The 1,153,433-nt window shown below is 43.8% G+C and overlaps 8 protein-coding genes, 1 long non-coding RNA gene, 1 other non-coding gene and 1 pseudogene across 25 annotated transcripts in view; 5 read left to right on the forward strand and 6 right to left on the reverse strand.

The window, feature by feature from the left end:
• Window positions 1-5,509: 5,509 nt before the first annotated feature.
• On the reverse strand, window positions 5,510-15,729 carry TXNDC9 (thioredoxin domain containing 9). 2 transcript variants are annotated; one of them, XM_019969792.2, is made up of 5 exons: window positions 15,591-15,729; window positions 13,024-13,242; window positions 11,012-11,130; window positions 8,406-8,660; window positions 5,510-6,114 (listed from the first exon to the last, which is right to left on the reverse strand). In XM_019969792.2, exons 2-5 carry the CDS (start codon window positions 13,210-13,212, stop codon window positions 5,997-5,999), a joined length of 681 nt encoding a protein of 226 aa, XP_019825351.1. In that variant the 5' UTR covers window positions 13,213-13,242; window positions 15,591-15,729; the 3' UTR covers window positions 5,510-5,996. The 2 variants fall into 2 exon arrangements, with proteins under 2 accessions (XP_019825351.1, XP_019825350.1); XM_019969791.2 differs by having other exon boundaries at window positions 15,573-15,727.
• A 937-nt stretch (window positions 15,730-16,666) lies between these two features.
• EIF5B (eukaryotic translation initiation factor 5B) lies at window positions 16,667-92,285 on the forward strand. Of its 3 annotated transcripts, none has more exons than XM_019969787.2 (24): window positions 16,667-16,891; window positions 45,059-45,184; window positions 45,286-45,370; window positions 46,020-46,695; window positions 48,024-48,241; window positions 48,618-48,768; window positions 56,594-56,689; window positions 57,163-57,252; window positions 61,150-61,224; window positions 64,210-64,496; window positions 72,974-73,081; window positions 73,269-73,379; window positions 75,820-75,887; window positions 76,450-76,591; window positions 84,498-84,629; window positions 85,048-85,230; window positions 85,377-85,538; window positions 86,043-86,174; window positions 87,591-87,722; window positions 87,826-87,902; window positions 88,019-88,183; window positions 89,019-89,157; window positions 90,354-90,515; window positions 90,849-92,285. In XM_019969787.2, exons 1-24 carry the CDS (start codon window positions 16,857-16,859, stop codon window positions 90,954-90,956), a joined length of 3,660 nt encoding a protein of 1,219 aa, XP_019825346.1. In that variant the 5' UTR covers window positions 16,667-16,856; the 3' UTR covers window positions 90,957-92,285. The 3 variants fall into 3 exon arrangements, with proteins under 3 accessions (XP_019825346.1, XP_019825347.1, XP_070654398.1); XM_019969788.2 differs by having other exon boundaries at window positions 64,213-64,496; XM_070798297.1 differs by lacking the exon at window positions 16,667-16,891 and adding an exon at window positions 41,972-42,009.
• Window positions 92,286-92,495: 210 nt separating this feature from the next.
• REV1 (REV1 DNA directed polymerase) lies at window positions 92,496-175,643 on the reverse strand. Of its 6 annotated transcripts, none has more exons than XM_070798294.1 (23): window positions 175,485-175,643; window positions 156,512-156,572; window positions 155,033-155,159; window positions 141,560-141,728; window positions 134,204-134,356; window positions 130,794-131,506; window positions 128,626-128,733; window positions 127,095-127,211; window positions 121,872-121,977; window positions 116,505-116,633; window positions 113,705-113,859; window positions 111,094-111,213; window positions 104,101-104,321; window positions 103,662-103,834; window positions 98,472-98,574; window positions 97,097-97,259; window positions 96,762-96,964; window positions 95,468-95,701; window positions 94,794-94,914; window positions 93,829-94,049; window positions 93,567-93,723; window positions 93,227-93,329; window positions 92,496-92,905 (listed from the first exon to the last, which is right to left on the reverse strand). In XM_070798294.1, the coding sequence occupies exons 2-23, from the start codon at window positions 156,560-156,562 to the stop codon at window positions 92,794-92,796; spliced, it is 3,759 nt and encodes a 1,252-aa protein (XP_070654395.1). In that variant the 5' UTR covers window positions 156,563-156,572; window positions 175,485-175,643; the 3' UTR covers window positions 92,496-92,793. The 6 variants fall into 6 exon arrangements, with proteins under 6 accessions (XP_070654395.1, XP_070654393.1, XP_070654394.1 ...); XM_070798292.1 differs by having other exon boundaries at window positions 97,097-97,283; XM_070798293.1 differs by having other exon boundaries at window positions 121,872-121,980.
• Window positions 125,268-132,091, forward strand: LOC139185712 (uncharacterized). The gene is made up of 4 exons (XR_011569194.1): window positions 125,268-126,240; window positions 126,561-126,757; window positions 127,636-127,701; window positions 129,538-132,091. It is a non-coding gene; the product is annotated as an uncharacterized lncRNA (long non-coding RNA).
• Window positions 175,644-217,494: 41,851 nt separating the features above from the next.
• Window positions 217,495-849,858, reverse strand: AFF3 (ALF transcription elongation factor 3). Of its 8 annotated transcripts, XM_070798073.1 has the most exons (25): window positions 849,527-849,858; window positions 803,795-803,920; window positions 703,902-703,976; window positions 701,547-701,667; window positions 700,159-700,471; window positions 699,650-700,032; window positions 528,756-528,803; window positions 439,385-439,465; window positions 425,719-425,755; window positions 410,806-410,857; window positions 392,081-392,134; window positions 354,457-354,508; window positions 318,661-318,701; window positions 278,623-278,809; window positions 270,114-271,217; window positions 264,721-264,845; window positions 258,858-259,059; window positions 256,682-256,803; window positions 245,516-245,579; window positions 241,869-242,005; window positions 235,333-235,404; window positions 233,362-233,455; window positions 230,076-230,125; window positions 229,373-229,596; window positions 217,495-225,643 (listed from the first exon to the last, which is right to left on the reverse strand). In XM_070798073.1, the coding sequence occupies exons 1-25, from the start codon at window positions 849,841-849,843 to the stop codon at window positions 225,522-225,524; spliced, it is 4,203 nt and encodes a 1,400-aa protein (XP_070654174.1). In that variant the 5' UTR covers window positions 849,844-849,858; the 3' UTR covers window positions 217,495-225,521. The 8 variants fall into 8 exon arrangements, with proteins under 8 accessions (XP_070654174.1, XP_019825352.2, XP_070654170.1 ...); XM_019969793.2 differs by lacking the exon at window positions 392,081-392,134; XM_070798069.1 differs by having other exon boundaries at window positions 318,661-318,698; window positions 699,650-700,471.
• Window positions 235,427-241,688, reverse strand: LOC139185623 (cytochrome b-c1 complex subunit 7 pseudogene; annotated as a pseudogene).
• Window positions 344,801-344,872, forward strand: TRNAW-CCA (transfer RNA tryptophan (anticodon CCA)). The gene has a single exon. It is a non-coding gene; the product is annotated as a tRNA-Trp (tRNA).
• Window positions 849,859-1,005,939: 156,081 nt separating the features above from the next.
• LONRF2 (LON peptidase N-terminal domain and ring finger 2) lies at window positions 1,005,940-1,062,763 on the reverse strand. Its single transcript, XM_070798154.1, is given in 15 exon segments — window positions 1,005,940-1,040,168; window positions 1,044,704-1,044,810; window positions 1,044,813-1,044,846; window positions 1,046,809-1,046,840; window positions 1,046,843-1,046,970; window positions 1,047,512-1,047,670; window positions 1,048,849-1,048,885; window positions 1,048,888-1,048,966; window positions 1,049,828-1,049,942; window positions 1,051,279-1,051,405; window positions 1,053,094-1,053,295; window positions 1,054,198-1,054,359; window positions 1,055,017-1,055,139; window positions 1,057,546-1,057,664; window positions 1,061,911-1,062,763. Coding segments are annotated over 15 exon segments (2,472 nt in total). The 3' UTR covers window positions 1,005,940-1,039,973.
• Window positions 1,062,764-1,073,154: 10,391 nt separating this feature from the next.
• On the reverse strand, window positions 1,073,155-1,094,774 carry CHST10 (carbohydrate sulfotransferase 10). The gene is made up of 7 exons (XM_070798298.1): window positions 1,094,531-1,094,774; window positions 1,092,431-1,092,497; window positions 1,085,448-1,085,579; window positions 1,079,905-1,079,996; window positions 1,078,895-1,079,114; window positions 1,076,280-1,076,385; window positions 1,073,155-1,075,022 (listed from the first exon to the last, which is right to left on the reverse strand). The coding sequence occupies exons 3-7, from the start codon at window positions 1,085,557-1,085,559 to the stop codon at window positions 1,074,485-1,074,487; spliced, it is 1,068 nt and encodes a 355-aa protein (XP_070654399.1). The 5' UTR covers window positions 1,085,560-1,085,579; window positions 1,092,431-1,092,497; window positions 1,094,531-1,094,774; the 3' UTR covers window positions 1,073,155-1,074,484.
• Window positions 1,094,775-1,109,591: 14,817 nt separating this feature from the next.
• NMS (neuromedin S) lies at window positions 1,109,592-1,120,980 on the forward strand. Its single transcript, XM_019969828.2, has 10 exons — window positions 1,109,592-1,109,796; window positions 1,112,205-1,112,260; window positions 1,112,571-1,112,609; window positions 1,114,553-1,114,576; window positions 1,114,674-1,114,727; window positions 1,116,685-1,116,759; window positions 1,118,175-1,118,210; window positions 1,118,805-1,118,846; window positions 1,119,917-1,119,966; window positions 1,120,824-1,120,980. Exons 1-9 carry the CDS (start codon window positions 1,109,661-1,109,663, stop codon window positions 1,119,953-1,119,955), a joined length of 501 nt encoding a protein of 166 aa, XP_019825387.1. The 5' UTR covers window positions 1,109,592-1,109,660; the 3' UTR covers window positions 1,119,956-1,119,966; window positions 1,120,824-1,120,980.
• A 32,398-nt stretch (window positions 1,120,981-1,153,378) lies between these two features.
• The window catches only part of PDCL3 (phosducin like 3), a 10,737-nt gene continuing 10,682 nt past the window's right edge, over window positions 1,153,379-1,153,433 (forward strand). The window contains exon 1 of the mRNA XM_019969797.2: window positions 1,153,379-1,153,433. This exon is cut by the window's right edge and continues 80 nt beyond it. The gene's annotated coding sequence lies outside the window, so the exon portion shown is untranslated.

The following is a 1,153,433-nucleotide window of genomic DNA, read 5'->3' on the forward strand; positions in this document are numbered from 1 at the left end:
TCTGTTCAGGTGTTTGGCCCACCCTTTGAGTTGTTTTCTTATGGGTTGTTGTCTTAAGTTTTAAGTTCTTTTTATATTTCAAAAGTCTCTTATTATTGTCTTTTGCAAATATTTCCTCTCAAGTCTATGACCTGTCTTCCCATTTTCTTCACATTTGTTTTCACAGAGCACAATTTTTTATTGAATCAAGTCCACCTTAGCCATTCTTTCACTCAGGGACTGTGCTTTTGGTGTTGCTTCTAAAATGTCATCACCATACATACCCAAGATCATCTAGGTTTTCTCCTAGGTTATCTGCTGGGAATTTTAGTTTGGTGCTTTTACACTTAGTTCTAAAATCTATTTTGAGTTACTGTTTGTGAATGGCATAAAATTTGTCTGAATTCTTTTTTGGGAGAAGGGCATGTGAAGGTCTAGCTGTGGTAGCACCATTGTTGAAAAGGTCATCTTTGCTTGCCTCTGCTTTTCTGTCAAAGATCAGCTGACTATCCATACAATATGGGTTTGTATCTGGGCGCTCTATTCTATTCCACTGATTTGTCCATTCTCCTGACAACACCACACTGTCATTGCTGTTGTTGATCAGTCACTAAGTTATGTCCAACTCTTTGCGACTCCATGGACTGCACCATGCCAGGCTTCCCTTGTCCTTTACTAACTCCTGGTGTTTGTTCAAGCTCATGTCCAATGAGTTGGTGATGCCATTCAACCATCTCATCCTTTGTCACCCCCTTCTCTTCCTGCCCTCAATCTTTCCCTGCATTAGGGTCTTTTCCAATGAGTCACCTCTTTGCATCAGGCTAAAGTGTTGGAGCTTCAGCTTCAGTCCTTCCAATGAGCATTCAGTGTTGATTTCCTTTAGGATTGACTTGTTTGGTCTCCTCGCTATCCAAGTGACTCTCAAGAGTTTTCTCCCACACCACAGTTCAAAAGCATCAATTCTTCGGCGTTCAGCTTTCTTCACAGTCCAACTCTCACATCCATACATGACCACTGGAAAACCCATAGCCTTGACTAGATGGACCTTTGTTGGCAAAGTAGTGTCTCTGCTTTTCAATATGCTATCTAGGTTGGTCATAACTTTCCTTCCAAGGAGTAAGCGTCTTTTAATTTCATGGCTGCAGTCACCATCTGCAGTGATTTTGGAGCCCCAGAAAATAAAATTCTGACACTGTTTCCAGTTTCCCTATCTATTTCCCATGAAGTGATGGGACCAGATGCCATGATCTTCGTTTTCTGAATGTTGAGCTTTAAGCCAACTTTTTCACTCTCCACTTTCACTTCCATCAAGAGGCTTTTGAGTTCCTCTTTACTTTCTGCCATAAGGGTGGTGTCATCTGCATATCTGAGGTTATTGATATTTCTCCTGGCAATCTTGATTCCAGCTTGTGCTTCTTCCAGCCCAGCGTTTCTCATGATGTACTCTGCACATAAGTTAAATAAGCAGGATGACAATATACAGCCTTGACGTACTCCTTTTCCTATTTGGAACCAGTTTGTTGTTCCATGTCGAGTTCTAACTGTTGCTTCCTGATCTGCATATAGGTTTCTCAAGAGGCAGGTCAGGTGGTCTGGTATTCCCATCTCTTTCAGAATTTTCCAGAGTGTATTGTGATCCACATAGTCAAAGGCTTTGGCATAGTCAATAAAACAGAAGTAGATGTTTTTCTGGAACTCTTTGCTTTTTCAATGATCCAGCGGATGTTGGCAATTTGATCTCTGGCTCCTCTGCCTTTTCTAAAACCAGCTTGAACATCAGGAAGTTCATGGTTCACGTATTGCTGAAGCCTGGCTTGGAGAATTTTGAGCATTACTTTACTAGCATGTGAGATGAGTGCAATTGTGCGGTAGTTTGAGCGTTCTTTGGCATTGCCTTTGGGATTGGAATGCAAACTGACCTTTTCCAGTCCTGTGGCCACTGCTGAGTTTTCCAAATTTGCTGGCATATTGAGTGCAGAACTTTCACAGCATCATCTTTCAGAATTTGAAATAGCTCAACTGGAATTCCATCACCTCCACTAGCTTTGTTTGCAGTGATGCTTCCTAAGGCCTACTTGACTTTGCACTCCAGGATGTCTGGCTCTAGGTGAGTGATCACACCATTGTGATTATCTTGGTCATGAAGATCTTTTTTGTACAGTTTTTGTACAGTTCTTCTGTGTATTCCTGCCACCTCTTCTTCTTATCATGTCTTTTTGTGTGTGTGAAATTTGAAGAAAATATGTACTTTCATTAATACTGTATCACATTAATTTCCTGGTTTTTTGCAACATATTATTTCTTTATATTCTCAGAATTGGATTAGAAGTGTCAAATATCAAATTCTTTTTAAAAATCATTAAAGTAATAAAATTTCTAGACTTTTAGCAGTAATACCAGATGCCAAAATACACAGATGTATATCAAAGTATATTGAGTGAATATAAATTAGAAATCTAGCATTCTATTCATCCTAAGTCAAACAAGTGGAATCACAATGCCACAAATTTTTTACCTAGGCAAAAATTCTTAAGTTTTTAAAAATACATATTGCATTATCAGTTCAGTCCAGTTGCTCAGTCCTGTCTAGCTCTTTGAGACCCCATGGATTGCAGCACGCCATGCTTCCCTGTCCATGACTAATTCCCAGAGCTTGCTCAAACTCATGTCCATCAAGTCAGTGATGCCATCCAACCAGCTCATCCACTGTCATCCTCTTCTCCTCCTGCCCTCAATCTTTCCCAGCATCAGGATCTTTTCCAATGAGTCAGCCCTTTGCATCAGGTGGCCAAAGTATTAGAGCTTCAGCATCAATCCTTCCAATGAATATTCAGGATTGATTTCCTTTAGGATCGACTATTTTGATCTCCTTGCAGTCCAAGGGATTCTCAAGTCTTCTCCAACACCATAGTTCAAAAGCACCAATTCTTTGGTGCTCAGCTTTCTTTGGGAGAAGGCAATGTCAACCCACTCCAGTACTCTTGCCTGGGAAATTCCATGGATGGAGGAGCCTGGTAGGCTACAGTCCATGGGGTCGCTAAGAGTCGGACACGACTTAGCGACTTCACTTTCACTTTTCACTTTCATGCACTGGAGAAGGAAATGGCAACCCACTCCAGTGTTCTTGCCTGGAGAACCCCAGGGATGAGAGCCTGGTGGGCTGCCATCTATGCAGTCACAGTCAGACATGACTGCCGTGACTTAGCAGCAGCAGCAGCTTTCTTTATGGTCCAGCGCTCACATCCACATGCCTACTGGAGAAAGCATAGCTTTGACTATATGAACCTTTGTTGGCAAAGTAATGTCTCTTAATATTCTGTCTAGGTTGGTCATGGGCTTCCCTGTGGCTCAGCTGGTAAAGAATCTGCCTGCAATGCAGGAGACCTGGGTTTGATCTCTGGCTTGGGAAGATTCCCCCAGAGAAGGGAAAGGATACCCACTCCAGTATTCTGGCTTGGAGCATTCCAAGGACTGTCCATGGGGTCACAAAGAGTCGGACACGACTGAGCAACTTTCACTTTAGGTTTGTCATAGCTTTTCTTCCAAGGAGCAAGCGTCTTTTAATTTCATGGCTGCAGTCACCATCTGCAGTGACTGTGGAGCCCAAGAAAATAACGTTTGTCATTGTTTCCTCATGTATTTGCCATATTACATTATACCTACTATTTATATATATATGTATAGAAAAGCTCTTCTACTACTTTTGATAAAGAACAAGAAAAAAAGCATATGGAGAAATTGGAAAACATAACCTAAATGAAATGAGAACAGTGAATATGAAATAGAAGTGAAACAAACTAGATAAGATTTACCAGAATTATGTTGGAATTATTTGAAAAATAGAAATGCCCAGGTATTGCTTTTTTCCTCCAAAGTTCCAGATGTGTTTCTAATTAGCGCTCGTTTAAAAAAGTGCTTTTTAAAAGGTATGATAAAACGATATGATCTTTTATCGTTAAAGTCTTAAGGTTGGGTAATGTCGGTCTTCCAACTTTGTTGTTCTCCTTCCATACTGTGTTGGCTGTTCTGAGCCTTTTTCTTTTTCATATAAACTTAAGAATTAGTTTGTCAGTATCCATAAAATAAGTTTCAGGGATTTTGACTGGGATTGTGCTGAATCTATGAATTAAATTTATGAACGTGTGAATCAAGTTGAATGTAATAACTGACATCTTAAATACTGAGTCACCCTATCCCTGAACATGGACTGTATCTCCATTCATTTATTCCTTAATATCTTTCATCTGTGTTGTTTTCCCTCAAGTCTTACACATATCTTATGTCCATTTCATTTAATGCTAATGTAAATGGTAGCATCTTTTAATTTCAAATTTCAGTTGTTCATTGCTGCTGGTATAGGAACACAGTAGACTTTTGTACATTAACCTTGTATTCTACAACTTTGTTGTATCTTTCATTAGTTCCAGGAGGGTTGTTTGCTTGTTTTTGTAAATTCTGCTGGACTTTCTATTAATACATGATCATGTCATCTACAAGCTAACACAAGTTTAATTCTTCCTTTTCAATCTGCACATATATTTTTTTTTTCCTTTTGTATTAGCTAAGACTTCCAGTATGATACTGAAAAGCAGGGGTGAGCTGGGAAAGACATTTTGCCTTGCGTGTGAGCTTAATGGGAAATTCAAACTTCTTCCATTATGTTTGATACTACTTGTAGGTTTTTGTAGATATTTAAAAAAAATCAAGTTGAGTACATTCCCTTCTATTGTTTACTGAGTTTTTAATCATGAATGGTATTGGATTTTGTCAAATGCTTTTTCTACTGATAACGTTATGTGATTCTAATTTTTTTAGACTGTGATTACATTGATTTTTCAAGTATCGAAACAGCTTTGCATACCTGGGATAAATCTCACTTGGTTGTGGTGCCTGGTTGTTTTTTATATACTGTTGGACTGATCTGCTAATATTTTAAGGATTTTTGCTTCTGTTCAAGACAGATACTGGTCTGTAGTTTTCCTGTAATGTCTTTGTTCTTAGTATTAGAGTATAGCTGGTCTCATGAGTTAGGAATGAGACAACTCATTCTGCTTTTGAAAAGGACTGTAGAGAATTAATAAAACCTCTTCATTAATGTTCACTAGAATCCACCAGTGAACCCACGTGGGTCTGGTGCTTTCTGTTTTAGAAAGGTAGTAGCTGTTGATTATATAAAAGAGGCCTATTCAGGTTGTCTGTTTCTTGTGTGAGTTTTAGCAGGATCATGGTTCAAGTACCAAAGAGACTCACTGTTCTTCCCAAGACTGAGTATTTTCTTGAATAAGTGTTTTTGTTTGCTGTATGCTCTTATGACAATTTCCAGAGACTTTTCATTTTTAGAAAAATATTTACCAGTTATGATTGTCTCACTGATGGGTCTGTAGATCATGCTGCCATTCCCAAAGTGCTTCTTGACTGTTTAATGCACGTCTTAAAATATAAGCAATCAGGACCTTTTAAATAAGGCAGTATGGTCACAATCTGAAAAAGCTTTCTGATGCCATCAGTTGATTCAACAACACCACGCATCTTACAGAATAAATAAACAGTTCTTTAATAATTACTTAAATATATTCCAGAAGTGAAGAGTGTTTCTAATTCATTTACAAGTGCTATCTGTTACACCAGTAAATGTTACTTGACCTCTTTATAAAGTAAATAGTGCTGCATAAGAATTAGTCCTGGAATAGTGTGCTGAATTTCTATTTTCAATCCAGTAGATTAAAAACACAATTGTGAATGGTATAAAAACGTAAGAATCATTGTGATAAAACCAATCTCAAAAATAGAGAATCCAGACTCTCCTCAGATAATTTTGGAACTCAGAAGTTTTCCTCTACTCAAACACAAGCCCCACATATAATATTAAAGGTGTTTCCACCATGAAGCCTCTGCATAAAACTCGAGAGTGTGGCCATCAGCAGATGAACACACTGAAATCAAGAGTTTAGAAAACACATCTAAGTGTGAAGTAAGGAGAAATAAAAAGACGATTTACAAAGAATTGTAACTAATTTCTAATCATCATCAGAGTCTGAATCATATTTCTTTCCCCGAATAGTTTTCTTTTCCAGCTTTGTGAAGTTTGTTCCAAATTTCTTTTGGCTCTGAAATGGTGGCTCCATTAAATTTCCACTAAAAAGAAACAAATAAGAAAAGCGCTTAATTCTCTATGATTTAGTACAGCTAGTATTCTAAACTACACAAAAATCTATCCTCACTCTAACACATGGACTAGAGTAAAATTTTCTTTATAATGCTGATGTTGAGGAAGAGGTACTGAAAACTAACACTGATTGTTAATAGTTGATAATTAACAGTTTTAAACCTTACTTTGTACTACTAAATGCTTTTGACTAGCATTTTATTTTCTTATCGTTAATTACTGATTAGCATTTCATGGAATGTACCAACAAAATCTCTGACTGAAAACCATAGAAGGAAATCAGTTATTGTCATGTTTTGGGTATGCTGAATCTGTATTAGATTCCTATCCCTCTGAGAATGACACAGGAAAATTGTGCTCTATTTTCGATAGCCTGTTACGACCAGTTTGATCCTATTTAACATCTTTTAATGTTTAGACCACTATAGACAACAAACTCATGGAACTCATTATCATTAACCCTGAATTAGTATAGAATGCTTTTCATGATACCTGAAAAATAAGATCTTGGTTTTGAAATATCATTTGCCGCTGAAGGGAATCATGGCTTCTTGGAGATAAAGTCAATTCCTATGGAGAGTACAACACAGGTCCCCCTAAAAGATCTTACCTGCACCAAAAAGAAAGTGCTCAAAGGATTATGGGGATGTGTCAAGAACACACAGAAGCCAGAATGCAAGGCTCTCACTGGGCAAACGTGAGGTAACCTGAGCTTCAAAGTAAATAATAACAGTAATACTCAATAATATATCCCATTGAATAAAATAATCCATAGCCCATTCTAATACAAAGAAATGAAAAAGTAAACTAATGTGGGGTCTGGAAAAGGTCTTCCTTAAATTACCAGTTAGGTTGGTAGACAACTGGTTAGCCAGTGCTCAGATAATACTGCCAGCAATGAGACAAACCACCCTATGTCTCCGGATATGGTACACTGAGAACGAAGAACACATCACTTCCATATTACACCTGTAGAAAATATGCAAAACCTGAATCTAATTGTGAAACATTAGATGAACCCAAACTGGGAGATGCTCTATGAAATAACCAGTTGTACTCATCAAAACTGTTAACCTATTGGAAAACAAGGGCAACAAGTTGCTACAAGTTAAAGGAAACTAAAAATTCACAGTAAGTACTTGTGACTCATTTCTTCAGTATGGAGGATATTACTGGGACAGTGATGGACTTGAATAAGGTCTGCAAACTATGTATTTTGTGTTTTACTAATTTTACTGTGGATGTATAAGAATGTCCCTGTTCTTAGAAAATGCAAACAGAAATATTTAGGAGTAAAGGAACGTCTACAATATCCAGACAGATGGTTCTGAAAAAAGTTTATATATACCCCAAAACAGAATGATAAAGCAAATATAAAATATTGAAAATTGAGGGATACAGGTGAATGATATATGAGAATTCTCTGCACTAGTTTCCAACTTATTTAAAATTGGAAATCACGATTTAATATTAACCTTTTACTTAAGAAAACAAAACCTGGAACTTCAAAATCAATTTCTACAATATAGGAATGACTTATACACATGTAGGAGAGAGTCAGAGAAAAAGGAGGAAGGAAAATAAAAAGATGAGGGAATTTTTTACTTATTGAAAGGTACTCTGACTGGAATAACTGGAAAATTTAACCAATTATTTTTGCAAATAAAAAACAGATACATAAGATGTGCTCTAATCTGTGAAATTAAACTGTCTGGAGAAGTGAACAAAGAGATGAGTGGAAAACAGAAGTTGGATTTTAGATCATTTTCTACTGAGACTGCTCTTTATAGTTATGTAATTTAAGCTAAACATAGAAATGAGATGTTATATAGTTTATCAGAGTTGACAAGTGATACAGGAATAACTACATTAAAAATATAATGTTTGAAAATAAGTCATTATCAATTTGAGTAATCTGGGTTCAAGCCGGAAGGAGTCAATTCTTCTCGAGTGTCATCCTGGGTTTCCAGATGAATACCAAATTAGATTTCATAGGATCTGTTTGAAAACTTTTAGAGTTAGGTGGACTCTAAAACCCAAGACCAACTTTATCTGGAGCTCTGACTTTGCTGTAAGATCACACTAAGGTACACTTTAAGGGATACGCTTTTCCTTTGTGGCGGTTTTTCTTCATCTCCAGCTGCAAGATAAAGCTTATGGAAATATTTATTTCCATAAAATAAATATTAACATAAAAATTATCTAAAAACTTCAACTGAATATGGGAGTTAAAATAAACTGACGGTTTGCTGAATGTTACCTGTAATTAAGAATATCAGAACAGCCCAGCCTCCACTCTAGGGTTTCTGTGGTGAAGTCGTCTGTATTTCCTAGGTCAGAAAATCCAACAACAAAATCCTGTGTTTTTCCATCTTTCACCAGTGCTAGTGTGGGAATGACTTTGATACGTAGTCTCTCACAAAGGAAAGGTGCTTTTTCCACATTCAGTTTCAAAAATTTGGTCTCAAGATGTTTCTTGGACAATATCACCAAATGTCTGTCTAGTATTTTACACCTGTAAATAACAACACATAGAAAACCAAAAGCTAAAAATGACAATTTCTTTATCAAAGTAAATATTAAGGCACATCTAAGTTTTTACTTTTCCTGAATCTCATAATCTGCCAGTCAACCTATGTATCTATCAGATAACCTTATTTCCATTTCATAGGTTAGGTACCTCTTTTTCTACCTCGTATGATACTGTAGTCTAGAAGGTTGGATCTGCCTTAATGAGAACAAAGTATTCAACATATGGCTTAAGTGGCTCACAAAGCTGTCATGTTCATGGCCAAGAATAAAAAATAGTCATTTTCCTTATGCATGTTTCCTGGCATTTCATAGAAAGAGGCAAATCTGAACTTGACAGAGCTCAGAAGACACCTCCCAGAATTAGAAATGTACAGGTGGTGTTCTCTTTGGAAGTCACTGAGAAAGACTGAGTATGTCACCGAGAAGGAACCTTTCCAACTGTACAAATTCTGTTAGTGGAAGTCTATCAAGGTTAAGGGCTACAAATACATGGTCATTATGGTTCTAAAGAAGTGCAAAATACCAGCAGTATTTTTATTGAGCCACCTGAAAAGGAAAAGTGGTATTTTCTTTAAATTCTACTTTAAACTGGCCAACCCTTTAGTGTATCTGAGAGATAACTATGAAAACCTCTGTGAGCAGTTATTCTTACCCAGAGGTGATTAGTACAATCAACTTTTAAAACATACAGAGGAATCAAAATTCTCTGGGACTTGGGCTGAGAAATATGCAAGTGATTTCCATGCTCAGTGAAGTTTGATAACTACTCTGCTTTCAATGATTAAGACACCAAAACCACAGCTGATTTTACCAGCAGGTTTTTGGGGTACTTCTTGGTAGTTTTTCCTGAGTTAACTTCAGGTCCACTGAGTTTCTTATAACCTTGATGCCTCATCATCTGAGTGATTCTTTTTATATATCACTCATGCAGTGAAGCAATGGAATTTTATTAATAATGAAAATTGTCAGAATAAGTGGTTTCTGAATGAAGCTCCAAAGAAGTGACAGATCATTTGGAGAAATACATTCTTGAGGATTTCTACATAAATCAACTCCACGGTTTTAGTGGAATAATATAGAATCTATTTTAAATAAGTATGTCCCATTGGCCAATTAACCCATTTTTTAATTGAATTTTAAATCCAATTTAAACCCTTATGATTTAAATCATGAGGGAGTGAGCAGTCATGATGTAGTTAAAATAGCATTAAGCTGGGCTCAAATCTGCTTTCATCATTTAGCAACTGAGTGCCATCAGGCAGGTCACTTAATTTCTCCAAGTCTTGGTGTCCACACACAAAAAAAACATGGGGATTATAAAGTACTTACCTCAAAGGGAGATTGTGAATGTTCCAGGATCTTACACCGCCTGAAGTGTCTAGCATTACCACATGCTAAAACTGTAATATCTACCTGTCTATATCAATTCATTCAACCTTGACTTTATTTTCTTTCATTTGTATTCTGTTAGTTAATAAATCCCGGCCACTAATAACCATGTTTTTGGGTAAGGAGGCAAAGACAAGGGCCAGGCAGACTATGGAGATGAGAGAAGAGGGCAGGGCTGGGGCCACAGTGAACAATGGAGATTCTGGGTTGAAGTGTGCGTTTCCGCAGGAGCTACTCAGCATCAGCAAACTGCTTTCATACAATTCTAGGTCTGTTATCACATCATCTGACGTTGGCAACTATTCAAACTTTGGAGCTAGGGAAAAAAAACAGGCTTCAGCCATCTGGTTTAAGATATAACCTCTTCTGGGGCTATTTTTACTTTGAGGGATCAGCCTCCAAAGAGAGGTTGGCAGACCTGGGCTTGTCTAAGAGAAATCACTTTCTCCACCTTCCAGCCAAACCTGAAGTCCCAACTCTGCTTCTGGAGAAAGGCCTTGTCAAGCCACCGTCTCCCTGTGAATTGCCAGTTGAGAAGTGATTGAATTCAAACTTGGTGTTCAGGTGTTGGCCCCATTTCCAACACTGTGGCTGTATTGTAATAGTAGGGACAAAAGCAGAATTCTTGGAATTGATATTAAAAAAAAAAAAATTTTAAGTGCTCATTGCTCAGATGTTTGTAAAGTTAGCTAGTGAAAATATCATTCAGAAAATAGCCACTTCTATGAAAATACTGAAATCCAATAATTTATACTTTTTTATGTCACTGGTTTTTAAGTTAATCTTTGATGACTGCTTAATTTTAATATACAGACTTCCAGTACAAAGGGACAACTTAGGAATTAGTTCCTTTCACATTTTTCTTAATTTCTCTATTAAGTCAGGGTATCTATTCAACAATCTCTTCATATTTAAAAACAGTCACTGAGGGGAAACAGAAGTTACCTGAATGTGGAGTCTCTGTAGAAATGGCAAACCACTTTTTTACTCTCCTTGACTTCTTGAAAAAAGTCTCTCTCACTAGGGATTTCTCTGTATTCCCCATGTCCTTTTGAAAGCCATTCCTAATTTGAAGAAAGGAGAAATATCACACATTTGAAATCTCTTTCAATGTCACTTTATATCTTATATCCAAATCACTGTATTATTTTGTAATTAAGTTGACTTTATCTTAGAACTGAATTCCTTTCGGTGATGTACTTTCCTATCTTTCTAGTGTCAATGCAGAAATAGTCTGTGCGCACGACCATCTCCACAGCATGGCTTGTAATTATCTGTCTTGGTAACTTGAAACACACGTTTTCTTAGAACTTTCAAAATAAAAATTTAGACTATAAAGATTGAGAATGTAAACATCTATTTAATTTCTTTGCACTTAAACTACTAAAATCAAAAGAATCTGATCCAAGTTACTACGAAGCTTTAAAAAAGAACAGCTGTGAGATAAAGCAAACTGATGCTTGGGGAGGGGGCGGGTACTATGGCTCTGAAGCTGAGGAGCCCTGTGTACTTTGGACGACCACCTCAGAGACAGCACTCTTCTAGCCTGGCCACCCATGGAGAGTATCCAGTGAAGAAAAAGGTGTTTTCTCACGTGGTATCCAGAAAAAGGGACCCACAAGTCCAGCTAATCCAATTCTCCAAATCACTATCTCGACCTTTATCATCCATGTTGGACAGGTATTTCAGTCTCTTGTACCTTTCCCGTGGCAGGAAGCTGACTGCCTCAAGTGGAAACTTGTTTCCTTTCTCAAGATTTCTACTGTCATTTAATCTTTTTTTTCCCCTCTATTTCTTTGTCTTACTGGCTGTATTAGTTGCTGTTGTGTCCGACTCTTTGTGCCCCATGGACTGTATGCAGTCTGCCAGGCTCAACTGTCCGTGGAATTTTACAGGCAAGTATACTCGAGTGGATTGCCATACCCTCCTCCAGGGTATCTTCCCAACCCAGGGATCGAGCCTGGGTCTCCTACATTGTGGGCAGATTCTCTACCATGTGAGCCATTAGGCCTTCTCAAGACTAGGTTTTAATAAAAAGGAGGACTGCACTTGCAGACAGAAGGACTTGGATCACTGCTCCACCACTCATTAGGCTGTGATTCTCATAACCTTTCTGAGTCTCACATTCCTCATTTGTAATGTGGAGATTATAAAACAACTATCTCACTGAGCTACTATGACAAGACAACGTGAAAATAACAGAGCGGCTGGCACATCACATGTGCCTGAAAGCATTAATACATGTATTCTCTAGTTCTCAGAAAAGTCTTCTCTCACCGACTGCAATATATCCTGAACTTTGGTCAGCCTGGACCTCAGATGAGAGAAGTTCTAATCTTTCAGGTCAGCCCTTCAAATATCACATGATTTCCCTGTTCCACAGTGAACATTTCTGCCTGCTTTTGACTGTCTCATATGAGGACTTCTAGACGTTCTCATCCTCTGAACGCACTAGAAGGGGGCAGGAGCCCAGACTGCATCACTAGTTTTGCTATCTGTTTCATGTTGGCTTATGCTGAGCTACTGGGGGCCCTGGTATTTTTACCTTATTTCTTTGGTAAAGCTTCCATTAAGAGTTTAAACTCCTTAATGACACGCTTGCTTTGAGCACAGACAAATCATGACAGGCTTTCTTATAACTCTGCCTGAAAGGGAACCTGCGGACCCTTACTTCTCCCAGTGTTCTTCCTCATTCATACTCTCAACTACACAAATTTGAGCTCAGAAAATTATCCTGGACCAGGTGTTTCTTGTACTTGACTGTGAATTAACACTGATCAGGCTAACTCGGACTGTGTCTTTAAAAACTATCTTTTCCCCCAGGGAGAATTTTTAATGGCATTAGGTACTTTTGAGGTCAAACAACCCTAAAGACTGAGAACTTTAGGCACATGTATATAGAAGTGGTTAGAAGCATACTGTGAGAGCAATTTCAGAAAGCAGGGCAGAGAGGTTACTTGTTTCTGCTGTTGAGCTTTCTTCAGAGCCTCGAGTCTCTTTTCTTTGAGGCGTTCTAATTCATCCTCATCCATCTGATCTAGTTTCTGAATTTCCGAATCCAAATGTTCTTCCACTAGTTTGGTAGTTTGAAGCAACTGATTCTCCAGGACTTTTGAAAACATGTCAACAGATGCATTCGCTTCCATTCTTCTAAATGGTACGGTTCAGCCTTGATGCTGGAGAGAAGGTTTACAAAGTTGGAGAAAAAAATAAGACAGCAAACTTTTAGTTCCCAAAATGCTAGCAAATATATAATTTGGAGTTCACAAAGTGTTCTGCTGGCAACCAACCATGTCATGTTAAGAATTTTTACTTAAATGTTTTAAAATTTAATTTTCAACAGGTTATAGTCACTCGTGTGTTAAGTTGCTTCAGTTGTGTCTGACTTGTTGCGACCCTATGGACTGTAGCCCCCCAGGCTCCTCTGTCCATGGGATCCTCCAGGCAGGAATACACTGCAGTGGGTTGCCATGTCCTCCTCCAGGGGATCTTCCCCACCCAGGGATCAAACCCTTGTCTCTTATGTCTCCTGCACTGGCAGGGGGGTTCTTTACCACTGGGGAAGTCACACTAGTCAAAAATAATTCAGACCAAAGGTTAGAGTGCTTTTGACTCTGCTTACTATTCTAAAACAAAGACAAACCCTTAAGACCGTCGCCAGACCAGAAAGAAACAAGCAGTTGAAACTAACCCTAGCGTTGTATACTGACAGTGTTCTTTACCAAAGGAAAAGGGAAGCAAAGCAGAAATGACTGCAGACATGATGAAGTTTAACTGTAGCAAGGTTTTACACATATGTGTACACACCAAATTTTGCTTCAAGATAGAGCACATTTGAGCAAAAGACATTATTTTTCATCTCTGCCTAAATGATCTTAACTCTGAAGAGAGCTCATTACAACTTGTGTAAAGAACTCTGCCTGGTGTTCCCTAAGCTCTAGTTTCCAATTCTGTTCTCTTAGTAACTAATAAAGTCTATGAGCCCACAAAGATTGATACTAGTATTGATTTGGTGACACCCAGTGCTCGTAACTTTGATGTCAAACAACATAACACTCCAAATATAAAAAGCATATTGATCTATGTAAGATAGGAGTTTAAAAATAGACTCTAATTCAGATCTCAATGACATAGTCTATTTATTTAACATTTTTATTTTATATTGGCATACAGTTGATTTACAATGTGTTAAGTTTTAGATATACAGCAAAGTGATTAATTTATACATACTCAATTACCTTTTCCAAATTCTTTACCCATTTAAGTGATTATAGATTACTGAATAGAGTTCTCTGTGCTATACAGTATGTCTTTGTTGGTTATCTATTTCAACTGAGTATTTTAAAAGAAATTATTTTTTACCAGCAACAATTAGATGAATTTTATGTGTACTCCTGGGTTATTACCGCAGAAATTTATAATTTGTCAAAGCAGGAGACTGTTGATCTCAACTATGTTTTCAACTACTACTGAAGCACTTTTTAAAAATCTGAAATTTGTGAGCTCATTTGCCCAGCTTCTGACACACAGACTGGCCCACCAGACCCTCTATTAACTGTTGAACTGAATTGAAATAGTCTTCCTGCAAAATTCGCCTCTGATTCCATTTTTTTCCCCCACATGAAAAGCAGTCGAAAAGCATACTGGATTTTCTCTTTGTATTCCTGGAGCTAGCAGTGTTGGGAACACTGCAGGTGCGCAAAAAATATTTGTCAACGGTTGAAGTAGCATGTGTCTAGCTATTGTTCAAATTATGGTTATGTTTAAAGTATTTCTGGGTTTTAAAAACCAAAATGTAAGTTCCTCACATGCGATAAAATTTTAAAGGAGCTGTATTTCAAATACAGAAAATGAATTTCACACTCCCTACTTCTCAAGAAAAACTGGATCGGGGCAGATGAGACAGAGAAGTAGTATCTGTTAAACACGGACTTGCTGGTCAGACCTTATTCTTTACAAGGGGCGTAGCGGTTGCTTGTCCCTGGAGTTTTACAGGCTGAGCTCAGAATTTAATTCTGGGATAACTGGGAGGAGAAGCGATTAACAAGAGCTGTTCTGGGCGGCAGGTTGTGCTGGGCATCGCCTTCAGAAAGGGGGAAAGGAGATCGTGCAGAGATAACTTCATTCTCCAAATCACAAGCTCCTGATTCTTTTTTCAGTTCAACTGAATGGTGGGCAGGGATGTGTCCTCAAGTTACCTAACCATTTCCGCGACTCCCCTGTGTGCACCCGCCAAAACAACCAGGGGGCCTCGCCGTTAACCGCACGCCAGCCGCTTCCCAAAAGTACCCTCGCTACTCCCCGCGCCCCCAGGGACAGACGAGGGCAGAAGCGAGGTGGCCCCAGCTTCAAAGCCTCCCCGGCGCATGCGCCAAAGCCTCCTCCGTGGCGGGGACTCCGGAGCCCGAGCCGCGCCCCTCCCCCGCCTAGGCAGGATGCGGAGCAGGCGGGCGTCCGTTAGCACCAGGATGCATGGCCGGTTTTTTCACGCCACTCTCTGCCTCACCTGAGCTCTCCGCGATACCTGAGATACGAAGAACCAGCTTCTCCAGAAGAGCAATCCTCTCTGGCTTCAGCCTCCAAGCAGCTGCGGGTAGCTGCGAAGCGACCGTCACTTCCGCCTCCTCATTGGCCGCGGATCTCACGCGATAGCAACTGCAACGTCCCAGGAAGTGGAGGTAGTGCGGGGGAGGGGGGAGGGAAGTGCGCGCGGCGAGCGCTTCTGCGCGTGCGCCCTTCTCCACCTTTCCTCTGCTCCAGCTCTCTAAACTCTGGCGTGTGAACCTTTCCCTCCCTCCGAGTAAACAGCCCAGAGGGCGGGGGAGCGAAGTACGCTGGGGATTGTAGTTTCTTAGTGCCCAGCCTGGAGTTGACGTTCTTAGGCTCTGACACATGTTACATCAGAAAGGAAATAGCAATGATTCTGCTCTGGAGTGGCACTCCAATTTTGTTTCCATTCGGTTTATTGAACAATTCCCCCCTTTAAAAAACAAAGTATAACTTACGTGTAAGTTTTTACATAGTTAACACATAGAGTCGTTGTCCAGATCCGGATATAAAACACTTTTACAACCCTAGTATGACATAAGTTTTTAGAGCTTGTTCTCGGTTTGAATGTAAAGAATCTGTTTAGGAGAAATAATGGGTGTGTCTTTTTTTAATGGTTTCTGTTTATTTGTTTTGGTAATTCATGGACATGACTACGAGGCTCAATATTGTGGATTTCTGTCTCCCTTTGGAACACCCAGACGGCTCACCAGTGGTTCACTACCCTTCTTTATTGAACTTCACGCAGCTGAGTACAAAGGGACAGAGGTTAAAGGTGGAAGGGAAGCCCAAAGTCTACTTTTGAACTGAGATCCAATTCCCCAACTCTGCGTCCCCCAGCAGGGAGAGACCCGACGGGGGAAATTTCCAACCTCATTGTCCACCTCGGGGTTCTAGAATCTTGAAACCCCGCGGACCTCGGAGCGCCGCGGACGCGTGCCGGAAGGGGGCGCTCCGGTTTCCGCCTGACGGGCGGGGTAACTAGAGACGCTCTACCCGCGGCGCAGCTCTCGATGAGCCGCGCCCTGCGTCCCCACGCCGAGGCGGCGGGGCGATGCGCTTGCGCACTCGGAGCTCACACCATATGTGCCCTGTCCCAGTGCGCGGGTCTGTGGAGAGCCGGGTGCGAGAGGAGGCAGCGCGAGGGGCACGGAGCCGAGCGGAGACCGAAGTCAGCCGAGGGACAGCGGGTCTGTGAGAGACCGAGTAGAGGGGCTGGGGCTGCGAGCGCCGCTGACACACGATGGGGAAGAAGCAGAAAAACAAGAACGAAGACAGGTATTAGTGGCGGGGTCCTCACGGCGGCGGCCGGCGCGGCTCAGGGGGTCGCGCGGGTCCCTCGGGCGCGGGGCGGACCCGGGTCGAGGCTCGAGAGCGGCCCCGCGAGGCCCAGGCCGGGACCTAGAGTGGGCAGCGCGGGCCCGAGACCCCAGTTCCGGGCAGGCGAGGAGGGCCTCGGCGGCGAGCGGGTTCCCAGCCTAGACTCCGTCCCCTCGCCCGGCTCGGGAGAAGGTCTCTGGCTTAGGAGCCGGGAGTCGTTTTGGGGTTCGCGGTCCCTTGGGGCAGGGCTCGGGCGGCCTCACGGAGCCGGGGGCCACTTGGCCACCGTGGCACGGGCGGGTGGGAGTTGTTGCGGCGCTGCTCTTGGCGGAGGTCTGGAAGAATTCTTTTTTATGTCTGGGTGCCTATGAATTCTTGGAGAGAGAAGGGTTTGGAATGCGACGAGCCTCCAGCCAGGTGTTCTCACCCTCGGAGCCTCTCAGGCACGTTAGAGACAACGCGAGGAGCGTAGCAGGTTGCTCTGTCTTAACTTCAGTTAATTTGGTTCAGCTTTCAATTACTTACGGGCTGATTGTCCAGACTCCATGCTTTTCGCGTTCCTCCTTCCGGCCTTTTGGTTATTTCTTTACTCGCTAGCACCTCCCCTAAGAAAGGAGGAGATGAAACAAACCAACCAGGGTCGCTCTTTTCTAACCACTTAAAAAGGCTTTGGGGGCGAGGGAGCTTAAGGGTGTATGTAGAGTTGAGTACCCCGAGATTATTGTAACATCCCTGGGTGTCATATTCGGTGGAGTTCTTTACCCCTCTTCATGGAAAGGGCTTACTTCCTGGGAGTGAACAACATATGTTATTTTTCATCTTTGTAAACTACTCACCAAACTTAGTTCAAATACTGGGCGTAGTAAGAGAAATTCGGAAGACAAAAACAGCACCCTGTGTTAGTTCATTTTGACTCAAAATGGATATTTGCTCTTGAAGTTTGAATAAAATTACTAGTTGTGATTTGGAATCCTGGGTCGTTCCCTGACCTGGCCCTCACCTAGCTGTTGAATGGAGTTAAAAAAGACACTAAGTGTCTTGTATTTCAGTTGGAGGTCTATTGGAGGAAGTTAGTTGGTTTGAAGAGTAACCAGATAAATAGGAAAAAATAAGCAGAATTCTGGGGTGATTTAGTGGGGCAAAAATTTCTATGCTTTTGACAGGATGTTTTGGTGCCTGAGATACTTCTTTTTCGTCAGCCTTACACAAGAAATGGAGAGATGAGTGTAATAAAGCTTCCTGTACCAGTTACCCAGCTTCAGCCATTGTTGTCACGTGACTGGTCCTGTTTCGTCTACCTGCTGGATATTTTAAAGCAACTCTGAAAATCGTTTCATGTGTAAATCCTTTAAGTGTATCTGAAAGGTGAATACCTGAGGGGAAAAAAACCACAGAAACACAACATAAAGCACAAACACAATGTCATTAAACCCAAGGAATACTAGCAATGATTTCTTAAATACAGTTGTCGGTTTTCTAATTTCACTGATCCTTATAAGATATCTTTTTTTTCTTTACACAATTGGTTTGTTTGAATCAGGACTACAGAACTCTATTATTTAGATTAAAAAATATGTATGTATTATCTTAATTTTTTTACTTTTCAAGCTCTTTTGCATTAGAAAAAAGCTATTGAGAAGAGAAATATTTATTGTGTGTGCATTTTTTTAGAGAAAAGTGTTACTGATTCATAACATTGTTTATGGATGACATAAAGTTTAAATTGCAAACATTGGAACCTGTTAAATGATTGGTTTGATAGGATAGAAAGAAGGCTATTGGATTTTTTTCCCCTCAGACTAAATCTGCAGCCTTTATTTTTTGGCTCATGTTGAAGGAAAAATGGTGGCAATGTCAGTGAAAAACACATTTTCTTATAAGCCAATATCAAGTTTCTTTGTTTTTTAATGATTTGTGGATTCCTCCCACCTCCCCTTCCCTTCCCAGTTGTCTTAAGCCAGACATGTTTCTGCTCAGAAAGAACTGGGTAAGAAATGAGCACCTGCTTATTAGCTATCAAGTTAAGGCATTGGGCCACTTTTCAGTTACTGGAAAGAACATAAAATACGTGACTATTTTAATCCTTATATTGTTATTTTAAATTTTTAGCCACTCAGTGTTCATTTAAAATTAGATTTTACTATCTAATCTGAGGGCTTCCAGGTGGTAAAGAATCCACCTGCCAGTATGGGAGACACAGGAGATGTGGGTTCAATCCCTGGGTTGGGAAGATCCCCAGGAGAAGGAAATGGCAGCCCACTCCAGTATTCTAGCCTGGAAAATTCCGTCGACAGAGGAGCCTGGTGGGCTACAGTCCATGTGGTCACAAAAGAGTTGGACACGACTGAGAGCGCATAGTGCTCACATACACATACATACACGTACACAGCTAATCTGAGGGATCTTATTTGGATTACGTATGTTATGTTATGGAGAAGGCAACGGCACCCCACTCCAGTACTCTTGCCTGGAAAATCCCATGGACGGAGGAGCCTGGTGGGCTGCAGTCCATGGGGTCGCTAGGAGTTGGACATGACGGAGCGACTTCACTTTCACTTTTCCCTTTCATGCATTGGAGAAGGAAGTGGCAACCCACTCCAGTATTCTTGCCTGGAGAATCCCAGGGACGGGGGAGCCTGGTGGGCTGCCATCTGTGGGGTCACACAGAGTCGGACACGACTGAAGCGACTTAGCAGTAGCAGCATGTTATGTTATATCAGTGACTGACGTTTGTTTAAACATAGAGTTCTAGAATTTTGTTTTAGCTTATGAAATTCTGAGTGAGATTTTGATAGGTGTTAAGCAAGTTTCCTTTTTCAGTTGACTGGGATAAGAGTCAGTTTTCACAGATCATACAGACAAAATACATGGCCAGTATTTTCGTTTCTTCCTGGGCTTGCCTCGTGGCTCAGATGGTAAAGAATCTGCCTGCAATGCAGGAGACCCACTTTCGATCTCTGGGTTGGGAAGATCCTCTGGAGAAGGGAATGGCAACCCACTCCAGAATTCTTGCCTGGAGAATCCCATGGACAGAGGAGCCTGGCAGGCTATAGTCCATGGGGTCACAAAGAATTGGACATGACTGAGTGACTAACACAAAACACATGGAACCTTTCTGGTCGTCGGTTTGTGTGGTCCGGCCGTGCACAGCACCTTGCGTGCTCTAGCAGTGCCCTACTGTTTCCATTTACACAGCACGATGGATGTTCTTTTATTAGTATATGCAGAGGAAAAAAATGATCCTGATTATCTAATTTTTCACAGTTAACCTCCAGTTCATCATTTTAATCCTTTTTTTTAAATCCCCCAAGTGTGGTAGTTGTATTTTTCAGGTTTTAAGGAATGTGTTCTGTTGACTTATCTAGAAAGATTAATACATTTCCATTCCATCACAAAGGCTGTAGAGGGAAGAAAGATCATTATTTCACTTATCTCACAGTCAGACATAAAAATGGGGATGTCATTCAGAAATTAGGAGTTGTTTCAGGATTGAGTGGGCTTCCCTTGTGGCTCAGCTGGTAAAGAATCCGCCTGCAATGTGGGAGACCTGGGTTCAATACCTGGATTGGGAAGATCCCCTGGAGAAGGGACAGGCTACCCACTCCAGTATTCTGGCCTGGAGAATTCCATGGACTGTCTAGTCCATGGGGTTGCAAAGACTTGGACATGACTGAGTGACTTTCACTTCACTTCAGGATTGAGTGCGGTTCTGGGGCATCTTCAGTTCTGACTTTTCGCTGGTGGTGAGTTAGTTACTGTTGTTCAGTCACTAAGTCGTGTCTAGCTTTTTTCGACCCCATGAACTGCAACGTGCCAGCCTTCCCTGTCCTCCACCATTGCCTGATGTTTGCGAAAATTCACTTCCATTGAGTCAGTGATGCCATTCAGCCATCTCATCCTTTGTTGCCTTCTTCTCCTGCTTTCAATCTTTCCCAGCATCAGGGTCTTTTCCAGTGAATTGGCTCTTCACATCAGATGGCCAAGTATTGGAGCTTCAGCTTCAGGATCAGTCCTTCCAATGAATATTCGGGGTTGATTTCCTTTAGGATTGACTGGTTTGATCTTCTTGCAGTTCAAGGGACTCTTCCAGCACCACCGTTCGAACGCATCAATTCTTTGACTCAGCCTTCTTTATGGTCCAACTCTCACAGCCATACATGAGTACTGGAAAAACCATAGCTTTGACTAGATGGACCTTTGTTGGCAAAGTAATGTCTCTGCTTTTTAATAGGCTGTCTAGGTTTGTCAAAGCTTTTCTTCCAAAAATAAGCGTCTTTTAATTTTGTGGCTGCAGACATCGTCCACAGTGATTTTGGAACCCAAGAAAATAAAAGTCTTTGTCACTGTTTTCACTTTTCCCATATGTATGTGCCATGAAGTGATGGGACTGGATGCCATGATCTTCGTGTTTTGAATGTTGAGTTTTAAGCCAGCTTTTTCACACTCCTCTCACCCTATTAAGAGGCTCTCTAGTTCCTCTTCATTTTCTGTAGTGGTATCATCTGCAAGTCTCAAGGTTGTTGATATTTCTCCTGGCAATCTTGATTCCAGCTTGTGATTCATCCAGCCTGGCGTCTTGCATTATGTACTCTGCATGCAAGTTAAATAAGCAGGTGAACTAGTATAGTAGCTCTTTGCTTTTAATGACATATAATGCCTCTGTCATTCCTGGAAAGATTCCTGCCTTTAGGGGAGTTCTGGCTGTCTCATCGACAACTGTCTATGTTCTAGACTTTCGTCTTGGTTCCACACATTCACCTTACTCAGGTATGATCACAGGGTCTCAGGTCCCTCCCCTGAGATAGGAACATGGTGATTCGCTTAAGGGACCTGTGTGAGCATAGCAGGTACTCCAGAGCTTCCCAGAGGAAGTAGTCCAGGTGGCAAATGTGTCAGGTAGTCCTCATTTGCGTCATGTTTGAATTAAGAATAAATTATGTGCATACGTTAGATCAAAAAAGAAAAAAAGATGTATAATCTGACCGATCCCTTGGCTTACCTTGTTCCTGCTCTGATACTTCAGGTGATTGATACCTGAAAGGAAGGGAAGATGTCCTAATTTGTCATAAATGGGTAAAAAAGCAGATGACAAACTTGTGAGCTGCTAGTAACCTCTTCAGCCTTCTATACTGGTGATCCCTGAGGAGCTTATGTAGGCATTTTTGATGTTGCTTACCAGCTAGTTGGACATTACTTTCCAAGTTTATTCCAGTCTGGCACTTGGTCTATACATTGGGCAAAGCATTGTTTAACTGAGGACCGGAGTGTCTGGTTAAGTTAGAAAAGCAGTTCTCAAACTTTCTGGTCCTAGGACCTCCTTATACTCTTAAATTACTAGGGAACCCAAAAGGCTTTTCTTTATGTGGGTTATATCAGTCAATGTCTGTGTGTGTGTTAAGTCACTCAGTCATGTCCAACGCTTTGTGACCTTATGGGCTGTAGCCTGCCAGGCCCCTCTGTCCATGGGATTTTCCAGTGGACAAGAATACTGGAATAGGTTGCCATTTCCTCCTCCAGGATCTTTACTACCCAGGGATCAAGCCTGCATCTCTTGCATTGGCAGGCAGATTCTTTACCACCGAGCCACCTGGGAAGCCCATATTAATGGATCAGATCAGATCAGATAGTCGCTCAGTTGTGTCCGACTCTTTGCTACCCCATGAATCGCAGCATGCCAGGCCTCCCTGTCCATCACCAACTCCCGGAGTTCACCCAGACTCACGTCCATCGAGTCAGTGATGCCATCCAGCCATCTCATCCTCTGTCGTCCCCTTCTCCTCTTGCCCCCAATCCCTCCCAGCATCAGAGTCTTTTCCAATTAGTCAACTCTTCCCATGAGGTGGCCAAAGTACTGGAGTTTCAGCTTTAGCATCATTCCTTCCAAAGAAATCCCAGGGCTAATCTCCTTCAAAATGGACTGGTTGGATCTCCTTGCAGTCCAAGGGACTCTCAGGAGTGTTCTCCAACACCACAGTTCAAAAACATCAATTCTTTGGCACTCAGCCTTCTTCACAGTCCAACTCTCACATCCATACATGACCACAGGAAAAACCATAGCCTTGACTAGACGAATCTTTGTTGGCAAAGTAATGTCTCTGCTTTTCAATATGCTATCTAGGTTGGTCATAACTTTCCTTCCAGAGAGTAAGCGTCTTTTAATTTCATGGCTGCAGTCGCCATCTGCAATGATTTTGGAGCCCAGAAAGATAAAGTCTGACACTGTTTCCACTGTTTCCCTATCTATTTCCCATGAAGTGATGGGACCAGATGCTATGATCTTCGTTTTCTGAATGTTGAGCTTTAAGCCAACTTTTTCACTCTCCACTTTCACTTCCATCAAGAGGCTTTTTAGTTCCTCTTCACTTTCTGCCATAAGGGTGGTGTCATCTGCATATCTGAGGTTATTGATATTTCTCCCGGCAATCTTGATTCCAGCTTGTGTTTCCTCCAGTCCAGCGTTTCTCATGACGTACTCTGCATATAAGTTAAATAAACAGGGTGACAATATACAGCCTTGACGAACTCCTTTTCCTATTTGGAACCAGTCTGTTGTTCCATGTCCAGTTCTAACTGTTGCTTCCTGACTTGCGTACAGGTTTCTCAAGAGGCAGGTCAGGTGGTCTGGTATTCCCATCTCTTTCAGAATTTTCCACAGTTTATTGTGATTCATACAGTCAAAGGCTTTGGCATAGTCAATAAAGCAGAAATAGATGTTTTTCTGGAACTCTCTTGCTTTTTCCATGATCCAGCAGATGTTGGCAATTTGATCTCTGCTTCCTCTGCCTTTTCTAAAACCAGATTGAACATCAGGAAGTTCACGGTTCACATATTGCTGAAGCCTGGCTTGGAGAATTTTGAGCATTACTTTACTAGCGTGTGAGATGAGTGCAATTGTGCGGTAGTTTGAGCATTCTTTGGCATTGCCTTTCTTTGGGATTGGAATGAAAACTGACCTTTTCCAGTCCTGTGGCCACTGCCGAGTTTTCCAGATTTGCTGGCATATTGAGTGTAGCACTTTCACAGCACCATCTTTCAGGATTTGGAATAGCTCAACTGGAATTCCATCACCTCCAAAAGCTTTGTTGGTAGTGATGCTTTCTAAGGCCCACTTGACTTCACATTCCAGGATGTCTGGCTCTAGGTCAGTGATCACACCATCGTGATTATCTGGGTCGTGAAGATCTTTTTTGTACAGTTCTTCTGTGTATTCTTGCCATCTCTTCTTAATATCTTCTGCTTCTGTTAGGTCCATACCATTTCTGTCCTTTATCGAGCCCATCTTTGCATGAAATGTTCCTTTGGTATCTCTGATTTTCTTGAAGAGATCCCGAGTCTTTCCTGTTCTGTTGTTTTCCTCTATTTCTTTGCATTGATCGCTGAAGAAGGCTTTCTTATCTCTTCTTGCTATTCTTTGGAACTCTGCATTCAGGTGTTTGTATCTTTCCTTTTCTCCTTTGCTTTTCGCTTCTCTTCTTTTCACAGCTATTTGTAAGGCCTCCCCAGACAGCCATTTTGCTTTTTTGCATTTCTTTTCCATGGGGATGGTCTTGATCCCTGTCTCCTGTACAATGTCACGAACCTCATTCCATAGCTCATCAGGCACCCTATCTATCAGATCTAGGCCCTTAAATCTATTTCTCACTTCCACTGTATAATCATAAGGGATTTGAGTTAGTTCATACCTGAATGGTCTAGTGGTTTTCCCTACTTTCTTCAATTTAAGTCTGAATTTGGTAATAAGGAGTTCATGATCTGAGCCACAGTCAGCTCCTGGTCTTATTTTTGTTGACTGTATAGAGCTTCTCCATCTTTGGCTGCAAAGAATATAATCAGTATGATTTCGGTGTTGACCATCTGTTGATATCCATGTATAGAGTCTTCTCTTGTGTTGTTGGAAGAGGGTGTTTGTTATGACCAGTGCATTTTCTTGGCAAAACTCTATTAGTCTTTGCCCTGCTTCATTCCGTATTCCAAGGCCAAATTTGCCTGTTACTCCAGGTGTTTCTTGACTTCCTACTTTTGCATTCCAGTCCCCTATAACGAAAAGGACATCTTTTTTGGGTGTTAGTTCTAAAAGGTCTTGTAGGTCTTCATAGAACCATTCAACTTAGGCTTCTTCAGCGTTACTGGTTGGGGCATAGACTTGGATCACTGTGTTATTGAATGGTTTGCCTTGGAAACAAACAGAGATCATTCTATCGTATTAATGGATACCACATTACAAATTAAAACTAAAAGATTCTTTAAATATATTGATTTAAAAATAAAAACAATAAGCATCACATATGAACATAAATAACATTGCTGAATAATCACTTTCAAAAATTAATGTAAGTAATGGTGTTAAATGGTTCATAAACCTCTGCAGTCTGGTTTAGTAGAAGATAACTTGATTCTTACCTGCTTGTGCATTCAGTCTGCAGCAAATCACACACCGTGTGGCCTCTGGAAAACACCTCAAAGTTGGGAGGAAATGAGAGTGAAAAAAGGCCTCCCAGTATTATGTGGAGAGTAGTTGTGACCTCTTGGTTTAGTTTAGATGCCCTGAATAAGTCTTGAGGGGAAACTACCTTGAGAACTGTTTATTTGGGGATTCCTAAACTTAAGAGCTAGACATTTGTGAGACATTCTCCAAGCTTTTTGACTTTCATTAATGTTTGTCCAACAGGTGCTTAGAATGCTTGAGTATCACTCAGAGGAAAACTTAAGATATTTGTGGGCATGTTCATGCTCTTGATAGTTTACCCATTCATAATTTTATTTTTTTATGTAATAAGTGAGTTTATCAAGATCTATTAAAAATCTCTTGGGACTGATTTTAATTAGGAATCCCATTAAGTTTTTAGATTATTTGGTACACTTTTATCTTTATGGTATTGAATCATTCCCTTCGAGAAATACATTGTCTAAGTTTTTAAGTGCCAAATATAGTGGTGAAATATAGTGATAAACAAGTTAGTAATGACATGCTTCTCTGGTTAATTATCAGTAATATTTTATTATTTTCTTCATTTGCACCTTTAGGATATTTCTTGTTTGGTTTATTTCTAGGTATCTTGCAGTTTTGGTTTCCGTTAATATAGGAAAACTTACTTTTGAGATGATCTGACCATCTTACTGAATTCTCTATTACTAAAAGTGGCTTTGTGAAGGATGAGGCCTTAGTTGCAATTCACGTCTTAGTTTGTGATAATATGTGATAGAGGGAAGAACAGGGAGAAAAAATTGACATAACAGCATTTAAATGTTTTAGTGACACACAAATGACTCCTTTTCCCTTCCCTTTCTAACTTGTTGTTCAGTGGCTGAGTTGTGTCCGACACTTCAACCCCATGGGCTGCAGTGCGCCGGATCCCTCTGCCCTTCACTGTCTGCTGGAACACATGCCCGTTAGTCGCTGATGCTGTCCCGCCATCGCAGCCTCTCTTCACCTTTCTTTGGCCTTCAGTGTTTCCCAGCATGACGGTCTTTTCCAGTGAGTCGGCTCTTTGCATCAGGTGGCCAAAGTATTGGAGCTTAAGCATTAGTCCTTCCAGTGATTCAGGGTCGATTTCCTTGCAGTCAAAGCGACTTTCTACTCTTCTCTAGCACCACAATTCTAAAGCATCAACTTTTCTGTTCAGCCTTGTTTATGGTCCAACTCTTACATCCATACCTGACTCCTGGAAAAACCATAGCCTTGACTATATGGACCTTGTTAGCAAAGTGATGATGTCTCAGCTTTTTAATATGCTCTTTGGGTTTGTCGTAGCTTTCCTTCTTTTTGTTAAATATGTACTGTTAAGAAATTTTAAATCAAGTGATTTGAACTGTTATTAAACAATATTGAAATAAACATAGTATAGTACTTGCTGCTGCTGCTGCAAGTCGCTTCAGTCGTCTCCGACTCTGTGTGACCCCATAGACAGCAGCCCACTAGGCTCCCCGGTCTCTGGGATTCTGCAGGCAAGAACACTGGAGTGGGTTGCCATTTCCTTCTCCAGTGCATGAAAGTGAAAAGTGAAAGTGAAGTCGCTCAGTCGTGTCGGACTCTTAGCGACCCCATGGACTGCAGCCTACCAGGCTCCTCCGTCCATGGGATTTTCCAGGCAAGAGTACTGGAGTGGGGTGCCATTGCTTGCCCTAGCAGTAATCACAAATTTACATAATTTTAATAATGAGAACACTTAATTTAGAGGCAGGAAGTATGCTGTAACTAGTTTGAGAATCTGGAGGAAGGGAAAAGTACAAAGAGATAAGAACTAGTCTATAACAAGTAGTGGAGGAAACAGATTCAGCACAATAATGTGCTTGAGGCTTACAGCCTCTCCACTGATAAGCCAAATGGGACTCCAGAACCGGTGGTTAAGTGTCTCAAATTTCTTTCTTCCTTAACTTTAATTGAATAACTACCTGTCTCATAGCCTGTTTACCATGAAGGCAATGATGATTTGATGTTTCATTTCTTCCCATTTCAGACATGATATAGAAAATTTCAGGTGTGTGTTTTCCAGAGGAATCCCGGCTTTTCACCCAGCTAGCAGTCCTTTTTTAGAATCATTGGTTTTCAGACCTCCCTTTGGTGATAGAAAGGTACTTTTATTGAGATACAAAATATTATTTGGTTTTTCTGTTTTTGAAACTTGTTTCACACCATAAACTTCATATGAGCAGTCTCCAAAAACACAATAAGTACTGTTTTAATGAAATTAAATTTGTTTTCATAGGTTTTAGGTACCGAGCTCTGGTGAAACTAGTAGATGTCATTGATGATACCGCAGTAGTTGGAATTTAAGTCTAGAATCACATGTCCTCAGAATTCATTGTATGAATGTGCCACATTTGATTAACCCATCCATACACCAGTTAGTGAAGATAGGGGTTTTTCCCACTTTTTGGCTCTTTTGAATAATACCATTATAAGTTTTAAGTATAAACTTATACCTTATGAGTGTGTAAGTTTTCGTGTGGGTATATGCCTAAGAGTGAAATTGCTTGGTCACTCTAGATTTAACTTTTTTAGAAACTGTTGAGTAGGTTAACTTGTTTTCCAGGAACTGTCAAAGCTGCTGCTCAGTTTTATATTCCAACCAACAATGTATTAGAGTTTCAGTTTCTCTGCATCTTTGTCAACACTTATTATCATCTGACTTTTTGATGATAGCCATTCTAGTTGGTGTGAAGTGGTATCTTATTGTGGCTTTTGGTTTGCACTTCATGATGGCTTAAGGTGTTGAGTATCTTATGTTTATTAGACTTGTATTTGTATATCTTGTTTGGAGAACTATCTGTTCAGATCCTTTGCTCATTTTAAAATTGAGTTCTTTATTATTGAGGAATAAGAGTTCTTTATATATTTGAGCAAAACCACTTTATCACATACAGTTTGCAAATATTTTCTCTCATTCTGCGCATTATCCTTATTTTTCTCCCATAGGAAGTTGTTTCAGTTTTTTGGTGGTGTTTGTAGCACAAAAGTTTCTAATTTTGATGAATTCTGGTTTATCTGTTTTTTTCTTTAGTCGCTTGTGCTTTTGGTGTCAGATCTAAGAAATTATCACCAAATCTAAGGTCATGAAATTTTACTATGCTTTATAGTTTCAGTTCTTACATTTAGATCTTTGAGCCGTCTGTGGTTAATTTTTTTTCTGTTGTCTTCAATCAGCAGTAAAGAATCTTAATGCAGGAGACCTGGGTTTGATCCCTGGATTGGGAAAATCTCCTGGAGGAGGAACTGACAACCCACTCCAGTATTCTTGCCTGGGAAATCCCATGGACAGAAAAGCCTGGTGGGCTACAGTCCATAGGGTTGCAAAGAGTTGAACATGACTGAAACAACTTAACAGCAGCAACAGGGAACCAGGTTCCTTCTTTGCATGTGGACATTCAGTTGTCAGAGCCCTATTTTTTTTTGAAGATCATTCTCTATTTCCTTGTTCACATCAGTTGACTGTGTATGTAGTGCTTTATTTCTGGACTCAGTTCTGTTCCATTGGTCCAGGTCTGTCCTCACTGTTTTGATTACTACAGCTTTAGTATTGAATTTGGAAAGTATGATTTCTCTTTGTTCCTTTTGGAGCTGGTTTTGGCTATTCTGGGTTCCTTGCATTTCTATACTGATTTTATGGTTAGATTCTCAATTACTGCTGTCCCCCCACCTCCCAAAAAAAGAAAAGGCAGCTGGGATTTCAATTGAGATAGGATTTCTTCTATAGATTGGTTTTGGGAGTATTGCCAGTGTTATGCCTTCAAATCCATGAACATGAAATGTATTTCCATTTATTTAGGTCTTCAGGTTTTTTCCAGTGATTTTTTTTTTTTTTTTAGTTTTCAGTGTATAACAATTGCAACTCTTTTTAAAAATTATTGAGACTTTTTTTTTGCTGTCATAAATGGGATTATTTTTAAATTTCATTTCCAGATTGTTTATTGCACAGTTTAAATACAGTTGATTTTTATATGTCAGTCTGTTGTTCTTACTGAACCTCCTATATTATTAATAGCTTAAATGTTTGTTGTATATGTGGATTTCCGTGGTGGCTCAGCGGTAAGGAATCCACCTGCCAATGCAGGAGACCCAGATTTGATCCCTGGGTGGGGAAGATCTCCTGGAGAAGGGGATGACATTCCTTCCAGTATTCTTGCCTGGAAAATCCCATGGACCAAGGAGCCTGGCGGGCTATATAGTCCATAGTGTATCAAAGAGTTGGACACTGCTGAGCAAGTAAATAATCATTGTGGATTCCTCTGTATTTTCTATGTACATGGTCATGTCGGCTACAAGTCTAGACAGTTTTCTCTTTGTTTTCCGTTCTTTTCCTGTCTAAATGGTTTATAGTTCTCTGGCTAGATCCTGCTGTCCAGTGTTGGGTAGAATGGGGGGAAATGGACATCCTTGTCTTGTTTCTGATCTTGGGGGGAGGGGAAGGCTTTCAGTTTTTCCAATGAATGGCTGTTGCATTTTGTAAAATGATATTTCTTCATCTGTGCAATGAGTATGTGGTTTTGGTTTATTACCCTATTTATACATGATGGATTACATTAATCAGGTTTCATGTGTTGAACCAACTTGCAATCCTGGGATAGATCCCACTTGGTCATGGTGTGTGATCCTTTTTATATGTTTTTAAATTTGGTTTGCTAGTGTTTTATTGAGAATTTCATTTTTTTTTTCTTTTTTTTACTTTTAACCTATGTACTTGTTTGAGTTCTTTGGATAAACTTCATAGAATTGAATTTTTATTAATTTGATAATATCTCTGAGTTACTTATAATTTGCTTGTGATTATACATCCGTGTTCGGAGAAGGCAATGGCACCCCACTCCAGTACTCTTGCCTGGAAAATCCCATGGACGGAGGAGCCTGGTAGGCTGCAGTCCATGGGATCACTGAGGGTCGGACACGACTGAGCGACTTCACTTTGACTTTTCACTTTTGTGCATCGGAGAAGGAAATGGCAACCCACTCCAGTGTTCTTTCCTGGAGAATCCCAGAGATGGGGGAGCCTGGTGGGTTGCCGTCTCTGGGGTCGCACAGAGTCAGACACGACTGAAGCGACTTAGCAGCATACATCCGTGTTAGTGGCTCAGTTATGTTCAACTCTTTGGAACCCCATGGACTGTAGCCCACCAGGGGCCTCTACCCATGGAATTCTCCAGGCAAGAATACTGGAGTGGGTAGCCATTCCCTTCTCCAGCGGATCTTCCTGACCCAGGGATTGAAAATGGGTCTCCTGCATTGCAGGCAGATTCTTTACCATCTGAGCCACAAGGGAAGCCCGATTAATGATATATATGATCTTATTTCAGCCATCCTGGTTTGTTTTTAATTTGTGCCAAGTCTGCAGTTTTTTGTTTCTATTTTTACCCCCTCTTATCTTGGATTAGAATTTAAACGTGCTGTTTCTATTTTTTTTAAGTGATTTGACTTAAAATTTTGCCTTGCATATGTATCTAAAGCCCTGTAAACCTGTAAAAAGGTAGATTGTTTCTACCTTTTGGCTGTTGAGGGTTTCCCTGGTAGCTCAGGGTAAAGAATCCACCTGCAATGCAGGAGACCCCGGTAAAATCCTGCTGCTCTGAACATTTGTAATGTGGTTTTTTTTTTTGAGTCCCGGTTTTCCGTTCTTTTGAGTGTGGTATACACCAGGGAGTGGAGTTGGTAGATCGCTCAGGGCTTACCTTCTTGAGGAACCACCAAACTTTCCCACCGCAGCTGCACCGTTTTACATTACCACCAGAACGTACAAGGGTTTTGATTTCTTCATTTCATTGCCAACAGTTCTGTTCCTTTTTTGTTGTTATTATTAATAGCCATCCTTGCAGTTGTAAAGTGGTGTCCCATTGTGGTTTAATTGGCATTTCTGTGGTTACTAATGATGTTGAACATCTTTTATGTATTCATTGGTCATTTGTATTGTTGTTGTTGTTGGTTAATCGCTAAGTTGTGTCCAACTGTTTTCGACCCCATGGACTGTAGCTCACTAGGCTCCTCTGTCCGTGGGATTTCTGAGGCAAGAATACTGAAGTGGGTTGCCATTTCCTTCTTCAGAGGATCTTCCTGACCCAGGGATCAAACCCGGGTCTCCTTCTTTGGCAGGTAGATTGTTTACTGCCAAGCCACCAGAGAAGCCTGGCCATTTGTATATCTTTGGACAAACGTCTGTGCAAGTCCTTTACTCATTTTTTTAAAAAAGATTTATTTGGCTGTTGTTCAATCTTAGCTGTGCGGCGTGGGCATTTGCAAGATGAGGCATGTGGGCTTAGTTGCCCCGGGGCATATGGGAATTTTAGTTCTCAGACTAGGACTCAAACCTGCATCCCCTGAATTGCAAGGTGGATTCTTAACCACTGGATCATCAGGGAAGTCCCTACTCATTTTTAAATTGGCTTGTTTCTCTCAGGCTGTGAGTTATTTCAGGATGCTTGATCTTTAACGGATCTGTAAATACTTCTCCCATTGTGTGGATTGTCTTTTGACTGTCTTGATAGAGTGTCATTTTTACTAAAATTTTTAATAAAATCTAGTTTTTGTTGCTTGTGCTTTGGGTATTCCTTGTGTATCAAGGAATCTACTGCTGAGTCATGCCAGGTCATGAAGAACCTATACGTTTTCATGAGTTTTGTTATTTTAGCACTAACATTTAGGTTGTACCCCATTTCGAGTTAGTGTTTCTATGTAGTGTGAGGCAGGGGTCCAGCTTTATTCTTTCATGTGTGGAAGTCTAGTCCCAGCGCTGTTTGTTGAGACTGTTTCTTCCCCTAGTTACTGATTTGGGCACTGTCACATCAGTGACCACGGATAAATGGGTTATTTCTGGACTAATGGTTTTATTCTTTTGTTTTTTATGGTTATCCCAATAACCTACCACATTGTTTTGGTTGCTGTAAGGTAAGTTTTCTTAAATCAAAAATTTCAACCGTATACAGAAGTAGAACAGTTTAAACACGTCTGTCCACCACTCACATTCAAATATTATTGATTCACAGATTACCGCGTTTCATCTACATTCTACTCATTCGCCTCCTCCCTCTCCCCATTATATTGAAATAACCCCAGATGTGTAAATATTTCAGGAGGTTATATAATTGTAAGAAATTGTATACTTATAAGAAAAAAAGCTTTACATCTTAAATATAATTTTTAAAGAATGGTATGTTTTCATTCATGTGGAAAATTCATATACAGAGAATCCTGTCTGTGTTAGCTAAATGAAATATTGTGTTTTTCTCCCAGTGGGATTTTTAAACTGTTGTTTGAATCCGTTGTCTCAGAAAATTCAATTTCGAAGTTTTACAATGATCAAAATACAGTAGTTGCTATGGTGGTAGACAAGGTTTTTATTAAGCTGAAGTGATGAAACTGGTGAGGCTTGCCTGTGGTATGCAAATTGTGGTTGCCATTCCAGAATAGGGTTTTTTTTCTTTAATAGTGTGTCTGTTAGGAATATGTTACATTCCCTACTGGTTGTGAAAGGTAGGGAGATGAATTGAGCATACAGAAAGACATTTTCTGTTCTCAGGGAAGCTTGCATCGTAATACAGAAAATAGGCATAACACAGGGAGGAGGTCTTGAGTTGCTTCGCTGTTGCCTGTACTCAGGTGCAGACCATTCTAATGCGCGTGGTCTCAGCATGTGGGAAGCTCTGTCTCCTGAAAGTAGTTATCTACATCGAAATTTTATTAGTATTTGATTATGCCAGGTGAGAATAACCTAACTGATTAAGGACTAGAGTTCTTTTACAAAGAGATTGAGTTTGCTATCTGTGAATGCTGAAAGTATTCAGTTCAGTCAATTAATTTTGAACATAAGTTGTGTCCTTAAGGTGTTAATTGAGAATGTCGACTTAAATTACCCAACATTGCTTTTATGTATATATATATATATATCTTCAAGCCCAGAACTAAGTATAAACTCTAATGCAGTTTGAAATTGTAAGTACTCTTATCAAATAGAAACAAAGATAAAAATTTTTGACATTCAGATTTGCAGCATCAATGTGAAGAATGATACTTTTGTTGATTCTAAACCAGTGCTTCTCATGTTTTAATGTGCATGTGACTCACCTGTAGGTCTTGTTAAAATGGAGATTTTGATTCAGTAAGTCTTGAGTGAGACCTGAGATTTGGCATTTCCAACAAGCTGATCCTAATGCTGCTTATCCTGGATTTGTTCTTTGAGTGGCAGGATCTGAATGACCATTTTATTGTGAATGTATTGCTTCCTATGATGGCAAAACTTCAAAACCTAAACTTGAGTTCAGCATGCCTATGCTAGTAAAGGCTCAATTTTTCTGATATCTTTTTCAGTATGAAATAATGACTTTCAGCTTTGCTTTATAGCACTGTCTTGGGAAAAATGTTTAATTTCCATGTGAAGTTTGCATCTGATCTTTTACATTAATGGAAACAACTTGGTGGAGATTTGTAAACAAAAGCCTTGGTTGATGTTCTGTGACAGTAAACTGTGATAAAGTGGCAATCCATATAATTCATGGAGTGTTCAATTAAACAGGTAAAAGTCACTGGGGAGAATTTTCAGATTTCTGAAATTATCCACAACCCTGCATTTCCCCACAACAGACTGGTTCCAAATAGGAAAAGGAGTACTTCAAGGCTGTATATTGTCACCCTGCTTATTTAACTTATATGCAGAGTACATCATGAGAAACGCTGGACTGGAAGAAACACAAGCTGGAGTCAAGATTGCCGGGAGAAATATCAATAACCTCAGATATGCAGATGACACCACCCTTATGGCATAAAGTGAAGAGGAACTAAAAAGCCTCTTGATGAAAGTGAAAGAGGAGAGTGAAAAAGTTGGCTTAAAGCTCAACATTCAGAAAACAAAGATCATGGCATCCGGTCCCATCACTTCATGGGAAATAGATGGGGAAACAGTGGAAACAGTGTCAGACTTTATTTTTCTGGGCTCCAAAATCACTGCAGATGGTGACTGCAGCCATGAAATTAAAAGACGCTTACTCCTTGGAAGGAAAGTTATGACCAACCTAGATAGCATATTCAAAAGCAGAGACATTACTTTGCCAACAAAGATCTGTCTAGTCAAGGCTATGGTTTTTCCTGTGGTCATGTATGGATGTGAGAGTTGGACTATAAAGAAAGCTGAGCACCAAAGAATTGATGCTTTTGAACTGTGGTGTTGGAGAAGACTCTTGAGAGTCCCTTGGACTGCAAGGAGATCCAACCAGTCCATTCTGAAGGAGATCAGCCCTGGGATTTCTTTGGAAGGAATGATGCTGAAGCTGAAACTCCAGTACTTTGGCCACCTCATGGGAAGAGTTGACTAATTGGAAAAGACTCTGATGCTGGGAGGGATTGGGGGCAGGAGGAGAAGGGGACGACAGAGGATGAGATGGCTGGATGGCATCACTGACTCGATGGACATGAGTCTGGGTGAACTCCGGGAGTTGGTGATGGACAGGGAGGCCTGGCATGCTGCGATTCATGGGGTTGCAAAGAGTCGGACATGACTGAGCGACTGAACTGAACTGAACTGAACCCATCCTACCCAGCCCTCCTTTGAGGGTACTCATTTCCGATTGAAAAAGCTGCCCTAAACTGATTTTATAGTTGGACACATTGGAATCCATAATAATGTGTGAACTTAGATATGTATATTTGGAAGGCTACAAGATGGTGCTTGTACTTGCTTTTGCTTTTGTGTTCTTAGTACTTCAGTTATGAGGCATTTAGAAAGTGGAGAATTAGGCTCCATTTTGTGAGAGGTAGCAAGATGCATTCTGTTTGCTTGCATTGTGTGACGCAGTATGGTTTCATAGCCCTTTGAAGGGCATCAAGACTCAGTTCATAAGGAAACTTTAAGGTTGGAGGGGCTTTTCGTTTTCCTCTAAGACATGATTAGGTACTTCTGAATTTATTAATGAACTGTATCTAAGATAGAACTCCATTGAGGAAGTGGAGAGTGTTGGGTTCTGTGGTTGTGCAAGTGGCGAGAGCTAGTGAGGAGCAATGACTGCTGGACTCTTTCTTTTATCTTTGTGTTTCCTGTTTGTATATCTAACTGTTGTCAAGGAGTGCTTGACAGGTGTTGAGGTAAGAAGAGATGGATGTTGGAGGAAAAGAAATGCTGAAAGTTGTCTTATGGAGAAGGCAGGACTAGATTTCGCTGTTTTCCTTATTGGTCCTGGCACCGGTGAGATAGTTCGGAGTGAAGGAGGGAGTCCTTATGGTTTCTGTCTTGTTTGCTCTTCTTCGTAAGCTGGTTTAAGGGGAGGAGCAGAAGCCAAAGTAAAGTGAGAAGGGTTAGTGACCACTATGCCTGCCCTCAGTACTTAGAGATTATGAACTTGTTTTTTTTTTCTTTCCGCCTGGGGTTGGGGAGGGTCAAGTTGTGGGTGGGGAGAGGAGGCCTGTTGTGGTTTGGATTTTACCTTCTTCCATCGCTCTGCTTTCTACTTATAGGCCCTGGTATCCTATTAGGAACAGAAAGAAACACGTGAGTGCTTCAGTTATTATCGTACCCTAACAAGTCATTCCCATACTTAGTGGTTTAAAACACTGAAAATAATCGTCTCTCTTGGTTCTGACGGTTGACTGGGCTCAAATGGGCCTTGCTTGGAGGTCTCCATGTGGTTGCAGGTAAACGATGACTGAGATGGAATCACTGGACAGTCCCCTCACTGGCCATCACTTCCTTCTGGAGGTTGATGGTAACTGTTGGTTGGGATGTCAGCCTGAACACCCATCCTTGACCTCTGTATGTGGTCTGGACATCCTCACTAGCTTGGCAGCAGATACCTCAAGAGCCAGGAAGTAGAAGGCCTGGACTCAGAAATTGTAGCGTCATTTCTGCCATATTCAGTTGAGCAAACATACAATCTTGTATTAAAAGGGAGGGGCATAGACCCCCAGTTCTTAGAATGGCGGAGAAATCATGGGCCAGGTTGTAAGACCTCCACAGAGGGTAAAATAAAGAGGCGCTGGAGAAAAGGTATTGTAGTAGGAGAGAATCCTTGGGAGCTGGGAGCTTTTGAATTGTGGACTGATTTGGGAGGGTATTGGATTTTCTGTGTTCTTGTCTAATGCAGACAACTTTTTAGTGGAACATGCCTGTCATTAATAAATGGAATTTGCCAAGTTCAAAGTTGAGAGATTTGTAAATAAGTTAATTTTACTTCTTCACAGGGAACTTTTTTGGGTGGGGTTATATTATGTGTAATTAAAAGGCTTTGGCGTATTGATCTCGAAGTGAAGTGTCTCATTTTAAATTTTTATATGTATTTTTTGATTATTCCAAAAAGCCAAGCACCGAAGTTGATCACATGCTTTTACGTACACTTAATAAATAACCGTATTTTTAAAAGACTTTTTCACAGTAATATCATTTCGGTTACATATTACATTGTGTTAGTAGAGATTAAGGTATTATAAAAATATTATGTTGATTCTTATTTTCATAACTTGTAAAAATGAATAAAATGATATATTAGATGTATATAATTTTAACTTCACTGTTTTCAGTAAATTGATAAATCCATTCTGTAACCTCTCAACTGCTTTTATAGTATCCCTAGAGATTTAAATTCTCTTTGAGGTATAATTGACACCAAATACACAAATTTCAAGTGTGGCGTCAATAAGCTTTGGCAAATTATACAGTTGTGCTTCTTTCACCAGGGCTTCCCTGGCGGCTCAGACAGTAAAGAATCTGCCTGCCATGTGGGAGACCTGGGTTCAATCCCAGGGTTGGGAAGATTCCCTGGCTGATATTTTATATTTCCATTAGCCCTAGAAGTTCATGACCCTTTGTAGGCAATCCTTTCAGGCCAAAAATAACTGTAGCTTTTTTTTTGGGGGGGGTGGTTATTGTAATTTTCCCTTTTCTAGAAATTCATGTAAGTAGAATCATAGAGGATGTAGCCTTTATTGACTGGCTGGGTTTCTTTTAAAGTAATACTTTTGAGATTCCTCTATGTTGGTGTGTATAATATGAATTCTTTATTTTTATTATTGAGTAGTATTCTATTATGTGGGTGCCGTGCCATGCCTAGTTGCTCAGTCATGTCTGACTCTGGACCCCATGAACTCTAGCCCAGCAGGCTCCTTTGTCCATGGGGATTCTCCAGGGAAGTGGGTTTGCTATGCCCTCCTCCAGGGGATCTTCCCAACCCAGGGACTGAACCCAGGTCTCTCGAATAGTAGGCAGATTCTTTACCATCTGAGCCACCAGGGAAGGGCAGCTGGATATTTAGTTTTTATTGCAGCTTCTTGTGATTATGACTAAAGCTTCTGTGGACATTTGAGTACAGGTCCTTGTATGGACATATGTTTTCGTTTCTCTTAGATAAATACCTAGGAGTGGGATTGCTGGGTCTTATGGTAAGTGTGTATGTTTCACTTGAAACTGCCAAATTCTTTTCCAAAGTGACTGTGCCATTTTTGCATTCCCTCTAGGGGTGTGTTCCAGTTGCTCCACCACATCTTCTCTCAACACAGTATTATCAGTCCTTTTAGTCGTTCTGGTGGTTGTGGAGTGGCATATCATTGTGGTTTGACTTACATTTAGTTAATGGTACTGACCATCTTGTCATGTGTTTGTCATTGTCATATCTCATTTGGTTACGTGTTGAAATCATTTGCTTATTTAAAAATTGTGTTCTTTAATGTTGAGCTGTAGAAATTTAATATGTTATAGACAAATCTTTCATTAGATATATTATTGCAAAATCTTTTTCTCAGTATAAGGTTTGCCTTCTTATTTAAACTGTTTAGTTTTGCTAATTAAACTTTGAAGATTATTGCCAATTCACATGTGGTTGTAAGAATTAATAGACTCCTGTATCTTTTAATCAGTTTCCTCTAATAACATCTTGCAAAACTGTACAGTATCACAACCCGAATATTGACACTGGTACAGTTCACTGATCGTATTCAGATTTTCCCAGTTTCACTTGTACTAGCACACGTGTGTATGCTTGTGTTTAGTGTTACACAGTATTATCACATTGGAAGATTTGTAAATTCACTGCCGTAGTCAAAATACAGAACATCACTGCAGGGATCCTTCATGTTTTTCATTTGTAATCATAATCATCTCCTTCCTGTGCACCTCCCCCTACTAACCCCTAGTAATGATGAATCTGTTCTATACTTGAATAAAATCTTTTATTTTCAAAAATTCATATAAGTGGAGTCATATATGTATATAACCTTTGGGAATTAGCTTCTTTCCATTCAGTCTGATTTTCTTGAGAGCCATCCAAGTTGTTGCGTGTATCAGTGAGTGAAGTGAAAGTTACTCAGTCATGTCCAGCTCTTTGTGACCCCATGGACTATACAGACCGTGGAATTCTCAGGCTAGAATACTGGAGTGAGTAGCCGTTCCCTTCTCCAGGGAGCAAACCGAGGTCTCCCGCGTTGCAGGCTGATTCTTACCAGCTGAGCCGAAAAGGAAGCCCACATGTATCAGTAGTTCATTCCATTTTGTTGCTGAATAGTATTTCATGGAATGGGGATGAACCACGGTTTATTTAACCATTCACCCATTGAAGGAGGTATGGGTTATTTCCAGTTTTTGTTTATACAACAGACATTTGTCTACAAGTTTCTGCATGAGATATGTTTTTTGTTACTCTGGGATAAATGAGCATGAGTGCAGTTGCTGGATCATATGGTAAGTACCTTTTTAGTTCTACAGGAAAATGATAGACTGTTTTCCAGAGTGGCTGTACCAGTTTGCCTTTCCACCAGCAGTGTGTGAGTGATCCAGGTCCTCTGTGTCCTCAACCACCACGGGTGTTATCACTGTTGTTTGGAGAGAGGACATTATGCTGGTGTGTAGTGATAGTACATCGTGGTTTTAGTTTGAATTTCCCAAACAGCTCATGGTGTGAAACATCCTTTATTTATTCTCTGTAAATGCTCTAGTGAAATATCTTTTCATGCCCTTTGTCCATTTTCTAATTGGATTGTTTGGATTTTTACTGATGTGTTTGGAAATTTCTTTATATAGTTTAGATACTAATTCCCCTCTCTCCCCGCTGGCCCAGATATGTACTTTGCTAATACTTTCTTCTACTTTGTAGCTTGTTTTTTTACATTCCCTTCACATGGTCTCTTGTACAGTAGATATTTTAAATTTTGATGAAGTCCAATTTTTTTTTCTGAATTGTACTTTTAACTTCAAATCATAACTCCTTGCTTACTGCAAAGAACTAATAAGTGAATTCTGTAAGTGGGTGGTTGCAGTACCAGATCAGCATAAACAATTCAGTCACATTTTTGTGTATTAGGAATGAGTATATGGAAACATACACTGTGTGGATAAACATATAAACGCATAAACATATACTGTGTGGATCATAACAAACTGTGGAAAATTCTTAAAGATGGAAATACCAGACCACTTTACCTGCCTCCTGAGAAATCTGTATGCAGGTCAAGAAACAACACTTAGAACTGAACATGGAACAACAGACTGGTTCCATTTTGGGAAAGGAGTACATCAATGCACTGTATATTGTCACCCTGCTTATTTAACTTACATGCAGAGTACATCATGAGAAATGCTGGACTGGATGAAGCACAAGCTGGAATCAAGATTGCTGGGAGAAATATCAATAATCTCAGATATGCAGATGACACCACCCTTATGGCAGAAAGTGAAGAACTAAAGAGCCTCTTGTTGAAAGTGAAAGAGGAGAGTGAAAAAGTTGGCTTAAAACTCAACACTTAAAAAACTAAGATCTGGTCCCATCACTTCATGGCAAATAGATGGGGAAGCAGTGGAAACAGTGAGAGACTATTTTTTTGGGCTCTAAAATCATTGCAGATGGTGACTGCAGCCATGAAATTAAAAGACACTTACTCCTTGGAAGAAAAGCTATGACCAACCTAGACAGCATATTAAAAAGCAGAGACATTACTTTGCCAACAGTGGTCCGTCTAGTCAAAGTTATGGTTTTTCCAGTAGTCATGTATGGATGTGAGAGTTGGACTATAAAGAAAGCTGAGTGCCGAAGAATTGATGCTTTTGAACTGTGGTGTTGGAGAAGACTCTTGAGAGTCCCTTGGACTGCAAGGACATCAAACCAGTCAATCCTAAAGGAAATCGGTCCTGAATATTCATTGGAAGGACTGACGCTGAAGCTGAAATTCCAGCACTTTGGCCACCTGATGCAAAGAACTGACTCGTTGGAAAAGACCCTGATGCTGGGAAAGATTGAAGGCAGGAGGAGAAGGGGATGACAGAGGATGAGATGGTTGGATGGCATCACTGATTCGATGGACATGAGTTTGAGCACGCTTTGGGAGTTGGTGATGGAAAAAGTAATCCTGGAGTGCTGCAGTCCATGGGGTTGTAAAAAGTCAGACACGACAGAGTGACTGAACTGAACTGAACTGAACTGATGTGGAAACAAATTAAAAATACCAGTTCAGATTACTTTAAAAATTAAATACATACACTGATGGAAAAAATCAAAGAAGATTTAAATACATTGAGACATACTGTGTTCACAGGTTGGAAACTCAACATAGTAAAGATGTCAGTTTTCTTTAAATTCATGTACAGTTAATGCAGTTGAAGAATTTTTTGGTGAACTTGCCCAAGAATATTCTAAAATTTATTTGACAAGTCAAAGGAATTAAGAATAGAGAAAGCAATTCTGATCATGAAAGGAATCATTCCATTTCATTTCAAGATTTATGGCCACATTAATCATGACAGTTTAGTAGTGTCAGAGAAGGACACATCAGTAAATAGAGCAGAATGGAAGACTTAGAAATAGCCCCATACGAGCACAGCCGAGTGGTTTCTGACAGAGGTGTAAAGGCAATTCCGTGTTGAATGGATAGTTGAAATGTTGCTGGAGCTGTTGGCTACCCAAAGGCAAAAAATCAATTGACATTGAAATACCCAATGTTTGAAACACAACACAGTTAAAAATCTTCAGGACCTAGGAGCTGGTGAAAAGTTCTTTTTCATGACATCGAAAGCATAAAGAACAAACTTGATAAATGGTACCTCATGAAAATTCAAAATTTTTGCTCTGGTTAAAAACCCTGTTAAGTGAACGGAAAGACAAGCTACAAATTGGAAAGGAGTATATATAAACAAACCATATGTAAAAGAGTTCTGAAAACTCAACATTAAAAGAAAATGATTCCAACTAGAAAATGGGTAAAAGAAATGAGACATTTCACTGAATATGTGTGAATGGCAAATACATGAAAAAATGTTTAACTTCTCTAGCCTTCAAGGAATTGAAAAGGAAGACTTTATCACCATACATCTATTAGAACAACTTGAAGGAACAGTAGACATAATACTAAATAATAAGCTGGAGTGTGGGAGAAAATGCATATCTCTATGGAGATACTGCAGATATTGGTGTATATATGGAGATACATCAATATTGTTGGTGTGAATATTAAGTGGGAAACCACTTCAGAAAGTGGTTCAGCTGTTTCTTGAATTGCACATGCAATATTCTTAATAGCTTCATTTTTTAAAGGCCATTCAGTTATAACATTTTTTCTGTCTTGACAGAGGAGTGTGGCCTCTGAAAACACTGCCTTGATTGAGTACCATGGAAAATTGCCTTTTATTTCTGTAAGTTTGCAGTAAGTTTGGAATAAAGGATTAGGAGCTATAATGGGAAATATTAGTAGGAATACTGTAACTTTGATAAAGGAAAAAGTCTGCAGAAAGATATACCTTTGGAAAAATACAGATTCCTTAAAGATTTTAAAGCGTTCATTATTAGCATGACTGGATTTTAGATTTGACTCTTAGTTCGTTAAAATCTTAAAGCTGTAGTGTGTATGGATAGGTAGAAAGGTAGGACTGAAATGTAGAGAGTAGATAGAGTATGATTTAAAGTTTCAAGTTAAATCACTGACACTATATGTCACTTTCATGTCCTGTTGTAATAGGGTTGACATTTTAGGACATTCTTTTGAATCCAGGGCAGGAAGTTCTGTACACATTGAAAGAATGCTTTAAAAATCACGGTAATTAAGACTGTTAAGCATTGCTATATCATTGATATATTTTGTAGTTGTATATGGATTTCTCATATAATTTTCAGAAACTTGATTACTGAATTTCCCATTTTCTGGGAAGTCACTACAGTTTTGGTGTCCGATTTGGGCTTGAGTTCCTGGTGTGTGTGTTTCTAGCAGGATGCCTTTTATGAACTATTTATCATCTTGAAGCTTACTTTAATAGAGTTGTTAAGGAGGATTAATGGCATAATAAATAGTGTGTCTGGTGATTGGTCAGCACAATGCCTGAGACACAGAAAGCATTAAGAAACTGTTAACTTCTCTTACTACCCAGAAGCAGCTTTTCAAACTCAGTGGCATACAGATGTAGTTCCGTGTTTTGTTAGTCTAGAGCTATTTGTTAATGAATATTGTGGCAGTATAGCCAACTGTTTTGATTAGATGAGTATAGTTAGGTGAGGGCTGACAAAGTTTTGGAGGTGATGTGCCAAGTTTCAGTATTAACCACCTTCACTTTCCCTTCTCACCCTGTTAGACTTCTGTTTTGTGAAATGTTGGCAGGGCTGCCTTTGGAGATAGTGCTGGTTGATCTCAAGCTGGGCTAGATGGCTGATGCTGGGCCAGGCTGAGGTTCCTGTTACTGATGAGACCTGAGGTTTGGCCTTGATTCTTCCCGTCCCTATTCTGTGTACATTCAGTTAGTCACTGGTGGTGCTGATTGATCCCTTAGTATTTACTTGACTCATATGTCTTCATCTTGCCTGCCAGTGCTGCAAGTCAGGAGTTTGTCATCCCAATTAACTGTAAAAGCTTCCTACCTTTTCTTGCTTCTTAACTAGTTGGGATTCTGCCCTGTCATTTATACCAGAGGCAGCTTTCTAAAATGCAAATTTGATTATGTCAGCAGGGTTAAGATCTTCAACTTCAGAATCAGAGCTTCCTGGGTTCAAGTCCCATCTCTGCCTTGTCTGATTCTGGACAAGTTCTCTGTGCTTCAATTTCTTCATTTATTAAAAAAAGAAAAACAGTTCAAATCTGACTTGCAGTCACCTGGGAAGATAGCTAAACATACATTGCCTAGCTCCCACCCCAGATTCTGGTTCCCTAGATCTTGAGTGGGATTAAGAAATCGGTAGCCTGTAAAAAAGCTTCTCAATTGGTTCAGATACCCTTTTTTGAGTCCTCCTGAGGCCCTGTGCGTGTTATTACCTTTAGGTTTTTGCGCTCATTGTGTCTGATACATGGGCCTCCTTTGCCTGGTTAACTTCTTTTTTCCTTCAGTAACTCGGGTCAGAGTTTCCCTCAGCTGTGAAGTATCTGACTTTCTCTTTCTTGATTTGGTACTTTGGAAAGTTACCACCAGTACAGCGGTTCTGTGTTCTGTAATCTCCCTCAAATACACTGTCTAAAATATAGGACAAAAGGGAACACATTCAATTCTGATGTGTCACTTAGAGGCATTAAATTCCATTATTTTGTGGCGTTTAGCATTTTGCAGTTCCTGATTTACTCATTTTCTCTCTTGCTGTCTCTCCTTGAAGCTTCTTGAGTATAAATTCTGTGTCCTCAGTGTCTTGCCAGCTAATCTTAAAATTTGTTGTTGTTGTTTAGTTGCTAATTGTGCTTGACTCTTTGTGATCTCACGGACTGTAGCTCACCAGGTTCCTTCTTTCCGTGGGATTTCCTAGGCAAGAATACTGGAGTGAGTTGTCATTTCCTTCTCCAGATCTTAAAATTATGTATTTCATATTAGGAATTGTTTTTGTTGAAGTGAAGCATCTTTGCAAAAAGGCACCCACCAGTGGAGGCCATGTTGCATGAGGTCCTTGTTTTCTTATTGCATCATTATTTGAATTCATACACCTTTTCTACCTGTGTGTCTCAGACTGACCTCCTTTGTTTTCTGTAGGTTTTAATGGAATTTAGTTTGTTTTGCTCTAAATAAAATTATATTGGTAGATGAGGATATTGGGGGATGGAACCAGAAATGAAACCAGGAATGTAAAAGGTGGTGAGCAGATTTGGTTCTGGATTTGGGGGCTGTTCTGTGTGTTTTATTTACTCAGTCCTTCCTAATTTATTAGATTTGGATGTGTGGTCATGAGTTGCTGAAAGCACTCAAACTTTTTTGCATCTTTGTTTCCCCTCGATGAAAGTTCCTTTCAACTCTAAAATTTCTACTTTTCCAAGTAAAGCTGCAAAGATTTCCAAAGATTTAGGTTTTACTGATAATCAAGTAATAATATTTTTCTCTTTTAAGTTCTTTTCATTTATAAGTAACTCCATTCAGATATTCACACACACAAAAGAAACTTTGGTATCAACAAAAGTGAATTTCCTTTTCTTCTTTAGGGTTACTTGAACACAAGCATGAATTTCCTTTTCTTGATTACCTAGATTTTCTCCCTGGAGCTCTTCATTACGACTCTTTCTGGGTTTGAGCGTAATTCACACTTTATTGAAGTAGATGCAGAGAGTCTGAGTAAATAAAACCCAAGTGTTGTCATGAAAGACCTTGTCAAGTGATTTTTTTTTCAGTGGGCTGCCAATGCATGAAAAATGCTAAAATGAAGAGAAAATTTTATGTAAGTGAATGTGGTAGATTTATTATTTTTCTCTTGAGTAACACTTGGGTCTCCTTTGTTTTCATTAAGTGCCAAGGATGACATTGATCTTGATGCCTTGGCTGCAGAAATAGAAGGAGCTGGTGCTGCCAGGGAGCAAGAACCTCAAAAGGCAAAGGGGAAAAAGAAAAAGGAGAAAAAAAGACAAGACTTTGAGTAAGTAGATTTTAAATATATTTGATTTTTCTTAGCTTTGGTGCTAGGTTTACTTATTAAACTGATTCAGTATCTCAAACTGTATTTTAACCCGTTTCCAGTGAAGATGATATCCTGAAAGAACTGGAAGAATTGTCTTGGGAAGCTCAAGGCATCAAAGCTGACAGAGAGCCTGCTGCGGTCAAGGTGAGATACAGATCACTGCTACTTGTTCATGCTTCTTCCTAGCTCCGTTTTTAGGCACTGCCTTTGGAAATTTTTGAGCAATGTATTATGTTGGTTAGACGTTTCTAGCTGATACCAAAGGGGGAAAACAGTTTCTAGGAAAGCAATAATAAATTTTGAAGTCTTTCACAGATATAAAGATACTTTATTTGGGAATCTAAAGCTGTTTCACTTTATATTGCCAGTTTATAAAATTGGTACATTTGGAAATACAACATTTCACAACTCTACCTCCATTTTCTATATTATTTCCTTTCCATCCTTTGAAATTGGATGAGCCTCAGAGTAATGAGAGAGGGGTAGATATTTTTTCTTTCAATTTTCCCCGAAGGTTTTTTATGCCATATGAGGAAGATAGTGAGCTGGACTGTGATTAATGTCTGCTTCAGAGCACTGGGTTCCAAAACTTCCAGTGACTGTGAGATGTGCTTGAGTCCCAGGCCAGCTGCTGGGACTTGCTTGAGTTTTATATTCTTATAAAAGAGCCGTAGTTTAAAATTCTTTTGATAGTTTTTTCCATGTGTACTTAATGAAGTACATGACTTTGAACAGCTTCAGTTAAAAATAAAATATAATGCTGTTAATATTTCTAACAGTGGACATGTTTTAGCCAACAGAAAATAATGAAGATGAACCCATCTCAAAACAAGATAAGAAAAAGAAAGGACAGAAAGGCAAAAAACAGAGTTTTGAAGATAATGATAGTGAAGAATTGGAAGAAAAAGATTCAAAGTCAAAAAAGACTGCAAAACCCAAAGTGGAAATGTACTCTGGGAGTGATGATGATGATGATTTTAATAAACTATCCAAAAAAGCAAAGGGGAAAGCTCAGAAATCAAACAAGAAGCGTGATGCATCAGAAGAGGATGAGGATAACAGTAAAAGAATTAAAGAGCGTATGAGAGCACATTCTTCTGGTGAAAGTGGTGATGAATCAGATGAATTTTTGCAATCCAGGAAAGGACAGAAAAAAAATCAGAAAAACAAGCCAGGTCCTACTGTCGAGAGTGGAAATGAAGATGATGACTCGTCCTTCAAAATTAAGACAGTGGCTCAAAAGAAAGCAGAGAAGAAAGAGCGTGAGAGAAAAAAACGGGATGAAGAAAAGGCAAAACTTCGGAAGCTGAAAGAAAAAGAAGAGCTGGAGTCTGGTAAAAAGGATCTGGGTAAACCAAAAGAATCTCAGCGGAAACCTGAGGAGGAAGCTCTGAAATCCAAAGTGACACTTGACTCTGGGGCAGCTCCTGCCTCTGAAGAGAAAGGAGAGGGTCCCATAGGCGCAGAAGGTTGGTAATATTGACAGAAGGGCCAGAGGCTTGGATTCATAATTAGTTCCTTTGTTTATTTGCTGTGCTGGGTTTTTGTTGCTATGCATAGACTTTCTGTAGTTGCAACGAACAGGGGATACTCCCTTACTTGTGGTGCGTGGGCTTCTCATTGTGGTGGCTTCTCTTGTTGCAGAGCACAGGAGGTCCTAGGAGCTTGGGCTCAGTGATTGTGGAGCATGGGTTTAGTTGCCTTGTAGCATGTGGGATCTTCCTGGGCCAGGGATTGAACCCTGTCCCCTGCTTTGGCAGGAAGATTCTTAAACACTGGACCACTGGGGAAGTCTTCAGTTAATCTGAATTTTGATTGTTATGCTCCAAAGTCGTTTGTTATTTGTCCTTGGTTATAAAGGTACTGAGTTGTAAGATGCATAAAAAAAATTAGTCTAAGTACTCGTTTTAAATTGATTTTTGTTGCTAAACATGTATGTAGTATAAAGTATCTTTCAAATGAGTTGTACACAAACTAGGATTTTTGTGGAATTTCACTTTGGAAAACAATTTTTTGCTGCTGATGAATACTGGAAGTTGCTTAATGAAAAATTTATTGTTCCTTTTGATAACTCAGTGTGAGATGATACCTGAATTCTCTCCTGTTATCAAAAACCTAATTCAGGTTTTTAAATGAAAATGAAATGGAAAAGCAATATACTAAAATTAGTTAATGTCTTTTAAGAAATAGTGAGCCATGTTTTTGTACCAGAACCCATTAACCAAAAAAAGCTATCTAGTTAAACTTCCTCCTCTTATTCAGAATGAAAACAAAGATCAAGTGATTTACATAATTTTTCCTTTAGACTGGAAAACTTTTAATGGGAAAATTGGCATAGCTTTTAAACCTCTCAGATTCTTACTGTCTGGACATCTTTGAGGAGAACCATCATGAATGTAGCTTCAGAATCTTTAATTCTTCAGTATAATGCTAAAGAGTTCTTGGGACATATTTGTATTTTTGTGTTTTATCCTAGTATCTGTCCCCTTAAGGTAGGCTTCTTATCATCTCCATCTTACAGAAGCATTAGGTACAGTGTATCTTCTCCCTTCTGACAGCATCTTCCTGTCTTCTCGAATCCCTTAGGATAACTCAGAGTAACACCAGCATCATAGGCGTCTAAGGAAGCCAGCTGGGTGGTTCTGAGCTGCACCAGCTCCTCCCAAGTGCTCAGGAGGCCTTGATGCCTAACGACCTTAGTCTGCTGCTGGCCCATTGTAGTCCCTGGATTCTAGGGTTTGCTCACCCCTGTTGTAGGAAGTGACTTAAAAATACTCTTTGCCTCTTTTTTTGGTAGATGACAATGAAGGAGACAAAAAGAAAAAAGATAAGAAGAAAAAGAAAGGAGAAAAGGAAGAAAAGGAGAAAGAAAAGAAGAAAGGACCTAGCAAAGCCACAGTTAAGGCTATGCAAGAAGCTCTGGCTAAGCTTAAAGAAGAGGAGGAAAGACAGAAGAGAGAGGAGGAAGAACGGATAAAACGGCTTGAAGAGTTAGAAGCCAAGCGTAAAGAAGAGGTATGTTTTTGTGAAGTTGCTGACATTGACACATTCTACTTAAATCCTCTTCTCATAACACATCTCTAGCTTTCTAATTGTAAAACTTTCTTAGTTACATGGTAGTTCAGTTACATTATTGTTCAGATATAGATAATATAAGTACAGAAAATCCTGCCTTATTTCCTCGGGCAGACAGGAGTTGCTTTTACATCGTTACCCTCACGTGATACTAATTATACTCATTATGTACATTTAAAATACTTTCATTGGGAAGTTCCTAACATAATACTCTGCATGTATCTCAAGAGCTTTGTTAGAAATTTGGGGTGTTTGCTTTTAAATTTTGTAATTTGTTAAGCTAATACAGTTTTGTCTGCTATGTCTTCTTTTATAGGAAAGATTGGAACAAGAAAAAAGAGAAAGGAAAAAGCAAAAAGAAAAGGAAAGGAAAGAACGCTTGAAAAAAGAGGGGAAACTTTTAACTAAATCCCAGAGAGAAGCCAGAGCCAGAGCCGAAGCTACCCTTAAACTTCTACAAGCTCAGGGTAGGTGGTGTTCTTAATTAACTGAACAGTCCAGAGAGTTCTCTCAAGCAGTTATCTCTGTAGCGGTCAAAAGGAGAATTGAATTGAGATAGAAGGAGAATTTCTGTGAAAAGGCTATGAAAAAGTCCAATGGTGTAAGTAGGTGAGATAATTTCATTATTTCAGGAGATGAACTGTGTACTGTGATAAATTTGCATGTTAAATAATAGTTTGTAAATGAAAATACAGAATAGTGAAACGAGGTCCCATGTATGCGTCACTGAGTTTTAACACTTAGCATTCTTATTTTGTTCCCCTCTCACTCCCCCACCGCCACTCTAGAGTATTTTAAAGTGAATTACAGAAGTCAGTATTATTCTCCTCACAGGTTACTTTAGTATGTGTCTCTAACAGGAGATTTTCCTTTTTAACACAGTATAGTATGTATTATTATATTTAACAAAATTCCTTGATTTCTTGATTTTGTCCATGACTCTGTTTTTTTCACTTGTCTCCAAAACATCATTTATAGATTTGTTCAGATCAGGATCCAGATTAGATTCAAGTATTGCATCTGGTTGATAATGTGATTTGGTTGATTGGATTGATACTGCTGTTTTTGGCATGGATTTATTTGTTCAAGATACTGGATTTTTTTCCTAGAATTTTCCCTGTTCTGAATTTATCTAATTGCATTCTACTGGTGTTGGCTAATTTATTTCTCTGTACCTTATAATTTTTAGATCTAGCAGGCTGGCTGCTACTTAGCAGTGCTGTGTAGCGCCCAGTGCCTCATGTGAGGAGGCATGTGATCTGGTTGTCTTGCTTCTAATGATGTCAACGTTGATCATTGAGTTTAACCTTTGGTAGCCTTGTCCATTACAGAAGTACTTCATTGACTTTTCATCTAATAATTTAAATTCCAATTGGTGATCCTTGCCTATATCCTGTATTTCATTAGGAATTGCAGAATTGTGATAGGAAAACCAGGAAATATGCTTAATTCTTTCCCTTTCTTCACTGATTTACAAAATAATAATTTGCTTTCCCCACAACCTCCAAAGCTAACCAGTGAGTTTAATTTTGTTTTGGATGTAGAACACTTCATCTTAATGGAATTTTATATAATTGATATGTTTTCATCTCCTGAAGTTATTTACATTTTGGATATTCTAATTAGATGCTATTTTTGGCTAGGAGGAGGTCAGTCAGGTTGGTCCCTATGACTTTTTCATTTGACTACAGTGTTCTTGGGCCCTTCCTTGCTTTCTGACACTATGAGATAGCTCAGGTTCACCTTGTACATTTTCTTCTCTAGACCTTGAAATCAACCGTTTACCCAAGGAAGTTGGTTCCTTTTAGTTTAGATTCCGTAATATGAACATTTCATTAATTGTGTCTTTGACAGGTAAGATGATTTAAAAGTGTCTTTGCTCCATTGAGAAGAATGTTTTGGGATTTCTCTTTATGTCTTGTCCCTGCATTCTACAGGTTTTATATTATAGTAATTTTGGTACTTACACTATAATTAAAATAATAGCTACCATTTATTAATGTATTTAGTATATAACTGATGCTATTTTTGACATTATTTCTTCATAAAAGTCTTCATTTCCATCATATAGATGAAAAAATGGAGACTCAGGAAACTTGAACAGCTTGCCTGAGGTCCTGGAGCTGAGATTTAACTTATCTGTGGGACTTCCTCTATGTTATGTTCAGGTGGAAGCAGTAAATTTAGAGGAACACAGGACTGAGATTTCAGAAAGTTTTATTTTTAACTGGGAATATAGCTTTTTAAAAAAATGAAACTAAAGAACAGATTCGAGTACAACTAGCAAATCCAAATATTGGATTTACCTGATAGCTCTCTGACAGACTGAAAGCTCTCATGGAGAAGTTGGGATGGGGCCATACAGAAAGTGGCATGCCAGTCTCAGAAATGCTCTTTTATGAAGTAGTTTGACTTGCGTTTATAAGATGAAAATTAAAATTATGAACTTGGCATCAGTCTTTAGGTTAGGATAGGCTTGGAAGAGGTGGGGTCTCGTGTGGCATCTCTAGCCTCAGTCTCCTTTATTCTTCATAATGTTGCCCAGTGTTTGCCCTCTTATGGGCTCTGTATTGTCTGTTAATAAAAAATCCAAACTTCTTAGCCGGGCATTAAAGGTCCTCCACAAGTCTGCTCGTTGAGTCACTTCAAGGAAGAAATGTTACATGTTATGTCTAACCATATCTTTTGAAGCCACCTTGTTAGATAAATATTATTTACTATGTTCATTACCTAGGATTATATATATAATTTATTCATTGAGCTAAAAAATGTGTTCTTAGAGAGTGTATCTGCAGATATTTTCAGATAATGACCTTGAATTGTGTAGCAGGTTATCTTTTTGGTCTGTTCATAGCCTTTAGCCTGTAACTACTGAGCATATAGCAAGTACACATTCCTTAAAAGACACAAACTACCACAACTCAAATACATAACCTGGATAGTCCTGTATCTATTTAAAAATATACTCCTATCTATTTACATTTTAGCTCAGTTAAAAATTTACAATAAAGAAAACTTTATGCCTCTATGATTTCACTTGGGAATTCTAACAAATATTTAGGGAAGAAATATTGCCAGTTATGAACATTATCTTCCAGAATCACCCAACTCCTGAGGACAGCATTATCCTTATGTCATAGTGAGACAAAGACATTACAAGAAAGGAATTGTGGATCAATATCCCTCATGAACAGAGATGCAGGTTTCTCAGCAGAGTATTAGCAGTGTGATTCCAGCCATGCAGTTGTCCCTTGTGCAGTCTAGGAGTCAGGGCAGCTCTCCATGCAGTCAGCAATTTGTGGACATTCATAGTTGGCCCTCTGTAGCCACGGTCTATCCACATACTGAACCAGTAGTGGATCTTGTAGTACTGTAGTATTCCGTGAAAAAATGTGAGTCCAAGTATCCGTGTAGTTCAAACCTGTGTTATTCAAGGGTCAACTATATAAACATACTTATGTGCATATATTTATGTATATATTTAGGGACAGTCTGTCATGACCCAGTGGATTTTACCTTGGTAGTGCAGGGGTGTTCAGTATTTAAAAATCAAGAAATAGTTCACCATATTAATAGACTAAAGAAAATCTACATGATCGTCTCAATATACAGAAGAATCATTTCAAAAAATTCAGTATTCGTATATAATAAGAATCCACAAACTGGGGATAGAAGAGGACTTCCTTCCCTGATATAAGACATTTACAAAAAATATGCAATTATTACACTTACTTTTAAATGACTGAATACTAATAAACTCTAATATTGAGATTAAGGTAAGGGTATGCACTCTCATCACAATCATTCCACATTGGTCTGGAATGTCGTGATTCAGGCAGTTAGGCAAAAAATAAGGCCTGCAGATTGGTAAGAAATAGTCTATTCATAGATGCCAATTGTCTACATAGAAAATTCCATGGAATCTATCCCCCACAAAATCCTATAGCTAGTAAGTGGGGTTAAGAAGATTATAGATAGGCCAGTATGCAAATATCAACTATTTCTATATGCTAGTAATTAACGCTAGTAAGTGAGGTTAAGAAGATTATAGATAGGCCAGTATGCAAATATCAACTATTTCTATATGCTAGTAATTAACATATAAATACTAACAGTATAAAATTAACAGTACTATTTATAGTAGTACCCCCCCATAAAAGAAATTGAAATACTTAGTTAAAATTCTAGTATTTGTGGAATCTATATGCTGAAAACTGTAAAATACTGATGAAAATAATCAAAGGCCTATGTAAATGGAGAGATGTTGCTTTTGCAGAGTCAAATGCAACAAATGCAAGCAGTCAAATCTGCTTTTGCAGATGTTGCTTTTTGCAGTGTGATATTGTTAAGATACCACTTCTCCCAAACTGATTTGTAGATTCAGTGCAATCTCAGTCAGAATTACAGCAGAATATTCTGTGGATGTCTGTCAGCTGTTTCTAAAATGTATGTGAAAAGATAAAGGAATTAGAACGACCAAAGTATTTTTGAAAGAACCTTGGAAGACTCACAATATCCAGTTTCAAGACTGGCTGTAAAAATACAACAATCACAGTGTGATACTGGTTAAAGGGTAAATGAAGAGGTCAATAGAACAGAACAGAATAGTCTGTCTGGTCAGGTTTTCTTTGTTGTCATAAGTTCAGTTCAGTCTAGTCGCTCAGTCATGTCTGACTTTGCGACCCCGTGGATTACAGCACCCCAGGCCTCCCTGTCCATCACCAACTCCTGGAGTCTACTCAAACTCAAGTCCTTTGAGTTGGTGATGACATCCAACCACCTCATCCTTGTCGTCCCCTCTCCCGCCTTCAATCTTTCCCAGCATCAGGGTCTTTTCCAAGGAGTCAGTTCTTCGCATCAGGTAGCCAAAGTATTGGGAGTTTCAGCTTCAACATCAGTCCTTCCAGTGAATATTCAGGACTGATTTCCTTTAGGATGGACTGGTTGGATCTCCTTGCAGTCCAAGGGACTCTCAAGAGTCTTCTCCAACACCACAGTTCAAAAGCATCAATTCTTCAGTGCTCAAGTTTCTTTATACTCCAACTCTCACATCTATACATGACTTCTAGAAAAACCATAGCTTTGACTAGATGGACCTTTGTTGGCAAAGTAATGTCTCTGCTTTTGAATATGCTATCTAGGTTGGTCATAAATTTTCTTCCAAGGAGCAAGTATCTTTTAACTTCATGGCTGCAGTCACCATCTGCAGTGATTTTGGAGCCCCTGAAAATAAAGTCTCTCACTGTTTCCCCATCTATTTGCCATGAAGTGCCATGATCTTATGCCATGATCTTAAGACCAGATGCCATGATCTTTGTTTTCTGAATGTTGAGCTTTAAGCCAACTTTTTCACTCTCCTCTTTCACTTTCATCAAGAGGTTTTTTAGTTCCTCTTCACTTTCTGCCATAAGGGTGGTATCATCTGCATATCTGAGGTTATTGATATTGTCCTGCAATCTTGAATCCAGCTTGTGCTTCTTCCAGCCCAGCATTTCTCATGATGTACTCTGCATATAAGTTCAATAAACAGGGTGACAATATACAGCCTTGACATACTCCTTTTCCTATTTGGAACCAGTCTGTTGTTCATGTCCAGTTCTAACTCTTGCTTCCTGACCTGCATACAGATTTCTCAAGAGACAGGTCAGGTGGTCTGGTATTCCCATCTCTTTCAGGATTTTCCACAGTTTGTGGCGGTCCACACAGTCAAAGGCTTTGGCATAGTTAACAAAGCAGAAATAGATGTTTTTCTGGAACTCTCTTGCTTTTTTGATGATCCAGCGGATGTTGGCAGTTTTATCTCTGGTTCCTCTGTCTTTTCTAAAACCAGCTTGAACATCTGGAAATTCACAGTTCACGTATTGCTGAAGCCTGGCTTGGAGAATTTTGAGCATTACTTTACTAGCGTGTGAGATGAACACAATTGTGCAGTAGTTTGAGCATTCTTTGGCATTCATTGCCTTTCTTTGGGATTGGAATGAAAACTGACCTTTTCCAGTCCTGTGGCCACTGCAGAGTTTCCCAAATTTGCTGGGATATTGAGTGCAGTACTTTCACAGCATCATCTTTCAGGATTTGAAATAGCTCAACTGGAATTCCATCACCTCCACTAGCTTTGCTTGTAGTGATGCTTCCTCAGGCCCTCTTGACTTCACATTCCAGGGTGCCTGGCTCTGGTGATCATACCATCGTGATTGTCTGGGTTGTGAAGATCTTTTTTGTATTATTGTTCTTCTGTGTATTCTTGCCACCTGTTCTTAATATCTTAATATCTTCTGCTTCTGTTAGGTCCATACCATTTCTGTCCTTTATTGTGCCCATCTTTGCATGATTTGTTCCCTTGATATATAATTTTCTTGAAGAGATCTCTGGTCTTTCCCATTCTATTGTTTTCTTCTATTTCTTTGATCACTGAGGAAGGCTTTTTTCTCTCTCCTTGCTATTCTTTGCAACTCTTCATTCAAATGGGTATATCTTTCCTTTTCTCCTTTTCTTTTCCCTTCTCTTCTCTTCACAGCTATTTGTAATGCCTCCTTAGACAATCATTTTGCTTTTTTGCATTTCTTTGTGTCATAGAAAGAGACAATTCAGTAGATAAAATACGGTTTTGCTACAAGTGATAGTGGGATAATTAGACATTTATTTGCAAAAAATAAAATGAAAAACCTGGCCCTCAATCCCACTCATTATATAGAATTTAACTTGTAATGGATTGTAGATCTAAATGTGAAGAATTTTCAGAGGAAAACATAGAAACTCTTTATGAGTTTGTGCTAGGCAGGGAGTGCTTAGGTACAACTTCAAAAGCATAATCCATAAAAGGGAAAAAAATGAGAAAATTGAGGAAGTCCAGTTAACAACTGCCGTTCAAAAGACACCATTGAGAGAATATCAAAGATAATACCTAAAAATCACTCATCTGAAAATTGTGTTTATGTGTATATAAAGATAACTCAGAATTCAACAAGAAAAACAATCCTATTTGGAAAGGGGCAAAAAAGGTTGAAGAGACCCTTCACTGAGATACTGTAAGCATGTGGAAGGAATGCTCAACACCATGGTGGTGGTTCAGTCGCTCAGTTGTGTCCGACTCTTGAGACCCCATGGGCTGTAGCCTGCCAGGCTTCTCTGTGTATGGAATTCTCCAGGCAAGAGTACTGGGGTCGGTTGCCATTTCCTTCCATGGGATCTTCCCGACCCAGGAATCAAACCCTGGTCTCCTGCATTGCAGGCAGATTCTTTCCTGACTGAGCTACAAGGGAAGCCATTAGGAAAATTCAAATTAAGACCACTGTGAGGTATCACTACACATTTATTAGAATATGTAAATTTAAAAAACCCCAGCATTTGTCTTTACCAAATGCTGGCAAGAGCAGTTGGAACTCTCATGTGCTACTGATGGGAATGCAGAATTGTAAAGCCACTACAGTTGGCAGTTTCTTACAAATTTAAATACAGTTGACCTCTGAACAACATGGATTTGAATTGTGAGGGTTTTTTTCAATTATAAATACTACAGTACATGATTTGTTATTGGTTGAATCCAAGAATTTGGAAACCATGCATATAGAGGGCTGACTATAGGTCATATGCAGATTTTCAGCTACATGGAGGGTTGGCAGCCCAGAACTACATGTTTTTCAAGGGTCAGCTGTATGTATTTAATGTCCCATCCACTCCATAATGTGTATCCCAGAGAAAACGTTCACACAAAAATCTGCATGCAAATGTTGATAGCAGCTTTATTCATACTGTCAAAAACTAGAAATAACTCAAATGTCCTTTAGCTGCCTATTGAATAAACGGACTGTGGTCCGTCCATACACTGGATTACTGTTTACCATAAGAAACGAAGTATTGATACATATAGTAACGAGGATGATTTGGATCCATTATGATGATAGCCAGACTGTAAAGCTTTATTTCTGTGACTTTCTGGAAGGAGACCATCTTAAGGGATGGAGAACAGATCAGTGGTTGCCAGGGACTTAAGGATGTGAATAGGGTTTAACCTCCCAGAGCAGCCTGGGGTGATGGAACTGTTATGCATCTTCATTATGATGGTAATTGTGTAACTACAAGCGTTTGTCAAAAGTCAAAGAGCTAGACACCAAAAAGATGGAATTTTAATGCATGTTTAAAATACCTTATGTTGAAAAGAAGGTTTTCCATGAACTTTATATTTTAGGATATGTATCTCTGAGGTGAATAAAATGTTACCTTCTTCAATAGTGTTTCTTAGGTGTCAAGCAAGTAGTATAAACACTGAAATTTTCCAATTTTATCCCTCAGGTGTTGAAGTGCCATCAAAAGACTCTTTGCCAAAGAAGAGGCCAATTTATGAAGATAAAAAGAAGAAAAAACCACCGCAGCAGATGGAAAATAAAGGTTTGCATACAAAACCTGTGATTTAGAAACAGTTTTGCTGGCCTTTTCCCCTATAACCTTAAAAACAGAAGTCTCTTAAAAAGAAGTCTAACCAGAATTGCATATTGAAACCAACTATTAATGATATTAATATCATTCTCCACTGATTCAAATGACAGGTTAAGGGAAAAGTATATCTGTTTGTAAAATCTGAGTCCTATGCTATGAATAACTGTTCTTGACTGAAAAAGCATAACTATCATTTCTTTTTTTTGCTGTTTCCTTCTCAACCTTCTGTAATTTTATATTCTAGTCTTGTCGGAAAGAAAAACTAGTTTCCTGTTTGTAAAAAATCATTGTTGGTATTAAATGTTTTGTAAACTTATTAAAGAATTTAGATTGTACTACTGGTGTTTATTCAGTAGTTAACAGAGTATCCTAACAGGAAATGCACTGAAAAGTATTGTTAAGTTGGTTTCTGTTCCTTTTATCAGTTTCTGAACCAGTGGAATTAAGTGCTGCTGCCGAAGTTGTGGAGCAAGGACTACCCGAAAAAGAAGAGACACCGCCTCCTATTGAACCAGGCCAGTAGTGCTCATGTGTCCTAAGTTGTCTTGGTTGTCACTAGTTTGGAGAAACCAGATGTCTGGCAGAATGGCCTTCTTACTTTGTAGTTCTTTCTTTAAATCGTTTCATTTTCTCTGGAAAAATTGTAGAGGTGAGACTTGAATCACTTTTGTTCTTTACAATGGTGTTGGAAGTGTTTTATAGAAAGGATTAGAGGTATTTGGATTTTCTCTAATGTTTTTATTTATGGGTCAGGATTCTTAGGTGGTACCAAAAAGACCTAAAGTTCTTTGTTTAAATCCTTTGGAAGCAAATTGGGAGCACTTTTGATTGGAGCTTTTTACTAAAAATCATAAGAATTGACATTTTAAAATCTTCAGAGGTCAGCTTTTATTTACTAAATTAGTAAGAGGATTCAGTTTACTCATTCTGTGTGTGTATTTTGGGATTGGAGAACATCTCTGGATTTTTTTTTTTCTTTAAACATTGTTCTAATTCGTGAAACTAGGTGTTGCTAGGAGAGGCGGAGGCTGGCTACATTGTATGTTGGGTAAAATCAGGAGAATCTCCGGTGTTTACAGATAGGAGTAGGAGTTGCTTTAGAGAATGTTAAGACTGACCCAGACTGAGGAGAGTTTGGGGGAGATGGATTCATGTATATGTATGGCTGAGTTCTTTTGCTGTCCTCCTGAAACTATCACAACATCATTAATTGGCTGAACCCCAATACAAAAACAAAAGGTTTTTTTTTCTTGAAGATTGACCCACACTTGTGAAAGATACTGGGTTGGCCAATAAATTCATTCAGGGTTTAAGATGTTACATAAAAACACAAATGAACCTTTGGGCTAACCCAGTATTCAGATTAGATCAGATCAGTCGCTCAGTCGTGTCCGACTCTTGGCGACCCCATGAATCACAGCACGCCAGGCCTCCCTGTCCATCACCAACTCCCGGAGTTCACTCACACTCACGTCCATCGAGTCAGTGATGCCATCCAGCCAACTCATCCTCTGTTGTCCCCTTCTGCTCTTGCCCCCAATCCCTCCCAGCATCAGAGTCTTTTCCAGTGGTCAACTCTTCGCATGAGGTGGCCAAAGTACTGGAGTTTCAGCTTTAGCATCATTCCTTCCAAAGAAATCCCAGGGCTAATCTCCTTCAGAATGGACTGGTTGGATCTCCTTGCAGTCCAAGGGACTCATAAGAGTCTTCTCCAACACCACAGTTCAAAAGCATCAATTCTTTGGCACTCAGCCTTCTTCACAGTCCACCTCTCACATCCATACATGACCACAGGAAAAACCATAGCCTTGACTAGACGGATCTTTGTTGGCAAAGTAATGTCTCTGCTTTTGAATATGCTATCTAGGTTGGTCAAAACTTTCCTTCCAAGGAGTAAGCATCTTTTAATTTCATGGCTGCAGTCACCATCTGCAGTGATTTTGGAGCCCAGAAAAATAAAGTCTGACACTGTTTCCACTGTTTCCCCATCTATTTCCCATGAAGTGGTGGGACCGGATGCCATGATCTTCATTTTCTGAATGTTGAGCTTTAAGCCAGCTGTTTCACTCTCCACTTTCACCTTCATCAAGAGGCTTTATAGTTCCTCTTCACTTTCTGCCATAAGGGTGGTGTCATCTGCATATCTGAGGTTATTGATATTTCTCCCGGCAGTCTTGATTCCAGCTTGTGTTTCTTCCAGTCCAGCGTTTCTCATGATGTACTCTGCATATAAGTTAAATAAACGGGGTGACAATATACAGCCTTGACGAATTCCTTTTCCTATTTGGAACCAGTCTGTTGTTCCATGTCCAGTTCTAACTGTTGCTTCCTGACCTGCATACAAATTTCTCAAGAGGCAGGTCGGGTGGTCTGGTATTCCCATCTCTTTCAGAATTTTCCACAGTGTATTGTGATCCACACAGTCAAAGACTTTGGCATAGTCAATAAAGCAGAAATAGATGTTTTTCTGGAACTCTCTTACTTTTTCCATGATCCAGCAGATGTTGGCAATTTGATCTCTGCTTCCTCTGCCTTTTCTAAATCCAACTTGAACATCAGGAAGTTCACGGTTCACATATTGCTGAAGCCTGGCTTGGAGAATTTTGAACATTACTTTACTAGCGTGTGAGATGAGTGCAATTGTGCGGTAGTTTGAGCATTCTTTGGCATTGCCTTTCTTTGGGATTGGAATGAAAACTGACCTTTTCCAGTCCTGTGGCCACTGCTGAGTTTTCCAAATTTGCTGGCATATTGAGTGCAGCATTTTCACAGCATCATCTTTCAGGATTTGGAATAGCTCAACTGGAAGTCTATCACCTCCACTAGCTTTGTTGGTAGTGATGCTTTCTAAGGCCCACTTGACTTCACATTCCAGGATGTCTGGCTCTAGGTGAGTGATCACACCATCGTGATTATCTGGGTCGTGAAGCTCTTTTTTGTACAGTTCTTCTGTGTATTCTTGTCACCTCTTCTTAATATCTTCTGTTAGGTCCATACCATTTCTGTCCTTTATTGTGCCCATCTTTGTATGATTTGTTCCCTTGATATCTAATTTTCTTGAAGAGATCTCTAGTCTTTCCCATTCTGTTGTTTTCCTCTATTTCTTTGCATTGATCTCTGAAGAAGGCTTTCTTATCTCCTCTTGCTATTCTTTGGAACTCTGCATTCAGATGTTTATATCTTTCCTTTTCTCCTTTGCTTTTCTCTTCTCTTCTTTTCACAGCTATTTGTAAGGCCTCCCCAGAAAGCCATTTTGCTTTTTTGCATTTCTTTTCCATGGGGATGGTCTTGATCCCTGTCTCCTGTACAATGTCACGAACCTCATTCCATAGCTCATCAGGCACTCTATCTATCAGATCTAGGCCCTCAAATCTATTTCTCACTTCCACTCTATATCATAAGGGATTTGATTTAGGTCATACCTGAATGGTCTAGTGGTTAACCCGGTATTACTGATCCTTTTTTTCTTCCCCTCCTATTCTCAGTGTAAAAAGGATTATTTTCCTCAGCACACCTCAGCTTAACCTGATGAGATCAAAGACATTCATGTTGATAGACTTACGGGAGTTCACTACTTTTGGTGGTAATTTGTAGCAGTAGAAAGTGTTACTAATTTAGAAGGAGTTTAGGGTTCATGTTTCTGACTCATTTCCTCCTCCTCAGGAAAATGTATCCAGGCTTGTTGGCAAGTAGTAATTATTACAGGGAAGCAAATACCCCGTGTTCCACCCTCATCTTCCTCCCTCATCTTCCTTTCATTTGAGAATAATTTTGCTTGACTAGATTGAAGTAAAAAGAGAGTCATTTTTGTTAATAAGGGGAGTTTATAGTCTTTAAATTCAAAATTATACCTTTCTGGCCATTTTTGGGTTGTAAGCACGACATGCTGTTCTTTCAGCTGGAAGAGAAGTGTAGATTGGTACCTCCAAGTATGTAATTGAAGTAGTATTTGTATGTATTTGAAGAGGTTAAAGCTAAATAAACAATACATTCTTATGTATATAGTTTGAAGATCAAAAAGAAGAGATATGTGAAATTCCATTTGTCCTCAAGAACTGAATGCCATCATGTACCCTTTTCAAGATCTAAAGGAATATTTCAATGAGTTGCTAATATTTTGGACATGACTTAGCAACTGAACAGCAATATTTTACCTCAGATATGAAATCTGGGTTAAGTTTAATATATTGTACTCAAAACATGAGGAAATTGTGAAGCATCTAGTGACAGTAAAGGATTTAACCTGCTAGGTATGTTGAAAAATAGTTGCAAAGAATGAAATTATATACATACTTCTTTTTATAACTAAAGCATTTTTTAAATGTCAGTATAGTTTTCTACATTTTTTTTTCTAAAAGCAATCTTAAATTCTAGATAATTTTTATGTCCTTAATGAAAACTTTCATCCACAGAAGAGGAAGAAGAAACCGAGGATGCTGGGTTGGATGACTGGGAAGCTATGGCTAGCGATGAGGAGAGAGAGACAGGTGAGTAGCTCGGAAGCGCGCACTGATACGTCCATTGGCTACTCGTGATGTGTCTGTGTTTAAAGGAGTAGTCTTGATTGTGAAAGCTGCACGAGCATTCCTGGAGATAGAGGACAGTCTGGCTCTTTCCATTGCCATGATCCCTAAATCCTCCTGTGGATCCTGATTTTATTAATAAATGGTTTTTCAGAAAGTGATTTGTAAGATAGTTGCCTAGTATTTAGAATGCATTTTTTTCCCAGAATGGTGATTTTTACAAATGAAAATAGATGATTTTTACAAATGAAAATAGATTATTAAAGCTCTTTAACTTAGAATAAATACAAAGATATACAAACAAGATAATAGAGTTCCTCCTAATCATTGTGAATAAAAAATGGTTTTCCTGGTCATTTCTTCCTGGCTTCTTTTTTAGGGTTTTATTTGTTGGCTTTCTCCTAACTTTTTGAAGTGAATATTTGGCTGTTTGTTTTTTCAGTCTTTTTTAAAATGATGTATTTTTCTCTAAGCCTGGCTTTAGCCAAATTCTCTAAGTTCTGATATATTGATATTTTTAAATTTATATTTTGATATTTTAGCCTATAATTTACTTAGAAGTTTATTTCTTATTTTATGAAAATGAGGACTTTACATATCTTTGTTATTTCATTGTGATCAGAAAAACACGTGTTTCTATCCTTTGAACTGTGTTGACTTAATTTACAACCCAACAAATGGTTGGTTATTTTACATGTTTCATGTGACTGGAAAGAGTTTATATTCTGCATTAGTTGAGTGCTTTGCTATCTGTATTTAGGTTGCTGATTATTTTATTCAGCTTCTGAGTTTTTTTTCTCAGTACTTTTCTCTCTTTTGCTGAGAGTGGTATACTTAAATCTCCCATTGTGCTTATAGTTTGTCTTTTTCTCTGAGTTATCTTAATTTTTGCTCTATGTAGTTTTGTGCTGTATTATTAAATGAATGTAATCTTACATCTTTCTGATGAATTGACTGTTTTATATCTTATTTCTAGTAATGTCTTTTTCCTTAAAGTCTGCCTTATCTGATGTTAATATAGGTATACCAGCTTTAATTTACTTGATTTTTCTGTCTGTATTACACTTTCTATATCCTTACACAGCATATAGTTGAGGTTTTTAAATCTATTTTGTTACTTTTTATTTTACCTGGAGTACTTAGCCCATTACATCTAGAATGTAATACAGTTAATGAAGTTTAGTGATCTTCTATTTATCATCTTACTCTTATTTGTTCTATTTCTTTTTCTCTCCTTTCTAACTAGCTTTTGGATTATTTGATTTTTTTTCTTTAATTCCTTTTTTTGCCCTTTCATGAGCTTGGACGTTTTGTACTTTTCTCCTTCCTTTTGGTGGTTACTCTAGATAGTTTTAACGTGGACTTCTGAACTATCAATGTCTGTTACCTTCTTTCCAAGCAAGATGAAGACCATAGAATACATAAATTACATTTGAACAGTTCTCAGTTTATATATACCATTGTTCTCATTTACTTTAATTCTCTGTTTTAAACCCCAAAAGCTTTAAAACACACACACACAACAATGGGTATACATTGAAGTTTATTCACATTCTGAGTTTTGTGGTGCTTCTTTCCTTCCTCAATCTCTTACCTTCTATTGGGGTCATTTCTTCCAACCTAAAGTGTATCTTTTAGAATTCCTTCAGTATGAATCTGCTACAGAGACTGTCCATATTTGCTTTTCTGAAAAATCTTTATCTCATCTTCATTCTTTTTAAAAAAAAATTTATTTATTTTTGGCTGTGCTGGGTTTTCATTGCTACGTGGGCTTTTCTCTAGTTGCGGTAAGTAGGGGCTAACTCTCTAGTTGGTGGTACACAGGCTTTTCATCGTGGTGCCTTCTGTTGCGGAACATGGGCTCCAGGGCATGGGGGCTTCAGTACTTGGGGCTTTTGGTCTTTAGACCACAGGCTTGATAGTTGTAGCACACAGGCTTGGTTGCTCTGCAGCATGTGGGTCTTCCTCGACCAGGGATCGAACCCATGTCTCCTGCTTTGGCAGGCAGATTCTTCACCAATGAGCCACCAGGGAATCCCTCATCTTCATTCTTGAAGGTAACATACTAAATGAGAAATTCTTTGTTGTAATTTGATTAATGCTTTGATGATTCTAATCCCCTGTCTTGGCTTTTATTGTTTCTGTTTAAAAGTCAGGTATCACTCTAAAGTTTCCATGTGTCTTTGTTTTCATCAGTTTTATTATGATTCAACCCAGTTTGTTTTTATTTTCTCCTGAGTTGTTTGAAACTGTAGAAATAATTTGATGGCAAAGTTGGTGTTTTCTTACTCCAGAGAGAATTTATATGTACATCTACCAGGAGTCTGAGTGAACTAGCAATATAGAATCATCTTACTCCCCGTTTCGAATTTAGAGAACCTGGAGGTGATCTGCCAGTAATGGGGAGATCCTGTTTACTTCCTGTTTATCCTGTTATTTCCCCAGAGTTTTTCAGGATTTCACCCCACAGTACGGGCACTACCCAGTGTCTGTCTACCTTGCCCCCCTGAAATTGTTGGTAGGCCTGAACTCCCAGTGCCTGGACCCTTGAGCGCTGAGGGGCCTTTAAGAGTGCTGCATAGCCTTTCAGCTGCCTCCTCCAGGGTCCGCAGATGACCCCGGGGGGAGGAGGTACTAAACATTGTGCTCCCTTCCCTGGGTTTCTGTCCTCTCAGGGACAGTGTATCCTGGCCAGTGATGCTTTCCTTTTTTTATTAGCTTAAGTATGGTTAATGCATTAAGTTTTTACTGTTAAAAGGCAGTCTTTACTGTAGTATGTAGACAAAACTTTGCATTTATGAGGTATGAAAATATTAATTTTGAATTATATAGTAAAATGTTACTGCCTTATTTAGTACCCTTTCGGTATTATTTTGCCTTTAAGGTCTCTATCTTGATAGAAATCTCATTTTTAACTTTGGTTTATTTCAAAATGTCTTTTCCTGAAAGAAGAAAACACGGTGCATATAGAAGTAAAAGAAAACCCTGAAGAGGAGGAGGAGGAGGAAGAGGAGGAGGAGGAGGAAGAAGAGAGTGAAGACGAAGAGGAGGAAGAAGGAGACAGTGAAGGCAGTGAAGGTGAAGATGATGATGAAAAGGTGTCAGATGAGAAGGACGCTGGGAAAACATTGGATAAAAAGCCAAGCAAAGACGTGAGCTCAGAATCTGAGGATGACTCTGACGACGATCGAACTAAAGAAGAACGGGCTTATGACAAAGCAAAACGGAGGATTGAGGTACTCATTTTTCCTCTTCTCTACTCCTTTCCACCCCCTTCCTCTGTGATCATTAGAACTTTACAACTAACGCTTCTATTGAGGAGCAATTTAAAAAACAGTCTCGGATTGGTATCTGTTCCGTTTTTGTGATGCTGAGACATAATAGGTCCTTGACACTGGTCTAACCCAAGGACCTCACTGTTTGCTAAGATGGAATGCTGACTGCTTTATCAGTTTTTTCTTTTTTTAATCCAAATTTTAGTGTGCTCTTTGAGAGATTTTTTTATAGGTTTATAGAGATACTCTGAGCTTATGCGCTCTAATTGAGTGTTTGCCTTGTGTGTTTAGTCATTCTGACACATGTGGTCCCTTTAGTTCTTTAGATCAGGTGGGTTAATGAGGCTTCCGTTTAGTCAAGTTCACATACCCTGCCACTTAACTGTTTTCCCTTCTTAATGCAGTAGACTTCTACTACTATTTCTACTAGACTTCAGGAGGAAGTTTTCTCTAGTTATGTCAGCTTAGCATAAATAATACACTAAAAACTAATTTGCTTTGAAGAGGCTAAACTGTTTTAAAACTAAAATTGTTTTTAGCTTTCCTTAATTTTTTCATGTGCAATTGTAGCTTTCAGTTAGTTTGTGAATACCTCTGTATCAGTATTTGCCTTTTCCTTCTGTCAAGTTTAGTTAGGAATACATTTTCCAAATTTCTAAAGGACTAACAAAGTCTGTTACTGTAAATCGGGGTTTCTCAGCCTCAGCACTATTGACATTTTTGGGCCTAAGAATTCTCTGCTGTGGGGGACTGTCCTCTTCATTTTAGGATGTTCAGCAATATCTCTGATCACCCTCTAAATCCCCTCCCTTCTCCTGCTCGTGTCTCTGCTTCTTCCCACAGACCTACTTCAGCCAGACATTGTATACTGTGCTTGGTGATTTACGAACAGAATGGGTATAATCATAAAGTAACAGTTCCCTATTATCTCACTCCCTAGTGAGATAGAACTGCCTTTGGCAATGAATCTGGTTATGAACCCCATGATTTAAAAAAAAAATAATTAAAAATTAAGTAATAAATTTAGTGTTTGCATCCCCCCACCCCCGGCCCCTCCTTTTAACAATATGCAGTGGTCCTCTTTAGCTCAACAATTTAAAAAAAGTGTTTTGGCTGTACTGGGTCTTCATTGCTGTGCTCAAGCTAGTTCTGTGCTGTGCTGTGCTTCGTTGCAGTTCATGGGCTCATCAGTTGTAGCTCATGGGCTTAGTTGCTTTGTGCCATGTGGGATCTTCCTGGACCCAGGATCGAACCTGTGTCTCCTGCACTGTGTGGCAGATTCTTAACCACTAGACCACCAGGGAAGTCCTAGGTCAACAATTTTTGAACGGCTTGGTTGAGATGTGATTTCATACTGTAAAACTGACCCATTTTAAGTTTACAATTCAGTGACATTTTGTAAATTTACAGAGTTGTGCAGCCACCCCCACAACTCAACTTTTAGAATATGTTCATCACCCCAGAAATATCCTTGTGCCAATCTGCAGTCATTACCCATTCCTGCCCCCAAGCAACTGCTCATCTGTTTCCTGCCTCAGGACAGCGTCTTCTCCAGAAACTTCATCATAAATGCAACTTTGTATTACTTGGTCTTTTGTGTCTGGCTTCTGTCACTTCAGCCTATTCATCTGTGTTGCTGCTCTGTCAGTACTGTGTTCCTTTTAACTGACAGCAGTGTTCCGTTATATATAGATACCACATTTTATTTGTGTCCATTCACCAGTTAAAGAACATTTGAATTGTTTCCACTTTTTGTCATTTGTACTTCTGTTACAAAACGGTCTCATATGAGTCTGTGCATGGAGATATATTTTTGTTACTTTTGAATAAAAACAATTTTTAGGAGTGAATTTTTTTTTAATCCTAGAAATTTGGCAGTGTCTAAGAGTGAGATACGAATACCCAGTTGTGGATGTGACTGATGATAGAAGCAAGGTCCGATGCCATAAAGAGGAATATTGCATAGGAACCTGGAATGTCAGGTCCACGAATCAAGGCAAATTGGAAGTGGTCAAACAGGAGATGCCAAGAGTGAACATCAATATTCTAGGCAACAGCGAACTAAAATGGACTGGAATGGGTGAATTTAACTCAGATGACCATTATATCTATTACTGTGGGTGAGAATCCCTTAGAAGAAATGGGGTAGCTATCATGGTCAACAAAAGAGTCCGAAATGCAGTACTTGGATGCAATCTCAAAACTGACAGAATGATCTCTGTTCGTTTCCAAGACAAACCATTCAGTATCACAGTAATCCAAGCCCATGCCCCAACCAGTAACGCTGAAGATGCTGAACTTGAACGGTTCTATGAAGACCTACAAGACCTTTTAGAACTAACACCCAGAAAAGATGTCCTTTTCATTATACAGGACTGGAATGCAAAAGTAGGAAGTCAAGAAACACCTGGAGTAACAGGCAATTTTGTCCTTGCAATACGGAATGAAGCAGGGCAAAGACTAATAGAGTTTTGCCAAGAAAATGCACTCGTCATAATAAACACCCTCTTCCAACAACACAAGAGAAGACTCTATACATGGACATCACCAGATGGTCTACACCGAAATCAGATTGATTATATTCTTTGCAGCCAAAGATGGAGAAGCTCTATACAGTCAGCAAAAACAAGACCAGGAGCTGACTGTGGCTCAGATCATGAACTCCTTATTGCCAAATTCAGACTTAAATTGAAGAAAGTGGGAAAACCACTAGACGATTCATTTCAGTTCAGTCGCTCAGTCGTGTCCGACTCTTTGCGACCCCATGAATTGCAGCAGGCCAGGCCTCCCTGTCCATCACCAACTCCCGGAGTTCACTCAGACTCAAGTCCATCGAGTCAGTGATGCCATCCAGCCATCTCATCCTCTGTTGTCCCCTTCTCCTCCTGCCCCCAATCCCTCCCAGCATCAGAGTCTTTTCCAATGAGTCAACTCTTTGCATGAGGTGGCCAAAGTACTGGAGTTTCAGCTTTAGCATTATTCCTTCCAAAGAAATCCCAGGGCTGATCTCCTTCAGAATGGACTAGTTGGCTCTCCTTCAGGTATGACCTAAATCAAATCCCTTATGATTATACAGTGGAAGTGAGAAATAGATTTGAGGGCCTAGATCTGATAGATAGAGTGCCTGATGAGCTATGGAATGAGGTTCGTGACATTGTACAGGAGACAGGGATCAAGACCATCCCCGTGGAAAAGAAATGCAAAAAAGCAAAATGGCTGTCTGGGGAGGCCTTACAAATAGCTGTGAAAAGAAGAGACGCGAAAAGCAAAGGAGAAAAGGAAAGATATAAACATCTGAATGCAGAGTTCCAAAGAATAGCAAGGAGAGGTAAGAAAGCCTTCCTCAGCAATCAGTGCAAAGAAATAGAGGAAAACAATAGAATGGGAAAGACTAGAGATCTCTTCAAGAAAATTAGATATCAAGGGAACAAATCATACAAAGATGGGCACAATAAAGGACAGAAATGGTATGGACCTAACAGAAGATATTAAGAAGAGGTGGCAAGAATACACAGAAGAACTGTACAAAAAAGAGCTTCATGACCCAGATAATCATGATGGTGTGTTCACTCACCTAGAGCCAGACATCCTGGAATGTGAAGTCAAGTGGGCCTTAGAAAGCATCACTACAAACAAAGCTAGTGGAGGTGATGGAATTCCAGTTGAGCTATTTCAGATCCTGAAAGATGGTGCTGTGAAAGTGCTACACTCAATATGCCAGCAAATTTGGAAAACTCAGCAGTGGCCACAGGACTGGAAAAGGTTAGTTTTCATTCCAATCCCGAAGAAAAGCAATGCCAAAGAATGCTCAAACTACTGCACAGTTGCACTCATCTCACACGCTAGTAAAGTAATGTCCAAAATTCTCCAAGCCAGGCTTCAGCAATATGTGAACCGTGAACTTCCTGATGTTCAAGCTGGTTTTAGAAAAGACAGAGGAAGCAGAGATCAAATTGCCAACATCTGCTGGATCATGGAAAAAGCAAGAGAGTTCCAGAAAAACATCTATTTCTGCTTTATTGACTATGCCAAAGCCTTTGACTATGTGGATCACAATACACTGTGGAAAATTCTGAAAGAGATGGGAATACCAGACCACCTGACCTGCCTCTTGAGAAATCTGTATGCAGGTCAGGAAGCAAGAGTTAGAACTGGACATGGAACAACAGACTGGTTCCAAATAGGAAAAGGAGTTCATCAAGGCTGTATATTGTCACCCTGTTTATTTAACTTATATGCAGAGTACATCATGAGAAACGCTGGACTGGAAGAAACACAAGCTGGAATCAAGATTGCTGGGAGAAATATCAATAACCTCAGATATGCAGATGACACCACCCTTATGGCAGAAAGTGAAGAGGAACTAAAAAGCCCATGAAAGTGAAAGAGGAGAGTGAAAAAGTTGACTTAAAGCTCAGCATTCAGAAAACTAAGATTATGGCATCTTGTCCCATCACTTCAGGGGAAGATAGATGGGGTAACAGTGTCAGACTTTATTTTTTTGAGCTCCAAAATCAGTGCAGATGGTGATTGCAGCCATAAAATTAAAAGATGCTTACTCCTTGGAAGGAAAGTTATGACCAACCTAGATAGCATATTAAAAAGCAAAGATACTTTTGGATCGCAGCCATTCTGACTGGCGTGAAATGGTACCTCATAGTGGTTTTGATTTGCATTTCTCTGATAATGAGTGATGTTGAGCATCTTTTCATGTGTGTGTTAGCCATCTGTATGTCTTCTTTGGAGAAATGTCTATTTAGTTCTTTGGCCCATTTTTTGATTGGGTCATTTATTTTTCTGGAGTTGAGCTGTAGGAGTTGCTTGTATATTTTTGAGATTAGTTGTTTGTCAGTTGCTTCATTTGCTATTATTTTCTCCCATTCTGAAGGCTGTCTTTTCACCTTGCTAATAGTTTCCTTTGATGTGCAGAAGCTTTTAAGGTTAATTAGGTCCCATTTGTTTATTTTTGCTTTTATTTCCAATATTCTGGGAGGTGGGTCATAGAGGATCCTGCTGTGATGTATGTCAGAGAGTGTGTTGCCTATGTTCTCCTCTAGGAGTTTTATAGTTTCTGGTCTTACGTTTAGATCTTTAATCCATTTTGAGTTTATTTTTGTGTATGGTGTTAGAAAGTGTTCTAGTTTCATTCTTTTACAAGTGGTTGACCAGATTTCCCAGCACTACTTGTTAAAGAGATTGTCGATATATGGCAAAACCAATACAATATTGTAAAGTTAAAAAAAAATTTTTTTTAAAAAAAAGAAAGAAAGGAAAAAAAAATCAGAGTACTACTTTGCCAGCAAAGGTCCGTCTAGTCAAGGCTATGGTGTTTCCAGTGGTCACGTATGGATGTGAGAGTTGGACTGTGAAGAAAGTTGAGCGCCGAAGAATTGATGCTTTTGAACTGTGGTGTTGGAGAAGACTCTTGAGAGTCCCTTGGACTGCAAGGAGATCCAACCAGTCCATCCTAAAGGAGATCGGTCCTGGGTGTTCATTGGAAGGACTGATGCTGAAGCTGAAACTCAAATACCTTGGCTACCTCATGCGAAGAGTTGACCATTGGAAAAGACCTGATGCTGAGAGGGATTGGGGGTAGGAGGAGAAGGGGACGACCGAGGATGAGATGGTGGATGGCATCACCAACTTGATGGACATGAGTTTGAGTGGACTCCAGGAGTTAGTGATGGACAGCGAGGCCTGGCGTGCTGCAATTTATGGGGTCGCAAAGAGTCAGACACAGCTGAGCTGTGTCTGAACTGAAGAATGAAATTGCTTACTCACGTAGTAAATTCGTGTTTAGCTTTTTCAGAAACTGCATTTTCAAAGTTTCTCTACAATTAAAGATTTTAATCACTTGAGGGTTCTAGTTTCTCTACGTCCAAATACTTGTTATTGTCTGCTTTCCCATTATAACCATTCTAGAGGGATGTGAAGCAATGTGTCTAACTATGGTTTTAATTTGCATTTCCATGATGTTTATCATTTCTTTGTATGCTTTTTGGCCATTCCTATAGTCTTAATTGTTGAAGTATCCAAACTTTTGTTCATTTTTAAAATTTTGGAATTTGTCTTTTTTTATTGTGTTGTAAGAGTAGTTTTCATTTTTAGCAGTATCTTTTTGACATGCATACATTTTAAGTTTGGTAACATCTAATTTATTAAGTTTTTCTTTTACTAGAGCATGAATTATTCTTCTGGTGTTGTATTGAAGAAATCTTGTTGAAACCACGATCATGAATAGTTTGTCCTGTGATTTTCTTCTTACAGATTTATACTTTTTGTCCTTGTATCTATTTTAAGATAATTTTTATGTAGGGTGTAAGGATTTAGGTCATTTTTTTAATGATAACCAGCACCGTTGGTTTAAAAGACGACTCTTCCCCTCTTTGTGTTGCCTTCTCATCTTTGACAAATCAAGTGGCAGAAGTGTGAGGGTTTGCTTTTGGACTTTCAGTTCTGTTTCATTCATCTGTGTGTCTTTTCTTATGTCAGTACCACACTTTCTTGATTACTATAGTTTTCGTGATAAGTTTTGAAGTTGGGTAATGTAAGTCTTCCAACATTGTTCCTCCTATTTTAGATTGTTTCAACTTCCTAGGTCACTTGCTTTTCCATACAGATTTTAGAATCAGCTTATCAGTTTTTGCAAAAGTCTTCTCACACTTTTGATAGGGACTGCATTGAATCTGTAGATCAATTTTAGGGAGAATTACCATCTTATTAATACTGAATTTGCCAATCTGTGGAAATAGCTATCTCTCCATTTATTTAGATCCTTTGAAAGTTCATCCAGCAATGTTTTGTAGTTTCCAGAGTATAGGATTTATTTTTCTTTTGTTAAGTTTATTGTCACATATATTGTTTTTTTTTGATGCTCTTGTGAGTGGAGTCACTATTTAATCTTCCATTGTTAGTACAAAGAAATGCAGTTGATTTTTATAGATTGATCTTATGTGCTGCACTACACTGAAATTTTTTTACTCCAGTAATTCTTCATAGATTGTAACTAAGCTCATGATGTTTGCTTTTGAGTCATACTTTTTTTTTTAAGATTTTATTTATTAGTTTTGGCTGTGCTGGGTCTTCATTGCTGTACACGACGTTTCTCTAGTTGCAGCAAGCAGGGGCTGCTCTCTGATTGCAGTGCACAGGCTTCCCCTTGGAGTGGCTTCTCTTGTTGTGGAGCAGGGGCTCTGGGCTCATGGGCTCTAGAGCACCAGCTCAGTAGTTGTGGGGATGGTCTTAGTTGCTCTACAACACGTGGAATCTTCTGGACCAGGGATCGAACCCTTGTCCCCTGCATTGGCTGGTGGATTCTTAATCACTAGACTACCAGGTAAAGTGTGAGTCATAAACACTGTGAAGCTGTTGTGTACTGCTCTTTGCTAGTAAAATTGCATCTCTCTTTTGGCATTCCAAAATATTTTTTCATTACAGTTTCTATAGAAGGATTCAGTGTCTGATGCTAGAAATGAGAGTGTTCTTACAAAAATGGTTTTTAGATGGAAAATAGTTTTGTGAATGACATCACTTCAGCCTTTTGTGGAAGTCCTCCTCATTTGCACGCCAGCTTCACCTGAAAGGCTGGCGTTCTGAAGAGGAGCTGCTGCCTTGTGCTTTTGTTTGGTTCTCAGAAGCTGAAGTGTTTGGAAGTAGGTGCTTGGTAAACACATGGTGTGTCGGAAGGCTTTCTCATGCTTAGATCCACCTTGGGAAGGTGGGAGTGCCATCTGGGTGTCTTAGGCTGAAGTGTGCAGTAGCTGTGTACGTGTGCACTGGATACAGTTTTGAAATATATTGCTTTAAGATTTTTAACAATTTGAAGTGAAATTTTTTTGAATGCTGGAGTATACTTCTTTTTATATAAACTTTCCCCCACAGGGCTTCCCTGGTGGGTCAGCAGTAAAGAATCCACCTGCACCACAGGAGACATAGGTTTGATCTCTGGTTTGGGAAGATGCCCTGGAGAAGGAAATGGCTATCCACTCCAGTATTCTTGCCTGGAAAATCCCATGGACAGAGGAGCCTGCTGGGCTACAGTCCACGGAGTCATAAAGAGTTGGACATGATTTAGCAATTAGACAACAGAAAAACAACAACATAAGTTAGAGGTTTATACTATATAGTAAGTGTGAACAAAATATTCATTATATTCCATTAAGTTAACCACGTACAAAAGTGTTCAGAAAGTTTGAGCAAATATTTTACATCATTCTAATCCATAATTAGCAGTGCTGCTCTGAAATCTAAACAGGTGTCTCCTTGCTCAAAGGTTGTAAAGTTCACATTGTAAAATGCAATTACACGTAGTTAAATCAGCAAACAACTTGTATGCAGGTTGTGGCGTTCTCTTGCGAAGGGAAACTAATTTAAAGGAAAATGGTAGTGAAAGTTTGAAATATTTAATTTTGTGTGTGTATTTTTGTTGTTGTTCCCAGAAACGGCGACTTGAACACAGTAAAAATGTAAATACAGAGAAGCTGAGAGCTCCTGTTATTTGTGTACTTGGACATGTGGATACAGGGAAGACAAAAATTCTAGATAAGGTAAGAAAATGTTGTGTGCATTGATATATAACTCTTTGAATAAGTGAATGATACCCTATGAAAAGCTAATAGAAACTATAGCACACATGGGCAGTTCTGTTTACAGTAAGTAAGCTGTTGTTTTATTACTGCTTTTGCTTCTTTATGCATTTTGAAATTTGACTTGGAATCTGCTCTCTCATCCCAGCTCCGTCACACACATGTACAAGATGGTGAAGCAGGTGGTATCACACAGCAAATTGGTGCCACCAATGTCCCTCTTGAAGCTATTAATGAACAAACTAAGATGATTAAAAATGTAAGTGCACTGTATTTCGTGTGTCTTAATCTCTGACAAAAATTGTTATAAATTATTTTACATATAGAAAAAAACAGAATAGTATCACAGATCCACACACTCACCGTTCATAAGTAACAAACTCCACGTTGCCCTTCAGATCTCTTTTTTAAAGACATAAAGCATTAAATATTGTAGGAGTGCTCCTTCCCTCTTGCTCCAAGAGGCAGTTGCTTTTCTGTGTTAAAAGTCTGCCATTTCCTTGTTTTAATACTTTTATCATGGATCCCCATGTTTAAACATGTTTAAACATTCTGTTTCTTCCCCAGCTCTTCTGATTTTATCTCCTATTTCTCAACTTTAGAAATACTCAGTTTTTATTTTTGTTAAATATAACACGAGGGAAAATCACATATGATTAATGTAAAGCTTAGTGAATCAAACACCATTTGTGTTACTCAGCTTCTGGGTAGAACCTTGCCAGTTTCTTCAGAAGCCTTGTGTCCCTTTTCAGTCCGAGTCCTCCTCTTCCACCCAGGATTAGCTTTTAAAGTCATCTCTAAATGTTGATATTCCGGTCCCGTTACCCAATTACTTCTGCAGAGTCCTCATCTACTGTTTGGTCTCAGAGTGATGGGATGCGGGAGAAAGGTCTGATCCTTCACCTTTATGTACCAGCTTTTCAAACAAAGAGTGGTTTGGTTTTATGTTATTATAAACTCATGGATTTCAACCTGTTTATACTGTGTTTTAATCCATTTCAATTTTTACTATGCCGAGATAGTTCCATCTTTCTAGGATTGATTGGCTTCTGAGTGTTTTTGATACTGTTCAAGTAGTCTTGTTTGTCTTGTGACATCCATGCACTCTGATGTAACACACAGCATATTGTCACATGCTGGTGTCTCTCTTCAGTCTCAGTTCTGTGTTTAGAAAGGCTCTGTGAGCGTGTCACTCCAGCTTTTGTTTTGTTTGTTGGAAGTTGTTTTTTGAAGCTTGTTTTCTTGTAGATTCCTAAAGGAGTAATGGAAGTAATATTCCTTGAGTTCTTTGAACATTGAAGCGTTACTTTGTGACTTTCATCCTGGAAAATCAGTTGGCTGCATGTAAATCCTTGGTTCACTTTTTCTCTCCTAAAGTTTATTGACTGTTGTTCGAGTTTCTTCTCACATAAAGCTTCACCTTTCAAGTTTTAATACAAGCTGGCTTTCATCCTCTTATAAACTATGTGGTCTTTTGCATCTTGGTATTGGTTGTTCTGGGTCAATTTTCTAGTTATATGGTGTTCCATTTTAGTATATAGTTTAATATCTTTATTTTAGGATAGTTTTCTTGAATTGCAGTTTTCTGAATTTGTAAATGAAATTTGATTCTGGTGGTTTTTATTGTTTGTATTCCAGACAGTGAACTGAAAGTAATTATGGCAGATTTTGATTTAAGACCACCAGAATGCAAAATTGAAATGTTTTGCATTTGAATCATTTTGACCTAGATCACTAGATAAGATTTTGGAAAATCATATCAAGATTGACAAAAGTATAGATAAACAAAGTGAAAAAAGTTCTGTGTGTGTATGCGTAAGAGAGATTTGTTGGCCAGTGCTAATGTTCAGGTTAAAAGAGGATGTCCATATCTCAGTTCAGTTCAGTTCAGTCACCTAGTCATGTCCGACTGTTTGAGACCCCATGGACTGTATCACACTAGGCTTTGCTGTCCATCCCCAACTCCTGGAGCTTGCTCAAACTCATGTCCATCAAGTTGATGATATCATCCAACCATCTCATCCTCTGTTGTCCCCTTCTCCCCCTGCCTTTAATCTTTCTCAGCATCAGGGTCTTTTCTAATGAGTCAGTTCTTCACATCAGGTGGCAGAACATTGGAGCTTCAGCTTCAGCATCAGTCCTTCCAGTGGCTGAATACTCAGGTGTAATGCTCTTTCCATTCATTCATGGACTTTTGTCCAGAAAATCAAGTCTTTATAATGACATTTGAATAAAGCAGGATATGAGCTTAATTCTTTTAATAATTTAATATGTTAATTTTCTTTTAAACATACTTTGGGATATTTTTCAGAGTTTAGAATTGCTCTAAAATTTGACCAGATAAGTTTTCCAAACACTGAGAGCCTCTTCTTCTGTGTTAGCTTTTTATAGATAATCACTCTCAGATCCTCTGTCATTTGTCCCTTACGAGTAATCTGTTCAGTTTTAGACTACATCATAGTTAACTTAACAAGGGGAATTTTTCTCATTTCATTTTTTTCTACAGAACGCCTTTTAATATTAATGAAAATGTTAACTGTTGTGCTTTGCTGGTTGACTCACTGTTTTAAAGCAGTTCATTTGGAAAAGGAAGTGCTGTTATTTTGAAGTTTTCCTGGCAGAATAATTGTCTTGTAAAGATGCTTTTGTTGTTTTGGTTCTTTGTTAAGTCAGCTCTCCACTTTTCCTATTTTTTCTAGTTTGATCGAGAGAACGTACGGATTCCAGGAATGCTGATTATTGACACTCCGGGGCATGAGTCTTTCAGGTAAGAGTGATTTGTGTCTTTTGTCAGCAGGCACACTGCTTGAAGCCAGTAAGTCTCGACGTTCAGTGAGTGAGGACTTCTGACTAGTCATTAATCTTTGTGTACTATTTTGATATCTGTGGTCCTTGTAACTACCAGCCCTCACCTGTGCCTCACTGACTTGTTAGTAGGACTTTATTTGGGGACTTGTTTTTTTGTAGAGAGAAGTCTTTTCCACTTTGAAAGAGCAAATCCTAATACATGCCTGGTCTATCTCCTATGAAACTGTTACAGGTGGAGTTTTATTCTGTTGCCTCTTGACCATGTTCCTTAGTGCAAAAAACTTGGTCAGTAAAACTGGCAGACATAATGGAGGAATTTCTGGAACTAAGTCATTGCAATTGATGTCAGTTCACTGTCAGATGAGCATTTGGCATGTTAAGGGCTAATGCCACTTGAATTTAATGCATGTACTTCATTTTGTTCTTTCTGTGTGGGTTTTACAAAGAAATGAACATTTTAAGTTTCTTTGAGTAAAAGTATTTAATTTCAAGATTTCTATTTATGTGTCCTTTTCCAACAGTAATCTGAGAAACAGAGGAAGCTCTCTTTGTGACATTGCCATTTTAGTTGTTGATATTATGCATGGTTTGGAGCCCCAGACAATTGAATCTATCAACCTTTTGAAATCTAAAAAATGTCCCTTCATTGTTGCCCTCAATAAGGTAAGCTCCTCTTCTGAAAAATTAAGTCGTGAAAATGTGCTTATTTTTCATGGTTAACATAACTTTCATGTAAGAAAATACACTCCTGTTAAGTGTACAGTTCAGTGTATGTGGACAAAATCACACATACATACAGCCACCATCATTTAGAATATAGACCTCATGTCCATATTCCCAGAATGTTCCCTCGTGTTCTTTTTGGTTTTTTCCCCTTCATGTTCTTTTAAGTCAGTGCGCCCCTTCTACACCCCTAATACCAGCTTTCTTTCTGCCATCATAGACTAGCTTTGTCTGTTTTATAGTTTCATATTAATGGAACCACACAGTGTGTGACCTCTTTATCCATGTTGCTACATAGGTCATAGATTGTTCTTTTTATTGTTCAGTAAGATTTCATTATCTGGTTAATATGTCTTCACCATACTTCATCCATGTACCTGTTGAAGGATTCTTGGATTGATTATAGTTTTAGGTTATTAACGAAGCAGCTATGAACATTTTTACAGAAGTCTTTGTGTAGACATTTATTTTCCTTTACTTGTAGTAAATATTTAGGAATAGAATTGCTGGGTCATATGGTAGGTATATATTCAGCCTTATGAGAAAATGACACATTTTCCCAAAGAAATGGTACCATTTTACATTTTTTAACCAGCAATTAGGAAGAGTTCATTTCTGCACATTCTTGCCAACACTTAACCCCTGCCTGCTGCCACTCTAATTAAAGTGTGTAGTGCCAAAGTGTACCATTTCCATTTGCATTTCCATGATGACTAATGGCATCAGACATCTTTTTGTAGACTTACTTGATTTCTCAAGTATCTGTTCAAACTCCTTTGCTCGTTTTTTATTAGATTGTCGTCCTCCTCAGTTGTAAGAGTTCTTTATATTGTCGACAGAAGCCCTTTGTCAGTTGCGTGTGTTGCAGATGTGTTTTTAGAGTCAGACTTAGTTTTTCGTTTCTTTAATGATGTTTTTTTGAAGAGAAGACATTTGTAATTTTAGCAAAATTGATTTATGAGAAATTTTTAAATAATTTCTTGTTTGTATTCTATACAAGTAAACTTTTCCCACCCCAAGTTCATGAAAATTTTTTTCCAGTGTTGCTAGATACTTATGATTTTAATTTTGCATGATATAAAGTAGAACCCAAAGTTCACTTTTTTCAAAATGTATATATTCTTCCCCCATTGAATTACTTTGCAGTCTTTGTTAAAAATGGCCATGTTCATATATTTGTTCTTAGTATTTCTCTTCTCTTCCGCTGACCTCTGTATCCATCCTCACGCCACTGCTTCCCTGTCTTGATTGTAATTTCATAGTGATTCATGAAAGCAGATGGTGGTTAAGTTCTTCAACTTTTTATTTCTCAAATTTGTTTTGGTTATTTCAGGGTCTTTGAATTTCCATATAAAGTTTAGAATCAGCTTGTTATTTTCTGCAAAAAACCTTCTGGGATTTTAATTGGGGTTGTGTTTGTAGATAAATTCTGGGAGAATGGACGTTTTAACTAAGTTGAGTCTTGCAGTCAGTGAGCATGGTGTCTGTCTCTACATTCACTTTGTCTTGACAGTATGCTATAGTTTTTTATTGTCCATGTGTTGGTCATATTTTACTAAATTTTCCCTAATATTTCATGCTTTTGGTGTTACTGTAAATAGCTGTTTAAATTTTGGATTTCTAATCATCAATTTTAAATAAAAATACAGTTGATTTTTATATATTGACCTTTATCCTGTGACCTTTTAAATTCACTAGATTAGGCCTAGGGGCTTCTTTTGTAGTTCATGTGGGATTTTCTGTAGTTTGCCAAAAAGGTCATTCGGGTTTTCCAGGTTTGGGGAAAACCCGAATGAGCTTTTTGGTCAAATCAGTACATGACTATGTAATCTGCTGATGAAAACTTTTTTACTTTTCCCCTTATCTGTATCCTTTATAAATGTTTTTCTTCTGTATTTTACTAACTGGATCTCCTAGAATAGTGCTGAATAAAAGTGGTGACAGACATCCTTTTCTCTTCTTTCTTCTCCATCTTAGGGGAAAGTTCTCCATCTTTCCCCATTAGGCATGCTGGCAGGTATAAATGCACTTTATTAAGCTGAGGACATTCCCTTCTATTCCTAGGTTACTTAGTATTGTTTTTTGTTTGTCTTGAGATGGTTGTTGATTTTTGTCAGATGCCTGTTCTCCGTCTCTTGATATGTTCATGTGGCTTTTCTCCTTTATTCAGTTAACGGTGAGAATTCCTGTTGATGTGGGGATTGGGGGACTTGACTGACTTCTTGTTATTTAAAACTTTATTTTTTTAGAGCACTTTTAGATTCACAGCAAAATTGAGGGGAAAGTACCCCTGTCTTCACACATACAAAGCCTCCCCCATTATTGACATCCTGCAGGAAGAGGAACCTTTGTTAAACTGATGAGCCTCCATTGACGTGTCATTATCACTCAAAATTCTTAGTTCACTCTGGGTGGTGTTATACTCTCTGAGTTTGGACAGAGCTGGAGGAGACTGACCACTAAGCCTTCTTCACAGTCCCAGCTTCACTAGGTGACCTTTGAAAACTGAATTCTTTCTAAGCTTATCACTTTTTTAGAAGAGAGATGAAGATTCTCATTAAGCTCTGATCGATCAGCACCAGTTGTAAGATGGAGTTGTTTTCTATCTTTTCTAAGTCATAAATCCTGTTAAATGGTAACAATAAGAATTTACTGAGTGCCTACTGCATACTCAACCCTTACCATATATTCCAACTACTGTTAATTTTGGAGAAAGACTGTTTTGTGGGTCGCTTAGTTCAGTTTGAACTTATAATAGTTTCTGTGTCTTTTACTGTACAATGTGCACACCTGGTAGACCATTTCTTTCCACTTCATTTTGTTATCTTTTTTCCTTCTAGGAGTTTAACTGTGTTTAATCCAATTTCCTTAATTAATTAAGGTCATTCGAATGTTGCTTTTTTCAAATGCAGACAGGTCCTCCCTTAGGAGTTTTCTCCCAGACTGTACAAGCCTGTGCTTTTGACTTCTCACCAGAACGTGGTTTGGCCAGTGGTGGGCAAATCTGAATTAAGTAAGCACAGTGACCCTGCCACACTGTGGTCTTATGTCATGGAAATCTCTATTTGCTCCTTACTCCTAGAACTTTCCTAGAAAAACCGACAGTCTTAACAGGACCTCAGCCTGCTCTTCTGCTGTAGGCACCGCCTTAGTCAACTGACTAAGTTTTGTTGTTTTGTTGTTTCTGGAGAAGCAGCATCCTGAGAGCTCTGAGTTGGCAGCAGAGTGGGACAGTGGTTAAGAGCTTGGTGTCCAGGGTTTGAATCCTGTGTTCCTATCCTGGCTTTGCCACTTCAGACTTACAAAAATGGGCCTTAATTAGCCTCTTTTTGCCTGCAAAATAGAGCATTATTAAATTTTTGTAAGAATTAGATAAAATATGTCAGGTTCTTAAGACTAGTATTTGATCAGAGTAAGGTTCAAAATAGGTTCATTATTATCAAGTGGAAAAACTGTAACATAAGTATTTTCATTCTTTCTATAAATTTGCTTTTTCCTTATTTTTAAAGTGTTAATCAATCAGTTGTGTCCGACCTTTTCAACACCATGGACTATAGCCCGCCAGGCTCCTCTGTCCATGGAATTACTCAGGCAAGAATACTGGAGTGGGTTGCCATTCCCTTTTCCAGGGTATCTTTCCAACCCAGGGATCAAACTCCAGTCTCCTGTATTACAGGAGGTTTCTTCATTGAGCCACCAGGGAGGATTGAGGTAAAATTTATATACAGTGTGAAATTGAGTTTTGATAAATGTATTCATATATCCTTGTCTATTTTTGTATAGTCACTAAATTGTGTCCAACTCTTTGTGACCCATGGACTGTAGCCCACCAGGCTCCTCTGTCCATGGGATTCTCCAGGCAAGAATACTAGAGTGGGTTGCCATTCCCTTCTCCGGGGATCTTCCCAACCCAGGGATTGAACCCAGGTCTCCTGCATTGGCATGTGGGTTCTTTACCACTGAGCCACCAAGGAAGTCCACATCCTTGTTAAATAGCCCAAATTAAGACATAAAACTTTCCATCACCTCACAAGTACTAGTGTGCTCCATTCTAGTCAGTTCCCAGCCCCTCATAGCAATCACTGTTCCAAATTCTATGTCCATGGGTTAGTTTTGCCTGTTCTTAAACTTCATGTAAGTCAAATTTGACAAAATATACTCTTTTGTGTCTGGCTTTTTACATTTAACATTATGCTTCTGTGAATTCATCCATGTTTTTTGAGGGTGGTGAGAAGTTTATTACTATTTTTTAAATAAGTCTTAATTTTTAAGGACAGTTTTAAGTTCACAGCAAAACTGAGGGGAAAGTAGAGATTTCTGATAGACTCCCTGCCCCACACATGCATAGCTTTTCCCATAGTTGTTCCCATGATCAGCATACCCCGCCAAGTGCTACGTTTGTTGCAGCTGATGAACCTACACTGACACACTCAGAGTCCATAGTTTACCTTAAAATTTACTCTTGGTGTGGCACGTGCTCTGGGTTTGCACAGATGTGTCGTGTATCCACCAGTATAGAATCACACGTTTTCACTGCCCTAAATATCCTCTGGGCTCCACCTACCTCCACCCACTGTCAGCCACTGATCTTACTGTCTTCCTAGTTTTGCCCTTTCCAGAGTAGTCATATAGTTGGAATTCTATAGTATGTATGCAGTCTTTTCAGATTATCTTCTTTCTGTTAGTAATGTGATAAAAGTTTCTTCTCTTTTTTCCGTGACTTGATAGTTATTTTCTTTTAGCACTGAATGATATCCCATTGTCTAGATGACCCATAGTTTATTTATCCATTTACCCACCGAAGGACGTCTCAGTTTTGATAATTATGAATAAAGCTGCTGTAGACATTTTGTGTGCGCGTAAGTTTTCAGCTCCTGGGTAAATAACAGTGGAGCGTGATGGCTGGACTGTTTGGTCAGAGTGTTTAGTTTTCGTAGTCTTCCAGAGTATCTGTAGCATGTTGTATTTCCACCAGCAGTGAAGGAGAGTTCCCATCGCTCCTCATCCTCACCAGCATTTGGTGTTGTGTTTTGAAGTTTGGCTGTTCTGATGGGTGTGTGCTGTGCTTAGTCATGTCCAAGTCTTTGTGACCCCATGGATTGTAGCCCACTAGGCTCCTCTGTCCATGGGATTCTCCAGGCAAGAATACTGGAGTGGGTTGCCATGTCCTCCTCCAGGGGATCTTCCCAACCCAGGGATCAAAGCCAGATCTCCTGCATTGCAGGCAGATTCATTAGCGTCTGAGTCAGCAGGGAACCCCATGAATACTGGAGTGGGTTGCCATGCCCTTCTCCAGGGGACCTTCCCGACCCAGGAATCAGATCGGGTTCTTCTGCACTGCAGGCGGATTCTTTACAGCTGAGCCACCAGGGAAGCCCGATAGGTGTGTAGCAGTATCTTGTTTTAATTCGTATTTCACTGGTGACATAAGATGACATCTTTTCATGTACCTGTTTGCCATTTTTATATCTTTTTTGGTGAAGTGTTTGTTAAGCATTTTGGCCCATTTTAAACATTGGGTTCTTTGTTTACTTACTGTTGAATTTTAAAAGTTATTTGTATATTTTAGATATTGTTCCTTCATCCACATGTTATTTTGCCAGTATTCTCTTCTATCTGTGCTTTGTTATCTCACTTTCTTTACTCTGTTTCACAGAACAAACTTTTTAATTAAGTCTAATTTATCAGTTCTGTTTTTCATGGATCATGCCTTTGGTGTTTCATCTGGTCATCACCATGGCCAAGGTCATCTGGGTTTTGTCCTGTTTAAAGAGTTTGAGAGTCCGGTGTTTTACATTTGGATGATCCCTTCTGAGTTCGTTTTTGTGAAGGGTCTGAGATCCGTGCGTCTCTTCAGCGTTTTGCCTGTGGACACACTTGGTCCAGCACCATTTGTTCTTTACCCCCTTTTTAAAACAGTAAACCAACTTTTCATTACTGGAGCAACACCCGCTTGGGCAGAGTATATTTTTTATGTTTTGCTGGATGTGATGAGCTTTTTTATCTGCGAAGATTTTTGTGTCTCTCCGTGAGTGATTTTGGTATATAGTTTTCTTTTAATATCTCTTGTCTGGTTTTCAGAATAATGACCTTATAAGATGAGAAGTATTTCCTCCTCTGTTTTCCGAAAGGGTTTGTGTAGAAATATTCTTCTTTAGGTATTTGATAGGATTCATTAGTAAAGCCACATGAGCGTGGAGTTTAAGTAAGCTGAGTTATTTATTTAACTCAGTTTTATTTAGTTCTTACTTTCCTTTTGTTAGTATAGAAATCTGTGTCTTTCAAAGGACTAGCTTTCGGTTTTATTGATATTCTGTACTGTTTGTCTATTTTGTATTTCATTGATTTCAAGGGGTAATTTTTATTTTTATTTTTGTCTTTCTGGTTACATTTGTATTCATTGTTCTTTCTCTGGTTTCTTAAAATGGAAGCTTTCAGATATTGTTTTTTTTCTTTTCTAACACAAACATTTAAAGGTCTGCCTAGCACTATTAAAAACATTGCTTAGACATACTGTGTTTTTATTATCACAGGTAAAATATTTTCTAAATAGTTTTATTGATACAGAATTCTAGGTTAAAAAAATTCTGTTTTCCTTCACTGTCTTCACTTTCTGGCTTTTATCTCTAGTCACTCTTTGTTCCACAGTGTGTAATGTGGGATTTGTTGGATTGCTTTTAAAAAGACTTTTTAAGAATTTTGTCAGTGAGATTATGTAATAGTTTTCTTTGTATTTATCCTGCTTCAGTTTGATTTCCTTAGAAAGTTCTTGGTCATTATTTGTGCAGTTATTTTTCTGCTCTGTTATTCTTCTTTAAGTGTTTGATAGAATTCTAGAGCTTTTCTAGACCCTGAGTTACTTCTGTTAATATTGTTTTGTAGAAGTTACTGAAGTTTTCTTTTTCTCCACGATTTTTTCCTGCATGCCTCAGTTGGGGTAGTTTGTATTTGCTTTATCTTATTTGCTCATCTTTAGCATTGTGTCATCTGCTTCAGTTCAGTGATTTTTTCTTTTTAGTTCAGATTTTATATATGTATACACACTTTTTAGCTCTACAGGTTACATGCTTTTCCTTTAAAGTCATTTACATAATTTTATATATATAACAACTGTATATTTATAACAACTGTTTTAAGGCCCCTGGATGCTAATTGGGGGGCTTCCCTGGTGGCTCAGAGGTGATGCTAATTATATCTCATCATTGTCATTTCTGGGTCTAATTCTACTGATTTTCCTTCTTGATGGCATTCAGATTGGTCTGTTACCTTTGTATTATCACCCTAGACTGAGCCAACATAGTATGTTTTTTTTTGTTTTTACTATTAAATAATCTTCCTCTTTATACCCATTTATCACTCTTGAAAAGTGAGAGAAAATAGATTATTTAATTAAACAGATTCAACCCTAATTTGAGCAATAAAACAGTTAATGATGGGGTGTTCTCTGAGATAGGAAATAATTATTGTCTTCTGTATTTTTCATATGTCATTTTCCTGGTGATGGTACTTGGCTGTAATTAATCCTTTTTTCTGTCACCTATTTAACCATTTTGGAATTCCAGCATATGTTAATGTTCCTAGGATATTTTTGAATAAATGGCAGCCTCTCATGAACTGGTTGGAAGCCAGTGGGCAGTGTGGTACTTCAGTTTCTAATTAAGAGGGGATGCAGCTAAGCATATGATCGGGACTTTCGGTTCCATGAAATGTCTGAGTAGTACACACTCTTCCACATGTGTGTGATACACATTCGGATTTCCTGGAGCTTTTACATTAACCTTATTTATTAACTTGTTGAGCTTTGTGAGTGCTTTAGAGATGCTTCTGACATAAAAAACGTTTCTAGATTGATAGGTTGTATGATTGGAAAAAGAGCCCTGACTCTGACGTGGCCGCTACTCTGAAGAAACAGAAGAAGAACACCAGAGATGAATTTGAGGAGCGGGCCAAGGCGATCATTGTGGAATTTGCACAGCAGGTCAGAAAGCTTCCCTTCTTTACAAGAGACCACATCACAGGAGATTTTTTCTTCTTTTGCCTTGTCTTTATAATCAAGCCAGTACTTTGATTGGTACTGGTTCTGTTTCCCTATGAATGGCATTTAGCATTTTTCATTCTTTTCTCTTCTCCATTCTCCTTAAATTCTTTTATTTCAAAGACCTCTCGTTGCAGTCTGAATTTTTAACACTTAAACAAACACTTGTTAAACACCAAGCTGACTTGGAAGGGAACCACTTTTCTGTACTGTGTACAGGGCACATGTGGTCTAGGTGTTGGTGAGGCGTTCTCAGAATGAAGAGCCATTGTTCATCCAGCCTCCAGTTGGTGGCTTCTGTTCTAGAGGCCTTCCTCCCCAGCTTGGCCTGTACCAGTGACTTTGCTTTTTATGTCTCTAGGGGCTGAATGCAGCTTTGTTCTATGAGAATAAGGATCCCCGCACTTTTGTGTCCTTGGTACCTACCTCTGCACACACTGGCGATGGCATGGGAAGTCTGATCTGCCTTCTTGTTGAGTTGACTCAGACCATGTTGAGTAAGAGGCTTGCCCAGTGTGAGGAGCTGAGAGCCCAGGTGATGGAGGTAATGCCAGCTATTCAGTTTAATCCACCCCGCCTCCCGCCACCTCCCAAGCAGGGTTTTCGAGTGGGGCCATGGATTGCTCTCAATTTAATCAGTGCGGGTCATTGTAGTCTGTGTTTCACCCCCTTTGCAACAATGTGTCCTAGGTTAAGGCTCTCCCGGGAATGGGCACGACTATTGATGTAATACTGATCAACGGGCGTCTGAAGGAAGGAGACACGATTATTGTTCCCGGAGTAGAAGGGCCTATCGTCACGCAGATCCGAGGCCTCCTGTTACCTCCCCCTATGAAGGAGTTAAGAGTGAAGGTGAGTCAGGGTGGTGAGCGTCGGCACGCAGCACTTGCACCATGTTGAGAAGTTCTGCTGGGGTTGTTCCTCCCTTTGAGAGCCACCTGCTGTAATACACACATGCACCCATCACGGGTTTAATTCCGGGTGTCTTCATACAGAAAGGACTTTCTATTAGAGATTTGAGAAATTTCTTACTTGCCAGCAGAGTTCCTCATAAAACTCAAATGCACGTTGTTTTGGTTCCACACAGCTATCTAGTTACCAGCAGTAACTGTATGTATGTATTGTGGCATATTCTGCTGTGACTCATTTGTTTACTCATTCTGTGGTATCTTGGGAATCAAAGTTACTTAGCTTTTTAATGTTGAATTTATCAGTCTTTGATTTGTATTTATTGCTTTTTGCATGTACTTTAGAGAACTCTGCCTGTCCCAAAGTCATGACAGTATCCTCTGTCATCCTGTCCCCTGCTAGCCACCTTTCACGTAAATGTAGTAACAACTGTTTTGATCTCTGTAGAACCAATATGAGAAGCATAAAGAGGTAGAAGCAGCTCAGGGGGTAAAGATTCTTGGAAAGGACCTGGAAAAAACATTGGCTGGTTTACCCCTCCTCGTGGCTTATAAAGAAGATGAAGTCCCAGTTCTTAAAGTGAGTTCATTTCTTTCTTCCTCCAGTGATGTTTTGTGTTGTCTCTTGTGTGAGGAGGGCACTGCTGGGAATGAAGAATAAAATAGGCACCTTTGTCTTCATGGAGACTTATCTGGGTCTCTGAACAAATGGTTGATGGTTCAGAATCACTTCCGTTTGTATAACCACAAACTGGCATAAGTGATCATTTATATACATTAAAGTTAGAACGTTTTATTTAAAAAATGAACCAGGGACTTTCCTGGTGGTCCAGTGGTGAAGACTTTGCTGCAGGTTCAATCCCTGGTCGGGGGACTAAGGTCCCACATGCTTTACGGCCAAAAAACCAAACATAACCCAGAAACGGTGTTGTAACAAATTCAGTACAGATTTTAAAAATGGGTCACATCCAAAAAAAAAGAAGAATCAGAAGCTAGAAGTTCTCCATTCGTGATTTATTTTTTTAAGATACTCAGTTACATATATAGACTGGGCTTCCCTGGTGGCTCAAATGGTAAAGAATCTACCTGCAATGCAGGAGACCTGGGTTCAGTCCCTGCGTTGGGAAGATCCCCTAGAGAAGGGAATGACAACGGACTCCACTATTCTGGCCTAGAGAATTCCATTGCCAGAGGAGCCTGGCAGGCTACAGTCCATGGGGTGGCAAAGATCGGACATGACTGAGCCACTTTCACTCAGTCATATAGACAGAACTAACGAATCTTGTACTGGGTTCTAGAGGTCATTGTAAAGCCCGTCTGCCTGTCTTCAGGAGTAGGTGGCACACATGAGCCCAGCAGAGCTTCACAAAAGCAAACGCTGAGACATGACTATTTATTCTCTTGTGAAGAGAAAACCCCGCTGTTGGCAGCACGGGGCTCCCGTGTGCTGGGGCAGCTGCTCTGGAGGCAGCACCCAGTCACTGCTCAGAGTCGGCCAGTGAGCGCAGGGTGCCCCTCTAGCCAGTCTCCAGGAGGCTGTGGACTTGTGTGTCTTTCATGGCAACGACAGGGTGGTTTTACTGACCTCTGATCAAAATCTCTCCACCTTGTATGGAGCAGTGATAAAGGACTGTTGAGATGAGGGGTCTTGACCGTCAAACCCGCTGGGCTTAGGACTCCTGTACCATAAATAATGACATCATTATTTATGATGTCATTCCTTTCATCCATCTGCTTTATATCTACTCTGCCAGGTGGTGCAAAGGTCTCACATGTTCCAGCATTAGTCAGCCTAACCGAAGTGAGATGGGCACAGCTCAGGTCTGCACCCACATCTCTTCTTCCCTTCCCGCACAAGTTTACCATGCCTTGCCCGCACTCAGCCTTGGGTTCATATTTTCAGATGAACACTTAATCAAAAAGAGAAACGATTTAATTCTAGGCTGCTGAGATAGCGGTGTATTTATAACCTTGTCAAATGTCGTTTCTTCTCAAGGATGAGCTGATCCACGAGTTAAAGCAGACACTGAACGCTATCAAATTAGAAGAGAAAGGCGTCTACGTCCAGGCCTCGACCCTGGGATCTCTGGAAGCTCTCCTTGAATTTCTGAAGACATCAGAAGTGCCCGTAAGTCATGGGGCCGACTCCCCAGGACTCGGTGGGGGGCACTGTCTGGGGGGCTGTCCTGTCACCTGACACAGGCATTTGAACTGGGAACCCCCTTTTACAGTACGCAGGGATCAACATTGGGCCCGTCCACAAAAAAGACGTCATGAAGGCTTCGGTGATGCTGGAACACGACCCTCAGTAAGTCATTTCTCCTCTGCACTGAAGGCTTGCATGCTGCCTGTTTGATTGATTGGGACTGTTAAGACTCGGTCTATATTTCATCCAGTAACCCTTGATGTGTTTTAACCTTTTAGGTATGCAGTGATTTTGGCCTTCGATGTGAGAATTGAACGGGATGCCCAAGAAATGGCTGATAGTTTAGGAGTTAGAATTTTTAGTGCAGAAATTATTTATCATTTATTTGATGCCTTTACGAAATACAGACAAGACTACAAGAAACAGAAACAAGAAGAATTTAAGTAAGTTGGTAGTTTTACCTACTTTGGAGCTGTGCTGATGCAGCTGCTGCTGCGCCGGCCTACAGTCGCAGACAGGTGTGTGGGCATCAGCAGCGCGGCGCTTGCTGCCCCACGGTGACGCGCTGCCACAGACCCCGCCCGCCTGGGACGCAGTGTGTGACCCCACGTTCTCTGTAACGTTTCTCTTCAGTATTTTATTTTCCATTCGGCAGACCTAGGTTGCATTAATGGGTTGGGAGTCCTCACCTGGGGTCGCGTGGACCAGTGTGAGTGGGGAATTAGAAAGTGAAGGGCCCTGCGTAAGGAGCCTCGCCGCCTCCAGCAGAGCTCCAAGGGCGACCCTGGCAGGTCCCTTCTCTTGGAGCTCAGGGGTAGGACTGGTAGAGAACATGGGAGAAGCTGGGAGATGCAGGGTAAAGCAGGGAAAAGCCTCAGGGAGACGAGCTGAGTTTGACGGTGTGGCTAGGGAGGCAGCTGATCTGAGAATGAAGGGTGCAGCCCAGACGCCTGGGGCGGGGTGGGGGGGTAAGAAGAGCCCTGATCAGGGTGGGTACTGAGGCAGAGGCACCAGTGACCTCGGGGAGAGCGCAGGAAGCACCTGGTAGGCTGTGGGCAGGGCTTTAGGGGTCAGCGGTAAGAGCCCTTCGCCAGCCCCCCTGGTCCAGGCGGGATGTGGGTGGGGCTCTGGCCAGCAGGACCTGCGGGAGGGCCAGCCTCCCTGTTGCTCTCCCCCGAGGGGAGGAGACATCTCAAGAGTCACTGGTGCTTGCTTTTTCATGCATCTTAAGGGATTCTGTAAGCTGAAAAATCCTTGGGTTGTACTTTTTTCTTGCAGGCACATAGCAGTATTCCCCTGCAAGATAAAGATCCTCCCTCAGTTTATCTTCAATTCTCGGGATCCGATAGTGATGGGCGTGACTGTGGAAGCAGGGCAGGTGAAGCAGGGGACACCCATGTGCGTGCCCAGCAAAAATGTAAGTTCTGGGTGTACTTAGAAAAGTCTTCTCTTAAAGCAGTTCTGGCAGTTCAGGAGTGAACAAAAAACCCAGCAGAGCTCGTCCCTCCCTGTACTTGACTCCTCGATGGCAGCTCCTTATCAGTGTCGATTCTCAGCACCTGGTGTCAGTGCTTGACGTAATGAAAGCTACAGAATTATTGACCTTCATACTTCTGAGTCTGGGAGAAAATTCAGACTAGAATAATGAACACTCATTCATCTTTCCTCTGGATTAGCGTCATACCTAGGGAAAAGTAACATTGAGTAAATCCTGTGATTCACAGTTCTCATTGACACTTCACCGATAGTGCCCCAAATGTCTCTGGTCATGTTGTTTGCTTGATCCTGCCCAGGGCTCCATCCAGGTATGTGGAGTCTGGTTATTAGTGCTTCGGTCTTGATCAGGAACAGCCCGCCATCCTTTCTGAAGAGTCCAGACCAGTAGTTTCACAGAGGGCTCCTCAGCCTGGATTTGTCTGGTGGTTTCCACGTGGCTGGGAAGGACACTCAGCATCTCCATCAGGGACAGTTTGCCCAGTTTAACCACTCACTGTCCTGCCCTGGGCAGTGGTTGTACCTTCTCCCCCACCCTGGACTTCCTTCCCTTCAGGCATCTTGTACACAAGGGTTCATCTCTCTCAGTACCCAGTTAGGCGTTTGCTCGGCAGAAGCCCATTCAGGCTGGGTCCTGTCCTTGCTGCATGGCACTTGGAGCCTGCTGTCCCTTGCTGGGGCCCTAAGGTGCCCCAGGAGGCCTGGCTCCCGAGTACCGTCCTCTGCGCACCGTGACTCAGCTGCCCCTGGGGCTCATCGCTCCTCCACCAGCTCAGTGGGCTGAGCTGGACACTTCCTGGCAGCAGGGGTCCCTGGTGGGGCTTTAGCCAAACTAGATTCCGTTTTCACTCATATTCTCCTGGGTGAGGATCCAGGCAGCAGTGGTGCTCTGGCTCCCCTCACTGTGGCCAAGGGCAGGTGGCTCACAGCGCCCACCCCACGTGGGCTCCCTGCCTCTCCACTCGCCCCCTTGTTCTCCATGCCGGTCACCCCAGGCTCATTTCTGACCCGGGGCTTCTGGGCCTGCTGTTCCTCCTCCTCCGGCAGTTGTCACGCAGAGGGCAGGGTAGAAACAACTCAGAGGGCCTCTGCTCACACTGCAGTTTCTGTTCTTTACAGTTTGTTGACATTGGAATAGTAACAAGTATTGAAGTAAACCATAAACAAGTGGATGTTGCGAAAAAAGGACAAGAAGTCTGTGTCAAAATAGAACCCATCCCAGGTGAATCTCCCAAAATGTATGGACGCCATTTTGAAGCTACAGACATTCTCGTCAGTAAGGTAAGCCACTCACTCAGCAGTTGAGAGAGGGGGCTGTTGGCTCTTCTGATGACTTTACTCGGGAGCGGAGGGCTGATGTTTAGAACCCGAAGGGACTGGATTCTTCATTAAGGCTTGGCCTGGCGTCCAGCCTCCTCAGAGCACCCACTAGAACATCTAGGTCGGGCCCCCTCTCCCTGACTTGCTGAGCAGAGGGGGCCCTGGGCCTCTGCGTCCTGACAGACAGGTGGGCGTGGCCTTGCTGAGCCCCGCCGGAGCTGTCTTGGTGATGGCAGCACCGGGCACTCATTTGTTATGTGGTTTTGTTTATTGTCTGTGCCTCGGGCCTTGCAGATCAGCCGGCAGTCCATCGATGCTCTCAAAGACTGGTTCAGAGACGAGATGCAGAAGAGTGACTGGCAGCTTATTGTGGAGCTGAAGAAAGTGTTTGAAATCATCTAATTTTTCCACCGGGGGCAGAAATTGGAGTCAATGCAATATTATGTGTTAATATCACCAAGAAAAACAAGGAATGGACCTGTCTGAACACTGATTGACCTTAAGTATAGAAGGAAAAAACTAGGTGTATAAAATGTTTTCCATGAGAAACCAAGAAACTACACTGGTTTGACAGTGGTCGATACACGTCCCCACAGCTCCGACGTGCCTGTTCACTCGCCCACGCCCTCCCCTACTGGCTGCTGTTTTAAAGTTTGCCCTTCCTTCCCCAAATTTGGATTTTTATTACAGATCTAAAGCTCTTTCAATTTTATACTGATTAAATCAGTACTGCAGTATTTGATTAACCAAGCTTCTGCAGATTTTGTGATTCTTGGGACTTTTTTGAGGTAAGAAACACATCTTTATTTATTCATTTCCTTCCCAGTGATTCTTCTCCCAGCATTCTTCTGCCATATGCCCTTAGGAATTTTTTAAAATAGAAAATTTCAGCTGTCTTGATATTTCTTTATCTGCTTTGTGTGAAACCATGGTGTCGAGCATCGCCGGCTGCCCTTCACCGCTTGTGTGGTCATGAGTGTCCACAGTTCTCAGCACCATCCTCAGTCCTAATAAAGAACCCAGACGCGGCCCGCAAGCGCCGCTGGGCTTCCCTTCCTGTCCGCAGAGCTGCTCTCCAAGCCTCCTCCCGGTACAGCACATTCTCTCGAGGACAGGAACCGTCCGGTCACCTTGGGTCCTAGCACACGTCGCAGCAGGGTTTTTACACATCAGTTTGCGTCTGTTTGTCCTGGCAGGTTCTATCGTGCATATATTTTCTGACGAGACAATCAGCAGGGTGTTGATTAACTGTCTGGACTTAGTATTTCTTTCTAAGTTGTTACAGAGGCATAACAGTTTCGTCATATTAGTAATTTGGTGGTAGCTAGTTCCCTAAGGTTTTCCTGAAGACTATGGGAAGTGGGTCCCTGAGAGCAGCAGTCTGTTAGCATCAGACTAGTACCTGCCTACCTTCTATAGCACAGTGTTGAGTGAAGTCAGTGGGGGTGTTGGATAGCAGGTGTCCCCAAGTATTCACTGGCATAGAGTTATAAACTATATTTTTAAAGTCATATAGCATAGACGAATACTTTTATATACATTTGGAAATCTGTACCATTCTTCATTATTTCTGAAGTTTCTCAAGGGCCAGTAGAGGCAAAGACAAAACCTCTCAACCATCTGGGGACACAATTTTCCCAGGAAAAACTCAGTCTTCATTGTGTGTGTGTTCTAATTCAAAATATGTGAATTCCTCCACTCGGAAGAAGTAAAGAAGACTTTGTTAACATGTTCCTGTGTCGGTGCTTTGGGTTAGGAGTGAGTGAGTGCACGCTTGCTTTACCCTTGCTTGGCTGGCACAAGTACACACCAGTCAGGGCTCTCAGGAATGTCAGCGCTTAGCACGGAGCCTGTAACCGGCCAGCTTGGAGGGTTTTCAGCCTCTTTAAGTAGAATAGTTCAGGATTTGCTTCCTAAAGGATTCACAAAAAGGAGCCTGTACAAAATATACATACAGTTCTTTATTAAACAACTGTAAACACTTCACTGTAAAAATCCATAAAACTTTATAAACAAACATTTTGTAAATAGAATCTATGCTACAGTAAAAGAACACAATTATTTACATGCAATACTGACAAATTTGGCACTTACTGAAAAGAAATGTACAAAACACTTTGCTTAAAAAGAAATTTAAAATTATAAAACTCAGAGCATTACTATCATGCACTTTGCAAATACCTCACAAGCACTTATGGCACAGCTAGCGGAGAGCGCCAGGCTCCCTGGTAATTCATCTTCATGTGACTTTTAATGTGCTTCCGTATGTTTGCTGTAAAACCACCTGAACATTGTCGAGAATAAAGTCAAATGCCATATTCCAAACCGACTCCACCGACTGCTGCATCAGCCTACAGGTGAGGAGAGAAGAGGTTAGTGTATATTAAGTAAAGCTTAAGGGTTTGAACAGTTTCAATATAAACACTCAAAAAGGTACTTGACTTATTTGAGAGGAGGAACAATCTCGTTTTGACCCCTTTTTACTCCCCAGTCAATACTAGCTGGTGTTCAAAATGAAAACCATGGCTCTCACGTAACTCTGAGGAGCCCAGTTAATGTAAGCAATGCCCAGAAAGGGTGCAGCCTGCACCCCCCCGCCATCCTGCCCTACCCCAGGAGCTGTGGTGACAGACACGCTTTTTCCTTTTGGTAAAAAGCACTGAATAGTTTACCTTTTCATGTATTTTATAACGAGGTCCAACTTTTCCAAATCCTTTTCCTCTATTAGATCAGTGCAGTATTTTACAACTTGCAGAATGTCTTCCTCCATCGGATCTAGAGTGGGGAGAGCAGTGTGAGGGTCAGCTTATCCTTCTGAAGGGGGAAGGCTGCACTCCGTGGGGAAAGTGGGGAGACCTCACCCCGGGGGGCTGTAGTGAGCAAGGCTGCAGAGCCAAGCCCACAGTGCAGGGGCTGGTTTATCAGACCTTGGAAACTAGCTCCTCCCTCTAGCTGAGTTCATGCTCTACACCCAGGCTGTCACTTCTCAGCACCGACAGCAGGGCCACCAACCTGAGATGGTGGTGATCCACTCTCTGAGCAGAGTCTTCACGTCACTGAACTCCACGGCTCCAGCCAGGTTGGGCGCCGGGGGCCTGACACTTGTGGATACGTCAGGCTGCAACCCAGAAAGGCCAGCAACACCTGAAGTGGAAGCAGAGAGTTCTCCCTGTTAAGAAAACAAATGATAACAAGTGCTGGATTTACATAACATCCGGTACAGGAGGATCTGATGAAGGAAGGGGTCAAAGTTTAAAAAACGTAGAAGAGTTACCAGAGGTTTCTCTGACGTGGGACCTTCGTGTTTTAGAAACCCATCAAGGAGCTTCTGGGGACTTGTGCAGGCCCCTGGCAGGGTCTTCGCTGGGCTGTTCACCAGGGTGGTTTTCAGAGGGCTCTGAATCTTTCTTTGGGGGCTGAGGGGATTTTTTTTCTTGTTTCTTTTCTTGTCTTTCGCTGCTGCTGGTTTTAGCTGCAGTAACGGGTTCTTTGGCACTAGAGGAAGATGGATGTAAGATCCTCAACATACATGCCAAGGGAGTGAGGGGGAGAGCATACAGGCTCCCTTTTCTGCCGTGTGCACCCCTGCACGTGGGCACGTGCCCAGTCTGAGGGCGGCCGCCAGCCCCACAGCTCCAAGGGTTGCTCGGCCTCATGGCCTCTGCGTGTCTATCTCGGGGGCTCACAGGAGTCAAGGGAAACTTCCAACAGGGGGACTGCTTCCGACAGTTCAGCAGCACTGTTACTCTCGTTTTCATTTTAACAACTTCTTGTTAAAATGACTTCTGACCGGAGACATTAATGTGTTATTGGAACAGAACGTTACTGGCCAGAGGTATTTCAGTGTTCACTTATATAACAAACCACTTACTGCAAAAATCCCACCCCCACCCCCCAAAAAAAAAAAAAAATCCCCAGGGCAGTGATGTGTTAAATGTGTTTGTGACGCATGTTCAGAAAACCTTCAGATTCTGTGCTTTAAAGCTACATCCTTTGAAGGAACAGTCTCAAAGGACAGCAGACTTGACAGATAACTCAGATTTCTGGGTGGTATCCTGTTCAGATGTAAGAAGTACCAGGTACGGTCCGCCTGGGACTCGGACAGCCTCCCCTCTGTCTCTGAGCGGGCGGGCACGAACAGGACTGACGGCTTGACCCAGGCCGGCACACGACAACAACCCAACCACACGCGCGCTCCTCACAGCTCCACTGCCGGTCCCTGAAGCCCGCACAGCTTACCGGGGGCGCCGGCCGGCTGCTGGGGAGGGCTGTGTTCTCCCTGACGCTGTCTTTGATCGTAGGCTGCTCTCAGCTCCTTCTGAAGCTCCACAGGGAGAGCCGCAAACACCTCTGGGTCCACCTGGTGGAAAGGAGCAAGTTTGAAGTCAAACCTGGGCTGGCTCTATATATAGGCAGCTGGCTGATTTTTTCACTAAGTATTTCAAATCATACTTTTCTGATCTGTATGTATTTTTATCTGTATGTATGGTCCTCAGCAGCAAAGCTCATTAAATTCTCACAAGGTTTTAGGCTGAGAATAAGGAATACAACTTTGGATATGAATCGATGAACAAAAACCACCAGGACAAGAAGCACTAATGGAAAATGGGGAGCAAAATGCAAAAAAAACAGGTGTGTGTGTAGCGCGCCTGAAACCTCAAACCCTGACTGTTGTCGTCCCTGGTGCTGAGAGGGGCCCAGGGAACAGCAGACTATTCTTTCTTTGCGGGGAGCTGTAGGCACCCCCACACCACAGCCTCCCTCTTTGCCCTGGTGTCCTGGCTGCTCTGTCAGCTTCTGTCCCGCGGGTGATGTGGAGACCGGCCACGCTCCTCCCACGAGGGCCATGGTCAGCCCTGGGAGGGGCAGAGGAGAAGAGAAGTGCTGGGGGCTGGACGGCCGAGGACACTCACCTGGGAAAATGCCGGAAGGGCTATTAAATTAATTCCCGTGTCACTGTTAGGGTCTTGAGGTGCCGGGATTTGTAGCAGCACAGTCCCCACGGGTTGTGGCAGGATCCCTGTGCTGCAGCCATTGACAGGCTCTCTCCTCCGGTCGCCTGGTGGCTCCGCCTGCTGCACAGCACACGCCTGCTCCACCTGCTCCCGGAGGTCGGGTGGGAGAGCCTCCAGGACGGAGCGATCGAGCTGTGAGAGCAGACAGATACTCAGAGACCACGTGTCTGCACTGGACAGGGGGCAGCGAGGTGAGCTACAGGTGCCCGGCTAGCAAGGCCACCCCCAGACAGACCAGCTTCTGGAATTGGCTGGGATTTTGGCCACTGACGCCTGGCTGGTCTGATGTGGACTCTGGAGATGACCAGTGCAAGCCCCTGGCTGGTTCCCAGGGCCAGCTCTGCCCACCTCCTCACTGGACCTCCTGCTCAGGGGCAGTCCTAGACCTTGCCCTGGAAGCAGCCAGAGCCCAAGGCACATACCCATTTCTGGGATGGATCCAGAATCAGAGGTTTACTTTTCAGACAGGAGACTGCCTGCCTCACATCTATTTGTCTGAGAGCAGCAATCCAGAAAAAAGGGATTCTAGAAACTTCACTCCACTCCAGCCTACACACCAGAACCCCCTGCCCATCCGTGACATCCTCACGCAACATGACTGCAGACACTGGGCAGGCCAGGCTGGCTTGCTGGGAGCCACCCCTCGGGGAGCTCACCAGAAACCCGTGCCCTCCCCCGGCCCGGTCACACCCACCCCTTTCCCTTGCCTTACAGCCCCCACTGCTCAGGGGCACAGAGAAAGTGGATTTTCCCAACAGAGCTTCTAAACTGCAAACACACCAATAGCATACGACGCTTACAGCCCACATCAGCTGAGTGAATAGCTTATGTTAGGAAAATCATTCACCCTACAGAGTGAGCTGCTTGCCAAGGCTGCAAGAAAAACCTCTGATGTAAGGCCTCTGCAGCAAAGCTGTGCTGTTGACCACGGTCAGTCACCACAATTACGTCTGGTGGCTGCTGATGGCGACAGTTCAGGAACTGGCTTTCATCCATGCTGCACGACCTGCGAGAGCGGCAGGTCTCCATGGAAGCACTCTGGCTTCTCGGTCATTACTCATTGGAATGAACACCTGGATCCTCCCTGACAGGTAGCCCTTTCTCCCTTGGCTGTTACTGGTAAAGAAAAATTGCATTCCTGCTGTAAAGCTACTCTCGTGCTGACCTCACGTCTACAACTGTGAATACACACCTGGGAAGGTGACGGGACCTCTATGCTCAAGTTGAGTCTTGGCTTTAAACTGACGGGAGAATGCAGCCCATTCCACTTGCTGGCACACTCGGCTTTGCTGGTAGTGACAGGCACGACACCTGACGTCAGGTGTGGAGACAGAGACGGCACAGTGCAAGATCGAGGGGCAGGTGGCATTTCCAGATCCACAGCAGCCAGAAATACTGGAAATACAGGAGATGTCATAAAATAGCTTCTTCACGCAAAGAAGGCCTCGTTACGTATTCATTGTAACTCAGAACGTCAGGCTGCTGCACGCGTCCGGCAGAGCCCTCCCGGGCGCCGGCAGCACTGACCTGCGGGCTCCTCTTCCGGGGGCCGCCTCGCCCGCTGGGCCTGCAGGAGCTCCAGGACCGACGGGGCCCTGCCCGCACCGTGGCTGGGCTGGGCCGCTGGGTGGCTGAGGCACGCGGGCGGGTTTGGATTCGCTGGAACCAACTGATTCACATGAATCCCAACCTGCAACCAGAGTGAAACAGGTTTCTAGAAAGAAAAGTTCAGTGAAAAATATTCAGCCTTTTATGTCACTTATTCCAAAACTACTTCTGCAGTAGCTGGTGAGCAGTTGAGTAGCTGGTGAGCAGTTAATTTACCTCAACCTTCAGTATCTAATTCTAACCAATTTCTTCAAAATCAGAAACTCCAGAAAAGTAGAATACTGTGCCCACTGACGTTTTCATCAATTAAGCTTTTATTTATTTTCGGCTACAGCTTGTGGGATCTTAGCTTCCCAACCACGGACCAAACCCCAGCCCAAAGCACTGAAGGTGCTGAGTCCTCCCAACTGGACTATCAGGAAATACCAATTAAGTTTTAAGACTTCAACAAAATGTAACTGGGGGGCAGTGTGCTTGCAGCCCTACTTCATCCATCATTTGGGGTGGGGTGGGAGGGGGTGTGCTGCAGGGAAGCACAGGGAAGCAGCCCCGCTCCAGGGAGCACTCATTCAATCACTCCAGTGCTCGGGGGTGTGTGTCGGGGGGAGTCTTATCACCACTACGGACACTGCAGTCCTTCCACAAAACCCACACCATGCCACTAACTACCCTTATGTGTGCACACACGACCTACAAAGGTTAATCTTTAGGAAAAGTGAGGTTTTTACATCTAGATGCCCTCTCACCATCTGTTCCAAAGGTACCTTCAAGTGCCTGGGGTAAAGTCTCCCTGCTAGGTCATCAGACCTCAGAGCAAATTTCTGACAAAAAAGGACCTCAGAGGTCAGAACATTTGCAGCCTCACAGTCCCCCCGGCCCTGTCCACTGCAGGGACCACAGCAGTGGTCCCTGACTAACGGAAAAACGCTTTAAAAATTCAAGACCATGAGTGGGTGAAACCCTGCATCGCACCATGAGCACCCTCAGATGAACCCTCAAGTAAGAAAAGCGTTACAGTTCAGGGTTTTCCCTACTTACCCCTCGCATGTCAGCTATGCCGAGCTTCATCGTGTGAAACATGTTCAGGGTTTTCCCTACTCACCCCTCGCACGTCAGCTATGCTGAGCTTCATCGCGTGAAGCATGTTCAGGGTTTTCCCTACTCATCCCTCGCACGTCAGCTATGCTGAGCTTCATCGCGTGAAGCATGTTCAGGGTTTTCCCTACTCACCCCTCGCATGTCAGCTATGCCGAGCTTCATCGCGTGAAACGTGTTCAGAGTTTTCCCTACTCACCCCTCGCATGTCAGCTATGCTGAGCTTCATCGTGTGAAACATGTTCAGCGTGGCTGTGCCAATGAGTTTTGCACTGTCTGTTGCTTGGTCAAGAGTCACGGTCCTGCAGGTGATAGAATCAACTTTTTTAAAGAACAAAAGCTGCATTCCGTATGTATTCTCTAGTCCATAAGCGGTACGGAACTGTTTAAAAGGATTAAAGTTGTAAAGAGTTATCAAAAGCTTTAAGTAACTGGGATCCTTAGTAAGGAAGGAGTGCCTTCCTTCAGTGAAGCCAATAATGTGAAATCCATTACGCGGGCAACAATGGGGAAAGGAAAATCAAGACGACTGGGACTTTCAGAGACCTGGTCAGCTAAAAATATGCTGAAAAATGTCTCATAGAAAACGTAAATATTTTAATGTATATTTAATATCAGCATCTGTGCTGCTTCTCAACCGTGAGTGTAAGCACAACGATGTCGGCTCCAACAGAGCTTTTAGGTTGCAAGACTGTCTATGCGGAGTTACAGTTCCTGCTCACAAGAGAAAGACGACTCCTGGGTTCTCCTGACACTGTTTGCAACACGTGAACACGCCCAACCTAACTGTCCTTTCCTCCCAGAGGGTCTCTTAAGTGGACACAGGATGTGTGGACAGCTCTGATAAAGGAAGGGTGGTGGCACCCTGTCTGAAACCCAGACTCGACTACACAGTTCTTACATCTAAAGACTCCTCAAGGAGGACCAGAGAATGTGCCAGCACTGATGGCGGTGGTTTAGTTGCTAAGTCGTGTGACTCTTGCAACCCCATAGCCTGCCAGGCTCCTCTGCCATGGGACTCTCCAGGCAAGAATACTGGAATGGGTTACCATTTCCCTCTCCAGGGGATCTTCCCAACACAGGGATCGAACCCAGGTCTCCTGCAATGTGCCAGCATTATTAGGTGCCAAAAACTACATCTACTCTTGATTTTTTCCATACCATGAATACATCATGTTCTTATTTTGGAAAAGTCCCTATTTCTTTAAGGAAACCCATTTGCAAAAAATTTCCACTGATAACGGTTATCTTAAGTGTATTTCACACAGATCAACAGAGAATAACTTAAAAGCAAGATTTGTAGTAGTGGACTGTGGTGGTTTAAACATGTTTATTTTCTCTCCAAAACAACACTAAAAAGGACTTGAAATTCTTTCCAAATGGCATAAACTCTTGAATACTGAAAGCAAATCAGTAAATAAGTTACCAAATGCCTGTTAAATGTGTAAAGCAAGGCACCAACTCTGAGATAAGCCAGTTTATAGTACAGAACCTCTGAAGGGCTCAGCAGTCAGAGGTGTCGGGTATGTGTGTGGGGGGTGCCTCCTTCCCTGACAGCTTCCCAGAGACGGGGATGGTGACACAGAAGCTACAGACTGGGGGGCACAGCGAGGAGGAGCAAGGCCCCTCTGCAGCACAGCGCACCCTCCCCCCAGAACCCCTCCTGAGCACCCAGAACACCAGCTGCATGGCCCGTCTTCTCGCCCACCCAGGGCTGCACATCTCATAGGAAGGGCGGCAGATACTGCCCGACCTGGTGAGTGACCAAAGACCACAGCCCCCCATCGGCTCCCCCTGGCCTGCGTGTCCTTCTAAGAGTCCGGAGGCGCCCACGTGTCAGCAGTTCACGTATAGTGAACAGCTATCAGGTAAATGCTTGAAGAAAATCTCAAGACAGCAACGGAAACTGGAATAAAAGGAGCTTAGAGAAACAGACTGACATTGGGACTATTAGAATCTTCAGGAGGCAAGAGAGAAATTCTCTCTGGGAAGGGAACTAAAATACTTAAGTTCCAAAGAATAAATTTAAAAACTCAAAATGTTAGTAGAAATGAAAAATTTAGTTATTAGAGATGAAAACTTAAAAAACATTCACTGACAAAGTACCGGGCACAAAGACAAATGAAGACCACCCCAGAGCGCTTGGGATACAGAGCTGCTTTCCTCTCAAGAGGCGGTCAGAACAGGAGCCCTGAGAAGGTGATGGCAACGGAGCCTTTCTTTATCTGCTGCTGCTGCTGAGTCGCTTCAGTCGTGTCCGACTCTGTGCGACCCCACAGACAGCAGCCCACCAGGCTCCCCCGTCCCTGGGATTCTCCAGGCAAGAACACTGGAGTGGGTTGCCATTTCCTCCTCCAATGCATGAAAGTGAAAAGTGAAAGTGAAGTCGCTCAGTCGTGTCCGACCCTCAGCGACCCCATGGACTGCAGCCTACCAGGCTCCTCCGTCCATGGGATTTTCCAGGCAAGAGTACTGGAGTGGGGTGCCATTGCCTTCTCCGTTCTTTATCTGAGGAAGGACAATTGCTAAGTTATGTTTATACTTTAGGTCAGCAAACCGGTGAGTATGAGCAGAGATGGGTTTACACCCGTGAATTCTTGCTCAAGCTCTGAGCAGATCAGGGACAAAATGGATCCACACAGAAAAAGGCCATCTCACAACTCCAACTTTTCAGCAACTCTTAAAACGAACTCCGACTGGAGTAGCAGGCTGGGCTGCCCCAAGACACAGGCCTCTAAGAAAAGAGGTCAAAACCAGTAACGGACCTGCGGATGTGCTGAAACACAGTCACACTGCAAGGGAGTTTGGGGGTAAACTCAGTGGTAAATTCACAAAACAGCAAAACCGGATGCTCAGTAACTTGAAGAGAAATGCAATCAAAAGGAAAGGAAAGGTTAGCCCAGTGGACAGTATGGGGTATGTGGATACACACGCATCCTAACAGTGGCACACTGGATGGGCCGAACCGAAACCCACCAGGTCTACCGGGGCAAACGGAACACGAGGACGGCAGCAACAGGAGGAAGCGGTAAGCCCGCTGCTACTGCAGACTCTGCTGACATTTTGGAAAACTATGGGTGTGAGTATCAAAAGGAACCACAAAAGAAGAACGGTGATCGGAACCGGGGAGAGGTGAGGGGCAAGGGGCTAGAAGCTGTTATTTGACCTTTTCAATTAATCACTTTAAAAAACACATATACAATCCAAAATAAACACATACACAAAAGAACCCCCAGAAGGAAAACTTCTTTTTCCAAAAGGGAACTGTTATGAGAAAAATTTCCCTAAGTGGTAATGAAGCCACAGATCTCAATCTCCACGTGGCTCTCTGACTTACAAAATTTGTCATTGCAGTGACAGTCTCTTAACACGTGAGGCACATGCCTGCAGGGAGTCTGAGGTCACAAAATGATCACACACTGAATTCATGCAGGCACACCAGACTCCTAACTACAACACGTCTGGGAGCTTACACTCTGTCGTCTCTTTCACATAGTCTCTATTTTATACAAACTTTCATATAAAAATCATTCTTAGTTACCACAAATCATGTAAAAACAGGCCACAGGCCGGATGTGGGCCACAGGAAGTAGTTTATCATCCCCTAAGTTAGAGGAAATACAGGATCAGTATTATAATATTTCAGAAGCTCTTACCTAAAGCTTCTCTTAGGCAGTTATAATACCCCCAAAATGTAAGGCTGAAATGAATGGCTTACAATTGATCAACATATTTATAAAGTGACACTACTCTCAGTTTACGAAGTGTAATTATCATGCATTGTCATGCCTTACATAAAGGTAAAGGCCCAGTGAAGCCCCCTGGCCTGCACGTCCTACTAAGAGTCCAGAGGCGCCCACGTGCCAGCAGTTCACGTACAAACAGTCAATAGCTATCAGGTAAATGCTCGAAGCAAAGCACGTCTTACCCAAAGGTAAAGGGCATGGTGAAATGAGCACTTTACTGCCAGCGATGCAGGCAGCTTTTGAGCTGTCCTGTGTTCACTAAAGCAGAGTCTTGTCAGAGATAAACACCTGGAAACCCATGGAGGAAACGGTTCGGTCTCTGAGAGCCACTCCAGAACAGCTGGGGGCCGGTGGTGGCGCAGGGCCCAGCAGCGACCGTGGGACTCGGGGTGAGGGCTTCAGGACACTATTCTCTGCTTACATGTGTACGTTTTTCAAAATAAAACTTTTTAAGTTAAATAGGACAAAAATGAACAAATACCAGTAACAGCAAGCAGATAAGTGCATACAAAAACGCTGAATGAATATTATTATTGAATTGCGGGGGGAAGGCGATGGCACCCAACTCCAGTCCTCTTGCCTGGTAAATCCCATGGATGGAGGAGCCTGGTAGGCTGCAGTCCATGGGGTCTCGAAGAGTCGGACATGACTGTCGGACATGACCGAGCTACTTCACTTTCACTTTTCACTTTCATGCATTGGAGAAGGAAATGGCAACCCACTCCAGTGTTCTTGCCTGGAGAATCCCAGGGACAGGGGAGCCTGGTGGGCTGCCATCTATGGGGTCACAGAGAGTCAGACACGACTGAAGTGACTTAGCAGCAGCATAGAGTATAGTTAAAATCCCAATTTTTAATGTTGTGTTGCTAACTAGATTTTTTGGAATATCTGGATTTTTCCAAAAAGGCTTAAATGAAGGCAGATTTTCTCACTGAGCTTAGACAGACTCAGCTCCTAGGTACTTCTGAATGCACCAAAATACAGAGTTCTAAGAAACTGTAACGTATTTAAAATTGAGTAGATAGCAAGAAGAAACTACTACACTGTATTTTAATTTACCTGTCAGTCAACCAGAGCTTTACAATACAGTGTCCTGTATAGTATAAATGGCATACAAAATTAGGTATTTTCATATTGGCCTTACATATGAGGCCAGACCTTAACATCAGTCTTATATTAGTGGCCCTCACATTTAAAAAAATAGGGTTTTAAAATGCTTTCTACCAATTTCCAGAGACTACTATGATTAATCTTTTCACAAGAAAGAAATCACACCTCCCTAAATGAAATAAAGTCCTCACTGCAATCATTTTCTGAGTAACTGCACTGATGCTTCCCCACGGGACCTTCCCACCAAGCCCACAAGCACCCGCTTCCTGTCCCTGCACCGAAGCCACGGCCTGCAGACCCCAAGGACAGGACAGCCTGCCCCGTCGGACACGCCGACAGGCTGGGGCGACCTGGCCCGCAGGGCCGTTCCACGGCCGGGGGCCAAGACCTGGCTCTGCACGACACCCAGGAGCGTCAGTGTCTGCAGCTCTTTGGGCACACTTTTCCTTGTTGTTTTTCTGTCATTTTCCATTCATTACAACGACCTGTAATGAAATATCAATATCTAATGTCCTTTTTATTAGTAGGCTTACCTGGTGGTGATGTCACAAATGCCATGGCCTCCATATTTGGCGGATTCTACAGGGGCTCCCGGCTTCCGTACCATGATTTTGAGAGTCAGGCGTTTACCCTTCATGCCTACAGCTTCAAGGCGCCGCTGAATTTCTTCTGAAAGACTCAGAAGAAAAGCTTCTGCTTCTTTTGGCTACAGAAAGATAAACATAGAAAATACCCATGTTATTTTCCTTTGCGCCTAATGGTTGTTCTCAAGTATATTAACCTTCCATATTTAACATGTGATGATCTACTGCACTGTCTGCTCTAGTTAAGAACATACGTTCTGCCAGCTCTGGGGACGGCAAGGGTTTTAAGGCTTCATTTCAAGTGTCAATAGTCTATGGTCTAGCTGGGGAGACAGGACTATGTGCAAATATGAAAAACAGAAGCTAAAACCTGTGAGGAGATCAGTACCTGGGAAAACCTTATTCCATAGTTGATCTCAGCTGAAATAGATTTTCTTTCCTTTTCAGTGCGAACTGGTCTGTCGTCCAAACCTCGGCAGAACCTATAAAGCATCTGACCAGTTTTGGAACCAAATTCTTTCTGGAGTTTGGCCATGGTCATATACTGCAAGTCTCCACACGTCCTAATCCCCAAAGACATCAGCTTGGATTCCATGGAACGTCCAACTCCTAGGAAAGGGACAGTTCCTTAATTCGGCATGTAAACTATTAAAAACAACTCCGTGACATGAAATGACCGCTCACGCGCAAACATCTATTTAAAGTATTCTCTCTGAAAGTTCTGAAGTGACACCACTGAAGCAGCTCACAGATTTAGAATTTTTTTTAGTGCCAATCATACTAGAAAGTTATTTCCAGACACTGCTTCTCAATTTGGACTCCACCTACAGGTGAGCCAGAACTTCTCAAATGGGTAGTAGTCAGTTAGTTTTCCAAAAAGAGTGATTTTTATTTATTATTGAGTAATCAAGTTTTCTATCTTAGGCACAAAATCAACTAAGTCACACACTGGCTTAAGCTGGTCTACAGCATGACTACATTCTAGGAGGCCCGGCAATGTGAGGGATTCTGCCATGGTTTCGGCAATCACACTTCTCAGTGGCTTCAGCCACGTTTTCTTTGAACGGGAACTAGAACCAGAAGTCATGACAGGCGCGTGCCCACATGCTCTCATACCAAACAAGGTGGCACAAGTGACGTGGGATGATGCTTCTTGAGCCAAGTGGCAGCGAGCGGAGGACAGGCAGAAGTCTTGTACAAACGAGGCCTATCTCCCTAGAAAGGCAGTGAGTTTCCTGCAGCCAGGCCGGCACCCAGCAGTCCCCTCGTCACCATCTGCAAGGTGAAGCCTCATCCAAAGGGTGCTGAACGCTTATGAACATGGTCTCCACATGACAAGATCCGTAAGTCCCTCAGCAATTCAGACTGAGGTTCTGGTCTCCTGCGGGGTCCTGGCCCACCCTCCACTACTTCTGTCTCCAGTTCTCTGAGTGGCCTTGTGGGGACAAGCAGTCCGTCCAGGTTCTGCAAGGGGAACCCCTTATAGCCGTTATGTGGACACATGGTTAGGAGGGAGGTGGACCACCTTATAAAAGGTACACAGCCACGGAAGGGGGCGAGGGGCACGTGTGACTCAAGACAACCTGCCCCCGATGGACGTCAGGTGAGAGGCGCTCAGGGCACTGCACTGCCCGTGTGCCACCTTAAAGCTCAAGTCAGAACGGAGACCAAGCGCGAACTTGGGACACTGTGCACACAAAGACCAGAGTTTTCGTGAAACCTAACCGAATGTAAGGGGAGGTTGCCATTCCCTTCTCCAGGAGATCTTCCCGACCCAGGGACTGAACCCTCGCCTCCTGCACCGCAAGCAGGGTCTTTACTGATGAGCCACCGGGGAAGCCCTAAAGAGAGAATGATCAGGCAGTAGCAGCCGGTGTGCACACGTGTGCTGAGCTGCTGCGGTCGTGCTGCCCACCAGGCTCCTCTGTCCATGAGATTCTCCAGGCAAGAACACTGGAGTTGCCATGCCCTCCTCCAGGGGATCTTCCTGACCCAGGGACTGAAGCTGCGTCTCCCATGTCTCCTGCATTGGCAGGTGGGTTCTTTACGAGTGCCACCTGGAAAATTGCTAATTTTTAACAAGATTAATAGCTGCTTCTTTGTAAGAATTCTCAGAAACTTTTACTGCCTAGTCTCCTGTACATATGTGAAACCCGTTTCCAAAGGAACAGCTCGTATTTTAGATGAGTTACCAGCTCAGGGCAGGGATAACAACTGAAAATGCTGACATTTTACATACTAAAAAGCTCTAAAGCCTGTCCAATAATAAATTTGAGGACTTTTATAAAAGTCAGTAGTGTTACATATAAAAATCTCATGGACAATTCCGGGTGGCCACAGCTGGCTACAAGCCGCTTCTGAAGCAGAGAGGGGCAGCGTGAGAAGGTGGTTTGCGGGAGGAAGTGCATCCTGGCTGCCCCGCTTCCCCGCATCTCAGCTGTCTCAGGAAATTCAAGGCTGTGCCGAAGGATTCAGCCAGGACACATAACGGCACACTTGCCCTTCAAAACGTCAAGTCCTTCCGACCATGAAGCAAACGAAGGTGAAAGGTAAACTCTATTTCTGTGTTTTAAAAAAAACCCAAACCCAACAAATAAACCTTACAAAAATGATGCAGTATGAAGACGGTGCTATGGATGGAACTGCATCCAGAATCTCAAGATTCCTGTGCTGAAATCATAATTCCCAGCATCTCAGAACATGACTAATTGGAGAAAGGTCCTTCATAAAGGAAATTACACTAACAACAGGTCATATACGCGGGCCCTAATCCAGCATCCCTGGTATCCCTATAAGAAGAGATCAGGACACAGACGCACAAAGAGAGAACACCATGTTGAGAAGACAGCCACCTACAAGCCAACAGGAGAGACCTCAGAAGAAACCCAACCTGCTGACAATTCAATTGTGGACTTCTAGTCTCCAAGATCTTGAGGGAATAAATATCTGTTGTTTAAGTCATGCAATCTGTGGTGTTTTCTTATGGCTGTTTTAGCAAACTAATAGAGATAACCAGTATCATAATCGAACTCAGATTCCACATGCACTTAAAATACACTGGTTCCTTCTTATATAAAACTGCAATAAGATGTGTTAATGTTGTATTTCACGTTTCTGGTACTAACACATTCTTCAGTTCAGTCGCTCAGCTGTGTCCGACTCTTTGCGACCCCATGAATCGCAACACGCCAGGCCTCCCTGCCTATCACCAACTCCTGGAGCTTACTCAAACTCATGTCAATCAAGTCAGTGATGCCATCCAACCCTCTCATCCTCTATCGTCCCCCTCTCTTCCCACCTTCCATCTTTCCCAGCATCAGGGTCTTTTCTAGTGAGTCAGTTCTTCCCTTCAGGTGGCCAAAGTATCAGAGTTTCAGCTTCAGCATCAGTCCTTCCAATGAATATTCAGGACTGACTTCCTTTAGGATGGACTGGTTGGATCTCCTTGCAGTTCAAGGGACTCTCAAGAGTCTTCTCCAACACGACAGTTCAAAAGGATCAATTCTTTGGCACTCTGCTTTCTTTATAATGCAACTCTCAAATCCATACATGACTACTGGAAAAACCATAGCTTTGACTACATGGACCTCTTTTGGCAAAGGAAAGTCTATGTTTTTTAATACGCTGTCTAGATTGATCATAGCTTTTCTTCCATGGAGCGATTCTTTTTTAATTTCATGGTTGCACTCACCACCTGCAGTGATTTTGGGGTCCAAAAAAACAAAGTCTCTCACTGTTTCCCTATTTATTTGCCATGAAGAGACTGGACTAGATACCATGATATTAGTTTTCTGAATGTTGAGTTTTAAGCCAACTTTTTCACTCCCCTCTTTCACTTTCATCAAGAGGCTCTTCAGTTCTTCTTCACTTTCTGCCATTAAGGGTGGTATCATCTGCAAATCTGAGGTTATTGCTATTTCTCCTAGCAATCTTGATTCCAGCTTGTGCTTCATTTAGCCTGGCATTTCTCATGATGTACTCTGCATATAAGTTAAATAAGCAGGGTGACAATATGCAGCCTTTACGTACTCCTTTCCTGATTTGGAACCAGTCTGTTGTTCCATGTCCAGTTCTAACTGTTGCTTCTTGACCTGCATACAGATTTCCCAGGAGGTAGGTCAGGTGGTCTGGAATTCCCATCTCTTTCAGAATTTTCCAGTTTGTTATGATCCACACAGTCAAAGGCTTTGGCATAGTCAATAAAGCAAAAATAGATGTTTTTCTGGCACTCTCTTGCTTTTTCAATGATCCAACAGATGTTGGCAATTTGATCTCTGGTTCCTCTGCCTTTTCTAAAACCAGCTTGAACATCTGGAAGCTCACAGTTTACGAACTGTTGAGGCCTGGCTTGGAGAATTTTGAGCATCACTTTACTAGCGGGTGAGATGAGTGCAATTGTGCAGTAATTTGAGCATTCCCTGACAATGCCTTTCCTCGGGATTGGAATGAAAACTGACCTTTTCCAGTCCTGAGGCCACTGCTGAGTTTTCCAAATTTGCTGGCATATTGAGTGCAGCACTTTCACAACATCATCTTTTAGGATTTGAAATAGCTCAACCAGAATTCCATCACCTCCACTAGCTTTGTTCGTAGTGATGCTTCCTAAGGCCCACTTAACTTCGTGTTCCAGGATGTCTGGCTCTAGGTGAGTGATCACACCATTGTGATTATCTGAGTCATGAAGATCTTTTTTGTACAGTTCTTCTGTGTATTCTTGCCACCTCTTCCTAATATCTTCTGCTTCCGTTAGGTCCATACCATTTCTGTCCTTTATTGAGCCCATCTTTGCATGAAATGTTCCCTTGCTATCTCTAATTTTCTCGAAGAGATCCCTGGTCTTTCCCGTTCTGTTGTTTTCCTCTATTTCTTTGCTTCAGGCTTTCTTACCACTTCTTGCTATTTGGAACTCTGCATTCAGTTGCTTGTATCCTTCCTTTTCTCCCTTGCTTTTCACTTCTCTTCTTTTCACAGCTGTTTGTAAGGCCTCCCCAGACAGCCATTTTGCCTGTAGTCATTTCTTTTCCCTGGGGATGGTCTTGATCCCTGCCTCCTGCACATGTCACGAACCTCTGTCCATAGTTCTTCAGGCACTCCATCAGATCTAATCCCTTGACTCTAATGTCTCTTCCACTGTATAATTGTAAGGGATTTGATTTAGGTCATACAAACATGGTCTGGTGGTTGTCCCTACTTTCTTCAATTTAAGTCTGAATCTGGCAATAAGGAGTTCATGATCTGACCCACAGTCAGCTCCTGGTCTTGTTTTTGTTGACTGTACAGAGCTTCTCCATCTTTGGCTGCAAAGAATATAATCAATCTGATTTCAGTATTGACCATCTGGTGATGTTCATGTGTAGAGTCTTCTCTTGTGTTGTTGGGAAGAGTGTGTTTGCTATGACCACTGAGTTCTCTTGGCAAAACTCTATTTGCCTTTGCCCTGCTTCGTTTTATATACTCCAAGGCCAAATTTGCCTGTTACTCTAGGTATTTCTTGACTTCTTACTTTTGCATTCCAGTTCCCTATAATGAAAAGGACGTCTTTTTTGGGTGTTAGTTCTATAAAGTCTGGTAGGTCTTCACAGAACCGTTCAACTTCAGCTTCTTCAGCACTACTGGTTGGGGCATAGACTTGGATTACTGTGATATTGAATGGTTTGCCTTGGAAACAAACAGAAATCATTCTGTCGTTTTTGAGATCGCACGCAAGTACTGCATTTTGGACTCTTCTGTTGACTATGATGGTACTTCGTTTCTTCTAAGAGATTCTTGCCCATAGTAGTAGATATAATGGTCATCTGAGTTAAATTCACCCATTCCAGTCCATTTTAGTTCGCTGATTCCTAAATGTTGATGTTCACTCCTGTCATCTCCTGTTTGACCACTTCCAATTTGCCTTGATTCATGGACCTGACGTTCCAGGTTCCTATGCAGTGATGCTCTTGACAGCACCGGACTTCACTCCCATCACCAGTCACACCCACAACAGGGTGTCGTTTTTGCTTTGGCTCCGTCTCTTCATTCTTTCTGGAGTTATTTCTCCACTGGTCTCCAGTAGCATATTGAGCACCTACTGACCTGGGGAGTTCATCTTTCAGTGTCCTACTTTTTGCCTTGTTGTACTGTTTATGGGGTTCTCGAGGCAAGAATACTGAAGTGGTTTGCCATTCCCTCCTCCGGTGGACCATGTTTTGTCAGACCTCTCCACCATGACCCATCTGTCTTGGGTGGCCCCACAGGGCATGGCTTATAGTTTCATTAAGCACATTCTTAGATTTATTTACTAGGGAGTCAAGTGGCTTTAGAACTAACCCATCATAAAATGGTATTTGGGTCCTTTAATAACTTTGGCCTATAACAGATACTTCTTAGGCTTAAGAACATGGATTCAAAAATACCACTGAACCTTTTAACAAACTTTCCCTAAAAATATACTGTCTTGAATGTTCCCACCACAAATACACAGGAGTTTTGTGAAGCTAACACAAGCTGCTTTACAAAAAGTGGACAGGATTATCTGAAATGGTATCATGGATTACTATAAGCTTCAGAGAAATTTCTTTTTAAAATTTATTTTTTAATTGAAGGATAATTGCTTTACAGAAAGAACTTTCTTAGAAAGAGGTATCACCATAGAAAGCATGTCTAAATATTTAATAAAAGTGAAGTGAATTCCCTACACACAAAATTTACACCTGTTCAAGGGCCTCAAAGGGCAACGATTTTCCCTTTATAGCTGGTTACACTTGATGATTTTTCCACAGAGAAAGAGCTCTACATGCTAGGGTAGCCAGCCACAGAAGAGCATAATAACTAGCCGTGCTGCCCAGTGGGGAGAAAGGTATGCCCTTCTAGACATTTCACTCCTGAGTTAACAGAACTTAATACTTCGTTTTAGGTTTTCTTCTTCCTGATATGGTTCAAATATTTTCTACTTTTAAAACTACTTGCTTACTAAACTCAGAAACATATTGCTAGCTTGGCAGGACAATTTTGTAAACAGGGGAATCAACTGTCAAAACTTTATCTTGGGCCTATATGTACACTAACTATTTCAGTTCTGATTTATTTAAAGGATCAAAAGTCAGTTTCATCATATTCTCTTAAATATGACTTCTTAGAATTCCTTGACCTTGGTACTTTAGAAATACTTAAATACTTGAAGTAAAACACACGAGAGGCAAAACTACTATATTAAGGTTCTGATAAATCAACTGAAGGGGTATTTACTGTGGTGTTGTGAATTTTGTTTACCATGGCACACAATAAAGATTAAAAAAATTTAAATCATGTTTTGGAAAAGAGAGATACATTATACGTCTATACAAAGCACCGATGAATATTTACAACAAATAAAAGTTAAAAAGAGATGCTTTATATTTACCTGGTAGGTTAGTAACTAGCTGACCTCTGATAAAATCATCTACTTCTTCTGGTTTTAAGTGGTATTGGCCATCTGGTTTTGCTTTTCTAGTTGCCATTCTAGCCAGTAGAATATTAGAACCTATAAAAAAATTTTTTTTTAAAAAAAGAAAAGTCATTTAAGAAATAGTCACAATTATTTTCAAAATTTCCTAACAAAGACATCTACAGATAGGTTATCTATCAAATTTCTGAAAAGAATGAAAATAATCTGCCACTGTGCTGAGTTGCTAAGTCATGTCTGACTCTTTTGCAACCCTATGGACGGTAGCCCTCCAGGCTCCTCTATCCGTAGGATTTTCCAGGCAAGAATAGTGGAGTGGGTTGCCATTTCCTTCTCCAGGAGTATCTTTCCCAACCCAGGGATCAAAGCCACATATCCTGTACATGTCTCCTGCATTCCAGGGAAGCTCCAATATTTAAAATATTTACTTGTCTGTGCCGGGTCTTAGATGTAGCATGGGGGTCTTTAGTTGTAGCACATGGGATAGTTTCCTGACCAGGGACAGAACCCCGGCCCTCTGCATTGGGAGCACAGGGTCTTAGCCCCTAGACCACCGGGAAGTGGTCATTTTAAGCACAATACAAAAACTGGCAGAATTCTGTTAAGTATTACCCATTATAACCACCATGGTTCCTGGACAGAGGCTTCCTTTTGTTCCCAAATGTGTGACGTTTCAGCATCTCCCACCCAGGTAAAGGAGCAGAGAAAACAATCCTGATCAAAGACTAGAGGTCCACAGGCAGGCAATCATCAGCAATCAGCTCATTTTACCAAACAATCTTTGTGTTTCTGGCCATACCGTGCAGCTTGCAGGATCTTAGTTCCCCAACCAGGGACTGAACTGGGCCCACGGCAGTGAACGTTCAGAGCGCTAACCACTGGACAGCCAGGGAAGTCCCTCATTTTACCAACCAGTGGATCCACACTAGGGAGAAATAAGGCCAAAGCAATGCCACTGGACTGCGGGGAGCCCCCAAAACCAGATGTCTCACTCTATGATCAGAATGTGGGCGCAGAACTGCAGGTATGAGTGTCTTAGAAAAGAAGGCAGACAGACAGGGAGGTCCAAGGTGTGTCAGTGGACACAGACATTAACGCGGAGCAGGGAAGGCTACCGGGGCCAGAGAAGGCGTCGGGCAGCTGAGAAACATCTCAGTGTGGGGTCAGATGAACTTCCGTGTAAATAACAAAATCTCCACAAACTACAAAAGGCTTCTATAAAGGACATGTCTTAGTTTTATGGGAAACTCATTTAAAAACAATGTGTTTTCCTAGGGTAAATGTAAAAATATTTAAGAAGAGGAAAAGTCACAAAGGCACACCCAAATGATAAAAGTGGTGAGCTGTGAAGAAAAAGAGGGCTGAGAAGTAGACACGTCATTTGGGACTTTTGTCTTAATTATGTGCTTGAACTTAAAAGAACATATTCGTACCATCCCACTTGTACATTTAAAATAAATACAATTAAAAACGAAAACTAACCCTGTGCCTAATGACAGCGGACTCCAGGAGGCAAGCCCTAAACGAATGCTGACGGGGTCTGCAGGCCACACCCAGGAGCCCAAGGGCAGGCCTGCTGGGGAGGGATGCTGCTGGGGAGGGATGCTGTTAACCTGCTTTGCATTGGGTGGGCCAAAAAGTCTCTTCAGGTTTTCCTGTTACATCTTACGGAAAAACCCAAACAAACTTTCTGGCCAACCAGTATTTTCTGGGGCTCATGATGTTCTGACTTCTTAAAAGCCCCGCCTGACAGGGAGCACTTGCCTTCCCAGGGCTGGTTCACTCCTGAAGACAGCAAGCAGCTTCCGGTTCCTGGGAGCCCGCCTCACACTCCTCGCCAGAAGCCCAACCTCCTAGCCACACTCACACACACCACTCACACACACCGCAGCAGAGGCTCCAGCTGAGGAGCCCGTTCCCTCCCACTTCAGCCTCCAGATCTAGACCTGGTGCTCTCTCAGGTCACCCTGCGAGGGCCACACAAGCAATCAAGATCTTCAGTTAGCAGAGGCACCGTGTGTGCTCAGAGAGGAGGAGGCATGCAGGGAGGCCGAGGGCGACACGGGGGACTCCAGAGCACACCGTGGGAGAGCCCAGGAGGAGCACAGATGACGGGGCGGGCACATGGCAACACTGCTGACTTCTGCAGACAGTGAAGACAGGGTTGGCTGAGGGCCCCAGGGAGCGTCAGAGAGGAATGGAGTTCCTGCAAGACTCAGCAACGCGGAACTCCAAACCCAGCCCCACTGCACGGCTATAAACACAGCCTCTGTTCACATGAGAACAATAACAGTGTTGACAAATACTGAATTCTGTTCTTCCCATTTTTGAGGGAAAAGAAATATTCCAACTTGTGTACTCTAAAGATGTTATTAACCACTTACTAACACTTCCAACAGTTTGATCTCAGGCTTCGCCTATGAGCCACACTAAGTACCGTCTCAGAAGTGGAGGCCTAAACAGGAAAGTGATAAAAACAAAACCTAAAAACTAAAGTTAACTGGGGCCCAGTGCTCCTAGAGCGAGGCTCCGACCACAACGAGCAGTGCGAGAGGCGCCAGCTACTGACCGATCCCCACAGAGGCAGCACATTTGGTCTGGTCCTTAATTTCCATGCGGACAGCATTCGCAAACTCGTCAGGCGTGAGTCTGGTCTCGGCGAGGATCTCGGTGATGTCTACTAGGGCTTCATCACAGCTGACGGCTTCGATGTCGTGTGTGTAGCTGCCAACACAGAGCAGAGGCGCCAAGGCGCAGCCACGCTTAACACATGCCCGGCCACACAGGCTTCCCACGGCCGCCTTCTCCAGCATTCCCTTATGAGACTTAAGATGCTGAAAGTGTTAGCATTTTAACTGAACTGGCTCAAGTCACTTAACCTCTAACTGCAAAGTTCATCAGTATTTTTTTCCATATTAACTACCAAAAATACAACAGAAATGATCATTTCAATTCCTCTACCCTGAGAACACCTCCATAAACCTTTGAATATATGGAAAGTATTGAGTCAATTAGAACTGTCACAACATTTAATTTTAAACATATTCAAACATGTTTTACCAGAATCCCTGAGGAAGAGAAAAACCACACAAATCAAGCAACTGATTGTCTCCTGAACACAAATGCCCAGGATAGAGCAGGATATGATGGCCAGTCAGCCACGTGCCCGTCTAGAAGGACACCACTGACATTCTCTTCAGATGGAAACACTGCGGGCTTTGGTTTTGGTTGTTGCTGTTCTTGGTCAGGATCTACGTACACAGAGCACTGTTTCGGTTCATCAGAGGAAAGGAAAAGGAAGAGAAAAGCTGTTGTGTGGCTCTGATGTTCATTAAATACGTGGACCACAGGCCAGCAGAGGCCTCAGGACGAGAAACAGATCTTCAATAATCCACCTGGTGAAGTACCAGGGGGCCAGCCCTCACCTCTCACCACAACTCACTGCAGGTTGTGAATCAGACTAATTACTATCCACAATCATTTAAGAGATGAGTGGTCTGTCTTGGATTAACTCCAGGGAGCAATCTGTCAGAGCAGAGGGTGTCCTGAAACGAAAGCTGCCCTGAGGAGGGATGTCCAAAGGGCGCAGGAGAATAACGGAATCTTTGGCTCAAAGAACAGCCACGTGGCCACTGAAAACGTCTCCACCAACCCAAACCACACGACAGTGTGCGCGACGTCCCCACCCTGCGGTTCAGCCTGTGGGCTGCTCCGGCTCCGTAACCACAGGCGGCAGCACCAGCTCAGACCTGCCTGCAGTCCTTGTGGGCCGCTGCGCCTGACCACAGCTCTGGCGGGGACCCAACAAGCACAGGCTCCACCTGCTAACAGGACGGCCAGCCCCGTGTTTGGGGTCTTAGGACAGCTGCGTGAGAACTGGCTACCCCCAGCCCTAAGTCCACACACCGATGGCAGAGAGCTTCCCTGGCCCTCTGAGGTTCGCGCTCCGTTAAAGGCAGCCCCCCAAAGGCGGGGCCCCTCTCCTGCAGGACTTGCGGCATCGACAGTTGTCTGCACGTGGTAGATGCTCCATAAACAGGAGAGGGAACAGTGACGAGAGAGGCGAGCCATCTCCCTCAGAACAGCAGCACAGCCCAAGGGCTGACCGGTGTCCACCCACACCTCGCCGGCGGCTGTGCCCACTGCCCTTGACAGAGCTCAGCGGCTGGGACAATGACCTTACCTGGCCTTTTAGAGAGAAAATATGCTAACTTTAGAGCATATGGGGCCTGCCATATACTTATTTAAAAGTTTGAGTTTTGAATTAACATTAAATATATGTATACTGTAAATATTCAAAAAACAAAATCTCCTCCTCTCAAGCCATCTAATCACCTATCTGGAGACTACGGCCGACCCTTGAACAACAGTGGTATGAACCTTGAGGGGTGGCTCATACGTGGGTTTTTCAGTAGTGAATACAAAAAGCGCTACGTGATCATCAGCACGGAGACGCCATGGGTACAGACAGCTGGCTGTGGGCCACACACGATTCTGCGCCTTGTGGAGGACAGCACCCACTGCCCCCAGGTCGTTCAAGGGCCAGCTGTATCGCCAAACATTTTTATAAAAGCTAACATTTGGCACACCTAATGATTTCAGAGGACAAACGGTTTGAAAGAGCCTCTACCTGTGAATCTATAGTTTTTTTTAATTTTATTTTTAAACTTTACATAATTGTATTAGTTTTGCCAAATATCAAAATGAATCCATCATAGGTATACATGTGCTCCCCATCCTGAACCCTCCTCCCTCCTCCCTCCCCATACCATCCCTCTGGGTCGTCCCAGTGCACTAGCCCCAAGCATCCAGTATCGTGCATTGAACCTGGACTGGCATCTCGTTTCATACATGATATTTTACATGTTTTAATTTTCAACAAAACTATAACTCATATTTAATAAAAGAGAATAACCAGGTTAAAAACTCCCATCTTTCATCTGTCTGGTTCCATGAAGGGAAAACTGGAACCACTGAGCAAGAATCATGTGGACAGAAGATCAGACCCCCAGCAGCACCGGCGAGCAGCTCAGGTCCAGCCCCACAGAAGTGTCCCGAGGCCTGAGCCTCGCCCTGGAGGTACTTATGGAAGGAGGGGGCCGGGTGCCAGGGGGCGGAGGGGTGGGTTTCCAACAGGCCTGAGCCTCGCCCTGGAGGTGCTTACAGAAGGAGGGGGCCGGGTGCCAGGGGGCGGAGGAGGGGGTTTCCAACAGGCCTGAGCCTCGCCCTGGAGGTGCTTACGGAAGGAGGGGGCCGGGTGCCAGGGGGCGGAGGGGTGGGTTTCCAACAGGCCTGAGGCAGCTGGGGGTCCCCCCTCAGTATCAGGTACGAGGAGTCAAGGGACGGGAGACTGAGTATGGTGCACATACCTGGCCAGCGTCTCGTACATCGTTTGTGCAACCTCTTTATACGCGTGGAAATCATAAGGGACCGCCTGGAGATTGGGACAGAGCTGTTTGGCATACCCGAAATACATTCCATTCCTAATGCCAACTTGTCTAGAGAGACAACAGAATACAGGGGAGGTTAGACCTGCAATGTTTAAAAGCCAAATCAAGTGTCAAATATTGCTATCTCCCCAAGCCATCGACACACGAGTGTCATTTAACTCCCCTCTCAGGAGAGGTAAAAACCAGGCAGTGAGAAAGCTTACAGGTTTGTTTCCCCACAAAGGAGAATCCCACAACTGTCAGATAAGTGTAAGTGACACAACAGACATGCCCAATATGTTATTCAAAGACATCTCCCGGGCCTCGTACCTCTGACCCCTCTGCAGATGCCAGAGCATCCCCTGCCAGCAACATCACAACCACCCCAGAGCAGGACCATGCTGTGGAGGTCTGCTGACCCAAACGAGGGCCTGGCTCAGCCACAGTTCATCCCCCAAAGACAGAGAACCACACAGAACAGTGAGCGCTGCGCGAGAGACAGACAGGGTGTACTCATCCTGTCACCACCCAGCTCCCCCTCGACCGACTCCAAGCGCCTGCATGAGTTCCACGGTGGCCGAGACGCCAACAGCGGTGGCCACGGCGGGACGTCACTCTGGCAGGAGCCAGGGCTCCACAACTTTGAGGGACCTGATTGAAAACGGTACATCTCAAATCTCCTACATGTCTCTGTGCCCCACATCGCCTTTGTTATTTAGAGCATTCAGCACAAAACTGTAATTATGGGATTACGCACAATGAGTAAAATTCCATGTTACTACTCTGCAATGAATCAAGAAGAAAATCTTCCAGTAAAAACACAAGCAGACAACAATAAGCAGTGTTTCCCAAGATTACATACTTCTAGATAAATGTATCACATGGTTACTTCACGTTTGCACTCAGTAAACATGTACTCACTCAGTACTCAGTACTTAGTACGGAGGTGTCCCTGTTTTTAAGAAACACAGTCTTCAATATAGAGAGGCCTGCGGCTCCCTGACCATCCCAGACCACCACTGAGCACCAAGGAGGAAAAGAATCCTCCACGCTACTGAGATGAAATGGTACACTTTTTTAATGTATATAAAACAGTAATGGATGATCAGACTGCAAAGCCCAGAGTAGATGAGAAACATCTAATAGGAGGGAAAAATGACAGGAAAGGAAGAGATGACTAACAAATCACAGTAAAGAAAACAATGCTCTCACTCGTTTAACAAAAATCAATGTCTCAGGCACCACTGTGAAGTGGTGGGCAGAAGACAGGGAACAAAGCGGACCCCATGGCATCCACCAGGATGACCCGCACAGGCCGGGGGGACGGGCTCGAGCCCACGGGCCTTACTGTGAGGCAGGGGGTGCGTGCATCATGGTTTACAAGGCTACGTAGAAGTACACAAATAGTTTAAAACATGATATGCAGGTTCAACATGTAAAAGCTAAACTTATAAATTAAAGGAATGTGTTACATAATTCCTATAAGTACTATATTCTTATATTTACAGTACTTTCATTTTCAAATTTTTCACCTACACAAAAAATTTCACAGGCATATTACTTAGAAAAATATAATACATCAACTTACGTACTCAGGCGTACCGATATCCCAGAAAGAAGTGCTTGGGGATCACTAGACACTGTAAGGAAGTTACGAACAAAAAAGGAAACACCTAAGAGGCCTGCCACGACTCAGGGAAGTAAAACACTCCTAGTCGGTGGTTGGGAAAGGAGGCTCGCGACATATAAAACAAATGAGCAGGACTTCCCTGACGGTCCAGTGGCAAGGATTCAGCACTCTAACTGCCGAGGGCCAGGGTTCAACCCCTGGTTGGGGAACTAAGATCCCACAAGCCATGCAGCATGGTCAAAAAATAATAACAAACAGGTAAAGACAATTACAAAACAGTCTGTGGTGACTTCACTACAATGACGTCTGTGCCCGTCAAAGTGACACGGCAAGCAGGGTCAGCCTCCAGGACCGCGCAGGTGCTCGAGGCCAGGCCCACAGGGAGAGCGGCGCACGCCTTCCTCTCTGCGCTGCGGGCTCACACAAGCGTCCTTGGTGCTGCAGTTGCTATTGCTAAGTCACTTCAGTCGTGTCCGACTCTGTGCGACCCCATAGACGGCAGCCCACCAGGCTTTCCCGTCCCTGGGAGTCTCCAGGCAAGAACACTGGAGTGGGTTGCCATTTCCTTCTCCAATGCATGAAAGTGAAAAGTGAAAGTGAAGTCGCTCAGTCGTGTCCGACCCTCAGCGACCCCATGGACTGCAGCCCACCAGGCTCCTCCGCCCATGGGATTTTCCAGGCAAGAGTACTGGAGTGGGGTTCCGTTGCCTTCTCCGGTGCTGCAGTAGACAACGTTAAAACCCCAACCATCAAATCACTGTCACTGCCAATTCAACATTCTGACGGACAGCCACATCACAGATTCAGGATTGTAAAGGGTGAAAACGGAGGTTCAGAAATTATTTGCTCCTTAAAATCGATAATTGTAGGATATTTGTATGTCACTATCTATCCATCCACATATCTGCCTTCTAACTTAGTTGTGGATAAAGCTATTACTAGTTCTCTATGGTGGTTTAGTCACTTAGTCGTGTCCAACTCTTGAGACCCCATGGACTACAGCCTGCCAGGTTCTCTATGGTAAATGTCAGTAAAGATAACAGGCATGCAAATCCTGACTTGTGGAATTAGACTCTACCTTCCTGTGGCTTCTACGGTCATGTTCCATACTTAGCTGACCCCATTATTACAAAGTCCACGTCTACTGAAAACTCTCCAGGCCCTAAAACTGGGATGACCATCCCTATAACCTAGTCTCCAGTCCAAGCCCAGAAACGTTTCTCTGATGCAACTACGCATATATTAAAAAAAAAAATCTCACTGAAGGAAAATTTAACTGTTAGATAGCCTTTAAAAAATAGGGTATCCAAGAGACCCTCATTAGGAGCACCCTAGAAAATGAAAAATTATAATCAAAGGACACAAACCCAATCGTTGGAGGTTTCATGTTTTTCTTTCCCCCCAACTTACACTCAAATTCGTTTTCACCACTTTCTGCATCTCCTTAAAAGAAACATTTGCCATCTAAGTGACACTTAAATGGCTTGCTGCACAGCATTTGGCCCTCATATATCATCACTCCAATTATTCTCAACATATTCAGCTTGACAATCGCCACCTGTGGTACAATGCAAATGCCCTATCCAAACACCAACAGAGGCCTGGAGTCCAAACCTCAGGAGCTGGCAACACTCCGAACTCTGGGGCGACCTTGGCAGTCATTCCCCAACCAGCATCCAGCAGGGAACGCAGGGAATGGGGGAAGACCCTACAGAGGCAGCACAGGAAGGCGGCTTCCACGTCACCAACAGCCAAGCCCAAAGACTGGGCAAGCATCCCTCACAGCTTCGAGATGCAGAACGCGACGCCCGGTCGCCAGAAGCATGCCGTCTGTCACCACCCCGAAACTCAGCAGGGGGAGGAGACTAGCCCACTGCACACGGCACAGAATCAGCTCTAAACTTCCTGCACTAATGAAAACACAGTAATCCACAGTGCATTCAGATCTAATTATCTTTTTCATTAAAGAAAGTTTTAATTCCTTGGCGACATTATCAATGAACAATGAAGAAGATTAAAACATAACTCTGTCACTGAGAAAAGCAAAGTCAGTCTGGGAGTAAAAGCTTGACATGTCATAAAGGATTTGAATATAATCCTTTTTTCTTAAATATCCTTTTAATAAAATAACTGGCAAGATTTTAAGCAAACTATTCTGGTTAGAAGATGATGTGTCAAGATCCTTTTTTGATCAGATGAGACTTGCTTGAGTAACTCCAACTTTAAATCAAGAAAACTGTTATATATATCAAGTTGTTGTTGTATACTGTTAATGTGACATGTCAATTATATCTCATTGTTTAAAAAGTATGAATGACAAAACCATTAAGACACTACCAAACAAAAAAAGGACTAAAACCGTATCCGATGTGACTTCAGCCGCTTCTGTAATCAGTGAACGCTTCCACACTTGCCAATGACGTGGAGACAAAAGCTTTGTTGCTGCTGTTCAGTCGCTCAGTCGTGTCTGCCTGGTCATGACCCCGTGAACTGCGACTCACAGGCTTCCCTGTCCCTCAGCATCTCCTGAGTTTGCCCAAGTCTGTGCCCACTGGATCAGTGACGCCATCCAGCCACCTCACCCTCTGCCACCCTTTTCCTGTCTTCAGCCCTTCTTTCCCAGCCTGAGGGTCTTTTCCAATGATTCACCTGTTCCCATCAGGTGGCCAAAGCACGGGAGCTTCAGCGTCACCATCAGTCTTTCCAAAGAGTATTTTGGATTGATTTCCTTTAAGATTGACTAGTTTCTCTCTGTGCAGTCAAGGGACTCTCAAGAGTCTTCTCCAACACCACAGTTGGAAAGCATCGATTCTTTGGCACTCTGCCTTCTTTATCGTCTAGCTCTCACATCCATACACATCTAGTGGAAAGACCACAGCCTTAACTATGCGAGGCTGTGTCAGCAAAGTGATGTCTTTGCTTTTTAACACACAGTCTAAATGCTTGCTGTGTTATAAAGTGTCTGTGTTCAGGTAACAAGGAAGAAAAAAATAATGAATGCTCTTTTAATTAATCACTTAATCATTAATCATTACTCCATTTTTACAACCTGAATAATCGATTTCTAAAAACATTTTTCTAAACTATGAGGAACATGTGATATGTATCTGTTTCCTCTGGAACTGACACAGCTGGCTGTAATCAGGGTTCATGCTGGCAGGCCGGAAGCACCGCAGCTTGTAAGTGAGCAGACGACCAGGCGTGCCAGGGCAGAACTGCTGAGCTGTGACCTAACAGGCAATCAAGTTTTAACATAACTTAAAAAAATACTGAGTACCAGGTTTAAATAACAAGGGATTTTTCCTGGCAGAAAGAAATAACGATCAGAGCAGATGACCCTAAGGCCCTCTTCCACCCAAAAATATCTAATTCTTTAATCTTATGCTTCGAAAGACGACGACTGAAAAATGACAATGTCCAGCTTCTTTTGGTTTTCATCACAGAACCTACTGCTTCAGCAGGTCACTGAAGTATTTATTTAAAGTTACCAAGCATTTGTGAAGGCAAAAAAAAAAAGGAAATGGAAGGGATTAATGTTAGAAAGACTTCTTTCCATACTTGTTACATTTAAGTCACAGGCTTGACTAACCCATCTAAATCCACTTCAAAAGATTATATAAGAAATGAAGTAAATTAATTATTCATTCAGCATTACAACATCTTTAATGCCTACATACCTGGCTTCATAACTACAAGATGCGATTTCAGCCTTTGACAAAACAGAATCAATTCCATTTATCTGTGCGGAATCTTGACTCTCCCACGTTGATGGATCTGGTATTTCTGCTTCAAAAATAAAATTGAATGATTTTATGTTAAAAACTGATTTTCCTTAACTTTCATTCAAGAAGTTTGTTTACCATTCATTTCATATACAAACGTTCAAGTTTATTTGGAATAAACTGACATTTACCCCCTAATTATTTAACAAAAGAAAATCTAAAACTCTAAAATAGCTTACTTCCAGTATATCCTTTACCAGCAATCAAGAACTTATCACAATACATACAGTTCTATCTTAATAACAGTTTGAAGAGACATATACCAAAGGATAAATATAAACCATCCCTTTAGGTCTCTGGAGATGCACAAGAATAATGAACCCCTTCCTACAGCTGCAAAAGGATGACACAGCTCTCCCAACTTCCAGCTTCACACAAGAACACCAAAGCACACAGTCTAGACAGAGCATACGAGCTGAGCTATGGTTTCTGATACAGCACGTCCTGTGATATGACCAGCGAGTGAGAAATGGATTAAAACACAACTTCAGTTACGTCTCTTGGGACACCACCGAGTTCCCAAAAAGAATATGCTCTAAAAAAATCTATTCTCATAGTTGTACTATTCTGAACGAAAAATACCATGAGTCAGTAAAATAAGACAGAGTGCTTGGGCTGATTCTAGACAAACACTGAGAGCACAGCGTTAATAGCACGTCACTAACAAGCTCAGGATCTCGTTTCTATTTATTTCAGAGACATAACATTCCATGAAAAACCAGCCAAGTGAAAAGCACTGCCAGGCAAACAAAGGTTTACGAACAACTCCTCCTGGTCTGACTTCAGTGACCCTCAACACATTTCACCCGACTACACAACACAGACAAGTCTGGGTTCCAGCACCCACACACATGAAGCATAAATGCAAATCAAAGTATGAGGACTGGCATATTCATGGGGTCAAATTCCACTTGCATCCAAAATCAGCATAGCATACAATCTAAGCCATGATTTCTGAAACAGCGTGACTCCAAAATCACTGCAGATGGTGACTGCAGCCATGAAATTAAAAGACGCTTACTCTTTGGAAGTTATGACCAACCTAGATAGCATATTGAAAAGCAGAGACACTACCTTGCCAACAAAGTAATGTCCGTCTAGTCAAGGCTGTGGTTTTTCCTGTGGTCACGTATGGATGTGAAAGTTGGACTGTGAAGAAGGCTGAGTGCCAAAGAATTGATGCTTTTGAACTGTGGTGTTGGAGAAGACTCCTGAGAGTCCCTTGGACTGCAAGGAGATCCAACCAGTCCATCCTAAAGGAGATCAGCCCTGGGTGTTCATTGGAAGGAATGATGCTGAAGCTGAAACTCCAGTACTTTGGCCACCTCACAAAGAGTTGACTCACTGGAAAAGACTCTGATGTTGGGAGGGATTGGGGGCAGGAGGAGAAGGGGACGACAGAGGATGAGATGGCTGGATGGCATCACTGACTCGATGGACGTGAGTTTGAGTGAACTCCGGGAGTTGGTGATGGACAGGGAGACCTGGCGTGCTGCGATTCATGGGGTCGCAAAGAGTCAGACATGACTGAGAGACTGAACTGAACTGAACTGAACTGAAGTGAACATATGCTATGCTGCTGCTGCTGCTGCTGCTAAGTCGCTTCAGTCGTGTCTGACTCTGTGCGACCCCTGAGACGGCAGCCCACCAGGCTCCCCCATTCTGGGATTCTCCAGGCAAGAACACTGGAGTGGGTTGCCATTTCCTTCTCCAATGCGTGAAAGGAAAAGTGAAAGTGAAGTTGCTCCATCGTGTCCGACTCTTAGCGACCCCATGGACTGCAGCCCACCAGGCTCCTCTACCCATGGGATTTTCCAGGCGAGAGTACTGCAGTGGGGTGCCACTGCCTTCTCCAGAACATATGCTATACTAGGACAAATTAAAGACAGAATGCAGAGCAGTTGACCCAGTGTCCTGAAGGGGTTTGGAAGGCTAAGTATCAGCTTTAATAGTCCATTATTCTAAGCTGAAAATCTGTAAGGATTTCAGGGTTGTTAGTATGACAGTTCTGGAGAAGGCAATGGAACCCCACTCCAGTACTCTTGCCTGGAAAATCCCATGGACGGAGCAGCCTGGTAGGCTGCAGCCCATGGGGTCGTGAAGAGTCAGACATGACTGAGCAGCTTCACTTTCACTTTTCACTTTCATGCACTGGAGAAGGAAATGGCAACCCACTCCAGTGTTCTTGCCTGGAGAATCCCAGGGACAGGGGGAGCCACTAGGCTGCCGTCTTTGGGGTCGCACAGAGTCGGACACGACTGAAGCGACTTAGCAGCAGTATGACAGTTCAATAGTGGCTGCTACTAACCCAAAAAAGAAGAGCTGAAGCCTGAATGGCCACAACCAGCGGCCTTTCAAAGCAGCACCCATGAGTCACGCCTTAAGAGCTGGGGCGTCAGGGGACTTCTATCGAAGGGCTAGTTAACCCACCTAAGGGAGAAGTGGCGCTGCTGGTGAGAACGCTGTCCGTGGTCCCTGCTCCCAGCGGCCTGCCTGGGGAGCCTTGCAAAGTTCTCTGCTCTGGGTGGACTGACCCAGTCCACAGTGCAGCAGGGCACAATGCCTCCACGAGCGGAGTGAGCTGCTTCGTGGGAGGTTCGGGGGAAATGCAGGGACACACCGTCCTCCCTGGACGGCAAAGGAGAAGACTGCTCATCAAACCCTGACAAACCAGATGGGCACATGGAGTATGTGCAGGGACGGCTGGAGAAATCAGAGGAGAGGACCCACATCTGTGAAAAAGAAATTGCTGAGAATAAATCTATGCTAATACAATTTAAAACTTTGGTCGCTCTTAGAATGAGCACTGAAGTTGCTGAAGGGATAGGGAACACCTGCATTCTGGAATCTGGGAAGGGAGAATTTCCAAATTCGAGATGGTCAATGAGAAGGCTCACTGCTGAGTATGGCTCAGGAGCAGCTGCAAAGAAGCCCGGGGTGGAGACCCTGGGCACGCTGGTCTGATCAGACCGAGTCCCTGAACATGACAAGTAAGAAACTGAGGTCCTATAAAAGGCTAATGATGCTCTTGGCTCTAATACCTTTGCCTAGATGTGTAAGACAAAACATTAGAACTGAATTTTTTCTTAAAGTTACGGTACAGAAGGCAAAGATCCTAATTCCTAAATTGATCCTCAACGTTTTAAAATTTGGTGTCATTATCTAATTATAGGGCCCAGGGAAAGAAAGATCAAAGAGTAGCAAAGAGAGAGGAACAAAAGCACCGGAAGAACAAGTTCCAGGTGTGAGCTTAACCGCACCCAATCTGTAACAAAGGACAGCTACTCACGGCACATGCAGCAGGTACTGTTACGACACTAACAGGTCCAAAGTGTAGGACACACATGGAAGTGAATGATGTCCAGTCAGAGAGAGTATAAAAGGTAAAGTATCGCATTCTCTTTTTCCAGTGACAGGAAAATCCAGTTTTGACAGTTTTCAATGGCAAGTGCAACATCAATACTTCTTCTAATATTTACTTTCTGGTTTACCACTCATACTTAAAGAGGCAGAGAGAATGTGAGCTATACGAGCTTATGAAAATCCAGCAGCTACACCGAGGAAGACAATTAAGTTATTACCAAGGTCAGAATTCTGCTTACAAACTGCTTATGGTCAGATCACTGGAGACAGGAGGAAAGACCCGAGAGGACCAGCTCCCCGCTCTGAGGAAGGCTGCTTGCCAAGACCAAACCTCCGGACGCACACTGCCTAACAGGGGCAGACACAAGGCTCCGCCCACGGGAGCAGCTCTGAGCGTCGGGCGCCAAGAGACACTATGAGCAGCGTGCACAGGCGTCTTCCCTCTTTAAAGCTCATTCAGAATTTCTTGAGTGCCCAGTGTGACAAGTGCTGTGCATTCTCTTAACCTACCTGTTTACCAGAATGTTAGACTGCATCTTTAATACCACACAGAAAAGACAAAAAGGAAAACCAACCTACCACAAAACCAAGCTACCAATACTTCAACAACCCATCTTGTCAAATACCACAATACAATTAACTCTCAACAAGTTCAGAATACCAACCTCAAATTCTACTCACTTCACATGAAACACTGGAATCTCAAAACTCTCTTATTTAATGACCAGGAAAAGTTTCAGGAAGTCTGGAGAATACAAGCACAAGTGAAGCATCAAAACATAGCTGTAATTATCCTCCTTTGTATCCACGGCATGATGACCACAACCAGCAAGAAAAATGTAATCCCAAGAAGGTCCTCCGAGACATCTACCGGCGTTCCTTTCATCTTAATTTCATCGAGGTCATTTCTAAAATAAGCCCCAATTTTTTAACTGGAAACTAAGAACCTGAAATAACTGGGATGAAATTTAACTGCAAGCCTTCCAGATTGCTACATATCTCTTTTCTGATTAACACTTTTCTAAAAAATTAATCAAAAAAAATTGTATCCACAGACATCCATGGGAAAACCGACCAATGTCAAATAATTACTCAGTAATTACTAAGCAAGTATTTCTCAGGGAAAACTGTGGGGTGGGGGAGGGAGGAGGAGGGGAGAGACATGAAAATCTTAACAGTAATATGATTAGTGTAATTTATTTAATTTTTGCTTATTAACAGCCAAAATTTAGAAGCCAAAGAGGCAAGAAAAAAGTTTTCGTATGAAACAGGTACAACAAAGACGCGGGGATGCTGGCTGGCATCCACTTCCTCACTCCAGCACACTAAGGCCTTAACTGCTCTTCAGTCCACCGATGCCTACACGTCCTCAGAAAACAAACTTCAGCGTCCCTGCCGGAATCAGCCCAAAACAACAGGTAATTAACTTTCAAGTCTAGAGGTTCCTACAAAATGATGTCCATGATCTTCCTCCCCAAACTAAATCTATACAAAGCAAGCTAATCATGCCTTTTAAACTTTCTTCACTCTCTTGCCCAGGAAAGTATCATTATCCAATTCAACAAAGCCTAACTATAAACCCCTCATTCGTATTATGTTCAGATTCTGCTTTAATATGTGACTGACACCCTTAAAACCTTTGAATGAAAAAGCTAATTGTTTCAACTCTGCTTTTATTTCTGCAACAACAGAACCAAAGCAAAATGCAGAAGTCTTCGACAGGTGCACTAGGACTTCAGAGCTTGTTATCTGTACCTGCTTTGCCTCTCAGGATCTTATTCTGATAATACTGCCACTCCAACTGGGGGTTAGCGCCAGGACGCAGAGGGGCCCTGCCGGTGCCCCTGTTACTTGTAACAGCCACTGGTTTTCCTATAAGAAGAGTATGGTTAGTTTTAAATCTAAGCAAAGGGACGTTAACAACACTAAAAAACATGTAACGGAAAATTTTTCAAAAGACATAAAAAAATATGACATTTTTCTTTAGCTTTATTCAGGCATTAGTCCCTAACGGAGCCAGGAGCTTTAAAGATTATCAACTGCTATGCAAAAGTCATCTGTCTCTGCACCCCCCAAAGTAAACTATTCATGACAATTTTGATGCATTTATTCAACTTAAAAGCAACACTATCATAGCTTCTCATTGTCTCTCTGGTTTCTTAAAGTAGAAAACAGGCAACAGAGAACCTCAATTCAGAGTGGCAGGGTGAGGAGAGAAAGACAAACTGTCTAGGCTTTTTATAATTCTGGTATCAAAAAAGTATGGTAACATCTAAGCTAATCTTTATTTTTACAGCAAGAAAAAAAACTAATCAAATATATATGCGGAGGAATCACAACCTGACCTACTACAGAATCAAAGGTGAGTATATATAGTCATGAAATTTTTGGTTTAGTTACAAAATCTTTCACACACTATTTCTTTGTATGCGTATGTGTCAGAAGATAGCTCTAACTCTGTAAACCAACACATGGATAATTCATGTTTTTTTGTGTGTATGTGTGTGTATAAAAATATATTTCACTAAATGCATTAGTGAGGACAAAGAAAAAAATGCATCAAAAAGCCAGTCATGGGCTAAAATCAACTCTTTACAATCTAAACACCCCTATCAGAGCTGAAGCAGCAACTACTTGTGATAAAAATAAAGCCCTATTATTATCCCCAGCAGCTTCTGTGCTTCCCTTACAGGAAAAATACTCACTCTCAGAAGAAAAGGCTATTAGTTATCTCTTTCAGATCTAAACTTCTGAAAAATCCAGAATAAATATTTTCAAAAGTACTGACAGGTCACAAATACCTAAAATTTCCATTAAAACAAAGATTGCATGGAGGACAACACATTTTAACAACGTTCAATAATACAAAAGTATTCTACAACCAAAACCTTAGAATGCCCCCAACAGATGGTTCATTCAAGAGAAAGTATAGTGATCCAAGTTGCAAAGACATATGCTACCATAAAATTTCCTTTTATTGGCAAAAAATAATAACTATAGATAAAAACATAGAAAACGCCCAAAGCAGGTCCTTAATCTTAGATGATAGATCCTTCAAATGAAGAGTATTCTTCCCTAAAGGCCTGATCTCTACAGGGAGGAAAAATCTTTTTTCTAATTTCCCTCAATCTTTCTTAATTATGGAGTCCAGAAAAACTGGAAGCAGTAACTGATTTTGCCAAGGAAAATCAGAATGAATATTTCTTAAAGAGTATTTTGTGATCCCTTAGAATATATATTTGTAACAACATATCAATTTTCTTAATACATAAACAAGAATACAGACCTTTGAGATCTGGTCTATTTCGTATACCCACTGATACAAAGAAGCAATCCATATCAACATGCATTATACAGCTCTGATGTCTGGGTGAACTCAATACTGACATATTTCCTAGAAGGAAAAAAAGAACGTTCAAACCCCAAACTAATCAATACTTTAAAAAAAAATCAGGTCTAGTTAACTTTAGAAATTATATTCTTAAATGCTTACAAGCAGAATGAAGTTTTTAAAAAAATACAGATTCTATAGTAGATTATTTATATCACCTCAAGAGAAATCAAAGTTCAGTTTCTTTGGCTCTAAAAATAATGCAGAGATACAAATTTAGTTTCCAAACATCATGTTTCCTAGTCTACATTCTAACAAATCTCTCAATCTGTCTAAATGCTTATCTCAAAGTCATTTCTGTGTGCTGAATGGTATGTAAAAATGTACACGGTGTGTTCATATATTTAGTCCCGGGGAGCTAAGCACTCTAGAGGACCACTACTCCACGTGGTCACAGCCTTCCTCGCTAGGACGGCCACACACACCGCTACTGTTACCAGTGCTGGGCGGTAGGTGTCAGGCAGTGCTGGAAGAGCTTTACATGGATTCATTTAAATCCTCACAACAACACTATGAAAGAGGGAATAAGCTTATTATCCCCATTTTGCAGAAGAATAACTTCAGTCACACAGCCAGTAGGAGGCTGAGCTGGTCCCAGGCCGTCTGATTTCAGAGCCCACAGGCCACCACCCTTGTAAAAAGCGATGATCTCACAAAGGAATTTTCCTCTGATAGATTTAAGAACAATAGTACTGAGGTTAGTCTTCGTAACAGGCTTCTAAAAACTTACAGTTACTACCCAAAAGGTTGAGACAACTCTATTCACCAGACTGGGACTCTGAGCACCTTTCCCTTGTTCCCACTAAGGGCACAGCGCTGGGCCCTGCTCCTACCACCTCCTGGACCATCACTCGCCAGCCAACGGGAGACAGACGCAGAGAGTGAACTCGCACCCTGCTTCCTGAGAATGGCGCAGCTAGGCGACGCGCGGCTGCCTGACTCCAAAGCCAGGGGCTTCCCTGCTGCTCTGTTACCTCAAGAAATAACTTATAGATCTTAATTATAATCCTGCTGTGTAAAACTATTATATAAACATAATGTAAACAACTCAAAATAATGGTTTTAAAGATTCAAGTCATATGGAAGGCATATACGAAATGCCCACTGAATGCTTTCATACAATATAAAAATCTCTCATCTTGGAAAATTCGCACTCATGGAAATGATTCATAATTACTCTTTGAAGCTTTCTAAATTAAATGACCTTTAGGTAACAAGACCAAGGCATGATATAAGGAAAATCTAATACCTATAACCATTATTTTGAACTATTTTATAAATAACAAAAAGCATTTGGAAAAGCTAAACACAGCAAACCATAACAAGAAACCCACATGTAGAGGCTCTACCAGTCTGGGAGACGTGCGCTCCTCTGTGCACCTGTCTCCACAGCTATAAACTGAAGGGCAAGAGCAGCTCATCTTCAGGGAGGAACCATGTGAGCCAGAAAAAGCAACGAAAGCCTCAAACTAGACACCAGTTTATACTGACAGGCACAGAAATACAGCCTGTTACTGTTGGGTTTGTTTTGACGACAAGAGAAATATTGAAATACAAAATACAATTAGCCAATCTACTTATGTGAAAATACTTAACCTCACTAAAAGTGAACCACTATAATTACAACAGCTATTATGTCAAAGTTACTTAATGACTGAAAAATTATTATGACGCAAGCTTTTAAAAATTAACAGTTACTCTTACCAAACCATTTTTACAGGAGATTAAACACTGAATATAAACTATACTATATTTTACAGTTCAAAACTTCAACAACTGATAAAGTCTACAGGAAGAAGGAATGCTCAGAACCCCGACCCTGGGCCTATTCAAATTACTTAAAAGATTTTTAGTTAGCCACACTCAAAACTAATTTTGTAAAAAATACTTTAGTAAGAAAGCTTTTTATCATCTGTTATACTTACTGTTACTTACATAACCCGACACTCCTCAAGACTTCCACGTTACAAGAGCTTAGTACTGACCAGAACCCCAGTGACAGATTAAGAACAAAATGGTAAGCATGACTGTTCTTAAGAAAACGATTGTAGTTGAGTATCTACCTGTGTCAGTTACAACAAGTGCGGACCTGCCTGCTTTCATTTTTTTTAACTTTTCCCTTCCTGGAAAGACACCACTACTCTGTTTCTGCAGCGCATTGACAAACTCAGTCAGTTCCCACTTCCACGCGGATATGTGGTGCAGTCTCGACCGGGAGTAGAAGTCCGAGATGAAGTTGAAGTCCGAGGGTCTAGGCGGCCCCGAGGGCCGCCCCCTGCTTGGGGAAGGTACTGAAGAAGTGCTCTTTGTGCTTGAAGGCCCCTGAACGGTGGAGTGGTGAGCACCGTTGACTCGAGGGTTACTGTGCAAAGGTGGCGAGGAGAAGGGCTTAGTTCTGTGTGGATCCCGCAGAGCGTCCGCGCTGCAGGCGCTCTGCTGGGCCGGCTGCACGGTGCAGTCTCTGAAGGCGCCGCGGCTCCTCTCGGCCCCCGCGGCCTCCTCCTGGGCAGGCTCTGGGGACAGCCTGCTGGCGACACCACTGCCCGGGGGCGCCAAGCAGTCCAAGCTTTTTAAGGCACCGTGAGAGCTGTGGGCGTGCCCATTACAAAGGGCACGGCCACCTCTGGGATGCGGAATTCCGTTCTGTTTCCTTCCTGGGAAGACAGGCTCCAGCCCCACAAAATCAAAGTCATTATCTGCAGCTTCTTCGTTCCAGTTGTTCACTCCATTGACTCTGACTTCACTTTCCGTCTCAATTTTCTTAATTATGTGATTTCTAAAGCAGGAAAAGAAAAAAGTTTTGTTTAAATGAATAGCGTCGGACTTGCAAGCTGAAACAATTTTCCATGTAAACTCTCTTACTGATATACACTTTAATACCCCCGCCCGAATCTGAAAGGCTAAACCACGACTGGAATTACTGCTCTTCCAACAGAAGATAATTCTTTTCTAAACTGAGGAGCAAGGTACTAGGAAAATTCTAGCACATTAACAGCCTTTTAGGTTTTGTTTCCTTTTTAAAACTTCAGACACTCCCAAAGAAGAAATAGAATGGGATCTTCTTAGATTGAAGAAAAAAACCAAAAAACAATTTTCAGTTATTTTCCCATTAAAAATCGTCATCTATTGGTATAAGCTTTAAACACCCAGTCTGAGTCACGGTGCCTGGCATACATTAGTAGTCAAGCATTTGCTCAATTAATACAATATGAATAATTCCTGTAAAAAGGGGTAAGAAACCTCATGTGAATTCTAACTGCTATGTTTATTTTCAGTTTTTTATGTAAGGTACTGTTCAACACATTAAATTCAATACTGCCGCCCTCCTGAGGCTGGTTACTTTCCCTCAGGAAACAACCAACAGACTGTATTCATTAATCCATTAAAAGGGTCAACTGATGTAGATAAAAAGTAAAAAAAAGAAAAAGTCAATGTGTAAGGTTAATTCAATGAAATTTATATCCAGAAAAATGAGGATGTTTGCCCTACTGACAGGGAATTAGTGTTTCCTTCCTAAGAAATGCATTATGTACATGCCAGGATGGTAGGTCCAAGGCAGTCTGGACCCAGTGTCCTGATGACAGGTTTATCAGTGCAAGAACTATGACAAACGCTACACTACACTCCATTGCTCCTCCAATGATTCCCCGTAATGCTGTGTAATTAAAAATTCATTTGTATTCAAAAGAATCATCTAAGTAACAAAAACAGGAGTCTGAACTACAAAGCCGTAATTCACTCTCCTTAGGAAGGTCCACAGCGTTTGCCCAGTTTCAGTTCAGGCTCCAGATGAGGGCACGCACAGCACCAAGGCACAGGTTAGACTGCCACCCCGTCAACAGGTTTAATCTCAAGTTCCTCCTCCTAATACCAACTGGGTCTATTATTAATGACAGTCTGACTACACAGGAAAACCACACATGACCTGGATCCAAACATCACCTCCCATTTCTGGGTTGGCTCTGGCTGATCAGCTTGTGGAATCTGACCGCCAACTCTGAGCAGGTCAAAGCCTCACCAGTGAGCACACCACAGAGAGAAACAGAAAACCAACCAGAAACAATTAAGAGACGAAGGAAAGAAAACCTAACGCGATCTAAGACAGAGAAAGTCTGGCCCTTGAGACAAAGAGCAAGGGAGCAAAAAGCGGCATGAAGGAGCTTCAAGAAAGTTTATAAAATGCACTGAACATGCCAGAAAATAAAGATCAAGAAAGAAACAAAAGTGCAATCAGAAAAGCCTTAGATCTAGTTTTCTGTGTTATAAATACTAAGACTTTAAATGAATACTGGCAACACATGCAATAGAAATGCACACACCGGCAATAGAACACTGCTCACGGCCCTCCTTCTGCACTGCGGTGTTCCAGCCTAGGCAACTGGACATCTAAAGAGGCTGGACTGGAAACACACCACAGGCGGGTAATATATTCACTAGGCAACAACATAAATGGAGCAATAATTACAATCTAATAGGCAAATTCTTCCTCAAATCGACACAGAGAAGAATTTCAAAACACACACACATAGATATTTTCCTTTATTAGTGGAGTAAGAAAAAAAAAAGATGAAGCTGTGCATTCAGAAAGTTTTCTGATATTGCCTGTACACACTGATGGTACTAAAAAAACAAAATTACAAGTTTTAGGTAACATGAAAAACAACTTACGTAAGTGAATACAAGTTAAAGAACAAACGCCAACAAAGCTACAGAAGGTAGTGACACCGGATCCCCCAGTGCAATTAAGACTCCCGGTCTTTTGGAGAAAACATATCCAACTCCCCAAGCAAGCAATTTAATAAATAAGGAGAAGGCTCATGACAATGAGTCACGATGATAAACCACCTGATACACAAGTTAACGCAACATACCAATTAACTGTGGAGCCAATTTACCTCGGGTTACTGCAATTAAAGCTTAAGTCAAAATATTTTTAAAAACCAGACACATGGAATAAGGCCTAGATTCATCTCTAATTCTATAACCTTGAGGGTCATCAACTAAATTTTCACCAACATAAAGTATTTATGTTTTCATATTGTTACTGACTTAGAATTTTTCAAAAATAACCTGGAAATGTTAACATTTTCATTGCCCATCTTTCTGTGCAACAGCGACAACAAATGTACAGGAGGCGCAGTTCAGCCTTTGAGAAGGTGATGCTCTGCAGCAAAGCACTTGCGCCAAAAATTATCACTGCCATGAAAATCCATGAGGAAGTTTAATTCTAGTAACTTAACAGCCATTGGCTTAACATGGAAATCTAACGTGAGTGGAAAAGTTTTGTTTACATTTTATTTACAAAACTGTCGTGATAAAAATAATTTTTAGGTAAGACACCCACCCCTATAGTTCACCAGGATTAACACAGATGAATAACCAGGTTTGACGTGTGTTTCTATCTTGAGTACAGCAGGGGCCATGCACACTGCTAAACCCCAGCTCCGAGGTCGCCCCAACCAGACACACTTACACCCTGTCGTTGAGCTGCTTGGTGATGCTGCTGGGCCCGGGGAGCGGGTCCTCAGGTTTGCACACAGGATTAAAGTTGAGGCTCTTCTGCACAGAGGACGGCTTGCTGTACAGCTGATAGGGAATGCAGGACAGGAGTCGCCCAGCTTTGATGCTAAAACGAAAAAGTCAGAGCAATTTAAGAGTTTAATACCTGGGGTACACGAGCTTCACAGAAAATCAATGTTCTCAATAACAGGAGTATTCCACCACCAACATGTCATTGCCCTTTCTAGTTTATTCCTTCCTCCTTTGTTTTAGTGGTCCTAATACAATATAATTTTAGTTAAACATGAAGAGACATGTCTGAAATTTTAAAAACTAGTGGCCAATGATCTCACATTGAGGAGGGGAAAACTAGAGAATAGGATGAGAAAAGTTTAATCACAGAGCTAGACTACTCAATATTTTAATAATCATGACTTTAATATTAACCACACTCTTTCCCCAAAATTGCTACAGATGGTAATTGCAGCCATGAATTAAAAGATACCTGCTCCTTGGAAGAAAAGTTTTGACAAACCTAGACTGCATATTAAAAAGCAGAGACATTACTTCACCGACAAAGGTTCATATAGTAAAAGCTATGGTTTTTCCAGTAGTCAGTATGGATGTGAGAGATGAACCATAAAGAAGGCTGAATGCCGATGAACTGATGCTTTTGAGCTGTGGTGTTGCAGAAGACTCTTGAGAGTCCCTTGGACTGCAAGATCAACCCAGTCAAACCTAAAGGAAATCCTAAAGGAAATCAATCCTGAATATTCATTAGAAAGACTGATGTTGAAGCTCCAATACTTTGGCCACCTGATGGGAAGAGCTGACTCATTAGAAAAGACAGCCGACTCATTAGAAAAGACCCTGATACCAGCTGGGAAAGAGTGAAGGCAGAAGAAGGGGACAACAGAGATCATGAGATGGCTGGGTGGAATCACCGACTCAATGGACATGAGTTTGAGCAAACTCCAGGAGATGGTGAAGGGCAGGGAAGCCTGACATGATGTGGTCCATGGGGTCGCAAGGAGTCAGACACGACGGAGCGACTGAAAACAACAACTACAACAACAATCTTTCTCCAGTTCACACACAATCATCGAGGTTTTCTCAACCTATCTCGCATGTCAAGTTTCCCCAGAATAACGGGACTGGATGAGGATCCCCAATTTCTAAGATTCACATCAGGTCTATTACATGTGAAAGCCTGTAATGTGAAGCACAAAATAACCTCAACTTTAAGAGAAGTAAGTAATTTATACTATTTTATATGTATAAATGTGATAAAGACAAGGCCACTAGAAGACAGGAACTAAGAGAAGTTATCATATATATCTATGTATTCTCTTCCAAACATTCACTAGCTACATATCAAACATCACTGGGATAAATCAGGGGGCATGAGTAGTCTAATACTAGACAGTCCTGGCCCATTAACAGACACTCCCAAACACCTATTATAACTAAGAGCTAAAACTGAGTTCATTAAACTAAAATTTGCTTTCTAATAAACTGAGATACATACGGTTACTGTGTCTTTAAATGTATCATTTTCAATTCAAAATCGAAACATTTGAAAGCATGTGTGGCTTTAAACCTAAACTATATATAAAGAAAGCCACCCTTCAATTAATTAGGAAAAAATGAATAAAGAGTAAAATACTTTTCTTATTATCTGACAAATTCAAAAGTTTTGACGTTTTCCCCAAAGGGCATGCCACAAAACTTGAAAAAAGTGTAAGAAATTACTGAACTGGCTTAAACAAACAAACCAATTCAAAATATGAGTCAACAACTTTGAATACTGAAAAACACATGATGATATCCTAAAAATGGAAATATATCATGTTGCAAACTAAGTTCTTTTTGTAATTATATCAGTATATAATTCCCCCTAAAACACCTTCAGCTTTAGGTAGCATTACTAAACATGCTAAAGCACTAAATCACGACAGTGGAGAACGTTACTACTGACAGCACACTTCAACCCTCATTTACCTAAAGAAACTACCATCAGGCTAAAGTCATTTTTTATCAAGACAACAGAGCAGAGACTGAAACGGTGCCCGAAGTCCCAGGGGCACACCAGAAGGAAGACCCAAGTGCAGCAAAGCCAGGACAGGCCCCGCCGTCGTGCTGGCTTCTCCCAGACTCCTGGCAGAGTGCTGGCTGACCGGGCTCTGGAGGGGCTCTCTGTGGTCAACACTGATCGCACATGACCCCTGTGAAGACTGAGGTCACCTGGCGGAACCTGAGGCTCTCAGCCCATGGAGACTGATAAGAGCGCCAATTTTAATACTGCAGGTTTCACCAGACGTCCTCAGAGATGCCCAGCAAAAGCAACTAAAGCCCAGCGCATCATCATCTTGTTAGACAAGGAATTTTTTACATTTCAAACCCAAACCACTACACATACATTGTACATTCCTAACTGTCATGACATCCGTCTGTCCAGCTACAGACATGGCAAAAGCATTCTCTGAAGGTATGTTTTTAAAAGATCTTCTTTTAAGAAATCTCTCAGGGATTAACTTGTAACATTGTCTAATTTCACTGCTTATCCTAAGCACAAAGGAACTGTTTATGTTCTACTATTTTTAAGGAAAAAAAAAGCTGAATACCAAATACCAAAATCCAAATTTCAAGATCAAAAGGAGTTTCACTTTACCAAAAGATATTACTACATGATTTCTTTAAACAGTGGACTTCCTTCATACACTGAAAATAGACTCTGGTATATATGAAAGATATGTGTGTATATATATATATAATATATATATATTTATTCACTGTATCAGACACATATTCACGGATGTGAAATATTTACTTACTTTGGGGACTCTTAACTCTTGGTTTGTCCTCTAGCCCCAGTAAACTTATCTCTAGAGTAGAACTTTGCTTCTAACACTCCTCTAAATCATTTCCTATGCTGACACATATAACCAGAATCTGGAAAATTTTGTAGAAATCAAGATATGAAAGTCACTACGATGATTTCCATTCCAAACTCTGTAGTATCACTGTAGCAATACTATCTTCTTCAGATGATGCAATTCTGCTCATCAAATGCCATATGGCTCCAGTCAACGTCCCAGTCATTCTCTATGAGAAAACCCCTAACGCCGTGTATTCACCTGCCCATCCAATTCAGGTATGTTTTCTTCCTCATTCAAAAGTGAATTTAAGACAAGAAAGGAGTGAATTATGGGCTAAGGAAAAAACGAACTGTTTTTGCCTTATATTCTACCACTAAACAAAAATTCTTCATTCATTCAACATTAAAATTGCCTTTGTCCCCACCTTTCTGATCACCTAAGCTTTCCAACCACTCGCAAAGATTGTACAAGCTCAGAAAAGGAAATAACAGGTAAGAACACATATATATATAACTTGTTGTCCTTTATCCTACAGGGCCCAAACTGCTTTTTATTTTTCACTACAAATACTGAGAGTTAAACTATTCACAGTCATTCTTTAGCTCCTGAAAACCAAGAATATATTTTCTTATAAATATTATCTACAACATGGGGTGAGGGGGGGGACTGAAATGTGTGTACTGAGTAGTTGGCCAAGTAAAAATAATTTGAGAAGAATTCTGTAGTGTTGTGAGAGAAAAAAGTAAATACTCAAGATAAATTTTTTTTAAACACAAATCTAGACCAGAAACAAGAATCATGCATATTTTCTATTAAGAATTGAGGCAAAACACAAAAACATAAGGGGAAAATCATGAGATAAAATTGTAGTCAACTTATATTTGATCTGAATAAGACTCTAATAATTACGTGGAGTGTAATTAGAAACAGTTTTACTCCATATGAAGTGTGAGGCGTCACGGCACTGCAGCTACGTGACAGACACGAGCATGCGCAGCTCAGGAAGGAAGGGCGCACTGACTGGGAGAAGACCCTGTGGGCTGGCGTGAACGGGAACCTCTCTCCTTGCAGCCCAGCCCGGGAGAACCAGGCTCTCTTGCCATGGGAGACGGAACGCAAAACGGACGACAAGAACAGAACAGACTTGGAGCACCACGGCACCACGGTTTCTACTGTGCTCTGCCCTGATGAGCCAGAGGGGCAGCCAGAGCGGCTTCCGTAACTACTTCACATTTCAAATTTCCACATCAAATTGTCTGCAGAAAGGGATTAACAAAAATGTGAAAATCACAAACTCATACTATACCATATACAACCGTAAGATTCACAAGACAAAGCCTTCAGTTACAGAACTCAGAACTTAAACTAATGCACACAGGCTTCTCATTACAGGACTCCCCTGCCTCTTGGAAGTCGTGACCTCGTAATCATGCCTGTATTAACTCGGGTTTAATGGCACCTACAAAGGCACCAGGGAATTTGAATCAAAGCAATCTGCACACTTAGAAGTGTTAGTCACTTTTCAAACTGCTCAAACCCAAAATAGGAAAACCAATTATAGAAGAGAATACCATATATCATCCTTTAAACAGCTAATATAATGTTCAAATATTTAAGTATAATAAAGTCTCATTAAAGCCCTGCAGTGGAGAAGAGATGAACAAGACTGGGATTAGAGCATGGAAGCAAATGGCTCTGATTTACCCTGGAGAAGCCCATGCTTATGACATCACAGACACCAGGCATTATGTCATATATTAGAGCACAGAGCTGACTAATCCATTTCTAGAGAGATGAATGAGGCAGTTCTCCTGTAACAACTTAAATGGCAAAGAGCAGACCCAATGATGAGTCAGAAATCTGGATTCTGAATTCTGTCACTCGGGCAAATCAGTTAACCTTATCAGTCCTGCCTTCTAATCTAGTACATAGAGCAGATACATCACATAATCATGATTCCAAAGTCACTTCAGTTATTTAAAAACAGATCATTAGGTCTGAAGGTGTATTTTATAACTTGGAACTGCCTCAGCTGCGTTTATTATTGAATTACCCCTCTAGTTGCATTCAGCAAAAAAGAGCCAGTATAAAGAAAGAGCTGTCATGAAGACCACCATTTTCTAAACATGTTAGCTTGCACCCAGCCAGGGCCCTCCTCACCTCCCTTTCCTACCATCCACGATCTCCCCTATTCTCCCCAAAGCCAAACTAACATCCTCAGATCAAAATTCCAGCCCCAGCCAATGAAACGACTGTGTAAGTGTCCACACACAGCGGAACTCTGAAATGATACTAACCTCTCATACGAAAACTTCACAACTCCTTTTTAAGAAGACATACCACTAAAAGCCATGTGGATAAATCCTATATAATGAACAGTGACTGGGTCCTTGGAACACAGCACAGCATGTTCCAGGGATGAGTCTTCAACTTAATACACCAAGATTTAAATTTAAAAAACCCTAGTCTATATGAATAATTTGGCTTTCTGGAAGCCAAATGCACTTTTCCCCTAAATGTACCTTTGACCTTCTGGAATTGATTTTTCTAATACTCGGTCATGTTTATAGAATACAAATAAAATATCATAGCAGCAGCAGCTTCTTCCATATCACGTCTCTATAACATGGGAAGCACTGTGCCAGGTAGTCTGCATGAGTTATTTCTAGTTTTCACATAACCATAACAGGTAGACAGTGATCTTCTTTTACAAATGAGGAGACAAGGTTCAGAATGGCTGCACCCCTGCTCCTGTTACAATCCAAGACGACAAGGACCCCGAACATGAACTCAGGTCTGTTTCCAGAGCCCAGGGACAGCCTTTCCACAATGCACTGACTCTCGCAAATTCATGCTGATATCTGTAATACAGAAGACCTGAACAAGTCTAAATCTACCAAATAAATTAAGGTGTCAGAATTAATGAAATTTAGGGTAAGAAAAAAAGCTTTGGCAATTGACCTAAATAATTTCTAAGTTTGTGTCATTAACACTCCACTATACAATCTGACCATTCTCTCACATACTGATTACAATCCATTCATGCATAAAATTATGATTTTAATACTTTCACTTTTAACTTTCAATCACTCATATAAATTATATGTGAATCACTTAAGTTCTAGCTCATCCTCAAATTTCAGATGATGTATTTTATGTTAGAAAGTTACTAAGAATGGTCACCACTGATTTACAACATACCAATTCCAAACCAACAGCCAAGAAACCAGAACAACTGAAAAACAGGTACTAATAATACTGCAAACTGCTCTCCTCTCCAAGAACTTCAGGTCCACACTATCCTCATCTTTTTCCCCTTCCGTTCAGTTCAGTTCAGTCGCTTAGTCGTGTCCGACTCTTTGTGACCCCATGAATCGCAGCACGCCAGGCCTCCCTGTCCATCACCAACTCCCAGAGTTCACTGAGACTCACGTCCATCAAGTCGGTGATGCCATCCAGGCATCTCATCCTCTGTCGTCCCCTTCTCCTCCTGCCCTCAATCCCTCCCAGCATCAGAGTCTTTTCCAATGAGTCAACTCTTCGCATGAGGTGGCCAAAGTACTGGAGTTTCAGCTTTAGCATCATTCCTTCCAAAGAAATACCAAGGTTGATCTCCTTCAGAATGGACTGGTTGGATCTCCTTGCAGTCCAAGGGACTCTCAAGAGTCTTCTCCAACACCACAGTTCAAAAGCATCAATTCTTCAGTGCTCAGCCTTCTTCACAGTCCAACTCTCACATCCATACATGACCACAGGAAAAACCATAGCCTTGAGAGATATGATATAAACTTACTCAGTTCAGTCGCTCAGTCGTCTCCAACTTACTCACATATTGTTCATTATCTGTTTCCCCCAGTAGAATGGAAGCTCCCAGAAGCAGGGGAGGTGCTCTGCTTTGCTCAATGGTGTATTTCCCAAGTACAAAGAGCACTGTCTACTGATAACAGGTGCACAGACATTTGCTGAATGAGTAACACGCTTGGTCAAGCCCTTCCATCACTGCCTCCTGCTCTTACCTGAGTCATCTCCCCTAAGTCCTGGGAGCTGAGGATGCAGGAACACTAACATCAGACCATAGGCACCTGAACTACTATGCAAGGCTGAGGAGTACAGCTGTCGTTCAGTTGCTAAGTCGTGTCCAACTCTTTTGCGACCCCATAGACTGTAGCCCATCAGGCTCCTCTGTCCATGGGGTTCCCCAGGAAAGAATACTAAAGTGGGTTGCCATTTTTTCTCCAGGAAATCGACGTGACCCAGGGATAGAACCTGTGTCTCCTGCACTGGCAGGCGGGTTCTTTACCACTGAGCCACCCAAGGAGCAGAGCAGTGTTGTTTAAGACACTGATTCTTCTTCACCCTTAAGTTAAAAGGTACTGCAGGTTAGGTAAGGGTTTATAATACAAATAAGCATTCCAATTTCTAAAAATGCTTTAATTAAAAACTAAACTTACCTTTCCACAATCCATTCTGGTCGAATTACTTTTTCTCCCTTTAACTCTTTGATTTTGGCATTAGGAAGATTTGTGGCAATGATGTGTGTTGTTTTGGATCTGGAATAATACACGTGATACTGGCCTCCATGCAACATCATTAGCTTTCTCAATTCCTCGGCAGATGGATCTGTAAAATTAATAATAAAACACGCTGAAAGTTTTACATATAAGAAAGTACAAGTAGAGCGCTAGCTGAACAATCCCGTCAGCTGGATGATTTAAAGAACACGTCACTGGCTCACCTTCTCCTTGGCTGTGCTGTCAGTAAACGAGGCTGGGAGGAAAATCACAGAGAGAGAGAGCTGTTCGGCCTTGCTCAGCACGGCCGACGCTCCTGGCCACTAACAGCCAACCAACACAAACACATCTCCTGCCGGGCTTCCTTGGCGGCTCAGGGATAAAGAACCCATCTACTGCCTACGCAGTAGACTTGGGATCGATCCCTGGTCTGGGAAGAGCCTATATGCCATGGAGCAACTAGGCCCGTGCGCCACACCTACTGGGTGTGCGCTCTGGAGCCCGGGAGCCGCAACCACCGAAGCCCACCACCCTGGACTCCACGCTCCACAGCAGGAGAAGCCACCACAATGAGAATCCCGGGCACCACAACCAGAGAGGAGCCCCCATGCCCTGCAACTAGAGAAAAGCCCATGCACCAACAAAGACCCAATGCAGCCAAAGTAAGTAAAATTATTTTTTTTAAACTCATCCACATTAAAAAAAAAAAAAAATCTTAGAAAAGCAAAAACAAAAACACCTACTGACAAGAGATGCCCAGAAGAGCAGACAGGCACCTCAGGTAATGAATCTGATGCTGGCAACACTGCAGTGCTAGAAACGGTAGGGATTTTTACCACAGTTTAAAAACACCTACTATGAGCAGACTTACCATAGGGCTTGTTAGACTTTACTCCTATGAAGCTATCTAAACTTTTATTTAAGAAAACAGAAAAAGGTTAAAATAATCTTACTTGGTTTCCTAATACGAACTTGCATCAAAACCAAAAAATAAACCAAAATAAAAAAAAAAGAATTGCCAACCAAGAAGCACCGTTTTATCCCCAATTCTGTTTCAAATTATTTTATTCTTAATAAAACTATAGAAAAATATCTTAAATATCAATCAATGTGGCTTATGCTTTCCCATAAAAATGTCTGACTCACTAAAGTTATGTTATGACTGGCATTACTAGTATCACATTAAACTAATTACTTTCAATAGCTCTTCTATTTCTTTTTATTTTTATCCTAAGAAAAGGAAAGGAAAGTGAAAGTCACTCAGTCATGTCCGACTCTTTGAGACCGCATGAGTCCGTGCAATTCTCCAGGCCAGAATACTGGAGTGGGTAGCCTTTCTCTTCTCCAGGGGATCTTTCCAATGCAGGGATTGAACCCAGGTCTCCTAGTTGAGCTGCAAGGAAACTCTGCATCACATCTCCCATAGCAACAGCTACTGGAGGTGATATCCACAGGAAGCTTGTGTATCTTCTCGGCTATTCAAGCAACAGATTGTCTTTAAGCACAAACAATACAAATCCAAGCATTTAAATGAGTACTTTTATTAGAATTACTAATTCAGTGAGTTTGGGTCTTTAGAAGAAGAAACATGTTTCCTTAAGAGGAATTTTGGTAAGGGTTTTATCATGAACGACCTAACCTTACACCTAAAGTAACTAGAGAAAGAAGAACAAACAGAACTCAAAGTTAGTAAAAAGAAAGAAATCATAAAGACAAATAATACCAGAAATGAAAAAAGTTAAAATGAACACCATGGAAATACAAAGACTCCTGAAAGACTACTGTGAGCAGCTATATATGAATAAAATGGACAACTTAAAAGAAATGGACAAATTCTCAGACAGGAATAATCTCCCAAGACTGAACCAGGAAGAAACAGAAAACATGAACAGACCCAATTACTAGCACTGAAATGGAATCAGTAATTTAAAAACTCCCAATAAAGGCTTCTCTGGTGGTCCAGTGGTTAAGAATCCACCTTGCAATGCAGGGGACACTGGTTTGATCCTTGGATGAAAGTGAAAGAGGAGAGTGAAAAAGTTGGCTTAAAGCTCAACATTCAGAAAACAAAGATCATGGCATCTGGTCCCACCACTTCATGGGAAATAGATGGGGAAACAGTGGAAACAGTGGCAGACTTTATTTTTGGGGCTCCAAAATCACTGCAGATGGTGACTGCAGCCATGAAATTAAAAGATGCTTACTCCTTGGAAGGAAAGTTATGACCAACCGAGATAGCATATTCAAAAGCAGAGACATTACTTTGCCAACAAAGGTCTGTCTAGTTAAGGCTATGGTTCTTCCTGTGGTCATGTATGGATGTGAGAGTTGGACTGTGAAGAAGGCTGAGTGCTGAAGAATTGATGCTTTTGAACTGTGGTGTTGGAGAAGACTCTTGAGAGTCCCTTGGACTGCAAGGAGATCCAACCAGTCCATTCTGAAGGAGATCAGCCCTGGGATTTCTTTGGAAGGAATGATGCTAAAGCTGAAACTCCAGTACACTGGCCACCTCATGCAAAGAGTTGACTCACTGGAAAAGACTCCGATGCTGGGAGGGATTGGGGGCAGGAGAAGGAGATGACAGAGGATGAGATGGCTGGATGGCATCACCAACTTGATGGATGTGAGTCTGAGTGAACTCCAGGAGTTGGTGATGGACAGGGAGGCCTGGTGTGCTGTGATTCATGGGGTCGCAAAGAGTCGGACACAACTGAGCAACTGAATTGAACTGAAGGAGACAGAAGACCTGTACTCAGAAAACTGTAAGACGCTGATGAAAGAAACTGAATATGACAGAAATGATGGGAAGACGCACCATGCTCTCAGACTGCTGCTGCTGCGTCGCTTCAGTCGTGTCCGACTCTGTGCGACCCCATAGACGGCAGCCCACCAGACTTCCCGTCCCTGGGATTCTCCAGGCAAGAACACTGGAGTGGGTTGCCATTTCCTTCTCCAATGCATGAAAGTGAAAAGTGAAAGTGAAGTCGCTCAGTCATGTCATGCTCTCAGACTAGAAGAATCAATATGAGAGGTGAGACTGGATGATAGTTAAGATCCCTTACAAAGCTATCATACAATTCTAGACACTAAAACCATTATCTCCAGCAAACAAAATCTGGAGACTAAAAGCAAAGCAGGTCATATTATGCCCAGTTTTACAGATAAAGGAACAAAAAGCAGAATAATGTAAATGATGGAAAAAATACATATAAATTAGCAAGACATCATAAAAGGTAGGTCAACAACTGACATATCCTGCTTATCGAATAAACTATAATGCTTAATACATGTAACAAGTACAAAACAGAAGAAGTTTAACATCACACAACAGAAAGTACTTAAAAGCAAGCAAGGTCTCTACTCATGGCAACAGAATGTGGTACAGGGCAAACAGCGCAAGAAGTGGGAAGTCCTGAGTGCCAGCCTGGCTGTGGGCGCTGGCGGGGTGAGCCCACACAGGCTTCCTGCCACCTGCGGCTCAGTGTGGAGGCCAAATGGGGTAAGCGGAGCCAGTGATCGCTAACATTCCTTTCAGACCTAAAGTGTAAGGAGCTTATTTTGCTTTTGGACAAATTCTCTATCACTGCCTCACATTCCATTACATCAAACACCACCAAGGAAAAGAAAAATCAGTATTACAAAGTCAATTCTACAACCAAAAAGAAAAATGTAATGACCTGGTTAAAATACACCATCTTTTATGATATGTTTTTTCCAGACTCCTGCTTCATTTAGTTTGTCCTCTATAAAGGAAGTTCTACATCTGACACTATTGCATGTAAATAGTATTTGTTAAGGGGATCAAAGATTCAAGGGGTCTTCACTTATATTATTCCCTCAATAAGCAATATTATCAACATTATCATTACTATACATGTATGCATTATATATTTAAGTGTGCTTATATGTATACCATCACACACCCTGGACTGCCAACATCAACTCCCAAACTGTCCACTAAAACATCAGCCAGTAGGGCTTCCCCAGCGGCTCAGTGGTTAAATCCACCTGCCAATGGAGGAGACATGGGTTGGACCCCTGGTCTGGAAGATTGCACATTCGGTGGAACAAGTGAGTCCGTGCACCACGACTACTGAGCCTGTGCTCTAAAGCCTGGGACCCACAACTACCAAACCCCATACACACTAGAGCCCACGCTCCACAGCAAGAGAAGTCACAGCAAGGAGAAGCCCTCGAAGAGCAGCGAGAGAGCAGCCCCCACTCTCCACAGCTAGGGAGAAGCCAGGCAGCAACAAAGACCCAGCAGTGCCGAAAAGTACATAAATAAAAGGATCTCTTAAAAACAAAAAAGAAACTAAATTAAACAAATTAAAAGAAAATACCAGCCAGAAGATCAAAGACAGATTTGAAAAGTGTAACCTATTATTTTCAACTCCAGCTTCACTATGAGGAAAGGCAGCGGTGGGCAGAAGCTATCATGATATATGAGCAATAGCTCAGAAAACCTCTTAACAAAGCAACTGGGCAATCGTGGAATTCATGACTTTTACTAGCAATAATTCTAAATATTTGATATAGAAATTTAAGATTAGTTGACAGTTTCCCTAAGCCATTTAACAAAATGTCTTAACAGCAATTTACACAATACTTGGCATATCCTGAAATAAGAGTATGTGTTCTCAATACATGATTCATGCATGCTAAGTTGCCAAGTCATGTCCAGCTCTTTGTGACCCCATGGACTGTAGCCAGCCAGCCAGGCTCCTCTGTCCATGGGATTCTCAGGCAAGAATACTGGAGCGGGATGCCACTTCATCCTCCAGGGGATCATCCCAACCAAGGGACTGAAGCTGTGTCTCCTGCATTGGCAGGTGGATTCTTTTACCACTGAGCCACCTGGGAAGCCCCAATACATAATTCCTGCACAAAATAACAAGGGAACATTTTTACACATAACCACAGTAGGAATTAAACTTGAAAATATTTCTTCTTTCCTATGGTCAGCAGACACTTTATATGTGTCCATTCTAGTAGCACCAACATATATATATATATATATATCAATTTGATTAAAACACACCACCTCTCTGCTGAATAAAATGAAACTGTCATTTCCTGTTTTATAATCATAAGCAGATAAAAAGAACTGAGGACAGAGAATTCAAATTAATGCAACACCTAGTCAGTCATGCACTTTCATACTCTATCTCACTCAAGCCTCACTACTGGTGATTCCAAAACTGGAATTCAACAATAGTCTTGGCATCACACGTCCTTCGAAAGATTATTAATGTCACTGCGATGTTATTCTTACCAAAACCACAAAAACAAGCATGTTCTGGATAATTTGGATAAGCATGACTTCTGTGCAGGTTTTATTTACGGAGGTACTGGGAATGCTTTAAACGTCACATGCTAATGAAAAGAACAGAAACCAACTTAAGGTACAAAAAATGCACTTTCATTAAATGAAGACCAAAAACATCAAGGTACACTATTTAAATGTTGATTATGTAGGGACAGTCAGAACAGACAAAATCAGTGGGGGAAAAGGGTCAATAAGAAACACATGTGGGGATTTCCCTGCTGGTGCAGTGGACAGGAATCCACCTGCCAATGCAAAGGACATGGTTCAATCCCTGGTCTGGGAAGACTGCACATGCCCGGAGCAGCTAAGCCTGAGCGCCACAACTGCTGGAGCCTGCGCGCTCTAGGGCCCTCGAGCTACAACTACGGAGCCCGCGGGCCGTAACTACCAAAGCCCACACGCCTAGAGCCTGCACTCCGCAGCAAGAGAAGTCACTGCAATGAAAAGCCCGTGCACTGCAGCAAAGAGTAGACCCTGCTCGCCACTACTAGAGAAAGCCTGTGCAAAAAAAAGGCAACAAAGACCCAGCGCAGCCACAAATAATAAATAAAAAACCCAACTCATTTGCTGATACACAAAAAATAACTCAAATGGCCTAAAGACGTAAATGAAAGTCCTAAAACTATAAAACTCTGGGAAGAAAACATAGGGGAAGAGCTTTATGACACTGGACTCAGCAATGATCTCTTAGATACAATGCCAAAAGTACAGGCAACAAAACAAAAGCAGATAAATCAGACTACACAAAAACGCACAACTTCTGTGCATAAAGGGCGCAGCCTGTGGAACTGGAGACAATATTTGCAGACCGAAATCACTCTAATACTGGGTGAACAGACTATATAAAAAAACAATGGAAATTCAACAAGAACAAAATATCAATTTAAAAATGGCCAAAGGACTTTAAAGATGATGTACATATGGCCAACAAGCATATGAAAAGACACTCAACATCACTAATCATTAGAGAAATACAAATTAAAATCCCAACGAAACCTCCTTTTAAACCAAAATTCTGAGCTCCTTCAGCATCCTGAAAGATGTCTCTACAAAGGAGACCAACTGCAGGTACGAGGACTGTAACGGGCAGCGTTTCATGGTTTAACAAATCTGAAAGCAAGCTCCAAACTGTCTCTTACAGGGTGAACAACACAGAGACTTTCCTCTCTCTGTTACATGTATCCTTGCTTGACAAAACACAAGAAACATCAAAGAACATGTGATCAACTAGAAAATAATTTACCTAAGCTATATTTCTCACTGAACAGAATGGTACAATTTTTAAAACTTACAAATACTTTATAAAGAATACTCTGCAAATTTTTAACAACTATATTCTGTAATACTCCTACTGTTAATTCTACAGAACGTTCTTCGGGAATATTCTGTAAGCAATCAAATTTTAACATTAACTAAAACCAACCATATTAAGAAACAAGTTAAGTATAGAAAAGGTAAAAGCCCCACATGTGAGACTCCACCACAGTAAATGCCATCACGTAACATCAGAATAGCCACTGAAGACCACTGTCAAGCCTCTGGGCACAGCTTATACAAAGGTTGCTCACTTGGCTAAAACATATCCTATAAACAAACACGTTCTATAAATTTTACAATCTTGTACCAACGTTTTCTCTGATCTTTACTGAGAAAACAGTCTCTATGCACACCATTTCACTCTGCACATCCAAAGAGCCTGACTAAATACTGGCCGTGTCACATGCATGATAGAAAGAAGTAAGCCAATAGCTGTTTATACCTCCTGTGGTCTTACAGTAGTTAAAACCCTTCAGTATTTCATTTGAGTCTCACAGTGCTATAAATTAGAAAGATAATTTAGCATTCTGTTTACTGCTGAGGAATGAGAGGATGTGTCCACAATCACACAACTACTGTGCAGACCCTTGGTTTCTGATTCCTGTCCATCATTACTTTCTCCAGTAACCATGCTTACTCTCTTGACCCCTCTTCTCAGCAAGTGCATCAGACTTACTACCAAAGTCAACTAAAAGCCACATACACTCAACCAAACAAAAACTGAAGAAAAGTTTCAAAAGCCTAAAGAACCTCTAATAGGAGCAAATACCTTTCAGACTCTGGCAAAATTACAGGGAATGGTATAAACTAACACAGTAAGTCTCTCCCACATAGGAGGTTAAATTCCTCCATTCCTGGATTCACAAGATCAGAGTCCCACAGGAAATGGGAGGAGACAGCATGTATGTATCCACAGAAAACAACTCCTGGAAGGCATTCATTTCAAAAGAATTAGAGCATTAAATGGACTCTGTCCCTAAGTCACATTTGTATGCTCAGAAAACATCAATGTTAAGGTTCAGTTTTCAAACAGATCTCTACCACTTAGAACGTCAGTCTGTTATATGTGTATATCCCCATTTTATTTTGCAGTCATATTTGCAGAATGTGTCTTCCTGCCCCATTTTTCCACAGAATTCAGCAGCGCCAAAGTCCCCAGACCTGGTCTCTGATCCACCTACTGAAAAAGGCAGAAAATTACCCAAACACTTCTTTCCGTATTAACTATCCTGATCCAACCTCACAGAAGAGCAACTACAGCTCTGTAGATCTGAAATACTAGCTGACCCAAGCTTTCACCAAGATAAACACACCCAGGGCCCATCTCCCAGAGATTACAATCCAGTAACCTAGATAGCATATTGAAAAGCAGAGACGTTACTTTGCCAACAAAGGTCCGTCTAGTGAAGGCTATGGTTTTTCCGGTGGTCATGTATGGATGTGAGAGTTGGACTGTGGAGAAAGCTGAGCGCCAAAGAATTGATGCTTTTCAACTGTGGTGTTGGAGAAGACTCCTGAGAGTCCCCTGGACTGCAAGGATATCCAACCAGTCCATTCTGAAGGAGATCAGCCCTGGGATTTATTTGGAAGGAATGATGCTAAAGCTGAAACTCCAGTACTTTGGCCACCTCATGCGAAGAGCTGACTCATTGGAAAAGACTGATGCTGGGAGGGATTGGGGGCAGGAGGAGAAGGGGACGACAGAGGATGAGATGGCTGGATGGCATCACTGACTGGATGGACGTGAGTCTGGGTGAACTCTGGAGTTGGTGATGGACAGGGAGGCCTGGGGTGCTGCGATTCATGGGGTCGAAAAGAGTCGGACACGACTGAGCGACTGAATTGAACTGAAGCCTAGAGTGTAGCCAGCGTCTTATTTAAAACCTAGAGACTTAAGAAAATGGAGTTGCATTAGCATACGAGTGAACACATTTTAACATTCTAATGTGCAAGCATGACACTCTGTCACTCATTCACACGCTCAGCTAATATTTACTGAGATCTCCCAATGTGCTGCGCTAGCTTCCAGCCCTTGGGGCTCCCACCAGGGCTCCACTGGGCAGACAGAAAGGAAGTCGGAAAAATACCAGCTCGAGGGCAAGTAAATTCTATGAAGAGAAATAAAGCTGGATAAGAGATGAGAAATTTATTTTAGACAAGGCTGATCAGGGAAAGTCTCCTGGAGAAGGTAACATCTGACCAAGGCTTAAATGATCAAGACTCGGAGGAGGAAGAGCTGAAAGGAGGCCCAGGGGTCACTACACAAAATGGGCTTTCTGACTCCCCAAAACTTAATACATGTAAAAGCCTGACAAAACAAAACAAAACGCAGGTGTTCTGTTTTCTAGCCAAAATGCTCTGAAATGTATATACAATGGACCAGCTTAGGGAAGGAGGGAAATCTAATGAATTTGAATGAATATGATTCCAGTTTACAGAGTGAGGCAAGGAGCTATTCATCACAGTGAGAGCATGAGCAGCAGCAGCAGAACAACAAGGTACAAAGACCGAACTAAGATATCAGAATAATCCTGCTGACCACAATTAGAGAATGTCAAGGTGAAAATGCAGGTGAGGGTTAGAACAAGAATGCCTTTACCCATTTTCATCTAGAAAACATCGATTTATCCAAAACCAGTTTAAAAAGTCCATTCTACCTCAAAGGCTTACTTTAGTCTGTGTTGCCACCACTTGCCTCTGTCTGTATCTAATGTTCAGAGATTGACTTTTATCATCACAAAATCCATATTCTCCACCATTGTCATCTCTGTTCAAACACAATTCCTAACACACAAGCAGCATAAAAAATATATTTCTTAATTAATCAACATAGAGTAAAATGGGATGAAAGGTTTAAAGACTGGAAAACTTAACAAAGATGTCAATTCCTCCTAAACTGAGCTATAGGTTTAATGTAATTCCTATCAAAATCCCAGCAAGGCACCTATTTTGTAGACACAGAAAAACTTCTCCTAAATTTTATGTGGAAAAGCACAGGCTCAAAAAAATTGCTAGAACAATCTTGACAAAGAAGAATAAAACTGCAATAATATACCTGATATTACAGCTTACTATATAGGACCATGATCAAGATTATGTGGTACTGGTGAACGGACAGACACATATTTCAATGGGACAGAACACAGAACCCAGAAACAGACCCACCCGAATATGGCCAACTGATTTTTGAGAAAAGTACAAAATGGATGAAGAAGAGCCTTTCAACAAACAGTGCCGGAGCCAAGTGGATATCCACAGGTCACAGAAAACAGAAATAATCAATATGGAACATAAGCTTAAGTATTAAACATAAACCTGTATAATTTTTAGAAAAAAACTAGGAGAAAATTCGGATAAGGCAACGGCACCCCACTCCAGTACTCTTGCCTGGAAAGTCCCATGGACGGAGGAGCCTGGTGGGCTGCAGTCCATGCGGTCTCGAAGAGTCGGACACGACTGAGCGACTTCACTTTCACTTTTCACTTTCATGCATTGGAGAAGGAAATGGCAAACCACTCCAGTGTTCTTGCCTGGAGAATCCCAGGGACGGGGGAGCCTGGTGGGCTGCCATCTATGGGGTCGCACAGAGTTGGACACGACTGAAGCGACTTAGCAGCAGCAGCAGCAGGAGAAAATCTTTAGGATCCAGGACTAAGCAGACTTTTGACTTGAAAGCACAATCCGTAAAAGTAAAGGTTGATAAATTGGATCCCATCAAAATAAAAAACTGTTCCGCAAAAGACTGTGTGAAGAGCGAAAAAGACAAACCACAGACTGGGAGACAATATTTGCAAACCACATATCTGACAAGGAGTAGTATCGAGAATATATAAAGAACTCTCAAAATCCAACAGTAAAAAAACCAAGCAATTCAACTGGAAAACGGGCAAAGGACACGTAGGGACACTTCACTGAAGAGGATCGGCAGGCGGCAGAGTACCCGTGAAAGGAGGCTGGGCAGCACTAGCAGCAGCGGACACCCGAAAGCCACCGCGAGATGCACGCCCGTCAGAACACCGACATTAAACACAGAAAGCCCGGCCTGTCTTTACAAAATGCTGACGAGGATGTGGAGCACCTGGAACACAAACTGAACCACAAAGAGATATGACTACATACCTATTAAATGTTTAAACAGAAATCACTCAATCCTAACACGGATGCAGAGAAACTGAACTGCCAATAAATTGCTCATGGGAATGTAAATCATACAGCCACTTGGGAAAGAGTTTGGCAGCTTCTTTAAAAAAAAACAAAAACCACACAACAACCATATAACCCAGCAACTGCACTCTTAGGTTCACACAAAAACGCGTACATGAGTGCTTACTGTCAAAGATGACATAATTCAGACATTCTTAAATGGGTCAATGGTTAATCTGTGGAAACATTCATACCATGGAATACAGCTCAGTAATAAAAAGGACAAAACTAATGATAAACACAACAACTTGGATAACTCTCCAGACTATTAAGCTGAGTAAAAAAAGCCAATTAATTCCAGAAGGTAACATACTTTATGTTCTATTTATGTAACATTGTTGAATTGAAAAAGTACATGAATGGAGGCCAGACTAGCAGTCCCCAGGTGCTTAAGGAAGGAGCAGTGTGGTTACAGAAGGGAAGCATGAAGGATCCTTGTGTGAAATGTTCTGCATCTTGACTGTATCCGTATCATCCATACTCTATCCTGATTGATAGAGTGCTATCTTTTTTAAGATATTACACTGTGGAAAACAGGACATGAGCCATGGTTTCTCTCTGTATTTTTTCTGTGTGTGAACCCATAGTCAAAAACATTTTTAATTAAAAAAAAAAAAAAAAAGGTTGGAAAGCAAAGAAGTGAACTTAGAAGGGAAAAGATGTTGTTTGGGAGGAAAAAGAGAAGAGAGAAAAAGTTAACAGAGGCAGAGTAGCCAGAAGATGGGGGATCTTATCTCTAAATTCAAGTTCAAAACTATGTTGGAAGGGATGGGGGTCACTAAAGAGAAGTTCAGATGGCAGAACGGGGAGCTTTAAAGGAATCAAGGAAACCTGGAACATGAGTTACAGTCCGTGAAGAGCGTGAGTAAGAGTCAACATTATCACACAGTATGCCCACTGTCTCAATGAATCCAAAGCACTAGTCTTTACTTGCTGAGTCATCACAGAGGTCTTAGATTCTGTTTCATCTATAAAGCTGCAAAGCAGTCACTGAAAGTGGAAATTTTTATAAAAACAATTATACCACCACATCTTGCATGTCCCTAATAAAGTCAACTTAATGGAACTTTACTTATGGAATTATAATGTAATCCTAACAAAACCAAGAATAAAAACTATTATTATTATCCCTATCTTAAAGGAAAGGACAGGGATAATAAAAGGTCCAAACGAGAAAATGTCTGACAGTCACATACAAATCAGTGATGAAAGTAAATTTGGATTCCACATTCTCAACCATGGGAGTGACTGCTACAACATTCATTTTCTTCTCCCTCACACATAGCATCCCCTTTTCTTCCTCTAATGTAAATAAGGGTGCCCCTGTAAATTGGGGACTTCCAAAACTGGCTAATGTAGCGTTATGTTTATGCCTTTTTATTAATATCTGTAGTCTTTTATAATGCATCTCAGCAACGTCTGTAGAGTTTGAATGTTCTAAGATGCCTATGTAGAAAAGCTGCATGTGAATTTTCCCAAAGTTGCAGCAGCACTGGTTCTGAGTTAGCATTCCTAGATGAAATTGTCAATGATGCCTGATAAAATGCAACCAGGCAACATTATTGCTTAACTGAAACTTAACTTTAATCAACAAATACCCCAAGCGTTACGCACATCACTGCAGGGGCACCAAGGACACCAGAGTAATGAAATGTGGAAATGGAGCTCTCGCTCCTGTCTAGTAAACCAGCAACTACAGTAAGATCCAATAAATGCCAGATGTGAGTGAACACAAGGAGCCACAGCCCCACAGAACCATGAGGAGCCACCCCCACCAAGAGCCGGACAAGGGACAATCAAAGGGAAGTGGTTCACGGAGACCTTAAAAACAAGGAGCTAACAGCCAACTAAGAAGTGGAGAGGAAAAGTGGGCTCCTGGATGGCCGGTACAACAGAAAGCTGACGGCTGACACTGTAAATTAAAATTCTCAATCTCCTCTCCAACTCACAGAGAAAAACCACCCGGTCCCTTCCAGACACTGGACTCAATGACAACAGGCACGGCAGGAGGAGAAGAGGGACACAGAGGAGGAAAACTACAGCACAAGAGTAAATGAGACTCTGCTTCCTCAACAGTGAGAGCTGGGCCCTCACCTCTCCTGCGGGCAGCCAGATCCCAGCCACTGGGCTTACACCGGTCTCAAGGCCGGATGGTCAGAACCCGACGCCCACTCTACCGCCCCCCCACCAGCCCCAAAGGGCCTCTGGACAATTACAACTGAAGAGTCACCAGGGGAGGGTCCCTACAGGTCCCCCTCTTCGAGGCTCACAGTTTACAAAGCCCCATACGTGTGATGAGCTATTTAAACAGGAGGACTACAACTTTTCATTTTAAACGTCATCTGACTTAAAAAAAAAACCATGTGCTTTGATAGAAATTAAAATAAGCAGAGGTGAGATGGAAAGGAAGCGTGAGGAAGGAGTATCTAAGCAGAGGGTCTTACTTCTATCTTTTTTATATGCAAGATAAATAATTAAAAACAGAATTTAAAACAAGTCACCCCAATCCTAAAAAGAGGTACACACCAAAACAAGATAAATAAAAAGTTTAAGATGCAGTCAACCTGTATATCCATTAACATAGATGGCGACTCCACTAAAAATTGTCGATGAAGTTCCATCCTTCTGGATAGCAGCGTCTGATCGGAACTGTTGCTCCAACTTCTGGACCTTGGCGGCCATATACCCACCCTAGAATTCAAGAAAAGGTAAACTAATCATAAAAGTTTTATTTCCTTCCCACCTCCCCATTTTAAAAAGAAATTAAAAAAAAAAAAAGACCTTACTCTGTGATAGTGATCAACATACAAAGATGACATAGGGCATAATAACAACATAAAGCATAATTCAAGGTGATAAAACAGGCAGGTCAAGGGAGACCTCCTGTTAACTGAATTTTTAATAATTCTGTCCATAACATTGTAAAGCAGTTACTCTCCAATTAAAGAAAAATTCTATCACATTCTTACAACAGTAAGTGCTATGTTAAAAGAGGGAAAAGGTAAGTCTAGAATAAGTGTAATATCACAGAATATTGCTCTTATCTACAGAAATTATGCCAAAGTTTAAACCAATTTAAAATTTGACAAGTGGTCAGTTAGAGTATATTTTAGACTGGCTTCCACTATCTTCTCTGTATAGTAAGCTTAACAACAAAAACTTAAAAGTAAAATTAGGCTGTTGACAAACCAACAGTTGCCCATACATGTGGATAAGAATACAATAAGCAATTCAGTGGTTAAGTTCTGGATCTAATCAATCTGATAGTAGTACTAAAATTCATAACAACAACCTAAAAAAAGAATGTAAAAAGATTATTACGTCTGCTAAAGACTTTTAGAAAGCTATACCTTTCCTGAACACTGAAATAATAAGCTAAATCTATTAAGACTTATCAATCTTAATTTATTTATAAAGTCTTCAAAGTAAAACTGTAGATATCTAGAAGTGGTATATATTTTCCCCAAAATGGAAATGACTTTAATACTGTTTTTGATTATTCAAATATCACATGCCATTAAAAAATTTTTTTTCTTTTCCCAGAAAAGAAGAAAATTTAAATTAGCTGTGATCCATTCACTGCTAACATTATGGGATCTTACTTTTAAAGCTTATTTCTGTGCCTCAGAACACAAGAAGTTTTATAAACACAGGATCACATGTAATATTCCTTTATACCACAAGACCATCCTGCCAGATCAGCACACAGCTAAATGATGGGTACATACTCTTCTACGCTACAGAAGATAACTTACTTGACCAATCCCCTGTTACTGGATGTCTATGTTTTCCTGTTTTCTAGGATTATTAGCAAATCTGTGATAAAATGATGATACAATAAATTCTGTGCACTAGAACATTTATTTCCTCAGGACAAAATTTCGCAAAGTTTAAGCTTTCAATATACTGTGAATACACACAAAGAGTTGGTGTCTAAAGCGATTTACAATTTAGAAAAGACCTTAAACCACATTACAAACTAAAAGAAGAAAGAAGAATACCTAAACAGTTCAATATAATTATTTTTATTCTTTAAAACACACCCATTTTTCCCAGTCATCTTCAGCTCTCTTCCTCCATCCACCTCGTCTCATGGTGGAGCTTCTGTATTAGGGGGGGAAGAAAAAAGAAATACTTCAATTTCTTAACAAACTGTACTACTAATTGATACTATATTTCAATATCAAGAACAATGAGAAAGTAAAATAAATTCAAATGTTCATTAAAGTTGAAAGTATAATACTGAGGAAATTTTTCCAAAGCGTATCATTCTCCTACTTCACCCCAAACTCCCTGCAGATATATCAAGTTGAAATATCAGACTTTAATTACCACTAATTTTTATTTTTGGCCATGCCGTGCACACGTGGGATTTTAGTCTCCTGATCAGGGAATGAGCTCGTACCTTCTGCATTGGAAGCACGGAGTCCTGACTCCTGGGCCACCAGGGAAATCCCTTCAATTTTAACAGGAAAAACTTTTATGCATCTCTGAGCATCAATCCTAACACCCACGTACATAAAGCATCACCAAATCCAACGGACATACTGTGCTTACTTGTTAACATTAATTAGTGTTAAAAGAACCTCAAATATTTCCCTCCATAAACTGTCCTAAAATATGGCTTTTGAATTCTGTATTTTTAAAAAATTTTTTATTTTATTTTTTGGCTACACCACACGGCATGCAGGATCTTAGTTCCCCAACCAGGAATTGAACCTGCGCCCCCTACATCAGGAATGCAGAGTCTCACCACTGGACCATCAGGGAACTCCCCTGATCTCTCTCTTTGCTATTACATACTGCATACTTAAGAGTGCAGTCATATGACTAAGCACACACACCAAAAAAGAGTGCAGTCCCAGTGTAATTTATCTATTCTGCAAAAACCCTAAAAGTCAATCAAAGCAGTGTAATTAAGGGACACGATGCAGGAAGATTATCACTGATAATAAATTAATAAATCTGGCGTTCTCCTTAAGGGAACACATGACCAACCATACCATCAAGCCACCAAACTGGCTGATCTCAAGTGTCAACTGGCTTAGCAGTGATGAACGTATAAATCAAAGCAGACATCACATGAAGCTCCTTGTAAAGTCAAATTCTTCTAATTCAAACAGCTACATCCTGGGTGGGATACGACTGCATTATCCTTCACAAAATTAATATGAGCTCCATTTTTTTCTTTTAGTAACTATATAGGTTAATACCAAATGGTTACCATATACCACTGGAGAAGTCTTATATGTTATCCAAGTTAAACTGGTTTTGATATGGTTTAAAACAATCTTTTATTGAATAACATTTTAAAATAGCCACACTTTATTCACATATATCACCTGATATTTTCCTTCAAATATTTCTTTCTTAGTATATATAGGATTTATAATATCTACTTGCTGACTTTATACTAATTATGATTTTTACTGCCTACTCTTAAAAGGCACCTGAAAGACATGCAGAGATGGTCTCAGCGTGAACCCCAACAGGGAGACCAGGGGCAGGTGGAAAGGGCTCTGAGGACAGGCGGCAGAGTGGAAGCCCTACCAGGTGCTGTGGGTGCAGGAGGGGAGGGGCTGTTTGTTATGTCTCTGACAAGCAAGGGCGTGTGTTCACCCGGAGTTCCAGGACAGCCATCAGTGCTGTTTAATCCTTCTGGTCTCAGCAAGCTCACTCTGTCCAGTCTGTTCCCCCAAGACCTCTCTCCATCTTAAAGGAGTCTGGGAAATGTGACCACAGTTCTTGACTTTGACTCCACACATCTGCTCTTACAAGTGAAAAGTGTGGGCATTCTGGTCATTGTACATTAAGAACGAATACTAACAAAAATTATACGAAACCATTAATCTGCTAAATGAAGCTAAGTTTAAGGAAATAACACATTTTAAAAGTTTAATTCACCTGACCATTTAAAAGCCTCATTGTAAGAAGTCAATACGAAAATCCGTATTGATGGCTTAATAAGGGAGATCTCACTGACACAAAACTTCTTCAAAGAAAAGTTTTAAAGGTTCTCCCTCTTCCCAAGTAAAGCTATCCCAGACCAAGTTTTGAAAATGAAAAGCAATGAAGGGCTAAAAAGGTAATTTCATCAAATTTCAAAAATGTAATTTGACCCATGTACAGCAAACTCCTATTGGCCCAGGATTCAATAAAAACCAAGAAAAGGGAAAAGGAAACAAGAAATACACTTCATTTTATACATTTAAATTCTACTTTGAAAAAAATTCCATGACAAATAGTAAACCTGGTTATGTGGACCGACTCTCCTGCTGAGGAAGAGGAAAACTAGACAAAACAGTGTTTAAAAAGATAGCCTCAAGGCACAGGAGGCCGAGCAAATAATGAAAAATTACTGGGCCAAGACTCGGCAGCTGATAGAGGAGAGCTGCTGCGTCATATCAGCTCCCCAAACCGGGAGATCTTCCCCTCTGGCTGAGCACACATAGTGAGTAAGGGAGTGCCAGCGGGGCCTCAGGGTCGTCCTGGGACACAGCTCTTCACATCTGGACGGAGGGCCCCAGGGTCAGAGTCAGCTGGAGGCAGGCAGCCCAGGGCACCCTGCCCGGGGTCAGCCTAGCCTCAGAGCAGACCCAGGTGACCGGGGGCTGCCCCACGGCGCCTGGCAGAAGGCAATGTGGATGCTCTGAGGAGACAGCTGCCTAAACTTCATGTATCTCTACCCACGAGCTTGCAGATACAGTATCTGGCACATAAAGATAACGAGGCACACCAAGAAACAATCACACGAACCAAGAGGAAACAACAAAATAAACAGACCTACACAGACTCTAGGAAAGGAAATTAATGTAGACTTTAAAGTAGTCGTGTTTACTCTGCTCAAAGAGGGGAAAGACAAACTTCAGACTATTGGTAAAGAACTGGAAAATATCAGAAATAACTAGACAGTAACTCTCAAGTGAAAAGATACAATATTAGAAATTAAGAATGTAATGAACAGAAAAAAGGAAACAAAGAATAAGTGGAATAAGTCAGAAGAAAATGTCCAGACAGGGAGCATATGGACAGAAGGGAAAGAGATACAGAATGTATACAAGAAAGTCTAATTTAAGTAAATTGCGGGGGGGTAAAGAGGAAAAAGAGAAGTTATGTTTAAAGAAACAATGGCTAAAACATAGTCTGAAACTGATTAAAGGTATCAAACTACAAATTCAAAAAGCCCAATGAGTCCCAAACTGGGAAAAAAAACATAAAGAACCTATATCTAAACATATAATAGTGACACTATGAAAAACTAAAGACAGAAAAAAAAGTCTTAAAAATTGTCATGGGTGGGAAAAAGAGATCCCGTTCAAACTACTGTAATGAAACAGACAGCTTTCTTTTCCACAGAAACACAGAACCAGAAGACAACCGTGCTGAAAGAAAATGATTACTTAGAATTCTACACCCAGAGAAAAATTCAGCCAAGAAAGTTGAAATAAAGGCTTTTTCAGGCAAATAAAAAGAGGTTAATGTCACCAGCAAAGTAAAGAAAATTAGAAAGTATATCCCTTAGGTAGAAAGAAAATCCTCTTCGATGGAAGATCAAAAATACAGGAAAAACATACACACACTCACAGCAAGGAAAACAGTAAAGAGCTGCACGAACCAATTGAAAAAGCAAGAGAGTTCCAGAAAAACATCTATCTCTGCTTTACTGACTATGCCAAAGCCTCTGACTGTGTGGATCACCACACGCTGTGGAAAATTCTGAAAAGAGATGAGAATACCAGACCACCTGACCTGCCTCTTGAGAAACCTATATGCAGGTTAGGAAGCAACAGTTAGAACTGGACATGGAACAACAGACTGGTTCCAAATAGGAAAAGGAGTACATCAGGCTGTATATTGTCACCCTGCTTATTTAACTTATATGCAGAGTATATCATGAGAAACGCTGGGCTGGAGGAAACACAAGCTGGAATCAAGATTGCCAGGAGAAATATCAATAACCTCAGATATGCAGATGACACCACCCTTATGGCAGAAAGTGAAGAGGGACTAAAGAACCTGTTGATAAAGGTGAAAGAGCAGAGTGAGAAAGCTGGCCTAAAACTCGACATTCAAAAATCTAAGATCAGGGCATCTGGTCCCATCACTTCATGGCAAACAGATGGGCAAAAAATGAAACTAGTAACAGATTTTATTTTCTTGGGCTCCAAAATCACTGCAAATAGTGGTGATTGTAGCCATGAAATTAAAAGATGCTTGCTCCTTGCAAGAAAAGCTATGACAAACCTAGCTAGTGTATTAAGAGGCAGAGACATCACTTTGATAAGAAAGGTCCGTCTAGTCAAAGCTATTGTTTTTCCAGTAGTCATGTATGGATGTGAGAGTTGGACCATAAGGCTAAGTACTGAAGAATTAATGGTTTTGAACTGTGGTGTTAAGAGAAAACCCTTAGGAGTCCCTTAGACAGCAAGGAGATCCAACCAGTCCATCCTAAAGGAGATGAGTCCTGGGTGTTCATTGGAAGGACTGATGCTGAAGCTGAAACTCCAATACTTTGACCACCTGATGCAGAGACCCCACTCATTAGAAAAGCCCCTGATGCTGGGAAAGATTGAAGGCAGGAGGAGAAGGGGACAACAGAGGATGAGATGGCTGGATGGCATCATCGACTCAACGGACATGAGTTTGAGCAAGCTCTGGGAGATGGTGAAGGACAGGGAAGCCTGGAGTGCTGCAGTCCATGGGGTCACAAAGAGTTGGGCACGATTAAGCAACTGAACACCACCACCGCCACCACCGAGTACTGTCCTCACAATATGAGCAGATGGGATAGTCACTACGAAGTTCAACTAGTAGCTCCAATGGGTTCTCGCTTGTCCTTAAATGGGAAAGGCTTCAACACCAAAGAGCTGTTTTGAGGTTTTGTTTTGTTTCTGTTCAACCATAGAGACCCTCACTGTCTAAGGCTATGATCATTCTCAGATCACTGAGGTTATAAGAGCACAATGGAGATTCCTGGAATTCAAAACCCAGGGAAGCAGAACTTTGCTCTAGACCCACCTACACATTAGTCAGGCTGCGACTTTGAAGAGACTCTCACCAATGTATTAAAAACAAAAATCAAATAACTATGTGCAGGGCATTTTTATGTCTTTGTAACACTCTTTTGTCTTCACCGTATAGTGGCTTTTGAAGTGAAGTCGCTCAGTCGTGTCCGACTCTTTGCGACCCCATGGACTGAGGAGCCTACTATGCTCCTCAGTCCATGGGATTTTCCAGGCAAGAGTACTGGAGTGGGTTGCCATTTCCTTCTCCAGAGGATCTTCCTGACCCAGGGATCGAACCCAGGTCTCCCTCACTGTAGGCAGAAGCTTTACCGTCTGAGCCACCAGGGAAGTCCTAATACTGGCTTTTAGGGATTCTAAATTGAGCTGACAGTTTATATTCTAACACAGCATGTATTTCATACATTTAAAATACCTTTGAAAAATATACAAAAATAAAACATCAAGATATTTAGAACAGATATTACTCTTAATTTAACAGAACTCTTTAAAAAATTTTTTTTAACCTGGTCTCTTCACCTTCAGTACACTGAAAGATTTTCCTATTATCAGTTATTTTAATGTACAATGAAACAATTCCTGTACTATAAGATATCAGTTTGATCAACACCAAACACACACAGACTTCAAAAAACTGTAACCCATCACTGAAAGTGGCTACAGCATACAGAGCATTCTCTAAACAACAAACTGTATGTGTGGGGCCATTTGCCTTTTCAACAAGTGGACCTGCTCTGTCTTTTCTCAAGGCATCCTCTACTGCCCTCCAAATTCATGGTCTGTGTTTATACACCACTTTGCCAGGTTGCTTGTATTCAGTTGTGCTAGGCGTCCATTTTCAAAAACAGTTTTTCCTTCTATGTAAAAGCACTGTATGTTTACTGCAGAAAACTGAGAAACTACAGGGAGCAAAAAAGGGAAGGGAAAATTATCACATTTCCACCTTCTTAAAAAAAAAAACACCTGTTGACTGACACTGTTTATTTCTTCAGTATTCCTTAAATTTTTAACACTGAAATGTAAATGTTATGTTGAACAATGTTATGTTAAATGTTATGCTAAATTGTTAAATTTAAATGTTAAAAATTTAAACACACCAGTGTATCTTACCACTGCATTTCCACAGTGTCTTACTTTTCCCAAGGAGGTATGTACATCTCCTATTTATCTCGACAATACATCTATGGAATAGGGAGGCCAAATACTGATTATTTAACACATAGGCACCTTCTAGGTAAAAGGGCTAAAATGTTTGATGAGGCTGTATGGCCGGTTTGTGGTGCAAAACCACACTCATCTTGTACAAATGCACGTCTCCAAATCTCCAATGGAGAAATGAACAATGCTATTAACGTAACAAGCTTCTGAAAACAGCACTCCCACTGAACTGAACCAGCCTAACACGGTTCCACAACACGAGATGCTTCGACTCTGGCACCGTCCGGGTCAGAAACGGCAGCTGGCGGACAGGTGACAGGACTGCAGCAGGAACCGGGCCCCACGAACAGCCTGCATCCAGACCCCACCGTGTGTCCGCGGTCACGAGAGGCAGAGGCCCAGGAACAGCGCCCCTGCGGCTGGTTCTCTGGCCTCAACCCGCCAGGAGCTCCTGTATCTGTGGAGAGAGAGGGGCCTGACCAACTCTAGTGTCTTACAGTTTTTAAAAATTATGATTCTGTGCATCTATCCATTTATGAAAAAGGCTTTTACGATGAAAGCACACGTATTATGCTACTCTGTTTATTCGTCCAGGAAACAAAGGCTGCACACAGATGTGGCTCTAACAGTAAGTAATGATCCCTGCTCAGTGAGAGGTCTGGCCTTTGCCCCTGGCTTGCCCTGCTGATAAATGTCTCCTTTTACCTGAGGGTTAACAGCCACTTCAGGTAATCTAACAGTAAGATTTACGGTGGAGGCTTCAGGCCACGCGTCACTAACCTTCTGAGGGGCTAGAGACAGAAGGTCAACCTCATCTATCTGACCAAACTCCAATAAAAACCCTGGCCACTAGGTGAGCTGCCCTGGTTGGCAATACTTCTTGGGTATTGTCAACTGTCATTAACAGAAGTCACCCCACCTCAGACTCCAGCGGTGCATCCAAAGCTGCACGTGGAACTCCCCTGTGTGGCCCAAGCCCTTGGACGGCTTTAACCTGCATCTGTTCACTGCAGTAAGTCTCCACCACGACGACCGCAACAGCTCCCAAGAGCTCTGAGTCCTTCCGGTGAGCTACTGCCCCTGAGGGTGGTTCTGGGGACCCCCAAACTCTGGAGTGCCAGAATGACAACAGCCTCCCAGTATTCATTCATTCTTTTAGTAAAAGAACACCTCTCCTAACCCATCTTAGCGGTGAGCAGGGCTGCAAAGGGAGGCTCTATTCCCTCAGCTCCTTTGAATCAGGAGTGGCCATGTGACTAAGCTCTGGCCGGTGAGATGAGAGCAGAGTAATGAATACAAAACTCTGTGCCATTTTTTCTGAAAAGAAGTTGTTTACTCTTTTGGAATGCAGCTTTGAGGTGACCGAGCTTCAACCGACAGAACAAAGACAGGGGATGGCTAAGAAAACAGAAGGAACCTGGGCCCTCAATGACCTAAAACAAGCAGTCGCCCATCAGCTGTGCCCTGCCGCCATCACAGGGCAGAGAGCTGTTAATCCTCTGTCATCGCCCACATCACTCTGCTCTAAGTCTTGGCCACAACCTCGCACCCTGGTCCCTCGCTACCCTGCACCCTAAGGAATGGACCTACATTTCATTGTTTGGGTATTATGACTCAGAAGCAATTATTTCAATAAACTGCACAGAAATAAAGAGAGACAAGCAATAAGACAGAGAATTACAATTTATGGATATACAGGTTTCGCCCCCTTTTTTCAAAAGTTTACTTTGCACCACTTTACTCTTATGAAAAACCTACATCAGTACATGTTTTTGCTAACCAAAAGAAACCCCAAGAGGATTTTCACTTTTACAAAAAGATGGGAAAGCAAAAGCCACATCTGGCTTGCTTCGCAGCAGCCTGTTACCAAGGGAGCGTGCGCCCAGGAGCGTTACCAAGAGCGTGAGCGCTGCCCGGCGCCTTCTCCAGGAAGCACGCACAGTGTCACGGCGTCAAGCCCACACTGTGCTGGGCCGAGCCACTGGGTCTGTGAGCATCTGCACTGCATCTCAGTTTATATTTTGCACCCGTTGGCAAGACAGTCCTCCAGTAACTGTTTCTTTGCCTTTGGCCATTTCAGCTTAAGAAAGGTTTCACAGGAACACTCTACTCAGCCAGCAGGGGAAATCTGTATTCAAACTGAAAATGGGTAACAGATACTTGTAATGTCCTGTTTGAGGCTGATCTTGCTAAAAGCAAATTTTCTATCTCAAACCATCCAATATAACACATTTCTCTCTTATCCTCTTGGTTAGTCACAACAATGAAAATATATTTCCTTCCCCCTGCAAATGATGGATCTAACAAAATCAGTCATTTGAAAACAAAGTGTTCTAAAAGAATCCCTAATAATTTTCTTCCCTGTAATTACAGATTTCCATAGAAGGAAAAGCAAACGAAGACACAGTGGTAATAAAAGTACAAAGAACCGCCGCCTCTGGTTTTCAAGGGTGTAGCAACATTAACTGGTTTCCTAATGCCCTCCCTCTACTTGGTGAACTCCAACTGCTCATTAAAGTATCTCCACTAGGAGGTCCCACCTGCTTCTCAAAGTCAGCATGTCCAAAAGTAGGGATCAAGACACCAAGGAAAAGAATGTTCTGGAGATGATATGATTTTAGAAAAGAGAGTCAGCGAGGAGTGATTTCACTAAGGAGAAGCTCCAGTCTCACAGGAAAGCCAAACGGACACCTGGAGGAAGTTCAAGGTTGCAGTAAATCAAGGACTCCCAAGGCCCCCACAGAAGGCAGGGGCGAACTCAGCCGGAGAACAAAGGGCGTCCCACCAGAGAAGAGGGCGGCCTGTGCTCCCAGTGGGGCTTCACCAGCAGCTCCTGGAGGGCGTGTTAACACACATGCTGGGCCCTAACTGCAAGCTGCTCACTTTGTAGGCAGGTCAGGAGTGGGGCCGGGCACCTGAATTTCTAAAAAGCTCCCGGGAACAGTGACGCTGCTGGTGTGGGGCACAGGCTTTGAAAAGCACCAGCGTTGCCTACAGTGCACCTAGAGTGGTCACGGGACAGAGACAAGTGCAGCGAAGCTCTGAGGTGCTGAGACAGAGTACCAAGGAGGAAGAATGCCGTGACGACGTGCACCGGCAGAAAGACCCTCACGACAGAGTAAGCGCAGCTCAGCAAGAGGCGGTCTGGCTTAGATTACGGGTAACAAGATCTTTCCTGTCCTTCGCTTCCCCCCCCCACCCCACCCCCCAGATTCCAGGCCTGAGCCAATAGTTTACTCCATGTTCACTGAATATTTACTGTAATTTGCAGTTTTCAAGATGAATAAAGTGTAAACCACAATTCAAAATTATCTTTTAGAGAAAAATGATTTGCACAGACCTGCAATACTGAAGCCAACATTAGCGGCACCGACAAAAAGCAACGGACCCCCAAGAAGACAGCAGGAGGTAGCTCTCTTGTTGGGGACTAGATCCAAGACTTCACCGAAAAGGCGGATCTGAGCTGAGGGCAACGAATAAGATTTTAATAGGCCGAGGGGAATGAAAGAGCGATTTCAAGAGAAAAAAAAAAAAAAAAAAAGCTCTTCAAGGCAACATTCTGGGGCTGACACATGGACAGAGCCAGTGGTAGATGAACAAGGCAGGTAAGGGAATAAAACAGTAGGCCCTCAAAATCATCAGAAGTCTGAACCTGCCTTTGTGAAAGTGAAGGAAAGAAAAAAGTCGCTCAATCATGTCCAGCTCTTTGTGACCCCATGGACTGTAGCCCGCCAGGCTCCTCTGTCCATGCGATTCTCCAGGCAAGAATACTGGAGTGGCTTGCCATGCCCTCCACCAGGGGATCTTCCCAACCTACGGATCAAACCCTAGTCTCCTGCACCGGTAGGCAGGTTCTTTACCCTCTGAACCACTGAACCTGTGAGTATCAACGATGGGGGAGGCAATGACTGCACGCAGGGGCAAGGGTCCGGCTCCTGAGACTCCTCTAGACCAAGAGCTCATGTTTGCCACCCACAAAGCGTTAGAACTCCGAACTCACACGGCAGACATGCGCCACACACCAGAAACAAGCCCTTCTGAGTGGCCGCAGTTCAAGAATAAGGCAGGCCCACTTGAGTCTAGATCTGCTATCAGCGCCATCAGCCACAAACCTCTTCTCTCACAAACCCTTATGTTAATGCAGCTGCAAGTGAAAACAGAGTGTTTTAGAACAGCCATGGCATTACTTTCTGGCCTCTTTTCTCTTGCTTTGTGACAAGAATTCCCTATGTTAAAAACAACCACAAACAACTCCAGTACTTTCTAGGATGACAGGACATTTTACCAAGCTACTATGTTCATCGTAAGACACTAGAAATCTTCCTCAAGACAGTTTATTTAGGTTCTATGACTGTGTTAGGAGAAGGCAATGGCACCCCACTCCAGTACTCTTGCCTGGAGAATCCCAGGGATGGAGGAGCCTGGTGGGCTCCAGTCCATGGGGTCGCTAAGGGTCGGACATGACTAAACGACTTCACTTTCACTTTTCACTTTCATGCATTGGAGAAGGAAATGACAACCCACTCCAGTGTTCTTGCTTGGAGAATCCCAGGGACAGGGGAGCCTGGTGGGCTGCCGTCTATGGGGTCGCACAGAGTCGGACACGACTGAAGTGACTTAGCATAGCATAGCATATGCCTGTGTTAACAGATTCTATTTCTGAGAAATCCTCCAGTGAGCTCCAAGAGGATGTAATAACCTTTAAGGGACAATCAAAAATAAGATGTTCCACTGGGCATAAATAATATGCCAAAAAATTAACCTTCAACAATGTAAACCTAGCAACTTCAACTCAAGATCTAAAATTCAAAGTGCCAACTAAGTGGCTACAAGATTTTACAACTCTACCACCACCACCTCCCCTCAGTAACAAGAATCCCATGTCACAGACTTAGGTCTCTTTTCAGCTAACAATAGTAATAACCTAAAATTAAATTTACAAATTCAAAAAGAAACCAAGAGTAAACTTTTTAGAGTCCAAATTACCGTGCTTTTAAAATACCAAAAGGCATGTAGTTTATAACCCTACCTACAACACAATTTATAAAAAGTACTTAACTCAAATGAACCCAGGTTTCAAATATCATTATTTCCATAAGAGAAAATGCTATTTTTCAATAGAAGGGGATCTTTCTACATACATAAATATATTCAAATGCAGCCTACTCTACTGGAGATCTCCAAGTTACTACTGCAGAGTTGTACCAAAAGCGCATCTGTTCTCACTTCTTTAGCTACTATTCTTTAAGAAAGAATCTGGCTGGCCTTTGTCCCAGCTTCCTGGGAGACTCTAAACCCCTGGAATTTCACAGCTGACAGCAGTCTCTTTGTTATCCACGGTGGACCTCCAGGACCACGTCTTTTATATAAACAGGTGACTCCCAGGTGGCCCCTTATTTCAAGATGGGGAGGCCACGCTGGAAAGGCCAACCAAGTGATTAGAGGCTTGGCTCTGAGCCACATGCCATCAGCCTGACCTCCTGGAAGAAGAGGGGTCTGTAAAGGAAATTCGACCTTGTGGTCCATGATTCAATCAATCATGCCAATGTAATAAAACCCCAATAAAACCTCTGGACTCTGAGATGCAGGTAAGCTTCCCTGGTAATCACCAACTGACGGGGTAGGAGGATGAGTCCTGAGGACAGGGAAGCACCGGGTCTGGGACCCTCTCAGACCTCTCTCCACGCCTCTCTTCATTTGGCAGATCCCGGCTTGTATGCTTTATGATAAAATGTTAATTCTAAGTACAGCACCTTCCTGAGTGCTGTGAGTCATTCTAACAAATGATTAACTCTGAGGAGGCAATGGAACTCCCAAATACGGGGCCAGGTGGTCACAAGAGCAGGGGACCTGCAAGCCCCAAAGCCTGCAGCTGGCATCTGAAAAAAAGGGAGACTGATGCCCTTAACCTGTGGCGCCAGGTTGGCTGCCCCAGCGCTGGGCTGTTAAGAGCCAAAACCACATGGTGCACATAAAACAGCACATACAGCCCTGCCCCTTGTCTCAGGACTTAACAGAGGCTAAATGAGGAAAAGTCGAGTGAAAGCACTTTTTAAGGCCTGTGCTTAGTCACTTAGTTGTGTCCGAGTCTTTGTGACCCCTTGGACTGTAACCCACCAGGCTCCTCTGTCCATGGGGATTCTCCAGGCAAGAATACTGGAGTGGGTTGCCAGGCTCCTCCAGGGGATCTTCCCAACCCAGAGATCGAACCCAAGTCTTCCGTCTTGAGCCACCAGGGAGGCCCTTTTAAGGCCTAAAGCATTACAAAAAGGGACTTTTTGGTTACATGCTCAAAAATATTAAAGGAGAAATTATTAAAATATTTTTAAAATTCATGATTGTTCAGCTTAAATTTCTGAAAGGCTTAAAATATCAATAAATGGCCAGTAAGTCATATAAAGTTTACTATAAGATAAAACTGAGAAATTCAATGAAAAGCATTTTAAATCTCAAGTGTAGAAATGATGGAGTTTCAGTTCAGTTCAGTTCAGTCATTCAGTCGTGTCCAACTCTTTGCGACCCCATGAATCGCAGCACACAGGCCTCCCTGTCCATCACCAACTCCCGGAGTTCACTTAAACTCACGTCCATCAAGTCCATGATGCCATCCAACCATCTCATCCTCTGTCGTCCCCTTCTCCTCCTGCCCCCAATCCCTCCCAGCATCAGAGTCTTTTCCAATGAGACAACTCTTCACATGAGGTGGCCAAAGTACTGGAGTTTCAGCTTTAGCATCATTCCTTCCAAAGAACACCCAGGACTGATCTCTTTTAGAATGGACTGGTTGGATCTCCTTGCAGTCCAAGGGACTCTCAAGAGTCTTCTCCAACACCACAGTTCAAAAGCATCAATTCTTCGGCACTCAGCTTTCTTCACAGTCCAACTCTCATATCCATACATGACCACTGGAAAAACCATAGCCTTGACTAGATGGACCTTTGTTGGCAAAGTAATGTCTCTGCTTTTAAATATGCTATCTAGGTTGGTCATAACTTTCCTTCCAAGGAGTAAGCGTTTTTTAATTTCATGGCTGCAATTACCATCTGCAGTGATTTTGGAGCCCAGAAAAATTAAGTCTGACACCGTTTCCACTGTTTCCCCATCTATTTCCCATGAAGTGACAGGACCAGATGCCATGATCTTCGTTTTCTGAATGTTGAGCTTTAAGCCAACTTTTTCACTCCCCACTTTCACTTTCATCAAGAGGCTTTTTAGTTCCTCTTCACTTTCTGCCATAAGGGTGGTGTCATCTGCATATCTGAGGTTATTGATATTTCTCCCAGCAATCTTGATTCTAGCTTGTGCTTCTTCCAGTCCGGCGTTTCTCATGATGTACTCTGCGTATAAGTTAAATAAGCAGGGTAACAATATACAACCTTGACGTACTCCTTTCCTATTTGGAACCAGTCTGTTGTTCCATGATGGAGTTTAGAAAATGTGAAATTCAGCTATTATATTCTGATTAAACCTCCCAAGAGCTCATTTTAGCCTCGATTCTGATCAGGCATGATTGAGAACAATAAGCAACATTTTGCCTACTCATATACTGGGCTCAAGCAAAAACTATTTACATCATAACCAACTTTATGCCCATCCCCAACTAATCTTTTAATTTAAGAATAAGACCACATTGGTCTTTAAAAAGTTTCTCAAACCATCCCAGATGCATATGGCAAAATATACCATTCAACTCTACCCTCTTGAACCTAAGATACTAAACATACAGTGTGGTCTTTCTCTCGGTGATGAAGGGGGAAATTTAGAGTACCAGAGAAAAAATGGCTTTAGAGTTTAAATACACACACAAAAAAATCCCAACAAAACCCTAGACTCTAGTTCTATTTCTCCTCGATCATCAAATAATTCTCTGGGTCTCATTTTTTCTCCAGGAAAATACAGGGCCATGGCCTACAGAACCTTCAGGGTTCATTCTAGCACTGGCGTTCTGAATCTACTTAAGTGTTGACAAGTCAGCAACTTAGAATTTAGATACTCTTCAAATTTTAAAAATGCCACAAGGTGATGTCAAAAATCATTAAAGCTTACCATGGCATAAAAACGTGCTACACCAATGTACCCCTCCTTACTAAAAACAAAAATAATAAAGGCTTGCACCCCAATCAACAGAAACACATGTATTTCCCTGCCTCCTGAAAATCTATTTTTAGCCTTAAGCAACTTTAAAGCTAGTAACGTTTTCCTAAATCTAATGCTTCACATCTACGACATGCTAAGCCTTTTCAAACTAACTACAGAGCTGACCTACCGGGACACACATGATGCTTTGACTCATTTTTAATGAGTTAATAATTCTGCATATCATCACCCTGTTAAAACACTTCACACTTATAAAACACAGACATTTAAGTATAGTGCAGATGGTCCCTAACTTAGAGTGCTTTCATTTACAATTTTTCGACTTTATGGTGATGCCAAAGTGACACACGCTCAACAGAAGCCACACTTGCCCTTCTGGCCTCTCCTGGAGCCACAGACACCAGTGGGATACTCTCTGGTGACGCCAGGTTGGGGCTCCACATTTCCCAATTGGCCACCCAGTCCTGAGGATGGACCACCGATACACTCACAGCCACTCTGTTTTTTACTTTCAGTATAGTACTGAGGCTTCCCAAGTGGCTCAATGGTAAAGAATCCACCTGCCAATGCAGGAGAAGCAAGAGACACAGGTTTAATCCCTGGGTCAGGAAGATCCTCTGGAGGGAATGACTACCCACTCCAGTATTCTTGCCTGGAGAATTCCAGGGACAGAGGAGCCTGGAGGTTGTCAAGTCCATATAGTACATGGGGTTGCAAAGAGACAGACACGACTGAGCACGCTATAAGCTCTATCTAAGAACCAAACACATTTTTCGGGTGTGGAACCCATCATGAAAGAAGGCAGAAATTGAACACACTAAAGATGGTGAAACATCTCCTCTTTCCCAACTACAAGACTTGTACTTCAACTGGATCTCAAGGATTTTCCTGTCTTCAGCCTCCAGTAAGTCCTTTCAACACCACAATCACATCTCCAGCTGAACTTCAAAGGAAAAGATATAAAAGCCACTCCAGTGGACGACTGTTGAGATAATCACTCTTAGCATCTTCCACAGATCTAAGAATAAAGCTGACTTACACCTAAAGACCAAATACTCGTCACTATACTCAGCAGTTTACTTTTTAAATCCGTTCTAGACATCCATAAAATGTATTTATTTTAAAAAGGAGTTCCATAAATATAACTTTGGTAGCCAGAAAAATTCAGCAAAATAAAGATAAAACTGGATGAACTGCATTTTTATCTCATGCAAAAACACAAAAATCCTAAGTGAATACTCAAAGATGTTTTCAAGTATTGGCTTTCAAAACTGTGAAACAGCCCGTTCTAAGCACTTTATATATATTAACTTGATTATTTCTTACCATAATCCTATAAAGTAGGTATTACTGTCCCAGGGAAGGCAAACTAAGGCACCAAAAGATATTCACTTGCCCAAAGCCACACAATCAGTAAATGTAGGAGCCAGGCTGTCTGACTCCAGAACTAATGTTTACATCAACTATACACCACTCATTCACTTAACAGGTTTAACTAAGAGCCTACTGTGTGCCAAGCACCCTTCTAAGCACCGGGGACAGAGCCACAAACAAGTCAGACAAGACCTCTGCCCTCCAGTGGAGAAGAAGTCTTGGAACAAACAAGTCTTATGGGGGAAACGGATACATGAAGAGCGTTATCTTATCTCGTAACACATGCCAGGAAGAGAAAACAAACACAATGAATCAAAAGTGACAGAGAGAGGGGCTGGCTTCATCTTAGGGGTAAGAGAAGGGATAATTCTGATGTGATAACATCTAGGCAACAAACGGAAGACATCTGTCAAGGCAAGATCACCACCAGGAGGAAGGGGTAGGCCAACTTAAAGAACAGCAGGGATAACATCCCTAAGACAGGAACAGCGTGAATTGTTCAAGAAATGGCAAAAAGTTCTGATTCAATTCTAAGGGTGTCAGGAAGCTTTTTGGAGGATTTTGATCAAGAAGAGTGACGGTGTGATTTATGTTTTTAAAAAGACCACTCTTTTTACTTTGGGATCAGTCAGCAAGACCAAGAGAAACAGGGTCACGGGGGAAGGCACTGTCACAACCATCTGAGATGCCTGAACCAAGACCAGGATCCACGTATTATCAGTAGACACTAAAAGGGAGAAGGCAATGGCACCCCACTCCAGTACTCTTGCCCGGAAAATCCTATGGACGGAGGAGCCTGGCAGGCAGCAGTCCATGGGGTCGCACAGAGTCCGACACGACTCAGCGACTTCACTTTCACTTTTCACTTCCATGCATTGGAGAAGGAAATGGCAACGCACTCCAGTGTTCTTGCCTGGAGAATCCCAGGAATGGGGAAGCCTGGTAGGCTGCTGTCTATGGGGTCGCACAGAGTCGGACACGACTGAAGTGACTTAGCAGCAGTAGCAGACACTAAAAGAACAGCATGCAAGCTAATCGTCCCTGAAAAAGACTCTAAAATATTCCTCCTTCCTCATCTCCCATTCCCGACTTGATTTTGAAAAAAAAATCAGTTTTTAAAAATATCCATGTTAATGCTTTAGTGGGTACTATTATAGGAGGAAAAAAAGGTTAAAAGGTATTTCCTTCACTTACAAACATACTCTTATCATTTATCATATGCCACACACACCCATACATTCTTGAGAAGCAGAAAGAGCTTTACTGCTCTTTAGTTCAGGGCTCGTTCATTTACTTGGAGACAAGAAGTGGTAGCTCTTCTGATCAGCTTTCTTCTCCCACTTTGTCTCAGCACATCCCAGCTCATACTATTAACAGGTTGTGGACTGCAATGAAGTACACCAAAGGGAATAACATGTATTTAGGGAGCACCACTATGTACCAGGGACTCACTAGATGCCCTACATTTAAGAACTCATTTAATCCTCAGATACCCAAGGTAGGAAGTGAAGTCTTCATTACACAAATGAGAGAAAAAAAAAAAAATCAGAGAAATCAGTAACTTAAATTGTCCACGATAATAACAGGCAGAGCCAGGATTTAAGTCTACATCTAACTCTGAAGTTCTTGTCTACTACAGCAGCTATCAAAGACAGGACTATAAAATATATATTACATGTAATCTTTCTAGCTTCTTCTTACTGACTACCTTTTTGTTGGTGGGGCTGGGTTTATGAAGAATCTGAGTTTTGAAGATGGGAATGCAGAAGATGAAGTGATCTTACATTTTCAAATACATTACTTTGAAAAAGTATTTTCTGCTTGAGATTCCAAAGAAATTAATCATAAAGATTCCCACCTTTAAAAAAAAATATCTTAAGTATCAATCGTTTACCATGAAGTAGGAGTAATGTTCTCTGAAAGTCTGGTACAGATTCTGTCCTCAAAACACCTACAGCTAAAGACAGGATGCAAATAAAAAGAAAATCATCAATAATATCTGAGAAGTGGCAAACAGCCTAAGGAGTGAATGAAGAGCCTTCTAGATCAGGGAAGGATTGCTGGGAAAAGAGGGACTCTAGGTGAGCTTCCCTGGAGAAGGGAATGGCAACCCACTCCAGTGTTCTTGCCTGGAGAATTCCATGGACAGAGGAACCTGGCGGGCTACAGTCCATGGGGTCGCAGAGTCGGACACGACTGAGCCAGTAACACACAGGTGAGCTTCCCAGAGTCTAGGAAGTACAGCGAGGGGGCAAGACTCTAGGAGCATCTGCTCGGCTAAGACAAGCCTATGTGCAAAAGCAGAGATGGAAATTTGGAAAGCAGGTAGACGGTACTCAAGGTTACCTACGTTCCACACTAAAGAGGAAAAGGCTAATTCTTGCAGACTATAGTGGACAGGCTAGGCAGACAGACAGAATTAACAATCAGAATTACATAAAGTCCTTACCAGCCAGTTACAAGCTCTTTTATGGTACGTGCTAGTCTAGTTATTCTCATTTAAATGATACCATCTCTACGCTGGACGTGACCTGAAGATGCGGAAGGCAGAAATAGTAGACTCAACACCTGCAATCTGTTTGGTTTTTTTTTTTAAGTCAGAGGCGGGGGCGGGGGGTCAACTAAGGAGTGATACACTAACACCTTTCTTTCCCAAATGAGTTTCGGCAGTAAACAGCAGGGAAACGTGTAGGGAAATGCCCCTCTCCGTCCACACAGGTGCTGAATCATTTCACAAGGAGTGCAGTGGGCGAGGGGCGCTTGTCAGGACAGTTGGGGACAGGTGCCTGGGTATTAAGGCAACAGATAAGTAAGCAGGAAAAACAAGTGAGTAAAAACTGCCTTCGCAGAGTCCGACGCCGATTCCCGGGTCCCGCGGGGCGGAGGGGGTGACGCCACGGCGGGAGGCCGGGCGGAGGGTCCGGCGCGGGGCCCCGGCCGCCAGCCGCGACGCTCCGAGCCCGGCCGCCCGCGCGCACGAATGAATGGCGCGGGGCTGAAGAGCCGGCGCGGCGCCGGCGCAGCAACCGAGAGTTTGCGGCGCGGTCCGAGCGGGGCCGGCGCGGGGCGCGGCGGAGAGGGCCGCGGGCGCGGGTCGTCGGCGCGGCGCCTCCGCGGGCGGCCGAGAGCGGGCGGCGGCGGCGGGCCGGCCGCGCCATGGCGGAGGGGGAAGGGGAGGTCACGCGTTACATAACCCGGCAGCTGCCGCGCTTCGGGCGCCGCGGGCCGCCCAGGCCGCGAGACCAACGGCCGCGGGGCCCGGGCCGGCGCGCCCGCCCTCGCCCCGCCTCAGGCCGCCGCGCCGGGCGACGCGGGGCCGCTCCCACCCCGCCCCCACCCCCGCCGCCGGCCCGGGGTCGCTCACCTTCAGCCCTGCCCCAGACCACCATGCCCGGGCGCGGCCGCCTCCTCCGGCCTCGCGGGCCCCGGCGCCGCCGCACGGTGCCCTCGCCGGGGGCGGGGAGGAGGGCCGGCGAAGGAGTCGCACCGCCGCGCCGCGGTCCACGCTCGCCCCACGCTCGCGGCGGCCGGCCTGCGCGCGCTCGGCGCCTGCTCCGCCCCTCCCCCCCAGCGGGCGCGCGCGCCGCGGCTCCGCCCCGCCCCGCCCCTCCCCCTCCGGCGGCCGGCGCGCTCCCAGGCCCCGCCCCGCCCCGCCCCGCCCGCGGCTGCTCGCGCTCCGCCCCGCGCGGCGCCCGCGCCCGCGTGGAGCCCTGCCCTGGGCGATGGCGAACCGCAGGCGCCAAGCCCCTGTTGTCCCCGGCCGGCCCGCAGCGGGCCGCGCCTCCGTGGCACCTGACCATCTGGCTCGCGGGGGCGGAGAGGAGCGCGGCGCGGGCCCGCCTTCCGCATCGCGCCGCCAGCCCTGCTCCCCGAACCCGGCTCGCCTCCCGCTTGGTCGCGGAGCCGTCCCGGCCTCCTGGAGGCCCCGCCCGGCTCTGCGCTCCCCGGTCTGGGAGGGCACAAGTGCAGGGACTGACCATGCTGGAAACCCTGGAAGATCCGTAAAACGCCGGGGTCCCCCGCCACTAGCCGTTGACTCACAGTGACATCTAGTGACGGAAGGGATACTCGCGAACTGACACTTTGCTGTGTCAGGGGGCGACCGGGGATCAGGGCCCACGGAGGTTAGTGGGAAGGAACGCTGCGCCGCCGGGGGTGAGCGTTGCCAGCTCCCTTGGGGGCTCGAACACTGGTCCCTGCGCGACCAGGCTCGCCCTGCATTGCACCTGGATCTTTGTAAACCTGCGGCAGGTGGCCCATCTCACATGCAGCGCTGGGGTTACACGCGAAAGCAATTAGATACTACTGTCCAAAAAAATAATATATTATGTATGCCTAAATACAATTATAATTGAGGACCTTCTGGCAAAAGACAAGTTGTTCCATAAGGACCATTTTCCCCCTCTTGGCAATTTTGGTTTGCCAGGAGATCATCCCATATCTCCATTACAATAGTCTTTATTGTTGCAACGCACAAGCATGAAGCGAACCTCCCAGCAAAGGCTCAGCACTGTCCATTTATTCCCTTACCTGAAGACTTGAAGAATTTGCAAGTGCTTAGGAAACAATTAGTACTCTTTTCAAAACTGATTTTGCAGAGCAGAGGCTTGTTTACTGGTGATTCAGCCAGTATTCAAATAACTTGTTTCTTTTTTCAATCCCTTCGTTTTTACTACTTTATAGACTTCCATAAATGCACTTCAACTTGAGTATTCTTGTCTAACCTTGCTGAAAATGTTCTTCTGAGACGTCATAATTTAATACAAATGGCATCATTTCAACAGGACCACAAACAGGTACTGGGAGTAACATCAGGGTATCACCTCATGAGATGCCACAGAAAACCAGTGTCAGCCCCTTATTATGGTTTTTTTTTTTTTTTTAATGTAAATCTATGAATGTCGGTATTCTATTAACATGAAATGGTAAAACTCGATTTTCAAATTGAAGAATGACCTGTGAACTCTACAGGAAAAATACTCTTATATTTCAATTTTCTTCCCCATTCTCTCCTATCCAAGTCAAAGATTTTTTTCCCCTCTATTTTCTCAAGAAAGAAACACAGACATTGAGATAACTGACCTCAGCAACACCTTTATAGAATATAGTAAAATGATATTAGCTGCATTTTAGTGCAAATTGGTAGGCAGTCTCCAATAACAAGGGAGAAAAATCAGTGTGCTCTCTAAACAGGCTAAAAAGAGAGATAAAGAATAGATAAACGTATGTTTTATACCTACACATTTTGTATGCAGATATACACAAACCACAGAATCCTTTGGTACAATTTTGCCAAAGTTTTCTTTTGCCCAGTCTAGGATATTCTGTTATGTTATAATATTACAATAATATATTACACAGTGCCTAAAGACCCTTCTATTTCAATTTTATCCAGTCACCTACACTTGTTCATTCATTTACTTTCATTTATTCTCATGAGGACTATTTTTCCCTGTCTAAGGAGAGCTAGCCTCACCTTTGGGTAAAAGCAGCTGAGCAGGCCATTCAGGACTCTCACATAGGGAAGCCCTTTGGGTGCATTGCACCTTACTCCTCTTTTCTGAACTTTATTAAAAATCATTTTTTAAAGGTCTAATATTAATGCCATCTCAAGATCCTATGAAAGTGCAGACCCCTGACACCTGTAGGGACAGCCCTGGATAAGGACATGACCCTGCTATCTTTTAACCTCCATATCCAGCAGTAAACTCTTTTTTGAAACATCTAGTCTTCTCACATGCCTCTAGTTTTCTCACATGCCAAAAACAGAAAATAAGAACATGGAACCATTAAAAAACAAAGATCTGTAGTCAAGTCCCTTGGGTGAAATACACACTGTAACTCATGTATTTGCTCTTAGGAAAGAGTGATCTTACTAATTGTTATAAGGCAGTATATGCTTTTATGTTATAAGGCAATTTATGCCAAAAGACAAAATAATAAGAAGGAGCACAAGCCCATAGAAATTTTGAGAGGAAAATGGAACCAGAATTGGCTTACTTAATTCTTCTAAACACAGTATCTGGTTTTACAGAGTAAACACACACCATGGGCACATACGTACAGTATCAGCCCTGCTTAAGGGCAGAATTCCATCTGTAACTGGGCTTCCCAGGTGGCGCTAGTAGTAAATAACCCATCTGCCAATGTAGGAGACTCAAGAGATGCAAATTCGATCCCTGGGTCAGGAAGCCACTCCAGTATTCTTGCCTGGAAAATTCCATGGATGGAGGGGCCTGGTGGGCTAGAGTCCATGGGATCACAGAGTCAGACACAACTTAGCGCACACAGTGCCATCTGTAACTGACTGAATCCATCAGATTTGGAACTGTGGATACAGCGGCCTGACTGTACCACACTGTGTTATATAAAGGGCTTGAGCCTCTGGGGATTTGGTATCTGAGGGGTTCTGGAATACATCCAACATACTTAAATAACATAGTTCACAAAATTCTAGATGATTCAATAATTACTTTTGATGAGCATTCTGAACTCCAGTCACCCTTGTGTGAATAGTGAACATAATGCACGTCCTGCCCTTGAAAAGTTCCCGGTGTAGCAAGGGAAGCAAATAAACACCACATACTTGCTGTACAGGCTCAGAGCTGCTGCCAGAGGGTAGTCCATGGAGCACACAGGAAGGGTGTCTTGGAGGTTTCCTAGAGACAATGACATCCCAGGAAGGATTGAGAGACATGTGGGATACCACTGCCCATGGAGGGAGCAACACGTGTAAACGCAGAGAAGGGAGGGAGAACAAAGAACATTCCAGAAACTGCCAAGGGTGAAGTACAGAGGGGCATGGGTGGGGGTGGGGTGTGTGCTGAAAAAGGAGGCTGGAGAGGCAAGCAGGGGTCAGGGCAGGGTAGGGCCCCATAAAGTATATGACTGGGTTTTGACTCTATCCTAAAGGCTTTAAGGGACAGCGTGGCCTTAGAAAGTCACTCTGTTTGCTGCATGGAAAATAGGTTTGGGAGGCAGTCAGGAGGACTTGTAATAGCTGAGGTGTTCAGGTGCAGGCTTAGAGGAGGCAGGGGGTTGCATCTGGCCTGGGTAGGGATTTTGCAACGCAAGTATAATGAAGAAAAGGGCAAATGCAAATCAAAACTACAACGAGGTACCGCCTCACATGGGTCAGAATGGCCATCATAAAAAATCTACTAACAGTAAATTCTGGAGAGGGTGTGGAGAAAAGGGAACCCTCCTACACTGTTGGTGGGAATGTAAATTGGTGCAGCCACTATGGAGAACAGTATGGAGGTTCCTTAAAAAACTAAAAATAGAGCTATGATATGATGGAGCAATCCCATTCCTGGGCATATACCTGGAGAAAACCTTAATTTGAAAAGATACATGCACCCCAATATTCATGGCAGCACTATTTACAATAGCCAGGACATGGAAACAAAGGGATGGATAAAGAAGGTGTGGTACATATATACAGTGGAATATTACTCAGCCATAAAAAGAATGAAATAATGCCATCGCAGCACCACGGATGGACCTAGAGATTGTCACTCTTCAGTTCAGTCGCTCAGTCATGTCCGACTCTTTGCGACCCCATGAATCGCAGCACGGCAGGCCTCCCTGTCCATCACCAACTCCCAGAGCTCACTCAGACTCACGTCCATGGAGTCGGTGATGCCATCCAGCCATCCCATCCTCTGTCATCCCCTTCTCCTCCTGCCCCCAATCCCTCCCAGCATTAGGGTCTTTTCCAATGAGTCAACTCTTCGCACGAGGTGGCCAGAGTATTGGAGTTTCAGCCTCAGCATCAGTCCTTCCAATGAACACCCAGGACCAACCAGTCCATCCTAAAGGAGACCAGTCCTGGGTGTTCATTGTCACACTTAAGTGAAGTCAGAGAAAGACTAAAATCACATGTTATTGCTGGTATGTGGAGTCTAAAACAATGATACAAATGAACCTATTTCCAAAACAGAAAGATTCACAGACAGAAAACAAACTTATGGTTACCAAAGAAGAAAGGCAAGGGAGGGATAAACTAGGAGGCTGGAATGAACAGATACACATTGCTATATATAAAATAGATAACCAACAAGGACCTACTGTATAGCACAGGAAGCTTTATTCAATATCTTGTAACAACCTATAATGGTTAACATAGTATATTGCTTATATGTGGAATCTACAAAAAAAAGATACAAATGAACTTATTTACAAAACAGAAACAGACTCGCAGACATAGAAAGCAATCCTCTGGTTACCAAAGGGAAAAGGTGGGGAAGGATGAATTAGGAATTTGGGACTAACAGATACACACCACTATATATGAAATAGACACATGAGAAAGTCCTACTGTGTAGCACAAGGAAAGATATTCAATATCTTATAGTAATCTTTAATAGAAAAGAAATTGAAAAAGAATAGATATAACTGAATCACTTTCCTGTACACGTGAAACTAACACAACATTGTAAATCAACTGTATTCAATTTTTAAAAAAAAATCTCTTTATGGTCATTTTTTGTGAGATTTGGAAGAAATAATGTGTGCTCAAACCAGAAAGTCACATTGAATTATTTTTAAAATTAATGAATGATTATTTTTCTGGTTTGCTTAGGTCAGTTGTTCCTTCCTGATGTTTGTGTCAGATGTTTCAGAGCCTGTGTTTTCTATCTGAGATCGATCAATAATCTGAGTGATAGATTTTCATACTGCTTTCTTCCTTTCCCTTTCTCTAAATCTCCTTGTGCATGGAGCAATGTATTTTATTTATGAATTGCCTGGGAATACTACCGCTGAATACCAGCCAGGAAAAAAAAAAAAGCATGTAAAGAATCTGACTGCAGTGCAGGAGCTGCAGGGGACTTGGGTTCAATCCCTGGGATGGGAAGATCACCTGAAGGATGAAATGGCAACCCACTCCAGTATTCTTTACTAGAGAATCCCATGGACAAAGAAGCCTGGCAGGCTACAGTCCAGGGGGTCACAGAGAGTCGGACATGACTAAGCAACTGAACTAACACCATTTAAAACTACAAGGAGTGTTTCCTTAGACAATGAGTGTGAGTGTGTGTGGGTCTTTGTGCATGTTTGAAATTGAGGGTGTGCCCTCATGAACATTTATTCTCAGGTTAGAGTCACAAAGAACCATGCAAATGGTTGTAACCATGTAATTGTACCCCACCTCTATTTATCTTGGGTCCCAGCTAGGGAGTTTGGAATCAGAACAGAGGAAGGGTATCTCCAGGTGACACACAGCCTCTGAGGAATTTCTGGGCTGGGTGCCAGGAAGCCTCTTGTGGATTCCCAGAGCAGATTCCCAGAGCAAAGCAGCTGCAGTGGACAGAACTCCTTCTGGGCTTCCTCTCAGGGCTTTTCCAGGCCTTGTCAGCCCCAGCTCTGGGATAGGCCTGTGTCCTAGAAGCTGATTTCTCTGTCAAGTGTGAGTTGACTCAAGTTGGTTTCAATAAACCTAGCAGCCAAGGGCTTCCCTGGTAGCTCAGACAGTAAAGAATCTGCCTGCAATGCGGGAGACCCAGGCTCGATCCCTGAGTTGGGAAGATCCCCTGGAGAGGGAATGGCAATCCACTCCAGTATTCTTGCCTGGAGAATCCCATGGACAGAGGAGCCTGGTGGGCTGCAGTCCGTGGGTCACAAAGAGTCAGATACAACTGAGAGACTAACACTTTCAAGGATACTAAGATTAAAATCTGTGTTTCACAGATTTTTTCTGATCACAGAAAGGTTGATCAGACTGTCTTTGGAGAGTTAAAGCTTTTCTCCCTACTAACATCACAAAGAAGCAAGGTCAGGGCTTAGGACCAACAGCTCTCAACTCAACTTTCCTGGGGACCAGCGAATTCCCATGATTTTGGACTTTAGCAGAACTTGATCTCAGGGACTCGCTATGTGCCGCCATATGGAGAAAACAACATAAGGACTCAGGCATAATTGATCAGCCCCCCGTCCCCTCACTAGAACAGTAAGCAAACCCAAGGGACATTCTAAACTGCCATGAGTCTTGGACTTAGTGGGAGAGGATGAGAAATGTACTCTTAATTAGCAAGAGAGGTGGGAAGATCACATTTTTGGAGGAAAAGTAAGTGCACTTGCCCAAAGTGACTGTCCTAAATGATGCTGTATATCTTGTTTTTAGACTGTCCTAGATGAGGTTTTTTCTTAGGGTCTGTCTGTAACCGGAATCTATCGCATTAGGAAAGCCCACAGGGAAAATACAACTGAAGTTATATACCATATCGGCAGGAAAGCTGAGAATAAAGCACAGGGACTTCCACTGCCCACTCTGTCAACAATGAGTCCAGGGACCTGCAGGGACCTTAAGTCTGTTTCTGAACTTTATTGGATGATTTCCCCTTTGTAGGTATTAAATACTGGAGGAAAAACGATTAATCCACAAGTTGTGAAAATGATGACTTAGGCCAATGGTATTCAAACATAGATGCCACTTTAAATGGAGACTCGGTTCTGTTATAGAAACATCACTGGACCAGCAGATAGGGACCAGGTGTCTGGTTCTGACACCAGTACCAATGAGCCACTTACTACTACTACTAAGTCGCTTCAGTCGTGTCCGACTCTGTGCGACCCCATAGACGGCAGCCCACCAGGCTCCCCCGTCCCTGGGATTCTCCAGGCAAGAACACTGGAGTGGGTTGCCATTTCCTTCTCCAATGCATGAAAGTGAAAAGTGAAAGTGAAGTCGCTCAGTCGTGTCCGACCCTTAGCGACCCCATGGACTGCAGCCTACCAGGCTCCTCCGTCCCTGGGATTTTCTAGGCAAGAGTACTGGAGTGAGGTGCCATTGCCTTCTCCAAATGAGCCACTTAATTTTGGACAAATAGATTAGCTTCTCCAAACCTCAAACTCCTGGTCTGTTCAATGAGTGGACTGTGATAAATTATGTTTTCCCTAGTTCTAACACCCTATGAAAACCCTAATATTTTAAAAAGTTTTATTTTATATTGGAGTATAGTTGACTTACAATGCTGGGTTAGTTTCAGGTGTACAGCAAAGTGATTCAGTTATATATATACACATATCCATTTTTTTCCGATTCTATTCCTATATAGGTTACTATAGAGTATTGAGTATAGTTCCCTATGCTGTACAGTAGGTCCTTGGTGGTTATCTATTTTAGATATAGTAGCGTGTATATGTCAATCCCAACTCCCAGTTTCTCCCTCCAATCTTCCTCCTTTGGTAACCATAAATTTGGAAAACATTCATTTTAAAGTTTTAAAAACTGAAAAAAGTGAATTGGACTGATGATTGTATTATCCAGTCCAAAATATTCAAAAGAATGCAATTCATTGAATATGATTTTAAAAAGCTAAAATGGTTAAGAAATATATTCAATTAAGGATACAAAGAACAACAGAGAGGCTTTTGTTTCTCTTTTTTTTTAAAGGACAAGAGGAAGTCAGAATAGAGATAAGAGGATTATAAAAGACAAGCAGAATTCATCATTATATGAATTTAATCAAAGAAAGATTTAAAAAAACTAAGAGGCTCAATATTGCAAGCAGCATTCATAATCATTGGCTTTTAAACCACATATACAAGACATCAAATGTTTTTGCATGGGGGGAGGAGTGGCTCAGAGTACAAAAGAAATAAAGACTAGTTTTTAAAAAGACAATTTCATGACACAGAGGGAAGTGAAGAATCGCCAAAATCTAGGAACAACAGTTGATGTTCAGGAGGAGACTGAGCGAAAGGGCATTGGCAGAAAAGGTTATTAACAGGCGGATGCACTTCAGCAGGCAAAGCACCAAGCTCAGACGGTATTGTCTCAAAGGCGTCCAGCAAAGAAACAGAGACATGGACAAGCTGAAAACAAAACCCACCCAATGTGAAGATTCTAGAGGAGGAAGAAGCACAGTTACCTTGAAGGAAAAACAACAAAAAACAACTGAAAGACAAAGTCACAACAGACAATAGTTTGCATGCATGCACGCTAAGTCGCTTCAGTCGTGTCCGACTCTGTACAACTCTATGGACTGTAGCCCAGCAGGCTCCTCTGTCCGTGGGGATTCTCCAGGCAAGAATACTGGAGTGGGCTGCCATGCCCTCTTCTGGAAGATCTTCCCAACACAGGGATCAAACCCACTTCTCTTATGTCTCCTGCATTGGCAGGTGGGTTCTTCACCACTAGAGCCACCTGGGAAGCCCAGACAATAGTTTAGGCAAATGCAAACTCTATTGTGGGAAAATGGCCAAGAAGAAAGCTATGGAGGGAATTCCCTGGTGGTCCAGTGGCTGAGACTCCAAGCTCCCAATGCAGGGGTCATGGGTTCGATTCCTGGTCAGGGAACTAGATCCCACGTGCTGTAGCTAAAGATCTGGCATGCCCCAACTAAGAATTCTCATGCTGCAACTGAAGATCCTACGTGCTGCAATGAAGACCCAGCACAAGCCAACCAATGAGCTAATTAAAGGTAAGCTATGGAAAAGCAACTTGAATTTTGAAAAGCACCATTTGGTCTCAATTTCAAACAAGAGCTTAACCATCCATCACCAAACTTTGGGCATTTCTGGAGGTTACTTCTGTAATGATGAAGTAAAGCTGAGGGTTGGTTCTGTGCACAATGATTTTTAGTAGGGAGTGTTTGAAATTCCTGCAGGGGAGATCATCTCAAATGCTGAGCCAGAGGCTAGCAAGTTGGCCCCCTTACGAGCCAGGAAGAGGTAGGAGGGTGGCTCATCAGTGTCCTGGAGCTAGAACACCATTGCTCAGAGAGCCCAGATCCCCAGAAGGAAATGGGAAGGGCAGCAGGAAAGAAGAAATGGGGGAGAAAAGGGGCTCTAGGGGCGAGCAGCATCTGTGCAGTTTTCCGCTCTGCAGTGAAAGTCTTCTCTTGGCCTCCAGGTCACTGGCCTGCTTCCTCAGCAGCGTCACTTTGGGGCTCTCTCTACTTCACCCACCACTCTGCATCAAACTTTGTGCCTTTCCTCAACTCTATCTCTGGCTCTTCCCCCTTATCTGTCCCTCTGTCCAAAATACTCCTTCCAAGCTCCCTGTGTGACCAGCTCCTGCCTCCCGTTCAGGCCCCAGTTCATCACTCACCTTGGCAGAGTGACCTTCCCAATGACCAGCCTGCCCAAGGTGTTGCCACCACGCTGTCCGTCCACTTTCCATCACATCCCCGGCTCTGTTGTCCATCTCCTTTCTTATTTCATGCCCAAATGGTCTCCATCTCACTGCCCTCACTGGAGTATGAGCTCTCTGAGAAAAGAGATTTGGTTGTCTTGATCAGCACTCTGTCCTGCAGGCATTGGCTGCTTGGATAAAAGAATGCTAATTACTCAGTTCCCAACAACTTTTCTTCCAAGTGTCCCTTGTCTCTTTTCGTCTTTATTGCGATGACTGTAGTTTTAGCTCATTCCTTTCCTTTCAGACTCACACAGTTGCTTCCAAAAAAAAAATCACCCTGCCCTTTTCTCTGGCCCCTCCCACATGTTAGTTTCAGATGAATCACCCTAAGATATCATCTTTGTTATGACTCTTCCTATGATGAATTTCAAAAGCAGAGACATTACTTTGCCAACAAAGGTCAGTCTAGTCAAGACTATGGTTTTCCCTGTGGTGGTCATGTATGGATGTGAGAGTTGGACTGTGAAGAAGGCTGAGTGCCAAAGAATTGATGCTTTTGAACTGTGGTATTGGAGAAGACTCTTGAGAGTCCCTTGGACTGCAAGGAGATCCAACCAGTCCATTCTGAAGGACATCAGCCCTGGGATTTCTTTGGAAGGAATGATGCTAAAGCTGAAACTCCAGTACTTTGGCCATCTCATGTGAAGAGTTGACTCTTTGGAAAAGACTCTGATGCTGGGAGGGATTGAGGGCAGGAGGAGAAGGGGACGACAGAGGATGAGATGGCTGGATGGCATCACTGACTGGATGGACGTGAGTCTGAGTGAACTCTGGAAGTTGGTGATGGACAGGGAGGCCTGGCATGCTGCGATTCATGGGGTTGCAAAGAGTTGGACACGACTGAGCAACTGAACTGAACTGAACTGAACTGCCAGCCAAAGACCACTGGGGACATGCCTGTAGTTAGCAATCTAGTTTATTACTCACTGGGCTTCTCTGGTGGCTCAGTGGTAAAGAATCTGTCTGTTGATGCAGGAAATTCAGGCTTGATCCCTGAGTTGGGAAGATCCCCTGGAAAAGGAAATGGTGACCCACTCCAGTATTCTTGCCTAGGAAATTCCTTGGACAGAATAGCCTGGCAGGCTACAGTACCTGGGATCATAAAGAGTCAGACACTATTTAGCAACTAAACAACTACAACAATTATCACTAGCAATGGAGGACACACGGTATGTGTGTGTGTGTTGGGGGGACTCTCTCAGGCAGAGAGGAAGAATCTGTAAGATTTGTCTTTGGGTGGGTGATTTGGAAGCAGATTTAAGGAAGTGGGGGTACACTCTAGATTGGATGTCAGAAAGCAGGGGTAATTCTATGATTGCTTGTCTTAATAACTCTTACCTGTGGGGAGAGAAGATCAGAAGGAACACAAAGTTGTAATTAGTTGAGACAGGAGCTGTTTGGTAGTTTTGAGTGGCAGAGTGACCTTGGTTTTTCCATACTTAAGCAAAACTATGAAGTGACCTTGCTAGGTCTCATTTCATCCCGGTCTCAGAGTGACCTTGTCTGAGAATGGGAAGCTGTGAGATTGTTTCTTTCTACTAGGAGACTTACACACCTTGCTGTGACAGGCCAGTTTCACAGGCTGCTCTATTTTTTTTTCTTTTTTTCTTTCTCATTCACTTTGGTCAAGGGCAGATGAAGTCAGGCCATGAGACATCAATCATGATATCCAGATTGCTACTGTTGCGGGGTTTGTGTTGATTATGATCAGAAAAGTGTCCTTTGAATGTAGTCTGTGGTTAATCGAAGGTTAATCTTTCCTTCTTCTATTGTAGGAGTTGTTGAAATTCTTAAGTGACAGTGGCTTCGCAGAAGCTTTTAAGACTCTGGACAGGCTACATCAGCCAACTGCAACACAGACAATTATCAGAAGTATAATACTATTAGCTTTTGGCATTGGGTCGGGGCCAAGTCTAGACGATGAGACCCAGGCAATGAAGGTGTATCCTGTAGTTCACCAGAGTCTCTTCAAGAGAGCCAGATGGATTTTTCTTCTAGCTTACTCAAAGCTGTTCTATGTACACTTGTGTTTATAGAGGTGCAACCAAAGTGTTAGCTATGGCACAAACTTCCCCTTGGCTGGTTAAGAGGAAATCAAGGGCTACATGGCTGTCCATGACAACTCTAGATGCGAAATTAGACTGACTTTTGGGTTTCTGATATATATATATCTCCTTTGAGCTGGAAAATATAAAGCTAAGATCCAATACCTTGGGGGTTTTACTGCTATTAACTGACATGGCCCTTTCACTAAATCTCCAGGTCGTAGACCTTGCAGAGACTGTTGTTGTTTAGTCGCTAAGTCATCTCCAACTCTTTTGTGACCATAGGCTCCTCTGTCCATGGGATTCTCCAGGCAAGAATACTGGAGTGGGTTGCTATGCTCTCCTCCAGGGAATCTTCCTGACCCAGAGATCAAACCTGTGTCCCTGACGTCTCCTGCTTAGACATTGCAGCTAATGATAAAACTTTAGGCTATGGGAGTTAAGGGTTTCTGAAAGCTTTGCTAATTTTGTTTTAGAATTCCTCTAGTTCTTTTTTTTGTTTGTTTTTTTGTGAGATTTCTGGATGATTAGTTTTACAGTAGAAGACAAAACTTTATGAAGTTATTTAATAAAAATACCAGTAAAATACATGTCCCTCTCATTTGAGAAATAAGTGAAAACAAGTTGGGAAAATAAAAGCAGGCAATTTTCTTTTTCCTTTTTAGTTCAGTTCACTCAGTCGGGTCCGACTCTGCGATCCCATGGACTGCAGCATGTCAGGCTTCCCTGTCCATCACCAACTCCTGGAGTTTATTCAGACTCATGTCCACTGAGCCGATGAGGCCATCTAAACATCTCATCCTCTGTCATCCCCTTCTCCTGCTACCTTCAATCTTTCCCAGCATCAGGGTCTTTTCAAATGTGTCAGTTCTTCCCATCAGGCGGCCAAAGTATTGGAGTTTCAGCTTCAGCATCAGTCCTTCCAAAGAATATTCAGGACTGATTTCCTTTAGAATGGACTGCTTGGATCTCCTTCCAGTCCAAGGGACTCTCAAGAGTCTTCTCCAACACCACAGTTCAAAGCATCAATTCTTTGGCGCTCAGCTTTCTTTATAGCCCAACTCTCATATCCATACATGACTACTGGAAAAACCATAGCTTTGACTAGATGGACCTTTGTTGGGAAAGTAATGTCTTTGCTTTTTAATATGCTGTCTAGGTTGGTCATAACTTTTCTTCCAAGAGGCAAGCGTTTTTTAATTTCATGGCTGCAGTTACCACCTGTAGTAATTTTGGAGCCCAATAAAATAAAGTCTCTCACTGTTTCCCCATCTATTTGCCATGAAGTAATGGGACCAGCGGAGAAGGCAATGGCACCCCACTCCAGTACTCTTGCCTGGAAAATCCCATGGGTGGAGGAGCCTGGTAGGCTGCAGTCCATGGGGTCGCTAGGAGTCAGACATGACTGAGCGACTTCACTTTCACTTTTCACTTTCATGCATTGGAGAAGGAAATGGCAACACACTCCAGTATTCTTGCCTGGAGAATCCCAGGGACAGAGAAGCCTAGTGGATTGCCATCTATGGGGTCGCACAGAGTCGGACACGACTGAGGCGACTTAGCAGCTTAGCAGCAGCAGCAATGAGACCAGATGCCCTGATCTTAGTTTTCTGAATGTTGAGTTTTAAGCCAACTCTCGCTTTCAACAAGAGGCTCTTTAGTTCTTCGCTTTCTGCCATAAGGGTGGTGTCATTTGCATATCTGAGGTTACTGATATTTCTCCCAGCAAACCTGATTCCAGCTTGTGGTTCATCTAGTCCAGCGTTTCTCATGATGTACTGTGCATATAAGCTAAATAAGCAGGGTAACAATATTCAGCCTTGATGTACTCCTTTTCCTATTTGCAACCAGTCTGTTCCATGTCCAGTTCTAACTGCTGCTTCCCGACCTGCCTACAGACTTCTCAAGAGGCAGGTCAGGTGGTCTGGTAATCCTATCTCTTGAAGAATTTTCCACAGTTTGTGGTGATCCACACAGTCAAAGGCTTTGGTGTAGTTAATAAAGCAGAAGTAGATGTTTTTCTGGTGCTCTCTTGCTTTTTCAATGGTCCATCGGATGTTGGCAATCTGATCTCTGGTTCCTCTGCCTTTTCTAAATCCAGCCTGAACATCTGGAAGTTCACAGTTCACATATTGTTGAAGCCTGGCTTGGAGAATTTTGAGCATTACTTTACTAGCATGTGAGATGAGTGCAGTTGTGCGGTACTTTAAGCATTCTTTGGCATTGCCTTTCTTTGGGATTGGAATGAAAACTGACCTTTTCCAGTCCTGTGGCCACTACTGAGTTTTCTAAATTCGCTGGCATATTAAGTGCAGCACTTTAACAGCATCATCTTTCAGGATTTGAAATAGCTCAACTATAATTCCATCACCTCCACTAGCTTTGTTTGTAGTGATGCTTCCTAAAGCCCACTTGACTTTGCATTCTAGGATGTCTGGCTCTAGGTGAGCATCACACCATCGTGATTATCTGGGTTGTGAAGATCTTTTTTGTATTGTTCTTCTGTGTATTCTTGCCACCTTTCTTAATATCTTCTGCTTCTGTTAGGTCCATGTCATTTCTGTCCTTTATTGTGCCCATCTTTGCATGAAATGTTCCCTTGGTATCTCTAATTTTCTTGAGAAGATCTCTAGTCTTTCCCATTCTGTTGTTTTCCTCTATTTCTTTGCATTGATCGCTGAGGAAGGCTTTCTTATCTCTCCTTGCTATTCTTTGGAACTCTGCATTCAAATGGGTATATCTTTCCTTTTCTCCTTTGCTTTTCACTTCTCTTCTTTTCTCAGCTATTTGTAAGGCCTCTTCAGACAGCCATTTTGCCTTTCTTTCTCTTGGGGATGGTCTTGATCCCTGCCTCCTGTACAATGTCACAAACCTATGTCCATAGTTCTTCAGGCAGTCTGTCTATCAGATCTTATCCCTTGAATCTATTTGTCACTTCCACTTTATAATCATTAGGGATTTGATTTAGGTCCTACCTGAATGGTCTAGTGGTTTTCCCTACTTTCTTCAATTTAAGTCTGAATTTGGCAATAAGGAATTCATGATCTGAGCCACAGTCAGCTCCCAGTCTTGTTTTTGCTGACTGTATAGAGCTTCTCCGAAAGGAGCAACCCCACATCCAAGGAGCGGTGGCTGCATGGGCGCAGGAGGGCCGAGAGGAGCTACTCCACATTCAAGGTCAGGAGGGGTGACCTCGTCCAAGGTAAGGAGCAGTGGCTACGCTTTGCTGGAGCAGACGTGAAGAGATACCCCACGTCCAAGGTAAGAGAAACCCAAGTGAGATGGTAGGTGTTGCGAGAGGGCATCAGAGGGCCGACACACTGAAACCATAATCACAGAAAACTAGTCAATTTAATCACATGGACCACAGCCTGGTCTAACTCAATGAAACTAAGCCATGCTGTGTAGGGCCACCCAAGATGGATGGGTCATGGTGGAGAGGTCTGCCAGAAGGGAATGGCAAACCACTTCAGTATTCTTGCCTTGAGAACCCCATGAACAGTATGAAAAGGCAAAATCAGGATACTGAAAGAGGAACTCCCTAGGTCAGTAGGTGCCCAATATGGTACTGGAGATCAGTGGAGAAATAACTCCAGAAAGAAGGAAGGGATGGAACCAAAGCAAAAACAATACCCAGTTGTGGATGTGACTGGTGATAGAAGCAAGGTCTGATGCTGTAAAGAGCAATATTGTATAGGAACCTGGAATGTTAGGTCCATGAATCAAGGCAAATTGGATGTGATCAAACAGGAAATGGCAAGAGTGAACGTCGACATTCTAGGAATCAGCGAACTAAAATGGACTGGAATGGTGAATTTAACTTGGATGACCATTATATCTACTAATGTGGGCAGGAATCCCTTAGAAGAAATGGAGTAGCCATCATGGTCAACAAAAGAGTCCAAAATGCAGTACTTGGATGCAATCTCAAAAACGACAGAATGATCTCTGTTCATTTCCAAGGCAAACCATTCAATATCACGGTGATCCAAGTCTATGCCCCAACCAGTAATGCTGAAGAAGCTGAAGTTGAACGGTTCTATGAAGACCTACAAGACCTTTTAGAACTAACACCCAAAAAAGATGTCCTTTTCATTATAGGGGACTGGAATACAAAAGTAGGAAGTCAAGAAACACCTGGAGTAACAGGCAAATTTGGCCTTGGAGTACAGAATGAAGCAGGGCAAAGGCTAATAGAGTTTTGCCAAGAGAACACACTGGTCATAGCAAACACCCTCTTCCAAAAACACAAGAGAAGACTCTACACATGAACATCACCAGATGGTCAACACCAAAATCAGATTGATTATATTCTTTGGAGCCAAAGATGGAGAACCTCTATACAGTCAGCAAAAACAAGACTGGGAACTGACTGTGGCTCAGATCATGAACTCCTTATTGCCAAATTCAGACTTAAATTGAAGAAAGTAGGGAAAACCACTAGACCATTCAGGTAGGACCTAAATCAAATCCCTTATGATTATACAGTGGAAGTAAGAAATAGATTTAAGGGACTAGATCTGATAGACAGTGCCTGATGAACTATGGATGGAGGTTCGTGACATTGTACGGGAAACAGGGATCAAGACCATCCCCATGGGAAAAAAATGCAAAAAAGCAAATTGGCTGTCTGAAGAGGCCTTACAAATAGCTGAGAAAAGAAGAGAAGTGAAAAGCAAAGGAGAAAAGGAAAGAGATACCCATTTGAATGCAGAGTTCCAAAGAATAGCAAGGAGAGATAAGAAAGCCTTCCTCAGCTATCAGTGCAAAGAAATAGAGGAAAACAATAGAATGAGAAAGACTAGAGATCTCTTCAAGAAAATTAGAGATACCAACAGAACATTTCATGCAAAGATGGGCTCGATAAAGGACAGAAATGGTATGGACCTAACAGAAGCAGAAGATATTAAGAAAAGGTGGCAAGAATACACAGAAGAACTGTACAAAAAAGGTCTTTATGACCCAGATAATCACAATGGTGTGATCACTCACCTAGAGGCAGACATCCTGGAATGTGAAGTCAAGTGGGCCTTAGAAAGCATCACTACAAACAAAGCTAGTGGAGGTGATGGAATTCTAGTTGAGCTATTTCAAATCCTGAAAGATGATGCTGTGAAAGTGCTGCACTCAATATACCAGAGAATTTAGAAAACTCAGAAGTGGCCACAGGACTGGAAAAGGTCAGTTTTCATTCCAATCCCAAAGAAAGGCAAGGCCAAAGAATGCTCAAACTACCGCACAATTGCACTCATCTCACACTCTAGTAAAGTAATACTCAAAATTCTCCAAGTCAGGCTTCAGCAATACGTGAAACATGAACTTCCAGATGTTCAGGCTGGTTTTAGAAAAGGCAGAGGACCAGAGATCAAATTGTCAACATCCGCTGGATCATCGAAAAAGCAAGAGAGTTCCAAAAAAAGCATCTACTTCTGCATTATTGACTATGCCAAAGCCTTTGACTGTGTGAATCACAATAAACTGTGGAAAATTCTGAAAGAGATGAGAATACCAGACCACTTGATCTGCCTCTTGAGAAACCTGTATGCAGGTCAGGAAGCAACAGTTAGAACTGGACATGGAACAACGGACTGGTTCCAAATAGGAAAAGGAGTACGTCAAGGCTGTATATTGTCACCCTGCTTATTGAACTTATATGCAGAGTACATCATGACAAACGTTGGGCTGGAAGAAGCACAAGCTGGATTCAAGATTTCTGGGACAAATATCAATAATCTCAGATATGCAGATGATACCACCCTTATGGCAGAAAGTGAAGAGGAACTAAAAAACCTCTTGATGAAAGTGAAAGAGGAGAGTGAAAAAGTTGGCTTAAAGCTCAACATTCAGAAAACTAAGATTATGGTATCCAGTCCCATCACTTTGTGGGAAATAGATGGGGAAACAGTGGAAACAGTGGCTGACTTTATTTTTCTGGGGTCCAAAATCAGTGCATATGGTGATTACAGCCATGAAATTAAAAGACACTACTCCTTGGAAGGAAAGTTATGACCAACCTAGATAGCATATTCAGAAGCAGAGATATTACTTTGCCAACAAAGGTCCGTCTAGTCAAGGCTACAGTTTTTCCAGTGGTCATGTATGGATGTGAGAGTTGGACTGTGAAGAAAGCTGAGCGCTGAAGAATTGATGCTTTTGAACTGTGGTGTTGGAGAAGACTCTTGCGAGTCCCTTGGACTGCAAGGAGATCCAACCAGTCCATCCTAAAGGAGATCAGTCCTGGGTGTTCATTGGAAGGACTGATGCTGAAGCTGAAACTCCAAACTTTGGCCACCTCATGCGAAGAGTTGACTCATTGGAAAAGACTGATGCTGGGAGGGATTGGTGGCAGGAGGAGAAGGGGACAACAGAAAATGAGATGGCTGGATGGCATCACTGACTTGATGCACTTGAGTTTGGGTAAACTCCAGGAGTTGGTGATGGACAGGGAGGCTTGGTATGCTGCGATTCATGGTGTTGCAAAGAGTCGGACACGACTGAGAGACTGAACTGACCTGATAGAGCTTCTCCATCTTTGGCTGCAAAGAATATAATCAATCTGATTTCAGCATTGACCATCTCGTAATGTCCATGTGTAGAGTCGAGTCTTCTCTTGTGTTGTTGGTAGAGGGTGTTTGCTGACCAGAGCGTTCTCTTGGCAAAACTCTATTAGCCTTTGCCCTGCTTCATTCTGTACTCCAAGGCCAAATTTGCCTGTTACTCCAGGTGTTTCTTGACTTCCTACTTTTGCATTCCAGTCCCCTATAATGAAAAGGACATCTTTTTTAGGTGTTAGTTCTAAAAAGTCTTGTAGGTCTTTATAGAACCGTTCAACTTCAGCTTCTTCAGTGTTACAGGTTGGGGCATAGCCTTGGATCACTGTGATATTGAATGGTTTACCTTGGAAACGAACAGAGATCATTCTGTCATTTTTGAGATTGCATCCAAGTATTGTGTTTCGGAGTCTTGTTGTCTATGACGGCTACTCCATTTCTTCTATGGGATTCTTGTCCACAGTAGTAGATGTAATGGTCATCTGAGTTAAATTCACCCATTCCAGTCCATTTTAGTTCACTGATTACTAAAATGTTTTTTTCTTTACTTATCTTCTTTCTCTTCTCTCTTTCCTCCCTTCCTCCATCTCTTTTTCTCCTTCTTTTTCTCTGCCTCGCCCTGCCATGGTTAGAGCAGCAGCTCTCAGAGAAGAAGCATCAATCTTTTCTGGGAACAAACAGGCAATAACCAGAATATATTCATAACCCAGGCAGGAGGCTTTGGCAGGAAGTCCATAAGGAGAGTTTAAGGATTCCTGAAGTTTGGTTCCTATCCACGCCTGGTCTCCAGAGCTTTTCCAGGATTGTGTCACTAGCTGGTGGGATGTATTTTGGAAACATCCTCATTATACCTATAAAATTACCCCAGTAATGTTAGTCTTACACCCCTGCCAATTGATTTTTGCTATTATGTATAATACCATAGGGCTTCCCTGGTGGCTCAGCAGTAAAGAACCTGCCTGTCAAAGAAGGACACATGGGTTCGACCCTTGGGTTGGGAAGATCTCCTGGAGAAGGAAATGGTATCCCGCTCCAGTATTCTTGTCTGGGAAATCCCTCGGATGAAGGAGCCTGGTGGGCTACAGTCCATGGGGTTGCAAAGAGTCGGACACGGCTTAGTGACTAAACAACAACATGATGTAATAAAACGTTTTTGCTAACCTTCATTAAAATTTTCTTTGGCACAACCAGAGAGGGTGCCAATTTTTTTTTTTGGATCATCCTGAGAGTCCCAAGTATTATCTAATTAGTTAGCATCCTAATTTTTTCCACTTACACTTTCTGAATCAGGGGCTGGTCTCTCACAGCCTAATCACCTCTTTGAATTCCTCCAACACCTGTGTTTCCTGTGTGAGTACATGAGCAATTCTCTTGGATAATGCTGTCCTTTTTCTGGGCATAGTGGTCAGCTAGAGCACTACCAGGAGATTCAAAGTCTTTGCATTTTGAGTGACCTTCCACTTTTTTTATAGCTATTTCCTTAAGTGAAAGCAAGGCATTAAAAGTTCTTTAATTTGTTGCCTAGTTTTTATATGGGATCCTGCCAATGTAAGAAAGGCTTTCTGAAATATTCTGAAGTCATAGACTACTCTTAAAAATATATCCATTATCAGTATAACTATTTGCTCTTTTATTCTTTTCTAGCTGCTAGAGCCAGGTAAGGGCAATTATATCTGAGCTGATTTGATTTGGGGAGTTGCTTCTATTCTAAAGGTAAATTTTGGTTTGTGCTAACACAATCTGCTTGACAATTTCAGGTTTCTGTTTTTAAATAAGAACCACCCACCAATAAAATCAGCTTAGGGTTATCCAGAGAATCTGTAATAAATTGGTAGTAGACATAGAAAATTCTTGAAGACATACAAATAATCATAAAGTTCTCCTTTAGGTAAAGGAAGGCGAGTGGTTGGGTTTCCTGTGTTGTAGCAATAGATAGTAATGTTGAAGGAAAAAGAGTAATGTTTCATTGGATGTGAGGCAACGAGTTGAGAAACACTGGCTACTTTCCATACATAAAGGAGCCTGTTCACGGAGAGCCATTAAATTTAGTGGACTCCCTACAACTAGGCCAGTTGAGGCTTCCGAAGCTGCGATGCTGCTGCCTATTTCTTGTGTGTGTATATGTGTGCTTAGTCGCTCAGTTGTGTCTGACTCTTGGCGACCCCATGGACTGTAGCTGGCCAGGCTCCTCTGTCCATGGGATTCTCCAGGGAAGAATGCTGGAGTGGGCAGCCATTTCCTTCTCCAGGGGATCTTCCCAACCCAGGGATCGACCTGGGTCTCCTGCATTGCAGGTGGATTCTTTACTGTCTGAGCCACCAGGAAAGCCCACTTAGTTCTTAGATGAGGTAACTATGTCTTAGCAGCCAGGTCTAAACGACTATTGGAATAAGCTATGGGCCTCTAATGACTCCCAGGTAATCGAGTCAACACTTATGGTTTATGACAACCAGGCAACCCAGGTTTGGGGTTGTTGCAGACCTGTTCTTAGGTCTCAGAAAGTTTGTTCATCTTCCAAGTATACGTTCAAGGTCTGAAGATTTAGTTCTGAAAAGGAGATTTAATATTAGACAAGCTTGGCACAGAGTCTGCAAGATACAATCTCCCTTGCCTGTTGTTCAGTCCCTAAGTCGTGTCTGACTCTTTGTGATCCCATAGGCTGCAGCATGCCCAGCTCCTCTGTCCTTAGCTATCTCCTGGAGTTTGCTCAAATTCATGTGCATTGAACCTGTGATGCCATCCAACTATCTCATCCTCTGTGCCCCCTTCTCTTTTTGCCTTCAATCTTTCACAGCATCAGGGTCATCCTAGGAGTCCTCAAAGTTGTATTTTTAAAAGTTGGTCTTAGAAAATTCTGAATAGTTTGTCATTTTCAGTGTAGTGAGAGAGTTATCTTCTTGTGATATTGTCTGCCATAAATAATGAACTTGTTGCAAAACTGAATTTCTTTGAAGGGTGTAAGTCTCTTCTGGACTAAGGTCTATAATAAATACACAAAAATCAATCTTAAAATTTTGCTCGTTGTTTGAATATAGTAAAAGATCATCTACATATTAGATTAGAAGAGAATCACAAGGAAATCTCAAATCTTTAAGATCTCAATTAATATGAGAGAAATAAGAGGAGAGCTTCAGCAAATTTCTGAGACAAAATACTCCAGGTGTGTTGTTTATTTTCCCATGAGAAAGGAAATAAATATTGACTGTCTGGACCTAATAGGATGCTAAAGAATGAACATAAGTCCATCAGAGTGAAGTGGGTGGTTTCGAGCAGTGGTGAAGACAAAATGGAATTGCGGTTAAAGACTACTGGGAAAAGAGGAATCATCATTTTATTTATGGTGGCACAGTCTTGCATAAATCAATATCTTTGCCCATGAGGCTTCTTACCAGGCAATCCTGGAGTTTTATAAGAGCTGATGCAAGGAATAATGAATCCCCGATTTATAAAATCTCCTGTACTGGGTCTTAATCCTTCCTTAGCTTCAGGCTTTATAGAGTATTGAACAAGAACAGGGAAGGGCTTAGAAGAGTCCATTTCTATTTTGATGGGTTTGGTCTTCAGAATTCTTTAGTAGGTCTGTTGGCCCAGAGAAAATTAGGGCTCACATAATTGCTCAAATTGAGATTCAGCTGGATTTTTAGGTATAGCAAAGCTGCCATCTAAATTGCACTATTAAAGGATTATGCATGGGAGAGACTTTGGGTGTTTCCAGCATAGTCTGAGGAACATTTGAATGGGTAGTTCCATTGACATAAAACATCCTTGCCAATAAAATTTACTGGTGTGGTGTCAAAGAGAAGAAAAGCATGTTGACTAGTGAAGGGCCAAGAGTTACAGTCACAGGCTGGGTAACGGGAAGAGTTTGAGCACTATTTGAAATTCCTAAATGGTTTAATGAGAGACATTGTGGTAGAATTCACATCAACAGAGTAGCACGCATATCTATGAAAAAGATTTGCTTTTGTTTTTTATTATTAAAGATAATTCTGGTTGATTTAGAGGAATCATTGGAAACTGGGGACTACAATAGCCCTCAGAGTCCCTTCACTGTTCATGTTTGGAATAACAAGGGGCAGTGTAGTTCTGTTTCATTTTGTTCTTTTTTTTTTTTTTTTTTTGGACCATGCTCTGAGGCATATGGGAATCTCAGTTTACCAACCAGGGATTGAATCCCAGGCCCCCTGCTTTGGAAGCATGACACTTAACCCCTGGGCCACCAGTGAAGTCTCAATTCTGTTTCATTTTAGTTCAGATGGGGTAGATATTTTTTCAGGGCTCCCCTCTCTCCCTCCACTCCTTTATTTTACAGTATTGGCAAGTAGTCTTTGTCAAGGGAAAGTTTTTATCATCTCTTGAAGGAGAGGAGGGTAGATTTAATTGCTTTAATCAGAACATTATGTGCTTTGTTTGTTTACTGGCTTATTTGTCTTTTGGGTACCTAGAGCCGTTTCAAAATGTTCAGCCAAATGTTAAAGTTTATGGAAAGGGGTGATCTGCAAATCAACTTTTTTTATGAACCAAATCTGCAATTTCTGCCTTTAAATCTCCAACAAAGAAAGGTGGACAGGGCATTAGAAATGACATCAGGAGCTGAACCAGGATATTGTCTAAGTATGCTGATTAGTCTGCTGATGAAGACTCTTTGGATTCTTTACAAATAGTGTTTTTTTGTTTTGTTTGTTTCTTTTGTTTTTGTTTTAGTAAGAAAGTCTTGTGTTACAGTTTCCAAAAGGTTCTCACCCATTTGCTGTACTTTAAGATGTCCTGACTGAGTAAAATGTATCTCATTATTTTTATTAAGATTTTTTTTTTTTACTAATAAAAGTATAGATCCTCATGCACTTATAAGAAGTCATATAGAGAGATCCCTTGTATCCTTTATCTAGTTTCCCCAAATATCTTGCAAACTGATGTACAATTTTACAAGGATATTGACAAGCCACCAACTTGTTCAGATGGCCCCAGTATTACTTGTAAACATTTTCGTGGACATGTGTACAACTTTATACTTGGTTAGGTTGATGTACTCACCACCAACAGTCAAGATATAGAACAGTTCCACATTGCAACAGCCCCTCCTGTTGTCCCTTAAACACCACATCTGCCTCCCTCAAGCTCCTACATCCTTGGAAACCAATAATCTCTGTTTCTAAAATTGTGTTTTAGATGATATAGAAATGTTACATAAATGGAATCATGCAACCTTTTGAGATTTTTTTTTTCACTTAGCACAGGCCTCTGGAGATTCGATTGTAGCAGTTATCCATAATTCATTCATTTTTAATGGCTGAATAGTAGTCCACTTTCCTCATTCACCCCCGAAGGACACCTATGTTGGGCTTCCCCCAGTTTTTTGGCTGTTACAAAGGAAGCTGGTATGAGCGTTCATGGACAGGTTTTGTATAAACACAAGATTTCATTTATGTGGAATAAACGCCTGAGTGCAACTGGTGAGATGCATGCTAATTGCGTGTTTAGTTTATAAGAAACCGCCAGTCTCCAGAGTGACTGTACCATTTACATCACCACAAACAACACACGTTGTCCACATCCCTGCCCACATATGGTGCTGTCTTTATTTAGGTGCTTCTGGGTTGGGTACAATTTTGGCCATTCTGATAGGTATGTAGAGGTACATCATTGTGATTTTAATTTGCATTTCTTTGATGGCTAACGCTAAAGTTTTCATGTTCTTATTTGCTATGTATTTGCCTTCAGTGAAATGTAAATATTTGTGTTTCTTGCCCATTGTTTGATCGGATTTTCTTAACTGTTAAGTTTCAGCATCTTTATATATTCTAAATACTAATCCACCGTCAGATGTGTCATTTGCAAATATTTTACTCCCAGTTTGTAGCTTGTCTTTTCCATCCTCTTATCAGAGTCCTTCACAGAGAAAAACTTTTAAATTTTGATGAGGTCCAATTTATCAGTTTTTCCTTTTATGGACTGTGTTTTTGGTGTTAAATACAAGAACTCTTTACAAAGGTCTAGATCCCAAAGATTTTCTCCAATGTCAGTTGCAGAAAGATTTCTAGTTTTTCATTTTACATTTAAGTCCATAATTTATTTTCAGTTAATTTTTGTATAAAAAGTAAGGTTCAGGTTGAGGGTTATTTTCTTTATTTTGCCTGTGGATATCCAATTACCCCAATACTGTTGGTTGAAAAGGCCATCCTTCCTCTATTGAATTGCTTTCGTATCTTTGCTAAAACTCAGTTGAGTGTATTTGTATGGGAATATTTCTGCATTTTCAATTTTAATCCATTGTTCTATATGTATTTCCCTTGCTAGCACCACACTGTGTTTTTACTGATTTCTCCCACTGCATTTTTCTTCGTCAAGATTATTTTAGCTATTCTATAGTCTGTACCTTGGTGGCACTCGTGGTAAAGAACCTGTCTGCCAAGGCAGAAGACATAAGAGATATGGGTTTAATCCCTAGGTTGGAAATATCCCCTGGAGGAGAGCATGGCAACCCACTCCAGTATTCTTGCCTGGAGAATTCCCATGGACAGAGAAGACTGGCAGGCTACAGTCCATGGGGTCACAAGAGTCAGACACCACTGAAGTTTTCTGAGGAATTTCTATACTATGTTCCATAGTGGCTGCACCAATTTACATTCCCACCAACAGTGTAGGAGGGTTCCCTTTTCTCGACACCTTCTCTAGCAGGACATTGCATCAAAAAAGAAAAAAAATTAGAATATACATTCTTTTCAAGGGCACAGGGAACATTCTCTAGGATTGACCACATACGAGGGCACAAAACTAACCTTAACAAATTTAAGAGTACAGAAATTATTTCAAGCATCTTCCCTGACCACGATAGCATGAAACTAGTCAGTCCATGACTGAGTGACTTCACTTTCACTTTTCACTTTGACACATTGGAGAAGGAACTGGCAACCCACTCCAGTGTTCTTGGCTGGAGAATCCCAGGGACGGGGGAGCCTGGTGGGCTGCTGTCTGTGGGGTCGCACAGAGTTGGACACGACTGAAGCGACTTAGCAGCAGCAGCAGCAGACATCAACCACAGGAAAAGAAATGAGAAAAAAAAAACAATGACATGAAGATTAAACAAGATGCTGAAAAGTCAATGAGTCAACAAAAAGGAAATTTAAAACATATCTTGAGACAAATGACAATGAAAAAAACAACTATAAAAAAATCTATGAGATATAGCAAAGGACACTCTTAGAGAGAAGTTCATAGTGATACAGGCCTTCCTCAAAAACACCAGAAAAATCTCAAATAAACAACCCAACATACCACCTAAAATAATTAGAAAAAGAATAAACAAAACTAAAGTCAACAGAAGGAAGGAAATAAATAAAATAGAGATTAAAAAAATGATAGAAAAAGTCAATAAAACCAAGATCTGGTACTTTGAAAGGGTAAACAAGATTGACAAACGTCTGGCCAGGCTCACCAAGAAGAAAAGAGAGTGAGCCCAAGTAAACAAAATAAGAAATGAAGAAGGAGAAATCTCAACTGATACCATAGAAATGTCAAAAACCATAAAAGAATACTGTGAACAATTACATGCTAACCAATTGGAAACCTAGAAGAAATAGACAACGTTCTAGAAACACAGCCCACCAAAATTGAATCAAGAAGAAACAGATAATTTGAACAGATTGCACACTAAAAATGAAATAGAATCTATAGTAATAATAATAATAAGCCCTTACAAACAAAAGTCCAGGACCAGATGGTGTCACAGGAAAATTCTACCAAACATCAAAAAAGTTATACTGATCCTTCTTAAACTTTTCTAAAAAGATTGAAGAGGAAGAAACACCCCCCAAGAAAAGTCACATAGTCGTGTCCAACTCTTTACAACCCCATGGACTGTAACCCACCAGACTCCCCTGTCCATGGGATTCTCCAGGCAAGAATACTGGAGTAGGGTGCCATGCCCTTCTCCAGGGGATCCTCCCAACCCAGGGATCGAACCCATGTCTCCCGCATTGCAGGTGGATTCTTTACCATCTGAGCCACCAGGGAAGCCCTCTATGAAGCCACCATCACTCTGATACCAAAACCAAAGACAGCACTAAAAAAGAAAATTATAGGCCAATATCTTTGACGAATACAGATGTGAAACTTGTCAACAGAACACTCGCAAACTGAATCCAACAACACATAAAAAAGACCACACACCAGGACCACGTGGGATTCATCCCCACTTCATAAGTATGGTTCAACATATGCAAATCAATCAATGTGATACACAAATTAAACAAAAGACAAAAACCACATGATCATTTCAATAGATGCAGAAGAAGCATTTGACAAAATTCAACATCCATTCATGATAAAAAAAAAAACTCACATATATAATTTAAAATTTTCTAGAAATTTCCCACATTTAAAAAGTGAAAAGCAGCTGAAATTAGTTTTAATAACATTCTAACCCAAGTTATCAAAGTATTATCATTTCAACATATGAGCAATAAAACTTTGTTAGTTGGATAGCGTTCTTCTTCTTCTTCTTTTTTTTTTAAATGCTAAACCTTCAAAATCTTGAGGGTATGTTTTACTTACACACATTTCAGTCCAGGCTAACCTCATTTCAAGTCTTCAGTACCACCCCTTCGCTCCTGCTTTTTTGCTTGACAGATTCTTCCCTTGAGACAATGAGCACAGAATAGCCTTGAATGCTTGAATTCTAAGGACCAGGAGGTGATAAGTTAGACAGTGGGGAAATAACTGGCAAACATCTCAGAAAGTATTATTCCAGGAAGAAAAGGAAGTCTTCCATTCATCTGAGAACCTTGACTGATTTTCCGTATACGCTTAGATTTTTAAAATTTGTTCATCCATGGTGACTTTTCCATCCCAAATACAGGGCTCAGTTTCCCTGGTGGCTCAGATGGTAAAGAATCTGCCTGTAATACAGGAGACCCTCATTTGATCCCTAGGTTGGGAAGATCCCCTGGACAAGGGAATGGCAACCCACTCCCGTACTCTTGCCTGAAGAACCCCATGGATGGAGGAATCTGGTGGGCTACAGTCCATGGAGTCGCTAAGAGTTGGACACACCTGAGTGACTAACACACATTTTTTTTACATTATACTTTCAAAGGAAGATGACCCCCAGCTCTAGAGAAGCCAGGAGATTAAGAGCCAGTTTTCTGCTCAGAAAGGCATCAGCTCAGCCACTTCTAGGAGCCTCCTGCGCAGTTCCTCCTTTAGGATCTAATGGGCAGGTAGAGGAAGGGGAACTCCATTTGCAGCCTTCAAAGGGATGTCGAACCCTTCAGTGACAGGGCCAGCAGAGGACCAGAACAGCTCAGAATGGAATGAGTGAACTGCATGGTCAGAGGACAAAGGGTGAATCAGGGGTCAGGGCGACCTCAACACCGTCAGCAAGGAGGGACATCTCAGAAGGGCCAGTGTTTGAACAAGAACCATCTGGGATAAACGGTAATCATTGGAAAGAGGGTTAAGTACTTTGCCTGAGATTAAAAAAAAAAATAGCCCAGCAACGGAGGTGTGTGCTAAGGGCCTCCCTTTATTGATATACATATATATGGTTTTTATGAGGGACCAGCATTTACTTTTATGGCTGAGTTAATGGACTTCTAGAAATAAAAATTGAAGGCAGAAAGCAACATTTACTACTCCTGTAACATTAGAAAAATCTCCAGCAGCCTTTCTCCTTCTCTCTGTCCTTCCTTCTCCCCCTTCCCTGCTTTCCTCCATCTCCCCCTGCATCCCTTCCTCCTCTCACGCTCATTCACTCAGCATCAAGCTAGGTACTACGGACAAGGAGAAGAAAGACTGGATCCCGCCCGAACCAAGCAGACTAGCGCACATTATGGTGCCATGAAAGTCTGCACCATGTGGTACAGGAAGGGGCCGCGTGGAGCTCTGAGCAAGGTGATTCCAGGGTCCGAAGCTGGCCCCTTTCTTGGATGTCAGGAGGCAGAGAAGTAAATGAAGGTTGTATCTAGGTGGGGGAGGGGGGTGGTCTGGATGATGCCTGTCTGAGGTTTGAAGGCTAATAAGGGATTGGCTGAGTGAATTTGGAGAAAGAACATCTAGGAAGTGGGAGGAGCTGTACAAAGGCATGGAGGTGCTGGGCTGGGACTTGAGTCCTAAGACCTCAAGTGGGCTCAGCATGACTGGAGCCCTCAATGGGGACGTGAGAGGGCTGAGAGAAGACAGGCCAAGGCCAGATCACTGAGGGTCTTATATATCCAAGGTGCTGGATTACCTTCCAAAGCAGTGGTTCTCAATGTGTGGAGATTTTTTCCCCTCAAGAGACCGCTGGTAACGTCTGGAGACAATGTACATGGTCACCACTTGGAGAGGGGTGCAACTGGTATCATTTAGTGGGTAAAGGTCAAGGATATCACTAAACATCCCACAATTCACCAGACAGCTCCCCAGGGCTGACTTCTTACTTTGCAAGGTCCAAACGAGAAGATGACTTTTGATCTAACATGCACTGGTCAGGGTTCCCTTTGACTGTGGTATACAAATACTCAGCTAGTTGTGCCTTTGTTTGCTTCCCCTGTGGCCTTCCCTGGTGGATCAGACAGTAAAGAATCTGCCTGCAATGCAGGAGACCTGGCTTCGATCCCTAGGGAATGGCACCCTATTCCAGTATTCTTGCCTGGAGAATCCCATGGACAGAGGAGCCTGGTGGGCTACAGTCATGGAGTCATGAAGAGTCAGACACAACTGAGACACTTTCACTTTCTTTGCTTTCCCATTTTAAATGTTTGGAGTGAATACATTCTGTTGGAAAGTCTTACTTTTTTGGGGGGGGTGGGGGAGCGGCAGGCTAGTTCCATGAATTAACAAACTCATCAGAGTAAGAAAGAAGTATTATTTTTCTAGATAGTAAGTATGTGGACTGGAATGGGTGAATTTAACTGAGATGACCATTACACCTATTACTGTGGGCAAGAATCCCTAAGAAGAAATGGAGTAGCCATCATAGTCAACAAAAGTCCAACAAGCAGTACTTGAATGCAATCTCAAAAATGACAGAATGATCACTGTTGGTTTCCAAGGCAAACCATTCAATATCACAGTAATCCAAGTCTATGCCCCAACCAGTAATGCTAAAGAAGCTGAAGTTGAACAGTTCTATGAAGACCTATGATATCTTCTAGAACTAACACTCGAAAAAGATGTCCTTTTCATTATAGGGGACTGGAATGCAAAAGTAGGAAGTCAAGAAACACCTGGAGTAACAGGCAAATTTGGCCTTGGAGTACAGAATGAAGCAGGGCAAAGGTTAATAGAATTTTGCCAAGAGAATGCACTGGTCATAGCAAACACCCTCTTGCAACAAGACAAGAGAAGACTCTACACATGGACATCACCAGATGGTTGACACCGAAATCAGACTGACTATATTCTTTGCAGCCAAAGATGGAGAAGCTCTATACAGTCAGCAAAAACAAGACCGGGAGCTGACTATGGCTCAGATCATGAATTCCTTATTGCCAAATTCAGACTTAAATTGAAGAAAGTAGGGAAAACCAATAGACCATTTTTGTATGACCTAAATCAAATCCCTTACGATTATACAGTGGAAGTGACAAATAGATTCAAGGGATAAGATCTGATAGAGTGCCTGAACAACTAGGGACAGAGGTTTGTGACACTGTACAGGAGGCAGGGATCAAGACCATCCCCAAGAGAAAGAAATGCAAAAAGGCAAAATGGCTGTCTGAGGAAGCCTTACAAATAGCTGTGAAAAGAAGAGAAGCAAAAGGCAAAGGAGAAAAGGAAAGAGATACCCATTTGAATGCAGAGTTCCAAAGAATAGCAAGGAGAGATAAGAAAGCCTTCCTCAGTGATCAATGCAAAGAAATAGAGGAAAACAATAGAATGGGAAAGACTAGAGATCTCCTCAAGAAAATTAGAGATACCAAGAGAACATTTCATGCAAAGACAGGCACAATAAAGGACAGAAATGGTATGGACCTAAGAGAAGTAGACGATATTAAAAAGAGGTGGCAAGAATACACAGAAGAACTATACAAAAGAGATCTCCAAGACTGAGATAATCACGGTGGTGAGATCACTCACCTAGAGCCAGACATCCTGGAATGTGAAGTCAAGTGGGCTTTAGGAAGCATCATTATGAACAAAGCTAGTGGAGGTGATGGAATTCTAGTTGAGCTATTTCAAATCCTGAAAGATGATGCTATGAAAGTGTTGCACTCAATATGCCAGCGAATTTGGAAAACTCAGCAGTGTCCACAGGACTGGAAAAGATCAGTTTTCATTCCAATCCCAAAGAAAGGCAATGTCAAAGAATGCTCAAACTACTACACAATTGCACTCATCTCACACAATAGTAAAGTAATGCTCAAAATTCTCCAAGCCAGGCTTCAGCAATATGTGAACCGTGAACTTCCAGATGTTCAAGCTGGATTCAGAAAAGGCAGAGGAACCAGAAATCAGATTGCCAACATCTGTTGGACCATTGAAAAAGCAAGAGAGCGCCAGAAAAACATCTACTTCTGCTTTATTAACTACACCAAAGTCTTTGTGTGGAGCACTACAAAGTGTGGAAAATTCTGAAAGAGATGGGAATACCAAACCACCTGACCTGTCTCTTGAGAAATCTGTATGCAGGTCAAGAAGCCCCAGTTAGAACTGGACATGGAACAGCAGACTGGTTCCAAATAGAAAAAGGAGTATGTCAAGGCTGTATATAGTCTTCCTACTTATTTAACTTATATGCAGAGTACATCATAAGAAACGCTGGGCTGGAGGAAGCACAAGCTGGAATCAAGATTGCCGCGAGATCAATAACCTCAGATATGCAGAGGACACACCACCCTTATGGTAGAAAGTGAAGAAGAACTAAAGAGCCTCCTGATGAAAGTGAAAGAGGAGAGTGAAAAAGTTGGCTTAAAGCTCAACATTCAGAAAACCAAGATCATGGGACATGGTCCCATCACTTCATGGCAAATAGATGGGGAAACAATGGAAACAGTGAGAGACTTTATTTTTTTGGGCTCCAAAATCAGTGCAGATGGTGACTGCAGCCATGAAATTAAAGGACACTTTCTCCTTGGAAGGAAAGTTATGACCAACCTAGACAGCATATTAAAAAGCAGAGACATTACTTTGCCAACAAAAGTCCGTCTAGTCAAGGCCATGGTTTTTCCAGTAGTCATGTATGGATGTGAGAGTTGGAGTGTAAAGAAAGCTGCTGCTGCTGCTACTGCTACTGCTAAGTCGCTTCAGTCGTGTCTGACTCTGTGTGACCCCATAGACAGCAGCCCACCAGGCTCCCCCGTCCCTGGGATTCTCCAGGCAAGAACTTTGGAGTGGGTTGCCATTTCCTTCTCCAATGCACGAAAGTGAAAAGTGAAAGGGAAGTCACTCAGTTGTGTCTGACTCTTTGAGACTCCATGGACTGCAGCCTACCAGGCTCCTCCGTCCATGGGATATTCCAGGCAAGAGTACTGGAGTGGGGGTGCCATTGCCTTCTCTGAAAGAAAGCTGAGCACTGAAGAATTGATGCTTTTGAACTGTGGTGTTGGAGAAGACTCTTGAGAGTCCCTTGGACTGCAAGGAGATCCAACCAGTCCATCCTAAAGGAGATCAGTCCTGAATATTCATTGGAAGGACTGATGCTGAAGCTGAAACTCTAATACTTTGGCCACCTGATGGGAAGAACTGACTCATTTGAAAAGACTCTGATGCTGGGAAAGATTGAAGGTGGAAGGAGAAGGGGATGACAGAGGATGAGATGGTTGGATGGCATCACTGATTCAATGGACACGAGTTTGAGTAAACTCCGGGAGTTTGTGATGGACAGGGAGGCCTGGCGTGCTGCAGTCCATGGGGTTGCAAAGAGTCAGACACGATTGAGTGACTGAACTGAACTGAACTAAAGTATGTGAAGGGTAGGAATTATCTACAAATTCATTCATTCACTCACTCAACAATGAAGGCCAGGCTCTCTGCACACTTTGCAGATATCTGCTCAGTTCACCATTGCTCTTCACGTTGGTTGAGAAGATCAGGATGGTCCACAGAACTTCCCAAAGTCTGGGAGGGTCTGGGATCACCATTCCTCATGCAAAACCCACATCTGTGAGTTTTGTTCCAGGAATCCACTTCCTATTGAGAGTCTTCCCTGCATCATAACTTACATGTTTTTGGTTACAGACGTCACCTTTTCTACTTCCCAGTCGTTCACCTCAGATGTAGAATTTTTCAGTTTACAGAAATGATTTAGAGATTTTCAGAGCCAGTCTGTATATTTTCAGAATGAGTCTCTCATGGAAAGATAGATACAAAGTGTTAGTCCAGTGGGAAAGGATGGATGGGCATACATTCAGACCTTCCTCCCTGTCAGACTATCAGGGTAGTATCACTGATGGGAGGGACTTCCTTGAAAGTGGGGAAGTTTTTTTTGACCTCTGACAGACATTCATCTGAGCATAGCCTGTGGCCTACTCCCCCGAATCTTAATGGATCCATATGAATTATAAGAAGGTAGACAGATATACAGCATTTATTCAGCTATGTATGTCTTTTCTTCCCTCCTTTCCCCTCCCTCTAGGAATCAGGTGTATGACAGTCAGCAGTTCTCTTCTATGAGCCTGAGTAGGAGGGAAAGAGGCTGGGACCATAAACAGGAGGAAATGGGAAGAGAATTGATGAAAATCTCCAGTAGCTCTTAAGCTTCCCTGGTGGCTCAGATGGAAATGTTCCATCCCTGGGTCGGGAAGATCCCCTGGAGTTTGGAAATGGCAACCCACTCCAGTGTTCTTGCCTGGAGAATCCCATGGACAGAGGAGCCTGGTGGGCTACAGTCCATGGGGTCACAACGCGCTGGGCATGACTGAGCAACTAACATTTTCACTTTCCAGCACCTCTTATTTCCTGATCAGCTTGAGGTTGGGTTATGTGGCTACAGAAGGGAAATGAGAGAGAATAGAGCCTGTAACTGCCTTCCTTTGTGGTTTCTCTTTGTGCCTGGGAGCCATGTGGAAGCACCGTGAGCAGAGGGGAGGAGAGCAGCCGCGAGCACTGCCCTTTTGTTGTGAGACCTGGACAGGTTGACGGCTGTGGTCTGAGACAGGGTATGGAGACCTTAGCACCATGTCCCATGTGTCAGGAGGGTCAGTCAGTGGCAGGCATGTACACATAGATGTATCACACAAAATGCCAACAAGGGAGCAGAGGGATCATTTATCCAACTGGTTGACCTCCCAGTTGTGGTGGCCATGGCCCAGAGAAGTTAATGCACTTTTTGAGGGTCACAGGCAGTACAATCCCTGGAACCAGCCTCTGGGCCTCGGATTACTTGGCTGGAATTCTTAATGCCAATCACACCCTTGGAGTGAATAAAGGAAAACCTGTATTCTGTCTTGCACGTGTTCTTCAGCATCTGTATTGGCTGTTGCTGAATTTAGCATTTGAAGCTATCATTTTCATACAAAACGGAATAAAACAATACAACCCATTCACCATGATTTACAAATCAAAGACACCGAATAATAATACCTTGCATTTCCAGAGAGCTTTTTATCTACAGAGCTCTTCCTAGACAATAAGTAATGAATCCTCCAACTCCCCTTAGGAATAGAGACACACATCCCCACACGCACCAGTGACTTAATTTACATGAAATGAAGGAAAAGACATTCCGAAGCCGTGTTCTGCTAAATCATAATTACAATCCTCAGCCCAAGATAAACATGTTGAACTCTCCCAGGAAGGCAGTGACGCTTACCCACAGGGGATTTCCTCTTAGATTCTGCCCTGTCTGTGAGGGGAGGACAGTTGAGGAGGCCCACATAAAGCTGGCCTCCCTGGGGTAAAGGCAAACAAGCTCGGGCAAGTGGCCTGCTGGGGGCAAGTGCGGTGCAGTGGTCGGGTGGACTTTGGGCCTTCCTCCTCTGCTGGGCAGCCCCCTCTCCTCTGCTGGGCCTGTCTGGCCCTCCCTGGCACCCCTGCCTCTGCATCATCTCCTCTTGGTAATTGAGGGAAACAGTGCGAAAAGGTGTCATGGTGAGTCAGGGACTTCCTGTGAGACACCTCGTGGGAAAACAGGCATTTTACAAAGAAGAGCCTGGAAGTGGATGCCCAGGAGCCGTCAGTCACCAAGGGAGGTAGAGTTGTCTTCCCAGTGCTCTGTGAATCACACTATCTGGCTGTCACCTGCCTCCAGCTCCCCAAGGAGAGGGGCCTGTGTCCAGGCTCAGGTGTCCACCTGTGCGTTCAACCCGCTGGACCTTTTCCACAGTCTAGCCTTACTTACCTTGCTTACTTACTTGCTTTGAGATGACACCAGCCTCCACAGAGATGTCCCCAAGTCCCGTGTTAGAAATGTCCAGGCTAAATGACTCCTGTAGGGGCGCAGTGGAGAAGGCAATGGCACCCCACTCCAGTACTTGTGCCTGGAAAATCCCATGGATGGAGGAGCCTGGTAGGCTGTAGTCCATGGGGTCGCTGAGGGTCGGACACGACTGAGCAACTTCACTTTCACTTTTCACTTTCATGCATTGGAGAAGGAAATGACAACCCACTCCAGTGTTCTTGCCTGGAGAATCCCAGGGACGGGGGAGGCTGGTGGGCTGCCATCTATGGGGTCACACAGAGTCAGACATGACTGAAGTGACTTAGCAGCAGCAACAGCAGGGGCGCAGTGGCTGAGTGTAAACTGCTGCCCTCCAGGTCAGTGGGCTCTGTAAGAGTCGTTCCAGTGGAAAGCATGGAATCCCTTTATTTGTCTCTACCCCTCATCCTCTCCCTTCCCATGGCTGAGGCCATGAGACCTCCAACTGCAGGCCACCCACTTCACTCTCGGAGCCGCCCTGAGTCAGGGGCCCCATCTCAGTGTCCAGGCAGCTCACGGGCAAGTTCCCTTGGTGCTGGCCAGCTCTCCCATCCCGGCACTGATACCTGATCTCTGCTATTTTTCCTGGGATGGGTCCCTGGTTTACACTCAGGGTAGAAGATGCTGTGTTGACCAGCAGTGGATTAGAACTGCCTGGTTTCTGGATGTGGTTCTCTGAAGGCCAGGATAGAAATGGCCTCCACATGGTCTGTGATGGAGAAGACATCTCTGTTCTGCCTCCAGGGAGCATTTTTAAGGCCAAATTAGGGGTAGGAAACAAAAAGCACCCCATACTAGACTGATGTATGTGGCAGAAGCAACAAAGGGCAGAAACAGCCAGTAGGGAGGAGGGACCTGCCAGGGGTCCGGCTGGATGTACTGACAAGAGATGTGCAGAAGGGGCCGCAGGACTGAACGGCAAAGAGGTTCCTCAGGGGAGGCCTGAGCCACAAAGGCCAGGATAACCAGAGCTGGCTTGCCAAGTGGGTGGTTGCTGGTGGGGCTGCAGCCTCAGTGAGCTCCTAGCAACATGGAGTCTAGACGTCCAAAGCAATCTCAGAAAGTGAGGTAGATGGAAGAGGGAAGAATGCAGACCACTGGTGAGGAAGGCTGAGCTGCATCAAACCTGTATGGATGCTCCTGTACGAAATGATCACAGTATGGAAATGCTCCTGCCACTGGGAAACACTCGGCCTTGGTTTTATTAAAGGAGAGAAAGGGGAGATATAAAAGAGAGAGATATAATCATTACCACCACCATCATAATCATTACCATTACCACCACCATGACCACTGCTACCATCACCACCACCACCATCATCAAAATCATCATCACAATCATCTTCATCATCACCACCATCATCACAATCATTGACCACCACCATCATCACCACCACCATCATCACCACCGCCAGCACCACCACCACCATCATAATCATCACCATCACCACCACCATGACCACCACTACCATCACCACCACCATCATCATTATCACCACCACCATCATCACCACCGCCATCATAATCATCACCATCACCACCACCGTGACCACCGCTACCATCACCACCACCACCAGGACCACCGCCATCATCACCACCACCACCATCATAATCATCACCATCACCACCACCATGACCACCACCACCATGACCACCGCTACCATCACCACCACTATCACCATCACCACCACCACCACCATCATAATCATTACCATCACCACCACCGTGACCACCGCTACCATCACCACCACCACCATCATCAAAATCATCATCACAATCATCTTCATCATCACCACCATCATCACAATCATTGACCACCACCATCATCACCACCACCATCATCACCACCGCCAGCACCACCACCACCATCATAATCATCACCATCACCACCACCATGACCACCACTACCATCACCACCACCATCATCATTATCACCACCATCACCACCACCACCGCCATCATAATCATCACCATCACCACCACCGTGACCACCGCTACCATCACCACCATGACCACCACCACCACGACCACCGCTACCATGACCACCGCCATCATCACCACCACCGTCATCATCACCACCATCATCCACAAACTGCACTAAAAAATTAGAAGCAGTGCCTTAAAAGTTCCTGGAACTATGAAGCATCTCTTGAGGATGAAAGGATCATCATGAGGAGAAAACCACAGTTCTGAGGTTGTGCAGAACTAAAAAGATAGAGGGCTGCTCTAGAACGGGATGAGCTTGGAGATCAAGAACATTGGGAGGATCTGGGGAGGACAGTCACTTTGTTCACCATAGAGGAGCTGCCACCTCTCCACCCTGAAGGGTGAGAAGCCGGCAGCAGAGGTCTCAGTCTCCCAGTATGGAACACTGGGTTCAGACAGTCATGATGGGGAGGCCAGGTGAGGCCCTGGCAACACCCAGGCGGGATGGGATGCTCTCTACATTCAAGAGACTAGATGCAGTGAATAGGAATTGGCAGAAAGGCTGAAAACCAGATGTGAAGTGGAGCAGGCGGCCAATGACCCCTAAACATTTGAAAAAGCCATGAAAGAGAGGTTATAGCCCCAACAAATGGAAAAGTTTACACCCCAAGAGCAGAGTTAATAGAGCAAACAGAACAAGAATTTGGCACATATATAATTAGAATCCTCAGAGAGAAATAAAATGATATTGCACCCATAAAAAGGAATGTTTTAGAGATCTTGGAAATGAAAAATTTGATGATTGAAATAAAATTCTCAGTAAATGGGCAGAAGCACTGAAGCTGATAAGAGAGTAAGTTGAAAGGCTGAGCGTAGGAATGCTCTCTGAATAGCAAGAATGGACAAGGATACAGAAAGGATAAACACCAATTAAGAGAATGGGAGGACAAACCCCACAGTTGCCAACATTCATTTAGCTGATCTTCAGCAGATGAGAACAGAGAAGACTGAAGGGAGAGGTCACTCAGGCAGGAATGGAAGGCAGGGTCCCAGACTGAGGACAGGTATGGGCCCTGGAGGCAGCTGAGCAGAATCAAGGTCAAACAGAAGGAAAGACTTATCAGCAATTTCACAGTGACATTTCTGAGCTCAAGCATAAAGAGAAAACCTTAAAGGCTTCTGGGAGTAGGAGGGGGAGGGTAGAGAAGGGAGCAACTACATAACTACAAAAATAACATTGGATACGAGGAGAAACTGGGGAAATAGCTTCAAACTTCTGCGGAAAATCCTTGGGAACCATTATTCCACAAATGTAACAACACACATGAGAGGACCCAAAATGAGATGTTTTTCAGACATGCAAGGATTCAAATATTTGACATCTCAGACCTGATCTGAAAGAAGAATTAACTCAAGGACTATGATACAAGAACCCACAAAACAAGGACTTCCCTGGCAGTCCAGTTGTTAAGACTCCGAGTTACAAATGTGGGTGGGGGCGGGGGTTCAATCGCTGGTCGGGGAACTAGGATCCCACATGCTGGAAAAAAAAAAAAAAGAAACCACAAAACAAATGGGGAGTCAGTACCTTAAACATAGAGCTATAATTCACATACCTCAAGATTTATCCTTTTAAAGTATGATTCAGGAGATTTTAGTGTTTCCACAATGCCGTTCAACTGTCCCCAGTGTCCAAGCCCAGGACACTCAGCGCCCAGATAGAAACCCTGTGCCCGTCAGTGGTCTCGCCCTGGCTCTTCATCCTAATTTAACAGGACATTGAAATAGGTCCTTTTCTTTCTTTTCTGGGGAGTCCTTGAGACAGTAGGAAAAAGCAAAATAAATACAACTGGATCCATCCAACGACAGAAGAGAGAAACTACAGAAAACGGTGGCAAATGTTCACACAGTGAGATGGCAGGTCAACTGAAGCAGGCCAGTAAGTCGCAGCCAATCTGACTCTGTTAAATTCATCTATTAAAAGTGTGGAGGTGCTCACAGTGGGTAAACCCTACATTCAACCATATGCTGTTGGAACCACAGGTGAGCGATAAACCTAAAGCAAAACCACATGGGATAATAAGAGATCCTGGGATGGAAAAAGATACAGGCAAGTTATCATAAATTATGCATTTCCATATATAATACATGGTGCTATAGAAATGTAACATGGGGCGAAATAGAACAGGAAGCAGAAGCTTAAGAAGACCATGAAGGATATTTCATGTAGAAAAGGAATCAACTGTCAGGAAGATCTACCAGCCATGGGTGTTTAAACACCTAAAATGTAGATTCAAAATCTGTTCTGTTCTCTGTCCCCATACACTAGCAATGAAGCAAAACCCACACCCTTATGATCACAGGAGAATCTGTTAGACTCCAGAGAGATCAGGGAAAGTGACCAGAAAGACATGAAACATGTATGAGGCAAGAGTCCCAAAGGGGTGCGGGGGTCAAGCCTGCCTGTCCAGCACTGGGAAGTCGGGTTACCTCAGGCAGCCGGCCCGGGTAGTACCTCTGGAGTGGGACAGGACAGCCAAGGCACCAGATCCACACTGGCTGCTGGGGTGTCTGGGCGCAGAGCACGGGGGCAGAAAGGGGCTGCAGGACTCCGGAGGCACAGCATTTCTGGAACAACTTTATACTTCTGTACCCTCAGAAACACTATTACATATATCAAATGCTCCAGCTTGGAGCAGGATACCCAAATGTCAGCCCAAGAACCCCAGTATGGGCTGCATCTCTTGGAGAGCAGGGACTGAGAGTGGGCGGGGCAGGGCTGGCTCAGGAACCCATTCTGCTCTTTCCTACCGTTCCTTCAGCCAGGAGACTAAGGCACACATTATCTGTTTTTAAACTGGGCGAGATGTCGCCTGATTGGAACAAGTGCATTTACATGAAATTTAATTCATAATTGATGGTTAAATAAGAGGCCACTCTTAGCCCATAACAACTTAGAAGAACAAAGTTGGAGGACTCAGGGTTTCCAACTTTAAAAATTACTACAAAGTTACAGTAATTGAGACAGTGAAGTGCTGCCATAGGAAAGACACAGAGGTCATTGGAATGGAATTAGAGACCAGAAATAAACCTTCTAGAGTGTGGTCATTTGATTTCAGACAAGGATGACAAGACAATTTATTGAGGGTGAGAACAGTCTTTTAAACAAAGAGTAACAAGACCATTGGATATCCACATGCAGAAGAAAGAAGCTGGATCCCTTTCTCATGCTATATACAAAAACCACCTTAAAGTGGGTTTTAGAGCTACATCTAAATTTTAGAGCTAAAATTTTAAAATTACTTGAGGAAAATATAAGCGTAAATCTTCATGACCTTGGGTTAGGCAAAGCCTTCTTATATATGCTATGATGAAAGCACAAGAGACAAATTTCAAATAGATAGCTTGCACCTCATCAAAATTAAACACTTCTGTACCCAAAAGGATACTATCAAGAAAGTGAAAAAATGACCACAGAATGAAAATATTTGCAGATCTTACATATGATCAGGGACTCATATCCAGAACACAAAAGAGATCCTTACAACTCAACAAGGCAAAAGACAAATAACCTGTGAAAAATGGGTAATTTAATAGGCGTTTCTCCAAGGAAGATTTTAAAACGGTCAATAAACACCTCAGTATCAGTCACTGGATTCTCCCTGGTGCCTCAGATGGTAAAGAATCTGCCTGAAATGCAGGTGACCTGGGTTCCATCCTTGGGTTGGGAAGAATCGCTGCAGAAGGGAATGGCTGCCCACTCCAGTATTCTTGCCTGGAGAATCCCCATGGACAGAGGAGCCTGGCGGGTTACAGTCCATGGCGTCGCAAAGAGTCAGGCAGGACTGAGCGACTAATGCTTTGGCACACATACATCATTAGTCATTATGGAAATGCAAGTGAAACCCACAATCTAACACTTGGTGGAACAGTCATAAAAAAAGACGGCAACGTGTGTTGAGGATGTCGAGAAGCTGGAACTCACATATACTGCTGGTGGGAACCTATAACAGTGCTGCTTCTGTGTAGAATGGTTCAAAAGTTCCTTAAAAAGTCAAAGACAAAAAAGAAAAGGGACAAACAAATGTAGGCTTACGTTAGCTTTAGTATGGACCATTTTCAATGTCTGTCTGCTGTTTGTGTCCGAACTAAGTCACATAACAGCTAATAAACAAAGCTCGGACATATAAAGAAAAGACAATAAACAACAATCAAAAACTCTCTTAGCAAGATGATTCCAGGCTCCGTCACAGGTTGCTTTATTTTTCACTTCAAACTAACACTTAACTTCTTCTGCCAAAAGCATTATTAGATCAGTGCCCCTTTCTTTAAAATGCTTTTATCCATTCTTCCAGTTCAGGGGGCTTCAGACTTTTGTAGAGGAAAAGATAGCCTGTGACAAGTGGATGACATTTAACACAAAATCCTGTAACACAAGAGAAAGGACATTTTACTTGGAAGAGGTTCTAGGAAGAGAAAGTAGGATGTTTGTGAGACTGAGTGATGTGAATTTCAAGGTTTAATGAGATATTAAAAAAGTACTTTTCACTGATGCGTCAGTTTTTACTGTCAAATATAAAAGTGCTTATTCTCACAGATCCTTAAGGCTCATTCTGTTACAGTACAAGAAGACGCTTCCCTGTTCCAGAACTGTGAAGCACGCGCTTCATGTGACTTACAGACACAACAAAACCTCCATATAGTCAAATAAATGGCCAATGATTCCATCATCCTTGCTTGTACTTGTCAATTTAAACTCGGACCAAACATAAGATCCTCCCAGACAAATCCTTAATATTAGTTGTCCTCTACTCCTTCCTAATATCTTGCCCAAATAATTCATGATTTGAATGTGTACTTCTGTTTATTTGCAATATGATAAAATACAGCTGTGGGGGAGCAACTTTTTTTTTTTTAATATAAGAGGGAGACAATTTGCACTTCTGTAAGCAGATCTGAGCAACCAGCAAAGGAGAGAAACTTTACCCTCCAGGACTGTAGGCGTCTTTGAAGCAGCTGGGAGATGAGACCTCTCTGGAAGAGGAAGAGCTCTTGGTAACTTAGGGAGGGTCCACTGGAATTTCCTTGGAAAAAGTGTTCACGAATTTCAAGAAAACCTGGAAGAAGTGTTCCTTGCTAAAGCCACCATTCTTTATTAATTTCTTGGGTTAAGATTTAAAAAAAAAATCACATTATTAAAGATGCAGTTGAAAGCACAAGATTTCATCAGGAGTAGGATGTGTCATGGTGATTCTTAACAGACCATTATGACTACTTGGATTAAAATAGTGACAATCAACACAGATCCTGTGCTTTTTACCCATATCAAATGCTCTCACAAGAAGTCTCAAATGAATATCACATAACAAAAATGAACTTAAGCTCTTTTAATAGTGAACAGCTAGACAAAAATGAAAACGGTATTGGATGTTAATAAATATAGCACTTTATAATCAATGCTACAATATGTACATTTTTACAGCATAAATTACTGTATAGAACTGTCTGACTTAAAATCCTCTTCAATTGTTGAAATAATCCTAAGACCAATTCCTGTAAGAGGAGATGAAGGCCCTTTTTTTTGGTTTGGTGGCTGCTTCAACTGGATGGCTGGCGATGTCTCATGGGGGATAAGCAGGTTTCTAAGTGGCTGGCAGCTTTCCCAAGACCAAGATGCAGAATTTGAAAAGGTGTTTAGTGTGACACATGGGGCCTCTGATATCCCCACACTGAAATCTTGAATTAGAATTGCCAGCTCCACGAATAAACATCCAAGATGACACAGCGAAAGGAAAATGGTGGAATTAAAATTCCTGCTCTGGCTGAGGCAAACTGTGTGAGTGACTTTGAACTAGATGTCCCAGAACCTTGGCGGTAACCCGCTGTCGCGCTGTAGTAGGTGTGTCTGTTCCTTAACATCCTTCCTGAAATGAGATGAAATCTGAGTGTCTAGCTGGTGAATCTCCACCTCCTCATGCTAATATGAATCTGAGTACCTGGAGTTCACAGTGCTGCTGTGAAGAGGGTATTGATATTATTTGGGCTTAACTCAGGCTGGAACTTTCATGACTGTCAGCTGTTACTCTTTTGTCCTAGATAAAGACTAGGAAAGGGGTTTCCAGTGGGTATGACAAGAAGGGGCCCTTCTGAATGAGCGTTTCATGATTGTTTTGGCTAAGCTCAAAGCACTCATTGTGGGATACAAGGAAGCCCCCATGTCTAAATAATAAAAATATTAGGTAAAAGCTGAAAACCTCAACTGAACATTTATGGCTTGACCTCGGTGATGACAGTCAGGTCAATGGACAGATTTCCGGGCTCTGTCTTGCTGCCTGGAGGGAGAACGGTCATTCTCACAAAGTCACTGAGTTCTCAGGTTGGCTTTCCCTCTCCAGGGAGCCTGACTAAGGGTTAGCCTACAATTAAGCAATAACGTTGAGGCAATTATCTAACCCACTAGAGGGAAAACCCCTCCTTTCCTCAGGGGGGGTCTCTGCTTTCCTGAAGCTCGTGACATACCTGTGTGACAAGTCCCCTTTCTCAGGGACAAACCTCCCAGAGCAGCTGTCCTCCACCCCACCAGCCCCAAACAACAAAAACAGTCACCACCAGAGGGGCAAGATTCTCAGGAAGAGAACTGGCCTCCTGGCATCAGAGGAAAGCCCGGAGAGCACGGGTAGGGAGAAGCTGGTGCCGTGGGGCATCTGGCCAGACCAGGATGTTCAGAGCCTGCTGGTCTAGAGGCAGGCTGTGTTCTCACTGAAGAGGCGCCCACGGGGAGCAGGACCCCATGTCCCTCCTTCCCGTTTCCTAAGGCCAGGACTGCACGAGGAAGCAGATGGTGGGATTAAACCACCGCCTGCAGGGGACCTGGCAAGGAGAGATCCCTCCACCCCTCCCCTCACTGGTCTATTAGAACCCTGCCAACCAGCAGGCTGGACTCAAAAGTGGTAACAGCAAAAGCTCGGGGGTCCCATGGAGACCCCACTGTCATCCTCTTGGTTCCAGAGAACTGGGTCGGAGCCAGGACCTTGCACATCACACACCTTGGTCCATAGAGAGACTGGGCTGCCTGTGTTGTCACAGTGATGCTTAACTCCAGCTGCCGGCGACAACTGGGGTCTCCAGCTGCTGCTCTAACCTGGTGATCCGCAACTGGATCTTTGGGGCAGCAGCTAATTGGGTTACATTTCACATAGTGGAAATGGAATCGTGGAGAGGGGCTTTATCCAACAACCGGGGGCAGCAAGCAAAGGAGGAGAGTGTCTGGGCAGCCTGATTTACCCCTGACCCTTCAAACCTCAACGTCATCAAGTTCTCATATTGAATCTGCTTGCTAAAGTTCCCGCTGTCTCTAGTAATTGTTCTTCTAAACAGTCAAGATACAGAATCTGACTGATAGAAGGGAAAAAAACAAACAAAAAACAAAAAACACCCAAAGGAATGAAAAAAAAGTCAAGCCAGCTCACAGAGAAGGAAATTTGGGGTTAAGCTGGCAGCCCGGGGGAACTCAGGGGATTCATAATCAGTTTGCGAATTACTCAAAGGAAAAGTGTTAATACTGTTTTTTTGCCCTACAAATAGATCCGAGAGATAGCTGGTAAGGCTAAGGAAGTGCCTATCACTAAAGATGAGTGTGTTACATGCTTAGGATTTTTGACACCTGAACTATGTGGCCATACTTAAGCCTTGGTGATCATTCATGCTGTAGATGAAGGTAACAGAGGAGACTCAGAGATGTTCTTTAAAAAGCCACGTACAGTTGGCTACTGTGGGTAGACTCTGCCCAGTCAAGTAACGCACATTCCTCAGTGGTAAGTATTTTCTTTGCTCATTTGGGCATCTAGAAATAAAGAGAAGATAAATACTGGGGGAAAAAAAAAATCAGTCCTGTTTTATGAAAAACTGGAAAAGCATTGGAAACCAATACAGAAATAAGAAAATCGTGATTATTTTTTATAAACAAAGAGCACTCTTGGATAATTCTAAACATTGGCATTATTTTACATCATAGCTGGATATAAGCATTTTCTGATGAGCTTTTCCTATGTTAGAAATGACTCTGCGATCTGGCTTTTCAGGTCTCAACATTACTTCCTGATGCTTAAAGACAAATGCTGATCCTTGTGTTGACTGGCAATTAGTACCTTGAATTCATCCCTCAGAGCAGTGTGTTCACAACTGGCCATAAGAGGTGGATTTTCAAAATCATGCAGAGGGATTTAATCCCTTGATTCCCATTACTACGATTAAGAGCTGTGAGCCTATATCCCCTTTCAATTGACCCCAAATTCACCCCCTGCTGCCTCAGAGCATCAATTAAATAATAAAACCCAAACCAAACCATGGTTAGATGTATTTCATTTGAGGACAGAGTTTTATAATTTCCCTTATGCCAAGCAAACAAACCCATCTGATGACATATACAGAAGGATTCAGTTTGAACAAAGAGAACACGCATCTTAAAAGTCTGAACATTTCTTGTGCTATTTGTCAGGAAGTTTGTAATGTCAAAAAACTGTGTTCTTCTGGGAATGGGAAGACAAGGAAATAAACTCTGGCTCCAGATTGCTGGAAATGCAGTTTACATGGTTGGGTTGTTTTTTTCCTTTCATTAAAAAAAAGATCTCTTAAGATCCAGTTGATTCAGTGAAATGCCATTTGCTCAGTTGTGTCTGACTCTTTGTGACCCCATGGATTGCAGCCCACCAGGCTCCTCTGTCCATGGGATTCTCCAGGCAAGAACACTGCAGTGGGTTGCCATTTCCTTCTCCAGAGGATCTTCCCAACCCAGGAGTCAAACCTGGTCCCCTGCATTTCAGGTAGATTCTTTACCATCTGGGCCACCACTTCTTAAAAATAGGATTCTGATGGGAATAGACTTCAGCTGAGTAGTAGGCTAAACTGAATAAGGGGAAGATAGCTCTTCAAAGACGACTGGACATTTCTTAGCCCAAGCCACCTCTGAAAGAGCGCCAAGTTCAGCAGTCTCTGGAGCAATCAAAGCCAAGGACCCCATCCTGGTCATCTTTGAGACGAGGTGGTCATCATGGTGACCAGAGCTAGGGTTCTGCTGTTGTATTTGAATATAAAGATACAGGCTGGGCAAAATGAAGCAATTGTTTTACTTCTGCTCCTGTTTCTGCTTCTTTTTAGTTTAATTTGAGGAGGAAAGGAATAAAAAAGGGGAGAAAGAAGAGTAAAAAAATACGAGGCTAATAAAAAACGTTCTCACATGGAGGAGATATATATCATGGAAAGCCACTGGTCTAATATCTCTATCTTCGGTAGTTCAAAATTCTCTCATTTCACTTAAGAAAATATTGCTGACATTATTCCACCGTGTTGGTTAGAGCTGGAAAAACCTGGTAGACACAAGTGAAGGAATTAACTTCTGTCATTATGGAATGTTGAGTAAAACAATGTCCCGGGGCTACTGGTTGGACAGGCATCAGTGTAGCTATCAAAATAACCCCCTTAAGCTTCCTGTTCAGCATTTTCTGGGACATTGTGGGTGTGTTATCACACACACGTGTGTAAATATGCTGGGAAATGGGAAAGACAAGTAGCAAACTATATTTCCAATAATGAAAACATTACTTTTTCCCCTCATGAAAAATACCAGACTTGGTAATGATAATCTGTTGGAAGCATCATTTAAAAACTTTTATGAAACTACAAGGTCCATTCTAAAGAGATTATGAACTAGGGACCAGAATGCTTATTTGAATATATTTTGCGTCTGAAGTTTCCTTGTAAAAATATTCACAGAAATTGGTGGACATTTTTTCTTTTTTTTACGTACAACTCGATGTCTCTCATTTACAACATAAATCATTTAATGTAACATTTGCAACCTTAGAAAGGCAGACATAGTTAATCCAAGTCAGTTTATAAATTCCAATTTCACATGGATTAAAAATTGCAGATAAATTAAGTCACAATAATATCCTGTACATGCATTAAGGCTGGTGACTGCTAAAGTGTCTTGGGTATCTACACACAGGAAATCACACACAGATTACTGGGTTTGGAGAGTGTCTACATCATTAAAAAAAATCTTGCTTTTTTTTTTTTTTTTTGGTGATACAGATTTCAACAGTAACTCTGGAAAACTGTGAAAAATGTTATTTAAAAATATATATGTATATACTACTGCACAGTTTCAAAGATGTGGTTCATAAATAAGGTTGGCTGCACTGATTAATTTGATAACAATTACTGCACTTCCGAGGTGATTTAAACACGCAGTGACTTATACTCAACATTAGGCACTGGTCATATCCTTCAAGCGTACTACAGGTTTATGGTAGCTGTACTGTACATATATATTTTTAAATGTATGCATTTATACAAACTGTGTGTATGATGTATGGGATGTCAGAAATGTACACGTCACTGTCATGTAATACACACATCTTTGTTGTAGATACGAGGGTACGTTTTAGTGCAGAAAAGCTCGCTGCGTTGATTCCACATGTTCAATCCAATACACAGTTTGTCAAGGTTTCAGATTTTTTTTCCAGTACATTTCTCTTTAGAGAGTGGGTCCGACTTTCCGTTTGCAATTTGAAAGTTTCCAGAAATAGCGTTTTAACAGAACCTCTCTTCCCAAGCACAATTCTGCATGTGAGTCTGATCTGTGTCGAATGGTAACAAATCCCACATTTTAATCATGAATATATTTGGGTTCCTCTCTTTCAAAGATATTTCTAACAATTGTGATCCAGGTCCATTCAGGTCATGGAGGGATAAGGCCAGTTGAACTTGTACTGAACTTCTGAAGAAATAATGTCTTCAAATAGAAGGCAATGATGATAGACATTCTACATTTAAATGGGAGGCTCTCCCAAAGGATAAACAGGGAAGGGTGAGCAGTGCTGTCTCTGGGGGGTGGGACTGAGTACTTCCTACTTTACACTTGTCTGCATCGTTTGAATTTTCACCATGAGTGTCTATTAGTTTCATAATCAGAAAACACAAGAGAGCTATCTGTACTTTGAACAAAACTAAAGAAAAGGAAGCAGCAATGATCAGAAGATGCTTCCTTATCCAAAGCACTGATGCCAAAGCAAGGAACAACCACTGCCCCAACACGCTGCACCAGTGAGATGCGACCGTGAGAGGAACGGCATGCTGTGACTGCCCCCAGTCCACTGGCTTCACGCTTTGCAGGAAGTGACTGCGGCTCACGGCGTCCTGACTGCTGCTGGCACAGCCAGCTGGAGGCAGCCTGTGCCTTGACTCGTGAGCACACCGCGTGGACGCCACCATGAGGCCTGGGGCTTAAAGGTGAATAAGATCAGAAAGGCACCCCAGGGATGCATGAGGGACACTGCGGGCTGTCCTTTTACATCAAAGTCTGAACATTTCATCAGAATTCAGCAGCAGTGAGTAGAACTCAGCCTCAGTCCTCCAAAAAAAATAAAATAAAAATCTCTTAAGTTAGACCCCAATGGGAAGGGGAAATCTAGTAATAATTAGTGAAAGGCATGTCAGAAGCACCTCAGTTGGATAAATGTGAAAAAAGAAGTATTGTTAATACTTCCAGCTGCTGAAAGGCCAACACCAAATGCAAATTTCACAAGCCTTCACTTGTTCATTGAGATGAATTTCAAATCACCAAAGCTGTTCAATCACTTGCACGGTTTTGAATCAGGGCTTAGAGCTAGGGAATTACAGCAATCTGATTTCCCACCCACAGATCAGGCTGACGAAAATGTTAACATTGCAACCAAACCAGTGAGACCATTAGCATCTGATACACATGTTTTACGTCATCATCACCTTGAAAAATGGATTATTCCATGTACCCCATCACCTGTCTTTCTCAGGCTGTCTTGGGGAAATTTTGTCAAGTGAGAGGCATCAAGGTCATTATTTTTGTTTTTAAAGCATGGCAAGGTATATCCTCCGTTCCAGGAGTTTTTCTTTTTTTTTTTTTTTTACCAATATCTTTGTATTCAAATATATTTAACAAGAACACTAAATCTAGGATATGATAAGAGACAATAAAAGAAATAAATTTCAGACAATAAAAGAAATTTCAGACAAACATTGTAAACAAAATGTTGAAAAAACTAAAATGTAAACTTAATTAAAAAAAAAGCAAAACAAAGAATCTGGGGAAGACATACACATACCGGACGCACGGGGGCCTAAGCATGATGTTCAGGTCGCTGCTACCCTAGACAGAACTGCAGTGACTACCAGGATCACCTGCTCTGTGGGGAGTAACCTGCTCATCAGACACTGAAATACATCCCCCGGGTCAAAAATGCATTCAAGGTCCGCACGGCACTTTCTCCAAAGACAGGGAGGATTAGACAGGATCACGGCAGCAAAGAGTTCTTGGCCTGACAAAGCAACAGACACAGATTCCGAGGGAAGAGACACCCTAGACAATGTCCTCATTCGGCCAAGAACATGGGTAAGAAAGCTCTCAGACAGAGAAAAGGCTTGTTGAAAAGTATCGGCCGACAAGCCCATGGGGCTCCACAGCCCCTGGGGTCACAGTGGCGGGAGGAAGAAACACGGGCCCGCTGGGCTCCTGGTGGGGGCAGAGGGTTGTTTCTCACTGAGCCCAGGGACACAGCTGCTGCTGCTTCCTTTGGGTGAGTTTTCAAAGACATGGAGGGTTTTTTTTTTTTTCCCACCAAATCTCAGGGTCAGGGTCATGGTCATACTATTTTGGGGGGCAGGGCAGGGAAGGCCCATGGGAGTCGATTCATTTGCGTCTAACACGTTTAGCTGATGGGAGAGTTAGATGGAGAACTGGATGGAGGAGGGGAGGGACCAGACAAAAGGCAGGGTATTTGGTAACATGCAGTCTAGTAAACGTCCACACAAAAATAACTGACTTATTTTCATTATGCAAATACCCATGAATACAGACAATAAAAAAATAATGGGAGAAAAGTATATTAATACTGAAAGTAATCAAGAGTATAAGAGCTGGGTTCATCTTAACTGGCTCAAGCTTTTGGTGTGCGATATTGCACCTGGTTCACTAACCCATGAGATTTTGGTTGAATATTCTAGGAAGTCACGGTTTAGCTTTGAACTAGAAAGTGTGTGTGTGTGTGTGTGTGTGTGTGAGTGAGTGTGTGTCTTCTCTAATCAGAAATGTCAGATCACTTTGTCTAGCCTGGGAGGCTGGAAACTAGACAAAGAAGATGTGTTCTAGAGAACTGTTGTGTCTTACACACCTCCACGGGCAGCTTATTCTGCACCCACATACACAAACACACATGCCCTGGGAGGAAAGACTGCTGTTCGATGCTGAAAACTATTCACCGCCTTTCGAGAAATGCTGTGGCCGGGAACGTGGGGAGCACAGTGTCCCGAAACGCTGGGCCATCCGTGGAGATGCGCGCACGCCGCAGCCGGGGGCAGGTGTCTAGGCCAGGTGGGCGCTGTTTCGCAGCCAGTGCAAGCCCTGCTGGGAGTACTGGACCAGGTGCTCCATGCTGCTGTGCAGGGTGACCGGCCCCATGAGCAGGTCCAGGTCGTGGAAGAATTCTGGTGAAACAGAGAGGGTCGTCAGGGGGACACACGCTCAGCTCCCGGTCCCATCACATGACGTGAGCCCCCCGGCAGAGAGCTCACCTACGTCCTGAGAATCCCTCGACTGGCGACTTCTAATTCAAACCAATGACATCTATTCAGCCAGAAAGCAAGGAAAACTACTTCCCCGGGGCGGCATTCTCCTTTGTGCAGTGACACCTCTCACCCTGAACTTGGCCTGAAGCTCTGTCAACCTTTACACTGTACTCAACTGTCTTAGGTGCTGAGCCCCTGGGGGAGTCCGAGGCTCCTGGAGGCAAATCAGGGATGGTTTTTTTTTTTTTTTTTTTTTGGCTTTTGGAACAATCAGCTTGCATAAACTTTTATTTTTATTTTATTGGAGAAGAATTAATTTCCAATGTTGTGTTAGCTTCAGGTGTGATCCATAGTGATCCAGTCATATGTGAAATAGGATTCAGCTTCTTTTCCCTTATAGGTTATTGCAAAATACTGAGGAGAGTTCCCCGTGCTATAGTGTAGGTCCTGTTCACAGATGGGTTCTGAGACGTCTCTACTGAGGCTGCCAGCCAGCCTGTGAACCTTCTCTGGGATTGTCCTTGCTTTAAACACGTATCACTGCCAAGGCTCTATACTAAGGGCACAAGGGTGGAGGCGGAGGGGACACCAAGATGAAGAATGTATAGGCTCTGCCATCTCAGGGACGGCAGTTTAGTGGCTGACAGAGACAAATCAATTCATGCGGCTGCCACGTTGCACCGACCAAGGCCACTGAAGAGCACTCTCTGGAAGTAAGAATCTGGGAAGAGTGTTTGTCACTCAGTTGTGTCCGACTCATGCGACCCCATGGACTGCAGCCTGCTAGGCTCCTCTGTCCATGGGATTCTCCAGGCAAGAATACTGGGGTGAGTTGCCATTCCCTTCTCCAGGGGATCTTCCTGACCCAGGGACTGAACCCTGGTCTTCTGCACTGCAGGCAGATTCTTTACTGTCTGAGCCACCAGGGAAGCCCAAGAACCTGGGAGGAGGTTTTGAAAGGTGCTCCCAGATGTGCTGAATGAGGTCCCGCTAGGGAGGCTCAGAGAAGAGCCAGGGTCCAGGTGGCAGGGAGGACAGCATGGCAGGAAGCCAGGAGCAGAGCCTGGGAGGAGGGGCAGGTTGGGGGAAGCCAGGTGGACTTCAGACTGGATGTGTGGTTCTGCTGAGGGACAGGTGGCAGCTGGTGGCACCATCTGGAGCCTGGCCTGCTCAGGCTCTCCCAAACCAGCCATAGAAACCTTTGTACATTTGTCCTTGCTCTTTTATCCACCTGTGACATCCACCCTGACTCCATCTCAGCTACCCGACTATCTGCTTTTCAAAATCCTGTTCTGTGCCAGCTCCTCTAGGGAGCCTGTCCTGCTGGTCTTGGCCCCTGGTACTGACCTCCTTGGCATCCCCACTGGGTTTTCTGGGCACACCATCTCTGGGCACACCATCCCTGAGCTACTGTTATGTCCCTTCTGGTTACATGATCAGATTCATGTACTCAGGGCCCAGCTGCCTATCTGTGCCACTGGTTCTCATCTCATCATGAACTTCTCAGTCTTAGCCTCTGAAGCACGTTACCATGGGAACAAAACTCTCACTCAGTACTGGAGAAAGAGCAGGAACTTGGTAGGGAGAACATTAATAACATATATACCAATCAGGGCTTCCTTGGTGGCTCAGACAATAAAGAATCTGCCTGCAAAGCAGGAGCCTCGGGTTCGATTCCTGGAGGAGGAAATGGCTACCTATTCCAGTATTCCTGCCTGGAGAATCCTGTGGACAGAGGAGCCTGGCAGGCTATAGTCCACGGGGTGGAAAGAGTTAAACATGACTAAGCGACTAACACTTCATTTTCTTTCATAACAATGCATGTCTTAAAAGAATCTATACCTGTTGACCTCAGCATTCTATGTCTACAACTCCCTCCTATCAGAAGATAATCAGAAATATGAACAATGATTTATATGAAGGTATTTATCATACTGTTATTTGTAATAGTGGAAGAAAGTGGAAGTAACATAAATGTTCAACAGCAGGGGAATGGTTTGAGAAATTGTGATACTTTAAGTCTGTATAAAGTATTCAGCTCCCCTAGTAGCTCAGACAGTAAAGCTTCCTCCTGCAACGCAGTTGACCACGGTTCGATCCCTGGGTTGGGAAGAGTGCCTGGAGGAGGAGATGGCCACCCACTCCAGTATTCTTGCTTGGAGAATCCCATGGACAAAGGAGCCTGGCGGGCTACCGTCCATGGAGTCACAAAGAGTCAGACACGACTGAGCGACTGACACAGCAAATGTATAACCACCATTATGACAGTGTTACAGAGCCATCACAAAAGGTGTTTTTGAACTAGTTAGTCTCATGAAAATATGCCTGATAGAATGTAAAGTGAAAAAAAAAGGATGTAAAACTGTACATACGCTATGATCTTATTTTGGTAAAAATCCTGCATATTTGGAGAAGACTAGATGACATTTCAATAGAATGTTAATAGTGATAAGATTGTTGTTGTTTAGTTGCTAAGTCGTGTCCGATCTTTTGTGACCCCGTGGACTGTAGCCCACCAGACTCCTCTGTCCGTGGAATTTCCAGGCAAGAATACTGGAGTGAGTTGCCATTTCCTTCTCCAGGGGATCTTTCTGACCCAGGGATTGAACCCATGTCTCCTGCATGGCAAGTGGGGTTCTTTACCACTGAGCCACAGGGAAGCCCGTGATAAGATTACCGATAATTAAAATTTTTTTTCTCTATTTTCTGTACTTTACAAATTTAGCCATAGTTTACATACATACCAGTTTAAACATGCTTTTATGAGTAAAAACATGCATTATTTAAAAGAAATACAGCTATTGTATAGCTCAGGGAACTCTACTAGGCTCTGTGGTGACCTAAATGGGAAGGAAATCAGAAAAAAAGGGGTATATATATCCACACAGCAGAAACTAATACAACATTGTAAAGCAAGTATACTCCAATACAAACTAATTAAAAAGAAATACATCTTACCCATAAAAACCTTTTTTTTTCAGTTGTAACCAGCTATCATTTGAATCGGCAGTAACATTCATGTGTGTATGTGTTAAGTCACTTCAGTCGTGTCTGACTCTTTGAGACCATATGGACGACAGCCCACCAGGCTCCCCTGTCCAGGGATTCTCCAGGCAAAAATACTGGAGTGGGTTGCCATGCCCTCCTCCAGGGGATCTCTCTGACCCAGGGATCGAGCCTGTGTCTCTAGTGCCTCCTGCACTGGCAGGCGGGTTCTTTCCAGTAGCATGACCTGGGAAGCCCAGGAACATTCGTGCTCATCAGCCAATTAATTCATGCAGTGTTTCAGATCCCCAGCTATGTTCTAGGCACTGTGCCGGTCTTAGGGTTACAAAGTTGAATAAAATGTCATCCCTACCTTCAAGGACCTCACTGTCTAAAGGAAAAACACCCGCGTGCATAGCTATATAACTTGTACCTATATCACTGGTGCCTGTATCATCTCTAGCCCCATCTCTATCTCTGATCTTTCCCCCGGTAACGATACAGACAGGCAAAGGCACTGGAGGTGCTGAGTAGGAGGACAAGTCAGGGAAAGTTCACTCGGTAGGTGACAGCTTCTACTGTCTCGCCTAGTGGTGCCCGAGGACCCGGCTGTCTCCCCGAGCTGTGGCTGACCCACGCACAGCTCCCCCAAGGGGCACGCACCTCTGTTTTCCTTGGCCAGGTTGTCTGCCATCTCCCAGTAGTCGTAGCTGTGGAGAATGCTGTTGGTGATGCTCACGTGATTGGCCGCCATCTGGTGGATGCGCTGCGGGATGCTGACGATGGTGGATGGGGACAGGGCGTTGCTGTTGGACAGGCTCCCCTGAGAGCCCACGGAGCCGGTGGGGGACGGATTGGGAGACATGGGGGATGGGGTCCCAGTGCTCCTGGAAGTGGAGAGCATGGAAAAACAAGAGTGGAGAGGTTAGAACCTGGTGAGGCAGGGCGGCCCCTCGGGGCACGGTAAACAGTAGCGCAATGCCCAGCTTCCCGTGCGTGCGCGCGCGCGCGTGTGTGTGTGTGTGTGTGTGTGTGTGTGTTTGGGGTGGGAGGGCTCAGTCGTATCTAACTCTTTGCAGCCCCATGGACTGTAGCCCACCAGGCTCCTCTGGGAGCCATGGGATTTTCCAGGCAAGGATAATGAGAAAAAATCACATGGGAAAATCCATGGGATTTTCAAGGCAAGGATACTGGAGCGGGTTGCCATTTCCTCCTCCATGGGATCTTCCCGACCCAGAGCTCCAACCCGTCTCTTGAATATCCTGCTTTGGCAGGCAGGTTATTTACCACTGAGCAACCGGAAAGCCCTTGCTCAGCTTCATGCAACATCTCATTTATCACCTTCACTTCACAAAAATGAACTTACTTTCCACTGGCCCCCCATGGAGATGGGGCTTGGGCAGCTTTAGATGAATTCTGCAAGAAAACAAAAATGTTGACAGTGAGTACCATCTGCTTGAGTTTAAACAGCCCACAGTAACATGTTCTTGGTTGACGACTGAGAGAAGTAATGGCAGACCCTGTAGATAAAATGCAGGGTCACAGAAACTGGATCTGGGAAGTTACAGTTACTAGGCTATTGGCTTCCTCTCTGTAGGATAGTAGGGCGGCAGGCAACCCCCCTCCCACACATACACTGAGAACATCTTATATTTAAATGTAGGGCATATTTGCAGAACTGTTGATATACATTTAATGCCTGAAAATATACGAGACCATCAACTGTTACTGTTTTAACTTACGAAGCTTTAAAGTATTTCTCTTAAAGGAAGTTGCTCTCGAACATGTCTAAAAGAATAGATTAAATGTATTTCCTTAACAGAGACTGAATTAAAAAATTCTGATTTATTTAAATATTCTGATTTAGGATTTGTTGCCTGAGCCAGTTGTTTGCATCAGGCATTTAAAAGACATTTTGCCTGTGGCAAGGAAAGTTTCTAAATGTACAGAGAGATTTCCTCCCTGAGAGTCCAATGAAGATTTCTTGGACACAAGTCTGTGAGATTGTGAAGGAAAAAAATGGTCTTTATAATATGGATGTCAATGTTCCCTTCCAGAAACAAGAAAATATAATAGCCTCAGCTTGGTTCCCCAGAGACAAAATGCTTCTTTTGGTTAAAAAGAATTTTATGAAGTGGTGACTGATTTTTAATTTTTAGTGGAGGTGTTATCAAAATGGTGAGAAATGGCCTTACACACGGGAATTGTGCAACATTGCCGTCAGGCCTCTTTCACTACAACTGAGGTCCCGTGACTGTAAAAAACACAGGTGGGCAAAGTCCTGTTTTTCAGAGCCAGTTGTACTGATGAAACTTATTTTTTATGAACCAACTATCATTGTTTCCTGGTGGCTCAGATGGTAAAGAATCTGCCTGCAATAATGGAGACCTGGGTTCGAGCCCTGGGTTGGGAAGATCCCCTGGAGAAGGGAATGGCTACCCACTGCAGTATTCTTGCCTGGAAAATTTCATGGACAGAGGAGCCTGGAGGCTACAGTCTATGGCATGGCAGAGTCAGACATGACTGAGTAACTAATACTAATCATTGTTTCCTAAAGTTTTCATTATCTCTGAATTCTAAGTAGTATTGAAATAGCCTTTGATTTAGGGTATCTACCAGGAACTTCTGGAGGGGGAGTTCTGATTTTTAAGTTATGTTCTTTGTTCATTCTGTACAGTGTCACAGACAATCCACGTACATTCACAACTTGGATCTCTTAAAAGTTCTGTGGCTTAGGGTTCGGATTCCTTCTTTATTCAAGTGCTTTGCTTTACTATAATAACTCTTAAGTAATAGCTCTTTAGTCAGTTCAGTTCAGTCACTCAGTTGTGTTCAACTCTTTGCAACCCCACGGACTGCAGTGCACCAGGCTTCCCTGTCCATCACCAACTTTGAGCCTGCTCAAACTCATGTCCATTGAGTCAGTGATGCCATCCAACCATCTCATCCTCTGTCGTCCCCTTCTCCTGCCCTCAATCTTTCCCAGCATCAGGGTCTTTTCAAATGAGTCAGTTCTTCACATCAAGTGGCCAAAGTATTGGAGTTTCAGCTTCAGCATCAGTCCTTCCAATGAATATTCAGGACTGATCTCCTTTAGGATGGACTGGTTGGATCTCCTTGCAGTCCAAGGGATTCTCAAGCATCTACTCCTACACCACAGTTCAAAAGCATCAATTCGTCGGTGCCCAGCTTTCTTTACAGTCCAACTCTCACACCCATATATGACTTCTAGGAAAACCATAGCTTTGACTAGACGGACCTTTGTTGGCAAAGTAATGTCTCTTCTTTTTAATATGGTGTCTAGGTTGGTCATAACTTTTCTTCCAAGGAGCAAGTGTCTTTTAATTTCATGGCTGCAGTCACCATCTGCAGTGATTTTGGAGCCCAAAATAGCTCTTAGATTCTACATTTTTGAAAACGACTTAAACTTAGGCACCCAAAGTAAAAGGAGACTCTTAGTGTCAGTACTCATCATTATAACCCACGGTTGTCAGTGGACTAAGACAGTTACCTTTTTGGCTTAGCACCTGGATACTCTACATGCTTGGCCAGGCTACTGGATGCACATGGCCCACGGGACCTCCAACACAGCAGGGTCATCAGAAATCATCTCCAAGAAGTGGAGGTTGGGGATTAAAGACCTAAAATGATGACTGTGGGGACTTCCCTGGTGGTACAGTGGATAAGAATTCGCCTGCCAGTGCAGGGGGGACATGGTCTGGAAAGATTCCTGGTCCGGGCATGGAGCAACTAAAAGCCTGTGTACTGCAATTTCTGAGCCTGAACGCTGGAGCCCACGAGCCACAGCTACTGAGCCTGCGCGCTGCAACTGCTGACGCCCAGGCGCCTAGACCCTGTGCTCTGCAACAAGAGAAGCCACCGCGACGAGGAGCCTGGGCACCTCAAGGAAGAGTGGCCCCCGCTCGCCGCAGCTAGAGAAAAGTCCACTCAGTAACGAAGACCCAGTGCAGCCAAAAATAAACATAAAATGATGGCTGTGTATCTGATAAAGAGTTGGTGGAGGCAGAGATGGTATAATTTCTTGTTTCTATAGTCAAATGGACAGCAAAGAGGCTGGAAGTCTCAAATAAATTATGATGTCAGGTCCACTTCACAGCAGAACATCAGGGTTTGTTTTTTGTCTCCCCTCCTCTTTCTTTATTCTCCCAATGAAAATGATTTCATCCCATAAAAAAGCAGTTTCCAATTCTATCCTTTTATGTGCACAGTGCTATTCCAGTGCCTCTGGGTTCTACCAAGCCATTTCTTATCATTTAGATTAACACCTTCATTAAAAATTAAATTAGTGACTGGAGATAGCAAAGAGGAGTTGCTTCTAAGGAGCTACTTCTAAGAGGAAGAAGAAGCTCTGAGTGAACACAAGGAATTTATGTTAGCTATAAAGATGGACCTCCTAGGATGCTGGGGTGGGTAACAGGATCTTCTTTCTCTAGGCATCCAGGCAGGGGGATAAATTAGATGGGTTCTCAGGCTATTCTCTGAGCCCTGAATGCCATGAGTAGGTCATAAATAGGGTTAGTGCAGATATCAGACAGCTCCTGTATTAGCCCAAATCAGTGGACTCTACATTGAACATGTCCTTGACAGGGAGACAGCTGGGTACAACATTCTGCCCGTTAGCCAGACAGTACCTTGAAATAGTCGATAAGTGCTTTTGAATACTTTACAGCGTGATCCCTTTTGAGTCGAAACATCCTCCAGTACAGGAGAGCCAGGCATCGGTAACTGCGGCAGGAAGAGACGAGTGAGTGGCCCCTGTGCCAACAAGCTTGTTGTTCCAATGCACTCAATGTTCATAGCATGATTATATATATATATTAAATATTTCTATACACGCATAAATGTCTGTAGGTATCTGACCTTCCTATTTGTTCGAAATGATTGAAAATTTCAGTTACTCCATTAAAAACATCCCTTCATATAAGTAAATATGTATAAAGAACATATATACATAAACAATATAAGAATAAATATGAATCAATAAACAATGTGTGTATATATAAATAAAGAACATAAGTACAAATGAATAGGTTTATTGCTTCTTCGCTGGGACTAAGCAGCCGGCCATTTCCTTCTTCCACCACGAGAGGGCAGTCTCTCTCCACGAGAGGAGCGAGAAGCTCTAGCACAGCGCAGGCTCTGCTTTCTGGGTGAACTTCAGGGCAGAACTACCTTACTCTGATTTTCCTTGGACATCTTGAACTTCTGGCCGTGGGTTTGTTGAAGCACAGCCCTTCTACCTGTTTTTGTCACCTTCCCTTTTAAGCTACTTTACTGAGGGAGAGTGGATACCTGTACACGTGTGGCTGAGTCCCTCTACTGTTAATCGGCTACACTCCAATATAAAATAAAAAGTTAAAAAAAAACTACTGGACTATAATTAGTTCATATAAAGTAACAGATATGAATGTGTTTTATAAGTAATTAAAAACTATGCTGGGAGTAGTTATTATTTTATTTTATAGTTTATATGTTATTCACATACCAGTAATCCCCTTACATAATATGAACTAATCATAGTTAATTTATTAATCCTGACATGAAAGTTAAAATTCGAAAAGAGCATAGAAATCATTTCCTGAGCCATATCAACTACTTCTTGGTGCTTTTCACTCATAATTATTTGCTAACTCAGATACGGTATTGACAGAGTAGAACACCAACCTAGAAAATACAACTTAATGGTCTCAAATTTTATTTTTTGATTTAAATTTTAAAATTTATTTTTATTTTAATATAATTTTTAAAGGTTACTTTCCATCTACAGTTATTACAAGATATTGGCTGCATTCATTCCCTGTGTTGTATTAATACAATATATCCCTGAGTAATAGCAGATCAAACTCGACATGAAGTGGTGATGCAAAACCATCAGAGACCCTCTTTTTTGTGTCTGCCACTATTGTTATTATTACTATTTTGAGATTCAGTTCTATGACTTGCACATCAGGTTCTAGGGTAGAGTATGAACCGTCAGAGATAGAGACATCTTGGTTCCTTATCACAGCAGGCGCTAACAGTGAGGTGTCCTGAGGAAATGTCACGGGGAAAATTATTGTTATTATAATCACATAATCATTATCATTTCTGTTATTATAGGAAAAAAACTGTTACATGTTGATTAACCTTTATAAAGTCTTTAATTATCAAAGTGGAAGGAACGGCTCCTCCGTTTAATGTGCTGAGAACCTGAACACACCATCCTGACTCAGCCCTACTAACCCCACACGTAAAGAGACAGATGAATCATTCTGCTCGCATCCAGAATGGTAAATGTGAGAGATTACATTGGGCACAATTCACGTTCAAGTGATTAAAACACAAACTTACCTGATTTTAGAACACACACACACACACACACACACACACACACAGGAAAACGAGTCCTTGTGTCACGGACCTGCTCACTTCTAGTCATGAGTTCACCTCGTGCGTAGGGCAGCAGGGAGCAGGCTCTCCAAGGCCACCTCGAGAAATGCCCTCAGTTTGGTGCGTCAGAAGCATTGTGAACACGCTGCGCATTTTGGCACGAGATTACCAGGTTCACCAGTGCAGACGTGCAAGGCTGGGGCGGCTGTTTTAAGCCGGTATGGTGCACTTACCATAATGCAGCCAGCTGTTTATCCTCTGGTGTGGCATTGGGACCTGAGTGGGTTTTTAGTCTCATGGCATACCTTAAAAAGAAAAAAAAGGAAAGGGAAACAAAGAAATAAAGCTTTCTTACTAGCCATCGAACATCTTGTAGGATGGTACTTCTCTTAGTGCTTCATGGTGCTTGCTGATTTTATTGTTATTTAGTCACCAAGTCACGTCCGACTGTGACCGTATGGACTACAGCCCGCCAGGCTCCTCTGTCCGTGGGACTTCCCGGGCAAGAATGCTGCAGTGGGTTGCCATTTCCTTCTCCAGGGGATCTTCCTGACCCAGGGATTGAAGTCATGTCTCCTGCATCGGCAGGCGTGTTCTTTACCACTGAGCCACCTGGGAAGCCCTGATGGTTCTTTCTTGAAAGCCAACTGAGGTTGCCCCATTTCCCCTAACCATGACATTATTGTCATGACTAGAAAAATATGACTTTGATGACCATCTAGCTACTTTCTGCTTTTTAACAATACAAGTCCAAATTCTACAGACGGTCAAGAGTGTTATCCATTCAAGCATTACCCACGTATATGGTGATGCATCCATTTTTACAAATTCTGATCTATGGCTGAGTGGCTGAGAAGATGTTGGTAAAGTTCCACCCTTTCGGACCAATCTCCAGAAAAATGTTTACTCTCTGTCCTCAGATGAATATGTGGGTTTCCCTTTTTTCTTTTATTGTTACAAAACTCTTATTTTGACAGCAGTATAACTGTCCTGGATGCATAACTAGTAGATTTTATGAACTTTTCTCAATCTCACTTATTTCTCTGATCAGCAGTTCATGGTCATTCCTTTCTCCAATAATACACCAGGTGACTTGCAGATCCTTGGAGAGACCTGAGGCAGGCTGGGGAATGATCAGGGAGTCCTGGGTTCAAATCCCAGGTTAGTCACTTATTAGTCATGGGAGCTTACACAAATTAACATCTTTAAGCCTCCTTTCCCTTATTTATAAAGTAAGATGAGTACATTACTGCTAATTGCATAGCATTGCTGTAGAGATTAAGTGAAACAGTATCTGTAAAGCTCTTAGCATAGTGGGCTGGCTTGTTGCAAGTTGCTCAAGAAATGGTACTGTTATTACACTGTCTGCAACACATGTAGATTTGTAGTACTTTTAAAAAGTTTATTTATTTTTTGATAGGTAAGATATGGATTTATTTAGATTCAGAGAAAAGCACACTCCACAAACGGAGTGTGGGCCATCGCAGAGGGCAAGTGTGTAAAAATCTATTTATTTTTAATTAGAAGATAATTGTTTTACAATATTGGTTTGGTTTCTGCCATACATCAACATGAATCAGCCATAGGTATACTTACGGTCCCTCCCTCCTGAACCTCCCTCCCGAACCTCCCTCCCTTTTCAAGTGTATCCCCTTTGTTTAGCTTTCATAGGGTTATTTCTCACAGTTTATTGGTATCAACATTTTCTACTCTGCATGAAGGGTGGAAACCTTACTTCCACGTTTATGCCTTTAAATAACATTGCCTTGAGCATCAGATGGGCTTCCGTGGTAGCTTAGGTGGTAAAGAATCTGCCTACAATGTGGGAGACCTGCCGGGTTTGACCCCTGGGTCAGGAAGATCCCCTGGAGAAGGGAATGGCAACCCACTCCAGCATTTTTGCCTGGGAAATTCATGGACAGAGGATCCTGGCGGGCTACAGTCCACGGGGTGGCGAAGAGTTGGACATGACTGAGCGACTAACAGTGCACTGATCACAGATGGTATATTTTTTGTCTCAGTCACTGAGCGCCCTGGTTTACATAGCTCACGAGGAGGGGGGTTTGTTGCACGTGCCCACAGTTCTTGGCTTACGTTGCTTTCCCTTTCTTCCCGTTGGCCCAAGATTCCTTCTTTTGCCGCTTCCTCTCTGTTTGAGAAACTTCCTTTAGCCAACCTTTAAAGGCAGGTCTGTTAGATACAAGCTTTTCATTTGCCTTAATCCGAGAATGTTTGTTTCCTCTGTGTTCCTGGAGCGCGCGGCCTCACTGGATCTAAGCGCACAGTTAGACAGGCTTTCCTCTCTCCGCACTGGAGGCCTGGCATGCCACCCCAGCTCCCACGGCGTCAGCCCGCGCGCCCGCTGTGCCTGAACTGGCGTCCCCTGTGGGTGATGCGTCATTCCTCTCGTTGCTTTCAGGGCTTTGTGTTTGTTGTCAGTTTTCAGAAATGCAGTTTTGATGGTGTATTGACATGCAGTGCTTTGGCTTTAGGCCGTTTGGAGTTTTCTCTGCTTCCTGAACCTGTAGATTATGTCTTTTGCCAAATTTGGCAAGTTTCAGTCATTACTTCTTTTAAAAAATATAACTTCTTTACTGATTTTGGCTGTGCTGCGTCCCTTGCGGCGTGGGCTTTTCTCTAGCTGTGGTGAGCAGGGGCTACGCTCTAGCTGTAGTGTGAGGGCTTCTCCTTGCTGTGGCTTCTCCTGTCATGGAGCACGGGCTTTGGAGCATTTGCGCTTCAGCAGCTGTGGCTCCTGGGCTCAGTTTCTCTGACGCATGTGGGATCTTCCTGGACCACGGATTGAACCCATGTCTCCTGCACTGGCAGGGGCATTCTTCACTATGGAAGCCCTAGCCCTTACGTCTTTAACATATCTTTCAATTCCATTCTCTCCTTCTTCCGGGACCCCAAGGACGACCTGAAGGTTCTACTGTCATTGTGCTTGAAGCTCGCCACTTCTTTTTCAGTCTGCTTTCTTGGTTGCTGAGGTTGGGGGTAGATTCTATTTCTTGTCCTCAAGTTCACTGATTCTATCTGCTGTCATCGCTTCTCTACTACTGTGCCCCTCCGGTGAGGTTTATATTTCCGTTACATTTCTCAGTTCCATAATTTCCATTTGGTTCTTTTCCAAAATAACTTCTTCTTCTTTGTTGAGACTTCAACTTTTTTGTTTCAAGAGAATTTTTAATTGTTTGTTGAAGCATTTTTATGATAGTTGCTTTAAAATCCTTGTCAGATAATTCTAACACCTGATTCGTCCTGGTTACTGGTGTCAACCAGGTGTCTTTTCTCATCTTGGCTGTGATTTTCTTGTTTCTTGGTATGATGAGTGAATTTCTACTGTATGTTAGATATTCTGGCTATTATGTTAGAAGATCCTGAAAGTGAAAGTTAAGTCACTCAGTCATGTCCGACTCTTCGCGACCCCATGGACTGCAGCCCACCAGGGTCCTCCGTCCATGGGATTTTCCAGGCAAGAGTATTGGAGTGGGGTGCCATTGCCTTCTCCAAAGAAGATACTGGGTCCTGTTTAAATATTTTCTTTTAAAAGGAAGTCATCCTGTTTAGGTTTAGCAGGCAAGTCCTCGCCTACTTCTGTGGGATGTGGTTCCAATTATAATTTAATTTTCAGAGCCTTTATGCTACAATTTTTTCCTAAAATTCTGGCATGTGGGATGTAGATATACAATCCCTTTTAGTTTCTTGAAAAGGGATTGAACCCATGCCCCCCTGAAATGAAAGCGTGGAGTCTTAAACACTGGACCTCCAAGGAAGTCTACATGGTACAATTTTTGATTTGAGGAGGTGGGGTTCCACTTGCCGGTGTCCCCCAGGCATTTTCTCCTCGGTGGAGAGAGGAATTCTCTCACATCCTTAGCTGGGCATCTGTGGCAGGACCCCACCCCCAAAGTGCTCCTGGCTCCCCAGAGTCTCTCAGTGGGGGAAGGGAGCCTCAAACCTGGTGGGCAACATGCAGTTTCAAGCAGTAAATTAATGTTATCTTCTAACTCAGATAACAAGAGCTCTCATTTTAGTTTTCAGAGTAGCTTAAGGGACTGTACTCAATCATCTAAAAAATGGACTGTATTCTCCACCCATGCAAAGTCCCACCCCTGGTGCAGAGCAGGTGTGCATGTCAGCACCTCCAGTTGTATCTGATGGAATCAGGCAATTACTGCTGCTCGGGTTTGTTTGTTTGTTCTTAAAGTGTGAATGCCTTAAGCAGGCCATGTACACTCCAGGTCACCACAGGCCCTGTGACCCGCTGATCTGTCATACTGACTGAGTACATACTGTGTTGTAGGAACTCCTCCAGGGGCTATGAACACATTAATGAACAGATCAGACAACCCCCCCAAACCCCTGTGCTCAAGGCACTTGCATTCTAGGACACCTTACAGCCTTGTGCCTGTCTACTTCCTCCCACTTTCTTCCCCGCCTGCCTGTGGGCATCCACGTCTGTGCCTTATTCAGAGGTGAACCAGGAGAAACTAAGATCATGGACGTGAGTTTAAGCAAACTCCCAGAGATGGTGAAGGACGAGGAAGCCTGGCACACTGCAGTCCATGGGTTGCGGACAAAACTTAGCAACTGAACAACAAGATCTCTTAAAGTAATTTTAAGTTTTTTTTTTTTTTTTTTACTATGGCAATTTCTTTTCTTCACAGTCCAAAATACTGTACCAAATAAGAAGACAGTATGAAGGAATCACCAATGCATTGGTGTAGCAAATATTTTAATAAGAAAAAGGGGTGGACAGCGTTGACTTCTGAAACATTCTTGAAAAGTGCGTTTTGCAGATGATGTGTTCTTGATGTTGGGATGACAATTTCAAAGGCTGTGATCCTTTCCTGAATCCCAGAGGAGAGTGATGGAAAACACCGTTGACTTGGGTCAACGCATACCAAGAAGATTAAATTTAGGATTAGAAATCTTCCAGGGCTTCCCTGGAGATCCAGTGGTTAAGAATCTGCTTGCCAATACAGGGGACATGGGTTCCAGCCCTGGTCTGGGAGGAGCCCACATGTAGCAGAGCAACTAAGCCCGTGCTCTGAGATAAGAGAAGCCACCGTGATGAGAGGCCCCACACCCCATGACGAAGAGCAGGCCCTGCTTTCCACAACGAGAGAAAGCCTGTGCCCAGTGACGAATACCCAGCTCAGCCACAAATAAATAAGAAATTGTCCATCTGGAATAGTGAGGTATGGTAAAACACAGCTACTCTCAGGTAGCCTAGAATCCCAGAATTAGAAAAATCTCTTAGAGTTAATTTTGGGAAGGGTTATTTCATATAATGCATATTAGACGTTATTCCAAGCAGCTGAACCAGCTAAAGACATAAAACATGACAAAGGCTCTCTCAGAACGATTAATGGATGAAATTCCCTTAATGGTTCATTAGCGACATGAAGGATGTGCCTTTCCATGCAGCCATCGTGGAAGACAGGCATCTCCCGCCTGTGGCCCTGCTGTGCGCCTGTCACAAAGCCTGCGTCTGTTCGCACTGTGGTCCTAGCTCAGGCTGGGGGATGGTGCTCAGGTACAAGCCTTAGACCAGAACAAGGCCAGTGCCTTTTCAGACAGAGCATCATAGGATGGGTTTCCTTTCCTAAAATCCCCTTGCACCTTCTTTCCTGTTATTAAATACTCCCGAATCATTTATTGATTGGAGTTAGAATTTAGATTATATAAATCTAAATAGTATTGAATCATATAATAATATAAAACCGCAGCACAGAGGTGAAAAGAGTTCAAATTCTGCCACTTCCCAGCAGGCGAAGTCGGCAACTCACGTCTCCCTCAGACAAAGCTTCCTTCTTGCCAGTGGGGTTGGAGAGCCGCCCTCCCAACCCTCACTCACACAGAGATCAAAGGAAGCAGGCGATGCCAAAACACATTGCAAGATTGTCCATCTTATTTGGGGGATGAACACTGGCTCTTGGTAGCTGACAGTGTGATCTTTTTTTATCCCCCAAGAATAATTATAATAGATATTTATTTAAAGTAATACATTTATAGCACAGATAGTTCTACATTGTACATTTCAGGTTTGAAAGTGAAAGTGTTCAGGTTTGAAAGTGATGGATCATTCCATCGTGTCCAACTCTTTGCAACCCCATGGACGGGAGCCTGCCAGGCTCCTCTGTCCGTGGGATTCTCCAGGCAAGAATACTGGAGTGGATTGCCAGTCCCTTCTCCAGAGGTCCTTCTCGACCCAGGGATCGAAACTGCGTTTCCGGCATTGCAGGCAGGTTCTTTACGGTTGAGCCACCAGGGAAGCCCACATTTCAGGTTTAACCAACTTCATAAAGATACTTGAGGGCAGCCACATCCACAGATTTAGATTGCATGATTGTTTCATGATGAATTCTTCTCTCTCTTTTCTTTCCCAAATACCCTCTTTCAGGGTATGGTTCAAGGTAGAATTTATCCTCCTCATATTTTGTCCACTGCTCTAAAGGCAAAACCTGTTTCTTCATGCTCAGGTCCAGCGTTCTCTTAATATGTACCTCCTGTCATTACAAAAGCTCCCAGGAAGCCTTCTTGTGGCTTCTCTTACATCGTCATTCTCATATACCGCGTCACCTCAGAGTCAGCCCAGGGTAATGAACCCAACAGCGCTGCAATACCATCTTCGAATACCCTCCAGTCATCTGCCTGATGTTTTGACCCAGAGAGTGTGATCTTTTCTGTGTTTGCAGTACTTATATATATTCTTCCTTCCACCTCCCTGCTCCACCCTCTTGCAAGAAAATGCAGTGCTTACCTGATGAGCTCAACTGTCTCTGAATACATGGTGTAAGGAGATTTGGACTCCATGGGGCCCTGTTCCATGGCATTTCCACACTCAATGAATGACAAGGCTGCTTCTGCATAGTTCAGAGCCTTTCCAAACTTTTCCACCTGATTGAGAGTGAACAGTATCTTCCTCAAGAAGAGTTTTTCAAACAGCGTTGTCACAAAATCTATATACTTTATTTGAGAAACTCGACTGTAAAGTTCCAAACTCTTGCGAATGGAACCCAGAAAAAGTAGAAATAGGGTAATTCCTTCTCCAGTTATTTTCACAGATTCCTGCTGGTTTGGGGCAAGTGAGTGAATGGTTAAACAGAGTTACGCCAAATCCATACCACAATCAGAACTGCACAGAACTTCACAGCTGCTTTAATTTCTATTGTCCTCTCTCTTAACTCCTAATGGTCAAATCAACTTCACTCCTTGGTCCTTACTGTTGTGCTCAATATTGATACATGTGTAAGCTGATGGGTCTGACTCTATGTAAGAGTTATCACATTTTCATGGTATACTCCCACTTGGACAATTTAAGGCCTTGGTTATTACCTTTTACACTGTGACACGTATTAGGATGGCCAAAAAGTGCATTTGGGTTTTTCTGTAACATCGTACAAAAAGAAGAAAAAACAACCCAAAGCAAACTTTGTGGCCAACCCAATACCTCTCCACGCCTCCGTGTAGTCATGGATTTTCAGTTGTTTCATGAATAGGACCTCGCCCTAAGGGAGAGGAAAGACAGGGAGGGGAGGCACAGCTCAAGGAATGGCATCAGTTTGGAGACAATGCTGAGCATCAATAGCACTGATTTGGGAGGATTTGTTGCTGTTTTTTAGTTGCTAAGTCCTGTCCAACTCTTTTGTGACCCCATGGACTACAGCCCACCAGGATCCTCTGTCCATGGGATTCTCCAGGCAAGGATACCGGAGTGGGTAGCCAATCCCTTCTCCAGGGGATCTTCCTGACCCAGGAGTTGAACCTTTGTCTCCTGTATTGCAGGTGGGTTCTTTACCGTCTGGGCCACAGGGGAAGCCCTTGTGGGGAACCGTCTAAACTTATGTTAATCTTTCCCTATATCAGCTTTACATTCTTAACTTCTCATAAATCTAAATGTACACATCAGATTCATGGTTCCGTACATTCTTACTCTTGATGGATAGCACATTCTAAATTGGGATTGGATAATCTCCCAGGTTTTCAAACATTCATTCATCAAACAAAACAGAATTACAGAGACTCTTAACTACTGACCTTGCCTCTAAAAAAAAAGTCTTGCCTCTAAAAAAAAAAACCCTCTCATTATTCATGATACTTTAGGAAACGGAAATGTAAGGTAAAACTCTGTGTTAGCAAATCAAAAATTTAAACAGCTTTAACCCTAAGAAGAGTCTTTCTTGGCAGTGCTTTTAGACTAAGGAAGTCATTTCTTTCAGCAAGTATTTCCTGAAGTACCCGATTCTGTGTGATTTGCAGTTGACACACAAAAGCTCTTTCTAGGAACATGTATTTAGAGAGAAAAAAATTGTGCACTCATAAGACAGCTCAAAGTGCAAGGGAGTCCATGATTAACTAGTGAAATGCAAAGGAGTCCAGTGCCAAGGGAGGGCAGGAGGGAGCAAGTGACGGGGCACAGGGCGGCTGGGGGGCCTCCAGGAGGAGACCTGCAGGGACCCGGAAGGTGACCCAGGAAGGAAAAGCATGATCTGGCGGAATCTGGGGAGGACACTGAAGGAGTGAGCGTGCACGACAGTGAGAGTGTGTATGTGTGAGACACTGTGAGTGTGCCCTCTGCAGGTGCAAAGCCCACTGGCTGGCACAAGTCAGGTGTGCTTACAGGCGGCAGGGGCCAGTGTGGTTGTAGCACAGTGTCACTGGGAAAGGCCAGGCTGGGCAAGGTGACACGGAGTGAAGAATCCTGGTAAACTTTGGATGATTCAGGCAGGCAACTTCCTGCTTTAAAATTCAATGTGACCATGCACTGGCATCTACTGGCAACCAGACCTCTCCACCACAGACGTCCCCAGACTTTTTGGCCCCAGGGACCAGTTTTGTGGAAGGCAGTCTTTCCAGATGAGTCGGGGGATGGTTTGGGGACGATTCTCATAAGGAGTGCACAACCTAGATCCCTTGAACTTGCAGTTCACAGCAGGGTTCACACTCCTAAGAGAACAGAATGTTGCTGCCGACCTGCAGGAGGCAGAGCTCAGGCAGTGAAGTGAGCGATGGGGAGCAGCTGAAACACAGATGAGGCTTTGCTTGCCTACCACTCGCCTCCTGCTATGCAGTCTGGTTCCTAACGAATCACAGACTGGTAGTGGTCTGTGGCACAGGGGTTGGGGACCCGTGCTCCATCAGACTGTGGGATTGTGAGGATAAGATCTCTACCTCCTACTTCCCTTCTGTATTTTCTGATACTCTGTGACTATTTCCCTGGTATACCAGTGGACCCAGGCAGTGAGCTGCATACTAATAACTGCTTGGTGGGCAACCTCAGTAGCATTGAGGAGGGTGAGGTTATAGATTATGCATCTGCAACCCTGGAAGAATAATACTCTGAAGGTCATTTGAGAGTCCCTTGGACTGAAAGGAGATCCAACCAGTCCATCCTAAAGGAGATCAGTCCTGAGTGTTCATTGGAAGGACTGATGTTGAAGCTGAAACTCCAATACTTTGGCCACCTGATGCGAAGAACTGACTCTTTGGAAAAGACCCTGATGCTGGGAAAGATTGAAGGCAGGAGGAGAAGGGGACAACAGAGGATGAGATGGCTGGATGGCATCACCAACTCAATGGACATGGGTTCGGGTAAACTCTGGGAGTTGGTGATGGACAGGGAGGCCTGGTGTGCTGCAGTCCATGGGGTCGCAAAGAGTCAGACACGACTGAGCAACTGAACTGAACTGAAGGTCATTTGAGATGCCTTACTCATCTCTAGTTCCCTGATTTCAGTTATGAACGCTGGAGGGGAGCAGAACTGAAATGACCAGGGAAGAAGGGGTCCTTTAGGATGAGATTTTCAGACGGGACAACCATATGATCTCTTACAGAAAAAAATCAGAAGTTTTATATCTCTTGCCTGAAGGCGTTAAGCTTTCCCAAATAAGAAAACTTACTCTTTGAAAACATCAAATCATAGTTACTTTATGGTCTTATGTGTGTGTAATAGTTTCTTGGTTGTCCAGTTTCAGAGGAAGTATTTATTTTGGCAGGTACACATGAAGAACAACAAAAGTCTTTTTGAAAAGGGATTTGATCCTGGGACCAAGCCAAGGACTGGACAGGCTAACAAGGGAGAAAAATGCAAACCTTTTTTTCTTTTAAGGAAAAAAACAAGACAAAAAAAACTACCACCCACTGACTCCATTGCCTCTGGTTCCCATTCAAACTTTAGGACTAAATTGAAATATTTGTTTATCCAGGGCTTCCTCCAAGTCAGACATTATTAGTTGAGGTCATAATTTATTGGGCCATGAGCACTGGATTATATAAACACTTCTGCATTTAACAGACCCAGCCATCCTTGTAATAGATTTTATAATTACCCCGGCTATGCTGCCCCAGCGATGAAGCTGCAGTACAAACGCAATTTGGAGGAACAGATCTGGAGAGAAAAGGTCTTACCATCGCATCTGCTTTATGCTTCATTCGCTTAGCTTCTTGCATAAAATAATCTGCACTGCGTGGCCTACAAGGAGAGAGTGACACGAAACATCATTACTGTGCAAGTGTAAGATCTTCAGCGACGATTTTTTCCTTTGCTCAAACTTGAACCACAATTTCAAGACTCTGCTTAAGATGGAATCAAGTATTTTTTTTTTTTTTGCATTTCCAAACTACTGCCTGTATGTAAAAGACCACCATTATATTGCTCTTAAGTTACCAATTCAAAACATGCTCAATATATGTAGATAAATATATACATGTTTATGGTTATTTTTCAACATGGGTCCCCAGTGCCTAATTTGTACATCAGATTTTTTTTATCTCATGGTTAAGAAAATGCAAAATCTTATTTCACATGCTGCTGCTGCTGCTAAGTTGCTTCAGTCGTGTCTGACTCTGTGCGACCCCATAGAAGGCAGCCCACCAGGCTCCCCCGTCCCTGGGATTCTCCAGGCAAGAACACTGGAGTGGGTTACCATTTCCTTTTCCAATGCACGAAAATGAAAAGTGAAAGAGAAGTCGCTCAGTCGTGTCTGACTCTTAGCAACCCCATGGACTGCAGCCTACCAGGCTCCTCCATCCATGGGATTTTCCAGGCAAGAGTACTGGAGTGGGGTACCATTGCCTTCTCTGAGACATTTACATAAAACAATCCACTTTTGATATAAAGATGGCAAAGATATAATAATTGTAAAGATGTGCATAGATGTGTGTATTTGTCTAGCCTTATGAAAATCGGTGTTGTTTGTTTGCATAACTGGTACCTAAAGTTGTAAGTGTCTCTATAATTATTTTAATGCTTTGCAGTGAGAAATGAAAAGAGGTGATACCGGAATGATTACATTCCAGTTGTAATGAAGCTAATTGTAAAGTGATGTCTACCTTGTCACAGTGCAAATACGGCTTGTATTCTCTTGAGTTCTGATTAGCTGGCTGGTAAACATTTAACCCCAGGCATGGGCATTATTAAAGCAATAACCCGACTCTGCTGCAAGATGAAAGTAATTCATCCAGAGACGAATCTGAGAGTGTGAAATGACCCCAAGTTACATAAAACCACTCAACAGACAGCACCTTTAAGTACTTCATCAGGTGGATTTTTAAACATCTACATAGTTTAGGTACCATCAGTATAAACGTTTTATGTATTATGGGTCTTTATGTAATCAATAAACCTGACCTATTCATGAATACTCAACATAAGGCACCACGCCCTGAATGAGAGATAAGATGTTAGTAGTGATAGTAATCATACACTGTGTAGTCTGTTTAACACACTTATTTTGAACTGCCTTCTTTCAGATTCTAATGGGTCTTTTTCCATACTACAATAGTAGGTAGCCAGGGCATCCTTTTATTCTAAGGGGTCAAAATGCTTAAAAAAAATCACATAAATGGTGTCAATGACATTACCATCCAAAACTGTGATCCTCATTTGAAAGGTTTAATCAATCAAACAAAGGCACAAACCAGGATCAAAGCAAATACTTTAATCTTGGGTCACAAATCACAGAAGCAAGAGAAAGACCTTGGTTTTCTGTCTCTTCTTCCCCATGAAATATCGTCAGCACTTGTGGTAACACGCTGGGAATATTTAACTTTCCCAACAAGGAAACAGGAACGCGGCTGCAGGGCCCCCCTTACGTGTATGATGAAACCCCCGTCTCTGGGTCATGATCCCTTCATGTTTTCCCGGCCACGCAGGCCTGAGCCCTTCCTTTCATCCTGACGGATCTGCATGGGTGGGTGAAGCCTATGGGTTCCTTCAAAGGAGGGCCCAGCTTCGACCACCTCTTCTTTCTCCAATTTCTCTCCTCTATGTTTATTCCATTTGAATGACGTTTTGGTTGCTTTTCATGGTGGTTTATTCTTCTTTGTCCACAGATTGACCTTTGAACTCGTACTGGCTATCTGTTGGGTCTTTGATGCCAACTCTGGCAATTCACATTATTTTCATTCTTGTTTTTTAATAGACTGTCAAGTTTTCTGAGCAGTTTTAGGCTCAGAGCAAAATGAAGTGGAAAATACAGAGTCCCCATAAACCAGTCGGTACACGTGCACAGCCTCCCTTACTACTAACACCGCTCAGTTGAGCAGCCCATTTGTTACAATTGATAAACCTAAACGGAGTGACTTCCTTGATGGTCCAGTGGCTACGACTCAAAGCTCCCACGTCAGGGGGCCCAGGTCTGATTCCTGGTTGGTGAACTAGATTCCACATGCCATGACCAAGAGTTTTCATGCTGCACGAAAAGATCCCACATGCTGGCACAGTCAGATTTAAAAAAAAAACCTAAACTAACACGTCATTATCACCTTAAGTCTGTAGTTTACATTTGGATTCACTCTTGGTGTGGCACATTCTATGGGTTTTGAAAACTGTTTGATGACACATATCCACCATAACAGCACCACACAGAATAGGCTCACATCTTAAAAATCCTCTGCAATATTTTTTGTCTTTTTGCGGAACGCCCCAGAACAGAAGACCAGATCTACCGCTAGCTAGAAGCCAGGTCTGACTCCTGAGTTCAGATGGGGTCCCGCAGCCTACCTGTTCAGGAAAGGAGCTCCCGTACCTCCATCCACTTCCTCCCTGCTGTTATCACTTGCTATGAACGCTTCCTTGTCAATATCCCCTTCTTTCCTCAAGGACCACATCCACACAGGTCCAGGCTTTCATTACCTCTCCCGGCCTTGAGTTTCACTCCTGTCCCATCTCTCCTGAGCTTTATAACTCTTGAGCAATGTTTGTAAAACATGGCTTTCATTATATATCACCACCCTACTCACAGATCTAAAATCAAACTCCAGAGCCTCTGAAATGGAATCTCAGTTCTGGTCCTTAGTAATCTTGCCTAACCCTCTTCACTGCATTACTTACTCACCAAGTCCCTCAGCCACAGTGAGTGGTGTCCTCACTGGCTGGTCAATGTTTCAGCACTGTTTTAGAAGCCCTTCTCTCCTCCCTAGAACACCCTCCTCTCTGCTCCTTCACTAAATGCTTACAGTGAGCCAGATGTTGCTTGTTTCTCAAATTCTCAGGCCCTAAGGCCTTTTTGCTGGGAAAGATTGAAGGCAGGAGGAGAAGGCAGCAACAGAGGATGAGATGGTTGGATGGCATGACTGACTCAACGGACATGAGTGTGAGCACGCTCTGGGAGATGGTGAAGGACAGGGAAGCCTGGCGTGCTGCAGTCCATGGGGTCGCAAAGAGTTGGACATGACTTAGTGACTGAACAACCACAAAAGGCCTTCTTGGTAATTTTGGTTCATGCTCGGCTATGTCTCTCCTGATCTCAGATACCACTTCTTGTTCACACTTCGCTTCCAGGCATTTAATTACCTTCTGAGCTGTCCCGGGCTGCAGTCATTGCGTGTGTGCAAGTTGGCAGCTGGAATATTTTCAGTGTGGGCTCTGCCGTAGACCTCTTTGATCTTTCCCACCTTGTTGTAGGTACATGGTGGAAGAGAAATGAGTCCCCCGTGCATTCACATTTCGAGTTTAGAAGAGAGAGAGTGTGTTGGCTTCTGATGGGGTGCAGCCTCGAAGCCAACAAGCCAGAGAACATCTCCATGGCAACCTGATATTCTCTGCATCATTATCTGTCCCACACTCGAGTAGAGGAGTTTGGTCATTTTTCTCTTGCCCTCTTTTTTTGTAGACCTTGTCACTGACAGATCATCATTTTTTTCAAACGCATTTTGTTTTCCTGAAAGAATTCTGGCAATAAGCCAAGGCATCTTCGTTTTCACTAGCCTTTTAAGTTATCCCCAGGGTGGCAGTGACCTCGAATTCCCCATATGGATACAGCCATCAGTGCTGTTTTTATCTGTAGTGTGTAAATGTATTCTTTAAACCTGAGATGGAGGCTGAGTCACAGACTCTCACAATAGTGTATGTGAATAAGTAACACACCTATTTTCTGACTGTATCACAGGAGCGACAACATTAACCTGAGATGCTGAAGAAACGTACTGTCAGGGCCTATTCAGGAACACGTGAGAATTCTCATCTTTGCATCTCACTGCACTGAGTCACTGAAGACTGCCTGCTGGTTGGCCCTTTTTTTCCCTCTCAGGTGATTTCTAGAGTGTTGGTTCCAGGTCAGATCATTATAAAGGCAATTGGATGATGGGACGTCACCCAGATTGCCTGGCAACGCCATGGACACGTGCTGTCAGGAAGGCATCACTCTGGTGGTGACCTTCAAGTCAGCAGGAAGAGAAAACTGTCGTCACCACCGTGGCAGCTCCAGAATATAAGACTGCAGAGACACTAAAATGAAACCTGATTATCTCAGTGTTCAAACCAATTTTTCCTTGAGTCTTTTTTCTTTTTAAATGTGGAAAACCTAGAGTCTGGCTTTTTATTATGATAATAACATTCTTCACATTGTTTCTCAGGGTGATGGTATGTGATGCTAATCCGTGAGAAAGCCTAAGAAAAGTACAGTTAAACATCATGCATGTGACTGACCGCATCTCCGGGGCTCTTCAGAACCTGGGCTTGGAGCATCTAAAAACCTAGGCTGAGCCACGTGCATCTCTGTTACAAGAGCTCTTGGCTCTTGTAAGTAATGTGAGCACTGGATCCAGAGAGCAGGGTCCTCCTCTCCCCCCAGCGCCCCCACCAGCACACACGTGACCTCAGTTCTAAGCAGCAGTGGGTCTGAGCCACCCTCCCGTTTCTGCTGGCGGGAGTATCACAGCACCCTGACGCTTTGTTCTCCTGCGTGACCAAGATGGAACCGAATGCTCTCCCACGGACAGGCTGGCAGGCAGCTTTCTGGGACTCCTATCTCCGTGAGACGCCCGTTACCCACCACCCCCCCAACCCGGCAGAGCCAGCCTGTTTTGTGAAAACTGGCAGAGACGGAGAGACTGACGTGTCTGAACAAACAGGTTCCCTGGCACCGCACAAGTCGAGATAATTTTCTTAGGAAGTTGGAATCCAAATCAGACAACGAGGCAACTGCACACCAAATGAATTCATCATCTGATAGCCTGTCAGCCTGTCATCTGATAAGTCCTGGAGGTGTTACCATGGCCCAAGCTGTGAGGTTCTTTTTTCCCTAAGAAGAACGTGTAAGAAGTGGAGGAACTGTTTCCCACGCACTAAATGAATGCTGTGGATGAGGGCACTTCATAGCCAGGGGCCCCAGTGCTGCCATTGGCTTTATGAGCGCTTCCAGAAAGAAGTGAGAAGGCTGCTTACAGCTTCCCTAGTGATTCAGACAGTAAAGAATCTGCCTGCAATGCAGGAGACATGGGTTTGATCCCTGGGTCAGGAAGATCCTCTGGAGAAGGGAATGGCAACCCACTCCAGTATTCTTGCCTGGAGAATTTCATGGACAGAAGAACTTGGTGGGCTATAATCCATGGGGTGGCAAAGAGTAGGACATGACCGAGCAACTAAGCACATTAGCTTTTAAGCACAAGGATTCAAATGCAGCTTTTGTTTCTATGTTCTTGATGTTGGCTGGGACCCCTAAATCTCTGGCTTCTCAGAAACACCAACGATGACTCATCGTGTCTCCTACAGGTCACAGGCTCTCACAGGAGGTTCCTCTCTCGGCCACACTTAGAAAATAACACACGCTTTCCAGGACATGCAGGTTAAATGTGGCAGGTTTTTGTCATTCTATCATAAGCAGCTTTCTGTTTAAGTGGAAATTCATCAATTTGATTGCTGTTCTTCTCCAGGTGTCACAGGTAAGACAAAATCATCTTACAAAGCCCTTCAAAGGATCAGAGGGCTCAGATTTCAATCAGAATGATCTGAAAGGCCTTGTCCGCCATTCTTGCCCTCCCAACCTCTGGCCAAATTCTTTTGTTCCTTCTTTCTCTCTGTTTGGACTAAAAACAAACAAACAAACAAAAAAAACCTTGGCTGAGAGGGATTTCATAAGGGAAAAAATTCCATATGAAGAAAGAAAGGCACAGGAATGGTATTATCAGGAAGGGTGGGGTCCAGCTTTGAAGCAACGGGAAGCAGGGGGGCCCTTCGGGAGGGGAATGGTCACGGCCAGCCCACCACGGGAGTGCCTTGCCTTGATCTAATATCACCTAGGTAAGGATTTCAGTTGAGGTCCTTTGAATAAATCACCTGACCTTTCACTTATAGGAGTCTTCCATCACCTATAAAATTAAAATCCTTTCAGCTGTAAGAATGCTGAGTATCTTACATCACAAGCGCCAACTTCGTCTTCCTGACCTGCCAGCCACATGGCACAGGTCGCGGCTTCAGCATCACGTGGCGAGGGAGTCTTTTCTTGGCGTCTGGAGGTTTCAGTAGCTGGGCTCCTGTAATTGATGCCACGGGGACAGATGGGGCGTTCGGAGGCTTGGCTGAACGTGACGATCGTCCTTGTGAAATGTGGGCAAGAGTCGGCACATCCTTCTGGAAGCGGCAGGCAGGTTGGCACTCGGGGTTCTCTGGCTCCCTGGCACAGCAATATGGCACGGGGGAATGGAGGCCAAGCGCTTCACCATCAGCTGTGCTCAGATGTCTGCACCGAGGCTTTCGTGACACAGCTGTTCCCTAGATTTTCCCCCGCCAAGAACTCTCCTGTCACTGATGACACCAAGCGATTCATAGCTCATGGCTTTGCACTGATAAGATCAGTTTCTAGGCTTTGGGTTGAATGAAGTGCTGTCACTCATGGACATAAATTCCTAACAGATTTTTGAAACAAAAGTTTGGTAATCATACCAGTGTCGCAAATAGTTGGACACGACTGAAGGATAGGGCCGCAAAGAGTTGGACACGACTGAAGAGACTTAGCACGCACACTCACGTCTGACTCTTTGCAACCACATGAACTGTAGCCCAGCAGGCTCCTCTGTCCATGGGATTCTCCAGGCAAGGATACTGGAGTGGGTTGCCATTTCCTTCTCCAGGGGATTTTCCCGACCCAGGGACCAAACCCTCATCTCATGTGTCTTCTGCATTGCAGGTAGATTCTTTACCCACTGAGCCATTGGAGAAGCCCCATCATATTTAAAATGGATAACCAGCAAGGATTACAGCACAGGGAATTCTGCTCAGCGTTATGTGGCCGCCTGGATGGGAGGGGAGTCTGGGGGAGAAGGGACACAGGTCTATGGCTGGCTGCCTCCCTTTGCTGTTCACCTGAAGCTATTACAAGGTTGTGAATCTGCTATTCCCTAATACAAAATAAGAAGCTTAAAAAAAAAAACCAAAACCCTGTTGATGAGTGAAAGTGGCACACAGCTAAACGTCAGGGGAGGAGGAGGTGCAGTCATACTGCCTCCCATCTGAGCCTGCAGGACAGGCTGATCTGGATCACATTTTTAAAATAAGTAATTCTGTTCAGTTCTATCTGCATTCTGAAGGCACCACCTGGTACCTGCTGAATTGGTAAGTAACCTCGGAAAAGGGGCTGGAAGCCTATGAATTTAAATTGACTTGCCTGTAGTAATTCCTTACATTCACGGAAAAAAGAAAAAGAAAAAAAAGATGCAGGCACTACCCCCTGTCCCCGCCAGACAGGCTTCCCTAGTGGCTCAGATGCTGAAGAATCTGCCTGCAGTGCAGAAGACCTGGGTTTGATCTCTGGGTTGGGAAGATCCCCTGGAGGAGGGCATGGCAACTCACTCCAGTATTTTTGCCTGGAGAATTCCATGGACAGAGAAGCCTGGCGGGCTACAGTCCATGGGGTTCCAAAGAGACGAACATGACTGAGCAACCAGCATTTTCAACCCCGCTCCCCCAGAATGTTATTCCATTTAGGGTCATTCAACAGTTGTTACTGGAGTCCCTGCTGAATTCTGCCTGTTGTCTGAAAGGCGTGTTTATTCAACCATTAACGAGTATTTATAATGTAAAAGGATGAGTTTACTATTTTTTTTTAAAGCTACAGGATGCAGCTCTGAAAGTGAAATGACAGGATGGCAACTGTTACTTTTGGGAATGCAATAACTGGATTTCTATCAACTCGAAATCATTTTGGTGCTAATTCTCTAGTTCTTTCTTTCCTTCTGGTGGTCTCTCTTTGTTCATGTCACTGCCTGTTGACACCTCCAGTGAGGAGAAGTCAGGAAAGTGACAGGAGCCAGGTCATGGTCCTTGAAGCTTGTGCAGAGCGGAGAGAAAGCAGGAGGCTGGAAATTGTGATCGCAGAGGAGTTTCCTAGAGAGGCCGCCCACGTACCGCCATCTTCCCTGAATTAATAACTGAATGAATGAAGCATATACCCCCACTCCCGCCCTGGGACCTCAGCACACACCAGCTGAACACTTTACACACTTTTAGGTGACTTCCTAGCCCAGTGATCTCTTAAGACCCATATTTTTATTGTTCTGAGGAAGAGACAGTGCCTGCTGTTGCTTTTCAAGCTTGAAGAATTTCCCCACGATTTTCTCAGTTCAGTGGCTGAGTGGCTGTTGGAGCCGCGTGTTTCTTTTACTGTCACGGATTTCAAATCAGTTGGGACACATGGCAATTGGAAGATGTCTCTCTCTCCATATGATGGGTATGTAAGAGGGCTTTTCAAAAATTCTATCTATATCCATAAAAGGAGAAACAGTTTGATTGTAGCTGTCAGCCAGAAAAATCACAGTTTGCTAATGGGAAGAATGCATGATAACAGCCTCTTGGTTTGATACAGATAGGGACAAAATTACATTAGCCGCCGTCCCAGCAGATTGAGAGACATTTCCTCTTGTAAACAGTCCAAGGAGCTGCAGGTCCAAGTAGGACCATTTAGCTGTTGCTGTTTTAGACTTAGTTTTCTGGTCTATGCATTGGAAAACGCCTTACATGTTAATTTCCCATATGTGTGTGTTTAAACACCACGCCCTTGATATGTTTGATGCTCCGGGTACCTTACTGTGGAATGTGTGTGTATGCTCACTTTGTTAGACTATGACAAAGGCTTAGTCTTCCTCTTCTTCCTTTTGTTCCCTATCACCAGATCTTTCATAATATCTGCACTATTCTTTTTTTAAATTTATTTTTCATTGACTATGGCTGATTTCCAATGTTAATTTCTGCTGCACAGCAAAGTGACTCAGTTATGCACATATGTATATTCTTCTTTATACTCCTTTCCACTATGGTTTATCCCAGGATAGAGAATATACTTCCCTATGCTATACAGAAAGATCTTGCTGTGTATCCATCCTATATACACTAGTTTGCCTCTCCTAACCCCAAATTCCCAATCTATCCCTCCTCCTCAGCAAGCTTCTTGAGATGAATAGGGGAGGTTTGGGACCCAAAGCCTAAGCAAGCTTGGTTTGAATGATGTACAGAGCCACATTTCCATTCTTATAAAGACTTGACCTATAAGACAAGTATAATCGTTTTTCATTCCTCAAGGAACTGAGTTTCAAGCTGAAGGATACAGAGGCTGACCCATCTGTATAGTAACTACTTTATCTTCAATTTGTTTCTTAATATTAGGGACAGCATCCTTAATTACCTGTGGCGGATTCATTTTGATATTTGGCAAAACTAATACAATTATTTAAAGTTTAAAAATAAAATTAAATTAAAAAAAAACATCTATTATAAGATGAAAATCAAAAGATACCTACATCTTCCAAATGTAAATTTCCATATTGTCATTAAACACAATTCCAACTGCCTTTTTTTTTATTAACGGTTAAAGCTCCCTTTGAACAATTTACACCCCCAAACACTAATTATATATGGAGTTGACTGTTGGATTGGATTGCACTCCCATTACACACCCCTCACCCTGGGGATTAATTACCACTTCTTTGGCTGCCCAGGGCAGTGAGATGAGGGAAAGGGGAGCTGGAGAGGGTCAGGGGAGAATGTGTGTGGGGTTGAGTGCAGTGTGATCACAGGAAGAGGAGAAAAACACACGTTCCCCTGGGCCACCCTTACACTTTACTAAACTCAGTCATCTGGGACTGTGTTCAATGAAGGAACAAAGAATCTGGATTTGCCTCTCAATCCCCGAAGTCTGTCTCCTCGTTAGCTTAATGAGGTCCACGCATGGCCTGAGGAAGACAACTTAGTATTCCTGTTTCCCAGACATGAAGAAACAGACCTTGTCTACACTCTTGGTAAAGACAGGATGGGAGAGAAGGCTGGGAGGAAGATGAGGGTGGAAGAGACAGCTTTCACCTCTCCAGGTGGTCGCTCTGAGAAGAGGCCATCTTGCTGGGTCTCAGGGGACCTGCCAGGAGACCAGTGTCATGACTCACTTTTTCTGATTAGGAAGCAGGGACTCCGAGACGTTTAGCAGCATTTTGGTTTTTGACTGTGGGTGGGGTGCGTGGTTTCCAGTCTGTCCCCTCAGCTGGACAGTCAGCAGTCAGAGGGCAGGGGGGTCTCTCACTGGTGTCTGCTGGTCCCCGCTGGGGATTTAAGGGCGTGCCTCCCACAGATACACAACTGTATGCTTGCTGAACAGCTGAAGTTGAAAATGGGATTCAAGCCAAACTCTTGAAACCATATCTCCTGCTCTCGAGGCTTGTCCTTGACACATATTTTTTTCCCTAAGAGCCTAAATACTTTTCAGTATCATTTTATCATTTCTCATGTGTCGTTTTCGGCATCTCCCGAGCATTCCAGGATGCTATATTTATTCATGTTCTTCTTTTGTTTCTCCTCCTCTTAAGTTGATGCTGGGAATGAAATACTTGGGTTTTGGCACTATGATGGGGGGATGGATGACAGGATATTTTTTCCTGTATAAGAATTATTTACACTTTTATAAAGACTATAGCAGTTTAGAGAACAGAAAGCTTTCAGGAGTAAATCACCATTTTTCTTTGCCTGTTACAGTTTACAAAGACAGAAATGCCTCTTTCTGGTAGCATACAACCCCAAATGCAGGTGCTCGGAAATATAAGACTCCTTGATGCCGTTTGCCTTAGATTTCTGGCATCCTGGGTACAACCGTGATAGCACTGGCTGTTCCATTCATTCAAACCACTCCCCGCCAAGGGCTCAGGGGGTGCACTCAGCAATGTCCTTTGAAAGGGTGACATTTAACTGACCGGGTCACATGCCAGAAATGGCCACACTATGGCTTATATGTGTCTAATATGTAGACACATATAAACCATCTCCCCGTTCCCACTTATCTGGCCTTCCCCATATCAACAAGACTCCACACTTACATATCGTCGAAGATGAGTTTCTGCCTCTTGCAGTCCCGGTGGCCGTTGGAGCCTGGAGACCAGGGCTCTGTCTGCGGCCGTGACTTGTGGAGAATGTTTTCGGAATTGTTGTGAGCCGCTTTCTAGGCAACAAACACACACAGCCGCCTTTGAGAAACTGGCCCTCTGGCTGAAGGAGTCACCCGTTAGAATTGCTTGGGTTCTAGGTTAGGCGTGATAGCGTTTTTTGTTTCGATTAAGAAAGAGAAATACATGCATTTCAGGTCTCAGGCTGCAAGCTTTTACGTGTGTGGTCAGATGTCATCTGCACGGCAACATCACCAGGGAGGTCTTAGTCTTGCTCTCACACATCCAGATCCTGAACCTGCCGGGGCTCAGACGGCTACTGCGCGTGCAGGCTCGGGGCTTAGGGCTCAGGCTCCTATGACCCACGGTTCTCCAAACTGACTGCATCAGAGTCACCATTAACACACAGACAGCTGAGTGCCACCGCCAGCATCTCTGTCTCAGTAGGTCTGGGGAGGGCCTGAGAACATGCATTCTGCACAAGTTTCAGAGTGCTGGTCTAGGACCTGAGCTCTCAGAACCACTGAGCTGTGTTTATCCTTCACGAGAGGTTCAGGTCATAGACTGACTGGTTCTTATCAGCTGTCTGTGATGAACAGGAAGAGCCGAGTGGTATCGCAAGAAATTATTTAAAATGTGTTTTAAAAGGGAACACTATCTGGGGAAAAATTTAAACATCCTTTTTTTTTCTCCCCCTGGAGATACAGATATTTAAAGAGAACCTACTGTGTGCTGATCATTTGGATCATAAAACACCCTGTCTTTGGTTAGGACATTCAAATGGATTCCTCTGAAGTAGTTAAAGCAGAGTGGATACCAGTGCTTCTTTAAATATGGGCTGATTTTATGTGCGGATCAAGCCTCTTTGTTATGAGAGCCTCTAGGACTCTGGGCATTTCCTTTTTGGCACGCAGAAGAGTAAATTACGGATGTGTGTGAACCCTAGTCTAAGCAGCTCTCCTCAGCTCGACTGTAAGCTTGCTGCAGGCAGAGACTGAATCTGTTAGATCATCAATGCATCTCTATTGCTTAGCAGAGTGCCTGGGACACAATAAGTACTTCCTTGATAAACACCTGTTCAGTGAAAGAAGGTCGAAATAAAGTCTATAATTGGTTAAACATTCCCTGCACATCATAGTTGCTTGTGATAGAAGGATCTAGAGGCAAAGAGAAGTTGTGTTTGGTTTAAAATTTGAATTGCTTGCTTTTTTATTTCCGATTTTCCTAATATGATCTTCTCAGATTCTTGTATCCTAGAACTCAAGAGAACTGCTCTCAAATGAGGGTGCCTAAGAGGCTTAGTTTCCTGATGGTTCAGTAAGACTGAGGCTCTTGCTGGACCTTAACAATTTTTTTTTCCTCTTTGAGTCACCGGAGAAAGCATGAAATGCTGCCTCCCCTGTTTGTTTGCAGAGTCCTAATGCCAAGTCTCATTTCTCCCTGCCTCACAAAGCCCTGCTGGTTTTGAGAAGCACAGTGGGGAGAGTTTGAAATTAAATAAAGTACTTGGAGGATGCACAGTTCAGGGATGCCCACTCTTAGAGAGTGTCCGTAAAGAGGAACTCACATGCAGTGTGAGTGTCCCTAGGGGTGGAGCCGGGTCCATTTGGGCCCACGGGGAACGCAGGGTGTTGGAATCACCCTTGATAAGGTCACTAGAAGAGGAGGGGTGGCGACAGTCTCACACTGGACACCACCTTGGTGACCTTGGGCGGCAGGGAGCCCTGCAGCCTTGGCCTTGAGCTCCAATCCCAGGCTTGACTCTGCCCCAGGGCAAGAAAGTTATCAAACGTAAAGACTGGTTGGCCCTAGACTCCCAATTTACTTTGTCATGGGAGAGTGACGTTAGGGCTGTTTCTTTTCAGAATGGAAAATGAGGTCCTCCAAAGAGGTTCCTAAGCAGAAGAGGCTTAAAATACCGCCTCTTTTTCTTCTGCGACAGCCTATGCGAGAGGCAAAGGGCAGCTCTTGCTGGGTCTTCCCAGAGCAGCATTCAGGGCTGCCTTGTGGGGCCTTGAGCTGGAGTTTAGACCGAGCTGGGTTACAGGCAGAGTAAGGGCTGTGCTGGGTTTCATTTCTGTTTCAACTGGGACAGGAGGCATCAACCTACCGTGAGGTCCGCGGCGTGGCTCTGCAGCTGGCTCTCTGCCTTATGCTTTTTGCTGGAGGAGGTGGAGGTGAACAGACCGTTGCTGTTGGATCTGCTGGAGGAAGTCAAGTCCTCGCCGGAGAATTTGTGTTTAGATGCGTCGGAGAGGGGTGAGATGGGCGACCGGAGCACTTTTTCATTTTTATTTATTGGTATTGCCAAGCTGAGAAAGGAAGTCACAGTAATGGAATGTCACACACTCAGCACAGGGGAAGGAAAATGTTTTATATATGACCCAAACCTCCCATTTAAAACCTGCTGGTAGGAAGACGTTTACTGGGAATTCTTCTGCCAGGAAACAATTTTATGGCATTAGGGCTGTAACAAACAACAAACACATTTTGTTCATTGTTTCTTTACTTATTCTCCAAGAATTAAGAGTAATTCTGGAGCTAAACGACTAAGAATAATACTCTCACTTCCCAAGTTTTTCATCTAAGGATCTCAAAATACACAGCAAACCACTTACTGTTTTCCTAACAAGTGCAAGCAGCAGGTAATGGGAAACTCAGTTAAATGATACATGAGATCTCTACTTCCAAAAGGACTTTTGCTAACACCTGCTGCTGCTGCTGCTGCTGCTAAGTCGCTTCAGTCCTGTCTGACTGTGCAACCCCAGAGACGGATGCCCACCAGGCTTCCTCGTCCCTGGGATTCTCCAGGCAAGAACACTGGAGTGGGTTGCCATTTCCTTCTTCAATGCATGAAAGTGAAAAGTGAAAGTGAAGTTGCTCAGTCATGTCTGACTCTTAGCGACCCCATGGACTGCAGCCTACCAGGCTCCTCCACTGTGGGATTTTCCAGGCAAGAGTACTGGAGTGGGTTGCCATTGTCTTCTCCCTAATTATCACACGGAGAATAACACAATCGCAGAATAATCAAGCATGAAGCCACCTTCCAATTGTTAGGCAACCAGGCATTGATGAATACAAAGAACTGAAACAGTCTTTAGAAATGACATTTTCTGATTTCTACTTCCTTATTTTACCTTCAAAACTATTGTCTATGCCTGAATATACATCCCAGTGGACCATCACAGAAGGGAGTCACTTATATCTGGGTCTTTACAATGTATGTAATGCAGATAGGGCTCTCTCTATTACTTCACTTTGAAACAAAGAGTAGGAAGACACATTAGCCCAAAATGAACTCAATCATTGCTAACTTGGGATGGTTCTAGAAGTCACCTGGTGGAGTCAGGTAATGTAAGGTAAATCCATCGGACAAAGAGTTAGTCATTATCCCTGCATTTATGACTTCTTAATTGCATGTGTTGGCTATCACTGCAAACAAGCCCTTAAAGTCACTTCTTATTTTTTAAGCAATATCCTTAGTTGGTGGTCACAGTGTAGAAATTACAAATGTAGGCCTCTAGAACAAATGAGAAACCAAGATGCTTAATGCTATGCAAACACATTTGTGTAGGGAGAGAATTTCTGATGACAGCTTTCTGGTTTAAAAAGCACTGTGCACCCAACAACTTAGAAGTGAGAAGCTGTGTTCTAGAAAACTGCCTTGGGCGAATCAGAAGTAGCTCAGCCAGTGAGGACGAAACACTGAAGCTCAAGATGGATGTTAACTGTCTGAATGTAATGGTTTCTTGACACATGAGTAAAGAAACCCTATTTCTAAGTCTCTATTATTTTACATACAGTACTCAGGTGGTGCTGTAGTGGTAAAGAATCCACTTGCCAATGCTGGAGACATAAGAGACGCAGGTTTGATCCCTAGGTCGGGAAGATCCCCTGGAGGATAAAATGGCAACCCACTCCAGTATTACTGCCTGGAGATTTCCATGGACAGAGGGGACTGCTGGGCTACAGTCCATAGGGTTGCAAAGAGTTGGACCCGGCTGAATTGACTTAGCACGCATGCACTCAGTTCAGTCCAGTCGCTCAGTCGTGTCAGACTATTTGCAACGCATGGACTGCAGCAAGCCAGGCTTCCCTGTCCATCACCAGCTCCCAGAGCTTGCTCAAACTCATGTCCATTGAGTCAGTGATGTCATCCAACCATATCATTCTCTGTTGTCCCCTTGTCCTCCTGCCTTCAATCTTTCCCAGCATCAGGGTCTTTTCCAGTGAGTCACTTCTTTACATCAGGTGACCAAAGTATTGGAGCTTCAGCTTCAGCATCAGTCCTTCCAATGAATATTCAGGACTGATTTCCTTTAGGATTGACTGGTTTGATGTCCTTGCAGTCCAGGGGACTCTCAAGAGTCTTTTCCAACACCATAGTTCAAAAGCATCAATTTTTTGGTGCTCAGCTTTCTTTATGGTCCAACTCTCACATCTATATATGACTACTGAAAAAACCACAGCTTTCACTATATGGACCTTTGTTGGCAAAGTAATTTCTCTGCTATCTAGGTTGGTTATAACTTTTCTTCCAAGGAGCAAGTGTCTTTTAATTTCATGGCTGCAGTCACCATCTGCAGTGATTTTGGAGCCCAGGAAAATAAAATCTGTCACTGTTTCCATTGTTAAACCATCTATTTGCCATGAAGTGATGGGACCGGATGCCATGCTCTTAGTTTCTTGAACATTGAGTCTTAAGCCATATACTACATGATTTTATTTTTTTTTTAAAGACTTTTTGATGTGGACCATTTTAAAAGTCTTTATTGAATTCATTACAGTATTGCTTCTGTTTGATGTTTTTTTTTTTTCTTCCTGCCACAAAGCATGTGGGATCTTAGCTCCCTGACCAGGAATGAACCCACACCCCCTGCATTGGGAAAGTGAAGTCTTAACCACTGGACTGCCAGGGAAATTCCTACATTATTACATGATTTTAAACACTTGTAGGAAAGGAAATTATTATATTAAATATTGTCAAGCACACACAATCTTTTCTTCTTCATCATAAGTTTATCTATTGAAGTTGACCAAAGTAATTTTGAAACATTGTTGGGATCATGTCTTTGGGACATGCGATTACCATATATATAGAATTGTCTTATTACACTGGTACAGCTTGACAGAGGTAATCGCAATTTCAGAAACACACAGACCACTTTTCCTAGAAAAATTCAAAGCTCTTTCATCGCGGCATTGAGTCCCTACTTAATGTAAGTGAAACTATCAGAGCCAGCAGGCTCTGCCAAGCAAAGGGTCTGGAGCAGGAGTCCCTAATCTTTTTGGCATCGGACCAGTTTCAGGGAAGACCATTTTTTCACGGGCCAGGACCAGGAGCAGGGATGGTTTTGGGATGATTCAAGTGTATTACATGTAACTGTGCACTTTATTTCTATTATTATTACATCAATTCCATCTCAGATCTTCAGGCATTCAACCCCGGAGATTGAGGACCTCTGCTTTTATCCTGGGGTCCCTGAACTTGCATGGAAAAGAAATGACATCTTCACTTTCATTAACCTCTCACTGAAACGGAACATTTCCTTTAATGATGAACGAAGGCAGGAATCCAGACGAGTGGTTAGCAGGAGTACTGCTAGCAAAACCTGTGACTGTGTCACCGATGGAAACCACAGATATTTGCATGTCATATCGGTTGTTGCAGGCATCTTCAGATATGACTTAGACTCATCACTACGAGCAATTACAGCAGTTACTAGAGCCAGCAGACAGGTTATTTAAGGCATCAACAAAGAAGCACATGTGTAACTCAATCACACATTTAAAAGACACTTTGGAGCCGCATTTTCTCCTTCCATATGTGCGCAGTGTTTTGGGACACTGTCTGCTGGGCACAGAGGACTGCGGGCTTGGCCAGCTTCTCGTTGCTGCTCCTCCTCAGTCAGACCTTCCAGAGCCCTAGTCCTTCCCCAAGGTGATTCTAACACTGCAGCCGCCTGCACGCGGGTGCCTGGGCTCTCTAATTTCCTCTCCGGGTTTTAGTACTGCTCTACATCTTCTCCTAACCTTTCAGTTTACATTTTTATGTGTTGCACTGAAACATTAATCTCCCCTTAAAAATTCTATGTACACAGTCGGGGAGAGTGAAGAGTGTCTGAGCAGAGGGAAAGTGGTTTCTGAGCTGTGCTGTTTCTAAATGGAAAGAGCTTCTATGACTGATGATGAGCTCCTCGCTTGTAATAAATATCCGGGGCCTTGCTTTGCCAGGAAGCTGTTTGTCATGGAGGGGAGTCAGCGCCATGCAGGTCCCTCTGGAACCCCTTTGAGGAGGGGCTGTTTCACCTTGGAGACCCCGATCTTGTCTGTCACCACAAATTCAGCGCATAGCCAGGATCTTTAGGTGTGTTGTATGAAGAGTCTGTTTATTACATCTGCGTGATAAGCTTAGTGTTCTCATGACTCTTAATTCAGTTTTTTGGGTCTCCTCGGTGGCGCTAGTGGTAAAGAACCTGCCCACCAATTCAGGAGACATAAGAGACGTGGGTTCGATCCCTGAGTTGGGAAGATCCCCCTGAAGGAGGGCATGACAATTCACTCCAGTATTCTTGCCTAGAAAATTCCATGGACAGAGGAGCCTGGTGGACTACAGTCTATGGGGTCACACAGAGTCAGACACTGCTGAAGTGACTTGGCACACAGGCAGAATTCAGTTTTTAAATTTTCAGAGTGGAGGGTGTGTTTTTGAAAGGATAGAATGTTCTACAGCTGGTAACTGGCCTTTTGTTACAAAGAAGCACGGCTGGGGCCCCTGGAACTGCGACAAGCAGCACACGCCCAGGCGTGCTGGTGCAGCTTGTGTGTGTGCTTAGCCACTCAGGCGTGTCCGACTGAGACCCCATGGACTGTAGCCCGCCAGGCTCCTCTGTCCATGGGATTCTCCAGGAAAGAGTACTGGAGCAGGTTTCCATGCCCTCCTCCAGGGGATCTTCCCAGTTCAGGGATCAAACCCAGGTCTCCCTCATTGCAGGAGGATTCTATACTGTCTGAGTCACTAGGGAGCTCAAGAATACTGGAGTGGGTATTAACTATCCCTTCTCCAGGGGATCTTCCCAACCCAGGAATTGAACCAGGATCTCCTGCACGGCAGGAGGATTCTTTACCAGCTGAGCTACCAGGGAAGCCCACACCAAGGGAAGCAGGTCTGCAAGAGACAGGCTGGGACCCTGGGATCCTCTGCTTCAGCGCTTGCACCTGGACACATGTCTCCTATAGCAACAAAATACAAAGCAATCCTAAAGGACTGAGGGCTTCCCTGGTGGCTCAGACGGTAAAGAATCTGCCTGCAATGCAGAACCAGGGTTCGATCCCTGGGTTGGGAAGATCCCCTGGAGGAGGGCGTGGCAACACATTTTAGTATTCTTGCCTGGAGAATCCCCATGGACAGAGATCTTGGTGGGCTACAGTCCATGGGGTCGCAAAGAGTTGGACATGACTAAGTAACTAAGCACAGCATAAGGGACTAAAAGCAACAGTGAGCACGTGCAGTTGGAGCAAATTATGAACCACAAGGTACAAAAAGACCAAAAACCCAACTGCCAATTTTGAGGAACCGGGAGCAAAAGCAGGTCCTGTGCACGCGCCGTGCACACAAGACCAACAAAGCGGGTGGGCAGACCACCTAAGTCTGCCTCCGGCGTGACCCCTGGACCCACAACTTCCCTCCTCACATTTAAGGAATACGCTTGCCCCCATCAGAGAGCGAGCAAGGGAAACTGTTACTTTTTCCTCACTCCTTCAAGCTGCAGCCTGAGCCCCAAGGAAGCCTTGGCTGAATTTCTCCTCTGGCCTCTTATCAATTTCTATTGATTAAGGAGTCCAAGAACCCTGGTCTGGACACCCAGAGCAGAGAAATCATTAAAAAAAATCTGACTCTCCCCCTGCAAACACGTGCCTCTCAGACCCAGGCATGCCTCCACCAACCCTTACCTTTGCAGGAGCGCACGTACCTGTTGATGTTCATGCTGCAATGATTTGCAGACAAAGTACTGTTGGCAGAGGCGCTCAGTCGTGAGGCGCTCTCCCTCTCTCCCGGGGCCTTCTTGATCTCCCTGTAATCGTCTTCGTTGTCACACTGTATGGAAAGAAGCAAAAACCAATCAGCTTCGGACTTCGAGGGATCGCGGTGAGCTCCCATCCTACCAGCTTGGGGCTTCTTTGGACAAGCTCCTGAGCACCAACACGATGGCAGCACTCTCGGCCCCGGCCTTGGTTCCCCGTCAGCTCCTCCTCGAATAAGGACGAAATCTGTCGTTTTGACTACTAACAGCTTACTGAGAGGAAAAAGTGTGACACCGGGATCAAACTGCAGGAGGGAATATTGTGATGGATGAAAACCGCTCAACCAACGGGCTGGATTCTACCCTCCAAAGAAGACCTGCGCTGGAGTCTCACTGGAGCTTCAGCATCCCTTTCTCTGGCATTTCTTGGTACCCAAACAAAGTATAGCAAGCGACCTGTCCTGAGCTTAATGCTATAGGAGCAGTGACAAGCTCAGGCTTTTCTTCTGAAATTCACGGCCTTGAAGGATCTTTTTATAAAACAGCAGTTCGACTGGATTGTTTCCACGATTGTATTTAACTTTAGACGCGTAATAGGTGTGACGCAGGCCTCCCCGGTGGCACTAGTGGTAAAGAACCCACCGACCAATGCGGGAGACACAGGAGACTCAGGTTCAATCCCCGGCCTGGGGAGGTCCCCTGGAGGCGGGCCTGGCAACCCACTCCAGTCTTCGTGCCTGGAGAATCCCATGGACAGAGGAGCCTGGTGGGCTACAGTCCATAGCGTCACAAAGAGTCAGATGCGACTGAAGCAGCTTAGCACAGCACACACGCAGGGGTAATGCACGTGCACTCAACCAACTTCTATTGTTGCTGAGATCGCAGCAACACAGCAGACATTCAGGATTCTCAGCAGTGTTTCCAGGAGACGGGCACTGGTACTAAAGATAGAAAGACTCTGACCTTCTCTTTCTGGCTGGGATGTCAGCCTCTGGAGGAGGGACCACAGATGCTCACGTTGAAACTGTGCCCCATGGATGATCCGAGCCAAAGCTCTGAACCCCCTAGTTTGGGCCCCCAGGGCTCCGGCAGGGCTAGACTCTGCACCCTGGGCAGCCAGGTCTGCGATGTCCCACCTCCCACACCCGCAACTGGGGGCTTCACAGCCCGGACGATGAGTAATGAGCACTGTGCACATGTTCTTCCCTTGTCTATGCATGTTGACCTATGTTCCGGTAGATTTCATGAGGGGAGCTGAGTGTCAGGCTTAGTGTAAATGACGCTTCATAAGTTAAACTTAAAAAGTCCACGGATAGTAAAATTACTTAAATCTAGATTATGAATTATACATGTCTCTGTTTTTGCACATCTCTATTGACATATGCCTGTATAGCTCTATGTATTTCTAATCTCTATATGTTTATCAATTTGTATCTCTGAAACACCTCTCTCTCTTTCTTTATATCAGCTTGTCCATTTATCCATCAATCTCCAGATGACTGATTGATTTACTCATTAATCAATTAATCACCTGGGAGATTGATGGATAAATGCATCTGACAAGTAATGAGGAGGGCAGGATATGCAGAGGAAAACAGAAGGAAAAGAGGGGCAGGTGTGTAGCGAGCTAACCTGTATTACTAAATTATATCATTTAAACCCAACAACATCCCTGTAAAGATGTCACCAGTTTACAAATGAAGAAACTGAAGTACACAGAAGGGAAGGTCACCTGATTGAGGTCACCTAGGAGGTCAGGGCTGACTGCATGATTTGTGGGGTTCAGCGCAAAATGAAAAGGCTACGCCCCATGTTCAAAAAGCTGGAGAAGATGCATGATGTCAGTCTTGATGATGATTTTCAAAAGCAAAAGCAACAAAAGCAAAAATAAACAAGTGGGACTATGTTAAATGAAAAAGCTTCTGCAGAGCAAAGTGAAAGTCCCTTAGTTGCATCTGACTCTTTGTGACCCCATGGACTATAAAGTCCACGGAATTCTCCAGGCCAGAATACTGGAGTGGGTAGCCACTCCCTTCTCCAGGGAATATTCTCAACCCAGGGATCAAATCCAAGTCTTCGGCACTGCAGGCAGATTCTTTACCAGCTGAGCCACCAGGGAAGCCTGCACAGCAAAGGAAACCATCAATAAAATGAAACGGCAATCTACTGAATGTAAGAAAATATTTTCAAATAATATATCCAAGAAGGGGTTAATATTCAAAACACATAAAGAACACTTGCAATTCAACAACAAAGAAACAAACAAAAAAATCTGATTGAAAAACAGGCGGAGGATTTGATTAAATATTTTTTCTAAAGAAGACATACAGATGGTCAACAGGCACACGAAAAGATGCTCAGCATCACTAATCATCATGGAAATGCAAATCAAAACCACAATGAGATACGACCTCACACCTCTCAGAATGGCTGTCATCAAAAAGACTAGAAATAATACATGTGTGAGGATGCGGAGAAAAAATCTCACTTCTGGGTATTTATCCAAAGAAAACTGAAAGACTGATTTCAAAAGACCCCCACCTTCACTGCAGCGTTATTTACAAAAGCCAAGACAAGGAAACAGTGTAAATGGCTATGGATAGATAAGGACATTGTGGCATATGTATGTATACAACGGAAGAAGGGAGTCTTGCCGTTTGCAACAACACAGAATGACCTGGAGGGCACTGTGCTAAGTGAAATGAGTGGGGTGTGTGTGTGTTAGTCACTCAGTCTTGTCCGATTCTTTGTGATGACAAAGATGACAAAGACCTTAGGATCTCACTTAAATGTGGAATCTGAAAACCAAAACCAAACCACTCTGGGGTGGAGAGTGGGGTACAAAATGAAGAGGCGAAGCAAATAAAAAAGTACAAGTCTCCAGTTATAAAATGAGTAAGTCATGTGGATGTAGTGCAATACTAATAAGCAGCCTGGTGAGTATGGCTCATAATACCGTGGCACACATTTGAAAGTAGCTCCACTCCAGTACTCTTGCCTGGAAAATCCCATGGATGGAGGAGCCTGGTAGGCTGCAGACCATGCGGTCTCGAAGAGTCGGACACGACTGAGCGACTTCACTTTCACTTTTCCCTTTCATGCATTGGAGAAGGAAATGGCAACCCACTCCAGTGTTCTTGCCTGGAGAATCCCAGGGACGGGGGAGCCTGGTGGGCCGCTGTCTATGGGGTCGCACAGAGTCGGACACGACTGAAGCGACTTAGCAGCAGCAGCAGGAGATCTTGAAAGTTCTCACCAGGAGAAAAAGAAATTTGTAACTAAGTATAGTGATGGATGATAGCTGGACTGATTGTGGTCATCATTTTGCAACACATGTAAACCAATATTGAATCATTATATTGTATAACTGAAAATAATATAATGTTATGTCAATTATACCTCAAAAAAAAAAATAAGCGGTAAAAGGGTAACATTATAAAGTACTAAAGTCAGGAACATTTTCCTGTCTTGAAACTGGTCTCTTAACCTGTCAGAGAAGTGTGTTTATTTGCTGCTTTACATTGTGCTCCTGGAAGCATGGGGATGCTTGGCACGCGCTGACTCTCCCGAATGCCAGGAGTGCCAGCCTGAGATTGGGTGCGCCCATGCAGCCCAGCAAATGGTCTCCGCCACCTGCCAGCTGTGGGTCGCGGGGTGAGGAACTGCAGCCAGGCACCACCCCTTCCCCAAGGCCAACTGGCAGTCTCTCCTGGGGGACCCCTCAGTACCTGGATTGAGGGCAGGGAGGTGCTGATCCTGACCCCAATCCTCACTATGCCTGTGCCTTGGTCCCTGGATGGGGCTGCAGAAAGGGGAGGCTGCTCCCGCCAGGAATGCAAAGGGGCCACAGGGCAGGCAGAACCCATCCTGGGGAAATGGGTAGGGGTGGGACCAGGCATGTTCTGTTGTCCCATCACCTTCTCTTGCAAAAGACGGATTCAAAGATAAAAAGGAGAATTCCAAGATGGCAACCACAGGCATTAAATTCTGAGCATGGAGTCTTCTGAGCGGGGGCCGTGAGGCAAAAGTACTACACAAATCTCCAGCTGGTTTATTATTGGGAGACCCTACAGCCAGAGAACTGACTTCATTCCCAGCTCTGTCCTTTCTCACCTATATGACCCTAGGGCAAGTCACTTTAGGCTCTGTGAGCCTCAGTTTCCTCATCTGTAAAAGGGGCATGACAAGAATATTTGCCTCAAAAGTTGTAAGGATTTTATAAATGATTTAGCATCCCTTGTGGGGACATACACATGAGTTAACAGTTGTGAATGATTTTGTCCCAAATTGGGGCCATCCATTATGACTATAATCTTTGGTTTGTTACCCACTGAGTTTTTCACTGTGGTCCTAGTCACTTTTGAAGATGTAGTAACAGGAGGGGGTAAAGATTCTCAGAACTGGTTTTAAATTATGATTAAGTGATTCTTGTGCTCAAAAATTCTTCAAAAACATCTGAATGGCCAAGTGTTTGGGTCTACTTCTAGACCCTCGTCCAGCTCTCCCTGGACTTAAGTCCCTGCCTGCCTCACTCTGTTCAATCCCTCTCTGTTCAGCTGGCTTCCTAGCTTTGGCAGCGAATCCTCTGATTACTCAAAAGTCCCTCCTGCTTAGGGCCCTGTTCCCAGCTCGTCTCTACCACAAAGTCCTTCTGCTCAATACCATGGGGAGCACCAACCTGTGGCTCCCTAGTCACAGCCTTACTCAACTCTATGAGGCAGCTGACTTCTTAAGTCAATGAATGACCCCACCTCTTCCAGCAAAGAATGGGGTTCACCTGTGTTTAGTTTTCCTCACTGGTCCATTCCCTTCTAGCTCATTCCCTGAAGACATTCAGTGAAGATTTCCCAATTGCCTACTTCCACATGCAGTGGGACAGGCCTTAATTATCTATCACATGGGAATAATAGCTGGTCTTCCCACAATGGGCGGTTCTAAGGATGTTGAGTTGAGTTAATATGTGTCAAGTACTTATACTGGGCTTCCCTGGTGGCTTAGATGGTAAAGAATCTGCCTGCAATGCAGGAGACAAGGGTTTGATCCTGGGTTGGGAAGATGCCCTGGAGAAGGGCATGGCAACTCACTCCAGTATTCTTGCCTGGAGAATCCCATGGACAGAGGAGCCTGGCAGGCTACAGTCCATAGCGTTGCAGAATGTCAGACTTAGTGATTGAAGCGACTTAGCAGGCTCCTATGAGCTTATGTAAAGTGCTCTATGAACGTTTGCTGAAGAAGGAGACATAAACCCCTGCTCCTGGAACATTTCAGACCAGTGGACCTGCCCACAAGTTTGGGGCCCTCCCTCCCACTGTGCCTTTAGCCCCTCAGGTTTCCAGGCCTACCTTGCGTTTCCTCTTGGATTTTGGCAAGGTCTTTTCCACGGGCGCCTCCGATGCGTGGCTCGGGGGCGCGCTCTCAGAGTCCTTGGCTGCGGGAGCACTCAAGACCCCCGGCTCCTGGGGCAGGTGTTCCGGGATCCTGGACAGAAGTGTCAAGTCAATTTTGACCCAGAGTGACCGGACCTCGTCACTGTCCTTCAACGGGGAGAGAAGCTCGTTGCGGCCGAAGGGGACCAGTGTGTAGAACTGCTCCTCCAGCTCCTTGGCAATGTCGCTGGTGGTCCTGGCGTTGATGGAGCCCACGGGAGCGCGGGGGCCGCCGCCGCTGATGCTGGTGGGAGCCTCCTTCAGCCTTGGGTCGTTCCCGGAGGCAGCGGCAGCGGCGGCGGCGGCGGCCACGGCCTTGGACAGAGGGTAGTCCTCCTGCTCCGACTCCAGGTCCGAGTCCGAGGAGGAGGAGGAAGAGGACGACTCCGTCTCGATGAACTCCTTGGACTTGGGGACGATCCGGCTCAGCCCCCGAGTGCGGCGCTTCTCGCAGGTCACGGCCGAGCGCAGCTCCTTGCGGTGGTTGGTCCTGCTGTTGCCGCAAGGCCGGGGCTTGGGGGGCTCCGGGGGAACCCCCGTGCTCGCCCCCAGCGCCTCGGCAGCTACGGGCTCCTCGGGCCGGTGGCCGCTGTCGCCGGCCGAGGTCCTCTCGGTGCGCCGGGTGGGCTTCTTGCCCGCGGACCTCCGGGCAGGCGCGGGCGCGCTCTCGGCGGGCGCACCAGGCACCGCGGGCGGCGGGGCGGCGGCGGCGGTCACGGCCACGGCCACGGCCGCGGGCGGGGACTTCTGCTTCACCCCTTTGCTCCCGGGGGCCTTGTTCGCGGTCCTGGGCCTCTGCTCCTCCTTGCAGGCGCCCTTGATGTCCTTGTCTCTCAGGCCGGGCGGGCAGACGTCGGGGAGCTTCCCGCAGTCCTGCGTGTCCTCCTTCACTGGGGTGTAGTACTGACTGCTCTCCGGCCCGTGGTGGCTTTCATTTTGGATCAGGACAGGGGGCTTGTGGTGATTCACTTTGTTTAGCCATTTATCCAGCTGCCACTTGTTAGAGGACGCTGGTTCCGCCTAAAAGCAGAAAACCGGCAACAAACAAAACATTGTTTAGGACAGACTCACTTAGATGCGCCTGGCTGTTTTTCTCTCGACTTGCTGCTCCTCTAGGCATGTGAGCAGAAACCTGATGGGCTGGAAACTCAAGGAACATGGAAGCCGTAGGTATGTGTAGCATCAACAGGCACACAGGGTGGCCACCCACAGGGCTTCCCAGGTGGCTCAAAGGGTAAAGAACCTACCTGCCAGTGCAGGAGACCCGGGTTCGATCCCTGGATTGGGAAGATCCCCTGGAGAAGGGAATGGCTACCCACTCCAGTATTCTTGCCTGGAGAACTCCATGGATAGAGGAGCCTGGCAGGCTGCAGTCCACAGGGTCGTAAAGAGACGGACATGACTGAGCGACTGACACTTTCCTGGTCCCCCACACTGAAATGCCAGTGCAGCAGTTTGAGAAATGAGAGGACCCCCCTATTCCTCATTAGGACCCATTTCCAGCACTTTTGAGTGTTATACAGTGTATATTTTTTGTATTTATACAGACATGCATAAACTTCAGAGCCCATGAAAGTTAACTGGGGTGTAGTTAGGAGACCTTGGGTGTTGAAGCACACATTTTTTTGGTGAGACTTGTAATTCGGGGAGAAATTCGAAAAGGGGGCTGAGTGGACCCTGCTGGACTTGGTTCGTCCATCCTCAACCCGCTTCCATCACACTTTGCCCGAATTGTTTCAGACAAGGAGGTGACAATGAAAACCTCTTCTGTAAACAGTTTTGCTAAATTAGAGCAAATCCTGGGCATTCCAGGTGTTAAACTCTGACCCACAGATTGGCTCTGGGGGAGAGGCGAGGCCAGTGAATGCCCTGTAACAGAAGGTCAAAGGTCATGTAGACACATTTTGGGGAGAGAATAGTTTGCATAGTTTACATTTACCTCTCTAGGGATCTATGTCTTATTGAAAGGTTAAGAACCAATTCTCTTACGGGGAGTAAATGTTGTTGATTTCTAATAAAAGTCCATTTATCCAGCCTCTCTGATTATTAGTAGAAAAGAGGTAAATTGATAAGTACAGAATTTTGTTGTTGCTGTACAGTTGCGAAGTCATGTTTGACTTTTTGGCAACCCCATGGACTGTAGCTGGCCAGGCTCCTCTGTCCATGGGATTTCCCAAGCCAAGAATACCACAGTGGGTTGCCATTTCCTTCTCCAGGGGATTCTCCTGACCCAGGGATTGAACCCACGTCTCCTGTATTGCAGGTGGATTCTTGACCGCTGAGCTACCACGGAAGCCCCATAGAACTTTAGCTAGAATGTTTTTAATTTGTGAGATGGGGGAGAATTTTGGCGTGATTAAGGTGATGTATGTTTCCTTCCCTATGTCCTCCACTCTATAAATTCATGGCTTCTGATGATTGGGTGAGTTGGGGGTGGGGTGGGGTGGGGTGGGGGAACTAGATACCACCCAGAATAAAGAAGAATGGCTTAGCTTTGCATTTCGTATTGGTTTGTTAAAGCCTAGAGCAAGTCAGGCTCCCTTGCAGGAGAAAAACACTGTTCTTTAAGATCATAATTTCTGAATGCTTGCTTTCAAGTGTCAAGATTTGGTTTTCAACAAAGAGATTGGTGTTAAGAGGAGAACTTGGGGCACTGCCTCATGCAGAAAGGATCCTGCGGCAGGGCGGTGAGGCGCGAGGAGGGCAGGCAGTGCTCTAGACCCAGGGGTCCTGGCTGAGTCTGGGGCACGGCTCAGGGAGACGGAAAGCCTTTAGAGGGCCACAGGGCCTGGGGCCACAGAGTGTGGACGTGAGCACTGCAGCTGCGGCAGGGGCTGCGGACAGTCTGCTGGCTCCCTCCAAGCAGACGAGACCAACTGCACTTCAAGGAACCGCAGTGCAGGGTGTCGAGGGACTGGGAGCGACAAGTGACCGTAAGCAGAAAATGACCCTGCAGCACATCAGTGATCACTCCACTGATTAAATCCTCCCTTTGCTGTGAAGGCGCCCTCCGGGAAATCTTAATGGGAGTCTCCTTGTGAGGCATTTCAGCACGGGGATCCCAGGCCCTGCTCCTGGGGCCATGAGGATCGAGGAGCATCCCCATGGGGTACAAGTGTGGAAGGGGACTCTCTCGTGACCCTGATGGGGAGCCTGGGCTCTGACTTGATGTTCTGCTTTTCTTGTTTTTATGCCACCCATAGGCCAGGACTCCTGAACAAGAGGCAAAAAACCAAAATGATAAAATCTTGTTTCACGCCTCTGAGTTTTATTTTGTAAATTCTGACCTCGCTTCAATGTGGCACCTGCAGAGACAGGGAACAATGGAGCCTGCAGAGCCCACCTGACCTGGTCCATCCTGCGACAGTGAAGTGATGGAGGAAGCAGGGTGGCAGGACATAGAATGGCTTCTTTGCTGAGGGGGAGCTCTCGCCTGCCCTGAGGGGAGCTCAGTGTGACGAAAGGCTACTTTAATTAAAAAATTATTTATTTATCCATTTTGGCTGCACCGGGTCTCAGCCGCAGCACTCGGGAGCTTCAATTTTTGTTGCGGCACGTGGGATCTTCAGCTGGGGCAGGGATCTAGTTCCATGACCAGGGATTGAACCCGGGCTCCCTGCTTTGGGAGCTTGGAATCTTAGCCACTGGACCCCCAGGGAAGTCCCCTGAAGGCTAACTGGCGGCAAACACATTTATGGCTTTGAGGTTGTCTCCTCCCCAGCCCCGTTTCTCTCTGACCCCAGGCTGGGTCAGTGACTTCTGTGCCTCAGCTTCCCCAGATAAACGGGGCCCAGTAATGTGAGTGGATGCTGAAGGCGCCTTGCAGAAGGGGGCACACACTGGACCAGGTGGACACATTTATGGCAGCATCCGCCACTTACCGCCCCCTACCCCCTGGTCATCCTCGTCCCCGCCGTCGTGAGCCTTCCACACCTCACATCTCTTACATGCGAGGACACAGATACCTGCCTGGAGCCAAAACACGGCGACTCACAGGGAAACTCCCACTAAACCTCCCCTGGGGGAGTCTTCACAGTGAGGGGAGGATGTAATCAATGGAGTAAGGGCCCGCTGCCCCATGTGCCGCAGAGTCATTTTTTCTGCTCTTCACAGCCAAAGAAATCAGGACCATTTTCAGTACACTGCTAAATTATGTTCCCTTTCTCAAGGATCTACAATGACCTCCTCTTGCCTCCCGAACAAAATCCGAACTCCTCAGGCAGCCATCATCTTACAGGCATCTTTCCTTGCTGGAACACCCACAGTGTGCTCTCACATCACATGTATCATCTACTTTAATCCATAGATAAGAGATACTATCAGCCTTAGTTTTTAGATGAGGCTCAGCGAAGTTAAGTAACATGTCCAAAGCTGCAGAGCTACAGGCACCAGCAAGACTAAACCCAGGCTTGTCACAGTTGAGAGACCAGATTCCCTTAAGCTCCCATTACTCTCTGGGGAAGCCTCATGAAAAGGGGACCTTGTTTCACTTGAGAAATGTCAGGTCTTCAAATGATAGAATTTGATCTGACTTTTGGAGAAGACACCACTAACTCTCCAGATAATACCTGTTGCCTTCCATTATCCTTAATGGCATCATCTTTTGATATCCATGTCTGTTTCATGTATATGAATCTTGTGTCTTCAACAAAGCCAAACACTGCTTTCCGGCAGAGGCCAGGTTTCTGCTGCTTTGTATCCCTCGCAGGACCGTAATAGGTGACCGTAATAGGTTAGAGGGGCAGCTTGCTATGACCCTGTTGCTACTAATGACTCACGATGAGCTGCCTCTCCCTGTTTGTCACTTACTCCTCAGAAAAACCTCACAGATTAGACAGTAGGAGATTATCTGCCATTTTGGAGATAAAACTGTGGCCAAGGAAGCTTAAACAGCCAAGAATTAGGTGGCAGGGGAGGAGGGCAGACTTGGGGCTCGGAGCTCCTTGCCTGGCAGGCTGCTGCCTCTGGTTTACTGTCTGAGCCATCCACTGGGCTTCCGCCCAGCGCTTTTGCTTGTTTGCTGGCTTGCAGTGTGCATTTCCAGCCAGGACTCTCCTCTCTGATCAATCTTCCCTCTGATTCATGCACAAGCTCTCCAGGGTATACTCTAGTCTCTATTTCATCTACAACCTTCAGGGCACCCACTGCCACATACCCCATAGATGCCTAATTAAGGAGAAGCTTGTTGAATCCATGAATAACTTGTATTTTTGAAGATTTTCAAGAATGATCTAGGGCAGCATTTTCCAAAATGTGCTTTTAGCCCATGAAGAAAGCCTACCATGGTTGGACATATTTGGGAAACACCACAATGGAGAACGCTGTTTACATGAGTGATGTTGAGGGCTGAGTGATGCCCTGCAGTAAAGAAACGGGTGAAACCCACTTTATCCTGGCTCTTCTCAAAATCCTGTGACCAGGGACCACCCTGGGGGCCCAGTGGATACTACTCTGTGCTCCCATTGCAGGGGGACCAGGTTTGATCCCTGGTCAGAGAAGTAGGTCCGACATGCTGCAACTAAGAGCTCCCAGGCCACAGCTAAAGATCCCACGTGCAGTCAAATAAAGTCCTGTGACCAGGCTCTTTCTTGTTCACACAGCAAGCTGTCCCTTTACTTGGAACACTGGTCTAAGGAGCTCTGTGTGCTGCTGTAAATGTGCTAATGGAAGGGCAAAATGCACTCCCCCCCCCAACCCCTTCCTGCTCCCTGGTCAAGCTCTGGTATGAAAGGATGTCCCAGACCAAGAAAGAAGAAAGAACTCAAATGAAAAAAATTAGTCTGATGACAAGCAAGCAAACCTCAGGCCACAGAGACTGAATCCAGTGTCTCTTCCATGCCCACTTGCAGACTAGGGGTTATATTCCATGGTGATGCATGTGAAAGGCAGTGGCTTTCTACAACCAGGGCCAGAAACACAGCTTGGATGAGACTCAGGAGAGCCAAGCAGGTGCCCAGTACTGGCACGTTGAGGGGCAGGGTGCAGGATGCAGGTGTCTTGGGACATCATGAGGATCTCCTGCTCTCATATTAGGACATTTCTGAAAGGGGAAAGGAGGGCCAGATACGTTTTGCTGCAAAGCAGCAGAAACAGGTCTTTGCGGTGGGATGGGAGGTGTGTGGCTATGAAGAGCTGGGTGGTCCTGTGGGGGACAGGGAAACGGGTCTCACTGCTCTCTGTCAGGGGACCTGGGCCAGCTCAGGGCAGAGGAGAGCAGGGCTGCCGTAGAGTTGGCCCTTAATGCTTCCTTCCCTCTTTTTAATGTTCATTCTGCAAACTCATTGTAATTCTTTTTTTTTTTTTTGATAAAATCTTTGGCCATGCCACATGGCTTGTGGGATCTTAGTTCCCCAATGAGACACCAAACCCACAATGTTCTTGGCAGTGAAAGCACGGAGTCCTAACCACTGGACCGCCAGGGAATTCCCTCTTTGTATTTCTGAAGGGTGTGTGTCTGTAGTCGTCTTGGGAAAAAATGTTAAAAAAAAAAAAACCAAGCCCCAAACCCCTTACTTTTATTCCAAGGAGTACATTCCTTTCCAGCAGAGAGAAGTCACATGCTCTGTGGCTACACCTGTCACTTCTGCACTCCCTCTGCAAGGAGAAGCCAGAAGTCGAAACCTACCCGTTGCCTCAGGCAACTTAAACTCTAAGGCCTGTGTTAGCAGCTTCCCCTCCTCCTCCTTCTCCTCCTCCTCGGCTGGGGGCTCTGATAGCTGCCGGAAGAAACGTCAAGTGCTTCCTTTCATCATCAAGGAGTTCAGGTCTTTGTAATTATTTCAGTGACATTTAGAGGGAGTCTGCTCAAAGCCCTTTATAACCGTGCTTCTCTGAGGCTGGTTTCAGCCTCATCTAGAAACTCCAGGAGTCACATTTCAACATGCAAATAATATTCAACATTCCTGAATTTAACCTTCAAAGTCACAAAGAGGCGGGGATGGGGGCTCTCATTCACAGACCCTGAGGCTTTTAATCCACCACCACTGTCCCCCCTCGGCCCTTTTAATGTCCCTGGAACCCAGTTTTTTCTACTACATATTCTGGAGGTTTTCAACAAATCAGATCACAAAGCTGGCTCTGAAGAAGCTTAGTTAATGCCTCTGTTTTGTTTTGTTTTTTGCTTGTTTGTTTCAAATTATTCTCATTAGAATATCAAGTCTGTGAAGACAGGAATCTTCTTTGTCAGATCATTGCTGTCTCCCAGGGCCAAGCGTATCTGTGGCAGAAACTCAATATTTGTTGAAAAACCATAAATGAACAGATGAATGAATGAAATAATGGAGAAGGAATAATTTAGCTTCTGGGGAAAGTCAGGGTTATAGCAACAGATAGCTTTTATAGGTTAATGTTGCTAAGGGCCTTCCCCTTACTTATACAGGGAGACAGACAGACAGATCAAGAGAGATGGAGGGAAAGAGAGACATAGGCACACAAACTGGAAATGTGAGGCTGGTTGGCCCTTAAAGGTGCTCTCCTCTCAGCACCAAGGTTTGGACATGTGGGTTTGGTTCATTTTAGAGCTTATTTAGAAATTTGGGCCCCAAAGTGGTACAGAGGATTGCAGGCAAAAAAAAAAAAAAAAAAAAAAAAAAATCCTATGACCCTCAGTAACGTGAAATGTCTTTACACTTAAGAAGAAGCCTATGTTGTTCCTTCTTTAGAAATCAAAGTGTACCCTTACCAATCCAGAAACTGGACAAATGTGTTCTCAGTCCTCTCTCAAGGATCCATGCTCTGAGTTACTATTTAATTTTCCCCTTTAAAGTAGAAATAGCAATGGGTTTTATCGGGACCATATCATGTTTTTATATGAGGCACCTAAATCTTCCACATAGATACTCATCATACCTATAAAAGCTTTCATTATTATTTTCAGGTTCATGCTAATTTTTCTCTGTATATTTTCACAAAGAAAACACAGTTAAAAAGGTTTTATTTATACTTATAGCCCGTGTTCTTCTAATCTGTGACAAACTGCAACAAGGTAAGATTCTAGCCATGTCTAATCCACAAAACTCCTTTCTCCATGATTTACAGGGGCTCACACTTCAGGTTGGAGCTCCCCTATCTGCTTATTGCCTCGCTGACCCCAATCGTCAGGTTATTTCCAGTCAGTGATGTTTACAGCATGTTTGGAAAGTTCTGGAAGTCAAGATAGAGATTTTGGACTGTAAGAGATGAAGTTTCTAGATCTCAAAGGAAGCTCTCTAGCTAGGAGCACTTTGAGGAGGAGGTTGGGGGAAATGAGCCCAAATCAATCCTGGCAGGCTCCCTGGGAGCGGTGGCCTATACGGGTCACAGCAGCTTGCAGGCCATGGAGAGTGGGGGAGTGGGAGGTGTGAGAACCACACTGGGAGGAGGACTGACTGTGCTCCCCAGGGGAGAAGCAGGCAGGGGAGGCCCCCGGAGGCCCGCAGGTACTCACCTCGGGACTGGAGTAGTGGGGAGGCTTGCTGCCCTCGCTCTCGCTGGAACTGCTCTCTGTCTCCGAGTCGGACCCCGAGCTGCTCTCCGAGTCGCTGGAGGAGCTGCTCCCACTGCTGCTGCTGCCGCTGCTGCTGCCCTTGCTCGAGGGTGCGGAGGCCCTGCAGTCGGCCGGCTGGAGTCCGGCACTGCCCACCCGCGAGGAAAGAGAGGGAAGGGAAGCCGAGTGAGCAAACACGGAAGCGCCGCTGAGCGGGCTGGCGGGCACCGGAGGCGCGCAGCCAGCACATCTGCCAGCCGTCACCTGGATGGAGCTGGCAGACCCACCAGCAAGGTCACAGCAGCCTCCTGGTTAAGACAATGGGGCACAGAAATTAAACTGGGAGCGAAGGCTGCTGCCCCCTGGCCATCGGGCACCGGCTGGTGTGACTGGTCTATGTGACCATTTCAGAAAAGGAGGTGACGTCGCTGCAGGAGGACTGTCCCTGTTTTGCTGCTGTTTCTGGGAATGGCTTTTCAAATGCATCCCCGATTCCAATCATTGACCAAAAAAGCCAGGAAATCCAAAATGCTTGAAATATTTTGCAAAGAACGAAAAGGTCTGTTTGCTTTATTTTAGGAAGTGGGCTGTGAGGAAGGGCACAGTGTCCTGCTCTGTGCTTGCATGGCCTTCTGGAAGGTTCCAGACACAGAGGGACGGACCAAGTTGTCTGGCTTCCTACCTCTCCCCACCCATAGCGTCCAGTGCTGTCGTCTTTACAGGACCTGGGTTGCTGTCTAAACAGTACTTTTCCTTTGAGCCTTTTATTAGAGAACAGGAGATCCCTCAGTCACACAGTTTTTATTTATTCTGACTTTAAAATTCAACTCCAGTGCAGTGGCATACAGCAATACCATTTCAAATTATACTCGATGTTCATATCCACGCTGAAATCTGCCAGGAAGTTCTATACTCAAATTAGAAACTCAAAGAGAACAGCAAACATGGATACTCCTCCTGGCAATTAATTAACCACAAAAATGCAAATAACATGCATCCACCCAAACAGTGAGCCATAGAAGTTCTGGTACTCACAAAATAGCCAACATCTTCAGTGTCCGTTATTAATTGCATTGAAACACACCTGACTCTGTCCTTTTTGAGGTCAAACTCTAAACGCAGAAAATGCAGTGACTACTTTTTTAATGTTAAGTCAGCACATATTGGCTTGCTTTTCCCTCTTGTGACCACCATTTCAACAGGACTGCATGCAAGTGAGCTTGTCAGTTTATGGTCTCAAGCGCAAAAGCAGCCAGGGCAAGGTAAAGGACCCTTCCCACCTGCCCCTTAGATCTTTGACAAATGCTTTGCCGGGGGACAGATTCCCATTAATCCTCAGTGTAGGGGCCGGGGGAGGGGGCGAAAATGCTTTGGGATCTTGCTTTTCAGAAGAATGATAAGACAAGAAATGATCTTGCCGGATGGACCTACAAATCAAAGCACTGTTTTGAATTGCAGGTTTAAGGAAAAGCGGAGTTTGAGCATAACCTTCCCCAGTGGTTTTTATTTCTTCTGCCAGTGTCATGGTCTGTACCCAAACAGTCCGACAAAATTCTTCACCGTCAGGCAGCATCTGCAGCTTGACACCTTGCCTGAGCGAAAATGATTCCTTTCCCAGTCTGCTGTTTGTTCCGGGGTTGAGTGAGGACTCCTAGATCTTTAGACAGAGGCTGGGAAGGGGTGGTTAGCGATCTAAGAGTTATAATATTTTTTTCTTCCCTTATGAACTAAAATCCACTCTTCCTAGGGGCCGAGTCAAAGTGACCACTGTCAATGGAATCATAAAGAAAAGGCTCCACTATCAATAGAATCATGAAGAAAAGGTTGTTAGATCCTGAACTGAACATGAACGTTTGGGATCCATGTTAACGGTTTGTCAGCAGGTCCCCAAAACACTGGGGAAAAACCACAAAAAGACAAAAACCTTCCCCAACCCAAACCAACACAAACCCAAACCTAAAAACTCCCCAAAGCCAAAGAACACACGTTGGAGGAAAGAGATCTGTCTGCCTGCCACACTCTGGAATGACATCTGCTGAAGTCCAGGAAATTAAGAGAAATAAAGAGCATTTTGATTGGTTTTATATGATGGTCAAAGACTTTGATCACCAAGCGGTACATTCTCCGGCTTTCATCCCCACAACAAAGGCTGCGTGAGGCTGGCGCTGGGTGCACCTGGTTGCTCTGTCTGCAGCGGAGGCAGCGACGTGTGTGCAGTTCCCTGGGGCCTGCACCGCAAGCTGACTGTCTTTTGAAGAGCGGCGCTTTAATTTCTGGGAAAATGTCCATTAAACAGTTACTGTGCCGCCTTTCTTTTATGACCGCTGTCCTGTCGTAATGAGACCCACTAGCCCAGGGAGACAGAGTCTCTGATCTGAATCAGATTGGCAGAAAAGCCTTAAGAGTTTTATGTTTTCCTTCCTTATATTAGGAAATTCACTTAAAATGACAGTTTTACTGGCATAACTATTATTTGCTTTTGAAACAGTTGGGAGAGCCAAGAATTTTAGGTTTTCTTCCTGCCTTGCTTTGAAGGGCTGTGAGGCTCTTGTTGCCTCTGGGGTCAGGACGGAATACATCCGTGTTTCCGTGGTCTGGGTAGAGACTGAGTGGCTTTTGATACGACAATCAATATCAAGGATGGAGGCAGGCCTGTCTGCAAGGGCTCTGGAGGCTTTGGTTGTTGGATTAACGTAACTGCCCTAACCTCTATAAAACCTGCTCCAGTAACTAGCCTTTTTGGGGGTCACTGGGGAACGCTGGTCATTTCAGACTCAGTGTAGTGACCGTCTTTGCCATGAGTAGAAGCCGCTGTGGCAGCCAGGGTGGCAGAATAAAGAAGCCAGGGATGGTCATCACAGCGGATGAGAACTAAGAGAAGGATGGTGGTGGTTTAGTCACTCAGTCGTGTCCGACTCTCGTGACCCCAAGGACTGTAGCCTGCTAGGCTCTTCTGTCCGTGGGATTCTCCAGGCAAGAATCCTGGCGTGCATTGCCATTTCCTTCTCCAGGGGATCTTCCTGATCCAGGAATCAAACCCAGGTCCCCTGCATTGCAGGCAGATACAAGAGAAGGATGGGCTTGCTTAAACCACAGAAGCTCTTTGGGGTAGTGGAATTAAGACGATGGAAAAAGACATATTGAGCATACCCTCCTGCAAGAAGACTTCAAGCTTTATATATTTAAAACTGCAAACTGCGAATTTTAGTGTGCTGACTAGTTGTCATGTTTCCATACTAAAGACATTAACAATTTTTTCAACTTAAGTTAAAAAGTAACTTTTTCCTGAAATGATAACATGGATTGACTGTCGTGATGACACAGCATTGGGCAGTTTTTAGGGGAGTTCTTGGACCCTATGCCATTTATGGATCACGGTGCCCTTGAAAACATGTGGACGTGAAGATATTATTGAGATCATGGAATAAAAGCCTTTGTGTCAACGAACTTCGCACAGTGCCTGGGACATAATAGGTGACCACATGTGATTATTTTTTGGGGCTCCAAAATCACTGCAGATGGTGACTGCAGCCATGAAATTAAAAGACGCTTACTACTTGGAAGGAAAGTTATGACCAACCTAGACAGCATATTCAAAAGCAGAGACATTACTTTGCCAACAAAGGTCCATCTAGTGAAGGCTATGGTTTTTCCAGTGGTCATGTATGGATGTGAGAGTTGGACTGTGAAGAAAGCTGAGCACTGAAGAATTGATGCTTTTGAAGTGTGGTGTTGGAGAAGACTCTTGAGAGTCCCTTGGAGTGCAGGGAGATCCAACCAGTCCATTCTGAAGGAGATCAGTCCTGGGTGTTCTTTGGAAGGACTGATGCTGAAGCTGAAACTCCAATACTTTGGCCACCTCATGCAAAGAGTTGACTCATTGGAAAAAACCCTGATGCTGGGAGGGATTGGGGGCAAAAGGAGAAGGGGACGACAGAGGATGAGATGGCTGGATGGCATCACCGACTCGACGGACATGAGTTTGGGTTAACTCCGGGAGTTGGCAACGGACAGGGAGGCCTGGCGTGCTGCGATTCATGGGGTCACAAAGAGTCGGACACGACTGAGCGACTGAACTGAACCGAACTGTGATTACTGAATGAAAAAATAAATAATAAAAATAAGGATTTAACCTTTCAAAAAGGTTACAAACTCATTGGAAAATACCTTGATACTGGGAAAGACTGAGGCAAAGGAGAAGGGGGTGACAGAGGATGAGATGGTTGGATAGCATCACCATCATGGACATGAATTTGAGTAAACTCTGGGAGACAGTGAGGGACAGAAGAGCCTGGCATGCTGCAGTCCATGGGGTCACAAAGAGTCAGACATGACTTAGCAACCAAACAAGAGAAACAATCTCTCTTCTCTATTTAAAAAAAAAAAAAAAAAAAGATCACCAAAAACAAGTAAGGGGATTTCAGTCCCTCTCGTACTTTTCCAGTGTTAGTACCTCTCCTTGAAGAGAATGTTTTTAAACGTACTCAAAATTTCATGTGCTATGTAAGGTAAGCCCCGTTCTCCCCTGGATGGTTTATTTCCTTTTGGTATTTTTATTTCAAGAAATGTTTTGCCTGTTTTGTGAGTGGCCGAGACCAAATACCCATTTGGGAGTGTCTTAGCTTCGCTCTAAACAAATTGCTCGCCGTGCCCCTTCCTTTGGCTGCAGCGACTGAATCTGGCCTGGGCCGAGTCTGAGTACCAGTGGTCAGAGAAGAGATCTGGACCCCAGACGCCTAGATCTCACAGCACAGGCCCTCCTGCCAAGTGTACTGTGGGGCCTGGATAAATATCCAAGGTCGTTCATGAGCTTTGAACTAACAAGGAACGTGGAGGCTGGCTCTGTGCCTGGCGGGCACTGTGTGGGTCTCTGTGATGCCCAGCGTGCCGTTGAGATGGATTGAAGGATAATAGTTTAGGAGAGGTCCCTCTCCTTCTTACTCAGCACTCTGTATGAACTAACACATGCTTGCTCTCTAAACCATGATCAGTGGCCTGGCGTTGGTCCTCCTTTCCTGACGGTGTCTCTGAGGATACCAACTGATCTAAAACTATAACCACACTGTTGTTCAGTTGCTCCGTTGTACCTGACTCTTTTGCGACCCCATGGACTATAGCCTGCCCAGCTCCTCTGTCCTTGGGATTTCCCAGGCAAGAATACTGGAGTGGGTTGTCATTTCCTTCTCCAGGGGAATCTTCCTGACCCAGGGATGGAACCCGGTTCTCCTTCATTGGCAGCTGGTCTCTTTACCGCTGAGCCACCAGGGGAGGCTCCGATAACCACATTAGGAGATGTGACTGTGGAAAAGCTGGCACAGGAGGTTTGCTGTTGCTGGAATTATCCCCCAAAATATAAAACTGGCAGGACTGTTGGTCTTGGACTAAAAGTTTTTGTTAGCTCTGATGCTGGGAAAGATTGAAGGCAGGAGGAGAAGGGGATGACAGAGGATGAGGTGGTTGGATGGCATCACTGACTGGATGGTTATGAGTTTGAGCAAGCTCCGGGAGCTGGTGAAGGACAGGGAAGCCTGGCATGCTGCAGTCCATGGGGTCACAAAGAGTCAGACATGACTGAGAGACTGAACAACAACAACAAAACTCTGTAATACCTCTAGGAATAAGTCTTGCATTAAACATGGTTTTTGAAGCTCTTCATGGTCTGACCTTAATTAAATTTCTGGCAATTCCTCAATGGGTCCACCCCCAAACCTAAGCTATAATAAATCTCATCACTTTGACCACCTGGGTACATTTGCATATGCTGTTTTCTGTGCAAGAAAGCCCTTTCTCCCTTTCTTTCTCTGGTTACCTCAAACTCACTCTCCAGGAATGAGTTGCAACATCTAAAAGTTCCAGATTGCCAGCTTCTCCCGCTGGTCCAGGCTATATGAGGAAACGTGAACACCCAGAAATCCCATGGACAGAGGAGCCTGGTGGCCTACGGTCCATGGGGTCACAAAGAGTTGCACAGGACTGAGCACTCACACAGGCACACACACGCGGGGAGCACACTGCCGTGTCTCTCCTCAGGCCCAAAGTTCTCGGCTGACCTGCCTTCTCTCCATCTTTCAGTCTTCTTATGATTTTTAAATATATACAACCTGAAGATTTTAGCTATTCTCTGCAAGAGGAACAGAGAGGAGTATATCAGCATCTTATTCCAGAATAGGAACCACTCAATTAACATTTGTCAAGTGGAAGCCAAGACATGGATACAACCTAAATGTCCATTAACGAAGGAGTGGATAAAGAAGATGTGGTACATGTATACGATGGAATGCTACTCAGCCATAAGAAGAGTGAAATAATGCCATTTGCAGCAACATGGACGGACCCAGAGATCATCATGCTGAGTGAAGTAAGTCAGACTAAGAAAGACAAATATCATATGATATTGCTTACATGTAGAATCTAAAAAAAATAAAAAGGTACATATGAACTTATTTACGATAAGAAACAAGAGTCACACATGTAGGGAACAAAGGCGGAAGTTCCCTCCTATGGTTGCCAAGGAGGAATAAATTGGGAGATTGGGACTGACGTATACACATTACTATAAATAAAAGAGATAACTAATAAGGACCTACTGTACAGCACAAGGAACTCTACTCAATACTCTGGGAAAATATATGGGAAAAGAATCTAAAAAAGAGTGGATATATGTGTACGTATAACTGATTCACTTTTCTGTACACCTGAAACTAACACAGCATTGTAAGTCAACTATACTCCAATAAAAATTAAGAACAGTATTTATCAAGTCAGAAGGAGCCCTCCCTCAGTACTTCCAGACTCCAGCACTGTTTAACTGTGTGAAACGCCGACGTAGGAGACCACCAGGCAGGTCTCCTCTGCAGTCACTGCCCACTCTATCACTCAGGCAAATGAGGCGTTCCTTAGTTGAGTCGAAAGACATTCACTGTGGAAATTAAGCTCTGACTTTAAAAGTCTGTGTACTAAAGCTAGAAAGAACACGTACGTGGATAGTCTTGTGAGAAAAATGACTCGAACTGAGATTGTAAAAATGTTAAGGATAAAAGGAGGGCGTGTCTTTATGTTCAGAGTAAACAGCATGCGGTAAAGGATGATCCTGTGTGACCTTTGCTGAGAATTCACTTGGCGCCAGGAGAGCTATAGCGTGCGTGTGCGTGTGCGTGCGCCTGTGCGTGTGCGGTTTGCGGAGGAGGGAGCTGACAGACACTTAGCCAGGCAGAGTGCCCGCCGCAGAGGAGTCGGTTTCTTTCAGCTTCTCCAGGGAAAGAAGTGAACCGCCAGAAACCGTGCATGCACGCGTGCCTGCGTAGTTGCTCAGTCACGTCTAACTCTTTGCAACCCCATGGACTGCAGCCCACCAAGCTCCTCAGTCCGTGGAATTCTCCAGGCAAGAACACTGGAGTGGGTTACTGTGCCCTCCTCCAGGGGATCTTTCTGACTCAGGGATCAAACCCACACCTCCTGTGTGTCCTGGATTGCAGGCGGATTCTTTACCCGGTGAGCCATCAGAGCTGTATAGAATCATAAAGTACGTGAAGTCAGCTATAGAAAAAACTGTAATGCAAGTCATGATACCACTTGTTGACAATGCAAAAACTGCATATTTTCCACTAATATACAAAATCAAACAAAGGAAAGTTCTACAAATAAATCAGAATGGAGCATGCAGACCCCAGGGGAGGACAATAGCCATACCCCCAAACAGGAACTCAGGTCTTAAGACCTGAGACCCTGGGGTTTTCTGTTACTTTATGCCTCTGTCTCTTTCTTAGAGGGTAGGTATTATTCTGTCTCTTTCTAGGTAGGGACGACCAAGTTCTTAATAAGGGACAGAGTTGAGATTCTACTTTAGAAAGCTATCCAATGAAAACAATCAGGGATATGTAAAACATGTATCTACAAGGATATATGCTCTTATGTTATTTGCAATGGGCTTCCCTGCTGGCTCAAATGGTAAAGAATATGTCTGTAATGCAAGAGACCTAGGTTCAATCCCTGGGCTGGCAAGATCCCCTGGAGAAGGAAATGGCAACCCACTCCAGTATTCTTGCCTGGAGAATCCCATGGACAGAGGAGGCTGGTGGACTACAGTCCTTAGGAAAGGATTTGTAAACAACCAAAATGCTCATAAACAGGAGACCAGTTAAATAAATAACTATACATTCTTATGAGGGAATGTAGTACTATGCAGTTATTCTAAACCTATTAGGGCAGAATATTTACTGCCATGAAAAATTCTCACTCTGAATTTGTGAGGCAATGGGCTTTCCAGTATGCCTATCATCTGAGGGCAGAGAAATGGACCAGGAACACCTACGTGTGTGCTAATCCTGCTTCTTCCCTTGGAAGACAGAATAGGGTTTTACTGACTCAGGGTTTTTAAGCTTAAGAATCAGAAGGTCCAGAGGGTCCTCTGGACCAGAGGGACAAGTGGGAACCAGAGGGTCCTACTTGTCTATAAACTGGTTCTGACATGGGAGTATTAAGAACACAGAATGTGTAAGTCTTTTTGATGGGGTTTGCGAAGCACTGAGACGTAAATACTTTGTTACAACCTCCAAGGGGACCTGGGGTCCACCTGTGTTAGCTGTGGGGCACCGCTTTCTCTGCTGTGTTGCTGAACTCTGCCAAATTAGTGAAGGCCGTCATCTAACCTCATGTGATATATGTGCGTGGTCTTTCCTGGACAATCTGCTGGCTACAAAGTAGCATGATCGGAAGTACATAAAATATATACATATTCCATATACAGAGCAAAACACTGGAAGGATACATATTCAAATGTTAACTGTGGATATTTTCAGAAGGTGGAATTATGTGGATAAATATTTTTTGAACATTCCTATTTTTTCCAGTTCTTTATTTTTTCACCAATATCACATGTTTCCTTTTAAATGTCAATTACATTGTGGAACTTTATTCTACTACTATATTATTGAATTTAGCTTGCTAGTATTTTAGTTAGGATTTTGGGAGGACCTATATTTATAGGTGAACTTGACGTATATTTACATTTATCCATTTCATGTTTTGTGTTCCCTGGTAAAAAACCCTCCTGCAATGTGGGAGACCTGGGTTTGATCCCTGGGTTAGAAGATCCCCTGGAGGAGGGCATGACGACCCACTCCAGTATTCTTGCCTGGAGAATCCCCATGGACAGAGGAGCCTGGCAGGCTACAGTCCATGGGGTCGCAAAGAGTTGGTCACGACTGAGTGACTAAGCACAGCACCCAGCATTTCATATTTTGGGAACAATTTCTGGCAGATTTTGCAACATGGTGGTTTTAGCTTAAAAGAATATATTGCATAGTGTTTCACCTTTTATAGTGTCCTATCTATAGTAAAGCTTATATAGTATCAGAATTATTTGTTCCTTGAAATTTAGAACTTATCACTTGAAACTTACCATTTTTGTAATAACAAAAGTCTAAAAGGCGGTGCAGGGAGGCAGGTCTGTAAATATCACTGGGAAGCAGAGAAACATCTGCACCTCTTGTTTGAGTAACAGACAGGATTTAAGCTGGGAGACCTGGTGAGTTAGGGTCTTGGAGGACACTGGGCTTGCACCCTTGTGGAATGCTTCTCCAAAAGCCTGTTGGCTGGGCTAGACCATCCCTGAACCTTACAGCTAAGCGAAACCACCCTGCGGCTGCATTATCGTGCAGCCCTTGGCAGCGTTTAAGAGACTTGCCCAGAAACTGCTGCCTTCTGGTGCTGCAAACCTGCTTCCCTTTGAGTCAGGTGGGTGGTCCTGCCAGTGAAGCTGAGTTGAAAAACCTTTCTTGGCTCAGAGAGCATTTCAAAGCCAGGAACTCAACATCCTTCTCTTCACGATTGGGACTGGAGTTGCAATGCAGCAACAGCTCACTCTATGGGAAGCCAAAAAGACCCCCAAGCACAGTGCCTCCCCTGGCAGAGTTACTATCTGGATAAAAGTCCCATTTACATTTCATTAATTTTATTATTAATGTGAATATTATATTAATAAAATTAACATAATTTTAATACTATCTGCATAAAAGTCAGATACACAATGTGAAAACATTTTCCCCTCTGTGTGGGTACTCTTTTCCCTTTCTTGATGATATCGCTTGCAACAAAACACTTTTAATTTGGATGTAGTTGATTAGCCTATTTTTTATCCTTACTTGACTATTTTTAATAATAGATGCTTCAATGTATATGGTTTATTATATTTTTTCAAAGCATTTTCTTTTCAGATCCCTCCTCTGAGCCTCACGATAATCTACATAATAAAAGAGCCATCATGTCCACTTCACAGCACAGGTGTGGGGGAGAAGGAAGGCTTGGTGGAGAAGGAAGGGTGCCCCACAGATCCCAAACTCCTCAGGCTAACTTGCACTCTCTGAGGACCCAGACTTTCTCAGTGACTGCGTTAAACTATCAGCCTTTCTGGCCTCAGGCACATTAGGCACATCTAGAGAATTTTTACCATGTGAGGCAGAATACTGTGTAAACTTTAGAACTGGACAGACCCAGACAGACATCTGACCTCCTCTGCTTGCTCACTGTGTGGCCTCGGGGAAGTTGCTGACCCTCTCTGAGCCTCTCAGCTGCCTCCCTCGATTAAGGGAGTAGTAACAGCATTGGCCTCATAGGGTTGCTAGGTGGACTAGATGAGAACATGCTTGTAATGTTCTTAGCACAGTGCCAAGTATGTAACAAGTGCCCAATACCTAAGGTTAACAGTAGTCTCCTTTAATTTTTAATAACTCTCATACTTCTTCCAATATGGCAGCCCAAACAGATAGGAACTCCTCCAGTTTACTGGCATTCTTAACTCATATTACCCATCTGTGGTCACCTCATGGGATTATCAGATGTGCGATCAGGAAGGAACCTGGGAGATTAGCTACTGTCTCTCCAGAAAAAGAATGTCGAAGGTGATACAGCAAATGAGCTTTCCAACACTACTTCTTAGAGGTCTCCTATTTCCATAAACTTTGCTGTTTTAGTGCTGAGTTCCAGACAGCTAGGACCTTGAACAAGGTCAAAGGCAGCTCCCAAGGGAGGCTGGTGGGGCCCAGAGAGATTGGCAGCACCCAGTTGGAATCGAGTATGTCTCCTGAAAACCCTCCTCCTACCCTCATCTCCGTCTGAATACATCAATCCCATTTCTCTCCTGTGTTTAAAGCAAATAAACCAAGTGTCTTAATGTCAGCATGACGTGGTGTTTAATTTGCATCTCACCACGGAATACAAGACTTAAGAATGACAAGCACAAGCTATTTTCATGGAAACCAAATGACAGAATGTGAACCCAGACTTGTGGCCGTGCCCACTCAAGCTGTGATCTCATGAGCCGTTGTCAGACAGGCTGGATTTGCTCCCCAGATGAGGACTCTCAGGGCAAACGCACCAAGTATTATTCAGGTGTTTCTGCAGGAAGCGCTCTTCAGAAGGGCCTTTTGAAAGGCTGTGTAATAGCGCAGAGCTGACAGACCGTGTCTGGTGACAGGGAACATGGACAGCAATTAAAATAAGCAGAAACCTAGCAAGGAAGGACATGTGGGCCTCACAGTAAGAAGCCCCCAAAGAGGGGAGTTTCCAGGACCGGCAAACTCAGAGACTCTGGGGCCTCAGCAGGGACTCAGTTTCTTTCCATATCCTCTCACTGCCATCCTTGACTTGAGCGTCTGCAGGCTGATGCTCCTCACTGCTCTCAGATGGCTGCTGCAGTCATCACACATAGCTGCCCATGTCCAGGAAAAGGGATGGGCCTATCTTATTTCCCTCATTGCACAGACTACCCCTCACGTCAAGCTGGCTTGAACTGCATCATGTGACCATGGCTAAACCAGTTCCACAGTAAGGGTAAGATCACAAAGATTGGGTTGGACCAATCAACAGACATTTCTTAGGGCTGGCGCCTAACCCACTTCGCCTGAAGAACCTGCGGCTCAGTGTAAGGTGAAGTGAATAGGGGGTTCTCTTTGTAAGGAAGTGAAGACCATCATCCAGAATGCCGGCACTATCCGTGTGATCCTAACTTCCCAGATACCTGCCACATGTCCATCAAGGTGAGCTTGATGGATCAGTCCCGTTGAGGTTCAGGGGGAGTGGGGCAGCCTGGAAACCTGCAATCCTGGGTCATAGTCATTCCCTGGAGGTCTCCACCTCCCCATCGATTAAGACATGGGCTTGGATCAGATGATATCTAAGGTTCCTCTCACTACTAATATTCTCTGATAAATCTATCAATCAAAAATCCAATGATCCTCATTTTAGCTACTTATCGTGAGAAATGCCTAATAAAATTCTAATGAGATGACATGCTCCTTTCTGGGCTTCCTAGGTGGCATTAATGGTAAAGAAGCCACCAAGCCACCCGCCAATGCAGGAGATGAAAGAGAAGCAGGTTGGATCCCTGGGTGGGAAAGATCCCCTGGAGTAGGAAATGGCAACCCACTCCAGTATTCTTGCCTGGAAAATTCCATGGGCAGAGGAGCATGGCTGGCTACAGTCCATGGAGCCACAAAGAGTCAGACATGACTGAGCAACGGAGCACACACATGTTCATTTCTATGGAATTCTTTGCCTTTCCCTCATTCAGGATGATGCGCCATGGGAGGGTGAGAGAAAATTAGAGAACACGGGCCCCCAAAGCCATGATGACTTATTACAGTGAGTTAGTCCTGAGTGGACTCTAATATGCTGTCCCTGTGTTTTCTTCCTGAAGATGCATGGAGGTGTCTATATAATGTTTGAGCACATGTTAAACACCTGCCTTGACAAGCCCAGGTGATCACATGCATTCTCTTGACAACTATGTACTGAGCCTCTGATACGTTAGATGCTGTGCTGGGGGCGAGAGATTTCTTAGCTTGCTGTGTGTTGACTTCCAAGATGAGCTGAAGGCATTACCTGCCTGAATCCAGTCACATCCAGAGCATCTTCCTTTTGTTTTAGGTCAGCAGGGTTCCTCTGCCATTTAGAATTTGCCAGGCTCCTTCCTTGCACTGTGGGTCTGTACCCACACCTGTCTGGCATTGTTCTGAGAGTGGCGGGGGCAAAATGCACCATGCAAATCCACACCCTCTGATTTGGAGGGCCCAGAACAAGGTTTCACGGAGAAGGCAATGGCACCCCACTCCAGTACTTTTGCCTAGAAAATCCCATGGACAGAAGAGCCTGGTAGGCTGCAGTCCATGGGGTCTCGAAGAGTCAGACACGACTGAGCGACTTCTCTTTCACTTTACACTTTCATGCATTGGAGAAGGAAATGGCAACCCACTCCAGTGTTCTTGCCTGGAGAATCCCAGGGATGGGGGAGCCTGGTGGGCTTCCGTCTATGGGGTCGCACAGAGTCAGACACGACTGAAGTGACTTAGCAGTAGCAGCAGCAGAACAAGGTTCCAAACAAGACAGTGTATGTCAAGTGTGGAATTGTGTGATAAAATCCTTAGGGCTGAGAGTTGAGGGACCAGGGGAATAGGGGGGTCCCCAGAGGAGTAGGAGCTAAGCTGAGTGCTGAACACAAGGTGGGATTTATCTTCTAGAGTAGAGATGGGGCAAGCCTTGGGCAAGGGGGTCGAAGAATGGGTGGGAAGCCATGGCCGGCGGGACCCATCAGGGCGGTTATGCAGGGTGAAGAGAAACAGGCTCAGACCGGAGGCGGTACTATTTATCCTTCCTCCTAGTCTCCAGAGTCTGGTATCAAGTAGCCCTTTAATTAATTACTTAATTTACTTTGGTCCCAGGGGCCCGCGCCTGTGATCCTGTGTCTGTCTCGATAATTGGGGTCGGTGAGCAGGTTCCCGCGAACGCAGGAGCAGGAGCCCTGTGGCTTGCGCATGCGCAGTTCGCTTTCGCGAGCCTTTCCCCAGGTATCTGGGTTCTCTAGCACCACGTGGACAAGATGGGCTCCTCCCATCAAGCCTGGTTCTGCAGATCTCCGCACTCTAGCCCTTCTATTTAGGCACACGAATGATGATGAACAGAGCTGGAAATACAGACAGGGACTGACGGATTTCCTGGACTGCGTGAAATGAAATTCTGTAAGCAAATGTTCTATGTCATTTAAAAGAGCAAGGCTATTCTGAGTGGGACGCTCTTGAGAAAAACGCTGGACCAGGGCTCTCCAGCCTCACTCCGGTGCAGCCGCAGCTAGGGGCGGGGACATATAAATAGGGAGGTGGGCTCCTCTCCAAGCACCTTTACAGTGTGGCCCTACAGATATACTTTTCAGAGGCTGTGCCCCCAAGAGAACACTGAGGGAGACCTCATGGCAGAAAGCAACCCCCACGGACAGAGGCAGAGAATGAGAGAGACCCATTCTAGGGGTCTACCAAATTCTAGGGGGAACACCAAAAAGACATTCCAGTCGAGGAAAGACATGTACACATTGGTATATCTAAAACGGATAACCAAAAAGGACCCACTATAGGACGGGACCCCGTATAGCACGGGAAGTCTGCTCACATGGGAGCTCTGCTCAATATTCTGTAATAAACTAAATGGGAAAAGCATCTGAAAAAGAATAGATACATGTATATGTATAACTGCATTACTAACTGTTCATCTGAAACTAACACAACAGTGTTAATCAACTATGCTCCGACACAAAATACAAATTAAAAGAAAATACAATTTTTAAATGGCCAAAACAAACAAACAAAGATGTTCAGGCCATGCCTTTGTCTCTTTAAGGTTAGCTGAACAATGAAAGGCAGTTTCATTGCCATGTTGATCAAAGAGGGAGAACAGCGGAAGGGGTAGGTAAGAAAAGGAAAGGGGAATGAAATAAACTAGAATGTGGGCAATCTATTATAACTTTATTTGCTTTATCATTCCCGAGTATGGCTTCCCAGACAGTGCAGTGCTAAAGAACCCTCCTGCCAATGCAGGAAACATGGATTTGATCCTTGGCTGGGGAAGATGCCCTGGAGGGAGGGCATGGCAACCTACTCCAGTATTTTTGCCTGAAGAATCCCATGGACAGAGGAGCCTGGCAGGCTACAGTCTGTGGGGTCACAAAAGAATTGGACACGACTGGATGACTGAGCATGCACACACGCATGCACAGTGCCAAGTAAGTCCTGTGACTCTCCAGCACCGTCCTGGAGGAGAAAGTGAGCAGTCCCTTTCCCCGGATGTGCAGCCCGCTGACGGGAAGAGCATCCCCAAACATCGCACCACAGGCCAATCAAACTTTCTAGTCCCTGCCCGATGAGATGATTTGTTCTGGGAGGGCCTGAATGGGCCTGTGCATCAGCCGTGGATGAGCCAGGCCTGCAGGGCCGCAGCATGTCCTTTCCCTGGACACCAGGATGGAGGCTGGAGGTGCACTCCGGGCCCCAGCTCGGCTCTGGTGAAAGGCAGAGAGCCTGTCGCTTGTCCAGGGGAACGGCTCCTGCCAGCAGGGAGCTCCTGCTTCAGACCCATGTGTCTCCTTGATCAGAACCACTCTGCCTCAAAGGCTGTCTCACTTTTCTTTTCCCAGTGAAGGAAAAAGGAGCAAGGGGGATCATAGGAGGCAGGAGGAAGGTCTGGCCTCGGAGCTCGGCTGGCAGCGTGCACCTTGCATGAGTCCAGGGAGCAGAGTGCATTTGGAGCCTCGGAGTCACCCGAAGGAACACTCCCCACAAGGATCTTAAGTTAAAAGATGGGACTTGCCTTATGTCCATAAGGCCAGTGACCTGGCATCCCCAGGCCCTGGAGCCAGGACCTGCCACTTTATTTGCAGGGGCTCACTGTGAAACAAGTATGTGAGCCTCTTATTCAGGAGGCAGGAATCTAGTGTCATCACACCACCAAGATACAGCGCCCCTCTTTTCTTCTGTGGCCTCTCAATGGGCCACAGCATTTTTTCTTTGCTATTTCACACCATGCTCTCTGAGCCCTGGGGTACTTGTGGGGTTAATATAAGACCAGGCACTGGGCGTCTTATCAGGTGGTGCCCTGGCTCAGGGGTTGTGACCTCCAAAGTATTGTGGCCTTTGCACCAGGGTGCATGAGGCAATGGGGTCAGGTTGGGGGAGAGGGTTGACCCTGAACAGCTGCCCACTGAACAGACCCCAATGCTGCCAGCTTGGGGTGGAAAGGGCTTTGCAGTGCCCCAGGCGTGCTGCCCTCCCGACCCAGCTGTGTCCATGCCCTGCTGGTGGGTATGAGATGGCAGCAGTAACTGTGCGGAGTGGAGGGGGAACATTAGGTGGGACCAAGGGAGGCAGGCTCTGAGAGCCCATCACAGGGAGGTGGTCTACCCAGAGCCTAGGGCTCCAAGCCCCTGCTGCACGCCCCAGGTCCCACTGGACTTTGCTTACAAAACACAGATTCGAGGAACAAACTTAAGAATTTCAGGGGGACAACTGCAGAGCATTAAACCAAGTGTGGGCAGTCTGAGCATGGGGCTGTACAACACTGCACGGTCAGCGGCCCATGAAGCTGCTCCTGCTTAGAATGCAGGTTTCCTCCACCTCTGTCCTCCTCTGAAACACAGTGCTCAATGCATAGGCTATCTTCCGGCTCCTGTCGGGGGGTGGGGGCAGATCCTGCCTGTGATCTACCGGTAACCGATCTGCTCGAATGCCCCTACTTAGCTCACTGCTGTAAAGGTGGAAGAAAATTCTGCACACTATTTCCAGGTAACCAAGGTGGTGACAGCTTTGGAAGCTCAGAGGAGGCTCTGCAGAGAAAGGATTTTAAATAAGTTGGAGTCCCATGTAATTAAAATAATCTCGAATTAAAATTGCCACTTCAGTAATTGCTTTTATATTACAATATTTACTACCATTGCCGTTGTGTAACTTATCTCATTAATTACCTCTGGAAGAAAGTTAGGCAATGAATAATTAATGAGATGTGATAACCGAGGGAGTAATAGGGCTTAAGACACAGAGCTTGGAAGTGCCACCTGCACGTGGTCCCATTAACGAGAACCTCGTAGCCGGAAGGGCACAAGCTGGCAGGGGATGCTGTGTGCCCATCCCCCGGAGTTCTTCCAGGTCAGCACAGAAATCTCTGGGGCTTCCTCCCAGACGTGGAAACAGGTCAGGAATTCTCCTCGGTGGCAGCAAGAGAAAGCTTCCGTTTTATTGAAAACAGACAGTCCTTGGCACAGATAACTCAGCAAAATATAAATCAGAAATGGCACCAAAGGGTCAGCACAGTGCTGAGGCAGCAGTCCGTGCCTTCTGTAAAGGGGAGCCTGATGTTTTCCACCAGGACATGGACGGCGGGCAGGGGATGCGGAGGGAGTAGGAGTGCAGTCAGGTGCCTTTGATCTGCAAGTGGTACCCACCCCCTCCCCCCCACACGGAGTTCCAAATAGGCCAACACTTGCTCCAAGGACGATACTCTCTGCAGGCGCAAAGACACACAATCGTCCAGAAAATCAAACAGAATCCTTGTGCACTGTCCTACTGGGAGTGAGGTAGTTATTCTATTGTCTGAAAAGAGAGAAAATTAGTTTTCAAAGAAGCACTCTTGGAGAGTGAGACAGAATTGTGATTTAAGCTGCACTGATAGTTTGTATACACATGGCCCTCTAAGATCTGGACATTTTCTGATGTAATTTCCAATGAAGATCAGATAGTTTCACAGATTACTTTTTAGATGGACTTTTGGTCAAGATATGCTGTCTGTAGGGTTGCCAGATAAAATACAGGGCACCCTCTGAAATTTGAATTTCAGATAAACAATGAATAATATGCAATATTAGGGATATACTTGGAGAAGGCAATGGCACCCCACTCCAGTATTCTTGCCTGGAATATCCCATGGACAGAAGAGCCTGGTGGGCTGCAGTTCATGGGGTCTCGAAGAGTCAGACACGACTGAGCAACTTCACTTTCACTTTTCACTTTCATGCATTGGAGAAGGAAATGGCAACCCACTCCAGTGTTCTTGCCTGGAGAATCCCAGGGACAGGGGAGCCTGGTGGGCTACCGTCTCAGGGGTCGCACAGAGTTGGACACAGCTGAAGTGACTTAGCAGCAGCAGCAGCAGGGATATACTTATCCCAAAGTTTTTCCTGTATCTTTATTTGCTAAATCTGGCAGCCTAAGGTTTGTGATCTTTCTAATCCACCCATTATAGAAACGTGTGGTGTCAAGCACGGAGGAAACACTCCTGGAAGGTTTGTGAATGAATGCATGGTCTGGTATGTCTGGCAAACAGCATCACCATTAAGTAACATGCAGGGATTTCCTGCTCGAAGTTGTGCACAGTGTCTTCTGGGTTATTTGACAGGATCCGAGATGGAATAACATGTGAGAAGATTAATTATAGTTAATCATAGATTGGGAAGTCTGAGGATCTGGGAGTTCATATTTCAAGTTGCCTAAACTGTATTTTAAGATCAATGTAATACAACAGACATTTTCACGGAAGCACAGTATCAATGAAAAAAAATGTTGCCATATCAGTAAACAAAGGGTGTTACAGCCATCAAGCCATCACATTAGAGCTGTTTCAACCACCCAGAGAGTGCCTCCTGAGGAGACTCAGGAGGAGAAAACGCAGGATACTGGCTCCAGTTAGCTGAGGTGCACGCCAAAGGAATGATTTCGATGAGCCCCTGACTCTTGTATTTTGCCAAGAATACAAAAGTGCTAAGTTCTTTAACTTGAGATATCTGGTTGTCTTTAATTAAAACAGTAATCTCTTGAAGTTCTGACTACCTGGTCTTTGTTGCAAAAATTCCTGTATATCCTGGCTCCTCCCTTAGCCCTTTGGAGCAGTCCCTTAGAGCTATCTGAGATGCTGTGTCCCGGGCTTAAGTCCTCAGTTTTGTCCACTGAATAAAACATAATTCTCAACTTTTAGGTTGGGCACTGATTTTTAGTTGACCATAGTTTTAGTAGACCATAGAAAAAAAATAATATGGAGAAGGCAGTGGCACCTCACTCCAGTACTCTTGCCTGGAAAAATCTCATGGATGGAGGAGCCTGGTGGGCTGCAGTCCATGGGGTCGCTAGGAGTTGGACATGACTGAGCGACTTCACTTTCACTTTTCACTCTCATGCATTGGAGAAGGAAAGGGCAACCCACTCCAGTGTTCTTTTTTTCTTTTTTTTTTCACTCCAGTGTTCTTGCCTGGAGAATCCCAGGGACAGAGGAGCCTGGTGGGCTGCCATCTATGGGGTTGCACAGAGTCAGACACGACTGAAGTGACTTAGCAGCAGCAGCAGCAGTCAGAAAATAAAAGGATGATACCATCTGTGTCTATTTCAAAGTCACAAAATTCAGGGTTAAAATGTTGCCTTTTAAAGCTTTTGAATGAGCTGAAAGGGATGAAAAGTAAGCCTTATGTAACCACTTTCTCAGTGAAACAAAATTTGTTTACATCTCCACAACTGCAACACTGCCAGCTAAGGTAGAAACCAAATGTGGCCATAGTTAGAGATTAGAATTTCTATAAAAAGAAAATGTATTGAACTGGTTTCCAGAGCAGGTGTAGAGAGTGTCCACACCCCAGGGCCTTCAGCACATCCTGACTGTGGGGGTTCCACCTGCCCTGAGCTGTGTGCTGCTGCGCTTGGTGATAATGTTGGAGTAAATAAGTACCTGCCCTCCTTGGGCTGTTTCACACAAAGAAAGTGGGGACTTTAAAGCTAGAGCTGATTTTCCAAGCTTGTGCTCGCTGTTGTTTCCACTTTTAATCTCATGCCACCGGCGAGGTAGAAAAGTCCTCGGAAAGGAATTCTACTCCTTCGGGTCTTATTGGACCTTCCTGCTGCCCTGGATGGGCTTCCCTGTTGGCTCAGACAATAAAGAATTTGCCTGCAATGCAGGAGACCGGGGTTCAGTTTCTGGGTTGGGAAGATTCCCTGGAGAAGGGAATGGCTATTCACTCTAGATTTCTTGCCTGGAAGAAGTCCATGGTGCCTGGAAGAAGTCCATGAACAGAGGAGCCTGGTGGGCTACAGTTCATGGGGGCGCAAAGAGCTGGACATGACTGAGTGATAACACCATCCTGGATGACGCTTACCCTTTTTAGAACATGTAGGGAGGATGGAGAGGTAGGTGAGGTGTTCAGCACACACCAAGTTTCATTCCAGATTCCTCTTAGGGAGCTGCTCATGGGGCCAAGTGACCCAGCCCCTCAGAACTCTACCCTTGTGAGGGGTGAACTCATTAAGACCTGAGTTTCCTGGAGAAGCCTGCCTTGACTAGGGTTCTAGCATTAAGACTGCCAACAGGGACTTCCCTGGTGGCCTGGTGGCGAAGACTCCACACTCCCAACACAGGGGACTCGGGTTGGATCCCTGGTCAGGGAACTAGATCCCGCGTGCCAAAACTGAAGATCCTACATGCTGTAATGAAGGTTCCATTTGCCACAACTGAGGCCCGGTACGGCCAAATTAAAAAACAAAAACGAAAACTTCCAACAGATGGTCTTCCTCAGAAAGCTAACAGCGGAGCTACCGTGAGGATGCACTGCATGAAGCTTGAAAGGAGAGGTTAACGAGTAACGTGTTAAATAGTAACTGAAGTCACAGCCATGGTGACAGCAAATGGAAGATGAACTGTAGTGACCACCAACTGCTGGTGTTCAAACACCTGTCATGGAACCAAAGAGAAGATTTCAAACACCATCGTCATACTTCCCTCCAGAAGTTTATCAGCTAATGAGGAGATGAGGCCCGTGGAGGATGGTGGCCTGGGGAGAATCAATGGGGCACTCTCACACAGGAGTGACACAGCAGAGGGACCCAGACCTTGAAGGAGCACCAGTCCTGGGCTCCCCTCATGGAAGGGCTGACTTTTTAGGGGACCCAGGGTTTCTTCTTTTAATTTCAATTTGCTTGCTTCTTGGAAGAAGAGTTATGACCAACCAAGACAGCATATTGAAAAGCAAAGACATCACGTTGCCAACAAAGGTCCACAGAGTCAAAGCTATGGTTTTTCCAGTAGTCATGAATAGATGTGTGAGTTAGACCAGAAAGAAGGCTGAGTGCCGAAGAATTGATGCTTTCGAACTGTGGTGCTGGAGAAGACTCTTGAGAGTCCCTTGGACTGCAAAGAGATCAAAATAGTTAATCCTAAAGGAAATCAACCCTGAATATTCCTTGGAAAGACTGATGATGAAGCTAAAGCTCTAACACTTTGGTCACTTGATTTGAAGAGCTATCATTGGGAAAGACCCTGATGCTGGGAAAGGTTGAGGGCAGGTGGAGAATGGGGTGACAGAGGATGAGGTGGTTGGATGGCACCATTGACTCAATGGTCATGAGTTTGAGCAATCTCCAGGAGATGGTGAAGGACAGGTAAGCCTGGCATGCTGCAGTCCATGGGGTCACAAAGAGGAGGACATGACTGATTGACTGAATAACAGCAACAACAGCGTTTCATCAGGGATGGCAGAGCGGAAACGGAGGAGGGCATTTCAGAAGGCAGCAGCCACAGCTAAGTCTGGAGGACAGGGGAGGCCTGCAGGGTGATGTAGGCCATGGAGGAGGGCTCAGTCCAGGGGCGAAGGCCCCTGGGGGTGGCCTGGCCTGGCTGTCTGAGCTTCTTCCTTGGCCCCCTGATTAGCATTCTAGAAACTGCAGGGAGCCTTCTTTCCCAAAGAACTGCAGCCTCAAGTCAATGAAAGGATGAAGTTAGATTTCCCCTCACTGGTGGCCTGATTCTCGTGTGAACTGCTGCCTATCACCACCCATTCCAAACAAATGTCCTTTCAACTCTTCCCCATCTGCCTTCATAACCAGAGCTCTTAATCTATAGTTGGAAATGAATGGTTTATGTCAAAAATGTTTCCTAACACGGACACATATTCAGAATTAGTTATAATTAGTGTGGATATATAGTTTATGGTTTAAACCAGGATAATCTGCTTTTTAAAAAAAAATTGGTAAAATACACATAAAAATAAAATTCACCATCCTAGTCATTTTAAAATGTACAGTTCAGTGGCAGTAAGTATATTTGTATTGCCTTGCTAACATCACCACCATCCATCTACTAAACTCTTTTCATCTTACAAAACTGAACCTCCATTCCTGTTAAGCACTAGCTCTCCATCTCCCACTCTTGCAGCCCCTGGCAACCCCCATTCTGCTTTCTGTCTGGATTTGACCACTCTAGATACTTCATCGGAGAAGGCAATGGCACCCCACTCCAGTACTCTTGCCTGGAGAATCCCATGGATGGAGGAGCCTGGTGGGCTACAGTCCATGGGGTCGCTGAGAGTCGGACACGACTGAGCAACTTCACTTGTACTTTTCACTCTTATGCATTGGAGAAGGAAATGGCAACCCACTCCAGTGTTCTTGCCTTGAGAATCCCAGGGACAGGGGAGCCTGGTGGGCTGCCATCTGTGGGGTCGCACAGAGTCGGACACGACTGAAGCAACTTAGCAGCAGCAGATACTTCATACGAGTGGAATGACACAGTTTTTATTTTTTTGGAACTTGTTTCACTTAGCATAACATCCTCAAAGTACATAATATCCTCAAGGGACATGTTAGAATTTCTTATTCTTTTTTTGAAACTTTTTGGCCATGCCATGCAGTATGTGGGATCCTAGATCCTTGACCAGGGATTGAACCCACACCCCTTGCACTGGAAGCAAGGAGTCTTAACCACTGGACCGCCAGGAAAGTCCAGAATTTCCTTCTTTTAAAGGCTGAATAATATCCCATTGTGTTATGCAGACACCACATCCTGTTCATCCATTCATCCATCTATGGATATCTGAGTTGTATATAGCAGTTGGACATATCTGATCTGGATATATCATAGAAGATATCTGTGGATATCTTCTACAGCTTGGCTGTCATGAATAACGCTGCTATGAACATGGGTCTGCAAATACCTCTTGGAGATCCTGCTTTCAATTGTTTGGGATACATATCCAAAAGTGGAATTGCTGGATCATGTGTAATTCTTTTTTCATTTTTTGAGGAGTTGTCATTTTTCTTTTTCTATAATGGCTGCACCATTTTACACACCCACCAACAGTGTACACGTGTTCCAATTTCTCCACATCCTCGACAACACGTGCTGTTTTGTTTTTTTCCTGGTAGAGTAGTGGTAACTCATTGTGGTTTAAACTGGGACCCTTTCACCAGTGGGGGAAGCACAGCTCTTCATTACGCTGGGGCGCATGGTGACTGCAGCTACGTTCAGCCTGGGGAATGACCCAGGAAGTGCTGCTCCGGTGACCGCAGATCTGGGGGCAAGGAGGCCAGGGTGCAGCACGCTGCGGGAGAGCACATGCCGGTCTTCAGAGGGGCCCTGTTCCTCCCTGTCATCTATCTGCTGGCATTCCCAGCTTGCATAGGTGGAGGAAAATTTTGCAGATTACTGCCAGGTAACCAAGGTGGTGACAGTTTTGGAAGCTCAAAAAGGCTCTGTAGAGACAGGATTTTAAATAAGGTGGTGCCTCCAAGCACTGTTATTGATTGCATAGTAAACATAAAGAAAATGTAGGCTTGTTGAAACACTCTGGTTACAAGAGTGGGCATTTGGACCTGGCTGGGCTGATAAAAAAAAGGCAATGAAGTTAACTGCTATGCTATACTCAGACAGCTAGTTAGCTATGTGCTTCAAATAATCCACATCTCTTAACTAGATTTACGTATATACCTGGTCATTTCACTTTAGATCAGGGCATTTTATATGATAATTTTTGTTTATGACAAGTCTCCATTTATGCATAAAGATTTATTATGTAGGCCAATATTGATTATGAGTGAAGCTTTAGAGATCCTAATAAAATATACGTGCATTGAACAGAGAAGAAATTAGTGGTTACCAGCGGGGGCAGGGAAGGTGGAATGTAGGGTCAGGCAGAATTTGTAAAAAGGGTTATTGTGGGATTATATGAAATCATGTGTGTAAAACTTTTGAAAACTGTAAAGCACTACAGAATTGAAAAAAAAAAACTTTCAATAGAAAATTAAAATAATAAAGGCAGATACTAATGCAATTACTGATAAATTAAACAGATGAGTCAGTTCTTAATATTGATAAGACTCTTTGCTTTAACAACAACAACAAAAAATATAGATCCATAGATTGCTATCTGATGTGAAGAACTAACTCATTGGAAAAGACCCTGATGCTGGGAAAATTTGAGGGCAGGAGGAGAAGGGGACGACAAAGGATGACACGGTTGGATGGCATCACTGACTCAACGGATATGAGTTTGAGCAAGCTCTGGAAGTTAGTGATGGACAGGGAACCTGGTGCGCTGCAGTCCATGGGTCTCAGAGTCAGACAGGGAACCTGGTGTGCTGCGGTCCATGGGTCTCAGAGTCAGACAGGGAACCTGGCTCGCTGGAGTCCGTGGGTCTCAGAGTCAGACACGACTGAGCAACTGAACTGAGCTGATAGACTGCTACAGGAAACCACCTCATGGGAAACTGGATCTAATGAACAAATGGCTCAGGATTAGGTGGCAACATGGTGATCTTGGTGATTCAGGATATTCATGTGAAGAGAGATTATATCAGAGATTTACAAAGACTGTGTTCTTTATCCTGAGTATCTAATATTCCATGTTTCCCATGTCTAGTCTACTAAGTGCCTCAAGTAAAGAAATAAAATCAGCAATCATACAATTTTAATCTTTCCTAAGGAGATGCAAGAGACGTGGGTTCAATCCCTGGGCTAGGAAGATCCCCTGGAGGGGGAAATGGCAACCCATTCCAGTATTCTTGCCTGAGAATTCCATGGACAGAAGCCTCGAGGGCTATAGTCCACAGGGTCGCAAAGAGTTGGACATGACTGAGTGACTGAGCATGCACCCACAATTTATGTATTATTTTAGAACTTTAACCGAATCTACACAAACGAAAACATTTTCAAGGCTTTACAGTGGATAGTATTCAGATTCTATTCCAAGTACAGAAAAGGAGGAAACTACTATTAAGGTATTTTTCAGCCGACACCATCCTATTAAGAGACGGTTCTACGAGGAAAGATTATAGTTGTGACACAGCCAATGGTACTTAGCGATATCACAGCTAAGTCTTAACCACTGAGCTGCCAGGGAAATGCCCCCAACAGTATTTTGGTAACAGATTATAACTATTACTATAATAACTTGATGACTTTAGTAACTGGGACCACTTAAACTTTTCCAGAAAAACAACTGGATATCAATAGCATCTCTATATTGGCTTTGGATATATTTAGTTTATGATATACATTTAAAATCGTTATATTTGATGCCATGTTTGCTGTAAACATGGCATCAAATATTACTTTACAGTGGTTTTCTGTCTCTATTTCAGGTGATGGACAGGGAAGCCTGGCGTGCTACAGTCCATGGGGGCGCAAAGAGTCAGACATGACTAAGTGACTGAACTGAACTGATTCAACAAAAAAGGAGAAAAAGTTGGCATAATGGTAAATAAAATATTTTTGAATTAAAATTGCCACTTCAGTGATTGCTTTTGTATTAGAATATTTACCGCCATTTCCCTTATGCAACTTATTTCATTAATTACTTTTGGAGAAAAGTAGCCACCATGCCTAGGTTGGGATGTAAAGGGTTAAGGATGAAGGAGGCAATGGGGGTGTTTTGATTTTATCCATTATTCCTCATCAAGAGTAAGAGCTTCTCAAGTTGCTTTTTCTTTTTTTGCAGCAACTGTATTACTAAAAAGTGGGCCATTTGTAATCAGCCTTTTTTAACAGAGCTCTCTGGCAAAAATAATCTCTCAAAGCCTGACAACAAGGCCTTGAGATGGATAGAATGAGCATTACTATCTCCACTTCACAGAGGAGAAATTAAGCCCCTGTTGGTCTGACATCCCTTCTGATGTCCAGGGAGACCCATGTGGTCTCCACTCCCCAGGAACTTCATTTCACTTGGTTGAGGCAAGGAACTTGGGATGATGGATGACCAGTGCCCAGAGGAACAGTATATGGTCAGAGAACACAAGAGATTCAGCAGCTCATTACCAGTGACGAGGGCCACACAGGAGGTGAGTGGAGGTTGCCGTGGGGGCGGGTGGCGAAGGCAGCAGGGCAGGGCGTTGCAGCTGTGACCGGGAGCATGGAGAGGAGGAGCTAGGCACGTCTGTGGGGAGGGGCGGCGAGAAGAAGCCCTGCTCCAGGCAGAAGGAGTAGCAGGTGTCTCGGATAGGGGGTGAAGACTCCTGAGCCCCGACTCTTGAAATGAGTCTGAAGGGGGCCCAAGGACTCCTGATAGTTGAGCTCCTGCTGTGACATCTCTGTTTTTTCTTTTCCATTACATTTTATTATGAGATACTGAATATGTGCTATACAGTAGGACCTTGTTGTTAATTTATTTTATAAACAGTACATTGTGTCCATGAATTCCGAACTCCTGATTTATCCCCGCCCCCGCCCCGCAACTTTCGTCTTCATTAATCACAACTTTGGTCTCTATGTCTGTGAGTCTGTTTCTGTTTTGTATATACGTTCATTTGTATTATATTTTAGATTCCATATATAGGTGATATCCTGGTATATGTCTTTCTCTCTTCACTTACGTCATTTAATATGATCATCTCTAGATCCATCTCTGTTGCTGCAAATGGTATGATGTCATTCTTTTTTACTGCTGTGGTGGTTTAGTTGCTAAGTCATGTCCAACTCTTGTGACCCCATGGACTGTAGCCTGCCAGGCTCCTCTGCCCATGGGGATTCTCTAGGCAAGAATATTGGACTGGGTTGCCATTTCCTTCTCCAGGGGATCTTCCTGACTAAGGAATCAAACCCAGGTCTTCTGCATTGCAGGCAGATTCTTTACTGACTGAACTATGAGAGAAGCCCCTTTTATCACTGAGTAGTATTCTATTACATATATGTTCCACATCTTCTTTATCCATTCATATGTCGATGGACATTTAGGTTGTTTCCATGTCTTGCCTTCTGTAAATGGTGCTGCTATGAACATTGAGGTGAACATATCTTTTGAATTAAGAGTTTTCTCCAGATATATGCCCAGAGGAGGGATTGCAGGATTATATGGTAGCTCTCAGTTTTTGAGGAACCTCCATATTGTATTCCGTAGTGGCTTTCCACCAATTTACATTCCCACCAACAGTGTAGGAGGAAAGTTCCCTTTTCTCCATGCCCTTTCCAGCATTTATTGTTTGCAGACTTTTTGATGATGGCCTTTCTGACCAGTGTGATACATCACTGTAGTTTTGATTTGCATTTATCTAATAATTAGCGATGTTGGGCATCTTTTCATGTATCTGTTGGCCACCTGTATTTCTTCCTTGGAGAAATACCTATTTAGATCTTCTGCCCATTTTTTGATTGGGTTCTTTGTTTTTTTGGTTATTTAGTTGTATGAAGTGTCTGTATGTTTTGGAAATTAAGTCCTTGTTGGCATGACATTCCTTCTGATACCCAGAGAGATCTGTGTGGTCTCAACCACCCAGAGCCTTCACCTCACTTGACTGAGGTGAGGAACTCAGGATGGATGACTGGTGAGCAAGGGAACAATGTAAGGGCAGGTTCACATTTTAAAGACTCACGCGAGGGCACAGAGATGCTGTCAGGATGTGAGCAAAATTTGGCCTGTATTTTGAAATGTCAGTGAATAGCTAATATTTCTCCAGCCAGGTGGAAGGGAAAAAAATCTTCAAGAAATATAAGCCTTAGGCAATCATGCTGGCTTGGCTCTCCTTTACTCATCATATAACTCCGTCAAAGCACGACCACAGCGCTTTTCAAGTTTTCCATCATCTTCTATTTTGAGTGCAGAACACAGCAGGAGGTCTGAAATCCCTAGAAGTGCTTGCCTGGAGAAAACAGAAGTGGACTGAGGTCTGTCCTGCCACGCAAGCCCCCAGCGGGATCCTTCGTGGGCGTGTGTTCATTCCCGTTTTACGTTCAAACGTGGAGTGGACAGAGACGAAGCGTGACCAAACGTGCCTCTGCTCTGACACGCGGGCAGAGGGAAGGGCAGCCTGTGGTCCTGCGCGAGGCACTCAGGCCTGTGCCAGGACTGTGAGGCCAGGGGTTTTGTCCTTTTGGGGATTCTGTAGGCAGAGCAGGGATGAGGCCCTTTGCCACCAATGAGGTCTGCCAGGCCCTCCCCGCCCTAGGCTATGCTGCCTTCCCAAAACTTGGGCTCCACCCACCTTGGGCACTCCACCCTCCAGTCCTCAGTTTCCCCATGTGGAAAGTGGGGACAGTGATACCTACCCCAGGGGACAGTCGGGGGGATGAAATGGGGTGACAACATCAGGTCCCAGCAGAGGACTTGGTGTGGCAGCCACGAGGCTCCCAGAGGCCTGGGGGCGGCCTGAAGACCACGAGCCTTTCTCATTCAGCCTTCTGCTCGTCCTCCAACAACAGCCAAGGCCCACCTGGCTGTCCTTTCAGAATCCCACTGAGTAGCTCAGTGGCTGGGCAGTGACACAAAGAAAACAGGGCCTCCTTCACCTAGTCCTGCCCAGTTCTCTGTGCCTGTGCAGCATGCATGGCTGAAAGGGCCTCTACACATCCTATCTGCCTTCCCTCCCCGGGACCAGGATTCGCCTGGCTGCACAGGGGTCAGTTGTCGTTCAGTCGCTCGGTCGTGTCCGACTCTTGGCGACCCCATGGACTGCAGCACGCCAGGCTTCCCTGTCCTTCACCATCTCCCGGAGCTTGCTCAAACTCATGTCCATTGAGTCAGTGATGCCATCCAACCATCTCATCCTGTCACCCCCTTCTCCTCCTGCCCTTAATCTTTTTCAGCATCAGGGTCTTTTCCAATGAGTTGGCTCTTCACATCAGGTGGCCAAAGTACTGGAGCTTCAGCTTTAGCATCAGTCCTTCCAATGAATATTTAGGGTTGATTTCCTTTAGGATGAACGAGGATTATATCTTCATTTTAAGAAGAGGCACTGTGGCCTAAAGAGGCTTGCTGGCTCCCTGATGGTGGCCAGGGCAAATGGGGCCACTGAGAGGCCAACTGGGGCCTCTGGACTTCAGGTCTGGGCTAGGCTTCTCGAGTCTCCGTCCAGTTAGCAGCAGGGAGCCAGCAAGCTGGTGGACCTGGTCTGCGAGAATGAAAAAAGGGCCACAGCCTTTCCCTTCCCAAGTAGTTGGTTTGGTATCAACATTTAGCCCAACTGACCTGTACTTAATGAATGAGCATGGACATTCCAAATGCTGCCTTGCCAGGCTGGGAGGAGCAGTGAATATAGGGCAGCATGAAAAGGGAAACTCAAGGCCAGAGAGAGCTCCAGGGAGGGGAGAGGAAAGGCTCAGGAACCCACTCAGTTTGGCAGCAGGTTAGATGGTTGTCCTCGAATAACAGGGATGCAGATGGCCAGGCTCTGATGCCGGCTGAGGAGAGCAGAGGTGGGTACCATATTCTGCTGGCCAACAGGAAGACCCAGTATGACCGCTGGCCTGCCAGCACCTGGCCTGGGAGCCAGCATGGGAAAGGTCAGCCTGCTCCCCTCCAGGGGGGGCACGTTAACCTTTCAACACCAGCAGGGGGGCTCATCGGGCCCCAAACACAGTCAGCAGAGCCAGCAGGCCAGCCTGCCAACGCTGGCCCAAGGCTGCCTTTGGAAGACGTTGGAGGCAGGAGTCAGAGGAGGCGAGTGGCAGAGAGGGGCCGAGAGTGGTGGAGGGATGGGCCCGGTGCCCAGAGTTAGCAGCTGGCTGGGCAGCTTGCTCCAGCTGGCTCAGCATCCTAGGAGTGAACAGTGAACCGCCTGGGTGGGGCTGCCTGGCTGTGGGTGGGGGTAGCAGGGAGAGGACGGCGTGGGAGGTGCTGGCCTGAAAGGCTCTGGGAGCAGAGAATGAAGGCTCCAGGCCTTTGGCTAGTTTTCTCCACTAAAAGGAGATTAAAAACAAAACAGAAAAACAATTGTGGTGTCACAATTTAAATAAGCTATCATCAAAAGAAGCTAAGTAGTTTGGTTTTAAATAAAACAAAACCCCACTAATCTACTAGTTTTAAAACTACCCACCCACCGCAAATGTTTCTCCAGCTGGACTCCCACTTACTAAGGGCACAGACACAAGTGAATGAGTTATAAAGACACGGTGGCCTCGGGGCACTAAGAAATATACATGGGAGATTTTGCTGGTGGTCCAGTGGCTAAGGGGCTTCCCAGGTGGCACTACTGGTTAAGAATCTGCCTGCCAGTGCAGGAGACGTGGGTTCGATCCTTGGATTAGGAAGAGCCTCTGGAGGAGGGCGTGGCAACCCACTCCAGTATTCTTGCCTGGGAAATCCTATGGACAGAGGAACCTGGCGGGCTACACTCTTTGGGGTCGCAAAGAGTCAGACATGGCTGAGCACGCACAACCAAGAGTAGTGATTTAAGAATCCGCCTGCCACTTCAGGGAGCTCAATCCCTGGTCCGGGAGGATTCCACATGCCTTGGGGCAACTGAGCCCACGTGCCATAACTGCTGACCACGAGAGCCGAGAGCCTGGACGCTCCCAACTACTGAGCTGGTGCGTTGCAGCCACTGTACCCTGTGTGCCCAGAGCCTGGGCGCAAGAGAAGCCAGTGCGGTGAGAAGCCTGCTCACTGCAACGAGAGAGAGCCCATGTGCAGCAGTGTAAGAGCCCGTGCGCCACAGTGAAGACCTAGCACAGCCATAAACAATAAATACACACATTAAACTTTTCTAAAAGTTCACTTAAAAAACTTCCTGTTACCAGAGGCCCCTCTGGATGCATCCTCCTGGCTCAGACCTCAGGAGGTGGGTCCGCAGGAACCCATAGGCACTCCCCCCAAGTCATTAAACCATCTTAATGAGTAATTAGTGGTTTCAAACAGCTTGTTATTTATTTACTTGAAAGACCATTAACGGTTTCTCTCAGGTTGCTCTGTTCTGTGGCGTAAAATACATGTTTGGGGCCTTTAAAAATATGCCTTATTTACCTGGTAGGACTCATTGTCTTCTCTGGAGCTATTACGTTTTATGGTGGAAATTAGTACTGGGGGGCTTTTTAAAAGCTGGTTTTCAGACTCGATAGCCTGCGTTTGCTTATGACACTGATGCAGACAGCTGCGCTGACAGTCACTGAGGGCAGTCAGGAACGCTGAGACGGCGGCTGAGAAGCAGCAGCAAGGCGAGCGCATCCACGTCGGTGAGTGTCCATGCGCACCACTGACCCCGTGGGAGAAGAGGCCCCACAAAGAGTCTCGGTGAGCGTTTCCTCTCTTTCCATGGCCCCCAAACAGATCTCTACTGGGATCCCCCAGGTTACCTGAGAGTCACTGCTTTCGAAATAAGGATGATTTTCTTTAAAAATAATAAGATGAACCAAATTCTTTAGAAATCGTCTGGAAAAGGTGTCAGGAAATGACCCAGGGTGACTTTTCGAGGTGAGTGAAGTAGGATATTGACATAGGAGAGACAGGTGGCAGGCTCCTCAGGGGCTGGGGTGAACTCACCCAGCACCCAGGGACCCACAGCTTGGCTTTTTTTTTTTTTTAAATGGGAGAATAGGCTAGATTAGAACCTATTACAAAGTTGGGAGGAAATAAGCAATAGTAAGGGATAGTTCTTGGGCTTTGTTGATATTTATTTTTCTATACTGTCAAGGTAAAAACATGCTCCATACTATGATTTGTTCATGGTTCCATAAATTAAATCCACTCTGTCATATTTTCTTATCTTCCTGTTTAAGCTTCTCTGCAGGACTTAGAGAATATCTTGTGGTACTTTGATTAGCGGGCTTTCTTAGTGATGCAATAGGGTAATTACTATCATATGGATAGACTAACAAAGCATTTTTTCTATTTATCACCTCATTTAATCTGACCATAAACCTAACAAGGAGGGTATAATTACCATCCTGTTTATGCAACTGAGAAAGTTCAGACTCAGATGAATAAATACTTTTCCCAAATTCCAGCCCAAGGTCAAAGATTCAAAATCCGATGCTTGCTTCATGATGTCTTACAAAAGAAGAGAGGAGATTAGGGAAAGCCGGGCCAGATATATGGTGTTTTTCCTCCTCCTTATCATGGGAGCAGAGACGTGTAGCATAATTTGAACTCACGGCCTTTCATGTGTGAAAGGCATTACGTTATTATTGAGCAGCCATTCTCTTTTTCTCTAAGTGACTTTATTTCTTTATATTTATTTTTGGCTGTGCTGGGCCTTTGTCGCTGTGAGGGCGTTTCTCTAGTTGTGGCAAGTAGGGGCTACCCTCTAGGTGCTGTGCACGGGCTTCGCACTGCAGTGGCCTCTCTTGTGGAGTACAAGCTCTAGCTCTCTTTATAAATTGGTGGGGTGGGAGGATGTTACTGAAGCTGCTAAGAGCATCAGCTGTAGCATCAGCTGGAGTCAGATAGGCCACACTGTGGCTTTTCAGCCACTAGATTGTGGGTCAGTGACATGTCTCTGGAAACCCTGTTTCCCTAGGATTTCAGAGAGGATATGTGGAAAATGAAACGAAATAAAATTTCATCTCTTTAGGCCCTAAGGGAGAAGGCAATGGCACCCCACTCCAGTACTCCTGCCTGGAAAATCCCATGGATGGAGGAGCCTGGTGGGCTGCAATCCATGGGGTCGCTGAGGGTTGGACACAACTGAGTGATTTCACTTTCACTTTTCACTTTCATGCACTGGAGAAGGAAATGGCAACCCACTCCAGTGTTCTTGCCTGGAGAATCCCAGGGACGGGGGAGCCTGGTGGGCTGCCGTCTCTGGGGTTGCACGGAGTCGGACACAACTGAAGTGACTTAGCAGTAGCAGTAGCAGTTAGGCCCTAATGTTGAATTCCTCCTTCTTGGCTGAGTGGGCTATAGTGAGGAATAACGACAAGTAATGCATGTGAAATGCTTGGTGTTGTACTTACACGTGACAGCTGTACTTAGGCCTCGGACCATAAAGCACACGCCGACATTTAATACACGCAGTAGGTCTGCATGTGTCTAAGTTTCCTCTGAAAGTGAAAGTGTTAGTCACTCAGCCGTGTCCAATTCTTTGCGACCCCATGGACTGCAGCCTGGCAGACTCCTCTGTTGATGGAATTCTCCAGGCTAGAATGCTGCAGTGGGTAGCCATTCCCTTCTCCAGGGGATCTTCCTGACCCAGGAATCGAACCCAGGACTCCTGTACTGCAGGTGGGTTGTGTACTGTCCGAGCCACCAAGTTTCCTCTACCACCCTGTAAACTCCTGGAGAGTGGGATACCTGGGTTTTTTTGTGTCTTGCATAGAGACTGGCTAGACACCTTACCCACTGTGTGGTCTCTATCCTGCAAATGTGCACTGAATGAAGGAAGGAAAACAGAAACATGAATAATTGGTAGAGATCGTATGGGAGGGCATCGTAAGGTGTGCCCATAGTGGGAAGCCTGGCAATGAGGAAAGGGGAGGAAGGGACAGGGAGCAGCCAGAGATCATGTCTAGGTATTAGCAGAACTGTGGCATCCTACAGTTCTCTCTGGTTACTGATTCCTAATTTAACTCCACTCTAATTGAATTGCACTGGATGGTTTCCATTTTTTGAAGGTTTTTTTTTTTTTGACTTTCTTCCTACTTTTGGATTGTTTAAAAAAAAAATCATTCAATTTCCCTGTCCCGTGTGGCAGTTAATAGTGCATCTCAATTCTATAGCATCTTTTAGGCGTGGACTCCTTAGTAATAAGCCCCCGACTGTTAAGCTCTGCTTCCTCTGGTGCTCTGCTGCCATGGTGAACAGGCATCATTGCAGCAAGCTATTTTCTATTTTAAGCCCAAAGATGCCATTTGTTGTTGTCATTCAGTCGCTAAGTCGTGTCTGACTCTTTGCAAGCCCATGGACTGTAGCATTCCAGTCCTTCACTGTCTCCTGGAGTTTGCTCAGATTCATGTCCATTGAGTCGGTGATGCTATCTAACCATCTGCATATCAGACACCTTCCGACCTGGGGGCCTCATCTTCCAGTGTTGCCTTTTCATACTGTCCATGGGGTTCTCCAGCTAAGAATACTGGAGTAGCTTGCTATTTCCTTCTCCAGTGGACCACGTTTTGTCAGAACTCTTCACTATGACCCATCCATCTTGGGTACCCCTGCACAGCATAGCTCATGGTTTCACTGAGTTATGCAACATCCTTTGCCACAACAACGCTGTGATCCATGAAAGGGGAAGAGTTGCCATTGCTTAACCACAAAACATGGGACCTAATTCATTCATTCATTTGTTCATTGTTTTCTTCATTCACCAAATGACTTCTGTGTCTCCTAATTGCCAGGAACTGTGCTAGGTGCTAGGGATAAAAAAAATAGCTAGGCCAGAAATGTAAGGATTATTATAATTATTAGTAGAGACAAAGGATCTACTAATGCTACTATCTAGTAAGCTATTAACATTTGTTAGACTATAAAACATGGCAGGAACCACCAGCCTCTGACCCCATCCAAGCCTGCCTGCTTCCTTGCTGCCTGATGGGGATGAGAAAATTCTACTCCATACGAATCAGAGAACCTGGAGTGCAGCCTCAGCTCCACCACTTGCTGTCTTGTGACCTTGGGTGACTCCATCGCCTGTCTCAGGTTCAGTTTTCTTATCTGTAAAATGGGTCCCTTCTGTCTCAGGGGGTTGTTGTGGGATCATAATATTAGACAGTCAATGAGATAGGGTTTCTAAACTCTAGAGCTCTTTAAAGACGTTTTGCACGCTATACCAAAGTGACTTTATCATAAGAAGCTGTTGCGTTGGAGAGACTGGGGACCACTGTGGGGCTCGAGGTGAGGCTGATGCTTCCCCTCCTGCTACTTTGTCATTTTACAAGTTGGAAATCTGAAACTCTCACAAGCCTCTCCAGCTCCCTGTTCGGACCCTTTGAGAAGAGCCCAATCGTCACCAGTGCCTGGCAACTGTGACTTTCTTCTCCAGATTTCAGGGTCGGTGTGTGAAATGAGACCCGGAAAGTCACCCTGCAGTGCTGGTGGCCACGCCCAGTACACACCCCTCCGCTTGACCGAGGTCGGCCCACTTCGCGACGGGTCAGGAAGGTGAGGCCAAATGCAAAGTGCACCCCTTCCCGCCCCCGCTGCCAGAACCTGCCCTCCCCTGCCCAGTGGCACCGTGTCCAGCCTCGCTTCCAGATGTGATCACACTCAAACGGAGGTGAGCCCTTCATTCTAGATGAGTCCTCACTTAATTTCACTATATTCTCCCTAATGGAAAGGGGAGAGTCGATGGGTGAGATTTATTTGAGGAAGGGCAAGATTGAGGCGAGCAGATGCACGAGGCTAATGGGGGCTTTCTCTTTACAGAGTCAGCACCTCTGGACTCTGGACTGTGAGACGCCCAGCGCAGGTGACAGGCTGCTTCTCCCCACGGCCCGCCGGCACCAGCCCAGGGCCCGCTGTGCACACAAGGTACTTCAATGGAGCCTCGTGGCATCAGTGAATAAATCAACGGCAGTTGTTTAGATTCCAGTATAAATGGATCTTGGACCTGAGATACTGCCAGATGGGCAGACCAGGTTACAGTCTGGTGATGTGTCTCCAAGGCTGTAAAAACGGAGCCATTTCTGGAGTCGCAGGCTGACATTTCAGAAGATGATTACATGCACAGTTTAACCATACGGCCATTCATGTCCTCCTAGCCCCACGGCCTTAACAACTGTTTTCACGTTGGCTTTCTTGCTTGTTCCTTTTTTTTTCTTCCCAAAGTTAAGCACAATCTTTCCCCTGCCCCTCCTCAGCTTCTCATCTTTCTAGCTGAATGTGATTTATTCATATGAAATTATGCTCCATTTTTATAAAACCCAAGTTACTGCAAATGAAGCTGGAGGTTTCACAGAAAATATTAATTCCTGATCTACGGCTATAAAGCATCCTGGCTCGCTCTGCAGCGGCTCTGCTGCTCGGAGACGGATGGAAGCGGTCCAAGGGGATGATTAACTTCTCAGCCCTGCCAGCTGCCTAGTACCCCTCTTGCCCTGGATTTCCAGATTGACCCCCAGCTCCTCTGCCAACGTGCAGTTGCTCAGCTTGATAAATCACATGAATCCTTTTTCTGATCACAGTTAGGTACTATTCACTAGTTAGGAAGGGAAGCTAATGGTATTCAGAGGCACTCTCCATACTGCACACACACCCTGTTTTCTCCTGATAGCATTCTTCATATTCTCCACATTACCGGTGACGCGGCACCTAAGACGTGCCTTTAGAAATGATCCACTGGCCAATTAATCCCAATTCTTCTCTGCCTCTCTCTGCCCCACCCAGCACAATGGTCTGTAGGAAGACGAGATCCTCGAGAGACACATTATAAGTGGGTAAGTAAGAAGGAGCATGTCTCTTTGCAAAGGGTGGTTTTCTTGTCATTGACTGGCTTATCTTGTTGAGAACTTTGCCACCTCTTCCTGATCTTTGCTTTTCTGTTATTTGGGGGCATTGGCAGGCCTCTGTAGCAAGCCAGCTGCCTCTCAACAGCATAAAACTGACAGATGAAAAATTCTGTAGCCATCAGGAGAAAAGAACAAAACCTACCCACCCCATCTTCACTCACCCTTCCCATCACTGCAGGTGGCACGGATGAATTGGGCCAAAGCCTGTCTGGGCTTGGAGTACTTGGGGTATTTTTGTTGAGCCATAAATTAAGCCCATCACTCAGGCAAAACCAAAGAAGGCAACAGGTTTTTCTTGGATGTTTTTTAAATTTTAGTAACGACAATATCACGGTGTTTTTTTTTTTTTAATATATTTTTGGCCTGACAGTGTGTCATGTAGGTTCCTAGTTCCCTGACCAGGGATCAAACCTGCTCCCTGTTGCATTGGAACTTCAGAGTCCTAACCACTGGACCACCAGGGAAGCCCTGGCAATATCAGAGATTTAATTGATCAATATTGTATATTGATTGGCTTTCCCAGTGACTCTGCAGTAAAGAATCCACCTGCAATGCAGAAACTGCAGCAGAAACAGGTTCGATCCCTGGGTTAGGAAGATTCCCTGGAGGAGGGTATGGCAATCCACTCAAGTATTCTTGCCTGGAGAATTCCATGGACAGAGGATCCTGGTGGGCTACAGTCCACAGGGTTGCAAAGAGTCGGACATGACTGAAGTGACTTAGCATGCATGCATGTGTATTGATTACAGAGAACTCACTGAACTTCAAAGCATTACGGTCTCAACTGTCAGATGTTGGGTTTCTGCTAAAATGTTCCTGGAAACCAGGAAGCTGAAACAATGAAAAGACAGACAAGACCGACCTTCAGAAAACATCCGGATGTCCTCCACACTCTGACATTCCATGTAGATGAGATTTCTACCTGACCTTAGAAAGGAAAGAGCAAAGCCTATCCTGTGAAGGGAGACTTTCTTACGGGGAAGCAGAGGACAACTGGCTTCCTTCAGTGTAGACTCACCCCCCTCCAACAACCCACAGCAGGTAAATCACATTCCATCATCAGGCTGTTCATCTTGAGGCAAAACGACTCTGGTCCTGGATCAGATGTCCTGTGTTCACCAGGTAAAGGGGATGGACATGGGATCACACGGGGGCAAGCGAGCCGGACCCTCAGTGTCACGTGGTGATGGGACACAAACCAGCACGGGCTTTCTGTGCAGCCCCCCAGTCCCAGTACGCAGGGAGCAGCCGTGAGGGCCCCAAAGCGCTTCTTCTAGAGCAGAAACACGAGTGCCTAATCACCATGGAATTTTACATCAAGAGGTGACAACAGGCTGAAAAAATAAAAAGTTTAGGAAACCAGAATAGTTTGTGTGAATGGATGTAGAAATGATTACCACCAGGCCGTAGGGAGTCTGAGGTATGGGGTCAGACCTCTACTTTGGGAAGGTCACAGCCTGGGGTTGTGGGGGGATTTTTACTTAATTCCATTCCCACCCTGAGGCAGTTCCTGCAACAAAAGAATTCTAGGCAAGTCATACAGTGGTTGGACCCAGAGTCACATTTCTCATTTTCTAGAAAAGGCTAGTTTACTCCACAGAATACGTAACATGACAGAAAATGACATCTGTCATGTGATAAGCTAGCATTCTCTAATTTAAGAACCTGGAAAACATGAGTCCAGTTAATTCAGTAGGCGTTACAAGTCCTTATTTTGAAGAAGGGTGTTTTAACTGTATCTCCCAACAATTACAGATATTTCTCACTCACGGAAATACTCGTGTGGCCCTGAATTAACAGAAAACAGAGAACAGGAGGTGAAGGCAACTCATTGCTTTGAAAGGCACCGGGTTCCTCGCACTTTGAGCAGGCAAACTGTAGATTTAGAGGGAGATGCTCAGTTACATTTGAAGATAGAGAAATTCGTAAGAAGAGCAGTGACGATGGGAACGTCTGTTTCCAGGCAATGGACTTTTTTCCTTACAGTTTCTGCACTTAGTGGTTATATAACAGCAAGGGCTAAGATTCTAACTTTCGAGTCAATTATTGGGCTTCAGGAGAAGTTTTTGAGAAGATCAGAAAATGTCAAAGGCAATAGTGCTGCTCATCATGAAAGTCCACGCCCATCTTCTACCCAGGACAGAGTCATGTGTCTTTGGGGGAGAAGCCTTAGAATATACCAGTCCTAGTTTCTGATGACTTGTCTTTGTATCCACAACCATGTCTTCAAAGGGAGTCCATATTTTTAAAAAATAGTTCTTGATTCATTCTACCAAAGGCCATAAAGAGATTTTGTGTCTCTTTAGTCGTTTTATTGAAATGTAATTGATATACCATAAAGTTCACCCATTTAAAGCATGCAATTTAGTTGTTTTTATTATATTTACTGGGTTGTGAAATCATCACCACAATCTAATTCTACATAATTTTTATCATCCCAGAAAGAAACCTTGTTACCACTGGCAATGGTATAACATTGTAAACTGTGGTCTTTCTCTTGCTTCTCAATGTGTTTTGTTGAAGGAATCACTTAAGGAGAAGAGTCAAAGGGAAAAAAGAAACACGTTGAGAAAAGGAATTAATGTGTCAGATTTTAAATGTGTTTTGATCCAGTCCCTCTCCTCCTCCTACCAACAGACTCAGAGGTGGTATGGTTACCAGCTTTTGGGAAAGTCACAGAAGCAACCCCAGAAGATGACGTGGCAGCCACTCTCAGAGCACACAGGCTTGTGTGGCTGTCATGGGGAAGACTTTTCAACTGAAATCACAACACTGCAGCTCAGCCCGCCACCACTGAGAAAATGCTTTTCATCTATGTGCATGGATAATTCGCCTAAGTGACAGATTTTTCCTTGGAGAGGCACTGAACTGAGCTGGTTTACACAGGCAATTACTGCTCATTCCACAGAAAAAAAGAACTGGGAAGGAAAGGAGTGGGAGTGATGGTAGCTAGCCAATGCCAAGGTGTCTGCTAGCCTGCTGAGTGGGACGTCTCCTCCAGGTCTTTCTTACTTTGTAAGAACATCACTTGTGGAAAGAAAGAAAACAAGCCTTCGTCTTTACCACCTGATAGTTCTTTAAAACACACACACACACACACACACACACACACACACACACACACATACCCCTTGGCGAATGAGAAATAAAAAACCAACCCAAACCAATAAGTGGTCAAGTCTACTCTAGGAAGTAACTTATTATACAACTCCACTCAACTATCTTTCTACAGCCTTAGAGGCAAAGCAAGATGTGAAATACAGCTTGAGTATGTTTACTGATTAGGTTTCCATATGTCATTCAATAACACAAGTCAGAAAAGAGAAGCCAGAGTGAGGAGGAAAAAGTCAGGCACACAGGACTGGGAACTGGGTTCCGTGCATAAAGTATTTCAAGAGAGAATCTCATCAGAAGATAGACAGCTCTAGGGGGAGTGTCTGACGAGAACACCCCAGAATAAATGAAGTACTTATTGTTGAAAAATGAGCTCCAATCTCAACCAATCCCAAAGTTCAGAATTTACTGCACCATTCAGGACTTTCCTTCCAAGTTTCTTGTCTCCTGTTTCATCGCAAAACGAAGGATTCTCCATACTTTCTATGAAATACAACATGGCGATTTTTGCAGTAATAAACTCCACACATGCATGACAAATCGGAGCATGCAAAATGTTTAACATCCCAGTTCACAGATACTTTAGGGACAAAATCCGATTATGAATTATATGCCACAATAAATAGGGCTCAATGTTTCATAAAGCAATTTATAGTTCATAAAAATGACAAAATGTACCTGTCAGACAGAGCATGGAGGGCCGTTCTCTGGGCTGCCTGCTGGAAGAAAGGGCAGAGATGTTTGTTTAATATTCTGGCTTTTAAATTATGTGCTCAATGAATACTTTAAAAAAAACCCCTGTGTCACCCACATTTTTTGCCAGGTGGACAAATATGAAACTACTAGTAACAGAGTAGAGAACCCTTTTGTATTACTAGGAATATTAGAAAATGAACATTTCTGAAGTTAACTGAAGCCCCTACCTGGGCACACCTGCCACCAGGGGGCGAGCTTGAGGAGGTTGGACACAGCACCAGTCAGACCTATTTCATTTTTACTTCCTGAAATCATTTTTTAACACTATTTTATTCTAGTTTCCTGTAAGAAAAGGACCTGTTTTGGTTCCTTTGCAGTTACATTCCCAACGAAGGTATAATTTTACTCCCAGTTTTCAGATTTATTGATAAAGTCATCACAACTGGATATTGGAACATTGACTGGCTTTGAGATGATATTAGGTGATTATTGATATGTTTTAGACACAGTTAACATAATTTCACACGCTAGTAAAGTAATGCTCAAAATTCTCCAAGCCAGGCTTCAGCAATACGTGAACCGTGAACTTCCTGATGTTCAAGCTGGTTTTAGAAAAGGCAGAGGAATCAGAGATCAAATTGCCAACATCCGCTGGATCATCAAAAAAACAAGAAAGTTCCAGAAAAACATCTATTTCTGCTTTATTGACTATACCAAAGCCTTTGACTGTGTGGATCACATTAAACTGTGGAAAATTCTGAAAGAGATAGGAATACCAGACCACCTGATCTGCCTCTTGAGAAACCTATATACAGGTCAGGAAGTAACAGAACTGGACATGGAACAACAGACTGGTTCCAAATAGGAAAAGGAGTACATCAAGGCTGTATATTGTCACCCTGCTTATTTAACTTCTATGCAGAGTACATCATGAGAAACACTGGACTGGAAGAAGCACAAGCTGGAATCAAGATTGCTGGGAGAAATATCAATAACCTCAGATATGCAGATGACACCACCCTTATGGCAGAAAGTGAAGAGGAACTAAAGAGCCTCTTGATGAAGGTGAAAGAGGAGAGTGAAAAAGTTGGCTTAAAGCTCAACATTCAGAAAACTAAGATCATGGCATCTAGTCCCATCACTTCATGGCAGATAGATGAGGAAACAGTGGAAACAGTGTCAGACTTTATTTTGGGGGGCTCCAAAATGCAGATGGTGATTGCAGCCATGAAATTAAAAGACGCTTACTCCTTGGAAAGAAAGTTATGACCAACATAGATAGCATATTGAAAAGCAGAGACGTTACTTTGCCAACAAAGGTCCGTCTAGTCAAGGCTATGGTTTTTCCAGTGGTCATGTATGGATGTGAGAGTTGGACTGTGAAGAAAGCTGAGCACAGAATAATTGATGCTTTTGAACTGTGGTGTTGGAGAAGACTCTTGAGAGTCCCTTGGACTGCAAGGAGATCCAACCAGTCCATTCTAAAGGAGATCGGTCCTGGGTGTTCTTTGGAAGGACTGATGCTAAAGCTGAAACTCCAGTACTTTGGCCACCTCATGTGAAGAGTTGACTCACTGGAAAAGACTCTGATGCTGGGAGGGATTGGGGGCAGGAGGAGAAGGGGACGACAGAGGATGAGATGGCTGGATGGCATCACCGACTCGATGAACGTGAGTTTGAGTGAACTCCGGGAGTTGGTGATGGACAGGGAGGCCTGGCGTGCTGCATTCATGGGGTCGCAAAGAGTCAGACATGACTGAACGACTGAACTGAACTGAACATAATTTCTAAAGAGTCTTTTGGAGATTCACATTGAAATATCTATGAATGCAATTACATGATGTTGGTATTTAAAATAATATAACCAGATGGGAGAGAGAGGGGGTGGGCATATAAATGAAACGAGACAGCCTTGGGTGGATGACTCTTGAAGCTAGGTGATGAGCACATTGGGGGAATATTACAGTATTCTGGGAAATTTTGTATGTGTTTTAAAATTTCCATAATAAAAAAAGAAAAAAGAAAATAAGGAGGCCTCCACCTCTCCTTCAGATTCTCCCAGTTTCTCACTCACTTTCCCTTTCCTGTTCTTTTTTTTTTTTGCTCACTTGGCTTCCCCCGAATCTATGGAAGGCAGAGAGCACACTCTCTTCTCTGATGAGAAGTCACACGGGGAGGGGATCAAAGTGTGGCCTCAAAGACCAAGGCCTCCTCAGGGTCCACACAGGAGACAAGGAGTGTACATGGTCCGTCTTCACTTTTGACCCAACAGGTGTCAAGGTTTACTGTTTATCAGAGACAATAAGGTCTCCCATGCTCTTCTTCTTCACAGGAGGCAGACAAAATAGAATCTTCAGATTAGAAGAAAGGACACATCAGTACCATTATCCCTATTACAGGAGGCAGACAAAATAGAATCTTCAGATTAGAAGAAAGGACACATCAGTACCATTATCCCTATTACAGAGACAAAAGATACCCTTGGTGATAGTAGCGTGTCCTTGGATCAGGCAGTCAGACCAACACTTGCTGAATTCCTGCTACACAGAGGATGACTGCCCTGGGCGCTAAGGGATGCAAAGGCAAAAGCAGAAGTGGTCACTGTCCTGGACAAGCTGAGTCTCCAGAGAGTTAGAACGGAGGTCCAGGGATGACTTGCAGACACTGATGAGATAACATGCAAATAAAACGGTGAAGCAGGAGCCAGTCCAATATTGTAAAGCAATTATTCTCCAATTAAAAATAATTTTTTAAAAAAGGACAGAGCTAAGAAGGACAGACTAGGGACAGACAGCTAAGAAGGACAGAGCTAAGAAGGGGTGGACATGAGTGATGACTAATGGCTGGTGGATCTTTAGTCACTCAGTCGTGTCTGACTCTTTGTGACCCACTGACTGTAGCCCACCAGGACTCTCTGGTAAGAACACTGGAGTGGATTCCTATTTCCTTCTCCAGGGGATCTTCCTGACCCAGGGATTGAACCTGGGTCTCCTGTACTGCAAGCAGATTCTTTACCGTCTGAGCCACCAGGGTTCTACAGATCCTCAAACAGTGTGTGGAGTGGATAACAGGTGCTCTGGGAATATCTGCAGAGTGAACGCCAACAAAGACATCACTTAGGGGGTCCTTCCCACGGAACTGTGGTCCGGGGGGCGGGGGCCCTGCTGGTCTTGGGCTAGATGGCAGAGAAAGGGCCTGTCTGAGCCCCCAGCAGTGCTTCTCACCTGGGCTCCCCTCGCCCCAGTGCCAAGAGCGTCTGGGTTTGAGTTGGGCGTGTTCCTGTGTGTCACACTCATGAGGGGCTCACTACTGGCGTTTAGTGCCTGCCCCGAGGGTGCTAACGACTTTTAAAAGTCAGGAGCATCCCTGGTAGAATCAGAAACTCTCCCCTTAAAATGACAAGGACGTCTCTGTGGAGACACTGCGGCAAAGTAGAAACGAAAGGCAGATTTGAAAGGAAGAAGCCAGGCAACATGAGCTCTGGGCTCAGCACCAGGGACGGAAAATGATATGAGAAACTTAGATAAGTCTGCAAGTGACACAGCCACAGTGAGTTAGAAAAAAACATAACATCTGTTGAACTGGGAGTGGAGAGTCTTATGCCCTGGGACAGGCTCTGCCTTTTATTTATATTATGGACCTGTATTCTGGTCCTCAACCCAGACCTTGGTTTTCAAACGACCTTTCCCTCCCTGAATGGATGCTGAGGGAGCCAGTCGAGGTCCAGGTCCTGGGGACAATCCGAGGGTCAGCTGCCCCTTCCTCCCTTCCTGGATTCCAGGCAGTGAAAGCCCAAGTGTCCTGGCATTCTAGGGTCATGTCACCCATTCAAGACAGGAAACAAGAATGTGCGCTGTGCTTTCTCTTCATGGGGACATGTGAGGGAGCGGAATGAGGCAGGGGGAGGAGGTGAGAGGCTGGTGCAAGGTCTGGAGTCCAGGCTCCCCCAGGACACCGCAGAGGAGGCACACCCTTCTCTCTCCTCTCTCTCCTTCCTCTGTGAGGGCCGCCCCAGAAGCACATTCACAGAACACTCAGCTGGTGCTGGGCAGCCACGGTTGTTCCCTGGTTCCCTCCTAAGGGGGTCTCTCCTCACTCGGCAAGATGGCCTTCAAGTTGGAAGGTATCCCTGAAAAGAACTTCAGTCACTCCTGACTCTGTTGGGCTAAGTATACAAAAAAGCATCTGGAACTCCCCAGAGGAAAGATGGCATATATTATTAGCACAGTCTCTCCGCATCGCCTCAGTAAGGAGGTGTTGGAGACGGACTCGTCCTGGAATAACAAAAATCACAGGAGATGCGACTAAAAGTTCAACAGAAATCTCTCGCGTGGCATCTGAATCTTCCCCCAGCCCTGGATGTCAATTTTTTAAAAAGTCTATTGATTCCTTCCTCTCCTGCCTGCAAATACTTCCCACTGGCTTTTGTGATAAGGAAAACACAGCACTTATTGATGTGCGGTCTATGGAAGATGACTTAAGAAGCAAAAGCAAAGCAAAACAAACCCCCAACAGAAAACTCAGATGCCCGTCACTAGAATACCTACGAATGGGTGCTTCCCAGGTGGTAGTACCTGCTGAGAATAAGTCCATAGGACTGATGTGGGCGAGGCCTCTAACGCAAGCTGAGCTGAAGCTGGGAGCAAGGGCTGCAGATAGACATGACCCTGGGACCAACAGGTCCTTCCAGGCTTAGACATCCTGCACCTCACCAGTCACTCTGCAGTCTGTCCACACAACTGCATGCTCCACTATTTTTAATGCCTGCTTTTAATTTGTAGTTATTCCCCATCATTAAAAACTTAACAGAAGATGGCTCATCATCCATCAAGAAAGGAGATGAGAATATCTTAAATGTTTTAAATAACTCCTTGAGAAAAAAAACCTTATGGCATTAAAACTCTATGTTATATGCCAGAGCAAAGACCACCAACTTTTTTTTTTTTTTTGCCTTAAACTTTGGCAGTTGCATACTATTTTATTTTACTGTTGGAAAATAATAAAATAAATAAACATTGGAATTAAACCGCAGAGAAAAATTACTTAGGTGACTCATGATTGAAGCCTGAAAAACTACTCATAGTAAACTAGATGAATTGCCCACTTTCCTTTTCTTAAGACTTGTACATTACACAACCGTATTTCTCTCTTCCTAAATCATCATCTTCTCTTGTAACTTTCTTTTTATTCAGCTCTCAGCAGAATAGATTGAGAGGGTTAAGAGCATGCATCATTGACTTTCCTGAGTTCATTACTCATTCATGAATGACTCTGAAGGGTAAGTCTATGAGTCAAAACAAGTTTTCTGCCAGAAATAATCATTTTCCAGGTTCTCTTCAAGCAATGACATCTTTTCTGTCTTTATTATAGGAAGCTGCTGCTTGGGAGCCTAATCAGTAGACTTGCAGGTTTCAGTGTACACTAGATGAGTTACCAGTCACAATCTGTTATCGATGGGAAGTTAAAGAGGAAATTAAGTGCTCTTACTGTAACTGGGTAGAGTGGTGAACAAGTTCATGGATACTGGAGTGGGGAGAAAACAAAGGGAAAAGACTGGAATTCAGAGAGGCCTCAGCAAGATCCAGTTTCTTTCTTATTGACAGAAACAGAACATGTGGGCAGAACCATAAAGCAATCTGATGTACCTGTTATGCACAGGTACTGGGCTCGGCGTGGGTGACGGTCACAACAGACAAGGCTTTCGCAACACTGTACTTGGAACCTCCAGGTGAGCCAGACGCAAACAGTTAAACACACAGAAGCATTCTAGATGACGAGGGCTATGGACAAAGGGGGTAGGAGCTGTGAACCAGAATGTGAAGGGTCCTTGTTTGGGATGAATGTACAAGAAAGGCTCTCTAAGGAGGGGTAGAAGGAGGAAGGGACAACTGTTTAGTAGCAGAGGCCCGAGGCAGGCCTGGATCCCTGCTTAGTTGAGGAGCTACAGCAAGGTTGCTATCAGGCACGTTAGTGAGCAGTGGAGACAGTGGCAGGTTGTGGAGGTCAGGTTAAGGATTTTGGACATTATCCACAGCACTATGAAGTCACTGAAAGGTTGACATGAGGGGAAGCTGAGAGAAGGATGTGTGGGACCTGACTGTATGTTCTTTGCAACTTTCGGTGAATCTGTAATTTAAAGAAAAAGAGTAGGGAGAAAGGCAATATGTCTTACACTTTTCAAATACCCCTCTGCCTTCTGTGTGGCAAACGGATTGGGACAGGAAGGGACAAAGTTGAAGGTCACTTGCAGTGATCCAGGTAAGGGAAGTGCATGGGAGCAGTGGAGATGGAGAGAGTTCATGGTACATTTTGGAGGTAGGCTTGAAGAAGTAGTGACTGACTGAATGTTGGGGGTGGGGGCCGTCAGGAATGAGTCCCAGGTTCCTGGCATGAGCATGTGGTATGGATGGAGAACCACTGACGTGGACAGGCAAGATGGGGCGGAAGCAGGACAAAGGCAGAGTTTAGGTCTGGGTATGTAAAAAACTCTAATTCGAAAAGATGCATGCACCCCAGTGTTCACGGCAGCACTGTTCACAATAGTCAAGACATGCAAACAGCCTAAATGTCCATTACCAGATGGATGGATAAAGAAGAAATGGTACGCGTATATGATAGAATATTATTCAGCCACCAAAAAGAATGGAACTTTGCCGTTGGCAGTAACATGGATGGGCTTGGAAGGCATTATGCTTAGTGAAGTTATGTCAGATAGAGAGAGACAAATATTGTATGATGTCACTTACACACGGACTCTAAAACATTCAAGAAACTAGTGAATATAACAGAAAGGAAACACACCCAGATATAGAGCACAAAGTAGTGGTTACCAGGGGGAGGGAGGCGGGGGAGGTTAAATGACTGGGTGTAAGATAGGCTCAAGGAGGTATTGTACAACATGGGGAATACAGCCGATATTTGTCAGTAACTGCAAATGGAAAGTAACTTTTAAAACTGCATTTAAGGAATCTCCACACTGTTCTCCATAGTGGCTGTACTAGTTTGCATTCCCACCAACAGTGTAAGAGGGTTCCCTTTTCTCCACACCCTCTCCAGCATTTATTATTTGTAGACTTTTGGATTGCAGCCATTCTGACTGGTGTGAGATGGTACCTCATTGTGGTTTTAATGTGCATTTCTCTGATAATGAGTGATGTTGAGCATCTTTTCATGTGTTTGTTAGCCATCTGTATGTCTTCTTTGGAGAAATGTCTATTTAGTTCTTTGGCCCATTTTTTGATTGGGTCATTTATTTTTCTGGAGTTGAGCTGTAGGAGTTGCTTGTATATTTTTGAGATTAGTTGTTTGTCAGTTGCTTCATTTGCTATTATTTTCTCCCATTCTGAAGGCTGTCTTTTCACCTTGCTAATAGTTTCCTTTGATGTGCAGAAGCTTTTAAGGTTAATTAGGTCCCATTTGTTTATTTTTGCTTTTATTTCCAATATTCTGGGAGGTGGGTCATAGAGGATCCTGCTGTGATGTATGTCAGAGAGTGTTTTGCCTATGTTCTCCTCTAGGAGTTTTATAGTTTCTGGTCTTACGTTTAGATCTTTAATCCATTTTGAGTTTATTTTTGTGTATGGTGTTAGAAAGTGCTCTAGTTTCATTCTTTTACAAGTGGTTGACCAGATTTCCCAGCACCACTTGTTAAAGAGATTGTCTTTAGTCCATTGTATATTCTTGCCTCCTTTGTCAAAGATAAGGTGTCTGGTCTAAGAGAAGCAGATCTAGACTCCAGCCGGGGAGCACACACTTCTATCTGCACTTCAAGTGGGCATGACCTCCATCTGCTACACAGCGTCAGGTTTATGACCAGGACAGTCAAGGAGGTACCACTGCAGCAGTAATTACAATCGCATCCCATCATTGTGTTAGGCTTGCCTCCACATTTAATTACTTGAATAAACACGATCACAGCTAATCTTAGTGCATTTGTGTTTGGCTCTAATTGAAGCAGGCTATGAAATTTACACAGACGCTCACATCTTTCTAGGAATTCTGGCTGGTAAGGCCTTAGTATTTTCTTGCCATTCTTCTTCAAGTTGAAACTTGCATTTATCAACTTATTTCCCTGTTTAATTTCCTTCTACCTCTATTAGCACATTTTATGTTTCATTAACTTAATTTTTATGCTGTTGTTTTTCATTTTGGTCCTAGCTGATGAGTGTCTTTAACTTTATGTTGCAAGTTTCCATTTGGTGTTTTCCAATCCATTTAGCAATATTTGCAAGACAAAGGAAAGAGTCTATATCTTTTCTTTTCAAGTAATAATGAGTACTTTGCATTTTTAGATTTCTAGAAATGCTGTCTAGGAAGCATTTTGCTCAGTGGACTTTGACCTTATCCTGTACCCTACAGGGGTCAGGCAGAGTCAGGCATGACACTATGATTTATCATCCAAATAAGAACAGTTTTGAGAGTGAAATGGGATGCTAACCAGATGAGTGTCATAGACAAGAGGAGAAAATCCTGCTTTCTTGGGGCACAACATATGGTCACTTAAATAAAGATGACTCTACATATATAAACATGATCAGAATGAGCAGCACAGAATTTCAGGAACTGAGGAACTTGCCAAAAAAAAGCAAACAGCTGAATGTGGTCATTTGTGGACAAACCACCCCGACTCTTGGTGTCTCTTTAAATCAGGTCAGTGCTTCTCCTCTTCTTCCTCCAGCTCGTCCTCTGTTTAGAGTCTGCCTACAACCTGAGGTCCTTTTTATGAAGACTGCCTTGACCACTCAGGCTCCTGTTGACCCTCCAACTCTCAAAGCTCCAGGTCAGAACATGGCTTAGAGCTGGGGTCTATTCTTTTCTGGGGAACTTGCCATCTGTTTCACGGGAATTTAGTCTTGGCTAAAACTCAAGTCCCCTGAAGATCACTAAAGGCAGAGATCTCAGTTCATCCTCACTCTGCTGGAAAGAGCCTGCCGTGGATGGACAGCACCTGCAGTGGGATTCGAGGTAGCATGTGAGTAGTAACTTCTAGTGATAACAAACGCTATTATGCGCCACGGCTCTGATTTCAGAGCTTTGCTGAAATGCACTTTTTCCTCTTAGCTGCATATTCTTTCTCTATTTTACTATCTTGAAAAGCTAGGATACACTTTTCTTTAGAGAAATTTTGACTGGTTGTTTTAACTGCATGGCTTTGATTCGCATGTCTACCAGGGATTACTTTGCCAACAAAGGTCCGTCTAGTCAAGGCTATGGTTTTTCCGGTGGTCATGTATGGATGTGAGAGTTGGACTGTGAAGAAAGCTGAGCACTGAAGAATTGATGTTTTTAAACTGTGGTGTTGGAGAAGACTCTTGAGAGTCCCTTGGACTGCAAGGAGATCCAACCAGTCCATTCTAAAGAAGATCAGTCCTGGGTGTTCTTTGGAAGGACTGATGCTAAAGCTGAAACTCCAGTACTTTGGCCACCTCATGCGAAGAGTTGACTCATTGGAAAAGACTCTGATGCTGGGAGGGATTGGGGGCAGGAGGAGAAGGGGATGACAGAGGATGAGATGGCTGGATGGCATCACAACTCAATGGACATGAGTTTGAGTGAACTCCGGGAGTTGATGATGGACAGGGGGGCCTGGCGTGCTGCGATTCATGGGGTTGCAAAGAGTTGGACACAACTGAGCGACTGAACTGAACTGAACTGAACCAGGGACTTGATAAAGATAGCAACTGACACTTATTAGTACTTGTTATATCCTATGGAAAGTGCTGATTAGAGTTGATGATACCAGATGGTCTGCTGGATAACATTATCTTAAAATTTGGATTCTGTTACCAACGTACTGATCTGGGGGCCTACTTAAGGTTGGTGGCCATCCTAACTTGGCAATTCAAACCTTCTGAGAGGGATTAAGAGGCACTCTTGTCTCCAGTGAGCATTTCCATGACATTTTACTCTAGAGACAACTCTATGAACAATGGTGACATTTGCCATGCTGCCCCTTCTGCATCCAGGAGGGGTTTGCCATCACAAGAGAAGAGTTGGGGGCAGCTGCTAAGGGTTAGGAGAGAGAAGGGAAGGTGTGGGGATCGTGTGAGCACACGCCCCAGGGGCTGTCCTCCAACCACAGTGACTGATGTCTGATTCCTCCCAGGAGGCGAGGGCCCCGGGGAGGGCCTGGATGATACAGGCACCTAGAGTGATGGGCCATACAGACCATGAGGGCAACGCTGTGGGTCAGAGAGTCCTGGTGGATTCCTGGGGGAGGTCTATATGGTAAAGCAGGTGGTAAATGGTACTAAGAGGTCAATCTGCAGTGGGTGGGTAATGGCAGGAAGACCCACAGCCATGCATTAGGCTATTAGTGTGGCGGGGCTTGGGGAGGGTGGGTGGGGGGCGGGCAGAAGCAAGCTGGGTGACACTCAGCTCTTTGCCAGGTCTTGGGGAGCAACTTGTGCTTCAAGAGCTGTGGAATCACTGTCCTAGAGCAAGTAGCCTCTTCTTCCTGGGCATCTAGGAATTCGCTCTATAAAGGACCAGACTGAGGGAGGCTAGATACCAGGTCCTTAAGGACAGAAAGTGGGTACCAGTTACATGACTGAACAACTCTTGGTATAGTACAAGGTCTACCAACAGCACAGGGCACATAGATACTTGACAAATATAATGTCCCTAGGTGACCAAGACATGATGGTGTTTCTGCCAAAGCCCTGACGGAGGATGGATTAACTTTCTCTCACTCATTCATTCACTCCGTTTGACTTCATTACTAAAAAGATTTGTGTCAGAGGATGAGAACTCAAAATCAGCAACAGATTTAAAAGTCTCTCACAGATTTTAAAGTTTATTCAAGCTTTTGTTAGTATAATTACAAACCAAAGAGGTTTTTTTTTTTTTTTTTCCCCTTAATTTTAAAAGAATGAGAAAGTCAGTCTTTTGTGTTTAAACAGGCATTACCCTTCAATTGCCAGTTACTCTTTTAGGTACGTTGTTGTTGTTGCTTAGTCTGTTAAGTCGTGTCCAGCTCTTCTGTGACCCCATGGACTGCAGCTGGCCAGGTAAGAAGATGTGAAAAATCTTTGCTGAACTATTATTTTGTTAAAAATCAAAATGGCATGCTCTATGTACCTACTTTCTTACAAGAAATTCATTTTGGGGTTTCCCTGCTGGCTCTAGTTAAGAATCTGCCTGCCAATGCAGGAGACATGGGTTCCATCCCTGGGCCTGGGAAGATCCCACATGTATGTGCGTGTGTGTACATGCTCAGTCACTCAGTCATGTCCAATTCTTTGCGGCCCAATGGACTGCAGCCTGCCAGGCTCTTCTGTCCATGAGATTTCTGTGGCAAGAATACTGGAATGGGTTGCCATTTCCTTCTCCAGGAATCTCTTCCACCCAGGGACAGAACCCAAGTTGCTTACGTCTCCTGCAGGGGCAGGTGGGTTCTTTACCTCTAGCACCACTGGGGAAGGTCCCACAGGCCATGGAGCCACTAGGACCGAGCACCACAAGTACTGAGCCTGCGTTCTGGAGCCTGGGAACCGCAACCAGTGAGCCCGTGTGCGGCAACCCTGAGGCCTGCATGCCCAGAGCCCATGTTGTGCAACAAGGGAAACCACTGCAACCAGAAGCCTGCACACTGCAAATACAGAGCGGCCCCCACTCGCCACAGCCAGAAAAAGCCCGCATGCAGCAACAAAGACCCAGCACGGCCAAGTAATAAATTAATTAAATTAAAAAAAATCTTGCAAATTGACCTTGGAATGAATTAAAATGCTGTAAGAAAATGTATCAATGAGCAACATAAAGAAAGTCTGTTCCTCCCCCTTCTTCCTAAAAAAAAAAAAAAAAAAAATTCATTTTTTTTTCCTTGCGGCATTTTTCAGTAAAAGCTTCTATCAAGGTACTAAATAAGAGACCGTTTTACTCTATGGGACTCCCCATCTCTGGACAGGTGGTAAACCACCAGTCTTTCTTGTCCTTCTCTCTCTGTTGCCCTCTCTCTGCCTCTCTCCCCTAAGTCGCCAGCTCACTATTCTCACCTCTTCCTCTGACTTTTAGATCTATTCTTCTAGCATTAGCTACTTGCCTTTACTTAGATAAATCAATTTTCTGGCTTCTTCCTGTACTCCTCTCCTTTTATTATATAAATAAGCCTAAAAAATTCCAGCAATGTAGATGCAAACTTGGAGACTGGGGGAGAGGGGTCAGCTCGGAAAGCACAGGAGTCCTGCACATTTACCTCAGGCCTCACTCTACACCTCGCTTCCATTGGACTATTACTCTTTATAACAAAGAGATCAAGCCCTGAGCCTTTGGAGTGGGAGCACTGACTCCAAGACCCTAGACTACCAGAGAACTAACCCTAGGAAATGTCAGATAGTGAGAACTCACACAAAGGAAACCACTCGAATACAAAACCCGGCATCACCCACCCACCAGTATCACCCCGTGAAGGACGCTTCATATGAATGACAAACAAAACAAAAATACAAACCCAATCATCAGCAGACGCTGAATGAGACACCACCTCACTCAGCCTTGCCCATCAGAGGAAAAACAAACCAACAGGAAAAAACTCAGCACAAACCTCCCCGTGTACAAAGCTTACACAAACCACTGGACCAAACTTAGGAGGGCAGAAACCAAAAGGAAGAAAGAATTCAACCTTGGAGCCTGGGAAAAGGAGACCTCAAACACAATACGTTTAAAAAAAATAATGAAAAGGCAGAGAAACACTGCACAAATGAAGGAACAAACTAGAAACACAGAAGTCCAAATAAATGAAGAGGAAATAGGCAAACTACCTGAAAAAGAATTCAGAATAATGATAGTAAAGATGATCCAAAACCTTGAAAACAGAATGGAGAAAATGCAAGAATCAATTAACAAAAACCTAGAGGAATTAAAGAATAAACAGAGACAAACAACACAATGACTGAAATTTAAAATACTCTAGGAGAAATCAATAGCAGAACATCTGAGGCAGAAGAACGAACCAGTGAGCTGGAAGATAGAATGGTGGAAATAACTTCTGAAGAGCAGAATAAAGTAAAAAGAATGAAAAGAACTGAGGATAGTCCCAGAGACTTCTGGGACAATATCAAATGCACCAACATTCGAATTATAGGGGTCTCAGAAGAAGAAGAGAAAAAGAAAGGGTATGAGAAAAATTTTGAAGAGATTATAGTTGAAAATTTCCCCAACATGGAAAAGGAAATAGTCAAGTGCAAGAGGCACAAAGAGTCCCATACAGGATAAACCCAAGGAGAAACATGCCAAGTCACATACTAATCAAACTAATAAAGACTAAACACAAAGAAAGAATATTAAAAGCAGCAAGGGAAAAGCAACACGTAACCTACAAGGGAAACCCCAAACGTTTAACAGCTGATCTTTCAGCAGAAACTCAGCAGGCCAGAAGGGAATGGCAGGATATATTTAAAGTACTGAAAGGTAAAAATCTACAACCAAGATCACTATACTTGGCAAGGATCTCATTCAAAATTGATGGAGAAATAAAAAGCTTTTCAGACAAGCAAAAGTTAAGAGAATTCAGTACCATCAAACCAGCTTTATAACAAATGTTAAAGGGACTTGTATAGTCAAGAAATACAAGAGAAGAAAAAGATCTACAAAATCAACCCCAAACAATTAAGAAAATGGCAATAGGAACATATATATCAATAATTATATATCAATATATATCATATATATATCAATATATATATCAATATCAATATCAATATCAATATATATATATATCAATATATATATATATATCATATATATATCAATATATATATCAATATATCAATATATATCATATATATATCAATATATATCATATATAATCAAAATATATATCAATAATCTATATCAATAGATTAAATGCTTCATCCAAAAGATACAGATTGGCTGAATGAATACAAAAACAAGACCCACATATATATGCTGTCTACAAGAAGCCCACTTCAGACCTAAAGACACATATAGGATGAAAGTGAGAGGATGGAAAAATATATTCCATGCAAATGGGAAGCAAAAGAAAGCTGGAGTAGCAATCCTCATATCAGACAAAATAGACCTTAAAATAAAGAATATTACAAGATATAAGGAAGGACACTACATAATGATCAAGGGATCAATCCAAGAGGAAGACAGAGCAATTGTAAATATCTATGCTCCCAACATAGGAGCACCTCAATACATAAGACAAACACTAACAGACATAAAAGAAGAAATTGACAGTAACACAATAACTGTAGGAGACTTTAACACCCCACTCACACCAATGGACAGATCATTAAAACAAAATTAATAAGGAAACACAAGTCTTAAATTAGATGAGATGGATTTCATTGATATCTTCAGGACAGTCCATTCAAATGCAGAAGAATACACTTTCTTCTCAAGTGCACATGGAACATTCTCCAGGATAGACCACATCTTGGGTCACAAATCAAACCTCAGTAAATTTAAGAAAACTGAAATTGTATCAAGCATCTTCTTTGACCACAAGGCTATAAGACTAGATATCAATTACAAGAAAAAAACCATAAGAAACACAAACACATGGAGATTAAACAATATATTTCTAAATAACTAACAGGTTGTTGAAGAAATCAAAAGGGAAATAAAAAAATTTCTAGAAACAAATGACAATGAAAACACAACAACTCAAAACCCATGGAATGCAGCAAAAGCAGTTCTAAGAGGGAAGTTTATAGCAATACAATCCTACCTCAAGAAACAAGAAAAACATAGAGTAGATAACCTAACTTTGCACCTAAAACAACTGGAAAAAGAACAAAAACCTCCCAAAATTAGCAGAAGGAAAGAACTCATAAAGACCCGAGCAGAAATAAATGAAAAAGAAATCAGAGAAACAACAGTAAAGATTAGTAAAACTAAGAGCCAGTTCTTTGAGAAGATAAACAAAATTCATAAACCTTTAGCCAGACTCATCAAGAAAAAAAGAGAGAAGAATCAAATCAACAAAATTAGAAATGAAAAAGGAGAGGTTACAACAGACAATGCAGAAATACAAAGGATTATAAGAGACTATTATGAACAACTATATGACAATAAAATGGATAACATGGAAGAAATGGACAGATTCCTAAAAAAGTTCAATCTTCCAAGACTGAACCAGGAAGAAATAGAAATTATGAACAACCCAATTATAAGCACTGAAATTGAAGCTGTGATAAAAAATTTTCCAAAAAAACAAAAGCCCAGGACCAGATGGCTTCACAGGAGAATTCTATCAAACATTTAGAGAAGAGCGAATGCCTATCCTTCTAAAACTTTCAAGAAATCGCAGAGGAAGGAACACTTCCAAACTCATTTTACGAATTCACCACCACCCTGATACCAAAACCAAAGACCACACCAAAAAAAGAAAACTACAGGCCAATATCACTGATGAACATAGATGCAAAAATCTTCAACAAAATTTTAGCAAACAGAATTCAGCAACACATTAAAAAGCTTATATAACATGATCGAGTTGGGTTTATTCCAGGGATGCAAGGATTCTTCAATACATGCAAATCAATGTGATATATATTAACAAATTGAAAAATGAAAACCATATGATAATCTCAACAGATGCAGAAAAAGCCTTTGACAAAATCCAGCACCCATTTATGATTAAAACTCTTCAAAAAATGGGCATAGAAGGAACCTACCTCAACAAAGTAAAGGCCATGTATGATAAGCCGACAGCAAACATTATTCTCAATGGTGAAAAACTGAAAGCATTCCCCCTAAGATCAGGAACAAGACAAGGGTGTCCACTTTCACCACTATTATTCAACATAGTTCTGGAAGTCCTAGCTACAGCAATCAGAGAAGAAAAAGAAATAAAAGGAATCCGGATCAGAAAAGAAGTAAAGCTCTCACTGTTTGCAGATGGTATGATACTGTACATAGAAAACCCTAAAGACAGTATCAGAAAATTACTAGAGCTAATCAGTGAATTTAGCAAAGTTGCAGGACACAAAATCAATACACTGAAATCTCTTGCATTTCTATATACTAACAGTGAAAAATCAGAAACAGAAATTAAGGAATCAATCCCATTCACCATTGCAACAAAAAGAATTAAATATCTAGGAATAAACTTACCTAAGGAGACAAAAGAACGGTACACAGAAAATTGTAAGACACTAATGAAAGAAATCAAAGGTGACATAAACAGATGGAGAGATACTCCATGTTCCCGGGTAGGAAGAATCAATATTGTGAAAATGACTACACTACAAAATGCAATCTATACATTCAATGTGATCCCTATCAAATTACCAATGACATTTTTCACAGAACTAAAACAAAAAATGTCACAATTCATATGGAAACACAAAAGATCCTGAATAGCCAAAGCAATCTTGAGAAAGAATGGAGCTAAGAGGAATCAACCTTCCTGACTTCAGATTATACTATGAAGCTATAGTCATCAAGACAGTATGGTACTGGCACAAAAACAGAAATACAGACCAATGGAACAAGATAGAAAGCCCAGAAATAAACCGATGCACCTATGGGTACCTTATTTTTGACAAAGGAGGCAAGAATATACAATGGGGCAAAGACAGCTTCCTCAATAAATGGTGCTGGGAAAACTGGACAGCTACATGTAAAAGAATGAAATTAGAACACTTCCTAACACCATACACAAAGATAAACTCAAAATGGATTAAAGACCTAAATGTAAGACCAGAAACTATAAAACTCTTAGATGAAAACATAGGCAGAACACTCGATGACATTAATCAAAGCAAGATCCTCTATGATCTACCTCCTAAAGCATGGAAATAAAAACAAAAGTGAACAAGTGGGACCTGATCTGCACAGCAAAGGAGACTATATGCAGGGTGAAAAGACAACCCTCAGAATGGGGGAAAATAATAGCAAATGAAACAGCTGACAGAAGATTAAGTTCCAAAATATTCAAGCAGCTCATACAACTCAATACCAGAAAAACAAACAACCCAATCAAAAAGTGGGAAAAAGTGAAAGTGATGTCGTTCACTTGTGTATGACTCTTTGTGACCCCATGGATTACCAGGATCCTCCATCCATGGGATTTTCCAGGCAAGGGTACTGGAGTGGGCTGTCATTTCCTTCTCCATGGGATCTTCCCGACCCAGGGATCGAACCCGGGTCTCTTGCATTGCAGACAGACACTTCACCGTCTGAGCCACCAGAGAAGCCCAACCTAAACAGACATTTCTCTAAAGAAGACATACAAATGGCTAACAAACACATGAAAAGATGCTCAACATTGCTCATTACTAGAGAAATGCAAATCAAAACCACAATGAGATATTACCTCACACCAGTCTGAATGGCCATCATCAAAAAGTCTACAAACAATAAATGCTGGAGAGGGTGTGGAGAAAAAGGAACACTCTTGCACTGTTGGTGGGAATGTAAATTGATACAGCCACTATGGAAGATGGTATGGAGATTCCTTAAAAAACTAGGAATAAAACCACCACATGACCCAGAAATCCCACTCCTAGGCATATACCCTGAGGAAACCCAAATTGAAAAAGATACATGTAACCCATTGTTCCCTGCAGCATTATTTACAATAGCTAGAACATGGAAGCAACCTAGATGTCTATTGACATATGAATGGATAGATAAGTTGTGGTACATATACACAATGAAATATTCTCAGCCATAAAAAGGAATACATTTGAGTCAGTTCTAATGAGATGGATGAACCTAAAACCTATTATACAGAGTGAAGTGAGTCAGAAAGAGAAAGATAAATATCATATTCTAACACATATATATGGAATCTAGAAAAATGGTACTTAAGAATTTATTTACAGGGCAGAAATGGAGAAAAAGACATAGAGAATAGACTTATGGACATGGGGAGAGGGGAGGAGAGGGTTAGATGTATGGAGAGAGTAACATGGAAACTTACATTATCATATGTAAAATAGATAGCCAATGGGAATTTGCTATAGGGCTCAGGAAACTCAAACAGGGGCCCTGAATCAACCTAGAGGGGTGGGATGAGGAGGGAGATGGGAGGGAGGTTCAAAAGGGAGGGAATATACGTATACCTAAATGGCAACCCACTCCAGTGTTCTTGCCTGGAGAATCCCAGGGACAGGGGAGCCTGGTGGGCTGCCGTCTGTGAGGTTGCACAGAGTCGGACACGACTGAAGCGACTTAGCAAGCAAGCAAGCATGGCTGATTCATGTTGAGGTTTGACAGAAAACAACAAAATTCTGTAAAGCAATTATCCTCCAATTAAAAAATAAGTAAATTAACACAGATGTATAGAACAGTCTTTTGGACACTGTGGGAGAGGGTGAGGGTGGGATGATTTGGGAGAATGGCATTGAAAAAAAAATTAAAAAACAAACAAAAAAAAACCGTCCAGCAATGTAAATAAAGAACATTTGTGGAGAGAAGGGGAAGAGGAAGAGGAGGAAGGGAAGGGGAAGATGTTAAAATATATAGTTTAAGAATTTTATGCAAATATCTATTTATATTAAAATACTTCTAAAAAATTGAAGTATGGGTGATTTACAATAGTATTGTGTTAATTTCAGGTACCCAGCAAAGTGATTCATACATATATATTTTATACACAAATACATATGCATATGTATGTATTTTCAGATTCCTTTTCATTATAGGTTATTACAAGATACTGAATATAGTTCCCTGTGCTGTACAGTATATCCTTGTTGTTCATCCATTCTGTATATAGTGGTTAATCCTATACTCCTCATTTATTTCTCCCCTCTTCCCATTTGGTAACCACAAGATTGTTTTCTATGTCTGTGAGTCTGTTCCTGTTTTGCATGTAAGTTCATCTGTATCAGCCTTTTTTAGATTCCACATGTAGGTGACATCATATGGTATTTGTCTCTCTCTCTCTGACTGACTTCACTCAGTATGGTAATCTCTAGGCCTATCCCTGTGGGTTCAAATGGCATTATTTCATTCTTTTTTATGACTAATACTCCATTGTGTATATATACCGCATCTTCTTTATCCATTCATCTATTCATGGACACTTAGGCTGCTTCTGGGTCCTGGCTATTACAAATAGTGCTGCTCTGAACACTGGGGCGCATGTGTCTTTTCCAGTTAGCGTTTAATCTTTTTTAGATATATGCCCAGGACTGGGATTGTTGGATCATACGGTTAATTCTATTTTTAGTTTTTAAAGGACTCTCCTTACCATTCTCCACAGCGGCTACACTAGTTTACATTCCCATTAATAGTGTGGGAGGTTCCCTTTTCTACACACCCTCTCCATTTATTATCTGCAGACTCTTTGATGATGGCCATTCTGACTGGTGTGAGGCGATACCTCATTGTAGTTTATGATTTGCATTTCTCTAATAATTAGCAATGTTGAGCATTTATTCATGTGTCTGTTGGCCATGTGTATGCCTTCTTTGAGAAAGTGTCTATTTAGGTCTTCTGCCCATTTTTTTTTTTAGGTTCTTTGTTTAAAAAAATTTTTTTTAAATCTAGTTTAGCACTTTTGTCTACTGACATTAAGATACTGAAGCAGAGGTTCTCTGAAGTTGGCTTGCTTGTGGCCACAGAGCCAGAGAGTAAGATAACTGGACATACACAGTGCCAGACAGCGCCCTGGCCCTGCCTTTGCTGACCTGTGGACTGTTCGGGGCAGAGACTAAAGGGAAGGGGCCCAGACGCGTTTTGGTTTCTGCCTGTCCCAGCCAAGAGGACTGGCGGGACACAGAGTGGATGTGGACAGACCTGGAGGTGAGATCTCTCCGGGCACGCTCATGCAGGAGTCATCTCTTAAGTCATCTCCCAAAGACCTAAAGATGGGAGGGCTTTATGTTTTTGAGACTAATCTTGATTCTTCAAGAGGTTTCTAGGCAGAAGCATATTGGTTATTTAGAGCCTGCAAGAAACTCCCCAGGGAAGCTTTTTTTTTTAATCTCCAGGGCTCATTGTAACAGGACTACATATGTAAAGGAAGTGCCCGCCCAGGTCAGGTCTGGTGCTGTTGGTCGAAGGTGAAAGATCAAGCTCAGTGGTCAATTCTCAGGTCAGTGAGAGCGGCAGAAGCGTTTAGATTCTGGGACAGTGTTGGCAAGGCAATAGCACCTTCCACATGAGTGAGTCCGTGTGTGTGTGTGTGTGTGTGTGTGTCTGTGCGCACGTTTGTCAACTTCAAAGTGAACGCAAATAAGATCAACAACTATTGATGGCTGAGCTGCCCCAAGACCCTCTCTGAGTAGTACCTGAATTGCAGTTTCTGGTTCCTGGGAGTGGGAGGCTAAATTGGGAATATGCAGGGTGATGCAATCCAGACCTTGCAGGTTCTACGTGGCTGCCTGGCTTTCTGGCCTGCTCTTCAGGGCTTCGGGCAATCATAACTCCTCGAATCTTCGCACAGGGCAGTTTCAGTGCAGGCCAGACCTTGAGCACAGCCAGGATGACGACGGTCCATTAATAACCCTCATCTTTGGCCGAGCGGGCGGACACTGGGATTGCTCACTCCCTGCTTTGGCGGGTTTACCAAATGCCTCTTGGAGCTTTTAACAGAGTCCTTATGCTACCTTCATTCCATGCTTTGGTGGAGTCCCATTCACTCCCCTTGCTGTAGTACGTGATTGGCTACTGTGAATGCAACCCAGACCCAGGGGTGCGAAAGATAGATGTAACTTTATTCTTGTCTGAAGACAAGATGAAAGGAACATACAAATATATTGATAGTTTTGTTAAAAATGCAACCTGTGCTTGAAGAACCAAAATCTAAGTCTGGCTTTCTGTTTCACAACACATCCTGTTGAATTAGACAAAGTAGCAATATTTGAATGTAAAAATGGGTTTGTTATGGTTAGGAAAGAGCCTCTTAATTTCACTTTACAAGCCAATTAGATAACATAAGAGAAAGCTGAAGTACTTCTGATTGTTTTACTATTGGTGTTAGGATTTTCACCTCTCAACTGACCACTGCTTGATGGTTTATACTTGAAAGTCTTTTCACACATAACATGTGTAATTGTGTCTTTTTCCTTCAACTGCCTCGGACTTTTAAGAATGAAGTCCAGTTAGAGATGAACTTGTTTGCAAAGCAGAAATAGAGACACAGGTGTAGAGAACAAACTTTTGGATACCAAAGGGGAAGGGAAGGTGGGACGAATTGGGATATTGAGATTGACATATATACAGTATAGAGACTATGAGTAAAATGGATAGGGCTTCCCAGGTGGCGCTCGTGGTAAAGAATCAGCCTGCCAATGCAGGAGACAGAAGAGATGCAGGTTCGATCCCTGGGATGGGAAGATTCCCCTGGAGGAGGAAATGGCAACCCACTCCAGTATTCTTGCCTGAAAAATCCAATGGATAGAGGGGCCTGGCAGGCTACAGTCTATGGGGTTGCAAAGAGTCAGACACGACTGAGTGTCTGAACACTATAAAATAGATAACTAATGAGGACTTACTAGAACAGGGAACTCTACTCAGTGCTCTATGGTGATCTACATGGGGAGGAAATCTAAAAATGAGTGGATATATACGTATCAGGGATTCACTCTGTTGTACAGCAGAAACGAATACAACATTGTAAAGCGATAATACTCCAATAAAAACTGATTTAAAAAAGGAACAAAGTCCAGGTAGAAAGGAGAGGGACCCAGAGACGTCCCCAGAGACAGATTCTGGCAGCCTCACACTCTAGCACTTTTCTATGAGAAGGGGACCATGTCTGATGACATTTCAGAAACTGTCTGGTCTGCTTCTTTTTTTTTTTCTCCTTGGCCACGCCCTGTGGAATGCGGCATCTTAGTTCCCTGGTCAGGGATAGAAACTGTGACCCCGGCTGGGGAAGCATGGAGTCTTAACCACTGGACCACCTGGTAAGTCCTTGATCTGTTCCTTAAAGATCGTCTTGTTTCACTCAGCACAACTTTCAGCTACAGATCTGCCCAGGATGGAACTGCAAGTGCCCAGGGGCACTGAATTCCCACGAAGCATTTTGTTCCCTGTATTACAGAAACAAGAGCCTAAGATGGGTCTCCTGAGGAACGCTGTGCTTCTGAGATAAACGGCTCCACTTGGAGAAGACTTGGAAAAACACAAACACAAATAAAACTTTCCAAGCGCATATCTGGACCAGAAATGTGAATGACTGTAGGGAGAGCCTCTCCCACGCGAAGGCCCCCAAGGCTGGGTATGAGTGATAGCACAGACTCCAGGCAGCGCCCACTCCTGAAGGGCTGAACCTCTGCAAATGCTACTGAAGGAAAAAACCCATGAAAGTCACAGGACAAAGGGCTCTTATCAGAGTCCTTTGAAGGCAGATTTCCACTTCCTCTGCCAACCTGTGCAGGGCTAGCGGCTTCATTTGAGAGGAGCGTGCCTATCTTTTTCTGTTTTCTGAATGGAGTCTCTTTTGGTGGTTCTGATATCCATTAAAAAAGCCTGGCTTAGTTTCCAAAATGTAGCTTCCTCTGAATTCTTCAGCTTAACAAAGCCATGAGTCTCCATTTTTGTGTTAATTGTATGTTTGCCCAAATTTAATGGATCACCTTTTAATTTCTACATAATTTTCTCATTTTCCAGATACCCACTGAGGATCTTCAGACTGAAATCAGTCACATCCCATGATCCAAGCTGAGTGGACACAACTAAGCTTCCATCAATCTCAGGTACCCAGGGGAGGTTTGAGAAAAAAAAGTTAGAAGACAACGTTGTGGGCCTTGGTATATCTGAGCTCCATGACATGTTGGTTGGCTGACCGTTTCAGTTTTGGAAATGCCTGTTGATTGACATAAAAAAGATTTAACTACATTCTTGTGTATCCCCATCTATGCTTATGCTTCTCACAAATGATGTTTATAAAGATTGGCATCATGTTAACCAACAAGGACCTACTGTAAAGCACAGGGAACTCTGCTTGATGTTATGTGGCAGCTTCGATGGGAGGGGAGTTTTGGGGAGAATGGACATATGAATACGTGTGGCTGAGTCCCTTCACAGTTTATTTGAAACTGTCACAATATTGTTTGTTATACTCTGTTATACTCTGATATAAAATAAAAAGTTTAATAAAAGAGTGGTATCATATAATAACGGAGAAGGCAATGGCACCCCACTCCAGTACTCTTGCTTGGAAAATCCCACGGACGGAGGAGCCTGTTAGGCTGCAATCCATGGGGTCGCTAAGAGTCGGACACGACTGAGCAACTTCACTTTCACTTTTCACTTTCCTGCATTGGAGAAGGAAATGGCAACCCACTCCAGTGTTCTTGCCTGGAGAATCCCAGGGACGGGGGATCCTGGTGGGCTGCCGTCTATGGGGTCGCACAGAGTCGGACACAACTGAAGTGACTTAGCATAGCATAGCATCATATAATAAACCTGGCCATCTTAAAAGAATTTTGCATTTGCTTCTGGTGATAGTAAAATTTTATGTATAAAATATTACCTAACTAAACTTTAGGGCCATTAAACCAATAAACAGACAAAAACCTCCTGGTGAATACTGGTGTTTCACTGACTGTGACTGAAGGTTTGAATTATGATTACTTCATATGACAAAGATCTGATCATTTTTAAAGAGAGTTACCGTTCTGTTTCCATATTAACAAGAAGCCAATCTATCAGTATAGTTAAACTGGATAGGTAGCTTAGGTACAGTACTAATGAAATACTAAAAATAAAAACAGACATAAACTACTCCTTTTTTCTATTTTTGCTATTATGTTTAATATATGTAATATATTACATACATTCCCTGGTGGCTCAGACGGTAAAGAATTTGCTTGCAATATGGGGGACCTGGGTTTGATCCCTGGGTTGGGAAGATCCCCTGGAGAAGGGAACAGCTAACCACTCCAGTATTCTGGCCCGGAGAAGGAGGAGCCTGGCAGACTACACTCCATGGGCTCGCAAAGAGCCAGACATGACTGAGCGACTCTCACTTAATATATGTAATGCATACTTTTTTGTACAGTCATTGAGAATAGGGCATTTCCCAGCATTTAAAAAGTACTTTGGATTTTTGAGGTTAAATGATCATAATGAATATTACAAATGTGTAATTCATCAAGACTGACAAGCTAGCATCTTGCTCGATATCTGACATTTAGTAGGCATTCAAGATTGTTCTGAGAATGACTTTTATGGAAAAATGTTTTAGTTCTTGTTGGCTACAAATCCCATCTATGATACAGGTCATTTCTAATGTAGCAGAAACTTGATTTTGGAGCCTCAGCCCTCAAACCTGGTCCTGATTACTGCTTCAACTCCTGTTTATATAATTCTACACAATTTTGGCAGGAATCAAGAGCACATACCAGGGTGTTGGCTTTTATGAATCTCCTGAGATGTGAATGTCAAGTTGACTGGATGAACTCTGGCCACAAATCCCAGACAAGCACAATGACTCTATTTATTCAGACTTGGCCGCCTGAATGCAGATTGACTCTGAGGGTAATAAATTTTCACAGGCAAAGAACTTCAGCATCCACCAAACTGATCCCGAGAAGAAAAATGCGCTCAGGGAAGTGGAGCTGGGCTGCAAGAACCTCCTGTATTTTTATTTCACATCTGCATGTCATTCAGCTGATTCATTTGGTGACTGATGGGCATGCCCTGCTGATGGTTTCAGAGGTTCTGAAAAGCTCTGCTTTCTGTTATGCAATTGTCATATTAAAAAGGAACAAGAGAGAAAATGAACAGCGGCCATTACGATTGGCAATCTGCTTTTAATATTACACCCAGAGCTGATGTTACTTATCCAGTGACCTCTACGATAAAGAGCAGAAAATTGAGATGGGAATGTTCTGCATGCTTCTTCATCAGAAACCAACGTTAACAAAAAGCAGTAAGAACTGCAATTCGGCACTCAGAGCAGCCTCACCTATAATCCTGACACCTTGGTGAGCGAAGCTTTAGCATTTTTCTCAGACGACTAGATTCTTTTTGAGAGAGATTATTAGCACTCTATGCGTTAAGAAGAAGCAAAGAACTGGCTCTTTAACTGGCAGATTTATGTTAGCTATGTGGACATCTATTCAATTAATTGTGTGCTCTCCAAATATTGATTGGGGATTAAAAGGTAACTTTTCTTCATTGTGAGAAGCAAATGATGCCAGTAGGAAAATTTCCCTCTGCAGATTATATCCCATGATCACTGCCTGTAAAATTAAAACTGTCAGTTTAAGTGGATAAACCATGCTCATTTAAAGAGAAAAATGCAGTTATATAATTAAAATGAAAAGACTGCCTAATATGTGTGGATAATGTAATTACTGGAAGCCGCAGACACACACATAGCCATTCAATTTGGATCCCTGCGCCTTACTTCCCTGAGTTAATGTATTTGTTGTCTCTGAAATGCTGTCTGCAGTTGACACCATCTCGGCTACTCCTTGTTGAATGTTTTAATCACATGGCCTTATCCTTACACCTTAGCTATAATAATTTCAACTAAGTACTTGCTGTATCCAACCGCCCAAGCTCGCCCTCCTCACTTGAGAGGCAGAACTCATTTTTTAAACTTGCCTTTTATTTACTTACTTTTATTTTTGGCTTCAATGAGTGGCATGCAGGATCTTAGTTCCCCAACCAGGGATTGAACCCATGCCCCTCTGCAGTGGAAGAATGGAGTTTTAACCACTGGATTTCCAGGGAAGTCCCAGAACTCATTTTTTTCACTGAATGGGAAGATACGCAATATAATTCATCTCTCCCTTTGAAATCCACCAAAAAATTCCTTTAGTACTTAGTACTTTCAGGAAGCACTTTGTCTTAAATCTTTTAACTCCGTCACTTTCTTCCAAAGAAATACTGGTGTCCAGAAATGTTAAAACCAAGGGTCACAGGCAAGGAGGTGCCACACATATTCTGTGTCCTTCCTTAATTTACCCAAACGAGAAATCTGACTCTCAAATCATCTGTCTTATTTCTAGTGTGGGTGTTTTCTAGTGTGGGTGTCAAAGGTATGAAAATTATAAGAATAAACATGAGACTGAACATCCATTTTCCTTAAATGTCCAAATTCATTAAACCTGGTCACAATTCCAGTTCTAGAGATTACAGTCAGTGTGAAAGGGGAGGCTGTGAAGAAATCTGTTCTCTTGGTTTCAGAGATTTCTGGAAAGTTATAACCTCAGTATGCCCTGGCATGAAGCTGAAGGCTTCCCAGGTGGCTCAGATGGTAAAGCATCTGCCCCCAATGCAGGAGATCCGGGTTCGATCCCTGGGTTGGGAAGATCCCCTGGAGAAAGGCATGACAACCCACCCCAGTATTCTTGCCTGGAGAACTCCATGGACAGAGGAGCCTAGCAGGCTACAGTCCATGCGGCCGCAAGGAGTTTGACACAGTTGAGCATAAAGCGGTTGTTGACGTTTCTACAGAGATTAGATAAATGTTTTTCTCCTAGATAGGTAGGTCAATTGAGTATTTATCTACAATTTTTGACCTTGGGTCTGTGTTTTTTGTCTTCTTTGTCAACACTTTTGATCTTCTGATAAGACTAATTTGAAAAATCACAGTGTTCAGTAAAAGAAATAGACCGAAAGTCATCTTTGATACTGAACAATAGACAGCAGGAAGTACTCTTAATTCAGCTGAACATTATGCACCATTCACATATCCGTTCAGCAAGTACACAGCATCTTTGCTGTATCAAATACAGTCCCTTCCCCTCAGGAAACTTCCAATCTGGTTGGCAGAGATATTTTTAAGAATAAATATAATGCATAACTAAAATTATGATGAGACCTAAGAAGAAAGGTTAGGTTATCATGACAAGGACTAACAAAGGGCCCAAGTTAGATTACTGAAGGCTCCCTGGTGAAGTGGAATTGATGCTGCACCTCCAAGATGAGTAGGTATTAGCGGGGCCAAAAATGAGGGAGGAGAGGTCTACGGAGGCCCTAAGCCACCTGGGCTCAACTTCCTGGAGGAGCTGAAATAAGACCCGTGGAGTGGAAATACCATGACCCATTTCAGTGTGAAGTGAAGCGGAAGCCCTGAGTGAAGCCAGCCTGTGTAGGGTGCTGTCAGCTATCCTATGGGCTTTGGATTGCACCCCAAGTAGAATGGGAGCCCATTTAAGATTTTAGATTAAGGAATGACTTGATCTGATTTTGATGATCTGATTTGATCTTTTTAAAAAGATCCCTGTGTATTCTAGAGGGGTAAGAAGAGAGATATGCTGGTTCCTACTGGACTGGTTTAGACTAGCCAGGATGGAAAGAGGTGAGATGGATGGACTAACAGCTGTGAATTTATAGGACTTGGAGATAAAACTAACATTGGAGTGCGGAACGGGGGTGTCATCAAGGATGAGTCTGATGTTTCCAGACTTGAACAACTGGGTGTCTGGCAGTTCTAGGTTAGAAATGGAAACAATCACAGGGGGAACATATTTGTGTGTGGGTAGGGAGAGGGGTGGCAAAAACCAGAACTCCAGTTTAGCACAAACTGGATCTGAAATGCCTGTGAGACATCCAAGTGGAAAAATCAAGCAGGTCTGTGGTTCAGAAGAGAGCTCTGAGCTGAGGATTTAACTTCAGAAATTGTGAGCATATAAAAACTGAAGGTTGTGGGAATTGATGAGATCACCCTGAGAGAGACAGACAGACAGAGGAAGTGGGGAAGATAAATCAGGAATAAATGATGAAACATTCCAACATTCAAGACTGGATGGAGGAGGAGCAGTCAGCAAAGGAGTCTGAGAAGAAGACGGACAAGAAACAAGGAGGATCTGACATTAGAAACCTCCAGAAAAGTGGAATAACCAACAGTTTTCAATGCTGTAAGCTAAGCTAAGTCACTTCAGTCGGGTCCGACTCTGTACGACCCCATAGATGGCAGCCCACCAGGCTTCCCCATCCCTGGGATTCTCCAGGCAAGAACACTGAAGTGGGTTGCCATTTCCTTCTCCAATGCAGGAAAGTGAAAAGTGAAAGTTAAATCGCTCAGTCGTGTCTGACTGTAGCGACCCCATGGACTGCAGCCTACCAGGCTCCTCTGTCCATGGGATTTTCCAGGCAAAAGTACTGGAGTGGGGTGCCATTGCTTTCTCCGATGCTGTAAGTCTTCTGAAAAGAGACTTCAGCAGGAAAAAGCCTGAAAAGAGCCTAGCACATGTGGCTCTGCAGACCCACTGCAGACACTGTGACCCAGTAAGTAGTTCTGGTAGAGAGAAGGGGCAGAAAAGAATTCAAGGACTGAGTCCCCAAGTAACTGAGAGGAAACTCTTGATAAGAGGGAGGCAGTGTCCTCCTGTAATAGGGAGAAGAGAGAAGACGAATGAAGGAAAAGGCAGCTGTGTCCATCTGGTTACAGGAAGATGACGCTTTCCTGCTAGATGCCAGTCAGCATGGTGTGCACTAGGGAAGTAAAGATGAATAAGGCACAGAATAAGATTCAGGTCATTCACTCAAGAAGTCAGGAAGACAGATAACTAAATCTCATATTATCAATTCTGCAATGGAGGTGATTACAGGATCCTAAGGGAGAAAACTTAAAAATTCCATCACCAGTGAACTGTTACGTGTATATAATGTAATACCTGGAAGAGGCACTAAAAAAGCTATATAAAGAAATACACTCAAAAATACTATACATAAACAGAAATGGAATTCTATAAAATGTTCAAGGAACATTTTATCAAGAAAACAGAAAAATGAAAAAAAAAAAAGAGAACAAACAGAAGACAGAAAATAAAATGAAAGATTAAGTCCTAACATAATTAATTATCATTAATGTAACATTATGTTACATTAATTAATATTGATTAGTTACCTTAATTTTCAACCAATAATTACATTAAATGTAAATGGTCCAAATACATTGAATTAAAAGACAGAAATTGCAAAGAGGATAAAAGATATGACAACCATATGTTGTCTGTAAGAAACCAATTTCAAATATAACAATATAGGTAGGTTGTAAGTAAAAGAATGGGAAAAGTTATATCATGCAAACTTTGATTAAAAGAAACCAACAGCTGCCACACTGATATCAAGTAAAGTAGACATCAGTACAAAGAAATTTAGGAGAGCTAGAGTGGAACACGGGAGAAGGCCATGGCACTCCACTCCAGTACTCTTGCCTGGAAAATCCCATGGACAGAAGAGCCTGGTGGGCTACAGTCCGTGGGGTTGCGAAGAGTCGGACACAACTGAGCGACTTCACTTTCACTTTTCCCTTTCATGCATTGGAGAAGGAAATGGCAACCCACTCCGTGTTCTTGCCTGGAGAATCCCAGGGACGGGGGAGCCTGGTGAGCTGCCGTCTATGGGGTCGCACAGAGTCGGACACGACTGCAGCGACTCGGCAGCAGCAGCAGCAGCAGAGTGGAGCATGTGTGCCAAGTTCCTTTAGTCGTATCCAGCTCTTTGCAACCCTCTGGCTGTAGCCCGCCAGGCTCCTCTGTTCTTGGGATTCTTCAGGTAAGAATACCAGAGTGGGTTTGCCATGCCCTCCTCCAGGGGATCCTCCCAACTCAGGGATCGAGCCCAGGCCTCTTATGTCTCCTGCATTGGCAGGCAGGTTCTTTACCACTAGTGCCACCTGGGAAGCCCAGAGTGGCACAAACATAATGATAAAAGGTCAACCCACCAAGAAGACGTAGCAATCCCAAATGTGTGCACAAAATAACAGCAGTAAAACACGTGAAGTGAAAACACTGATGGAATAGAAAGGAGAAATAGACAAATCCACAACTGTAGTTGGAGGCTTCAACACTCCTCTCCCAACAACTGATGGAGCAACTAGACAGAAAGTCAGCAAGGATATAGAATAACTCAAGGACAACATCAACCAACAGGTTCTAATTGACATGTGTGGAACACTCCATCCAACATCAGCAGAATATACATTCTTTCAAGTGCCCATAAAACATATACCAATGTAGACCATATCTTGGGCCATAAAAAGTACTCAATATACTTATAAAAACTGAAATCATACAGGATGTATTCTTAGACCACAATAGAACCAAACTAGAAATCAATACAAGGAAGACAACAGGAAATCTCCAAACATTTGGAAATGAAACAACACACTTCTAAAAGCATCAAAGAGGATGTCTCTCTGAACTCAATTTCAATGAAAGTACAAACATGGAGGAATTTATGAGATATAGCTACAGCATTGCTGACAGTGAGATGTATAGCACTGAATGATTGTTCTTAATATAGGACAATCAGAAATCAATAATCTAGCCTTCCTCAAGAAAGCAGAAAAAGAAGAGCAAAATAATCCAAAGCAAGTGCAAGGAGGGAAATAATAAAGGCAAGAAATCAATGAAATTGAAAGCAGAAAAACAGACAACAGAGAATATCAGTGAAACAAAAAGCTAGTTCTTTGGGAAGAGCAATAAAATCGATAAACCTCTAGTAAGACTGACAAAGAAAAAAGTAAAGATCAGTGTTAAGAATGAAACAGGGGCATGGATAAAGAAGTTGTGGTACATATATACAAAGGAATATTACTCAGCCATAAAAAGAACACATTCGAGTCAGTCCTAATGAAGTGGATGAACCTAGAGCCTGTTATACAGAGTGAGGTAAGTCAGAAAAAGAAAAATATTGTATGCTAATGCATTTGTAGGGGCCTCCCTGATAGCTCAGTTGGTAAAGAATCCACCTGCAACACAGGAGACCCCGGTTCAATCTCTGGGTCGGGAAGATCCTCTGGAGAAGGGATAGGCTACCCACTCCAGTATTCTTGGGCTTCCCTTGTGGCTCAGATGGTAAAGAATCCATCTGCAATGCAGGAGACCTGGGTTTGATCCCTGAGTTGGGAAGATCCCCTGGAGAAGGGAAAGGCTACCCATTCCAGTATTCTGGCCTAGAGAATTCCATGGACAGTCCATGGGGTCACAAAGAGTCAGACAGACACAACTGAGTGACTTTCACTTTCATGGAATCTAGAAAGATGGAACTGATGAACCTATTTGCAGGACAGCAGTGGAGATGCAGACACAGAAAACAAGCGTGTGGACACAGTGGAGGAAAGAAAGGTGGGATGAATTGGGAGAATAGCATGAAAACATACACATCACCAATGTAAAGTAGATAGCTGGTAGGAAGACGCTGTATGGTACAAGAAGCTCAGATCAGGTGCTCTGTGACAACCTAGAGGGCTGGGATGGTGGGAGGTGAGAGTGAGGTTCCAGAGGGAGGGGACACGGGTATACCTATGGCTGATTCATACTGATGTATGACAGAGACTAATGCAATATTGTAAAGCAGTTATTCTCCAATTAAAAATAAACTAATACAATTTGTAAAGTTTAAAAATAAAATAAAATTAAAAAAAAAGATTAAAATTAAAAAAAATAAACAAGTTAAAAATGTTTTTAAAGATTTTTAAAAAAAGAATGAAGCAGGGACTATCACTATAGATTCAGACTTCAAATGGACAATGAAGTAATACAACTCTACACACATAAATATGACAATCTAAATGACATCGTGGACACTACTTCCCTAGCAATCCAGTGGTTAAGACTTCACCTTCCAACCCAAGGGGTGCAGGTTCAATCCCTCGTTGGGGAACTAAGATCCCACATGCCTGGGGTCAAAATCCAAAACATAAAACAGAAACACTGTGTAAAATAGATGACCAGGGTGAGTTTGATGCGTGAAGAAGGGCACCCAAAGCCAGCGCTCTGGGACAACCCAAAGGGATAGGGTGGGGAGGGAGGTGGGAGGGGGACACATGTATACACATGCACCCTCAATTCATGTTGCTGTATGGCAATAACCACCACAGGGTTGTAAAGTAATCATCCTCCAATTAAAATAAATACATTAATTAAAAAAAAAAAAGGTCCACATCAAAAAATCTTTAAAAAAAATGACACAATGGATTAATTACTTGAAAAGCACATACCACCATAACCTACCCAATGTGAAATGACCTGAGCAGCCCTTTAACTATCAAGAAAATAGAATATTTAAGTTTCTAAAAGTCTCCAAGCCCACATGGTTTCCCTGGAGAATTCTGACAAACATTTAAAGAAGAATTGACATTAATCTTATACAATTGCTTCAAGAACAAGAAGAGCAGAAAACACTTAGCAATTCATGTTATAAGCCAGCATTACCCTTATGTCAAAACCAGACACAGACAGTACAGAAAAAGAAACCTTTGGACCAGTATTCCTCATGAATATAAAAAGACAAGCATGTGAGGAAATGTAGAGCAAAAGGAATTCTCTAACATTGCTGGGGGCAGAGTCAGAAGGTACAACCATTTTGGGAAAATGGTTTGGGATAATCTACTCCAATTGAACATCCTGCAGCATTTCCACTCTCGGGGACAGACCCAACAAGAATGTTCCCACATGCTCCCCAAAGACTGGTACAAGAACGTTAGGAACAACACTATGGCATTAGCCCTAAATGCCCTTGTGCCTGTCAGCAGTAGGTTGGGTAAGCACAGGATGGATTAGGAGCCAGCAATGGAAACGTGCGAACTTCACTGATATGCAGTATCATGCATGAGTCTTACACACAAAGTGCTGAGTGACAGAAGCCAGACACTGCAGCACGCAGTCAGAATCCTACTGATGTCAATGTGAAAGACAAATACAGTTAAGACATGGTGTTAGAAATCAGGCGTAGTTACTCTGAAAAGAGATGTGGGAGACCCCAGAGACTGGCCATGTGTGTATCTTGATTTGGGTGCTGCTTACATGGGTGTGGTTTACGAATACTCATCAAGTCATGCTCTGAGGTTATGTGTAACTTTTATTGTGCATGAGTGTTAAGTCACTTCAATTGTGTCCGGCTCTTTGTGACCCCATGGACCTTTGCCTGCCAGGCTCCTCTGTCCATGGAATTCTCCAGGCAAGAATACTGGAGTGGGTTGCCATGCCCTCCTCCAGGGGATCTTTCTGACTCAGAGATCAAACCCACATCTCTTATGTCTCATGCATCGGCAGGCAGGTTCTTTACCACTAATGCCACTTGGGAAGTCCAACTTTTCATCTGGTATATTCAACTGTGGTGGTTTAGTCGCTAAGTTGTGTCCAACTCTTGCAACCCTGTGGACTGTAGCCTGCTGGGCTCCTCTGTCCATGGGATTCTCCAGGCAGTTGATGTAAAAAGAAGGAAAAAGCCTGTTGGATCTGGTGATATGAAGATTACAGGTGAGCACAAGTTGTGAGGAGGTGGCGGGCTGCAGGGATCTCATGTTAATTCCAGTTCTACATGAGCAGCACTGGAGCACAGAGCAGTTCAGGGATGGGGGCAAGGTTGCAGAGCTACTGGGGAGCAGAGCAGGGAGTTGAAGCCAGGGCTGCTGAGCCCGCGCTCACTCAGTAAACTGGCCTGTCTCTGATTTTGAGAGCATAGAGGCTGTGAGGATAAAGGAACATTAGACAGGAATATGCAGATGCATTTCAGTCTGAGGCTACTTTTTGAAAAACACACAGGTGGAGCAACTCTGTGGTCTTGTGGAAGTCCCTTTATCACAGCAGCAACACAGGCAGGTGACCAACAATCACAGGACGACCTGGTATCATGTAAGAAAAGGCCAAGGATTTCAGTGCACTGCATTTACCAAGGCAGGGAAAAGTTCTTGAAAGATTTGGGGCTAAGGGACAGACTCTGATTATATCTGCAAAACTCACTTACGTAAGGTGTTTAATTATCTCTCCATACCAGAGGAAGGCGATTGTGTATGAGAGCTGTGTGTGTGCACAGCCTCCACTCTTTTGGGGGCACAATCATATTTTGGTCTTGAAGAGAAAACAAAATTCTGTATCATCAGTCTTTATTTATCTACTTTCCTTTTTTTCTTTTGAAAAACCTTATTATTTATTTATTTGGCTGTGCCGGTCTTCGTTGTGGCATGTAGGGGCTTCAGTTGCTGCCTGTGGGATCAGATTTGGGTCCCCTGATTGAAAGTGCGGAGTCTTAGCCACTGAACCACCAGGCAAGTCCCATTAGTCTTTTTTTTAAAGCATGAGAATTGTTATTTTGTGATTATATAAAGGCCAAGCTACACACTCACATACACACACACAAACACACACACACAAACACACACACACACATAAAGGATAACATATTCAGTGTTAGGACAATCACTAAACTGCCATAAACAAAACCACGGTCTGGAGTCTTAATTACAAGGGAGGATTAGGGTATGAAAATCGTTCATTCTTTCATTGCAAATGACAGGAAGATGTATAAATGTAGGGACCCAAAGCAAGAAGAAAGACCTGACCAGTATATTCACAGAACAGCATTTTCCATGGCTACAGAGTGGAAAGGAGGAGCTAATAAAGCAAGATGGGTAAACTGAAAGTTCCCCTGCCTTAGACGATCTGTCTGGTCCATCCTTCAATTTTTAAACTGTGTTTTCAGTAGAAATATTTTCTGGTAATAATCCAGGAAATTCTTTCCAAATTAACACTTGCTGAATGAAATAGTCTGTAAACCACTTTTTCAATATGAAGTATACACAATCTACATGTTTGCTGTACATTCCACATTAAGTACACTATGGAATGTACTTAATCTGAACGTCCACTGGGGAAAAAGACACAGAGATGAGGTCATTTGCTTATAGATACAAAGATGATGACCAACATGACCCACTCACTCCTTAGTTCTGCCAAGATCATCAGGTTGTGGACGTCTGGCCTGCTGGGTGCACCCAGAAACAGATGGATCCATCTCTAAATAACCAAAAGCCTGAGTGGTCCTCCTTGCTCAAAACTCCTTCCCTTGGGCCTTTCTTTGCTGGCCCATCTAGTTTCAAATTGCACTGAGCTCTGTCTTGTACTCAGTCCGTTCTGCGATGCCTCACTTCTCTTACGGGGTGGGAGGCTATTCTGTGACCCCACAGCTCAGATGCTCTTCCTGGATATTTCCTTTGACTTTGATCTCTCCTTGGTACACTCTCTCGGTACCTTATTTGCATTTGGATGTCTAGACAGCTGTGTGACCTGAGTGGCATTCCCTGATACCTCTGCATAAAATTCACTATTCCAAGATCAACTGAACAGTGCATGTGCCTTGTATCACATGTAAAAATGACACAGAAAACCTCTCTGAATTGTATTTCTACCGATCACATTTACCCCAGCTTGACACAATACAAAATAGGTGATGAGAAAAAGGAAACAGAAGCGGAGGAAAATCTGTCTTTCAAGTTTTCAAACTTGCTTTAAAATACAAACATTTCCTGAAATGCAGAAGTGAAAGTGATGAATGTTAAGTGGGTATTTTTTCACCTTAACTGACTGATCAGAAGAGTATTTATAACCCCCTGACTGATGTCTGGAGCTGATAAATCAACACCAGAGGAGAACGTTTCAAGCACATTTATCACTTAAGACAAACAGGCTATTCTGAGTGTGATTATTTTTTATTCATCACTCTAGCTTACCTCCGCATTCACTCCTGCTCAGTGTTAATAGCATCTGTGGAAGACTTCTCAATATTTAATGCTACAGCGTGCTTACTGCATGCTGATGAGGTGAAACTCACACATTTGATCTCCAGAAAGCCAGTAACCTTTCCAAAAAAAGTTTCTATCTCACACTGAAGCCTGATCCCAGGCGGCTTCCATGTAAATAGCTGCTGTTGGCTTCAACGCCATGAAGATACAGAATTACAGCTTTAAGGGAAATTAAAGGCCAAGATATTTATATTTGAACAGACTGGCTGAACGGCACAGAATCCTGTCATCAGCAGAGGACACCCAGCAGCCAAGGGTATTGCAATCTAGCATCCATACGACTCAACACCCAGGACCGTCTACTCAGTCAGTGTTACCATGTCACATTCAAAGAACTGCAACATGAAAGAAAATCTTACCTGTTCATTCTCCTCTTCATCGCTGCTTAGCTTAAGGTCATCTTCTAGCATTCTGAAAGAGGGAACACAAAGATACAGATACTTAGCAAATTCAAGGGACTTCAGCACCAAAATACCTATGTTAGAGCAACGCTTCAGTAACGAGTGTAGTTGTTCAGTCGCTAAGTTGTCTCTGACTCTTTGCAGCCCTATGGACTAGAGATCAAACCAGTCAATGCTAAAGGAAATCAACCCTGAATATTCATCAGAAGGACTGATGCTAAAGTTGAAACTCCAATACTTTGGCCACCTGATGTGAAGAACTGACTCATTGGAAAAGACCCTGTTTCTAGGAAAGATTGAGGGCAGGAGGAGAAGGGGGTGATAAAGGATGAGATGGTTGGATATCATCATCAACTCGATGGACATGAGCTTGAGCAAACTCTAGGAGATAGTGAAGGATGGGGAATGAGTGTATTAGATTTCCTTATTGAAAAAATGTTTCCTTTCGAGCCCTTTTCCTCCAATGCCACATGAAAATGAACCCTCAGGACAGCCGTAGGACATGACAGGAAGCTTCAAGAATACGAAGTTTTAAACAAACAGAATCAAACGGGTGCTTTTCCTTGTGAAAGTTTAATTCCATAATTATTTGTTCATTGTTTCCCATGTGGCAGGGGCTTGGCCATATCTCTATTATTATTGGCGAGAAACAGAGGAGGAGAATGGACAGAACCTTGCCAAGAGCTAGAAAATAGTAAACTTCAGTTCTCGATGCAGCTGTTTGGTGTTCCCCATCAAAGATCTGGAGAAAAATCACTGTCTGACCATCCTCCTGGATGGGGAAAAATCAAATAGCAGGAAACTTTCTGAAATATCTCGTCCCTCAGGTACATCATGACAGATCCAGTGGGAAAGCATATTTTTGGGACCATGAAAGTTAAATCCATGCTTTCAAACTGTGGTGCTGGAGAAGACTCTTGAGAGGGCCTTGGACTGTAAGAAGATCAAACTAGTCAACCCTAAAGGAAATCAATCAACCCTGGATATTCATTGGAAGGATTGATGCTGAAGCTGAAGCTTCAATAATTTGGCTACCTGATGCAAAGAGCTGACTCATTGGAAAAGACCTTGATGCTGGGTAAGACTGAGGGCAGGAGGAGAAGGGGATGACAGAGGATGAGACGGTTGGATGGCATCGTTGACTCAATGGACATGAGTTTGAGTGAGCTTTGGGAGACAGTGAAGGACAGGGAAGCCTGGTGCCCTGCAGTCCATGCAGTCACAAAGAGTTGGACATGTGTTAGTGACTGAACAACAACAAGTTAAAAGTCAAAAATTAAAAAAAAAAATCTGAAAAAGAATAGATACATGTATATGTATAACTGAATCACTTTGCTGTACACCTGAAACTAACACAATATTGTAAATCAACTGTATTTTAATTTGTTCGATGGACGATACTGGATGCTTGGGGCTGGTGCACTGGGATGACCCAGAGGGATGGTATGGGGAGGGATGAGGGTTCAGGATGGGGAACACATGTATACCTGTGGCAGATTCATTTTGATATATGGCAAAACCAATACAATATTTTAAAGTTAAATTAAATAAAATTAAAAAAATACAGGATGATGATAGATATATAAAAAATTAAATTTTAAAAAGAAACAAAATTCAAATGTTATTATTTCTGATGATGATGAAACTGTACTCTTATCAGCACTGCTGATTTATTTCTTTATAGAATAATTGTTTTCACAGGACGTCATTCAAAAGAAATCTCACTAAGAAGCACATCTAAACCCAGATGAGTGGAAAACTGCTCTGCCTGAAGCAATGGGGAGAGTCCGATTTGGGACGGACACCGGGGCTCTAGGGATCAGTCTGGAGGCCACTGAGTCCCTGTGCTCAAAAGGCCTCGCTGTCCTCTCTGAAGTTACCTTCATAGTCCAAAGCCTGGGACTCCCCTGGTGGCTCAGGGGTAAGGCTCTGTGCCCCCATGTGGAGGGCCCAGGCCCCATCCCTTGTTGGGGAACTGGATCCACGTGACACAATTAAGGGTCAGATGCTGCAGCTGAGATCCAGCGCAGCCAAATAAATGAAATAAATCTCTTTTTAAAAGTCCAAAGCCTGACCCCTAAAATGTATTGTTTCCTTTAAAAGTTAATTATAGGCCTATTGTTGATAAATTCCTCTGATTATTTAACGATTTCTTTTTTGATAGAAACCATTTTAAAAGTCTTTATTGAATTTGTTACAATATTGCTTTTGTTTTACACTTTGGTGTGTGTGTGTGTGTGTGTGTGTTTCAGCCAGGAGGCATGTGGGAGCTTAGCTCCCTGACCAGGAATTGAACCTCCACCTCTTGCCTTGAAAGGCAGAGTCTTAACCACTAGAAATGGAAGTCCCTTCTGAATAGTTGTAGTAATTTCAGTGACTTTTGGGACAAGCTTGGGGTAAAGATCTGCCAGGGCAGGGTGTGGGCTCAGTTCTGCCCCAAACAGCCCCTCACCAGCCCCATTTCCCTCTTGGTAAAGTGAAGGGTTATAAATCTGGGCATCTGCAAGGTCCAGTCCTGTTTTAGATTCTTTGAGTCCACAAGATAAATTTCAGGCCCCTCATTTCCTAAGGTAGAAAAACTCTTGCATTTGTTCTAAAGAGCACGACTGTGAAGTTTCCGAGCAATTTTCCTGTACCATGTAAGCCATAACCATTAGGGCACCAAATCCTCCCGCAGTTGTGGCCATTCTACCAGGAGCAAGTGGTATCCTTCGTTATTACTTAAGCCAGAAGCAAACAAGCCAAGCACCAGCAAAGGCTGCACAGCTGCACTGTAACTGCCTCTACATCCGTGTGGCTTATCACTCACTTCCCCCAACCTCATGAAATCGTACGTGGGCTTCCCAGAGAAGAGACTCCACTGGGATTTATTAGAGCATTTTCTGGGACTGTGTGTCCTTCATCCTGGGACCCTAGTGACCAGCAGGGTGGTGGCACAGAGTACAATACCCATTGGTTGCCTGGGCACCTATCACAAGATGACTTTCCTACCTAAAGGCATAATTCCTTTCTGATGAAAAGGACAGCTTCTTTCCCCCACTGCCTGTCTTGGGGTCAAGTGTCACCTGAAACTTGGTTTAATCTCGAGGACTGCTCTGTAAGCACTGAGGGTGGGAAGGTGGAGGGAAGGACATATCATCATGGTTAAGGAGCCCTTGTTAGATGGAAGTCATGTCAAGGGTGACTGAGGAGTTTATCTTTGTATGGACAACACTGTGTACAGATTTGAAGACCACTGTCAACCAGAGGAAGACACTCCGACATGCCCCAGAGCCAGGGTTTTTAGCTTGATTGCACACCAGTCTTCTGGGAGCTGGTCCCTGGGAGCTGTGCAGAGAAAAGAGTATGTGGCCGCTTGCCTCTGAGAATCCAATTAAAGTCCAGAATGTCTTGAAATAGGAGAAACTGGTGGTGGGAACACCGAGTTCGACAGCTTATCCACACTGCACAGCACCCCGGGAAGCCTCTGCCAGCAGCACCTGGGACCGCAGTCTTGCAGACAGTCACACCACCCGGAGCTCAGATGCCAACAGGCACATGCTGAGGCGACTCAGGCTCAAGGCCCCCCGAGGACACGCCCGGCCCTTCTGCTCTGTCCTGGCCACAGCAGAGTCCTTGTGACTCAACTTCCAAAGCACAGCGCTTGTCCCTCTCAATGCTGGGAAATGTCAACGTGGCTTCTTAGCCTGAGGAGGACCTGAAGAGTATCTGAGGTTAGAGAGGAAAAGAGAAAAGCTGGGACCACCTAAGACCCTCAGGACTGTCCCCACTGGGTGCAGACTGTGGCTGGAGGCCGCCCTCCACCCACATCCACACGCACCATCAGAGCAGTCTGCTCCAACTCCAGTCCCACCCATTGACCACATATTTATCATCTGTTTTCTAAAGGAAATAGATGAGCTTAAGTAAGTTAAACAACAATAAGTAACAACAAAAGCTTTAAGCCAAGAGTGAAAGAAAATGCGAGCTAAGTGTTGGTGAGGACGCAGGGCAGGGGTGAAGGCCGACTCCAGCACTCTGAAGCACTGAGCTCGGTGACTGGGGCGGAAGAGGAGGGCTTGTGCTACAGCACCGTTGGCTCGCAGGGCACCCCGCGCACGCCTGCATCTCTAAACCCCTCCAGCTGGGCCCCACCAGGCCCCCCTCTCCACGTCCGTCGGCCCCTCCCCTAGACATCCCTGCAGTACCCTCCTAGGGATCCCAGCTCCTGTCCAACAGTAGCAGCTCCCAAGGTGGCAGGCCTGCTGAGCACTTTATAGACGTGACCTCATTCAATCCCACAGCATCTCCTTGAGGTGGATGCTGCCGGGGCAGTGGTCCTCAGGGGTCAGACCATGCGCTCTGAAGTCGGACCACCCTGGGAGGAATCCTGGCTTTGCATTCAGCAGGTCCTTTCTCAGTGGGTTTCCTGAGAAATCATTACACAATCCTTGGAAAGGGCTTAGTGCAGAAGCCAGTCCAGAACCAACATTCAACACATGTTCATTTTTCATGAATATTCCTCCTTTACCTCTGAGGATAAAGCCTTGGAGCATTTAGGAAACTTGCACGTGTCAGCAATTTGGGACAGAAGATGTTTCTGTAATAACGCCTTAAAACTAAGCCATTTGCTCTATTTCCAGGCCATCCTGAGAAGAAAAGATGACGTTTTCTGGAGATTGTGGAAGGGGAACATATTTCAGGATATAATTGCTGCCATGGTTGATGGATCTGATGTGACTTTATGTCTACACAGGGCAAAAAGCATAGCCATCAGTCTGAGCGCACAGGAGATATGTCCTGGAGCCTGTGGTTGGTCACATGACACAGAGTCCCTTAGCAGGGCTCACAATCTGATGACAATAGGGATGCTGAGATAAAACAGTTGATAAAACTCTGCAAATGAAGGCCAGAGAGCAGAGGTGCAGCCAGAGGTGCAGCGAAACCTGGACTTCACGTCCTGAGTGCCCGAGGAACTGTCCCACCGTGTCTGGACCACTTCTGGTCAGTACCTGGTGGTGACTTCACTGTGGAGTCTGGTCGGGCAGCTGAGAACCAGGACCCTGCAGGACTGAGGCGGGACTTTATTTTAAACATACATCTAGGTGATTCAGATCCTGTTCGTTTCTCACTGGGACAATGTGTAGACAACAGTTTCCTAACATTAATGTCCCAGCAAGGTTACAACATGCCCCCTGAGAGCTGAGTGTGTGTGCACGCTCAGTTGTGTCTGACTCTTTAGCGACGCCATGGACTGTAGCCCACCAGGCTCCTCTGTCCATGGGACTTCCTGGGCAAGAATACTGGAGTGTTTTTCCTACTCTAGGGGATGTTCTTGACCCCGTGATCGAATCTGTGTCTCCTGCACTATTTTATTGCTATACCACCATCTGGGAGCTGTGCAGAGAAGAGGGTGTGTGGTTGTCTGCCTCTGAGTTCTGATGGGGAACCCAGTACAAACACTTCCCTTCACAGTTGGCCAATCCCACCTCGGGTGGACCGCTGTTTCTGGAAGTGAAGGATGAATGAAAACACTGCCTCACGACTGACAGCAGGATCGCCATCCAAACTCCCAATCACTTACTCATTCTGTTTTCTGCATTCTTTCGTGGTGGGCACCTCTTTGGAAAGCATACTGTCTTCCAGGGCTGGTTCTTCTCACACATTACATTCAAACCAGTACCAGAATTTTTAAGGGCCTTAACATTTTGAAGGTCTGGCATAACCAATTCTCATAGAACTCAATTGCCTCATCTGAAGGTAAGGCTCTCAGAAAAGTGAGGATTTCAATACAACCCTTTCAATTTGGACAGAGGAGCCTGGCGGGTCCCAGTCTAGAGGGCTGCAGAGTCAGACATGACTGAAGTAACTTAGTATGAAGCATGCACTTGCAACTTTAATATTTGAAGATGGTAGCTCTGGCTCAGTGGTAAAGAATCTGCCAGGCAGACCCCTTGGTGGGGAAGATCCCCTGGAGGAGGAAATGGCAACCCACTCCAGTATTCTTGCCTGAGAAATCCCATGGACAGGGGAGACTGGCGGGCTATAGTCCATGGGGTTGTAAAGATTCGTACATGACTGAGCTCTCACACACACACAGCTTTATGTTGTGGCTGCTGCTTATATTTTTGATGTTCACAATTCCTCAGGAAGCAGAAATAGTAGCCTACCCTTCACAGATGGCCAGCTGCTCCTAGGGCTCATCTTTTTACACAGGTATTGCAAACAGCCACATTAACTACCTTCAAATATGATGGCAGTCATTTCACACAGCACTGGTTTTTAATTAATAGTATTTCCCCGGAATTGCTTGTCATTTGGGACCTTTATCAGATCTGAATCCTTTAGTCTTTTAACGTTCATCTCATGTTCTTAATGGCTTCTTAAAAATCGGATTTTTAATTGGGCCGTTTGGTTTGCAGATTTGTTTCTATAGCTGGTGCTTCTACAATCTCCACCTGTTTGAGATTTAAAGTCAAAGACAAATGCTTATGACTCCCTATTAAACATGTTCATATATGCAAATATCTATTCTAACAATTAGCTGTGGTATGTTAAACCTACCTGTCATGCAAGTTTATCCCTCTGAAGGAATTCCCTGAGCCTTCCTCTCTGCTGCTTGGAACACAGGAGGGGAACTTATAAAACTCATCTCCTTGTTTCTGAAGTCCACTGCTCTGTCAAGGTTACCGCTACCATCTGCCTGGGCTTATTTTCACTAACAGGTGGCACCCTTCCTCTCTGTGTTCAGAAGAATTCAGCTTGTGCCATTCCCCAGTTAATTGAGAACCCAGGTGGCCTAGGACAGGCTCAGCCAGAGTTGGGGATGTAGTGCATCCAGGTCACAAGTGAGGGAACTTAGTCTGGAAGCCAGTGTAGAGATCAGGAACAAGACAAAGGGTGGTCTATACAGACGGCCTGAGACTCTTCCAACTTTGAGTCTATCCTACCCAGGGGAGGTAAAGATGTCATGTCGACATCTTTCGAAGCGATGCTGGTTCATGGGAAGATGGCATCTGCTCACACAAGTCTTTCTGGATCCCCTCTTTCCAGGATTGGTTCTAGCTGTTCATGAAATTGCAAACTGTCTTCTGAGCTCTTTCATCCATGTTCACTCCGGGGTGAAAGAGTCCTATAGCTTTCCTGTGTATGGCCTAATTTTTTCTTAAGGACCTTAAGTTCCAATGGTCCTTTTCTTCTACTGAGTCTACCTGCCGTCTTGATATAGGCCTGTCTTCCCTAGGGGACAGCATCTCATTTCCTACCACTTAAGACCCTCACAAAAGCCACCCCCATTTAGGAATCCTGCCAGGCCCTAGTGAGACAATCAAGCAGATAGTCTCATGCGTGTGTGTGCTTAGTCGTTCAGTCATGTCCGACTCTTTGCAGAGGCCCGTCAGGCCCTCTGTCCATGGGATTCGCCAGGCAAGAGTATGGAGTGGGTTGCCATACCCTTCTCCAGGGGATCTTCCTGCCCCGGGGATTGAACCCAGATATCCTGCATTGCAGGGAAGCCCAGGTAGTCTATTATCTGGTATCAGTACATTAGTATAGAATAAGTGGAAATCAAAGGAAGGTGAAAAGCAACACTAATACAAGGACGCAGCCTGTGGCTCTGGAGTGGGGGGTGGGATGGGGTTGGCAGCACTGAGTCTGAGTTCTTTCCCTAACGAGCTCTGTGAACTTGGCAAATCAGTCACTCATTCTGGACATGGTGTCCTCAGCTCTAAAATTATGCTGGGATAAAATGAACTCTACAAACTCTTGTGGCTCTAAATTCTGACTCTCTGCCTCTACTAATGGGTGGAAAGTCCAGCCAGACTGTTGGGAGTTTAGCGAGTTCCCTGGATCTGAGTTGACACGACTCATTTAAAAGTAAAACTGCCAGGTTGATTAAAGGGTCCAAGTTCCACCCTGGAGCCAGGAGCCTGGAGCGAAGTCCGGTTATTTCTTTGAATGTCTACTTCCTCACATGTCAGGTGAAACATTTCACATAATTTACATAAAAATGAACACGGCAGTGCCTTTAGAGGGTAGAGTGCTATAGAATGTTTGACTATTTCTAGAAACATCTCAGATATGCAGATGACACCACCCTAATGGCAGAAAGCAAAGCAGAACTAAAAGCCTTTTGATGAGAGTGAAAAAGTTGGCTTAAAATTCAGCATTAAAAAGTCTAAGATCATGGCATCCAGTCTCATTGCCTCATGAAAAGTAGATGGGGAAAAAATGGAAATGGTGACAGATTTTATTTTCTTGGGCTCCAAAAGCACTGTGGATGGTGACTGCAGCCACAAAATTAAAAGACATTTACTTCTTGGGAGAAAAGCTCTGACATACCTAGACAGCATATTAAAAATCAGAGATATCACTTTGCTGACATAGGTCTGTATAGTCAAAGCTATGGTTTTTCCAATAGTACGTACGGATGTGAGAGCTGGATCATAAAGAAGGCTGAGCACCAAAGAATTGATGTTTTCAAATTGTGGTGCTGGAGAAGACTCTTGAGAGTCCTTTGGACAACAAGGAGATCAAACCAGACAATCCTAAAGGCAGTGAACCCTAAATATTCACTGGAAGGATTGACGCTACAGCTGAAGCTCCAATATTTTGGCCACCCAATGCCAAAATATTCGCATCACCTTTTCCTCATTGGAAAAGCCCCTGATGCTGGGAAAGATTAGGGCAGGAAGAGAAGTGGGCAGCAGAGGATGAGATGGTTGGATGCCATCATTGACTCAATGGACATGAGTTGGAGGAAATTCTGGGAGATCGTGAAGGACAGGAAAGCCTGGTGTGCTTCAGTCCACGGGGTCGCAAAGAGTCAGACACAACTTATCAACTGAATAACAATAAGAAACATCTCTCGTGTGATATGGTGTGAAGGATGGAGCCTTGCCGGCAAGCACCAGCTACACTGAGTCTATAATAACTGAGCATCTTCCCAGGAACAAAGGTTCTTGTGCCAGGTGGTCATGAGAACTGGACCGGGAGGTAGTGGCCACTCCCCACCTGGCTCAAGGCCAGGAAAGTGTTCTTTTTTCTGTTATAAACTAACCAGTTGTCTCTAGATATTTTCTATATTCTTCCTTATTATAGTGGAATGTGATCCCAAACACACATCTATCAGCTTAGGGGCAGTTTAAAAAAACTAGACTCATATTTTTCTTTTCTCCTAAGAGCATCTACAAATAAAATCAGATGGCACATATGCTAAATGATGAGCAGAGCAGCACAGCAATTTGCCGAGAACCCCCAACAAGCCTTCGCCAAGCGCTCTAGGCTCTGTTCCATGTAGCACTGGAAGCATACGTTGTCTTAAACACTCTGTGCCTGCAGGAGCCTTCATTCTTTCTAGGGAACAATGTTTCCCCGAGTTCCACTGCAAAGGCACATTTAGAAAAGCACGTAGTCACAGGCCATTCTTCCAAGTAACTGAAACAAGGAGCTGGCGGCCAAGTATACTGAGCAGTTCCTCACCAGATTAGTCTTCCGGGACAGCAAGGACCCCGAGGTGCTGTGGCAGAATGTTTACAGAGGAAAGCAAACTTGGCAGGCCCATTGTTCTGGCCTCCAGTGCCTAGGGCAGCAGGAAGCTCCCTGCACAGGAGCCTTGGGACTCAAACCCGGGCCAGCGGTTCTTAGACACCTGAGGGCTTGTTAAGACACAGGAGGCTGGGCCCACCTCCAGGTGTGGGAATGTGCCCCCCCATATTTGCATTTATAATAAGTCCGCGGGTGATGCAGAGGCTGCCGGCCAGAGGCCACGCTTTGAGAAGCCCTGGGCTAGGCCGTAACCTCCTGCCCACAAAGGTTTATTACATCTCGAGTCAGCCACCGAGGGCAGAGAGCCTGTGGGATGGTCCCTCGAGTCTCCTCTGAGGACTTACTGGGGCCTGTGGTCTGGGTCGGGGGGCCTGCGGCCCTGACACTCAGACACACCCCAGTGTGAATTCCTCCCCAGATCTCTCCCAGTTTGACCTGGGCCAAAGGGTGGGATCCTAGAGAGAACCAGGGAGAACTCTTCTCACTCACTCCCACATCTGCTAAGGAAAAGAGCTCATTCACCCGACCAGCTGAGCCTGACTCACTGGATACAAGCTCCCAAGGCTTGTACCTGCCCTCAGAATGTTGGGTTAGCCAGGCATGGAGACCGGTGACCCAGGGAGCCCCCGAGCAAGGCACTAGAGGAGGAGGGCCGTGCTGGCTTCAGGCTCCTGCAGGGCTCGGCTGGAGTCGAGGAAGGTGATGCCCCGGCATGGTGGGCCCGGGGATGGAGGGAGATTATATCCTGCACCCCTATGGTGTTCTTTTTGAAAAGTGATACACACACATGGTTCAAGACTCCCCCTGAAGATAAACTATCCAGGGAAATGTCTCCCTCCTTCCTGTCCCTACCTACTTACTTCCCAGTCTGGCCCCCGAAGTCACCACTGTCTGTAGCTCCTTATGTATGATTTCAGAGTTTATGCATTAACCAGCAAATATGAATGCAGCACCATGGGCCCCTTAGAGTTGTGCTCAGTCATGTTTGACTCTTTGCCACCCCCTGGACTGTAGCCCGCCAGGCTCCTCTGTCCATGGGGTTTTCCAGGCAGGAATACTGGAGTGGGTGCCATTTCCTCCTCCAGAGGATCTTCCCGACCCATGGATCGAACCTGCGTCTCCTGTATCTCCTGCATTGGCACGCAGATTTTTTACAACATGAGCCACCTAGGAAGTCCCAGTTCAAGCCTAACAGGCCATTAAAATGTTCTAATAGCCATGTGAAAAAAAGTAAAAACAGGTAAAATTAATTTTACAACATATTCAATATATATAAATCAACATTATCATTTCAATGTGATAACATACACATTTTCAGGGCTCAACAGTCATGTCTGGCCAGTGGCTGCCAGACTGGACAAGACAGGCTCAGAGCTTCTGCCGAAGTGAGGACTGTTTGTATCTCGAGGAAGTTTCACGTCCCTGCCCCCCCCGCCCACCGCCCAACCCTCAGCCCCTCTTTGCCTCTTTCAGGGGTCACTCTTCTCTACATTTCCTTCCCCATGGGGTACACCACAAGCCTGTGATGGTAAAGACCCTGATAACTCAAGAGCGTGGAGGAGATGAGCAGGAGAAAGGCAAGGCTCTGGTCAGAACAGATGTAAATGTGCACCCCCGTTGACAATTCCTGGTGGGGACAGGGACCCCAAAGGCCAGTTAAATATGTCAGTGACCCACCTTGCTCCCAATTCCGAGGACACTATCTGCTCGGGACCTGAAACACCACAGTGTCTTACAAAAGAGCTGTGAGGATAAACCGGTGCACAGCTGCAGGCAGTTCACAGAAGGATGTGCATTCAGGTGCCACAGCCTTGGAAAACAGAGCAGGGTAAGTCTGTCTACTCTTTTCTCTCATTGATCATGTCCCCGCTTCTCTTAGATGTAGTATGGACCCATCTTACCAAAGTTATTTGAAATATCCCTTTTTTTTTTTTTTTTTTTTTAGTTATCTATTTTTAAAAGTGTGCTGGCTGTTCTTTTTATTTGGAATTGCAGTTCTAGCAAGGGGATCCGGGCAGCTGGGCCGTTTTCTTGAACAGTTCAAGCCTCTTTCCACCCAAAAAGCTGTGAGCACAACACGCAGTTGGGTTGATTGTGAAAACAAGAAAATGTTCCCTCTTTTCCCTTCAGGGCACTGTAGATTATAAAGTAGCTTTCTCAGAACTATTAGACTTGAAAATTGCTTCCTCCTGAAAGAATTACAGGGAAAGAGGGCTGGCTGGACTCGATCATCTCTATAAAAAACAAGTTGCACTTTAGAAAGAATACTTTAATAGGGAAGGCTTGCACCTCAAAGCTGGTTTTAAAATTCCCATCTTTGTCTGTTACAAGGACTTTTAGAAAATTAGCTTCTGAACTAATGTTTTTGGTATTAGAGGATTCTAATACCTCTAATTCTAATTGGAGGTTTCTAAGACTTAGCAGCAGCAGCAAGGCGTGATGAATTCAAGTTCTGCAGACCTGGGAGAGAGGTCAGGGGACCTTGACTGGGAACTTGGAGTTTCCTATGCTGCATGGGGTTGCTAAGAGTCAGACATGACTGAGCGACTTCAATTTCACTTTTCACTTTCATTCATTGGAGAAGGCAATGGCACCCCACTCCAGTACTCTTGCCTGGAAAATCCCATGGATGGAGGAGCCTGGTAGGCTGCAGTCCATGGGGTCGCTGAGAGTCAGACATGACTGAGCGACTTCACTTTCACTTTTCACTTTCATGCGTTGGAGAAGGCAATGGCAACCCACTCCAGTGTTCCTGCCTGGAGAATCCCAGGGATGGGGGAGCCTGGTGGGCTGCCGTCTATGGGGTCGCACAGTGTCGGACACGACTGAAGTGACTTAGCAGCAGCAGCAGCAGCATGCTGCCCAGACTTGACCATGGGCATTTGTTTACATGAACCTCTCAGAAGGGGATTGCGTACCTACCCCGAGGGAAATGAGAAATGAGATCTGCACCAACTGGGCTCCAGTCTGTGATGCCAAATGTTGATGGTCAGTAAATTGGAAACCTGGTTGCCTATTCTGTTTCCTAACTAGTGATTTTGGAGGTGGTTTGCTTATTTCATTCATAACTTTTGACAGGAAGGATGTATTGAATCTGGAGGGGTCATACATAGGGCAGGCAGGTTAAGATGTGTTCTTTTGTTCACAATATTGCTGCTGCTGCTGCTAAGTCGCTTCAGTTGTGTCCAACGCTGTGCAACCCCATAGACGGCAGCCCAGCAGGCTCCCCTGTCCTGGAGTGGGTTGCCATTTCCTCCTCCAATGCATGAAAGTGAAAAGTGAAAGTGAAGTTGCTCAGTTGTGTCTGACTCTTCTCGACCCCATGGACTGCAGCCCACCAGGCTCCTCTGTCCATGGGATTTTCCAGGCAAGAGTACTGGAGTGGGGTGCCATTGCCTTAGCCCAAGTCAAAAAAAATGTATATATGTATCTGTATAATCCCTTAGCCAGATTCAGTTTCATTGCTCAGAGTTCAGTGTGCTCTGAATTTTATTAACTTGCCTCAAACATAGTATAAAAAAGGATAACAAAGACACAGTCCTATCTCCTGACCATTCCTCAAAAGAAACCAAACAATAAAAATAAACAAACAAGAAAGCAACTAAGTAACAAAGCCAGCATAGGGCAGCCAGGTGGAAGTGGGGCCTTGGCAGAAATAGTGCACAGACAGAAGCCTATAGCAAACTTTTCTCTCAGCTAGGACAAGTGGGGAAGATGAGATACAGAGACTGGAAAAGGATCATGTTGAATCCATTTTGTGATTTCATCCTCAACATTAATTATAACTACCTAAAGCCACTTTGTATCATTTGACTACTTTTATTAATTGTATAATGTTCTGTTAAAAATATAGGATCTTTTCCATACATATCTGTAAGTATAAAGTATATAAATAAGAAAATAAAAGTTAATTAAGTATGTTATAGAATCTTTGGAACTTGGTAAAACTGCATTCTGTTTTGAAGCAGTTTTAGTTAAACTAAAGAAACTTAAAAGTTTTCCTATCTGGGCGTGCTGTCTGTGTATGTCTATGTAGGTTTGTACTGATTGATCCATGGGCATTTTATTGTAGTGTGACTTTCTGCCTTGCAAGTAATTTATTTCTGTTCACAATACTAGTTTTTGCATTTTTGTGGCAATTGCTATTGACAAGTTGACTGCTGAGACAGCCTCTAATTAACAGATTTATTTGAATAGATACACTGTGAAGGTTAGGAAACAGAGTCAAGCATAATCCCCTAATACGTAAAGGCAGGGATGCTGAACTACACTCACGTCACATGTTCCCTGAGTATGGCCTAACACAGTGGTTTCTAGACTTTATTACACAATGGAATCACTTGGGATCTTTTAAAAAATATCAGTGCCAGGCTTCCACTCCACCCCCACATTCTGATGTAATAGATCTGGGATGTGATTTGGGCATGTAGAATTTTAAAAGTTCCCAGGATGATTCTCATTTATAGCCAAACATAGGAACCACCACATAATACAGCGAACTGGACCGTCTGCAGAGGGGAATATCTTGAATAGCTCTGGTCCTTGGAAAAAGTCCCGAACTCTGAGTTTTAGTCTGTCCGCTAATAAAAAGGCATGAAAGTCAAGACACAAATGAGAATAAAAGTGAAAGCGCACTGGAAACTGGAAAGCCTCCTAAGGGTTTCTCATCCATGAGGTCAGCGTTACCTGTGTTAAAGCACTGACTCATGGGCCTCTTTCCCAGAGATGCTAGTTTAATTGGACCTAGCCTGGGCACCAGCGTCAGTGCAGTCTGTCCTGCCGCACAGGATATGGCATCTCAGTTCCCTGACCAAGGATGGAAACTGCACCCCTTGCATTGGAAGCATGCTCTTAAGCACTGGACTGCCAGGGAAGTCCCAATATTGATATTTTTGGCAAGCATCCCAGATGAATGTACTATTCAGCCAGGGTTGAAAACCAATGCCTAATTCCAAACAAATGCTCACCTTTTCATTAAAGCCGCTGCAATCTCCATATCTTATCTGAATTTGTACAGAACTAGTGCATTGTATTAAGACCATGTATCAACTCAAGTGCCTTCACCTTTCCCCCAAGGTAGAATTTCCAACTTCCATTTGAATACAAATGCTTCCAGGGAGGTGGGCACTTCCTGAATGCCTAGGGTAGGGTACAACTCACCCTTACTAATGAGTTAATAGATCAGAATTCTTAGTGGTTGTTTTCAGCAACCATGGGCAATGCTGGGGCATCTGAGATCACCTTCTGGCTTTTTCTTCAGCCTCTGGGATGATATAGAGATGCTTCCATAGGTTATCCTGCCTTCCAAGGTCTCTGGAGAAATCCGCAAACTTTCTTCAAGACAGTACAGCACAGTTGTTGCTGTTGTTCAGTCGGTAAGTCATGTCTGACTCTTTGTGACCCCATGGACTGTAGCACACCAGGCTTCCCTCTCCTTCGCCATCTCCCGGAGTTTGCTCAAACTCATGTCCATTAAGTTGACAATGCCATCCAGCCATCTCATCCTCTGCCTGCCTGTAGTGTTTTGGGTTAGATGTCACCAGTGAGAGATGCCTGCATAGCATTTGGAAGGTGGAAGGGTAACAGAAGGTTTGCACTGGGGCAGTGGAAAGCAGGCGTATAAGCTCCAGCAGGTGGTAGATACAAGGCTCTTCGAGAGGTTTCCAGGATCCTTCTGGGAATAACACCTGCAGACGCCAAGACATCTGAGATGACCGTTGGCAGTTTTCATCCATGGCTTTCCAGAACTGATCACTGATTTCCAGCTGGCCCCTGACCTAGCTTACCTAACCCTCCTGATGGACTTGGAGGTCACTCACGTCCTGTGTTAAGTGTCTTCCTATTTGAAACACCTCGAGTGGCTTCTCTTTTCCAGACCAAATGCTAACTGGTATGTATAGTAATTAAGAGCTTGAGCCCTGCAGTCAGAAAGCCTGACTGATGGATCCACATGCCTGTTTTGCCACACACGCACTGTGCATACTTGTGCAAAGAACTGAGTCACTCTCTCAGTTTCCTCATCTTTAAAGTGGACAAACAAACAATATTCAGCTCCTAGGAATGTAGGAATTCTATGGGGGGAAATGCATAAAACATTTTATATAGTGGCTAATACGCAGGAATTACTCAATATTCAATATTAGTATTGGAATTTTATTACCCATTCTGTCTTGTAATAATCACCATGGGATAACGTAAGTTCTTTTTACTTTTTCTAAAAGAGAACATAAACGTCTTAATTTATTGACCACCTCCAATGAGTCAGGTACATTCTAGGTACTAGAAATAGAAAGTTGAAAAGTCTTATGGCTCATAAAGGCAGATAAGTAAACCTAGCAAAGTAAGTAAAAAGTGGGAGCACAGATCCCCATCTTTTTTCCTTGTCAGACAGCCCTGCTCCTCTTTTTCTTTCCTCATAGGTTTTATTCTCCCATATCTCCTGCACTGGCAGGCTGATTTTTTTTTTTTTACCTCTGAGCAACCAGGAAAGCCCCAGACAGAGGCTATTATATGAATCTACTCACCCTCTCTGCCACAAACCTAATAAGCAGATCGCTTAAATGTAAGGAGAAGGAAAAGCCATCTATGTTCCGTGTTAAAGAGAAAGCATCCTATTATCTATTCATTGAACTGGGTGGGGGATTGGTAGATGATCCTCAAACCAAGGCATTTTGTGAATTCACCTTTAATTTTACCATTTTCATAGTACTTTGCATAATACCTCTGATGCTTCTAGAATTTTTCACTATAAAACTTATCCAGGTGGTCTGAATACATATATCAAATAACCTCAATTTAAAAAATTTCTCATACATACTAATTCACCACTTCTTTTAAAGTGAAAAGGGCTGAAAATTAGGTCAAGTATATGAGATGTTCTACTTATAATTTTCAGGTATACACATTGGCTTTTGCAATGGGAACTTTGACAACCCATTCAAATGCATCTCTGGACTTCCCTGGTGGTCCAGTGGTTAAGAATCTGCCTACTGATGCAGGGGACACCAATCTGAACCTTGGTCTGGGAAGATTCCACGTGCCACAGGGCAACTAGACCCGTGTGCCCCAACTACTGAGGCCCGCAAGCCCTAAAGCTTGCGCTGTACAACAAGAAAACCTACTGCAATGAGAAGTCCTTGGGTCGCAACTAGAGAAAGCCTATGTGCAACAACAAAAACCCAGCACAGCACCCCCCCCCAAAAAAAAAAAAGTTAAACAGATCAGTATAACCCCTGCATCTGTATCCACCAATGATATCCTTTGGGGAGTTGTTCTCATGGTGATAAAAAACGTATCAAACAATCTATGCATATTAAACCCTGTCAGCCTATTGAAAGAGTATGGAAGGTCCTTAAAAAATTGAGTTGCCACACGGTCCAGCAATCCCACTCCTGAACATATATCCAGAGAAAACTATAACTCAAAATGATACACAAACCCCAATGTTTATAGCAATCGCAATCCAAGACATGGAAGTAAACTAAATGTCCATCGACAGATGAATGGATAAAGAAGGTGTGGTACACATATATACAATGGAACATGTTTTTAGCCATAAAAAAGAACTAGGAGGACCTCCCTTGTAGTCCAGTGGTTAAGAATCTGCCTGCCAATGCAGGGAACACTGGTTCGATTTCTGGTCTGGGAAGATTCAACATGCTGCGGGGCGACAAGGGCCCGTGTGTCGTAACTACCGAGTCTTCACGCCACAACTACTGAAGCTTGTGCACCCTAAAACCTGTGCTCTGCAACGAGAGAAGCCACTGCAGTCAGAAGCCCCTGCACTGCAACTCTAGAGTAGCCCTCGCTTGCTGCAACCACAGAAAGACCACGAACAGCAATAAAGACCCAGTGCAGCCAAGACATTAGAAAAAAAAAAAAAGAAGGAATTCGCTGGTGGCCCAGTAGGTAGGACGTGGTGCTTTCACTATCAAGGGCCCAGGTTCAATCCCTAGTTGGGGAACTAAGATCCCACAAGCCTTGGGAGCCACGGCATAGCCAAAAAAAGAGAATGACATAATACCATTTGCAGCAACGGAGATGGACCTAGAGATGATCATACTTAGAAAGTCAGAAGGAGAAAGGCAAATATCATATGATGTCACTTTTATGTTGAATTTAAAATATGACACAAATGAATTTATTTACAACATAGACTCACAGACACAGAGAACGGATTTGTGGTTGCCAAGGGAGAGGGATGGATTGGGAGCTTGGACTTCCCTGGTGGCCCAGGTGTTAAAACTCTGTGCTTCCCATTGCAGGGGGCATGGGTTCAATCCCTGGGTCCCTGGTCCAGAAAGCTGTGTATGCCACGCCGGTGTGTCCCCCAAAAATGTAACAGACTGAGTAGTCTGTAGACACAGCTAAGGGGTGGAGCTGCAATGTGTCTCCATGATAGCTACAGGCACAAATCAAAGGCTTGTCATTATCTGCAAAGTAGTTAAATTCTGGCCAAATAGTCATTTTAAGTCCTAACAAAGCATTCATACTCTTGACCAGTAAGAGTAGAACTTTCCCCAGATGACAGATGTCTGCATATGCAGGCATAACCGGTTAAGGGTTTGGGGGACACCCTTGTTTCTTGGTCTTACTTGGTCACTTTGACTTATGTGACATTTACGTGATACTCCTTCTTAGAGATGCTCCGTGCATGGCTCTCTGGCCTCTTGAGGGTCTCTTTAACTTTGAATTTCTTTGATGAATCCACCTCTTCTGGTCACTCCTCAGAAGCTGATGCAGTCCTAAGATCCTGCCCCCAACTCTCCGATCTTTTGCACCCTCTCATCTCTTCATCTGCTCCCAAGGATGACCACTGTGACCTTATCCTCCACTGTTATATGCCCCAAACCAGATCCCACTACCTCCCCACCTAAAATCCAACATTCACTGCTGAATTCCATGTCCACCTGCTCATCTGTACGCAGGGTTTGGCTTCCCCTCTCTCCTCCTTCCAGCTTGTTCAGCTTTCTCTTGAACCCATTTCTGTCTCCACCCCTTCTCACACTCCAGATCTCACTGAAATCGCTTACTCCCTCCCTCCCGTCATTCCTCTAGATTCTATTTCCCACCTTGCTTCAGTCCATCTCAAATCTACGTTGTCCCTGCTGCTTCTAAAGTACACAAACCTCCTCATGGCCTGGCCTCAACTCATGGCAGTTGTTCCCCTGTACTCACTTTGCACTGACCTTGACTGTGGCTTCGAGGACCAGGCCCTCAGAAAGCTGAGGCTGAGCAAGTGCCTTCCAGCCCTGTCAGGCCCCCTCACCGCTCTTTTTCTCTCCCCATCGGACCATCTGAACCAGAATTCCCTCCCTCCCACCTGCACTGCACTCCCTGTTCCAGGGAAATCTCAGGCTGCCCGGTTCCCAAGGCTGGTCTCCAACCCAGGAGGCTCCCCATCACAGCTCTGTCCCGCCAGCTGAGTGTGAGTTTCAGAAAATTTTAGAGTTTCAGGGGTCCTCTGAGAGCTCTATGAGGGATCTTGCAATATACGTGTGCCCAAATTATCTTTATGAAAGAGGCAGACACCGTGATGAAACTCCGCCGGAGATACACGTAGAGGCCGGACTCCTGCAGCCTGTGGTCCAGGGCAGGGTTTTATTTTGGAGCATCTGGTGACACAGTGCCCTTGTGTCCTTTCTCCCCACACCCCTGCCCTGGACTATTTCTCTGCTTCCTCTGACCTGCCTTCCCCAAAGATATTTACCTCAGGCCACGGGCAGGGGACTGAGGCCGTGAATGAACTTGTGCACTAGAGAAATCCTCTGCAGAGGGACTGGAGAGGCGTTGGTGACGATGCAGACCAGTGGCTGATGAACTGCGTTGTCAGTGGCACCCCAACCCTTTTAGCAGGGGAGAGCCTGTGCAGGAGGGCAGGGGCCTCAGACATCTCCTCAGCCACCTTAGCCCCCCAGAGGGAAGCAGGCTGTGACAGTGCGTGCCGACAGCCCTGCAGGGTCAGGAGAGAACTGGACTTAAGGGAAGCTCCCTAGGACGAGGGCTGTTAGATAAAAGGTAGAAATTCATTCTGAGGGAGGTTGTGTTTCAGGAGGATGTTTACTTAGTGATTAGGAACCAGGGATGGCTCAGACCCTGAAGAACCCGCCTTCAATGCAGGAGGTGCATGTTTGATCCCTGGGTCAGGAAGACCCCCTGGAGGAGGAAATGGCAACCCACTCCAGTATTCTTGCCTGGAGAATCTCCATGGGCTGAGGAGCCTGGGGGGCTACAGTCCATGGGGTCACAAAGAATTGGACATGACTGAACAACTAACACTTTCTCACTTTCAAGAACTAGGGAAAGGCTAAGTTCACTCAATTAACTTAGTGTTTAACATGGGGTTAATGTTATCTAGAATTCAGAAGCCTTTAAGGACTTTTCAGCAGAGCCTTCTTCCCTTCTCCTTGGGAACCTCTGGAAGCAGTGACTGGTCATCAGTCCCTGAGGCTTGGCTGTGCTGGCTGGAATGCAAGGTCAGAACAGCTTTGCTGAAACCGAGGGGGGGTGTGGCCATCGCTGCAGGGCCCACAACCTACCTCTCTGGGCCCCGCTGCCTCTTGCACATCTCAACCACTGTTATCTCTTTCCCCTGCAGAACTGAGTCCCAAGGCACGAAAAATCCCCAGCTGTTAAATCCAATGTTGGCCTTTGCAGAGGTCTCCCATTAGCCCAGGGGGCCCCTCTGGTCAGGGGACAGGACAGTGCATTCTGTTGATCCCTTGGTCTTGATCCCTTCTTCAGCAGCAGTGTTCCTTATTCTCGCTCTTATGTGTCATCAACCGCAGCAGATCGTACCCCACTGATCTGGTGGCTCAGATGCTAAGAGCTTATCAGTTTGTGGTGGTCAGAGGTGGGGATTGTGCCTGGGAGGTGCAGGCAGCATAAGGAGGATGGGCTGATGAAGGTCCTGGAGGAGTTTTCGAGGAGAGGGGAGGAGGAGCAGCAAGTCGTATCCTACAATCTCTGGGTGCTGCGTCCTCATCCGCAGCCTGCCCCCTTTCTCTGTCATTTGGACTGCACACACCTTTGAGGGTCCAGGTCAGATATGCTCCTCTAGGAAGCCACCAGACGGTTCGCCTGCTCTGGTCTCCTGTCTTTGAGTACCACCACGGACCCCTGTCCTGGCTGGGTGCTAGGGGTTCCCTCCTCCTAGGCTCTGAAGGACCAAGATGATGTATGTAACTCCTTGCATCCTGTGGTCAGGTGGTCAGTAACAGGTGAAACAGTGCGAGGGGGCTTGGCATCAAAGCTTCCTGAGGCTGGAGCTGCTGCAGCTTTGTGGAGGCTCTGAGCCCATCCAGATACAGCCCTCTCAGGGTCCTGACACCTTGCACAGAAATGCTCTCTCTCCATTTCACCCCCTAGCCCCGCAGGGCCAGTGTCATTTGAGCAGGGGCTGAGAATGTCATATTCCCATGGTCACTGTCACTCCAGGGCTGAGCGTGGGGCCCCTGACAGAGCAGGAACTTAACTGAACAGATTCTCCACCGAACCAAATGAGCAGAAATGGACCACTGTGGTTACAGGGGAAGAGCTGGGCAGCAGAACAGGAGAAAAGGGCTAATACGATGTCACGACGAGAATTCGTTCTAACTGCAATTCAAGTCTATTAATTGATAGGAACGTTAAGATCATTACTCCAAATGGGTACCTCTAAATGTGATTGTTCAAGAAAATTTTATTTTTCTCTGCGTATATTTCAGTCATATTCTTGGAAAGAAACCTTCTTCCCACTCTTAGAAAGTGCAGAAACCGGATGTGCTCAAATCTAATTTTCATATGGAAAGAGTTTACATACCATTAGGATTTCTTACCTGAGATCATCATTTACAGTAATTCTAAGCTTTTTCTATTAAGGAAAAACACTTAAGCTTTTCCTTTTTTTAGAAGCCAGGGTGATTTCAACCAAAGAAAAATGAAAGCATTAGTGGATATTACAGAAATGGCATTGCCTCCTAGATCCTGCAGTTTGTAAGTCCTACGTTTATTGCTGGTTCCTTGACAACAGGGAAATGACTTTTTAAATCTTATGACACCAAGTAAATACTTCCTTCTACCTTTCCCTTATTACTCAAAAATAAAGTCATTAATTTTTTTTTAAAGAATGAACATGAAAGCCAGTGATTTTTGGTGCCTTATTTATATTTAGGTTGGTAATAAGTAAAGCACTCACAATACCTCTTTCTTTTCCCCTCATTATTTCCAATGTTAAAATATCTTACACACATAATACCCAGGCTTTTCACTATGTAAATACGTGCTTTTCAGAACTCTGCAGGCAAGGACTTCCCTGGTAGTACAGTGGATAAGAATCCTTCTGCCAATGCAGGAGACAGGGTTCTACCCCTGATCTGAGAAGATTCCACATGCCTCAGAGCAACCAGCCCGTGGGCCACAGCTACTGAGCCCACACTCTAGGGCCTGGGAGTGGCAACTACTGAGCCCAAGTACCATGACAACTGAAGCCTGTGTGACTAGAGCTTATGCCCTGCAAGAAGAGAAGCCACTGCGATGAGAAGCCTGAGCCATCTCAACAAAAAGTAGCCCCCAGCTCTCTGCAACTAGAGCAAGCAACTAGGTTCCAGCATAACCAAAAAAACACAAAAAAAAACAAAAAAACCCTCCAGCCAAGAAATTGAAGACAGGCGCTTTAAACACTCAAAGGATTTTGTGGGCTCAAAGTCAAATTCTGAAGGATGACCCATTTGGCTGTTCTTATCCCACTGATCTGGTGCCTCAGATGCTGAAGAATCTGCCTTTAATGTGTGACATCCAGGTTCAATCCTTGGGTTAGGAAGTTCCCCTGGAGAAGGGAATGGCTAGAATCCCATGGACAGAAGAGCCTGAGAGACCAACTTTTTCACCCCACTGATCAGGCGGCAGGTGTAAAGCCAGGGTGCTTGTAGTCAGAGTGGCCCCTGGGCAGTCAGTCTCACTGGCAGCCCAGAGGAAGCTGGGGGCTTCTCGCTGGCAGCCCAGAGGAAGCTGGGGGCTTGGTGTGTAAGTGATTCGATTTCTGGCTCTACTTCCTAGTGTTCTTTACCAGCTTGGTGATCTGGTGGTAACACTGGCTGTCCATTTCCAGCTCTATAAATGATAACACAAAACACTCTCTCAGAATGGCGTATTTGAAAGAAAATATGTTGAACAAAGGCTTTTGTATTCCCAGGAATGAAATGTTATCAAAAGTTTATTACTTGTTATGAGAATGACTACAGTTTCAGATCTAGGGGATTTATCTTCTAAATATTTAGACACAACTGCCCGCCCCCCACATCCCCACAAGAGGGCATCTCCCTTCATGAGCCAGCACCCTGGGAGCTTCTTGCTACTTGCAATGTATTTTCAACCTCCCCTGATCCACTCTACCAATTCACATGTTTGGGTCAACCTTTCCCTCACAAATTTGGGGTATCATTTTGATTTTCAGCCTAACTTAAGATACACTAGAGAAAGAGGCTAAATGTTGTCAACAATGCTTTAAGAAGTAATAAGAACAGTTGCATTTCTGGGTCAGCTGTGAGCAGCCTCCACACCTCCTCAATGACCTTCAAATGTTCAACTCGTCTACTTAAAAGAAAGCTTTGAATTCCTCAAGTTATGTATGATATGAATAGGAAGTGGCTGATAGCTATACAGGAAAAAGTGCTGGGTCTGGAGTTAATTTTTGACTTTTAACGTTGTCACTTACTTCCTAGCTCTATGGCCCTGAGTAATTTAACCTTTTCAGGTCTCCACTTCTGAATATACATTGAGAATAAATAATACACATCCCATCAACTTTAAAGGGTTGAGTAAGGTAATGTAGATGAAAGTATTCTGCAGATTTTAAATCACAGAATAAATGAGGATTTATATCAGTGTAGGCTCAGAGCCTCATATAGAGTAGGGTCTCAATAAGTGGAAACTGAATTGCAGGGTATGAAAGAGTCACCACTAATTCCTCTGGCAACTTGATGAGTAATCCAGGGGTGAGGGAGGGTGGGAAATCCCGTTGGCAGATTGTACTTTGGTTTAGCATGCTCCAATCCGCTTTCTTAACTGACACCGGGATGGAAGTAATGAACTTCAATATCTGGTTATATGGCTCTAAGGAATGGCTCTAAGGAATCAGTTCAAACACAGGGAATTCATTTAATCCTTGATGGCATGGGCCCCCTGGAAAGGCAGGCAATAGGCCTGGCCTCAGTAAGTATCTGGAGAGGGCAGACGTCCAGCTGAGGGACACCCCTTTCCTTCCCTCTCCTGTCCCCTCACCTCCAGCCTGCACCTGCCTGCCTGCCTCCTCCCCAAGCCAGGGACCTGGGAGCCCCGGCTGGGTGCTTCTGGCCTCTTCCTTCTCTTATTCTGCTTGTACCTGTGGCTGGTTTCATTCACCTAGGCACTTAATTCTTCTACTGATCCCTGTGGTTCCTGGAGCTTTATGTCTCTGCTTTGAGGTCAGAGATGGTATTTCAAGTGTCTTTTGAGTCCCCCAGCCCTAGTCTGAGGACGAAGTCTGCAGCAGGTGATAGCTGACGAGGAGCCCGGACACCGTGAAGATGCTGGGCTGTGGTCCTGAAGGCTGCGGGCATCCGTCAAAGGACTGAAAGCAGGACAAGGACCTGCTTAGCCCGTCTTTCAGAAAGACGGTATTTAGGGCAGACTTGGTGGGAGACTGGGAGAGAGCGAAGCCAGATTTTAAGGGAGGGAAAAACAGGGCTATAATCCTTATCTGAAACCCTCAGGTCTGGATGTGTTTTGGGTTCAGAACATCTTTGCATTTTAGGAAAGCAAACCAATGCTTACACCACACAGCCTATACATCCCAGGCAGGGTCTGGGTGCTCTAATGACTAGATATTCACAGCAAGTGGGATAAAAGCTGCACATCACTTTCAATCGGTTCTGCCAGAGGAATTTTTAAAAACCTCAGGTGTTCAGAGCTTTTAAAGTTTATGGATTGAGAGAAAGACTGTGGGTTGGTATTTCAAGGAAAGCCTTCTAAGAAGGATGGGTCTTGCTGACCAAAGACTCTTGTGTTTTGCTGAGTGCCTGGAGTGGAGTAAGTGGAGGGGTCAGGGAGAAGAACTGCTCAGCCCCATAGAAGGCAGGGTGTCTGGATTGTGGGCAGAGACGGGCAGAGGGCAAAGAGAGGGGCCGGCAGGCTGGTGCAGGATGGATGCTGAAGCTACCCAAGGAAGCCAGGCAGAAGAAGCTGGTGGGGCAGACAAGGGCTTTTAAGAACAGAAATGCCTAGTCCTCAGTTTGAAATCATCTGCATTGTTTTCTGTAAGTCCCCTCTCTGTCTGTCCTCACATACCTGATGACTGCCTACAACAGGACCGTCTAAGAGTGATTTTAAAATTTCTAGTAATAGTGCTAAAAATAAAAAGAAATGGCGTAATTTTAATAATATATTTTATTTGACCCAATACATCCTAATAGTGTCATGTAATCAATAAAAGGGTTTCCCTGGTGGCTTAGATGGTCAAGAATCTGCCTGCAATGCGGGAGACCTGGGTTCAGTCTCTGTGTTGGGAAGATCCCTTGGAGAAGTAAGTAGCTACCCACTCCAGTATTTTTGCCTGGAGAATTCTGTGGACAGAGGAGCCTGACGGGCTACAGTCCATGGGGTCACAAGGAGTTGGACATGACTGAGTGACTAATACTAACAATCAATAAAAAATTACTGAGACCTTTCACTTTTTTTTTTGTACCAAGTGTTTGGAATTTGGAGTGTATTTTACACTAACAACCTTCTCTCCAGTCCAGACTCTCCACATCTCAGCAGCCAGCTGTGCCTGGCGGCTCCTGGACTGAGCAGTGCAGCCCTAGATTCCCCAGGGGCCTCCGGGTTGGGCGGGGGGCCCGGGCCCTACTCCGAGCTCTGTGCTGGGTGAGTCTCCCTGGGGGGCTCTCACAGACTCAATGCTTCTAGTGCTGGACAATCTGACTCCAGTAATTCATCAGCCTCCCATCAACCAGGGGATTTAGGCCAGGTACCCTATCTATAAGCACAAACATGTTCTTCTCTAGTTAGATCTTTTGAGAAAGGCTGGAAGCGTGCCCTGAAACTGCAAGGGAAAATCGGGAGTACGACTTTCTCCGTAAAAACTCTGATTTTACATGCGTGCCCATAGCTTCAAGGCATGTAACAGGTGGGGTTATCCCTGCCCCACTCTTTTAATTATCAATGAACACGTTTAGTTTCGACAACTGTAATAAAGAGATTTCTCACACTAACAATACAGCCCTACATTTTGACTTGTTTTTACTGGTCAGAGATTGGATTTCATTTGTAATGATTAATCCTGAGACTCCATGAAACTTATACACACTTGAATGCCATAAAATAAGGGAGCTGATGAAGAAGCCAAAATAAAGTATCTGCAAAAATAAACATCACAGGGTCATTTTTCTCTGGCTAAAGAACTCTCCAGAATCTCTGAAAAGATGACTTATGTGTGTGGGGACAGCCCAAACCATGCCAACAAGGCACTCACTAAACATGAGTCATCCAGAACTTAGCCCCGCGTGGAGGCACCCACTCCTCACAGCCTGGTGCCCCCTGCACCCACCCCAGCAGTGAGCCATCCAAGCCCATTTAAACAAAACTGATTGTTTTTTGTAGTGAGGGGTGTGGATAAAATTCTGAAATGGATTGCCTGAGAAGTCAATTTGACATATGATCACCTAAAATCTCACTTTCTCAGAAGAACTATAAAAAATTTCATTAACATCACATCAACCTCCAAGGTCCTCCTACCAGCATCCCGTCATTTAACAGCATCGAGTCTCAGGTGGTTTATACACAGGAAGCTAAAATGACTGCATTGCGGCCGAATAGTGAGCAATTACACGCCAAGTGTATCGTGTGCTGCTGTCATTTAAACTTAAGCTGCGTTCCACAGGAAAGGTATTATGCGTTGCATAATCCAGGGGAGTGCCAGCAACATGCAGTTATATCTACCCCCACTTTGTTTTCTACAAAAGAAAGAGAATCAAGTTTGCTTGTTACTCTTCTACACTGTTCTCCCTTACGCACCACACACGTGGTCTCTGGAAGCCCAGAGCTTGGACTAACGGAAGGTCTGAGCATGGTATGACACAGCGTGTAATTTCTATGTTCTGGTGGGATTACTGACGGCCACGGAGAGGGAGGCGGCCAGCCTCTCTGCTCTCTTTGCTCTTCTCTTCCACCGTCTATTTCTTCTGAGATCCCTGCCCTGTTGTGGAGATTTGAAGGTGTTAGGTCTCTCAACTCAATTTTCCTTCCCACCTCCAGGAAATAAAGCCCACCCAGCTCTTTTTAAGTAGAGACTGGAAGAAGGAGGGGAAAGCGGGTGAGGGGCACATTTCACAAGAGTTCAGGTCAGGTTCCTGCGGATCTGCGAATTCTTAGTGCCACGTGGGGTCCTGCCGCACATGCAGCTGAGCAGACCTGTCTGTGGCACGAGATGGCCTTCTGCCCATCCCTGACCTGGGAGTGGGAGTCGTGTGTGTGTGTGTGTTTGGAATTGTGGATATTCTACCTTGAAATAGACTCTCCAACTCAAAGACCAACTGTTAAGAGCCCAGAGTCTTTACAGAGAAAGAAAATGTGGAAATTTCAGGTCTACAAGGAAAATGTGGTAAGAAAGAGCAATGACTAAGACGATGAGTTACACTTCCGGACATACTTCTACTGTAAAGGCTGCTTTTGTTTTACATAAGCAAGGCATTCTGTTCTGAAAGAAAGGTCCTTGGGATGAAAATAAGAGAAAAAAACAGGTCCTAGTAAGGATCCAAGTCCTGATAACTGTTTTCAGGGTTTGGCAGCTCTGCCACATGTTCAGAGCTGATGACTGGTAGATTTGAGGGTCTGAATTCTCCTCCTGGTTCTGATGTTAATTATTTAGCCATAAACTTCCTTGTGGCTTCTTTACAATGGGAATAAAGAACCCAATTCCCAATCTTCTTTATAGGTTGTTGCTGAAGAAAATGTGATAAAGTGCTTTGGAAGACATTATTTTATTAACATAATAAATATTATGTTAATATTAACATATTAACATAAATGCAGTAGTAAACCTGACTATGAATTTGCATGCCATCAATATATCTACTGCCTGTTTGACAAGGTCTCATCTCTAACATTCTATGTATGATTTTTTTCCTCTAAAACTTCTCTGTATATTCCCAGCCTGTTCAAAATAGAATTCCAAGTATGTATCATCTGCAGGACTGGGCAATGCTATGTTGTTTCTGAACCTAACCCAAAGTTCCAAGAACCAGACCATCTCTAAACTTCTTTCCAGTTTGAAAACTCATCTAATCTAAGCAACAACAATCTCTAGCCAGGAACCTCTCCTCTTTGCCTTTGGACTATTATTTTAGCAGCTTATTATTTACTTTTTTTAAAGCTCATTTCCCCATCCCAGGGCTACGTGTCTCCTGACACCACTAATGATGCAGTGCTGGGGCCAGCCTGGGCATCTCTTCCCTGCTGACTGTCCAAGAGTCAGCCTGTGACTCACGCCTTGGGCTCTCCAGCACTGGGGTGCTGGGTGGCTGTCACCATCATGTTTACAGGATTTGGAAATTCCACCTCAAGCTCTACTCCAAGGGTGTTGATCCTGGCTAGCTGCTTTCATGAAAAACAATCCAAGCACCCTGGCTCACTTGGGGAATCTGGCATTCTTGAGCTTTTGATACTGAGACAGTGGAAAACTTTATCAGTATCCATGCTGCCAGTAATTTTTATCCATTTGAGCACTTAATCTTTTACACATTTACCCAGCAATTTCCAAGGCTTACTACAGATCAGAGTTAGCAGTCTTCTGCTAGAAGAGAATACCTCATGGTTCTGATAGACATGTTAGTAGACAACATGAGAATGTTTTAGACATTTAGGCATCAGCATTTTATAATGTCCATCATAGAGCCCTTCTACATGTTTTGTTGGAATTACACTTAGCATTTCATTTTCTTTGAAGCAACTGTAAATAGTACTGTATATTTTAATTTGGTTCCTAGTTGTTGTCAGCATACAGAAACCTAATTGATTTTTGTGTGTTGATCTTCTATCCTGTAATATTGTAGAACTTGTTCATTAGTTCTACTTGATAGGTTCTTTGGGATTTTCTATATAGACAAGCATGTTGTCTTCAAATAGACACAGTTTTACCTCTTCTTTTGCAATATATGTCTTATACTTATTTTTCTTGCCATATTTCAGTGGCTAGAATTTCCAGTATGATACTGAATCAGAGTGGTGACAGTAAACACCCTTATCTTGGCTGTCAACCTTAGAGGGACAGCACCCACTCTTTCACTATTAAGTATGATGTTAGCTGTGGCTTGCAGATGTTCTTTGCAAGGTTGAGGAAGTTCCCTTCAAGTACTGAGAATTTTTATAATGCATGGGTGTTAAATTTCCTCAAATGTTTTTTTCTACGTCAACTGACATGATCATATGCCTTTTCTTCTTTAGCCTGTTGCTATAGTTGATTACGGAGAAGGCAATGGCAACCCACTCCAGTACTCTTGCCTGGAAAATCCCATGAGAGGAGCCTGGTGGGCTGCAGTCCACGGGGTTGCTAAGAGTTGGACACGACTGAGCGGCTTCACTTTCACTTTTCACTTTCATGCATTGGAGAAAGAAATGGCAACCCACTCCAGTGTTCTTGCCTGGAGCATCCCAGGGATGGGGGAGCCTGGTGGGCTGCCATCTCTGGGGTCGCACAGAGTCGGACACGACTGAAGTGACTTAGCAGATAGTTGATTACACTGGTTGATTTTTGAATACTGAACCAGTCTTGCATACTTGGAATAAATCCCACCTGGTCATGAGCATGGTCTTTCTATACAATGTAAGATTTAAGTTAACATTTTCTAAAACCTTTTTTTAAAAGTCTAGTTCATGGGAGATATTGGTCTGTTATTTTCATTTTTGTTTTGTCTTTGCCTAGCTTCGGCATCAGGGAAATGGCCTCATATGATTTGGGAAGTGATCCCTCCTTTTTCTTTTTCTGGGAGAATATATAAAATTAATGTTAACTCTTCTTTAAATATATGGTAAAATTCTGCAGTGTATCCATCAGAGCTTGGAGGTTTTTTTTTTACAGGGGAAGCAAATTTTAAACAACACATTTCTTAAATAGTTACAGGGCTCTTCTGTTCAATCCCTGGGTTGGGAAGATCCCCTGGAGAAGGGAAAGGCTACCCACTCCAGTATTCTGGCCTGGAGAATTCCATGGACTATGTCCATGGGGTTGCAAAGAGTTGGACACGACTGAGTGACTTCACTTTATTCTGGTTAAGTATTTCAACTTGGCTGAGTTTTGATTATCTGTTGTTTCCAAGAATTGGTCCATTTTACATAAATCATCAAATTTATGTCTGTAGAATGTTCATAGGATTATCCTATCCTTTTGACATCTGTAGGGTCTATAGTGATACTTCCAATTCACTCTTGATATTGGTTATTTGTGTTTTCTCTTTTCTCTTCAATCATGCTGGAATTTTTAAAATTTATTCAAAGAACCAGCTTTTTGCTTATTAATTTTCTCTATTGTTTTCCTGTTTTCGATTTCCTTGATTTCTGCTCCTAGATGTATTATTTCCTTTCTTCTGCTTGTCTTGGCTTTTTGAGTTTCTCAAAGTAGAATTTAGATAATCGATTTCAGATCTTTACTCAATTCTAACATAAGCATGTAGTGCTGTGAAACTGAAGTGTAAGTGAAAGTTGTTTAATCATGTCCAGTTATTTTGTGACCCCATGGACTATACAGTCCATGCAATTCTCCAGGGCAGAATACTGGAGTGGGTAGCCTTTCCCTTCTCTAGGGGATCTTCCCAACCCAGGGATCAAACCCAGGTCTTCTGTATTGCAGGAGGATTCTTTACCAGCTGAACCACAAGTTTAGTTCAGTTCAGTCATGTCCAGCTCTTTGCAACCCCATGAATTGCAGCACGCCAGGCCTCCCTGTCCATCCCCAACTCCTGGAGTTCACTCAAATTCCCGTCCATCAAGTTGGTGATGCCATCCAGCCATCTCATCCTCTGTCGTCCCCTTCTCCTCCTGCCCCCAATCCCTCCCAGCATCAGAGTCTTTTCCAATGAGTCAACTCTTCGCATGAGGTGGCTAAAGTACTGGAGTTTCAGCTCTAGTATCATTCCTTCCAAAGAACACCCAGGGCTGATCTCCTTCAGAATGGATTGGTTGGATCTCCTTGCAGTCCAAGGGACTCTCAAGAGTCTTCTCCAACACCACACTTCAAAAGCATCAATTCTTCGGTGCTCAGCTTTCTTCACAGTCCAACTCTCGCATCCATACATGACCACTGGAGAAACCATAGCCTTGACTAGATGGACCTTTGTTGGCAAAGTAATGTCTCTGCTTTTCAATATGATATCTAGGGAAGTCCATTTAATGCTGTAAATTTACATATTGGTGTTGTTTTAGCTGTATCCTACAAATTTTGATATGCTGTCTTTTTTTGGGGGTGTATGTTGTAATTTTTCTTTCTATGTATATTAAAAATTTCTTTTGAAATTTCCTTTTGACCTATGGGTTATTAAGAAGTGTACTGTTTAATTTCCAAGTGTTTGGAAATTTTCCTGTTGTCTTTCCATTACTGACTTTTAGTTTGACTCTGTTATGGTGAGAGAACACACTATGATTTCAATTCTTTTTAATTTGTTAAAGATTTTTTTTATGTACCAGAATAAGGCTTATCTTCATGAATGTTCCATGGGAGACTGTGTATCCTACTGTTGCTGGGTAAAGTGTTCTATCAATATCAATTAGATCCTATTGTTTGATGGTTTGGTTCAGTTCATCTATATCCTGTCTAGTAGTCTATTAATTGCTTAAAGTAGGGTTAAATCCTTAACTATAATTATGGATTTGTCTATCTATCTTTTCAAATCTATCAATTTTTGCTTCATGTATTTTGAAGTGCTGTTATTTCTCCATACATATTTCCAATTGGTATATCTTCTTAGTGGGTTGACTCTTTTATCTTTATGTAATTTCCCTATTTGTCCCTAGTAATTTTATTTGCTATAAAATCTACTTTTTAATATTAATATAGCCACTCTTGATTTTTTAAATTAATTTTTACATGATGTATTTTCTGATATTTTTACTTTCAAGCTACCTATGTCATTATGTTTGATGTGAGTTTCTTGTGGACAGTAAATAATTGGGTCATTAAAAAAATCAACTCTACCAATCTCTATTATTTAGTTTCTGTATTTAGACCACTCACATCTAGTGTGATTATTGACAATGTTAGGGCATACTTCTGCCATATTGTCCATTATTCACTGTTTGTTCCTTTTCTTCCTATTTCTCTTTTTTTCCTCTTCATATGGCTTACTAGTACATTTCTCAGATCATTTTGCTTTATTCATAGTGTTTTTAATATGGTACTTTGTATAGTTTCCTTAGGGGTTGCTTTAGGTAGTGCCATACACATAGATAACTTATCAGTCTACTGGCATCCACTTTGAAGTATAGAAATTTTACCTCCATTTTACGTCCCTTTATCCTACAGTTTACCTCGGGACCAGCATACAGCTTTAGAAGTCTGGGTCCAAAATATGAGGCCCTGTGGTTCCTGACCTTGAGGTGTGACCTTGAGGTCTCAAGCCATTCCTGTACCAATAACATTTGTATAGGCACTGGGCTTGCAGTTTAAAGAAACATAAGAATATAACCATCCACTATAGCTCAGATCTCAGATGTTATGATAAAAGCTCTAGGCAGATGGTCAGAATCAATATATAGTATCATACCTGTGCGGAGAAGGCAATGGCACCCCACTCCAGTACTCTTGCTTGGAAAATCCCATGGATGGAGGAGCCTGGTGGGCTGCAGTCCATGGGGTCACTAAGAGTCAGACACGACTGAGTGACTTCACTTTCACTTTTCACTTTCATGCATTGGAGAAGGAAATGGCAGCCCACTCCAGTGTTCTTGCCTGGAGAATCCCAGGGACGGGGGAGCCTGGTGGGCTGCTGTCTGTGGGGTCGCACAGAGTTGGACACGACTGAAGTGACTTAGCATAGCATATCATACCTGTGGCTATAATTGGGTAAAATAAAGTACTGGTCTCAGAAGTTGTGGACCCCACCATGAACAGCCACTCCACTTTTAGGATTTGTTTTTATGCTAAGTCGCTTCAGTTGTGTCTGACTCTGTGAGACCCCATGGACAGCCACCTTAAAACCAACAAGCAACTAATCATGTTTCTTGCCCTTTATTGCTTTTCGAGCCCCTAAATCATCCAGTTAGTAGAACAAAGTACACAGTTCTAGATCATGGAATGTATTATGTTCCCAGGTCAGTGTGCTAATCCTTGGCTAAGTCACATTTTGGCATGATCAGAAAGGTACTTTATAATCATATAGTTGGAATGAAGAAACTGGTAGCAGGAAGATCAGGCTTCTATAGAGGGCTGGGAACGAAGCAGGGAAGGCCTGAACAAAGGTATGGCTACAGAGACGTAAAGGAATAGAATTATTATACGCAGGAGAAGCTGTGGGATTAGAACGTGAAAGGATACAGCAAGTGACTGGGCTCTGGAGCTAAGGAAGGAGATCGAGCCCATGGTTTTGACTCTGGGTGGCAGCACTAACGAAAGAGAAAGATCTGGGGGATGGGGTGGAATGGAGAGCAATGTGAGGTTCTGAACACGTAAGAGTTTGAGGTCTCGGTGACTGGCTGGAAAGACTGGTTAGGAGCTCGAGGAAGACATGAGAGTTAGAGATCTTGATTTGGGAGCTCCTGGACAGAGGTGAGAGTAAAAGATGTGGGAATGGATGACATCACCGTTAGGAGGCTGCTGAGAAAAAGAAACAGATCAAAGATTGAACATTGGTAAGAGAAACAACAAAACAAATCAAGGGAGTGCAGCTGGACAGCAAAGAGTAGATGGTTCAAAGCAGGCATAAGCTACAGGTCATAGACTACAAAGACGTCAAGAAAGTTAGGGGCTGGGAAAGGGCCACTGGTCTGGCCCAGGACAAAGAGGTCATGGTGGCACACAAGTCCAGATGCCAGAATCCAGAAGCAGAGGACAGGAAGTCAGAAAGGAGGGCCCATGGGAGGTCCAAGGACGGGAGAGAAAGGACAAGCGTGAGAGCCCGGCAGCCGTGACGCTTGATGGGGGTGGCTATTCCACTCCAGTGCTCTTGCCTGGAAAATCCCATGGACAGAGGAGCCTGGTAGGCTGCAGTCCATGGGGTCTCGAAGAGTCCAACACGACTGAGTGACTTCACTTTCACTTTTCACTTTCATGCACTGGAGAAGGAAATGGCAACCCACTCCAGTGTTCTTGCCTGGAGAATCCCAGGGATGGGGGAGCCTGGTGGGCTGCCATCTCTGGGGTCGCATAGAGTCGGACATGACTGAAGTGATTTAAGCAGCAGCAGCAGCAGGGAAAATACCAGAATGTTGCAGGCTGGGAGGAAGAGTACCTAAGGAAAGGATGAACCGGGCCTGCGGAAGGACAGAGGGAGGAGACGAAGTCAGGGAATCGGAAGGGAAATGGGTCAGGAGGAAGCAGGGAGGCGCAAAGCTGGGGGAATATTTCAGGTGGAGACAAAGCAAGTACAGGACACTGACCCAAAGCCTCTGAACACATGATCACTTTTCTTTTTAACCTACAATGCTTCTCCTGTTGAAATTTGTGTCATTCCGTTGTGGCCTAAGGGGTTTCCAAATCCGACTAATCAGCAACATTAATTGGGAAACCTAAAAAAATACAGATTCCTAGGCCCAAACCCAGCCCCAATGAATAACAATTTCTGGTGGAGGAGGCCTAGGAATCTGCACTGGAAAGCCTCCTCAGGGATTCCTATGTCACTGATCTGGGTTTGAGACCTCAAGTATGTTTTAAACCAAAGATGTGTATCAGAATGACAGGGGCAGCAGCTGAGTCCTCAGAGCACAGCTACTGACATTTCCAAAAGCTCCCCAGGAGATCTGGTGTGCACCCTGGTTAAGAACCACAGTGAGGAGATGGGACTGAAAAAGCAACCTGGTCAGGAAGGATACTGAAGTCATCAAGCAGACTGCTTCTCTGTTCCTGACATCACCTGACAATTTCCTCTGGACATTTTCCCTATCAAAACAGTGCCTGCTCCCAGCCTGGCTGCTGCAGGTGGACTGATGTGATTCCTTGCGACTTGTCAATGCATTTCCGAGGCAGCCAGGCCGGTGGGGAGGTCAGCTCTGCTCGTTGGAGAGAGACTGGCTTTGGAACTGTTTTTGCAGCTTCTTTAAGGGAAAGCATATAGAAAAACATTGCTCTTTCTCTGAACTAACCACACACTGAACCTTATGAAAGAAAACAGTAAGATGCAGAACAGAGACAAGGTGGTAGAAAAAGCCACATTTCACTAATTCGAAAGAAAATCTGATCAAGTAGACTCATAATTAATTTGGTCTGAAAAATCCTTGCTCTTTTCTGTTGATTTTTTTTTTTTTAAAGCAGCAGCAACAATACATAACAACTACAGAAATGACAGCCTGACACATACTTGTCTGGCTTTGACAGAGGCTGCAAGCCCAGCCCTTTTAATACCTCCCAGAGAAACATTTTCTTTTATCCAAAATGGTGGTGTGATCCAGTCCCTGCTCCAACAGCCCCGATGCCTCATCTGTTGGAGTCTTTTAAGTTTACGGCACAGACGGAAGCTGTCAGTTTCTCTCTCTTTTTATAGGACATTCACATTTGCATTCTCAACAGACAGTACATGCCTCAAAGGCCATATTCCCCCCAACATAATAATCCTACGCTTGAAATATGAACAAGATAATAGTAGCATGAAAATACTCTTACCCCGATGAAGGCTGGCTCCAGCTGTGGCTTAGTAAGTCAAAAACTAGTAAACTTGCTTGTAATAACATCCTAAAAATTCCAAAGGTTATTTTCCCTCATCCACAGTTAAAAAGCCATCTCCTACAGAACACTGTCATGTCTGTGACGTGTCCAGGATTAAGGCAAGAGAGTTCTTGGTTATAGTAATTTGTCTGGTTAGAGATTAAAGAAAAAAAAAACTGGACTTGAGCTGTCAGTTAATATTTTTCACTTAACAACAACAACAAAAAAAGCCATTTTCATGCTTCACGGCAGAACTGTGTGATTTTTAAGCAGGTAAATTCTCCTCCGTGTCTGGCATCTGATAGTTTTTTTGCATGTCAGCGTAAGCAAGCAAGCAAAACACGACCGATGAAGTTTCAAACGCGTCTTAGTTACATAAACGGAAGTTAGCTTTCTTTGATATAGAATTACCGAAGCATCTCACTGAAAAAGCAAAATCCTCCTTGCAATTAATAAAGAATTGGGGTATTCTAACTGAGCTGAAAACTAAGAACCTTCAAATTCCAAATGTTTCCATTCCTGGATGAGCTTTGGTATTCACATGTTAATAGGATGCCTGCTTTTTTTTTTTTTTTCTTTTGGCCAATGTTCAGCCCAAAGAGTCTGTGAAACAGACTTTTTCCATCTTATGACCTGTTTTAGAATTTCTTTCTTGCAAAATGTTAGTTATTTTCCTTGGCAGATTGCCTGAATTCATTCTTATTTTCTCTCTCTCCTATTTTACCTCTCTCCTGTCTCTCTTCTCTCCCATCTTTCCCCTCTTTTTCTTCTATTCTTTGATAAATTATATATTTAAATTAGAGTTCACTTGGACCTACAGTCAATGTGTGACTTGGCAGAGTTGCTAGAGTTAGCAAATAAAAATACATAATCCCCAGTGAAATTTGAATTTCAGGTAAAAAATATGCCCCCCCACCCAGTTTTTTTTTTTTTTTTTAAGTGTAAATATATTTCAAATGGGGCTTTCCTGATAGCTCAGCTGGTAGAAAATCCGCCTGCAATCCTGGAGACCCTGGTTCGATTCCTGGGTCGGGAAGGTACCCTGGAGAAGGGATAGGCTATCGACTCCAGTATTCCTGTGCTTCCCTGGTGGCTCAGATGGTAAAGAATCTGCTGCAATGCAGGAGACCTGGGTTAAGTCTCTAGGTTGGGAAGATCCCCTGGAGAAGGGAATGGCAACCCACTGCAGTACTCTTGCCTGGAGAATCCCCATGGACAGAGGAGCCTGGTGAGCTACAGTCCATGGGGTCGCAAAGAGTCGGACAGGACTGAGTGGCTAAGTACGTGGTACACATGTCTCAAATACAGCGTGAGACATACTTATACTCATAAACTATCCCTTATTCATCTGAAACTCAAATGGAACTGGGTGTCTTGTATTTCATCTGGCAATCCTAGTTTAGAGGTGAAACAGAGGGACATGAAACAACAAAGACTTCCATTTACAACTCCTGGCAGAAGAGACATTTCCCCTCCTGTCCTTCTGAATGCCTTTGGTCTAGGTACCGCATTCTCCACGGCACTGCTTCAGGTTATTTTCGATCAATCCAATTTGAATAAAAGATCCACAGAGGGTACCACATCCTGATACTGAAGAAGTCCACTCAGAGTTCCAGGGCTGACCCAGTATCACCTGAATCCAGAACTTGTGAAATTGGTCCCTCAGGCAACATGCGATCTTAGTCCAAGCAACAGATACCATACAAACACTTGCGTTTTAATGGCTCACTTTTCTTCCAAATTTGAACCTCGTATTTAATGCTTTCAAAGGCACTGAATTCTGCTGTTCTGACTCTGAGGCTGATTTGTAATGGTATGATTAAAAAAAGAAGAAGAAGAATTCAAATGTACTTCAAAATGTAATGAAATGATCACCTCTTGGACATTCTGAGGGGAAGATAAAAATAATGATATGCTACAGACATTTAAAGATGAGATAAACCCCTTAATTATGCTAATTCTTAATTCAAGTGTATTTCCCAACATCTAAGTACTCCCAGGGGTATAACACAATTTAGAAGTGCTGTTCTCTAGTTTACAGACACAGTCATATTCAGTATTTGGAAATAATCTGCAGTCTAACAGCAGAAATGAAGGCTGTAGCGAAGTGCAGTTAAAAGCATGAGCTCAGGCGGCAAAATGAGTTGAAATCCCAGCTCTGTCACACAATAGCTGTGTGACTCTGGGCAAATTACTTACCCTCTCAGTGCATCATTTCCCTTATCTGTAAATGGGGATAACCATCCCAGAGAGCTGTGAGAATAATATGAGTAAAATCTTAGAACAGTGCCTAGCACATAGTAAATGCTCAATAAATTTAAGGGGTGAGAGTCATACGATCTAGCCAAAACTGTCAGCAGGAAAACACAACTCACAAAATTAAGAGACCATCTCCATTTTCACATGTGACTCATGAGAAAAAAAGATGTTTTTGTTTTTGTGGTCAGATGGATAACATCTATTTTTTCAAAATTAAAAAAAAAGATTTTATGTATTTACTCATTAAAAGTCCTCTGTTTTTAGAGTAATCTGCTTCTGAAAGTAGCATCACCCTGTTTCAAGAAGTAAGGCTGTAGGGTCTCCAGTTCTACCCAACTACTGGTTGTTTTTCTTGTCTCACCCTGCTTATTAATTTTTCTTACTTGCCAAAACTCCAAAAGCGAATGAATAATACTCTCCCCCATCCCTATAATCCAATTAATCTAACTCAATCCTCTCAGTTTAGTGTTAAACAGACTCTCAAATGAAGCAGTCCCCAGTTGCCGGGTTTCCCGCCATCTGGTGACGCAGAGCTTCATTTGTTCGTGTTTGGAGCAGCTGCTGAGCCCGGCAGTGCCTAGGTCTACAGTGCAGCCCATGTTTCTGCGGTCTGAGGTGGTGTCAAAGAAAGGGTGCTTTCAAGTCCAGCACTTGTAGGGGAACTTCCTTGCTGGGACACGCTACCTATGTGAGCTCTCCGAGCCTGGGTTCTGCATCTACAAAAAGGGAGATTCTAATGCTGTCGATGTTCTCGAGTTGCTATGAAGATTCAAAGAACTGACTCATCTACAGGGTGATCCTGTGTTCAGTTTATGCCAGCTGTGCCTGCATCACTGTTATATATTGTACAACCCTCCGAGTTTTAGAAAGCATTAGCACACGTCTGGTCTACAGTTAGAATTCAGTATTTGTAACCTCTTTGTCATGATATATATACCCCCACGGTACTATTTTAAAGAAATGCTTTCCATCCCACAGAGCCATCATTTTTAAAGCAGGAATGACCTTCTTCACACAGAAGGGTGAGTGCATATGTGTGAACCTTTTGTCACCTGTCCATTATTCCTACAGTCCCTGTCCCTTTCTATGTGTGTGTGTGTCTGTGTGTGCACGCTCAGTTGTGTCTGACTCTTTATGACCCCATGGACTATAGCCCGCCAGGCTCTTCTGTCCATGGGATTTTCCAGGCAAGAATACTGGAGTAGGTTGCCATTTCCTTCTCCAGGAGATCTTCCCAACCCAGGGATTGAACCTGTGTCTCTTTCCTCTCCCACGCTGACAGGTGGATTCTTTACCACTAGCGCCACCCAGGAAGACTGTTCAGTCATTTAAGAAGCTCAAAGTGGAGATGGAATTCTCTGTGGCAGAAACTCGAGGGCAGAGGCTTAAATATTTTACATGCTTCAGGGGGATCATGTGAACACTGCTTTACCAAGACACACTCTGCCAACAGCAGAAGGCCCTTTGAGGTGAGCAGGTGGGCCAGGGCTGGGGAACTGTCCTTTGATGTCTGCCAGCTTCTTGGACTATCAGATGAATTCCAGACTCCAGCCCCTGCTATTTCCAAGACCTCCATCACTGTGCAGAAACACTACCTTGACTCATGACCAGGCTTCCTCCTGACTCCTCCCGCAAGCCTCCTCCCAAGCTCTGTGGGCTACAACTCTCTAAACCTTATGGTGGGAGAGCAGATGGTCAGGGCTTTTAGGGAGATGCCAGCCTTTTGCTCAGAAACAGGATTCCTTCCTTCCTATCCTACTTCATGAGCTGTCTGCAGCTGACCTAAAGCAGTGCCTCCAACAGGGACCTCAGCTCTTGGTCCCAAGCTGGTCATTGCCAGCTTGGGAGGTCTGACTTGCTGAGACCTTGCCTTTCCCATCTGCAGTATGAGATGTAGTAACATCACTGGACTGTTATGAGACTGAAATAAGACAGCGTGTCCGGCAGAGGGCTTGGCACAAAGTAGACATTGAATGCACGGAGAGTATCATTTTGGTACCAGGCTGCCTGAAAGGGACCAGCATTAGAGAGAGGCATGGGAGTGCAAAGAGAATCTGTGATCTGGGGGTGGGAGGGATGGGGAAAACTCAGTTTGTAAATGTACAAGCTCTGCAGTTTGCAGGTTTACATTTAATTAAAATCCACAGAAAAGAAAGAGCAAATCAAGCTAATAGTATTTCTGAAAGAAGATATACGAAATACACAGCGGATGTATTCAAACCAGCCTCTCTGTTACCCTGCATTTATTCATTTACTCACACTAATAATCTTTTACTGAATAAGTATTATGTTCTAAATGCTGGGCCGGGCTTCAACACAAGAATGTGAAGCAGCTTTATGAAAGAAAACATTTGGATGAAGCATAATCAGTCTGTTAATGTCAGGCAATATTTATTGATTACGTACTGCCATCAATACATATGGTAATATTTATTGATTTACCACAGTCTCCCTTGGCCAGAGTGACTCAGAAAAATATTGCCATCTGCTACAACCACACTGAATACAGAGGAGCTCCAGTTTACTAATGAATGTCTCTTTGGACTGAAAGAGCTCATTGCAAAGCTGCCAAACTCACTTCCACAGACTGTCCACCTTAATCATCGAGTAAAAGAAGTAGTTGCTTCTCTGGTTGAGTTAGAGGTTGGTGAAAAATAACCCTTCCTGTTCAGCATTCACCCCAAATACATGTTCCGCGAGGCTGTGAATGGGTCCTGAAATTTTCTGAGTTGTCACTCCCTTGAGTCAAAGCTTTCTTTGGCTCTAATATAATGCCTTGGGTTCTCCAAGGAGAGTCCTGCAGGGCTCCCTATAAACTAGCCTGTCGGGCAGGGTGGGCTGGAGAGAGGCCCCATAGCAGACAGACTCCTTGGAGGCAGATCTTTAGACAAGCCCTGGTTTCCTCACCTGTAAAATGGGAAGGAGGAGCTTCCTCTCTTCCTGTAAGGAGGCTGGAAGAGGTCATCCTCGCCAGTGACCAAGCCCGGGCTGCAAACACGGCAGGGGCCCTGCTCGTCATTTCCTTTTCTTCCCTCACTCCCTTGGCACAAGTTATTAATAATATCTCGTTTGTTGGTCAGTAACCTTTACTGTGTTTTGTGAACCTGGGTTGACACAAATCAATCTGTGTGGTTTGACTAACACTAAAAAAAAAAATACTAAGAATAGAAAATGTCAGTGTCATGGCGGGTAATGTTTTGTGACACTTTTGTTTGAAACATACACACTCATAGGCTGTGCTGCATGGCTGACTGAGTAGTTTGTGTTCGAAAATTTGAGATGTGTACGTACTCCAAAGAATGGAAGCAGGAAGGGATTTTTGTATACTCATGTTCATAGCAGTGTAATTCACAACAGCCAAAAGGGTAGATGTACTTTAAGTGACTATTGATGAATAAATAAAATGTCTATACACATGATGGAATATTATTCAGTTTTAAAGAGAAGGAAAATGCCTTTTTCAAGAGGAAGGAAATTCTGACACATGGTGTAACATGGATGAACCTTGAAGACACTATGCAAAGTGAAATAAGTCAGACGTGAAAGGACAAATACTGTCTGATTCCACTTCTGTGAGGTCCCTAGAGTAGTCAAAATTATAGAGACAGAAACTGGAGTAGTGGTTGGCATGGGCTAGAGGAAAGAGGAAACACAGAGATATTGGCTACGGCAATTTATTAATTTGGTATTAATGAGAACAGAGTTTCAGTTCTGGAAGACGAAGACCTCTGGGAATACTTGGTGGTGATGGTAGCCACAGAAATGTGAATGTACTTAATGCTTCTGAACTGTACACTTCAAGATGCTTAAAGTGGTAAATTTTATGTTATGTGTATTTTATCACAATTAAATTACAAAAAAAAAAAAAAGCTTGAGAAACCCTGACCTAGCTGACACCTTGAGAGATACGCTTGGATGGAATCCAGGTATAGAGAAAACAGAAAGCATGAGTCCAGGGAAACCAAACAGGAGATGGGATCGGACTTGCTACTTTGGTGGAAGAATTTTCTTTATGATCTCTGGGACGATGGGCCTTTCCGTCTGGTGTAAGGCCTTTCTGTCCTTACACATGGAAGTTAGGGTTTGCACCTTGTTCTGGGATGGCATAAGTTCAATCTACATTCTGGATTCATTTAGTATTTTAACCTGAGAGGACAGTTAACACAAAGCGAAAGTGAAAGTCACTCAGTCGTGGCTGAGTCTTTGCGACCCCATGGAGCCTGCCAGGCTCCTCTGTCCAGGGAACTCTCCAAGCAAGAATACTGGAGTGGGCTGCCATTCCCTTCTCCAAGGGATCTTCCCGACATCCTCCGGGGTCACAAGAGTTGGACAAGACTGAAGGACTAACAACCAGCACAAAGTGACACCTAATTTCCTTCTCAGGTAAAACAACTTCCTGACCCCTCCTCCCTTTCAGCAATGCTGCCCATTCCCGCTTGGACCAGCTGGTTCCTGAAGGCTGGGTCAAGGTCTTCCCTCCATATCCACTGGACACGCCACACCTCTCGAAGGCCTTCAGTGTAATTGCATCTATGTAAGGAGGGAGGCCAAGGAGCCCTAAAGAGCCTTCCAAGGAGAAACGGGATCTGGCCACTTTTCTGTAGACAAAGGGCCTATGCTAGATTTCTCATTTTCCTAGCAGACAGGATCCTGGCAAATGACTTAAACAGATACGGAAAGGCAGTCTCTCGGGAAGGTACCTCACGGGCTAAAAGAACAGTCACAGTTCATCATTTTAGACACGGATTGCTATGGCCAAAATAAACATCAGGAAAGTTTCAGATTTCTCTAAAAAGAAAATAACCTCTTTTGGTAACAGTTCTCAAATTGACTTTGATCTCTCAAATTCCAAAACCTATTATATGATTAGTTTCTATAATCTTATTATTAAAAGCACATGCATAAGTGAGAGATTTCTTGATATGTTTAGCACATAACTGTTCCTTTGTATATTTTCCCTCCATATTTAACATTTTCTAAGGTAATTCTACAATGGGCATAAGATATGTTTAATAAGTAACTATGGGCTGTGTCCCCTCTCCCAAACTTGTATGTTGAAATCCTAACCCTTAACGTAATGGTATTAGGAGGTAGGCCTTTGGGAGGTATGAGGTCACGAAGGTAGCAGCAGCATGAATGGGGTTAATGCCCTTACAAGAAGAGACACGAGAGAGTTTGCTTCCTGTCTCTCCATTCTTTGCAGTGTGAAGACACAGCAAGAAGATAGCCACCTGCAAACCAGGAAGTTTTGGTTTTGGCACTGAGCTGGCCGGCAACTTGATCCTAGATTTCCAAGCCTCCAAAACTATGAGCAATACTTTCTGCTGTTTATATGCCACTGAGTCTATGGTGGTTTGTTATGCAGTAGCCTGAATTGATGGAGTTGATACAAACTCATTGATATAACATGGGTCACCTTTCACCTTTATAAATGACTCACAGGTGCACATCAGACACCTGGAAAGGAGCTTTGGACATCATTTAGACCCACTTTGTTCCACCAGTCAGTGATACCCAAGTCTTCCAAGATGTTTTAGATTAGCAGTGGTGGAGGTGAATTCTCCAGCCAACTCCTGGCTTGGAGTTTACCTCTGGGGAGAGGTGAAGCCATGAACTGCTGGCCTCTGGTCCTATAGTCTGGAGGCCGGGAGAAGAGCACTTCCAGCTGACATCTCTGGAGAAAACTGACCACTCAGCCTTTTTCTTCACAGTCCCAGCTTCACTAGGAGAGCTTTGTAAACTTCTTGCTGCTGTTCAGTCACTGCTGCTGCTGCTGCTGCTAAGTTGCTTCAGTCATGTCCGACTCTGTGGGACCCCATAGTCGGCAGCCCAACAGGCTCCCCCGTCCCTGGGATTCTCCAGGCAAGAACACTGGAGTGGGTTGCCATTTCCTTCTCCAATGCATGAAAGTGAAAAGTGAAAGTGAAGTCGCTCAGTCCTGTCGGACTCTTAGCGACCCCATGGACTGCAGCCTACCAGGCCCCTCCGTCCATGGGATTTTCCAGGCAAGAAGACTGGAGTGGGTTGCCGCTGCCTTCTCCGTGTTCAGTCACTAAGTCATATCAAACTTTTTGCAACCCCATGGACTGCTTTCCCGTCCTTCGCTATCTCCCAGAATTTAACTCAAATTCATGTCCATTGAGTTGGTGATACATCTAATCATCTCATCCTTGGTCACCCTGCTTCTTCTTTTGCCTTCAATCTTCCCCAGCATCAGGGTCTTTTCCAGTGAGTCAGCTCTTTGCATCAGGTGACCAAAGTAGTAGACATTCAACAGCAGTCCTTCCAATGAATATTCAGGGTTGATTTCCTTTAGGATTGACTGGTTTCATCTTGCTGTCCAAGGGACTCTCAAGAGTCTTTGTAAACTTAACCCTTTCTAACTGTTATCTTTTTAAAAGGAGAGATGAAAATTCTCATTAAGCTCTGATCTGTATCAACTGCAGTGATAGGGTTGCTTTCTCTCTTCCTCTCTTTTCACTTTCTCTCTATGTCACATATTACTACTGTTAAATAGTAATAATAAGAATTTACTGAGTGCCTACTAGGTAATGGACCCTTACCATATATTCCAACTACTGTATTAACTTTGGAGAAGGAAGGTTTTGCGGGATGCTCTAGTTCAGTTTGAGCTCATAATAGCTTCCCAGTTTTTTATTGTACAATGTGCACGCTGGACAGACCACTTCCTTCCACTACATTTTGTTATTTCTTTTTCCTAGGAATTTAACTGTTTGTGTTTAATCCAGTTTCCTTAATTTATGAAGGTCATTTTGAATCCTCATTTATTCTTTAAAGTTATCACTATTTTGTTCAAATGCAGATGGGTCCTGCCTTAGGAGTTTTCCACAAGCCTATGCTTTCGACCTCAGACTTGAGCATTGATTGGCCAGTGGTGGGCAAATCTGGATTAAGCAAGCACAGCGACCCTGCCAAATTGCAGTCTTCACTGTGTCTTGGAAATCTCCATTTGCTCCTTATTCCTAGTAAAGATGTAAAATCTAAAAGGATTTCAGTCTGCTCTTCTGCTGCCTGTACCGCCTTAGTCACTTGCTCTAAAAGGTCATCACCATAGTCAAGGTCATGGAGGTTTTTTGTTTTTTTCTTTTCTTTTGGCTGTGCCAGGCAGCATGCGGGATCTTAGTTCCCTGACCAGGGATCAAACCCATGCCCCCTGCACTGGGAGCATGATGGAGTCTTAACCACTGGACCGCCAGGGAAGTCCCCATGTAGGTTTTCTTCTGTGCGGTCTTCCAGGAGTTTTATGGTACTGTGTTTGACATTTAGGTCTCTGATCCATTTTGGGTTAATTTTAGTGAGGAGTGTAAGGCTGTGTCTGGATTCATTTTTTAATATGTGCATATACAATGTTCCGCCACCATTTGTTGAAAGACCATCTATGTCCATTGTATTGTCTTTAATTGTTTTTCTGAGACCAGCTGACTATATTTAGGTGGGTCTGTTTCTGGGCTCTCTGTTGTGTTCCATCATCTACTTCTCTATTCCTTTGCTGAGTGCTGTAGCTTTAGAGTGAGTCTTGAAGCTGGGTAGTTTGGGCCTCCAACTTTGTTCTTCTTTCTTACTGTATTGACTATTCGAAGTCTTTGGCTTTTCCATTATAGACTTTAGAATCAATTTGTTGATATCCACAAAATAACTTGCTGGAATTTTGACTCAGACTGCACTGAATCTAAAGATGGTGTTGGGGAATTTGTTAATTTTTTATTAGAAGTATTCCATTATGTTTCCAATACATTGGAAAGTATTCCAGTATTCCAACATGCCAGAATTGTTTATCCATTTACCAGTTGATGTAATTTGGGGTTGTTTCCAGTTTCTGACTATCAAGAATAAAGTCACTATTAAAATTCTTGTACTAATCTTTTAAATGACATATGTTTTTCATTTTCCCCATGTTAATAATTACAAATGGAAGTATGTGCCTAATTTCTGGGGAATGTAATAAATGTGTGTATAAGAAACAGTTTTTAAAAATGGTTATGTCATTTTTACACTCACAACAGCAATACACCAGAGTTTCAGTTGCTTCATAACCCATCACTGTTTGGTGGTGTTTGTCTTTTCAGTTTTAATCATTCTAGTGGGTATATAGTAGTATTTCATTGTGGTTTTAATTTGCATTTCCCTGAAGATGAATATTATTAGTAAAATGAATGTTTTCAATTCCTTATTGGCCACTTGTATATCTTCTTTTGTTTTGTTCAAGGCTTTGCCCATTTAAAAAAATCTGTGTTTTCATCACTTTCTTATTGAATTGTCAGAGTTCCTTATATATTCTGGATACAAAGTATCTGTCAGGTATATGTACTATAAGTATATTCTCCCAGTTTGTGTCTTGTCTTGTCACTTCGGTGACCATAGATTTAGAATTTTGGTGAAGTCCAATTCATCAGGGCTTTCTTTTCTCTGGTTCTGTGGTTTCTGTAAGAAATCATTGCAGGGTATAAAGAAATTGTCCTATGCTTTCTTTTAGAAGCTTTGCAGTTTTGGCTTCTTTGTTGATGTCTGTGATCCATCTCCATTGTGTCTGGTGTGAGATTCGTATGTTTCCCCAGCAGCTGCTCAAGTGCCATTTGTTGAAGACTTGGCTTTCCCCACTCAACAGCTTGATGTCTTTATCAAAAATCAGGTGACCATATATTTGTGGGTCTATTTCCAGACTCTACTTTATCTGTCTTATGTCAATGCCACACTATCTTAATTACTTTAGTTTTACAGTAAGCCTTGAAATCAGGTACTGTAGGGCCTCCAAACTTGCTCTTCTTCAACAGTTTTGGTTACCCAGGCCCCTTGCTTATCTATAAAAATTCGCAACTTGTCATTTTCTATAAGTGTCCTACTGCCCTTTGATTAACACTTTCATACTTGTATGAGAACTGACATATTAACATTCAATTAGCCTTCCAATTTATGAACTTCTCTCCATCTATCTAAGTCTAAAATTCTCTCCTCAAGGTTTAATGACTTTCCGTGTATAAGTCTTATTTGTCTTTTGCTAAATTTATTCAGCATTTTATATCATTGTAAACAGGGTGGCTTTTATTTCATTTTGCAACTGTTAACTGTTTATTGCTATTAGAAACGCAATTGAGTTTTGTAAACTGACCCTTCTAAATTCATTTATTGGTTCTAGTAGCATGTGTGCTTGGAGAAGGCAATGGCACCCCACTCCAGTACTTTTGCCTAGAAAATCCCATGGACAGAAGAGCCTGGTAGGCTGCAGTCCATGGGGTCTCGAAGAGTCGGACACGACTGAGCGACTTCTCTTTCACTTTACACTTTCATGCATTGGAGAAGGAAATGGCAACCCACTCCAGTGTTCTTGCCTGGAGAATCCCAGGGATGGGGGAGCCTGGTGGGCTGCCGTCTATGGGGTCGCACAGAGTCGGACATGACTGAAGGGACTTAGCAGCAGCAGCATGTGTGCTAAGTTGCTTCTGTCATGTCCAACTCTTTGGACTCTGTAGACAGTAGCCCACAGGCTCCTCTGTCCATGGGATTCTCCGGGCAAGAACACTGGAGTGGGTTGCCATGCGCTCCTCCAGGAGATCTTTCTGACCCAGGGATTGAACCTGTGTCTTTTATGTCTCCTGCACCGGCAGGCAGGTTCCTTACCACTAGCGCCACCCGCAAAGCCCTAGTAGTTGTTTATTAAATTTCTTAGGATTTTCTCTATAAGCAATCATTCATAAAGAGTTTTCCAAAAGATTTTTCAATCTTTATGTCTATTATTTCCTTTTCTTGCCTTATTGCATTCACTAGAACTTCAGAGAAGGGGACAACAGAGGATGAGATGGCTGGATGGCATCACCGACTAGATGGACATGAGTCTGGGTGAATTCCGGGAGTTGGTGATGGACAGGGAGGCCTGGTGTGCTGCGGTTCATGGGGTTGCAAAGAGTCGGACATGACTGAGCGACTGAACTGAACTGAGAACTTCCAGTGCAATGCTAAATAGAGGAGATAATGCAGACATTAATGTTATGTTCTTGATCTCAGGAGGAAAGTGTTTGGTATTTCACCATTAAATATGATGTTAGCAGGAGATGTGGGAGCAGATTCCCTTTGTCAGATAAAGTAAGTTCTCTTCTTGTCCTAGTTTGCTGAGAGTTTTAAAGTCATAGATGGGTGCTGCTGCTGCTGCTGCTGCTGCTGCTCAGTGGCTTCAGTCGTGTCCGATTCTGCGCAGCCCCATAGAGGGCAGCCCACCAGGCTCCCCCGTCCCTGGGATTCTCCAGGCAAGAACACTGGAGTGGGTTGTCACTTCCTTCTCCAATGCATGAAAGTGAAAGTGAAGTCACTCAGTTGTGTCCAACCCTTAGTGACCCCATGGACTGCAGCCCACCAGGCTCCTCCGCCCATGGGATTTTCCAGGCAAGAGTACTGGAGTGGGTTGCCATTGCCTTCTCCGAGATGGGTGCTGAATCATGTCAAATGCTTTTTCTTCATTTATTTAGAGGACCATATGGTTTTCTCCATTATTTTGTTAATATGGTAGATTATATTAATTATGTTTTCTAATGTTAAGTCAACTGTTCATTCCTGTGATAAACCCTACTTGGTTATAAAGAATCATATCCTTCTTATGTATCATTGGATCATATATACTAATGGTTTGTTAAGAAGTTTAAGTTTTTAATGTCTATAAGAAATATTGAGTGATAACTTTCTTTCTTATAATCCTATGTCATATTTTGGTATCAAGGTTATACTGACTCTATAACAATACATTCAGTAGTTTTTCTTCCTCTCCTATTTTCTGAAGGAGTTTGTGTAAGACTAGTAGTTCATTTGTGGTGATTCATTGGTAGAAACATTTCTTACTTAAGTTTTCATGGAATCTGCCAGTGAGACCACCTGACTCTGGAGGAATTTTCTTTGTGGAATAGTTTTGAATACAAATTCAAATTCTTTAATAGTAATAGGGTCATTCAGATATTCTATTTTTTTCTCATGGAAGTTATGATAAATTACATTTTCTGAGGAAATTGACTATTTCATCTAAGCTGTCAAATTAATTAGCAGAAATTAGTTCATAATATCCAGTTATTACTATTTAAATTTCTGTAGGATATGCAGTTATGACCACTTTTTCTTTGCTAATGTTGGTAATTTATATTTTTCCTCCTTTCTTCCTTGATTGGTTCTTACAGTGTTTTGCTAATTTTACTAAATTTTTAAAAGAAACAAATTTTGGCTTTCTTAATTTCTCTATTGTTTTACAATGTCTACTCCTATTGTTATTATGTATTTATTCCTAATTATTTCAGTTTAGTTTATTCTTCCTTTTCTAGCTCCTTAAAGTAGAAACATAAATTACAGATGTTCACCTTTGTTCTCTTCTAATCAAGCCATGTAAAGTTATACATATGTTTTTTGTTGTGCATATTATTTCAGTGAATCCAGTAAAAGCTCGTAAATTGTACATGCATTTTCATTCAGTTAAAATTATTTTCTAATTTCCTTTGTGATTATTCTATTTAGGAATGCTATTTAACTTTTAAATATTAGAAGTTTTCTGGAATTCCATTGCTATTGACTTATAATGGAATCATGCTGTGGTCATAGAACATATTCTTTAAGATTTTAATCCTATGGAATTTATTGATATGTCTTTTACTGTGCACAATAAGGTCTATCTTGGTGAGCGAATCATGTGTACTTGATTAAATTATATCGTACACTTTTTGGGTAGTGTTTTATAAATTTCAGTTAGGACAAAGTGGTTGTTAATGTTCAAATCTTCTATGTGCTTTCTAATATTTTGCTTAATTTTTTTTTATTGATTACTGAAGAAAGGGATTTAAAATTTTTCTATTGTTGTTCTCTCAGTTTTTGTTACATACATATTATGACTGTTATGGTTTCTTCATTAACTAACCTTTTTAGAATGAGAAAATATTCTTTTTACCTCTGCTAATACTTTTCATCTAGAACTCTATTTGGTGTTTAATAGCATCACACTAGGTTTCTTATACTTATTATTTACACAGTCTACCTTTTCCTCTTTTGGCTTCAACCTACTGGTTTTTGTATTTAAACTGTATATCTTAAAGACATTAGGCAGTCTTTTAAATCTAACCTATTTTGGTATTTTATTTTAATGCCTCCAATGACATTTATGCTCTTTTGGATATTTTTTAGTGGTTTTTCTAGGTATTTCACTATGCATCCTTAACTTACTGCCAGTCTACTTGCATTTAATATTATTATATATCACTTCACATAAAACGTAAGAATCTTGTAGTCATGCAATTCCACTTACCCTCTCTTATCCTTTGAACTATTTTATCATATATTTTATATTAGCATACATCATAAATTCCATAAAACAGTATCTTATTTTTAGCATTAAATAATCTTTTATATTTACACATATATTTTTCATGTCCTGTAAATTCTTCCTTCATGTAGGTTTGAACTTCCACCTGATATTACTACCCTTCAGTCTGACAAATTTCCTTTATCATTTATTGTACTGCAGGCCTACTGGAGACAAATTCTCTCAGATTATATAACATCAAAAATAACTTTATTTCACTTTATTTTGAAGGATATTTTAGCTAGATTTATAATTCTAACTTGACATTTATTTATCTTCTTTTTTTTTGGTCTTTCAGTACTTTAACAATGTCTTTGCTTGTATTCCAGCCTCTGTACTCTGTGGTAGGAATCCTTTGGTTAACTGCATCACTGATACCTTAAACATAATATGTCATTTTTCTCTAGCAATGTTTAAGATTTTCAAGATCTCTTTAATTCAGGTTTCAGCAATTTTACTATAATCTTTCAAGATGTGGTTTTACTTTTCTTTATCCTGTTTAGGATTTGTTGGGAGAAGGAAATGGCAACCCAGTCCAGTATTCTTGCCTAGAGAATCCTGTGGACAGAGAAACCTGGTGGGTTCGTGTCCATAGGGTCTCACAGAGTCAGACATGACCGAAGTGACTTAGCATGCATACGTGCATCGGAGAAGGAAACGGCAACCCACTCCAGTGTTCTTGCCTGGAGAATCCCAGGGACAGAGGAGCCTGGTGGGCTGCCATCTATGGGGTTGCACAGAGTCGGACACGACTGAAGCGACTTAGCAGCAGCAGCAGGATTTGTTGAGCTTCATGTAAGTTAAGGTTTTCAGCCAGTTTAGGAAAGTTTCAGCTATTAGTTCTTCAAATATTTTTTCTGATCTACTTCTCTGTCCTCTCCTCTGGGACCCCAATTACATGTATATTATACTGCTTGATATTGTCCTATAATTCACTGAGGTTCTGCTCATTGTTTTTAATCTTCATTCTCATTGTTCTTCATATTAGATAATGTTTACTGATCTGAAGTTTATTTACCAATTATTTCATCATTTCCATTTTTCACTTAAGATTATCCAATTACATTTTCATTTCAAACATGTTACTTTTCAGTTCCAGAATTTTCATTTGGTTTGTCTTAATCATTTCCATTTCCCTGCTGAGAGTCCTCTTCTTTCACTTACTATGACCATGTTTTTGTTTATGTTCTTGAACATATTTTAATATCTGTTTTAAAGTTATTGTCTGAAAATACCAACATTTAGGTTACTTTTTTTTCTTGATTATGGATAACAATTTCCTATTCCTACACATATTCTTTAATTTTTGGTTAGGCAATAAATATTTTGAATGGTATGTTATAGAGGCTTTAGATTCTGTTTTATACCTTTAGAGTATTAATATTTTTGTTCTTTCAGACAAATCACTAGCTGAACTTGTGAATACTTAGGATTGCATTTTGTTAAGGGCTCTACTTTGGTTATGCCCTTAAGTTTTAGGGTGAATCCTTTATTCTTAAAGGCAAGGCCTTTCTGAGGTTTCAGGCAAAAACCCAAGCGTTTGCCAAGTGTTTGTAATGATTTACATTACATTCCCTACAACTTGGGTGAGATTCAAATGCCATACTCTATAGGCAGTCGTAGGCAGTAGACAGATGTTGACATCTCTGCTCAGCTTTTCAGTGATTCAGTTATCGTTTTCCACTGGGCTCATTGGCCTTTCCCCATACATATGCAGTTTAGAAGTCATTCAAGCATGACAGGGAATTTAAACACAGAAGTGGAACTCTCTTCTGTATGGCTGACTTCTCTCTGGAATTTCCTCCCTTAAATCCCAGCCACCCTGGCAGCCTTGAACTCCATCTTCAGCCACTTCAAGATAATATGAGTATGGCCTTGAATTGCAGTTGTTCTTTATGGAATGTGGAGTGCCCTCAGAGGAGAAGCTGTATAAATGTAGATCTCATGCATTCCAATTTCTTTCTTTCAAGGGTCAAACTGCCAACATTTTCTGCCTTTTCGCGATCAGACTCTAGTGTCTTCAAATTTTAAGTTCTGTTTTTTTAAGAATATTTCATCTGGAGTTTTCCAATAGTTATCAGGAGGAGAGTTAATCCAACATAAGCTTCTCTATCACTGAGAAGACTGGCATTCTATCACAAAAATTTTAATTTGTGTGTGCGCTAAGAATAAACTGTAAAAAGATATAAAAAACTCTCATCTTTATGAATACTCAGAAAACCATTCAATAATATATCCTGAAGGGATCCTCAGGTGTTATCCAGACTACTCTATCCTATAAGGCAATCCCTGTACAGTGACGTATCATGCATTATGATTAACCTCCTGCTTTTACTTGTTTCAGTAGGTAATGTTTACTGAAGTAATGTTAATTACTAATGTTTCAGTAATGACTCCATACAAGTATATACTGCAAAATGATCACGACAGTAAATCTAGTTGACATCTATTACCACACATAGTTACACTTTTTTGTGTGTGTGATGAGAGCTTTTAAGATTTACTCTTAGCAACTTGCATATATTTAATACAGGATTATCAACTATAGTCACCATGATTTACGTTACATTCCCAGGGCTTTTTTATTTTATAACTAGAAGTTTGTACGTTTTGACCACCTTCACTCAAAATGAAGTGAAGATGGTCACCTCCTCACCCCCAGCCTCTGGAGGCTACTAATCTGTTCTTGGTATCAATGAGCACTCTCTCTCTCTCTCTCTTTTTTAAAGATTCTACATACAAGTGAGGTTATATGGTATTTGTTTTTCTGTTGGATTTATTTCACTTAGCATCATGCCCTCAAGGTCTATCTGTGTTGTCACAAGTAGCAGGATATCCCTCTGTTTAAAGCTGAATAATGTTCCATTGTGTACATATACCACATTTTCTTTATCCATTCATCCATCAATGAACACTTAGGTTGCTTCCATGTCTTGGCCATCACAAATAATGCTAATCTCCAGCTCAGTTGGTAAAAAATCTGCCTGCAAGGCAGGAGACCTGGGTTTGATTCCTGGGTCAGGAAGATCCCCTGGAGAAGGAAATGGCAACTCACTCCAGTATTCTTGCCTGGAGAATCCCATGGACAGGAGTCTGGCAGGGTACAGTCCATGGGGTTATAAGAGTCAGACATGACTTTGCAACTAAACCACCTCACTTTTAAGAGAGGCCAGTGAGGAAAGATGTTTCCTTGGAAAATGAGCTGTATGGAGACTCAATTTTATACTAAAGTTTAAATCCATAAAATGCCTTTAAATAACTCACAGTTCATGGAACTCTAGAGACAAAGGGATGTAGAGGCATCTTGGAAGTTGACATTTTCCCACCAAACCACAAATGTGGAAGATGTATCTTCCCCAGTGCCTGTGTGTATGTTATTGACAGTTTTCTTTGCTCTGCTTCACCCCTTCAGTTCCCGTGGAGTTCATAATTTTGGTCTGTTTTATCAGGTTATCTCGGGCTTCCCTGGTGGCTCAGATGGTAAAGAATCTCCCTGCAATGCAGGAGACCTGGGTTCAATCCCTGGGTGGGGAAGATCCCTTGGAGGAGGGCATGGCAACTCACTCTAGTATTCTTGCCTAGAAAATTCCATGAACAGAGGAGCCTGGTGGGTGTCACACAGGGTCGGACATGACTAAAGTGACTTAGCAGATACACATCAGGTCCTCTCAGCTTGTTCCATGTCCTGGCATCCATACACTCTGATTCTGCTGAACTGGCTTCTGAATCATTATGATTATCCTGACCCTTAATGCTGAGTATCCTCTCAAAATCCACATGTTGAAGTCCTAACTTCCAGTACTCCAGAATGTGATTTTATGTGGAGACAGGGTCTTCACCAGGGTAATGACATTAAAATGAAATCATTAGGGTGGGTCAAAACCCAACATAACTAGTATTTTTTATAAAAAGGGGAAATATGGACACAGAGACAGGCATAGGAGGAAGATGATGTGAAGAAACACAGGGAGATGTTTATCTACAGAACAATGAACAAGACCTAGAAAAAGATCCTTCCTTCATAGTAGAAACAAATCCTAATGATAATATTGGGTTTCTAGCTTCCAGAACTCAGATAATAAATTTCTCTTGTTCACGGGACCCAGTCTGTGCTATATTGTTACGGAAGCCCTAGCAAACTAATATGCTTACCATCTAACAAATAAATAGATCCCCGTTTTTCTACTTGGTTTGACTTATGACTTTGTTTTGTCTCCTAAGATCCACTCACTCCCTCATCATGGTAAATGGCCAAAAAAAGCAAAATATCCTAAGATTTGTGTCCTAGTTTTATCACTCAAATTGAATGACTTTTCTGATCCTTAGAGTCCTTATATGAAAAATAAGGATACTATCCCTGCCTTACTTATCTGTCTACATAGATAAAGCTCAGATAGGGTATCACACAGAGACTGTAAATCTCTACCCAAGTTAAGGCAGCCTGAGTTCCTGCTCTTTATTCGTAATAAGCTATTCCTCTTGCCTAATCATAACAGGAACACTGCTAGAGGGCTCTTTGAGAGGATCAAGCTCAGAAGTCTCCACTTTTAATACAGGTCCAACCTCAGACTTGATTTCTGCTATTTCTAGTTCAAGAGGCAGGATGTGAGCAGATGAATAAGGAACTGCTTTGTTCAGGAATGTGGGGTCATGCTTCAAGCTTTCACTATTCACAAATCTCTGGAGGGTTTTAAAGTAACTTCTCAGACAACATATTGATTTTGTTAAGGTAATGAGTTATAGAAACTAAGGCTTTTCAGAAACGTATAAGGGAAGGAGAGCTTTAGTGGCACATCAAACTGTATTAACAAAATTTGAGTCTATTGAATGTGATTTTTCTTTTTCGGTTGTTCTGTGAGGTTTGTGGGATCTTAGTTGCCCAACCAGGAGCTGAACCTGGGCTCTGGGCAGTGAAAGTATGGTGTCTTACCCGCTGGACAGCCAGGGAATTCCCATTGTATGTGATTTTAAATTTGAAAAAATTAAATGTAGGATGCTAGCTGCTTTCCAACATATTTTGTATGCTTTTAAAATGATTTTGTTGAAAAATGGTTACTTCTATAATAATTAACACTTTTATAAAATTAATTATAAAAATAAAACTTACTCTCAAATAGTTAATATTTTAGTTGCGTAAATTCTTCTCTAGTCTCAAACGTTGCTCGAAAGAACTAAATCTTTAAAAGTGACTCTACCCTTTTCAGTTCTCTAGAATGCCTCCAGATGGCATTAAAACCCTTTTCCTATTTTATATAGTAAAAAATTTAAAAATTAGTAATACTTTAACAATTTGAAACCAGTCACAATCATTATATCATTAGAAATCATGATAATAGAACCACTTACAACTTTTAGGATAATATCTTAAGAAAGACCAGCAAATAATCACAATCTTTATGAAATAAATAGTCATCCTATGCAAGCCAAAGACTCTTCCTAGACTGAGAAACACATCTTGGACAAATACACTCAATAATGTTATATCACAAGCTGTCATTTCTGATGGCTAGAAAGCACTTTAAATGCTTAGTAAGAAGAGCACTGGTCCAAATATAGATATATCCACAAAACTGTCTTATAATAAGAAATCACATTTAACTCTTCAGAAATGATAAAAACAATGATTTTTAAGGAAAAAACCTGTTATTAATTCCTATTCAGCCAAAATAATTTGTTAGCGCGTAAGTTATGTAAACTTTGGCACATAAACTGGGCATCAAATTAATCATCCGAACGTTTTTCGATTGCTTGAGTATTGAGAGGAGAAAGACGAAATGTGGAATGAAGAATGTGCTTAAAAAGAGCCCTTTGTTATCTCTTTACAACTGCGTTTGTAAACTCAAAAAATGAATAATCCCTTCATGGTCCAGAGATGTCTATAACTGTATATTTCACATAATTCAGAGGTGAGTTGCAAAGGGCAGGCCTTAAAATGACACTGGTACTTCCCAGGTGTGTAGGACAGACGATCTCCCAGCATGTGAGAAACGCTCTCCAATTATCTATGACAGTGATAGGCATTGCTGAGCAAGGTCCAAAAGCTCTCCTCCCTTCCTCCGCCCCATAATACCATCAAATCTCATTACATCTATCTGTACATTATAAAGAGGAGCCTTGTGTTTTCAAGATTACTCTTACTGGGCTAAAGCATTAGAAAGACCTCAAATGCAACTGCATGCAAAAGCATTTAAGCAGACATTATCATGAGAAAGAGAACCACAGACTTCCTTCCATTATTATTATTACTATAACAAGATATTTGTGCTATTTTGTATTATAAGCGTATTAAAGAACTCGGGATAGAAACAGGAAAGAGACTTACGATGTGTTCGATGTGCCATTGTCTGGACTCTCCGGCTCGGCATCACCTTTCTCTTAAAAAAGGAAGCAGAAAAAAAAAAAAAAATCAACATGTGAGTGTTACAGCCTTTAAGATTTAAGAGAGATTCAATATTAACAATCATTCAAAATGTGCAGCAGGAGGCTTTTAAAACATCTTTTTATTGTCCAAGAACTGGATTTGCAAAATAGTTTCTTCTCTGTAATACAATTGCCCGGGCACGGATCTATGAATAGGTACGAAGGAGCTGTTTGCAAACAACCAAAGGCTCAGAGTGGAGACCCTGCCAAAAGATAAATATCTTACAGATGGAACCTGTTTTCTTCCCCTTCATTTTACAGAAAATTTAAGGAAATAAACCCCATTAGCATTCTAGATGCAAGGCACTTTGATACTTTCTGCCATGTGTATCCTCAGTCACTTCAGTTGTGTCTGACTCTTCCTGACCCTGTGGCTCCTCTGTCCATGGGATTCTCCAGGCAAGAATACTGGAGTCGGTTGCCATGCCCTCGTCTGGGGGATCTTCCTCAACCAGGGATTGAACCTGAGTCTCTTGTGTCTCCTGCATAGGCAGGCGGGTTCTTTACCACCAGCGCCACGTGGGATGGTGGTGTCTAGTTTGTGTTTAGCCCTAACACAAGCTAAACCAGGTGTGCAGCATCAGAGCTTGGACAAGAGGATTGAACACAACACTGAGGCTGCACCCCAGCTTACAAGATCCCCAAGAATGACACTCCATAGAGAGCCCTGGCAGCAGATTCTGGGGTCACCCTGTTAACGCAGAATAAGATGCAAATCAGCAATCCTTCCTGACCATCTGAGAGGCTAGTTAAGCAACATTTCTGCCGTATGTGGTCAAGGATTGGATGGGTCCATTTTTTGGAGTTTTAAAGGGCAAATTCCTCTCACAGTAGATATAATTCTTAGATCCTCAACCACTGCTGGCTTGAAACTATACATCCTCATATTACAAGGCACTTCTTTTTATTTCCTTGAGGCTAGGAGATAGAAGGGCTTCCCAGGTGGCTCAGTGGTGAAGAATCCATCTGCTAAGCAGGAGACAAGGATTCGATACCAGATTCCCTGGAGCAGAAAATGGCAACCCCCTCCAGTATTCTTGCCTGGTCAATTTCACGGACAGAGGAACCTGGTGGGCTATAGTCCATGGGGTCACAGAGTTGGACACAACTGAGCGACTAAACAACAAGAGAGGAGACAGAAGGGTCACGCCTGCCACTGTGAGTTAGCTCTGGCTATTGGGGTCGCACAGAGTCAGACACGACTGAAGTGGCTTAGCATAGCATAGCATAGCATGCTGGCTATGCATTGCTGATAGTTTAACAAACCCCAGAGAAGATTATGAGTTGCAAGAGATGGGACTGAAGGTGGCGACTTGCTTTAGTTTGCTATTTCAAGTCAGGCCTGGAGACCTCGTAGAATCCCTCAGTCTATCATTAAGGGCCTCAGGTTTATGTCCTGTACCAAGCCCCTTTTTGACACCTGGGCTCAGGAATGACCTCCTAAATCACATGACGAACACACTGCAAAGATGCGGTCCACGCTGAACTCAAAAGTAAACTTCTTTTTTCCTTGTAGGAAATGAAACAGTTGTGAGAGACAGAAGACCATTCTATATGGCCCACACATCTATCTCAGGTGTGACCGCGCTAATGAGCACCCACATATTGCCTGGAGTGCCCATGAAGGGCAGCTGCCTTGTAAAAAAGTCACAACACCTGTTTTAACTGCCTCAGCAGCAAACCCTGATCAGACAGAGCCCCCAAACACAGGAAATCACAGTGAAGTAAAAGTAGAGACAGCAAATTAATAAACTTTGAAGCTCATATTTCCATATCATATTTTGTCTTCCAGGCCAGACCTGTTGTGAACTCATTGAGAGACAGGCAAGACCTTGTCAGCTACTTTCATGTGAGAAAATAACCTAATTTAGTAGTTTCCAGAATTACTTTCCAATAAGTAACCACAATCCCTGCCAGAATCCCCAAATACAGAGTCACAGTAGCTGCATTACCTAAGACAGGTAAAGACAATGAGCTGCTCTTCTTGTTCAGTTGTGTCCGACTCTCTGTGACCCCCATAGACTGCAGCCCGCCAGACTCCTCTGTCCTTACCAAGATTGCTGGGTGAAACATCAACAGCCTCAGATATGCAGATGATGCCAGCTTAATGACAGAAAGTGAAGAGGAACTAGAGATCCTCTGGATGAGGATAAAAGAGGAGACTGAAAACGCTGGCTTAAAACTCAACATGAAAAAGACAACTAGACAGAGGTTTAAGTTTTCTTAAATACAGTGAGTTTCCCCCCTTTGTTTGGAGAAACCGGTTATGTTTCCTGGTCTGCAGCCACCAGAAGTCACCCCACATCTCATCATCATCAGGAGCGTGAACAGCAGGCAACAGTAAACATTTCTGAACAACTTATGTCCAAAAAAAAAATCAACACGCTATATAAAGACATTATTTGGATGCTTGAATAAACATGTTTTACCTTGATCAACAATGCTGCCAGATAACCCGCGGGCTGGGGGACAGAGGCCTTACTGCACCTGGGGTCTGGGGGCTGTGGGGATTGGGGGCTGGATCAGCGCAGGCGCAAAGCTGCAGCTGATTACCTCTGCTCTTAGCAGCACTTATGTTGTGGCGACGGGGAAAACAGAACAGTTTCTGGCAAACAGGAAGGATGCAACAGGGCCAAATGAGGCATTTGTGAACAGTCTGGGAGTGAATGCTCTCAGCTGATCATGAATTAACCTTTCTGGGGGAAAAGTAAGCTCAGGATAAGGTCAGGAATTAAAACTATGTCTGTTCATCGGAAAAAACGAAACAAAATTCTCCCCCAATATCTGGAAATTTTAGGTGATGCAATTTCTGAAGTTAACTTGAAATGTCTAAGTGTATAAGCCAGGAAGAATCATAGGCTCTTTATCAGGACCCAAGGGAAAAATGATGAATGTAAGCCAGAAAAAGTGCTCAGGAAGATACTGAAAAGTTGGGTGCTCAGGAGATGTTTCCTTGCTACCACCAAACAGGACTACTGGGGGTCGTTCTGACTATTTCAGCTGATTTCACAATAGATTCCACATTGCTGTCCTTTGGAAGGGACCTGAATCGATCTTTTGAAGACACTGGGCATAAGAGACGAACTCAGGTGCACCATGGTCATCTTGATGAGGAAATATAATTACGGACAGGCAGAGAGAAAAATGAGCCATAGAAAGAAAAATTACACACACACACACGTATGTGTATACATATTTATACTCACACATGTATGTGTATATATATTTATACTCACACATGTAAATAGATATGTACACGTATATCTATGTTATTTGTGTTTTTTCTTTTTAAATTTCTTTTTAACTTTTTATTTTATGTTGGAGTATAGTTGACTCATTGGAAAAGACTCTGATGCTGGGAGGGATTGGGGGCAGGAGGAGAAGGGGACGACAGAGGATGAGATGGCTGGATGGCATCACTGACTCGATGGACATGAGTCTGAGTGAACTCCGGGAGTTGGTGATGGACAGGGAGGCCTGGCGTGCTGTGATTCACGGGGTCACAAAGAGTTGGACACGACTGAGCGACTGAACTGAACTGAACTGATAGCTGATTAACAATGTTGTGTTAGTTTCAGGTGTACAGCAAAGGGATTCAATTATACAGATACATGTATCTGAAGCTGAAACTCTGGCCACCTGATGCGAAGAGCTGACTCATTGGAAAAGCCCTGGATGCTGGGAAAGATTGAGGGCAGGAGGAGAAGTGAGTGATAGAGGATGAGATGGTCGGATGGTATCACCAACTCAACAGACATGAGTTTGAGCAAACTGTGGGAGACAGTGAAGGACAGGGAAGCCTGGCATGCTGCAGTCCATGGCAAGGCAAAGAGTTGAACACGACTTAGCGAGTGAACAAAAGCATTCTTTCTATGATTCTTTTCCCGTTTAGGTTGTTACATAATGTTGAGTATAGAGCTCTCTGTGCTATACACTAGGCTCTTGCTGGTGATCCGTTTTAAATATAGCAATGTGTCCATGTTAATCTCATATGTGTTCTTTCAGCTTGACGCTCCAAGCCTTCCACAGGACCACGCACATATTACACACTCAGTATATGTCTGCTGTCTGATGACCTTTCGTTACTGCAGAATCCCACGCGATAGTGGGAAAGAGGAAATGGTGTATGAGCACGTTCCACTGAGATGGATACAGAATCTGACGTAGGAAAGTTTCGAGGCTCCAACAGGCCACTTAAAAAGTTACAGTAGCTACATGTTCAGAGAAGGCAATGGCACCCCATTCCAGTACTTTTGCCTAGAAAATCCCATGCACGGAGGAGCCTGGTAGGCTGCAGTCCACGGGGTCGCTAGAGTCGGACACGACTGAACGACTTCACTTTCACGCATTGGAGAAGGAAATGGCAACCCACTCCAGTGTTCTTGCCTGGAGAATCCCAGGGACAGGAAGCCTGGTGGGCTGCCGTCTATGGGGTTGCACAGAGTCAGACATGACTGAAGCGACTTAGCAGCAGCAGCAGCAGATACATATTTAATCCAATAAATGTACCAAGGGCTTATATGGTGTGTACTCTGTCTGGAAAGATGCTATGTTATGCTAAGTCACTTCAGTCGTGTCCGACTCCGTGTGACCCCATAGACAGCAGCCCACCAGGCTCCCCCGTCCCTGGGATTCTCCAGGCAAGAACACTGGAGTGGGTTGCCATTTCCTTCTCCAGTGCATGAAAGTGAAAAGTGAAAGTGAAGTCGCTCAGTCGTGTCGGACTCTTAGCGACCCCATGGACTGCAGCCTACCAGGCTCCTCCGTCCATGGGATTTTCCAGGCAAGAGTACCGGAGTGGGGTGCCATTGCCTTCTAGATAATGTCTAATTTAACTGAATGACTGCACGACTGGAGTACTGCACTCTACATAAGTTGTACTGTGAAAAGGAAATCAAAATAGACCTGGGCTGCATTCTGCTTGGAAGGAAACTGATGCTATACTACAACATTTCTTTATAGTAAAAGTAATCTGTGCTCATGGTAACAACCATTATGACACTTATTTTTAGATAAATCAACTTCAGAGACTACATAATAATTTCTAATATGAAAAATGAGAGAAGATATTTAATACACTATGACCACCTCCCTTCTTACCACTGTTGCCAGTTCTTTAACTACTTTTAATGTCTGTGCTGTGCTTAGTCACTCAGTCGTGTCTGACTTTTTGTGACCCCCATGGACTGTAGCTTGCCAGGCTCCTATGTCCATGGGCATTCTCCAGGCATGAATCTTGGAGGGGATTGCCATGACCTCCTCCAGGGGATCTTCTGAACCCAGGGATCAAACCCACATCTCCTGTATTGCTTTACCATCTGAGCCATGAGGGAAGCCCTTTTAATGTCTGAGTGAAGTTGCTCAGTCGTGTCCGACTCTTTGCGACCCCATGGACTGTAGCCTACCAGGCTCCTCTGTCCATGGTATTTTCCAGGCAATAGTCCTGGAGTGGATTGCCATTTCCTCCTCCAGGGGATCTTCCCAACCCAGGGATCGAACCCAGGTCTCCCGCATTGTAGACAGATGCTTTACCGTCTGAGCCACCAGGGAAGTCTTTAATGTCTAGTGGGTATTTCAACTATAAATAAATTTAATCCTCTATTTTTTGATTAATCAACTTCTGACAGTACCTTTTCTTTTATACTATGTGAAGTGAAGAAGCCCCCCATTTATGCTTCCCTCCTGCTCTCCCCTCCCTCTATCAATCCTACTCTGCACAGCTATATCTTTCTTCCTGCATAGCCGAGATTTAAAATATTTATACTCTGTTCAGTAATTATTGAGTCATCTCATTAATATTAATTTAATTAATAATTTAATTTTGGGAAGTACCTATAGGCCACTGAGAAAAATTATATATGAATAATGGAATTTACAATATTGTAACAATATAAATATAATCTCTAAGAAACAGTAGAAAGACTGGACCTGTGTAGAGGGACTGCCACTAAACTTGAATGAAGACAAGGGTTCCCAGCATTTACGTCAAATGGATTCTCATTCTTATATCTCACTGTGGCATAGATTAATCTGTCTCAGACAAAGGCTATGCTTTTCCTAGAAAGAAGTTCAATAAAGCATGCATGTAATGTGTGTAAAAATGTGTGTGTGTGTGTGTATATACATAGGCTTCCTGGGTGGTGCTAGTGGTAAAGAACAAACCTTCCAATCCTGGGTCAGGAAGATCCCCTGGAGGAGGGCATGGCAACCCACTCCTGTACTCTTGCCTGGGAAATCCCATGGACAGAGGAACCTGGTGGGCTACAGTCCATGGAGTTGCAAAGAGTCGGACACAACTGAAGCGACTGAACACACACACACACACACACACACACACACACACACACAGTTTTTAAAAAGCAAATTAGGTTAATTGTGAAAACACCTTGCAAGCCCAGAAATGGGACACTGACAAATAAATAACCCAGAATCCTCTTAGGCCTGCATCCTATTGAGTTCCAATTAGCAAGTAATGGAATCTTGTATTAATCTTCCATCTTTTCTTGATAGTTTTGGCTGCCCTGTATTTATTTGTAAACAAAATAGTCTTCAGTTTTTCCTGATTTTAAATTTCACATCAATGGACTCGTACTGTATGCATTCTTCTGGAACTTACTTCTGTCATTCAGTAGTATGGTTTTTAGATTCAGCCAACATGATGCACCTAGCTTTGGTTCATTCATCCTCACTGCTGTGCAGCATCCCCTTATTTAGTTCAGCTCAGTCGCTCAGTCGTGTCTGACTCTTTGCAACCCCATGGACTGCAGCACGCCAGGCTTCCCTGTCCATTACCAACTCCTGGAGCTTACTCAAACTCATGTCCATCGAGCTGGTGATGCCATCCAACCATCTCATCCTCTGTTGTCCCCTTCTCCTCCTGCCTTCAATCTTTCCCAGCATCAGGGTCTTTTCCAGTGAGTCAGTTCTTCGCATCAGGTGGCCAAAATATTGGAGTTTCAACTTCAGCACCAGTCCTTCCAATGAATATTTGGGACATCTTTTAGGATGTACTGGTTGGATCTCCTTGCAGTCCAAGGGACTCTCAAGAGTCTTCTCCAACACCACAGTTCAAAAGCATCAATAAAAACCTTCTATTTTCCTATATTTGACATTTTCTTTTGGTGTTTTACTTAAGAAATACATCAGAAAGATGTTCTCTATACCCTTTTGAAAGTGTATAATTTTACTTGTCACATTTAGGTCTTTTACAAATACCTGGAATAGTTTCTGTGTATGATGTGAGGTAGGAGTTAACTTCCTTTTTCTCCCTATAGATTACCAGTTATGTTGGCACTATCTATTAAGAAGCCATTCTTTCTCCATTGATCTATATTGTTAGCTCTGACATGAATCTAGTTTTCATATATCTGTGGGTCTGTTTCCTCTATACCGTTTCACCGCTCAATTTGCCTAGTATTATCTTCATTACTTAGTTTTGTTGTTCAGTCGCCAAGTCACGTCCTACTCTTTGCAACCCCATGGACTGCAGCACGCCAGGCCTCCCTGTCCCTTACCATCTTATTACTCAGCTAAAATATTCATTCATTCATAATATTGGTAACACAAGCCTTCAGCCTCACTCTTCTTCAAGAATATGAGCTATGTATTTTTGGTCCTTTGTAATATCAAATAAATGTGAGAATCAACTTTGTCAGTTTCCACATACAGAAAAACGAAGTTATAATTTCATTGTCTCCTGGTTCCCACAGCTGCTGTCAAAAGTCAACTGGAAGTTTAACTGTTGCTTCCTTATTAAATGGTATTTTAAGAATTTTTCTTTATGTATATGGTTTGCAGTTTAACTATTATGTGTCTAGTGTGGACTTATTTTTCTTTATCCTGCTTAATATTCATTGGATTTCTTGAATCTGCAAGGTAGAGTCTTTCAATTGTGGAAAAATTTCAGCCATCATCTCCTTTAACATTCCCTCTTCTTCCTTATCTTTTTCTGGAATTCTAGTTAAATATATGTTAGACCTTCTTGCTGTATATCCCAGGTTTTTAAACTTCTTTTCTCAATTGCATTCTAGGTAATTTCTTAAGTTCAATTTCCTGCTTCATTACTTTTTCTTCACCTATATCTAAACTACAGTTAAACCTAACCAAAGAAATTTTAATTTCTGTAGAGGTTCTGATTAGTATACTTTTAAATACCATATTTTCAATTTTCTCATTTTTGAAAATTAACATAAACATTCTTACTTTATGTTCTGAGCTTGGTAATTCCAGCATCTGAAGTCCTTGGAGGTCTCTTTAATTCTTGGCTGTGTGTTGTTTTTCCTTGCTTTTGTTCAAGGTCTCTTGTTTTATTGTACGTAAATATTTTTGATAATAAGTGCTCATTTCCCTAGGGATTCTCATTCTATTATTATTTGTTCTTCTCTATTTTCTTTGTTTTCTTTTTGTGGTATATTCTACATAGCCAGATTTGATCTTTCTGTAATGACTAATCTTAACGTGCCTTAATTTCCTTTCATATTTTTCATCTCTTTTGCTTTATATTCAGAAAAAAAATGTTTTCAACCTTATATTCTAGACTTCAGCTATTATCCATCATTTCTATTAAATTTAAAAGTTTTGTCAACTTTATTTTTGATTCTCAAGCACTCATTTGTTCTATAACTGCTTCTTTTTCATACCAATCTGTTCTTTTTATTTGATGCAAATAATTTCAATTGCTTCTAAAGACTGCAGTCACATTTGAAATTTTTTTCTTCTGTTTCTTGAATTAAGTAGATTTCCTCTGGGTCAGTGTTTTTCTTTGTTGCTCAAGGTTATGTATTCACCTTTTTGAATGTGAATTCAAACTGGTTAAAAAGGTACTGGTGTGGATTTTCTGTATTAGTATATTGATCCATCTTGCTAACATATGTTTCCCTTGTAGGGAGGGGCTGATTTACAGCTTTTTCTAAGTGGACAGAGTAAGTTAATTAAGAGTTCAGGAGAGAAGAACTCTCAAGACAAGCTGGGAATCCTGACTGTCCTCTGAACCCCCAGCAAAAATAGGAAGTAGTTTATTTTGGGTGTACAGCATTTTGGTTTATTTCCCTCTTGAGAAAAACTGATTTTTCTTCCACCAACCTTAGATGTTGGAGAAGACTCTTGAGAGTCCCTTGGACTGCAAGGAGACCATACCAGTCAATCTTAAAGGAAATCAGTCCCAAATATTCACTGGAAGAACTGATGCTGAAGCTGAAACTCCAATACTTTGGCCACCTGATGTGAAGAACTGACTCATTTGAAAAGACCCTGATGCTGGGAAAGATTGAAGGCAGGAGGAGAAGGGGATGACAGAGGATCAGATGGTTGGATGGCATCAGTGACCTGATGGACATGAGTTTGAGCAAGCTCCAGGAGTTGGTGATGGACAGGGAAGCCTGGCATGCTGCAGTCCACGGGGTCCAAAGATTCAGACACGACTGAGTGACTGATCTGAACCATAGATGTCTATTTTTAAGGTTTGGTATTATCTCAGAATCTACTCTGCTTCTCTCTTAGATGCATGTATGTGCCTGTGCTTAGTCACTCAGTCGTGACCAACTTTTTGTGACCCTACGGACTGTAGCCTGCCAGACTACTCTGTCCATGGGATTCTCCAGGCAAGAATACTGGGGTGTGAGGTACCATTTCACACCAGTCAGAATGGCTGCGATCCAAAAGTCTACAAATAATAAATGCTGGCGAGGGTGTGGAGAAAAGGGAACCCTCTTACACTGTTGGTGGGAATGCAAACTAGTACAGCCACTATGGAGAACAGTGTGGAGATTCCTTAAAAAACTGGAAATAGAACTGCCTTATGATCCAGCAATCCCACTGCTGGGCATACACACTGAGGAAACCAGAAGGGAAAGAGACACGTGTACCCCAATGTTCATCGCAGCACTGTTTATAATAGCCAGGACATGGAAGCAACCTAGATGCCCATCAGCAGATGAATGGATAAGAAAGCTGTGGTACATATACACAATGGAGTATTACTCAGCCATTAAAAAGAATACATTTGAATCAGTTCTAATGAGGTGGATGAAACTGGAGCCTATTATACAGGGTGAAGTAAGTCAGAAAGAAAAACACCAATACAGTATACTAACGCATATATATGGAATTTAGAAAGATGGTAACGATAACCCTGTATACGAGACAGCAAAAGAGACACTGATGTAGAGAACAGTCTTATGGACTCTGTGGGAGAGGGAGAGGGTGGGAAGATTTGGGAGAATGGCATTGAAACATGTGAAACGTCATGTATGAAACGAGATGCCAGTCCAGGTTCAATGCACAATGCTGGATGCTTGGGGCTGGTACACTAAATTAAAAAAAGAAAAAAGAAAAAAAAAAAAAAGAGTTTTCACATATTAAAAAAAAAAAAAAAAAGAATACTGGGGTGGCTTGCCATGCCCTCCTCCAGGGGATCTTCCTAACCCAGGGATTGCACCCAGGTCTGCATTGCAGGCGGATTCTTTACTGTCTGAGCAGGCAGATTCTTTATTGTCTGAGCCACCAGGGAAGCCCAAGAATCCCTTCCCTAGGGGATCTTCCTGACCCAGGAATTGAACCAGGGTCTCCTGCATTGCAGGCAGATTCTTTACCAGCTAAGCTACCAGGAAAGTCCCTCTCTCTTAGGTACCAGCTCCCAACTAGAAGTTCTAGGTAACTGTTAATTTTCTTGGCAAATGTTACTATTTTTTTTTTTTTTTTTTGGTACTTTGGTTTCTGGGGGAGGAAAACCAGACTGAAAGCTCCGTATGAAAACCTGCCAAGATGGGAGTGTAGGAGTAAAAGGTGGAAGAACACCCATGTTCCCATCACTGTCTATAGTCCACACCTCTTCTCTGTTGGGGTTGAGAGGGAACTGGGTCTCTCCTGGAGTGAGCTCTGAAGGACATTCCCACCACTATGGCTTGTTCCTGTTTGTTTCAGTATTTTCTTTTTTCTGAGCCATCACCTTCCCTGCCCAGGATTATCTAACAGCACAGTCCCATCCACTCTCCATTTTCCAGAAACTCAGCTGAATTTCTGGTTTGTTAATGAAATCCTTCCCTGTTTTCAGGGCTATTATGTATTTCCTTCCTTCACTGCCTCTTTTGGTTATTTTAATGCAGATTCAGAAGGGAGGGAAAGAAGTGCTTATGTTCAGTCTGACACATGAACGGGACATTCTCACATCGTTTAAGAAACTATAAACATGCATCACTTATTTTAATGTTTAAGTTTCTCAATACTTAATAAGCTGCCATTTTATAATATGAAATTAAGTGGTAATCAGCAAGCTTGCTAAAGCAGCTCTCTTTTAAAAGATTTGGATTAAAAAATAATTTTCTGTTTAATTTATACACTCTTTTCTCTTAGTATCTACATAACCGTTTTCTAATTTCAAAACTAAAAAAGCACTGACCTAGAGTGGGGAAGATCAGTCCATCAAGATACAAATTGTTCCTCCGAAATTCGGTGTTTTCCTATTTTCTACATACTTAGTGGAGTCATGATTCCCCAAACTGTAATTATTTCAAACCAAAGGCAAGAAACAGCACAGGAAATGCTGGTAGGACCCGCTCTGTAAAGTTTCCAGTGTGCTATAATCCACAGAGGACACTCTGATTTTTATTTTTTTCCATTATGATTTCTTACAGGATTTTGAATATAGTTCCCTGTGCTATCCGGTAGGATCTTGTTGTCTGTCTATTTTATATACATGACTGTATCTGCTAACCCCAAACTCCTCATTTGTTTCCCCCACTTTCCCCTTTGGTAACCGTACGTTTGTTTTCTGTCTCTGTAACTGTGGTTCTGTTTTGTAAATAGGCTCATTCGTGTCATAGTTTATATTCTAGCCATCAGTGATACCATGATATTCCTCCTCTGTCTGACTTACGTCACTTAGCATGATAATCTCCAGGTTCACCCATGGTGCTGCAAAGGGCATTATTTCATTCTGTTAGGTAGTTAGAACAGGGAAAAGGAGTCCAGAATGGCGGTGGCTAAAAGATAAGGAGGAGAAAAGCCCGCGAAATTAGAACAAAGGAGGGTCCAAGGACCGGAGTGAGGACCTCAGGTAAAACAAACAACGCTCCTGGCTGGCCCAATTTCCATAGGACAGGCCCAGGGGAAAAAAAAAAAAAAAAAAAAAACCATATAAAAAAAGGAGCCAAAGCTAGCTCTCTCTCTCTCTCTCCCGTGTGCTGGGGAGCTCTTCTCTTCACGTCTTTGGATTGACGTGCCCTCATACTTTGAAGATGGATTTCCCTGCTATCTTCTAAATAAAATAGAGCTGTAACACTGATTTGTCTAAGAGCTATAACACGGTCCATTCGAGACCTGAGAGCTATAACACGGTCTATCCAAGACCTGAGAGCTGTGACACGCTGAGGGGGCTTTAATGTCCATCACTCTGAATCTTTGCTGTGATGAGACAAAGAACCAAGAAGCATACACTCGCCTGACAATTCTTTTTATTTTTTTGCTGCATAGCATTCCATTTTGGGTGTGTGTGTATGCACACACTTGTATACACAAACATACCACATCACTGATTTTTAAATAATAATATTATCTTTTTTTTTTAATGGGGGAAGCTTTATTTGGGGGGAAAAAAAACCCTTACCCCTAGAAAAGAGAAAGTCAATGACAAAAATACTTAGATGATGAATTGCCAGAATGTGGTTTATGCCATATCATGCAGGTGCCACTCACAATTCCAAAGAAGGTAGGCGTGCTTACATAACCTCAATGGTTATGCTGTGCCAAAAAAATAGGGCAGATGCAAACAAGAATCTTGGACAGGAATTTAATCTCACACAGAAGGGATGAGAGCAACCTTTTTGGGGTCAAGGTTATGGGAGGGAAAGCCTACTGTCTTTGGGACAGAGATCCCTGAATTCAAATCCTGTCACTTTTTTTAAGCCATGTAACCATGGTTTAGGTATTAACTGCAGAATCTCATTTTCATCCTGTGCAGAATGGGGCTGCAATGCCTACTTCATACAGCTACTGTTAGGATTAAACGAAAGAGCAGACATAAAGAAGAGACTGAACACAGAAGGGACTGAACAGCTATTTCCTTTGTTCTTCTTTATGTCAAAGACTCCAAGCTGAGAGGAAGTACATTTATTCTATTATATCTATTATCTCCTCCCTTTTCCCTGAACTGTTTAAGTTGAAATGGAAAGAAATGGTGAGGAAAGCAAAGGCAATTCTCCTGTATGCTCTCGTCTTTGGCATATGATGCCCATGCCTGCACACCTCATGAACTTAACCATGCGTCTCCTGATTCCTTTCCTTATTATTACATTTATTAATTTCTATAGATTTCAAGTCCCTTGGAAATTTCACCTCTTCCCTGGTGCTTGTGCTCACAGCACATTCCAACAGAGGGTGGGGTAATAAATGAGATTGCCTATGCACCATTACGCCATCATCCCCCTCCCCTGACCTTCCTCTAGCTGTGCACTAAAAGTCTAGGGCTTTCTACTGCATTTGTCCCGATGTCTTTTCTCCATAATCTTTCTGCTCTCACAGATGCTCAGTGGGTGAGCCCCAGACACATCTACTGGCTCAGAGTGATTTTCATGTTCAAACATAGCCTTGAAATTTGCAAGCAATGCTCTTTAGCCAACTGGATGGTCAAGAGACTAACAAAGCCCAGTCACTGTGGGTGTGATTACACGACATGGATGGGGTGGCTTATGCATTTTTAATGCTCAAGGAAACATTAATACCAATTAGCACTGCTGAAGAAGAGAATTAAAACAATACTTCATGGAATGATATTCTCGGTTTGATGATGAAGCCCCAGTGTTTTATTAGACACTGGGTTCAACAACGAAATTCCTTCTAGGACACTTTAGTCTGTTTCTCCCCAGAAGAGGGCATGGTTTCTTCATGGATTCTAAGAACATTTATCATGAGATCTTCTGATTGTTCTTTGCCCACCTATTTTCTTTTAATTTAGGTAACTCATTGTGTGTGTGTGTGGTAGTCACTCAGTCATGTCCGACTCTTTGTGACCCTCCATGGACTGTAGCCCGCCAGGCTCTTCTGTCCATGGAATTCTCCAGGCAAGAATACTGGAGTGGGTTGCCATTTCCTTCTCATTCAGTTCAGTTCAGTTCAGTCGCTCAGTCGTGTCCAACTCTTTGCGACCCCATGAATCACAGCACGCCAGGCTTCCCTGTCCATCACCAACTCCTGGAGTTCACTCAAACTCACGTCCATCGAGTCGGTGATGCCATCCAGCCATCTCATCCTCTGCAGTCCCCTTTTCCTCCTGCCCATTAGATGCCTTTAAAAATATTTTCCCCTCATACACACCAGAGGCCAACTGTTAGAAAGGATGGTATTCCTTCCTCCTAGGGCTACTTTGAAATTCACCACTTTATATTTTGGCCCCAAGTAAAAAGTGTTACTTGCTCAGTCGTGTCAGACTCTTTGCAACCTCATGGGCTGTAGCCCACCAGGTTCCTCTATCCATGGAATTCTGCAGGCAAGAATACTGGAGTGGGTTGCCATTCCCTTCTCCAAGGGATCTTCCTGACCCAGGGATCAAACCCGGGTCTCTTGTATTGCAGGCAGCTTCTTTACCATCTGAGCCACCAGGGAAGTCCTTATTTTGTCCCTACTTCCCTTGAATAAAGATAGAACATCCAAGGGCATGATGTACCTTATCCATGTGGGCAGCACTTTAACAAACGGCCCTCATATTCCCCACTTGATTTTGTCTTAGTGAAGTTCTTTTAAACCTACTGTATATTGCATGCACCCCCGCTCTTCACCCACTCCCACCCCCACATATGAAGCTACAGAAAGAAGCATTTCTTACTTGGATTATTGTGTCCAGAGGAGGCAAGCTGAGAGTCCTAAAATGAAACAAGAATTATCAATTAATTTTCTTATTTTTTTCGTTAGACTTTGTTCTTCATTTCACTAACATTTTAATATTGATTATGTATTGAAACAATACTATTTAGTTTATATGAGATTACAAAAATTACATGATAAAATTATTTTCACATCTTTATGCTTACAGTTTCAATGTGGCTACTATGAAATAAAAAATTATATGTGTTTATATTATATATCTGTTGGACAGCACTGCTTTTGAGGAATAACAGAACGACTGGATATCTAATGGAAAAAAATAACCCTGACCTTTATATGAATTAATCTTAAAATCACTGTAATTAAATCATAGATCCAAGCATAAATACCCAAACTATAAGAGGTCTAGAAAAGTAACCTTTTTAATTTAATTTTCAAAATGACATATATTATTGGTCATTCAGAACCTAATCACTGATCATAATCTCTACCAGCTACCGTAACAAGAAACATTTATGTGTTCCTTAAGCAGTTCTGGTATACAGCTCACAATCACTTCTTTGTTGTATTGTGGACTTCTTGTTTTGTTCACTGAAGTGAAATCCCTGTAACATAAAATTCCTATAACATAAAATGAACCACTTTAAACTGAACAGTTCAGTGGCATTTAATACAGTCACCATGTACTAAACCACCACCTCTAATTGCAAACCATTTCTACCATTGCAAAGTCAAATTCCTTACCCACTCATCACTTTCCCCATTGTCCCTCTCCTTAGTACCTGGTGACCACCAGTCTGCATCCTGTCTTTATGACTTCTATTCTGGGTATTTCATATTACTATAACGATACAACATGTCACGTTTTTTGTTTGGCTTCTTTCATTTAGCATAATGTTTCAGAGGTTCACCCATATCATAGCATATGTGAATGTTTCGTTCCTTTTTATGGCTGAATAATACTCCATTATATATGTCTACACACACACACACACACACACACACACCGATTTGTTTATCCATTCATCTGTTAATGGACATGTGGGCTGCTCCCACCTTTTGACTATTGTGAGTAGTGTTGCTATGAATATATATGTGCATGTGCTTGTTGAACCCTTTTTCAATTCTTTGAGTGTACATCTAGGAGTAGAGTTGCAGATCAGATCAGATCAGATCATTCGCTCAGTCGTGTCCGACTCTTTGCGACCCCATGAATCCCAGCACGCCAGATCTCCCTGTCCATCACCAACTCCCGGAGTTTACTCAGACTCACGTCCATCGAGTCAGTGATGCCATCCAGCCATCTCATCCTCTGTCGTCCCCTTCTCCTCCTGCCCCCAATCCCTCCCAGCATCAGGGTCTTTTCCAATGAATCAACTCTTCGCATGAGGTGGCCAAAGTACTGGAGTTTCAGCTTTAGCATCATTCCTTCCAAAGAAATCCCAGGGCTGATCTCCTTCAGAATGGACTGGTTGGATCTCCTTGCAGTCCAAGGGACTCTCAAGAGTCTTCTCCAACACCATACTTCAAAAGCATCAATTCTTTGGCACTCAGTCTTCTTCACAGTCCAACTCTCACATCCATACATGACCACAGGAAGAACCATAGCCTTGACTAGACGAACCTTTGTTGGCAAAGTAATGTCTCTGCTTTTGAATATGCTATCTAGGTTGGTCATAACTTTCCTTCCAAGGAGTAAGCATCTTTTAATTTCATGGCTGCAGGCACCATCTCCAGTGATTTTGGAGCCCCCCAAAATAAAGTCTGACACTGTTTCCACTGTTTCCCCATCTATTTCCCATGAAGTGATGGGACCAGATGCCATGATCTTCGTTTCCTGAATGTTGAGCTTTAAGCCAACTTTTTCACTCTCCACTTTCACTTTCATCAAGAGGCTTTTCAGTTCCTCTTCACTTTCTGCCATAAGGGTGGTGTCATCTGCATATCTGAGGTTATCGATATTTCTCCCGGCAATCTTGATTCCAGCTTGTGTTTCTTCCAGTCCAGCATTTCTCATGATGTACTCTGCATATAAGTTAAATAAACAGGGTGACAATATACAGCCTTGACGAATTCCTTTTCCTATTTGGAACCAGTCTGTTGTTCCATGTCCAGTTTGAACTACTGCTTCCTGACCTGCATACAAATTTCTCAAGAGGCAGATCAGGGTCATATGCTAATTCTACATTAAACTTTCTGAGCAACCACCAGACTTTTCCACAGTGGCTGAAATGTTCTGAATTTCTACCAGCAATGTATGAGAGTTTCAATTTCTCCACATCCTCACCAAAACTTGCTATTTTCTTTTAATTAAAAAAGATTATTATAGGCATTTAAGTGGGTGTGTAGTAGTTTCTCATTGCGGTTTGCCTTGCATTTCCCTAATGACTATGATATTGAACATCTTTTCATATGTTTTTTGGCCATTTGTATACCTCTTTGGAGAAATGTGTATTCAGATACTTTGTCCATTTTCTTGTTTTCAATAGTATCAAAATTATCTTTATTTTTTTCATTGAAGTATAGTTGATTTACAATATTGTATTAGTTTCTGGTGCACAGCAAAATGATTCAATTACACACACACACACACATACACACATATTCTTTTTTATATTACATTGTCCGTTTTTCAATTGGGTTGTTTGCCTTTTGGTTGTTGAGCTAAAAGAGTATTTCGTACATTCTGGATACCAGACTTTTATTAGGAAAGTGATATGCTGAAAGTGGAGAGTGAAAAAGTGGGCTTAAAGCTCAACATTCAGAAAACGAAGATCATGGCATCCGGTCCCACCACTTCATGGGAAATAGATGGGGAAACAGTGGACACAGTGTCAGACTTTATTTTTTGGGGTTCCAAAATCACTGCAGATGGTGACTGCAGCCATGAAACTAAGACACTTACTCCTTGGAAGGAAAGTTATGACCAACCTAGATAGCATATTCAAAAGCAGAGACATTACTTTGCCAACAAAGGTTCGTCTAGTCAAGGCTATGGTTTTTCCTGTGGTCATGTATGGATGTGAGAGTTGGACTGTGAAGAAGACTGAGCGCCGAAGAATTGATGCTTTTGAAGTGTGGTGTTGGAGAAGACTCTTGAGAGTCCCTTGGACTGCAAGGAGATCCAACCAGTCCATTCTGAAGGAGATCAGCCCTGGGTGTTCTTTGGAAGGAGTGATGCTAAAGCTGAAACTCCAGTACTTTGGCCACCTCATGCGAGGAGTTTTTCATTGGAAAAGACCCTGATGCTGGGAGGGATTGGGGGCAGGAGGAGAAGGGGACGACAGAGGATGAGATGGCTGGATGGCATCACTGACTTGATGGACGTGAGTCTGAGTGAACTCCGGGAGTTGGTGATGGACAGGGAGGCCTGGCGTGCTGGGATTCATGGGGTCGCAAAGAGTCGGACACGACTGAGCAACTGAACTGATCTGATCTGATGCAAATATTTCTTCTTATTCCGTCAGTTGTCTTTTCACTCTGTTGATAATGTCCTTCAACACACAAAAAGTTTTAATTTTGATGAAGTCCAATTTATCTATTTTTTCTTTTGTTACCCATTCTTTTGGGGTCATATCTGAGACTCCCCTGTTGAATCCAAGGTTGGAAATATTAATCTCTGTTTCTTCTGTGAAGTTTATGGTTCTAGTTCTTATATTTGGGACCTATTGTAGTACTGACTTTCAATCTAACCCTTCACTCTCACCACCCCGTTCTGTAGACGAGGCTGGCAACCACCCCATCAGGGACGTTCCACTGAACAATCGCTGTCACGCTCACGCCGGTGGACAGGAGATTATTATAGCTTTCCACATACCTGGAGTGGCCGAAAGCCAGCACTATGCAGTATTTGAATTCAGTTACTGATCAAGTAAATAGTGATTGAACCTGATTTTATTTCCGCTAAAGTGAAATGCTAAATTCTGTTTTGGGAATTCACATCCTCTTTCCTTGCAAAGGGCTTCCCAGGTGGCTCAGTGGTAAAGAATCTGCTTGCCAATGCAGGAAACTCGGGTTCAATCCGTGGGTTGGGAAGATTCCCTGGGGGAGGAAATGGCAACCCACTCCAGTACTCTTGCTTGGGAAATCCCTTGGACAGAGGAGCCTGGTGGGCTACAGTTCACGGGGTAGCAGAGTTGGACACGACTGAGAGACTGAGTACCTTCCTTGCAAAATTCCTATTTAATATGAATTATAAAAGAGAGTTATAAAACAATGCATTGAGATGGTAGGAATGTAAAAAAACCCATAAAGTCCAGTGAAACTCATTTACAATTTTAGTGTGTGGGACAAAAATCCAGTGAAATGAAGTCAACTTCTATTTTATGGCTTTCTTATTATTTTAAAAAGCAGTGACTATTTTATTTATTCTTTATTATTTTAATTTTACTCAGATTGGTGGGTAGGGGTTGGGTAAGAAATTTGGATGTCTACTCTACTAAGCAGACTAAGTCATACACAGATGCCTTTAATGTTAATGTGGTAGAAATGAGCTATTTATCTGAAGAAAAATAACAAGCTCAACTCTCAACCCAAGCTTCAGCTTTTGGAAACAGTGTATTAAAGATAAAATATGGTTCCTGAGATGATGGGCTAAAATGTAATCCTCAGAAATGATTTAGGCCAATTTGAATGGTTGCTATTATAAAGAGGACGTCCATAGTTAACTTCCCCAAAGGGACTGGGATATTTCTCATTCCTTCTAACTAATGTAGAGTTTACATCTGAACATGAATTAGAGTGAGCTCTTCTACGTGAAAAATACTTTGAGTCTCATGTAGTTGACTCCCTTGAGCCATCTGCAGATTTTGGTATTTTGGAGATGTCTTGTACCAGAGTGGTGAAGACTCATTTACTGTCAGATGAAGAAGAATGGTAACTGAGATAGTTTTCAACATTATGACCATTCTTGGGGGAAAAAAACACAAAAGATAGTACAAGTTTTTGTGACATTGTTTGCTGTTGTTATTGGGACACAGATCATTTGACAACTTGATGCACTGCAGACATCCTGAAACCCAGATGATGACTACTGACCACGGGCTCTTTGAGACCTGAAAATGAGCTTCCAGAGAACCTGAATGATAATTACACACTGCAAGACCATGCATTTCATAAGCAGTACATTTCAAAATTTAATGAACACATCTGTGTCATTAATGATGATAATTTCTGTTTTGGATGGGAGAGTGAAAAGAAGCAGAAAATGGTTAAAGTCATTAGTTAAAAAAAAAAAATCACCATTGAAGTCTGCTCTCTGGAGGGAAAGAGACTTTGGAGAGACATAATAAAGACTGCCCCTAATGTGTCATCCACGTCTCTAGCTGATATCCTCTGGATGGTGCACTGATCACCAACGGAGCCCGTGTGCCTAGACTGGACCACTCTGGGTACAGATGACGCCCCCGTATCCTTCTTACTGATCTGGAGCGTGCATCGCTCGTCTGCTGGTGGAAGGTGTAATGACGCTCCTCCCAAGTTTAGGTCGCAGGGCCCTGGATGCATTCTCATTAGTTCTCTGCTGCCAACGACAGGGCCCATGGTTGCTGCCTTTTGAAGCAGTACTGCCCTGTCCAGCCGGCTGCAAGACTGGCGGGCGGAGGCAGGGAAGGAGGGCACAGACTATGCAGATCCCTTATCCCTCACTGAGCCAGAGCCTGGCTGGGCTCAGAGGGAAACAAGCTCCAGACACTGAAGTCCTTTCCATTTTCGTGTCTCCTGCTGCCCAAGTCAGACGCTCAGATGCTCTTATAGCTATAGCTTCTGTCGCAAAGGCTTTTTCTCTGTATGTGAACACCATCCCTGGGTAGCTGCCTGGAGAGTAGCTGGCCCCGTCTGAGCACTGTCATTTCAGCCTCCTCTGGGAGCATTCCACCAGACCTGCAAGGCTCCCCGTCGGGTCCTCAGGGGTTACAGAAGTGAGTGTACAAAGCCCCTGCCTTCCCCGCCTGGGAGCCCAGGGAGTCAGCAGAGGAAATGATGTGTACACAAGTTCTGACGACCCAGGGCGGAGAGGCATGTCGTGACTGCTGTGCGGGAGCGCTCTGAGCCTTTAGAGCCTGTCCTCATCCTTGGGTGCGTGTCCCGCCATCTTTGTTTTTCTGCCTGGAAACTTCATTCTCCCCTCAAGGCTCAGAACAGAGAAGCTCAAGGGTATCGGTTCTTTGAAATACTCCTGCATCTCAGAAGGACTTATTTGCTTTATGTTGTCACTGCACAGTGTCAAACTTCCATTATAAGAATTGTCTTTTTGACTATGACTCCTGTTTTAAAAATAAACCTTTATCAAGGTATAAATGATATAACATAAACTGTACATATTTAAGGTATTCAGTTAGATAATAAATATATAATAAAAGAAGGTTACTATTGTCTTGACTCAAGGATGGCTCCATCTTATTAAATAGCACTTGCCATTTAAACAACAGCAGTTTCCTAAAGGGAATCAACCCTGCATATTCATTGGAAGGACTGAAGCTGAAGCTCCAATACTTTGTCCACCTGATGCAAAGAGCTGATTCATTGTAAAAGACTGAGAGGAGGAGAAGGGGGTGACAGAGGATGAGATGATGGGATGGCATCACCAACTCAATGGACATGAGTTTGAGCAACTTCCAGGAGATGGTGAAGGACCTGGTGTGCTGCAGTCTTGGGGTCACAAAGAGTTGGACACGACTGAGCGACGGAACAGCAATGAAAGTGACATTAAAGAAAACTCAGGACAATAGGAAAGTGTAAGGAAAAGTTGCCTGTGTTCCTACAGCAGGCCATTTCTGAGGTTACTCTAGTGCTCTTAGTTTCCGACATTCATGACGCATGTCTCACCCTGACGGCCACGTGCACAGACGGGAGACCCACCTCTGGTGACTTAGAATATCTACAGCTGGAAACTTAGGCTTTTCTAACTTTAAATCCCAAATTCCCAACACCTAAACTATTGTTGGGCACACAGAAATCCCAGAACTTCTTTAAAGGCGGTAATGAGTTGGGAAGTAAAGTTTGTACAAACCATTTTGCTGAAGACAGAAATAACTGAGCATACTAGTGGCTAAGAAAACCATCCGAGGAAGCCTTATAATAAATACTATATTTCATCAAAGGTAGTTCAGTTCAGTTCTTCAGTCGTGGCTGACTTTGCGACCCCATGAATCGCAGCACGCCAGGCCTCCCTGTCCATCACCAACTCCCGGAGTTCACTCAAACTCACGTCCATCGAGTCGGTGATGCCATCCAGCCATCTCATTCTCTGTCATCCCCTTTTCCTCCTGCCCCCAATCCCTCTCAGCATCAGGGTCTTTTCCAATGAGTCAATTCTTCGCATGAGGTGGCCAAAGTATTGGAGTTTCAGCCTCAGCATCAGTCCTTCCAATGAACACCCAGGACTGATCTCCTTTAGAATGGACTGGTTGGATCTCCTTGCAGTCCAAGGGACTCTCAAGAGTCTTCTCCAACACCACACTTCAAAAGCATCAATTCTTCGGTGCTCAGCTTTCTTCACAGTCCAACTCTCACGTCCATACATGACCACAGGAAAAACCATAGCCTTGACTAGATGGACCTTTTGTTGGCAAAGTAATGTCTCTGCTTTTGAATATGCTATCTAGGTTGGTCATAACTTTCCTTCCAAGGAGTAAGCGTCTTTTAATTTCCTGGCTGCAGTCACCATCTGCAGTGATTTTGGAGCCCCCAAAATAAAGTCTGACACTGTTTTCACTGTTTCCCCATCTATTTCCCATGAAGTGATGGGACCAGATGCCAAACTGTTGGCATTACCAAGGCTGCATTACCTCATGCATTACTATTGAAGACAATTGCTGCCAATTAATTGTAAAACGCCATCAATGTAAAACAGATTCTGAAACTAGGATCTTAAAATGTGAAAAAAATATGCACCTTAGACCAATAAAATACAGTGGCTCTTAAGCTGTTGCTGATGGGAGGGAGTCCTTACCTGGTGAAGCCACTACTGGAAAGTGGTTTTTGTCTCTATTCCTGCCCTGAAAATAGGTTTCTCTGTACCATTTTTCTAGGTTTCATATTATACTAGTTTTTTTTTTTTCTTTTCTGACTTACTTTACTCTGTATGATGGTCTCTAAGTCCACCCACATCTCTACAAATGATTCAATTTCATTCTTTTATGGCTAAATATGTATTCCATTGTATATATGTACCACAGCTTCTTTATCCGTCCATCTTTTGTTAGCCATTAAGGTTGTTTCTGTGTTCTGGCTGTTGTCATTAGTGCTGCAATGAACAGCGGGGTTCATTTTGAATTATGGTTTTCTCAGAGTACATGCTCAGTAGTGGGAATAACAGCAGAAACCAACACAACATTGAGAAGCGATTATACTCCAATTTTTTAAAAATTGGCTCTTTGGAACCATCTGAAGCCTGCTGTACTCATACGTCCTCTTGCTTGTCTGTCAACCCATCATAGGAATTATAAAAGACAAGAAATGGAAACACAGCTTCTTTGCTTTTCAGACCCCCACATAAAGCTAGTTACTATAGGAAAAAGAACACTTGCTGTGGTTTGGCTTTCCTTCTTCCCCACCAATCACTTTCTTTCCTATGAAGCTCAGAGTCAGTAAAATAATGCAAATTAAAATCAATTTAAATGTTTACTTTGAGGCAATGAAGTAAAAGTGAAATTTTAGCCCAAACATTTTGTGGTCATTTCTAAAGCATGCCAGGAACCCAAAGAGAGACATAGATCATAAACTTTTCAGCTTCAAAGTGCTTTCCTTCACGCTTGCTGGCTTTCATTCTCCTTGTACTGTATAGAGCGTAAGGCAATAGGGCTCTCATTTCTCTAATCATGCTAGAACTCTTCTGCCTAATGCTTTAGAAACTGATCAGCAAAAACAGTTTCAAACCAGATCTGATCCCATCAGTTTCGGCATTCATTGCCACGTGAAATGTTTGCGAAATGCCATTAGATTTGCACAGATGCCTTCTGGGGATGAAACAAGTTCTACAATTTTAGTTCCCTATTTGTGTTTCAAAACTTATGAGACTGCTCTGGAAATCAAGGGAAAAGGACAAAGCTTTGAAATACCTGCTAATGGCATGCATTCTTTACCAAATTCAATTACTTTTGAGATTTGAAGAATAAGGCAGACACGTCTGGTAGTGTTTGTCTAGGGAATTGTGACTCGAAGTTAAATCTTCAGAGAATAGAAAAAACATCCAAGTTCAGTATCAATTGACTTTATTATATGTTATGTCCTTCAATATCCAGACAAATTGGGGAAATTCTCGGAAGTATGTAGCTAATTAATTTAGTGCTACTGGTAACTCAGAAAGCACATTTAAATCGACTTTCCTTTGAGGTCAAATTGCTCCTTTAATCTCAATAAGGACTTAATTTCATTATTTATTAGTCATTTTGGAGATTTTGCCCTGCAAGTTCCATAAACAATTCTAGGTCCTACACACTAGCGATCGTGATAATCCCAAACATTAATAATCTAATTAATGAACTGCAAGCCTCCAGCTGTCAGAATACTAATTAGTGGAGATACAGGTTAAAAGAGAATTAGTGAGGTCTTTGCAGTAAGCAGGACAAGGGCTCCTCCAAAGATATTTGCATCTTAATTCCCAGGCCCTGTGAATATGCTACTTCTCATGGCAAAAGGGACTTTGCAGAAGTGATTAACTATTTTGAGACGGGAGATCATCCTACTATCCAGGAGGGCCCAGCATCTTCACAAAGGGAAGGGAGGTGGGAGGAGAGTCAGGGAAGATGTGACAAGGAGGTTAGAAGTCAGAATGACGAGAGCCATGAGCTAAGTAACAGGGGCAGCCTCTTGGAGCCGTGAAAGACAAGACAGCAAATTCTCCCTTAAAACATTCGGAAGAAACAAAGCTCTGCCAACACCTGGATTTCAGCTCTGTGACACTGATTTCAGACTCTGACTTCCAGTGTTGTAAGATAATAAATTTGCGTTGTCTTAAGTCACTAAGTTTATGGTGATCTGTTATAGTAGAAATGACACTAATGCAGTCTTATTTCATTGGAACAAGATAAATCACCAATACTTATTGTGAAATGTTTGAAAGAAAGGCATTATTAAAATCATGCAATGTTCCTACACGTTACTTATTTATTTAATTTTGGGGGCTGAGCTGGGTCTCTATCGCTGCACGCGGCCTTTCTCTAGTTGCAGCAATAGGGGCTCCTCTCCAGTTGCGGTGAGCAGGCTTACTGCCGTGGCTTCTCTTGCTGCGGAGCATGGACTCTAGGGCGTGCGGGCTCCTGCAGTTGTAGCACATGGGCAAGGGAGCTTTGGCCCACGGGCTTAGCTGCTCTGCAGCATGTGGCATCTTTCCCGACCTGCGATGTGTGTTCCCTGTGTTGGCAGGTGGATTCTTAACCACTGGACCACCAGGGAAGTCCAATGTTCCCATACTTTGTAAAGTCACCTATTCTTTCTTGAGAAAAACCGAAAGATCTAGAGCTGAAATAGCTCTCCACAAATTCTATAGTAATCCTAGAGAAGACAGGATTTTTTTCCTATTTAAACTTCAAGTTCTGTGCCCTCTATGATGCAATGGTGGGGAGAAACATTTCAGTTCAGTTCAGTTCAGTTGCTCAGTCATGTCCGGCTCTTTGAGACCCCATGAATCGCAGCACGCCAGGCCTCCCTGTCCATCACCAACTCCCGGAGTTCACTCAGACTCACGTCCATTGAGTCGGTGATGCCATCCAGCCATCTCATCCTCTGTTGTCCCCTTCTCCTCCTGCCCCCAATCCCTCCCAGCATCAGAGTCTTTTCCAATGAGTCAACTCTTCGCATGAGGTGGCCAAAGTACTGGAGTTTCAGCTTTAGCATCAGTCCTTCCAAAGAACACCCACGGCTGATCTCCTTCAGAATGGACTGGTTGGATCTCCTTGCAGTCCAAGGGACTCTCAAGAGTCTTCTCCAACACCACAGTTAAAAAGCATCAATTCTTTGGCACTCAGCTTTCTTCACAGTCCAACTCTCACAGCGATACATGACTACTGGAAAAACCATAGCCTTGACTAGACGGACCTTTGTTGGCAAAGTAATGTCTCTGCTTTTGAATATGCTATCTAGGTTGGTCATAACTTTCCCTCCAAGGAGTGAACATCTTTTAATATCATGGCTGCAATCACCATCTGAGAAACATTTAGATTCTAGACATATGTTGAAGGTAGGGTAGATAGGATTTAATGATGGGTTGGATGCATGTCATGAGGGAGAGAAAAGAATCAAGGATGGTGTTGAAGAGTGTCCCCTAGAAGCTCGTGTCTGCTCACAACCTGTGAATTTGACCTTATGTGGATATAGAGTCTCTGCAGGTAAACTCAAGTTCAGATGGTTGCTGAGGGTGGGCCCTAAATCTAGTGACTGCCATCCTTGGAAGAGGAGGGAGACTTGGGGAAATGGCCCCATAAGTGTAGAGGCAGACACCAGAGTGATGTACCTACAAGCCAAGGGATGTGACCTGCCGTCAGCAGTCACCGGAAGCTGGAAGAGGCAAGGAAGGATTCCTCCCTCAGGCCTTCAGCGGGAGCAGGAACCTGCTGACACTTTGATTTCAGACTTCTAGCCTCCAGAACTGTGAGAAAAATACCCTTTTTCTATTTTAAGCCACCTGGTATGTGTACTTCATTATTGCTGTTGTTGTTCCGTCGCTAAGTCGTGTTCTACTCTCTGTGACCCCACGGACTGCAGTACGCCAGGCTCGTCTGTCCTTCACTATCTCCCTGAGTTTGCTCAAACTCATGTCCATCGACTCGGTGATGCCCTCCAACCATCTCACCCTCTGTCGTCCCCTTCTCCTCCCGCCTTCAATCTTTCCCAGCATCAGGGTCTTTTCCAATGAGTCAGTTCTTTGCATCAGGTGGCCAAAGTACTGCAGTTTCAGTTTCAGCATCAGTCCTTCCAATGAATATTCAGGGTTGATTTCCTTTAGGATTAACTGGTTTGATCTCCTTGCAGTCCAAGGGACTCTCAAGTCTTTTCCAACACCACAATTTGAAAGCATTAATTCTTTAGCACTCAGCCTTCTTTATGGTCCAACTCCCACATCTGTACATGACTACTGGGAAAACCATAGCTTTTATAGGTACTTTAGAAAAGAAATAGAGATGGCTCCAAGACTTTGGCCTGTGCTAACTTCAAAAATGAGGAAACCGCTTATTGGAAAACACAGGATAGAAGGTTAGTGGGAAGATTAAAGGGTCCGTTTTTGATACGTCAGGCTTGAGATGTTTGTTAGATCCCCAAGTGGGGATGTTGAATAAGAAAACAGAAACACAAGTATGGAGCTTGGGGGATGGAGAAGGGGATAGAGATACAGATTTAGATGTTAGCCAGCTGAGCATACAGGGTATTTAAAATAAGAGACCAAGACAAGAGCACCAGGAGAGAGAACCAGGAGACAGAACCAGGAGAGAGGAGGGAAGATGAAGGACCAAAGGTAAGTATAAAGAGTGACAGTCAGAGACTCTGGGTCCAGCCTGGACTGGAGACCCGACAGAAAATACACCCCAGCAACACAATCAGCACATCTTAACAAGCAGAAGATTGGAGACGCAACAAACCTTGATGAATTAGGAAACTGACAAGTCATTGTGAAGGCATAATGCTAAAAAATAGTTATAAAAATGTTTGCTTGAAATACTGCCCACTTACTGCTACTGTTAAGAAAAATAAAAAAAATCTCTATGTATTCACTTGGAAAGACTTCTAAATATACCTTATTAAGAGAAACAAAAATCAACTTTTAGGACAGAGTTTACCATTGTGATAATTGTAATGAACAATTATTTCGATAATTTACTTTAGAAAGTTGTGATTTAACATTTAGCGATGACATTTGTGCATTGTGTGTATCTGGAAAAAAATCAATTCTTAGAAAAAGTACTTTTAGTACTATACCATTTAGGACTTAAAAAAAACAAAACCGCATATGCACAAATGCGTATATAACGCACGAGAAAAAGAACTGAAATGGTGTACACCAAACTCTTGATGGTAATCTTGGTAGGGAAATAAAATCTGGATAAGAGTGTGATAAACTTCGTATTTTGCTTCTTCTATTTGTATAATTACATCTTTATAATGAGTATATAATTAAGTGTTGGTTGTATGATTAAAAAAAACAAAACTTACTACACTCATGTATGATTGAAATACATTTTGTGACAGATATTTTGTGTCTGTTAGTTCTCAGAAAATCTTTTTTATTAAGTCCTAGAAAATATTTTCAGCTTTATAAAAGATAACTAAGAAATTATATACTTCATGTCCTTAATTCTAAGACACTGATTTTAAGATACATCATTCATTTAATAACAGCTTTTCAGAAAGAAAAACAAGGCATACAATCACACTGAATGCATAATATGATTATAAGATGCATTTCAACTTCACAAATGTTTCTAGATAAAATAATAATTACAATATTCATCATGTTTTATAGGAAGTAGGAAAGTGGAGGTAAGTATAATAGGACTGTAAGCTTGACATTATCCCTTGGATGAACAGACCTACACTTGCAAATTGTTGAAAATCAGATCCATGTGCCCCTGCCAGGAATATTTACACAGGGAGAGACAATAAGGGAAAACCCTTGTCCACTGGAAATCCTGTGTGAGGAAAGTATGCTCATCCTGAGTGATGCAGGATCTCACCTTATTTGGAAATGGAAATTTGCTTGGTTCCACTTTGCCAGGTGGTTGAATAGCAGCAAGTGCTGGAGGCCAGGTCATCTCCTAAAGGGAGGGAGAAAAAAACAACGCTGTCAAACAGAGAGCATTTGAAGTAGCACATAAAACAGTTTCACAAGCTGGTCTTAGTAAGGCATGGAAGAGATAAGGAATGAACAGAAATACATAATAAATGAAAGGAACTTTTTAAAAAAAGATCTGAAACCCACTTTTATGACTTCTTTTCCTCATCTACCAATTCCTGGTTCCATGGCTATCTCCATCAATGTTTCTACCTTAGAAAGATCTACTAGGCTATCCTATTTTCATTTCATTTAAGCTCCAAAGTAAAGGGAAGACCCAGTGGTAAAAGTTCCATGGAAAATACCATACAAAAGCGGCTGCTTCCAGCAAAGTTCACAGGGTGTTTCTGAAGGAATGCACAAAACACAGGGATCATTATTTAGAGGGGCTATTTATTTTATTAGGAGCAGTGTAAGTTTCCAGTAAGTCCCAAACATCATTTTGGTCTTCATAGAAATGTCATTCATGGAGAAGTGAAAAAACAAATAAAGAACACAACTTTAGCTCAACATGTAATAATACTTCATCTGCTTTTTGACATACACTCTCACTAAACTGTGAGAGAGAGAGAGTGCAAGGTGGCAGGGGGACAATGTTTGTTTCATTTATATCTGGTATTTTTCTCCAGTTCCATCTCCTGGAAAATATTCCCATTCACTAAATGATTGTAGAATTAAATTGAATCCATTTCTGATTACCAAGAAACTGACTTGGAATTTACAAATCAGTTCTGAACTGATTTCTTGATTCCTTGATTCCTTCCACTTAAGTGACAAGCACTGAGGCAAGAGGTGATTTATTTTGAGAAATAAACTCAACATTCAGAAAACTAAGATCATGGCAGCCGGTCCCATCACTCCATGGCAAATAGATGGGGAAACAATGGAAATACTGAGAGACTTTGTTTGGGCTCCAAAATCACTTCAGATGGTGACTGCAGCCATGAAATTAAAAGACACTTGCTCATTGGAAGAAAAGCTATGACCAACCTAGACAGCATATTAAAAAGCAGAGATATTACTTTGCCAACAAAGGTCCATCTAGTGAAAGCTATGGTTTTTCCAGTAGTCATGTACGGATGTGAGAGTTGGACCATAAAGAAAGTTGAGTGCCGAAGAATTGATGCTTTTGAGCTGTGGTGTTGGATAAGACTCTTGAGAGTCCCTTGGACTGCAAGGAGATCCAACCAGTACATCCTAAAGGAAATCGGTCCTGAATATTCACTGGAAGGACTGATGCTGAAGTGGAAACTCCGATGCTGTGGACACCTGATGGGAAGAACTGACTCATTGAAAAGACCCTGATGCTGGGAAAGATTGAAGGTGGGAGGAGAAGGGGATGACAGAGGATGAGATGGTTGGATGGCATCACTGACTCGATAGATATGAGTATGAGTAAGCTCCAGGAGTTGGTGATGAACAGAGAAGCCTGGTGTGCTGCAGTCCATGGAGTCGCAGAGTCAGATACAACTGAGAGACTGAACTGAACTGATTTTGAGAAAAGCAAGAAATTCTCTGCTTAGGTGAACACATTTTCTGGAAGTCCACCCTGGAAGGGCTTACTGAGTCTATGTCACCTCTCACCCACCGTGACACATGTGCCATGGAGGGGGACCAACCTCATGCACTTAAGGTGTCCCTTCTCTATCCTGCTGTTACCAAGGTCTCCTGAATGAAAAGCAAAGGAAGATCCAATGTCCCCTTATTACCGTCTCTCCTCTGCTCCCCAAGCACCTGCCTGTTCTATCATGTATCAAACCATTTTATCTCTTTTAAAGAGGCTGCAAAGCAACACTGCTGAATTTGTGTCCAAGGACAGAGTCAGCTCAGTGCATTTCTTAATTAGTATTCTTGCAACATATCCTTGCAACATCTCTACCTTCCCACTTACCTGAACTACCATTCTAATCACACCTTCATTATTTTTAACCTGAAGGATGTTAATGCTTTCTGATGGTTCTCTTTCTACTTTTATTATTAATCCTTCCCACACATCTCTGCTGAATTATTTTTCCTAAAGTGAAGACCCAAAGGAAAAGCTCCCCGGTCTCCACAATCTTCATATAGCATCACGTACACAGCCATAAGGGCTTCCCAGGTGGAACCTTGGGTAAAGAACCCACCTGCCAATGCAGGAGACACAAGTGACTCAGGTTCAACCCCTGGATTGGGAGGATCCCCTGGAGGAGGAAATGGCACCCCATTCCAGTATTCTGACCTAGGGAATCCCATGGACAGAGGAAGCTGGCGGGCTGCAGTCTGTAGAGTTGCAGAGTTGAACACAAGTAAGAGACTGAACACATACACACAGTAATAAAGGTGTTGATGGTGCCACTGGCTGTGCTTTACGCTTTTCAGAGTTCTGGTTCCATTCAAGTTTACACTCAACCCTTCATGTAATTATTAGCATCTCCATGTTACAGGTGAGGAAGTCAAAGTTCAAAAAGATTCATTGCTTTGCCCAAGTTCAAAAATGCCACCGCTGAAGTGCGCATCTATCCCCTTGGTACAAATCCAGTATTTGGTTTTCACTCTACTGCATTTACTGAGACACCATCCTAGTGTTCAAACCTTCTACAAAAAGATTCCGATTTTCAGCCCTGTGCCTTTTTGTTAAACCATGCACGCTACAGATAGGATGAACTGCTGTCTCTGCTTTGACTTACAGCATTCTCTTCGTGTGTGAATGCCCTGGTGCCACATGCTTTTTGGATTTCTAGCCATTCATGAAGGCTCGTCTTAAACATCACCTCTGTCTTGAGGCCTTTGCTGACTCCCCTTCTATTCCAATATGATAAGACAGCGCCCTTCTCATCCTCCTCCAAGGCACTTTTCCCCTCTCTCTTTTTCATAGTAACTGTTTGTTCCTTTTCATGTTGTAGTTTTGTGAGTAAACCCCTCAGTCTGCATTCAACCATTTCCCCTCTTCTGATATCCTTCTCCCAATGTAGAATAAAAACCATGCTTAGGAAACCTAATGTCTTTCAAGAACAGAACCCTAAAGGACTGAACATTTCTTTCAATAGGGATACTGTCTACTCATCTTTGTGTAGTTTAAATAAAGCACCTTGCTCAAAATTACCTTGTTGAATTGAAATGAGCACCTATGTGTCAATGCAAAATTGCTTGCTAACATTAATTATAGCTAAATATTTCCATGGGATTTTTCCATCTAATGAGTACCACTAAATTTACGAAGGAATAGTAAAGACAGTAAGTCCATCCAGCTCTTTGCCACCCCATGGACTGTAGCCTGCTAGGCTCCTCTGTCCATGGGACTCTCCAGGCAAGAATACTGGACTGGGTTGCCATTCCCTTCTCCAGGGTATCTTTCCAACCCAGGGATTGAACCCAGGTCTCCTGCATTGCAGGCAGATTCTTTACCATCTGAGCCAAAAGGGAAGTCCAAAACAGTTTATTAGAATTTCCCCAAACATTTAAATATACTTGTTTTTAATTAATGTGCAATGACTTTCTAAGACTGATTCATTATATTAAAGTTCTCCATTAGGGTTTCATGTGAAAGTTAAGTGCAAACAGACTGTTTTTATTTCCTCTTCTGTCACTTACTAGTTCAGTAAGCTTAGGTAAGTCACATCTTCAGCCAGTTGTAGTCATTTCAAACCATCAGCTTTGGAAGCAATCAGATCTCAGCTTGTGGTATATTTGAAACAGAGGGAATAGAGATGTTAACTATCTCATGGCTTAATCATGAGGATTAAATGAGATTTTATACATATAATATGTGTATATATATAATCCCTAACTCTATATGTATGTGTGTATATACACATATATGAGCATGGTTCCCTAATGTTTAATCATTCAATCAAAAGCAGATCTGACGCCGATTAGTACCAAGCTGAGTTTCAGAATTCTCTCTAAAATGAGAGGTAGAATCTCTCTCTGTTTTAGATGTCAGAAATCTGAGATGACAGAGTATCTGGGAAAGTGTTTTTATAAAAGAATGAAGTATTGTGCAAATGTAATCTGTAATTAAGTTAGCAATGATTAACAGAAACTACATAGTACTAAAACAGAAAGTTATTTAAAGAGATTATTATGATTCCTGAGTATGATTTGTACTTTATACTGGAGAAAAACTCCTTAAGCTTTCTCATCAGAATAGATCTCTGACATAGTAGTAACAGCCAGTGAGAAAGATGTGACTTTAAAAAAGTGTTTCATTGGTACCTTATTTCTGGGAGTGATTTAGATGTAAGCAGAGGTAAATTTTTTCATAACTGCTAACCCTTCACTTAGTTTGTCTCAGATTATTTTCTCTACAAGGAAAGGATGCTGTGTCCCGTTGCCAGACCATGGACCCCACGCTATTACATCCAGCAGTCCTCACCCCTGCCCTGCTCAGACCTCCTAACCTCAACCACCCCTCATCACTGCTTTGCTCTTCTTCCCATCCTCAGCCCCACTCAGCTGTTCTTTACCCACTTCCTGGGCCACAGATAAGACAGGAAGAGAAATACAAAGCTTGAAGCCAATTACTCCACACTCTAGGTAGGTACTTTCTGATAAACTTTTCTGCTACGGCTTGCATCTGTCTACCTTCTTTCCTTTCTGATTTTCTTGTCACTCAGAAATGACATCATACCCTGTTCCCCAGCAGCTGGGAGGTCCTCAGTTAAGAGCCTATGCTTCTTAGCCAACTGATGGGATTAAGAATCTAAAAAAAATTATACAAATGAATTTATTTACAAAACAGAAGTAGTCTCACAGACATAGAAAGCAAACTTGTGGTTACCAAAGGGGAAAGGTGAGGGGGAGGGATAAATTAGGAGTCTGAGATTAGCAGATATTCACTACTATAAATAAAATGGATAAACAGTAGAGAACTGCTGTATAGCACAGGGAGCTATACTCAATGTAATAATCTAGCATGGAAAAGAGTCTGAGAAATTATTGTATATGTGTGTATATATAACTGAATCACTTTGTGGTACACCTGAAACACAACATTGTAAATCAAATATATGTCAAAAAAATTTTTTTGAAGGCAATCTGCTTTACTTTTTTTGCTTTATTTTTTAATGTTTACAATGTGGGTTTGTTTCCGCTGTACAACAATGCAAATCAGCCATAATTATACATACATCCCCTCCCTCTTGTACCCTCCTCCCCACCTCTCCCCTATCCCAGAGTGATCGGGGAGTCATCACAGAGTGCCAGACTGGACTCCATGTGTGATATAGTGACTTCTCATCAGCTATTTATTCATATCTAACACACGTGAGTGTATATATGTTGATGCTCCTTTCTCCATTCGTCCTGTTCTCTCCTTCCCCTACAGTGTCCACAAGTCCCTTCTCTATGTCTGTATCTCCATTCCTTCCTTGCAGATAGGTTCATCAACACCATTTTTCTAGATTCCATAGACATGTGTTAATATCCCAATGTTCACTGCAGCACTGTTTACAATAGCCAGGATGCGGAAGCAACCTGAATGTTCATCAACAGATGAATGGATAAAGAAGATATGGTATATATACACAGTGGAATATTACTCAGCCATAAAAAGAACGAATTTGAATCACTTCTAGTGAGGTGGATGAACCTAGAGCCTATTATATAAGAAGTAAGTTGGAAACAGAAAAGCAAAAGAAATTTTAAGTATATATATAAAAAAAGAATCAACGTATCTGTGTTAACAGTCTCACCAGTCCCATCTCCCAAGGAAAGATGTCTAGTTATGCCAGGGATATATATCAGAGTATTTTCTTGTTTCCTAGACAGACTTTAAATGCCAAGTCTCTATATAGCAAATATACTCAATTCTGTCCTAAATAAATGAACAGATAAGGTTAAATAATAGGAGTATAGAAGGTTGTCTTTCATGAACTGTGCAGCCTTTTCTCTCTCCTCCACATACCAATCTTCAGAAGCCAGGGGTTACATAGGCCAGTTTCCATGTTCCTGCCTATTAGACAGCAAGACTGACCATGGGTCCCAGGACTCTGCAGCATCAACGTGAGAAGACGCTCATACACTCATTTTGCACCCCTGCCCACCCACCGTCACGTAGCTTCCACTGGCACTGATATCACCTGTATCAGCCCATCTCAGGACAAATGGTGGGAGACTTAAAGCATCCATTCAATAAGTAGCACAGCTCTTTATTATCAAAAGAGAGAAGAAACAAAAGTTTGCATGTTACGCTGAGGTCTAATAATCGTAGAGTTGAAAACATGCAGTTAGGAAAGATCTGCAAAGTGTACTGAGCTTGCAAAAAGATGAAACTAGAAAAAATGTAAACTGTATCTTATTCCTACTAGATGCATCGGATAGAAAACCTACTTTCCCTGGTCTCTGCCCCTGGTTACTGCTTCCCTGTGCTATCTACCTTGGCCACAGCCACAGAGGTGTTTTATCTGAAACTGACCATGCCACGCGGCTTCGGTGACCTTGCGCCACACACTCAGGATGCCCCACCAGAGGATGCTATCGAGGCACACTGCTGAGTTACTGTTTCCTTCCTACATTGTCCCCCTCTAAGGCTGATGGACTTCCTTCCTGTCCTGTCCGAGCTTTTCTTGTTCTGAGTTCTTTCGATTTTCATTCCATGTTATTCCAACCTCACTTAACTTCTTCCCTCTTTCTCACCCCTACCTCTTTGAATCAGGTCACTGACCAGTGCTGTCCTCAGCAAGGGCTGCCCAGCCCCTTCTCTCTCACCCATGATTTGTGTCACTTCTTTATGGTTTACAGGCTACTTGGGGCTGTGAGTTTTCCTTTTATGGGTTATCACTATCAGATTGTAAACCTTTTATTCCCTGCCAGATGATAACCTCTTGGAGGGAAGGGATCATGTCTGGTAACTCCTTCAATGCAAACACAATGGGTAAAATAATAGGAATCCATTTAACCTCTCTGAGATTCTTTTTTGCCTGTAAAATAACAACAATAAATTATACTTGTCCTACCAAACACATATGACTGCTGCCAGGATTGCTGTTCAATTGCTAAGTCATGTCCGACTCTTTGTGACCCCAAGGACTGCAGCATGCCAGGATTCCCCATCCTTTACCATCTCCTGGAGTTTGCTCAAATTCATGTCTATTGAGTTTAAGATGCCATCAAACCATCTCATCTTCTGTCAACCCTTTCTCCTCCTGATTTCAATCTTTCCTAGCACCAGGGTCTTTTCCAATGAGTCGGCTCTTCACATCAGGTGGCCAAAGAACTGGAGTTTCAGCTTCAGCATCAGTTCTTCCAGTGAATATTCAGGGTTGATTTCCTTTAGGATTGACTAGTTGGATCTCCTTGCTGTTCAGTTCAGTTCGGTTCGGTCACTCAGTCGTGTCCGACTATTTGTGACCCCATGAATCGCAGCACGCCAGGCCTCCCTGTCCATCACCAACTCCCGGAGTTCACTCAGACTCATGTCCATCAAGTCAGTGATACCATCCAGCCATCTCATCCTCTGTTGTCCCCTTCTCCTCCTGCCCTGAATCCCTCCCAGCATCAGAGTCTTTTCCAATGAGTCAACTCTTCGTATGAGGTGGCCAAAGTTCTGGAGTTTCAGCTTTAGCATCAGTCCTTCCAAAGAAATCCCAGGGCTGATCTCCTTCAGAATGGACTGGTTGGATCTCCTTGCAGTCCAAGGGACTCTCAAGAGTCTTCTCCAACACCACACTTCAAAAGCATCAATTCTTCGGCACTCAGCCTTCTTCACAGTCTAACTCTCACATCCATACATGACCACAGGAAAAACCATAGCCTTGACTAGACGCACCTTTGTTGGCAAAGTAATGTCTCTGCTTTTGAATATGCTATCTAGGTTGGTCATAAGTTTCCTTCCAAGGAGTAAGCATCTTTTAATTTCATGGCTGCAGTCACCATCTGCAGTGATTTTGGAGCCCCCAAAATAAAGTCTGACACTGTTTCCACTATTTCCCCATCTATTTCCCATGAAGTGATGGGACCGGATGCCATGATCTTCGTTTTCTGAATGCTGAGCTTTAAGCCAACTTTTTTACTCTCCACTTTCACCTTCATCAAGAGGCTTTTTAGTTCCTCTTCACTTTCTGCCATAAGGGTGGTGTCATCTGCATATCTGAGGTTATTGAGATTTCTCCCGGCAATCTTGATTCCAGCTTGTGTTTCTTCCAGTCCAGCGTTTCTCATGATGTACTCTGCATATAAGTTAAATAAGCAGGGTGACAATATACAGCTTTGATGTACTCCTTTTCCTATTTGGAACCAGTCTGTTGTTCTATGTCCAGTTCTAACTGTTGCTTCCTGACCTGCATACAGATTTCTCAAGAGGTGGTCAGGTGGTCTGGTATTCCCATCTCTTTCAGAATTTTCCACATTTTTATTGTGATCCATACAGTCAAAGGCTTTGGCATAGTCAATAAAGCAGAAATAGATGTTTTTCTGGAACTCTCTTGCTTTTTCCATGATCCAGTGGATGGGGACCTCAAAAGTCTTCTCTAGCACCATAGTTCAAAAGCATCATTTCTTTGGTGCTCAGTCTTCTTTATGGTCCAACTCTCACATCCATACAGGGATAAGAGAGATTAAATTACATTAAATTAAATTACTTCTTTCTCTCTCTCAGCAATGTCTCCATGTTTGCTTCCTACAGAGGGTCCACCTCCACAGGCCTGGCCAATGACCACAGTGAACTCTAGAATGCTTAGTGCTCAGCAATTGACTCTTTACAAAATAAAACACTGGGTTAATCCTTCAAATGCAAAATGCCAAAGTCGATTTTTATCTGTGGCAGGGGCTGTTGCAGATCAGAGCATGATTTTATTTTCAGTTTCCATATCAGAATCATCACTCAGCATTGCGGTCCTTTCACACATATTATTCATGTTATTACACTCTTACCAGTTGAGTGCCGCCAACAATGGAACCTGGTAATTTTGATTACACTTGCATATGCTTTTTATGCTGGAAGCCAGCAGGAGCACCGTATCTGGTGAAATGGAGCCATTATAGCTGGCCTGGACGTGGCAGACAGAGCACGAGACCTGGAGTTAGATGAAGTGGGGAAACCGTGCTCCTTCCTGGACAGAACTAGAAAGAACTTTGTAGTTGACAACCCTGGACTGTAAACACAGACTCCAGGTGAGACTTGAAGCCTGGGCAGGCTTGAGCTTAGAACAAGGAGGTCACTGTCAAAATCACTAATTTGGGCTTCCCTGGTGGCTCAGGCAGTAAAGAATCTGCTTACAATGCAGGAGACTGGGGTTTGATCCCTGGGTTGGAAAGAACCCCTGGAGAAGGGAATGGCTACCCACTCCAGTATTCCTGCCTATCTGAAGAATTCCATGGAGAGAGGAGCCTGGCGGGCTACAGTGCATGGGACTGCAAACAGTCAGACATGACTGAGTGACTGACACAACAACAACTGGACAGATCTACAAAAAAGCCAAAAAATCTTCATTCTGTTACTACAGTTGAGGGACCTACAGTTTGAAAAATAATAGGAAGTACAGTGCGTTCATAGCAATTGATGGAAAGCTTTTGGAAAAGCAGTAGCTGCTGAAAAATAAAAATACTTTTCTTATTAAGATTTTTTACACCTATTTTTCTGTTTTTAAAAATGTATTTTATTGAAGTATAGTTGATTTACAATGCTAATTTCTGCTGTACAGCAAAGTGATTCAGTTATACACACACACACACACACACACACACACACACACATATGCATTCTTTTTCATATTCTTTTCCATTAGGGTTTATCACAGGATATTGGATTTAGTTTCCTGTGCTATACAGTGGGAACTTGTTGTTTATCTATTATATATATGTATATTTTTTATATATTTATGTATAGTAGTTTGCATCTGCTAATCCCAAACTCCCAATCCACCCCTCCTCTACCCTTCTTTCCCCCTGGCAACCACAAGTCTGTACTCTAGATCTGTGAGTCTGTAAAAACCTATTTTTCTTAGTACCACTCAGGCTGCTAAAATTAAAAATATGCAAATAACCAATGGAAATCTGTAAAAATAGGGTTACCAAAATCATAATGAAATCTTGTTCTTTTAAACTGAAAACCCAGGCATATGTCCAATATAAACTAAAACTGGCCTGAGAAGGGGATTCCCAGTTGCTGTATGTGTATTATCTGATCTCACACCCCCTCCCCGACCAGGGGTGGGTGGGAGCCGCTCTGACTGGAACACTGACTAATCTAATTCACTGCAAGGCCAGAGCTTCTAAACTTGTCACTGTCCTCTGTCTCAATGAAGTTAATCACCAGTGGATACAACAGAGGGTACACCATGTAGGTAAAGATTAATGGAATCAATTCGAGAAGCAGCTTTTAATTCACGTTTCACAGACTGGAGAACATGTGCATAAGAGGACAATATAATCCCACGGGCTTTCGGCAGGAAGGCAGGCATTGGGCGCTGACATCAGAAGCAAACCTTCCCAACTGGGAATTCCAAGGGTGCCTTAAGACCTGAGCCACACACTCACTCCTATAAATCGACCATATGACTTCCAGTTCTCACAAAGCTAAGCCCACGTGGTGTATGGCCTTTCCTTATTGCCTTCACAATGTAAAAAGAGTGTTATTCACTGTAAGGAAATCAGTCCCGTTTGCTGGAGGCCCGGACCCCTCACCTCTCTGATTTCAGCTGTCCTTGGAAACTCTGGACTCCTTGTGGAAAGGATAAGAGCCTTGACTGAAGTTTATATAACTGTCAGTCTTGAAAAAATTATCTCATGCTGGAAATTGAAAGTGTTAGTTGCTCTGCTAAGTCGCTTCAGTCGCGTCTGACTCTGTGTGACCCCATAGATGGCAGCCCACCAGGCTCCCCCCTCCCTGGGATTCTCCAGGCAAGAACACTGGAGTGGGTTGCCATTTCCTTCTCCAATGCATGAAAGTGAAAAGGGAAGGTGAAGTCGCTCAGTCATGTCCGACTCCTAGCGACCCCATGGACTGCAGCCTCCCAGGCTCCTCTGTCCATGGGATTTTCCAGGCAAGAGTACTGGAGTGGGGTGCCACTGCCTTCTCTGTTAGTTGCTCAGTCGTGTCCAACTCTTTGCAACCCCATGGGCTGTAGCCTGCCAGGCTCTTCCAACCATGGAATTCTCCAGGCAAGAATACTGAAGTGGTTGCCATTCCCTTCTCCAGGGGCTCTTCCTGATCCAGAGATTGAACCTGGGTCTTCTGCATTGCAGGCAGATTCTTTACCATCTGAGCTACCAGATATATAACTATCATTCTTGAAAACATTATCTCATGCCAGATCCCTGCATTTTGGACTTTTCTGAAGATTTCTTGTTCTAGAAGCAGTTTTGTTGTTTTCTTGTTTTATTTCAGAACAGGAAGATGGACATGATCTGTCTTATTCTCCTGTCCCTTTGTGTTAAGTGCATTCCCCATTCTCTCTGTGTATTACTTGGGACCTTCCAGAACAATAAAAACCAGACACTTCTAAGGTTCATTTTAAGTGAAATCTATTCATTTAAGATGAATATATTTTAAGCTTACTGTCATTCCCATTCTTTGATTTGGGGATAGCTTCTAGGACCTAAGAGTGTGTTAAAATGTTACAAGCAGTGAAATCTACATCAGGTTCTCAGAATGTAAAGGAAATGGTTTGATGTTCAGTGCACATCTGCAGGAACCTCATGGTTCTTGTTAAACCTAGGTGACAGTTTCACCCCTGAACTCCTGCTGGCAACACACAAGTAGGTACCTGCTAGCTCCCTGCATCCTTACAAACCCTGTGCTCCCAAAGAGAAGCACTCACAGGGTTAATCATAAATTTAAAAGATGCTTTCAAGGAGAGACTGAAGCATGTGAGGAGCATTAAGAGGGTTTCCCACATTTGGAATCTTGGGCTAGTATTTTCCTGTATCCTTTCTGAGAATAAATCATATTAAAAGAAGAAAGCCAAATTTCTGACCAGCTCATGAGAAAGGTCGTGTTATTAATGATGCCACTGTTACCCTACTTCTGATCTACATTATACCTCTTAGTGGAGATGCAGACACTAAGAAATTAGTCCTGGGAAAGACATATACATTATAGTTAATCTCTGAAATAACTGTGGTCTGTAGTAATCAAATTTCTCTTTCATAGTGGCTCAGTGGTAAAGAATCCACCTGCAGTGAAAGAGACGTGGGTTTGATCCCTGGGTCAGGAAGATCCCCTGCAGAGGGAAATGGCAACCCGCTCCAGTATTCTTGCCTGAAAAATTCCATAGACAGAGGAGGCTGGCGGGCTACAGTCCACAGGGTCACAGAAGAGTCTGAGTGGCTGAGCGACTAAACAACAACAAGGGAAAGACGAGGAGGGCGGTGGAGGCGAGAAGGAGAGGAGGGTCATAGTTACGTTCTTGGCCATGTTTTTCACTTTATATGTTCCAAACCACTTTCCATAGACAGATAATCTGGAAATGTGCTTTTGATGAAGCCTGTGTCTCAGTTATAGAGAAGCAGAATGGTGGAACAGAACAGGCTCCAAGTTGGCATTTAATATTTGCCAACCTTGCCTGATACTTGCCCTGCGATGGACCAGCAGGATGACCTTGGGCAACTTCCCTGTTTTGATTATTGGTGTCCTCATCCACAAACGGCTGTTAATAACCTTCTCTTGCAGGATTACTGAAAGGATTAGCGATAGACACGCAAAGTCCCTAGCGCAGGATCTGGCCCGAAGTCGCTGCTCCCTGGGAGGTAATCATTGCTGTGTCGCTAACTGTAGGATGTGTGTTCCAGCTTTTGGCGTAGACTTTGTGAAGGGATGGGATAAACACAGGGGAAGACATTTATGAGTTTGTTTGTTTGTTTTTTTAATCTAACTCACTTCATTAATTACTTAATATTTAACTGGTTAATTATTCATAGTCAAATAGAAGGCATAATGAACATGTGCTTATTAAATAATAATGTGCTTCTCTAACTCCCTTTGCCACGAAAGCACCACGCACACGGGGATGGGGGGTATGCTATGTCAGTGACTGGCGTTTTTCCTAAATGGGACAATTATGAGTAACCAGGATGTGTCCTGTTTCCAAAAGTTGGTTTTGTGTTCCAAAGAGTTCAGATGCTTTGTCTTTGTGCCTACAGATTCCTCCCAGGACAGCAGGGAGGGCCGTCCAGCTGGCATGCTGGCCTGAGAGCTCATCTCAGATGAGGTGCAGGATGCAGTGGGGAAGAGGACGCCAAGGAGGAAAGCTTCTGTGGGATGGGGGCAGGGCTTAGCATCCAGGCAGGGTGCATGCAAAGCAGGCCAGCCTGGACAGGAACAGACCCTGGAAGCCACTGGCGTTAAGATAAAAGTCTCTGGTGTGGCAGGATTTCTGGTTCACCAGAGGGAAAGCAAGTCTCACTGCTTCACTGCTGTGAACCTAACCCTGTTGAAGGCATGCGTCTTTCTCTCCTTCAAGCCCTTTCCCAGCTAACTTCCTACCAGACAGCAGGCTCCTGTCTATGAACTTCACTCAAATATCCCTTCTCAGGTTGAAAGGTGATTTATAAATCACCGGTTGGCATTGCCCAAGTCCAGCCAGATGTTCCCGGACTTAAGGATGAATGTGAAAAGCAAGGTGACTTCATAGGAGACAGAAAATGTCTACTGCAATGCTCCATATATGGACAGTCAAATCCAGAGACTGGGGGAAAGCTTAGCTCCAGAGAAACTTTTTTTTTTTTTTTTTTTACCATGAGGTTAAAATATCCTTAAAAAAATGAGAAGCAAAAGATTAAAATGTTTTCCCTCAGAAGTTCACAGGTCTTCAAGAAGAAGAGAAGTTGGGGTCAAAAGAAAAATAGGAGAACAGTTACCTTATTAGAAGAAAGAAACAACAAAAAAGACTGAGTTTAGTATAGCCTGATAAGACGCTTACCCCTTGGGAAAAAATACTCTGTGAAAACAGAGAAATAAAGATAAAAGAGGAAGACACCAAATTAATGACGTCTAAAAAAGATAAGATTCAGAACTCAGTTGCTAAATGTGTCTTTACACGAGGAAAGGAAGAAAAGAACTTTAGGAGGAAATTAGAAAGCAAAGATGATCTTGCAGCAGTCTCTCACGACGGGGAGAAAGTGAGAAGGAAGGTTCGGAATATACAGGGCAAATGGATAATTTACAAATTCCAGACAGATGTTTCTCTTCTTTGATCCTCGCTGACAACACACAGCTCCATGTCAGGAGAAGGGGTCTCCAATCACGCTGAGTAGTTTATGACTCAGTAAAGCCAGTCAGGTCAGTGTCCTAGTGCACCCAGATGTGAACTCCCCCAGACATATTTTAGTCTTCACTATGTGCCAGGTGCTACTCTAGGTCCTGGGAATACAATGTAACAGACACGGCCCCACTCTTAGGGAACATGAGCATCCCTGGGAGAGCCAAGTAATGAACAATGAAGAAGAAATGTAACTACAGCAGGCCCATACTCCTCATGGTGGTGAGTTTTGCATAGTTTTCTGATAGGACCACCCCAGCCACCAAAGCTCATCCTGTTTTAATGGGGGGTGGTTGAGAAGCCATATTCCTCAAGCTTGCTACATTGATCTGATGTGTCTAATTAAAAAAAGCATGAGAGGGGTCTGGGTTGCAGTTATCAGACATTTGAGGGGCAGCCTTGTGGAAAAAACATTTTGTGTGTTCTGTGGAGACAAGAAGCACGATTAGAGTCAAAGCTATAGGAAAGAGTTTTTTTTTTAATAAACTTTCTAATGAATCTGTCTCTGGAGCTAAATATTCCACAGGTGATTTTGTTAATAAGCCCTGCTTTAGGAGCTGGAAATAAAGCAGAAAATAAAGTCAACGTCCTCACGGAGGTCACCTTCTGGCCAAAATGAGACAATACTCTGCAACACCATGTAATACAACATAGTATAACTTAGCATAATGTAATATGATACAGCATAATAACGAAACACAAAAACTACTCAATAATAGCAGGCCATCTTAAAATGGTGAGCTGCTTATCTTGGAAGTTTCAGGACCATATAGAGTGAGAGCCCTCTGGGAATTCAAAGTCTGGAGCATCTGCTCTGTTCTGACTTTGGTGGGACCACAGCGGGGTTTGGGGCAAACCCTGCCCCCTCCATTTGTCTCTGATTCTGGATTCAATGAATTATGAACTATCCATGTGATCCCTGAAAGGCTGGGGATACATGATTCCATTTTAATTTTTGATTTAACTGAAAAGTTTCCTCACTACATCTTTTGGATTACAAAAATAGTACATGATTTTTGTTTAAAAGTTAAACACTGCAAAAATACAAAATACAGGAAAATGAAAGCCAGCCAGGATCCTAAGATGTAGAGATAATGCCCACAGTAAACAGTTTTAAGCCCTGGCTACTTATCCAGGTCTTATATACACATACTAACATGGGGATTATATGTATACTTCTAATAAGGTCACACTGTCTAGTGACTTAATCTTTTTCATTTTTCATTTCTTCTTTCCCCAAAGAACATATAAACTTGCCATCTTTTTAAAGGCTGCATAGACCATTGCATTGCCTGGAAGTACTATAGTTTGTTTAATCAAGTGATGTAGAGTTAAATTGTGGCTAGTTTTCATTACTACAACCATGCTTTAGCAAAAATCCTTGTATATTGATTTTTTTCATGGTTCTGTATTTCTTAAATAGGATTAATTCCTGGTATAGATTTTCTAAGTCAAATGGCATAAATATTTAAAATTTTCATATACTGTCAAATTGTTCTCCAAAAAATGGCCTATTAATTTACATTTCTCCAACAGTATTCTGTTCCTGTTCCTTTACTAATATTCTTTTTAAAAATCAGATTTGAAGTGGCTTCTGACCAAGATGATGACACGGGGGCTCCTGAATTTCTGTTCTCTCACAGACTCACTGAACATGGAGTAAAATCCTCTGAGAGAAATTCAGAAACCAGATGAGTGACTCCTACACATCAGACAACAGAGAAAATGCCCGTATCAAAACAGGTGAGAAAGGCTGAGACACACCGTGGCCATGAAGCCTGCCCCTGGCACAGCACCACACACTTGGAGGGCACTCCCTAACTCCCAGCTTGTCCTTGAGGAGTGAACCATCGGGACCACAGACCACACCCCAGCACTCCAGTTTCTAAGCATGCAACCTGAATGACAGGCCCCCCGTCACCCAGCTCTGATAATCAGTGGGGCTTGCATTCATGAGTCCCATAGGACTATAGAAAACAGGACCACAGAAGCAGTTGTTAAGAAGCATGGCAACACTCCCATGGCTATATACCGGACTCAGTGCAGGGGAGAAGTAAAAACACCCAGCTTCACGTTCTCCCTGGAAGGGGTCCAATTACATACATCACCAGTTGTTGCCAGGGAGTCCAGCTTCTGATCCGTCTGCGTCTAGGTACTACAAATCTCCCCTTTGGGACACTGACAGGTGCTGGCACACTCTCAATTACTGGGAGCCACTAAGAACAAATACAGCCGTTGGACAACCACAGAAATTTGAAAGATAACCAGGAGCTGAGACCAAGCTAATTGATGAGGTTAATCTCCTATAGGAGACCAGTCTATGAAGACTGAGAGGGGTGATTCTTTTATCTAGTATGCAGAAACCAACACAGAATGTATCATAAGATGAAGAAACAGAGATATGTTCCAAACAAAAGAACAAGATAAATTTCCAAAAACCAATATTAATGAAATAGAACTAAATGACTCAATAGAGAGTTCAATAGATAGTTCCAGATAATCACGATGGTGTGATCACTCACCTAGAGCCAGACATCCTGGAATGTGAAGTCAAGTGGGCCTTAGAAAGCATCACTACGAACAAAGCTAGTGGAGGTAATGGAATTCCAGTTGAGCTATTCCAAATCCTAAAAGATGGTGCTGTGAAAGTGCTGCACTCAATATGCCAGCAAATCTGGAAAACTCAGCAGTGGCCACAGGACTGGAAAAGGTCAGTTTTCATTCCAATCCCAAAGAAAGGCAATGCCAAAGAATGTTCAACTATCGCACAATTTCACATATCTCACATGCTGGCAAAGTAATGCTCAAAATTCTCCAAGCCAGGCTTCAGCAGTACGTGAACCATTAACTTCCAGATGTTCAAGCTGGGTTTAGAAAAGGCAGAGGAACCAGAGATCAAACTGCCAACGTCTGCTAGATCATCGAAAAAGCAAAATGAGTTCCAGAAAAAGATCTGCTTTATTGACTATGCCAAAGCCTTTGACTGTGTGGATCACAATAAACCGTGGAAAATTCAGAAAGAGATGGGAATACCAGACCACCTGACCTGCCTCTTGAGAAACCTATATGCAGGTCAGGAAGCAACAGTTAGAACTGGACATGGAAAACAGGCTGGTTCCAAATAGGAAAAGGAGTATGTCAAGGCTGTATATTGTCACCCTGCTTATTTAACTTATATGCAGAGTACATCATGAGAAATGCTCGACTGGAAGAAACACAAGCTGGAATCAAGATTGCTGGGAGAAATATCAATAATCTCATATATGCAAATGACACACCCTTATGGCAGAAAGTGAAGAACTAAAGAGCCTCTTGACGAAAGTGAAAGTGGAGAGCGAAAAAGTTGGCTTAAAGCTAAACAATCAGAAAACTAAGATCATGGCATCCAGTACCATTCAGTTCAGTTCAGTTCAGTCGCTCATTTCAGTTCAGTTCAGTCGCTCAGTCATGTCCGACTCTTTGTGACCTCATGAATTGCAGCACGCCAGGCCTCCCTGTCCATCACCAACTCCCAGAGTTCACTGAGACTCACGTCCATCGAGTCCGTGATGCCATCCAGCCATCTCATCCTCTGTCATCCCCTTCTCCTCCTGCCCCCAATCCCTCCCAGCATCAGAGTCTTTTCCAATGAGTCAACTCTTCCCATGAGGTGGCCAAAGTTCTGGAGTTTCAGCTTTAGCATCAGTCCTTCCAAAGAAATCCCAGGGTTGATCTCCTTCAGAATGGACTGGTTGGATCTCCTTGCAGTCCAAGGGACTCTCAAGAGTCTTCTCCAACACCACACTTCAAAAGCATCAATTCTTCAGCACTCAGCCTTCTTCACAGTCCAACTCTCACATCCATACATGACCACAGGAAAAACCATAGCCTTGACTAGACGAACCTTTGCTGGCAAAGTAATGTCTCTGCTTTTGAATATGCTATCTAGGTTGGTCATAACTTTCCTTCCAAGGAGTAAGTGTCTTAATTTTATGGCTGCAGTCATCATCTGCAGTGATTTTGGAGCCCCAACAAATAAAGTCTGACACTGTTTCCACTGTTTCCCCATCTATTTCCTATGAAGTGATGGGACTGGATGCCATGATCTCGTTTTCTGAATGTTGAGCTTTAAGCCAACTTTTTCAGTCTCGACTTTCACCTTCATCAAGAGGCTTTTTAGTTCCTCTTCATTTTCTGCCATAGGGTGGTGTCATCTGCATATCTGAGGTTATTGATATTTCTCCCAGCAATCTTGATTCCAGCTTGTGTTTCTTCCAGTCCAGCATTTCTCATGATGTACTCTGCATATAAGTTAAATAATCAGGGTGACAATATACAGCCTTGACGTACTCCTTTTCCTATTTGGAAACAGCCTGTTTTCCATGTCCAATTCTAACTGCTGCTTCCTGACCTGCATATAGGTTTCTCAAGAGGCAGGTCAGGTGGTCTGGTATTCCCATCTCTTTCTGAATTTTCCACGGTTTATTGTGATCCACACAGTCAAAGGCTTTGGCATAGTCAATAAAGCAGAAATAGATGTTTTTCTGGAACTCTCTTGCTTTTTCCATGATCCAGTGGATGCTGGCAATTTGATCTCTGGTTCCTCTGCCTTTTGTAAAACCAGTCCCATTACTTCATGGTGAATAGATGGAGAAACAGTGGAAACAGTGGCAGACATTTTGGGCTCCAAAATCACTGCAGATGGTGATTGCAGCCATGAAATTAAAAGATGCTTACTCCTTGGAAGGAAAGTTATGACCAACCTAGATAGCATATTCAAAAGCAAAGACATTACTTTGCCAACAAAGGTCCGTCTAGTCAAGGCTATGGTTTTTCCTGTGGTCATGTATGGATGTGAGAGTTAGACTGTGAAGAAGGCTGAGTGCCGATGAATTGATGCTTTTGAACTGTGGTGTTGGAGAAGACTCTTGAGAGTCCCTTGGACTGCAAGGAGATCCAACCAGTCCATTCTAAAGGAGATCAGCCCTGGGATTTCTTTGGAAGAAATGATACTAAAGCTGAAACTCCAGTACTTTGGCCACCTGATGCGAAGAGCTGACTCATTGGAAAAGACCCCAATGCTGGGAAAGATTGAGGTCAGAAGGAGAAGGGGACGACAGAGGATAAGATGGTTGGATTGCATCACCGACTCAATGGACATGGGTTTGGGTGGAGTCCGGGAGTTGGTGGTGGACAGGGAGGCCTGGCATGCTGCAGTCCATGGGGTCACAAAGAGTCGGACATGACTGAGTGACTGAACTGAGATAGGTCAAAATAACAGTCATAAAGATGCACAGCAAAGTGAGGAGATCAATGCGTGAACAAAGTGAAAAAGGTGAGGAGATCAATGCGTGAACAAAATGAAAATTACAACAAAGAGAAAATATTAAGAAGTATGAAAGAGAAATCACAAACCTGAAGAATATAATAAATATAATAACATGGACCATAGCTCACCAGGATCCTCAGTCCAAGGAATTCTCAAGGCAAGAATGCTGCAGAGGGTTGCCATTCCTTTCTCCAGGGGACCTTCCCAATGCAGGGACTGAACCTGAGTCTCCTGCATTCAGGCATTCTTTACCATCTGAGCCACCATGGAAGTCCGAAAAAGTTCAACAGAGAGATTCAAAAGCAGACTAGATGAAGTGGAAGACAGGATCAGTGAACTAGAAGAAAGGGCAGTGGAATTCATCCAGTAAGAGGAGGAAAAAAAAAAAAAAAGATTGAGAACAAGTGAAGATACCTTAAGACACTTATGGGACACTATCAAATGGAACAGCATATACATGTGGGGATCCCAAGAGGAGAAGAAAGAGAAAGAGGCAGAAAGCTTTTCAGAGAACCTGGGGAAAGAAACAGACGTTCGGATCTAGGAATCTCAGAAAGCTCCAAAGGAGGTGAATTTAAAGAGACTCATACTGAGATCTGAGATGTATTACAATTAAATTTTTGAAGAAAAGGAGAGAATCTTAAAAGAAGTAAGAGAAATGTAACTTGTTTATGCACAAGGGAACCCCTCTAGGACTATGAGCAGATTTTTCAGCAGAAAACTTGCAGGCTATAAGGTAGTGTGGGATTATGCCCAAGAACACAATACCCAGCAAAGCTGTCCTTCAGAATTGAAAGAAATATAAAAAGTTTTCCAGTTAAACAAGAGCTGAAGTTTATTACCATTAGACCAGCCTTACTATAAATGTTAAAGGGACTTCAATGAGCTGAATTCAAATTAGTAACAAAAAATACTTGAAAGTGTAAAAGTCACCGGTGAGGGTAAATATATAAATTTGTAATACTCTAATATTATAATGATGGTGTGTATTTACAAGGGAGGTGATAAATAACTTATAACTCTAATATACAGGTAAAAAGAAATTATTTACAATAACTATAATTATAATAATTTGTTAATGAATATACAATATAAAAAGATTTAAGTTGTGACATCAGAAACAAAATGTGGGAAAAGAAGTGTAAAAATAAGCAAGCAGGATATCAGCCTAAAACACTTCTGCACAGCAAAGGAAACATCAACAAAATGAAAAGGTGACCCATGGAATCGGAGATTTGCAAACCACACATCTGATAAAGGGTTAGCATCCAAAACAGACAAGCAACTTATACAACTCAACAGTAAAAAGCCAAACAACCCAATTAAAAAATGGGCATTGGACCTGAAGACCTTTTTTCCAGAGATGACACACAAATGGCCAACAGGTACATGGAAAGGTACTCAACATCACTAAAGGGTAAGGGAAATGCAAATCAAAACCACATACACCTCGGAACTTGCCCTGGTGGTCCAGTGGTTACGAATCTGCCTGCCAATGCAGGAGACGTGGGCAGGGAGCTACGGTCAACGAGTACCCATCAGGTTAATTCCCAGCTTAAAACAACTGCCCTTCGTTGAGAAGAGCCCCACCCACAGAGGTGGGCCTGAAGTAACGACATGCAAGGTCCTTGCAACTTAACCCTGACCTCTGGCCACCTCCTAGGGGTGGACAACTGACCCATGCTGGACCGAGATTTGAAACTTAAACAGGGAGACTGAAGCTGGCTGACGCTGGTACCTGAATGGCAGTGTCCACGTACTCCAGTTGCTGAGGCCTCCATAGTCTGCTACCCATGAAGACCACGGCTGCCATTAGGTTGCGGAGGCAGGGCTGGGGAAGGGGTTCCCATTGTCTCAAGGCCTGGGACCGGCTAGCTGGCGGCTGTGATGAGGGCTCTGGAGCCCTGCAGGACACAGCCCTCAGCCTGTCCCCGGCCCACAGCTCACCTGCAGGCCCTGAGGCTGGAGGGCCTGTAGGGTCCCAGGGAGCAGGCTGCCATCCACCTCCCACAGCACCTTCTGTCACGAGGCTGACCATTAGCAGAGTGGGACCTCTAACTGCCGCCCTCAGTCTCTCGATAACTGTCCTGTGCTAACAACTGTGCCCTGACCTGCCCCTATTCCAGAACTGCCACCCGATCCAGCAATCCCACTTCTGGGTATATATCCAAAGGAAATGAATCATCATCCCAAAGAGACATGGGCACTCCCAAGTTCACTGCAGCATTATTCGTAACAGCAAAGGTACGCAAAGAACCACCGTGTCCACTGCAGATAGATGGAAAAACAAACTGTGCTAGATATGAATGGTATTTAACCTTAAAATGAGGAAAACTGTGCCACCTTCAACAAATGGATTGACCTTGAGGACACTGTGCTAAGTGGAATAGGTCAGACAGTAACGACAGATACTGTGTAGCATCACTTTACGTGGAGAGAGAAAGTAGAGTGGGGACTGCCTGGGGTAAACAGGGAGAGACTGGTAAAAGGATGCAAGTTGTGTCCAACTCTTTGGGATCCCATGGACTAAACAGTCCATGGAATTCTCCAGGCCAGAATCCTGGAGTCGGTAGCCTTTCCCTTCTCCAGCGGATCTTCCCAACCCAGGAATGGAACCGGGGTCTCCCACATTGCAAGTGGATTCTTTACCAACTGAGTTATCAGGGAAGCCCTGAAGGATGCAAACTTTCAGTTATAAGAGCAATAAAGTCTGAGGACCTAAGTATAGCTGGTAATAAAATACTTATAGTTGTAATGATTATACTGTACTGCATAATTGAAATTTGACAGAGGAGCCTGGTGGGCTACAATCCATGGGGTCACAAAGAGTCAGACACAGCCTAGTGACTAAACCACAACCATAACTGAAACTTGCTGAGCAGAATTTAAGTGTGCTTACCAAAATAAGGAAGATAAATATGTGAGGCAATGGATGTGCTAATCACCTTGATGGTGGGAATCCTTTCACAGTGTATATCATACCATCATGTATACTTTAAATGTATTGCAACTTTATTTCATTATACACAATTCATTATACCTCAATTAAAAATATTTTTTAACTCACTGCCAATTTCATAGGAGAAAGGAACTGTTGCTTTAATTGCATCTCTATTAGTATAGCATATTTATTAGATGCATTCTTTTCCTATTTCTAGAATACCTGTTTATACCTTTGCTCACTCTTATATGAGAGTATATATTTTTATTATTGTTTAAAGAGTGCTTTGGTTATCTGGGAAATTAGCTGTCTGTCTCACCTCTTAGGTTGTCCCACAAATATATTTACCATATCACATCTCTATGGGTAGAATTCCTGAAATAAATATGAACAAGAAAATTGGAAGGAAAAGCAAGTTTTGAGAAGAAAAGGTGAGCCATAAAGTTTTATCTTTGAAGAGTATTCCATATAATCATTAAAGTATGCGGCAGACAAGTTTTATTATATAGCAACAAACTTTTCCAAATGTTGAAACCTAATTGCTAAAAATATGTTGTTGTTTAGTTGCTAAGTCATGTCTGAGTCTTTGCAACCCCATGGACTGTAGCCCACTAGGCTCCTCTGTCCAACAGATTCTCTAAGCAAGAATACTAGAGTGGGTTGCCATTTCCTTCTCCAGGGATCTTCCTGATCCAGGGATTGAACTGGTGTGTCCTTCATGGCAGGCAGATTCTTTACCAGTTCCCCATTAAAAATATGTGTTGCACTAAAAGCTTGAATAGGGCAGGACATCAATATTCCAGTTGAACCATGCAGTGTATCAGAGTGTGTATGTGTGTGTGTGTGTGTGTGTGTGTGTGTGTGTGAATGTTTCCATATAATGGGTATGAGGGATCTTACTGGGTTGATACAATCTTCTAAAACTATATTATGATGATGGTTGCACAAATCTATAAATTTACTACATATCATTGAATTGCACACTTGAAATGGGTTAGTTTTCTGATATGTAAATTATGCCTTGATACAGCTGTAAAAAAGAAGACCTAGAGATTGCTCAATTGTGGGTGCAGATGGTGAGTGGCAGAGGGGTTCTGAGACAATGAACACCCTCTAGACTCAGGGAAGGAGTAGCAAGTTTTTGATGAAGGGTCCAGACCCTCCTCAGCATGGCCCTGAGGACCCCAGCTAAATGTTCTTACCATTCTTTGACAAACTGAAGGGATACTGAAGGACACAGAAGCCCTGGTTTCACATTCCAGCTGAGCCCCAGAATGACTGTTGGCTTTGGGCAGATAACCTCTCCAGGTCGAGACCTCTCATGTGAAAAGTAGCAACACGGCTCCCCGCGGTGGCCTCTGTCCCCAGATTCCAGGGTTCCCCGTGGCCCCGGGACCAGACTCACCACCTCCTCATTCCAAGCCCAGGGCTATTCCCACTTCCTTACGCACAGTTATTCTGTCCTCGGGGGCCCTGAAAGACTGGGGAAGGCATATTTTTAAATGCCAGGTGCCTCTGGGCCTAACAGCACGTGTCCTGATGCCTCTCCCAGGAGCGTCTCCCTGGGGTTCAGGCAAGCCGGGTTCCCACCGCTCCCACATGCAGGAGGCTCATGCACTCGCCCCCCGAGGCTGCCCGGATGTCTGACCTCTGCCGGCACGTCTCTGTCCACACCCTACCCTTTCATCACATGACCCCAGTTCATGACCCCAGTGGTTCAGGAACATCTCACAGCCTCCTTTGTTTAACTTCCCCTTTCTCCAAGAGTCTAGAGCACTAACAGTTTATAACTCAGTCAACATTGATTGAGACCACAGTTAAGCCCTCTGAGGGCAGAGAGCCCTCTTTTGTTCATGACTCCATCCCCAGGGTTTATCTCAGTACAGTGCCCACGCGGGGTTCTCAGATAACGGTTGCTCAACAAGTGAGGGGTGAGGCTGTCCTGAAGCTTTATGACCTTGCTAGATCAACACACATTCGTATCATTTGTTGTCACTGTTCGGCAGGTGGGTCTTTCTTGCCACCAGGGCTGCGGCACCTCAAGAGCGTTCTGAAATTCCTCTTTGGGAACTGATGCCTCTACATCACGGGCCTCTGAATTCCTGGGGGATAAAGGGTTGGGCGTGTCAGCATTAACAGTGGATCTAAATTCAGAGAGAGTCAGAAGTGGTTCAGAGTCGAGCTTCAAGGAAGTGAATGAGTAAACTAAGGAGAGCGTTTCTGGGTCGTAACCCAACTCAGAGCTCATCCGCTTTGTTCTCAAGAAGAAAGTAGTTCTAGGAATGCTTGCGAGATGACATCATTAGAATGAGTTATTTAGCGTCTCAAAATGACTTTTTGAGGGACAATGAGTAATCCCTTTGAATGCATTAAAAATACTCCAGATGTGAGGATTTCTTTGAAAAACAAACCTAGCAGCTACACACACGGCAGGAACTAATTCGACACCAACTGATCTCGTCTTATTTACAGTCGTAGCAGAACACTAGTTTGGTTCTGAGCAAATATGAACTTTGAAATAAATTTGATGCTGAACAAAAACCCAGCATCTCCAGTAGAACAATAAAATAATGCAACAGTAGGAGACACAGAAAAATACATAATGACCTCTCAGAAGGAAGGAAAGTGTGCAGAACTTGCAAATTACAATTCTCAGAGGGGTTTCAAATAACAGTGGGCAAAAAAGGAACACTCTAGTTGTTTCTGGAGTTCCTTATAATTGTGTCTTTTTGGCTCCTAATAAAGAATTGGCGGCAGAGTAAGGATTATTCTGGACATATTTCAAGAAATTAAAACAAAAGTTTAAAAAAATAGTAAGAAGAATAGAGGTCAGTCTGTTTACCTAGCACAGACAGATGGCTGTATTTATGTAGTTAGAAGAGTAAGGCAGAGAGACTTCCAAAGTTCCATGAAGCGCATTTGCCAAGAAAATGCTTCAGGTTGGCAGAAGGTAGAAAGCCAGAATTGGGTAAATATTTAGCAACACTGACGGATTTTTAACACTAATATCTCTTGTGCAGCTGAACGTGCTTTATGGTCTGAAACCGCTCTCTCCATTCTGTTTTGCAAGTGATGATACAAATCAAAACAGAGTCACCTGTCGAGGATGAATTCTGCACCTGTGAAACTGGATTTCAGACAAGCCAGCTTCCCAATTACAATGGCGAGGAGCTGGCAGTGCGCACTCTCCCTGCTCCTGTAGTGGGCTCCTTGCTCTCACACAGAAGGACTGCTGGTGCCACCATGAACAAAGCACTGAAATCCCCTTTTATTACTGCTGTCTGCACAACCGATGTTCTGTCTGGGCTCCGTGGCAGGCTCTGGCCCAAACCCGAGAGGGCTCCACTCGGAGGCATCCTCAGTGGCTCTGCCTCGGGTAGAAACCAGACTTCTGGGAACACCATGAGAGCAGTCTCCAACCTGGCTTCAGGGCGAGGGAGGGGCCCTGCGCTGTGCTTGTCAATGGGGCACAGAGAACAGGGATCATGGAAGGGAGCTTACAGGGCAGCTGGGGAGACAGGAATCCATGAACACATGAAGGCACAAGAAAACAGCCCTTCAGGCATGGGTTGCAGTGGCTGTTGCTTAGTCACTAAGTTGTCGTGTCCAACTCTTTGCAACCCCATGGGCGGTAGCCCACCAGGCTCCTCTGTCCAAGGGATTTCCCAGGCAAGAATACTGGAGCTGGTTACCATTTCCTTCTCTGAGGATCTTCCCCACCCAGGGATTGAACCCGGGTCTCCTGCATTGGCAGGTGGAGTCTTTACCTCTGAGCCACCTGGGAAGCCCTCAGACATGGGCAGCAGATTCCAAATTCAGGGCCAGGCAGTGATGCAGGGCTCACCATACGCTGGCATGGCCAGGGCTGCATGGATCTACTGTCCAGAATTTATAACAGAAGGTGAGAGTTGGGTGACCCCAGGAACAGGCTGGTGGGATAGTCTGAGCTGGGACAAGGGTATGAGTAGAGAGCAGAGGAGGGTACTGGGCAAGGTCTACAAGGGAATTTGAATGTGACCTTGAGGCATGGAGGGTAGGGGCTGGCAGTGGGTGGGCACAGAGGGTCTAAACGTGGAGGGTCACACATATCTGGTGCTGCTTTAGAGTTACTTGGCAACAGTGGGCCAGACAGTCTGGATGAGGGGACAGTGGAAAAGGTGACCTTTTAAAGTGATGAGAAAGACAATTACAGAAAGAAGGAGATGGCAGGCTCTAGGAAAAATCAGATATTTCAGTATCAGAGTAAGGAACTGCTTTTAGAGGACAGAGTCTGCAGGGCCAGCTTCTGATCTCAGAACAGGTCTCTTTGGAGGTAGTTGGAGCACCAAAGTGTCCCGGGCCCAGAAGGATGACTTGGGGGCACCCATGCTCCACCTCAACTCCTGGACCTCTTCCGTGCCCTGCCCTGTCCAGCTGAGGCACCCTCAGGACACAGGGAACCTCCTTCACTCTTCTGGATTCTCCTTCACTACAGCAGAGAGAGGTGGACCTGGTCACTGTACCCTCAAGTTAAACAAACAAAAACTGTGTATCGACCCACCTAATTTATCCAACTCAACATAGAGTCTTCATACAGTCTTTGCCCAGTTTCTTGACCATACAGAAGACATCAAAACCACTGTCTTTCCCCTCAGGAGAATCACGGTTAGAAGTGAAGATGTGGGACTTCTATGGTCATCTGGTGGCTAAGACTCTGAGCTCCCAAAGCTGGGGACCTGGGTTCAATCCCTGGTCAGGGAACTAGATCCCACATGCTGCAACTAAGACCCAGAACAGCCACACAAAAAAAGGTGGGGACACAATGCATGCGTGCTCAGTTGTGTCCTTGCTCTGCAACCCTACGGACTGCAGCCCACCAGGCTCTTCTGTCCATGGGATTTCCCAGGCAAGAACACTGGACTGGGTTGCCATTTTCTCCTCCAGGGGGTCTTCCTGACCAGGAGATTGAACCTGCATATCCTGTGTCTCCTGCATTGCAGGCAGATTATTTACCACTGAGCCATTGTAGAAGCCCATGATGAACACATATTAATTAGTGAGCATCACAGAATGGCATGTAATTCGCATTCTTACGAGTTGAGAGGCATTTAGAATCAATGACCAAATAATTTCAAAAGAGCATAAGAGCCTGAAATGAGCAGAGCGCCTTGCTCTTCCTTACTGAGGATAAGACTTTAAGACAGAATGAACCCTGGGCTTTGAGAAAGAGGGAAAATATTTGAGTGGATGTATGAAAATTAAACAATGACCAGCGTAATCACTGAGTCACCTTTAACTGGAAATTTCACATTTAAAATCTCAGTTCAAGTATGAGACTGATCGATTCAGTTCCTTGGGCTATTGCTGATCAGAGCATGAACAGCTAATACGTTTTCAAAGGCACTGAGTACAGAACACTCGCTCAGGTCTCCTTCTGCACGGCTCTTGTAGTCCTTAGAACAGTGTGAGGTAAGCACTACTGGCCCATTTTACAGATGAGGAAACTGAGGACTTGCAAAGTTAAAGAACCTTCCCAAGGTCTCACAGGCAGTAGGTGAAGGAGCCACACCTCCACCCGCCTCTGAGCCACCCTGTCTCTGTGCTCACCTCCGTGGGGAAGGGGCTGCTTGGTTCCCACCCAGAGGCACTGGCTGCCAGGAGCACTCACACTGCCAACAGACACCTTCTGCTACTGACCAAGCCCTGGACACAGCAGTGGAGCAGAGCAAGGCTGTCTGAGCTTCCATGAGAAATGCTTCCAGAGGGATGCAGGCCCTGAGCTGCTGCTCACTCTCTGAAGCATGGGTAGTTTGACATCGCAGGGGAAATCTATTTTGCACTAGTATACTTTTATAGGCATAACTAGTTGCTGAGAACTGGGTATTTCCAGATAGGCTGTTTGCTGGGGTGGCAGATGTGATGGTAAAGGGGGAGTCTTGGCCATAACATAATTTTCGTCCGAGAGCAAGGCCTCTGATAAGGGGTCTATGCTTTTCTTAAAAACAAACACACCAACAATAATAAACAAACAAAAAGCATACCATTCAGGCTTTCAAGTCAGTTGTGGCTTAGGCGATTGGTTTTAAACAAGCCTCTACGGAGAGCCTCCTGCGTCCATGCAGAGTTCTTGCACAGGCCCTCTCACTGACCTCCTTCCTTCCCAGGCATGTCTGAGGAAAGTGCACCAGGCATCTGCAGTGCTTCCCACACAGAGAAGGCCTCTATTCCTCCAAAAGCCTTGTCCTGCTCCTACCTGACCCCAGCCCCATCCCTCGCGGGCCTTAAACCAGCTGACGGCAGATGGTGGCCGGGATGAGCCCAAGGGCCAACTGTGCACAGCAGTGGGCCCCAGACCGTGGGTGTGGGTGGACAGACCACGCGGGGTCCCTGGCTTGAACTCTGAGTCCTAGGGATGATCGGCCAGGGAAGACACCGTCCTGGCTGCCTGGGTCTTCACTTCCTGCGCGGGTTTAAGCATCCCACTGCCTGGCCTTCTATGCTTCTCTCGCAGATTTAAGTACATGGCTCCTCATTACGACTCTCTCAAACCTCCTCATTATAACTCATCAGGGTGCTAGCTCGACAACTCCAGCACCTGGCAGGCTCTCTACTCTGTTCCTGTCCTTTCTGAGAACATGAAACTGCCCTGGAGAGCTGGTCTCTGCCAGGCTACCTCCCTGGAGGCAGAAGTCAGCTCCCTTCAGTAGCTTCCAGGATGCCCAGAGGAGAGGCCCAGCACTCCCACAGCAGGCCCCCGGGGTTACTCTACAAAACCCAAATCTGGGAAAATTAGTTCCAGGACTGCTGGTTCAAACAGGAAGCTGGTATGTCCCTCTGACCTGGTCCCTACAGGTCTGTGGTATAAGGACAGGTTGGCTTGTCCCAGGCTTGAGGGGTTCTGCAGCAACCCATGTGCCTGCCTTGTGTCCTTGGGCAGAGTGGCCTGGTGCTCCCGCGGCTTGGAGCTCACTTCCCCTTCCCTGGCTTCTGGCCTCCTCTTCTAATTCTTCCTGCAGGTTCAAGGCCGTTACCCGCACCTCACACAACACTGGCACTGAGCTTGGGGGCGTATTTATTCCATGAATAAAAGGATGGACCATGGATCTAAGGAAGGGGTGAAGCTGTGGGAGTCTCAGACAGACAGTGACTGGGATGGGAGGTGGGGGAAACAGGGGGCTAGGAGCAGATTAGAAAGCAGGAGAAGTATCGTGCATACGTACATTCCAGCACAGTTCCCGAACATGCGTGCTAAGTCACTTCAGTCGTGTCCAACTCTTTGCAGCCCGACTGACTATAGCCTGCCAGGCTCCTCTGTCCATGGAATTCTCCAGTCAAGAATACTGGAGTGGGTAGTCATTTCCTTCTCCAGGGGGTCTTCCCAACATAGGGATCAAGCCCGTATCTCCTATGTCTCCTGCACTGGCGGGCGGGTTCCTTACCACTAGCGCTACCTGGAAGCCCCATGGCTCTCCTACTCCTAACCAGCTCGGGCAGGATCAAGGTCTGTCTCTTCTGCTCCCACATCCATTTCCCTTTCATGTGAGCATCACTGGATCCATATGGAAGCCCCTCTGTCTAGGTATCTATGTATCCATCTGTCAAGAGTGTTTTGTGAGGCATCTCTGTGTATACTATACATGTGTGCCCTGCCCCAACTCACCACACATATAAACATGGACAGAAGGAGCTCAGAAAAGTTATCTCCATTTAAGTGGCCCCTCCGCAAAAGTTTCAATATAAGGATACCTTTTGGAAGTCAGAATTTGGTAGACTTGTAGTTTTTAGGGTATAGTGACCGTGAAATGACTAAAAAAGTTATCCTAAATTCAGTATCACCTTTAAATGAACACAACACATTTAATAATCAGGAAACAATGACATTTAAAAAAAAAGTATAGCCCCTCCTTGGGCTTCCCTTGCCTGGAGAATGCCATGGACAGAGAAGCCTGGCGGGCTACAGTCCATGGGGTCGCACAGAGTCGGACATGACTGAAGCAACAGCACAGCACACACACAGCCTCTCCTTAGGGATCATCATAAATGTAATGATGAGAAAAATTCTCACTGGACTCTCACTGATGGGAAGGTGAGATGAATTATAGACTCTACTGGTGGATCTTCAGATATTCAGCTATGATGATATTAAGATTTTCAGTTATTTTCACTTCTAATGGCTAGAAAAACATGTTGATTCATGGTTCCCAGAAATGTAGATAGGCTTTGGTGAAGGAAAAAACGGGGCTTTAACACTACATTGACTACATATGTTAGGGTAATAGGCATGTATCGCAGAACTTCCCTATATTTCCTATATGGAAGCTCTTTTTGTTATTATTATTTTTTAATCTAAACTGTCTACTTTCACAATTTAAAAAAATTTTTTCCTTTTAAAGATTTTTTTTTTCCTGTGAACCATTTTTAAGTCTTTATGTAATTTGTTACAGTACTGCTTCTGTTTTATGTTTTGGTTTTTTGGCCTCGAGACATGTGGGATCTACCAGGGATCAAACCCATATCCCTTGCATTGGAAGGCAAAGTCTTACCCATTAGGCTGCGAGGGAAGTCCCCTACCTTCACACTTAAAGAAAATAGTAGGAAAGGAAAGACATTTGAGTGTGTGTGTGTGTATGGATGAGTGTGTACGTGCTAAGGAGATGCTTCTCATGGAGAACCTGGCCATTTTCCAATAAAGCACATACTACAGTTGTATTTTTCTGGCACCTCAGAGCCTAAAATCGCCATTGCATTATTGTTACTAGGAACTACAAAATCACTTTCTAAAAACTGACATAAAATCCACATACTATAAAATGCACCATCTTAGCCATTTTAACATGCACAGTTGAGTGGGTTATTAGTTATTCACAATGCTGTACAACTGCCATCCATTTCTACCTCTAAAACATTTCCATCATACTCAAAAGAAACCTTGTACCTTCCAATCCACCCTCTGGCAACTACTGTCTACTTTCTGTCGCTATGGACTTAACTATTCTGGACATTTCACATACATGGAATCAAACAGTGTTTGGCCTTTTGTGTCTTGCTTCTTTCACTTAGCATAATGTTCCCAGGGTTCATTCGTGTTGCAATCTATGTCAGTACTTTATCCATATTTATGGCCAAACAAGACTTCATTGTACCATAATTTGTTTATCTACTCATCAGTTGATAAACATTGGGGGTGGTTTCAACTTTTTGGCTATTATGGATAATACTGCTATAAACATTCATGTAAAAGTTTTTGTGTGAACATGTGTTCTTAATTTTCTTGGATATATACTTCAGAGGGGAACTGCTGGGTCACTGGTCACTTTACGTTTAATTTTTTGAGAAATTGCCAACAGTTCTCCACAGTCCCTGCACCGTTTTACACTTCCACAGCAACAGATGAGGTTTCTGATTGCTAAACATTGTTGCCAATACTTCTTTTATTTTTCATTACCCTCATGGGGGAGAAGGCAATGGCAATCCACTCCAGTACTCTTGCCTGGAAAATCCCATAGACGGAGGAGCCTGGTGGGCTGAGGTCCATGGGGCTGCTAAGAGTCGGACATGACTGAAGCAACTTAGCAATGGCGGCAGCAGCAGCAAGAGTTCTTTATAAATTCTGGATAACAGATCCTTTTTAGACATATAATTTGCAAATACTTTCTTCCATTCTGTGAGTTGTCTTCTCACTTTCTTCATAGTGTCCTTTAAGCTACAAAATGTTCAGATTTTGATAAGAGCTAACGTGGCTATACTTCATGGGAAATAGATGGGGAAATAGTGGAAACTGTCAGACTTTATTTTTTTGGGCTCCAAAATCACTGCAGATAGTGATTGCAGCCATGAAATTAAAAGACGCTTACTCCTTGGAAGGAAAGTTATGGCCAACCTAGATAGCATATTCAAAAGCAGAGACATTACTTTGCCAACAAAGGTCCATCTAGTCAAGGCTTTGGTTTTCCCTGTGGTCATGTATGGATGTGAGAGTTGGACTGTGAAGAAGGCTGAGCACTGAAGAATTGATGCTTTTGAACTGTGGTGTTGGAGAAGACTCTTGAGAGTCCCTTGGACTGCAAGGAGATCCAACCAGTCCATTCTGAAGGAGATCAGCCCTGGGATTTCTTTGGAAGGAATGATGCTAAAGCTGAAACTCCAGTACTTTGGCCACCTCATGCGAAGAGTGGACTCATTGGAAAAGACTCTGATGCTGGGAGGGATTGGGGGCAGGAGGAGAAGGGGACGACAGAGGATGAGATGGCTGGATGGCATCACTGACTTGATGGACATGAGTTTGAGTGAACTCCAGGAGCTGGTGATGGACAGGGAGGCCTGGCGTGCTGCAATTCATGGGGTCACAAAGAGTCGGACATGACTGAGTAACTGAACTGAACTGAACATAGCTATTTTTCCTTTTGTTTCTTGGGCTTTTCATGTAATAGTTAATACGCAACTGTCTAATCAGAGGTCACAAAGATTTGGGCCTATATTTTCTTCTAAGATTTTTATAGTTTTAGCTCTAAAATGCAGATCTTCAATCCATCTGGAGTTAATTTTTACTTAAAAAACTAGTTATTTACTTTCGGCTACGTGGGTCTTCACTGCTGTCCTCGGGCTTTCTCTGGCTGCAGCGAGTGGGCTGTTCCTCTTGTTGTGATGTGCAGGCTTCTGAGTGTGTTGTGGAGCATGGGCTCAGGAGTTGTGGCCCACGGGTCTATCTGCCCCATGGCGTGTGGAATCTTCCTGGATCAGGGATTGAACCTGTGTCCCCTGAATTGGCAGATGGATTCTGGAGCAGCAGGGAAGTCTGAATTAATCTTTATATATGGTGTGAGGTAGCTGACTTCAGTCTTTTACATGAGATTGTTCAGTTGTCCCAGCACCACTTATTGAACGGACACTTCTTCTCTCATTGAATGGAACTGGCATCCTTGTCAAAGATCAGCTGACCATAAACTCACGGGTTTAGTTTTGAACTCTCAATTCTATTCCATTCATCTATATGTCTATCCTGATCTCATCACCACAACACCTTGATTAAGTACGACTGTTTTGCAGTAAGCTTTGAAATCATCAAGTGTGAGCCTTTCAACTTTGTTCAATATTTTCTTTAGGCTTTGGAGGTCTCTTGATTTCCATATGAATTTTAAGATCGGCTTGTCCCTTTTTGAAAAAAAGGGCAGCTGGAATTTTGATGGGGGTTGCACTGATTCTGTGAGTCAGTTTGGGGAGTACTGTCATCTTAATATTATTCTTCCAGTCAATGAACACAGGATATCTTTACGTTTATTTAGACCTTGAACTTCTTTCAACACTGTCTTCTAGTTTTCAATGTACAAGTACTGCATTTCCTTGGTTAATTTTACTCCTAATTTTATTCTTTTGATGCCATGGACTTCTTTTCCTAATTTCATTTTCAGATTGTCCATTACTAGTATAGAGAAATATTTATTTCTGTATATTGATCTCATATCCTGCAACACTGCTACTTGTTTATTAATTATGATACTTTTGTATATATATATATGGGGGCTCTTTAGGACTTTCCATATAGAAGATGATGTTATCAGTGAATGGAGATGGTTCTACTTATTCCTTTCCAATCTGGGTGTCTTTTATTTTCTTTCCGAATTGCCTTAGATAGTACTTCCAACACCACGTTGAATGAAGCAGTGACTGCAGACATTACTGTACAGTTCCTGATCTCAGGAGAAAGTTTTCAGTCTTGCACTATTAAATATGATACTAGCTGTAGGTTTTCCATGGATACTCTTACTGGTTGAAGAAGTTCACCTCTATTTCTAGCTTGTTGAGAGTTTTTAATCATGAGAGGGTGTTAGATTTTTGTCAAAAGCTTTACTATTTAATCTATTAGATGATAATAGGTTTTTAAAGATTATTTATTCTATAGTTATTACATTACTTGATTTTCATTTGTTGAATCAATTTTGAATTCTTGGGACAAATTCCTAAACAACAATTTAAAAACAGCAGGAATATGATCATTATGCTTATAGTATCATATACCAGTGTGGTAATTCACATTTTCATGGGATTTTCACAAACAAAGAATCCTGGGAAAGTGACCACATAGTTATTATTTTTAATCTTCATTTTACAAGTGAAGAAACTGAAGCTTAGAAACTCACCTAGAAGACCATGCTGGCATATGATACAGACATTGAACAAACTTGTTTAAATGAATGAATGAATGCATGAAAGAGAAAAAGAAAAAAGCAAGGAAATGGGGTGAAGAAATATATCAAAAGGGTATTTGCATTTGTTAGCAACTTAGTCAAATCTAGCAGAACACAGAGAGGGATTTTCTATTAACAAAATCCAAACATATGTAACATATATTTTATAATTCTCTTTCCTGTAAGCTGGAAAGCCAATGCATTTTCTTTGATGTGAGGAGAGAGAAATGCTGAGAGGGGTACTGGGGGCCGACATGTCATTTAAGCTCATGGAGAACTTTATTACTTTGGAGACTTCATTCCAAATAATCAAACACACACACACACACACCGCCCCCCCCAAAAAACGACTGCTTCAGAAACCTAAAAGCAAAGTTTTTTTCCTTTCTCTTCTTTAAATTATTCTGGCCAATGTTTTGATTTTCCATTTCCCTTTGGGCATGAAGACAGTTGTCTTTGGGATTTAGGGTCTTCGCATTGTAATAATTGTAAACAGAGTGCACTTGAAAGGCTTAATGTACACGTTACCAAAAGCCCTGTAGCCCGAACATCTGTAAATGCTAGTGAACATTATAAAATAAAGAAACAGAATTCCAGGTTTATGACACTGTTTTTTTAAGACACTAATTCTGAGAGAAAGAGGGAGGAAGGGAGGGAGAGATGAAGGAACACACCCTGAGAGGTTGAGGTAAGCATTAGAAGTTAAAAGGCAATACAATGTCCCCACTGCACACTCGGGGGACATCCTGCCTGACCATGACCTTTGCTCTGGCAGCAGGCCCGCCCCTGACCCTGCCAAGGTTTTCCGAGGTGATCTGTTTGAAGCTGCTCCTAAAACTTTTCATTTATTTATTTTTTATGAGTAGCATATTTTAATTAATTCCCTTCAATTCATTAAACTGAGTGGATTAAAAGACATATAAACAGAGATAATCTTAATAATGTGATATACATAGCATATCTAATTAACATGCACTGAGCCCTAAATTTTTTAAAATTAATTAATTTATTTTAATTGGACACTAATTACTTTACAATATTGTATTGGTTTTGCCATACATTGACATGAATCAGCCATGGGTGTACATGTGTTTCCCATCCCGAACCCCCCTGCCATCTCCCTCCCCATCCCATCCCTCTGGGTCATCCCGGTACACCAGCCCTAAGCATCCTGTCTCATGCATCGAACCTGGACTGGTGATCTGTTTCACATATGATAATATACATGTTTCAATGCTATTCTCTCAAATCATCCCACCCTCACCTTCTCCCACAGAGTCCAAAAGTCTTGTATATAGGGTCTTTGCTGTCTTGTATATAGGGTCATCATTACCATCTTTCTAAATTCCATATATATGTGTTAATATACTGTATTGGTGTTTTTCTTTCTGACTTACTTCACTCTGGGTAATAGGCTCCAGTTTCATCCAGCTCATGAGAAGTGATTCAAATGTGTTCTTTTTAATGGTTGAGTAATATTCCATGGTGTATATGTACCACAGCTTTCTTATCCATTCATCTGCTGATGGACAACTAGGTTGCTTCCATGTCCTGGCTATTGTAAACAGTGCTGCAATGAACATTGGGATACACGTGTCCCTTTCAATTCTGGTTTCCTCGGTGTAAATGCCCAGCAGTGGGATTGCTGGGTCATAAGGCAGTTCTATTCCCAGTTTTTTAAGGAATCTCCACACTGTTCTCCATAGTGGCTGTACTAGTTTGCGTTCCCACCAACAGTGTAAGAGGGTTCCCTTTTCTCCACACCCTCTCCAGCATTTATTGTTTGTAGACTTTTTGATAGCAGCCATTCTGACTGGTGTGAGATGGTACCTCATTGTGGTTTTGATTTGCATTTCTCTGATAATGAGTGATGTTGAGCATCTTTTCATGTGTTTGTTAGCCATCTCTATGTCTTCTTTGGAGAAATGTCTGTTCAGGTCTTTGGCCCATTTTTTGATTGGGTCGTTTATTTTTCTGGAATTGAGCTGCATGAGCTGCTTGTATATTTTTGAGATTAATTCTTTGTCAGTTGCTTCATTTGCTATCATTTTCTCCCATTCTGAAGGCTGTCTTTTCACCTTGCTTATGGTTTCCTTCGTTGTACAAAGGCTTTTAAGTTTAATTAGGTCCCATTTGTTTATTTTTGCTTTTATTTCCAGTACTCTGAGAGGTGGGTCATAGAGGATCCTGCTGTGATTTATGTCAGAGAGTGTTTTGCCTATGTTTTCCTCCTGGTGTTTTATAGTTTCTGGTCTTACATTTAGATCTTTACTCCATTTTGAGTTTATTTTTGTGTATGGTGTTAGAAAGTGATCTAGTTTCATTCTTTTACAAGTGGTTGACTAGTTTTCTCAGCACCACTTGTTAAAGAGATTGTCTTTTCTCCATTGTATATTCTTGCCTCCTTAGTCAAAGATTCCTGAAACTTTTTAAACCTTGACCTGCAGTGATTGTTCTCAGGAGCTCCAACTTCAAATGCATTCGCTCTGGGCTTTACTTTTGGTATTAACATCCAAGGACTGATCAGGCCACGCCCAATGTTTGTTTAAACGGATGGTTAGGTTTGTGGACAAATACTCCTGCTCCAACGTGCACACATGCCTGCGTGCCCACACACACACACACACACACACACACCCCCCCACCACCACCACCACCACACACACCCACTAATGATAAAATCAGAGACAAGGCTTCTGAAGGTAAAATTAGTGCTTCAAAGTCCCATAAGAGACTCAAAATATTTTAAACTCATGACATTTAGTTATCCAGAAGTGAAAAAGACATAAATGCTTATTCTGGCCCACAAGTGTATAGAGGGTCCATTTTCTTAAGTTTGAATATGTGCCACAGAAATAATTTTCAGCATCCAAAATTTGTTCTGCTTTGCTGTTTTCAGGCAAGTGCCTCGAGTTGCAGAGAGTTACGTGGTGGGCAGAGATGGTGAATGGCTGCCTAGAACCTGGGGCCCAACCCGGCTTTCTTTTCTCTAGGTACTTCTCTTGCAGAAGACAGTGGTGGCTAAAATCCATCCCTCACAGGAGGAAAATGGACAATGAGCAGAGATTTACATGAGAAAACTTCACTATCTACCCGACTTCAAAATGGGCAGAAAGCTTTGGCTCTATCTCCAATTTATCATAGCTGCCATTTGTTGCCAGTTCCACCTCCTAAACCACCTCCTCTTAATACCCTCCTCCAAACTTTCAGGATGGATGTTCCCCCCATGCTTGGCCCCAAGTGTGGGAATCCTGACACACTGGTGCCTCTAACTTGGAGTCCGGGTGCTCTGAGGGGGCTGGTGTGTTGTCTGTGCCCAGGGCTGCCAGGGGAAGGTGTAAGTGTCAACTGTACAATTTCATGCCAGTAGCCAAGCTGCCCTGCATTGTGAGAGAAGCCACACACCCTCAGAAGATGTCACTCAGGCCTCTGCGTCCCATGGCACTCAGTACTTACTCAGCAAAGATGCCATGTGACAGCAAGGATTAGACGACCTGAGAGGGTTCCGGTCAACCCCACACCGTCCTAAGGATGAAGTCCAGCTTGGTCACTGAAAAAACTTGTGTTCTTTTTAAAACCAAAACATTATCTGTCATAAAGCATTTAGCCTGACTGTCTTTCTAGAATCTAGGCATACTCTATGATGCGGAAGGCTGTCATTAGCAGGAACTTTCCTCCAGAAAAGAAAAAAGATGGTTGAGAGATCTCCCCGAAGATCTAACATCAACCACTTTTCTAAGGTATTCTGTTTCTGCTCTGATTGCACCAGATAGGGAGCCCTCGTGGCGAGGGAAAGTGACTGGGGAGGGTCTAATGTGTCTGATTAAAGGACCTACTCTGTACCAAGCTCAGAGACTATACTCTGTCAGCCAAACATTACTCATTGCAAGAACCCAGGGCAGCTGCATTCACTCTGATCCACTTTCTGGGTGCACCCGGGCATCCCCTGTAGCACCAAAGAAAACACTCGAGGAAACCTCCTCGTATGCCTGGCTGAGAAGCAAGGACTTACCTCACCAGCTGGCCTGAATGATTAGCAAGGGATTTATTTAAGCCCTCAGCCCCTCAGCCCCTTAGGGAACTGGATTCAGTCCAGAGAATCTGGAGGCAGTATGTGTTGATCAGAACCAGGCCCGCACAGCCCGCGTTTCCAGGACTCTGTCCTCTCCAACACCTCCCTGCCTGGAAGCAACACTTCACTGGGGAGCTGCCCCTGGTCCGAAGTCTGGGACGGTGTGTGTTTGTGTATGTGTGAGGGTGTGTGATGGTGTGTGTGTGGGTGTGTGTGTGTGTGATGGTGTGTATATGTGTGTGTGTGTGATGGTGTGTGTGTGTGTGTGATGGGTGTATGTGTGAGTGTGTGAGGTGTGTGTGTGTGTGATGGTGTGTGTGTGTGTGTGTGATGGTGTGTATGTGTGAGTGTGTGAGAAGGTGTGTGATAGTGTGTATGTGTGAGTGTGTGATAAGGTGTGTGTGATGGTGTGTGATGGTGTGTGTGTGTGTGTGATGGTGTGTGTGTGTGTGATGGGTGTATGTGTGTGTGAGGTGTGTGTGTGTGATGGTGTGTGTGTGTGAGTGTGTGAGAAGGTGTGTGATGGTGTGTATGTGTGAGTGTGTGATAAGGTGTGTGTGATGGTGTGTGTGTGTGTGATGGGTGTGTGTGTGTGTGATGGTGTGTATGTGTGAGTGTGTGATAAGGTGTGTGTGATGGTGTGTGTGTGTGTGATGGGTGTATGTGTGTGTGAGGTGTGTGTGTGTGATGGTGTGTGTGTGTGTGTGATGGTGTGTATGTGTGAGTGTGTGATAAGGTGTATGTGATGGTGTGTGTGTGTGTGTGATGGTGTGTGTGTGTGTGTGATGGTGTGTGTGTGAGTGTATGAGGTGTGTGTGTGTGTGATGGTGTGTGTGTGAGTGTATGAGGTGTGTGTGTGTGTGATGGTGTGTGTGAGTGATGGTGTGTATGTGCGAGTGTGTGAGAAGTTGTGTGTGATGGTGTGTATGTGTGAGTGTGTGAGAAGGTGTGTGTGATGGTGTGTGTGTGTGTGCTGGTGTGTGAGATGGTGTGTATGTGTGTGTGTGTGATGGTGTGTATGTGTGTGTGTGTGATGGTGTATATGTGAGGTGTGTGTGTGTGAGATGGTGTGTATGTGTGTGTGTGTGTGAAAGATGGTGTATATGTGAGTGTGTGAGAAGGTGTATGATGGTGTGTGTGTGTGTGATGGTGTGTGTGATGCGGGTGTGTGTGTGTATGTGATGGTGTATGTGTGATGGTGTGTGTGTGTGTGTGTGTGTGTTGGTGTGTGAGATGGTGTGTATGTGTGTGTGAGAGATGGTGTGTGTGAGATGGTATGTGTGTTTGATGTGTGTGTGATGGTGTGTGTGATGGTGTGTGTATGTGTGTGTAATGGCGTGTATGTGTGATGGTGTGTGTGTGTGTGTGTGTGTGTGTGTCAGTGCAGTAATACCTTGTCTGGCCTCAGCAGGCTCCGAGTCTGACAGATGCAGGACTCATACCAACCAAGAAACATATCACAGAACAAGGATGACAGACAAGGCCTGGAGCTTCCATCTCTGCAGGGGCTGGGAACAGACCTGGAGCAAAGAATAGATAGAAGGCAAAGGCGCTGGCTGACAGAGCTGCACACACCAGGAGATTCTATTCCTGCACATGACATATGGAGCTTCCCTGGTGGCTCAGATGGTAAAGAATCTGTCTGCAATGCAGGAGAGCCAGGTTCAATCCCTGGGTCAGGAAGATCCCCTGGGAAAGGAATGGCTACCCATTCTCCAGTATTCTTGCCTGGAGAATTCCATGGACAGAGGAGCCTGGTGGGCTACAGTTCTTAGGTCACAAAGAGTTGGACACGACTGAGTGGCTAACACTTCCACACTTTTCACATGACATAGGAGCACGATATTAGGACAGGAGAAAGCTTTGTGCAGTATTAAGATACTGTTTCTCAACGTTAGAATCTTAGGTTGTTGGCATGTGGCAAGCAAGCTCTACATGGCATTAGACATGGCAGCGATTTTCTTCTATTGAATAAAATGAGCCTCAATCCTCTTAGATGCTTTTTATTTAGGGATCTAAAGTAAGAATATATCCATGTAATTGTACTGCCCTCAAATTCAGTCCATACTCTTTCAATTACTTTTAGAGGCTGTTTCTATCATGAGTACATGCTAAGTTATTAGAGTATAAAAATTCATAATGGTCCCATCAGATGGCTGTATTAGTTTTCTTCTTTGCAAATGTGCTCTCTGTACTCTTTGCATATCTCCTCAATCCTTAACCTTAGCTCTGAAATTGTTGAGGGAATCCTAACCACAGTATCGTAACCTGTCTGTGTCTTGTTTGGTGTGTATACACAGAAGTAAGGCAAGGACCCTCTGAGGTTTTCTCTATTTTATCCTCATGTACAGCTTTGCTTGTTTCCTGACAGCCAAGAGGTTGGAGGAGGCAGAATGAGTTAGAGATGCTGCAGGTCAGTGTGAACTGGTTTGTCTGTTCGTAAGTCAATGCAGGAGACCTGGGTTTGACCCCTGGGTCGGGAAGATCCCCTGGAGAAGGGAATGGCTCCAGTATTCTTGACTGGAGAAGCACATGGACAGAGGAGTCTGGCAGGCTATGTGGGGTCGGAAAGAGTCGGATTCGACTGAGCAACTAACAGACACACACAGTCGAAGGCTCGCTAAGCCACCCCAAGCCCTAATCTATGTGGATCTGTATAACAGGAAGAGAGAAAAACAGAGGGTAGAGGATTACAGTAAGACTCTATGACTTATGAAATTATGTATCACTGGGACTTCCCCGACAGTGCAGTGGTAAAGAATCCACATTTCAATGCAGGGGTGTGGGTTTGATGTCTGATCTGGGAACTAAGATCCCACATGCCCGGGGGCAACTAGAGAGCCCTCTTGCCACAGTTACTGAGCCTGTGTGCTCCAGAGCTTGCGCACCACAAGAAGAGAAGCCCGTGCATTGCAACTAAGATCCAGTGCAGCCAAAAAAAAAAAAGAAATTATATGTCACTACCTTAGAGCCCACTCATATTAAACAGCCATTTCTAAATCTAAAATAACAGCACAGAGGTAGATTCTATCTGCCTGTAAAAGGATAGTGCTACTTCGAAAATTATATCCAAATCTCCAACAATTACCTGGAAAGGTTACAACGGCTAAAGATAGATGACTGACTAGCTTAGAAAGAATAAAGCTTTACTGTTGTCTTATTCCTTTCCTCTCTTTATAATGGAATCTTATATGTTCTCTAAGGGCAGTAAAAGGGGGACATCTCCTTTCACTTCAGGTTTCTGGGAGACAGTTAAGCTAAAAGTTCTTAAACATATTGCAGATGAAAGGTTCATCTGCTGTATCTTATTCTGTGACAGACAAGAGTTTAGAACTCTTCAGAAAACTTCCAACTATTTCCATATTACTCAAGAAATTCTGAGAGTTGGAGTCAGTGCAAACATTTCAGTTCTTTAAGAAGTTATAGTCTTTTTGCTCCATCCCACGGATATAAACCAAGTTCCTGCATTTGAACCTCAATTGAATTTCTCTGAATGACATGTGACACTCAGCCAGTACAATGCCTGATATGTTTTGCATAAGAACCATAGGAGGGAGTCTGGGCTTTGTAATGTGACCCTGGGTGGGTCTGAATCTTAGCTTGGCTGCGTGTGCTCTGTGTCCTGTGGAGCCTCTGAGGTCCAGTTTCCTCATCTGTAAATGGGGATTGATGACCATACTTGACTCAAGGGGCTGATGAGAGGCTCAGATAAGACAGGAGCACTAAAGCTACCATCAGCACATGAGCTCCTTGTGTCCTTAAATCTCAGTGGTGGCCAATGAAATTTTCTGTTGTTTTCAGGGTAGATGCTTTCATTTCTTCAATTAAAATTTTTTAAATTGAAATGTGGTTAATTTACAATGTTGTTAGTTTCAGGTGTAAAGCAAAGTGATTCAATTGTACATATATGTGTGTGTGTGTGTGTGTGTGTGTATTTATTTTAGATTCTTTTCCATCATAGGTCAAGAGTCACAAAGAATTGGACACAACTGAGAAACTGAACAAAAACCACTATGGGTTATTATAAGATATTGAATATAGCGCCTTGTGCTATCCAGTAGGTTTTTGTTGGTTATCAATTTTATATATAGTAGTATGCATCTGTCCGGAGAAGGCAATGGCAACCCACTCCAGTACTCTTGCCGGGAAAATCCCATGGATGGAGGAGCCTGGTAGGCTGCAGTCCATAGGGTCGCTAAGAGTCGGACACGACTGAGTGACTTCACTTTCACTTTTCACTTTCATCCATTGAAGAAGGACATGGCAACCCACTCTTGCCTGGAGAATCCTAGGGACGGGGGAACCTGGTGGGCTGCCGTCTATCGGGTCGCACAGAGTTGGACACAATTGAAGCGACTTAGCAGCAGCAGCAGCTGTATGCATCTATTAGTCCCAAACTCCTAATTTATCCCTCCTCTGTCTTTCCCCTTTGGTAACCATAAGTTTGTTTTCTATGTGAGTCTATTTGTGTTTTGTAAATAAGTTCATTTGTAGCAGTTTTTTAGATTCTAAATATAAGCAATATCATATGATCTTTGTCTTTCTCTGACTTATTTCACTTAGTGTGATAATCTCTAGGTCCATCCATTATGATGTAAAAGGAATCATTTCATTCTTGTCTATAGCAGCAAACATGGCTCAGATGGTAAAGAATCTGCCTGCAATGTGGGAGACCTGGGCTCAATCCCTGGGTTGGGATGATCCCTTGGAGAAGGGAATGGCAACCCACTCCAGTATTCTTGCCTGGAGAATCCTGTGGACAGAGGAGCCTGGCGGGCTACAGTCAATAGGGTCGCAAAGAGTCAAGTAATATTTCATTGTATATATGTGTTGCATCTTCTTTATCCATTGAAATTATCATTAAGGATAAAAACAATATATCATAGAATAATAATACTCATAAAGTGAAGGATATAGTATTGGACAGATTAAAAAATGTTTCATCTTCAAAATCACAAATGTTTTAAAAAATTTTTTAAGCTTCCCCACACCCTGTTTCTTGGTCCTCTGGGATAAAAACATGAGTGTAACTCTGCCCTGTGATCAAGAATCAGGCAGGTAAGTCTCTGATGCTGCCTAGAAATTGGGGGTGCTGGAGCCAGCAAACAGAACAGATACTGGAAAGCATCTGTGGTTTTTAATGCCACAGTGCTATAAAGGAAGATAATAAAAATATAAACGCTAACTCCAAATTAATCCTTTTATGCCAACTTGCTGTAAAATATTTACAGGATTCAGGCTGGCTTTCGTGATAGATTTAACGTGTCGGTGGAACTCTGTCCTTTCTGGTGCTTTTAGCTCCAGTGGCTAGATTCCCACCATACCATCTGTTCCTGACACTTGGTCTCATTAGCACGACTGTTTTTATTGATACGCACAGCAATGCATCTCATACCATCTTAGCTAAGCATTATTTATTGTATCTATATAGACAACAATATTAACACAGCCAAGCACCAGGATCGGCCCTTGAGGGCATCATTAAAATCAGCCAGTGTTCAGCGAGAGATTTAATGATGGATTTAATGGTATTAAATGGGAAAAAATGCCCTTGGCCTTTACATTCTCATTTAAAAACATATAAAAGAGCAGTAATTCAGGCAGTTATACTTCTCTCAAAGATTTTGCTCTAAATCACAGATGGCCATGGGAGGCCGTGGCGGCGGCTGGCTCACACCCACGCACTCTGACTGGAGCCAGAAGTGCCTCGTTGGGTCATAATTAGCAAACTGCCTGCAAACTCAACTCTTTAAATCAGAGACCAGCGAGTGCCAGGCTAAAGCACAGAGGGTGGAAAATGAGCAAAAACGACCTTCTTGTATTCTTGGGAAGCTTCCTTCTCTGGATACCTGCAACCCCTTCATTCACACTCATGCCGTGCAAAGTGGTTTGTTTTGCTTTGTAAGAAAGCCTCATGGTTTGGCTCTTTGCTTAAAGACTTCGAGGAAGTATGCTTCCCTGGACCAGTTCCTGCCCACCCCTCTCCCCAGATAAGTCACATGTTTATATTTCAGAATCACATCACTTGACCAAACTCATTATCATTTCCATAGGATTGGGTACCCTGGAGAGCTCTGATCAGGGGCTGCTGGTCTGAAATATTTCTGATTCAAGACCATTTGTTTAGGTTTCAAATTTGGATGGAGATGGTTTTGGTAGAGCAGGAAAAAAAAATCCTGAATATTACTCAGAGGATTGGCTTTGCATTTGCTGGGTTCTGAATCTGCTCTGTGACCTGGGGCTAGACATCCTCTGCGTCTGCTCTGTAAGACTCTGTTATCTGTAAGATGCCTCCCAGACCTGGTATGATAGAAAACACACAAAACAACTCTTATAAAACAATCAGTTAACACTTGTGAAATGCTTTGTATAAAGCTAATATTTTATTTCTTACTAAAACACTCAGAGTTTTAGTAAGAAATTGCTGGGACTTCCCTGGTGGTTCAGTGGCTAAGACTCTATGCTCCCTATACAGGGGGCCTGGTTTCGATCCCCGGTCAGGGAACTAGATGCCACATGCTGCAACAAAGATCAAAGATCCTGCGTGCTGCAACTAAGATCTGGCAAGCCAAATAAACAAATAAATAATAAATATTTTTAAAGAAATTGTTGATGAGGGGCTTTCCCAGTGGCTAAGACGGTAAAGAATCTGCAGGAGACCCAGGTTCCATCCCTGGGTCAGGAAGATCCCCTGGAGGAGGAAATGGCAACGCACTCCAGTATTCTTGCCTGGAAAATCCCATGGAGAGAGCAGCCTGGCAGGCAACAGTCCATAGGGCCACAAAGATTCAGACAGGACTGAGTGACTAACACTTCCACTTTCAAGCAATAAGTATTGCTTTGTTTTCTAGAGACTCTAGAAACCCTGGAAAGCGTGTCAAGAATGACGATCTGGTTGCTTTGTTTTCTAGAGACCCTAGAAATCCTAGAAAGTGTGTCCAGAATGACAACCTGGTTGCCTTCTCTTGGAACTTCCATCAGGCCTCTCTGATACCAGCTGGAATTAACAAGCAGTGGGTGGCAGCTGCATTGTTCTTGCCTCTGGAATCAGGAAAGACTCATTTTGGAAATCCTGCAAATCAGCACCGAGAATGGGTCCTGGGGGAGAAGCCAGAGAGGAAACTGCCCAAGGACTCTGGCTGCCTCAATGGGAAAGTTGCAGCGCTGGGGCCTGCCCACACGTTTTACAGTCTTGTCAGGAAAAATAAACATCAGTGGCAGAAGCCCAAGCTCGGCAAATTAAAATACAGCTACAAGAGGATCTCCTTTGCATTTTAAAGCCAATTACAGAATCATTCAACTAATTTCAACAATGAAAGGAATGTAGATCCCGTCAAAATTACACACACATGGACCCTGGTGATGATACCTAAAATTAGATTCTTGGGGGCAGCTCCTGCAAAAATAAATGCAAAGCGATTGCTCATCAGAAAATACATACTTTCCCATGCAAAACTCTCTCGCCTGTGATAAACTCCTCCAACAAAATGACTACTCAAGCATTTTCAACCTGCTTTGAAAAATACTGCAAGCTAATGTTTCTTGTCCAAAAATGAGTACACAGCACGGAAAAGAGAAGAAATGTGACAGTAACATCAGAGTCTTGAACTGTGTGAAAGCCAATACATAAAGGAAATGTCACCAGAGCTGGTTGAAATTGACTAAGAACCAGGTAAACATGGTAACCATGGTGTCCAAAAGTTGCAAAGCAAAACCTCTGAAAACCTATTAATAAGCATATTACCATCTTCTCTTCACCATCTAGACACAATGGGCCTAATGCTTTGGAATTTTTGAATAAAACACACTAAATAGAATCTTCTGTGAATGAACGAGACACCAAAGATCTGCTTCTCCCTGGTAAAGGAACTCTAAGAAATACTCATCTGAGGATAAAATGTTTCCTTTAGGGAGCACTGTTTGCTTTTAGAATTTTAATTATCAACCTCCACTAAGTCGCTGCCAAATTCTATAGTAGTTTTCAACCCGGAACAAGGTCTGCAGGCATTTTTTGGTTGTCACAACTGAGGGGGTGCTACTGGCCTGCAGGGGGCGCTGCTGAACATCCTATGATGCAATGGGCCCTCAGAACAAAGAGTCCTCTGGCCCCAAATGTCAACAGTGCCAGGGCTGATAAACAGACAACCCAGAGATTCCCTAGGTATTTACCCAAGATAAACGGAAACACAGGTCCACAAATCAAGAGCCACGAATGAATGGACACAAATGAACAGCCAGATGAACAGGTGCATAGGGTGAGGTCCAGAAGATCCTGAGGAGGGGATTGGGGTGAACCACCCTCCCAGCACATGGACAGGTTCTCGTTCACCCACCTGGAAGATCCCTGAACCCCGTCCCTCTGGGGTTTTCTAGAGGCTTCATTTTGTAGGCACGATTGATTAAATCATTGGTCATTGGTGATTAATGCAGCTTTTAACCTCAGGACCCTCCCTGGTGGCCAGGACGTAGGGCTGGACATTCCAAGCTTTTAATGACATGGTTGGCTCAGTGTTTAAGAATCTGCCTGCAATGCAGGAGACATGGGTTCGATTTCTGGGTCAGGAAGATCCCCTGGAAAAGGAAATGGAACCCACTCCAGTATTCTTGCCTGGAGAATTCCATGGACAGAGGAGCCTGGTGGGTTACAGCCCATAGGGTTGCAAAAAAGTTGGAAACAACTGAGTGACTAAACAACAACATAATGCCAGTAACTTTCTGTCTACTTGTTCTATCAAATAACGAGAAAAAAGTTTTGCAGTTTACAACTAAAATTGTGAATTTGTCAATTTCGTCAGGTAATTCTACCAGTTTTCACATAATACAAGGTAAGCTCTTTTATTAAATATATACATATTTGAGGTTATTATGCACCTTTGATAACTTATGCAAACTATCATTTTAAAAAACACCACTACATTCCCGGCAATATTATTTGTTCTGAATTCTACTTTGACTGATTTAATACACACCCTCAGTCTTTCCCTAGATTAATATTTGAGTATATTTTTCATCCTTTCACTCTGCCTATCTCTGTTTTTATATTCTAGCAGTGGCCACAGGACTGGAAAAGATCAGTTTTCATTCCAATCCCAAAGAAAGGCAATGCCAAAGAATGCTCAAACTACCGCACAATTGCACTCATTTCACACGCTAATAAAGTAATGCTCCCAGGCTTCAGCAATACGTGAACCATGAACTTCCAGATGTTCAAGCTAGTTTTAGAAAAGGCAGAGGAACCAGAGATCAAATTGCCAATATTTGCTGGATCGTGGAAAAAGCAAGAGAGTTCCTGAAAAACATCTATTTCTGCTTTATTGACTATGCCAAAGCCTTTGACTGTGTGGATCACAATAAACTGTGGAAAATTCTGAAAGAGGTGGGAATACCAGACCACCTGACCTGCCTCTTGAGAAACCTATATGCAAGTCAGGAAGCAACAGTTAGAACTGGACATGGAACAACAGACTGGTCAATGCTATATATTGTCACCCTGCTTATTTAACTTTTATGCAGAGTACATCATGAGAAACGCTAGGCTGGAGGAAGCACAAGCTGGAATCAAGATTGCCGGGAGAAATATCAATAACCTCAGATATGCAGATGACACCACCCTTATGGCAGAAAGTGAAGAGGAACGAAAAAGCCTCTTGATGAAAGTGAAAGAAGAGAGCTGGCTTCTTGAAAGTTTGGAAGAAAAAGTCGGCTTAAAGCTCAACATTCAGAAAACGAAGATCATGGCATCCGGTCCCATCACTTCATGGGAAATAGATGGGGAAACAGTGGAAACAGTGGCAGACTTTATTTTTCTGGGCTCCAAAATCACTGCAGATGGTGACTGCAGCCAGGAAATTAAAAGACACTTACTCCTTGGAAGGAAAGTTATCACCAACCTAGATAGCATATTCAAAAGCAGAGACATTACTTTGTCAACAAAGGTCCGTCTAGTCAAGGCTATGGTTTTTCCAGTGGTCATGTATGGATGCGAGAGTTGGACTGTGAAGAAAGCTGAGCACAGAATAATTGATGCTTTTGAAGTGTGGTGTTGGAGAAGACTCTTGAGAGTCCCTTGGACTGCAAGGAGATCCAACCAGTCCATTCTAAAGGAGATCAGTCCTGGGTATCCTTTGGAAGGACTGATGCTAAAGCTGAAACTCCAATACTTTGGCCACATGATGCAAAGAGTTGACTCACTGGAAAAGACTCTGATGCTGGGAGGGATTGGGGGCAGGAGGAGAAGGGGACGACATAGGATGAGATGGCTGGATGGCATCACCGACTCGATGGACATGAGTCTGAGTGAATTCCGGGAGTTGGTGATAGACAGGGAGGCCTGGCATGCTGCAATTCATGGGGTCACAAAGAGTAGGACACAACTGAGCGACTGAACTGAACTGAACTGAATGTTACATGTACATTATCTTTGACTTTTAAGTTTATCTTGGTAGCTGCTTTCTATGTGCCCTGTCTGTTCTTGGTTTCTTTGCTTCTCTTTTCATTCCTTCTTTTGTATTAATTGTGGCTTAGCTCGTAAAGAATCTGCCTGCAATGCGGGAGACTTGGGTTCAATCCCTGGGTTGGGAAGATCCCCTGGAGAAGTGATAGGTTACCCACTCCAGTATTCTGGCCTGGAGAATTCCACGGACTATATAGTCCATGGGGTTGCAAAGAGTTGGACACGACTGAGCAACTTTCACTTTCACTTTGTATTAATGGAATCTTTCTTGTATTTTTCCCCCTTATTCACTTATTTGTGATATTTCTGTTTACTTTTAAATTGTTGCTTTTCAGTTTATGATGTATATTTTTATTATGGCCTGTCGTAAAGTAATATATCACTCTATTTCCAATGTAAGAACTTTATAGTAGTACCCTTAGTAGTAGGAAATATGGTATATTTCCCTGTTCAGTCCTTTGTTAATTGTTGCCATTCATTCTACTTTTACACAGACACTTGAATAAATTTCTATCTTTGGTTTTAGATTACCAGTTATTGTTAACCTAGTATTAAATTAGGAAAAATATTTTATATTGAATAATATATTTAACATTCCTGGAGCTCTTCACTCTTTTATGTAGCTTCGAGTTTCCCTCTGCTACTATTTTTCTTAAGCCAGAAGACATGTCTTTAAAATTTTTTTAGTCCAATATGTTGGCAATGTCTCACCTTTTGTTTCTTTGAAAAATTCTACTTTCCTGCATTTTTGAAAGATATTTCCATTGGATATTTATTTCTAGGTTGATTTATTTTTCTTTCAACCCAGTTTGAAAATGTTATTCCATCATGTTGTTGTTAGTATTATTTCTGACAGTAAGACTGTAGTTATGTTTTTATTATTTGTTCCCCTGTATACAGTGTTCCTTTGGAGAAGGCAATGGCAACCCACTCCAGTACTCTTGCCTGGGAAATCCCATGGACGGAGGAGCCTGGTGGGCTGCAGTCCATGAGGTCACTAAGAGTCCAACACGATGAGCGACCTCACTTTCACTTTTCACTTTCATGCATTGGAGAAGGAAATGGCAACCCACTCCAGTGTTCTTGCCTGGAGAATCCCAGGGACGGGGGAGCCTGGTGGGCTGCCCTCTATGGGGTAGCACAGAGTTGGACACGACTGAAGCGACTTAGCAGCAGCAGCATATAGTGTTCCTTATCCTTCTCTGTCCATTTAAGACTTTCCTGTTACTCATTTTTAGCATTTTTTAAAAATTTTATTTTATTTTTAAACTTTACATAATTGTATTAGTTTTGCCAAATATGATCTACTTTGATTGTTATGTTCTTTGGATTCATCCTACTCAGGATTCGTTGAACTTTCTGCATCTGCAGGTTTATAGTTTACATCAAACATAGAAGACTGTAAGCCATTATTACTTCAAAACATTTTTTCCTTCATCTTTCTCTCTTCTCTCCTTCTGGACTTGCACGGTTAACCTACAACAGCCACCGAGATACTGTGACGCAGGCCCCTGAGTCTCTGCTCTTTTCTTCTGTAATCCTTATGGTTTATTTTGGACAGTTTCCCTGGTGATATCTTCAGTTTCATTGATTTTTATTTTCTGAAGCATCAAATTAATAGTAAGTCTATTTGGTGAGTTTTAAAATCCAAATAGTATACTTTCAGCTCTAGAAGTTCCATTTTTATATCATCAATGTGTTTCCTTATTGTCTTATATCATCAACTTTTTATATCATCATCAACTTTTATATCATTGATTTCTTTCTTTATTGTGTTAGTCTTTTCCTTTAAATCTTCAAGATCATTTACATTAGCTGTTGGAAAGCTTTTGTCTGATAATTCCACAATATTTTCATTTCTAGGGATGTTTCTATTGACCAATTTTTCATTTTTAAAGGTCACATTTTGCTTCTTTTTATGTCTAAACAATTGGAATCAATACTTAACATCATAAATGTTACACTGATAACTGTTTCAACCTTTTTTTCTTCAAAGATTGGTGAGATTTGTTACTAGTGAATAAGGTGTATCCTTCCAAGGATTAATTTTAAAGTTTTTAGCGTGTGTCCAAAGTAACCTTTACTCTGGGGATATTTTATCCTTATTACTAAGGTATGACTCTTCTGGTGTCTCCACTTAATGGTGGTCTTTTGATTTTTCTTTTAAAGAGATTTCTCCATTATGCTTTGTGAGAATTCAAATACACCTCTGCCTTATATGAGCTCTGGGAATTGTTCAGTTTATAGGTCCATGGAAATCTTTATTTGCATGGCCTGTGGAGTTTCACATTATGTATGCAAGGATTAGTATTCAGTCAAAGACTCAAGGGATTTCCTATGCAGATTTCTGAAACTCTTTCTTTTAATGCCTCTATTTTTGTATTCTGCCTTGCAAATTCCTGTTCCCTGGGCCTCTCCAAACGTTGTTCTCTCCTCTCAACTTGGCAAGACTTCTAGATTCTGCTTGAAGCTACCTCTCTGTACTGCAGTCTGGAAAGCACTTCTGAGTATAAATTTGAAGTGGTTTCAGTAGTCACCTAATTTATTTTTCCTTCTTATAGAATCACAAGTCTGTACTGACTGTGTTCCAAGGTCTAAAAATAGTTACTTATGTATTTTGTGCAGTGTTCTAGTTATTTATGGCAAAAGGGCAAATTTTACGCTGTTTATTACTTCATCAGTGGAACCAGAGTAATCATTCAAAAATACAAGCCTGATGATGGCACTCTCTGACTATATAACTTATTGTCTACATTGAGATATTGTGGTAGTGCTAAAATACTAACCCAAAGGGGCTTTTGTGATAACAGGCATAAAGGCAGATGGTCACAGGAAAACTACAACCCTCTGCCATTGGCAAGCATCATGGCTTAGCTTCTGAGCTCTTATTACCTTTACCCAACCTCCTTTTCCAACAACATGTACTCCTTACGCTATACTAACTTGATAACGCTCTTTCTTTTGCTTTTGACACCTCTCTTCTCCTGTCCATCTAGTAAATTATTCTTCTGCCTTCCAGGTGGTTGAAACACTATCTTCCTCTATGTCTCCATAAGACTTTGTAACTTATTTGGCAGGTACCTCATGGCATTGCATTAATTTGTTTACATTTTTCCTCCTCTCATGAGCTAGACTTTTGAAGATGTATAAAATCAAGAAATATATCTTTGAAAAATTAATCTAGAAGCAACATTTGTGAAATATTGGATAAAGGAAAAGTGAAATGGGTAGCTTAGGACATAGTTCAATATCTATGCTGCTAAGCTGCTAAGTCGCTTCAGTCGTGTCCGACTCTGTGCGACCCCATAGACGGCAGCCCACTAGGCTCCTCTGTCCCTGGGATCCTCCAGGCAAGAATACTGGAATGGGTTGCCATTTCCTTCTCCAATGCATGAAGACTGCAGTTAAAGGGCTTCTGTTGTGGTTTAGCTGGTAAAGAATCTGCCAGCAATACGGAAGACCCAGAAGGGAAATCTACTCCAGTATTCTTGCCTGGAGAATTCCATGGACAGAGGAGCCTGGAGGGCTCATGGGTTCACAAAGAGTTGGACAAGACTGAGCAACTAACACTTTCACTTTTTGAAGTTAAAGAAGCTCAAAGGCCTCTTAGCACCATCTGCTTAGAAACACAGGATTTTAAAACCTGAAAATCTTAGTATAGAAGTTCTTCATAGTTTATGATCTAAGTAAACCTGCCAAAATTTGATGAGTTTCAATGTCGGGAAAATACCAGCAATTTCCCCACTGTGCTATACTTAACATTCTACTACAATACTCACTGCAACTGACATATATAAACCATCATGCTCACAATCTCATTATTTGATGCAAAGTGAAAGTGAAAATTGCTCAGTTGTGTCTGATTTTTTGCAACTCCGTGGACTGTGGAATTCTCTAGGCCAGAATACTGGAGTGGGTAGCCAATCCCTTCTCCGGGGGACCTTCCCAACCCAGGGATCGAACCCAGGTCTTTGATCCCTGGGTTGGTACAAGACTACAGTTAAATATGGTGTCATGAATTTTTTTTTTCCTTTTATGAAAACTTATTTTATTTCAAAAAGTTTCCCAACTGGGACAAACACATAAAACAAAGATTTTTAAGACTCCTGACATTAGACAACCAACAACACTGATTCTTAGGAGATGGAAAAGAAGTAAGGTAACGCTATGCATTATGCCAGGTTCCTGTACCGAGAGTTTCCAGACTGTGGAATTGAGAGGATAATTAGAGTTATCACTGGTCCAATTAGAGCCCAGTGACCATCCTGAGCTGAGACTCTGGGAAGACCAGTCGACTAGAGGTTGTAGGACAGGGTGCCAGGGAGGAGACTGTTACACACAGAGAACCCTGAGACCTGAGGAAGGTCCCCTTGAGTCCTGAGTAACACAAGAGTGAGGAAACAACTTGAGGCTGGAGAAAGAGTCATCCAAAATGAGCAGAAAGAAAACACCAGGGGCTCACATAAAGCCAGAAACAGTCACTGTTCTCACTAGCTAGAGTGGAAAACCTCGTCATGAATAGAGCACTGGATATTGCGTGCAAAGGAATCTTGTCTCAGCTCTGGGGAACAGTCAGCCATAGACTAAACGCTGTTTGCATCTTTAAAGTTGCAAAACTAGACCCCAAATGATCAAGTTGTTTCCAAGGAACTTGACTGCACCCTAGAACAAAAGCTCAAGAAGATGCATAGAAATACAAAAAGGCAGACTTCTCACTGTCTAATATCCAACTAAAGACCACTAGATCTACAAGGAAGCAAGACAGTGCAACCCACCATGGGGAGAACAGACACCAAAAGCAATGCAGGGCTGACAGGTATTAAAATTAGCAGCTAAAGATATGAAATAGTAGTATAATTGTAATCTATATGTCCCCAAAGTAGAGACACAGAATATATACAGAAGACCCAAATCAAACTACACAGAAATGAAACACAGACCAAAAAAGTGGTAAAAAAAAAAAAAAAAAGTAAAAATAGTATCAGTAAACTATAGGATCACTTCACAGATGTCTTAATGTACACGAAATTGGAGTCCCTAAAGAATAAAGGGATGAAAGGGATAGAAAATATGCTTAAAGAAATACAGAAAGAAAAAATTCAAATTTGATGAAAATTATAAATTCACACATTCAGGAAACTTATTGAACACAGGAATCAGAAACAAAGCTATATGAGGACACAGAGTAATCAAGTTGCTCAAAATCAGTGATAAAGATAAAACATTAAAGCAGCCAGAGTAAAATGAAATGCGGATTTTTGTCGGATTACAGCAGATTTTTGTTGTTGTTGTTGATGGAAACAATGCAAGTGAGAAGACAGTAGTGCAACATCTTTAATATGTGGAAAGTAAATAGATACCAACTCAGTAACACATGACCAGCAAAAATACCTGTGAAAAACTAAGGTAAAAGCAAGAGATTTTTAGACATATTGAAACTGAAAGAATACATAATCTGCAGACCGGCACTTCAAGAAATGTTAAAGGAACTCCTATAGGCAGAAGGAAAATAATAGTTGGAAATATGGACACACACAAAGGACTAGAGAGAACTGGAAATGGTTAACTTCAGAGGTCATGACAGAAAAATACATTTTATTATTTAAATGTGTTTAAAATATAATTGTTTCAACAAAAATAATAATTAATGTGGAGTCTATAAAATATACCAGCAAGCCACATAACAACAATAGCAGCGAATGCATCGTATTGCAAAGTTCTTATACGGTATATGCTTGCTAAGTTGCTTCAGTTGTGTCTGACTCTTTACCATCCTATGGATCATAGCCCGCTGGGTTCTGTGTCCTTGGCATTCTCTAGGCAAGAATACTGGAGTGGGTTGCCATGTGCTCTTCCAGGGGATGTTCCCAACCCACGTCTCTTACACCTCCTGCATTGGCAGGCAGGTTCTTTACCACTAGCGCCATTTGGGAAGCCCCTATACAGTATATGAGTAGCTTTCCTTGTAGCTCAGTTGGTAAAAATCTGCCTGCAGTGCAGGAGACCTGGATTTGATCCCTGGGTCGGGAAGATCCCCTGGAGAAGGAAATGGCAACCCACTCCAGCATTCTTGCTTGGAAAATCCCATGGGCAGAGGAGACTGGTGGGCTGCAGTCCATGGGGTCACAAAGAGTCGGGCACGACTGAGTGTCTAACCTTAACCTTAATACAGTACATCTCTTGGAAGTAGACTGACAAGTTGAAGATACAAACCCTAAAGCAACCATTAAAATGACAGAGTTATAGTTAGTAAGACAACAAATAAGATAAAATGGAATAATGAAAGAATAAAGGAGGCAGAAAAAGAGGGAAGCAAAACAAACAAAAGTTTGAAGAGAAAATAGCAAGACAACAGATTCAATCCTATGCATATTTAAGCACATTAAGTGTAACATGCTCAAATCTCAACTGAGAGACAGAAATGGTGAGACTGCATAAAAAGGCATGACCTATTATAGGCTGTTTATAAGAAACACACTTTAGGGACTTCTCTTGTGGTCCAGTGGCTAAGACTCTGTGCTGTCCGTGCAGGGGGCCCAGGTTCAATCCCTGGACAAGGAACTAGATCCCACATGCTGCAATTAAGAGTCAGCACAACAAAATCAATAAAAAATACCACACTTTAAACATAAAAAACAAATAGATTAAAACAAAATGACAGAAATACCTATTACATGCTGCTGCTGCTGCTAAGTCGCTTCAGTCTTGTCTGACTCTGTACGACCCCATAGACGGCAGCACACTAGGCTCACCCATCCCTGGGATTCTCCAGGCAAGAACACTGGAGTGGGTTGCCATTTCCTTCTCCAATGCATGAAAGTGAAGTCACTCAGTCGTGTCCGACTCTTAGCGACCCCATGGACTACAGCCTATCAGGCTCCTCCATCCATGGGATTGTCCAGGCAAGAGTACTGGAGCTAACGTTAGTCAAAAGAGAGCTAGAGAGGTCATATTAACATCAAAGTATATCTCAGTGCAACTAGGGAAAAGATGGTTACATCATAATGTTTAAGGAATTCATTCATCAATAGGACATTACAATCTAAATGAATCCATACCTAATAGCAAAGGTTCAAATGCATGAAGGAAAAATGGATACAATGGCAAGAAGAAATGGACAAACCTCTAATTATAACTATATTTCAATATCCCTCTGTTAGTAACTGATAGAATAGGAAGAAAATCAGTCAGGATGCAGAAAATCCAGTGGAATCTACAAAATCCTAGTAAAATCAACAAGTCAGTTTCACAGTGTTGCAAGATATAAGATCACTAAACAAAGATCAATTTTATACCTATATGCTAGCAACTAATAAACTGAAATTGAAATAAAATAACAAATGTCCCTTTATAATAGCAAAATACTAGGGACGATTCTGATAAAAGATACTCAAGTCCTGTGCACTAAAACTGCAAAACACTGCAGAAAGAAATTAAAACAGATTTAAATAAATGGAGATGTATACTGTAATCATAGTTTGAAAGAATCAGTATTGTTAAGATGTCAGTTCTCTCCAAACTGATCTGCAGATTCAATACAATCCCGATAAACATCCCAGCAGGCAATTTTTTGGGGGGTACAAATTGACAAGCTGATTCTGATATTCACAAGGAAATGCAAAGGTGTTAAAATAACAAAACAGCTTTGAAAACCAAGAACAAAGTTGGAGAACTAACAGTATGTGATAGGAAATCTCATTATAAAGCTACAGTGAACAAGAGGGTGTGATATTGGTGTAAAGACAGAGATAGGAACAAAATACAGAATCTAGAAACAGACATATATGGACAACTGATTCTTAGCAAACAAGGATAGTACTTTCAACAACTGGTGCTGGAACAACTGGATATCCATGTGCAAAAACTGAACTACCCATTATTTTTAAGTACATAAAACCTAAAATTGCAAAAATTTTCAAATAAAACATAGGAAAAAAATCCTCATGACCCTGCATTAGAGAAATGTTTTGTAACTATGAGATCTAAAACATGATACATAAAAAACTGATAAACTGAACTTCATCCAAATTAATTTTTTAAAATGTCATCTTTCAAAAGACATTGTTAAAGAGAAAGTAAAGATGAACCCTGTACTGACAGAAAATATCTGCAAAGTATATATACATATAAATACTTTTATGCATATAAAAACTTTCAAAAATCAATAATAAGAAAAAAATCAATGCAATAGAGAAGTGTCAAAGTTTTAAGCACTTTGGCAGAGGAGATATTAAAAGATGCTTGCTCCTTGGAAGAAAAGCTATGACAAACCTAGGCAGCATATTAAAAAGCAGAGACACTTCTTTGCCAACAAAGCCCATATAGCGAAAGCTATGGTTTTTCCAGTAGTCATGTATGGATGTGAGAGTTGGACTATAAAGAAAGCGAAGCACCAAAGAATTGATGCTTTTGAGCTGTGGTGCTGGAGAAGACTCTTGAGAGTCCCTTGGACCACAAGGAGATCAAACCAGTCAGTCCTAAAGGAAATCAGTCCTGAATATTCATTGGAAGGACTGAGTGCCTGAACAAAAGAAAAAGATATATAGATGAATAATAAGTAGTAAGTGCCTGAGAAGATGCTCAACATAATTAGTCATTAAGGCAACATAAATTAAAACCATGAGATACCATTACAAACATTAGAATGTTTAGATTTAGAAAGACCAAGTGTTGGCAAGGCTGTGAGGGAGCTGAAACACTCACATACTGCGGTTGGGAATGAAAAATAGGGTAAGTGTTTTGGTGGACAGTTGGGGAGGTTTCCTAAGATGCCAAATATACTTCTACCAGTTGATCCAAACACTCTACTCCTGGATATTTACTCCAGAGGGGGAAAAAAAGCATAATTCTACTAAAAGACATTTTGTGTGTTATAAACATGTGCACAAATGTTTATAACAGATTCATTTGTAACAGCCAAGAAATAGAAACAACTCAATGTCCTTTAAAAGTCAATGAATAAACAAATACAGTAAATCTGTACATTGGAATTCTGCTCAACAATAAAAAGAGAATGAATTATTGATACAAGCAAAAAGATAGATGAATCTCAAAATAATTATGTACAGTGAATGAAGCCAAACAAGAAAGAACACATACTGTATGATTTTATGCATATAAAACTATAAAAAGAATACAAACTCACAAGGAAATGATACTTAATACCGTATTCTGACACATATATACGGAATCTAGAAAAATGGTACTGAAGAATTTACTTACAGGGCAACAGTGGAGAAACAGACATAGAGAATAAACTTAGGCCATGGGGAGAGGAGAGGAGAGGGTGAGATATATGGAAAGAGTAACATGGAAACAAATGAAAAAACTAATGAAAATACAACAACCTGGCTTTCCTAAAAAAAGTCTGGTAATACTGAATTGATATCTTCATCAGGTGTCTGTGAGCTGGAGCTGAGTAGCACCCGACTTTTTAATAAAGATGGGTCAGGAAGCCTTCCCTGGTTTGCACAGTTAAGTTACCCACCAGGTCCTGTAAGCATTTGCATAGTCAAAATCTCTGTCTGAAAGAGCCTGAAATCTGATCTAGGAATGGAAGTAGCAGCAATAAAATTAATATTAAATAAGAAACTCTTTTCAGACCCTGGGATACTTCCTTTTACCTAATAAAGAGGTCTATGGTGCGTGTGTGCTAAGTCACGTCAGTCATGTCCAACTTCTGTGCAACCCTATGGACAGCAGCCCGCCAGGCTCCTCTGTCCATGGGGTTTCCCAGGCAAGAATACTGGAGAGGGTTACCATGTCCTCCTCCAGGAGATCTTCCCGGCCCAGGAACTGAACCCATGTCTCTTATGTCTACCTGCATTGGCAGTGGGTTCCTTACCACTAGCACTCCCTAGAAATCCAAAGAGGTTTATACTACACTATTATTTCTTTTTAGTCAGGTTATCAGAAATTTTAGATGTAAATATAAGCAAAACAGTATACTTTCTAATTCACTAGAAATTGCATCTATGCCTTTAATTGTAATATTTCTATAAATTTTGTTTGGAGGAGGAAAAGAATAACATGTGACTCATAAATGAAACATTTAGCCGATGGTATTTTGAACAAATAAATAAATAGAACACAAACTCATCTATAATGACAGCCAATCAGTGGTGGCCTGGGGATAGGTGGGACATGCAGAGACGGTAAGAAGAGTGAATGAAAAGCAGCCTGAGAAAAATCTGGGGAGTGATGGATATGCTCATTATCCTGATTGTGGTGATGCTTCTACATGAAAATTTAGGAAGCTGTCATTCTAAACACATGCAGATTATCATATGCCAATTACACCTCAGTAGAGAAATACAAAAATAATATATCCTATTTCTCTCCAATTCTATGCAATTTAGACTTCACACATGCCATTCTTGCTATATGCTCCAAGCAGTATCTCTTTCATCAAAACAAGCCCAATAATTTTCAAGAAAATTTTCAGAAAATCTTCAAGTATGTTACCTTCAGTTATTTCTTGTCATTTTATAAGTTAACTTTCTCCTTTAACCTTTTTCTAAATGTGCTGAAAGGTATTTTCTCATGTTTTCATTAACCTGGTCTTCGGTGTCATAGACTCTGGTGATTGTGGATATTTCAGGTCAAGAAAATGAAGCCAGTGGCCTTGTTGATCGGATGCCTAAGTAAGGCAGCCACTGACCCAGCAGGACACTCCTGTGCTGCGCACATAGCCAGATCCTGCTGCTGCACGCAGAACCTGGGCTTCTTTTCTTCAGAACACTGCATGAAGGCGGCTGCCCTGTTGAAAAGTCTTCACCAGCTACGTCCCTGTCTTAACACCTCGTTGTAGGACCTCTCATCTTCTGCAACCCCGCTGTGCTCCAGTTCTTTGATTTATGCATTCCCCCTGATCATAAAAGCAGTGCTCGCTATATTATTTCAAGTCATTAATTAGCCAAGTTCCTTTATTTTCTGTAAGTCAATCCTTTTGCGGCTCTTCCCTTAACTACCTCCCCTCAGAACTATTTCCTTTGTTAAATACATGCTTATACAAGTTTCTGAATGTGTATTATGTATCAATTATATAATTACGTAATTACAGTAATCGGATTTAACGGCATAATTAGAATGTGTAATTACATAATTAAAACATGTAATTACCAAGTTAAAAAAAAATAATATGGAAATTATTTTTTTAAATGAATAATGCATGTATGAGTAGGCAGCTCTCAAAGTTCACTACTTAAGCGTTCTAAAAATCATTTCAGCTGCAAACAAACCTAGAACCCAGGAAGCAGTTATTTCACTTGACGGGTTGAATATTTTCAAAAAATGTAATAGATTTTGATTTTATTAAAATAGTAAAAACCTTGAAGAGTTCATACTTCTGATGCAGGAGAAAGACCAAAAAAAAGGCAGTTCTCATGGTCTGAACATATTATTCACTTGTTCCCCTAGACAAACTGAAAGTTTCCTTAATGTAATTAACTGCAAATAGTAAATAGAGATAACTGAGAACTAAAGTCGTGCCCCAGCTGGTATTCTGGTGAATCCATGAGACAGTATTTCTGACTCTACTCTAAAATTGTATGCTTGGTCTCAAAGGTACAATGCTAATTTTAAAAATAAATGTTGACTATACATGGGCTTCATAATAAAAAAAAAATCCACCTCTATTCATTTAATTTCAACTTGAACGAAAAAATTTTTAAATCTAGAAGTATTGTATGAATGGTATGATGATGATGGTTCAATTATGCTAGGTTGGAGATGCAGAGGGGGATCAGATGACTTCTTCAGATTCACGCTGTTCAGACAGACATATAGCCAATAAATAAAACACAGAGAGAATATGGGCAGTAATAGCTTTAAAAGACTTTTTAAAAATCTAATGAGTCATAATTTGGTGCCTAAGGAAATAATCTGCATCATCTAAACCAGCAATCAATTGCTGATTTTTCTGATCCAAATCAACGCAGCAGTTGATTACTTTCTTCACAGGAAAAATCCCTAAGTCCTCTTCAGGCCCATAACACTTTGTACATGCTTAATAATACAGCACTTAATCCCATTATCTCATAATTATGTTTATGTCTGCCACTTTTTCAGAATGTGAGTTCTAGGAGAGCAATCACTCGGCGCAGGAAAGGTTTCTCACACATGTTGAATGCCTGCAGGAGTCTTCTACACACAGAGACATACACAGGCACACACACCATGAAGGAATATTTGCCTGTCCTTTTCATGGGGACATAGAATGAATCTGTCTCTTGACAACACACGTCACCAGCACATCCTTCAAAACCCAACGGTTTCACTTGCAAATACTCCTAAAGATCATTCTCAGATGAAAACTTGTTCTTGGACAGAAAAGGAAACACAAACATGCAATAAAAGAGTATGTTGCACACAGAAGGCAAGAAAAAATTAGCAGAAGAGCTACAGAAAACCACAGTCTAAAGCTGGATATTTTGCATTACATGATGTAGCTGCTGCTGCTGCTGCTAAGTCACTTCAGTCATGTCCGACTCTGTGTGACCCCATAGACGGCAGCCCACCAGGCTCCTCCGTCCCTGGGATTCTCCAGGCAAGAACACTGGAGTGGGTTGCCATTTCCTTCTCCACATGATGTAGAGGACCATTATATTAATAAGTGTGTATCTGTCGGATCTGATCAGTCTGGTCTTCAGGGTTGCTCTGTTTCAGCAGACAGCTCCATCACTCCTCACCTTATGAATTCATCTGCAGCAGTTTAATGTTTCAGTTCATTAGTTAAGTATTTGCATCAACATTTCTTGGGCTTCTATTTACTCTACGTGAAGCAGAGTGCTGGCTCGAAAGATGCAACAAAGTAACAGCCCCTGCCCTCATGGAGCTCATACTCCAGGAACAGGACAGACATAGAAGCAAAGGACAGTCCACATGCTCAGTCTGTGCTCAGAGAGTGCGCCCAGACCCAGGGAGTGTGGAGAAGAACAGCACGCCATGACAAATTCCGCACACTGCACGAGGGCTCAAGCTCCTTGGACCCTGACCATTTCAGAGTTGTTGCAGATAATCCAGGTTGAACTTCATACACCAGAGCAACTGGTTTAGAACGACTCCAACATCCCAGAACCTGGAGCTGGAAGATTCATTAGTCTCAGGAACCCCATTCCCTCTAAACACACCCATCCCCAACTCATCCACCCTCACTCCAAGGTAAAAACTGGCAAACATTGTTCTCAGTCTGTTTTTGTTGGCAAACAAATTAGTAGGTTGGGGTCCAACATGTGTGTGCATCCGTGCATGCTAAGTTGCTTCCGTCATGTCTAACTCTTTGCGACTCCATGAACTGCAGCCCACCAGGCTCCTCTGTCAATACGATTCTCCAGGCAAGAATACTGGAGTGGGTTGCCATTCCCTTCTCCAGGGGATCTTCCTGACTCAGGGATTGAACACACATCTCTTATGTCAGACAGACCCATTCCCCCAAACATGTCATGAAATGCAGTGTCCTTTGTCCCACAAGTAGCTGTCTATCTATACCTACTGGAAGTCTCCTGAATCAAATGCCCTATTCAGCAGAAAATACTTTGTAATGTAATACATGCATGCTGTTGCTTCAGGCATATTTGACTCTTTGTGACCCTATGGAGCCACCAGGCTCCTCTGTCCATAGGATTCTCCAGGCTAGAATACTGGAGTGGGTTGCCATGCCCTCCTCCAGGGGATCTTCCTGACTCAGAGATCGAACCTGCATATCCTGAGACTCCTGTATTTCAGGTGGATTCTTTACTGCTAAGCCACCAGGGAAGCCCCTTGCAATGTAATACATGGCCCTAAACTGAGGAGTTAATGATTCTGCCTAGCAGCGAAGAAGAAACTTGCAAAAATTGTGGAAGCATGCAGTTCACAGATATTCACATAAATACAGTTGAGGCTTATTGGGAAGGTTTGGCTTTTGTTTGCTTGCTTCTTTTGAGGAAATAGGTTCCTCCTTAGCTACTTGGGACCAAGTAGTAGTCACCCCAGAGCATCCTCCACAGCTGGACGTCAGTCACAGCCAACCATGAGAGAGATGCCCAGTGATTCTGAAGACAAATCCTGCTTTGAATTCCAGCCTCACCACCTACTAGCTGAGCGATTCTGGGTAGATCACCTAACCTCACTAAGCCTATTTTCAGCTTCTATTAAAGCAGGATGAGCTCAGTCTGACTCTTTGCAACCCCATGGACTGTAGCCCGTCAGGCTCCTCTATCCATGGAATTCTCCAGGCAAGAATACTGGAATGGGTTGCCATGCCCTCCTGCAGGGGATCTTGCCCACCCAGGGACTGAATCCAGGTCTCCTGCATCGCAGGCAGATTCTTTATTGTCTGAGCCACCAGGGAAGCCTACAAGGAGGATGAAAGGAGACAGTATATGCAAAGCCCCAGCTCAGTGCACACATGCCCCCCTCCACACCTGACAGAGCAGCGGCCACAGTTAGGAGCGAGGGTCCCAGCTGCCTGCTGGCCGCTAAGAGTTCAGCACCTCAGAAGCCACCTTTTCTTCTCCACTAGCCTTTCTGTCATTCTCCCTTTCTGCCCTGCCTTCACTCCCATCTCCAAGGTCAGATCTTGGAACCTCAGAGGTTTTCCACCTTCCAGAAGCTTCCTTCATATTCCAAAGAAAAAAAACTTTAAAAACTCATCATGAAACACCAATGCTTCACGTTAATTTCATCATCTGTCTTCCCTTTAAAAACCCCACAGGAGACCACGTCTTGCCTGGTTCTCTCACCTTTTGTAGGTGACTGTCCGTGTTTTAATTCATTGCCTTTGCTATCTATTGAGTTCTCCTGCCCAGGCAGTGAACCTGTGAGCTTAAAATGGAAACAGAGACCCTCCTCCTTTTTCTGCAGCTGCCGCTTCACTAGCAGTCATTAAGTAGAGTCAGTGTTTTAACGCACTAACAGAAACACATGATTGTTTAACAGAGTATATTATGGAAAATGGCAGTGTTAATAGTCTCTGTGGAGTTCTAGCTGGGGAAAAGTACATTATAGCCTTGCCAAGGCAGGGGGCTGTTTTTGTACATGAAAATAAGTTACCGACATTGTATATCATTTTTATATCTTGTTGCTAGGCAACATCTAAGAATGTGGTTATTGCAAATGTGTCTGCTTTCTTGTTTAAAAAAAAAAATCCACTTCTTAATTCTGTTAAATTAGCCCCGTTATTGATTCTGTGGTCTTTCCTGAGTATATTGATGGAGGTTCATCCATTAGCTTGGGGTCGGCGGTGGGGAGGGCGAGGCAGGCTTGCGTCTGTAACTAGAACACAGACATTAGTACTAATCATTAGTGCTCTTCTTTGTTACCCTCTGTTTTCATACACAGACAGGTGGAGTTCTGGTACCCAGAGATGCAGTCTTCAAAGAGGAGAGGAGGATGGGGACAGAGTCTGCCAGTGAATGAAGTAAGTAAGTCCACGTATTTTCTAGAGTGAGCTTCCTATCACTGCTGGTCCTGAGGCCCCAGAATATTTCTTTGTTTTCTTTCTCTTGAAGTATGACTCTTGTTTCAGCCTCTGTTTACTTGTTCTTCTTTCCTGCTGATGTGTCACATTAGAGCCACATCCCCTGTCACTTAAGAGAGTGAGGGAGGCGTATTTAGAGGCGGTGGAGAGGGTAAGGAAAGGTGACTTGTCATTTCCCATGAAAGAGAATTCTCCTGGCCTCTCTCTCAGCCGCTCTTCCTGGACTCCCGCTAATGGGAGGTGTCTTCTCTTCACCCTGTTGGTGAGGGAGGGACTCTGACCCTACAGTGAAGGGGATGCAGAGTGTGGTCCTCCCGAGGCTAGGCAAAGGCGATGGACAGCAGCTTATTGGTCACATTTATCCTCAGCCTGGGGAGAGGCTCTCAGGGCGTGGAGTGAAACAGCAGGGGCTATGGGAGGCAGGCAAGAGGATAGGGTGACTCTACAGGGGGGACCTTGGCTTGTTCTACTAACTCCACAGGCTGGCAGGGAACTAGACTCCTTACTCGGGGATGAGCAGGAACAGCACCTGGTCCCTTGATAAGGAGGGCTGTTTGGATAGGAGACCTTAGCCACAATGGAATAGGTGGGGGCTTGTGGTTAGAATTGATGCTTTTGAAGTGTGGTGTTGGAGAAGACTCTTGAGAGTCCCTTGGACTGCAAGGAGATCCAACCAATCCATTCTGAAGGAGATCAGCCCTGGGATTTCCTTGGAAGGAATGATGCTAAGTCTGAAACTCCAGTACTTTGGCCACCTCATGCGAAGAGTTGACTCATTGGAAAAGACTCTGATGCTGAGAGGGATTGGGGGCAGGAAGAGAAGGGGACACCAGAGGATGAGATGGCTGGATGGCATCACTGACTCGATGGACGTGAGTCTGAGTGAACTCTGGGAGTTGGTGATGGACAGGGAGGCCTGGTGTGCTGTGATTCATGCGGTCGAAAAGAGTCAGACACGACTGAGCGACTGAACTGAACTGTGGTTAGATCATGTGAAGCCCTCCTGGTTTCACCAGATGTCAAGGGAGCACATAGGACTGAATCTCAATTTTAGTTAGTCCATCATAGAAATAGATGATTAGATTGGCTGTTCTGACTTCAGGGCAAAAAAAAAAAAAAAAAATCTAGAACTGAGGAGTCAAATTTACAGTTGCAACTGACCAGGAAGACCTTTCTATCAGCTGAGAGACCACAAAACTAAAGGGTGTCTTTGGGGACATCACAGCTCCCCACCCAAGGAAGAACAGAAACTTTAGCAGGGATTAAAGTTTAGCAGGGATTGCTGCCTTCTTGCATGGAAAATCCCATGGACGGAGGAGCCTGGTAGGCTACAGTCCATGGGGTCACAAAGAGTTGGACATGACTCAGCGACTTCACTTTCCTTTCCTTTCCTGCCTTAGGTTCATGGCCAGTCCTTCTAAGGGGGATTCTGTGAACTTAAAGGAAAGAACATATACCAAGCCATTTCCTCCCATCTGTTTTGTGTTCTCTCCCCTTCCACCAGGATCCTAATTCCTTCTGTGACTGTTGAGGGTGCAAGAAATAGCCCTGAAGGTACTAGTCGCCCCACCCAAACAAAGCAAGGAAGTTTGGGGGTTAGGCTAAGATTTAGGCCTCAGCTGAGCTTTGAGCCCTTAAACATGGCTTTGATAAATTCTTTATCAAATTTATCAAAAAGGGATCACGACCCCTAAATTCTTTGAGGTCATGATTGAGTCCATGATCTGTGAGAAATGAAGAGGTTTCCATGGACTACGACATTCCATCAGTATGTCTCCCACATTCATCTATATCTCTCTTTCAGAAATGATGAAAAACTACCAAAATAAAGAAACTCAGTTGAATGTATTGTGCCATGGATTATAAGAGACACCCATGTAAGGATTCAGCATTCAAAATGGAACGCTTGTTACTATTTGCAAGATAGTATGCTGGACCCCAGGCTTCCCAGGTGGTGCTACCAGTAAAGCACTCGCTCGCCAGTGCAGGAGACATGGACATCTTCGGGGGAGTGGATCTGTCAGATTCACGGTGCTGGCTTCATGTGCTGAAACAGAGTAAGTGCTCAGGGACTATGTGTAAAATGAACTTTAGGCACTCATGAATTTCAGAGCTTCCCTAACAGGCCGGTGATTTTTCACTCATGAGCCTCTGGAGTTTGACTCAATACTCTATCTATCTATCTATCCATATATAAAGCCCACGATGAGAAAAAGTTCTGTTACCCCTGGAGCAAATCTGGAGTGGAATGAGTTGTTCACTGGGAAGGGCAGTGACTGCAGGTGAGGACCACTCCAAGGCAGCTGTTGCAATGCAACCCTAGGCATTCCCCCCATCTTACCTGGGCTTTCCCACCTCACCTGGTTTCTTGTCTAGGAAATAATTACACTTACACTGTCAGACAGTCAAGACGTAGTGATGGAATACCCACAGGGCACAAAGCAATAAACTTATTGCTTATTTAAGCCAGAAAATAAAGCTAAAGCAAAGGACAGGATTAGTCCAAATACCTGGGCAAACCAGGCTCAAGTAGGAGCATTAGACTCTTACTGCCTCCAGGCAATCATGGTCATATGTGGTCTTGGCTTTGGGGTATTTAAGAGCAGTATTTGAAAAAAATCTCGTCTCTTACTTTTGTCAAAATCTGTGCATGTGCTTGTGTTGGTTTTTATTATTTATTTTATTGCTGCTGTAAGAAATCACTTCAAAATTAGTGGAATGCAAGTCATTCCACTCCAATTCGCTCCAGGAATAACAGACCTTTTTGCGTATCCTGGGCTTTATATGGATGGATAGATAGAGAGATAGAGTATTGAGTCAAACTCCAGAGGATCATGAGTGAAAAATCACTGGCCTATTAGGGAAGCTCTGAAATTCATGAGTGCCTAAAGTTCATTTTACACATAGTCACTAATTAGTGAGTGTGCATTTGACACCACCCTTATGGCAGAAAGTGAAGAAGAACTAAAAAGCCTCTTGATGAAAGTGAAAGAGGAGAGTGAAAAAGTTGGCTTAAAGCTCAACATTCAGAAAACGAAGATCACGGGATCTGGTCCCATCACTTCATGGAAATAGATGGGGAAACAATGGAAACAGTGTCAGACTTTATCTTTTTGGGCTCCAAAATCACTGCAGATGGTGACTGCAGCCATGAAATTAAAAGACGCTTGCTCCTTAGAAGGAAAGTTATGACCAACCTAGATAGCATATTAAAAAGCAGAGACATTACTTTGCCAACAAAGGTTCATCTAGTCAAGGCTATGGTTTTTCCTGTGGTCATGTATGGATGCGAGAGTTGGACTGTGAAGAAAGCTGAGCACCAAAGAATTGATGCTTTTGAACTGTGGTGTTGGAGAAGACTCTTGAGAGTCCCTTGGACTGCAAGGAGATCCAACCAGTTCATTCTGAAGGAGATCAGCCCTGGGTGTTCTCTGGAAGGAGTGATGCTAAAGCTGAAATTCCAATACTTTGGCCACCTCATGCGAAGAGTTGACTCATTGGAAAAGACTCTGATGCTGGTAGGGATTGGGGGCAGGAGGAGAAGGGGACGATGGGATGAGATGGCTGGATGGCATCACTGACTCGATGGACGTGAGTCTGGGTGAACTCCGGGAGTTGGTGATGGACAGGGAGGCCTGGCGTGCTGCAAAGAGTTGGACACGACTGAGCGACTGAACTGAACTGAACTGAAAGTTCATTTTATACATAGTCACTGATCAGTGAGTGTGCATTTATTATCTTACAGGTCAGAAACTTGGAGGCCCAGAACTGGCTAGAATCAAGATCGTGGCAGGGTCGTGCTCTGTTTTGGATGCCCTAGATTCGGACACGACCCAGCGACTGAACTGAACTGAACTGAGTGGAGAATCTGTTCCCCGCCTCTCCCAGTTTCTAGAGGCTGCCTGCATTTCTTGGCTCATGGCTTCTCCTTCCATCTTCAAAGCCAGTAAAGGCTTTTTCACACCCCCATCTCTCTTGTTCTCTCTCTTCAGCCTCTCTGTTCCACTCAAGGGCACCTGTAATTACGCTGCACCTACCCAGATAGTCTAGGATCTTTCCCCATCCCAACATCAGCTGCCTAGCAACCTAATTTCTTTGTTCCCCTAACTCCCCTTTGCCACATAAAACATTCCCATATTCTGGGGATTACGAATGTAATTCTAAGTACATTAGGCATGACTCTGTTCCCCACAGTGTCTGTACATGATTTATTATCTGTCTATCAAGAGCAATGATGAGGACTTGCCTGATGGTTAAGAATCTGCTTGCCAGTGCAGGGACAAAGGTTTGATCCCTGGTCTGAGAAGATCCCGCACACCATGGAGCAACTAAGACCACGCACCGCGACTACTGAGCCTGTGTACCTGGAGCCCACACTCTGCACCAGGAGAAGCCACCGCAATGAGAAGCCTGCACCATGCAACTGGAGAGTAGCCCCTGCTCACCGCAACTAGAGAAAGTCCACGTGCCACAGTGAAGACCCAGTGCAGGCAAAAGTAAAATACATACATACATTAAAAAAAATGTTTTTAAAGACTAATTAATGATGGGTTATGAATTCTATGGGTACAGCCCAGCAACCTGTTGAAGACTGTTTATCACCTTGAGAACTTTATATTCTAAGGAACATAATGCATACAATATTAATTACCATCAGAAAAAACCCTAGCATTTATAACATGATTTATAGTTGCTAAAATACTTGGACATATATATTTCTTATTAAATCCTCATCACAACTTTGCAGGACATGTAAGGAAAGCATTATTATATCTAATTTACAGGTGAGTAAACTGAGGCATGGAGGAATTTTTTTTCTCTTAAAGTCACAAAAACAGCAGATTTAAACCTGTGTGTGCAAGTGTGCTGTGTCACTTCAGTCATGTCCAACTCTTTACGACTCCATGGACTATAGCCTGCCAGGCTCCTCTGTCCATGGGATTCTCCAGGCATGAATACTGCAATGGGTTGTCATGCTCTCCTCTGGGGAATCTTCCTGACCCAGGGATCAAAATCATGTGGGTACTTTACCACTGGTGCCACCTGAGAAGCCTTGATTCAAACCTAGATGGGCAGAATTCCAATCCAGCAAAACCTACTCATACTGCAAAACCCTGACAGGATACATCATGTCAACATCTACCGCCTGGAGAAGCGGGAAGAGATCCTGTTTCTATGGTATGAAAGGAAGCCCAGCTGTGGGGCTGTTCAGAAACTTTGTAAGGAACACACAGTACGCCTACACCTCTTGCAGAGCCGACATTCTCCCTGCATCACCGCAGAGCTTATCCCTGGTCCTCACTGTAGACAGTGATGTAATGATGGAGCGAGAGGATAGGAAGGGCTACGTAGACAGCCAGCATCACCACGGGGCTGAGGGACAGTGGAGCAACGTGTACACTTGACACCCAGAGCTGAAAGGGGCTGCTTGCTTTAATGTTCTGTGTGTTAATAAAAGACGCAGCTGTGAATGGTGCAGCCTGCCATGTCCGCTGGCAACTAGGTACCTGAACACATATAACCAGGGAGGGGGAGAGGTTTTGTTAAAATCTGGTATTCCTGCTTGCCACTCTAGGTTCTTTTATTTTTCAAAAAGGTATGTTTTTTTTTTTTTCATGGAGAATCCAAGGTCGGAAACCTGTTTGCTCTAATGATCTCACAGATGGGTTCTGATGTCTTAACTTAAAAAATAAAGGGACTGATTCTCATGCTCCGCCAAAGAGATGGACATCCGTGAAATGTGGCCACTCCATAGACCATCTATAGTGACTGCTTTTTGGTCACCATCGCCCACTCTCCCCATCTGGAGGCTACCCACAGAGGCCATGAGAAATGAAATCTTTTCCAAGGATCTTTGAAGAAAGCCCTGCAGGTGAAAAATTAGCAGAAGCTGAAAAGTCACGCTCGCCTGCCGGTGGAGCCCAGCAGTGTCTCGGGAAGCACACGGGGTGTCCTGTTGTGGCATCCTCTGGAGGTAAGACCTGCCGGTTCCCAGAATGCTCACTGGCCACCACCTGAAGACGTGACTCTGATGGTTAAAGTGGTAGAGGATGAGAAAAATGAGAATCACTGGTACAGGAAAACACACAAATTCGAAGGCATAAAGGAAGCCCAGAGTGACTCCCTTTCTTAATTGCCTAATACAATCCCCACTAGATGCATAAATTACAGTTCCTATTAACAGCTCTATGAATAATAATCAGTTTACTTTCTGACTTGTACCTAAATATACTTTTCTATATGATTTCATCTTTTATTCAGCTGTTTAAAAGCAGAACATCTAATTACAGTTCCTATTAGTCAACATCATTTTTTTCCCCCTCTTTGCCATGGAGCATGTGTGATGACTGATTTTCTAAAAACAGAATTCCTTAGCATATGGAACAAATCGTGTTATTATTAATGCATCCCCAAATGACTCTGCATTTCAATTCCCTTAATTATTTAGTCATTGCTGATTATGTCTTTTTACAATTCATTATCGCATTTTTCGCAACATGAACATTTTATTCATTAAGTGTCAAAATGATCGGTTTGACCTCATAAAAAAGACACAGTTTTAAAAGTCTGCGCTTCTTTTCTTTAATGTTTTCACGCTATATGATAACGCGGCACTAAACAGAAAGTTTTTCAAGGACACTGTAACATACACCTGATCTGTTTGCAGTGACAGCCGTTGTTGGCTGACCTTGGGGTAAGTGAAGAGGTGGGCTGCGGAGCTGCCCCTAGCACATCTCTAAAGATCAATCCAGAATAAACGAGGAGTTTGGGACTAATATGTACACACAATTATCTATAAAACAGATAACCCACAAGAACCTACTGCACAGGGAACTCTATTCAATGTTTTGTACAACTTATTTGGGAAAAGAGTCTGAAAGAGAATAGATGTATATGGATAACTGAATCATTTTGCTGATACACCTGAAACTCACATAACATTGTAAATCATCTATATGCCAATATAAAATAAAATTAAAAAAAGAACCCTAATTCAATCACACTGGGATGTGCTCATTTTAAACAAACATACTATCTGTGTAAGAAGATTGTTGTACGAGTTTTAGTCACAAAGCTAAAACCAGCTTTTAAAAATAGCTCTTCAAATAGTACTGGGAAACTCCGGATAAGAACTGACTCTTGATAAGAATTAATTGTGCCCTCTGGTTGATCCTCCAGAAATTATAGAACCAGATTCTGACCTGGACTCTTTAATAAGGCCTGGGCCCTAGGACCCTCATGCAGATGTTGGCTCATGATTTCGGGGAGGTCCGTGTACCTCGTCTGAGGCCAAATTTATTGTAAAAATTTTTTTAAAAAGCAAAGGGAAAACTGGAAAGGATTCAGAAGGCTGAGAATGTGAGGGAATTAAAAGAAAACAGACATGCTTATTTTTACCTGGCTAAAGCCTATCTCTGAGATGTGAGATTTTCTTGCAATCGTGCTTCATTTGTAACCTAGATGGTAGATACTACCATAATGTAGGGGCTTCCTTGGTGGCTCAGATGGTAAAGAATCTGCCTGCAATGTGGAAGACCCGGGTTTGATCCCTGGGTCAGGAAGATCCCCTGGAGGAGGGCCAACCCAGGGATCGAACCTGGGTTTCCTGCATTGCAAGCAGACGCTTTACTGTCTGAGCCACGAGGGAAACCGCGGGCATGGCCACCTACTCCCGAATTCTTGCCTGGAGAATTCCGTGGACAGAGGAGCCTGGTGGGTCACAATCCATGGGGTCACAAAGAGTCAGACATGACTGAGCGACTAACAGAATGGTAAACCTTTTTATTAGGTATCCTTTCTATTTTACCATGTACCTCCTGATCATGCTAAAACTGAGTCCTCCCGAACAGGAGGTGACCATGGAACTCGTTTTTGTCTTTGTCTTTTGATTTAGAACAAGCAACAGATGCCATATTGTCAGAGGGAGGTGTATCTAGTCAGGGCAGAGCTCGAATCAAGTGACAATCCTTCATACATGGTATAAGAATATCAACCCATTTCCTTTCTCATTTCTTCTTTTAAGGGTCCATGTAGAAGCTGGAGATTTTCTTTCGTTCTTTCTTTCTTTTTTTTTTGATACCCCTTTAAAAGATTCTTTCTTTCCTTCTTTATTTTTATTTTTTGGCTGTGCTGGGTCTTTGTTGCTGCATGTTGGCTTTCTCTAGTTTCAGAGAATAGGGGCTCCTTTTCATTGTGGTGTGTGGGTTTCTATTGTGGTGGTTTCCCTTGCTGCAGAGCACAGGCTCTAGGTGCATGGGCTTCAGTAGATGTGGTACACAGGCTTAGTTACCCCGTGGTATACGGGATCTTCCTGGACCAGGAATCAAACCCATGTTCCCCGCACTGGAAGGAGGATTCTTAAGCACTAGACCACCAGGGAAGTCTGAAGTTGGGGATTTTCTGAACCTACCTCTGTGAAGACTCCCACTACTTCAACTGTTCTTCCAAGCCCGAGTAGATTTCTGTGTTTCACACTGCTCGCCTCAGTTGGATAAGTCTTAACGTGGGAAGGATTTATATTTAAGTAGGAGGGTTCTATGTCATTTGCCAATAAGACAGCTGCTCCAAGCAATCTACCAAGTTTATTTTGATGTGAAAATACCGCAGTAAGTTAGATGCTACGCAGAATTTTTAATCCTTGGTAAGATCTCAGAAGGAGTCTTTAGAAACATAGTAGACTAGAACATATATTATGAAAACTACTCTGCCTGGGTAATCTGATTCATAATTAGGCATAATTGGTATAACCATATACTTGTAAAAGCAAGGAAAGGGGCATAAATCGACACAAATGAAGGTAGTTTTATCATAGCTAAGAAGGCAGAGAAATTTAAATGAGCACTTTAACTGACTTAAAGAGATAAAAAAACCATCGTCCACCTACAAACAGTGTTCCACCAGGGGGTGTCGTCTGCATTTACTTGCTTCGTGGCTGCTTTGCAAGTGTATGCACCTCAACAGTTGTTTTAAAAATGGTATTTTTGTAAAGTGATTTATAATATCCCGCTGGCTTTGATATTTATTCCGAGGAAGTACTGTCTTTATATTGTATTGTTTGTCAATCAAACTCAAAGCGATTCCAATGCTTTTGTTTTCTAGTAATACTACCTTGTAAAAAAAGCTGTAAGCAGACACCTAGACTCTAGATATCTAAAGGAATTTGCTATTAATCCCACATTAATCCTTTCCTGTAGGCAGGAGTCCTTTAGCAAAGCAATGATTTCCTAGCAATAAAGATAATCTCGTCAATACTCTACAACTGGATTTTACAGATGGATATTTCCTTAAGTGAACCTCATCTCTAATGAATTTGAAACTACTTGATTATCCTAATGAGAATAATAGCAGCTAACAGTCATCAGTTTCAAAATAAACTGTTTATTTCAATCACAGCTTTGCAAGATTGGTTTACCTCCAGAATTGTGTGTGATGAATGAAAACATTTGGTTAGACATGTTGACTCACGAAGATGTGTGTATCCACAAATTTATCTGGCAATAGATGTTACAACCACATCACATAATGAGTGAGAACAATGCCTTTCTTCTTTGCGAAATGCACGCTGTATTGAAATCTCTATTGACTGGCTGTCACCGGGCTGGTCAGCGGCTGAGCTGTTGTTGAACAGTGTCTGATGCAAGAGCTCCAGCTGGGGTGAAAACTCACACCCGGGCAGGCATGTGGGCTGTGGCCTCTTGGGGCCTCTGACTCTCCATCTTTATCCATCCCTCTCCTGGAAAGGAGGACAATGTTGATTGCTGGAGCTCTTACGAAGAGTAATATGGGCAGGTGGTGTCAGTAACAGAGCTTTATGGAGGGAGGCAAAACACAGGCTGATGCAAAAGAACCCTGTGCTTCAAGACGCACTACTCAGTAACTGGGTGATACATAAATACACGCTAGAGACCAGCTTGTAAGGAACTATCAAAGGTACTCTTTGAAAAAATTTATTTACTTATTTACTTATGGCTGCGCTGTGTCTTCATTGCTACACGAGGGCTTTCTCTAGTTGCAGCGAGCAGGGGCTACTCTCTAGTCGTGTACGGCTTCTCATTGCGGTAGCTTCTCTTGTCGTGGAGCACAGGGCTCTAGGGTGCACGGGCTTCAGCAGTTGTGGTGCATGGACTTAGTTGCTCCGTGGCACACGGGATCTTCCTGGACCAGAGATCATATCTGTGTTCCCTACATTGGCAGATGGATTCTCAACCACTGTACCACTAGGGAAGTCCCTCAAAAGTACTCCCGTGCACCCCTTGTGCCACATGTCAGGTATCAGTCCTCAACGAAACTGCTGGAAGCCCTGTACAGCTTCTTCCCACTGAAGCAACAGTGGAAGCCACGAGCATGCTTTTATATCATCGAGGCCAGGAGAGAGAGGTGATGCAAACACAAGAGTCCAGATGCATCCCCACAAGGAGAGTTTGCCTAGTCTTATGTGTTGAAAATCACTCTATCTGGTTTCTCAACTTAGGCTCTGGAGTCCGGAGTTTAAACCCTAACTGTGTCTATTATTTATTATGCGTTCTTCTCCCGTTATCTCAGTTTCCTGCTCTGGAAGATGAGGATGACTTCACCCAGGGTTAGAGTGAGGATTAAAGGAGAGAGCACATAGCAAGAGCACAGAAAGCCGTCGATGCATGATTCGCCATGCCACCGTTCTTGCTTCTGTTGCTTTAGTTCACGCAGTCTGCTTCAGTCCACAGAGTCTATTCAGATCCCTGAACCTTCAAAAAAAGGAGGCTGTCGTGCAATGTTGCTCTGATGGGCTCTTTATCATTTTTGGTAATAAAAGGTCCAGCACACGTCCTGCAAGTTTTTACTTCCTGAGTTTTCCCAGCACTGCTAAGACTTGGGGCGGGGTGGGGGGTGGGTGGGAGGTTGGGTGGGCAGAAGGAATGCATTTTAAAAATGCTCCAACCAAAGTTATTGCTAATCTGATCTCCAAAACATGTGTTCTAACACACCAAATATTATGCCCACTGCTTTTTCTTTCCATTTCCCCCCATGTGCACGTGCTTGGCTTTTGATGTGGCATGCACTTTAAAAACACATTATTAAGCAGACAAGTCGGTCACCCCTGGAGCTGACACTCTGTCCCCTGCTTATTCTTAACAAGTCTCCTTTTGTACTGAAGTAATTAATCATTTCAACTTTCTAAGGGTTGCTGATGGTCTTTCGAGATGACTCCAGTCACCAAGGCCCCTCTACCCCCCATCACCGTCTACACTCTTCTGAACATGTCAGGAATCTGCTCCTGGGTCTGTATTCACATCACAGTGGGCTCCTCATTTCATACAACAATAACCACCAACGTCCGAAAGAACTTAGTGTTCACTTGCCTTTTTCCAGAGTCTGGGCCTGGGGTGTGGGTGGAGGTGTGAGTGAGAGACTTTGGTGAAAAAAACAAGGAAATAGAAAGGGAAAAGGAATGATCAGCTCTGGTTTTGCAGCCCAGAGGGGAGGTTTTAATCTTGGGGTCCTGGAGGGAATCTCTCAGGACACCACCTTTTTCATGCATTGTGGCTGAATTTTCTTTCTCCCTTTTTTTCTCTTTCTCTCTGGTTTATTGGCAGCTGAGTTTTCAAATGGCTTTCCTGTTTGAAGCTGAATCTTTGACTCACCAGGGTCAGAAAATGTCATTTGGTTTCCAGGGTAGGTTGCGGGGGAGTTGGTCATTTTTAAGATGCTGTATCAACAATTTTAGCTAAATTTAGGTTCTATTTTTAAAAGCCTACCCTTCCCTGTCCTCCACCCAGGTATCCACTGTTAAACTGAATTCAAAAAACAGGTTTAAAAATGACCAAAAATACTATGAGATCACAAGTTACTGCCAGAGAAAGGAAGACAAAAATGATTCATAAATAAAATACGAAGATATAAATAAACCAATAATGTTGAATTAATTAATATAGATTCCCAGGGTGATTTTTAGAAAATGTGCACTTTATAAACAGAGACAAATCTATATTTGAGATCATTAAAAAGATATTTATGAGTAACTGAAGAACAGAGTTTTAAATTAGCACATAATGTATCAATAATAATGCTGATCTAAGATTTTTTAATCAGGTTCCAGAAGCCTAATCAATGTTCATAGAAAAATACCTTTTTTTTAAAAAAAAAAAAAAGAAAAGAAGTAGAATATAACATGTTTAGTATTTTTAATTCCATAGAACCACAGAACTCTTGTTATTTAGGATGACAATAATAAACTACCCATGAGTTATACTCCTGTAACTTTTTAGGAAATTCAGGGGAGAAAGACATCCATTTGGATAAACAGATACGCCTTTTTAGTGGGAGGCAAAAGAAGAGGAAACTCTAAAAAATAAAATAGATCATCTAGTGTCAGAATACCCTGGTGGCTCAGTGGTAAAGAATTCTTCTGCCAATGCAGGAGACAAGGATTCGATCCCTGGATCGGAAAGATCCCCTGTAGCAGGAAATGGCAACCCACTCCAGTATACTTGCCTGGGAAATCCCATGGACAGAGGCGCCTGTAAGGCTACAGTCCATGGAGTTGCAAAAGTCAGACACAACTGAGCGACTAAAAACAGCAACAACCGTGTCAGGATATGACAATTATTTTCCAACTCAATACAGCAATCCCCTCTTATCCAGGGGGGAAACATTCCAATACCCTAGTGGGTGCCTTAAACCACAGATAGCAGCAAACCCTGCCAACGTTGTCTTTTTTCCTATATATGTTAACACATAAGTATGGTAAAATCTGGGCTTCCCTGGTGGCCCAGATGGTAAAGAATCTGCCTGCGATGCAGGAGACCCAGGTTTGATCCCTGGGTTGGGAAGATCCCCTGGAGAAGGGAATGGTCTAGTATTCTTGCCTGGAGAATTCCATGGACAGAGGAGCCTGGTGGGCTACAGTCCGTGCGGTTGCAAAGAGCTGGACATGACTGAACGACTGACACTCACACACACACACACACACACACACACACACACACACACGGGATAAAGTTTATTTATAAATTAGGCACAGTCAGAGAATATCCGAACTGCAAGTATCTACTCTTGCACTTTTGGGCCATTATTAAAAAAATTAGAGCCGCTTGAATACAAGTACCAAGACACCAAGAAGACTACAAGGTCACTAATGGGTGGGCTGCGCGGGACAAAGAGATGGTTCACATCCCAGGTGGGATGGAGTGAGATGGTGCAAGATTTCATCACGCTGTTCAGGATAGCATGTGATTTAAAATCTACTAATTGTTTATTCCTGGAATTTTCTATTTAATCGTTTCAGAGCTCAGTTGACCACGGGTAACTGAAACTGCGGATAAAAGAGGACTACTGTATCTGGAGAGACAGAAAGGGGTGTCCTTTTTCTAACTTATCAACAGAACTAAAAGTGTTAGGAAGCAGGCTGAGCACAGTGAATCTCCAGAATTTCTTGGCTACACGTGGGCCCAGGAATGGAGCCACATACAAATGCGAAAATGCCTCGTGTGCAAAAACCAGTTAATTTGGAGCTGAAAGAATGCTGAGACTGGATTTCCTATTCTGACATTGCGGTTGTGTGTGTGGACAGCTTTCAAAATCAGAACAAAACAACATGTAGATAAATATGGGCGCATGTTCTAAAAGTCATGAAAAATGTCCTGAGTCTCAATCCCTATGTTTTTAAAATACTTATATCTCACTGCCTCCAACAATTATTAAAAAAAACAAGAACTGCACAACTATAAATCAAATATGTCAGAATTTACAAGACAACATATACATGAAATTGCAAAAAAAAAAATCAGGTTTTTTTTTTTTTTAATGTTATAATGTCTACATGGGCTTCCCAAGTGGCACAGTGGTAGAGAATCTGCATGCCAAGCAGGGGACTCAGGTTCAACCCCTGAGTTGGGAAGATCCCCTGGAGGAGGGAATGGCAACCTGTTACAGTATCCCTGCATGAAAAATCTTGTGGACAGAGGAACCTGGTGGGTTACAGTCCATGGGGTCACAAAGAATAGGACATGACTGAGCGACTGAGCACACACAGCAATGTCTAAATAATTACGAGTGTAAGAACTACAGGTAATTATCTCTTATTTAAAAGACGATGGACTTGAAAACACTTTGTAAGAGAAAGAAGCCAGCCACAAAAGACCACATACTGTGTGATTCCATTTCTATGCAATGTCCAGAATAAGCAAATTTATAGAGACAAAAGGCGGGTCAATGGTTGCCTAGGGCTGGAGCGGATGGGGAAGGAAGAGAGGTGATGGCTGAGAGGTGGGGGTTATTTTTTGGGGGTAATGAAAAGTCCTAAAGTTAACTGTGGTGAAGGACACACAATTATATGAATGTACTAAAAGCCACTGGATTGTAAAAGTTCAATGGGTATGTGAATTATTCTCAAAAATTTGTTTAAAAAACAAACTATGATTAATATCTAGATAGATGTTCTAATTTTCCAGGCCTGTATCCTGTCAATCCTCGAATGATCATTTTTGATCTTAGAAATTACTCAAAACTGTCCTGTGAGCACGTAATAGTAATGTGCAGCACATCAGTGTAATATCACAACGCTCCAGGCGAAAAAAACAAAGAAACCTGCGTGTGATTTTCCCGATAGTAAGTACAGTCTTAAAATGTACTTCTTGAGTTGATAACTTTGGGTAGGTGTGCTTTAATTGTTCCAAGAATGGCTTTAGACAGAGCATATTAGTCATGGAAATAGCTTTGACTTCTCTCTCCCAATTCCATGATCAACATCGTAATTGAATTATCCCTGCAAATTTAACACTTTGATTTCTTCAACTTGTAGATTCATCAGATATCAAAACAGAAACCTCCGTCTCATGAAAGATAATCAGACTACAGTTAGCAGATACTACACAAAAGGTCTGAGCTCTTCTGGTATGGACATCAGTGGTATGTCCTTTCCACTTCCAACCCTCAGGAGTTATTAAGTGAATTCTCATCGCTCTTGCAGAAGGTGTCCTCATGCTCCCAGGTAACCCAACAATCTTGACTGTCCTTGGAGAGCTTATGTTTCAGGTTATGCTTCAAGTTTATGCTTCAAAAAAGCACTTCAGTCTTTTTTGGGAAGGACAACAGGGTAGAGAGCAAAAACAGACATTGAGCAAAAGGTCAAAGTCATTCATTCATTCATTATTCCTTATCCATTTATTCAGCATTAATTAAATATCCATTACGTGCTAGTTGCTTGCTAGCCCCTGGAGATAATGGTCACTGCCTAATGGGGCTTAAGAAAGGCCATTATCAGTCCATACAACAAGCGCTGTGATAAAAGAAAAGGGTCCCTGTGGAATAGAGAACAGGAGCATGTATTCAGACTCTGGCGATCAGGAAGGCTTCCTGGAGGAAGTGGCATCTTAAGTGAGGCTTAGAGAACAAGAAAGAAACACTTGGATGTTTGGGGTCAGGGGCAGACAGAGTAAGAGTGAAGCCTGGAGGAGAAGGAGAGGGCTGTGGTGTTGCTTGCACAGAAGTCGTGGACAGAGTGGAGGTGGGCAGCGGAGAGAGACAGGCTGAACACTACGGGGAGCCGGAGCAAGTGTGGCTCTGTAGACCACATCCAGGAACCCGACCATGTCCTGAGCCTGGGGAAGCCACTAACGTGTTTCCAGCAAACATTCTTTAGAAAGCTGATTCTGCCTGCACTGGGGAGAGCTAGGGGGAGGCAGGAGACTGGAGGCCAGAAAGGGGGTCTCTGAAGTAATCAAAGTGGGAAAGGATGGTGCCTGAAGGATGGTGAAGGGGACAGGAAGAAATGGACCCATCAGGAGGAGATTCAGGAGAAAGCCAGCAGAGGAAAAGCCAGTTGCAGTGAGAGGCGACCTCAGGGCAGCAGTCTCATGACACATCTGGTGGGGCGATCTGGGGGCATGGGACAGGTGAGCATGAAAATCAGGAAACAGAGCCTGATAAATATACCTGATTGATACCCGTTTCAGCACAGCTGTGAACATGAACCGAGGAAGCCAGCCTGTGAGAAGGAGAGAGAGCCAGGGTAGGAGACCTACAGCTAAGGGACAGCTACAGGGAGAGACATCCATGGAGGAGACTGGGAGGGAAGGGCTGCCAGGATGGGAGTAAATCCAGGGGCACGTGGTGTAAGAGAGGGCATGTGGAGGCAGGAGTGCTGGTCAGGGGCAATGAATGCCCACCAAGGGCCCACAACACCGCAATGGTAAATCTCATTCACGGAAAGAGATAAACGAGGATTTGCACAGGCTCCACATGCAAGTGCTTATCTTTATGAGAATGGAGGCTCACTGAAATATAAAGAAGCAAAGCACTCAGAGACGTTGTGAAAACAGGAGTGGACACACGACACTGTGTAATCCAATGGACCCCACGGGCGGCTCTGCCACACCCTCTACATTCTTGTGTTGCTGGGGCTGAACCATGCACACCGCCTTTCAAAGGAATGCCTCTCTTTGCTTTCTCGCCCACATTCTGTCTCTCTAACCCACTTGTCCTGTAAGCGCGGGCTGAGCTCCTCCTGTGAGTCCGGCAAGCGTTCTAAAGCACTGAGTACATCTACTTTGTGAGTCACAGTCAATCTTATTATCTCTCTGGCTTTGTGGATGTACCTTGCAAGGCTAGAGCAACACAAAACTTTACAACTCAAGTATATTTAATGCCCTGGTCCTCTCATATAGTGCTGAAGTTCGCCCAGCATCCTGATGCGAAATGAGGAAGCTGTGTCTTTGACCTTGTTGGGAACCCCACCATCATGCAGTCTGGCTACTGACACGCAGACCTGGCCCAACCTGGGCACAGCAGGAGGCACCAGCGCCCGAGTTTCCTTGACAGCCTGTAGCATCCAGCTGTTGTTACTATTTGTGGGCCTGCTCCTCTCTTCCAGGTGGCCCCTTCTCAGCAAGATACTGACAAACATGGGAGCAAAGATATTGACTATGGTATCAGAACGCACCCGAGACTGTGCGGGTGGAGAGTGTGTTCACGTGCCGCTCGGCTGGCTAACACCCGCTCCTGCTTCTACACTCCTGGTTCTGTAAGCCTCTGTGATGTATCCACGCACGTGGCCACGTAAATACAGAAAGGCAAAGGCATTCATTCCAGACTGGAGCTTCCAGACCTCTGAGGTCCCTCTGGCCATTGCCCCGAAGCCTCTGGGCTCAGAACAGATTCTGAATTATAAAATTCTCACCCCGCTTCTGTTAGAAACTAAACAGCTTTGGCATCCGCACAAAGCCTACAGAGTGTAGCCCATGGCCCTGAAACTAGCAGCAGTTTCAGGATACCCCCTCATAGGCACCAGGACCCTTAGGGAGAGACACACAGCCACTTAAGTAGGGCTTCTGGTTTCAGCCAAAGGACTCATAACACCTAGCAAAACTGCACCTTCAGATGTAAAATAAGATACTTTACATGATGTTTGTGTCTCTATCCATCCGGGGTGTCTTCGTTCAGTCTCTCAGTTGTGTCTGACTCTTTGTGCCCCATGAATTACTGAATGCCAGGCTTCCCTGTCCTTCACTATCTCCCGGAGGTTGTTCAAATTCATGTTCATTGAGTCGGTGATGCCATCCAACCATCTCCTCCTCTGTCGCTCCCCTTCTCCTCCTGCCCTCAATTTTTTTCCAGCATCAGGGTCTTTCAATCCAGGTGGCCAAATGAGAAAAAGAAAAATCAAAACAAGACACTGCCAAATGAAACCCATATATCTTGGATAAGACACGCAGTTTGCATGGTGAATTTCTCCAGACCTCCATCACTGTTACTTTTGCTTTGATTCTATCTTACTATACCAAGCAATGGGATATGTAAATGGGGCTCCTTTGCAGTTATGCCCAGCCTGATTTTGCCATTTGTGGGCTTCATTTTGTCGTGAATAAAATCCTTACTACTTGAAACAAATGAAATAATTTACAAAGAAAACAACATGAGGCAGAAAATGCCTGTCTGGTCGGAAACAGGGCAGATCTGACCTCGGTCCAGTTCTGCAAATGACCCAAACAGAACACTTAAAACAAGAGTCTCTGTTTTCTATTTTCTCCAAGAGGGGTTAATGTATCTTTGTGGCACAGTGGTAAAGAATCTGCCCACCAATGCAGGAGATGCAAGAGATAGGTTTTATCCTTGAGTCAGGAACATACCCTGGAAGAAGAAATGGCAACCCACTCCAGTATTCTTGCCTGGGAAATCCCATGGATGGAGGAGCCTGGCGGGCTACAGTCCATGGGGTCTCAAAGAGCTGGACACGACTGAGCGCACACACACACACACACACACACACACACACACACGTATTTTCATTTGGATTAAGGAGCTTGTGGACACCTGAGCATCAGGTTTCTCTTGGCACACCACTCAGGGCCTGGTCATGTTGAGGTGGCATGATGATGTACATGGTTTTTGATGGTAACCTCAACTCTCTCCTCTTTCACAGACCTCCCAGAAACGCAACTGGAAATCTTCTCTAGGAGGCTCCTCAGTTTCCAGAAAACCAAGGAAGTTGAGTTCCCTCGATTTGCTGGACACCTGGCCACTCACAGTGTCAGGAAATCGGTATGGGTCTCCAGAATTTAAACGAGTCCTGGTTACCCTCTTCATAGAGCAGAAAGGCAACTCTATGTACATATCCACCATGAATATTTTGCAGGAAATTGGAATTAAATTAGTGACTAAAGATGAAAGCCAAGAAGATAATCTGCTCAGATGGTGTCCTGAGACTGTCTGTAAATCCATCCTTTATATCCAAACCAGATCTCAAACATCGGCCTCTTATTACAAAGGCTCCCTACGTTATGAGGGTGCCTCTCAATAACCACCATCTAGAGCTATCTGGCATCAAATCCATGCATTCTAGTTTCAGCCCCACATGACCCCACTGCATTGTAAATGGATTTTATTTGCTGAACAAATGTTAATGCCATTCTACGTGAATGGATAATGCTAGGAAAAGCACCTACGTATTACAGCACTGGAGCCCTTAAGGATGAAATACAGTGTAACTTAGAAAACTGTCTGTTACAAACATATGTCAAGCCAGGAGGGCTCCCAGACCTTGGAGCTCATCTCCATAGAACTCCGTTATAATTTGTCCCTTGGTTAAATGAATTTTGCCATAATACATAGATTTACTAGGTCCCAGGAATGAAATTCTCTGAGCGAGGATAAAAAATAATTGTACTTGAGAACATAATGTAATATTCAAATGACTTGAAAACAGTCACCTCAGCAAAAATAAGAGAGGGGAGAGGCAAATGAAGTTTAAAGGTGAGATTGTTAATGTTGGCCATAAAACCTCCATGAGTTCAACTGCACGCACGCGTGATCAGGCACTTTAGGATCACAAACACGTGGGAGCGGGAAACCTCCCTTTCGTGGCAAAATGCCTGAGTGGTTTCATGAGTGAGCCAGGGGGGTGCTTCTTGCTTTAATAAGACAGCACTGCAGGTGGGGGGCGGTGCTGATCCCAGACAGAGTTGGTCAAAAATCCCGGCTCTGCTGCATGGCAGCTGGGTGCCGCGGCTCTCTGTGTTTAACCTCCCCTTGCCTCAGTTTCTTCCTCTGTAAAATGGGGATGAGAATAGTTCCCAACTACACAGCAGGCAGCTGTGATGGCCCCGTGAGAAAACATAGGCAAGAACCTTAAAAGAGTGTCTCAGACATAGTGAAAGAAGGAAAGTGAAGTCGCTCAGTCGTGTCCGACTCTCTATGGCCCCATGGACTGGAGCCTACCAGGTTCCTCCGTCCATGGTATTTTCCAGGCAAGAGTACTGGAGTGGGTTGCTATTTCCTTCTCCAATAAATGTCATCCTGTCCTTGTTGGTGGTCCATATAGAATCTGGGCTTCCTAGGTGGCACTAGTGGTAAAGAATCCACCTGCCAAGGCAGGAGACGCAAGAGATGCAGGTTCGATCCCTGGGTTGGGAAGATCCCCCGGAGGAGAGCATGGCAACCCACTCCAGTGTTCTTGCCTGGAGAATCCCAGGGACAGAGGAGCCTGGCGGGCTGCAGTCCATGGGCTCACGAAAGAGTAGGACACGAGCGAGCAAGGGAACACGCACTCACACATAATTTAGTGCAAATGAAGAGCATGAATGCAAACCATGGCCTCTCCTCATGAGCAGTTTCTAAACTCAGGGCCCCCACCCCAGTTTTCTCCAGTCTGGGCTCTGCCCCCTCTCCTCCACAGAAACAGCACTCCAGGCACGTCCCCAGCGGTCCGGTGGCTGACTCCAAGCTTCCAATGCAGGGGGCACGGGTTCAGTTCCTGGTCAGGGAACTAAGATCCAGCAGGCCGCATGGTGTGACCAAAAAGTAACTAAATAAAAATAAATTTAAAAGAAAAAAGGAACAGTACTCCATAAGATCACCCATGACCTTGCTTTCCAATCCTTAGGGTGGTCTTCCACACTCCTCTCTCTTCTCCTCTGGGAAATTCTGGGAGCCCAGTTGAATGGAAATTCTCTTGGCTTCGACTCTGTGACTTTTCGGTCATGATTTTCCTCAGGTTCTCTGCTGACTCCCTCTCACAGGCATTTGCCAGTGGCTCTTCCCTTGCCTGGCCTTGAAATGGTGGACTTTAGGCTCTCATTGCTTCTCAGCCTGTAGTCCCTCTCTGGGCAAATGGACCCATTTCTGCAGTTTTACAACCAATGTGCTAATTCATCCAAAATGTTGGCCTGCCTTTCAGACCTCTGTTCTGAGCTTATGCACATTCTCCACGTCTACCTGAGTATCACAAGGCACCTCAAACTCAGGATATCTGAAAACGATCGTATGATATACTCCCTCCTCTTGCCCAGCACTTAAATGCGGCAGGACCCTATGGTCCCTGCCCACCCCCACCCCCACCCCCCCATGTGCTCTGCTTGCCTTTTGCTGTGGAAAACTTTAGTCAGAGAATAAGCTTAATCAGAGATATGAGAAGTGCAGAGACAGAACAAAGGAGACCAAATAATAATGTAGTCATTAAGCACAGTCAAGGACCTTTAGCTCCTTTTCAAGGGCTACAGATAATATTCTGAGCCATAGCCTGTGAGCTGTCTTGTAGATACTGAAACCCCAGGTAGAAGAAGGTAACTACATGATGACCAGACTGTACCCATGACATTACATTAGCTGACACAACTCTGAGAACTGGCCTCAAAGAAATGGGAACAAATCAATCACAGAACTGAAGATTAACTGTACCTAAAACCACCAAGATGATGCTGGTCAGACTACCGATGACCAATTTAAAGATGGCTGTCAGAGCTGACTGTACTGTGTTTCTGCACGTACCCCCCTCCACTTCTGCTATAAAAGGTCTTGCCTTTGTACAGATGGCAGCCTTCCTCTGCCAGTTGCCAACATCTAAAATAAAGCAAACTTTCCTCTCCACCAGCCTGGCCTGTTGATTGGCTTTCAGTAACCACTCTTTCGGTAACAGCATCAGCCTCTCCCTCCATCTTCACAGGTCTCTCTGCCCAGCATCCCTCACCCGGGACCTGCATCAGCCTCCCCCTCCTCCCCTTCCTCCCCATGACAGCCAGTCTGCTCACATCCGTCCCAGCTCCGATCCTTCACTGGCTCCCTGGTGCTTAGCGGTTCCTGAGTGTGGCCGAGAAGGTTCCGAATGACTGGCCTCTCCCGCCGGGCTTCTCCCATCCGCCCTCCGGCTGCAACAGGCCTCCTCTTTCCTTCCCAGGTCTCTGACAAGCCGAGCTCTCCGCCCCTTCTGATGGGAAGCCCCACTATTTTCTTTACGTTGCTTTCCTATTCATCCTCCAACTCTCAATTCACAGGCTGCTTCCTCAGGGACACTATTCTTGATCACAACTTAGGTAATAAATGGTAGAGAAAATGTTCAGGAAACTCTGAGTATTTATCACAAATAGCAGGACAGGTTTATTTATGAGATTAAAAAAATAATGTAATATCTATCTCTTCCAGCACATTGTTGTTCCAAAAGGGCCAGGGTCACATCTGTCTAAAACCTACCACTGATGCCCGGTGCCTCCCATATGGAAAGGGCATGCTAACGCTTGTTCAGTGACTATCTCAACTTCAATTATTTTAAGGCATTTTTCATGACCCTTCTCTTCCTCCACACTGCTTTTCAGAATAAGATGCCTGCAAATAATAATTACCCCTGGTGATCTTGATGACATCAGGTTTGCCTGAGTTGATCCCAAGGGGAGAGAACCTGGTAAGGAAAACTGGGTTCCACAAAGACGGTCCAGAGTAACCCAGCATTAAAAAGGCCAACACACCTCTTTCTTTAGGGTACGGGGCATACAGCACATGGAACCTTAGTTCCCTGACCAGGGATGGGACCCATACCCCCTGCTCTGGAAGCTTGGAGTCTTAACCACTGGACCACCAGGGAAGTCCCAGCCAATGCATCTTGTCCATGATTTACAGTGAAGGGAATCCACTTGTGAGCCGTCACACTGCTGCTCACCATTCTCCTTTAGAGTATTCTTTCACTCACTCACTCGTTTATTCATTCATTCCACAAGATCGTGAATTCTAAAGTCTAGACAGTGGGGCCACCACGTGAGAAGGACACTGATACGTGACGGACACACAACCGACCCAGCAAGCTGTACCTGAGAAGGAGCCCTGTGTGTGTGTCTGCAGGGGAGGAGATGCTTAGAAGAGGCCAAGAGATCCTGGGGATTCCTGCTGTGAGAGGCAGGTGACAGCCAGGAAAACACTCCCGGCAAAACTGGGAACACCCGCATGCTCCTCTAGGAGCTCCCGAAGTACCAACGGCCACTGCTGACACTTTAGGCTGCCAGGTGAGGGACAGGAAAAGGCTCCCACGACAGCGCCAGCACCACCAGCACCTCCCAGTCTACACACTCTCCTCGCCGGCTGTTCCTCGAGGCCTTCCAGTGAAGGCAGCGTCCCCCACCCTTGACCCTGCACATGTGCATAAATCAATTATCTCATGGGTCCTGGCTTTCCCTCTTGCTCCACACCTGACCTGAGGTGGGCAGGGGAGGCACCCGTGGTATGATGGGTTAGGGGTCAGCATTGTAGGGAGACAGGAGTGAGGCGAGGCTGGGAACTTCAAATAAGCTCTTAAGAAAAAAAACATATGATGGTTTAAACACTTGACTGCAGCATCCAGTTTTAAGTGATTTTCGCATTGTCTAACACATATCCTTCTGGTATGAGAACTACTCAAGCTCTTTATGAACGCCAAGCCTTGCCTGGAGTGTAGAACAGAAAGGTCAAATGACGGAGCTCTTCCAAATCCTCAGAAAAGACAAGAAAGGGTCAGAAGGGGCAGGATTTTTAACACAGTGAAGCCAAAAAGAGGACCGGTGTGTTGTGGTCTTCTCACTTTTCAGACAGACGCCAAAACCAATTGAAGGAGGATGGCTTAAACACTGAATGCTGCTGCAGCTGCTTCAGTCGTGTCTGACTCTGTGTGATCCCAGGGACGGCAGCCCACCAGGCTCCCCTGTCCCTGGGATTCTCCAGGCAAGAACACTGGAGTGGGTTGCCATTGCCTTCTCCCAAACACCGAATACTGGGACCCAAAACATGAAAGTATGTTGAGAGAGAAAAACAGGACAAGTACATTAGCATTTCACACGATTTGCATTTAGCCTGAAACAAGGCCCCAGGAAAGAGAATTTAGACTTAAAGTACAATATGTATTTTATTCAGCATATACTTAAATGCCAGGAATGAAGCTGCCACACACTTCTGACAAGTGTTTTCTCTGTAAACCTCTGCCACAAAACCAGAAATCATTACAAACTCCACAAACCAAACTTCAATTAATTATTTTCATCAATTCTACAGTGAAGAGATTTGTGACATAATGCTTTCCAGGAAGAATAAAAAATATTCTACCTCTGAAAATGATTTGACAGTCAACGTAAAATTTTGAACCAAATAATTGTGTTATTGTAGCTCACAAAGCAATTCAACAAAAAGTCTGTAAGGTGTCCAAACATTAAAAATATATTAACATAAAGTTATTTTTTCTTTATAGGGAATTGCCACACCATCTGGTCTGATTTACCCTGGTGTTTTGCCCAGTGTAATATCAGCTTTCTGAGAGCCATAAATTATTAGGTTATTCCAATGAAAAAATATGAGTGAAGAAAAAATATAGGTTGAAGAGGACATCCTGATTGTAAGTCTGAATACTCAGGAGAACACTAACATGGCAGAACAGCCCAGCCTAAGTGAATCTGTGCGTGAAACTAGTTCACAGGTGTGCATGTGAGATGATGATGATGAAAAGCACAGGCTTACTGAGAGGACCAGGCAAAATAATAACGTGCGTAACAATATAGAAATAAATCTTCAGCACTGAGCATTACCTCTTTGTCAAGTGCTTCTGATTCTAATTAAGTTTGGGAAAAAAATAACCAGGCAACCCCTGCCTGACTGGGAAGCATGGACTATTAAAAGATGCTTTTAAATAGTAGGGAGATGAATGGGGGCACCCGAATGTGAACACGGCCATATTTTTCATCTCAACTCTGCTGCTGTATCTTCCAGCTGACCCCCTTCATACAGCGTCACCTCAGCCTGTGCAAAGGGGCCAGATGGAGGTGTAGCTCCTAGGTTTCTAAAGGAAGCATGGTTTTGTAAAGTCTTATTTAGGCAACTTGGGTAAAGATCAAACAGCACACGAACACCGGGCTCACTCTGACACTCCAGCCGCACACCTCCTTCTGTTTAAAACCTACATCAACCAACTGGTAAAATTTTCAAAAGAATATCCTTACCCGAATGATTTCTTCAACACAGCTGTTGGTTTCTCCAGATCGACTCTCCTGCAAGCAAAGGGTAAAAAACATTAAGCCTGATAGAACAGTCTTATGGTTACAATGAAGAGATGGCACTGAATAGAGTTTGGACAGGGTGCCATGCCTCACAGGGGACGTACAGATGAACTCACTTCCTTAATGGGACAGCTCCCATCATGGCTGAGACCACCCCCTTCCCCAGCTGCTGCACCACAGACAGGGCGGCCGGAGTGTCGCACACGCCCCAGAGTTGCAGCATTGGATCCTCCAGCCACGTCAACTCTAAGCAGGGCAGCCTCCTTAGGGGCAGAGCACACAACTGGCAGGTGTGAGCTCCATGCACTTGGGGCTCCATCAAAGTGTGGAAGGAAAGGTGGCCTCTACCGCCAAGGTGCATCTAGTCCACCCACTGCATACGTGCAAGGGCCCTGCCAAAGGCCAAGCACGACTCTGGTAGTTGTATCACCCCCGGAGCCTAGATTTACAGGGTGATGGGCTGAAACCTGAAAAACCCAAAGGAGACACATCCTCCAAGGGCAGGCTGGGTGTCATGTCACCCACACTGCCCTGTGCTGAAGGCGCGGTACAGGCTCCAAGGAATGGGGACGTCAGGTCACGGCCATCTCTGGGGACCATTTTAAGTTTCAGAGATGCTGTGTGGTCCCTGCTGGTAACACACTCCCAGAGCACGGGAGGTGGTTTTGTGGGGACGTTTTGTGCTTCTACCACAAAGCAGCGTTTGCGGTAGAAGTGCCAGCTGTGGTCTCAGTGAGACACTTCTCTGGCCTTTGATTCAGTGACATTGACCAGCACTCGGCGTGACCTCCCAGAATGAGGCTTTCTTCACAATGTCTTTCCCAAGCCCACCCTGTTCTCTTTCCTTCTCATGGTCCTCTCTCCCCGATGAATGCTGACTTGCATATTGCTGGTTTTCCTCGTTTGTTCCAAGTCATCCTTCAGAGGGCAGGTCAGCCGTGACTTGCTCAGAGTAGCATCCCTGGCCCTGGAATATTCAGCCATGCAGCATTTACTTCTTCTCCAGGGCACTCACCAGGATGGTAGTTTACTCAGCACTTACTCCTCTTCAGTGTGCTCACCATGATGGTGATTCACGGACCGACTCTGGAAAGATCTCTCCTCCCTCCAGGACACATACCCCGCCCACCTGGGGGCTCTGCGTCCTTCAGCACGTGCGTCACACAGCCTTAAGCATGTGCAGTGAACGGGTGTCTGTCAGGAAGGCGTGAATGAACCTACTTCCTGCCGTTCCCAGGAATGGGGACGCTGACCACAACCCACTCGAGGACTTTCCACCAAAGAGTGCACCTTCAAATCCCAGACCTCCCTGTGTGCCCCCCACTTTCTCTTCCTGGTGGTGGAGTATTTTATCAGAAATATTCCACACTTCACGCTAGGTAAGGAGCATGGCTGTATGAACGTATGTGAGGCTTGAAAAGGGCCTATACGTGATTGAGATTTTTCCAACCCAGATATGGAAGATTTGTCCAAGGCTCCCAACTGGGACGCAGAAGGTTTACATGACTTGCCCTCAGGCCACAGAACAGCAGGGCCTGGACCAGGAAACAGGACTCCTAATCCTCAGCTGTGTACGTTTTGTCTTCCAGATGTTTTCCCCAATCCCAAAGGCTGTGCTATATCCATTCTCAAACCTGAGCTCACTTGTTTGGCAAAGGTATTTCATCAGCATGGTTTCTAGGAGTTTTCTACAGCTTGCACACTTTTTTTTAAAAAAAATTGTGGTAAGGTAAAATAAACATAAAATAAACGACTTTAACCATTTTAAGTATATATGGCCTTTAACCATTTTAAGTATATAAGGCCTTTACTGGCCTTAAATGCATTCACAATGTCACGTCTAATTGTAGAACATTTCTGTCACCCTGAATGGAGGCCCCATGCCCCTTAAGCAGGAACTCTTCATTCCCCCTCTCCCCAGCCCCTGGTAACCACTAATCTTTTTACTTTCTCTCACTATAGATTTTTCTATTCTAGATATTTCATATAAATGAATTCTGCATTACGTGACCTTTTGTGTCTGGGTGGTGTGTTTCACTTAGAATAATGTTTTCAAGGTTCACATTGTAGCTTATGTCAGTACTTCATTCCTTTTTGTGGCTAAATAATATTCCACTATATTTGAATATTATCACATTTAATTTATCTATTCATCAGCTGATGGACATTTTGGTTTTTCTACTTTGACTACTGTGATAGAACTTCTATAAACATCTATGCACAAGTTTTTGGTTGAATGCCTGTTTTCGCTTCTTTTGGGTTATAGACATAGGAGTTGAGTTGGTGGGTCATATGGCCATTCTATGCTTAGCTTTCTGAGGAGCTGCCACAGTGTTTTCCATAACAGCTATGACATTTTGCATTCCTACCAGCAATGTGTGGAGGTTCTAATTTTTCCACATCTTTACCAAACACTTGCAATTTTCTGGTTTTGTTTTGGATAATAGCCATTCTACTGGGTTGAAATGGTAATTTATTGATGTTTTAATATGTATTTTCCTAAGGATTAAAGATGTTGAACATGTTTTCATGTGAACATTGGCCGTTGTGTATCTTTGGAGAAATGGCTTTTTCCCAGTTTTTCATTGGGTTGTTTTTTTATTGTTTGGTTGTAGAGTTCTTGATATATTTTGGATAAAGACCCTTATCAGATATAAGATTTGCATATGTTTTCACCCATTCTGTGGGTTGTATTTTTACTCTCTTCATAATGTGCATGGATGCACAAAATTTTTAATTTTGATGAAGTCCAATTTACCTATTTTTTTTCTTTATTGCTTCTCTGTTGAGGTTATTTCTAAGAAACTATAGCCAAATCCAAGGTTATGAAGATTTACCCATGTGTTCTTCCAAGAGTCTTACAGTTTTCGTTTTGATATTTAGGACTTTAATCCAATAGTTTGATAACTTTTAGGTGACGTTTATTTCCTTACAAATTATTTGCTAAGTTTTAGTTAAAATAGGAACACTATTTTAGTTAAGATAGGAACACTATCTTGGTATACATGGTTCCTTTCTAGTCTCATCATTAAGAGATCAACAACAAAATGTGTAAAGCACAACTGTTGGTAACAGAGCATCAACATAATCTACATGTCTATCCCTGCAAAAAGCAGTGTTAAATATCAAGATAAGGTTAGAAGACCCAATGCTTTCACTAATGTCTCATTCCGCTTTCCTATATGCATCCCTTCTCCTGTTTTCCCAAAAGTTCTATTTTGGCAAAACACATTGACTATACCCCACAACTTCCATTTCCAGGGCCTTATCCCAGGACTGCTCTGGAAATGTCACCATCCTGATACTTCAGTCAAATTAGATCAGAGAGTTCTTTTTGAAACTGACTCAAACCCTACGTTCTTTTCAGGGCAGCCAGAGGCAACCATTACAAAGGCCTCAATGGTCCTTTGAACAATGATCTCTTTTGGAGTTCAGGTGAGAATGAATGGGTGAATTGGAAAACGTATCTTCGGACCCATCAACCACTCCTCTTATCCCACTTCCAAATTCCAACCCTAAATTCTCAATGTATTTGTTATTTTCCACCTTAAAAACAAATAGCCAAGGAAAACGTGACTTCACACTCTCCGGGTGGACTCACCCAGGCACACAACTTATTACAAAAACTCTTTATATGTTTGGTTCCTTAAAGTTAAGCTTACCCTACCACACTTCAATTTCATTTGAAGTGATTTATGTCGATGACAGGTTCCTCTTAGTATCTCACCTCGTGATCCTATAAGTTTCCACTACCTTCTCTGAAAATAGAACACTCGGAGAGGGAAACAGCATAGAGGCCTTGTTAAACACTTCCCTTGTCAATGTAGATGAAGGACGTAGGGTTATTACATTCGGTCATCTCAGTGGGAACTCTAACCGTGAGCTCTGAGGGTCTGGCCAGACATCAGGTCCTTCCTTCCTGGGAGGGCCCCTCACCCAGCTGAGAAGGTGCCAGGAATGAGGCCAGAACACAGGCCTTCCACAACAGTCTCAGGGAGTCCTACCTTTAAATTACAGGGCTGAGGGGCTTTGGCGAGGAACACTTTGGGCTTTTTCCGGAACATCTCTGACTCCGGGGGGTTCCCAAAGGAAGGCACCACATCGGGTGCGAATTTCTCAGATCCTATGTTGTTTGGAGTGGATCCATGAGGCACAATATTGTAGACAGTTTGAAACGGAGGGAACCTTAGTGCTCATTTTACCCAATTGGATGACTTCAACAGATGAAGAAACTGTGACCCAAAGAAGTAGAGAGTCTTGTCCAAAATCATTTTTGGCAGCAAGGGACAGTCAAGGTAGAACCTACACACACCTGTTCAACACCGGTTCAGTGAATTTTACTACCTCATGCAATCTCTCCAAGCTCAACCTCTAGAACTGACTCAACTTGAGGTCACTGTCATGCTTACTGAATAGAAATGAAAGAATCTGGACAGTATTTAGGTAAATTTCCTCCTTTCTTCCCACGCTGCAAATCATCCAGTTCTTAGTCACTCTGGATCTTACTCATTAACCTCAAACATCACATGGATAAATCAAAAGTGGAAGAGACAGGAGAGGAAGTGGAGAAAAAGAGTTAATACAACCATTTATTTCTTCTGTGACATTAACACATCAGAGACAAGAATTTGTGCCCTCAGAAACTGGAGGACAGAATTCTACTTCACCTTTTCCAAATCTACAAAGGGGATGGGTATGTAGGGTTGGAATGGGTTAGGCGTGGGGGTTAGGGAGATCGGGGGGCCTTTTACCTGCTTTCTTTCTCAAAGTCTTTCTCAAATATGGTTTCAGCTGCAGTTGTACATTTTGATTATACTTACATTTTTAAAACTTTCAGTGTTTATGAACAAGATTAAAACATGCATGTAATTTACATCTCCAAATTTTTGTTTACATTTTTTGCAATAAAGTCATTGCTTTCCTTGGAAAGGTACCCCCTGAGAAGGAGGGCTGCACAATGAAAATTTGAATTACTCTGTATTTTGTGAGGGTTTGGAGCTGTTGCTTCACACTGGGTTGCTGAGCTGTCGCTCCCTATTTACTCTGACTTTGATGAACCCACGCCATTTCCCTATCATTACATTTTGAAATCTGTCATAACAGCCTCACCTCACTGAACCTCCAACTAAACTTCAATTAAAAGCGAGCAACCCCAGCTGATTCTTCTTCTCGACAGTGTTGTCGATCACGTTCCTTTTTCACAGAACTGCTTTCCTCAAATCTTTCCCGCTTGGAAATACACACCACACACTGTCAGCACAACGTGAGAGCGGAGCTGCGGGTAAGGAGCGCTTCAGCAATATCCAGGAGCATCCTATTTCCGAGAGCCTAAGCCCCTAATTACCATGCCAGGCACACAGGCCTGGAAGAAGCAAGCCGCGCTTAAGGAGAAAAGGCTGGAGCCAATCAGTGGGAAATGGCATTTCACTACGGAGGAGTGAAGCTGTACGCATCCTATTTTCAAAAATAGTTTAACTCTTCATCAGACGCATGGAAGGAGGACCTTTCATTCTGAAATAACACTGTTTTAAAGTCACAGTACCTCTGTCTGCAAGCACTCAAAAGGTCCTCACTCAGGACCTGTTTGTTACATGCAGAGTCTTAAAAACTTCTACAAAAGTATTCTTAAATGTCTTACTATTTTTTTCAGAGCATCATTTTGCATATATTTTATTTTGTTAATGTTTTTTTAATGGTGATAAAAGTCACATAATATAAAACCTACTATTTTAACCACATTTAACTGTACAGTTCAGTGGCACTGAGTACATTCACAGCTACGCAACTCTCACCCCCATACACCTCCTGAATTCTTCACCTTCCTAAAATGTAACTCTGTCTCCGTTAAACACCAGCTCCGCTTGGCATCTAACAATGTACCTTCTGACTATGAATTTGACTATTCTACATACTTTGTAGAAGACTAATCAAACTTGATTCAGAGGGAAACTGAGATACAAAGAAAGGAGGTGTCTCGTCAATGCTACCAAAAGCAGTGACTGAGGATCTGAGCTTGGCTTCAGGGGTGTTCAGGTTCCCACATCCACGTGAAGCCCCTTCCTCTGACTGTATCCCTGGCCAGTCTCATCCGAGGACAGAGCCATCTGAGGCCAGGAGTCAGCCAGCCGTGCTCTCCTCAGCAGGTTTTACATGAGACCTAGCACCTCCCCTTTCAGGCTGCCCTCTGCTCCCAGTCACCCCCGGGGCAGGCTGGCCTCATCTCTCTCGCATGTCCCTCCTGATTTCCCGGATGTGCTCAGCAGATCTGTTCACCTCTTTTTCTGCTGCTCACATCCCCCTCTTCCTCTCAGAACTACTGTCACCACCATCACTGAGACATTGACACATCAAGGGGAAAAAGAAAACACAGAACAATAAAAAGAGAAAGCTGTATCTCAAGAATAAAAACAAAATGGCAGCAGATGGTAGCAGTATTATTTTCAACTAAAGGACAGTTCATAAGAAAAACACTGAATTGGAGAGCACAACACAGAATGAGGAAAAAATAGAGCATCAAATAAGGTGTGTCAAGAAAAAGAAGAAAGAGCATCAAAATCAGGCATGCCAAGAAAAAGAAAATAGAGTTCTTAAGGTTGGATGTCTCTAATCCACTTCTGCTTTTCCTAATAGACAAAGGATACCAAAAAGAAGACCTCAACCATATAAGGGGGATAGAGAATTTGAGAATAAAATTAAACAAGGCTAAACTGAGAGATATAATGAACCTAGACAGTCATGAGGAAACCCCAATGCTTCAAGTATACGTGAGACGGCTACTGAAGTGATCACACGGTGAGCTACAAAAGAGCATCAGAAAATTCCGAAAAGCAGTTGTTTTATAGTCCAGACTCTATAGTAACAAGTTACCAAAACAATTAAGCTATGAATTAAAACAGTAGACATAAAAATCTCCTAGAATTCTTGGAATAAAACAAACACCACACAACTATAAATAAATCTTCACATTTACAGGAAAATAAAATTATAATATGGCAAAGCAAAATAATGGGATATTATTAGAGCTAAATTCATACACTAAAAGCTTTCATTCTTTTTTAAAATAAAATGTATGTGCTAAGCAATCAATTAAAAATTTAAAATCAAGGAGACATACAAAAGGAAACTAACAAATAGAGAAAACCAATGAAATATTTATAAAACAAAAGTCATAATTTATAAAGCAAAAATATAATTTCTTAAAAACACATTACTCAAAACAATAATAGAAAGTCACTTAAAAATCTGTTCAATAAAAAAAGTCCAAATAAACATAATGTGTTATAAGAAGGGGATAAAATATATGGAAGGGCTTGTAATCATAAGAAAGCATTGATGTTAACATTAATATAGAAAATAATACTAATAAAGTTTGATGAAGCTGGTAACTTTCTGGGAAAAAAGCTGATATAAGAAATAAATAAAAATGAGATTAGGCCTATAAATCTGAGAATGCAGATTAAATTAAAAATTATCTTCAAGTAAGGCTTTAAGCCAAATAGTTTTAAAGTGAAGGGCTTTAAACTTTCAAGGAAGAACTAATTTCCACATGTTTATTCTTCCAAAGTAGAAGGTAATGGAAAGCTATGTGATTTATTTTATTAAATTAGTATGAAGACCTCACATAAGAAAATAAATCAATCCTCCTCCAAAAATCCGTGTAAAATCCTTAAGGGATTATTTGTAAATATGATTCAATAAAATATTTTAAGAATTAGTGGAAACTTAATGGGCTCTGTCCCAGGAATGCAAAAATAGTACAATCCTAGGGCCGCTTTAAAGTAATGTATCACTAGGGAAAACACGCAGAACTGTGATCATCTCGGGCTTTTTTCCTGACCTCAGAAGATTCTTTGATCATATATCTAGAAAAGTCCAAAAAAGTCCACTGTTACTATTATTTTAAAGGGAGGTTTCAAAGTGGTTGGCTATTAACAGTCAAAGCTCAATAGCTCTTCTGTGCAGCAGCAATACACACTTAAAAAATATGAAAAAGATCCCACCCACACTATCAAGAAAAATAAATGCAGAATAACCTTAACAAGACATGTTGAAGATCTGTAAGAAAAAATCTTGAGAATTCTACTGAAAGATGAAATGCCTGAAAGAGACCGCTCCTAGCTTCTCCAACACCTTCCAACTCTATCATACAATACAAAGCTAAATAAATGTATTAATTAGGAGAAACTGCAAACTGTATTATCTAAAAAAAAAAAAAAAAAAAAAAGGAGGTGAATGTCATGTAACAGAAAACCAACCATTTTTAAAGTGTACAATTTAGTGGCCTTTTATATATTCACAGTGTTGTGAGTCATAGTCACCCTATTTAGTTTCAAATGTTTTCATCATCCCAAAGTGAAACACTGCACCCATTAAGCAGTTTCTTCTCACTCCCCTTCATGCTAACTTTTTATGATTTTAGTATAGTAATAAATACCATCCTGAATTGAAAAGAACAAAATGAGAAAAATGTTGTCGAGTGTCATTTACTTGTATTAGTAGATTTTATGGTGGATATGTCATCTCTTATTTATGTGTTTATGACCAGTTTCTGGCAGAGTTCTTGGCACAACAGAGTAAGCACTTGAAGATGTTTGTTGAATGAATAATAAATGGCCAATGTACAAAAAAAATTAAAAGACTATTAAAAAATTAAAGTCTTACACTTTAGTATGATTGGTCATCTATATTACAATGTCTTCACTTCAATGAAATTAAAAAAAAACAAAAACACAGAATTACCTCAAAGACAAACTCTTAAAATAGCAACATTTATATACTTTATTAAAATTAAGCATATACCCATTAATAGAGAAATCATTAACAAGTCATTTGGCTTCCCTAATCTCCACATTTGTATCTGTAAATTAGGGAACAAGTATTAGCCTTCTATTAACAGGCAATGTTGTTAAAGAGTTAATAATCGATTTTTTCAGTCCGATTCCCAGCCATAGGACAAGATCTTTCAATCATGTTGCTATTTTTATAATGAGAATTAGTGATCTCAATGAGCGCTTGTAGTTAAAAATGCATTTGGTTTCCAGGAAGTTAAGTGGTCTGTCACTGCACTGACCTTGTCAAATCTCTACTGATGGCACAAAGAGATTAAAACCAGAGACAGTGGCTTTACATCCTGATCACTAATTGATATTGAGTGCTCTTCCAGGGGGCCATGTCTCAGTACAGAGCCCTGTGCTGTCTACCAGGGCCAGCTTCCACACTGTCCCGTCATAACTGGGTACAGAATTCACACACAGGAATAATGCACACGCGAGTCCCGCCTGTAGCCTGAAACTGACAAGACCACTTCAGGACTGTTCTTTGCTCTGTCTTTTCTCATCTACAACTGTGTGGTCACTACTTTTAGTGAGAGGAAGACCACACAGGCTCAGGTAAGAGTGACAAGGCTGAAGGTATTTAACCCTCCCATGTCAGGCATTCTTCAGTGGGACTTCTAAATGCACCATTTCCTTTTTAATCCTGACTCTCATCCAGCATTCCATCTATATATTGTTGACTGCTGAATAACATGGGTTTGAACCATCTACCGGCCTATTTTTTCCAATAAATATAATAACTGTGTTTTCATTTTACATATCTTTAAGTGAGCTAAAGGTAGGCGAAAGTGTGTGTTTGGAGAGAGATCACAAGATGTGGAATTCAAAGAACCCAGAGCCGAGTCCTGATTCTATCCACACTGTTTCCTGTCCTTGGGTGATTCATTCATCAATTCATTTGTTTCAGAGGCAGAGATAGCAGTAAGTGAATTCTGGAATGTTCAAGGGTCAATTGTAATCTAATAACACATGTTATTTGTAGGTAGCAGAAGGCTTACTAATAGGGCAGTCCTATAATCTATCCTTTTTTTCCCCTTAAATAATGGAATGAAATGTACAAGAAAAAACATTTGATTACTGTGTACAGTGAGAACGTGGTTTTCGTTTCTAATCATGAAATTCTGAACACAGAAACCTATAAGATGGAGAGAGTAATCCAGAGGGCCTGAAGAAATTAACCGATTAAGGAGATTTAGGGCTGCTCTGATTTGTGTCCCGTGGTAAGACGGATAATCAATTCTCTTTTAGCCCTGAAATGAAATGACTATTGGAAATGGTAAAAGTGGGGCTAAGTATTTGGCAAAATTCTATGTGACACAGTCTATTAATTTTACCTAACATTTTGCTAAGAGAAATAGAGATTCACAAACAACTCTTAACTCATTACAGACCAGGGGAATTTTGCAGAAACGTGACACCTGTGGCTGGCAATTTGTATTCTGGCCAGTCAAAAATTAATTCTGTTACTTCATTAATGGTTTGCCAGTCATCACATTCAATAGTTACACCTGATGCACCCACAAAGTCTTCTCCAGCATGGTGAGTTTCATTTTGACTTTCCATACCAGAATCAATCACTAAGGTTTTTTGTCTTTTTGGTGGTCTAATACTTACATCATCTGAATCAGAACTATATTCTGAAGAACGATCATCTTCTGAGACACTAGTACATATGTTGCTTGGATAGCCAGACAAAGTATCTGCATAAATTCACTGAAAAATTCTTCTTCACTCAAAATCTTGCAATGCATCATCTTTGAAATTTTTACAGTAATAAACTTGTGTTTATAATACACACAAGGTTGGAACAAAAATCGAATGGAGCAAAATGTAAATGATAATGACAATCATAGTTGTATAATGAACCTTTCATCCATTTTAAGCTTTAACAATGTTGCAAGGTGTTGTTAATTGTATCACTCTTTAAGAATGGATTGATACATCTCTGGTCAATAATGTGTAATATATTAAAGTCCCTCATGAGTTTTTCTCTTCATTTTCATTTCACTTTTCCAAAAAGGTTTCATGTCATCTGGCCCTCAGAACAGGGTTCATCCTGTGCGTACACTTAACATAAACTCTTTCTATGTATGCCCTTGGAGGAGATATGCTATAGATATGTGCTGAATTAAGATATCCAGTTGAAATCAGCTGGGATAGGGGAGAAGATTTACCTGCCAGGTGGAAGCAGGTAACCTTGGAGAACATGAGTAAGAGATTAGTATGCATTTTGATTGGCTGGCGAGAACTTTTTAATACTATGAAGTTTTCTATCCTTAAATTCTATTCTGTAAATCTATCTACAATGCCATGCTCCTGCTGTTTAGGCACTAAGTCGTGTCTGACTCTTTGTAACCCCATGGACGGTAGCCCGCCATGCTCCTCTGTCCATGGGATTCTCCAGGCAAGAATACTGGAGTGGGTTGTCATTCCCTTCTCCAGGGGATCTTCACAACCCAGGGATCGAACCCATGTCTCCTGCTTGGCAGGCAGATTCTTTACCACTGAGCCACCTGGGAGGCACCCTACAATGCTATACTTAAAGATTTTCTTCTTCTTTTTTTTCATTTATGCATATTTAACAGCATTTTCATTCTTTCTGTTAAGCCATCCTTTTAAAAAAATTTATTATATTTTAATTTTATTATTTATTTATTTGGCTGTGCTGGGTCTGAGTTGTGCCATGTGGGATCTAGTTCCCTGGCCAGGGATGGAACCCTGCATTGGGATCGTGGAGTCTTAGCCACTGGGCCACCAGGAAAGTCCCAGCATTTTCATATTTGAGTCTGCTGATGTAGTTTTACTGTTCATCTTGGAACATATTTGCAGGCTATTGCAACCTAACAGTCACAGTAGGTTTTATCTTTTCCCTTCCACTGCCATAAAATGCTCAGTTACTTCAAAACCTGTGTGTGCCACAGGGTAAGGCAGAGTGAGTCCACTGGCCTGGGGAACCAGCGGTGCCTGGGGCTGAACCTGGATATGAGTCCAAAACGTTTTCCCTTTCCTCCACCAGGGCAGGTCTCAGAAGACCCCTGGCAGTGCCTGATGACCACTGGATTTCCATGTGAAATATGACCAGACAAAGAAAGCCATCTTCTGGTGACCCTCGCTGGGCAACTGCAGAAGATGAGAGGCACATCAGCTCCTGTGCCCCTACAATGCGGGGAGGAGAGCTGGACTGTTCGCCATCCCTAGTCTAAGGCCTCTGAGGGGCCCAATGAGAGGACAAACTCTCCATCTTCATTCCCTCACTGGGTCACAAAACCCCATGGAGTGATAAGCTGAAAGGAGAAAAACAGCACTTCCCTGGCGGCTTAGTGGTAAAGAATCTGCCTGCCAACACAGGAGACACGGGTTTGATTCCTGATCTGGGAAGATCCCACATGCTGCGGAGCAGCTGAGCCCGTGAGCCACAGCTACTGAGCCCGTGCTCTAGAGCCTGTGCTCTGCAACAAGAGAAACCGCTGCAGTGAGAAGCCGGTGCACTGCTACCAGGGAGTAGCCCCCGCCTGCCATAACAAGAGAAAAGCCTACCCAGCAGCCAGCAACGAAGACCCAGCACCCCCAAAAATAGATGAATAAACTTACAAGAAAAAACAAAAGGAGAAAAAAGATTTTACAAAGCAAAAGTTTGATGATAAGTAAATACCCCATTTCAACTATACTGTGATTATTATGGCAAGATGCTACCTGGGCAGAATGCAGACAGCCCCTCTTCACTGTTGCCTGGCGCCATATGTTAGGTCTTCCAAGCACAAGAAAGAATTGGAGAGAAAACCATTTGCTTAGGTCCCCTGTTGGTGGCACAGACTTTGACTTCTTTGGCTTCTCTGGTTAGGATGTTACCATATTTGATCAGAAGGCAGATTTCTGCATCTAGAATCTCTCTTTCCAAAGAAGAAAATTTTAACTGTGTTTATTGAAAAAAAAAATAAAAAGGGCTGAAATCTAAAGAAAACACAGCCATGATTATATTGGAACAATTCAATGATAAAGAACATTTTGCGATAAATGCCAAGAACAGTCAAATGACGTCAAAAAGTGTAAATGAAAATTAGTCAAGGCTGTTTTCTATCTAACACTATGGCTTAAAAGTTCACAGGAAAAAAAAAATCACTAAGTGATCTATTAACCCTCCTTTCTAACATAATACCAATGAATAATGATGTTTGAATATTGACTTGATTTGTAATACTGGGAAAGTAAATGATTTTTGAGTCTTTTAAAATTAATTCTTATTGGAGTTGAGTTGCTTTACAATGTTGTGTCAGTTTATGCTGTAGAGAAAAATGAAACAGTCATCCATATACATGTATCCCCTCCCTTTTAGGACCAAAATGAGGCCACGTGTACGAGGCATTTAGGAGACTGCCTTCCACCCGACAGCCGATCAGTAAATAGGCCCAGCGATGTTATCTTAGAGTTAGAGAATATTTAAGTACTTAGAAAAGAAAGCAATGAACGCTGGGAACCAGCATGAGGGTGACAAAGACCAAATGATGTTCTTGCTCCAATTTCCTCTGGTTTTTTTTTTTTTTTTTTTTGAGGCTGTGCTGCACAGCAGCATTCGCAATCTTAGTTCCCCCACCAGTGCCTGAACCCACACCCCCTGCAGTGGAAATGCCGAGTCTTAACCACTGGACCACCAGGGAAGTCCTTCCTCTGGTCTTAGACATGATGTATCTAGATTTCTTTAAGGTATCTGTCAAGGACTTAAAAGATCTCCCAGTAGGTGAGCTGGAAATGTACAAGTTGGTTGTTAACATGGTCAGGTGAACTAGTATACAAGGAGTAAGTATTGTTCAAAACTTGCTTATTGAGTTTACTATGTGGCCAGCATGTTCTAGATGCCAGGGACTCGGTAACTGAACATAACAGGCAAAAATTCCTGCCCTTGTCGTGTCTAGGTTCTAACGAAAAGGAACAGTAAAAAGATCTCGCACACCGAAACTAAAGATCCCGTGTGCCACAACTAAGACCTGGCAGAGCCAAATAAATGTACAAAGTAAATATTAAACGAAGCTAACACTGGTAAACAGATAAATCACACAGTATCCTAGAAGGTAAAATGTTAAGGGGAAAAATGTGCGGAGCAAGGGGCCTGGGGACGTGGGCTCGTCTCCCGGGCCACTGTCTCTGCAACCAAGAGAGAATCTGAGGCCTGGGCTGGGAGAGCTCCCTCCCCACCGCCTTCCCTGTCCCTACACCTGCAGCATGTTTCCCTTCCACTGTGAGAACCTCGACACTCTTAGCAATACTTGTGTTTAGTGTTTCCCTTTGCTGCTGAGCTGAAAGCTCCAGGTGTCTAGAAAAGAACGACAAGACAGAAGGAGGTCTGAGCCTTTGAGGAAGAGTTGAAGGGAATGGAGGACAGGAGCGGAATGGGCCACAGCAGACACAGAACACATTTCAAGGCCACTGCTATGGAAAAGGGTTGAAAGGAATTCTGGTCACTCCAGACAGTGGAGTTTGACCAATGGGGTCAACTACAGGAGTCAATCTAGAGTCCTGACAGTTCTTTAACAAAGAAATATTCAAACAAAATGATTAATGACATGTTCAACCAGAAATTCAGTGACTCTCTGAGTGGGAGTTAGTCCCTAAGAGTTGGACATGACCAAGCGACTAACACACACACACACACACACACACACACACACACACACACTGAGTGGAAGTTAGTCATTAAGTCACACCTCTAAGAGTGAGATTCCTGATAACTTTAAGACTATAATTTTGGTCACTACCAACCAATTTTCAATCAATAAGATGTTGCATGATAAATTTTCTTCCACTTTAAAAATTTTTTATTGAACTATAGTTGAGTTATTATGTTGTGTTCCTTTCTGCTGTAGAGCAAAGTGATTCATATGTATATATATACATACACATATATAATTATCTTTAATATTCTTTTCCATCATGGTTTATCACAGGATATTGAATATAGTTCTCTGTTTTATACAGTAGGACTATGCTGTGGTTTTTTTCCCTTTTACTATGCACAGTAAATTTCTTTTTTATTGTTTTTTAAATTAATTTATTTTAATTGGAGGCTAATTACTTTACAATATTGTGGTGGTTTTTGCCATATATTGACATGAATCAGCCACAGGTATACAGTTTAGTTACAGTACTGTAAGTCTGTATGAGTTATGTGTGAAAAAAACCCATAAAGAGAAGAAAAAGAATATTTTAAAAGCACTAATCTATAAGTATGGAATAAGAAATATTACAGAACCCAATAAATTAAGTGGATTAATTGGGTGAAGATTTGAGAGATTTTAATGAACAATTAATCAATAAAAGTGTTCAACGTGAAAATCTGTTGCAACCCTGTTGACATTATTTAACTTCAAGCACTTGAGTTCTGTGTGCTTATAATTAGCAAGCTATAAAAGATGCCATCCATAGGAACATAATGAAAAAAACTGTTTATAATGATAATTAGTATTCGTTTTCAGAGAGGCAGGTCACATGACTACAGGCTGCAGCAAACAGAGGGATAAACTCATTACTGAGGAAAATGCTACACTTGGGCAGGAACCCTACAATGCAAAGCCTTGCCTTAGAAAACACATGATAAATAAAGCTTCCTGCTAAGACAGGTGAGATTTTCCAAAGTGAGGGAGGAAGATCAGCGAATCCATACATTAATACCTTCACTGGATGGAATGAACTCTACCATGTTGGTAAAGACTTAACTGTAGAAGCTGACTTTCATCTTCTCTGTTTGGTTCCTCAAATCTCACCTGCATAAATGTTCCACAGAATATATTCTGTGTATTGTGAAAGCCAAGGGAAAATTTTTTTTAAAGATTTTTTGATGTGGACCATTTTTAAAGTCTTTATTGAATTTGTTCCAATATTGCTTCTGTTTTATGTTTGGGTTTTTTGGCCGTGAGACATGTGGGATCGTATATCCCCGTCCAGGGACTGAATCCGAACCACCTGCATTGGAAGGCGAATTCTGAACCACAGGGAAACCCCCTTAATTTTTATTTTGTATTAGAATATAGTTGATTTACTTTTGATGCTGTGTTACAGCAAACTGATCCAGTTATACATATACATATATCCATTCTTTTTCAAATTTCTTTCCCATTTAGGTTTTTTCCTGCATTTGGGCTGTGGAGCTGACCTGGGACAGAACTTAATCTCCTCCTCTGAGCACCGTGGGGGGCTTCCAGGGGCAAAATCTAGGCTCAGAAGCAGGAAGCATAAACGCACAGTACAAAGACGCTCATATTTGTCATTCTGGCTTTAGAAAAATCAAAGTGTTCATTCAGCAGAGATGAAGCTCTGGTTCCTTTTCACAGAAACCCTAACATCTATAGAGACCTACTCGGTGAAGCCCAAAACACTTTCCAGACACACGGTGAAGTAATCAAAGTGTCTCCTCACCTCTCACTGTACCTCTGAGCTGATAAAATCTATTAATCTTCTGACAAAGAACCTGCCAACACTTGGCAATAATTAGAGACAACGGTCCTCTTCGAGACACAGCATAGGCTCACCGTCAATATTAAGTGTTTCCTCTATTTGTTCTATATGTACAGCTCAGTTTGTATGAATCTTCAAAAGATTCCTAGCCTGAAGTCAGGGAGACATTCAGTGCAGGTCACGGGCTGGGCAAATCCAGATACACATGGACAGTAAGCGAGTCGTCAGACAGTACAGCCACAGCATGGACCCCCTGGGCCACACAGGTCCCTCAACAGACCTTATTTAAAAAGAGAAAGATCAGAACTTCTCTGGTGGTCCAGAGGTTAAGAATCTGCCTGCCAATGCAGGGAACACAGGTTTGACCCCTGGTCTGGGAAGATCCCACATGCTGCAGGGCAGCTAGCCACAGCCACTGAGCCCTTGCTGCAGCTACTGGAGCCTGCATGCTCCAGAGCCCGTGCTCCGAAGAGAAGCCACTGCAATGAGAAGCCTGCAAAGAACTAGAGAGTGGACCCCACTCGTTGAAATTAGAGAAAGCCATGCACAGCAAGGAAGACCCAGCACAAGCAAAAATAAAGTTAATTAATTAATAATTTTTTTAAAAAAGAAAAATCTAAGGACCTTAAGAGAGACATGGGGTTAGGGGGGCGGGGTGGCAGCATACTTCTCATCATCACATGCCTTTGAAAGGAAAGGCCTTGGGGCAGCTCTTTCCGGTGTCCTGTGTCTTTTCAATCTGAGAAGCAGGAAGATGCCTTGATGCCGGCACTGATCTCATTGTGCCCCCCAAGTAAACAAACTCTCTGAGGGCCCCCCTGGTGGCCCAGGGGTTAAGAATCTGTGCTCTCAGTGCAGGGGCCCAGGTTCCATCCAGGCTGGGGGACTAGGTCCCCACACGCTGCAACTAAGACCTGGAGCAAATGACATTTTCTGAAAAGTCTCCTGAGGGACTCTTTATATACACACATTTTTACTAAAAAAAAAAAATCATATATTATTTTTTAAAAACATAAAAAACAAGGAAGATTTTGAAGATATCACTTTTGGACAAACCCTTTTGCAAACAGACTGGAGTAAATTAAAAGCTAAAAAGACAAGAAAAGCAATTATGTTCAGGGACAGTATCTAGAAGGTCCCTTATCAATGACTTCACTCATACATTTGGTCACAGGTGATCAATGGGGACCAAGGAAATGGACAGGGTCCTGAGTCTTATAGAGCTTATTCCATCCTCTGCAAAACGGGACAATAAACCAACAGGACGATTTGAGAGAGCGATGAGAAAAGTCAACAGAGTGGCATGAAGGGGTGCCGTCTAACCATTAAGATTCTTCTCAGCGTGGATACTACTGCATTTCACTCATATCATAAAGGTATAATGAGGACTTTTAGTCCTTAGGGTGAAACGGGCAGTTTGAGATGAGAGTGTGTACTAATAACAGTAGGTATAAAATCCCAAAATATAATCACATAAAACTGAAAAGAAACAGCAATACGTGTTCACAATCTCTACCACATCCCCAACACTCTAGGAAAGAACCTATTTACAGTTTCATTGCAGCCATACTGAAAAGGTAGAAAAAGAATCACAGGTTTGTGATAAGAAATTTTGCAAATAACACGGCAGGATTACAGAATGCAAATGTACATGCCACCACGCCATCTGTTCAATGTGATGACAACATTGGGAAAAGGCCCCGAAAGAAATGATGTTTGAAATCATTAAAAAAATAACATTTCAAGTTTAAAATACTCAGGAATCTTAAAACCAGCATCAACACATTCAGCAACCATATGGCTCTACAGCAGGTTACAAAAAAAATCACCCTGCTTGCATTTTCTACTTCAACCCAATGGTTTCTAAAACAGGTTCCTTCTTTTTTTTCTGTTGAATTCCTTGGTATTTACAGCTTCTCGAATTATACCTAGAATCATAATATTCATTTCACTCTTCTGACGGAGTAGATAATATAGTGAGGAAGATTAAAGTCAACTGTTCCAGAAAAGGAACATGGAGGTGACTACATATAACTTAATGAACACATCTTGTTTTAAGTCTATTAGTCTCTCCATCCCAGGGATGGGGGAGCCTGGTTGGCTGCCATCTATGGGGTCGCACAGAGTCGGACACGAATGAAGCGACTTAGCAGCAGCAGCAGCAGCAGCAGCCTCTCCATATTGATCTCATAGTCTCAGAAATAATAGCCAACTTCATTGAGTGCCTTAAGTTGCCAGGCACTGTGCTTTATATTCATCATCTATTCCAATCATCACAGTTTTACAAAGTGGATACCACTTTTATCACATTTTGTAAAAGAGGAACTTCCTCGGTGTCATAAGACTAGCATGTGGCAGGACCACAGTCCAAAGCCAACTTCGCAGGCCAAGAACACATTCTCAGCTACTATTCCATGCCGTACATCAGTATTCAGATATTTCTGTGGACCAAACTGAGTTGACTCTTCAAGCTTAAGAAATGAGCAATGTATAAGTGTATTAGTTGCTCAGTTGTGTCCGAATCTTTGTGACCCCATTGACTTGTAACCCACCAAGCTTCTCTACCCTTGGAATTCTCCAGGCAAGAATACTGAAGTGGGTAGCCATTCTCTTCTCCAAGCGATCTTCCTGACCCAGGGACCAAACCAGGGCCTCCTGCATTGCAGTCAGATTCTTTACTGTCTGAGCCATCAGGGAAACCCAACGTATGTTTAGGGTCAAGCTGGACAAGCTTTCTTGTCTCATCAATAAGAGATGCTTACAGAAGTGCCTTAAACTTTAAAGATTAGAAGGAGTGTTCTACAGTAGTCTACAGGAAAATTGTTTCAGAGGCAGAAGCCAGAAGGACAGTCACAGAGTTGGAAAAACCAGGACCAAACGGAGGACAATGAGTGACTGTTGCCAGTGTAGTTTCTGAGAAAGGAGTTAGAAGAAGATTAACATTAGCAAAACCTATCCCATCTCCTGCAATAAATCAGAGACCTAAATTTTCAACCTAACTTTTAAAATGACACCTACATTGGGACTTTCCCTGGAGGTTCAGTGGCTAAGACTTTGAGTTCCAACGTAGGTGGGGTATGGGTTTGATCTCTGCTCAGGGAGCTAAGCTCTCATGGCCAGAAAACTAAAACATAAGACAGAAGCAATACTGTAAACAATTCAGTAAAGACTTTAAAAATGGTTCACATAAAAAGTATTTTTTAAAAAATGACATCTACAAAATGATTATTTCCATTGTCAGTAACAGACGACACACCCTATTCTATAACCCAAAGCACTAACCACTAGAGAAGGGACTTTATCTCAATCAGAGAGACACAGTGCAAATTAGCATAAGCTTTCCAGTGTCCACCTGAGGATACGCCTGGTGCACCTAACACAGTGGTGGCCAGCACTGCAGAGATGTGTGTCCCCAAACTGAGCAAAGGATTTGTGATTAAATAGTTCAACTTGTGAGACAGAAAAGCAGCCTGAAGTTCACTGGTTGTATTTCAGTTCATAATTCATCTCACAAGCTAATTCCAACGCCTGGTAAAAATTACGAAATTTATAAAGGCCTAGAGAATTAAAAATTTACAACAGAAATCCTTGGGGTTTCAAAGGAATTAAAAAAGAGTCTCATTCACCTTAACAGTTTCACATAGTATCTTAGGGATACAGTGGGAACCCAATTCTTGACAATTGGATAGCACTTTTAATTCACATGTAAAAATCAGAATATAAATGCCTGGTTCTATGGCACTTCACTTTTCTTTGCTCTACAGATATTGTGATTTTTTTTACAAATTGAAGGTCCATGTCAGCCCTGAGTTTAGCAAACCCATGAACATCATTTTTTCCAACAGCATTTGCTCACTTCATGTGTCTGTGTCATGTTTTGGTAATTCTCAAAATATTTCAAACTTTTTCACAATTATTATATTTGTTACTTTAAGCTACGATCATTGATCTTTGATGCTACTATTGCAAAATATTACAACTCGCCGAAGCCTCAGCTGATGGCTTTTTTTTAGCAAGAAACACTGCTTGTTTGCTTTTAGAAATAATGCTATCACAAACTTAATAGAATACAGGATAGTGTAAATATATCTTTTATATGCACTGATAAACCAAAACAAAAAAAAAATCATATAACTTGCTCTCTTAACTGAACCTGCAATCTCTTTGAGATAAATCTCTTATTACCTCAAAAGGCTGGGGTCTGGTGAGTATATTTTAAATGCTAAAGTTATTTTTGTATCTAGAAGACTTTTTAAAAAATAACAAAATAACAAATAAAAATAAAAAAATAACAAAACAACTTGATGAATAGTTCAGGAGGAGCTCAAAGAAGTCAGACAGTAGGAATATATCTTAAACATTTGAGTTCTCTGGAAATGAAGTTGCAACTGTAACCTCACAAATGCAACAAACTGTACAAGGCTAGATGTGAGGCACTCAGTGACCCCACAATCCGCAAAGGCGCCCTGCCCTTTAGCTGTGTCTACAAATCAGCCAGCGAAGAAGCTACTGATACACATGGCCAGGGGCCTTCATGGTGCACAGAAAGCTATGTGGCCTCAGAAAACTCTTTCCCAAACCTTTCACTTCACACTCACCTCTTTTGCTTTTGTCTAATGCTTTTATTTCCTGACTTCTTAGCAATCTTGACTGTGTCTAGCAACTCTTTAAATCTCATGTAGCCAAAGAGCAATAACATAAAGAGAACCAGAACAACAACTCTGGGCAGCACAAGAAAGCATGACAAGTTTGTAACTACAACTGTTCATCAGAGAAAAAAAATCCATACACCCAACTCACATAAACACATGTACACTAGTTCTAGCTCACAGCCTCCTATCACTGCTGCCTCTTGTATCGAAATTCTGCTAGGAATTAACGAGCTCTGTTTTTATTGAGTCCATCTCTTTACATTCTTCAGTCTTTTCCTAGAAAGAATCAGAGACTAACTAATTGGACTCTAATTTTTATCTTTACTTATTATTAAATTATTTGGAGAGGGACCTATGTACATAGATTTCAAGATTGTCCGCATGAATATGTATTTTCTCAAGGGGAAAACTGTGAAACTAATCGTCTTTGATTCTAAATAAATGAGTAATCATAATTGGTGACTATGTTTGGGAGCTCGTTTGCAAACTGTTCCTATAATTGTGTCACTCACTTACAAGCACAATTGATCAAATCAGTACATAATACTGCATCCTACTTATTTGCATTAATTGTGATCAATTGTCACAGTTCGTTAATAAGACTGAATAATTTTTAATCCTAAAATAACTATGCTGATTATCAAATGATTCTGTATTATTTAGTTTTTCTTTATAACAGTTAGAAATTGTTTAATATAATCACTGCATTCTTGGATTTTTGAACCACAGGGCCTTTTTATTTTACTGTGCTTGCTTTACTTGCAAGAATTTAGAGGTTTTTCCAAGCCACTCTGTCAACAGCTCATTAGCAAACTAAACTAGGGTGAATACATGTTGTGATTTTAAGCATAAAAAACATTAAGATACAGAAACGTAACATTAGAACGTGTGTGCCCAGTCGGTTCAGTCGTGTCTGACTCTTTGCGACCCCGTGGACTGTAGCCCACCAGGCTCCTCTGTCCCTGGGATTCTCCAGGCAAGAATTGCCATGCCCTCCTCCAGGGGATCTTCCCGACCCACAGGTGGATAGTGTCTCCTGCATCTCCTGCGTTGGCAGGCAGATTCTTTACCACTGAGCCACCTGGGAAGCTGGGATTATACGGCACATCTCTCTGTGCCTTCCCCTCAATCTTCCTTACAGGAAAATTTTACACTTTAAACATCTCTGAAAAGACAATGTCAATAAAAATGTTTAAAAAAATTTAAAAATATGAGGTTTCATCCTTAATGAATATGTCTGTGTTAAATTATATTCTGAAATAATCTCCGGAACAAAATATTGTAGCTCTGCATTTCCCACATCCTAATTACAGTGCTAAATTGAGATTGGGTTGCTTTCCTATATTGTCATTATCTTACACTCGCCTACAGTAAAGCTAAGTCTCTCTTTACTGCCACTCGGTCTTTGAAGATTCTCCTGGGAGTTTTCCTGACCATGCTGTTCTTCAGAAGAATTGTTAGAGTTAATCTGCAAACATGTCACTCTGCACCCTGTTTTCTAGAATCATATCATTTTTACTATGGACTTTTGGGGGGCAGTGAGGGGAGGAGCATGGTCAGAAACCATCCACAGCACAATCATTTAGAACTTTTGTTAAAATTACCAATTATTGGGCCAGTTCCAGACTTACTGAATCAGAATCTCTGGGGTAGGATCCAGGAATTTACATTTTTAGCAAGTTCCCTGGGAAATTCTTATATTACAACCAAGTTTGTAAAATACTTGAATACTTAGGAATATGGTAACTAACTAGATCCCAAACTAATACTGAGGCTAATCCTAGCGGAGTTACATGATTATCTATCATCATCCAGAAATATACCTGCTTATCCTTTGTTTTCTATATGACCATTTTCTACCTACTTCAAAACATTGTTTTTTCTTCCTTCCACGTCTCCACTTTCAATCACATGAAAGCTCAGTTTTCTTTTTCTGTTTTCTGTTTGTTTGTTTGTTTTAGTAATCTTGGTACAGAGTATTATTAAAGGCCTTCTGATAATCTAAGTGAATTTTTCAATGGCTTCTCTCTATTAACAAATTTATATCTTCTCTCAAAACTGTGGTTTTGGGGTTAGTCAAGATATTCCCCATGGAAACCACATCCCCACCCCTCAACACGATGCCTGGCATTTTGCACTCAGTCACTCTCTCCTTTAACGGTGTTCACTGGCTGGCCTCTTCCGGAAATGACTCATAAATATTAATTCATTGAATTCCTAATGGAGACAACTCAACTGGTCACCAGTTTTCAGCAATTTGCCAGTTAGATGATGGGTTTTGGTCAATAGCTCCAAAATCAATGCTGCTGTTGATCTGTTTCATTTGTAGTTTCACACCTCTCTGATTCAAAAGACAATTTGGGACATACAGATGGTCAACAGGCACAAGAATGATTCTCAACATCACTAATTATTAGGGAAATGCAAATTGAAACTACAATGAGGTATCGCCTCACGTGGGTCATAAAGGCCATCATCAAAATACGAAAAACTGAGTCACTTTGCTGTACAGCAGAAAAACAACACTGTAAATAACCCATACTTCAATAACATTAAAAAAAAAAAGACAATTTGATCTTTTCCGAGAGCCAATACAGACTTTATTTAGTTTATTACTATGTAGGTGGTATAGAAAAGGGCCAAGAGCAGTCCCTGGATTTGCACTGTGTTCACATTGTCTGTCTTAGTTTCCATCTCTGTATCAATGACCATGCCACGGCAGGACTTCCCTGGTGGCCCTGTGGTTCAGATTCCATGCTCCCAATGCTGGTGGCCTAGGTTCAATCCCTGGTCAGAGAAATAGATCCCACAGGCCAAAATGAAGACTCAGCGGTGTCAAACAAATTTTTTTTTAACTTCTAAAAAATGATCATGGCAACAACATGTTACAGAGGCCAGTGTATTACATGTATTACATCGAAAAGTGACTGAAAAGGGCCTGGCTTCAAAGCCAAGATGTGAGGTCATCATTATTACTTTGAAATCCTCAAGTGTATTCGTGGCACTGTTATAAACCTTAGGCTCCTGGATCCTTAACCCACTCCTCGTTCTCTTTTCTTAAATGTTTTACTTCAAAATATATCATACAGGACCTCCCTGGGGGTCCAGTCATTAAGAATCTACCTGCCAATGCAGGGGACATGAGTTTGAGCCCTGGTCTGGGAAGATCCCCAGAGAAGGAAATGGCAACACACTCCTGTATTCTTGCCTGGAGAATCCCATGGACAGAGGAGCCTAGCGGGCTACAGTCCGACTGAAGTGACTTCGCATGCGTGCCGGGGAGATCCCACATGCCGCAGGGCAATTAAGCCTGCGCACCGCAACTCCTGAGCCTGAGCTCTAGAGCACATGTCCTGTGACTACTGAAGCCACGCGCTAGAGGCCATGCTCTGCAACGAGAGAAGCCGCTGCAGTGAGAAGCCCGCGCAGCAACTGGAGAAAGCCAGACCCAGGGCAGCCATAAAGAAATATCTATCTATCTATATATAAATATACACAGAAGTGCGTTCATAACACATATGCATGCTTAAAAGAGGAACAGTGAAACACCTATTTGTATATCCAAACAGCTTCAGATACAGAATTAAAATATATTTTCAGGTCCACTGTGCTCCTCACCTCATCACCCACCCTTCTCCATCCCAAATGGTGTATTTGTCATTCCCTTGCTTTTCTTTATAGAGTTTTACTACCTGTCTGTTTAATACAATTTTTAAGAAAACTTTGCAAGCTGCTCATAAATCCTTTTATGACCTATTTTCTTGTCAACACTTCCCATCTGCCGCCTTTTTATTAAGCTCTCCTGTTCTCTTAAAGTGAGGACTGTCACAGACTCTGAAAGCTGTTTTGTTCCTCACAATGGTCCACTTCTTTCTTCACTGCCTAGCTTTTGAAGGCTTCCTCTATCCCCTATCCTCCCCAAGACTCCCTCATTTAATGTTTCGATGTCTAGCCATGTTTATGGATCGTTACTCTGGCCCTGGGTACCACAGTCCTGTGGTCCTGACACTGGCCTAAAGTACTTAGGCAGGGAACGTCCATAGTCCCGAATCATCCCTTGTGCTCTTCACCCTGTGTAAGAGCTGAGTACAAGACAATATTTTACAAGCATAAAAGGGATCTTTGAGACGTTTCTGGTGTGTCAGGGTGCCAAAGGCAAAGGCCTCATGAAAGGAAAGGAACTAAATGAGATTGTGATAAAATGTACTCAGTTTTCTGGTCTAAATTAAATTTCTGTGCTGGATACCAAAGGTTTCCTCTTTGTGTCCTTCTTTTAAGTAGTTCTGACGGCAATTAAAAAGAGCCCTGTGGTCACTACACTGAGCTCTATTCTAACCACTTCTATCATCTAACGATGCTAGTTTGGCCAATGAATATTACCAGGATTTTTTATTAAAATAAATAGTTTTAAATGGAAACACTCAATAAAAAAATCTCAACAGATTTTTTTTTTTCCTGCAAAGGAAATGGAACCACAGAATTCAAAACGAATCCATCTACCTTGCTCAATAAAGACTCTGCTGTTCATTTACTGTGGTCATTGATTTTTTGCAGGTAATAACAGAGGTTGAGAAGAAGTAAGCTTTTAAAAACGTGGATGTTTTTGTCTTTCAAAAAGGAGCCTTTGCTCCTTTTCTAGAGACAAAAAAGGATAAAATTGCCTATTTCAGACAAAAAAAAAAGTTTAACATGTATCTTGTGCCAAAAGGATAACTATTTCAGAGTAAAAGTAACACTTTTGTGCTATGAAAATGACTATTTCAGTGTAAATATACTATGTTCTCATGGGCTATGAAGTTAGCTGATGACTGATTTAAACTATATAAACATCAGAGTCAGACTGTTCTATTTATTTTGTCTCCAGTTAAAAAAAAATTTCAGGAAAGAATTCACACAACCCTAACCCTAATCCTTTAGCCTCCAAATAAAGTATCTTAAATAAATACAACTATGATTTAGAGACACTGGAAAATATCTGAGTTCCTCCACTGATTTATGTCTCTTACATGCCATGTTATAGAGACCACTTATAAAAATCAACTAGTAATATACGTATTATGCTTTTATCCAATGATAGAAAAATATGATTTAGTGGAGACTAATTCATCCACACAGTAGACCCATTCTTGACAAGGTGACACAGAGGTTTGGGGGCTGAGTGTGGCCAGGGTGTGTGAGTTAGTCAACAGCATCCTAATTGAGCAGCTCTGAGCCAGAGGGGGACGGAAGCACTGCATGAAAAGTAACACGACAGGTTCATGATCAATTTTCATCTGAAATCCACATGCCACAAAGATGTTGCTTCTTTCCCAAGGGTGGAGCAAACACGCCACATTGGAAATGACAGAGAAGGGGATAAAAGAGAAACATTAATGAAGAACTTCCAAGTCATGAGGGTACCAGGAAGATGCAGTAGAAACTACCTATCTCGCTGGCACTTTAATTCCTCCGAATCACCTTCCCAAGGGAACCTGAGGAAGTCAGTTGTTGCCGGGGGCCTCAGAGAGAATTTACTACTATTGTAACATCTGACTAGTCTAGCTACTTCCCAGTCTTACCCACTGTGGTCTCGCAGAATTAGTTTATGCAGCTTTTCTTTGATTTATGATACAAAGAATCTGATGATGGCTGCATAACCCAGACAGAAAACAGACAGGGGATAAGATCAAAGTCTCTACTCTGGGTCTGTCACTTTTACCCAAGGTGTGTGATATCATTTGGAGTTGGATTCTAGGGTCTTGACAAGTTCATCTGCTCATAAAAATTCACACATCTTTAAAAGTCCACTTAACCTTTCCATGATCATGAGGGATGGAGTAAAGCAGAGTTCCACGACAGTTTCTATTTTGTTTGATCTATTTCATACATTTTTTAAGCACAAACACAGATCTGGAGATTGGTATAGCTATGAATCCAGTCCTTTGAAAGAACTTCTCAGTAGGCTACGAATGTCAGGAGAATCCTACGATCAGCCATTCGATCGGCCACGTGACCAGCTACCCAAAGGCTTCTCTCTTTGCAGACACCACGACCCCTCTGCTGGTAGTGCCCCTCCTGTGGGCAGGGAGAAGCCTGAGTCTACATGCTGGCCAATGCCAGGGAGACCTGCAAGCAACCCGAGCTTCATCAGGGAAAGTGAACCCGGGAGCTTTGCCTGAATTTGGCTCCACAACCAACTACATTCACTGAACATGAACCTGAACATGACTCAGGACTGACACGTTCTTCGGGAGCATGACAGACAGCATTCAGCACCATCAATGCCCCACAGAACCCGGAATCAAACAAAAGGCCCAAGAGTTATGCCTTCTGTGCAGCTGGATACTCAGAGGTGACAGTGAGGTCACATGTTGCTTCTGAGGCATTTTAATCAGTGTCCTATAGGAACCTTCTTCAGCGTTAAATAGAAAGAAGAGATGCTGAGAGTCAATTTGGCAACACTGCTGAGAACACGTGGGCACTGATGACCTCAGGCGCCAGCTGCATGAGCTGCTGAACGGCAGTCAACACGAGCTGTGGGGAGGTGAGTGCTGGAAGGACACGTGGCAGAACTGATGGCTCGGGCCAGCCACCAGGTGCCGGCGGAGACAGCAACAGGGACCGTCCCAGCTGGAGGAATGGGGAGCGCTTCTCTGGGTTGACTCTTTGGAAGCCTTTGAGGAAAAAAAAAAGACACACACACGACTGGGCAGGCAGCTTCGACCCATGAGCAATGAACTATGGAAACAGAGTGATTAAAGAGTAAACCAAAGAATTATTTATATGAGCACAGAAGGTCCTGGCTGTCACATTGCTTATTTTAGCCACACATACTCCATATGTTTGACGCCAGAATTAGATTCAGAAAGAGCTCATTAAGCTGGATGGGCCATTCTAACAGAATGGAATTTAATAGAGATAAATGAATATTATATTTAGGGCCAAAGATACAACTCCAGGAACATACGAGCTGGAGCTTAAGCAGCCTCCTGTGTGTACAACTTTGGAGTTACTGGTGGGAGTCGGCAGTGAAGCAAAGTTGACTAATAAATTATTATTTTTTTTGCAGGAAAAAGGACAACCTTGCTATTGCCAAATAGAGTGCCCTGTGCTATGTTCCAGAAGCCATTCATTAGAAGGGCGCCCAGAGAAGAGGAACATATGATGTCACTGAAAAAGTCAAGGATATTATATAACCCTCACATTTCTGAAGGGGAAATGAAAGCCAATGATGGGCGCACAGTTCATTCACTCAACTAGTATTTGTTGAACTCCTACTACGTGTCAGGCATTGTGCTGGGCAGTGGAGCTGCAAGATAAGGTACATCTCCCCAGCACTCAGATCTTCCCAGAAATTGGCTGGAATATACAATGACTACAGGGTCTCTGAAGATATTAAAGCCAAGTCTGGAAGCTACTTTTCCATCTTAGACTGACTGGAAATGGAATAGGTGAATTGTAAACTCTTAACTCAGCGCGTGTTATGACCACCTACCAGTTACATTATGTATTTCTCTTTATTAGTTCTTCCACATTCTACGAGAGAGGCTAACTAGTTCAATGTGGCTTTTGGTAGAAAGCAATAGAAACCAACTCTAGTGAACTTAATTTGAAATGGCATTTATTAAAGAGAACATTGGGTTTCTTATAGACCCCGCACAAGACCTGGGAAGCTAGGCTTGAAGACCTTAAAGACAGAAGGTGCACAGCGTGCATGGCTGGGGCCTGGGGAAGACGCCTCTCTGTAACTGATGGGTCCCATCCCTATCAGCAGGCAGTGGGTGGCGGGCACTGGATGGCGAGCACTGGGTGGTGGGCACTGGGTGGCGGGCACTGGATGGTGGGCACTGCGTGGAGGGCACTAAAGTGCTACAAGGAAACAGCAGCCTGGAAACCAGAGGACACTGTCACCGCTGTTGGCATCCTTGCTCGTGGACTCCACGCATTCCCTACATCCTTGGACCACAAGACTCCAACTGAGTATCTGGAGGGGGATGAATCAAGCTGGCAGAGCCTGTGTGGTGAGCTTAAGCCCCAGTTTCAAAGGAGGCTGGAGAAGCAAGCATCCAGCATTTTCAGTTTCTGCAGGTGGGTCTGCCTCATAAGGCAGGGGATTCTATTAGGATGATCAGATGCTGAGTTCTCCCAAAACTAAGAAAGATGTAAAATCACTCAATGGAAGTTATAGCAATTCTTCTCCCAATAATATATTCATGAAACCCAGTAACTGGAAAGAGAACGCCAGAAGGTGAGAAAATGAAAGCTGGTAAAGTGGCTTCTCTACTACGAGAGGGACTATTTGCTTCCCAGGTGGCACTAGTGGAAAAGAACCCACCAGCCCATGCAGGAGACAGAAGGACATAGGTTCGATCCCCGGGTCAGAAAGATCCCCTGGAGGAGGACATGGCAACCCACTCCTGTATTCTTGCCTGGAGAATCTCATGGATAGAGGAGACTGGCATGGGGTCTCAAAGAGTTGGACACAACTGCAGCGACTTAGCACATACACATTTGCTCCTCTAAATCCCAATTTTATGGAAGAACTTCTGATAGTCATGGCTACTCCTAAACATGGGTAACATTGTAAACTGTCATAGTAGGTCTGAATGGAACTGATAAGAGGAGAAAAACCAAAGAGAAAGCAGGGAATTCCAGGCTGTGGCTCAGGCAGTAAAAAATCTGCCTGCAATGCAGGAGACCTGAGTTTCATTCCTGGGTCGGGAAGATGACCTGGAGAAGGGAATGGCTACCCACTCTAGTATTCTTGCCTGGAGAATTCATTCTTCAAGAGCCATCTCAAATCTATTACGGCAGATGAGGTTGAAGTCAGCCTACTGGAAAACTCATCACTGCAACAAGACTAGAATAACCTACTGATATCATGGGACTGGGAGGAACCTCTAGCAGCCAAGGAACCCATCATATACTGTTCCTGGGGCCTGTATTTCCAAAAAGATGGCTGGCAGCCCCCGTTTGCCAAAGGGCCTCTAGAGAAGGTCATTTGATAATTTCTGTAGATAAGACAGAGGGCTTCCCTGGTGGCTCAGATGGTAAAGAATCTGCGTGCAATGCAGGAGACCCGGGTTGGATCCCTGGGTCGGGAAGATCCCCTGGAGAAGGGAATGGCAACTCACTCCAGTATTCTTGCCTGGAGAATTCCATGGACAGAGGAGCCTGATGGGCTACAGCCCATGGGGTCCCAAGAGTTGGACATGACTGAGCAACTAACACTTCACACTAGATACGACAGTATTGCAGATGACTTCCATCCCATGCTCAGAATGTTCTTTGGTAACACTTTGCTCTTTCCATCCAAGATCCCCCTCCAATCCCCAGGAGTGAGAACACAGAGAAGGGCTCACCATTTCTTCCATCAGTTTCACTGTGGTCTCCACAGGACAGTGCTGGGTACGGGGCACCGCAACCTCACACACAACATGGGAAAGCATCCGCTGGGGCACCCAGACTCCAGGTGACACCTCTGGATGCCAAACTCGCCCGAGGAAGTGTGAGTGTGCTAATCACACCGCTGGGACAGGTGGGCACACGGAGAAAGAGACTAGCCCTCCTCACAGCTGTCAAGCTGGGGCCTTATTAACACCCACATTTCACTTTCTTTCTTTTTTACATTTCTTTTTTTTTTAGGTCTTTTGACTACAGCTTGTGTACTTGAAGCATGTCACTGAAAAACGCACAGATGGGATCTACCAGCTCATGAGAAGGCTCTCAGAGCTTCTGAAAGCATGCTTGGTTTCATTCCTTAGGAAGAAAAAGAAATCCTGTTTCTGATGTCTACGCATATCCCACACTCTCCCTGCTTCAGAGACAGACTATCAAAAAAGCCAACATTCCAAGCAGTCCGAGGCAATAGGGCAATAATTAAAATCGAGTCCTTGTGATTTTTTTTTTTTTTAAATCTTAAAGCAGCTAATTGTATCTGCTAATCTTGTCTGCGTAGTTCACAGAGAGGGCACAGCTTCGGAAACAGCCTCAACATTAGCTGGAACTGACTGAAAGTCTGTGTTAGGCTGGAAGGGTAGACAGGACAGGCAGGGGGTAGGAGGTGGAGAGCTGACAGGTGGTGCCCTGAGGGGATATGTGTCCTGAAGCAGGAAGGTCTTGAAGGAGGGGCCTTCTATCTTGTTGGGAAAGTTCTGGAGAGAGGGGGCTGGGAGTTTTAGTTCAGAAGCAGGAAGGGGATGAGCACTGCAGGAAGAGTTCTGAGAACCATGAGTCTGTCTGGGATGACCCTGCGACTTGAGCATTTTAATAAGTAGCATCTCGGATCCTCTGAACAACATCAAAGAAGCAGAGAGGATAAAGTTACTGTTCTCTCGCTGGATGCTGTGTTCTCTTTGTAGGAAGCTGTCTCTTTATAGAAAGAAGAAAGGGGGCTATGCCAAGATCCAACAGTCCGATCTTAAATACAAGTTCCTAGTTCTGGACTTAGAGGTGGCCCCAACCAGCTCACGGGTCTCAGCGAACTGTTTCCCAACAAAGGGCCCCCTTCCCTGTGGGAGTTGGTACAGAGAGAGCTGTAGTCAATACATTTAACACATGCCCAGAATTTGGAAAGGATGAGATCAGCAATCTTCCCAGAAAATACCCAACAGAATTTATTTGGCTGATAAAATTATAGGACTTCTTCAATCTCAGCAAAGGCATTCCATAAAAAGAAGGCGCTGGCTCAGTAAGCATTTGCTCAGCGCCCACTCTGCCCACGTGTCAGGTGCGGGCCTTGAGGGTGGGTGCGGGCAGATGAGAAGGAGTTAAATAGACTGGGACAGGCTTTCCACTGCAGAGAACCTACAACTGAAAATATCACTAACATAACCCTGGACATGACAACATCTGTCCCCAGGAAGTGCTGGGACCGACTTTACTGAACAAGAAGAAATGCTGAACAAGTAGCACAGTAAGTCCTCTACATATGAACCTTCAAGTTGCAAACTTTCTAAGACACGAACGTGTGTCCCATCCGCGTCAGGCGTGAGTGAAACTGCAGCTCTCCCTCCGTCTCCTGTTGCTGGTGATCCTTCAGCTCCTCCATCTCCCACCCACCCTCCCTCCTCCAGTCAGTGACTCTTTATGCCTGGATGCCACTATGACACTATACTACTGTGCTTCCCAACGTACTCCACTGTAAGAGTCAACATGTTTTATTTTTATTTTTATTTTTTTTTATGTATTATTTGTGTGAAAAGTATCATAAACCCATCACAGTACAGTACTACATAGCTGATTGTGTTAGCTGGGTACCTGGGCTAACATTTTGGACCTATGACCAAACTGGACTTAATGAATGCACTCTCAAAAAGGAACCGTTCGTATATAGGGGACTTGCCGTGTTCAACTGTATCCATTCTCTCCAGCCCAGCAGGCCCACCATCGTGCGTCCTTTTAGAGGACTCCAGAGTAACACACCTTACCCCGTGTTACCTGGTAGGCATCCCAGTGTGTACGGCAATGTGCCAGCCAGCCAGTGAAGCCAGCAGGTAACGACAGAACCTTGTCAAAGAGGACCGCTTCGATGGGAGGATTTAGGAGCAGAAAGTCACATATGATTAAAAAATCTGATGTCACCAGTGGAGGAACTCAAAATTCTGCTCTTCTTTGTGAGTTAATTTCACACTATTCCTAAACATTCAGAAAGAGCAAGAACGTGTACATTCAGTGAGGCGCTGGCTGGATAACAGGGAACCTGTATTAGGGAGTTCACCAGGTCCAGGTGAGCCAGGCACAGAGGAGCCAGTGGAGGGGATGCTAGCTGGGGACGAATTCTGGTGATGCCTCGGCATATCTGCAGGGACCCCGTTAGAAAGTTTTTAGGAAATGAGTAGACTGTGAACTTGGGGGTCCCGCAGGTGTGCCTGACTTCAAAGCTACTGCTTACACCTAACAGAGCGGAGCAACCTCCAGGCCTCTCCCCAGCCTCAGCCTCTGGAGCATGGCTTGGCCATGCTCTGCTTCCGGTTGGCATCTTGTCACTGAGCAGCCTTGAGCTCCCAGACCCAACTGGCTCACCTTCCCAGCGATCTGCATTCGCCTCCCATACCTCCTCCCTCTGAACCTAGACTTCCGCCCTGATGGCGTGGGTCCGAGGGCTGTGGGCACTTCCCCAGTTGGCAGAGGAGAGCGGGAGGACGTACCTGCTACCCTCCCCACCACACACACACAGAGTTGGCCTCGGTGAGGGGGTGGCACCCTGACATCCCAGCCCTGATGCTTCTGCTCACACAGGTCCTCACCCCCCATCCCTGTGACCTCCTGGAGAACCACTTCCTAGACTATGACAACGAGGAGGAAGGTGACCCCTTGACCATCCTCCACAGCGGGCAGGCTACCATGTGGGCTGGGCCAGGACCCCCGAGAAAGGCTGGCACTCTGGGACTAGGAGCCTCCGGGTGGGAGGTTTTAACCACCCAGGAAGCCTTCACCCTAAGTGGAGGGAAGAGCAGAAACAATGCAGCTTTTTGCAGGAAAAAAAGAGTCAATTAGCAACTGTAAGAAGCATTATGTGCAAAATTATCAATTACAGAAGAAACCACTCTGTCCCTCAAATTGGTTAAATTCCATGAAAGGTAATTAAAAATGTGAGCCCTGGATGTTGATGGCCTGAAGGCTGACTTTGTCATTTGAGAGTTACATAACCTCTTTGTATCTGTTTCTTTACCTGTAAAACGTGAGACCACCTGCCTCACAGAGAATGTCTCAGTTCAGTTCAATTCAGTCAGTCGTGTCCAGCTCTTTGCGACCCCATGAATCGCAGCACCCCAGGCCTCCCTGTCCATCACCAACTCCTGGAGTTTACTCAGACTCATGTCCATTGAGTCAGTGCTGCCATCCAACCGTCTCATCCTCTGTCACCCCTTCTCCCGCCTTCAATCTGTCCTAGCATCAGGGTCTTTTCCAATGAGTCAATTATTTGCATCAGGTGGCCAAAGTATTGGCGTTTCAGCTTCAACATCAGTCCTTCCAATATTCAGGACTGATTTCCTTTAAGATGGACTGGTTGGATCTCCTTGAAAAATGCCTGGCACATAGTAGCCACCCACTCTGGTGGCTCAGTGTAAAGAACCTGCCTGCCCATGCAGGAGACACAGAGGTATGGGTTCAATTCCTGGATCAGGAAGATCCCCTGGAGTAGGAAATGGCACCATATGCTAGTGTTCTTGCCTGGGAAATCCCACGGGCAGAGGAGCCTGGCGGGCTACAGTCCACGGGGTCACAAAAGAGTTGGACATGACTGAGCGACTGAGCATGCACCCTCAATAAATATTAGCTACTGAGTGTTTATTTACATCATAACACCATGCTCTGTTCTATTTCACTTCTTGACAAATTCTCTCTGACCCACCGTAAAACATTAAAAACTTGGATAAGTGGAATAAAATCCTTAATGATAAGGAAAGGCTCACAAAACCTGCTTATTTTGCAGATGTTTCTTCAAGGTTGACTTCCACACAACAATTAATTGAAGGCAATGTTGTGAAGATTTTTATTATCACAGCAACAATGTTTTGAGAAATGATAAAGGTTAGTTGTAAGGTGAATTCTGAAATCATAGCAATGACGTTTTCAAATGCCATTGCATTAAAAGCCATTGGTTTATCTGGCACTTTGAAAAATCTCCTACACATGCATAATATGCATGCATGGATGTGGAATGGGATGCACTGATAATTTGGAAAATATTGGTTGGTTGAATTAAACAGATCTTCCATATGCTAACACATTTCATTACAGAACATCAAGAAATCACATTTATTTACATCACCACCAGTCTCATCAAAAAAGATCTTAAGTGTGTAATTTAATGTAGCTGTCAAGCTCCTAAGTGGCAGATAAAATTTTTTTCTAAAATTGTGATTTTTACTTGCAAGCTCAAATTTTATCATTAGCAACAAACACTGTCAATTGTTTTCCTGGAAGTGACAGATTCACTTCATTCATTTTCAAGAAGCTGTTTGCCAAACACCCAAGTTTCAGAACCACTGGGTGTCTCTCAGGCATTCTTAAGTAAAGTCGCGTTCCACGTTCCTTTTGCGTGTGCTATGAAGTGGTTTTCCTCAACCTATAACCCTACGGGGGAGACAGAAATGCCTTACACGTACTCCTCACTTAGCAAGTATTAGAAAGACATGCATTCAGCTGTGAAATCTAATAAAATAAATAATTTCACTTTTTTTTTTAATTTTAACATTGTTTTAATCAAATAACAGCTGTTTGAAACAGGAAATTTTAAGACAGTTGAATAGAGCAAAGTGAAAGATCGCTCTATCAGGATAGCTGCTATGAATAAATTCCTTACTATGTGGATTTGAATCCCATTTTAAGTTTGGCACTAGACTGAACACTGGTCTAAGCCAAAATTTTCTCTTTAGTGTTTTAGAAGCCCTGAACGTTTTCCTTCAGATTTAAGGGGGGCAAGGGGGAGGAGGAAAAAAGGGAAAAAACCCTTCTATAACAGAACCTCATTAGCTTGATAATGGGTATCCTGAATGCAACTTGGTACTCCCCAAAATTTCAGAAAATGGCAAGAAATTTAACACCTAGGTAAGATGTGAATTTACAAAAGCCTCTTCTCTTTTGTGTGACAAAGCACATTCCCTCCACATAGACATTTGACTCTCCTTCAATCTGAACAAAATTAAAAAAAAAAAAAAAAGGCAGCTGGAGACCACTTTGTATCTCCCCAGTGAGAATGCCAGTGTTTTTCCTTAAAGTATCAAGCTAACAAGGTTTTATTATACCAGATTGTATAATTTCAATGTGAAAAAAACTTACATACATTTGTTAACATCTTGTAATCTATGAGATGGATCACAAAGAGATGAATGATGTAAGCCAGTGTTCCAAACAAAATTCACTCCATGCATTTGATTCCCACACTGTATTTTCTGTGTAAATTTGTACCTTCAAGACTTCTAAGATATACTCATAAGCCCTTCTATCAAGTGAGTTTAGATCAGCAAATTGGGCAAGCAATTCCCAATGATGTTACTTCCAAATCTAAAGCCCAGGATAGGCTGGGTCAGGCCCTTGTTGCCATCACCAGTCTTCTTGGGTAACTCACTATATTCAGTATGAAATAAAAACACACCAAGTCTTACACCAAAATATAGGCTATGACTTGGAAACATGCTTTTAGCTTTTTTTTTTTTCCTTTTAAATAACACATTTTTGGGGGGCTGTAACAGGGAGTTTGAGACACAGTTAATACTTATTTTGGCACGATAGCAACAAAAACCGAAAAAGCATAAGTTTCACTTTTTCATCAAGGACATTCTTTAAGTGAAACTGGCAGGTTTTTGTTTGTTTTTAAACTGTGAGTCCATGGCTGTGAACACGGTTATTTACCGTAAGAAGCCGGCAGTTTTATTCTCCCATTGTTTCCAAGCCAACTGTGACCATTACCACAATGGAAAACAACAACAAACAGCTGTTATCTCCACATTACAATGAAGAGAGTTTTGGCCTCGGGGACCCACCGTAAGGGTCTTGGTGCCCTCAAAGATTATGTGCTAAGAGCTTTACCTCTCTCTGCCTCAGTTTTCCTATGTGTAGAATGCAGATAATACACAGGACATATCCCACAGGGTTGCTGTGAGAACTACACGGAATAAACCATGTAGAGAACAAAGCTGGCTGATGGTAGGCACCATGTAAGGATGGGGTGAAAGGCGAGTAGGGACCAACTGAGAGCCCTGGCCCATTTAGGCATGATCAAAATAACCACCGCAGTGGTCTAACAAAAAGAAGAATATTCATCAGTCATTTCCGCTGAAAGAGTTGTTGGCCAAGTATTTCTCTGAGATCATGATGTTAGATCACGATCCGGGAGATATCAGTATCATGCTTAAAAATGCCAAGCCAATGATGAGTTCCTTCCATTGCATCTACCTATCTTTTCAGTTCAGTTTAGTTGCTCAGTCATGTCCGACTCTTTGCAATCCCATGAACCATAGCATGCCAGGCCTTCCTGTCTGTCCATCACCAACTCTTGGAGTCCACCCAAACCCATGTCCATTGAGTTGGTGACGCCATCCAACCATCTCATCCTCTGTCTTCCCCTTCTCCTCCTGCCCTCAATCTTTCCCAGCATCAGAGTCTTTTCCAGAGTCAGCTCTTCGCATCAGGTGGTCAAAGTATTGGAGTATCAGCTTCAACATCAGTCCTTCCAATGCTCAGGACTGATCTCCTTCAGGATGGACTAGTTGGATCTCCTTGCAGTCCAAGGGACTCTCAAGAGTCTTCTCCAACACCACAGTTCAGAAGCATCAATCTTCAGTGCTCAGCTTTCTTTATAGTCCAACTCTCACATCCATACATGACCACTGGAAAAACCATAGCCTTGACTAGATGGACCTTTGTTGGCAAAGTAACGTCTCTGCTTTTGAATATGCTGTCTAGGTTGGTCATAACTTTCCTTCCAAGGAGTAAGTATCTTTTAATTTCATGGCTGCAGTCACCATCTGCAGTGATTTTGGAGCCCAGAAAATAAAGTCAGCCACTGTTTCCCCATCTATTTGCCATGAAGTGATGGGACCGGATGCCATGATCTTAGTTTTCTGAATGTTGAGCTTTAAGCCAACTTTTTCACTCTCCTCTTTCACGTTCATCAACAAGTCAGGGACTCCTTCAAAGGCCCTAGTGACGAGATCTAAAAAACTCTAATTGCTGGGCTCCCCTGTGTGGCCCGAGCACCTCGCTTGGGGTTTGCCAGCCAACTCCTCAAAGCACTGGGGAGAAAGCTGACACTTATGGACGTAAGTGTGAGTAAACTCTGAGAGACAGGGAAGGACAAGGAAGCCTGGTGTGCTGCAGTCCATGGGGTCGCAAAGAATCAGACAGCACTGAGCAACTGAACACCAGCAATATACAGGACGCCCATTCTCCATGCTCTGATCTTTAGAGGTATAACACTTTTGATTCATACAGAGATAAAAAGTTGCAGAATGGAGAATAACATTTGTCTTATTGGAGGTTTATAAGAACATTGCAGCCAGACCTACGTGGACAGCTGCAAGAAAAAAAATGATTCAGGCAACAACAAGTTTGCAGCAACCAGCCATACTTGCTGCCCTTTTAGGATAAAAGAAGCCTGAATTCTAACTCAGGTAAGATGGTTCTTTGGGACACTAGTCCACCATCTTGGTCTGCTGGATTTCAGAATTAAGTTGCTATTCTTTGGAACTTATCTCTCCATTTATTGGCCTATCTTATGGTGAACAGTACCAGCCTGGACTTGGTGACAATTTTATGATAAGTATACTTTAGTAGAAATAAAGTAAACAAATTTCTGTTCTGTCAGTAAACAGTGACATATTTCTTTCCATTGGCATATTCTCTGAGGCTAGCCTATCAAAACTGATACAGTCTAAAAATAATCAATAATAAATGTAAATTTAAGAACACGTAAGACATTTCAATCAATTAATTAGAAAAACTATCACTAAATTCTTGATTTGGCAATGGGACATCTCTCAAGTGAAAGACAGGTGATTCCTAAAACCTGACAAGAGGTTTTGTTTTTGCACTCTTTATTTTAATAGTACCCTGTCACTATATCACTTTCAAGCAGTAATCCCACACCTTGACTCTTTTAAGTCTGTGGAAAATCTTGCAAGTATCTGAATTAAACATGGGCAGAGGAAGGAGAGAGCTAAACCACTTTCAGTCCACAAAATCAGATCAGTCTGGAGAAGATTCCAGGTTTTCTTTGTTTGCATAAAGTCTGCACTCAGGGCAGCCCATGAATCTTACTAGAGGCAATGAAGTAATAACTCATAGAGCTGAAAAAAAAAAAAAAAATCCCAGAGCTGGTCATGGTGAGGGAAACACAGAGTGTGCAGTTCTAAAACTGTTTTCCAGATTGTATTCTTTAACAAAGATACCTATTATTCATGCTTTTGAAAAAAGTCAGTCACTTCCCTAGGCAGTCCATAACGAGTTCTGCAGATTCATGGAATTCCTTTCTTGAAATCGTTTCCTTTACCTGAATCTTTATGTTTATACTATCTGTCTCCAAGCTATTTAAATTCAGCTTGTGAACAGGGACCACGTTTATATCTTCTGAGCCATGCTCATCAACCTCTTAGCAGCTCCATAAATGTCTAGATAACAACAATATTAATAATATTAATGAAGCATTACATACTGCAGAGTGGGTATCAGTTTTTCTTCCATTTCCTGTGGGTGAAGAGAGCCACCTCTGTAAAATTTCTCTATTATTACCTCATGGTAGGAAAACAGTCAGAGGTTCTCTGTAAAGGCAATTCTGAACTTTTGGAAAGCTCAGAGTTGACTGGGAATAAACAACTGGTGGTTATTTTGCAAAAAGCAGCAAAAGAAATGGGTTATTATTTCATATGTGGCCAGATTCACAAGCAGTCTGGTCTTGCCAATGTGTCCGAGGCCACAGTTGTAGTCCTGTCCTAACTATGAAAACACTGACCTTAAGCTTTCTTGAGTCTTTAATGTCCTTTTTGATTATTATTAGTGTCCATGGGAGTAGATACAACAGCTGCCCCCTTTAGGTATAAACTAACATCAATCATCATTGTAACTTTTATTTAAAAAATTAAAGCAGTTAAGGACCAAAGAGAAATAGTCTTCCTTATTGACATCATTTAAAAATGCCAATGACAGTGGTATGATGGTTCCATGTTCATTCAATTGCCAATGAATCCAGATCCCTAACTCAAAGCTGGATTCTCTGCAGAACAGGGGTTCGAGGTATCCACAGCCAAGATCATTTGATAAAAGAGATTTAAAATTTATATCAGGATTTTACTTTCCAAGAATTCATCTTTCAGCTTTTGTGGCTGGTTGTTTTATTTCTAGCCTACTGGGAAAGGTAAGACCATCTGAGGTAGGCAGATGTTTGAGCCTAGATGCAGGCATGAGAGGAGGAAGAAATCCTTGCACATCTCCTATGAAGGCGGATGGGCCCGCACTGTACGCTGCCGCGCTCTGGGTCACGCACTCCAGGAGGGCCCCGCGGGGGCTGCAGAGCCATCTCCTGGGACACGGCTTGCTTGGAGGTTCTGACTCACTGTATCAGGGCTGTTTTTCCTCTTGGGAAAGATCAGACACTTGCCCTTTATAAAAAACCTCCAAGATGAGTCACAAGGAAAATGAGTTGGCATTCTGGGGTGATGTGTGGCAATCAAGGCTTGAAACGAGGCCGTGAGGCGGCAGAAGGATGCTGAGACCCCGTTCCAGGCAGCGAGGGAGGGCTGGCGAGCGTGCTGTGCGCACAGAATCCCCAGCTCCAGGGTTCCTGGCGTGGGCCTCATCATGCTTCTAGGACTCCCACTCAATTTCCAAAGGGTGCTACCCACCCTGGAAGCAAACCTGGTCCACGGAGGAGATGGGAGGATCCACAGCCAAGGGAGCAGATGGCTTGGGGAGCAGCAATCTGCAATGATAGTGAGGTGTGGGAGTCGACATGGAGGCTGGGAGAGCGAAGAAGGGGCCTCGGTATGGCGACAGATGACAGTGTCGTTGGGGAGGAGCAGTTGGGGGAGGCGAGGGAAATGGAAGTGATATATTTATGCAGAAGGGTTGCAGGGTAATTAGGAAAATTCCCCTTCTGTGGACTCGGCCAGTCCTGCGTGGTTCAGACTGAGCGAGCACTGGCCTCCTGGAGGAAGCAAAGGTTACAGGCTCTTCCAGTAGACATTCTATTTCAGATGGAAACAAATCCAAACTGAGCTAATTTGTGTACAGCTGCGGGCAGTATAAACATGGCTGTGTGGAATTCTTTATGGAGTAGAGGCCTTTGTACTCCATACTTCACTGAAGTTAATAAGTAGGTGTCAAACTTTGAATTAAAATTCCCAGAAGAGGACACAGCACAAAGGACAATAAAAATGATTTTTAAATAATCATAGGGATAAATAGCATCCACTTCTGACAAATGTAAGTGCTGGCATAAAATGTTATTAGGCTACAGAGATCGTCTTTTGTTCAGGAAGTCTGTTTTATTCTCCAGCCATGTCATTCATCATCCTAATGACCCCTCAAAATGTAAATTAAATAGCAAAGATGGATTCACTCGAAAAGCATCTTTGTGCTTGGTGTTAAACCATTTTTCTACTTTTATTCTTATATATCAGTTCATTTTTTCGCTGGGGAAAAAAATCCCTCAATCCTTGAACACTTTATAGGGTAAGTTCATGTAATTCATATTTTCAGTAAACAGTTCATTCATTCTCCAGTACTCTGGAATTTGCGATTAAAAAAAACCCACAAAAAAACCCGAAATCACATTTTAAAATGCTATGCCCTGTAAATTATGTCTGATTCAGAAAAATCTTAGAAACCTGTGCATGCATTTGCTTTGTTTTATTCAGAAGCGATCTGGTCTGGGGAAGCCCTCAATAGGAAAGGATTAGTGAAAATTTCAAACAGCCTGAGTTTATTGAACCGAATGCATTAATGGCTAGGCAAACACCATTTCAACCATTAATGATAAAAGAATAAGGTCATGAGCCAAATTAGTTGCAATTTCTTGTTCTGTATTGATAAGAACGTTCCCCATTCCTATGATGAATAGAGAAATCAGGGTTTTGTACTTGACCTGAATTTATGCATGAGCACACACACAACAGGAGTGACGGAGCAGCCCTGCTCGGGAGGCATCCAGGAAAAATACGCCGGGAGAGGAATACAGCAGCAAATCATGCCTCATTTTGGCATGATTGGTCCTCATTTGCCTCTCTGTCTCTCTTTCTCACTCCCTCCCCAGCTACTCTCCTCGCCCCCTCCCCAGCCTAGCCTCTCTTTCTGCAACTTATAAATCATTCTTTGGCCGTTCCTGCTTATGGGAGAGCTCAGCTAACCCATGTGTCTCTCTAGCTCTCAGCTCTGTGTGTGTGAGCGAATGTATATAAAATGAAGGTACAAATAATTGCACTGCTGAGGTTCACCTGATGTCCAGTGGACACCCATTAATCTGTGCGAGGGGGTTTCTACAACCCCAATCTGCAGAATAAATTATCATTAACCAAGCTAGGTATGCCCTATTTTATGAGGTCAGAATTATTGAAGAGAGAGCCCAGAGGGGTGGCTTGAAACCATCCAGCTGGGAAAGAAGCAAGCTGGTAGGCAGCATCACAGTGAAATCTAGGCTCTTGCAAGGGCTAGGGACCAACTGCTGGTCTGGCTTGAGGGACATCCCCAAAGCCTGTGTGGTTCATGGGGATTGCTGCATCTTAGAAGCTCCCATATTTAGTAGCAGTTCCTAGGGAGGGTCCCCCCCCTGGTTGAGTGTCACCTCCTTCTGAAGGTTTGGCTGATGAAAGAGCACATTATGACAAACAGGGGTTCACAGTAAGATCCACACATTCCACCCAACATCCCGTGGGTTATTGTTAATGGAGAATTTTCTTTACAACATGACAGAGCTGAATTCAACGCAAGACTCAAGACAGTCAGCATGACAGTTGGCCACATAAAGAGACTCTGTCGTCTGAACTCAAGCAACGGCCGTTTCACTTCTGCCCCTCAGTTTCCTAAAAATGCACATTTTGATGGGCCCATGGATTGGTATGTGATCTAAGAGCAGCACTAACGAGTGAGGAGGACACTGAGGTCATGTGTCCACAGGGTCTTGACAAGTCCTGGTGGGAAAGGAAGAAGAAGATGGGGAAGGGATGTAGTCTGAGCGATAAAGTAGGCATTACTCCTGACAAACCCGGGCATGGCTCTACGCAGATATTTAACTCTAAGAAAGTACTATACATCGAGAGATGTTTTTTTTTTTTTATTTTATTTTAAACTTTACAATATTGTATTAGTTTTGCCAAATATGGAAATGAATCTGCCACAGGTATACCCCCGTTCCCCATCCTGAACCCTCCACCCTTCTCCCTCCCCTCCCCTCCCTCTGGGTCGTCCCAGTGCACCAGCCCCAGGCATCCAGTACCGTGCATCGAACCTGGACTGGAGAGATGTATTTTTAAATTTTATTTTTAATGGGAGGATAACTGCTTTACAATGTTGTGTTGGTTTCTGACGTACATCAACAAGAATCAGCCGTAGGTGGGATTTAATCTCAATCCTCAACTAGAGTCTGGGTAGAGAACTGGTTAGGATTCAATAAGTTAATTTATTTTTGACCCCAGGCAGGAAAAACAATGTCCAGTCTAGCAACAGGGAGATTCCCTACTGTGGAGAATGTGCCTTTTAAACTTTGCAATCTGATAATAACATAAATTCACACCAATATGGTACCTTCTTAGAAACACAGAATGTGCACACACAAAACCCTTCAAGAATAAAAGAAATAAGCTCCTCCCCTAAATGTTTTCGGAGCGAATTCCCAGTGAAGAAGGATCTCACAGTTTGAATGCATAGACTTTTAACCAGATCTAAAATTCCTGCAAACAGGCCCCTTTATAAATGACTGACAGTCTCACTAGGAACTCTACAAAATAAAATCCATGCTTCATTAGTCCTCCAGCTGAACTCAGAATCCTTTGGCTCAGAATAAATCTCAGCCTTTAAAAATAAATTCTCCTCTGAATTAACATCTCAGAATCATTAATCTTTGGAGTGACCCTTCCATTTCATTTGGAAGAGAACTACCACATTTCACAAAAGGTCTTTTTTTTCTTTTGGCAGACCATGATTTCATGGCGAGAAGGAAAATAGTGTGGCTTTTTTCTTCTTATCACTTCCCCATTCTCACCCTCAAGGTGGCTGCTTTTTCCTTCTCAACCAAAACACCCTAAATCTAAAATTAAGGGGCAGCTATAGACTGAATCAGGAAGGGACTGAAATTTAAGGTTTAGGTCTGTGGAAAAAGAAAAATAGACTAAAGGGAATGATTATACATTTCACGGAGAAGGAAGCTCTGTGATTAATAAAAGTTTAGTAAATTCACAAGGGCTGGGATTTTATTCTTCATTGCGGGGATCTGGTTTGTCAAAAAGACACAACTCCGCTTGATTTTTCCACAATATGGAACATGGAACATGAATTATGTTAATATAATTAACAAGTCAAACGAAGAGATGAGGTCTGTGTGCTGCCAGGAGAGACACTGCTCCCTTTCACCCAATGTGTCAGGTATCAGAGGAACAGAAATCAAGTTTTAAATACATGTGGAGGGCTTGTTCTACAGGGTAATTCTTACTGTAATTCCTCCTGAAGAAGAGATCCACTCTGGAAAGTAAATAATTGTTCCTTTATATGCTGGTGTACTAATCTAGATTTTCAAACCTGAACGTTTACCAAAAGCAGAGTATGCCATGCTGTCGGCCAGCTTTCACCATGAAGCCCACACAAGTCAGGTCTCAGAGGAGAGCCTTTCTGGTGTAAGGACTGCTGGGTTCACTGTATTTCCTTCTCTTATCATCCTCCGTCTTATCATTGGGCTTCCCGGCTCAGCTGCTAAAGAATCCGCCTGCAATGTGGGAGACCTGGGTTTGATCCATGAGTTGGGAACATTCCCTGGAGAAGGGAAAGGCTACCTACTCCAGTAGTCTGGCCTTGAAAATTCCATGGACTGTATAGTCCATGGGGTCGCAAAGAGTTGGACATGACTGAGTGACTTTCACTCACATCTTCCTTCAACCTCAGTTCTTCCCTCTTTCAAGGATATTCCGTGGAACCATCTGTGTCTTTCCGTATTTTGGGATTCTTCAGCCAGAATTAGTCCCCCGTGGCTCAGAGGGTAAAGCATCTGCCTGCAATGAGGGAGACTCGGGTTCAATCCCGGGGTCTGGAAGATCCTCTGGAGAAGGAAATGGCACCTACTCCAGTATTCTTGCCTGGAGAATCCCATGGATGGAGGAGTCTGGTAGGCTACAGTCCACGGGGTCACAAAGAGTCAGACACGACTGACTTGACTTCACTTCAGCTAGAAATGACTCCCTACAAGTTTGCCTGTTACCCACTCCTTCCAAACAACTCTATCTTCTACTATTAGGTTGGGGTGGTGGTGGTTTAGTCACTAAGTCTTGTCCAAGTCTGTGACTCCATGGACTACAGTCCACGAGGCTCCTCTGCCCATGGGTTTTCCCAGGCAAGAATACTGGAGTGGGTTGTCACTCCCTTCTCTGGATGATCTTCCCAGCTGAAGGACTGAACCCAAATCTCCTTCTTTGCAGGTGGATTCTTTACCAACTGAGCCACCAGGGAAGCCCTATCTTCCTTCATTTTTTAAAATTTAAAGATCATATTTATTTGGAGGAAACGAAAAACCCCACAACCCAAAGGATAAGATTTTACATATCAAGACATCTCCCAGGTATTAGGTCTACAGGTTACAAGTCATTTTCATAGGAGACATTTTTGTACAAATGTTCCATGTATTGAGGAGGAGGTCGTAAACTTTGTTTTAACAGGGTAGCAGGTAGAGGAGCAGGGGGAAAACACCTTTTTTGTGTACATCTACTTGGAAGGAGTAAACAAGAAGCGAGTAAACCCTACGACTTCATCATCTACAGCAAATGGTTTAAGAAAAATACCCTCTCAACCTTGGGTATCTCTAAAAGCCACTTGCTAGCTACTAGCCACTCCAAGCCAATTATTTAAAGCTATTTCCCTTGGTATATCTTTTATGTCCACTGGGCAAATGATTATTATGCTCACTGCTGCAGTACTCATGAACCAACACTCCTGCACAAAACACAGCATTCACTACTCAGCTCTCCATGCTTACCAACCCTAAATGGCTCTCCATCACCGAGAGGATAAATCTACAGCCTGTAGAGCCACGGGCTGCCCCATCCTAAGCTTTGCTGTCTGGTTCATTTGGGCATTTCCTTCCAAACAATCTCTCTAATAGCAGAAATTAGGACTGGTACTGAAATGCATGCAGCCTACCTATAACATGAGGGGCTTCCCTGGTGGCTCAGCTGATGAAGAACACTGGTGGCAAGGCAGAAGATGCAAGAGACATGGGTTCAATCCCTTCCGCCCTGGGTGGGGAAGATCCCCTGGAGAAGGAAATGTCAAAGCACTCCAGTATTCTTGCCTGGAAAATTCCAGGGACAGAGGAACCTGGTGGGTTACAGTCCATGGGACTCCCAACTTGAATTTGAGGGAAAAATGAGTCTGAGAGAGATACTCTCAGTTCTAAATTTGTGTTTGTGCCCAGTAGTTGCCTGTTTCAGGGATGAGGGTGCTGGGGCTTTGAAGCCATGAAAACTCCATCCTTGGCTCATTATAGGTTTCAGAGGCAGTGAAAGGGATGGAGCCCTTTGGGTCCTTGTCAGTGATCACTGAGTTGCTAGGGATGGAGCACTTTGGGTCCTTGTCAGAGATCACTGAGTTGTTAGGGATGGAGCCCTTTGGGTGCTTGTCAGAGATCACTGAGTTGTTAGGGATGGAGCCCTTTGGGTGCTTGTCAGTGATCGCTGAGTTGTTAGGGATGGAGCCCTTTGGGTGCTTGTCAGTGATCACTGAGTTGTTAGGGATGGAGCCCTTTGGGTGCTTGTCAGAGATCACTGAGTTGTTAGGGATGGAGCCCTTTGGGTCCTTGTCAGTGATCACTGAGTTGTTAGGGATGGAGCCCTTTGGGTGCTTGTCAGAGATCGCTGAGTTGTTAGGGATGGAGCCCTTTGGGTGCTTGTCAGAGATCGCTGAGTTGTTAGGGATGGAGCCCTTTGGGGTGCTTGTCAGAGATCACTGAGTTGTTAGGGATGGAGCCCTTTGGGTGCTTGTCAGAGATCGCTGAGTTGTTAGGGATGGAGCCCTTTGGGGTGCTTGTCCCCAAAGGGGACACGGAGTTGTTCATGGTGGATCTGCCCTTCACTGCATCTTAGTCCTGGGTGAGAGCGAAATTTGACCACTCACTTGGGCCATTTGAACAATTTGTTTGGAGGGCAGATCTCACTTCTGGGCAGATCATACTGACAGGACCGGCCTTGGAAGGAATCACGTGATGGAATGTCTCTGTATACCCTCTCCTGTTACATTACAGGCTATGGAGCTTACCTGTTATCAGCTAATTTTATTTCATCCCCTACTGTCTGGAGATGTGCCAAGAACGACTAAAACAGGAGACGTGTAGACAAGTGAAAGTTTATGGATCCAGTTGACTTTTGGTGATGAATCTGGGTGACGAGGAACTAGGTCTGAACCAGGTGTGCAATTATTTTTTAAGTCCTCAAAATACATTAAAAAAAAAAAAAAAAAAAAAAAAAAAACCTCCTTTCAAATGCCTCTTATTCACCCTCTGCCTGATATCCAACCCTGTTCGTGTTTATTCAGTTCCAATGTGCCTTTCAGATTTATGATCTTGTTCCTACTTCAGAAAGGTTTACATGACCCTAAGCTGGGTGCTCAGCCTCGTGCTTGCTGGATCTTGTCATTACTTTCCACCCACACATTCACAAACTGGGAGAACACTCATCTGACCCCCTGGCCAGGTCTTGCTGGAGAACCCTTTCTTCAGATTGGCTGCAGCCTACCCTGACACATGGATGTCCCAAGATTCCCACAGCTAAATTAAAATTAGTACACTAGAGTCATTAAAGAAAAATGTTTTTTTCCAGAACAAAGGAGGGACATGCAAAGGTCAGATGGCCTCCTTAACAGGAGATGGACATGTTCCCATGATGTCAGGCTTGCGGGCAGAGCTAAAAGCACGTACGGTCCCCTGCTGTCTCCCCTCCCTGCCAGGAAAACTCGGAGCATGCAAGTCAGCCATCAGGACAACCTTTGATTGCTTTTGGACTAGTTTAACTTCAAGTCCATTGGATTAAGGTCCTTTAAAAAGGGTCTGTATTCCATGCTCCATGGAAGAAATTTTGTTAGCCAAATTGAAAAAAAAACTGAATGACAATAAGGCAGACATATATTACATCAAACCGAGGGCTGCAGAAGAAATTCCATTATAATATTTGATTTGTAGATTTCTTAACCGGAAAAAGAACAACAGTATTCATGAAGAGATTTTACTGTATTAATTTGGGCTATTCTCTTAAAGGGTTTCTTTTTAAAAAAGACTTAAATTTATTTTTAATTAATGATAATTGCTTTACAATACAGCATTGGTTTCTGGCAAATGTAGGAAAAAGTATTTCAAATATGTTGACTTCAACTTTAAAAAATAGTACCTTTCTCTGAATTACAGCTCCAGTGAGTCCTAACTTGTAAAATACAAGTCCTCTCTCAACTTCCCGTAATGAGATACTTGCTCAGGCTCACCTAGCCAAACCCCTAGCACTAGCTGGTATTTGTAATGCTCCTGAATCATCCCAAAACCATCACCTCACCCCAGTCTGTGGAAAAACTGTCTTCAACAAAACAAGTCCCTGGTGCCAAGAAGGTTGGGGCCTTCTTGTCTAGATCTTCTGCTATGAGGGGAGGAGACTGGCTTCAGCCTGGTTTGTCCAACTCCAAACAGAAACACTACTAAATATCCATGACCACGTGTGATTCTAAGGGCTCCTTCTCTGCACTTACTATTTGTAACCAAAGTCAGCAAGTGTTGCACTAATAATTTCACAGACACTGCGATAGTCAAAACTATGCATGGAATGTTTTAGTAATGAACCTAATATGAATACTTTAGATAATGCCAAAGCAAGAGAAGAAAAAGTATATCCCTAATATCATATTGGGATGGGAACTCAAAAAATAAAATATAGTGAAATGTCACTGTAATTTGAGAACAAACAAGAGAGTAGGTAATGGGAAGATTGGGATAAATTAAATAAATCTTGTCTATAAAACATAGACATTGATGACATTATATGAAATTTCAAGTGAATAAAAACTGTCAATTAAGCAGAAGCTTTAGCATATGTATAATGTCTGAACTTTGCCATTTTAAAATAGCATTTTATTTTCTGTATTATATTTCAAAATGACATCCAGGATTTCAGTTACAAGAGAAGGAATGTTTATTTCAATTAAATGTTATCATTACTCCAATGCTTGCAGATAATTTTCTTAGCTCTTCCTTTATTGTTTCCTACTTTGTCAGTTTCTTTTTAAAAACTATGCTAGTGTGGATTTTGAAAAGTTACTATCCTACGACCTTTGTTCTTAAGCATTTCAGATGGACATGCAACCCGACATAACTTTAAGACATCTTTCTCTTTTGTGTATTGTCATCCATCACTTGTAACTTCTGAAAAGACTAAAGCGTGCATGTCCATACTGTATCTTTTTGAAGTGGCAGCTGTCTTTGTCAAAGCGTTGCATCTTTTCAAGGAAATGTCAGCAATGTTATTGTTGGGCCTCCCTTTGCCCAAGAGGCCAATGAGGGCTGAACCACGAGGCCAACAAGACAGTTAAATCAATAGCAGTCACCGCACCATTGTTCACCCAGCAGAATCTTCATTTACAATGAGGTTTTTACATCATTAGAGCAAGAAACAGCACTGTCGATCTCTACTGGTTTCAAGTGCTAGATGAAAGAATTAATTTGACTGTCACAAAAAATATGATGTAACTGTGTGCCTCACACCTTTAAAAATTCATGTTCAGGTTTACAACTTAGAAGAACAGATGTATTGCCTAGAATTAAAACCCCTGATTTATCAATTCTTTCTTTTTCTCATAGTCTACATAGACTCCAAACAGATCTAATCTTATACAGAGAAAAGCAAAAGGTTTCAATATAATTCCTTGAAGATGAATAATATATTTGAAATACATTTATGTTGATACATCGTAACACATGCTCTATCATACAGACTTCTTTGAAAGGAATGAAAACAGCCCATAACACCCAAGCACACCTTCTCAGCGGCAGATGTGGGTTTTGGGAGCCCCTGGAGGAGATTGCTTAAAAAAGACTGCAAAGTAAGGAACACAAAATTAAGTACAGGGTCTTGTAAGAGGACAATGCAATCCAAAAGCCCTGAAATTTAAGCTCGATTAACTGAATGGTAAATTTACCCCTGCCTCAACCATTGAAAAGCACATGTATCCTTCTGTTGTCCACTGACAATTCTGAATGAACTGGGTTTCTAGTTTGGTCTTGTTCTCACAGCGGCCTCCCCAGACCTCCCCTGGATATTCTGTCTTAGGGCTGGGAGAGAAGGCATGGGTATGTGGGTTCAGTCCACAGCGTTCTGTGAACATCCTGAAAAACTGCCGGTGGCCACTCCCACCCAGAGAGACAGTGGCCAGAGAATACTTTCTGAATTTTACACAATTTAGGGGGCTGGACAGGCTTGCCAATAGGTATAAGCTTATAGCTTTCTGAACTAGCTTTATATATGTGCATGTTTTGTTTCTAATCATTTATTTTTAGTATGGATTTTCAATGGAAAATTAATCAGAAAAGCAATAAAGAAATACGGTAAAGAACATCATCTATTGGAATCAGAAAAATAAATGTACAGTTACAGAAAAAATCTTACTGTATGGTCTACATTATGATTTTAAATGGTTATGATACTAAGAGATTAAAAACACAGTATCACTTCACTCTTTAAACTGGTCTTCTGTATCGTATACTATGATTAATGGGTCAAATCCAGCCCACCACCTGTTTGTACAAATAAAGTTTTATTGGAACACAAGCGTACTCACTCATTTACGTATTGGCCATCGCTGCTTTCATGTTGCTTTGCCATGGCAGACTTGAAATGTCTGCAGCAAAAACCAGATGGTCCCCAAAGCCTTAAATCTTTATTACCTGGCCCTTTAGAGAAAAAAGCTTGCTAAATTCTGTTCTGTTCTGTTCCACTTTTATTTGCAGAATTACCTGTAGAAAATTAGAGGCTGACATTCACACTTACTGATTTTTTTTTTTAAACTTTTAATTTTTGTATTGGGGTAAAGCTGATTCATCATGTTGTGATAGTTTCAGGTGAATAGCTAAGGGACTCAGCCATACATACACATATGTATATCCACATTCTCTCCCAAACTCCCCTCCCACGTAGCCTGCCACAAAACATTGAGCAGAGTTCCCTGAGCTATACAATAGGTCCTCGTTGGTTATCCATCTTAAATACAGCAGTGTGTACATGTCCATCCCAAACTCCCTAACTATTCCTCCCCCCAACCTTCCCTCAGGCAACCATAAGTTCATTCTCTAAATCTGTGAGTCTCTTTCTGTTTTGTAAGTAAGTTTATTTGCAGCAACATGGATAAACCTAGAGACTGTCATACTGAGTGAAGTAAGTCAGCGGAGGAGAAATATCATATGACATCCCTTTTGTGCGGAATCTAAAAAGAAATGATACAAATCACACTTACTGGTTTTAATACTGTGATGATCTTAATTCTGTGATCTAGACTTCCATTATCTAGGTTCTCTGAGGTCATTTTTCCATTCTCCTCTCTGTTTGGAATTTCAACACTGTCTGTCTAAAGGAAATGGTTCCTACCTTCTCCCCGAGACGGCTGCTCTAAAAGTCATGTCTGGGTAACGAGCACATTCTAAATTACTTGCCTCTTTCTTATTTTTCTAAGGATCTGGTGTAACTACCAATGTTTCATCACACCTCGGATCTCACTGCAGTGTCTGATACCTATAATGTTGCAGTGTATGATCTCACAGTTATAAAGAAGGTGAGAATATTCAAACACAGGACAAATTTCTAATGGAGTTTCTGGAATATTTGTGAAGGAGTTGGCAAGTTCTGGGAGTCGACTGTCCTGAGACTCTGACCACATTCTCCTTTGGCTATCCGGGCAATTTAACACAAATTTAGGGTATATTAGCCTAGACAAATTAAAACTAGGATACTATTATCAAAGTAAAGAAAGAAAGTGAAAGTGAAGCCACTCAGTTGTGTCCGACTCTTTGCAAACCCATGGACTGTAGCCTATCAAGCTCCTCTGTCCATGGGATTTTCCAGGCAATAGTACTGGAGTGGATTGCCATTTCCTTCTCCACGGGATCTTCCTGACCCAGGGATCGAACCCGGGTCTCCTGCATTGTAGACAGGCGCTTTACCGTCTGAGCCACCAGGGAAGTCCTTATCGAAGTAAACACATCCTCAAATATAAATTGCTTCAGAATGTGCAAAAGGAAATTCTGTATTATTTGATGTTATTTGTGTAAGTCTCTTTGGAGAGACTCTTGGACTCACAGATCCTCATAGAATATTATTTGGGCATCACGATAAGAAGACAGCAGAGCCTAAGTGCCGCCACCCGTCCTCTGGTAGTTTAGCCAGCATTTGTCATCCTCCCTTCGCACCCAATGCTTCCTGAAGCCTGTGTGTTCCTTCCATCTGAGATGGGCTGGGACTGGGGACCTGGGACCTTTTGCTACAGTGCCTGCACCTGGACAAACATCTCTCCAAGCAACGAAACACAAAGAAATGTGAAGGGACTAAAAATAAATCCATGCCTGTGCAGTTGGGCAAATTATAAATAACAAGATACAGAAGATCACAAACCCAATTGCCACTTGTGAGGTGTTAAGAGCAAAAGCAGGGACCTGTGCATGACCCCTCGCACATGGCACCACCAAGGGGGTGGGCAGACCACCCAAGCCACCTCTCTGGCCTGACCTCTCACCCCATATAAGAGACCAGCTTTCCCTCCCCTCCTCGGGGAGCAAGCAAGGAAATCTGTTCCTTGTTTTCACTCCCAATGGCTGCAGCATGAGTCCCAATAAAGACTTGTCTGAATTTCTTCTCCAGCCTCTTATCAATTACTATTGACCAAGGAGGCTAAGAACTCTGATCAGTAACATATCCACATCAACACTGTGAGCACGGAAGAGACTCTCGTGAGATCAGCAACATGGAGAATCACTGCAGGATTTGCTCCCATATCTGCTGTGGGGATCAGCATTCCACACTGTGACCTCTCCTCCTCAAACAGCTCAGAGGGAGGGTGTGGACTTGTGGGGGAAGATGGGAGTGACGCCCCATCCCGGACAAGAAAGAGGACATGGCCACACAGGACATGGTCACCCTGAGGCTGATGCAGACCGCTCTGTGACCCGCGAGGAAGAGAAAAGCCATTCTCACCATCTGGATAGACAACGTAGAGGGAATCAGCTTCGGCACTCCCCCACTCAGTCGTTTTTTTTAATCCAAATAAACCATTTTGTTCACCAGGGCTGGGCCTGTCTGCTTCCTGGTGCTGCTTCAGCTTTCTTTTCACAATGAAGATGATCAGAGCCTCCTCAACACCTCCCACAACAGGAACAATTTCTCTTAGGGATGTATCTGAAGCACTTCAGAGTACGTGACACAGAGCAAGTATTTAATAAATGCTAGTGATGTGCTAACTTTGAAAGTCCCTTTTTAGACAGTACTACTGACTGAAAATTTGTCTTCTCCAAAATTTATATGTCAAAGCCCTAAAACATGATGTGACAGTATTTGGAATTTGGAGGTAGGGGCCTTTTGGAGGTAATCAGGGTTAGAAGAGGTTGTGATGGTAGGAGTCCTCCTCACAGGATTAGTGGTCTTTTAACACATAATGACTGGAACCATATTCATATGTCTTTTGTTACCCAAACATTACTGACCAGACATATGAAAATGTTTTTAGAGAGTGATACAATTAACATTCCGTTACAGTTCAGTTCAGTCATTCAGTCGTGTCCGAGTCTTTGCGACCCCAAGGACTGCAGCACGCCAGGCCTCCCTGTCCATCACCAACTCCTGGAGCTTGCTCAAACTCATGTCCATTGAGTCGGTGATGCCATCCAGCCATCTCATCCTCTGTCTTCCCCTCTCCTCCTGCCCTCAATCTTTCCCAGCATCAGGGTTTTTTGAAATGAGTCAGTTCTTCGCATCAGGTGGCCAAAGTATTGGAGTTTCAGCTTCAACATCAGTCCTTCCAATGAACACTCAGGACTGATCTCCTTTAGGATGGACTGGTTGGATCTCTTTGCAGTCCAAGGGACTCTCAAAAGTCTTCTCCAACACCACAGTTCAAAAGCATCAATCTTCAGTGTTCAGCTTTCTTTATAGTCCAACTCTCACATCCATACATGACTACTGGAAAAACCATAGCCTTGACTAGATGGACCTTTGCTGGCAAAGTAATGTCTCTGCTTTTTAATATGCTGTCTAGGTTGGTTATAACTTTCCTTCCAAGAAGTAAATGTCTTTTAAATTTCATGGCTGCAGTCACCATCTGCAGTGATTTTGGAGCCCCTCACAATAAAGTCTGCAACTGTTTTCACTGTTCCCCCATCTATTTGCCATGAAGTGATGGGACCAGATGCCATGATCTTAGTTTTCTGAATGTTGAGCTTTAAGCCAACTTTTTCACTCTCCTCTTTCATTTTCATCAAGAGGCTCTTCAGTTCTTCTTTGCTTTCCGCCATAAGGGTAGTGTCATCTGCACAATTAACATTACTGTGTGAAACTGTTAGAGCTTAACAAGGTTCACTATACAATTTATTGTTATTGTTATGACTCATCTTTTGGTCCATTAGGTTTTTGTGCTAACCTTGTGTATATTATAAACACAAAATTTTCCAAAAATGATGCAATGTGAAATTTTGAGTGAAGAAGAGTTTTTCAGTGAACTTTGTACAAATACTTTATCTGACTATCCAAGTGACATGTACACCAGTGTCTCAGAAGATGACAGTTCTTCAGGATATAGTTCTGATTCAGGTGATATGAATATTAGACCAATAAGAAGACAAAAATTCTTAATGATTGATTCTGATACATAAAGTCAAAACAAGACTCATGGCACTGGAGAATGCTCCTTTGCTTCTACAGAAGAGTGGACTGAAAATATTTCATGAAAATGAGAAGAATTTACAAGTATGTCAGGTCTGAATGTAATAACCCACAAAGTGTTAATGAAATAGTAGAATTAATTTTAATATTATTACATTTAATATTAATTAATTAATAGAGGAATTGATGCTTTTGAACTGTGGTGTTGGAGAAGACTCTTGAGAGTCCCTTGGACTGCAAGGAGATCCAACCAGTCCATCCTAAAGGAAATCAGTCCTTGAGTGTTCATTGGCAGGACTGATGCTGAAGCTGAAACTCCAATACTTTGGCCACCTGATGCGAAGAACTGACTCATTTGAAAAGACCCTGATGCTGGGAAAGATTGAAGGCAGGAAGAAAATGGGATGACAGAGGATGAGATGGCTAGATGGCATCACTGACTAAATGGACATGAGTCTGAATAAACTCTGGGAGTTGGCGATGGACAGGGAGGCCTGGCATGCTGCAGTCCATGGGGTTGCAAAGACTTGGACACGACTGAGTGACTGAACTGAACTGAACTGAGAATTAATTTTTGGCTGGCTAAAAGAAAAATCGCCAGCCCCAGGTGCTGGTTTCTGTAAAAGTCTCCCAATCAGTAATGAGTTAAGAAGAGACACCACAGAGCTTCCACATGAGGAATCTCCCAACCACATGAGGACACAGTGAGAAAGGGACTGTCTACAAGCCAGGAAGAGGGCCCTCACCAAAACCCAACCATGCAAACATCTTGATCTATGCCTTCCAGCTTCCAGAAACTCAAGGATATAAATGTCTGTGGCTTAAGCCACCATTCTATGGCATTATGTCACAGCAGCCTGAACAGGTGAACAGAGATAGCTTTATGGGCTGAGGAAGTGCATCAATTAACATTATTTCACAAATTGAGACAGATAAACTAGACAGAGAGATCCAGAAATTACTAATTACCTTTTATCATTATCTCCAGCTTTCGACTTGAACTTTTTATCCATTAACATTTAAAGGATTCAAAACTAAGAATCTAGATTCAGACTATTGGAATTTATACCCTGTTCTGCCACATTCTCATTTGTAAGGCTTTCCTCTCTCAACTACAGAGGGATCTTATCTATGAAACAGAACTCATAATGGGGTTAAATGAGAAGTTCCATATAAAGTGCTTAGAAAAGGCATGACCCGCCCATATAGTGAAGCACCATGTGGCTTCGTAACGTGATAAGGAAGCTTCTAGAGAAAGAGATGTCCAAACAAACTGGTGAGTGAAAAGATAAACAAGGAAGAGAAAATAGACATTGATACGTGTCTTTTGTAAAAAAGAAAGAGAGAGAGGGAGGGGTAAATGGGGGAGAAGGACAAATAAGGAAAATATTTATTCCTATGTGATTGCATTGGCTCAATGAAAACTTTAGATGAATCCACAAGATAATAAATACAGCAATCAGAGTGTTAGGGGGAGATGGAGTGGGATGATACAGGAGAGATGAGGATGAAGGCGGAAGTGGAATTTTATTGTATACTTTCTTAGAAAGTGAAAGTGAAAGTCACCCAGTCGTGTCCAGCTCTTTGCAACCCATGGACAATATAGTCCATAGAATTCTCCAGGACAGAATACTGGAGTGAGTAGCCTTTCCCTCCTCCAGGGGATCTTCCCAACCTAGGGATCGAAGCCAGGTCTCCCACATTGTAGGCGGATTCTTCACCAGCTGAATCACAAGGGAAGCCCTTTAATATTATTTAAGCTTGAAAAATTAAGAATGAAGGAAAGAAACAGCATAAAAAAGAAAGAAGGACTTTATCTGGCATTTAGCATTTAGATTGTTTGACAATTTTTCTGATGACTGTCTGGAAAATATTTTTAAAACCTTAATTATATAATACATAAACACACGCTTTAAAAAAACTTCACAAAGCACAAAAGTACACTATTGATAATCGGTTATTTTGGAAGAGAGATACAGACGGGCAAAAAGCAAAAGGGATGAACACTTTAAAATCTAGGTACTTCTGTGCTTCTCAGGTGGCGCTGGTGGTAAAGAACCCACCTGCCAATGCACAAGACACAGGTTCGACCCCTCACCCAGGAAGATCCCCCGTGCTGCAGAGCAACCAAGCCCTGCACAACTGCTGAGCCTGCGCTCTAGAGCCCAGGAGCATCAACTACTGAAGCCCACGCACCCGTGATCCTGTGCTCCGCAACGAGAGAGGCCACTGCAAAGAGAAGCCTGCAGACTGCAACAAACAGCAGTCTACCCCCCACCCCCGCTTGCCGCAGCAATGCAGACCCAGCACAGCCGAAAGTAAATAAATAAAAAGAAAAGTAGGACCAGGCTATATACGTGTTTTGCAACTGCATTTCATTTAACTTCTTTAAAGTTCTTTCATCAACTACAGACTGATACATAGATCGTCTACATTCAGTATATGTAGATCTGCATCATTTTTGTGTCATTGACATATGATAATCCACAATATTTTTATACCCCAATTTAATGTCTTCCCTATAAGGAAGGCATTTGGGTTGTTGTCAGTTTTTCTCTATTACTAGTTCTTTGTGCACATGTGTAGATATTTCTGCCGGAAACGTGCTCAGGAATGAAACTGCCAGCCTAAGGGGCTCATGTTCTCAAATACTGGCAGATACTGCCAAACTGCACTCTGGAAAGACAATGCCAGTTTACAATCTCCCCAACAGAGCACTTCCCTATATTTGAGAAGAAAACTGATATAAAGATCGATTTAAAAAATTTAAGTGTTGCTTTTGAAGCTGAACTGTATTTCAATAACACTGTGTAGGGACATGCCTTTGATTTTAAAAAAGATGACATGTCGAAATTCAGACAGGCTAAAGCAGAAGATGCTGAAGAAGCTGAAGTTGAATTGTTCTATGAAGACCTACAACACCTTCTAGAACTAACACCCAAAAGAGATGTTAGACACAACTGAGTGACTAACACACACACACACACATGCTGAAAAGCGCTACCTCTTTTCTTCATTTTCTTGCTTCTCCACCTCTTACCTCTTCCTCCTCCTTTTTTTTTTTTTAAACTAAATCTCTATTGAGAAGTCATATAGCCACAGAAAACAAGAAAACAGTTCACCTTAGGTTTCTCGAGTAAACAGGTAGGAAGACCCAAGGTGGTTATAGGACAAATACAACACATATGACTCAGATGGTGAAGAATCTGCCTGCAATGTGGGAGACCTGGGTTCGATCCCTGGGTTGGGAAGATCCCCTGGAGGAGGGCGTGGCAACCCGCTCCAGTATTCTTGCCTGGAGAATCCCATGGACAGAGGAGCCTGGGGGGCTACAGTGCATGGGGTCGCAAAGACACAAGTGAGCAACTGAGTACGCACGTACTTACGATTTTATAAATTTAGATGAAACTGTTATTATCAGTTCAGGGAGCTCCCCATCAACACCATCTAAGTGCTCACCTATTACCTCCAAATTTCAGAAACAGAAAAGCCCATTCTGACCTACTTCCTGCCATAGCCACCTTCCCACAATCCATTCCTGTGACTTTCGCAGGTGCGTCTGATTCTAGAAGAATTTTCCAGGGTCAGTACTCGATACTTTTTGCACAAAACTTGACCCAAGAATCAGTCAGAATTTTCCATCTGAAGCCAAGCAGAGTTAAGTCAAGGTGCTTTAAATTTGCTAGTCAAGATGTTTCATTTGGTCATCTTTTCCCAGTCAAAAATACATTCTTATTCAATAGTTCTCTACCCAAGGGGTTAATGAACTCTTTTTCAAGTACAGCAAAACCTTTAAATCTTAAAGAAATGATTTACTTTTCCTTAGCTTTTTAAAAAATCTTTTTCATTATTTTTTCAATGCACTGTGGAGGTTTATTCAAAAATGGAAAATGGTTGGTCACTTTATCTGCCAAAACTAAATGAGGCAGATATTTATTATAAAGTCAACAGAAAGGTGAATTCAACTAATTACCATAAGAGATGGGAATACCAGACCACCTGATCTGCCTCTTGAGAAATTTGTATGCAGGTCAGGAAGCAACAGTTAGAACTGGACATGGAACAGACTGGTTCCAAATAGGAAATGAGTACGTCAAGGCTGTGTATTGTCACCCTGTTTATTTAACTTATATGCAGAGTACATCATGAGAAACGCTGGACTGGAAGAAGCACAAGCTGGAATCAAGATTGCCGGGAGAAATATCAATAACCTCAGATATGCAGATGACACCACCCTTATGGCAGAAAGTGAAGAGGAACTAAAAAGCCTCTTGATGAAGGTGAAAGTGGAGGGTGAAAAAGTTGGCTTAAAGCTCAACATTCAGAAAACGAAGATCATGGCATCTGGTCCCACCACTTCATGGGAAATAGATGGGGAAATAGTGGAAACAGTGTCAGACTTTATTTTTTTGGGCTCCAAAATCACTGCAGATGGTGACTGCAGCCATGAAATTAAAAGACGCTTACTCCTTGGAAGGAAAGTTATGACCAACCTAGATAGCATATTGAAAAGCAGAGACATTACTTTGCCAACAAAGATTCGTCTAGTCAAGGCTATGGTTTTTCCTGTGGTCATGTATGGATATGAGAGTTGGACTGTGAAGAAGGCTGAGCGCCGAATAATTGATGCTTTTGAAGTGTGGTGTTGGAGAAGACTCTTGAGAGTCCCTTGGACTGCAAGGAGATCCAACCAGTCCATTCTAAAGGAGATCAGCCCTGGGATTTCTTTGGAAGGAATGATGCTAAAGCTGAAACTCCAGTACTTTGGCCACCTCATGCGAAGAGTTGACTCATTGGAAAAGACTCTGATGCTGGGAGGGATTGGGGGCAGGAGGAGAAGGGGACGACAGAGGATGAGATGGCTGGATGGCATCACTGACTCGATGGACATGAGTCTGAGTGAGCTCCGGGAGTTGGTGATGGACAGGGAGGCCTGGCGTGCTGGGATTCACGGGGTCACAAAGAGTCGGACACGACTGAGCGACTGATCTGATCTGATCTGATCTGATGATCACCATTTTAGGACAACAAAGACCAACATTTAAACTGCATTTCAGAAGTTTTATTTCAGCAACAGATAAAAGAGAAATTGGACTGTAGACATATATACTTAATTTTGTTGTTCAGTTGCAAAGTCGTGTCTGAGTCTTTGTGGCCCCGTGGACAGCAGCGTGTCAGGCTCCCTTGTCCTCCACTCTCTCCTGAAGTTTGCTCAAATCCAAGTCCATTCGAGTTGATGATGCTATTGAACCGTCTCATTCTCTGCCACCCTTTCTCCTGTCCCCTTCAGTCTTTCCCAGCATCACGCTCTTCACATCAAGTGGCCAAAGTATTGGAGCTTCAGCATCAGTACTTAATGAATATTCAGGGTTGATTTCCTGAATAGTTATGTGCAATTGATTTATTTTTTCATAAAAAGCAAACTCTCCTGCCTAACCCACACCCCCTTCTCTAGCAAGACATTCAACAGAATCTCAGGAGAAACTTAGGAATGGAAGAGCCTCACTGTCTACACCAGCTGCCTCCTCAGAGCTCAGTTTCTTGCCCTTTGTGAATCCTCTCCTGATGATTTTGGTGCATATTTCTAACTTCTTTCAACTTATGGAATGTGGACTGTCCACACCATTTTTTGTCTTTTTTCATTGACTTTGTTATATCACTTTATAGTCTTACACAACCTATGCCTTTCTATTTGTCCAGACTAATGATGAACATAGAGTTGGCAAATGCCAGTAAATATTGAATTGAAATATTTCGTTGAAAAAAATGATATAGATACAGCTGAGGAATATGATTCAAGAGTCCGTGAACTGCGAAGCAGACTAATGATCTGCCAATTTGATAAAAACATATTAATTGTGAAATGATAACAAAGTCTCTGATGAAATGAAGAAACGAAGCCTCCCAAGAAAATGAAGCCTCTCAAATGATTAATTTTTGGAATATCCTGGAGAACTTATCTGATAAGCTGGGTCAACAAGACTGAAGACTTTTCTATTTTCAACCCTCTCTGCAATTCCTGCTGAGGACATTATAAAGTTACACACAGAAGGCAGACAAATGTGGATTCTCTTCTCTCTTGTTAACTAAGAAACAAGTTTGCAAAGAAAATTTTATGCTCTCATCCCCTTTGCTTTTCTTTCCATTTTCCTGAGATGTAACATTTCCCCATAAATTTTGAAGTGATGACTACATACATGTATTGACCATCTACACTGTATCCAGCAGGGCGCTCAATGCTTCAACGGAATCATCTCATTTCTTCCTCATATGAGGAGATTGAGGCCGGCATTCTGCATCTCCCTTGGATTCCAAAGGCTGGCTCTTAATACCAAACACAGCACTCCATGACCCCACACAGGACAAGCTGTCATCTCCAACTTCAAGAGCAAGCTCACGATCTCAAAGAGCACGTCCTTAAACAGCTGCATCCTGGACACCTTCCTTTTCACTGTCTCCTCTTCTCCCACGGGACAGCTTCCTCAATCCTGCCTTTGCTTCTGCCAACACTTTCAATCCCCAAATGCTGCCTCCAGCCTGCAGCTCTGTTCCCTCAAGAAGCTTCTTCCACATCTGCTCTGCCCACCTCCTACCCCCAGACAAAGCTTTAATAATATATTTTTGGAATATTAAAAGCAGGGAAAATGTGTTAATGACTGCTACACGCGACAGCATGATGACTCGGTGACCTTTGAGGAGGGCATGAAAGCCACGTCAAGGTTATAGGTTCCGTTCTGTTTTTAGACCTGGGTGCTGATTACATGGGTTTACTTAGTAAAATTTTAGCAAGCTATACACTCATGATTTACACATTTTTCAGAATTTGCTGTATTTATTTAAAATGTGTAAAATCATAGTTTCACTTTTGGGAAACTGATATGACTTCATTACATTTTGAATACTAAAACACAGTGTGCAAATTTTCCAAGTTTCTCTCCCCTAATGTAAACTGGTACAACCACTAAGGAGAACAGTTTGGAGGTTCCTTAAAAAACTAAAAATAGAACTACAATATACTCCAGCAATCCCATTCCCAGTTATATAACCAGAGAAAATGATAATTCAAAAAGATAGATGTTCATAGCAGCATTATTTACAATAGCCAAGAAATGGAAGCAACCTAAATGTCCATCAACAGACGAATAAAGATGTGATGTTTGTACACACACACACACACACACACCCAACACAATGGAATATTACTCAGCCATTAAAAAGAATGAAATAATGGCGTTTTCAGCAACATGGACAGTTCTAGAGATTATCATAGTAAGTCTGACGAAGACAGACAAATATCATACAATATCACATATATATGGAATCTAAAAAATGATACAAATGCACATATTTACAAAACAGAAACACTCCCAGACTTCAAAAACAAACGTACAGTTACCAAAGTGGAAAGGTGGAGGGGAGGGATAAGGTAGGTGCTAGGGATTAACATATATGCACTGCTGCTAAGCTGCTAAGTCGTTTCAGTCGTGTCCGACTCTATGCAACCCCATAGACGGAAGCCCACCAGGCTCCCCTGACCCTGGGATTCCCCAGGCAAGAGTACTGGGTTTACCATTTCCTTCTCCAATAAATGAAAGTGAAAAGTGAAAGGGAAGTCGCTGAGTCGTGTCCAACTCTTAGCGACCCCATGGACTGCAGCCTACCAGGCTCTGCCATCCATGGGATTTTCCAGGCAAGAGTACTGGAGTGGGGTGCCATTGCCTTCTCCAGTACTACTAAATATAAAATAGATAATCAACAAGGACCTACAGTATAGCACAGGGAACTCTACTCAGTATTCTGTAATAACCTGTGGGGGCAAAGAATCGGAAAAAGAATTGATACATGTATATGTATGACTGATTCACTTCGCTGTACACCTGAAACTATCACAACATTGTAAATCAACTACATTCCAACGTAGAATAAAAATTAAATTTAAAAAAGTTTCTTTCCCCAATCTTAATAAAAAACAACATGTGCAGTGGAAAAAAAATAATACATTTCATCTCAGCTTAAAATTCTACAATGGGTCCCATTGCCTCCAGACCTCAAATCCAAGGTCCCACTGGTGGCCCCCTCTTGTTGATCAACTTCATGTCCCTTGGCTGCCCCTGCTCCCCCAGGACTGCTTGTCTCCCCTCTGGTCCCAGCATCCCAGCCTCCTTCCTGCTTTCCAGTCTCAGCTCCTTGTCTTCTCTTCACATCTCTGCTTAGGCTAACCTCACCCCTTCAAATCCAAGAACAGTTCAAACACCATTTCCTCTAGAGCCCATCTTGCAGGACTCAGCACGATATTGTCTTTAATAAATCCTATGGCTTTGGAATGTCTGAGTTTGGTCACACACAAAAAAATGCAGTATATTGAAAACAAAAAAGCCCACTTATAAAAAAAAAAAAGCCCTCTTCATGGCTTCTTGTCTTTCACCCCACATTCACTAATATACACAAGTCCTCTCAACTCCTGTAATCTTGGCAAATTGAAACTGCAGTTTTCTGAAACAAAGGTCACTTGCTCAGCCACAGATAAATAAAAATTCACAAGCATCTTCAGGAAAATCAATACAGGTACTAAAAAATCCAAGTTGATAATAAATTTTAGTTCCCCTTGCACATTGCTCACGAATGTCACTATTTACTGGAACTGCTGTAATATCAAATATTTCAGAAGGTTATTGATTTTGCCACTGAAGTGTGACTAAAGGGATAAATAAACTGTTCCTAGGGTCAATCGATCCATTTATCTTCACTGGTATTTTATAAAAAGTCAAAGTAGCATAAACTTTGATAAATAAATATTATCATGAAAGAAATATCGCTGACATAAGGATTCGAAGGAAGAAAGAACAGACAATTCTGATTTCTGAAAGACACAAAACTGGTTTAACGTTTTCGCAACCACAGGGTCAAGAAAAATAGGACCTAAAATCAAGTCCTCATGAAATAGACGTGCAAATCAACAAAGGGTTTGTTTTCTTCTTTCTTCTTCTTCTTTTTTTTTTTTTGCTTTTTTATTCTGCTAATCAGAAAGTAACTGCTAGAGTCTCTAAGGTAGAGAAATGTCTTTGAATAGTTTTAAGGTACGTTTGGAAATGGCAGTCTATTTAGATTAAAAAACATCAGACTGGGGTACACCCTGAAGCGGCTTTTGAAGGCTTTACTGTTAAATCAGGCTGTACCAATAATCACTTACCTGCACCACAATGATCCCATAAAGATTTCAATGCAACCATAGCCTCGTGGCTGTAAGAGGACATTAAGGCTTCCAAAGTGAACGTGTAGTGAAAGTGTTAGTCATTAAGTCGTGTCTGACTCTTTGCAACCCTACATAGCCCAACCAGGATCCTCTGTCCATGGGGATTCTCCAGGCAAGAATACTGGCGTGGGTAGCCATTCCCTCCTCCAGGGTATATTCTCAACCCAGGGAATGAACCCAGGTCTCCTGCATTGCAGGTGGGTTCTTTATCGTCTGAGCCACCCGGACATTAAGGCTTCCAAGGAATTTTGACTCAAATCCAGGAAAAGTGGGAACCCCACAAAGTGCTATAACATACCATGAGAACTTAAACTGGCAAGATACTACTGCAGTTGTATGAAGGCAGCATTACCATCATGTGATGGAACAAGCTGATGATGATCAAAGTACACAAGTTGACGCAGTCATTTCAGCCCAGTCACGACTTCGGTCAAACCCATCCCCCAGGGAGATGCGCGGCTCTTAGAATGCAGAGACTGATTATGAACTTGGTTTCAGTGTCCTCAGAAAAGGCTCTCCCAACTCAACTTTCCAATCCAAATCTCTCAGATTTGAGCCTGCTCTGCTTCTCTTCTTATTAGTACTGAGACCCCTTCAAGAATGCCTGATTTTTTTCCTTTCCTTCACACAGACCGTGGCTGTCTTCAAAGACTCCTGCCTAGAAAGAGGCTTTTCAGGGTCCCATTAGAGAAAAGCCCATTCAGCATTGGGCGAGGTAGCTAAAAACAGGGTCCCTCCCCTGGGGGGCTGGTGTGATGCCCAACAGCACACAGTGGGCGCTGCATACAATGCTATTTCCTGAGGGCGAGTGTCTCGATGGCCAGACCAGGCCTGGGATTCCCTGAGGGCCACAGGATGTTGGCAAGCTGGTTCTAACAGCTGCGCAAGCCACCGCAGGCAAGGACAGAGTGGGGGCCATGGGTACAGTCAAAGGGGGGAAAGGCCCTCACCCAGAGGCTGTCTGGAGGCCTGGATGCTCTCCATGAAATAGGCCTGGCACATTCTCATGATGGCAGGTCACTAGAAAGAGTCCATGGAGTGTACAGCGCTGCTCAGTTTCCATCTCCTAAACAGTTGAAAGTATAGGATCAGCGCCAGACTTGCAGAAATGCACATCTCTGTCCAACAGCAGCATCGCTCCTGGTCATTTGAAGGAACAGGATATGTGTGTGCATGTGTGTGTACCTGCGCAAGCATGCTTGGGTGTACACGCACACATGCCATCCAGCTATAAATTTACTGCAGTAAATCTCCCTGGTATGACGGCACTAAAGAAATAAGGAAGATATTCTTTAATGGCAGATTTCTTCTCTCTTCTCCTCCTTCCCAAGTCCCTCTGAGGCATACTGGACATGTCTTCCCAATGCATTACAGCAAGACCCCGACATTTGAACCTTCAAAGATGCAAATGTACGTTTGCATGTCCAATCACATAAGTTAGCTCACAAGTTCACATCTGGCGTACACTATTACATACCTGGAGAAGGCAATGGCACCCCACTCCAGTACTCTTGCCTGGAAAATCCCATGGGCAGAGGAGCCTGGGAGGCTACAGTCCATGGGGTCACTAAGAGTCGGACACGACTGAGCGACTTCACTTTCACTTTTCACTTTCATGCATTGGAGAAGGAGATGGCAGCCCACTCCAGTGTTCTTGCCTGGAGAATCCCAGGGACGGGGGAGCCTGGTGGGCTGTTTTCTATGGGGTCGCACAGAGTCGGACACGACTGAAGCGACTTAGCAGCAGCAGCAGCAGCAGCACGAGCCTGCATCCTCCACAAGCCGTTGTGCTTTTGTGCACTTTACTGTACAGTACAGTGTGGAGGACAGTGCTACGGTGTCTTTATTTCAAGTCCAGGATGTCCAGAAGCAAGCACAAAATCCGCAGTGATGTAGCTGGCACTGCTAAGAAGTGCCAAGTGATAACAATGGAAACAAAAGTGAAAATAATGGAAAGAGTGAAAGGAGGAAAAAACATGCTTTCTATGTATTATTAGTGTGAAAAGTATTATAAACCTATTACAGTACAGTACTACACAGCTGATTGTGTTAGCTGGGTATCTAGGCTAACTTTGTTGGACTTATGAACCGACTGAACTTACAAATGTACTCTCATAATAGAACTTATTCGTATGTTGGGGACTTACTGTAAAAGAAAAAGAAGACAACTTCCCTGTCAAATCAGTGAGATCTTCCCTTCCTCTCCCAGGGTGCCATCTACACATGGGTTATGCAGCACAGCTGGAGAAAATCTGAATGTAGCCCTGCAGACTGGGCCCTGTCCTCAGGCTTGGCCATGCAACCTGTGTTTCTCCATCCAGGCTTCTCCCAGTCTCCGACAAGTTCTGCCAAACTTCGTGGGCTCTGTGGCCAATGGGGCTGTCCACTTTGTCCGTCTTGGTCCCCTGCCTTCATCTGCTTTTCTTCGTGTATTTAGTTCCTCAACGAATGACACCGCCACCCTTCTGACTGCTCAAGCTGGAGCCCCGGAAGTCAGCCTCAACTTCTGTCCTCATTTCACCCACAACTGATACGTTACAAACTCTTCCTGAGGCCTCTGTCCTCTGCACGTTCCTCTCCATTTCTGCAGTATTTAGTCTGTTCCTGCTTCCAATCTTTTTAGTCTGGCTGCGCAGCTGCCTCCCGACACATCTTCTGGGGTCCTGTCCCACTCCAGTGGCTTCTCCTACTGCAGCTGTAGTGATCTTTCTAAAGCAGCACCAGAGCCAAGTCACTGGGAAAGACCCTGATGCTGGGAAAGATTGAGGGGAGGAGGAGAAGGGGGTGACAGAGGATGAGATGGTTGGACTCATCACCGACTCAATGGACATGAGTCTGAGATAGTGAAGGAGATAGTAATGGACAGGGAAGCCTGGCGGGCTGCAGTCCATGAAGCCACAGAGTTGGACACGACTGAGTGACTGAACAACGTCTGCCTGAGACACTTTGATGGTTGTGCCCTTAGAAGCGAAGGCCAACTGCTCATCCCAGCTGGGAGGGCATTTCACGATCTGGCATACAAGCATCTGCTCAATTTCTTCCGCAGTTCCTCCTTCCGGCCTCGCTCAGCCTCACCTACACGTCTAGGCTTTGCAAATCTGTTTCCCCCATCCCTCTGCATCACCCACTTCTCTGCTTGGATGTAATTTTCTCCTCAAACCGGAAAGGGAGGTCCCTCCTGGGCGTTCCCACAAAACTCTGTGTGTGGTGGCCATTAATATTGCTCATGAAATCAAGATTTTACACATATATGGAACTGTATTTGCACATGACTGTTTAAACTGTAAGCTCATGCACTAAAAAAGTATAAACTTTAATAAACAGTATAAGTAATTTATAGTCCCATAAATTTTTAAAATCTGAAAGTCACGTGCTGTAATTAATACTGACTTGTTCTGCATATACAATGAAGGAAATATTTCTCTTTCTACAGTCAGAGAAATCAAACATTTATTTAAAATCAGTAAGCAATAAATTCTAATTCCCAGTGGGGGACTTTTCTGAATAATGGTTAACTACACACATATGCAACATACTATGTGTCTGAGTATAGTTAGCTGAATTCTGTTGACTCAGCTCAACAACGCAGGTGTAGCTCATTTTACATGATGGGCATCCTTTGATAACTGTGTGCAAACTGAACTTCTGTGAATCAAAGTTTATTTTAAATGTTCCAATGAGCAAATTCTATGTAATTCCATGTTCAAAGGGAAGAATCATGTCCTAATTTAACTTTCTTGAATAATCCAGACTTTTATAAATTGGATCTACTTATAGCAATATTATAAAGTAATTAAACTGATTATCATCACAGAATAAAACACGAAGAAAAAACCCAGTAATATAAGATATGTAGCTACCTATTACCAACATCCTACATAATACCAACACTGAGATGATTAAGCTGTCTTAAAAGCCTCTCATGCATAATGAAGGAAGAAATACAGGAAAGTTTAGTATTTATATCCTTCTGAATCCCATTTGATCTACTAATTTCAATTTTTTTAAAACTCCCAATTTACCACTACCAAGAACACACACAGCATTCTAGAATGGAGGCATATTTTCCCAAAGGCACAAAAATTAGATTCTTAGAAGAATTATCTCAATTTTTAAGTAAATAAACACGAAATAGCTTCTTAGGCATACTAACATACATACACATGTAATTGTCTCATTACACTCTGTTTCAACAATTATAAGATGCTGTCAACTGTGAGATGTACCACAATGCTGCGTGCTATTGAGAAAGAAAAACTGTCAACCACGTTATGATTCATAATAGATTGTAAGACACACTCTAATTTCAAAGATGTTAAAATGTGAGAAAATGTGCATTTTGAAATCACTGATATATAGGAATAGACTCCTTTCTGCTGCTTCTCCAGCATTTTGGAAGACTGCTTGGCAACAAGTAAACACTCTATAAATACTTCTTGAGTGAAGGAAAAAATAGTAATATTTAAAACATAGCAAAATGATATCTTGCATATAGGAAAATTATATAAATTATGGACACTGATCAAAGATTTTAAAGAATAACAGTTGTTTTATATACCAATTGTCTCTCCTTTTAATTGCAGCTCAGGAAATTAAAATATAATTATAACTTTTATAAATGTCCATTAAATAGATGCCAATCAGGTTTAAGACATGAAAAAAAAATCATCTATAAATTTTATGAGATTCTTTTTTTTTAAACAACACTTTTAAATGATCACCCTGCTATGCCAATTTGATAATAGTTTGCAATAGACTGTCCTTTGAATTTTACTTTAAGACCATTACTTATTTCAGACTTATCTCAAAGGTCTGAGTTATCTTAATGTAACCAAATACCCCTTAGATTTTATCTTAAATCCTGTCAATATGAATGGGAAAGTGCCCTATTTCACACCTGCTGACAACTTGCTGATGCTGCCAATTACAAACCTCCTGAGTGTCTTTCATGAACAGTTCTTCCTTAGTATATTTCTTTTCTGTTAGCTGACATTCTTTTGAGATATTACCAAACGGGAGCACTTTTATAAATGAAGAGAGTTCAAACACTTTTCATTTTTTGCTTAAATTGGCTAAGTGTTAGTTCATCCCTTTATACATCTTCTTTATGGATTTTAGCCCTCATCAGAAAACTTCCCTTTTCTTCTTGGTTGTTTTGCCTCCATGGGCATACAGGTATGAAAATGCGAACTGGTAATGTCATCTTTAATGGTTTTGCCATCTGATGGTCCACTGGGAATGGAAGCTCTGCTTACCCAAGCCTTGATCTTCACAAAAAAATGCCAGGTCCACCGGGTCTGAAATAACTCTATACTCAATACACAGTGCAAAACAGGGTCTGGACTCTGGAGAATAACGAACTAAGGTCATCGTGTTCTGTCTTCACAACAAAATGCACATCTCCTATTAAACGGCAAATCCTTCACTTGTAAAGGTTGAATAGGACAGTATTTATAAAAGAATCCCACTTGGTAAAATTTAGAGTACAGGAAAAAAGTCCTATCCAAAAATACACTCTGGCTTGGGGCCCTTTTTGTTTGATTTTGAATTAACTTATTTTACACTTTTTCTCTCTCAATATTTTGGAAGGCAAACACTGGTAGATACAGAAGTCTCAGGCCCTGCAATCTAAAATACTTCCCCATGCTCTGTTAGCCGCCTTGTAAAGTTTTCAGTTACAAGAGGGCTTTCATTTTTATTGATATGTGTTTGGTGCAAGCAATACCGGTAACAATGCTTCCCTATCTTCTTCATTGTTTTGTTCCTTCAACAGTCAGCCTTGCCTTGGCCTTGTTCCCTAGGCTCCTTTAGAGAGGGAAAGAAGCTTCCAAATGACTGTGGCCAGTTCTGTAAGACTGTTTGGGTCACTAACATAATGCGTCTAGCTCTCTTTCCTAGGTGTCTTTTAGGGTTTAGAATTACAGCCCTTCCCACACCCCCAGAGCCGGCCTTCCTGCCTGTAGACATGTTGGTGGGTTGCTCCATAATGATGCCCAGGTAGCTGGTGCCCCACGGGCTTGCCTTCCCTTCCCTCCACTCTCCTCTTTGCTGGTGCTGCCTCTGGCTTCTTCCCTTTCCCGCCATGCCCTCTGGCTTCCTCCTCTGAGCTCCTGCATTTGCTCCTCCCACTCTACCACTTTGGTCTCCACGCTGGGGAAGTCCATAAACCGTGCTCCCCTATGACCAGCATTCAAGGGGTGGACCTGTGCTGCCTACAAATCCGTAGGGCATCTGACGATGGTGTGCCATCTGGGAGGCTCTCCTGTTTCGTCTCCCAGCTGGCAGCCACATCTTCAAGGACCTGCCCTGAAGATGCTTGTTCAAGTTTCTGCCAGCCTTACTCTGCTACCTTGGGGAAAGGTTTCCACTGAAACTTACATAACAGCACTCTTAATTCTTGGTAACTAACCCTCCACATTAAGGACAAAGTCAGTCCTCAGCATACCTGCCTGGCATTCCCGGGCAAAATGCTTCTTGCCTGCCCCGCCTCCGTTACTTTTTCTTCTCTCACCCTCTGATGTTGGTTACTGCGACAAGGAGGAATGGCCCAGTGCTTTGTTCCCTTTCTCCTGGGTATTTATTTCCAGCTTCAGACCCACAAGGAGAGAAGCGTCATGCGCTCCACGACATGGATACAAACAGCAATATAAGTCCTTTGTTGCCATTTTATATTTCAAAAACTATAACAGATATTCATGAGTTTAATTTAACTGTCTACTTACAACCAGCCATGCTTGTTAAGGGCTGCAATAAACCAACAGAAAAATTAAGCGCTCCACTTCCTCACATCCTAAGTAATAGATTATTTGAAGAGGTCCACATTACAGATTCAGTTGGTACTCATACCAGCAGCACAGATCCTAATGATTACATTTGGTATTCCTACAGATGTTATCATGCATCATGCCTTCTGCTGCCATCGCAGAATCAGGCCATCCACTGCTGGTGTTTTTCTTTTTTTCCAATTCCTTGTGTTTGATAAATAAGCTGATAATCTTTGTGGTGCACAATAAAAGAATATTAAAACCAGGCCTGACTAATGTGTGTCTGGAGACATAAGAAGGAATAAACTGTTTAAAGTCCCAGCACCAAAACACTCCAGCTTCTTGCCTACTGCTCCATCCAGCTGACGGTTAGGCATTCTTACATTTCCAGATGTGATTCCAAACAATGTGAAAATAAAACTCTCTAACTTTACTTGGAAGCCTTTAACTGTGTTCTTTCATCATGCCAGATATTCGTGTGATTGACTTAAGAACCCCAGAAGCTCCATGTTATAGACGAGGAAACTAGAACTAGGATAGTTTAGGAGGGACTTCCCTGGTGGTTCAGTGGTTAAGAGTCTGCAGGCGATGAGGGCTCCAGCGCTGGTTAGGGAACTAAGACCCCACATGTCATAAGGCAACTAAGACTGCCCACCGCAATTAAGACACCATGCAGCCAAATAAATAAATAAACATCTTTTTAAAAAGAAAGAGTTTAATAAAATATCATGTAGGAAACGAGTTGCCAGTCCAGGTTCGATGCATGATGCTGGATGCTGGGGGCTGGTGCACTGGGACGGCCCAGAGGGATGGTATGGGGAGGGAGGAGGGAGGAGGGTTCGGGATGGGGAGCACATGTATACCTGTGGCGGATTCATTTTGATATTTGGCAAAACTAATACAATTATGTAAAGTTTAAAAATAAAATAAAATTAGGGAAAAAATAAATAAATAAATAAATAAAATATTTAAAATTTTAACCAAAAAAAAAAAAAAATGTGATCCTGTGAGTTCTCCCAGAACAGGACACAGTTTTACACAAGGGTAGATATGAGTATATGTGAACTCGGGGTTTTAGAACTCAGAGATAGAGTTCAGAAATTATCCAATACAGATTCTTCTTGTAATAGGTTCTCCTGTCCTTCATGTGGTTTATATGTCTTGTTCAAAGTTAGTAGCAATCCCTGTCATTTCAACTCTGTTTCACTCTTGTATTACCATGGTAAGAAGGAAACTTTCACCAGAATATCTGGTAAGGGTTTCAAATTGCTTTGTGCCACCAGGAAGTCCCTGGGGTGAAGAAAGTAGGGGAAAATCATGATGAAAATGTGGGCGGGTCCTCTGTGTTTCAAGTACATTGAAAACATTCAAAGAATCTGAGAATTGTTAGGGACCTAAGAAGTTATCTCTGTATATATTTTCTGCTTTGTTTTTTTAAAATAAATGTATGATCAGTGGTTAGGACTCCATGCTTCCATTGAAGGGGGCCCAGGTTTGATTCCTGGTCAAGAAACTAGGATCCCACAAGTCCCAGGGCCTAAATAATAATAATTATGCATGATGGCTTTAGACAGCAACTAGCAGAATCTTATTTCCCACAGAAAGAGTCTGTATCATCTCAAACTGATGTTTTGTTTTTATTTCAATGACAAGTCCCACATTTATCCACATGCTGCTTTCCTATGACTTAATAAAGCTAGTTATTAGAAAAACCAAAAAAAAAAAAAAAAAAAGAAAGAGTTTAGGAAATGCACTTGGTAGGCAGAGAACTAAGAAGTGGTGGACCTGGGCTTTGGACATACACCCCGTGACATCCAAGTAGGTGCTTGAAGATCCACTTGTCGGCCTCAAACATAATCCTCCCCGTGTCTATCTGGGGTCGTCAGATGTATGTGTCAGCTTGGCTAGGCTAGAGGCCCTGGTTTCTCAATCAAACACTCACCTAGGTGTAAAAGTATTCTGTGAAAGCTGTTAACATCCACAATCAGGTGGCTTTATGCAAAGGATATCATTATTATGGATAATATAGAATTATCCCTGAATATTCTTTGGAAGGACTGATGCTGAAGCTGAAGCTCCAATACCGTGGCCACCTGATATAAGAGCCGAGTCATTGGAAAAGACCCTAATGCTGGGGATGATTGAAGGCAGGAGGAGAAGGGGATGACAGAGGATGAGATGGTTGGATGGAATCACTGATTCAATGGACGGGAGTTTGAGCAAACTCTGGGAGATAGAGAAAGACAGGAAAGCCTGGTGTGCTGCAGTCCACGGGGTCACGAAGAGTCAGACACAACTGAGCGACTGAACAACAACAATCTAATACATATATATTATATTATGCATATAATATATATATCTCCTTCTGTTTCTGATCCTCTTCCGGAACCTGACTGTTTCACTCATGAACTCTACTGATACTGTACGTGCAATAATACTGCATGTCACCTCTCCCCTGACAATGTTCAGCAAGTCATACACCACACGCCAGGCAAATATTTGATGCACTATATTCCTGAAAATCAACCTACCCCAATCCCTTAGTGACAAGCGATTTAATTCTGTTTTTCGTTTTGTAATTCGGGGCTCCTTCATGCACTTGGAGTCACTCATATATTTATTATGTCATTGACTAAAAGATGTCAGAATTATGTAAAATCTGTGTAAGCTGCCTCACACTAGCTCAATCCTGTTGCACTGTGTACAATTTTACCATTTTACATAATTAACAAGTTCATGCAAAACTCAGTCATTCTATGCGCAAGATTAAAGTGAATTATTCCTAGTATTACCAAAATATTATTCCTTAGACACTAGTTTAGAAAAGCCCATTCTTCTCTTGAGGTTAAATAATCACATTCCCTGAATGCTTCATAGTGAATCACGCATCCAGTCTGGCAATGACTTCACTTGCTTGCCTGTGGAGCTTTTACTATTCCTTCTTTCTCATCCTAAGTAGCTAGCATTTGATTCTTTCTTCTGATAAGAGATTCTGAATTGCTGAGGAATGCTGCTCTTATTTGGAGGAGGAAATGGCAACCCACTCCAATGTTCTTGCCTGGAAAATCCCATGGACGGAGGAGCCTGGTGGGCTGCAGTCCATGGGGTCCCTGAGGGTCGAACACGACTGAGCGACTTCACTTTCACTTTTCACTTTCCTGCATTGGAGAAGGAAATGGCAACCCACTCCACTGTTCTTGCCTGGAGAATCCCAGGGACAGGGGAGCCTGGTGGGCTGCCGTCTATGGGGTCACACAGAGTCGGACACGACTGAAGTGACTTAGCAGCAGCAGCAGCAGCTGCTCTTATTTGGAGGAGGAAATGGCAACCCACTCCAATGTTCTTGCCTGGAAAATTCCATGGACAGAGGAGCCTGGTGGGCTACAGGTCATGGCGTCACAGAGTCAGACATGACTGAGTATGCATGCACACTACTCAATATGAAACAAATATTTACCACGTGAATAGAAACAAAGGTCAGGTAGGCAGACAGACAAGCTGTAAGCATCACATGGTCAAAAGTCCAGTCCTCATTCACTTGATTTGAGATGGAGAGTGAAGAACCAGGTTCCTCTCCGCCAAGAAGAAGAATGAACAGGTAGGTGAACGATAGTATCGAAAGGTCTTGGATTCACTATATTCATCCTTTCGCTACTGCAGTCCCCCATTCATTATTAAGGGAAATGGAAGAAAATGGGCAAGTACAGGTCACGCAAATAGAAACAAAGGTCAAGCAGGCAGAGAGAGAAGCCTTCAGCATCACGTGGTCGTAAGTCCAGTCTTCATTCATAATAATTCTGAATCTGTGCTGCCCATTCTACCTCTTGCCTACTGATCTAAAACCAGTAAGAAGTCATCTATGTGTCACTGAAGTTAACTTTCAAACTTCACTCAATGTCACTGATGAAAAAATGTTTAAAAATGATTTCTTCATCTACAACAGTGATAGGTTCTATATGAGATGAACTCCCAAATGTAAAACATACTGATTTAGATTAAAAAGAACACAACCACAATGCTATGCTCTGCCACAGAGACTACTCACTAAATATTAATCGCATTAAAATGACTACTCAGGAGAAAAGCACTCTTAATACTTGATTTGGGAATAAACATACTTCTGTTCAAGCAATGATAGAAAACTATCCTCTCATTATTTATTCACTAACTATTGTTAGTTAACAATTTTATTGTTCATTTATTTTCGATCCCAGGCCCATTTTTTAAAACTATATCTGATTAATAATTAAAAATACTGTACTATGTAGTAGCATTTGGATATTATATTAAAGCATTAAGGAAAGCTCTAGAGGTAAAATAGCAATGTACTCATCTCTACCACCCCTGTGCTATATCCTAGTATTTTGATCACAGTATGTGCAAAGGGATGCACTGAGAACACCCAGGTGAAAATTTTATAGTTATTGCAAGGATGTTATAAACAACCTTGTCATCTGTACCACTGTCTATGAGAATACAAAGGAATAAAGTCTCTTGGATCACAATGAGGAAGGACTCTGCTTATCCTAAGTAACTGAGTTTCTATTTAAGGACAACACGAACACGAATTTTTTTTTTTTTTTTTTTTGGCCACATTCCACGGTATGTGGGATCTTAGTTCCCTGACCAGGGATTGAACCTGTACCCTCTGGACCATCAGGGAAGTCCCAAGGACAACATGACTCTTGAAGTCTTTCAAATTGCCCTATTCACTTTAACTGTTAGGAATCTCAGCATCAATTTACAGGCTACTCTTACTTACCAATAATTGTATGAATTTTGGTAAGCTACCTCATGTCCTTTTCAGAGTAAGAGAACTATGAGGAGCAGTGTGGTTTGGCAGACAAAGTTAAATATCATCATTTCAGGAACTCTGGCTGGCTTTGCTCTTTGGCTGGAGCAAATCACTTAATTAAAGCCAACATCATGTATTTCTCCAAATTCAGAATTAAGGATGCTATAATTCCTTTCTCCTTATCCAAGGCTACTCTGATGATTGGTGAACCTGGTGAACTTTAACTGAAAAATCTTAAAAGAATGCTTGCACATAAATGTTAAGGAAAGTATCTTTTAAAAAAGCTTTTGATTTGTGTGCACAGTATAATAAGCCAGCAGAGTGCCTGAGTCAGAGCTGTGGGCTCTGGGCTTCCTGGAGTGGAGCATATTAGTCCATTCATCCTGCCAGCTGTCTGATGCTTTGTCTTTGACGGTGGACTGGCCCATGCTGTAGGAGGTGCGGCCTCAAGCCCGGGTCCAGGCGGTTTTGTGTGTGGCTATCACATCCCAATCTCTTTCAACCACTCATCTATTATTTCTATGTGTTCCTTTTCATAAGACTGAGAATGGACCAAGATTTAGTACAAAAACGATTTTTTTTAATAAGAAAAAGAATACTCTCAAAACTCAGTAGAAAATGGAAATTACAGACTAGCTCCCTCAATAGATCAAACTGGTTTTGTCGAATATTCATGACCATTTCAAGATTTGCACTTTTTATGTTCTCTTAGATCAGCAGGGCAAAGGGTGTGAGTATTGCAGCTAAGCAAGTTCTGACCCCTGTGACATGGCGAGATCCAAGTAGGAAGGTCGAGGAGTCCTGGGGGTTTTCTGTGTCCCAAGATTCATATTGAAATTTACTGATTAACACTTTGAATATAAAAACAGATTCTAAGTGATGTGTCATGTATTACTGCAAAATGTTTCTTTAAGAAATAAGCTGCTTTACCCGGCAGCAGCTGCCATTATCCCCCTGAATGGATTCTGAGTGGTACCCAAATGGGGTCAGCTGAGTCAGGGCAGCCAAGGGGCTGGAAGTGGAGACCTGTATACCTGTGGCAATGTGGCACCACCAAGACAAAACCCAACACCCAGGCTAGGCGGTGAAGGACCCCCGTTGTGAGCGCTGGGAGGTGAGATTCCAAGAAGCCCCGGGTATCTGAAAGCAATTTAACATTTTAAAAGCTCTGAATGGTAAAGGTTAACCTCTCCATTGATTCACCAGTCCTGTCTTGTTGAGATGCTAGAATTTACAAGCGCAACGGGCTGAGCCCCAGTGAAAGAGAGGGACAGAATTCATCTGCAGCAAGGACTGGAGCCTCAGACACAATATTCCATGGCACACGGAAGTAGTTCAGAGGTAACAGGACAACAGATTGCTCTTCAGCACCAAGGAGAGCAAGGCTACATCCATATCACTGAGGAACAGCGAGCCTGGTTTCTCCGAGTGATTGGCCTATAAAAGGAAGACTGCTCTATTTATTAATGTAAGAATCTAGCATCATGAGAGGCTTAGGGCAAAATCCTACTGTGTCCCATGGGAAAATGTTTGCCCAGGAAACAAACAATCAATAGTTCTATATTATATTTAGCTGAAGTTTTATGCATGATGACAAACACAGTCCATAAATGTCACTTGGTAATTTGCACGGGCAAAAATTATTAGCCAAAAGTCACACATGGGGCATGCATGCTTCCAAATACCACATAACTGATTACAACATGTCTTCATATTTATAACTATGCTGTATGTCCCTATTAGGACCCAATAAATTACTTCTCTGCACCACTGATTATAAAGATCTTTCTTCATTAGGGTAACTTTCAATCACACAGAGCTTTCAAAAGGTCGTATTTTTAACCTGAACAAATGTAGTTGTATTTTTCACCAAATGATCCCTTCAAAATCAGAAATCACTAGGGTATGGAAGAGACACAGGGCTACATATTTCATCAGGAAACCGTAAATATAATGAAGGGCAAAATCTCACAGGGTCGTACACCCCCGAATGATAACACAGGGAAACAAATTCTCAGCTTATTGTTTCTGTATTAGAGACTGATTTTTGCTCTGCCAAAATCACACTTTCCACAAGCAAAATAAATTATTCCTGTTATTTTAAGCCACTGCATTTCGAGGTGTTTTGCCATGCAGCCACAGCTAACACAAAGCCTCCCTATAAGAAGAGCACAAAGACGCTTGTGATGGGCTGTTCTCTTTGTAGAGGCAAATGCTAAGTGACACAAAAAGAGAGGACAGAAAGGACAACCTTTATCTGAGCTTAACACCTCCTTCCCCACCAACCCCACACCCTGTCGTCACCTGGACTCTCCAGCCCTCACTGTGTTCTAACAAATACTGGAGCAAAACCAGCTCCACCTCACTCCTTCCGCTCAGAGAGGAGGAGAAAGAAGAATCTAAAGTGACAAGGACAGCGTCTTATCTAGCTATACCTACCACTGTGCCTAAGGCAGGAGGAACTTCATTTAAGTAATTAAATATTGAACTCCCGGTAGTATTTTTTTCTCACGTGTGTATGTATTATCAATGGTGAATTTTTGAGTGTGTATGTTTGTGTACATTCTAATATTGAACAAATAAGTAAATAGATCGTGGATAATAAGAACAAGGTTTCTCTCTGTCGGAAAAGGCAGTTATGAATACAGAAAGAGAATATTAGAATGATGCCTGTGAAACTGTATCGGAATTAGAGGTATCAGTATGAACCCTATTTTTTGTTGGATAAAAAGGAAGATAAATAAGATATATGGATGTATAATAGATGTTAAATAGATACTTATAGTAGTTACAGATGGATGGATGTATATATGTATTTTATATGTATATTTAATATACTATAGAAGATAGATAGGTCATGTAGTAGCTTTGGCCAATGAAAGGGCCTAGTAGCAATGAGCACACACACTGGTTGCTAAAAACCATTTCTGCGATAAACCAAGGCTCCCTGAAGATGGCTGATTCTAGGTCTGGGGTTGTAACCATTGACTAAAATAAAAATCCATGAATTCATATTGGTTAAGTAAATCAAGTAGAAGGTAAGCTCTTCCTTACAGGGGAATGCTGACTAATAAATGTAAAGGTAACTATGTAATTAGAAAACCACTATCTGGCAAGCATCACTATAATAACTGATTCAGGCAAGAATCATCAATAAATGTTAAAACTACTGAGTGAAAGGTAGATGATAAATAAGGTGTTGGCATAGCTCAAAGATTCTTACTGATCGTACTCATTAGTAATGTCAGTGGAGAAACCCGACAGGCACCACCGTAATCAAGTGGTGATATTCACAGCCCCAGCAACAGGAGAAACTGATATCACGGGCCTCCTGACGTAACGTTCTGAGAGGGATCAGCACCCTTCCAGTGCCCAAAATGCAAAACTTGAATCTACTCAGTTGTGTCCAACTCTGAGACCCCGTGGACTGTTGCCTGCCAGGTTCTTCTGTCCATGGGATTTCCCAGGCAGGAATACTGGAGTGGGCTGCCATTTCCTTCTCCAGGGGATCTTCCCGACCCAGGGATCTAACCCAAGTCTCCTGTGTCTCCAGCATTGGCAGGCAGATTTTTTTAACACTGTGCCACCTGGGAAGCCCCAGAAAACATTAAACAGACCTAAACTAAGAGACTATAAAACTATGGCCTCAAGGCCTCAACAATGTCAAGGTCACAAAAGACAGGAAAGAAAAAAAAAAAAAGCCCAAGGAACTGATACCTATTAAAGGAGCCTAAAGAGAGATGTCAACAATGATCTTAAAGTGGATCCTGGGCCAGAAAAAGAAAGAGAGGAATCATTAGTACAATATGAGAAATTAAAGTAAGGACTGGAGATTACAACATTATAGTAATATTAAATCCCTAATTTGTATCACTGTACTGTGGTTATAGAAGAGAATGTTGTTGCTTTGGGAGGAAATATACTGGAGGTATTTAGGAACAAATAAGCATCATGTCTGTAACTTATTCTCAGATGGTTCCAAAAAATTATATGTACATATGCTAATATATTTTAGATTATATACACATAAAGGAAGCAAAGTAAGGAGAAGCAAAAGAAAGAAGAAGGCGGGGGAGGAAAGGGAGGAGAGGAGAGAAGAAGAGAAAAATAAAGCAATGTGGTTAATATTTGGGGAATCTGAGTAAAAGGTGGAAGGGAAGGCTTTGATTCTTCCTGCAACTTTTAAGGATGAAATTATTTCAAAGTAAGTGTCTTAAAATTATACAGATATGGAAAGATGAAAAATATTCACTTAATAATGAAACAGGTTAATTAAAATGCTACATATTAACTTCTAACAGTAGTTAACATGAAAAAATACAGAACAACATGGACCAACAGGGACAGATGCTGAAACCAAGTCAAGTGAAAAAGGCAAGGTGGACAAGGTCATGGACAGTTCAGTATCATCTGCAACTTAAAACAAATATGGGAAATATTACCGTAAGGTATCTTGTGAAATTCTTAGTAGTTTTTTAACATGAAGATCCCACATTTTCATTTCTGACTGGGGGCTTAAATTATGTGCCCCATAAATTATTGTAATATTTTATTTCTTTCATAACAACCGAAATGAATTAGTTATTTCTGGATAGTATATATCCAGGTGTTCACTATATTATTCTATGTACTTTTCAGTATTTCAATATTTTTTTCAGTTTAAAAAGGATCTTTCCATAAGTTCATCTTAAGATGCTAATATAGCTTTAGCCTGTGGTGATAAAACCAGAAAAAAGGAGCAAAAACAACCCAACAGTCAACATTTCAAAGTCTTTTTTTAAGGCTTGTTATATTTATTTTTCTATAATTTTAATTTAAGGAAAAATAATGTCACATATACGAAAACATAATTTCACGATGCTGCTGCTGCTGCTGCTAAGTCGCTTCAGTTGTGTCCGACTCTGTGCGACCCCATAGACGGCAGCCCACCAGGCTCCCCCGTCCCTGGGATTCTCCAGGCAAGAACACTGGAGTGGGTTGCCATTTCCTTCTCCAATGCAGGAAAGTGAAAAGTGAAAGTGAAGTCGCTCAGTCATGGCCAACTCTCAGCGACCCCATGGACTGCAGCCTACCAGGCTCCTCCGTCCATGGGATTTTCCAGGCAAGAGTACTGGAGTGGGGTGCCATTGCCTTCTCCTTCCTGATTTTCTCTTCTGACCAAATTGATCTCACTTCTTTCCTGTAAATAGGGCATCCCAGGTGGCTCAGTGATAAAGAACTTGCCTGCTAATGTAGGAGATGCGGGTTCAATTCCTGGGTTGGGAAGATCCCCTGAAGGAGGAAATGGCAACCCACTCCAGTATTCTTGGCTGGGAAATCCCATGGACAGAGGAGCCTGGCTGGTTACAGTCCATGGGGTCACAAAGAGTGAGACACGACTGATGCGACTGCGCACACACGCACATAACAGACTACTAGATTGACCACCAAATTTTCTGATACTAAAACAACCAAAAAGTATCAGAAATTACAATACTCTGATTACATGTGATAGCAATGGATATCTCTCTCATTAATGGCAGCCCCAATTCTGTACCAACTAATATGTATTTCTATACAAGATACAACATTATTTGGTAAGGAAAGTAAATGAGGAAAGTAGCTTGCTAAAGGAAACTGTATTATCTGCTCTATGAAAAAAAAACCCACAAAAATTTCTCTTGTGTATTTATTACTTGGCCATTATATGAAAATATTACACAAATAAAAACTCTAGGAAGAGAAAAAAACTCCAATGAATTCTTACAGAACTGAATAGTAATATGCTAGTGCATGATCAATTCTAATACCAAAAAAGGAAGAAAGAAAAAAACCCAGTTTTTCTCTTTCAGTGTAGTTTTCAAAAGGGAAAAAGTAATTTACTGTTCCTTCAACCAAGCAGTTCTCTCCTATTATTTGAAAATATATTCCGGTTGCAGGAACAAAATAAGATACAGATTCCTGTTCTTATTTTTTGTACTGGCTTGCCCTTTGCCTTGCTGGGCATCTTTGATGATGAGCATGATAATTCACAAGTCATAGAGGAAAGTTTTCAGGGCATCATCATCTGGCTTTGGAGACAATGAGGAAAAGGCAATCAAAATTGGAAATACCCTGGGAATATCTTGGGCCATTTTAAAACAATTTAAATTAGACCACTCCTTCATTGCATTTGATGTTCTTATAAATCTACTGACAAACATCTCCATTAAGCAGTTCCTAGTTCTTTAGACACTCTGCGTGTCAGAAGTACTAAGTCCCCACACGCCATGCTCCACTCCTGCCTTCCGCAAAGATGGTACCACCACTAGAAAAGCATCAGGGCTCGCAATATTAAGTGCGCCAATCTTTAATTCATTAACAGCTCTGGGTTGTTGCACTCATTCATTCTGACAACAAATATTTACGAGGTGAGATGAACAGACATAACCCACATAAGCATTAAACAACAGGCATAGGAAGCGCTAACCTCAAGGCGACCTTACAGAAGTCATGTGCCAATGGGACACGAAGAGTAAGTACCAGCATCGCCTGAAACCAAAACCTAGTAGAAGCAGCCTCCACGGGCCAACTTTACATACGCTGCGGTCTTGTTTTCAAAGACTTTATGAAAAATAACGGCAGCAACAAAATTCAGTAGAAAAGTTTCACATGAAGACTAAACTTGAGTGTCAGCCCCTTCTTTGTCATCCAAAACTGCTTTCACACAAAACTCCTATATCCTCCTATAGCCCCATAAAAAAGTTACTTTTCATCAGGGGCATGAAAAGGCCTGGTTATCATGCTTTGAAAAGCAGGAATTATTATAAATCCTAATCATTATCTTTATTGCTTTATGGTATACCTTAGGTTACTGTTGGATTTTTATTAACATAGACAATAATCATTAATTCTTAGTGGTAGTCTGGAATCATTTCCCTCCACAGTTAATGTTCTTCCCCATAAATGACATGGATGAAAAACATCTGGGGCACCTAATGCTTTTACGGAGGATCCATGAGCATAAAACTATTAATGTTTATCTTTTAAGTGTAATTATCATATTTCTCACATAAATGCTTATGGTTGAACACATCAATTAAACCTGGATTCATAATTTTCATGTTTCAAATGAATTTAATTGTGTGAAGAAAATCTGTTGTATGCCCTCTTGCATATGTCTTTCAGGAGGCATTACTTCGCCAATTCTAGAAAAGGTTGTGGAATATGAGATGATTCCTTCTGTGAACAAATCCAATCCTCTGGGCAGCTGCCATCAATTGGCATACATGCACCACCACAGGTAAAATAGACAGCTAGTGGGAAGATGCTGTAAAGCAGGGAGCTCAACTCGGTGCTCCGTGATGACCTAGAAGGGTAAGATGGGGTGGGGTGGGGTAGGATGGAGGCTCGAGAGGGAGAGAAATTATGTATACTCATGGCTCATTCATGTTGGTGTATGACAGAAACTAATACAACACTGTAAAGCAACTATCATACAATTAAAAATAACTTTAAAAAGACCGGAGCAACCATGCTTGTTCAGATTATTTTAGGTCTAATAGATGAACTTTGTTCATGTTGAGAAAACTAAGTTCAACTTACCTACAATATTTTTAATTTAAAAAATCCCTATTAAAATTTTTTTCACACTAATTAATCTTTTTTCTTCTTAATAAGTAATACTAAGGATAATGTTAAAAGTAGCACAGCTTCCCAAATTACACCTGCAGTGAGTAGAAAATAACAAATATAAGAGGAAATTAATGAAACAGAAAACTGATGAACAGCAAAACAATCAGCAAAGCTGGAAGTCAGTTCTTTAAGAAGACTGATAAAATTGATAAACACTGAGCAGTGCTGATCATGATGGAAAAAAGAGAAAACAGAAATTATCAATATTAAGAAGAAAACAGTGACCATAATTACAAATTGCACAAAAATGAAGAGCACAATGAGGAGTAGCATAAACAACTTCATATCAATAAATCTGACAACCCGGATGAAACAGACAAATTCACTTAAAGATACAACTTACCAAAACTGACACAAAAAGAAATCAAAATCTAAATAATGCTGCATTTGTTAAAGAAATAGAATTCACAATTTAACAACTTCTCAGAAGAAAACTCTAAAACTAAATGTCTCCACAATTAAATTCTTCCAAAAACTAACAAAAGAACTAATTAAAAAAACCAGTCATACACTTTCAGAAAATAAGGAAGAGAATATTTCCCAGCTCATTGTATGAACTCATTATAATCTTGGTACCAAAATCAAAGATAGGAAAAGAACATTACAGGTCAAAATTCCTTAGGAATATCAATATAAAAAAAGCTTTAAAAAATATCAAATCACTTGGAAATATATAAAGAAAGATAGTATATTATAACTGGTAGAATTTACTCCACAGATTAAAGGCTGGAAATCAATTAATGCTGTTCACTGTATTAACAGATAAAAGGGGGACATTCAAATGATCATTTCAGTAGATGCAGACAAAGCATATGACACATCCACTTATGTCTGAATACATAACCCATTTGTGTTATATCACCCATTTATGTGAAAAGCTTTTCAACATGCTAGGAAGAAAAGAGAACTTCCTCAGCCTTTGTGTGTACAAAATATTGATAAGACTTTGGTCTGAACTGTATTTGTGATGCTAAGCAGAATTCTGATTATCAATTTCTAGAAATAAGATTTCAATAATGAAAAACATATGGAACAGCTGGAAAGAAACAGGCTTTGGGCTTCAGAATCAGCAAGTACTTTATTTCACATTCTATCCAGATCCGCAGTTATAAGTTCTATACATTTAGGAGATGATTCAAAGTTTTGCAAAAGGACCAATTAAAGATGACTAGGATCTTCTGAATTCTGGCTGAGTGGCGAGTGAGGCCCAACAAATTCATTAAAAAGAGACAAAGCTCAGAGCAGCAGCTCTGGTGGTTCAGTTGTGTAAAGCACACCTACGATGCTGCCGGCAATAAGATTTCATAATTTCGCTTTGGGAAAAACATACTCTCCAAATAGGAAATTTCTGCCTCCTTGGTCTCTAAGATCTACATAGCTTTAAAAAAAAAGGAAAAAGAAGATGCTCTGACCTACACCAGTATGCGTGTACTGTACTAAACATTAAGTGTGTTTCTTGTCTCTCTATATTCCTAACATGGAATGCATTTTTAATGTTGCAGTTCTTACCATGATAATTAAACCAAGGTCAAGAATAAACTTGTGTATAAAGGTTCAGAAAAATTCCACTTTAAGATGGCTCTCTGCTTTCTGACTGGAGAGTGGAGAGAATCAGAGTAGGTAGCTAAGTTCAGGTCTCCGGAGAGGACTGCCCGTGAGGACCGTCAAAACAGGAGTATCATTCACGGATCCAGCTCAAGCCACTCCTCCTAGTCTGTTGTAATACCCTTCCCCCCAACCCTTAAGTCTCCCAGCCCTGTCCTTCCTGCAGCAAACACAACTGAACAAACTTTTGTGCCCTACATCAGACTGAGGACTGAGGGAATTTTAGGTGTTTTGGAAAGAACACACACAGAGAGCAGTCAGCAATGCACAGTCTCCTCCCTCTTCAGCGAACGCAAACCTCACACAGCCGTCAAGGTTCCATGCGCAGGTCACTTCCTGTGAGCTGCTTTCCTAGAGCCCCCGGAGACTCTGACCTTCTTCCTCCCGTCACTGCCCGCACCCCTGTCACGGCTCGCCTGTGATCCTCTGGTGAGCTACAGTTGACCTCCAGGGTGAGTGTGGGATTCACGCTGGGTCTGCCTACGTGGAAGTCTTCCCCCGGGGCTCGGCACAGCACCCTGCAGGCAGCCACTGCTCACTCAACGAGAGCTGCTCCCCAGCCTTTTCATTTGTCAGGAACATGAGAGAGGCCTGTGGTCATCAGGAAGTCGAGGGAGCCAAAACCCCGCTCCTCATCCTTCCATCCATCACATTACATGTAAATCCAAACTTCACTTTACCTGGCTTATTGCTGTAAACTCAGCATTGATCTGGCAAAAATAGCAACTTTATGAAGACACTGTACCACATGCTATGCTTCAGATTAGAAACTATTAAGATGACACATTAAAACCCAAATGCCATTTCATCAACTTAATTTTCCCATGTCGCACACTTCAAAAGGGAATTTCTATTTTAGATACACAGCATCAAATGCAAATGACTAAGGTTTTTAATACTATTATTGTTATTATTACTATAAACATCAACATTATTATTACAACAGATTTTTTTTCCTTTTGCTCCTACTGATTCATTAAAATTTACTTCAGTTTTGGCATGGATGATCAATGTCCATTTTTTCAAGCTCAACACAGATATTTTCCTACAAACTATCCCCAGCAGCTCAGTGGTAAAGAATCTGCCTGCAATGCAGGAGGCGAAGGTTCAGTCCCTAGGTCAGGAAGATCCCTGGGAGGAGGGCATGGAAACCCACTCCATTATTCTTGCCTGGAGAATCCCATGGACAGAGGAGCCTGGTGGGCTACAGTTCATGGTGTCGCAGAGTCGGACATGACAGAAGAAACTTAGCAAGCACACACGCACGCATGCTTATTATTACTGATGAGTGCAGCACATCCAAGGAATAAATCTGATTGCCACTGAGCAGATACTGGAATTTACATCTATTGCTTTTGATCTCCATGAGGTCAAGGACCACACGTGAATGTCACATTTGTCTTCTTAGCAGACAGCAGAGTGCCTAGCACATAGTAGGTACCCAATCAAAGTTTGTGGAATGGATGCCCTTCAGTTAGTCTTGGTCAGATGAAAAGACGACTCAAGAATTTAAAAAGGAACGTGGTGAGGTCTCAGCCTTCCACAACCTCTGACCTTCCTTGCTGGGCTTCCCTGGGGTGCATGCCTTTGCTGAGCCTGTCCTGGTGGATAGAACAGTTCAGAGGTCAAGTGCAAGTGGAAGGGCACACACAGAACATGGCTGCAGACCCTTGCACCACTCAGCACACACGAAGACGAGCAATAAATGTTTGTTCAGTTAGAACTGGACATGGAACAACAGACTGGTTCCAAATAGGAAAAGGGGTATGTCAAGGCTGTATATTGTCACCCAGTTTATTTAACTTATAAGCAGGGTACATCATGAGAAATGCCGGGCTGGAGGAAGCACAAGCTGGAATCAAGATTGCCGGGAGAAATATCAATAACCTCAGATATGCAGATGACACCACCCTTATGGCAGAAAGTGAAGAAGAACTAAAGGGCCTCTTGATGAAAGTGAAAGAGGAGAGTGAAAAAGTTGGCTTGAAGCTCAACATTCAGAAAACGAAGATTATGGCATCCGGTCCCATCACTTCATGGCAAATAGATGGGGAAACAGTGGCTGACTTTATTTTTCTGGGCTCCAAAATCACTGCAGATGGTGATTGCAGCCATGAAATTAAAAGACACTTAGTCCTTGGAAGGAAAGTTACGACTAACCTAGACAGCATATTCAAAAGCAGAGACATTACTTTGCCAATAAAGGTCTGTCTCGTCAAGGCTATGGTTTTCCAGTAGTCATGTATGGATGTGAGAGTTGGACTATAAAGAGAGCTGAACACCAAATAATTGATGCTTTTGAACTGTGGTGTTGGAGAAGACTCTTGAGAGTCCTTTGGACTGCAAGGAGATCCAACCAGTCCATCCTAAAGGAGATCAGTCTTGAGTGTTCATTGGAAGGACTGATGTTGAAGCTGAAACTCTAGTACTTTGGCCACCTCATGCGAAGAGTTGACTCATTGGAAAAGACCCTGATGCTGGGCAAGATTGAGGGCAGGAGGAGAAGGTGTCGACAGAGGATGAGATGGTTGGATGGCATCACTGACTCGATGGACGTGAATCTGAGTGAACTCCAGGAGTTGGTGATGGACAGGGAGGCCTGGCGTGCTGCGGTTCATGGGGTCGCAAAGAGTCGGAGATGACTGAACGACTGAACTGAATGAACTGAAATGTTTGTTCAGTTCAACAGTGCATATTGTTCTGAGACCCACTAGCTGAGCTTTCATTCCTGAGAAGCTGTTTATTATCAGGGAATCAACCAAGGTCATAACTATGGATCAGGAACTGACAACATTACTGGGTCAGCTGATATCCCTTTCTTGCTACAGACAAGTGTGCTGTCTTTGCAGACATTTTAATTAATATCTGCAAAGGAAAATGAAGTCATGATTCACACATTTCAGTAACATTTATTGAGCCCCAATTCAGCTGTGTGAGGAGTTGAGCATACAAAAATGAATAATTCACCATCCTTTGTCCTCATGGGGCCATGTCTCTGCTAGGAGCATGCATGCCCAGTGTCTGGCGTGGGGCAGAATCTGCTGGTCCACATGTAGGTCTTGGTTCTTTATGTTTCTCCTTTCCCCACACTGAGTTGGGTTCTACTGTTTACAGACATACGTTTTTTATACAACAAAGCCCTGCAACGCAAAGCACCTACTTCCTGCATCGTTAATTTATGCATACATGGGTGAGGACCAGGTTAGAACAGGCATAAACTGTTCTTGATGGGCTTCCCAGGTGGCTCAGTGGTAAAGAATCCACCAAAGCAGGAGACACAGGGGACGCAGGTTTGATCCCTGAGTTGGGAATATCTCCTGGAGAAGGAAATGGCAATCCATTCCAGTATTCTTGCCTGGAAAATCCCATGGACAGAGGAGCCTGGCAGGGTATAGTCCAGGGGGTCACAAAGAGTTGGACGTGACTGAGCTTGCACGCACATGGTGTACTCACAAACCATTCTGTAGGGGAGGTTGAGAGCATTTCAAGGGCAGTCTTCATCTCATACATGGACTTTGAGGCTAACCCCTCCACCAGATGTGCAAAGCTTTGAACACACAGGACCTGGATGAAGGGGTAAGCCTGATGCCACACAGGCTTGCAGAGGATGTTATACATGGCCTTGTCCTTTTATTATCCAACAACTTGTTTCCAACATATCATACACTGAACAATGCTTCTATTGATCTCCTGCTAGAAACTTGATTTCCTTCCTCTGCTTATATTAACAGATTAAATACTTTTTCAAATAAAATAAAATCTCTGAAGTCAAACCAATCAGGATGATGCTTATATATGTAAACCTCCAAAACCTCTAGACAAAGGCACCCTAGTGGATATGCCCTGCGTGCATGCTCGGTCCTTCAGTCGTGTCCAGCTCTTTGAGACCCCATGGACTGTAGCCCACCAGGCTCCTCTGTCTGTGGGATTTCCCAGGCAAGAAAACTGGCATGGGTTGCCATTTCCTCCTCCAGGTAGATGTGCTGATCCAGGTCAATTTCTACCCAGTTTCCCTCTGGCTTCTCTGGGCTCCACGCTCAGGGTGTAAGTGACTTACAAGGTTGTCCTGGACTCTCTTGAGCATGGTAGATGTCTGCTTCCTTGAAGAAAAGGGGTTGAAACCTACACCTCTCATCTCCGTACTTTTCATCATGTCCCTGCTTGTGTAGACAGATACTAGCTTAGGGGCAACAGCTAGAAGGAGTTGAATAATTAAATAATTTTCATCAGAAGGAGATGAATAATTAAACAATTTTCCAAAGGATACCAAATTAGAAGCCTCTGAGTTGGATGGAGCTGGAAGCAATCCAGCCTCGGAGCCTGCCCAGGAATCTAAACCATCAAAATAGGAAATGTCCCGATCAGAGAACCATGGATGTACACAGAGATGCCACAGAGAGCACAGGAGGCTATTTCATGCTTCAGGGTCCATCAGGCTATGGTGGGACAGATGTTCTACTGTGAGAAGGGAAATGAATGCTTCAGCCTATGTAACTTCACAAAAACCTCAAAATGACAGTAAAATAGCATCACATCCCTTTTTAGTATGCACAACATGAAACCCGGGATCCTTCTTTAAGCACAAGTTTCCTAAAGTTCTTTGTCCACACGGATATTTGCAAGTGATACTTACAGGTCATCTTCACACAGAGTGTACTCATCTAATTTTGTTTACAAAACTAGAATAAACTAGACTTTGTCTGCCAGTATCCAGAGAAACTTGAAAGTCTCTGATAGATAAAATAACCCTGCTTTAAAAGTTCAGTGACTGTATCTGCATAAACTAAATGAGGTTACTTTTTGTTTTTAATCATCACTCTTTACATAAATAAGGAAAGTCCAATGTGTTCTTCAATAGGAAACACAGAAAGAAGCCAGAAAAGAAGACAATTTCTCTGGCAGGATTTGGTGATTTGCTGGGCAATAAACTAATAACTCTACTGTGGCTTGTGATGATCCAACCTATGTTCCTAGCTATGACAAACCCAGACAGCATATTAAAAAGCAGAGACATCACTTTGCTGACAGAAGTCTGAATAGTTAAAGCTATGGTTTTTCCAGTAGTCATGTATGAATGTCAGAGTTGGACTGTAAAGAAAGCTGAGCACCAAAGAATTGATGCTTTTGAACTGCGGTGTTGGAGAAGACTCTTGGGAGTCCCTTGGACTGCAAGGAGATCCAACCAGTCCATTCTAAAGGAGATCAGTCCTGGGTGTTCATTGGAAGGAATGATGCTAAAGCTGAAACTCCAATACTTTGGCCACCTGATGTGAAGAGCTGACTCATTAGAAAAGACCCTGATGCTGGGAAAGGTTGAAGGTGGGAGGAGAAGGGGATGACAGAGGATGAGATGAATGGATGGCATCACCGACTCAATGGACACAAGTTCGAGCAAGCTCGGGAGTTGGTGATGGACAGGGAAGCCTGGCGTGCTGTAGTCCATGGGGTTGCAAAGAGTCAGACATGACTGAGCAACTGAGCTAACCTGAAGACATTTTGAGCTATGCTTTAAGAAATAGCATGGGTAAATGGAAGTAAAAACTCTGCTTAGTATGAGAAAATTCATAACCAATTATGTCACATAATTGAAATGAAGTCCATGGATCAACTCAATTAAAGAAGAAATCATTGTATCATTAAGTCTGACTGCTACCTTCTTTCATATAACTTTACAGTAACTTAGGTTGACCTCACTTATTTTTTAAAAAACTGATCAGTTTCTTGTTCCTGGGACTTATACTAATCATCTGAAAAACCACTTTACTTAAAGTGCAGCTTCTTATAGAAAAATGTCCTCTTAGAACAAAGCATTTTCTGATATCATATGGCTTTGTCTTCACTTTACTTAGATTCAAGTTCATAGTGCAATGAAATAAAAAGCAATTGAAAACTTTTAAAATAAATGTGTTTGGGTATAATATTTTACAACCAAAATAGCTTTCAAATAGCATTTCTAAACAACTGAAGAGGCTGGAATGCCAACAAAGATCTGAGAATGAGCATCACTTTAAAATATAGTTTGACATGTTCACTGAAGGGGAACCAGAGACATACGCACTATTATACATTTAGATTTTTAATTTTTTTTTAATGAGCATATAACTTCTTTATATGTTTCAAATTCAAGAAAAACAGAAAATCCTGGGATATTAACATAGATAAACTACTTTCAGGATTCCACAACGACTGCCACAGACCTGCACACCAGCATCTCTCTAAACGTAAGGGAAATGTTGACTCTGAGCTAAGAGAGTGTTCGATGCCCAGGTGAGGTCGATAGGATGAGCTCAGTTTACTCAAACCCTGTGCCCTCCCACTGGGAAAGGATAAAAGGATGGTTCCTATCTGAAGATTGAAACAAAATAATTCTCTTCCCAAGGATCGCGATCTGTTAATAAGAAAGACAAGTAGAGCTGAACAAACAGCCGGTTCCCATGAAGGGCTGTGCAGCACACCCAGTAATGTGCGGTCAAAGTTCAGGGTCAGCTGCGTTGTCAGCTGTGTCTTCAACACGGCTCGTGCACGCTGGTTCCACACTAGTCCGAGTCCAGCCTGAGCCCTGAGCCCAGCCATGGATACCATGTGGTCACCTGAATGTGCCACATACTGTTGTTTTTTTTAATTTGTATTGGAGTATAGTCGCTTTACCACGTTGCGCTAGTTTCTGCTGCACAGCCAAGTGAATCAGCCACACATACACATATACCCTCTCTTCTAGACTCTATTCCCACACAGGTCGTTACAGAACACCTGGGAGAATCCCCTGTGCTATCAAGTAAGTTCTTATCAGTTATCTTTTATATAGAGAGAGCTTGTTTTAAGAAGGGAGAAGAAAATTCTCCAGCAGGTGAAGTAGGCCCCTCACCCTCCCTCCTTCCATCCCTTCCTCTTTCATTCCCCCTCCTTCTCTCCGTCTCTCCCTCTTTCTCTCTTTCACTTAATTCCTACATTTCTGTACTCTGGGACCAATGAGGCTTCTGATCAAAGGTGATCTGTGACTGGGGTTCCAAAGTGTTGGTTAATGCTTGTACCTGCTATGCAGACCCATGGGGGGAGGGGAAGACCAGCCTAAGGGCTTTCATGTTTCTTTAAAGTGCCAGCATTTGATGGGCAAAGTTTCCCACTGGGACCTTAGAAGTTAGCTTCAAAATGCAAGCTCAAATGTATGTAATTTCCAATCTACACTCTCAAGGACATGCCCCATGTCTAGAAGGCTTTCATGAGACCTGAGAGGTACATGCTTATAACTGTCCTCATAGCACATCTGGGTATGATTTAGTAACCTGCCTAAGGTTTTGCATACTCAAGTTCCAACTCAAGTTTAAGATCTGGAATTGAAATTCATATAAAAGAGCATTTAAAATTACTGAATGAGTCTGCCTTTTTTTTTTTTTTTTTAAACTTCACAATTTTGGCAATGGTTCACAGTTTCAGGACACTGAATAAGTATGGATTATCATGATCCCAGGATCAGCCTGCTTTATAAAAAATCAACAAAATTAGAAAATAAACACAACGGTGTCCTCCCGCCTCATTCCCTTTGGCCGCTTCGGGCCTTGAGTGCATGATAGGTCAGGGGCTAAGAACTCCGTTCACTGAACAGTAGTTGTTTTTGTTGTTGCTTAGTTGCTCAGTTGTGTCTGACTCTTTGTGACTCTATGGACTATAGTCTGACACCTGGCTCCTCCGTCCGTGGGATTCTGTAGGCAGAATATTGGAGTGGGCTGCCATTTCCTCCTCCAGGGGATCTTCCCGACCCAGGGATCAAAGCTGGTCTCCTACATCTCCTCCACTGGTAGGCAGATTCTTTTTCACTGAGACACCAGGGAAGCACAATCACTGAATAGTTGTTGAGCTCAAACCTCTTGCTGGGATATCAAGCAAGGCCGTCTGCATGCTCTGTCCACAAAGAGCTCTCAGTGTGGCCACCAAGGAAAGCCACAGGGTACCGCTCCTTTGAAGGGAGAGTAAGGCATTGGTTTCATGACTAAGAAGAGACTGGATCTTTCTGGCTACCAACCCAGAAGGACCCCAGCTATGAGGACTGGTTGAGATGCTGGAAGACCTCCCATGGATTCTTTGCTTTTCTTTTTCATTTCACTGAGTGCTTCATTAAAGCCATAGTTATTTACGTACACTGTTTAGAGATCACTGCGATACTTTTGTTGTTGTTTGATTTATAGAAACACACTCTAAGTAATTTGCATCATGAGGTTTGCTATGTACCCACTTCAGTCCATGGGAAACGAGATGTTCAACAGCACAGTCTTTGTAACTATAAATTAGGCGCATTTATCTTCCTTAATTTAGCACTACAATCAGTGCATAGATGATACAGCTGACTTTGCTCATTTTTCTCTTTGAGAAAGTGCATTTCAGAAGATAGTTCTCCTCATTCCAGATTTTATGCTGATTAAGAAAAGAAAAAAACACACCAAGATTTGGTAACAGAGCACTCTCTAGTTTTATGGGGCAAGTAGCAAGCACTGCCAAGAGAATGCTGCACTGCAGAGGCATCCTCTGTATTTACGGCCTTTCCCACACTCCACACACCGGACCACTGCCTGCAGACTGCGCAAGGCGCCTGTCAGATGGTGCTGTCTTTCCTTGCTCGGGGACAGGACTATACATGGGACACTGTGCCACCTCATAAACAGTCTGCCCAGCTACACTGTAGGGACTAGGAGGGTAGGGTGCCTGTGTCGCTTGGTCGTGTCTGACTCTTTGCGACCCCATGGACTGTAGCCTGCCAGGCTCCTCTGCCCATAGGAGTCTCCAGGCAAGAATACTGGAGTCAGTTGCCATTTCCTTCTCCAAGGAGGGTAGGGACTGCACATCAAATTCATCCTTGTGTGGCACATACAAAACAGCCATCAATGTCAGCTCCCCACTCTCAGGATCAGAGAAGGCAACTTCAAGAGTTTAAAGGGCGACATAGAAGGGCGGCAGGGGAAACAGCCTCCACGTGACCCTCTGGACTTCTGAATTAATCATGTTTTCCAATTAACTTTTCCACTGTGCTACACAGATCGTCTTGTTCTATTCATGATCATAACATACAGTTTCAATAATGTGGTTTTTTTTTATTGATGTTAAATATGCTCCTAGGAGTTGCACTGCAATGAAGTAATTTCATAGAAAGGCAAACCAGATTTGCTTGTCAGATAATAAATATATATGTTCATAATTAGAACAGATTTATATTTCCAGCAAGGAGCATAATGGAAAGAAGACGGCAGTATGGAAATTTTGTGCCCTGCAACAGTGGTGATGTATTTCGCCTGAGATCGCTTTCAGACAGACACAAGATTCTGAAAATTAAAGGTGTGGGGAGGAGTTGAAGAAAGTTCTTTTGAGGACCCATCAAGAGAGCAAAGATCTTAAACCAGAGGTGGTGGTATTTAGGGTAAGCATTTGAAAGAGTCTTAAACATGAGCCTTGTTTGCAGAGCAGACAACTAACGGTGGCCGGAGGTGTTAGGAATAAGCTAGTCCTGGGAGGGAGATAGGCTTCAATACTTGTGTCAACCCGGCTGAGCATCCTGAACTTCCTTGGGTCTGAGACGTCCACAAAATGCTCAGCAGGCACTCCAGGCTTGGGGAGGAAGCCCCAGCATCTCAAGGGAGCCAATCACTCCTCTGGAATGGTTCAGAATGACAGCACAAGGAACTGAAAGAGGCTTATGTATACGACAGAGCAGACTGAGGACCAGATGCCCTGCTTGAAGTCTCCCCATCAGAAGCTGGGCTTCTGGTTCCCAATGCTTCTCCCAACACATCATTGGGGGGGACAGTGATATCTAGATCAAGCCTATGGTTCTCTTTTAGTCCCATGGGTTGACCTTTGACACTGATCTATCAACTGCACATTTTCAGGTCTAGAAGGTGAATACATTTATGTGAGTTTTCATAAAGTGCTGAATGTCAAAAATGGTTCTGAGAAGGCTCCTCTGTGACCCAGCACATCAGGCGCTACAAAGGCAATTCCCCAAAACAACAGAGGGATCTACAGGACTTCAGAGGGGCTGCATGTGTATCTATAAGGGCCCGCTCACAGGGAGCAGAGGAGCAGGGCAGGTCAGAGGAGGAAAGTCCCGACCAACCTCCACTCACAGGACGGGGCAGGGATGCAGTGGGCTTAGCCTCACAATGAGGGCAGCGCGCTAGCCCAGGGACAATAGAATAGATCCAGCGATTTTCTAGATGCCTTGTGTTAACAGTAGATGTTTACATACAGATGGTTACCTTGTTAGAGCTTCCCTCTTCTTCTCGACCCAGAGGAGAAGAGGCCTGCACTCCAGCGCTCAGAAGGGGCCCGATGGGAAGAAGCACTTTCAGCCCCAGGTAGGGGGGGACCTCTGCCTATTACTGCCTAAGGGAGAGGGCCCAGCGCCTGGCTCCAAGCCCTTCTGGTACTTTCCTTTTGCTCTCCCATCAGACAGGAAGCTTTGCCAGGCCTCTTAGGGAAAGCTGTGGCTTCCAGCATCACCCAAACCTGCTGGAATTGGAATGTTTAATTCCGGGGAGAAGAGACACAGATGGAAGACCACCTTCTTGCATCCTCTCTGTCAGCTGAGCTTTCCACCTTACATCTGCTGCTTATGTCTTATTTCCCAACTAGCTCTGAATCCAGGATAGGAAGAGACTGTATATCCTGCCTAAAACCTGACACCTTAATGTCTGGAAAAGGGAGGTCACCCATGCTGAGCCCTGGCACAGAGAAGGCAAGGGCCACCTCCAGCCTGGGTGGCATTCTTTGCTCCAGGGCCATGGAGACACCTCAGAACCCCCTTCAACGGGGTGTCTGCAGCAGCATCACTGCCACTGACCCGCCTGTGCAACATGAACTATAACCTGTTTGTTATTCCTGTTCTGCATACCGGACATGGGCTGTGTTTTCTAGAAAAACTCTTTCTTACCGTACTTAGCCAGATGGCTTCTGTCTCTCACTCATTTATTCGTTCACTGTACAAATATTTAATAAGCAGTTTATAACCAAGTGGGAGAGAAAGCAGCAGATATTTTCCTCAATGAACTTCTTTTAAAGAATTAAGCACTGAACATAATATAGTACCATGAGCCCGACTGAGAAGACACATTCTCACTACACTCATGGATACAATTTAAAAAAGAAAAAAAACTCAAACATTCTCTGAGAATTGCAGGCCATCCCCCATGAATGAGGGTGGTGACTGTACGTTCCATCTGATGGCGGAGAACTCGGAGGGATCCTAGCCCCACCATGGGAGTTCCTAGGACCCTACAAATAGCCCCATACTGGAAGGCATACATTCTGTTCCCAAACTCCATCGCTACTCCTCTATTCTGAATACACTTAGGCTTTGAATACACTTCAGGTTTTTCCTTCCACGGAAGGTTATCAGAGAGTGAGATGTACGAGTGCTCAACAACATGGAGGAAGGAATTGAGAACATTTGCTTGAAACAATCCAACTTCAAATACTCTTCCCAGTAAATAATAGTTTCCTCATCCTTAATCAACAGAAATGAAAGGAAGGAGATGGGATATAAGATTATGAGTTCAAACAAAAACAAAAGCAGAAGTAACTCCAAAATCAGGAAAGGAAAACACACACTCATTGGCTGATCTTGGAGCATCGATAGACAGATAGACAGATAGGTAAATTGACAGATCAATCAATAGATAGACGAATGTCCGGGGAGGGAGATAGACCAAAATCAGGAAAGGAAAACACACACTCATTGGCTGATCTTGGAGCATCGATAGACAGATAGACAGATAGGTAAATTGACAGATCAATCAATAGATAGACGAATGTCCGGGGAGGGAGATAGAGAGAAAGAATTTTCCAAGACACTTGGAAGGAAAAGTAAGCATAACCCAACACTCTTGTGTTTTTCTCCCTTTCCTTTCCCCCCTTCTCTTTCTTTCTATTGCTCAGAGATCATAGCCTTTCAGGAAAGGGAGTTGAGTATCAGCTGGGTGTTAATTAGAGGACTTGAGTTCACTGGTACAGAAGGATTAGCACGAGCCAGCCACACGATGCTCGGCTAATCCCTCACCTGAGGCACCGGAGCCGCCAGGGCCTGGTGGGGCTGTGTGGGCAGAACTTCCCAGGAAATCAGAGGATCGCTTCCTGACAGCTCCATCTGCCGAGTGCCAGCACCTGGCCTGCTTTGATGATGGGTTTTACCCTAATCAGACCACCCAGGAACTGAAGGGACAAGGAAGCCAGCTGAGCTTCTGAGAGATGTCCATGCTGCTACCAGGAGGATTACAGAATCAAGGCATTCTTGTTATCTGTCAAATCTTTGTACATTCCTACACAGGCGGGAGGAAATGCCATTTGGGCTTATGCCTGTGGAGTTTATAGCCTTGTAACTTCACGTTCTAATTTTTTTTAGAACACCAAGGAGAAGTTCCACAACATGAAAGGCACCAAGGCCAACCTCAACTTCAGAAGTCTCAGGGAAAGGAAGGGAATTAGGGGGCATCCATTCCGTCTGCAGATGCCAGCTCATGGGGAGAAATCACTGGACTTACGAAGTATGAACACACTAGTCAGAAAGGCAAACACTCTTAAGGGACTAATGACCTTCATCAAGAAAGAGGTTCTTCCTTCAGTAATTATTGGCATGTCCTGGTCAGAATGGCTGCTATCAAAATGTCTACAAACAATAAATGCTGGAGAGGGTGTGGCAAAAAGGAAACTTCTTACACTGTTGGTGGGAATGCAAACTAGGACAGCCACTATGGAGACCAGCATGGAGATTCCTTAAAAAACTGAAAATGGATCTGCCATATGACCCAGCAATCCCACTGCTGGGCATACACACCGAGGAAACCAGAATTGAAAGAGACACGTGTACCCCAGTGTTCATCACAGCGCTGTTTATAATAGGATATGGAAGCAACTTAGATGTCCATCAGCAGACGAATGGATAAGAAAGCTGTGGTACATATACACAATGGAATATTACTCAGCTATTAAAAAGAATGCATTTGAATCAGTTCTAATGAGGTGGATGAAACTGGAGCCTATTATACAGAGTGAACTAAGTCATAAAGAAAAACACCAATACAGTATATTAACACATATATATGGAATTTAGAAAGATGGTAATGACAACCCTATATGCGAGACAGCAAAAGAGGCACAGATGTAAAGAACAGACTTTTGGACTCTGTGGGAGAAGGCGAGGGTGGGATGATTAGACAGAAAAGCGTTGAAACATGTATATTACCATATGTGAAATAGATCACCAGTGCAGGTTTGATGCATGAAACAGGGCACTCAAAGCTGGTGCACTGGGACAACCCTGAGGGATGGGATGGGGAGGGAGGTGGAAAGGGGTTCAGGACAGGGGGACACATGTACACCCCTGGCTGATTCATGTCAATGTATGGCAAAAACCACCACAGTATTGTAATTAGCCTCCAATTAAAGTAAGTAAATTAATTTTAAAAATAATAATAATTATTGGCATGTATTTTCTGCCCTCAGTCCAGACATGAGCTCGAGCTGGATCTGTGTGTGGTGTCGTCCACAATCAAAGTCAATGCAGGACATCTCAGTCTAAGTGGACCCTCAGATGCTCAGGTATGATCCAAGGACATCTATGACTATTTAATGGGTCCCAAGCCCTAAAAGTAACATTCTAAAATGATTATTTACATTCAGGAAGGAAAGAGGAGGAAAGTACCATGTATTTCATGGTGCTCGGACATAAAAACCGTGGGGTGCTGGTCTGACAGGCAGGGAGACAAAGGGAAAAAGCAATTCACACAGATACACAGGAGCATAAAAAGAGATGACTGTATAAAGCACATATAATTTAAGTGAAATGAAGGTTCTTATCAGAAAAGATTTGAGAACAGTAACAGCCTTTATTTGTGTGTGTGCTCAGTCCTGTCCAACTCTTTTGCAAACCCATGGACTGCAGCCCGCCAGGCTCCTCTGTCCATGGGACTCCCCAGGCAAGACTACTGGATTGGGTTGCCATGCTCTCCCCCAGGGGATCTGACTGACTCAGGGATCGAACCTGTTTCTCTTGTTTCCTGCATTGGCAGGCAGGTTCTTACCACTAGCGCCACTTGGGAAGTGCCATATATACTTTTAATATATACTATACTCTTTCTATATGTACACATATGTATGTATATGTGTGTATAAATGTACACACACAAACACGTATGCACAGAGAACCCTATTGGTTCTGTTTCTCTGAAGAACCCTAATACAAATGTTAGCCTTTTATTATTACTTTACGGCTGAGAAAGATGAGACGTGCGAGGGATCAATATCACATGCAAGATTCCATCTTGATTGACTGTTTCCACAAGGATCGTCCTGTTTGATCTTGGATCCCAGAGAACTCGGGCAGAATGTCAAGAGGATGATCTACTTAACACACACAGCTGGTTGTTTCCTTCCCATCACAAAATAAATATAAATGTTTAGTTTAGCTTAAATGTAAATGTTTAAGATGCACTTAAGTAACATTTGACATCCTGATCACAAAGGTCTTTACACTTAGCTCACCTACTCACGTAAACACAATGACGGGATTCTTGGATTTAGAAGAGAAAAGGGCTTCTCTTTTACTTTGTTGGCCCTCCTTTTCACTGGGTTAAAGAACCTAAGCCCCCTTCCAACACAACAGTTTCTTTCTGTTTAGATCGACACTGTACCGGCAGGAGTATTTAAATATTTGCAACAAATTGGAATGAATTATCCAGAAACATCCAACTATGTGCAGCTTTGAAAAGGCTATGATGTGTTAAAGTAGAAACTACCAATTTTCGTTCATATTTCTTAACGCCACACAGGGACAAATATAGCTATTTGTTAAAGCTAAGCTTCCGGAAACATTTGATATTCTACTTTTGCATTAATGAAACACTTGAAATAGAAGAAGTGAAATTTACATTTCTTTCATTATCTGTTTATGGCATTAATAAGAATAACTTTGCTAGTGTGTCAATTTTCTCTTGAAGCAAATTTAAGTTGTTAAGAGTACATAAAAGCTTTATATTTAAGTCTTGTTCTAAACGATGACTATATTGTTCTGATGGGGCCTGCAGCATTGAGATGACAGTCAGATATGTTCCAGTGTACTGAACTAAAAGCTAATTTAGGGGAAAAATATCCCTTCTTTCACAAACACTGAGATCTGAGATTTCTCATTAGAGTTCACCTCCAAATACATATACATCTGACATGGCAGATGACTCCTGCTATACTTTTTTTTTAACATTTTTTTCAGTTTTATTGAAAAATACTTGACATACATCACTGTAAAAATTTACAGTGTACAGCATGATGGCATGATTTACATCTATCATAAAATAAGCCACAATAGGTTTAGTGAACATTCATCTCTCACATGGATATGATAAAGAGGACAGAAAAGGCCTTCTGTGATGAGAACTCCCAGGCGGCTCAGTGGTAAAGACTCTGCCTGGAATGCAGGACATGTGGGTTCAATCCTTGCATCAGGAAAATCCCCTGGAGAAGGGAATGGCTACCCATCCTAGGATTCTTGCCTGGAGAATCCCATAGACAGAGGAGCCTGAAGGGCTACAGTCCATGGGGTCACAAAGAGTCAGACACAACTGAAGCGCCTTCACACACACATGATGAGAACTCTTAGAATCTTCTAAACAACCTTCCATCATGTGGCAACTCATGCTGCTATATAATCTTAAACCAGGAGACCCCGACACTCCAGAGCTTCGGGCTATGTTTGCAAGTGAGTGCTCATGGGGTATGTGCATGCTATTCCATTTAATCTGTTACATGGACTTTCCTCTGTGATTATAAATTTTTTTATCAGTTAAGTAATTAGAAAAATATCCCTCTTAAGTAGATAGAATTTTCGAGTTTTCCAAATTATCTTCCAGATAACTTGTTTTCAGAAACCAAAACTAGAACTAGAACTAGGAGGTAATTCCACTTTATTTTGTTTTCTGTCTGTCGAATCCTCACCTTTGTTTCCTGACCACCACCTCCTCACTCCCTTTCTTCATGCTCCAGATTACTAGGTCCATATTAAAGGGAATTGGAAAAGGTCTGCAGAGGCTGAAGACCCATCAGTGGAGAATGAGTATTTCCGGAATATTGCTTTGAAGCCATGAATAGGGAAATGAGCGTCTACTTCTGTGGAGACCAAATCAGGACAGTCAAGCCCCCTCTCTCCAAGAAGGAGGGTCCCAGTGAGAGCCCATCATTAGGGTATGGACGGTGCATGGGAGTTCCTCTGGCAGTCAGAGCAAAAGAAACTGGCTCAGCGCTGCTCTAAATTCACAGGAACTGCCAAAAATTCCTCCAAAATTCCTTAGAAGATTCAGCAGCCATTCCTGCTATGAGAAGCTTGGCCTAAAAGATTTCTGTAGGGAGAAGTCTTTCAGGCAGTCTAATAAGTTACCATGCCATTGTCATGTTATGCTTTCTAGAGCTGCCTTGCATGCCATGCGCAGTAAACCTTCCAATTTTATATAATCTAAATTACATGTAGTGGCAGAGATGGCTAACTACATATTACTATCCATTCTCCCCTTCCTCTTTACTAACTGCACCCAAATTTTGTTGGATGAGGCAATGTACTCACTTGATAAGTCATATTTCCCAATTTTTGCAGTGACTACTCATGTGGTTTAATTTCTTTCAATGAGATACAAGAAGTTATCTGTTGGGGCATCTGAGAAAGTTCCTTAGGTAGACAGTTACTCAGCTGGTAGCCCTTCTTCTGTCCATTCCCCTCCTTTCTAGCAGGGAGAGCAACATGATGGCTGGAGCTGCAGTAACTACCTTGTGACAATGAAGTAACTTTGAGGAAAGAAGTTACACACTAAGAATCTGCCTGCAGTGCAGGAGACCCGGGTTCAATCGCTGGGTAGGGAAGATCTTCTGGAGAAGGGAATGGCAATCCACTCCAGTATTCTTGCCTGGAGAATCCCATGGACAGAGGAGGAGCCTGGCGGGCCACAGCCCATGGGTTGCAAAGAGTCGGACACGACTGAGCCACTGACAGGACTACTACTAAGGATGGTAACACAAAGAATGAGCCTGAGGCAATGATGATGTCGTGGCTAAACAGCCTGTTGAGATCAATCAACTTGTCAATCTTTTAAAGATACACATGGCTTATCTTTCAGGTACCTTGGTCACCCCTTTCTCTAGTCAATTATTCAGCACTTCCTGAGTGTGCCACGGGCTGAAGATACAAACATGCGTGAGATGTAGTCATAACAGTCTACTGGGGGAAACATTCAGGTAAGCAGCAGCATACGTTTTATATTACACTAAGATGCTTATCATCATGCATTTAGAAGATGCTTTTATATAACATACATATGTGAAATCTAGGAAAATGGTACAGATGGTCTTATTTGCAAAGCAGAAATAGAGACACAGACATTGAGAACAAATATATGGGCACCAAGTGGGGAAAGAGGTGGCGGTTGAATGAACTGGGAGATTTGGGATTGACATATATACACTAGTGATAATACACATAAAATAGATAACTAATGGGAACCTACCACATACAGCTCAGGGAATTCCACTGAATGCTCTGTGGTGACTTAAATGGAAAGGGAGTCCAAAAAAGAGGAGCTATATGTATACATACGGCCGATTCACTTTGTTGTACAGCAGAAACTAACACAACATTGCAAAGCAACTATACTCCAACAAAAATTAATTTTAAAAACTAAAAAAGAATAATAAAAGATGTCTATTAAGTACTTGCTAAGTGCTTACTCCTTGGAAGAAAAGTTATGACCAACCTAGGTAGCATATTCAAAAGCAGAGACATTACTTTGCCAACAAAGGTCCGTCTAGTCAAGGCTATGGTTTTTCCAGTGGTCATGTATGGATGCGAGAATTGGACTGTGAAGAAAGCTGAGCACCAAAGAATTGATGCTTTTGAACTGTGGTGTTGGAGAAGACTCTTGAGAGTCCCTTGGACTGCAAGGAGATCCAACCAGTCCATTCTGAAGGAGATCAGCCCTGGGATTTCTTTGGAAGGAATGAAGCTAAAGCTGAAACTCCAGTAATTTGGCCACCTCATGGGAAGAGTGAACTCATTGGAAAAGACTCTGATGCTGGGAGGGACTGGGGACAGGAGGAGAAGGGGACAACAGAGGATGAGATGGCTGGATGGCATCACTGACTCGATGGACGTGAGTCTGAGTGAACTCCGGGAGTTGGTGATGGACAGGGAGGCCTGGCGTGCTGCGATTCATGGGGTCGCAAAGAGTTGGACACGACTGAGCGACTGAACTGAACTGAACTGATGTGCTAGGTGCTCTCCTAGCAACATATGACAATGAGTTTATATTCCAGATGGCAAGGGGAAGAGCAAGAGAGGAAACAAAAATAATGAAGAAAATTAATGAACAAGGCAGCTTCAGAAAATATGGGTGCTGAGATAGAGGGACTGCTGGGGGGCTATATTAGATACATTTGAGAAAAAGCCTCTCTATAAAAATAATATTGAAACTGAGATTCTGAACAAAGAGGAAAAAGAGCCCTGTGAAAAGCTAGGGAAGGAATCTTCCTGGCAAAGGCAGAGCAGATGCAAAGGTCCTGGGGTAGATATACAGTCAGCATGTTAGAGGATGGTAAGAACTGTACAAAAAAGATCTTCACGACCCAGATAATCATGATGGTGTGATCACTCATCTAGAGCCAGACATCCTGGAATGTGAAGTCAACTGAGCCTTAGAAAGCATCACTACGAACAAAGCAGGTGGAGGTGATGGAATTCCAGTTGAGCTATTTCAAATCCTGAAAGATGATGCTGTGAAAGTGCTGCACTCAATATGCCAGCAAATTTGAAAAACTCAGCAGTGGCCACAGGACTGGAAAAGGTCAGTTTGCATTCCAATCCCAAAGAAAGACAATGCCAAAGAATGCTCAAACTACCACACAATTGCACTCATCTCACATGCTAGTAAAGTAATGCTCAAAATTCTCCAAGACAGGCTTCAGCAATACATGAACCGTGAACTTCCAGATCTTCAAGCTGGTTTTAGAAAAGGCAGAGGAACCAGAGATCAAATTGCCAACATCTGCTGGATCATGGAAAAAGCAAGAGTTCCAGAAAAACATCTATCTCTGCTTTATTGACTATGCCAAAGTCTTTGACTGTGTGGATCACAATAAACTGTGGAAAATTCTGAAAGAGATGGGAATACCAGACCACCTGACCTGCCTCTTGAGAAACCTATATGCAGGTCAGGAAACAACAGTTAGAACTGGACATGGAACAACAGACTGGTTCCAAATAGGGAAAGGAGTACGTCAAGGCTGTATATTGTCACCCTGCTTATTTAACTTATATGCAGAGTACATCATGAGAAACACTGGGCTGGAAGAAGCACAAGCTGGAATCAAGATTGCCGGGAGAAATATCAATAACCTCAGATATGCAGATGACACCACCCTTATGGCAGAAAGTGAAGAGGAACTAAAAAGCCTCTTGATGAAAGTGAAAGTGGAGAGTGAAAAAATTGGCTTAAAGCTCAACATTCAGAAAACGAAGATCATGGCATCCAGTCCCATCACTTTATGGGAAATAGATGGGGAAACAGTGGAAACAGTGTCAGACTTTATTTTTTGGGGCTCCAAAATCATTGCAGATGGTGACTGCAGCCATGAAATTAAAAGACACTTACTCCTTGGAAGGAAAGTTATGACCAACCTAGATACCATATTCAAAAGCAGAGACGTTACTTGGCCAACAAAGGCCCATCTAGTCAAGGCTATGGTTTTTCCTGTGGTCATGTATGGATGTGAGAGTTGGACTGTGAAGAAGGCTGAGCGCTGAAGAATTGATGCTTTTGAACTGTGGTGTTGGAGAAGACTCTTGAGAGTCCCTTGGACTGCAAGGAGATCCAACCAGTCCATTCTGAAGGAGATCAGCCCTGGGATTTCTTTGGAAGGAATGATGCTAAAGCTGAAACTCCAGTACTTTGGCCACCTCATGCAAAGAGTGGACTCATTGGAAAAGACTCGGATGCTGGGAGGGATTGGGGCAGAAGGAGAAGGGGACGACAGGGGATGAGATGGCTGGATGGCATCACTGACTCGATGGACGTGAGTCTGAGTGAACTCCGGGAGTTGGTGATGGACAGGGAGGCCTGGCGTGCTGCGATTCATGGGGTCGCAAAGAGTTGGACACGACTGAGCGACTGAAATGAACTGAACTGAACTGATAACTCACACAGAAGCCCTTAGCTCTGACTAGGGGAAGGGAGAAATCAAGGAAGTTTTCCAAGCTGGCCTTGGCTACAACCATGACCTCCTCCTCTCTAGAGCAGAGGTATTCCCAACAAAGAAGGAGCAGTGACTGGATCCCCTCTCCACCCATGCCCACCTCACCCCTGGCTCAGTGACACCACCATCTGTGTCTCACTCCGAACAGATTTTACTTCCCTGAGAAATAGTCATGTGAGACTCAGAGAAAAAAAAACAGAAGAAACCCATCCTTCTCCTTCCCTGTTGGAGGACATTGTTGGCAGCATCACCACATCAACAGTGACTGTCATGAATAAGACCAAGCCTGTTCCCAGATTAATGGCCATTCGAAAGTTCACTAAAACCCCATCCCTGTTTGAAGTCTGCCAGGGACCTCTGACTGAAACAGTCAACTGTATCTTCCCTGAGCATATGCCAAGCTGTCATGGAAGAGAAACTGCCCCCAAGACCTCAAAGCTGCAGAGAGTGCACAGCAAGTGAAACACACAACTCAGCCCCTTCCTCCAAAGCCCAGGGGAGGACCCAGGGATGCTCTTCAGTGGCTCCACCACAAATACTAAGAAGAGGGTGACAGCCCATTATTTGAACCCTCGGGAATGTAGAAAAACACTAGTCCACTGACTTTAGAAGATTCACAGGTGATATATTTGGTTTTCACTGGATGATGATATTATTACATGGACAATAATTCTTTGATTTTTAAAAGAAAATGTGGCACTGTCTTCCTCTCAAACCCCAAAGATCTCTTTTCCTCTGGAAAAAAAAAAATGATAGTTTATTGAGTGAAAGCGTTTTTCCTCATTTTAGTAAAGATTCTTTCTCCCGTTTCATAGATTTACTGCCCTCCATAACTGTCAAATTATTACCTGGTGATCTATTTCTAATGAACTCAACTTGGTTAAAAAAAGAAGCCCAATGTGGAATAACAGTTTCTCATCAGCTTCCTATTACCCCCCTGCTGACGGTTCATGGTCTCTTGTGTAATAACGGATCTGAGGGCGATCTTTGCGGAGTCTTCTGGTGCTTCCCTTCTTGTATGTTTCTCTCAGATTGGTACTTCATTTAACACTGGGACCAGGAGATCATCCTTCCCACTGAAGTCTCTATTTGCAACTTTTGCTTGGATGTTCATCAACATGAGGCTGAATGTTCCTTTCAACCTAACCCACTTCTGCCTTCTATGAGTTCTCTGTATTTAAAATAAGTCTACTTGCATTAACTTTTTGTTCTAATGGCCACAACTGGCCTTGGGGTTGATTATCTTGGGTTAGAGTTGATTATATTCTTTGCATGTTATCACAAGGGCCTCCCAGATGGTGCTAGTTGTAAAGAATCTGCCTGCCAATGCAGGCGACGTAAGAGACCTGGGTTTGATCCCTGGGTCAGCAAGATCCCTTGGAGGAGGGCCTGGCAACCCACTGCAGTGTTCTTGCTTGGAGAATCCCATGGACAGAGGAGCCTGATCGGCTACAGATCTTAGGGTCACAAAGAGTCAGACACAACTGAAGTGACTTAGCACACAGGTTGTCACAATGTGAATATTTCTCACTAAAAATTAAAACTATTTAAATGTACTAGCGATTGCCCTATCAGTAATAACATCCATAATCAGCAATGTCTTAATAAGTAAAGTAGAGTTGATCAGACAAAAACTCAACTTAAGGCAAAGCAGACTCACGGATGGTGGAGAATCTGAATTCCTGCTTCTTCAGAAATCTAGAGTTCTTGGTGAAAGATTACCAGCCACATCAAATTACACCACGTGACAGGCACTCTGACCTGAAGAAAATAACAAGAAGCAGCCCTTCTCTCCGTACAGGTTGAGAAGCTGACATCCTACGGAAGAATCAACATGCTCTCCTACTTCTTGCTCTTTGGCTTTTTCAGCACTTAACATGCTATGAGCCATGCTTGGCCCTGGCTGTTCAAAGAAGTATAAGACGAGGCAGCGGGTGCCAGAGTGGCCAAGGAGCTGCCCTCTACCCAGGGTGACATACGGTCGATAACCCATGGGATCCAAGTCCAGAAAGAGATCTCTCTTTCAAGATAAAATATAATAATCATGGTTTAAAATATACATTATTTTACATTCAATTAAGAAAAGAAATGGACCTCAAGAAATGGACCTCTCTTGGGTATTTTTTTAAAACAGACTTTTAGAGAAACAGCGCTAAGGAGTCTGGATGAATCTGGGATGTATGCTCTTGAATGTGATTCGGCCATTCAAGCATGCCACAGAAAACTGCACTAAAATTCCACACCACTGCACTAATGCCAGAGGAACAAAGGCAAGACCTGACCCTCCTCCTGAGGTGCCCTCGTCCTCAGAGATGAGTGAACACACGGAGATAACTCTGGATACAGGACAATGAGGGCTGGTGCAGAGACAGGGACCATGCACAGAGGAACCAGCAATCCAAGAATGGCCTTTAGCTTGTTCTTGGGAGACAAATATGATTTCTAAGACCTGGTATCCTTTTACTGAGAATTAGTTTGGCATTTCCACTCCTTCAAAGTAACAGTGTCTCTTTCTCCCACTGTTCAGACACCACCAGGATGGATGCAGAAGACACAAATGCATAATTCTCTGCTTGTCTATTTAGCAAAACAAGCAGCAAGAAAACAATTCTTTGACCAGATAAAACTCCTAGGCTCATGTAACTCTGAGGAAACCATCTACATCTTCCTTGTAGACTGGTGGCAACCATGACTCCCTCTCCAGAGACAGCTAAAGAGCAGAGATCAGAAGCCCCATCAAGGCTTCTTGGTTCCCATTACACCTTCTCACCTGTGAAGTCAGACCACTCACCCAGGCATCCCAGTGGTCCCTACCAGAGGGGATGGAGTCCAGCCCTTCCTGCTCTTCATGAAGGCTACTGGGGATGGTTTCTGTTTTCCGCTTTTTCGCTTCAGTCCCATGCTGTCTAGCCAGGGACAATGAGGACCTCACCATCAATCTTATCCACACCGGGGAAACTATCTGTGATCCAGATTATGCAAACACTGATTCCTTCAATTGGCTTCTTGCTGACTCTAAAGCCTAGTCCACAGGCATATTACACACGGCTCAGCTCTAAACTCTGGGAAAAATAATCGCTAGAGAAGTCATGTTCTCTGAAAGTAAGCCCTGCACCTGGAAGATGCTTGGGGTTGGAACGCAAAGGCTGTAGACAGAAATCTTAGCACCCACTCAGCACTTCTCAAGAAGAGTGTGGGGGATGTGACAGAGGGCTCTGCCCCACACCGGCACAGGCCTGGAGAACATTCAAAATACACAGCCTGGAGGCAAACTGTTACATACGTGATGGATAAACAAGACCACTGTATAGCACAGGCAAAACTCTATTCAATACCCTGTGATACACCATATGGAAAAGAGTTATGAAAAAGAATATGTATATATGTGTGTGTGTGTATGTATAACTGAACTATTTTGCTGTATAGCAGAAATTAATACAACATTGTAAATCAACTATAGTTCAACCAAAGTGAAAGTGTTAGTCAATCAGTCGTGTCTGACTCTTTGCAACCCCATGGACTATAGCCCACCAGGCTCTTCTGTCCATAGGATTTCCCAGGCAAGAATACTGGAGTACCATTTCCTTCTCCAGGGGATCTTCCCAACCCAGGGATCGAACCCAGGTCTCCCACATTGCAGGCAGATTCTTTACCACTGAGCCACCAGGGAAGCCTTTATTTTCAATAAAAGTAAAAAAAAAATGTACTGAATGATTACTATAAATGACTACATATGTGCAAAGCCAGTTAACTGAATTTTGGACAGATAGAAATTCTTCAGTTACCTACTTCAACGATTTTCTAAACGCTTCACGTGTCCACTGTGAAGCCTTCTCCTAAGCTCTGAGAGACACCCACAACCCCTGCCTTGCAGACGCATTTCTATCCTGCAGTACGACAGAGGAAAGGATCATGAACTCAAAATACGGTGATGGTCCAGAGGGAGGCTCTGACCTCCTCCTGGGGGATCAGGAGACACCAGCATCTCCAAAATTTCTCCACATGCCTCAAATGCAGACATGATGTTTCCCTTGATAACTGACAGTTATCAAGGATAGAGGGAAGCCAATTAAGGTAGGCCACCCTACTTCAGTTCAGTTCAGTTCAGTTCAGTCGCTCAGTCGTGTCCGACTCTTTGCGATCCCATGAATTGCAGCACACCAGGCCTCCCTGTCTATCACCAACTCGTGGAGTCACGAGTCAGTGATGCCATCCAGCCATCTCATCCTCTGTCGTCCCCTTCTCCTTCTGTCCTCAATCCCTCCCAGCATCAGAGTCTTTTCCAATGAGTCAACTCTTCGCATGAGGTGGCCAAAGTATTGGAGTTTCAGCTTTAGCATCACTCCTTCCAAAGAACACCCAGGACTGATCTCCTTCAGAATGGACTGGTTGGATCTCCTCACAGTCCAAGGGACTCTCAAGAGTCTTCTCCAACACCACAGTTCAAGCATCAATTCTTCGGCGCTCAGTCTTCTTCACAGTCCAACTCTCACATCCATACATGACCACAGGAAAAACCATAGCCTTGACTAGACAGACCTTTGTTGGCAAAGTAATGTCTCTGTTTTTGAATATGGTATCTAGGTTGGTCATAACTTTCCTTCCAAGGAGTAAGCGTCTTTTAATTTCATGGCTGCAGTCACCATCTGCAGTGATTTTGGAGCCCCAAAAAATAAAGTCTGACACTGTTTCCCCATCTATTTCCCATGAAGTGATGGGACCGGATGCCATGATCTTCATTTTCTGAATGTTGAGCTTTAAGCCAACTTTTTCACTCTCCACTTTCACTTTCATCAAGAGGCTTTTTCTCCTGGCCACCCTACTTAGAAATCAATAATAGAGGAATAAAAACTAGGTCAAAGTTTACATTTATTTTTGGACACTTGGGTAAAATATTTTGTTAAGAAAATAATACTAAGAATGGGCATGTGGGAGGGTCATTTATAACCTACTTAGGAGGCTAAACTATCTCAGGCAGCTTTAATCCCTAATTACATACAAATGAGTAACTAATCACCAACCTTTAAGCCATGACTGTGCCTTTTCATTTGTGCATTACCCAGCAGGCCTTGCCTACGTCTGAGATAAAAACATTATTTTGAAGACGTGTCACTTGTGGGTTTCTATTTGGCAACATTTTGTTGCTCGCATGCCAGCAAATGTGTTATTTGATCTATTCAGTCATTAGGTAAATATTTAGTCCACACCTATTATGTGCAAAGCCGTGTGTGTGTGTGTGTGTGTGTGTGTGTGTGTGTGTGTGTGTGTGCAGTAGTCACTCAGTCGGGTCTGACTCTTTGCAACCCTATGGATTGTAGCCCACCAGGCTCCTCTGTCCATGGGATTTCTCAGGCAAGAATACTTTCTTCCTTCTCCAGGGGATCTTCCCAACCCAGGGATCAAACTCGAGTCTCCTGCATTGCAGGCAGATTCTTTACGGTCTGAGTCACTGGGAAGCCCAGGAAGTACTGTAACAGATTAGAAAAATAAACAAACATCTAAACAAGTTCATGGAATAGAAAATTAAAAAAAGAGATGTATCGATGAACCGCGTGAAACTTTCACAGGAAGTGGAAGTGGCATCTGACCAGGGAGATCACGACGGGGGTCTTTAGGACCAGCTGGAGGGTGGGGTGTGGGTGGAGACTGTAAATCAGCCAGGAGAGGTGGGAAGCACGCCTGGGGTGCATGGGGAATACTGAGACATCAGTTTTTTGTCTTGGAGTCAACCAAAGGACTAGTGGAGGATAAACCTTGGAAGAAAGCTTGGGGAGTCGGAACAGAGCATCCTTCAGCCACAATCAAGCATCTAGACTGAGGCTCTGGACTCCTTTACAACAGGGAGATCACGACACTCTATGTAAGAGCAATAAAGCCAAATTACTTTTCCAGTCCTCTGCAACACAAGATGCTCTCACTTGGGCTGACTGACCTCCTTCCCGCATGCTGGTCTGCACAGTACAGATCCCATGTCTGGGGCCCTTGGAGCTCTTTGCACTCTGCCTTGAGGAAGGCCTGGCAGTTTCCTGCCTGCAGTGTTCAAATTCTGTACTGAAGGAGGAAACAGACAGAACAGACTCCATCTGGAGAGCAGGACTCCATCTTGGGCGGGACTGTGGTCTTTGAGCTTTATGCCCAGTATCTACGGAAACAACAAAGCAACTGGAAAACCAGCCCCCCACCCCCAAGGAAGAGCCCCAGGGCTCCTACCTAGACCCTCCATCGCCTAAAAGAATACCCTAATTATCTGTGTAACCAAATAGAACCATTCATTCTATTATGCTTACTGGGGTATGACCACAGGCCTATTGATAATTGTCCATTGTTAACTACCTAGGCTTAAGGCACACGAATCACGGGTTAACTTTGATTGTATCTTTCTTTTCCTTTGTTCAGACTAGTTTCAGGGAATTTGGGGAGGTGGGTTTGGGCACATACGCTTAAGGTATATAAAGTTTTCACAAAAACTGGTCTGGGTCCTTGGCTAAGAGGAGACTCTGCCTTGGGCCCGCCGGTGTAATAAACTGCATTCCACTATCTGCATTGTCCTCCTGAGTGAGTTTGTTTCCTGGAACATGTGGCTACAACAATATCACTCATTCCTTTGAGAATCTCCCGGTCTCAGAGACTCTTCCAAATTAAATCCTGCAAAAGCTCCCCACAGTGCCTGGCTGCATCTACATGCTGGGCCTTGGCTGGGCTTTGTATGCAGGCATTTTTCTTGCAATTCCATTCAATTCTGTTCCACACGGAACAGAAAAACTCAAAGGAAAAGGAAGACGAATGAAAATAGTGGAGAACAAGGGCCTTGTTAAAAAGCACATCTCTCCCCCACAAATGAGCTTCTCCTGTTGTCCCCAGAGGGCCCCTCTGCCTAATCCTGAGGAAGAATTTAAGTCCTAAAGACACAGCCCAGGAAATCTAAGGCAGAGCCATCATCCTCTATTCCCAACCAACAGTTCCTCCAGGAAGACATCTGAGAATGAAAAATGCTGTGTCACAAACAGAAAACAAAAAGCAAACAAAACACAAGAAAAAACAGACATGGGAAAAAAAAACCCAAAACCTCAAAAATGAGCTTTCCCTGCCATTAACTCATGACACCATCTAATCCTCAACTAGAGGGAGATGAATTGGGTGGGGCTTGGGGGAACAGGTGGGAAACCTCTGGATGTGTCCTGAATTTACTTGCTCCAAATAAAATTTTAGTTGGAAGAAAAGAAAAGTCCCTTTCAAGGTGACCTTGAGCAAGTTACTCAGGTTTCAGATTTCTCATCTATAAATTGGGAAAATAATATTACCAACCCGATGAGGCTGTCAAGAATTTAGTGAACTAGTTCATGTAAAAGTGCTGAACACACCCACTTTGGATACCTTACTGCTGCTAACATTCATGTATCAAAACCATCTTATTTATTTAACTGTTTCCATTACAAGTAAAGTATCTTTCCTTTTAGTTTCTCTAAAGATAGGAGAAAAGATAAACTTTGGGGGAAGTGTATAAAGGCCACTTGGTGTTGAATGTAAACCAATACAATATTGTAAAGTTTAAAAATAAAATAAAATTTAAAAGAATACATATATAGTTAAACCATGAAAAAATAAAATAAAACACTCACAGGCTTCTAGGTATGTCTTTTAAAGCCCTTAAAATAATTTTTCAGTGACAAGAAATAGAATAAAATGTCTTTTTACACAATAACCATGACGTGATATTTTTACTCTTTCCAAGTACTTAAAAAAAAACTCTCTTTTATATTTTCCCTAGCCATTATAGTGAAGAAAGCTGAGCGCTGAAGAATTGATGCTTTTGAACTGTGGTGTTGGAGAAGACTCTTGAGAGTCCCTTGGGCTGCAAGGAGATCCAGCCAGTCCATTCTGAAGGAGATCAGCCCTGGGATTTCTTTGGAAGGAATGATGCTAAAGCTGAAACTCCAGTACTTTGGCCACCTCATGAGAAGAGTTGACTCATTGGAAAAGACTCTGATGTTGGGAGGGATTGGGGGCAAAAGGAGAAGGGGACGACAGAGGATGAGATGGCTGGATGGCATCACCAATTCGATGGACGTGAGTCTGAGTGAATTCCGGGAGATGGTGATGGACAGGGAGGCCTGGCGTGCTGTGATTCATGGGGTCGCAAAGAGTCAGACACGACTGAGCGACTGAACTGAACTGAACTGAGCCATTATAGAGAAACTTTTACAATCAAATCTCTAATATTAGCAATTTGAATTTATATGAGACAAAGCATTACTAACAGTGATTTTACAGCTAAATCTTAATTACATGTTCAACTGGGTCAAGTAAGTTTGGACAAAGAACTTAATTGTGAAACTAAATGTGACCTAACAGTAAGATTAAGTGAATTCTCTTTCCGTTCTTTCTGTTCTCAGCTATTTCTACATTTGTGGTTAGGTTCCTCGGGTTTTGTTTTCACTTTGTAATCCATCCAAAAATTAGAGGGGAAACAAGATAAAGGAAAGTGGATGTGTGGGGAAATATGTGATAGACATTCCAAGAGAGGAACAATGAAATTATGTGTTGAATCTCAATATTCTCTTTGGTAAAAGAGATATAAAGTCATAGTATTCTGGATTCCAATGCCTGGGGTATCAGAGACAATTAACTGTTTCTTCTTTGAATGATCACAAGAAATCATTAGTACTAGTAATAACGAAAATAACATGGCTGAACAAAAACTGAGTGGGTTTTGCTTTGGTGTGTGCTTTGAGTGCATTGCCGTATCTATGAAATCATTTTATTTTACAAAATTAAAAGAATAGACTTAACCATTTTAAACTCATAGATGGAGAATGTATGCAACAAAGAAAGAACATTTATTAATTTATAGTTCAGCATTTTACTATTCTAATTTAATATCCACTCTGTCATGAGTAAAGAATGAATCAAGTCATAATTACTCTTCAAAATAATGTTTCTGACAAAAACTGAATGCCTGTCCTTGAGAACATCTTTCTGAGTTTCAATCCATAAAGAGGATTCCTTTGCAAAAATAATTTAGAGTCTCTGTGATTCTTCCAAGGATTTCTGTTTTCAAAATACCTACCAGGCCATCATCCTGGTTGATTTTTCTAATTACTAACTTGTTTAACCGCCAAATGCTCATTTGCCAATGGCACACTACCTGATTCGAGTAGTTCTTCATCACTCTCACTGATATGATGAAACTAAGATGTGCGTGTCCCATTTCCAAGTGTTGTGTTAGCCGCTCAGTTGTGTCCGACTCTTTGGGACCCCATGGACTGTAGCCTGCCAGACTCCTCTGCCCATGGAATTCTCCAGGCAAGAATACAGGAGTGGGTAGCCTTTCCCTTGTCCAGACCCATTTCCAAACTGATGTGTATTTGCAATTTATTGTCACACGTTTACAATCACTTAGTGACAAATAGGATGGGCAGACACAGGGTCAGAAAAAAGACATCTGAATTGGAATTAATATTACAAATGGTGAGTTCACTTGTAAATATTGTCATTTGCAAATCTGGAGTGACTGAGTTCTCTAAGAATTAAAAATGAGATATTAACTTGCCTTGTTTAGAGACAAGAGGTACCAGTAGAGTTCTTCCATTTCAGAAAAGTCCTGGGCTTTCTAAGACTGAAACCCTTACTTGCTCCCCTGTATCCCACTACCCACATCCTGAAGATGCTCCCCTGACCTTCCCTCCAATGTTCTGCTTTTCCTCCTTCCCTGATTATCCAATCCTGCATATTACTATTTCTAAGCTTTCTTAGGAAAATAGCTATCTAACACACTGGGCTGGCCAAAAAGTTTGTCATTACGGGAAACCCAAATCAACTTTTTGGCTAACCCAATAAAAGCCTTATCTGACTATATCATTTGTTATTAGAAATGGTGCAAAGACAGAAGTCTTCTCCTTCAACACTGCCCTTTACCAGGGCCCTTCTGTTTCTTCCACTAAGGACTGACTAACCCCAGGCATGTGGACCCTAGTGGTTGGGAATGCGGGTGCTGAGAACAGACAGCCCGGTGCAGATCCTGGCTCTCTGACTCACTGTGTGACCTCGGGCGAACTGCTTAACCTCTCTGGGCTTCAGTTTCCTTACCTGTAAAATGTGGGTAGTAATGGTGCTCAACTCAATAGAGTCAGGGAGAGGATGAGATGAGATAATGCGGGAAACACGCCGATACAGTGCCTGGCACCCAGCAAGCACCGAGTAAGATCTGGTCATTACTGGGAACATCAAGCGCCATCCAGGCTACATCAGCAAGAGGCATCAGGATCTGTGCCTGAGCCCTAAAATCTGAAAAGGGGTCTGTATGGTGGGAACTTCAAAAGGAAGCCTCACATTCATGGCTGTGTAATTTGGGACCAGGTAAGAAAGATGATGCTGTGAAAGTGCTGCACTCGATATGCCAGCAAATTTGGAAAACACAGCAGTGGCCACAGGACTGGAAAAGGTCAGTTTGCATTCCAATCGCAAACAAAGGCAATACCAAAGAATGCTCAAACTACCGCACAATTGCATTCATCGCACACGCTAGTAAAGTAATGCTCAAAATTCTCCAAGCCAGGCTTCAACAGTACATGAACCGTGAACTTCCAGATGTTCAAGCTGGGTTTAGAAAAGGCAGAGGAACCAGAGAGCAAATTGCCTACATCCGGTGGATCATTGAAAAAGCAAGAGAGTTCCAGAAAAACATCAACTTCTGCTTTATTGACTATGCCAAAGCCTTTGGGTGGATCACAATAAACTGTGGAAAATTCCTTAAGAGATGGGAATACCAGACCACCTGACCTGCCTCTTGAGAAATCTGTATGTAAGTCAGGAATCACCAGTTAGAACTGGACATGGAACAACAGACTGGTTCCAAATAGGAAAAGGAGTACATCAAGGTTGTATATTGTCATCCTGCTTATTTAACTTCTATGCAGAGTACATCATGAGAAATGCTGGGCTGGATGAAGCCCAAGCAGGAATCAAGATTGCTGGGAGAAACAGCAATAACCTCAGATATGCAGATTGACACCACCCTTATGGCAGAAAGAGAAGAACTAAAGAGTCTCTTGATGAAAGTGAAAGAGGAGAGTGAAAAAGTTGGCTTAAAACTCAACAATCTGAAAACTAAGCTCATGGCATCTGGTCCCATCACTTCATGCCAAATAGATGGGGCAACAATGGAAACAGTGACAGACTTTATTTTTTGGGGGGGTGGCTACAGATGGTGACTGCAGCCATGAAATTAAAAGATGCTTGCTCCTTGAAAGAAAAGTTATGAGCAACCTAGACAGTATATTGAAAAGCAGACAGTACTTTGCCAACAAAGGTGCATCTAGTCAAAGCTATGGTTTTGCCAGCGGTCATGTATGGATGTGAGAGTTGGACCACAAAGAAAGCTGAGCACCGAAGAACTGATGCTTTTGAACTGTGGTGTTGGATAAGACCCTCAGTCCCTTGGACTGCAAGGAGATCCAACCAGTCCATCCTAAAGGAAATCAGTCCTGAGTATTCATTGGAAGGACTGATGCTGAAGCAGAAACTCCGATACTCTGGCCACCTGATGTGAAGAACGGACTCATTTTAAAAGACCATGATGGTGGGAAAGATTGAAGGTAGGAGGAGAAGGGGACGACAGAGGATGAGATGGTTGGATGGCATCACAGACTCAATGGGCATGGGTTTGAGGAAACTCTGGGAGTTGGTGATGGACATGGAGGCCTGGCATGCTGCAGTCCATGGGGTTGCAAAGAGTTGGACGTGACTGAGCGGCTGAACTGAACTGAACTGAACTGAGTAGGGACAGACATTCAGCACCAGCTGCGCATCCTGGCAGTTGTGTGACTCTAGATTGAATATCTAATATATCGTTAGACTTCCCTTCATTATAAAACAGGAACACAATACTCCCCAACACGTGATGATTTTTTTTGGAATTTTTTTGATTTGCAAAATGCATTTGAGAAAGGATCAGAAACAGACTCACACAGCTACTCACAAATGTTCATTTCCCTTTCCTCCTTTAGAACAATGGCCCTCTATTGAATTTGCGAATATTTAGACGAGGACGTGCCATGTAAATAAAAGTACATTGTGGTCAATTTTAAATCGTTCTATGTCCAAACTATAAGCCTTTGAAGATGGAGGATCAGGAATAGCTTTAACTTCTCAAAGTCACCAAAATCTATTACTTCATCCTGTACAGAAGTGGCTGAGAAATGAACTGAGAAAGTTATCTTACAACATGCTTTCCGGGGCTGTGTTTTAGGTAGTAGCAGTGTGGTGCAGGGGGGTGGGGTGGATGCCAGTTGTTAAAAGCAGTCAGGAAATGGTGAAATGAGAGACAAGGTGGTGGATGGTTCTACAGACACAATGAGCGGACAGCACGGGAGACAGGCGGACAGATCACCCTGCGAAGGACCTAACTGAGGAGCTGGCTTCCCTCCTCAGCCTGTTCCCGTGATCCTCCGCTCCCTCCGAAAATGGTCCACAGCAGGAAACAGGCCGCTCTCACCCATACAACCGCGTGAGTCGTTACGCAGATGTAACAAATGATGAGCAGACATGAAACTGTGTCTTGTGGGTCTGACTGCGTGCCCAAGGTCATGGATTAACTTATGGGCTTCATGGCTTAACCTACCTTGTATACTAATCGCAGGGTCTTATTGTGAATGTGTGTGAACAGATGACATAATTCTTTACCTCTGCTGCACACAAACCAAAATCCCAAATAAAATGTCCTTCTGATCAGGATCAGTGACGTCTTTTCATATACATTTAGCATTATATAAATTCAGGGAAATTAAAATTTTAAAATACAAAAAAAAATTAATACCCTGCTTAAATAACAATTTGCCACTCTGACAATTATACACAGAAGGTATTGCTTGTTTTTGTTTTTGGTTTTTTTTTTTCAACCCTCATTCACTTTATAGGACTTTTCTAACTTGTAAGTGTAGCAAAGATCAGTTTCAAATATTTTCTAGTAAATGGTGATATATCTATCTGTCTCCATATAGATATGTGCATGTGTGCTCAGTCGTGTCTGACTCTGAGACTCCACGAACTGTAGCCCGCCAGGCTCCTCTGTCCATGGGATTTCCCAGGCAAGAATACTGGAGTGGGTGTTCATTTCTTTTTCCAGGGAATCTTCCCAACCCAGACATCGAACCTGAGACTCCTGCATCTCCTGCACTGGCAGGTGGATTCTTTACCACTGAGCCACCTAGGAATCCTCTCTCTATAGATATATACCTATTGAAACTTTGTGGATGCTAACAAGACAATAGTGCACACAATACTGTAAAAAAACTACAGTGCTTAGAAATGCTTCGATTATCACCAAGGTGATGTAGTAAAGCAAAAATGATAAAATATAATTAAACATTATTTACAGAAACGATCAAAAAATAATTGACTTGTACAAACCCAGAACTCATATGAAAAAAAGAAACTGATGGATAATAAAATATACTGTATTCTGTCCTCTAGACACAATTAGTTCAAGGTAGCAATTAAAGTTATAGGAAGCTGTTAAGTTTTTTTTGTGACACTTTATTACTGTGAACTCAAGATCCTTTGATGGAGAATTGCCTCCAAAAAATTCTTATGATGGTGGGATATCTTAATAGGAACTCAAAGATGCGTGTTATAAACAAGTAGAAATGAATTTTGACACAGTCACGACTCGGCTGTACTTGTCACATTTCTGGTGCCCAAGAGACAGACTTTTGCTCCAATTAGAAATGTCCAATGCTCTGAAAGCCAAGGCTGAGTACAGTTTAATATTAAGAAAAAATTAAATTTTAATGCAAAAATAATATTCTGCAGAAAGACTGGCAGAAGAATATATTTTTACTAATGATGATCACGTCAATGTTTTTTTTTACACATTCCTTTATCATTTAAGGAAGTAGGACAGTGTTCCATAAAGCCATTCCAATGTCCTTGTAGGAAGCATTCAGTTTTTAAAAGGGTATAAAATCCCACCTTTTGGTCTTTTTTACAGCATATTCAGAGTCTAGAGAATTCTCTGTATACATAGGCACATGTAAACATAAACTCCTCTATACTACGGCAAGGGAGGGGGGGAGAGGCTAAGATTTCAAATGTTTTTATACAGGTTTAGTAATCACTCAAAAATTTAGATGGTTTTCGTAAAAAATAGTCACAACAAATTTGAAAATTGTATATGTACATCAAACAGCGATCAAGAATCCAGATAATTTTTCATCTGCTTATACTTTCCTTGTCCACAAAAGATGCTTTTTAAAAATATATACAGTTTCAGTCCAAACATACACAAGTGAAGGTAATACAGTGGGACAGTAAAGGAAGAATAGACTGAGGTGCGTCCACTGAAAGAAGAGCTGAGTGTGAGACCAGCGGCGGAGCAGGAAGACAGCGGTAGCAAGCACCAAGGCCCTCCCACACAGATGTGAGAAGAAGCCTGAGCCATGGGAGTGTTTCCTGAAGCAGAACTGAAATGGAATCACGACAGACGTGGAATGTACCCCACTCTGCCGGAAGCCACTCAATCAGGGGCTGTTTGTTACTGCAGCAGAGCTTGGCTTAAACTGATTGACATGAAGCCTGCATCTGGTTTTTATTAGCAAGCTGTGGTTTGAGGACCTGTTTTTACTCTACCACAAAAGTTATCCCTCTCCTGCAAGGCCTTGTTTTTACATAAAAATAAATGGAAACGATTTGGTGACATTCCTTACAGATGCCTAATTTCAACCCTTCAGTATTATGCCATGAAAGAAATTTCAGGAGCACTTGTGTCCATCATCCATTCCTTTTCATGACAGAACATCTCAGCATTGCTGAACAATAGGCGACAGATTGTCCCCGGAGTGTGGTGACAGACAGGCCTTTCCTGAGAGCAGAACAGAAAGTGGAATAGGAAATAAGGAACTCCCTGGTATTATATGATGAGTCATTACCATTGCCTCTGACTGAGGGGGAAATGGAAGCTTCATGCCCTAAGAATCACAGCGTAAAAGTAGGTTTAACCTGTATAAAGCAAAGTATAAGTACCTATCCACCAAAGTTACAATTTATAGCAAGTTCAGCAGAAAGGACTGACCATGGTGCTCAAGAAACTCCAAGCCCCGTGTTGGGGCCCTGGTATGAAGGGACAACCACTTTCCCTTGCCCATGGGATCTGAACAAGCGTCTCCAATGAAAAAACCACGCAGGCCCCTCACATTCACAGACTCTCTCTGTGTGTGTGTGTGTGTGTGTGTGTGTGTGTGTGTGTCCATCTCTACATGGCCAGGTAGAAACCTGCTACATACCTAACTTAATTAAAGGCTGACCCTAAGAATTGGGGAGGGCATTCCAGAGTTATTTTTCCAATGTGTCACTCCTTTACAGGGAAGGGAGTCATGCGAGGCACCTCAGAGTTGCTGGCAGAAAGAGATTAAAATCAAAGGAAAACAACCCCGTGTGATAGTTCTCTTAAATTTATCTCTGCAGCCGGTCACATAAGAACATTCACTTATGTTTGTGTGTGGGATGTGGAAGAAGGGAGAGGAGAAGATGGGAGTGAGCCAGTATATCTCTTTACAGAGCAAGAAAGATATAGCCCAGGGTCACAGAAAGACCCCGACCCTGTTGGCCCCAACCAGGCGTTCACAAGGCAACACTGTCTCCAAGGGTGGTGTGAAGGTTCTACAGGACCAGCTGGATCCTCCAGGTTAGAGGGGTCTTTCAGACGGGGCACATGCAACGAGCAAAAAAGAAGCAAACTCTTAAGATCCCTGGAAGATAAGCACACTTTCAATCTTTTTCAGAAAAAAGCCACTCAGTGTGTGGAAATAAAGGGTTGTGATGCTGTTTGATGTATCCTCAGCATCTAAAGCAAGAGAGGCAGGTGGGGCTTTCAAGATGGAACAGTCACAGAACCTGGGTTGGCCTGGCCACAGGCCCAGCAGCATGGCCCATGGCCACTTGGTCCACAGAGTTTCTGGTAGACTTGTGCGTGTACTAAGTCGCTTCCATCATGTCTGACTCTTTATGACCCCAGGGACTGTAGCCTGCCAGGCTCCTCTGTCCATGGGATTCTCCATGCAAGAATACTGAAGCAGGCTGTCATGCTCTCCTCCAGGGGATCTTCCCAACCTGGGGATTGAACCAATGTCTCCTGAGGCTCCTGCACTGCAGGCAGATTCTTTACCATTGAGTCACTGGGGAAGCCCTGGTTGACTTGCCTCGCCCACAATAATTAAAGCAAAATGCCCCTCATGTCCCTAGGTGGGTAGTTTTCCACCTAGAGCAAGGAAATTGGTCATCACGTTGTCCTCGACCCAGTAAGGGCACTGTTTTCAGTTCTAGATACGCTGTTAGGACAAGATCCAAACATGAGCAAACAGAAAGACAAAGGCTTTGGAGATCAACCTTAAGAACTGAAGATGGAGAGCCTGGAATACTGGTGGAACTGTGTAACTATCCTCCAGGTATTGGAAGGTTTGCTATCTGATGCAATTCAGGAAATCTTCACTAAGGAACGTCCATGTGGATGATCCCAGGAGTAACACTGACTGTCAAAACAGTCCCTGTCCTTGGGGAGCTTGCACCTCGGTACAGGCTGGGAGGTTAGAAATCACTAGTAAGGACACAGGCAAGTGTGAGGAAGTCCCTGAGGCCCTGGGGACTCACGGGAGTGTGGGGAGGCCATATTTCACTAGAGCGCTTTGTGGAGGGGGGATGAAGTGGGGAGCAAGACTCTCTGAGTATAAGGTAAGAAACAGGACATTCTCAGGAATAGGACAAAGAGAGGTTGGTGTGGAAAATAAAATGTATGAGGGTGGAGGGAAGAGTCTGGTTTTGTCTGGAAAATACAGAATGATGAGGACAGTAATGGAAGACTGGTGTGTAAGCATGTATTTCCCAGGCACATTTATATTCAAAGAGAATTTTTATCACATTATAAAAATATTCTTATTTGAGTGTTAGGAAAACAGAGAACAAATATCCTTCCCTCACAACCCCCTGGTTCCAGGTAATACTTTTTGGTTCAATACATTATAAACACTTAACAATGGACTACTGATTTGAACAGGAGAATGAAATTATGTTTTTTAAAATAGTGTAACGGGATAAATACAAATGAGATTATTGGCATTTTTCCTCCTAAAATCAGTCGTAGATTTCTTTTTCCCTTTCTGTTTGTCAACACAGCCCACTCATGTTAAACACAGCCTTACAATATGGGACCCCCTTTTAAATCCCTAAATTCTGTATCAATCTCCTCTAGACACAGAGTTCACACCCCTCCGTCCCACACCCATCACTTCCACATCCCATCACAAGACCCTAGGTGTTTTCAACAGTGACTCAGACGAAACAAACACGGTCAGGGGCTCCTGTGCGCTCTATTATACTAGAACAACCCCTGGTACATGGTCTGTGGTCAACAGTTTGTTGTCAAATAAAGCGAACAGATCTTTAACTTACGTAGAATAACCCCAAATAAAATGATATGTTTAATTGTTTCTTTGCTCCTTAAAATTACCCGTGATACCAACAGAGTATCCAACATAATCCTGATTTTGCACTAAATGAAACGTGAATGTGCAGACTTTCAAAGGGAAACCCTTTCTTTCCTTGATGGACTACCAGATTGATCATCGCCCCCCACCCCAGTACCCACCTTTAAATATTTAACTGTATCTAAACAACAATAATAGAGCAGGTTTCTCTACTGTGATTTTTAGACTCAACTAAAAAATGCTGGGGGCTTCTCAGGTGCTGCTAGTGGTAAAGAAACCACCTGCCAATGCAGGAGACATAAGAGACCTGGGTTTGATCCCTGGGTCGGGAAGATCCCCTGGAGGAGGGCATGGCAACCCACTCCAGTATTCTTGCCTGGAGAATCCCATGGACAGAGGAGCCTGGCAGGCTACAGTCCATAGGGTTGCAAAGAGTCAGATTCGACTGAGCGACTGAGCATGCACGCAAAGAAAATGCTGACCTCCTATGTCCTCACGCTTTCATAACTATTACCAGGAAAGTAGTCATTCTGATGTTTCATCTAATATTGCTACTTATGATTATTTTTTATGTTTACTGAAAAAACTGCCAGCACCATATGGACTAACTCAGATAATCTGCTGGGACGTTGTATTATACGAACAGTATGCTAAATGCTATCAACCTTATAATAACCCTCCAAATACTTTTCCTCCTATCACCTGCTGAGCTTCAGGCTGCAAATCTTTGATTTTTAAAAAAATCAATATGCCATCTATGTTGAATTATTTTTCATCTCTTCCTCCCTCCTCTCTCCCCTCCTTCGTGCCTACACGCTACGTAGCACAGGAAGTCTGCAAACTGGACCAGGAGCACCTGTGGAAGGGACACCGGCAGGCCCCGAGGGGAGTGGGCACCAACCACAGCACAGAGCAGAGGGCGGGCTCCAGGCCCCCGCTGAGCGATCAGACAGGCTAAGTCAGGATCTGGCCCCCACCTTCTGCCAGCCCCCACCTGGGCACGCCGTGCTGTTTGCTCTCAGCTGCACGGACGCAGCTGCCCCACCAGTGACCTACCTTCACACAGCCCTGTGCTCCCGGCTTTCCCCACTGTCACATGTCCATCCATATGGAGGGCTTGCAACCTGTTTTCTCAAAACTGGAAATGCCACTGACTCTTTCACTTTCCAATCACTGCCTTTGGGGTTTTAGTCACCACATGCAGGCATTCATTATGAAAGCCATTCTCCCAAAGTTTTCCTCATCATCTGTCTCCCACTGATCTCTCCCTGCCCTGGTTCCCATTCTCCCACTATATGGTAAAGCAGGGACCAGCTGACTTGGGTGGGGGGAGGTATCTTGTTTTAAGATGTGACTTTCTAGCTCTTGTTTTCATATCACCAGTTAGAAGCCTCTTTAATCTTCAGATCATATCCTATGGGCATCGTGACCATTGAAAACCGTGGTTATGAATTGCAGAGATCAGACTCGGAAATACATTGATCTTTCCTCCCTTGGAGTCCCCAGGGTTTCCTGTCTATATCATTCACTTGGCAGTTAATCACTTCTTGCTTTGAGACACATGTGGTTTCCCTTTTGCCATTTGCCATTTTCTTTAGCTCTTTGTTCCCAACTGGCCAGTCCGTTTGACACACAGAGGTTATGTGGATTAAACATCTCTGCATTTTTCATAGGCTATGCAAACTGGGTCTAAAACATATGTGCGGAATGACCTGTGAGCCTCAATTCTGAACAGGGATGGTGTCAACTCATTTCTCCCTGTTTCTGCTAAGCATAGCAACGAACCCTGGAAATAACACAAAGAACAGCTGAAGGAAACGTCTAAAAGGTGTCAAGGGTAAGGTGAATTGGCCCGGGATCCTAGGTCCTAAGGTACACAGAGTGACAGCATCTTAGAACTGACTCATCCAACACAAGACGATGTCTCAGACCTGGTATTCCCCAGCCCACGACCTGCAGGAACAGAAGGCAGCCGCGAGACTCAGTCCTTTTGCAAACTGAATGAGTCTTAACCTACCCAGGTGGTGCTAGGGGTAAAGAATCCTGCACTGGCAGGAGACATAAGAGATACGGGTTCAATCCTTGGGTCAGGGAGATCCCCTGGAGGAGGGCATGGCAATCCACTCCAGTATTCTTGCTTGGAGACTCCCATGGACAGAAGAGTCTGGCGGGCTACCGTCCATAGGGTCGTAAAGAGTTGGACGCAACTGAAGTGACTTAGCACACTTAATCTACGATAGCAGATGAGGCAGAGCTGGTAAGGGGGATGGGTCACATGCCCCACCCACACACTAGTGTCCAGAAGTGTTCTGCGTGAGGCTGAGACTGCAGGCCTGAGACGGCCCTCCTCACCCAGACACACCACGAAAGGGGGCTCCGCCACAATGAGCAGCTGACTTCACTGTCTAAACACCCCACTTTCAGCAATACTTGCTGTTGTTTAGCCACTCCGTCATGTCTGACTCTGCGACCCTATGGATTATAGCCAAGCTCCTCTGTCCATGCGATTTCCCAGACAAGAACACTAGAGTGTGTTGCCACAGAACTGCTAAACAGAACATCAAGAAGAATGTGGAAGAAATGAACAGCACAGATCTCACTGACATATGTAGAAAACTCCGCTCAATAACAGAACTCACGTTTTTTTAAGTGCCCATGGAATAGTCAAAAATACAGGAAATACAGTGCATTTTCTGTATCACAAAACAAACTTCAACCAACTTAAGAGAACTGAAATCATACACAGACCATAAGGAAACCATACGAGAAATCAGTAACAAAATACAATAACCTCTAAACCCCTGGAAGTCACACAACATGCTTCTCAGCAATTCATGGATCAAAGAGGAAATCTTAAAGCAAATAAAGAATCCACAGAACTGAATATGAAAATATAACATATTCAACATTCAGGACAGGCAGCTACAGCAGTACTGAGAGGGGAAATTGATAGTGCTAAAATACTTGCATTAGAAAAAAGGAAAGACATCAAGTTTAGAGACAAAGAAAACAAAATCTCGATAAAATACTAGCAAATCAAATCTAGCAGTGTATAAAAAGCATTAAGCACCATGACCAAGCAGGATTTACTTCTGGAATACAAAGACAACTTGAAGGAAATCTGTGGTGATGGAATTCCTCTGATGTTGACTGTACTGACATCAGTATCCTGACTATGATATTCTCTCATAGGGCTGCAAGATGTTACCACCTGCAGGAAACAGGTGAAGGGTACCTGGGGTCTTTCTGTATTATTTCCATAAACTGCCTGTGAATCTACAATGACCTCAAAACAAAATGTGTAATTAAACAATCTATGGGTGCTGAATGTAACGCAACTCAATCATTCATCTCTAAGAGATCTCCATTATCACGGAAGACTGAGTGGCATGGAGGTTGGTTCTCAGGGGTTAAAGAAACTTCAGTTTTATGAATGACACAAAGTGAATGCAAGATGAAATATAAAAATACATAGAAAAATTACTGTGAATGCTAGACCTAGAAGGCAAGAGTATAACCAGATTGAAGCTACCTAACTAAAGAAATGCCATGTGACTCAGAAGTATGGTTGAGGTGACTGACCATCCCAGTCCTTTCCAGGGAAGAAGCCTTAGTCAAATCTATCACTAAGACCCTATTAGTAAGGCATTCACACCATCGGGATGGAAGCCCAGAATTGTCCTTGCTGCTGCTGGTGCTGCTAAGTCGCTTCAGTCGTGTCCGACTCTGTTTGATCCCACAGATGGCAGCCCACCAGGCTCCACCGTCCCTGGGATTCTCCAGGCAAGAACACTGGAGTGGGTTGCCATCTCCCTCTCCAATGCATGAAAGTGAAAAGTGAAAGTGAAGTTGCTCAGTCGTGTCTGACTCCCCGTGACCCCATGGACTGCAGCCTACCAGGCTCCTCCATCCATGGGATTTTCCAGGCAAGAGTACTGGAGTGGGGTGCCATTGCCTTCTCCAAGAATTGTCCTTACTGGACTTCAAATATTCCAGTCCTATTCTCCTTCCTGGGGTGCATGGCAGATAAATCAAAATATTTAGAAATCCATAGTAATCCTGTATCTGGTGACAGCTAGCCGAAAGCTATTGTTGCATATATGTCTATCTTTTGCTTTTTTCCCTCAAAGCCAGCCAGATCTCAAACCTATATTCTTTCCCAAATTTGTAATCTTTTTCCCACTTTAGTGAGTAAATTGACATTCTACTTCACACATCTTGATAGTTTAATTTATGTGAGTACAGTTTTAAGAGTCTGGATGCAAAATCAGTTTTCTGAGCCTAGGGGCTGTGACAAATGCACCACTGAAAGGCACCACCACAAATGCCCTCTTAAGAACTGGGTTGACTTTCACAGCCAATGTCATTCCCTCTGTTTGTCTTATGTGCTCTGATCTTTCTGAACCCACTAGTCATTCTTCTTGCCTACAAGATCTTTTTTGTGATAGTTTGAGCATTCTTTGGCATTGCCTTTCTTTGGAATTGGAATGAAAACTGACCTTTACCAGTCCTGTGGCAACTGCTGAGTTTTCCAAATTTGCTGGCATATTGCATGCAGCACTTTCACAGCATCAACTTTTAGGATTTGAAATAGCTCAACTGGAGTTCCATCACCTCCACTAGCTTTATTTGTAGCGATGCTTCCTAAGGCCCACTTGACTTCGTATTCCAGGATGTCTGGCTCTAGATGAGTGATCACACCATCGTGATTATCTGGGTCGTGAAGAACTACTACACAATTACACTCATCTCACATGCTAGCAAAGTCATGCTCAAAATTCTCCAAGCCAGGCTTCAACAGTACCTGAACTGTGAACTTCCAGATGTTCAAGCTAGATTTAGAAAAGGCAGAGGAACCACAGATCAAATTGCTAACATCTGTTGGATCATTGAAAAACAAGAGAGTTCCAGAAAAACATCAACTTCTGCTTTATTGACTATGCCAAAGCATTTGACTCTGTGGATCACAACAAACTGTGGAAAATTCTGAAAGAGATGGGAATACCAGACCACCTTACCTGCCTTTTGAGAAATCTGTACGCAGGTCAAAAAGCAACAGTTAGAACAGGACATGGAACAACAGACCAGTTTCAAATCAGGAAAGGAGTACATCAAGGCTGTATATTGTCATCCTGCTTATTTAACTTATATGCAGAGTACATTATGAGAAACGCTGGGCTGGATGAAGCACAAGCTGGAATCAAGAATGCTGAGAGAAATATCAATAACCTCAGATATGCAGATGACACCACCCTTATGGCAGAAAGTGAAGAGGAACTGAAGAACCTCTCAATGAAAGTGAAAGAGGAGAGTGAAAAAGTTGGCTTAAAACTCAACATTCCAAAAACTAAGTTCATGGCATCTGGTCCCATCACTTCACGGGAAATAGATGGGAAAACAGTGGAAACAGTGACAGATTTTATTTTGGGGGGCCCCCAAATCACTGCAGATGGTGACTGCAGCCATGAAATTAAAAGATGCTTCCTCCTTGGAAGAAAAGTTATGACCAACCTAGACAGCATATTAAAGAGCAGAGACATTACTTTTTCAACAAAGGTCCATCTAGTTAAGGCTATGGCTTTTCCGGTAGTCATGTATGGATGTGAGAGTTGGACTATAAAGAAAGCTCAGCGCAGAAGAATTGATGCTTTTAAACTGTGATGTTGGAGAAGACTCTTGAGAGTCCCTTGGACTGCAAGGAGATCCAACCAGTCCATCCTAAAGGAAATCAGTCCTGAAATTCATTGGAAGGACTAATGCTGAAGCTGAAACTCCAATACTTTGGCCACCTGATGTGACAAACTGACTCATTTGAAAAGACCCTGATGTTGGGGAAGACTGAAGGCGGGAGGAGAGAAGGGGACGACAGAGGATGAGATGGTTGGATGGCATCACCGACTCAATGGACATGAGTTTGAGTAAACTCTGGGAGTTGGTGATGGACAGGGAGGTCTGGCGTGCTGCAGTCCATGAGGTTGCAAAGAGTTGGACATCACTGAGTGACTGAACTAAACTGAATTGAGTCATTCTTCAGTCAACAAAACCAAATTCAATATGGTGCTTTGTTCTGACTATATTAACACAATTATCACATGACAAATAGGAATACATATGAGAGTTTTACTACTGCTTTGACTACCAAGTGAAATAATTTAGTTTTGCTTATTTCAAAGCACTATGAAAATTCAAGATTTAAAAATATAATATTATAATAAAGGCAATGAAATTAATTTCTCCCAATTCCAGGCTTGAAGACTCTTATTAATTAGCTCCATTAAGCTTATGATTTGGAAGATTAGACTAAGACCTTTACGAATACTTCATCTGTCTCCAGTAGGACCTCCCCCCAACCTGGTCTCCCTCATGTGAGCTGTGGGCTCAAGTAAACTTGTAGGAGAAAGCCATTTTAGATGAGTTTACTCAGTTTGAATTGAACTGTGGGGTTGGAGAAGACTCTTGAGAGTCCCTTGGACTGCAAGGAGATCCAACCAGTCAGTCCTAAAGTAAATCAACCTTGAGCATTCATTGGAAGGACTGATGCAGAAGCTGAAGCTCCAATACTTCGGCCACCTCATGTGAAGAGCTGACTCACTGGAAAAGACCCTGATGCTGGGAAAGATTGAGCGAAAGAGAAGAAGGGACAACAGAGGATGAGATGGCTGGATGGCATCACTGACACAATAGACGTGAGTCTGAGCAAACTCTGGGAGATAGTGAAGGACAGGGAAGCCTGGCATGCTCTAGTTCATGGAGTTGCAAAGATTCAGACAAGACGTAGCAACCAAAAAACAATTGGGTTTACATTTGAAGACAAAGTAAAACATACGTGGCTATAATGGCCAGAGAGTAAAATTAATATGGATGAAATACTGCCTAACAGATCACCTATTATTAATGGTTAAAAAAAAATGACCATGGGAAACTGGACTCAGAAACAATGACCTCAAAAGAAAATGTATGACAAAGGAATAATCAGTAAAACGCAAAAGAGATTTTTTTTAAATCATTGATAAATCATTACCATGTTATTTATGAGGAAAACCATTGATCCTGATTTAAATAATTTCATTAAGCTAAATATGTAAATGAGAAAAATTGGAAACAGATTAACAGTGCTCTATGGAAAATTGATTATGGGAAAGAATTAAATTGGCTTAATGATGTTCCCTCAGGAACTTCATGAAAATTAATTCATGCTGGGCCAATTCTGATTAAAATGTTATGCTCATAAATTGGAGTCAAAACATCCTATGCTCTGATGACATCATTCTGCAGCTTGAATGCTTTGCTGTCTTAGATGCTCCTAGGCTACCTTCTCCTGATTTTCCCCGACCCCTGCTTTCTCTTTCCCAGGCCTTCACTTCCGTTTATTTTTTTCCACATCTCAGCTCTTATACACAGGTCTTCCCCTGGACTCAGTTCTAAACCCATGTCTGTAAATTCTCTCTCCCTCACTCCCCTACTCTTCCCAGTCTCCTTCCCTTTCTTCCTCCCTTCCTCCCCCTGTAAAGTTCAAGACTTCAGTCTCCATGTCTCCCCACCCTTTCTCCTGAGTGCCAGCTATGAGTTTCCAATGCCTGCAAGACTCTTTTCATATAGATGTTCCACTAACGCATGACACTCAAACCATTCCAAACTGGACCTAGTATCCTTCTCCACAACCTACTGGACACAGGGATGTGCTGGGGCGGGCTCCAACCACCTCATGCTCTGACTAGTACCCCTCTTCCCAATTCCACATGTAGTGAGTGACACGATCCTGGTAGGCAGAAATCAGCTTTGGTGAAAGTGTCTACGATGTGAAAATTGGCAAATGGCCCCTCTCTGGATTAGTCCTCCACATTCCACTCAGTGCCACTGCCTAACGCAAACCATCATTGGTGTGCATCAGGACTATTGCAGTTGTTTCAATTGCAATTGATCCCTGTGATTCCATCTCGGATCATACAATCTGTCCTTCTCACAGCCACAGGATTCTACCCCTTATAATAGAGTTTTGCACCTTCAATTCTGCTTCCATATCTCACTATTTTCCAGGGAATTAAGTCCCAAACACAGTAGATCATTCTGTGTTCCCAGAAAAAGAGAAGTACCTGAACATGTACATCTGTGAATTTCTCTTGTATTCTCTTAACTTCAAATGTTCTTACCCTCATCACCCTCATGTCAAGGTCCACTCAGCTGAGAAGCCCCCATCCTGATTCCCCCCAGGAAGAAGTAACCCTTCCTCCCTTTGTGCCTGCATAACCTTTGTTTGTTCACAATTTCTTCTTCCCTCCTAAGCTTCAATGTCTCGTGCATGAAACTTGGCAAGCCATTGACATCACTTCCATCTTTTTAAAAACCTCCTTTTGCTCTGAACTGATGGAGATTCCATGTTCCTTTCAACCATGGATTTCCTTCACTTTGCTTTCCTAACCCAATTTAATTATTCCTCAAACCATAAGTATTTACAGAGTTAAGAATGCCTGGTCTGTCTCTCACAATCATGCAAGATGAAAGGATATTTAACCCCAGGCTGGGTGTTCCGAGTGCCTGCAATTAAGTGAATCTTTCTTCCTCCTGTTGGTTGACTCTGTGATTAAAAAAGAAAATGATTTCATTAGAGATAATTTAGTTGACATTTCTGCTTTGGTTCAACTTGGAGTTGCAATGGCTTCCGCTGCCCTGGCATGATTTAGCATGCAGTGACATCAGGAAACAAGGAATGGGAATGCCCTCAATGTATTTGAGTCATGGGTGAGACATGGAGTGAGCAGAAAGAGACAGGGGCCCAGACGAGGTTTGCTCGGTCATAAACACGCATAGGGAGCCACACTAGCTTCTGGCTGGCTGGAGAGGTTAAACAGTTTCCCATCATCCTTCCTTTTTCAGCTTTACTTCCCTTTACCTCTTCATTGCCCACGTCCAAGGAGGCTGGAGCAGCATCCTCTTAATTATGCACCAGAATGCAGTACTGTGCAATCACAAAAGAAGACATTCACAGATGTAGGGTCAAGAGTTGTTTTTCAGTTGCTCTGTCGTGTCCAACTCTTTACTTCCCCCTGGACTGCAGCACGCCAGGCTTCCCTCTCCTTCACCAACTTCCGGAGTTTGCTCAAACTCATGTCCACTGAGTCGGTGATGCCATCCAAACTCTCATCTTCTGTCACCCCCTTCTCCCCTGCCCTCAATCTTTCCCAGCATCGGGGTCTTTTCCAATGAGTTAGCTCTCCGCATCAGGTAGCCAAAGTATCAGAGCTTCAGCTTCAGCATCAGTCCTTCCAGTGAATATTCAGGATTGATTTCCTTTAGGATTGACTGGTTTGATCTCCTTGCTGTCCAAAGAGTCTTCTCCAACACCACAGTTCAAAAGCATCAATTTTTCAGCACGCTGTCTTTTTTATGATCCAGCTCTCACATCTGCACATGACTACTGGAAAAACCATAACTTTGACTGTATTGACCTTTGTAGGCAGAGTATGAGATAAAAATGAAGAAAAAGGGAGGTGACACAGGCTCTGGAGTCAGATGGAATGAACGTGCTGTCATTCTGAGACCCATGGAAGGAAAGAAGCTTGGCCATAGTTTTTGGATTTCTGCTTTCCCCTCTGCTGGGGTAGAAGGGTGAGGAGCTTACACCCCACAGCCACACAGGTGAGAAGATGCTCTCCTCAGGTGGGCATGCAACATCTCCCTTCCAGACTCCCCAGGGATGTCAGGCCCTGGGTCACTCCACTCGCTTTAACACCCTCACCGGCAACACTAACACTTATTTTGTCTTTTGGTGACTGGCAATTCCAGTCTACCTTGAATAAAATGTACCGATCAGTAGAAAGATCCATGTTTGGATAATGCTACTTTCTCTGGGGGAGAAAAGTGAGAGAATGTGTTAGTTACTCAGTCACATCTGATTCTTTGTGACCCCATGGACTACAGTCTGGTGGAATTCTCCAGGCAAGAATACTGGAGTGGGTTGCCATGCCCTTCTCCAGAGGATCTTCCCCACCCAGGGACTGAACCCAGGCCTCCTGCATTGCAGTCAGATTCTTTACTATCTGATCTGCCAGGGAAACCCTTTATGGGGGAAGGGTCAACTTAAACTCTCTTAAGAAGAAAGATAACTTTTTATTAATAGAAACTTATAAACCTGAAAATCCATATGGCTTCTACCAGATCATCTAGATCCATTCTTAAAAATTAATAGATATCTACCAAATAAAATGATATTAGTATTTCTAAGCCTGAATATCTATTTGCTGTCATCTTTTATATCTGGGACCTTTGAACTTTTATACAGAATAGTTACAATAGCACTATACATTTATAGAACGTTCTTCCCTCAAGAAATAACATTCTGCCAAGGAATAACATTGTCTACCTCAGCCTCAATTTTTGTTGTGCTCTTTGAACTGAGAAAAACACAATATCACCTAATAGCCTACAAACGGTGCCTCTTCTCTGGGAGAGGCAAAAACATTTTCAATAAGTACTAAAAAGGGAAAAAATGGCAAAAGGCACAGACCTGAAAAGATGTCCCCATAGTTTTTCTCTGGGGTAGTTACTCTTTTTTTAAATTTGTATTGGAGTATAGCTGCTCTACAATGCTGTTAGTTTCTGCTGTACAGCAAAATGAATCAGCCGTCCATATACATGTATCTCCTCCCTTTTGGACTTCCTTCCCATTCAAGTCACTGCAGTGCATTATGCAGAGCTCCCTGTGCTACACAGTATGTTCTCATTAGTTATTCTATGCAGAGTATCAACAATATATAGGCGTCAATCCATTATCTCCCAATTCCTCCCACTTTCCCCCTTTCCCCGTTGGTATCCATATATTTGTTCTCTATATTTGTGTCTGTTTCTATTTTGCAAATAAGATCATCTATACCATTTTTATAGATCTGATATATATATGCATTAATATATGATATTTTCTCTTTCTGTCTTACTTCATTCTGTATGACAGTCTCTACCTATATCTGCAAATGGCACTGTTTCATTCCTTCCTATGGCTGAGTAACATTCCATTGTATACATGCATCACATCTTCTTTATCTATTCATCTGCTGGTGGACATTTAGGTTGCTTCCATGTCCTGGCCATTGTACGTATCAGGGGAATTACTCTTAAATGACAACATGCTGAAGTCACCTTCCTGATGTCCTGAAGAAAGAAGGGTCCGACCTTCTCTTGAGTAACCCTCCACCTGTGACCCAGAGAGTATCCTTCATCATCCTGAACCTCTCCTCCACCAACACCTCCTTCCCTCCCCTTCCAACAACCACAGCTCTTCTACAGCCTGAAAAACCCACTGACTGATCCTCTTGCTTTCCTGGAAACCTCCTTCTCTCTCTCCCTCCTTCCATCATTCTTCATTACTAAACATGACTTAGAATCAAAATCTCTATTTCATCGTTACCCATCCACTCACTTTGAAATCTTTCCCCACCTGGCTTAGGTTCTACCAAACTGTTTTCCTATTTTTATTGCTTTCACAAAAGTCAACAAGGACCTTCTTTTGCCACAGAAATAAACTTTCTTCCTAACTTCTCAAGGCATGTACAACGGGGACGCCTGCTTCTCCCCTTGCCCTCCTGACACACAGCCTTCCCTCAGCTCCAGGACACTCCACGTCCCTCTTTTCATTCCTACAGCTGTTCTCTGCTGCGGTCTTCAGCTGTGCACTAATGATGCCGGGTTCCCAGGGCTGAGTTCTGAGCCCCTGACGACTCTTCTCTCTCTCAATCTTCTTCCCAAAGAGATTCAGTTACTTGTTCCATTCACTGAATTCTCATTTCTAGGACTGCTCTCTCAAGCACCTACCTTACCTCTCCAAATGCCTCAGAATTCCACTTAGATTTTCCGCCATCAACTCACATTCAACATATCCAATGAGAAATTATCACGTGCTGGAACAGATCCCAGAGAACCGAGGCTGCTTGTCAGTGTCTCCACTTTTGACCCATGTGCCTTGCATGGATTAAGCTTTCTGAATATCTACATCTACAACACAAGAGTCAAAATATCTTTCCTGCCTGGTCCAGAGGGTTGTTGTGATGGTCAATGGTTTTTACACCTACTGAATGCTGTAAATGCCTGAGGCAGAGTCTTGTCAATTCTCCTGCCTCCGCCATTGCTCTAAGGAGCCCTTCCTCAGTCTCAGATTCAGCGCCTTCTCTTCCATGTTTTCCCTTCTCGGCACCTCCAGATGCATCCTCAAGTTCTGCAACTCCCCTTCGAGGCATCCATCCTTCTCATTCTTTCAGTCCAGACCTTCATCCCCTGGTACTGGGTTGACCCAATAGTTCATTCTGTAAGATGGTACAGAAAAACCCAAACTTTCTGGTCAACCCAATACTTGCTTTCTGCAACAGTTTCCTGATTCAGACATTTCCCCCTTTTTCTCTTCTCTATCCATTCTGCTACTCACTCACCCCCACAACAACCTTCCTAGGTTTTAACTCCCACAACATCTCTTCCCATTTCCTAAACTGATAATGGTCCCCACTCTGCCCAGGAAAATATCCAAACTCTCCTGGCTGACTTCCAATCCCTCTGGAACATAACATTTTCTCTCCAATCAAAAGGATCTCCAACAAATCCAAAACCAGAACCCATGACTCCTAAATGTAAACGCCATGTCTCCCCTCAAGGCTGAAAGCTCCGTGAAAATATACCTACATTAAAAAAACATGTCTTCAATTTATTTTGTGTAACCCACACTGCGTAGTCCACCGTGCATGCGGTGTTGGATCCAACTTGTGCTGAAAACGCTAAGCAGGGTAATATGATCACGAAATCATATTGAAATGAAAGCCACTTCAGTTTCAATAATAACATCATCCAGCCCCACACTGGGGAGCCAGGCCCAGGGCCAAACCAAAAAATGAGCAACAAAAGACAGTGTATTAGTTGGAGGTTTTAGCACAGTAAGACTGATCTAGAAACATATCCTGAGGCCTAGTTAACAAAATTTTATGGTGGGAGAAAAAAAAAAAAACATGGATGATTCCCAGCATCTAAATCATGAGCAGGAAACCAAAAGAATCTGACATGTCTGTGCACTGTAAAGACAGAAGAAGCCTCGATCCCTAAACAGGTGAACCGAGTCAGATCCACTTCAAGCCAGTGTCCTTTCCAGGGGCACAGAAATCTTCCTGTTTAGGGCCAGATGACCATCTGCCAGAGGACAGTGGTTCTAATAAATCCACTGGGCACTAAGAGCATGGAACTCTCATACTGGGCATCAATCAGAATAGACCCCCCAACTCCCCAGGGAAGGCCAATGATGGTCCAGTGCAGAGGCCACAGGAGTGTGGCAGGCTCAGGAGCCACGGGCTGGCTCTCCAGTCATCCTCTGTTCTCAGAGACCACGAGGAGGCCACCAGATCTGTTCAGTGGGAAGATCTGGACAGGAGCGCATCCAAGAGAAGGCTTACCTCTAGAGCTGCTATAGTTGGTGAATTCTGGAGTCAAGGAAGCCTCAGGCAGTCTCCTTTCTTATCAGTTCATGGAAATCATGTGGCGGAGGGGATCAATGACAGTGACACCATGCAGAGTTTCATGGAATATTCTGGATAATTTTCTTTTCAAGATGGATGGTATTTTCATTAACTCGACGACTAGTTACGGGCCCTTTATTGGATGCTAGGCACTGCTGCGGCTGCCCACGATACATCAGTAAACAAAACAGACATGGTACTTAATATACTGAGGAGGCAGGCAATGAACCAGAAAGTGACGAAGGGAACTGCAGACAGTGGTAAGTGAAATGCAGAATTCCTAACAGGCTGGAAAGGATGCAGAATACATGTAGGTGGTCAGGGACCTGAGGGAGGCAGTCAGTGGAGGTCATGGGACGAGGATGCGTCTCCAACTCCTTCTCACCACCTTCCCCTGGCTCCTGGAGTTGGAAGCCACCTCTCAGCCAGAGCTCTGTCTCCACTCCTGCCTGGGACAAATAGTACGTTGCCTCTTTACTCCTTCGTGAAGCCTGGCACCATCATAACAAAACAATGCCTCCATACCTACACGTGGTTAAGGACGTATGGACACGTGAGCTCTTTGCTGGTTATTTCATTTCACGGGAAAGCATGCTTTTGGACATACTTGACCTGATCAGAAATGGACCCTAAAACAACACATGACCGCTTATTTCCTGGAGATCTTGTATAATTTCTGAACACTTCCATTTCCATGACTCTTAGTGGCTCTGTATGGAGTGTTCCCTGTGGACACATTTGTTGTTCTCAGCATTTGTGGGTCACACTCACCTCTCACTGACCTGTGCATGATGCAGCCAAAGGGCAGGCCAGCTGCTCACTAGAAAAACCCCTGTTTGCTAGGAGTTGACATGAGGAGGGAAAACAGGCCCTCAGGACTTGTGTCCTTTGTAACGGCTTTATACCCGGTGAAAAATGGGGGCCAATGAGGTTGCTCTCCTGGCCTTACTTTCTCATGACCTGCATCAATTCAGAATACTTCATGAATAATTTTTATCCATCACTTCAGACTAGCACTTAGGATGGAGGAGTTTGTTTCTCTTATTCAAATTTAAGCACAGAGGAGGAAAAGATCACTTGACAGGGACCCATGTTTCTCCTAAGTCTGACACCCTAAGCCTGTGCCGCAGGGAGTTAGACCTAAATCAGACATTTGGGTCCATGGAAATCATTCTCACTGTTTAGAATTAGGTGTATAACACTGTGGGCTTTTCAGGGGGCTCAGTGGTACAAGAGTCCGCCTGCCAATGCAGGAGATGCAGGACACCGTGGTTCTATCCCTGGGTCAGGAAGATCCCCTGGAGAAGGGAATGGCAACCCACTCTAGTATTCTTGCCTGGAGAATCCCATGGACAGAGGAGCCTGGGGGGCTACAGTCCACGGGATGGCAAAAGAGTCAGACAGGACTGAGCACGCACGCGCTCAGTACAGCACTGCAATGCCTCAGCCCCAACTGCTTAACTCTCATTTTTAATGTTCTCTCTGATCCAAGGGGACTTTTAAAAAAATAAGACCTTTAATGGAAAACGATTGGTACAGGTCTTCTATTTCCACTTTGCATCTGCAGCTATTGTTTTAATTAGTTTGTGCGCTGGTGGGCTGGCCCTTTGTCGCGGCCTGCCCTGGGGCGTGGGGGCCTGCAGAGGGGTCTTCTGTTGGAACGTGGGTCTTAATGAGCCATTTCAGAAAGACAGCCTTCTGCCGAGCCGGGAGCCAGAGCACCACCCGAGATGCCCCCAGGAGAGGATGGCTCATGAATTTCTAAGGTTGCCTTTCTCATTTGCATTTAAACATAACTCCCGAAGAAGAACAATTTCACCAGTGATTTTCTGAGCTGGGACGTGTGGGAGTTTAGAGGTTGAATATGTACAAATTATGTTAATACAACAGAGGTAAATGAAAGTCAAGAGCACTGTCATGTAAAACATATACCTGTTATCTAAATGCCTATTTTCTACCAAAGGTTGCTCCCCCTCACCCTGCCACCACCTTTTGGTGAAGCGTGATGGAAAGGTTTTAAAGCAAGTGAACCTTTAAAATTCCTATTTGATTAAAACCATCTGAAGAGTCTTCCCATTCCTGTAGCACGGGCTTCAGAAACCTTAACAAGAGGAAGACTGGTTGGTACCTGGTGACTCCGTACAATGCTTGGAAACCAATGTAACTTAACACCTGTGCGAACGTCAGTAAGTGTGCTCCAGCTCAAAAGTGAGCACGGTGCTGAGCGATTCTGACACTGACTGCGTGACAGCCACAGACCCTGCACCCAAGCACTGGCAGATAAGAAGCTAAGTGCAGTGATGGAAGGCGCCTGGCTACAAGCAGGCATGATCACAGCCCTGACCCACAGATAGACCGCCTGCTCGCCTTCACCACCGGGGCACTCCGGCATTTATCTGAAACCGCCTCGTCCAGGTCTGACCACCTTCTGTCTCTCCGACTAGTGAAAAGGGGAAATGGTCTGTCCATGACGCCCCTGTGACAGTGGAGGGTCTCTTGTTGAGCATGAAGTAATTCAGAAGCTGACACTGGTGATCACACTGCAGGGCTGAAAGGTTATTGAATGGGATCCGTTTGAGCCCCTTCTCCCCATCCACCCGTTGGGTGCCGCTGGAGACCATGGACACCTCACTTTCCAAGCTGTGATATGACACACGAATGAAGCCATCCCAGGGCCAGCAATGATGTGGCCCTGTGACGATGCAGTGGCATGGAGGAGTCCCGTCAGCAGGCTGTAATTCAAGGTCAATACTAAGGTGCTTCCCTGAAATACACAGCTTCAACCACTAAGAGCGTGTTACGAAGACTGTCCACTTTGTTTGGAACTTAAAATAACCAAAAGAACCCGCGGTATGTGAGCCAACCATGAAGCCTGCCAACCTGGAGCACTTCCTTAACCTGGGACTGGCATTCTCCTGCCCTTACTTTTTGGTCAACTTGATTTTCAGTCTCGCCAAGCTCTGTGGGTCTTTTATCTTGACAGTAGTTAGACTAGGGAGCACGATGTGGAGTTTGAAGCCAGAATCCACTCAGACTCACTGAATTATTCATTTTAACCCCAATGAATCGGGGAAGAATTGGGTCTTCTCCAGTATCACACAAAGGAGGGAAAAAAACCTCAATAATCTATCTAAATTATACAAGTGTCTGAACAACTTTACTTGGGTAAGACACTGATGGTGGGAAAAATTGAGGGCAAGAGAAGGGGGCGACAGAGGATTAGATGGTTGTATGGCATCACTGACTCAATAGACCTAAGTTTGAGGAAACTCAGGGAGATAGTGATGGACAGAGAAGCCTGGCATGCTGCAATTCATAAGGTCACAGAGTCATATATGACTTAGTGACTGAACAACAACCACAACAAGATATTCCTAGAAGTGAAAGTGCTTGTCGCTCAGACGTGTTTTACTCTGGGACCCCATGGACTGCAGCACGCCAGGTTCCTCTGTCCATGGAATTCTCCAGGCAAGAATACTAGAGTGGGTAGCCATTTCCTTCTCCAGGGGATCTTTCCGACCCAAGGATCAAACCCAGGTTTCTTGCATTGCAAACAGATTCTTTATTGTCTGAGCCACCAGGGAAGCCCAAGATATACCTAGACAGTATACTAAAGAGCAAAGACATCACTTTGCCAACAAAGGTCTGTATAAGGAAAGGTATGGTTTTTCCAGTCGTCATGTATGGATGTGAAAGTGGGCCATAAAAGAGGCTGAGTGTCAAAGAATTGATATTTTTGAACTGTGGTGCTGGAGAAGACTCTTGAGAGTCCCTTGACGCAGGGTGATCAAACCAATCAATCCTAAAGGAAATAGATCCTGAATATTCATTGGAAGGACTGATGCTGAAGCTGAAGCTTCAACACTTTGGCCATCTGATGCGAAGAGTTGACTCAATGGAAAAGACTCTGATGCTGGCAAAGACTGAAGGCAAAAGGAGAAGAGGGAAGCAGAGGAGGAGATGGTTAGATAGCATCACCAACTCAATGGACATGAACTTGAGCAAACTCTGGGAGATAGTGAAGGACATGGAAGTCTGGTGTGCTGCAGTCCACGGGGTCTCAAAGAGTTGGTCACAACTTAGGGACTGAACATCAACACAACAAAAGATACACCTGCCTTCTAAAATACAAATCACAATGGCATTCAAATCAATGGATGCCAACGTGGACCACGGAAGTATATTTGTAAACTAATTATCTGTAAACCAAGACGTTGACTCTGGCATTTTACTAATTAGTGAGAATAAAATGGAGAAACTGTTTAGGAAATCTGGATTCTCATTCACCCTGTATCCTTAAAGTGCGCTCCTGGGCTAGGAGTGAGAGGCACGTGAGCTTCCATTTTATTACAAGATCTTTGGAACCCAGCTGGCTAAGGTAGGATACGTGACACATGTGCTTTGATGAGCACTTGTGGCCGCCGCCCTTCCTGCCAGTATCTCGTCATAGCTTTCCTTCCCCTCTTTTTTGTTTTTTTGCCAAGCCACCCTAGATTATAAAAGTGATGCATCAAAGAAGATCTCACTAAATTGTGGAAAAGCACAGCCAGGGAGATGGAGAGCTAAAATATAGAAAACGAAGCTAAGAAACAGATTCTGAAAGCAGTATTCTACTGGTAAGAAGGACCAAGAAGGTGACAGATGGACCCAGGTCCACACAACCAGCCCAGGGCTGAGGCAGGATATTTTACTATTCCGGTGCCCACTCAGAGTTTTTGCACACAGTTCACTGCACTGTAAGAGGAGGTTAATACCAACTCTTCTTCAAAATAAAATTCTATTAGACACGGATTTCTGGTGGGAATACTTTAGAAATTAAAAAGGATTTTCAATTTAAATTAAATATCTAATTATGTCTCCAAGAATTCATACCTCAATAGGAATGTTTTACTTCACCCTTTTATAAAAAAAAAAAAAAATTCGCTTTTCTCTTTCTGCTCATAAATTAAGAGTTCTGTGAAACATGATTCATTTTCATCTCTGATTAAAATGCAGCCTATTAAAATAGGTTTGGGGATTAGAATCTGAGGTCCAGGGATTCAACGAAATTGTAGGGACTAGTTCCTGGATGTACACACACGTATTTTTCCAGGAAAATGTTCTTAGCATTTATCAGATTTTCAAATGGATCTAGGACTTTCCCCAAAGATGAATAACTTCTGTTCCAGAGAGGGCTGAGGTTTTGGCAAAAGTAAGGAATCCACACTCCGGAATCTTGTTTCTCTCAATAGCTTCTAAATCTCTTTGATTCGCGCAATTGCTTTTAAATTCACAAAGGAAATCCGTAAGACCTACAAAGAAAAGTCAACTCCAGCTCTCCCTGGAAGGGAAACGGGCAGGAACTGATGAATTCTGCAGTGATGAAAATTTAATATACAACTTTTTACTTCATTTCAGGTAGCCTGAATTTCAGATTGGATAGTGTCAGCAGAGAAACCATTTCTTTCCCTTTTTAACCCCCTTATCTCCTAGTCTTTTTACATTAAAAAAGAAAGGCTTATATTTACTTGACTTGAATTTTCCTAGCGAGCTTTTTTCTTCTGAATTCAAGTGACTGGAACTGAAATTATTCCACCTGGGGAGAAGAGAAAGCTGAAAGCCAATTTAATATTGGTTTTCAAATACATGAAGGGTACTCAGATGGAGGATGATGGCCCAAGGAAATGGTTTTTGAACTAAACTATGAAGAATCTGAGTTTTGCTCTGAAGTTAAATTTCCTGACATAAAGAGTTCATAACATTAAACGGAGAGACTTAGGACTGTTTTTGGAGACTTTCTGAATAGGACAGATTCTTTAAAAGCTTGGGATGGCTTGGATGCGGTCTTGCCTGACGTCAGGAGGGTGAATTTTGCCCCCCACAGTACCTTCATGGCCTGTAAATTGAAGGATATGGCTGGTGTATCAGAAGTTCCAACACTCACCCTGGATGTCCAGAGTCACCTCTGTAACCTGGGCTGGACAGCTGCCAACCAATAAATCCCACACACAGTGATCTTTCAGCCACTATTGCCCACTTGGGGCCTGCTTCTGTCTGAGGCTAGGGAGGGGGTATCCAACAGAGGGGAGAATGCTGTTTCCCAGTTTTACCCCCAATCTCCACCAAAGCCTCAGAGAACCTAAGTTTTCAAGGAAAACAGAAGTATTGGGTTGCCCAAAAAGTTTGTTTGGGTTTTTCTGTAAGATTGTACAGGAAACCAAAATGAACTTTTTGACCAACCCAAAAGATCTCAGGTGTGATAGTAGAAAGTTGCATGAACATCAGTTTTGTTTAAATCCATATTTAATTTTTCAGCACATCTTTTTTCTTCTATTGGCAAAGAGCAGAGCCTGGCTCTGCTACTGAAACGCCATCTCTGCGACTGGGCTAGTCTCTGCCTCCGTATTTGCTGGACAATACTGTCCCCACTTAGAAGGGAGGAGATGTCTGCTGCCTTAGACCTTCAGATTGGCCTCAAAAGTCTTTATGTGAATCCCAAAGTAGACACCAAGGGGACACAAGGGTCTGGAAACTCTGATCCCTCCAACTCTGATCAGCCCATCCTCACAGGCTCAGAGACCCTGGGTTGTTCAGGGAGCCTGGAAGACATCTGGTCAACTTCTGTATGCCCCTCAGTCAAGGCTCCCAAGTGCTTCACCCAGCTCCAGCCAGGATGCCCCCAGAAGGAGGAATCACTACTTTCAACCAAACCATGCAAAAGTTTGCCTGCTCTAAACAAGAGAAAGAGCTGGGCTGAAATCTGCCTCTTTCTCTTGTCCACACGTGTCCCTTCACATGAGTCTGTGCAATGTCACTCGAAGATCTAAATGCAGGACTTTCACCTGAGCAATAAAGTCCAAGACAGCTGCAGTATACGGGCCTTCAGGTACAGGGTTTCGGGGTTGTTTTGTTTTTATATTTTGCATGTTTTTTATTTGCTTCAGATGTAGTTGAACTGTCACTTGCTGGCACCCTGGATTTTTTTCTTATCCCCCTGCAAGGAGACCTCAAGTGAGCTAATGTGAGAAACTGGGAACAAAGACCTCTTATCCTGCTGTCTTACTGAGGAGATCTCCTTTTCAAAATAAAAGTAAAAAGGCTATTGCATGAGCCTGGACAGATCCCACTCTCAGCTTTCCATGGTTGCGATCACAGAATCTCAGGTTCAGGAGCAGAATTCCTATGAAGTTAGTGCTATCTCTTCTTTTTCGGAAACAAAATAACTTGAAAAGCATGTCTAAGGATCCTTTACAAGTGAAGAATCCTCACAGAACTCCGATCCACAGGAAAAATCTCAACACGGTACATTGTAGCTGCCTAGAGCAGGGCTGAAAACCCAGCAGAAACCAAGAGTGGCTCAGAAGCTCAGTATGGAAAACGTATTTAGAAAGTGCTCACAGTATGGTTTTATTAACATTAGTAATATGGTAATATTAATGTGGTACTATGAATACATCAACATGGCATGCATCCTAAGTCACTTCAGTCATGTCCTGACACTTTGGGACCCCGTGGACTGTAGCCCGCCAGGCTCCTCTGTCCACGGGATTCTCCAGGCAAGAACACTGGAGTGGGTTGCCATTTCCTCTTCAGGGATCTTCCCGACTCAGGGATTGAATCCATGTCTCATATCTCTTGCACTGGCAGGTGGGTTCTTGACCACTAGTGCCATTTGGGAAGCCCACCTCAACATTACTTATCGATGAATAAAAACGTCGACGAGAGTAACATGAAGGGGAAAGCCACTGGCTTTTCCCCAAGCACACAGCCCGAGCAGCCAACATGGCAGATGGAAATCATCATCCAGAGGATGGGGGCATCCTCCTTCTCCTCCTGGAAGAGGACACAGCCCATGGGCATGCGTGACACAGCCAGGAAGAGATAAGGAGCTGACGGGACCAAGAGTGCGCATTTAAGGCCTGAAAAAGGGTCCTCCAACTGGGAGAGACCAATTCAAGGAGGGAAGGAAGACACTGTAAGCCTCTCCAGAATCTGAGAAAAGCAGGGAATATCTGACTAACAAGCACATCTGTCTGCCTCCCTCCTGCTCTCAAAGACAAAGTCTTGGACTAAGTTATTTCCGAGTGACCCTGAGGCTCTCCAGGGCCTTGCGCACACTAGGCATTTCTCACACATGTATACCGAACGGACTGCATTTTCTCAAGGCCAGAGTCCCAGCTTGAGAACCAGCTCATTTCAGTCAGAGGCGCCGCGTAAGAGGAGTCTCTGTAGAAAAGAAGTAGGCTGGCTGGTCACAAGCTCAGAACAGCTGTGGGGCTGAGGCTGCATAAGAACAAATCAGGGAGAAGTCTCCTAAGCCATGAAAAGCCACCATTCAGAGTCCAACGGAGAAAAAAAAAAAGCTCAGTGTATTTTTAGATTTCTCTTTTCTATTCTTTATTTACAAAAATAAATGACTTCTTAGTTCTGCTATCTCTATATTAAATGTTTTCTTTCCTGCTGCAGATTCACTATTTGAACTCTGAGCATCACTAACAATTTGAATTCTGTCGAGCCAAGCAAGGCAGATAATGCAAACGCTGTTCTGAGTATCGTATTGTGCTGTCTACATTTCTCACCATCTGTGGTTTCCAACAACTACACTTGTTACCATAATCAGGTGCCCTTAATTAAGTTTGTTTCTACCCAGTTTTTTTTTATAATGTAAAAACTCCCAACAATCTCCTTGGTCTTATGGCCCCATTATGGCTACAGAACACTATTCAACCCCAGGGACTGCTTGAGTTAATCGAGGATTGTGAGTTCCACATTCATCGTCATAATGTTGCTTATGGAAATACGTATTATGCTGTTTGCCTCCCCTGCTGTTCCGCAATCTCGTTTCAGCCTCGAGGGCTGCCGGGCACGCTTGGCCCTTGTGCCAGGACGGAAGACACAAGAAAAGCCCTAACAGACACACAGTGTCATTGTTCTTGCTCCTCTGCTGCCGCTATAATGACCCTCTGGCATAAACCTGCGTGAGGTGGCAGTTAGAGACGGGGCACATCTCAGAGACAACTGGACCAGAAAGAAGGAAATGGAGAAAGGCAATGACTTCTCTCTCCCAAGAGGTGGCAATTTTTAGATTTCCAAGGAATAACAGACAGACACACTTAGAACTGGACTTGTGACGACTGCTTTTCTTTTTCTGACTCCATTAATGCCAGGTTTGTTGACCTGAACCATGAGACCATGTATTTTCTTCTTATTTAATACTCCCTGGGCAGCAGTTACCTGGATCAATTTTCTTTTATCCAGATTGATTCTATAAAAAATATATTTCAGTCATAGTATTTTATTTACCAAAATATGTGTTGGGCATAACATGTTTTTATAGTCGGTCTAAGAGAACTTAAAGTAAGAGAGGTATTGTTAAATTCTAGGAGTAGTTTCTTTAATTATACAAGTAATTTACATTCACCATGAGAACAAAGTAAAAAAGAGTAAAAATATTAAATAATGTCATAGACCAAAATGATCTCTAGTAACAGTATGTATTTATAAAATTGAGATCATCCCCTGCATGCTGTTTTACACACTTATTTTTCAGTTAACATATCATAAAACTCTCTCATGATGTAAGTGCTCTTCAAAACTGTCTTTTAATGTCACATAGGGCAAAGGAATTTTTTCCAATTCCTTGATGCATTAAATGAAACTATGACACACATTTCTGTGGGTACCTTAAATTTCTTTACTCATGTTCAAAATTGCTCTGTAGAATATTAACAGTTTAAACCTCTAAAAGGATATGACAAGAATATCTGCTCCCAATCCTTCACAGTCTTTAATTTTTTGCCAGTGTGATGGGGAACAAGCTACGATACTGATGTTTTCATTTGTGTTTTTCCAAATTGTTTCTTGGACAGTTTGATGCTGTCTTTTGTGAATAGGCTGCCCAGGACCTCTGCCCATTTTTCTCTTACAGCACTGGGTCTTTTCCTGCGTGTGTGTGCGTGCTTAGTTGCTCAGTGGTGTCCGACTCTTTGCAACCCCACAGACTGTAGCCCACCAGGCTCCTCTGTCCATGGGATTCTCCAGGCAAGAATACTGGAGTGGGTTGCCACGCCCTCCTCCAGGGGATCTTCCCAACCCAGGATGAAATCCAGGTCTCCCACATTGCCGGTGGATTCTTTACCATCTGAGCCACCAGGAAAGTCCATGGGTCTTTTCCTAATTCACACTTAACCATCCTTTATGTTTGAAAGATATTCACAGACTACAAAATTGCCCCAGTTTGTCATCTGCCTTCAAATCTGAGATCATGTTTTAAAAAATCAAATGAATAGGAATCTGTATCTGTGTCATTTCCCAGGGAAATTTCAAGGCATCATTGGAAATGACTCCATTTATAATAATCAGATACAGGTGATGTTCTGAACTTGTCCATTGGCTGCTAACCACATAAAACAGAAAAGCACTTAAAACCTTTTGAAAAAAAGAGAGCCTTGCCAACTATCGGAAGACGTAAAGTGCCAACAGTTTCCATTGCTCTTTCGCCATTCGTGAGATCAGGACCCAGCAGTATCCAAAGACCCCATCCCTACAGAAGGCTCTTTCCAAGCACAGGAGCCACATGCCAGCAGGCAAAGGCTGTCCAGGCCAGTTGTCATCCTTTGGAATGCTGGCTGGAGTTTGAAGGAACCCAAGGAAGATAAACTGAAAAGAATAAAGCACCCCAGTTTGAGCAACCACACTCACTGAGCCACTTGAAATTCCTGAGTCTCATTCTGACACATTAACTACAGGAAATATTCCTCAGGACTCTGATATGTAGACCCAGGACACTGTATTTACTAGAAATGTGTAGAAAACGTTCAATGCAGGTCATTTAATTCAAAATGCAACTGAAAACGAGGCAATCAAGAAGAGAACCAAGATTAAAACTAATACAGAAAAAAATCAGGACAGGAAAAAAAAAAAAAAAAAAAACTTCCCAATTATAAATAGAGAAAGAGAAAGACCATATGATACCACTTATATGTGGAATCTTAGAAAATGACACAAATGAACTAACGAAACAGAAGCAGACTCACAGACTTGGAAAATGAACTTACGGGTGAGGGAAGAGAGGGATAGTCCGGGAGTTTGGGATGGACGTGTCCCCACTGCTATATTTAAAATGGAGAACCAACAAGGACCTACTGTACAGCCCGGGGAACCCTGCTCAAGGTTATGTAACAATCTAAATGGGAAAAAGTTTTTGAAAAGGAAGAGATACATGTACAACTGATTTACTTTGCCGTACACCTGAAACTAACACAACACTGTTAATCAACTCTACTCCAACATAAAGTAGAAAGTTAAACAAAATGAAGTGTATGCTAGGACTAAAAGCATACGTCATAATTAAAGACGAGGGAGGATTTAACAGTGGAGGAAACAGAACATTCTGGGCTTTAGGAGTTAGGTTTACTCTTCTACAATTACTCAGTTAATTACCACATACAAGTAATCTCCCTGACAGACCGGACATTATCTTTATCATAGTATGTAAGCACTCATTCATACATAGGATACTCCACAAACCCTTAATAAAGACAAAAATCTCAGTCCCTTAAAGAATTATTCATGTGCCTGTGGCTGATTAGAATTCAACCATAAGAGATGAGAAATGAACGAGAGGAAATCTAAGTTCTACTTCATCAGATGAGCCTGGTACAGGTGGGAGATTAACTTGCAGCGTTTCTTGAACAGGAATTCAAGCCATCTGTCCCCATCCATCCCAGTGGCGGATGAGGTACATCTTGAATTGAGCCTGCTCTTCACTTGGCCTGTTCCCTCCACTCTGCTATGAGTGGTTTATAACTTTTCAGGCCTTCGCATAAAGGATGATTCCCACAGTTCTGCATCACCTGTGTTTTCCTTCATCTGCGTGTGCCTGCTCAGTCAGTCAGGTCCAACTCTTTGCGACCCTACAGACTGTAGCCCACCAGGCTCCTCTGTCTGTAGGATTCTCCAGGCAAGAATACTGGCATGGGTTGCCAGCCCTCCTTCAGGGGATCTTTCCAACCCAGGGATCAAACCCACATCTTCTGTGTCTCCTGCATTGCAGGCAGATTCTTTACCCCTATCCAAGATGATACAATTCATTTCTTTGTGGCTCACTCATGAATTATTTTTAAAGTCTTTTTTGTTATTAATATTAATACTACTAGTATATGTATGTTCGGTCGTCAATTGTGTCTGACTCTTGCCACCCCATGGACTGTAGCCCGCCAGGCTTCTCTGTCCATAGGCTGTTCAGTTCAGTTCAGTCGCTCAGTCGTGTCCGACTCTGAGACCCCGTGAACCGCAATACGCCAGGCCTCCCTGTCCGACCTAAATCAAATCCGTTATGATTATACAGTGGAAGTGAGAAATAGATTTAAGGGGCTAGATCTGATAGACAGAGTGCCTGATGAACTATGGACAGAGGTTTGTGACATTGTACAGGAGACAGGGATCAAGACAATCCCCATGGAAAAGAAATGCAAAAAAGCAAAATGGCTGTCTGAGGAGGCCTTACAAATAGCTGTGAAAAGAAGAGAAGTGAAAAGCAAAGGAGAAAAGGAAAGATATAAGCATCTGGATGCAGAGTTCCAAAGAATAGCAAGGAGAGATAAGAAAGCTTTCCTCAGCGATCAATGCAAAGAAATAGAGGAAAACAATAGAATGGGAAAGACTAGAGATCTCTTCAAGAAAATGAGAGATACCAAGGGAACATTTCATGCAAAAATGGGCTCAATAAAGGACAGAAATGGTATGGACCTAACAGAAGCAGAAAATATTAAGAAGAGGTGGCAAGAATACACAGAAGAACTGTACAAAAAAAAAAAAGATCCATATGCTGAAATAATATCAAATACTTGACAAAATCAAGTGTTTTGACCTTCAAGGGTCTGGCATGGTTGGCCACCTGAGGGGAGAAACTGCAGAGAACCAGGACTGGAATCTTATCTGATCGACCTCAGAAGGGCCAGAAGTCAGAAACATAATTATCTGGACAATCTGGGTGAGAAAAACTCACTTTTCCCTGAATTCTTTGTTTAAAGAGGCTTTAATGGACTGAATTACTCAGATAATTGTTCTGCATTGGTTTGCCTGTAATTAAAATCAGGAAGGGAGTAACACTGCCAGGCAAGCAGCGTGGTCTGGTTTAGAGTACCGAGGACTCACTTCAAAGGTTAATGCAATGATTGTACTACACAGCTCCAGAAAGTGCCAGCTGAGCAGAAAAATTCATTCAAACATTAGTTTTAATGTCTAATTTCCTAAGAAATCTACTTTACAAAACTAATATATAAAACCATGGTTTTCAAGCATGAGAAAGAAAAGCTCTTTCCTTTTTTTTTTTTAACACAAAATAATCCAAATTATAAAAGTGCTTTCCTCGCAGTTTGTCAAGACTTAGCTCAGTTTTTTTCAATTTTGTAATCTTTCATTTTTTCAACTTTATCATGGATTATGAAAAAAAGTGAGTATTATTCCCTCAGTCGTGTCTGACTCTGTGACTCCATGGACTGTAGCCTGCTAGGCTCCTCTGTCCACAGAATTCTCCAGGCAAGAATACTGGAGTGGGTTGCTATCCCCTTCTCCAGGGGATCTTCCCAAACCCAGGAATCGAATCCAGGTCTCCTGCATTTCAGGCAGATTCTTTACCATCTGAGCCACCAGGGAAGCCCCATAATCGATTATTAGTTTCCACTATTTTTTAAAATGTCAGGCTTCATGTGTTGAGGTGATTATGCCAAGAGCTGAAATACTGTGGATCGTGAACAAGGCACACTACATCAAAGGCTCACATACAGGAATCCATCCTTCCAACTACACGATTCACTGATTTTTGTATACGAAGGGGATGTACGAAGCTTTTAAGTTTGGCCCCAGGTAGAAAATTTTCATAATGTACGATCTTCACTCAGCTTCCATATCCAAAGTCCTTATCTCAGTACACTATGAAATACCTAGAAATATTAAACACTGGCCCCTTCTGTGAAGGCCTGGGCTGAGAATTAAAATTGCTTAGAAATAACCTGGAAGACTCTTGTCTAAATGTGTTTTTGCTTTGTTTTGGTAACTTACAAGATCAGAAATATGCTATAGTCCTATGGATGTAAAAATAACTGACTAGAAGGGACTTCCCTGGTGGCCCAGCAGTTCAGAATCCACCTGCCATGGCAGGGAACTCGGGTTCAATTCCTGATCTAGGAACTGAGGTCCCACATGCCTTGGGACAACTAAACCCAAACGCCACAACTCCTGAGCTTGCCTGCCCTAGAGCCCAAGCACCATAACTACTGAAACCTGGGCACCTCACCCAGAGAGTAGCCCCTGTTCACCGAAACCAGAGCAAGGCTGCCTGCAGCAATAAAGAGCCGGGGCACCGCAATGAAGACTCAGCGCAAACAAAAATAAATTGTTTAAACTTAAATAAAATTCCTGAAGTGCAAATATGAACTACTGTTTAAAAAACATATGTGACTTGACATGGAAAAAGGTATGTGAGCAAATCTACAAACCTAAAAACCAAATAGTATCTTAATACCATGGCTCTAGTTCTGGAACCATCCAGCCCTGCCCCCACCCTGCCCATCAGGAGGACCCAGTTAATTCAGGAGAGCGGCTTGCTGCCTGAGATTCTTGCCAGAACACTTAACAGGCCCCTCATTTGTCGGGTGGTTTTATAGGTCTCTGGTGCTGAGCAGAGGTAAGGACAGCTTGCAGGGCAGGAGGAAGACAGATAAAACCACCCCGCTGTGCAGACTCAGCCCATTTGCACTGGCTCTCATACAGAAAACAAATTGCAACCTCTCACAAAGGGGCTCTTTTCTGCACTAGCAACCCTGAAAAATGCAGGCAAGAAAAAAAAGTGAGTAAATCAGGCAACTTCACATCAGGAGGAAAAAAAAAATGGCTACCACTCCAACAGCTGCTCTCATAATTAAGAACAGATTTCATCACTAAACTCTCGCTGGTTTTGTCTGCAGCAAAACAAATACACAGATGTGAGGCATTCCATACTGGAAATTTTGTACTGGGTAACCAAACTGAATTCACCTTTTCTGCTTTAAAATCTTCTCTTAAAATATAATCCAAAGAGAAAACCATACGCCAATGTTCAAACCCTAAGTACAACTATATTTCTGTCATCATCTTGCAACTAAATTTATTTTGGCATTCTCCCAAACTCACTTTCTTTTTACATATTCAGAACTGCAATGGGCTGCCATGGACATGACCTCTCTCAAATAATGAAAGTGTGCCACCAGCTTCTTTTACTCATAAAATTGGCTCAATTTACGGCTGCCTCATTTATCCATGTTTTAAAAGATTGCATGGCACATGCAGTAAAAGGAATAGCATTTGACCTTTTTAAAGGTAAATTGGTGTGCCGTTAAGTCAGAGAAATAAAATTAATGAAATGATAAAATTATAATAAAAATGGGTAGGTGAGGGCAAATTAATGGAATGCCACTCTGCTGCAATGAGAAATCTATGGCTCACATAGTATGTGCGATTCTCACAAACAAAATGCTGAACAAAAGCAGCCAATAATATAAAGTACAAAAATGGGCAAAAATGATCTAAAGTCAAGATACTAGTCATCCATGGGTGGATGGGGCAGGTGCTGAAAGGGGGTTATCAGAGGGTTTCTAAGGGTCTAGGAGTGCTCTCTTAATCTGGGTGATGGTTACACAGATGTGTTCAATTTGTAAAACTTCACGCTGAATACTTAGGATTGCTTGTCCATAAATAAAGGGTACCTCCACAAGAAGCAAAAAAGAAATTAAATTTAAAAAATACTCAAGGCGTGCACTAAATTTCCAGATTCTCAATCACCTGCTCACCAGTTTGAGCCAGAACCTTTTTACATGACCCAATCCACCCAGTGATCACAAAATTCCTGATGCTATTCCAACAGTGTCTTGATTAACAATCTTCATCAAGTCTTGTTATACTGTTTGAGTGACTGAGTTGGGCGTATACTTTAGCCTCAATGTCCTAGGACAGCTTATTTAACAAGTTAAACTGATTACTACCCCCCAAAAGTGTGAATGTTAAATAACCTTCTTCTGTTGTGCATTTCACTATGACATCTATAATTCAAAGCAAAGGAGTTCTAAACACGTCATTTTCAGTAAAATGTGGTTCTAGGAGCATTTTTTTTTAAGGACGTATTATCACACTATTTTGCCCAAGGAACAATAATCCTTATAGAAAGCCACCAATGTCAATAGGCTAAGGAAAATGTAAGATAATGCCTACCCAAGTTGACATAGTACTTTGCAAGAGTCCAAATACTTAGATTTAAAACACCACAACCACCAAAACACCCAATGTGCAGTTTAGCGACGTTTGATTAGTAGATTCAAGAGTGGTGGAGTTTTCATTTGGAATTGCAATTTTGGAAGCTGACATCAATGCTGTAAATAAGCTTTCAGACATGAGAGGACCTGGATAAGCTTACTAAGTGAGTCGTGGTGTTGCTCACGAGGGTGGTGTTTTGCATGCTCTCTCCTCCCAGTTAGGTCTTTGATGAACAAAAAGGCTGATCGTTACAAACATAATCACACACGCTTTACTTTAAGTGGCCTCACAGCTGCACTTCTCAAATGGTGACCATCAATGCATGAACCAGGGGTCAAAGGCATAAAGAAGCTTTCTTGACACTGAGGGGAGGGGCTCTCTGACCCCTCTCATTATGTTTGCTCATCTATTTCAACATTGTTGCCAAGGCTGAATTCTCTTCTGATGGCTTGATCCTATCCAGTAATTCGTGTCAAACCATGAAACCTAAACGAAAGGGATACAGGACACTCCATCTGTAATCTCTGGTGAATCACTCTGGGGTCCACACGGATAAGGGAAACCTAAGAGAACTTGTACCCGCCACAAGGAAGCTCTCCACAAACTGGTGTCTGTTGCAATGAACTGAAATAGCTCAGCGTCTGGTTTTGCCTTCACGGGCAATGATCCCACAGACAGACATATCTTCAAGCTGCTGTTAGGTTAGGTGCAGCCACAGACCCTTCCGTGTGCATGCGGTTCTGAGACAGAGCTGCAAACCCAGGACAGGGCAGGGTTCATCTCGCTTATTCTCAGCTTTAGCTAGGGTAAGGGATGTGCCTTGGACTTTGGATATATCAGACTATGAGCACTGACTTGTTTCAAAGAATTCTTCCATAACCAGAATTTAAGGAAACTAGATCTATATCCCAATGAAATTACCAATTTCAAATGTGGACACTTCCCTACCAACTATTTGCTACCTCAAACGAGGGTTTAGTTTAATCCTGCACTACCCACAGCTTTTTAAAATATATTCTCTAGTGTTTAAAAACTTAATGTCTGGCCAGAATTCTGACAAGATGTAGGATATAAAGTATGCTATTTTCTCATTCTCCAGCCTGGGATAATGTTTGCTTATAAAACTGAGTTTTTTGTTGGGAGGTGGCGGGGGGATGCTATGTGATCTTTTTAAAAGATTTTCTTTTAAAGCTTTAAACACTTTTTAGTGTTAAATTTAACATTTTAACTGAACATTACTTTGTAAAGCACCTGCATGGGAAGCAGTGTACTTAGTGCCCAGGATATAAAGATGAATAAGACAGGGTGCCAGCCTGACTGGGAGCTCACAGGTCACAGCTCACTGAAAAAGCCAGCTATGTGAGTCTATGGATGGAAGGATGGATAAAAACAGAAAGACGAGAAGTGCCGTGAAGGAACAGAGAAAGCAGCTCATTCTGTGAGCGGAGGTTTCACAGAGGAGATGATAAAGAGGTTTAGTGACAGAAGCCCAGTGGGGTAGGGGTGAGTACAAGCAGCAGATTTCTGGTAGGGAGCTTGTGTGTGTGTTCGGTTGCTTAGTCATGTCCAAGTCTTTGCAACCGTATGGACTATATCCCGCTATGCTCCTCTGCCCGTGGGATTCTCCAGGCTAGAATACTGGAGTATCCCAATGAAATTATAGTTTTCAAATGTGGACACTTCCCTACCATCTATTTGCTACCTCAAACAAAGGTTTAGTTTAATCCTGCACTACCCATAGCTTTTTAAAATATAGTCTCTAGTGTTTAAAAACTTAATGTCTGGCCATTTCCTAGTCCAGGGGATCTTCCAGACCCAGGATCAAGCCCCCATCTCTTATGTCTCCTGCGCTGGAGGGCAGGTTCTTCAGGAGCAGTTCACTATAAAACATGGAGGCATGAGCATGCATGGTGTGTTGTTCTGAGTGGCTAGAAAAGAGAGCAGCTGGCTCAGGGTCCTGGGGTGAAAGCCAGAGCAGGAGATGAGGGAAGATGCTGAGACTTTTATCTTCTAGGTTAGTATTTTCTACCATGTTTCTCAGAATGCTAATTCCAGGAGTTGCTCTGAAAACAAAAGCAAAAACACCAACCAAAGTTCAACTGAGCTTAGAAAATGCTGCTCAGAAGAGTCTCCTTTCAGAGATTCGTAATATAACATTTGGTATAAGAGAAATATCAAAGTAAAAGCCCATGTAACTCAAACATCATTTTCATGGAGCCACTGATAACCTTCCAAACTAATGTTCTTCAGAATACACTTGGGAAATGCTGAAAGCTGCTCTAGGAAACCGGGTAAAAAAGGAGCTGCTGGAGCAAGAACATAAGATGATCACACTAGTGTTTTCCTTTTTATTTCCTCTGCATTACAAAAAACTTTTTAGTTATATATGCCAGGTAGTGAGTGGATGCTGAACTACATTTGGAAGAGATTAATGGCAAAAAGCCAAGAGGTGATGAAACCCAAGGATGAGGGATTCCACTCAAGAGACTTTCTAGGATAAAATTAAAAGGAATTAACAATGAAGTAGAGGTGTGTGTGTGTGGGTGTGTGTGTATGTGTGTGCTCGCACTCGTGTGTGCTCAGTCATGTCCAACTCTTGGCGATCTTCTGGGCTGTAGCCTGCCAGGCTCCTCTGTCTATGGAATTCTCCAGGCAAGAATACTGGCGTGTGTAGTTATTCCCTTATCCAGGGGATCTTCCCAACCCAGAGATCGAACCCAGATCTCCTGCACTGTAGGCAGATTCTTTACCATCTGAGCCACCAGGGAAGCCCCATTGCATTTCACTGTAACATCATGCAATTAGCCCGGCTTGTTGGGAGGGTGATGAAGAAAGGCAGTATCCTTTATCGACAATGGTCTTAACATCGCACACAGTCAATCAACAAACAGCCCCCAAATACCTAACATGAGTGAGACACAGTCTTTAGTCACTTAGGAGACACCAGGAAAAGGAGGAGGGAACAGCACAATCACACTGATCTCCAGGAAGATTCCAGGAGCCACCACTTAACTGCATATAATAACTATAACTGACTGGCATGAATTTCTTCAGCATTTAAGTACAGAATACTTTAAAACCTCTGTGAGATATAACAAAATTTCAACTCTCTTCAAATGAGGGGGATAAAAACCCTCAAGAGTTATGAGATATTGCTGCACTGCAATGGGAATGCATTTATGGAACTGAACTGTACATTTAAAAATGGTTAAGATGGTAAATTTTATGCTACCACAATTTTTAAAAAATTTAAAGGAATTATGAAATTAAATTATCTTAAATTTGTCCATGAAATACCTGTTCTGTATCACACAGATATACTTCTCCCCTGTTCGCCTGCAAGGATTTTAAGGTGGGGAATAAAGAGGAGAAACTGGATCTTTAGAAGGATTAATCAGATAACGCTCTTCAGGGTTTGTTAAAGAGAAGTTGACCTGATGAATACTCAAAAGCTAGAAAAGCTAGTAGTCAAATAGGAAGTAGCACTAAGATTTGGATGACTATTTGAGATTTTTCGAAAGAGCAATCAACAAGATATGGTATAAAATAAAGAACCCAAGATGATCCCAAGAGTCCCAGTAAGACCAGGGCAATTCAAGTTGTGAATTGTGTGTGACCACAATTCGAATTGTGGTCAACTTGAATTTAAACCATTGAAATGAAAACATCCAGAAAACATTTTGTTTAAAGGAGACTACAGCTTGGATGCTGTTTAACCATCAAGGCCCAAAGATACCATCCAGAGATACATGCCAGAAACTCAAACCAGGAACTCAACTCACCACAACCTTCCATAACCAGCTGGGCCATCACTTTTTGTCCCAGGGACGCTACGGTACTCACCTATCTCTACCAGACTTCACTTGAAGTTTGCCTGGGGAGGAGAGGGATTAACAGAGAGAGGAAACAACCATTTCACTTTCAACTTGAAGGGACTGAAGAACCTTCCAGAGGGTGGAAGAGTCTCTTCTAAAACTTTGCTGAGCTCTAGGGAGCAGAATCTACCTGAGAAAAATTAAATCTTGTACAGAGTTTATGCCTTTAGGCAATCTGACCATTGATCTTCCTTCTGTTTGGATCCTATTTCTGCAGGCAACTTGGAAACTCTCTTCTGATCTGAACAAAAGGTCATCTGGCATTTCCAGATCCATCTCTGTGATGTTCCATTCACTGAAACAGCAGATTAAACTAATCTTGGCTGTTCAATATTCATAAAGCCTACAATCTCTCCTCTCTATTCCAACACATGGGCGGGGAGGGGGGAGGGGAGCAAGTCAGAAAGTCATTATACTTGAGTGGAAGAATCTTACCACAGGGTGGGGTATTGATAAAAAGAAAAAAGGAAAACTCAAGTTTTTAATTAAAACCTTCACAGCCTTATCACAAAATGTTTCAGCCTTTGCAGATTAAATAGAATTTTTCCACTTAAAAGAAGTGTAGTCAATTTCTAGGGGGGTGGGAAAAACAGTACCTGGAAAAGCAACATGTATTTTTTTTCACTGGAATGGATATATTTAGACAATCTTACCTATCTCTATCTTTTAAATTTAAGCTCAAATATTTATTTTCCATTTTAAAAGGAGGCATATTTTAATTTCTAATCTAAGGTTATTGTGGCCTACTAAATATATCCACTAAATATTTTATTTTATTTTTACTTCTGCTAGATACTTAATCTGTATAATACAGCTCAGGGAAAAAATGCAGTCATAAAACCTGTTGGTATAAAGATAAGCAGTTTATTTAATATCTAATTAAATGTAGTCACCAGAGAAATCACAGCTTATGAAACTTTATCAGAAAAAGATTAATCCATTTCAGGCTTAACCCAAATGTCAGAAGAGAACTCATGAATTTAGATAGGAATCCACATATTAGGCAAAGAAATTTTCATATTGAGTAGAAAGAACCTATATTACTGGCTATATTTATACTTACTTCAATCAAATATATATACTTTGTAACTATCACTGATGTCAGGGGCAATTATCATATATAATAACTTAATAGGGAGCCTCTCTCTATTTGTCAAAAATGTCTACAATGTCCTTAAACACTTTATGAATTTATAGATCCCATCCATCCAGAAACTCAGAAAATTACATAGACTGTGTCATCCTAATTCAAAAATAACAATTCAACAAAAAACGTTGGACTCAAACACTGGAGAAGTGAGAAAGGAGAAAATGATTCCTTCCTTTGAAAGGCTCATGGAAACCATGAGAGCTAAACCTTTAAACGAGCAGCCACGGATATAAAGTAGTGACTACCGTACAGAAGGGACTGCCTGCTTTCCCCCCGTCTCTATTCATGTCTTCTTCCAGAATATAAAATTTTTCTCAGGGCACAAGATGACCCAGCATAAAGACTGGACAATTTTCTCAGCCTTCTTTGACTCTCAGAGAGCTGGGTGACTAATTCGGGCCAATGCAATATGAAAGAAAGTGGTCTGCACTCCTTCCAAGTTGAACCTCTAAAGGGCAGGACACGCTCCCCCCACATTTCCCCTTCCATCTGTCCAGTCTGGAAAGGAACACAGAGCATCTTGGATCACATGCATGAGCCTAACAGTCCTACTGATCACAGAACAGGATAAAGGAGCCTGAGTCCATGACTGGATATCACCAAGCAGAACCAGCATGCCATCTCAGATTTAAAATGAAAGAGAAATTAACTTTTGTCTTGTTTTTAAGCTGCTGTTTTTGGAACCTATTATAACAATGTGCTCTAATTTATTTATAATAGAGATGCTTCTTTTTCTGAGGATTATGTTACTGGAAAAATGCCCATTAAAAGGAAGAACCAAAATTTAATAGTGTGAGTAAAGGAGAGTATGATTTATAACTTTTTCATGAAAAATAAAACCCTGAACTATGGCAATAAATTAATCTTATAATTAGTAAGACAGAAATGAGAAGCAGAATTTTATAAATTCTTGGGAAAATATGACAAGGGAGGGGCATAATCTCTTTTTTTTTCCCACTAAGGTATACAATCATGTGATACAACTAATGACAAAAAATCAGATACTGTAAGAAATAGAATGGAAACTGTTTCTGAATCACTGACACAGAGAAAAGGATTAAGAAAAATAACAGTGATTTCAGGTGAAAAAATACAGATCAAAGCAATTAGAAAGAAATTAATATTAATAGAACTGCAAAAAAGACCAATCTGACTCAACATAAGGATAATTCAATTAAAAGGCAAATCAAAACCAATATGTGCAAACACTTAATATAAAAGAAATTCCCTGAACTAGACAAATGAACTAATCTTAAAAGATTGAAAAAACACCCTATGTTTCAGGAAATGCTCAGTACTGAAACATTTTCATTAAGCCACAGAATTTTAAAGAAGTAATTCTTCAGGTATTTAAGCAGAAAGAACAAAACATCTATAAGAAATAACAGATGGGCATATCAGAGGAACATATGACAGAACTCAAGAGTGGTTCTGTGTTTGATAAATCTAAAGAAATAAGAGAGAGAAGGAAAAAAGTATTATCTGGAGTGAAGTTCATCTTATATCTTTCTTTTTCTGGATGGTGGGATCTGAGCTGGTTTTAAAATTTCATTGTTCTCCACTATTTAAATTGTTTAAATGAACATCTAACCTGTTAATAAAAACAATGAGTGATGAAACAGAAAAGTATCAGGAATAAGATGGAGGGACTTCCCTGGGGGTCCAGTGGTTAAGACTGTGCTTCCAATGTAGGGGATACAGATTCAATTTCTGGTCAGGGAACTAAGATCCCACATGCCACATGGTAGAGTGGCCAAAAAAAAAAAAAAAGAGAGAGAGAGTAAGATGGAAAGCCTTGTGCCAATATATCAACAATGTGCAACTCTAGGTGGTGACTTTCTAACTTCCAAGTATTACTGTTGTATTTTTTAAGAAGAACTGGCCTGGGGGAAAAAGAGAATTTGGCAGGCAGACCAGGAAAGGACAGCACTCCCAAGCATAAACAGAGAAAAGAGTCAAAGAAAATGCCATGCTTAGGACCAGCAAGAACTCTAGTTAAGCAGAGGGAGATAAAGCCTGGGTCAGATTATACGCTATGCTTAAACTTCATTCTAGACTTTATTTCTGTCACTAAATCACAGAATATTATTCAAACCAATTAGAGTAGGTCTGTCTCTATTTACCAGTGCAGAAATGCAATGCCCAGACCTCAGGAACAAAATAATTCAGTACTAGATAAAATAGAATCCTCATCATTAATGCAAAGATAAACGAGAGGGGAACCCTGATCTCAACATATTTGTGAGATCAGATGGACAAGATATTTGTGAGATCAGGTATTTGTGATACTTACAAGATATTTGTGAGACCAGATGGACACAAAGAGAAGTAAATAATAGAAGTAAATAATAACACACAGTAATACAGCACCACGGATGGCATTACTGACTCAGTTTGAGCAAACTCCGGGAGATGGTGAAGGACAGGGAAGCCTGGCATGCTGCAGTCCATAGGGTCACACCGTCAGACACGACTTAGTGAGTGAACACACAATGACAATACATCACACGTGGACATGATAGGAATTTAGAAGAAAAGAAGTTCTTGGATGCTTGAAGCAGACTGTCAAAGTGGTGGCGCTTAGGGGCAGGTCTTGAAAAAAGGATGGAGTATTTTAAGTCCTCCCAGTTTTACAAGAAAGTGTATCATAGGATCCCTACCTACAGCTGTATCACACTTCTATTTATCTTTTTTCTTACTGAAATTATAGTGAAAAGATATACTAATTAATCAGTTATACTGGACTTTGACTATTTGAAAAAATAAGTATGCAAAGCTTCACCTTACAGCAAAATAAGTTTCTGATATATAACTTTTCATCTAGTTCTTCCATGGGTTTCATACGTTAGATTTAACTCTTCAATATACCTATGGAAATAGCCTTGTAAACCATAATTACAAAGAAAGACATCACAGGAAGGATACAAAATTTAATTTCTCTACTAAACAAAGTTAATCGAAAGACTAAAAACTGCTTACAATATATTTAGGAAAGGTCAACTTTAAAGAACCCAGAGTTGGGAAGAACCCCTGGAGAAGGGAAAGGCTTCCCACTCCAGTATTCTGGCCTGGAGAATTCCAAGAAATGTATAGTCCATGGGGTGGCAAAGACTTGGACATGACTGAGTGACTTTCACTTTCATTTTCTCAGTAAGAAAACATACAAATACTTCAACAGAAAAATGAGTAAAGGACATGAACAGAAGATTCACAAAAGATTATATATGAGATGCTCTTGTTCATTTTGGAATTGTAAACTAGTTGTCTAAGAATTTTTTCTTGGGAAATATTATATCAACACAAAATTTATTTATTAGGCTGCTCATTGCAGAATAATTTACAATAATTTAAAAAACCCCAAAAACAGCTTCAGTGCCCAGGAAAAGGATGATATAAATAAACTGTGGTACCTCCACAGGATAAAGCCACTGAAGAAGTCTCCCAACCAAATGAGATGCAAAAGAACAAGCATCAGATGCTGTCAAAGACTGTTCAATGACATAGCACCGTGTTGAGGTACGTTAGAAAAATGAATGGGATGATGACCAAATCTAACAGCTGCATCCCAATTCCAGACAGGAGGAAGTACAGGAAAAGCCCAGAAGGATCCATACCAAATGTAAGTTGTGATTTTTTTTCCAGATTGTGGGATTACAAGGGATTTTTTTTTCTCCTTTGTTTTCTTAATGTCATCCAAGTTTTTACAGTGGAGACACGCTATTTGTAAAATCTTTACTGATCTTTACAGTAAAACTTCTGGAAAGAGTTATCTATATGCAATGTCTCTCATTCCTCTGCTTGATTCTCTCTTCAAACCAAACAGGCTTTGGCCCCAAAACCTTTCTTCCATGTTACTAAATCCAGTACCAGCAGAATTGACCCTGGTGATCATTCTCTCCCCATCTCGACACCCTCTCTCCTTGAGGATTTTGGATGGCACGTGGTTGTCTTCCTACCTACTGACTCTTTTCTGTCTCCTTTACAGCTTCCTTTTACCCATCAACCCCTTGCCCCCAGACTGCACCAGCACTCAGCTCTGCTCTTCAGCCACGCTCAACCTCTGGGAGACCGTCCAGCCTCAAGGCATTCGATACCACATGTTTGTGGAAAACTCCCAAATCTCTATCTGTGGCCCAGATGCAGATTTTCTTCTCTACTAAACTCCAGAATTGTCACTCCAATCTGGGTGCCTACTTATTACCTCCACGTAGATGTCTAATAGACATCTCACACTCAAAAAACCCATCCTGCTGCCAAGTCGCTTCAGTCGTGTCCGACTCTGCGCGACCCCATAGACAGCAGCACACCAGGCTCCCGCATCCCTGGGATTCTCCAGGCAAGAACACTGGAGTGGGTTGCCATTTCCTTCTCCAATGCATGAAAGTGAAAAGTGAAAGTGAAGTCGCTCAGTCGTGTCCAACTCTTAGCGACCCCATGGACTGCAGCCTACCAGGCTCCTCCATCCATGGGATCTTCCAGGCAAGAGTACTGGAGTGGGGTGCCATTGCACTTCTGCTATCCCCCTCAAACCCTGCTTCCCATATAGCTTTCCCCATCTCACTTGACAGCAACTTCCTTTCGGCTGCTCAGGTCAAAATCTGACCTCTGTTCCTCTCCATCTGTCATCCGAGCCATTAGAAAACCTTCCCGACTCTCCTTCCGTGTGGATCGAGTCCAACTTCATTGTGTTTGCCACCACCTTGAACTCACTGCTATCATTGCTCCCCTGGATCAGGGCAGCAGTCTGCCAGCAGAGTTTCTATTCCTGCCTGGGTACAGTCTGCTCTTGACACGATGGCAAGACTGATCTTCAGACGACCTAAGTCAGATCCCTGTAACACCTAAGTCAGATCATGACATCTGTGCTCAAACTCCACCAATGGCTCCCCATTCTCACTCACTGTCCTTACTGTGGCTGAGAGGGCTCAGCTGGTGGGCTTGCCCTCCGGTCTTCTTCCTCCCCTTGCACTCGGGGGCAGCATAGGCCTTGCTGCTATTCCAGGGTGAGGGTCTTTATCCTACCCTACCTGACACCCTCTCAAGCCGTCTTCCTGGCAGACTCCCTCACTTTCTTCTTGCTCAAATCTCCCTCACTCACTGAGGACTGTCCTAACCGCTCTTTCTAATGCTGCAACCCAGTCTCGACCCGACATCACATGCACCCCCGCCCCTTCCTCTGCTCTGCTTTTTTCTTTTTCCCTAATACTTACCACCACTTACAAAAGGTTAAAAAGGAGTGATTAAAACAGGCCATGATGAAGCAAAGAAAGCTACTCTGAAAACTCACACTTAAATGGACTTGATGTCTATTAGGAAAGGGTGGCATGATGCTGCAAGGAGTACTGTCCAGAGGGACATGGTGAGGATTTAACCTACGGGAGTTAATAGTTTAAAAAAAGAAAAAAAGAAAAGAAAACAACAAAAAAAAACCAGAACTGAAATAGACCACCACCGAAGTTCCAGGAAGCAAATCTAAAGCCAAGAAGCCCAAGTGACAGGTTGATTTGCAGGTCCACATAGGAAGGGCGAGAGTATCCAAAGACGGGGCGGCCTCCCTGGAGGCTGTGAGCTGCCTCTAGGCTGTGGAGCTGGAACACAGAAGGGAGGAACCTGTACAGAGCTGTCAAGGGAGGAGCCGGATACACCACGGAGGTTTGGAGAAGACGTTCCATCACCAAGGCTCTCTGTGAGATTTTCAAGACTTCTGAGAATTAAAGGGAGAAGGGAGGGGCTGATACATTGCTGAATGTGTACACCTTTCTATTTTTTACTGTTTATCCTCCTGGTCACACACTTAAACGGGTCAACCCTTTACTGCGTTGACCAAGGGCTGCATAGACCTGAACGCTAGGTAACCAGCAATATTACTGAAGGATGTGTCTGGAAAATGGCAAAAAACCTGGATGTGGATTATGTTTCTGTAAATTATGAAACGGTGGATTACCACGAGTAACTGGAATAGGATTGTGACAGAAACAGAGAATGACATCCAGAGGAAAAGGGCCGTGGGACACTCTGGGAATCGGCGCTCACTGGCAGGGGCCTCTAAGAACCCCTGTATCCTAGGCTCTTTGCAGTACATGAACACTTGATTCTCATGGCAGAAAGTCTGACGGTGTGGGTGCTGCCCTGCGCCCCCAGCACCCTCAGTGCCCTGCTTGTTCCCACGTCTCACATCACGTGGCTGGAGACCCGAAGAATCACAAACACAGCCCACCCCGCGCCCTGCCACCCAGCCAGGACTTCTGCTCATGGAAATCAGACAAAGGAGAACAGGGAGAAAGAGGCCAAGCACATACACAGCACCCCTGGCAGAGGCCCGGCCTGCTTGGGCTTTTGTTTCCAAGGCCTGCATATAGCTCCGTGGTTTATTTCACTTGGGCTGTGTTTACATACATCAGTAAATATGGTTCCCATTGCCCTTCGGCACAGCGGCTATAAATTACTTGTTGGAAGCATCAGCCTCCTTTCTTCCCATAAAAGGCTCAGAAAAAATGACCGGGGCCCCAAAGAGAGGAGGTCAGTGGTTGGAAGGGAGTGACTTCCTTCACCCACGTCCTTACATTAATCAACTGATTCAACAAATATCTAACTGAGCCAGGCACTGTCAGGGGTGCTTCCATAAACAAAGCAGTCAAAACAAAACAGAAATCCTTGGCCTCACAAGGCACTCCAAATCTACTGAGCTTCATCCACCTCATCTCAATTTCCAGATTCTGAGCTCTCAAACCATCTAGGGGTGAGCACATCAGAAAAGACATGTGAAGCAGCCAGAGCTACTATGACCACGTATAATAATAACTGTAGCTGGTTTTGTTACTGTGGATATTTTGAGTGTTTACCAGGTGCCCACCCCTGTTCTAAGCACTTACATCACTAAGCACTTACATTATCAAGCAGTCATAAAAATGCTATCAATGGGCACTGTTGCATTCAACTGTGATCCTCACAGTTTTAAATTTTAGATGGAAATAAGGTCTTGGCAAAGGTAACTGAGTTAAAGTGAGGCCATCTGGGCGGGCTCTAAGCCAAAGTGACTGATGGCCTTACCATGGGAGGAAAATGGGACAGATGCAGGTAAGGCGAGGAAAGACACCCTGAGAACACAAGGAAGAGATTGCCATCTACAAGTCAAGGAGAAGAAGCCTGGAGCAACACCCGCTTCACAAGCCTCCAAGGAAACCAACTCTGCTGACGCCTTGATTTCGGGCTTCCAGCCTCCAGAACTGTGAGACAATACATTTCTGCTGATCTAAGCCAACCAATTTGTGAAAGTGTCTGCTGGTCCTGAAGCCCGAACTGGGTCAGAACAGAAAACTGCCATGTTCCGGGGTGGCCGGCAGGCCACTGGTCCCCTGCGCAGCCCCGGATGGAGTGTGTAAACAGCAGGATATCACTAATGCAGCTTCCTCACGTGGGTGAGTGATGCTACCGCTCAGCTCAATTAAACACGCTATTTAATACTCTGTGCCTGCAAAGAGATCTGTTTCAATGAGTCATTCTAAATATGTGCTCCCTGAACATTTTAATGTCTCTTCTCAGCCCCAGTCTTGTTGATTTTGTATTTCATGGAACTGGAAGTAAAACTCAAGAATGATTTGGTCCATGGCAGATAATAATAGCTCAGAAAAACCGAAAACATAGACTGAGAAATTCCATGCCAGATTCAGCAATAAACTCTCAGGACGGGGCTAAGCGTTAAATAAGGGAGACTTGCGTCACTCAGGCTTTGCCGTATTAATCCAGGATAATCTCAGTCTTCACGACTGCAGAGACTTTTAACAAATAAACACAAAAGAAATGGCAGGATTTCATATTTCTTTCTCCTCCCACCTCTTGTCATGGAGCCACTACACCTCCAACTCACATACAAGCAGAACCACTTTCAATAACACCCTCATTTTTATATTTTGCTAGCTTTTGTTGTTTCAGGGGCATTTTAAACGAGAAAAATGTAGCCAGTAATTTTTGAACGCCTACCATGATATCACCATGCTAAGCACATTACAGACTTTATCTCATCTACCCTCTGGTAACTCTGTCGAGCAGATATGATCAATCTCTCCACTCCACAAGAATGGAAATGGAGGGGAAGTTAAAGCCCTGGCTCCTGGTCACATGGCTAACAAGTGTTAGAACCAGGATGGAAACCTGGTCCTTGTGGGTGTCCAGAGACCTGGTCATCTCACTGAGCCCCGTGCCAGCCCAGTGTCCAAAGGCCTGCACGTGATTTCTGCCCAAGAGAGGATGCAATACATAAGAAGAGGCTTTCCTCCCTGGACTGTGCAGGATGGAGGAGATGCTCGACCACACAGCATCTTTGCAAGTGACTCCCAACTCCCAGTCTTCAGGCTCTCAGTCCCAGGTGTGGAGTAACACCCCCAAGGTTGCCATTTAAGGGAAAACAGACCCGTCATCTGTCCAGATGACATCTGGGACAGGAAGCTTTATGAGAACTGATAAAATATATGGGGAAAATAAAGTGGCTTGCCACCCGCCTCTACCCATGTCCTGCCTGCAACGCCTCCATCACTGGGAGTAGCTTCCCACCGCATGGCTGGAAAACTCTATAATATGAATCTAGAGAAGCCAGAGGGGAAGGGGGATGGGAAAAGATACCTGTACCTTCCCCCAACAGGTCACATTTTAATATGCTTTCTCCACCATTTTCAATATAAGATTAGAGCAACTGAAGTCATTTTAAAGTGACTGAGTGCTTTACCTTTTAGGGTAAATGTAAGAGTACCAAAACAGGCTGGCTGAACATAAGAGTACCGAAAACTACAGAAGCATTTCCACTTGCCAGCCTCTGCTGTGACCTTCAGGACGACCCACCTGTAAGACGGAAAACAAGCGCTTGCGTCCCACCGTATCTGAGATCAAATTTGTGAGTCTCCACTTCTGAGTCTAAGCGGTACCAGTTCTCTGAGACTTCCCGAGAGAAAAGAGGATGCAAGAAGCACAGAGTATAACCACTGATGCTGTTGCTAGGCCACACTGTGGGCGGATGGAGGCTGTCGTGACAGGCAGGATGAGGCCAAAACAGTGGGACCACAGGCTGGCCACACACCCTCTTTCCATCAGGGAGCAATCAGAGAGCATCCTTTGATTTGAGAACATTAAGCAGCTCAGATGTAATTAAGAAATTTAGCCTGGTATGAATATGTAATGTACACACTGCTTTGCAGACGCCTTCTTCCTCCGACAGGCTGGTGCCGACTTTCATTTGGAAGAAATCCATTTTCATACAAAGGTAACCGAGATGAACAGGATGTAGGAAGCCTACCTCATTCATCTTCTGTGAACTTTAAAGAAAAAAATCAGTTAATTGCTTTTCTAGGAAGCTGTTTCATGAAATCAAGGTGCTTTATCTTTCTGCTCTTATTTGTGGTATAAATGGTGATTTTAAAATGCCCGTCATGAAAATGCTATGATTAATCAATACATCTTAAGAGATTTAATGACTTCTTTTAAAAACAGAAATCTGATCAACCAAAAACGGTCAATGTGTTCTTGTAGATGAATTATCAACCACTAAGAAAACTCCAAACATACAGCCTACTAAATGATATTCAAATATAGGTGTCTCTTTCCCTGGGGAGGGGCAGTAGTCATGGGTTTCCTGACTTTGCAAACGCGTTCTTTTCCCAGCCACTCAAGCCCTCTGCAAGACTGGGTTAGTTACTGCCATTTTTTAAATTAATAGCAAACAGAAACTAAAACATGAATGTTTTAGAATGCCACCGCTAAAGCTGTAGCGTGCCAAACAAACTGATTTCATAGACCAAGGCTCATATTTTGTCTCCACTGCACTACATATTAGTCTTTTTTATAGCACTGCCCAATTTTTGTTTTGCCTACAGCACCTAGGATAAAAATACGTATTTTTTAATTCTACCAACTAATATGAAGCACATATGAAGCATATAATATGAAGCACACTAATATGAAGACTAATATGAAGCACACTTTTCCAATCTGAAATTATCTTTTTAGATAATTTCACCTCTTATTTCAAATAGCAGTGTCTTATTAGCCCATGAGCCGAAGACAGGCACTGTGAAACTAATCAAGCATAAGCTTCAGGGGCTCTGGAGCCAAGGTTCCTCCCAACGTCCCAAGAGGAGCCCCAACAATGTGTTTTTGTAAATATTTCAAGTGTAAAATATTTTCCTATGCTTTTTTTCCTAAACAGGACCCCAAGACAGTATAAATATTAGGTCTCACAACCTATATTTGCCCCCTCTAGGTTAACAGTAAATTACATTTTACATGTTAAGGGCAAAATACTAATTGTGTATGTGTGTGCATGAGACAAAAAATAATTCACTTCCACCAGAAGAGTCAGTGCGCCCTGCCTTAGAGCACTCCAATATGCCTGCTTCAGCCATTCCTCAAAGCTCCTGGCTCCTACCGCACAGGAGTCACCCTTCCAAGTGGCACCCCCGGGAGGGCTCACTTAATGAGGGGTAGCATCAGGAGTGAAAGTCTTGGCTATAACAACAAAAATATGTTTTTCATTAAACACAAAACTGAGCTGGGAACAGCCAGCCAAGAGGCAGGTGTATCGGTGAAGGAAGTCCCTTGAGGTCTCTCACTTCCACATCAAACTGCACTGAAATTTCTCTACACTAATTACCTATTATTGAAGATGAAAGAATGGTAACAAATAATTCACCACGGCAGCAGATAGGGTGCACATGTCGGAAAGAAGGAAGAATTTACCAAGTGTAAAATCAGACAAGAGAGATTCTCAAGTTCTCCATTTTTAAAAACAACAAAGAATTTTTTCCACTCTAAGGATTATGAAGGTAAGGGAATTTTCCTAGGGCTAGAAGCCCGATTTTAAATTTAGTTTGGATTATAAGTGAGAGAAATGGCAAATTAAAAGTGAAGTGCTAGAGTCTCCTTAATTTCTTGGAGGCAGAGATCATGTTTTAATTTTTTTTTTAATCTTTCACACCACATTCCACCTAGCTATTGATTTGCTTTTCTTATGAGGATCAGCCCTTCCCAGTACCATACGTATAGTTGTATTTTCACTTCCCTGGTTTTCATGTCATTTTTGCCCAATGCTTCTTTTGAGTCTCCAAATTCTTCACAGCGTCTTAAGTCTTGCTCTACAGCTAACATCTTGAAAAAGTGTAGTCAAATAACACAAGGTCCCTTCTGGTCATCTCCTGTGTCAATTTTCCTAAGAAACATATGCTCTATCTCAGTGAAAAGAACATCAGTACTACTGAAAGGACATTTCCACAGAGCTGGTATCTGTATAAAAAAATACAGAGGCATTAACATTTATTAAATGGCTTACCACCCTGTTTTATTCCTTCCAAAAAATAACAGCAAATATACCTTCAAATCCAACTAGTTGATATAATTCTTCAGTTTCTATTATGACTGTGCCTTTCTAGAAATGTCTTATAAATATTGAATGATATGTCTACAAAGGGTATTTTTTAAACTCTTGGGGGGTACTGTAAAGAAACAAACCAACCAACAAACCCTTTGAGCTTGAAGGACAGGAAGTGGAACATTCACTTTTAGGTACCACCCTGCTGCCCATGGGAAAGAGTCGTGTTATTACAATAGCAGACTGACTGAACACATAAGCGTTACATGATCCAAATTACCACAGTGCCCCTAATATGCAAAATGACCATAATGGCCCTAATATGCAAAGCTTTTTGCTAAAATAAAGACTGCATGTACTCTCCCCCACCAAACAAACAAAAAACCCCATCAAATTTAACTTTGTTCTACAAACAACATTACCTCTTTTCCTCAATGCATGACTGACCTCTTTGAAATATACCTTGGAGAAAGTTCAATGTCATTCCATGTGGGGGGAATGAAATACTTCTCTTATACAAGTTCTCATTTCTCTCCGTCTGCATCTCTGTCTCAAGCATGTCCCTCTTTCTGTGATTATCAACACTTGCACAGGGTGTCATTCTCAATCTGGAGTCTGAGACGGGCATCATGGAAGCGTCCACGTGAGCAAGGACATACCCAAAGCCCAGTGAAAACTGGAGAGTTGTCCACATAAGGCTGCCCTGGTTGTCAGAAACAGACTTTCCACCAGAGCTTTACCAAGCTCATTAGGTTCCAAAGTAAATAAATTGTTACCCAATAAATTTTAAGTTTCTTTGGTGCATAAAAAAAATCATTGTAACAAGGAATCACTGGGAATTAAAATTATGAAGGGATTCCTGGTGATTATGGTCACCTCTGTTCAAAAATAAGTCAGGCGTCCTTGGCTGGTACAGACCATTTATTTGATGAGGATAAGAAAAATCAAAGAGCTGGATGAATTTAATTTTGTCAGCAGGTATCTAGGTATGTTTCCTACAAACGTTTAGAAATGTGAATGCTTACAGAAGTTACATTTTGCTTCCATTAATTCCTAATAAACACTTTTTGGGATCCATCATAAACAAATAATCAAAAGAAGTCATTGGTATGCATGTCACTTAATTTCCTCATGAGAACCTGTGTAAACATCTCAGAGTAATAAATGTGTCTTCTTTAAGGGGAATACATTGATCTCTCAGTAGGTACCTGGTGCTTTCTGAGATGAGAAATCAGAAATGCATAGAAGAGCTGACAGTGGCTGAGTCTTGTCGGACCCACGGTGAAAAATATCAAATCATCTGTTTCATTTGGTTACTAGATCAAGTTAAGATACAAAGAATATTTTGGCTGTCACTGTTGTTCCATCTTTCGAAAAGAATACGTCAAAAAAAAAAAAAAAACAACTCCATGAAGAGTTCCTAAGTATATTGTTCTTGAGCTTACACTGTATTTTAGTAAGTATACCATATCACAGCAAAACAAACAAACAAAAATGTACAGTCATATTTCTTCATGTGATCTTGGCAACTGTCATCTATTTGGAATAGAATACGAGATGTGATTTTCTCAAACAGAACCTCATCTTCCACCCAGATTTACTGTTCAGGTGACTAGCCGCAGCCTCTTTGCTAACTCTGTGATTGGGATTTACTTGTTTTAAAGTCTAATATTCCATATATTCATCCTATATATTTTGTAATGCAATGAAAAAGCACTCTAGAGTAAACTCAACATGCAAACCAGAAGATCCTGAACTAAAAGATTTCACTCTCTTCATATAACCTAACATCATTTTCATAGGACAAGGAGAATTCTCACTTAACATCAATGAATCCAGATCTCAGATATTATAATATAGATAGGACACCTGAAACTTTTGAATAATCACCATGTTCAATACTGAATCACTTAACAATTACTTTAGAAGACATGATGAGGTCTACCTTGTGAAGTTTTTCCTGGAACATTTCAAAACTGTCAAAAATGTTGAATTTCTTTCTGAACTCTTTTACATACAAATTAACCTCTTTACATACTAAAAGCTTTGACATACTTTTTTCCCACATACAAAATCTCTGACAACACTGCCTTGTTACACACACACACACACACACACACCCCTTGAACTATATTACTCCAAGGCATTCCTTCCTGAACGAGCTGACACACCACAGCTGCATATGCTGGTACTTAAAAATATTCTTATTATAATCAATTTGAGATTTTAAGAGTCATTATGGCTGCATATACCCTTCTTTACTGATGGCTACAAATCCCACCATGTGACATTAGTCACACATCAAAATAAACAAACAAGGAGTGAAATTCAGAACTGTCAGGTCAGCACTCGGAACAACTCAAGATGCGTGTACATGGTATGGAGAAAAGACTCACCTCTCCTTGTTTGGGGATGCTGAACTTGGAGAGCTTGGCCTTGGCTCTGGCTGACTCTGACTTGGTGGCCGGGACACCCCTGTACAAGCAGTGCACGCCAGTCTCTGCAGACGACTTTAGCTTCGGAGACTCATCGGGCGCCTGATCTTGGCCATCCATGGGCCGCACATAGGCAGTAGGCTTCTGCTGGACAAGGCTGGGTTTCGAAGCCAGGGAGGGAGGAAAGTTCTGCACGCAGTGGCCATTGCTGCTGTGCTTGGCTCCCATAGCAGGGGGCCTGTCCTGGGTCTGAAGACCCACCTCGACATTGCACACCTGTTTGGTCCGCGGCTGCTGTCTGCCAACGCCATCGCCAAGCAAGGTCCTGAGAGTGCCCTGTTGTGCTGAGTTGGAAGAAGAAGAAGAGGAAGATGAGGAGGAGGGGCTTGACACACTGGGGCTGGGATTTTTACTACGATTTTCTGGGTGAGCAGATCTGTTCAGATCAAGCGTTCTGTGTCCGTGCTTACTTGCTCTCTGTTGGCCATCGGACGGCGGGTGCCCAGCCTTCTGCCAGCCCATGGCACCCCGCTTACTCTGCTGCCCAGGGACGGCTGCTGGGGTGGAGGATGTGGTGCTGCAGACCGATGCTGGCTGAGTCTGGGCTCTTGAATCTGCCACAAAATGTTCATCAATCTTGGTCACGGGAGCCTGAGGAACCCCAGGTTTGGGAACACCCACAAGATGACTCTGGTTTGATCGATCCGTGAGAAAGTCTTTCATTTCATCGTAATTGCCTAAAGTGTTCTGGAGCCGGTTGGAGAGCTCATCCCCCTTGTTAGTCTAGAGAGAGAACACAACACCCACACTTCAGTTAGAGCTCACAGAAACACAGGGGGATGATGGAAGGAGAGGCACCCTTATCACTGAAAGAGACAGACCCGCCACATTCAGAATGGGAACAGGAAGATTTGATCAGACTCAGTGTTTCTGAAGACATCTGTCTACTCTCAGCATCTCACCAGAGCTGGACCACTGCTACCAGCCTCAGCATGCACAAAAAATGCACAAATGAAGCGTCTCTCCTTGGTCTTGTGCCGCAGCCAAGGAAACTAGGAAATTTACTATCGCCATGTCACCAAATGGTCTGGACTAAGGTTTTCCTTAAAAGTGGATTTCCTTTTCCTTTCTTTATTTCATTCCACTGTAAGTTTTCCTTGAAAGTCCAGATTGGGCTCAAATTGTTTTGCTTCCAATGTCTAAATAAAGAATTATTCTCATCAGAAACCCAGAGGGACAGACAGAAGAAGCCAGAGAGTACAGCACCGTGTCTGTCACCCAGCCAGTGGTCCCGGGGCAGCAGGCTAAGGGGGCACCATGGCACTCAATCTCCTCTAAGTCCCCGGCCTGAACTATGCTCACTTCCAAGCAGCCTGAGAAATGAGTGAAATCTGGGAAGAGAATTTCATTTTGGAAGCGAGGTTATACTTCTGGCCTTCAGCAGAAATAAGAAACAATTCAACAGTTCTTTTCTTATGAACCATATCAAGTACCCTGCTCCTAGGATAAGCTACGTGCGACAAAGACGGGACCCAACCTCTTTTTAGTGTTTGTTTCCTAACAGTTTAGAAAACATAACAAACAGCCCTGACTTTGCAAATCAGTGCAGAGATGAAGTCAATTATGGATAAAAACCATAGCACGCAGACGTCCATCTTCAATAAAAGTTGTATTTCACTGAGGGACCAGCCAGCAAAGATATGTGAAAGAGACACCAAAATTTGTCGGGGGGGACCCCATATTTAGGGGTTGAGCTGTCTCAAGTTGGGTTGGCCAGCTCCTGTTGTCAAAACTGCCATCCCATGGGGTTAAGCAAGAGGAAAGAGGGGGTGAAGAAGAACACGTGGAAACCATTTACCTTGTAGGGTTCACTAAAGAGGGAGTAACTCGAATTAAACGCGCCATCGTCCTGCTGAGCTTCCTGGTTTCTTCTTTCTCGTTCTTTCCTCCGTAACACGTTTCTATCCGGTTCGTAGACACTGCATAAGGGAGAAAGGAAAGAGGATAACCCCCCTCCACACACACAAATTAAACGTAATGCCCAGTGTAACATTCACCTGAGTGCAGAGGCCTGGTTCACGGGGAAATGATGATGGTGAAGGTGAGCAAGGACCAGATGAAGGCCAGTCTAATCAAGCAGTACAGCGAGGGTGTTTTAGAATTCCATTCTTCAGGAGGGAAAAAAATCTTCAGGACAAGTTGCAACCAGTACTAGACCTCTCTCCTAATATGTGAAAGAGGGAGTACCTACACAACTTTGTCAGAAGACTGAAAATAATCTTAAAGCAGATGGTAATTACTGCAATGTGTAAACAGAAATTATGAGTGTATTTCCTCTTATGACATAGCCCCAGAATGTTATATTGGAATGTGTCTGCTCTTTTCTTTCTCCCCTGCCTTTTTTTTGCACGGCTGTGTTTCTGTAGTGATTCTTTCATTAACTAGATCCCCAAAGAGCTGTTAAAACTCCATGCTGCAGTGGTTTTCACGGTTATGAGCCTTCTTCTGATCTCTGCTAATCAGTCAAGTCGTCAAACCCCTCCCGAATCCATCCTTCCTTCTGATATATTTGACACGATCACTCTTCCTCACCATGAAAAATGTGCAAAGAGGAAGGGATGCAGGCAACGACAGAGAGGACGGAAATTGAATCATGGTGTGTCATCAAGGAACTCGGGCTTTTTGTGCAAGAAAATTAATATCTATTCCCTCAAGATGTAATTACGAAGTGACCAGAAACCTGATAACTAGACAGACTAAGGAAAAAAAAAATAGTGTTCCTTTCTCTTAGTAAGGGGAAAATAAAGGGGCTAATTCAACTAATAATAAGGAAGTGACTCGTTAAGTGATGGAAGGAAACAGACTTGTTTTTTCAGCTCAGTAGACAGAGAAATCTGGCCCCCGTGTAGACAACAGAACTACCCATTGTAAGGCACTGCCACGCCCTCCAAACGAGCGCTCTGTGCTTTTCCAGCAGTTAGTTTAAGTCACCTTGTCATCATTTTGCTCAGATCTCCTTCTCAGTCTAGGAGACACAGGCTGGAGTTGGGAGCCAGGACGGCCACCTCCTGACCACGATCCTGCCATAAACCAGTGATGTGATGACAGAAAAGCCATGCCATCGCTCTCTCTGCAGCCCTCATGATAAAACAGTACCCTCATGGTACTGTCACAAGGTTTGAACGTGAAGGAAATCTCCAAAAAGGGCTTTGTAATAGCTTCGGGTGCCCAAAATCCAATGTACTGCTATCAAATGTTGTTATAATAAGAGGATTCAAGGGTTCAAAGAAACTTAAAAAAATAAGTGAGGTTTGGGGTATTTTTTTAGCTTAATTGCTATCTCGAGTAAAAGAGCATATGCATGTCATGTTGCTGTAAAGGACGTAAATAAAACGATCATAAAATAAATATTGCTTATCCTCCCAGCTCTGCCCGTGAGACCAGGATGTATTTTAAATTTGCTGTCAAAGGGGTGATGTTCAATGTGCTTCTGGCAAGACTTCGAGAGCACCTAAGGCATTTCATTTAAATTTCAGATCAGGGAAGGTTAAAATACCCAGAACATGTAGCCTATTAGCATTTTAATTCATCCTTAGTACATTACCCAAAGTTATTCAGTTTGGGAGTCTAAGAAGTGACCTTCACGTAAGGGAGGCTGGGACCCTAGTCTTCCCCATGGTGAGGCTCACCACTCCAACCCTGTAGTTACTGGGAACTCCCCAGAGTGGCTTTGGTGACAGTGACTGGCATAAGGGAGGCACGAGATGGGAATGACACTCATTCACAGAACCAGGAGAGAGAACGATTGTTCTGCCCAGAGTGCAGACTCCTGGGCCTGACTTTTGTGAACATACCATGGAGTTCTGCGGGAGGCTGGGGACACACGCTCATGCTGTGGATGGGCACAAAGCGGGCTGGGGCCAAGAGAGGCACTGCAGCTTTACACTGAACTGGCTCATTTCCGGACCAGCACTGGCACTCAGAAACACACGCCTGTGTCACATGCACACATCCACGGGTGAAGCACCTACTGTGTGCCCCCCATGCACAGAGATTCCCACAGACATGCTTGCTGTCTTCAGCCAACTCAGGCTAACCAAACACACAAGACTGGTGGGATGCATGAAGTGGACTGATGTAACACAGAGCAGGCAGGTGGTCATTCAGGATGATTCCCCGGGCTTCTGAGAAGCCCCCATACCCAGTATGATACCTCCTGCATCTGCTGGCTGATGACTGAAACTCCACAACTAGAGAGTCATTCCTCTGGTTTAGGATGTCTTCACCCCTGTAAGAAATGCAGACACCACAAGAAGGGAAAACACTTTACACCTGATCAGCCCTTGGCGCCTAAGTGTGCATGCGTTTGTCAGCTTTTCCCCAGAGGCCAGGGGGTAAGGACACAGGACATCACGGCCCAAGGGGGAGTCCAAACAGGACTTGTGATGCAATGAAAAGGTCAGGAACAGGTAGAGTATAGCAATGAAGATACAGAAGTTACATTCCAAGGGACTTCCCTGGCAGTACAATGGTTAAGAATCCGCCTTGCAATGCATTTGATCCCTGGTTGCTGAACTAAGATCCCGCATGTCACAGAGCAAGGAAGCCCATGTGCCACAACTAGAGGGTCCACACACTGCCATGAAAGACTCCACACGACGCAATGAAGATCCCGTGTGCTGCAACGAAGACCCGACGCAGCCAAATATATGAATATTTTTTAAAAAAATTACTAGAAGTGGGATTTGACATTACGCTAGCATAAAAAATGCTGGAGAGGATGTGGACAAAAGGGAACCCTCTTACAACATTGGTGGGAATGCAAACTAGTAGAGCAACTATGGAGAACAGTATCAGATCAGATCAGATCAATCACTCAGTCATGTCCGACTCTTGCGACCCCATGAATCGCAGCACGCCAGGCCTCCCTGTCCATCACCAACTCCTGGAGTTGACTCAGACTCACGTCCATCGAGTCAGTGATGCCATCCAGCCATCTCATCCTATGTCGTCCCCTTCTCCTCCTGCTCCCAATCCCTCCCAGCATCAGACTCTATTCCAATGAGTCAACTCTTCCCATGAGATGGCCAAAGTACTAGAGTTTCAGCTTTAGCATCATTCATTCCAAAGAAATCCCAAAGGGCTGATCTCCTTCAGAATGGACTGGCTGGATCTCCTTGAAGTCCAAGGGACTTTCAAGAGTCTTCTCCAACACCACAGTTCAAAAGCATCAATTCTTCGGTGCTCAGCCTTCTTCACAGTCCAACTCTCGCATCCATACATGACCACAGGAAAAACCATAGCCTTGACTAGACAGACCTTTGTTGGCAAAGTAATGTCTCTGCTTTTCAATATGCTATCTAGGTTGGTCATAACTTTCCTTCCAAGGAGTAAGTGTCTTTTAATTTCATGGCTGCAATCACCATCTGCAGTGATTTTGGAGCCCCAAAAAATAAAGTCTGACACTGTTTCCACTGTTTCCGCAGCTATTTCCCATGAAGTGGTGGGACCAGATGCCATGATCTTCGTTTTCTGAATGTTGAGCTTTAAGCCAACTTTTTCACTCTCCACTTTCACTTTCATCAAGAGGCTTTTTAGTTCCTCTTCATTTTCTGCCATAAGGGTGGTGTCATCTGCATATCTGAGGTTATTGATATTTCTCCCAGAAATCTTGATTCCAGCTTGTGTTTCTTCCAGTCCAGTGTTTCTCATGATGTACTCTGCATATAAGTTAAATAAACAGGGTGACAATATACAGCCTTGACGTACTCCTTTTCCTATTTGGAACCAGTCTGTTGTTCCATGTCCAGTTCTAACTGTTGCTTCCTGACCTGCATACAAATTTCTCAAGAGGCAGATCAGGTGGTCTGGTATTCCCATCTCTTGAAGAATTTTCCACAGTTTATTATGATCCACACAGTCAAAGGCTTTGGCATAGTCAATAAAGCAGAAATAGATGTTTTTTCTGGAACTCTCTTGCTTTTTCCATGATACAGCGGATGTTGGCAATTTGATCTCTGGTTCCTCTGCCTTTTCTAAAACCAGCTTGAACATCAGGAATTTCACGGTTCACATATTGCTAAAGCCTGGCTTGGAGAATTTTTTTTTTTTTTTTTTTTGGCTTGGAGAATTTTGAGCATTACTTTACTAGCGTGTGAGATAAGTGCAATTGTGTGATAGTTTGAGCATTCTTTGGCCTTGCCTTTCTTTGGGATTGGAATGCAAACTGACCTTTTCCAATCTTGTGGCCACTGCTGAGTTTTCCAAATTTACTGGCATATTGAGTGCAGCACTTTCACAGCATCATCTTTCAGGATTTGGAATAGCTCAACTGGAATTCCATCACCTCCACTAGCTTTGTTCGTAGTGATGCTTTCTAAGGCCCACTTGACTTCACATTCCAGGATGTCTGGCTCTAGTCAGTGATCACACCATCGTGATTATCTGGGTCATGAAGATATTTTTTTGTACAGTTCTTCTGTGTATTCTTGCCATCTCTTCTTAATATCTTCTGCTTCTGTTAGGTCTATACCATATCTGTCCTTTATCAAGCCCATCTTTGCATGAAATGTTCCTTTGGTATCTCTGATTTTCTTGAAGAGCTCTCTAGTCTTTCCCATTCTGTTGTTTTCCTCTATTTCTTTGCATTGATCGCTGAGGAAGGCTTTCTTATCTCTTCTTGCTATTCTTTGGAATTCTGCATTCAGATGTTTATATCTTTCCTTTTCTCCTTTGCTTTTCGCTTCTCTTCTTTCACAAGCTATTTGTAAGGCCTCCCCAGACAGCCATTTTGCTTTTTTGCATTTCTTTTCCATGGGAATGGTCTTGATCCCTGTCTCCTATACAATGTCACGAACCTCATTCCATAGTTCATCAGGCACTCTATCTATCAGATCTAGGCCCTTAAATCTATTTCTCACTTCCACTGTATAATCATAAGGGATTCGATTTAGGTCATACCTGAATGGTCTAATGGTTTTCCCTACTTTCCTCAATTTCAGTCTGAATTTGGCACTAAGGAGTTCATGATTTGAGCCACAGTCAGCTCCCGGTCTTGTTTTTGCTGACTGTATAGAGCTTCTCCACCTTTGGCTGCAAAAAATATAATCAATCTGATTTCGGTGTTGACCATCTGGTGATGTCCATGTATAGAGTCTTCTCTTGTGTTGTTGGAAGAGGATGTTTGTTATGACCAGTGCATTTTCTTGGCAAAACTCTATTAGTCTTTGCCCTGCTTCATTCCATATTCCAAGGCCAAATTTGCCTGTTACTCCAGGTGTTTCTTGACTTCCTACTTTTGCATTCCAGTCCCCTATAATGAAAAGGACATCCTTTTTGGGTGTTAGTTCTAAAAGGTCTTGTAGGTCTTCACAGAACCGTTCAACTTCAGCTTCTTCAGAGTTACTGGTTGGGGCATAGACTTGGATTACTGTGATATTGAATGGTTTGCCTTGGAAACAAACAGAGATCATTCCGTCGTTTTTGAGATTGCATCCAAGTACTGCATTTCAGACTCTTTTGTTGACCATGATGGCTACTCCATTTCTTCTGAGGGATTCCTGCCCGCAGTAGTAGATATAATGGTCATCTGAGTTAAATTCACCCATTCCAGTCCATTTCAGTTCGCTGATTCCTAGAATGTCGACATTCACTCTTGCCATCTCTTGTTTGACCACTTCCAATTTGCCTTGATTCATGGACCTAACATTCCAGGTTCCTATGCAATATTGCTCTTTACAGCATCGGACCTTGCTTCTATCACCAGTCACATCCACAGCTGGAGAACAGTATGGAGATTCCTTAAAAAACTGGAAATAGAACTGCCATGCTGCCAAGTCGTTTCAGTCGTGTCCGACTCTGTGTGACCCCATGGACTGCAGCTTTCTCCGTCCGTGGGATTCTCCAGGCAACAACACTGGAGTGGGTTGCCATTTCCTTCTCCAATGCATGAAAGTGGAAAGTGAAGTCACTCAGTCGTGTCTGACTCTTAGTGACACCATGGACTGCAGCCTACCAGGCTTCTCCATCCATGGGATTTTCCAAGCAAGAGTACTGGAGTGGGTTGCCATTGCCTTCTCCCATATGACCCAGCAATCCCACTGCTAGGCATACACACTGAGGAAACCAGAACTGAAAGAGACATGTGTACCCCAATGTTCATTGCAGCACTGTTTATAATAGCCAGGACATGGAAGCAACCTAGATGTCCATCAGCAGATGAATGGATAAGAAAGCTGTGGTACATATACACAATGGAGTATTACTCAGCCATTAAAAAGAATACATTTGAATCAGTTCTAATGAAGTGGATTAAACTGGAGCCTATTATACAGAGTGAAGTAAGCCAGACAGAAAAACACCAATACAGTACACTAATGCATATATATGGAATTTAGAAAGATGGTAATGATAACCCTGTATGTAAGACAGCAAAAGAGACACAGATGTATAGAACAGCCTTTTGGACTCTGTGGGAGAGGGGTTGGGTGGGATGGTTTGGGAGAATGGCACTGAAACATGTATATTATCATATGTGAAACATATTGCCAGTCCAGGTTCAATGCATGAGACAGGGTGCTCAGGGCCAGTGCACTGGGATGACCCAGAGGGATGGGATGGGGAGGGAGGTGGGAGGGGGGTTCAGGATGAGGAACACATGTACACCCATGGCGGATTCATGTCAGTGTATGGCAAAACCACTACAGTACTGTAAAGTAATTAGCCTCCAAAAAATTAATTAATTAATTAAAAAAAATTCCTAGAAGGGGGATTTGATGTTTGGCTAGCATAAAAAAAAAAAAAAAAGATACTTAAAAAAAAATGAACCTACCTATTCTGCAGTGTGCCTTGGACATTTAAGAAAAAGGCATTAAAGGGACTTCCCTAGTGGTCCAGTGGCTAAGACTCCGCACTCCCAGTGCAGGGAGGCCAGGTTCAATCCCTGGTCAGGGAACTAGATCTTGCAGTCCACAATGAAGAGTCTGCATGCTGAAACTAAAGATGCAGCAAAATAAATTAATTTTTTAAAAAAGAAAGAGGCATTAGGATACAAGCCACATCGATGAAGCAGGTATCCGACTGGCTGCATTTCTGGGGTCAAGGGTCACTCCCAAATATGGAGAAGAGGGAGTTAAGGCACTGCACTCCTCCTTAGGCAGACCTGCCTTGTTCCCAAACACGCTGAAGCGTAAAGATAACCAAATACACCACAGATGCAGACTGCCACTGGCTCACCTTCTCTAACGAGGTCCCGCAGGCATGCCCAGCCTCTGGCTTTCCTACAAGGAGGACTGAATACCCTCAGGACCTCCTCCACATAAGCCACTAACACAAACACACTGGCCACCTTTCGTGGGACACCATGACGTACCCTCCACGCCATCAGATGAAACCAGAATGACCCAAGATGACATCTCCCCCTCCCCGAGAGGAGGGCGATGGAAGCCTCACAAGGGAGGCAATCCTTGTCGGCTGCCTTCCCTCGGGTTTCTCTTCTCCACCTGGGGAGGGAAGCACTGCTTCCACTGATCATTCAGCATCTCCTACCAGGAACCCACCCTCTCCTCCCTTATCCTGAACTGGAACCACAACCCACTCGCCACCGACAGAGAGCGGAAGTCATCAGAATGGAAAGTCTGGAGCTGCCAGCCCTCACCTCTCCCTAAGCGTCTGAACTTTTCTCTCCTCTACTGACACTCAGTGTTCCGACTCACAGACAGTACCTTCCCAATGGTGAATCCACCATTCCTCTAATCACAAGTCTGGGAAGGTTCTCGCAACCCCAGAGAGCACATTGCTTTTGATGTCACACCATTAAAATTCAACCCTCTTCCCCACTCTGCCATCTAGCAACACTAGGGTCGGGCCCTTTGCTTTTCAAGCAAAGGAACCTTCCTCCCACATGCCAAAAGTCAGGTCAGCTTCCCTGGGGATAGTCATAGAGAATTTCGATTCTTGGGGTGTCAATATAGAAACTCAGTAAGAGCCTCATGGTATGTGTTACGTCTCTTTGTTCCCAGCAGATAGTAAGATCTCTCATCTGTAATGTGGTTTCTTGTTTCTCTGACATTGACAAGAATCGTACTCCTCCAATGTATGCCACCAAATGTATTTATTTATTTTGCATGAAAGTAAAGGCAGTCAACTGCTATGATACTATTTACTATTTATTGCAAATGTATATCATTCCCACAAAATGAGGCTTTTTAATCAACTTCTTCTAAAAGATTTACTTATTAAAAAAAAAAACAGTCAATGAAAAATGCTGTTAAAAACATATCTGATAATTTCCCTTATATTTGTTTTTAATCTGTAAATTGAAGGATTTTGTAGGGCTCTGATCAAAGCCAATTGTGCTGCTTAAGGAGGAAAAGATGCCCCAATATGACATTATCATTTCCAAAATTAATGTATTCTCGATTACATGGTGACAGCATGGAACTAAGTAGCAGTAATACCTTCAAGCCTCAGGCTTCTACCTTCCTCTGAGCTCAAAGCATTTCACATATATACCCTTTCATCCTTACAATGTCCCTTGGAGAAAGACAGGGATGGAAGATATTCCTAGGTTCACTTTTTTAAAGATGGAGGAACTTAGGATAAGAGTTTGAATGTCTAAACAGTGTCATGAAGAAGACACCATGTGGAAGTACCTATGTCCAAAGCACTTTCTTCAGGTCCATCCAGGGAAGGGGACCTAAGAACCAAGAAGTGGCCACATATCCTACCCACTGGTGTCTGCAAGCCCAGGGTCGAGCAGTTGTAAACATAAGCAGCAGCAAAGCAAAGCAGGGCAATGAAACAAAGGGCAGCTATTTTCTCCTTCAGACAGTAGTTAAAGGACCCCTTCTGGGCAGAGAATATTGACATCCTGTGATTGGGACACTTGAGAATGAGCCAGGATCGCTTCCTGCAAGAGATCTCCTTCGAGCTGGGTATTAAAGGAGCAGATGGAAGAGAGGGAAGGGAAGAGGAAGGACCAAGAAGTAGAAGACCCACAAATAATGAGAAAGTGGCCTTTGACAGTATTTGGAGGAGGTGACATTTGCCTTCACCACACCATCTTTAACCAGATGGAATTCCACATTCAAAGTTTCATTTATTTGCTTTGCTCCACTGCTAAGCCACCTCATCCTAAATAAGTTTATTTGATCTCTTCCTGAAACCAGGCCTGGTTGGGAGTGAATAAGTGAAGGGTGGGTGTAGGGGAGAATGAATGAACACCCAGACTCACTAGCCCTTTCTTTACAGTTGCATCAGGGCCTTCCTTGACCAGCTGGACCACAGAGGAGACAGTCTTATCTATCCGAGGATGTGGACAGTCCTGGAATATGGGGCGGCTAACCAGCCCCCAAGGGGTGGGCTAGAGGCACGGGTCAACAGGAAGAAGAGGTACCAAGCAAAAGGGGAAGGATGTTCCGCAGACATGCTCCTGCTCTTCAGAGCAGCAACATCAGCAACTGTGTGTAATTAGGAAATGAAATCAAGCTCCAAAATTATAACAATTGCTTTAAATTTAATGAGTCTAATTAACAGCTCTTGTTATTTATAAAACAAATATTAAAAGATCAGTAATCCTTCCTTAAATCAGAGAAAAGCAAGGTTGTTGAAGTTTACTTGCAAAATCCTTTCTTAGTCTGCAGTCAGAGCTGGTGGCTGCTGCTGCTACTGTTAAGTCACTTCAGTCGTGACTTAACCCCACAGATAGCAGCCCACCATGCTCCCCCGTCCCTGGGATTCTCCAGGCAAGAACACTGGAGTGGGTTGCCATTTCCTTCTCCAACGCATGAAAGTGAAAAGTGAAAAGTGAAAGTGAAGTCTCTCAGTCGTGTCCGACTCTTCGCAACCCCATGGACTGAAGCCCACTAGGCTTCTCCGTCCATGGGATTTTCCAAGCAAGAGTACTGGAGTGGGGTGCCATTGCCTTCTCCAAGAGCTGGTGGACTGAAGGGCAGAAAGGTGGTCAGGGAGTGGGTAGGTGATAAAGGCAAGTTAGGCAGAAAAGATGTGGCTGGAGACAGAGACGGGTAAGGAAGCAAGGATCCTCCCAAATGGGGTACAGGAAGGCCCTGAGCTGTTGTAGCTGCTGTGGTGTTGGTGGTGATTCTGACAGTTGTGGCTGTAATGGTGATGACTGTGATGATGGTGATTGTGATGGTGGTTATGGTGACAGTAGTGATAGTGGTGATGGTGCTGCTGATGATGGTGGTGATGGTATGGATGGTGATTGATCATGATGATGGTGACGGTGGTGATAGTGGTGATGGTGCTGATGATGATGGTGGTGATGGTATGGATGGTGACTGATCGTGATGATGGTGATGGTGGTGATGGTGGTGATGGTGCTGATGATGATGGTGGTGATGGTATGGATGGTGACTGATCGTGATGATGGTGATGGTGGTGATGGTATGGATGGTGACTGATCGTGACGATGGTGGTGGTGGTGATGGTGGTGATGGTGCTGCTGATGATGGTGGTGATGGTATGGATGGTGATTGATCGTGATGATGGTGGTGGTGGTGATAGTGGTGATGGTGCTGATGGTGATGGTGGTGATGGTATGGATGGTGATTGATCGTGATGATGGTGACGGTGGTGATGGTATGGATGGTGATCGTGATGATGGTGGTGATGGTATGGATGGTGATTGACCGTGACGATGGTGACAGTGGTGGTGATGGTAATGATGATGGTGACTGCGATGGTAACGGTGGTGACAGAGACTATGATGGTGATGACTGTGATGATGGTGGGGACTGACCGGTGGTGATGACTGTGATGCTGATGAATGTGGTGGTAGTGATGGTGGTGATTCTGATGGTAATGATCATGATGGTGGTGATGGTGATGGCAATGACGGTGGTGACTGCAAAGGTGATGGTGGGGATAGTGGTGACTCTAATGGCAATGACTGTGATGGTAATGATGGTGGTGACTGATGGTGATGGCTGTGATGGTGGCAGTAGGCGGGGGTAGTGATTAAAGACCTCCTGGGGAATGAGGACTGGCCAACAGTGCATACTGTGAACCCTAACACTGAAGAACACTCCTATGACCCTGCTCACTAATTCTGGGCTTTCCACTTTGAGTCATTGAATCCCAGTTCCCATCCCTGTTCACCCTACCTTCCCCCTACAATTCTATGCCTGACCCACCATGAGCTCTGTAACTATAAGCATCAACCCCACGATTATTTCCACCACGGACATTTTGAAAAGGTGAGCTCAACCTTACTTGTGTGTTTCTGACCACAAAGGCTGTCTCAATCTTAATTCAATCTTGGAACTCAGAAAATTTACAAATCTCTGCTTTAGGGCTGCCAGCCTGTTCTATGAGAAGGGGAAGAGAATTAGGGCTAGTCTGTGCCATAATCTCTTCTGCACCACAGCTTTTGTGAAACTAGAAAATTGAAGAGAATCAGAACGTAACGAACACCCACAGAAAAATTTAGCTAGTAAATATTTTAAAAAAAACTAGCCTTTTGGGATGACCTGTACCATCATCTCAGACCCATTAGGCCCAGATTAAATTTTGCTAATACCAATTCCCCTTTATTACTCTATGCAGCCACTGTAGGAAGGACTTCACATGCATTATTTCATTTCATAGTCTTTAGAACCCGAAGAGAATTCTCCATCCACCCACGAAGAAACAAGAGGCTCAATACCCATAGCCAGCGAGCGACAATGCCTGGGTCTGAAGCCAGGCAGTCTGGCACCAGAGACTGACTTCTTCGACTCAGCTTGCGTGGCTCCCCAGGGAACTTACTCACTGACAGACTTTGACAAATGGTGCCCCCATCTTTTGTTAGTAAATGTCAGGCAGAAGGGTGTTCATTTTCAGATCGTGACAATTTCAGTTCATTCTTCCAAGATCTGCTAAGCCCCCTTGGTGGATATGCATGAACCATAAAAATTCTTCTAAAGCCTATAAAATAGAACTGGGATAAGCAATTCAAATGAGTCAGCACTAGCAATTAACTAATACTCCAGCTGATGAATTCTGTACAGCGAGCTCCTTGAGAATTACACAATACCACAGTGAGTGTGTTTTCTAACGGGGCCAGCAGGGCCAGGTCACTGCTGCAGGATGGGCCTGGACACTGACTGTTTCCCAACTATTTACTGAATCTTGGCTCCATTTCTAACTCGATGGAAATGACAACTGCTCCAAATCTCTCTCGTAAACATGCTCCAGTGAGCGTTCAGAGAGATGACAGATAAATGACAGCTTTGCATAGCCAAGGGTTAAATGCTTTTCCCGAGGGATCCTCAGTCTTGGTGCCACGAGAGCAAGTGTCAGGTTCTAATGGAATTGTTCCATGATAAACCACCGGGCTGGATGACAAGCAGCTTTCAAAGAGGCTCTCCGTATAGTATCCACACCCCAAGTTAATTTGAGTTTCTTAACAGGACCTCTTTGCTTTATAATATAAAAGTGCCTTGGGATGAAGCAATTACACTGATTTACCATCTTCTCCTTGGTAGACTATAAAGACATGGCAGAGCCTCGCAAAAGCTGTAACTTAACCAAATGAGGCCCACCTGCAAAGCCCCTACTATGCCATTTCAAAGAGTCCACTGCAGCCCCAGGCACAGAGCCGGCATCCATCACAGGTGTCCATGCTAAGCAGGATGCCTACTCCCAGGGCTTCTCATATTAGAGCCCATAAATTACTCTTCCTTCACCAAATGCTCGGTTAAATTTCATTTTCACTTTACAGCATCAGTTGCTAAACTTCAGCTCTGAGGGATTTTAAAGCCATTCCAACAGAGGATTCTATCTTGCAGCCTCTTGTAACCAGGATGCTCTCCCAAACAACCCCTGTGTGGCCACTCAAGCTCATGGGCCAGGGTGCCCACGCTGGGGGCAGAAGAGCGACTGGGGTGCCTCATCTAACTTCCTGATGTTTTCAACAGGTCGGGCAGACGGACAAGGAAAGCTCTGGGACCTCAAACATCAACCATTAAGGAATGGATCACATTCTTCCTAAATCCAGCTCTTCACCTCTGCTTCCGCCCAGAAACAGGATTGAGATAAGCACCGACCTGCTGACATGGACCCTGGAGGAGGAAATGGCAACCCACTCCAGTATTCTTGCCTAGAAAATCCCATGGACAGAGGAGCCTGGCTGGCTAAAGTCAGGGGGTCACAAAGAGTCAGACACGACTGAGCACACATGCATGCTGACATGACTATTCTGAAGATGAGTAATGGTCAACATGGGCTACTGCAGTGTGAGGTTCAGAACTAACCCTGGGCTAGGATGACGACACAGAGAGCTCCCGCTGTGGACAGGTGGTGTTAAAGCGAAACTGAGGCTGGCATATGTGCACCGCCATATGTAAAACAAACAGCTCGTGAGAAGCTGCTGTATAACAGGGAGCTCAGCTCGGTGCTCTGTGATGACCTAGAGGGGCAGGATGGGGGGTAGGGTGGAGACAAGAAGAAGGGGATATGTGTATACTTATAGCCTTGGAGTACGGACGAAGCAGGGCAAAGGCTAATAGAGTTTTGCCAAGAGAACGCACCGGTCATAGCAAACACCCTCTTCCAACAACACAAGAGAAGACTCTACACATGGACATCACCAGATGGTCAACACCGAAATCAGATTGATTATATTCTTTGCAGCCAAAGATGGAGAAGCTCTATACAGACAGCAAAAACAAGACCGGGAGCTGACTGTGGCTCAAATCATGAACTCCTTATTGCCAAATTCAGAATTGAAGAAAGTAGGGAAAACCACTAGACCATTCAGGTATGACCTAAATCAAATCCCTTATGATTATACAGTAGAAGTGAGAAATAGATTTAAGGTACTAGATCTGATAGACAGAGTGCCTGATGAACTATGGACTGAGGTTTGTGACATTGTACAGGAGACAGGGAGCAAGACCATCCCCAAGGAAAAGAAATGCAAAAAAAGCAAAATGGCTGTCTGGGGAGGCCTTACAAATAGCTGTGAAAAGAAGAGAAGTGAAAAGCAAAGGAGAAAAGGAAAGATATAAGCATCTGGTTGCAGAGGTCCAAAGAATAGCAAGGAGAGATAAGAAAGCCTTCCTCAGCGATCAATGCAAAGAAATAGAGGAAAACAACAGAATGGGAAAGACTAGAGATCTCTTCAAGATAATTAGAGATACCAAGGGAACATTTCATGCAGAGATGGGCTCGATAAAGGACAGAAATGGTGTGGACCTAACAGAAGCAGAAGATATTAAGAAGAGATGGCAAGAATACACAGAAGAACTGTACAAAAAAGATCTTCATGATCCAGATAATCATGATGGTGTGATCACTGACCTAGAGCCAGACATCCTGGAATGTGAGGTCAAGTGGGCCTTAGAAAGCATCACTACGAACAAAGCTAGTGGGGGTGATGGAATTCCAGTGGAGCTATTTCAAATCCTGAAAGATGATGCTGTGAAAGTGCTGCACTCAATATGCCAGCAAATTTGGAAAACTCAGCAGTGGCCACAGGACTGGAAAAGGTCAGTTTGCATTCCAATCCCAAAGAAAGGCAATGCCAAAGAATGCTCAAACTACCGCACAATTGCACTCATCTCACACGCTAGTAAAGTAATGCTCAAAATTCTCCAAGCCAGGCTTCAGCAATATGTGAACCGTGAACTTCCTGATGTTCAAGCTGGTTTTAGAAAAGGCAGAGGAACCAGAGATCAAATTGCCAACATCTGCTGGATCATGGAAAAAGCAAGAGAGTTCCAGAAAAACATCTATTTCTGCTTTATTGACTATGCCAAAGCCTTTGACTGTGTGGATCACAATAAACTGTGGAAAATTCTGAAAGAGATGGGAATACCAAACCACCTGATCTGCCTGTTGAGAAACTTATATGCAGGTCAGGAAGCAACAGTTAGAACTGGACATGGAACAACAGACTGGTTCCAAATAGGAAAAGGAGTACGTCAAGGCTGTACATTGTCACCCTGCTTATTTAACTTATATGCAGAGCACATCATGAGAAATGCTGGGCTGGAAGAAGCACAAGCTGGAATCAAGATTGCCGGGAGAAATATCAATAACCTCAGATATGCAGATGACACCACCCTTATGGCAGAAAATGAAGAAGAACTAAAGAGCCTCTTGATGAAAGTGAAAGAGGAGAGTGAAAAAGTTGGCTTAAAGCTCAACATTCAGAAAACGAAGATCATGGCATCTGGTCCCATCACTTTATGGGAAATAGATGGGGAAACAGTGGAACCAGTGTCATACTTTATTTTTGGGGGCTCCAAAATCACTGCAGATGGTGACTGCAGCCATGAAATTAAAAGATGCTTACTCCTTGGAAGGAAAGTTATGACCAACCTAGATAGCATATTGAAAAGCAGAGACATTACTTTGCCAACAAAGGTCCGTCTAGTCAAGGCTATGGTTTTTCCTGTGGTCATGTATGGATGGAAGAGTTGGACTGTGAAGAAAGCTGAGTGCCGAAGAATTGAGAAGACTCTTGAGAGTCCCTTGGACTGCAAGGAGATCCAACCAGTCCATCCTAAAGGAGATCAGTCCTGGGTGTTCACTGGAAGGACTTGTGCTGAAGCTGAAATTCCAATAATTTGGCCACCTCATGTGAAGAGTTGACTCACTGGAAAAGACCCTGATACTGGGAGGGATTGGGGGCAGGAGGAGAAGGGGACAACAGAGGATGAGATGGCTGGATGGCATCATTGACTCGATGGACATGAGTTTGGGTAAACTCCGGGAGTTGGTGATGGACAGGGAGGCCTAGTGTGCTGCAATTCATGGGGTCACAAAGAGTCAGATACGACTGAGCGACTGAACTGAACTGAACTGATAGCTGATTCACTTCATTGTACAACATTGTAAAGCACCTATACCCAAATTAAAAACAAAATTTGACCTGTACACATTCCACAATTTAAACAAAGAGAATGAAAAATCCATTCAGTTCCTGGATCCTAAAATATGTTTAAGGCTACAGAATATAATAATGAGAAGCATAATAATATCAATATTGGGCATCTGTCGTGTTCAAGAGTTTCTAAAGAAAGTTGTATTTGTTATTTTCTTTAGGAGAAGGCAGTGGCAACCCACTCCAGTACTCTTGCCTGGAAAATCCCATGGATGGAGGAGCCTGGTAGGCTGCGGTCATGGGGTCGCTAAGAGTCGGACATGACTGAGCAACTTCACTTTCACTTTTCACTTTCCTGCATTGGAGAAGGTAATGGCAACCCACTCCATTGTTCTTGCCTGGAGAATCCCAGGAATGGGGGAGCCTGGTGGGCTGCCGTCTATGGGGTCACACAGAGTCGGACACGACTGGAGCAACTTAGCAGTAGTAGTAGTATCTTCTTTATCCCTCTCAATAAACCTGTTATGTATCCTCTGTTTATGCAAAGCACAACATCATAATGAATATATATATATAATGAAATAAAATCTGTGTGCCATAAACAGATTCTTATGCTCATTTTACAAATACACACCCTTCTTCAATGAAAAGGGCTTAGGAAAATTAAACATTACTCTTAGTAGTAACCATTACTATTAAATTCTAAGTTCTGTATAAGTTTTGGATATTAAAGACAAGTTAAGTTTTTAAAATAATAAATTCTTATTCAAAAAGTGCTCAGCTAATACATACGGTATACAGATTGCCAGCTAGTCTGTGGCCCCACCTTGACACAGAGACTCCTGCAGATGTTTCTCCTTCTTGCTGGGGTGAAAATTCTGTAGTCAATTATGCATGATGTAGAGGAAGATGTTGAGAATTATGAATTATTTGAACTCTAAGGTCCTATAATTCATTCTGTGCGAGTGACACTAAAGATGATTGATTCTAAATATCCATATAACACAGTGTCAGAAAATCAAGGGGTCCTCCCATGACTGATGCATCACTCACACATTTCCCCAGTTCAACCAGACATGCCATTGATCATAAAACTGTTTTATTTGATCCCTAGAACATTAAGAATATTATATATTATGAGGCTGCCTACACATGATGATAATTATCCCAGGTCTTCGAGAAATGTTTCAAAGAGGACACTCGCTAAGTCTGTTCTGACAACATGGTTGCTTCAAGTTCTCTTAAAACGTCACCTCGTCCTCTCTTTCCCCAGCCCTCGTTGTTGTTTAGTCGCTATCCTGTCCCACTCTCTTGTGACCACATGGACTGTAGCCCACCAGGCTCCTTCTGTCCACAGGATTCTCTAGGCAAGAATACTGAAGTGGGTTGCCATTTCCTTCTCCAGAGTATCTTCTCAACTCATGGATCGAACCTGCATCTCCTGCATTGGCAGGCAAATTCTTTACCACTGAGCCACCTGGGAAGCCCCTTCCCCAGCCTTTACTCTTTTTTTTTATGTTTCCCACATATACCCATATACAGAGTAAGCCCAATGTCTTAGGCAATGTAAGTAGCTCTGATATTAGGGTGAGTTTATTAATGTCCACACCTCTCAGAATAAGCTGACAATGCCTGGCTCACAAGAGGCACTCAATGACCATTTATTTGTTCTATGAAAAGAGGAACCGATGGATGGATGAATCATTGACTTTCTTTTTCACTAATCCCACCTTCAGCGAAGCCAGGGAGGAGAAGCAACACTGGGAGTGGATTTGTCTGGTCTTCTCAGGATAGTAAAGCACATGCTCTGATAAACAAAGCCCTTTCGGGTACATTCTGAAAGCAGCAGCTTCGAGGAGTTGCTGAAGCTAGGCTTTAACAAATAATATTTTTTTAAGATTTGCACAAAGAGACATGGAAGTGTCACGATGTCCTTTTGCAATGAAAAGTCTACATGCATTTATGGAACATATTGTATTAATAACAGGTCAGCGGAAAACAAACTGGAAAATTACTGAACTCGAAGCCTTCTTCAGTAAGAAGAAAATGAATGAGAGGCAGCTTGGAATTATACCGAAAAGACACAGCAAAGCCTCCCACTTAACAAGACCTTAACTTCCAAGGACTGTCCTCTAGAGTCAAAGGCATTACCGCTGGGCCGGGAGTGAGAAGACTCCGAGGTGATCCAGCCACAGAGAAGCTGTGAACTATTCCGTCCTGCAGGCTCAAACATGTAAACCAAACCAATCCATACATTGATCAGTAAGAAGCACACAAGGGGCTTGAAAATGTTAATGTGTTCTGCCAAGGTGAAGTATCATGAATAGCTAGGTGGAAGGTGATTAAAATACCTACCATGCAGGAAGAAATATGACCCCTTATCCATCCCAGGTAGATGGGCTGAGAAGGCATTGCTAAGTGCTGACAAGAATATCCTATCTAGGAATTTACAATTTGTATTTAGGATATCACTGCCAAACGAATTATGAATTAAATTACAAATAAAATTTAAACCAATTAAATATCATTTCAAGAACTGGCTGACAAATTACAATACTTCATCCAATCCAAGACTATGTAGCCACTGGATGGCACGGATCTAAATGTACAGATGTGGAAAATATCCAAGATACATAAACTGAAAAGAATAAGTTGTAGATGGGAAATAATATAATCTCTTTTACATAAAATAAAAGAGTGTTTATGGATATATGAAAATGTTTGAATATTTATCTCTGAGATGAATGATGGAATGGTGGGAAGAGGAATGAATTTATATTCTTCTGTCTTCTTTGAATATTTTATAATCACATATTACTTTGGAATAAAGAGTATTGTGTTTTAAAAATATTAACAGTGTCTTTTTAAACTTTTTATTTTATATTGGAGTACAGCCGATTCGCAATCTTATGTAGTTCCAGGTGTGTAGCAGAGCCATACATGTCCACGTATCCATTCTCCCCCAAGCTCCCAGCCCAACCAGGCTACCACCTAATATTGAGCAGAGTTCCCTGTGCCATACAGTAGGTTCTTGCTGTTACCCATTTTAAATATAGCAGTGTGTAGTGTGGGCCTCCCAGGCGGCTCAGTGATAAAGAATTTGCCTATCAATGCAGGAGACACAAGAGCCTTGGGTTCAATCCCTGGGTTTGGGGAGATTCCCTGAAGAAGGAAATGACAACCAACTTCAGTATTCTTGCCTGGGAAATCCCATGGACAGGGGAGACTGGCGGGCTACAGTTCATGGAGTCACAGAAGAGTCAGACATGACTGAGCACACACACATGCAGTGGATCCCTTTCAGAACTATCTATAAACATGCAAAATGTAAAATTAAGGCTGTGCTGTGCTTAGTCACTCAGTCACATCTGACTCTTTGTGACCCCATGGACTGCAGCTCACCAGGCTCCTCTGTCCATGGGGATTCTCTAGGCAAGAATACTGGAGTGGGTTGCCAAACCCTCCTCCAGGGGATGTTCCCAACCCAGGCATGAAACCCAAGTCTCCCCGCACTGCAGGCAGATTCTTTACCATCTGAGCCACAAGCGAAGCCCATGAATACTGGAGTGAATAGCCTATCCCTTCTCCAGCGGATCTTCCCAACCCAGGAATCAAACTGGGGTCTCCTGCATTGCAGGTGGATTCTTTACCAGCTGAGCTACCAGGGAAGCCAAAATTAAGGCAGTGATTAGTAAATTTGGATTTACTAATTGGATTTCATGCTGCCCTCTACCAGGACCCTGGCTCTCCCCGCCAGGCCAGGCCAATTTTCTCCTCTACTCCTTCTCTCCTACTGACCACCCTCCCCAAGGATGAACTAAACCAATCTCTCCAGCTATCTCACCTACTGACTTCAATCCAACCAAATTCTACATCAATCAAGAACATTCTGAATTTCCCAGTATTTCCCCTATAATTACACATGCCAAAAAAAAGAAAGAAAGAAAGCCACCATATTCGTCTTGAGAGCATCTAACTTCTCACCACACCTACTCCAGTATCATTTGGGCCTCAGATAAATAACATGCATGATTCCCATGGATAATTCAGAAGACAGCAGGTCATTTGGCAGCAGCTCTGGGAACTTCTCTTTCAGAACTCAACTTGCCTGCTTCCTCCAAGAGACACAGAATCCCAAGATTATGAACCCTAGGTGCCGAGGCATCTTGGACACTACATTTATAGTGGGACAACATTTTACATCAGAAAGGGGGAGCTGAACTGCCAATGCCCTTCAGGAGCTCTGAACCCTACTCTCCTGGCTACAAATTAACTGTCCATTCCCTACAAATCTTTCCTGCCTTCTAATTTCTCTAGAACTCTTTTCCAGTTTTTATGTGAAACTGACTCATCTTTTATCTCATCAAACTTTGTTTGCTGTTTGAGAAATACTACTTATGATATTTCTTTTCAAGTTTAATTTTAGATTAAAAAAATAATTTTTCTTCAGATTATGTTGTGCATTTCCTTTGTTTCAAATATTTATGTGTCAAGCAGTTGTCTCTGACTAGTATTTACAAGTCTTATAGAGCAACAAAATTATCATCAATAAATGTAAAATCACCATAATGTTAAATTAGACATATCACATTTTCTTCAACATTAAAGGCTATGACTAATGGTATTTCTATTAGTATCTCTAAAAATATTAGTAAGCCTGCAAATCCAATGTGCCATTTCCTAACCATGTCAATTATTTACCAGGTATATTAAATTCACAAAAGAAATAATAATAAATATGTAAAAATTGCACATCTCCACTAATAATTTAAGAAATGCAAACTATATCAAAGTGAAATCATTTTTATCTGTCCAATTGAAAAAGGTTTTTTGAAAACAAGGTAGAAAGATAATACAATATTCCATCCCAGTAAGTGCTGGGTGACTGGGGCATCTCCCATGAGGCTGGAGGGAGGATAGGCCAGAACAAAATTCCTGAAAACAGTTGTGCATTTTGCAGTACATATTTGGAAACTTTAAAGAGAATTGTTCACCTTGCTAATCTCCCTCTAGGAATCTGGCCAAAGAAAACTGTCAGAAATGCAAAGATCCATGCAGATGAAATTTTTATCAGACTATACGACTGAAGCGACTTAGCAGCATTGTATATAAGGGGGCTTCTCTCATAGCTCAGTTGGTAAAGAATCCACCTGCAGTGCAGGAGACCCTAGTTCAACTCCTAGGTTGGGAAGATCTGCCAGAGAATGGATAGGCTACCCACTCCAATATTCTTGGGCTTCCCTTGTGGCTCAGCTGGTAAAGAATCCACCTGCAATGCAGGAGACCTGGGTTTGATCGCTGGGTCAGGAAGATCCCCTGGAGAAGGGAAAGGCTAAGGTATACTCCAGCATTCTGGCCCAGAGAATTCCATGGACTGTATAGTCCTTGGGGTTGCAAAGAGTCAGACGTGACTGAGTGACCTTCACTTTCACTTTCATTGTATGTAAGAGGGAAACTAGAAGCAACCCTGTGTGCAATGATTAGAAAATAATGAAATAATTTGTATGTTGTAGCCACTCTACTCATGTGTTCAATAATATTTAATGACGTAGGAAATGCCCACAATGTAATATTAAATTAAAAAACAGGATAAGAATTATATAAGCAATGTGATTAAAATTCTATTAAAATTATCCATAGACATATGTGTGTATGTATGTATGCACATACACATGAATATATACATTAAGAATCTAAGAGAATACCAATATGTTAACATTGGTTATTTCTTAGTAACAGAAAAAAATTACATTTTATTTTTCCTATGCTTTTACTCAGTATGTTTGATGCTGTGTATTAAACATTTATTATTCTTCATACATATTAGGATAGGTACTCTCAAAAAAAAAACACAGAAAATATGAGGTTACCCAAAATATTCTTTCACATTTTTTCTGTACCATGTCATGGAAAACCTTGAATGAATTTTTGGCCAAACCAATAACAAGTGAGTGACTGAACTGAACTGAATAACAAGTGTTGGTGAGGATATGCAAAAGCTGGAACCATGTACACACTGCTGGTGGGAATATACCAATAAAGTACAACTGTCATGTAAAAGATCATGGCACTTCCTCAAAAAATTAAAACTAGAATTACAATATGGTCAAACAGTTCTACTTCTGGCCATATACCTGTAAGACTTGAAAGATGGTCTCAAACAGATCCGTGTTCTCAGCAGCACCATTCACGCCTGTGAGGTGGGAGCAGCCCGAGTGATGAGGGGCTGGGCACACTAACTGTAGCCTGTACATCAACGGAATGTTAGCCAGCCCTAACGGGAAGGAAATTCTGACGTGCGCTGCAACGCCATGGGCTGCACTGCGTCCCCTGCCCCTGCCGATTCCTATACTGAAGCCTTAACCCCTAGTGCCTCAGAATGGTAGAGACAGGGTCTTTAAAGAGGTGATGAAGTCAACATGAGGTCATTAGGGTGGGTCTTAATTCAATCTGACTGAGATCTTACGAGAAGCGGAAATGAGGACACATGAAGGAGAAATCAGGAAGGCCTGTACAAAGACCACAGGAAGAGCTCGTCCTCTGCAAGCAAGGACAGAGGTCTCAGAAGAAACCAAACCTACAGACACTTTGACCTTGGACTTCCAGCCTCCAGGACTGCAAGAAAAAAATATTCCTGTTGTTTAAGCCCCCCAAGACCAAAAAATAAACCTTCATTATTAAAAAAAAAAAAAATTCTACAGTCCTAAAAATTCTACGGCCTTGGTGTATGAGGAAGAGTTAGAAGATGTGAAACTAACTGGATTTATTTTAAACATCTGAGCTATGACAAGCTTGCACCTACATACTCACACACACAAATGTGGACCACATGAATCGTCAAATCTGTATGAAACATCTGAGTTACTTGCAACTCTCTAAAATTAACTCAAATCATTTACCAGATGGCAAATTCTGGAAATAAATTTAAAATATGCAAAAAAATACTATCTGACTTTTATATAAAACACAGAGTACCTAATTATAACTTCGTATTTCAATTTTGAGAAGAATTTTTATTTCTAATATCAGTTCTGAATGATAATCAATTCTGATTTGCAAAAAGGTCTATGTTTTGTAAGCAAATAAGTATTTCCCACTTGCAATTTTTATTGGACAATAAAGACCATATGGCTAAGAATTCATTTGAATAAATAAAAAAAAGATACAAATTTTTATAATACAATGTGCCTCTAAAACTTTTTAAGAACCTCTGCAACAGCCTTTTGCGTGTATCCAATTAAGATTTACTACATAATAAAATTATGTAGTAATAATACACAACCTTTTCTAAAGTCATATGATTCTTTGATATTTACCCTTGCTACACCACAGCATATAAATCATGCAAGGGAATTCTCATGATACACATTATTTAGGGCACAGAATCATTTTGATTTAATTCTCAATAAGTGAAGCAGTAACTTGTTACTTGAGACTGGCAAATCAATATCAAATGCTTGTTTTAAGATTGCTTATCACTCTAGTCGTGCAAGTAGCTTGAAAACCTGAAGTATTCTCATTGACAAAGGGGTTGCTCTATTTGTTTTCTAAAAGCTTTCCCATATGACACTATGCTTAGTTTTACAACCAAGACAAAAATCAATTTCTTTCTTCGACTTGTCAATCAGAAAACACATACAGAAACAATGGTTTTATTAGAACACATAAAAGTACAGTGAATAATAATGTAAGAGGCAATGGAAATATAAAACATTACATATAAAACATTCACATGTAAAATAGAATTAACATACACGTAAAACAGAATGAACACACATATGAATAGAGACTTAAATGCAAAAAAAAATTTTAATATGGAAATTAAAACTAAGATGACAAAAATCAGATGGACTTACTCTTATCTTTGGTTTTCCAATATACCCATCTCTTTTTCAGTTCAGAATTCAAAATAATAAATAAAATCATTAGAGCAACTTCCTTTTCCCATTACCATGAAAGTCAACTGAAACCTAATTTTTCTTTTTGTTTTTATGTATGAACACTAAACTTCCAGGGGGGTATTAATGCTGGCACATTCATATCAGAGCATCAATAAAAAAATTTCTCTTTAAAACAGAGTCTGAGTGACTCTAAATTACACTTTATACAATAAAGAACGAAGAAATACAGATGTCTGTCTGGCTTTTGATCTAGTGCCTATAAAGACTCCTAAGAAGTTATATATGGGCAACTACCTTAGGTAGACAGCAACATAACACACTGATCTAATTGCCATCCACATTCCCTCATTTCATCAAGGTCACTCAGCTCACCATGTATGAAGGAGTATATGTCACCCATACACATTGCCTCATATCATTTTTTTTTATTTTAACAGATTATTTTTGCTGTTCAGTCGCAAAGTTATGTCCAACTCTTTGTGACCCTGTGCACCCAGGCTTCACTGTCTTTCACCATCTCCCAGAGTTTCTCAAACTCATGTCCATTGAGTCAGTGATTCTATCTAGCCATCTCATCTTCTGTTGTCCCTTTCTCTTCCTGCTCTCAATCTTTCCCAGCATCAGGGTCTTTTCCAATGAGTCGGTTCTTTGCACCAGGTGGCCAAAGTACTGGAGTTTCAGTTTCAGCATCAGTCTTTCCAATGAATATTCAGGGTTGATATCCCTTAGGATTGGCTGGTTTGATCTCCTTGCTGTCCAAGGGACTCTCAAGAGTCTTCAGCACCACAATGCAAAACCATCAATTCTTTCACACTCAGCCTTCTTTATGGCCCAACTCTCACATCCATACATGACTACTGGAAAAACCACAGTTTTGACTATACGGACAGTTGTTGGAAAAATGATGTCTCTGCTTTTTAATACACTGTCTAGATTTGTCATAGCTTTTCTTCCAAGGAGTAAGGTGCTCTAATTTCATGGATGTAGTCACCATCTGCAGTAATTTTGTACCCCAAGAATATAAAATCTGTCACTGTTTCCACTTTTTCCTCTTCCATATTTTAATGGATGGTTATTGCGTTTCCAAGGCAAACCATTCAATATCACAGTAATCCAAGTCTATGCCCCAACCAGTAACTCTGAAGAAGCTGAAGTTGAACGGTTCTATGAAGACCTACAAGATCTTTTAGAACTTACACCCAAAAAAGATGTCCTTTTCATTATAGGGGACTGGAATGCAAAAGTAGGAACTTAAGAAACACCTGGAGTAACAGGCAAATTTGGCCCTGGAATACGGAATGAAGCAGGGCAAAGACTAATAGAGTTTTGCCAAGAAAATGCACTGGTCATAACAAACACCCTCTTCCAACAACACAAGAGAAGACTCTATACATGGACATCACCAGATGGTCAACACCGAAATCAGATTGATTACATTCTTTGCAGCCAAAGGTGGAGAAGCTCTATACAGACAGCAAAAACAAGACCAGGAGCTGACTGTGGCCCAGACCATGAACTCCTTATTGCCAAATTCAGACTTAAATTGAAGAAAGTAGGGAAAACCACTAGACCATTCAGGTATGACCTAAATCAAATGCCTTATGATTATACAGTGGAAGTGAGAAATAGATTTAAGGGCCTAGATCTGATAGATAGAGTGCCTGATGAACTGTGGAATGAGGTTCATGACATTGTACAGAAGACAGGGATCAAGACCATCCCCATAGAAAAGAAATGCAAAAAAGCAAAATGGCTGTCTGGGGAGGCCTTACAAATAGCTGTGAAAAGAAGAGAAGTGAAAAGCAAAGGAGAAAAGGAAAGATATAAACATCTGAATGCAGAGTTCCAAAGAATAGCAAGAAGAGATAAGAAAGCCTTCTTAAGCGATCAATGCAAAGAAATAGAGGAAAACAACAGAATGGGAAAGACTAGGGATCTCTTCAAGAAAATCAGAGATACCAAAGGAACATTTCATGCAAAGATGAGCTCAATAAAGGACAGAAATGGTTTGGACCTAACAGAAGCAGAAGATATTAAGAAGAGATGGCAAGAATACACAGAAGAACTGTACAAAAAAGATCTTCATGACCCAGATAATCACGATGGTGTGATCACTGACCTAGAGCCAGACATCCTGGAATGTGAAGTCAAACGGGCCTTAGAAAGCATCACTACGAACAAAGCTAGTGGAGGTGATGGAATTCCAGTAGAGCTATTCCAAATCCGGAAAAGATGATGCTGTGAAAGTGCTGCACTCAATATGCCAGCAAATTTGGAAAACTCAGCAGTGGCCACAAGACTGGAAAAGGTCAGTTTTCATTCCAATCCCAAAAAAGGCAAGGCCAAAGAATGCTCAAACTACCGCACAATTGCACTCGTCTCACACGCTAGTAAAGTAATGCTCAAAATTCTCCAAGCCAGGCTTCAGCAATATGTGAACCATGAACTTCCTGATGTTCAAGCTGGTTTTAGAAAAGGCAGAAGAACCAGAGATCAAATTGCCAACATCCTCTGGATCATAGAAAAAGCAAGAGAGTTCCAGAAAAACATCTATTTCTGCTTTATTGATTATGCCAAAGCCTTTGACTGTGTGGATCACAATAAACTGTGGAAAATTCTTCAAGAGACGGGAATACCAGACCACCTGATCTGCCTCTTGAGAAATTTGAATGCAGGTCAGGAAGCAATAGTTAGAACTGGACATGGAACAACAGACTGGTTCCAAATAGGAAAAGGAGTTCGTCAAGGCTGTATATTGTCACCCTGTTATTTAACTTATATGCAGAGTACATCATGAGAAACGCTGGGCTGGAAGAAACACAAACTGGAATCAAGATTGCCGGGAGAAATGTCAATAACCTCAGATATGCAGATGATACCACCCTTATGGCAGAAAGTGAAGAGGAACTCAAAAGCCTCTTGATGAAAGTGAAAGAGGAGAGTGAAAAAGTTGGCTTAAAGCTCAACATTCAGAAAACAAAGATCATGGCATCTGGTCCCACCACTTCACGGGAAATAGATGGGGAAACAGTGGAAACAGTGTCATACTTTATTTTTCTGGGCTCCAAAATCACTACAGATGGTGACTGCAGCCATGAAATTAAAAAACGCTTACTCCTTGGAAGGAAAGTTATGACCAACCTAGATACCATATTCAAAAGCAGAGACATTACTTGGCCAACAAAGGCCCATCTAGTCAAGGCTATGGTTTTTCCTGTGGTCATGTATGGATGTGAGAGTTGGACTGTGAGGAAGGCTGAGCGCCAAAGAATTGATGCTTTTGAACTGTGGTGTTGGAGAAGACTCTTGAGAGTCCCTTGGACTGCAAGGAGATCCAACCAGTCCATTCTGAAGGAGATCAGCCCTTTGGGATTTCTTTGGAAGGAATGATGCTAAAGCTGAAAGTCCAGTACTTTGGCCACCTCATACGAAGAGTTGACTCATTGGAAAAGACTCTGATGCTGGGAGGGATTGGGGGCAGGAGGAGAAGGGGATGACAGAGGTTGAGATGGCTGGATGGCATCACTGACTTGATGGACGTGAGTCTGGGTGAACTCCGGGAGTTGGTGATGGACAGGGAGGCCTGGCGTGCTGCGATTCATGGGGTCGCAAAGAGTTGGACACGACTGAGCGACTGATCTGATCTGATCTGATTGCCAAGCACCACAGGTTGGCTCTTAAAAGTGAAGTCTGATCCAGGAAAAGAGTCATTTCTTGTTCCAATGTCCATTTCCCAGGAGCGGCTCACCCTGGGCCCTACCCGGGTGTCCTCAAGGTCACGAAGAAGGCAGTGCACTGCTCCATGGCATCTCATGCTTAGCAATACATGACTGAGGGCCAGTCATGGCTCTCTTCTCTACAGCAAAGGTCAACTTCCTCCATTCAAACATGGTAACAAAGTAGAACCTGCTTGAGAACCGCTCACACCAAGAACCGCCTTGTGTGTACATGTGTGTGAAGTCACTTCAGTCATGTCCAGTTCTTTGCAACCCTACAGACTGTAGCCCACTGAGCTCCTCTGTCCATGGGCTTCTCCAGGTAAGAACACTGGATTGGGTTGCCATGCCCTCCTCCAGGGAATCTTCCCAACCCAGAGATCAAACCTGAGTCTCTTTACATCTCCTGCATTGGCAGGCAGGCTCTTTACCACTAGTGCCAGCTGAGAGGCCCAAGAGCTGCCCTTACTTTACCCTAACTCTGTCAAAACAAGGATGCTTATGACCCAAGGATCAGCACCTACATCAAGCTATGCTTAAGAAATCCTCACTGAATTAGTCAACCTTCTGTCCAGGAATGCTGCCAGTGTGCTGGGTGCCTCCAAGTGTGAATGAATCACATTTAGTTGAAGCAGTAACCAGACACCCCAACTACAAATAAAAATGACTGCAGCAGAGGATGATGGCTCTTCAGGTGACCATCAAGTCCTGACAAATGAGGAGAACCAAGCACTTTTTGACCAGTCTTGGCCACAAAGCTTACGGGTCCATGAACCAGAAAATAAACTGTAGTGGGAAGACTCCAGCTTGGAATCACAAGATCCGGGTTTTGGCCCCAGGGTTACCTTTTCTTTTTCTCAAGCACTTGAAGAGCAAGACCTCCCTTTTTGAAGGACATAAATGCTATCTGCAGCAACATGGATGGATCTAGAGATTATCGTACTAAGTGAAGTATATCAGAAAAAGACAAATATCATATGATGTCATCTACATGTGGAATCTAAAATACAACACAGGTGAGCTTATCTACAAAATAGAAACAGGGCCACAGACAGAGAAAAGCGACTGTGGTTGCCAAGACAGGTAGGGGTGAGCGAGGGAGGGGTTGGGATCAGCAGACGCAAACTATTATATATAGGATGGATAAATGAGGTTCTACTGTATAGTACATGGAACTACATTCAATATCCTAGGTAAACAATGATGGAAACAAGTGTGAACAAGAATGTGTGTGTACATAGATATATGGGTTTTCCTAGTGGCTTAGATGGTAAAGCATCTGCCTGCAATGAGGGAGACCCAGGTTCATTCCCTGGTTTGGGAAGATTCCCTCGAGAAGGGAATGGCAACCCACCCCAGTATTCTTGCCTGGAGAATTCCAGAGGAGCCTGGCAGGCTACAGGCAATGGGATCGCAAAGAGTTGGACTTGACTGAAGTGACCTGGCATGCATGCATGCGCATACACACACACACACACACACACACAGATAATTAAATACTTTGCTGTACAGCAGAAACTAACACAATGTTACAAATCAATTAAACTTGAATAAAATAAATTTTGTATGAAAAGAATTTCCTTTCATTTATGTATTCTCAGTACCTAACAGTGCTCAGCATACGACCAGCCCCCAGTGAGTGTTTGTTCAATGAAAAGAACAAGAGAACACATCTTTGTGTCACCTTAAGCCCCTCATGTTTCCAAAGTTTTTAAAACAAGGATATCTCAACACCTGTAGGACTTTAGATCAGATTGTTGTGAGAACAGGTAAACTAGTACAAATAAAAATTGTCTATTAACCATAAAGGTAAGTTAAACAAAGGGGACAAAGTTTAGAAAGGTAAGTTCTAAGGAAAGATGCATTCTTGGGATGGTGTGGTGGCCATCAGGAGGGTACTTCAAGGAACAATTATGAATAAAATAAAATATCCTCCAAAAGCCCAGATTCCTCCTCTGTCCCTAAACCACTTAATCTACCTCTTGGCTTCAAAGATGTTCACTCTACCAAGAAAACCCATTGATAAGGTTCCAACCAAACCTGGAAGTGTGTGCCAGGTTCTGAAAAACTAAGGTGTTGAAGAAAATTTTTCAAACTCTCTGCTGACAAGCTTCTCCCCTCATGAATTTCCCACTTAACATAGATGGCACCACTGTCACGATGCCTTAGGTTTGAAGTGTCTTCCATTTATCTACACATTCAATTCCTATTATTTAAAAGCTCCAGGATTGACCCACACGATACCTAAGGTCATTATTATCCTACCAACTTTTTAAAAACTAAATTCATATCATTACAAATGCTTGAAGAAAAAAATGCTTCTTCAATAATCCCCCTTTTGGGTTTTGGAATCATAAAGTATTTTGGGGAAAAAAATTAGCTTACCTTATAACATATTCAAAACTAAATCCCAATAAATTAAAGAATAATTTTTAATGAAACTATAAACCAAGAAGAAAATAAAAGTAAATATTTAAGAGATCTTGGAGGGGGCTAGGATTCTTAATCACTAAAGCAATAAGAGAAAAAAAACTTGCTATATTTGACCATGTAAAAATTATACATTTATATACATCATAAAATCTCCAGCTAAAATATTAAGAGAAAAAATTTAAAGGATATAAAACATATAAGAAAAGGGACAACAGTATTATTACATATGAGGTTGACAAAAAAGTTCATTGAAGTTTTTCCAAAAGATGTTATAGAAAAATCTTGACAAATTTTTTGGCCAACTCAATATATAAAGAGTTGTTAGAAATAAAGAAAATGGTTTAAAAATAACAGATAAAGTGAATCAGGACATAAACAGCAAGTCCAAAAATAAAAAATGAAGAGAAAGAGAAAAAAACAGAACATGTTAATAATGCACATAACCAGTATTTTAAAAAACGGAAGAGGAAAGAAAATCACCTTCCCTACCAAATAGACACAGAACTATAAGTATAATCTTCAATACAGACAATGGTACAGGGCAGCAGGAGGTCTCACTCACTCCTGCTGGTAGCTAAACAGATCAAGTCCTTCCAAAGGGAAAATTGGCAATATATCAAAAAGTGATATCAATATATCAAAGCTCACAATCTCCAAACAGGAAATCCATTTTTAAGAATTTTTGCTAAAGGAATTACCAGTGATATTTGCAATGTCTTCTGTAGAGGAATGCTCACCATAGCTCATGTTAATGTAACAGCTAAAATATTATGAGGAAAAGAATCTAAAGGTCTAATAGAAAAGGGCTAAGTAAGTTACGGGGCCTTCATGTAACTGAGTATTATGAATCTGTTTTCAAGAAAAATATCATAATATCTAGTGATAAATTCTTACAATATTAGTGAAAAGGCAAGATTCATAATTACGTAAGTTAGCATCCAAATAGGGGGGAAGGGGCCAAGAGGAATACACATTGTGACCACGTGGCTCCCTGAAGAAAGCATGAATGGTACTCTCAACTTGAACCTGGAGTGACTTGCTGCTTTTTGTTTGGTTTTTTAAGTGTGTGATTTGGGTTTCTGTTGACTCTGAAATGGCATGGATAGAAAGACTCTCAAAATCAATATTTCAAATTATAAAACTCTTGGCTTTATTTCTTCTCACCTAAAAAAAAAAAAAATCCCCATCAAGCCATTAAATGAAAAGGAAAAAAAAAGAAAGGAGGAAAAGGCAAGGACAATACAGGAGTCATTCCTCTGCAATGAAGAGTCCAACACAGAAGCCTCTCCAGCCCCCTTGCGATTCTCCAGAGGACACAGGACACACAGAGGGATCCATGCACACTTCAGCTGAGCAGGTGGACCTATGGATGTCCGCGTTCCCACAGCGCTAAGGGTACTGGCTGGTCTCAGCAGATCTGAGCCCAACAGACCACCTGGCCCCTTATCTCATCCTCTCCAGGATTCCAACCTTTCACAAGTCGACTTAAATCGTCCTCAAATTTAAAAACTACAACAACAGCAACTGGTGATAGCAATAAGCCCCCAGAACGATGAGCAAGTGTGTACATATCAAAAGGAAAAGGGCTGCAGAGAGCAAAAAATGTTTCACAGAAAGCCACAGAAAAGAGTGAACTATCTCAACCATTTTGTGAACTAGTAATACAAAGAGAGCTTTGATTTTATTTCTCATATATTTCATAAAAGTTGGAGAGAGAGAGTGAAACACATCACGGGGCTTGCAGTTTGGGGGGAAGAGGCTGGGCACCAGTCCAAATCTTCCCATGATTTTACCCCTGACACATAAAGACCACAACATAACAAAGCATCCAAGTGCTGGAATCTGTATCTACAGGTCATGGGACTAAGCAACATGTTTTATTTTCTTCTTTATAGTTCTTCTACCTTTAAACTTTCCTGAAATTAGTCTTACTTTTATAATGAGAAAAGACTTTTATAATTGTGCTTAAAATGTTCATTAGCTAAATGAAATGCCACCTTCAGTATGTCAGCTTCCTGCTCAAAAATCTACCACAGCTTCCTAGGGATTAGTAGCTATCCAATCAAACTTACTCTCTTTCCAATATTTTCTATCAGATGTGATGATGTCCAGAATCCTTAGCATGGCATAAGAATTCTCCCTAGCCATACCCACTGACCTACCTGCCTCCTCACCCCTAACCAAGTTACTCTGCTACATGCACTCATATTCTTGAGGTTGCTCCCCACACAGTGGGCTCCTTAAGGTACCACACATCTTGCTGCTAAGTCGCTTCAGTCGTGTCTGACTCTGTGCGACCCCATAGATGGCAGCCCACCAGGCTCCCCCGTCCCTGGGATTCTCCAGGCAAGAACACTGGAGTGGGTTGCCATTTCCTTCTCCAATGCATGAAAGTGAAAAGTGAAAGTGAAGTCGCTCAGTCGTGTCCAACTCCTAGCGACCCCATGGACTGCAGCCCACCAGGCTCCTCCGTCCATGGGGTTTTCCAGGCAAGAGTACTGGAGTGGATTGCCATTGCCTTCTCATCTTAGTTGGCATGAAATTCTGTGTTTTCTGACCCACCACCCATTGCTGGAAGGTTCCTCCTCTCCTCTAGGGAGCAGTCTCTCCCATAACTAGCTGCTTGCTCCAGGGGCCTGGGACTCACATTGAGTCCAGATAGCTTTCTTCATCCTCTTCCCCACGCAAACTCTACATTCTTAGGCAACTTGTTTTTGGTCTCCTAGAACCCAGATCCATGCCTAGCTCCAATGGGGCACTGAATACATGTTATGGAATTGAGTCCTCTTAACAGTTCTGTGTCTTCTACATTACCAATACAGCAAGCACCTGCCTCAACACAACTGGCCACTTCAAATCCAAGATCTCTACCTGCTCTGCTTTCCCCCTGGAATTTCACCTGCTCTCATGACCCATAACATTCCTCCTTCCTCATGACTCTCATCATTCTTTCAAGTGGAGCTTCTGCCCCCGGACCCCACTCTGTTGACCTCCCCAATATATTCTTCTGACCTTATTTTTCTCTGGGAGCCTTCCTAAACATGTAGCTGTTTGGACCCTGTGTGCCCAATGTTACTAAGGACAATGATAATCATAGCTTGTTGTTGTTGTCTAGAAGATAAGTCATATCTGACTCTTTTGCAATCCCATGGACTGTAGCCCTCCAGGCTCCTCCATCCATGGGACCTCCCAGGCAAGAATGCTGGAGTGTGTTGCCATTTCCTTCTCCAGGGGATCTTCCTGACCCAGGGATTGAACCTGCATCTCCTGTGTTGGCAGGTGGATTCTTTACCACTGAGCCACCAGGGAAGCCCAATTATAGCTAACAGCCTTCCCTGATGGCTTAACCGGTAAAGAATTGTCCTGTTATGCGGGAGACCTGGGTTCAGTCCCTGGGCTGGGATGATTCCCTGGAGGAAGGCATGGCAACTCACTCCAGTATTCTTGCCTGGAGAATCCCCATGGGCAGAGGGCCTGCCGGGCTGCAGTCCTTGAGGTCGCAAGGAGTCGGACACAACTGAGCGACTGAGCACAGCGCAGCCTCCACATTAGCCTGCGATCCCTCCAAAGAAAGAAAACATGACAAGTTACTCAATTCCATTTCTCCTGAGTCGCTGACGCTGCGCACAAACAGTGCCACCCCAGTGACTAGATCTTTGCTCCAAGAGTCTAATCCAGCTGAGATGCAATCATCTGACCAACCCAGCTTGAATACAGCACTGAGCTTTTTCAAAGGGTCTGAATGCTCCTGGAGACCTCCCCTCCTGTCACCCAGGGGCAGAGAGAAAACAAGGCAAGGGATCCCTTTTCTCGCCGTTAGAGGCAGGAGAAAATGTCCTGGTTTTACAGCCTACCAGTCCCATCAGATGCCCACCATGAACCCCCGATGTGAACACATGATAGGGTGGTGACAAAAACTGGTGTCAGCTTCTCCTGGTCTGTCGCCCTTGCCTGGAGACACTCTCTGGAGCTGGGGTACCTGCTCCCTTCACCTGACGCTTACAGGCCTGCCTTTTCTTTGGAGCATTTTCTCACAGACCATCACAAGTGAAAGCGGTGTTGGAAAACATAGTTTCAGGGCTTAGGGAAGTGTTGTTTTTGTCAGACTGGGTGGGAAGTCACACTGGACAATGATGGGAAGACCCCCCTGAGGGAACAGAGCCCCCACTTGGCTAAACTCTTGAAGGAAAACCAGGATGTGAGACTAAGGGATGAAAACCCCCATTAACTGGGGGATGTACCTTTGACAAGAGTCAAGCAACCTGTGTTCTGACTGCAGTCTGTCACATCCTGTGGCATGGTTATCAACCTTGTTATTTTTCCCCCTTAATTAGGATTGTTAAAGTAAAAAGAAATGTGAGAGCAGTTGTCAGTAAAAAAAAGAAAAAAGAAAAGAAATACTGACATATAAAAAAAATTGGTAACTGTCTCTTCACATACCCTCTTGTTGTTGCTGTTCAGTCACTAAGTCATGCCAGATTCTTTGTGACCACATAGACTACAGCACACCAGGCTTCCTCGTTCTTCATTATGTCCTGGAGTTTGCTCAAACTCATGTCCATTGAGTCGGTAATGTCATCCAACCATCTCATTCTCCATCACTCCCTTCTCCTGCCCTTAATCTTTCCCAGCATCAGGGTCTTTTCCAATGAGTTGGCTCTTCACATCAGGTGGCCAAAATATCAGAGCTTCAGCTTCAGCATTAGTCCTTGCAATGAATATTCAAGGGTTGATATCCTTTAGGATTAACTGGTTTGATCTCCTTACTGTCCAAGGGACTCTCAAGAGTCTTCTCTACACCAGAATTAGAAAGCATCAATTCTTCAGCACTCAGCCTTCTTTATGGTCCAACTCTCACATCTATACATGACTACTGGAAAAACCATAGCTTTGACTAGACAGACTGAACACAAGCAAGAACTAAACCTTACCAAATTCTAGTCTATGAATTCTAAAAAAAGATACAATTCAATAATCTCAATACACATAGCTCTTCATCCTGAAGAGAACTGCCTCCTCCTTGATCACATTTCCTTCCTATGAAACCAGTACAAAAAGAATCCCGAAATACTCTAGTTAAAATTTTACTATTCCATACCCTTTCTTAACCAGAAAAAAGTTACACTTACCAACTCTGTAATTTAGTGATTTCTTATCGAAAACTGGAAGGCGGCATGGAAAAGAAGCACAGAGCTTAAGGGCTGCACTTCTGGGGGTGGGGTGGGGGGGGCCCAGCTCTACTCTTGCCAGACATCCACCTCTGAGAAACAATGTCCTTTACTCACAAAGAGAGACAATAAGGCTGATATCCCACACCCTCTTTGTATTTTTGGAAAGACAAAATAAGACATTGCTCCTTTACTATAAAAGAGTAATTCAAGTAAGAAAGTATATTAGTAGCAGCACCAAAGAAAAGCTGACGCTGATAACATAACATTAAAATCTGTAGCAGAGTTGAATTTGTCTCCACTACTCCTAAATTTTATTACTGAGTTTCTTGAAAAGTCATCAACTTTAAGAATTTGAAAGCACATCTGAATTAAGTTTGAATGTGTCAGGAGTGTTGATGTGATGGATGCTCCAAATGGTGGTGAAGGTCTGGAGGATCAGTTAGGACCTCTCAAGCTTTCTCTTACTCCCAAGAGGTGAGGAGTATATAGTCTCAACACCAGCTCATCAGGACAAAGGCCCCATCACCCCAGTGCATCAGCCCTGTCAAGTCCTCCTCCGGGTGACAGCTTCCCTCTTCATCACCTGGAAAGTTGAGCCAATCCAGGTCCCTGAGTTTTCCGTACATGCCAACGCTGAGCTAAAACTATATGCAAATGCATCACCTCAAGACAAGGAAAGTCACGTGGGACTGAGGGTTCCACCAATATCATGTCTGTGGAGAAGTTCAAGAAAGAGTCTTCTAAGCCTCTGGTGGAACTCCTCCAGTTTCAGCAGAGCAGCCAACAGGTCCACAGACAAGCTATAAAACAGGCCTCATTGCACAGGCGTGGCTTCAACCGTACCTTGACTTCAGGGAGCAGAGTGTTTTTGAAACACACCTTGGAAAGACCCTCACTTGTAAGGCCAAGCAGTGTCAATGCTTATTTGTAAAACAGTGCGAAAGTGAAAGTGTAAGTCACTCAGTTGTGTCCGATTCTTTGTGATCCTATGGACTGCAGCCCACCAGGCTCCTCTGCATGGGGTTTCCCAGGCAAGAACACTTGAGTGGGTTGCCATTCCCTTTTCAAAACTGGGCCTCCTGCACTGCAGGCAGATTCTTTACCAACTGAGCCACCAGGGAACAGTGTAACACTAGGCCAAATATTCTGTTAACAATAAGAGAAGTATCATGATTTTAATCATGGAGTGCCGAGGCAACTCATCTCCAATGTGTTGTGTTCAGATGACAGGCAGACAGCTGATTCTAGAGTTAGGCTTGTCCAATTAATCAAATAACCTTCATGCCACTTACCCTTGGAATTGGCATTAGGAAAGCCCCTGTGTGCCCCCAAATCATATAATTCCATGGCTTCCTGTTCATTAAGTCCAGGTTGGACTAGGCTGGTATGTCATATTTTGACATGTAGCCACAAGGGATATACAATCACAATTAAGAGGAGACCTTAGCTAAAATTGACATGCCCCGCTCGAATGAACAATTTATGCCTGCACAGGGGTAAAACCACATATAGCTTCTCCAAGTGATGAATATTAAACTGTCAGAAGCACAAAGAGATATAATTCATTTATTAAGTTTGCATAAGATGTTTCTTTTTGCTTCGAACCAAACATAGAGAAGAGGTGTTTGAATCATGGGAAGTACACAGGATGTTATTAATTGCATACAGACTGTCAATACTAAGACCATCATGAATGATATTTATTGAATAAACCTGCAGTGTTCATAAAATCCTTTTCCTCTCACATTTAACCCTACCCTGGTTTCCCTCTGCATTTAGAATAAATGCCAAACTCCTCATCATCACTTGCAAAGCTCCAGCCTGTACCCTCTCTCTGAGCCCATAGCATGCCCCGCACCCCCATCCCACTCCACAACCTCTCCGAGCCCCTGGCAGAGCCCCGCCCTGACTCGTGCTTCCCCTGGCAGGCTGGCCCTCTTTGTTTGCTTTTTGTCCTGTGATGAGTGAGGAGAGAAGCCCTTGTCTTGCTTCTTTCCTTGCTTAGAAAGCTTTTTGCCCCTAAACCTCTGTGTGGCTAACTTCTCAGTGTGTTTTAGTTGCTCAGTCATGTCCGACTCCTTGCAACCCCATAGATGGCAGCCCACCAGGCCCCTCTGCTCGTGGGATTCTCCAGGCAAGAACACTGGAGTGGGTTGCCATTTCCTTCTCCAATGCATGAAAGTGAAAAGTGAAAGTGAAGTCGCTCAGTCGTGTCCGACTCTAGCAACCCCATGGACTGCAGCCTACCAGGTTTCTCCATCTATGGGATTTTCTAGGCAAAAGTACTGGAGTGGGGTGCCATTGCCTTCTCCAGAATAGCTATAGGTCACGTAAATAAATGCTGTGCTAGAAGATGGACAAAGCAAGTTACAGACATGATGACCCACACCACTGAAGATATCAAATGACTGAGAATTAAATGGACTAAGAACAGCCAAAAAACATTAAAAACAAAATGTAGCAGTTTCATACCCAACTGAGATTAAGCCATCAAAGTGAGCTGAATGTATTCAATTCAAACACATTATTTAATATCAATAAAATAAGGACGATCACACATAAATCCGAGTGGCCCAGGCTGGGAAGGTGTTCTGAGTGAGGTTTGATAATGAAGAACTTGGTGAACATTCTAACATGGTGTTACAGACTGAATATTTGTGTCTCCCCCAAATTCATAGTTTGAAGTCCAGAATTTCCTTTGATGTTACGGTATTTGGAGGTGGGGGCCTTTGGAAGGTAATCAGGTTTAGATGGGCTGCCCTGGTGGCTCATTTGGTAAAGAATCAACTTGCAATGCAGGAGACCCAGGTCCAATCCCTGGGTGGGGAAGATTCCCTGGAGAAGGAAATGGCAACCCACTCCAGTATTCTTGCCTGGAAAATCCCATGGACAGAGGAGACTGGTGGGTTATAGTCCATGGGGTTGCAAAGAGTCGGACACGACTTAGTGACTAAATCACCACCACCACCAACACCAGGTTTAGAAAAGGTCATGAGGGTGGGGTCCCCTGATGGGATGAGTATTCTAATCTGAAGAAGAAGGGACACCAATATATCTCTCTTTCTCCTCACCACACCCCCCCACCACCACCAATATGAGGACACAGCCAGAAAGCAGCTGTCTGTAAGCCAGGAAGAGGGCCCTCACCAGAAACCCAATTAGCTCACACCTTGATCTTGGACTTCCAGCCTCAAGAACTTTGGGTAATAAATGTCTGTTGTTTAAGTCCCAAGACTCCATATTTGTCATAACAGCCTGAGCTCACACACATGGTGTGTCTGATGTGGTACCCATTGCCTGGAACATGAGAATTGCTCAATAAATATCACTGAATTGTGAAATATTTAAACTAAGAAAACTCTGGAAGGTTACTATAGCTTTCCCAGTGAATCGTTTTAAAGACCACTTTATAGAGAAGTGTCTCTATAATCTCTAGTGATCCTTCCAGCATAAATACGGGACATGTGGATATTAAAATTAGGCAGGAGAAAAATCATCTATGAATGTAGGGATAACAAAACCCAAAATAATTTTTTTTAAGTAGGGAGGACTTATTTTCTTTAGCCTCGCAAATTTCAAAGAGGCTCTGCACATGCAAACAGACTCTAGCTTTTCCTCGTTCCTCACGCCCAGAAACTGGGACATTCAGACGCCAGGAGCCGGTTCCATACCTAAACCATGTGATAAGCACACAGGAGAAACTCTCAAACAACCATGAGAACATCTGTGGAGCTGCCAGAAGGCCAGATGCTTCTCTCTAAAGCCACAGATTTGGCTTGGGGAAGAACCTCCAGCCTCAGCCTCCAACAAGAAGGGCAGGTGGAATGGCGCGGTGTGCCGTGCGTGTTCCTGGCCCCTCCGCCAGCATCTCCTCTGACAGCGGCACTGTCACCACCAGGCTTGGTGGCCCACGAGGACGTGCAGCTCCCCTGCACAGGAGGGCAGGGCTGGGAGGATCTGGTCTGAGGCTGCGCAAAATGAATCCTGTACACTTACACAGGCAGGATGTGACATTAAGGGCTTCCCGGGTGGTGCCAGTTGTAAAGATTCCACTGCCAGTGCAGGAGAAACAAGAGATGCAGGTTCGATCCCTGGGTTGGGAAGATCCCCTGGAGACGGGCACGGCAACTCACTCCAGTACTCTTGCCTGGAGAATCCCCATGGACTCGCACAAAGAGTCACAAAGAGTCGGACACAACTGAAGCGATTTAGCACACACACAATGTGATATTTAAAAAGACGTAAAATCGCTTCACTGCACCTGAGATTTTTATTTTCAGAGACATTGAATACAGATGAAGGGGAAAATATAGCTACATTCAAAAAAAGGTTTCGTGATCAAGAATATCAGAAAATAAAACTTTTTTTTAACCAATATGCACAACAGAGAGCAGTTATTTTTACTACTGCCATCTACTAAACCATCAACTGTGTGATCTTTTGCCTTAAATCTGAGCTTTTAAAAGATTCTCCTCATATGCATTCATTGTCACACCTGCAAAACTGGCATGAAGATCTGGCTTGAAATAATGATTCCAGAGGGGTTTTGTAGCTGTTATTGAGGGGTTTTGTGATTTTTTTTTTAAAGAAAGTCTAGACTTCTTTTTCTACATTTGTAGCCCTGATGGAACTCGTCTGAGCTTAAAATTTGCTGCCAAAATTATTTTCCAATATCTGTAACACTGGTGGGCCTCCAGAGAGCATGTGTGCCCTGGGCTTTCATAATTAGGCAGCTCACACCTGAGCATCTCGCCTCTGGTAATGAGATCTCGTGGCACAGCTTCCTTCCCATCTGGCCATGGGGCCAGATGAACCCAACATGCCCATGACCATGAGCAGTGTAGCCACCTGCCCTCCTCTCCACCTTGAGATACCCAGGCTCTCCTCTCCTCGGTCAGGCCTGGAGGGCATCTTCTTCTTCTCTCTCCACACCTAGAAGAATCCCTTGTCATGAAAGACGCCTCATAAACATTCATTTCCTGGCAGCAACAATATCTATATATTCATAGACAATGACACATTTCCAGTGAAAATAGCTCTTTCTGTTGTCATTTGCCTCTGTCCTCTAACACACAAATATTGAGGATGGTTCAAAGAAAAATCTCTAGATGAAAATACTGAATTTATGCAAGATTGCCCCTTCTCTCGCCTCCTTTGCTGCTAAGTCACTTCAGTCGTGTCTGACTCTGTGCAACCCCATAGACGGCAGCCCACCAGGCTCCCCGTCCCTGGGATTTTCCAAGCAAGAACACTGGAGTGGGTTGCCATTTCCTTCTCCAATGCATGAAAGTGAAAAGTGAAAGTGAAGTCGCTCAGTCGTATCCAACTCTTCACAACCCCATGGACTGCAGCCCATCAGGCTCCTCCATCCATGGGATTTTCCAGGCAAGAGTACTGGAGTGGGGTGCCATCACCTCGCCTCCTTTCTGTCTGTCTAAATGAGTTGCAGAGTGCAATGATTCTCAATGTTGTTTTTCATGATTTTTTTTTCATTCTCAACACACCACAGCAGTTCCCTTTCCTGAATGGACACAGTAGCCAACCGCTAAGAAAGTCAATTCCCTACCACAATAAACAGAAATGCAGACTATCTCATTTTCCCCTCTGTGCGTTGGCCCGCCATTTGCTGGCTCACTGGCCAATGGATGTTTGACATGTCATTCGATTTTGGTTGACCCTTGAGATTTTAGTTTGGGGGAAGTTGATATGTTTATATTCCTTCAAAAATGATCCATAAATGTGCCAAAGAGGAAACAGAAAACATTCTGTCCATTCAGAGGCCTATGGACTCTGTTCTACTACTGGCTCACTGTCCAGGAGCTCCGACCACATTAAGCCATGAAGCAGATCTGAATGGACTGATAGGAAAAGTCTGCTAGGAACAGTACAGGATGACCATCTTTTCTGGGAGAAAAAAAGCTGCGGCCCAGAGACTCTCAAGCACCTCCCTAGCCTAGCCAGCCATCCTCCTACAACTCAGGGCTGGAAGAGCTCAGGTCTGAAAGGAAGCAGGAGAAACCAGCCAGGGCAATGGGTGCTGGGCAGAGTATAAGGGGAGGTGGAGGTAGTCTCTTTAATCAAAAACTGTTTTCTTTAATCAAGTGGCCAGCAGTAGCCAGAGAAGATGTGAACTCCCCTTAGCAAAGCCGCAACTTATGAGCTAGCTGCTGTTCAGTTGCTCAGTTGTGTCTCTCTCTTTGCGACCTCAAGGACTGCAGCGCGCCAGGCATCCCTGTTCACCATCTCCAGGAGCTTGCTTAAACTCATGTCCATTCAGTCAGTTATGCCATCCAACCATCTCCTCCTCTGTCATCCCCTTCTTGTCCTGCCATCAGTCTTTGCCAGCATCAGGTTCTTTTCTAATGAGTCAGTTCTTCACATCAGGTGACCAAAGTATTGGAGTTTCAGCTTCAGCATCAGTCCTTCCAATGAATATTCAGGACTGATTTCCTTTAGGATTGACTGATTTGATCTCCTTGCAGTCCAAGGAACTCTTAAGAGTGTTCTCCAACACCACAATTCAAAAACATCAATTCTTCAGCACTCAGCTTTCTTTATAGTCCAATTCTCACATCCATACATGACTACTGGAAAAACCATAGCTTTGACTATACAGACCTTCGTTGGCAAAGTAATGTCTCTGCTTTTTAATACGCTGCCTAGGTTTGTCAAAACTTTTCTCCCAAGGAGCAAGCGTCTTTTAATTTCATGGCTGCAGTCACCATCTGCAGTGATTTTGGAGTCCAAGAAAATAAAGTCTGTCACCGTTTCCATTGTTTCCCCATCTATTTAACATGAATTTATGGGACAGGATGTCATGATCTTTGTTTTTTGAATCTTGAGTTTTAAGCCAGCTTTTTCACTCTCCTCTTTAACTTTCATCAAGAGGCTTTTCAGTTCTTTTCTGCTTTCTGCCATAAGGGTGGTGTCATCTGCATATCTGAGGTTATTGATATTTCTCCCTGCAATCTTGATTCCAGCTTGTGCTTCATCCAGCCTGGCATTTCATATAATGTACTCTGCATATAAGTTAAATAAGCAGGGTGACAATAAACAGCCTTGGTATACTCCTTTCCCAATTTGGAAACGGTCCATTGTTCCATGTCTGGTTCTAACTGTTGCTTCTTGACCTGCATAGAGGTTTCTCAGGAGGCAGGTACGGCGGTTTGGTATTCCCATTTCTTTTAAGAATCGTCCACAGTTTGTTGTGATCTACACAGTCTACGGCTTTAGTGTAGTCCGTGGAGCAGAAGTCCATGCCTCTTTGGAGCTCTCTTGCCTTTTCTGTGGCCCAGTGGGTGTTGGCAGCCTGAGCCGGGCAGTGTCTGGATGGCACCATCCCCACCCATCAGCAGATGCCATGTTCTAGCCAGGGCTCTTGTTTTGCCGCTAAGACGCCTAGAGAACAACCCAGCAACTGCTAACTCACTTACGAAGGACAGAGCTCATTATTGAGTGCTCACTATATATCAGGTTTTCTGCTAAGAACTGCCTGAAAACTTCCTTTCAAGGGTTGTGGTTGTCAGTCGCTCGGTCGTGTCCAACTTGTTGTGGCACGCCAGGCTTCCCTGTCCTTCACTATCTCCTGGAATTTGCTCAAACTCAAGTCCATTGAGTCACTGATGCCATCCAACCATCTCACCTTCTGTTGCCGCCTTCTCCTCCTGCCCTCAATCTTTCCCAGCATCAGGATCTTTTCCAATGAGCAGCTCTTCACATCAGGTGGCCAAAGTATTGGAGCTTCACCATCAGTTCCTCTAGCGAATATTCAGGATCAATTTCCTTTAGGGTTTGATCTCCTTGCAGGCCAAGGGATTCCCAAGAGTTTTCTCCAGCACCATAGTTCAAAAGCATCAATTTTTCAGTGCTCAGCCTTCTTTACGGTCCAACTCTCACATCCATACATGACCACATAAACACACTACCTTGAAGGGCACCGATATTTATTAATCTAGGTGGATGTGTGTATACACACACACACACGTGATTTCTAAACTACCCTACAATCCTATGTTGGGGTGTTAATCACAATTCAAGGGACCTCCCTAGCAGTCCAGTGTTAAGACTCTGCGTCCAGTTCAGGTACCTGGTTCAGTAACTAAGATCCCACATGATGTGTGGCATGGCCAAATTAAAAAGAAAAGAAATAAATAAAAAACAATTCAATCCACAGTACACATACTTGACAATTTCTTCTTAAATTCAGAGTGATTAAAATCCTGAGTTAAAAAAAAAAAATCAACTGTGAGATCTAGGCCAATGTTTATCATGGCCATAACACTTAAGTTCTTCATTCAATCATTAGTGTACTGATGAAACTCTCTGCAAGGAGTAAAACATCATGTCCTTGGTGACATATTAAGCTGCAAAGCTGTTTCCTCTGTTCTCTGGTTTCTCACTTATATTAACGAGTGTCATAAAAGAAAACCTTTAAGATAATATTTATTTGCAGAAACAAGCACTGACTTGGAGCACTTAGAGGCACATATGTGCCTGGAGGGGAAACACTCGAGGGAATCCTGATATTTTATCATGCCGTGGGTATTACTACCCCTGTCCCTGCACATCTCCACACTCGGCCGGCTCTGGGTATTTCATGTCTATCTCTACCCTGACCGGGCCCTGCCAGTGGCACCCCTGCACGTCACCCTCAGCAATGACACCAGTAAATAACACGTCTTACCCTTTGTCAGAACTGTCCAAGATTAAACAAACGTGACATATTTTAAGAAGGAGTGTGTCTCTGTTGTTTACAATTTAGCCAAGATAAAGCCATGACAAACACTGTAAGCCATAAATCAAGACATCTACCGTCGTACTGCTCTTCTTCATCTCCGGGTTGAACAAATGTTAATTATAGGGAATTTGAAAATGAGACTTGTTAATGTCATTTTTAATTTAGCATGTTACAGTGTAAATGTTTTCCATTGTGTTAATTTACACCTGTTATCACCAGCTTCATTATTAGGTTTATAGCGGAGCAGTTCTTTGTGACTCTGGAATTTGCTTAAAATGGCAGAAACAATTACTAATTAGAAGGGCATGTTTACTTTAATTATATTTATTTCCTAGTCTAGTTTTATATGTAATGTACTATGGAAGTGTATGATTTAATTAGTGAAACCCATTTATCACAAGTAATTTCTCAAACGAGAAGTGCTTAAAAAACACAGCATATTCATTCAGAGGATGATAAATTCCTTGGACGATACGCCTGCAGAGTGACCTGTCTCTACAGAAATCTTTTGCTCATGAACTCAAGGTATTTTCCCACTTCTGTTCCAAATACTGTAATAATTACCAGTAATAAGACTTCAACGCTAACATTTTTAATGCAAATTTTAAATGGGTGACCAACATTTAGAAATTTATAAGCTCAAAATTTTAAAACCTGTATTCAAAATTAACATAGGTTTCTATTTACTGATATGCACACTGACAAATTTCATTTAAAACTCTAAGTATACACAAAGCAAATTCCTTTTGTTTTTAATAAAAAGGACATGCCTTTTTCTTTTTTCCCCTCGAGTCATTTCTCTGGCACCCAAAGTATAACTGACTTTTCCCCTCCAGATATTGGGGCATAGTTTACTACCAATGGGATAATTAACGCAGGAAAAGACTATCAGTAGGTGTTAAATTCCCGGGAAAGATGGCTGGAGAACAGGACACGTGGTCTCAAACGACCGCCCCAAAGGCCCTTAATCACAGAGGGAAGTGCCTTTAGAGCAGAGAAGTCTGGTGGGCACCTGAAACATGAGCCAAGACGCAGCCTCCCGAACGCGGCTTGCCCTGGTGCGCTTCCCCAACCTCACCTCCAACACGGCCGACCTGACATGCCTCCCAAGGACCACGTGGGGAGCAGCTCTTCCTCAGGCGGCCTTCTTAACTCATACAACAGGAAACGGACAGGTACGGACCCCAGGACACCCCACAAGAACTAGACTGGACTTTTCCAAATGGTCTATATCACAAAAGACTCTGGAAAAGGCCACAGGAGTATTCTAGATGTAAAAGAGACTAAAGAGATGTGACAGCTAAATACAATATGTGCTACTTGGCTGGGTCCTGGATTACAAACAACAGCAGCTCTATGGAAAATTACTGAGACATCTAGAGCCTGCTGTGCACTAGAATATGGACTGGGCACTATATCATCATAACAAGGTTACTTTTTCCTGGGGTTTTAATAGTAACAGATTGTGTAAGAGAATCCACTAATTCTTCAGAGACATACCTGAAGTGGCTCAGGATGAACTGTCATATCTGCAACCTTCTTGGGAATATGCAAAAAATGACTAAGACCCCATGCTTCCAATGCAGGGGGCCCAGGTTCAATCCCTGGTTGGGGAACTAGATCCCACAGGGTACAACTAGGACTGGGTACAGCCTAACAAATAATAAATTTAACAAATTTTAATGTATTAAAAACAAAGTTAGAGCCAGGAAGGAAATATAGCAAAATGGCAAGTGAATGGGGTTAAGCTCATCACAACGTCTTTCCACTTTTCTATAAACTTGAAGTCACAGGTTGGGGAAGTATAACTATTCCAGCGGGCTGGGTGGGAGGGCAAAGGAGAAACACTCTTTCTATAACTTCTCACATGCAGACTTTCAAGAAATACTGTACTCCTCTGTGTGCAACCCTTTCAGCATGATGATTAAACCCATTAAAATGGCAGTTACCCTTAGAAATGGCTTCACAGCTGTGCTTCCATATATGCACAGGCAAAATTCCCATAAAGTACATTCTAATCACCTGACATTTTTAGACCCCAGAAAGAATCCATTCTACAGAGCAGCCAAGACATTTCCCATAAAGAAACACTCTTTCATAAATCCCACAGCCCAAAGAGAGAGCCAGTTCTCCATTCGGTTCTGTTATTAAAAATCCAAATATACTGATTTTTCCAGCAGTTATGTATGGATGTGAGAGTTGAGCCATAAAGAAGCCTGAGCACCAAAGAACTGATGCTTCTGAATTATGGTGCTGGAGAAGACTCTTGAGAGTCCTTTGGACAGCAAGGAGATCAAACCAGTCAATCCTAAAGGAAATCAACCCAGAATATTCATTGGAAGGACTGATGCTAAAGCTGAAGCCCCAATATTCTGGCCACCTGATGTGAAGAGCCAACTCACTGGAAAAGACCCTGATGCTGGGAAAGACTGAAGCCTGGAGGAGAAGGGGACAACATGCTTGGATGGTTGGATGGCATTGCTGATTCAACGGACATGAGTTTGAGCAAACTCCAGGAGATGGTGAAGGACAGGGAAGCCTGGAATGCTGCACTCCGTCAGGTTGCAAAGAGTCGGACACAACTTAGTAACTGAATAACAATTCCTAACAAATAAAAGTAAGCATTTGTACGTGGAGATTTCACCCATTGAAGAGAAACCCCTCAGAACACTAAAAGGCAGAGTATAGAGCACTCATCTCTAAGTAGAGCCTGCTGAGTATTTCCATTCTGCTTCTGGATCACTCCCACTCACCCCCATACAGCAGGCAATGCTGACTACCTCTTCTGGAGGAAGCTCACTGCTCTTGGATTGTTGGGGCTTAATAGCAGAATCTGCTATCACAGGACCCACAAAAAGATCCGTCATTCCACAGCCCATCTCAGTCCTCCCTGTTCAGAAAGAGGAGCACACGCGCTCCCTCTTACTCCTTGCATGTGCGTCCTCAGTCGCTCAGTTATGTCTGCGGGACTCCATGGACTATGCAGCCTGCTACGCCTCTCTGTCCATGGATGAGGGAGGTCATAAGATGTTTCAAGAAAGAGCAGGAAAATCCAGGCAGAGCCCATGTGATGCCTCTGAGGCAGGTGCAGAAGGCTGCTAGTGAAAAGCTAGTGAGGTCGCCGACACCTGGGTAAACCCGCAGCTGGGCAGCCTGTAACGATGGCCTCCAAACCCACTGCACTTGCACATCCCCAAATGGACAAGTTTCTGGGGTCTTCCACCTCCAGAAAAGGAAAGAACTGGGATGAGGCAAGGCTTGTAGGAGAGACAAGAGACCAGTAGTGACCCTGTCTGGGCAGCAGCATCTCCCCACCCCCTCTCTGCCAGGCTGTTAAGAAGTGAAAAACTAACCTGACTCCTGATCTGTTGTTTATATAGAGTCAAAGTTGAAACCCAGGGTGCTGGACAGGCACAGACTGCACGCGTGTGTCTGCATGTGTGTTCACTTCCAAGTTCACGCATGTACTACATACGCTGCACTGTGTACTTCAGGAAGTAACAACCCCTTAAGGAGAGGCTGCTCAAGCAGGTGAGTTTCAGTCAAACGTAACCTTCACCTTAGAAACCAGGAACTGGAGTAATTAGATTACCATCTTTCCAACACTGTGGGAGAGATGTGATCAATTGGAGCCAAGATCAGTTACATTATTTGGTTTACCTAAGTAATGGACCCTTAAATGCAATCAATACTTCTCCAGGCTGTGAGGCTTCAAGACCTGAGATGCATTCAAGAGGAATGCTGATGCATTTTCAAAGAGCCTTAGGAAGTTCAGTCATGTGGAAGGGGACTGCAGAGACTAGGGCGAGAGAAGGAAAAGGTCATCTAAATGTAGGGTCTGCCTCTCTTTCCCTCGTTCATGTGCTCTTTTCATGTCTGTTTGTATGGACAGTTCACATATGAGCTATGTGAATTACATTAGATATAATTATATCACATCTTTTACTGATGATCCTAATCTTGGGAAGAGCAGCCATGCCACTCAGTTTCTTCTGAAAGTTTCAGCATTGAAACTTCTTTACAGGATCAAGAATAAAATTAAGATCGCTACTGATGTTCAAAGAAATTCGCAAACTTTAGTAAACTGTGAAGTTATGAAGAAAATGGCAAAAAAAAAAAGAAAATGGCAGATGCAGCTTCACATCTTCCATCTCACCCCACCTTCCCTCCACGAATGGATCAAAGGACAGGCAGTGTGGATATCACACCAAGTTTGTGTGGGGACCACCCAGTGCTGTTGTCCTGCCTTCCAGGACGACTCTTGCTTGGGCTGGATCTGTAATGTCCGTGTGTGTGTGTGTGTGTGTGTGTGTCTGTGTGTGTCTGTGTGTGTGTCTGTGTGTTAGTCGCTCAGTCACGTTAAACTCTTTGTGACCCCATGAGCTGCAGCTAGCCAGGCTCCTCTGTCCATGGGATTTCCCAGGCAAGAACACTGGAGTGGGCTACCATTTCCTTCTCCGTCAGCCAACATGGACTTTCACATTTTGCTGTTTGCCAATAAGTGAGAGCTAATTCTGAATAACTGTATTAATGGTCCTAAAATCAAATGGGCCCCATGCCAGCAGAGTGGCAGCTCATCAGGGCACTGCATTACAGACATAGCTAGGCTTTGGCTCACACATCTTTCCTCCAAAATGAAGAAAACACACCTGGAGCTCTGTCTTCTCATCTGTGCAATGGGGGTAATTAGGAACCTGCACAGCTTGTCTGGGACTAGGAAAAGTAACGGGGCATCTAGGAGCATCTTAGACACAAGGTAAGTGCTTAGCCTGTTGTGACGGTGTCAGGAGCAGCACCCTATAGGAAGTTTCCCTTTGAGGGTCTCGCATCTTTCTGGCCACATCATCTGCTGATTCAACAAGAGGAGCCCATGTAGCAAGAACACTCAGGGAAGCCCCCCAGTGGAGCTTCTGATGGGGTCCTTGAACTCACCTAATCCTGCATGCCCTCATGAATTCTGCCAGAAGAGCCCTCTTCCTCATCCTCTTGACAGTATTAAAGGATTAACTAGCACTTGGGACTCCTTGAAGAGGCCTGAAGGGTGTTTATGCATGAAATCCAAGTACCTAAGCCCACAGCTGTCCCCAGGGTGCCCAGTGACCGCTTCCGTGTACAGTGGATGTACCAGCTCCTCAAATCAAGCACTGAGCTTTCCAGGAGCTGCAGGCTCTGACTTGGTGAAGGCTTCTCACTCCAAGGTATTACTGCTTCCATTTCCTTTAAAAACGTCAGTCTAACCCTGAGGATTGCAGAGGGCCCTTGTGGTCATTAGCACTAGGGAAAGAATTCCTTCTGCCTGGGGCCCTGAGGCTGAGACATGGGCTTTTTCCTGCCTTCAAACCTGAACTGAAACAGGGACCCTGCCTGGGTCCTGAACCTGCAGACCTTCGGACTGGAGTGTATACCGTCGGCCCTCCTGCTCACCAGTCTTAGACTCGAAATTATTTGCTCCTCTGAGTCTCCCGTTTGCTGACTAACCCTGCAGAGTTTGGGACTTGCTGGCCCTTATAATCACATAAGCCAGTCCCTTACAATAAACCTCTCTGTATAAACACACACAGCCTAAAGGTTCTGTTTCTCTGCAGAAACCTGACCAATAAAATCACCAAGGGCCTCTACAATTCTAACCTATGCCTCATGGTCATCCGATCTCTGGTTGCACACCTCCCAGGGAGGAGGCCACCTTGCCTCCCACGGCAGCTCATCCTGTTTAAGGAGGGTGATATGTGGGAAGCACCACCTCTGGACGTGAATCCAAAGCTGAAGCAGCCTCATTCTCAGCATAAGGAGCGTGGAGCTAACAGGTGTGACATGACCTGAGTGGAGTACACACAGGGAGCCTTTTATCCTTGTTTTCCATTCTAACTGCATTAACACAGGTTGAGACTGCCTTGGTTGGTACTGCCAGTTTTGCTTCCTTTGGTTTTCCTGGCTATAAATATCATAATGTTGGTAATACTGAGTCTGCAGGGAACCCTCAGCCCATTTTCACATGCATCATGGTGAAGTGAAACCACCCCCATCCTGCCAATATCCTGTCCTGCCAAGGACCCTGAGCGCAGAAGTGAGGGACTTCACATTTGCTACAATAACCAACATCCTTTCGTTACCTTCGGGGCACAAATGGTGGAATTACGATCTTGTCATCTAGAGAAGCAGCTCTTCCGCTCTCCTTCCTGTCATCCAGAGACTGGATTACACATCATTGCCTCCAGCAGGAAACAGGAGACGGCTTCCGGCCCCCAAGCACTCCCTCTCCCGCCCCCTCTCCCAACCAGAGGCCACCAGCCCTGATAGCACATTACAGTCAACTGGGAGCCTTCAACGTGAACACCAGGCCCAAGCTCAGGGATTCCTGTCCAGCTGCAAGTGGAGGGGTGAAGGTATTAGTAAGAACTTCTTAGGTGATTCTAATGTGCAGCTGATCTGAAAGCCAGGCCTCTGTCCAGGCCAGGGGTCACCAAGTCTTTTTCTGTAAACAGCCAGACAGCAAACATCTTACACTGTGTGGGCCGTCTGGTCCCCAAGGCAGCTGCTCAGCTCTGCTCCTGCAGCACAAAAGCGGCTGCAGACAACATGGAAATGAGTGTCTTCACCGTGTTCCAATAAAACTTTATTTACAAAAGCAAGCAGTGCACTGTAGTTGGCACACAGACTGCAGCATGTCAATTAATCCATTCCTCATCCAGTTTTAAAAGGGTTGTTGCACCAAATACAAACTCATTGAACTGTGTTATTACCCAGCTCACATTTTTCTTTCTTGCCATGCCACCAGGGACTCTCAGATGGCTTGGTGAGATCAATATTTACTGTCCGTCTGACATTCCCTTCCTGTATCGAACTAATAATCCCATGCAAACAGGAATAAACTTGTTCTTCCGGGATCCTTTCTGTCTCCCAGTAATCACTGCTGCCTTTTTAGATGTTCACAAACATCTGTTCAAGATTGTTTCTCGAATTTCATCATAAACTGACTTAAGCACACCCATCTGTAGGTTCTAAACTATGCTTTTCCCCCACTGAAAACCAGGACATGTTCACTGAAATCATTTACAATCTCCAGGCATCGCTCTTTTTCTTGATTCACAAAATAATATCTACAGTGGCTCCACAATCCTATCTGTAGGTTCCCTTGGTTCCCAGGAGACCTACATTCTCTATATAGCAGCTCTCATTCTCTCTCCTGTCTTGGGCTTTAATTTCTCCCAACCATGTTTATTCTACCCTTTCCCCATTTCAAGATCATTTTTCCCGATAAATATGATAAAGTCAAAACCGGAGTCAAGCAGCTCTGCTCTCCCTGTGACATCTGTTTGCACTATACCATCTGTTCTAAATAAGGCTCTGAGTTCTTCCTCTTGGCTCCAAATGCAATTGCTCTAAAATCTCTATCCAGGTGGCTGTGCATTCTGGGCTGCCTGGGGCAGTCAGGTATCTGTCTTTGGCCCTGAGGTTAATAAATGGTAATAGAGCCTCTTCCCTCCAAAACATTTTCAGTCTGAACAGCTGGGTCTGTACAGAAAGCGGAGGAAATGGAGGCAGACAGTATTTCATAGACTTGGTAGCTTCCTGGGTCTCTCACCCACTCAAGAAGAAGAGGAAAGCATTCCTGCTGAATGAAGTCTCTAGCCATGCTGGGTTCACCTCCTGGATCTCCTATTTACTAGCTGCGTGACCTCAGCGTAAGTCATTCAATCCCTAACTCTCGACTTGATGGAATCTTTGTACCTATTAAACTCACGCATGCCTGATTACAGCACTTAGCACAGCACACAGGTCATAGAGTAAATGCTCAGTGTGACCTACTATTACTATGAGTATCATTATCAAAGATATTCACCCCCTCAACTCCACCTCCCCATAGTCTCGTAAAGTCTCTCCCGCCTTGCTGGAGAAGTCTTTTGTCTTCCCTGGAAAGCGGGGCTCCTCAGAAGAGGTTTCTCCCCTAGCAAAGAAACAACTTGCATTAATAACTTACATAACTCGTGAGCTGCTCTGGCAGGAATGCAAACACATATTCCACGAACCCCTGAGCATCTCGATTCCCTGGAATCGAGATAAACAACACTTCTGCATGGTTCCCCTGGGAACAGCAACCCCCCCACACACACACACACTGAAACTTGGGAGATTTCAACTCCCAAAGAGCCAGAGTAAATCAAACCAGCTAGAAAACATAATGACTACATTAACTTCCTGAGAAAAAAGACTGACCGAAGCATATTCAAATAAGAGCATTAGAAAAAGGACCACACAGGAAAAAATGCGTGATAGCTGGGGTTTCAGCACCAGATACAAAAATAGCAACCCTTTACTGAGCGACTACCGTATGCCAAGAAATGACATGCTAGGCATTCATAAACGTTATTTCGTGCATCCCTCTCAACAATTCTTCTGGTGAGTGAGGCTCGGAGGACTCACTGGGCGCATACTTAGTAAATGGCAGGAACAGAGTTCACCCCAGGTCTCCTACACCCAAAGTTCAGGCTCTTTCAGATACCCCATGCTATTTTTTTTATAAAGACAATCCAAACCTGGTTTTGGACACTTAAAAAGCAAAAAAAAAAAAAGGGCAGTTTATGGCGTTTATGGGGTCACAAAGAGTCGGACATGACTTAGTGACTGAAAAACAAACAAAAAAAAAAGCAAAAAGCCTTCATGATAAAAAAGCAAAATATTTACTTGCATTTTAGAGAAATCTATAAGCCTTGTTGATTAAGTGGATAGATGACTTTTAGTCAGCAATTTGGATGATGAAAGTCAGATACCCAAGGTGCTTTTTACACAAGACATATAAAATATACACAAGGCCAGTAGCTTGAAGCAGGTCATTATGATGAATTATTTACATCCAGCAAACTCGAGAGGTCTCATTTTGACCCTTTCTGTGTACCAGAGAGAAAGTGAGTAAATACCATGAAGTGGCCCAGAATTTAGAAGATGGGGTCCTATTAATAATGGACTGAACATTATATGGAAACCCTAATCCCCAATGGGATAGAGTTGGAGGTGGGCCCTTAGGGAGATAATCAGGATTAGCTGAAGTCATGAGGGTGGGGCTCCTATGATGGAATTAGTGCCCTTATAAAAAAGAGGAAAGGACCAGAGCCCCCTCTCTCTCCACCAACTGAGGACTCAGCAAGAAGACATGCATCCACCAGCCAGGAAGAAGCATCAGCTGGCACTTGATCTCGGGCTTCCCAGCCTTCAGAACTGTGAGGGATGAATGTCTGTTTAAGCCACTCACTCTGTAGTAATTTTGTTAGAGCAGTCTGAACCGACTAAAATAGGTTCCTATCCTAGTCCACATACTGGCTACATGTGTGAACTTGTGTTAGATGTGTGGTGTTCACGAGCTTGAGCTTTCAGCAGTTAAATCTCCCTTTGAAACTATGTCTTCTTTCAACAAATGATGCTAGAACAACTAGACATCCATGTGCTAGGGAATGAAACGGGACCCTGTGCAGGGGAGCCCTAGGGCCACCATCATGCTTAGATACTTGCTGAAAGGACAGGGACTCGGCAGCGTTGTAACAAGATGTATCACAGCCATGCAATAAGCATGCAAAGCTAGATCACAAAGGGAAAGATACATGGGAATCTGGAGGAATCCACAGAAAGTCTTCCCTTTCTCTCCTTTCTGTGAGGGTTTACACTGATCACACTTTCCCCGCCCTCAACAAAAATGCAACAACACAGGTACAATGTTTCTGCCCAGAAAAGCTCATTAGAGACTTGGCACCCCAGGGTTTTAGCAGAAGTTGGTCATGTAACTCAAACCAAAACTACAGATGCCCCCTCACAGAAGCAAAGCAAGAGGTCTCTTCCTCACATCGAAATTACCTGAAAATCAATCACAGACCTAAATGCAAGAGCTAAAACTGTTTTTAAAACTATTTTAGAATATAGAGGAGTTAATCTTCATGACCTTGATTAGCAAAGCTTTCTTAGATATGACACTAAAAGTACCAGTAACAACAAAAAGCAAAGTAGATTTAATCAAATCATAACCAGAGCTGGCGAGGCTATGGAGGAATTAGCACCCTCATACACTATAGGCGGGATATACAATGATGCGGCCACTTTGGAAAATAGTCTGGCAGTTCCTCAACCATCAACCATAGAGTTAAACATCTCAACCAGCAAGTCCCCTCCTAGGAATATACCCAAGAACACTGAGAACATATACACAAAAACCTGCACACAAATGCTTGAAGCAACATTTCTGTAACAGCCAAAAAGTGTGAACAATGTGGTCTGTACATTCAACGGAATCCTGTTCAGCAATAAAAAGGAACTACGTGTGCTACGATGTGGATAAACCTTAAAAATGTTATGCTGAGCAAAATAAATCAGACAGAGAAGGCCACATATTATATAATTCCATTTATGTGAAACTGACATCTATAGAGAACAGAAGTAGTAGGTTCATGGTTTTTCTAGGAGTGGGCTTAGTGGGGAGCTGGTCAGGGGCGATAGCTACAGGGTGCAGGGTTTCTTCCGGGGGTCATGAAAATGGTCCAAAATCAACTGCGGGGAGGACTGCCCAGTGTGAAAAGACTTTGTACAGATGAGTTGTATGGTAAGTGAGTTATATCTCAACAAAGCTATTTTTCTTAAAGTGTGTATCTGTACTATACCAAGGCAAGTTAACAAAAGGACAATGATAAAACAAAAGCTAATTTTGACCCAGAGGCCACATCAGTGCTCCCATCCATCTGAAGAGTCAACCAAGAAGCCAGATGTCAGACCTGGAAAAAGGTGGCCCAGGGCCTGGCCCTGACGCCTTGAAAGGGCCTCTGGAGAGGACAATGAAAGTTTTTTTGGCATGAAACATGGCAGTATCTACAGGACACCTTTTATAATCCCAACCATATGAAGTGCTTCCTTAAAACCATAAATAACATTCTGCATGACCACAATCACAAAACACCCATGACTAAATGTATTCATCTGATCATCAATAATTAAAGAGCACTCAGAGGGTCCAGGAGATACAAGTGATGATGCCAGGATAGAAATCTGACAGAAGGGGACACGGAGGCACAGCAGTGTTAACGCGCCTGAGGTCACACAGCTGCAAGGAAGGAAACTGGGCTTTAAACCCAGTCGCTTCGGCTCCAAAGGCTGTGCCCCTCACGGTGCTAAACGCCATCCACTTAACGGTGCTACCTTTCAGCTACAATTTCCCATCCCTTCTAGAAGCCGGTCAAAGGTTTTGTTGAAATACAGACAAACCACACATTGAATATCTCTAGGAGCTATTAGGAAAACTATTTTGATAGCTATTTTTGTTTACTTACATTTATTTTAAAATGTTTGACTGAAACACCCTTTTTGTTTTACGACAGTTTCAGATATAAAGCAAAGCTGCACAGACAGTACAGAGTCGTCTGTACTCTCCAGGGTAAACTCTCCAGCTTACCCTGCTGCTCACATCTTACATGACTACCTGTGCCACAAGGAAGGAACCAACCCGGGTTTACTGCTGCTAACTACATGCTGCACTTCCTTTTACTTTCACAATTTCTCCCCCATCATCCTTTTTCTCTTCTAGGACCCAATCACATTACAGTTTGCAGTTTCACCTCCTCCAGTTCGCGACAGCTTCTCAGACTGTCCTCATTTCTGACGACCTTGACTGTTTCGAGGTGTACCAGTCAGGCATTTTGTAGGACGTCCCTCAGTTAGGGTTTTACTGATGCCTTTCTCATCCCTGGACTGAGATTCTAGGAGAGGACCACAGGGGCGAAGGACCCTTCTTGTCATGTCTCATCAAGGACATGTGCCATCACGTGACTCACCACTGCTGACACTGACCCTGACCACCTGGCTGAGAAGGCATTCACCAGGTTCCTCCCCCCGCAGCCCCCACCATAAATGGCATTTGGGAATAAGTCACAAAAAGCAGCCCACACTCCAGGGATGGAGAGTTAAACTCCACTTCCTTGGTGGCTGTAGCTATATAAACATAATTGTATTTCTAAATGGGTTTAATCTGTCCTGGCACTGAAAAAACAAAATGTGCCAAACAAGCATGCTCTGCCCTGCCCTCTCTGTAGCGATCCTGTCAGGGTTCTGAGGGTTCACTCTGTTCTTCCTGTGTCTCAATATCAGTGAGTAACAGGTACTTTCTGCAAGGTAATAAAAAAAAAGTGAACCAAAGAGCTTGCAGAGAAAAGCCGGAAATCTGTTACATTTTAGAGGATGTTTAACAAACAGGAGGTGAGAGGAAGGAGAAAAGTTATCCTGTGAGACAGGGGGTGACACATTTGTATATGTTCATATGGGCTTCTTGCCTGGAAAATCCCACAGAGGACCCTGGTGGGCTACAGTCCTTGGGGTCGCAGAGTCGGACACAACTGAGTGACTAACACTTTTCATATGGACAGCTATTCTTTTAAAAGACATTTTTCAATGTGGACCATTTTAAAAGTCTTTTTGGAATTTATTACAATATTTTTTCTGTTATCAGTTCAGTTAGGTCACTCAGTCGTGTCCGACTCTTTGAGACCCCATGAACTTCAGCATGTCAGGCCTCCCTGTCCATCACCAACTCCTGGAGTCCACCCAAACCCATGTCTGTCGAGTCAGTGATACCATCTAACCATCTCATCCTCTGTCATCCCCGTCTTCTCCTGCCCCCAATCCCTCCCAACATCAGGGTCTTTTCAAATGAGTCAGCTCTTCACATCAGGTGGCCAAAGTATTGGAGTTTCAGCTTCAGCATCAGTCCTCCCAATGAACACCCAAGACTGATCTCCTTTAGGATGGACTGGTTGGATCTCCTTGAAGTCCAAGGGACTCTCAAGAGTCTTCTCGAACACCACAGTTCAAAAGTATCAATTCTTCGGTGCTCAACTTTCTTTATAGTCCAACTCTCACATCCATATTTCTGTTACCAGTTTTGGTTTTTTGGCTGAAAGGCATGTGGGATCTTAGACCCCTGCTGCTGCTGCTGCTAAGTTGCTTCAGTCATGTCCGACTCTGCGCGACCCCACAGACGGCAGCCCACCAGGCTCCCCCATCCCCGGGATTCTCCAGGCAAGAACACTGGAGTGGGTGCCATTTCCTTCTCCGATGCATGAAAGTGAAAGTGAAGTCACTCAGTCGTGTCTGACCCTTAGCAACCCCATGGACTGCAGCCTACCAGGCTCCTCCGTCCATGGGATTTTCCAGGCAAGAGTACTGGAATGGGGTGCCATGGGCAGGGGTCAAATGCGTACCTCCTGCATTGAAAGCTGAAGTCTTAACCACTGGACTGCCAAGGAAGTCCTGTATGGACAGTTATTAAAGTGCCAGTTTCCAACGAGCTCTCCAGTCACAACAGGTATAAACATACTTCCAAAGTGAGGTGTCAGGCTTCTCAAAGGAACTTTTCAAGGTTAGCGTTATCACAACTATTTCATGACTGTTTATACCCTCTACCCACTCTAAATTAAAACAAAATAAAAGGAGGTCAAGAGAGAATTTCTTTTTCTTTGAGAAAAAAAGCTGTGCTGTGATATCACTACCAATGCTGCTGGGGTTGGGCTGGGGTAGCAAGTGAGTGGAGTGCCCACTCTCACCTGAGTCTCATGAGAGAAGCTCCAAGAAGAAAAGCGTTGCCCTCCACATGGCTGCCCGAGAGCCGAAGGCTGCCCAGTGAGCGGGACGGGAAGCCGACCCCCGCCTGGAGGCTGGGGCGGACACAACTGCTTGGACAACACCTGCACCTTGGTCCCCGATCCCAGGTGGAACAAAGGGGCCTTGACCTGGGGAGCCACACGCAGAACGTATGATGGGGATGCTGCCCGGAGATCACCCTGAGGCTTCTTCCAGGGGATGAGGTGACCCCAACAGGGTCTAGATGGAGCAGACCACCGTAAAATCACCATCTGTGAGGGCACTTGGGGGCAGCTGAAGGAAAAGGCTGCCCCAGCAAGGGGGCAATTCAGACAGACAAGGAAGTGAAATATAAAAGAAACATTAACTGGAGGATACGATGAGAGGGTCTAAAATAAGTCTAAACACAGTCCTTGAAGAAAAGAATAGAAAAGATGGAGGAAAGGGGATATGTATTCAAGGAAATAATAACCGAGACTTTTCCAGAGGTGATAAGTCATGAATCCACAGATACACTAATTGGGGTAAATAAAAAGAAATCCAACTTAGACACATTGTAGTAAAACTGAAAAGCACCAGAGATAAAGACATAACATGGCAACTTAGCCCAGAAAACACAAAGCCAGCTTTTAACCAGACTGGGCAGGTAAGAAATCTTCTCTATTTCTCACAATTAAATTACCTTTCTTTCCTCAACTCCTTTTCTTTCTCAATACAAACCCAATGAGAAAGGGCAGTGAGAACACAGGGGATGATGAAAAGGCACCACACACACCTTCTTCTCCGTTATCAGGGTGGATGCCCACAAGCATGCCGCAGGCAGGAAAAGTCCTACCTTTGGATGAACGAAGTCTCTCAAGTTTTTACTAAGGTACTAATTCTTTGATGCTTTCGAACTGTGGTCCTGGAGAAGACTCTTGAGAGTCCCTTGGACAGCAAGGAGATCAAACAAGTCAATCCCAAAGGAAATCAACCCTGAATATTCATTGGAAGGACTGATGCTAAAACTGAAGCTCCAATACTTTGGCCACCTGACGCGAAGAGCAGACTCACTGGAAAAGAACACGATGCTCGGAAAGATTGAGGGCAAGAGAAAAAGAGATGACAGAGGATGAGAGGGTTGGATGGCCTCACCATTTCAATGGACATGAACTTGGGCAAACTCTGGCGGATGGCGAGGAACAGGGAGGCCCGGCGTGCTGCAGTCCATGGGGTTGCAAAGAGTCAGACAGGACTTGGAGACTGAAGAACTACAATACACTTGATCGTTTATTCCAACTGCTACTAACTTGAGACAGTTTGTTTTCAACTTAACCCAAAGGTCCACTGTAAAAACAGACTCATGAGCGATCCCTCTTCAATGCAAGTGTTAAATTCTTGTGACTTCTATAGTGCAATCCGCAGAACAAATCAAGACTTATCTCTTGCCATTTATTTTCCCAGGAATGGAAACCACAGTTAGCTTGATACGTGTGGCCTGTGTAAACACAGAAATAATCACTATGCAGCAATAATTTCGCACTCACCTCCACTCCTATTTTTAATAAGCAAAATATTAACCTGCCAACTTGTTGAGAAAAGCATCTATTCTTTTATAAATACTATAGATGCCTTATGAGATGCTCTTCTTATACATCAGCTGACCAGAAAAGAGGATGAGATAATGAATAATTCCCAGGGGAAGGACAAAAAATCCCCTCTTCAGCTGGTTTAAGTCTTGCCAATAATGTGCACACAGCATTTCACATTTACCATAAAGCTTTTCAATTAGTTCATAGACAAGTTAACCTCCTCACTCCCAGAAAATATAATTCACACACACTTTATACTGTGCGGCATTCTGCTGGCTATTATCCATCATTTACAAGTGTTATTTGTCTATAAAAATGACACTAAATTTTTGAAAAATGACACTGCTCTGCCTGCTTCTAGCAATGTTTTAAAAAATGGTACCCCTGCAAAAGGCTTTAAGTTGGATAAGCAATTAGTCAAAGAAGCAATAAATATTTTTTAAAAGGATATAAATGATAGCTTGTCCAGATAGCCAAATGTCTAAAGGCTGATGCACAATAAAATAAGGGTTAATGTAAAAGAGTCCACTTGATTATTTATGGTTAATAAAGTTAATCAAATTCAGTGCTTCTTACTCATGCATGCATTTAAACAGAAACACAAGTATGATATGCATATTTATGGAAAGCAGCCCAAAAGATCATTATCTCTAAAAGAAATCCAGCAAAGAAAGAGATGCCTAAAATGTTATTTCCTCTCACAACATAAACTGTTTTGCTTCAAACGCAAACATTTATTTTAATTAAAATGATTAAGCCAAATAATATTTTCCACAACTGACAACCATGACTAAAACATGAATTCCAGGATTAAATATTAAAATAATTTTTGGAGACATAAAAACACTCAGTCAGAGCCCTTCAATTTTCCTTTTTCCAGTATCTCATCTACCTATCCTTGAGTATTTTTGCTCCTCCACTCAAAAATCTAGTCTCCAAAGACATATTAGGATCTTTTAAAAACAAAATTAGATAAGCATAAGCTCATCAATCAGCAATTTCTAAATGCGTTATCTTCAAGTGGTTGGGTCTTTTATGTCACTTATCTGCTTAAAATTAAGTGTAAAAGAGTTCCCAAGAAAAGAAGACAGAAAATTAACTTCATTTCATAATAAGTTCTCCAATCATGTCAGCAGACAGCTGACATTATTACGGCTCACACTTATAAATCAGTGGTTATATACACTGGTTAAGCAAGAAAAGAAATGAAGAAGGCAATTATATAGTGGTGAAATTCCCACGCAGCACATTTGTAGTCAATATTGCTAAACAGGGGTTTACTTGTACTTTAAAAAAAAAAATCTCCAGACATTTTGGGGGTTAGTCATTTTTGAGGGGAAGAAAGTAGGAAATCAATGCAATTTGTCTTACAAGAAAAAAAAAGCCAGCGAGAAATCAACAAATTATCATTATAACTCAGTTCATTGTTTATTTTGAAAGTGAATTCTAAAACTTCCACCTATCATAAAATGACAAAACAGTGCTGAATTAAACTGAGAGTAGAACATTTGGGGGGAAAGGGTGACATACAAATACAGACATTTAGTGACAAATGAGCCGCTGGCAAACACATACAGGAAAGAGCCCAAATTGGGTCTCCTCACTCTTGTCTGTCCTGTGCCAAGTGAGTAAGGGCCACAATGCCATTCCTAATCTTAGGAAGTGGAAGTGTCCACTTCTTAGACTCTTTATTAACTCTTCTTTTAATGCACAGCTGAATATTCTAACCGGCACACTGTAGACACACAGTTACTAGATGCTGATTAGACTGTGATGTGTTTGTAATGGTCTGTATCTGTAGTAGAAGGTTCTGGCAGACCCAGTGAGGGCTCCTTTTCTTCTCCTCTTATGAAGTGTTAGTCACTCAGTCATGTCTGACTCTTTGCGACCCCATGGACTGTAACCCGTCAGAATCCTCTGTTCATGGGATTCTCCAGGCAATAATACTGGAGTGGGTTGCCATTCTCTCCTCCAGGGGATGTTCCCAACCCAGGGACTGAACCTGGGTCTCCTGCATTGCAGGCAGATTCCTTACTGTCTGAGCCACCACAGAAGCCTTCTCCACTTATGACTACATGTTAATATGTGATGGCCTAAGTAGTGCATCCGAAGAAGCAGTGCACCTCACTGCAAGAGGAGAAACATCCTCTCTTCCACCTTCTTAAAATTACTTGAAAGAAATGAGAGATCTTTTCTAGACACTCCAAATGAGGACCAAATAACGTTTATCATGTCTGAGGCACCATTTGATTTTCAAAGCATTTGCTAGAGATCTGTTCATTAACTCCCACAGTATCTCTGCAAGGAAAGCCAGAGAAAATACTGTCTGATACGGATATTTTACAGAGGGGAAGATGTGAGACAAATCCACAGAAAACTTGATGACAGCCTGAGAGCATCAACAAATAGAACCTAGACAAGATAACTTATCTGTATCTTCCACTCCAGGGTTACCTACGACCTGAAGGCAATAATGCTCTTGACAATGGGCAGCTGCAGTGACTTGAATCTTCAGCTAAACGCTCCTACCCATAATTCTTTCCCTCTCAACCAGGAAACACGAAGATCTGCTTATACTTCCACTTGGTTAAAAGTGGTGTTGCTCAAAAAGCCAGATGAATAATCCTAAATCCCCAGGGAGACGTAAAAAGTTGACTTCTTGGAGTCCAGTCTACAGCCAAGGAAAGAGCTGGGTGATCTGCAGGGGAAACAGCCTCTTATCTGTTTCCGTCCTGAGAACAAATGGAGCCAGCACAGATCCGAATGTGCATGTGTGTGCATACACACACCCTTCTCCAGGCTCATCTGAGCTCAATTAAGAGAGCTGTTTCTGAATGATCTGTTCCCCACAAGGTCAGAATTTTCTGGTAAATATTTCTGACAACTCCACCCTGTTTAAGAGCAACAGCAAAATAAGAAAACAGCCCACTAGAAAAAGAGTCTGAATTCCACGGAGAAGCCAACAGTGGTGTTAAGAAGAATGGCAACTAAATAGTCACACCATTTATGGCCTTTATGTAACCCATACATCAAGACTCTGGCTAGGCAATATTTTTAGCATCCCTCCTCACACGGTAGGGCAAGGATGCTTATTAACCCTATTTCACAAAAGAACTTTGGCCCAGAGAATTAAAAGACTTGTCTGGACTCTAAATGGGTGACAAGGTAGAAAGACATGAATTCAGGTCTCCCAACTCCTGGCGAACTAAATGATGGACAGCTCAGAAGAGTTATAGAAAAGTCAACGCAGTGTCAGCTGTTATTTACACTGCCTATGATAAATGTTTGTTCCGGGGGGGTGGGGGGACTTCAAACAAGATGGGAAAGAGTTTAAACACAAAGGGCTAAAGGGTTTAATATAGGAGAAAAATCTGTTTGCTTTTCCTCCAGGGGAGGAGCTGGTCAGGAACAGCCTGTTCTTCTAGGAAAGGTTGGCCCAGCACAGCCAGAGCCACCAGACCCCAGGCCATGTGGACCTGAGATGCATGCTTCTTCGGCACAGCTAGCTTCTCTCCTAATGCTCCAAGTTCTGCTCTTTTAAATCCTGCCTGTCTTTGACCTGGAATGTCAGTGATTTCTTCTGGCAAGCCAGACTCAGATTTGTGTTATAAACAATGACCAAGTGTCCAAATTCTGATACGGAGCTAAGGGAGAAAGGAGGAAAAGAAAATGAACCGTGGGTCTGCAGAAGCTAAGTGATGATCCTACCCTGGAAGGAACAGACACACCATACCCTGCCCATTGACCTGGGAGGTTTCTGTGGTTGAGATCTTGGTTGTATATGGGGGTTGTATGGGATTTCCTTTGCAGGGGGCTCACAGTTAGCCCAGAGTAGGAAAGCCTCAATAGGAAGAAGCTGGGTTGCTTGGAATAGCATAAAGGCTGTCATGCCAAAGAAGGACTACACATGTGCAGAGCAGAGCTTACTAACAATCAGGAAGGGATCAACCACGGAGAAGGCTGACTAGCAAACTGGAGGCTCATCTGCCTCCCACAAAAGTTCAGACAGCCTCAGTCAAAGATGTTGGGAGGAGACTTTCACATGGAGAAAGATGTCAGACACAATGAAAGCAAGGGCTCCTTCAAATGCTAAGATTTGATTGTTGTTCTTTAGTTGCTGAGTCATGTCTGACTTTTTATGACTCCATGAACTGTAGCTTCTCTCTCCATGGTATTTCCCAGGCAAGAATACTGGAATGGGTGGCCATTCTCTTCTCTAGGGATTTTCCCAACCCAGGGGTCGAACCCACATCTCCTGCATTGGCAGGCAGATTCTTTATCACTAAACCACCTGGGAAGCCCTTGAGGATTCGATGATAGTTTCTAAATGACTCTGCTCAGGTCCTCACAATGGTCGCTTGCAAAGGATAAGCACTGGGGTCACAGACTGAGTCCCAAGGTCGGCACTATTAGCTCATAATTGTGCAACACGAGGTCGCTCTTCCAGCCAAGTGTGGCCTCCAAATTGTGGTATTTAGTAAAACCAACTGGGGAACCAACTCAACCATAAAGATATTTCTATCTATCCTCTACAACTTTTAAATCCTACTCTCCAGAAGTGGATCCAGGAATCTCAGTTGTTAAAAAGCCTTCCAATTTGCAGAACCAGGGTTAAACTTTTTAGCCGACATCTTTATTTGTGAAATAGGACGTTAGCTTTTGCCTAAATGAGTCACGAAGATATGTAAACAAGATGACAAATGTGAAACACTTAGCATAGCCTGTATCTAGAAAACACCCAGTCCCTTAACAAATGTGTTCTCTGCAGTGCAAGGTCAAGCTCATAAGCATTCACTGACTAAAAATTAGGACACCGTGACTTTTCATAGAGTGAATGTTCAGCCATCTCCTATGTTCTTACCTATTTTCCTGTCCTTCAGGCATGAAACTTGGATGAAATTGGACACAACAGTATTTCAATCAGTCAAAAAAAATGCCTTAGACATGCAAACATTTGCTGTCGTTCAGTCACTAAGTCGTGTCCAACTTTTTACGACCCCATAGGCTACAGCACCCCAGGCTCCCCTGTCCTTTATTATCTCCTGGAGTTTGCTCAAACTCATGTCCATTGAGTCAATGATGCCTTCCCAGCACCTCATCCTCTGTTGCTCCCTTCTCTTTCCCTCGATCTTTCCAGCATCGCAGTCTTTTCCAATGAGTTGGCTGTTCGCATCAGGCGGTCAACTACTGGAAAAACCATAGCTTTGACTATACAGACCTTTGTCACCAAAGTGATGTCACTGCTTTTTAATACACTGTCTAAGCTTGTCATAGCTTTTCTACTGTGAACATTACCCTAAATTAATTTAACATAAAGATGCATGGAAAAGTTTAATAGAGTACTACATACAGCCTTTGAATTTTTGCTCTTTTATAACAATTAGAAGCTTAAGCTATAAATTCTGTACAACGTTGAAAACTCATATTTATTTCTACATACTCAGGTGAAAGATAAAAGACCCCATTTCTTTTCTTCCTTTTATCAGGCAGTCACATTCACTCGTTTAAAATCCTGCAAGGCACTGAGGTGGAAGAATTATCCTGTTCTGACATTTCTATTGCCACAAACGGCTCCCATTCTTTAATTGTAAAGTTGCTTCTAGACACTAGGGTGAGCGTTAAAATACCCCCAGACAGAAAGGAAGAAAGGAGGTAATTGGAGCAATTTATATCGAGTGAAAAGACATCTCCTGGGTCTCTGCATCTCTCATTACAAGTTATTAAACTGTTTCTGTTTGGGTGGTTTTATACAAAAAAGTGGTAAAGCGTGGTTGTTTCAGCACACCTAAAGGTTACACTCCAAGCAGCTGATCTGTACGTGAGAACAAGAAGCTGTCAAATACTTTGCCTTCCAGCAGATTAAAACCGGCTGACTAACAGATGCGAAACTGTCGTTGCTGAATTGCTGTGAATAGAAATCTGAGCATTTTCGGAAGATACATCACTTTTTAGAGCCGTTGTCTGATGCCTCGGGTCCATTATCCTGTTCATGACTGAGACAGAACCCCTGTCTTTCATTTATGTGCATCCTCCGGTTCCCCTGAAGGACGACACAGAGTTCAGCATCATTCTCCAGCTGTGTGCTTGAAAAGTGATAGGCTGGCTTCCAATCACTGGTGATATTTTCACCGTGTTTCCCACATGATCATTTTAGAAACACACTGTCTTCATTTCTGACTGGCCCTACACGGCCGGGGCCCCGAGAGTCTCTGTGCTCACCTCTGTCACACGGGAAGCCTCTGACTCAGTGCAGATGCTCAGTCAAGCTTTGCTGAACGAAGCAACTATCCTTAACACCCAAAGATCTACGCCCTCTGGATGGTTTTTGGCAAAGTCTTCATATTGCAAACGGCCATCTCTAGTGAACGTGTCTGATTGTTTTTAATTTTAATAAATGAAGTTTTTCTTAAAATGGAACATATTGTTTCTGGCTTTCTGTTTTAAAGTTATTGATAGAAATGAGCATTTTGAGAATACACAATAGAACAAAATTATAGTTATATTCTTGCCCAGCAGAGTGTTAGGTGCTCAAATATTCTTCAAAAAGACTCTACATTTTAGAAGTTACAGCACTGAAACACTGGATTGGAAATATACTGCAATTTAACAACGTAAATTTATTCTTTTTGATTGTGGTCTAATAGTATATGACCTTTGCTAAAAAAAAGCAGAATGTGTGTAAAAGCTTAATGCTGGAACTGTCATCTCATAAAATAGAGAACGTTTCTAAAAACAAAAATGATTGACAGGAGAAAAGCCTGAGATATCTTTCAATGAAAGTATAAAAATTACAGGAGGGGTTCAAAGCTCCAAACTCTGGGTTTTCATGTGAAGAGTGTACAGAACATGAATTGTGAGATGTACGCTAGACTGTCTATGAATGAGATGACTCCATGAGGCCACACTATACAAATATGGACTTCAGTTTGAAATAACAGTCCCAGGACAATAGGGAACACACATGTATTGATCCTCAAAACACATCTGGAGGGAGGGAGTGCGATTCTGTAAGGCTCCTCATCTGAAGAAAGCAAGCTCCAAGCTTTGGATCCAACCTAACAGGACCGGTGAGAGGGCTCCATGTCGGGGTCTTCCTTCAAAGGGGCTGGCAATGCACAGATGTTAGAAGGCTTCGGGCAGAACGGTCCATGAACACCCAATGCTGCAGTAAACAGGCTGGGCCTTTATCTAAACACCATGACTGTGATGTGCTTTTCCTTTTTCTCTGCAAATCAGCTGCCTGTTTCCTGGGGGCTCTGCCCATCTCAGAGCACTGGTGAGTACAGACTCCAGGCACCCTCTGCATGGCAGAGGTGGTTATCTGTAGGTAGGACAGTCTGCAAATCCAGCTTGCTCAACTAAACACCACTGCTCATGTATTTTTATGCCTTCTGACGCCTGTTACTAAACATAGACCCTAGGAGAGTCGCTAAAAACTAGAGCTTTCTAGTCTATGAGATGGGGTGGCCAAAAAGTCACTTCAATTTTCACCACAGAATGAGACACTTTGGATTCCCTGTGTCCTTGTGCTCAGGATGTCCTCCAAGTGACCCCTTGGCCTTCAAGGGAACACCCTGTGGACCCATGGGGAGCAGGAGCCATGGAGGGGGAGGGGGGAGTCCTGAGCCAGCTGAGGTGCTGCTGGCTAGGCCACACTGGGAGGTGGCCTCCTACTGATACAGGCTGCAGTCCCAGGAAGGTGCCCACTGGGGACCAGGAGGGAAGGTGTCAGCAACAAACTGAAATGCCTCCAAAGCCATCCCGAGTGCTCACCTTTGGTTTTTTCTTAAGTGTGGGATTAATGCCATGAATGCTAAGAATCTACCGCATCACAAATATTGACTTCTTGGTTTTTATTACAATAAAATATGCTTGGCCCACTTCATAGATTTTCTGCACTCAGAAAATTCCATCTGAAACATGCTCCCCAAATAACTATTGTGGCTGTCTCTTATTTGTATTTTCTTTCTTTATCTTTGACATTTTGTCACTGTTTTCTTTTTTCCTGCCATCACTCTTACTTCAACAGAGTCCTTTTGTTCCTGATCTCTGTTCCCATATTAAATGACTTGGCTAATGAATTTACAGATTTAAACACAAATATGGTATTGCTGGGCTTCAGCGAAATGTCAATGACAACTTCCGGCACTTTAAAGTCTGAACGTTGAAGACAGATTCCCTAATCTCAGTCTCGGAGAAACTTCCTCTGCTGCAATCTGTGTTCCCCCAAATTCATCCACTGAAGCCCTAACCCTGAGGCACTCAGAATGTGACCTTATTTGGAAATAGAGTCTGTGCAGACATAATCAGTCAAGATGCCACGCCAGAGCAGAATGGGCCCCTAATACATTATGACTGGTGTCCTTACAACAGGGAGACATTGGAACACAAACCTGCACGCAAAGGGTCAACACGAAAGTGGAGATCACAGTGACCACAAGCCAAGAACATGAAGTGCTGCCAGCAAACCAGGAGAAACTAGGAGAGAGGCATGAACAGATCGTCCCTCCCAGCCCTAACAAGTCCTGCCTACGCCTTCATCTTGGAGTACCAGCCTCCAAAAAAATGAGGGAGTGAATTTCTGTTGTTAAAGCCTTCTGGTCCGCGGCACTTGGGTCACAGTAGCCCTAGCCATGCACTGTCTCTGTTCCCCAAGAAGCTCAACCCAACACAACACAAGAGTCGGTCAAACTCAGAACAACATGGAGCTCAACACAACACAAAACAGAGTCAGTCAAACTCAGTACAACACGGAGCCAGATACACAAGACACTAACCTTTTCTCAAGTAAAGGCAAGTTCATGTATCACGGTCACAAGTTAAAAATCAAAGTACCGCTTTTGCCATCTACAATTCATAGGCTGCTACCACGAGCTTTCAGATGGCTGCTTCATGGAAATCAGGGGGTTTTTGTTTTGTTTGTGGGTGTTTTTTCCCCACACTTCCAGAACTAGAGAATAAAGGCCCAGGAGAGTGCCTACGGACATGGTTTATCCTGATTACACCAATTCTGCCCCCACAGAATGAAGCAGGATTTTGGAAACAGCCACTGCCACTCAGAGGCACACTGAAGCCCACCTTTAAGCCCTAGTAGAGAAGGCAATGGCACCCCACTCCAGTACTCTTGCCTGGCAAATCCCATGGATGGAGGAGCCTGGTAGGCTCTGGTCCATGGGGTCACTAAGAGTCAGACACGACTCAGCGACTTCACTTTCACTTTTCACTTTCACACATTGGAGAAGGAAATGGCAACCCACTCCAGTGTTCTTGCCTGGAGAATCCCAGGGACGGGGGAGCCTGGTGGGCTGCCGTCTCTGGGGTTGCACAGATTCGGACACAACTGAAGCGAGTTAGCAGTAGCAGCAGAGAAGAAGGTAAGAAGAGGCAGCAGGATGCCTGAATAGGGTGATGGATTCATTTTGATATTTGGCAAAACTAATACAATTATGTAAAGTTTAAAAATAAAATAAAATTTAAAAAAATAAATAAAAATAAAATTAAAATTCTAATTTAAATGTTCAAAAGGACCATTATAGGATCTTAACTCCTGCCAGTAAATAGAGCACTTAATTACATGACAATGAGCTATACATATAAACCCTCTAGAAAGGAAACGGGGCAGAGTTCTCTGGGCTCTAGGGAGTATCCTTTGCTTTTACGAGAATGACCTGAGCTAACTAACATCTTGTGTTTCTCGGTGGGGGATGAGATGACTTCAGAGAAGACCACACAGAAGCTAGCCTTGGATGAAGTTCAATGTCAAGGATCCCAGGTAAAATATGGCAAACACCCCTAGCTCCCCAGGCCACCTCTTCCAAAACCCTCCTAGGAAACACAATGATCCAACCTTCACTAAGAAAACAAGTCCTCGAGCACAACAACAACATCTGGGGCCACAGTTTTGCCCCTCCAGTGAAGGGGGCACTTCTTATACTAGAGCTCTGAAAACTAAAAGGAAGAAGCATATGACATCAGTCATAATGCGTTAGAGGCCCACAGTCAGAGGATCGTCTGGGCTGTTTGCTTCTCTGACTCTCCGTCAGGACACTCTGTCAGGATGCTGTGCTGAAAATACCCTTCCATGGAGCACAACCAAAGCAGAGCTTGGAGAACTAGCAGCTACACCTCCTAGAAACTGTCAGACCAGAATAATCTTATTTCTAGACGTAGCAAAAACAGTAGCAAAAAAAACAAAGCAAAAAAGAAAAGAAAATCAGGGAAACAACTAAGGAAATTTCCAAGTAATTAGGGAAAACCTCAGACTTGGGTATTTTATAATATTTCAAGCTTTCACTTTTCCTTATAGTTTCTAGCCAAATTCCCAGTGTGCATCTGTCTGCTGATGTTTCATATGATGGTGAACACAGAAGACCGTGTTCTAGTTGTCTTGCTGGCTTCTCTTCTGTAAGAGGTTTCAGGCCTCGAAGGCACTGCACTACAATATCTTGGGGTCCGGATTATGGAGCCCTGGTACCTCCTGGCTAACTGGACACACCCATAACCACACAGCCCGGAATCTTTGTGCTCATCCGCCACTCACAGGGGGTGTTAATCTGGTTTGCAGGCCAGCTGGCAGGCCTCCACCAAAGCAAATTAGAAAATCAGACTGGGCTAGAGAAAGAGAAAATTCTCCTGGCCCAGCGGAGTTTCTTCTGATGCCACGCGTGCAAAGTGGCTGCCGTTTATGGGGAAAAAGTTGTGTCTTCGGGGTCACTGAGGTTTGGTCCCTCAAACTCTGTATCGTCCCCCATCAATTACATCTCTAACTACAAACCGAGATAAGTTCTTATCTAATGCAGTAACAATTAAAATGTCACCCCGAGACACAAAGAACAGATTCAGCGCCGCTTCTGCTGCAGCAAACGATCAACACTGTCAGTGTCACCTCCACACTAAATACAGGGATCTGTTTCCCACAGAGGATTCAATACTTTCCCAGTGCTTAAAAAAAAAAAGCCTCAACACCAGAAAGTAAATACATGTGACCTCAACCTCAAGTGCAAGAGTGGTCACTGCAGCTGAACTCCCAGAGAAGCAGAAACCTCGTATCTCACACCTAACTTCCTAGGAGACAAGCCTCAAAGTACTTGTGGTTATGGCCCCGGGGAACCGGTTTGCCTTTTCCTCTGCACGACTGAGTTAGTGTATGTCCTAGACGCTCCTGCCAGAGCCTTTGCCTTTGACTCTGAGTTGCTAAAACCATCTCTTAACTGTCATTCTTTCCCCATTTCCCCCCCTTTTTCCTTTTAATAAACTTCCTGTTGCAGCCCAAGAGGCTGGAACAGTGCAGGTGTAGCTCCCGCAAGAATGCTGAAGATGATTTAATCTGCTAGCAATACCTCCTCCACGGGAGGGAAGCCTGGTCTCCTGGGCCAGGGCAAGGCCAGCAACACCAGAGTGTGTGGGAGGCAAGAAAACGGCCCCAGAGATAGGGGTGTTCCTAGGGACCTGGGAATATGTTATGGCACAAGGAAAAGAGGCTTTGCCGGGGGACTAAGGTAGGAATCCAAACTACTGCACAATTGCACTCATCTCACATGCTGGTAAAGTAATGCTCAAAATTCTCCAAGCCAGGCTTCAGCAATATGTGAACCGTGAACTTCCTGATGTTCAAGCTGGTTTTAGAAAAGGCAGAGGAACCAGAGATCAAATTGCCAACATCTGCTGGATCATGGAAAAAGCAAGAGAGTTCCAGAAAAACATCTATTTCTGCTTTATTGACTATGCCAAAGCCTTTGACTGTGTGGATCACAATAAACTGTGGAAAATTCTGAGAGAGATGGGAATACCAGACCACCTGACCTGCCTCTTGAGAAACCTATATGCAGGTCAGGAAGCAACAGTTAGAACTGGACGTGGAACAACAGACTGGTTCCAAATAGGAAAAGGAGTACGTCAAGGCTGTATATTGTCACCCTGTTTATTTAACTTATATGCAGAGTACATCATGAGAAACGCTGGACTGGAAGAAACACAAACTGGAATCAAGATTACCGGGAGAAATGTCAATAACCTCAGATATGCAGATGACACCACCCTTATGGCAGAAAGTGAAGAGGAACTCAAAAGCCTCTTGATGAAAGTGAAAGAGGAGAGTGAAAAAGTTGGCTTAAAGCTCAACATTCAGAAAACAAAGATCATGGCATCTGGTCCCATCACTTCATGGGAAATAGCTGGGGAAACAGTGGAAACAGCGTCAGACTTTATTTTTCTGGGCTCCAAAATCACTGCAGATGGTGACTGCAGCCATGAAATTAAAAGACGCTTACTCCTTGGAAGGAAAGTTATGACCAACCTAGATAGCATATTCAAAAGCAGAGACATTACTTTGCTAACAAAGGTCCGTCTAGTCAAGGCTATGGTTTTTCCTGTGGTCATGTATGGATGTGAGAGTTGGACTGTGAGGAAGGCTGAGCACCGAAGAATTGATGCTTTTGAACTGTGGTGTTGGAGAAGGCTCTTGAGAGTCCCTTGGACTGCAAGGAGATCCAACCAGTCCATTCTGAAGGAGATCAGCCCTGGGATTTCTCGGAAGGAATGATGCTAAAGCTGAAACTCCAGTACTTTGGCCACCTCATGCGAAGAGTTGACTAATTGGAAAAGACTCTGATGCTGGGAGGGATTGGGGGCAAGAGGAAAAGGGGACGACAGAGGATGAGATGGCTGGATGGCATCACTGACTCGATGGACGTGAGTCTGAGTGAACTCTGGGAGTTGGTGATGGACAGGGAGTCCTGGTGTGCTGCAATTCATGGGGTCGCAAAGAGTCGGACATGACTGAGTGACTGATCTGATCTGATCTGAAGGTAGGAATCTCAAGCTGGAGATATTTTCCTGGATGATCTCAGTTTGTGTGTTAGTCACTCAGTTGTGTCCGATTCTTTGTGAACCCACAGACTGTAGCCCACCAGGCTCCTCTGTCCATGGAATTCTCCAGGCAAGAATACTGGAGTGGACTGCCATTCCCTCCTCCAGAGGAACTTTTCAACTCAGGTATCAAACCCTGGTCTCCTGCATCACAGGCAGATTCTTTACCATTTGAGCTACAGGGATGATCTCAGTGGACCCAACCTAATCACAAAGGTTCTTAGAAGCAGGAGGCAGCAGGGTTGGAGAACCAGGGATTTTGGGGGACGGCTGCTGGCTGTGAAGATGGAGGAAGACACCAGGAGTCAAGCATTGCAGAGAGACTCCAGCAACTGGACAAAGGCAACAGATTCTCTTGACAGCCTCTAGAAGGAAGACAGTCCTGTGGACACCTTGATTTTAGCCCAAGGAAGCCTATTTCAGTCTTTGGATCTTCAGAACTGCAAATAAATGCGTGCAATTTCAACCCACTGAGTTTGAGAAAATTTGCTCCAGCAACACCACCAAATCTAATCCAGCATGTTACCCCCCTCCCTCCTGATCTAATCTGACCTGGGAGTTTGGGGAAGCAAGTAGGTAGAAAATACCTAGCAGGTCTCCAAACTCTGTTCTCAGCTACCTCCACTCCCCATGATGAGCTGTTCCATTAACAGAAGCTAACCAGGCATCACTTCCTTTCCTTGAAGACTACTCAGCATTGCAGAACTCTTAAGGCCGGACACACAATCTGATCATTTAAGCCAAACCTACAATTTTATCAAGAAGAAAATTATTTTCCTTTTACCAAGAGGAAAATAAGAATGCAGAGAGTGTCGAGGAATGCCCAGGGACTTCCAGTCAACTGGTAACTTCTGCTGATATCTTAACCCAGTTTTCCAAATTTCCTATCTCCTGCTTGTATCGTCAACACCCGGGTCCCTCGGAAACACAGACTTTCTTCCCTAAGTTACTCCGTTGGCAAACTTCTCCAAAATAACTATTTCAGTTAGTAAAATGTACATATTTTGCATATTCCCACAGACAACTCAGAGAACTACAAGGCACATCGCAGCATCAGGCACAAGCTAGGAAAGAGGGCAGTAGCCTGGTTGCGATCTTGAAGCCAGGTGCCTTCGGCTTCTGCTGACACATAAACGTTACCATAAATCAGCGTAGAAGTCTGTCAAGCCGTAGGTTCTACAGATGCCATCCAAAGTGCCTATATGCAGAATCCAAAATACGACCCAAATGAACTTGTCTATGAAATGGAAACAGACTCACGGACACAGAACAGACTTGTGGCTGCCAAGCCAGAGAGGGAAGAAGGATGGATTGGGAGTTTGGGATTAGCAGATGGAAACTATTATGTACGGAATGAATGGACAACAAGGTCCCCACCTGCAGAGCACAAGGAGCTATACTCAATGTGACAGTGATAAACCGTAACAGAAAAGAATACACACACACACACACACACACACACACACACACACACATAATGGAATCACTTTGCTGTACAACAGAAATTAACGCAACGCTGTAAATCAACCATGTTGTTGTTCAGTCGTTCAGTTGTGCCCGATTCTTTGTGACCCCATGGACTGCACCATGCCAGGCTTCCCTATCCTTCACCATCTCCCATCTCTTCTGCTTAAACTCATGTCCATTGAGTCGGTGATGCTATCCAACCACCTCATCCTCTGCCGCCCCCTTTTCCTCCTGCCCTCAATCTTTCCCAACTTCAATAAATTTTTAAAATACTAAAGAGTTTTTAGCACCTCAAATTTGCAGCTTTTTACAAGGCTTGTTTTTATTATTTTGAACCAAAATAATCTGTTTAGAGCTGGAAGAGACTTAGAGACTATTTGTTCCACCTTTCACTGAGTCAGAGAATTCTGTCAACAGGAGTATGTACACATGACGTGGTCCTGATCCAGAAGTGCAAACTAAGGAATGTCTCAGGGGCCCTTCTCCCAGCTGTAGCACTGAGTCTTGTTTTTAATTAGTGCATAAATGATGACACAGGGCACAGGCTCATTGTGCTGCAGGCTGAACTGGGTTAAGTGGACGTGCAAACATCTCCCAGTGAAAGGATTAAAAACTCAAATTAAGAATAATATTACGTCAAATGGAGTTAACTGTTATGCACAGAGAGTACACTTAATCTCCTGGGCATATTTATGGAGAAAACCATAATTCAAAAAGATTACATGTACCCCAATGTCCACTGCAGCACCATTTACAATAGCTGAGACATGGAAGCAACCTAAATGTCCATTGACAGAAATGGTTAAAAAAGATGTGATATATATTTGTGTGTGTATGTATTACACACACACACACACACACACACACACACACACACTGGAATATTACTCAACCATAAAAAAGGATGAAATAATGACATCTGCAACAACATGGATGGATCTAGAGACCCATCACACTAAATGAAGTCAGAGAAAGACAAATATGATATCACTCATATGTGGAATCTCATTTTTCGAATGATATGAATGAACTTATTTACAAATCAGAAACAGATTCACAGACTTCAAAAACAAACTTACGGTTACAAAAGGGAAAACATGGTGGGAGGACGGATGAATTAGGAGCTTGGGATAAATATGCACTATTGTATATAGAAATAGATAATCAGCATGAACCCCCTGTAGAGCACAGGGAACTCTCTCAATACTCTGTAATAACCTCTATGGGAAAAGAACCTGAAAAAGAACGAACATATGTATAACTGAGTCACTGTAGTGTACGCCTGAAAATAACACCACATTGTAAATCAACTAATGCTCCAAAAATTTTTTTCAAAAGGTTAACTAAAAGCTAGCACACGTTTCTCAACTACGTTGTCAACGCCACGGCAGACCTGCCTGCCACACTGCCCTTCTTAGCTGTGCCCCTTGTTTTATAACGGGTGCCTCCCCCCAGGACACTGTGCATTCTACAGGCATGAGCTATTCCTGCTCAGGCCTCGGAGATGGGCAGACCCTCCGGAAGACAAGAGTTTATAATATGAATTGTACTTCCTTCCAGCCCTTCAGCAGAACTCAAAGGCTCTAGCTTCATAAACACTTGCAGATATAATCTAAACATTTCCTCTGGGCCTAGTTCCTGTACCAGTGTTTGCTCCTTGGTTTGAAGTTTATTCTCAGTTGGGACTGAAGTCAGTCTGATGGATGCCAATGTCATGCCTGAGTGCTGGGTGAACAGGCTGCCGTCAGACTCGCCGTAGGAAAAGATTAGGAAGTCAGTCTCCCTGAAGCTGGTCGTTTCCTGAGTTCCTAGCCATGAAGACAGAACATCCAGGTGCTTCTTCTCCTTGCTCTTGACTACCCATGTGTGCATGTCATTATTACTTACGTAGTATATAAACTACTATGCCCTCCCCCCAGTCCTCTAGCACAGCAGCCTGACCAAGAATAAGAACTACAATTAAAAAAAGAGTTTGAAGGCTGCTATATCCTTTAATGGAGAAGGCAATGGCACCCCACTCCAGTACTCTTGCCTGGAAAATCCCATGGACGGAGGAGCCTGGTAGGCTGCAGTCCATGGGGTTGCGAAGAGTCGGACACAACTGAGTGACTTCCCTTTCACTTTTCACTTTCAGGCATTGGAGAAGGAAATGGCAAGCCACTCCAGTGTTCTTGCCTGGAGAATCCCAGGGACACGGGAGCCTGGTGGGCTGCCGTCTCTGGGGTCGCACAGAGTCGGACACGACTGAAGCGACTCAGCAGTAGCAGCAGCATATCCTTTAAAAGAGAGAGACAGAGAGAGAACCTGTTTTGCTTTACCATTGGAATGATGCTATGTCCAGTGTCATAATTGGGCTTCAACCTCAACTATGTCTTGCTTTCCTTATCTGCCAGCTGGGGTAGGTTACTGTGAAGACTAGAGAGAGTGTGGATGAGATGCCCTTAGTGATGCTCTTGTTACCATTATTCATTGCTACTGGCAAAGTATTTCCTGCAAGTTTATCATAAGTTTGTTTGGCTCTGTCAAAGAACATTGGGTTGGCTAAAAAGTTCATTCACATAAGCTGTTATGGCAAAACCCAAACAAATGTTCTGACCAACCCAATATATTTCTTCTAATTAAAACATGACTACAGTTCATTTTGAGGGCTTTATTTTCCTTTAGATTATTATGCAGGGTCTGAGCTTTAAAAAGCTCTCTGGAGATGGGTCAACCCTCTTGTACATCACTGTTCCGAAACCAGAGACAAGAAGCAAAAGTAAAGCCAACCATCTCAGATCATAAAGAAGGGGATGGAGGAAGGAGCCAGGAAGGAGAAGAAGGAAGGTTCTATCACCCAAAAAAAAAAAAAAGAGGTAAAACTATGGGGGAAAAAAAGCATAGGCATGCACCAAGTCCTAACAGGGTTTGCCTCAGATCTTCTCCTTGAAGGGAAAATTCTGTATTGTTTGGGCTACATGGTCAATCACACAGATTAAGAATCAGTACAATGTGGGTCGCTTCTCAGTCAAATCTCTACTTGAGGGCTGAAGAGCGCTGTTTCCTCCTCTGGGGACAAAGGGAAGCAAAGCTCTGTGCCTGTCACAGAGAACTAGGAAGCACCCCTGGTGCCACCACTCGCCAGCTGCAACATTTAGGTATGAAGTTAGCGCCTCCGGGTCCCGCTGCGCCAGCTGTCAAGACGGAGAGTATGAGTGCCCTCCAAGCACAGCTAACTGGCCTGTGACAGCGCTTGGGTGAAGCCGAGCCTATCAGCCTGGCTCACCCACCTTTGTCTCTAGGAAACCACAGAGGGTCCCAGGGTGCTCCCAGAGGACCTGCTCAGTGAACTCTGCATGTCTCCAAAACAGAAGGCCTTTGAACGGGTGTGGAAACCCAGGAGGACAGTCGAGGCAAGGCTGGGAACCCAGGCGGGGCCTTTGCCGGGCCAGGAGTAGAGCTAGGTGGGGAGGTACCCAGAAGTTTGCAATCAGGGTTAACGGTTGTGTTTTGTTAGTTGCTCAGCCATGTCTGACTCTTCGCAATCCCATGGACTATATAGTCCACTAGGCTCCTCTGTCCATGGAATTCCCCAGGCAAGAATACTCCAGGAGTGGGTAGCCATTCCCTTCTCCAGGGGCTCTTCCAGATCCAGGGATCGAACCCAGGTCTCCTGCACTGCACAAATATTCTTTACCATGTGAGCCACCATGGAGGACAATCAGGATTAAGGAGGTGGCTAAAAAGCCAGGTGACAGGAGAGACCTGGGAGCCACGTGGAAGCCATGGAAAAGCGGGGCCCCAAAACCAACAAGACTGCCTAGACAGAAGTCAGAGAGCAGTACAGACAAGACCCCAAGCTCCTGGGTGTCCCACTGCAGGAGGGGCCAAGCCCACCATCCACAAACACAATGAGAAAAATAGCCCTCGGGAGGTAGGGTGGTTATGGTGAAATGGATGAAAAGACCTTGATACAGAGACCTGTTTTCTGTCTAACCATGAAGTGGCTTCCAAATTTCAGGAAGTGGATTTGTAAAAGCTATTCTCTCCCCTTCATTCAGATCTGAAGACAAGGAAGAAAGTTCTGGAAGCCATGTGGAACAGAGCTGGAAAAGCATGAAACCCCCACCTGCTTACCTGGTGAGCCCCCCCACCCCAACCCCAGACAGGTTCTGCTTCATCTCCACACCCTGCTCTGCCTCCCTGCCTCTCCTCGGCCTGCTCTCTCCTCCACTCGCCTGGCCCAGGAGCTGTGTGTTCTAGATTCTCAAAGGAAAGGAAAGCAGGGGGGCCCTGAACAGGATGCGGCCCCAGCAACTGACTCAGACTCACCTCTGCTCCTTCAGATGCACTGAATCTTTTCGGGGAAAAGAGTTACGATTTACTGAGTGCTAAGTGTAAGTCTCTGTCCTGGGTTAACCGTCAGAATTCACTCATTTAATTCGCTTAAGATGGGACAGTAATAGCATGCCCACTTTATAGATATGGAAATTAAAAATCAGATGCTAACCATGGGCATAGCCAGAAGTAAAGCCCACATGTGGTCTCTTGTGAACCAAATGTGCTCCCGTAATGGTCAACAGGCAGTCTCTGTAGAGAAATTATGTCTACTGGAGGTAAAAATGAGATGGAACCACACAGAAAGCTCTTGTGTATGGGCTGTTTTATTATTATTATTAAAGAAAAGTTCCTATTGACATTTCTCTCCTTCATTCAGTTAATTTTAATATCTGGTTCCCTGAAAAGCTCTTTAAGAAAGTTTAGCCTAAGTATAAACACTCTAATGTTTTCTTAACTTTGCTTTTTCATTATGAGTCTTTCTCATCAAAAATGGTTCAGGTCGTCCTAAAAGTAAACACAATGTCAGGAAAAATTAAGATGTGTTGAAATATGAAATGAATGAATGAACAGACACACTTCAGAAGCGACAAGAGGACAGCATCATCATCGATGCTTAAATTGGCTAATTCTAGCAGAACCGTGACGGACACTGACTAAAGCACAATGACTGGACCACCCCATGCTGGTTTCTAGGTTCTAAATATAGGCAATGTCCAAATTCCCCAAGTCTAACCCCAGCTTTATCACACATACTTGGCAAAAGAATGTCATCCTGATAAAGCCCTCCATGGCTAACTCAATGCCCCCAACATAAACTTGTCTTCCCCAACTGCCAGGGGAGAAATGGATCGCTTCTGTACTCTTGGTGTCCAGCCAGACTATATTAAAAAGTCCTTGATCTTGCCACAGCCAATAAAAAGTGCCTCACCATCAGTTATGAGAAAGCTGCCGTGTGACAAATTTGAATACTACATCGTGGAGGGAAAAACATCAAGGGCTGCATGATCACTCTCAAAGTGACACGGGAAGCTATTTGGTCATGACTTTATCATTGAGTGAGTGACCTTCAGGATTAACTCAGGCTCCAATTAACACTTGAAAAGCCCTTAGGAAACAGGGTGATATGCAGTCTTATAAAATGGCTCTATAACAATGCATTTGAATTCCTGAGTCCTTATGCACAATACTGGTCTCCTTAATTTTCTTTTAGTCACAGAACACCAGCGTTTTTCTTTGACGAGTTAGGCCTACACTATGAAAACGTCTACGTAATCAACTTTTGCAATTAAGGCAAATCGAAGGCAGCAGACTCCCGTCGTGTCCTTAGGAAGTGGCAGGTGAAGCGAGGCCCACACAGGCTCGGAGTCCTTCCTGGCTGACTCTCCACAGCCCACGCTGTCCCTCTGGCCCAGCTGTGTAACGCCAAGCCTCCTGCCTGTTCAGACAGTTCAGAAAAGCCTCAGCTGTGCCTTCAGGATGCAATCATTTTCACCCGGCAAGCAGCTTGGCCAAGCCTCCCTCTCTCTTCTGCATCTGGAAACACTAACAGAGGAATACAGCCACTTCTCTGAGCGCCAGCTCAGCTTCTGCTCAGGGTGGAAAACGGCCGCTGCCAGGGCCATGTCCACCCTCGTGGAAAGGGGGGTCACAGATGCCTCTGGAGTCTGCTGAAAGCTGGAGGCTCTCTTCTCAGGAAAAAAAGGAAAAAAGAAAAAAATGCACATGTGATGTTGGCAGGGTGCGGGGGTGTGGGGGGGGGTTCCCTAACCTCCAGGTTTCAAGGCTAAGAGAGGAAGAGTGGGGTGAGGACAAGCAGAGAGAAAGAGATGACGGTAGGGGAGACAGAGAAAGAGAGCGAAATGTGGGGGGGGGGCAGTCAGAACATGTGACAGACACTGAAGAGCGTGCTGCAGAGAGAATGGACTGTCTTCTCTCTTTGCCTGGGAGTCAGGTGTCTGGGTTCTGGTTGAGATTCTAGCTTCCCAGTGACCTTGAACGAGCTCTTGGAATAAGCCCCAGATTCTTCCGGTGTGCAAGGAGGGCCATTAACTAGATAACCTCAAAACAGTTTATACCTATGAACTCATTTAACACGGACAGCGATCCTTTGTGGTGGGTATACTTTTTTTCAAGAGTTCACAATTGACAAAATAGTCATCCATGGCCATTGAGTAGCAGTGGCCCCGGGAGGGTGGGGGACTCAGACCACCTGATTCAGAGCAATGCTCTCCAACGTCAGTAGGCGGTTCCTGCCTTTCACAGACTCACACACCAGGGGAATAGTTTCAATACAAAATATATATATATGCTCAATATTTTGACAGTGAAATGAACATAGCTATAAATGGTATGTAAATATACAGTGGACAGATTTTTTTTTTTTTTTTTTTTACAAAAAAGGGAATCAGTGTCTCACTACGCATACTGGTTCAGTTCAGTTCAGTTCAGTCGCTCAGTCGTGTACGACTCTTTGCAACCCCACAAATTGCAGCACACCAGGCCTCCCTGTCCATCACCAACTCCCGGAGTTCACTCAGACTCACATCCATCGAGTCAGTGATGCCATCCAGCCATCTCATCCTCTGTCATCCCCGTCTCCTCCTGCCCCCAATCCCTCCCAGCATCAGAGTCTTTTCCAATGGTTAGACACATTAATTTATTATGAAAGATTTGTGTCGATAAAGTAATATTTAAAATGTCATCAAGATAACTCACTTTCTTGAGGACACAAAATTATTTTCAACAAAGGATAGTTTATGAATGCTCGTGTTTTCACTACTGGTCCAGAGCATGCTTCTTTATGCACGTTTATTAGCATAGTGCATATCAATTACTTTATGACCAATAGATACAGCAACCAACACACAAAATTATCAGTGTTACTCTAAAACCAATTTGGGGAAGGCCCGGAAGACACAGGTGGCCCTCAGTATCCACAGTTCCGCAGAAGCAGCATTCAGCCAACCGGGGATCCTTGGATATGGAGCTTGCAGATGTGGAGGCCGACCTGCTATGCCATTTTGTAGAAGGGATTTGAGCATCGGTGGATTTTGGCATCCTCAGGGGTCCTGGAATCAACCTCCCATCGATACCAAATGACACCTGTGTTAAGCATGACACTAATGATAAACCTAAAAAATTATGCTTAGTCAAATACAATGAATTCAGGTTTGCAGAATTACTTGTAATGCAATCAAATACCTTCTTAAAACCTTACACACACACAAGTCAAAGTGACATCAGAATGTCTTGAGCCTGTCATAGCTCTTTGTCAGAGCAAAGGTATGAACTCCCCTTCAACCCCTTTCCATACAAGAGGCTGGTCTGATGTAAACATCTTTCTCATCACCTTAGCCACGCCAGTTCCCAACTCCACACTCTCCCCTAACAGCTCTCCTATCCCTTGACCGCAAACATGCAAGTTCTCCATCAGGGCCTTTGGCCTCTCACTGAGATTTCTATACCTTAAACTCCAAAACCACTCCCAGCTGGACCATTTCCATTCCCAAATCCATGCAGCAGACTGGCTATGCCAGAATCGCCTGAGACTGTGGGTTTTTCATAAGCCAGTACAAATCCCTGGTCCCCGACCCTAGAGACTCTGAATGTCAGGTGATTCTGGGAAGCAGCTAGATTTAAGAACTCCTGGACTCACCGTGGATATTAACACGGTGTTTTGGGCACGGTGCTCCTCACTGTACAACGAGGAAACCGGGCTGCAGAGATGACCCCAAGTCTCCATCCACGCGGACCTAACAGTCTAGGAGTCTAGCTTCTAGAGCTACTTCATGGACACTGGTTTCTCTCCAACCAGACTTCATGTTTTTCAGAGTAGAGACCACATGACCTCTTCTGAGTGTTTCGTGCACAGTTCAATAAGTGTAATCATGAGCTCCTATGACAATGCCCTGCCGATTGAGGAGACAGACGCTGCTCTGGCCAGGCAAATCTTGTGCAGAGTCTGATCCACAAGTTAGATCGGGCATCAGAAGAACCTCCCACAGAGGCTTCAAGATATTGGCACTTGATTTACCACCATCCACAAACTACAGAAATCACTCTTCCAAACACCAGAAAACCAAGAAAGCTTAAGTTCTGACTTTCTGTCTATTTGTTAAGGAAACCACAGAAGATGCTTACAGATTCCATCTCTGGTTTATGAGAATTATGAGCCATATTGCTGGTACTGTCGAAAGTGTTCACATATCTAAGAGAAAGTAATGGTGAGATAAACAAGACCATAGTTCTTTTTACTGCAATGTCAAGAGGAAAATGCAGGTAACCATTCAAATCCAGCAAATACATCAAACAGGCTTTGCATCTGTTACCAAACTTATACTATTGAAAGGGGACTTTACTAGCTGGCCTTTCGGAGTTTTCCAATGTGTGGCTATGGAATCTTCTTAACAAGAAGAGTATCTCTGTTGAAAAGCTAAGATTTACAGAAGCAGAAAAAAACAATTGTCCTCACATTTATGTAGCCTTAATCGCAGGTGGCTCAGTGGTAAAGAATCCACCTGCCGATGAAGGGAACACGGGTTCAACTGCTGGATCAGGAAGACCCCTTGGCAACCCACTCCAGTATTACTGCGTGGAGAATCCCACAGACAGAGGAGACTGGCAGGCTACATACAGTCCATGGTGTAACAGAGAGATGGTCACAACTTAGCAACTAAACAACAACGATATAAACAACAGTCATTTTCAGGTCCTTTTCACATGTTATTTCATTTCAGCCTCTCACAACAGCCCTTGGAGCAGTCAAGGTGTACATTATCTGCATTTTTACAAATGAAAAAATAAAACAGAGAGGTTATGAAACTTCTCCACGGTGGAGCTAGAACCAGACACCCAGGGTTCACACTCTCTTAATGACTCGCTATACCAGGAATCCCACCGAGGAAGAAGATGTGTGATGTCTGGCCAGGTCAGTGGGGGGTTGGCTTGTCTCCTTCATTTTATTTTAAATTTGAAGGTACTGAAACAAGGTGTCAGAGCATTCAACTGGCCACAGGCCGCATCGCGTCTAATTATGTAATTGTTTCAGACAATTCTCCTTGGGGCTTCCCAGCTGGTGCTAGTGGTAAAGAACCCACCGACCAATGCAGGACGCGTAAGAGACGCGGGTTTGATCCCTGGATCAGGAAGGTCCCCTGGAGGAGGGCATGGCAACCCACTCCAGTACAGTCTTGCCTGGAGAATACTATGGACAAAGGAGCCTGGCGAGTTATAGTCCACAGGGTCACAAAAAGTCTGACTCAACTAAAGCAACTTAGCACGTGCAGACAATTCCTGCATCTTCTTGGTCCCTGAAGGTATCTGAGTTCGTGAACCCACTGCTAGGTAATTACACTTACATACCTAAGCAAATACAAATAATTCTATCTTAACATCACATAATATCTTAAGAGCACATTCACATCATATGTTTCACTTGCTTCTCATATTCCTATTTCCTGATTAGAAAACAAAGCTCAGTGGGGGAGGGAGAGAGTGGAGAAAGTAGTATCAACATATATACACTATCAGGCATAAGCTGGGCAGCTGGGGAGAAGGTGCTGTGTAGCAGGGAGCCCAGCCTTGTGCTCTGTGATGACCTGGAAGGATGGGATGGAGGAAGTGAGGGAGACTGGAGAGGACGGGGATGTATGTATAGTTATGGATGATTTGCATTGTTGCATGGCAGAAATCAACACAACATTGTAAAAAAATTTTTAACTCAAATTTAAAAAAAAACAAAAGAATTCAGACCAAAAACAAACAAACAAAACTGAGTGACTTTCACAAGGTCAGGACCTAAACTCTGAATGTGTCAGGCAAGAAAGAACATGGTGTGGGAATTTCTTAAGCAAGTTTCGAGGTAAAGCTCTTTAGATAACCATCATATAAAAGTTTCTGAATGTGAGTACTCAGGTAGGCATATGTTGAAATTTGATTATCACTCAAAGGGCAGTCATTAAGAGTATGAGCAGAAATGAAACTTCCATATTCCCATTAAGGAGTCATGTATCAACATTTTTCTCCCCAAGTGTTCATGAGCTTGTAATAATAAAAAAGAAGCTGACAAATGTCTGTATTTTTAAATAATTCAACAAAATTTCTAGCAAAAGGAGTCCAGCAAGGTACAAAAGAATTATATATCATGACAATGTGACATATTTTGGGAATGTGAGGTTGGTTCAACATACAAAATTAGTCAATGTAATAAATCACATTTACACAATAAAGGACAAAATTCACATGATCAGATCAATAGATGCAGAAAAAGCCTTTGACAAAATGAAACACTTTCATGATAATAACATTCAACGAACTAGGAGCAGAAAGAAACTTCCTCAACCTGATAAAAAAGACATCTATGAAAACCCACAACATCATAATGAATAGCACATGAATGAAAGTTTTCCCCCTAAGATCAGGAACAAGTCTAGAATATCCATTCTCACCACTGGTATTCAACTTTGTACTGGGGGTTCCAACAGATCAATCAAACAAGAAATAAAAGACATTCAGATTGAAAAGGAAAAAGCAAAACTATCTCTATTTGCAAATGAGCTGATCTTGCATATATAAAATTCAAAGGAATACATATGTACATGCACACATACACACCACTACCCAACTATCAAGACTAATGAATACATTCAGCAAAGTTGCAGATACAAAAAATAAAGTACAAATTATTAGTCATCCATATTTTCATCAATATATAATTACTGGCAACTAAAAAGGTTGCTCTTTTATTTTTATTCATCTCCATCTGAGATGCAGACATATAAAATTCAGAGTTTATATTAGATGTTTCAACTATCTGCTATTTAAGAGATATGTTTCTTGGAATACACACAGTTCTAGAAAATGTGAAAGGAAAAATCTTTGGCTTATATAGCCAAGAAGGTTAAGTGATGAGAATTAGAGAAGATTTTGAAGCAACAAAGATCTTCTGCTAGGCCCATTAAAGAACACTAATTTGCTCACGTTTTAATTCTCTAATGGGTCTTTTTCAAAGTACTATATAGCAGTTGTAATTGGTTCAAAATATTGCATCTTGATGCTCACACAAACTGAAAGTAATGACTACATTTTCACTTATAAAGTTTATATTTTTACTTTGGCCCAGTCTCCTGGAGATTTTAAACACCATTAAGCACATCACAATATTGGTGCGGACTCTCTTCAATTTCATTAGAATTAATGTAGAAGAGCATCTTATTCCAATAACAGTGAACATGTTTCTTACATAACATAACCCCAAAATACATAGCGAGTTGTCCTATGTTTCAGAAAAGCATTATATTTAGCTCTTTTCTACAGATCTGAATATGGACCCTGCCTATTCTAAAACCCGTAAGGAATAAAGTGAGCTGGGCTATGGCTATGCTGAGAAATCCTGTGAAGACCCAGGAAATTCCCTTCATCCCCTCTACTCTAGGACCCCAGTAAACACACACTCATTAATTCCCATCAACGGTTATTTATCACTCCCCAGGTACTTGTGGTTCACACATCTTCTTTTGTCACTTACATTTTTTTCAAACATCAAAACTAGGTTCAAGCTATATGTAAAGCTTCAGTTAAAGAAGGCATTAACGAGACTTTTTCTGTAAAGCAGATAATTTATTGCCTGATTCCCTTCCAAGGTATATGGATTTTGCTCCTCATTTACAACTTGATTATACTTAGTGGCAAGCAAAGTCAAGTTATTTAATTTACAAATCAGGACACAGTAATTGAATAACAGTATTCTTTTCTACATGGTGGAGGCAAATTATTTAGAGATGAAAGTTTAAATAAACACATATTTTTAAAAACAATTTCCCTAATGTTATAAGTCTGTAACACAGAAGCTTTGGACCTCTGGATGAAAACATCTCACTGGGGTTTATCACCTGTCCCTTTTTTCCAAAGTGAAAACTCAAAAGAGATGATAAATGCCAGTAAAAAGAAAACCACAGGCCAAAAGACAGAAATCTTCTATAATATAAAAGAATATGTACCAGACAGTTCTATAAACTCTTTTTTGAATCTTTCCATTTTTCTTTAATCTAAAAACACTGATTAACTATATACACACATATATATGTGTATTTTATACCTACATTTATACCTACATACATGATGCTGCTGCTTAGTTGCTTCAGTCCTGTCTGACTCTGCAACCCTATGCACTGCAGCCCACCAGGCTCCTCTATCCATGGGATTCTCCAGGCAAGAGTGCTAGAGTGGGTCACCATACTCTCCTGCAGGGGATCTTCCCGACCCAGGGATCGAACCTGTGTTTCCTGCATTGCGGGCAGATTCTTTCCCACTGAGCCACCAGGGAAGTCTACATACGTACATACATACATACATATATATATATATATAACACACATATATACATATGACTTCCCCAGTGCAGTGGTAAAGAACCTGCCTGCCAATGCAGGAGACGTAAGAGATGCAGGCTCTATCCCTAGGTCTGGAAGATCCTCTGGAGAAGGAAATGGCAACCCACTCCAGTATTCTTGCCTGGAAAATTCCATGGACAGATGAGCCTGCAGGCTACAGTCCATGGGGTTGCAAAGAGCGAATGAGCGACTAAGCATGCACGTATGCATACACATGCACACATACACACACACACACACAGATACACATTGACTAGTTACATAGTAGACTATTCCACTTTCCACTTTTTCATCACCCTCCCTTTAAGAGAACATGGATCCCTGCTGACTGGCATGTGACCTGCAGTACTGCTTTGGAAAAGAAGGATAGTTTCCCTTCCAACTGATGTCAGGCTTGACCTTTCAACTTATTAAGCCAATGACATGGGAGCCATATGACAGACTCCACATCCAGCAAAAGGTCTCTGTCCCCTCTATGGAGAGGATGGCATACTTCAGAAGAGTGCACTCTGTCAGGCTGGGTCTGGAAATGAAAAGACACCAGTGCACAGCTGGCCTTCACCTGCCATGTAACACAGATAAGAACAACAATCTGCAACTATAAGCCAGGGATCTGGGGGGTGTACGTTACCAGAGCATCACCTGACAAAAGCCTGCTGATACAAATTGCAGCCTGAACATTTAACCTGCTTCACCAATTTAACTTACCTATAGGGAGATAAACCTAAGAGATGTCATAAACAACTCCTAGGGGAGGTTGATTTCACATTTCAGTATGAAAGAAATACTTCATGACTCATCTCCAGGTTTGCCAGGATCCAGCAATATGATGTAAAGCTATCCCACGTTCTACATCAGTGATTAATGCAGAGATGAAAGAAGAAGGAAATCAAGAGACTAGAAAGCAGGGAAATCTAGAGTCTATAGAAATGAGGGCTACATGACTTCACGTCACTGTACCAAGACCACAAGGAACAGTCATCCCATTGGAGAATCTGGGGTCATTCTATGACCGAAGACTGGGGAGCAAGCATATGGGTATGGACCGAAGTAGAGATATGAGGTCAGGGTAGAGATATCCATCTGAAATAATGATCGCAGTTTGTACTGACAGAAAAGAATATAAATGTTGCCATTTGGGCTATCCATAGTCATTGCTCCAAAGTCCACCTCAACTGAACAATAATATAATTGCTTCACCAATTTTGAAGTTCCGGTTTTAATTGTTCTCTATCTTAACTAAAACACATATAATAAATGTTTAAAACAGGTAGTTCTTAGCACTCACAATGCACAGGACTCATAAAGTTTAATATTAGCACTGAGGAGCCAGAAAAAGAAATCCTTGCCCTCAAGAGAAAAAAGCATTAGACCATCTTCTAAGACTGTGTTCTGCGGTCACCAGATAAACACAAGCACAGACCTTTGGGGCAAGGAGAAGATATCAGCTAAAAATTAAGATACAAACTGACTCACATAAATGCTTCTAAGTATCTTTTCAGCCACAGAATGGATACAATCATTGAAAACAATTGCTAATCAAAACATTAAGTAAAAAAAAAAATTAAGCAACCATGAGACGGGCAAAAAGAATGAATAATAAAGTTACCACTTCTTGAGGACCTACTGTGTGCTGGGCTATATTATCTTATTTAATCTGCATAGCAAATCAGTTGCATAGGCATTATTGCCTGTTTTATACATGAGGAAACTGAGGTTAGGAAACAGAGAAGTTAGGTTACTAGTCCAAGGTAGTACACTTTGTAAATGGCATAGTCAGAACCCACCACAGGCTGGCTCCAAACCTCTGCCCTTCCCATTATCAAATGGCAGTGTTCTGGAATTTTATCAGCCAAGCAGATTTTTTTCCTTAAAATTTAAACTGTCTTATTCAAGGATTTTGTAAAGGAGGCATTCAAAGTTATTTTTGTCACCTGTTTCAACATGTCACAATTCCTTATGCCAAGAATCTATTAACTTTACTTCACCCAAATATCTTGTGACACAAATTAAGCCTATTTACCCTTTCTATGTCATCAAGGTAACACTTTTTATAGAAGCAGTAACAGAGCTTGAAGAGACAGTCTGTCTTTATGTAGAAACTAAGAAGAAACTGCAAGAAACTCTGCATGAAAAAAAATCACTTACTCAGTTTCAAATTACTTTCATAAGGTAGTTTGACTAATTTGTCTGCTGCATCATTACTGTTATTAATAAAATTACATTTAGGTGTTGGGGTAGATTGGACCAAGTGGGGTGAACAGTTGTGACCATTTTCTTCGTCCATAAAACTTGTCAAATTAGTGGTTTTACGAGGATACAAAGTTTTTATGTGTTTGAAATGCTGACAAAAAGAGCCGTACCTAAAATGACAAAGAATTTCAGACAATCCTAGCACAGGAAAGCCTGTTTGATTAGAATTATATTTATTTGAAATATACAATAATTGGACACAGTATATTATTCATCCTGAATTAAAAAGCTGAAAGTAAATCTCAAGATGTTTCTCTATATATACCTTATTGTACCTGTTGGAGACCACACACACACGTGTATATGCACACACATACTAATTACAAATAACGTCAGAAGGGACCTCAGAACCCATACCCTATAAGCCTGTCATTAAGAGATACTGAGATAACTTCTGATAGGATGATGGCCACAAGGAAGGACCTTGGAGCCAGACCACCTGGGCTAAACCCCCAGCTCCGCCTGCACTGGCTGTGGCGCGTTGGGCAAGGTACTGTTTCCTTCTCTATCAAATTGGGAATAACAGAACTGGCCTCACAGGTTAGGAAGATTAACTGAGACACCGCACATGTAAAGGGCTCACCACACTTCCTTATGAAGAAAAACTAAGAAACCCCAAGGCCAAATAGGCTGATGAGCACCCTTCAAAGGAGATCCTGCTGTTAAATGCCAGAGCAACGTCCCAGGGCACCTGACTTTGCCAGTCTTGTCTGTTTGAAAACATTTTTAATAATCCGTGTTCAACAGTTCACCGTGAGAAAAGTCCACTGATTTTTCCTGGCAAGTTAGCCTCATCCAATTTCTTCCGAATCAAAAAACCACCCCAGCCTCCTCACATTAGGTGACTCATCTAAAGCAGCTGCCCACTGGGGCAGGCAGGGAGAGGGAGGGATGGATTGTGGGAATAGATGCAAACTAGTATATACAGGAGGGATAAACCACGAGGTGTCTCAGATGGTAAAGAATCTATCTGCCTGCAATGCAGGAGACCTGGCTTCAATGCCCAGGTCAGGAAGATCCCCTGGAGAAGGCAACAGCAACCTACCGCAGTATTCCTGCCTGGAGAATCCCATGGACAGGGGAGCCTGGCCAGGGCTGCAAAGAGTCAGACACCACTGAGCGACTAACAGTTTCAGTTTCAAACCACAAGGTCCTGTTGCACAGCACTGGGAACTATATTCAACATTGTATGCCAGACCATAATGGAAAAGAATATGAACACAAATATATACATATGTATAACTGAATCACTCTGCTGCACAGCAGAAATTAACACAGCATTGTAAATCAACCATACTTCCATAAAACAAAGCAGGCAACCATGAACCCCATTCTCTCCAGGCTTCCATCTCTCTGACCATTTCTTCAACCTCCTGCCCAGACTGCCTTCCAACCCACTGCTCCTCTGGGTCCTCAGCTAACATATTCTCCCCTCCCTCTTCCTAGGTGATCCTGTCCAACCACATGATTGTCTCTAGTACCTATGTAACGATAACTCCCAAATATTTATTTTGTCCTTGCCTTCTTTCAAAAGGTCACTACCTCACAGCAAACTTGCTCCAGGCAACTCTACCTGGATGGTCCACAGGGATTTCAAATGGAACATTTTAAGATCCAAACACTCCATCCGCCCCCACTCAGCTTGCTCCTCCTCCTATACTCCTACCTCATCACACAAGCCAAACATCCTAAAAGCACCTTTGCCCACCCCCACCCCCGGCCCAGTCTCCCTTATTCCCCCAACAAGTCAAATAGCAAAATTTCCAGTGTAATTCCCTACAGACTTCTCTAGTCCTCCTCTTCCCTCTGTCCTTCCTGCCTGACCTGATCCTCCAGACATGGCCCATCACGGCCCCCAGACTCACCCATGCCAAATGCCTTCTAGAAATAATAATAAAATATAAGCGGGGCCGTTTTGCTCCCCTGCTCACACAGCAGTCCCCGGCCTACTGGACAATGTCTAAGCTCATTGAAATGCCATGTGGGGCCCTCCGCACCCAACCTCCCCTCCTGCTGCTGCCTACCTGGAACGCTTCAGACCCACAACCCCCCTGCACTGGTCACAGCGACCATCACAACACAGCGCCCTGCACCTGTCGACCTCACTTACGGTACTGCGCCTGCAGCACCCTCTTCTCCTAGCCTACCTCCAATTCATCCTTTAAAACTCAAACTGGGTGTCACTTTCCCCAGGAAATCTTCCCCGAAACTCCGTAATGGAGAGGGTACTCTCTTATGTACTCCACTGGGTTCCCTATTAAAACTGGTACAAACCCTACTGAGATTATTTGAAATAATCCATCTGAAGCTTAAGGTAAAAATGTGTCTGGCTTAATAATCTCAATCCAGAAACCTGTAAATCTAGAGAAAGAGATATGAAGAGCAGCTTAGGCATACATATTGTGTTAGATTATTGTATATACTATTTCAGGATGTTAAAACATTACTTTTATCCTGCTGAAGGATAACAGTAAAGAAAAGAATAGAAATCAACTTATGTAACTAATTATCTACCTAAATAGTAGAAATGAAATTACCACACTTTCTTTTTCTACTATAAATATTTAATTTCCATATTCAGAACTTGTTAACTCAGCCTTGAAGTTTTCATTCAACTTGCGGGGTGGGAGGGGAGAGGCAGGGACTAAAGTGGTATGTAAAATTCACTGCTTTCCCATAAGATACTTTTCTCAGATACTCTGCTCATACTAAAAGATTAAAGTCTACTTACTGAAAAACAAAGACACACTCTAAAGGAAAGTCACCTAAACGATTTAGTTCTCAGAAGAAGCCATACCATATTCTGGGGAAGGATCTACCTTTGATGAAAACACACACACACACACACACACACACACAAACGGGAGAGTCCAGCCGAGCCGCCCACTCTGGCACATGGAGGTGATTCTGAGAAGGACTCAGCAGCCTCTGCAGGCAACATCTGTCCTGAGCGCCAATATTATGACCAGCAGATGATCATGGCGCTTGGGAATAGCATGGATGCTCCCTCCTCATCCCAACATGAGCCCAGACAATGGGAGCCAGGCAAAGGCTTCATGCTGAACTTCCACACCCAGCCATACAACACAGCCATACAACTATTACCTGTTCAATTTTCCACCAAAGAGTGAGCACTGTTAACATACGGAGGTTGTTGAAGAGGTATGGTTTCCCCATCACTGCTGATGCTACAGCCTGCTCCCTCAGGATGACAGACAGCTTACATACTTGGCTCAGAGGGTCTCTAAAGTTACATCCTCCCTCCAAGGAATCCTCATTTCCACTGCTGCTGTGGACCACAAGAGGGGTAAGTGGCACATTTCAGAAAGTGGATGGACCAACCCATTCCGGATCCTGAGCGTCTATTTCAGTGAACTGCAGAGACAGGCCAGCCTATCTCGTCAGTCAAGCCCCAATTCTGAATTACATAGCCAAAGTTCAGAATTTAGCTGACCACTATCAATTGCTTTTTTCTATTCCAAAGGGACAGCTTGGTGTTTCTTCTTGCTGTTGTTGTTTGTCGTTCAGTCAGTAAGACATTTCAGACTCTTTGCGACCCCATGGACTGCAGCATGCCAGGCTTTCCTGTCCTTCACTATCGCCTGGAATTGCTCATCACCATTGAGTCGGTGAGGCCACCCAACCATCTCATCTTCTCTTGCCCCCTTCTCCTGCCTTCAATCTCTCCCAGCATCAGCGTCTTTTCTAATGAGTCAGCTCTTCACATCAGGTGGCCAAAGTATTAGAGCTTCAGCATCAGCCCTTCCAATGTGTGTTCAGGATTGATTTCCTTAGGATTGACTGCTTTGATCTCCTTGCAGTCCAAGGGACTCTCAAGGGTCTTCTCCAGCACCAAAATTTGAAAGCATCAATTCTTCTTGCTCAGCCTTCATTATCATCCAACTCTCATATCTGTACATGACTACTGGAAAAACTGTAGCTTTGAGTATACAGACCTTTGTTGCCAAAGTAATGTCTCTGCTTTTTAACATGCTGCCTAGGTTTGTCATAGCTTTTCTTCCAAGGGGCAAGCATCTTCTAATTTTGTGGCTGCAGTCACCACTCACAGTGATTTTGGAGCCCAAGAAAATAAAATCTGTCACTGTTTCCACTTAGGGCCCAACACAGCAAACCACTAACTCAGAGCCTCCCCTCCTTGACTGGGGAAGCTGTGCAAATCACCTGGCTACCCCGTTATCTGTATCATTATTGATAGTCATTAAATAATGTTTTCTCCAAAGTGAGAGAAAATACATTAATTTGATGATAACAGTATAAATCAAAGCAATAACCAAACCCCTGCTTCCTTCTGCTGGGTCTGATCTGTCTCCACGCCTGGGGCAGCTGTTTCCCTCTCACTTAGTCCCTATCTGAAGAAGTTACACAGACTCTAATGTTGCCTACTACAGGAAATGGTTAAATGCAATTGGATAACACTGGATTATGAGGTAGAAGGCAATATTCCAGCCACTGAAAGCACAAACACAAAGTGCTGCCCCAAACAACAGGCTAAAAGCAAAGGTGAGCACTTCCTCTGAGGGGGTCACACGTGTCTCCAGGCTGCACAATTTAAACTAGTCACTATCATTCCTGAAAAGTCAGCTCTGTCTTCCAAATCTGAAATAGTCACAATTGCTGAAGCCCAATCTGGCGTGCTCCTATCAGCTACAGTCTTCCATGCCTATCTCAGAGAACGAAAATCTGTGTGTGTGTATGTGTGTGCATGCACACAAACCCTCATTAAGAAGATAAAGTAAATAAATTTCCCGCCAAGCTCACAGTACACTCAAAGTCAACTGTGCTGTATTTACTCACATAATCAGTCTCATCTGCACTTATTTTTCTAATGAAACAGGACTGGAAATTAAACATGGCTAAACAGCAGCTAAGTCTGACTGCCTAATGGACTCGGGCACTCTGCTGAGCAAGGGACGGTCCCCCCAGAGGCTCTGAGCCCACCATGGGTTCCACCTGGAGCTGAGCTGTGATTTCTTTTAGGACACTGGGAGAGGTGCAGTTTGCAGCTATGGCCACAGGGTAGTGCAGTAATTCTGCAAATAGTTACCCCCTCCCCCATCACGGCCACCTCCCTGCACCACCCTACCCCTAGCTTCTTCGTAAAGAGAATGGGACCATTTGGTCTGAGTCCTGGGCACCTACAGGAACGTTTGTGAGATTCCTGCGAAACACAGAGTATTTGTAAAATTCTAAATCCAGTCACTCTAAGCGCTGGCTCTTAATGCAGAAGGCCTCTGTCTCTGAAGGGCTGACAAGAACTGTAAAGCTATAAAAAGTGATTAGCCCATTTATTATAAACTTTGTTTACTTAGGTTTTTATGTTTATTTCCCACTATATCCCCACTAGGATACAATTAACCACCCCCTCACTCATCAAAATTGTATTAGGAAGATTCACGAAAATAAAATAAATGCTGCATCAAAATGTAACCTCCCAGCACTGTGGAACCGTAACGCTATTATGCAGAGCCTTCTCAAAACAAAAAGATGATGCAAAATTTGTTAAGAGCTTCTTTTCAAAGGAATGTTTATTCTTTTACTTCTTGCTACTCAAGGTTTGGTCTAAGGACCAGCAGTTCTATCTGGGAGCTGATTAAAATTGCAGACTCATAACCCTACCAGGGAAACCTGGTGTGCTGCAGTCCAGGGGGTCCCAAAGCGTCAAGACACGACTGAGTGACCGAACAACGGTAACAACCCTGCCCTGCACCTATTAAATCAGAATCTATGTTTTATCAAGATACAAGTTATCTAGATGCAGGGAGCCTGAGCAGCGCTGGCCTGAGTGATAGGTAAGTATATGGACCTTTGTACTTCAAAACTATTTTCTAACCTAAGTCTTTTCTTCCTCAAGATACATTTTATAGAAAAATAAATATATCTTGAAATTCTAAAACAAAAGTAGACAGATTATTTCCCCAGAACTGCTGATGATTAGCTAGAATAAAGCCTTTTTCTATCTAAACTGCCAGGTTACTAATTATCATTTCCATGAACCTGACAGAAAATTTGGTCTGTCACTTCATAACTCAGGTAAACAGTGCCGGTATGACAAGAAAAATTTACCTAAGACTAACAGACTCCTATTACAACCTCCAGAGGATTTTCAGAAACTAATTTCCTGTCCATAAGAAAAGGAAAAATAAAATTGTTTCAGTTCAAGTTAAGCACATAGCTCTACATTGAGTTGCTATGTGCGTGTGGTCACCAAATTACAGTCACTGTTGTTTACTGCAGCTAACAACGAGCCTCCTGGGAAGAAATTAATGTGAAGAAGCCTAAGTACCCTCCACGCCCTTCTCCACATGTGAGTAGAGAAATTGCAAAGGGTAAAATACACAAGTGAACACAATTAATGACTATGGCTCTTTGATTCCTGCTTGCATGAGATAGGAATGATCATAGAATTGTGACGCTGGAAGGACTCAGAGATAACTTCCTGCTGCCAGTCCACTTACTCTGGAAACTCTTTCTACAAAGTCCCTGGCAGGGGGTCTCAGCCTCCTAGGGACAGGTCATCGACACTCTCTGAGACAGCCTTGTCACTCACACCCACTGACCTTAATGACATCCTTGGACAACCCAGTGAAATACCTGGGAGCACTCAGAGCCCCTATCATGTCCCCAGGTATTTCACATCCCCAGGTATTTCACGTCCCCAGGTATTTTGTTTCCATAGACTAAAACCCATTAAGCTCCTCGGATAGTGTGGTACCCTCTCATCCTGGTATAACTGTGTTATTTTGTTTTTACTGAAACTAAATTATGATTAGCCTGACATAATTTAATGAGACCCACAGAGCCAAATGAAGTCATTTGATGTAATGGGTGGTAATTCAATACATTCTCAGTTAAACATCAAAGATTATGTAATGGTTAATATATCTACACGTTACTAGTACAACTGTAAGTAAGGACATATCTGTCTGCTCAACCATGATGTACAACTAAGAAAATCTACTGACCTCTACTCAAAAAGGTCCCTGGGTCCTACTGCCAGGGACAGAACTCTGCACCAGATGGATGACCTGATCCAACATGACCTTTCTGTATCCTTCCCTGTTTATGATAAAGAGACATTTTGAAGGAAGTAAAGGGTATAAAAGAACTGCGTTTGGCATTCACAAAGCAATTGACACTTTCATTACTTAACATCACAATCTTATGAGGTAGGCCGGTATAAGTGCCGTCATTTTATAAGTGATTAAACAAGACTGAGAATAGGAAATGAGAAAGATCTTGAGCTGCCCAGGGCCAAACAGAAAGCAAGACTGGAGCCAGCTGAATTCAGAAACCTCAATTAAATTCCCAAACAAAAGAGAAAAGGCAACACTAAAATAAGTTTTATGGGTTCCACTCTAAAACAAAACAAGGAAACATTATGTTATCATTAAATGATATTAAAATCATCTTTTATGGCCCTGATTTTGCCACCAAAGCTTTATCCTACCACCCCTCCCCCCCCCAAAAAAAAACAAATTCCTGCATTTCATTTTTAGGGAGGTTTTTTTCTTAATTTGACTGTTATTTTAACCAAAATTATGCCAAAGGGCCTCGTTCAAGTTGCTAAATTTAAAGTGCCATTGATTAGATCCATTCTGGTTCACAAGGACATTCTCCCGAAATAGACTTTTAGCATTTTATAACCCTCCTACATTTTCACAGAAGAGAATCTGGAACACAGGAAGGAATCATTTCCTCACACACAAAATTCATTTTCATCGTCATCAAAAGGCACTTGGTTAAAACCCTTGGTTAAAGCTCGTCTGCACATCCAGTGCGCATCCTCCCCATTATCCTGACACCCAGTTTGAGAACCTGGGTCCTTAGCTTCAGCGCCCTGAATTAAGCCATCTCCCCACCACCCCACCCTCCAAGATACACCACTCACGGAACCACAAAGGGATGCACCCCTCAGCTCCCTGCGCTCAGCACTGCTCTGATTCCCACCTCTTACTGGCCACCAGCCCCTTCAAGGGCGCAGCCCTCCTGCCCTGGCCCTGGCAGCCACTCTGCTGTAAACTTTCTCATCCCCGCACCTGGGGAGGCCCTTTTCCACGCTCTGTGCATGCGTGCTCTGGGCCGATGATGGGCCCCGCAGACAATCATCCTCCACCTTCGGCCAATGAGAAGGAGCGCAGCCAACAGGACTGCTCTGGACCAATGGGCTCCAGCACGCCCAGGGCTCAGGCCACGCCCAGTGGAGGTGCTGGGTACCAGTTTCGCCTCTCCTTCTGGTAAACTGCTTCCAACTGTACAGAAGGAATGGGGATAGGCCTGAAAATGCTTGCTTTGTTGGAGCTAGAGGAAAGGGCTGAGGGTCAAGATCAGGAATGAGGGGCCGCTTTCTGACCCTTCATGGGGGGAGCCTAAGGAGGCCTGATAGAAGGTGATTGATTTTTAAGACAACCAAACAGGCCCGCTGGCGCTCCTGGGAAGCCTTCGACATGGAGACTACGAGGTTAGTGGCTCCTCCGCTTGGCTCCCTGTCCGCCTACAGGGGTGCAGTCCATCCCCAGATGAGTTATTAATAGTTAATAACTTCATCCAACAAGCTCCAAGCTTTATTCCCTCCTTATTTCTAGTCACAACCTTCCCTCCACATGGACTTTCCTCCCTTTCCCCTTCTCCTTCTGCAAGTCCACTTCTCCAGGATGCCTTTCACAGGCGCCTCTGCCCTAAAGGTCTCTTCCCCTACCCTTGGCGTTGCTCAGTCGCTTCTTTGTGTCCGACTCTTTTGTGACCCCATGGATTGTAGCCCCCAGGCTCCTCTGTCCTTGGGATTTCCCAGGCAAGAATACTGGAGAGGGCTGCCATTTCCTTCTCAACCCAGGGGATCTTATTGACCCAGGGATAGAACTCAAGTCTCTGCTTTGGCAGGCGAGTTCTTGACGGTGGAGCCACCAAGGAAACCTGCCTCCCCCTCAAAAGGGCAGCCTCAGCTTCTTCCTATAGCAAATCCTGATCTGGATGGCTTATTCTCCTTCAAGTTCCGTACAAATCCACTTTCCTTTGAATTACTACAGTAGGGTTTTGGTTTTTGTTTTTTTTTTTCCCCTCCTAAAGTACAGGTTTCAACCCATGGATAAGGAATTTTTAAAAAATAGAATATAAAATACCAAAGTACATCTCCCATAACGCGGGCAAGTGTTATTTGTGACACTAGTTTCAGTTATGAGTCTGTGTGCACACAAATGATGTGGTGGGTTGCAATCGTTAAACATACTTGCTACTGTGAGTCATGGTAGAAAACCTTTGAAAGCAACTGTTCTCTGACACCTAACCTAGAGGCTGCCTAATGCTCTGTGAATGCTCACTGAACAAGCTGATGAGTATGATATGATCCATTTGTTACAACTTCAAAGGTTCCACTTGCAAAGAATATAAAGTAGAATGCCTACTGGAACCCAAAGAAATGGATTCTGGGCCATGTGAGGCTATGCGTCAGAGGAGTAGGAGAGAGGAAGCTGAATATTTACTATTTTATTCCAACAGACTTTCTCCCCAGTAAGTAACATGTGTCTATATTTAAGGGAGATTAGATACAATTTTGACTTGAGTTCACTGTGGAAAGCTTATCTCGGTCACTGAAAGCACCTCATGATTACAGAGTTCTGAATCTTTGAAATATCTGGTATAGGTAATTCCACCATGACTCATAAAAGCATCTTTCAGAGACACCATGAAAGCCTTTGTTCCAGTTCTTTCTTTGCCCAAGATGCCGCTATGTCCTCTCAATACCCCACCCCCACCGTCTGTAAAAATCCCATTCATCTTTCAAGGCTTAGTTCAAAGGCCACCTTTTCCACGGAAGCCTTTTTTAAAAAACTCGATTTTTCCTCTTTCCCTCCTCCACCACCCACCCACCCTGGTCCCAAATATGGTTTCTTTCACTTCGGGATCACCAGTGTGGAAGCCTTCCTTTTATACATGTGTACTTGTCTCATCTCCACTAGACAATAACACGCACAACTCACGCTTTACTCTTCTCTGCATTCCCTGTGGTAACCAGCACGAGCTCTTGTCTTTAAGAGGTGATCAATACAATGTGTTAAGTGAATAAATGAAAGCAACTGTTACGCCATTCAAAGGGATGGTCTTTATTTTAAAGGCCCTGAGGAATGGCGTACATGCCCAGCAGCTGATCAAAAGCTTGTGGAGAATTGGAAGAAGAGGGGACGAAGGGGACAGAGATGGAGTTTGAGAAGGGGCTCGGCTCCTCTAGGCATCTGTCCCTGTAAACTTACTGAATCCCCAGCTCTTCAGGGACTCAGCTCTAAGAATGAAGCTAGGGAGCTGGGCACAGGATGCATGCCTTCACCTGCTCCAAACTCTCCACTCCTGCTTCAAACCAGAAATGGGAAGTAGAAGTGGGAATAAGGGCAGCCCTTCTCAACTTTAAGGTATGGCTGAAAAGAAAAACTGAAACTGCTATCTGGATGATTCAGGTTCAAAATTTCCACCCTCCCCCCACCTTGAAAAAAAAGAATGGGGGTTTCTGGAGGGGAGGGGAGGAGGGGAAAGGGTGTGCAAGGAAGCAGAGGAGATCAAATTCAACAATACTGAGCTCTTTAGTTCATATTGTCTCTATAGTCATTTGGGGATGCTTTCAGTGACCACTAGACTAAGCTAGCTCAGGTTCAAAGCACAGTCACAACTAATAATCTCAAATTTGTTTTATTGGAAAATGATGTCCAGCAGTGAAAACATTGTTAAAATCCCATTCTCTTTTGCCTTAGTACCTTCTCCGCTCCCGCCCCGCCCCCAAATAATAGTGTTTTCCTAAAAGGGATTAAAGAAAGAAATTTTTAGTGGTCTCTATTTTAAATTTATATACATTTTATAAGCTAATTCAAATAGGGCAGCAGATGTAATTTCCTAAATCAAGGTATTTTGTTTTCAAATCTTTAATTTTAAATTAATATAATTAAGGGATCTGATCTTCCCTTTCTTTAATATTATACCAGAATCTTCATCAAGATTTTGTTTTGTAATAAATTCCAGACCTGCCCTCATAAAATGGGAATACATCTGTAATACTTTAGAAAATACACTGGATTTAAAATGAGAAAAGTTGAGCTTTGAAATTAATGCTTGGTTCAAACATGGCTCCTCCACTTCTACATGTGTGACCTTGGGCAGGTCAGCTAATCTTCCCAACCCTCAATTTCCCAATCTGTAAACTGGGAATAAAAACAGTACTTGGGGAAAAAAAAAAAACAAACAGTACTTGGTTGTTCCCTAAGGTTGTCGTGAAAATTAAATGAGCTAAGCCATGTAATGTACTTAGAATAGAGTTTAAAGATGCTAAGTATGTGCATTGTACTTACAGCGTGTCTGGCTAAGTGTCTGTTAAATGTTAGTTTAAAAATTCGGCTGTCATTTGTTTTATGGTCTCAGTAAAGTCATTCTACAGTTCAAGGCCTCTACTTCCTTATCTGTAGAATGGGACTGCTACCACTTACCACTTCTGGGACTGTTATGAGATTCAAGTAAGGAAACAATGGATATGAAAATGTTTTGACCCACAGAAAGTACTCAAATGTTAGTTATTTGGGGTCCCCTATAAGCGTAAAAGTAAACCATAAACTTAAAAACAGAAAAACGTAAAAGTGAACCAGAAAACTGAGTTAGAAAATAGCGTCCATTCCATGTTAGAAATGTATACTTAAGGAGTTTGGTTTCGCTTTAACTGATCAGAAATATATAAGCTCTTAGAAGATGTAACTTCTGCCTCTGCAAACTAGAAATGCTCCCTCAATCAAGCCAAAGTGTTCTACTATGTTTTAATCAAGAAAGCCTGCACAGTTTCATAAGCCAAAGAGAAACTGATGAATTGATTAAACTCTGACTGCATGTACAGCAACTTAAAAAAAAAAAAAAAACGCTTATTTTTTAATTTTTTTAAATAATAAAAGTACTGTAGCTAATGTAAATTTCAAGTCAATTCAACAGACATTTTTTGTGGAACTGTGCTCCAGGTAACTCAGCCAGAAACTAAAGATGCAGAGGAAAAAAGAGCTTAGGCATGTGCTGGAAAAGTCACAGATTATGACTGATAATTTCAAAATATCCCTTGTAAGAGTCGTAAGGGGGCTTCAGTTTTGAGTCAGCAAGCAGACAAGAAGCCTAAAAACCCACCAAAACAAAAAGTTCTTTCCTTTGACTGAAAAACTGCCTTTTAAAAACAAAAGTCAAGCACAATTTCTATCTCCAAACCTACTGAATTTGTGCCAGAAACCAACATTTCAAAGTGTAAACCTGTAAAGTAATAAGTATCTATAAATGAAAGACTGAAATAAACCCCAGAAGCAACAACACAGTAATTAGCGACTTTTATAGAGTAATAACATGTTTCATATTCTTTTTACACTGACTCTTTGAAGTTTCCAGTGTAATATATAAAACTTTTATTACATTAGGGCCCATCCTTGTGTATTTTATAGGTGCCAGCATTATGCAGAGCAAGCTGCACTTGCTGATCCTCACATCTTTTATAAGAAACTGTTTGCTAATGGACTAGCTTTGTGTCCAGTTTAGTTTGTTACACCTGGTTTTAGACAGAGCAGTCACTGGAAGCATGAAGCAAGGGAAACATACACATATCCACAAATCATCTATATGATCTATAAATCAAATAGCAGTTTAGCTTTAAAATTGCACACTGCATATTCATGTGCACACCACTTGCAGTTTTAGACACATGTGAACTCTTTACTGAATTAAAGAAGAAAAGGGAGGGGTGGGGGGAACCAAACCTCAGCTCTACAATAAGCGATTTCCAGAGGCAGAACAGAATGCAGTTAATATGCTTGTTCCACAGATGTTCATTCCGTAAATATTAAACATAACACAAGTTCCTCCAGGAATATGCAGGCAGTAATTTTACCACCTGAATAGGGCTGGTTGGAAACATTTAGGAGATGGGGGGAGGCGGTGGATAAGAGGGATGTGGAAGCAGCCAATGGGATTTTTAACACACCCGAAACTAGAATTAAACTGTTTCCAGCGGCGCTTTACCTACAGCAGCTCCGCAATGTGAGGAGCCGGAGCCACAGAACCCCGAGGGCTACCGCCAGGCCGCCCGCTCCCCAAGCTGCGAGCCGTCAGCGCGGAATAAAGGGACACACGGGGCGCCAGTGGGCTGGAGCTGGGACAGGAGGAGTGTGGCCAGGCGAGGTGTGAAGAAAGAGCCCAAAGGGATTGCGAACCTCGAGGAAATGAGTCTCCCAAGGCCAGGGCCTCCGGAATTCCCGCACGGAGAAGCACTCGCCCCACTGCCCTCGGGTTCACTTTCTGTCTCGGGTGGGAGTGGGTGGGAGAGATAGAAAGGATGTGACCGCCAGGACCCGGCGCAGACAGGCGGGAGGCTGGAGCATCCTCTAAGGGCACTTGGCAGCAGCCTCAACTCCAGGGGGTCGCTGATGTGAACGACGGGGTGCGCAAATGGAGGGAAGGGAGGTGAGAGGTGCGGGGGCGGGGTGGGGGAACCGAGGGGTGGATCCCCGGCACTAGTGACACATTCTAGAAATCGGTGCATTATCAAGGCTGCGCTCTGCCCCTGGCTCCCCAGATCACCGGCCCCCGGGATGCGGGCCGACAGCACCGTGGGGAGGAGACGGGAAAGGGGGCCGAGAAGACAAGCGGGCGGCCAGGCCTCCCCCTGGGGGAGACGGGAAGGGGCCGGCGCGGCGGGCGCCCCGGACCCTCCCCGCCCCCACGGTGGCTGGTCGCCCGAACCCCCGACCCAGGTGAGGGCGCGCGGGCCGCCACAGTCTCCCCTCGCCGCTCGCGCCCGCCCAAGCGGCGGGCACAGGGACTCACCACAGCGACTCGAGGTCCCATTCCTGGAGCAGGGCTAAGTCGAAGCTGTCCATGGTGGGAGGTGTCAGCGCCGCCGCCGCCGTCGCCGCCGTCGCCGCCGCCGCCGAGGATCGGGCCGCCCGCGCGCTGCAACGAAAGGCGCCGCTCAAGGTGCATCCCGGCCGCGCCGGAGGGGCCGCCGCCCGCCCGCCGCCCGCCCCCGGCTCGGGGCTCCCGGCGCCCCCCTCCCGCCTCGGGGCCGGCCGGGCGGCTGGCGGCGGCCAGCGCACTCACCCGCTCGCCGGCTCGCGCAGGCACACACCGCAGAGAGCGGCGCGATCGCCGCCGCCGCCGCCGCCTCCTCCTCCTCCCCTCCACCCCGCCCGCCCCGCGCCCGCCCCTCCTCCCGCCCTCGCGGCGGCCCGGCCCGGCCCGGCCCGCTGCAGCCGCCGCCGCTCCGAGCACGCCCGCCCGCCCGCCTTTCTCCTCCGGGAGGCGCGTGTGCGCGGGCGAGGCCGAGACGCGCGCGCGCCGTGAGCCCCGCGCCGCGCCCGCCCCGCGCGCCCCTGCGCTCCCCGCGCGGCTCCCCCGGGTCCCGACAGCCAGCAGGCCGCGCCGCCCGGCCAGCCCCGACCCCCGCGTACCGCTCCGCGCCTCGACCCCGGCCTCCCGGGGGCGCCCGGCGTGATCCGGCCAGCCCGGCCGAGGGGCGGGCGGCGGCGCGGAGGGTCGGAGATGCAGAGCTAGTCCGGGTCTGCCGCATCTTCTGCCCCGGCCCCGCCCGGCCTCCCCCCAACCCCCGGGTGCACACACTTCTTGGAGGGGGTCCGGTCTTCGCCTGACCCGGCCAGGCGCCTCCCGCCGTGGGCCGGGCGATGGGGCGGCTGCCGACCTGAGTGGGTGCTGGGAGATGCCCTGGCGGCTCCAGGCGCGGAGCGAGTTGGCGGTGCAGCCTGCAGTAGCGCCGTAAACAAACCGCTTAAAATATCGAGCCAGTAAGTTACGTTAAATCAAGGGGATCGGGGATGAAACCTCTTCTGAGGGGACCTGCAGTTTGAGGAAGGTACCCCCATCCCCAGTGCTCCAGCTGGCCCGACCCTGGAAACCCATTTCCTTTCTATTTCTTTCAGGGAAGGGGACAGGCCTCTGGGGGTTGACTGCAAACTTCCAGCCCTGTCTTCTGTCTGACAGAAGGATGACAGACTGTCACTGTGGCTCCTGAAAAACCAAGTTCTTCTTATTATTACTACTTCCTGGAGTTTAAAGATCACTTCCCCCCTCCCTTGCTTTTGTGTAAGGGCTGAGAAGCCGGCGTCTCATCAGCGCCCTAGCCCTGTTTGTTTCTCTATAGCTGGCCAAAACCCAGAACCTCTCTTTTGTCTCCTGACTCTCCTGTCCTCTTGGCCACAGCGCTGGGAGCCTGGCCCAAGCTCCCAAAGACTTCCTGGAGAGAGCAGTACAGGGCAGGGTAATACCCATGCCTTGCACCCAACCCCCCAAGGCCCTGCCACAGGGAGCCTTCTGGCACGCTCCCCTTTTGTTCATTCTAGACAAGAGGAACCACTCCCTGAGGCTGCCAGAAATCTAGACCCTTGGGTGGCACTAAGTCACAGGATCCCTCCATCTGGAGGCAAGCCTAGGAATCATACCCACCTCACCTCTCTGACCTCTGAATGAGGATTAACAAACTAAGTCTGGAGCACACGCAGGAGAAGAAAGGACCAAGGAGAATTCTTTCCTGTTTGGGGTTGGATTACAAAAACGCTCAACCCCCTGCTGCCTTCCCCCAGCTCTGATGTAGTCCTTCCTTTATTAGCATCCATAACTAATGTGCAGAAGGTAAAACAGTAAAGGAAGGCAGAGTCTGACAGAAAGGAATTTCCCTCAACGCGGGTTGAGGGAAAAGAATTGTTATTTTACAAGCTGGTAACTCCCAGCCCCTAAAGACCTCCCTCATTAGTTGAAGGTAGTAACAAGGCTAGGAGGAACAAAGGGAATGCGAATATGGGGGAACACATAGGTGTGAAGCACTCTTCCCAGGACCCAGTCGAGGGTGTATTTGGAGAGACTGGGAGGGAGGGGGGAATCTGTCTTTTCAACGTCTCCTTAGCATAAGCCTTGTTGCAAATGTTTGCTCTGGCAAAAGTGAGATGGCTGAAGCATCCAGACAGTGTTCCCAGGAACAAAGGCTGCGGGGCAGCCGGAGGCTTGGGGGCCGTTGTTGAGGGTGGAGGAGAGCTCAAGAAAACAGCCCCGCTCTGGAACAACTGCAAGTTCCACTCCCCAACAAGAGGAGCGTCCTGTTCCTGGGCTAAGGGCTGCCGGCTGCCTGCCGGGAAGCTTCTCCAGAAAGACCTCCCACCCTTCTCAGGGATCTGACTTCCCTTCCCTTCCGACACGTCTGTTTATACAATGGAGGAAGACTGAAGAACAAACAGAACCATGTTTACTGGGACTCCCATCCTGGGCCTGAGCTCAGGATACAAAATTGCCCTCACCATGGAGGCTGAGGATAAATAGACGGTCCTGGAAGAGGGAAAGGAGAAAGCCCTAGGGGTAAAGAGCTGGCAGAGTGGTTCCCTCATAAAAGACCTCGCTACCCCCTCCAAAGCCACGGAGGAATGGGTAGATAGATTTCTATTTGAATTTAAACATGGAGTCTCGTGCTAATACATGGGTAAACTTGGGCCTAAAGCAATTTCACCGTGGGTACTGGGCATTTTTTTCTTCAGGACTAGCTCATGTTTTCAGTCTCAGGCCTCTAACATAGGGGACGTTACATGAACACTTTTATTTCCAGTTTTTGTGTGTAGTCTCCAGTGGGACAATAAGGCCTTCTGAAAAAACTCAAATAATATTGTGTCAGTAGATGCCAGCTTTGCTAAGTTGTCATGGAAAGAAATTTATATTATTCACAGGTAAAAATGTAGAACAGTTAATGAGAGCTTTTATAGGGTGATCTTATTATTATTTATCAGGTTTATTAAGCCGTTCTTACTATCCTCCAGCCAGTGGTATGTTTTGGTACACATGTCACTTATGTCAAAATGTTAAATCCTTAATAAAAAGCACCAAAAAGTGTCAGGGGGGCACGGGGAAGAGAGGGGGGAGGGTGGTGCTTGGACACCCTGGGATTCAAATGCCAGAACTAAAAGGGAGGATTTTTTTTTTTTTTGTAAAGGAATAAGAGATAACCTAAGTTAAAAATAAAACTGGTATTTCCTATGAAGCTGATATAGTTTCTATGCATAGTAAAGGCAGTCAGGCTGGAGGGACTTCTCTCCTCTGGAGATAAATGAGACACTACTACAGAAAGCTCAACAAATGTGCCCAGCTTCAGAGAGCAGCTACATGAGAGGGGCTGCTGGCATCCTAGGTCAGGTTTGTTTGTTTAGGCCACATCTCTGAAGGAAAAGGATTCAGAAATGAATCCTACTCAGTGTGGGGCAGGCATTCAAGGGCACTTAGCTAGGGCCTCACTCACATTCTGCCAGCCTGGAACTGGAAACCTCCTAAACAGACCCAGAAACAAGTCTGTGGTGTCTGACTGAGATCACCTTTTGGATACGGATTGAGAGAAGAGAGCCCTTACACGGCTTTATTAATTCAGGCCTTTTTCTGAAGACCTGGCTGCAGCTCAGAGGTCTTTTGTGACCAGGTGGGAATTTTCCTTTTACGATCCCACCATTCCGCTGGAAGGATATGCCTGGCCAAAAGTCAGCGGTGCAGGTGGTCCTGCCGGAAGGTGATGGGAGCCCTGCCCCACCTCCGCCAGCACTGTGCTCACCACAGCCCCCCTCCTGCTTCAGCCAGACGGCGGGTGGCACCAGCGCTCAGTCTGTGTCTCCTTCCTGAGGCTTCTTGGATGTTTGTATTCGTCTGTAGGGATGGCAGGATCAGCCCTCTAGGCTTTCTGCTTGCAAATGACATGCTAATACGCCAAGCCCCCGGGACAGCTCCAGTTTTAATCCACCTGGGAGCTCAAGAGTCCCCAGGGCTTTCCTCTCTGCTATCTTAGAGTGGCTCTAGCCTGGGATCTAAGGGGCCTTTCTTTTTCTATCTTTTTCATCATTCACCAGGTCCTGAGCAGATGGTGTGGCTGTGCTGGCTGTCATCACTCCTCCTATGTTTCCATGGAAACCTGGGGCATAGGGACCATCTCTGCCTTGGGCTCTCTGGCAGTATCCTCTGGCCCCTCCCCCTTGCCTGCCCACGTTCTGGAGAGTTTGAGAACCTTCTGCCAGGGTCATTTCTGAGATCATGTAAGGACATACTCCCCAGGAATGGTTAAGAACTGGCTAGAAAAGGGACGGGAGGAGAGGGGAGGCCAGTTCCCCAGTTGTGTGGCTGAAGCCAGTTTGCAATGGGGGCATATTCAGACTATCTGTCCCTTTAGCTGGATTCCATAAGGGCTGATTATTGCCCAGATGTCAAAAGAGATGCGCCTAAGCTTGTCTCTGCTCATCAGGCAGCAGATACGTAATGAGTGTAACAATGTTACTGATAGTTTACCTTTAACTGACATTCTAGCCCCTCCCTGAGCAGCCTTCTGGACTTTTTTTTAACAAACCATGTTTTCCCTAAGGAACGTACCTTCCTCAAAGTTTCCAACATCCTCCTGCCTACATAATTCACTTATATATCTACTAAGACATTAATTAGATTCAGAAGTCTGTGGAAACAGCAGAGCTGGGCAGGTCAGAGGCCAGGCAGGGAAGAGAAAAGAGTGGGGAAAATGACCCTTGGGAGAAGGGAGGGAAGCAGAGGGAAATTTTTCATGCCATTCAAGTACCAAACAAGACAATTTCAAAATGTGGACAACTACTATAACATTGTTTAGAGAATTAAAGTAGTGTCCAGTTAAAGATTACTTTTATTAAAAAAAAAATTTGATTTGGCATAAGAATTCTATGGATATATGTCTTTGGTGTTATTCAGTTGCAAAGTTGTATCCGACTCTTTGCAACTCCATGGACTGCAGAACTCCAGGCTTCCCTGTCCTTCATTCACCTGGAGTTTGCTCAAACTCATGTCTATTGAGTCAGTGATGCCATCCAACCATCTCATCCTTTTTGGTATTAGTTGCTCCTTAGACATCTGCTACAAAAGACTATTGTGTCTGAAGCTCACCACAATTTTTTTTTTTTTTAAAAAAGAAACAAAGCATGTATACTGAAAATGAAAATGCAGACAGAAAAAGCATAGGCGATTCAAAAAGTGGATCAGAAAAGTCATTCCTATCATAGATCATGTATTTCACACCATGCTGACCTACTTGGGGGATAATCCCATTATTTGTGATACAAGAAGATCCCTTGGTACTGCTAACAAGAGCCAACCATCCTGACTTAAAATTTAATATTCCCACTGGCTCTTTGTTCTGCTTCTTTGAGATGTGCACTGACCATCGTGTAAGACTCAAGGACTCTAAACCTTTGAGAATGTGTGCATGCAACTCTTTGCAACAATGGCACCCCACTCCAGTATTGTTGCCTGGAAAATCCCATGGACGGAGGAGCCTGGTAGGCTGCAGTCCATGGGGTCACTAAGAGTCGGACACGACTGCGTGACTTCACTTTTACTTTCCACTTTCATGCATTGGAGAAGGAAATGGCAACCCACTCCAGTGTTCTTGCCTGGAGAATCCCATGGGATGGAGCAGCCTGGTAGACTGCAGTCCATGGGGTCGCACAGAGTCAGACACGCCTGAAGCAACTTAGTAGCAGCAGCAGCAGACTGTAGCCCACCAGGCTTCTCTGTCCATGGGATTCCCCAAGCAAGAACACTGGAGTGGGTTGTGATGCTCTCCTCCAGGGGATCTTTCTGACCCAGGGATTGAACCTGCATCTCTTGCATCTCCTGCATTGGCGGGTGGGTCCTTTACCACTAGTGCTACCTGGGAGTATGGCCAACATTTCTATATTATGATACACTGGATTCTATCAATTCTGTGTATTCCTCCTAAAACCACATGAGGTTATGTTACCATTGTTTTTGTTTTACAGATGAGTAAAAAAGAACAGCTATGTGTTACAAACCAAAGAACAACAGATTGGATCTAGTGATCAAGGCTGGGTTGGACATTTTTGTCTCTGACAGCTCTAAAATGTTGGAGTTCTATCTTCAGCTGTCCTCCTGAGCACTGCCAGACAGGAATCTCTGGAGGACAGCAGGGGAGCCATAAATCTTTTCCTGTTTAAATGGAGGACCTCCTCCTTGGTTTAAACAAATCTCAAGGTGTTGGCCTGTTCCCAACAGGAGCACCTGCTGTTTAGTTAGGTGTTGACAGACAGCAAGAGTAGCGTCTAGGAGGAGGAGATGCAGCTTAGGTCTGAGGGGAAACGTGGTAAGGAAGTCATGACATGACTGCATGTCAGATTCTTCTCTGTGGCACCAGAGAGCATTCAGGTGTAGAGCTAATGATGCCCACAGAGCCTCAGAGGACACTGAGGTCACAAGTGGGCCAGTTCTGGCTCATTTCCTAAAGACAGAGAAATTTCAAATATATGTTTTGATAGTTAAACATTGATGGGCCGAGGACAGCAATATAAGATCCTCACAAAGTCTATCAGGTAACAGCATCTCCAAACCTCAAAGTTCATAGCAGAAGTGCTCTCATCTGGAAATAGAAGAAACAGAGAGAGCAGGGTACCTCACTGGGAGCTTGGGACAAACACGTGATGTCGGTCACTGCTAGTTGCCTACCCGATATCTATCTGCCCCCTTTTTTACTAAGAAAACCTAAGTTTGGGGAAGTGATGAGCCCATCCAATAATGAAATAATTATATTTTCTAGTCTCTATCACAGCAAGAACTGGGCATGGAACACAGCTCAAGCCAATGAGACATAAGCCTAAGTCGGCTGGAATTTCTTTTTTTTTAATATAAATTTATTTATTTTAATTGGAGGCTAATTACTTTACACTAAGGCTGGAATTTCTTGGCAAGTTTCACTTTCCTGGAGTAGGCAGACTTTTATCCTCTAGGTCACTTCTTTCTTCGTTCTTCCAGAATGCAACTGAAGGCCTGAGATAGAGGAGCTGCCTTGCACCCTGCAGGCAAAACTCACAAACTAAAGTTGGCAGATCTGAAGTTAAAAGGAGGCAATGCCCTTGTTGGTTTCTTCACATAATTGTGCCATCTTTGAACCACCACCTAGCTCAAGACTTTTGGGGACAAAACAAGACTATTTGGCTGAGCCACTATAATCATGTTTTGACTGTTACACCTAGCTCATAAAGAAGTCATGTTCCCTCCAGTGTGCTCTTCACAGGGCCCCTTATGGCAAGGTCTATGAGATGTCCCAGACCATGTGCCCCAAGGGCTTCCCAGGTGGCTCAGTGGTAAAGAATCCACCTGCCAATACAGGAGACACACAGGAGACTGGGGTTTGGTCCCTGGGTCGGGAAGATCCCCTGAAGAAGGAAATGGCAACCCACTCCATTATTCTCACCAAGAAAGTCCCATGGACAGAGGGGCCTGGTGAGCTACAGTCCATGGGGTCACAAAGAGTCGTACACAACTGAGTGTGCGCACACACACTTGCCCCAAAGGCAAAGCCTATATTTTCTCTCTTAAATGCATTCTTGCCTTCTGGGTTCACTCCAGTTGTAAGAAGATCAATTAACAAGAAACCCACGCAGCCTCAATTGTCTGAAGACTGATTAATCCAGCTCCAGCATTTTTTTAGTATTCCATATTAATAATTGTTTCTTTATTTCCATGTTATTTATTAACCTGGTTAAGTGACCGTTACATCCCTCATAGGGATACTGGAAGATCTCATTTCTGGAAAATAGTGTAGGAACAATAAGAGTCAGCCTTTCCTGTGTCCTTGCCACATATACAAAAAATATGCATGTTTTAGGCTCTGCCATTGTTTCTACCAATAAACTAATTACCACTGTATGAAGCTGATTTACTTCAGAAGGAGTTCAGAAAAACAACTAATTAAGAACAGGATTTTGAAATATAAACTGTATTACAAGGTTAGAACGCTATAATGAAATTGTAGAAGCTTGGAAGTCGGGAGGAGCCACGGAGGCTCTCTCGCTAACCTCCACCCCCAGGCAGGAACTCCCTCTCTGTTAGCCCTGGTGTGTTCAGCCCACTCAAGGTTTCTAATGATGGGCAGTGCACTCTCAAAAGACTTCCTATTCCGTTTTTAATGGAGCTTAGCTCTGCCTGAACAACATTCTTCTTTATATTTATGAATCCCAAATTGATCTCCCTGCAACTTCCTAGCATCTCACCAGCTTACAGTAAGCACTCAGTTACAGCTCAGCTCCACTGAACCTCTCTCGGTCCTCAATACCTGGAATTACTTGCAAACTCAAGTAGTTTTCCTTGGCACCTTTGGCAGAGAGAGCTCCTTGTTGGGCTGGGAATCCCTTACAATGAAGGGGAGCCAGTCTGTAAGAAGGAGGAAGTAGACAGGGGTGAAAGAAACTCCATCTTCCTTCACCTGGTTGTTGGTTTCTTGGAAGAAGGGAGCTTCAGAAGGCAGGCGGAGCCATGAGCAAGAAAACGGCCACTACAAGAGAGGGAGGCAGGAAACTTTCCAAAAGAAAGCTACATCCCTGCGGGTTTTTAAGGAGGAAGCTTCACAATGAGAAGTAGAACATGGGGGCCCAAGACTCTGGGAGAAGGGTGCGAGCGAGGCCAGGAAGGAGGCCTCAGGGCCAGACCCACCCTCCCGTCAAGACAGCAGCTCTTCCAAGAGCTAGTTCCCAGTGTTTTTCCAGAGTTCCAACTCTCCTGTGACACATATTATAATTCCATATACTTGGCACAGATAGTTACATTTTTATGAATTTAACATTACTTTCTGTCACTCTCTAGACAACAATATGAAGTTTATTACAGCATAAAGGGAAATTCATTCTTTTGGGCCCAAGTGAGTGGCAGCCCAGATCCCCACACTGTCATCTCTGTTATCCTTCTCTGAAGGATGCGACCTCAAGTCAAGGATGGGGTTACTTAACCAAGCCCAGGTCTCGGGCTCAGGACCCAAGACAATACTCTCAATAGCACATAAACCATTTCAGATATATATGTATATATTTTTTTTAACCAAACAAACATTATTAAGCATCTAGTACACGCCAAGCAGTGGATTAAGAAATAAGGAGAGAGACTTCCCTGGTGGTCTAATGGCTAGAACTCCGTACTCCCAATGCAGGGAGTCCAGGTTCAATCCCTGGTCAGGGAACTAGATCCCACATACTGCAACTAAAAATCCTTCATTGCCACAACTAAGACCTACTGCAACCAAATAAATAAATGTCCTTCTGCTCAGTCATGTCTGACTCTTTGTGGTCCCATGGACTGTAGCCCGCCAGGCTCATCTGTCCATGGGATTTTTCTCAGGCAAGAGTATTCGAGTGGGTTGCCATTTCCTTCTCCAGGGATCTTCCCAACCCAAGGATCAAACCCATGTCTCTTGCATCTCCTGCATTGACAGGTGGATTCTTTACCACTAGTGCCACCTGGGAAGACCAAATAAATAAACAAATAGCTTAAAAAAAAAAAAAGGAGCGATTATATTATAAGATGATTAGCAGTATGTCTAGGGAAGTGCAAGTACTCAGGGAGATCTTCTAGAAAAAATGACTGACTCATATTCTAAGTCAAGAACTGACTCATCCAGAATAAGGTGTGTGGCAGAGGATGGAAGAGGTCTGTGTGCCACGCTGAATCACCTGCTATTACACAGGTATGCCTTCAAAGCTATCGGAGCAGGACCAAGGGGGTAATGAGTCCTGTCTGAGGCTCTCGTAATGCAGAAGCTAACATGTGGGTTGGGTCTAAAGGAATGAGAGTCAAAGTGTAGCTGGAAGTGATGAAAAGCATTCCAGGCAGAAGGAAAAGCACAGGATGGAGCACAAAGGCAAGATGCACGTCACATTCTGGTGACAGAGGAGGTTCTGTGTCATCAAAGTGTTGCTTTGGGAAGGAGGGCTGGAGCAGTCTGCATGTCATGTTCAGGGTGGGAGCAAAAGCAGAAGAAAAAGGCGCCAAGGCCAGGGCAAGAGATTAGGGCCAGGTGGTGAAGCGCCTGTTCGGCTGTTGTGAAAACACTGTAAGTGGGCAGGAAATGAACATCAGAGATTCAGTAAAGCAGCGCGCATACACCCAGCTGCTAACCCAGGGGGATAACTGAGAATCGAAAAGAGGAAATGGTTTCTGAGAAACCAGAGAAAGTATTGCACAGAGCACTCAGCTCGGAGGCTTTTTTTTTTTTTTTTTTGCTATAAAATCGAGCAAGCCCTTCCTGCGGCACAGGGTTGACCACATCATCTGCAGGGCCCAGAGCAAACTGAAAATGTGGAGCCTCTTGTTCATAAATGATGAAGAATTTCAAGATGATGAGAGGACAGTATTAACCCAAGTGCAGGACCCTTCTAAGTGTGGGGCCTTGTGTCACTGCCGAGGTCACAGCCCACAAAGCCAGGGTTGCTGAAGTAGTGGTGCTGAAGGGCACCTTGTCGCTAATGGGGTGAGTGTTGGGAAGCTGCATCACAAGGCTGGTTGAGCAGCACATGGGGAGGACAGTCTGCACCACAGTACTGAAAACATTCAAAGGAAGATAATCTGAGCCATGCACAGCAACATGTGATGGGGAGATCTTAAATTAAAAGTAGTCTCAGGACGTCTCTAGTGGTCCAGGGGTTAAAACTCTCAGTTACCACTGCAGAGGGCATGGGTTTAATCCCTGGTCGGATCCTGCATGCTGCACAGTGCAGCCAGAAAAAGTACTTTCAATTTATAAGTGAGTCCTCACAAAGGCTTCTGTTGGCTAGGCAAGGGACGATAGAGCTGTTAGGGAAACTGAGGGAAGGAGGAAATTGTTCTCCAAAAGAAAATAGTAATAATAGGAGTACAGGAAGAAATGAAGAGCTTGGCTAGAGGTGGAAGGAATGCAGCTTAAGGGAGTAGAGTTTGGGGCAAAGACAGAAAATGTAAATGGGATTTCAGAATTTTTTATGATATGATATACCCAGCAAGTTTTAAATAAAAACCTGCAATGCTCATCCAAGCTTAGGAAAAAAGAGGTGAGTGTGTGTGTGTCTTGGGGGAGATGATTTTTAAACCCAGTTGCAGATTAGAATCACCAGGGAGAGTTTGAAGAGCCTCTGAATCAAGGGAAGCCATCACACAAGTGGCCCAGAGGCATCTCTTCCGGCCCTGGTTCAGGCCTTTTTCTGTGGTAACCCTGTCATTTCCAGACCTATTTGTCTCTCTTTGGGCCAGTTGCACACTTTGAATAACTACAGCTTTATAATAAACTTTGATGGCTCCTAGAGGCAGCTACCCTCACCTTGTTCTTCCTTAAGACATTCTTCTATTCCTAGTTCTTGGTTTTTCATCATTGCTTCAGAATCAACTTTTCAAATTACATGCACACTCACACAAAAATCCTCTTATCATTTTTACAGAAAATGCTTCGAATATATAGATCTGTTTGGAGAACTAATACATCAATAATACTGTCTTCTGATACCTGAACATACTACATTACTCCGATTATTTAGATTTCCCTTTATTTAGATCAGTAATGTTTCATATTCATGTCCATAGAGATCTTGCATATCATGTGTTAGATTTTTTCCTTTGATTAAACTAACCTATTTATTCTAATAATTTGTCTGTAGCTTTATTTCCTATGTACATGATAATTCAGCAACATCATCATGTGATTTAGGGATGGCGTTTTCCCAACCACTGCAATCCTTACACCTTTATTTCTTTTCTCAACTTACCAGCTAGAATTTTAACTACAATGTTGAGTAGAAACAGTAATGGTGGGCATCCTTGTCTTATTCCTTATTTCAAACTAGGGTTTTTTTAGTAGATCCTTTATCAGATTAGGGAATTTTCCACTTATTCCTACTTTGTTAACCTTATAGCTATTAATTTTTGTTGTTTGTTGAAATCATGACTTGTAGCTGAAATTTATAAAATGTTTTCTTTGGCCTGTTGTATTATCTGACATTTTTTTTCTATTGATGGTTAATGTAGTGAATTACATTGATTTTCAAAAGTCAAACCAGCCTTGTATTCATGGAGTAAAAACTCGGTGGTAATACATTACTTGCTATAGATTCAATGTGCTATTTTTTGTGGGGGAGGGGAATTTCTGCACCAATGGTCATGAGTAAGTGAGTAAAATTTTTCTGTTTTGAAGTGAGCTCGTTAGCTTTTGCTAAGAATGCCCTTGGGAACGAACTGGGGACATGTACCTCTTTTTCTTTTTATTCTCTGGGAAAGATGGTGTAATCTTGGAATGATTTCTTCTTTAAGAATTTAGTGGCATTCACTAGTAAGTCATCTGAGCTTAGACATTTCTCTGAAGGAAAAATTTTAATTATGGATTTGATTTTTAACAGTTTTAAGTCTACTTTCTGTCAATTTTGGTAAGTTGCTTGCTTCTACAAAGATATCATGGAAATCATGAAAAACTTCAAATTGAGTGGCATATTCACCATGTTTCCCTATTTGTTGTCTTTTTAGTAGCTGTAGGGTCTGTAGTTATTCCCCTTTTCATTGCTTACATTGCATATTTATGGTTTCTCTCTCTCTCTCTCTTTAAGTCAATATCACCAGCACTCAATTTTATTATTTTCACAGAACGGCCTTTTGTCTGTTTTGATTCCTCTTTTCTACCTCATTCATTTCTACTCTCATCTTCATCATTTCCTTCATTCTAATTTATTTTATTTTGATTTGCTCTTTTCTTCTGAATTTCTTGAGTTGGATGCTTGGCTCTGGTAGTTGGTCTTCCTTCTCTTCTAATATACGTATTTAGTGCTACATGTTTTCATGTAAGCACATTTAGCTGCATTCTATAAGCTTTGATGTATAGAACTGTCATTATCATTTAGCTCAAAGTATTTTCTAATTTCCATTGTGATTCCTTCTTTAACATGCTAGTCACTTAGAAGCATATTTCTTTGCTTCCAAACATGTGGGATTATCTAGTTAACATTTAGCAGTTGACTGTGTTTCAGCTGCACTATGATTGCAAAAGATACTCTAGAATTCCGATCTTATGAAAATTTTTGAGACTTACTCTCTGGTCTTACATATGATCAATTTTGTAAATACTTTCTATGTGCTAGAAAAATATGTGTATTCTGCTACTATTGATATAGTATTCTCTCTCTAATACATACGGGCTGTCCTGGTGACTCAGTGGCAAAGGATTATGAAGTTGTTTGCCAATGAAGGAGATGCAGGTTTGATCCCTGGACTGGGAAGATCCCCTGGATAAGGAAATGTCAATCCACTCCATTTAATATCCAAGTATTCTTTTCTGAGAAATCCCATGGACAAAGGAGCCTGGTGGGGCTACAGTCCATGGGGTCACAAAGAGTCAGACATGACTTAGCAACTAAACAACACTATATATATGTATATATATGCATATTTATGTAATATCATGTTTTCTAATATTATTGTTCAAAGCTCTTTATCCTTATTGATATTTTTTCTGCCATTATATCTAAGAGACACGTTAACATTTCCCACTATAATTAAGAATTCACTTGTTTCTTCATATAATTCAAGTTCTGCTTTATATATTTTGAGGCTATGTTTATTAAATGCATAAATATTTAGGACAGTTATATCATCCTGGTGAATACATCTTATTAAAAGGATGATGTGTCCCTCTTAATCTCTAATGATGATTTTTGCCTGAGAAGACATAGATAGAAAAATACTGCTAAGACTAGTATCAAAGAGCATACCACCAATATTTTCTTCTAGGAGTTCTATAGTTTCAGGTCTTACATTCAAGTCTTTAATCCATTTTCAGTTGATTTTTGTGTATGGTGTAGGGTAGTAGTCTAGAATCTTCTTTCTGAATGTGGCTTTACAGTTTTCCCAAACATAATTTATTGAAGGAACTATCTCCATTGTATATTCTTTGCTTCTTTGTCATAAACTAATTGTCCATATATGTGGGGATTTATTTCTAAGCTTTCATTTCTATTCTATTTTTCTGCTAATACCATGCTGTTTTGATTATCAAGGCTTTGTAATATAGTTTGGAATCAGGGAGTATGACTATCTCTAGTTTTATTTTTTTCTCAGGGTTGTTTTGGCTGTTCAGGGTCTTCTGTGGTTCCCTATAAATTTTAGAGGTTTTTTTTCCTATTTCTGTGAAAAAATGTCCTTGGATTTTTATAGAGATTACACAATCAAAGTGTAATTAGTCTGTACATTAGTTTAGGTAATATGGACATTTCAATAAATGTTAATTCTTCTAATCCATGAGCACAGTGTATCTTTCCATTTATTGTGTATTCTTCAGTTTCTTTCAATAATGTCTTATAGTTTTCAGTGTACAAGACCTTCAACTCCTTGGTTAAATTTATTCCTAGATATTTTTTTGTTTTGGTTGTGATTCTAAGTGGAATTATTTTTTTGATTTCTCTTTCTGCTGGCTCATTATTAGCATCAAGAAATGCAGAAGAATTCTGTGTGTTGATTTTGTACCTGCAACTTTTCTGTATTTGTTTATTTCTAATAGTTTTTTGGTAGAGTCTTTCGGGTTTTCTGTATATACAATCATGCCATCTGCAGATGGAGGTAGTTTTACTTCTTTCCCTCTGATTTATGTATCTCATGGCTTCCTCTCACCTAATCGCTATGGCTAGGACTTCCAGTTGAATAAAAAAGAGTGAGCAATCTTGTCATATTCCTGATCTTAGAGGAAAATCTTTCAGCAGATGGACCCCTTAAAAGAAAGACTGGGAGATGGGTGACTTTCCCTGCTCCATCTGTGCTGAGTCCTTGGGTGATAAGCCGCAGTGAGTGCCTATGTGTCCATTAATAACCTCAGTAACCTCTTCATTTGCCATATCCATATGAGATCCATGGACACAAGATCCATTGGTTTTCAGAGGTAGGTGTTTGGGGGACCTACCCCTTGGGTGAGAGTCTGAAAAGTTGGGGTGCTAGATTTAGGGTTCAAACCCTTTGCTCCTTAGTGATAAACCAGGAATGTGGAGTTACCACCAGACTGTACAATGCTATGCCAGGGGTGGGGTTTATGGAAGAGTACATCTTAAAATTTCCTCATGTTTCAATGTGGATATTTTCTCATTCGCTGATATGCAGGAGTCTCTCAGACAGTTTCCAAATTTCTTTCAGAGGTAATCGCTCTGTGTATATCTGTACATTTGGTGGAGAAGAGTAGCCTCCTATACCACCATCTTGATCAACCTATTTTACCTTTATTATTAAAGGATATTTTGCTAGGTTTACAATTCTAGATTGACAGCTTTTCCCCCATCAACTTAAAGATATTATATCACTGTCTGTGGCTCTGTCTTGTCTGTTTAAAAGTCAGCTGTCAGTATCACTTTATTCCTTTGAAGGTAAAGCCTCTTTTTCCTCTGCCTGCCTCTAAGATTTTCTTTTTTGCTTTTTCTCTCAGCAGTTTTACTATGATGTATATAGAATGTGGGTTCCTTTTTCTCTATCCTCCTTGAGGTGCTTAAGACATATCATCTGAGTTTGATGTCTTTTAAGCAGTTTTGGTTCATTCTTAGCCTTTATCTCGATAGCGTTTAGTTATTGATTTTGACTCGTCCTCTCTTTCCTTTTCTTCTGAGACTCCAATTTCATGCATGTTAGAATTTCTCACTGTCATCTCTTCTACTGTCTTTCAAAATTTTTTGTCTTTTAAATCTCCATTCTGAATATTTTCTTCTCATGTATTTTCCAGTTAACTAATTATTTCTTCAGTGGTGCGTAATCTGCCTTTTAAGACATTTACTGAGTTCTTGATGGAAGTATCATGTTTTTTGATTCTAGAGTTTCCATTTGATTCATTTTCATAGTTTCTCATCTTCTGTTAAAATTCTCCATCTTACCTGCTTTCAATTTAGACATCATAGTCATCTTAAAGTTTGTATCTAATGATGTCTTTATCTGGAGCCCCTATAAGTATGCTTCTACTGTCTATTTTTTTCTGCTGACAAGTCATTCGTATTTTCATAGCTTCTTATCTAAAGTTTTTTTTAAATGATGGACATTGTATTTGCAAAATAATTTTCAGAAGTAATTTGAGACCTACAGTGATATTATTTTTCTCCAGAGAAGTACATCCCTTTCTGCCAGGTTCTTGGGCTCATTAGCAATTTAGGACTACCTTTATATAATTTCACATGCTGGGGAATTTTAAATTGTAAAAAAGCACCTTTAGGGGCACATAGTTCCCATTTTGGGGGGTACACTCCTCAAGATTCCAATCCTTATAATGGGTGTTCATTATGCTTAGTTTTTTCTTTATGGACTTTTGTCATCACCTGAGCCCTAGAGGGCTGCCAGCAGCTTGTGTTATCCTCTCATCACTGCCTTCAAAGTTGACCCTCAGACAAAATGTAGTCCTAGACACCACACACACTTCCCTTAGTTTCTGTTTTCTTCTGGAGCATGGCTCTGCAATCCTTCACTTAACTTTTAGATCTCTAATGCCTTTATATTCTAATTATTCAAAAAGTTCTTCCTTCAGATGTACTGAATAGATGCACATGTGCTATGAAAAACAAAGCTATTCTTGGGTTTGGGTAATGTGCTCTGAAAATGACCTTCACAGGATGGCTGTGAACTATCCTTCGTATTATTAATAGTTAAGAGCACAGGATTTGGTTCCAGCAAATCTGGTTCAAATCTTTGTTTTGTTTCTGTTAGCAGTGAGATTTACAGCAACTTAATTAAACTTTCTGATTCTCACTTCTCTCATGGGTAAAATGTGAATGATGATTACAGCGCCTTTGCTGACAAATAAATAGAACAATATTGTAAAGATACAATACAGAGTTGGCATCTAGTGTAAGGACTGATCAAATGGCAACTATTCTTATTCAATATGAATTATTTAAATATTTAATAACATGAGTCAAACATAACTATTTTAGATTTAAGATGGTTACAATTATGGGAATTTTTTTTTTCCTCTGGTATTGTATTTCAGAAAGAAACTCTTAGGTCATGTCTCTGGGGTCCTGGAAATACTTGCTTTGTAATTTTTTCATACTCAAATCTCAGCAGTGTTTATGCTGCAGAACTCGGGAACCCGGTGGAATACTTCTTTGCATTGTGGGGTCAATTACAAGCTCCAATTAAAGCAAATCTGGCTTTGCCTACATGTAAGGTTCAAAAGTATACCTGCACGCAGAGATGTATGAGCTTTCTGCTTATGTGTCTACGTTTCTACAACTGCTCCAATTGTTTTTATGCCTCTACCAGTTAGTTCCCTCTTCACCCACAGGTAAAGCCAAAGGCACATTAGCAAAAAGTCCCTATGATGACCCTCTGGGGCCCTGTTGTCCTAGCCCTACTTTTCAACCACTTGGCCTTGTTTTATATGTCTAGAGATTAGCTACTCTTCGGGAGACTATTCCTGCCAATGCTGCCTGTTGGGCACTTGAAAGCAGGTTCATTTAAACATCAATAACTAGGAGTCCTCATTGACCTCATGCTGCTTAATTCCTAACCTAGTCTTGACCCCCAGAACAAAATCTTGTGAAAAGTCAATAAAAGTAGCAAACAGTGTTATGTTATCCTTGGCAGACTTTGCAAAACAATGATAGGGTTTAACAATAGTTCATCACAGGCTTAATAGTTGCCAGCAAGTATTGAGTGTTTACATGCACGTATGCGCTTGCGGATGCACAGAACAACCAAATGAGGTAGGCACTGTCATTATCCCTGTTTTACAGGGGAGGAACTATGGTAAGGAGATCCAACCGGTCCATCCTAGAGGAAATCAGTCCTGAATAGTCATTGGAAGGACTGATGCTGAAGCTGAAACTCCAATACTTTGGCCACCTGGTGCAAAGAACTGACTCACCGGAAAAGACCCTGATGCTGGGAAAGATTGAGGGCAGGAGGAGAAAGGGACAACAGAGGATGAGATGGTTGGATGGCATCACTGATTCAATGGACATGAGTTTGAGTAAACTCCGGGAGTTGGTGATGGACAGGGAGGCCTGGCGTGCTGCAGTCCATGGGGTCACAAAGTTGGACACGACTGAGCAACTGAACTGAACTGTACTATGGTTTACCGGGGCAGAGTATTTAACCTGAGGCCACAAACCATCAACCAGGCTCCTATGAGCAACTCCTGGAGTCTAGGTGCTGTCCCTGCAGAATCTTAGGCTGAAAACTGAGACTCAGTGTATCACAGAGGAAGCAGCTGTGAAGTTTTGAAGGAATGACCAGAGAATTAATAGACCTATAGTTACTCTGCAGAATTGCTCTGTTAGAATGGGGTAGAATATACCTTTTTTGGGTGGGCAGTAGAAAAAATGTTTAGTTTTCAAGTACATGTGGAACATTTCAAAATTTGACCATGTGCTTCACCAATGAAATTAAGTTATAAACCAATAACAACGATAACCTAGAAAGAAAGCACAGGAGTACTTTCTAGCAGTGAGAAAATGAGACAAAAATCATAATGATATTAGAATGTTTTTATACTGAATGATAATATAAATGGCACGTGTCAAAACAAGAGGGATATAGCAATACTTAAGGGGAATGTATGTGTGCTTAGTTATGTCTGACTCTCTGCAAACCCTGGACTGTAGCCTGCCAGACTCCTCTGTCCATGGGATTTGCATACCCTTAAATACATTAGAAAAAATAAAGTCTCATACTTTATTTTTAATTGCAGCATAGCTTATTTATACAATGTTGTGTTAGTTTGGGTATACAGCAAAGTGGTTCCGTTATACATACATATATATGTATGTATAATATATATAATACATGCATGTATACATATATTCTTTTTCAGATTCTTTTCCCTTATAGGTTATTACAAAATATTGAGTATAGTTCCCTGTTCTATACACTAGGGCAGTGTTGGTGGATTGTGCTTTTTAAGACTATCCTGATAAGAACAGAGACCTAAGGATCTAATTCAAACAATTAGGTTAGCAAATATCCAAATCAATCCATCAGAACAGGGTGAGAGGATTCTGAAAGCAAAGGAGAGCATCTGGCCATGTAAGTGGTCATGTTCAATAAATAATCCATTAGAGGAGGCGTTAGCAGATCCTGAGAAGAAGCTTCTTAGAGAAACTTACAATGAGAGGTAAGGCTCCTGAAAGTACAGTTGACCCTTGAACAACACAGGTTTGAATCAGTATGTCCACTTAAATGTAGACTTCATTCAATAGTGAATACTGCAGTGGTAGAGGGTGGGTGGTCCGTTGACTCCATGGAACTGTGGATGTGCAGCACCAACGCTAAGTTAACATGGATTTTCCACTCTATGGAGGTTGGTACCCCTAACCTTTGCACTGTTTGGGGGCCGACTGTTTAAGCCTGTGAAAAATTAACCTTCTAGTCGCTGGATTATGTGTTTCCATAAGATCTCTGACTAGAACCATTTAGCGGGTAACCAGATTACAGCACTTACCCCAGCAAGAATTCTAACAGCCCAACCCAAGGCCCTCCACACGAGTCTTTGTACTTGAGGATCTTTTACTGAGGTGACATGGAATTATAGTAAGAATAAAATTGCTTAGTGGTCCTGCTGCCCTGACTACTAGTTTTGTTTTATCCCTGTGAATACTTCTCCAACCAGAAGCCTGAAGCCTGGAGGGTGAGGACCCCACCAACCCAAATAGTTCTCTACTACCCCCACTTATCTGAGAGGAGGAAATAAACTTCCCCTTTAACTCTTTTGTTTTTTAAGTCATGCCTTGCAGTTTGCAAGGATCTTAATTCTTAATTCATGGAACCCACGTTCCCTGCAGTGGTAGGGCAGAGTCTTAACCACTGGACCCCAGGGAATTCCCATTCCCCTTAACTTCTTGAGATAAATTAAAATGTAGCTTCAGAAGATTATCATAAGATTGAAGGGTTCTTCCCTTCACCCCAGGCTTTCAACCTAATAAGATGAGTCTAAGTATGGATACGCAGAAGGTGATGGCACCCCACTCCAGTACTCTTGCCTGGAAAATCCTATGGACACAGGAGCCTGGTAGGCTGCAGTTCATGGGGTCGCGAAGAGTCGGACATGACTGAGCGACTTCCCTTTCAGTTTTCACTTTCATGCACTGGAGAAGGAAATGGCAACCCACTCCAGTGTTCTTGCCTGGAGAATCCCAGGGACGGGGGAGCCTGATGGGCTGCCGTCTATGGGGTCGCACAGAGTTGGACACGACTGAAGCGACACAGCAGCAGCAGCAGCAAGTATGGATAGAAATAGATTTGGGGACTGCTAATATTAAAGTCTTTTCATACTGTTTATGGGATTCTCAAGGCAAGAATACTGAAGTAGTTTGCCATTTCCTTCTCCAGTGGACCACATTCTGTCAGATCTCTCCACCATGACCCGCCCGTCTTGGGTTGCCTCACGGGCATGGCTTAGTTTCATTGAGTTAGACAAGACTGTGGTCCCAGTGTGATTAGATTGACTAGTTTTCTGTGAGTATGGTTTCAGTGTGTCTGCCCTTAGTATGATCTAATTGTTTCCAACACAGGAGATTTTAAACCTAAATTACCATAGCCTGGTGTTATCTATATAAATCCATCCCATAATTGTGGGAGATTTTTTCCTCCTTTGCTGAAACTTTTCTTGTTGCTCTGATTGAGCTTGAGTAATAGAAAAAAAGCTCAAATTTATGGCCAGAGTCAGAGCAGACATAATTAATTGGCAAGGAGGTCCAACTAGTCCATTCTGAAGGAGATCAGCCCTGGGATTTCTTGGGAAGAAATGATGCTAAAGCTGAAACTCCAGTACTTTGGCCACCTCATGCAAAGAGTTGACTCATTGGAAAAGACTCTGATGCTGGGAGTGATTAGGGGCAGAAGGAGAAGGGGACGACAGAGGATGAGATGGCTTGATGGCATCACTGACTCGATGGACGTGAGTCTGAGTGAACTCCGGGAGCTGGTGATGGACAGGGAGGCCTGGGGTGCTGCAAATCATGGGGTGGCAAAGAGTCGGACACGACTGAGCGACTGAACTGAACTTAACTGAACTGAATATTAAAGTGCTGGTGTGAAGGTGAAATGATCTGTGACACCTGTTCCAAAAATGGTGGAGATGAGGGGAGGGTGGTCATACAGGCTATAGGGGTGGCTTCCCAACTGAAGATAAAAGAAAAATGAAGTTCACATAGGTTTGCTCTGTATCCCACTAGTCATTAATCCTGGATAAGGCTTGGACCACTGTATCTTGAAAGAATGCTGGTTCTGTGGACACATTTATTTAGAAAGTGCCAGAGCTGGTCAAGGCTTTGAGCCAGATCTTAAAGGATGGTTTGGTCAGTGGAAAAGGGGTTCGTTCAAATCAGAGGAAAGCTAAGGGGTGAGGATGACTCTGAAATTCTCACTCAGACAAATGATGGGCAGTGCTGCCAAGATAATGGATGGAGGAGATGTCAGTCAAAGTCATGACAAACATGGTATCTGGCCATGCACGGGAAATCCTTCTTCAAGACACTGGAGGACCTGAATCAGACTTACTGTCTCAATCTGCCTTTATCCGTATTTACACGATTGCAATGTTCCTATAACTTTCTTATGGGTACATTTGTGACTATCCTAGAGCTTCAGTCTTTATATATTTTCAATATGTTATTGACTATAATGGGATGTCATCTACTGAGGGCTGAGATGATCAATTCTGAGAGAACTCTCCACAAGCAGGAACTTTATTTCAAATGCTTTACTGTCAGCTTTAGATAATAGGTAGGCTGCAATCTTTCTTTTTCATGGGGCTTTCCAGGTGACTCAGGAATAAAGAATATCTGCCAGTGCAGGAGATACAAGAGATGTAGGTTCAATCCCTGGGTCGGGGCTTCACTATTTTGCCGGGAAAAGCCCATGGACAGAGGAGCCTAGCAGGCTACAATCCATGGGACTGCAAAGAGTAGGACTGAGCGACTGAGCACACATAATCTTTCTTTTTCATGTCTTACAAACACCTAATGAGTCTGTGGATTCATATTTAGTACATGAGGAAATTAAGGCATTAATCTACAGCGTCTTCAAGGATGTAAGGAACGGTTGCAAAACTAAGAGGTAGTCATAGCCCAGATGCAAAGAACAAAAATGAACACAGCAGTGAGGTTACCCAACCCCAAATAAAGACAATGTGACTCGGTAATGAAAAGCTACATCGCCATACATGTGGTCTAAAACCGAGTAACTGAGAACATGTCTCTGAAGAGCAAAGGAAAGCAAAATGGCTCTTTAATAAATTAAATCAATGTCTCTCAAATTATGGGTTTTCTAAATTGAGCATTTCCCAAAATGTGCTTTTCCCAATGCCTATTACCAATGAAAGGCACTGAGAAGAGCAGCTGCAAAGGAAAACTAACTTCATTTAACCCAGAGCTGATCAAACTTATTTGACCTGGGAATGCATTTTTCATGGAACATCTATTATCAAATCCCTAAAAGGTGTGGGAATGTTGAATTAAGAAACCAGTTCATGTGGTGCAACCACTGCGGAGAATAATATGGTAAACTAAAAACAGAGTTGCCGTATAATCCAACAGTCCCACTCTTGGGCATATATCCAGGCAAAACTATAATTCAAAAAGATAGATACATGTATGCCTAAGTTCATAGTCAGAGAAGGCGATGGCACCCCACCCAGTACTTTTGCCTGGAAAATCCCATGGACGGAGGAGTCTGGTGGGCTGCAGTCCACGAGGTCGCTAAGAGTCGGACACGACTGAGCGACTTCCCTTTCACTTTTCACTTTCATGCACTGGAGAAGGAAATGGCAACCCACTCCAGTGTTCTTGCCTGGGGAATCCCAGGGACGGGGGAGCCTGGTGGGCTGCCGTCTATGGGTCGCACAGAGTCGGACACGACTGAAGCGACTTAGCAGCAGCAGCAAGTTCATAGCAGCACTATTCACAATAGCCCAGACACGAAGACAACCTAAATGTCTATCTACCAGGAATGCGTAAAGAAGATGTGGTATATACATTCAATGAAATATTACTTAGCCATTAAAAAAATGAAATAATGCCATTTGCAACAACTTAGATGGACCTAGAGATGATGTACTAACTGAAATCAGTCAGACAGAGGAAGGCAAATACCATGTGATATTACTTTTGTGTGGAATCTAAATTATGACACAAATGAACCTATGTGAAATGGAAATAGACTCAAAGACAGAGAGCAGACTTATGGGTGCCACGGTGGGGCGCTGGGAGGGAAGGACTGGGAAGTTTGGGATTAGCAGATGGAAACCATTACATATAGAATGAATAAACAACTAGGTCCTACTTTGTAGCACAGGGAACTATATTCAATATCCTATGATAAACCATAATGGAAAAGAATATGAAAAAAAATATGCATGTATAACTGAATCACTTTGTTGTATAGCAGAAATTAACACAGCATTACAAATCAACTATACTTCAATGATTTTTTTTTAAAAAGCACAGGACAACATATGTTGTAATTGTCTTCACTCAACATGAGAATCTCTGATGCTTAACAGAAGGATTTTATCCATTTAAAAAAAGAAAGCAATCCATGGTTTAATGTCATAGTGTCTGGTGTAGCAAGGTGATCCATACATGCTTATTTTTTAACTTTCAGAGTAGTTTTTTTTAATAACAAAGTCATTTGTCATCAAGTTTTTAAGTAGATTTTTTAAAAAGTGAAGTAGCAGTGATCTTCAGAATCAGGATAAAATCTTAGAATTAGGAAGAATGTGTCTTTCTTAACATCCACTAAAAATAATTTAAGAAATTTCTACCATCTCATGACCTGCCCAACCCAGGAATAAATTATTCCCTCTAGTTCCTCAGCTCATAGTTCCTCTGAAACTGTTAATTCTGCTTAGATGACTTCTGAGTGTGAGTGAAATTTAATTATCTCATTTTCTTTAATAGCAGAGTGCAGATTAATTGCTTAAGATGAAGAGATGGCTGTTCCATGAGTGGAAAGGTACAGAGTCCTTGGTGCTCAAGATATGGCCATCAAGGTGGAAGCTTTAACTGTAGAGCCTGTGAAAGTGCATATTTACAGAAAAGACAGAGCTTTTATTCATATAACATGATTTTTAATTTATGTTAAAATTTATTTGGTTTTGTGGAATGAGAATAAAAGTGTTTATCTGGCAAACAGCAGTTCAAATTTTGGCTTCATCACTTACTAGCTATTTAACCACAGGCAGGTCTCTGAGCTTCAGTTTCCTCTTTGTAAAATGGCATTAATAGCTAAGCAAACTAGAATAAAGTCTTTGTCATTTTAGCATTTTGAAATCTTCAGGATGAGCGCGGCTCACCATCTTGCTCCCCTCAAGCAAAGCTTCCTAGCAGACACCCACCCCCATCCCACTCACAGTTCTCAAGGAGAGCGATCGAGTCAGAAAACAGATCGCTGACAATAAACTGAGATACACACACTCTTTCCTTCTCCCTGAAATGGAAACGCAGAACTAAGAACCACCAGGCACACAGGACAACTGTGACATGAAAAACACAGAGCAAAGGAAACACAAACTGACCCAGAAGAAACAGAAAGACAACTAGGGAACAGAAGACAGCACTAAAAACACTCTAAATGGACACAAAGGTAGAGCAGACATGGATACCAAGGAGGGAAGGGAGGGAGGGGTCGGGGCTGGGAGTGTCCTGCACATGCTGTGCTGTGCTGTGCTGCACCAAGTCGCTTCAGTCGAGTTCGACTCCTTGCAACCCTGTGGAATGTAGCCCGCCAGGCTCCTCTGTCCATGGGATTCTCCAGGCAAGAATACTGGAGTGGGTTGCCATGCCCTCCTCCAGGGGATCTTCCTGACCGAGGGATCAAACCCGCGGCTCCTGCATTACAGGCAGATTCTTTACCACTGAGCCACCGGGGAAGCCCCTGTGTATACACTACTATGTATAAAGTGGATGACTAATGAGAAGTGACCATACAGCACGGGGAACTCTATTATGCTCTGTGGTGACCTAAATGGGAAAGAAATCCAAAAAAGAGGGGATATATGTATTTGTATAGGTGATTCACTTTGCTGTATAGCAGAAACTAACAATATTGTAAAGGAATCATATCCAATTTTTTAAAAAAGACTCTAATTAATATGCCAAGACAATTTTGGAGAAAATATAATGTCCTTAAAATGAGAACAAAATGCTAAGAAAAGAAATGATTAGAGAATAAAAGACAGTATTTGCAGATTAAAAAAATAAGACTGGTTAAAAAAACTTTTTAGTTAAAGAAAAACTAGAAAATAAACCCAAATACTCTACTCTCTTAGAGTATAGGGAGAAAAAGACAAGGAAATTTAAAACTATGAGAAAGAAAATTAGTCTAGAAGATTTCACATACAGGGTTAGAGATGAAAAAATAATTTTTTAATAGTTGAAGAAAATCGTCAAAGTTTAAGGATAAAACTCTTCAGAAATAAAAGAGGTTTCTGAATGCCCAGAACTGAAGAAAAGAGAGCCATACCTAGACATGCCTCTGATGTGTACCTAGACAGTACTCTGATGAGTACTGAGGATATAAAGAAAACTTTGTCTAAAGGGTTCTATGCCCAGACAGGCATGAGTCAAGCATGAAGGCAAAACAATATTTTCAGACAAAAACATATCAGAAAGTTTATCTCCTATATATTCTTTCCTTTAAAAGTTTTTGGAGATATATCTAGAAAAACAAAGGGCAGAATAAGAAGGATATTGTGGGGTCTAGGAGTCTGTGGTTCCAACCCAGAGTCCTGATAGCAGTGGAAGAAATCTCCAACATGACAATTGCACAGCAAGCTTAGAGGAAGGAGCAGAAGGGTGGTGGGGAGATCAGGGGTGGAGGTCTCCAAAAAGAAAAGACAGACTTGGGGAAAATTAATCACAAGGGCAAATAATGCAAGAAAAACAACAGACACCAGGCATCAGTGGTAAGGTGAGGAATGTGTAGTACAGCTGAACACATAATTCACACACGAAGCAAACTAAAGCGTGGCCATATCAGAGGATATAAACAAAAAGAGAAGATTCATGACCTTGATTCTAGAAGCATCATCTCTTCACTGGCCCATGGGTTAGGATGTAAAACTTATTAAATGACTTGATCAGTGCATGGAGAGCCATGGAGACTTGGCTGCAACCACAGGACAAAAGTGTACAGTCAATGTTGATCCCAAAAAGTGGAACATGGAAGGTGGAGAAAGCGTAGGGGCAGCTTCATCTTCTAAAGTGAGGAATAGGAGAGATAACACTAACACAAGTTGAAAGAAAGTGAAAGTGTTAGTTGCTCAGTCATGTCTAACTTTTTGGAACCCCATGGACTGCAGCCTGCCAGGCTCCCCTGTCCATGAAATTCTCCAGGCAAGGATACTGGAATGGGTAGCTATTTCCTTCTCCAGGGGATTTTCCCTACCCAGGGATCGAACCTGGGTCTCTTGCATTGCAGGCAGATTCTTTTCTATCTGAGTTACCGGAGAGCCCATCAAAAATTGATGGATTGAGAAATGCAGAATTAGTATAATACTGAAAAATACAAATATAAACACAGGAAGAACAAAGATAATAATATGTCAAACACTCTGAAAAAGAATATATATATATATACACACACATATATACTGCTGCTAAGTCGCTTCAGTCGTGTCCGACTCTGTGCAACCCCATAGACGGCAGCCCACCAGGCTCTCCCGTCCCTGGGATTCACCAGGCAAGAACACTGGAGTGGGTTGCCATTTCCTTCTCCAATGCATGAAAGTGAAGTCGCTCAGTCATGCCCGACTTTTAGCGACCCCATGGACTGCAGCCCACCAGGCTCCTCCATCCATGGGATTTTCCAGGCAAGAGTACTAGAATGGGGTGCCATTGCCTTCTCTGATATATATATGTATAACCAAATCACTTTGCTGTATACCTGAAACTCACAAAACATTGTAAATCAACTATACAATAAAAAAAAAGTAGTCCTCTGTGATGAGCTAGGGTGTGGGATGGTGGTAGGGATTTTATATGACAACCAGTGACGATGAGCTCAGCTGTTGGACCAAGAAGAAGCTCCAAAGCACTTCCCAAAGCCAAATTTGCACCAAAAAGAGATCACGGTCACTGTTTGGTGGTGTGCGGCTGGTCTGATCTACTACAGCTTCCTGAATCCTGGCAAAACCACTACATCTGAGAAGTATGCTTAGCAAATCGATTAGATGTTCCAAAAACTGCAATGCCTGCAGCCGGCACTGATCAACAGAAAGGACCCAATTCTTCTGCATGACAATGTCAGACCACATGTCACACAACCAAGGCTTCAAAAGTTGAATGAATTGGGCTGTGAAGTTTTGCCTCATCCGCCATATTCACCTGACCTCTCATCACCCAACTAAGCCTTCTTCAAGCATCTCAACAACTTTATGGAGGGCACACGCTTCCATGATGAGCAGGAGGCAGAAAATGCTTTCTAAGAATTCATCTAATCCCAAAGCATGATTTTATGCTACAGGAATCAGCAAACTTATTTCTCATTGGCAAAAATGTGTTATTTTAATGGTTTCTATTTTGATTCTTAAAGATGTGTGTTAGCCTAGTTGTAATGATCTAAAATTCACAGTCTGAAACCACAATTACTTTTGCACCAACCGAATCATTGTAACGGTACACAGAAGAATAGAGGTGGCCATGCGTAGTGGTGGTTTCCTTGGGGACGTGACCAGTAAGAGGAACCTGAGGAAGATCCAGCCAGGTGAGGGAAGAGAGCTCCGGGCTGGGGAGCACTTGCGCGATTTCAGGCAGAGGAAAGACCTGATGGCTGGGGCAGACTGTGTGCTGTAAGGAAGCTCCGTGTGAGCCTGGGAAAGGGGAAGAGCCAAGTCTAACAGGGCTTTGTCAGCCACATTTTAGGATGCTAAGGATTTACTCAAGAGATGCCATGTAAGCACTGTGACTTGTCTGTTATCAATATCACACTCGAGGCTGGGAACTCCTGGCTCTGGGCATGCACCCAAGACGAGAGCTTCCAAGTGGGCTTCCTGACCTCTCGGGAAGGGACCCAGCTTGTGGGCTTGCTTTTCAGGATCTAATAACTGAGCTACCAAAGAAGAAGAAAACGTTCTCAGATAACTGAGTGGAATGCGTGTGTGTGCTCAGTTGCTCAGTCGTGTCTATTTGCGACCCCATGGACTGTAGCCCACCAGGTTCCTCTGTCCATGGGATTCTTCAGGCAAGAGTACTGGAGTGGGTGGCCATTCCCTCCTCCAGGGGATTTTCCCAACCCAGGGATCGAACCTTCATCTCCTGAGGCTCCTGCATTGCAGGCAGATTCGTTATCGTTGAGCCACCAGGGAAGCCCCTGAGAAGAACCCACATATCCCACACACTGTGTGCTAACTTGCAGACCCCTAATGGGAGGAGCTGAGAACGCTGAGGGAAATGGCTGGATGTCCCCATCACCAGGGTGCCAGTCCTCGTCAGGATGCTGGGACCCTGTTTCAGCAGGAAGCAGAGGAACATGCTCAGGGCCACTGAGGCACTGATCAACAGCAAAGCGCTCCATTCAAGAAGCTGGAGGCACATTTACGGGGCTCTCTGGAGCCTGGGGCTGGGCCAGATGCCAGCAAGCACTGCACAGATACAAGCCCTACCCTCGGAAGTGCCTGTTCTTGGAAGACAGAAATAGATGTGGGTGAACGCAGATCCAGATTCTCACAGAGCACAAATGCTGCCCAGGGATTAGGCTCGGCACTCCGGGAAGCTGAAAGAACTCTTCTAATTCACTGGGGTCCTTGTTAGTGCATCGAAGCAGTAATTTAGTCAATGACAAGGGTTCACGGCGCTTTCTAAGGCACTTAACTTACTCCCAGGATGTTGGTGGCACATCAGGGGAATCCAGCTCACTAATCTTTAACACTTGTCATAATTATTTCTCCTTCCATAATACTATTTTCCCCCTGAGAAATGCAAAATTATTACATAAGTAATGTAGAAATATAAGTCTGTGAGTTTTTTTTTTTAATAAAATGTAGTCAGAGACCCCGGGGAATTTTTTGTAACAAAAGCCTCACAAATCAATTATATTTTCTCATTTCGGGTTCTGATAATTGAATATTTTATTTTGATATTTATTTAATTTCCTTCCAAATGAAAAGGTGGAGTTCTGTTGACACACTGAGAAGGGAGGGTATTATTAATTAAGGTTGTTTAAAGTCGAAGATGAAAACAGTGTTGGTGCATATAAATGTGCTTCAATGAGCTGTCAGGATGCTCCAGGAGCTTGCAAGGACCTTGGTGGTGATCCTGCTTGGAGGGACAGGAGTGCTGTGTCCCCGTCCTTGGTAGGAGGTAACTCTGCATTCACAGTTCATCAAGTCAGAGAAAAAGTACCCGATGCGCCCAGCCGGGTGTAGTGATGGCTAAGGAACAACAGGTTCAGAAAGGTTGAGGACACTTGCCCAGGACCACACAGCTGCTTGGTGGCAGAGCCAGAACCAGATGGGGGTCTTTGATTCCTGGTGGCACCTATTTGTTTTCTATTTTTATCTATTTGGCTGTTCCAGGTCTTAGTTGCAGCATCCGGGATGATCTTAGTTGCTCCGTGCAGGATCTTTAGTTGAGACATGTGGGATCTAGTTCCCTGACCAAGTATCTAACCCAAGCCCCCTGCATTGGGAGCGTGGAGTCTTAACGGCTGGACCACCAGGGAAGTCCCCGCAGTGGGCACTTCTAACTGACACCCTGACCCCGGAATCTACTTGGCCTGACCTCTGAACGTCAATCGTTGCTCTCCATCCCTGCTACTGCACAAGTGTTCTGAATGTCTGCCTAAACAAGGCCTGACAGAAGCAGCCCAAGGAGGGTGGTCCCTGCTCCCAGCTTGATGCTGGTGAGTTAGCCAGGGGCATGGAGGACTCCAGGATGGGGTGCAGCTGAGGGAGGGGCCGGCATCAATCAGCAAACGATCATGGAGCAGGTAGATATTTGACCCTCTCTTGCTAGCTCCCTTCCTCAGCTGGGGACTCCTTTATAATAGGTGTGAACGATACCCCTCCTAGCTCCCTCTCACCCATTCTCTCTCTCCGCCCCCCTTCCTTTGCCCATTCTCATGGGAACAACTATCCAGAGGCTTCTGGTGTTTTTAGTGGTTGGTTAAGGATGACCAGAGCGACCCATCCATGAAAGGTTAATTTCAGAGTTCAAGCAATGAGTTTTCCAGAGCCTGCCTCTTCCAACTGGTGCCACTGGAGATAAGTAAACGATACTTACTGTTATTGGGCCCAAAGGATACTTTGAGTACAGAGAACTCTGATCTGTCTGCCTAAGTCAACCTCCCGTTCTTTTCTTTATTCCCTGTGATGCCAGAAGGCAAAATGGGAAACAAGGGCCAAATTTACAAAGAGACCAATTTTGCTTTGACAAGAAAGATTTTCAAGTCATTGAAATTCTTTGGAAAGAAAGAAATGGCAGTATTCAGGGGCTATGAGCTTTCTGTTGTCAGAGATAGTTAAAGAGAGAGGACAGTTCCTTATCAAAATATGCTGCACGAGGAGAGTATGGTTAGAATCTGTGACCTCTAAGGTCTCAAGGCTCACATATCTAATTTGTTTATCCTTCCTATGGACACATTTCTGGAGTTTGGTCAGAGGTCAGGGGTCAACAGTCAGGCACCTCCAGTCCATCTGTCGCCTTGGCTAACCCAGGCTGCTCATGCACTCCGTCCAGCTAGGAATATGCCGGCTGCAGCATGGAAGAGGACAGCTGGGAAGACCACGCGCTAAGGGGTCAGAGCTGCCTGATTTCAGCTACACCATCACCATGCACAAACTTAGCAGCATCAACCACTTAACCAAACCAAAGGATTCATTTTGATGAGATTCTAAAACAAGAATCCCTAATGATTCCCCCCACTTAGAGTCACAGGAAAATGTGGCAGGAATGTCATCATATCATTTGAATGTGTACCCACTTGCCAATTACTCTGGGTTGATGCTTCCTGATGTAAACAATCAACTGAACATAAAATCCAAATCATACATTTGACACTTTATCCAAGACCAAAAAAGATTGGTTATTTGGGCAAAAACATCAGCCTCATAGTTTTCCTGGCAAATGTGCTATTACTAAGTGGATATATATACAGTTGACATTATGAGCAAGTAATGGTCAGGCCATTCCAATGGGCAATTTACTCTCCAGGAAAGCGACAGAGCTGGTGCTATATGCACGCTCTTTTCCAGGCTACTCAGAATCATTTAGAAAATTACTATTATTATTCACAAAATGCTCCACCAATGTGAGGAATTAACCCTCTTCCCCAACATGTCTCAATTACTTGTTCTTCAAGTAATAAGCATGTTAAAGCAGAGGTGAGTCCAGAGTCTAAATAGTAAAAAAAAAAAAAAAAAAAAAAACACGTTACTTTTTACTGAGTGCTTGGTATGTCCCAGGCACTCTGTGTGTGTGAACAGGGACTAAAATCCAGCCTCATGAAGTCTTCACAGCAACCCAGATGCATTATGATCCCTATTTTAAATGAAGAGTAAGCTGAGGCTCAGAAATGAAAGTCACTTGCCGCCCATAACAGCCATCAAAAAGTCTACAAACAATAAACTCTGGAACGAGTGGGGGAGAAACAGGAGCCCTCCTGCACTGTTGGTGGGAGTGTGAATTGGTGCAGCCACTGTGGAGGACAGTATGGAGGTTCCTTAAAAAACTAAAAATAGGACTACCACATGATCCAGCAGTGCCACTCCTAGGCACATACCCAGACAGAACTATAATTTGAAAAGATACCTGACCTCTATGTTCATAGCAGTACTCTTCACAATAGCCAAGACATGGAGGCAACCTAGATGTCCATCAGCAGAGGAGTGGATAAAGAAGACGTGGTACATGGACACAATGGAATATTACTCAGCCATTAAAAGAGGGAAATAAGGCCATTTTCAGCATCTTAGATGAACCTAGAGGTTATCATACTAAATGAAGTAAATCAGACAAAGACAAATATCACATGATCTCACTCGGGTGGAATCTAATTTTTAAAAATGATACAAATGAGCTTATTTACAAAACAGAAACAAACTTACAGATACTGAAAATAAACATGGTTATCAAAGGGGAAATGTGCATGGAAGGAATAAATCAGGAGCTTGGTATGAACATATATACACTACTATATACGAGATAGATAACCAACAAGGGCCTACTGTATGGCACAGGGAACTATACTCAATACTCTGATAACCTATATTGGAAAAGAACCTTAAAAAGAATGAATACATGTATTACTGAAGCACTTTGCTGTACACCTGAGACTGCTGCTGCTGCTGCTGCTAAGTCGCTTCAGTCGTGTCCAACTCTGTGCGACCCCATGGACGGCAGCCCACCAGGCTCCCCTGTCCCTGGGATTCTCCAGGCAAGAACACTGGAGTGGGTTGCCATTTCCTTCTCCAGTGCATGAAAGTGAAAAGTGGAAGTGAAGTCGCTCAGTCGTGTCCGACTCTTCGCGACCACATGGACTGCAGCCCACCAGGCTCCTCCATCCATGGGATTTTCCAGGCAAGAGTACTGGAGTGGGGTGCCATTGCCTTCTCCCACCTAAGACTAGCTAAGACTAGCACACATTATAAATCAACTATACACTCATAAAATTATTTTTTAAAAAAGGAACATAATTCACCCACGGTCAAACAGCAAAGTACTTGATGGGTGATCATTAACATCCCTTTTACTGGGAGGCAGAGCTGGGAGGGGTCTCATGTTCATCAAAGCCTTTACACTTGGGTTCTCTGTGGCTTTCTCATGACTTGTACGGTCCATGAGAAGGAAGTGGGTCATGACCACATGTCACTGGCAGGAATCCTTGTCCTAAGGGAGGCATACTGTGTATGTTACACTTTCAGGAGCTCCCTATCGTTTAAGAGCATGTAGCACCCAAAACAAATGATTAAGATGTAGTCTCCCAAATTGAATAGGTGCGCATAAAAGATTCTAGAAGTTCACCAATACATTCCGTGTTCATGGAAGCCATGGTTAGATTCTCAGTTGCAAATGTCATCATTTCTAAAACTGACGGGCCCAAGGCTGCTGTGTGGGCAAGGCTCCATGCCAGCTCTCCATTCCCCAGCACCAGAGATTTACGCCACATCAAACACTCCCCTCACCAGGCCTGGCTGGTGTTCATGCATAAGAGACACCTGTTCCTAAGGGTGCAGCCCCATGGACACAGGGCTCGGTGAGACACTGGGTATGTTGTGAGAACTGAAGAAAAGGTGTCTGTTCCTTCAGGCAAATGGGGTCGGCTGGGTCTTAGTCCCTATCCACACACTCAGCCGTGTGCCCTGTGCCGGAGGCTGCCTGCCTACACAGATCTTCCTACAGCGCATGGTGTCTTCTGCTGCTGCTAAGTCGCTTCAGTCGTGTCCGACTCTGTGCAACCCCATAGAGGGTAGCCCACCAGGCTCCCCCGTCCCTGGGATTCTTCTGGCAAGAACACTGGAGTGGGTTGCCATTTCCTTCTCCAATGCATGAAAGTGAAAAGTGAAAGTGAAGTCGCTCAGTCGTGTCCGACTCTTAGCAACCCCACAGACTGCAGCCTACCAGGCTCCTCCATCCATGGGACTCTCCAGGCAAGAGCACTGGAGTCGGTTGCCATTGCCCTCTCCATGTGTTCACTGCCCCAGAAAAACAAGTCCTGCATATCACAAGTTCCAAATAGTGGTTTCCAGGAACTCCAGGTTTTCTGGAGTTCTTTTAGGAGGCTTGTAAACAAAATCATTGACGCAGTTTAGGGCGGTGAGATTGTTGGGCTATCTTGTAGCTGCCTTGAGCAGGTGCAGCCTCGAGAACAAGCCAGCTTAGGCACCATCAGGACCACAGAAGTGTCCACGGAGGGGACGGAAGGGTGTTTGTTTGCCAGTCCAAAACACTAAGTGCTCACTTTTTATTGCTAAACAAAGATTGTTGAGCATCTCCTAAAGTACGAAAGCATAATTTCAGGCCAGACAACAAAAAGGTTGAATAGTAGACTCATAGGGCCTCCCCAGTAGCTCAGTGGTAAGTAATCAGCCTGCAAAGTAGGAGACGTGGGTTTGACCCCTGCGTCAGGAAGATCCCCTGGAGAAGGGTGTGGCAACCCATTCCAATATTCTTGCCTGGAGAATCCCATGGACAGAGGAGCCCGCCGGGCTACAGTCCATAGGGTCACAATGAGTCAGACACGACTGAAGTGATTGAGCACATACTCACGCATACCGTAGACTCATAAAACTAATGGCCAGAAATTCCACACCAACGTTTTCAATCCAGAATTTTTCAGACTCCAGATGGTAAAACATGCTACTTAATAGTCAAAAAGATGGACTCAAGAACCCGGTCCCCCAGCATCCCTGTTTCTTTAGGAAGACGGAGGCCTACTTCTTCCGTGACACTCGGGCTCCACGGTCACCAGGCTGAGGAGCCGTTCTCTCAGTGTGTCACTGGGCGTTCCCTCTGCCCTTGAACCACTCAGATGAGTATGATTTCCAGGTTACTGTTATTGACATGATGTAAGAGCAGTTTTCCTGGGTGAGGCTGTCTCTTTAAATAGATTTCTCAAGAATTAAACGTCTCCTGCAGCACCTTCTCTTTATTATGTTTATGAGTCCGTGAGGGTGAAGTGGTGCACTCCAGGGAAACAGTGAATGAATGGATGGATGGATAAAATTATGAATAAACATCTAAAAGCCACATCTGCATGTCATGTGTGGAAACACTGAGATAATGATATTAAAAGTTAATGGTTATCTCAGGGTGTATGCCCAATAGTAAGACTGCTGGGTCATAAGGTAGTTCTATTTTTAGGTTTTTAAGGAACCTTCATACCGTTGTCCATAGTGGCCATACCAATATATATTCCCACCAACACTGCAAGAGGGAAAACCATAATTCAGAAAGACACATGCGCCCCAGTGTTCATCGCAGCACTATTTACAATAGCCAGGACATGGAAGCAACCTAGATGTCCATCAACAGATGAATGAATAAAGAAGATATGGTACGTATATACAATGGACTATTACTCGGCCATAAAGAGAAACAAAATTAGGTCATCTGTAGTGATGTAGCTGGACCTAGAGTTGTCACAGAGAGTGAAGGAAGTCAGAAAGGGAAAAACAAATATTGTATATTAGCGTATACATGTGGAATCTGGGAAAATGGTATAGACGAATCTATGTGCAGGGCAGGAATAGAGACACAGACACGGAGAATGGACTTGTGGGCACAGAGGAAAGGGAGGGTGGGCAAGCCGGGAGAGCAGCACTGAGGTATGCACACGGCCACGTGTGAAACAGCAGCTATGGGAAGCTGCTGCCCAGCACAGGGAGCCCAGCCTGCTGCCCTGTGGTGACCCAGAGGGGTGGTTTGGGGGAGGTGGGCGTAAGGCTCTCGAGGGAGGGGATATAGGCCTATTATACATGCAGCAGATTCACGTTCTTATACAGCTGAAACTAACATAACATCATGAAGAAATTATACTCTAATTTAAAAAATAAATAAAAAAATTTTAAAGCCCCATCTAAAAGTTATGTGTGGCATTAGGAGATAGGAATATTAAAAGCTAATGCTACTAAGCACCCTCATAGGCCTAACAGTTTTCTAAGAAAGTATGTATATTTGCTCACTGAATCCACCTGGTTTCCCCTTTTACAGAACTGAGTAACTCGCCTGCCAACCACACAGCTGGTGAGATTTTTCTTCTGAAAAGCTTACTAGGCTTTTGTATTTTTTTCTTTTCTGAATTTACTTGACAGAGCTCTTTATATATCTGAAACAGTACTTGCTCATAAAAATACTGAAGTATTTTTCAAAGTTTGCTGCTCATCTTTTCACTGTGTGTTTTTGATACAGTCAAATCTATACTTTTATTTATGCTTCATTTATTCAGTATCAGGCTTACAAAAACGTTTCTCACCACAAGATTATTTCATCTTCACCTGAATTTTTCTCTGGTAATTTTCAAGCTTTATTATACGACATTAGAATATTTCTAGAACATATTTTGGTTTAATGTATTAGGTATGCCTACCTAGACAGCATATTAAAACAGCAGAGACATTACTTTGCCAAAAAAGGTCCGTCCAGTCAAAGCTATGGTTTTTCCAGTAGTCATGTATGGATGTGAGAGTTGGACTACAAAGAAAGCTGAGTGCCAAAAAATTGATGCTTTTGAACTGTGGTGTTGGAGAAGACTCTCAAGAGTCCCTTGAACTGCAAGGAGAGCCAACCAGTCCATCCTAAAGGAAATCAGTCCGGAATATTCATTGGAAGGACTGATGTTGAAGCCGAAACTCCAATACTTTGGCCACCTGATGGGAAGAACTGACTCATTAGAAAAGACCCTGATGCTGGGAAAGATTGAGGGCAGGAGGAGAAGGGGATGACAGAAGATGAAATGGTTGGATGGTATCACTGACTCAATGGACACGAGTTTGAGTAAACTCTGGGAGTTAGTGACGGACAGGGAAGCCTGGCATGCTGCATTCCATGGGGTTGCAAAGAGTTGGACACGACTGAGCTACTGAACTGAACTGATGCATCTACTTTTATTCTCCTCCCCACCACTCCAACAGTTAAGACAGTGTCCCAGTATCACTTAATGAAAAGTTACTTGTTGAACCATTCACTTACTCAATGAATATTTATCCAGAACCTACCATGAACAGACATTTTTCTAGGTCCTGGTGATAGATTACATTCTAATGGGAAGAGGCAGATACTGACAACTAAACATACAACACATTAGATGATGTTAAACACGACAGACCAAGAGGGGCTGGAATGGCTTTCTTGGTCAAGGGTGATCAAGGAAGGTCTCTCTGAAATGGAGACATCTGGGTGGAGACCTGAAGGAGGTAAGAGATGACCCAGGCACCCAGGCAGGGAGTGCCAGGCAGAGGGAACCACAAACACTGGACCAGGAGGTGGGATTACATTTGGTGTATTCAAGTCATGGCAAAGAGGCCACTCAAACTGAAGCCATACCACTAGTTAGGGAAAAGGAGGCCAGAAGTCAGACGGGTGGCAGGAGTCAGGCTGTGTAGGACCTGACAGGTCATGGTAAACACTTTGAATTTTGGTGCTCGCTGAGTTGAGCAGATTGCATTTCCAAATAGGACCTCAGCAACATCCTCTGCACTCTTCTGCATGGCCACATTGCCCTGCCTCTGTCAGGAAAGGCTGTCTCTCAACCTCTGAATCTCAGCTGGTTTGCTAACTGCTTTGGCCAACAAAATATGGCAGAAGGATGTTGTCCCAGCTCTGGTCTTGTGTGGCAGCTTCTTCTTCCTGCCTCTTAGAGCTCATCACAAAGGGAAAAGTGCACGAACCTCAGGACTGGTAGTCTGTTCAAACCGCATGGAGAGCCCTGGAAGGGGAGAGGTCACCAGGCGCCAGGATGTGAGTGAAGAAGCCACCCTGGAGGGGGCCCTCCAGCCCAGCCCACACTAAACTGCCCCCATTCATGAACCACAGGATCTTGAGCAGAACGGAAAGGTTGTTTTAAGCCACCATGTTTTTTGGGGGGTACTTGATTATGTAGCTTGAAACAGTGAGGTAAGGATGCCATGGGAGGGTTTTGAGCAATCATCTAATTTGACTTCAGTTTTACAAGAATTCCTCTGTCTCTGTGCTGAGAACAGAATAAAGAAGGGAGCATGTTTGTGGAACAGGTGAGGGACCCAAGAGGTCGAGTGCTAAGAAGGGACTCAATCTAGATATATTTCAAAGGACACGTAGATGGGATCTTCTGCTGGATTAGATGTGGGTTGTGATAGAAAGAAGTGAAGGATGGCTTCAGAGGGCAGGCCTGACCCTGGAAGAATGAAGGGGGCTTCTGCTGATGTGCAAGGAAACGACAGGAGGACCAGTGCTCGGGCTAGGGAGATCAGGAATTCTGTTCTAGACAAACAACGACTGTGAGGCTGGACACACACTCAAAGTGGAGACTCTGAGTGGAGATGGAGAGTGAGGTGTCCAGTCAGAAAAGAGGTCAGGGCTGGGAGAAGTCATTTCGGATGTTGCTGGTGTTTTCAATGGTGTTGCTGGACCAGATCACACGGGGAGTGAATGCAGACACAGAAGAGATGCTGGAGGTCTGAGCCCTGAGCACTCCAGCATCTTACATGCATGAAAGAGTTGGAAAAGGAGGATAAAGAGGAAGAGAAGGATGTTCTGGAGGTAGAAGAAGGTATTTCAAGAAGAAATTAGGGACTCCCCTGGTGGTCTGTGGCTCAGATGGTAAAGAATCTCCCTGCAATGCAGGAGACCTGAGTTCGATCCCTGGGTGGGGAAGATCCCCTGGGAAAAGGAATGGCTACCCACTCCACTATTCTTGCCTGGAGAAGTCCATGGAGGAGGAGCCTGGCTGACTACAGTCCATGGGGTCACAAAGAGTCAGACATGACTGAGCAACTAACACTATATCTGATGGCCCAGTGGTTAAAAATCCACCTTGCAATTCAGGGGACGTGGGTTCAATCCCTGGTTGGGGAACTAAGATCCCACATCCCACGGAGCAACTAAGCCCGCATGCTGCAACTATAATGCCTGTGGGCTCTAAAACCCACCACAAAGACCCAGCACAACGAAAAAAAAAAAGGGAAGAAATTACTGTGTCAAAGCTGCTGCAGATCAAGCCAAATGAAGACTGACCATTGATTCTCAATATGACTGTCCTCACTCTTGCTATTACTGATTCCAAAAGGTGCTTTTATCACCGGGTACATTTGCATGTGTGTGAGAGCCTGTGTGCGTACTTTCTCTTCTCTCCCACTCATCTGTTTATCCATCTGGAACTATGTGACCACTGAAACTTTCATAGCTGACAAGACAAGCACCGTGCCTGCCCCCACCTTTTCTTCAAAAAGATCATTGCTATTCTTTAGAATTTTAGATTGGAATTTTACCAAGTTCCTCCCCCTACCAGTGCACTGGAAATCTTTTTACATACTTTTTGCATACAAATTAGGTTGGTGAAAGTTCATATTGCTTATCTAGTCTCCATATGCTATGTGTTTCCAATTATATATTTTATGTCCCTAAGTAGATGGTTTTTTTTGCAGAGGGGGTAGAAGTCTCATGTATTTTAAGTTCTTTTCTAGATATTTATACTGCAGTGACTTTTGTGAATTAAATCCCTTCTTACTGGCTATTTTTTGCCTTAAGAAACCTATCCATTTTTGTATAAAGAACTCTCTTATCATTTCTAATGATTTTACACGTGATGCAGACAGATTTCAACCCTTTTGCTATTGTCACGGGCAAGACAGCTTTGGAATCACAGAGCCAGTGGATAAGACTGTCTGACTTTGTTGATAAAATCACTCCTAGTTTGGAGAATGGGACGTAATGTGTCAGGATTTCAAAGTGTTTCCCAAAGAACTCCGATCCCCAGGTGCTCTGAGAATGACTATAGCCATACATCTCAAACTGTCCCAGAGAGCCCCAATTTCCAATATTTTTTCCCTTTGTTAATCCATGAGTCAGACCATATGTCCTTTGATCTTTGCTTCAAAAAATATTGCCACAGTATTTAGAAACAGGGACAGCCCAGACAAAGTTAGAACATATGGGATGTTTTTCCTCTGAACCCCTAACTTTCCTCTTAGAATTCTTCCTGGTGCTGTGCGTTGGGTGTGTACATGTGCATGCCCATGCGCGCACACACACCGACACACACACACCGACACACAGTGGTGTCCTGGAAGAAAAAGATGCCATTCAAATAATACTACATGTGCTGCTTCTGCGCAGCCTGGACTCAGGGTAGCCCAAAAGCCAGCTGGGGGAAGGGTTCAGAGCTGGGGAGCCTGGGTTTGAGCCCCACATCTGACTGTGTGCACTCGGTGGACAGGTTGCTGAACCTCTTGGAATTTCCGTTCTCTGTATGTAGAAAGCGTGTGTAATATTTAACATTGTGGGGCTGTTGTGGGGACTCAGAAAATGACTCTAGAGTGCTCAGCACAGGTAGGAGCTAGGGAGATACGCCTATTCCTTTGATTTACAAGGAGGTTCCATATTATTGCTCAAATCCCTAAGGAAATTCTTTGGTCTCCTACTCTATTCCCCGATGTAGAAGCAAAGTGACCAGAATAAATGAGGATGCAGGAAGCAGTGGGGCTCAGTTTCCTGAATCTCCCTGGTGTGCACTCGTCTGTACAAGTGAACCACCAAAGGCTCATCTCTCCCAGTGACAACCAGCCCGCTTCCACTCAGAGACTGTTGTGCAAGAACCACTTGTCACCTTTCGCTGTCCCCGTTCAACCACCCACCCCTTCCTATTGTGTTTCCAGTCTTCCTCTGGGAGGCCTCCCTGTGCATAGCTTAAAGTCAAATGAAGGGATCTGACCTTTCCCTGGGGACAGACATGTGCCTGACACACAGCTCATCACCCTCCCCTTCCTGGGATCCTATACTTTATGTACGTGGTGTGCCAACATGGGGACAGTTGTGGTCTTGTCTGCTACAGTGATGGCTGCATTACATGGCCCAGCCCATGCCCACGTTTCCACTGCCATGGTTCTTACTGGTATCTTACTGGTTCTGGCTACCTGGCCTTCAGAGCTCCTTACTTGCTATTCTTTAAGCCCGGTCAGCCTCCAACATTGTTTCAAAAGATGGCTTTTTTGGAATGAATAAAGAAGCTGCAGTACATATATACAATGGAATATTACTCAGCCATAAAAAGGAATGAATCTGAGTAGTTGAACTGAGGTAGACAAACCTAGAGCCTGTTATACAGAGTAAAGTAAGTCAGAAAGAGAAAAACAAACATCATCTATTAACACACACATATGGAATCTAGAAAAATGGTACTGATGAGCCTACTTGCCAGGCAGGAATAGCACACAGAGGATGGGCTTGTGGACACAATGGGGGAAGGAGAAGGTGGGACGAATTGGGAGAATAGCGTGGAAACATACACATTACCATGGGTAAAACAGATACCTAGTGGGAAGCTGCTGTAAAACAGAGGGAGCTTAGCCTGGTGCTCTGTGGTGACCGAGAGGGGTAAGATGCGGGGAGGGGGGAGGGAGGCTCAAGAGAGAGGGGATAAATGTATACATATAGAAACCAACACCACATTGTAAAGCAATTATCCTCCAATTAAAAAACAAACAAAGATGGTCTTTTTGTTCGGCACCACTCAATGTGGTTTCTTTCCCTTGCAACAAGAGCACGGTCTGATGCAGCCAGATTCCCCAAGAAAAAGAAGAAAAGGAGGCTCAATGCACTCCAAGAGTTCTCTCTTACTGTGGTCAACATCCAGGACTTGGGAGAAAGGTGAAATCCTAAAACACATCACTAAATGGGACAGGACCACCAAGCTGAAGTTAGGCATCACCATGTTGGAGAGGATCTGCGAGTAGGAATGCCTTTTTATCATCAAAAAGGGCAGGAGGATGGAGGGAAGAGGGGTAGCAAAGGGCAAATTGATAGAGCCACCAACACAAGTTCCTGTATGCTTTTAGGAGAACTTGAGACAATTTCTTTGGGGGAGCTGGGGGAAAGGAAATGCTCGACTGGCCCCTACTTGCTTACTATCCATCATCTCAGCATTGCTCCTCGGCCCTGAGAAAGCCGCCACGGAGTGTTTCACTAGTTATCTGATCGTCATCCTACTTAACGCGCTTCATGGTCTGCCGGCGGATGGTAGTTTAAGCAGAATCTAATTGGTAACATATTGTCGATTGAATTAAGTGCCATATGATAGAGATTTAAATCCTGGTAATTTTTCCAGAAAGAAAAAAAAATAACCTGTCAACAGGCTACAGCAGAGGAACAGCAATAAATCAAATTGTCATGTTTATTAGTTATTGCAGGAGTCTGGTTGTCTTGTACTCATTATAATCCCCCATTTTTAGCACCGATAAAAACTATAAAGAGAAATATTTGTGCAAGGTGCTTTTTAATAGGTCTATGTTTGCACACAAATACCTGCTTGTATTTTAATCATGAGAAAAATGAGGCTATTTCACTTTAAAAGGAATTCTGACTGTTTGTAGATGAAGGATAATGTGTTTCATCTTTTATGAAGCAACATTTTAAAACATTGGGATTCAACTCACTAATAATCAAGAAAAGCAAATAAAACCAATGAAGTAGTGCCATTTGCTTATCAGGTTTGCAAAAATTAAAAGAACTGATTAAAATGATGGCACTAAAGGATTTGCAGAACAATCTCTGCAGTTTAATTTGGAATATTTAAAAACGGAAATAAATTAATTTTCCATATATGAGTCTAGTTTAATGAATTAAGAAATGTCAGTACCAAAGAGTACAAAGTAGCCATTTGGAAGAATAAGTTAAATCATACTTAATGATGTATTATGAAGAATCTACATCACTTGTATTTTGACCTCACGGAGTGTTGCTTTCAACATTTCTTCTTACATGATTCAGAAATATAATAGCTATAGAGTTACCAGATGATTCAGCAATCTGACCCCTGGGGATATACCAGGAAAAGATGAAAACTCTGATTTGAAAAGATACATGCACCCCAATATTCATAGCAGCACTATTTACAATAGACAAGACAAGAAAACAATGTAAGTATCCACCAACAGATGAATGGATGAAGATGTGGTACATATATACAATGGAATACTACTCAGCCACAAAAAGAATAAAATAATGTCATTTGCAACAACCTGGATGGATCTAGAAGTTATTATAGTAAATGAAGTAAGTCAGACCAAGAAAGACAAATATCATGATATCACTTAGATGTGGAATCTACAAAAATGATACAAATAAATTTATTCCAAAACAGAATTAGACTCACAGACATAAGAAAACAATTTATCATTACCAAAGGGGAAAGGCGGGAAGGGTCAATTAGGAGTTTGGGATTAACAGATACACACTACTATATATAAAATAGATAAACAAGGACATACTGTATAGCATATTCAAAGTCTATTAATTAATAACAGAAAAGAATCTGAAAAAGTGTATGTGTATACATATGCATATAATACATATGTATATATGGAAAGAGAGATACATATATAACTGAATCTTTCTGCTGTATACTTGAAACACTGTAGATCAATTGGACTTTACATAGCATTTACATATGTAGCATTTTACAATTTAATAGCATTTTATATGTGCTATTTAATAGCATTTTACATATGTAGCTTGGCTGAAATCTCATAAAACCCTACAAACTAAGTAGAGCAGGTTATTTTACCCCCTTTACAAATAAAGATACCAAAATGTGGAAGAAAAAATGACTTACTGAAGGAGTCCACGGCTGTCAAAGTCAAAAGGCTGGGTGCAAGCCTAGGGGTTCTTCCCCTGAACCACAGAGCGGAACACAGGGTCTGGAAATTAGAGACCAGCATCCAGCTCCCGCCACAGCTTTAACTCTCAGCGTGACTTTGGATCTGGTTCTTAATTTCCTGGGACTCAGCTTCCTCACCCACCACATTCCATTACCACTTAGCTCACACTGTAGAGGAGACACAGGGAGCTAGGAGCAGAGTCTGCATGCTTAGACCAGCTCTCAGCTTTCTTCTTCAATAGGCACCATCACACAAGGGATCTGAGCAACGATATGAGCAAAGGTGTGTAACACGGGAGCACACGCTTTCCACATGAGAGGCACTAAGCACAGCCCATTTACCATCACTTGGCTGTGACAGTTACACCTGTCTGCCTTTGGCTGCTGTGCACATGGACATACAGCATGTGTAAGAGCTCCAGAGCTCATGGAATCAAATTCCCTGAATTCAAGCGCTTGTTCCTCTCACCAGGGGGACTTGTGGAGGGCTGCCCCTGCTCCTTCCCCATCTGCTCACGACACCCTGCAGGTAAAGGACCGCGTGTTGGTGTCATTGCTCTGACTTCTTATGTGTCTCCCCAAACACCCAACCACACCACCCCCTTTCCCACTACCGATCTTTTCCTCCTACCATTTCCCTTCACATCTGAAAGCTTAACTGCACAGAACGTGATGCCAACAATAACGATAATGCTGGCCACTAACACTTAGGAGGCCCTTTCAGGGCATCACTCTTCTAAGCGCTTCATAGGTGTTAGTTCATCTAACCCTTATTTAGATGTAGACTATTACTGTAGGGACTACTACTGAACCCAATTTACAGATGCTGGAACCCCAGATGCAGGTGTAGAAACTTGCCCAAAGCCAGAGGAACTGTTCGAGTTGGGATTAGAACCCAGAAGTCTAGCCAATGAGCAATGAATATATTTTCCATTTCCAAATGCAAAAGAAATAAAAATATGCATGACACAACTGAACACAAAGTTTGGGTAATGCCCACAGCAAGGGAACAGCAGTACAGAAACAAAAACTAAAACCTTAGAATACTGAGTCTTTCTGCTACCATTACTCTAAAAACCTCACTCTCATGAGACGGGAAAGCTTGAAAGCCCTATGCAAGGGAGGGCGCTCTTCTTCAATTTTGCACCCACAGCCCGATGCTTTGGGCAGAAAGCATAATTTTCTTAACTGAGGGTTCAGTGTGTACACTCAAGACTCAAAGAATGAGCAGGCTACTATCTGTTGATGTGGGTGTGAGTTAACCTCTCGTTAGTTCAGTCGCTCAGTCGTGTCCGACTCTTTGCGACCCCATGAATCGCAGCACGCCAGGCCTCCCTGTCCATCACCAACTCCCAGAGTTCACTCAGACTCATGTCCATCAAGTCAGTGATGCCATCCAGCCATCTCATCCTCTGTCGTCCCCTTCTCCTCCTGCCCCCACTCCCTCCCAGAATCAGAGTCTTTTCCAATGAGGCTAGATGTTAACTCCTCCTCTGAAGGAGTTAACATCTAGCCTTTAGCTAATTCTTGCTGCAATATCAGGCCCCAGACTACTTGAGCAATTCCCATCCCCTGGGATTTTCACCTCTTTGAATAAAAGGGATTATAAAATACATATCCAAACATGATTTCACTTTTATATTTGTAAGACCTGAATAGCAAGGAGTTCACATATAGGGAAGAAAATCCTTTATCACATGATAAACTCTCTAGTTTCAAAAATATGGTCACTATTGCTCTTTTGTATTATGTATGAGTCTTTACGTGGCACATGTGTGTATGCCTGTCTGTAACATACTGCTGCGTGTACATGTGCATGACGGGTGTACTCACATGCACACACACATACGATTCCATTATCACTTAGCTCACACTGCAGAGGTGACACGGGGAGCTAGAAGCAGAGTCTGGACAGACTCCATTGTGCACACTTAGACCAGCGCTTAGCTGTGATGATGTGCTGTGTAAGAAATAAATAGTGCTGTTGGCCCCTGCCCAGGAGGCGGCCTGAGCCATTTCTTCAGGACCGGTGGTGGCCTCAGCGTGAGCCCTGCACACTTGATCCCTCCTGGGCCCAGGTGTCTGAGACCGCTCACGGGCTCTCTATCTGAGGCGTAGCCAATGGTCTACGTGGGGTTCAGACACACTCCTCCCGATGCCCACAGGCCCAGCCAGCATCTCAAAGGTGGGTGCACACACTCACACCCAGGCTGTGCGTTCTCTACAAGCTCCCCCCGTGTGAGTTCTGTGACCTTTCTGGACTACATTCCACATCTGCTTCCCCAGTCGGTGTGGCCACTCACCGAGGCTGGGTTCTGTCTATGGGGCAGATTGAGAGTCCCCACTACCAGGCCCTGATGAGTTTGGGCCAGGCTCCTCTGAGTCACACCCTGAAGGCTGCAATGGGAGGGTCACTCCTTTTCCATCCAAGGTGGCCCAGAGAGTCAGACCTCTTTGGCTTGATCTTACCTCTCAACACACACGCTCTTTTTCTTTTTCTCCCAAATTAAGTTGTTCAACGTCTTCCTTCTGAGGCTGAGGGTGCAGCTCCCTTCTCCCTGGCAAGCTTTCTGAATGGCACTTTCCGTATAAACAGGAAGAGTGCATGTGGTCACCACTGAAGTGTGCAGGTGTTGATAGAGGATGTGAAAGTGTGGAGGCGAGTGACTAAACCAGCCAATGGCGTTTCCCCACCAGGCATGCAGCCAGCCTCCTCTCACCCACAGCAGAGCAAGGGCGACCAGAAGGCTGGAACCAGCAGCCCGGGCCCCCTTCTGGGGGGCCATTTGACACACAGCAGAAGAACATGGTCAGGGAGGCCAAGGGAGAAGTTCTCAGTTGCTCTGCTCCCCTCCCTAACTCTAAATAAACCCTTTAAAAGAATCCCAGGAACAGCTTTGAATCCCTTAAATATAATATATTCTTATCAGGTATGCTGACTTAGATGGGCTACTTAACAGAAAGTCTGCTGGTTTCCCTAAACTTCCTGGGCATCCAAGAGACCACACCAAAAGCTGTATCCTGCCTCTGGACTGGAATAAGCCTTCTAGAACTTTCTAGGGCCCAGATGCACTGGCAGAGGAGAAAGAACCCTGGATGAGGAATCAGACACCCCGAGGCTGTGTGCGTGGAGGGCTTGTGCCTCCTCACCTCCCCCAGGAGGGCTCCCTGCTCTGTGCCCTTGCCTCTCTCCCTGCCCCCGCCCCATCTCTAAATTCACTTTCACTAACGTCACCAGGAAGCTTAGGCAATGGATGCTTTTTCAGTTCCTGTCCCTATTTGTTCCCCAGGAGTGTTGACACTCGCGAGCACTTCTTTACTTCTGGAACTTTCCCTTTGCCCCATGACTCCCAACTCCTGGCTGTGGTTGGTCATTTCTGTCACTGTCAGGCTTCCGTTCCTCTGCCATCACCTTAAATTCTGTCCTTCCCGGGCTCCACCCTCAGTGCACAGGTTCGCGTTCCCTGAGCAGCCTCTTCTGCAATCTAGATACTGCTTTCCAAAGCCGACGTCCACCTAGTCCCATCTCTGCTGCTCCCCCAGGGCATCTCCCAGGCATCAGATTTAACCGTTTGAATGAAATCCTGGTTTGTAACCCACACCTGCGTCACTTTCCGTGTGGCTTGTGAAACCCTTCCTGTCATCTTCCCAACTTGCTCCTTGATTCCTCTCCTGAGCTTGCCTCCATCTGGTCTGACCTTGGCTAATATGGCTTTTTCAGGCTAGACTCTCACTTTCCTTATCCAAACAGGGCCCTCCATCCATATCCTCAGGATGGGTGAACTTCTGGACACACCTAGATACTGCCCTACTCACCCCCATGCCCATCCCAGTATTGGCCACACCAGTTCAGTTCAGTCACTCAGTCGTGTCCGACTCTTTGTGACCCAATGGAATGCAGCACGTTAGTCTTCCCTGTCCATCGCCAACTTCCGGAGTTCGCTCAAACTCACGTCCATTGAGTCGGTGATGCCATTCAACCATCTCATCCTCTGTCGTCCCCTTCTCCTGCCCTCAATCTTTCCCACCATCAGGGTCTTTTCAAATGAGTCAGTTCTTTGCATCAGGTGGCCAAAGTATTGGAGCTTCAGCTTCAGGATCAGGCCTTCTAATGAATATTCAGGATTGATTTCCTTTAGGATTGACTGGTTCTCCTTGTAGTCCAAGGGACTCTTAAGAGTCTTCTCCAACACCACCGTTCAAAAGCATCAATTCTTCCATGCTTAGCTTTCTTTACAGTCCAACTCTCACATCCATACATGACTACTGGAAAAACCTTAGCTTTGACTAGACAGACCTTTTTTGGCAAAGTAATGTCTCTTCTTTTTAATATGCTATCTAGGTTTGTCATAGTTCTTCTCCCAAGGAGCAAATGTCTTGATTTCATGGCTGCAGTCACAATCAGCAGTGATTTTGGAGCTCAAAAAAATAAAACCTGTCACTGTTTCCATTGTTTCTCCATCTATCTGCCATGAAGTGATGGGACCAGATGCCATGATTTTAGTTTTTTGAGTTTAGTTGAGTTTTAAGCCAGCTTTTTCACTCTCCTCTTTCACTTTCATCAAGAGGGTCTTTAGTTCTTCTTCACTTTCTGCCATAAGGGTGGTGTCATCTGCATATCTGAGGTTATTAATATTTCTCCCAGCAATCTTGATTCCAGCTTGTGCTTCATCCAGCCCACCATTTCTCATGATGTACTCTGCATAGAAGTTAAATAAGCAGGGTGACAATATATAGCCTTGATGTACTCCTTTCCCAATTTGGAATCATTTGAATGCAGAGTTCCAAAGAATAGCAAGGAGAGATAAGAAAGCCTTCCTCAGTGATCAATGCAAAGAAATAGAGGAAAACAACAGAATGGGAAAGACTAGAGATCTCCTCAGAAAATTAGGGACACCAAGGAAACATTTCATGCAAAGATGAGCACAATAAAGGACAGAAATGGTATGGACCTAACAGAAGCAGAAGATATTAAAAAGCAGTGGCAAGAATACATAGAAGAACTATACAGAAAAGATCTTCATGACCCAGATAATTAGAATGATGTGATCACTCACCTAGAGCCAGACATCCTGGAGTGCAAAGTCAAGTAGGCCTTAGGAAGCATCACTGCAAACAAAGCTAGTGGAAGTGATGGAATTCCAGTTGAGCTATTTCAATCCTGAAAGATGATGCTATGAAAGTGCTGCACTCAATATGCCAGCAAATCTGGAAAACTCAGCAGTGGCCACAGGACTGGAAAATGTGAGTTTTCATTCCAATCCCAAAGAAAGGCAATGCCAAAGAATGCTCAAACTACCACACAATTGCACTCATCTCACATGCTAGTAATGTAATGCTCAAAATTCTCCAAGCCAGGCTTCAGGAATATGTGAACCATGAACTTCCAGATGTTCAAGCTGGATTTAGAAAAGGCAGAGGAATCAGAGATCAAATTGCCAAAATCCACTGGATCATTGAAAAAGCAAGAGAGTTCCAGAAAAACATCTATTTCTGCTTTATTGACTACAGTAAAGCCTTTGTCTGTGTGGATCACAACAAACTGGAAAATTCTTCAAGAGATGGGAATACCAGACCTCCTGACCTGCCTCCTGAGAAACCTCTATGCAGGTCAAGAACCAACAGTTAGAACTGGACATGGAACAACAGACTGGTTCCAAATTGGCCATACCAAGTCCCCAACAAAGGGAAAAATTATTTTTTCTTATTTCTAAGCCAGAACTGGGCTGCCCTTCTGCCTTCTCTTTTCCACAGACTCTCCATCAATCTCCAATTATCAAGATCTCTCAACTCTACCCACTAAACCACACCTCAAATTCTCTCTCTTTTCCTTTCCCACAGCCACGCCCTTCCTCCAGACCTTGACATCACAGGGGCACGTGCACCCCAGGTATGGAAGCAATCCACTGAGGCGTGGAAGGAGAAGGCTGGAATACCTACTCATGCTTACTTGTTTGTTTGGGTTTATGAGCTGAAGACTCATAAACATTTACCATTTGTGTTACAGCATAACATTTCCCGTTAACTATTTGGATGGGTCCCACCCAGTGGCACTGAGCAGGTGCAATACTGTGCAACCACCACCACCATCTGACCCAATATTGATTTTTATGGCATTCTTTTAGTGTCTGCTTCCCATGGATGTTTTAATGTACACGACGCATGAATACCATCATGCTATGATCACTTGTGAATAATCACATATCTCCTGGAATATGTTGTGGAGATTTTTTTACTGGAGAAGGTTGCATGATCAGACATGTGGACATGCCTGGCTGCCTGGACTTCTATCCTAGGAAACAGGCTCCAGAGCGTTTTCCCAACTGCCTCCACACTTGCTTTGTCAGAGACAGCAAAAATGGTGATGTTATGCCTCCTCACCCCACTCCCAGTCTTCACACCCTTCGATGGCTTGCCATCACCTCCAGGAAAACCCCTACGTCCCATCACCGAGCAGCCAAGGCACTTGATGCAACAGGCTCTGCCCTTTCCAGCCATGTCTCTGCCACTCCCGTGACCCGCTCCCCACTTCACTCGCCAAGACCGAGCCCCACAGGTGGTTTGCTAAACACCCGGGCCGCGCTAGGCCACTCTGGCTTCTCCCATTCTTCGGAAGAATGCCTTCATTCCCATTTGCTCTCTGGCAAGTCCCCATGAATGCTAAAAGCCCTTCCGCATTACTCCTATCTGAAGGAGAATCCTTTATACCTGAGAGCCACCACCATAGCATTTGCCTCCGTGTTCGATGGCATTTACTATGGGCGATTTGGTAGTTAAGGGAAGGGGATCTTATCTGATGTCAGCAAGACCTGGGATTGAATTCCACCTCTGCCACTTACTGGCTGTGGTACCTTGGGTGTGCAACTTAATTTCAGCTTCCTCATCCACACAACACCCCCGTCACAGAGCTATGGTATAAACTTGACAACATTGTGCCTGAACAGGATGTAACAGTCATTCGGGTCTATGGGGTCGCACAGTCAGACACGACTGAAGCGACTTAGCAGCAGCAGTGGAGATTATTGTTATGGCTATTTTGTTTACCTTACTATTCAGAAAACTCTTTATAAAATGCATCAATTTCATAGCAAGGAGAGCTACTCCTGATAAGGCAGAATGCCTTCATTTAAAAAAAAAAAAAAAAAGGTAATTCTTTAGTGTACACTTGTAACAGGAGGTCAGAGAATGCATTTTCTGCCAGGGGCTGAGGGTGGGCCTGGGGGAACATCCCCAGCTTCAGATCTCTGCCGCTGCCCGGACCACTCACCTCCCACCACTCGCCCAGCAACAACCCAGCACCAGCAGGTTGCTGAACACTCTGGGCTGCATCCTGTCACCATGCTTTTGTATGAATGAGTTCCTTGCTGTGCCCACCCTGGCAGGGGAACTCAGGGAAGCCTGCTCCTCTCAGCCAGGACCCTTGTGTTCCCCCCACACAGAAATCCCTGTTCTGGGACTAGGATGTGAGCAGCAACAAATCCTAACTACTCTATATGACACAGACCAACAGGGACCAACTGTGCGGCACAAGGAACTATATTCGATGTCTTGTAATAAACTACAATGGAAAAAATATGAAAAAGAATATATATTTATGCAAACTGAATCACTTTGCTGTATACATCATAAATTAACTACAAATAAAAACAAAACTAAAAATCTAATAACAAACAATAACAATTATTATTTTTTGAACAGCAGAAAAAAGAAGGCTATGGAGGCAGGGCTTGTCACAGACGCCTTCATTTACATTTATTTCCATCCTCTGGTAAAGTATCTGGCATGATGTTTCTGTTCAGTTTTTTTTTTTTTTTTTAACTTTTATTTTATATTGGAGTATCAGTACAGTTCAGTGGCTCAGTTGTGTCCGGCTCTTTGCAACCCCATGGACTGCAGCACGTTAGGCTTCCCTGTCCATCACCAAATCCCAGAGCTTGCCTAAACTCACGTCCATCGAGTCGGTGATGCCATTCAACAATCTCATCCTCTGTCATCCCCTTTTCCTCCTGCCTTCAATCTTTCCCAGCATCAAAGTCTTTCCCAATGAGTCGGTTCTTCGCATCAGGTGGTCAAAGTATCGGAGCTTCAGCTTCAGCATCAGTCCTTCCAATGAATATTAAGGACTGATTTCTTTTAGGATTGACTTTTAGCATCCCATGGCAGTCCAAGGGACTCTCAAGAGTCTTCTCCAACACTATAGTTCAAAAGCATCAATTCTTCTTCAACTTTCTTTATGGTCTAACTCTCACATCCATATGTAACTATTGGTAAAACCATAGCTTTGACTAGACGGACCTTTGTTGGCAAAGTAATGTCTCTGCTTTTGAATATGCTGTCTAGGTTGGTCATAGCTTTTCTCCCAGGGAGCAAGCATCTTTTAATTTCATGGCTGTAGTCACAATCTGCAGTGATTTTGGAGCTCAAAAAAAATAAAGTCTGTCACTGTTTCTATTATTTCCCTATCTATCTGCCATGGAGTGATGGGACCGGATGCCATGATCTTTGTTTTTTGAGTGTTGAGTTTTAAGCCAGCTTTTTCACTCTTCTCTTTCACTTTCATCAAGAGGCTCTTCAGTTCCTCTTCGCTTTCTGCCATAAGGGTGGTGTCATCTGCATATCTGAGGTTATTGATATTTCTCCCAGCAATCATGATTCCAGCTTGTGCTTCATCCAGCCCGCCATTTCACATGATGTACTCTGCATATAAGTTAAATAAGCAGGGTGACAATATACAGCCTGATGTACTCCTTTCATGATTTGGAACCAGTCTGTTGTTCCATGTCCAGTTCTAACTGTTGGTTCTTGACCTGCAGAGAGGTTTCTCAGGAGGCAGGTCAGGAGGTCTGGTATTCCCATCTCTTGAAGAATTTTCCAGTTTGTTGTGATCCATACAGTCAAAGGCTTTAGTGTAGTCAATGAAGCAGAAGTAGTTTTTTTTTGTTTTTTTGTTTTTTTTGAACTCTCTTGCTTTTTTGATGATCCAACGGATGTTGCCAATTTGATTTCTGATTTCTCTGCCTTTTCTAAATCCAGCTTGAACATCTGGAAGTTCAGGTTCATATACTGTCAAAGCCTAGCTTGGAGAATTTTGAGCATTACTTTGTTAGTGTGTGAGACAAGTGCAACTGTGCAATAGTTTGAACATTCTTTGGCATTGCCTTTCTTTGGGATTGGAATGAAAACTGACTTTTCCAGTCCTGTGGCCACTGCTGTTTTCCAGATTGCTGGCATATTGAGTGAGCACTTTCACAGCATCATCTTTTAGGATTTGAAATAGCTCAACTGAATTCCATCACCTCCACTAGCTTTGTTCACAGTGATGCTTCCTAAGGCCCACTTGACTTTGCACTCTAGGATTTCTGGCTCTAGGTGAATGATGACACCATCATGATTATCTGGGTCATGAAGATTTCCATTTCTGTCCTTTTTAGAGCCCATCTTTGCATGAAATGTTCCCTTGCTGTCTCTAATTTTCTTTAAGAGATCTCTAGTCTTTCCCATTCTGTTGTTTGCACTGATCACTGAGGAAGGCTTTCTTATCTCTTCTTGATATTCTTTGGAACTCTACATTCAGATGGGTATATCTTTCCTTTTCTCACTTGCCTATTGCTTCTCTTCTTTTCTCAGCTATTTATAAGGCCTCCTCAGACAACCATTTTGCCTTTTTGCATTTCTTTTTCTTGGGGATGGTCTTGATCACTGCCTCCTGTACAATGTCACAAACCTCCATCCATAGTCCTTTAGGCACTCGGTCTGTCAGATCTAATCCCTTGAATCTATTTCTCACTTCCACTATATAATCATAAGGGATTTGATTTAGGTCATATGTGAATGGTCTAGTGGTTTTCCCTACTTTCTTCAATTTAAGTTTGAATTTGGCAATAAAGAGTTCATGATCTGAGCCACAGTCAGCTCCCAGTCTTGTTTTTGCTGACCGTATAGAGCTTTTCCATCTTCAGCTGCAAAGAATATAATCAGTCTGATTTTGGTATTGACCATCTGGGGCTGTCCGTGTGTAGAGTCTTCTCTTGTGTTGTTGGAATGTAGTTGATTAGCAAAGTTGCGCTGGTTTCACACGTATAGCAGTGTGATTCAATTATACATATTCATTACTGTTTAGTTGTTAAGTCATGTCCGACTCTTTGCGACCCTGTGGACTGTAGCCCACCAGGCTCCTCTGTCCATGGGATTTCCCAGGCAAAAATACTGGAGTGGGTTGCCATTTCCTTCTCCAGGGGATCTTCCCAGATCAGGGATCGAACCTGTGTCTTCTGTGTCTCACGTATTGGCAGGCTGTTCTTTATCACTGAGCCACCCGGGAAGCCCCATTTATATATATACATGTATCTATTCTTTATCAGATTCTTGGGATTGACATGTATACACCGCTATATTTAAAAGATAACCAACAAGGACTCACTGTATAGCACAAGTAGCTCTGCTCAATATTATGTAACAATCTAAATGGGGAAAGAATTTGAATTTGGAAAACCTATTCCTTACCTTCTCAACCAATATGCATTGTTCTCCTTCCATGTATCTTGCCCAGCCCAAACCGGCATGATGTGTAGGAAAAGTACTTCCTCTGTCACAATACCCAGCACACTTCATTACAATCAGTGGTTGTTGAAGAAGTCCATGAGGTTATTACACTGCAGTTGTGTGAAGCCAATTATGGGCCCAAGTCCAGGTGCGGGCTAGCCTTGCCATGCTGTGTAACCTGGAGCAAGGTATCATATCTCGGAGCTGCAGCTCCCACGTCTGTAAAATGGGAAGCACAAGACATGTCTTCCCATAGGAACAGGGTCGTGGCCAAAGCAGGTTGTAAACTGCAGAGCCCATTGTGAAAGTGATGCAGCCAGGTGTGCTTGGAGCTGGAAGCAGGAAGGGAGGATGCAGGAAGGAAGATGACAGAAGAGAAGGGAAAATGCTCTGCACCCAGCAGGACATCAGCTGGGTGCCTGACTCCAAACATGCTGCTTCTCTAGCAGGAGAAGTCAGGGCTTTGCCTCTGTCCCAGGAAGGGCTGTGTTTGAGCCAGTTCCCTGTGTATTTGGCAAAGTTCTCGGCCCTCCCTGGAGGGAAGTAATGCATCCTACAACCTCATGCCTCACGATAGGGAACAAGAGTACAGGAAACACAGCTGGTCTTGTCTGCCGGACCAGGAGACAAGCCCCAAGGGGCTGCATGGGGGAACCACTCCGTGAGGCTGGGGTGGGGAGACACGTCTGGGAATCCTGCAGTTCTTTGCTGGGCAAGCAGAACAGCACAGGCGGTAAATGGGTGAGTACGGGCTGGTTAGTGCCGACTGAGTCTTCATCATCGTCCCCGACCACAGTGGGTGTGGGCAGCCTCGCCTGCCTGGTGCCAGTCTAGGTATGGAGACCGGGTACTAAGGGAGGGGCCCATAGGATCCTTACTTAGGAAGACTGTGCACAGTCATGAACGTGCATCTGAGAAAGTGCCCATCTCCACACCACCCTGAGTGCCCTCACGAGGCCTCCTGCACACAGCAGGTGCTATGAAATTAAAGAACAGTCTTATGGACTCTGTGGGAGAGGGAGAGGGTGGGAAGATTTGGGAGAATGACATTGAAACATGTAAAATATCATGTAAGAAACGAGTTGCCAGTCCAGGTTCGATGCACGATACTGGATGCTTGGGGCTAGTGCACTGGGATGACCCAGAGGGATGGTATGGGGAGGGAGGAGGGAGGAGGGTTCAGGATGGGGAACACATGTATACCTGTGGCGGATTCATTTTGATATTTGGCAAAACTAATACAATTATGTAAAGTTTAAAAATAAAATTAAAAAAAAAAAAAAGAAATTAGGTTGACCAAATAAAAGGATCTAATCTAATCATATCTCTTTGTGTATGTTTATATTTATTGTGGGGTTTCCCAGGTAGCACAAGTGGTAATGAACCTGCCTGCTAATGCAGAAGACATGAGACTCAGGTTTGATTCCTAGGTCAGGAAGATCCCCTGGAGGAGGGCATGGCAACCCACTCCAGTATTCTTGCCTGGAGAATCCCATGGACAGAGGAGCCTGGCGGGCTACAGACCACAGGGTCACAGAGTTGGACACGACTGAGGCAACTTAGCACGCATGCATATCTACTGTGTGTCCTGTGTAATAATTAAAAACAACTGACATTTATTGCATTTGTGCTTACAGTGCCCCAAGAAGCACTCTGCATGCATTCATTCACTTAATCCTCCAAAAGCCCTGTGAAATAGATAGGATTCTTAACCTCATTTTACCAATGTGGAAAATAAAGTACAGAAGTGTAAGAAACTGTCCAAGGTCACACAAATAATCAATGATTGATATAGAGTTCAAACACAAGTATTACTGTTTCAGGGCACATACAGTTTCTACACACACACACACATGTACGCACACACTTTATTCACATACTTTTGTACATATGTGTAAAATCAAGCCTACATACTGTATTCATATGTAAATCTAAATGCATAATGTTTATTCCTGGCATGACTGTCCCACGTGAAATTTTCATTAGATTTCTCAGCCTTCCTGACCAACCCCAAATGTACACATGTATACAAAATCATTTTACTGGTAGTAGTAAATTTCAGTAGCACATATATCAAACTGAGGGAGAAGAGGGATGCAGCCAACTTAGTTAGTGGAACAACTTATCTGTATTAGAACCAAAGGTTTCTAGATTAAACAACAGAAGGACACAATCCAAAGGCAGAAGGAACAAGTCTCACACACGGGTTTAGAAAGTGATGGCAAACGGGTAACAAACACATCAGGGGGAGGGAGGTAAAGCATCCCATCACACAGAAGAAAAATTGCCGTGGAGCCACTCAGTAATTCATGACTGGAACATGAAGCAGGCGCTGCGGCAGGGATAAAATAGGAAACAAATAGGGTAGACAGGGATGGAACATAATTACAGAGCCACTCAATCGGCTGGCACCGTTTACCGGAGAATAAGTTGCCTCCACGAGAATTTGCATACAAATGAGATGCTGAAAGCACAGGAACGGGACAGTGATAAGACCTCATACATGTTATTAAAGCATGTCAGTAGGGGAAAAATCATTCAATTGATACCGTGTAGGTTTAACGACATAACATGACCAAAATAAAATTTAAATGGTATCCTTGGCTTCAAAACAGGTATGTGGCTTTCAGTTCAGAATGCTAACGGATATTTTGTGTGTGTCTATCTCATTCATTTTCTTTTTTCTCTTTTTAAAAATTTTTATTTATTTTTAAATTTGAAACATAGCTGATTTATTATGTTGTGTTAGTTTTAAGTGTGCAGCACAGTGATTCAGTTATACACATATACACGTACATATTTACGTATACGGGCTTCCCTGGTGGCTCAGGTTGTAAGGAGTCTACCTGCAGTGCGGGAGACCTGGGTTTGATTCCTGGGTCAGGAAGATCCCCTGGAGAAGGAAATAGCAACCCACTGTAGTATACTTGCCTGGAAAATTCCATGGACAGAGGAGCCTGGCGGGGCTACAGTCCATGGGGTAACAAAGAATCAGACGCGACTTAGCGACTTCATTTTCACTTTCACTTTATGTATGTATATTCTTGGCTTCATGTATTTGAAGTATTATTTTAGGAACAAATATTTTAAAATAAATATTGAAGTATCAATTATCCCACTGGTTAAATGTAATCATTGCTTTAATTTTTAATTTTCATGAACACTTCTGTATTCTCTTGTTCTATGCTGCATCTAACTCCTAAACAAGACTTTTAAAGAGTAATTTCTGCCAATCTTTCATTGCTAATGTTGACATAATCTTCCTTTATATGTAAGACAATAATGTTGTTTAACGTTGCTCAGTCATCTCCAACTCTTTGTGACCCCATGGACTATACAGTCCTTGGAATTCTCCAGGCCAGAATAGTGGAGTGGGTTGCCTTTCCCTTCTCCAGGGGATCTTCCCAACCCAGGAATCAAACCGGGGTCTCTTGCATTGCAGGCAGATTCTTTACCAGCTGAGCTACCAGGGAAGTCCTGAAACTGAATCACTGTACTGAACACCTGAAACGAACACAACATTGTAAATCAACTATACTACAATAAAAAATTATATTTAGAAAAAGGCACACCTGCCACAAAGCATGCGCGTCACATAACAAAGATGTAGATGCAAGGCCTGGTCTGGTCCCTGCTCATCCTCCTTAACTCCCAGCCAGGTGCTTGCTATGTGAGTTGCTCCTTGGGCCCCCCACCTGGACTTACCTGTCCCAGGACAGGCAGTGAAGACCTTTCTGCAGGTGGCTGCCGAATCAGATGCTCAGGTGGCAGACACTTCTTCCCATGCTCAGCGGTCTGGGGCACAGCGGACAAAGATCGATGTCGCTTATCGTGTTCTCTCTCTGGTCTCAGGGACTGCAGACCACGTGGTCACACACAGTCTGCTTAAGCAGTTCTCCGAGAAGTACCAGGAAAAGCTGCTCAAGGCTCGAGGTGGACCAAACTGAAGTTTTCGGCTTCCCTAAGCTCCTTATACAACATCCTGAGCTCCTTAAGGGCTCAGAGGTCCTCCAGCCCAGGAGTGCTTGTTGCTTGGTTGGGAAACTCTGTTCTAAGGTACAGAAGCTAAGAGAGGGTTATTATTTCCATACCGGGTAGGCCCTTGGCTGATACCTGTGTTACTGCATCCCTGCATTTGGGGTTTTTAGTTACCAAATTGATTGTCTTAAAATTTTGCCTTTTCTCTATTTGATACTATGTTTCAGGGCACATTAATGTTCCTGCTTGTTTTAATTTTGTTAGTAATTATGCTTTATATCAATTAATGAAATTATTCAATTTCTCATTATAATTACAATTTTACATTGAACTTGACTTTGTATGAATATAAATACTGCCCCCCACCTCGTTTATGTTTTGCATATTCCTGAGAGTCTTTATTTATTCTTTTATATTCTTTGTCACTTTGATTTACATATTAAGAGCCTAGAAGCTTAGTTAGAGTTTATGTTTCAGCTGGTATTTGCTCTTTAGAAAAGGAGTTTTCCCTATTTATTTTTATTGTCTTAATTCAATTGCCTTTTCTTCTGTTATTTTTCAGGGTTCTTCTTTTTTATATTTCTATGTAAATTATGTATTCCTCTCTTTGAAAGGTAGAGATCCTGTTGTAATTCCATTGCTTTTTATTCTCTAAACCTTGTCATTTTGAAACTGGTAAAAACACAAGCAATATTTACTGTTTTAATTTTAGTAAACTGATATAACGTCTCACAGAGCAGCCTATTAAATAGAGCTACTAATGGCACAATAATTTCAGTAATTCTAGTGGGAGCTGGTGGTAACTGAGTGTGTACCATGTACTAGAAACCTGGGCCAAGGGCTTCTAAGATGGGATACAGGGATGGAGTTCCCAAGGCTGAGTGCCCGGCCAAGGCCAAGGGCTACCAGAGTTGAAGGTGGATGCTGAATCCAGGCTGTGTGATCCCAGAGGCTAACCCCAAATCCAAAGGGATGCCCTCAGATACCACCTAAGGGACAGACAGTTCCTTCTCCCTGAGTGGCCTCTGCAGTTCCTCCAAGGATGCTCAGAAGGTCCTCTTAGCCAAAGATCACTGGGGAGAAAGGATCATGGGGATTCACTTTGAGTGAATCCATTTCACGTGGAGAACAAAACTTGATACTCAATAGAGAAACAAGAAGTCTGATTGCAACTTAATCTTTGAAAATCAAGTGAGGAATTAAGAAAGTAAGTTTATCTTACCTTTATGAAAGTGTTGGTTATCACTGTAATTACATGCTCATTCTTAAAGGCAAACAAGAGTGCCTTAAAGTGAATATTCTTTGGTTGGCTTTTGGGTGCAATATTTCTGGAGAAAGAGTCGGATGGCACATAAGGACTTCCTTCACTTCACACGGTTTTATGACAAAAGCATGAAGAAAGTGTCTCTTGTATTTAAATTAAAAAAGAAGCAGCAACAGCAAAGGATTTATATATTTGCCTAATGTCTGTCTTAATCCTTGACATTAAAAATCACTCTCTCTTGAAATGCCTAAGTGTGGATTTTCTCTTCAATTTTTAACTAGAGGAATTCTGCTGAACTGCATTAGATAATAGTTTTACATGTAATTCAAAGAGCTCTCCAACACCACTTTTATCCGCTTCATGAAATCCCACCCTCTCTAGCAAAATGGATGGACTTGCATCGCCTGTTCACTGCATTGCTCTGTCCTGTTCTGCTTAACGTCTGACCAGTGAGGAGGGACACACTGCACCAGTCTTGGTCCCTGCAGGAAACAGATGGCCTCCTCATTCAGATGGTATAATGGAGGACAGTTTAATACAGAAAACTTTAAAAATGTTGTTGGGCAGGGCTAGGGGAAACCAGTAGAGGATGCTGCAGGATATCTGGGTTAGCAATGTCAGGAAGCCATTACTAGTCACCCTAATTCCTCAAACCATCTCCCGTGACCCAAGGAGCATAGCTGATGCTGCAGGGCAGGGATTCTTTGCAGGAGCTGTTGTTTAGACAGAAGGACACAAGCCATTTGCAGTGACCCAGCTGACAGGGAGTGTAATTACCCTGATATCTCTCTTGTACTATCTTCTGCTCTCCTACCAGTGACAGCCATTGGCCAAACCCAATGGAATCCAAAGAACAAGGGAGGGATTCCCTGGCAGTTCAATTCCCAGCCAATGCAGGGAAGGTTCAATCCCTGGTCTGAGAGGATTCCACATTCCCCAGGACAACTAAGCCTGCACTCTAGAGCCTGTGATCCACAAGAGAAGCCACCACGATGAGAAGCCTGTGTACCATGACTAGAAAGTAGCCACTGCTCACTGCAACTAAACAGAGCCAACACGTAGCAAGGAAGACCCAGCACAGCCAAAAACAAACAAAAAAATTAACAAAAATACAAGTTAAAAAAGCAAGGAAGCCCACTGACTACATTTATAAAGTTCAGACTCTCAGATCACAGTGTGGGAAAGGAGAAATTGAACATGAAAGTGAACGTCATTCAGTTGTGTCTGACTCATTGAGACCCCATGGACTATAGGCTCCTCTGTCAATGGGATTCTCCAGGCAAGAATACTGGAGTGGGTTGCCATTCCCTTCTCCAGGGGATCTGCATGGCAGGTGGATTATTTACCATAGGAGGCCAAAAAAAATATCCATCATTCTGATATATTTTGCTCCCCCACAGACTGTAGCTCACCATGGGCTACAGAAACTATCACAAATATTTTCTGGCATTTTGAGGCCAAGAGGCCATATCTAAGTTTTCAAGCCTTAACTTAATCACCAGTTTCATAATCTCACTTGATTTATAAGGTTTAATGAGCAAATGGAAGTTTTAGAAAGGAATTAAGAGGGAAATCACTCCATATTGTATCATATTTTGAATGACTTAAGAAAAATTTGAAATGCAAAGTTACTCCTGGCCCCTTTTTGAACACATTCAGATCTGAAATGAATGTCATCTAGAATAATCATTAAAACCTATTTGCTTCTATACATTCAGAATAATTGTCCTGTTTTTGAACATGCTGATGGTTAACACAGGGCAAATAAAGGCAGAAGGAACAGAATACCTCATCCTGATAAAAAGCTTTGTCCAGGCTACACTTGCAGACACAAGCACTTGTTTTGAGCTGGTGAGTCATTTACTTATGTCCAAAACGTAGCTACTATCTACCCAACCAGGAGACAGACCATTCACTAGTGTAGAAGATTCCTTTCAATTTAACACTACTTCAACAAACATTCTGCAAGGCTGATCATGCCTCATGGTCCACAGCCCTCGTGAATCCTCAGTGTTTCATCTCTGGAGGCTCGTTATCTCCTCTGGCTACTGTCTGGGAGCCAGGACCCACAGTATCTACGTGAGTCTAAGCCACGTCTTAGGTACAGTCCCCCAGAAATAGGCTCTTGAGACAAGGGTTCTAGTGCAAATCGTTTCTTTGGGAGACAAAGAAAACATCAATAGGGTAGTTGGGTAGAGAGAGACAAGAAAGGGAAGGCATCCAAAAGAGGGCATTATCAAGCCACTGTGGCCAACTGGAATTTAACCTTCTGGGAAAATTAAATAGGAACCCACGTAGAACATACAACTCAGGAGCTAGGGACTGGAGTATTTACACAATGACTCCTATCTGTCATTGGTTGAAAGCTGCTTGCTGGAGGGACTAGTTGGCTGAGACCTTCAGTCTGCCACAGATGAAAGCAAAATGAGGTTTGAAAGCTAGAGAAAATCCTCAGGTGTGGAAGTACAGGCCTTGGCAGGTGGCTGTCGGATTGGCATAGTCTAAGGTATAGTTGCGGCCAGGGGACTGGGTAACCAACAGCTCCTGCTACATCACGGCTCTCTCCCGTCTCTTTCTAACACCACCAGTTCTGGGGAATTATGTTCTTGTCTTGAAGCAGGGAGACCTCTACTCTCCCCACCCTATTTCTCTCAAGAGTTGTGTTGAGTCTTCAGACTCAGAGAATAAATTTATAGTTGCCAGCAGGGGGAAGGATGAGGGGAAGGGATAGTTAGGGAGTTTGGGATGGACATGTGCACACTGCTGTACTTAAAATGGATGACCGACAAGGTCCTACACTACAGCACAGGGAACTCTGCTCAGTGGTATGTGGTAGCCTGGATGGGAGGAGATTTTGCGGGGAATGAATACATGTATATGTCTGGCTGAGTCCCTTTGCTGTTCACCTGAAACTATGATAACATTGTTAATTGGCTATACCCCAATACAAAAAAGGGCGAGGGGTTCTTCCAAGGTGGCTCAGTGTATAGAATCTGCCTGCAAATGCAGGAGATTCAGGGGACATGGGTTCAATGACTGGGTTGGTAAGATCCCCTGGGGAAGAAAATGGCAACCCAATCAAGTATTCTTGCCTGGAAAATTCCATGTGCAGAGGAGCCTGGTGGGCTATAGTCTGTGGAGTTGTAAAGAGTGGGATATGACTGAACGACTGAGAATAGCACAAAATAAAAAGTTGTTTGTTTTTTTTTTTTTTAATTTTGTTGAATCTTCCCATTCTCTAAGTTGTTCTGAAGTCCTAGGCTTTCGGAACACCAAAGTCAGCAACTGACACACCTCCTGACTCTCTAGTCTATCCTATTTCCACATGAAACAATGGATACAGAATGAACTTTCTGTAGAAATGGATAAAATAAAGTGGAGGGAAAAGTGGGAAGTTTAACATCTCAAAACTTTACTCTTCCATAGACCCCACCACTGTTATTTCATTAGATATTTCATCATCCCATGCACAACAGAAAATATTACCATGAGAACACTCACAAACACTAGTAAGTTTGAATAACTAGAGTCAAATAAAAAATAATATATAATCTTTGGCATTTGCATGCTTATAATTCAAACTTTTTTTTAAATTAAATGCCTAGAGAGTATTTTTCTTTAGGCCATGATGATTCCATCATTTGCTTCAGCTGAAGACAAGTAGACAAGTAAATACACAATAAATTTGTTTGAGGGTATGGGAGAGATGCTGGGACAAACACCAGCACTTGAGGGGCCAAAGCTCTTGAGAAAAAGGAAACCCATTGAAAAGTCAACTATTTTCATTTCTCTTAGGACATTTGTGGATTCCTGACACAGAGAGAAGGCTGAACTGAGCAGAAGAATGTTATAAAGAATCAGATAAGCCAGAAGAGCTTTTGCTAATCTCAATCTCACAGGGATGCAAAGGCAAAACAGGAGTTTGGGGTTGCTGAGGCAGCACAGACTTGAAGGCTCAGTACACAAGAGGAAGAGATACTCAGGAAAGTGAGTCTGACACCCCATAGGAGTTTTCCCCTTGAAGCACTTTCTGATTCTTAATTTCTGTAATAAAAGACACTCAGAAACCTCTAAAAATATAGCTGGAAAGTACTGCAGATATTTTAGTGCTCTTGTATATCTGGGGAGATAAAAATTGTGAGTCCAGCACTCTTCAAGCTCTAGTAAACACCCACACTTTCAGCTGAGAGTCTGGAGTACATACTAAATGTAGTTCAATCAGAAACAGTCTTACGAAGTCTGTAACATAGGATAACATTAATCCTCTCTGAAGGAAGAAAATAAAACATACTCATTTGCCTCAATTTTCATACCTATGACACTTAATTAAAAATATCAAGTATACAGAAAACAAGGTCGAGGGAAAAATAAGCAATAAAAATAGATGCAAAGGTGATCAAAATATTTAATTACTGTACATCATTCATATATATATTAGACAGACTTCCCTGGTGGCTCAGACAGTAAAAGCATCTGCCTACAATGGGGAAGACCCAAGTTCAATCCCTGGGTTGGAAAGATCCCCTGGAGAAGGCAACCCACTCCAGTACTCTTGCCTGGAAAATACCATGGACAAAGAGACTGGTAGGCTACAACTCATGGGGTCACAAAGAGTCAGACATGACTGAGCAACTTCACTTCACTATTGACGTATAGGATTAATGAGTTTCTAAGACTAGATGATACAATGAAGAATTTCAATAGAAAACTCTAATATATTAAAGGGAAATTCTAGAAATTAAAAATATAACTGAAATTTTAAGCAGAACACTCTGACATAAACAGCCTCAGTGTTTTCTGGATCTGTCTCCTAAAGTAAAGGAAATAAAAGCAAAAACAAACAAATTGAACCTTCTTATACTAAAAAGTTTTTGCATAGCAGAAGAAATCATAAACAAAATGATAAGAAAACCCACTGAATGGGAGAAAACATTTGCAAGTGATATGACCAATAAGGGATTAATATCCAACATATATAAACAGCTATTACAACTCAACACCATAAACCCAAACAATTCAATTAAAAAATGGGCAGAAGAATTGAACAAACATTTTTCCAGGAAATGCAGATGACCAACAGGAACATGAAAAGATGTTCAGCATCACTAATCATCAGGGAAATGCAAATCAAAACCACAATGAGATATCATGTCACATGTGTCAGAATGGCTATCAACAAAAAGAACACACATTAAAAATGGTGAGGTTGTGGGGAAAAGGGACCCCGCCTACACTGTTAATGGGATTGTAAATTGGTACAGCTACTATGGAAAACTGTATGGAGGTTTTCAAAAAACTAAAAGTAGAGCTACTATATGACCCATCAATTCCACACCTGGGTATTTATTTTTTAAAAAAACACCCAATAATCCAAAAGATACGTGCACCCCCATGTTCATAACAACATTATTTACAGTTGCCAAGACACAGAAGCAACCTAAATGTTTGTCAACAGATGAATGGATAAGAAGATATATATATATATACCACTTAACCACTTCAATTTAAAGGCACAGCTTGTCAAAAACAAATGGGATTTTAAACAATCAAAACCCAAGTACATGCTGCTTATAAGAATCTAATTGAAACATAAAGACAAAAAGAGGTTAAAAGTAAAAGAATGGAAAAAAATAATCATGCTAACACTAGCCAAAAGAAAGTTTTATCTCAAAGATGCAGAGAAAGCTTTTGACAAAATTCAACATCCATTTATGATAAAAACTCTCCAGAAAGCAGGAATAGAAGGAACATACCTCAACATAATAAAAGCTATATATAACAAACCCACAGCAAACATTATCCTCAATGGTGAAAAATTGAAAGCATTTCCCCTAAAGTCAGGAACAAGACAAGGGTGCCCACTCTCACCACTACTATTCAACATAGATTTGGAAGTTTTGGCCACAAAAATCAGAGCAGAAAAAGAAATAAAAGGAATCCAGATTGGAAAAGAAGAAGTAAAACTCTCACTGTTTGCAGGTGACATGACATGATCTTCTACATAGAAAACCCTAAAGACTCCACCAGAAAATTACTAGAGCTAATTAATGAATATAGTAAAGTTGTAGGATATAAAATCAACACACAGAAATCTCTTGCATTCCTATACACTAACAATGAGGAAACAGAGAAATTAATGAAACAATTCCAGTCACTATTGCAATGAAAAGAATAAAATACTTAGGAATATATCTACCTAAAGAAACTAAAGACCTATATATAGTAAACTATAAAACACTGGTGAAAGAAATCAAAAAGGACACAAATAGATGGAGAAATATACTGTATTCATGGATCGGAAGAATCAATATAGTGAAAATGACTATACTACCCAAAGCAATCTATAGATTCAAAGCAATCCCTATCAAGCTACCAATGGTATTTTACAGACCTAGATCAAATAATTTCACAATTTGTATGGAAATACAAAAAACCTCGAATAGCGAAAGCAATCTTGAGAAAGAAGAATGGAACTGGAGGAATCAACCTGCCTGACGTCAGGCTCTACTACAAAGCCACAGTCATCAAGACAGTATAGTATCAGCACAAAGACAGAAATATAGATCAATGGAACAAATAGAAAGCCCAGAGATAAGTCCATGCACGTATGGTCACCTTATCTTCGACAAAAGAGGCAAGAATATACAATGGAGAAAAGACAAGTGGTACTGGGAAAACTGGTCAATGACTTGTAAAAAAATGAAACTAGAACACTTTCTAACACCATACACAAAAATAAACTCAAAATGGATTAAAGATCTAAATTTAAGACCAGAAACGATAAAACTCCTAGAGGAAGACATAGGCAAAACACTCTCCGACATAAATCACAGTAGGATCCTCTATGATCCACCTCCCAGAATATTGGAAATAAAAGCAAAAATAAACAAATGGGACCTGATTAAAATTAAAAGCTTTTGCACAATGAAGGAAACTATAAGCAAGGTGAAAAGACAGCCATCAGAATGGGAGAAAATAATAGCAAATGAAGCAACTGACAAAGAATTAATCTCAAAAATATACAAGAAGCTCATGCAGCTCAATTCCAGAAAAATAAATGACCCAATCAAAAAATGGGCCAAAGAACTAAACAGACATTTCTCCAAAGAAGACATACAGATGGCTAACAAACACATGAAAAGATGTTCAACATCACTCATTATCAGAGAAATGCAAATCAAAACCACAATGAGGTACCATTTCATGCCAGTCAGAATGGCTGCGATCCAAAAGTCTACAAGCAATAAATGCTGGAGAGGGTGTGGAGAAAAGGGAAGCCTCTTACACTGTTGGTGGGAATGCAATCTAGTACAGCCACTATGGAGAACAGTGTAGAGATTCCTTAAAAAACTGAAAATAGAACTGCCTTATGATCCAGCAGTCCCACTGCTGGGCATACACACTGAGGAAACAAGAATTGAGAGAGACACGTGTACCCCAATGTTCATCGCAGCACTGTTTATGATAGCCAGGTCATGGAAGCAACCTAGATGTCCATCAGCAGACGAATGGATAAGAAAGCTGTGGTACATATACACAATGGAGTATTACATTTGAATCAGTTGAATACATTTGAATCAGTTCTAATGGGGTGGATGAAACTGGAGCCTATTATACAGAGTGAAGTAAGCCAGAAAGAAAAACATCAATACAGTATGCTGCTGCTGCTAAGTCGCTTCAGTTGTGTCCAACTCTGTGTGACCCCAGAGACGGCAACCCACCAGGCTCCCCCGTCCCTGGGATTCTCCAGGCAAGAACACTGGAGTGGCTTGCCATTTCCTTCTCCAATGCATGAAAGTGAAAAATGAAAGTGAAGTCGCTCAGGTTATCTACTTGAAAGTTATACAGTCATGTCTGACTCCTAGTGACCCCATGGACTGCAGTCTACCAGGCTCCTCCATCCATGGGATTTTCCAGGCAAGAGTACTGGAGTGGGGTGCCATTGCCTTCTTCTCAATGCAATATACTAACACATATATATGGAATTTAGAGTGATGGTAACAATAGCCCTGTATGTGAGACAGCAAAAGAGACAGATGTATAGAACAGTCTTTTGGACTCTGTGGGAGAAGGCAAGGGTGGGATGGTTTGAGAGAATAGCATTGAAACATGTATATTATCATATGTGAAACAGATCTCCAGCCCAGGTTCAATGCATGATACAGGGCACTCAGGGCTGGTGCACTGGGATGACCCAGAGGGACGGGATGGGAAGGGAGGTGGGAGGGGGGTTCAGGATAGGGAACACATGAACACCTGTGGCAGATCCATGTCAATGTATGGCAAAACCAATGCAATATAGTAAAGTAATTAGCCTCCAAAAAATAAATAAGCAAATAAATTTTTAAAAAATCAGGTAGAGTCGATTTCAGAGCAAAAATACCACCAAGGACCCAGAGGGTCAATGATAAAGGTATCTTATAATGATGAACAGACCAATTCATCAAAGGAACATACAATACTAATATTTATGTTTCTAAAATATAAAGTAAAAATTTAAAAAGCTGCAAGGAGAAACAGAGGAAATCCACAATTATGGTAGATGTCACCACCCATCTATCCACAATGGAGAAAACAAGTACACAGAGAATCAGAGTTAATACAGAAGATTTGAACAACCCTATCAATGAAACTGAACCAATTTACATCAAAGAACACTCCACCCAACAACAGCAGAATGCATTCGTTTTTCAAGGGCACATGGAATGTTTGTCAAGATAGGCCATGTTCCAGACCATGAAACCGTTCTCAGTAATTTATAAAGGGATGATGTCATCTAAAGTATGCTCTTTAGAATGGGATTAAATCGGAAACAAATAATAAAAATCCCTAGGAAATCCTCAAATATTTGGAAATTAGAGGGAAGCCTGGGATGCTGCAGTCCATGGGGTGGCAAAGAGTCAGACATGACTGAGCAACTGAACTGAAATGAACTGAAGAGGCTTCTAAATAGGCTATGGATCTCAGGGGAAAAAACACTAATTAAGAAAGTATTTTGCACTGCATGAAAATGAAAACACAACCTATCAAAAATCTTCAAGATGCAGCTAAAGCTATATTTAAAAGGATATTTAAAACACCTATAATACGTGAGTCTCAGTGAACTCCAGGAGTTGGTGATGGACAGGGAGGCCTGGCGTGCTGCGATTCATGGGGTCGCAAAGAGTCGGACACGACTGAGCGACTGATCTGATCTGATCTGAATAGAAAAGGAAGAAGTTTTCAAACCAAAGACTACCTTAAGAAATGAAAATAAGAGGAGCCAATGAAATCTGAAGTAATCAGAAGAAAGGAAATAATGAAGGTCAAAGCAGAAATTTATGTAATAGAAAAACAAACGAGAAATATTAATAAAACAAAAACTAGCTTTTTTGAGAACAATAAAGCTGATAAACCTCTAGTTAAATGGCTTCACTATGACTTTCACTAAACATTTCTTCCAGGTTATTATTAGCCAAATGAATTGTGGTATGCCCATATAATGGAGCATTGGTTGGCTTTTAAAAAATGAAAATGTGGCACAATATGGATGAGTCTCTAAATAACTATGCTGAGTAAAAGATGACAGACAATAAAGAGAAGAGGCTGTGGGATTTACTTCTATAAAATTTGAGAAAATGCATGGAGAAGGAAATGGCAACCCACTCCAGTGTGCTTGCCTGGGAAATCCCATGGACAGAGGAGCCTGGAGGGCTCCAGTCCACGGGGTCGCAAAAAGTCGGACCTGACTTAGTGGCTAAACGACAACAACGAGGCAAGTGAGGGGGCCGTAGGGCTGAGACCACAGAAGATACCAGATACATGATGAGTGACCAGGCTCGTCCCTCCGGGGTGCTGACGCTGTGCTCTCACTGAAGAGCTCTTTCTTTAACTGCCACAAGTTCCAGATATTCAGGCTCCATGGGTCAGTAAAATGTCCCCTTCCCTCCTCACCAAAATAGTAAACCTAACGATTTTGAAGGTTGGCCCCCCCAAAAAGACATTAATAAAGCAATTTACCATCAATTATAAAAAAAAATTGAGAAAATGCAAATAAGCTACCATGGCAAAAGCAGATCAGTAGTTGCTGGGGGGTAGGGATGGGGAGGGTCAGAAGGGAGGTAGTATGAAGGAGTTCAATATATCTTTTGGAAATAATTCTACCTCTGGTGAAGCTTCCCAGGTGGCACTAGTGGTAAAGAAACCCCCTGCCAATGCAGGAGACGTAAGAGACGCAGGTTCAATCCCTGGGTCGGGGAGATCCCCTGGAAGAGGAAATGGCAACCCACTCCAGTATTCTTGCCTGGACTTCTTGTCCAGTATTCTTCCACGGACAGAGAAGCCGGCAGGCTACAGTCCACGGGGTCTCAAAGCATAGGACACGACTGAACGACTAAGCACACACACACATCGTCTCTGCTGCATATTCTCATTTTGTTTTTTACAACTCTTGACAAAAGCAAAGACCATTCTTAGCTGGTGGGCCACACAAGGGCAAGCTGGGGTGGGCTGTCATCTGCTAGTCCCTGATCCAAACCACTAGCAAGGGACATGTTACTCTATACACAATACATGACCGCATTGCCTGAGCACAACTTTGCATGAGAGAACCCATTCATAAAAGTGTGAAGAAAGTAAAAGTGACGTCGCTCAGTCGTGTCCTACTCTTTGCAATCCCATGGACTGTAGTCTACCAGGCTTCTCAGTCCGTGGGATTTTCCGGGCAAGTGTCCTGGAGTGGGTTGCCATTTCCTTCTCCAGGGGATCTTCCTGACCCAGGGATCGAACTCAGCTCTCCTGCATTGCAGGCAGACGCTTTACCCTCTGAGCCACCAGGGAAGCCCCCATAAAAGTGTATATACTTATAATTCGAGACAAAACTGCGGCTGATAAAAGTCTTGATGATGGTTACCTTTAGGGGTAATACTAATGATGAAAGTAGACACTTTCGTATAGACACTTTTAAATAGTGCTTCTGAGGGGCCAGTAACAATATTGTTTCTTGATCTGGGTAGTGGCTACACATGATTTATTTGCGGAAACTTCCTTGAATTACATACTTATGATCTGTATCGTTTTCCGTATGTGTGTTGTATTTCCAAAATAATTTTATGAAAATGCTACAGGGACTTCCCTGGTGGTCTGCTGGTTAAGAATCCACCTTCCAATGCAGGGGATGCAGGTTGAATCCCTGGTCAGGGAGCTAAGATCCCACATGCCATGGGGGCACCTAAGCCCAAGTGCCGCACCTAGAGAAGCCCGCATGCTTCAACAAAGACCAATGCAGCCAAAATTAATATTTTTAAGTTAAAAAAATACTACAAAATCATAGAAGTCCATTTTTTTACCCCACAAAACTTATTTTCTTCTCATTGCCGGTTTGTATCAGTTTCTTTTAGCTGTCTTAATTAGTAAGAAGCATAGCCTACCCAAGTTTCCACTTCATCTAAAAAGCTTGCTGATGGCCCAGAAGGCTGTTTTGTGACTCAGGGTCACTGTAATGCTACTAAATAAGAGACCCCAAACATTGACTTTCCATGTCATGAGTGAGGTGGGAGGGAGAGAGAGAAAATGAGATAGAGTCAGAGAGAAACAGCATAGGCCCCTCGAGGGAAATCACCCCAAGTACAGAAGTACAATAGTTTCATCATCTGGCCTGAGGTCATTCTCCCTGATGATAACACATTTCAGTAGAAGAGAATTAAGAACACAGTTTAGCCCAAATCAAAAAGCCTCACTGAACATGTTTTTCTCATTTGTGCTTTATCCTAAACATTTGTAAAGATTTAGCAGTACCCCCCTGCAAGCCTTTTTAATCCACATTCCAGTACGAGAGTTTTCACAAAAGCTTCTCAAGGACCTTTTTATTTCCAAGCTTCAACAGAGCCAAGTTACTTCATTCTCTCAGGTGGCTTGGGGAAACCTTGAGACCATGACCCACGAACAGGACAGATAAGAAGGTGACTCGTGCAAGTAGGGAGTTCTCTTACCTGCCCCGGTGTCACCAGGATGGGGCCACGAGGGCAAGCCCCAGGGTCCAGACATAAGCAGAAATACAAGAATGGTCAGAGTGGTCTTCCACTGCTGGGAGGTGTTGCTGTGTCTCAGGTCTGGGTTGAAAAAATAATATATACTGACCTGTCTTTCAATTTGTAGTTGAGCTGATATGCAGTAAAGTTGAGTTTCTTAAGGGGAAAATGAGGCTTTAAGAGAAGAAAGGAAATGACTGTGGGGTATTAAATGGAAGCACAGCATCTGGGAGCTTGTGACCCCAAGAAGGGCAGGAAAGTGTTTAAAACTGTGAGCGCAGACAGAAGTATCAGCATCAGAAGTGTATGGGTAGGTACAGATAGGAAGAAGATAAAAATATCGGTTGAAAATGGGGAAAGAGAAATAGAGTAAAACAGAGACATGAAAGGGTGGAAAAAAGATGAAAGGATGACCAGGAAATGTGCCAGGGCTGGTACCTCTTGATGCCTGCCAATCAACAAGAGGCGAGGGCAACTCCGATGCTGATGACCCTTCAAGCCAGCCTCCCAAGGAAAGAATCAGCCCTCCTGGACCAAATGACCCCAGCCCCCCTCCCCACTCCTGCCCTACCCTTTATTACACTATGCCTGTACATGGAAGAATCTGGGAACTAAGGGAAGAACAAAGCATAACAGCATGTGATTATAAATGATGCGGGCTCAGATGACTGCTTTTGAGAGTTCTAAGGAGTCTGTGTGGCAAAAGACAAAACCAAAAGAAAACCCACAGCACTCAAAGGTCAGAAGATCTTTATGGAAGCATTGAAAGTGTTCCTTATTCTTACAGCTGTAGGGCAGGCATAGCTGTGGAACAAGCTTAGAATCTGGTTATAGCATCTGTAGCGTTGCTGCATCAGTTAAGCACCCAACCCCCCCAGCTCTTGATCCGCAGATTTCTCCTCTCACTGTACTTTTACTGTTATCGTTCTGTCACTAAGTCATGTCTGACTCTTTGCAACCTCGTGGACTGCAGTGCACCAGGCCTCTCTGTCCTTCACTGTCTCCCGGAGTTTGCTCAAACTCACGTCCACTGAGTTGGTGATGCCATCCAACCGCCTCATCCTCTGTCACCCCCTTCTCCTCCTGCCCTCAATCTTTCTGAGCATCAGAGTCTTTTCCCATGAGTCAGTCCTTCACATGAGGTGGCCACACTAGTACATTGCTGTCCTAGGACATCACCAGTACTCTAGTACCAGGACATACTATTAATAGTACATCACTGTACTAGGACACTAAAGAACAAGATGTGCCCGAGAAGTAGGATGGAGACGTCTGGGCAGACAGGAAGAGGCTGAGAGTTTTGAACTAGCCAAATTCCCCTTAATCTTTTAGTAGTGGAAACAAGACCTCACATCCTCCCAAAAACCTTTCCCTGAAGCTTTTCGATAACTGTGGCTGAGCAACTGTATCACAAGACCCTCGGCCATCAGCCCTCATCACCTCTAGATGCTAAAGAGAGCTCCATCCCCATGTACCCCTGATAAATTTATAAGACCTGCTCTGGAAGATAATAACCTGTTCAGCTAAGAGAGAATGACAACAAGCTAAGAGAGATTCAGAGCTTTGCTGAATTGTTTGCTGAGTATTGTTGGCAGTTACTCCACACAGAAAGCATATATGGAAGTGAATTCTGAGGATGTAAAGCCAAGGAAGAAGAAATACATAATCAGGTCAAATCAATTAATATAATATACTCACTGAGGATTTTGGATTTAAAGTGCTGACTTTTGCACCTGTAAGTGACAGTAATTATTTGCTGGGATTCACTGAAGCCTGGACTCAAATCCTGGTCTATAGTCAATGAGGTTGAACACTCCTGGTAATGCTTTGCAAAATCTGGTGAGTTTATTAAAACAGTTTCCTGGGTAGCACCTCCAGAGATTTTCACTAACTAAGTCTGGGTTAGAATCTGAAAATCTGCATTTCTAAGAAGCTCCTAGGTGACACCTATGCTCTAGGCAGATTTGGGGTAGCAAACGATACCTGAAGAGGCAAGTGTCTGAAGATGAAGGATGATGGGAGTAATGGGACGGATCTGGTAAGTACAACCTGTTCAGATGTCCCCTGACTTTGAGCCATGGGAGGACCATCCTTTCCCTCAGGCTGTAAGAGGCACTGAGGTGGCTGTCTTCTGAAGGTTGGGGATATTGGTGTGGCCATTTACTGGATTTTCTTTTTTATTTAACTAACTCAACTGTTACTTCACTTATTTTAAAAACAATTACTTTTCCTGTGTCAGGTCTCAGTTGCAGCATGCAGGGTCTTTTGTTGCGTGTGTGGGCTTCGTAGTTGTGGTGCACAGGCTCAGCTATTGCGATGTGTGGGCTTAGTTGCCCTGCAGCCTGTGGGATCTTAGTTCCCGGACCAGGAATCAAACTCACATCCCCTACATTGGAAAGCAGATTCTTAATCACGGGACCATCAAGGAAGTCCCCATTTATTGGATTTTCTGATCTCAGTGGGAACTTGACTTTGTTGGCCTGGAAAGACCAAGGTTGCTCACAAGTCCAAGAAGCCTGGCTGTCCATGTTGGCTGCTGATGAGGAGACTGGCTGGGGCTGCTGACCAGAGTGCCTGCACACAGGCTCTCTGTGACACGTGGGCTTTTGACAGCGTGATGGTTGTCTTCCAAGGAGGAAGGAGGGAAGAAATGAATGCCCCCAGCCCTTGCAGCGTCCAGGCCCAGGACACACAGTGGTGCTGCTACCACGTTATCTCTTGGTCCATCAATCTAGTTTCAAGGAGAGAAGAAATGAACTCTACCGCTTGATGGGAGAGAGCGACAGACTTTGCTGTCATGCGTAACCCACTACGGACACCACAAGACAACACATTCTGAACTGGCTTCCGTGAACAAGGCATTACTGACGCATCAGATCATAAAAAGGGACATTCATAATAACATTCCCTTGTCAAATGCAGAACGGCAAATATAAAACTGAGTCAGAGCGGGTCTGGAAGGCACGAATACACTGCCCGAACCAATGGATCATATTTGTATGCTTCCTGCTATTTCCCTCTTCTCCCTTGACCCATGGCTTCCTGAGGCATTCCTTAGGATCAGTAAAATGGGGATGCTAGGAAAGCAAGAAGTAGATGGGGTTAGCACTACAGTCCTTTTTGAAGTGGCCCAGAAACACAATGCTGAAGTAAATCCTCCTGGGGGCAAAACTTCAGATAACACATCTGGTTGACCACTTCGTGCGGAGAGAGACATGGCCTGAAAAGTGATTCTACACTTATTTAAGTGAAGGGGTATTGGTTTGGCCAGTAGGTGAAAGATGTTGAAAAACACAGGATTGAAAAGTTAGTGACAAGGAGGTCTGGGGGAGAGGTGAAGACTCTCTCAGAAGACACCTACGTCCCGGCGGGCACCTGCCAGAGGAGGCGCTGCAATTTCAGTTATTTGTTGAATAAATTATCTGACCAGCATGTACGTACAAGTTTTGATATTTGAAATAATATTTTATATAATTACTATTCATAACGTGATCTTGAAGAAAACCATACATAATTACCTTTTAGAAGTGTTTTTTTCCTTCTTAAAGACCCACCTTTAAATCTGTGTGGAGATGGTAGAAATATTCTGCCATGCTCTCTGGGATGAGCTGGAGCCTACAGCTCACTATGAATTACGTGTATGTATATGCATGTGTGTGTGTGTGTGAGTGTGTGTATCGTGTAGGGATGTATGTGTGTGATACGTGTGCATTTGTGTATGTCTATGTATGTGTTTGTGTGTGTATGCATGCACACCTGATGTGTATGCGTATCTGTGTATATCCGGGTGCATGCGTGTATGTGCATTCATGTATATGTGTCTGTATGCAAGTGCGTATATGGTGTGTATGTGTGTATATACCCATGTGTATTATGTGTATGTCCATGTGCATTTATCTGTGTGTACGGGTGTGAGGTAAATGTGTATATGGTGTATGCGTGTACTTGCGTACTTGCATGTATATGTTTGTATGCAGTATATGTATATACATGGTGTGTGTACATCCATGTTTACCCACATGCATATGTGCATATATACATGTGTATGTGGGAATATGTGGCAGTGTATACAGCTCTGTGTGTATGTTTGTGTGCATATACATGTGTATGTGGGAGGTGTTTGCTGTGTGTGTGTGTTAGAGGGGCAGCTAGAATCCTAGAGCAGAGACAGAAGACTGCAGGTCTAAGAGGTTTTAACCACACATTGAGGAGAGAGCCTGGGTCAAGGGGCTCTTAGGAAGCTAACTGATGCCCTTCTCTTAGCAGTAGAAAGCAGAGGCAGCCAGAGGAAACGGAAATGTTCCAGACCAGTGCAGGGTGAAGAAGGAAAATCACACGTGAGGCCTGCTCAAAGAATACAATGTTTAGTGACTCAGGAATTACAACAGTTAAGTGATGACATGAAGGCTTAATGTACACTTAGGAGTTATATTCAACCCTTGGCAGTAATTCAGGGCTCATGAAAAGAGAGATAATAATAATAATGAGGATGACAACTGAGACTATTAAGCACTTACTGGGTGCTAGAGCTGTTCTAAGCCTCTTGCGTATTAAAAGCGTTCTGCAACCAATTCCACCATGGTGGGGTGTGTATGTGACGGGGCTTCCCCCCTACCACCACCAAGCAAGCAACTGTCTAATCACTCGCTGGGATCGTTTAACTCGACTTAACCCTGACACAGTCTACCCAGAGATGGCCTCAGGTCCCACAGCCTAGGGCCCAGGCCCACAAGACCGCCCCTGACTACTTCAGGGGCCAATCCCAGGCACTGGCCATCACTGTGCTTCTGGCCGACTGGCTCTAAGTCAGAGGTTGGTGTTGGTTAATTTGCTAGAGCAGCTCACAGCACTCAGAGAGCTATTTTACGTACTACATCACTGCTTATTGGGCTTTCTTTGTGGCTCAGCTGGTAAAGAATCGACCTGCAATGCAAGAGTCCTGGGTTTGATCCCTGGGTTGGGAAGATCCCCTGGAGAAGGGAAAGGCTACCCACTCCAGTATTCTGGCCTGGAGAATTCCATGGACTATATAGCCCATGTGGTCACAAGGGTCAGACATGACTGAGCAACTTTCACTTTCACTGATTATAAAGGATGTGACTCAGGAACAGCCACATGAAAAAGATGCATTGAACAAGGGATGGGGAAGGGGTGCAGAGCCTCCATGCCCTCTCTGGGTCCATTCTCCCCACATCTCCACATGCTCACCAACCCAGAAGCTCTCAGAACCCATCCTTGGGGTTTTTATGGAGACTTCATCACACAGGCAGGATTGATTTAACTCACTGGCCATTGGTGACTACACAAAACCTCCACCCTTTCTCCCCTCCCCAGAGGTCAGGGGGTGGGACTGAAAGTTCCAATCCTCCAATCACAGGGCTGGCTCCCCTGGTAACCAGTTCCATCCTTAGGCTCAGTCCAACTTGCACCTCATTAACATAACAAAAGACACCTTTATTGCACACATCACCAAAAAAATCCCAAAGGTTTTAGGATCTCTGTGTCAGGAAAGCACAACAACCAAATATGTATTTCTTATAAATCACAATATCACACATGTATTAGCTCTTTGAATTCAGATAACAACCCACCGAGATATGCTCTATCATCTCCACTTTATAGACAAAGCCATCAAGGGACAGAGGGAAGGGGCGACAACTTGCCCAAGTTCGTACAGCCTGGAGGTGATGGTGCCAGGATTCAAGTCCCAGTAGCCTGACTCAGAGAAGGCAATGGCAACCCACTCCAGTACTCTTGCCTGGAAAATCCCACGGACAGAGGAGCCTGGTGGGCTACAGTCCATGGGGTCGCTAAGAGTCAGACACAACTGAGCGACTTCACTTTCACTTTTCACTTGCATGCCTTGGAGAAGGAAATGGCAACCCACTCCAGTGTTCTTGCCTGGAGAATCCCAGGGACAGGGGAGCCTGGTGGGCTGCCGTCTATGGGGTTGCACAGAGTTGGACACGACTGAAGCGACTTAGCAGCAGCAGCAGCAGCCTGACTCCAGAGTCACTGGGGTCCATAGCTAAGCAGGTTCACAGGTGGTTTTCTTAATATTTTTATGTCTGTAGATAAAGTTAGGGGAATGAATCACCCATTAGATTTTTGCTATCCAGTTCTGAAAAATGTAATAGTTTCTCTTACACTATCCTAAACCAGCTACTCTGATATTAACTACAAGTAGGGTGACCAGCCACCCCAGTTAGACCAGGAGCTAACCAGGATGGTTGGTCGTCCTAAAAAGCTTGCTATTTAAAAAGAAATATATTTATTTCTGTGGACTTCCACCAATTTATCTTAATAAAGTCACCAGGATAACTTTCACATGTTGTCTCTGGCATCCATGAATAACTATTAATAACTTATTAATAGCTAGGTAGGCCTTCACGTGGTTTTTCATTGAGTAGTGACTTTCTTCCCAGCATCCTGAGATGGTCTTGCTTTGTTGTTGAGTGGAGGGGAGGAGGCAGAGGGACCCCAGCCCACTGAGCAGGAATCAGGCACCGCTAGGTAGAGGGAGAGCTCCCTATAGGAGGGACAGGACTCCAGGGATGGTGGAAATCTCCCAGGAGGGCCAATCTCTCTGATCTGCAGGGTCACTCTCCCAGTGCAGACCTGGGAGAGCACAGATCAGTCAAGATGCCTGTGCATACCACTTGCATCCGTAAGACAGGGCACACTGGGCCACCCATTCATCCTCCAAAAGATCTGAAACTCAGTGTTGGGTGCACAGCCGGCCAATGCCTTTGATGTCTTTGTAGTAACTGGTTGATTGTCAGCATTTCTCCCACCTCTTCACCTTGTGGCCTCAGAGGGTCGTTCCCATTGGGCCTTTAGCTCTCTTTGTCCCTTGGCCCCCTGCCATCCGCTGGAATCTTTTCCTTGAGCAACTGGGGAAACACATTTACCTCAGTCTCTCTGGTGAGATCTGACCGCCTCAGCTCAATGCACTGTCTCATTTTCTGTAAGTTCAATATCCCAGTGGGGAGAAAAAGCCCTGCCTGCCCTGCTCTGTTTTATCAGACCAGTTAAAGTAATGTGAAGAGCGCTGGAGGGCCTTCATTTCCTGAGCCTCCCTTCGTACCCGCTAATGATCTGCCCTATCTGGGCTGAGGCGTGTAGACTGGCAAAAATAAATCCTAACGGGTGATCATTTCAAATAGCATCAACAAAGTCACTCAGGCAGAAAGGGGTTTGTATGGCACAGATAGTCTGTGACCAAGATGCTTTTGAACTCAATTTTTGCTTAAAAATGAGCAACAAACAATCGAGAAATGAATAACATGGGATCTGGGATCATTTGTGTACAATTTCATTTGTATCAAAAGAAACCTGGTCATTGTGGCTGACAACATCCTTCCGAGTGGTGATCACTAAAATGGAACTCTGCATAATTTCCTGACATTTGTGCGTCTCTTCTGCATGAGAAATCAGTTCTGAAATCCAAACAGCTTCTCAGGGAAAAAATATTTGAAATACGAAAGGAGATTTCATTTTCTCCAGATCTCTAGAGATAAAGCAGCACCACTTCAAGAGGGACACAGTTCAATCATGTCAACCTCCAATTCTTAACCTAGCATCACGCTGTAATCGTACAGTGCTTCCTGGGGGTAAACAAAAGCCTGCTTTAAGGCCCTGGCTTATAATTATTTTACCATTAGAAGCATAACCATATTTTAAAAACCTGGTGTTTACTGTTCTGATCTATTTGCCTCACTCCCAACGATCAGCTGGTTTCCAGCTAGAGAGATGAGCCTGGAAGGAAATGAAGGTCTTTCTAAGAACTAATGAAAGACCATCTCTTCCGCAAGTGTTGTTTATGTTCGTCATCATTTGCTGGAAGACACACTAGGAAATGGGAAGGAGATTACTATACAAGAACACATCTCGTAGGGAGAAATAAAGCTGGGCCTGTCAATTCTGTGTCCTATCCCAGAAATTGAGCGACGCAGTTCCAAGATGCTCAGTGATGTTCTTTTATTTTGCTTTGGAGCGAGAGGGAGAAAGTGAGCAGCTTGGTCCTGGGAAGCCAGCAGTATCGTGCTGGGCCCTGGCATGGCACTGAGGACAATCGCTTAAGAGCCCACAATTAACTTATCGTTAAACATACGATGAAATATGATATCACTTATATGTGGAATCTTTAAAAAAGGTACAGATGAACTTATCTACAAAAGAGAAACGGAGTTACAGATGTAGAAAACAAACTTATGGCTTCCAGGGGTAAATGGCAGGGATACAGAAACTGGGAGATTGGGACTGACATACACATATTCCTACATATAAAATAGATAACTAATAAGGACCTATTGTATAGCACAGGGAACTCTATTCAATACTCTGTAATGGCCTTTATGGGAAAAGAATCTGAAAACAGTGAATATACGTATATGCATAACTTACTCACTTTGCTGTACATCTGAAACTAACACTAACATTGTAAATCAACCATACCCCCAATGAAAAAATGTTTAAATACAGTGAAAAAAGAGTCCTGACATTGCCTGGCCAGCTCTCCAATCTAAAAAAGGAGATGGTTTTCTTTCTGTTGCTTCCCTTAAGGACCCAAGAGATTATGCAAGAATCCCCGATGACTGCAGTGTATTTAAGGAGTCCAGGTTTACGGAGTGTAAAAAGGATACAGCCTAGTGCATTAATCTCTGGGCTTATTTATCCCCTGGTCACTCCTTTTTCATGGACCCTTTATAGCTCTGCTCTGAACTGGCAGGATGGTGGGAAACTCTGGGTGACGTGAGGGAGCTATGGAGCCCAGGGGTGGAAGTGAACAGACTGGCCCTTCTGTGTCCCAGTCTTCCTTCTCTACCTTGGTCAGTTTCTCAAACAAGCCCCGCCTCCCCAGCTAGCCTCCGCGCGTTCTGTCTGCCCAGAGCCTTGTGCCCAGACCTGGCTTCCTCCAACCACAGCCTCCTAGCTCCAGGCTACTTCCCACAACAGCCCCACTCTGCCCTGACCTGTGTGCCTAGCCAGCTGGACTCTTCTCCCCGCACCAAGTTTTCACTGTGATGTTCATTCCACTCATAAACCAAGAATATTGCCTTATTGGCTAACATGTTAGAAAAGTCAAACCTAGCACCATTTTCAACCCCAATACAAGGCAGCAGTGGGACCAACATACCCTCTGGCTCTCCCTCCTGACTCTGGGCAAAATATCCATCAGCGTTGATTACTGTATGCTGATGCTCAAATCTTTCTCAGCACAGCCCTCTGAACAGTTACAAGCTACTGCTGTGGTTTAGCAAGCAAGATCTCTCAGCAAACAAGTATTTGTTGAAGCCTGTCATAGCCCACGTACCTGTCCCAGGCCCTGGGGACATGGTAGAAAACACGGCAAATGACATGCCCTCATAGAAGCCAGATAAATAGATAGATACTTTAACATCAGATGGGGAAAATAATGTATTGAAGGAAAATTAAAGCAGAGAAGGAGACGGAGTTTCCTGGGGTGGGGTGGGGAAGGGGGTTATTCTGCTAACGGTGGTTGACTCTGATTATATGAAGAAGACATTTGAGTGGAAGGGAGGGAGTTGAGCCTGCAAATTCGTGTGGGGAAAAGTCTTCCAGGCAAAGGGAATAGCAAGTGCAAAGGCCCTGGGGTGGGAGCTCCATTCACCATCCCATACTTAGCTCTTTATTTTATTCAGCGTAGGCTTGTTTTGTTTATTCAAATAAGCAAAACAAGATCTGAGCAGCCTAAAACAACAGTGATGTAATTCTTGCCATGTTAGTTGGGCAGCACGTCTCCAGAGGGAAACCTAGGAAGAAAGGACCTTCCATTAAGGCACAGTCCCTTCAACCCAAGGCCTGGGAGGGCAACCTGGAAGGGCAGAGCATGCAGAGGATCCCACTGGGATGCTCCAGGAGCCAGGCCTGAGGGCATGCACCTAATTTCTGGCCATGTTTCTAGAATCAGCCACCCAACCCTACTTATTCGCCAGGGACACTGGGAAATGTAGCCTAGGAGGGGGAAAAGGGACCCATATGGGGTGGGGGTTGGGGTGGGAAGGGGTGTACAAGCACCGTCTCTGCTCCATCACAATGCTGTCTCATTTGGATTATATTTCCACGGATGCAGAGAAGTAATAAGAGATCTCAGAGGTTTCACTGAAGTATCTCATTTCACAGATGAGGCAAGAGGAGCAAAGTGACTTGCCTGGTAGAGTCTAAACTAAGAAGCTCTCCAGATTCCTTCCATCCTTCCTTCCTTCTTCTCTTTGGGTTATTTTATTTACTTAGGTATAACTTATATACAATAAAAGTCACCACTTTCTAAATATGTCACTTGATGAGTTTCAGCTACAATCATATAATCGTAGTCATTACACACAGAATATTTTCATCACACCAAGAGGTTTCCTCTGGCCCCTTTGCAGTCAGTTCTCTCTCCTGTCTTCTTCACCTCTCAGAATCACTTTTTAAAAAAGATTCCTGCTCCAGCACCCACAATTCTACCCAAACAATATTTTTACTTGACCAAGAAGCTACATGTTCACTGAGGTCAAGAATTAGGCCTCTAATCCCAGCTTCTAGAACAGGACTGGACAGGGCGCAAATCCTAATAATCGATCAGAGGTGAAGTTGGTACAACTTTTTCTCTTCTAACGTGAATCTGTCAAATGAGCGTTTTTCATATGGAGGGAGGAGGTAAAGGAAAACATATGGCCATATTTCACAAATCTAGGATGTCTGTGACCACAAGATCTACCGTTGTTTCACATACCAATGAAAAAGGAAAATGCTCTCAATTAATTCTGGCTAAATGCTCTCTTATCACTTAAAGATATTAATTTATACTTATTAACAGAGTTTATACAGGTTTAATAAGATAGATTTTCATTGTGGTAAATATACAAAGCATAAAAGTTACCATTTTAACTGTTTTTAAGTGTACAGTTCAACAGCACCAAGTGCTGTTGTGCAACCATCACCACCATCCATCTCCAGAATCCTTCATCTTTCCAACCTGAGCCTCTGCACCCGTTAAACAGTAAGTCCCCAATTCTCCCCTTACCATAGTCCCTACTATTCAACTATCTGCCTCTCTGAGTTTGACTACTCTTGGACCTCATATAAGTGAATTCATATGTTTATCCTTTTGTGATCTATTTCACTTAACAATGTCATCAACATTCATCCAAACTGTAGAATGTATCAGAAGTTCATAACTGCTCAGGGCCAATTATAGCCCATTGTACATATAGACCACATTTTGTTTATCCATTTATCGTGGAAGGACCTTTTGGTTGCTTCCATCTTTCAGCTATTGTGCATAATGATGCTCTGCATGGGGCTTCCCAGGAGGCACTAGTGGTAAAGAACCCGCCAGCCAATGCAGGAGACATAAGAGACACGTGTTCAACACCTGGGTCAGGAAAAACCCCTTGGAGGAGGGCACAGCAACCCACTCCAGTATTCTTTGCCTGGAGAATCCCATGGACAAGGGAGCCTGGTGGGCTACAGTCCATGGGGTTGCACAGAGTTGGACATGACTGAAGCAACTTAGCACACACACACGATGCTCTGAACATGAATGTATAACTATCTGTTCAAGTCCCTGTCTTCAGTCCTTTGGGATCTGTACCCAGAAGTGGAATTACTGGATCATATGGTGATCCTATGCTTGATTTTTTGAGAAATTGCCATCCTACAGTGGCCACACCATTTTACATTCCCATCAGTGGTGATGAATCTGGATTGCAATTTCTCCATATCCTCACCAACATTTTTTATTTTCTAATTTTCTTTTTATAATAGCCATTCTAATTAGACATAGATTTGTATCACATATCACTCTTGTGCATTCATAAGAAGGAAAACATAAGTGAAATGAACAGTTCCAGATATCCCTAAAACTTCATATTTAGTCTGACCTTTCAGAGTCACCATATGACTCAGAGAGGAAGTTTTCTTGCCCATGTCACGCTCTGTGATATAGGACCATCAAGCTCATTGGTGATGTGGCATTTTTTTTAAAAAGCCCTAAAAACAAGACCTAGTGGGCTTCACAGGTGGCGCTAGGGGTAAAGAACCCGCCTGCCAATGAAGGAGATGTAAGAGACCTGAGTTCGATCCCTGGGTTGGAAAGATCCCCTGGAGGAGGGCATGGAAACCCACTCCAATATCCTTGCCTAGAGAATCGCATGGACACAGGAGCCTGGCAGGTTCTCTGGGGTTGAAAAGAGTCAGACATGACTAAGGTAGCACAAGAACAGCTGGTGCTGGGTGCCTCAGCTCTTGTTGCCTTTTGTAGAGTCAGCCTACTTGTGACTCTTGCTTTGAGAGTGTTGCCCAATAGCCTGGTTTACCACTTCCTCCCCCCATGCCACCATGTCCTGCGACCACTCTGTACAGTGCTGCACTGGGACCTCAGGATTTTCTTCCAGGTCAACGATCTCCATTCTGCAAGTTTTGATATTGGTGTTTCCAATGTCAATGCCTACTCGGGCAATGGCAATAATGTTACCACCTTGACAGAGAATGTAAGATATCACTGATTGCAAGACATATCTTAATTCCAGAAACGTTAAAATTAAAAAAAATTTTTAAAATTATGTGTATGGTAGCCAGAACATGGAAGCAACCTAGCTGTCCATTGACAGATGAATGGACAAAGAAGTTGTGGTACATATATACAATGGAATATTACTCAACCATAGAAAGAAACAAATTTGAGTCTGTTGAACCAAGATGGATGAACCTAGAGCCTGTTATACAGAGTGGAGTAAGTCAGAAAGAGAAAAACAAATATCACATATTAACACATCTATGTGGAATCTAGAAAAATGGTACTGGTGAATCTATTTTCAGGGCAGGAACAGAGACACAGATATACAGAACAGACTTGTGGACACAGCGGGGTAAGAAGAGGGTGGGATAAATTGAGAGAGTGGCAGAGAAATATACACATTACCACGTGTAAAACAGATAGCTAATGGGAAGTTGCTATGCACACGGGGAGCCCAGCCTGGCACTCTGTGATGATCTAGTGGGGTAAGATGGAGGAGGGCAGTGGGAGGGAGATTCAGGAGGGAGGGGATATATATATACTTAGGGCTGATTCACATTGTTGTATGACAGAAATCAATACAATATTGTAAAGCAACTATCCTCCAATTAAAAATAAAAATTTTAAAACTTACGTGTACGGTTGAATGATGAGATTGATTGATACAGTGTGATGGATTTTGCACGTGGATCACTTGATATGAAGATTCTGCTGTAATCCAGTTCCCTCACTGGAAATTACCATTTAAGAACTCAGTTAGGTGGCAAGGGATACACAGCACACCCATCCAGTGAGACCAGAGCCCATTTCAACCTGGATCCTCAAGGCACAAATAATAGGGCCGCCCACACAGCGAGAGGAGGCACAAAGGAGCCACACCAGCGGCATCGGGATGCCTGATCCTTCTGTTAAGATGCCTGCCAAGCCTGTTACTCAAGGAGAGGGAGCTCTTCTGGTCTTTAACTGGAAAAAAAAAGAAAAAGACATCTCTATGGAAGAAAGCCTGAGGGTCTCTTTCTGCCCTAAGGGGGCAGAATGGACACTTGTTGGTTTAGTCGCTAATGCGTGTCTAACTCTTCATGACCCCACGGACTGTGGCCCGCTTTTCCACTAAAAGGATTTGATTGCGTTCTCTTGAAAAGTGAAATGAAAGTGAAAGTCGCTCAAGTCGTGTCTGACTCTTTGCAACCCCATGGACTGTCCGTGGAATTCTCCAGGCCAGAATACTGGAGAGGGTAGCCTTTCCCTTCTCCAGGGGATCTTCCCGACCCAGGAATCAAACCAGGGTCTCCTGCAATGCAGGTGGATTCTTTACCAACTGAGCTATGAGGGAAGCCCTTCTTTTATGTGTGATATAATTCTTCTAAGTCTTGGCATAACACTTTTGGGAAAAGTTAACTCTTTAATTCATCCCTGAATGCTGTTCTGGTTTTCCTTATCGTTGGCAGGATCATGAAAAAGTGCATACCCCATCTGGAACTTACAGGTCTGAATTACTTCTGAGAAGTGAGAAGGGAATAGATGGTAATGTAGAAACACCCAAAACAATCACGGAAACAGAGAGAAAGTTCCCAGGAGAGGGCAATTTAGAAACTTCATTAGACTTACAATGAATTTATCTTCATCATTTACTTAAATTTTTATAGTTAGAAAATATAATAAATATAGGTTGGCAGAAGTGCATAAAAAGCATAAATTTGCAATAAATGTAATTATAATGTTGCTTAAGTCAATAATAATTAGAATCTAGGCAGCCCCCTAGGGCTTCCCTGGTAGCTTAGACAGTAAAGAAACTGCCTGTAATGTAGAAGACCTGGGTTCGATCCCTGGCTTGGGAAGAAACCCTAAAGAAGGGAATGACAACCCACTCCAGTATTCTTGCCTGGAGAATCCTATGGACAGAGGAGCCTGGTGGGCTACAGACCATGGGGTCGCAAAGAGTTGGACAACGCCTGAGGGACTAACACACACCCAGCCCCCTAAAAACCCAGCCCTGGGCTCCCCTCCCCATTGCACACTGCTCTCCTTGCTGTGAACATATCAGCCAGAGACTCTAGGCTCCAGGCAGTGCTGCTTCATGAGTGCCAGCTGTGTGGCTTCACGAAGCCCTACACTCAAACCAGTCCTAAGCTTGGGTTTTAATGCTCTGCCCTCACCATCTTTAAATTCTTAGTAACTCTTTGAATTTGTGGTTTTACAAGTGAAGTCAATGGAGTATGCACATGAGCAGAGGAGATATATGTATACTTTATGTTTTAGTACTTTCCCCTTCCTTTTTTGGGACAAAAGATCCTACAAATTCGTGGTGTGCCGGTCTAAAAAATTATGTAGTTGGTTGCAGATAAAGGAATGCTAAATGCAAAAGGAAGAAAGAGAGAAAAGGAAGGGAGGGAGGGAGGGAGGTAAGGAAGAGGGAAGGAAGGAAGAGAGGGAGGGAGGCAGGAGGGAAGAGAGGAAGAAAGAAAGGAAGAAAAATGTTAACAGGCAATTTTTGGCAAGAAACCTATAGGTGCTCATATGTGACACAGCTGGAGGGTGACCTCCAGCTGTTCTAGATGTAATAGAAAGGATATAATCACTCAGCAACTGACCTCATTCCCTGAACAGACCCTGAGTGCCAACCATATGAAAAGCATTGCAGCAGATTAATGAAACACCATTCCTACCCTCAGGGGATCTCAAGTTTCCTGAGCAAAATGAAATATACATGTTCCTTCCTGGCTCCAAACATTTATCCTCACTGCAGCCAGAGTGATCTTTCTAAAACATAGATCTGAATATAACACTTCTGTCCTTAAAACTCTTCATTGACTTCCCAGCACCCTCGGAATAAAGCTCCAACTCCCTGACTTGGTGATTTACCAATAAAATTCATAAAGGGCCAACAGTAAGAAGACAGACTACCTTCTATAACGAGAAGTCCTAGGAAGAGGGGCCTTAAACCTGGTCAATTCATCTGGCCAATGATCTCATTGTAAAAGTGGAGTCTCTTCATCTGGCTGTTCTGGCCTTTCGACAAATTGATTTGTTTTCTGGAGTTGGTTTATCTTCTGATCCCCAAATGGCAGGTTATATCCACAGGGGTGGGAAAAAGGGAGTGATGTGTTTGATTCTTTGTGACCCTTTTAATGAGCATGGAAAGCTTTGTGGAAAACACTCCTCCCCAACTTTCTCCTTGGCAAGTACTGCATTCTTGCCAAAGCTACCCTTGTCCCTGAAAAGGGAATGGGATGACCATGATCGGCTTAGACCCTGGTCTGAGGAGGAGTGGTCCTCCTCTCAACCACATCCTGCCTAGCAGCTAACACAGAGATTCCAGGAGCAAAGAAGGATGGCTTCCCTGGTGGCTCAGTGGTAAAGAATCTGTCTGCCAGTTCAAGAAGCACAAAACACACGGGTTCAATTCCTGGGCTTCAGAGATCTCTTGAAGAAGGAAATGGCAGCCCACTCCAGTATTCTTGACTAGGAAATCCCATGGACAGAGTAGACTGGAGAACCACAGTCCATGGGGCCACAAGAGTCAGACATGACTGAGCAACTGATCACACACACACACACACACACACACACACACACACACACACACACAACCTTGGTTTAGACTTCCCCTGCCTGCCCACTCCCGATCTGGTTTGGGATATTTACCAGGCCCCCTTCCCTGTCCTTGTCAAAGCATTTCCACATACTATTGCAACCAGCCATTTTCTTGTCAGCTCCCTCAATACTCCTTCAGATAGGAGCTTCCTTAAAGGCCATGAGTGTGTCTGTCGTGCTCATGGTTCTGGCTTCATCACCTGGCCCAAGGCCTGGCAAGGAGCAGGTGCTTAATGAAAGTGAAAAGTAAACAATATGATGTTTGTCTCAGGAGAGCATTCAGACCCTATTTGTTTACCCTGCAATTACATGTTCATTCAAGCAGTATCAGCTAACTGCCCATTTTAGGTGTGCTAGTATGCTCGGTGCTAGGAATGGGAGGTAAAGAAGTCCTCCCTAAACCTCAATGAGCTCGCAGTCTTTAACAGGGAGATGGAGATACATGAAGGTTACAGTGGAGATGGTAAATGGTATCAGAGAAGAATGTGGAGGGGCCCTGAAGAGTGTAGTTGACTATCTTCAGTGGTAAAGAAAATTCAGCTGATCAGGGAAGGGAGGAGATGCAGAAATCAGAAAGGAGCAGTCAAGAAACAATAATACAGCCTTGGGACAGGGTCTTGGTTCCCCCTCAAGGAATATACCTGACAAAATCTTGGAGTTCTGCTGTAGGTACTAGAGTCCCCACCCAGGTGGAGAATGGTAACTTCAGGCTGAGCACTAGATTCCTGGAGCACTGCCCTGTTACCTCATCACTAACCAATCAGAAGAAACTCTGAACATGGTGGAAGATAACGAATGGCAGAGAAGCCCCAAAAAAGTGGTGGGCATTGGAGCGGCAGCTGCATCGTGGTGGAGAGGTGGCTGCATGGTGCTGGAGTGACTTTGAAGAGATACCCCACATCCAAGGGCAAAGGAAAACCCCAACAAGATGGTTCAGTTAAGTTTAGTCAGTTCAGTCGCTCAGTCATGTCCGACCTCTTTGTGACCTCATGAATCGCAGCATGTCAGGCCTCCCTGTCCATCACCAACTCCTGGAGTTCACTCAAACTCATGTCCATCAAGTCAGTGATTCCATCCAGCCATCTCATCCTCTGTAGTCCCCTTCTCCTCCTGCCCCTAATCTCTCCTAGCATCAGAGACTTTTCCAATGAGTCAACTCTTCGCATGAGGCAGCCAAAATATTAGAGTTTCACCCAGGACTGATCTCCTTTAGGATGGACTGGCTGGATCTCCTTGCAGTCCAAGGGACTCTCAAGAGTCTTCTCCAACACCACACTTCAAAAGCATCAATTCTTCAGTGCTCAGCCTTCTTCACAGTCCAACTCTCACATCCATACATGACCACTGGAAAAAACATAGCCTTGACTAGATGGACCTTTGTTGGCAAGGTAATATCTCTGCTTTTCAACATGCTATCTAGGTTGGTCATAACTTTCCTTCCAAGGAGTAAGCATCTTTTAATTTCATGGCTGCAATCACCATCTGCACTGATTTTGGAGCCCCAAAATTAAAGTCTGACACTGTTTCCACGGTTTCCCCATCTATTTCCCATGAAGTGATGGGACCAGATGCCATGATCTTAGTTTTCTGAATGTTGAGCTTTAAGCCAATTTTTTCACTCACCTCTTTCACTTTCTTCAAGAGGCTTTTTAGTTCCTCTTCACTTTCTGCCATAAGGGTGGTGTCATCTGCATATCTGAGGTTATTGATATTTCTCCTGGCAATCTTGATTCCAGCTTGTGCTTCTTCCAGCCCAGCATTTCTCATGATGTACTCTGCATAGAAGTTAAATAGGCAGAGTGACAATATACAGCCTTAACGTACTCCTTTTCCTATTTGGAACCAGTCTGTTGTTCCACGTCCAGTTCTAACTGTTGCTTCCTGACCTGCATATAGGTTTATCAAGAGGCAGGTCAGGTGGTCTGGTATTCCCATCTCTTTCAGAATTTTCCACAGTTTATTGTGATCCACACAGTCAAAGGCATAGGCATAGTCAATAAAGCAGAAGTAGATGTTTTCCTGGAACTCTCTTGCTTTTTCGATGATCCAGCAGATGTTGGCAATTTGCTCTCTGGTTCCTCTGCCTTTTCTAAAACCAGCTTGAACATCTGGAAGTTCACGGTTCACATACAAGATGGTAGGAGGGGTGAAATCATTTAGAATCAAACCCCATAACTACCAGAGATGCTCAGAGGGCTCAAACAAAACTTGTGTGCACCAGGACCCAGAGACTGAACCAGAACTGTGTTAGAGTGTCTCCTGCGGAGGTATGGGTCAGCAGTGGACTGCCACAGGGGCAGGGGCTCTGAGTGCATCTTATGCCTGGGTATGGCATAAGCCCTATTGGAGGAAGTTGCCATTAACCCCACCATAGAGCCACCAGACGCTTACTCCTTGGAAGGAGGGTTATGACCAACCTAGACAGCATATTCAAAAGCAGAGACATTACTTTGCCAACAAAGGTCTGCCTAGTCAAGGCTATGGTTTTTTCAGTAGTCATGTATGGATGTGAGAGTTGGACTGTGAAGAAAGCTAAGCGCCAAAGAATTGATGCTTTTGAACTGTGGTGTTGGAGAAGACTCTTGAGAGTCCCTTGGACTGCAAGGAGATCCAACCAGTCCATTCTAAAGGAGATCAGTCCTGGGTGTTCTTTGGAAGGAATGATGCTAAAGCTGAAACTCCAGTACTTTGGCCACCTGATGCAAAGTTGACTCATTGGAAAAGTCTCTGATGCTGGGAGGGATTGGGGGCAGGAGGAGAAGGGGATGACAGAGGATGAGATGGCTGGATGGCATCACCGACTTGATGGACGTGAGTCTGAGTGAACTCCGGGAGTTGGTTATGGACAGGGAGGCCTGGCATGCTGTGATTCATGGGGTTGCAAAGAGTTGGACACGACTGAGTGACTGAACTGAACTGAACTGAGAGCCACCAGAACTTACACAGGACTGGGAAACAGACTCTTGGAAGGCACGAACAAAACCTGTGCGCACCAAGACCCAGGAGAAAGGAGCAGCGACCCCACAAGAGACTAACCCAGACTTGCTCTGAGTGTCCGGGAGTCTCCAGTGGAGGCATGGGTCAGTGGTGGCCTGCTATAGGGTTGGGGACAATGAGTGCAGCAGTGTATGCATGGGAGCTTCTTATGAGGTCAGCATTATCTTCATTACTTCCACCATAGTTTGGCCTCAGGTCAAATAACAGGGAGGGAACACAGCCCACCAATCAACACAAAATTAGATTAAAGATTTATTGAGCAAGGCCCCATCCATCAGGACAAGGCCCAATTTCCCCCTCAGTCAGTCTCTCCCATCAGGAAGCTTCCATAAGCCTCTTATCTTTCTCCACCAGAGGGTAGACAGAATGAAAACCACAATCACAGAAAACTAACCAATCTGATCACATGGACCACAGCCTTGTCTAACTCAATGAAACTAGGAGCCATGCCATGTAGGGCCACCCAAGACAGATGGGTCATGGTGGAGAGTTCTGAAAAAATGTGGTCCACTGGAGAAGAGACTGGCAAACCACTTCAGTATTCTTGCCTTGAGAATCCCATGAACAGTATGAAAAGGAAAAAAGATAGGACACTGAAAGATGAACTCCCCAGGTCAGTAGGTGCCCAATATGCTCCTGGAGATCAGTGGAGAAATAACTCCAGAAAGAATAGAGACAGAGCCAAAGCAAAAACAACACCCAGTTGTGGATGTGACTGGTGATGGAAGCAAGGTCTGATGCTGTGAAGAGCAATATTGCATAGGAACCTGGAATGTTAAGTCCATGAATCAAGGCAAATTGGAAAAGGTCAAACAGGAGATGGCAAGAGGGAACGTCGACATCTTAGATATCAGCAAACTAAAATGGATAGGAATGCATGAATTTAATTCAGATGACCATTACATCTACTACTGTGGGCAAGAATCCCTTAGAAGAAATGGAGTAACCATCATAGTCAACAAAAGAGTCCAAAATGCAGTACTCGGATGCAATCTCTAAAACGACAGAATGATCTCTGTTCGTTTCTAAGGCAAACCATTCAATATCACAGTAATCCAAGTCTATGCCCCAACCAGTAATGCTGAAGAAGCTGAAGTTGAACGATTCTATGAAGACCTACAAGACCTTCTAAAACTAACACCCAAAAAAGATGTCCTATTCATTATAGGGGACTGGAATGCAAAAGTAGGAAGTCAAGAAATATCTGGAGTAACAGGCAAATTTGACCTTGGAGTACAGAACGAAGCAGGGCAAAGGCTAATAGAGTTTTGCTAAGAGAACACACTGATAACAGCAAATACCTTCTTCCAACAACACAAGAGAAGACTGTACACATGGACATCACCAGATGGTCAATACAAAAATCAGATTGATTATATTCTTTGCAGCCAGAGAAGGAGAAGCTCTCTACAGTCAGCAAAAACAAGACTGGGAGCTGACTGTGGCTCAGATCATGAATTCCTTATTGCCAAATTCAGACTTAAATTGAAAAAAGTGGGGGAAACCACTAGACCATTCAGGTATGACCTAAATCAAATCTCTTATGATTATACAGTAGAAGTGAGAAATAGATTCAACAAATTAGATCTGATAGAGTGCCTGAAGAACTATAGATGGGGGGGTTCATGACATTGTACAGGAGGCAGGGATCAAGACCATCCCTAAGAAAAATAAATGCAAAAAGGCAAAATGAGTGTCTGAGGAGGCCTTACAAATAACTGTGAAAAGAAGAGAAGCGAAAGGCGAAGGAGAAAAGGAAAGATGTACCCATTTGACTGCAGATCCCAAAGAATAGCAAGGAGAGATAAGAAAGCCTTCCTCAGTGATCAATGCAAAAAAATAGAGGAAAACAATAGAATGCGAAAGACTAGACATCTCTTCAAGAAAATTAGAGATACCAAGGGAACATATCATGCAAAGATGGGCACAATAAAGGACAGAAATGGTATGGACCTAACAGAAGCAAAAGATATTAAGAGGTAGCAAGAATACACAGAAGAATTATACAAAAAAGATCTTCATGACCCAGATAATTAGAATGGTGTGATCACTCACCTAGAGCCAGATATCCTGGAATGTGTAGTTAAGTGGGCCTTAGAAAGCATCACTACAAACAAAGCTAGTAGTGGTGATGGAATTCCAGTTGAGCTAGTTCAAATACTAAAAGATGATGCTATGAAAGTGCTGGACTTGATATGCCAGCAAATCTGGAAAACCCAGCAGTGGCCACAGGACTGGAACAGGTCAGTTTTCATTCTAATCCAAAGAAAGGCAAGGCCAAAGAATGCCCAAACCACTGCACAATTGCACTCATCTCACACACTAGCAAAGTAATGCTCAAAATTCTACAAGTTTAGTTTCAATAGTATGTGAACCCTGAACTTCCAGATGCTCAAGCTGGATTTAGAAAAGGCAGAGAAACCAGAGATCAAATTGCCAACATCCGTTGGATCATCGAAAAAGCAAGAGAGTTCCAGGAAAAAAAGAAAACTACTTCTGCTTCATTGACTACACTAAAGCCTTTGACTGTGTGGATCACAACAAACTATGGAAAATTCTTCAAGAGATGGGAATACCAGACCACCTGATCTGCCTCCTGAGAAACCTCTATGCAGGTCAAGAAGCACCAGTTAGAACCAGACATGCAACAACAGACTGGTTCCAAATCAGGAAAGGAGTACATCAAGGCTGTATATTGTTACCCTGCCTATTTAACTTCTATGCAGAGTATATCATGTGAAATGCCAGGATGGATGAAGCACAAGCTGGAATCAAGATTGCTGGTTAGAAATATCAATAACTTCAGATATGCAGACCCTTATGGCAGATATGCAACCCTTATGGCAGAAAGTGAAGAAGAGCTAAAGAGCCTCTTGATGAAAGTGAAAGAGGAGAGTGAAAAAGATGGCTTAAAACTCAACATTCAGAAAACTAAGATCATGATATCTGGTTCCATCACTTCATGGCAAATAGATGGGGAAAGAAACAATGGAAACAGTGGCTGACTTTATTTTAGGGGGCTCCAAAATCACTGCAGATGGTAACTGCAGCCATGAAATTAAAAGAGGCTTGCTCCTTGGAAGAAAAGTTATGACCACCTAGACAGCAAATAAAAAGCAGAGACATTATTTTGTCAACAAACGTCTGTCTGTCTAGTCAAAGCTATGGTTTTTCCAGTAGTCATATATGGATGTGAGAGTTGAACTATAAAGAAAGCTAAGCATGGAAGAATTGATGCTTTTGAACTGTGGTGTTGGAGAAGACTCTTGAGAGTCCCTTGGACAGCAAGGAGATCCAACTAGTCCATCCTAAAGGAAATCAATCCTGAATATTCATTGGAAGGACTGATGCTGAAGCTGAAGCTCCAATACTTTGGGCACCTGATGCAAAGAACTGACACATTTGAAAAGACCCGGATGCTGGGAAAGATTGAAGGTGGAAGTAAAAGGGTACGACAGAGGATGAGATGGTTGGATGGTGTCACTGACTCAATGGACATCAGTTTCAGTAGGCTCCAGGAGTTGGTGACTGATGGGGAAGCCTGGCATGCTGCAGTCCATGGGGTCACAAAGAGTCAGACATGACTGAGCAACTGAACTCAGCTGAATAAATGACCTCCTCCCCCAATTATTCCCCCTTTAAAAACTTCCATGATTGAGCAGTATCTTCAGAGTTGGTTTTTGGACATGAGTACTCCTTCTCCCCAGGTTGCTAGCCTCCTGAATCAAGCAACCTTTCCATTCCTACCAGTCAATCCTAAAGGAAATCAACACTGAATAGTCATTGGAAGGATTTATGCTAAAGCTGAAGCTCCAATACTTTGGCTCCCTTATGCAGAGAGCCAACTCGCTGGAAAAGACCCTGATGCTGGAACAGATTGAAGGCAAAAGCAGAAGAGGGCGGCAAAAGGGTAAGATGATTAGCTGGCATCACCAACTCAATGGCCCTGAATCTGAGCAAATTCCAGGAGACAGTAAAGGGCAGGGGAGCCTGGTGTGCTGCAGCCATGGGTCATAAAGAGTCAGACACGACTTAGGAACTGGACAACAACAACAACCACTCCTACCAACACTGGTCTCTAGAGTTTTGACTTCTGAGCAGCAAGCAGCCAAACCTGAGTTTGGTGACACTGTTGTTGCAACACTGGAAGCCGCTGCCCTGCTGGGACTGAGGGGCAAGAAGACGAGATAGTACAAAGGAGCAAAGGAGAGCCGGAGTTCTGGGGGCCTGATCAAGGGGAGAAATCTGGCCCCACTGTATGCAGAAAGAGAGTCTCCAGAGAAAGAGAACCAGGCATCACTTTCTTGACATAGCAAAGCCATTTTGGTCTAAGGCATTTTGTGATTTAACCCTGGCCACAATGCTTGTCCTTACAAGTCTCAGTAATCAATGATCTTAAGGAAAGTGAGACAAGGCAGCAACAAAGCAAAAGCAGTCAAGAAACAATAGCTCAGTGAAAAAACTGAGTCCTAGTTCCTCCTCAAGGAATATACATAACAATCTAACACAGTCTTTGAGTTCTGCAGAAATTAAGCCCCCTACTCCCAGATGGAGGATGGAAGGATGATGTTGACCCTCTTGACTTCAGTCAACTAAAGCTTGGACCGTGTCGACCTTTGCCCTAACTCTACGTGAAATTCTCCGCTGCTCAAGCCCCTTCGTGAATATGCATGTACCTTAGTTTAAAGCTTTCCCAGTTTTGCCATTCGAGAAGATACTTCTTTGAGAAAGGTCTCTGAGGTTCTCCTCACTTGTGGCAGGTAACAAATCTTTCCTTCTCCCCATCTTTGGCTTGGTTGTGTCTACTGGCTTAACACCCACCAAGAGACAAACACAGTTTTCAGCAAATACCAATGAATGGAGTAAGGAAGAACTACCTAACCCCTCTCTCTCTTCCCTCCTGCCAGCCTCTCCCATTGGCTGAATCTCACTTGGAATTAAGTGGACAGGGTGCCAGGTGACAGGTTCTGCACAGGTCAGCCTCCTGGGGTACAGAACAAGGCAGAGGAAGGAAGAAGGGAGAAAAGGACCTGGCTTGGGGGCAGGGGTGGCGAGACAGAAAACACCTGATATAGAGACTTTCCAAGACGAGCTCCCCCAGGAGCTGAGCATAAAGTCAGGAGGGGAAACACTGTTTTCGTGACATTTGGTTTCATTTATTTTAGTTTTGTTTTATTGTTGTTCTTGGTCTCTTTGGTTTATTTATTGATTATTCTTATATGTATGGATGTTTTCACCTTATCTGCAGTTTTTATCACATGGAAATGAGTTTGCTGAGTCAGCTACCCCTTGTAAGCCCCAGTGACATGTTCATTCACTAAGGCAGAAGTTCTCCATTTAAACAGAAGGACTCAAGAATTTGGGGGGTTGGTTTTGTTTCTTCAATTACCGAGTACATCAGCCGGAGTTCAGGCATTGGCAATGGCATTTTCAGTGCTATGGGGAAGGTTGGAAACTACTGTGATCAATCTAGATTTCCCTGTAGCTCTGAAATAAACGACATTAAGTCCTCATCTCAAATTTTAATTCCCTTGAGATCTCTTTGCTCAAATAAAAGAAGGAACATTTATGAAAGATTTGGTTTCTCCATCTATTTCTGTCCTTAAGGGAATAAAAACGGTGGCGGATTGTGCAAGTTGAGGATGAAATCTTTGGAGCAGATTCCTCCTTGTGATCCAGTCAGGAATTTCTCAAGGTCTGTGTCTACACTACATGGACCAAAACATCTTGCTGAAAAAATGAGACCAAAACAAAGTTGTGTGTTTCCTTTCATTGCCTCCCTGAGGAAAACCCAGGGGCTAGGCATTGTGTAGGCTCCCAGCGACGGCTCCACAGAAGACACACCTGCTGGCCACGTGGAGGGGGCTGAGGGCGGTGCTGCAGTTCACAGAGGAGATGAAAGGCAGTTAAAGATCTGGAAGACTGCAAAAGTCCTTTCCGAAAGGCTTTAATGGCAGTTTATAACTAAAGTGCTTTGACCTGGCAAGCTGATTGATTTCTGACCCTCCACTGGTTTGTGCTGTCAATACTGGGCATTCTTATGGAAAAATCCTCTATACATTGCAAACTTAAATTTTATGCAGATTTTTAAAAAATTTCCATTTCAAAAGGAGATTTTGAAAATCATTCCAACAGGATGTCTACATCCCAGCGGTTAGATGGGCAGAAGGTGAGTTGGGGGACCTGTGTTCGGGACCTTTCAACCCCTGGCAAACAGCTGAGCCTCTTGTGGCTTAATTTCTCTGTGAGTAAAGAGAGCTGAACACCTCTACCTCGTTGCCCCATTGAAGGCCGACCGAGAACGAATGAGAACTTGTTCTGGTGCTTGAAGAAGCACAGAGCACCATAGGAAAGCACAGCACCACTTACTCGCCTTTCTGGCTGCTTGCCAAGACTCGGGGCTACAGCCAGGTTTGATCCCTGGTGGGGAGAGAGGGAAGAGGAGGTCACTGTTCACCAGCTGTGCATTCACTGCAATTACTGCAGTAGGTTTGGGCTTGGTGGGTGTCAGAGGAGGTGGCTTTTGGGCACACTCCCCAGACAGTGAGGTCTGCACGTCCCAGGTCTAAGATGCTCTGAATGCTTCACCCACTACAGGGGGCATGTGGTAAGGATGGGGGAGTCCCTGGGACTACAGGAACCTCTGCTGTGATGCTCCGTTTCCATTCGAGGGGTGTTGCCTGATGTAAGAAGGTGTGGGTGGGGCTCTCAAACCACAGCTACCGGGAAGGGGTGGTCCAGGGAATGCGGGCCTGCTGGGTCTTTAGCCTGCCATCTTCCCTCCCCCAAAACGCATGCAAAGTCCCTCTAGAATGCTGCCACAGCTGTGCCCCCCACGGTGTGCCCTTGGGGACGCCTACCTCTGCAGTCAGGAGCACTGCTCTTCCTCGCTCACCTGTCCCCTGGGGGCCCAGGGACACCAAGCGTCCTTTGTGAGGCTCCAGGTTTCATGACCTTGACCTCCATTTTTAGTGAAATCAATTTAGTCACCTCTGATTGTCAGGGCTGGACCCCTTCTCTCCCTCCACATGAGTCTGGCCATAGCCCTTGGGTAAGGCGAGGGCTTGCCACCTAACTGTGACTCACAGAAACAACTGAAATCTGTAAATAGGGAGACTTAGAGCTTTACAGTGACCCTAGGGTACAAATTTTCTCTTTCTTCATTTTTTAGTTCAGTACAGTCACCTCCCCTCCCTTGCCACTTGGGCCTTCATTAGATGCCCCAGGGGCCAAGTTCAAAGTCAGCCCCTTCCATCTATGCTGACTGGACATCAAAAACGGTGTTCCCAGGGCCTCAGTGGGCACTCTGTTACCATCCATTCTGCTTCTGGGAAAGTTGAGGGAAAGCCCTTCCCTTCCCATATTACCTGCAACCCAGAAGGACCCTGTGGGGCTAATGGGCCCAGAAGCCATTCAAAAAGTTGCTAAGCAGCAAGGGGTAGGGATACAGAGACAAGGGAGGAACACCCAAGAAACAATAGCATAGGGCAGGGTCCTGGGTCCTCCTCCATGATGCACATAACAATATCTTTAAACTCTTCTGCAGAACTGAAATCCCCACCAAATGGAAGATGTTCCAGAGAGAAGCTCATCAGGAGACCACCTGAGGGCAGACTACAGGAGTGCAGGCCCCAACACACCCCATCCTTAACAGCAAGCCTGCCCTTGAGCCATTGCTATGAAAATCCTCACCAAATCCCCCAGAGTTGGGACACACAGTTTTGAGAGGCTCAAGCCCACTGTGTCCCCCTTTGCTGGCAAAGCAATAAGGCTATTCTTTTATACTTCACCCAAAACTCTGTCTCCAAGATTCGATTTGGCACAGGTGCAGAGGCTGAATTTTTAGCACTGCCATGACACTCAGGGTCCAGGAAATCTCTCCTCCACTTGGGGAGTCTCAATACACAGCATTGGACAAATATGCTGTCCTTTAAACTTATCCTGTAGATTTAAGACCAAGACAAATACGGAGTTTGGAGCTCAAATGTATTAAAGGGATTTATGCAAGACTAAAAATAGAGAGAAATTCATTACATTCTTTTCTAGTAAGAAGCTGGATTCACTTTGCCAAATGTGTCTCAGAAAGTGCATCTTTTTTTTTTTCCTGTCAATAGTTACATCTGCTGCTGTTCCCAGCAGGGCAGATTGTCCATTAAATAATCACAATATAAGGGAATCCTCTATGAAATACAATTTTAACTCAGGAGGACATAGGTATGCCATGCTTTAAAGGATAGAGATGTTCTTCAAAGTGATTTTTCGGTAAAGCAACTAAGAAATACCAGAAATGCACCAGAAGGGAAATGAAAAATGTGGCTCAGACTCCAGACAGGAGGCGGGGGTGGCCGCGAGTGGTGGGGGAGGGGCGCAGCCTCAGCCTGGCGGGGAAGGAGGGCTGCTCTGTCACGGGTAAGGTCTGCGGCTCCAGGAAGCCAGAGACCCTGGCCGCCCAAAGGGCCACTGCCAGTAGCGCCAGCAGCTCTGGCTCCCCTCCCCCACTCCCTTCTGGTTTGCTTTGCACCATGATCAGGCCAAGGCAGAGACAGCCAGGGATGGGGCCATGCCTTGGAGAGGACCCCGGAGCCAATAGGAAAAGAGCTTTCACTTCCTGGACAATTTACAGCGGCTTCTGAAGCACAGTGGCTTCTGTAATGCAAGGTACAGTTGGTACAGCTCTGAGGAAGGCATTTTATGTCCTAGAGATGTTCTGTGCCTGTCAGAGATGCTGCCTTTTAGGCAGACAAATTGCTGATCTAACTCAGATGTCCGCTGAGGCCTCGCTAACCCTGGAGTTGAGGGAACCTTGGCTTCTCAAGCCCTCAGGGGCCTTCTGATGACTCCAGAGCACCCCCAGATTCACTCTCAGTCTGGACCTGACTCCCCACACCCTGTCTCCCATATTCTGTCCTGATGGGGGTGAGACACAGACTCCTCTTGGATCCCTTGTAGGAATCCCTGTACACAAAAGCATCATAAGCCAACCCGCCTAAAGGTTGGGGTTGGGGCGCATTTGGGGGTTCTGTCATGCACCTGCCTGCTCACAACATCAAAACCTCCCCACAGGGTCTTCCTTGGGGGTGATGAAGGTGCTTTGGAGCTTCATGGAGGTGATGCTTGCACAGCGCTGCATATGCACTAAACACCACTGTGAATGGATCACCTACTGTTCTGTGAATTTCACCTCAGCAAAAAACAGACAGCATGTGCAGCACCATGGATGGACCTAGCGATTACCATCCTAAGTGAAGCAAGTCTGAGAAGACACACACGATACCGCTTATGTGTGGAGTCTAACACGTGACACAAACGAACGTATTTACAAAACAGAAACAGACTCACAGACCGAGAAAATTAACGTACAGTTACCAAAGGGGAAAGATGGGGAGACATAAAGTAGGAGTTTGGGGTTTACAAGTACACACTACGATATAAAAAACAGGTAACCAACAAGGGCGTCCTGTATAGCACAGGGAACTACACCCAATGTCTTATAATAGCTTATAATGAAAAAAATCTGAGAAAGAACAGATAGATGGAACTGAATCATTTTGCTCTACACTTGAAACACTGTAAATCAACCATACTTCAGTGAAAAACAAATAAAAGAAAAAACAAACAAAAACTCCAAACCCCAAACCCCCGCTCCAGCGTCTCCCTCATTTGGAGCCCAGCTGTTCCTCTTCCCTCACCTCTCCTTTGTCAGGCCAGGCCAGCCTTCCCTGCCCACCACGGTGCCCACACTTGCCCTTACAAGTGACTCCAGGGTACCGCTTTCCAGGGCCTGGCCTGGGCCCATCTACCCTCCAAAAAGTCAGTAAGCCGAAAAGAGTGACATTTCTCTCTGTTCCACTGATGTTGTGAGGAGTCAGTGGGCACAGAGGAAGGTTTGCTTTTTAATGACCAGTAGCATCATGAGATGGAGAAGGCAATGGCAACCAACTCCAGTACTCTTGCCTGGCAAATCCCATGGACGGAGGAGCCTGGTAGGCTGCAGTCCATGGGGTCACTAGGAGTCAGAAACAACTGAGCGACTTCACTTTCACTTTTCACTTTCATGAATTGGAGAAGGAAATGGCAACCCACTCCAGTGTTCTTGCCTTGAGAATCCCAGGGATGGGGGAGCCTGGTGGGCTGCCGTCTATGGGGTTGAACAGAGTCGGACACGACTGAAGCGACTTAGCAGCAGCAGCAGCAGTGTGAGAAACGCTGGGCTGGAAGAAGCACAAGCTGGAATCAAGATTGCCAGGAGAAATATTAATAACCTCAGATATGCAGATGACACCACCCTTATGGCAGAAAGTGAAGAGGAACTAAAAAGCCTCTTGATAAAAGTGAAAGAGGAGAGTGAAAAAGTTGGCTTAAAGCTCAACATTCAGAAAACTAAAATCATGGCATCTCATCCCATCACTTCACCAGTGGAAACAGTGTCAGACTTTATTTTTCTGGGCTCCAAAATCACTGCAGATGGTGATTGCAGCCATGAAATTAAAAGACGCTTATTCCTTGGAAGGAGGGTTATGACCAACCTAGATAGCATATTAAAAAGCAGAGACATTACTTTGCCAACAAAGGTCCATCTAGTCAAGGCTATGTTTTTCCTGTGGTCAGGTATGGATGTAAGAGTTGGACTTTGAAAAAAGCTGAGCGCCAAAGAATTGATGCTTTTGAACTGTGGTGTTGGAGAAGACTCTTGAGAGTCCCTTGGACTGCAAGGAGATCCAACCAGTCCATCCTAAAGGAGATCAGTCCTGGGTGTTCATTGGAAGGACTGATGCTAAAGCTGAAACTCCATACTTTGGCCACTTCATGGGAAGAGTTGACTCATTGGAAAAGGCTCTGATGCTGGGAGGGATTGGGGGCAGAAGGAGAAGGGGAAGACAGAGGATGAGATGGCTGGATGGCATCACCGACTTAATGGACATGAGTTTGAGTGAACTCCGGGAGTTGGTGATGGACAGGGAGGCCTGGCATGCTGCGATTCATGGGGTCGCAAAGAGTCGGACACAACTGAGTGACTGAACTGAACTGAACTGAACTGAGCATCTGTGACCAGAGAAGGCAATGGCAACCCACTCCAGTACTCTTGCCTGGAAAATCCCATGGACCGAAGAGCCTGGTAGGCTGCAGTCCATGGGGTCACTAAGAGTCAGACACGACTGAGCAACTTCACTTTCACTTTTCACTTTCATGCATTGGAGAAAGAAATGGCCACCCACTCCAGTGTTCTTGCCTTGAGAATCCCAGGGATGGGGGAGCCTGGTGGGCTACTGTCTTTGGGGTTGCACACGACTGAAGCGACTTTGCAGCAGCAGCATCTGTGACATTCCACCCCTCACATAACTGGTCTCCCTGAGTAGATACCCAACTCTCCCAGCCCTACAGAACTCCTCAAGAGCTCAGAGAGTAGAGACAAGTTGTCCACAGTGAGTGGTCAGACACTGACCGGCAGCCTGCTTCTGCTATTTCCTTGCTCCTTGACCTTGAGGGGCCCTCCAGCCTCGGTGCACTTTGGTCTCTTCACCGCTACAAGTGGGTCATAGCAGTGAAACAGGAGAGAAGGGGGCAGGGCACAGTCTATGAAAGAATGACATAGCCTGAGGACAGGACATAAACTGATTAGGACCAAATACATCCAATATGGCAGAGAAGTCTACTTCCACTAAACCTTGAGCCTCAGTACAGCTCATTGTAACACATCAGCGAGCTAAAGGACACACCCACAGGTGCCATGACAGTTCCAAGGCCAGATATAAAGGTCAAAAAGTGGGTGATGGCCCAATTCCTAGAAATGTCCCCTTTCCCCAAAATAGCTGGAATACTTCTCTTCTACTCATTAAGCCTATGAAATTACCCAGCCCTATCAAAAACTGCTGACCCCACACTGTGGGACCACTCTAACCTTCTGAGATGGCCCATTCTCTGTCTATAGAGTATGGTGGTTTAGTTGCTAAGTCTGTCCAACTCTTGTGACCCCATGGACTGTAGCCTGCCAGACTCCTCTGTTCATGGGATTCTCCATGCAAGAATACTGGAGTGGGTTGCCATTTTCTTCTCCAGGGGATCTTCCTGACCCAAGGATCAAACCTGGGTCTCCTGCATTGCAGGCAGAGTCTACTGACTGAACTACAAGGGAAGCTGTAGCTTAGAGTATAAAAGTGAAAGTGAGAGTGTAAGTTGCTCCGTCACATCTGACTCTTTGCAACCCCATGGGTAGAATTCTCCAGGCCAGAATACTGGAGTGGGTAGCCTTTCCCTTGTCCAGGGGATCTTCCCAACCCAGGGATCAAATCCAGGTCTCCCACATTGCAAGCAGATTCGTTACCAGCTGAGCCACAAGGGAAGCCCAAGAATACTGGAGTGGGTAGCCTATCCTTTCTCCAGTGGATCTTCCCAACCCAGGAATGGAATCAGGGTCTCCTGCATTGCAGGCGGATTCTTTACCAACCGAGCTATAAGGGAAGCCCGGGTTTCTTTCCAAATATATCCACTTCTTACCTTTCACTTTCTCTCTCACTGAGTTCTTTCTCTGTTGAGACTAAAAACCTGAGCTTCATTAAGTCCTGAGGCCAGATATATGACCTCAGTTAAAAGGCCGTGGGTTCAAGCCCCAGTGAGAAGTGCATGGTTTCAGCAGGACTTACTTCATCTGGTCATGGGAAGTGCTAGGTCATCAGAAGTCTCCAGCCTGCCATAGTGATAGTGACAGTTATTGTTAGAGTCTGTGGTTCCTGGCACCTCAGAGCACGTCCAGCAGAAGGACTTGCCTGTGTGGAGTTTTGGCTTGGCGATCCTGTATTCCAACTATCTCCACTTTCATTCTTCACCTTCCCAGGAAACTGGTCCATATGGACTCAGAAATTCTGGGGTCCCTGGGACTGCAAAGATGCCTGGAAAGTGGGTGCTTATGCATAAGTGTGTCACATTTTAACTGGAACTTGTTAAATTGCTTATATTTGTATTAATTACAGTTTACAAAACACCCTTACGATAATTTTCTCACTTGTTTTCACAACCACCATACAAAGCAGATTTTTCACTATCTTTAGAGATGAGAAAGCTGAGATTCAAAGAGGTTAGGGGACTTGCCTAATGTCACAAAGCAAAGGGTAGCAAAGAGAAAACTAGGAGTTCCAGCGGAAGCCCTGTCCACAAAGCCAAGGTCTTCCTCAGCTGAGTGCTCCCACGCGGCCAGCATGGGTTGACAGCTGGTGGGCAGAATGAAAGTCACACAGGTCAGGCCTGCCCCAGCAGAGCTTCCAGTCTACATGGGGACAACTGAAGCTCTACAGTCCCTGGTCCATAGGATGGCCAAAACTCTAGGACATTGTACAAGGAATTATTTTTATTTTCTTAAAGGACATATTGTGATGATAAGCTGTGCCTTTGGCGAGCATGCCTGTGGATGCAGTGAGGAAAGCTTTGTGGCTGGTTCTCAGCTTGGGGAGGGAGGTGGCCCAGTTGAGGGGACCCTTGGTCCAAGGCAAAGTCAGGGGACACCTGTCACTGGTCAAAGCTGTCCAGGTTCACCTAGACATGACTCAGTTTTTTAACTTGTCAAAAGGGGATCATCAGAGTACCTGCCTCATAGGGTTATTGCACAAACACAATGAGACAATCTATGTACAATATTTCAGGGCTTCCCTGATCGCTCAAACAGTAAAGAATCTGCTTGCAAAGCAGGAAACCCGGGTTTGATCCCAGGAGAAGGGAATGGCAATCCACTCCACTACTCTTGCCTGGAGAAACCCATGGACAGAGGATCTTGGTAGGCTACAGTCCATGAGGTCACAAGAGAGTCAGACACAACTGAGCAACTAACACTTTAACTCACTTTCATGTAAGTTATTTAGCATGTGTCCAAATTTTTCAATATATCAATTCAAGCAAGCTCTGTTCCACTTTGACTATCATTAGTATTAAGCAAATTCAACAATAGCTGATGCCACATGCTTTGTACAATGATTGGGTCATATCAGATTAACCGCAATTAACCACTCCAGGTTGGATATCCTTTATTCCTCATAGATTATACATAGACTTGAAATCCAGGGAGCACTAAAAACATCACCGCGATGAATGGCAGAGAGAAAAATTATAGTCTGAGAGTTTTTTACAACCTCAGTCACAAAAAAGGTTTTGGAGAGAATGCTCAATCATAAAGACATCTTTTATACCTACTATTTCACCTAAATGTCAGATTAGACTTTAATTAAAGTTTTTAATAAGTATGCTTGATCTTTATTTCATACGTGTGTTTGGGAAGTTTTGTAAAATCTACTAAAATACAGTGAAATAGATTAAAAAGGTGGAATGATATGTCCTTTTAAAAATTTTTTTGAAGAATATATAAGAAATGGCAATTTCCCACTCTTATTATTTTGTTCATTTTCAAAAAACAAGAACTTAAAATAAAAAGATATTCAAGAGAAGATTTTCTCAAATACTGAAGGTAAACTATTTTCACATTGCGACGGCAACTTGGGTCACTCATCATTTTTAATAAACTGATTAATGACTAAGAGTGAACAAAATAGGGAAGTGAGTAATCAGGTGGAATTTATGTTATTTTAAAGCTGGAATAAAAGTCTATGGGATGGAAAAAAAAACCCTTTGGGGGCTTGGCCAAGTTCTTCAGCCAGGAGGCTGAGCAGAATGGCTGCTCTCAGGAATCAGCGTCTGGGCACACAGACAGAGCCTATTAAAAATTAACAAAATAGTTTGGATGACTATTTTAAGCACTGTGAATTGGCAAATGGTAAGTACCTAGCTGAACAGATGACGGGTTTAGATTCCTAATAGCCAATTGTGAAGGAAATGGGCCACGACAGGCTTTCAGACACAGAAGTGGCCCATGGCACCAAGACTGAGGCAGGGGTACCTCACAGTGTGTGATCAGCGATTCCCCGGGGAGCAAACCGGAAAAGCACAGTCTACTGTCCCCTCAGTTGCTGAGAATTTTCTAGCAAACTAAGGGTAAATCTGGAACTGGGGGTGGAAATGTTGGTCACCTACATCACAGTGGGCCTTAGGAATGGGGATACCCAGTAATAGGCAGAGGCTGACTATTACAGGCATTATGCAGTGGTTTAGCAATCTGGATGTGTGTGTGTGTGTGTGTGTGTGTGTGTGTGTTTTCTGATGTTCTGACACCTTGGGGCCTGGATAAACCTAGAGAGAATGGCCCCTCGAGGGCTGTCAATTTCTGGGTCTTTGAGCTTGCCTCTCATATGCAAACCAACCCATCCAACCCCCTCCTCTACCAGGCTCTTACATTCAGGGTCACTACTCCCCTGCCCTAATCACCTCAGGACCAGATACCAGACAACTACCACAGCCCCTAAGTCCCAGAGCCCACTGAAATTATTCAAACTAGCCAACCCTAAATTTGCTTCCTCTGCTTGGCCTGTTCCTCCCATACCTGAACAATAATAAAACAGCCACGCCAAGTATTCCTAGCTTCAAAGAAGCTCCACCAAAATGACATGTACCCAGAAAAGGCCAGGCTGACGAAGGGAGTCTGAGCTTAGAATGCAGGGCCCCTGTGCCTGCATGGGTAACCTGGACTTTATCCTGCAGACACCAGAGAACCTCTGCCACCTCCTGAGCCAAGGGCAACTCTCCTGGAAGAAGATGGACCTGGCCTGGGCTGCAATACGTGTGGTGGAGGCAGGGAGGCCGGTGAGGAGGCTGGAGTAGCTGCGTAGGCAAGAGGGCTGGCCCCAGGGCCCTTGGAGAGAGAATGAAAAGTGCACTGTAGATCACAAAGGGAAAGATTTGCCAACCAGCAAAATGCGGTGAGCAGAAGAGGAAGAGAATGACCAGAGCTTCCAAATGCCAGCCTCTCCAAAGACAGGGGCAGGAATAGGAGTGAGGTAAAAAGGAGACGTTTGGAAGTAAGTGGGTAATTGGCGTCTTCATTTCCTCTTTCGAACGAGGATGCTAGTGACCGTCATGTTTGCCTTCATCCCACACGCACTGACTGGCCTAGCACCTCCCAGGCCCTGTCCTAGGTGCTGAGGAGGAAGCAGGGAACGAACAAACCCAAACCAGCCACCTGCTCAGCTTATATCCCAGTGGGGGAGATATTTTATAACATACTGCTGGGACTTCCCTGGTGGCCCTGTGGTTAAGAATCCACCTTGCAATGCAACGGACATGGGTTCAATTCCCAGTGGGGGGCACTAAGATTCCCACGTGCCACGGAGCAACTAAACCCAAGTGCTGCAACTACCGAAGCCCATGCACCACACCTAGAGTCTGTCTGTTGCAACAAAAGATCCCGCACGCTGCAACCAAGCCCTGACACAGCCAATGAATCAAATAGACAAATAAATACTTTTAAGGAGCATCATAAGCCAGGAGGTGCAGGCCAGACTCAGCTGCTTGCCCTTCTCTAGTGACTTGCTGTTCATTTCATCCTTGAAAACACGTTCGCATCTGCCTCATCAACCTCATTCTCGCTGACATGAAGATAGCATCAGGGCTTTTAGCGGACAAGCCAGAGTCAGTTACACTAACTTAGAAATCCATATTTATTTATTTTCCCCTTCAGTGTATCCAATAAGTCCTAATAAAAAGAGATGAAGGAGTCGTGTGGGTACTCTTTCACACTCCAGACGGGTGTGAGCAAATCTCCCAGCCTGGGGAGGGCAACTCCTCAGTTGTTGCCCGATTCTGTTCCTCCCTGGAGGCCGGAAAGTCCTCTCCATTGGCCAGGCCCTCCTTCCTTCCCAGGGTGCAACAATCACCATTGCTTTTGTCTGACTTCTACCTGCAGAATGATCATTTTACATCGGATTCCAGCACCAAGCCTGGGAGCCACAGATCAACAGCAAAACATACAAATTAGCTACAGACAGAGAGAGGCACCAGGTGGACAAAGCCATGCAGTGTCCCAACAGCAGGATGAACGCTTTTCCACCTGTTTGACTCACCTCTGCCCTCTGACATCTCCCCTGGCTGTGGGCAAGAGCTGCTGTCTTTCCTTCGGTCCTAGGCATCTCGGGCTGCATCAAGTAGCAGCTTCAACCACAGACAACTACTCCTCACAGTTCTGGAGACTGGGGCCCAACATAAAGATGCTGGCCAGTTGCTTACCTGTTGAGGGCTCTCTTCCTGGCTTGCCGACAGCTGCCTTCTCACCATGTCCTCACATGGTAGAGAAGAGATTTTCTTTCTCCTGTCTTTCCTTACAAGGGCACCAAAGTCTCCATCCTCACAACCTAATTCCCTACCCCAGGCCCCATCTCCAAATACTATCACATGGGGGTTAGGGTTCCAATGTCTGAATTTAGGGGGGAACCCAATCGTTCAATCCATAGTACCTTCCTCGGCCCAAAGGCCATGAATGAGCCCTTCAGGTTCTCTCATCATGGATAAATTTGTGTAGACATTTTATTTTAAAGCCAAGCAGAAGGTAAAAGGTTTTACTACTTAATAACACCAATTTTATCATCACTTAGCACAACTTCCTTCTGACAATTTTATCATCACTTACAATAACTTCCATTAGGGTAATAAGGCATTAAGTAGATGTTGATTGCAAATAATCTGCTTACATTCACTAATTATATGGAGACTGATTTTTTTCCTCCTGTTTAAAATGTAATTTTAAAACATCAATACTTCCTAAAAACAAGACTTATCAAAGTGAGGAGACACTTTGGCCTCAGAGATAGAAAATGAGATTTTTATATATTTGGCAAGTGCCCGATTACAGGATGAACATAAATGAAGGATTCATCTTCAGCAATAATGTAAATGACTCACTATAGCTGATTTGCTCTCACCTTCTCTCCCTTGGGGTCAAATTAATATGTTTACTCCCGACAAGCCATTTTATACAGCAGAAAATATTGATGCCTTGCTGCCATCTCACGGGGTGGGGAAGGGGGCAATTTCGCATGTGGTCTTTATAGAGATTAAGTATAAATTGCCAGGCTCTGAATTTTACGAGACTTCCATAGCTGCGAAGTGCTAGTTTAAGTGAGGTATAGAGGGGCTCTGGCTACATTATATTTTTATTTAAGGCTGCTATAAAGTTTTGTAAGGCTGTCCATTACAACCCTGGCTTTCAGGTGGCTATCATAACTCAATGGGAATAATGATACTACCATTACTATGACTACTAGCAAATTGCTATTTGAATATTGGCAAGAACATAGATTCTAATTATTTGTCCTCAATCTGATAAAATAACCTTTGGTTATTTTCAAGTTTATAAGATCAATAATGTCCAGATCTGGGTTGTCAGAGACGTCCTTTAGGGGTCTTCTGCAATCAGAAATGATTTCCTTTCATTAACGAACATTTTCTAACCTCTTTTTCAGTAATATATTGAGATTTCTTTAACTTAGTGGGAATAAAAAATAATCCAGATTTCAGTTAAAAAAATAATGACAATGATAGTTTGCACTATATAATGTTTTTAACTATTTAAAAACTATTTTCTTCTCTCATTCTCTCTTTAGAAGATCCTGAGCATTAGTTGAACACATCTTACGTGTTACATTTTATGGTTTGGGCAGGTATTTCCCTGTTTTGCAGATAAGAAACCAAGGCTTAGAGAAATCAAGTGACTTGCTCCAGGCCATATGAGTGACCTTCTATAGTGAGAACAGAAGGACTTAGGTGTCCTGATCAATAGCCTTTCAGCTACAGAATGTGAGATGCTTATGACGGGAAGCGCACACACACTCTTTTTAATGTACTTTTATCACAATCTCCCGAGAGGGAGTCGTACATGAGCACATGACTTTTAGCTTTAGACTTGGCCAGTTTGGGCCGATGCCAAGGGCCTGGCCTGTCGCATGCGGCCTATTCTGTGCACATCACCATCAGATCCACGTGAAGAGGTTTGGGACAGCTAGCTGTCCTGCCCCGGCGCGTGTGGCCTGGGGCACGTGAGAAGCAGCTGCAGGGACACCAGCAGCATCATCCCTCTGCTGGGTGACTCTGCCCTGACATAGGCCTTTCAGACCAGTCACTCTGGTTTCCACCCCTGCTGGCAAAAGCAATTAAAGGTGGGCATAAGTTCTGTCTCCCAGGAGGTTTCCAAAGAGCAAGTAAAAAATTTAGCATAATTGAAATTCTCAAGTCCACTAACAGTTGAACTTGTGTCTACCAACTGCAAACTGCTACCCCCAAGATGTACTGATTCCCACTGACACGCTGCTTCTATGCTTGTTATTTGGGGATTGGGTGGGGGGTGGGGATGGTCAAGAAAGTTTAGATCAAAACGACTCTAGTATTGTATAGTATAGGGAACTATATTCAACAGACTATGATAAACCACAATGGAAAATAATACGAAAAAGAATATCTATGTGCATAACTGAATCACTTTGCTATATGGCAGAAATTAACATACATTATAAATCAATGATACTTCAATAAAATAAAACAAACAGATATATAAAACAAACTTATGGTTACCAAAGGGGATAGTGGGGTACAGGGGGAGATAAATTAGGAGTTTGGGATTAACATATACACACTACTATGCATAAAATAAATAAACAACAAATACCTACCATATAGTGCAGGAAACTATATTAGATACCTTATAATAACCTATAATGGAAAATAATCTGAAAAAGAATATATATATGTGTGTTTGCATATTTGTGTGTATATATATGTATATCTGAATTACTTTTCTGTATATCTGAAACTAACACAACATTGCAAATTAAATATACTTCAATGTAAAGAGGCTTCCCAGGTGGCTCAGTGGTAAACAAGCCACCTGCCATTGCAGGAGATGCACATTAGATACCTGGGTCGGGAAGATCCCCTGGAGAAGGGCATGGCAAGCCACTCCAATATTCTTGCTTGGGAAATTTCATGGACAGAGAAGCCTTGAAGGCTATAGTCCATCCAGTTGCAAAGAGCTGGACATGACTGAGTGCACACACATACACACGATTTAAACAATGGTTCCAAAAGAAGAAGAAGATCCCAGCCGACAAAGGTCAAGAAACTCCTCGATACAAGATTCTTCCTCACTTGCTGTCTCTCCCCTCTGTCTACACAGCCCACAGTGACAGCCAGGGGTCCTAGGGCAGCTCCAGAGCCAGAGAAAGCGAGGCTTGTTCACATATTGCCAGGGATACACACTCCCAACCTGAATTGTCAGGTGACTCCCACCATAACATCCTCCTCCTTTAAACTGCAACTTGTATTTCTTAGGGTATAGAAAGGAACTGCTTGGCTTCCTTAGGCGCAAAATTGTCACAGTGAGTATTTTTTCCTTGCCACACATTGTCTCCTCCAGTTTAAATGTTGTGGTAACGCATTCGCCATCACCCCATCATTGTGTTTACAGAACATCCTTTGCAAGGGTTCAGATGAATAGATGCAGGCCCTGCAGGCCCAGCGTCGACAATCTACAAGAACATAGGTCTAATTATTCCAAATTCTGATACAATTAGGCCCAACTGTTCAATTTTCCACGTGTTCCTCTTAATTAAAAATGAAATGAAAAAGAAACCATCAAAATTGTATAAATAAAAGCAGATGGAATGCAGGATGGGAAGCTCTTCTACGATAGCATTCCCTTTAATAGGATCCATTGGTTAATTTGGTTGATACAAGCAGTGTTAAAATTAAATAAGAATGAACATACACTGGGTAAATATTTGTGGTTTCCAGCCTGTGCTACCATGATAAAGGTAATTTAGCTTAAAAGCGGTCATCATCTTTCTTCATAACTGATAAAGCATTACTAATTGTGTGTGTTAATATGATACAATATGGAATTGAATTGAGATTTTATCTTAATAACATCTCCACTAAATTAAAGACGGCGTTGGATGACAGCAAAGATAAGTCTGTTTATCTCCTAGAAGGACATAAAAAAAACTGTGAAGAGATGGTCTGGTGAATATGTTCTCTATACTATTTTAGCTGCTAGTTGTATTACATTTATCATCACTATTGTAAACAACAGTTTCTGGAGGGATAATCTAGATAATGTTTTATGGAGAAAAGTAATACTTTAATTATGATGCACACGATACCAACCTTTTCCTTTCCATGTCTGATAGGATATTTCTATAAACAAGATGCTGAGTAGAAAATGATTCGACTTGGCTGCAAGGAAATAAGCATCCTTCAGAGCTATTTCACCGCCCCTGAGCCTCTACAAGCAGGAGATGGGCAGACAGGGATTGCCACAGAGAGAACTCCCTGCTTTGGGGGAGTGAACGATGATGATTTAACTGCAAGAATGCTCGTGCCATGGTTCCCATTCATCCCTTCCTCCAGACCCTGAGCTGTCTGTCAGTGTGTGGCTGGGGTGTGCACGGCCTGTGGAGGCTCTCAGCTGTGTCCCTGCCAGGCTGGAGGCACAGGACTCCCTTGGGGCACTGTCCAGCTGGAGGCCCAAGGCCTGAGAAAGCCAGCTCCTTTCTCCACCTGGGTCTGGGGGGCCTCACCTGAGGCATGCACCACTGCCACAGCCCTGGCTGCCCTGAAGGACCCGGAGAGGTTTTGAATGTCAGTTGTTTAGTCTGTGAATGTGTTTGTCTTTACAAGCACATGATGCAAACTGCTGTGAATTTACTGTGAGCACGAGACCCCCCGCCCTCCCAGCCACACGTTTCTATGGGTTCTGGTGCCCTGTCATCTCACCTCTGGGGGCAGACAGCCCAGCCCCCCACACACTTGCAGACCTATCTCCTCACTGCCGATTTTCAGCGCGTGCATCACACAGTCGTGTCTGATACCACACAGCACGAGTGTAAACAACCAGAGTTGTTATCAAGTAATGGCTGAGAAGGAAAGCAGTTCAAGAAGAAATACAAACCTCCCCCCAAATATGCCGTCCACGAAATCAGCCTGCAGGAGCAGATGCCAATCCTATTTTTATATCGACCTGATGGAATTCTTAATACTCAGCAAAAAAGAAAATCAGAGTTTAACATGAAGCAGGAGATATAATAAATAATGAACAGCACTAACAGCTTAGCATCATAAGGAAACAGATGGAAAACTTCTCTCCCGAGATCACTGCTTCCAAAATTAGAGAAAGGGCTTCTGGATGTGTTCAGGGTGGAGAGTTCAAGCCTGAATTTCAATGAGGTGGGAATACTTTTTAGTAGAGATGCAAGACTGTCCTGTCTCCCTTTTAGAAAACACAGAAAGGATGGCATTCATCTGCTTTACCCAGGACTCAAAGGCAAAACCTCAGGCTCTTCCAGGATGTTGGATTCAATTAAACGAGGGAAGATGCTGCTGGGGCTTTGCTGCCTACAGAAGTGTTACAATGCCATCGTCTGTCCAGGAAAAGAAAGGACCACCCATCCGCATGCTGAAAGTTCTCAGAATACCAGAGCGTCAGGAATACAGGAATCGTTTCCATGAGCAGAGCATGACCAGCCATGGTTTCCTAACGGGCTAAAAGGCCAGTGACCCTTTCTCAGGGACCCTGAAGGCCTGGTCTTCTGAATCTATAGCTGCAGCAGGGCGGACACAGTGGCAACGAAAGAGTGAGGGTGAAGGTGGACCGTGCCACCTGGCTGTCTCTGCTCTGAATCGCCTGGGGACAGCACAGATGCCTAAGTCCCTTTTTACTCCCTTTCCAGGAAAGAAGCTAGACAGAGGTGTGTCACAGATGGACACGCCAAAGCACAGGTAATCTTGGGGGAGCTCGCATGCCACCAATCCCAGTCCCTCTGGCTCTCCGGAGACCCCCTTCTCCAGCTGCCACCTTCAGGAAGTTACCTGACTGTACTACATCCTCCTGAGGGGCAGATGTGCACCTGTGACCTTCTGCTCACTGGTCAGGAAACCCCGGGTGGGCTCCAGCTCCTTCTGCCTCAATTCCAGCGATAATGAGGTCCTTCTTAAGGCTTTGGCTTCACAGCTAATTCAAAGCACCTCTGCTGGTACTGTCATCATCTCACCAAGGCTTTCATCCTAGAATGGCTCTCAGAAGTTGGCGAGAGCAAAATTTGCAGAAACAGATGATCCAAAATACTCTGATTGGGGTTTGGGGCCATCCAGAGCAGTCTGGCAGAGAATGGCTTCCCCGGGAGACTGGAGTCTGACGTATCACCAAGTATCCTGATCCCAGCAAAACTCCCACAGACTCTAGACTGAAATCTTGAGTCTAAGACTCATGAACTGGGGACACTGCAGATCATGAGGCATTCCAGTTTCACCACAATGGTTCTGATGAACTTCACAACCCATGACACAAATCAAGCCAAACCCAAGTTCAAAATGTCAGAAAATAGGAGATAAGGTAACTTTCCTCAATTTCAGGAACGGATAGGAAATGATGAAGTCAAAAGCATGTTTTTCAAAACCATAGCAGCTTCTCTCTTCAAAACCAAGAAAAAAAAACTTCCCTGTCCAGTGGTTAAGACTCTCTGTTTCCACTGCAGGGGGTAGGGGTTCTATCCCTGGTCTGGGAACTAAGATCCCACATGCTGTGTGGAGCAGCAAAATAAATTTAAAAAGAAAGAGGTCATCGGTCCCGCCCAGTCTCAAGGGGAGAGGATCATATGGGGCAAGAACACTAAGCGGTGGGGTTTATGGGGGACACCCTATGTGTCTTCCTGCCATAGCACTCAGTTACCAAAATCAGGAAATTTAACACTGATGCTGTCCTTCTCAGGCGACCAGAGCCTGATGTCAGTTTGTCCCGTCATTGATGATATGAACTCTGATCATTTGGTGAAGACAGCATCTACTCGGCTTCTCATCTGTAGTAAATTTATCAATTTCCCCTTTGTAATTATGGAGTCATAACCTGTTCATCAAATCTTCACCCAATAATTTTAGCAAAATTAATGACCTTTGCCTGATTCAGCTGTTATCAGGATCGCTGCAAATTTTGGAGGCTTTGCCAATTCCATCCTTCCATTTTCCTTTTATTAGTTGGCATTCTGCATCCTCTCTCCCTGCATGTATGTGGGTATCTAAGTATGTTTGCATGTGGGTTTGCATGCCAGTGTGGACTCATGGATTCTTATTATTTTACTGTCCTTATTTATTCTGATGTTCACATTGTCCCAGGCTTGGTCAGAGGGAACACTTGCACGCTGGCTCCTATCTTCTGAGTTCTTTTAACATTTCCCCATCATTCTGGGCATGCTTCCTTACTTTCTGGCGTAACAGTGATCCGGGTCCACCTTGTACTCTCCTGGCACAGCCCTGGAATCAAGTCATTTTTCTTGGGAGTGCTGGTTCCTTGTATTGGAGAATGGCATGTAGAAGCCAAGATCAGTGAGTGTGACAGGCTGTCAAATAAATACATGGACGGTGAATGTGGAGAGGCCACTGCAGCGGGTGGAACAGTGGACACCAGAAGCGCTGTCGGGTTAGAGGCTAAGAGCCCCACCATAGACAGCCTGTCTCTGCCCTGAAGTGTTTAGAACCACGCCAGACCCTTAATGGGTCCTCTATAACCACCTGGTTGATTGATTTATCTACCCATTGACCATATTTATCATTCGATAATAGAGCTGAAGTTACTTTTGTTGTTGTTGTTCAGTCGCTAAGTTGTGTCCGACTCTTCCAACCCCGTGAACTGCAGCATGCCAGGCTTTCCTGTCCTTTATTATCTCCAGGAGTTTGCTCAGATTCAGGTCCATTAAGTCAACGATGTTGTCTAACCGTCTCATTCTCTGTCACCCTCTTCTCCTCCTGCATTCATCAGGGTCTTTTCCCATGAGTCAGCTCTTCACATCAGGTGGCCAAAGTATTGGAGCTTCAGCTTCAGCATCAGTCCTTCCAATGAATACTCAGAGTTGATTCCCTTTAGGATGGACTGGTTTGATCTCCTTGCTGTTCAAGGGACTTTCAAGAATCTTCTCCAACACCACAATTTGAAAGCATCTTTTTTTCAGCGCTCAGCCTTCTTTATGGTCCAACTCTCACAATAGTACATGACTACTGGAAAAACCATACCTTTGACTATATGGACTTTTATTGGCAAAGTGATGTTTCTGCTTTTTAATACTCTAGGTTTGTCATAGCTTGCCTTCCAAGGAGCGTCTAATTTTACAGCTTTATTAGACGTATTTTCCTGGACTTTTGCAATAGGTAAAATCCAGTGAGTAAGCAGTTTGGAGATCATCTGGGCCACCCTTCCATTCAGTTAACAAGGCCTCTTGGACCTCAGGGGTCTTCCTAGGTACCTCAGTGGTAAAGAATCCACCTGCCAAGCAAGAGATGCAGGAGACACAGGAGACTCAGGTTTAATCCCTCGGTCAGGAAGATCCTCTGAGGGAAGGACTGGAAACCCACTCCAGTACTCTTGCCTGTAAAATCCCATGGACAGAGGAACCTGGCAGGCTACAGCCATCGGGTCACAAAGAGTCAGACACGACTGAGCAACTGATCACACCCATGACACACTTGTACCTCACCAAGGGAAATGCCATCTCCAAGTCACACGGGTACACGGCCAGCAGCAGAGCCGGGCCTGGACACTAGTCCTCCTGGCTCCAAGCCCTGCATGTCACACACCTCTCATGAGAACCATCTATAATGAGGCACCACAAAGAATCCTTTCCTTTGAACAGAGAAGGTTTTCTCAAGCCTCTCCCCTTACTGCCCTAGCATGGCCTGGCCTGGGAGCCATGCCTCCTGCCCAAGCCCACACTGGTGACCACTACCTGGATCAAGGTCATGGGCTTCAGCAACGTATGTTTAGGGGAGTCACACCCCACGCCAGGCACTGCAAGTTCTGAGCACACACACCACTGGCTTTCTTGACCATCGAGACCACCTGCAGGGCTCTAAGGAGGGTGGTGACTCGGGGAGGGACACGGTCCCCCATCTCTGCCCCGAGGTCCTCAGTGTCTACTGCATGGCAAGAGTACGCTGTGTTACTCCTTATTCATTAACAAGTAATACATGCAGACAATTTTCTAAAACTCTAGATGAAACTGTAGCTGCAGGTTACTCAGACCTTCTTCCAGGCCCAATATCTTGCATATTTCCTCTGTCATCAACACGAACACCTTGCAAGGAAGCTATAATTAGCTCCCGTTTTTCTTTGGAAACACCTGGGGCAGAAGAGGTCAGCCTCATCTAAGGTCACACAAAGCGGGTGGAGGTGAGAGGGCTGGGGCTGGCCCCCTCACCCACAGACTCTGAAGCAGGACTTCCCCCTGGACACAGGCATTTGAAGGGGGTCAGAGGCCAAAAGGCTGACGTGCATGGCTGGGTAGCCTGTGCTCCCAGGAGGGGGCATCCCCCTGGGCCTTTGCCTGACTCCCTTCACCAGCCTGTCTCCCCAAGCCCCAGCCCCAGGCAGGCTCCTCAGGCCAGGGTTCAGGCTGCCCTCTCTCCAGCCCGGGCATCTTCATTGGTTTCTGCCCTCCCTAAAGGACTTAGTTCCAGTTCTCAGCTTTTAAGTCCCCAAAAATCTTCTGGCAGGCCAGCCCATAAATGTCCCAGCTTGGCTGGAGACAGCAGTAATCCACACCGAAGTTTTCCTTGCACGACTTGGAGCTTTGCCTGGACCACTTTCTAAGGGAGGGCGGCAGTGTGGAGATGGGGTGCAGAAAGAGTCCCGGGAAACACTCCTGGGATAGGACCTGAGATGGAAATAAAACCTATTACTCAGGACTGTGCTCAGGGAGCTTTGCTTGAAATACCTTGAACAAGCAATAATTTCCACCATGAGACCAATACTCGGATGAAAAGGCGCTAATGACTCCAGATAGTGCAGGCATCAGGGTTTCCAAGAGCAGCTAAGAGTCTAGATCTTTTGGAGTTAGATCTGGATTCTGGTGCCAGTTCTATGGGTTACCAGCTGTGGGACCTTGGGCACGTCCCCTTAACCAGCAGAGAGACTAAACATGTTATCCCCTCCCAGGGGCCTGTCTGGCCTAAAGTTAATGAAGCCTAAGATTTATGTGTAGTTGTAGTTTTGTGTCACTTGTTTGGGAGGAGGTGCTCTCAAAGTGTAGCAGGGAAGAACCTCTATTCTTAGTCACTAAAGGGATGCTGCCCATAAACTGAATTGTATATAATGGCCCATCTCTGGGGACCCTGCCTCCCAGGCAATGATCATTAAGCTAAAAACATTTCTGTTTAGCTCACAGGAGACACACTGACCAGACTGTGTGAATGACTACAGGAAGAAAGAAAAGAACATAACCCTTCTGGAGACTGACCTGAACCAGAAAATAGGAAACTTCATTTCCTGCCCTTTTAATACAAAAGAAGCCTGAATTCTAACCCAGGCAAGATGGCTCTCTGGGACACAAGTCCACCATCTTCTCGGTCTGCCAGCTGTCTCCGGAATAAAGCCACTATCCCTTGTCCCAACAACTCGTCTCTCGATTTATTGGCCTCGCTGTGTGGTGAGCGGGGCAAGCTTAGACTGTAACAGAACTGCATATGCTCCAAAGCCTTGACTGCACTTCTGTTGTTATTATGGGCCACTCATGTGCTCGGAGGGGCAATCCTTACTCCCTAAGGTGTAGGTGGTACGGAAGAAGCAATAGCATTCAGAGCTTGGGGCCCGAGTGCAGTCCAGGAATCTGTGCACTGAGAGCATCATTGTCCATGAGGCCTCAGCTCTGACTCCTCCCCATCTCCCCACCTGCCTGCGCTGTGCTGTGCTAAGTCGCTTCAGTCATATTTGACTCACTGAGACCTCATGGACTGTAGCCTGCCAGGATCCTCTGTCCATGAGATTCTCCAGGCAAGAGTACTGGATTGGGTTGCCATTTCCTCCTGCAGGGGATCTTCCCAACCCAGGGATCAAACTCGCATCTCTTAAGTCTTCTGCATGAGGCAAGAGGGTCCTTTACCACTAGCCCTACCTTCCTGGGTCTCTTGAAACCATGTACGTGAAAGCACCTGGAAGAAAAAAGTGCTATTCAAATGTCCAAGGTGAGCATGTCTTGCCTTTTTCAGACCTTGCTCCCTGGCACAGAGGATCCCCAACTAGCACATGCTGGCATCACAGGAGGGATCTGGGGAAATACAGATGTCTGGAGTCCACCCCAAGCCAATTAAACCAGAGACCCTGGCCGCAGAACTCGGGCACGGGCTCCTGGTTTCGGTCCCTCGGCTGCTGCTGCTGTGTATCCAAGGTTGGGAGCCACCATCTCAGAAAGCTTTCCTGTGCCTCCCAGACCTTGTGTTTCTGGAACCTTGATCCTGGAATACTTCTCTTCGCCATTCATGTGTGCTTAGCATTCGCTTCCTTGTACCGTCACTTGTCATTCTGTTTCTGCCTCCCAGGGTAGGTGGTGAGTATCTTCACACCTTCCCCATCTTCCCCTTGTCCCCTTACCACACCCCGCCTCAGCTCTTGGCATCTAAATGTACCTCCAGTTGTGAGCAGGAGGATGGAGCTGGCTGGCTGCTGTGCACCCAGGGACAGCTGATCTACTGGAAGACAGGAGAATAGCCACCACACACGTCACTTTATGTGCCAGGAGCTTCCATGCTAGGAGCCCCATAAGATGTTAAGACTGGAGAAGGTGCTGATCAGTCCCAGTTTATAGGTGAGAGAGGTAAGGCTCACAGAGATGCAGTGGTTTGCCCGAGAAAACAGGGCTCCCCGGTGCTGGAGCTGGTCTGTGGCTCTGAAGCACACGCTCTTCTCTGAGCAGGCTGCCCCAACTACGGTCTCACTGATGCAAGGGCTGATCAGAGAGAAAGTGTCTGGGCCCAAGACTGGTGCCAGCTCAAGCAGAGATCAAGACGGCCGTAAAACTGAGACTCCAATTTCACTGCACATGTTCCTGATATGACTAATACTTGTTTTGTGTGGCCAGGCTGAGAACCAAATGACTAACTCAGCTATAAAATCTGGGTGCTTTCCTGAGTTCCTGCAGAAATACATTAATAATAAGGTAACCTATAAATATTTAATTGACGATTAGAGGTTTTTCCTTTTTTGGATGGGAATCAACATCCTTTGATAATTGCATCTGAAAGTTGCAAATAATCTCTGATCCTCATGCTTCTTGGTGAAACCTATGTAAATGATCTCTTCAAAAAAAGTCTATTTGGAGTAAAAGGCCTGGTGGGAAAGATGAAGAGTGAAACCATTCTAAGCTGGAGGTCATTTCACCACGAGGGTGTGAGGACAGGGCTGGAAACAGGCAGGCAGCGGGTGCATAAGTGAAAGGCTTACTCTGTCCAGGCTGCTCCCTGTTCTCCTCATTTATGCCCAGGGAAAAAAAAAGGTGAAAATTGTTAGTCACTCAGTCATGTCTGACTTTTTGCCACACCACGAACTGTAGTCCGCCAGGCTCTTCTGTTCATGGGATTTCCCAGACAAGAATACTGAAGTGGGTAGCCAATCCCTTCTCTAGGGGGTCTTCCCCACGCAGGGATCGAACCCAGGTCTCCTGCCTTGGCAGGTGGATTCTTAACCACCTGAGCCACCAGGGAAGCCCTATGCCCAGAAAAGCATCCACCAAATCCCACGTTGATCTCAGATGACTCAGAATTTCCTACACTGTTGTACGGTTGCTGGAGCCAAAAGCACGAGGCCCACCCGCTAAGGCAGTTGTTCCTCCTCAGTGGTTAGAAGTCTGATCCTGGAGCTATTTCTAAATGCAGTCCAGAAAGTCTGGTTCTGTGGGTTCAGCTGGGGCCAAGGGAGGGCTCAGGAATCTGTCACCTTAGTGGATATCCCACACTCATCAAGGCTGTGAGATACAAGCTTAACATCACAGACTCAGGATGCCTCAAAGGTCATTCAGTTCAACCTCCCCTTTTTGTCTTATCCCCCATCCCATCAGGGGTCCCCTGTACTCCTCTCTGGGCTTCCAGGATCAACACCCATGGAAAGGAAGGGAGGGGAGGGAGGCAGGATTGGGCCAGGTGAGAAGCCTGGGTGCAATGCAGACTCAGTGAAGGCCCACTCAGCTCCACAAGGGGAGTTCTGCAGCAGGAAGGGCCATTCAAGGGGTCCCAAGCCAAGTGAGTGGAAAGATCTGTGCCTTTGTACCTCTGCACAGAGCAGTTATTCCTAAAGAGGGCTGACAGCCAGGGGACATCTCCAGCAGCATCTGGGGGAGGGTGTGCTGGTCCCCCAATGTCCACAATGGTTCTCTCTACTACTAATTCTCCTCCTCCTCCAGGACTTTCACAACTCAGTATTATCACCTCCTACGCATGCTGGGTGAATACTCAGCTGAGGAACTCTATAGCTTGTGAACATATTCTTTATCTGAAGGCATACAGACATGCTTTAGCGGTTCTCCCATATCACGGGCAGGCAGGTGGTGCTAGTGGTAAAGAACCCACCTGCAAATGTGGGTTGGATCCCTCGGTCAGGAATCCCCTGGAGGAGGGCATAGCAACCCGCTTCAATATTCTTGCCCGGAGAATCCCACGGACAGAGGAGCCTGGCGGGCTACAGTCGATGAGGTCGCAAGGAGTCAGATACACCTGAGCAACTTAGCATGCACCCACAACCTTCACACAGAGGCAAAGTCAAAATGTGCCCGACGCAGTCCTGCGGAACCCTCTAAGGACACTGTTGTGGTCATCATTCATTGTAAACACCTCTATACCCCAGATCCTCTGCTTAGAAAATTTTCACAAATTTAACCCTCAAATAAACCCATGAAGCAGGATCTACAAAATCACTGTTCTCATTTTACTGATGAAGGAATTTTGAGATGTTCAGAGCAACTAAATACATTGTCTGATATCCCGTGCAGTTGGTGGGTGAGAACTCAGGTCCCCTGGCATGCTGCTCACCAGCATTAAAAATATTCCCTTTGAAAGCTGGGTCCCAGGCCCCATCTGTGAAGGGGAACCAACGGAGAAGCACGGGCTGCTCCTGGTGTCGCCGTGCATGAGACCTCATCTGGCGGCCAGGCTGTCCGGTGCCCTCTTGGACGCAGAGTCCCTGCTGTGATCGTCGCATGGCCTCAGCCAAGGTCTTGGCTGCTCTCCCTGTGATTTGTGACCTCCTCACGCCCTAGGCTTTCCTAAGCAGAAGAGGGTCTTCAGGGAATCCCCTAGATACTACATCAACCAGCCTAAACCTTCCTCATTGATAAAGGGAAATGATGTCACGTGGCTAAAATCACTTTATATGACTGTTCTTTTAACCAGTCCATTCTGAAGGAGATCAGCCGTGGGATTTCTTTGGAATGAATGATGCTAAAGCTGAAACTCCAGTACTTTGGCCACCTCATGCAAAGAGCTGACTCATTGGAAAAGACTCTGATGCTGGGAGGGATTGGGGGCAGGAGGAGAGGGGGACGACAGAGGATGAGATGGCTGGATGGCATCACTGACTCGATGGACATGAGTCTGAGTGAACTCTGGGAGTTGGTGATGGACAGGGAGGCCTGGCGTGCTGCAATTCATGGGGTCGCAAAGAGTCGGACACGACTGAGTGACTGAACTGAACTGAATTGGCAGTCTGACTCTTTTAAAGTTTATGTTTAAAAAACATTCAGACATTTCAATAAAAATGTAACACACACACACACTCCTTTCTTTCCCCGACAGGTTTTTCTCTAACTTGAATGTTTTAATAGAAGCAGGTGGGAAACCCTGACATCACAGAAAAACTAATTAACAGGCATGAGGGGGGAGGGCAGTGACATCATTCAGTTTCTCATCAGCAGAGTCCTACCTAGGGTGTCCTCATCGTCAGCATCCTACCTAGGGCGCCCTCATCATCAGAGTCTCCTACTTATGGTGTCCTCATCATCAACGTCCTCATCGTCAGAGTCCTACCTAGGGTATGCTCATCATCACAGTGCTACTTAGGATGTCCTCATCGTCAGGGTCTCCTCTCTAGGGTGCCTCACCATCAGAGTCCTACCTAGGGTGGAGGATCCCAGGCTTCACCTCGAGGCTCCGAGGTACAGAGATGCAGTGGCATTGCTGAACAAACTCAGTGCTGGGTCATCCCTCAGTGGCACCCCCAAATTCAACACAGACTTATTTAGGCTCCATGGGGGCCTGCTCCTGGCCCCAAGAGGCCCCCCACCAGCCAGAGGGAGAGGATGAAGGTGACCAAGGCCTCCTGACATGGGAGTGCAGTTCATGTTCGCTCCTTAAGTCCTGGAAGGTCCCTGTTTTATCAAAACGCCCCACCTTGGCTGGGGGCAGGGAGAGACTGTCTGTGCTTCTTGTCCCAAGGCTACTGCTTCCCGGGAGCAGGGAGACCGGGGGCAGCATGCTCTTTCCTCCTCTCTCTCCTCCATCCTACACCCCTGTGTTCTTCCCCCTGCAACACATGCAGCCACTTGTCAGCCACCAAACCCCTGTGTGACAGAAACACACACAACTCTGATTCTCACAGCTGCGCTATCAACCGAGAGCCCTTAGGTAGGCACTGACCTACATAGAGTTTAATATGGAAATATAACAATGTTTATCTTCAAAAAAAAAAAAAATCCCTGACCCACTTTCAGGCCACCAACACAGGTACTCCCGGGTAAGGCAGACTCCTGTTGACTCCTACCCGCACGAATGCTAATATCATTAGCATTTCTCCTGGGGTCTAGAGTAACTCAATCAAAGCCCCCTCCGCCTCCCCAGCAAGGGCCAATTCTGAAAAGTGCCTTAATTTATTTGTCAGAACACACGGATGCCGCTTCGAGGGCCTGAATTAAAACAGTGAATTCTCAAACACAGGCTCATGGCCTAGCAATTCTATGCATCCTTCACAGGATGGGGCATTTGGGGGAAAAAATGGAGCTAAAGTATTGTAGTGATGAATTTATGAAAGAGTGCTTGTCGTTTTTCTTCCCTTCGTTGCTCTAAGAAACTCCTTTAAAATTATTTTAAAATAATTTTTGTGTTGCATTAAATAGTACTAGCTGAGATTTAAATTCTCTGGGGAAAAAAACAGAATTGGCTCCATCCACATTAGTGTAGTTGAAAGAACACATGATTTGGAATTCATAGACCCGGGCTGAAATTCTGGCTCTAGCATCTAATAACAGCATGACCTGGGGTGGTCCTTACCTTTCTTTTCTATTTGCTTCTTTTGGAAAATGGGAACCACATTTACACTTACTTCATGAGTTATTTACTATAAAGACCAAGTAAGATCATGCATGTGTTTTATCAGCTATAAAACTTCTCCTAGGATAAAGCATCTTCCTTCATTTTACATTCACTAGTAGGAGGGGTGAGGGCTTCCCAGGTAGCGCAGTGGTAAAGAATCTGCCTGTCTGGGGGAGAATGGATACATGTATGTGTATGGCTGAGTCCCTTTGCTGTTCACCTGAAAACTATCACAACATTGTTAATTGGCCATTCTCCAATACAAAATAAAAAAATTAAAAAAAAAAAAAAAAAGAATCTGCCTGCCAATGCAGGAGACACAAGAGATGCGGGTTTTATCTCTGGGTCAGGTAGATCCCCAGGAGGAGGAAATGACAACCCTCTCCAGTATTCTTGCCTGGAAAATTTCATGGACAAAGGAGCCTGGTGGGCTACAGTCCATGGGGTCACAAAGAGTTGGACACTACTGAAAGACTGAGCACTCATGTAGTAGAAGGGGTAAAGTCAACACAGAGAATCAAGAAAAGTTCTTTTCTAAATCACGACTGGCTTCCCAGTTTATCCTCGGGTCCTTAGAGGTACTCAATCTCTATGTTTATCTCCACATGTGGCACAAAATTAATTATAATTCATTCATACTAAAGTGTAAACATCTCTTGCAGGAACCAAGACTTTAATCGGCATTGCAAAGTTCTCTGAGTGAGGAACTGAGGGTCTATTAATAATTTGGGGATAGGAAGGCATATTGGATTTCCCAAATTCCACTAATAGGGAATCCCGGTTGTCATTGGAAATATTAGTTTTGAGGAAATCACAAGCCGCCTGCTTGTGGATACTTAAGGATGCCACTGTAAGTGGCAGGGATGTGATCTGAAATGAGTCGTTTTCCACAAGAAGGTCCAAAATATGGGCTTGTGAATGAGCAAAAGCCTGCTGGAACTAAATCCCCATCATTTTACCCATCATTTCCAATACAAAATGCCGCAGGTGTTCACTGAGATGCCCATAGCTCTTCTCTAAAGCTGGAGAAGGCTGGCTGATACTACATGACTTCTTAGAGGTGGTCAGTTCCCAGGAAATGCATTAAAAAAACACACACACACACACATTCTTTTTTTCTCTTCCTCTTGGATAGCTCAAAGGCCTCTGAAGAGTTATTATCAACAACCATCTCCCCCACTGCAGAGGACCAGAGCCCTTCAGAGTTGCTACTGTGGACTCAGTTTCTTGTGATTGCTTTTCCAATTCAGCCTGGCTGCAAGGAAGTGAGCTTCCCGGACTTCATTTCTAGGTGTATCTGAGAGTCACTTTCATTATCATTTTTGTTGTTACCAACATCTCATTGTCTCTATCATTACCTAGAAAGGGAATTATGTGCAAAAACTAATACCCGTGGAGAACTTGTAAGACTCAAGAAATCCAACCATATTCTCACAGTCATTCTTGGACCATAGTTTTTGGCTTCCTTCCTGCATGGAAGGCTCTTACTTTTCACTTGTTCTCTGTTTACTCCTGAGAGAAGAACTTGTCAAACTGCTCCCATTAAGTAGACTCCCTTTGTATCTAAGTTATGTAGGTCTCTTCCTTCATGGAGTCTGAAAAAGTAGGGTGAGAACCCCACAAAAGCAGTACATGGCTATTGGGACATCCACACTGAGCCAAGCCACCGTCTCCTCTTGTCTGGGTGACTCCAGGACCTCCTGCTGCTCTCCCTGCTTCTTCCCACCGACCATGGTCTACCCTCACCCCGGGGGCAGAGTGCCCTTGTTAAAACATAGTCAGAAACATGGCACTTCTCTGCTAGGATTAGTCCAATCGCTCCCAATCTCATTCAGGGGATGAGCCAGTCTTTACTGTGGCCTGCGAGGCCATCCCTGACGCGGCTCCCCACCTGCCTCTCTGCTCTCCTGGGCTCTCCACCTGCTTCCGCCTTGTGGTCTCCTTAAACATGTCTTTGTATCTTCTGTTCCTTCTGCCTGGAACAATCTTCCCCTAGAGAGGCACAGGTTCACCCTTTTACCATCTCTAGGTATTTACCCAAACATCACATTCAAAGTGAGCATACTCTGCAGACTTGTGGTTGCCAAGGGGAAGTGGGGTGGGGGAGGGATGGATCGGAAGTTTGGGGTCAGCAGACACAAACTGCTATATATAGAATGGATAAACAACAAGGTCCTACCGTAGAGCACAAGGAACTCTACTCAATACCCTATGATAAACCACAATGGAAAAAAAATTTAGAAGAATGTATATACACTTATAACTGAATCACTTTGCTGTACAGCAAAAATAAACACAGCGCTGTAAGTCAACTATGTTTCAGTTTAAAACAAAGTGAGGTTGTTCCTGACCACTCTTTAAAATTTCATCTCCATCCCTACCCCTAAAACCTCTATCTTCCTTACATTTTATGCACCAATTCTGTTATTGTCTTTCTCTCTGCAAGACTGTGAGGTAGAAGTTTCCCATTTGTTCACTGAAGGGATCCGGGTGCAGGAAGGACACCTTTTACACGGCTTAACATCCCATCGCCCAAGCAGGTACTGGTCGTCCCTAAAGACCTGGTTGACCCTGTAACAGAACTTCCTGTGGGTCCATTTAACCAGCTGAGTGAAGCCAGGGCCACCATGCTGATTAGGCAACTTATGGGAAAACTTTTTCTCCTTCTTTTCCCAAGTAGAAAAATAAAATTCAATGCCCAGAGAATTATTATCTTTCCTTTTAAAAAAGATTAGTTCACTTTGTTTTCTTTAACCAAAGATACATAAAAATATATATGCATATAAACATATATTGGACACGCCTGAGCGACTAAGCACTGCACTTACATAATATATATATCATGTGCTATTAGGACTTCGACATATTAACTTCGGGGGGACACGAGCATCAGTGCATGTACACGATAAGTCGCTTCAGTCGTGTCCGACTCTTTGCAATCCCATGGACTGTAGCCCGCCAGGCTCCTCTGTCCATGGAATGTCCCAGGCAAGAATACTGGAGTAGGTTGCCATTTCCTTCTCATGGGGATCTTCCCAACCCAGGGATCAAACCTGTGTCCCTTTATGACTCCTGCATTGGCAGGCAGGTTATTTACCACTAGCGCCACCCGGGAGGCTCATAAGCATCAGTGGTGAAAGTCGCTCAGTGATGTCTGACTCTCTGCCACCCCCTGGACTATACAGTCCATGGAATTCTCCAGGTCAGACTACTGGAGTGGGTAGCCTTTCCCTTCTCCAAGGGATCTTAACAACCCAGGTATCCTGTATTGCAGGCAGATTCTTCACCAGCTGAGCCACAAGGGAAGCCCAAGAATACTGGAGGGGGTAGCCTATCCCTTCTCCAGCAGATCTTTCCAATCCAGGAATTGAACCAGGGTCTCCTGCATTGCAGGTGGATTCTTTACCAACTGAGCTATCAGGGAAGACCAGGTAAATTCTAAACACTCTTTTAAAAATTACAGATATATAAACATATATATGTGCCTGTAGATAGACACACATATATACATAATATATATATTATGTGCTGGTAGGATTTCAATATACTAATTCTGGGGGAATACAACTGTCAGTAGTTACGGTAGATGCTAGAAACACTTTTTTACCTCATATATACAAACGTATATATGCAGTATACATATATTTTATGCAATTAGGATTTCAACATATGCATTTGGGGGGGGCGGGGACACAAGCATCAGTAGCTATGGCAGCTTCTAGAAACACGTGTTTTTATACCACAGATATAAGCATACATGTATATGTAACACACACATTATGTGCTAGGCGGGTGAGGAGGGCCAGGGGCCGGAAGCGGAAGTGTGTGTCACACACGCCGTGCCTACCCGCAGCGTCAGAGGCGGGATATCTCCCGCAGGGGCTGCTTCAAGGTGTTTTTCGTGTCCACAAGCTCTGAGCGACGATGGCGAAGCAGCTGCTAATCACTCAGGTAGAAGGTTCTTCCGACTGTGGTCCGAGGGCCATGGTCCCTTCCGCGGTCTGGCGGCTCTTTGAGGACCCGAGTGGAGAATCTGACAGAAACGTGTTCTCTGTGGGAGAGTTGTTGTCTCAGCTTCCGTCGCGGAGGGGACAGCCTGCATCGCGAGCCGAAAGACAGAGCAAAAGCCGGTGGAAATGGAGTTGATCCCGCAGACCGTTCAGCGTCTCATGACACTTTGCTGAAGGAGGGTGGGGTGATCCAGAGGGCGAGCGCTCAGCTGTTCCACGAGCTGGACAGCGGGCGGGGAGGCTCCTCGCCCTCCCCTGGCCTTGCCGTGTACACCCGCCGCTCCTTCCCATGGTGGGAGCTCTGGACACAGCTCTGAGAGAGCAGGGTGCTGGTGAGACCCTTTGGGTGGCGTAGGCGACTGGCCCCCACAAAAGCCTGTCTGTAGACGTGAGACTCTGGTGAACAGGGATGGAGATCTGCTTGCCAGGATGAGCAAGCAGCATGTGTAAAATATATAAACATAATTATAATAAAAGATGATATTCATTTTAAAAATAAATAAAAATAGAAAGATCAGTTATTTCCTGATCTTCAATCTTTTTTATTTTTTTTAATGTGGATCATTTTAAAAGTCTGTATTGAATTTGTTACAATATTGCTTCTTTTATTTTTGTTTCTTTGGCTGCAAGGCATGTGGTATCTTAGTTCTCCAACCAGAGATCAAACTTGCACCCTCTGCATTGGAAGGGTGAACTCTTAACCCAATTCTTCAGACTATGTCTAAAATTCCAAACTTTTTTTTTTCTACCATGTACATCATAACTTTACCAGAATATTTCAGTGGCCCAATTGACTCCCCTGTCGCCTCTTCCTCCCCTTTACAATCTACTCTCTATACAGTAACTTTTTTTTACTGTTGTTCAGTTGCTCACTCATGTCCAACTCTTTGCAACTCCATGGACTGCAGCACACCAGGCTTCCCTGTCCTTCACCATCTCTTGGAGTGTGTTCAGACTCGCATCTATTGAGTTGGTGATGCCATCCAACCATCTCATCCTCTGTTGTCCCCTTCTTCTCCTGTCCTCCACTTTTTCCAGCATCAGAGTCTTTTCCAATGAGTCGGTTCTTTGCACCAGGTGGCCAGAGTATTGGAGCTTCAGCTTCAGCATTAGTCCTTCCAACAAATATTCAGGGTTGATTCCCTTTAGGATTGACTGGTTTGATCTCTTTGCTGTCCAAGGAACTCTCAAGAGTCTTCTCCAGCACCATAGTTGCTGCTGCTAAGTTGCTTCAGCCGTGTCTGACTCTCTGCAACCCCATAGACAGCAGCCCGCCAGGCTCCCGTTCCTGGGATTCTCCAAGCAAGAACACTGGAGTGGGTTGCCATTTCCTTCTCCAAGGCATGAAAGTGAAAAGTGAAAGTGAAGTTGCTCAGTCGTATTTGACTCTTAGCGACCCCATGGACTGCAGCCTACCAGGCTCCTCCATCCATGGGATTTTCCAGGCAAGAGTACTGGAGTGGGGTGCCATTGCCTTCTCTGAGCACCACAGTTAGAAAGCATCAATTCTTTGGCACTTAGCCTTCTTTAAGGTCCAACTCTCACGTCTGTACATAACTACTAGAAAAAACATAATTTTGACTATATGTACCTTTGTCAGCAAAGTGATGTCTCTGCTTTTCAATATGCTGTCTGGGTTTGTCACAGCTTTTCTTCCAAAAGGGCCTTTAAAAACTATATAAGCCAATATCATCCCTATCATTCCACTTATATGCCCAAGTCTTTCCATCTCAGTATCATCTGGTTACTAGCAACCTCTATAACCTCACATCCCCTCATTTCCTCCTAACTCACTGCACACCAGCCACGCTGGCCTCCTGTCATTTCTCTAATACATGTCTCAGGGCCTTTTCACTTGCTCTAAACTCTGTCCAGAATACTTTCTGCCAGATATCTGCCTGGCTTGCTCCCTACTTCTTCCTGGCCTTTTGCAGTTAGACCTCTGAACACTCTGTCAAACAGCGTAGACTCCACCGACCCACCTCTCTCTTCTCCTCACCCTTCCTAGCACTTCAGCCCTGCTGACATATAATACACTTATTGCTTAGAGCTTGTCTCCTCTACCTACATGCATGCATGCTAAGTTGCTCCAGTCAGGTCCTACTCTTTTTGACCCAGTGGATTGTAGCCCACCAGGCTCCTCTGTCCATGGGGATTCTCCAAGTAAGAATCCTGGAGTGGGTTGCGATTTCCTCCTGCAGGGGATCTTCCCCACCCAGGGATCAAACCTGCATCTCATACATCTCCCACATTGGCAGGAAGGTTTTTTTTACCACTAGTGCCACCTGGGAAGTTGCTTCTGCATACAGGGGAAACAAACCCCTTTGTAAGCAAATCCCTTTGACTGCTTCACTGCTATACAAACAGTAAGTGACATATAGAACACATTTTTGCATCTTCTCTGTAATAAAAGAATTAATTATAATAGTAGATTTCAGAAACAACATGCATCCAATAGCAGAAAAGTGATTAAGCCAATTAGTTTCACTTCTCAATGGAATTTTGTGTAATCAATAAAATCGATGGAATCGTTCATAGATATTACTCAAAGGACACAAATGATTTTCAAAAAGGACTTCAGATTGTTAACAGACACACAGGGGGGAAGTATTACCCACCTCACAACCAAGAAAAAGCAATTTAAAACACTGATGGGATACCATTTTCCTGTTGTTAAATTAGCACATGTTTCTCTTTAAAAATACATCACTGGGTTCTGGAAAGGCTTTCCAATGGTGAACTCTATTCTAGGGGATGTAAATTTATACACCTTTGGAAAACAATTTTTGGACAAAATGCATCATATTACATCAAGATGTTCATTCTTTTTCATCTGGTAATTCTGCTGGGAATATCACATAAGACCATAATAAATACCATGGATATATATTTATATTTCCATGGTATTTTCTATATATATATTTATATTATGGCGTGTGTGCATGCTCAGTCACTAAGTAAGTCATGTCTGACTCTTTGTGACCCCATGGACTGTAGCCCACCAGGCTCCTCTATCCATGGAATTTCCCAGGCAAGAATACTGGAGTGGGTTGCCATTTCCTCTCCAGAGGATCTTCCCAACCCAAGGATCGAACCTGTGTCTCCTGAGTCTTCTGCATTGGCATGTAGATTCTTTACCACTGACCCACCCGGGAAGCATATGTTGGTGTGTGTATATATATGTATTTACTTACACACACACACATATATATATATCAGATAATCTACATGTCTCATGGTTAAGAAAATGATGATGTATCTATCCTGTTGAACATTATAAAGCCACCAAAATGATGTTCATTAATGTTTTATTGACTTGGAGAAATGTTTATAACATAACATGATAGTTATTAAAAAAAATCAGCACCAGTTTATAAAGAGTGCAGAATGTCCACAGAGCACCTTTAGGAACCTGGAGAAATTTGACTTCTTTGCAGAATTACTGACTTGACATTTTCTATTTGTATTTCCAAAGTCTTAATTAAACTTCTCTTCAGTTATGCTTTGGCTGGGCTCTTTTTAGTTACAAATAAACAATAAAAATTTCACTCTGCCTTCCCTACTGCTAACCTCCATTAGTACTACACATAATTATTCAGGTTTATCATGATAGAAGTTTTGTGCTTAAATTTTAACCATAAAGAATTATTAGCATTTTAGTAAGTCATAACATTTCACATCTATTAATATGTATCAGTTGGCCAGAAAGCTCGTTTGGGTTTTTCCACAGGATGTTAACCCATACAAACTTTCTGCCCATCCCAACAGAAACTGACTTTCTTTTTTAAGCACATCTATTTTTCTCATCAAAACAAACAATAACAGGGAAATAACACCTATAGGAAAGCCCTCACAAGTTCTCTTTTCAGAACAGATTCATCAATCACCATGGTGTGTGGAGCGCTGGAATCAGTTGTACTTGGAAAAGGAGAACTGACCAAGAGGGACTCCATCACCTGCTCCTCAGAACCCAGGAGGAGAGGAGGGGACAGCAGAATTGCCAGTCAGCCACATGGAATTCACCAAATAAATTTTAAACCTATTCTCTGTTGCACACCTGGGCTCCTGCACATGCAGACCTGGCCTACAGTTTATCCAAAGAAGTGAATGGGGACTTCCCTGGTTGTCCAGCGGCTAAGACTCTGTGCTCCCAATACAAGGGGCCCAGATCAATCCCTGGTCAGGGAACTAGATCCCACACGCTGCAACTAAGAGTTTGTACACGGCAATAAAGACCCAGAACAGACAAGTTAATAAATTATCTTTTAGTGTTAAAAAAAAAAAAGAGAGAAGTGAATGCCTTTCTAAGTTGAAACTTTTGAAATAGCTATAGACTCAGAATAACGCAGACACAGCGTCACCCAGTGCTCCCAGCCGTAACACTTTGCAATACTGTAGGACAACCCCACAACCAGGATATCAAACGAGGCTGACACAATCCACCGATCTTATTCAGATCACCCCAGTTTTGCTTGCACTCATGTGTGGGTGTGTGTTGAGTCCCACACAATTTCATCACAGGTGCAGTTTCATGCTTTCAACACAGCGGTCAAGATACAGAGCGGCTCCCTCACTACAAGGACCCCTCTGTTGACCTTTTACAGACACCCACTTCCTTCCTCTGACCCTGGTCTATTCCTAACCTCTAGCAACAACCAATCTGTTTTCCATTTCTACATTTTTTCATGTCAACAAAAATTATATAAATGGAATTATATAGAGTGTAAGCTTTGGGGATTGGCTTTTTTTTTTCTTTTTTTTTTTTTTTTCACTCAGCCTACTTCCTTGTAGACCCATCCAAGGGATTCTCCCAAGTAGCTACATGTGTCAATTTGGGTTCCTATTTATTGCTGATTAGTATACCATGGCCTGGGTGCACCACATTTTGTTTAACCATTGAAGGCTTTTAGAGTGTTTCCAGTTCTTGGCTATTACAAATAAAGCTTCCACAAGCATCCATGTAGTTTTTTTCTATGAACTTAAGTTTTCATTTCTCTGGGATAAGTGCCCAAGAGCACAATGGTAAAGAATCCGCCTGCCAATGCAGGAGACGCAAGAGACACAAGTTCAATCCCTTGGTCGGGAAAATCTCCTGGAGGAGGAAATGGAAACCTGCTCCAGTATCCTTGTCTGGAGAATCCCATGGACAGAGGAGAGGAGGTCAGGAAGATCCCCTGGAGAAGGAAATGGCAACCCACTCCAGTATACTTGCCTGGAGAATCCCATGGACAGAGGAGCCTGGAGGGCTACAGTCCACGGGGTCACAAGGAGTCAGACATGACTGAGCGACTGAGCACACATGATAATTCCATTTAGTGTTATAAGAAACTGCCAAACTATGTTGCAGAATGGCTGGACTATTTCACATCTCGCACTAGCAATGTGTGAGTGATCCAGTTTCTCCACATTCATACCAGCATTGGGTAGTGTTGTTATGTTCTAATTTTAGCTATTCTGATCAGTTTATAATCATTTTCATTTTCATTTTCCTGAAAGTCAATGATATTAAACATCTTTTCATGTGGGTTTTTTGTTTTTTGGGTTTTTTTTTTTTTTTTTTTTGCCATTTATCTACATTTTGGGGAAGTGTCTGTTCATGTTTTTTTTTTTTTTTTTTTACCCATTTTATGATTAAACTGTTGTTGTTGTATTACTATTGAGGTTTTTTTAACAAACCAAAAAAAGAGTAGCTTTTCAGAGCAGTTTCAGGTTCACAGCAAATGTGAGCAGAAAGTACATGTGCCCATATACGCACAGCCTCCCCTACACTCCCCACCCGAAAGTGAAAGTGTTAGTCGCTCAGTCGTGTCCAGCTCTTTGCAACCCCATGGACTGTAGCCCACTAGGCTTCTCTGTCCCTGGAATTCTCCAGGCAAGAAAACTGGAGTGGGTTGCCATTTCCTTCTCCAAGGGATCTTCCCAACCCAGGGATCAAACCCACATCTCCTGCATTGCAGGCAGATTCTTTACCATCTGAGCCACCAAGGCTCTACGTGTACCCCCAACCTGAGTAGTACATTATTACAACCCACGAATACACGCTAACACATCTTCAGCCAACATTCGGGGTTTATTTTAGGGTTCACGCTCAGGGTTGTAGTTTATGGGTTTAGGCAAATGCATAATGACATGCATCCACCACTGTAGTTTCATACAAAATAAAGTCAGTGCCCTCAAAATTCTCTGTGCTCCACTTTTTCATCATTCCGTCCTCCTTAACCCCTGCCAACCACTGATCTCTTTCACTGTGTCCAGCTTTACCTTTTCCAGTATGTCATGTAATTGGAATCATACATGCAGCCTTTGCAGATTGACTTCTTTCACTTAGTAATATGCAATGAGGATCTTCCATGTCTTTCTATGACTTGATAGCTCGTTTCTTTTTAGCACTGAATAACGTTGCATTGTCTGGCTATATCAGAATTTATTTATCCATTCACCTATTGTAGTACATCTTGGTTGCTGCCAAGTTTGGGTGATTATGAATAAATCTGCTCTAAACATCCATGCACTGATTTTTGTAAGGACGTAAGTTTCCAATTCACTTGGATAAGTCCCAAGGAGCAAAACTGCTGGAATGTAGCATAAGTGTGGTTTTTTTAAATTGTCTTCCATGTTGGCCATACCATTTGCATTCCCACCAACATTGAAAAAATTCTGTCATTCCACCTTTTCACCAGCATCTGCTGTTGACAATGATTTGGATTTTGGCCACTTCAATAGGTGTGTAGTTGTATCTCATTGTTTTAATTTGAAAATCCTAAATGACATATAATGGGAAGTATCTCTTAATATGCATTTGTGCTATCTGTATATGTTCTTTGGTGAGAAGTCTGTTCAGGTCTTTGCCCAATTTTTATTCAGGTTGTTTGCTTTCCTATAATTGAGTTTTAAGAGTTACTTGTATATTTTAACTAATAGTCCTTTCTCAGATGTGACTTTTGCAAGAACACTTTGTCTGGCCCTAGGCCCCAAATATTTTTGCTTTAATGTAAGAGGCAACTAAAGAGAGCTCTGAAAAATAGAGAGAGGAAAACAGAGAGACTGACAAGTGGAATAACAACAAGGCAACATGGCTGTGTTTTTCTTTTTTCAACCCCTGACCCGTGAGATGAAAGTGACACAGCCTTCTTGTTTTGCAACTCCCAATTCTGCAATAGAAAATGGCCAAGGTAACATTCCTCCCCTGGACAGAGCAGGAATCCTGCCCCCCAAATGCCAGAAGGGATGGATCAGGAACCCTGCCTACAAAACAAGGCAAGGAAAAGCGTTCTCCTTTCCTTCTGGCTTGACACCCTCCTCCATCTAGAGGTACCAGGGAGCCAGAAAGTCCTGGCAAGGGGGCTCTTCCATAGGAAGTTCTGAGCCAAGGAAGCATCTCTGTCTCCTGATAAAGACTCCAACCCAGAGACACCAGATGCAGGGCAGCATCAGCAAGAGGGAATCTGCCACAATAAGCACCCATCCCAGGAAGTGCTCTCTGCCCCCAAAAGCAGGGAGGAGCCTGCCCAGGAATCACTCTTTATTTCCAGGACCTGCAGCATCCCTTCCCTCATTTACAGGCACCAGCTGAGAAATTCCCTCCACCCTCTATGGCAGCACAAGGAGCAACCAGCAGAAACCTCAGCACCAGATATATCAAACAAATCAAAATAGCACCAGGAAGGCTGTGAGATTTAATTGTTTTTGCAACCTTAGCTCAAGAAATTAGTCTGGATGCTAAACCTAAGACAGTCACCTAACATTATAGCTAAAATGTCCAGTTGCGGTTTAGTCGCTAAGTCATGTCCAACTCTTGCGACTCCATGGACAGTAGCCTGCCATGCTCCTCTGTCCATGGGATTCTCCAGGCAAGGATGCTGAAGTGGGTTCCATTTCTTTCTCCACTAAAATGTCCAGGATACAATTAAAAATCACCAGTCATACCGAGAACCAAAAAACCACAACCCAAGTGCAAAAAGACAATCCACTGAGGGCAATACTAAGCGGAATCAGACATGTAGGATTATTTGACAAGAATTGTAAAGCAGTCATTATAGAAATGTTTCAACAATCAATTACAATTCTGTTGACACAAATGGAAAAAATTTAAATCTTGGCAAGAAACACAAGTTATTTAAAAAGAAAACAAAAAACAAAAAGAACCAGTGGGGGATTTACCTGGTGGTCTAGTGGGTAAGACTTTGCACTCTTAATGCAAGCAGCCCAAATTCGACCCCTGGTCATGGAACTAGATCCCACATGCCACAATTAAGACTCAGCACAGCCAAAATAAATAAATAAGAATCAGTGGGAAATTGAAGACCTGAAAAACTCAACAACTGGAATTTTTAAGTACTGCTGCTAAGTTGCTTCAATCGTGTCTGACTCTGTGCAACCCCATAGACGGCAGCCCACCAGGCTCCCCCATCCCTGGGATTCTCCAGGCAAGAACGCTGGAGTGGGTTGCCATTTCCTTCTCCAATGCATGAAAGTGAAAGTGAAGTTGCTCAGTCACGTCTGATTCTTAGCAACCCCATGGACTGCAGCCCACCAGGCTCCTCCGTCCATTGTCCAGGCAAGAGAACTGGAGTGGGGAGCCATTGCCTTCTCCGTTTTAAGTACTGGATCAGGTCAATAGTAGAGTGGAGATGTGAGATGATCGAATTTGTAAATGAGAAAATAATAATAGATTTTACACAGTCTGAACAGGAGAAAGAAAATAAACGGAAATAAAACAAAAGAAAACAAGCAAACAAAAAAAGAATTTCAAGGATCTGTGTGTCAATAATAGAAGATCCAACATTTGTCACATCAAAGTTTCAGAGGAGAAAGCAAGAGACTATGGCTGAAAGAGGATTCAAAGAAATTATAGCTGAAAACTTCTCAAATGTGGCAAAGGACATCAGCCTACAAATTCAAGAAGCTGAGTGAATCCCAAACATGATATATCCAAAGAAATCCATGCCAAGACACATCATAATTAAGCTTCTGAAAAAAAAAAAAGAACAAAACCTTGAAAGCAGCCAGAGGAAAACAACACATTACCAAGAGAAGGACAGCAAATTGTATGAGAGCAGGTTTCTCATCACCTGAAAACCACGGATACCAGAGGCAGGGGAATATTTGTTAAGAACTGAAGGAAAAGGACTGCTAACGCACAATTTCTATATTTGGCAAAACTATCCTTCAAGATAAAGAGGAAATAAAAATATTGTCAGTCGGCAAACAAAATTTGCAGTTAGCAGACCTACCATTAATGAATGGCTATAACAAGTTCCACACAGAGAAAAGTAATAGTAAAAGAAAGCATTTTGGAACACCAGGAAGGAAGAAAATAACAATGGAAAGAGAACATTTATGGATATATACAATAGGCTATCCTTTTACTCCCAGGTTTCACGAATCATATTTCACCATGTAAACAAAAATAACACCATCTGACACGTAAGTCAGTGTAGCGGAGCTGAAGGTACTTCAGTGGAGGTAAGATTTCCAAGCCCCACTTGAAGTGGTAAAACGCTAGTAATAGTAGATGGTCACAAGTCACATTGTTTATTGTAACAGAGTAATCACTAAGAAGCCTTTTCAAAAGGATACACTCAGAATACTATAAGCAAAGAAAAATGTAATTCTAAAATTTGTGCAAAGTATCTATAGGGAGATAAGGACAAAGAAACAGACAAATGAGAAACAGAGGAAAGAAACAAGTGATGGAAGGACAGACTTAGTTCTAACATATCAATGTTTAAATATACATAGTCTAAATATATTTAAAAGCTTTTGGGAGGGAACCATCAACAAAATAAAAAACAACCTACTGGATGGGAGAAAATGTACACAATATGATCAACAGGGGGTTAATATCCAAAATATTTAAATAGCTTATATCTCAATATAAAAAAATTTAATGGGCAGAAGAGCTGAACAGTCTTTTTTCAAAATATGACATCCAGAAGGCCAATAGGCATGTGAAGAGACGCTCAACACTGCTAATCATCAGAAAAATGGAAATCAAAACCACAGTGGGATGTCACCGCACACCTGTCAGAATGGCTGTCATCAAAAAGTCTACAAATAACCAATGTTGGTGAGGATATGGAGAAAAGGTAACCCTTGTATACCATCAGTATGAATGGAAATCAGTGTAGCCACTATGGAAAATGGTATTAAGGTTCCTCAAAAGATTAAGAATTAAACTATATATGATCAGGCAATTCCACCCCTGGTATACATCCGACGAAAATGAAAACACTGATTTGCAAGGAGGCATGGACCCCAGTGTTTGTAGCAGCGCTATTTATTCTACAATAGCCAAGACGTGGAAGCAACCTAAGTGTCCATCAGCAGATGAATGGATAAAGAAGATGTGTTATACACACACACACACCCTCATGGAAAAGAACTGAATTCTGACATTTGCAACACCATGGGTGGACCTAGTACAGTGTATTATGCTAAGTGAAACAAGTCAGAGAAAGACAGCCGCTATACATGATCATTGTATGTGAAATCTACCTACCTACCTAGCACTTGTATGTGAAATGAGACCTACCATATTCTGGGCCATAAAACAAATCTCAAAGGATGTAAAAGCACTGAAAAAAATGCAGATCATGTTCTGTGTCATAATGGAATCAATTAGATTAGACCTCAACAAGATAAAGAACACAGAAAAATCTCTAAACCCTTGGAAATTAAACAATATACTTCTTAAAAAAGTCTGGCTTCCCTGGTGGTCCAAGGGTTAAGAATCCGCCTTGCAGTGTAAGGGACACCCGTTTGATCCCTGGTGTGGGACAATCCCATATGCTGTGGGGCAGCTAAGCCCAGGAGCCACAGCTACTGAGCCTGTGCACTAGAGTCCCTGCTCTGCAACAAGAGAAGCCACTGCAGTGAGAAGCGTGCACTCCTCAGTAGAGAGTAGCCCCCCTCTCTGTAATAGAGAAAGCCCGCACACAGCAACAAAGACCTAGCACAGCCAAAAAGAAAGAAATCAACAAATCCTTATTTAAAAAATCTACTGGTCAAAAATGGAGTTTCAAAGGGAAATTTTAAATGTACACAGAACTGCAAGGAAATGCTTACCAATTATTAAAAGTTTGAAAGGTTTATAAAAGAAAGAATTTAGCTTTCTTCTTTTAAGTCACTCATCAGGCTCTTTCCTCCCCTGGCTGAGTTATTCCAGTGTATCTAACCATACCATTTTCTGACTCCTCAATGAATTTTCAGTCACTTGCAACACAATCTCTCCTCACCGATCACAACCCTCTCCAAGTTTCCATTCATACTATATAGTCCACAATATTCTTCTGCAGGTAGGAAAATTTAAGGGAAGGAATTTTTCCTCTCATAGATGCTGTCACAGAGCAAATGTGTTCAAAAGTGTTAATAAAGTCTTGATTTTAGGAATGGCTCCTAAAGAGAGCTGGAAAGGCTCTAATGGGGTATAAAATCTGGCAATTAAATCCTGAAAGAATGCCTGAAAACCTCTAATGAGCTTTGCATGTTTCCTCTTTTTCTAAAAGTGGGGTTGAACGAGTTACGTTATTCACACTTGGAAGTGTGAAGCTTAGCAAAAGCAAGCTTAATGACGTTTCGGCCAAGTGCTATGAGAGCAACATGGTACTCAAACACTAATCTTCAGAAATTATAAAGAAATACACGCAGTGCTACAAATGGAAGCATTTTTCTTCTTTTAAAAAAAATCAGATATAAGTACATGAGTCGACACAGCTTTGCCTTCCATCAGGCAGGGACCCTGGCGAGGGTGGTGACAAGTTAATTTCAGGAGTATGTGTCTGAGAGGAGAAACATGGCTCTTGCTTTATGACAAGTTTCACTTGGGGGCAGAGGTCCAGGTTGGCTTTGGGGGTGGTCTGAAGGCCACCTGGACAAGTCAGGTCTCTGGCTAGTTCTGGAACTGGCTCTTTTCCAGGCCTCATTAGGCAAGGTTAAATTGAAGCCAGGGAGTGGTGGGTAGGTGGGGGGGGAGTGGGTAGGGTGGGTGTGGGGTTGGGAGACAGGTCAAACCACCTGGGGAATCTGGACAGTACACACACTGGAGCCCTTCAGATTCAGGACAGCACCAGATTCATCCACACTCATCATGGGTAAGACTTGTTGGAATTGGGTGGGTATCGAATAAGGATAAGACTTGATCTTTGCCCTCAAGAATTTTACAATCTCCATGGCCATGGCTTTGTTCCTGAAAGTTGACTTTCAGTGGGACATCACACTCTGAAAGCTGGTCAAGAAGGCTGCTTGACTGGCTGGAGAAAAGCCACCTTCCTATGAAACACAACCACCCTCAGATGCTCGCGTTCCCTTTGCCATCATTCTGTTCTATCAAGGCAGCAGGAAAGTATCTCGGTGATGAGATCTGATGACACTGCACCAGCTCCTGGCTGGGCTAACGGAAGCCCGTGCTGGTGAGTGCGTGCTGCACGCTAGGTCGCTTCGGTCATGTCCAACTCTGTGCGACCCTTTGGACCGTAGGCCAGCAGGCTCCTCTGTCCATGGGATTTTCCAGGCAAAAACACTGGAGTGGGTTACTGTGCCCTCCTCCAGTGGATCTTCCTGATGCAGGGGTTGAACCTGCTTCTCTTCTATCTCCCACATTGGCAGGCAGGTTCTTTACCACTAGCGCCACCTGGGAAGCCTGCGCGGGTACCTCTGATCTAAAAGTCACGATCTCTGCTCTGAACTTAGGGCATAAATTTGAAGCTGGTTTGTAGGCTCTGCTGAGGCTACCACTAAAATTCACGGGCACTTCCCAATTACATAAATGTAAAGGGATGAGAAAAGAGTCAAGGCGCAGACTGGCCAGGAGGAGGAAACAGCCCAAGCCTGGGAAACCACTGGCTCAACTTTTTTCAGGAGATAATCAAAACATGTGCACTAAACTACAGTGACCTATTGTTCCAGTGATCAGATTGCTGAAGCCAAAAATGGGCCATTAGAATCAGCACTGGTGAGGGCATAAGAAATAAATGGATGCTGGGGTCCACGGCTGATGAGAGTATAAATCAGTATACTTTCTGTTGCTTTTGTTCAGTCACTCAGTTGTGTTCGGCTCTTTGCGACCCCATGGACTGCAGAACGCCAGGCTTCCCTGTCCTTCACTATCTCCCAGAGCTTGCTTAAACTCATGTCCATTGAGTCAGTGATGCCATCCACCCATCTCATCTTCTGCCATCCCCTTCTCCTCCTGCCTTCAATCGTTCCCAGCACATCAGGGTCTTTTCCAATGAGTTGGCTCTTTGTATCAGGTGGCCAAAGTATTGGAGCTTCAGCCTCATCATTGGCCCTTCCAATGAATAGTCAGGATTGATTTCCTTTAGAATTGACTGATTTGATCTCCTTGCAGTCCAAGGGACTCTCAAGAGTCTTCTCCAACACCACAGTTCAAAAGCATCAATTGTTTGGTGCTCAGCCTTCTTTATGGTCCACCTTTCACATCCATACATGACTACTGGAAAAACCATAGTTTTGACTAGACAGACCTTCATTGACAAAGTAATGTCTCTGCTTTTTAATATGCTGTTTAGGTTTGCCATAGCTTTTCTTCCAAGGAGCAAGCTTTTAAAAACATATACACTTTTTAAAATAGATGTATTTGCGTATTTGACTGCACTGGGTCTTGGTCACAGCATGCAGGAGCTTTGGCTGTGGCATGCAAACTCTTAGTTGTAGTGTGCAGAATCTGGTTTTATGACCAGAGATTAAACCCAGGCTCCCTGCCTTGGAAGCACAGAGTCTCAGCCACTGGACCACCAGGGAGGTCGCAGTACACATTTTTGTCTTGTGGTATCTACTGAAATGTTTCAAGGTCATACCTCTTGACCTGGTATTTCTATTTAAACCTCCAGAACCATTCTATGAGTGCTCTGAGACTCAGGAATGTTCCTTGTGGCTTTGCTTAAAAACTTGCAAGTATTAAAAACATACAAGTAACCCAAGTGAATGCTAAAGAAGATTAAATAAATGTTGGCAGCTTCACACAGTAGAATACTGTACATGTCTTAAGAGTGAATTAGACCTCTTTATACTGATGTGGAAAGTGAAAAATGCAAGCTCAGAGCAGCTTGGCTCATATGAGTCCACATCCAAAATAATCAATGGCAACAGTAATAGAGTTAATATCAGTGTGAAAAAAAAAGAAGGTAGAGAATTAATTACCAATTTTTGGCAGCCTGTCTCTAGAAGGGAAATAATGCACATTCCTGGAAACCTTGGAATTTTAAGTAACCTGGAATCATTTAATCAGCAAAAGAGAAAAACAGCAAGGTCCTACTGTGTAGCACAGGTAACTCTATTCAATATTCTATGATAAACCATAATGCACAAGGATATGAAAAAGCATATACATATGTACAATTGAGTCACTTTGTTGTACAGCAGAAATTAACACAACATTGTAAATCAGCTACACGTCAATAAATTTTTTTGAAAAAAAGAAAAGACAAAAAGATAGGACAGTGTTGCAGTATAGTTCTGAAACACATCTCAAGCCAGGGAATATTAGCAGGAGTTATTCGTGATGGTCTTACACACAGGAACATATGAGGGATACTTCACAGAGGACACGCATCTCCGGCGTGAATAAACAAGGGGAGGCACAGCCAAGGCCACGCTGCAGGTTCATGGAGACTCCATATCACATCAAAGATCGCACCTGGGGGACTGCCCTGGTGGTCCAGGGGTTAAGGATCCGCCTGCCAATGCAGGGGACACAGGCTCTATCCCTGGTCTGGGAGGATCCCAAATGCCATGGCGCAAATAAGCCCGTCGCCACAATTACTGAAGCCCGACCTCCAGAGACCATGCTCCACAAGACGGAAGCCAGCACACCCCGGCACACCGCACCCCTGCTGCCACACTGGAGAAAGCCTGGGCATAGCAGCAAAGACCCAGTGCAGCCAAAACAGATACAAGCTTTGAAAAAGGGCAGTTGGAAGCATATACACTACCATATTGGGGTCGCAAAGAGTCAGACACGACTGAGCAGCTGAACTGAAGTGAACTGAACTGAACTGATGTAAAGTGGATAGCCAATGGAAATTTCCTGCATGACTCAGGGATCTCAAACAGGGACTCTGTGACAACCTGGAGGGGAGAAATGGGGCGGGAGGTGGGAGGGGGGTTCAAGAGGGAGGGGACATATGTAAACCTATGGCTGATTAATGTGGAAGTATGGCAGAAACCAAAGCAATATTGTAAAGCAACTATCCTTCAATTAAAAATAAATTTTTTAAAAAGAGTGTGGTTGGTTGTGGGTTTTGAGTGAGCAGTTTTTAAGTCTCTTGAAGCCTCAGTTGGGTGAGAAGTCCTTTTTAAGGTCTGGTTGAGAAGGGCTCAGCGGGCGGGTACGGAAGTGCAGGTGATGTGCTGGCACCAGGGCAGTGCGAGCTGGCTGACCACCACCGATCTAGCTAAACACAGACCCTTCCAGAATAACCTCAGTGGACTTTCCCACTCCAATACTTTCTCTCTTTCATCCGAAGCCTCCGCTTCTCCAGGTTACTCAACTGAAGAAAATCAGAAAAAACAGAGATAGACAGAAATGCATTAGGAAGAAGAAAATATGAGTCAGGAGGGAGGACCATTGCAGATGAGTCACTGGAGGTGCAAATCACACTCACAAACGTGTGCAAAACCAACCAGGACCTCAAGAGGCAATGACAGACCCCCAGTCCCAGAGCCCGCCTTCCGGCCACCCCCAGGGAGCCTGCTCTACAACGTGGCCATTGATTCAGCCCAGGTGCAGCAGCCCCTGGCCACCCCCGTTTCCCCTTCCTACCCACAGCCTCCCCACTGCTCAGGAAGCTGTGAGGGCTCTGCTGCGCATGCAGAACTCAGCAGCAGCTCAGGAGCCAGGGGAGTAAAGAGGAGGGGCGGGCGGGGGACAGTTCCAGGCTGATTCTCACCCTGAGAGCAGCTCTTGTGGCAAAGACAAGCCATCAAGTGAACCTGGGACAGTCTTGTAGGGCTTATGCCTTTACTGCCAGCCAGGTCTGGACCAGGGAGAAAGATAAAGCCACCAACAATACTGGAGCCATTACAATGCATTTTGTGGGCCCCTTGGGCCAGCGTAGGCTCCCCAGGTGGCTCAGTGGTAAAGAATCTGCCTGCCCGTGCAGGAGATGCAGAAGCCTCAGGTTCGATCCCTGGATCAGAAAGATCCCCTGGAGGAGGAAATGGCAACCCACTCCATATTCTTGCCTGGAGAATCCCATGGACAGAGGAGCCTGGTAGGCTACAGTACACGGGGTTGCAAAGAGTCAGGTACAGCTGACACAGAATGCACAGACTGATCAGAATTTGGCAGGACAGATTTGCAGTGCACAAGTGGAGGGTCTTGGTGCTAGAAAGCTAACTGAAGTCTGAGCATGACTGAAATCTCTCCTGGGCATGACCACAACCAGGTGAGATTCCTGAAAACCAAGAAATCTCCAAGATGCAGTGAAACAAGTCTGTAAGGATGTTTTAGTCACCCACAGGGACAGGCTTGAGAAGACTTCAGACCAGGAAAAAACACATCTCTGTGGTTTAAGACACCTAGCTTGTGGACTTTGTGATGCTTGCCTTTGAAAACAAATACAACAGCTCATTTTCGACATCCTGCTAAGAGAAACTTAGACTGTCTACAACAGTTCCCAGTGTAAGGCTACACATTAAAATACAGCAAAGCCGGAATTACACGCTTTTAGCCTAAACTAGGGCTTCTCCAGTGCTCAGCTAGAAAAGAACCTGCCTGCCAATGCAGGAAATGCAAGAGACAAGGTTTGATTCCTGGGTTGGAAAGATCCCCTTCTCCAGGGGATCTTTCCAGTATTCTTGCCTGGAGAATCCCATGGACAGAGGAGCCTGGTGGGCTAAAGTTCATGGGGTCCCAAAGAGTTGAACACAACAGCATACACGCAGCCTAAAATAGGATCACGGGCTTTCCGTGAGACTTCCCTCACGTCTCAGGAAGCTGTCCAAGAACCATCTACTTATCAAGGGCAGTGCCACCTGCAAGGGATATGTGTGTCTTAACTGACATATTGTAAATACACACAAAACACCAGAGAGCTGATACCCTAAGCATAAAGTCCTAAATATTAGACGAGGACTAGATTAAGTGCATGTTGATTCCATTTAACCCACTTAACTGTGTTTTAGTCCTCCATGTAAGTGCCGACTGGAAATCTATGCATGTAAAAAAGTATCTAGGTTTTCCTTTACTATCCTTACATGTTTATAACACACAGAAGAAAAACATCCGCACAATACGGGCTCCAAAACAAACGCAATCAAACCAAGATGTTCTTTGTTTGAGGGACGTTTTCTGAATTAGGGCCATGAAAACATTCATGATTTTGTGGCAATTTCACAAAATAGGATTTACCTTGATGACTTTGTAAAGCCTTGTGCTGTAATTTTATCTACAGACATTTCTGATTTTTCTGTCATCTGATATGCATTTTGCTGGATGCAGACATAAACATGAATTCCATTTGGGATTGTTTTTTTCCTCATCACTGGTAACTGTCACAGCACACCCACAGTCAGGACATGAGCTCACCACAAGTGGAGCTGGGGTTCAGTTTGCCTCAGGCAACACGAGCATGGCCCAGCATCACGCTGCATGGGCCCTGCAGAGTTCATTCACTCATTCAACAAGCACACCCTTCCCCTGCTACTGTGCCCGGCATCCTATATGATGAGGAGGAGCCCTACAGGATAAAACAACCCAACCCAGAAGGAAAGTTGTTGTTGTCTAGTCGCTCCGTCGTGTCTGACTCTTTTGTGACCCCATGGACTGTAGCCCACCAGGCTCCTCTGTGCCTGGGGCTTCCCAAGCAAGAATCCTGGAGTGGGCTGCCATTGCCTTCTGCAGGGGGATCTTTCTGACCCAGGGATGGAACTCACATCTTCAAGCCCAGAAGGAAAGTAGCATAGAACTATTCTTTCTATCTACATTAGTGTAGTCTATACACATGTCTATGCACCACCTTGTTTAAAATTATTTTTGGCAAACCCCACAGGCCAGTTTTCTGTTTGTTCTCTGAGGGCCCTGGAAGGTCTGCGCTGGCAGCAACAGGATGCAATCAGGTCTTGTGGGCTCCTTCCTAAGGATCCTAGCCTAGGACAGGGAGGAGAGGCGATCCAGAATGTCGTTTCTAGTTTACTGCTTTTGACTAAAATAGCAATATTCACTCTGACATAATGACTGCACCAATTAGGCTTAAGCAAAGAAAAAACTCTGATGGAATAAATTTAGTTGTGGGAATGGAAACCTCTCTAGCAGTCCCTGCAGTAATTTTTCTGCATCCTCCCAGGGGTTGGTGACAGGCATGGTGCAGGCTGGACATCCACAGGGAGGCTAAGCTTCTGAGTTGGGGGCGGGGAGTCCTCCTTGAGCAATGCCCAGCTGCTTGCTGGGCATTGTTCGTCTCTCCTGCCTTGCACCCCAGCACAACCTAGTCAGAGCAGGGGTGCAGAGGCAACAGGGAGAGCTGGACAGCAGGAAGGGCCTAAACAATACTTGGGCTAAAGTTTCCAGAACCCTGCCTTGAGTGGAAGCCCCCAACGGCAGGGTCTCAATCCATCCGACAGTGCACAGAGCAAATAAATACCAAATGAAAGAATGGTTGGATCCAATTTCAAGGGCATTCAAATAAAAAACCACTCTTACAACAGCCCACGTCCTTTCTCTGGGTGATGGTGTACAGAGGGACTCCTCCCACACAAGCCCCTTTGTGTATAGGAAACTCGAGTGGGGTGTAGCACTGTGGTCACAATTTCTTGGGGCACTCAATGACAAATCAAGAGACTAGGAGCATTTTGACTTTAAAAACAGACAAAATAAAATGGAGGTTCCAATAGAAAGTCATTTTGAGTAATCGTTCAAAAGTACAAATGTCTCTCTGCCGTGGCCAACAAAAACAAGTGTTTACTCTGTTTTGCTTTTTACATGAAACTGTCAGCCAAGTTGAAAAGCCCTTTTCATCCCTGGCTGCCACCTATGGGGACACCTGATGCTGTGCATCTGTGCAGACGCTCCCTCGGCAAGGCCGAAGCCCCGCCCGAGGAGGCTGCTAGGATCTTGGGTTCTCGCAAAGACAGGGAGACATGAGAAGCTGATTACTATTCAGATCAGCAGCCAGGCCTGGCCGTCTGGAACTGACATCGCCAGGTAAATAAAAGGCATTCACTGCAAATGGAGCACGCTGTCACCTCCCACCGTGGAAGGGGAGACGCCTGCGCCCACGGCATTTGTAGTCCCCATGTGGATGTGTCTCCAGCTCCTCAAACGCAGGGGTCATGCCTTGCGCACAATTACACATGCTTTGTGTAATTTATTATTTCACGTCACTTAGCACCCACTCCATCCTCAACAGCCTTAGCCAGCAAGTACCTGGACCACTAGACGTAGCATCAGGCGGGGATGGATCACAGCCTGGGGTCTGATTCTTGGTCCCTCCACTCGCTTCCTGGGCTGCGGCGTCTCTGCATGTGACACTGTCCACTTGTCAGTTACGACCTTTATCAAACAACACCAGCAAAGCCATTGGCTCGTGGCTTACGTGCATGCTTAGTCACTTAGGTCGTCTCTGACTCTTTGTGACGCTATGGACTGAAGCCCACCAGACTCCTCTGTCCGTGGCTTATATGGATTAATGAAATGACCTCATAATAATAGCTAACTTGTATTGACCTTTTTCTCTGCACCTGAGATAGTGCTTCATATTTATTATCTCACAACAGCCCTGCAAGCCTGTTAGCACCCTCCTTTTCCAGCTAAGGAAGCTGTGCACAGAGAGGTCAAGTAACTAGCCCCAAGTCACACAGCCAGCACGGTGAGGTAGCTCAGATGCCCATCTGCTCTGTTCCTGACTCCAAGCCCACGCCTGCTCCTCCACACAGCCTGGCGGGTAGACACAGCTCCCCTCTCCCTACTCCCCTCCCTCCAGAGGGCTATGACACCATCCTTTGAGTTGTGGAAGGCAGTTTCTCAATCACATGCAAATTTGGTTTGCCCTAAGTATCAACCTCACTTTATCTAAAAGCCCATCTTAACGTGAACTTGCAAGGAGCTGAAAGGGGCTGTGGAGACTCAGGGGTTCAGGGCCTCTCCTGGGAATGACTGCGGTAAGACTATACCCTGCCTTATAAATCTTGTCCAGGAAAAGAAAAGAAGCCAGATTGCAGGCATAGAATTACTCCAGCTGCCGGGACCCCCGGCTCCCAGGCTCCGGGAGATCAGAGGGGAGCCAGGCCCATCGGATGCCTGGCCCGGAGGGCCGTGTTTGAAGCGAAGACTCTCAGGTTTCCAAGGAGGGAAGGGTCGCTGGGGCTGAAGGATGAATCCGCACTGTGTGGTTCCTCAGATAAGTTGAGGGCGGCAGACAGGATAATGAGCCAGACTCCTCTCGAGCTCAGATAAGATTGAGGCCGCCGTCTCCAACCATGTTATTAATACTCGGCTTGCTCTGCTGCCTGCCCAGGCGGAAAGGAGAGATAGCTATTCTCTCCCTGCAGAGTCAGAACAGGCAGGGGCTTCCCCAGCAAGGGGGACCTCAAGGTTATAGACCAAGGAGGGTGGTTATTGACGGGGCCAGGCCAACCTCGTCTGGTCCCTGCATCTCGGGAATTCGGCTTCATCCCAAAAGTGAGGCTGTGGCCATGACCTCCCTCTACCTCGCAAGGTAACCACATTTACTAAGACATGGATATGGCACAAAGGCTTCCCAGGTGGCGCTAGTGGTAAAGAACCTTCTCGCCAATGCAGGAGACATAAGAGACCTGGGTTCGATCCCTGGATTGGGAAGATCCCCTGGAGGAGGAAAGATCCCCTGGCTACCCACTACGGTATTCTTGCCTAGAGAATCCCCATGGACACAGGAGCCTGGCAGGCTACAGTCCATGGAGTCACAAAGAGTCAGACACAACTGAAGTGACAGCAGGCATGCATGGATATGATACAACAAATATTATGTTTTCATAAATCTGTTTGTGAGATTAGCAGTGTGCCAGACACGATGAAATATGCATCAACATCTATGACGGCCTCCTCTGAGCATTTCAGATAAATCTTGACCTGTGAGAGTATTGTGGGGCTAGACTTGCAGGACCAGGTGACTCTCAAAGCTTCTTCTCCATTACAGTGAGATGTTAGCAAAACAATTTTTTTTAATGGAAGCTTATCACTGGGGTCTCCGTGTCCTGCACTTTCACCCTAGGAAACTCATGTTTCCATCTGCGTGCCCCACCACTGTACACATCCTCCAAACCCCTCCATGTTGGCCCCCCCGCCAGGCAGCCACCCAGACCCTGGGGTCCATGCGAGCTCTCGGGTCGGCGCCTGCAGCTGGCTTCCTCGTGTGTCCTTCTGAGAAGACGATCAGCATAAGGCATGTGCCTTCCCCAACCCCAGGCTCCCACCATGGTCCTTCTGTCTTCCAGCATCCAGTAAATCAGGGGTCCCCAACCTCCAGGGTCTGATGCCTGATGATCTGAGGTGGAACTGATGTAATAATAACAGAAATGAAGTGCACAAGAAATGAAATGCCCTTGACTCATGCCAAAACCATCACCTTCTGGTTTAAGGAAAGACTGTCTTCCACGAAACCCGTCCCTGGTGCCAATGAGGTTGGGGACCACTGCAGTGAACATTCACATGCAGAGCATGAGTCAGTTCCACTGGAGACCCTCTCTCCCACACACACCCACGTTCTCTCTAACCTCTTCCTCTTCCTCATTCTCTTGAAATTCATCGGAGTTTCTTCAGGAAACACCCTATCCACCTCCTAACCCTCTTTCCCTTTGGGAGCCAAACGTGAACCAGAATCAAGGGCGGATGTTGCACAAGTGGTGTTGGGGATCTGGGTCCACCTGGGAGAGACGTGCCCACCTTTGCCATGGAGGCAGATGCAATGACACTCCCAGAAGCGCTGGCTCATCTCCAGGAGCCCCTAACTGCTCAGTCTATTTCTCCAAGGAAACCTGCTTTCCTCAAGCACTAGCATTCAAGATGAACTTCACAAACATGATTTCCTGCAATGTGATTTGTTTTTCTGTTGTCTTCTGCAGAGACAGCCTTGATGGTATGGCTATATTTCCCCGAGCAGTGCATCCGGATGCAGCTCGAGATGTCTGTGCACTGGTCTACAGGGTAATCTAAGCTCCTTTTCGTGCAGCGTGCTCTGCACTGGGAGGGAGTCACCTTTGGTGAGTCACCTCACCTCCTATCTGCCTCACCTCTGGTTCCAGCCTGTGTCCTGGGGACCAGCCTCACGCAGGTGTGAACAGCCAGCTTCTTGCCTGGCCACACCTGCTTTGGGTCTTCTCTCTGATGCTGAGGATGCCCGTGGAAAATGTCTCACCCACACATTACCTGAAAGTGCAAAGTTAATGCCTGTGAGGGTGGGCGGGGAGGCCATGCTTCCCCCTGCAATGCTCAGGGAGAGGGCTCTGAATCTTATTCCAGAAGGTTCTTCAGAGCCCCAAGGAGCAACATCCAGTGACCCTTTGCAGCGCCCAGCTGGATCACACATCTCTCCCCTTCCTTCTCCCTCACGCCTGCTTCCTGGGACCACCCAGTTTATTTATATAGCCCCAAATTAACCAGTCATATCAGACCTTGTCTCAGGATGTATTTTGCTGGGAAACCAGGAAGAGATTTCTTCTTCATGCCCCCAGCTATACACATGGACTAGCTGGAGAACCAGGCAGGAAGGCAGCTTCTCAGCACATCTGTAAGTGTGTACGCTCAGTCTCTCAGTCGTGTCCCACTCTTTTTTGACCCCATGGACTGTAGCCCACCAGGGTCCTCTGTCCGTGGGATTTCCCAGGCAAGAATACTGGTGTGGGTCACCATTTCCTTCTCCAGGGGATCTTCCCAACCCAGGGATTGAACCTGTGTCTCCTGCATGGGAAGGTGGATTCTTTACTGCTGAGCTACCTGAGAAGTCCCTTAAGTGTGACTGTGGCCCATTTCATTGCTCTGGGCATTGAAACCAGAAACCTGTTTGTGACAAGCCCCAGAAGAGCTTCCATGAACATAAAGACAAAGGAAGAGCAGGTTCTTGCTCTAGAGACATAAGGCAATTTCTTATATACTTAACTTGAGCATAGACATATAAAATGATCTCTGGGTAATATAAACAGATTCTGACATCAAGTTTCAACTGTCTGCGCCGCCAAAAGTAAGAACGTTATTATTGGCACGTGGAGAAGAGCCGGCCTCTGTTCTAAGCTGAGCCAGATCCCTTGGCTTCAGCATTTTCTCCTCTCTGGACTTTGCTTGTCCTGCAAAGTTTGCACTGGGACATCATTTCTGCCACCAGGTTCAGAGTGAGCCTCGGCGGTTTTACGGGAGGGACTGCAGAGAAGATTTGGTTCCCCTAGGACTCTGCTAAGGGCCTCCCTCCATGTGGAGCACCCTGTCCTGGCCACCCGACAGCCTGCACAGCCTGGGCCCCTGGCTCTCACCGTCTCTGATCCCTCGCTCCCCACCTGAACTGTGGCCAAGACCCCAGATTCATCCTCTGCCTCTTTGGAGGGAAGAGTGTCTTCCTGACCAGGGTCTGAGCTAGGAGGGATCCCCCAGCGAGCAGGGGTCGACCTGTCCTCTCTCATTCTGTGCTCAAATCACCTTCCCTCCCCGCCACAGTGTGGACTTGGCATCTCAGTACTTCCTGCCGGAGGTCCTGTGAGCTACAAGGAGATGGAGGCAGCCCTCCTGGTGGCATGTGGGTCCCTGGGCACCAGGTGAAGTGAGCTGATGAAAAGAACGTGAAGCGGGATAAAAGGGAATGGGAAAGGGCCGGGGGGGCCGGGGGAGGACGGACCTTCAGGCAGCCAGTCATTCCTCTCTGGCTCTGTAGACAGCCTCGTGCAGGTGCTCGAAAAAGGGATGGGAGGGGAGAGGAAAGCGGAGATGGGCAGAACTGAACCTCTTAGAAATGGTCTAGTTTCGCCGGCTAGAAAGTATGTAAGATGTGAATAAAAACCCCGTTGGGGACGGAGCCTGCAGCAGGCAGGATGCTTTCTTACCCCTCTTCACCGCCCCCTGCACTTCTAGAAAGTTCAACCTTGGAGTTTCCTAATTACCTGGGGGTGGGGTCACCTGGTTCTTTCCAAGGTAGAAGCGGGACGTTGGCTTTAGAGCGCCACCTGGAGGCCGAAGGGGCTCAGTACTCAGAGGGGCTCGGGTTCACTTATCGGCTCTAGGGAGACCAGGGGCACCTCAACCTCGCCACGCCAGGGCAGGCTCAGGCACAGCCAGTGCCCTTTAACACAATCCGGACTCAGGGAAAGGCCGGCAACCCCAGACCTCTCAGAGCTTCCTCTGGATTTTTTGGATTCTGTTTTTTTCTTCTTATTTAGTCCCACCAAATGCATTCCAACCTTACAGAGTCTTACAACTCAAGGCTGTTGCTGCTGCTGCGTCGCTTCAGTCGAATCCGACTCTGTGCGACCTCATAGACGGCAGCCCACCAGGCTCCCCGTCCAGAGTTGCTTATTTTTATGAACTGAGTCAACACAGAAAAGTGGGAAACGCACACTTCTTAACCCAAATGCTATTGCTTCCCTTGATTCTTTTAAGGAGATTGTGGGGAGAAATATCAACAACCTCAGATATGCAGATGATACCACAAAGCCGAAGCGATTTAGCATGTACACACACAAAGACTAGCTGAGTTCCTGTCTTTGGCACATGTTCCCATGGTGCTCTGAAACATACACACAGAGGTTCACATTCCCACCTTTGTTTAACATCCATCTTCCCCATAGACTGTAAATTCCTTGAAGGCACAGCCGTGTCTCACTCACTACTGTTCCCAGGCACTTGCACACTGTCTGCGTTGGTTTTCAGGACCAGAAATGGACAGAACTGGTATCAGGTTTTCAGCTGATCACAGGAAGGGACACAGAGCTTCCAGGGAGTTGAAACCAATTTAGGGTGTATCTTCATGTGTCTCCCTCACTCCCACCTCAGCTTTTTCTGATCATGCCCCTCCTTGAGCTCTTCATACTGGTCAGAACGGCCATCATCAACAGGACCACAAATAACAAACGTTGGTGGGGATGTGGAGAAAGGGGAACCCTCGTACATCGTGGGTGTGAATGGAAATTGGTACAGCCACTATGGAAACAGTGCCTCAAAAAACGAAAAATAGAATTACCCTATGACCCACAATTCCACTTCTGGGTATATACCTGAGAAAAATGAAAACACTGACTTGAAAAAATACATGCACCCCAGTGTTCATAGCAGCACTGTATACAATTGCCAAGATATGGAAGCAACCTAAGTGTCCACCAACAAATGAATAAATGGAGAAGATGCAGCAGATACACACACACATATATATACGTGTATATATACATGTATGTATATTCCCTGGTGGCTCAGCAGTAAAGAATCTGCCTGCAACGCAGCAGACCTAGGTTTGATCCCTGGGTCAAGAAGATCCGCTAGAGGAGGGCGTGGCAACCTGTTCCAGAGAATTCCATGGACTGAGGAACTTGGAGGGTTGCAGTCCATAGAGTCGCACAGAATCGAACACAACTGAAGAGCCTGAGCAGTACACACACACACACACACACACACACACAATTTTGTTATTTGCAGCAACATGAATGGACTTGGGGGACATTATGCTAAGTAAAACAAAAGTCAGGCAGAGAAAGGCACTGTATAATATCACTTATATGGGGAATCTACAAAGTACCATAAACTAGCAAACATAACAAAGAGGAAGCAGACTCACAGATATAGAAAACAAACTAGAAGTTACTAGGGAGGACAGGGGAGGGGCAATATAGGAATAGAGGATAAAGAGGTACAAATTATTGCGTATAAAATAAGCTATAAGGATAGATCATACAACACAGGGATTATAGCCAATATTTTATACTCTATAGAGTATAACCTTTATGTGAATCTCTATATTGTATACCTGCAACTTATATAATGTTTCTGTACATCAATTATACTTCCATAAATTTAAAAAAAAGAAAGAAAGAAAGGCCTTTGAGTTTTAGGAGGCTGCCAGTCATGTGGGTTGACCCTGGAATACTGGGAAGATTCAGAGCCTTGGGACGGGGCCAATCTTAGAGGTGAATCTAGAGTGAGAAGAAGCCTAGTTTTCCAGGCAGAGTATGGCCATTGATGGAGGGATGCAGCTAAGAGATGAGCGGCCACCCAGCCCAGGTTAGGAGGCTCGTGGGTATCTCAGGTATCCTGACAGCTGAGCAGAGCATGGGCGCAGGGAACCCAGAGAGGACCCTCTGCAAACACTGACTCTCAGGGCAATTGGTCAGCAAATGGCAAGACCTCATCCACCAGCTGGTGGCGCAGGTGGGTCCTCACCCCTGCCCAGGGCTCCACACCACACAGCAGCCCCTCCACCTCACGCATTATTCCCCAGATAAGACACGCGGCGACGTGACATTTTCTTCTTTGCAGTCACTTGAAAGTACTGTTTGTACCAACATTTGCTGAAGCTGCAGCATCTTAGCAGGATTTATGCCAGGCATTGCTTACATTCTCTCTGTCGCCCCCTGGAGGTCCGTCCTCCCCTCAATGCCCAGAGACCATGGAAGGTGAGGACTTGACTCTCTCAAGGTGACAAGGAGGGCTCAGTATCTAAGCCAGGGCCCTGAGCCTGAGACACTAACGTGCCCGCCTTCTTGAGGAGAAGAGAGCTCTAACTGGGTTTAAAGTGCGTTTGTGTGTGCTGTGTATGTGTGTGTACACATGAGAGTGTGTGAGCATGTGAGACCTCTGTGTGTGTGTAGATTGTGAGTGTGTGAGACCAGGTATATATGTGTGATTGCTAGTGGTGTGCTGTGTGTGTGTCCATGAGTGTGTGGAAGCGTGTGAGAGCCATGTGTGTGCGAGTGTGTGAGACCAGGTGTATGTGTCTGCTCTTTGTATACATGAGTGTGTGAGCATGTGAGAGCCGTGTGTGTGTAGACTGTTTGGGGACCAGGTGTATGTGTGTGATTGTGAGTGTATATGTGAGTGAATTGTGTGAATGTGTATGTAAACCTGAGATTATGTATGCGAGTGTGTGAGGCTGGTATGTGAACATGAGTATGTGTGTAAGTGTGTGAGCTCGGGGCAGTCAGCCAGGGCCCAAGCGCAGCCCTCCAAGGGGCTCCTCACAGCTCCTTGGACTTGCCAGCCCAGGACACCCACACCATGCCCAGGACCGAGCGGAGTCCTGCGCCCAGGGGCTCCGAGCCTGGCTCAGTGCCAAGCCTCGCCTCGCCTCACGCCTCCTCCACAGAGCCCAGGCACAGCACCAAACAGTCAAATATTTTCCTTTTCTGTCATCGCTAACGATAGCTCCATAAGTTCCCAGATCACTGCCTTCTCTCATTGCCATAATTAGCAATTTTCTGATATCATACAAGCACTGGTTAATTATTTCCTAGGAGACAAAGCAAAGTCGTGGGATGTTGCTGCGCAGTGGATACATTCTGCTCCCGAGAGAAGCCCAGCACTTATGTGTCAGTCACACCGCAGGGTGGGCCCCAGAAGGGCACCGTGACCCCAGGGGGTCCCAGCCCTGCTGTTCACCGATGTGTCACGTGGGTCCACAACATCCCTGGCCAGGGTCCCAGTAGGACGAGAGGACATTTGCCCCCACCCCCTCCCCAAGCCACCTATGCCGTCCAGCATCATCCCCTCCCTCCGTGTTCCAACCCAGCTCGCCCGTCTTCACCCTCACCCTTAGGGCCCTTCCCTGTGTCTGCTTCTCCCCCCAGGGACCAGGGGAGCTGAAATCCCCTCCCGAGGGCAGGGCCTCCAGCAGCGGTCTGGACACAGGCCCCTGAGAGTTCTGGGGCACATGGTCACACGGGACGCACCGCAGACCCTCTAAGTAGCTGGCTGGGTGAAAAGAAGGAAAACCACCTACAAGGCTATTTTCGTCCGGGGTAATTCTAGAGACTGGAGCGCACACTGGGTTTGGGTTTTCTTGCCTGCCTTACTCAAATAACAACCCCAGTGGCGTCTTCCTTTTGCCAGCGAGAAAGTCCCTTCTCGGTGGGAGGTTTGGGCTTCTCTGTTCCCAGAACCCAGCAGGGGCCACAGGTGTGTCGTCCAGGTGCCTCCAGACAGACGGGATGCTTTCATCTCTCCCTGGCCCCCCCTGCCCCCACTCCCCTTTACAGGGGGCTCTGAGAGGGTCTCTTGCCAGCCACATCCTGTTTGGTCAGGATGCCTTCACCTGAGCCCTGCCACCCAAACCCCCACCCCAGCTGGGGTGTCAGGGCTGTGCTGGGCTGCTTACATGTGACCCGTGTCCTGAAGGCCCAGGCATCTGGCTGCTCCCTGACAGTCTGGCCACATGATCTGGTTTGCTGGGACAGCCCCGGCTGACACCTCCTGTCCGGGATGAATGGTTAAGAACTCCAGAGTGTCACGGTTTGGACCACAATGACGGTCCCCCTACCTGGTAAAGGGGACTTCCCAGTGGGAAAGAATCCACCTGCCAATGCAGCAGACGCAGTTTTGATCCCTGGGTCAGGAAGATCCCCTGGACAAGGAAACGGCAACCCACACCACTATTCCTACCTGGAGAATTCCGTGGACAGGAGCCTGGCGGGTTACAGTCCATGGGGTTGCAAAGAGTCGGACATGACTTAGCAACTGAACGATAGCAACCTGGTGAGGAAGCTTCGAGCGCCAGCAGCATCTCCTTCGCCCCTAAAGTTTGGCCAGCCTGCAGCACCTCCACCCCTGCTGGAGAGGGGCTGGAAGTCCTTCTGGAAGCCCGAGACGAGCCGCTGTGGGCTGAGGAGAGCAGGCCGCCTCTGGGGCAGAGACCAGCGAGGCCATCGCTTCACACCCAGCATCTGTTCAAACCCAGTTCAACCCTTCCCGTGACACTGGAGTCCTGGAGCCCTGCTTCATGTCTCCAGCTGAGGCGTCCTTCTCTGAGCCTGTAAATCCAGCCTGAGCTCCTTTAGCCTCCCTTGGCTCTGAGGGGCAATGTGACATCAGGCAGGTCACCTCCCTGCACTAAGCTTCCCTTCACCCACCTGTAAAACGAGAGTGCTAACTGCAGATGCCCCACAGGCTTCACTGCAGATGGTAAGTGCAGCCATGAAATTAAAAGACGCTTGCTCCTTGGAAGGAAAGCTACGACAAACCTAGACAGCGTATTAAATAGCAGAGACATCATTTTGCTGACAAAGGTCTGTGTAGTCAAAGCTATGGTTGTTCTAGTAGTCATGTATGGATATGAAAGTTGGACGATACAGAGGGCTGAGTGCCAAAGAATTGATGCTTTTGAACTGTGGTGTTGGAGAAGACCCTTGAGAGTCCCTTGAACAGCAAGGAGATCAAACCAGTCCATCCCAAAGGAAGTCAACCCTGAATATTCATTGGAAGGACTGATGCTGAAGCCAAAGCTCCAATATTTTGGTCACCTGATGTGGAAGGCTGACTCATTAGAAAAGACCTTGATGCTAGAAAAGATTGAGGGCAGGAGGAGAAGGGAGCAACAGAGGATGAGATGGTTGGATGGCATCACCGACTCAATGGATATGAGTTTGAGCACATTCTGAGAGATAGTGAAAGATAGGGAAGCCTGGTGTGCAATATAGTCCATGAGGTCACAAAACGTCAGACACGATTTAGTGACTGAACAACAAGTACTCCCTTCCTTTCTAGACTGTAAGCACCTTTTCCTTAAAAGGCAAAACCCAGAGTTTTGTGTCGAGTAGACTACATGCTGGTGTTTCACAGCCGTGTCACCAAGGCCCAAGCCGACAGAGAGCTGGGTGTCATCAACCCATTTCACAGGTGGAGAAGAGGAGGTTCAGAGAGGTTAGCTTATTGGCCCAGGTCACACAGCTTAGCAGTTAAAAGATCAGGGATGGTTTTGAACACAGGCCCTTCCTCCAGCTTGTCACACAATCCTATCTCCCTCCACAAAAACCTCACAATGACAAACAAACCTTTCGTCTGAAATCTACTGCAGGTTAGCCATGAAAGTGAAAGGAAGTGAAAGTGTTAGCTGCTCCGTAGTAGTGTTAGTTGGTCGGTCGTGTCTGACTCTTTGTGACCCCACGGACTATAGCCTACCAGGCTCCTCTGTCCATGGGATTCTCCAGGCAAAAAGATGGGAGTGGGTTGCCATGCCCTTCTCCAGGGGATCTTCCTGACCCAGGGGTGAAACCTGGGTCTCCTGCATTACAGGCAGACTCCTTACTGTCTGAGCTACAAAGGAACCCCAAGGTTAGCCATGGAGGTGTACAATGGATGACGTTTAAAATCAGCTGTGCTCTTCAAGAAAAATCAAACGGATTCCAGGCATCTGCTGAAGAGGACAATCATTTACACAAGCCAAGAAACGTTAAGAGCTTCAGCCAAAATCAATAGGTCACTGCTCCCTATCTTCTGGCCTTGAGCGTTGAGTCTGCTCATGACCGTGACTTCTGGATCGAAGAAAAGATGTTCCAACAAGGTCTGCTATTTGCCAAAAGGGCCCGGGGATGTTGTTTCCAGGCACAAGGATTTGCGAGTCCAGAGAGGAAGTCTTGCCAGTCTGTCCTCGGCTTTGCCACTTCCCCTCTGGGCCTCAGCGTTCTCCTCTGTGCAGTGGGCCTGCAGGAGCTCTGCTCCAGGACCCCTGCGGCCCCTCCTCTCAGGGACCCCTGAGTCACTCGTCTTAGATGCTCAAGGTCTCCTCTGCTGTCTAGAAGATTTCACGAGCAAGTAGTAGTGTAGACTGACTGGTCCCTCCCCAAAGACACGTCCACGTCGTAATCCCCAGACCCTGTGAATGTGACCTTATTTAGAAAAAGGGGAGTTTCCCTGGTGGTCCAGTGGTTAAGACTCCGAGATCCCAAAGCAGGGGACCCATGTTCGATCCCTGCTGGGAGAACTAGATCCCACGTACTGCAACTAAGAGTTGGCATCTTGCAGCTAAGATCTGGCACAGCCAAATTAAAAAAATAAAGAAAGGGTCTTTGTGGATAAATTAATTTCAGGATTTTAAGATGAGATCATACTGGATTACCTAAAGGGGTCCTAAATCCAATGTCGAGTATCTTTTAAGAGACACGTAGAGGAGAAGGCCACGTGAAGACTGAGGCAGGGGCCTGGCTGATTTGGCCATGGATCAAGAAGCACCATCAAACCCCACCCAAAGCCAGAGGAGGCAGGGAGGATAGTCTCTCCCACGGCCTCCAGGCCAACCCAGCCCCACGACACCTTGATTCTGGATTTCTGGTTTCCAGAATTGTGAGGGACTAAGTTCCCGTGGTTTCAGGCCATCCATTTTGGGGTAACTTGTTACAGGAGCCGTTCAGAAAGTGGATACCAAGAGTCTTTTGTGAACACAGCCCGAGGGCATGCGTGTCTACTCTCCAAATATTGGTACAAGTCGCTTCATGGGTAAAGGTTTCCGGAAGGAACTGCTGGGTGGAATCACCACCCGAAATCAAGGTAAGCCACTGCCTGTTAGAAAACCTGCGGATGATCTCCAGTAAAAGGCACAGGGGCTGAACAAGTCCCTCCAGCCACTGGGTTAGTTCCCACCTTCCCCGAACACTCCCACCGCCCACCGTCACGGGCAGCCGGCCCTGGGCTCCCCTCGGATGGCTGAGTGGTGTCTCTCCTGCTTTCCCTGCTGGTCTGCGGAAAGCCCCGCCTGCCAGCCCTCCTCCTTCTCAGCCCAGCTCCTGCCCAGCACAGCAGGCCCTGCCGACCACTCCACCCAGGCCTTGGGGACTTTCTTATGGCGAGAGCCCGGGTCCTCGGCAGCCCCACCTCGCCCCATTCCCTGGCACAGCTGGCCCTCCTTCCTTTCTGAAACCCCCCAGATCCTGGTGACATGACCCTCCCGGACTCTCAGCTGACCTGTCTTTAACCACCTTCCCAGTTTCCATCTCCTCTGCTCCCAGCATGGTCCTCTCAGGCCTGCCCAGCCTCAGACTCACCTGGGGCAGGTGAGGGATTGGTTTATGTCACCCTGCCTGGGCCATGGGGCATCCAAACATTTAGTCAAAATTCCATAGCTATATACACATGTTTATATGCAATATATGTATATATTTGCATATATATGTATATACACATATATTGTATTCAACTTCCCTCATGGCTCAGATGGTAAAGAATCTGCCAGTAATGCAGGAGACCTGGGTTCGATCCCTGGGTCAGGAAGATCCCCTGGAGAAGGGCATGGCAACCCACTCCAGTATTCTTGCTTGGAGAATCCCATGGTCAGAGGAGCCTAGCGGGCTACAACATGGGGTTGCAAAACAGGGTTGCAAAGGGTTGGACATGACTGAGCGACTAACACTGTCACTTCATATAGGTATACGTGTATATACACATATATGCATATATACATTTAATGCTGTGTGTGTGTGCTTAGTCAGTCATGTTCGACTCATGGACTGTAGCCCTCCAGGTTCCTCCATCCGTGGGATTCTCCAGGCAGGAATACAGGCGTGGGTTGCCATTTCCTTCTCCAGGGGATCTTCCCAACCCAGGGATTGAACCCATGTCTCCTGCATTTCAGGTGGATTCTCTACCACTGAGCCACCGGGGAAGGCCATATATATAAAATCAGGAGACCCATGTCGGTAGTCGGTAGGATTCTTGAGCACTGCCTCAGACCTAATGAATACACATGTTTGGAGGCACCCAGGAATCTGCAGGCAGCTCAGCAGCTTCTTATTCTCCTATAAAGGAAAACAGCTGAGCTTCGTGGCCAGTAGGGAGTTTCAGGGCTCAGGAGCCCCTCTTTTTCTCAGTCAGCAGGGTCCCCTCTTCCTTCACCCAAAGAGGCCAGGATGGGGTCCCCAGGAAAGCAGTTAGACTAGACCTGGCAGGGAAGCCTGGCCTGGAGGCTGCAGGCTTGGCTTCCATTCAAGCCACTGAGGCCTCCCAGTGGAAGTCAAGAGACAGCCCATCTCTGACACTTTCAGCAACTTTCAGGAGGATTGCTTTCTTACTGTTGACTAGACTCTGCGGTCATCAAAATCAGCCTTCCAGGAGCACTCAGCCAAGTGGTAACACCGCCGAAAGAGAAAGACTCTTCTTCCTTGTGGGCTCTTCGAATCTGGTTGATTGAAGCCAAATGCTGCCACCACCACCAACCCCGCGCCCAGCTGATTTCACACGTGCACAGGTGAGACCACCACCCACAGGAAGATGACGTCCACTCCTGGGCCAACAGGCAGGCTCCCCGATAACGTCTGGGCCGAGTTTCTTTCTTTTTAACTTACTTTATTGAAGTATTGTTGGCTTGCAATATTGTGTGAAGTTTCTAGTGTACAGCAAAGTGATTCAGTTATACATATATGTATGTTCTTGTTCATATCCTTTTCCATTATGGTTTATCGCAGGATACTGAATATAGTCCCCTGTTATCCGTCCTATAAGTAAGAGCTTGTACCTGCTGATCCCAGGTTCCCAACCCATCCTTCCCCACCCCACCCCCTCTTGACAACCACAAGAGGTTGCCTCCTAGAATTCTCCACCTGGATGCTCAGCCTGCATTCCACTCAGCATATCCAAGCCCGCTTTATCAGCTCCCTTCCCACGCTCTTGTCCAAGTCTATACCTAGCTTTGGTTAGTGGTAGCACCAGTCACGCAACTGTTCCTGTTAACAATTCCATTGACATATTTTCTTCCCTTCCTCTCTTACCTCCCACACCTGGTTGGTTACAGGATCTTGTCTGAGTCTCCCCTCCTCTCTCTGACCTTACAACAGCCAGACTTGGCTCAGTCCCCGTCACTTTCTGCCTGGATTCCCTATAAAAAAGAAGAGCTCTTTAAGAGGTTGTAGGTAGAGATCCGGGCTTCCCCAGTCGCTCAGGGGTACAGAATCTGCCTCCAAGGCAGGAGAGGCAGGAGATGCAGGTTTGATCCCTGGGTCGGGAAGACCCCCTGGAGGAGGGCACGGCAATCCAGTCTAGAATTCCTGCCTGGAGAATCTTATGGACAGAAGAGCCTAGCGGGCTATGGTCCATAGAATTGCAAAGAGTCACACACGACTGAGGAGACTTAGCACGCATGCACAGGTAGAGTTCTAGCATCAGACTAATCTAGGTTCAAATCCCAGCTCTACCGTTTACTGTGTGACTTTAGGTGGGTCAGTCAACTGCTCTAAGCCAGACAATTTCCTTATGTGGAAAATTCCTATTTCATAGGGTTCTGATGAGGATTAAATAGGACAGTGTTTAGCTTAGACCCTAGCACAGTGAGTCCATTCAAGGAACACCTGAACTAAATACCGTCTGTTCTCCTGGGTAGACGAGGCCTTCCGCAGCCTGCATGTGGCCCCTCGCGATCCACTGGAGCCCCCCCATGCGTTTTCTCACACTGCTTTTCTCTCTGCCTGGAGCACCCACTCCGTTGTCCATCCAGTTAACGCAGATGTGTCCTTCACAAACAAGCTTGGGTGTCACTTCTTTATGATAACATTTCAGGAGCTTGAAATTGGCTGGGCTGGGAGTATTTACACAAAGGAAATTGGCAAACACGGCAAACCAGGGGGTGATCTATTATTTGCATGATTGTCTAGACTTGAGAAATTACGACAAACATGTTAATAATGCAGACTAAATGTAAAAGAGGGCTGTGCCTGTAACGATTACACTGCAAATAGCTCAAAAACTGAGCAAATATTCTTCCAGTATTTGCAAACTGTTATCTGCTTCAGCAAAGAAGTTGCTTACATCATTGACAAATGAGTGACATACATCTTTGTTGGTTCACTTTGCCTTGTAAACAATAGACATTTATGGGGAGGTTTTATTCATTTAGAATGATATGAGTGAGTTCTCTGCCAAATCAGATTGTATTATGCACTTATCTGTCACCTGATTTTGTGACACTGGTGTCGGTGATAAGATGATAAAGACTAATTGTAGATTTTGCAAGAAATAGTGAGTCACTCAGAGAAGGCAATGGCAGCTCACTCCAGTATGCCTGCCTGCAGAATCCCAGGGACGGGGGAGCCTGGTGGGCTGATGTCTATGGGGTCGCACAGAGTCGGGCACGACTGAAGCGACTCAGCAGCAGCAGCAGCAGCAGTGAGTCCCTGAAATTACAGGTATAAGCTGAAAAATAAAGTTGCTTAAAACCTATATCATTTCTAAATGTAAACAACAAGATCACAAACAGAACATTTTGTAAATCTTCAATTGGTCTCATGATTTTCACTCACAGTGTAGAATTATTTTTCAGTTTTTAGTCCCCAAAATGTCAAATGACATGGGACCTCCCTGGTGGCTAAGACTCTCCTCTCCCAGTGCCAGGGAGCCAGGTTCGATTCCTGGTCAGGGAACAAGATCCCACATGTTGCAACTAAACATTACACATGCCACAAGGAAGCAATGAAAATCAAAGATCCTGCGTGCCCTGAGTGCCACAACTAACACCCGGAAAGGTCGAATAAATAAATACTTTAAAAAAAAGAAAAATATTTTTTAAATATCAAATGACAGAGAAATTGGCTAAGCTGGTTACATGCAAGCAAGATGAAAAGAGATAGAAAATAACAAGAACAAAAATCATGTGACACATTGAAACCCCTCCATTTATCACATCATTGTTGAGATTTGACCACAGGGTGGCTAAAGGTACAAGAGTTCCAGAAAAACATTCTTAGAAGTCTGTGTGGATCCACTAACTATATAGGTTCTACAGTAAAGAGTACTGTGTATTTTACATTTGTTTTAGATTGTGTGCTGGGCATCCTAAAATATTCACATGGAGGAGAACTCCTTGCAGCTGTGTGCAGCTGCCAGACTTTGTACTGGGAGGTATGCATTCCTGGGATGCCTTTTACAACTTTTTACACAGAGGGAAAACACAAAGGCAGTAAGTTAGACACAAAATGTGTTGAACTTGAGTGTAGTCCTCAATGTATTGGGTTGGCCAAACAGTTTGTTCAGGGGGAATCCGAACAAACTTTTTGGCCAACCCAATATATCTATTCATACAATGGAATACCACCAGCAATAGAAAGGGCTGGATGTCCTGGGCAGGGAAAGACACGAATGTAGCACAGAGGTGCAGTGAGTGGGAGAATGGGCATGGAGGCATGCGTCCTGAGTAATCATCTGAAGCTCATCGCCCCTTCCCTGAAGAATATAACACTCTTGCCAGGGTCCCGGGTTCCAGATGATTTGCAGCTGACTCCAGGGTTGCCATGAAGTGACAGTGCCAGGATGTCTGTGGTGGCAGAGGGCCCAGTGCAGTCCGCCAGGTGGGAACTCAGGCTTCATTCACCTGCCTGCACAGGCCTCTTGGGTGAGGATTAGCTGCCTGGACCCTCCAGGGAGAAGTCCAGCTGGGACGCCCAGGATCCAGCCTCCATTCCTGCCGTCCGTCCACGTCTCGGAAGGAGAGTCCCCAGACAGGGTAGGGAAGAGGGCACAAAACGGCCCGGGAAATGACTACAGGACACTCTCACGTCCCTCTTCTCCATGTTTGACTCAGGCAGGAGGGCAGAGAACCATGGGGGCGACTTGGGCGGCAAGGTTCCGTGGTTGACCCCCACTCCCGTCTGTCCTTCCTCAGAGGGAAGGGCCCACCTGGCGGGAGAGCTGAGCATGCAGAGCCCTTGCTTCCCAGAATGTGGGTCTTGGGGAGCAGCGGGTGCCCCAAGGTCGGATCTCATCTTTCACCAGGAAGAGACAGGAGGTCACATACGGCTACCGCCCAGGGGCTCAGCTGCCTCAGGCCCCTAGTGGGAAAGGGCTGCTCTTCTGTGTAGGTGCTCAATCCCTAGGATCTACTGAAGCCCACAGCCCAGCACTGACCTCGAGGCCAGTGAAGGAAGCAGCGTGTGCTTGGAAACTTAACAGTGCAACCAAAGATGGAGAAGCCAAAGAGCACCCACCGAGGGCCAAGCCTTTGCTGAGCCCGCCCGCACCGGCCACCCGCCCGCCCTGCCTGCTCTCATTGCTCTGCTGGGAGCAGGCTCCTGCCTTTGGGTCATGGGCACCAAGACACAGTAGAGACTCTCCCCTTAGCATCTACCCTTCCACTCCAGGAGGCGAGCACTCTGCTTGTGCTTTTGAACCAAAGAGAATTTGCTCCCCTGGAGAAAATGGCCACGTGTCATCAATACTTAGAGCTAAATGGTACATCCATGTGTCCTATTAAAAAACAAAATCAGGGCTTCCCTGGTGGCTCAGCGGAAAAAATCGCCTGCCAATGCAGGACACACGGGTTCGATCCCTGGTCCGGGAAGATCCTACGTGCTGCGGAGCTACTAAGCCGGTGGGCCACGCCCACTGAGCATGCATGCCCTACAGCCTGTGCTCCACAACCGGGGAATAGCCCCCACTCACCACAACTAGAGAAAGCCGGTGCAGAGCAACAGAGGCTCAGCACCGCCAATAAATAAACTAAAAGTTAAAAAAAATACAACAAAACATCTCTAAGTGGTAAGGAGCTCTAAGCAGCCACCAACTTGACTGAGACTCATTCCACCGATGGGTCAAGGCTTTGGGGTTTGTGGGTTCCGAAGCTACTTTACACATCTGGCTATTGAGCCCGTGAAGGGTGTCAGGTCCCAATGGAGATGGGTATTGAGTTTAAAATCCATACTGGATTTCAAAGACACCACACACACGAAAGTGAAATAACTCATTCTTAATTTTATATGGATGATATATTGAATTAACAAACCAAGTTAAATAAACTATATTGTTAACATTTATTTTGCCTGTTTCTTTCCATTTGTTAAAAGTATGACCACCAGCTTACCCATGACTTGTACTATGGCTGATATTCTATTCCAGTTTTAAGGGAACGTTTCCCCACATATTCCAAGGGAATCAGGCTTTTTTTTTTTTTTTTAAACTTTACACTATTGTATTGGTTTTGCCAAATATCGAAATGAATCCGCCACAGGTATATACGTGTTTCCCATCCTGAACCCTCCTCCCTCCTCCCTCCCCATACCATCCCTCTGGGTCGTCCCAGTGCACCAGCCCCAAGCATCCAGTATCGTGCATCAAACCTGGACTGGTGACTCATTCCATATATGATATTATACGTATTTCAATGCCATTCTCCCAAATCTTCCCACCCTCTCCCTCTCCCACAGAGTCCAAAAGACTGTTCTATACATCAGTGCCTCTTTTGCTGTCTCGTTATACAGGGTTATCGTTACCGTCTTTCTAAATTCCATATATATGCGTTAGTATACTGTATTGGTGTTTTTCTTTCTGGCTTACTTCACTCTGTATAATAGGCTCCAGTTTCATCCACCTCATTAGAACTGATTCAAATGTATTCTTTTTAATGGCTGAGTAATACTCCATTGTGTATATGTACCACAGCTTTCTTATCCATTCATCTGCTGATGGACATCTAGGTTGCTTCCATGTCCTGGCTATTATAAACAGTGCTGCGATGAACATTGGGGTACACGTGTCTCTTTCAATTCTGGTTTCCTCAGTGTGTATGCCCAGCAGTGGGATTGCTGGATCATAAGGTAGTTCTATTTCCAGTTTTTTAAGGAATCTCCACACTGTTCTCCATGGTGGCTGTACTAGTTTGCATTCCCACCAACAGTGTAAGAGGGTTCTCTTTTCTCCACACCCTCTCCAGCATTTATTGCTTGTAGACTTTCGGATCGCAGCCATTCTGACTGGCGTGAAATGGTACCTCATAGTGGTTTTGATTTGCATTTCTCTGATAATGAGTGATGTTGAGCATCTTTTCATGTGTTTGTTAGCCATCTGTACGTCTTCTTTGGAGAAATGTCTATTTAGTTCTTTGGCCCATTTTTTGATTGGGTCATTTATTTTTCTGGAATTGAGCTGTAGGAGTTGCTTGTATATTTTTGAGATTAGTTGTTTGTCAGTTGCTTCATTTGCTATTATTTTCTCCCATTCTGAAGGCTGTCTTTTCACCTTGCTTATAGTTTCCTTCGTTGTGCAGAAGCTTTTAAGTTTAATTAGGTCCCATTTGTTTATTTTTGCTTTTATTTCCAATATTCTGGGAGGTGGGTCATGGGAATCAGGTTTTAAAAAATAACCAGAATAGTAAGAAAGCAAACGAAACACTTTATTTCAGTGACCTGGACATTCTAAGGGCTTCTCACCAAGGATGGTGGGAGTGGGGGCGCTGGTGCTGGCAGCAAGGGATGCACTGAGGAGAATTTAGATGACAAAACCTAACCAGGGATCAGTCTGCTGTTTATTATTGCTACTATGTTGCTCCCGCAGTGACAGACAGTTCCCAGAGTGCCAAACCCCTCCCCAGGCGCACACGGGGACTTACCTTTGGGACACTTGGTTCTGCTGCCCGCTGCATCCCTGGGGATCCCCCTGCCACGTGGCACACAGCCTGCCCTCTGCTTTGGTCAACAGCGACAAGGATCAGTATCCAGCCTGGACCCTCTCGGGGACCACAGGCTGACCTCCTCCCTGCTTCGCCCTGACCCTCACTGGTCAGGCACTCTTGTCCTGCTCCCAGGGCCTGTACCTCTTTCCACCAGCCCACAGGGGTCGGGGAAGAGCAAATGCCCTTCTCAGGGGTGAGGGTCCACTGCACGGGGACCCCTGGGCTCACAAATGCTTCTGTTGCCCCCATGAGCTGGGTGCTACACCGAGTGCCCTGGAGCTACCAAAACCACAGGCTTTGCAAAGCGTTCTAGTAGCCAGGGTTCTCCTGAGCAACAGAACCAACAGGATGTATAGAGAGAAAGAAAGAGGCTCATTAGAAAGAATTGGCTCAGACTTCCCTGGGGATCGAGCGCTTAAGAGGGCTTCCCAGGTAATGCTAGTGGTAGACAACCTGCCTGCCAATCCAGGAAACATAAAAGACACGGGTTCAGTCCCTGGGTCTGCAAGATGCCCTGGAGAGGGGCATGACAACCCACTCCAGTACTCTTGTCTGGAGAATCCCCGGATAGAGGAGCCTGGCCAGCTACAGTCCACGGGGTCACAGAGTCAGACACAGCTGAAGCGACTGAGTGTGCACGCACGTAGTGCTTAAGAATCCACCTGTTGATACAGGTTCGACCCCTGGTCCAGAAAGATCCTACAAGCCATGGAGCAACTAAACCCATGCACCCAACTACGGAGGCCACATGCTGCAACTACCGAAGACTTCGAGCCCTGAACCCATGTCTAGCATCAAGAAAAGCCACCGCTCGCTGCAACTGGAGAAAGACCACATGCAGCAACAGAGACCCGGCACAGCCAAAGATAAATAAACAAGCAGTTTTTTAAATTATAAAATACAGAATTGGCTTACGTACTGGAGGCTGTCAAGCCCAAAATTTGCAGACCCACTGTCCTAGGTCAGGTCCAAAGGCTGGAAGCTACGTAGAACCAAGAGGAGCTCGTGTTCCAGTTTGAAGACTTCAGGTGAGAGGTATTCTCTTTCACTGGGGGTGGGGGTCGTCTTTTGTTCTACTCAGGCCTGCAGCTGATTGGAGGAGGCCCCGCTCACATGACTGAGGGCCCTCTGCTCTACTCACCATCCATCAATCAAACGTTAATCTTGTCCAAAAACACCATCACAGACTCACTCAGAATAATACCTGGGCATCATGGCCCAGCCAGGTTGACACATAAAATGAACCCTCATAGCTCCTGAGTGCTGGAGAAGACTCTTGACAGACCCTTGGACTGCAATGAGATCAAACCCGTCAATCCTAAAAGAAATCAGTTCTTTGGAATATTCATTGGAAGGACTGATGCTGAAGCTGAAGCTCCAACAGTTGGGCCACCTGATGCAAATAACTGACTCATTGGAAAAGACCCTGATGCTGGGAAAGACGGAAGGCAGGAGGAGAAGGGGATGCCAGAGGACATGAGGGTTGGGTGGCCTCACTGACTCAATGAACATGAGTCTGAGCAAGCTCTGGGAGTTGGTGGTGGACAGGGAGGCCTGGTGTGCTGCAGTTCATGATGTTGCAGATTCGGACACGACTGAGTGACTGAGCAACAATCGAGCTCCTTACAGGAGAGCACCAGGGCAGAGATGAGAAAAGGAAGAGGCGGCTGCATGGGCTCAAATGCTGAGCTGCACCACTCCTGTTGCACAACCTCTCTGGGCTGGTGCCCCTTCCACAGACCACACCCACCTGTGGAGAAGCACCCCCACCATGCTCAGGGCCGTCCTTGGCAATAACTGCTGCTGCTGTTAGCTTTACACTGTGGCTGGGATGGTGGTCCCAGGAGCCGGGAACAAGAGAAGACTGAAGGGTAAGCCAGGGAAGGAGCCCCAGGGGAGCCGGACATTCTAAGTAAGCTCAAAATCACTTCCCATGGCTTTGTGGCTTATTTTCTTTCATTGGCCTCTTAACTTTTATATCTAGGACCTTTTGAAGGTAAAAATTTCATCAGCTTCCCAAAATGAGTGCAAAACCTGCTTTTCCTGGATGAAGTCCACTTCTGTGGGTCAGGTAGCCAGCAGGCTGGGAGCGCCTCCCTCCACCAGGCAGGGCATTCCTCCCACTCCTGAACCTCCCAGGGCCCAGGTCCTTCTAAACCTGTGTTTACTCCGGGGCTGCTGAGCTCAGATCATCTCCCGGCTCTAATCTGAGCCCTTCCCGGCTGAGGTCTGAACTGATTCGACAGAGCGGCTACACAGGCACTGAAGCTAAAAATAGGCACCTTTTCAGAGCGAGAGGAGGCAGAGTCCTTAGAAGTCCCACAGCGGGAGAAACGCAAGCCCTGGTCCAGGCCCCGGGGGCCGCGGGTGGGTGAGCGCGGGGGTCCACTGAGTATTTATGGAGCAGTTATTGCGCACGGGGTACTGGGGTCGGCGGGGGCGGGGTTAGTTCTTCCTTTCCTTGGGGCTCCCGGAGGAAGGACTCGCCCATCCTTCCCCGGGCTCCTTGACAGACGCACTTGTTAGGCCTTAGCATCCGCTGGGCCCGTCCAGTAGTCACGTGCCCCACCCCCTCCTCTGCTTCTTGGTCCCTAACCCTAATTCTGCCCCTCCTGACCAAGTGCACCGAAAGTCGCTTCAGTCATGTCCGACTCTGTGCAACACCATGGACTGTAGCCCATCAGTCTCTGCCCGTGGGATTCTCCAGGCAAGAATACTGGGGTGGGTTGCCATGCCTTCCTCCAGGGCATGGTTCCTGACCCAGGGATCAAACCCGAGTCTCTTACATCTCCTGCATTGGCAGGCGTGTTCTTTACCAGAAGCGCCACCTGGGGAGCCAAGTGCAAACATGCCCATGCTCAGATGGAAATGCAGCAGGACCCTGTGGTCCCCGCTCACCCCCTCTCCCTCATGTCCTCAGCCTGCCTTTTGTCTGTGAAAAACTTTAGCCAAAGAATAAGTTTAATCAGAGAAGTGAGAAAATGCAGAAACAAAGGAAAACAAAATAATAATAGTCATTAAACAAAGTTAAGGACCTTCATTTCCTTCTCAGAGGCTATAGATAATATTCTGAGCCATACCCTGTGAGCTGTCTTGTAGATACTGAAACTTCCACCAGGTGGAAGAAGTTAATTACATGATGACCAGACTGTAGCCATGACGTGAACTGCCACAACTCCCAGAACTGGCCTCAAAGAAATGGGAGCAAACCGACCCTGTAACTGAAGACTAACTGTACCTAAAAAAAAAAAAAAAAAAAAAGATGACTCTGGTCAGACCACTGATGACCAGTTTGAAGATGGCTGTCAGAGGTGACATGCTGTTTCTGCATGCACCCACCTCCCTTTGCCTATAAAAGCTCTTGCCCCTCGATTGGGGGAGGGCAGGGGGAGGATTGGGGGAGGGTGTCAGCCTTTGGACATGCGTCTGACGCCCCCCACCCCCACTCTCTCCACCCCCCAACACATCAGAGTCAGACAGGACTGAGCATGCATGCATCCCCTGGGCTGCTGGCCTGTGAAATGAAACACACTTTCCTTTCTACTAGCTTCCCCTCTTTGTTGGCTTTTGAACTGGGAGAAGCCAGACTCCACTTTGGGTAACCACATCCCAGCCCATGGACTTCTCCCCAAGCCTCTCCTTCCTGAGTGCCCAACCGGGGAGGCACATGGTCACCTACTGATGGCTTTCCACGTAATTTAGCAACTTTAACTCCAGACCAAGGTGGAGCTCAGCGTTCCCATTTTATAAGAAGAAAATCAAGTCTCCAGTAAGTGAAGTGGGCCATGCTGCCAGTGTGGGATTGAAAGCCATCTGCAGTGGCTCTGTGGGTCTTTTCATCATCCATCCAGCAGGGGGCGATAGAACCTAAACTTACCATCAGGACCCTCTGAGCCACAGGCTTTGGCCTTGATTTATCCTCAGTTCAGTTCAGTCGCTCAGTCGTGTCTGACTCTTTGCGACCCCATGAATCGCAGCACGCCAGGCCTCCCTGTCCATCACCAACTCCTGGAGTTCACTCAGACTCACGTCTATCAAGTCGGTGATGCCATCCAGCCATCTCATCCTCTGTTGTCCCCTTCTCCTCCAGCCCCCAATCCCTCCCAGCATCAGGGTCTTTTCCAATGAGTCAATTCTTTACATGAGGTGGCCAAAGTACTGGAGTTCCAGCTTTAGCATCATTCCTTCCAAAGAAATCCCAGGGCTGATCTCCTTCAGAATGGACTGGTTGGATCTCCTTGCAGTCCAAGGGACTCTCAAGAGTCTTCTCCAACACCACAGTTCAAAAGCATCAATTCTTCGGCGCTCAGCCTTCTTCACAGTCCAACTCTCACATCCATACATGACCACAGGAAAAACCATAGGCTTGACCAGACGGACCTTGGCTGGCAAAGTAATGTCTCTGCTTTATCCTAGTGAGTATTTGATCTTTTCAGAGAGAGAGAGAGGGGTTTCCCAGGTGGCTCAGTGGTGAAGAATCAGCCTGCCAAGGCAGGAGACATGGGTTTGACTGCTAAGTCAGGGGAAGATCTCCTGGAGGAAGAAATGGCAAACCACTCTAGTATTCTTACCTGGAGAATCCCCATGGACAGGGGAGCCTGGCGGGCTACAGTCCATTGGGTCACAAAGAATTAGACACGACTGAGCATGCATGTATGCGAGAAAGGATCTATAGCTTTCATCAGCTGTGAGCCAGAAAAGACTACACAAGAATTCCAAAATCCTATAACAATGAAAGCAGTAACAGTAAAACCCTGAAAGCTTGTTTTCTGGGTCAAAGACAACACTAAGACTCCCTCCTGGCTGCAGTGGGGGCTAAGCTGTGCAGGGCAGCTCCGTCCCCGAATCCATCTCATTTATGAGTGCACAGCGACACAGTGTGGCCATTTCTCAGTGCAGCTTCTCGTTGCTCTATTTTTTCATTATTTAAAAAATCACCAGATTGACGTTTTTGCTAGACATTTTGCCTTCATCTCACTGCACAGGAGAGGCAACGGAAGCAGCTGTGACTGGGAAGAGGTCAGCTAAGCTTATGGGGACAAATGTCCTCCTGGCATGCTGGCCATGGCGACACTCGAGCTCAGGAAGCCGGCCGAGGACGACCCCTTTGGGCACTGTTTGAGGGGACAGCAAGGTGGTGGTGGGACCTCAAGGTACTGAGCTAACATTTAACCCCAAGCTATGCTGCTGCCCTCTACTGGCCCCTCCACCTGCCCCCTTCTTCCCCGCCTCCCACCCCGCCCCCCAGCCCTCCCCAAATCCAGGCTGCTGAAACTTGGTGGAAAGATCAAGGCAAACAGGTGAAACCAGGCAGACTCTGCCTTGGTATAACCTCCAGCCTCAGGCAGGAGGTGGAAATGGGGGCTTGTTACGTGAGAGGTGGTGGTCCGGGGATGGGTCACTAAGCCCCTCCTTTATTTTAAATGTGAGTGAGGGAAACGACTTTCAGAGGTCTCTCCTGAAGGAATTGCATATGGCCGTCTATGGGGTCGCACAGAGTCGGACACGACTGAAGCGAGTTAGCAGCAGCAGGGGCAGCAGTACTGGGAAATGGCCACACGGGGTCGCTGCCGACATAGAGATGATGGGACGGGCGCCAGCAGGAGGGTAGAGGGAGGCTGTCTAGGTGGCTTTGGATTTGAGGAAGGATTTGCCCCTGGAAGGGATGGAAGACGCTCCTTTCTGCACAGCTCAGTCCCCCACTGCAGCCAGGAGGCAACAGTCTTAGTGTTCCCTTTGACCCGGAAAGTAAGCTTGCAGAATTTTCCTGTTACTGTTTTCATTGTTATAGGATTTGGGAACTCTTGTATAATCTTTCCTGGCTCACAGTTGATGAAAGTTGTAGTGACTTTTTTTTTTTTTCCCTCAGAAACCCACTATGAAAAATCAAGGCTGTGGTTAACATGTGTCAAGGCATGGTGGCTTAAACAAGGTAGGGGGTGTTTTCTCTCACATAATCTAAAGTCTGATAGAGGTACAGGTGACCCAAGGTTGCTATGGTGACTCCACCGTGTCATGAGACATTGCTCTGCTTTCTGCTTCATCAATCCTGAAGTAGGTCCACAAGGTTACATTATGATCACAATAGGGTTGCTAGAGCTCCACCCATCAGTTCTGGGTTCCAGGCAGAAAAAAGAAGTCTGGTCTGTAACCAGCGGTGACAAGAGCTTCTATTTCTTCAGTGCCTACTGTGTCTACATGCACTGTCGCATCCATTCTCATAATAACCCTTCCAGATGGTGTTTATTATTCCCATTTCACAGGTGAGGGAAATTAAGTTTATTGAGGCTGTTGCTCTTGTGCTCAGTCGCTTCGGTTGGGTCCAACTCACTGTGACTCCAAGGACTGTAGCCTTGGACTCTCCAGGCAAGAACACTGGAGTGGGTTGCCATGCCCTCCTCCAGGGGATCTCCCCAGCCCAGGGATCGAAGCTGTCTCTTACATCTCCTGTATTGCAGGCGGATTCTTCACTGCTGAGCACCAGGGAAGCCCAGTGAGGCTGTCACCGGCACCATGTAGTGAGTGATGGAGGCACAATCTGAACCTAGAACTGACTTCCAATCCCATGGCGTTCACACTAGCACCGGCTGAAGGGGAAGAGCCACAGGACTCAGCCAGGCATCTTGCCCCAAGGGCCACCTTTCAAAGCTCCTTGCTTGGCAGTTATTAATGATTCTTAATTGTAAGTAGAGAGAAACGACATCAAAACATTCTTTTGGAGGAGGAGGTTGTTGCTGCTGTGCCACCACGGGGAAGAGGGGGGAGCATTAAATAGAATGGTCTGCTGCAAAATCAGCAACTTTGCGGGTACATTTCATGGAGACCCTTCATCCTTCTTCTGCTATGCTGCTGACTTTGTAGCCACAGGTGAGACCTTCCACCTGACCCTGGTCTGCTCTGGTTTAACATCCCCTCATAGTGTCATCTTTCACTGTTTGTACAGTTAGGTTCAGAATTTTGTGAAACTCATTTAAATGTTCCATGTGTGCGTGCTCAGTCGCTTCTGTTGTGAACAACTCTTTGAGACCCCACGGACTGAAGCCCACCAGGCTCCTCTGTCCATGGGATTCTCCAGGCAAGAACACTGGGGTGGGTTGCCATGCCCTCCCTCCAAAAGGAAAATCCTTTTGTTTGGTTAAAAACAACTTACTCCAAGGTTCCTGTGACTGACACACTTCCAGTATTTTAAAATATATTTTTAAGGATTAACTCAGCAAAATGGTTTCCCCAGTGGCTCAGCAGTAAAGAATCTGCTGCATTGCAGGAGACCCAGGTTCAATCCCTGGGTTGGGAAGATCCCGTGGAGGAGGGAATGTCAAACCACTCCAGTATTCTTGCCTGGAGAACCCCATGGACAGAAGAGCCTGGCAGGTTACAGTCCATGAGTCTTCAAAGAGTCAGACACAACTGAGCACCTAATTGCTCGGAAGACAGATTCAAGAAGCAGCTGAATTGTGTTCTGCTGGTCTGCAAAGTGGAGGAGGCTTATAAAGGAAAAACCCACAAAATATATAAGTTGTCAAGAATAATAACTAGAGCTGGCAAGAAGGAAGGGCGCTCATTAGGCAAGGGGTGTGGAATGGGTGTAGTTACAAGGGTGAGACCTTGAGACCTTAAGGCTGCAGGTGGAAGCTGCTGACAGGTGTTTTGAGAACGGCTGATGGTGTCCTTGAGTCTGACACAGTTCGGGAAACGTAGGTTCTCAGAGAGGCAGGCTCGTGCTTGAAACCATATCCACAATGGCCACCCGGCTTCATTTTCGATGCCTGAACCACAGTGACTCCATTTTTATTTCTTAAATGTATTCTTTCCTTTCAAAGTTAAAGCAGGTGCACAATGCATGTTTGATGGGCCACAAAACAAACTGTTCTAGTGATCATAAAGCTCAAGGTAAATCATGTGTAAGCCGGAATGACTTCCCCCACCTGTCAATGTGAAAAGTCCTTCCGTCAAGGTCAAATGTCATGTAGGTCTCACTGGGCTAAAATCAAGGTGTCATCAGGACTGTCTTCCTTTGGAGGATCTGGGGCATAGGGTGTTTCGCTGCCTTTTCCAGCTTCTCAAGGCTGCCCACCCTCCTTGTTCATGATTCACTTCCATTTTCAAAGCCAGCTATCCTATTGCTCTGACCTCTGCTTCCCTTGCCCCATCTTCTTCTCTGACTTCCCTGTCTCTCTCTCGCTTTTAAGGACCCTTTTAACTGTGTGGGCCCATCCACATAATCCAGGATCATCTCCCCATCTCAGGAGGGGTGTGTGTGTGTGTGTGAGAGAGAGAGAGAGAGAGTTGCTTAGTCGTGTCCCACTCTTTGTGACCCCATGGACTGTAGCCCACCAGGCTCTTCTGTCCATGGCATTTCCCAGGCAAGAATACTGGAGTGGGTTGTCATTCCCTTCTCCAGGGGATCGTCCTGACTCAGGGATCAAACCTGGGTCTCCTGCGTTGGCAGGCAGATGCTTTACCACTGAGCCACCAGGGAAGCCCACCGGCCTCTTGGGGAGTCATTCTGCCTGCCACACAGGGCCTCAGCACTCACCCAGTCTGCCTGTGGCCACCTGGCCTGGCCCTGAGCCCTTAGGCGCCAGGTCACAAGGACTTGGGAACCTAGGCAAGGCGTTCCCGCATGGCCCAGCCAGGTCTCTGGGTTTGGAGAAACCACTGTTGGCCAGGGGAAGCCCACCCACCCCTCCTTGGGCCCTTAGTCTGTGCCCAGTTGCCAAGAGGCTGACATTCTCATTTGCTCACCAGACACGCTGCCACCAGACACAGGCTTCATCGCTCACACGTCCTGCCGCTGTCTGTTTTACTGATATGAGAAATGCTGCAGGCTGGGTTTTGGGAAACAGACTCTGAGATGGAATCTTGGTCTGTGGGATGCTTGTTAAGAAATGCTTTTGGACATAGGTACACCTCTGGTTAATTTATGATGATGTATGACAGAAACCAAACCAATATTGTAAAGCAATCATCAGTTAAAAATAATTTTTTTTAAAAAAAGAAAAGAAATGCCCTTGGAGTCAACATCTACAGAAGGGAAAAGCAGGAGGCAGAAATGGGCAGAGCAGCAAAACCACAGGCTGGGCTGACCCCATGGGGAGTGCTGGAGCTGGAATGACCTCTCAAAGGTGTCCTGAGCTAGGCTGCACTCACTCCCGGGTCTGAGCTCTAGGGACTCTCTGCAGTTAGGCAAGCCCAGAAGAGGCAGAGCTGAAGGCTGGGGGCAGAGGGCACTTCCAGCCCCAGAGCAAACTGTCCTTGGCTGAAAGGGGCCTGAGCGGCAGCACGTGGCAGCACTCACCACAGCCCACCCTGTGCCTCTCAGACACACCACTTCCACCCCTTCTTCCACTGGATGTTCCAGAAGCAGCCCCTTCAAGATTCCCATGGCCTCTTTCCCTGGGGACACTTTAAAGGAGGTTGTGTGCGTGTGTGTAGAATCACTCAGTCATGTCCATCTCTTTGCGACCCCATGGACTGCAGCACACCAGGCTTCCCTGTCCACCACCAACTCCCGGAACTTACTCAAACTCATGTCCATTGAGTCAGTGATGCCATCCAACCATCTCATCCTGTTGTCCCCTTCTCCTCCTGCCCCAAATCCCTCCCAGCATCAGAGTCTTTTCCAAGGAGTCAGTTCTTTGCATCAGGTGCCAAAGTATTGGAGTTTCAGCTTCAGCATCAGTCCTTCCAGTGAATATTCAGGACTGATTTCCTTTAGGATGGACTCGTTTGATCTTCTTGCAGTCCAAGGGACTTTCAAAAGAGTTTCATCCAACACCACAGTTCAAAAGCATCAAATCTTCAGCACTCAGGTTTCTTTATGGTCCTACTCTCACATCCACACGTGACCACTGGAAAAACCATAGCTTTCACCATGCGGACCTCTGTTGGTGAATGTCTCTGCTTTTTAATATGCTGTCTGGGTTTGTCACAGCGTTTCTTCATAAGATGTAAATAAGATCCTGATGCTGGCCAAGATGGAAGAAGAGGGTGGCAGAGGACGAGACAGTATCACTGACTCAATGAACATGACATTGAGCAAACTCCAGGAGACAGCAGAAGACAGAGGAGCCTGGCATGCTGTGCAGTCCATGGGGTCGCAAAAGGTGGGACACGACTTAGCAACTGAACAGTAAGATGCCTCTGGTGCTGCTCTTGAGGCCACATCTGATGACCACGGTCTCCCTCCTGGACTGTCCACTCCAGGCTCCCCTCACCTCGGTTAGCAACTCTGCTGGTCTCAGTGGCTTCACCAATGTGATGACCAGAACCTCATCTCTGAGATGTATGAGCCCTAGTCTACACGCCCTTCTTAGGCTGGAGCTGATGCTTGTTCATTCACATCAACACTAACCAAGGGGGTTCCAAGAGTCTCCCGTCCTTGTGCGTCACCCGGCTTCACATGCATCCCCTTTCTCCCCCGTGTGCAGCAGCTCTGCCTCCCGCTCCTGGGCAAATACCCCCTTCAGGATGTGACTTTCTTCCTGCTTGCTGGTGACCCTGACGTGTTCAGATACAATGACAGCTTGTAATTCAGTGAGTCTCACATGTTCCCATGCAGAGATCTACCTTTGAGAACAAAGACATCTCAATCTGCAGAGCTTAGAATTAGGAGTTTAGTTTTTTCCCCCTTGCTACCATTTCAAGGTGCTTCTCTGGTGGCTCAGTGATAAAGAATCTGCTTGCCAATGGCGCAGACATGGGTTCAATCCCTGGGTTAGGAAGATACCCTGGAGAAAGGACTAGCAACACACTTGAGTATTCTTGCCTGAAGAATTCCACAGATGGAGGAACCAGGGCTACTAAAAGGCTCTTTCAAGACCACCCTTGACTGTAGGAGTATAAAGCTGCCATCTATTTTCAGCTTCCACATGTGTACCAAGCCCACAGGACCATGAATTAGAGTTGGACTTTTCCTTCCTCCTTTGCTTGGTTGCACACAAGCTCCTGGTCAGTGTCAGGAAGGCGCTGAGGAGCCTCGCTGGCGGGAGGATGGTGGAGAGACCTGGGCTGTGGGTCGCATAGTTGGCTGTCCCCTCTGACCCGCCTTGTTTGACTGTAGACCACATCTACCATAAAATGAATCTTTGTGGGCCCACACCCCTTGTCCTGGGGCAGGGGCTGTCAGAACCCAGCTTGTCACGGTCATCTGTACAGCCACTATATGCCCCTTGGTCAAGGGTCCCATCTCTGCCAGCCTCCTGCAGCACACTAGAACTGTTTTCTTTTTTTTGAAAGATGTAAGAGGCACAGGCTTGCTCTGCAGAGCAAAGGGGTGTGTGCTGTGCTCCTCCTATGTGATTTTCCATAAAGAAACACAGCTCCTCTCCCATCGATACATCTGCCAGGTTATACAGCCCAAATGCCAGGGATCATTATACCACAGCCCAGACCTCCCACAAAGTCTGCAGGCATGTTTCATCTTGTCTGCTGGTGGGAACCGAATCCCAGATATGGAACCTGCTGCCTCCAAACCCAAGAAGGGTAACAAGATGCTGTGCTGCCTTCTTCACTGTGGGAGGCACAAGATGGTGTCATGCCCCCTTTCCTTCAGGTGGGCTGTCCCGCTCCAGCCTCTCACCACCAGACTGAGGTGGCAGGCCCTGAATCATCAGAGGGTTTATCTCCCACCTTCTGCAGTGTTTTTCCCGGACCTCCCACGCACCGGCTGCTTCTCATTCACCCAGGTTGGTCAGAACGCTCTCAGTGGTACAGTGGGTGAACGTGATGCTCTGCCCAACTTCCACGTGGTCCAGATTTCTTCAGACCATGTAATTACGGCAGGTGGGTCAACATTAGTCCTGGGACAAAACCCTAAGCGTACATGTTGGTTTCGTGTGAATGCAAACTGCCTCTCCTCTGATGGGAAATGCCAACGTCTGCACACTAGCTGCCTCTGTCCAAGTTCCTATGTCCTGGCCAAAAAAAAAAAAAAAAAAAAAAAAACCCAGCAGACTGGTACTGCAGACTGCGATCGGGGTGAAAGCTCATTTCAGTTTAGGAGCATCTACTCTCATTTTCCAGGATCCACTGGGATTTTTCAAGGGCTTGACTAGGAAGTTAAATGCAGAGTCAGTGGGACCACTACCTCGGCATTCTTTTGATACTTAATGTTGATTTCTCCCTCCCCCCTGGATGTGGTATTATTTCAATTCGCCATCTGACTAAGCCAGCGGGGATAGTTTCAGCAGTTTCTGATTGCCCCTCCCCGCTATCACAGCTCTGACCTCTCAAGCCAAAGAGCCAACAACAGGTCTAATCTGATCACACATTCAGGAACCAGGGAAATGACCACCAGGGTGGAGGGAGTCTGTGAACCAATGGACCCAGAGGGAGCTGAGTCCTGACCAGGACTGCACACACCCCACTGCAAAAGGGGTGCCAAGGCGATGTTGGATGTCCCTGGACAGGGCTTCCCAGGTGGCACTGTGGTAAAGCATGCTGCCAACGCAGAAGATGCAGGAGACTGGGGTTCCATCCCTGGGTCGGGAAGATGCCCTGGAGGAGGAAATGGCCACCCGCTCCAGTATTTCTTGCTTAAAAATTCCCAAGGACAGAGGAGCCCGACAGGCTAAAGTCCACGGGGTCTCAGAGTCAGATACAACTCAGCGACTGAGCACACACACATACCTGGACGGCAACAGAAATATGGGTCCTACATGCAAGAATCTCTAAAATGTGAGCTGCTACTCTTCCCCCGTTGCACTGTTAGCTGAAGCAACCCCTACAGAAGGACAGGAGACACTTACCGTGGTGTGATGGTCCCCCTCTTCCTGGGGAGCTGGTCTCTTCTTCATTCAGCAGGCTCTGGGTATGACACTGACTCAGACACGGAAACTGGGCAAAAGAATGTGCGTTTCTACTGGGGCAACTGCCCTTGACCTCTGGGTCACGCTCCCTGATTCCTCCAAGCAGTACAATCTGAGGGGCTCCCGTGGTGGCTGTCTACCTCTTTTGCCCCGGGGGCGCTCTGTTGTAACGCCATCCTGCAGCCCTCTGCGGTCGGCAGCACCTCTGCCCCACTGCGACGGCTCTCCTGCTGCCGGAAGGTGCGTGTGTTCTGTGGCCTCTCCTGCTTCGGCATTCTCTAATCTCAAGCACCACTGGTGGCGTGGGCTCTGTATCACACTTCCCCACATCAGCCCTGGGGTGGATTTTAGGGTTTCTGTACCCTCGTTCATCAAGCCACTCTCCCGTTCCCTGGAGTCCTTCCAGCATGTTAAATGGATCTGGAATCCCAACAGATTTCTCCCACAGTCGTCAGCTCTCTCTTACTCAACTTTATGCTCCAATCCCTTTGTTGAAGCGCCCACAGAATCCCACTCCATGTACTGTCCTCTGGCTTCTGCTGGTATACATGGATGAGGTCTTGTCCCTGGTTGGGTTTTATAAGTGATTTTAGCCCTAGTTATAGGCTTAGTGGGGCTTCCCAGGTGGCACAGTGGTAAAGAACCTGCCTGCCAATGCAGCAGACACAAGAGATGCAGGTTCGACCCCTGGATTGGGAAGATCCTCTTGAGAAGAGAATGGCCACCCAATCCAGTATTCCTGCCTGGAGAACCCCGTGGACAGGGGAACCCAGTGGGCTACAGTCCACAGAGTTGCAAAGAGTCAGACACGACTGAGCCACTGAGCACACAGCCTTAGTGACAAGGAGGGTATTGGGGGTGGATTCTGAGGGGCCCATGGTGTCTGCTGCTCTAGGAAGGAGCACTGGCATCTTCTTTAAGCTACTTCTGTAGGTTCATTAGGTCCAGGAGGAATTCCCCAGGGACTTTTATTGGCAATAAATTGTTTATAGCGTTTATCTTTGTCTAGAGCATCCATCAGTCTTATCAATAGCTACCCAATTCCAGTGTCCTTACCCAGTTCCAATGCCCTTCACCTGCATTTCTCAAAGGCCTGACAGATGGCATGAACTGGTCCTTCTGCTAGGACACCATCTCAGTCCACCACCAGGGAAAGTTTCACAGTTATATGGTCACTTCACGCAAGGGGCTCTCCAGCCAGGGACAGGGATCTTACTGCAAGGAAGTGGTGAGTAGTCCAGCTCCAACACCTCATTTTAAGACTTGATTTCCTGGCCTGATATGAAACCACTGCAGGCTGGCTCTAGGGAAGCAGGCTCTGAGACAAGAGTGTATCTCGCAAGACATTTATTAAGGCAGGCCCTTGGGAACAATGCCTGTGAGATCCACACCGAAGGAAGGAAGGGGGAACGTGCAGAGGGGGAATTCCAGCCGGACTTCGGGTGCAACAGCAGCCTCAGCTGGGCTACCACGTGGGACCCTCTGTTGGGCTGACACAGCTGGACCCTTTCCTATCACTTTGATCAATTACCGAATGTGAGTCTCCCCAGGAACGGATGAGACCTGGTGGGACATGGCCATCTGAAGGGGCTGACAGCCAGACACTCTCCCAGAAGAAGGGCACCAGTCTCACATTAAAGAGGACCTGGGCCACGCATCGCTGGTGCCCACCATGCATGAATATGACACGTGGGTAAAATAAATACATGACAACCTTTGCCATTTGAAGACAATGAGGTTTGGGGGCTTGCTCGTTACTGCAACATCATGTGGTCTATCCTGAAAGACATACTGAACCTCATGCTTTGAAAGAAGCCTCAAGAATATGCAAAAGGAACTTGTTCTAGAATTCCAGTCTTTTCTTTATTAAACATGGTGCTTCAACAGTCATTCTGAGCACACGAAGGTGAGTGAGGGAGACAATTTTTTTTGGACCTCCACATCCTTGGTAGGTTCACCAAATTCACTGGCTCATGTCCCCAGTCTGCTGACACAGTCACTGGGTCTGGAGAAGGCACACACAGAGGTGGGCCCTGGGGCTGGAAGGGGCAGATTTCTGGGTGAAAAGCCAAGGGTTAAAACGGAATTAAACATAAACTCAGTTTCTTAGCCACACTAATTACACCAAGTGCTCAATAACCACTTGTGGTCAGCAGCTACCACATTAGCATCAATAAGCAACATTTTCACCATCATAGAAAATTCTACTGGACAGTGATGAAGGATTTAGGATTAGTCATCACTATATCTTAATAAAGGCCTGAATCTCACAGCTCATGTATAAGAGAATCTCAGTTTAGACTTTCCCAATTATGACAACAATCCTAACAATTCAGTCCTAACAATCCTAACAATCCTAACTTTCAGTCCTCATAAATAGTTATTTGTAACATTATTTAAATTGTTAGTAATGTTACAAATAACTATTTATGAGGACTGAAAGTTCTAAATTGTGTTTTTCAACAACCAAGCTACAGACAGAATTTAAATATCACTGAGAAACTAATATAGTACAAAACTGTCTCAAGGAGGAGGTGGTCAATGTATATGGAACCAACTAAAAAGGGAAGGAAAAGTATCAGAAAGGTGTCAAATAGTTAATAAAAAGAGCTTACAGTGTTTTATGATGAGTGTGGTATGCCAGCTTTATATATTTTTAATTTACTTCTTTAAAAATTCTAAATAAATATGCATTGTCATACCTAGCTCTGTACCTGGAATTTTATATTCCTTTTCTTAAGAAACATGACCTCCCCATCCCTGAAAAAAAAATTAGCTTCAGTCTCTATAAAATTTTTCTGGAAATTCTATAAAATAAAATCTTATCTGCCTTGGACAGAACTGATTTTAAGAAGTGATTTTTGTTTTTAAAGCAAAGCCACTGATAGCCTCTTGCCTGATTTTTCTCCTCCTGGATTAAGGTGGAAGAGCTCCACACCTGTGCTGAGCTGGATAGTGTTCCTCCAAATTCACGTCCAACTGGAACCTGTGACTGTGACCTTCTCTGGAAACTGGGTCTTTGCCGATGTAATCAAGTTAAGATGAGGTCATGCTGAAGTGAATGACCAGGGGGCTTCCCTGGTGGCTCAGAGGTCAAAGCGTCTGCCTGCAATGAGGGAGACCAGGGTTCAATCCTTGGATCGGGAAGATCCCCTGGAGAAGGAAATGGCAACTCACTCCAGTATTCTTGCCTGGAGCCTGGTAGGTTACAGTCCACGGGGTCGCAAAGAGTCAGACACGACTGAGTGACTTTTCCTCCACTTTCCTCCTCCCTCCTCCATGCTGAAGTGAAAGTGTTAGTTGCTCAGTCACGTCCGACTCTTTGCGACCCCATGGACTGTAGCCCTCCAGGCTCCTCATGGAATCAAGTTAAGAAGAGGTAATGCAGGATCAGGGTTGGCCCTACATCCAATGACTGGTGCCTTTCCGTAAGAAGAGCGAGATCCGGACACACAGACACACGCAGTGAAGGTGGGAACGTTGAGGACACAGACGAGCTCTGCTGCCCACAAGCCCAGGTGCGCTGGCAGCCACCAGGAGCTGGAAGATGCGGAAACATTCCTCCAGAAGGACCTCTGGAAAAACCGTGACCCTGCCGACACCTTGATTTTGGACTTTTAACCCCAAGAACTTCAAAATGATAAATTTCTGTTGTTCACCACCACCAAGCTTGCGGTAACTGGTTGGACAGCATCCATGGAAAATCATACAATATCCTGCATATTGATTCGATCTAATTTCCAGTCATTCTATCCTATGACTCAGGTACAAGTATTTATTAAAGGACATTTACAACGCTTTTATTTACAACAAATGCCACATGTTAGATATACATTTCCAGTGAAAGAAAGTAAACAGTTCAAGAATACATGAAGTAAACATCGCAACACTGAAGTCTGGTCTCACTTAAACAACAAGAAATGTCAAATATTGTCATTACACCTTGAATTCTGATTTGAACTTAGGAAATAAAAGGAAAGCCAGAGGAATCATCTACATTTTCTGAACGTGAAAACACACTGCCTATCTCTAAATAGGAATAAATAGGAAAAAGCATGATTTCTGAGTTTATCTCCATTGACTTATGTTCAAACCTGCCCTTCTGATTAAATAGTAAAAAAAATACATATCAAATTCTTAACTGGTAAAATCATTCCAAAACAATCAAATTGAGATGCTCTGATGACACCATCCTCTGCTAGCATGAAAAAAGCAATATACAAATAGAACTCACTGACCTGGTAAGTTTTTTCCCCAGAGTTCAGTGGGAAATTGTGTGTATGGGACAGGGGTGGGGAACGGGTCAGCAGGATGAGAGCAGATAAGCCAGTGGGAAACTTGATCAAACTGTTCACATTATAAGAGCATATTAAACAATAAAGGTCTACCTGCAAGATTTTACAAAGATTCCTAGAGGTAAAAAGTTAGAGGTAATCCATGTTGCAAGCTCCATTTTTGCCCTTAAGGGCCACAGAGCCAAGCCAGCCTCACGAGCCAGGCCAGCTTCTCCAGTGCACTCTACTGTTATCAGGCCCGATCTTTCTGCCCAGGAGCACCCCGCTCTGCAGAGCTGTCTCTTTGCTCCCCAAATGCAGCAGTGGGTCTGCACCCACAGAGGGGGGTGCCCCCAGGCTCAGCCCCTGCAGAGAAATACTCATTCTGAGAGTAAAAACCTCTAACAGAGGCTGTAGCCGGAATGCTACAATGAGCTTGTTTAATCATATTGTCCATATTTGTGACACTTTGACATTTTGGGAGCCTCGCTGACAGGGAAGAGATGGCCCCTTCCTTGGCAGCAAATTCTTCTCTTTTTTTGGGTCTGAATTTTTTTTTTAAACTTTTTTTTTTGTATTGGGGGTATAGCCAGTAAACAATGCTGTGATCGTTTCAGGTGAACAGCGAAGGGACTCAACCATGCACGTGCATGTATCCATTCCCTTGGCAAGCAATTCTGAGACACCATCAAGAACCATGACTCTCACAGGAAAACCAAGCAATGCAGCACCCACACCCTGAGCCACCTCCTCCAATGGCTCTTACCTGCCGGGAGGCAAGACTGCTCTGCCCGAGTCACCCAGGGCTGGCACCAGACAGCCAGAGGCCACCCTGCAGCCCAGGGCCCCCGACATTATTCAAACCAGCCCGCGCCTTGCTGTCTCCCTGTCTTCACAACACAAGCTCTGCCCGCTCTCTCCCCTCTCCAGGCCCTGCCTCGGCTGGACCTCCTGCTTCTCCCTGTGGCCCTGGGCGGCACGGCACCACCCTCCCCACGCTGCCACTCAGTCACCTCCGTGTGGGCTGGGACTTCCCAGGCGTTCCAGTGGGTAAGAATCCACTTTGCCGGCTCCCCTGGTGGTCCAGTGGGTGAGAATCTGCCTGCTGATGCAGGGGACAGAGGTTCAATCCCTGGTCTGGGAGGATCCCACGTGTCTCAGAGCAAGTAAGCCCGCATACAACTACTGAGCCCACGTGCTGCCACCTCAGAGGCTCGCACGCCTAGAGCCCACGCTCCACATCGAGAGAAGCCGCTGCAATGACAAGCCTGTGCACTGCAACCAGAGAGCAGCCGCCACTCACTACAACTAGAGAAAGCCCTCGTGCAGTAAAGACCACCCAACACAGCCAAAAAACACTTAGAGAAATCCCCCCGAAAAAATAAATCTTAAAAACCAATCCCAGGGGACTTTCGTTCTATCTCTGGTCAGGAACTGAGATCCCACACGCTGCGGGGCAACTAAGCCCTCACGTCACACCTAGAGAGCCTGCACTCTGCAAGGAAAGAGTCCCACATGATGCAACGAAGACGCGATGCAATTACGCAGCCATTAGAAAGAATACATTTGAATCAGTTCTGATGAGGTGGATGAAACTGGAGCCTATTATACAGAGTGAAGTAAGCCAGAGAGAAAAACACCAGTACAGAATACTAACGCATATATATGGAATTTAGAAAGATGGTAACAATAACCCTGTATGCGAGACAGCAAAAGAGACACTGATGTATAGAACAGTCTTTTGGACTCTGTGGGGAGGGGGGAGATGATTTGGGAGAATGGTATTGAAACATATATAATATCATATAAGAAATGAATCGCCAGTCCAGGTTCGATGCAGGATACTGGATGCCCAGGGCTGGTGCACTGGGATGACCCAGAGGGATGATATGAGGAGGGAGGTAGAAGGTGGGTTCAGGATGGGGAACACGTGTTTATCTGTGGTGGATTCATGTTGATGTATGGCAAAACCAATACAATTTTATAAAGTAATTAACCTCCAATTAAAATAAATAAATTTATATTAAAAAAAAAAGACATCTTTGTAAAAAATCCTGTAGGTATGTTTTAACACAGCTGGTGCAGCGAGCAGGGCGACTCTGTCCTTGACAGAGTGGCATGCCCATGACTGCTCCTGACTTACTAGACAGACGCACGGACTAGCCCACACTGCCTCTGGAGGCACAGCCAGCTGCTAGCACCCCTGGGCTCCATCGCTCTGGCTGCCATCGCCGCCGTGGTTTTCCAGCCTGAATTGCAGGCGGCCCTCGCAGCCCAGGCCTCTGCGACCCTCACGCACTCTCGGGTGCTGTAGTCCAGGCTGATGTTAATGGTAAACCCCTAGTTGGCCCACTCTGGGATACCTAACATCCCATTTGATTCTCTACCCAGCCAGCCTCACTTCTGGGATGGCCAACTGGAGGGTGACTAGGATAACTGTCTGCGTTTGAATCTGAGTCTCAGCAACCAAGGTAAAAGCCCAGCTAAGTCACCCCTCCCCGTTCTATGAGTGATGGCCCCCCGGCCTGCCCTTTCAGGGGTGTCCCCAGCAGAGTCCAGGTGTTGGTTCCAGTGTGGGAAAGGCCGACACGGCGCCAGGAGCCCTCCTCAGGGAAGCCATGGGCCTAATCGTGTGCAGGCTGCTTCCAGAGTGAGTGTCGCCTGCCTTGCTGCTGTGCGGCCTGTCCCTGGCCCAGCAGGATGTTACAGATCCCTTCTGAGGAGACCGGCAGCTCAACACCCACTGCTCTGTGTAAATTATAACTCAGTTTCCTAAAGAAAGGAAAAGGAAATGGGGAAGGAGTGCTTTGTCCCCAGTCCCCCAGGACCTGAGGACGTTTCTCAGCCTGTGTCTGCTCCACCAAGTTCTTTGTGACCCTCTGGACTGTAGCCTGCCAGGTTTCCGCTGGGCATGGAATTTCCTGGCAGTAATACTGGAGTGGGTTGTTATTTCTTCTCCAGGGGACCTTCCTGATCCAGGGATAGAACACACAACTCCTGTGTCTCCTGTACTGGCAGGAGGATTCTTTACTACTGAGCCACCTGGGAAGCTTCTCAGCTTATAGGAAACGGCAGATCTCCTGGCCAACGTGTCTGGGCATCATGCGTGTTGCTGCCTATGAAAATGCTACAATCTTCCTCCCAAATCAGGATGCTGCACCTCTGCTCTCCTGGACCAAGACCAGCCCCCTCTGATGTGGACTGGGGTACCATAGAAAGGAGGCCTCTCAAGACCATGAGGAGCTGATCAGGCCACACCAAAGGAAGAAAAGAAAAAAAAAAAAAAAAAAGAGTTATGCACAGATGAGAGACCGAAAAAAAAAAGAGAGAGAGAGAGAGATAAAGAAAAAAGATACAAGCCATCCTGAAAAAAATTAAAAGAAAAAGGGGTAACGGGGATGGATGGTGCTGCAGTCGGCAGCTGTCCTGGGGAGAGCTTCTGCCTGAGGTTGCAGGTTTCTTCTCCACCCCCTCTCCCTCCAGTCAGATGGAAACGAAAAACCTCAAGTTCAGGGGCTAAAGGCTTGACACAGAAAACTATTTTTAAAAAAGAAAAACAGAAAAGGAAAAATATCCACTTAGACACAGGGGAGAAAATAAAAGATAACTGTAGAGATCTATCTACCTATATGTGTATGTATATGTATTTTTGCATTAAAATTATATATAATTTTAGGACTATATATAATTATATGTATATAATATATATAATTATAGGACTCCCCTGTAGCTCAAACGGTAAAGAATCTGCCTGCAACGCAGGAGACCTGGGCTTGATCCCTGGGTCAGGAGGATCCTCTGAAGAAGGGAATGGCAATCCATTCCAGTATTACTGCTTGTAGAATCTCATAGACAGAGAAGCCTGGAGGGCTACAGTTCGTGGGGTCACAAAGAGTCAGACATGACTGAGCGACTAACACTATATATTAATTACACTGTAAATATTATAGCATATATAATTTTAATGCAAATAAAATATATATAGTGAAACTTTTTAAAGGGAAACTTCACTAAAGTGGAGTCAGGAAGCCAGAAGGGCTGCTCATGCCATACCACTCCGACATTAACTACAGAAAGTGCCATCAGTTACAGACCCCAAAAGAAGAATCACCAACAAGAAGGGATCATCAATTACAGGCCCCAACTGGGAAAGATGTACGCTGCATCTCCTACCAGAAATCGACTACCGATAAACCAAAGTTGCTGATAAAAACCCTATTTTATTTTGAAGGTCACCAATACATACACATGGAGAAGGCAATGGCACCCCACTCCAGTACTCTTGCCTGGAAAATCCCACGGATGGAGGAGCCTGGTAGGCTGCAGTCCATGGGGTCTCGAAGAGTCGGACACGACTGAGCAACTTCACTTTCACTTTTCACTTTCATGCACTGGAGAAGGAAATGGCAACCCACTCCAGTGTTCTGGCTTGGAGAATTCCAGAGACGGGGAAGCCTGGTGGGCTGCTGTCTGTGGGGTCGCATAGAGTCGGACACGACTGAAGTGACTTAGCAGCAACAATACATATACACGGGCTTCCCTGGTGGCTCCATGGGGTCCCAAGAGGGTAGGATGTGACTCAGCTACTGAACAACGATACATATACATATGTAACTACACTAAAACAGAGGTCTACAACTTGGTCCAGCTGGAAATCCAGAATCTATCCACTCAAAGTTTATCTCACAAATTATCCGATTAGCGGTATTTGGTCCTGTCCAAAACATCCATGTGGACATCTGGTCCACACTCAACGGTCTTGTCAAAAACATGCTTGGTCCTGTCAAAAAACACCCAGGCTTAGGAAACATCCCTGGGTTCAAACAGCCAGTAACATTTCTTTATCCTTTTGGTTTACAGGATTAATATCTGAAAAATACTATCATGTTTTATTAGTCTAATAATTGTGCTGTAGCTGTATTGCTGACAGTCTCGCTTCTTGCCCGGTAGCCTCGCTGGTAACAGCACGTGGGGTCAGGGCTCGAACCCTGCAGTAGCAGCTGAGACTGGGATTTCATGATACATGATGAATTAAAATGTCACTGAGCTTTTTTTTTTTTTTTGGCATTTCAATTGTGTTTTTACCTTTCTTGAAATAACAAAGCATAATAAGCTGAAAATGTTGCTTTCACTGTGATAAAGAACCCATCTGCCAATGCAGGAGAAATAAGAGATGTGGGTTCGATCCCTGGGTCAGGAAGATCCCCTGGAAGAGGGCATAGCAACCCATTCCAGTATTCTTGCTTGGAGAATCCCATGGACAGAGAAGTCTGGGGGGCTATAGTCCAATCAGTTTCAGAGAGTCAGACACGACTGAAGCGACTTAGCACGCACACAAAAATTCACCAATTTCAATACGCATGCTGATATGACAGCTGTCACCATACAATCTAACAAAATTATTCTGAATGAAGTTAAAGAAAACTAGCGGCTACCTGCATTTGCATGGGAAAGAAATCACAACATTAACCCTTTATTGTGCACGACAGATCTCAAGATTGCGAATATAAATGTTATTAGACGACTCCTACCAAATACAGAAATTAAAGGGGGGGAGGAGCCAAGATGGCGGAGGAGTAGGACGGGGAGAACACTTTCTCCCCCACAAATTCATCAAAAGAGCATTTAAACGTCGAGTAAATTCCACAAAACAACTTCTGAATGCCGGCAGAGGACATCAGGCACCCAGAAAAGCAATCCAACTCTTTGAAAGGAGGTGGGAAAAAATATAAAAGACAAAAAAAGAGACAAAAGAGGGAGGAACGGAGTTCCGTCCCGGGAAGGGAGTCTTAAAAAGAGAGAAGTTTCCAAACACCAGGAAACCTTCTCACTGCCGAATCTGTGCCGAGCTTTGGAAGCACAGAGGGCAACATAACAGGAAGAAAAAATAAATAAACAATTAAAACTCGAAGATTGCGAGTCCTACGGTAACTCCCCCAGCGGAGAAGCAGCGCAGACGCCTGCACGCACCATTAGCAAGCGGGGGCTGGGCAGGGAGGCGCAGCGCGGGCTGCATCGCTTAGAGTAAGAATCTGGCCTGAATACCCTGGGCACTATCTGAGCGAAATAATTTGGGCTAGCAAACCAGACTGTGGGATATCTACCACGCGAAAAGCCAGCCCTAACCTAAGACCGCCAGGCCCACGCACGGAACAAAGGACTGAACAGAGATAGCCGGCTGCAGACCTTCCCCCTCCGGTGACAGGCAGCCAGAGCCGGAAGGGGGCAATCGCAGCCCCAGAGAGACATTATCTATAAAACTGTAAGCAGGCTTCTTTGCTAACTAAAACTTCTTGGGGGTCTGGATGGTTAACATCTGCCTGAGAAGGTGCACCGGTTTTACACCCAGATAACCGAGTGGCGGGGAGGCGATAAGTCGCAGCATTGGCGCTCGCCAAACCCTCGTCACTTGAGCTGCTCGGACCTGGGAAGAGCACAAAACTCAGGCCCAACTGAGTCTGCGCCTCTGAGGACTACCCGAGTGCCTGAACCTGAGCGGCTTGGACCTGGGAGGCACATGCAACCCAGGGCCAGCCTCGGATTGTTCCCGGCGGAACAACCTAGAGCCCAAGCAGTGTGGGCAGGGAGGCTACACGCGCCGTGAGCAGCGGCAGACCCAGTGTGGCTGAGGCACTGCGAGCGCACGCCAGTGTTATTTGTTTGCAGCATCCCTCCCTCCCTCCCCACAGCGTGACTGAACAAAGAGAAGAAATACAGCTCCACCCATCAGAACACCGACACAAGCTTCCCTAACCAGGAAACCTTGACAAGCCACCTGTACAAACCCACACACAGCGAGGAAAAGCCACAATAAAGAGAACTCCACAAACTGCCAGAATACAGAAAGGACACCCCAAACTCAGCAATTTAAACAAGATGAAGAGACAGAGGAATAGCCAGCAGATAAAGGAACAGGATAAATGCCCACCAAACCAAACAAAAGAGGAAGGGATAGGGAATCTACCTGATAAAGAATTTCAAATAATGATAGTGAAATTGATCCAAAATCTTGAAATTAAAATGGAATCACAGATAAATAGCTTGGAGACAAGGATTGAGAAGATGCAAGAAGGGTTTAACAAGGACCTAGAAGAAATAAAAAAGAGTCAATATATAATGAATAATGCAATAAATGAAATTAAAAACACTCTGGAGGCAACAAATAGTAGAATAACAGAGGCAGAAGATAGGATTAGTGAATTAGAAGATAGAATGGTAGAAATAAATGAATCAGAGAAAATAAAAGAAAAACGAATTAAAAGAAATGAGGACAATCTCAGAGACCTCCAGGACAATATTAAACGCTACAACATTCGAATCATAGGGGTTCCAGAAGAAGAAGACAAAAAGAAAGACCATGAGAAAATACTTGAGGAGATAATAGTTGAAAACTTCCCTAAACTGGGGAAGGAAATAATCACCCAAGTCCAAGAAACCCAGAGAATCCCAAACAGGATAAACCCAAGGTGAAACACCCCAAGACACATATTAATCAAATTAACAAAGATCAAACACAAAGAACAAATATTAAAAGCAGCAAGGGAAAAACAACAAATAACACACAAGGGAATTCCCATAAGGATAACAGCTGATCTTTCAATAGAAACTCTTCAAGCCAGGAGGGAATGGCAAGACATACTTAAAATGATGAAAGAAAATAACCTACAGCCCAGATGATTGTACCCAGCAAGGATTTCATTCAAGTATGAAGGAGAAATCAAAAGCTTCTCAGACAAGCAAAAGCTGAGAGAATTCTGCACCACCAAACCAGCTCTCCAACAAATACTAAAGGATATTCTCTAGACAGGAAACACAAAAATGGTGTATAAATTCGAACCCCAAACAATAAAGTAAATGGCAACGGGATCATACTTATCAGTAATTACCTTAAACGTAAATGGGTTGAATGCCCCAACCAAAAGACAAAGACTGGCTGAATGGATACAAAAACAAGACCCCTACATATGTTGTCTACAAGAGACCCACCTCAAAACAGGGGACACATACAGACTGAAAGTGAAAGGCTGGAAAAAGATTTTCCATGCAAATAGGGACCAAAAGAAAGCAGGAGTAGCAATACTCATATCAGATAAAATAGACTTTAAAACAAAGGCTGTGAAAAGAGACAAAGAAGGTCACTACATAATGATCAAAGGATCAATCCAAGAAGAAGATATAACAATTATAAATATATATGCACCCAACATGGGAGCACCGCAGTATGTAAGACAAATGCTAACAAGTATGAAAGGAGAAATTAACAATAACACAATAATAGTGGGAGACTTTAATACCCGACTCACACCTATAGATAGATCAACTAAACAGAAAATTAACAAGGAAACACAAACTTTAAACGATACAATAGACCAGTTAGACCTAATTGATATCTATAGGACATTTCATCCCAAAACAATGAATTTCACCTTTTTCTCAAGCGCACATGGAACCTTCTCCAGGATAGATCACATCCTGGGCCATAAAGCTAGCCTTGGTAAATTCAAAAAAATAGAAATCATTCCAAGCATCTTTTCTGACCACAATGCAGTAAGATTAGATCTCAATTACAGGAGAAAAACTATTAAAAATTCCAACATATGGAGGCTGAACAACACGCTGCTGAATAACCAACAAATCACAGAAGAAATCAAAAAAGAAATCAAAATTTGCATAGAAACGAATGAAAATGAAAGCACAACAACCCAAAACCTGTGGGACACGGTAAAAGCAGTCCTAAGGGGAAAGTTCATAGCAATACAGGCACACCTCAAGAAACAAGAAAAAAGTCAAATAAATAACCTAACTCTACACCTAAAGCAACTAGAAAAGGAAGAAATGAAGAACCCCAGGGTTAGTAGAAGGAAAGAAATCTTAAAAATTAGAGCAGAAATAAATGCAAAAGAAACAAAAGAGACCATAGCAAAAATCAACAAAGCCAAAAGCTGGTTCTTTGAAAGGATAAATAAAATTGACAAACCATTAGCCAGACTCATCAAGAAACAAAGGGAGAAAAATCAAATCAATAAAATTAGAAACGAAAATGGAGAGATCACAACAGACAACACAGAAATACAAAGGATCATAAGAGACTATTATCAACAATTATATGCCAATAAAATGGACAACGAGGAAGAAATGGACAAATTCTTAGAAAAGTACAACTTTCCAAAACTCGACCAGGAAGAAATAGAAAACCTTAACAGACCCATCACAAGCACGGAAATTGAAACTGTAATCAAAAATCTTCCAGCAAACAAAAGCCCCGGTCCAGACGGCTTCACAGCTGAATTCTACCAAAAATTTAGAGAAGAGCTAACACCTATTCTGCTCAAACTCTTCCAGAAAATTGCAGAGGAAGGTAAACTTCCAAACTCATTCTATGAGGCCACCATCACCCTAATACCAAAACCTGACAAAGATCCCACAAAAAAAGAAAACTACAGGCCAATATCACTGATGAACATAGATGCAAAAATCCTAAACAAAATTCTAGCAATCAGAATCCAACAACACATTAAAAAGATCATACATCATGACCAAGTGGGCTTTATCCCAGGGATGCAAGGATTCTTCAATATCTGCAAATCAATCAATGTAATACACCACATTAACAAATTGAAAAACAAAAACCATATGATTATCTCAATAGATGCAGAGAAAGCCTTTGACAAAATTCAACACCCATTTATGATAAAAACTCTCCAGAAAGCAGGAATAGAAGGAACACTCAACATAATAAAAGCTATATATGACAAACCCACAGCAAACATTATCCTCAATGGTGAAAAACTGAAAGCATTTCCTCTAAAGTCAGGAACAAGACAAGGGTGCCCACTTTCACCATTATTATTCAACATAGTTTTGGAAGTTTTGGCCACAGCAATCAGAGCAGAAAAAGAAATAAAAGGAATCCAAATTGGAAAAGAAGAAGTAAAACTCTCACTATTTGCAGATGACATGATCCTCTACATAGAAAACCCTAAAGACTCCACCAGAAAATTACTAGAACTAATCAATGATTATAGTAAAGTTGCAGGATATAAAATCAACACACAGAAATCCCTTGCATTCTTATACACTAATAATGAGAAAACAGAAAGAGAAATTAAGCAAACAATTCCATTCACCATTGCAACGAAAAGAATAAAATACTTAGGAATATATCTACCTAAAGAAACTAAAGACCTATATATAGAAAACTATAAAACACTGGTGAAAGAAATCAAAGAGGACACTAACAGATGGAGAAATATACCATGTTCATGGATTGGAAGAATCAATATAGTGAAAATGAGTATACTACCCAAAGCAATTTATAGATTCAATGCAATCCCTATCAAGCTACCAACAGTATTCTTCACAGAGCTAGAACAAATAATTTCACAATTTGTATGGAAATACAAAAAACCTCGAATAGCCAAAGCGATCTTGAGAAAGAAAAATGGAACTGGAGGAATCAACCTACCTGACTTCAGGCTCTACTACAAAGCCACAGTTATCAAGACAGGATGGTACTGGCACAAAGACAGAAATATAGATCAATGGAACAAAATAGAAAGCCCAGAGATAAATCCACGCACATATGGACACCTTATGTTTGACAAAGGAGGCAAGAATATACAATGGATTAAAGACAATCTCTTTAACAAGTGGTGCTGGGAAAACTGGTCAACCACTTGTAAAAGAATGAAACTAGAACACTTTCTAACACCATATACAAAAATAAACTCAAAATGGATTAAAGATCTCAGAAACTATAAAATTCCTAGAGGAGAACATAGGCAAAACACTCTCTGACATACATCACAGCAGGATCCTCTATGATCCACCTCCCAGAATATTGGAAATAAAAGTAAAAATAAACAAATGGGACCTAAATAAACTTAAAAGCTTCTGCACATCAAAGGAAACTATTAGCAAGGTGAAAAGACAACCTTCAGAATGGGAGAAAATAATAGCAAATGAAGCAACCGACAAACAACTAATCTCAAAAATATATAAGCAACTCCTACAGCTCAACTCCAGAAAAATAAATGACCCAATCAAAAAATGGGCCAAAGATCTAAATAGACATTTCTCCAAAGAAGACATACAGATGGCTAACAAACACATGAAAAGATGCTCAACATCACTCAGTATCAGAGAAATGCAAATCAAAACCACTATGAGGTACCATTTCACACCAGTCAGAATGGCTGCGATCCAAAAGTCTACAAATAATAAATGCTGGAGAGGGTGTGGAGAAAAGGGAACCCTCTTACACTGTTGGTGGGAATGCAAACTAGTACAGCCTCTATGGAGAACAGTGTGGAGATTCCTTAAAAAACTGGAAATAGAACTGCCTTATGATCCAGCAATCCCACTGCTGGGCATACACACTGAGGAAACCAGAAGGGAAAGAGACACGTGTACCCCAATGTTCATCGCAGCACTGTTTATAATAGCCAAGACATGGAAGCAACCTAGATGTCCATCAGCAGATGAATGGATAAGAAAGCAGTGGTACATATACACAATGGAGTATTACTCAGCCATTAAAAAGAATACATTTGAATCAGTTCTAATGAGGTGGATGAAACTGGAGCCTATTATACAGAGTGAAGTAAGCCAGAAGGAAAAACATAAATACAGTATACTAACGCATATATATGGAATTTAGAAAGATGGTAACGATAACCCTGTATACGAGACAGCAAAAGAGACACTGATGTATAGAACAGTCTTATGGACTCTGTGGGAGAGGGAGAGGGTAGGAAGATTTGGGAGAATGGCATTGAAACATGTGAAACGTCATGTATGAAACGAGATGCCAGTCCAGGTTCAATGCACGATGCTGGATGCTTGGGGCTGGTGCACTGGGACGACCCAGAGGGATGGTGTGGAGAGGGAGGAGGGAGGAGGGTTCAGGATGGGGAACACATGTATACTAATTAAATAATTTTCTATTAAATAAAAAAAAAAAAGTAACAAAAAAAAAAAAAAGGAATTAAAGGATGCTTGCTTCACTGTCACCATCATGTTGGTAAAAAGTATCTTCTTTGGGTCTAACACAAGAATACGTGACAACAGAAAGACACACCTGTAGGTGAGTGGCGACTTCCACTTACGCCTTTGGAAGATGTGAAGGAACTTTTGAGTACACTGTGGAGAATGCAGAAGAAGATGTCAATGACTGAATTATGTTGAAAGAGTATAGGTTTGTGGAAGGCATGGCAGAGGCAGAAAACCAGAGCTCCAGGATTTCCACTAGAAACTTGAAATGTTTATACATCAGGAGTGAATGGTGATCAAAGGATAAACTACACTGTGGAAGGCTAGCAAAGCACATTTCAAAAGCTGATGGCAGTGCATCATCCTTCAATGGAGAGGTTTACTGAAGTTGAAAAGATGAACAGCACAGCAATGAACAAGTCATCATCCAGACTTTTGGTGGTCACACTCAAATACGGGCACGAACTTCATAATGATACCAACAAAATCAAGTTCACACAACCAACATTTTTAACATATATAACTAACATAAAGCCAATAATCAGGTCAATATGTGTATGAGAACAGCAACTGTTCATCCACTGCAGAATAACCTCGCTGAACTTCATAAGGAAGAACAAGAATAAATGTGAAATCGAAATCATCATGAACTGCAATAAAAATAATAAAATTTTAACAAAGTGAAATGTTTGCATTATTTGACAAATCATAGACTAGATGTCTCGAGGGATGTTTTGTTGTTGCTGTTCAGTTGCTCAGTTGTGTCCTATTCTTTGCAACCCCATGGACTGCAGCACACCAGGCCTTCCTATCCCTCATTATCTCCCGTAGTTTGCCCAGGGATGTTTTGAACAGGACCAAATGTTCTCTGCAAGGGGTCTCTGTCATTACTTCAAAAAGCCAGGACCTTGAAAGAAATACTGCTCCATGTTTAAGTGCTCCAGGTACCTCCAGCCCTCCAGAAGGCCTCTCCAATGTTCCCCGTCCCCAGTGACAGGTCTCCTGAAAGACTCCAGGGGGTCTTCCCAATCCTTCTCCCAACTGTCCTGGAGAAACACCACTCTCCAGACTGGAAAAGACTCTTTCTGTCCCTACTGACATCAGAGCTACACTCTCAGTGCTCAATCCTATTACCATTCAACAGTCCCTGCTTCAGAGTTCTAAACAGTTCAAATATTTGGGTCTCTAAAAAACCTCACTAGCTTTCTAGCTCTAAATTTACCCCCCTTTGCTTAGTCCCTTTTGGAGATATCCATCCTTCTCTCCTTAGCTCCTCTGCTCTTATTCATTTATTTGGTTGAGATTTAAGAAAAATATCATAACAGATTATTATTCTCCTAAAAGGTGGAAATAATTCTAGAACTTGACAGCAGCAACAAAAATAGCCAATTAGGTGAATCAAATGCCCCTTCAATATCTTTTATTTGCTCTGTCTCTGATGGCCAATTCCAAGAACACTAATCATACATCTCTATTGGATCAGCTACCACCCTCCTTATGGACAAAATCCTCAAATGATATTGGCAGAATCCACAGTGCACCTTCTACGGAGATCCAAATAGATCCCTCAAAACCTTTCCCCAGAATTAGTATCTTATAAATAGAGGCCCTTTAAGACATTAATTCAGGAATATGAGACTGTAAAGCCCAGGGTCTCATTATCCATTGCACCATTCTCCACAACATTCCTATTTCACCTGTGAAGAAACCAAAGAGCCAGCGATGCAGGTTTGTCCAGGATCTATGAGACATAATCAGTATCGTTGATTATGATACTGCTGTCCTCAGCCCCACACTTTATCAGCTTTCATCCCTCCCGACAGCAGTATTTTTTCTGTGCCTGATTTACACAATGCTTTCTTTAGTACCCCAGTAGATAAAGCCAGACAGTATCTTTTCACCTTTACTTGGGAAGGACAGCAATACGCCTGGAGATTAATGCCCCAGAGGGTCACTGCAAGCCCTTCTGATTTCTCACAAACTTTAAAGGCTGATCTAGATGGTATCAAGCTCCCTGAAGGCTTCACTCTCCCTGAGGGTGACTTATATTTCTGCTCCCCTCCACAAATGTTCTCACAAGAAAACATAGCCTCTATCGGCTAAACTTCTAGTCTGAAAGTGACACAGTCTCTAAGGAAAAACTACGGTTTGTTCACACTCAAGTTCACTATTTAGGACATTTAATCTCCAAACAAGGACTGCATTTAGACAGCAGCACTGCATCCTGAATGCCCTAAAGCTCAAAACCAACTGCAAGGTTTTCAGGATTGGCAGGTAACTGTCACAACTGGATCCCAAACTTTTCCCTTATGAACCAACCGTTATATACCTTGTTAAAAAACTACTGAACTTAACCCTGTCTTCTGGGAAGATTCAGATGGCATGACTTTTTAAATCTTAAAGGAATGTTTAATAAATCCCCCTGCCCTTGGATATCCCAATTATCAACTTCCTGTGAGGAAATACCCCACGTCAGCTGCTTGGCGCTGAAGCAACTGTGAGGAGATACCCCATGTCCAAGGGCAGAGAAGCCCCAGCAAGACGGTAGGGGCTGGAGCAGCAGCTGTGCCAGGGCTGGAGCAACTTTGAGGAAATACCCCACGTCCAAGGGCAAAGGATAAGCTCCAGCAAGACAGTAGGAGGGGTGAAATCGCATTTAGAATCAAACCCCATACCTGCCAGAGAGGCTCAGAGGGCTCAAATATAACCTTCTGCACACCAGGACCCAGAGACTGAGCCAGAACTGTGTTTGGGTGTCTCCTGAGGAGGTACGGATCAGCAGTGGACTGCTGCAGGGACAGGGGCTCTGGGTGCTGCAGACCTGGGTATGACATAAGGCCTCTTGGAGGAGGTCGCCATTAACCCCAGCATAGAGCTGCCAGAACTTACACAGGACTGGGAAACAGACTCTTGCAGGGCACAAACAGAACCTTGTGCACCAGGACCCAGGAGAAAGCAGCAGTGACCCCACAGGAGACTGACCCAGACTTGCCCGTGAGTGTCCAGGAGTCTCTGGCGGAAGCGTGGGTCGGTGGTGGCCTGCTGCAGGGCTAGGGGCACGGAGTGTAGCAGTGTGCGCATGGAACAGTTTAAGGAGGTCCCCATAGCTTCATGGCCTCCACCAAGGTTTGGCTCCAGGTAAAATAATGGGAAGGGAATACAGCCCCACCCTTCAACAGAAAATTGGATTGAAGATTTACTGAGCATGACCCCGCCCAGCAGAACAAGATACAGTTTGCCCCTCAGTCAATATTTCCAACTGGAAGGCTTCCATAATCCTCTAGTCCTTCTCCATCAGAGGGCAGACAGAGAATGACGAAGAAAATTAACCAATTTGGTCACATGGACCACAGCCTTGTCTAGCTCATTGAAACTGTGAGCCGTGCCGTGTAGGGCCACCCAAGACAGACGGGTCATGGTGGTCTCACAAAATGTGGTCCACTGGAGAAGGGATGGCAAACCACTTAAGTATTCCCAGCTTGAGAACCCTGCCGGGAGCCACCATGGGAGATCCCACCCATGACAAAGGTCATGCCTGGAGAGAACCTGACAGGCACAGGCGGATCAGGCCTCGAGGGATTCCCTGGATCTGCTTGAGCATCTACCCCAAAACCAGAATCTGGCTGTCTTACTATATTGTGCCTTTCACCAACTCTTCTGACATTAACAGGGGGCTATCCCTGACCACCTTTCTCTGGAAGAAGTCAACTTAGGGCTTTAGTTAGTAAGTCTCCTGGACATGACAGGAGTGTTTCAATTCAAACCCCTCTGATGGCTTCTAGCTTGCCTGAGAGATTTATCCAGACTCTTGCAATTAACGCACGTGATTGTTCACAACTCCCCAACCTTGAAAGGCACGGGAAGCCAAAACATTCTAAAAGTCCTAATGAGCTTAGAGTCCTTTACGGGATGAAAAATTATTAGAAAAGATAGTACTGGTAAAGGGCTTCATTATTGGGCCAATGCTTGCTGCCGAGTTCCCATATCCCTTATCCATTGTGCACCTGGGAGTGCACTGGTTAACATAGTTGGAATGTAAGGAAAACAAGCAGCAGCCTTGGAAATCAACACATCAGACCTGTGAGCTAATTGGTTCTTTCTTTGTTGTGACCCACTGCACCTTTGCTCCGTGAGAATCTAATTCTGTTTAGCACTTTCTGAGGCTGACATAGATTAGAAATATAAAGAAAACACACTTCAAGGGAAAATAAGTTTTCTGGTTGAGCAGCCTTTATCAAAAAAGAGTCATAAAATGTCCACAGGCCTCCAAGGCCAGAAGATAATGTACACAACATTGTTTGTGGGAAAGGTATGCAGAAAAAATCCTGGTTTCGATAAAGACAAAACAGATGTAATGTCTGGGCTGACTCTCCATGACTTTGCATCTTTCATTTCCCTTTATGTACAAGTCAAGATATAAAAGTTCCTTTTGAAAATAAAGTTATGGGCCTCACTCACTGAAGCTTGGTCTCCCCGTGTCATTCTTTTTTCCTTTTCTCTCTTTTTTTCTCTCTCTGTTCTTCTTTCAGGATGACTCCTTGGAACACAGGAGCTTTATTGGCTTTCTGTGTAAACCAAGGAAGATCAGGCCTCTTCCTCTTCCCTTTTTACTTTCTTATTGCCTATGCCATCATCCTGAGGGTACCCCTGGATCCTGCTGGGGCTGGACCCTGGCAGAACCCTATGCACAGTATGAAAAGGAAAAAAGATAGGACACTTAAAGATGAACTCCCCAGGTCAGTAGGTGCCCAGTTTGCTACCGGGGATCAATGAGAACTAACTCCAGAAAGAATGAAGAGATGAAGCCAAAACAAAAACACCACCTGATTATGGATGTGACTGTGGTGATGGAAGGAAAATCCAATACTGTAAAGAGCAATACTGCACAGGAACCTCGAATATAAGGTTCACGGATGAAGGCAAACTGAGCAGCGAGCAGCCGAGAGGAGATACCCCATGTTCAAGGACAAGAGTGGCGATCGAGAGGAGATACGCCAGGTCCAAGGTATGCAGCGGCGGTGAGAGGAGAAATCCCACGTCCAAGGTAAGGAGCAATGACTGCGCTATGCTGCAGCAGCTGTGAAGAGATACCCCACAATCAAGCTAAGTGAAACCAAGTAAGACGGTAAGAGCTGAGAGACGGCATCAGAGGACAGACAGACTGAAACCAGAGACACAGAAAAGTAGCCAATCTGATAACATGGACGACAGCCTTGTCTAACACAACAAAAATATCGATGTCGTGTAGGGCCACCCAGGAGACATGGGTAATGGTGGAGAGGTCTCAAAAAATGTGTCCACTGGAGAAGGGAAAGGCAACCACTTCAGAATTCTTGAGAACCCCATGAACAGTATGAAAAGGCAAAAGGATAGGACACTGAAAGATTACTCCCCAGGTCAGTAGGTGCCCAGTATGCTACTGGAGATCAGTGGACAAATAACTCTAGAAAGAATGAAGAGACAGAGCCAAAGTAAAAACAACACCCGGTTGTGGATGTAACTGGTGATGGAAGTAAAGTCCAATGCTCTAATGAGCAATATTGTATAACTACGTGGAATGTAGGGTCCACGGATCAAGGCCAATTGCAGTAGCGACCAGCTGAGAAGAGAATCCCACATCCAAGGCCAGGAATGGCAGCCGAGTGGAGATACCACACGACCAAGGTCATAAGTGGAATCAAGAGGACACACGCCAGGTCCGAGGTCAGGGACAGAGGCTGGGCTTTGCTGGAGTAGACGTGAAGGGATACCGCAAGTCCAAGGTAAGAAAAACCGCATTAAGGCAGTAGAGGCTGAGAGAGGGCTTCAGAGGGCAGACAGACTGAACCCACAATCACAGCAAAGCAGCCAACCTGATCACATGGACCACAGCCTTGTATAACTCAATGAATCTAAGACCCATGCCCTATAAGGCCACCAAGATGGACGGGTCATGCTGCAGAGTTCTGACCAAGAGTGGACCACTGTAGATGCTATGCTACGCTCTGCTAAGTCACTTCAGTCGTGTCCGACTCTGTGTGACCCCATAGACGGCAGCCCACCAGACTTCCCCGTCCCTGGGATTCTCCAGGCAAGAACACCGGAGTGGGTTGCATTTCCTTCTCCAATGCGTGAAAGCGAAAAGAGAAAGTGAAATCACCCAGTCATGTCCGACTCTTAGCGACCCCATGGACTGCAGCCCACCAGGCTCCTCCGTCCATGGGATTTTCCAGGCAAGAATACTGGAGTGGGGTGCCATTGCCTTCTCCTGGACCACTGCAGAAGGGGATGGGAAACCACTTCAGTATTCTTTCCTTGAGAACCCCATGAACAGTACGAAAAGGAAAAAGATAGGACGCTGAAAGATGAACTCGCAGATCAGTAGGTGCCCAATACGCTCCTGGAGATCAATGGAGAACTAACTCCAGAAAGAATGAAGAGATGGAGCAAAAGCAAAAACATCAGTTGTGGATGTGACTGGTGATGGAAGGAAAGTCCAATGCTGTAAAGAGCAATACTGCATAGGAACCTGGAATTTTATGTACAAGAATCAAGGCAAATTGGAGCAGCGAGAGGCCGACAGGAGATACGCCATGTCCCAGGTCAGGAGGGGCGGCCAAGAGGAGATATGCCACGTCCACGGTCAGGAGGGGTGGCCAAGAGGAGGTATGCCATGTCTAAGGTGAGGAGCAGCGGCCGTTAGAAGGTACCTCACATCCAAAGTAAGGAGCAGAATGGTGTTTTGCTCGAGGAGCCCTGAAGAGATACCCCATGTCCAACGTAACAGAAACCCAAGTAAGAAGGTAAGAGCTCAGAGAGGGCATCAGAGGACAGACAGACTGAAACCACAATCACAGCAAAGTAGCCAATCTCATCACTTGGACCACAGCCTTGTCTAACTCAGTGAAACTAAGCCACGCCGTGTAGGGACACCCAAGACGGATGGGTCATGGTGGAGAGGTCTCACCAAATGTGTCCACTGGAGAAGGGAATGGCAAACCACTTTAGTATTCTTGCCTTCAGAACCCCATGAACGGTATGAAAGGCAAAAAGACAGGACACTGAAACATGACTCCCCAGGTCGGTATGTGCCCAGTATGCTACTGGAGAATAGTGCAGAAATAACTCCAGAAAAATGAAGATCAGAGCCAAAGCAAAACAACACCCAGTTGTGGATGTGACTTGTCATGGAAGGAAACTCCAGTGCGGTAAAGAGCAATAGTGCATAGGAACCTGGAATGTTAACTCCACGAATCAAGGCAAATGGAACAGCGAGCAGCCAAGAGAAGATACACCACGTCCAATGTCAGGAGTGGTGACCAAGAGGACATACCATAGGCCCAAGGTCAGGGGCAGAGGCTGGGCTTTGCTGGACTAGACGTGAAGAGATACCCCAAGTCCAAGGTAAGAAACACCACATTAAGGCAGCAGAGGTTAAGAGAGGGCTTCAGAGGGCGGACAAACTGAAACCGCAATCACAGGAAAGTAGATAATCTGATCAGATGGCCCACAGCCTTGTATAACTCAATGAACCTAAGAGCCACGCCCTGTAAGGCCACCTAGATGGACGGGTCATGCTGCAGAGTTCTGAGAAGAGTGTTCCACTGCACAAGGCAATGGGAAACCACTTCAGTATTCCTGCCTTGAGAATCCCGTGAACAGTATGAAAAGGAAAAAAGACAGGACACTGAAAGATGACCTCCCAGGTCAGGAGATACCCAATATGCTACTAGAGATCAGTGGAGAACTAACGCCAGAAAGATTTAAGAGACAAAAAAGCAAAAACAACAACCATTGTCCATGTGACTGGTGATGGAACGAAAGTCCAATGCTGTAAAGAGCAATATCGAAGAAGTACCTGGAATGTTAGGTCCACGAATCAAGGCAAATTGGAACAGTGAGAAGCCGAGAGGAGATAGGTCACGTCCAAGGTCAGAAGGGGCTGCCAAGAGGAGATACGCCATGTCCAAGGTGAGGAGCAGCGGCCGAGAAGAGATATGCCATGTCCAAGGTCAGGAGCAGCAGCTGTGAGGAGATACCCCACGTCCAAAGTAAGGAGCAGGATGGCGCTTTGCTCGAGCAGCTGGGAAGGGATACCCCACATCCAACGTAACAGAAACCCAAGTAAGACGGTAAGAGCTCAGACAGGGCATCAGAGGACAGACAGAACTGAAAACAATGGCTGCGATCCAAAAGTCTACACATAATAAATGCTGGAGAGGGTGTGGAGAAAAGGGAACCCTCTTACACTGTTGGTGGGAATGCAAACTAGTACAGCCTCTATGGAGAACAGTGTGGAGATTCCTTAAAAAACTGGAATAGAACTGCCTTATGATCCAGCAATCCCACTGCTGGGCATACACACTGAGGAAACCAGAAGGGAAAGAGACACGTGTACCCCAATGTTCATCGCAGCGCTGTTTATAATAGCCAGGACATGGAAGCAACCTAGATGCCCATCAGCAGATGAATGGATAAGAAAGCTGTGGTACATATACACAATGGAGTATTACTCAGCCATTAAAAAGAAAACATTTAAATCAGTTCTAATGAGGTGGATGAAACTGGAGCCTATTATACATAGTGAAGTAAGCCATAAGGAAAGACACTAATACAGTATAACAACACATATATATAGAATTTAGAAAGATGGTAACAATAAACCTGTGTACGAGACAGCAAAAGAGACACTGATGTATAGATCAGTCTTGTGGACTCTATGGGAGAGGGAGAAGGTGGGAAGATTTGGGAGAATGGCACTGAAACAAGTAAAATATCATGTATGAAACAAGATGTCAGTCCAGGTTCGATGCACGATACTGGATGCTTGGGGTTAGTGCACTGGGATGACCCAGAGGGATGGTATGGGGACGGAGGAGGGAGGAGGGTTCAGGATGGGGAACACATGTATACCTGTGGCAGATTCATTTTGATATTTGGCAAAACTAATACAATTATGTAAAGTTTAAAAAAAAAATCCTATGGATAAAAAAAAAAAAAGAACTGAAACCACAGTCACATCAAAGTAGCCAAATTGATCACATGGCCCACAGCCTTGTCTAACTCAGTGAAACTAAGAGCCATGCCCTATAAGGCCACCAAGAAGGACAGGTCATGCTGCAGAGTTCTGAAAAAAAGTGTTCCACTGCACAAGGGAATGGGAAACCACTTCAGTATTCTTGTCTTGAGGATCCCATTGACAGTATGAAAAGGAAAAAGATAGGACACTGAAAGATGACTCCCCAGGTCGGTATGTGCCCAATATGCTACTGGAGATCAGTAGAGAACTAACTCCAAAAAGAATGAAGAGACGAAGCCAAAGCAAAAACAACACCCGGTTGTGGATGTGACTGGTGATGGAAGAAAAGTTTAATGCTGTAAAGAGCAATTCTGCATACGTACCTGGCATGTTAGGATGACAATCAAGGCAAATTGGAGCAGTGAGCAGCCGAGATGAGATACCCCATGTCCAACGTCAGGAGCTGAGGCTGAGAGGAGATACCCCACCTCCAATGTAAAATAAACCCACGTAAGATGGTAGGACCTGAGAGAGGGCATCAGAGGGGCAGACAGACTGAAACCACAATCACAGCAAAGCAGCCAATCTGATAACGTGGACCACAGCCTTGTCTAGGACACTGAAGATGAACTTCCCAGGTCAGTAGGTGCCCAGTATGCTACTGGAGATCAGTGGACAAACAACTCTAGAAAGAATGAAGAGACAGAGCCAAAGTAAAAACAACACCCGGTTGTGGATGTGACTGGTGACGGAAGTCAAGTCCAATGCTCTAATGAGCAATACTGTGTAAGTACGTGGAATGTTAGGTCCACGGATCAAGGCCAATTGCGGTAGCGACCAGCTGAGAAGAGAATCCCACATCCAAGGCCAGGAATGGCGGCCGAGTGGAGATACCACACGACCAAGGTCCTAAGTGGAATCAAGAGGACATACGCCAGGTCCGAGGTCAGGGACAGAGGCTGGGCTTTGCTGGAGTAGACGTGAAGGGATACCGCAAGTCCAAGGTAAGAAAAACCGCACTAAGGCAGTAGAGGCTGAGAGAGGGCTTCAGAGGGCAGACAGACTGAACCCACAATCACAGCAAAGTAGCCAACCTGATCACATGGACCACAGCCTTGTATAACTCAATGAACCTAAGACCCATGCCCTATAAGGCCACCAAGATGGGCGGGCCATGCTCCAGAGTTCTGACCAAGAGTGGACCACTGCAGATGCTATGCTACGCTCTGCTAAGTCACGTCAGTCATGTCCGACTCTGTGTGACCCCATAGACGGCAGCCCACCAGGCTTCCCCGTCCCTGGGATTCTCCAGGCAAGAACACCGGACTGGGTTGCCATTTCCTTCTCCAATGCGTGAAAGCGAAAAGAGAAAGTGAAGTCGCCCAGTTGTGTCTGACTCTTAGCGACCACATGGACTGCAGCCCACCAGGCTCCTCCGTCCATGGGATTTTCCAGGCAAGAGTACTGGAGTGGGGTGCCGTTGCCTTCCCCTGGACCACTGCAGAAGGGGATGGGAAGCCACTTCAGTATTCTTTCCTTGAGAACCCCATGAACAGTATGAAAAGGAGAACACCAGACTGGGTTGCATTTCCCTCTCGAATGCGTGAAAGTGAAAAGAGAAAGTGAAGTCGCCCAGTTGTGTCCGACTCTTAGCGACCCCATGGACTGCAGCCCACCAGGCTCCTCCGTCCATGGGATTTTCCAAGGAAGAGTACTGGAGTGGGGTGCCATTGCCTTCTCCTGGACCACTGCAGAAGGGGATGGGAAACCACTTCAGTATTCTTTCCTTGAGAACCCCATGAACAGTATGAAAAGGAAAAAGATAGGACGCTGAAAGATGAACTCGCAGATCAGTCGGTGCCCAATATGCTCCTGGAGATCAATGCAGAACTAACTCCAGAAAGAATAAAGAGACGGAGCCAAAGCAAAAACATCAGTTGTGGATGTGACTGGTGATGGAACGAAATTCCAGTGCTATAAAGAGCAATACTGCATAGGAACCTGGAATTTTATGTACACGAATCAAGGCAAATTGGAGCAGCGAGAGGCCAACAGGAGATACGCCACGTCCAAGATCTGGAGGGGCGGCCAAGAGGAGATACGCCATGTCCACGGTCAGGAGGGGTGGCCAAGAGGAGGTATGCCATGTCCAAGTTCAGGAGCGGAGCCCGAGAGGAGATATGCCACGTCCAAGGTGAGGAGCAGAGGCCGTGAGGAGATACCTCACATCCAAAGTAAGGAGCAGGACGGCGCTTTGCTCGAGGAGCCGTGAAGAGATACCCCATGTCCAACGTAACAGAAACCCAAGTAAGAAGGTAAGAGCTCAGAGAGGGCATCAGAGCACAGACAGACTGAAACCACGGTCACAGCAAAGTCAGCCAATCTGACCACACGGACCACAGCCTTGTCTAACGCGATGACTAAGCCATGCCATCTAGAGCCACCCAAAACAGACAGGTTGTGGTGGAGAGGTCTCACAAGATGTGTCCACTGGAGAGGTATATGGCAAACTTCTTCAGTATTCTTGCCTTGAGACCCCAGGAACAGCATGAAAAGGAAAAAGATACGACACTGAAAGATGAACTCCCCAGGTCAGTAGGTGCCCAATATGCTACTGGAGATCAGTGGAGAACTAACTCCAGAAAGAATGAAGAGACGAAGCCAAAGCAAAAACAACACCCAGCTGTGGATGTGACTGGTGATGGAAGTAAAGTTCAGTGCTGGAAAGAGCAATTCTGCATAGGTACCTGGCATGTTAGGATGACAATCAAGGCAAACTGGAACAGTGAGCAGCCGAGATGAGATACCCCACATCCAAGGTCAGGAGCTGCGGCTGAGAGGAGATACCCCACCTCCAACGTAAAAGAAACCCACGTAAGATGGTAGGAGCTGAGAGGGGGCATCAGAGGGCAGACAGACTGAAACCACAATCACAGCAAAGTAGCCAATCTGATCACATGGACCACAGCCTTGTCTAACTCAATGAAACTAGAACATGCCGTGTAGGGCCACCCAAGAGGGACGGGTCACGGTGGAGAAGTCTCACAAAATGTGTCCATGGAGAAGGGAATGGCAACCACTTCAGTATTCCGGCCTTGAGAACCCCATGAAGAGTATGAAAAGGACAAAAGATAGGACACTGAAGATGAACTCCCCAGGTCGGTAGGTGCCCAGTATGCTACTGGAGATCAGTGGAGAAATAACTCTAGAAAGAATGAAGAGACAGAGCCAAAGTAAAAACAACACCCGGTTGTGGATGTGACTGGTGACGGAAGTCAAGTCCAATGCTCTAATGAGCAATACTGTGTAAGTACGTGGAATGTTAGGTCCACGGATCAAGGCCAATTGCGGTAGCGACCAGCTGAGAAGAGAATCCCACATCCAAGGCCAGGAATGGCGGCCGAGTGGAGATACCACACGACCAAGGTCATAAGTGGAATCAAGAGGACATACGCCAGGTCCGAGGTCAGGGACAGAGGCTGGGCTTTGCTGGAGTAGACGTGAAGGGATACCGCAAGTCCAAGGTAAGAAAAACCGCACTAAGGCAGTAGAGGCTGAGAGAGGGCTTCAGAGGGCAGACAGACTGAACCCACAATCACAGCAAAGTAGCCAACCTGATCACATGGACCACAGCCTTGTATAACTCAATGAACCTAAGACCCATGCCCTATAAGGCCACCAAGATGGACGGGTCATGCTGCAGAGTTCTGACCAAGAGTGGACCACTGCAGATGCTACGCTACGCTCTGCTAAGTCACGTCAGTCATGTCCGACTCTGTGTGACCCCATAGACGGCAGCCCACCAGGCTTCCCCGTCCCTGGGATTCTCCAGGCAAGAACACCGGACTGGGTTGCCATTTCCTTCTCCAATGCGTGAAAGCGAAAAGAGAAAGTGAAGTCGCCCAGTTGTGTCTGACTCTTAGCGACCACATGGACTGCAGCCCACCAGGCTCCTCCGTCCATGGGATTTTCCAGGCAAGAGTACTGGAGTGGGGTGCCGTTGCCTTCTCCTGGACCACTGCAGAAGGGGATGGGAAGCCACTTCAGTATTCTTTCCTTGAGAACCCCATGAACAGTATGAAAAGGAGAACACCAGACTGGGTTGCATTTCCCTCTCGAATGCGTGAAAGTGAAAAGAGAAAGTGAAGTCGCCCAGTTGTGTCCGACTCTTAGCGACCCCATGGACTGCAGCCCACCAGGCTCCTCCGTCCATGGGATTTTCCAAGGAAGAGTACTGGAGTGGGGTGCCATTGCCTTCTCCTGGACCACTGCAGAAGGGGATGGGAAACCACTTCAGTATTCTTTCCTTGAGAACCCCATGAACAGTATGAAAAGGAAAAAGATAGGACGCTGAAAGATGAACTCGCAGATCAGTCGGTGCCCAATATGCTCCTGGAGATCAATGCAGAACTAACTCCAGAAAGAATAAAGAGACGGAGCCAAAGCAAAAACATCAGTTGTGGATGTGACTGGTGATGGAACGAAATTCCAGTGCTATAAAGAGCAATACTGCATAGGAACCTGGAATTTTATGTACACGAATCAAGGCAAATTGGAGCAGCGAGAGGCCAACAGGAGATACGCCACGTCCAAGATCTGGAGGGGCGGCCAAGAGGAGATACGCCATGTCCACGGTCAGGAGGGGTGGCCAAGAGGAGGTATGCCATGTCCAAGTTCAGGAGCGGAGCCCGAGAGGAGATATGCCACGTCCAAGGTGAGGAGCAGAGGCCGTGAGGAGATACCTCACATCCAAAGTAAGGAGCAGGACGGCGCTTTGCTCGAGGAGCCGTGAAGAGATACCCCATGTCCAACGTAACAGAAACCCAAGTAAGAAGGTAAGAGCTCAGAGAGGGCATCAGAGCACAGACAGACTGAAACCACGGTCACAGCAAAGTCAGCCAATCTGACCACACGGACCACAGCCTTGTCTAACGCGATGACTAAGCCATGCCATCTAGAGCCACCCAAAACAGACAGGTTGTGGTGGAGAGGTCTCACAAGATGTGTCCACTGGAGAGGTATATGGCAAACTTCTTCAGTATTCTTGCCTTGAGACCCCAGGAACAGCATGAAAAGGAAAAAGATACGACACTGAAAGATGAACTCCCCAGGTCAGTAGGTGCCCAATATGCTACTGGAGATCAGTGGAGAACTAACTCCAGAAAGAATGAAGAGACGAAGCCAAAGCAAAAACAACACCCAGCTGTGGATGTGACTGGTGATGGAAGTAAAGTTCAGTGCTGGAAAGAGCAATTCTGCATAGGTACCTGGCATGTTAGGATGACAATCAAGGCAAACTGGAACAGTGAGCAGCCGAGATGAGATACCCCACATCCAAGGTCAGGAGCTGCGGCTGAGAGGAGATACCCCACCTCCAACGTAAAAGAAACCCACGTAAGATGGTAGGAGCTGAGAGGGGGCATCAGAGGGCAGACAGACTGAAACCACAATCACAGCAAAGTAGCCAATCTGATCACATGGACCACAGCCTTGTCTAACTCAATGAAACTAGAACATGCCGTGTAGGGCCACCCAAGAGGGACGGGTCACGGTGGAGAAGTCTCACAAAATGTGTCCATGGAGAAGGGAATGGCAACCACTTCAGTATTCCGGCCTTGAGAACCCCATGAAGAGTATGAAAAGGACAAAAGATAGGACACTGAAGATGAACTCCCCAGGTCGGTAGGTGCCCAGTATGCTACTGGAGATCAGTGGAGAAATAACTCTAGAAAGAATGAAGAGACAGAGCCAAAGTAAAAACAACACCCGGTTGTGGATGTGACTGGTGACGGAAGTCAAGTCCAATGCTCTAATGAGCAATACTGTGTAAGTACGTGGAATGTTAGGTCCACGGATCAAGGCCAATTGCGGTAGCGACCAGCTGAGAAGAGAATCCCACATCCAAGGCCAGGAATGGCGGCCGAGTGGAGATACCACACGACCAAGGTCATAAGTGGAATCAAGAGGACATACGCCAGGTCCGAGGTCAGGGACAGAGGCTGGGCTTTGCTGGAGTAGACGTGAAGGGATACCGCAAGTCCAAGGTAAGAAAAACCGCACTAAGGCAGTAGAGGCTGAGAGAGGGCTTCAGAGGGCAGACAGACTGAACCCACAATCACAGCAAAGTAGCCAACCTGATCACATGGACCACAGCCTTGTATAACTCAATGAACCTAAGACCCATGCCCTATAAGGCCACCAAGATGGACGGGTCATGCTGCAGAGTTCTGACCAAGAGTGGACCACTGCAGATGCTACGCTACGCTCTGCTAAGTCACGTCAGTCATGTCCGACTCTGTGTGACCCCATAGACGGCAGCCCACCAGGCTTCCCCGTCCCTGGGATTCTCCAGGCAAGAACACCGGACTGGGTTGCCATTTCCTTCTCCAATGCGTGAAAGCGAAAAGAGAAAGTGAAGTCGCCCAGTTGTGTCTGACTCTTAGCGACCACATGGACTGCAGCCCACCAGGCTCCTCCGTCCATGGGATTTTCCAGGCAAGAGTACTGGAGTGGGGTGCCGTTGCCTTCTCTTGGACCACTGCAGAAGGGGATGGGAAGCCACTTCAGTATTCTTTCCTTGAGAACCCCATGAACAGTATGAAAAGGAGAACACCAGACTGGGTTGCATTTCCTTCTCGAATGCGTGAAAGTGAAAAGAGAAAGTGAAGTCGCCCAGTTGTGTCCGACTCTTAGCGACCCCATGGACTGCAGCCCACCAGGCTCCTCCGTCCATGGGATTTTCCAAGGAAGAGTACTGGAGTGGGGTGCCATTGCCTTCTCCTGGACCACTGCAGAAGGGGATGGGAAACCACTTCAGTATTCTTTCCTTGAAAACCCCATGAACAGTATGAAAAGGAAAAAGATAGGACGCTGAAAGATGAACTCCCCAGGTCAGTAGGTGCCCAATATGCTACTGGAGATCAGTGGAGAACTAACTCCAGAAAGAATAAAGAGACGGAGCCAAAGCAAAAACAACACCCAGCTGTGGATGTGACTGGTGATGGAAGTAAAGTTCAGTGCTGGAAAGAGCAATTCTGCATAGGTACCTGGCATGTTAGGATGACAATCAAGGCAAACTGGAACAGTGAGCAGCCGAGATGAGATACCCCACATCCAAGGTCAGGAGCTGCGGCTGAGAGGAGATACCCCACCTCCAACGTAAAAGAAACCCACGTAAGATGGTAGGAGCTGAGAGGGGGCATCAGAGGGCAGACAGACTGAAACCACAATCACAGCAAAGTAGCCAATCTGATCACATGGACCACAGCCTTGTCTAACTCAATGAAACTAGAACATGCCGTGTAGGGCCACCCAAGAGGGACGGGTCACGGTGGAGAAGTCTCACAAAATGTGTCCATGGAGAAGGGAATGGCAACCACTTCAGTATTCCGGCCTTGAGAACCCCATGAAGAGTATGAAAAGGACAAAAGATAGGACACTGAAGATGAACTCCCCAGGTCGGTAGGTGCCCAGTATGCTACTGGAGATCAGTGGAGAAATAACTCTAGAAAGAATGAAGAGACAGAGCCAAAGTAAAAACAACACCCGGTTGTGGATGTGACTGGTGACGGAAGTCAAGTCCAATGCTCTAATGAGCAATATTGTGTAAGTACGTGGAATGTTAGGTCCACGGATCAAGGCCAATTGCGGTAGCGACCAGCTGAGAAGAGAATCCCACATCCAAGGCCAGGAATGGCGGCCGAGTGGAGATACCACACGACCAAGGTCATAAGTGGAATCAAGAGGACATACGCCAGGTCCGAGGTCAGGGACAGAGGCTGGGCTTTGCTGGAGTAGACGTGAAGGGATACCGCAAGTCCAAGGTAAGAAAAACCGCACTAAGGCAGTAGAGGCTGAGAGAGGGCTTCAGAGGGCAGACAGACTGAACCCACAATCACAGCAAAGTAGCCAACCTGATCACATGGACCACAGCCTTGTATAACTCAATGAACCTAAGACCCATGCCCTATAAGGCCACCAAGATGGACGGGTCATGCTGCAGAGTTCTGACCAAGAGTGGACCACTGCAGATGCTACGCTACGCTCTGCTAAGTCACGTCAGTCATGTCCGACTCTGTGTGACCCCATAGACGGCAGCCCACCAGGCTTCCCCGTCCCTGGGATTCTCCAGGCAAGAACACCGGACTGGGTTGCCATTTCCTTCTCCAATGCGTGAAAGCGAAAAGAGAAAGTGAAGTCGCCCAGTTGTGTCTGACTCTTAGCGACCACATGGACTGCAGCCCACCAGGCTCCTCCGTCCATGGGATTTTCCAGGCAAGAGTACTGGAGTGGGGTGCCGTTGCCTTCTCTTGGACCACTGCAGAAGGGGATGGGAAGCCACTTCAGTATTCTTTCCTTGAGAACCCCATGAACAGTATGAAAAGGAGAACACCAGACTGGGTTGCATTTCCTTCTCGAATGCGTGAAAGTGAAAAGAGAAAGTGAAGTCGCCCAGTTGTGTCCGACTCTTAGCGACCCCATGGACTGCAGCCCACCAGGCTCCTCCGTCCATGGGATTTTCCAAGGAAGAGTACTGGAGTGGGGTGCCATTGCCTTCTCCTGGACCACTGCAGAAGGGGATGGGAAACCACTTCAGTATTCTTTCCTTGAAAACCCCATGAACAGTATGAAAAGGAAAAAGATAGGACGCTGAAAGATGAACTCCCCAGGTCAGTAGGTGCCCAATATGCTACTGGAGATCAGTGGAGAACTAACTCCAGAAAGAATAAAGAGACGGAGCCAAAGCAAAAACAACACCCAGCTGTGGATGTGACTGGTGATGGAAGTAAAGTTCAGTGCTGGAAAGAGCAATTCTGCATAGGTACCTGGCATGTTAGGATGACAATCAAGGCAAACTGGAACAGTGAGCAGCCGAGATGAGATACCCCACATCCAAGGTCAGGAGCTGCGGCTGAGAGGAGATACCCCACCTCCAACGTAAAAGAAACCCACGTAAGATGGTAGGAGCTGAGAGGGGGCATCAGAGGGCAGACAGACTGAAACCACAATCACAGCAAAGTAGCCAATCTGATCACATGGACCACAGCCTTGTCTAACTCAATGAAACTAGAACATGCCGTGTAGGGCCACCCAAGAGGGACGGGTCACGGTGGAGAAGTCTCACAAAATGTGTCCATGGAGAAGGGAATGGCAACCACTTCAGTATTCCGGCCTTGAGAACCCCATGAAGAGTATGAAAAGGACAAAAGATAGGACACTGAAGATGAACTCCCCAGGTCGGTAGGTGCCCAGTATGCTACTGGAGATCAGTGGAGAAATAACTCTAGAAAGAATGAAGAGACAGAGCCAAAGTAAAAACAACACCCGGTTGTGGATGTGACTGGTGACGGAAGTCAAGTCCAATGCTCTAATGAGCAATATTGTGTAAGTACGTGGAATGTTAGGTCCACGGATCAAGGCCAATTGCGGTAGCGACCAGCTGAGAAGAGAATCCCACATCCAAGGCCAGGAATGGCGGCCGAGTGGAGATACCACACGACCAAGGTCATAAGTGGAATCAAGAGGACATACGCCAGGTCCGAGGTCAGGGACAGAGGCTGGGCTTTGCTGGAGTAGACGTGAAGGGATACCGCAAGTCCAAGGTAAGAAAAACCGCACTAAGGCAGTAGAGGCTGAGAGAGGGCTTCAGAGGGCAGACAGACTGAACCCACAATCACAGCAAAGTAGCCAACCTGATCACATGGACCACAGCCTTGTATAACTCAATGAACCTAAGACCCATGCCCTATAAGGCCACCAAGATGGACGGGTCATGCTGCAGAGTTCTGACCAAGAGTGGACCACTGCAGATGCTACGCTACGCTCTGCTAAGTCACGTCAGTCATGTCCGACTCTGTGTGACCCCATAGACGGCAGCCCACCAGGCTTCCCCGTCCCTGGGATTCTCCAGGCAAGAACACCGGACTGGGTTGCCATTTCCTTCTCCAATGCGTGAAAGCGAAAAGAGAAAGTGAAGTCGCCCAGTTGTGTCTGACTCTTAGCGACCACATGGACTGCAGCCCACCAGGCTCCTCCGTCCATGGGATTTTCCAGGCAAGAGTACTGGAGTGGGGTGCCGTTGCCTTCTCTTGGACCACTGCAGAAGGGGATGGGAAGCCACTTCAGTATTCTTTCCTTGAGAACCCCATGAACAGTATGAAAAGGAGAACACCAGACTGGGTTGCATTTCCTTCTCGAATGCGTGAAAGTGAAAAGAGAAAGTGAAGTCGCCCAGTTGTGTCCGACTCTTAGCGACCCCATGGACTGCAGCCCACCAGGCTCCTCCGTCCATGGGATTTTCCAAGGAAGAGTACTGGAGTGGGGTGCCATTGCCTTCTCCTGGACCACTGCAGAAGGGGATGGGAAACCACTTCAGTATTCTTTCCTTGAAAACCCCATGAACAGTATGAAAAGGAAAAAGATAGGACGCTGAAAGATGAACTCCCCAGGTCAGTAGGTGCCCAATATGCTACTGGAGATCAGTGGAGAACTAACTCCAGAAAGAATAAAGAGACGGAGCCAAAGCAAAAACAACACCCAGCTGTGGATGTGACTGGTGATGGAAGTAAAGTTCAGTGCTGGAAAGAGCAATTCTGCATAGGTACCTGGCATGTTAGGATGACAATCAAGGCAAACTGGAACAGTGAGCAGCCGAGATGAGATACCCCACATCCAAGGTCAGGAGCTGCGGCTGAGAGGAGATACCCCACCTCCAACGTAAAAGAAACCCACGTAAGATGGTAGGAGCTGAGAGGGGGCATCAGAGGGCAGACAGACTGAAACCACAATCACAGCAAAGTAGCCAATCTGATCACATGGACCACAGCCTTGTCTAACTCAATGAAACTAGAACATGCCGTGTAGGGCCACCCAAGAGGGACGGGTCACGGTGGAGAAGTCTCACAAAATGTGTCCATGGAGAAGGGAATGGCAACCACTTCAGTATTCCGGCCTTGAGAACCCCATGAAGAGTATGAAAAGGACAAAAGATAGGACACTGAAGATGAACTCCCCAGGTCGGTAGGTGCCCAGTATGCTACTGGAGATCAGTGGAGAAATAACTCTAGAAAGAATGAAGAGACAGAGCCAAAGTAAAAACAACACCCGGTTGTGGATGTGACTGGTGACGGAAGTCAAGTCCAATGCTCTAATGAGCAATATTGTGTAAGTACGTGGAATGTTAGGTCCACGGATCAAGGCCAATTGCGGTAGCGACCAGCTGAGAAGAGAATCCCACATCCAAGGCCAGGAATGGCGGCCGAGTGGAGATACCACACGACCAAGGTCATAAGTGGAATCAAGAGGACATACGCCAGGTCCGAGGTCAGGGACAGAGGCTGGGCTTTGCTGGAGTAGACGTGAAGGGATACCGCAAGTCCAAGGTAAGAAAAACCGCACTAAGGCAGTAGAGGCTGAGAGAGGGCTTCAGAGGGCAGACAGACTGAACCCACAATCACAGCAAAGTAGCCAACCTGATCACATGGACCACAGCCTTGTATAACTCAATGAACCTAAGACCCATGCCCTATAAGGCCACCAAGATGGACGGGTCATGCTGCAGAGTTCTGACCAAGAGTGGACCACTGCAGATGCTACGCTACGCTCTGCTAAGTCACGTCAGTCATGTCCGACTCTGTGTGACCCCATAGACGGCAGCCCACCAGGCTTCCCCGTCCCTGGGATTCTCCAGGCAAGAACACCGGACTGGGTTGCCATTTCCTTCTCCAATGCGTGAAAGCGAAAAGAGAAAGTGAAGTCGCCCAGTTGTGTCTGACTCTTAGCGACCACATGGACTGCAGCCCACCAGGCTCCTCCGTCCATGGGATTTTCCAGGCAAGAGTACTGGAGTGGGGTGCCGTTGCCTTCCCCTGGACCACTGCAGAAGGGGATGGGAAGCCACTTCAGTATTCTTTCCTTGAGAACCCCATGAACAGTATGAAAAGGAGAACACCAGACTGGGTTGCATTTCCTTCTCGAATGCGTGAAAGTGAAAAGAGAAAGTGAAGTCGCCCAGTTGTGTCCGACTCTTAGCGACCCCATGGACTGCAGCCCACCAGGCTCCTCCGTCCATGGGATTTTCCAAGGAAGAGTACTGGAGTGGGGTGCCATTGCCTTCTCCTGGACCACTGCAGAAGGGGATGGGAAACCACTTCAGTATTCTTTCCTTGAAAACCCCATGAACAGTATGAAAAGGAAAAAGATAGGACGCTGAAAGATGAACTCCCCAGGTCAGTAGGTGCCCAATATGCTACTGGAGATCAGTGGAGAACTAACTCCAGAAAGAATAAAGAGACGGAGCCAAAGCAAAAACAACACCCAGCTGTGGATGTGACTGGTGATGGAAGTAAAGTTCAGTGCTGGAAAGAGCAATTCTGCATAGGTACCTGGCATGTTAGGATGACAATCAAGGCAAACTGGAACAGTGAGCAGCCGAGATGAGATACCCCACATCCAAGGTCAGGAGCTGCGGCTGAGAGGAGATACCCCACCTCCAACGTAAAAGAAACCCACGTAAGATGGTAGGAGCTGAGAGGGGGCATCAGAGGGCAGACAGACTGAAACCACAATCACAGCAAAGTAGCCAATCTGATCACATGGACCACAGCCTTGTCTAACTCAATGAAACTAGAACATGCCGTGTAGGGCCACCCAAGAGGGACGGGTCACGGTGGAGAAGTCTCACAAAATGTGTCCATGGAGAAGGGAATGGCAACCACTTCAGTATTCCGGCCTTGAGAACCCCATGAAGAGTATGAAAAGGACAAAAGATAGGACACTGAAGATGAACTCCCCAGGTCGGTAGGTGCCCAGTATGCTACTGGAGATCAGTGGAGAAATAACTCTAGAAAGAATGAAGAGACAGAGCCAAAGTAAAAACAACACCCGGTTGTGGATGTGACTGGTGACGGAAGTCAAGTCCAATGCTCTAATGAGCAATACTGTGTAAGTACGTGGAATGTTAGGTCCACGGATCAAGGCCAATTGCGGTAGCGACCAGCTGAGAAGAGAATCCCACATCCAAGGCCAGGAATGGCGGCCGAGTGGAGATACCACACGACCAAGGTCATAAGTGGAATCAAGAGGACATACGCCAGGTCCGAGGTCAGGGACAGAGGCTGGGCTTTGCTGGAGTAGACGTGAAGGGATACCGCAAGTCCAAGGTAAGAAAAACCGCACTAAGGCAGTAGAGGCTGAGAGAGGGCTTCAGAGGGCAGACAGACTGAACCCACAATCACAGCAAAGTAGCCAACCTGATCACATGGACCACAGCCTTGTATAACTCAATGAACCTAAGACCCATGCCCTATAAGGCCACCAAGATGGACGGGTCATGCTGCAGAGTTCTGACCAAGAGTGGACCACTGCAGATGCTACGCTACGTTCTGCTAAGTCACGTCAGTCATGTCCGACTCTGTGTGACCCCATAGACGGCAGCCCACCAGGCTTCCCCGTCCCTGGGATTCTCCAGGCAAGAACACCGGACTGGGTTGCCATTTCCTTCTCCAATGCGTGAAAGCGAAAAGAGAAAGTGAAGTCGCCCAGTTGTGTCTGACTCTTAGCGACCACATGGACTGCAGCCCACCAGGCTCCTCCGTCCATGGGATTTTCCAGGCAAGAGTACTGGAGTGGGGTGCCGTTGCCTTCTCCTGGACCACTGCAGAAGGGGATGGGAAGCCACTTCAGTATTCTTTCCTTGAGAACCCCATGAACAGTATGAAAAGGAGAACACCAGACTGGGTTGCATTTCCCTCTCGAATGCGTGAAAGTGAAAAGAGAAAGTGAAGTCGCCCAGTTGTGTCCGACTCTTAGCGACCCCATGGACTGCAGCCCACCAGGCTCCTCCGTCCATGGGATTTTCCAAGGAAGAGTACTGGAGTGGGGTGCCATTGCCTTCTCCTGGACCACTGCAGAAGGGGATGGGAAACCACTTCAGTATTCTTTCCTTGAGAACCCCATGAACAGTATGAAAAGGAAAAAGATAGGACGCTGAAAGATGAACTCGCAGATCAGTCGGTGCCCAATATGCTCCTGGAGATCAATGCAGAACTAACTCCAGAAAGAATAAAGAGACGGAGCCAAAGCAAAAACATCAGTTGTGGATGTGACTGGTGATGGAACGAAATTCCAGTGCTATAAAGAGCAATACTGCATAGGAACCTGGAATTTTATGTACACGAATCAAGGCAAATTGGAGCAGCGAGAGGCCAACAGGAGATACGCCACGTCCAAGATCTGGAGGGGCGGCCAAGAGGAGATACGCCATGTCCACGGTCAGGAGGGGTGGCCAAGAGGAGGTATGCCATGTCCAAGTTCAGGAGCGGAGCCCGAGAGGAGATATGCCACGTCCAAGGTGAGGAGCAGAGGCCGTGAGGAGATACCTCACATCCAAAGTAAGGAGCAGGACGGCGCTTTGCTCGAGGAGCCGTGAAGAGATACCCCATGTCCAACGTAACAGAAACCCAAGTAAGAAGGTAAGAGCTCAGAGAGGGCATCAGAGCACAGACAGACTGAAACCACGGTCACAGCAAAGTCAGCCAATCTGACCACACGGACCACAGCCTTGTCTAACGCGATGACTAAGCCATGCCATCTAGAGCCACCCAAAACAGACAGGTTGTGGTGGAGAGGTCTCACAAGATGTGTCCACTGGAGAGGTATATGGCAAACTTCTTCAGTATTCTTGCCTTGAGACCCCAGGAACAGCATGAAAAGGAAAAAGATACGACACTGAAAGATGAACTCCCCAGGTCAGTAGGTGCCCAATATGCTACTGGAGATCAGTGGAGAACTAACTCCAGAAAGAATGAAGAGACGAAGCCAAAGCAAAAACAACACCCAGCTGTGGATGTGACTGGTGATGGAAGTAAAGTTCAGTGCTGGAAAGAGCAATTCTGCATAGGTACCTGGCATGTTAGGATGACAATCAAGGCAAACTGGAACAGTGAGCAGCCGAGATGAGATACCCCACATCCAAGGTCAGGAGCTGCGGCTGAGAGGAGATACCCCACCTCCAACGTAAAAGAAACCCACGTAAGATGGTAGGAGCTGAGAGGGGGCATCAGAGGGCAGACAGACTGAAACCACAATCACAGCAAAGTAGCCAATCTGATCACATGGACCACAGCCTTGTCTAACTCAATGAAACTAGAACATGCCGTGTAGGGCCACCCAAGAGGGACGGGTCACGGTGGAGAAGTCTCACAAAATGTGTCCATGGAGAAGGGAATGGCAACCACTTCAGTATTCCGGCCTTGAGAACCCCATGAAGAGTATGAAAAGGACAAAAGATAGGACACTGAAGATGAACTCCCCAGGTCGGTAGGTGCCCAGTATGCTACTGGAGATCAGTGGAGAAATAACTCTAGAAAGAATGAAGAGACAGAGCCAAAGTAAAAACAACACCCGGTTGTGGATGTGACTGGTGACGGAAGTCAAGTCCAATGCTCTAATGAGCAATACTGTGTAAGTACGTGGAATGTTAGGTCCACGGATCAAGGCCAATTGCGGTAGCGACCAGCTGAGAAGAGAATCCCACATCCAAGGCCAGGAATGGCGGCCGAGTGGAGATACCACACGACCAAGGTCATAAGTGGAATCAAGAGGACATACGCCAGGTCCGAGGTCAGGGACAGAGGCTGGGCTTTGCTGGAGTAGACGTGAAGGGATACCGCAAGTCCAAGGTAAGAAAAACCGCACTAAGGCAGTAGAGGCTGAGAGAGGGCTTCAGAGGGCAGACAGACTGAACCCACAATCACAGCAAAGTAGCCAACCTGATCACATGGACCACAGCCTTGTATAACTCAATGAACCTAAGACCCATGCCCTATAAGGCCACCAAGATGGACGGGTCATGCTGCAGAGTTCTGACCAAGAGTGGACCACTGCAGATGCTACGCTACGCTCTGCTAAGTCACGTCAGTCATGTCCGACTCTGTGTGACCCCATAGACGGCAGCCCACCAGGCTTCCCCGTCCCTGGGATTCTCCAGGCAAGAACACCGGACTGGGTTGCCATTTCCTTCTCCAATGCGTGAAAGCGAAAAGAGAAAGTGAAGTCGCCCAGTTGTGTCTGACTCTTAGCGACCACATGGACTGCAGCCCACCAGGCTCCTCCGTCCATGGGATTTTCCAGGCAAGAGTACTGGAGTGGGGTGCCGTTGCCTTCTCCTGGACCACTGCAGAAGGGGATGGGAAGCCACTTCAGTATTCTTTCCTTGAGAACCCCATGAACAGTATGAAAAGGAGAACACCAGACTGGGTTGCATTTCCCTCTCGAATGCGTGAAAGTGAAAAGAGAAAGTGAAGTCGCCCAGTTGTGTCCGACTCTTAGCGACCCCATGGACTGCAGCCCACCAGGCTCCTCCGTCCATGGGATTTTCCAAGGAAGAGTACTGGAGTGGGGTGCCATTGCCTTCTCCTGGACCACTGCAGAAGGGGATGGGAAACCACTTCAGTATTCTTTCCTTGAGAACCCCATGAACAGTATGAAAAGGAAAAAGATAGGACGCTGAAAGATGAACTCGCAGATCAGTCGGTGCCCAATATGCTCCTGGAGATCAATGCAGAACTAACTCCAGAAAGAATAAAGAGACGGAGCCAAAGCAAAAACATCAGTTGTGGATGTGACTGGTGATGGAACGAAATTCCAGTGCTATAAAGAGCAATACTGCATAGGAACCTGGAATTTTATGTACACGAATCAAGGCAAATTGGAGCAGCGAGAGGCCAACAGGAGATACGCCACGTCCAAGATCTGGAGGGGCGGCCAAGAGGAGATACGCCATGTCCACGGTCAGGAGGGGTGGCCAAGAGGAGGTATGCCATGTCCAAGTTCAGGAGCGGAGCCCGAGAGGAGATATGCCACGTCCAAGGTGAGGAGCAGAGGCCGTGAGGAGATACCTCACATCCAAAGTAAGGAGCAGGACGGCGCTTTGCTCGAGGAGCCGTGAAGAGATACCCCATGTCCAACGTAACAGAAACCCAAGTAAGAAGGTAAGAGCTCAGAGAGGGCATCAGAGCACAGACAGACTGAAACCACGGTCACAGCAAAGTCAGCCAATCTGACCACACGGACCACAGCCTTGTCTAACGCGATGACTAAGCCATGCCATCTAGAGCCACCCAAAACAGACAGGTTGTGGTGGAGAGGTCTCACAAGATGTGTCCACTGGAGAGGTATATGGCAAACTTCTTCAGTATTCTTGCCTTGAGACCCCAGGAACAGCATGAAAAGGAAAAAGATACGACACTGAAAGATGAACTCCCCAGGTCAGTAGGTGCCCAATATGCTACTGGAGATCAGTGGAGAACTAACTCCAGAAAGAATGAAGAGACGAAGCCAAAGCAAAAACAACACCCAGCTGTGGATGTGACTGGTGATGGAAGTAAAGTTCAGTGCTGGAAAGAGCAATTCTGCATAGGTACCTGGCATGTTAGGATGACAATCAAGGCAAACTGGAACAGTGAGCAGCCGAGATGAGATACCCCACATCCAAGGTCAGGAGCTGCGGCTGAGAGGAGATACCCCACCTCCAACGTAAAAGAAACCCACGTAAGATGGTAGGAGCTGAGAGGGGGCATCAGAGGGCAGACAGACTGAAACCACAATCACAGCAAAGTAGCCAATCTGATCACATGGACCACAGCCTTGTCTAACTCAATGAAACTAGAACATGCCGTGTAGGGCCACCCAAGAGGGACGGGTCACGGTGGAGAAGTCTCACAAAATGTGTCCATGGAGAAGGGAATGGCAACCACTTCAGTATTCCGGCCTTGAGAACCCCATGAAGAGTATGAAAAGGACAAAAGATAGGACACTGAAGATGAACTCCCCAGGTCGGTAGGTGCCCAGTATGCTACTGGAGATCAGTGGAGAAATAACTCTAGAAAGAATGAAGAGACAGAGCCAAAGTAAAAACAACACCCGGTTGTGGATGTGACTGGTGACGGAAGTCAAGTCCAATGCTCTAATGAGCAATACTGTGTAAGTACGTGGAATGTTAGGTCCACGGATCAAGGCCAATTGCGGTAGCGACCAGCTGAGAAGAGAATCCCACATCCAAGGCCAGGAATGGCGGCCGAGTGGAGATACCACACGACCAAGGTCATAAGTGGAATCAAGAGGACATACGCCAGGTCCGAGGTCAGGGACAGAGGCTGGGCTTTGCTGGAGTAGACGTGAAGGGATACCGCAAGTCCAAGGTAAGAAAAACCGCACTAAGGCAGTAGAGGCTGAGAGAGGGCTTCAGAGGGCAGACAGACTGAACCCACAATCACAGCAAAGTAGCCAACCTGATCACATGGACCACAGCCTTGTATAACTCAATGAACCTAAGACCCATGCCCTATAAGGCCACCAAGATGGACGGGTCATGCTGCAGAGTTCTGACCAAGAGTGGACCACTGCAGATGCTACGCTACGCTCTGCTAAGTCACGTCAGTCATGTCCGACTCTGTGTGACCCCATAGACGGCAGCCCACCAGGCTTCCCCGTCCCTGGGATTCTCCAGGCAAGAACACCGGACTGGGTTGCCATTTCCTTCTCCAATGCGTGAAAGCGAAAAGAGAAAGTGAAGTCGCCCAGTTGTGTCTGACTCTTAGCGACCACATGGACTGCAGCCCACCAGGCTCCTCCGTCCATGGGATTTTCCAGGCAAGAGTACCGGAGTGGGGTGCCGTTGCCTTCTCCTGGACCACTGCAGAAGGGGATGGGAAGCCACTTCAGTATTCTTTCCTTGAGAACCCCATGAACAGTATGAAAAGGAGAACACCAGACTGGGTTGCATTTCCTTCTCGAATGCGTGAAAGTGAAAAGAGAAAGTGAAGTCGCCCAGTTGTGTCTGACTCTTAGCGACCCCATGGACTGCAGCCCACCAGGCTCCTCTGTCCATGGGATTTTCCAAGGAAGAGTACTGGAGTGGGGTGCCATTGCCTTCTCCTGGACCACTGCAGAAGGGGATGGGAAACCACTTCAGTATTCTTTCCTTGAGAACCCCATGAACAGTATGAAAAGGAGAAAGATAGGACGCTGAAAGATGAACTCGCAGATCAGCAGGTGCCCAATATGCTCCTGGAGATCAATGGAGAACTAACTCCAGAAAGAATGAAGAGACGGAGCCAAAGCAAAAACAACATCAGTTGTGGATGTGACTGGTGATGGAAGGAAAGTCCAATGCTGTAAAGAGCAATATTGTATAGGTACCTGGAGTGTTAGGTCCAGGAATCAAGGCAAATTGGAGCAGGGAGAGGCCAACAGGAGATACACCATGTCCACGGTCAGGACTGGCGGCCAAGAGGAGATACGCCATGTCCACGGTCAGGAGGGGTGGTCAAGTGGAGGTATGTCATGTCCAACGTCAGGAGCGGCGCCCGAGAGGAGATATGCCACGTCCAAGGTGAGGAGCAGCGCCCGTGAGCAGAAACCTCATGTCCAAGGTAAGGAGCAGGACGGCGCTTTGCTCGAGCAGCCGTGAAGAGATACCCCACGTCCAGTGTAAGAGAAACCCAAGTAAGACGGTAAGTGGGGGGAGCTGCCCGTGAGAACAGGGTCCTTTATCTAAAGGACACAGCCCTGGGAGCTGCCTCAGTCCTTGAGGGTTTGCTTGCAAACATAGCTCTCTGTCCCGCCACCCCAGAGATTAGGCGAGTATTAACTGCAGACACCTGGAGTTCTGGACAAACTTCTCATGCACAAGGAAATGTTATCTGGTGTAAGAAATAATAACAGGGTGCCATTCCCATGCTCTCAAGATTTCTTGTGACTTTTCGTAAGATGTATAGGTCAGCCAAGAAAAATGTTAACTGTCTTGTTTTTCTCTTGCTCTCCTGTATAAATATAAGATTCTGTATAAAGTCGTGGTCAGACCGCTTCCCTTTGTGGAGACGTGTCTGACCCTCTCGATCCCATCTTTGCTGTAGTATTCTTTCTCAGCCGCGTCGTGCACATTCTCGGGACCTGATCGACTTTGATGGCTGGCTCCGGCAGGTGGCGCCCGAACAGGGACTCGAGAATCAGAGCGCAACGACGGCCGCTGCCCGTCAGGATTGAGGTAAGCAACGAGGAATTCCTAATTATTTGAAGTAAGGGGCAAGGAGTGTTATTGTCGAGAGTAATAAATCATGGGACAAGGCAATAGCCGCCAGTTATTTGTACATATGTTGAAAACTATGTTAAAAGGCAGGAGAATTCATGTAAATAGTTACAGCTAGAGAAGTTTTTACTTTTTGTATAAGAAGTTTGTCCTTGGTTCCCAGAGGAAGGAACAGTTAGTCTGGAAACTTGGAAGAAAGTAGGAAAACAATTGCAGACATATTATTCCTTACATGGTCCCAATCGTATCCCTGTGGATGCTTTTTCTTTGCGGACTCTCATAAGAGACTGTCTGGATCCTGAACATGAGGGACATAAGATTCAAACGGCCCTCCCGGATTCCACAGAACCCGAAGTTGCAGAGCCTTCCGCCCCTCCGCCCTAGCCGCTTTATGCCGTGCCTGAGGGAACAGCTTGTAAGGCTGGAAGGAATGATGATGTGTTAAGCTCTGATGAACAGGAAGAGTTAAATGAACAAGCGGCTCAGTACCATAGACAGGATATGCCTTGGGAGATGATGGTTAGTGTGCAACCCCCCTCAGGAAAAGGGGAATTAAAGCATTCAGGGCTTTCTGAAGAACAGCTGGAGAATTTAATTCAGAAAATTGTTATAGCAGTAAAAAAGGATGCACAGGGAGACTCCCACTCCAGCCAGCCTGCGCCTCCAGCATATCCTCCCTCGGTTCTTGCTGGGCTCGACCCACCTCCGCCTTTCGTAGAACCACGAGAGCTTATATCTATCCCTGCTTCTTTGCCCGGTGAAAACATAAAAACTAGAAGTGAGATATTATTATCTCCTCTTCAACAAGCAATTAAGCGAGCTAATGATGAAGGAGAACATATTCCCGGGTTTTCAGGAATCTATCCAGTATTTGAAAATGCTGAACAGCAGAGGTATTATGAACCGCTACCCTTTAAGCAACTAAAGAGTTAAAAATGGCCTGTGCACAATATGGCCCGACTGCACCGTTTACTCAGGCTATTATAGAGGCTTTAGGAAATCAAAATCTGCCACCTAATGATTGGAAACAGGTTGCCCGGGCTTATCTATCTGGAGGAGATTATTTACTATGGAAATCTGAGTTTGCTGAGCAGTGTGGGATCACAGCCGATATCAATCGGCGACAGGGACTGAACACCACTTATGAAATGATGGTAGGAGAGGGGGATTATCGAGACACTAATAATCAACTTAATTATTTGCCTGGAGCCTACCCTCAGATTAGTGCTGTGGCTCTACGAGCATGGAAAAAACTTCCAAATTCTGATAAAAAGACTGAAGATTTATCTAAAATTCGTCAGGGGCCAGATGAACCATATCAGGATTTTGTTGCCCACCTGCTTGAGGCAATTAGTAAAATGATAGGGGATGAGCAGGCGGGAATGGTGTTGGCTAAACAGCTTGCTTATGAAAATGCCAATTCGGCTTGTCAAGCTGCCCTGAGACCTTACAGGAAAAAGGGAGGCTTATCTGATTATGTATGGATTTGTGCCGATATCGGCCCTTCGTACATTCAAGGCATAACTTTGGCCGTGGCATTACAAGAAAAGACAGTCAAAGAAGTACTGTATCAACAATTATTGCCTTAGCGGGTTTTAGTGGACGGCTTGATAATCATTATCCCTCGGATAAAATTTTGCAATTTGCTCACTATCACCAATTTCTCTTTGCAAAAATCATTGTTTCTCAGCCCCTTGCCGACGCCCTAACTGTATTTACTGATGGCTCTTCTAATGGAATAGCTAGTTTGATGATACAGGACAATACTGCCACCTGGCATACTAATTATAAGTCTGCTCAAGAAGTAGAACTATTTGCCGTTTTTCAGGCTCTATTACAAATCTCTGCTCCATTTAATTTATATTCCGACAGTCAATATATCATAAGAGCCTTAGACACTGTTCTTGAGACTGTTCCATTTATCGGTACCCTGAATTCTACTATCCAAACTCTTTTTCGTGATATACAATATTTAATTTGCTCCAGAGTTAATAAATGCTATTTCGGTCATATTCGTGCTCACTCTGGACTTCCTGGACCTTTAGCACAAGGCAATGCTTTGGCTGACGAAGCTACACGTATAATGTTTCCTTCATTGGAACAAATGGCAAAAACTTCCCACAGCTTACACCATCAAAACAGCAATAGCTTAAGACTTCAATTTGGCATTACTCGAGACGCTGCCAGACAGATTGTTAAGCAATGTCAAACATGTCCTCAATTTTTTAGCGTCCCCCATTATGGAGTTAATCCCCGAGGATTGTTGACAAACGACATATGGCAAATGGATATTACCCATATTCCTGAATTTGGTAAACAAAAATTTGTTCATGTTACTATTGACACCTTCTCCGGCTTTTTACATGCCTCTCTACAATCCGGAGAAGCTAGCAAACATTGTATAGCTCATTGTTTTAAATGTTTTGCTGTTATGGGAACCCCTAAGACCATAAAAACAGACAATGGTCCAGGATACACTGGAAAAATTTTTCAACTATTTTGTACGCAATTGTCTATCTCACATAAAACGGGTATCCCTTATAATCCTCAAGGTCAAGGAATCATTGAACGGGCACATCAAACTCTCAAACATCAATTGCAAAAACTAAAGAAGGGGGAATTGTATCTCAATACCCCCTCCAACTCTCTAAACCATGCTTTATTTGTTCTAAATTTTTTACAATTGGATATACGTGGCCGTTCAGCAGCACAGCGATTTTGGAACTTTGATGCGCAAACAATAAGACCTAAAGTCTTTTGGAAAGACCCACTTGTGGGAAAATGGTATGGACCAGATCCTGTAATAATTTGGGGACGAGGGCATGTTTGTGTTTTCCCACAGGATGCCGAAGCACCGCGCTGGCTGCCGGAAAGGTTGGTACGCACGGCGGAAACAATCTCTAGTAAACCAGATGAGGAGATTGATGATTCAAGAGCATGATGAATTACCATCTCGGCAACAACTCCAGGCATTAATGCGAGAGGCACAGAATCGTGTTGCTGTGCAGGGCGATCCGATATTGCCTTTAAGCTTCCTGATAACCTTATTAATTATATTAAATCAGATTAACACTGCACACTCTGAAGAATATTCAAATGCTTACTGGACTTATTTTCCCGACCCTCCCCTTCTCCAACTGGTGGGCTGGGAGGGTCGGTCCATTCCCATATACACTAATGATACTGTGGCTTTGGGGAGTTTTTTCAGATAAACATATTATTCCTAATCAAGTTAATTTCTCTTATCATGGAATGTTTGATCGTTTACCTATCTGTCTAGATATTTTAATTCAACAGGATGCCTTTTTGTTGCGGAGTCAGGATATGCTGATTATGACAATGGTTGGGGCCTATATATTCCTGGAGTAACGAAAGAATCTGGAATTCCTCAACGTCGTAATTGAACTGGTCCTTTAGATATCCCTTTCTGCGACTTTGGAACAAGGGGAAGAGTCACTGCTGCACCATGGAAACTGTGTCGAAATGAGACTGCCACGGTTTATAACATATTTGGGACACATGAGTCATTGTGGGACTGGTCTCCAGATTCGAACAGAAACCCCGGAGCACAAGATAATAGAAAGTTTGCATCCCATATTTGGAACTTGGGCGGCTCTAAAGTGTTCCAAACAGAAATCTGGAAACTAGCTGCCACTCTTGCATGTGAGGGTTCCTACCTTCAAGTGGGATCGCAAGTGAGACACGGTTATTTATGGAATCTCACCATGAGATACCCTCGAGCATGTGTACCTCACCCTTATGCTTTATTAGTAGGATCTATAAATATACAACTTGGGTCATGAAATTATAATGTAACTTGTAACAACTGAACTTTGACTAATTGCATCAGGGGAATTACTAATCAAACTAGGGTTCTAGTCTTACGGCAGCCTGCCTTTGTTATGATTCCTGTAAAAATTAATGGGTCTTGCTATGATGAAAAAGGACTTGAGCTTTGGAGAGAAGTAGAGGGTGCTTTAATGCGTTATCGCAGGGGAATAGGGTTAATAATTCTGGGGTTTGTAGCTTTGGTAACCCTTATTGCCTCCTCGATTACTGCAGCCCTGTCCCTGGCACAATCAGTGCAAACTGCAACTTTTGTTAATAATCTGGAACAAAATGTATCCGTTACCCTGAGGACTCAAGAAGATATTGACAAAAAGCTAGAGGACCGATTGAATGCCCTTTATGATGTTGTAAAATTTTTAGGTGAAGAGGTTCAAGGTATAAAGTTGAGATTACGGGTACAATGTCATGCTGATTTTCGATGGATCTGTGTTACCCAAAAAAAATATAATGGTAGTATAACTGCTTGGGATAAGGTGAAAGCTTATATAGAAGGTATTTGGCATACATGAAAATATTTCCTTAGATTTACTGCATCTACATCAGGAAATAATGAACATTGAAAATGCACCCAGACCTGATTTGGATGTTGCAAAAAGAGCTGAATCTTTTGTTAGAGAACTTTTTCGACATGTACCTACCATCAATAGTATTTGGCACTTGGGAGCAGCCATAGGAGAACTATTCTTAATAATTTTAACTGTTTTATTTCTTGCATCTTGTTTAATTAAAAAACTTATTGATGATCTATGGATGATAAAGGCTTCCATCTATGGAAATTGTCTGCGGTTAAAGGAACATAAGCGTGCGCCTATATAAAAAGAAAGGGGGAGATGCGGGGAGCTGCCCGTGAGAACAGGGTCCTTTATCTAAAGGACACAGCCCTGGGAGCTGCCTCAGTCCTTGAGGGTTTGCTTGTAAACATAACTCTCTGTCCCGCCACCCCAGAGATTAGGCGAGTATTAACTGCAGACACCTGGAGTTCTGGACAAACTTCTCATGCACAAGGAAATGTTATCTGGTGTAAGAAATAATAACAGGGTGCCATTCCCATGCTCTCAAGATTTCTTGTGACTTTTCGTTAAGATGTATAGGTCAGCCAAGAAAAATGTTAACTGTCTTGTTTTTCTCTTGCTCTCCTGTATAAATATAAGATGCTGGATAAAGTCGTGGTCAGACCGCTTCCCTTTGTGGAGACGTGTCTGACCCTCTCGACCCCATCTTTGCTGTAGTATTTTTTCTCAGCCGCGTCGTGCACATTCTCGGGACCTGATCGACTTTGCCGGCTGGCTCCGGCAGTTAAGAGCTCAGAGAGGGCATCAGAGGACAGACAGACTGAAACCACAGTCACAGCAAAGTAGCCTAACTGATCACATGGACCACAGCCTTGTCTAATGCAATGAAACTAAGCCATGCCATCTAGAGCCACCCAAAATGGACAGGTTGTGGTGGAGAGGTCTCACAAAATGTGTCCACTGGAGAAGTATATGGCAAACTTCGTCAGTATTCTTGCCTTGAGACCCCAGGAACAGTATGAAAAGAAAAAAGTTAGGACACTGAAAGATGAACTCCCCAAGTCGGTAGGTGCCGAATATGCTACTGGAGATCAGTGGAGAACTAACTCCAGAAAGATTGAAGAGACAAAGCCAAAGCAAAAACAACACCCAGCTGTGGATGTGACTGGTGATGGAACTAAAGTCCAATGCTGTAAAGAGCAATATTGCATAGGTACCTGGAATGTTAGGTCCACGAATCAAGGCAAATTGGAGCAGCGAGCGGCCGAGAGGCGATACCCCACATCCAAGGTCAGGAGCTGCGGCCGAGAGGAGATACCCCATGTCCAAGGTAAGAGAAACCGAAGTAAGATGGCAGGAGCTGGGAGAGGGCATCAGAGAGCAGACAGACTGAAAGCACAATCACAGCAAAGTAGCCAATCTGATCACTTGGACCACAGCCTTGTCTAAGTCATGAAAGTAAGCCATGCCGTGTAGGGCCACCCAAGACGGACAGGTCATGGTGGAGAGGTTTCACAAAATGTGTCCACCAGAGAAGGGAAAGGCAAACCACTTCAGTATTCTTGCCTTGAGAACTCCATGAGCAGTATGAAAAGGAGAAAAGATAGGACACTGAAAGAGGAACTCCCCAGGTGGGTAGGTGCCCAATATGCTACTGGACATCAGTGCAAAATGCAGTACTTGGATACAATCTCAAAAATGATAGAATGATCTCTGTTCATTTCTAAGGCAAACCATTCAATATCACAGTAATCCAAGTCTATACCCCGACCAGTAACGCTGAAGAAGCTGAAATTCAACGGTTCTATGAAGACCTACAAGACCTCTTAGAACTAACACCCAAAAAAGATATGCTTTTCATTATAGGGGACTGGAATGCAAGAGTAGGAAGTCAAGAAACACCTGAAGTAACAGGCAAATTTGGCCTTGGAGTACAGAATGAAGCAGGGCAAAGGCTAATAAGAGTTTTGCCAAGAGAAGGCACTGGTCATAGCAAACACCCTCTTCCAACAACACAAGAGAAGACTCTACACATGGACATCACCAAGTTGCTTCCCCTGCCCTGCCTGGCCTTGCCTGAAGAAACACCAGTACAATGAAGGCCCTGCCCCATGCTTTCCCTTCACTCCTGTGTCTGCCTCCTTGACTCTGCTGCTTCCCCAGGCCAGAGTGTCTCTCATTTCCAGCAAAACTTTGAGTAACAATGAAGTTTTCTTTCAATGGCACTGACCCTCTCTGTGTTGTCACTCAGTCACTGTTACAAATTAAGACCCAGGCACAAATCAGAGCTACTGCTCCCAACATGGCCAAGTACAATGGCAGCACTTTCATTTCATTATTTTATTCTGCTGAAATATCCTAATATTCTAATAGGCAATTTCTGTTGTTCAGTTGCTTAGTTGTGTCTGACTGCTTGCGACCCCATGGGCTGCAGCATGCCAGACTTCCCTGTCTTTTACCATCTCCTGGAGCTTGTTCAAACCCATGTCTATTGAGTCAGTGGTGCCATCCAACCATCTCATCCTCTGTCTCCCCCTTCTCCTCCTGCCCTCAACCTTTCCCAACATCAGGCTCTTTTCTAATGAGTTGGCTCTTGGCATCTGGTGGCCAAAGTACTGTCTTTTTGATACATACTTAAGATTCACTACTAAAAGCTACTTTATAGGATTCAGCAGATTTTGGTACTTGGTTTTTTGTTTTTTTTTTTTTCCCAGCACTAAGTTGAGCAGTAAAAGTCCAGGTAAGGAACTGTAACGGTAAAAGGACCTTCTTCGAGGACACAGAAGTCAATGGCTTAGAATTAGGCATTTAGGCCTAGTGGAGAGGAGGTGATATCTGGCAACATTCAGGGTTCAATCTCACCTGTGTGGCTGGTACAGATGTCCCTACCATTCAAATCTGGCTCAGATGATAAAGAATCCACCTGCCAACGCAGGAGACATGGGTTCAATCCCTACGTCGGGAAGAGCCCCTGTAGAAGAGAATGGCAACCCACTCCAGTATCCTTGCCTGGAGAATTCCATGGACAGAGAAGCCTGGCAGGCTACCATCCATGGGGTCGCAAAGAGTTGGACACGACTGAGCGACTCACACTTTCCTTGGGAATTAGGTGCTGATGAACCACAGAATCAGAACAGGGCCTTTCAGGACGGATGGTGTGCTAAGCACTGAGAGCTTCTTCCTGCAAGCTGCCACTGCTACCCACGTTAAAATGGGAGAAGGGAAACCTCCCTAGCTGACTCCAGGCACAGCTGCGTAAAATGAAACCTGCGCTTCACACAGAAAGAAACCACCCTCATTGATTTTCCTCCTAATGAACCATGTTCATTCTTCTCCATATTTTTTAGATTTCTTTATTATTTCAAAGACAGCATCTAAATTTTAAACAGTAATTTAAGTGGTGGGAGAAAATATAAAGACAGACAAGAAGGAGAAGAAACAAATGAATATTTTTTAAAAAGCAGGTCATAGATCCAAATGACTTTATGTAATACAGCTAGGTCAGGCAATGGAGTATTTTCATTGTATCAATGGCCAACTTTCAAATAATTTTATGACAAAATGGTAATATCATGGTTCACAGCAATTTTACCATCTATAAATTCGTTCTTTGATGACTGAAAAGCCTTGTCCTAAGACTTGACATATGTTAAGAGTTGAGTTACAACTTACTAAATGTTTTCTTGGCGTTTTCTTGGTTTGGGTGAGAGAAGCAGTTTAAACAAAGACATCTCTTTGATTATAAGGATGTGATCCTTATAGATAAAATGGGATCACCCTTCAAAATTCGGCATGTGAACTGGTTAGAACCTATGGTGGTTGCATGGATAAACCTTGAAACTTTAAATTTTTTTTTTAATTTGGAACTTTAAAAAAATATTCTTTCAGTTCAGATGACAGGGATACACAGGGAACAAGATAACCCACCCCCGACCCCAGCAAAATCGCCTGGACTTTCAGAATACTGTCAGGGTATCAGCTGCATTTCAAAGACACAGGCAGGGATGGAATTATGAATCAAGTCACTCAGAAGAGTGACTGGAAAAATATCTAACAGAGTGTACTGTGCTTCCAGTGTTAAATTTAAGGAAGAAAAATTAACCCCCAAACTTTTATCACTCTAAGCAGATTCTGTTTTTATTCTGATGTAACTAGAGCATTAGGACCAGAAAGTTTTCAGTGAAGTTAAACTGGAATGCTCTGACTTTGAACAAGGAATCACATTATTTTCTGAGATATCCTTAGACATAACATCTCTATCATAGTAAAAAAAAAAAAAAAAAAAAAGAGGAAGGAGGAACAGGGAGGCATATGAACCGCTCTGTTTTAACTAGACTTGTAGCAAACCAGAATTGGGATTCCTTGAAGTTTGTAAGAGGAAGCTTTCTTCCTAATACGACTTGGGATATTGTTTCTTTCATTCGGCTTCATGATAAATAATGTACTCCAAGTGCTCAGGAAGCACCCACCTCCTTCTGTTTTGAATGATGTGGAGGTGTGAGGCTACACAGAGCATGAAGTGACTGCAGTCCATTCCCTTTGGTGTCAAAAAACAATAAAAAAAAAAAGCTTTTGACTTAGAAAATGAACTTATGTTTGGCAGGAGAATGGGTAATTAGGGAGTTGGGGATGGACATGGACACACTGCTATATTTAAAATGGATAACCAACAAAGACCTACTGTGGGGAATTCTGCTCAATGTTATGTACCAGCCTGGATGGAGCAGGGTTTGGGGGAGAACGGATACATGTACATGTCTGGCTGAGCCCCTTCAATTTTCACCTGAAACTATCACAACATTGTTAATCTGCTCTATCCCAATACAAAATTAAAAGTTCAAAGTTAAAAATAAAGGAAAAAATTTCTGCTGCTCTGGGCTGCATCATCACTGCTGACCAGGCTTTTATACGAGAACACTCAGAATGACAATACGGCTCAGAAAGGGGCAGACCAAATGAGGAAGACGTTAACAATGATTCTGGTTAAAGAACTGTGCGAGTTACAACATTTCAAGAGTGAGGCTGAGAAAGCAATAGCATCCAACTGGTACGAGAAAACTCTATACTCTGAGCACAGAAACTTAACTTCAAGACATCTCCTGGAGAAAGCAGGATCACACTGTGGTTATCTGGACACCCCCACACAGAACAGCAATGATAAGCCTTTAAGGTAGAAAAGGATTTTCAAGAAGAGAAAGACCACAGTCAAGGTACACCCACGGTCAAGAACTGCTTCTAACAGAGGTTTCTGGTATACCGCAGTTCTGCTTTCTTTCAGGTGATCAGCTTAGGCTGTAATGCCTGAAAATGGTGACCACTACCGTCAGTGCAGGGGCTGCCCAGGGGGTGCTAGTGGTCAAGAATTCACGTGCCAGTGCAGGAGATGCCTGGGGCGGCAAGATCCCCTGGGGAAGGAAATGGCAACCCACTCCAGTATTCTTGCCTAGAAAATTCCCTGGACAGAGGAGCCTGGCGGGCTACATACAGTCCATCGCATTGCAAAGAGTCAGACATGACTGAGAGATTGGGCACACACATGGTCAACGCATGAATCAATAACAGATTTTAGAAATCACTTGGCCAAATTGCCTTTAAACCATGTTTAAGATGAGATTTGAGATACAAAGTATGTAAGGCACTGGAAACAGGGATTGGAAAATACCTTCAAATTTTCTCTTTGTGATTAAGTTAAGTATTTGCTCACTCCATAATGAAACTGAGTTTTAGCCACTGAAACCTCCTACAACTAAAAACAAATATGACTACGAAGTCTTTCTAATAAAAATGCTTGATGGACTGATGAACCAATCACCACTGGTCATCATTAACCGCATATTTTAAAACTCAAAAATCACATATCTTGAATGAATAATAAAGCAAAACTCAAAGCTGTGATAACTCTCTAGTGTGGTTTTCATCATCTCTTCATTAAAAACATCCACCTCACAGACCAAGAAGCCACCTAAACATACCAGCTGTCGGGCCAGTGACAATGAGTCAGCACAATGTGTTCAAATGGTTATTCCAACTAACATCATCAATATGCACCAGGGGGTTGGAAGTTATACACGGTATTTGAATAGATAACAACTAGTCTGATCATAGTAAAACTTAAAAAAAAAAAATTTTAGGCTGGGTTTGGAAAAAAAAAAAAACTTGCTAAATATTTACATCCCATACCCACCTCCCTCTCTTTGTATATTGTCCTGGTGTGCTTTTTTGGGATAAACAGATACCGAATTCATAGCAGCTTTTTAACGTCTTTCAGTGGATGGACAGTGAGCTCAAATTTACTGATGGGTCTAACATCTAACGCCAATCTGAGTAGAAACACAACATTTTCTAAATGCTTCACACCCACTGGATTAATAAGACATTGTGTTTCCAAGGGGTCTCTGCACTATTTTGGTTGTATTCTTAACATCCCAATATGGGTGGAATTCTAGCTCCCTTTATTCCCCTGTGCTGTGTGGGTGTGCAGGTGGGTGTGTGTGCACGCACAAATACATATCCTCAAATCAGCTACACTGTTTTCAGGTTTTTCTACATCCAAGGTACACCTTCTTATATTCTGATATTCATTTAGTTAAAATGTGCAATTTACCACGTTGGAACTACGGCAGGACACAAGAACACAGCTCTATTTGGTTCTATACTACTTCCTGGATAAGGACTAACTTCACCCCCCACACTGGACAACGGTTTGATTCCTCCATTTCACAGTGACACACAAAGCCTAATAAGCATGTTTTCAGCTAGCCCGGACTCTGAGAAATATGCTTCCAGATAACAAGACAGTTTCCTTCTTACTACCCACCCACACAAGCAAGCTGTTCCCATCTGGAGGAGCAAGACACTTCACTGGGAAGGCAATCTTCTTTCTGGCAAAACCTAAACCACTCGTCAATCACCTTCAGTGTACTGAGCACTGGAAGCATCTGTTCCAGAGAGATTTTTTTAGGTTGTTTTCCAACCATGGGATCCATTCAGATTTCAGGCTGACCTTGTACGGAGTCAGATTCCATCTAGAACAGACTTAACTTCTGAGTAGGAGACAACATCTGCCAAGTGTTCCATTCTGGAACCCTATCAACAAGCATTTTACAAAGCATGATGGATGGATGTTAACTCGTCCGTCCCTGGCACGCCTCATAAAAACTCAAGGCCTTCCAGAAGCGTCGAGAGAAATCAACTATTTCTCTCCTTGCTATTAATGAGCTCTTGCCGACTAGTCATCTTACGCGTGATGATGACTAATATCCGCGCAACGGCAAGCAGGCGCTCTTTCAGCGAGATCATGCCCAGTGTGGCCAGTTGAGCCTTCTGTGCCAATGGCAACACCGCCAGCATCCACCAGGACCATGCAGGACCACTAGGGTTACTCTGCAAAAGAAAGGAAGACAAAATCAGCAGCTCAAGTAGAAGCCTATTCTCAATGTGGTCTTCTGTCTCATCAACACGACCAAGAATTAAATGCTGCCTTCTCTAAGGTCTACTGCAATGGCACCCCGCTCCAGTACTCTTGCCTGGAAAATCCCATGGATGGAGGAGCCTGGTAGGCTGTAGTCCATGGGGTCACTAAGAGTCGGACACGACTGAGCGACTTCACTTTCGCTTTTCACTTTCATGCATTGGAGAAGGAAATGGCAACCCACTCCAGTGTTCTTGCCTGGAGAATCCCAGGGACAGGGGAGCCGGGTGGGCTGCCGTCTATGGGGTCGCACAGAGTCGGACACGACTGAAGCGACACAGCAGCAGCAGCAGCAGCACCATTCATTCAGCCCTAAAACACAAAGCTTACTTTTTAAAAAGCTTTTTATAATTTATTTCAGTCCGTACTGGGTCTTTGCTGGCGCGTGGGCTTTCCTCTAGCTGCAGAGATTGGGGGCTACTCTCCGGTTGCAGTGCACGGGTCTCTCATTGCTGTGGCTTCTCTTGTTGCAGAGCAGGGGCTCTAGAGTGCGCAGGCTTCAGCACTCACAGTTTCCAGGCTTTACAGCACAGGCTCAGTACTTGTGGCGCACAGGCTTAGCTGCTCTGTGGCATGTGGGGTCTTCCCGGATCGGGGATCGAATCCATGTCTCCTGCACTGGCAGGCAGAGTCTCTACCACAGAGCTACCAGGGAAGCCAAGACAAAGCCTACTTGTATGTTACACACTTAAATGGGGGAAATTCACATAAGGAAGAACCTGCCAAGAGATGCATCTTCCATGGAAAACTCTTCATGAATTAGTTGTTCTTAAGTCTCTTAAAGCTCTAGTTCATGATTCTCCTGGTGGTTCAGTGACTAAGACTCCAAGCTCCCAATACAGGGGGCCTGGGTTCAATCCCTGGTCAGGGAACTGGATCCACATGCCACAACTAATAAGACCAAGCACAGCCAAATTAATAATAAAGCTCTAGTTCAAAGTCTATGACCCATTAGAAGAAGCGATCGTAATTTTTATCTCTACTTTCCAATGTTCTGTTATTGTTTTCTAAACATGCTCTACAAAGCAAAATGTTTATAAAGAAACAGTATAGGTACAAATTTGACTGTTATAAACCTTATAATAAAGTCAATGAGACAAATATACATGTATATGAAATAGCTATATATATGAGTTACTGTTAAATACATATATGTGCGTGGCATTGTGGTTTAGTTGCTAAGTCGTGTCTGACTCTTGTGACCTCATGGACTGTAACCCACCAGACTCCTCTGTTCATGGACTTTTCCAGATAAGAATACTGGAATGGTTAGCCATTTCCTTCTCAGGCGATCTTCCTGATCCAGGGATCAACCCCAGGTCTCCTGCATTATAGGCGTATTCTTTTACCAACTGAGCCACCTGGGAACCCCATTTAATGAATTACTATTAAATATATATATGAATTATTATGCCACCTGATAGCCTTTGTTTCATAAGCAAACAGGCACTTCTGGATTGAGCTCTGAGCAAAAGGTAACCACAGAGTTGTTTTCAATATTCCTGGAACTGAAACCAAGATACCCAGGTCTCCCTCCTTCTCCTCCATCCCCATTCCAGAAGCAAGCAGAATCCAAACTGGGAACCAGGCAGGGTGGCTCCGGGCTCACCTTAGCTCAGGGTGAGAGTTGAAGAATGGCACCAAGGTCAAAGGGCATGGCGCCGCCCACATCACCGTGCAGAAGGCACCCACCTCCCCTCCAAGGGAAGACAGCACAAGTGTCGGACAAAACGACCTTCTCTATGGCTCATACCCTCTTTTCCTCCTCACTTTACTGAGTAGGGAGACACCGAGTAGCAGGCTTAACGGGAAAGCCTCAGCATAAAGGGGCTTCCCTGGTCGCTCGGACGGTAAGGAATCCGCCTGCAATGGAAGAGACCCAGGTTCGATCCCTGGGTTGGGAAGATTCCCCTAGAGAAGGGAATGGTTACCCACTCCAGTATTCCTGCCTAGAGGATCCCATGGAAAGAGGAGCCTGGCGGGCTACAGTCCATGGGGATGCAAGGAGCTGGACACAACTGAGTGACTAACACTTTTACTTTCAGCATAAAAATACCTCCCACATAGGACCTAAAATCCTCCGCAGCGGGAAGACAGGCGGTCTCCCAAAGGTGTTCACCTTTAGGTTCCTGAAGCCCTTGACTATGCAGCTTACACGGTGGCAGGGACCCTGCAGATGTGAGTGAGTCAGGGACCTGGAGAGGTGCAGAGATGATGCTGGATTGTTCCTGGCGGGTTCAACCTTGTCACAAAGGTCCTTCCAGCAAAGAGCTGCTCTGGGCTGTGGTCAGAGGTGGGTGTGAATTATGGAATAAGGGTCAGAGGTCACCACTGCTAGCATGGAAGATGGAGGAAGGGGCCAGAGCCAAGGAACACCAGTAGCCTTCCAAGCCCAGAGAAGGGGAGAAAATGGACTCCCCTTTAGAGCCTCCAGCAAGGAATCAAGTCTTGCCAACACTTTGATCACAGCCTGGTGAGACCTGTGAGGGATTTCTAATCCCCAAACTGTACAATAATAAATTTCTGCTGTTTTTAAGCCATGACAATCATGCAATGTGTTACAATTAGAGAAAAATTTGGGTTAATAGCAAAAACACCTAGAAAAAAGGATAATTCATACTGTCATCAAGCTAGCCTAATCACCTTGCTTTCTGAATCTGAGCTACAAAATAGAGGAGGAGCAGAGATTATAATAGAGCGGAGGGTAAGGAATGCCTGAGGGTGACTTTTGACCCAAAGCATTTTCCTGGGTTTGGAAAAGACAGAACTCACATGAGAGTAAAAGACACAAGCCACCAAGAGACACAAAAAGAAAGGAAAATTGATGAAAACAATACAAAAGACACTTCACCTGACCCTAAACCTGCCAAGACCTGGCCCTGTCCCCTCCCCTGTCTCTAGGACAGGTGAGTGGGCACAGCAGGAGGAAGTATACACTCTCAGTCACAAGCCCGCACCATCCCCTCCTGGCTGCTGCTGCTAAGTCACTTCAGTCGTGTCCAACTCTGTGCAAGCCCATAGACGGCAGCCCACCAGGCTCCGCCGTCCCTGGGATTCTCCAGGCAGGAACACTGGAGTGGGTTGCCATTTCCTTCTCCAATGCATGAAAGTGAACAGTGAAAGTGAAGTCGCTCAGTGGTGTCTGACCCTCAGCAACCCCATGGACGGCAGCCTACCAGGCTCTTCCATCCATGGGATTTTCCAGGCAAGAGTACTGGAGTGGGTTGCCATTGCCTTCTCCGCCCCTCCTGGCTCCGTGGTCCAAACATGGGGGGGACGAGCCATTTGCACTTAGCAATGCTTCACAGACCTGAAGTCTGTTCATCACTGAAATATAACGGAATATTACTCATCCGTAAGAGGAACAAAACTGGGTCCTTTGGAGTGATGTGGATGAACCTAGAGTCTGTCACACAGAGTGAAGTAAGTCAGAAAAAGAAAAACAAATACTGTATATTAACACATGTACATGGAGTCTAGAAAGATGATACTGACGGACCTATTTGTAGGGTAGGAATAGAGGAGCAGACGTAGGGAACAGAATTGTGGACATAGAGGGGGGACGAGAGGGAGGGACGAATGAGACAGTAGCACTGAAATATACCCACTACTATGTGTAAAACAGGTAGCTAGTGGGAATGTGCTATATAACACAGGTGCTCAGCTCGGTGATCTGTGATGACCTAGAGGGGTGGGATGCTGGGGGAGAGGAAGGAGGCTGAAGAGGGAGGAGATGTATGTACACATGCGGCTGATTCACTCTGTTGTACAGCAGAAACTAACACAACATTATAAAGCAACTATACTCCAATCAAAACAAAACCCTATGATAAACCAAAATGGAAAAGAACACTAATAAAAGAATGCATACACAGGTGTAACTGAATTCCTTTGCTGTATAACAAATTAACAACACTGTAAATCAACTATACTTCAATAAAAATAAATAATAAGAGAAAAAAAAAAAGCATCACTGAAGCACTCCTGGGAGCAGAGAGAAAGCCCATGAAGATGGGACAGAGGACTAGGAAAGCTTCTAAATTAATGACAGAGAATTTTCTCATTTATTCAATGCCTGTTCATTAGAGGTAAGGCAGGATTAGGTACAAAAAACGGGGTCTATCCTGCTGATGGGACGACAATTACCAAATCTTCTGATGTTGGTGAGAGAAGTACAAAAGAGACAGCCAACCAGAATAAACTGATTTCTGACAGAAAACAAATTACCTTCACGTAGTATTTATCAGAAAGCATTTATCATTTTTGCTCCACAGGCACATGCTACTCTACCAGGTGTCTCTCTGGGCTGTTGATAAATGAGATGGTTCATAAACGGCCATAACGGAGTAGGCAGCAGAGCAGGTACTGCCAAGCTTCGCTGGAGTGTGACGCGTCTCGGCACACGACGGCAGGAATATCAGCACTATGAAATATCGGCACAGCATACCTGAGGCTCAGGTTCTCTGTCTGGCATCGATCCAAAATGGCTTAAAATCTGCTCTTTTGTGGGATCCTGAAGTGACACAAACCAGGACACAGACTGCTGATAAACTACAGCACACAGAGTTCCTCGCACTCTGGGCCTTCCACCTGGTCAAGGAAGAGAGACAGCCTTTTCAGCGATTCAGTATCACACTTGTGTGTCCATTACACAGCGAGCAAGGCCACGTCTGCTGAGCAGATCCCTGGCATTTAGCACTTCAGTAATTCATTAGCATTTCAATCAACGGACAGGTGGCGCTACTGGTAAAGAATCTGCCTGCCAACGCAGGAGATGTGGGTTCCATCCCTGGGTCAGCAAGATCCCCTGGAGAGGGAAATGGCAACCCACTCCACTACTCTTGCCTGGGAAATCCCATGGACAGAGGGGCCTGGCGGGCTGCAGTCCACAGGGTGCAAAGATCGGACAGGACGGAGCGCGCACACACGGGTACACAAGCTCAACGCAGAAATCTGCACTGTTACACAGTGGTGCCCAATCTATCCCATGTCCATCGGTAACACCCAGATGGTTCTCTTACTATCTTAATATAAAAACGCATCTGATATTATTAGGAATCATTTTTAACAGCTACATGCAATCCTACATTTAAAATATACCATAATTTATTCAACAATTCACATAAGATGTATTCTATTAATAAGATAACACAAATAATATTAAGTAATTATGCAAAGTGTTTTTATCCATATGTGCGTGAGAAGGGGCTGTCATTGCCTCAGGATAGATTCCCAGAAGCAGAATTACAAGTCAAAGAGTTGTTGTTTAGTTGCTTAGTCGTGTCCGACTCTTTGTGACCCATGGATTATAGCCCACCAGGCTCCTCAGTCTATGGGATTTTCCAGGCAAGAATGCTGGAGTGGGTTGCCATTTCCTTCTCCAGGGGATCTTCCCAATCCAGAAATGGAACCCTTGTCTTCTGCACTGGTAGGCGGATTCTTTACCCCTGAGCCACCAGGGAAGTTCAAGTCAAAGAGTTTTAGCAGTTTAAAACCTGTACTCCACGCCACCAAACTGTACTTCAAAAGACATGCTGTACAGCAACAGTGCACTCACGGCCTGAGCCTGATGCCAGGGAGATCCTACGGCTTCAGGAGGACACACCCTGCTGCCTGGGCCCCCTCACTGCCCAGCAAGGCTCCATCCTACGTAGGAACACTGAGCAGAAACAGCTCCAGGGGGCCCAGGTTTGTTCTGGCTTCATCCCTGCCTCTCATGTGGGAATGCTAGCCAGTTGCTCAGTCGCCTTAGGGTAGAACTTCCTCGTCTGTCAAATGGGAGTAAACCACTAAGGTCCTTTCTGACTGCAAGACTATAGCATTTATGAAAAGTGGGGTAGACTCTGGAATTAGATTATAACACACAACCATTCTTAATTTGATTAAAAAGCAAAGATATCATTTTGCCAACGAAGATCCGTATTGTCAAAGTTGTGGTTTTTCCAGTAGTCATGTACAGACGTGAGGTGGATCATAAAGAAGGCTGAGCGCCAAAGAATTGATGCTTTCGAACTGTGGAGTTGGAGAAGACTCTTGAAAGTCCCCTGGACAGCAAGATCCAACAAGTCAACCCTAAAGGAAATCAACCCTGAATACTGTTTGGAAGGACTAATGCTAAAGCTTAAGTTCCAATACTTTGGCCACCTGATGTGAAGAGCCAACTCATCGAAAAAGACCCTGATGCTGGGAAAGACTGAAGGCAGGAGGAGAAGGGGATGACAGACGATGAGACGGTTGGATGGCATCACTGATTCAATGCACATGAACTTGGACGAATTTCAGGAGATGGTGAGGGACACAGAAGACTGGCGTGCTGCAGTCCAAGGGGTTGCAAAGAGTCGGACATGACTTAGCGACTAAATAACAATAGAAGAGGAACCCTGAGAGCCACCACACTCAGTCATCATCTTCCAACCAGTTCCCTGTGCCCCAGACCTTGCCGTTCACCTGGCTGCATTCTGCCCTCTGGCCCGTGAGGCGCGCTGCCCAAAGGTGAGCAGAAAGAGCGGCTGGAGAGGGGACGGAGCTGGCACTGCAGGGGTGACTACTCACCCTTTTATCTTCCAAGTATTCAATGTCTGCCTGTTGTAGCCGTCTCTGTGATGGTGGCTCAAAACCCGGAAGCGGCTGATCCCTACAGCATCAATGATGGAGCCGCCGTAGGAGAATGTCCTGATGTCCTTGATTGCCAGCGTGCAGTCGTACTCCGGGATCCTGGCGGGACAAGTGAGAGAGACAGCTGAGAATCGGCAGCTGTGATGTTCAAGGGGAAGGACTGGGAGCCAAGACTAGAATGAAAGGTGGAGTCACAACACAGATGTCCCCAGGCTTATACTTCGATGTGTAACAGGAGCCACTAGAGATTACCAACATCATCTTAAATTGTTCTCCAAGAAAAATGATGCATTTAATTATAAGCCCCCTCCTCTTTTTAATCTTTTGGCTGCACCACACAGCATGTTCACAATTAACAGTGTTAGTCGCTCAGTCCTGTCCAACTCTTTGTGACCCCATGGACTGGACCGCCAGGCTCCTCTGTCCATGGGATTTTCCAGGCAAGAGTACTGGAGTGAGCAGCTGTTCCCCTGTCAAGTGGAATCTTGCCAACCAGGGATCAAAACCAGATCTCCATGTTGCAGGCAGATTATTTACAATTTGAGCCACCAGGGAAGCCCTGCCACTCAGCATGTGGGATCTTGTTTCCCCAACCAGGAATCAAACCCATATCCCCTGCATTGGAAGCGTGAACTCTTACCCTGCGTGCTCAGCAGATAAACACATGCCACTCCGTCTGGTGCCCATTTCCAGGCATCTTCGTATCATAAGCCAATAGCAGGGCTCAAAGACGTGGAGTGGGCAGGGCACGGTGGGGAAGGCCATGGCGCACACAAAGATGGGCACATCTCTGGTCAGACTGCAGGGTAAGAGGAATGTTAATTAGATGTGGGAGCTGTCAGATACGGAAGGGTATGACAACCGTAGTTCTCTTAATGACAAAACCCACGGGTTTGCCTAAGCCTTAGGCGGGAAAAGAAAGTCAACAGTCACAGCGTGAGAAAGCGCTCAGCAAGCCCTCTTATTTAATCTGATGAGAGAACGTGCTTAAGATCACTATGAACACATTCTCATGACCTTGAGGGCACAGTGCTAAGTGACGTAAGTCTGAGAAAGACAGAAACTATATGACCTCATTTGTATATGCATCTAAAAACAAACAAAACCAAGTTCATAGACAGAGGACAGACAGGGTTACCAGCAGAGAGAGAGAGAGTGTGTGTGTGTGTGCGTGTGCGTATGTGTGTGCATCTGCTTGTGTGTGTATCCGTGTGTGCAATGGGTGGAGGGGGTCAAAAAGCACAAAGCTCTAGTTATAAAATAAGTCCTGGAGATGCAACGCACAGCATGGTGACCATAGTTAATAATCCTGTATTGCATATTTAAAAGTTGTTAAGAAAATAAATCTTAAAAAGCTCTTATCACAATAAAAGTATTGTAACTGTCTGGAGACAGATGTCAACTTAGATCTACTACGGTGATCATTTCCCCATATACACAAATATCAACTCACTCCGTTGTACACCTGAAACTAGTATAATGTTAAACGTCGGTTACATCACAAGAAAAATAAATAAGAAAAAATTCTGATGAAAGCAAAAATGACAGATGTCTACTAATAAATAAAAAAGACTAGAAGAATGATAAGATCTCAATCCTTACAGGTCACTACAACACAAAACTTTAATCACTTTAAAAGAAAAAAGAACTGTCAAGCCTATTTTGAGGGGAAAAAAGCCCGTTTTCAAACATCTCTTGTTTTTAATGAACTGTGCCTTTTCACTTCTGAAAAACTCAGTATTGCTTATTTAGATATAAAAAGCAGCCATATAATTGTCAAAACACACTTTTGGAATATTTCTTACAACCTTCTTCAATTAAATTCCATAAACGCTTTGCAATTAATTTTTTTTTTTTTGAGGCCAATTTCTCTGCCAAAGAGGGGGAAAAAAAAACTGAGATAGAGCTGTGAGGTTAGCCAGATTTTCTTCTTGTAACCTCTACTCAGCACGAAGTACCTAGAACACGAGGACTTACTGTGACAGCTCCACCATTTCTTCATCATAGATTCTCTGTCAGACAGCTCATCTGAGAAATACCGAAATATTAATTCTTCGGCAAGAGCAGTCGTATTAAAATTGCTGCTTGCCAACAACTGTAACAAAACAAAGTTAAATAATACTGCTTGGTATTTAATTCTTTTTAAGAATTTGTTTTTGTTTTTTTTTTGACGTGGACTATTTTTAAAGTCTTTATTAAATTTGTAAAAATATTGTTTCTGTTTTACGTTTTGGTTTTTTGTCTGCAAGGCATGTCAGATCTTAGCTCCCCAACCAAGGATGGAACCCACACACTCTGGAGGGGAAGGTTAAGTCTTAACCACTGCACCACCAAAGGAAGTCCCTATGGTAATCAGTTCTTTTTTTTTTTTTTTTTTTTGGTAATCAGTTCTTAAGGAAAAAGAGCTCTCTTTTGTGGGAGCTGGGGTCCTAGAAGACAAAAGGGACTGAGGTGAGAGAGATGGAAGGTCGGCCCTGTGAGGGAGGGGCGGGCTGTCCCTCCCGCAGGAAAGCAGCTCAGGAGACAGGGTTCGCCTGGAGGAAGGAAGAGGCAATCCCATCTTGCTGGTGTCTACACTCTCCATGGAGAATCAGGTCAAGGAGGGGAGACGGAGTGAGTAGCAGGTGGTGGAAGACAAGAAAGTATCAAAGAATCACCTTGGAGAGTGAAAAGCTGAAGCTACCAGAGAGGCATGGTAAAAATGCTAATGGTGTTTCAAGTCTCAGATTTAAGATTATGAATTTCAACTGAAATTTAATCTTCCCTGCTTTGTGGGCTGACTCTAGCTTTGCTCTCTACTTACACAGACACAGACAAAAGCAAAAAGAGCTGACTTGGTCAGGACTGAAAATGGGAGCTAAGGGACCAAGGAATTAAAAGCTGCATGTGAAGGGAGAGGAGGTGGAGGCCAAATTTTAAAAGTGCCTGGATTTGTCATTTCCAGAGAAATACTTACTGCTGAAAGTTTTTCTTTGCACAAGGGACAATGAGGGGTGTGATCCTGGCAGCGCTCGAGGCATTTCAGGCAAAACGTGCGTCCACAGGGCGTAGTCACAGGTTCAAAGAGCAACCTGCAGAAACATCTGGGTTTTCAGCAAGACAGGTCCACAGTAGACTTTCAAAGAATCTATTCATTTTATAAGAACTCTAGAAACCACTTATACCCATTTTCTGTTTTCATCTTCCTTATCCAATTTTTATAAAATAAAGCAATTGTTATTGAAGGTGAAGGTGAAGTCGCTCAGTCGTGTCCAACTCTTTGCAACCCAGTGGACTGTAGCCTACCAGGTTCCTCCATCCATGGGATTCTCCAGGCAGGAATACTGGAGTGGGTTGCCATTTCCTTCTCCAGGGGATCTTCCTGACCCAGGGATCGAACCCAGGTCTCCCTCATTGGAGGCAGATGCTTTAACCTCTGAGCCACCAGGGAAGCACATATTGTTAAGGTTTATGTAATTTCTCTGACAAAAGGAGTTCAGTTCAGTTCAGTCACTCAGTCGTGTCCGACTCTTTGCAACTCCATGAACCGCAGCATGCCAGGCCTCCCTGTCCATCACCAACTCCCGGAGTCACCCAAACCCATGTCCATTGAATCAGTGATGCCATCTAACCATCTCATCCTCTGTCGTCCCCTTCTCCTCCTGCCCTCAATCTTTCCCAGCATCAGGGTCTTTTCCAATGAGTCAGCTCTTCGCATCAGGTGGCCAAAGTACTGGAGTTTCAGCTTTAGCATCAGTCCTTCCAATGAACACCCAGGGCTGATCTCCTTTAGGATGGACTAGTTGGATCTCCTTGCAGTCCAAGGGACTCTCAAGAGTCTTCTCCAACACCACAGTTCAAAAGCATCAATTCTTCGATGCTCAGCTTTCTTTATAGTCCAACGCTCACATCCATACATGACCACTGGAAAAACCATAGCCTTGACTAGACAGACCTTTGTGGACAAAGTAATGTCTCTGCTTTTCAATATGTTGTCTAGGTTGGTCATAACTTTCCTTCCAAGGAGTAAGCGTCTTTTAATTTCTGGAGTAATTTCAAGGAGTAAGCATCTTTTAATTTCTGACAACAGGAGACACAGAGGTAAAGAGCAGACTTTTGGACTCAGTGGGAGAAGGAAAGCGTAGGATGATCTGAGAGAACAGCATTGAAATATACACATTATTGATGTAAAACAGATGACTAGTGGGAATTTGACACATGAAGCAGGACAACCTGGAAGAATGAGGTGGGGAGGGAGTGGGGAGGGGGTTTCAGGATGGAGGGGACACCGGTATACTTATGGCCAACTCATACAGATGGATGGCAAAAACCATCACAATATTGCAATTATCCTCCAATTAAAACAAATAATTTTTTTTAAAGCCCATTATGTTTAGGATACAAAATCAGAAAGGCTGGATTTTTCACAGTGGCGTAGATGCTATGTCACCATATCTCATACAAAGGGCACACTTGAAGTCAGCCACCTCTATGGGGAGCTATTCACTTTCTCCTGTGTTAGAGTTCACATTTCTTTGGGGTAAGGAGTCGGTCTCTGAAAAAATTTAAATGCTATAATTAACACTTGCACATCTGGGTAAGAGAAAGCAATGAAGTGTATTTCCTCTGGCTAAAGTGTGTTACAGGCTTCTCTGGTGGCTCAGATGGTAAAGAATATGCCCCAATGTGGGAGATTCAGGTTCAATCCTTGGGTCAGGAAGATCTGCTAGAGAAGGGAAGAGCTACCCACTACAGTATTCTTGCCTGTATAGAGCCCGGTGGGCTACAGTCCACTGGGTCACAAAGAGTTGGACACGACTGAAGCGACTGAGCACGCATGCAGGGACACATTTAAACGAGTTTTAAATGTCCTTGACAGTTCCGGGACCCCCAGGGAAGCCAAGATTCCTGATGCTGGATGGAGTCCCTTACAGAAAACAGTGTGGTGTTCGCGTATAACCTAAGCACACCCTCCCACACAGGCACAGCCCAGAGGTATCTCGGGGTCTGTTCCAGTCCACCACAGCAATAAATTGAGTCATACAAACTGTTTTTGGTTTCTCCGTGCATATAAAACTTATATTTGGGCTTCCCTGGTGGCTCAGTGTTAAAGAATCTACCTGTCAATGCAGGAGACATGAGTTTGATCACTGACTTGGGAAGATATCCCACATGCCAAGGAAAAACTAAGCCTGTGCACCGCAACTACTGAGCCTGTGCTCTAGAGCCTGGGAGCTGCAACCACTGAAGCCTGAGCACCCTAGAGCCCGCTCTGCCAGAAGAGAAGCCACTGCAGGAGTCTGAGCACTGCAACTGGAGCAGCCCTCACTCTCTACCACTAGAGGGAGCCCTCGAGCAGCAACAAGGACCCAGCACAGCCAGAAATTACTAAATTCAAAAAAAAACCTTATGTTTACGCTATATTGTATTCCACTAAGTGTGCAGTAGCATTATGCCTAAAAAAACAATGCACATATATTAATTAAAAATAGTGTTAGTCGCTCAGTCGTGTCTGACTCTTTGTGACCCCATGGACAGCAGCCCGCCAGGCTCCTCTGTCCATGGGATGCCCCAGGCAAGAATACTGGAGTGGGGTGCCATTCCCTTCTCAAGGGGATCTTCCGAATCCAGGGATCGAACCTTGGTCTCCCACATTACAGGCAGATTCTTTACCATCTGAGCCACCAGGGAAGCCCTAATTAAAAATAACTTATTGCTAAACAGGCTAACCATTTCCTGACAACACAGGTTTGCCACAAACCTTCAATCTGTCAAAAATAGTAATAATGATAATCTGCAAAGCACAATAAATGAGGCATACCTATACCTTAAATCATCTCCAGATTACTAATAATACTTACAGCAATACATGTAAATGTTATGTAAATAGTTGTTACACAGGGTAAAAGCAACTTTGGCTTTTTGGCACTTTCTGAAAATTTTTTTCCCAAATATTTTTGATCTGTGGTTGGCTGAATTCACATGTACTGAAGCCTGACTGTATACAGGCATTATTTATCTATAAGTCATGAATAAAAGTTAAAGTTATACCTAAATTTCTGTGCTTTTTTTGGCTGTGAAGTCTTTATAGAAGTAACCACTGAAACTGGCCTATAATCTGAAAGGTGATATATTCATTATTCATCTTAAACTGCCTGTATAAAAATTTTTTAAGTGTATTAAGCATCAGCCAACAGTCTATAAGTCTACAGTCACATACTCCAAGATAAACAGCCTACTGACCTTTCTTGGGAATTTTTCCAGGGGCATTCACATCGTGTGCATCCTCTGAGTCATTCGGAAACTGTCTCTTTAAACCAGTGCTGGGCTCCATTGGAAGGATGCCGTCTAACACCTCCTGATCCTCTTCACAGTGTAAGCTCAGTATGAAATGTAAAACTGAGGAACTGTTATTTCTAAACACATCAGGTTTCTCAGATGGATTCTGATAAAGTAGGAAAAAAGAATCCTGAATGTTAAAGACAACATAGCATGAGAAAAAAAGTTCATGCACTAGCCTTTCTTGGGCATCTTTGGAAAAAAAGAAGGCTTACACTCTTCCTTCATAATGGGTTTCATCTATTAACTGCTGAGATGAACTGTACAGTTTTCATGGTAAAATATAAGGATAATTTCTCCCTGAGGGAGCAACTGAATACCAGTATTCATATATTCAAATTATCCCTGTGCTTTCTTTTCTCTAAGACAAAATAATTTCAAGTCTCCTGAGGTTTTGGGTGTTTTGGAATGTTCTAGAAGTTTCTTTCAATCTTCAGTGATTTTCTTTTTAAATATTTTATTTATCTACTCAGCTGCGCCACTCTTAGTTGCATCATATGGAATCTTTAGTTGCAGCATGTGGGACCTAGTTCCCTGACCAGGGATCAAATCCAGGCTCCCTGCATTGCAGGCAGAGTCTTAGCCACTGGACCACTAGGGAAGTCCCATCAATCTTCAGTGATTTTCAGTACTTCCACCAACACCCTTGGAAAGTTTTAACTCTCAAGAGGAGAAGCCAGAACTGGTCTTGAGAAGTACTAGCTAATGGAATGTCAACATCTGAATAACTTATAAATGTCCAAAACTACATTAAGCTTACTAGAGATAACAGTGACTTCCCTGGGGGTTCAGTGGTTAAGAAGCCACCTCTCAATGCAGGTCACGTGGTTCCATTCCTGGTCAGAACTAAGATCCCACATCCCCTGGAGCAGCAAAGCCCAAGAGCCACAACTGGAGAGTCTGTGTGCTGCAACAAGAGACCCTGTGTGCTGCAACTGAGACCTTACGCAGCTCAATTTAAAAAAAAAAAAAAAAGAGATAATGTTGACAAATACACGCACTTCCTACCTTAGACCTTCCTGCACTGCCACCTTCCTCCACAGGACCCTGGCTGTTCATATGGCTCTGAAATTGAGCCTTTAATCTCATGTTCAACAGTATACTTTGGGTGGAAGAGGTTAAATTCTAAGGCATGTTTTCTGAAGCAGGGAAAAACACCTCAAACAGTACCTACAAAATTACCAAGAGGAAAAAAGCATTTTTTAAAACACTTTTGAAAAATACATAACAAACCTAAAAGATTCAGAGGAAATGTAAAAACAAGAACTCATGGTCACTGGAAATGCTAAGGCTGTGTAACTACCATTTACGAGCTTTTTTTTAACAGGGTAGATCTTTACACCAAGTGTGACTTGATGACCTCTAATAAGATTAGGCTAAAGATCTGCATAAAAGAGTAGATATTTCTGCATCTCATTGGTGAAGCTTTGCTGAAAATTTCAAGTCAACCTATGTAGCTGAATTGATATATTGTACATATGTCTTTTATGTGGCTCCTGCACCAACTATAACATTTGAATTACAAACTCTAGGATAAATCACCTTGCATCCCCAGCGTCATACATTAACCTTGTCTCACTGATACATGTCATTAGTTCAGCAGAGGTGAGATATATGTGCCCTGCCTCGTGAAATGTGCTGCATTATCCATGGATGAAGGTTATCAAATGCATGAACTCATCATTATCATTGTGCATTTTAAATCACACTGTCATGAATATTCAGAGTTATATTTCTCGCTTATTTTACACAAAGGAGCTACTCAGCATGAACACAAAGGCAGAAAGTAAGACTCAAAGAAGCAAGTCATTGAAAGGGAAATCACACCTTCTGGGCTTCTTTCTTCACTGAGTTACATTCAAGATTTAGAGCAAGGCAGTAGAGAAACTCCCTCAACGTCTCCTTACTTCTTCCCAGTCCAGAGAGAGCCTCGGCTTTCACATGATGCCCCTGGATGCATCCAAAGACAAACATTTGAAAAAAACAGTGTGATGATAAACTTGTGTACAAACAGCCCTGAAAAAAAATCACTGCAACAGTTTTACTTTCATATTAAATAGAATAAACACAAGCCCACAGAGGATGGCTTCAGATTGACCACTTTATAAATCGGGCAAACGGGAATGTCCCACAAGTATGATCCATGATCAGAACACCAGAGTCCACACTTCGAGTCTGATCCCAAAGCAGATCCAAGGGACCAGCTAAGAGAGAACTGGGCGCCCAGCACCTTTAACTCGCTCAGTGATCAGCGGTCACTACCATGTTCCCGTCTTCAAGGCACATATGGGCTTGTGGGAGCAGACACACATGACAGAAATAACTATAATGAAGTGTCAGCATACAGAGTGCCACAACGAAAATGAACAAAACACAACACGGATCGGTATTTCCCAACAGCATTTGGTTTTTGCTTTATGGAGGCAATATTTTCTCAAACCACCGTATGTATTATGCTTTGTTTGACTAGTTCACGTGTTACATTTCCACTGGAGTCAGTTGTTCCCATCATTTAATCTTTCTCTTCTGCGCTGTTCAATTTTTTTCTTGTTGGTCCTCAGTTGTTTGCTCATATTTAAGAAAAATGAACTGCTTCCAGCAGGTTTCCTCTGACACTGAGTCAGTTAGAGCCTTGGATGACTGGATGGATGGATGACTGGATACTGGATAGATGGATGGATGGATGACTAGATGGATGGATGGATGGATGGATGAATGGATGGATGGATGGATGGATGGATGACTGGGTGGATGACCATATAGATGGGTCAATGGATGACTGGGCAGATGGATGACTGGGTAGATTAATGACTGGGTGGATGACTGGACAGATGGACAGGTGGATGACTGGATAGACGGGTGGATGAATGGATGACTGGATAGATGGATGGATGGATGGGTGACTGGGTGGATGACTGGATAGATGGACAGGTGGATAACTAGATAGATGGATAGATGGATGGATGGATGAATGGATGAGTGGATGGATGGATGGATCGATGGACAGACGAATGGATGGATGAATGAATGACCAGATAAATGGATGACTGGATGGGTGGATGACTGATGGATGGATGACTGGATGGGTGGATGACTGGATAGATGGGTGGATGAATGGATGACTGGATGGATGACTGGCTGGATGAATGAATGACTGGATGGTTGGATAGATGAATAAATGACTGAATGGATGGATGACTGGGTGGATAAAATAAAGGAAAAAGGGAGAACAGGCTACATATTATCTATTAACCTGGGTTACTGTTTCTTCGGTGTTTCTAAAACAAAGATAATTAGAAAGTAATTCAGCAGGAGGAAAAATATCTTAATTATTAAATAGAGAATGCTATAGGTATTCATCTCATCATAAGTTCTTTAAAACTTTAAAATATCTTAAGGGATTTAAAATTCAAAGATTCATGAAAAAAGCTATACCTTTTATTCTTTGGCTTATAAATCTTCTCAAGGACAACTTAAGCTATCATTGTTAGGTCAGCCAACCTCATTTTGTATCACAGAGAGATATTGGAACTTTCCAGCCAAGACACAGAGATTAAAATTATTCCAGAATACATACAAAACTCACCCTTTTACTAAGATTGCTTATATTCACCATGTATATTAGGGCTCAACTGCTAGACATGATTATTATATGATCTTCCTATTTAAACTGTAATCTTAAACATATCTTTTAACTCACAAATTTATAACGTTCTTTTATTTTGTTTACATATTTGTTCAGTGCATAAGGCATATTATTCAGTTAATAATCTACTAAGTTGGAGAAGACTCCTGAGAGTCCCTTGGACTGCAAGGAGATCCAACCAGTCCATTCTGAAGGAGATCAGCCCTGCGTGTTCTTTGGAGGGAATGATGCTAAAGCTGAAGCTCCAGGACTTTGGCCACCTCATGCGAAGAGTTGACTCACTGGAAAAGACTCTGACGCTGGGAGGGATTGGGGGCAGGAGGAGAAGGGGACGACAGAGGATGAGATGGCTGGATGGCATCACCGACTTGATGGACATGGGTGTGAGTGAACTCCGGGAGTTGGTGATGGCCAGGGAGGCCTGGCGTGCTGAGATTCATGGGGTCGCAAAGAGTTGGACACAACTGAGCGACTGAACTGAACTGAAGAGTAATCTAAATTAGTGTTTCTTATCTAGATCCAGTTGGAAACTTGATCTTTTGAACTGCGCTGGATTATTATGAAGTGGTTGCTACATTTATACTACCTATAAACTGAGAGAAATGTACACTGTCTATAGCTGCCTGATCACAATAGTCTTATTTAATAATTTATTAAGAACATTCCATAAATTTACATTTATTATCTCCAAAGCCGACCCATACAAATACCTTAGACAAGAGAGATTCATTCTGACAAACTTCACCAGCAACCTGCAGAGCCTGTTCATAGTTCTTCATGGATAAATACAACTCTGCTCAGAGCAGCAATAATGAATTATCACCAGGAGCTGAAAGACATCAGGGATGGAAATAAACAAATATGACTGCATTTTAAAAAATCATCTTTAAGTGATTAAAAATATTCAATTAGAAAACGAACATAAAGGTAACACTACTTTGTTGGTGGGAATGTAAACTAGAGAATGTGAACAGCCACTATGGAGAATGGTATGGAGATTCCTTAACAAACCAGGAAGAAAACTACCGTGAAAGTGAAAGTCACTCAGTCGTGTCTGACTCTTTGTTACTCCATGGACTATAGAGCCCACGGAATTCTCCAGGCCAGAATACTGGAGTGGGTAGCCTTTCCCTTCTCCAGGGGATCTTCCCAACCCAGGGATAGAACTCAGGTCTCCCGCATTGCAGGTGGATTCTTACCAGCTGAGCCACAAGGAAAGCCCAAGAATACTGGAGTGGGTAGCCTATCCCTTCTCCAGAGGATCTTCCCAACCCAGGGATCAAACCGGGGTCTCCTGTGTTGCAGGCGGATTCTTTACCAACCGAGCCATCACAGACAATAAGAAAACTACAGTTCATAAAGACATGTGTAGGACCCTGGTGGTCCGGTGCCTAAGACTCCAAGCTCCCAATGCAGGGGGCCCGGGTTCGATCCCTGGCCTGGGAACCAGATCACACGCCACAACTTAAAGAAAAAAAAAAGATCCCACAGCCTGCAAGGAAGATCGAAGATCCCACATGCTACAACTGAGACCCAGCACAAATAAATTTTTTAAAAAAGACACAAGTACCCCAATGTTCACTGCAGCACTATTTACAATAGCCAGGACATGGAAGCAACCTAGCTGTCCACTGACAGATGAATGGATAAAGAAGTTGTGGTACATATATACAACGGAATATTACTCAGCCATAAAAAGGAATGGATCTGAGTCAGTTGTAGTGAGGTGGATGAACCTAGAGTCTGTTATACAGAGTAAAGAAAGTCAGAAAGAGAAAAACAAATATCATATATTAATGCATATATATGGAATCTAGAAAAATAGTACTGATGAACCTACTGACAGAGAAGAAATGGAGATACAGATGTAGAGAACGGACTTGTGGACAGAGCAGGGAAAAGAGGCTAGCAGAAGTTGAGAAAATACATTGACATATATACAAAATCATATGAAAAACAACTAACAGCAAGCTGCTGTATAACACAGGGGCCCAGCCTGGCACTCTGTGATGACCTAGAGGGGTGGGATGGAGGCAGGAGGCTCAAGATGGAGGGAATATTTTTATAATTATGACTGGTTTGCACTGATGTATTGCAAAAACCATCACAACATTGTAAAGCAATTGTCCTCCAATTAAAAAAAAAGGTAAAATAAATAACTTCTCAAATCATATGTAGAGTTTCGTAGTTTGGTAAGTATATTTTACACAGCTTCTCTCAGGCAATCAGAAACGAGAACGAGTGATATCTCAAAATGCATCAAGAAAACAGCCTGCCACACACACAGTAGCTACAACATAATTTCCACTGAATAAATGCTGAGCCATCTTAATGTCATAACTAGGCACGGAAAAATAAAAGATTTAGAGTAATTTTCTTGAAAGTACACAAGGAAATTTGCGCTTAAAAACACAGTAAAGCATAATTTGTTTTTCTGTACAACTGAGTGGGTGCCGATTCATGACCATAATTGTACTCATAATATGTTCTCTTACATGGGAAAAGAAGGGAAAAAAAATATTTTCCCTAGATTCTTCAAACAGAAGAGATCTTGAGAATTACCCATATGCTGCTAAGGACCTAAGTCCAGCTGCACAGAAGCCAAGAGATCTAATGACAGTCTACGGAACTGCTGAGAAGGCAGGGCACCACGGAAGCACGACAAAGCCAGAGCTCAAGAAAGCAGAACCGTTACGACTATTTCTTATGCTGCTGGACATGATTCACTCCACCCATACTCGTGCTAGGATCTCTGAAACAGGGCTGAAGTGTGCCTTTTAGCTGATCGATAAATACTCCAGCCACCTAAGATGTGTTCTCATCTCTCTACTTCACACAGGTTTTCAGCTTGCTCAAAATCCTTGAGCTTGACTTTTTCTCAAAGTAAGTAGTTGGTGCTTTTGAAACCCTACTCTGTATCTTCGTAGTTTACACAGTTAACTGGGAAAACAGGCATAAAAGAACTCATGCAAAAAGATAACTGTATCAAGACATGGTGAGCAGGCACTGCGCATAAATGTGTTATTGCTACAAGTGTATAATACAGAGAAGGGTATGACAGGGGCAAAGGGGAAAGGGACAGCAGGAATGGAAAGCCAAACAAGAAAAAGCTGAATTTTTTAAAAAGACATTGACTAGCTACAACAGAGATCAGCAACTTTTTCTTCTGTAAAAGGCCAGGTATTAAACACTTTAGGCTTTGCAGGACAAAAGGTCAACTCGAGGATATGCAGGTATTTATATAACAAGAAAACAAATTTTTATAACTTATTTGCTGACAAAATCCAAAATATTTTTGTAATATAGGTCCATGGGGTCACAAAGAGTCAGACACGACTGAGCACACACATACACTCCACACACACACACAAACAATTAGAAAAATGGAATTCTCTTCCAGAAGGTAAAATTTTCTCAATTCAGGTTCAGACTTAGTGTCCCCTCTCATAAAAATCAACTGAAAATGTTCACCGCCTGATCTATAATGAAATTTTACATATTCATCGAAAATGCTCACAGGTACTATGCAATACTGATGTCAGTCACAAATGTGATTTTAAGATTTTTTTTTGATGTGGACCATCTTTAAAGTCTTCAATGAATTTGTTACCATACTGCTTCTATTTTATGTGGTTTTTTTGGCCACCAAAAAACTACCTGGGTAGTTCCCCCAATAGGTATTGAACTCAAGGCTCCTGAGTTGGAAACGTGGAGTCTTAATCATTGGACCATCAGGGAAGTCCCAAACATGTAATTTTTAGTTGAGTATTTCACTGCCTGGAAGGTGTTCATAGAATTCTATTATATTCGTCTCATGATATTAGCCTCTGTAGTCAATCTACACTGAACATAATTGCAGATTAATCCTTTCCAACCCAATATCAGGTTAAAGTGCCTCAAGGGCACAGTTAAATGCATTTTGAAACACAGAAATTTTTTAGAGATTTTTAGAAATCTAAAACCAAAAAAACAAAAAAGAGAGAGAGAAAGAAAATGCTGCTGGAAATATATTCTGAGCTTGGGAAATACACCTACTGCAAATCTATGTGAGAATAGACATTTCCATCTTGTTCCCACTTTGCTGCAAGTTGATTCTCTGGAATGCTCTAAATAATCACACCTGATGAAAAAAATAGCTGACTCTTCCATTCTAGTATTCGTACTGTTTCCTTTGATGTTGCAACAACAGCGGTGGTAGTGAACATTTTTCTCTTATTCTTGAATTTAAGAAAAAAAATGTCTAATGTTTTAACATGAAGTATGTTTGCTAAAATCTTCCGAAAGAGAATATTTATCAAATTAGGTTAAACTGCCTCTTATTCCTAGTTTCTTACAAAGGCATTATAACATGTGGGTATGTTACATATAACATGTCTCCCCGCTGGTATTACTGAATGGTTTATCTAATGCTGAATTACCCTTACATTTCAGGGGTAAGCCTTCCCTCTTGACCTTAACTCTTACTACATAGCTGGATTCAAAATACTAAGAAATTTAAAGTTTTGGCATCTATGTAACGTGGTGGTGGTGGTTTAGTCGATAAGTCGCGTCTGACTCTGCGACCCCAGGGTCTGTAGCCCGCCACACTCCTCCTTCCACGGGGTTTTCCAGGCAAAAATACTGGAGTGGGCTGCCATTTCCTCCTCCAGAGGATATATAACCGTCTAAAAAAGCTAATTACACCGTAACAGCACCTAACGGCCTTTGAGAGAGGAGAGAGGTCAGAGCCTGACTGCAGAATGTAAGAGCATCCTTCCTGGGTTCACCAGCTGAATCCCCAAAGCAAACCCCGCCCCACCGCAAGGTTCTCTTCTGCGCCCTGCCCCAGAGCGTGAGCCATCTGCATTTTCCTACATGACCACCGAAAACCCTTCACTACACTCCCAAGATAGGGTGAAAAAGCAGTCTTGGCCTCACAAGACGGTTCAGCAATGCCGCGCAGGTCCTGGAAAAGACCGCCCGCGGGTGGACCTGGCTTCTGCTCTTCGCCTCACCACTTCCAGAAAGTTCTCCCGTCCCGGGCCTGCGGCTCAACAGGTGCGCGGGCAGGCGGCCCTGCGCCCGCGCCCACTTACCCAGGTCCAGGGCTTGGTGACCCCTGGCTAGCGCGGCCTCGGGCTGCCGCTGGCGCTGCAGGTTCCGCGCCTGGTCCGCCAGCCTGCGCGCCCAGCACTCGCCCGGGAAGGACTTCTCCAACAGGCCGCTCAACGCCACGTTGACCTGGCGCGCCGGCCCGGCTCGGCGCAGCGCCCGCACACTGCGCCCGCACACTGTGAGCCCGAACCGCAGCGTCACTGGCTTGTGCAGCAGCCGCCGGCAGCACGGGCAGCCCAGCAGGTCTCGGGGCGCCTCCCCGGGGGCGCGGCCCGGGCTTTCCCGCCGTTCGCGCGGGCCCAGGGCGCGCGCCAGGCTGACCGTCAGTTCCCCTAGCTCGTCCAGCCGCAGCGCCCCCAGCAGCGCGGCGCCGCGGAGCGCTCCCACGCACTCGAGGAGGCGGCCAGCGCGGGCCAGCGCGTCCCCCAGCCGCAGGCACAGGCCGCGGTCGGGCTGCGCCAGGCCGGCCAGCGCCGAGCGGTAGAGCTCGGACGCCGTGTCGTACTCGCCCGCGCGGAAGGCCTCGTCGCCCTTGTCCACGCGCTGTGGCGCCGGCTCCCCGCAGTCGCCGCCGCAACAGGGTGGCGGGACCGGCTCGGTGCTCAGGCCGCACTTCCACCCCCCGCGGCGGGCGCAGGGCGCGGCCGGAACCGCGGGCTTCCGGCCGCTGAGACAGCCCCGCCCTGTGCAGGACCGCCCACCACCCCACCCCCACCGCCGGCGGCTCCAGCAGACCCTCCTCTCCTCGCCCCGGGCGACCCCGCGCGCGTCTACGTGCGCGCTCCTCTGCACGCGCTCCTCTGCACGCGCCCCCCGCCCGCGCGTTCTCTGCATGCCTTCCGCGTCTTCTAGGGCCCGCAGCCACCTGCGCTCTTGGAACAGGTGCCCTCAGCCTGCCCGGCGCTCAGCTCCGCGTGCTGAGTGCCAGCCTGGCTCCAAGGCCTGGTCAAGACCACCACCTGCGGCTGTGCTTAAAAAGAGAACAGATAAGGACCAAGGGTGTAAGGTGCAACATGGTGACTATGGCTAACGCGGCCGTACCACGCACAGGAAAGTTGTTAAGAGAGCAAATCCAAGAGTTCTTATCACAAGGAGAAAATTTGTTTTCCCCTTCTTTTCTTTCTTTCTATTGCGTCTATAGGAAAAGATGGAGAAGGGAATGGTTACCCACTCCAGTATTATTGCCCAGGAAATCCAAGGACAGCAGTAGCCTAGCGGGCTGCAGTCCATGGGGTCACAAAGAGTCGGACACGACTGAGGCAACTTAGCCCGCACACAAGATCACATTCTGTTTGAGAGGAGCTTAAGGCATCACAGTGGATGCTCCCAATTAGGAGAGGTCACTCAGGTTACACAGCATGAACATAGCCGAGGTCAGTGGGCTTGACCCTCCACACAGTCTGAGTGGAGCACTGGTTGAGCACCCTAGGCCCAGATGGGTCATGATGGGTTCCTCAGAAGCCCACCTTCAAGACCATTCTATTGAGTTCCATCACCTCTGCATTGTTTGAGGACCACATGTTGTGGATTATCTATTAATAATGATCAATACATAATTGAGGCTCCAAAGGATCTCTGCTGGTGAGTGCTCAGGGCTAGTCCCAGCTCCTCCCAGAACAGCCTGGGCTGTCTGGGCTTTAGGTCTTACCCCCACCCTCATTCTAATGAACTACTGCCTAATTATCAACCTAATTAAGCCCACCTGCTGGGGAAATCGGGGGGGGGGGGGGGGGGGGGGGGGGGGGGTCCTGTTGCACTGGTCACAGTTCTTTTGTCCCTAGATGATCAAGGGCTGACTCGGGTTTTCACCATGATGTTTGGTTATCTGTAAATTGGCCTCCACTCAGTCACCTGGATAATTGGGAGTAGACTCTGCTGTGGGGCAGGAGGCACAGCTCCCAGACATTGCTGCTCTAAAGATGCTCTGCCAGCCAGCGGCACTGACATCACCTGGAGTTGATTAGAAAGGAGAGATCTGGGGCCCCACTCAGAATAGGCACTTTAACAAGAGCTGCAAGCGATAGGAGCCACACTGCTCAAGACCCAGCTGTATCCCTCAGAGAGTGGGGGAAAGGGATCCACCTTCGGACATTTACCTCCTCTGGAGTGAAAAGGAGACCAAATGAGCAGCAACCAAATTGGAGGAGTTGAAGGGGAATATAGGTACCTGATACTAACTGATAGACTGGTCCCAGCCCCTGATGGACACTGAGTATATTGTTGTTTAGTTGCTCAGTCATATCTGACTCTTTGCAACCCCATTGACTGCAGCCGGCGATGCTCCTCTGTCCATGGGATTTCCCAGGCAAGAATACTGAAGTGGATTGCCATTTTCTTCTCCAGGGGATCTTCCTGACCCAGGGATCGAACCTACAGCTCCTGCACTGGCAGGCGGATTTTTTACCACTGAGCTACCTAGGAAGCCTGGGCACTGAGGATGCTTGTTCCTTATTTTCACAATTATATTCACACTACCATTACATTGAGAAAACATGGTGATGTTCAAGTGAGTGTTGTTCAGTCTGACTCTTTGCAACCCCATGGACTGCATCACTCCAGGCTTACCTGTCCTTCACCAACTCTGGGAGCTTGCTCAAATTCATGTCCATTGAGTCCGTGATGCCATCCAAACAGCTCGCCCTCTGTCATTCCCTTCTCCTGCCATCAATCTTTCCCAGCATCAGTGTCTTTTCTAATGAGTCAGCTCTTTACGTCAGGTGGCCAAAGTATTGGAGCTTCAGCTTCAGTCCTTCCGATGAATATTCAGGGTTGATTTCCTTTAGGATTGACTGGTTGGATCTCCTTGCAGTCCAAGAGATTCTCAGGCGTCTTCTCCAACACCACAGTTCAAAAGCATCATTTCTTCGGTGCTCAGCCTTCTTTATGGTCCAACTCTCATATGCATACATGACTACTAGAAAAGCCATAGCTTTGACTATACTGACCTTCGTTGGCAAAGTAATGTCTCTGCTTTTTAATATGCTGTCTAGGTTTAATATAGCTTTTCTTCCAAGGAGCAAGCATCTTTTAATTTCATGGCTGCAGTCACCATCTGCAGTGATTTTGGTGCCCAAGAAAATAAAGGCTGTCACTGTTTCCCCATCTATTTTCCATGAAGTGACAGGACCGGATACTATGATCTTAGTTTTTTCAACGTTAAGTTTTAAGCCAGCTTTTTCACTCTTCTCTTTCACCTTCATCAAGAGGTTCTTTAGTTCCTCTTCGCTTTCTATCATAAGGGTGGTGTCATCTACCTGTCTGAGGTTATTGGTATTTCTCCCTGCAATCTTGATTCCAGCTCAAATGAGCTGGAGCTAAATGATGGATGAGGAATTCCTTTAGGATGGTGAAGTGAAAATGTAGGAGACATCAGTGTTCCCTGATCCTGTATAATGGCCATGGGCAGACAATTTTTAAACATCAGGCACAGATACTACAGGATTCATGGAGATAAAAATAAACTATGGGAAACGTTCCAGCCGTCTGCGACACAGATGCACAGTGAACAGGCGATGGTGTGCCTTTCTGCAGAAAATGACCACCGTCATTTCTTGAAACTTCTTGCTGAAACTTGTTGCTGGAAGCGGAAACAAGCCATCATTAGTGTTAATGGAGTTACTGGCCGACAGGTAATGAGCTATTGATCGGATAAAAGCTCTGTGGCCTTTTTCCCCCTTGGAACTCCCCGATCCTGAGCGTGTGCAGTATTATAATGGAAATTTCTCTCAACAAGTCCTTTCCACTAAGACCCAATAAATCTTCACAAAGTTGTCCTCAAATGTATAACAGTTTCATATATCATCTAACTATGGTTTCCACTGTCCAGAAACATCTGGTGAAAAGACAAGCAAGTAGGCTAAAAAGAAACTTAAGACATAAAACCATCCTACCCATTCTGCTCATTTCTTAGGTTCCCTCACTATCTACCTTCCTGCTCTTCATGCTTGGCTGTGAAAGATTGTACCCACCAAGGTCTCCCCAGTGACTATGTTCACACATGGGTTCCCACCTACATTTTTAATGACATTTTCCATCTATATAGGGAAGGTAGAAACAAGATGCTTTGGCTTCCCTGCACAGGACAATTATCTCAGGTGATATGGGTTGAAGCTTGTCAGGGAAGTAGGTACATGATAACAGGGGAAGTTTTTCCAGTAGTCATATACGTATGTGAGAGTCAGACCATAAAGAAGGCTGAGCGCCAAAGAATCGATACCTTCATCAATTGTGGTGCTGGAAAAGACTCCTGAGAGTCCCTTGGACTGTAAGGAGATCCAACCAGTCAACCCTAAGGAAAATTAACCCTAAATATTCATTGGAAGGACTAATGCTGAAGCTGAAGCGCCAATACTTTGGCCACGTGATGCAAAGAGTCGACTCAGTGGAAAAGACCTTGATGCTGGGAAAGATTGAAGGCAGGAGGAGAAGGGGACAACAGAGGACAAGATAGTTAGATAACATCACTGACTCAGTGGACATGAATGTGAGCAAACTCCAGGAGATAGAAGAGGACAGAGGGGCCTGGCATGCTGCAGGCCATGGGGTTGCAGAGAGTCGGACACAATTTAGCGACAACAACAATGGGAATTTCTGGTCAGTCCCAGTGAGGTAACTTCTGTCTCCCACAGGTAGCTTACCTAAGCCCAAAACAATCTACTCTTTCCTTCCATCTGCTTATAATAGCCTTCCATTTTATACAGCTTCTCAAAGCTCCTCTCTGCTTGCTAGAAGGAATGCTGCCCAGCTCATGAATCATTTAATAAAACCAATTAGACCTTTAAATTTTACTGTTAAATTGTTAACAATATGTGTGCACAGACACACATGCACACACACGTCTGTTGCACCCAAAGTTTTTCCCACATATCTTGATTTTACTGTTTGCTGAATATTAAGCAGGAAAAACTTTCTGTAGAATAATTAATTGACCTGCAAGTTCAAGCAGTTGTGGAATAGAAAACCTCATCATGAAAACGTTATACTCTTGGGTTTTGTTGATGCAGGAAGGGAATAGGGAGGATTTCTTTTTCTGCAACTCCCGCCAAAGCCCTGAGGAGAGTTTAAGGGCCAGGTGGGCTGAGTCCTCCGTGGCACATGGTGGCTGGTGAGGACAGCCCCTGGCGAAGAGAACAGCTGCCCTGGGCTCACAGCAGGTCCCCATTCCCCTCGGAGCTTGAGAGTGAGCTCGAGTTGCTGCCACCATCACTGAGGCAAGTTTCAAGAAAAGGAAAATTGGGTGACATTGTACAAAGACCGGAGCTTCCCCCATGGCTCATCGAGTAAAGAATCTGCCTCCAATGCAGGAGACGCAGGTTCGATCCCTGGGTCGGGAAGATCCCCTTGGAGGAGGAAGTGGAAACCCACTCCAGTATTCTCGCCTGGGAAATCCCATGGACAGAGGAGCCTGGCGGGTTAATGTCCTAAGGGTCACAAAGAGTCAGACACAACTGAGCGACTAACACATACACACACTCATACAAAGACCAAAACAAGAGGTCCCAGTCTTTTACTAAGAATTATCTTCTGGGAGGGAAGCTTTCTGTTTTAGAGCTTATGACTTAGTAAATTAATAGACAAAATTTCCATGTCCATGGCTCAGAGACTTTTGGCAATCTCTCTGTAGACTTTTTTTGATTTCCTATCTTTTACCTGCTCTTCTGCAGAGAAAAATCTGACCACGTACGTCCTGGACCTAATTTCAGAGGAGTAGTGTTTTGTAACCATCCTTACTGTAGCTTCTAAGCCTACCTTAGTGAGCTTTCCTGTCTACACAAAGGGAACCTGGGTTTAGTGGGTGCTAGAAGACAGCACCCCCCGCCCCTGGAGGAAGATGGTGAACAAAGCTGGCAGAGAAACTGATGATCCAAGGCACCTTTGATGTCCCAATGTAAACTGGTGAGGATATTCTCACCATCCTCAAGTCTTGGGATGTGAAGGGCGGCAAGGAGAAAAGGTGAAAAGGAGAGAAGCAGCAGCTTAGTTCATGACTGGCAGCCCACTGAATGCTGGGAGCTAGGGATGAGGAAGGTTCCATGCTGCTACACTGGTGCGGAGTGTACAGCAGATGGGGAGCCACAGGGGTTAGCGGGCGTCCCTGTAGAAAAACACCACGCTCAGAATGGCCCAGCCAGGTCAAGGCAATGTTCACTGAGTATTTGTTCAGGCTCAGGATCTATGGTGATAAATGCAAACTCTTCCTGCTCATGAGGGTCACACGATCTTGGGGATGGGGTCGGCAGGGGGGTTGGGGGAGGAGGGGCGTGAGTAGTAGGAGGTAGAGGAGAGTAGGACATATGAGGATACAGATCCATTACAACATTCTTTCCTCAGATCACTGACCTGAGCCATACTTCTTTGTATGGGGAGAAGTTAGGTTTATTTAGTCCAATATTCTGTTGGCCATCATAGCAAGCCCTCAAGGACTTGCAGGAGAAGGGGGCCTCGTTTATCCCTTTTGACATAAATGTTGGAGATGTGTGGAGACTGTTTTTCCTAGCAACTGAACTTGGCTCTGTAAGTAATTCACTGATGGCTTGTGCTGTGGGAACAGGACACGTGGATTCAAGGTGAAGGATGAGGGTTCGCTAGATCCTCACCAGTTGTATGATGTTTGTACTTAGAGTGGGTTTACGGCACACAACATGTACCTGGGCCTGTTTTTTTTTTTTTAAATCCATTCTGTCTTTTAATTAGGGTATTCTGACCATTCACATTTCTTTTTTAAAAATTTTAATTGCAGGATAACTGCTTTACAGCATTGTTGCTTTCTGCCATACAGCAATGTGAATCAGCTATGGGTACACGTATGCCCCCTCCTTCTTGGATCTCTGTTACACTGGATTTCCAGCATTTCCTTTTTTCTTAGTTTCCATTTCTCTGCTCTTACTGCTCATCTGTTCTTACATGATGTCTACTTTTTCCTTAAGAGCTCTCTACATATTAAACAGTTATATTAAATTCTCTGCCTGATAATTCCAACATTTGTGTCATACCTGAGTCTCGTTCTGATACACTTCAAATTGTTTTTTCGTATCTTTTAGCATGTCTTAAAGTTTTTTTTGTTAAAAACCAGACATACCAGGTAATAGGAGCTGAGGTAAAGGCCTTTTGTGTTATGATGTTAACTGTCGAGGGGCTGGGCTATGTTTAAGGTTTGTTGCAGCCACAGGTTGGAGAAGGCAATGGCACCCCACTCCAGTGTTCTTGCCTGGAGAATCCCATGGACGGAGGAGCCTGGTGGGCCGCAGTCCATGGGGTCGCAGAGAGTCAGACATGACTGAGCGACTTCACTTTCACTTTTCACTTTCATGCATTGGAGAAGGAAATGGCAACCCACTCCAGTACTCTTGCCTGGAGAATCCCATGGACGGAGGAGCCTGGTGGGCCGCAGTCCATGGGGTTGCAGAGAGTCAGACACGACTGAGCGATTTCACTTTCACGCATTGGAGAAGGCAATGGCAACCCACTCCAGTGTTCTTGCCTGGAGAATCCCAGGGACGGAGGAGCCTGGTGGGCCGCAGTCCATGGGGTTGCAGAGAGTCAGACACGACTGAGCGATTTCACTTTCACGCATTGGAGAAGGCAATGGCAACCCACTCCAGTGTTCTTGCCTGGAGAATCCCAGGGACGGGGGAGCCTGGTGGGCTTCCGTCTATGGGGTCGCACAGTGTCGGACACAACTGAAGCGACTCAGCAGCAGCAGCAGCCACAGGTGCCTGTCTTTTAATTAGTGTCTTTTGACCACGTTTCCCCCTTTTTAACTGGAGGATGACTGCTTTTAGTTAATTAGCTGGAGACGCTCCAGCTTCCTCCCGTGTCCTTGTTGCAGCCCACTGTTGTCTTTGGGCTTCCCTAGTGACTCCTCCTTATGCAGAGTCTGCGCTTTGCAACTCTTTCAGCTCTCACTCACTGCTATTACACTTGATTTCTGGTGATGTGGTGGCTAGGTGTGTGGGGGAGGGGCAGCATTCTATAATCGTGTGATTCAATCTCTCAGTGGGCCTATGTCTCTGGGCTGTGACCTGTTTTTTCACCCTTGAGGTGAGACAGAAAGGCTTGAGGGGGTAAATGCCTGTCTCCCATGGCTCTGGTAAAATCTTTCTCTGTAGAGAGTAGCCCATGTTATGGAGGATATTCTGGGCATATTTCAAAATGGTTACCTTTTGCATCTACCTCGAGAGCCAGATTTTTCTTGACTCTTCATAGTAATGATGTCTGGTAGTTCACAGTCAACGTCCAGCAACTTGTCAAAATTACCGTATAAGTGATCCTGCTGCTGCTGCTGCTAAGTCGCTTCAGTCGTGTCTGACCCTGTGAGACCCCTGAGATGGCAGCCCAGCAGGTTCCGCCATCCCTGGGATTCTCCAGGCAAGAGTACTGGAGTGGGTTGCCATTTCCTCCTCCAATGCATGAAAGTGAAAAGTGAAAGTGAAGTTGCTCAGTCGTGTCTGACTCTCAGCGACCCCATGGACGGCAGCCCACCAGGCTCCTCCGTCCATGGGATTTTCCAGGCAAAAGAGTACTAGAGTGGGGTGCCATTGCCTTCTCCATAAGTGATCCTACTGGTTCATGTATGGTATTTTTGAAATATGCCCAGAACATTCTCTATAACTTAAGGAATTCCCTTGTGGCTCAGAGGGTAAAAGAGTCTGCCCACAATGTGGGAGACCTGAGTTCAATCCCTGGATCAAGAAGATCCCCTGAAGAAAATGGCAACCCACTCCAGTATTCTTGCCTGGAAAATCCCATGGATAGAGGAGCCTGGCGGGCTACAGTCCATAGGGTCACAGAGTCAGACACAACTGAGAGACTTCACTTTCCCTGGCTCATGGCTCTGGTGACTCTGCTACAGGTAAGCTGACCTCTGCTGAGATTGTGTGTTCACCCATTTCTCAATTCTCTGATGAGTATAAGGTGTTGGTTTTCAGTTTTTTCAGTGTTTTTGTTAACAACAGGAATGACAACTTCCAGGCTTTTCACACATTGGACCTGAAACCAGAAGTCTAGCTGTATAACCTTGAGCAAGTTAATTCATGTGAAGTCATTTCTCCCTTTATGATACAGTGACCATAAGCCCTTTAGGCCTATTTCATGTCATTATTTAAATTAGATAGTAAAGCACTATACTTCCATAAGGATTATTATCAATTTATCAACGTTCACTGCAAATGTGTGGAGTAGCCACCAGGAAATGTCTATCAAACTAGGAATTGCATTTCCCAGTTCCAGTGAAATTGCTTGGATGTTGTGAAAGACGTGTGTCCCAGTTCCATGACTGGTTTATGATGACGCCCCCAGTGGTCCTCCTTCCTCCTACTCTTCTGGAAGCAGAGGACCCTGTGACCGTTGGGCATAATGGAACCACAAGAAGGAAAACTCCCTGCTTATGAGGACCAGACCATTGGGTTATTGTGTGTGCAAGAAATAATCACATTATCGTCTTTAGACACTGAAACTTTGGTTTTTGTTAGGACAGCTGATGTTACCCTTGTTAATAAAGAAACAGTCATCCTGCTATTGGGGCTGCAGTTGTTTTGTGCTAAGTTGCTTCAGTTCTGTCCGACTCTTTGCAACCCTATAGACTGTAGCCCACTGGGCTCCTCTGTCCATGGGATTCTCCAGGCTAGAATACTGGAGTGGGTCGCCATGCCCTCCTCCAGGGGATCTTCTCGACCTGGGGATCTTCTGGACCCAGGGATCGAACCCATGTCTCCTGAGTCTCCTGCACTGCCAAGTGGATTCTTTACCACTGAGTTACCTGGGAAACCCTTTCATTTTTAGGCTGAACTAATACAGGGCTGCAGTTACAAAAACCTAAACTGTGTTTTTCATACTTCACATTAAGTGTTTAGGAGCTGGGTGGCTAAAAAAATAGATATGGTAGGCTGCAAAGACTGAGACTCATGCAGTGCCGCAGTGCGGTATTCAGAGAAGTCACCTGTGATAACATGAGTGACAGAAAAAACAAGACTGTTGGGGAAAGTGGAGGGAAAGGGGCAAAATGGGAACGTGTACTAACTACTCCTCTCTATATTTCCCAAGTAGAGAGAGAGGTGGAGACGGAGGATTGGCTAGTTGAAATTGGCAAGCACAAACGAAAAGTCCAGAATTTTCTTGCTGTGTCATAAAAATTGAGTTTTTACAGATTCCAAGCAATAGGGTGTAAGACTCAAGAAGGCTCTGTGCAAAGACTTACCAGGTAAACTGACTTGGCCTTGAGGACAGTACACATTGTGAATATGATGTTGCTGTCCAAGTCTTGGTTTAGACAGTTTTAAGATAACTGCTATTAACCAGACAGGGAGACTGGCTTGAAGGCAAGGAAACAAACATATTATTCCTTCTGTGTACCAGCCACCCCTTCCCAGCCTCTCCTCCTGTGAGAAGAGGGTTCTGCTTAGCTCTGGAACCCCACAACCCTGGGGCAGGGCTTGGCATGTCCAAGAGGCTTGGAAAATGTCCTGTGAAATACGGTATTTTATGGCAAGACAAGAAAAGTTTAAACATAAAACATCTTCTCTGCCACCATCTCTCCCCTCCACTGTGCACTGGGCGTTGACCACACCTCCCCATTTGCAAAAATACCTGCTCAGCCATAAAGAGCAACTTTCTCCCAGCTTCATCAATTATCCTTAAAAAGAGAACATTCCTTCTTAATCTTGCCAGGGGTCATGATGATCCACCACTTTGTACCTGAAGATCTGGATTGTGTAAACTGTCAATAATACATCATTTAATGTGCAGCCCTCTGTCTCAAAAACTTATGTAACTGTGCTTTGACTTCTAACATGGGGAACAGCTCTGGGAGCTTTTTGAGAGGTTGTTCCCAGGTTATGTCTGATTCCCTGGTGGCTCAGTAGTAAAGAATCTACCCTGGATCGGGAAGATCCCCTGGAGAAGGAAATGGCAACCCACTCCAGTATTCTTGACGGGAAATCCCATGGACAGAGGAACCTGGCAGGCTGGTACGTGGGGTTGCAAAAGGGTCAGACACGCCTTAGCAACTCAACAACAATCATTCTGTGCATCAGGCGTGAGACGATTCCAACAAGACTTCGCTAAAACTTGACAGAAAAATGGTGCTGCAGCCTCTGCAGGTGACAGGCCACCTCGTGGGCTGCCCCCCTCCCACCCCCGTCAGCGCTGCGGGCGGGCACATGCCCCTCACTGTTGCCAGCCCTCGGGACACAGTCAGGGCGGCACCTCCCTGGGAGCCACACCGCACGTCAGGTTGGCACGTGTTTTTTATTTCATGTTACTTTCACATTTACAAACTCAGGAAGTCACACTGAGAAAGGGACAGCGGGGGCTGCCTGGAGGAAGAGTTGGGCTCCAGAGCCCTGTGCGGCCTGGTTGGACACTTGGGACTTTCTGCAGGGAGACCGTCCCAGACCTCAAGGGGCCACACTGTCGGACGGCACAGGAAGTGGTTAGTGTGGCCCGCTGCTCCTCAGTGCCTGGAAGATGCGTTACGTGGGCTGCCTCGGCCCAGGGTTTTATTGCTGGTGAATTTGATTATCCAACTTGGGTCAGGATGATGGCATCATCAGAAGTGGGCCTGGTGGGACACGTTTTGCTGAGATGAAAGGAGACTAAAATGTGTACAGTGCACTGATCTGGCGATGCTGGCATGCTGCCTGTGCCTGCCTTCAGCCCCCAGGGGGGACTGGTCCTGGAGGAGATGGGTGAAGACCTCTGTGCCCACCCATGCGAGTCCATCAGCAACAAGAGGCAGACAGCCACTGGGAAGGATGTGCCCAAGTCCAGGGCGGCCTGACTTCTGGCACCTGGCCAGCCCTGCCTCTCCCCAGGCCACACTCCCCTTAAGGCCCCCAAAGAGGCTCCCTTCCTCGGTGGGAAGAATGGACACTCCCCTCACTTCCCAAAACTGGATCTCTTGGACTGAATGAGAGAATCACTTGGCAGGTAAAGGTGTGGAAATCTGGCCGAGGAGCACACAGCCTGTATTCTGAAAAGGTGAGCAGCTGAGGAACACCCTTGGGTCATTCCTGAACTTCTCGGGAACTAGAGAGCCATGGAGAGAAGGGTTTGCCTCTGCGATGACAGTGGCGGCTGAGATGAGAGCCACAAGAGTGACTTTATCACTCAGATCTGATCCTGTCTCCGGCCCTGGGATGTCTGCAGGGTACCGGCTTGTCCACCTCTCTTCAAAGTGCTGGGTGCCATGCCTGCTGTCCCCTGGGGACAGTCAGGACTGCCCTGCCCTGCAGGTGTCTGACAACTGAGGGAGATGATCAAGGCCGTCTGATACCCCCCCTGCTGTTTGACTGCAAGTGTTTAATGCTCTCCCCACTACCCTGAGGAGAGCAGAGGCTCAGTGGCACTGGAGGGTGGGGGCCAGGACCCTCCATGCATCTTATATGCAGACTACTTCGTAACTGTCAGGGTCCAGCTTAACTGGGCAAGATGCACCCCGGTCCTCAGGGAGTGGCAGTCTTCAAGAGGAGTGAGATGAAGAAGTGTCATTTCTGTGCCTGAGCTCCACCTGGTTAGCCTCTGGTCTAACGAAGATATCTGAACTCATGGTCCTACACATTAGTTTAGCAAAAACTCTGGTTTCTGGTACCCAAAGAGCTTAAAGTCCCCCTCAAACCGCGCATACAGGCGCCGGATGTCTCGTTTGCTGATGCCCAGGAAGTACTGCTCGACCTTGGTCCTGTTGTACGCGGTGATGCCCAGGGGGATGGTGGGGTAGGCCACCAGGTGGTCGATGCCCGCCTCTCTGAGGATGTATGGGGCGTCGTCCTCCAGGGTCTCGTGGTGCCCGACGACGCTGTACGTGATCTCACAGGGTGCGCACAGCTCCACGTACGTCACCCAGTGGATGATGTGGTCCCCGAACTGGAGATCCAGCCACCTGTGGTTGGGGTCACCCAGGTAGCGCACAAAATCCTCAAACTGGATGCCCCGGGTCTCCGTCCGGTTCCTCCTGTACTTTCTGATGATGCCAGGGGCGATCTCGTGCCTGTACCAAGGCTCAAAGCGGGGGTTGTGGACAAACTTATCCTTAAACGCAGAGATCAGTCTCTCGAAAGGATCTCTTACGATAAAAAACTTGAAGTATGTTTTCAAGCTAAGGAAAAAAATGGAAGATAAAGAAGAGGTTAACTCAATGCTGCTGGTGGTGCTAGCTATGGGTTGTGAGGTGGGGAAGAGTGAAGCGTGATGGCTGGAGCAACGGCAGCCACCAGGCTGGGCCCTGTGCCAAAGGCACTGCACACAGTTCTTATTTAATTCACGCAGCCACCCTTGGAGGCAGACCCTCTTGTTAACCTATTACCCCATATTAACTTCAGGAATGTTTTCAAAAGTTTTGTTTTGGGGCAGAAAACCAAAAGAGTAGAAAGCTGCTTGATCAAGTGAGGAACAGCTGAAGCTGGAGGAAGTGAGTGACTCTAAGGGCGCCCCTCTAAAAACTCAATTCAAAATTGTCAGGGGAAGGAAAAATGGGGGGTGGGGGGAGATAAGAGAAAATGGGGAGTCCCTAGGCTCCAGCTGGCAGGAAGAGGGTCTGGGGGAGCTGCCAGAGAGGGCGGTGGTGCCCAGGGGTACCTGTGTGAAGAGCCAGTAATGACAATCACAGAGTGACGATGACACTGCTGTGACCCCAGGCACCCCCCAGGCCAGGGACCCTCTCAGCGCTCTCATAAAAGCCCCACAAGACCAATGCTGAGGGGGGTGACAGGACCACCTGCCCCCAGGAAGGTCTCTGATTTGGCATTTGGCATTTCTGAGGCTGTACAAGCTGCAAAGAGTGAACAACCAGAGCCGGAAGCAATGGAAGTGAAGCAGCTGAAAAGCAAGGGAGCTCAAAGACCATTCGGTGCCCTGACACTGGCTGGCATACTGTGTGCTTGTTCCTTTTAAACCTCGTCTTTTGGGGCCATTTCACAGCTCTCAAGAGAACTGTCCAGTCAGCTAAGGAATCTTCCCCATGCCAGTCTCCATCCTGGCTGTGGTCAGCGAGGCTGGTCTCGCTCTACCTCTGCTGGGTCTAGCCCACCCGGCCACTCATCAGGGGACTGCTGCCCCGGAGGCCCACGCAGCACCGCAGGAGAAAACGAGAAACGAAGTGGGGTCTACCTGCAAGCCAAACCCTTCTTACGAAACGAAGGTCATGCTCAGAAAGAAACCCATAAAACATTACCAAAGCCCCCTCTCCACCCCCCTCCCCACCCCTCCCCTCCCCATCCCCCAGGTCCTCCCCACCCTCCTCCTCCCCAACCCTCCCCATCCCCCAACCCCTCCCCACCCTCCTCCTCCCCACCCCTCCCTATCCCCCAGCCCCTCCCCATCCCCCTACCCCTCCCCACCCCTGCCCCACTCCTACCGCTTCTGGATCTCAGCCTCGCTGAAGGAGGAGAGGCGTGGGAGGCCGTTCTTCTCGTGGTCATGCACCACGTTTTCAGGGATCTCCTCAATGGAAGGGAAAGCTCCTGGGAAGCAAACAGGGGGTGGGGTTGGGGGAGGTGTGTTGGTCTGGTCGCCTCTTAAGTTGGCCACCGCTGCCCTTAAAGAGAGATGCCCATCTCAGAATGCAGGTCCACACTCCCCACAAACCATCCCCCCGTATCCATGTTTAGGTCTCAACTCCGAACTTCAACTGCTCCTGTGGCAGGGTGAGACTGAAGAGAAGCTTTTGGTGATCCAGGAGCCAACGGGAGGAAACAGAGGAGTCAGGCAGAGGGAGTTAGGCCTACAGGCAGGAGCACCTGAATGAGGCTCAATCTGCCGTGTACGAAAGCTCACAGCCTGCAAGCAGGATGCCTGAAACCTGAACACTTCCTGTCCTCTGAAACCGGGGCAAACATCAGAGAAGCAGGACCAGGAAGCACCGGCTGATCTGCTCCATCGCTCCCAGCACCAGAGCACCCGGGGCTAAGAGGCTTCTAGGCAACCTCACAGCATCCCAGGCTGGCAAGTGGCCAGCATATTTGGTGCTGGATCAGTCAGCCTGATGCTCGGCGGGTGAAGTGATACAGATGAAGCAGGGCTTGGGGAGGACAAGGAGCATCAGAGGAGGCAGGGTGGGACCAAGAGCCACAGTGCTGGATCCAGGCTGCCGAACGGAACCCAGGGGGCTCCTCCTAGGGGTGGGGGGTTGGGTAGGTGTTCACTCATTTCTCAACTCAGGCAAATGGAAATAACGTGTTAGTGTGCTGGGGTGCTAGTCAAGGCCTCGCCACCCTTCACATCCACCTGCGTGTTAATCCATCCCTGTTAGACTCCGAGTCTGGCAGGGAAGGGTCTCTGCTGGGCCTTCAAAGCAGGGGCTGCAGTCTCTATAGAATATTTAAGCCCTGATCCAGAACCCCGTGCTAAGCACTTAGAATGGACGGTTGTACACGAGCAGGATGTCCCATCCACTCCCAAGGGGCTGACCTAAGGGCCAGCTCTGAGGATTTGCACCTGGACCTGCTCTGGTACTTGTCGCCTTGCAGGTGCGTCCAGGGACAACAGAAGGCAGCCTCAGGACTGTCGCCTCCTACTCTGCCCAGTAGCTTCAGTCCTGACTCTTTGCGACCCCATGGACTGCAGCCCGCCAGGCTCCTCTGTCCATGGGACTCTCCAGGCAAGAACACTGCAGTGGGTTGCCACGCCCTCCTCCAGGGGATCTTCCCGACCCAGGGATGGAATCCACGTCTCTTCTGTCTCCTGCACTGGCAGGCGGGTTCGTTACCACTGTGTCACCTGGGAAGCCCACACACGCCCTGGCAAACTGCTCCCGTGTGTGTCCTGCTCTCATCAACGGATGCTTCTTCAAAGACAAACGCTTCATACTGTGGCAGCAAATGTGTGAGACTTTGGTACATGTGTTGTTTTAAATTTGATCTGTAACCTCATTCTCCAATGTTAAAAGCCAACGTACTGTCAGATTACTCCAGAAGCACGTGGATGACCACCAGAAGATAAAGCAAGTGTCTGCTCTCCTTCCCCAATCAGCCAGTGAAAAGGTCAAATAACACACCAGCTCTGACCACTGCCTCTGAGAGCAGCAGTAGGCCCAGTGGGCAGGGGGACACAGACCCCAGGCCCACATCCCATGGGGCTCCACGGTCTGATTCTTGACTCGGGAGTCACACTGCTGTCCATTATGATTATTTTTCTTTTCAAGCTGAATTTAATAGACCCTATAATTATCGTGGGTCGGTTCAGAGTAACTAGAGTTTAAACAAACAAACACAGCATCTGAAAACAGTGTTAAGGAATCGAAACATGCAGAGCATGAGGGCACTTGCCAGTGATTTAATTTGCTCCCAAGTAAACACTACATTTCCTGAAGCAAGTCAATTAAATCCTCTGAACATGGCTGCTCGTTATAAGATGGGGTTGACTGCGGGTGGGGAGACCCCCAGACCCACTGGCAGGGGTCACCCCACCCGGGGCACTGGCTGTGGGTCCTTCTCTGCACGGGAGAGCAGCTGTGAGGGCAGCTGCCAGGAGACTGGCTGAGTGTAGAGCCTTGACCTCCTAAGACAGAGCAAGAGACTCATAAGAATCAATGCGGTGACTCTGAAGGGAAGAAAAGGGATGAACCTGGGAGGCGGGGTGGCAGGCAGAATTGGAGGGAGCCGGAAGGCCCTGATGGTGGGTGTGGACTGCCTGGGTGAACCTGCCGATACATAATGTGAGACAGGAAGAGGAAAAACACCAGGGAACTTCCGGGTGGTCTAGTGGTTAAGAGTGTCTTAACTCTTAACTTAACTTAAGAGGAGTCTTAACTCCTCACTTCCACTGCAGGGGCACGGGTTCAAGGCCTGGTTAGAGAACTGAGATCCCACATGCCGCACAGCGTGGCCATGAAAAGGCAAATCAGCAGCGAGCTGTCTGTGAGTTGCCGCCCTCCCAGGTCTCCCTGGCTGCCCTCCCCAGCCCCGCCGACCCCCTCCCCTCCTGACCCTGAGGTCCGGGCTGGGACTGGGCCTCACCCAGCGCTGCACACACCATTCAGCACAATGAGCACTTTCTTCCACTGGGTGTTGCCCACTTTGGGGGTCTGGCAGAAGAGAATCTTGTGCTTGTCGCAGACGAAAATCCGGTCGAGGACAAACTTGGAGACGGCGGTGTGCGACAGGTTCCTCAGAGCATCCTCCCTGCACACGTTCCTCATGAGCTCCAGGCGCTGCGCGTACACCAGGGGCTCAACCAGCATCTTCCCCGTCGGCTGCAGGGAACAAGGTGGAACGGGCACCAGGGCATCGTGAGTGCCTATGGGAGGAGCCCTGCTCTGCCCTCGTGCCAGGCGTTAACTTGCGGAGGCCGGGGCCGCCCGGCAGAAACAGCTGGACAGCAGGTGCAAGTTTCAGGGGCCTGGGGTTCAGGCTGTGGATGTGCCAGACCGCCAAGCAGCCAGAGGCCACTGACCCCGTCTCTCCTCAACCTCAGCCTGGACAACCCAAGGGGCGGGTGGGCTGTCTGTCCGCCTGGCACTGTGCTGACCGCACGAGGGCCCCTGATGCCCTGGCAAAGGCAGGGTCCTCGTCATTCAGGAATTTTAGGGAGGCCAGCTCTCTCCCTTGCTCCCCACCTCCACGTAACCTGAGTGTGAGCATGTGAGCCACATCTAAGGACCCACTGTCTACACAGATGGTGGCTGTTTAAGATAATCTGGTACACTGGTGTATCTGGTTTATTAATTTAAGAAAATGCCTTAGGCCACTCAGGATGGGTTTTTCAAAGGCAGGAGCCATCATTCCACCTCCTCAGTGCTGAGCACACAATTTTGCTTCTCTGAAATGCAGCCTGAGACATGTGGAAGGCAATGCCTGGCAGTCGCATCAGGGTACCAGAAGTTTAGCCGCCGTGAGCAGGTAATGGAGCTCACCAGCCCTGGTTCTGTTCTAAGGAGTCCAATGATGGGAGACCCCCTTGGGGCTGCAGGGGAGAGCAGGTGAGAGGGAGACGCTCTGGGAAGAACGGGCGGGGGGTCAGTGCCGGGGCCTGGCCATGCTCACCTTCAGCTCCTCAGGGAAGTGTGTCTCTCCTGGCAACCTCCCTGCGTCAGGCACGGCAGTCAGGAAGAGAAACTCCTGCTTGGCGCTATAGGCTAGGAGACGGAGAGGTTAAAACGTCTTCCCGTGCAGGGGCAGACTCACAGAGCAGTGCCACAGCCCAGAGACCCCAGAAACAGCCCCAAACAAACACTTCCAAGCGATGGCTGACAAGGCGACCAGGAGCATCTTCTTAACAATGGATCCAAGGACCTGGACACCCCCAAGCACAAAAGGAGCATCTCCCCAAACCTTGGTCTTTATTCAAGAACAAACTCAAAATGGATCAGCATTTAAACGTGAAACATAAAACTAAAAAAGTTCTTTAAAAAGCATAAGTGTATATCTTTGGAAAAATTGATAAACTGTACCTCATCAAAACTTAAAACTTCTGCTCTGCAAAAGACCCTGTGAAGAGGATGGAAAGACAAGCTACAGACTGAGAGAAAGTATCTGCAAATCACACATCTGACCGAGCACTGGGATCTAGAATAAAGAAGTCTCAAATCACAGCAAAAAATGCAAACCATCCAATTAGAAAGTGGGCAAAACAGGAACAGACGTTTCACAGAAGAGGCTCTGCAATGGTAGATGAACACAGGAGAGGATGTTCAACGTCACGAGCCATCAGGCAAATGCAAATGCAAACCACAGTGAGACACCGTGACACCTACCAAAATGCCTAAAACAAAAAAGCGAAAACCCAAATGCTAGTGAGGATGCAGAAAAATGCAAAAAGGTGCAGCACCTCTTAAAAACTAAGTCTTCAACCACTGTATGACCCACTCATAGGCATTTATCCCAGAGAAATAAAAAGTTATGTCACAGAAAACCTATACATGGGCCTTCCCTGGTGGTCCAGTGGATAAGAACCGCCTGCCAATGCAGGGGACACAGGTTACATCCCTGGTCGGGGGAGATCCCACGTGAGACGGAGCAAATAAGCCCACGCCCCACAACTAGTGAGGGCGTGCTCTAGAGCCTGTGAGCCGTAACTACTGAAGCCTGGGTGCCTAGAGCCCGTGCTCAGCAATGAGAGAAGCCGCTGCGATGAGAAGCCTGCTCACTGCGACAGAGCAGCCCCTGACCGCAGCAACCAGAGAAAACCTACACGCAGCAACCGAAATCAAGCACGACCAAAACAAAATACTTACATGCACATGTTCACAGCAGTTTTATTTATAACAGCCCCAAACAGAAACAACTCAGCTCTCCTTTAACACCTGAGTGGTTAATCAAAGACTGGTACATCCAAACCATGGAATACTGCTTAGCGCTAAAAAGGAATGAACTACTGATACACACAATAAGCCAGATGAATTTCCAGGTAACCATGGTGAATTAAGTCAATCGCAAAAGGTCGCATATACAACATTCTTGAGAGGACAAGATTATGGACAGGAGAAGAGATTAGTGGTTACCAAGGCCGGGGTGGTGGTGGGGAGAGGGGCTGAGGGTTGGGGACAGAGGAGTGGCTATAAAAGGACAACTAAAGGAATCTTTGTGGTGATGACGATGCTCTGCATCCTTGTCAATACCCCACCTGTGACTCTGCTCTATGGTTTTGCAACGCGTCACCTCCAAGCAAAAGAAAAAAGGGTATAAAGGACCCTCTGTCTTACGTACTTACAACGGTGAGGGACACTAGTGATCTCAAAATTAAAGGTTTAATTAGACAAAATTCAAGTCAGCAGTCAGGTTAGTGCTCACACGTTATTTTTGAAGCTTATGGGAATTGATGATTTCCCTGGTGGCACAGTGGTAAAGAACCTGCCTGCCAATGCAGGAGACATGGGTCCAATCCCTGAATCGGGAAGATCCTCTGGAGAAGGAAATGTCAACCCACTCCAGTATTCTTGCCTGGAAAATCCAACAGAGAAGCCGGGTGGGCTACAGTCCACAGGTTGCAAAGAGTCGGACACGACTGAGTGACTATACAACATGGGAATTGATACTCAACTAGAGGAAGTCTTACGAAATGCTAGAGCGCAGTAATCATTTGCAACAAACTGATTTGGGGGAAATCTTTGGGTAGAATTTGAAGAAAATTTTCAAATCTCTACAATCAAAGAAACATTTGTTTTCAAAATTTTGCAAAGCCTAAATACAGAATTAGAATGAAAAAAGTAGTTATCAAAAAAAGCACAGAAATCAGCCTAATAGAGCATAAGCAAAGGCACATTTCACTTTTGTTATAAACATCAAAACCTACTCCTCTTGGGTCATTACCACCAACACTCTGCAGGCTTCACTGCGGTCCCTACTTCAGTCTGGCTGTTTAACTGCACGCCCAACTCTCCGCCTCACCCCCCACTCCCCATCTCCCACTCCCCAGCCAGCCCCACTGAGGACAGGCACCAGCGTGACGTCCTCCCTGCCCAGAGGGGAGAAACCCACCCTCCTGGAACCCCACCAATGATAATTCCCCTCATCTCCCACCCCTCACGCCTCTGAGCTCTCCGACTCCAGTAGAAATCTTGGCCACACACCTCCGTGAATCCCGAGGAAACTGTTTCTTCCTCTCTCCTGCGTTCGAGTTGAAATGCAGCTCGAACCAGAGCTGTGCACAGGAGCCACTCTGCACCTGCTGTGAGGCCAGGGACGGTATGAAGACAAAGAGGCAGTGCCCTGGGCCACCAGGCTCTGAAAGGCACCCAGAGGGCCAGGAGGCCAGCGTCTGCCCTCCCCATCCTCCTCAGCCTCATCCCCAAGCACCCACGTGCTCAGGGGGACGTCACCTCCCACTCAGGCCCGGTCACCTCACGTGCCCACGTCTGTGGGCCGCACAGCAACGCTCGGCTCTGCCACGGGCCACATGGGTTCCTAGGAACCTAAGCCTCCTCGGTGACATTCTAGATGTAAGGTGTAGTCTGAATTCTAAACAACTGACTTACTAGTGAATTTCTGAAAAGTGTCTACTTCGCACACTCAACAGCATCGAGAATGACCTTGGTAGCTACAGGGCAGCTCACCTGCCAGCCACACACACCAGCCAGCCATCCACCAATTCTTAACAACTTCTTTTACTGTGAACTCCTGGTATTTGCTCCCCAACTTTCCTCGAGCCCAATTCAACTAGATTCTAATAAAACCTACAGCACAACTTAATGTCTGGTTCTGCTTTTCAGTTGCTCTGCCCACAACTGTTTATTTTCACTGGATGCCCGCTGTTACCACTGTGGCCAAAGATCACAGCCCTCCCCAACCCTCAGGGGCAAGGCACCAGCGCCAGGCCCAAGGGTGATCAATAGGTATGACCAGGCGTCAGAACATAAGAGCTCACTCTCCTTAGAGGCGTCATCGTATTTGCTTTACAGAACGTCCCGACGTTTGCCGGGTGCAGTGCTGCCTTGTTTTTCTAGATGTGACCAATCCCCTTATCCCCTGACCTCTCTGTGTGTCCAGCTGCCCAGGGCACCCCCTGCATCACACGCCGGATAGACGGCATGCCAGACGTCGCGTCATGGGTTCTGCCCTTAAGCGGCTGGCAGCTGAGCTGAGGCAGAAAATTGGAAGAAGCGGCCAAACAGAAGCAAGAAAATCAGCATCTACGCCTACCTGCCAGATTCACACGGATGTCGCTTCTGAGTTCAAGTGTCCACATACCATGCCGTCAATTTTCCACCCTGAATGGGATTTATTTCCCTAGGACAAAGGCTAGTTCTAAACAGCACTGAAGTCTGTTAACCACACTGAGTCACTGCCACAAACGTTACTGTGGCTTCACTGCTGAGCCAAAGAGGGACGCACGCGCGCACACACACATATACACGCGCACATGCACACACACATATACACGCGCACATGCGCACACACACACACACACACACACACACACGGCTTTAAACCACAACTCAAGACAAACGTGCTCTTCCTATCCACCTGGTGGTAGGGAAGTCATTAAGAATAGGGAGGTACAGGACTTCCCTGGTGGCGCAGTGGGTAAAAATCTGCCTGCCAGTGCAGGAGACACGGGTTTGACACCCCCCTCCCCCGTCCAGGAAGAGCCCACGTGCCGTGGAGCAACTAAGCCCTTGTGCGACAACCTGTGAAGCCCGCATGCCCTAGAGTAACAAGGGAAACCACCCCAGCAAACGGCAGCCTCTGCTGGCAACTAGAGAAAAACCTGCAAAGCAAGGGAGACCCAGCACAAAACAAACGATTAAAAATAGAACAGGGAAGCCAGAAGCAAGCCCCTTCATCCGCTGACTGGGAAGCTGGGACAAAGCTCACCTCCCAGAGGACAGAGCTGGAAGGAGCCGCCCGTGGAGTCCGAGCACACTGGCTCCCTGAACGCTGGGCCAGGGATCAGCACCCACTTTGCACAGGCGGGCTTCACCGCACAGGACACCCCTGCACGTCAGTGACCCCCTGGTGATGCCAGCTCACAGTGCGCTCCTGGGTCAAGAGCAAAAACACTGAACGCGAGAGAAATAAACTCCAACCCAGGACAGAAACCGCCAGCTGAGAACAGCGCTGGGGGCTAATTCCGGTGCCTCCTTCTCTTGCCTGCCCGTCTGCCTTCCCACCTTGCGCCTGTACAGGGAGGATGGAGGCGGGGTAAGGCGTCGGGCAGCCTCTGCACAGTCGGGGCAGCCCAGGGGGGCTCTCCAGGGCGAGCAGGGCCCGGAGCCCGCTGGCCACACTGCCGGCACAGGCTGTGCAGTGCACGGTGGGAATCAGGGAAACAACCATGGGATCTTTTTCTACTTCCCTTCCCTAAGGGCCACACCTGTACGTGGACATGTCAGATCCTGCGTAGAATAAACATACCCTGCAATCCCTGTCAGGCTGCTGTCCCCAGGCCAGTCTACTGCCACTCATGGGCCCTTCCTGGGGGCCTGGCCTCCCACCATCCATGAAGGAGCTGTCGCCTTGGGGTTCAAATGACCGTCCGCGCAGCTCCTCAGTCACACCCAGCACCTCCTCACAGGTCACTTTCAGGGCCTCACTGTGCTAGGGTTGGGTTTGGAGCTGTCAGAGAAGCAGGACGCTCACTTCGCAGAGAAAAACAGTAAGGCCCATGCAATGGACAAGGGCGTGAACCAGACACAGCTCTTCAAAGACTGGGTTGGGTCCTCTTAACATGTCCTCATCTGACATCGAGTCAACGGGAGTTAAAAATCCCAGCACACATCTGTTTACACCAACTTCCTTCCGGAGCCCTGAAGGTGACCTTCAAACACGCCGCCCCCAGCAGGCAGCATCTCACCAGGACACTAAGCAGGGCTGGTCCCCAAACCCGGAGCCTGAGAGAAGGACACCGAAGAACCCTCTAAGGAAAGTGCGTCCCCCTGCCCCTAGGGGAGGGAGGTGACGGGCGAGGACCCCTTCGTCCCTGTCCACCTCCCATCTCAAGCCTCGGCACATCACTTGGACACAACAACCTCCTTCTGGCGTGAGAGTCCTTTGATTCAATGTTACTGCTCATTTGGGCAGGTACTCAGGAGCAGTATCACTGCAAGGTCTGAATTCGCCAAATCCATTCCACGAGGTGGCGCACCTACCGTCAGGATCTTTGAAGGTCAGCGTGATGAACTTGCTGGCCACCATGAACATGAGAATCACCCAAAAGCACGCGGCCAACAGAAGCCACTGGTGGTGCATGTTGTCAAACATCAGCCATTCAGCAATTCTTCCTGGAAAACACAAGCCAAATGGCCCTGCTGCTTACACACAAATCAGTTACGCCAAAGACAATAAAAAGAACAGGCAATTTCAGTTAACAGCCTCGATACAAATGTTTTAAAATTTTTTTCTACTGATACCATGGGTATTTGAACTTGGTAACATTATATTTTTAATTACTAACAATTTATAAAGTTGATGGGTTTCCCAGGTGGTGCTAGCAGTAAAAGATCCGCCTGCCAATGCAGGAGACGCAAGAGATACACGTTTGATCCCTGGGTCAGGAAGATCCCCCAAGAAGGACATGGCAACACACTCCAGTATTCCTGCGTGGGAAATCCCATGGACAGAGGAGCCTGGCAGGCTACAGTCCATGACTTTGCAGAGTCGGGTATGATTGTGCAGGCGTGCAATATAAAGTTCATAATAAATCAAATTTTAATGGAAGGAGCCATTTCTATTTGGTTTTAGAACACATGATAAGCCTTTACTCGTGCAGTTGAGCCTGCTGACTCTTTCTGGCCCAGGCACCTACCAATGCCTGGAAGCCAGGGCATGAGGGCGCTCACTTTGGCCTGGACTTTTGCTGTAGCCAATTCTAAGAAGGCAGACAACCATCCTGAGGAAATTCCAAGCAGGTTGTGTTTATTTATTTTTGTTTGTTTAATTTAAATTTATTAATTTTAATTGGAGGCTAGTTACTTTGTAATACTGTATTGGTTTTGCCATACATCAACATGAATCCGCCACGGATGTACACGTGTTCCCCATCCAGAACCCCCCTCCCACCTCCCTCCCCATATCATCCCTCTGGGTCATCCCAGTTGCACCAGCCCCAAACATCCTGTTGACAAACTTCAGCCACACCGACAGAAATGAAGCGTGGTGCATGCATGCTCGGTCATGTCCGACTCTTTTGCGACCCCACAAGGCTCCTGTGTTCATGGGATTTCCCAGACAAGAAAACTGGAGTGGGTTGCCAATCCCTTCTCCAGGGGATCTTCTCGACCCAGGGTTAAACTTGCATCTCCTGCATTGGCAGGTGGATTCTTTATCACTAGTGCCACCTGGGAAGCCCTGTAGAGATGTAGAGAATCTCTGGAACCCTAGAAATGAACTCTGGAGCGTCTAGCTCCATGCACTTGCCTGCCAGGGCCTAGGAGGAGCCTTGGGGGTGGGCGTTTCTCATGTTATCGCCACCTGGGAGCGATGTGGGGCACTTGGGTCCTCAGTGGTCACATGAGCCACACACTGCTGCGGGGGACACAGAAGAACTGGAAGTTGCACTCAATTCTTGGCAAGAGAGACAGAAAAGTCTCTCTATTCACATGTCACCTTTAACACAGGACTTCTTGAAGCCAGACCCAGCCACATAGAGAGACCACACTAGGCTGGGTTAGTTTCCGTCAGCTGACAGGCCCTTTCATCACTCCAGGGCAGCAGGGAGATGTTCTGTTCCACATAGACCGTCTTCCAATTGTAGACGACTTCAGAAAGCCTGTGTGAGCTGGTAGACCGAGCTCACCATGGCCCAGGTGTGAGCTCTCCACCTGTCTCCACGACAGATCCCTGCCTCCTAGACCGCAACTCTGAATTCCCACCCCCAAGGGCCTCTCCAGCTTATGAGAGGGGCTCCCCCCGGCCACCTGGCCTGCATCTGTACCTTCACCGTCAAGTCCCCACAAAGCAGGTGCATTGTTTTCCTGGAGTCCCCTGGTAGAAACAGAGGGGGGATAATGGAAACAGCGACAGACTTTATTTTCTTGGGCTCCAAAACCACCATGGGTGGTGACTGCAGCCTTGAAATTTAAAAACGCTTGCTCCTTGGGAAAAAAACTTATGACAAACCTAGACAGCGTATAAAAACCAGAAATGTCACTTTGCCTACAGAAGTCCGAATAGTCAAAGCTATGGTTTTTCTAGTAGTCATGTATGGATGTGAGAGTCGGACCATAAAGAAGGCTAAGTGCCGAAGAATTGATGCTTTCAAACTGTGGTGCTGGAGAAGACTCTTGAGAGTCCCATGGACAGCAAGGAGATCAAACTAGTCCATCCTAAAGGAAATCAACCCTGAATATTCATTGGAAGGACTGATGCTAAAGCTGAAGCTCCAAAACTTTGGCCACCTGATGTGAAGAGCTGACTCATTAGAAAAGATCCTGATGCTGGGAAAGATTGAGGGCAGGAGGATCAGGGGGCAAACGAGAATGAGATGGTTGGAAGGTATCACCAAATCAATGGACATGAGTTTGGGCAAATTCCCAGAGACAGTGAAGGACAGGGAAGCCTGGCTGCTGCAGTCCATGGGGTCACAAAGAGTCAGACACAACTACACGACTGAACAGCCACTTAGCACAGCTGCCAGGTTAAACAGATAAACACACAAGATGCTCCAGGAAGTTTCAATTTCAGATTAAACACTAAATTTCCAGTTAAACTCCTCTGTCCATAGGATTCTCCAGGCAAGAATACTGGAGTGGGTAGCCCTTCCCTTCTCCAGGGGGATCTTCCCAACCCAGGAATCGAAACCAGGTCTCCTGCATTGCAGGCAGATTCTTTACTACCTGAGCCACCAGGGAAGCCCCAATTTTTCAGTACTTTAGTATAAATATGCCCCTGATATTGCATGGGACACACTTAATACTTTAAAAAGGTACTTGCTGTTTCTCTGAATTTCCAGTTTACCAGGGTGTCCTGCGTTTTCTCTGGCACCACCCAACAAGAGGAACACGCTCCCTCTCTGACCTCCTCAAGCAGCTGGTCTATCTCCACAGAGTCTTCCTGTCCCCTCCTGCCACTCCTCCTCTGGGACCTCCCAGCACACAGCCCTGGAAGGTCCCACCACTCGCCAGCTCTGGGACTCGCAAGGTCATTCACCCTCCCTAAGCTGTAGCTTCCCATCTCTGAGACAAGGCCCTCCTCCTTCCAGGATGGTCACAAGCATTAGCTAAGAAACTGCACCAAAAGGACCAGCTGCCCAGGAGCAGACCCTCTAAGAACAGAAACTGGCCAGTCCCTCGACATCCTTTGTGACCTTCCTATTTAATTTCCACATATCCAGAAAGGTGGCTAAGTGGTAAAGAACTGCCTGCCAATGCAGGAGACTCGGGTTCAATCCCTGAATCAGGAAGACCCCTGGAGGAAGAAATGGCAATCCACTCCAGTAGTCTTGCCTGGAGAATCCCAGGGGCAGAGGAGCCTGGTGGGCTACAGTCCACGGGGTCACAAAGGGCCGGACACGATGAGGGACTGAACAATAAAGGAGATGCAGACTTGGAGAGCAGACTCTTGGGCAGGGCCAGGGGCAGCGGAGGGTGGGATGAATGGAGCGAGCAGCGTGGAAACACACACACTACCACATGTAAAATAGATAGCCAGGGGGATTTGCCGTATGACTCAGGGGGCTCAAACTGGGGCTCCGTGACAGGCTAGAGGGGTGTGGAGCAGTGGGAGATGGGAGGGGACATATGTATACCTATGGCTAATTCACGTTAACATATGGCAGAAACTAACAGATTACTGTAAACCAGTTATCCTTCAATTAAAAATAAATAAGTAAAAAAAAGAAGCTACAGCAACGTCCTGGGCCCCAAGACCATCTGAGCCAAGACCGTGCAGACCTGTGGCGAAGGATGCAGGCCAACCAGCGAGGACAAACCTGGGCGAACCATCATGTGGGATTCGCAAGCATCTGATGAAGCTCAACGAAGGATTAAAGAGGTTTGCTGTTGTTCAGTCAGTAAGCTGTGTCCGATTCTTTGTGACCACATGGACTGCAGTACCCCAGGCTTCCTTGACCTTCACTGTCTCCCGGAGTTTGCTCAATCCCATGTCCATTGAGTTGGTGATGCCATCCAACCATCTCATCCTCTGTCACCTCCTTCTCCTCTTTCCCTCAATCTTTCCCAGCATCACGGTCTTTTCCAATGAGTCAGCGCTTCACATCAGGTGGCCAATCAGTATTAGTCCTTCTAATGAATATTCCAGGGTTGATTTCCTTTAGGTCTGAGTGGTTTAGTGAAAACAAAGACCTCCATGACATATATACACTACCATGCATAAAACAGATAGCAGCTGTATAGCACAGGGGGCTCAGCTCAGTGCTCTGTGACAATCTAGAAGGGAGGGAGGTCCAAGAGGGAGGGGATATATGTATACGTATGGCTGATTCATGTTGTTTTGCAGCAGAAACCAACACAACATTGTAACACAATTATTCTCCAATTAAAAATAAATAAAAGTGATAAATACCAAAAAAAGACCTCCATCACTCTTCCCATTTACTCCTGTTTTAGCCTTCCCAGCTATAGATAACTAGCCCCTGTAGAATTCTGGGATGACCTTGGACAAATCAGCATAATTTGCCCCATTTTTTTTAAACAAAAAGAAAGTCATTCCAAATTCCCATAGTCCCAGCTCCTCTTGGCCTGCCCACCACCTGCAGTGTTTCCTCGAACGCACAAACTCCCCACAGCTCTGCTTCCTGTCCAAGAGCGATGGGCTCAAGGCTCACCATTTCTGTCTGCAGAGAGGCTGGGGCCTGACCCCACACACAGTCCTCTCCTCGCCCCCGAAGTCAGGGGACAAATGGCCTTTCAAAAGCTGGACACTTTCTGTATTTAACTCTCCTTTGTTCAAGGAGCCAAGACAGCTCCCAAGGCACCTCCTGCAGATAACAGAGGTGAGTTTGAGTGTGCACCCCAGTGAAGGAAGGGGCGGCCCAGCTGTCTGTAGCACCTCCCTACTTCAGACCATCATGTGGGATTTGCAAGCACCAAGGTGTCAGGCCAGGAGGCCAGCTCTTTGAAAACCCATAGGGCAGAGGTGGAGATAAAGAATGATGGACAGATGGGGAAAGCAGGGCCAAGGATGCAGGAAGGTCACTAAACATGCAAGAAATATTAACCTATTTCTCTCTCTCTCAGTGAAGAGGATGCAGGAAGGTCACTAAACATGCAAGAAGTATTAACCTGTTTCTCTCTCTCTCAGTGAAGAGGAACACGTGACACATCCGTAGTAACTAACAATGCCTCTGCGCTATTACCAACTCTGGAGCAAATCCTCCCTGCCTTGCACTTTCAAAAAGATGCTGTCTGAAAGCATCCGTTTTTTCAGCTGCCGGTGGCTCCCCACACACCCCTTCTGAGCTGTCATCCAAAAGCAGTCTCTCTAAATTTGTGCTAAAGAGTTTGACTCTCCCTTCCTCCTACCATCTAATTCTACTTTTTTTCCTAGTTCTACTTTTACTACACACAATCACTCAACCTGTGGTAAATAAGCCCATTTAACTTTCTAAAACAGTTAAAAATTTTTCAAAAGCTATTGCTCTAGTCAGGGCTGAGTATGCACACAGCAACAGATATATCTCAAAACCACGGTGCAAAGGGAATACAGCAAGAATGGAATGAGATATATGACACAGTGCCATTTACGTAAATTAAAGACACAGGCGCTGAAACCAAAAATACATGTTCTACGAAAACACAGAGAAAGAAAGAAAAGGATGACCTTTCCAGAGATTTCTTATGTGGGTGGGGTAGAGTAAATGAGCTTGAGGAAAGGGAATTAGAAAGGAATCTCCAAGTAAGCAAAATGAGAGAGGGGCCTTGGGGACATCAGAGACAGTAACCCAGGAGTTAGCACCCATTCAACTCCTTGAACGGGAAGGAGACACAGGGATGGACAACTAGTCAGAGGAAGGAGATGAGGTTTAAAGAGACCACAAAACAGTTTTCCCCCAAATGTCATTCATTCAGTTACATTTACCAAGGGCTTACTCTGAGCCAGAAGCCATTCCAGGCTCTGGGAATCCAGCAACCAACCTACCCTGCTCTCTTGGTACTTTGTTCTAATAGAGGCAGACGGGACATAAACAGAGCCATTAATGTCCAAGATCACATAGGCGCTAAGTGACATGGTTAATAACACAGGAGGGTGAGGGATGAATGGGGACCTGGGAGGAGATTACGTTGATAAGATGCTCAACAAAGGGAGGGGACCCACCACAGAGCACCTGGCAAGGAGCTCAGTCTGGGTCCAGAATCACCAGAGCGGCAAGGAGTGAACAAGAGGGCAGGGGAGTGGCCCAGATGAAGAGTCCTGTCCAAGGCCCTTTACTGAGATGGAAACTGACTCCTGGACCCTTGCTCCCACCATACGTGTACCCTGAGGAAAGCGTTCCCTGTTCGGGGTTCAGTTTTTAAAACACTCATTCAAAACCTATCCAGACACTAAAGGAAATGTCACAAAAAGAATCTGGTCATGCACAATTTCCTGTCTCAGAATGATTGCTCATCCTTAGTGACCCGGAGGGAAACACGCTCTTCTCTCTGGCAGATGGAGAACCAACAAGAGGTGAAGACAGATTCTCATTAATGATGATGACGAACAGCAAACACGTCTGCAGAGGCGCTGCAGGCCATGCACTGCTTTCTACAGATACTAACCTCATCTAATGCCCTGCCTAAGTTGTGTATATGCATGCGTGCATGCTCAGTTGCTAAGTTGTGTCCCACTTTTTTCAAACCCATGGACTGTAGCCCACCAAGCTCCTCTGTCCTTGGAATTTTCCGGGCAAGAATACTGGAATGGGTTGCCATTTCCTCCTCCAGAGGATCTTCCCAACACAGGGATTGAAGCGGCGTCTCTTGCACTGGCAGGCAGATTATTCACTACCGTACAACCTGGGAAGCCCCTGCCTAAGAGGGCGCTCCTATTACCATTATGGTTAAGAATACATTTCTAAGAATACATGCACAAACTCCTGTTTATGAGTTTAAGCTTCTGAAAATCTCCATATGAGCAAGAATGGAAAATGCTATTATATGACATGGATTTCAGATAACTGGCGAGGGGTCCATACCTTCTGAGCCTGATCCACATTTCCTTGCAGTATCTGCTTTGCCTGAGGTTCTCGGCTCCTCCTGTAACTGTATGGGACAATTAAAAAAAAAACAAAAAACAAATAAGCACCATTAAAAGTTACAAGATCAACTTGCCTTATACTTGGGAAACAGTTAACCAGTATTAACAGCTAACCACTTAGGTTATTCGAGGATATTTCGCATACCAGGTCTCTTACAGAGAGGGGTTATCTTTGGGGATGGCTTGGTAAATGAATAAATTATTCTAAATGTACCAAAAGAGCTAGCTGTTTAAAATATTCTTCCGTGTAATTTAGTATGAAAAGGAAATCATTTTTGGAGCAAAAATAATAAAACCCTATTATACCACTTTTATATGTTTGATATTGGGTAAAGGATTTCTGTATAAAATGATCAAATCTTTCAATGCAAGATTTTCGCTGGGTTTTGTATTTCTTCAAGCTTTAACGACCTGGCAAATTCTAGGCAAATGTCATAGCACGAATGAATAATTGGGAACAAGCCAAACTCATGCAGTTAGAGAGATTACAGATTTAATAAAGTGAGCTGGTAAAATAAACATCCAACTCACTGAAAACACAAGGCACCCAGCAGTCTGGGATGGTCAGAGAAGTCTAGCTATGCTTTCTTTTATGCTTATGAACTCAATATTAAAATGAAAAGCAATTTCATATTACAAAGATGGAAGGATTGAGCTTTATTGTCTCACATGCAGATTCCTCTAGACCTGTATCAAGACAAACTGCTCTCTTGGCTTCTGTAATCCTTCAGGCCCTTTCCTCTCATCCACCTTTCTCCCTTGTTTCTATTCTATCATATAACCTCAAACATTTGAAAAATGATCTAAGTATAACTGAGAATTGCCCAGGATAGTAACGAATTCCTCCCTTTCTTTGTTCAGTTCTGCAAGAAGTCGTTTCCATTCCAGGGAAGAAGAGAATTTCTCTCTCAGGTATTTCTTGGAGATTCTTATTCTTGAGGGTCAAGAGCAAAGATGGAAAGATTTTTTTTTTTCCATGCTGAAATTCCTATTTCAACCAAGATGAACTATGCCCTAATTATACAGGGGGAAAAAAAGAGAGAAGACCATTTCAGTCTTCGTGTCTCTTCTTAACCCAGCCAATGAAAAGAGTGAATAAGCCTGGAGCAGAGCTGCCTGGTTTTAAGAATATCTGAGATATTCTTCACTCTGACAGTGAAAACTGACCAGTGACCAACTCTTCAGGGCCCAAAGTCCCTTTGGGTGTTTCAGACAAAAAACCCCTTTGTGACGATCCTCGGGCTCAGCTAACCAGAACCTGGCTGTACCGTTTTCCACTCAGTGGCTGGCCCTTTCTCCTGCCTTTCGCAGACTTGGAAAGTAACAAGGCAGCTTTTGGAAGATCTGGTTCATCTTCCGGTCCAGACGTGCAGAAATGTATGCCTCCACCTCCAACTTCTGACAGGCCCCTCTTATGTCCAAATTTGAGCTGAGGGCACCCTGGAGCCTACCTGGCAGGACACACGTATTTCCAACCATCCTTTTCCCTCCTACCTACCAGTGCGAGCGTGCTCAGTCGCATCCGACTCTTTGAGACCCCATGGATTGAAGCCTGGCAGGCTCCTCTGGCCATGGAATTCTCCAAGCAAGAATTCCCTCCTCCAGGTCCACCCACCGGAGACGTGCTTAATTGTGCACTTAGAAAACTGCACATGGTCCTTCTTTCCTGGCCTCTCTCTCATCTCTGCATGCCCCCTGTGCCCAAGTGGAACATTTTCTTCCTCTTTCCGCTCCCAATGACAAATGCAAATTCTCAGGCAAGGATGAAAGAAGTAAACTATGGATCACCGAGGACCGGTGATGCCGCGACTACAGCATCCCCGGCAAAGACGCTGCCTTATTGCATAATTAACGTGTTGAAGGCTCTCCCCTTTCATTCCACGAACGAGGGAGGCCTCAAGTCGCCGAAACACACTGCGATGTCGCTGGCAAAGAGAAGCCGGTTCCCTCCGTTTTTCCGTCCACCCAGGGTGGGGCGAGGGTCGAGGAACGTGACGCCCGCCACCACCCCCCCGCTCTCGCGCGTCCCCGAGCTCACCCTCAGTGGAGCCGGAGCTGTCGCGGTCCTCGGGCCCTTCTGCGGTCTCGGGGGCTTAGTTCGGCTTGGGCCTCGCGGGCCTGGGGGCGAGGCGCGAGGGGCCCAGGCGTCCCGGGAGCGCGGGAACCCGGCCCGGAGGCCTGGGCGCCGCCACCGGCCCTCCCTGCCGGGAATGCGGCGGCGGCGGCGCCGGAAGGAGGAAGGCTTACTCGCGAAGCTCTCTCTGGAGGCGAGGCCGCCGCCGCCCCCGCGCCGGTCAGCGCCGTGCGCGCTCCTGGCCGGCTCTGCGCGCCCCCGCCGTCGTCCCCGCCGTGCGCGCGCCGCCGCGTCGACCAAGGGGAGGTGCAGGGAGGCGGGGCCAGAGACCCCAGTACCCGGCTCCGCGCCTGCCCTTGCGGCCGAGTTCCAGTCCCACACCAGCCTCCTCCCCAAAAGTCCACCAGAGTGTATCCCAGGAAATGACAGAGGGACGTGTGGCCAAACCTTATCCCACCAGGTCACCATCCATAAAACAGGTTGGGTGTTTGAGAACGAAAAAAAAAAAAACCCAAACTTGGAAAAATGAAAAAGAAAAAAAATCCAAAAGTGGAAAAAGGTAGAAGTGCTTGAGTTTGGGGTGCCTCCCAGCATTCCTAATCAGCCTGCCTGGTTAAAAAAGAAAGAAAAGGAAAAACACAGCCATCAACAGGACCTTTTCAACAGCCCTCCCCGCCCCCCCCCCCCACCCTTGACTAACGGTCTGGAGGATGTCACCCCCTTGTCAAGGCATGCAAAAAAGTGAAAGTGTTAGTTGCTCAGTCGTGGCCCACTATTTGCTACCCCATGGACTGTAACCCACCAGGCTCCTCTGTCCGTGGGGTTCTCCAGGCAAGAATACTGGAGTGGGTAGCCATACCCTCCTCCAGGGGATCTTCCCGACCCAGTATAGGGGTTCATAAACAAGCCATAAAGATCAGGTCAGATTGCAGTCCGGTAGAGCTGTAACTTCTTAACCTGAGGAATGTGGTAAGGCTTGAGGTTTTAGGGAAATCCTTTTTAACACTTTTGGTGAAGTAAGCCCCAAAGGTGATGAGAGTTTTATTGCACTAGAAAATGTAAACCAGTTTTGTTTTGCTAAAACCTACTTGTATGTTAACTACCTAAATATATATATATATATATCTATTTAGTAAACAGGATAATATAGATATGTGTGTACACACATGCATGCACTTGGACACATAAACTTTTGTCAAGCTTTTCAGGAACCAGGTTTTTTGTTGTTAATTTTTTATTTACCCTGTTGATGTCTTCCTTAATGACTTAAATATTGATGGGGCTCAGTATTATCGAATTTCACTTTTAACGTGATCACTAACCACCCATGACTTAAAGATGGCAAGGGGGTTTAAGGGTGACTTGCTAGGTTTTTTTGACCACTTGTTCAGATATTTATTAAGCCCTTTCTTGGGGCAGTACGTTGACAAGAGACATTTGCTTTCTCCTTGAGGATTTGAATGGAAGCACATGCATGACAGAGCCACAATAAATGAATTTGGAGCTTAGACATTACATTGAATAATATGCAGGGTTAAGGATCCAAGCTCTGGGAGTTAGAGCTTGTGGGTTCAAGTCTTTATTTCACCACAGAAAGCTCATGACCCTGTCAAGTTCTTCTGTCTCTCTGTGCTCCTCATTTCCTCATCTACAAAATGGGAATATTATCTAGTATTTACCCTGGAGTTTGATAGTAAAGAATAATAGAAATAAATGCATTTCAAGTACACAGCACATTTCTCCCCAGTAATAAACATTACAGTAGACATAAACTTTCATTATTTTGTTTACTTTTTATTGCATACCTAAGATGCTGTTCAAATAGTAAAAGATACAGTTCTTTCAAGAGGCTTATGCATTGGTGACTAAGGTAGCTGAATATTTTTGTTGGGGTTTTCTCAAATTATTCTAGTTCTTCTTTTTGTGTCTATAAATGAACTTAAGGAAAGTATTAATTAGTATTCATTCTTTATAACAGCAGGGTATTTCCTAAAATAGCAATTCTCAGAATGTGATCTGTGGACCCCTGAAAGTCTCCAAGATCCTTTTCGGGGATCTGCAATATCAAAACTACTTTCAAAATAATATAAGAACACTAGATGTCTTCACTATTTTTTTTAACATTTCCAAAACTGAAGTATAGTTCATTTATAAGGTTGTGTTAGTTTCAGGTGTATGGCAGAGTGATATATATATATATATATATATATATATATATACGTTCTTTTTCAGATTCTTTTCCATTACAGGTTATTATACGATATTGAATGTAGTTCTCTGTGCTATGCAGTAGATCCCTGTTGTTTATCTATTTTATATATGTGCTCAGTTGCTCAGTCATGTGTGACTCTTTTGCTATCCCATGGACTGTAGCTGGCCAGGCTCCTCTGTCCATTGGATTTTCCAGGCAAGAATACTGGCATTCCCTCCTCCATTTTATGTATAGTACTTTGTTAATCCCAATTTCCTAATTTATGCCTCCACTGCTATCCCCTTTGATAACCAGAAGTTTGTTTTCTATGTCTGTGAGTCTATTTCTGTTTTTTAAAATTTTATATCAGAGTATAGTTGATTAACAATATTGTTAGTTCAGGTGTACAGCAAAGTGATTCAGTTATACATATATATGTATCTATTCTTTTTCAAATTATTTTCCCATTTGGATTGTTACGTAATATTGTTAGCAGAATTAATAGCAGAGTTCCCTGTGCTATACAGCAGGTCCTTGCTGGCTATCCATTTAAAATATAGCAGTGTGTACATGTCAATTTCAAACTCCCTAACTATCTCTTGCCACCACCCTTCCTCCTACCATAAGTTCCTTCTCTAAGTCTGTGAGTTTATTTCTGCTTTGTAAATAAGTTCATTTATATCATTTTTTAAGACTCCACATCTAAGTGATATGTATCTGTCTTTTTCTGACTTACTTCACTTAATATGATAATCTCTACGTCTACCCATGTCACTGGAAATGGCATTATTTTATTCTTTTATATGGCTGAGTAATATTCCATTGTATATACATATGTGTGTGTGTGTGTATCACATCATCTTTATCCATTCATCTATTGATCAACATTTATGTTGCTTCTGTATCTAGCTGTCTTCACTGTTTAGACATTTGCTCTGATGGCACAAAAGGAATGGTGGGTAAAACTGATGATACATAGCATGAATCCAGGCAGTGGTACAAAGCTGAGTTGTTAGTCATTGTGTTCATCACCATCATGCAACTGCAGTAAAAACAAACATACAAACAAAAAGTGCCACTGGAGAGCGAAGCAGCTCTCCTTTTGGGGACGTGATGGTAAGTGCACAGGAGCACTCCTAGGTATGGTGATTGTCTGGAACCAAAGCTCTGGGGCCATGATTTGCAGTTGAGAACACTGAGCTGCTTTTTTTCATCGAACACCATTTTTACTTGAAGGAAGAACTGCCAGACAAACTATCATTTCACAGGCTTGAGGATTTGGCACGCATTTTCTCTGAAATGAATGAAATGAACCTGTCACTTCAAGGAAAATAACTAATAGTATTTGTTGCCAATGACAAAATTCAGGCTTTCAAGTGAAAATTCAAACTTTGGGAAAACCTGTATCTGCCACTATGAGTTTGACAGCCTCCCAATACTTGAAGATTTTTCTGATGAAATCAGTGGTGATGTTGATGGCCATTATTATTATTTTTGTACTGTAGACTAATAGACCGGTTATGGCACAATAGGAAATGTATATTTGGCCTTTCCCCTGGTTCTTGACAGAGATTCTAAGACCTTTGAAATTTCTCAAATAATAGGGGTGATAAAGCATCTTTTTTTCTAATATATGGCCTTTGCTCTTGGTTCTTGACACAAATATCTTAAATCCTTTGAAGTTTCCTGGTTGATTGTTGTTGTTGTTGAGTCGCTAAGTCATGTCCAACTCTTTGCTACCCCGTGCACTACAGTATGCCAGGCTCCTTTGTCCTTCATTATCTCCTGAAGTTTGCTCAGATTCATGTCCATTGAGTTGGTGATATTATTTAACCATCTCATCCTCTGCTGCCTTCTTCCCCTTTTGCCTTCAGTCTTTCCCAGCATCAGGGTCTTTCCCAGCATCAGGGTCTTTTCCAGTGATTTGGCCTTTCAGATGAAGTGGCCAAAGTATTGGAGCTTCAGCTTCAGCATCAGTCCTTCCAATAAATATTCAGGGTTTATTTCCTTTAGGATTGACTGCAGTGTTCTTGCCTGGAGAATCCCAGGGATGGGGGAGCCTGGTAGACTGCCATCTATGGGGTCATACAGAGTCAGACACGACTGAAGCGACTTAGCAGTAGCAGCAGCAGCAGCAGCAGCAGCAGCAGCAGTGGGAGTAGCTTTGTTAAACCTGTGGAGTCTGATGGTAACTCTGGGTGGCATCAGAATAGAATTGTAGGACATTCAATTGGTGTCTGGAGAATCTAAGAGTTGGTGGTTGGAAAACACGCCAAGGCTGATGAATTTTAATGTAAGAGAACAAAAAGTCATTGATAGGAACTTGAGTTCTATGTTGTACCAAACTTTAAGAAACTACCACTTGCTGAATTGGGGTGTAGTATTAAAGGAAACGGAGAAGGCGATGGCACCCCACTCCAGTACTCTTGCCTGGAAAACCCCACGGATGAAGGAGCCTGGTGGGCTGCAGTCCATGGGGTCACTAAGAGTCGGACATGACTGAGTGACTTCACTTTCACTTTTCAGTTTCAGGCATTGGAGAAGGAAATGGCAACCCACTCCAGTATTGTTGCCTAGAGAATCCCAGGGACGGCGGAGCCTGGTGGGTTGCCGTCTATGGGGTCACACAGAGTCGGACACGACTGAAGCTACTTAGCAGCAGCAGCATTAAAGGAAAATGCCAAAAAATATCTAAAAAGATGATTGAACTACTTCCTCCTTTTCTACTTATCTGCATGAGGAAGGATTTTCTTCATATTCTTTGGCCAAAATAACATTGCAACAGGTTGACTGCAGCAGTATATGAACCCAGTACTATGTTAAAGAGATTTGCAAAAAGGAGACACCTATATGCAGGTCAGGAAGCAACAGTTAGAACTGGACATGGAACAACTGACTGGTTCCAAATAGGAAAAGGAGTACATCAAGGCTGTATATTGTCACCTTGCTTATTTAACTTATATACAGAGTACATCATGAGAAACGCTGGGCTGGAAGAAGCACAAGCTGGAATCAAGATTGCTCGGAGAAATATCAATAACCTCAGATATGCAGATGACACCACCTTTATGCCAGAAAGTGAAGAGGAACTAAAGAGCCTCTTGATGAAGGTGAAAGAGGAGAGTGAAAAAGTTGGCTTAAAGCTCAACATTCAGAAAATGAAGATCATGGCATTTGGTCCCACCACTTCATGGGAAATAGATGGGGAAACAGTGGAAACAGTGTCAGACTTTATTTGGGGGGGGGGGGGGCTCCAAAATCACTGCAGATGGTGACTGCAGCCATGAAATTAAAAGACATTTACTCCTTGGAAGGAAAGTTATGACCAACCTAGATAGCATATTAAAGAGCAGAGACATTACTTTGCCAACAAAGGTCCATCTAGTCAAGGCTATGGTGTTTCCAGTGGTCACGTATGGATGTGAGAGTTGGACTGTGAAGAAAGCTGAGCACCGAAGAAATTGATGCTTTTGAACTCTGGTGTTGGAGAAGACTCTTGAGAGTCCCTTGGACTGCAAGGAGATCCAACCAGTCCATCCTAAAGGAGATCAGTCCTGGGATTTCTTTGGAAGGAATGATGCTAAAGCTGAAACTCCAGTACTTTGGCCACCTCATGTGAAGAGTTGACTCACTGGAAAAGACTCTGATGCTGGGAGGGATTCGGGGCAGGAGGAGAAGGGGACGACAGAGGATGAGATGATTGGATGGCATCACTGACTCGATGGACGTGAGTTTGAGTGAGCTCCGGGAGTTGGTAATGGACAGGGAGGCCTGGCGTGCTGCAATTCATGGAGTCTCGAAGAGTCAGACACGACTGAGTGACTGAACTGAACTGAACTGAAACAATGCTAAAGTTTTCTTTTGGAAAATGCAGTCATTTTTCCTTAAAAATATGTTACTATGGTAACATACAATGCTAATATCATTATTTTCAAATCAATTAATAAGAAAATGTTTTAAATTGGTCAGTTTCAATTACTAATACTGTCTGTGTGTATGCAAGTGTGTGAAGTTGCTTCAGTCATGTCCGACTCTGTGCGACCCTATGGAGCCTGCCAGGCTCCTCTGTCCTTGGGATTCTCTAGGCAAGAATACTGGAGTGGGTTGCTATTTCCTTTACAGTTCAGGTTGACAAAAGCTCTTTGTATTTCTTGATCATTTTAAGAGTACAAATGGATCCTTGGACCAAAATGTTTGAGAACTGCCATTCTAAAAGAAACCCTCATTCTTAAGAGAAAAGCATACCTCTTAACCTCCATAGTCGCCAGGTGTGCATCATTCAAGTGAAGGCTGGAGGAATGCCAGAATGTAACCATTGGCCAAAACCTATTTCTATCTGTTTGAACCAAACTAGTGGAATAATCAAATAGATACATTTGGAGAAAACTAGATGCCTCTAACAGGGGGTATGGGTTATATGGAGACCCATCATCCTGTCAGAGTAGGAATTTGCCAGTTCCTCTAAAGCATTCTGTGGTATGGAGATTTCATAAATTTCTCTCCAGTTCTTCATTTTTGGCAGGCATGTACAGACCTGGAGTTCTTCAGTGCTGGGTGCCAGAAGTTGACATTGCTTTCTTTCTTGCCTCTTTCCCACTCCTAACTATGGCACAGAGAGGCCCCTGCATTCCCCATGTTAGCCAGGGCAGGAGACAGTTCTCACGTTACTGCCCTCCTCTTTCTGACCTCAGTATATACAGTGGACACTAGCCCCTAATGGACACCAGCCCCTCGCGGGCTTCCTTAGAGTTTCTTTAAAATAAAGTGGGTTTGGGGCTTCCCTGGTGGCTCAGTAGTAAAGAATCCGCCTGCCAATGCAAGAGATGTGTGTTCTATCTCTGGGTGGGGAAGATCCCTTGGAGGAGGAAATGGCAACCCGCTCCAGTATTCTTACCTGGGAAATCCCAAGGACAGAGGAGCTGGTGGGCTACAGTCCACAGGGTCACAAAGACTTGGACACAACTGAATGACCAAAGACGTACCACGAACACAACCCGAAGCCTTTTTAAACGGATTTAGGACCTAGATGTATACCTTCTGATAAGTATAGTGGTGTCAGATATCATGGCTGGGTAGTTGTAACTGCAACAATTCTGTGGCTGTCTCACAGTAGAAAACTGAGTCACTCCATGAACTTTTCAAAAAGAAAATTACTCAGATGAGAAGAGAAGGAATAAATATGTAGTTCCAGCCCTGTTTTACTTCCAGTGAACCAATTGCTTTCTCCGTAGTGTCCCTATGCCTCAGTGCTCCCATGGTATCATGATGGATAATAAAAACACAGACTCCTGCAGAGGAGCACCGCTCCATGGTATTAAAATATGGCCTTGGGATGAAAAGAAATGAGCTTGTGACATCTGACTAATAGGGAGATGAAGCGCTATGAGAATTATTCATAGTGGGTCATAAAATGGAAAGGTTAGGATGCCCACGGAGCAGGGCAGCCAGCAGTGCTCGGGGGCTGTTTGCATTCTGCTTCTCGAAATGACAAATTCTAGTCATCTGAGCCTTCTCGAAACTTCCCATCCACTAGGCTTGGTTAGGTTAGTGCACACATGATTTTTTTACACACGCGGGTGGCTGTGCACAGATCATGCAGATGCTAGCAGCTACGATGGAGCCAGACCGGGGCACAGATCACTTGAGACATTCCATGTGGTTTCCAGGGAGTCCTGTATTATCTGTTTATTTTTGGTATAAGATTTGTCTTTGTACTTTTACAGAATCAATATAACAATATCTTTGTGTGTCCTGAATCCAAAATGGGCTGTGAATGAGCTACTAAGTAAACAAAAGAAATCATCTACTTAAAAATTTTTAAAATTTACTTTATGTATTAGTTTTTGGGGGGATAGAGGTTTCCTTGATGGCTCAGATAGTAAAGAATCTCCCTGCAATGTAGGAGACCCAGATTCAATCCCTGGGTCAGGAAGATCCCCTGGAGGAGTGAATGACTTCCCACTTCAGTATTCTTGCCCAGAGAATCCCACGGATGGAGAAACCTGGTGGGCTGCAGTCCATGGGGTTGCAAAGAGTCGGACATGACTGAAATGACTTCAGTTCAGTCTCTCAGTCATGTCCGACTCTTTGCGACCCCATGAACCGCAGCACACCAGGCCTTCCTGTCCATCACCAACTCCCGGAGTCCACCCAAACCCATGTCCATCGAGTCAGTGACACCATCCAACCATCTCATCCTCTGCCGTCCCCTTCTCCTCCTGCCGTCAATCTTTCCCCGCATCAGGGTCTTTTCCAATGAGTCAGCTTTTCACATCAGGTGGCCAAAGTATTGGAGTTTCAGCTTCAACATCAGTCCTTCCAATGAACACCCAGGACTGATCTCCTTTAGGATGGACTGATTGGATCTCCTTGCAGTCCAAGGGACTCTCAAGAGTCTATTCCAACATCACAGTTCAAAAGCATCAATTCTTCGGCGCTCAGCTTTCTTTATAGTCCAACTCTCACATCCATACGTGACTACTGGAAAAACCATAGCCTTGACTAGACGGATCTTTATTGGCAAAATAATGTCTCTGCTTTTTCATATGCTGTCTAGGTTAGTCATAACTTTCCTTCCAAGGAGCAAGCGTCTTTTAATTTCATTGCTGCACTCACCATCTGCAGTGACTTTGCAGATGACTTAGCGTGCACTTATTTTTTTGGTTGCACTTGCAGGCTTTCTCTAGTTTTGGTGAGCAAGGACTATTCTCTAGTTGCTGTGTGTGGGATTTTCATTGTGGTGGCTTTTCTTGTTGCAGAGCACAGGCTGTAGGGCATGGGGGCTCATTTGCTGCTTGGCATGTGAAATTGTACTGGACCGTGGATCGAATCTGTGTCCCCTATATTGCAAGGCAGATTCTTAACCACTAGACCACCAAGGAAGTCTCAGAAATCATCTACTTTTGTTTGAACTGAGGTTCTCAACCTGTGGCCCCTGAACCCATAGGCAGAGCATCTCAAACTCAGAGGGCAGCAGGGGCCCATGAAAAGCGGGTTTTCAGTGTCGAGTCCTATGTGCCACAGCTGGCAATCCTGATTCTCAGGGTCCAGAACAGGGCCCATGAACCTGCATTTTTCATGCGCACCCTGGGTGTTTCTGAAGCATATGGCCTGGGGGCTGCCTTCAGAGGAATCCTCTCCCGAGGGTGGGCGGGTGGGCGTGGTGAGGGTTCATGAAAAAGACTGTAGAAGACAGAAAACAAAGTGTGGTTACCACAGGGGAAAAGGTGGGGATAAATTGGGAATTTGAAATTAACAGATATAAAGTACTGTATAGAAAAGAGATAAACAAGGTCCTACTATATAGCACGGGGAACTATATTCAATATCCAGTGATAAATCACAATGGAAAAAAAAGGAATAAGAACATACACACACACACACACACACACATATATATATGTATATATAACTGAATCACTCTGTTGCATACCTGAAGCACTGTAAACCAACTATACTTCAATTAAAAAAATAAAATAAATGGATAACAAATTGTGCTAGGTCCACATAAAGGAATGGTGGTGGTTTAGTCACTAAGTTGTGTCTGACTCTTTGTGTCCCCGTGGACTGTAGACTGCCAGACTCCTCTGCCATGAGATTTCCCAGGCAAGAATACTGGAGTGGGTCATCATTTCCTTCTCTCAACACAAAGGAATACTGTTCAGCAGTAAAAAGGAATGAACCCCTGATACATGCAACAAGGATAACGCTAAACAGAAGTCAGACGCAAATAGTATGTAAAGTATGATTCCATTTCTGTGAAATTCTGGATTGGATAGAACTAATTTACAGTGACTGACAGATCAGTGGTTTCCTAGGACTTGGACTTGGTGTGGGGACCCACTGCAAAGTCATATCAGGAAAATTTGGGGGGTGATGAAAATGTTTCAGATTTTGATTTTAATGCTGGCTATTTGGGTGTGTTTAGTTGCTCAAAATTCCTGGAAGGATACATTTAATATGGGTGCATTTTATTATATGTAAATTTTAACTTGATAAAGATAAAGGGTAGAAATACCCCGTGCCTGAACCTCTGAAATGCTATGAAAACTGGGCATTCACATGTGTCTGTGCATTTTTCAGAGATGAGAACACACAGCATCCCTCACATATCAAGAGACATCTGTGTCCCCTTAGGAGTTACAATCCCTGATAGCACATGGTCCCTATGAAACTCATGATTGTAACATCTTATGGTGAACCCAAATCAAGTTTTTGGCCCACCCAATAAAGCACAAGACACTCATTTCCAGCTACATCCCTGGCCCCTCCGTTTGCATCCTCAGCAGGCCTGTAACCAGCACATCAACTGACCGCCCTCCCTCCAAGCCTGCATCCCAGTCTCAGTCAGGGCTGCCACTCTGCTCTCCATTGAAGACCTCACTCCCCAAAGGCTTCTCAGCTCCTTCCTTTCCTGCAGCCTCCAAACACACCTAACTCCCGTCACTTCTCCAGTTCAAATGTCTGAATGCACCACCTCCTCTCCATTCCTGGTAACACTCTCACAGGCATGGTCCTCACTATTCTTCACCTGAAGATGACGCCACCTTCAGATCCCAATAGCCTGCCTTGCAACTGTGAGAATGTCCTGATTCTTACATAACACATCCCACTCCTGATCGGCATAACAAGCTCTTCAAGTGCAGCAGCAGCCTTCCATGCCAACCTGGTTGCTAACCAGTGTGCTCCTCTCCCTTCTCACTTCCCTTCCTTCAAGAGGAGGCCAGGTTCTACCATCAGAAGATGCCCAGCACATGGTGGGCAGCTATATTTGCAAATGGAAAGAGTAAGCAGATAAAAATGACATTACTTGTTGACCTCTCTCTCTACAAGTCTGCAGACTGATAACCTGTTTCCATTGAACCCTTCATTCTGCTTCCCCATCATTTTTATATTAAAGATTTTGTTTTCTATTTTATTTCATATTTATTTATTTATTATTTTTGGCTGTGCTGGGTCTTTGTTGCTGGAAACAGGCTTTCTCTAGTTGCGGTGAGTAGGGTCTACTTTTTGTTGAGATGCATGGGCTTTTCATTGCGGTGGCTTCTCTGGCTGGGGAGCACAGGCTCTAGGCATGTGGGCTTCAGGAGTTGCAGCATGCAGGCTCAGTAGTTATGGCCCCCGGGCTGTAGAGTACAGGTTCAATTGTTGTGGCACAGGGGCTTAGTTGCTCCAAGGCACGTTGAATCTTCCTGAACCAGGGATAAAACCCGTGTCCCCTGCAGTGCAGACAAATTCCTATCCACTGTACTTCCAGGGAAGTCCCTCCCCATCATCTTCAACACAGTCCCGATGACCTCTCCAAAGATGCCATAGCTCTCTCTCCTCCCACTCTAGCTATCAGCCTCGCTCTGTCCCCAACCTTTGAAAGCACCAAACTTCACTTTTCTCTGACGCTTTCTCACCTTCATACCTTTCACACTGCCCTTACCTGCCTGCTCTGCTCCACAAACTCCACTTGTCTTTTAACCCTGTCAAAGCCAGCTCCACTGTACAGCCTTCCCTATTTTGGGTTTTGTCCAAGAGTAATTTCCAATCAATTATTTACTGTTTCTAATACAGCATTTTATATGTGTATGTGCATGTTACATGTATATGTTAGGTTTAATTAATTAATTCTCTGAAATTTATTTTAAATTATAGTCTGAAAGAGGGAATTTTTTTCCAGATGGATAGCCAGTTGCCCTAACCACCATTTATTGAGTAGTTCATTATTTTTACACTGACTTGAAATACCACCTTGACTCTTTGTTAAACTGGTCTGGGACTTCCCTGGCAGTCCAGAGGTTAAGATTCTGCACTGCTAATGTTGGGAGGTGCAGGTTTGATCCCTGGTCAGGGAACTAAGATCCACAGATTAGGAAAAAATATTTGTAACATGTATAATAAACACTTTTTAAAAAGCTGATCTGCTTCAATACTCTTTCCATTGATCTATGTGCCTGTTCATGGATCATTAACAAAATGACTACTAAACATAATTGCTTTATAGTATGTTTTCACATTAACAAAGTATGGTTCTTTTTAAAAGAAATGTCTTGCATATTCCTGAATATTTTCTTTCCCAATTTAATTTCAAGAATCAGTATTAAGATTCTATGAAAAGTCATTTTAGAAATTTAATAAGAATTGTGCTGACTTTATAGATTAATTTGCAAGCAGTTGAACCTATAACAACATTGAATGTTGTCAAGGATCATGACGTACCTTTTTATTTATTCACATATTCTTTTATATCCTTCAGTAGAGTTCTTTACACTTATTTTCTCATATATTCCATATTTATTTTTTCATTTAGTTCTCAGTATTTTATAGATTTTTAAGCTAGTCACATTTTCTAATAAACATTTTTCTATTTGTTTTCACTTAAGTTTAAGAAACAGCACATTTTCTTTCTAAGGAAAGAAAATTATTCCTGAAAATAGTTTTCTTTAACTCTGGCTATTTCAGTAAACTCTTATTCATTCTGATAATTTGCCAATTGATTCTTTTGGATTGTGGGAGTTGGGGGGGTAGATAATCACATCATTTTAAACAATGAGAGTTTCCACCTTTTGCTTCAATTTCATTATTTTATTATTGGGTTTCCATGATGGCTCAGAAGTAAAGAATCCAGCTGCAATGCAAGAGACGCAAGAGACACAGGTTTGATCCCTGAGTCTGGAAGATCCCCCGGAAGAGGAAATGGCAATCCGCTTCGATATCTTGCCTAGGAAATCCCACAGACAGAGAAGCCTTGTGGGCTATAATCTGTGGGGTCACAAACAGTTAGACACAACTGAGCATGCATATATTTATTATTATTTTTTGTTTGTACTGAATTGGCTAAAAATCTCTCTGTGTCAGTTGGTTTGGCTGTCACAACAGAAGGTCACAGACTGGGTGGCTTAAACAACGGAAATTAACTTTCTCCCAGTTTGGAGACTGGAAGTCTGAAATCAAGGTTCCAGCAAGGTTGTTTCTGACAAGACATTTCTCCTCTGCTTGCAGACAGAGCCTTCGTCCTGTGTCCTTTTCCAGCCTTTTCTCTGTGAGCACATAGCAGGAGTGGGGGTAGCACGCTAGTGTTCTTTCTTCTTATAAAGGACACCAGTCCTATTGGCTTAGGGCTCCATCCTTATACCTCATTTAACCTTAGTTGGCTCCTTAAAAGCTGTTTCCAAATAAAGTCACCTTGAGGGGTCAAGGCTTGAACACAACTCAGTCTACACCAATGTTTTTGAATAATATCAATGCAGATTTTTTCTCAGTTTTTCCTTTTCCCATTTCTGAATTATTATTAAAAATAATTTTTCATCCTGAATATGAGAAACAATGAATTCAAAATATGCAACGGAAACAAATTTGATACAAGTCAGTTATCCTATAGGTTTATTTGAAAAATGTATGTTTGTGCATAGAGTACCCAGTTGACTGGTAGACACAGACCAGATGTTTGAAAAGTAATTGTTGACTGATGCTTTATAGAACTTTCTTTTATAGAATTTATAGAACACAAATCTTTGCTATTATGTGTGTGTTTTGTGTCTATAATGTCCATAAGCTATTGTATTCAATATGATACAGATAAGAGGTTTATGTTCAAAAAGCAATCATTCATTTTTTTTCTTTCATTCAGTAGACTTGCTGTTCAACTGTATTTTAATACAAAAGACATCTTCTCTCTGTGGTGTTTAAAGACCTTGGTTATTCTCCTTGAACCAAAGTGGTAAATACTGTAATAAATAGAAATCTATATTTCTTATTGGATCAAAAAAGGAGGCAAAATATTATGGCTATAGTTTATAATTCTACTTTGTTATGAATTGGAAATTTTTTGACAAAATATCACATTTTAAGTCATAAATAAATAGTTCATGCTGAGCAGCTTCCACCAAAACATACTCTTCTAATCCTTCAAAGCAAAAATTAAAGATATGCATGGTGAAAAAAATCCTAAAGCTATTTCGTATCTGCCACGTATGTTACACTTTTTGCAAGCTCGCTGATTTCATTCTTCTTCTATCTCATATCCAATCTCAAGGAGGCTCTTTTTAGAAAAAAAATAACACATCGACTAAAATCCCACACTTTTAGTGACATGTACCTTGAGTCCAAATCCCTGGTTTGCATCCTTGATGGCTTAGTGATCTTGGCAAGTTCCTTACTCTTTCCCAGCCTCAATTTCTCCATTCATAAAATTAGGAAAGAAACACATTCCTAATGGGTTTCCTGCAAGACTGCATAAAATAACCTATATGATATTCTAAATGAAATCTCAATAGATGAAGTAATTTTGCTATTATTATTAAACACTGTCATAATTTCTTTAATACTGATTTAATTTGAAATACTTTACTTGTTCATAGAAATGAATCTGGAGAAACCTTAAGAAGTCTAATTTCCAACCATACTTAATTTTTGAAAAACCCTAATTGAACTTCTGAGTTACTTGTAAGGTTATATCCAGGACTACAAATTTTGTTCACAGATGCACCAAAGATTATAAAACATCCTTTGTTAGTGGTGGAAAATAAACAGCTTCTTACAAAATAAGACTTCATCCTTCAAGAGTTTATAGATTTATGCCCAGTGCTTTGATTTTAAAAAAAGAGAAAAAGCCTTTTTTTTTTTTTGAGTCAGAAATGTTTCTCAAACCACCATAGAATAGCAATTATGACTCTCCACTTTTTATTTTTATTGCTGGTTTGAAAAGATGACTCTACAATGCCTACAATACACCAGGAAGATATTATTCTACAAATAAAGGCCCAGCATGACATTTATGAGAAAGCCATTCCTCCTGCGCAAAGCTGATTTGTGCTCAGCCCATGCGTCCCAAGGCATTGCAAATAAAGGTACCTTCTCCACCCGGCTGGTCAGACACAAGGTGAAGGGTTGTCTGTGCCAGTGGAATTTCAGGAAATGCTCAGCTCCTGTCCCAGCAGAACACATCTGTGGCCAGCAAAAAGAATCTGGACTTTGAAGATGAAATATCTTGCCCAGTTCCCATCCATCTTGGCCATCTATTGCTTCTGCCTGCTACAAATTCCTTCCTCAGGTAAGGGGACCCCCTTCCAGGAAACCCCAGCTGGTCTGAGCTCTAAGGAAGACTGGGACAGACCTTGATCCTTCAAGGCACTTCTGGAAGGAGTCTAGCTTGATTTCCTCACCCACCCTCTAGAAATGGCTTCCATCAGAGAGGAGGGACAAAGCTAGATGTCACAGCCTTTTAGGAGGTTACTTTCCCATGTGGAACTGCCTTTAAACAGCTCTTGCCCTGGGGCTGGCCCCAGGATGTGCCACTGAAACTGTGAGGAATATGAGTCAGGGGGCAACTCCAACATGTTAGTCATATGTGGTAATATGTGACCATATATAGAACTTCAGAGTTCTATATGTGGTCTTAGAACTCTGAAGACATGAGAGCAGAGATGGTAATAATTCTGAGCTTACAGTCCCAAAGACTGAAGATTGAGGGACCGTTGGAGAGGGGCAGTGTAGAAGTGAACACAGGAAAAAGGAATCTTTTCATAGTCTTTCCTCTGGATTGGACAAGGATGTTGGGAGGGGTGGTGGTGGGGAAGTGGGGTGGGGGCAGTGTCCCAAGAAGCTCCTGTCTTCCAAGGCTTGGGCGCTGTCCGAGGTGCTGACGGGACTCGGGCAGTCGCATCAACAACTGAGAATCAGTGCGTTTGTAGGGAACAAGGGTTAGGCATGGGGTTCGTAGTCAAAATTTCTTACCCATCTCCAGGTAACTCGCTATATGATACAGGAAGTAGTGGAAGCTCCTGTTGGAAACATAGTTATTTCAAAATTTTAGATTTTTCCATTAGAATTTTGGTTTAAGGAGTAGAATATCTGTGAAAATATATTTGACCAGAAAATACACTTCAAATAGCATATTTGTTTTTCCGTGTTCTGCGGTGTAATCACAAAGCTTGGGTGTTGCAAGGAACCATGGAATTTATCTAGTTTAGCCTCTCAAAAGAGCAGGGATCACCTCTATGGTTTCCTTATTTGATTACTTTCAGTGACACTCAGCTCACTACCAGACCAAGTCAGCCAGTATCTGCCTCCCCTGGTTTCCAAAAGCATCTTATTAATATTACAATGTCTTATTACCTTTTATTTACCTGCTTACATATTTATATCCACCTCCCTCTTTTTAAAATTTAATTTTCTGTTCCCTGAGGATGGGGTCCTTATGATCTTTATCATCGTATTGTTAACACAGAAACTCTTAATAAATCCTTAGGGGATTGTTTTGAATTACTTTGCATTTTTTAATACCTTCAGTCATCAAAAACTTTTTTACATCAAGCTGCAATATGATCACATGTACTTTCTAACCATTAGCCTTAGTTCTGCCCTTTGGGGATATACAGAATAAGACTAATATTTCTTATGACAGTTCTCAAAATAGTTGGAGGCAGTTAACACACGCTTCATAATTTTTCTCTTGGTGAAGGAAACCTACACTCAGTTCCATCAGCTCACCACATATCCTATCATTTCAGGTAGGACTATTACCTTTCAAGGTTGGGACAGTGTTATTTGCATATAGTATTATTTTCTTGGCTTATAGCGAGATGGCAGAGAGCAGAATATCACTGAATATTAAAAAATAAAATATTACTTTTCAGCCAGATATTTCCTGTTTCAGATTTTAAAAATTTGAATTGGGCATCTCATATTTATCCCATTTAATTTCATCTTGTTAGTTTTGATCTATCCTGCAGCTGATTCTTTCAGTTGTAGTATTAACTATTTTTTCAAGTGTTGTGTTGTATGCAAATGAGATGTAGACTTCATTTAGGTCAGATAAAAATCGACAGGCAGAGGGTTCAGGTACATGCCAGTAGCAACTTTCCCCATAATCCTACCCCTGAAGTGTCTGATGAGGCAGAGAGACAAATGGCCATATTTCTTTAAAGTTTCAGGACCAACTCTGTTGCACAATGACTGCATTTTATTAATATAATTAGGAGAAAGATAAAAAATGAAGTAGAAGTGTATTGTAGTGGTAAATACAAAGTTTTGAGGAGGTTGCTTTTAAAATTCATTTTTATTGGAGTATAGCTGATTTACAGTGTTGTGTTAGTTTCTGCTGTACAGCAAAGTGAATCGGCTGTATATAGACGTATTTCTCCTCTTATTTACACCAATTCTTGATATCCTGTCCCTACACATTCCATGTAAATACAAATTGAGCTATCACCTAGGTGCTTTTTCTCTTCTTTCCTGACTTGCTAACTCTTGGTAAATATGAAAAACCATGCAATTTTAAGTTAATTTTGGCACAAGCCTGAGATTTGCTAGTGGTAGGTAGAAGTGTGTTTTCTTTGTCAGTCCTTTTAACAACACCATATTAATAGAATCACTGTATGTTTTTCATGGTAAAGATTGAAAAGTTGGTGCTACTACCTCTTCTGTCCTAATGGAGGTTTTTATGATTTCTCACAATAGGATTTCCTCGACCTTTAGCTGATGCTTCAGATGGCCTGGATATTGTGAAGTTTGAGGTACATCATTGTTCAGTAATGTGAGATTTTTATTTAGTCTTAACCTTGAAAATATCATGTGGACAATGTTCACTTAAAATTATTTTCAGATCAAACTATTTTCAGATCAGATTCTTGGCTACAGCAGAAACACATTGTTGTCATTTTCATGGCCTCATTTAAATTATCTTGGGAGCTGTGTTGAAATTCATGGCCGCTGTGGGAGAAGATAATGCAAGGTTCATAAAGGAAACAATTTTAGAATTTAATTTTAATTCTATTGATTAAGGAATTTGTACTTATCTTTGATTTGTTTTCCTCATTTTTTTAGCAGATGGCATATTGGGCAAGTCTTTCTAGACAACCTAAGGTAAAAAAAATTGATGTACGTAAGATAATTCTTACAGTGCACCCGTTTATGCTGTAATCAATATCTGTAAATAAGCACTCTTTTGTAACCTACAGAATTCTGTGTGTATGCATTGTGTGTATAAAAATACGGTTTTAGGAAATAACAAGTGAATCTCCTAAATAGAAATGACCATAAAATATTGGTAGTTCATCTGCATTCTTACAATTATCATAGTCGTATATACATATCATATACATAATCACATGCTGAGCTGTGCTTAGTCGCTCAGTCATGTCCTACTTTGTGACCCCATGGACTGTAGCCCGCCAGGCTCCTCTGTCCATGGGATTCTCTAGGCAAGAATACTGGAGTGGGTTGCCATCCCCTCCTCCAGGGGATCATTCCAACCCAGGAATCAAACCCAGGTCTCCCACATTGCAGGTAGATTTTTTACCATCTGAGCCACCAAGGAAGCTGAAGAATACTGGAGTGGGTAGCCTATCCCTTCTCCCGGGGATCTTCCCGACCCAGGAATTGAACCAGGGTCTCCTGCATTGCAAGTGGATTCTTCACCAGCTGAGCTGCCTGGGAAGCCCACATAATCACATATACACATATAATTGCATACTATGCGGGGTTACAGTACTGATCCAAATGGACAGAATTACTTCTTTCATGGAACTTATATTCTAGTTGGGGAAACAGTCTACAAGATAGATAACTAAAATTTTAAAAAACATTTTTTTCTCTAAAAAGAAAAAAATAAAGCAAGGAAAGTGCATATGATCTTGAGGGTTGGCGTTCATCACCTAGAAAATCATCTTCACATTTTTTTTTGACTTGGAAAGTAATGGTATAAAGTTGATAAACATGGTAACAAAAATATTGTTTACCTGATATGTGTCCAGAACATGCACACACACACACACACACACACACACACACACACACATACACCACACATACGCAACACACACACACTTCTTGAACAGATGCTCACAAAGAGACCAGGAGTTGTAAAAGTAGTAAATACTTCTGGCTGATTTAGAAATGGTGATGGTAAGGAAGTAGAGAGTTAATGTGCATTGAGCCTCTGCTGTTCATAGTTTAGGTTCGTTTGTGTGTGTGTGTCCATATGCATGTGTGTATGTGTACATGCATAGCACAGACAGAAAGAGAGAATTATGTAAGTATTGGTTACTGAAGAAACTCTCCACAAAGTTTGTAGGAAGATCTACGCACAGCAACAAAATCAAAGTGTTTCTGACAGCTTTCATTTCTGTCTTGATTGAAGTTTGAGCTGATTCAACAATGTTTATAAATGAGATGAGATCAGTCAGTATTATAAATGAGATGAGACCAATAGTAACCAGATATTTGCAGGATCATTCACAGTACATCTTCGAGTAGGATATGCTGCCAGTACAGCTTTTCCTGGGCTGTCATTCATGCAGACAGAACAAAGTGATGCTCTAACAAGGATTTACAAATTAAAAGCTGGGTTTTCTGAAAACAAAAAAAACAAAAAAACAGTCAAGATTCATGTAGAGAGATTTTAGCAGGGGAAATTGGGCTATATGAACCAACCCTCAAAACACTGAATTCTAGCATATGCCCAGGAGCAAATTAAAAGTTGCAACCATTATTTTATCCCACCTCTTAGTCAGATGGCCATCTGGGAATTGATTAGGGTATTGCTTCAACGAATTATAGAGTGTTTTCTCCGAAGATCGAGAGGGTAAAATAAGATTAAGTTTTAAGGTAATGTTATTGCTGGCAAATTTCCTTTTTGCAAGATTCCACATCAACTACAGCCTTATTAAGGTGGTAAAATGATTTCCTTTTAGACTGCCAATGTATTTCGTAATATTCAGGTAAGTCAAGAAGGTATCTGCTGTAATTTCTACTGGAAACCTGCCCTAGTAAAATTCTGTGTGACATCCTCACTATTCTCTTTTCAGGATAATCAAGACATATACAAAAGGGTGAGTACTACCAGCCCAGCAACAAAGTATGCAATTACTACACTTTTGGCAAGTGACACTTAGAATTAAAATCAATCTTTTTTCCCCTCTTATTTAGTTTTTATTTCACTACTCCAGAACTCAGGAGCCGGCGCATCCAGTTAAAACAGGGGTCAGTATTTTATCATAATCATCTTTCTGTAAAAGTCACTTTCCTCTGCCTGCCTTTGTCCCTTCTCATTTAATATAGGCAAATAGGGACTTCCCTGGTGGTCTTGTGGTTAAGACATCGCCTATCAATGTAGGGGGTGCAGGTTCGATCCCTGGTCAGGGAACTATGATCCCACGTGCCTTGGGGCTAAAAAACACAAAACACAAAACAGAAGCAATACTGTAACAAATTCAATAAAGACTTTAAAAAATGGTTCACATCAAAAAAATCTTTAATATATGCAGATAAATAGAAAAGCAGGGGACTTACACTCTTGGTGCTTTTTTCCGAGGACTACAAGGATCATTTCTCTCTCTCTGTGAGGAAGGGGCCAGGGAGGTCGACAGATCTGAAAAGCTAGAGAACACATTACAGAGAAGGAAAAATTAGCGAGAAATCACTTTTTATTATGCAGTTAAACACAGGGACAAGAAGAGCCTGGTAAAGACTGAACTCTGTTTACATTGCTCATTATTACCTTTTGTTTCTAAATTTTGGAAAACTACTTTGTTAAGTGTAAAGTGCCATATTCCCAACAGTAATCCATGGATGTCTTTTGTCACTGCCACAGTGTAATATGTGCTGTGGGAATTAAAAGCACCACCTCTAGTTTTCTTATTATAAATTTGAATTATCCTCAGGGAGAGATTGTTGAATTTCTACAGGGTATGATTTGGAGAATACTGGGAAGATCATAGAATAGAGTTTTTACTAGAATTTCAATGCAGTCACAGTGATTGAAATTATACTATTAGAAAGTTGCTTATTTAATCAAGACTTTCCAAGTCTTCAGGAAGATCCTTAAAAACAAGCACACAAACAAACATACAAATACCAAGCAAAATGTTTTTTTCCTTAGAAGCAAAGACTCAAGAGTAGTATAGATTCAGTCATGGGGATCAGGTAAAGAGGGGATATCGTCAAGACAGGTCATGGGCACTGCACGTGGAGCAATGTCAGTAGTGGAAGGGGGCTTCCCTGCAGTCCAGTGGTTAAGACTTTGCCTTCCAATGCAGGGGGTGCATGTTCAATCCCTGGATGGGGAGCTAAGATCCTACATGCCTCACAGCCAAAAAACCAAAGCATAAGACAGGAGCAATATTGTAACAAATTCAATAAGGACTTTAAAAATGGTTCACATCAAAAAATCTTTAAGAAATAAAAACGGGAGGGAAAAGATACATTCCATGCCTATGATGCAAGTTAACTTTTGTTCTTGTTGTTCAGTCACTACATCATGTCTGACTCTTCTCTTTTGCGACCCCATGGTCTGTAGGCTCCTCTGTCCACGGGACTTCCCAGGCAAGAGTACTGGAATGGGTTGCCATTTTCTTCTTCAGGGGATCTTCCCAACCCAGGGGTCAAACCCACGTCTCCTGCATTGACAGGTGGATTCTTTACCACTGTGCCACCAGAGAAATAAAAATTAAGTTTTACTTTGAGCCAAAATACCTGGGGAGAATTCACAGGACTAGATAAGGTAGGGTGTGTATGTCTGAGTGTGTGCTGGGCAGTCACAGAAGAGACGTTCAGGGAAATAAGATGCATTGGGTGGTGGTGATGAATGGCACCTTTTAGCCTTGTCCCCTAGAGGAGGGGAGCACACCCGGAGAGCAGAGAGCATCTTCACAGAGATGCTTCTGTGAGATGAAGTGTTCCACTCTAGGACAAATGCTTGAGGTTAACACAGATACAAGTCTTATTTCCCCTAAGGGAATGTTTTTAAGTGATGTGTTGGAATGAAATGTGTGAGTCAGGCAAGCGATTCTTTATTGATATCATAAAACTTCAGGCTTAGGCTTGGAAACGGATTTTACTCTGAAAATTAAACCCATTTGTAAGAGGGTGAGCAGACAGGATTGCGCATAGCCCTGGGCTCCGTCCTGGCACCATCTGACCCTCACCGCCTCTTTGCCAGTTCCCTCCCGTGCACCCTCTAATGCGTCTGGCAGCCAAGCTTGCTGATCGAAGGATGAAGACGTTTTGGCGGCGCGTATGTACTTTTTCCTTCCACCATACTGTTAATACCGCTAAAAGTTCACTTCGCTGTGATGAATGCCTTTTGTCGCCTTGGGTGGTGCTCGCTGGCATTTCCTCCTTGTACAAGCTTCACACCGTGGCTGCAGGGCTGGGGTGGGGGAGGGGCTGTGGTCCAGCTTCCTGACCATCTTCTCCTCATCGGTGCTCTTCATCCTTTTCCATTTTAGTTTTTTGTGCCATTTTTTTCACTTTCTCTGCCCCTTCTTATTCTTCCTCATTACATAGACACCTGCCCTGGTCATACACACTGCTTCTCATTGTCCCACCTGCTCCTTTATTCTTATCTCAGAGATTTGTTTCTTTTTTAATATTTTTAATTATTTATATTTGGCTGCTCTGGGTCTTAGGTGCAACATCAGAGCTTTGTTTCTTAAAAAAAAAAAAAACAAAACTCTAATACTAACACAATGTTGTAAATCAGCTATGTACTAATATTAAATAAAAATTAAATTTTAAAAATGAATCATTTTGATTAAAATTTTTTAAAGTTTAGCTATGACTGGTTTCAGTAATGGGCTTCCCAGGTGGCACTAGTGGTAAAGAAGCCACCTGCCAATGCAGAAGACGCAAGAGACATGGGTTTGATCCCTGGGTCGGGAAGATTCCCTGGAGAAGGGAATGGCAACCCACTCCAGTATTTTTCCCTGGAGAATCCCATGGACAGAGGAATCTGGTGGGCTATAGTCCATAGGGTCGCAAAGAGTCAGACATGACTGAAGCGTCTTAGCATTGCATTGCAGTTTCAGTAATAGCTGAACCTGTTGAAAAAGGTCCATTAGGGTTTTGTTGCATGACACCAAAACAAAGAAACACAATTTTTGGACGATGTGAGTCCAAGTAAGATGACCAACTCATTGCAGTTGGCCCAGAACATGCCTAGGTTTAGCTCTGAAAATGCCAAGACCCCAGAAAATTGCTCACTTCCTGAGAAGCCAGTTGGTCACCCCGAGCATAGGCCATCACATTCCACCTGCTCAGATGCTGACAGCAGGCTTCCAGCTTGAGTCAGCCTCCACTACGGGCCAGATTTACTGGCAAAGATGAGCTGAAAAAACTGAAATCATTTATCCTTGAAAAATATGCCTAAGCCAGGAGTCAATTTCAAGTGAAAGCTGTTGGGAAGAACAAGCAAGTTTAACATTGTCCTAGACCTTAAGGCAACTCAATCAAGAAAACATCCTCACCTTCCAGAATATGAAATTGTAATTGTCTCCAAGGCTAGCTGTCTCCTTGAATGACTTTTTTTGCATCTGACTTCTGGTTATCTTAGAATGGAACCAGGGAGGGGCCAGGTCACAGCACCACTGCAAGCCAGGGAGCAGGGGGTGAGTTTCCTATTAAATGAACCCGGTCCTCTTTCCTTTACAGGATTCCAGGGCCACTGCAGCAGATTTTACCAAAAAGGTAGGTAAACCTTACCGCGAATGCCACCCCCAAAAAGAAAGATCTGCATCTCCTAGAGATGGGGGAATGCTTGCAGGCTCTTTGGACCACTCCTGCAAAGAACTGGCCTCACACTATGCTCTGGAATTCTCTGAGGCTGAGCATCTAACTTGGGGTTTCCCTGGGCTTGTCCTGGAGCAGAAAGGAACCAAGGAGCCATGCCCCTGGATGGTACCATTTTATGTCAGTTCTTACAGATGAGTCACGTGGGGCCATCTGCTCCTGGAGATTTGTGTTCTGGCTCAGGGGCCCACAGGCCAGTTGTGCAAATCTGGGGAGGGATCCTGCAGGTGTCATGAACCCCATGTATCAATACCTGTGCTTCTTCAAGTTGACCATGAACCATAAGAACCTGGGACCTTGTTAAAATTCAAATGGCTGGGCCCCAACCCCAGAGAATCAGTGGGCACCTGAGGTTTTGCATTTCTAACAAGTTCCCGGGTGTCGTTGATGTTTTGTATCTGGGGACCACACTTTGAAACTACTGCCATAGACATCTTTGAAAGACCTTTGGCACAGCCTGACTGGGTAACAGTTTGTGTTTTTGTCTTGCAGGATTACACTGCCACCTTGGGAAGACCATTTTTCCTTTTCAGGGTAAAGCGTGTTTCTTCTTTTCTTTTTTTCACCCTGATTCTGTTCTACCTCCCCCATTATGGAGTTATTACTGAATGAGCCCGGCCAGGGGCCCCTGGTGAGTCACTGAGGGAACTTTCTCACCCTTAGGGCGTGAGTCACCACTTGGAAAGGCAAAGCTCCAGCGGGACACAGGCTGAGCACAGGAGGGCTCCGGAAGGAGCTCAGGGGTGGGAGGCAGGAGCTACGTTGATGGACAGATGCGGGGACCAACCATAGCTGGAGTCCATTTTCCCTAGCGTGAAGGTCCAGAAAACTTGGCCCTCTCCCAGGAATAGGAGTCTACTGGTCCTTCTCCCAATGGGACTTGAAGCCTCTTGCAAAAGTCACATATGGTCTTTTAGTTCTTGGTGTACCACTTACTAGCTGTTTCACCCCTTAGATCTTCAGTGTTTGCATCAGAAAAACGTGTGAGTCAGACTAAGCGTATGTTCCTCCATCTTCATTCTGTGGTCGCTGGTGCTAAGAGATGCTCTGCAAAGATCAAATATGGTCAAAACCACTGCACCTGACACCCCAGAGTTTACAGAGCACACTTCCATGTCCTCGGGAAACAAGCTCTTTAATGTGGCTCAATCATACATTTCCAAACTTACTTAACCACAGAAATTCTTCCCACCTCCCCAACACCCCAAGTACACCTTTTAAACCTGCATGCCCTGTTGGTGGTTGTTGTCTGGAAAGTGCTTGCAGAAACAGTTGGTCTGGGTGTCCATGGTGTCTTTAGAGTGAGAAATCTCATGATGAATGGTTTGGGGATGGTCCTGCCGTATAAACAGAGGCTGAGGGATGGAGTGGTGGGGTGGGGGACAGTGTCAGGGCTGTAGGAGCAGCAGGGCTCCCGGAGCACTGTCCAGAGGACCCACAGACCCACTACCAAGCTGAGCACCCAAGGAAGCTGCTAACATCCCAGTTAGGAGAACAGAAACTTAGGGTAGTAGAGAAAGAGTGTGGAACCAAGAATCAGATTCCAGGCAGTGTGGTCTCAGCACTATAAGTGGCTCCTTTTTGTTTGTTTGTTTGTTTTCCAGCCAAGGAATGGAAGAAACCTTGACTTTGACACCTGGTAGGATTGTCCAAGGTCAGCCTCTCTGCAACTCTTCTCCAAATAAATGTTTTATGTCAGACATGGGGGAGTGACAGGCAGCCAGAGGGGTGATAGTTTCAAAAAGTGAGGACCATGTGGAACCCCTAAGGACCTCTGCTCCCTCCCTTTCATGCTCTCAGCATCACAGAGACCCCACTGCAGCCTGGCATTGTCCCAAATAAGGCAGTCTTTGCAGGTGCGCTGTCTCCAGCAGCCACTGTGAGGAGGCAGAAGCTTTTGTGACTTCTCACTGGGCCCTTGTGATGAGGCAAATCCACCTATCTGGGATGCTCAGTGGGGAGGAGTTTTCTACAGCGGCAGCATTTCTGACTATAGCCAGGCCAGACTATTCCCTCCATTCAGTTATGCTCAGAGACCCCGAGGTGAAATCTCCGGGGATTTCTCGGCTTCTGGCCTGTGATGGTGTTGGGGGAGTCTGAATGAAGGCAACTCTGGACCTTCTCTGTCTCTTACAATGATGTGGTTCCAGGAACATGAGGCTGCTGTCCTTCAGGGGCGCCCCAGCCTCCCAGCTGGAGCACAACCTGGACCAGCCAGCAGTGGCTGAGGCTCTGGCAGGCCAGAGTGTCTGAGAGCTCTGTCCAGATGCTGGGGAGCACACTACCCCAGCTGTACAGAGGGAGCTGGTCCCTGAGGCCATCCCCCTCACGCAGACCTAATGGCCTGATCAGTTACAACAATAGCATATCTCATGAGTCCTGATTATGGGCCTTTATGCCATGTCAAGTGAGGCATTTTTAAATATGTTGTGTAATAACATGACCCTCTGCTTCATCTCCATTCCGATAATGATTCCATCTGACCTGTACATTTTTCCTTTTTCTTTTTAGAATTCAATGGCAAAAGGAGTCTGGATCAGGCAATCGAGCAATTGTTTTGAACAAACGTCAAATTTCTTTCTGTGAATACTATTTAAAGATGATTCTCTTGCTCTCTCTATTCACTAGAATATTCAATTATGTAGAAAATAAAGTAGCATTGACCTGACATTTTCATTTCTTATTGGAAAGTGTTGGGGGAGGGATTGGATATATTTTTAAAGTGTATGTGTGTTAGTTGCTCAGTCGTGTCCAACTCTTTGTGACCCCATGAACTGTAGCCAACCAGGCTCCTCTGCCCATGGGATTTTTCAGGCAAGAATGCTGGAGTGAGTTGCCATTACCTTCTCCAGGGGAATTCTTCCTGACCCAGGAATCGAACTTGGGTCTCCTGCATTGCAGACAGATTCTTTACTGTCTGAGCCACCAGGAAAGCCTTAAGATACATATGTTTAAAATGTGCTGGATTTGGTATTATTTTAGTATGTCTTGACGACCTTGTTATTATTGAGAGTTGAGAGCACAGGCTTGGGAGTGTCTGGCTGGCTTCAGATCCTGACTCCACCTTTTAGTTGGAGGACTGTGGGTTGGTCACTTTCATGATAAAACAGGGCTGGTAATAAGAGCATCTTCACATCATTTTTGTGATGACTGAGTAGATAGTCCATATAAGGGGCTTAGAGTGGTGGTACCCAGTGAGCACTCAAGGGGTGTTGGCTCTAGTTACACTTTGGAGATGAGTTTTGTTATACAAATGGTTCCAAAGGGACTTGCCCTAATGACAGCTGCTCCTATATTGCTGACCAGGGGCTCAAAGTTACAGCATCAAGTTAACACATACTCACTCCAATATGATCCAATAATCCCACTTCTGGGCATTTGTTCTTGTTCAGTCACTCAGTCGTGTCCAACTCTTTGTGATCATATGGCATATATCCAGACAAAACTATAATCTGAAAAGATACGTGCACCTCTATGCTCATGGCAGCCCTATTTACAACAGCCAAGACATGGAGACAATCTAAATATCCACTGAGAGATGAATGGATGAAGAGGATGTTGTGTACATACACAAAGGAATATTACTCAGCCATAAAAATAACAATGAAATAATGCCACTTGCAGCAACATAGATAGACCTAGAAATTATTACACTAAGCGAAATAAGTCAGAAAGAGAAAGATAAGAACCATATGCTATCACTTATGTGTGAGATCTAAACTATGCCACAAATGAACTTGTCTATGAAACAGAAACAGACTCACAGACATAGAGAAAGATTTGTGACTGCCAAGGCGTGGGAGAGGAACAGGCTGGGAGTTTGGGGTTAGCAAATGCAAACTATTCTATATAGAATGGCCTTCTCCAGTGCGTGAAAGTGAAAAGGGAAAGCGAAGTCGCTCAGTCATGTTCGACTCTTCCCGACCCCATGGACTGCAGCCTACCAGGCTCCTCCGCCCATGGGATTTTCCAGGCAAGAGGACTGGAGTGGGGTGCCATTGCCTTCTCCAGATAAACCACAAGGACCTATTGTATAGCACAGAGAATTATATTCAATATCCTGTGATAAACCATAATGGAAAAGAATATGAAAAGAAGTATATATGTGTATAACTGAATCATTCTGCTGTACAGCAGAAATTAATACCACAATGATATGTCAATAAAATGAAAAAACAAACCAAAAAAACTCGTAAAATCCCACAAAGCAACTCTAGACTCTTCAAGAAGCAGTGAGCATCTGGCCTTTACCTTCTCAGGCACCTCCTCTGTAAATGACATTTGAGGGGCCCCAGTGATACACGTCGTGAACATAAACTGCACTCAACCTTCTGTCTTTGAAGTCTCTCAAGCTTCTCATCATATGTAAGAGTCCTCCTTTTAAAATGTCATTTTGCCATCACACTTCTAGGATTCAGTTTTTAGTTTTTTTATTTTATAATAAAGGTTATTTTCACTTTCATAAGCTTTTGCAATAAGTCTCAATCTTATTTTCTCCTAAAGAATATTTTAAGACCTGTCTGTAGACCCTGCCACGCAGGATGAGTTGAGCAAGTCTACTTCCACGAGATGTTGAGCTGTGTCACTAAATGGCAGAGTCAGAATTCAAACCCAGGTTGAAACGACTCCAATACCTACAGCTCTTTACCATCACAAGCCACTTCCCAGAGACATGGAATTAGCCGTTGGGCGGGTCAAGACAGATGATATTCCTCACTTGATATTTTAAAGGCATTGTGTCCTCACAGTAAGAGTTACACAACCACACATGGTATTGTTTACATCGGGCCTTTTGTTTGAAACTTTGGACCTTTAAGAGAATATGGTTAAAGTAGAAAGAAAGAAAACAACTTTCAACTCAATGATAAAAGATGAAAGACCAACAGTAAATGAACTAAATAAGTTTAGTTCAGTTCAGTTCAGTTCAGTCACTCAGTCATGTCCGACTCCATGTGACCCCATGAACCGCAGCACACCAGACCTCCCTATCCATCACCAACTCCCAGAGTGCATCCAAACCCATGTCCAAAAGTTGGTGATGCCATCCAACCATCTCATCCTCTGTCGTCCCCTTCTCCTCTTGCCCTCAATCTTTCCCAGCATCAGGGTCTTTTCAAATGAGTCAGCTCTTCGCATCAGGTGGCCAAAGTATTGGAGTTTCAGCTTCAACATCAGTTCTTCCAATGAACAAAGGACTGATCTCACTTAGGATGGACTGGTTGGATCTCCTTGCAGTCCAAGGGACTCTCAAGAGTCTTCTCCAACACCACAGTTCAAAAGCATCAATTCTTCAGTGCTCAGCTTTCTTCATAGTCCAACTCTCACTTTCACACATGACTACTGGAAACACCATAGCCTTGACTAGATGGACTTTGTTGGCAAAGTAATGTCTCTGCTTTTGAATATGCTATCTAGGTTGGTCATAACTTTCCTTCCAAGGAGTAAGCGTCTTTTAATTTCATGGCTGCAGTCACTATCTGCAGTGATTTTGGAGCCTCCAAAAATAAAGTCTGACGCTGTTTCCACTGCTTCCCCATCTATTTGCCATGAAGTGATGGGACCAGATGCCATGATCTTAGTTTTCTGAACGTTGAGTTTTAAGCCAACCTTTTCACTCTTCTCCTTCACTTTCATCAAGAGGCTTTTTCGTTCCTCTTCACTTTCTGCCATAAGGGTGGTGTCACCTGTGTATCTGAGGTTATCGATATTTCTCCCGGCAATCTTGATTCCAGCTTGTGCTTCTTCCAGCCCAGCGGTTCTCATGATGTCCTCTGCATATAAGTTAAATAAGCAGGGTGACAATATACAGCCTTGACGAACTCCTTTTCATTTGGAACCAGTCGTTGTTCCATGTCCAGTTCTAACTGTTGCTTCCTGACCTGCATACAGGTTTCTCAAGAGGCAGGTCAGGTGGTCTGGTATTCCCATCTCTCTCAGAATTTTCCACAGTGTATTGTGATCCACATAGTCAAAGGCTTTGGCATAGTCAATAAAGCAGAAATAGATGTTTTTCTGGAACTCTCTTGCTTTTTCCATGATCCAACAGATGTTGCCAATGTGATCTCTGGTTCCTCTGCCTTTTCTAAATCCAGATTGAACATCTGGAAGTTCACAGTTCACGTATTGCTGAAGCCTGGCTTGGAGAATTTTAAGCTTCACTTTAACTAGCGTGTGAAATGAGTGCAATTGTGTGGTAGCATTCTTTGGCATTGCCTTTCTTTGGGATTGGAATGAAAACTGACCTTTTCCAGTCCTTTGGCCACTGCTGAGTTTTCCAAATTTGCTGGCATATGGAGTGCAGCATTTTCACAGCATCATCTTTTTGGATTTGAAATAGCTCAACTGGAATTCCATCACCTCCACTAGTTTTGTTCGTAGTGATGCTTTCTAAGGCCCAGTTGACTTCACATTCCAGGATATCTGGCTTTAGGTGAGTGATCACACCATCGTGATTATCTGGGTCGTGAAGATCTTTTTTGTACAGTTCTTCTGTGTATTCTTGCCACCTCTTCTTAATATCTACTGCTTCTGTTAGGTCCATACCACTTCTGTCCTTTATCGAGCCCATCTTTGCATAAATGTTCCCTTGGTATCTCTAATTTTCTTGAAGAGATCTCTAGTCTTTCCCATCCTATTGTTTTCCTCTATTTCTTTGCATTGATTGCTGAGGAAGGCTTTCTTATGTCTCCTTGCTATTCTTTGGAACTCTGCATTCAAATGGGTATATCTTTCCTTTTCTCCTTTGCTTTGCTCTTCTCTTCTTTTCACAGCTATTTGTAAGGCTTCCTCAGACAGCCATTTGCTTTTTTTCCATTTCTTTTTCTAAACTGGACAACTAAGTAATTTTCAGGTGTAATAAGAAGAGTGTCTAAACTGCCTTAAAAATGTCCTGAGTAGGACTTCCCCAGTGACACAATGGATGAGAATCTGCATGCTAATGCGGAGGACATGGGTTTAATCCCTGGGGCAGCTAAGCCCGTGTGCCACAGCTACTGAAGCCCACACACTCTAGAGCCTGTGCTCCACAAGAGAAGCCACCACAGTGAGAGCCCCTGCACCACAAGGAAGAATAGCCTTCCCTCTCTGCAACCAGAGAAAGCCTGCACAAAGCCACGAAGACCCAGCACAGCCATCCTGAGTAGGATTTATTTCTGAAATTTAAAAACCATACTTTAAGGGCTTCCCAGGCAGTGCTAGTGGTAAAGCACCCGTGTGCCAATGCAGGAGTCATAAGAGATGCAGGTTTGATCCCTGGGTCTGGACGGCCCCTGGGAGAGGCCGTGGCAACCCACTCCCGTATTCTTTATGGGAAAATCTCATGGACAAAGGAGCCTGGTGGGCTACAGTTCACAAAGTCGAAAAGAGTTGGACATGGCTGAAGAACACATGCTTTAATACAAATTTGAAGGGATTAAAATCATCAGGTCATAATGCAATATCAAGACATGATCTAGTTAATAAGACATTTCCCACTAGACCTTATTCAGGCCTTCCATACACTGATGGCTCCGTTTATGATCAGATCACGTCTTCTGTCCAGAGTCCCTCCATCTAGAATATCTTGTCATTATTATGTTTTCCTCTAGTACTGGGACAGTCAATGTCTGTGAATGTTTGTTAAAAGACTGATACATCTTTATTAAAGTTAGACTGAAATGAAAAAATAGGAGATGAAATGCGGGTGTAAGGTCGAGTCGCACATGAAGCTGCAAACCTGCAACCCTGCCGCCTCAGCCCTTGACTCAGGTGAGGATGGTGTTCCCGGTGCGAGCACAAGGTGAATCGGGAGTTCACCTCTGGGACTTCCCTGGTGGTCCAGTGGCTAACACTCCCCATTCCCAATGCAGGGGGCCCGGGTTTGATCCCTGGTCAGGGAACTAGATCCCACATGCTGCAACTAAGACCTGGTGCAGCCAAATAAGTCAATTAAAAAAAGAAAAAAAAAAGAGTTCGCCATGGCCAGGGCCATACCTGATTTGAGACCAAAAAGCGATATGGATTAATTAGGAGAGGCTAAGCAGGGACCCTCCCCCAACTCTCCCAGGAGATAGGAGATTCAGATGCTTTTCCAATTCAACATGTTTAGACTCTCTGGCTTTCTTAATTTTTATAAAGTTATTCATCTTGTGTGTCTCAATACCTGAAAGAAACATTTTCCTGGCCCAAATAAACCACATCCAAAGACGCTGGAAAAATTCCACTTTGGGAAAGGGTTATTTTTTTGCTCAATTCTCTAATCTCTTTGCTGACTCTTGGCATTTCAGTTTAATATTAAAACCATCAATTTGTCTCAAGAGTTTAAGCCACAATCAATAGAAACCATGAAGGAGAGGCGGTAGGAGTTATTTTATTTATACCCTTAGTCTTTGTCTTCCAGACATCAGTGAAACAGAACTTGGAGGGTGACTGTGATAAAGCAGAGCCCAGGGGAAGAGGCTTCCCTTCACAACAGCTGCGGAGATGCTAGGGTGCAGGACAGCCAGCTGGTAGACCATATGTCCACACACTTGGAGGCATGGTCCAGGGAGGAGCTATCGTTTGTCACCCTCCCGGGGAAAACTCACCTTGACCTGAAACAGGCAAAGAAGAGTGAGGGGTGTCTGTGGGGAAGAAAGCACACACTGCCAGCTGCCTTGGCATCCACTGATGAAGCAACAGGTGCTTACTGCCCTGAAGCCTGCCGGTCTAGCTGCCTTCCACTGCCTCCCTCTCCTCCAGCGCACCCCTCTCTGGACTCTCTGAATCGGGCTAATACCCCTCTTTATCCATCATCTCTTCCCTGGATGCTGTACCTCTCTTCCTTTCTCTTCCCTGATGACCTGGGAAGTGGTGGGAGTGGAGGCTGGGAGGCTGCTCAGTGTCCAGAGCACCAGGGATTCTGGGACACCTTGGATAAGGGGTTGTCTTCACAACCTTGATAGTCCAGGTCAATCGTCCTCCGTCCTCCCCAGAGAGGCCACACATCTTGGCAGCTCATTTCTTCTGGCTAAGACATCTCATCCCTTCTCCGTCCTGTTAGCCACATCTACACTACACCCCCCAGCTTCTCTTGAGGGATGTGGCAATTAGTCCAGGGTCCTTCTCTCTGCCTTGTCTCCTGTCCTCCTGCCTCAAAGCACCTGTGAATATCTGTGTGACACGCTGGGCCTAGAGTTCTTGACCTCCTCATCCACAGAGCTCTTCCTCTCTTCTCCTCGGCTGCCCCCTGGGTCCCTCTCCATGTCAGCATAAGCTTCCTGATGGCAGGAGCCATGCCTCATTCATTTTTAAGTTCTGAGGCCTAACACAGCCCTTAGCTTAAAGTAGACTCTCCAAAAACGTTTGTGCAAATGAACGGACAAGTGATCATGTAAAGGATAAGTACCAGGTCCACATCAGGCATCATTTCATTCTCTTTATGACTGAGTAGCATAGTCCATTGTGTATATGTGACATGTCTTCTTTATCCATATCTTTGTCAATGAAGGTTTAGGTTGCTTCAGTGTTCTGGCTATCATAAACAGTTCTGCTATGAACACTGGGGTGTATGTATCTTTCCAAATTAGTGTTTTCATCTTTTTAAGATATATGTCCAGGAATGGGATTGCAGGATCATATGTCAACTCTATTTTTTAATTTGTTAAGGAACTGCTATACTATTTTCCATAGCGGCTTCACCAATTCACATCCATATGTTTATTCTCTGTACTATCTCCACAACTCTACTATTCCTCTACAACTGTTCTGCAATAAAAAAGTTATTTTTAAGTATACACACACATACACCCCTTCACTAAAAGAAAAGAAAAAAATATTCTCAGACTGAATTTCAGAATGTGGGAAGAGCCGCCTCTAGTAAGGAGACACATAAAGAGGATTCAAGGAGATACATTTAGTGCCAGAATTAAGAATTTTATCAAGCTCACTTTTTCTTTTACAAAGGAAAAGGAAGAAAAACACAACTCCTCCAACTATAGAGACTCTTCAAGTACCTGAAGCAGGAGACATTCAACTGGACTCATTAAAGAGAAGTGGATGAGTTAAAAACTAGGTAACCATTACATTATCAAACTCTACATTTCATAATAAAAAATCTTAAGTAATATTAATTAGTGTAAATAAAAGTTCCACCATTTAAATTTTTATGGTAAAGTTAGAGTTTCAGTATATCAAGGGGAAGAGAAAAGGAGTCCAGGGGTGTAAGCTAAATATCCCTTGAAAGGGCATTCCTGGTTACTTTACGTTCAAGCATCAGGAAAAGAATGAACACAGCTTGGGCTTATTAAGTAGATTTAGAAACATAACAAAGTCCCTGGTGGCTCTGATGGTAAAGGGTCTGCCTGCAGTGTAGGGGACCCAGGTTCGATCCCTGGGTTGGGAAGAAACATAACAGGGCTTCCTTGGTGGCTCAGATGGTAAAGAATCCGCCTGTGATACAGAAGACATGGGTTCGATCCTGGTTCAGGAAGATCCCCTTAGAATAATAAACGGCAACCCACTCCAGTATTCTTGCCTGGGAAATCTCATGGACAGAGGAACCTGGTGGGCTACCGCCCACGGGATCACAAAGAGTTGGACATGACTGAGGGATTAACATTTTCACCTTTTTCTTTTTCATAGCCTATTAATAATGTTGTGATAGCTTTATGTGGACAGTAAAGGGACTCATCCATCCACATACATGTATCTATTCTCCTCCAAAGTCCCCTCCATCCAGGCTGCCACATAACACTGAGCAAAAAGTTCTATATGCTGTATAGTAGGTCCTCGTTGGTTTTCCCTGGTGGCTCAGATGGTAAAGCGTCCACCTACAATGCGGGAGACCTGGGTTCAATCCCTGGGTCAGGAAGATCCCCTGGAGAAGGAAATGGCAACCCACTCCAGTATTCTTGCCTGGAAAATCCCATGGACAGAGGAGCCCGGTGGGCTACAGTCCACAGGATCACAAAGATTTGGACACGACCGAGCAACTTCACTTTCACTTTCACTTTGTTGGTTATCCAAATACCGTCTTCTTATAAGGATGCTTGTCATATAGGATTGGGCTTCCCAGGTAGCACAATGATAAAGAATCTACCTGCCAATGATAAACAAACCAGGAGACATTGGTCTGATCCCTGAGTCAGGAAGATCCCCTGGAGGAGGAAATGGCAACCCACTCCAGTATTCTTGCCTGGAGAATCCCATGGACAGAGAGCCTGGTGGGCTACAGTGCATGAGGTTGAAAAGAGCTGGACACAACTGAGCACACAAGCACACATATACATGTGCGTGTGTGCTCTTAATTACACCCTCAAGTACTGTCACGTTCTGAGGTACTGGGGATTATGACTCAACATATGAATATGGCGGGGGATACAGTGCAGCCCATAATCCCTTCCTGCGCCCAGTGCAGGAGTGAGGAGGTACACTGGGAAGCGAGGCAGGGAGCCCACTGCCAGGCTGTTACCCTTCCTCCCTAACAGCACCTCACCCCTTCTGTGTTGGGTTTGGCAATGACAGTGGAGGATAGAGGGCAAACAATTTTTTTGGTGTCTGCTGCTTTTCTTGCCCCAATGGCCTGGTCTAGGTCTCTTCAGGAAAGCCCCCCCACCCCCCGCAGTGAGCTCCTCAGAGGTCTGTGGTGAGCAGCGTTCCCTGGGAGCCAATCTTTCACCTCGGCAGAAGCCTCAGTGCCTCTCAAGTGCCAGAGATCCTTCACCGGACACCCAGCCATCTCTGAAAGCATCAAGAACAAGGGCCCGTGCTTGGCTATTTCTAGACTTCTGGAAAAACATGTTTCCTTGGCAACCAAATGATGGCAAGGCAGGCTGCTCCAATTCCCTACTCAGGGTGGCATGGGGGCAAACTGCTTGTCATCAGCAGACAGCTACCTAGTTAATAAAATGCAAATGTAGGTATTTCTGTGTGTGTGTGCTCAGTGGTGTCCAGCTCTTTTGCGACCCCACGGACTGTAGCCTGCCAGGCTCCTCTGCCCACAGGATTTCTCAGGTAAGAATACTGGGTTGTCATGCCCTCCTTCTGGGGATCTTTCTGACCCTCGGATAGAACTGGTATCTCTTGCACTTCCTGCATTGGCAGGCAGATTCTTTACCACTGCGCCACCCGTGAAGCCCAAAGACAGATCACCTACATCTTAGAAAGTCAAAGGGAGGGGTCTGAGCCCAATTGACAAGCTTTTTAGAACAGGAGGTGCTTACTTCCCTCTGGCCTTCTCTGCGCTTGAAGCACCAATCCCTAAACAGTAGAAACAGGACTACCCCCCTGCCACCAGCATGACCGCTGCCCAGGGAGCAGTCAGGACACAGCGCTGCTTATTCATCCCCAAGGACTGTGAGTCCCTGGGAGTCCAGAAAGTGAAAGTGAAAGTGTCAGCCGCTCGGTTGCATCCAACTCTTTGTGACCCCATGGACTGTAGCCCGCCAGGCTCCTCTGTCCATGGGACTTCCCAGGCAAGAATACTGCAGTGGGTTGCCATTTCCTTCTCCAGGAGATCTTCCTGGACCAGGGATCAACTCTGTGTCTCCTGAACTAGCAGGTGGATTATTTACAGCTGAGTCACCAGGGAAGCCTTGGGAATCCAGAGGGGTCAGTTAATAAGGGATCAGTGCTGGGGAGGAGGAGTTAAATATGGGAAAATCTGAACCATATTTTGAGACTGACTTACAATAATGATTTCTGAATCTCTACCTTCTTTTCCTCCATCCTACCATGACTCATCTTGATATTTTAAGTCACTCATTTCTCAGGGCTCAATAATGGACTTGAATGCATTTGTGAGGCTTCAAAAAGCATTTGACATGACAAAGGAGCCTGTGTTCATTATTATAAAGTGGATTCTAGATCCCCCCCCCAACATAAAAAACTCAGACAAACCTTGCCTCTTTTCTTATATAAATGTGAGCCAATAACAGATTTCATGGATAATTTCAGTGACAGAACCACTGCTAAGAATAACCCTGGACTTGGTTTCAGGAGACCTTGATGTATTCCTCCCAACCCCCAATTGTGAGACACTGAGCAGTAACCCAATAAAAGGAAAATATCTACTATTTCACATGGCTGCTATTACATGATTAGTTGGTAAAATGCATTATTTGGTACATTAGAAAGAAAAGAAGTCCATTCCAGTGATTCCTGTCATTGTTCTCCGTTCAAATCCAAGCTATATTTAAATCTGTGTCTCTAAAATTTTCTCAGACATCAAAACTGCGTTCAGTACCCTTCAACTGATAGGTTATGAAGCATGAAGTCAAAATATTCGATAATTTTGAAAGTACAATGAAATCAATTTTATTATGTCAAGTGTCTGTATGTGTCTTGGAGAATGGCTAATTTAATCCTATAAATTAGAAAAAAAAGAAGAAGCAAAGTAGGTGGAGGTTAGGGCTTCCCTGGTGGCTCAGTGATAAAGATTCTGTCTGCAATGCAGGAGTTGCAGGAGATGCAGGTTCAATCCTTGGGTCAGAAAGATCCCCTGGAGGAGGGCATGGCAACCCACCCCAGTCTTCTTGCCTGGAGAATTCCATGGACAGAGGAGCCTGGTAGGCTACAGTCCATTAGGTCACAAAAAGTCAGACACGACTGAAGTGACTTAGCATGTACACGGCAGGGTGGAGATTAAGCATATGCGCTGTGGAGCCTATCACAGCTAGGCTACTTACTAGCTGTGATACCTTTAGCAAGTGACTGAATATCTCTGTGCCTCTGTTTTCTCATCTGTAGAATGCGCTGATAGAATCTTTGCCTATTGTGAGGATTAAATAAATTAGCACACAGGAAACACCCATGGTACGTCAAACTCAATCAGTATTAACTACTGTTATCAAAGGCAGATACTCCTGGAGGAAGGGATGATGGATCAGTTTCCAGTTTAAAGAAAGTCCACAAGATCATTCCTGAATATAAGTTTGAAGGGAATGAAAGTAGAGACCCTGGACATGTGGGTGTATGTGCTCAGTTGTGTTTGACTCTTTGAGATCCCCATGAACTATAGCCTGCCAAGTTCCTTTGTCCAGGGAATTTTTCAGGCAAGAATACTCTAACGAGTTGCCATTTCCTACCCCCGGGAAGCTTCCCTACCTAGGGATCAAACTTGAGCGTTGGCAGGCAGATTCTTTACCACTGAGCCACCTGGGAAGCCCCAGAGGCCCTGGACTTATGATGTGTCCAGGATCCCCTGGTGGGCTGGTTAAAATACTGGTTTCTGAGACTGCTCTGAGGGCTTGGAATTTGCATTTCAAACAAGTTCTCAGGTGGCACTGATGACGCTGTTTGGGGATTGTTCTTTGAAAGCCTACAGCCATCTTCCTCATAGGGTTTGGCGGCTGCACTGGATTTGTCAGAAAGGTATATAAGTCCCTGTGGCAAACACCCCAGAAAGAGAGATCTCAAAGGGAAGGACAGGGAAGTGCTTGGGGCCAGGCTGCCCTGCAGCCCTTTTAGACTACCTCTGGAAAGAATTGGTCTTTTCTGGAAAGAACTGGTCTCTCTGCATGATCCTGAAAAATCTTCTCTGAGGCTGAGCATGACATCTCATGTTTCCCTGGACTTGTCCTGGGGAAAAAAAGAATCACCGGCCTGTTACTGTTACTGTGCTATTACTGTGCTACTAGCCTACAAGTGCTAACATATAACATACAACACTTGATCAAACTCAGTCATTTACATGACTGCCTATTCAAGAGCAAGCACCTTAGAAGTGGACATGCTGTTTTATTCATCTTTGGACATTTAGCATCTTCCACTGAACAGAACATGGTAGAAACTTGCTGAATGTTGAGTTCAATAAATTTTCATTATGTTTCTAAATGAATATCGAAATGTTCTAATCAATTAGTTATTGATTAGATGATTTGTTATACAAAGATGAAATACAGCATGCAATGCTTCTGCTTTTATCCTACATTTCCAGATTTTGTTTTCTACAAAAGATCTAAAGATCTGTGGGGAAATGACCCCATTACGAGCTTGGTTATGTCTGTCTATTCTGTTCCGCCACACTTGTACCATATCTTTGGGTGTTTCCAGGTCATTGTTCAAGGACATCACAGAAAAATCTGCTGCTGTCATTGGAGTATTGACTCAGGAAGGACAGTCTTTCTTCCTTCCTTCAAATCACTGGATCCTTCCTTGGTATCAACTCCCCTGAGTTCACGCACCCTTTGACTGATGCCACTGACCTTGGCTCAGACTCCACCGTTCCACAGAGCACTACTGCTGTCCGCTGCCCTCTGCCTGTGTACATGGACCAGAGAGTGGACTAGAGGCAACAAGTTTCAACACTTGACTCAGGCTCTGCTTGCATCAGACCCCTGGCCGCTGGACACAAATGTTCAGGATAGAGACATGGAGCATCCCTAATCTGGCTCCCTTAACTTCACTTAGGGCTTCCCTCATGGCTCAGATGGTAAAGAATCTGCCTGCAATGAGGGAGACCGGGGTTTGATCCCTGGGTTGGGAAGATCCCCTGGAGGAGGGCATGGCAACCCACTCTAGTATTCTTGCCTAGAGAAACCCCACAGACAGAGGAGCCTGGGGGTGGCTACAGTCCATGGGGTTGCAAAGCGTCGGACACGACTAAGATGGACAAAGTGGCCACTAAGCACAGCCAACTTCACTTAAGGAGAAGTTAGAGGTGACAAATTTTTGTTTTGAGAATGAGCAAATTTTATCTTAATCTCCTAGACTAACTTTATTTTGAGAAGCATAGAAATTAGCTTTAAGAATATTGAGAAAAATTTCAAATGTTGATGTGCTTAGTTCGCTTCCTTCCTTCACAAAGGTAGCTAAACACTTTTCCTTATTGAATATGCACAAGTGCTAGGACAAACAGAGACATTCAAGTAATTTCCCAGTAAAATGGAATTGCAAAGCAAAACAAGGAACCTGGTTTATTGTAAGTGCCTGCAGGAACTATGAAATTCCATCAGTTTAAAAGCCGCATCTGAGATGACTGACACAGGGGGAAACAGCTAGGTTACCTTCATCTTTATCTTGAACAGTGGATGCATTCAGTTCAGTTCAGTCACTCAGTCATGTCCAACTCTTCTGACCCCATGGACCGCAGCACACCAGGCCTCCCTGTCCATCACCAACTTCTGGAGTTTACTCAAACTCATGTCCATTGAGTTGGTGATGCCATCCAACCATCTCATCTTCTGTCGTCCCCTTCTCCTCCTGCCTTCAATCATTCCCAGCATCAGGGTCTTTTCAAATGAGTCAGCTCTTCCCATCAGGTGGCCAAAGAACTGGAGTTTCAGCTTCATTGTCAGTCCTTCCAATGAACACTCAGGATTGATCTCCTTTAGGATGGACTAATTGGATCTCCTTGCAGTCCAAGGGACTCTCAAGAGTCTTCTCCAACACCACAGTTCAAAAGCATCAATCCTTTGGCGCTCAGCTTTCTTTATAGTCCAACTCTCACATCCATACATGACTACTGGAAAAACAATAGCCTTGACTAGATGGACCTTTGTTGGCAAAATGATGTCTCTGCTTTTTAATATGCTATCTAGGTTGGTCATAACTTTCCTTCCAAGGAGTAAGCGTCTTTTAATTTTATGGCTGAAGTCACTATCTGCAGTGATTTTGGAGCCCCCAAAATAAAGTCAGCCACTGTTTCCAATGTTTCCCCATCTATTTCCCATGAAGTGATGGGACCAGATGCCATGATCTTAGTTTTCTGAACGTTGAGTTTTAAGCCAACTTTTTCACTCTCCTCTTTCACTTTCATCAAGAAGCTCTTTAGTTCTTCTTCACTTTCTGCCATAAGGGTGGTGTCATCTACATATCTGAGGTTATTGGTATTTCTTCTGGAAATCTTAATTCCAGCTTGTGCTTCATTCAGCCCAGCGGTTCTCATGATGTACTCTGCATATAAGTTAAATAAGCAGGGTGACAATATACAGCCTTGATGTACTCCTTTTCCTATTTGGAACCAGTCTGTTGTTCCATGTTCATTTCTAACTGTTGTTTCCTGACTTGCATACAGATTTCTCAAGAGGCAGGTCAGGTGGTCTGGTATTCCCATCTCTCTCAGAATTTTCCACAATTTATTGTGATCCACACAGTCAAAGGCTTTAGCATAGTCAATAAAGCAGAAATAGATGTTTTTCTGGAACTCTCTTGCTTTTTTGATGATCCAACAGATGTTGCCAATGTGATCTCTGGTTCCTCTGCCTTTTCTAAATCCAGATTGAACATCTGGAAGTTCATGGTTCACGTATTGCTGAAGCCTGGCTTGGAGAATTTGAGCATTACTTTACTAGCGTGTGAGATGAGAGCATTTGTGCGGTACTTTGAGCATTCTTTGGCATTGCCTTTCTTTGGGATTGGAATGAAAACTGACCTTTTCTAGTCCTGTGGCCACTGCTGAGTTTTCCAAATTTGCTGGCATATTGAGTGTAGCACTTTCACAGCATCATCTTTCAGGATTTGAAATAGCTCAACTGGAATTCCATCCCCTCCACTTGCTTTGTTCATAGTGATGCTTCCTAAGGCCCACTTGACTTTACATTCCAGGATGTCTGGCTCTAGGTGAGTGATTACACCTTCGTGATTATCTGGGTCATGAAGATCTTTTTTGTACAGTTCTTCTGTGTATTCTTGCCACCTCTTCTTAATATCTTCTGCTTCTGTTAGGTCCATACCATTCTTGTCCTTTATTGAGCCCATCTTTGCATGAAATGTTCCCTTGGTATCTCTAATTTTCTTGAAGAGATCTCTAGTTTTTCCCATTCTTTGTTTTCCTCCATTTCTTTCCACTGATCACTGAGGAAGGTTTTCTTATCTCTCCTTGCTATTCTTTGGAACTGTGCATTCAGGTGGGTGTATCTTTCCTTTTCTCCTTTGCTTTTTGCTTCTCTTTTTTTCACAGCTATTTATAAGGCCTCCTCAGACAGGCCATTTTGCTTTTTTGCATTTCTTTTTCTTAGGGATGGTCTTGATCCCTGCCTCCTGTACAATGTCACAAACCTCCGTCCATAGTTCATCAGGCACTCTGTCTATCAGATCTAGTCCCTTAAATCTATTTCTCACTTCCACTCTATAATCGTAAAGGATTTGATTTAGGTCATACCTGAATGGTCTAGTGGTTTTCCCTACTTTCTTCAATTTAAGTCTGAATTTGGCAATAAGGAGTTCATGATCTGAGCCACAGTCAGCTCCTGGTCTGGTTTTTGCTGACTGAATAGAGCTTCTCCATCTTTGGTTGCAAAGAATATAATGCATTCTTATATTATAAGTGGATGCATTGCTGCTGCTGCTGCTGCTGCTGCTAAGTCACTTCAGTCGTGTCCAACTCTTTAATAGTTAACTGCCTCTTCCTCAGTTCCTATGCTCACCCACCAGAGATATCTGTCTTCCTTGACACAAATGCTTTGTATGTTCCTATCTCTCAAGTTGCCTTAGTCTGCAATTTCTCATTTTCTTATTTTCCATCATATTGTGTTGAGCATATCTTCGAAATCTACCTTTGGAGAATGAAAGGTAAAAATCCATCCAAATAATAATGATAGCAGCTAATACTTACAGAATTAAGCACCGAGGACTGTCCTAAGCATTCACTGAATACTCAACAGTGCCCTTATGAGGCAGCTACTATTATTATTGTACCTGTTTTGTGGATGAGGAGCCAGAGACGCTAAGCAGCTCACCCAAGTTTACTCTGGGAGTGAGCATTCGAGCTGGAACAGTTCCCTAGGTGTTCTGGCTCCAGACAGGGGATAGAATTGTGTATGCATCAAGGAGGGAAGGATGCTGGATAGGTGAGGATCCCTGGGTTTCTAAGAGAACCTCAGTTACCCACATTGTTGTTATGTGAAGGAAGCCTTAAGGTGTGTGTGTGGGTGTGTTAGGATACATGCATGTGTATTTGTTATGATATATTTTTAAAATTGGGGTAGAGTTACTTTTCAATGTTGTGTTAGTTTCTGCTGTACAACAAAGTAAGTCAGTTATATATGCACATATGCCCCCTCTCTCTTGGACCTTCCTCCCACCCCACCACATCCTCCCCCTCTAGGTTACCACAGAGCCCTGAGCTGAGCTCCCTACGCTATACAGCAGGTCTGGACAGCTACATGTAAAAGAATGAATTTAGAACACTCTCTAACATCATTGTTGCTTAGTCGCTCAGTCATGTCCAACTCTTTGTGACACCAAGGACTGTAGACCGCCAGGCTCCTCTGTCCATGGGAATTCCCAGGCAAAAATACTGGGGTGGGTAGCCATTTCCTTCTCCAGGGGATCTTCCCACCCCAGGAACTGAACCTGCATCTGCTGTGTTGGCAGGTAGGTTCTTTACCACTGAGCCACCTGGAAAGCCCTCTCTAACACCATACACAAAAATAAACTCAAAATAGATTAAGGATCTAAATGTAACACTGGACACTATGAAACTCTTAGAGGAAAACATAGGAAGAACATTCTTTGACATAAATCACAGCAAGATTTCTTGAACCCACCTCTTAGAGTAATGAAAAGCAAAAATAAACAAATAGGGCCTAATGTTACAATATTTAAGCAAGACGCCATTGGGTTGAGGTGGCTCTATGCAAACAACCGGAAACCCAGGAGTGCTGAAGACTGCTCTTGGTGTCCGGATGCAGCACTGTGATGGAACAGGACCGCGTGGTCCTTGCCGCACCCCCGCCCCCGCCCACTTTCTCTGCCTGCCTTTTGCCTGTGGAAAACTTTAATCAAAGAATAAGTTTAATCAGAGAAGTGAGAAATGCTGAAACAAAGGAAAACAGTCAAGGGAGACTAAATAATAATAATGTAGTCATTAAGCACAGTCAAGGACCTTTAGTTCTTTCTCAAGGTCTGTAGGTAATGTTCTGAGCCATATCTTGTGAGCTGTCTTATAGATACTAAAACCCCAGGTGGAGAAGTTAACTGTACCTAGGACTTGAGCTGCCACAGTTCCGAGAATTGACCACAAAGAAAAGAAAGCAAATGGACCCTGGAGCTAAAGATTAACTGCACCTAAAATGACCAAGATGATGCTAGTCTGACCACTGATGACCAATTTGAAGATGATGGTTAGAGATGACTGTACTGTTTCTGCTTGTACCCCACCCCCTCACCCAACTTTGCCTATAAAAGTTCTCACCCTCTGCTTGTCAGGGGCTTTCCTGGTGGCTCAGAGGGTAAAGCGTCTGCCTGCACTGTGGGAGACCTGGGTTCGATCCCTGGGTCGGGGAGATTCCCTGGAGAAGGAAATGGCAATCCACTTCAGTATTCTTGCCTGGAGAATCCCATGGACGGAGGAACCTGGTAGGCTACAGTCCAGAGGGTCGCAAAGAGTCAGACACAATTGAACAACTTCACTTTCTTTCTTTCTTTCTTTCCTGCTTGTCAAGGGCGAGTCGGCCTTTGGACAGATATCCACCACCCTACACGCACCCCCCTCAGTTGCCAGCATCTGAAATAAAGCATACTTTCCTTTCCACCAACCCATCCTGCTTACTGGCTCTGGAGCAGTGAGCAGCCGGGCCCCCCACGCATACCTTTGTAACAGCAGGGCTGAGGGTTGCCTGCTGAGATCCCAGAAAATAGCTCTGTGGGGTTGGAAGCAGCTGTGAAGCTTCAGGTTTCACTGGTCTGTGGTTAATTTGGGGACCTCTCTGCCAGGCATCAGCACCTGTCCTACAGGGAGGGCCAGGTCACCAGCAAGGACCATGATGACCACCATGGCCTGTGGGTGGGGACCCCGGCTGCCCTCTGTGCTTCTGGAAAATTCCAAGGATTCTCCTCCAACCTGAGGAGGGCAAATGCAGGAAAGAGGTCGAAGTCCCTCTAGCCAGAAGTCAGAGTAAATTTGACCTGGAAAATTGAATTAGGTGTCATTTCTTCCACTGATTTAAAAGAAAAAGAAACAACACAAATGGACTGCTTGGGATGGACATATGCACACTGCTGTATTTAAGATGCACAACCAACAAGGTCTACTGTAGAACACAGGGAACTCTGCCCAATGTCATGTGGCAGCCTGGATGGGACGCCGGACTTTCGGGGAGAATGGTTACATAGAAATGTGTGGCTGAGTCCCTTTGCTGTCCATCTGAAGCTATCACAGCATTGTTAGCCAGCTATACCCCAACACAAAATAAAAGTTAAAAAAATAAAGAATGCCTGTTAATACCAAAAAGAGAAAGAGGAAAAGAATGGCTATTTTGGGGGTTTCTTTATTTTTACTGAATTCATAAATACAACTTAATTAGACTTAGATGAAAAACTAATTAAATTAGATGAATTGGCCCTAAAAACCTAGCCTGTGCCACCAAATCAGGAGAAGGGAGAAGGAGAACCTCCTCTCTCTCTTGAAGGGGTTTCAGAACCAGCAGGCGATGCAGGGGTGGGATTTTCAGACTTTGATCTGCTTAGAAGGCAGAGGAGAGGCTCCTGGGGCTTTCCCAGAGAGTGAGGCAGGACCCCAGGCTCAGATGGGGAGAAGAGACTCTTCTGAGTCTGGAGAAGGCTGAGCCAAGGGTCTCTCCACAGCACATTCAACCTGTATGGGAGAGGGGACAAAGTCTTCCATGTTACAACCAAGCCTGAAAGCTGCTGTCACTTTAAATTCCCATCCTCCAAAAGCATGATGTGCCAAGTACCGCTCTTGGCTTCAGGGACACAGCTTCAGTAAACAGGCTCATAATTAGCAAGAGAATGATAAAACACAGTGGCCGGTAAGTTCTATGAAGGCAAGTAAAAGAGGGTCAGAGTGACATGGAGTGGGGAGGCTTCTTCTTTAGAAGGAGCCATGAAGAAGGCTTCTCCAGGGAGCTAGCTGAGTGGAGAACCCAAGGACATGAGAAGTGACCCCCACAGAGATCTGGGGCCAGGTTTCCAAGCAGAGGAAACAGCAGATGTAGATGCCCAGGCAGGATCATGCTTGGCATGCTGGCAGAGCAGCAAGAGGCCAGTGTGGCTGGAGCAGGAGAGGAGGAGAGCAACTGGGAAGCCGGGGAGGGACCTGAATGCGTGGAAACTCTGGAGTCTAGTCTACATCACGACGCGGAGCCACAATAAGATTGACAGAAATAACATGATCTGACATCCTCATTGGATAGGAGCTTTGATTCTCTGGGGAGAACAGACAATGGAGTGGGAAGTGGAGTAGGGAGGTCTATGAGGCCATTGCTGCATCTGGCAGAGCATGAAGGTGGCTTGATGGGAGCGGGAGGGGATGACAGAATGTAACACTGGATTCCATGCCAGGTATCAGGGAAGTGGATGCATTGGGGCAGGGCCCAGTGATACCTGGATAAGAACACTGGAGTGTGTGTGTGGGGTGGGGGTGTGGGGGTGGGGGAGACTTCCCTGGTGGGCCAGTGGCTAAGACCCTGTGCTCCCAATGCAGGGGAACCAGGTTCGATCCCTGGTCAGGGAACTAGATCCCGCATGCTGCAACTAAAGATCCTGTATGCCACAGCAAAGACCTAATACAGTCAAACAAAAAACCAAAAATACTGGAGGGAAAGATTGGGGCTGGGGTAGCCAGAGCTCTGGGCTAGTTTGTGTTAGCTTTGAGAATCCAGACCACAGGTCCATGAATTTAGGAAAGAATCAAAGGGGGGAAGTTTTGTTTCTAAAACTTTCACCATACATACGGCGTTTGTCTTATAACCATGACCCCTGCTGAGATCACTCAAGAAGAGAGTGTAGAGAAGAGAACTGGGAACCGAGTCCTGGTGAAAGCCAAAGCTTTGAATTTAGGAAGAGAAGAAGGATCCAGTGAGAGGACTGAAAGGAAGCAACCAGTGCCGGGAGCAGGGGCCGGGGGAGCATCGGGAGAGCATGGGGTCAGGGAGCCAAGCCAAGAAGGGGTTTCCAGAAGCAGGGAACAAGCAACCCATCAAATCCACTGAGAAGAGACGAAGCACACAGAGAATGAGCTGTTAGATTTCCCAATTGGGGTCAAGGGTGACCTCAACAAAAGCCTATTGAAGGAGTGAACAAAAGCCTGACTGAATTGAGTTGAACCTAGTGGGAGGGAGCAGGTGGAGACAATGAACACAGCCCTCCAGAAGCTGGAAAGAGGCTCTGAAGAAGGTTTCTGTAGCCAGAGGGGAATAGGGGGTCATGGAAAGGTCTTTGTCTTTGGCAATGGAAGTATGTCAGCATGTCACATGTTGATGAGAATGCTGCACTGTGGAGGGAGAAGTCTACAATGGGAGCAAGAATGATGGCTGGAACAGTGTCCAACTGTTGACAAAAGACGGCAGGGACTCCACGCATGGCGGGGTATTTCCTTTTCTCAGGGGCTTGGACAGAATCTCAAGCAGAAAGATGAGTCTACATGCATGTGGACAGGTGGAGCCGGTGGTGGGAGCCCGGGAGATTCTCTTTTTGTTGCTTTTCTTGATGTAATAAATGCAACATCATTTCCTCAGGGTGTGGGGAGGGAGAAAGCATTGGGATTTTGAGAAGAGAGAAGGTGGGAAATGTTCTTTAGGATAGAGGAAGCATGAACAGCAGGGAAATGTAGTATTGAGAGCCCACTGGGTATGTATGGTCATACATTAAAAAAAATTTTTTTTAATTGGAGTGTAATAGTACAAGTGACGGAGAAGGCAATGGCACCCCACTCCAGTACTGTTGCCTGGAAAATCCCATGGACGGAGGAGCCTGGTAGGCTGCAGTCCGTGGGGTCACGAAGAGTCGTACACGACTGAGCGACTTCACTTCCACTTTTCACTTTCATGCATTGGAGAAGGAAATGGCAACCCACTCCAGTGTTCTTACCTGGAGAATCCCAGGGACGGGGGAGCCTGGTGGGCTGCCGTCTATGGGGTCGCACAGAATCGGACATGACTGAAGTGACTTAGCACCAGCAGCAGCAGTACAAGTGAACTTATTTGCAAAGCAGAAATAGAGACACAGATGTAGAGAACAAATTTATGGATACGGGGAGCGGGGATGAATTGGGAGATTGGAACTGACATATAGACACTCTTGATACTATGTATAAAATAGGTCAGTAATCCGGATCAACTGTATAGCACAAGGAACTCTATTCAGTGCTCTGTGGGGACCTAAGTGGGAAGGAAATCTAAAAATGAGGGGATATATGTATAGCTAATTCATTTTGCCATACAGCTTGAAGTAAGACATAGATTGGTTGTGTGTGTTTCTATAGCCATTTGCCTGCTCAGGTCGAGGGCTGATGTGGACCAGGTGTGGGCTGTAACTAGTACTGGTACGTGGCGTGCAAGCCTGATGGAAGAGCAGGGGGCCCAGAGGAATCAGAATGAAGGGTCGTGAAGCCATTCACTTCCTCCTTCCAGTCTGAGCAGCTCGAGAAACAGGAGGCAGGTTGATGGGTCAGAAATGGTTGGCCTGGAGACCCTAGAGGGAAGATGTGAGTGGGGCTGAGGGAGAGGAGCTCTTGGGCTATCTTAGGTCTTGCTTGAGTTTGGGGTGGGGTGTGGGTGAGGGGGCACCTTATCTGGAGCAGGTGACTCTAGACGCACCCTTCAGGCCTGTCGGACAAGAGGAGGCCAAGAACATTCTATGAGTTGTTGCACTTTGAGTTTGAGAAGAACTCTGTTTATTTTATGGTAACATAAGTACTGCAACACGGCATCACAGAGATGGTCCACACAGAACCCTCACCACATGCCGGCTTCACTGTTCTGAGATTACATGCCTTAAATCATTGACTCTTTTTTTTTTTAAGATTCTTTCTGATATAGGCCATCACAGAGTATTGAGTAGAGTTCTCTGTGCTATACAGTAGGTCCTTATTAGTTAGTAGGTTCTCATTAGTTATCTGTTTTATATATAGTAGTGTGTATGCATGCATGCATGCTAAGCTGCTTCAGTCCTGTTCAACTCTGCGACCCCAAGGACTGTAGCCCACCAGGCTCCTCTGCTCATGGGATACTGGGGTGAGTTGCCATGCTCTTCTCCAGGGAATCTTTCTGAGCCAGGGGTGAAGCCCACATCTTTCACGTCTCCTGCATTGGCAGGCAGGTTCTTTACCACTAGCGCCATCTGGGAAGCCCAGTAGTGTGTATATGTCAATCCTAATCTCCCAATTTATTCCTCTCCCCCACCTTATCCCCTGGTAACCATAAACTTGTTTTCTGTATCCATGACTCTATTCTGTTTTGTAAATAAGTTCATTTGCATCTTTTTTTTTTACACTGTTGGTGGGAATGTAAATTGGTACAGCTGCTATGGAGAATAATATGGAGATTTCTTAAAAACTAAAAACAGAGCTACCATATGACCCAGCAATCCCACCCCTGGAAAAAACCATAATCTAAAAAGATACCTGTCCCCCAGTGTTCATTGCAGAACTATTTACAATAGCCAAGACATGGAAGCAACTTAGTGTCCATTAACAGAGGAATGGATAAAGAAGATGTGGTATGTATATACAATGGAATATTACTCAGCAATAAAAAAGAAAAAATAAGGCTTAAATAAGGGCTTTAAATCATGGACTCTTTACAAAATCCTTAGGAGTCATGGTCCCCATTTTACAGAGGAGAAAACTGGTGAAAGAGATGATCTGCCCTTTCCTGGCAGTTGAAAGTGAAAGTGAAGTTGCTCAGTCGTGTCTGACTCTTTGCGACCCCATGGACTGTAGCCTACCAGGCTCCTCCCTCCATGGGATTCTCCAGGCAAGAGTACTGGAGTGGGTTGCCATTTCCTTCTCCAGGGGATCTTCCCAACCCAGGGATCGAACCCGGGTCTCCCGCATTCCAGGCAGACGCTTTAACCTCTGAACCACCATAAGCCATGATCATTGTTTGTTTGAAGTAGTTTGATAAAAATGACACAGCACAAAGCTGTTTCTCTGTGGAGAGGGGAAAGGGGCTCCTGAAAGAGGGAGGCCATTTATTTGGGGGAAAATTATACCAAGGACATAAAGATGCTATGTTTTAGAAAATACATCTTTCTTTGTATTTTCATACATTTTAAGAAATGTTCTTTTTGTTGACTGTAGGATTGGTGATTGATTTTGAATTTATCAGAATAACAAAGAAATAGTTTCCAAGGAGGGCAGGGACAGCTCCTGGGTGATATCTCAGAAGTGAGTCAGAATTGTTTTTGTCACTTCGATGATTAGATGGGATGAGGAATCTAGGTGGCACTCATGGGTGGAGCTGAGGAATCTAGGACTTTCAAGTAAAATCTGCTTAAATTAAAGCATACATTTTTGTCCAGTTTGAAGTGAATTTTTCTAGGACTACTGCAAATTTTCTTTTCTTTTATTGGAGTATAGCTGCTTTACAATGTTGTGTTAGTTTCTGCTGTACAACAAAGTGAATCATCCACATGTATACATACATCTCCTCTTCCTTGGATTTCCTTCCCATTTAGGTCACCACAGATCACTGAGTAGAGTTCCCTGTACATGAGTAGGTTCTCATTACATGCATGCTCACTCATGTCCAACTCTTTGTGACCCTACAGACTGTAGCCCAGCAGGCTCCACTGTTCATGGGATTGTCCTGGCAAGAATACTGGAGTGGGCTGCCATTTCCTCCTCCAGGGGATCGTCCCCACCCGGGGATCAAACCTGCATCTCTTTCTTTTCCTGCGTTGCAGGCAGATTCTTTACTTCTCAGTCACTGGGGAAGCCCAGGTTCTCAGTGGTTATCTATTTTATACATACCCCACTCCAGTACCCTTGCCTGGAAAACCCCATGGATGGAGGAGCCTGGTAGGCTGCAGTCCATGGGGTCGCTAAGAGTCAGATACGACGGAGTGACTTCACTTTCTCTTTTGACCTTCATGCATTGGAGAAGGAAATGGAAACCCACTCCAGTGTTCTTGCCTGGAGAATCCTAGGGACGGGGGAGCCTGGTGGGCTGCCGTCTATGGGGTCGCACAGAGTCGGACATGACTGAAGCGACTTAGCAGTAGCAGCAGCAGTATTTATATGTCAATCCCAATCTCCTAACTCATCCTACCCTCTCTTTCTACCTTGGTGTCCATTTGGTTGTTCTCTACTGTGTCTGTTTCTGCTTTGCAAATCAGTTCACCTGTCCCATTTTTCTCGATTTCACATATGTATGTTAATATATGGTGTTTGTTTTTATCTTTCTGACTTTCTTCAGTCTGTATGACAGTCTCTAGGTAGGACTACAACAAATTTTCTAGAAGATCAATTCTCTTTAAAACGGAGGGAAGATTGTACTTTATTTTGATTGGAATTTTACCGAGTTGTTCACCATTTTAGAAAACCATCACTCTGCCCATAATATCTCAGTCACCATGGCAACATACCTATTAGCTGACATTAGTAGCTGTGTAATCACAGTGATCTTACTTGAGTATAGACAAATATATTTATTTAGCTCTTATTTTTAAATGTTAGAAATAAAGAAAAAGGAATGCTTTTTATTACAATTGGTAAATTACCTGACTACTTGATTTTATATTCTAGTGTGGTCAAACTGAAGGATTCACATATCAAAAATGCATTATTCTACTTTATAGTTAAAGCACTGTGCTGACTTTTAAAATGATTGTAGTTATGTTGTCTTTCCACTGAATTTCAGAATAAGAAAAAGAATATACATAATATTTGTTACCTAAGGGATATGGGATCTGGCACGGTTGAGAACTGTGGCTATGGTAGTAGCCAAAGTGTATAAACGACATGAATATATGTCAACTTGTGAATCAATAAACGAGAGGTAATATATCTATATGATGGAATTTTATTCAGCCTTGAAAAGGAATGAAGTGGTGATACATGCTATGACAGGGATGAACCTTGAAACAGTACATGCTAAGTGAAAGAACCCAGACATAAAAAGCTACATACGTATGATTCCATTTACATAAAACGTCCAGAACAGGCAAGTCCACTAAGACAAAAAAATAGATTAATGGTTTCCAGGGTCTGAGAAAAAGGATGGGTGGGGAATGAGTGCTAACAGGTGTGGGGTTTTCTGGGGAGATAGACATGTTCTGGAACTGGATGGTGGTGATAGTTACACAACATTACAAATATACTAAAAACTTCGGGGTTGATGTCCCTTAAGATTGACTGGTTTGATCTGCTTGCTGTCCAAGGGACTTTGAGGAGTCTTCTCCATCTCCACAGCTTGAAGGCATAATTTCTTAGGAGCTCTGCCTTCTTTATGGTCCAGCTCTCACAACTGAATGTGAACACCGGGAAGAATGTGAACACTGGGTCAAGGTTGTTCTTGACCTTTGTCTGCAGAGTAATGACTTTCCTTTCAACACCCTGTCTAGATTGGTCAGAGCTTTCTGGCCAAGGAGCAAATGTTTTCTGATTTCATGGCTGCAGTCACCATCCACAGTGATTTTAGAGCCCAAGAAGAGGAAATATGTCACCACTTCCACCTTTCTCCCCTCTATTTGCCAGTGATCAGTGCAAAGAAATAGAGGAAAACAACAGAATGGGAAAGACTAGAGATCTCTTCAAGAAAACTAGAGATACCAAGGAAACATTTCATGCAAAGATGGGCTCGATAAAAGACAGAAATGGTATGGACCTAACAGAAGCAGTAGATATTAAGAAGAGGTGGCAAGAACACACAGAAGAACTGTACAAAAAAGATCTTCACGACCCAGATAATCACGATGGTGTGATCACTAGAGCCAGACATCCTGGAATGTGAAGTCAAGTGGGCCTTAGAAAGCATCACTACGAACAAAGCTAATGGAGGTGATGGAATTCCAGTCGCGCTATTTCAAATCCTGAAAGATGATGCTGTGAAAGTGCTTCACTCAATATGCCAGCAAATTTGGAAAACTCAGCAGTGGCCAAAGGACTGGAAAAGGTCAGTCTTCATTCTAATCCGAAAGAAAGGCAATGCCATAGAATGCTCAAACTACCGCACAATTGCACTCATCTCACATGCTAGTAAAGTAATGCTCAAAATTCTCCAAGCCAGGCTTCAACAATACATGAACTGTGAACTTCCTGATGTTCAAGCTGGTTTAGAAAAGGCAGAGGAACCAGAGATCAAATTGCCAACATCCGCTAGATCATGGAAAAAGCAAGAGAGTTCCAGAAAAACATCTATTTCTGCTTTATTGACTATACCAAAGCCTTTGACTGTGTGGATCACAACAAACTGTGGAAAATTCAGAAAGAGGTGGGAATACCAGACCACCTGACCTGCCTCTTGAGAAATCTGTATGCAGGTCAGGAAGCAACAGTTAGAACTGGACATGGAACAACAGACTGGTTCCAAATAGGAAAAGGAGTACGTCAAGGCTGTATATCGTCACCCTGCTTATTTAACTTCTATGCAGAGTACATCATGAGAACCGCTGGGCTGGATGAAGCACAAGCTGGAATCAAGATTGCCGGGAGAAATACCAATAACCTCAGATATGCAGATGACACCACCCTTATGGCAGAAAGTGAAGAGGAACTAAAAAGCCTCTTGATGAAAGTGAAAAGTGGAGAGTGAAAAAGTTGGCTTAAAGCTCAACATTCAGAAAATGAAGATCATGGCATCCAATTCCATCACTTCATGGGAAATAGATGGAGAAACAGTGGAAACAGTGTCAGACTTTATATTTTTGGGCTCCAAAATCACTGCAGATGGTGACTGCAGTCATGAAATTAAGACACTTACTCCTTGGAAGGAAAGTTATGACCAACCTAGATAGCATATTGAAAAGCAGGGACATTACTTTGCCAACAAACGTCCATCTAGTCAAGGCTATAGTTTTTCCAGTGGTCATGTATGGATGTGAAAGTTGGACTGTAAAGAAGGCTGAGCGCCGAAGAATTGATGCTTTTGAACTCTGGTGTTGGAGAAGACTCTTGAGGGTCCCTTGGACTCCAGGGAGATCCAACCAGTCCATTCTGAAGGGGATCAGCCCTGGGATTTCTTTGGAAGGAATGATGCTAAGGCTGAAACTCCAGTACTTTGGCCACCTCATGTGAAGAGTTGACTCATTGGAGGGGACTCTGATGCTGGGAGGGATCGGGGGCAGGAGGAGAAGGGGATGACAGAGGATGAGATGGCTGGATGGCATCACTGGCTCAATGGACGTGAGTCTGAGTGGACTCCGGGAGTTGGTGATGGACAGGGAGGCCTGGCGTGCTGTGATTCATGGGGTCGAAAAGAGTCAGCACGACTGAGCAACTGAACTGAACTGAACTGAATGGGTCCAGATACCATGATCTTAGTCTTTTTAATATTTAGTTTTAGCCAGCTCTTTCACTCTCCCCCTTCACCCTCATCAAGTGGCTCTTTAGTTCCTCTTTGCTTTCTGCCATTAGAGTGGTATGATCTGCACATCTGAGATTGTTGATGTTTCTCCCACCTATCTTGATTCTAGCTTTTATAACTCATCCAGCCTGGCATTTTTGTGTTGTGCTCAGCATACAGATTAAACAAACAGGGTGACAGCAGATAGCCCAGTTGTACTCCTTTCTCAATCTTGAACCAATTAGTTGTTCCATAGAATTCTAACTGTTGCTTCTTGACCCACATACTGGTTTCTCAGGAGACAGGTAATGGTCTGGTATTCACATCTCTTTAAGAATTTCCCACAGTTTATTATGATCCACACAGTCTGTCATAAATTCAGTTCAGTCACTCAGTTGTGTCAGACTCTTGGAGACCCCATGGACTGCAGCACACCAGGCTTCCCTGTCCATCACCAACTCCTGGGGCTTGCTCAGACTCATGTCCATTGAGTTGGGGATGCCATCTAACCATCTCATCCTCTGTAGTCCCCTTCTCCTCCTGCCTTCAATCTTCCCCAGCATCAGGGTCTTTTCAAACGTGTCAGTTCTTCGCATCAGCTGGCCAAAGTATTGGAGTTTCAGCTTCACCCTGACAGTCTTTCCAATGAATATTCAGGGTTGATTTCCTCTAGGATTGACTGGTTGGATCTCCTTGCAGTCCAAGAGACTCTCAAGAGTCTTCTCCAACACCACACTTCAAAAGCATCAATTCTTCGGTGCTCAGCTTTCTTCACAGTCCAACTCTTACATCCATACCTGACTGCTGAAAAAACCATAGCTTTGACTAGATGGACCTTTGTTGGCAAAGTGATGTCTCTGCTTTTTAATATGTCATTTAGGTTGGTCATAACTTTTCTTCCAAAGAGCAAGTGTTTTTGAATTTCATGGCTGTAGTAACCACCTGCAGTGATTTTGGAGCCCCCCAAAATAAAGTCTGTCACTGTTTCCATTGTTTCCCCATCTATTTACCATGCAGTGATGGACGGGATGCCATGATCTTAATTTTTTGAAAGTTGAGTTTTAAGCCAACTTTTTTACTCTCCTCTTTCACTTTCAAGAGGCTCTTCAGTTTTTCTTTAATTTCTGCCATAAGGGTGGTGTCATCTGTGTATCTGAGGTTATTGATATTTCTCCCATCAATCTTGATTCCAGCTTGTGCTTCATCCAGCCTGGCACTATGTACTCTGCATATAAAGTAAAGTTTATCTTACATTATGTAAGTGCTTATGATCATCATCATGACTGTCATTCTTCAAGGCCATGTAGAACTCCAATGAAACACTGAAGTCAGATGTCACAAAATGTGATCTAAGGACGATCATCTGAAAGAGTTATCCAAAAGGCAGATTGTTGATTTCTACTCCACACCTACAGAACCAGAATCTCTGAGCGTGGAACTTGGAATATGCATTTTTCACACTCTCCATGGAATTTTTATTTATACCAAGATTAGTGAACACTACTTATGAAACCTGAAGCTGAAATATTAAGCTCTATCCAAAACTATTCTATGTCAATTTCAATCTCCCAATTTATCCCTCCCCATCTTACCCCTTGGTAACCATAAGTGTTTTTTTACATCTGTAACTCTAATTCTGTTTCATAGATAAGTTCAATGGTACCCTTTTTTTATATTTCACATATAACAATATCAGATGATATTTGTTTGTCTGACTTATTTCACTCAGGGTGATAATCTCTAGGTCCATTCATGTTGCTGTAATGTTGTTATTTCATTCTTTTTTATGGATGAGTAATATTCCACTGTATATATGTATGGCATCTTCTTTATCCATTCCTCTGGGACATTTAGGTTGCTTCTAAGTTCTGGCTATCGTAAATAGTGCTGCAATGAACACTGAGGTGCATGTATATTTACCAATTATGGTTTTCTCTGGATATATGCCCAGGAATGGGATTGCTGGATCATATGGTAGCTCTGTTTTTAGTTTTCAAAGGAACTTCCGTACAGTTCTCCATAGTGGCTGTTACCAATTTACATTCCTACCAACAGTGAAGGAGGGTTCCCTTTTTTCCACACCCTCTCTAGCATTTATTGTTTGTAGATTTTTTGATGATGGCTATTCTGGCTGGCCTGAGGTGATACATTATTGTAGTTTTGATTTGTATTTCTCTGATAATGAATGATTTTTCAAAAAGCTGTTCTAGCTCTGCATTTTGCTCCTTTCTCTAGAAAACTGTTTCTGAAAATGAATAGCTATAGCTTTCTGGGAAAACAGCTCTCCCCATGATCATGGTCATGGTTACCAGGATTTCCCCCAAAAGTTTCTTTCACAATATATACCTGATTGTGGTCAATAATCCTCAAGCTTCCAAAAACTTCTAAATGTTTTCACTGTAGACATCATCTCAGCCCCTAGTTTTTCCTGTGTGTACCATCTCTTAATTATCTGACCTTCCGACCAATCTCACGACTGACAGAAGCTGGCAGCCAGGCAATCATCTCCTCCAGTCATTTTCCTTCTTCTTTTTTTTTTTTTTTTAAGAAAAAGAATGGCTTCCTAGCTGGCTCAGTGGTAAAGAATCCGCCTGTCAATGCAGGAGATGCTGGAGATGCAGGTTTGATCCCTGGGTCAGGAAGATCTGCTGTAAAAGGGAATGGCAACTCACTTCAGTACTCTTGCCTGGAGAATCCCATGGACAGAGGAGCCTGGAGGGTTACAGTTGGGGAGAGCGGGGGGAGGGTTGCAGAGAGTTGGATGTGCCTTAGTACACTTGTCCTGGAAAATCGCATGGATGGAGGAGCCTGGTAGGCTGCAGTCCATGGGGTCATGGGGTCGCACAGAGTCAGACACGACTGAGTGACTTCACTTTCACTTTTCACTTTCATGCATTGGAGAAGGAAATGGCAACCCACTCCAGTGTTCTTGCCTGGAGAATCCCGGGGACGGGGGAGCCTGGTGGGCTGCCTCTATGGGGTCGCACAGAGTCAGCCACAACTGAAGCGACTTAGCAGCAGCAGCAGCAGTAGTGACTAGCACACAGCACACATAAGTAGAAAATGAGAGGCAATGAATAAAAGGGGAAATGAGTGCAGTTTTCCACTGAGAAATCACACACAAGCCAGTCTTGGGATGATGGCTGCCTGAAGATCAAATAACAATTACGTTTGGAAAATGAAATTTCAGATTATTTGGCAGTAGCTGTGGGGTCCCAGTTTTAATGATAGGTCATTGAAATTGCTTTTTTAACCACTCAGCTGAATCTTCATATGTGGGCCTTTGTCTTCGAAAAAGAGGAAATTTTGAGATTATCTAATGATGTGAATCTATTCATTTTTTTCTTCTAGGATGAGAAAGAACAACGGACTAAAGATATCATTCCTATATCCCAGGTCCTATAAGGCAAAAACTCACAGTCACCATGTTTTGATGCCAAGTGCAGCTTTTGCAGCAGTTTGAGCAGGAGTCATTCATACCAGGCATTTTGCTCAGAAAATACCTGTACCATGGAATGGTGATATCCTTTGTGGTCACATATTACAGGATAATCCTATGTGAAGTATGTTTAGGTGTGAGTCACATTTTTTTTTAAATGCAGATTCTTGGTATATTTCTATCCATTGGCACTTGGGCTACATGATGGAAGGGACTTTTCTAGTACTTGCCTGTTATGAAATCCATATGATACATTTCATTTTAGAATTGGTCTCTCTGTTTTATTAAGTCTGTTCATCATTTATCAAGGGGTCAGGAAGATCCCCTGGAGAAGAAAATGGCAATCCACTCCAGTATTCTTGCCTGCGAAATCCCATGGACAGAGGATCCTGGTAGGCTCCAGTCCATGGCGTTGCAAAAGAGTCAGACACAACTTAGTGACTAAAATGTCATGCCGTGTATAAAACAGATAACAAATAAGGACAAATATACCACGGGGACTTCTAATACTCTGTAATGGGTCATATGGGAAAAGAATCTATAAACAGTGAATATATGCATAACATTCACTTTGCTTTATAGCAGAAAGCAAACAACATTATAAATGAACTATACTGCAATAAAAATTTAAAAAAGAAAAAAAGAAAATATCAGTTCCAGGTTCCATGGCTAGAAATTTAATTTGGGGATGGGACCCCAGGGTAGCGGCAGTTTTAAAGGCTCACAGATAGTGAAGGACAGGGAAGCCTGGCCTGCTGCAGTCCATGGGGTTGCAAAGAGCAGGACACGACCGAGTAACTGGACAACAGGTGTTTCTAATGTAGCCAAAGTTGGGAGTCCGCCTACCCTACAAATGTGTTGGTCTGCGTTCTCTGTGTCTGCTACTTCACCGCCTAGCTCAGGTGTCCAGGGAGGGGCATTGCTTTAACTCAAATTCGGAGTGCTGCATACACAGAAGCCCCTGTATTTTTCAATTTAGACTTGCATATTTCTACTCAGTGCCTCCCGTGCGCTCCGCAAAGGGCTAAGCACTTTTGCGAATATGAAACGCCTGAGGCTCAACCAGGTGAAGAGATGTTCACGTTTCTGGTTTCGTTTGTTGCGATTCCCGCCGCGTCCGCAGAGCCTAGAATAGTGTTTGGTACGTAGTAGGCGAACTGCTTTATGCGACACTTGAAGGACAGTGACTGAATTCCAGGTAATCCTGCCTCCTTTTGAATCGTAACAACGAATCAGTGAAACGGGTTTCTATCTCTGACTTCTTGGGCCGAGACCTCCGACACCATCGGATCCGTGCCTGGAGATGACACCTAGCCGCCGGGTACCTCCTCGATTCGGTCCCACCGTTCGGTGGCCGAAAACGTGTCCTAATAAGGTTCAGTTCAGCAGCGGCCGGGATTAGCTCGGAGTCACACGAGTGGGCGTGTCCAGCCTCTCGCCTGGGCGCAGCCTCAGAGGAGAACTCACCTCCCCCCGGCCCCGCCCTATTCTCTCCCGGAGGGCGGGGCGAAGGGCAGGCTGGGAGAGGAGGCGAGTGGC

The sequence above is a fragment of the Bos indicus genome, chromosome 11 (genome assembly GCF_029378745.1).
Source record: "Bos indicus isolate NIAB-ARS_2022 breed Sahiwal x Tharparkar chromosome 11, NIAB-ARS_B.indTharparkar_mat_pri_1.0, whole genome shotgun sequence".
Taxonomy (NCBI): domain Eukaryota; kingdom Metazoa; phylum Chordata; class Mammalia; order Artiodactyla; family Bovidae; genus Bos; species Bos indicus.

What these genes read in the sequence shown, in the direction of transcription:
- TXNDC9 (XM_019969792.2), bottom strand. Translation starts at nt 13,212, where the DNA reads ATGGAAGCGAATGCATCTGTTGACATGTTTTCAAAAGTCCTGGAGAAT. An exon ending in TACAGAGACTCCACATTCAG is followed by an intron (nt 8,661 to 11,011) that starts GTAACTTCTGTT and finishes TGTTATTTACAG; the next exon opens with GTGTAAAATACTAGACAGAC. An exon ending in TCTGATATTCTTAATTACAG is followed by an intron (nt 6,115 to 8,405) that starts GTAACATTCAGC and finishes GTTTCTTTTTAG; the next exon opens with TGGAAATTTAATGGAGCCAC.
- EIF5B (XM_019969787.2), top strand. Translation starts at nt 16,857, where the DNA reads ATGGGGAAGAAGCAGAAAAACAAGAACGAAGACAG. An exon ending in GAGAGCCTGCTGCGGTCAAG is followed by an intron (nt 45,371 to 46,019) that starts GTGAGATACAGA and finishes GACATGTTTTAG; the next exon opens with CCAACAGAAAATAATGAAGA. An exon ending in TGAGAGCCCAGGTGATGGAG is followed by an intron (nt 85,231 to 85,376) that starts GTAATGCCAGCT and finishes AATGTGTCCTAG; the next exon opens with GTTAAGGCTCTCCCGGGAAT.
- REV1 (XM_070798291.1), bottom strand. Translation starts at nt 156,562, where the DNA reads ATGAGACGAGGTGGATGGAGGAAGAGAGCTGAAGATGACTGGGAAAAA. An exon ending in CTATGTTAATGGATATACAG is followed by an intron (nt 141,729 to 155,032) that starts GTTGACTGCATC and finishes TTAATTTTACAG; the next exon opens with ATCCATCTGCCGAGGAATTG. An exon ending in GCATAGCTGACATGCGAGGG is followed by an intron (nt 97,284 to 98,471) that starts GTGAGTAGGGAA and finishes TTTTCTTTCTAG; the next exon opens with AAACCTGTTTCACTCTGGTT.
- AFF3 (XM_070798068.1), bottom strand. Translation starts at nt 849,843, where the DNA reads ATGGCCCCCCAGAAGGGGGCCCGGGCTGCTGGTTCCAGCCTTCTGGTC. An exon ending in TCAGCCAGCAGATGCAGGAG is followed by an intron (nt 701,668 to 703,901) that starts GTATCATACTGG and finishes TCCCTTATGCAG; the next exon opens with TGTCTACGAACCGGATAGAA. An exon ending in TCTTTAGTGAACCCTACAAG is followed by an intron (nt 700,472 to 701,546) that starts GTAAATGGTTTC and finishes TTCTCTCTCTAG; the next exon opens with ACTAACAAGGGGGATGAGCT.
- CHST10 (XM_070798298.1), bottom strand. Translation starts at nt 1,085,559, where the DNA reads ATGTTTGACAACATGCACCACCAGTGGCTTCTGTTGGCCGCGTGCTTT. An exon ending in ACTTCCCTGAGGAGCTGAAG is followed by an intron (nt 1,079,115 to 1,079,904) that starts GTGAGCATGGCC and finishes TGTTCCCTGCAG; the next exon opens with CCGACGGGGAAGATGCTGGT. An exon ending in GAGGCTGAGATCCAGAAGCG is followed by an intron (nt 1,075,023 to 1,076,279) that starts GTAGGAGTGGGG and finishes TTTTTTCCTTAG; the next exon opens with CTTGAAAACATACTTCAAGT.
- NMS (XM_019969828.2), top strand. Translation starts at nt 1,109,661, where the DNA reads ATGCTCAGCTCCTGTCCCAGCAGAACACATCTGTGGCCAGCAAAAAGA. An exon ending in TGGATATTGTGAAGTTTGAG is followed by an intron (nt 1,112,261 to 1,112,570) that starts GTACATCATTGT and finishes TCATTTTTTTAG; the next exon opens with CAGATGGCATATTGGGCAAG. An exon ending in CGCATCCAGTTAAAACAGGG is followed by an intron (nt 1,114,728 to 1,116,684) that starts GTCAGTATTTTA and finishes CCTCTTTGCCAG; the next exon opens with TTCCCTCCCGTGCACCCTCT.